Source organism: Ascochyta rabiei, chromosome 5, assembly GCF_004011695.2.
Source record: "Ascochyta rabiei chromosome 5, complete sequence".
Taxonomy (NCBI): domain Eukaryota; kingdom Fungi; phylum Ascomycota; class Dothideomycetes; order Pleosporales; family Didymellaceae; genus Ascochyta; species Ascochyta rabiei.
This window is the reverse complement of record NC_082409.1, coordinates 748,432-1,792,122: the sequence shown is the minus strand read 5'-3', so window position 1 is coordinate 1,792,122 and position 1,043,691 is coordinate 748,432. Positions and strand designations below refer to the sequence as shown.

Sequence of the window (1,043,691 nt, the reverse complement as noted above, 5' to 3'; positions counted from 1 at the left end):
CAGCTTTTGCTACGAAACATTCGAAGCACTCTTAGCTCGAGCGACTGTAGCAGTGCTGGAGTGGTTGGTTGTGTAACATGGATAATACAATCGAATATGCAGATGTAAACCTGGACCCCTGAACTGCCTCCGGGCTTCCACTGCGATCCTTTCTTTGCCGAAAGTCACATGAGGTCGCAGCCCATCAACGCTCTCGACCTTCATGTCTATGTCGTGAACATGGCGTGGCAGTAAAGCATCTCAGAATGTTGGGCTAAATGGAGACCTGCAAGTTGTAACGATTGGATATGCGACATAAGCAAAGTGACAGCTGTGAACTCATAGTCTTGAATGTCTTTTGCAAGCCATTGCAGTACGTAGGGTCCACTTCGCTATTGTGGAGGGTGCCTGCTGAGTGCAAGAAATTTGCTTGTGCAACAATTTCGCAAACGACTGACCTGATTAGCACTCTTTCGGTGCAAAAGGCCTCCAAAGGCCTCCGGCATCGACGATAGCGTCACTATATTTACAATGGCAGAAGCAGTCTCATGTGGGCTACTCTGATGAATGTGTTATGCGTCTGTATATTTGTTCTAGACCCCAGGAACACACAAATTTCGATTCGATGTTGCAGCGCAATGTGTGCCTCCTTGAGTAAGCGAAGCATTCACCGGCCGGTTTGCATAGAGATACGCTTTAGCGAACGGGTACGTGCCAGGCCAAAGGATTGGTATGCCGAGTGGAGGTTGTGACAGGAACTTGTGCCTTGTTAGTGGTACGAATAAGCGGCTCCTCTAGGAAACAACCCCGAGCAAGCGTACGCTCTTATGTACGACATCAAAGATCCTCTCATGTCATCCATGTCGTCCAGGTCATCCATGTCATCCAATTCATCCATGTCATCCATGTCGATCGCATCACCTCGATAGGAGGCTGTGGCTTTACCTCGAGGACGACTGCTAGCTTCAAGCCAGCACCTTCGGTAGTGGTTCTGAGAAACGCTAGTACCCTGAACTTATCAGCAGTGCTACACAGTCTCTGCGGTATAGTACAAATGTGCACAAAAAATCGAGACAGATAGGATCAGCAGGATCTGACTACTGCAAGTGATGAAGAGAAAACATGGATTGGCTTGCTTACCTTGCTTTCCGCCTGTATATGGGCTTATGCGCCTAACAATCTACACCGTTCGACAAAGTAAGGCCATGGAGAAAGAGGCTGGTCAACGGGCATGATGCGACATGTGCCGACCAAGCTTGTTGACTCTTACAAAGACGTCTTCACATGCAGCATGCAAGACACGGCCCCAGTCCGCCCCAGCCTCGAAACTGGTCGAATCAAAGGAGCCGTTAAGCGGAATTGCGGGACTTAAATCCCTATCCCTGAATGACGGACTGAGAGCCATCCCAGGATGTCCGGGAGTCTCGCTTGGAGTACCAGCGACTAGCATGTCAGGACTCAACAAGCCTCTTCGTTGGTATATTGCTGATGAGCTGCAGAAGGGTGTCATCAGAGCTGATGCCGATTTTCTGGTGTGTGGTGGGCTGTGACGTGTGAACGATGTACCGCGGGCTTACCCTAGTGAAGTGAAGGCGTGGGGAATCGCCGGGCACCCAGTCGATGGCTGCTCAGAACCACTCACAGTCGTGCTCCGAGGGCGTGGCGTGGCCCTAGAGCACACACCCTGGACCCCTTTTGCATAGTGCGGCAGTGCTGTCTGGACCGACTATTGAAAGACAGGGAATTGGTGATGGACACTCTCTGCAATGAGTCCGCATGTACCGTCATTTTGTGCTTGGCTATCTGGCTGTTCGGGGGCGTTTGTTACAACTTGGGTTCGTACGGATGAGATAGCCAGAACGCTTGCTTCACTGGCACGCTAGCGGTAGTCGCGGCTACAAACTTACACCATACCATCGTTAGTTTGTACTCACCTCGCCTCCAACCTCACCAGCCTTCTTATCGTCTGTGCATTCATGCCTTCTGCGATACTATTCATTTGTCTGTGTCGTCACATTGGCGATAAAGCTTTCTGTCGAGGCGCAAGCCAGTTGTGCAGCAGCCCCGCGCTGGTGTGTCTGCTCCACCCTCAGGTGACCACACAAGGCCTAAATCGTCATGAGCTAGTCTCTCGAACGCAGCGATACGAGCTGGTGCGCGATTTTGGGGCCATCAGTATGGCATAACCGTGATAAAATGTCAAATCAGACCGTTGATCGAGTGGCACGCGACTGCGCGCGGATTTTGTTTCAACATCTCTGTTCACGTCAACCTATACCTGACTTTATTGCCGCTTCTGACCCATCTGCCAATGTCAGCTGCCGCCTCTTAGTTTCTCGTTGAAGAAGAGGTGGCTGCGTCATCCTCAATGGCATGACATGTGCCTCATATCCAATGTGGCGCAGTGAGCGGCCGCGATGACAGCAGTTGTGAGCCCTCGCAACTAACGCTTGGAGCTCGACTCGAAAGTCGTATGGAAGAGTTGGAATCTCCAGTAAGGTATGGACTGATGCTGTATCAATCATGCAGTCCGCTGTATCACTCGATCTGCAATTCGCTGCTCAAGGCGCGTTCATAGCTAGCTCAAGCTGTTGCTTGAACCTGTACGCTTGCCGGCGACGTGCGGCTCGATGCAATGCTTCTCCGCCTGGAGGGTAGAGCGACGTCGATCACTGTTTGTCTCAGATCTGGATCAGTCAGCTCGGTCTCGCCAAAGAGTGATCCCAAGCAGGGTATCAGAATAGCATCGTCGCGACTCTTCTTTTCGAACATCTGAACCGTTTAGTCATGCCGTGATGACTGCTGCTACGTGGTGAGGCAGTTTGCCCTTTTTCCGAGCCCAAGTGTCACTTGGACTAGCTCGTGCGCAGATTCGATTGTCCCGTACGAGTCGTTCGATCTTGGTGACAGTCGAACACACCACTTTGACCCAGTCTGTTTGTGGAATACCACTCATGCTGAGGATGAGGTTGGAGGTTGGAGAGTACCTTTGAACTCGCAAGGCGAACCATGGAGTCGTTATCGATCCACTTTCCATGCACTCGAAGGCTTCCCATCCCCAACCAATCAGATCACGTCATAGTTATGCCGTGCAGAAGTGCATAGGTGTGCTTCCAAATGCAGATATATGGCTCTGCTGTAAACGGCTGCGTGTCTCGCGAGGAGACGGCAACAGATCCGCACTCATGCGAGGATCACTTTCGATCAAGCATGTACCCGTGTCATTCATTCTGATGACGCAACTTGATATACATCACAAATTTCTTCAGCAACATGCAGCTTTGAGATTGGCCGATTTTCACAGACAGAACGCCTTCCAGATTCCTTCGCAATAGGAACATCAACGGACACTAACAGCACTGTACATGCGACAGCTGTAGTTGGCAACCCCCCCCCCCGGAACACAGTCGTCTGAGAGCAGAATCACAAACGCGGATGGTTACACGCAGAAAAGGCACTAATCTGTCATGCAGGGTGTCTGTCGCTCACCAAAGCACGGAAAAGTTGTCATTCGACCGTCCACATAGCGGCCGCCCACCCTCCCGTACAGTGTGTGTATATGCACGAACAGGCTTCGTACAACTTCACCGCAACACAATTGGAGCGCGCATGTCGTCCCGCGGGCCGGCAGCTGGATCTGCAAGAGCAAGGTACACACCCCAGTACTACAGTTTTGGAGCTTCAATAAGTACCGCAAGCGAGAGCGGACCATGTTTCTCTTCAGCCGGTGCAGGTACATGTACTCCCAACGGGTCAAAGAAATTGAACAGCGTCCATGTTGAAGCACAGCGGCACGGCCTTGCTGGTCGCTCGCCAGCTGCAACAGGCAACGTGTCTGACGAGAAGAGGCATTCGGCCGGTGTCCGGATGCAAGGCGCTGTTGCTGGCTACCCTAACCGAGCATGAGCGAGCAGACAGCACGCCATACGCGCAGCCCTGTCAAAATCATGGTGTCGGCCACTTTGCGTCTGGTATTCCCGCGCTGGGAAGGGCCACGTTTTGGGGATGCTCGGCTGCAGCTTCGCGGACGCCGTGAATTCCATCGACTGCACAAAGACGACGACTCCCTGTTGGTGGACCTGTAGATTTCACGATATTGACTGTGTGGTTAGGCGATGTCGAAAAGGCGCAACACCAATTAGCCGTGCCGGTTAGGTAGGACGTATGAGGGGAGTGGGAAGACACCAGCCCTGCGGCCAAACCGACCGGGGCGCCTATCGTGTCGATTGCTATCAACGCCACGCCTGCTGGAGGTCCGCTTGCAGCGGCTAGTCTATGCGCCCCAAGAGTAGGTAATGCGCAATTGAGGCCTAGAGCCACTCTCCACTGAGCTCAGACGGATTGCCGCCAAGCGGGGCATATATTGGCCCATCGATCATCAGCCGCATCGTCTGCCTGCCCGCGCGTCCTCTTCTCCATCTCGGCGCAGCAAGCCGGCGTCAAAACAAGGACCACCTGGCTGGGCGTGCAACAGCGTGCCAGCGTGCCAGCGTAGGCGTCCAGATGGCGGCATGGGGTGCGAGAGGGTGCGAGCAGTCATTTGTGCAGTCTCGTGCCCCAGCAGCTTCAGGACCGGAGCGAGGGCGGGGCGGTTGCACAAATGCCTGCACGAGGCCTGCGCGCTGCAGTCGATCCCTGAAAGCGCTGCGTCCAGGGTGCCCGGGATATGCGAGCGATTCAACGGCTTGCGGGATCAAGCATGACGCTCGCGCTCACCTGGCGCAAGGACTAAGCCCAAACAGTGACACACCCTGGCCCGCCTCTGGAATTTTGCGACTACCCTCATGCTCCAGCCAGATTCACACTACCCCAAAGTCTGCTAAGGGAATGTCCTGCAGCTCCAGCAGCGCCGGGAAGCGAAGCATCAGTGGCCGCCGTAGCCCGCCCGCAAGCATGTGTTTAAATACTGGATAGTTCCGCTGCTTCCCCGGTGCAAGCGGATTCTCTCTCCCACCATTCGATGTGATCTTCGTTCACTGGTTCTTTGTAGTAGTTCACGTTCCGTACTACCACGTTCGCTGGTCGTCGCCATGTTTCCCCTTTCCTTCGCCTTGTTCCCCAATTGGAGTTGGTTTTGTATTTTTGTAGCGCTCTTGTAAGTCTTTGTGGTTTTCACCCACGCTGCTCCCGCTTCCCACCTTCAACGCCTGACTCGCCGTCACAGCCTCTTTCGATACTTCAGACTTTGGGTCAACTTGGCAAGCAACTGGACCTACACACCCATTCAGCCTGTCGACGACCCCACCGTCACATCCAAGGATGTCACAGTCATCATCCCTACTGTTGCCGAGGATCTTGAACAACTAAAAGAAACCGTGCAGAGCGCGTACCGCCTCGAGCCCTATGAGCTGCTTCTTGTGACACCCGACTCGAGGATTAAGCGTGTCTACCAGATGGTCGAAGAATTGGGCAGCCCCAAGACCATCCAGGTGTTATCTGTCAGCCAGGCCAACAAGCGTCGCCAGCTGTGTCGGGCGATCCCGGAGGTCGAGACCAAGATCACGCTACTGCTGGACGACGATGTCTGGCTCCCAGAGAAGTTCAGCAAATGGCTCCTAGCCCCCTTCGAGGACCCTCGCATGGGAGGCGTTGGAACAAATCAACAGCTTCGCCGCGTGAATCGTTCCAACATATGGGAGTTCCTCGGCGCCATGTATCTCGTTAGGAGGAACTTTGACTGCACAGCCTGCAACTGGATCGACGGCGGCCTGCCATGTCTGTCTGGCCGCGCGGTAGCGTATCGGTCGGAAATCCTGCAGGACCCAAAATTCACCTATGGCTTCACACACGAGACGTGGGGCAGCGATCACTTCCTCAACGCCGACGACGACAACTTCATCACCCGATGGCTGTTCAACAACGGCTGGAAGATCCAGATCCAGAACCACCGCGAATGCGAGGTCGAAACCACGCTCGAGAGCGACTCCAAGTACCTGCGGCAGTGTCTGCGGTGGGTGCGCTCTAATTGGAGGAGCAATCTGACCAGCCTGGCCGACATTTCCATGTGGATGTACGTACTAAATGCCTCTCGCCATGCCGGTGCTGGCGGCTTAATTTTTTTCGCCTTCTTAAGCGCCAAGCATCTGCCCCTCCCTCCACTCTTTGCGCGGGCCATTGGCTAACGCACTGCATTACAGGAACTACCCATGGTCACTCTACGCCGTCTTCCAGACCACCATCACGCAATGGGCGTTCCTCCTCGACTGCCTCCTGTTCGCTTCCTTCCACTTCACGCTGTCCGAGGCAGGGTACTATGCAGTCGACGGTGAGGCGCACACCCAGGCCGAGCAGTGGCAGCGCTCCCTGTTCTGGGGCCTGTTCCTTGCACACTTTGTCTTCGCAAAGACGATCAAGCTGATTCCGCATTTGTTGAGAAACCCGGGCGACGTGCGCTTCATCCCGGTCTCGGTCGCATTTGGCTATTTCCACAACCTGATTAAACTGTACGGCTGCATCACAGTCACAGAGGTAACTTGCCGGCCCCGCACTCGCTGCTGTCAACACGCCGCTAACCATCGCGCTAGACGACCTGGGGCACTCGTGAAGGTGCAGATGCCGACGACAATATCAGAATGTTGCCCATCCCAAGCATGGCAACCATCACGCCTCCTCATACTCCCTCGCCCGAGGGACGCAAGCTTCGCGAGAGATGCGCCATGATTCCCACTGCCGTGAGTTGAGGTGCGGCATCCGCCTTGACCAGCACGCATCCCGGCCAGTGGAGGCGCCTTGACCGTATGAGGACGCCGTAATTTAGACCCTGGACGGTCCACGCCCTCGCTCCATCCCCACGTCCACACGATCGATGGAGTCGAGCCGGTGTTTTGTTTACTTTCTCTTTTTCAGCGAGCATCATGTCAGGGAATATATCCTTTGGTCGCCAAAACAGGACGGACCGGCTACACGGCGTTCAGGGGCATCGGCCGTTGTCGATGCAAAATTGCAGCGTTTTCTTCTCGCCACTTGGGCATTTCAAGGGCATCTTCTTCGCCCGTGTAGTCTACGCAAAAAGCTGCTGTGGCATGTTAGCATTAGTTCACTGGTACGCCTATGAAAACATGGATTTTTCAGCTCTTGCACGACAATGATTTGCACCTTCAGCAGACGGTGCGACGGCCCTGAGTACCTCTGTTTTGGTCTGGCAGCTGCAGCTTGCCATCAATCGTGTGAGGTCAAGTCGAGGGACGGCTCGGACCCCAAGGGTCGCACTGTGCGTACGGTAGGCTGACACAAGCTTATTCGCTGGCTGTCAGTCATGTCATGCTTCCCTTGCGTCGTCGCTGCACCCAAACAGCAAGCCGCCATGGTGTGCGCCGCCGCACAAAGAGTTAGCATTTGCCATGTCCGGGACAGAGGCAGCACAAACCTAATTTGAACTCCATCTGGCGATCTACTCTGTCTCCATCAAGTCTCCCGAGCAACGCATCACTTGTGGCTGTTGACCTCCAGACGCTCAGCGCACGCGTCACGGGCCACATGTAGCGCGAACCATGCCTCGTGTCAGCATCCTCGCCTGCTCTGGTCCTTCCCGTCTTGCTCTGCGCTCCAGGTCACGTTCGCGAATGATAATCATGGCGGCGGCATGATGTCGAGCCCTATTCGTGGCACTGCGGGCACCACCAGGCCAATGCCTCTGCCGAACCTTTCCAACAGGGCAGGTGCGTCCACGTACCTAGGTACCCCTCGGCTCACTGAATGGGGCTCAACGAACCCCTCTCGGACCATCTCCACTTTCGGCCGTTTCCTGGATGCAACAATCAGACGCGCGCGGAACATGATCAGACTCACGTTGAAAGCGCGCCATGGTGAAGGACGCCAAAGTGAGTACGCTCCTGCTACCACCAATCACAACCAACAGCTGCCTAGTGCCTTGCACCCTACACCACACACCCTGATGATTCCAATGGCACTGACAGGTTGAGGTTTCATCATAGAATGCCTGCCTACCAAGAGCGCGCCCACCAACACAAGTTCAGTCAAGCGGGCCTGCATCCTGCGGGTCCATCCACTTAGGGTTTGAGAAGGGACCGGGCGGCGTCGGACTTGTCATGCACTCTTGCGTCGCCGTCCCATCCACCATCGTGATGCGTTGCAGCCGTCGTCCACAATGTCCTGACCCAAAGTCACAACCACCTGGAATTGCTGACCCTGAATTGCACTGACAAGCTCTGGCTCTCGATAGCGCGTCAGCAAGAGGAAGGAGACCCTTTTGTCCAAACTTTATGCCCGTCATTCCCGCTCCCGCAGGGTCAGCCATGAACAGTTCAGAGCTCGTGCGCCAGCTTGTGCGCGAGCTCGTGCGCCAGACCAGCGCCGAACGCGGTGCAACGCCAGTCCTGATCCTGCACGTCTCGTCATACGCCTCGGGGCAGGCCCATGTAGCTGCTTGTCACTGTGCAAGCAACACTCGCAGCAGGCGTAGCAGGTAGAGCTGTAATGCACAACCTACTTCCAGCGTATGACAGCGTTGCGGCAGTATGCAGCACTCTGGCCCGGGTCCCTGACGCGAATGTCCTGTTGGTTCCTGGTCGATCAAGCTCACCACAAGCGCTCGTGTACATGCAACCAGTGCGCCACGCCCAGTCGCAATACGGTCTGCACTGCAATTGTCACGATGATACGGCTGGCATTGTTCCCCATCGAACAACAGGACCGCGAGCAACATGCGAGAATCCCCGCCTGTTGCAGAGGACCCGCGATCTCCACAAGTAGTTGTGGGCCGTTCAAGAGTGTTTGGAGCTTGCCTTTCAAGAAGAGTCTTATTGTTACTCTTCTTCTATTGCCTTGCCTGCGAGCGTCGTGAATGGATGCCATACAGCTGGGTCCGAAATATTGCGATGTTTTCTTTACACCTCGCTCGACGCGCAAGCATGCTGCCGCTAATCTACACCGTTCAGAATTGCCTTTGAATTTTCCTTGGACGGGCGATATCGCATGGCGCATCAGATATGAGGTTGCAGAATCTATCTTTCCCGGCAAAACTGCTGCAGTGATTGACGGAGAAAACCAATCCCTTGTCCTACAATGCGACGTTATTATCCAGTCGAATCTCGTTGATCACCATCCAGCCGACGTTCACAATTCCCGCGGTGCCGTCGGGATGATTACTGCGAGCAAGTCTTAACGTCTGCACTCCACAATTCCCAGCAGCCCTTTCCCCTCGCAGGTGCTTGCTTATCTCGCTTTATTATCATCCCATAATCACGTTGCTTTCAGCTGATGCAAGGCTGCGGCGTCGACCTGGCGAAGCCCGAATGCCAAGCGCATTTGCAGGGCGATCTGTGGATCTAAGAGACACCTGGGGCTCGAGCTCGAGCTCGAGCTTAAGCTGCACAAGTTGCCGACTTGAGATCTGTTAGCAACAAGGTGGCCAAGCGAATGACGGATAGGGAAGGCGACTGTCTCATCGTGTTCATAGTACACGAATGGGTCGGTGGGCTCTACCTGTCTTCCAGCAACAGAGCTGGGTGACAGGTTGTCTGTCAAACCACTGACCGTTCACCTCGGGTGCACCCTTCGGTAGCGTTCCGTGCCGGCTGACTGTGCGACCCGGGATCTGAGCGCTCAGCACGAGCTGTTTGTCGACCTGAGTCAGGACCCTGGAGGCGAAAGGACAAATGACGACTGCTCGTCGCAGACAGACTCGGAACATGCAGCTCCAGATAGTACGTGAAAAGTGAAGATGCACGTGCTTGAGACTCTTTGTAACGTGGTCTTTGTGCAACACCTCGCCACGGCACAACTCCACTATTTGGGAAGGTGTGGGAGTGCAGTGGAGGTCACGCTACGCCAGCTCCAACCAGGTGCGTGAGATCGCTGTTGACGACAGATACCGTCTTCCCTATGCCAGGCCGGATGTAAAGGTACCGTGACAATGTATCCTGACTGAACATAGTGATTGTGGGATGAGAAAACCACCGGTGTCCGACAACATCCGAGTGATGGGTCGCCTAATCAAAACAACACAAATCCATCATTTGGGGACCTTGAAATCCACTTGGCGCGCGACACACACCAGGAATTCAACGCCACCCCACTACGCCAATGGTGTGCGGCTGCAGACGAGCGAACGAGCAGAAATGCACAAGCACACAGCACGAATTGTGCACCCTCTTTTGCTCACATGGTTGACGTCTTTGACGACCCGCTGGAGGACGAATGCTAACACTCTTCAAGCATTGGCGGCATCACCGAACCTCGGCGAGGAACACCGGGCGAGCTGTAGCTCGAAGCTGTACTCCACACTGAAAGCCACACAGCGCACTAAAATGACATGCAGCTCGTGGATGCTCGAAGCGCTTGAAGTGGCTGTAGCTTTGTCAAGGGTCTTTTCCTGTTTGCTCCACCCTCAGGTGCAACTTCCTTGCACAACTGCGCAACCACGGTTACCCCACCATCCTTTTGGTTTGAGCGCCAAGCAGATGCCAATCGTGCTATTCCGTCCATTCGTCTCGATCATCTCTTGTGCTGTCTTGAGCCAGACAATTTGCACACTTGCCAGCTTGCCCCACGGTACTCGGGCGTCCTGCATGGCGTTGTCTAGGCAAACACCATCTCGTACTCGTCCTGATGGTGTTATTCATGATAGGCAAACATGGTGGATCTCGCAACAGATAGCGCAGGATGGAGGAGGTGGAGAGACGTTAGTCATAACGCCTGTCACTGGTACGTGCGTTCTACATCACCCCAATATGGGCGGCCATTGGAGGGGTTTAGATGAAAATATTCGAGTCGTTACTATACGCCGGAAACTATCCAGGGGTAGTTTGGCGTAACGCTCACCCCTGACTGGTGCTAGAGGGACTTCGGATAAGACGGAAACTGCACGCTGCAGAAGAGGAGTTTAGATAAAAACTGTAATCTGAAATATTTGCGTTAGTAAAGGCTGTACTGTCTATTGTTTATTAGCAGTTACTTACTAAATATAGACTATAAAACCTGCTTCTGTGTTATCTAATTTATAAGCTGGTATCTCTGTACTACCTCTAATAACGTAATTGCAGTTGCTATAGCAGCTGCTGCCCTGCTAGCTAAGTTAGATCCTAGTACGTAACTAAAGTAGCTATAGAGACCTTTAAAGCGCTACACTATATACAAATTAATACTAGATATATAGCTACCTAAGGAATAAGGTAGGATTAATAATAAGACATTCTGCTTCTTTACTTAGTTTATAAAAGCAGAGATACAGGAGCTAGCTTAGAGTCTTAACCTGCCTACTAAATATAGTTAGGATAAGAGAACAAGATTCTATAACACATCTGTTAGTTTACTAGAGGAAGCCTTGTTAGTGTTCTGTTAGCGTGCTGCTTACCTACTTACCTTTAGTTATCTTATTCCTACTTTTAGCTACAGCTGTACGTGGCTAAGTATAGTATAGAATAGCGTTTTAGAGTACTTATAGGATATATAGGGCTTGTAGATAGAGCTTAATACAAAGATGTTAAAGTAGCTAATAATAGAGGCTTGCTGCAAAGCTGTAGGGGGGTTGCTAGAAGCCGCTAAAGACCTTATCTTTAGCTTTGTTAACAGGACTAAGATTAGAGTCTACTAACCTATATTTAACAATTAGCAACTGTACTACTTAGGTTATAAGAAGTAATACTTACTTAATTATATAGCAATTGTCTTACCTAACAGTCTCTTTAGCAGCTACTTCTTAGGCGTTCTATCCTCTAGTAGGGACGTAACTGTGTGTATAGTCTTAGACTTTAGTTACTAACTTAGGGAGCTGTTAAGCTAGTTGCTGGATAGTAAGTACTGATACGTCTATAGAGACGCAGCTTTTAGAAGCTAAGATTATGTGCTAGGACCTTATAAGGATGTTAATAACGTACCCCACAGACGAGCCGGTCACCGGACGAGTCGGTCACTTTTGCCAAGCCCCCACCAAACTCCACCCCATTATAACCTAAAACAACCTGAATTAACACTATAAACTGCAGTACAGTCTGTAATATTATTTAGAAACTACTTCTACCTCTTTCTTACACGTTCGCGCGTTATATCCAGTCTCACTACACCGTCCACAGCGCCTTTAGGAAGGCTCACCCACTTTAGCGCGCACCTGCTTCTTTGCCTTCTTACTATCACAACGCGCCCTAAACTCTTTTAGGGCTGTTAATTGCTAGCCCTCTTTAACTACTAGAGTACCTTCTTTCTTAACCTACTTTCTTTTGTGTAATTTTTGTTGTATAGCTGCCTTATTAGCAGCTTAAAGCTTAGCAATCTCCTGTTGTGCTAACACTAGCTTGTGCGCAATTATAGCTGCCCCCTTTAAGACCTTCTTAAACGCTTTAACTATAGAGGTAGGCAAGCTATCTATATACCTCTGAATCCTTGTCTTTATAAGCGTTAATTGCAACCCTAGTTTAAGGGTGTTGCTTAGGGTTTGCAACTGCCAGAGCTTGTTGTTAACAGGTAGTGGTGGTAATAGCGTGCGCAGCTTTATATTAAGGCTGCTTATAACCCGTTATAGGTCAAACAGGACCAGTCCAGCGCCTCAGAACCCTCCCTAGATATTCCTAGAAGTAATTGCAGCGTTGTAGGCGCGTATAAAGTATAGTAGGAACTCTGTCTTTATAATATAGTTAATCTGGTTATATATAAGTATTTTAGCTTAGCGCCTATACGCCTTCTTTAAAGCAGTAAAATAAGCCACATTAAGAGGCTGTGTAAGGTGTGATAAGTAGAGAGGTAAGCAAAGAGCAATTATCTTGCTATCCTTACAGTACTGCTGGAATTTAAGAGAGTTGTAGCTCTTATAACTATTAATAATAAGCAAATAGTAGGTGCTAATAGTACGCTCCTTTGTATGCCTGTCAAAGTGGCTTATCTAGTCTAGACCAAGCTTGTTGGTAGTCCAGCCGTTATTAGAGACTCTAATAACCCAGTCTTAAGGCAGATCCTCTTCTTTGTACCAGGCAGAGAGGTGGTGGTGGGCCTTAAAGATAAGGAAGGCAGGAATAGCCTATCCTTTGGCATTGATGCCTACTATAGCCGTAGCCCACTCCTGGTTGCCTGGTTAGACAGCCTTTGGCCGACCTTGTCGTTCTGAAGCTGTAACAACTGCTCCTAGGGAGATCTAGCCTATTATAAAGCCTGTCTTGTTAAAGTTGTACGTGTCTTTATCCTAGATGCTATACTTAGCTTTAGTATTAGCTACTAGGCTAAACTAGCTCTGTAGAACCTTAGGATCCTTACAGAGGGCTCTCTTATAGTTGTACTTGCAATTAAACTTAACTATAAGCTCTAGGTGCTGCTTAACAAACGTACTAGGCTAGTTTGCGCTAATAGGACCTAGATTACGCTTAGCGCGCAAAGAATTAGCTATAGTAGCCATATCTAAGAGCTAAGGGGAAAACCCTTACGCGTCTAGCTTAAGAACATATTTAATAATTACCTTTTTCTTATTATTGTCTAGCTTCTATAAGTTAGCTATAGAATTAGCGCGTAAAGGTTATCCTACGTGTTAGTTGCTTAGTGTTGTTTAAGAGACTCTGTAGATAGCTGCAGCGCGTTACTAAGAGAGTGTTGCGTCTTGTTTAAGAGCCTGAAGCGCAAGCTGTATCTGAGCTTCTTTTAACGCGTCTGAATAGTGTTGTTAAGAAGGTATTAGTATATGAAGGGTAGTTTGGTAGGGGCTTGGCAAAAGTGACCGACTCGTCTGGTGACCGGCTCGTCCGTGGGGTACGTTAGTAAGTATTTAACACTAAAGTAGAAGAAGATTAATTAGTGGTTGTTAACTAAGTAGATTGTAGTTAAGTAAGGCTTTAGTGGCGTAAAGAGAAGCTTTAAATTGCTACAACTATGTACCTTAATAGTAACAGGCCTGTTACTAGTTAGGTTGTATATACTAGTCTTTACATTTCTGTAGAACTACTAGACTTATATAAGAGGTAGGAATTAGATCTCTTAGGCCTTTAATATAGCTACGCTGTTGTTAAAGGAATATTTAAGTAGAAGATTTAAGTTAAACAGTAACGCTAGGGATTAATAGTTTTAGGTAGCTGTGCCTAGCTGTATAGTTACGTTTATAACAGTAAAAAATAACATTATTAATAAGATTAGTAGAAAACTCTACGTTGCTTACTGCGCGTAAGTAATAACTATTAAATTTGTGTGTATAGTAACTAAAAAGTTAATAGGTAGTAAAATTGTTAGTATTTTGTATAGCTGGCCTACTAAAACACTAAAGAATCTAGGCAGCAGAATCTCTACAATTACCCTAAAAAAGTAAGGCTTAGTGTAGGGCAGCGAAACCTAGGCGCCGCAATCTCTTACTACCTTCCTAATTAGGTAAAGCGTTGCTAAATTGGCATAAAGCCTGTGCAGCAGCTTAAAGTTAGTAATAGAGTAGTAATAGTATTTGTAAAAGTATTAAAACTCCCTTACAGCTACCTACACGCCTTAATAACCCTGCCTTAACTGCTATAACAACACTATAATATTAGCAATACTAGTGTTTATCTGCTGTATTGTCTAACTCTGCTGCTTTAACTACTTATTAATATTCTCCTCTAGCGCCTTAAGGCGCATCTTAGTCTTAGTTTAACTCTGTTTAACAAAGCTCTAGAGGTTAGCTCCCCTACCTAAGGTAGCTACAGCAGCAGCTATCTTAGAGGCACCAGCTTTAGTTGCTTAGGCTAAGTTTTTAATAGACTTGCTAACAGCTTTAGCAGACGCCTTAGCTTACTGCTTAAACTTCTTCCTAGCACTATTTAGCGTTAATAAGCTATAATTTAACTAAGAAGCGCTACTATAAGTAACTAACTGTAAGCGCTTAGTGTCTTAGTTAGTCTAACTATTGTTGCTGCTATCCTCTACGTTAATAGCCTTGCTTAGTTTATTAGAGTAAGTCTTTACTAACCCTACCTTAGCCTTCTGCTTAGTAGTCTGCTGTAGCGTCTTTCTCTTTTTACGCTTGCTAACGTTTAACTTTGCCTTAGCAACAACATAAGCTAACTGCTCTCTTAGGACGTTAAGGTGCTCCTAGTAGCTGCTGTGTCTTATCTCTTTGCCAGACATGTTATCTGCTTTAATCTCAGCATCTTAGTTACCTATTGCAGTGTTAAAAAACTCTGTTATTACTATCTCTAATATATTGCAATTATCCTTTATAAACATCCTCTAGATAAATTAATAGAAGTTACTCTTACTCTATAGGTGCAACTTCTGTGTATAAGACGTTATAGCTATCTCTATAAGCACTTACTTCTCTAGTAAACTTATATACTTAGGTTAAGTCCTACCTTAACTATCTTTAGGTCTACTATTATTAGGTGGCACACTGCTACTTCTACGCAGCTGGTTTAACAATACTGCTGCAACGTAACACTTAGCTTTAAGGACTTATTTAACAGTAAGGCAGACAGGAGTTAAGGCTAATAAGACGTTATAGTTAACAGCTATTAACAACAATATAGGCAGATAAGACAGTGTTACTAGTAATAGCAACTAGGGGTTAACAACAGCTACTTCCGCGGCGGAGGCCTTAATTTTAGAAGCCTGCTCAGCCACCCACGTAAGGGTGCTAGGGTTAAGCTGTTAGCTATAGGTTTGTGAACCTAGTAGGTTACCTATCTTTTAACTCTAGTAACTAATTAGCTTACAGCAAAAAATCTAGTTTACCCTACAAGTTTACCCTAAGTTTGTTGTAAACTTGTATTTGCACGCTAAGAGGGTAGCGTTGTTTTTGTCTTATCTAACTTAGAACAGACTGTCTAGTAGGGCCCCCTGACTAGTCTTACGCCACCCTGCTGACTTATCGACGGAAACAGCTATCTGTCACGGAAAAACCGATCATCTAAACCCCTCCATTGCAAGCTAACAAAGACGATTCTCCCGCCATGGGCACTTCACGATGGATATTCCCTGTGTGGTATGAGAGACGAGGTGGGCTACAGGCGGCCGACATGTATGAAATGTGGCTGACACGATCTGACGGCCCCAGCGTCCCACAACAGTTTGCAGAGACTTCCCTCGACTGTATCTTGCCGATATTTCAGTCCCCGGTATCCACCTCACGAGAAGCTTTGTTAGACGCGGACTCAACACCCATGTCGCTAACACGTGATGCTACTTTTGTTGAGCAACTATCGCGACTCCCACCTCGGCCTGTTTTCCTCCGCGGTTCATCCTATCTCGGACCCTTCGACATGCAGGCCAAGCCCAGGCCCGGGGTATGGGAGCTCCCCCATCAGGACGCTTGCTAGCTCTGCAGATTGGGTTTGAACATTGAGTTTGGCATCTGCAGATGAACCTTCGCGGGAGGCCAGACCCTGACTGTGACGTTGAGCCTAGACAGGGCCGCCTCGAATTGGTCGCCCAATCAAAGTACGTGAGAGAGGGAGACAACTATCGTCTTGACAATTGCATGTGGTTCTCGTTGAAGTTGACTTCACCACATCTTCAACGCTACCGTCACCTACGCATGCAGAGTGCATCTCTATACCTCGAAGAACATCCCAAGAGAGTGTAACCACCGAACCCAAGCTCATATCAACGAATTCGGATCAAAATCAGCTGCTCTCGTGTTGTTGTTGGACAGAAGACAATCCAACCTGGAGGAGATAGGTTGCTTGCTATCCCTTTCATCAATCGTAGAACTATGCACCTCGTGAATCATACGGAACCGACTGAAATCTTCTGGATGGGCTTGTGTCGTTTGCACCGCGCAAGAGCCGATTCACGAACAATTATGTACAAAACTGCAACAGAAAATGTCGAGCACACGTCGGGCCCTTTTACCCCGCAATCCGAGACAGCTCAGCTCCCCGCATGACGAGCACCGCTGAGCTCTTCGTAAAGCCCTGCTATTTTGGCGTCGCCAAAACAAACACCCTGTTGACGAAAACAGACATCCGTAGATCCAAAGAAAAAACAGTCACCTCTGAGACCTTTCCCCTTCAGCTCCACCGCAATGCCACCCTCGCGCATTCTAGACTCGCACATCCACCTCTGGCCCTCAACTTCCACCGCCTCTACAGACCATGGCTGGATGACAGACCCTGCTCACTTCCTCGCCAGGCGCCACGGAATCTCAGACTACAAAGCTGTCGTCAGCGCCGCTCCAGCCGGTCCCTCCCTCTCCGGCTTCGTTTACGTAGAGACGGACCGCTACCTCCCCTCGCGAACACCTGACATCAGCCCGGAAGCAAGTGAAGATCAAACCAAGAGAGCGTTGGAGAAGTGGGCCAAGGCCCCGCTTGACGAGCTGAGGTTTCTGAGACGTATTGTGGAGGAGTCGCCTCACGAGGGCGATGGGTTCGAGCGCGGGGATGGCGACAAGATGAAAGGAGCCGTCGTGTGGGCGCCGTTCCACCTCGCGCCCTCGCTCCTCCAGTCCTATCTCGCGATTGCCGAGAGCGTCGCGGGCGAGAAACTGTGGGGGAGAATCGCGGGGTTTAGGTATCTGCTGCAGGGGAAGGAGAAGGGAGAAGTGACGAAGCTCGTTGGCAGTGACGACTGGGTAAAGAACATTGCCGGTTTGGGCAAAGGGAGGCAAGGAAAGGGGTGGGCGTTTGATGTCGGCGTCGACATCCACCGTGATGGACCGGAGCCGCTGGGGGCTGTGGGTGAGATGATCCGGAGGGTGAGGGAACAAGAGGCCGAGAGCGGAGCGGAGACGAAGCCTGTGCGTTTCGTTCTAAGTAAGCCGTCCATCGTTTTTGCCGAGTTGCGGGATGGGAAGTCTAATGCTATTTTACAGATCACTTGTGCAAACACGCCCTTGCTTCCGACTCGCAAACAGAGCCCACCAAAGAGTGGCAGGCTGCTCTGGCAGCCCTTGGGCCTGATCAGAACGTCTTCATGAAGCTGTCTGGGGCTTTCAACGAGTTCGATAGCGCCACCCCATCGACTGCTGCTGACCTGGTCCATTCTCTAAGCTCAATCGTGCCCAAGGTGTTTGAGGCATTCCCTGAAAGAGTCATGTTCGGGTCTGACTGGCCAGTGTGCAACGTCGGGGGCCCGGCGGGAGAGGAAGCAAACTGGGGTGTGTGGGTGGAGAGTGTGGAACGGTTGCTGGAAGAAGCAAAGGTCGGGGGAGAGAGCAGAGACTCGGTCTGGTGGGGGGCGGGAAGCAGAGCGTACGGCGTTTAGTTGCGAGAACGTGGATGTTGTAGATGCGCGAATGTATGCCATGAGACCAAAGGTCGAGCCGGAAGAACCCTGCATAAATTTGGGAACCATGTGGTGTGTCGTTCATGATATGGCTAAGCTGAACGTTCTGTCACTTTGCCAGCCGAAGGGATGCCTCTGTTCAGAGACTTGAAGCTCAATTTGCGCGTTTGTATCTTTGATATAGAGGACATCACAGTCCCAACAGACCGCTTACTGCAGGTTTACAAACAGTCCTCCATCGACCAGCAACTGGGCGCCAGTAATGTAGCTGCTCATATCACTGCCCAAGAACACTGCTGGCCCAGCCAGATCATGTGGCACGCCAGTTCTGCCGAGAGGTATCCTGCCCTCCATGTACTTCCTCTTCTCCTCATCCTCGAGATCCTTCTCGTTCAATTGTGTCTTTATTGTGCCAGGCAGGAGCGCATTGCACCTAATGTTGTATTTTCCAAGGGCGCATGCAGATGACTGTATGAGAGACAGTACACCGGCCTTTGTGGGAGTGTAGTGACCTTGCTGTGCGCCACCAACAAGAGCAGAGATAGAGGATATGCCGATGATCGACCCACCGGGTGGGGATTGTGTGGAGAGCTGTTTTGCGGCAGCTTGAATGGTGTTGAATGCACCTGTAAGGTTGGTATTTACAGTCTTGCTCCAAAGCTCTGGTGAGATGCTGCAAACGCCGAGATCAGCATATAGCCCTACACATAGTGGAAGGGGTATTTGATGGAAAGACGTACTCCAGGAATTCCTTGAATTCGCAAATCCCTGCATTGCTAACGAAGACATCCAGACGACCCCATTTTTCCACAACTGCAGCTACAAGCTTCTTGCCGGTCTCTGGGTCGCCAACGTCACCGGGAATTTCGATCAACCGGTCTCCGTCTTTTGAAGCCTCTTTCACCAGCGACTGATACTGCTCAGAGGACCTTGGATCGCCCAGATGGTTGACAGCCACATTGGCGCCGTGTGAGAGGTAGCCCAGGACAATAGCACGTCCAATACCGGTGACACCGCCTGTGATGGCCATAGACTTGCCCGCAAGAAGCTGCGTCATGTCTTCGATAAATTGCAAAAGGCAACAGTGAAGTATTTGGACGTGGGGTACTCGGTGAGAAGATAGTGGGGTGTACGATAAGCTCACAGGATCGGGAACAGACAAGAGCAAGACACAACAGAGAAAAGACGAGGGAGAAGACTAAGTTGCAAAAGCGCCATGACAATATATGCTGCCCCAGTGCGGAGCAGAGTTCGGTAGGCGCGATTGTACAACTGGAAGCATGACCGCTGTGGGGAGCAGAAACCGGGGCATCATTGACCCTTGGACCGAGGTCGAGGTCGAGGTCCTCTTGGCACTACTATGGCGGGCGTCTCACCAATTCACGCAACAACGCTCGACAAACCACTTGCGCAGTTTTGCCAACGCCTCGAGTGCCTCGGGGGTTGTGTCGTCATGGTGTACCACTGGGATGACAAAGAGGCAGAGTGCTATCAATTGTACGTCGAGGAAAAAAAAAGTCTGGATGAGGTCATCTCATACTGGGAAGCAAGAGGCTTCACTCCAAGGTACTTATGGATCACCGTACAACTGCCGCCTCTCGTGGAGCTGACTGCGTCATCTCAGTAAACGCGCATTTCAAACACAGTTCAAACGATGGGACTTCCCCAGCAAGCAAAACCCCGCACACAAGAACGCCGTCCTAGTCGCCCGCCTGCAGCAGCTATGGGAGCAGAACTACACCCAGAAGGATATGGTTGATACCCTCCAGAACGAGGGCTTCCAGATCAACGACCGCGAGCTGATCAGACTACGGTTGAGGCTAAAACTACTACTCAGAGAGAGTGTACCTAGACCAAAAAGGAAGCAGAGCACCGAGGTCAGCGTACAGAAAAAGACTAAGCAAAAGAAGCCAAAAGCTTTGCCTGGCAGAGGTCTGATCAATCAACTCGGAAACGCTATACTAGCCGAGAGCTCCGAGAGTGAGGAAAGCTCAGAGGAGGAGGCCGAAACTTGTATAACGGTCAGCGGCGAGCCTGCCGAAGACACACAACCGACCCAGCCCGAGCTCGACCCCTCCCTGCTCGACACCGAAGAAGTCTTGCGAAGACAGCTACGACAAGAGCATCTCCAGCGAGAGAGTGATGAAAAATGGCGGACTCGAAAACGGCGACGACGGACACGGGGCTGGGCAGGTCTGCCAGCAGATACCCCTGGCGAGCCACCGCGGTTTCCTTCTGAAACCACCATCGACGAAGCGAAGGCATATCTTGGCCTGGACAACGAAATGTATCGCAGGCTTCGTGAGCGATTCCAGGAGATTTGCGAGACTGAGGGTGTGGTGAAGAAGACGGTTGCAGGTCCTGAGAAGTGGGCACAATTAGTGCAGCAGCTCATACAAGAGGATGCACACTTGACTGCTGTGTTCCAGCAAGAGCCTGAGGTGATGCTAAACCACGATGCGCTTTTTCGGCCGAAGGGGCAGAGAGCTTTATCGATCGATGTTGTGTGTATGGACGTCACAAAACGGCTGCGTACCATGGAAAATAGGATGACACTCGCTGATGCGAAGAATGCTCTTGGTCTGAATCCTGAGCAAACACGTTATGTCAGAGCCGCCTACATCAGGAAGCTGAAAGATGTTCATTTTGCAAACAAGCACGAAGCCGGAGAAGAACAGTGGGCACAGCTCAAGACAGCATGGGTCAACGAATCTGAACACCTTACGAGAGCTTTCGTGCAAGGCGAAGCTGATCCTGGATATGCGCGGAAATTGAAAGCTGTTGAAGTGCTGGCCAGGGATGTCATGAAAAGGCAGCAACAAGAGAAGCTAGCTAGAGACCCTTCGAAGAGAAAGCAGATCCATCAGGGCCCTGGACCTGGACCGGCTCCGCCTGTCGTTGCGCTCCAACCAGAGAGGCGCCGACAGAGTGCTGGTGTGGAATACAATGCTTCGACACAAACCACCTACCCCAGTCTTCCGGCTTTGTCTCCTTCAAGCGATCTACAAATCGATCCTTCACTGCTACTAGCTGCGAGCGATGCTGCCATACTCCCAGGCCTTGCATACCACCAGCCCGAGCCACACTATCAACCACAACATGATCATCCGCCGAGCATCCAGTCACTCATGTCGAATACTCAACATGCACCTCCAAACCACTACAGCCAGAACTATTATCCGGCGGCTACATCCCAGCATTCTCAGCCCATGCCCATTTACTTCCGCCTGCACCACTTGTCTACAACACCCTTCCCTTCGAAGACAGTCTGGCTCTCTATACTGCACACGCATTCTGTCAACGAGATCAGCAACTTGGTCATGCGTGAACACCCCGGTACAGTGGTGCTGAAGGTGGAAGGCCTGGTAGTGTACAGGCAAGATCAGGGCGAGCGAGAAGTCGTGGTTGAGGTCAGCGATGACGAAGAACTTGCTGCGTATCTGGGACACGTCAAGAGCACGGGGCAGGGCAAGGCGACGTTTGTGGTCTTGCTAGGGTATGCCTAGCGCTTGTCTTTTCTATTGCTTAGCCAGGAATATGATAGTCGCTGAGTGCGCTCTTCCATGGCATTCCTGCTTGTCCGTGGTTCTCTAGCACAGCCGCCACAGGCGCCGACACTGCACAGATTCGAAGATCGATCTCGAGGCCGCCAAGCTCGAGACAATAGCTCTCAGCGGCAGTACTGATACGACTTTGAGGATGAATGGTGGAAGTGCTACAATGGACAGCTATCGCAAACGTGCCTTGAATACCGCATGTCCTTGCTGTGTGATCGTGCGCTCTCATCAGCGCTTACGCTACCTGACCCCCTGCTTCTTTTGGAACCATGTTTCATGAAACAACCAAATCCAGTACATAGTCGGCCCCCACGTGGCGCAAGACAGCAGCTTCACCTGCAAGTGTGTTTACGTCGACTAGCTACTCCCCAACGTCGTGACTTCCACACTCACGTTGGAGACTTCCATACTTTCCACATCCTCCTGGCGGTATTGGTTTTCAAGGCAGCAGGGTGCTCGGTTGGTATTCTCCGCATAGTTGCATTTTGCACCGTCGGCATGGTGGTACATCAATCGAGAGCGCAGAATCGTAAAGGCGGCGAATGGCAAATTGGAAAACACCTCGGCACCGAAAAGAAGTCTGCAAACCCAAACGGTTGGGCTTGGCCACGATGTAGAAATAGAAATGGGATATCATATACCAAAACGTCTCTACGGAGTGTCGTTTCAACACCGCTAGTCATCTAGAAGTGTTCCTTCCAAAACTTGAAGTTCACTTCCTGGCACGTCGCCTCCTTGCATGCCTTCTTGATATCCCTAGCTGCTACGTTCGGCCCGCAAAAGTATACACCAACGTCCGTCCGTAGCGTGCTCTCCAACCCATTCATATACGTGCGATCCAGCAGCCCATCGCGCATGCCGCACAAGAGGCGCGGGAAATCCGGACGCCCAAAGTTGGTCCTAGATTTCAACTCCGTGAGTGGATCCTTGTCCGTACCCACCGAGTTAAGCACAATGTTTTGCGCCGTGTTGGCGTCCATCTTCTGCGTCAGGTAGGTATGAATTCGTAAGAACTGGTCGCCGTCTGATGCACCCAGACTCTGGGCTTCCAGGGATGAGAGCAGGGTCTGAAACCATTCGAATGATGAGGTATCCTTGCAGACCCAGATGAACTCTACTCGGCGCAGACGCTTGGGTGGGTTCGGCGACAGGCGCAGGTGGTAGATCGATTTGAGAATCGAGGCCCAGGGCGTGACACCAATACCTGTGCCTATGAGAACGGCCACTTCATTCTCAAACACGTCTTCAGCGGGAGCGCCGTAGGGGCCGTCGATGCGGAGGGCGGGCATTTTCTGTCCGTGCTGGAGCGCAATTTCGTACATGCCCATGGGATCCAGCTCGTCGTATAGCTTGGATTGAGATTGACCGGCGCCGAGGGCATCGGCGAGAGCGCGGGTAAAGTCTCCAACTTGACGGACGTGGACGGAGATGTAGGGGTCGTGAGGACAAGAGGTGATGGTGAAGGGATGCCACTGGTGATAGCTGACCTCTGGGCAGTTGAGAAACAACCATTGCCCAGGCTTGTACTTCATGCTGGGCTTGGTAAATTGAATCTCAACGGCATCGTACGGATGGCGGACGACTTTGACGATTTCGGTCTGTCGTCTGCAACGAATTTCGCGGTAAAGACGATCGAAGAGGTACAGACCGCCTCCGACGAGCTCCCATCGCCAACCCTCGTACCCGATGCAGTGAGTCCAGAAGTTGTCCTTGTCGAATGGAGAGTAGGTAGGAACTGTGTCTCGAACGAAACAGCTTGTCGCATGTGTGTACATACCCAGCAAGAATGGAATGAATAGATGATGGGTGTACCAGAATGTCTCGAACGACTGCTGTCGAATCCTGTGGTGGGCGGTGGTGTAGATCAAGAGCATGCACAGGAGCATGATGTGTCCAGTGATTCCACCTGCTTCAGTGTAGTGAATCTGGAGCGCGATCTGAGGTCGCACCTGTACTCGTTCGACATTGAAAAAGCTGTACAGCATTAGTTTCGAACAGAGGCGTATCGTTCATCAGCTTACTTGACGTAATGCGCGGAAGTGTGGACCACCGTGAAGACCAGCATAGCATAGGCGACTTGTCGATGGAACCATTGCGACTCGTCGAGCGGTAGCCATCTAGCCTTTGGCCGCAGCCAACGGAGGATGTTTCGGCACATGGGCATTACAATAACCATTGTATCGACACTCAAAACCAGACCGGCACCTCGAGAGATCCATACTGAATACTGAAGAGCATTCAATGGTGCAAGACGAGCGTCTCCAGCTTGTTTCCACCTATCGAGTGTCAGCCGTGCGAACATCAGTAAAAGCGGTCATCTTACCATCCTATCGCAAACAACGCCCAGTGGAACCCCCAGAAAAAGAAATGGAAAGCAAACTTCTTCGGCTTGAAGAAGCGCGAGATCGAAGTGGAGTCCGATGCAGCTCCCATCTTGACGACTGTGCTAATGTACGTCGATCCCTCAAAAGACAATGTCGTAAACGAGTGCTCAGCTATTAAGCCTGCGATTAAAGAACGTAAGTGAACAGAACCTCAACTGAAGGAACGTAATCCAGTCAAGTTTCAACCCGGCCAGCCAGATACGAAATGAAGAAAAGAACGTCTGCGTCCAGACCCGGGCGCTTGTGAAAGTGTCGGAGGGATGGAGGTGAGAGAGCTCCAAGGCTGCAGGTCCCAAGGATATTAGAATGTTCAGCCCCAGACTTGATCTGTGCTGTGAGCGTAGATCAGGATCTGAGAGAAGCCGTTGAATCCTGGTGGAGCGACACGCTGAAACTGACAGGCTCAAACTGCTAGCTGCGGGTGGAGTATGTATATCAGACAACTTATGGCAGATGACAGTTTGTCCAGGGCAGAAATGGCAAGGCCGTTCCAGGGTGATGGGGCTGTCAAGCCTCACAGAGCCTTACAGGCGGTTATGAACTGGCGCTGGTGGAGAAGGGTTTGCCGCTATGCGTTGAACGCTAGTTGTATGAGGTGTGTCTCAGGCCTGAAGCGCCAGGCACGCAATCATTCTTCCTTGTAGCTAAAGCGGTCCTCTGGAGCCTCAACGGTGCTAACAATCCTTTGGCTATGCGTCTGTAAGGCGGCGAGGCAGCACTCGTCTCGCTCAAGCAGATCTTCAATGTGTTGGTTTTGGTGAGTTGCGGCTGGAGACTCCTTCCGAATTCAGATCAGGTGTGTCCGAGGGGGCAGTCCTCCAAACAAAACTGGCTATGGTGCCTAACCCGTTGTTGCAGTGCTGTTCTGGTAGCTGTCACTCGAATTCTGGGGAAATTACAGCTGCGATCGTGTTCTGCGTTGGCGTCGTAATGGGGTTCCTGACACGTAGGACTTGCGCTGAGACAATGCAAGTTCGAGGCGGCACAACGTGGCGAAGCGAGATTGTTGCCTGGATATTGCGGCGTGGTGTCTTCAAGATTTGCAGTTACAGGTACAAGTCTGAGTTGGTATGATCAACAGGTCTTGCGAAGAGTTGGTGAAGGATTGTGTGCAGCAAGAAGCGGGGCGTCTCCTAGCCATAACCCCCTGCAAAGAAGCGCTGCACCGAAGGCGCATGGGGGCGCAAAAGAATTGCTGGTGCGAGCATGCCATGACCTACTCTCCTGGACGCGCCGAGGCGTGGAGAGCACAGAGTTCATTGCTCTTGAAGCCACTCGGTGATGTGGTTGGTAGACACACGGCCAACGAGTGGCCTCGGCGCCACTCCCCAGCGCGTAGAGGCCCAATCAGATTGGCTCACAACTTCTCTACACGATTCAAGAAGTTCTGGCTGCAGACGCACGAAAGCGGAGATGCTATTCCTGGATCGCTCTAATGACGGATTTTGCGAGTCCTCGCATGACGAACTGCCGGCATCGTGGATGGCCTACCATCAGGACTGGTAGCTGGTATGGCTAGCCTGGCTTAGGGTTGTGATGAGGCTGCAGTAACAATTGAAGCCGAGAAACAAGTCTTGGTTTCTGGGTAAGCACGGCAACAGTGGCCATCTGCTGAATGATGGTGGAGGGCTAGACTTGTGTTAACGGAGAGGGCCGGCTCTTGGTGGTGGTGGTATGGATGGAAGCGCACCAGAATCAGGACGGACGTGGTGTGCTTCTTCCTGCATACGGACAGGAGCATCAAACTGCCGTTGGACCCCCTCGTCAATCCATCGGGACTCCACATCATCGCCGTCTGAACTGGTACTGAACGCTTGTCGTACGAGGTTGTTTGTCTCGACAGCTGTCAAGCCTTTCAACCTCACGGCATTGACATCATTAGACATCTGAGGTAAACTTTGTCGTATGATGTTGTTTGAAGAGTGAATCGAGTCTCCGAGGCTGCCTATGATCTCCCATGCAGGCTGTGTGCTACAGAGTTGGTAGCAGACTTGGGTCCTGAGGCGTCGAAAGGCATCGGAGACTGAGGCATCCGTGAGGCATCCATGCGACAGATCACATCGAATGCAAGCCTCAGCGCCGGATCGGGAAGAGCGGTATGAGAAACCATCTCCTGGAAGTGCCACAACGACTCGAGCGATTGCATGCCCCTTGCCTCGCAAACCACGTGCAGGTGAAAGTCATAAAGTCCAAGGCATTGTCTACACGACGCCACTCGAGCCAAGCAGGCCCAAACCCATGCTCATAGGCCACACCTATCAACGGCGCCATCCGGGAAGCCTGCACATCTGTGCATCTCGCACAGTCGCTATCCAATCACAGCTACTCACACGCATGTACGCCCAGCGGGGCCAGCGTAGCGTGCGTAGCCCAGCCCTCAGCGGCTACACGAAAGTCTACATGGCCAGCACAGGCCCAGCTCCGCGCATGAACGGCATCTACAATTGCGGCAGCTTCCCGCTGTTCTTTTGTGAGGTACTGACACAGCTGCTGTATCGAAGAACCATACCTCATCCGCGCTGCCTGAACACCTAACAAGCCTGAGACAGACACGCCTCAGCCATCCACTGTGCATGCTTTGTGCCTGACTTTCGCCGCGGCACAGCAGCCTTACTGCAAAGCGTAACCGCCGGGCGAGCGCCAACGCAGCGCCTGAGGGCCTGCATATAACAAAACCCGTTGCCTCGTGAATTTGGACAGTCGTGAGGACTACTGGTAGTCTTTGGGAGGAATAGCTCGACGACTTGAGGGTTTTGGTTACGGGTTTCCTTCGCTTTTCATCACCGCGGGTTCGGCTTACGACCATCTACTTTCGTTTTAATATCACCTGCTTGCACCATGGGCAAGCTAATCAAGAACCACTGGGCGCGCCTGGTCATTCTGACAGCTGCTGCATGTAAGTCGAGTCGACCTTTTCTCTCATCATTCAACTCAAACTAACGCATCACAGACCAAATAGCCGCCGCCCTAGAGTCCTTTTTCTGGCCCAAGATCTTCTGGGACTTCCTCACGAAAAACCTCGACTCGGCCGTGAAGCCGTTCCCGATCCTGCAAATCATCAACCTCCTGCTCGGGCTCCTGGGCTTGATGTGGGAGTGGCCGTTGCCCTTGCTCGCAGGCACAGGCTTGCACCGCTCGATCGAAGCACGCTTGATCGTATACCCTTTGAGCGCACTGTGCGCGCTTCTGATCTACCAGGGCACAAACTCGGGACTGTACTACATCATCGGCATGGGAGCGTACTTTTGGGCGTTCAGTGAAGGCGAGGTGAGTTCATCCCAGCATCGAGACATTCCCACATTACAGCCACACTGACCCGCTGCGAAGATTGTGTGCCCCGAGCCCTGGACATTGCCGAAGAGAAGATCGATGGCCCAGAAGCTGATAGCGTAAGCCTCTGGAATTCTCATTTATTTCTCTACCATCTTCTGCGCAACGATTTCACACGCGGCCTGGTCCATGGAGACCACGCATCCATCACGAAGCGCAATACCATCTGCATCTGCATCTGCGATTACTAGTTAGACGTGCGCAAGCGCAACGAAACCAATACCCAATGTCACGAATCAACATCAATATTACTCCTGCCAGATCTTTGCGTGCCGTGACCCTTGAAGGCGACTACGTCAGGCACATGAGCGTCCAAGCCTCGGGGATGCCTCACCATGGCGTGATGGAGGCTTGCTACAGCTTGTGCTTCAGCGTACCCGTCGAGGGTCCACCAAGACGTCTGAGACGCTGACAAGCGCTTTGACATCCAGGGGGCTCCTGGACATTCTGCTCTCGCCGCCCACTCCTGCAATGATTTTCGCCACCCGTTGCTTGGTTTGCAAATAGGAAAGAAACGGATTTTGACAAATCAATCTTGAGCAGTCTTCCTATTCCGGGTATGATCCTACCACATCATCGCACAGACCCTATTGATCCAACAAACTCTCAGCTCAGCTGTTCGTCTACTCGTCATCACTGTCCTCTTCCTCTTCCTCGATTTCGTCCACATCGTCCTCCAGATCCTCATCCTCTTCCATCTCTCCACTCCCCTCCTCGAAGACCTCCGCCTTTTCCTCCTCATCCTCCCTCTCGTATTGTTTCCTCTTCTTCTCTTCCATCTTGCGTGCATCCTCGAGCTGCTTCGCCCTCTGCTCCCTGACCTTCCTTTGTCCCGCAACGTAAGCGCCGAGGGGAGTCTTCTCCCACTCGATGTCCTTCAAGAAGCCCTCAACGCCCGCGCGATCGTTGGGCGCAAAGTCGATCTTAGTTCGCTTCTCCTCAATCCACTTTGTGTTGGCCTCGAGCTTCTGTACGAGCAGGGCGAAGAGGCTGTTGAGCTTTGCGTTCTTGTTGCCCGAGGCTTTCTTCGTCATGGCCTTTACCCAGCGCTTGAGCATGACGATGACCGGAAGTGCGAGCTCTGGGAACGCGATGTTCTTGGTCCACAGCAAGAAGAACTCGCTCAGGAGCTCGGCGACCTGTTCGCCTACACCGTCCTGGTAGATGCGGGTGCGTAGGTACGCTTTTGTGGCGCGGATCTGGGTGCTGAATTCGAGTGTCTTTAAGGTGGATGGCTTGGGCGGTTTCTTCATCTCGGCGGACTGCAGGACTTCGATAAGCGCGGGCGCAAGCGGGATGTATGTTGATGTGGCGGAGGAGATGCGGAGCAGCGAGCGGACAAGCTGGAAGCGGAGGGGGAAGTACTGCGCTGTGGGAATGAGACGCATAGCTCCGAGGGTGAGTTGGACTACGGGGTAGATGAGAGGGCGCAGGGGAGATGGCTTGCCGGACTCGGCCTCGCGGAGAGATTCACAATGCGCGGCGATGACGCGCGACCAGAAGTCGAGCGAGTGTACGTATTGCCAATTGTAGACAGTCTTGTATGAGTCCTTAGTCTTGTTGGTGATGCTCGAGCGCAGATGAACAGCCAGCTGACGAATAAAGCCAAAGCCTGTGGTGTAGCCCACGGTGGGATCAAGACCCCAAAGCTCGGAGGCGGTGTTCTTCATCAGGTTGATGCCCTGAATGTTGTGGGTTGTGGTGTTTCGCGCACCCTTGACGAGGCCTTGGTAGACCTGCTTCAGGACTGCTTCGCGAAGGCTGGGGTCTGAAATGATCATCAGACGTCGTAGAACCAGGAACGCTGAGAGCCTAGTGACTTCATTGTTGGACGAGTCAGACCAGACCGATGCCACCGTCTTGACGATCTCTCGAACAACCTTCTTGAAGGAGAGTATGTATGGCAGCAGGTTCAATAACGAGTCGAGTGTCATGCGTAGGGTAGAAGCATCTGACAGGTTCTCGAGGAGGTGCTGGATGGAAACCGTATGCGACTTGAGAAGAGGTGTCAATGTGCGAAATTTCTTCGAGTCTGTAGCAACGCGAATCTTGCCTCCTGCACTCTCCTTAGCCGGCAGGTGATGTTGCAGGACCTTGGGGACGAATGTGAGAGCAGATACGAGGACCTGGTGGTAGACTGCTAACTGTCAGTATTGAAAAGAACGGAAGTCAAGGGAAGGAACGCACCATCAGGGTCAGATATCGAGTACTTGTACGCTTTTCCTTCCTCGTCGTTCAAGTGTGCTGCGGAGCGGAAAGCCAGTACGACCTCCTTCATGGCCCTCAAGGACGATTTTGTGTCCATGGCCGACTTCCACTTTTGCACGAGCTGCTTTGAGATCTCGTTGCCGGTCGCAGCTTCGCTCTCGTCATCCGAGTCGCCTTTGGTAGCCTTCTGCTTCTTCCGTGGTGTAGTCTCATCCTCGCTGGCGCTGAGCGCATCGATCTCGGCCAAGTCGGTGTCTTCAGCGAAGTCCAGCAACTCTGCATCGTTGCTCTTCAGGTAGTTGTAGAACTCTAGATCTTTCTCCTTCAACGCCTCAATGTCGCGCTTGTGTGTCTCTGCGTCGTCGCCCGACTCGCTCTCGGAAGCAGAGTCTTCGCCTTCGGCAGTCGCATCAGCCATCTCTTCGTCTGAAGAAGCCCCTGAGCCTTCTTCTTGCTCGACAGGCGTACGCTTGCGCTTTCCGGTCTTGGGTTTTGTCTTCTTGATCTTAGGAATGTCGAAGCCGCCCTCGAAGAACTGGTCCATGGACATGTCGCCGAAGTTGTCGTCCTTGGCTGACTTGGTTGGCTTCTTGGCGCCATCTTCGTCAAGATCGTCGGCCTTTGCGTTGTCGCTTGCTTTGCGCTGCTTCTTCTTTGCGTCCATCTGCTTCCTCTGCTTGATCTTGGCGACATTCTTGCGTGCCTTGAGAACATCGCCGAGCTTGTTCTTCTCGAACTTCTTGGTCGACTTGGAGACGGGCATGGTAGCAGCAGTATGCGCTTTGCACGAATTGACCTTTTGTTGCTGTGGTTGTTCGGCCGGCGAGGTTGTTCGACAAACCGAGAATTCGAGAAGTTCTCATTCATGCGCTAGTCAAAAAAGTTGGCCCTGGCAGGGTCCAAGCTCGCAGTGGCTCCTTCCCCACGCGAGCGATGCCTAGGCAGGCACGGCCGGACTGACGCAAGATCGTCAACAACAACGCGTCTTTCCACAGTACGGTCGTGACAGTCGGTATCTCTGTCGCATCTACCATATTTGCTAGGACCTGCTAGGGCTTCCTAGCATTTGCCAGGACTTCAGGGCTCATCGTCCAGCTAGCATGTACAGCAGCACTCGGCAGCTGGCCTACGCGCCTACGCCCTACATCCCGCGCTCTGCCCTCAATGCAACCATCAATCTCGATGAGGAAGCCAAACTGGCCACGACCAATGCCGAGCGCGATCTCAACGACTCGCTGGCGGAGATCTACAGCATCATCATCACGCTTGATGGCCTCGAGAAGGCCTTTCTCAAAGATTCGATCAACGAGGCCGACTACACCGAGACGTGCAGCAGGCTCCTGAAGCAGTACAAATCCAATCTTGCCGACGAGACCATTGCAAAGGCCTTTGGCGACTTGGACCAGTTCAGAAGAGAATGGGATGTACGTTGACCGTCTCTGCAGCCCATCTCAGGTGTAGCGTCATGTGCAGGCTAACACGGTACTCAGCTCGACTGTCCACGAGCGACTGAACGACTGCGCGTAGGCGTTCCCATTACTGTCGAACAGGGCCCGTCGCGCACGACAGCCCAACAAGGCGATTTCGCCGATGCGACACTCGTTGTCAACGCAACCGAGACGTTCATCACCCTGCTTGACGCCATCAAGATTGGTTTGGTGGAGAAGGACACACTGCATCCGCTGCTGGTGGAGATTATCCAGTCCGTCAACCAGGTTACAGACAAGGAGTTCGAGAACAAAGGCAAAATCGTCCAGTGGCTTATCACGCTGAACCAAATGCGAGCCTCCGAGAAGCTGGACGACGAGCAGGCGCGGCAGTTTCAGTTCGATATGGACCAAGCATACTACGGCTTCAAAGCGACACTGAAGAAAGACTAAACTGCGTTCAATGTACACTCAACATCAGGAGTACTGGTCTTGGATTGCGACTCCTGCGCGCTCAAGTCTACCCCCGCCAACGCACGGACGACTTTCGAACTTCTTGCGCGTGTTCACTACAGCCTTCCACAATAGCGCAAGGCTTTGCTGAGCCATGGAAGTACTTGACGGTAGGCTGTGCGCGTTTCCAGATGGTAGTGGTGACTAACGTAGTTCTCTAGTCCTTGATCTTCCTCAACTCTACAGCAGACCCTCCGCCCAAGCACTCTTCGATACGCTCGAACTTCTGACACTCGCGCCGCAGTCCTGGGATGTTGAAAAAGAGTCCAATTACAAGGAAGGACAGCGTGAGCATGGCGGGCAGATTGCTAGGCCGAGAGTGGTCCAGGTGAACCCTGAAGGCGTCACACGGTATCTCACAAGCATCGTGAGCAATTCGCTGAAATGGATACACGACGAGGAAGTCAAGGAAAAAATATGGAATCAGGCCAGTCTCAGGCTCAGTGAGCGCTCTGGGCGCACTGCCATGGGGGCCTTGTCCCGTGAATTTCGAATACCCTCTAGCTCCAGCTCGTTCGTCCTACGCATTCACGAACCAGCCCTCACGGGTGACGACCTAGGCTTGAAGACGTGGGCAGCTTCGTACATGCTTGCCAAACGACTCCACACGTTTGGTCTCTTCAAGTCGACGGCTGTACAGACACCACAGACACTTGAGCTGGGATCAGGGACTGGGCTAGTTGGACTCGCCATGGCTGCTTTGGGTGCACGAGTTGTGCTTACCGACCTGCCTAGCATACACGAGAACCTTGCGCGCAATGCGAAAGACAATTCCACACTCATTGAACAGAACGGTGGATCTACACGTACTGGGACGCTGGATTGGATGAATCCTACAAGCTGCGAACTGTTTGCGGATGGCATAGTCACCGAGACACTTGATGCTACCACATCGAAATTCCGTGTTATACTCGCTGCCGACTCATTGTATTCGCCAGAACACCCGCGTATGCTGGTCGACACGATTGCCAAATGGCTTTCTGAAGACGCTAGTGCGCAGGTTATTGCCGAGTTTCCATACAGAGAAGCATATCTGCCCGAGATCAAAGATTTTCGAACCCGAATGGAAAACATCGGCCTCCACATCTTGAATGAAGGCGAAGAGAATGGTTTCGACGACTGGGGCGCATCCGGAGCAGATGACGATGAAGAAGACAGAGCGCTTGTGACTTGTTGGTGGTCACATTGGGGCAGAGGGATTCCATGATCCACTTTGTCACCGCCTGCGGCGAACCTCCGATGGGTTGTAACGAGGTTCGTGGACCGATGTCACGACACCATGGACGAGGTTGTACTTGCCGGCCCTTGAAGCTTAGCATATGTTTTGGCGCGGCTTCACGCTTTCAATTGGCTTATTTTCCGTTGGGCTTGAGAGCATCGTGAAGCCGCGGCACATCAACCAGTAGCGTATTCGGCGATTCGCCGAGGAACCAAAGACCGACTCCGATAATCAGACGCCGGATAAATTGCGTGGAATCATCCACGCATCTAGAATCACAGTTGCGCTAGTGGAGCTCTCGGCGGGACAGCTGAACGCGAGATACAGCTGCGGCTCCACTCCTCTTTTCGTCATAAATCCACAACTTTTTGGTCGCGCGTAAGCATCTTGACAGCTTGCTCTCCCAATCCTATCCCTTCTCTCTTCAAACCCCATTCATCACCTTGCGTTCACCACTGAAAGACAAGTACACCGCTACGCATATACAAACCCGCAACCATGTCGCAGACAACGACCCAAAAGGTAGTGCCCCGGTGCCCCACCACCCCGCGCGCCCGGTGATCTCACCACAGCAACGACCCCAAACACGTCAATTGCAGTTGTGCAGACCTAACAACTCATCAGAACCCATCATTTGTCCTCAGGCAGAAAGATGAAGTTGTCTACGAAGACCGCCCGATCCCCGAGCTCCCTTCACCGTACGATGTTCTTGTGAAGCCCAAGTGGACAGGCATCTGCGGATCAGATGTCCACTACTGGGTCGAAGGCCGTATCGGGCACTTTGTTGTTGAGAAGCCCATGGTCCTCGGCCACGAGTCCGCTGGTATTGTTGAGAAGGTCGGAGACAAGGTCAAGACACTGAAGGTTGGCGACCGCGTCGCCATGGAACCCGGTGTTCCCTGCCGTCGTTGCGTGCGCTGTAAGGAAGGCAAATACAACCTCTGCCCTGACATGGCTTTTGCCGCCACACCTCCATACGACGGTACGCTGGCCAGGTACTACACCTTGCCCGAGGACTACTGCTACAAGCTCCCTGAGAACATGAGCCTCGAGGAGGGTGCTCTTATCGAACCCACAGCTGTTGCAGTCCACATCACAAGACAAGCATCCATTAAGCCGGGTGATTCTGTTGTTGTGTTTGGTGCTGGTCCGGTTGGGTTGTTGTGCTGTGCTGTTGCCAAAGCATATGGAGCGAAGAAGATTGTCACAGTCGACATCAACGACGAGAGGTTAACATTCGCGCTCAAGTACGCTGCGAACGCAAGCTTCAAGAGCGCGAGGGTCAGTGCAGAGGAGAACGCGAAGAACTTGATCAAGGAGTGCGAGCTGGGGCCTGGCGCGGACGTCATCATCGATGCTTCGGGCGCGGAGCCTTGCATCCAAACCGCCATTCACGCTCTGCGCATGGGCGGCACATATGTTCAGGTTCGTTGGCCCTTTTGTCGCTTCCGCTACCATCTACCCTACTAACCTGTCGACCTAGGGTGGCATGGGTAAGGCCGACATCAACTTCCCCATCATGGCCATGTGCACCAAAGAGCTCAACGTCAAGGGCTCATTCCGTTATGGCCCCGGCGATTACCAGACTGCGGTCGATCTTGTGGCGAGCGAGCGCATCAGTGTCAAGGAGCTCATCACAGGGAAGGTCAGCTTTGACGAGGCGGAGAAGGCGTTTGCGGATGTCAAGCAGGGCAAGGGAATCAAGATTCTCATCGAGGGTCCGAGGGAGTAGATATCAAAATCAGATGGTTGGACATTGAGTAGGGTTCGATCAGCAATAGTGAACGAGCGTTGAAGTGACCAAACGCCTTGATCTGCAGACTGTAGTGGTCATTGGCTTTATTGTGCACTACTACTGTTCATGTACCAGCAGTGACGCCATCTGTCTGGCCGGCGGTTTCCAGCATTCGAACCAACATGTGCTGGATCAGTAGCCATTCGATCTTTCCGCATTGCGGCCATTGTACTACAGCTTTGATCCTCCATTGGCCTATCAGCCGTCAGCGCAGCACCCTTGCCGAAAGCAGGAAAGGCACGCACACGAGAGCGCCTCATACCTTCCAGGCCACGTTGACAAACTTCTCGACGTCGCCCCACAGCTCCTCGGGCTTCTCCAGCGCCGCAAAGTGCCCGCCGCTCTCATGCTGTTCGTATGTGACGATGTTGGCGTTCTTGTCCAGCACGTGCTTGATCCCGGGGAACAGCTCGTGGGGGAAGAAACTGAAGCCGACGGGCTTCTCAATGTACGTCAGCGCCAGGCCGGAGTTGCCGAGCAGCTGGCGATAGGGCTGGAGCGACGGGAGGATCGAGCAGGTGAACCAGTATAGCGAGATGTTGGTCAGGATGTGGTGGATGTCTGGGTCTGTGTCGGACCATTCGAGGAACTTCTCGCCGATCCTGGGGGGCTTGCATCAGTGATTGAGCCCGAGGAGTAGAATAGAATGGGGATAAGAGCGTACCATGCAAGCAAAGCGAGGGGGTTCGAGGATAGCACGCTGCCGATTGTGCTGGGTCGCGTGCCGTGTTCCTGTGCGTACGCGTTGCCGGTCTGGCGCCATGCGTTTGCAGACTTGATTGCTTTCTTCTCGAGCGCGCTCAGTTCACTCTCGTCGGGCTGGTCCTGCACCGTCATCATATTCAGGTGAATTCCCACGCATGCATCGTGGTTCTGTGCCGACACGCGCGCGTTGAAGGATCCCACGTCGCCACCTTGGGCGAGGTACTTTTCGAACCCAAGGTTCAGCATGAGCTGGTTGAGGACGGCAGAGGATTCTTTCACGGACCACTCTCTGTCTGTTGGGCGTGGAGAAAGCGGGTAGCCTGGAAGCGAGGGCACGATGATGTGGTATGGGAGGTCTTTTGCGGAGTGTTGCTTCTTGATTACTTCGAGCATGGGCAGGAATTCGATGAAGGATCCGGGCCAGCCGTGCAGGAACTGGATGGGTACTGCCTCTTCCTTCTCAGAAAACAAGGCTATGAAGTGGAGGTCAACGCCGTTGATTTGCATGCGGTAGTTGGGGAATGCGTTGATGCGCTTTTCTTCGTCGCGCCACGAATAGGTGTTGAGCCAGTACTCTTTGGTCTCGGTGAGCCATTTGTGGGTTACACCATAGCGGCGGTCTTCCTGCGAGCCTTCCCAGGTTTTGGGCGCAAGCTTGGAGAGTGTGAGGAGTTGGCGCCAATCTTCGATGTCCTGGTCAGGGATGTTGAGCGTGAATGGTTTGGCGGAGCTGGGTGGTGAGTACGGCATGTTATCGACGAGTAAACTGAAGTGGGATAGAACTGATCAGACAGCACGAGGTGATGAGATGGGCACACACACGAGGCCTAGCAACGACCGGCTATAAGGGTATGACGGATCCCTGAGGTCAGTCCTCGGTTGCTCCCCTCTTCCCATCTGGGTGGCCTGGGGCTCCCGAGGCCGACAGCACGAGTAGCGCCTGGCGGTTGTCAGACAGCCAGAAAGACTGTGTCAGTGTGTACGGAGACAGCGGGTGAAAATCGACGCGCATCTGATCTGGACCATGAAGATGAGTAACGCGAGGCCCCGGCTGGATCGGGCACTTCAGACGCGAGGCGTGTTGCAGGTGCATGCGTCATTCGCGGCCGATTGCGGTAGAGCCTGGCGGGGTCTTTTTCTCGGAGGAGGGGCGATCGCAGTCATCCGTTGATTGGCGTGGTTGGTCGCTGTCACTCTACAAGTATCATCCCAACTTTTTCCGTGCCTCCAGTCACCGTTGTCTTGAAACACAACTGCACCTACACCCGTACACCTCCATACCGGGTGGCTTGGAGTCGCACACTTGCCCACCATGGCTCCCGCGCTTCTGGCTGCGATTGACCTCAGCACCTACACACAATCCTCAAAGGGCCTCAATCCCCAGGCTCTGTCGTATGTTGGCAGTGTCTTCTCGCGTGTCGCCGACGACACAGTGGACCAGACCCTTTCCCACCTGCAGCACTCGGTAGGCCGATTCGCCAACTACCTCGGCGTCGCAAGTCTCTCCTCGACCGACGACATCGTCTCCCTCCTCGACGCCGGCGCCGCAAAGGTCTTCGTCACACGTCCCCAGTTGGACGAGTTGAAGTCCAAGAAGATCGACCAGGGCAGGCTCGTTTTGTGCCTGCCCGGCAACTCGCGCGAAGAGATCATCGAGGCCATTGCAGGCACACAAGTCGACATCTACGCCCACCAGGTGCAAGACGTTGACCTGCTCGAGGCCTGGCTCAAGGAGTACGGCACAGACAGACCCAACGTCTTTGTCTCATTTGCAAAGCCCGAGCTCGCCAGTTTTCAGCGCGTCGCAAAGCTCGCAGCCATCCCCATTGTCGCGGCCAAGGACCTCACAGTCGATGCGCAGAAGGAGCCCTCGTCGATAAGCGTCGCAAAGCTTGTCATGGCCAATGCCACCAGCGACCGACCGGACGGCCTTTTCACAACCCTCGTGACAGACGAGCGAGGCATTGCGCTTGGCCTGGTATACAGCAGCGAGGAGAGCGTCGCAGAGAGTCTGAGGACAGGGAGGGGGGTGTACCAGAGCCGCAAGCGCGGTCTTTGGTACAAGGGTGAAAGCAGCGGAGACATCCAGGAGCTCGTGTCTTTGGCATTGGACTGCGACAGCGACTGCCTGCAGTTTGTTGTGCGTCAGAAGGGACGCGGCTTCTGCCACTTGGCCACGCCCACCTGCTTCGGCCAGTACACCGGACTGTCCAGGCTGCAGAAGACTCTCCAGAGCCGCAGCGAGTCTGCGCCCGAAGGTTCATACACCGCGCGTCTGTTCAACGATTCGCAGCTGCTGAGGGCCAAGATTCTCGAGGAAGCCACCGAGCTCTGCGACGCAACCACAAAGGAGCACATTGCATTCGAGGCTGCCGATCTCTTCTACTTCGCCATGACCAAGTGCGTGGCTGCCGGAGTATCGCTCGAGGATGTGGAACGCAACTTGGACGCAAAGAGCATCAAGGTGAGGAGACGTCAAGGAGACGCCAAACCTGCCTTTGCCGCACAGGCGGCGGCTGCGACCAACGGCAACGTCAACGGCACCAACGGTACATCTGCAAAGCCTACAAAGGAGGAGCTCAAGGAAGCAGCCTCCGTGCCAAAGAGCAAAGACGACCCGGCAGGCATCAAGGATGGACGCATCGCGATGAGGAGATATATCGCTGCGAACGAGACACCTGAGACAATAGCATCTGTTCTCCAGAGACCTTCTCAGCGATCGACTGAAAAGATCCTTGAGATCTGCAGGCCCATTATCGAGAATGTCAAGACGAAGGGCGATGCCGCGTTGCTCGAGTACACCCACAAGTTTGAAAAGGCAACTTCGTTGACATCTACCGTTCTGAAAGCACCCTTTCCACAAGAACTCATGCAATTGGCGCCGGAGACAGCCAAGGCCATCGACGTTTCGTTTGAGAATATCCGCAAATTCCACGCAGCGCAAAAGGAAGACAAGCCGTTGAAGGTCGAGACAATGCCTGGTGTTGTATGCTCGCGCTTTGCGCGACCAATCGAGAGAGTCGGTCTCTACGTGCCTGGAGGTACCGCGGTTCTGCCCTCTACCGCACTTATGCTGGGTGTGCCCGCCATGGTAGCTGGTTGCAAGACCTTGGTTCTCGCTACACCACCCCGTGCGAATGGAAAGGTAACCCCAGAAGTTGTCTACGCTGCTCATAAGGTCGGTGCGTCAGCCATTGTCCTCGCAGGTGGTGCGCAGGCTGTTGCAGCAATGGCTTACGGTACTGAGAGCGTGCCCAAGGTCGACAAGATCCTCGGCCCGGGCAATCAATTCGTCACTGCAGCGAAGATGTTCGTCTCCAACGACACCAATGCTGGAGTGAGTATCGACATGCCTGCTGGTCCCAGTGAGGTATTGGTGGTCGCAGACAAGACGGCCGACCCAGCCTTTGTTGCTTCAGATCTCCTGAGTCAGGCTGAGCACGGCGTCGACTCTCAGGTCATCTTGATCGCAGTTGGTCTGAACGAGACCCAGCTGGGAGCGATTGAGGACGAACTCCACAAGCAAGCCATCGCCCTTCCTCGTGTTGACATTGTTCGTGGCGCGATCGAACACTCGATCACACTTGCCGTCGACGATATCCAGGAGGCTATGAGACTGAGCAACGATTATGCTCCAGAGCATTTGGTAAGTAGACAAGAACTTGGTTCAACCTCCCATACTAACCTTGACAGATTCTCCAAGTGGAGGACGCTGAATCTGTTGTTGATCTGGTCGAAAATGCTGGCAGTGTCTTCGTCGGTCACTGGACACCAGAAAGTGTAGGAGACTACAGTGCCGGCGTCAACCACTCTCTTCGTAAGTCTGCCTCAAAAGCAAACAGGACCCCCCCTCAGTACTAACACTGCCACAGCCACATACGGTTACGCAAAGCAATACTCTGGTGTCAACCTAGGCTCTTACATCAAGCACATTACCAGCGCGAACCTCACAAGACAGGGTCTCGAAAACGTTGGTGCTGCAGTGATGGAGCTTGCGCGCGTGGAAGAGCTTGAGGCTCATCGTCGTGCTGTCAGCTTGCGTCTTGGTGTAGCTTGAGCAACCCCGAGGTCATTGTAATAATCAACTTTTCCTTCCGTTCGATAAATACACACGCATTATGCATCCGGGTGGCGAAGTTCCTGGACTCATTGGTGGAGTTTCAGGTGTTTATGCTTTAGACATATGGGGATGAGTGCATGATGTAAACATACGTCCTAACCCAGTTCAGAAGTAGCGGCTCTGCTGGACCGAGGTTCCAGATGAATCACTTTTCTTGACCAACAACTTCATCACCATTATCGTACCACATCAACATATACAACACATATCCTTTGAGAATGGCCGTGCTCCGTCGATTTATTCAAAAGTTCGCCTGCCGCTAGGTGCAATCGTAGCCTTGTTGAACGCATCATGTTCATCGCATAGAGCTATAAGATGAGGTTGCTATCAATGATCTCCAGGGTGCCGTTTCAAACCTCATGAAACAATCCTCCATAGAATACCGGCCCACACAACCAGAACCAGCAGATACCGTGTTTTCGTATATTCATATATCATCTCCCTCTCCCTCCTCTGCAAGTCGTCATTCGGTCCTTCCTTTCACCACTTCACTCTTTTCCCACGGAAGCTTGCTTCCTTACATTCGTTTACTCACCCACATACATTCTTTTGAAAAGAGTCTAACTTCTATACGTCCCTATATTCACCAATACTCAAAATGCATATTCGTGGATCGTCGCTTTACTTCACCGTCGTTGGCCTGACCTCCACGACAGCCGTCCTCGCAGCCGTGCAGCCCTACGGACAGTGCGGCGGCCAGAGCTACACAGGCGAGACAGCCTGTGCAGACGGTTGGGGCTGCAAGACTTGGAACGAGTACTACTCGCAGTGCATCGAGGGCGCCAGCGACCCAGCACCTATTTCTGCTGCTCCCTCTGCGGCTCCCTCTGCTGCTCCCTCTGCTGCTCCCTCTGCTGCTCCTATCCCCAGCGGAAACGCTACCGCTCCTATCCAAACCTCTGCCGCCCCGATTGCTAGCAGCACGGCTGCCATCCTTACATCTGCTGCTCCCGTTCCTTCGGCAAACGTCTCGACTCCCGTCGCCGTGCCGACCACGCTTGAGACGCTCATCTCGTCCTCGAGCCTTGTCGCTATCCCTGAGGATGTTTCTTCTTCCAGCTCCGTGGTTGTCGTATCGACCAGCGTTGCCGCTCCGAGCGCGACCCCAAGTGCTGTTGCTGGTAACAGCACTGGCACCTTTGCGAATGGCGAGGATTGCTCCATCGACGCAGTCTTCAAGGCTAAGGGCAAGAAGTACATTGGTGTAGCCACAGACAAGGGCCGTCTTTCCACTGGCGACAACGAGGCGATTATCAAGGCTGACTTTGGCCAAGTCACGCCTGAGAACAGGTACGCTCTGCTCTTTCCATAGCCATTCAGGCAGTGGTTTGGACAGTCATACTAACAGCTCGCAGCATGAAGTGGGACGCTACCGAGAACGTTGAGGGCACATACACACTGACCGGTGCCGACTACCTCGTTGACTGGGCCACTACAAACGACAAGCTGATCCGTGGTCACACCACTGTCTGGCACAGCCAGCTTCCTACCTGGGTTTCCTCCATCACCGACAAGACCAAACTCGAGGATGTGATGAAAGCACACATCACCAAGCTCATTGGTGGCTACAAGGGCAAGGTGTACGCCTGGGTATGTCCTCTCCCACCTCCGAGTCGTGACAAGCACTAACCCCACCGGCAGGACGTTGTCAACGAGATCTTCGGTGAAGATGGCGCCTTCCGCTCGTCCGTCTTCTACAACGTACTTGGCGAAGGCTTCGTCAAGACTGCCTTTGAGACAGCGCGCGCCGCCGACCCGGCCGCCAAACTCTACATCAACGACTACAACCTCGACAGCGCCTCGTACGCAAAGACCAAAGCCATGGTCTCCAAGGTCACAGAGTGGGTCGCCGCCGGCGTGCCCATTGATGGCATTGGCTCGCAGAGCCACTTGGCCAACAACTGGCCCATTGCCGACTACCCTGGTGCGCTCAAGGCGCTGTGTGCCGTCGTCGACGAGTGTGCCATCACCGAGCTGGACATCAAGGGCGCAGCCGCGAGCGACTACGAGACCGCCGTGAGCGCATGCGCGGACATTGAGAACTGTGTCGGTGTCACCGTGTGGGGTGTGCGCGATCCGGACAGCTGGAGGCCTACCGGTACGCCGCTGTTGTTCGATGACGCGTACAAGGCCAAGGAGGCGTACAATGGGCTGTGCAAGGCTCTTGCGTAGATGAGAAGCGACCTTGACGGCGACGTGTTTTGCTCTGCTTGTGTATGTATATATATATAGTAGGGATTACGCGTGATAGTGGGTAAATCGGACTGTACAAACAGCGCAGACAGACGCCGTCTCGCGTCAATAACAGCTCTCAGAGCTCTTCTTCAAACGCCTTGTTCTCTGAGTCAAGTCATCGAGACTGCACACGCCAAACCATGTCCATGACGTTCTTTGGAGTCCATCTCGAGCCCTGACAAAGGCAGCCCCAACATGCAAGGTACGTGCGTCGTAGTCTGGCGAGAAACGTGGAGCTCGTCGTACAACGACAGCTCCCTACCTTCAAGGTAGGCTTCCGGCGACCCCTAAAGCGCCACCGTGTACTACTGACCCGACTTCAAAACACGGTGGTGCTTGCACGTCGACGGCAAGCACGGGAGATCCCGCAAAGTGGCTCCTGCGTCTGGCCATTGCCTTCATCTACATGAAGCGGCCTTGCTCGGGCCTCGAGGTGCTGCTCACATGTACCTGCATCTATCCGTACCGCAGCCAGACTTGAAACGACACCGAGTTCGGGAAATCGGACTGCAGCATCGCGTCCAGATGGTTCTGCTCATGCGGAAGTTCTGCAGGTCCCTGAGACATGCAGATGTAAGCTCGCGTAGCTCGACGCCTAGCTGCTCGTCTGCCGTCGGCCCCCAGGTTTTGGGGGGTTGGACGCACGGTAGAGATGGGTCCCGCTTACTGTTTGGTCTGTGGGTAAGAGGCCCCGGGCCGAGAGGGAGGTGGGGGGTTAGTCTCAGTCGGTGGCAGCCTCGGTGCTGGTGTATCGAAGCTCTTGATTTCGCGTTGAGACTCTCGCCTCTCGCCTCTGGCTGACTTTGTTCGGTCTTAGCGGCAGTTGTAGCTCTGTGGGTGACGCTGTCGCGTGCTGTGGTCATCAAGCAGATGGTTCGGACTTGGGACCGTTTGAAAGTACTTTGGGTGCTGATGTTTCGAGCCCCATTGGGATCATGAAACTCTGGCTTCAGGCTTGTTCTCGCTCTACTCTCATTTTTTTTGCTCTCGATGGAGACGTGAACCTGCTTCCGGTGAACAGAGCGTTGCTTGCCCTGCAGCCCGGAGCCAAGGAGAGTATGATGATGCCTTATGGACTGTTGTACTATCACAAGACAATGAGGTACGTTCTGTTGTTCGCTTGAAATTACCTTGCTCCAAACCGATGACAGCTACAAGATGCGGGTAGTGCGGCCAAGGCAGCTAGGAGTCGGTGGTTGTGGATGTCGGGACGTAGTGGACATGAGGGAGGCTGTGCCCATCTGTAGTGTTTAGGCGTCCCCAAATCAATACAAAATACAGTAAATGTGCCGAATCGGGAAAACCAGAGGTACAGCCTCCACCGGCATGAGAGCACTTTTATTTAGCAAAATGGCCGGAAAAGGAAGTACTGGTGATGAGCATGCATGCTTTCAATAGACGCATACTGTCCAGAAGGATGCATTGGCGTTCAAGTGCAGTAAATGCACCAGATTGGGAGTATTTGGCTGACTTCTTGATCCGGCGGGGCAATTCTTAAGTTGACTCTACCGAGCGTGGGTAGGATCCTCAAGCAGGTTGGGGGCGTGAAGGTCCGATCATCCGGGTGCCATGTACTCCTACGGGCGATTCACGAACGCATCACTAGCGAGACTCCGAGTCTGCAACCGTGACGATCTCGAAGCCTCGATCGCACGCCTGGGGGCCTGGACCAACACGAAGTGCAGTATGACCTGTGTGACACGGGACCTGACATCACAGCCAGGTACAACATGCGCGATGGGTAGCACAGCGGCCGCAGAGCCTCATCTCGGAAGCGTCCGATTCGGGACAGGTACAGGAAGTATTTTGAGCTGTGCCGAGTGTGTGGATGAGAAAACGCTAATATGGCGTCTATCAGGGAATGGATGCAGATGTGCAGGTGGTGTGCCGGCGCGAGGCTGGGGGCTGTGGTTCAAGGCCTCTTTCGGGGACTAATGCGGGGCACGGAAATAGTAAAGTATGGTAAACACACACGAATGACTAGTATGTGTATACAGGGGTACGAACTGTGGGCGCCGAGTTTAGCAGAGCATGGCGGACGCCCAATGCCTACCTGCTTCCCCGATTGGCCTGACCATCTCACACTGCACGAAGCCCATGTCATCTGCAGTCCTCACACACGCGATTCACCACGAAACGCAAGAGAAGGCGAGAACGTGGAGCGACGGGGATCAACAAGCCTGACAAGCATACAGCCGGCGTGGGTACTTCTCATTCTGGGTAAGGAAGGCTACACGGGCATCAACGTTGGGCGAGGCTATCATGGCTGAGAGGTGCGGGTGGGGGGCTCAGGTGCATTGGTTGTGCTGGGATCTGAGGCGGACTGCCTGAGACTGCCTGAGAAGGAACCAAAGATTTGCCGTGCATCAACATAACCAAGAAGCGATACATAAGGTAGCGCCTCTCGGTGTTGAGTGCCAGACTCGAACAAGCAGAGCTTCGACATTGGTACTTCTTCGACCACAATGGCAACCGTGTCTCTCACACCTCAGACTCCCCAGTGGCAAGCATCGCCTACTAGGTCCGACAATCCGACTCCAACGCCCGTCATGCGTTCGCCTACTTCAGCGCCCGCGTCTTGGAAAGCGGATCGAGAGCGACGACCCAAGCTTCGAGCTTCCTGCGACGCCTGCGCTGCTTCCAAGGTCAAGTGCAGTAAGGACCACCCGATCTGCCAACGATGTTCGGCCAACAGCTCGCAATGCATCTACGGCGTGTCGAGGAAGCACGGCAAGCCTGGGCGCACACGGAAGAGGAACCCAGATGGCACGCCCTTCATCAAAGGATCAAAGCAACGACCATCACCAGACGGCAGCGAGTTCGGCAAGTTCAGAGTAAGACCTGAGCCGATCGCTTTGCCTCTCCCAGAATTCGACATTGCATCGGCGTGGAACGCTAGCTGGTCGTCCACACCCAGCTTGCGAAGCACACCAGAATTCGAGTTCGAGATGACACCCGAGCCGTTCGATATGAGCATGACGCCCGAGCCAATGTACATGGACTCGTTTATGCCGATGGGCTTCCCCTTTGTGGACGATTTTCTCCTGCCGGCCGCCGACTTCCCCATGGACCCTATGCAATCCATCGAGCCCGAGCTTACCTTCCGAGATCCATTCGCAAAGAAGCAATCGGTGCAGCTGGACCTACCGGACATTCAGGCACTCAAGGACTACATTGGCAGCGAGTCTGCCAACCCTTTCGACTGCACATTCCATGATGTAGGCCTAGGTCTCTCGCTCGACAGCTCATCCAGGTTGTCAGCGGAACCAAGCCCAAAAACCACGAGCTTGGATCCGTCACGACACCGTCTCAGTGTGAGTGTATCCATGCCGACTTCGCACTGCTGTTCTTCACTCGCTCAATCAACACTGGAGAGCCTACACATCATCGGTCCCGGTGGCACACAGTCCTGGCCTAACGTCGAGCGGAAGAGTCTTGACTCGGTGCTTTCCACAACGAAGCTTGCCGTGCAGAGTGTGTTGCAACTGCTCTGTTGTCCTTGCTCGTCTGATGCGCATATGTCGATGCTGTACTCGAGCATCACATGCAAGATCTTGAACTGGTACCAAATCGCGGCGGGCGTCAACCCGGCGGCAGCCCCACTGGCAAGTGCACCGTCTCTCAGCAGCAGTTCTTCACCCACATGCTCCGTCTACTCTTCGCCATTGTCTACGCCGGGCTCAGAGCAGTCGACGTTTAGCATTCAGACGCAGCCTCTGACGTTTGGGCGGTACCAATTTGACGAGGCAGAGCAGGAGCGGTTGCGGAGGCAGGTGGTGCTTAAAGAGCTGAAGAAGTGCGGACAGCTTGTGGACGCGTTGGCGAACTGGCGCGGCAACGGGCAAAGCGAGCAGGCTGAGTTCTTGTACGGTGTGCTCGGTGCGTGGCTCAAGAGCGAGTTGTACAAGACGCTGCAGGAGGTTGAGGGGAGCAGACGTTGATGGGTGGACGCGGTGTTGTGTGAGTTCGGTGTCGGCGATTGTGCAAGGCGTTGGGCGGCCGTTTGATATCCCTTGTTGTTCTGGCGCTGGCTACGGTGGATGCAGGAGAGCTGCGAGCGTGTATGTAATGTCGAATACGAAGATGAGTTCTCGTCTCCCGTCGTGTGTCGAAGCATTCGCGTTGCAGGGAGGCGTGAGGCGTGAGGCGTGAGGCGTGAGGCGTGAGGCGTGAGGCCCCACATGACCCCACACCAAGCTTCCCCGGATTGGCACACGTTCACATGCCTCGGCTGCAACCCACGAGGCATCGTGCACGCGCACATGTCAAGACCACCCCACTCGGTGCCAACACGACACGAGACGCAAGACTCAACACCCACCAGAACATGAGCGTGTCGCCAGGCACGACTCTCATGGCCCACAATGGCCGCACAATCGACCCTGCGAGGGCCTCCTGATGCGCTCCTCGCCCTCTATGAGCGCTATGCCACGCTCGTCAAGTCGCGCATCGGCGGCGCCTCGAAGCTCACCAAGCTGCTGTCGACGGTGACGCTGCTCTTCACCATCATAGGCGCCGGCTATGCAAGTCGCCGGTGGTACACGAGCAGCCGCGCGGACAAGGAGACGGGCAGGCGGCTGCTGAGGCGCAACTCGGCCCTCAAGAACAAGGACGGCAGCCGGACCATCTACGTGCCCTACCGCGACTCGACCTCCAAGGTGGTCATCCACCCTACCAAGCCCACCACCTTCGATGCCCACCGCCGTCTGTTCCTGCAGCCCCCACGCGCCGCGAGGATGCACGACGCGACGAACGCACAAGCGCCGCCGCCGCAGACCAAGCCGGGCCTCAATCTGGCCTTCCTGCACCAGTTCCTCAGCCTGCTGAACATCATGGTGCCGCGCTGGAACAGCAAGGAGACGGGCCTGCTCGTCAGCCATGGCGTGTTCCTCATGCTGCGCACCTATCTGTCCCTGCTCGTTGCCCGCCTCGACGGAGAGATTGTCCGCGACCTGGTCGCCGGCAACGCCAAGGCCTTCCTCTGGGGCATCTGCAAGTGGCTCGGTGTCGGCACCTTTTCCTCGTACACGAATGCCATGATCAAGTTCCTGCAGTCCAAGGTCTCCATCGCCTTCCGCACACGGCTCACGCGCTACATCCACGACCTGTACCTGAACGACCACCTGAACTACTACAAGCTGTCCAACCTGGACGGTGGCGTTGGCCAGGGCGCAGATCAATTCATCACCCAGGATCTGACCCTGTTCTGCGCTTCGGCCGCATCGCTGTACTCGTCGCTGGGCAAGCCGTTTGTTGACCTGTGCGTCTTCAACTACCAGCTCTTCCGCTCTCTAGGACCCATCGCTTTGACTGGACTGCTGAGCAACTACTTCTTGACCGCCACCATACTCAGGAAACTGTCACCGCCCTTCGGCAAGCTGAAGGCTGTCGAGGGCAGAAGAGAAGGCGACTTTCGCGCTCTCCACTCCCGTCTCATCGCCAACGCCGAAGAAGTGGCCTTTTACGGCGGCGACCAAATGGAAAAACACTTCCTCGAGAGGGGGTTCAAGGACCTCAGGCACTGGATGGAGGGCATCTATAGCTTGAAGATCAGATACAACATGCTCGAAGACTTTGTCCTGAAGTACTCCTGGTCTGCCTTTGGCTATCTCATAACCTCACTCCCTGTCTTTCTCCCCGCCTGGGGTGGCCTCAACGCCGGCCCCGAACTACCGGCCATCTCTGGTGTGGAGAAGCAAGGGCGCGAGCGAAACCGCATGAAAGACTTCATCACGAACAAACGTCTCATGCTCTCCCTCGCCGACGCAGGCGGCAGGATGATGTACAGCATCAAGGATCTGTCTGAACTCGCAGGCTATACATCGCGCGTCTACACACTGATCAGCACACTCCACCGTGTCCATGCGGACGCATACTCTGCACCACCAGGAACACGTCCAGAACTGTACTCTGTCAGCGACATTCAAGGCACCGTTCACCGCGGCTTCGACGGCCTGCGCCTCGAACACGTGCCCGTCGTTGCGCCAGCTCTGCACCCGCGCGGCGGCGAAGAACTGCTAGAGTCTCTGTCTTTCATCCTTCACTCGGGCGAGCACCTCCTCATCACTGGCCCCAATGGCGTAGGGAAAAGCGCCGTGTCACGCATTGTCGCGGGCTTGTGGCCGACATACCGCGGCCTCGTCTCGCGCCCACGCTCCATCGGCACGGATGGCATCATGTTCTTGCCGCAACGGCCCTACCTGTCCACCGGCACCCTTCGCGACCAGGTCATCTACCCACACACGGCAGTCGACATGAAGGACGCGGGGCGGCGAGACTCTGAGCTTCTCGCCGTTCTCGAGGAAGCCAAGCTAGGATACATTCCCGATCGAGAGGGCGGATGGGACACGAAGAAAGTATGGAAAGACGTCTTCAGCGGGGGCGAAAAGCAGCGCGTCGGCATCGCGCGTCTTCTGTATCACGAGCCGCGCTACGCATTCGTCGACGAGGGGACCAGCGCTGTTTCCAGCGACGTCGAGGGCCTGCTGTACGAGCGCTGCAAGGCCAGAGGAATAAGTGAGTTGCCCTATCCACCCATCCCCTTGATCCCTCCCCCCATTCTTCTGTCGATTGTTTGATGGCAAAGCTGACGCACCTCAGCCCTCATCACGATATCCACCCGCGCCTCGCTCAAAAGATACCACACGCACCTCCTGACCCTCGGCCTCGGCGAGTCAGGCGAAGAGTGGGAGTTCCAGCGCATCGGCACCGCGTCAGAGAAGAGCAGCGTCGAGAAAGAGCTCGCCGAGCTCCGGGAGCGGCTAGCCAAGGTCGAGGCGTGGAAGGCGCGCAGGACCGAGATCGAGACGGAGCTGGAGAGGGTGTGGGTCGAGGGCGGAGACGAGCTGAGTCCGCCGCCGTATGCGGAGACGGTGGATGTGGAGAGCTCGGCGGGCAGTGCCGACGTCGCTCTCGAGGGCGATGCGAGCCCCGTGAGCCAAGACGACGAGGCGGCAGGTGAAGCAGCACGCGAAGCATTGGGTGGTGCTTTGGAGGATCGAGTCACCGGCGCCGAGAGTTCATCCGGCTCCTCCAGCTCCTGGAACCCTGCTCACCGGCCATCATAGGTAGGTCACTGGATGGATATCAAGGATTATGAAACGTAGCTCTTTGTCGTGTCGTACATCACATATCACATACCCTATCTGCCTACAAACCCTCACACGACACCCTCTGTACACCACACTCAAGTCACCATACGAACACTGAACATCCCACACTGTAAATTCTCGCCGTATCCTATCCTATACTCTACATCCCATCTGCCGACAACTCCTAGCACTTCTTCCACTGCACATACAGACTTGAACTCAACCGCCCGCTCTCCCTCGCGATCCCCAGCACGCCACTCGCGGGGCCCGCAAACGGCGTGAGCGCCACCGACGCATCGACATTGAACAGCGCGTCGCCGCTGCAAGGCGACCAGACCGCGACCGCAACATCGTCCTGCTTGTTGAACAGCGCTCTCGTTGGGCCGGAGAGCGTCTGCGCCGAGGAGGTCTGGGCTCGGTCAGCGGCGGTACGGATGGGTGTGTGTGTTGAACGGTAACGCCGCGGGGGTGCCGCTGCGAGGAGGTACTGTGGGTGGGAGTGGGAGGGGGGGGGGGGGGGTAGATACGCACCTGCTCGGCTAGCCCGGAGAAGTAGTACGTGCTCTTGACCGTGCCTGTGACGCCTGCGTCTAGGGCGGCGAAGCCCGTGTACTCTGCGCTGTATACGGCGAAGGAGTAGCCGGGCGTGTACTCGAGTTGCAGGTTCAGCTGGCAGAACTTGCGCGAGTCGGTGATGTTGGCTTTGGGGCCGACGGCGGCGGTGAATTCTTGGCCGAAGTCTGGGTTGTGTTAGGTTGGCGCTGGGGAAGGGATGTGGGGTTGCGGGTGGAGGATGAGATGCTGTGGTTGTGGGTGATGGAGATACGTACATATTGGCAGGATCTTGTGATCGGTCCAGTTCACGTCGATACTTCCGCGAGGACAGCCTGTGCCGCCAGAGATGACGTTTGTGATCTTGAAGGAGGGGGGTGGTGATGTCGTCTGAGGAAGGGCAGACGCTAATGCCGTAAGGCCAAGGACAGGGAGTGTGTACTTCATACTCGAGGAAAGATGGTCGTTGATGTGTAGTGAACTGTTTGAGTACTCCTGAGAAAACCTCGCGGACAACGACCATACTTATGTCCCAAACACCCTACCAGCCGATAGGTCCAGAGCCTGGTGTAAAGCTTCGGTGCAGATCCAGACTTTTGTTCGTGTAGCCCAATCTATCGGTACTACAGCCAGCTGAGTAGATTGCTTTGATTGGTGACATACTCACGGTCCATGCCCGGATAGACGTTGATCATGGAATGCCCCTCTACTGGCCATCGTACTGGTCCGGAGACACCTGCGAGCCTGGTGATCATCTCCTGGACTGCATACAGCCTGCAGCCACCTACCTTGAGCGTCACTCGTGTGCGAATAACCGGACTGCGGTGACAGGCCAGCAGCTGAATACGTCTATGCGGCGTGCTTCCAGAACACTGACAGAATCTGGGGTAAAAGACAAGAGCCCCAGGCTCGAGCGTTCCAGCAGAGCAACCAAGGAAGATCACGCTCATTGGAGACGAGTGTTATATATTATAGATTGGCAGACCTCAATCGAGGTCAATAAGAGTTTGGTAGCGGGTAAATGTCGCTCGGCGGACGAGGTTCAGGGGTATTGTGCCCAGCACACTCTAGCGATGTTCTGGGAAGGTTATCACGACTTTTATATGGCAGGTGATGGAGCTCACATAGACAATGCCACGCTTTTTCTCGTTAGCCTGGCGAAGTTTAGACAAACTGAACCGGTCGTGAATTTGCTCCAGGAGGCTGCTTGCCAGCTCGTCCACAGACTGAAACTCAGGTGCAGTCAGCCGCTCTGCTGCTTACTGTGGCATTGGAACGCAAGCAGACACCAACATGCCACCCAACGAGCGAAAGTGTTCCTTTTCTCAGCACAGCGTCCTGGCTTTTGACTATCCTCATTCCAGCGCCAAGCTCTTGAACTTTGATCGATGGACGACTTCCGTTCTCCTAGATTCTTCCAGGGTGCGTATCCTCCTTGTCTTTCGAGGAGGGCTTCATGGCGACCAAGTGAAGTTCCAGAGACGACGCCAATGCGTTGTCTGCGACGGGGCCCACTCCTCCAAGCGCTAGCCTTTTAGCCATGTTGAGGCTCAAACAAGGCGAGTCTTCATGCTGCAGGGTGCGTGGTTCCAGGCAAGCGTGTGTTGTGGAGAGAAGGAGGTTGCACGTGGCGCTGACGACACCTCCACCTTGCGAAGCTTACCTCAACCACTACCCTTTGGGTGAATAGACCACAGCAGGCCACGCGACTACTGTCGCATATGTCCGTTTGTGGCCAGCACATCGATGGTTGAGATGATCCCAGGCGGTGGAGCGACCCTCGAAAAGTAGTGTGCGGGGCGCGCGCAGGTAGAGCCATGGACCAAGGCCTCCCACATGTTCCTAACTGAAACTACCACAGTACCATAGTACACACGCCCGACACCTACTGGCCCACCGTCAACATCTGCAGGGCTCTACAGAGATGGGCAGACGAATCGTCCGATAGGGAACTGCAGCGCCGCCAAGACCGGGTGTCGACTCGGTTGGTGCTAGTCATCGCGCTCAGAGACAATGTCCACGCACACAGGCGGGTCGTTCCACCTCGTAGGCTGCACGTGCATCTTGCAGAATCAACGGTCCGCTCGGTCGTACTTGACTTGCTGTGCAGTCTACCGCGACTGATGATTACAATCTGGGGTTCGGGTACCTCGGACGGCGCATGGCGCCGGAAGAAGGTCGAGTTTGTCAGCCTGAGCACTACCTACCGTGTCAAGCAAGGAGGCGGCATGTCACCACGTAAACACAATCAGCCCTGTCCCAATCCAAGCCTGTTAAAACAAGCGCAGTACCGTGATCCACTCATCGTAGGCCGCTTTCTTCCCATTGCGGGGCGAGGTGGGGTGATGGTCTCAGACCCACGGAGCAGTCGACGTCTGCGCGCCTTGGCTACGCGACGGCAGTAGCACAACCGAGGGTAAGGAAGGCACCCATGGTGATCAGAGACAAGCGGGAGGCTGCAGGGTGGGATTGCTTAAGTAGCGGGTATCGCCCGGCCCAGCGTGAAAGATCATTCCACCTACACCACCTACACACACATCATGTCTCCCGGCAAGGTTTCCACACTCGACTTCGACAAGTTCTACAACATTGTCAACGGCGAGAAGCGCGGTTCTGACCAGATCCACCATGGCATCAACCCGGCTACCGGCCAGGAGCTGTGGGACGTGCCCATCGCCAGCGACAAGGACCTGAACGACGCTGTCGCTGCTGCAAAGAAGGCCTTCCCCGCGTGGAGGGACACACCGGTTGAGAAGAGGAAGGAGCTGCTCGGCCAGCTCATCGGCCTCTTTGAGCAGCACGCGGACGAGTTCACATCCCTGCTCTGCAAGGAGTCTGGCAAGCCTGTAGGTCTGCGTTGACGCGACAAGACGAGTTGTACTGACGACTTGGCAGAGGAAGTTTGCTGCTATCGAGATCAGCGGCGTCGGCGGCTTCATCGGCTACCACACAACCCTCGACGTGCCCAGCGAGAAGTTTGAGGACGACGAGAAGACGGTGTACACCGAGTTCTCCCCTCTGGGTGTGTGCGCAGCCATCTGCCCATGGAACTTTCCTCTGATTCTGTCCGTCGGCAAGGTTGCGCCTGCGGTCATGACGGGGAACTGCATCATCGTCAAGCCCTCGCCCTTCACACCGTACACGGCGCTGAAGTTTGTCGAGCTCGCCCAGGAGCTATTCCCTCCCGGTGTCATCCAGGTCGTTGGCGGAAACAACGAGCTCGGTGCTGATCTGTGCAAGCACCCCGACGTTGCCAAGATCTCCTTCACCGGCTCGATTGCGACTGGAAAGAAGGTCATGGAGACGGCGTCCAAGACGCTCAAGCGCGTGACGCTCGAGCTGGGCGGCAACGACGCGTCCATTATCCTGCCGGACGTTGACATCAAGAAGATTGCGCCCGAGGTGGTCATGGGTGCGTTCCAGAACTCTGGGCAGGTGTGCGTGGCGACGAAGCGCATCTACATCCACGAGTCCATCTACAAGGAGTTTGTCGAGGAGATGGTGCACTTCACCAAGAGCATCAAGGTCGGCAACCCGGACGACGGCGACAACCTGCTGGGCCCCGTGCAGAACCGGATGCAGTACGAGCACGTCAAGGGCTTCTTCGAGGACAGCAAGTCCAAGGGCTACAAGTTTGCCGTGGGCGGGCCGGACGTGGGTTCAGGAAAGGGCTACTTCATCAAGCCGACCATCATCGACAACCCGCCCAACGAGTCGCGCATCATCCAGGAAGAGCCGTTTGGGCCCATAGTGCCGACGCAGCCGTGGACGGATCTGGAGGAAGTGATTGCGCGCGCCAACAACACCAACACGGGTCTCGGCGCGTGCGTGTGGGGCAAGGACGTGGAGGAGGCGTCGAGGATTGCGCGCAGGCTGGAAGCCGGGTCGGTGTTTGTCAACTCGTTTGAGAAGCTCACGCCCCGGGCGACGTTTGGCGGGCACAAGGAGTCGGGCATTGGCGGCGAGTGGGGCAAGACGGGCCTCTTGGCCTACTGCAACTCGCACGTCATCCACGTGTACAAGTCGTAGATTAGGCACGAGGAATGCAATGAGATGGCATGTACCCACCCTCGTAGTTTCCTTTGTTCTTTGCCGGGTGGAAGGAGTTGTGGTGACGATACAAGTGTAGAGGTTTGACGGATTATTCCCGTATTCTATATCAGTAAAACAATCTCTTTTATTTTTCTTCATCTCTTGATATCTCTAGATATCTCTTAATATCTCTTAATATCTCTTAATATCTCTTAATATCTCTTAATATCTCTTAATATCTCTTTATATCTCTTAATATCTCTAGTAAATATATATTCAAGAGTTATACGTAACTAACAAGTATAGAGACTTAACAGATTATTCCCATATTCTATATTAGTAAAACAATCTCTTTCATTGTTTCTTCATCTATGATATATCTCTTGTTGATAGGTCTATTCCAAGGCAGCAGGGAATGAGATGAATATACAACACGTACACCCTCACCAATCCTCTGCTGTGGGCAAGGGTAGAGGGTTCGGATGAAAGTGTCTGGTAGTAATGAAGAGACATTTCGCGACGGGTATCCTATTCAACGCCGATATACACGAGCTCGCCTTCCCTCCCGAGGCCGAGATGACGATGCCATGCTGCAGCCATGACGAGCACGGTAGCCAAGTCGTACCAATACAAGGGAGGAGGTGGGTGAGAACAAGGGAGGAGGTGGGTGAGAACAAGGGAGAGGGTGAGAACAAGGGAGAGGGTGAGAACAAGGGAGAGGGTGAGAACAAGGGAGAGGGTGAGAACAAGGGAGAGGGTGAGAACAAGGGAGAGGGTGAGAACAAGGGAGGAGAAGAAGAATGGTCAAACTATTCCTCAGCCTCCGTGTTCCAAATCTCGACCTCGCGACTCTCGAGCTCCCTCATCTTGTCGTCGGCGAAGATGGTGTCGGTGGGCAGGCCCGTCTTGCCGTAGTTGACGACGGGGCCGATGGTGTTGATCCACTGGGTGCGGCGTTCCATGAGGGTGCGAATGGGCTCGCCGACGCCCGGGCGGGTGATGCCAGCGTTGGCGGTGGCGTGGGAGCCGCCGCCGGCGCCGCCGGGCCGCTTGTTCTGCTTCTTGCCCTTGCCGATGTTGCGGTTACGCTTGAGGTAGGCGGCGTTGAGCTGGTTGTCGAGGTCGTCGGCAATGGTGTTGTACTCCTGCTGCGCGATGCGCTCTTCGGTCAGCTCGAGGAGGCGCTGTTTGCGCGCGCCGTTGACAATGGACTGCTTGCGGAGCTCCTCCTGCAGGAAGCGGAGGCGCTGGGCGACTGGGTCGTCAAAGTGCGAGTCGTAGGATTGTGTCTCCGCGTCGGCTTCGGAGAGGAAGCCGTAGTGCTTGAGCTCCATCAGGACGCGGTCCTCGAGGGTGGCGTAGTCGGCGCGTCCGGTGCTGGGCTGTGGAGGGCGGGCGATGAGGTCGGGGAGCTGGGTGGCGGAGGGGAGGGCGTTTGTGTTGGTGGTGTCTGGCGGGGCGGCGGGGCCTTGGTCAATGTCCATGGCATCGGGATTCAGGTCGTTGGGGCTGGCCTGGTTGGCGCGGCCCTCTGGACGGAGGGTGGCCAGCAGTCGAGAGACAAGAGGGCCGGCGGAGACGTGCTCGGTCTCGAGGACATCGTCCAGGACGTCTTCGGCAGCGCCTCGAGGGAGATTGGGGGCGGGGCGGTCGAGGGTCGAGTCCAGGTGCATGGCGCCGTCCTCGTCTGCCCAGACGTGCTTGTAGTGGCGCTGGCCTCGCCTGGGAAGCACAAAGGGGGCTACGCGGTCGCCGCGCTCCTTGAGGAAGGCGACGTCCTCTTCGGTCAAGGGGCGGATGTAGGGCTCGACGTAGTTTGCGAAGACGCCGGCGTTGACCTGGGTGGCGGGCTTTGCGTTTGAAAAGTCCTTGTCCGGGGGGGTGCCGGCGATCTTGTCGTGCAGGTTGGAGGGGGGGAAGACGGCGACCGAGTAGATTTCCCTGCGGTCGTCGTCGGTCATGCCCGGGGTGACGTCGCGGATGTGGTAGACGGTGGGGTCGTCGAACTGGACGGGGTCTTCGCCAAAGGTCTGGAACTGGGGGACGGCGGGGGCGGGGGCGGGCTGGTGGGAGACGTCGGAGGCGGTGGGGAGGGGGCGTCTTGGGGGCGTCGGCGGCCTCTGCGGGCGGGTGGGAGAGGGGCGAGGACATGTTGGAGTCTGGGGTGGTCAGTCATGTTGTGTGTGTGTGTGTGTGCGTGTGTGTGTGTGTGTGCGTGTGTGTGTGTGTGTGCGTGTGTGTGTGTGTGTGTGCGTGTGTGTGCATTCAAGACTCACCGGCAGGGTCAAGACCATCCTGGCGGGCCAGGCCGTGGGCGCCGACGGCGGGCGGGTGCTTGCCGTCGTCGTCGTGCTTCTTGGCGAGCTTCTTGAGCTTGTGGCGGCGGTCGTCGTCCTTGTCGTCGGGGCGGTCGCGGAGGCTGCGGTGCTTGCGCAGGGCGTGCAGGGAGCGGAGGGCGGCCTCGGCCTGGGTGCAGCGGGCCTCGACGTTCTTCAGCACCGTCTTCTCGATCTGGTCGCGCATGCGGAGCAGGGTGGCGGCCGAGGGGATGGTGGTGGTGGCGCTGGCGGGGGCGGCGGGGGCGTCCAGGATGTCCTCGACGGTGACGGCGCATCGCTTGAGCGACAGGCTGAGCGGCTTCTCGAAGTAGGCGGCGGAGCCCGAGGCCGGCTCGACCGAGGTGCGGGTGTTGGGCAGCGGCGTGGTGTTGCGGCTGCGCGGGGCGGCCGAGGGCTTTGCGCCGGGCTTGGCCTTGCCTTTGCTGCTCGTCGTGGGCGCCATGGCGGGGGTGGAGGCTGGTGGCTGGTGGCTGGTGGTGGAGGGGGAGTGCGGGCTAGGTGGAGGGAGAGTGCGCGCGCTAGGTGGAGGGAGAGTGCGCGCGCTAGGTGGTGTGCGAGAGGGAGCCCGGCCGTGTCAAGCGCAGGGGGGTGACGAGCATGGCGCGCGGTGCTGGTGATGGTGGCAGTGCTGAGTGCTGGGTGCTGGGTGCTGGGTGCTGGGTGCTGGGTGCTGGGGGTGCTGGCAGTGTTGGGTGGGTGCTGGGTGCTGGTGATGGTGGCCGGGCTGGCAGGCCTGGCGGTGTTGTGTGTTGTGGTGACGAGACGGAGTGAGCGTGAAGCCCGTGCGCCGTCCACCCCTGTCTCGGCAGCCTCGCCCAACGTCATGGTCATGGCTCACGGTCATGGCTCATGGTCATGGCTCATGGCGCCTGTCTGTCGCAACCATCGGTCCCTTCATCGCCCTTGCAGCCCTCGCCCTCACGCCCGCATGCATGTTCACCTGCACTGACCGTTTGCCTGCATCTCCCTGCACTGACCGCTGCCTGCATCTCCCTGCACTGACCGTCTGGCTGCATGCGCCCAGCTGAGGCCGGAGGGAAAGCATGTAATCTCAGCGCTCCCACTGTCCATGACGGCTATCCCAGTCGCCCGCCCGCCAGCCAGCCCGCCAGCCACTCTAGCACTCTAGCCTTCTGGCACTCTAACACTCTACCACTCTAGCCCTCCGGCACTCGACCACTCTACCACTTCACCACTCTACCACTTACCACTCCCACTCTAGCCACCCGGGCCTTCCCTCCCGACGGCGCCCTCGTCCTCACCTTGCACCACGCCTTTTGCACATCCATGACTTTTGCCGCCTTTTGCGCATCCATGACTTTTGCCGCCTTTTGCGCATCCATGACTTTTGCCGCCTTCCTGCACCTGCTTGCATCCGTAACCCTCTCGAGCTTGCCCACTGGTCGGCGCGCCTAATCCTCCAATCCCCTAATTCCCTAATCCCCTAATTCCCTAATCCCGTAATCCCCACCACCACCATGAGTACGTCGCACCGCTGCCCCGGCCACCCCGCCCCTCCCGCTGACGTTGCACACAGCTGCCCGTGGCATCGGCGTCTTCACCATCGACTTCCCCGACCCCGCCAAGATCGACTACGTGAACAACCAGTTCAACACGCTCAACGACTCCATCGCCTTCCAGTACAACGGCCTCACCAACATCCAGACCCTCTCCACAAAGGGCGTCGACTCGGGCTCCGATCCCTTTGGCATCCTCTACCTGCCCGACCTCTCCTCCCACGCCTGCAAGACCGACGAGGCCCAACATGTACCCGCAAACGCAACACGCATCGCCCACCTGCCCGCAGACCGAAACTACGCCCTCGTCGCCTTCGCCCCCTGGTACTCGGCCCAGTGCACCCTCGAGTACTTCGCCGCCGCCCGCCAGCACCCCGCCACCAGAGCCTTCCTCACCTATCTGCCCGCCAACGGCAACGCCCAGCCCCCCGTCCTGAACAACCCGGCCTGGGACCTGCAGGATGGCGGCATGTGGCAGCAGCAGAACACCTTCCCCACCTACGCCCTGTCCTCGACGAGCGCCGACATCGTCATGCACCAGCTGAGCCTCTACTCCGGCAACCTCTCCACCGTGCCCCACGGCGACGACCTGGCCCGCGTGTACAACAGCTCAGACTACGTCCGCCTGTGGGCCACCGTCAGCACAGAGGCCGCTGGCCGTCTCCCGAGCCTGTGGGTTTTCTTGGTCATCGTCCTGGCCATCCTCATTGCCGCCATCGCTGCCACTTCGCTGTGCATGCACATCCTCCAGCGCCGACGCCGCAACGCCCTGCGCCAACGCGTGCTGAACGGAGAGATCGACCTCGAGGCCCTCGGCGTCAAGCGCCTCACCGTCCCTCAAGAAACGCTCGACGAGCTCCCCATCGTCACCTACACCCCCGCATCCGACGACGCCGCCGAGAAGCCGCCCCAGGCCCCGCCTGCCCTCCCCCTCGCGCCCGGCCTCGATGCTGACGCCGGATCCAAGACGGCCCCGACCGCCCGCCGCCTCTCTGCCCCGACCGCCTCGACCACCGACAACAGCACCTTCTCCCAGCCCACTTGTCCCATCTGCATCGACGACTTCGAGCCCAACAAAACCCAGGTCCGCCAACTCCCCTGCCGCCACATCTTCCACCCAGACTGCATCGACACCTTCCTGCTCCGCAACTCGTCCCTGTGCCCCATGTGCAAGCAGAGCGTCCTTCCCTCTGGCGCCTGCCCGGTCCCCATCACCAACCTCATGGTGCGGCGCGAACGCCACATTGCTCATGTGCGGTCGCGCGCCGCTTGGTCAGCTGCCAATGAGGGGGTCGCCCCGCCCGTGGCCGTCACACTGACCGAGCACGCTCGTCGCGTGCCACGCGCTTTTGGGTCATGGGGGCGAGCCGCAGCCGGGCGGCGCATCTTCAGCGCACCAGCACCGACGCAGCCCACGCCGGCAGACATGGAGATGGGCGCTACCAACACGGCAGGACTGCAGCCTGCACCGCCGCAACCACACCCACACCCACAATCCCAACCACAACCACAATCCCAACCACAACCACAATCCCAACCACAGCCAGCACACCTGCAGCCCAACGCGCTCGACTGCGAACCCCCCGCTCCGTCTACGCAAAACCGCAGCGAATGGGCCCGCCAGCGCGCCCTGCACCTGCTGGGCAACCGACACCCAGTCCCAGACGACGACGACGTCGGGCACGAGGAAGCCACACGTCCGAAATGGCGTCGTGCGCTGAACAAGGTGTTTCCCGGCTTCCGCTAGTCTTTCTTCTTTCGCCCGGAACCCCCTTCCTGTACCCTCGTCTTACTCGCTTCTTCTCACCATACCGCTCTTCCTCAGGCACCGCACCACATGGCACGACATGACAGGACATGACAGGACATGATGGCGCAAACAAGCATGGCGTTGGCAGGGTCTTGTCTTTGTTTCCTCTTGGTTTATCTCACGGGCAAGGCGCTGCGTTTCCCTCTAGCCTTTTTCCCCCTCGGTTACTCTACTCTATCCTTTCCATATACATGATGAGAAAACTATCCCATCTATAGTTGACTATACATACCTTCCTATCCACACAGCCTCGCAAGCACGTAGATTAATATTAGATTAGATTAGATTAGATTAGATTAGATTAGATTAGATTAGTGTTGCCATTGATTTTTGTCTGGGTAATTCGTTGGTCGCTGTGTGTTTACTTGCTATCGTAGAGACCATGGTGTTGAAACGCTGTAGTTGTATGTCGTTTCTCTTCTTTCTTACTCTCTAAATTTCTCTTTTAATCTCTAAATCTCTAAATCTCTTGGTCTCTCTAAATCTCTCCCTAAATCTCTCCCTAAATCTCTCCCTAAATCTCTCCCTAAATCTCTCCCTAAATCTCTCCCTAAATCTCTCCCTAAATCTCTCCCTAAATCTCTCCCTAAATCTCTCTCCCTAAATCCCTCTCTCAAGCAACGTCTGCATCAATCACCCAGACTCTGAATCTGCACCTTGATCGCGCCCGTCTTGGGATCAGCCGCCGTCTTGAACGCCTCAACCGCATCCTCCAAATTAAACCGATGCGTCACCAGATCCCTCAGCTGGATGATGCCGCTCTCCACGAGCCGGATCGCCTTGGGCCACGTGTTGCAGTAGCGGTACTGGAACTGCAGGTCGACCTCGCGCGTCGAGAGCCGCATGAACGGGATCTTGATCTCGTTCTTGCCCACGCCGATGACGAAGACTTTGCCGCCAAACTTGACCGCTTGGATCGCGCCGGCGATGGACGACTCGACCCCCGTGCACTCGAGCGCGTGCGACGGCTCCACGCCCTCGGTGAGGCCGAGGATGGCGTCGCGGAAGTCGGACGCGCTGTGGCTGAACTCGACCTTGTGCGTCAGCACGCGCGGAACGAGGCGGCGTGCAAACTCCAGCCGGCCCTGGTCGATGTCGGTGATGACGAGGGGAGCGGCGCCAGCAGCCTGCGCGCAGAGCAGCGTCACAAGGCCGATGGGACCGGCGCCGCACACGAGCACGGGGTCGCCGAGCTTGACGTTGGCGCGGTCGAAGCCAGCGAGGGCGACCGAGAGAGGCTCGAGCATGGCGCCGTCTTCAAACGTCATGCTGTCGGGCATCTTGTGGCACCACATGGCCGGGTGCTTGAGGTAGCGGCGCAGCAGACCCGTCACGGGCGGTGTGGAGAGGAACTCGACCGACTCGCACCCGTTGTAGCGCCCTGTCAGGCACGGCTCGCACTGGTGGCAGATGATGTTGGGCTCGATAGCGACGCGGTCGCCAACCTTGAGGTTCTTGACCGACTCGTGCACAGCCATTACCACGCCAGAAGACTCGTGGCCGAGGATGTGTGTGTCTTCTACAATCATGGGGCCGATGCATCCCTAGAATGGTCAGTCCTGCCGCAAGATCAAGCCAACGTACGGCTTTGGCGAACACGACGGAAAAAACTCACGGCGTGCCAGAAGTGAATGTCACTTCCGCAGATACCAGTGCTCTTGACGTTCAGCAGAACCTCGCCGACTGCCAAATCTCCACCCCTCTGCACAACCTCGAGGCTGGGCTCTGCCTCTGCAACCCACAGGTCGTGCTCAGGGTTGGTGTAGACGCCGATGTTAGCCTTTGCAGGCGCAATGGTGGTTGTTGTGCTCATCTTGCCGCTCTGTGTCTCAAACGGAAGGAATGGGAAGAGAAGATGATGGAAGGAGGAATCTGAAGAGAAGTTCAAAAGAAATAGGGCAGCCAGAGAGAGAAAAAAGGGCCAGAAAGGACCGTCAGCTGCCCATATTGCGGGGCATGTTTATACGGAGGGTCCGAGGCGCGCGGCGCGTTGTACCCCTCAACCCCAAAACGTCACCCCGGGCCCCACCAGGCGATTAGGAAGCGTGCAAAAACCCACGAATGGCTATCCACCAACTCCGCGCGTACTCGCTGCCTTGCCCACCGAGGTGCTAGCCATACCCCTTCGGGCAATCTACCCTGGTTTTTGCTGCCATGCGCCTGTCATGCAGCGAAACTCACGATGTTTGGCGTGGTGTTGAGGCGGACCCTAGCCGTAGGGGCTCGGCGATTTCGCCGTGGAATCTTATCGGACCTCGTCAAGGATCGCCGGCCGCTCTGGACCCTGCATAATCGTCGGAGCTGCAGCGAGTCCGAGGACACACTTGAGCTGACCAACGCTAAAGCTGACCTAACCACCAACTCACCAACTTAGTCCAAGCAACACGCAAGGACACTCAAATTAAAATCTTTGCAGCTGCTGCACTCTACAACGATAAAATATAAATTCTAGATAACCCTAACCTAAAAATAACCCTAACCTTAAACTACTCTAACCTTAAACTAACTCTAACCTTAAACTAGCTCTAACCCTAAGATCCTGTTATAAATATAATCCTAACATGTTTATATCATCTTCTAAATAGGTTCAGAAGATAGTCCCTAGCGTTGGTCAGGTGGAGCTGCCAAGGCAAGGTTGAGCTCTTAGCGTTGGTCAGCTCAAGCGTGTCCTGAGTGTCGGTGGAGGTCCGCAGCCTGTCTTCTCATCTCTAATTCTGTCGGTTCTGCAAAGTTCCTACAAGACCTCGATTCGATGCAGCGCCGCCAATACCCCTGGGCACGCCAGTGTACCGCTGCTCTCTATTGGGGCATGTTTCACCGTCTACTTTCTTGCGAGACCTTCAACAACGTGTCCCATCTATGCAACTGATCACAATCGGGAGCTTCGAGGACGCTTCGAGCTCGAAGAGAAGCAACCCGCCTGGCCGTCTGTTTCCCTGCAAGATCAATGCAAGCCTACTGCAGTCACAGCTCCTGTTCGTCCCGGTCCCCCTCGCTCTTTGTCGATTCGAGTCCCCCAAAATCTGCCCAGGTCAAGTACGTTCCAATGGCAGCCTCGTAGGCTAGGCGCGCGTTCGTCAGCTTGCGCTTTCTCTCCGACTTGGATGGTTTTGCCCTGCTCGAAACCAGAAGTGGGTCAGGTGCAGATGTCATGGACGCCAGCGTTTCTTTAGACACCGGCTCTACCATCGTGGTGGGTAGAACGGCAGAGTTCGAACCTGGTATGTGTGTGGAGTATGTTTGTGTAGCTCTGTTCGCGACCGTCTCTGCAAACACCACATTCGTCTCTTCGACCTCTGCCCCCGGCTCCACCGCAGGTTGCTCGTCCTTTCTCTCCGTCAACTTTGCAACCTTTGGTTTCGCGACACTTGGAACCACAGTCTCAGAAGGAGCCTCAAACTGGGCATCTTGCTGACTCTCACTCCAATCCCGCTTCTGTGTCTTTTCGTATTTGTTCTTTGCATTGAAGATATGCATCATCTCAGCATCGTGGCGAAACGCTCGTGCTGAGCAGTACTCGCCAAAGAGTGCGTTCATGCTGAAATCCGGAGTCCATGTTGCTTCATCGACTGTGCATGGGAAGATATCGCGAGGCTTGAGAGCACGAACAAGCTCGCACAGTTCAGAATACGATGAATGTCGCGAATAAGGAAACCGGATCGTCTTGTTTCGCGGTGCTTCGCCACTGTTGATCCGCTTCTTCGATGTACTCGACGATAAAGCGGCGACCAGTCTCTGTAGAGATAGGGCTTCGTCGCTGGCCTGGCTCTCCTTCTGTAACTGCAGACCAAAATCCATAGAGCCGCTGCCTGTACTCAAAGCGTGCTGCAGTAGCTTGAGCACCTTCGATAACAGGTCCGGATCGTTGATGGACTGTGCACACAGTTCCATCAGCCTGCCCACAGCAGGCACATCGCCTGTCTCCAGCTCTTCCTTCTGGTCGAGATCGCCTTTGCCGCCACCAGCGCCTAGTTCGGCGATCTCAGTGTCGTTGGAGCGAGTGATGATAGGAACGACATGGACGATCTTCGCATTTGCGTCTTTATCCATGATGCTACAACCCATTCCGCGCTCGCAGCTGTGTATGCGGACGTTTTCTGACGAGGTCAGACATCCCGGCTGCATGTGGTTGCCGTTCCTGAAGCCACAAAGTGCTGCTGCTTCGCGAATTTCGATGCCAGCCTCTTTCAAAAATCTGTTCTCGCTCTGCACATGCAAACCTGCTTCTGTCAAACTCTTCTTGTCCAACGAAGACAGTGAACCGTAGATGCGAGTGCAGTAGTCATCGAGGTGAATCCTTGAACCTAGAAACGTCGACAGCGCGACCCAAACGTTCTCATAACCAAAAGTCCAAGAGTGGAAGTAAAACACCGTGTCGTCGGGGTAGGCGTCTACCTTCTCTAACAGCTCCTTGATGCCTTCTGCTTTCGACGGAAAGTTTCTGTAAGGCGCACGCTTGGTCGCGAAAGTGGTATCCAAGTAGATGCAATCCAGTTGACGAAGTCCGAGGGCGTAGGTTGCAAGGACTGGATTCTGGACGATCGAATTGATCCACCAAGTCTCTGCGCGGATGTCGCCAGTGTAGAGTACTGCCTTGCCGTCACCCTCGATCAGGAACATGACGGCACCAACACAGTGGTTGGCGTCGAGGAGCGTTACACGAATGCTGTTTCCGGGGGCTAGTTCAATCGTAGTAGGCGTGTCCAGCGGAAGTGGCTTAGCCAGCTTGCGCATGCTTCTGTCATAAGTGACATTGCGGCTTTCAAGAATGCCTTTTGCAAAGTTTACTCGGTAGTGAGACTTCTCCAGGCGCAAAAGGATCTAGTCTCGGTGTCAACAATTCACAGTCCGCAGAGCAGCAATGGAGTATTGTTGTGGCTGGAATATGAGTTTATTCTTGGTTGGACTACTCACCTCCCGTGTCGCAGCTGAGCAGTAGACAAAAGGAGCTCGCAACGTCTCCAGGCCTACAAGATGATCCGAATGGACATGGCTGAGGAAGCACGCCAAGGGCGCCTTGTGCTCAGGCTGGTGTCGGAAGTAGTCGAGCCTGATCTGGGGGAACTCTAACACGCCGAGTAAGTTCGCGGTCTCGTGCGCGCTCAAGTGACTCGTACCGGCTACGATACCCTTGAAAGTAGACATGCGTGTGGGTTTTCTGCCGGGCTAGTGCCATGTCCTGCGGTTGGTCTGGTGTTGCGAAATAGTGCACGAGTGATAGAGGTGAAGTAAGGTCGACGCGGAAGTGGCGTGTGCGGGCGTAACATGCGTTGTCGTCACCTATGCGCTTGTCGACACGCGCGCACCTTTGCGAGCAACATCACCATCAATTACAACTGGCTGTACGTTGGCCTCCCTTACGAGGTGTCTGCTTGCGCATTCCAGGCAAGTGACTCTAGACGCGACGGATCGATGCAACGAAGAGTCTGGCCATCTGATTATCCATGGGCACCAGGTCTCTAGACGTGCAAGCAGCGAGCAAAACCATCCCAACTTCCAATGAACAATGCAGCTTCAACACCGTCGGCATCTGACCTGCGGTGACCGGCTGGCAAGTATAGCCGAATGATGACATGGGCCGATTCCCCACTCTACTCCAACAGGTACTCCAACGCTCCAACGCTCCAACACTCCAACGCTCCATTGTAGCTCCACAAGCGTGCTCTCCGCCGCTCTCGGTCTCTCAGGACCAATTCCGTGTAATCTCTCTCGTTCTGGCTCTGCTGCGCACTCACAGCCGCCACGATGTCGCAACTCCTCAAGAAGTCCCTCAAGCTGGCGCTGGTGCAACTGGCGTCAGGCGCCGACAAGACGGCGAACCTCAGCAACGCGCGCAGCAAAGTACTAGAAGCCGCAAAGCAAGGTGCCAACCTCGTCGTCCTGCCCGAGTGCTTCAACTCGCCCTACGGCACAAAGTACTTTGACAGGTACGCAGAAACACTGCAGCCCTCGCCGCCCACCGAATCCGCGTCCCCAACCTTCCACGCGCTCAGCAGACTCGCAAAAGAAGCAAACGTCTACCTCGTCGGCGGCTCTATACCCGAGCGTAGCGACACGGACAGCAAGAAGCTCTACAACACATCGCTCACATTCAGCCCCGCGGGCGACCTGATCGCAACGCACCGCAAAGTCCACCTCTTCGACATCGACATCCCCGGCAAGATCAAGTTTGTCGAGTCGGATGTCCTGTCGCCAGGCAACAAGATCACCATCGTCGACCTCCCCGAGTACGGCAAGATTGGCATCGCGATATGCTACGATATCCGCTTCCCGGAGCTCGCTACCATCGCAGCCAGAAAGGGTGCCTTCTTGCTACTGTATCCCGGCGCTTTCAATCTGACAACCGGTGCACTGCATTGGGAGCTGCTGGCGAGAGCGAGGGCGACCGACAACCAGGTCTTTGTGGGTCTGTGCAGTCCCGCGAGGGACATGAAGGCGGATTACAATGCCTGGGGGCATAGCATGGTGGTAGATCCCAACGCGCATGTACTGCAGCAGTTGGACGAGAGAGAAGGCATCGTGGTGCAGCAATTGGAGGTCGGCAAGATTGAGGAGACACGGAAAGGCATCCCCCTGTACACACAAAGACGCTTCGACGTATACCCAGATGTCAGTGAAGGCGGGAGGTTCAAGGAATAGCTGAGCTGTACAGTACTATCATAGCATGAACCTGCGTCAGTGGTGCATGTTTGCTAAACCAATCTACTTCTGTCCCACTACAATACTACTTCAGCCAGGTGTAACATACAAAGCAGAGAAGCTGACAGTCAAAAGTTCAAACGAATGTGATCCAGCCGCTCTGGCCTACCAATCAATCTCCCCTCACTCGCGGCCTATCTGCCGGTACCTCATCGTCTTCGAGCATCACCTGTCGAGCCTTCTCTTTCTTTTTCGAAGGACTGTCATCTCTTTCGCAGCCGAAGGTATCTTGTCTCTTTCTCTTAGCAACCGGTTCGAAGTCGCCCACAGTGAGATCGGGTAGGGTGGTGCTGTGCAGATCGCTGTGTGACATGGTGCCAGACAGAGCTTGGGCAAGCTCAGGACCCATGCTACTCGTATCCACCTGCTGCTCAAAGCTACCCAGTTCCTCGCCCAAAGCACTGTACAGCTGCCGCTCCAGAAGTCCTGTACTACTAACACTCGACATACCAGGCTTATGACTGGGCTTGAAGGGAGACAGCCTGGCCATGTCGGCAGCTGTTCCGGCGACTAGGCTTGGATCGATTGCGTCCACATCTATGACTTCGGCGCAACGAGATTCTTTCGCAAATGACTCGTTGAGTTTGTTGCGCGGGGTTCTATCAGGATTGTCCGAGGTAGTAGTCGCTTCGGTGGTTGAGTTGGCGGTCAAAGTCGGGGGTAAGCTCTGATCATGCAAGACTCCAACATCTAGATGGTCACCGTTCTCAGCACCGAGGCCTTCCTTTCGGCTCTTCACGTTGCCTACGGCTGAGGGTGCATGAGCCGAGCCGACTTTACTTCCCATATTCAACGGGTTCCGTTCGAACCTGGAGAGGCTTGAGAAATTGGAGGAACCATCTCTCATGGACACATCAGAGTCCCAACGTTTTGCACCGAGCACAAAAGGACTTGGCATTGGACGTCTCGCGTGAGAAGTACCATGATTCTCCTTGCTGGCTCGGTGTATCAATTGTGGATTGCTCATGGGTAGCGCGCTGGGTATGAAGTTCGCCTGACCAGACAACGGTCTTTTCGAACTGTTACGTAGGGCAGCATTGAAGTCGGGGTAGGAAGTTTTCCGAGAAGCAGCCGCCGAAGAAGGCCGAACAGGAACAGACAGAGCACCCATCTTGGGCGGCCGGTAAGACTGGGCAGTTGGCGGGCGGTCCTGCGTACTGCGTTGCGCTGGCAAGCCGTACGGTAGATCTTGGTGCTTCTTTGATGGAGCCATAGCCTCGACAATCTGCCCAAACTGATCGTCGCGCCAAGTCGTTATGACCTGTTGGGCGCTCTTGTCTCTTCGCGATCGGTTGTTGTTCATATTCAGATCTGTACGCTGTCCTGATGATGCAGCATTGTGAGGCCAAGGTGGTGCGACATACGGAAAGCACGACGGATCGTATGATCCCTCCAGACCTGACATGTTGGAGGCATATCGTCGTGGTGGCCAGGGCACCATGTTGACATCGTCCTCGGGATCATCGAACGGTCCATATGAGTCACTCCACTCAGCTGGAAGACCTCCACCTCGGTGTGACTTGACCCCCGGTGCATTGGGAAAGTCTGTTACAGATGGCACTCCAATGGTCGATCTTTGATGCGGCTCTGGATTCGAGGGCCTCATATGTTCGTAATTGGACTCTGGTGAGCGTTCAGGGTGTATTTGGGATCCTCGCTGCAATCCGCGAACCAGTTTGTTCTGCGAAAACTGCTGCGAAAGCAGCGTGGCTCGCTCGCCTACGAGGCAGCGCAACGGGTCAATGACTGGGTAGGCGATACCAGCTTGCTCCAGCAGCTCTGTCCAGTGTCAATATAGCACCTCTTGTTCTGGAGTACAAGTACATACCTCTGGAGGCATGCTGGAACGAGAAGCAAGCGATGTCCCAGCAGCTAGCGTCTAGTGCATCATCTTCGGCGACGAGTTGCTCTGACAATGTGATCTTGATGCGATTGTCTGTTCCACGTGGCTGCCATGCTGAACTCTGCAGAAGAGCCTGTTTGTCGCTACACGGAAACCTCAAGCGCGGTTTTATTTGGCTGGTCGGTTGCTCATCGTACTTGAAGGATTTGAACGATCGCTGCTCATATGCTACACTCGAGTTAGTCCACTTATTTGAAGAATACGTATAGCAGAATGCAAACCGATCTCCTGCGGCGAAGTGGCGTTCAGCTCGAAGCTACCATGACTATGTGCTGTTAGGATAAATCCTCTGCCGTGACCAGATAAGGCTGAGCTCACTAGAGTATGTTGTCATTGATGACGACCTGTATGGTGAAGATGATCCTCATGCCAGCCCTTCGTTGGATTTCTTGTATAAGAGGCGATGGCTTCGGCACTCCCCAGTGATGTACAGAGATGCGAAATGGTGTGTCTGGCCTCAGCGATCCAATGTACGTTCGCAGCGTGGGTAGCTCGCGGCCATCTGTGCAGAGGACGCCAGTCAGGCTCCATTTTCATCGCAAGAATCCTCTCACTTCAAGGCAGGAAATGTGGCGAGTACAAGGCTTACCTTCGTCTTGTGAGAAGTAGCAGGCAGTTCTGTACTCCTGGATGGGAATGTTAGAGTCTTCTGGAAAGAGTATAATGTCCCAGTTGTCGTAGCGCATGGCAGGCGAGCAACAGCAAGTGTCCAATGCTGCAAGATGTTTTGCAAGGCCCAAAAAGTGGCAGTTGTGTTGCGTGATGATTGTTGAAGAGAAGGAGGCGGTACTGGTCTGTTGTTGGGTTGTCGGCACCAAGTGGAGAGGGCGCTCTGGAAAGATGATTAACAGGAAGGCGCAACTCCACTACCGGCTCAGGGCCAAGGCTGCCGCACACCAGCTGGAGATTGTTAATGAGGGCTGTTAGACTAACATTGTATTCCTCTGTGAGATGCCCAATAACAGTGGTACAGCGACGCAAGAAGGAAAGATGCGGAAACTTAAGGGGTCCCAACTCTCTATTACGTAGGTCTAGTAACCTGTTCACAAAAGTTCCCCAAAGTAGGCAGTCGTAAGCTTGTCACCTCCAACTGCTGGACATAAAATGAAAGAAAAGGGAAAACAAGGTCGGTGGCTGTCTAAAGGCAGCCACGCTCATTACTTTTCCTCCAAGTCCCAGCAATAGCTTTTAATGATCCAACATCTGTGATGCCATACAACACTTTCGCCAGACGCCGAACTGAAAAGCTGTCATGCCCATATCAAAACGATAATGAGCGCTAATCATTCCTCGTGTTCACATGTTCGTAAAGAATGTTTTCGTGTTATGAATGAACCGTAACTCCTCGCTAAATCATGCCGCAGATGATTATGCCCAGTGACGCTGAACGCGAGACGCTTCTAGTAAGGGTAGTTCAGTTGCTGCGAGAAAGCTTGTTCAGACGCTCCGGCGGTGCCGTTGAGAGGACTAGCAGGGCCACGAGGGGAGAGAGGGCCGAGGCCGTTCAGGCTGCCGGGGCCGCCGTTCTGCGAGAGTCCCTGAGGAAGACCCGGGGGTCCTCCATATCCAGCGGACTGTTGCTGCTGCGGCTGCTGCGGCTGCTGCTGGTAGGGGCTAGATAATTATGTTAGCACCAGCAAAATATAGGTCGAAGATTGAAGCAAGAACTCGCACTAGCTTGCAGGACAGACTCGTACGCAATACCAAGGCTAAGCTCACAAGTAAGGGAATAGACAGATCAAGCAAAGCACGATGACAAACAAAGAACGCATCGAAGAACCGTATGATTGGGACGATAGCCAATCGGAATCGTAATAGCACACGTTCGTAAGGGAAAGGCATCTGACAGAAAGCAGCACTAGACCTATGCATGACTAGCTGCAACCCAGATAGATGCTCCTTGAGAAGTAGCCAGCTTCGAAAGAAAACCCGCGGGCAAAAAGATGACCTGTTATACAAAGACTCCCTTCTAAGGCCCTCGTGCAAGATTGGTGTCGTCAAATGAACTTAGAACTTTTGTAGAACCGCCCAGGTATAGAAAGGGACCAAATCGCTCGAAGGTCGTGTGACGAGTCATGAAAGGGGGTCATTGCAGTAAGCCAACGGAGTGAACCATGGAAGAAGCGCCATGCAAGCAATACATATGGAAAGAATGCGCTTACTATATCAAGTTGTTAGTATATTGTTGCTCGTAAGGAGGGGCTGCTAGGCTTCTTACCTTCATAGGAGCGAAACCACCACCGTATCCGGGGTGCTGAGGGGGCATGCCCATTCCAGGGCCGAAGACTGGTGGGGGAGGAGCTGGGCGGTAAGGAGTGCCAGCCGGGCCAGAGTTGTTCTGCGAACGTCCCCAACTAAGGCGGACACGCGAGTTACCGATGGGGTAGCCTTGCATCTGGTTGATGGCCATCTCAGCGGCGTGGCGCTGCACAAACTGTACGAAACCGCATCCCTTGCCCGGGGGAATCTTGACGTAAGTGATCTCGCCGAAGCCCTGGAAGAAGGAACGGAGCTCATCCTCGGTAACGTAACCAGACAGGCCACCGACAAACACGGTAGTGTTGTTGGGGTCTGTGAACTGGTTCATAGGCTGGGGAGCGCCGTAGTAACCCATAGGAGGAGCGCCCATGGAGTACATGCCCATGCCCGGGCCACCGCCACCCTGCTGCATGTTCATGCCGCCAGGGCCGCCAGGGCCGCCGCTCTTGTTCTTGGGGGTTGCGGTGCTGATGCGCATGGGCCTGTTACCGCAGTAAACACCTTGCATCTCAGTGAGAGCCTTCTGCTGATCCTCCTCGTTGGCGAAGCGCACGAACCCGTAGCCGCGCGACATGCCGCTGATAGGGTCGGACATGATCTTGGCAGACTTGGTGGAGGTGTACTTGTTCTGGAAGAGCTGCACGAGAACGAACTCAGTCACCTCAGGGCCGAGGTCGCCGACGAAGATGGAGTATTCGGGACCACGCTCATCGCGGCTGTCTCGGCGTTAGCTTTTCTTGAGACATGCGCAGAATCGAGGTATTGCTGTGCTTACCTGCGATCAGCAAGGCCACCGCCGGAGGCCCAGTTGAGCTTGAAGGGACGGTTGGAGTTGGGGATAAGCTGGCCGTTGAGGCTGAGGGCCTTGGACGCAGCGTCGGCGCTGACGAAATCAACAAAGCAGTATCCAGCGTTACTGCTGCACGGATTAGTTTGTGTCATGCCAGGGCTCTGCACTACCCGCTTACCCAGAAAACTTGTCACGGATCATCTTGACGTTGACCGTCTCGCCCATGTTGTACCAGATGCTGCGCACGAAGTTCTCGTCGATCCAGGGCTCAAGCTCACCCATCCTGCATCTTGTTAGTCCTGATGCTCGCTCCATTGGCCTGTCGTAAGGCGTTGCGGGGTTGCGGCGTGCCACTCACCAGAGGGTGGTCTTGCCGGCGCCCTGGCCGTTGCCGTCGGGGCCAGCGCTGCCAGGAGGGCCCATGTTGCCCTGAGGCGGGAAGCCGCCGGACTGGTCCATGGGCTGGCCAAGGTCGGTCTGCGAGACGTTGGGGTTGGGGCCCTGCTCGCCGGGCTGCTGGCCCTGGTACTGGTCGTATTGCTGCTGGAAGCTCATTGTCGCGGTAGATCAATGGATAGTGATCGAGTCGTGGTTGAGGGGTCGAGTAAGAGTATTGCGCTTAAGTATGATGGAGGACCGGAGTCGTTTCTGCAGTCTGCAAGGGCGGCGGCGTCAGCGTGGGTGGATTGGCGCAGAATTGGGCAAAGGTCAAGGCGCAAGTGAAGGGAGTGGACGTGGTCCAGGCTGCACTTGCCTAGAGACCGGTAGAGGTTGCTATCACCAGAGGCGGCGTGTTGCAATCAGGCGCGTAGAGCACACGGAAGCTTGGGGACACAAGGACCGCAGAAGTGGGTGGCAGGAAAGGTGTCGACAGACTGAACTCCGACTCGCGATCCAAAAATGGCTTGACGAAGACGGGAGGGTGGAGAAGTGGCCGTGAGGTAGACGCTCTATTGAGATCTACAGCAGCAGTCAGTAGAGTGCGTCTGACAGCGAGGTCACATGCACAGGCGTAGCACGAGGCGACGGGCTAGACAGCGTGGAGCGTGAGCGTGAGCGTGAGCGTGGAGTGTGAGCGTGGAGCGTGAAGCGTGAAGCGGAGCTGGGGGCAGCAGCAGAAGCGCGTTGTCGGCGACGCCAGGCGGACAGCGGACAGCGGACAGCGGACAGCGGATGGCGGGCGGCGGGCGGCAGGCAGGCGGGCAGGCAGGTGAAGGAAAAGCAAAGCGCGCTCGCTGCATGCGTCCGTGCAGATGGACGACGTCAGAAGGCTGCTCAGCACGACGCCGCGCCAGAAGCACGCATGCATCGCGGCGCCTCAGCACTGCGAGCGCACAGTGCGCCGAAAATGAGCACCGCCGGGGCAGGATGCACGCATGCACGCATGCACGCATGCACCCACCAGGCCAGGCCGCACGCAGCGCGCGCGCCAAGGCAAGAGAAAATTATGAGAGGGGTGGGCAGAGGTGGGCAGAGTGGGCAGAGTGGGCAGAGTGTGCAGAGTGGGCAGAGGTGAGGAGCAGGGCATACCTGAAGGGCCAAAGAAACTCCCGCGAAGCAGAGAACACCGACTGCGCAAAGGAATACAGAGGAGCAAAGCACAAAGACGGTTGCCTGAGCGAAGATGCGAAGAGGGAGTGGGTGGGGTAGAAGAGGGAGAGCGAGTGCAGACGGTGTGAAGAGCGGCCCTTTCAAGAGAGCTTCAGCGTGCCGGACCAATCCGCCCAAATCTTGCCCTCCGCCCAATCCGCTGGTCGTGTGTGGCGGCGGGCAGTCGGTAGCGAAAAGCTCTGGCACCCAAGCCCTCACAGCCGAACAACCTGGGGACGATGGCGCACTGGCTGGAGGGGCTGAATTCAAGCTTTGGCGATCTTCGATACATCGACTGCCCCCTCTCCCTAGTGGTTCGTGTCACGCCTCGCCTGCGACGAGTTGCGACAAGGCTGCGTGGCAGCCCTGCTCCAGATTGGCTGGCTCGTCACGCTGGCCAGAGGAGCGCTGCTGCACGATCCAGGGCCACACGGCCACACGTCCACACGGCCACACGTCCACACAGGAGTAGTAGAGAGGCCCCCCCCCCCCCCCGTGCGCGCGGTGAATGACTTGCATGCTGCTGTGCCTCACGCCGCTGCACCATCGAGCGACGAGTGACAAGTGACGAGCGAGGGCGTCGTCGTTTCCTGCGTTTCACCCTACCGCTCGCTGGCTTTCCTTGGTCCCAGCTGTGGCCACCTGCGAGGGGTGCTGTGCTGCAGACTCTGCGCCCTCGCTCGTCGAATCACGTTGCTGCGTCGTCAGCGTCCGTCTTCGTTCTCTGGCACTCGCTACCAGCTGGTCTGCAGGACATCTGCACCTAGTTCAACGGCGGCCACCAGCATGATAGCCTCCACCACACGAACCACCGTGGACACGCTGCAATAACCAGCGCAGCTGACACAAGCAAGGCGTGCGTGCAGTCAACACCGACTTCCATGGGCAAGGCATGCATCGCCATGTTCAAGTTCCATGTGGACGGTCATGTGCCACCACACCACTTCCAGAACCAGGTCAGCAACAGAGCTGCAGTGGAGAAAACAGGTCATGTCGTGGTATTATCTTCTCGTATATCTCCCTCACGTAGCGCTAACCACACAACCGGAACCCCCTTCAATATCCTCAGACTCCACCTTAATTGACTTTGCTCCCTGAGTTCTGCTCTGCTGGGATGCCGTTGGCCGCTTGCGCCAGCTTCTTCTCCTCTTGCTCACCAAACGATTCCCTTCCCTCCGCAAACACCTTGTCGAAGTCGTACTCGAACCACCTGATGTCTGGGCTGAGTCCCGCAAACTTCCACTCGCCGTCCACCTTCTTGTACCAGTGCGTGTTGGTGCTGTGGGCGTGGCCCTTGACGGCAACCGTCGAGCGCGTCTCATCCGTGTACCTCTGGTGGGGCACACGCAGCTGGTGGTAACCGGTAATCTCGTCCTCGGCCGTCTTCTCCCACCGTGTGCCACCGATGAAGTGTTGTGTCTTGAGGAGAGGGTTGCCGAGAACGGCAGGGTCAGAGGCCATTGTCACGAACTCCTCTGCCGGCATCGACTCCCAGATCTTGTCCAGAAAAGAGCGGTAGTCGATCCGCAGTGTGGGAGCAATGCACTTGCGTAAGCGGTCCCAATCCTATCTCTCGTCAGCGCTGTAACCATCCGTCTCGTAGAGATGCGTACCTTGCTGTCGTAGCTGTCTGCCCATTCGTAGACTGCGGTCTGGCAACCCATGACATCATCAAACGTAGGCCTCAGCTTTTGTTGCGACATGATGAGATGGGTGTACGTGTATGTGTATGTGGAATGGATGTTTGGTTTGCTTGGAAGTGATGATTGAATTTTCTACCACCCTACCTACCTCATCCATCATCTATATATCTCCATCTTATCCGCGATTCAGAAGTCGAAACATCTGCTACGCAAGGCTTCGGCTCCCCGCATAGCGGCATCCGGCTTCGGTTTTTGAGAGGCTGGTCCGATAGAACCACTACGGTCGAAACGGGGCCGGCACCAATTTTAGGGCATATCATCTGTGCTGCGTTTCGAGATACCCGAACGACAATGATGGTGAGGGTCGTCGTCGTCTTTGTTTCGCTCCAAGGTGCCGGAAAGGGCTGCGCACGAGCCACTAGGTACGCAGTGAGAGGCCGCCCGGGTGTGAGAAGCCGCAACACGATCATGCCTACAACCTGCACTTTCTTCACGGTCACAGCAACTCGTCATCGCTTCGCTGTTCACTACGTTATTTTCCTGGAACGCCCAGCTCCAAATGTACCTTTTCTTCACTGAGCTGATGAGCGTCGCAGCTGTGGACAACACGATGCAACCAACTGATGTCTCGAAGATAACAGTAGCAACGAACTGCGTTTAGCTGGTCTACTCACAATCCTTTCCGTTGCCCTACGTCGATCGCTGGCTCTTGTCATGATTCTGGTGCATGATGGTCGTAGCGGCCACGCACCATCGACCCAGTGTACAATGAGGGTCTGCACGTACATTTTCGAAGCGTGCTCTTTCCATCGTTTTCTGCCGGACATTGAAGTTTGGAGTCTGCCACTACCTTTTAACTAGTGAATCGTGATACCAGGTGGTGTATGAAGCGCCGGCAACTAGCTTATATCTGCATCTGAACCCTTGGCTTCTTGACTGGAACATCAGCCTTTTCGTCTCTTCTCATTAACCGTGTGTACTTGCGTTACGCGCATTGGTTTTACTCCTTTGAAGAATAAAATCTTTTGTTGAGGGCGCTGGCCCAGCTCAACAGTGGTATAGTATTCAGTCTTTCGTTAATCGTGGAATGTGGAATCTCGTCACCAGCATTGCATCTCAATATTGCTGTTTGAATGTCTTAGGGTCAGGTAGCGCAACGCCATGTGAGGGTTTTTCTGATCGGCACATTTATGCATTGATGGCTGGACGATCAACGAACGAGACATGAACAGACAAGTATCGCAACAAAGCCAAAGTAAGTTGGAGACCTTTGCATGGGATCGAGACAAATCCTTGTTTCGACTGAATCGCCGACCTCCTGTGGAACAGTGCGACAAGCTGACAGCTACAGCGACTACCTTCCCCATCTGTCACTGTAGGAGTATACCCGCATTTCCGCTCTGTCTCGTCCCAATGGATATGTCGCTCCTTCTTCTGGCGCTTCGTATATTTGGCTGTCATCAACGAGATGCGGTTCCACCATCGGCGAAACCGATTGTGTACCAAAATGTGATCTCAGCGACTCTCTTATACTGGTTGCTGGTGCACTCAGGGTACCGCTCATCCTGGACTCCAGCGTTCGTCCACCGGTATCGACTGTACGAAGTGAGACACTATCCTCACCACGCATGGCCTCATACTTGCTTCTCACACCTCTCTGGCCCCGCCAGAAGAAGAAAGCTGCTGCCGATGCAAACAGAAGCCCTGCTGCGAACCCACCAATTATCGAGCCTACTATAATACCCGAACTGTGGGACGTTTCTGCAGGCTTGCTGGAAGGAAATTCATCGCAGCCTAGTGGGTTTAGGCTTTGCTTCGCGTCCGTCTGTGGATTTCTGTTCGCCATCCCGTATTCTTGCCCAATCTCGTCCCACCGCAAGACGACTGAATCGGTAAACGGCCTGCCTAACACTGGCACAGCGTCGCCGTATGCGCCCCAACTACCAGTCGTTACTGCGAGTGTCCGTTCACCAGGGCCTTCTCCGTCTGTCATTCTAGCTGCCGGGACTGTGATGTTCACCTCCAATCCACCTTCCAGCTTCAATAGCAAGTGGCCGCTGCCATCCTTTAGGGAACCTCCAAATGGCATAGATTTGTTGGAAGCCGCTTCCAAATTTGCGACAGCCGCTTGGGACAGTCGTGCATTTGCAGCTGTTGGAAGGACGAGAAAGGCTACGCCAGGATCGACACAAGCAGTGAACGGCTTGTCGATCAGTGCCACGCCCCCAGTTCCAACATCCGGATAATACTCAAGCCCTTCAACTTCGACCTGGAATAGACATGGCAGCTCGCCATCGGCATCGCGAGCCGCAAGCTTGAAGCTCTGAAACTCGCCAGTGGACAAACTCTCATCAATACACCCCAGACACAAGCCTTTGTTCGTCAAGCTCCAACTCCTGCTAGGCACTAAACCCTCTGAATACAACGTATTCAATGTTCTCGAGTTCGGCGTCAAAGTCAATGTCGAGCCACCCAGCCCACCGAATGTCGCACCCTCTTCCGGTAGTATAAACGAGCTTGTTACATTTCTCTTCTCAGGTAAGATCTTGTTCTGCTGCATGTATGTCTCCATGTAGTCCACAAAAATGAAGCTCTCCGTTACGAAACGCCAGCCTGAAACCCTCGATACCTTGAACCACTCTTCAACGACCTGTTCATCTGTCCCGTTATCATGAAAACTTGTCGACAAGCTCGGTACGAAGCCTCCTCCATATATGCTTGCACACACTGTTCTTCCGTCTTCTTTGCTCCATCTCGTGTCGTTGGCAGGTATTGCTGAGTCACGGGTATAGATGCAGGAATTGCTGTAGCGCGGGATGAATGAGGTGTCGAGTTGGAGTGAAGGTGTGAGGACAATCTGTTGCGGTGGTGTGCCAATCGAGACTGGTATTCCACGGGACAGGGTGCCTGGAGCTGTTGAGAGGGAGCGGATAGGCAAGTTGAGGGGCGGCGCTGCGCATTGCAATGCATACGCATGTGTTGTGAACGATGTGAGTAGCCAAGATGCGAGCTGGAGGCGCATTATGAGGAACGAATATGGCTCAAACAATCCATCTGGCCTCCGTCCGGTATTCTTCCAGATCGCAGTTTCGCAGGCCACGACAGCAAACTGCTAAGGTAGACAGACACCCGAGGCAGAGCACAGGGGAAGAAGCGGGCTATCTACCTTCCATGCATCCCGGAGCCTCCACACGCTCTCTCCTGCTTTTCCAAGCAAGTATACGTCACCTTCGCCCAGTCAGACGTGCAGCCGCGCTGCGCGTACATATACGAGTATTGATATCCGTACAGTCAGCCACTACGCTTACCACATCCCACATTCAGCCGACGGTGATAGGAAGCGTCTGTGCCATCCTTGTCCGCGGTGTGCGGGCGAATCGGACGAATGCTGGGTACGCATCGTGGGCGTGTAGTCGAAGGGAACAACGAGGCACCAAGCACAATCATTGGCAGACCATGGAGCAGTAAGGCTGCAAGGTCATCCTGTCGTTAGCAACAGCCACGCCGCCGCATCATGCTGCGCAATGTGGATCTTGCTCACGGGCTGCGGAAGCGGGGCATGGGTGGTGGAGAGAGCGAAGGATTTGGCCCTGGATTAGTGGAGACAATGGGGTGGGGGCGCAGAGTGAGGGCTTGCGGAGTCTAAGCTCGAGATAGATGGTGTTGTTACCGTTCGCTGTTTTTGCTCCTGGCTACAGTTGAGAGTTTGCGTTGAGCTTTTGATGGGCCATTGCTTTTCTGCCCACGACTTGGCAGGTCTGTCTGCCGCAACTTCATTAAACGTACGTACGCTTTGCTCCTTTCTGGAGCTGGCTTTGGGCCGATGGCTGATCGAAGTGGCATTTGAGTTTCTAAGCTTCCGATAAACGCAATCTATAAATCATCAATTCGATATCAAAGAGCCTGATGCCGTCGAGGGGGTTTATACAGGTAATGTTCGAGCATTCACAGAGATCACATTGTAGTCTAATGAGCAGTGCTACTCTCTCTGTGGGCTTGTCTAGCATTGCGTATGCCATCATACATCGACTAATGAGAACTAGAACCCACGAGACATGACACTCGCTCACGTCACCCAAGTCCTTGAAGCTGCCGTCAGAGAGACACGCACTTGCGAGAGTCGAGTCGCAACTTTCCTCCTGGTCCCGAGTGATCATGCCACTGACACCGATCCACCGATGTCAGCGAATCCCTATCCAGACAACGCTCGTCTCGCGCCAAAGCTGGCAGAACAGCGCACAGAAACTCTTTAGTATACAAGCTTGGCTCAGCTGTCATGAGATCAAGCGGGCAACTCAATATATAGCGTTCAACAAAGTATTTGCGGAGCTTGGACGCAGCAGTCGTGTATTCGTACACATGCCTGATGACATAACAAGGTAAAACCCATACAGCAACGGATCGTTCATGCATCATGTCGATTGCGCTGTTGCCAAGTGCCGGTATGCCATGGAAGTCTGCGAATGTCCAAGTGCTCACCAACGTTCGCTGAGAAAGGTAAGCCTTGTCGATAAGCATGTTATCGGTGGCTGGATCATTGAGCTTGCCGGTAAACAGCCAGCAGCAGGTGGCGTCGAAGGTAGCATGTGCGCAATCGAGCGTCAAGGGCTGCTCGCCGTCTTGAGACCAGCCGCCTTCGGGATTGAGAGCCGCAGCAAAGTAGGACGAGTGCCACATTACTAGTTCACGAAGAACCGTGTACTCCTTGCGTTTCAGACCGTCCTTCACAAGAATGGTAGCGACATCTTTGAGGTTGTAACAAGAGCTAGTTTGACGTCGATATAGCTTCAAGATAATGAAGACACGCGGTGGTACCTTGGGGGAGTCGTAGAAGGCCCCTGGCAGACAGAGAGTTGTAACGGGTCTAGCAGCCTAAAGTTGGTTGTGGGCGGCGTGGGCGGCGTGGGCCGTATGGCTGGCGTGGTTTGTACAGCTAGCGTGACTGAGGTTGGAGGCATTAGAACATTGGGCAATACGGCCAGTGTGCCTTGTGAGGCCATGGTGGGCATTCTCTCCACTCGCCTTCACCGTAACCACCAGCTCCTCACCAGTTGTCGCCGCTAGCTCAAAGTGCACTAGTCCGACAACTGTCCTTTTTCTTGTCCACAATTTCCTCGACGTGAAAGTAAGGTTCGATTATTGTTTAATCGTGAAAAGAAAAAGTTATTTAGGTCATGTCGAACAGCCTCTTATGGACTTCAGATATCTGTACATGTTCCGGGCAATTGCCTCTTTGTGAATGGTATCGACCTTTAAAACTGAACTGTCTGTGTTTGTATACTCCTGAACGCCTTTGCTGCCTATTAAGAAACACAATTGTAGCCGCGCTTATTTGGGAAGCTGCTTCTCCACATCCTCAGGCGGTGTCGTTGCAGCATTTAACTCCACCGCGTTGGCCGGTGGTCGAAATGCCTGGTACTCGGGCTGATAGTCGCTCTTCTCGTTGATGACGGGCATAATCATCGAGCTGTCGAGCTCCACAGCTCCCTCATGGTTGTGCGCGAATAGTCCTTGGCCCTGCCCTGGCGAGTATCCAGGTGGTGAGCTACCCCACGTTGATCGATCACCGTTTCCACCACCAATGAATGCAGTATTCGGAGCAAACGGTACACCTGTGCCTGGGTGGAATCCAGCTCCTGAGTCGAGCTCAGCCTTGCCAGGGATAGTAGAGCTTGGACGACCAGGGCCAACGGGATTGCTGTCAATTTCTGAGGTGCCAGGTCGTGAATGGCCGTATACCTCCTGTTTCGTCGCACCGGCGAGTGCAGCAGGCGCGATGTTAGGGGACTCGCCGCCATCAGGGGTGGCCTTGTAAGGGTGAGCGTTTGCTAGGCGGCGCTTGCGCAGAATCCAGATGAGGATGCCGACCAGGACGAGGGCGAGAGGGATTCCAACCGCGCAACCTACGATAAGGCCAGTGTTGGTACCAGAGCTGCCTGATGACGTTGCGCCGCCGCTCGAGGGATCAGACGTCGCAGCTGGTGTGATGACATTGGTGATGTAGATCGTCTCTGGACCAAATCCTCCTGATGCAGACCTGACGCTTGTTGCGACCGAGGTCACAGGTGACACAGAAGCAGCCGTTGGGCGCGCCGTGCTTGCAGCGGGGGAAGGCGCTTTCGAGGAGGCTGCAGAAGAGCTAGCTCCGGAGGTTTGCGATGGTGAGCTATCTTCGGAGGTTTGCGATGGTGAGCTAGCTTCGGAGGTTTTCGATGGCGAGCTACCACTAGCGCCTGAAATCGCAAGGCCGGTAACGGTCGAGATAGTAGGGTTGGAGGATGCCTGGTTCGAGCCGATTGTAGCGTAGGCGGTTCCGTCCTGGAGGTTAAAGAAAGGCCGTGGCTCGGGCTCCTCCTTACAGCAGTTTACGTTCGTGGCGTCGGCATTGCAGCACCATTGGTCGTCGTGGTTCGAGCACTGTGTAATAGACTCACCACCACCGACAGTCATGTTGTACGTGCAGAGGTTTGAGGCGCAACCAGGTGAGTTCCAGTCCTTGTCAGTACAGCTGTACCTGCCATGAAGCCCACTGGGGGGGTAGTAGCAGAGGCCGTTGTCAAGACATTGCCTGAAGTAAGAGTTAGCTAGCATACTGTGGTTGAAGACCGGCTAATTACCAGTTCTCAGGGCAGCAAGCAGAGCCTGCTGCGGAGGAGCAAGCCTTCTCTGTGCTGGGAGCTGCGTTGCCGTTGGGGTAGTCTGTGTCTGTTAGTATGTAATGGCTGTTAAAGGGTTGGGTTTGACTTACAGCATGTCTGGGAGAGCACCTGCTGTGCTAGGGCAGCAACAGCAGCAGCGCGCAGCCATGGAAGTATAGACCTGGTCATGATGTGCCTCGATCGTAGTCATCAACTGGGTGTTGTGTGGGGAGAGCGGTGTGGAGACGATCGAATCCTTTGCGTCTGGAATGCTCAAGCACAAGCAAAGTGAGAGAGGGGATCGTGGTGAAGTGAGCAACCACAAAAGCGAGAGTCGACCAAGAACAAGGCTACGAGGCAAGACAAAAGGAAAGCGCCCACAGTAACGATGATCGCACCGCAGGGTTATTTGGGGGCACTCCCGGTTCCCGTGCACCGTTTGCTTGTCCGCTTGTCAGGTCTTTACACTCTTTACCTCTTTCACTCCTAACAGCTCTGAACCACGGAATAGCGCGGCGCAACCTCCAATAAGCGTGCTGTGCACAACCGACGGTAGCAAAGCCTCGCAATCTACCAAAGTGCGCGCGAGGTCACAGTGACGCCATAAGGCCGGATACGAACACCGCGGGCCTTGGCAGGGTTGCGAAGGCAAGACAATATGTGCGAGGTTACAATTCGTGTCGATCGTATCGTGTTGGCGTCCAAGCTCGGTTTTCGAAACAGCGCGCTGATGAGAGGAATGCGGACTGAGCAAATAGGAGACAGGTACACGCCTACAGGCTTGGAGAACCTTTCGACACACAAACAGGCAATCGACGATAGCTGCACGCAGTTGTCGTCAGTGGAATCCTTCTATATTACTCGTACTATGTTTGTGTAAACCGGCTTCTGCACCTCCCGCCGTGATGCTGCACTTACCCGAATTCTTCCTGACTGCGGTCGAATCACCATGCCCATTCATCTTCTGTTACGCTCAACACCCGTGGTCACTTCACGCTACGACCTTTAGCTTCACGACTCACGAGCGACCGCGCGACCGAGTCAGGACGATCGCCCGTTCCACACTGATGGCACGCTACCTATCGACAGACTGCCATCATTAGCCACTCCGATCGTACCAGGCTTGATGCGGAAGGTCAGAAATGCGAATGACGATGGTGCACTGTTGTTAGAGGGAGATGAAAGACGGTGGGGAACGTCCCTTGAGGCGGCTTGGGGCGGCCTGTGGCCGTGCACACGACGGCGGCGGACCGAAGAGGGGAACGCAGACAGGCGGCGTCTTTTCCCTGCGTCAAGGGTGGCGATAGAGAACAAGAATTAAAATGTAGCCTATAAGGTTGCTTCACTAGAAGGATGCTCTTTGTAGATCTGCAGTTGTGATTGTAACTCTGTCATCGTTTGCATTATGGCTTCCTCTATCGCCACAGTGCCATCACTTGTCTGCAGAAGGGAGCGCAAGGCGGAAGCACCGGAATGTACAACATTTGAAACCTCGCACATCCACGGTCCGAATATCATCACTTGCGAACCACAATTGAGGTGGAGGCAGCCCGCACGCTATCAGAATCAACCCAGTGTTCAATTTACGCACACGAGCGGAAAGACACGCTAAATGGGCGCTCCGAGAGAACCGAACAAGTGTTTCGTTTGATTTGTGGGGACAAAGTCCACTTATCTGATTATCAAACTTCCTCTTTCTGTGGAAATGCCTTAATTACTCTGCTCTAAAGAAACACCGAGGGATCATATCTGCCCCGAATGCCAGAGACCTCAGGACTTAGAAAAGGGGCAGGGCCGAGGGAGCGCCTTGATGGGAAATTTCACGGTCTGTCTGCTCTGTAGGAACACCGTACCGTTCAGCTATCGGACGCCACAGTCTCAGAGCCCTGCATCGAATTAACCACCATGAAAGCACAGCTTCTTGTCTGTAGTTCTTTGGTAAGAATGTACAAGAGCAGCATCGCCAGGTTAACACTATGCAGGCGATGTCTAGTCTTATGGACAAGTTACATGCTCAAAGTTAGAGCATATCGTTGTCAACCCAGTGCTCAGAAAGATCTCCGTCTCAATCCTCAAGCAAAATGCGCTCGGGCCCAACTCGTACATTCATAGACTAGGACATCGGATTGTGGACATCTCACGCTCCCAAGCGTGACGAAGACCTATCACCGACTTCCTCTCGATGTCTCAGCCAGATCTAACGGCGACCGGTTCCCGTCCTACCCAGCCGCCACACCTCTCTCACTCATGTTGATCCCTTTGAGTCCATCAACCTCGTTCAAGAAGTAGGAGTGAATGTCGTCGCCGACGAACGAATCCGAGTCCTCAAAGATCAGCAAACCAGGCGCCACACTCCTCGCTTTCTGGAAGATCTGTCTGATAGCATACTGCTGCGTCTGACAAATTGTCTTGAAAGACTGAACGTATAGCGAGGGAATGGGATGAGAGCGGCCGTACAGCGAAGCCATGAGTGCCTTGACACTCACCGTCTTGCCATTGCCAGGAACACCGTGCAGGATCACACCGCGCTTCCAGGGCACAGCAAACTCGGCATACATTTTTGTTATCGGAGAAGCCTTGCACGTCATGGATGAGGTTCTGTTTCATGGCGGGCGACAGGATTACGTCGGTCCAGGGTGTACCTGAGACGGACGTCCAAAGCTCTTGGGATTTGTCCCAACTTCCGTTGTTGAGGACGAAGATTTCATCGTGCAGTTCTCATGTCCATTTCCCGGCGCTGAGGATCAAAGCGTCAGTCTCTTGACAATGACCGTCGACCAAGTGGGATTTGGAGCGAGGATGCAGGATGTAAAAGAACTTTGCTGGTTTAGCAAGCATATCCTGCCATGTCACATAATAGACAAGAAACTCCTTGTCATCCCATGTATACTGGAACATAGCGGGTGTTAGCACTGATTTGTAGTAATCGGGAGAGATGGCTTACCTTGCAAATCGAAAGTCATCGGTCAGCTTTACAGGATCCATCTTTTTCTCGTTACCTTCTCCAGCAGCTTGCCAATCCCTCGTAGCGTTGAAATGCTCATCTTCAGAGTCGAGCATCAACAGAGCCATGTCAGTGGCAGTGAACTCAAAGAGTGATGCCCGCTCGGCGTCCACTTCGGTGACATGGTAGTCTTTGTAAGCATTGCGAAGCAGATTCAGCGTGGTAGTCTTCGTATCAACAGGTTCGGCATTGCAATGGGCTTCGAAACTGCTGAAGATGGAGGCGCTGTGACCCTGAGTGGCGGCAAGCCTAGACCTGGCGGCTGGCATCGTGAAGGCAGGAGTGGATGAAGAGAAGCGAGAATGTATGGTTGGACGAATAGCTTTTTAAGTGAAAACTCTGTTAAACTCAGAGAGCATTAACTACAGAAGAGATACGTGCGATGAATGACTGGCTTTTATATTGTATCATTTTTACTTGCGTATGGCCGGCTTCTTGAAGTATCATTGATCTGCGACCAAACATCTCGTACACAGCACACCCGTTCACAGATCGCCGTCAGCAGGCATTCGGCAATAAAGGCGGCCAAGCAACTAGGATCTTTCAACGATCCCTCAACTCGCATGCATACTCGGAAGAAGATCATAGGCTCGGGTGAAAGGTCAATCAAGGGTGCGACCAGAGTGCTGCGCCACCTACATGTGGTTCCCTGTGGGATAATGCAAAGAGGGGTGACTAGGCTGAGACGGGCACGTTTACTGAACAGTGTTTGGTTTTTCCGCAGCTGTCGGCAGATTTCAAACGGCTGGCCGGTTTAGACAGCAAGCAGACACTCGAGAAGTCCTGTGCGAGTGCGTACGTATCCAGGCTGCGGCATCTAACCTGTTTTGGAAGATCGGTGAACTTGTCTCGAATCACGAAGATGAGAATTCATTGCGCCTTGTGCAAGAGGCACGCCAAGAAGAATTGGAGTTTGAAACAATCGGGGAATGGATGGCCTGGCTCTTTCAAGCCTAGTTCTCTGTCGAATAGCAAGGTCCACGACAACTAGCATAGAAAACTCTTAGATGACCGGAACGCCGATCAACTGCAGCGCCGACATTGGGACATGTGCATTACATAGAGGGAACGGAGTACACGCAGGCTAAATGCAGGAATGTTGATAACCGTCAGTGCACAGAGTAAATGTGTGCCTAATCACGTGCATCTTAATAATGATAATGGTTTGGAAAGGTGGTTTACTTTCATTAAATATCTCAGTAGATATCTGGCTGCCCTCGCGTTCCAGCAGAGGTAGTGCAGCATATGTATGTGCCCATTGCCAATCTTCCAGGCGTGGCAGTAAAGCTCAGGTAGCTAATACCCGTTCCGACAGTCGCCATTTGTAGTCATCGAATCGTGAGTAATCGAGTCGTAAGAATCGCTTAATGAGCAGCCATAGCACCCTTGGAATCGTTGGTATCACCCTGGCGTTCGGAGTTCTGCATGAACGTTAGTGCTTGCTCATATTTTGAAGCTTGCCAAAAGCGATGGACAAGATGCTGTCTGATCGCGTGATGTCATGACGTACCTGTGTCGTCTGAACGTCACCCTTCTGGAGGATCTGCTTCAGGATCTCATCCTCATTTGAGGTGCCGAACTCGTTCTCGAGTGTGCCCTTGCTTGCTGTGTTGAAAATACCCTGGGTGCCATGGCTAATGTATGTGTTAGAGCTATGTCTTGACAAGCGGAGCCGAAGCAGACTTACTTGTCAGTAACAAAGACCTTAAAGCCACTGACGACCTGTGCGAGGGGAATGCTGGAGTCCTGCTTCCAGTTCTGAACGGCCTCAGAGCTGTCGACGAAGACAACGAAGTCCTCGGCCTTGCCCTTGTAGTGGACCTTGGTCTGGGAAGCATCGCCGCGAGCCATTATGTGTGATGTGTATTGAAGTCTGGAGAAAGTGGTTTGGTGTATGTAAGGGTTTGTAGTAAGACGTGAAAGCTGAGTGAATTGTTATGATAGAGGGGTTGCAGACGGAGCTCTGGAGGGGTATTTACAGCTTGGGAGCTCGGGCCCGTCGACTACGTCATGCCAAGCACGTGTCCTTTTTGTTACAAGCAACCCCGTTCTCTCACCTTCTCTTGCAGGATTGCGTGAGGCATGAGGCTCTAGCTAGATCGTGAAACTACCCAAATCCAAGGGCGGTGAGTGGCCAAGGCACACACGCAACGCTCGGCTTTCATCTGCGAAGTGATCTCACAAACGATGGATGTGGTCCAATAAATAATGGAATCGAATCCTGATGTCACTGTGTAACAGTGTCACAGCAATTGGTTAATTCGCGTCAATGTTTTGTCACTCGATGCTTCAATTATGCTTGAAATAATGCTGTCCAAACCTATGTCTTAAAGCACCTACTGTGTAGGATCGTGCCCATGATGCAGTGACGTCATCTCATCTCAAACTCAAACGTGGCATGCGGGTGTGCCTTGCAGAAGTGCCGTTCTTCTATCTCGGTCCGTTACCCCAATGCCGCTGTTCCGATAACATGCTTCTCCATACGTTTCTGCCAGTCGCAAGGCAGTCGTGACATTGTAATAATCGTTCTTATTCCAACTTTTTTTCGCGCGCATTCGGCCAACAAGTACATCGAGAATTGCGATTCTATAAGTCAACGAGAGGATGTTCGTGTTGAATCCAAACGAAGTCAAGACTTTCTTCATCATACCCAGAACTTGAAGATTTTGCTCTTGCTCTTCGAAAACTTTTTTGACGGCGTCGTACCAATTTTTTCTCTTACTGAGCTCCCACTCTCTCTGTCTCCCTTCCTTTTAAGCTTTTCATTTTCCTGGTTCTTCGACTCGACAGCAGATTCAGGTCTAAGCAGAACGGTCGCGCTAGAACCGTGGGACGTAGACCTTGCGTAGACTCGCGTACTGGACTCACTTCGTGGAAGACTGATGATGTGAGACGAGAGTCGTCGCGTCCGCTTCGGTCTAGCCGGCGTAGGCTTCTCTGTCAAGCACTCTGCTCCTCTTGCTCGGTCTGCTAGGCGTTTACGTCGGCTGGACGGTCGCGTGTCTTGGAGCTCAAAGTCAGCAGGTAGGAAGGCCGCTGGCGCGTTATGAAAGTCCACAACTGCGGGAGCTGGTCGGCGATCTGACACTGGAGCTGCACGGAGGTTTCCATGTGACACCCTGTGTACCCTACTGCCGTATGAGTCTTCTGAGCGACTGTTGCTCATGCTTGAAAAGCTTGGCGAGCGGCGTGAGAAGTTGCTGGCAATGCTCGCCATGCTAAGCTTTCGCATCACTGAGTTTGCTGAAGCACGTATCTGATGTTCGACCCTTCGGCTTGATAACCCTGGGTAAGGTAGAAGGTCTTTAGTCCAAACGTCTTCCAGCGCGGTTTCAAGCCGAATGCGCTCGGTTCTTCTTGGAGCCAAAGTAGGAACGTGATTCGAAGATAGAAGTGACTGTGAGCGAGCCACTACACCCGGCGAGAACGTGGGTAGTGATTCTGGCGGCTTTTGGGCCTGCGTATTTCTGATAATGATTTGCGTCAGGTTGGTCTTCGCACCTAGCGTCGCAGCTCGATGTACAGACATGCGCCGCACCAGGCTGTCTGCATGGCCGAACACTTGCCCAAGAGACTTGATGTCTAAGCTCAAGCATGAGAACATCTCTTGCATAGTGGATTGTCCTTCGACGAAATCGTGCGTTTCGCAGACAATGCGTTCGTGTAGCTGCATTTTCCACGCCGCTTCTTCCTGGGGCGAGCAGGCGGTCATGATAATTTCGTGCAGTCGATGGTTGTGCTCGAACACGAATTTCCAGGTATGAAAGGCAGTGTGACATTGGATACCTACTGACGTTATTCATACAACCCTTGTGCACGGTCATTGGCAAAACATACCCCGGCCGTTGTCTGGTTCTTCAATACTGCCATTTGCCAGGCCGATGCAGGCAACCACAGTGAACGACGAGTAGGACCGAGTGGTTGTTGCGAGTATAAGGCAGGATTTGTACAATACACAGACCATGTATTGTCCCTTCACACGCTCCGGGGTCTGGTACGCTACATGTAGGACGCCGCATAGAAGAACGTGTCCAAGCAGACGAAACACGAGCGCGCGAGAAATCGCCTACAGTACATCAGTAGTGTCCAGCAGCCAAAAAACATGCAGCCTACATGTTCCTGGAATAAAAGTCTGTCCTGCAGTTGCCAGGTAATCTCGATCAGTCGGCGGGTCTTCGGGTCGTCCTTTGCCTTGTTGACCTCACGGATGGTCTCTTGCAATCGGAACAGAGCCTTCTCCAACTCAGCGTGAGCTTCTGGATCGTCGCACACAGGTGTTTGGCGGCAGAGGTCATCGAATAGTAGGGGATACTTGCACACTCTTTGGATTGGCTGTGAATATTACAATCAGTAAGCGGTAGGGGACTTAAAAGATTTCAGTCACCTTGATCAACAGATCAGCAAAGCTCAAAGCTTTCTTGCTGCCGGACTCGCGGTTATTCTCAGAAGCAACGACCTTCTGTAGTGCTTCCACCCCTCGTTCATACTCCTGCCAGCCGTGCAACCCTTTGCACATGGTGGTAAGGTCAGAAGACATTGTCGTCCAATGCGCACCATATTCTTCATAAGCAAAGAATCGCCTCATCTAAACACGGTAAGCATGTATGGTAGCTAGAAGGCTGTAGCACTTACATGTCGGTTGAATATCTTGGCAATGCTTCCTACTGTTTTCGTGTCTGTGACCAAGCCTCGAGGCCTTCTATCTGGGGATCGACCAATTTCTAAGGAATGCCTCAGGCGTCGCGTGGCCTTGTGTTCACCTAAGCGACCTGGCAAGATGTCTGCGCTGTGGAAACGGATATGCTTGGCCTTTGTTACAGGGTAAGTCTCTTGCTGCGCACTCTTGGTAAAGTCTGCTTGAGGGACAGCTTGTTGGAATGCTGCAAGGAGGTCTTCGTGAAGCTGCAGGATCTGGGTTATGTTTTGCTGTATGGATGACTTCGTGTGGCCAGGCAGGGCAGGAAGGGCGGTAAGAATCATGAAGTAGTCCTGTTGACTGTATTAGCGGATGTTAGTAGAGTATTTGAGAAGCTGACTGACATTGATGAGAACTTTAAGGTCGGCGATGTAGCTTTCTTCTGAAGCGATCAATTCTTCTACCACTTTGCGACGCTGCAATGATCTCAGCCATGCACTCTCATCAATGACTGGGCCTAGAACACCGCGGTGACCCTCTATTGACCGGCGAGCGTCAATGTTGCTGCTTCTGTTGCCTAGCCTGGTCTTGTTATGCAGGCCTCTCTCGGACGTTGGCGCGATGCTTGTGCTACCAATTGTCAATGAAGTAGTTTTGACTGTGGTGACAAAGCCCATGGAAGATGTCATCGACTCTGATGTTCTTCGTGCGGAGTCAGTCGACATCTGTAAAGGCGAACAAAGGACTGGGACTTCCTCTGCACCATCCAAAGACATCTCTAGCTTCTTGCGACGTTGAAGGTGCCGCCGACGTAAGGTACTCATCCATCGACGGAATGGTTTCGATTCAGCTGGAACAGACGAAGGTATGGCTTTTCGGACGTCTTGCTGCTCATCGCGAGTTTCGTCCGGAAAACATACTCCAGGCAAAGGTACGTGGATGGCCTCGCGCAGATTGAACAGTTCCGACTCTTCAATGTTGTCGTCATCAACATCTGTGTCTTCTACCGAGCTTTCGCTGCCGAAGTAGGACTTCTTCATGTTTTGTAGGCCCTTGCTCTTTTTTGAAGACAGAACGAAAAGTGCTGCAGGGCGGGACAACGATGGTGGTGCTCGATCCACGCCGCAGTTACGCTTCCGAGGTTCATGTTCGAGGTTTCGAACATCTAGGCTCTGAACAGTGAGGATGTAGCCCTGTTGTTCCGGTACAAGGTCAAGTAGGGACTGCGACGTGAGAGGCGGAGTATTTTCGTTTCCACGAGTCCAGATGTTGGACCTGTTCGAGCCAAGGGTATATAGAGAACATGCAGACGCGTTGCGAGTGGTGATATCGCTGAGGGGCGCAAGAAAAGACTCTTTCAGGGGAGAGCAAGATTGCAGGTAAGGTTTATCGCTGAAGGAGCGCTTGAGCGGGCTGTGCGGTCGCAGAGACAGCATATAAGCCATGTCGATGTCCAGGGTGCGCGAGGGCACTTGCTATAGGAGGAGTATGGGAGTGTGGGATGGCATGTGAGATGAATAGAATTGGTGCACGGCAATGGGTGAAGGGGAGACGAGACTGCTATGGAGCATTGGAGTAAAGAAGAGCAACATGAGGATGTATGGCTGCTGCGAGAGAAAGCACCAAGCTTGACGCAGGAAAGCGCAAGAGAAAGTGAGATGTTTGCTTTGACCGCATGTAAGCATAGCATGCAGAAGGGTCACTTCAGCATTGTACAAGTGCAGAGGAGCCGGCGCCATGGTTGAAGCTGCTGAGGGCCCCTGGGAGCGCCCGTGGAACCGCGTGGTAACAGTGGAAGGAGCAGGTCGCCGTCACGAAGAAGTTGCCAATAGAGGCTGCTAACTCGATGCTCAGCATGATGGCAGTATCGTTTGCCAGAACGAGCTCCTTAGGACTTGGCGCAGATGCTGTGTCTTTCAATGAAATTTCTTGAAGATAGACGGATCATGGTAGACGTCAGGCAGGTAGCAGTTCCGCGCGAACCCCGCGTTCGTCTTTGAGCGTATCCGCGTCTTGAGCTCCACCCCCACGCATGCAGTCCTTCAGTAGCGTCGACTTTGAGATCCCGCCACACCAATAGCCAAACACTTGCACAATGGACGATATTCACGCGCCTACCGTCTCTTCAGGGCCAACATCTGGAGGCTACACAAATGGAGTGCCAAAGGAGCAGCTCTCGCTGCAGGAGCTCATTGCAGAGAGGGGCAGGGTTGAGACAGAGCTCAAAGCCCTGGGGCAAGTCCTGGATTCGGTACGTTCCCGACACTCAGAGAGGCAAGTTGGGGCTAACTGTTGCTGTGCAGCATGGTGTCAACATGAGCACTGGCCTTACCACTTTCGATGGCTTCCCTCGCAGTGACATCGATGTCCCTCAGAGTAGGCCACCCCATGTCATGTACAGTATGCACACGGCCATGTCTGACTATGCAACACAGTACGAACGACTCGAGCGCGCATAATACGGCTCAAGAACGACTACAAAGACCTCATGTCACGCATTGAGAAGGGCCTGCACGAGCACCATGCGCGACTCGCGGAGCAGGCACAGAGCAGCCCCGCTGCAACACGCCAGGCACAGGCAGGACATGGTGCATCCCCAGCGACTCTAGAGGCGCCCTTCGCGAAGGTCAATAGTGTGGTAGCGGGTAGCCCGGCTGATGAGGCCGGCCTGCAAGTGGGCGACAGCATAACCAAGTTTGGCTGGGTGGACTGGACAAACCATGAGAGATTGGGGCGAGTAGCTGAGGCTGTGTCGCAAAATGAGGGAGTGAGTGGCACGAGTTTGGTGTGTTGGCAGCATCACCGCCTCGCAGGGCGGCCGCCTGCACAAGGTGCTGTCAACAGCATTGCATACACAAGCTAACAGCTACCAGATTCCGATTACAGTCAAAGCCCTGAGGCCTAGCAGCTCAGGTGGCCCATCGGAGACTGTACAGATGCAGCTTACACCGCGAAGGGATTGGGGAGGACGAGGCTTGTTGGGTTGCCATTTGCTGCCCTTGTAAGCTGAATGACTGCAGCTTGGATGTTGGCGCTTATCGAGCAGCACAAGACCGTCAAGGCCATCAAGGAAGCAGATGACGATGACGTGGACGCACTGGCCGGTTCTGATAAAGTATTGCGGTGGTTGGATCAAATGGCTTGCGTGACGGCCTGCAATGGGAAAGGCTGGAGCATCGAGTGGGCAGCAGTACTGGTTGCGTGGCGCATTGGGTTTGGGACAACAAGCATGATACCCGTCGTTCAATTGCTGCATCAGAAAAAGTTCGAGATTCTGTGTCACTCAGCGCTCTGATTCACACAAACACGCTGTCTGATTTCTAAGACAAAGCCAGCCTTGTCGATGCCTGGAGTACTGCCTCTGCCTTGAGCGCTTGGGCCAGGTTGCGGACAGAGCGCGAGAGCGTGGCACCCGGCCAAATCTTCAAAACAAACCTCTTCATTGCCCCTCCACTCAACCCGTCTCTTCCTTCCCCACTCTCTACTAAAGAGGTGCGTCCGCCTGCTCCCCTGCCAATTTTCTGGCGCTGCTTCCACCGACCGCCGCTGACATTACGCCTTGCCCAGATTTTGCGCAACACATTGCCTACTACCCCACCACAACAGACCACAACCATGGCCGAAACAAGCGGCGAGGTCCCAACCTTCAAGCTCGTGCTTGTTGGTGACGGCGGTACAGGAAAGGTGCGTTCAGACCTCGTACACGACACGGAAATGCTCTCAACGGCCAACGTTGCTTGAGAGCATGCCAAACAACAGGGCAGCCCGCCTGCGATCGAGCATATTAGCTGACAGGTTTACCTTGCAGACCACTTTCGTCAAGCGCCATTTGACCGGAGAGTTCGAGAAGAAGTACATTGCGACCCTCGGTGTCGAAGTTCACCCTCTTGGCTTCACCACCGTACGTTTGTCGGTCCTTTCAGTCGCGCGACATTGCATGCTAACGATCATAAGAACCTTGGGCAGATCCAGTTCGACGTCTGGGACACAGCTGGCCAGGAGAAGTTCGGTGGTCTCCGTGATGGATACTACATCAACGGACAGTGCGGTATCATCATGTTCGATGTCACCTCGCGTATCACATACAAGAATGTTCCCAACTGGCACCGTACGTCATGCACCAAAAACCCACGCAGTCATTTGCTGACTAAATACAGGCGATCTCGTCCGTGTCTGCGAGAACATCCCCATTGTTCTTACCGGTAACAAGGTTGACGTCAAGGAGCGCAAGGTCAAGGCCAAGTCCATTACCTTCCACCGCAAGAAGAACCTCCAGTACTACGATATCTCCGCCAAATCCAACTACAACTTCGAGAAGCCCTTCCTCTGGCTTGCCAGGAAACTCGTCGGTAACCAGACTTTGGTAAGATAGTTCGCATTGCAGTCTCGAAGCTCAAACCTCTAACGTGACATCTAGGAATTCGTCGCCGCCCCAGCTCTGGCTCCTCCCGAGGTCCAGGTCGACCAGGCTGTTCTCGAGCAGTACCAGAAGGAGATGCAGGACGCCGCTGGTCTGCCCCTGCCTGACGAGGACGACGCCGACTTGTAGATACGACGATAAACTCGCGTCGAGTCCATACGCGTGGCTCTGGCGCTATAATGGGTGCACGACATGGTTTACGGAATTTAGCGATCTGAGATAGTCGATTGGACATCATGAGCTTCGGACATTCTTAGCGAAAATGAAGACGGGCAATGAATGATGGAGGGGTTTGAACCGGTGCGCTGGACTAGCTGGCGTTTCCGATGAATGAAAACACTAGACGATTTATGTTTCAGCAGCTGCTCTTTACAAGTGATTTTGAGTGAATGCACACGCTTCGACACTGTCAAAATTCATGATATAACCTGATATACATTGGATACGAAACGGTAACCACATTTTCTGGCTTCTATCTACGCAGGTTCATCTGCTGAGCAGTCAATCGTTTCTCATTAACAAACATCTACATTCGTTCACGTCATCAGGTGTATTTTCATTGCCAACGATTCACTTCGCCTATTGGCTGGATTCGAGAGAAGAAGGCTGGAGTGGTATAGTGATAGGGCATGCTAAGGCGCATATGCAACTGAGCAAAGCAAGAACAGTATTCGTAAGCGCTTCAAAATTTGCGAGACAAGCGCAAGCATCGATGGGATCGTAGGAGTTCTACGACTTGAGCATCCTGTCCCACTCATTAGCAAACATGCAAACATAATTGGGGGGTGGGAACGGCCTACGGTGCAATCAACTGCGCGTACTGCTGCGGCGGTACATTGCCTCCATCCTCGATAACATCCCTAATAACATCGCCCTGTGCGATGTTGCTCCAGAGATGAATGCTCATGGCCTTCTTGCTGTTGAACAACGTGTGCGCTACTCCCCTCACTTGTCCCAACACTACATTTGCAATTGGCCATGTGTTGCTGTACTGCTGCAACGCGCCCACGTCCAGGCGGATCGACTGCTTGACGATATCGTCTTGCCCATCGGGAACAAGGAAGGACCAGTACGAGAGGTGGACGACAGATGCCATTACGACCACACACGTAAAGAAGGGTGTGTGGTGTAGTAGTTGGCCGGGGAGGCGGATCAAAGAGCTGATGTTTTCGGCGGAGGTGAGACACTTGGCGGTGTGGATCTCGCGAGTTTGGGTGGGTAGGAGGACTTGGCCTGGCTGCACACATATGTTCACACCTTCCACCCGGCCGAAGCCCAGATTGCTTCTGGGCCGGTGCAGCATGATCGTGCTACCTGCGTTGACCATGTGTGCCTGGAAAAGGACCTCGTCGACTACACCGTCATTGTTAACGATATCCAATTTGCTGGCGGGAAGATGCAGACGCCAGTTGCAGAGGTACTGATCGACGACATCAACAGCGTGATATTCAAAAGTTGAGTCGAGACGCGCGCACTCGAAGACCTTTCCAAGGATGCGGATGGCGTCAATCAGGTAGGTGAAGGACGAGTAAACCGGAAGGGTGGGCATGAAAGCGGAGTCGTCATAATCTACAAGGGTCGCAGGGTAAGGGATGTGCTGGGTGGTATTAGCAGGAAATTCATGTGTTTACGACTCTGAATCAGTAGATCGGTACATGCGCTGCTAAGAGCGGGTACCTGACGCAATGACGGCACCGAGCCGAGTTTGTAGGCCATGTAGAACATAATGCAGAAATGAAGGTGTACCTACCCCTGAAAGGTACTGATCGTTCTCGCATGGTAGCGGAACGTCTGTCAATATGTCTTTGAGCTTGAATTGTACGCCCGGGTTTACTGCACATAGCATCCCATTCGCAGTGTACATCGACCACCACGTCCGTCGCCAACTCTCTTCAAACTGCGGGTCTGATTCTCCGTGTATGAGAGCATACTCCATGCGGTTGAGCCCAACCTCAAGCGTCAGGTCTTGTGCAGCAGCAAAAATTTGAGCTGCTCGCGGAACTTCGTTATTTGCGTGAAGACCAATGGCATAGAGCAACAACGCCTGTACTGACCAACCGTCTCTTGCATAGTTTCCGCTGTTGATGTTCCGATTTAAAGCTTCTTTGTACATTTCCGTGGGCATCGCAGAAAGATAACTCGAGCCAAGGTACTGCACCGCGTACTCTAGTAACGGGGCCTTTCGCTGGTTGAAGACCTCCAGTAATCGCGGCTCTGGTAGGCAAAACGGATGTGAGTTGTAGAAGTAATGGAAGAACGACTGAATTGCCGTCTCGGGACCGAGGTGACCGAACCGATTCACTCTTGCAGTTCCGTTCATGTTGAGCTGCTGGGGAGCAGCCGGCGGTGGCATGGATTGAACGCCGAGTCCATTTGTGGGGCTGAGTTGATTCATAATAGGTGCTTCACCATTGTAGTAGGAGTTGGGTGATTGTAGCTGGCCAGTGGTGACCATGGTGCCATTGCTCACCATATGGCCATTACTGATGGGAATTTGAGGGACCTGCGCGCCGTTGATGGCAACTGGCGAAATTTGATCTTCCCGCTTGGTCTTCCTCTTGCCCTTCCATCCACGTCGTGACTTGATGTAAGTACAATCGACTCCATCCGCTCGACATCTTGAACAACGAACACCACCATCGCATTTCAAATGCCTGCTACGGCAGGGGACACATGCGACGGCGACAGACGCTCTTTGACTGGCATCGGCTGCGGCTTGCTTGCTTTTTTGGCCATTCTGCTGTCCGTTCTCCACAGAGGAATTCTTCCGACTGTTATCTGTTTGTGGTGTTTGTGCAGTGGATGTTATACTTTGCGCACTATCGTGGGCGGATGAGTTTCCTCCTGGTGACGGATGCAATGTCCCTGGAGACAAATATTCTCTCGACAGTTCGTGGGTCCTCCAGTAAGCGGGATCTACGCCAACCGAGCCAGCAGAAACACCCGGCATTGTATGGGCCATAGGTATAGTGTGAGACGACATCCGCAGGCAGCGCAAACCCAACCGACCTGAATCCGGAGTTTATCAAAACGCGCGGGCTCAGGAGGAAGTGGAATCAGTGTCCAAGAAGACGTTGAGGTCTGAGACGCGAACAACGGCCGCTATTCTACTACAGTCACGTGCACGATTTTAGCGTCGAATGGAGACGATCGCTATCCCCGATCAGCTTCGCGGTACGCGACGCGCCAACGTTTGACAGGCTGCAAACATCTCTCCTTGCCTTCGGTGTGGTCCGCATCTCCTTTGTTGCATATCGTGCTACCCAGGCTCCACTTTTTCGCACCCGACTCTCGAGCCGGGAGCCTCAGGAGGGTCCCAGTCTCATGCCAATTGGAGCGCGCAGTACGCAACTCGTTGCTTTTTCTTCTCCTTGTTCTGTGTCTCCTGCATCACCGTTCAACACGTCGTTGTATTGCAGGGACTCTTCGATCGCGCTTGTGTGCCGGCTCGCCAAACCTAAGCCCCCAATACGCCATGTTTCGACTACATTACAGTTCCGCTGGGACAGCCGCGAAATACCAGCCTCTTTGTACGAGTGCTGCGGGACGGTGCCCCGTCGCATCCTCGCAGTGTCTGACTTTGTAGAGTTCGACCCTTGTTCTCCGAAGGCAGTCCAACTTGAAAGAAGCAAGCAAGCGTGATGCTCAAGGACGCACCTTCCTAGCTCACCGCCTCTTTAGACTTATCTCCAATCTCAGCAAACAATACATAATCACAGCAGCTGTACCTTGATGTCCGTACGAGAATGTTAACTTTGGGCTGCATGTCTGCACAACGGTAGCAGAACTTCAACTATGTGCTCAGCGACTTCGAACTTGCATTGCGGCACTGTGTTATCTCATCAATCCGACGCTCCGCGCACGTCAATTGGCTGCCACAGTGCTGCGCCACAGCTAGTGTTTTGTGAGCAGAGCGTCTGAGAGATTTTAGTTCCTTGTTGTATATAAAGCAGTTTTAAAATACTAAGAATTTTTCTTTTACAGGCTCTCTCTCTACGTATAGATGCTAGAAAGCCTTACAGCAAGCTTATTATATAGAGAAGGTAGTAATCTATTAGAATATCTATATTTCTTAACGTACCCCACAGGCAAGTTGGACAACAGGCAAGTCAGACACTTTTGCCAAGCCCCCACCAAACACCACCCTATTATAGCCTAAAATAACCTAGTTTAGTGCTGTAATATGCAGTATAGTCTGTAATACTATTTAGAAACTACTTCTACCTCTTTCTTACATGTTTGCGCATTATGTCCTGTCTAATTACACTGTCTACAGCGCCTTTAGGAGGGCTTACCTCCTTTAGCACGCACCTGCTTCTTTGCCTTCTTCCTATTACTACGCGCCCTAAACTCCTTAAGAGCTGTTAATTACTAGCCCTCTTTAACTGTTAGGGTCCCTTCTACCTAAACTTGCTTTCTTTTATGTAATTTTTGTTGTAACGTACTCCACGGTCGAGCGGATCACACGATCGAGCGGATCACTCAAAACCCCACCAAAATTGCCTAAAACCACAACCCTTTATCTCAACAACCACGCAATAAAATCTTCTAAAATTTTCAGGACAGGGCTGCACTAATATAAATAAGAGTATTTAAAAGTCTTAGAGTGCTAGAATCTATAACACAGACGTTATTGAGCGATTACTGTTTTACAGGGGTGTTTAGCACTATTTGCAGGCTATTTCTATAACTATTATAGCTATAAAGCTGAAATCTAGATATGTACTTACCAATAACTATGCAATACTATTCTGAAATTTTAAGAAGATTTTATTGCGTGGTTGTTGAAATAAAGGGTTGTAGTTTTGGACAATTTTGGTGGGGTTTTGAGTGATCCGCTCGATCGTGTGATCCGCTCGACCGTGGAGTACGTTATAGCTGCCTTATTAGCAGCTTAAAGCTAAGTAATCTCCTGTTGCGCCAACACTAGCTTATGCGCAATTATTGCTGCCCTCTTTACTACCTTCTTAAACGCCTTAACTATAGAGGTAGGCGAACTATCTATATACCTCTAAATCCTTATCTTTATAAGCATTAATTACAACCTAAGTTTAAGGGTGTTACTTAGAGTTTGCGACTGCTAGAGCTTGTTGTTAACAGGTAGTAGTGGTAATAGAGTACGCAACTTTACATTAAGGGCTATTATAACCTAGTCTAGGTTAAATAGGACTAATCTAGCACCTTAGAACCCTCCCTAGATATTCTTAGAAGTAATTGCAGCATTATAGGCGCGTATAAAGTATAGTAGGAACTCTGTCTTTATAATATAGTTAATCTAGTTCTGTATAAGTACTTTAGCTTAGCGCCTATACGCCTTCTTTAAAGTAGTAAAATAACCTATATTAAGGAGCTGTATAAGGTGTAATAAGTAAAAAGGTAAATAGAGAGTAATAATCTTGTTATCCTTACAGTATTACTGGAATTTAAGAGAGTTGTAGCTCTTATAACTATTAATAATAAGTAAATAGTAGGTGCTAATAGTACACTCCTTTATATGCCTGTTAAAGTAGTTTATCTAGTCTATACCAAGCTTGTTAGTAGTCTAGCTGTTATTAGAGACTCTAATAACCTAGTCTTAAGGCAGTTCTTCCTCCTTGTACCAGACAGAGAGGTAGTAGTAGGCCTTAAAGATAAGGAAGGCTAGAATGGCCTATCCTTTAGCATTAATGCTTACTATAGCTGTAGCCCACTCCTAGTCGCCTAGCTAGATAGCCTTTAGCTGACCTTGTTGTTCTAAAGCTGTAACAACTACTTCTAGGGAGATCTAGCCTATTATAAAGCCTGTCTTGTTAAAGTTATATATGTCTTTATCCTAGATGCTATACTTAGCTTTAGTGTTAGCTACTAGGCTAAACCAGCCCTATAGAACCTTAGGATCCTTATAGAGAGATCTCTTATAGTTATACTTATAATTAAACTTAACTTTAAGTTCTAGGTGTTGCTTAACAAACATACTAGGCCAGTTTACGCTAATAGGGCCTAGATTACACTTAGTATACAAAGAATTAGCTATAGTAGCTATATCTAAAAGCTAAAGAGAAAATCCTTACACATCTAGCTTAAGAATATGTTTAATAATTACCTCCTTCTTATTATTATCCAGCTTCTGTAAGTTAGCTATAGAATTAGCGCGTAAAAGTTGTCTAGTGCGCTGGTTACTTAGTGTGCTTTAAGGGACCTTGTAGATAGCAGCAGCGCATTGCAGAGATAGAGTTGCGTCTTATTTAAGAGCCTAGAGCGCAAGCTGTATCTGCGCTTCCTTTAACGCATTTAAATAGTGTTGTTAAGAAGACATTAGTGTAGGAGGAGGTGTTTGGTGGGGGCTTGGCAAAAGTGTCCAACTTGCCTGTTGTCTGACTTGCCTGTGGGGTACGTTATCTTATTTTACTCTTTCTTGTCTACAACTACAGCATTAAAAGTTATTCTATTTTTAGTAATCTAGTTTAGCTCCCTCTTTTACACTGCCTAACCTCTAGCACTTAAGAAGCAGCGTTTAGGCCTATACCTAGTTATACTTAAAAGATAGCCTAAAGAGAGAGTAATTACTGCGTCCTACGCAATAGACTAGGAGACGTTGTTCTTGTTAACAAGTAGGGGGTAGTAGGTAGAAAATCCCCTTACTAAAGTAAGATTGTGTCACATACAACGCTAAACCAAAATCTCTCAGACGCTCAGCAGAGCTTCGCTGCCTCGCCTGCGCCACACCCTGCCGAGGGTCTGAAAATGAGATAAGCACTGTGTGCGCTAAGCGGTTTCCATTTGAGAGAAACGACTTCGGCGCGATCTGCTTGGGGAGCCTCTCGATGACTTACATTTCAGGAAGATCTCGCGACTCTATCGACGTTCTCGTAAGCGTCAACACGCTTCCGTCGCTTTGTGTTCTACCAGAACAGTCTATGCAACATGGCAGACTGAGTCCAGAGCCATTGCTTTTGTGTCGAATAATGTCCTCACGCTTCCTTGGCAATGTCATACACTGTTTCTCTTGGCCGAACTGTGACAGAAGCACAATCGTAATTCACGTTAAAGCCACCAAAAGTGCGCGGCGATTCCAGGGGGCATGTGGGCCGTGCAGAAAGACCTTGATGAGGCGCACTTTTAAGGCACAGCGAATAAAAAACACGAGAAGGCACGTGGCTCAAGACATTGTACTCGCTCACCCGCTCTAGTAATCTACACTCGATTAGTCTTATCATACGCTTGCGGTGATAATATCAACAGACGAGCAGCTGTGAAACCAGAAAGCCGCATTTTCCATGTAAGAAAGCAGTTGAGCTCAAGCGAGTGAGAAGAGAGATCTGCTAAATGTAGCTTGGGGCTGGGGAAGGAGCAGTAGCGGCTGAGCCGCACCCCAAAATTAGCCACGGCAGCACCGCAGCTTCCGACAATCCCACACCCATCTCAGCAAGCCACCAGAAATCTGCTTACAACTGTTCAGAATCGCCCTTCACTGATACTTACCGGACTTTAAATGCTGACCTTTTCCGTGACATAGTAGAGGTATTGCTACCCACATTCACCAACTCTGTCGACTAGGAACAGCATGGATGGAATTGCCAATCTGCGAATAAGGTACCTGAGTACCGTGTTTCGAACATCGTCAGAACTCATGCGACATTATGTGGTTCGAGGGCTGATTCAGGCTTCTGACGCTACGCCGCAATCCTTCTTCTGACTGTGTTGAGAGTCGCGCCTCACTCAACAGCAGTGCAAGTAAGTGCTGGTAGTTATTCCTGCCGCACAGCAGCGAAGGCCTTGCGGTCAGATTCCACATATTGTCAGCTCTTGCACAATGACAGGCCAGCATCTCCCGCTACAATATCTCAGGCGAGCATTAGCGAGGCGTTGCGGCTGAGCGGACATCTCCCTACTGGACTAGGTAAGGTCGCAGTCGCGCTACAACACCACCAACAGTCTTGTTATATTTAATGAGGGCACCTCCTAAATCTATTGTTCATTTAGTAGATTAGCACACATCTCAATCGTCGACTACTGCCTTCTTCATCTGTTGTCCATCTTTGTCATCGCGTTTCAAACGTGTACTTTGTTCAAAATGGATTCATTTCACACACCGCAGTTCGTCACTGTGACCGAAAACAAAGCCCACGAAATCGAACCCGTACAGATCGTCACTACTGAGATCCTCGACACTTCAGAGTCTGGGGACGATACCCGAACATCGGCGAGCCAACATGAGGCGACAGCCACTGCAGTCCTTAAAACTATCGAACAGTATGGGTTGAATTTCGAGCGCACAGGTTCATGGGAAGGCTTCGAAACATTCTTTCCCGTCGTGTTGGGCCAGGTCTCACGCGGCGAGTCCGTCAAGATGCTGCTTCCTGGCTTCCCCTTCAAGTCGCCAAACTCAAGAGACAAGGTCCTTGGGAATCTGCCTGATCTTGGAGAAGAACTTGCATTGAAGCACCTCAACGGACTTTGTGAAAACATCAAAGCAGTGTATGAGCACGGAGCCGAAGTACATATCACTTCTGATGGGCTTGTCTACAACGGTATGTTTTCTGCCATAACTGTCTGGACAAGCATTGACTGAGAACACTAGACCTACTTGGTGTTCCCGACGAGGATGTATGGACTTTTGGGGAAGCTGTCCGTCAAATTACCGTCGACAATGACCTGCATCACCTCAGCTTTCTTCGCCTATGGGATCTATTAGGCACCCCTGGTACATGGTCCAAGGAACATTACCTTGCAAACGCCCATAATATCCGTCAAGAGTTGAACAAGCGATTTGGTGATCCACAATTCGAAGCCAACATGGCCAACATGTCCAGCAGCGACATGCAAATGACGCATACCAAATACCTCGAATTTCTGAAGTCGGATCTCCTCCTCAACAAGAAGTGGCTCCAGCAAGCTCCGGAAGAACAGGCTGTGACAATCGTGGATACAGCAAAAGCAATGATGGGTCGTTGGAAGGCATTCGCCGCTGCGCTTGAAGCAAGTCGTACTGATTACGTTCGTTTATCGATCCACGACTCTGGTGGCAAGGACAAACTCTCAATGGCGCTTATCCCACAAAAACAGCGAGGTGCGCTTGGAGCTACACCGTGGCACTCTGTCGTAGTTGCAGAGTTGGACGGAAGCTATCGTTCGGTTCAGAGGCACATCGTTGATCTGCAGAGGTATGAGCTGATTTACCACAAAGGCCGACCTTACTTCTACCGCGCCAAATCAGAGCTCTTTGACTGGAGCGACGATGGATGTGACGTCAACTTCGAGCATCTTTACCCGACAGGTCTCATCGTCCGTCCTACCGCCGGCACCCCTTCCATGACCACGATCCCTTTGAAGAAAGTGCGTACCTTAACGAACACTTTCTCACCCATCGTTCTCCGCGGATTTTCCGACACCACAAACCAAGAGATATTCACCAGCAGTGCCCACAACCTTGGCGAAGTACTTGTCTGGCCGCAGTACGGCATCATGGCCAAGGTGAAGGATGCAGGAAAGGATGATAAGAACGCTAATAACGTTACCTCCAACGAAGCCATGCCTATGCATTTCGACGGCATCTTTAAATACAAAGATGTTACCGATCCTGTCACTGGCGAGATTACAAAAGTGCTGAACCCTCCAGGTTACCAGTACTTCACCTGTATTGCCACAGCACCCAAGGGGAGTGGCTATACCCTCTTTACAGCGTCACGCCTGTTTTTTCGCTACCTCTCCCCTCCATGGACCGTTGAGCGTCTCGAGCCCGTGACATGGGGCACGCACAACACAGGGTTTTGGAAGCAGGACCAGGAGAAGCTCAGCCTGGTTGTCAAGCACGCAACCACCGGTGAGCATTGCCTTCGTTGGCACGAACCCTGGAATAAGACGAAGTTTTCAACTTGCGACGTCTTCATTGAGAACGAAGACAAGGCGCTGATTGATGTGGTCAACACCGGAATCTACGATTGGCGTTCATGCTTGAGGTTCAGCTGGGAGAAAGGTGACCTCCTCATCAGCGACAACACCGCTATGTTGCATACAAGGAGTGCGTACGAGTCTGATTGCGAAAGAGAGATGTGGAGGATTCACTTCGATTGAAGGACCAGATTCGATGAGACAGTAGCAAGTGTTCAACATGATACATTAGAGTATATAGGTCGTCGGTAGCACATCGGGTTTAATTTCCGTTCTGTCTATCCCATATGTAATTTTGCAAGTTGGTCCGTACAGGTACAACAGCGAAGTGTGAGCTGTGGAGTGAAAGGGTCTGCGGGCACCATGAGACAATCTGACCGACAACCGCCGCGGCGATAATATTTTGCTCTCACAGGACTAGCATATGAATCTCCCATGATCTCTGACACCTGCCGAAAACATATCTGACCATGCTAGATCACATCAGGGTTCTTTCGTTGTTTGTCGAGAGCTGTCTGGACTGCTCAAAGTGTTCGCCGGATTTACGCGCTACATGGACAGGCTGACTCGAATAGGTTCCAGAATCGCTGGATCTAGTCGACCCTGACCATGATATCAGGCGTTTGCTTAGACGCGTTTGCATGCAACGGTCAAGAGACGGCCTGTCGCTTTCATTAAACCTGTCTCGAGCAAAGGTCGCGCATAGTAGTCGATGGCTTAGGTTCACATTAGGACTTCATGTTCACAAAGCGACAAGGTGGTCAAGGCCCGAGCCTTTGCAACCTTTGTTGACGGACCAATACACGGACTGCCCTGGGAATCTGAGCCGAGTGGTTGGACTGTGGCGAGCCAGATGTAGCCTCTCAAGTGTCGAGCCAGCGTTTGTGAGGCAAAACACATCAAGATGCGATGAGAGCACAGTGACAATTGCATGATCAACGACCTTGCAAAGGATGTCGGGAAGCGGTGGGGTCTCAACGACACTACCACGACTGGAGCGGAAAGCAAGTGCAGGTTTCCGATCCACCTGCACATTCGATCGATCTATGCACGGACTAATGCACGGACGAAGCCCGCCATGTCTCGTGCCGACATGGGCTTTGATGGAAGACCAGTCCCGCCTAGATGGCCGCACTCGAGGGTGCTGGCGTCGCATCGCTCTCGACAGACACCTTCGCCGTATTGCAGTGGTCGCTACACGTCTCATGGATGGCATCACCCAGCGCAACCAACAGCACACTCAGCCGCCTGACAGCGGAGATATTGCGACCTTGATTATGCCCTATGGTGAACATGCTATTGAGCATGACTGGACCGAAGATCTGCCCAAGACCGACCATGTGCGCTTCTTTTGCGAAACGAATTGGAGTAGCAGCAGCCTGGGGCCACTGAGTACATGGTCACCAACACTACGACTCTTCACGGGATTCGTAATGGCTGACTCGCGCGCAGCTTGCTTGTGGTGGTATGTATATGGATAGCCACCACCTCACTTCTGCCCAGGTTTTTTTGGGGGGGAAATGTCACGCTACACCTGACTGATTTGAATAGGGGTAAAGACCTAGTTGCTGTCTATAACGAACACTATGCGCCGCTTGCTTGTAAAGCACACCCTCAGCTCATGGGATCGACCTTTCGCAAGGGGTTTCCAGAGCTGTGGAGCGGTATTGAACCGATCTTCGAGCAGTGTAGGACAACGGCAGCAGGCGTCAACTACTCTTCGGCGGCATCGCTGATAGTGGAGCGTAAAGGATGGCGCGAAGAGACATTTTTCAACGGCAACTTTGTTCCAGTGGGACCGGCGTATGCGCCGGAGGGTTTCTACAACTCCATGTTTGAAGTCACCGACCAGAAGCTTGCTGAACGCCGCACAAAGATGCTGAACGCCCTCACCTCAGTACCAATTCTCCGCGTCGACGCCGTTTCCGATCATATCATTGCGACTCTTAAAACGAACCATTATGATGTTCCCATCGCGATGTTGTACAGGGTTCACAAAGGGACGAAGACGAGCAAGCTGCGGCTAGAAGGGCACATCGGAGTCCCCGAGGGGCACCGTTTGCTAGTTGACGATGTGTCCACTGGGAGCAAAGAAGGACTTGCTCCTGATTTGCTGCGTGCTGGCACGGAGATTACGATGATTGACTGCGATGGACGATTTGACGGAGTACAATGGCAAGGTTGGTGTGAGCGACCACAGCATATTGTCGTTATGCCCCTAGCCAGCGGCACGCGTCTCTTTGGGTACTTGGTCACTGGGACGAATCCCTGTCGACCGTACGACATTCACTGCCAACAGTTCTACCGGGACCTCAACCGCATGATTTCCAGCATGATTTCCTCAGCATTCGATTCAGAATCTTCGAGAAGACGTCAGGAACAACTCGAAGCAGACCTTGCTTTTAGCGACCTCAAACTCCGACACCTGATCAGCCATGCTTCCGTAGGCATGTGCCATGTCTCATTGCAGGGCGACATGTTATGGGCAAACGATCATTATTACGAGCTATCTGGTAACAGCGCTGACCAACATTCGGATCGTTTTGCTTTTCTCAATGTGTATCACGATGGTGACCGATGGAGAGCAGTGGAAGTTTGGGAAAAACTTTTGGCTGGTGGAGAACACGTCACGGCCGAGCTCCGTGTTAAACGTCAGTATACACCGCCTATCGGTGAAGCAGAGCCAGCTCATATTCATATCATGGCTTTCCCTTACCGTGAGAACGGCGAGACTAAGTCTATCATGGCCTGCACAACGGATATATCGCGGCTAAAATGGGCGCAGAGTTTCCAAGCCCGGTTGGCAGCCGAGGCTCGAGAGGCTAAGCGACAACAGGAAGCATTTATTGATGTCGTCTCTCACGAGATGCGCAACCCTCTGAGTGCTATTGTTCATTGCGCAGATGCCATCACGACTGCAGTTGAGGAATGTCAAGCCCAGCTAGCAAATATCCCGGAGCCATGTCTGGATGCGCTAAACGACAACATCGCCTCAGCGAATATTATCTTGCAGTGTGCTAACCATCAGAAGCGCATCATCGACGATGTTCTCACGTTAAGCAAACTCGACTCCATGTTACTCTCAATCACTCCGACTCCTGTCAAGCCTTCGAAACTTGCCACTTCGATTGTAAACATCTTCGAAGCCGAATTGAAGAGCAATCATATCAACTGCAGTGTCTACGACGATCAGTCCTTAGCTCAGCTCGAAGTTGACCATCTGTTTCTGGATCCATCGCGTGTCACTCAAGTCTTCATCAATCTACTTACCAACGCTATCAAGTTTGTCAAGCCTTCCGGCGAACCTCGTATCGAAATCCACTACAGCGCTTGTACCTCAAACCCTCGTGCGCTCTTCCCCGAGGATATGTTTTGGGCTACAGCAAACAACCTCGATAGCAATGTCACAAGCAGCCCAGAGTGGGGGACTGGAGAAGAATTATACTTGGCTTTTAGCGTGAAAGATTCTGGCATCGGTCTCAAAGACAAAGAAATCCACAACATCTTTGAGCGCTTTAAGCAAGCCAACGTCAAGACGCACGTCAAATACGGTGGCAGCGGTCTCGGCTTGTTCATCTCCAAGGAGCTTACTGAGAAACAAGGCGGCGAGATTGGTGTTTCGTCTGCGCACGGTCAAGGCTCCACGTTTGGATTCTACGTGAAAACGAGGAGGGCGGAGCGCAGACCGCAAACTATACATGAGCTGTTCAATGAGTCTGGAGGGAAGGAAACAGAGCGCTCTGCGCTGCATGTCCTCCTTGTCGAAGACAATCTCATCAACCAAAAGGTTCTCAGCAAGCAGCTCAAGAAAGCAGGATGTGTGGTCAGCGTCGCGAACCACGGTCTGGAGGCGTTACATACCCTGGAACAGAAAACATTCGATGTTGTGCTTATGGATTTGGAGATGCCTGTCCTCGACGGCCTGGCTGCTATGCGTAAGATTCGACAGAAAGAGACGGCTGAAGAGGGATTGTTAGGCGAAGTAATGAAGCTTGGTGCAAGAGGAGGGGACCGCTTGCCCATCATTGCGGTCACGGCGAATGTCAGAAAGGAGCAGATTGACACTGCAATGGCTGCTGGTGCGGATAGAGTTATGCAGAAGCCGTTCAAAGCTGCAGACCTGGTTTACATGATGAAGAGTCTGTTGCCACAAGTTAAGACACCAAGGATCGATCCACCGACCCCTGGATTGGCTGAAAAGGGTGATGGGCTGATACCTTGAACAAAGGTACCACTGACCATGGCGCGTCATGGAGATGAACGGACGTAGTGCGAACAAGCACACGTATACGACCGATCGAACTGGACAACCGCCGTGTGTATTGCTCAAAAGATCCGCTTTAAAGGTAGTTGCTGAGTGTGTGAGAATACAGCTTGTCGTACACAAGAGCTGAAGTCTTCTCAGCAACGCTAGCTGTTCAAGTGAGCAGTCAAGGCTCTGCGACGAACTCAAGCACTACCCTTCGGGCGCTTGGCTGCTCGCTCACTCGCTTGAGTAGCACGAGGGGTGCGCCTGGTCAGAGTTGAGACGCACGGTGATACTGCTACGAAAGGACTCGTTTTGGCGAAGTCGAAACCGGGGGTGTGATGGGGACTTGGATGCACGAGAAGGGCTGCGGAGGACGATGCATACCTGTTGACAGGTTTCAAATGTAGCAGGAAGCGGGGTCAGTACATAGCGATACCTAATCTCACGACATCTAGCTTTCGCAGAGCGTTAGTTGGACTATGCTTTGTTGTTTCTTCACTACTCTCCTAGCGTCTACAGCACTGGGTTTATTGTGTTGCACATGTCCTGGTCTCGTCACTCAGTAGCGCACTGTCCTTGGTCTACCGTCGTATAGCTTACACCATCTGCTTGACTCGTCGTATTAACAGGGCAATAAGGAATCTGCATAAACGCACGTAGTCAATGGAGTACCAGCATGGATAGGATGTTCTGGATGAGGACTTTTTACCTGATTCCCGCTGTCAAATTCATATTTCGCAAAGTTCCTGGCCTTATTCGTTGTCGTCAAAAAAAGTGTTCACCCCGCCGCTTAGGTTGTTGTCCCACGTTGCCGGCTCATGTCCCGCATCAGCCCACCATGCAAAAAGATCGACAAGACCACCCCTGACTATACGAGAAGTGCAAAATGCATCGGCCGGGAATCGAACCCGGGGCTAGCCGAAACTGTCCTGTAGAGGATGGCAACGGCTAATTTTACCACTAAACCACCGATGCTATCCGGTGTTCCTTCATGAAAGTCCAACTCTTTTTAAAAATTATATTGCAGTACTTGGTACCTACCACCTTGGGCAGGTCGAAATTCTTTCACTCCAAGCGCGTTTTAAGATCGTTGTCAGTAGAGTGAATTCGCATTAAGATACCTACCCTGTACGAGTCAGTCCCATAATTTCAACGTAAGATTTCGTACGATGGCGAAATGCCTCTGATGTCCAAGGACAACGTGCATGCGGCTGCGACAACACCGCATTAGCAGGCCAGCATCTATTGGAGCAGAACCCAGTTTGCGAAACCAGAAACTCAATTTGTGAAACTTTTGAGCCATTAAATCCTTAGCTGGCTGGATCGCAGATTGCAGATTGGCACGCCGAGCGTTCTCTTCAAAGACATTGTGAAAAGAGCCACATCTAGGAAACCGACACGTACAGCAAGAGCGACAGTAACAACCCCGAAACTTCTTTCGAGTAGCTTCCTGTAGACAGGATACACACACCGTGGGTATCGAGGAGACAACAGGGATTTCTGTTTGCCTGGCTCTATTTAAACAACGTACTAGCAGATTACCAAGTATTTAGGCAGGCGGGTACTAGCGAATACCTACTGTTGTATGCAATGTTTTCACTTTTGCTCTGGCCGCAAAAGGTTTTTTCGCATGTCTTTTTGAAAGTCACAGTGAATTGTTGAGGTTGATTGCACTGTCATCCATAGTGGAAATAGTCAAAGCCTAAATTAAGAGGACAGAAGTAACAGCAAAACGGACATGGCTACCCAGCCGAGTAACCATGTATGATAGGCTTGCATAGCTCTTACTCGGTCTTGTTCAACTGTTTCAGTCATTCAGCCAAGTCGTACTGTGCAACAGTCAGCCTGGCCTCGTCTTGATGTTTTCCTGTGTCGTGTTGGAGATGTTCGCAATCGTTCTACTTCCACTTGTCAGTGTCCCGTCATCATGTCCTTCAGCATGAGCATAAAGTCCGTTTTTGTTTCTTGCGTCTCTGTTTGGCTGAGTTACCTCCTCTCGATATTCTTGCCTTTGGGCTTCTGGACAATTTCTATCAGTTTGCTTCCGTCCCTCTTGTAATCGCTTACTCCTGTCATCGTCCCTTCCTCTATCATTGTAGCTCTTACTTCTAATCTCATCATCGTCTCGCCCACTATATTTCTCAAGTTCGACTTGAACCTCGACCGGGACTTCGATATCGAGTTCCACACCCTTTCTCGGTTCCCTTCCTTCTGTCCATTCTCAATCGTCGAAAGAGGAAAGTTTGGGCCTCAAACCAAGGCTACGATTTCGTCACGGTAGTCCATACTAGCGTTGAGGCTTCTGACGACGCGAATGGAATGTAACGGACGAAGGCCTGCAATGATCAGAGAACTATGAAGTTGAGTGTTCACGCCAAAAATGGTCGCACTGCTCAAGATATGACCTATTGAAACCGGATACCGTGTCTGTGACTTGCGATGCGGTGAAGGCTGTGTTATCGTGTGATTCGATAACGGTTCCCCAAAACAAGCTCAACACAAAGCAACAACTCATTTGTTCCATCTATGCGGCATTAGAGTGCTGTGTCTTACAAGTCCACATCATCAGAAACTTACACAGGAACCATCGATACTATGTCCCAGAAGACTGCACGTCGCTACGAATACTAGAAGCAGCCATTATGTATTAGATATGGTCTACACTGTGCTTCGCCTCATGAAAGCACAGTGGACCTTATTTCTCCCTCCGATCTATAAGCCTGTCCTTTCCTCTATCAAAGCTAAGCCGCATCCAACCACAACCGATTTGGAAACGCTATCGAATATACCCAAGACACATCATCATGTGTACCTACACAACTACCATCTTCGCCTGCACACATGCATCAGACTTCTGTTTCCTTTCAGAACCATGCAGCTGTGTCGATGCCGGTCTTCCTTGCAGTAGACGAAAAGAACATTTTGCATGCTTGAAGTACTGGAAATGCGCAGCCTGTGAGAAGGTTGACACGCAAAAGGTCTGAGAGTCGGTAAGATGAAGGATGTCGTTCAGGGTATCCGAGGGCAGCACATCTGCGATGTCAGGATTTCTATTAGGTATGACGAATAGTACTAGGATTACGCTTCCGCTTCTAATGCTTTTCGACTGGCTTGAACGCTACAAGAAAGATAGTAAATGAGTGACAGCTTAGAGATGCCCCCTGTGAGAGTGGATATCGTGTGGAGAATGCGCCGGTAGTGATGCTAAGAGAAGGAATACTGACGGAAACAATGGTGCAGAAGGAGAAAATGTATCAGCATCATGACGCCCTCTCGGGTGTCCAGTTCTTGTATAAACACGAACATAGGTTACCCGCATCTTGTGCTTTGATACCATTGGTGACCATCTCGCCGGATGATTTTGTGCACGAGGGCACATTTTCGCCACCACCCACTGCTTGCTCGACACGTACAGCTGTATGCGAGTCAGTGAATGGAATTGCGGTAACTGCTACGTTGTGACTTACCATATGGCCAAACAGTGTTGGGAGTATTGGATACATTGATCGTATCATCAGGGTAAGTCCTCTGCATCTTCGTGTAAAGGTAAGCCTGAAGATTGGTCGCACCGTAGTCGCACTCGAAGTTGCCTCTCAAGCCTCCAATGGTTCCGGTCATGTTGACCGATTTCGTCCGACTAATTTGAAAGCGATACCGTTCTGTGCTCTTACCTTCATCAAGCAAGTCCAGTGGCGCATTCTGGAAAGTCATGTAAAGGTCGGAGGTGTCCTTCGATGAGATTTTGTATGAGCCTGGAGAGCCGGTGATCTCCCAGTTGATGACAGCAAGAGCCTTTTGAGGGTCCGAATAGTAATCTGTATATGGCGCGCACGTCCATGTTGCGTTGTTGCTAGTGCACCCTGTCGCGATGGTATCGAGGAAGGTAACGAGCGAAAAGGCTCCAACGGGGAAGTTCGATGGAACAGCGGATGGCGTGAGTGTGGAAGTCGGTGCGGTCGGCGTATCTGTCTCAGGGCTTGTGCCCGTGCCTGTGCCCACTGGTTGGGAGTCGCCACTTGTGGTAGGCGTCGAAGATGAGCTGAGACGTCATATTAGAGTTCTTTTTGGAAGTCATAAGACATCACGGCTGCTTACTTGCTCGGCGAATTCTTCTTCAAACCCACTGCCAGGCCGACTGCAAGTGCTACAATAAGCGCGACAATCATAGCACCAACGACAGCCAACTTTTTCCAACCCCATCGTCTACCACTCTCACCGGCTTCCAGCTGCGTGAACTTCTCGCTCCTTGGTGTGTGCGGATCACTCCATACACTGACACTGAGGTTGCTCCCGTTGTGACCCTGATCCTCCATACTTTCTCTCGGTGTGTCGCCCAGCCTCCCCCCCGTGATGACGGACAGGAAGCCAGGCTTCCGCGGTTCGTGCACATGGACTGTTGGCCCGATGTGTTGATGCGTCGGATCGTTGCAGTAGGTGCTGGTTGTGGTGACTTCGATTTTGGACTTGGGCTCTGACTTGGCGGGTTTGCTTCGCATGTGGGTGGACTCGAGTACTATGGAGAGGCGCTGACCAGCTGGCGTCGATATACGTTTCGCGGGGCGGTCATCGCGGATAGGCTGGTGGGCGTTTGAGCGCTTAGAACGGAAGTAATCCATGGGTACGGTGGCGTCAGGATGGCTGAACGTGTCTTGCCTCAGGCTTTGAGGGATGAAGTGCAGTTACGCGTAGCCTGTGTCTGAGCCCCCTTCCGTTCGGGTATCGTTCGATGTTCGACGCTGCGGTTCACTGGTGCGCTAGATAGTCATATCATGGTTTAGTGATGTTTGACTCGAACGAATGCGGGAAATGGAAACGACCGGAGCAGGTCGGCTGCTTCAAGAGAACACAAGGAGAAGGATTCCTCGAGTCCCTAAACGGACCGTACGGCGTTGAGCTCCACTGTTGTAACTTGATGAGGTGCGGGCACATGGCGTAAGCTTCAAATCACACGCTAATGACCCATTGCAGCCGCCAGCTCGCCTCTTGCAGCTAGCCTCTTGATCCTATCACACTCGGGGCTAATTCTGTGGCGCTCTGCTCACGCTATTGAGGCATGGTCCACTTGGGCGATACTGGTTCGGGGCGGGAGTACCTAGCCAGGGCTGGCGATCCAATGCAGGGCAGTGTCTTTTTGAGGTGCGGAAGGGCACAAGTCCAGATGATGCATTGTGCAATGAGTACTTCAATCCGGGGACTATCACCCCAGTGTGTCAGGTCTCGAAGATGGGCGACAGCAAAGTGACTGTCAAACGTGTGAGCCGTTTGTTTTGCTGTTGTGATACGAGCACGGGGCAGCGCGAGCTTTGACTCGCCAAACCGGACTGTTCCTGCATATGACAGGGATCATTGAAGTTGTAACGGTCACGTACATATTGGCATCAATCAGCCGCCGACATACGTCGAACTTTCAACTGCTTCTGGAACGCGTCGATCTCACGCGTGGTGAGAGTGAACACCAGCGCCCAGGCGTAACAGTCTCCAACGAAATCAGGCCAAATGTGCAATCACGCAAGAACACAAACGCGTGCGCTCCACCATACGCACGCCGACCGCGATTTCGCTTGGCGCGTCACACGCCGACACACGCACCTTCCTTTACTTTACCACTGACCCCACCATCTCTGTTCAAGTAACGACACTAAGCCCGCAATCTCACCTTCACGTCCAAATCTCCATTCATCACCTCTTTTCAGAGGCTACGTCGACAGCTCTAGAACCAGGCTGCCAGTACTAGTCTGAGAACACCGCCCGTGTCAGCTGGGCAGGATTGACCTGTCAGTTGCAGCTTTAACTCAGCAACTAGCAAACCACACCTCAACATTGAGACATGGCATCGCCACGTCGAATCGTTGTTCTACTGCGGCCAGGCTCAGATGGAGACCAGACCCACGTGCCCAAACCTGGCAGCCAAATCCAAATGGATCCACCGACGCTCTATTTGGAGAAACTAGGTGACCAATGGATGCATGATCGAAATGAAGCACAGCCCGGTGTGAAGTACATTCTCGAGGGTCTACCGGCAGGTTATACTTTGTGGCAGCGTCCTCGCGCAAAAGACCCCAAACAATTCGACAAGTACCTTTTTGGCCATCCAGGTCGAAAGCTATTCGATTCACCTAATCGCTTCTATCCTCATTTCAAACACTTGATGGAGAACGCTGGAGACAGCATGGGCTGCCCATGCACAGTCTGTAACGGGTACTCGGGTGTCCTGCCGAGATGCTCGTCGAACAGTGTTAGGATGCGCAGCTCTAGTGGCACCTCATCGACCCCATCGTCGCGGCCTCTGTCAGTACATGGACCAGCAGCTCGATCCTTCACACTTCCGACTCAAGTTCTCCAAGCACGACCCATCTTGACGGCTCCAGTGCAGTACAAGGGACGTCCGAAGCTACTCGGTACTGGTATGGATACAAGCCACATTGACGAGGAAGGAACGCCGGATGTGTATCGCAATCTTATCCTCAAACTTCGGCGTCACAATGAAATCGACGAGCCTATCGAGGAGCCGATGAGTTTGGACTGGAGGGCCGAACAAGAGACCTTACCAGAGCTACTGACAAAGCTCGAGAAGGAGCATCAATGGGTCCCTCGCGTAGGAGACATTGTTCTTTACGTGCGAGAGCTACCGGGCGACACGCACATCATCCGTCACCCTATCACGAGAGGTTTTAAGATGTACAACGAGCAGACAAAACTCTGGCTTAACTCGCCGTTGTGGGAGGCAGGATTGGTCGGACAGACTCCAGTAGAGCCAACGACTATCGAAGACATATTCCAGAACGGCGAAAAAGGGAGCAACGTTACATCTTCTGGCGTACGTGTGGAGCCTTTGCCTAATGTTAACAATCCGGATAAATCCATGTCGAAGCGCCACAAATACATTCCGATCCGACACACCCGTCCTTTTGTTTTGTGGAAAGAGCTTTTGCATCAGGTACCCCAGGAACAATGGCATTCGACTATTTCCAACGCTCTAGCTGTTACCTCGACCATGTCACTGTTCGGCAAGTACCGTTTCAAAGGAGCATGGCCGGATGCAACCTTGTACTGCTGTGGGCTGTATCTTGGGTACGAAATGCTTGCAGTGGGTGATACTGTTCGATTGCTGCCAAACGTAAATCATGGTCAGACCACCTGCGACGATATTCTGATCGTTAAGTCGATTCGCTTGCAGTGGTCCAATCTCGATGCAGCTTCAGACAACGATTGGGATGAAAACAGACCCTACAACTCCAGTGTCTGGATCTATGGTGCAGCATACAGCAACAATCCTGCCCGAACGAACACGGAGTGGTTATCCAACGACCCCGTCCGTCCCTCGAAAGTAACGGACGACTATAGCAAGTGGTTCCCTCTTCACCCGCCATCAAAAGAATTGGCAATTCCCTACTCGCGTATATTAGGTAGACTATATGAGCGAGACGCGATGGCTTTGTGGCTGAACACTAAATCCACAGATCTTCCACTACTAGATGCTGGACGTGAAGGCCTAGTAGAAGGCCGCGCTTACTCTCGCCGACATGACAATCGCATTGCTCGCGTGCTAGACGCAACATGGTACTGGAGTGATAGCCGTGCACAAGCTCTCGACCTGCATACCATCAACGGCTTGGACGTCGCAGCGCACGATAAAGAACGCGATCCTAAGGAGTGGCGTAAGAAAATCAAGATCATGGAGGGCATGACAAACAACAATATCGTTCCCCCTGCGAGGTCCTCCAACACGCATGGTCTTGCTGGACGCAGCTTACGTGGATTCATGGCACCTGCCTTGTCAGAGCTCCCTGTCCGCTCACAGCTTTCGAGAGCCACCGACGCGGCCAGCTTGAGTGGCAGTATGACAATCTCCTCAGCTACCAAAGAGAGCTCAGTTGCCGAGACAGCAAGGAAGAGGTCACACATCGTCAATCTTGACAGTGAGGAATACGATGAAAATGACAAAATCAACGAAGAAATCAGACAAGCCATGAAAGTCGTTGAGGATAACAGCCATGCGCCAACCAAGAAAGCTCGTGTTACAGTCGTCATCGACTGAGCACGCTGAAAGAAAAAGACCAGAAGACACAATGGGCCTATGGGACGAGACCGGGTGCAAGAGTCGATTAAGACGCTCACAACAGTATGTGTACGTGTACACCAGATATTCCTAAACCATGTATTATGCAATTAACTCTATGATGCAGCTGGACCTCAAGCAGCTAAGGGCATGCCGATACCCCTCTATCGAGTTCGTTTGCTTCATGTATGTCAGGCTGCTGCCGATGATGTTATACCACGGATGTAGTTGCAAGGATAGACAAAACGACACCATTTACAATTCAAATAATAATCACGTGCGGTGACATTGTCTATTGATACCTGCGGTTTACTACCATACATTCGTTGACATCTGAGCCTAGGGGAGAAGCAAAACGCCAGCTCCAGATGCTATGAGTGGGGCGAAAAGAGAGTGAAGGGGCGACGCCGGCAAACCTGTGCAGCACCGTCGCTATGCAAACAATCTGCAAATAGGTCCGAAACAATGCGCCTTCAACAAGACGAAATTGCTGTAGATAACAGAGCAAAACCGAACCACCCTGACGACAATTTAGTAGGACTTGTATTTCTGCGCTCGGGTCAGCATGGCGTCAATAAGCAAAAGACGACCAGAGCACTTACATCTTCAATCTTCCTTCTACTCGTCTCATCCAGAGCATTCCCAACGCCAAGCAACGCATTGCTCAACGCCTTTGTCGCGCCCACCGCCGGCCTGAGAATAACAGTTGGCGCATGTCTGGCCAGTGCTCTTACAACACCAACACCACTACCCTGCTCCATGACTTCGGCGGGAATGGCAATAACGGCATCCCTTGCAGTCAGCAGGTCGCGCTCCAGGTGTCTTGCTGCACTGCGCAGGCCAGCGCGCACACCAATAGGCTGGTTTGCATAGTGTGATACAGCGCGCGGTTCTTCGTTAGGCGAAGGTGGGTCAGAACCTGTCCAGTCTAAGTGCTGGGAGCGAGGAGACCTTGTGTGTGGAGAGGTAGGTTGGTTCGGGTTTAGGAAAGCTTCTGCGCCTTCGAGCAGAGTTTGGGTCCCTATTGCGACTTTCGCGCCAAGGCGGGCGACTTCGCTGGTAGTGTTTTTGGCAAAAGCGTAGACACCTTTCTGCAAGCTTCGCACTATGCGGCCATCTTTCTGGTACTCCCGCATTGGCACAACTACAAGATCCCGAACACCGGAGCCGACGTTCACAAGCGGACGGACAGCGGCGAGGCCCGAAAGAACTCCAGGCAATTGATTGCGTTGTACGTCGGGCATCCAGACATCGTTGAGGGTTTTGTGTAGCTTATCGAAAGAAGTTATACCGTAGACGATGGCGTGGCGGAGGGTGATGTCTGAGCCGTCGAGTATAAGGAAGTTCATGAACTCGGTGGTGTGGCCAGAGCGGATCCCGCCATAGTCAACACGCTTAGGTTTGTAGTCGAGCTTGAGCTGGACGGCGTTGACTTCAAGACGTTGGATAAAAGGCTGTTCGGAGGGTACAGTGGGTGTCTCGTCCGAGTCGTTTTTGAATTCAAAAAAGCGCGTGATAAAGTCAAGAGCATCTTGGTCGACATGCAGACGAAGTGGAAGAACGGAGACCTAGTAGTTTTTTAGTCCACTGGAAACGAACAGATTCAAACGTGCTTACTCTAATAACGAGCTCGGAAGCTGCAAGGTCAGTAATAGGCTTGACGGTGAGGAGGTTCAGATTGATCATTGGCCGATCCAACTCTCGTTGACTGGGTGGGATCACGCATGTAATAAACTTCTTCCAAGTCGAGGTTGGGACATGATCGAAAATCTCGAAATCTTGAACGCGCACATCGATCGAGTTCAGGGTCTCACCGGAATCAGGTGGGAACACAACCAGGTCAACCGCAACACCCATCAGTGAAAATGCGATCTTCTTGTGCTTGCTGCGCTCGAGTTTCAGACGACGACGAGTAGACGTTGTTTCACTGCGTGGGCGAGCGGTTGCACCAGTTGATCTGGTAGCAGTCGAAGTAGCGTAACTGCCTGTCTCGCTAACAAGGTCATCGATGTCGTGGTTGATGCGGCGTGCGAGGGTACCCTTCTCCTCTTTGATAGGGACACCAATCCAGACGGAATTGAAGAGAAAGTCTTCCTCAACAAAGTCGTCATCTTCATCTTCGTCTCTGGGTTTCCGCCGTCGCTCTTCGGCACGGGCTTCAACATCGTCCACAGCTTGCGAGATGATGCTTCGGGTCTTTGGCCAGTCATACCCATCGAAGAGGTTCCAGATAATATTCACGTCGCGGACACTAACCGTGAGAGGCGCGTCTGGAGTCTTGAACTCATTCGTGAGGTGATATTGATTCTGCGTTGAGTCCCATTTACGAGCTTTGCCCTTGCGTTCCGAGTCTGAGTCGTTGAAGTAGCCTGTGCTGAAGTCGAAATCGTCCTCGCCCTTGTTCACTTCGTACTGCTCCTGGAAGCTTTCAAGGAGTCCTCGGTCGCCTCGCTCTCGTACAACAGGTGAAGTCGCTAACGCCCCAAGGTCGTCTTCATCTAGCATACTGTCGCCCATCTCTTCGTTAGTCGGCAAATCTTGGCTATAGATGCTCCCTACAAACTCAAGGTTCGTGGGTACTTCATCTTCGACGAGGTCTGCGTTGCTCATGAAGTCATCATCTTCAGCTTCTGTTTGAGCAGGCATGGCATCACCCGTAAATGATTCCATCATCTCTTGCAGCGGAACCACGGTGCGATATCGTTCAGCAGTGGATGGAGGAGTTGGCGGCTGCAAACCGTTCAAAACATCGATGAGCGTCTGAGTTGAATCGGCGCAAGACTCAAGCACGATGAGTTCATTCTTGAACACAACGTTGACGAGTTGCGGTACATCTCTGCCATCACCTGCAATATTCACAAGAACCTTGGCGGCGGAGATCGAGCTGAGCGAAACATAACCCATACGGCTCAGCTCTTGCAAATGAGGATTCGCGTGCGTTGTACTGCGAGATGTTGCCTCTTCGTGCTCCTCTTCTAACCGGGCGATGTCGTCGATAGCGTGTATCGAAGCTTTGCGCAGATCTAAATTTACAGAGTAATCGTCCTTCGCCTGTTTGCCGTCTAGGTGAGCTTCAGTCAAGACGAACAAACCTTTGGAAGATATATTCCGAGGGTTCAGGCCAATTGCGCAGCTTCTGAGCAGCAAATCAACTTGTAAAGGCTTTCCAATAGGGCCTGAGGGAGAGCTTGCTTGGGACAACTGTCGGCTTATGGGTTTTGGTGACTTGGACCTTGTGATGGTTGCTACGCTCGATGCAATGCCTACAGCAATGTCTTCGACCGTGCCATCCTCGCCGATGCCAAGCGCGGCCATAACAGTCGATACTCTGTACTCGGCACAGAGATTGAAAAGCTTTGCCTTAACCACAGGCTCCAGCTCATCGCCAACTATCCTGACCATGATCATGGGTAGTTGGTCTTGCGGCCGCAGCCTGACTACCTCATGAATCAATACCTCGTCTTTTCGTCTCAACGAGGCAGTGCCAACTTCTACCGCGAACAAGGCAGGAAAGCCGACATGTGCGACAGAAGCATTCTGCGCAGCAACCGCAATATCGCCCAGTTTTTCGTTAATCGCAACACCAACATCCAATTGGCGCACAGATGTCAGCGTGAGTAGTCCAGGACGATCGTCCTCTGGCAAGTATTTTGTGACTTTGGACAACCGAGCAAGCTCTGCTCCAAGCGCCTCGAAGGCGCGCATCTGTTCGAGGTCAGACACTCGAACGCCTAGGCTGCTGACCTCAACTCTCAGAACGGAACCTTTGCGTCGTTGTCGGAGTAAAGTGTCGATCAAGATGTCTTCGTTGTTCTCGTATGGGTCTTTTGACGGGGTGATCAAGGAGATCAGCCTTGCAAGATCAGTCTCTTCGGGTGCGAATAGAAAATTCGCAGTGGTTCCCTGGATATCGACCAATAAGGATGCGCCTTTCTGAGCTGCGTCTAAATAGGGCCCTGATATGTGCACTTCAGATACCTTCAGGCGGACGTTGCTTTGACGGACTGCAATGCGTACAGTCGTCGTCTGAAGATTTACAGCACAACTGTGGCCTTTGAGCAGGAACGTCACCTCACCGAGTTGTATTTGGATCTTTGGCATACTCGACGCTTTAACTTGTGGTTCAGAGACTGCTGGTGAGTCACCGAAATGCACACCGCGTGGTCTGTGTTGTGCTGGAGACAAGATTGGGCTATTGAAAGCGTTGTTCGAGTTGATCGAGTTACCGAGTTCCAGGACACCACTGAATCCACCAAAAGAGCTGAGTGCATCATCGAGTTGCTGAACGTCGAAGGTAAACTTGATCGGTCGCGTGACAATAGTAACTCGTTTTTCCGAACCTTGCTCGTAGTCAATCTCGACGTCGTTGTTGAGTTGCTCCGAAAGATTGCTAACTGAGCGTTTGGACCGAGGTCGTGCACTACGGAAGGAGATGATATCTGAACCAAGGGAGGTCAGAGCGAATTTCTCAATTTGCAGCTTTGTGCGCGTCGTTCCAGCACTGCTGCGACTTGTCGTGCGAAGTGCCGAGAGGTTGACTCTCAGAAGAGCATCATTTGGTTTCAAGTCAAGCATGCAACTCGTGTTGCGTCCCTTGGACATCGACTCAGCTGGCATAGTTTCTAGCCACGCCAGGCCGATATGCTGGACTGTAACCTCAAGGGTATCTGAAGCTTTGTCATGTGTAGCTTCTGGGGATGGAATTGGCTGTTCTCCTTGTTGAAGTTCATCTGCCAAGGCCTTCAGTACTCGATTGAGCAGATCGAGCATAATACGGCCAGTAGAAAAGTCGAGATGGCCAACCATCGAACCGACTTCAACAACAACATTTGGCAAGGATGGTTTGGGTTGCTCGTTTGAGTGAATAGGTTTGGGCTTGGATTGAGGCCTTCGCAACGTTTCTGCCATCGAACCTGTGCGGCGGGTCGATGTGGAGTGCGCATAGTTCGAAAACGATCCAGGCATCTCAGCAAAGATTGAGTCCTCTCCTAGATTTGTTGGGGTAAAGTCTACGCTCGAAGCATCAAGGGCTGATCTAGCACTTGTACCTGAGTCTGATGCTTGTCCCTTGTCAAGTCCTAATGGGAACCAAACGGTGATTTCATCAATCATCAAGAAGACCTTCGCTTGAGTGTCGGCAGTGCTGATGTCAAACCTTGATGTTTGGGTTGTGTTCGAATGCGGAGTGGTCGCAGTTGTGCTCTGGCGACTACCGGGCCTTGGAGTCTCGCAGCCGTCATCCACGTCAGGAAGTGGCTGTAAGATACTGCCTGAAATCATCTCTTCAGGAATGGATCCTGACCTATCTGATCCAGTATCACGACTTGACGCGGATAATGAGTCCCAGCCCCCTGGAATGTGTCGTTGTGAATATGTTACCGGTGTTGCGCTTACAGCGCTCATATACATACTCTCAGATGCGCCGGGAGAGGAGAGGGTTGACTCCGAGAGATCGTCAACATTCTCCAGGTCAGGTGCGGACGAGTGCACGCTGCTGCTACAGCTCTTATGCTCTTCCACAAACGACTGACTAGGCAGCTCCAGGCTGTCGCCGGAGCGCCGGAGCGAACCATGCTCTAGAGAATGTGATGGCGAGTTTGTGGTCTCTAGTCGTGTGAAGGACACCCCCAGCCCAGATACAGTCGGTAAAGCAGGCGTAGAAGCTTCGTTCGCTGGTGGGGAAGCCTCAAAACCTCTATTTGAAGTAGATTCATGAAGTTCAGCTAAGCGTTCTTCATCATCGTATATGTCGGCCTCCGGATCGTCATCGAACCTCGAATTGAGCATGTCGTGTTGTATAGCATAACCCAATATTCCTTCATCATCGTACAAGATACTGCTCCCACTCAGCTCTTGTGAAGGAGGATCGTGTGGAGATTGACTTGATTCACCCTCTTGACTACCTTCGTTTAACCCATCATCGGATGAAGCATCGGCAAACCGATCATCATCTACTGTCGCTACAGAAGCTACAAGAGGAGAGTCTTCGGTAAGAGATTCAGCAACCGGTGTACTAGCATTGCTTCTCGGCTGTTCAATCAAGGAATCCACGGATGCCGTAGTAGGTCCCTGCAAAATTACAGGGAAAGCTTGCTTATCATGGAGCGACAATGTTCCCGGGTCACTGTGCACGAGTATCGGACTTGTAGACTGCTCATGGTACGAATTTTGCCCGGTCGAGGCCTCAGAGTGGTGCGAGGCCTTGGGTGATGATGGTTGCGAGTTCTGCGACGTGGAAACCAAACCGTCAACATCTGATACGAGCCTGGCGCATATGTTTTCGATACGCAATCGCCGCTTCCCAAGTTTGGAATAAGTAGCCTGTGGCGTCGAGGCTGAGCCGATTTTGATATCAGGTTCTTCAGACGTTATAGAATCGATGCCTACGCGTTCTATGTGGAAATTTAGGGAGCGTAGGGATGCTTCGCTGCTTTTAGAAGGTACCGACGGCTCGGCTAATGTCTGATCTTCAACTTCGACATCGATGTCATTGACCACAATACTCAGTCGATCAAGCGCGGTGTTCAGGACATTTCGCAAGTAGGCTGGAAGCGCAAGCGGCGCGCCTACACCGGCTGTACTCTCTTCTTCACCGTCATCGCTTGCAGCTATAGACTCTTGAAGGTAGCTCGGTTGGGATTCCAGTTCGTGTGCGAGCTCACGTATTTCTTCAGCAGGTTCTTCCTGGATGAAAGACTTCGCGAGCTCGTCTACGGTCGGCACGTGTTCTTCCGCATCCAAAAACGAATTGTTCGGGTCGTGTTGAGGGGGAAACGACCGCGTTCGAGGTAACGAACGCTCGCTGGCCTGCTCAGCTGCGGCATCTTCGACATCCGCGACCAGACTGGCCTTCATCTGTATACCATCAACCTCTATCGATATTTGTGGGACGCCGAACTCGAGGACAAAGGTGACGCGGAGGAGAGATGCTTTGGCTGCTGACAGGACAATCTCAGGTGGAAGCTTGAGGTGCAACAGGGCTATGAGTTTCTGGAGTCCCAAAGTTAGCCCAAGTTCAACAGCACATGGGGTCTCTGTATGCTCACCTTGACGTGCAGTCCAACATCCTTAACCTCGAGCGTGGTCCTCTTGCCAACGTCGACGCTCACAAACTCGGCGGGATCCTTGTCGAGAATGTCGATGTGGCGGAGCCCATATAGAAGGAGCTTCTTGCCGATGGAGCTCGACACTGCCGAGAAGAAGGCCATGGCCACTGTGTTGGCAGTCGAGGCGTCGATTCACGGACTACGGGCAGGTCGAGCGCCTACCGCCGTACCAGGGATATCTCCATATGTGTTGATATATTCGGTAAACTGCAGCGTGTTTCCGTAGATCTAGGTGTGGCAGCGTACCATGGTATGCGCCTGAACCCTGCTTGTTCGGTGTTTGGCCAAAGTATGTGGGGACCGGGATATCGTTCGTGGAGCCGCGGCGTTGGGTGAGCAGAGGAGTTTGGGGTGCAGGAGTGTTTGAAGACAGAGCAAAGGGCGCGTGGCGTGCAACGGGCCGTTGACGTGCGCAGGTCACGGGAGGATAATGATGCAGGGCGAAGGGCCTAGGTAGACGTGCATCATGCGGCTATCCAGGCAGATGATCGGGTGCTCCCCGCCAACCTTATCGATACTGAACTGTACCATGACTCGCGCGCCTGATAGGTGACGAGCAGCAACCACGTGTCAACGGCAGGGTGGGAGGCAGTCAGAGAGGAAGGTAGGCCTTGATTGCGTGAATCTTTCACAACACAGGCTACGCAGAGCTTGAGCTCCTGTTCGCGTACGATTGCGCCGCTGCTTTTGGGCGGTCTCGTTACGTCAGCGCTAGCCTATCCTGAAGTGGAAGGAACCAAGTCGGGAGCCGCCGAAAGAAGTCGTTGCCTGTTGCTACCTGACGACTTATTTTCTCTCTTGACTCCTGGCCCTCGCCTCGAGTAGCCCTACTGGATCTTCCAATACCGCAACATGGTGTCCAACGAAGCTGCGAGTGGTGATGACTGGGAGAAGGCCGAGGGCGTACCCAGCCTAAGCGAGCCGTTCATTCAGAAGTACTTATCGGGGAGAGATGCATTGGTCCAGCAGGAGAAGAAGCAGCGAAGTGGTTGGTGGCCCAAATGAGAATCCGTCGAACAGTAAACAGTTGTCTGACAGCATTCAGACTATCTTTTCCGTCAAAACCTCTCGCCCATGGCCCAAGAGGCGGCAGCAATAGTCTCTCAGATTCGGTTCCAGGAGCAACAAACCCTCTGGACAAGAGAGTACGAGGACAGTCTCCTCACTCAACACGTTGATGTTTTCCCTGGTATGATGTTCTCGCTCGCGAAAGACCGTATGGAGAAGAGCAAGCTTTGGCAGATTGTCAAAAAGATGCCGAAAGGAACCTTACTGCACTGCCACATCGAAGCCATGGTAGACATTGACTGGGCCCTGGATGAGGGTTTCAACACAGCAGGTGTTGCTGTAATCGCAGACGGACCTCTTACAGACGAGCATACACGGCGGAAGACAGGCTTCTCTTTCGTGTATTCAAAGAACGCCAAGGAGGATACATCAATCTGGTCTGCAGACTATACTGCCAAGACTCCTGTGCCGATCAATGCGGCTGCCGACAGCTTTCCTGATGGAGGCAAGAAGGGCTTCGTGGAATGGGTACGATCTCGAGTCACAATCACACCGTCAGAACACCTTTCGCACCACGAAGGACCTAATGAAGTCTGGCGAAAATTCATGTCCTGTTTCCCTATTCTTGGCTCGCTCATCTACTATGAGCCTATATACCGCAAATTCATCCGAAAAATGTTCAAGACCCTCTTGGACGATGGCGTATATTGGGTCGATATGCGCTCAGCGTTCTTTACCCTTTACCGAAGCACTGGACAAGAGGACTGGGACCCTGACTTCTTCAACATGCTAGATCACCTAAGTGACGAGCTCGAAAGGTTCAAGAAAAGCGAAGAGGGCAAAGACTTCTGGGGTGCGCGCATGATCTGGACTACAATTCGACAGTTCGACAAGAAGGCGGTCATCGAGAGTATGTTCACCTTGTACCACGACTAGTGGTTGAGAATCCCTTGCTAATAGGCTCTAGGCATGAAAGCATGCATCGATATGAAGCTTGAGTTCCCGGAGATCATTGCTGGCTACGACCTTGTTGGACAGGAAGACCTGGGCCGGCCACTCGCTGATCTCGCACCAGAACTTTTCTGGTTCCGCAAGCGATGTGTGGAGGAGGGCGTTGATATACCCTTCTACTTCCACGCTGGCGAAACTCTTGGTGATGGCGACAGCACGGATGAGAACCTGTTCGACGCCGTGCTTCTTGGAACTAGAAGAATCGGGCATGGATTCAGCTTGTACAAGCACCCTCTGCTGATCGACATGGTCAAAGAGAAGAGGATACTGGTGGAGAGCTGTCCTGTGTCGAACGAAGTTCTGCGTCTTTGCAGCTCGATCATGTCTCATCCGCTGCCTGCACTGCTAGCCCGTGGCGTTCCTTGTTCGCTCTGTAACGACGACCCAACGATCCTTGGCCAGGGTGTATCTGGTATGTCGCACGACTTTTGGCAAGCGCTCCAAGGGTGGGAGAACCTCGGGCTTGAGGGCTTGGGTAGCCTGGCAGAGAACAGTGTGCGGTGGGCAAGCTTCGATGACCTCAGCGCAAAGGAGTGGACACAGGATATCAAAGACGGCATGATGGGTAAGGGCGAGCGCGCCAAGAGGCTGAAGGAGTGGACGCAGAGGTGGGAAAGGTTCTGCGCATGGATTGTTGAGGAGCACGGTGTTGACGTTGACGTTGAGCCGGAGGAGTGAGCACAAGAAGAGCATGAAACGTAGAGAAGTAGGATTCAACTCCATCGCTACAATATATGCTGACTAGAGCATTGATCAAAGTTCAACAATATGACCCTTGATTCAGGATGTGTGTGTACTCAAGGGAAGGAGGTGAAGTGAAGGTGGCATTGGCTCCTGCCTCTCGCACGGCTTCCGTTTGTTTACTCCCAAATCACCTCCTCGGATCTTGAGCTACGCCATACTCTCCAGGATTAACCTGGTAGTCGGCCTGCATCGTCTGTGGGTATGCTTGCTGGCCATGAACTGGATTGGGCATGAGTAGGTGGGTAAGGTTGCCAATGCTGAGTCAGTTTCGCCGCGTAGCGTCCAGGTTTGCTGTAATCATGAGTACAATCAAAGCTGAAACAACCTGCACTTCATGTCGTGAACAAAAGTGAGACGTTTATTGTTCTTTTTTTCAGCGTAGCCACCCAAATCATACCACCACAGCCCAGAGCTCCTCTTACCTCGACGTCAGCAAGACAACACTCTACATCAACACGCCCTCCCACCCCACATAGAAACACGGCCCCACGCCACAGCAAGGCAGACTCGGACATAGAGTTTCTACTGCTGCTGCTATACGACGCCTTGTCCCCGCAGGGCTGAGGTATGGCGGCGGCGGTGCATGGCATAGGATGAATCTGGGGGAGGGCGATTTCCCGGTCGCTTGAGCGGCGCGGCGGCACTGCGTCATTATGCATGTTGTTCGGAGTGCGTCCACGAGGATGGAGAGCGTGTGTGCTGTGTTGGTCACGAGTTGGGGGTGGAGGTGGATGAGATGTCGTACATGGGGTTCGTGGCATGTCATGTGTTAGTTGCGGGCTTTATATGGTGCTTGTTCTTCTGCTTGTGGTTGGACATTAGTGGACGGTTCAGTTCGGCGTACGTGCTGCATCGCAGACTGCTTGGGCAAGGCGAGGCCATCGTGTGCAAATTAGCGGCGTATGCGTGTGCATGCGAAAAGTCCGACGGCGGCGTCAAGGATGCGGCGCAGTCCTGCACTATGCCCGCAGCGGCGTTGCAGCCTCTTGCTGTTGTTGTCGGCGAGAAGATTTGGGTGGGGAGTTGGTGGATGGGCTTGCCATTGAGCTGGTGCCTGTAAGCGCCCGTGGACATGGTGAGGACGCCTAAAGAGGCATGTGTTGACTGAAAGCGGGATTGAGCCGCAGTGTCCGGCGCACTCAAGAAAGGCAGAGGAATTGTTGACAGAAAGTAAGCTTCGGGGAGTGGTTGCCGGTGCGATAATCCTAGACTCTTGCACTCCTATTATCGTCAGCTGCTGAGCTTGGATCAGTAGTTCACAGTGCGAGGCAAGGCTGATTGCAGCCCTGACTGGGTACCAAAAGCCGAGATACACAGAAACAAGCACGTTTGGAGCTGCTACAGGGCAGCTGCTTCGTCGTGTTTTCGAAGCTCACGACTCGATTGACGAGCCACAGCTCATCACAGGATCGATGCCCAAGGATCCAGGTTCGACAACTTCCGGTCCTGTGCGACATGGCGCTAATTGGGACGCCTCGAGGCGCGGCTAACACCAAGCGCGGAAGCGGCAGGAGTGACACGAGAAATTGTGCCTCCTGCCCTTTCTGTGGGGCCTGCAGAGGAATTGTGGCAGAGGCTCAAGGTTTCTGACAGCAGGTGTGTCTTGTAGGCAGATCCCGACAAAACCAAAGCTGGTAATAGCCGCTGGGCATCCGGCACTGCGGTATCTGGCGCTGACAAGCCGAGCAGAGTAGTAGCTAGCGATTGGTGCGCTCTCGAAGAATTAGCCCCAGCAGATGACAGTCACTGCGCTCCACTTGGACTCATTGTGTTCGTCTCCCCGCTGGCCACGTAGACATGAAGGCCCAACTCCCAGAATCTAGCCACCGGTCAGACGGCCGGTTGTGCCAAGCTGTGCCGCAGAGATGCGTCTGTCGTTCGCGCGTGCACATGGCTGTTGGTGCCGCTCATTGGGTCCTCCCTCTACGGATAGCAGGGTGTTAGCGCGCCTTGGGATCTACAGGCATGTCACGGACTGGTTGAGCTTGGCCCCAGCAAAGACAGTGCACCGTTCACAGCGAACGGCAGACGGGCGCTGAATGGATGGGATAAGCACGAGAGAGAGACGAGGCCATGGCGCAAAGGCTGATGGCTGACGGCTGGCTTGGTGCCAAACGAATCAACGGCGGTAGCTAGCTCCGCGATGGAAGTCAAGAGCAGAACGTGGAAACCCTGGTACCAGCAACGAGGGCTGTCGTCTCTCGCCGTTCGAACCAGCGCCGTGCAGCTGGATGTGACGAGGAGCGATCCCGCATCTAGCGTGTGTGTTCTGGTGTGGCCGGGGAGGGGGTCGAAGCTGTTAAGCGCCGAGCTCCACCTGTCGCTGCCATGCCAGCCAACGAGCAAAGCGTAGACAGGCCGGGGTGCCGGCTCGCTCTGTGGAGCAGACAGCTGTAAGATGCGTGGATGCGTGGGTGCATGGCCGGCCTGCCCCAAGTCCAACTCATCGCCTGAAGGCACAGCGGCTGGTAGCTAGTCGTGCTCCCTCTGAGACTCTAACAGACGCGCCGCATACCTCCACCTAGCAGCTGGTCTGCCTAGTCTGCAGCCTCGTCTCATATACCCAGCGCCTCCAACGCTCACCCACCCGTCGCCGCCATCCACGCTCTTTGCGGCGCGCATCCCCTCCCCATTCGTCGGTCGACCTGTGCAGTCCACCGCGGTAAGGCACAAGACGGTGTCGACACACAGCCTCGCACCCTGCACCTCGCACCTCACACCCTGCACCTCGCACCTCGCACGTCGTGGTGCCAGACAGACGAAGAGCGGGCAGTGCGCGGGGAGCCCCTCGAGCTTGCACAGCTCGCCAGTGCCGCGCACGTCTGGCGCGATTGAGGCAGCCCTGAGGCATGGCGATGCTGATGCCTTCTCCAACGGGTCCGGGCCTCAATTCTGCCTTCAGCCCCTACACAGACTCTCCAAGCTCGCCAGCCAACTTCAACAGCGTCTTCTCAAATAGGTTCGAGCTGCCCGTACCCACTCTGCTCTACAGCACAGCAGCACATCACGTACTGATGCATTCTCAAAGGTCTTCGGGCACCCACTCAGACCACCTTGTCCCTCCTCCAAGTCCGTATCCTGCGACCGTCGACCCCTCGCCCGTCGACAGCAATGGCACGAGCGCCACCGACCACACCGAGGTACATAGCACTCACATTTCCTGCCATCCATGAGCATGAGCGTGAGCGTGAGCATGAGCAGACGGGGCTAACTCGACACACAGATCGAGGACGATGCACAGGACGACATGAACGACTTCAGGTCGCCAGCCACCGAAGACATCGTGAGTCCGGCGAGTCAGAGCAGTCAGTCCAAGGTACGGCGACCACAGCGGCGACCTGCAGCGCCGCCTGCATGCAGGAACCACTCTAACAGTGACTCAGCCTTTCAAGCTTGACACCTCCCTGCCTGCACGCAAACGCTCAGATTCGGACGAGGCCCCTCCTTCTGTCATTCATGTACCGGCCGACTTCAAGCAATTTGTACGTAGCCTCTTCACCATGGTTGCACCACCTAGGCGCTCGCTGACTCCTCATGCAGGCCCGCCAAAGCGTGTCAGCGGCATCTTCGAGCGCAAACACCTCTGAGAACACGGCCGTCGTATCGCCTTCTACACCCGAGGCCAACATGGTCTTCGAAGCTGACGACAAGGTGCGTCTTGCTCATCTCGCTCTGGCTGAGGCCGTCATGGCTGAACACCTACAGCATAACTACACAACACCCATCGATACGTCTGTGCCCCGCAGCGCTCTAGACCGCAGCACACCTCAAGCGCAGACGCGTTACGATTATGAGGATGACTTGAAACGGCGAAGTGCTCGGAGGAGCGTTAACCTTGCTGGCAAGTGGTCGCTGAGAAGGCACAACATGCGGTACTGACTTCTACAGATATAGCCGAGTACGACGACCATAATCACACACTCTCTTCTGCGAGCTCGATCATCGACCAGGACGACGACGAATCCTCGCAATCGCAAGGAAACGAGCCCGCATCTACCGGGACCCAGACTATGGGCCAGGCGTTGCACGGTATCAACGAATCTGACAAGGAAGTCACTGCGCTCAAAAGTGCCTTGAATGAGTGTTGGACCCTGTGCAACTCGCTTGCAAAGCTTAGCCAGCACCACCGCCAGCGCATGTTCAACTACTCTGGCGGAAGTGCCGACGAACACGAGTATGCCTGGCGGACGTGTTGGCGTCTGTGCCAGAAACTGTACGAGAGCCGGGACGAGAACCCCTCGACCCAAGTCATGCCAACACTGGAGCTCTGTCGAGACTTTTGCCAGGCTTTGTTCGACGTGCGACAGCGAGGGGAGGATGCCGCCGATTCTGTATTACGGGTCAGCTTCGAGCTGAACAATCACCTCTACAACGCCCACGACCGCGCATTGCCCGAAGCGTTCCGAGAACGCACGCTCGACTTCTACCTGACGTTGTGTCACCGGCTGATGAAGCAACGAACATCTCTGCCAGAGGAGACGGACTCTTTACTCCATGCTTGCTGGTCGTTGGCAGAGACGCTCTTCAGCCTCCGTCAGAATAGTCGTGATGGCAAGGCTGCAGATGAGGAGCTTCTAGGCTCTGGTATTCAGGCTTGTTGGGAGTTGTGCGATCTTTTCCGTGAAGGCTGGACGCAGGTGCGGCCTGACCGCGGCACCCCACGTCCGACCCAACATGAATTCAACCTAGGCTCAAGTTCCGGCTCTGTGACACGTTCGCAACGATCTTACTCCGAAAGGTCTGGACGCTCGTCAAGCGTCAATGAATCGTACCACTCCGCCATCTCCTCCCGACTGCAGACACCTGCAGTACCAGACACACCGACGACCATCTTCGACGATCGCGAGGAGTTCTCACCTGCTGAAGAAAACAACGTGCCGAACATCCTTGTTCTTGGCCCAGAAGCGGGTCTAACACGGACACACGATCGCTGGTCTTCTGCATCCTCGAACCTTTCCACATACTCTGATGCCTCTATACACAGCTCGTCGACCGCGACTGCAGGACGGACAGACCCGAATCTCGTTCGACTGAAAGCTTTGATTGTCAAAGCTGCGATGAACGCCGGCTACAGTCGCCAAATACCGCTACCTGATTTCGTTCGTGCTTTGTCCTCGAACAGTTTCGGTACACTACCATGGCAAAGCCAGCTTTTCGAGAGTTACAGGAAGCTTGTTCTCGCAGACCCTACACTGCGGACTGCGCATACAGAGCCACCCCGAAGACTCTCTGCAGTGGAAATTGCTCGGTCAGTACAATGGATGGCACGCAGTGAGCAGTTCAAGTGGCTGCGCGACCTCTACCGGTTTGTTTTCGGCAACAGCCCTGAGGACAGCAGCCAACGCAACCTCATCATCAACGCATAACGACTCAATGACTTGTTACGCTGTACTCCCGCGCACTGTTTGGCTGGGCTTTCTGCTCTTCTTTCCGCTCTATACCCTAACACTCCTTTCGATTCAATCTGCTATCATCTCACGGCCATCCATGAAGCTTATTTGGGCCGAGATTCCATGTTCAGTTCGCTGTACATATTCATACTTATCGTATTTCAAGCTTATCACCTTGTGGCCCACTCTGCCTACAAACTCTATGCGACTGACTCAATCCACCGCCTATGGTCTCCACTTCAGTTGTTGATTGTCAGTCTTAGGGTACACACAGAGTTGGCAACGCAATGAAGCGGACAACACCTCTGGTTATCTTTATTTCATGAGTCGCGGAGCCAGAGAGAGTAGGCAGAATCGTGGCCAGCGGTAGCGCAGCTACATCTGCTCGGCAGATCCCGCCTGACAGGAGGAAATTACCCCTGCAGCTGTGCACACTCGGGCTAATCCCTTCCGCCTTGACATCAGATGCTGAAAGTGGGATGTCCATTAAAGAAAGTGACAACTCCATGAGACAAATCCGGATGCCCAATCAGATATGGCAGCACACAGCGATTTACGATCTGGCAGTGTTGCACATCCGTAGTGGCATCGTGGCATTTTCGTGTCCTGCCCTTTCCCGCTTCGTGGCGTGAAGATCTCACCGGTCTTCGTATTGGAATCATTTCGGTCTGGTCAGCTTTGCAGGGGTAGGCGAGCAGCGTGCCAAACAACCCCACGCGACCCAATCTGGATGGAAGAGGGAAAGGCTTATTTGTACCTTTGGACTACCTTTGGACAACCTTTGGACAACCTTTGGACAACCTTCACTCATCCTCCCAAATACTAGTAATTCACAATGCCTCTTGTCAAGCCACCCTTACCACCCCGGCCTTCATCTTCTGTCGATCAGCAGGAGAAGCATTTTCCCACGTTTGCGCTGTGCCCCCGTTCCAACTTCACAATAGGAGAGACCGATTGGTTTCGTATCACTACACCGCAACCATTTCAGAATGTGGATATCTGCTCAACCTGTTACAACACCTCATTTCGAGACACACCATACGCAAAATGCATCACCAAAGCTCCTTCCAAGCCAACGAACGTGGCCACAAGATGCGACCTCTCTGACCGCTGGAACCGCGTTGCATACCTATGGTTGTGCTGCCAGAGATCGCCAGATCTCACTTTGCTAGGTTCAACAGCTTCAATGTCTCGCGATCAAGAGGGGGTGTGCCCAAATCTCAACCTCCAGGACGCCTCGGTCGAAGTGCAAAAACAAGGCAAGCCCACTGAGACACGCACGTGGTACTGCCTCTCTGACCCAGCCAATGGATCGCTCATCGAGGACCTGACTGTCTGCTCAGACTGTGTAGCGCGTCTCTACCATATCTTTCCCTGCCTGAACCGCATATTCCAGCCTGTAGCCAATGGTCAAAAGCTGCCAGCCACCTGTGACCTTCTCACTGCACGCGATATTGGCACTCGAGGAGAAGAGTACATAAACCAGATCATTGAGACAGCCTTAGAAACGCTAGAGACTCGCACCCGGGACATGCGGTCTTTGGCCAAGTATGTCAAGAAATGGGCTCCAATCCCGATCTGCGCGAAGGCCCAACATGCTCCGCATGGCACTCCATCATACACATTCCCGCAGAGCATACCGAACTTCGCAGCATGTCAGGAGTGCTACACAAAGCACGCGCTGCCGCTTCTCGAATCGGACGCACCACCAATCGTGCTCAAAGAGATGAAGCCGAGTATGTCCCCCACCGGTTTCATCTGCGACCTGTACTCCCCACGGCTCCTGCAGTACTTCAAAGACGCCTGCGCCTCGTACAATCTCGACACTTACAAGCAGCGACTGCTCACCCGAGAGGCCAAGATGCAGGAGTACAATCTCAAGCTCGAGCAGATGAAGTTGCAGCACCAGCAGTTCCAACGGCAGATGCGCATCTACAAAACGCAGCAGCAGATGGAGCAGAGCAGTGCAACGATCAGGAGTATGCAGTGGAGCACTAGTGCGTATTACGCTCCGCCTGTGCGTACATGACTTTTCTCACCCGTCGGTTACTATACAGCTGTCCAAGTACTGACGTGTCTGCAGGTTGATTTTAGCCGCGTCAACGCCGCGATGAATAAGAGTCACGAAGCTATGATGCAGGCGGAGATGGTGGAGGAGAACATGAAGATGTTGAGGAAGGAGTGGGCTGACCTTTGGGAGTAAGGTGTGCAGATTGATGAGGTGGAGAGTGGAAGGTGGATGAGCTTAGGCTGCAGCACTGAGATGTTTGGTACAGAGATACGTCACGCCCTCCCAACTCTACTCTGAAAACCTCAAAAATTCTTGGGTTTGATGTGCTTCTGACGCAGGCTTTCAGAAACACGGCGAGTCTTGAGTTTATGGTGACAGGCACCTTGTTGACTAGTGGCAGGCGTCAACTGACATAGCTTGGTTGGGCAGTCATGAGTCTCTCCAGACTTTGAGAGTACGTTTTAGCCCACAAAATCGCTCGAGGAGATTTATATCTAGTGAAAAAGTTTCCCGGTTGTTGAGCCCTTGAACATGGATATTGAGTTAGGCGACAGCTCCATGTTTTGGTACGTCGACCTATGACTCTCGCGAGAACTGGAAGCCGTGCGGACCTGGCACCTAAAGCTCGACAGCAGGCAGCGTCTCCTATAGTATAAGAACAATGGATGTCCATCAGGGCTTTGACAATACAGAGAAGAGTCCTTTCCACTTGTGTAGGCATGAAGCCCAATCCGTTCGCTTCCAGTAAACAATTCAACTCCATCGCGACTCTTTCTCGCGAGCTACCATTTTGGAATGCCAATGACCGGCCTGGTATATTGAGCGATGCGGATCCTGTGCGGAACGACTCTGGCCTCGTACCTGTACAGTGCCCTCTAAGAACAGAAGACCGACGCAACACCATCGGTACCCCAGCGCAAGAGCCACGCAGAGGCAGTAAGGGTAACAGGCCGTTCTATCTCCACATGGTCGCCACCCACCTCATCGTCTTCAACTCCTTCGGCCTCATACAATCCTCCGTCACCCTCTCCGCGCCTTACACCACTCACCTCCACAAACCCCCATCTGCAATATCTTGGGTCGGAAGCACATCTATCTTCCTCACGTACACGCTTGCGCCTCTCTCCACTCACCTCCAGCGCTACACATCACACGAGCACCTCTTGCTCTTCGGGGCCGCGTGTCAGACGACTGGTCTGGCAATCGCAGGGTGGAGTCGCACGCCCAGCGTAACGCTGCTGTTTCAAGGCGTGCTGGTCGGCATGGGACATGGCGTGACGTTTGGCCCGGGGGTGGCGCGGCTGGCGAAAGAGCTGGGGGCCAGCAGGTGGAAGATGACGGCGCTGAGCGTCGCGGGATGCGGTGCTGCGACCGGAGGGATGGCGTTCGCTGCGCTTGCTCGGTGGGCTATGCATCATGTGGGACTTGGCTGCACACTGTGTGTCCTGGGTGGTGTTGTGGGTGCGAATGCGGTCGTCGTGCAGGTGTTGTTGAGGTGGAGACCCAGTGAGAGAGAAGCAGTCATCGACACACCATCCCGTCAGAGAGGGCAGTGCGGGAAAAAGATCTGGTTGACGATGCGAGTGCTGAAGGAGTGGAGCTTTGCGCTTCGCATCGTAGCCGTCTTCTTCGTCTTCGCTGGCCTTTGGATACCGTACTTCTACATCTGCACCTTCGCCGTCGATGCCCTGCACTTGGAACCTCCACAGTCCTTTGCCGTTTTCATGATACTCAATGCTGCGGGTACTTGTGGACGCATAGTTCCGGCTTTACTTTCCGACACTGTGCTCGGAACCGTAAACACTTACATCGTAGTTCTGTTGTTGACGAGCACGACTTTGCTGTGCTGGCCTCTGGTGAGCGCGAGTGCAAGTATGTTCGTCTGGGCAGGTGCTTATGGGTTTTGCGCGGGGGGAGCTGTGTCGTTGGTACAGGCTGGAGCCATCAGCCTGTGTGGCGGAGAAGAAGAAGCGGAGAGCATTCTTGGTGTTGTCTTTGGTGTTGCAGGTGTTGCGAGCTTGGTGGGTGCACCAGTAGGCGGAGAGCTGATCAAGGCAGGTGAAAAGTTGTTTGGTGGCAGTGGTAAATCGTATCTGCTGTTACAGATGTGCACTGCGGGACTGATGCTGCTGGGTTGTGCTGCTTCGATTGTAGCAAGAGTAACAAAAACAGGCTGGAAGGTTCTTGTGAAGATTTGAGAACGATTCGGGGGGGGGGGGACAAGTGAGAATTGAGTTGTGGTGAGAGCTTTGCAGTGAAGCCGGCAGGACACAGATGATGTTACAACATGCCCTTATGGCACTAAGGATGCTTTTCTTAAGAAAGACTTAATAGTATAGTCCCAGTTGGGTGCTTCGTTGCGCCTTATCCGCAGAATAACCGTCTATCATGCGAAGAAATGCACGTGCTTTGATGTTAATGTGTCCGGTCATGACCGAAAAGGAAAACAATAATGAAGCGGCGAAGTATGGGCTCCCAGGAATACATCTCTCAGCACTTGCCCTGCTGCCACATCTTCACAGACTTGACTGTCATGCCACGATCGTTACCCTCTCCCCACGTCGGCAACCATTGATCCTTCGCCTTCCAGAAGTCCCTTGCGGCAGACGTACTGCCATCAACCCAAGGCTTGTTATACTTTCCATCACTACGAGATGTCAGTGTTCAGTCCTGCAGTGAGTGGCAAATACAGTGAAAACACTTACTAGAACCATCCGTTCTGGGCACCAACCGCGACATTGAGAATTAAGTAGAACTTCTGGTCGAAGGGCGCAATAGCATTGCCGGCCTTGAGCCAGGGATTAGTGATCAGTGTACCGTTGCCGGTGGTCATTCCTTGGAAATTGCCCTTTTGCCAGAAGGGCTCCTTCTCTTTGAAGTCAAGATAGAATACCTGTTTCAGTCTGTTGCCGACGTACGTGAAGATATAATCCTTGTTCCATTCCAGACCGTAAGTGAAAAATCTATCGGAGTAGTCGGTGCGTTTCAAAAACTTGGTCCCATATGTAGTCATGTAGCCATCGTGCTGGTAGTCAGGTCCCCAGTGAAGGGTCGACACAACAGAATCGCGACCGCGAGGATATTTATAGTCATTTCCACGTGATTCTGCGATATCAATCTCGCCAGATGCAGGCCAGGCGCCGTAAACTGAATCTTCCGGCATCATCCCTGCGGAAAGTCAGAAGATAAGCAATGGTGGTAAGGCAGGAAACTTACAGATGGCGGGCCACAACCAATCTCCCTTGGGCATTTTAGCAACTACTTCGACACGCCCATATTTAATGGCCTTCCTCCCTTTGGTAGTGATACGTGCGGATCTTACTGGTGGGAGAACATAGCCGAGTGTATCGTTGGACGTGATTGAGCACATCTCCACGTCAGGAGATGTACAGCTGCCACCGCCACCAGCAGCCGTAAGATTTAGTGTGTGCCCATCAAGGAGCTGTGTCTCGGTAATACTTGTGGACTTGGTGGTCAACGTGGGTACGATGTGCAGACCTTCAGCATCTGTGAAAGAGTTCTGCGGATCGTCTGTAGCCCAGCCAAACTCTCCGTTTCCAAATCCTCCAATCTGCTACCGTGTCAGTACTTTATTCGAAGCTGAGAGAATTTGTCTGTACCTGAATCTCGTAGCCCCAGTTGTTTGAGTCGATGGATTTGAAGTCATCGTCCATCACAAGACAGTACTGTCAGATGTTAGTGAATTCTCGAGGATGCTGAGCAGAACTGTTCACCTCGCCTGGAGGGGTTGCCATCACATATCCGTCATAGAGTATGTAAGCGCAGACAATACAGCCAAGCGCAAAAAACGTAATTACAATAACATCATTAATCCTGCCTTTTTTAAAGCGCTTGTCTTTCAGCCATGGTTTTTCATATCTGTAATAAGTCAGCATCGATCCTAGTGTTTGATCGCACGTGTGAGCTGCATACTCTCCCCTGAGCTTGTAGCTCCTGAAACTGTGTGGCGACTTGCAAGTTTTGCCTGACATGTGGATATCCATTGAAGAGAACGACTGGGCTTGAAGGTAGCTCATCTCTCGTGCTGCTGTCGCAGTGGCTGTCGCTTCGGTCAAGGGAAACTTGAACTTGACATCTGTAAAACCCATGTTGCTGGTCGAGGAGCATTGACAGCTCATCTACAGAGTACCTGAGCAAAAGTCTGACACAAGCTCGGGTCAGCGATGATGGGAAAGAATGGTGTATAGAGATGCGTTGTTTGGTTCACGAATAATCTGCCCCACAGGGCTTTTGAGGCAGGCGCAAACCTACAAAACAACGGTACTGGTTCCCGCTAGGCCATCATTCCAGACCATGTTAATGTGTTCGACCAATCAGAGAAACTGCTCTTGCGGAACAGAATTATTGCAGATTGTGAAATAATTGTCCAGTCCCTGCTTATTAGATGCGGCTGATTCCCGGCTGAGAAGCACCATCAGCAAGGTGGAGTTGCTGAGACCAACACGTTCGAGGAAAGAACAGACGGTGGGAGTGTATAACCCCTACAGGAAGTTTTATTGGCTTTTTGCTTCGTTCAATTCTATCAAAAAAGGTATGTTGGACCACAAGGTCTTTAGTGTTGATAATACCCAGAAAAAATGTTACTTCGACAATTCTTCCAAATTTCCCGAGGACGCTTACCTATCACGCATTCTTTTTTCCAGTATTGTGCGCACCACTCTCGTTTGTCAATTTTGCCAATCGTTCCTTGGTACCGACTAATAACCGCTTTCTTTCAATATTCTAACACCTCCGAGAAACTCTAGGAACTCGATCTACGATGTCTTCCGAATCGAACTTCTGCGGCACACTTCTGCCTTCTGAGCTGTCAACACTTGAATATGCATCATCCCGGAAGTTTAGGTCATCTTCTGAGAACAACTCGACCGCGCCCAGTACAGTCCGCTCAGTGTACGAACAATCTGCTTTCTCCGATGGAACTGAAAGCCGACTATACTCCTCCAGAAGGAGTGGAACAGATTCTCGAGATGGAACAAGTACCCCTGGTAGTAGCGGGAGTACACGCAGCCGGCCCAGTACGATGAGAGTCGATGAGGAGACAAGATATCGTGCTGTAAGAACTTAGTCATCCTGCATGTCAACAGCTTCATCAAAGAGGCCTTACGAAGTTTGAGTCGCAGCTGAAGTCTTCGCAGATTATCAAGCATCTTCATGCCAAAGCATGTTCGATGCGTTGGATAGATTCCGGTATCCCGCATCCACTTGCGATATCAGGTGTCCTGATCAGGAAATCGAACAACGATTACGTGACTGAGCCCCGAGAAATAGATCATGGACTCCTTGCTGCGACTAGAAGAATCAACCCTGGTGTGGCTTTGACCATGTCCACTGATGGCACCGATGCCGTCTTCAACGTTCTAGAGGAGCATGAATCTCAGCTAATGTTCAGCAACGGTTCACAAATACAGATCTATGAGTCTTTAGCTGGGATTTCCCATTCGACCTCGATCAAGAAGTTTCAGTATGCGGCTCTTGTGCGTCAAGAACGTCTGTTGTTGATCTGGCACGATGACCTCAGTGCGATCCTCTCACAGTCCATGATTATTGAGTCCAGGATCCTTGGACTCGTATGGGGTTCGACAAAGAGCCCTTTTGGCGAATTCGAGGGTGGAATGCAATCGCAAACATCTTCAGCATACGCAGGCTCGACAGCCAAGTTGTCAACGGACAAAGAGAAAGAGGCCTCAATCCATGTTGACGAAGTGGATGGCGATATTGACGTGGAAGACTTCGGCCCAAAACAATCGCTCGCTCGTCCACTGATCTTCACAAGTCCAATTTTCGTCGGCCTTGGTGTTCTCCTCATTTGGATCCTCGTCGTTGGATTCGGCAATCGCGCTCTCGAGATCCAGATCATGACCGACAAGTACTACCCTCGTCTGGCTCTCATTCTATCTGAGCCTGTGTTCTTATGTCTGGGTCTCTTCTTCGTTATTGTCATATTCAATAGTTGCTTCCAGTTGATAGGGCCCATCGGTTCGATCAAAATCAACAGTCGGTTCTACTCTGCGATCAAGCCGAATCTAGCTCAGGCCCGAGCTCTTGGGTTTGCGCCACCGCCCATCACCATCCAAATGCCCATCTACACTGAATCGCTCGAGGGTGTCATCAAGCCGACGGTATCTTCTTTGCAAGCGGCGATCTCCCACTACGAGTCGCGCGGCGGCACAGCTCGCATCTTCATGAATGATGACGGCATGTCCATCCGATCTGAAGAGGATAACGAGCTCTTCAAGGAGTTTTATCTTAACAATAACATCGGTTGGGTGTGTCGTCCTGATCACAACTTTGAGGGGTTTGTTCGTCGTGGAAAGTTCAAGAAGGCGTCGAATATGAACTTCGCTCTCAACATCTCCAATAGTGTTGAAGAGGTCTTGCAGAGGTCCATCGACAACTTGTACAGAGATGGTCTCGATACTCTGACAGAAGACCAAGAGCTGAATTTGTACAACGATGCGTTGGAACAGGCCCTTGAAGAAAACCCCCATGCCAGGGCTGGTGGTAACATCCGTATGGGAGAGATAATCTTAATCGTCGACTCCGACACCATTGTTCCAAAGGACTGCCTGATGTATGGTGCAGCAGAGATGTTCCTTTCTCCGGAGGTCGCGATTATCCAGCACAGCACGGGTGTCATGCAAGTTTCACGAGACTTCTTCGAGAACGGTATCACTTACTTTACCAACCTTGTCTACACTGCCATCCGTTTCGCTGTAGGTAGTGGCGAGATGGCCCCTTTCGTTGGCCACAACGCCTTCCTTCGTTGGGAAGCCGTGCAGGATGTTGCCAATCCACCAGAAGAAGACGGTTATGTCTGCTACTGGTCTGAAAATCATGTCTCGGAGGACTTCGACATTGCCCTTCGCCTGCAGATTAAAGGGAACATCGTTCGTCTTGCCAGTTACCACGGCGACGGGTTCAAAGAAGGCGTTTCCCTGTCTATTTTTGATGAGCTCGATCGCTGGGAGAAGTACGCCTACGGATGTAACGAGCTGGTCTTTAATCCTATGTGCACCTGGCTTTGGAAGGGGCCATTCACCCCTCTCTTCCGCACGTTTCTTGGCGCCGATCTTCAGCTGTCGAGCAAACTGACCATCATCGGCTATGTCTCATCTTACTATGCTCTTGCATCTGCTGTGCCTCTCGGAGCCCTCAACTACTTTTTGGTTGGATGGTTCAATGGCGAACTTGACAAATTCTACGTCGATTCATGGCAAGGTAAGTGCAGCCTGCAAAACTCCGTCTGATCCACACTGACATCGTCACAGTCTTCGTCGCCCTTCTCGTCGTTTTCAACCTTTTCTCGAACGTTTGTCTTGCTGTTATGCGTTACCGCCTTGGAGAGATGGGCCTATTGGCCTCGCTTTCGGAGAACTTCAAGTGGATGCCGTTTTTCATGGTTTTCTTCGGTGGTGTTTCCTTCCACATTCTGCGCGCCATCTGCGCCCATATGTTCAGCATCGACATGAACTGGGGCGCCACCGCTAAGGAGAAAGACGACTCAAACTTCTTTGCAGAGATCCCGAAGATCTTCCAACGCTTCAAGTGGATGTACGGTTCGATGTTCGTACTCGTGGGTGGCATGATCTACCTTGGTTGCTTCGCTCCTCATGGGTGGGACATCAAGGGCGTAACGAGTACTGTCCCGATGGCTGTCACCGTGGGTATGCACATACTCTTTCCTATCGTCCTGAACCCATCCCTCATGGTGTTCAATTACTAGGACCTTTTGACGAAAGCGCGGCGTTCTCGTACTGACCTGTGCGGTGGAAAACCGGCTCGATTGAGGATAGACAGTACCCTCTTTACGAAGTCATGATCTGGATGTATCGGCGAAGCGGGCTTCTCAATAGATATCAATGGAACATAAAAGTTGGTGACTCCTCAAAAAACCAAATCCCGATGTGTGCAGGTACCAGTGCTCATGATGGCGAGGAATGACAGACAAGATAAAGCTTTGACTAGCGTATTTTCCACTTCCACACTGGCGGGCACGCGTGTAAGCTTGAACTCTGGCTTTGCACACTACAATATCAGCACAAAATGAATAGTACAACACAGATCCCATTTGCGCATTACGGTCACTGTCCTATTTGTCTATACCGAATCACCCTCTGATTGGTCAGCAGTCAGCGAGCCTATGTTGGCCTCGTCCGCGGTGTGACGTCAACGTTGTGAGGTGCTACTGTAATTTGCAGGGAAAGCGTCAAGATCAATCAAGATGGGCAGCAAGCACATGATTGCAATGCTTTGAAAGCAGCATCAGTCCCTATGATTCAAGGTCTCGACTAGCTACACACCCTACGACCCCGCATGCAACACCGATATGGCACTAAAAGCGCACTGAAAACCCACCGGTGGTCCAATTGACGGACAGGTTCCACCAACAGAATGTCCACTCCTGCGTTGTCTACTCGTGGAACCAAATCAAGCGTCAACTACCATAAGGATTATGTACGCTCAATATCTTCTGTCTCCAGATAGATGACTGACGTCGATACAGGCAATCTGGGACATCATCTCCAACCTATGGCACCCCGAATCTAACCCTGACGGCTATGTCTCCCTCGATCTCGCAGAAAATGCGCTCATGCACGAAGAGCTGCGCGACTTTCTAAATTCAAAGAAGCTCGTGGATCCCCAAGCTGCAGGGTTCACATATGGTAGTGGACCATACGGATCGAAGAATGTGCGAGCGGCTATAGCCAGTTTTGTGAACCACCACTTCGAGCCTGCCAAAAAGCTACTGCCAGACCAAATCTTCGTCGCAAATGGCGTGACCGCTGCAATCGAGCATTGCTCATGGGGCCTTGCGAATCCCGGTGACGGTATTTTGCTCGGACGACCGTACTACCGTGCTTTCCTACACGACATTAGCTCGAGAACCGATGTCAACGTCGTCCCAGTAGCATTCGGCGATGTAGATCCTTGTGGTATCGACTGCGTCTCAGAGTACGAAAAAACTCTCCTCATATCCAGAGATGAGGGCATTCCAATCCGCGCCCTCATGCTCTGCCACCCGCACAACCCCCTTGGTCGCTGCTACTCAAGAGACACCCTCATCGCGCTCCTACGCCTATGCCAAACCTACAAGATTCATCTGATCAGCGACGAGATTTACGCCCTCACCATTTGGAAAAACACGGTCGACAAAACAGGCCCGGCACCTGTGCCTTTCGAGTCCGTACTATTCATCGACCCAAGCGACATCATCGACCCCTCACTCGTACACGTTTTGTGGGGAATATCAAAAGACTTCGGCGCCAACGGCCTACGTCTCGGCGCCATAGTATCACCCGCAAACCCCGCTTTCATCCAAGCATGTCGAGCGAGCGGACTCTTTTCTGCGCCATCCTCCCTAGTCGAGAACGCAGTCGTACAAATCCTATCCGACGCGGCATACGTCAAGAGCTACATCAGACTGAACAAGAAGCGCCTGTCTGCCGCATACACGCATGCCATCACGGAACTGCGCAAGCACGGCATCGAGCACGTTCCCGGCGTGAACGCAGCCTTCTTCGTGTGGATCAACCTAGGCACCTTGTTCAAAATCAACATCGCAGGCTCCACGAGTCAGGATCATGATGTAGGCATCACAGCCAGAGTGCGCGAGCGGTTGATGGCGAAGAAAGTATACTTAGTTGATGGCGATGCCGCGGGTGCTGAGCAGCCGGGCTGGTTCCGCTTGGTGTTTACGCAGCCTGCGGAGCTGGTGAGTGAGGCTATTGGGCGCATCGCTGCAGCGCTGAAGTAGAGTTGTTTCCAAACTGCAACTGCAATATAGACAGAACGGGAATCTCTTCAACAGCAGCAATGGGGTTGTAGTTGAACGTTTGCAGAGCAGGTGCATCAAATAGAGCATGCACTATACGAGTGCAGATCATAGGAATATGGCGAGGTGTGCACAAATGCCTCCACATGCATAAATCCCGTCAGCACTAACCCCACCATACTACCAATCTCGTATAGACCTTGGATCTGCCTTGCATCGAAAAGCATACCTATGTCCATTTCTAGGCTGTCGAATTTCCAAAACATTTCGGCTATAGATTTTACTTGTTTCATCACATGACCATCAATTAACAAGCGCAACCTTCGAGTTGCATTCCTCCGCTTGGTGTAGTTGGTTTATCACGTTCGACTGTAATAGCTTCATTGTTATCGAAAGGTCCCTAGTTCGATTCTGGGAGCGGAGAAAGCCATTGTTTTTTGCGCTTGCATTGTCCATGATTGGGAGAGTGTGAAGCAGGGTATCTGCGTTTTTTGCTGACATGTGGGGCACGAGGTTTGAAAATTGTGTTGGGTCATAGATGATGATGCAGGCATGTATGAAGTGGACTTTACTGATCGATCTTGGGGTATCTGTTCGCTTGTATGAAGACGGATTTGTCAAACTCATCTTCGCTGGCTGGGTATCTTCGTAGGCCTTCCATATCCTTGCAAGGCAGCGCTTCATGTGGTCTTCCCCGTATGTAAGCTGCAACATATTGGCTGTCTTGGCGATGAGTATCTCAACTTCTGCCGTTCAACCTCGTCGTCTCTTCGTGCCGTTCTGCACTGCTGTGCCGTTAGCTCTGCGTTCGTCTCCACTGACGGCCACCTCATCGTCATTCATCCACTCTCGTCCAGCACCAGGGCTGCGGCGTCTGAACTGACCAGCGCCAATTGCGACCACCTCGTCCTCACTATCACTGTTCTCGATATCCAGGATTACAGGCATCATGAATTCCGACTCGCCATTCATAGTCCCGAACTCGGCAGCTGGTTCTTTGACGTCGACTGTAAGCACGTCGACTTCTTCATCTTCCTGGTCAAGTCGCCTCTTGTGTAACTCTTCAAGCGGTTGAATGTCGAATTCGTCTTCTCGTTCGATGTATTCGACGTTCTCTTCGACTTCGACGAAATCGGGCGCAAGGGCCGACCAGCGCTGGGGCTGCAGGATGGACCAGAGCCAGACACGACCGGAGTCGACACCGACTGCTGCGACGAACGGTCGTACAGGATGCCATTCTACTACTGATAGTTCTTCCTTTGTGCCTTCCAGGATCTTGACCAGACTGCCTTGCCCGCGTTCCCAGACGTATATGTGATGGTTCATCCAAGTTGACGCCGTGACGTACTCGCCAGATGGGCTAAAGGAGACATGGTTCCAGGACAGTCTCTGCACCAGATCTTGGAATCTGTGCTCGACTTCGAGCTGGAGCGTATCGAAGTCGAGTTTGGGGTCGCTAAAGTCTGGGAGATGCAGCGTCCGTACTATCCTGTCGCTTGCATTGACTACGATGTCTCGCCCGGACGGTGTAAGGCGAATGTATACGATGATGTTATTGGTGACTCTATACGAGTACTTGACCTCGTGTGTCTCTGTGTCGATGATGTTTATCCACCCTTTGTTTGTCCCTGCAATGACGTGCTTTCCAGAGGGTGTGAAGAGGGTCATCGTGGTGGTCTGTTTGGCGTCTTGCGCAGCTTGCTTCTCTGTTGCATTGTCGCGCTCGACCTGGGAGCGGCGGGGCGCTGAGGGGATCTGGTGCTTCACGGGGACCTGCTCGGTCATGTCGACGATGATAGGCTGGTCTTCGAACAAGGCGGCGACGAACGTCATGTGGTTTTTGGGGTGCAGCTCGGCGATGAAGATGGCTGCCTCGAAGCGGACGGTGCACACTCTGGAGCCATCTTGCAGGTCCCAGAGAACGCATTTCCAGTCCTGTCCAGCGCTGAGGAGGTAGCGGTCGTTGGTGGACCAGCTCAGAGACTGGACCTGGCGCGTGTGGCCGCGCAGTTTGCGGGCGACGCCGTTGGTCTCAATGTCAAAGATGACGACGATGCCATCGTGCTACAGGATATCAGTGTGGGGCATGGACCATGTAGTAGGGTGTGCATACACGTCCCGAGGCAAGCAGGTCGCCGCGATGGCTGAAGCGGATGGACGTGGAGTGGCCGCTGCCTGCATGTTGTGAGCTATGTGCAGTCGAGCAGCAGATGCAGCGCACTCACGCAGACGGCCGGTGATGACATCGGGGCAGTCCTGCGCGAGGACGAAGGGGTCGACGAGAGACAGATTCATGGCGGCGCGGGGTGCAGAGTGGCGTGCTCAGTTGGCAGCATCTTCGAAGCCGGGGCTGCTGTCCATGCGCGCAGGGGAGGGACCGAGCACGCGTCGCAGATGTTGCCTCGACTCGTCTCGCTCGCGTTGTTGCGACTGCGACGGCAGCAGCAGCATTTCCGCGGCGCTAGTGGCTGGCTTGGCGCCGTTCGCCGCTTCTGCCTCTTTGACGGCGCCCTTTGAGACTGCACGCCCACCCACTCCCACCACCATCCCCCCATCTCTCCGCGACCGGTCTGCCCCCCCAGAGCGCGTCTTCCACCTCTGCCAGCACGCCCGACTGCACCGGCGAGCTCCAATCGCGCGCGCACGCCTTCCGCAGCAGGCGCGACCCCGGCGAGCCCCCGAGCCCCAGCAGCCTCCGCCCCCGGGCGCTATTCTTCGACCACATCACTTCCAGCGCGCGCGGCGCACCAGCTCCATCTGCGAGCGCGGCCAGCAGGCGCACCAGCTACTACGGCACCTTTACACCCCCCCTAATACGCGGACGAGCACCCAGCTGTGACCATCCGCACACGCCTCCACCCGGCCGCCTAGATCGATAAAACGATTTCCAGCGAAACGCCTTGCCGCAACCTCCCTTCCATACCGCCAACATGCCGCCTGGCGCGCCAGCAGTATCGAAATGTCCGCTCCGGACCATCAAGGAGATCCAGTTCGGGCTGCTCTCCCCCGAGGAGATCAAGGCTATGAGCGTGGTGCACATCATCTACCCTGAGACCATGGACGAGGACAACAAGAAGCCCCGTGAACAGGGTCTCAACGATCCCAAGCTCGGCACTATCGACCGCATGTACTCGTGCGCGACGTGCAAGGAAGACATCCAGGTCTGTCCTGGGCATTTTGGCCACATCGAGTTGGCCACTCCCGTCTTCCATGTCGGTGAGTTCTCCCTTCTCTGGAACATCTGCCAGCACGTTACTGACACATGCAGGTTTTGTCGTCAAGATCAAGAAGATTCTTGAGACAGTGTGCCACAGCTGTGGCTTGATTCTCGCTGATACCGTAAGTCTTCCTCGTGAAGACGAACTTTTCAGCCGGTTGGACTTCGTGTGCTGACCGTCACTGCTAGAACCATCCAGACTGGGATCAAGCTATGAAGACCAAGGATGCAAAACGGCGATTTGACAAGATTTGGCGCATGTCCCGGACACGGCGAGTCTGTGAGCAGGACACCACGGACGAGGACCCTAAGAAGGCCCGCCGTCCTCATGGCGGTTGTGGCAACCCGCAACCTGACACCATCCGCAAGGAGGGTCTCAAGCTCACTGGCACTTGGAAACAGAAGAAGAAGGAAGAGGATGACGGCCAGGGTGACCGCAAGGAGGTCATTACCCCGCAGACGTCACTCAACATCTTCAAGCTGCTGTCCGACGAGACGCTCCAGATGCTCGGTCTGAACAAGGACTACGCTCGTCCGGAGTGGATGGTTCTGACCGTCCTGCCTGTTCCCCCACCACCAGTTCGTCCCAGTATTTCCGTCGACGGCACAGGACAGGGTATGCGCGGTGAGGACGATTTGACGTACAAGCTGGGCGATATCATCCGCGCCAACAGCCGTGTCTTGCAGTGTATTCAGGACGGATCACCGCAGCACGTTCTTACTGAGTTTGATACTCTGCTTCAGTACCATGTGGCAACATACATGGACAACGACGCAAACGGTGTACCACAGGCCATGCAGAAGTCCGGCCGCCCACTCAAGACGATTCGTGGTCGTCTAAAGGGCAAGGAGGGCCGTCTCCGAGGCAACTTGATGGGTAAGCGTGTCGACTTCTCCGCACGTACTGTCATCACAGGTGACCCCAACCTGTCTTTGGACCAGGTCGGTGTACCACGTTCGATTGCTCGCACTCTCACCTACCCCGAGGTCGTCACCAAGTTCAACATCAGCAAACTGACTGGACTGGTACGCAACGGTCCCAACCAGCACCCCGGTGCCAACTACGTGATCAAGGCCGATGGAGTACGTCTTGATCTCAAGCACAACAAGAACCTCGACGATCTGCGACTGCAGTACGGGTGGAAAGTCGAGCGCCACATCAACGACGACGACGTCATCATCTTCAACCGTCAGCCCTCGCTGCACAAGGAGTCTATGATGGGTCACCGCGTCAAGGTCATGCCATACTCGACTTTCCGTCTCAACCTGTCTGTCACATCTCCTTACAACGCCGATTTCGATGGTGACGAGATGAATCTTCACGTCCCCCAGAGCGATGAGACTCGAGCTGAGGTTCAGAACCTCTGCATGGTTCCCAAGCAGATTGTGTCGCCTCAGAAGAACTCGCCCCTGATGGGCATCGTCCAGGACACACTGTTGGGTGCTTACAAGATGACCCGTCGTGACGAGTTCTTGCCTATCGAACAAGTCATGAACATCATGATGTGGGTTCCAGAATGGGACGGTATTGTTCCGGAGCCTGCGATCCTGAAGCCTCGCTCTCTCTGGACCGGAAAGCAGATTATGAGCATGGCTATGGCGAAGGAGGTTAACATTGTCAAGCTTGACGACGATTCCAAGCCTGGGCCATGGAACGACATCGCCGACAAGAGTCTGATGATCATGGGTGGCCAGCTTATATTCGGACAAATCACGAAGAAGGTTGTTGGTGCTACAGCCGGTGGTGTCATTCACATCATCTTCAACGAACTCAGTCCCCTCGACGCCGTGGGCTTTTTCAACGCTTGTCAGCGCATTGTTTGCTACTGGCTGTTGCACCACGGTTTCAGTATGGGTGTGGGTGATGCCATTCCTGACCCGGCTACTTCTGAGAAGATTGCCGAGCACGTTGCAAAGGCTAAGAAGGACGTCGAAGACATCATTCTCACAGCTACTCAGGACAGGCTTGAGCCTCTGCCGGGTATGACGATTCGCGGTACTTTCGAGTCGAAGGTCCAGAAGTTCCTCAACGAAGGTCGTGAGGGTGGTGGTACCGCCGCTCAGAGCAGTTTGAAGCATTTCAACAACGTCGTCAACACAGTCATCTCTGGTTCCAAGGGTTCCACTGTCAATATCTCACAGATGGTGTCTCTCGTCGGACAACAGGCTGTCGAAGGTCAGCGTATTCCTTTCGGATTCAAGTACCGAACTCTGCCGCATTTCACCAAGGATGACTACTCGCCAGAGTCTCGAGGGTTCGTCGAGAACTCGTACCTACGCGGCTTGACTCCTTCAGAGTTCTTCTTCCACGCCATGGCTGGTCGCGAAGGTCTTATTGATACCGCTGTCAAGACCGCTGAGACTGGTTACATCCAGCGTCGTCTCGTTAAGGCGCTTGAGGATGTCATGGTCAAGTACGATGGTACTGTTCGCAACTCAATGGGCGACATTGTCGAGTTCGTGTATGGTGAGGATGGTCTTGATGGTGCTCACATCGAGAAGCAGAAGCTCGATATCATCACTTCATCAGAAGCGAAGTTCGAGAAGACCTTCAAGCTTGACGTCGTCAACACAGCGAAGCCTCCTATTCCAGCCAGCCAATTGGAAGTGGCGTCAGCAATCCAGGGTGACGTCGAGGTGCAGCAGTACCTCGATGAAGAGTTCGAGCAGATCAAGATCGATCGCGAGTACCTTCGTGATTTCATTGAAGACGACGACAGCCAGCAATTCCAGCTGCCCCTTAATATTCAACGTATGATTGAGTCTGCACAAGCACGCTTCGGTATCAAGCCGCAACAAGATCGAAGCAACCTTGAACCTATCCAGACCATCACCAAGGTTCGCGAGCTTCTGGACCGCCTTGTCGTCATTCGTGGCGATGATGAGATTTCGAGAGAAGCACAGGAGAGCGCGACCTATCTGTTCAAGTCTCATCTACGATCGCGTCTTGCGTTCAAGCGTCTCGTCATCGAGTATCGCCTGAACAAGAAGGCGCTGGACTACATTCTTGGTGAGCTCGAGGAGCGCTTCCTCAAGGCTGCAGTTGCTCCCGGTGAGATGGTCGGTGTCCTGGCAGCCCAGTCCATTGGCGAACCTGCCACGCAGATGACACTCAACACCTTCCATTTCGCTGGTGTGTCTTCCAAGAACGTCACGCTTGGTGTGCCCCGTCTCAAGGAAATTCTCAACATCGCCGCGAATATCAAGACGCCATCTATGCTTGTTAGGCAACAGGACGCTAGCGGAGATCAGCAGGCTGCTAAGCTTCTTCGCTCTCGTATCGAGCTTACCACTCTGCGTTCGCTTACGCACGCTGTGGAACTGTACTATGACCCAGAGATCAAGTCGACTTTGATCGAGCAAGATGAGGACATGGTTGACTCTTACTACATCTTTGGCGAGGATGAGGACAACATTGCGTCGCAGTCCAAGTGGCTGCTTCGTATCGTCCTGGACCGCAAGAAGTTGCTGGACAGGGATATCTCTATTCAAGAAGTCGCCAACACCATCAAGGAAGAGTTCAAGCCCAACCTGGCTGTCATCTTCAGCGATGAGAATGCGGATGAGCAGATCATTCGTGTACGATTCATCTGGGACGGCAACCTCCAGAAGGATGAGGAAGACGAAGATGAGCGTGACGAACGATGGATGCGAAAGCTCGAGAAGCATCTTCTTGACGATGTCACACTTCGTGGTGTCCGTGGTATTGAGCGTGCTTTCATTCGAGAGCTGAAGGTCGTTGCCGAGAACGACGATCGCTCGTTGATCCTCTCCAAGAACGACCCTCGTTGCAATGAGTGGGTCCTCGATACTACTGGTACAGCTTTGGCAGACGTTCTCGCCATCGACGGCGTCAATCCTACCAAGACGTACTGTAACTCTTTCATCGAGATCCTCGGTGTGCTCGGTATTGAAGCAGCTCGTGCGGGTCTTCTCAAGGAACTTGGTATGGTCTTGTCCTTCGACGGTTCTTATGTCAACCATCGACACATGGCCCTTCTTGTCGACATCATGACGCAACGTGGTCTGCTCATGGCCATCACTCGTCACGGCATAAACCGCAATGACACTGGAGCTCTTATGCGTTGTTCTTTCGAAGAGACAGTTGAAATCTTGCTCGAGGCTGCCGGCTTTGGTGAGCTCGACGACTGCCGTGGTGTGTCCGAGAACGTTATGCTCGGTCAGCTGGCGCCCATGGGTACTGGAGAATTCGACGTTGTCATGGATAATGCTATGCTTCTGACCATGGTGGAAGACAACTCGAAGGTTATGGGTGGTGCTGCAGCTGCTGGTAACTACCTCGACAGTGGTGCGGCTACACCGTACGATCTCGGTTCCCCAACATACGAAGGAGGTATGGGCATGGGCGGTTACGACGCTTCATTCTCTCCACTTGCTGCTGCGGGTGGTGATACTGGTGGTCTTACCGAGTACCAGCCCAACTTCGAAAACGGTGGCTTCAGCCCGTTCAACCCGGCAGGCAGAAGCCCAGGCTACGCTCCGATGTCTCCAGGCTACCCTGGCGCCAGCCCAACGTCTCCAGGCTACTCACCAACCTCGCCCGGGTACTCGCCAACTTCGCCAGGCATCAGCAGCCCGCGCTTCGGTGCCACTTCGCCTGGCTATGCCGCTACCAGTCCCCAATACTCGCCTACATCGCCGAGCTACTCCCCAACGTCGCCGGCTTACGGATCGCCCACTTCTCCGTCCTATTCCCCAACTTCACCGAGCTACTCGCCGACCTCTCCATCGTACTCGCCTACCTCACCAAGCTACAGCCCTACTTCGCCGGCACACCGTGGTGCAACTTCACCTCACTATAGCCCGACGTCGCCTGCGTATAGTCCGACGTCGCCTGCCTACAGTCCGACAAGTCCGCAGTTTGGTGTCAGCAACGACAGGCGTTCGCCAGCTTCACCAACTTCGCCAGCTTATAGCCCAGCTAGTCCACAGTACTCTCCTACAAGTCCCACTGGTAATGCAGCGTACTCGCCCACGTCGCCCAAATTCTCTCCCACGTCACCGGGTGCGGCACCATACTCGGCTTCTTCGCCAAAGTGGTCGCCTACCAGCCCGTCGTACTCGCCATCGTAAGTTTCAGCAGTCATAGTTGTAGACATCTCCATCTGCATGCAGCTGCTGACTTGAGGCAGATCTCCAAAACAGTAAAGGACTATCACTTCCGTCAGCTCTGAGAGTGAACCTGTTCATGTAAGCGAAGGTTCTTGCCTTGCTTTGTACAAAAGTTGTATTCGCATTCGCGGATAGCTGACTTTTGGTGATTCAGCAGCCCACCAGACTGCCTCACTAAAAGTTTGCGTCGTCCACGCACGGCCGGTCCCGTCTATCAGCTTCGATGCGCACGACGTTCCTTTCGCTAGGCCCACGTCGACCCCATCAATACTGTTCCACGATATCTACGCCACTTTCGTCGTTACTTTTCGTCCTACAAAGAAATTGTACAACACAAGCTGTCATTCGATGGACAGCACCCAAAAACCTTTTTGCTTCAGCTGCAATATCCGCATCCATACTACATCATTTGCTGGGAGTTTGGGGCTGTTTTCTTGCTTATGCCCTACGACACATAATTTGGGGCTTTGTGCTTACTTTGGCATAACATGCGATGCGAGGCGTTAGGAAGGCCGGTTCCGCACTGAAGTAGTGGTCTTCGTTTTGCAGTTTTCTCGACGGATAGAATCCGATGCCCGCCAAATTGCGCCTGGGGCTTGTGAGTGCTTAGATCGATCTAGGGCTTGGGGGAGGAAGCATGGGTAGTATGAGGCTTTCTGAGTAGGGAGGAGATAGATAAATACCAAGAAATTGACATGTTCTGGTCATGTTGGACTTCGAGTATTTGGTGGGGTTTCTTACACGGTGCTGGATTGTCATACAACTGTGTAAGCTTGTTGCCGCAGTAATACAGTGCGAGTGCGGTGAGGTGTATCTATCCACATCCTCAAATAGAGAAGGGGGGAGACACCGCACTTCACCAGATGCAACACCACCCACCCACAACCACCACCACCATCTCATTCCCAACCTCGCAAAGGAAAAGTTCCACAAAAAGCGCCGTCGCGGGAAAAGCAAAAGACACTACAGCACTACTAGGTTCAAAACATGATTTAATGTGGGGCCGCCCCTGTCCCGCCCCTCAAAAAAATCTCCTTCACATCACCCCCTATCCACCACGCACGACCACAAGATCCCAGGTACTCCTGCAGAGCAGGAAAGAAGGCTTCCGTCACGGGGAATCGAACCCCGGCCACATCGGCACTTGATGGTGAGAGCGATGTATCCTAGCCACTAGACCATAACGGATTGTATTGGATTGACGAAAAGCTCTCGTACTAAGCTGTAAATATCCACCCCAATTGTAAAACTCGAGCACGCTAAATTCGTTCATCGCTAGTTTCAGTTGTGTCGGTGGGTATGCGAGTCAAGGCGGTACGGTGGTTGGGTTGGAGATGTATTGGCGAACAAAAAAACTCATCGAACCTGCAACTGGGTGGTTTGCATCATGTTTCATGATCGGACGTTGGATAGCGTTCAATGCAGCGTGGCGCGCGAAGAAGAGGTAGAAAGTAATAGCATGTTTATAGCTTTATGTACTTTGCTCGCATCAATGAGCAGAGAGTGTATGGAGGAAATGTACTTGAATTCCACCCAAACCAAAAAGAGACCGAAAGCACCGTTCCCACCCGTAACGCCAGGACTTATCCTATGCACATTCAAGGTCCGAATCTTTCGCGGTAACGTTTCATGAGTGCCTCCATCGCCCTGAGCCGGTTTCCAACCTCGTCATAATTCTCCACGTACCCAATCGGCCCTGGACTCTGCTTGCAATGTCTGTTCTACAGCACGACTTTCTTGGCATCTCGTGGATGGCTCTCGTTTGGACAGTAGGGGCACTTGAAGCGCGCACCCTTAGAGATCTTGTCCAGTGACTCGCTGGCAATGACGTGGCCGCAAGGCATCATCATGGGTGGGTTTGCGTCTGTGGTCTGCTCTTTGCTGACCGGGCAAACGAAGATGGAGTGGAAATGGTATGTGCTCGGTAGCGGAATCTCCACGGGTAGTTCGTTCTGCGTTGTCCATTCCGCCCTCCTCTCCTTCATGATACTCTGCATCTTCAGTAAATATGGCAGAGCAATGGCACCGGCTGTTGCAGCAATGAACAGGGGTGAGTCTGCGCTGAGACCGAGGAGAGAGCAAAACTCGCGGTTAAAGGAGTGCGCCACCTCTTCCCAGGCGGAGTCGTTGTAAAAGTAGCGTTGGTATGGTGAGTCTTCCACATTCTCGTAGTAGGCCATGGCGCCCATGAGGTGCTGGATTTCTCGCGCGTAGCGTTGAGAGAACATGCCAAAAGCGTGTCGGGCATAGGACCAGGCGCGAAGAGGGCCGGCAGGTGTGTCGTCCATGGAATCGTCTTGGTTCTGGACGAAGAGGCATACGAATTGGAGGCGGCAGAGTTCAAACTCGAGATTGCTGCCTCGCGCTTCGAGGACATCGCTGCGTTCTCGCGCCCACTGGATCGCCGGCTCCAGATTCCTCTCGTTGCGTAGCTCATGCAAGATGTGGTACATATCTGCGAACTGCCGCTGGAGATTCTCCGAGTTGAACGTCCCTTCTGCCAAGTCCTGCTCCCATGAATCGGTCCTCTGCGGGTTCGGCGTGTTCAGTGTAGGCTCGGGGTGTGGCGGGTGTCGGTGCGCCTCCTCGACGAAGGTGGAGGCTACGTCGAACTGACCTTCGCGAAGGAGATGCATAGCTATGGCCCGGTTGATTAAGGAGGGATGTGAAGACAGAGCATCGTTGTCGGCGCTGGGGAGGGGCTTGTCTTTGAATTTCTGCGGAGACTGTGAGCAGTGGTACCGTTCCAGGACGCATGGTCGTGTTGCATACCTTGTCCAGCGCTTTACCATACTTGTTCAGGCCTGAGTAAATGGGCTTCAAGTCTTTCTGCGCCGATTCCATCGTCTTCTTGAAGGGGTCCTGCAGCTTTGCGAGCGTCAGGGAGGCCTTTGCTGGGTCTATCGCGGTGCTGGTTAGCTGTGCTTGCGTATGACACGACGGGCAAACATACCCGCTGCAATCTTCTCGCGAGCCGCAGTGAGCATTTCAATGGCCTTTTGCACATCGCCGATGCTGGTGGAGAGGTTTGCGCTGCTCTCGAGGAGCTCTATCTGCTCGCGGAGGTCGTCCATGGCGGAGGTGCGGCCCAGTTGCCGCCGTTGACCGCTATGCCGAAGCGTCGGTGGTTGGGGACAGGATGGAGCGGGCAGTCGGTTGTGTGTCGCGTGTGCCGCGTGTGTCGCGTGTGTCGAGTGTGTCTGGCCAGCAGATCACATGCCACTGGTCCATGGCTGTCCTGCTGGCGTGGTGTAGCTGGCAGAGTCGTGTCGAGCTTCGATATCGATAGCTGGCGTGGCCGGTCGTGGCTCCTTCCCCACGTCATGCCGCGGCCGAGCTCCAAACCTCAGATCTCACTCTAGACCTTCCGTACCGTCCCGCGTCACGAACACCCTGCCCCTGATGCCGCGCATCGTGTTCGCTTGCTGGAAACATGCATAGACTGTGTACACCACCGCGCATTCCACCTTCACCGTCCTCCTCTCGCAGACCAGCGGGTGGCCGCCAGACACTCTTGCGGCCTGCGCTGTCGCCATGAACGGCGTGTCCTTGTAGCATTGTGCAGCATACGCACCGAGCATCGCATGCTCTTGGCCAGGAACCGCAGTCGCAGTCGCAGTCATGTCGCTGAACGGACATGTCACTTTGTCGCGTACAAATACTGCAGAGAAGGAGCTGCGCAGACGAACGCCGCCTCTGCAAACAACGCCAATGTCTCTAGACCGCCACACCACAGCACAATCGCGCCCTCAGACCGGGACTAGAACGTCGACCGCCGATGTCATGTCGAACGATGGGAGCCTCAAGTCTCCAGTCCCAACCACTCGACACCAGCGCTTCGTCTTGACTGACATGGTAGCGTCCCGCTACCTGGAAGACGACCCTCACACCACGGTCCTTGCGCGTCGACAGAAGGTTGAGGGCTACGAGATATATCTAGTCGAACAATGGGCCTGCTCACGAGTACATCCCACCTTCCTCATTACCACCTACACCGGCAACCCTGAAGATACCGTGCTGGCTACCATAATAAGCGTACCTGCGGACGAGGCACAGTGGTCACCGCAGATGCAGCTGTATTTCAAGTCACTAGACGAGTATCACGCACGAAGGCGTGAGACGCCATACGGTACCCTGATGATCACCAATCTGAATGGCTTTCCTTCGTCTTTGACCGTTATCCCAACCCCTGGCGGCGATCCACGAAAGTATAGGGAAATCTTCATCGTCAACGAGAACTTGAAGAGACTGGGCTGTTCAGGTAGGTTAGGAATCAAGCTCGAGCCCCCTAGCAGCGCCACTCAGGCCAAGTTCCATCAACTATACCGCACTAGCGAAAAAATACCTTTGAACGGCGCCGTCATCGAACTCGTGAAGCTTTGTCAGGTCGCTTTGGTTTTGTTTGGCAAGCTCGAGTCTGAGTATGCAGACGGTCTACTCTGCGACGTCACCGAAAAGGCTATCAACGACTGGTGGGTTGAGTTTGGCGCCGAGTACTACACCGTCGAGCCTCACGATGGCATACTTGGTCCTACCACGGTCGCCGCGTTGCTGGGTATGCTGATAGGCGCGCGCAATCGATTGAGCGCGCTCAATGCGCCAGTCGCCAAAGATGTCTTCGACATTGAAAGCACCAAGAAGGGCATCGGGCATTTCCAGAAGACTCAGCACATACCGCGGACTCGGCGTTTGGACAGACCGACGCTCGACAAGTTGCGCAGAGCGACTGCAAAGGCTGCGAGCAAGGACGGCTGGGGCGTACCGAGAGCCTTCAAGTCGACCGTAGCTGAGCTTGGCGGCAAGGGAGGTGAAATGATGATGGGCATCGTTGGTGCTGGTGAGAAGGATGGAATAGCTGAAGTAGAGACGGTGGACATTGATCGGTTCGTTGAGCTTGTGCGCGGAGACCATGCAAAGTGGCTATGGCACGGCAGGCCTCGAAAGACAGCCACCGGAGACATGTTCGACCGCCTGCCCAACGAGGCAGGCTCGACTTCACCAACACAAGACCGTAGCCGGAACCCTTTGAAGCGGCAGACGACGCTTGACGAACCTAAACTGCAGAGGCGGGAGACCACGCAAGAAGACCACAAAAAAGAGCTGCTCAGTCCCGATGGTACAGACGCGAGAGACCGAGATCCATTCTCGAAGCGTGCCGCCATCAAGGCAAAGCTCGGCCCTGAGCGCGGCTTCCACCGCATCAAAGACGCTGTTGGTCTCCGCAGCCACGCCAAGCTTTCAAAGGACGAGCACAGTCGACTGCAACTCCAGGGCTCACGGACGGGTCTCAGCATCTCGCAGCAAGTCGACTTGGATGGCGTTTATGAGGACGGCAACGAGCTCTCGTCTGTATTGTCGCCTCAACGTGTCACTACAGACCTCGAGCCCTCCTTTACCAAGGTCCTCACCGAGACTCCGCGAGACTCTGCGAGCAACTTTGTATTGAGCAAGGCAACATCTACGCTTGACGGCGTGCCCGAGTCATCAAGCTCAAAACTGGCAACTGCCGAATCAGAAGCCTCCACACAGCCACCGACAGCCGAACCCTCCATCGCAGGGTCCATCTACCATGGCGTCGACCTAAACGAGGCGCTACCTCTTGACGAAGTCCGTTCTTTCCCTGCTCTCCTGCGCCGTACGCAGTCCGCCGACCAGCTGCAACTCTACGATACCATGCACAGCGATGACTGGTGGCCACGTCACCTTTCCTTTAGCGTTGCCGAAGAGAGCGTCCTGGGATGGCCCAGCATCGCCACGATCGAGCCGGACGAAGAGGCGGCTGAAGCGCGGGACACGTCTGTTGTAGCCCTGGAAAGACGACAAACAGCCTACGCCATGCAGTCGGAACAACTGAAACGCCTACACCACCGCCTGGCCGTCCTCTCCGCTACAGACTCGTTCTGGGTCAAGCTCCGCCTGAAAGAAATCGCCGATCTCGACGCCGCAGCAGACGCCGACATTGAAACGCTGGAATCCATCTACTACCCCCATCTCGACACGTACCACGCACTCCGAGAAAGCACACACGCCGCCGTGACCAACCACCGCGCCCAGCTCACCACGTCGCTGCGCGAGCTAGACAACGTGAGCGCCAAGCTCGAGTACGAGATCAGTGCCCTGCGTGGCAAAGTCGAGGATGTCGAAGACTTTGTGGACGAGTTTGAGAAGCAGGTGGACTACGCGTGCGAGCGGGTCGAGGAGCTGGAGCGCGTGTTGGGCGGGAGAGAAGGGTGGTGGCACTGGATTTTTCGAAAAGCCACGGGGGTGGGAAGTCGACCTACGTGAAGTGGGCGGTGTTGTTGTTGTTGGTGGTGGTGAAAATATAGTGGCGTTTTGACCTGGCATCTGTATACCCTTTGCATTGTTGGTAGATGTTTGTTGCATTGCATAACGTGTTTTATAAGCGAGCGCCGCGTACAAGCGAGCGCCGCACCCTACCAGGTTTGCACATATCTGTAAGCGTGTATCTCAACAACGTAATAACATAACAGTTAGACAATTATAGAGTAGATTAAGCAGTATCTAAAGTATCTTTCTTACACGTGCGTAAGTTATAACTAGTCTCTCTGCACCTTGTACAGCGCGCAAGAGCCTGGCAGCTAAGGCCTGATTGCTTGCCTCCTTAACGCTCTTTACAAGCAACCTGCTAATTAGCCTTATATTAAGCAAGTATATCCTTGCTAGCTCTCTTTATTAAGACTCCTTACTTCTGTATACGCTTTTTCTTGTGTTATTTCTGCTCTAATACTGCCTTATTAGCCTTCTTAAGGCTAGCAATCTAATCGCTTATTAGCTTAGCAGAGAGTATTATTACCTTAGCGCCCTTTTTAAGCTAATTAATTACTTTAATAATTAAGGTAGGTAATAAGCTCTTATGCTAATATATATAATTATATATTAATATTAATTAAGTATTAAGCTTATATACGTTGTTTAGCGTATAAGCCTCCTAGAGGGTCTCTATAAGAGCAGCAGGAGAAGGTGTACAGAGCTGTACGTCTAGCTTTAATAGAACAGCGTCTAGCTAGAGGGGAACAAGGCCTACGCCTTAAAAAGCTAAGTAGATATTAGCTAATGTAAATAATTAATTAAAGGCTGCCTTAAACGCTAGTAGAAACTTAAGCTTAGTAATGTGGTTAATGTAGTAGCAGATTAGGCTCTTAATCTTACAACTGTACGCGCGCTTTAACAGTAAGAAGCAGCTAACGTTAAGAGGCTGTAGTAGGTGTAATAAGTAAGGCAGCATATAGAGCGTGTAGATGTTGTTCTTCTTACAGAGCTGCTTAAATTTAAGAGAGTAGTAGCTCTTGTAGCTGTTAAGGATAAGCAGGCGATATGTGCCTACTACCTAAGCCTCTGTATGCTTAATAAAGTGCTTTAGCTACTTAACTCCAAGCTTGTTAGTTGTCTAGCTGTTGTTGCTGACTGCAATTGCCCAGTTGCGTGGGATCTCTGCCTCCTTGTACCAGGCAGACAAGTAGTATTAGCCAGCAAAGATAAGGAAGGGTGGGATTGTCTAGCCAGCAGCGTTAATTGCAGCAATAACTGTTACCTACTTGCGATTGCTAGGCTAAACAGCTTTTGGCCTACCTTTCCTCTCTAACCCTGTTATAATAAGCTAAGTTGTAATCTTACCTATTATAAAGCCAGCCTTATTAAAGTTGTAGACGTTATTATTGCAGATGCTGTACCTAGCCTTTGTCTGCTCTACAAGCTTAAACTAGTAGCTAATTAAGACTAGATCCTTATAGAGGGCTTTCTGCCTATTATACACTTAGTTAAAACGCGTTATAAGACTCTTAGTACACTTAATAAAGTTACGTAGCTAGTAGACGCTAACCTGACCTGTACTGCGCGCAGCTAGTAGCTTATTAGCTATATCACGTACAGCTGCGTACGTAGGCCTAAATCTACGTTAGTCTAAGTCAAGTATATACTAGACTATTACCTCCTCTTCTATCTAGGTTAACTTCTTTAAGTTAGGTTAGCAATTACGTTAGGCAGGCTTGCTAGCGCGTTAGCAGCAGATTGTTTGTTCAGACATGTTATAGACAACAGCAGCATTACAATTACTCTATATTTAATAGAAATTAATAGATAAGATAGTAAGCTAGATATCTGCTTTATTTAAAGCTAATATAGTAGCGCTGCGTTAAGCCATTGTACGTTGAGATAGGAGAGGTGCGCAAACTTGGTGGGGTGCGGCGCTCGCTTGTACGCGGCGCTCGCTTATAAAACACGTTATACCTTGTTTAGGCTGATAATTCTAGCCTCAATATATACATTACGAAGAAGTTTAGTTTCAAGAGTCCGACACCATGTCACCCCACTAAGAAGCCCTACTACACAGCACACAAGCACGGATTCAACGCGGCGTGAGATACCCACCGAGGCCAGCTGCTGTACTGACACGCAGGTCGCTCTGGTGCTCAGCTACACCGGTGCATGGCCAGGAACCGCAGCAGCAAGGCCAGCACGGGGCAGCGGGGAAGCTCGGTCCAAAACCCACTCACGCACGTCCGGACCCCCAGACAGCCAAACTCTCGTCCCCAGCCTCACTAATCCTAACAGGCGTCTTCTTACTTACTAGATCTCTATCTATATAGTGCTGCTGTACTAACACGCAGGTTGCTCTAGTGCTTAGCTACACCAGTGCATGGCCAGGAACCGCAGCAGCAAGGCCAGCACAGGGCAGCAGGGAAGCTTGGTCTAAAACCTACTTGCGCACGTCCGGACCCCAAGACAGCCAAACTCTCGTCCCCAGCCTCACCGATCCCAACGGGCGTCTTCTCGCTCACCAGATCTCTATCCGCATAGTGCTGCTGTACTGATACGCAGGTCGCTCTGGTGCTCAGCTACACTGGTGCATGGCCAGGAACCGCAGCAGCAAGGCCAGCACGGGGCAGCAGGGAAGCTTGGTCTAAAACCTACTTGCGCACGTCCGGACCCCAAGACAGCCAAACTCTCGTCCCCAGCCTCACCGATCCCAACGGGCGTCTTCTCGCTTACCAGATCTCTATCCGCATAGTGCTCCCTCACGCTCCCAGGCGTGGCCGAGCGTCTGTGTGTCGAAGCCGTGCACGGCGAAAGAGGTGCGGTGGACGGCGTGAGCGGGGCCGAGGTCGAGGTGGTGCGAGAAGGGCGACGTCGCGGCGCGCGCGTGCACAGGAGCGGTGCGGTGCGCGCAGGTCGGGAGTGGAGGGTGCGGGCTGGCTTGTTTCTCAACTAGCCATAGGTTAGCGTGATAGAGAAGTGCTCTAGATTATGTAGAGGAAGTAGGTGTCTGCTGCTAGGAGCTTTGGTTAGCGCTTGAATAGCGCGCGTAGCTAGTAACACGCATGGAATCCACCCACCCAGTCCAGCACGGTAGACGCTCTGTCAAAGCCGTGTACGCATGTGTGATCGTCCGGCCCGGATGTGGGGAGCAGTGGTTCCGGGATGTGCCGAATGTGGGGTCCCCGCGCTTCGCATGTGGCGCTGCGTTCTGCCGGTCCCACCTGCGCTGGGTGTCTTGGAGGGGATGATGTGGAGGGTCCCGACATAACCATGAAAACGTGTTGACGCGTGACTGAAATCAAAACACAGTTGAACTGTCGTAAGGTCGTGAATTATTCAAGAGCACTAAGGGGTATTTGCTTTTGCTTCGCTCGCCAAACCGTCCCTACCGTTTCGTGATCGTGAAGACCAAGAAGAAGAATTCATACAAAGAAACAAGTATGCACGAAGCAGGGTATATATATCGCATGCAGAAAGAGTGCCACCTTTTTTTCTGTTTTTTTTCTTCTTCTTTTGGAAAATGCCCGACGATGGAATCCCATTCGATCCCGAATGAAACAGGAAATGAAGCTGACCGGGCGAGCTCAGTCGCTGTCGAGATCAATAACCTCATGGGTGACGGATAGCTTGGGCCTTGTTGCTGACCATGTCGCATACGCTGCGTCCGGCTCGGGTGTATCGTGGTCCTGCACACCGTTTGGATCGCGCTCTTCGGCTTTTGGCATCCACGACCCGTCCTTGTCCAGGACAATGGCTCTTGTCTCCAACAGACCTCTTCTCTCGAGATGCTCGCGTACCTCGATAAGGAACTCATCGACGACCAAAACGGTCGGTCGTGCGTCTGCTTTGCAGATGGGACACCGCCACTGGTCAGGTGCAGACACGTTGCCTTTTCTTGGGCGTGTCGCGAGGAAGGTATCGAGGTCGAAGCACTCATTGTGCAGACAAGCTCTACTTCGTGCCGGTGTGTCGCAGATTTCGGACGCGCTGAAGGGATCACGAAGGTTGATGGTGAGCGTGCTTTCCACAATGGCAATGTCATCGTCGTCGGTGCCGCCGAGAGACAGTTTTCGTTTGATGTCGGCGACCGTCTTCTCGGCTGGTATGCGATTGTCGTGGCAGCGCTTCTTGATGGTCGCTTGTGTCGTGACGCCCAGGAATTCGACAGCCACCAGGTAGTTGCGGTGCGTTGTGTCGTCTGCATCACTCATGACCGATATTTCCAGCGTATTCTCTCCTCTTCGCACGAGACCTGTAAGGTCGACGGGAAGGTCTCTTCCATGGTGGAGCTTCTTTCGAAGCTGCAGAGATGACTGGTTGAAGGTAAAGTACGAATAAGGAATCCAACTAGTCTCGGCCACAGCCCACGCAGAGTCATTCGGTGGCTCATGAGAAGGCCATTTGACGCACCGCAGTCGGATCGTTTTGTGGTTTGGGCCCACTGCTCTTCGTTCGGGAGCGCCTGGAGCGCCCGCAAGCGTGGTGGCAACAAACTCCATCTCCTTTGCGGAAAAAGTAAAGGTCAGCTTCTCCGTCCTGGTGTTCGGATGGAAGAGTCGTTGTGGCTTGCAGACGAATCCCTGCCAAAAGGAGTAGGCTGCTGAAGAGAGATTCGCAGCGCTCATGACTGGACTACGAAGGTGAGCCTGGTGAAGACCGAAACGGGATGGGTTTGGCACGCGTTGCTGCGGGCGTACCAGGCCAGGGCGGGGAAGCAATCGCGTAGTCGTTTGGCGCGAAGGTAGAGACGGGCGCATCTGTGATGTTGTACCGGGCTGGGACGGCTGGGGTGGCTGCTGCTGACGGCGGCGCGACGTAGTCATGTCTTCCGAGGGTGTGTTGCCGGCTTGTGGTTGCTGACGGCGGCGCGACGTAGTCGTGTCTTCCGAGGGTGTGTTGCCGGCTTGTGGTTGTTGCCGACGTACGACGGGAGGGGAGAGCGGGCCAAGTTGCTGGAAGCCTTGACCGCGCATGGCGGCCTCGAATGAGTTGGAGTGCTGGGTGTAGGTAAAGGTCCAGGCTTGCAATTCGTTCTCCGCCTGCTCACGACCGTGGACTTGTCTGCTCGGTCTTGGCTGTTGGAAAGACAAGGAAAGGGATTCCCAAGCCTGCACGAGGCGATGCTCGAATTGGCGCTTCACTGGCAAGTCCGGGTAGGGTGCCCAAAGGGTACGGATAATGTGCCTGAGAAGGAGGCGCTGGAAGACGATGGAAGCCAGGAAACAGCCAGCCAACTCACACGGACTAGGCGGGATCCTCCGCCTCTCACTCGCAGACTTGAGTTGGACGGCCCTGGGCAAGTAGGTGACAAACATGGCAAAGGCGTGCTCGGCACGTTTAAAATTGGTTGGCCATGTAGCCGCCATGTGATGGAGGGGGAATGGAAAGGAGCAGAAAAAGTCCATGACTGGGGCTGAGAGGAAGGCGTTTTCGAGGAGTACTTCTCGCATCAAGCCATAGGCTGTAGTCCAACTCTTGTTAGACCGCAGCTCTGGAGGCAACGACTGGGGCGAACGAGTCAGTAGACAATAGTACTGATGCAGCGTCACGTAGGCCCAATCCTGCACGTTGATGGCTTCTTCCAGCAGCTGCATTCGTTGGGCATCACGAGGGTGGTGGACAGGGTACGTTGATTTGAAGGCGGCAAGCGTTTGTGTGCAATGCTGGCGCGAATACCAACCACCATGATCTGACGCACGCCGTTGTGAGGAGACTACGCTGTGACCAGGTGCGTTTCCGAAGGACCGCGAGTTGGATGGAGGGTTGGTGTGGATTTGGCCGGGGTGTGGGTCCCAGAGAGGGTGGGTTTGGAGTGTGGACGGATTGGTGGTCGAGCTTGGAGGACGGCCCCGTTGCTGGGCAGCTGGGACTCGCTGTGGCGACGCCATCTGTCGAGTCGAAGGTTGGCTGTAAGGCGGGGTACGAGGCGATGTCTGAGCCGAGGGAAGATTTGCACGCTCGGTGTGTGGTGCCGAAGGAGGTGGTGGGAGGTGTGGAGACTGAGATGGATGTTGTGGTGTGGTCAGTTGGAGGGCGCTGTCAAGGCGTGGTCTCTTCTCCCGCGTGGAAGCGTCTCGAGCGGGTGGGCGCTTCGGGGCGGCCAGGGGGTGTGTGGGAGGGTCTGGACGGTGAGGCGTGTCTTCCTCGCTCGGCGTGGGCGAGGGGAAGACGGTGGTGTGTGCATTGCGAGGGGTGTGGTTGCGGTCATGGGCGGTGATGCTGTTGGCGAGCTGGGGCGAGGTCGAATTGGAAGACGGTAGGCGCTCGACGGAGGGCGCGTGGGCAGGATTGGCAGGGCTGGGAGGGCTGGCAGGGTTGGTAGGGTTGGTAGGGCTGGCAGGGCTGGCAGGGTTGGTAGGGTTGGTAGGGCTGGCAGGGCTGGCAGGGTTGGTAGGGCTGGCAGGGTTGGCAGGGCTGGCAGGGTTGGCAGTGTCTGTCGGGTATCGGTGGTCGTTGACGTGGGGCGAGGGGCGCTTGCTGGGACCGACGCTTCTCTGGACAAAGGACGACGCAGACATGGCGGGGCGGGCGGACGGGGCGGGGGCGGGTGGATTGGCGGGCGCGGTCATCCAGGACTTGATGTGTCGTGTGCCCAGGGCATAGTTGAGCGTGGAAACGGTGGCCTGGGCGCCGGCAGCGTCCAGGGCGCCGGCGCGCGGACCGGTGGTCATGCTTCCTCTGGGGAGAGCAGACGGGAAGCACGGCGTGGGTGTTGGTGTTGGTGTTGGTGTGTGTGTGTGTGTGTGTGTGTTTGTTGGCGTTGGCGTTGGCGTTGGCGTTGGCTGAGGGGCGGAGAGGGCAGTGCTGGTGCTATTGCTGGTGCGGTGGGTGGCTGGTGCTGGCCCGTCGCCGCCGCCGCCGCCGCCCGCCGCCCGCGTCCAGGTGCAGGACCAAGAATAGGCAGACTGACCATGGCCGCACCAGGTCGATACACTTTGGCAAGCCTGTCCTCTGCACCGCTTTCCGTGAACCAGGCTGCGTGCCCGTCCAGCCTCGACGCCGTCCATCCGAGTCAGGCCGCACCAGCACCCTTCTTGACTTCTTGCGCGACCACCGGCGATAGCGCCCACGCTTCCGCTCTCTGTCCCTCCGCCATGCACTCTCGCTGAGCGCTGCGTGTGTGCCGCCTGACGCCCACCCACTCCGCCACGCCTGCCCACTCCGCCACGCCTGCCCTCGGCCCCGTCCCGTCCCCGTCCCCGTCCCCGTCCCCGTCCCCGTCCCTGGCCTCGACCTCGACCTCGTCCCTGGCCTCGACCTCAGCTTCGCGCCCACTTCCCCCCGTCGCCTGCCCCCCCGCCGCCTGCCCCCCGCTGCCTGCCCCCCGCTGCCTCCCTTGACCCCACCCCTCGGCCCAGCATGGCCATGGCCATGGCCTCCGGGCTGCGCTCGCACACGGAGCACTGCCGGCCGGGCGACATGCTGGTCGTCGTGCGTGAGTCTCGTCCCGTCCCCGTCTCGTCGACCATCGACCGCTCCCCTCCCGGCCCCTGCTGACAGCCTGCCGCAGACGAGTTCATTGCCCGCAGCCCCGACGAGCTCAGCCTGAAGCGGGGGGACCGCATTGAGCTGATTGAGCGCGACGACGACTTTGGCGATGGCTGGTTCCTGGGCAGGAACACGGAGAGCGGCGAGAACGGCCTGTTTCCCGAAGGTGCGTGAAGCTGCCTGAGCTGTGTCAGCTGTGTGAGCTGTGAGCTGCCTGAGCTGCCTGAGCTGCCTGAGCTGTGTGAGCTGCACGAAGCGCCTTGCACTGCTTGCAACGCCTCACACTGCCTGCAGCGCCTCACACTGCCTGCAGCGCCTCACACTGCCTGCAGCGCCTCACACTGCCTGCAGCGCCTCACACTGCCTGCAACACCTTACACTGCCTCGCATCCAGTGCCCTCTCTAACGCGTCCCAGTCTACACCCGACCCGCCCCAGTCCCCGCGCCCTCCACACCAAGCCTTCCCCTCCACGCGCGCACGCCCTCGGCCATCTCCCAGCACACCCCCGTCCAGCTGCCCGCCGCCCCCGGCACCGCCACCTCGGAGCCCCCCAAGACCACCACCACCACCACCACCACCACCACCGCCGCCGCCGCCGCTCAGCCATTCAGCCCACCAAAGTCCCCGCCCCTTGCCCAGGGCCCAACAGAGCCCCTCAACGTCTTCAACGCGACCTCCGCCGCCGACATGGCCCGCAGGACCTCGCTCAACGGCCCCCCTCGCAGCATCAGCATGACGCTGAACGGCGAGGAGCACCCCGAAGACGTCGCCATGGGCAGCCCCGTCATGCACGAGACACTGAGCGTCATCGACGAGCACATCACCGACATGAGCACCCCCCGCCACAGCGCCCTTGTCCAGCGCGACCTCAAGGCCAGCGTCAACAACGACTCCAGCAGCGAGTACAGCAGCCACCACCGCCTCTCCTACATCAACGGCCAGGAGACGGAAGACGAAGAGCAGAGCTACCACGACGAGGACGAGGTCAAGACCTGGTCGCCCGCCCGCGTCGCCGACTACCTCGAGGATGTCGGCGTCGAGAAGAAGCACTGCGACGTCTTTAGGGACCAGGACATTGACGGCGAAGCCCTGCTCGGCGTCGACCGCAACTTCATCTTCATGAAGGAATTCGACCTCGGTCCCATGGGCCCCCGTCTGCGCACCTGGATGAAGATCAACGCCCTCCAGCAGGAGGTCAGGGCCGCCAAAGAGGCTGCCAGAGCCCTGACGCCGCTCGACAGCCTCGACGACTTTGCCCCCGTCCAAGACACCACCACCCCCAGACACCGCGCTTCCTCTCTCGGCGCCGGCATGCTCCCTCGCATACCCACCCTCCGAGAGAGCATGGGCTCACGAGCCAGCTCTGCCCGCCAGAACATGCCCCGCGCCGTGTCCTCGGCAGCACGCTCGACCAGCTCGACCATCGAGCCAACGTCCCCCCTCATCCAGACCATTCCAGCCTCTCCACCTCTCGCCACCCGGCCTTCGGCTGCCTCCGTGCGCAGCCTCAACCACAACAGACGCCATTCTTCCATCGACTACAACGTAAACCCCCCACCACCTGGCAGCATCAAGCCCTCGTCGACAGCCCCCGTCGCTTCCGCACACAGAAAGGCCCCCTCCTTCGACCGCAACTGGACCATGGGCTCGCCACAGAAGTCATCACACGACCTGCAACGACCGGCTTCCTCCAACCACATCCACGCTCTGGGCTCCAACGGAGCCGCCTTTGACTTGAGAGAAGCAGGCATGAACCCGGCAGACGACGTCGACAGGGGCTACTTCTCCGGCGGCGAGCTAGACAACCGCAGGAACCGCAACGTACTTCGAAAGAGAGAAGACCCCACCCGCAGCCCCAGTGTCAGCACCTCGTACAGCCGCCGCCACAGCAGGATCGGCAGTGCTGATTCGGCTAGGAGGCAGAGTCTTGTTTCTCCTGCTGCCAAGCAGTACTTTGGAGGCAGCATCAAGACGGATCGCTCGACCGCACTCGAAGCTGTGCGCCCACTGAAGCCGACAAACGAAACACCCCCCACCGTCACCAAGCTCAGCTACGACACGCACACCATCGACGCGATTGCCAACTCGCCCGCTCTTCCGGGAAGCGAGACATCATCGACCGGCCGCGTGTCGCCTCCGCCAGCAGCAACGACACACTCGAGCTCCTTCTTTGGGAAAAAGTCGCGCACCGCCGGTCTCCGCGCGATATCAGATGCCATCACGGGCGGAGAGAGGGCGAATGCGAGCGCGGTAGATGTGGCGCCTTCGCCAAGCAAGGACTCGCCCATGCAGTCACCGACAAGAACGGGATCCAGCACCCCCTCGGGCACCTCGGTTTCGAAGAGCTTTGAGCTCGACAAGGCTGACAGACGGCACACCAGCGGCTCCACCGCCACCAAGGACGGCGCCAAGAAGAAGGCTAGCAAGCACGGCACCAGTGCTTATCTCAAGGGCCGCCAGCAGATTTCACCACAGGAGGCCATGAAGAACTGCGATTACAGCGGCTGGATGAAGAAAAAGTCCTCCAGCCTGATGACGACATGGAAGACTCGTTTGTTCGTGCTGCGTGGTCGGCGATTGTCGTACTACTACAGCGAAAACGACACGGAAGAAAAGGGCCTCATCGACATCTCGTCCCACCGTGTTCTGCCTGCAAACAACGAAAGAATGACCGGTCTGCACGCGTCCATCACGCGCGCCGCATCTTCACCCTCGTCCCCTCAGAACGCCACGATCCAGACAGCGGCATCGGTAGACAGTGCCAACGCTGCCAACGGCATCGAGGAAAACATGGACGGCATGTTCATCTTCAAGCTCGTACCGCCACGCGCCGGCCTGCAGAAAGGCGTACAGTTCACCAAGCCCATCGTGCACTACTTCGCCGTCGACAGCCTGGCCGTGGGCCGACTCTGGATGGCAGCCTTGATGAAGGCTACCATTGACCGCGACGAAGGCCTCCCCTTTACCACCACATACCAGCAGAAGACAATCTCACTGGACAAGGCACGCGCTATGCGTCAGCGTCCGCCGAACCTCATGGACGATGAAGACGCCGAGACCGCCTCTAGCCAGGCCGAGAGGAGGAGCGAGCTTGGCAAGGAGAGCTTGCAGGACAGCATCATCCACGAAGAGGACGAGAAGCAGGGTCTCGCCATCTCTGGTCTCGACGGTGCGCACGCCCTGCTCCACTATGCCGAGAATGGCTCCCACCACACCGCCTCGGTGAACGAAGTGCAGCTGGAGCATCCACAAGACAAGCCTCTTCCCCCGATCGTCTCGTGAGCGCACGCCGGCCGCGCAACCTTTCTTCCTTCACCTCATACCCCATTTCGCTTCGGCCTGCTCTACGCATATGCTCTTTAATACGCTCTGCTGGGCTTTTCCCTTGTTTCTTTTGCATCTGAGCGACCCTATTTGCTTGCAGTGGAAGGAGTTGGATACCGCACGGACACACAGGGATAAAGGAAATCATCTAAGCGGATGGAATCTTTGCCCAGCTTCCTCGACGGCGCACGATGACGAACCCTGGACATGTCCAGAATTATACCAAGTCATTTCTTTCCTATAGTAGGTAATGAGGTAGCAAGCGAGACGCTGTGTACTTGTATGGCGGTGTGTGATTCAAGTGCCATTTACATTCCACTGCGCTGTGCGTTGCCAAGTTTTGCATTACTGAGCCCGCGTGGGAGTCCCTTGCACCTTGTCTTTTTTCCTCTCGTTCTTTCTTTCTGCTCTTTTCCTTGCTTGCATACATGCATGCTTGCTTCCTCGCGCCCTTTCTTTTAACCACACCCCGCATAGCCGACACTAAAACCCTCACACTCACTCACTCACACGGTAGACTTACTGCAGCACACTGCATGTCTTCCCCCTTTCACTCCTTCCACCCCATCGACCTAGGAACCCCGTACCACGACCCCACATCACCGCTGTACACGCACTCGCTCCCCCGGTCCAAAATGCCCACCACCGCCAACTCGGCCTCGGACGCGGACTACTTCTCGCACAAACCCCGCTCCTTTTTACCGCGCCACACCGATCGTGACGAGAAACTCGCAGCCCCGACGTCCTCCCTCGAGACACAGCACCGTGGTCGTCGGCCCTGGAGGCTGTTGGGCTACTGCACGCCCGCCCAGACACCGGCGCTGCACGATTCCGCCATTTCGTCGTCGATGCTCTCGTCGGTATGCGCAGGCATCGGTGGCCCCCGGGTTCCGCGCACCCGCACGCTTGTGCGCTTGCTGGCGCTGGGTGCGCTCGCCTTCTTCGCTACGCTGGGCTGGCGCTGCGAGGCTGTGGGGTGTAAAGGGCGCGCGGGCGGGGCGCTGGTGGGGGAGTTTGTGGGTGGCGGGAGTGTGGTGGATGGGTGGGATCGGGGGCGGTGGTCGTCTTGGGGAGGTGAGAGCGTGGATGGGGTGGCTGCTGTCTTTGCTTCTGCTGGCGAGGGTCAAGACGAGGAGGGCGAGGGCGAGACTGAGAATGGCGAGTTGGTAGAGTGGGATGACGAGGAGGGAGGGTTTGGAAATGAAGATGTGTCGGACTGGGACAAAGTCGAAGACGAAGACGAAGACGAAGACGAAGACGAAGTCGAATACGAAGATGAAGTTGAAGACGAAGTCGAAGACAAAGTCGAAGACAAAAACCAGGACAAGGTCAAAGACGAAAGCAAACTCAAGACTGAAAACGTACAACCAGAAGACGTACAACCAGACCCAGTTCCACAACCACAAAACAGTCCCCAACCACCCACCCCCACCGGTCCCGTCGGCGAACTCACCGGCCCCATCCCAAGCGCCGCTCCAGCCACCACCGCACAAGCAGCCGCAGCAGCCGCAGCAACCGCAGCGCAGGAAGCGCTACCAGAAGAAGCGACCAAGCCGGAAGAAGCCAAGCCAGGAAACACCAGCGACGCCCACGACGACAGCAGCCCAGACACCGCGACTCCCCCGCGTGACGACGTGTCTACCTCTGACGACAGAGCGGCAGGAGTCGGCGCGCCGTCACCGTCGTGGGCGAGGATCGTGGATCTAGGACTGTGGTAGAGTGGCGTAGAGGGGAGTGGGTAGTGCGCAGTAGGCTGATTTCACAGACAGGCGAAGACATGATTTCGATACAAGACAAGGCTGCTTTGTATGGTGTTGCTTTTTACTGTGGTAAGGCTAGGTTAGATGTATTGTTATTTATTTATTTATTTAATCGTTTATTTATTTGTTCATTTATCCATCCATCCATTCATTCATTCATTCATCCATTCCTTCATTCATCCAAGACCATACCAGACCAGACCAGGCCCTACCATACCAGACCAGACCAGACCATACCAAGCCAAGCCAAGCCAAGCCAAAACGCAAAGCAAAGAAAAGCAAAGAAAAGCAAAGAAAAGCAAAGAAAAGCAAAGAAAAGCAAAGAAAAGCAAAGAAAAGCAAAGAAAAGCAAAGAAAAGCAAAGAAAAGCAAAGAAAAGCAAAGAAAAGCAAAGAAAAGCAAAGAAAAGCAAAGAAAAGCAAAGAAAAGCAAAGAAAAGCAAAGAAAAGCAAAGAAAAGAATCAAAAAAAAACCCATCCCACCACACCTCCCCGCGTCTCTCCCCGCCCCGCCCCGCCCCGTCCCGTCCCGTCCCGTCACAGCGCAGCGCGTCACACACCCTACCTTGGTCCGCAAACCCCCAGTTCTGCCCCCGTTGAGACTCCAGTCTCTGCGATGAGAGGGTGTGCGCTGGGGATGCATCGGCTGCGCGTCGTTGTCGTGGCATGGGACGCTTGGGATGCGGATGCGGATGCGGATGCGGATGCGGATGAATTGGGATGAATTGGGATGGGAGGCGGATGCGGATGGCTTGGGATGGGATGGGACGGGACGCGGTTGGGGGGGCATGGGCGTGGGCGTGGGCATGGGCATAGGCATGGGCATAGGCATGGGGCGTGGGGCGTGGGGCATGGGGTTAATATTGGGGCGTTGGGGGTCTAGAACACGAGTGAAGCGCCCGGGGGGGGGGGGGGGTATCGACTAATTAACTGTATTTCAACCTCACTTCGTCTTTTGTCTTTGTCTTTTCTTTGTCTTTGTCTTTTCTTTGTCTTTGTCTTTTCTTTGTCTTTGTCTTTTCTTTGTCTTTGTCTTTTCTTTGTCTTTGTCTTTTCTTTGTCTTTGTCTTTGTCTTTGTCTTTTCTGTCTTTGTCTTCTCTTTGTCCTTGTCTTCTTGTCTTGTCTTGTCTTCTCTTTGTCTTGTCTTGTCTTGTCCTCTGTCGTTCAGATTTTCAGGTCGAGTGCCTTGACTTTTCACGTGTGGGAGACATCAGTGTTCTTTGTCATGTTTTTGATTTTTGCTAGGTTGGTTGGTTGGCGAGGCTGCACGGGCTGCCGTGCGTGGCCGCGGGGATTACGGTAGGGAAGCTTTGGGTCCAGGTGCCCTAGCGAGTGTGGTATGGGTATCATCGAGTATCTTTTCCTTCGGCCTGGCCTGAATGCCGGCTCACACTTTTCCTTCCTCTTCGCTCTATGTCTGTTCTCACCTCCGCTGTCGCCGCATCGTCGACTGCGTCTTCGTCTTCGCGTTCACGCCTTCGTTTGCGGGCGTGAACCAGTCTCGTACCCCACACCTGTCGTCGAGCGATCTGAACAGGTTGTCTACTCTGTCTGTCATCCATCCGCTCTTGACTTTCTCGTTGGGCTTGGCGTAGCCGAGTCGGAACGAGTTTGAGACGGAGCAGCTCCCCGAGTCGAAGGAGAATTGTATGCACTTGCTTTGGCTCTCGCACAGTGCGTGGCAATGCGCAAACGACTTCCACGCCTCCCGCTCTTCTTTGTTCGGCGACGAGGCGTGGTCGTGCGCGTTGTACTCTGCGTCTACAGACATGTTGTCCCAGTACGACACGGATGTGCCGATCTTGGGGCGGACGTATGAGATGAAGACATCACGGTGGCGCAGGACGATTTCGTGCTGCTTGTACCAGTCCTGTTCGAAGCGCCACAGTTCGTCAATCTCGGTGGGCGAGACGTGGTGGTAGGTGATGGTGGGGTAGCACCACAGATCGCGGTCGATCTTCATGACGGCCGGGTCTACGGTTGCCGGCGAGTCGCTCTGGAAATGCGGGAAACCGCGGTGTAAAGGAACATTTATGTCTTCAAGCACCTTGCCCAGTGCGCAGTCGCCAACCCAGTGGGACTGGGTAAACTCCTCGTAGTGCTGGAGGTTGGCCGACCGCTGCTCGGAAGCCTTGCGCATGGCAGGATTAGACAGCACGAAGCCTGCGCCGCCATAGCCGAATTCTACATCGTTGATGTAAAGATGTTTCCCGATATAGTAGGACTTACTCTCGTCGAAACCGCCAAGATACTCTAGGAGGTTGTTCCAGCCTAGGTACGTGTCTGCCTCGATGAACACATACCACTTGGCGTCTGGCTTCTTCGCATACGCCTGGTCAATCATGGGTAGGAACTTCCACTTGTCGAGCTTCCACCCGTTGTTCTCTGTCTGGAGATAGTCCCCCTTGAAGGACCCTGATTGTGCGGTGAAGATGTGCTGGTTTTGCGGGCCTCGGTTTCCATGCGTGTGCAGCTGGTGGTACAGTTTGAAATCCTCATGCTCTTTCCGTGTTTGGTCGCTGACGCCTCCCAGAACATTGTGGACCTCATGCCCCTCAATCGTCTCGTCAAGATCAGAGAAGACGACAAAATGGGGCACGCATCGGAGGGCCGTCCTGAAGTGCACGGGCAGCTTTTCGCGAGACTCGGTGGCGCCTGTGCGGAGGACGACTAAAACGTCGTCGGCGAGCTCGGCTTGTGGACAAAAAATCTCTTCTTGTTGGAGTGCAGCCGAGTTGGAGAATCGGTAGAAGAAGGAAGGCGCTCCAGATTTGGTGAACAGGCTGACAACAGTGATGGAGAAGATGGCGTAGAGGACTAGCCTACAAAGGAAGGTGCGGCCCGCCATGGTGTTGAAAGTGATATAGGTTTGAACGGCACCAGGCCTCGAGTCGACAAGAAGAGAAGAAAGCTTCGTAAGGAATGATAGAGGCGGCACGATGCACTTATGCACCTAGAGACTAAGAGACTGTTGGGCAGTGGAGGTGCGGCGGCCCATGGGAGCGACGCCGTTGGCTTCGCGTACAGAAGAGCGGGGATAGGCCGCAGTAGTTCACCAAGCGTTCGTATGAAATCACGAGTGATTGAGGAATGGAAGGAGAGGAAGAGCTCGATTTTACAGTGCGAAGGAGCGAAGCCCCCCGGTGATCATCATTCTTTAGGTCAGACGGGTTCCGAGAGAGACCGTGGTGATCAATGCATCGACACAGCCTGGCGGATGAGCGGCGCCCTGTCACAAAGAGCCCGGGGTGGTTGCTGATAGGGCGAGCGCTACAGAGAGTCACGCCGCTCATCAGTGTGCTATGAGCTCCAGCGTCCGTGGACACGCTGCAGCAATGTCTGAGCTCCATGGATGTCGATGTCATTGGTGTTTTGGCCTAACGGTGTTTTTATGCGCCACCGAGGCATTTGGCCACCGTGCGGGAGAAGCGCCTTCCATACTTGGTTAACAGCTTTTAGCGTGTTTCAGGCTTCCCGTTTGGGCTTCGGTCGGCAGGTGGGGACAAGACACGATCCTCTCTCAACACCACGCGCATTCCGGATGACCAGTGGTCCCCTGCATGAGATTGCCCTTTTATGAGAGATCGCCTGTGGCAATATAGGGAGGCTCGCTGGCCGGGGACTGACTGGTGAAGACTTCGGTACAACCTCTAGTCCACAAAGGACGACTCTCTGCCTGAGGCAGTTTCGACTGGAAGGGGGTTTCGAGTATATTGGCCAACCTCCGGGCAGTTATGCGGACCTCAGCTATGCGTGTCCTCGCGAATCTGGAGACACCTGGCCCGCTTGTCTAACGGACAATCCATAGCTGACGTCAGAAGCTGCTGTCATCCTGTATGACATGCTATCCGCCGAAGGCAGCTCGCATTCTCGTATGAGTAATGCAGTCGTGTCTCTGGACCTAAAGTCATCGCGACCATCAGCTAGAGGCCCGGTGTGAAGCATGGGCCAGGCTACACTGCTGTGTTACCTCACTAACACTGGCTGAGTAGGTACATCTCGTCGTGCGTCGCTTAAGGCTGCGATCGAGCTCATCATATGCACAGCACTAAGCAGTTACTAGCCAGTTCGCTATTCGGCCCATCAGCGAGTACTATTTTCTAATGCAGAAGCGATATTCGCAACAGACCCAATGCAGCTTCGTTCGGACAAGGCGGCACGAGAACATCTTGTTTTCAACAGGCCAAAGCACATCTTCGTCGCATGCTATCTGATCTACATTACGCCGGCTCCTGTGATTGCGCGGGCGCACGCACTTCGGCCAAAACCTTTGACGTACACAAAAGCAGCTGATGTGAACGATGTGCAAGTTCATTTCAAACAGGCAAAGTTTGCAACAACTAGAGGCAGATGTCACAAAACGCACGGCTCCGGATGCTTTACCGTACCGCGATCACTGCACGACCTGATTTAACGCGCTGATGAATGAGGCTAAGCTATACAGCCTTGTTTTGCGAGCAACTTGAGACTGCCTTTGACTTTCACAGCTCGACCATCAGCCTTGCTTCGTCAGATCTGCGCGCTTCCGGTCTTTCCTGATCACAAGCAGCCAGCTTGTCAAAATCGCGCAGATCCCAACCACAAGGACCGAGAGGTTGGTCGCATACGACGTGCAGTATCTTGGGCCAAAGACTGTGCTGAAGACGTGAGGCCCCACAATACCACTGAATATTGTGTCAGCCATATGCTTAGGAGACAGACGTGCTCAACATACCTGAATTGTGCACAAGCATTCGTCAAACCAATGCCAATACCCGATGCTACTGTACCCTCTAATGCTCTGATACGTTCAGGCCAAATGACCGGATACGCACAGCCAGCGCAGGCTACAGCGACTACCAAACAGAGGTACCGGACGACTGGGTTGTCGACAGTTAAGAGAATGATGTAGCAGATTATAGTTGTCGACTCAACTGGGTATGTCAGTGTTATGTGTGAAGAATTTGCTAATGCGACTTACTTCCAATAGCGGTGACCCAAGGTCTGATCCACCTTCTCTGCAGCATAAAGCCTAGCGCGTTCAACAGCAGGAATGCCGAAACGTAAGGGGGCTGTTATCGTCAGACTTTAAGTTCTCTATCTCATGATCGTTACTTACAATATTCATCAACTGTGAGTACGCCGTGGTTGTGAAGCCAAGTTGATAGATGACAGTGGGCAGAGCGAAACCGACGCCGAAACCTCCAATACCGTGGCAGATCCAATATAAACTGAAGGTATACAACGTTGGGTCTTTGGCCATGACTTTCAGCGATGAAAAATCCCAGTGTTCCTCCCCCTTTGGTGCATTACTCGCCAATCTGCTCTTCATGAATGACCGCTCGTCCTCGGTCAGGAACTTTGCTGTGTCTGGATAGTCCGGTAGCCAGAAGGCGAAGAAGGCAAGAATTATCGCAGGCAAGCCCTCCAAGAGGAACAACCACCTCCAGCCAGAAAGGCCTCCAAGCTGGTCCATATGCGAGATGGCATAAGCCAGTAGGCCAGATAGTGCGCTCGAAACTTGTCCCACTGAGTAGAAGAAGGCTATCCGCTGTGGCATCTCAACAGGCTTATACCAGAAGGCATAGTGGTACAACACGGACGGAAAGAAGCCCGCCTCGGTCATTCCTATGGCGAACCTTACGCACATCATGCCTGAGAAGTTCATGGCTGCCGCCGAGCAGCAAGCCGAGACACCCCACGCCATGATCAAAATGAACATCCATCTGGAAGGCTTGAAAAGCTTCAGCAAGATTGTGTTGGTAGGCTCGAACACCAGGTAGCTGTACGAAAAAATGGACAGTGTCCAAGCCCACTGCGAAGGGGTGAAGCCAAGCTGCTTTTTGATCCCGGTGCCAGCTTCGAGGTTAATTATTGCGGCATTCGAGTAGTTGGCACTGTCTATAACCCGGAAAACATAGACAAGTGAGTAGAAACCGACCAACCAAAAGTCGATCTTTCGTAATAACCTTTTCTCAAACTCAGGGCTGACACTGGATGTCTCCGTGTCAGGGTTGGATAATGTGGGCGACACTGACGGTGCCTTCTTGTCGTAGACAGGCTGTGCTTCGTTCGCGATGTAGGCCAGCTTGTCAATGGGGTTCTTGGTAGTTGCCATTCTAGCTTCCACCAACTTCGAATGTTCAAGAAATCAGTAGAGGAGACGATCTGCTACTCAAGTATGGATATCTTGAGATTATGGTTAAAGAGCACAATGCAGCCGCCGCACAGTAACACCGGTGCCGGTGTCTTCCAAAATATAATGGTACTGCACCGATCACGACAAAACATACAGGATGACGACAATGGGTCTCCTCTCATACCAAGAGATAGCGACTATGCATCAGCAAGCATCGACAGGCATCGAAATAGACTTTACTTGGGGATTTTCCGGATTTTCCGTCCGAACAGATCTCCACCTCCACATTACCACAAACGTCTTGCTGGCATGCAATCACGTTTTTGGACGCCTTGCGCGGAAACCGCACTCTAAAGTTGTGATAACGGTTTGCGATGGTACGGGACGTTATTCCCGACAGGCTGATTGTCGGCACGTTATGCAGGACGAGAGCACGCAATTGTGAGGAGAACGAACGACTCGGATCAAGCACATCCAATCACAACCCAACCCCGCGTAAGTAACTCCAAGATTGGGAGCTTGGTAAAAAGGTCGACCATTTTGTTTGAAAGATTCATTACACGCTTTCTTCTGATTAATTCACCACGACTTGATCGAACCTTAGGTCATCAACCGACCACAATGGCCCCATCAGCAGTAACACCCTTACCCCATACTGCCAATAAACTCCTCGTCAAACCATGGAGCAGACCCCAGGAAACGAAAGAGGACCTTGAATGGGCCCCTTTGACCAACATCGACCTATCTCGCTTCGACGAACCCGGTGGCAAGCAAGAGCTGACAAGACAACTCTACGACGCGATAACGCGAGTAGGCTTTTGGGTCGTGACTGGGACAGGCATCGATGATGAAAGAGTCCTTCATCAGTTCAGCATTGGAAACACGTTCTTCAAGGAGCCGCTCGAGGAGAAAAGAAAGTTTCCATGTAATTTTGCCGAGGGCGAGTATTTTGGGTATAGGGAGAATGAGCGGTGGATTGGCGACACAGGTGTGAAAGAGAATATTGAGATGGTGAGGGTGATTTGATAGTATTCGAGACGTCAAGGAACATGCTAATCGTCTCCAGCTCAATATCCACAAAGACATCCCCGCCTGGAAAGATGTTGGCAAACACCAAGTGGTCGCTGAAAACTGGGAAGAAATACGCGCTTTCCACCGCGACGTGTGGGAAATAGCGCGAAAGCTCTTTGTCCTGATCTCCATCATCCTAGAACTGCCTGAAAATTACCTCGCCGATGCGCACGCTTACGACCAACTCTCAGACGACCACATGAGGTGAGAAGCTCACCAGATTGTCTGCATCGAAACCGCGTCTAACAGTCCTTTAGATACATGGTCTACAATGTACGCACACAGGAAGAATGGGACAAAGCACAAGCGTACTCGAAAGGCGGACACACCGACTTCGGCAGCCTGACGCTGCTCTTCAGTCAGCATGTGGCTGGTCTGCAAATCAAGACACCAGAGGGAGAGTGGAAACATGTCAAGCCAATTAAAGGCGGCATCACGTGCAATGCGGCGGACACACTGACGTTTCTGTCCAATGGCAAGTCTCCCCCTCTCGATCGCCAAAATGCACGTGTAACTGACATGAACCCAGGTTTCATCAAATCCACAATTCACCGTGTCGTCACACCACCCAAAGACCAAATCGATATTCCTCGCTTGGGCTTGCTTTACTTTAGTCGCCCAGGTGATCATACGCCAATGCGGACCGTGCCTTCTCCGTTGCTGGATCGACTTGGACTGATCAAGGATGAGGACAAGGATTTGAGTAGGTCGGTGCCGTCTGGGACCGAGTACGTGAGAGCGAGAGTCAAGGATGTGCACCACAAGAAGGTGTTAGATAAGAGGGAGGGGACAAGTTTTCAGTACAAAGGGCTGGAAGTGAAGAACCATTACGAGTAGCTTTGTTCGAGCATTTGTGATTCCATATACTTCAAGAAGCGATTGTAGTGCTCGGATTTTTATCTGCACGGACTTGGATGCACGCGATGCCTATACTCGCGATGATCCCATGACGCGCCTCTCAATAGCCTACGAGGACGAGAGTCTAGCGTCATTTGGTCATATTCTTCTTAGTGGTAGAACACCCGTATTGGCTTCGGTATCTTGTCTCCTCGGTGGACCCATCGTAGGGTCTTGTTGTTTGCTGACTTCACCATGGCCGCACAGTAGAGCAAAACCAGCGCTGTGTTCGCGACGTGGAGTTTTCCCACGTAATCAAGAGCATATGTAACAGAAAACCCAGAACGAAATCTGGTTTGCATCAGTATATCAGCGACCTGATATTAAACCGCACTGTGATGAGTCAATGATAGGTGGGGTCAAGCGAAATTCATGTCGATTGTTCTCAACTGAGCGTGTCTAAGCAAAGTATCGATATGTCACAGCTTGATCGAGATATTGTAACGGTCTAGAGTGACTGCAAGAGCAGCGACAACCGCTATGTAGGCAACGAGAACTGCCATTGACTGCAGAACACCCATTTGAAGAGTGGGCATCGTCAGATTGACAAGACCAGTGAGTAGGTTTGCCACAAGGAAGACCGCGAGGCCATTGTGGTTGAAGGCATTTAGCACAGTGCTGGTAGCATCTCTGGTCCTTTGGACTTCCTCCTCCTTGCTGGAAGCCTTGTAAAGGTTTGGAAAGAGGACGGCTTCAATAGCACATACAATGGTGATCTGGTAGCTGTTGAACGAGGACACCCACAAGAAGTAGGGAAGATTCGCAAGACGCCGAGACACGGAGAGACCTAGGCCATAATAGCTAGTGGAAAAGTAGAACAGAGCTGTCCATATAGCAGAGGATATGGCCAGACGCCCCAGTGTCGTTTGGCGCAACATGGTCATCTTTGAGGCACCCTTAGGGAGCGGTTGTTGCCTCGGCAGCGCAGATGAGCCCATAGACTGACCAGCAAGAAAGATGGCAAGATAGCCAACGAACGAGAATATACCTTCACGATTCTTTGACAGCAGATCCGTTCGTGGCGCAATAAGGATGAAGGCTCCAAGTGGTGTGTTATCGAGAGCCAGCTCGTAAAGACCTGCAAGAACGCAGGACAGTACAGCATAAGAAGGCACCAGATCAAAAGCGGTCTGTAAAAGGGCAGCGAACGGGGGCAGGAATCCGAGCGTGAAGAAGAAGTTCCAGTGTACTCCGTATTCCGTGACATGCTCAGCGTAGTCCAAGCCCTTCACTGAGATAAAGCGGATTATACCGAGAACCAGGAGCGGAATAGCATGCCTGAACGATGTAACCAAGCGTTTTGAAAGTGGCGGTCTCTTGCCGGAACTCTCTTTCAACGCCGATCGAGCAGAAACCACGCCAGCTGTGAATACGAATGAGCCCACGCCCATGTCCATCAGCGATGTGCCCCAGTTCTCAACCTTGGCGAAGCGCCGCGGAAAGACAGTAAAGTCCACGGCCAGTATTGCGACACATGTCATGACCATCATGGCACCCCGATAGTGTGTGATGAACGGCTTCACGGGGAGAGCATCGAGTTTTGTCTCTGCAGGCTTGTTCTTCTTCGGTGGTCGAGGTACGTCTCGCTTCACTGCAGCTGACTTCTCTAAGATAAGTAGAGCAACCGCGGGCAGTAGCAGTAGGACGTTTAAGGTCCACGGTGACGAGGAGTAGATGGTCGTGGCACAAAGCGTAGCGGCGCAGTTGAGCAGAAAATCGACGAAGCAAGCGGCAGGCGTATACGGTGTGAACAATCGCAGTCTTTGCTGTATAACAGACCATAGAAGAATGCTGAGCTATAGAATACGGTCAGTCTAAGCTTCTATCGCGAGTTGTAGAACGTGTACGGTACAGGCATTGCAAGGGAAACGCTGTTCACATCGGCGACAGACCCTCCGGTGTGGCCCGTCACCCACGCCTCCTTCATCTCTTTGTACGTCTTTGGCGCCATGTCTTTCTGGCTTGTAGACGCCAATTGCGCGTTGTGGTACTGGAATGGCCTGCGTGGAGCTTGACGCGTTGAGTGGCTTGAAGGCGCTGGCCCAAGCTCCTTCCCTACAACTTCACGTCATCGCCTTTTGCTGCACCTCACTCTCCACATACAATCCAACGTTGTTACACCGAGCTGGTTCCACTTAGCCGTACTGTGGATGCGCTTGTGCCTTAGCTTACCTAGATCTGTGGCGTGCTCGTTCAGGATCTGCCGGGTTAAAAGGACTCGCAATGTTCAAAGCTGGCTCTCGGGGGCGCAAAAACAGTCCATGTCGACAACAGCTTGGTCTCTCTTTTGGGCTGCAGCATTGAAGGGCACCAAGAGAGCTATTGAAGGGACACGTAGATACGTGCGTATGTACTGAAGTTAGCATGCGTAACTGCCCGTGTTACTGGTTTGTAATACATCCAGGTGCTGTCTGGGGAAACGAGACTCGGTGTCAAGATGTCTTCCGGTAGATTACTTGTGTCGAAAACTACTTGCGTATGACGGTAGGTATTGGCCACAATGTACACCCAAGTTGAGCAGCAGTTCCTGCCAGACCACATGGCTACGGGGTCACCCAAGCTATGGGAACGTTTTGATTGCTCATATTACATTTATAGGTGAGATGCACGGTTGTACCTGACCTTGCAATTGTTTTGTTTCACACCGTCCAGGTTCCATGGCTCCGTCAAACCTTTATGTTCACCTTCACCTTCACTGCCACATGCCACACGCGCAGCAGTGCTGCGCGCTAACCTGCGTCAGCGTCAACAACAAACAGCACGTCGCCGTTATTACCACACATCTTCCTCTCACCTGACCTACACCCCACTACTACCTGAAGGCGGGCAGCAAGCTCCACAATGTCGAAACCACTTGTTGACGTTGACGCCAACCCGCGACAACCTGGCTTCAGGGCCATCAAGGACAGTTCAAAGATCCCGAGTCCACCCCAATTCCAGCGGTCTAGTCGCACTGGTGGTCGCAGCCCTTTTTCTGTGAGCACAACTGGATCGCCTTGCTACACAGTCATGCCTCAAGCTACCGAAGTCGTAGTGTCGCCCACGCCCACATCTAGGCTCCCGCGCAAGTCGACGCCAACGCAGAGCGCTTTCTCCAAAAGTTACACGTATGGCACTGGGCATGAGACACCGCGCTCAAGCTTGTCACGATCTCGAGCTGGCCTCAAGCAGTCTGCTATCGCTGTTCCCCTAAGCTCAGTATGTCAAAAGATCTACTATAAGAACACCCCCAACTTACTTGATAGGACTTTGACAAGATGTCTCCTTCGATGGGCCGCAACAAGCCTCTACCCAGCCCGCCAATCGCGCAGTTGGTGAACCCACAGAGTCCGCCCAAAGCCCAGCGCACGCTTGTTGATGCCGAGGCCGGCAGCCCTACAGAAGATGAGTGGCCTATCTTACAGCCGGAGAACATCTCATTATTGAAAGCACCCGCGCTTTCAGCAAGCGATGGTTTGCAACAGCGAGTTGTGTCTGAAGAATCAGTGCTCCGCCGCAACAGCATCCCCATGCTAAAGAGCCGAGTAACCACACCCTCCTCCGTGGAGAACCGCACACCATCTCAAAAGAGCTCTCAGTCAACCGCAGAAGATGACTCGAGTCATAAGATATTCAGACAAATGACGGAGCCTCGAACCTTCGGCTTGACGAACCCTTGCGTGAACTCGTTTCATGCGTTCTCTACCAACACCGAAGTCGCAATCCGCAGTCCGCTTGCTTGCAAGCGCCGTACTCCACCATCGGTGCTGATACCACCCCGTATAAGTTCCAAGCGTGGTTCTTTACCCATTTCAGGCAAGACGCATAACGAGGTACCCATACCGCATGTGTCTGATCCATCTCGGTTGGTCAAGTCGTGCTCTACCAAGTGCCCAGTACTGGAGACGGCAGCTGGCCTTCCTCTAAGTGGCCAATTACCCACTGAAGAGCTCGAAACTGATAAACAGCAGCGTTCTCTTGGAACTAAGCATGGTGAACTCGCGTTTCCTGGCACAACACCTGCGACAGAATCTCACTACGGTTCGATTGATAGCATTTCTATGTGGAGCTTGGCCGCCGGATCATCCCTCGACGATGAGCCAGAAGCCTACTACGAAGGCAGCGTTCGTGTAAGGCGTCTATCGACTAACCCATTTTCTGGTCCTATCTTGAGAATTTCTGCAGAAGCAGACGCAGTACTTCTTGGCCGAGATGACTCCATGCCTGCCGTCCCAGCATTGCCAGAGCATGTTCCCGAGAAGACTTCACAGGAACGCTCCCTCGGTACCTTGGCTAGACATGTTTGCAATCAAGATTTAGTCAAGGTAATTCCCAGCACTGGCTCGCGCTCACTGACGCCTTCGTCAGGAGAGATGGAAGGGAACGAGAGCACGCCTGTTAAAATCACGCCAATCAGGTCGATGCAGCCACCACGCAACCCAAGCAACGGAGACTTCTCGAAGATGTCGACTTCGCCTGCCGGGCTCGTGCCTATAGAAATCGGACAAGATGAGCAAGTTGGAGACTCATCGCCAGATAACTCTTGTGACTCGTTCAAAGTTTCACAAGAAACGCCTTTGTCCCAGGCCAAGGCGAAATCCAAAGATCAGATTCCGAATGAAGTCCAAAAGCATAGCTATGTAGGTCGTATGCATCACCTGCACGTACCGGAGCTAAACTCTGCTCAGGAGGCTGGTAACTACTCAACAACGCTTCAAGTGGAGATCCCGCAGAGAGCCATGCAAGTGATGGGTACAGACGGTGGCCTTTCCAAGTCATCGGCACGGAAACGCTTGCCCATGACTTGGATGATGCCCAAAGGTGCAGCTTCGACGGCAAAGAAGGACAACGTAGGACGCAGTAAGACTAGTCCGTTGCTACTGTCAGCCGAGCGTCTCAACAATCAAGCATCGGCTTCCTCAACTCGTCCGCCCAGCTCCTTCTCATCGAGCTTTGCACAACCAAGCCCATCGCATGCTGACGTACACCGGCTAGTTCCGCCTAGATTGGGAGCGACAGTTGGCTCTCCTCACGCGAATGACTGCAGCGAAGGCGTCCGATACTCTGAGCAGAATGTAGCAGATGCTGCCTTGAAGATCAAGGCTAAGCGCAGCTTTCGAGACATCTTCCATAGACGTGATCCTAAGCCAACATCACAGCCAGCTAAGAAACTGGATTCAACGCGCTCGTCTATCGTGGGAAGTGTCCTGACCCAGCGAATCAGGACTTCGACGAATTGTCCTAAGGGCAGCCTTGCAAGATCAGATGCTGTCAACGCAGAAGCTAAGCACAGCATTACTACCTCACTAAGCAATGACGCGGTTGGTACAGAGTCTAATCGCCAAGCAGCTCTTGCTACTCTTGACCCCAGTTTGCCGGACATCTCTTCACGACCTGCGCCTGTTGCTCAATATGATACTGCAACTGTAGTCCACAAGATTCTCGACCACGTCACATCGATGGGAGCAGACTCTCCGGATCGATTGCGTGGTCTTGAGATTGCAGAGGTCTGTCTCATCCTTCATATCCGCTCTTTTTCACTATGTGAACGTGTACTGACCACGCGAATTACTTAGGCTGTCTTACATGCTGTCGAGTGCTCCCAAGAGGCATCAATGAGCGCCGAGCTAGCCAGGAAACACGCATGCGATGCAGAACTAAGTGCCGAACGTGCTGGCGTTGAGCTGAAGCGGCTGGTGAAGCTGTGTGAACATGGCTTTGATAGCGAGACACTGCGGGCGATGAAGCAGCTGATCACAGCCTCTGGTGTCGCCAGGCTCTCGGTATCAGCTGAGGAGTAAACTTCTTGGAGCGTACGTTCGAAGAGTCGTGCCACGTGGACTCTGCTAACAGTTTTAGTGTCAGTCGGAAGGCCGAAGCATCATGATATGCCTCACTCACCTGGCGGATGCTCGTCGCGCACGGCTTGCACCGTTTGACAGGTAAAATCGACATGTTGAGAGATCTGGACAGCTCTTGTCAGCTTGACTCGCCTGAAAAACGACCTGTGTTCTGGTTCTTTACCGCGTTCTGGGTCAGCTTTGCTCCCCTTTGGCTTCGCCGAACTGCAACACAACTCCGAGATTGATCAGAACCTAGGCCTTAGTGTATTCTGAAGTTGCAAACCAAAAGCACTGTTTTGTATCCCTGCAATTTCCATCATGTTCTGATGGAGTGTAGCATATATAAGCCATGCGAAGTGCTGCCATTCATGCTATCCAGCCCATGACCCGTATCATATACATATTGTACAAGCCCACACACAAATCGTGATCGATTTCGTAACACAATGCGCCAAATCGTAAGGGGAGTGTTCGTCTTCCTCGCCTTCTTTGGATGCAGCTCTCGCCTTGTATTTTCTCCTTAGTCTCCGCGCATCCCTTCGTTTCTTTTTTAGTCTCTCTTCTTACATGCCTCCACCGAACATGCCCTGGCCACCACCCTGCTTGCCCTGCGCCTCGCCCTGCATCTTCTCGCTGACCTTGACATTGACTTCGAAGAACTTGGACACACAGCGGTCGAGGCAGACGGACTCGCCCTTGTTGAGATCGGCCTCGCGGTAAGATGTGTCAATGCACTTCGCCGAGCAAGACTTGAGGAGGCTGTACACACACGCGGCATTAGCATAAGTACTTGAGGTGGTGAGGCGAATGGTCGGGAACGGGGCTGACGGTAGTCAACATTGGAGGTATCGTGTGGCAGATAGAAAGATTTTGGAGAGCCGGGAAAGGGGGGTGGAGCAGCGTACCGACTGTACATGTCGGAAACCATATCGATCTCGGTCTCTGCTGCTGCGATCTTCTGCTCAGAAGAGAGCTGAGGACGACCACCGAAGAGGAAAGACATCTTGTTTTGAATTGACTTGGAGTATTTGGGGGTAAATGTAGATAATTAAGAGTTGTTTCGGCGCAGGTGAAGCGGGTTGCGTGAGGATGTTGGTGTTGTTGATGCGGTCGCAACCCTTCTGAGCGATGATGTCGCGCTCCGCAAAAGATTCGGAGTGGAGCCTGGAGCACCTAGTGGTACGTGCGCTCGAGACCATGAACACCATTTCGTCAGACGTGACCCGAATACTCCATTGCCTACGCGCTCGATTCGATGGAGGACTAATTTGGAAGTTGAAACGCAACCTTGTCTTCTTCTCGTCCGCAGCATTAAGCCGATGATGTGTACATGACTACATCAACTCTCGGCTGCTAGCAACGCTCAGGACTGTTGATCCTTGATTGAGACTTGAACACTATAACTTCTCTACGGAGGGGTGCAGGAAGTCTCCATTTACGGGTACCTTTTATCGGATGCGTGGAGCACGAATCGCGCTGCCCGAAGCTCTGTCTTGGTGCCATGTTTTGCTTGCGCTCAAGAGACCTCGTCAACGAGTTGGCCGAACCGTGGGACAGTCATCAAGGAATGCAGCTAGCTGATCTGATCGTCATTTGGTGCAGTCCACCAAAATGTGACCCATGCATGCGTTACGGGCGATTTATTCAGTATCCGGTCATCGTGAAAGAAATATTGAGTCGGTGTTGGAATATAGACTCCATTTAGCACGTTACTAGAAAGCCGTCGCGCGATGTTTGACACTTGCTAAGTTCGGCTTGTACTGAGGTCGGGTATTTACAGAGTGACGGGGGGCAGCGTCTTACGTTAGCAATGCAAACAGTGTAATCTTTCAGCTCTTGACTATGGTTTTAGTGTACACTAGTATACACGCTGACAGTATGGAACACATCAATAATCCGGACCTCTCTCCGCACAGTCTACTAGTCTGAAGCTATTGCAAGGTTAGCATGCTCTGGTGTCCTTAAGTCTGGTTGAAGAATATGCACTAGATCTGCCGTGCGCAACGGTGTACTTGGCTGAGCAGAGTAGGGTATGAATTGGGGGTCTTGGCTCGTGTCTAAGATACAAATACTCGTCATGCGTTATGTCCCCAGGAACCAATGACAACTTTGCTATCGTTGAATTCCACAAATGTCTGCCAACAAGAAGAATAAAACAAAACGCACGCTGGCGTTCAAGGGTATCAAAAGTCGTAACAAGCGAATGCTGGCCGCTCTGCGGCGTCTATGCTTTTCCAAGATCAAAAATACCAGAATGGAAGGTGTTTAAACGATAGTGAAGCGCTGTAAAGGATAGTTGTCGAGTTGCGACATGTCCTGAATGTCAGGAAACCAGTGCTCGAAAAGCGCTTCCGCGTCTTCACTCATCTCCTCGTCGCTATCTTCTGGTGAGCACTCATAGCATTCGAGTCGACCGATGCGGCGGTATATGTCGCTGTTGGTAGACCGTTGCAAGACTAGGCCAATGATCGATGATCGGTAAGTCATGCTCACCAGCACGCAGACGAGTTTTTCGCCGCTGCGCAGAGAGTCTTGGCCTCGCGGTGGGACGATATCTGGCGTGAAGTCGACTACAATACCGTTCTTAGAGAGCAGATACGAGGGGGGTTCATCGGCCGATCCCATAGACTTGAACAATACCTCCGTTACCATGGCTGCGGACAGTTCAATGGTACCTCCAGATAGGGGCGACCAGCTTGCGACATCTCCCTGTGATGAAGCAAAAGATACTCTGCATGCCAAGTCCATCGCCGATGCAGTGTCGAAGAAAATAGGCGAACCTTCAACAGATGCCCAAGACCAACTTGGTACAGTGTGGCCAGTGAGAGACTTCGATCGCCGACATCTAGTGCTGTCATTGGGATACCAGAGCAATCCCATTGTGCTAAATGTCCATTGGCCTGCTATGTAACCAGAGTGGAGAGCAGGTGACAGTTGCTTTGCAATATTCGCTATGGCCAGTAGTCTATCCGAATCGTAGGTGATGCTTCGGGCCGTGAACTCAGTGATGATGTAGCTCCAGAGCTGGAGGGCCTCTTCTCGTTTCTGAGAAATATTCTTGGACCCATTGGTCAGAGTGGTAGAGGCAAACTGAGAAGTTACGCTATCGATGTCGTTCATCTGATCCTGTATGCTCCCGTCAAACGAGGGGCGTCTGTTAATTTCGGAAATCACGCGTCCGAATTCCTGCATGATCGAGTCGGTAGCACGTGAGTCGAAAGCCAAATCGGCGATTCTTCCGCACTCGCACTGGTATCCTTCCCGGCATTCGAGTATCATCTCGCTTTTCGTAAAGTGCAGAATGCGTGGCGAAAGCAGGCGCTCAGTAAATGTCCAAGCTCGTTTCAGCAACGGTGTGTCTTCGTTGGCGTCTTCAGAGATGTTGAACGGTAGTTCCCAGTCATTCATATGGGCACCTTCATCGAACGATGCCTTGAAGCTGTAATGGCTCGGCTGCTCCCTAACGTAAATCTTGAAAGCAGAACCTTGGTTATCAGTAGCTTGGATCTTGAAAGGTTGCACTTGAGCAGGGAACAGTGGTTGGCTGCTGCTGTCTGTCGCTGATGTCGCAGCAATAGTCAAGAAAGCGTTCCCAAATATCTCGTCCATGGCCATCGATTCCTCAAGTTTGGCGGTAGCATCGTCTTGAATGAGACAGAGAGCATCAACCCAGAGCCAGCGAATTCCCAATGCCCGCGTGAGCACCACTGCCTCTTGCATAGCTCTTGGCAAACTTGTCCATGGAATGCCCTTCTTGTACGATTGTATCGTTTTTGTCGTCGTCTTTGGCAGGCCCTTTCCAACGCCCCATACATGACTCAACGCAGTGTATTCGCCATACTCGAATCTACGCTCTTCCCTGTTAAAGTCGGCTTCATGTAGGCGTACGCTTTTCGAATCGTTTCCTGACACGTCCAAGACTCTTCTTGGAAGCGTGGTTGGCCTGGATTGTCGACATTTCGAGTGACTCGACAGGCACGTCTTGAGCAGGTCTCGCACCGTCGAGAGGCCTGCGTCCTGCAAAGGTTGGCTCAAGATCTGTCGTCCTCGTCCAATGGCTGAGAATGATGACTGCCCATCTGCCATCGTCAGCCACATGCGTTCTTACTAAGCCTGATGTACGAAAGATCGGCATGCCCTCGGACAAGCCGGCGATAACTCAATCAGCAACGCGCACGCACACGCAAAGGCCTGAATGTTGGTCGGAGCGGGAACCTACCTCCATCTGTAAAAAATTCAAGCTTTAGATTTGGCCAGCCTGCATGGCTGTCGTCGTCATCTTCGTGGTCGTCATCATCATCTGGTTGCTCGTTCCACCGAGCCTCGACTGACAGGTGATCTTGGGAGCTGCGCCCTTGAACTGATCTGAACGCTTCCGCTGTGATTCGTATGACGTTCTCTTTCACGTCCTTGAACCGGTCGTGATGCAGAAGGATACCCTGTAGGAGCAGGGCACACGCGCGACAGCTGGCGGCACTTGCACGTAGGTTTGGCAGTGAAGTGTCGACCAACTGCGACGCGCCTGTCTCTGTCTCTCCCGCGCCATCAAGCGTTTTGAGATGCTTTTGCAAGCCTTTGCAGGTCGCGCAAACCATCATCGCGTATTTGTGAAAGGAACGTGGTGTAGTCGATGCAGGTCGTGTCCAAGAGGGGCAGGTTTATGGAGGGGCGAATGAGTCTGGTTGCAGGAGGCGGCGGGGTATCAAGTGTTATGTACGCCTGCCACCTGATTGCGACAAGTGTAAGGTATAATTTGATCCTACCCTGCCTTGAGCCCCTTAGCCACATATTACTAGCATAGACGCGAGCGCGTCCCAAGAGCGGCAGTTCAGACGGTAGGAAGCGTCCAGACCCCACTTGAGCCTGTGGCAAGGTGTCAGCTCCCTCCACTGTCCTTTCCACGCTCGCGCCAGCAAAACAACCTCCTGCGCACTCACCGTTACGTAGAGCTTTTATTCGGCTGATCGGGATTAGAGAGTTTTACACTGCTGGACTTTGACCACACCAAAGCTTGGAATCTGGACAAAGCATGCACTGAGCGGGGTGTTCCGCTACGTACGGTCTACCGAATCGAAGACTTGCAGGCCAAGGCATGAACGTCGAAGTCCAGTGCAGGTCGTCTCACACTGAATCAGTATCAGCGATTGGATCTTCGTATCGCAGACATGAGTTCTCCAAGACCCACACGGTCTGTCAATCCCCCGCACAAGCTCGGGCAGATGGTCCCAACCCCTCGGAATCTTACGTGTAACTGTTCTAAATACGAGTGCACTACGCTGTCCCTTTTTCGTCAGATTTCGGTTCGACTGTTTGCCTCTAGAGACATTCAGCTGGGCACAATATCTGGTAGCCAAGTGCACCATTCAGCAAAAATATCGAAACGAGGAAATCGATGCCTTCGGACATGTGCGGGGAGCCATACCCAGTGTTCCGTGAGCACGTTCTGTGGCTGGATCACCAGGACAAAAATCGCCAAACGCAACCAGGCTGTGCGAACTCGCGACTATGTAGAAATTCAGTTGGCCGATTAACGAAGAATTCGACCCGGCTTCTCCGAATGTATCTGACTTGCAGCTTTCACGGGGCATCCAGACCCAACGCAGGGGTTCGCCAAGCCGTGTCCCCGATGCCATGTCTCCGTACCTACTCGTTTGTAGTGGACACGGCGGATTAGTTGACTACACTTCATTGTCAGATCAGATATCAGCACATTGGCGCATCTCAAACAAAGGTGTGACTACCGTATCGAAAAGGGACGGTTTCGCCCAAGTGCTTACTATGGCGGTCGAAGGCAGCCCAATTCGAGTAACAACGGTGACTACGCTCTGTCACGCGGAGCACGATGACTTGCATATGAGTCCAGTGCTGGACCTGGCGGATGCTCAAACTACATTTGTTTCTTAAGCAAAACATTGGCCATCTTCCATACAACTTGAACGCAGCTATAGCAGCCAACAGCAACCTCGAGCGCCTCACCACGACTGTGTGGTCTGGGAAACTGTACGGGCGTTCCCATACTGAATGATGCGTGACTCCCTCATCAAATTATGCGACAGGTGGTCGACGGCCGGAGCTTTGGCAGCTATCTTCCAGCTCCAGGAGTCTTTGGTCAATGATCACAATGTTCACGCAACGGTATTGCATGCACTTGCGTATCTGTGTGTTCGAAGGGGAGTTAGGTTGAGCATCGAAAAAGATCTTTAAGGGGAAGCGAGTCATTCTAGCGTCATTGCTATCGATAGTGCTCTGTGCCCCTCACCAATACCATCTACAACCTCAGCGCACCCACGAAACGTACAATGGCTCAGATCGTGGATTCATTACGGCATCAGATAGCATTCCATGAAGCCGCATTGCGAGATCTACGACAACAATTAGCAGAAGCAGAAAACAACCAGCAGCAACATGAGAGGGGTTTGCGGCAGACACCGAAGTTGTCTGATGACCCTCTCGACCATGACATGAATCTTGGGGTCCCAGATGACTTCTGCTCAGAAATTTTTGCCATATTAGACCAACAGCGTCCAGTAGTGAACGACGGCACGGTAGAAAGAACAAGATGGCCTCTCGAGCCAACCGAATACAAAAGGTATGGAAGACAGCTGATCATGCCTGAGATTGGATTGCAAGGTAAGTTAGCAAAAGTCCAAGACTTGTACACAAGGCCGTCAAAGCTGATGCAGTGAATTGTAGGGCAACTCAACTTAAGGGAAGCTAAAGTGCTTATCGTAGGTGTAGGTGGTCTGGGATGTCCAGCTGCGGCTTATCTTGCAGGAGCAGGAGTTGGCAGCCTGGGACTTATAGACGGAGATGTCGTCGAGGAATCCAACCTCCATCGCCAAATACTTCATTCTACTGCAAGGGTAGGCATGACCAAGGTCGAAAGTGCCATGGTCGCCCTGAACTCGTACGTATACGCTGAGTTCGATCAATCAGGCATTGACATCCGCCCAGGCTGAACCCGAACGTCAAGCTCATACCGTACACATATCGCCTTACCTCAGACATTGTGCTGGCAGCCTTTAAAGACTATGACCTAGTGCTTGATTGCACAGATAATCCAGCATCACGCTATCTTATATCGGACGCCTGTGTTCTGCTTGGCAAGACCCTTGTGTCAGCATCAGCCCTGCGTACTGACGGCCAACTTATGGTACTCAACAACCCTCCTCTACCAGTGGGTGATGTGAGAGGTGGCCCCTGCTACCGATGCATTTTCCCTAAGCCGCCACCTCCAGAATCCGTTACTTCGTGTGGCGACGGAGGTATCTTAGGACCCGTTGTGGGTGTTATGGGTGTGCTCCAAGCTCTAGAGGCGATTAAGGTTCTGACTCAAAAGTCTGCCACAACAACGTCAGTGCAGGCAGAACCACCAAGTCTGCTACTTTTTTCCGCTTATTCCAATCCTATGTTCCGGTCCATACGTTTGCGTACACGGAAACCGAAGTGTGCAGCATGCTCAGCGCAATGCACAGTCACACCCGAAGCATTGAACTCAGGAAGCCTGGACTATGTGCACTTTTGCGGGAGTATCAACCCCGTAGATGCACTCAGCCCACAGGAACGTATATCTGCCGAGAATTACGCGAAGCTTCGCTCGGGAGTTAATCCGTTCACGGGTACCGTATCGAGCAAGGACAGTCATATCCTCATCGACACCAGAGAGAGGGTCCAGTTCGAGCTTTGCAATATCGAGGGAAGCTATAATATCCCTTTCTCGGCAGTGTCTGCGACTCGTATCAACGCCAGCAGTAGCAGCTATAACTCCATGGAGCTTGAAGAGCCAAAATGGGTGCAACACCTCCGGCAGCAACCTGACAAGCCAATCTTTGTTGTGTGCCGAATGGGAAACGATTCACAGATGACTGTAAAGAAAATGAAAGAGCTGGGACTGGATTACAAAGGCAAAAGGTACATCGGAGATATTCGTGGAGGTTTAAGAGCTTGGAAGGAGAGCGTAGACCAAGACTTTCCAGAATATTGAGCCTCTGCGGCACGTCTCCGGAGCTCCAACGTATGCCGAAAGATTGAAGGTCCAGAGCTCTCTACCGCTTCGAACAATGACATCAAAACAGCCTATCGCCCGCAAAGTCCGGGTTAAGGATCTTCGCGCCAAGACACTTGTGAAGTGTTTCTTGAACGCATATTGAAACTGCCACCTGTAGTTGTCAATTTCGTAGCGTTGGAGTTCTCAGAGTCCCTACATGTGACGACGATGACTAAGATTCATTCGTTCGTTATCAATGGCTTAGAAGATGGCAGGAATAACAGGGTATCATATCATGGTGTTGTGGTTAACACTGAATGCTCGAGAAACGCCAAGTACGCTCATATTGTCGTGCGCGGTCATTCTCTCCTCCTCATTTGACACTAATGCTACAAGCCCATACAAGGACTACATTAAGGATTCATGCCCAGTAGCTTATCAAGCAGTAAGAAGCAGCAACGAGCCAGAACATTATACCATTTACACGTGCAGTATGGCCTCTTCGACTGGCGCCACATCGCCATTTCTCCAATATTATGAACCTACAAGTGAGTCTGTTTAGATTTTCAGAAGTAACCCAGGCGAGCTAACACTACCTCCAGTTGTTGGTATTTTGATTCTCATCTCGTTCGTTACATTCTTAGGGCTCGCGGAATATATGTTATCGAAAGCAATTTGAGCTGGCATAATTGGGCCTATCGTAGTCGGTATTCATCTCGATTGCTTCATATGCTGACACTTCGATCTTGTTTGGAGCCTTCCTCGCTGGCGCCTTCCTGACGTACATCCCCTCTAAGCATTCTGAAGGACCATTCGTTGTGATGAGCAGATAAGAGGGTGAACGTCAGAGAGATAAGTCTCCAACCTTTGTGCACACATTCGAGTACTACTATCTAGATCCCCAGAAATATGTCCTCGAGCCAGTCTTTTTCGCAAGCGTTGGCTTTGCCATCCCTTTCCTAGATCTCTGAACCGGTGAAGCTATCTGGAAAGGCGTTGTGTACACCCTGCTTATGCTGGTGAGCAAGTTCATAGTAGGGACGTGAATACCGATTTGGTCGGTTGCAGAGCACGACCCGAAGAGAGCGGACGAGGAGCTTCAGCAACAGTCTACTACTGAAGAAAACCACCCTTTGGGAAAGACAGCTTTATGTCTAAACTCGAACTCTCGCAAGACGGCTCTGGAGAGCTCGCTATCATCAGCCCTATTGCTCGGATGGCTATGGTCGCGCGAGGACAGATCGGGTTGCTGATCGTGGAGATCGGCTACAGCAACACCTCCTACGTCTCATCTGATGGATTCATCACCGCTATATGGCGATTATCCTGAGTACGATCATCGGGCCTATAATTATTGGAATTCTGATCAAGAAAAAAGGAGACGCAATTAGGAAAGGCCCGTGGGGGTTGGTCCCTGGTCTGAATGAGAGCAGGAGCGAGCAAGGAAGTGACGATCAACTTGAAGCACAGAGGAAAAATGAGCAGAAGACTGCCCAGATAGGGAACCTGTGCTAGAAAGAACTATCTCTATTGGCTCTGGTACTCTGGATGTGGTATATCATCCCGCCCTGCCTTTTTGCTGAGCTCTAAACAACAAAAGATTCCTTCCAACCGTCACTTCGGTCAAAGTGGGAACCCCCCATGCATCAAACAGTGTTCCATGACTGCTTCTTTCGGCCCTCCATAACCAACATCAACAGATAATATAGCCCTTAGCAAGGCCCGCCGCTTTTACAGAGCTGGTGATAGATCTTAGCCTTTACGGCAGAGTCAGCAAGGATCGGGCAATCGCGATGTCCCGAGTCATTGTGCATGTTGCGACTAGGATCGGCGTTCGCGTCCATTCGGCACATATTCGATCTAGGCCAGAAAGCTGTCGTTACACAGGCATGCTGAAACAATGTCCACTTCATCCCGTGAGTTCCTCTCATCATGTCGCGGCCGTCTATTGCATGCGCCCTAATTTCAATTTGGATCAGCTTCGTAAATGTGAGGCGCACGACAACCCAGGATGCCAAGAGTGCGCTATTGCTAAAGGATTCGAAATGAGATGACTGCACGGTCCAACGTATCTGTGGGAGATCCTCGGATTGGAGCAAGGCTGGCTCGGGTTTGCTTATTCTAAGAACGCCACCTACCTTTACAACGCAGCGATCTTTGCGAGTTTGACCACCATCAGCGGTCACAATGCGACTAAAGTGCTGAGCATCTATTGCTGTTAATTGGTGTATAACTGCTATCGAGGTACTGAACGAGATTAGGGATTAGAATTGAGGGCTGGCGCAACATCAACAACAGTTGATCAGGGATCGAAAGCCGAGGATCTTTACAGGGGCTCCATGCCGTGACTCCAGATCTTGACACGGCAGATCGGGCACATCCGGTGTTTCCTTATGAAGGGATGTTGGTCCAATCAGGCGTTGGTCTGGACTTCAATAGCGCAAGCCTGCTTGCGAAAGTGGTCTGATCTCGTTCCCTATCCCTCGTCCTTCTTCGGCCTTGACTCAAAAATCGAATATAGTTGCAGCATGTCTCTAAATCCCTCATCGCTTGAACAAACGAACAATGGGTCAAGATCTCGAACCTGACAATGCCATTCTCTCGGCAGTCTTCCCCCATGCCAAACCAGTCTCGGTTACCATCCTCGCCAAAACATTCGATACATGCAAGTTCAGGGCACAATTCGACACGCAGCCATGCAAAGATTGGCCCATGGATCTAATAGTTTACATGCAAATCTTCGACGACGTGCCAGTACTCGAAGTCGTCACGGCTCTTGGAAGAGCTGCCAATCATCAGTTCCCAGGACTTGTGCCAGAAACTTTCACTTGCAAGAAGGCTTTGACCTCTGACGGAAGAGATGTGGAATACACGGTGGCCAGGTATTTGACAGGAACTGTGACTTTGGAAAAGGTCTGGCCCTCTCTGTTGACTGAGCAGAAAGAGTCGCTAGTGGATGCAATCGTTATGGCGGCTAAGCAGGTCCACACACTAAAGAGCACGGATCCTGTCGTTAAGGAGCTTTTAGCAGACACTCCGTTCGTAAACAGTGATGGTGGGATATGTATCGGAGGACCAAGGAGCGGTTATTCGAAAAACATTCGAGAATTTCTCACGCATCTCGTCGAGAAGAATCAGTTGAGGAGGTCTCCTACCTCTGATATTGTCGAGAATGCAAGCGGCTTACTCATTCACTCATCATTACCGGAGCTGGGGCAAGTGCTTCTTACCAACGAAGATATCGACAGCCTTGGCAGAAACATTGTACTATCACACAACGACATTGAGCCAAGGAACATTTCAGTGCAAGCTATTATGGCGGAGGACGGTTCTACCAACTACGAATTGGTTGGTCTCGTTGACTGCCACAGAGCTGGATTCTTCCCATTCGCGTTTGAGACGGCAGAAAAGGATCTTTCGCTTGGCAACGAGAATTTGTTCCTGGACTGGTATATGCTCTTCAAAGAGAAGACGAGATCCATGATACCACCTGGAGGCGCGTCCGAAAAACTCATCAGAGCGGCGCGAATCATCACAAAGTCGAAGTGCATGCAGCAAAAGACGAGTGTCATGGCCGAATTCCGCAGACGCTGGCTTGAGAAAGAAGGTCTGGACCTTAGCGACGATGTACTGACAGGATGGGAACGTACGAAGTCCAATAATGCGAGGGGGCAAGAACCGTGGGTCTTCTCTCTGGAAGAGAACATCAGATTATATGACCAAGTAGCCCAGGATTGTCAATAACCATCCCTTGTACTGCCAACATTGGTCACGTCCTCTCCAAGCCACGCGCCACTCTCTATCTACCAGCAGACCATCTCCCGCGAAGCAAACTTTTTTTGTTCCATTCATTCATCTTCTCAGCGGTAGCCCTTTAAGTAGTGTTGATGGAAGCTTCCCGCGTAATCGTTTCCATTTTGCAGCTTCAATAGAGATTGCTGACGTCTTGAAATGTCTTTCGGGGTTAGAGGTGACTTGGAGAACAGCATTGAATACCTCCTGCATCATCTAGGACTGTTGGGTTATAGCCAGCTTTTTCTGCGACGCGAGGGCTACCGCTGTTCCCCCTCTTCGCCTAGTATCCTCAATAACTCTGTCCCCTCCCATTGCTCCTGCGGCTGCTCTACAAACACCGGCCCCTCGTATTCAGACCTCAACCTCAGATAATTCACCAACGGTCCCAACACGCTCGTATCAACATCCAGCGCTGGCTTCTCCAGACCCTCCTCCGCACTATACACCAGCACCACCAGCGGCCCACTCCACTTCGAAGCTCCGGATGTTGTATTGAGCAGTCGCTCAGCGCACTCGTTCTTGTTGAGGGAACGGCCATGAGGGTTGCTGTCATATGAGATTTGGATCCAGTAGGGCAAGAAACGGCTGTAAAAGGCGATAGTTTTCAGCTCAGCGATAGGCGTGTCGGGGAAGAGCTTTTGTCGGTCGAGTGGATAGCCATTGTTGCCGTACTGCAGCCATGTGAAGGAGAGCTTGGAGGATTTGTCCGGCAGGTAGAGAGCGCGGCGGTGTGAAAGAGACGGACGCGCGTCTTGCGAGGACACGAACTGCTTGCACAAGAGCTTGTGTTGTGGCCAGTCGCATGTTTGACATTGCGAGGAGCAGTAGTGGATATTCTTGCAGTTGCTGCAGCGTTGGGACGAGGCGGTGATGTGACAGACTGCGCAGAGCGACAGAGAGGAGGTGGTAACTGGCTGTTGGATGTTGACGTAGTCCTCAAGAAGGAGTGGCTGACCGAATTCTTGCGGTGCATTGAAAAGCATTGTTAGGTCGTTTGCACAAAGTGTGCTGTGCTGTTGGAGGTCGAAGATGCGAACGTGGTGCTTTATACGCCATCTCTGAAAGGTGAAGGTGAAAGTGAAGGTGAACAAATAGTAAGCCGTAGGCGAAGGCGATATCTGCGACTGTCAGCTCTTTTCGGCGAATTACTGCAGACTACATGTGCAAACTACGACGAAGCCTTTTGTTTGAATTTGCAACAATTTAATCAATTTGAATATCATTACTTAAAGGGCAATTTGTGCCCGGGGTATCCTCCAATCTAGTATGCAACCAAAGTGCTCAAGCCGGCAATCTCACGCTCGAAGTTCTTGTGGCACGAGATGGCATAAGTGTACTGACCGACGAAGTCAGCAGCCTCCTTAGCCATCTTAACGGCCTCAGTGAAACCATCAGGCGAGACTTTGGCGGCTGTAACAACACCATAGCTGTTCTTGACGTCGGTGCTTGTAGAGAATTCCATCTCGGGAAGCTCCACGCACTGCTTGACGAAAGCAACACCCTCGCCAGTAGCACCGATGGCCTTCAGGTGACCAAATGCTTCACGGACCCAGTGAATAGCACGTCCACTCTTGCTCAGGGTAGCAACAGACTTCTCGCCACCGGGGATAAAGATACTATCGTACATGGTTGAGCGCTGGCCCTCAAGGTGATGGTCAGCGACAACACCATCACCGGTCTTGTCCTCACCTTCAGCAAAGATCTTGTTCCTCCTTGGGCTGATGGTGAACGGCAAAGCACCCTGAGCAGTCAAGGCTGCCTTGATGCCGTTGTATGCGACCTTGTCGTAGCCGTCCGCGATCAGAATGGCAACCATGCGCGTAGCAATGGTAGGTGTACTTGGCAAGAAGTCCATCTGAGACAAGCCCTTGGCTTTCTTGTTGTGCTTCTGACGAGTAGCCTCTTGAGGAATGTCGGCACCGACCATCTCAGCGACGCCCTGCGCCAGCTCAAGATCGATCTCGACAATACGCTCAATCATACGCTTGTAGACTACAGGGTCGTCGCAGTGGTCGAGCTCGAAAGCGAAAGCAGCCTTGATATGGCTCTGCTCGGGCTCCGACATGGAGTTGTAGAACAGCTCAGCCTGGTTTTTGTGATCCTTGAACTTCTTACTGTGAAGACGCTGCTTGATACCCGCAACCTTAGCTGGGTAATCAATATAAGCACCCTCCTGCTCAGTAGCAGGTGGTACCTTCTCGTAACGGTTGGGCCAGTAGTTGACCTTGCCTTTTGTGATGGTATGGCGCATGGCACCGTCGCGGTTGAAGTTCATGACGGGGCACACAGGCTTGTTGATAGGAAGCTCCTGCCAGTTAACTCCCAGTCGCGACAGCTGAGTGTCGTGATAAGAGAAGTTGCGGCCTTGCAGAAGCGGGTCGTCACTGAAGCCGATGCCGGGAACAACGTGTGATGTGCAGAACGCAACCTGCTCCGTCTGTGTGAAGTATTCGTCAGGGTTCCTGTTCAGCTCAAGTTGACCAATGTATCTGATGGGGACTAGTTCCTCAGGCCAGAGCTTCGTAGCGTCGAGGATGTCAAAATCAAACTGGTCCTCCTCGCCCTCTTTGATGGTCTGAATACCGAACTTCCACTTGGGGTAGGAGCCAGCCTCGATGGCTTGCCACAGATCCTTGCGATGGAAATCAGGGTCCTGTCCAGCAATCTTGAGGGCCTCATCCCAGACAAAACTGTGAACACCCAGCTCGGGAGTGAAGTGAAACTTGACAAAGTGCCTCTCGCCCTTGTCATTCACAAGCGTGAAGGTATTGACGCCGAAACCCTGCATCATACGGTACGATCGAGGAATAGAGCGGTCAGACATGGTCCAGAGGTGCATGTGAGTGGTCTCGGGATGAAGATATTGGAAATCCCAGAAGTTCTAAGCGAGAATTAGTAAAAGAATGTAACGGGGGACGTATGACTCTTCTACTCCTCTACTTACGTTATGTGCGGACTGAGCCTGAGGAATCTCAGAGTCAGGCTCAGGCTTGCCAGCATGAATCACGTCAGGAAACTTCATGGCATCCTGGATAAAGAATACAGGTATGTTATTACCCACAAGGTCCCAGTTACCTTCCTCAGTGTAGAATTTGACAGCGAATCCACGAACATCACGGACTGTGTCTGCTGAACCACGGCTTCCAAGAACGGTGGAGAATCGAACGAAGACTGGGGTCTCGCGGGAGGTGTCAGTCAGAATGCCAGCCTTGCTGACGTCTGCCGCGGACTCGTTGAGGGTAAACTTTCCGAAGGCACCAGCGCCTCGTGCGTGGACAACTCGCTCGGGGATACGCTCGTGGTCGAAGCGGTGGATCTGTGCATGTTAATCTTTTGCCACTCTATGTAGAAGTGTTGGAAGTACCTTCTCGCGACCGAAAGGATCCTCCAGAAGCTGAGGGCCCTGCTTGTCCTCGCTGACAGCGGCCAGCCAGTGGTCAGTGTCGTTCTGCTTGACACCGTAGTCACTTGTTATCCTGTGGCTCTCATCGTGAACGTCTTTGGTATCTGCGCTCAATTGAGCAATTTTCTTGTTCTGTTCGCCAGTCATGTTCTTGGCCTTTTCGGTGAGATTTCCAAGGATTGAGGATGCCATTGTGATATCCCAGAGGAGCGTGGGACGTTCCAAGGAAGTATGGTCTTTAAGAGTGGTAAGGCAGTGGCGCATGGGAATGTTGTGTTTACAAACGTCATAACGACGTTTTTTCGATACACCTGCCGGTCAACCCCCACTGTTTCGAGCTTTTACGCCGTGTTTATGCAACGCACAAACGGGGTGAACAGCTTCAGATAGCCAATGGCATTCTACGTGATGTCAAAGCTATCGCCCATTTGGCGAAATCTCAGAATCCCATGTTGATCCGACTGCCGAACGACGCCGACATGGCTACAGTTATTGCCGCATGGTCATATCGCGTTTCCGAGTGGGATCTGGATTCCTCGTGCTGGATAATCGCTAAAACCCGCCAGATGTAGCTCTCTCCATCTCCCGCGCCAATGCCGAGTTGTGACAGGCTGGCCGTACGTTGCGGGCGCGCTGATGTGTCAGTCTTGAGAACATAGGTAACCAACCCTCTGACGTCAGATCTCGATCTGCAAACCGCGTCTTGGTTTACCCACCCAAATACATTTGCACGAGGAAAAAGCAGATAGGAATAAAATCGGTGTACAAGCGGTAGGTGGCCTCTCGCAACTCTTCTCTAAATCCTATGTATGGGAGGTGCGCAACGGCCGTGCATACACATCGAGCCGAGGTGGAAATGCGGGCGAAGCGTCACGTGGCTGTACTTATTGCTCACCAATCGAAGAAGCGGTCGCTAGAGAACGTATCATGTTGTTGCAGACCGGAGAATGTTAGCCACGAACGCCTCGCTCCGTCTTTCACCACCTGATCTTCGTACTGCTAGAGTGTGAGCAGCCTTGCCGTACGTCTTAGTCAATCGCCTAAAAGCCGTTAGCCACCCGTGTCGCCGCGGAGGGCTCACTGATGTAAAGCCTAAGCCCGTAGCCGTTCGGCAACTGGAGCAGATGCAGCCACATTGGATGCCACACACAGCCCGTGTCTACTGCGATATTTCGCGATATTAACTTTGATGCTTGCACTTCAAATCCAGATGGGATAGGCAAATGCCCGCCGGTGTACCGTGTAAGAGCCGATGGCTGAAAGAGGAACATATTCCAGCAGCAGCCTCCCATTGGCCGGGATTCATTTCCGACTTGTCTTTCGAATGGCAGTGATTCTGGATCCAACGATAGAATCGTGGGCCTTGCGAACGCTTGTTTTAGGCACAGTGATCCACGTTTGTGTGCGAAGGATGTGGTTTTTAGAGTCCTCACGTTCGCTGTAACGTTTGTTGTAGACCGTGCTTCATCGACGCGTTATCAACAACACGCTGTTTCGATAGCTTAACATGGTACGATGTGGCGCGGTAGCGGCCTGCATGCATCCGCGAGCTGCAGCGCGCGTTTGGTCATGCATCCGTAGTGCAGCGACGATTGAGTTCGGTGACTCGGCAGCTTATGTCGCACCGATCAAATGTACAAAAACTGGAACTCAGACGATCAGACCGGTTAAAAGGTATTGAGATGTGGCCAAGGGGACAGATCGACCTTCACAAGATACACAGATCATCACAACAGAATGGCTGCAAAACCAGCAGCTATCTGTTCATAGATTGCAGCTTGATTGGTCCCAGGAAGACCGCTCATCTCTTTGAAAGGGAGTTGTTAACGTGCACCCCCATATATGGTAACGTACGCCCCCATAAGGCAGCTAAGACGCGCCGCCTCGCCTAAGTGCCCGAAATAGCTTAATTACTATACAAATATAGCTGTTAGAGCGTTTTGCTAAAGGTGATACGTCTTACATAACTTTTGTGACGCTTAACGCAACGTTTAACGCCTTATCTGAGGCCTTATTAACGCGTCAGCCATCTCTATCTCTATCTCTATCTTGTTGTTGTTATTATTAACGCTATTGCTATCTCTATTGCTATCTCTATCTTGTTGTTGTTGTTGTTATTATTAACGCTATTGCTATGCCTCTGTTGTTGTTGTCGTTGTTGCTGCCGCCAGCGGCCCAGGGCGCACAATTGTACTCGCCGTCGCGATTGCCGTCCCCTGGCAATTGGGGTGTTTTGGATGAGGATTCTGTCGTCTCGCGGCTGTCACGGCCAGCAACACCAGCGTCTAGTGTTGCTGGAGAGAGTACTGCTGTTAGCGACGCGTTGGGTGAAGAAGAGGACAGGTCAGAGACTCCTAGCGATCACAACAACGCTGGAGATATTGTACCTGGTCGCACGGTCCGTTGACGCGCCTATAGAGCTTAAAAACGTTAACGCCGCAACCTACTAGTTACTAAAGTAGACCTTGATAGGTTGTGGGATAACACTCTGTACAAACTCTAAGACTATAAGCCGCCTCTAGAGGCCTCGTACAAGACCCTAGATAACGCAGAAGCTGCAGTGCTTTAATGGGCGAAGGACTACAGTGTCTTATATAGGCGTAATAAATAGTTAAGAGGAGGACGTTACCGTCTACAGATGGCTTGCAGCAACGCTGGGCGACGTAAGATACTATCAAAGAGAGTTAATAATAGTAACAGTGCAGTTAAGCGTTGCAGAGCTGCTAGCACGCGTACTGACTGTCCAATGGCGTTTTGGCTGGCTGCTGATGATGGCGGAAACCTAGAGACGTTAGTTTAGAGAGTCCTATACATAGAAGAGCGCAAATTGTGTATACACAACCATCCTCCTGTTAAGGACAGGTTTGTCTTTGCTTAGAACAGAAGAGAGACAAGAGAGCTTACTAACAAGGAGCGGGTGACTGTTGTCTCTATTATCCAGAGCTCTAGAGGGGCTGCACCCGCCCTCAGCGCGATTAAGGCAGCATTTCTAGGACAAAGTTGGACACGGCAAGACGTCCGCAACAAGTATCAGAAGGCCTTAAGGATGAAGCTAGGCATAAAAACAAAGGTAGAGCAGTTGGTGCTAGAGATGGACAAGTGTGGGTGGTGGCATTAGTATGTGCAATCTTACAATATTTCTATAGTGTTAAGGATCTAATATTGAAACGGTGGCCTCTAATTGGCTAGATTGCGCGCGCACAGTTGCTGCACGGACTCCGCACAGTTACTGTACAGGCCAAAAACAACTAACAATATATTAGAATAGAGGTTAACGCGCAATAACATATTAAATTTCTCCTTATAATTGCCCCTGAATGCCTTACAAACTTTAAGAAGTCACTAGACGTCCTCCTCTTCGACTGCACCTTTAAGACAAACAAATACAGCATGCTAATGCTTAATTTAGTAGGCTTAAACAGCAACAATTGTACAAACTACCTTAGGGTTGTCCTTATGCGTTAAAAGGATAAGCTAGCATTTTAATAGGTTTTTAACTAGTTACACGAGCTGTTTAACGCAGAGGGTATTAATATACGCCTGTTTATTACAGACAACAACCTAGCTGCTATTAACGCGCTTAATTTAGTGTTTAATTGGCCTAAGATTGTTATGTGTAGATGGCACATGAACAAGGACGTCCTTAGCTACGTTAGGCAGGTCTTAACAACTCAGTTTGGCTGTTGTTGTGAAGGGACAAGATGGGTAGATATAGAGAGTACGCTGACGTTTACAGAGCTCTATTACAAGACTCTATACTTAAAAACAGAGGAGGAATATAAGCTTAACTTTACTGCTATTAAAAAACTCTCCCCAGCCGCCTATAGGTACCTCGATCGATACTAGTTTAGCTACTACAAAGACAAGCTTGTTAACTACTAGGTAAACCAGAACCTCTATTATGACCTCCTTGCAACAAGCAAGGTTAAAGGAGCACACTAGGTTATTAAATTATGGCTTAATAGCAGCACTGCTAACGTACTTTAGTTGTTTTATAAGCTTAAATTATTATACACAGAGCAATTAGAGCACCTTAACTACCTTAATTCTATACAGAATTGAGGTATCTGAGCTAATTGCTAGCACCCTATCTTTGCTGGCGTTGTTACTCAGATTACTCGCCATGCGCTGGCTTTAACAGCAAAACAGTACTCTCTTGCCTGCAATAATCTGCGACTCTGCGACTCTATAAATCACTAATTGAAGCCCTATACAGGCACTTATACACAGTCGCTTGGCATGCCTTATTGGCACAGGCTTGCTGCAATATTAGAGCGATCGGGCTTGCTACAACCCAGCGATTTTGACCTACACTAGTGGGTTGATCGCTTACAATCTATAACAACACAATCTGCAACAATTCTGCTGCTATTAAGACCTCTAGAGCCTTGTGTTAAGCGTCAAAAACGCAACAAGGCTCGCCGCCACACAGCTGGCTCAGGCAGACGAGGTAATCGTCGCGATCCATCGCTATTTAAGCGGCTTGATGGCAATATACCCAGTGCCTCAGCGCTAACCCAGGCGCTGATGCCGCGCTGGATGGACCTAGTACAAGCAATACCTGCTGAGAATCTCATAGTAATCAGCTCACAACCAGTAAATCCATCGCCAGCGCCTCGCCAGCCGCCGCGGCAGCAACCTCATCCATCGCCAACGCCTCGCCAGCCGCCGCGGCAGCAACCTCACTTTGCAACGCCTCCGCCGTCGTATGGGCACCCAAGCCATCAACCGCTGCCACCGATGGCTTACAATCCTCTCTACCTGCCCCAACAACCTCACAACAACGCGCAGATAGCGCCTCTGGGCAGCTACTTTCAGCACCCATCGCGACAATTGGCAGATCAAACGCAGTACTGGGCGCCGCCGCCGCCGCCGCCGCCGCCAGCGACGTCTATCACCATCAACAACACCATAAACAACGTAGTTGACTACGACGATAGCTTCAGATTTGCAGTGCCAGCGCGGAGCTATGGCTGGGCAGGGCAGTCAAATCAACCCAACGGGCAGATAGATAGTCATCAAAATTGGCGTCAAAAATCGACTCACCTACACTAACATGCATTAAGGATGACTAGGATCGCGATCGGCAGGTAAACAACGACGCGTGCGCGTCTGGGCTTGGTGGCAATACCATACAATACAGATGTGCCGGGGTCCCTGGCTGCCTTGCAGCCGAATCTAGCCCACATAGGCTTATGGGGGCGTACGTTACCATATATGGGGGTGCACGTTAACAACTCCCTCTTTGAAACTGTACATCGAGGTAGATCTGCAGATCGACGAGTCGACAAAGCTTACATCTTCTGATGCGTAGCCTCTGCTTGTAAGCCTTTGTCCACTTTCACCCCCAGCGAGAAGTGCAGCCTTTTTACTGCTGTGTGAAGTTGCAGAGACGCAAGCCTAACCGTGCAAGCCAAGGTCTAGACATGGAAAGCCGTAACTGCGATCATGACTATTGATTGGAAGCACGGGGAGGTCACATTTGAGTTAGCTAGTGCCAGACCGTTTAAAACTATATCAAGGATGATCCTCTAGCATCATGCTGAACATCTGGTCAGTGTCAGTGATAGCTCGAAAAGTGTTCTCTTTTCAGCTGAACACATGCTTGTTAGACCGCAGTGAAGACCCGGCATCTCCGGCCACCAGCCTACGATGGTTTTGGAGAAGTGCCATCATTTTTAGACTTAATGGGTCGTCTACAGGTGTTACGGAGGCGTTGCCGTCGACAATCTCTTCTACGGACCGAGTTGACCAGGAGCAGGTGACAAATTCGAGCCAGCTATGCGGTGTCTCCGTAAAAGAACCGAATACCTTGCTCGCTGTAAGATCGGATCATCGGAGTAGCTTCCGGTCCAGAATCCATATCAGGGGCTTCTTCATTTGCAAAGTCGAACAAGGGCATTCTTGTTTTAGCTTAGCACATCGTTGTGCGAACTTGATGTTTGAAGATCAACCATCAACCACTAGTTCTGAACAACAATGAACCGAGACCAGACTACGGACAAGCAGACTCAGGCAGAAACATCAACTTCAAGCCAAACATTGAGGGATATGCAGCTTGTCGAACCAGCTCTTCTAGCATTGGGAAACCTTGCAACACAGCTGAAAGATGAGCCATCAGATGGACTTGGATGCAAAACCAGGGTCGTTCTGTTGATCGTTTTATAGCTACCGCGCCGTGCTTTCGATGGCTTGCGGCGAATGCCCCGGTGATGCTCGTTATGCGCCGTCTTCGGCTTTGCGACGTGCGTCAACGCGAGAGTGCGGGTGTTGCTTTTTCGTCGTCGACGGCGCGAGACTTCTGCGTCCTAGCTGCTCGTGTCACGCCGGGCCGAAGAGCTAGAGCGCTTTGAGAAGTGGTCTGATACCCCTGCCGCCGTTGAGGTACGTGAAGCGAGAAGTGACAGGCGACACAGCGTATGCCGAGCTGCGTTTGTATCTCATCAGAATACGCCCACAAAGTGTTTTTAAGACATGAGATTGGCGCAGATGACCCTTCTCCTTCCTGCCGCATGCGCTTTGACCTTTGGGAGGTGGAGCCGTCCAGCAGACACGTCAGCCCGTTCTGTTTGGTCGACAGCATGCAACGTCGATGATGGTGAGTATGCAACCTGAATGTATACATACCAATTGGCAGGCTTGTGACGATGCCGTCATCCAAACAATTGCTGTTGCGGCCGTCAGATGTGATTGCATTTCAGCTTCACTCCGTGCTGAGATGTCGGCAAGAATCGACCTGGCCTTTGCGTACTCCGTCTTGGTGTTTGCTCAGAGGCTGCCCCATCAAGAGGGATTCTGGAGATTGTCGTCACGCTTCGCACGTCGTCAGTCTGCATGCGACTGCCCTAGACCGTGCGCAGAGCCCATGCAAGGACAGCCCTTATGGCCGTCAATGTTGCACCCGGCTTTGTTGACACAACGAAGCTGCCACAACACATCAGTGTGATGGGTCCTTCTATTCGAAGGATGTTTCTCATGTTTGACGAGAGAGCGCTGCAGCGACCGGGGTGCCATGTGTGAGGGGACCAGGGTGTGCTCCATCATCAGCCGGACGAGTAACGCTTCGACTGTGGCGCCTTCACCCCTCCACATATTTGATGAAGCAGTTGGAGCCGCAGTGCGGAGTAGATATGCAGGAGCACACGCCTCAGAGTTCGCTTAGACGGCGTGGGAAGCAGACAGAGATGCATGATTGGAGTGAGCAGCGAACGGCCGCTGGCCGTTGTCCAAGCCAGGGCGCCTTGGGGCTAGCTCCACGAAGCCGTTGCAGTATACGCTTCCACAGCGTTTGCTGGACAGTACTGTATGGTACAATGCACCGATTCAGCGATTCACCACTTCATCAGCCCTGCCGTCTGGTGCCGGCAAGAGCTGGTCCACCAGCCTGCGCGACAGGACTCACGGGTGGGCGAGCTTTCGTCCGCTTGATCTGCGTGCTAGAGGGCGGCATAGCGTCTGCCAGCCCGGGTAATGTTGGGGGCGCTCAAGGCCGTCAGTATCAGTCTCAGTGTTAGTATTCGTATCAAGCGCGGACCGCCATGCAATGGGCTAGAGAGATGATTGTGCGCGGCAGCGCCAATTTGAAATCCCCCGTCGTTGTGAGTGCCGCTCACTGGCGCACCGGCTGTTTCCTGCTCGAATGGCGCCGTGCTCAGCAGACCCTGCGGTCACCCTGACGGCGACGGTCGAGGTTCGCTGCGAGCGAGGGGCGCGGACGCGGTACGAGGGAGCAGCAAGCAGCGCGCAGCACGGCGGACGTCGAAAGACAGAGGGTCTCTCGCCGTCCAGATACTGCGATTGGGCAGCGTGGGCGTGCAGCAGACGCTGTTGCGCAGGCAGGGTGACCCTGGCCGGCTGCGATCCCTGCTGCATAGGCGTGAAAGGCTAAGGCTCCGCTATGTACCTCAGTCCTTGCCTTTCCGGACGGAGCCAACGGCTGTACACGACTGTCGCACTCTCGTTGCAAACGGGCAGCGGCAGTAATCTAACGTCTGTCCAGAGGTACCGTCAGTCCGGCACGCTGCGATGTTTGTCTTATAAAACTCTCCTGCTGCCCCGGCTGCCCCCTTTGGAACGATCGTACCATCCTCTCCCGGCACGCTTCTGTTGTCATTGCTCTGCTCGGCTGCCCATTTAGCTGGCGAGCTACCTTGACTTGCTGCTCCACATCCCGCTGCTTGCCCTTCTTGAAGTTCCCATCCCATCTCCTGCCAGACGCCCGCCAGACGCCCGCCAGCACCCACCAGCCGCCCACCAGCCGCCCGCCAGCACACGCCAGCACCCGCCAGCACCCAAGCATCCACCAATTCTCCAATTCTCCATTTCTCCATTTCGTCGAGCCGAGCTCCGTCACTGTCCTGTCCCAGCGCCCACGGGTGCCTTCCGTCTGCGACCAACTCAGAAGGAGCTCCCCTGCGGTCCTGCTGCTGTCCCACCAATCGGCGCGCCCCCCCTCCACTCCACCCCCGCTGTCCTCCTCCCACGACCCTCAGCGCCGCCCGCACAAGGCGCCCCCCCTCCCGCCGTGCAACGCAACGCGCCTTGCTTGCGTCCTCGCCTATTTCCGCCAACATGTGCACAAAGGTCGTACACAAGTACGGCTGCGGCCACTCGACGATAGACGAGGCCCCATGCGCTGCATCAAGAAGTGCAAACTGCGGCGTCTCGAATGTCAAGACGGTCAAGCACGACGAGAAGTGTGATAGCTGTGACCCGTAGAGGTACGAACCCTTCGTCCGGCCCTTCCCCGCGTCACACGTGTCTGACAAGCCCTCCTGCAGCATCCTACCACCGCGTTTATCCAGGCGATACCCCATGATGGCCGGTGACACTCAGACCACCGTCTGTTGTCACTGCGCACGCTGTTCATTCGTGCATGCGTCGCTCGACGTCTTTTTCCTGGGTACACTGAGCTTCTAGCTTAACGCTCTAGCCACAGGCTGCATTTCACGGCGTCACGGGAACAAAAGTATTGGCGTTCAATGGGCATTTGGGACAACTTGGACCTTGGACATTGCGAGTCCGGCGTTTGGAATACAGGTCGGTGTTGCGTGGCACTCCCTACCCTGTATGACTTTTACAGTTCTCCTTCCCTCGACTTGGTTATAGGGCTCTCTTAATTTCTTTGGTCGCGCTACGCGCAGACAGAGGACGCCACAAGTCCCTTTCCTTTACCGCTTCACCATTTTTATCACCATATCTTTATCTGTCGTCTCCAGCTATAGGAAGCCACGAGACGAGCAAGTCTTTCGAGCCCAAGCAAGTCAATTAATTCAAGCGCGCCCAAGAAGGAGCTTGACCGCTCTGGACCTGGGCCGCCATCATACCTCGACCGTTGAACTCGCCTGTGCATCGCGCCAACCCGCGGAATGTAAAGTCAAGACCAATCAAGCAAAGCTGATCTGCCGTACAGTATGCACCACCGTTTTTCGCCAACCGATGTTACTCACGCCCCTCCGGGTTGTGTACGACAAGTGCAGTCATCACAAGCAAGACCCCGAAACCACGCCCGGCATCCACTGTTTTGGCACCGCGAACCCAGTCGTTCGTTGACATCGGCCAGAACACCTTGTCTGACAGCATCACCCGAGTTAGGCACGTGTCGCTTGATTTCACGTGCTAATGCAGACTGTATGAGTTGCATCCATCCTACTTCAGGCAGTAACTAGCATTTTAAGCTCGGTCCGAAGAGTGACGAGAAAAACTTGCAGCGCCCTTACGTACCGAAGTGGAACGAGCCGAACCTGCCTCTCAGTCCTTTCCGGTGCCCCTCAACGCCAAGCAATAAGGCTAGCCATTGCCCTTCTTTTCAAGCCACCCTTCTCGGGGCTGGGCCTAAAGTAGCAAGGGCGTTTGGGCTTTCATGTGGTTCTGCGGCGTGGCGGTTGTTGTATACAGGACTGGAATGATCGCCACGTAGCCGAGAATGAGATATATGCGGAGTCGATATGCACAAGCTTCTCGATTCGGCCTCATGCAGTTTTGACAGTTTTGACAGGCTTTCCCAACCTCTGTGTAGACAGAACGTGGTGCTCAGGAATGCCTATTGTAGAGAATGGTAAACAAGTCTGATTGTAAATCTACAGTGAACTGAATTCTCTTGCCTAACACAACGAAGATTGTGCAGTTGAAAGGGCTTGCAATTGTTGGGCAGTGCTGATTGGCTCGATGAAACAATATACGGCCGTTTGGATAATGCAGCATACGTCTTCTGCCGCCAGGCCGAGCCCGAGCTTAGGCTCTTTCCCTTGCTCAGTCATCTACATTACCTCATCTGGTAGGTTCTTCAACGATGATCTGCAGCATGGGCGTCGAGACAAGAGCCACGCAAAGACGCAATGCGGCTCCATCTGCGCTGCGCCGTGGTATAGACATCGTTTCTATAATACCACTTCACGCATAACACCAGGCTCTGCGTTCTTCCGCGTAGTCAAGACACGATGCACGTGCAGGTCGCGGGTCAGGTTACGACATTGGCAGAGAGGAAAATGTTGAACAGGGAGTTTATGCAGATATAGGTGCATAGTCACATCTGTTGCATAACATGGGCCTTGTCGAATGGTGCGATGGGCAAGCGCTGGGCTTGGTGCTCTGTGGTCGGCCAGTCGGTTGTCAATTTTCCTGCCTTCGGTGGTCGCTGCCCCATTGGGCGACAGATGGGCGCGTTTCTTCTTCGTTTAAACCCAACGCGCTGTGTCTGCAGCAATGTCAATCAATATCAACTGGGACACGATTACGGGCGGTGCAGATGGCTCCGCTCGCGCAGAAAAGATACGTGCGTTCATTCACGACAGATTTCAACAGGTGACGTTGCCGAGGTTCATCCGCTCTGTCCATGTTCACTCGTTCGACTTTGGCAGCGTGCCTCCAGGGATCGAGATCAAGGACATCTGCGACCCCCTGCCAGATTTCTACGAAGAAGACGAGGACTGCTCTGATGAGGAAGGTGCCGTTGATGCCGTTGATAACCCGAATGACGTCGGTGAAGTCTCTAATCAACAACCGAAGCATTCGACAAAGGACCGGCGAATGAGAGATGCAAACAAAGAGGCCTCTCACACCGAAGACCGAAGTTCCAGACAACCAAGCACAGCGCCATCTTATCTCAACGGAAGACCAACTGTGTTTCGACACCCCAATGAACAGTTAGGGTTTCCACGAGTCTCTACCCCAGGCATACCCGGCGGTACTTCCAACCTCAACTATTTCCACCTGCCCTTGAGTGCAGGTCTCTCTGGTGCCACGACACCCTTAGCCGCTGTAGCTGGTGCACAGATCCAGGGCTGGCTTGACAATCCTTATGGTCGGCCTAGGACACCAACCAACAAGCGTCTTCATCATGCTGCTTCAATGAACTCGTTGACGTTGACGCCACAATCGAATCCAGATCCCAGCACCCGACCCTCATCGCAGCATAAGTACGACGACGAAAGGAGAAACTCCCTTGCCGAATCCACTGGCTCATCTTCACAGCAAGACTACGAAAGAACCCCATCGGCGTCACCACCCCGCATGCAGGAGAAAAGCCCCGAAGACCTTCAGGTTGTGACACATGTGCAGTACTCTGGAGATATCAAGATGTCATTAACCGCTGAGATTCTCTTGGACTACCCGATGCCAAGCTTCGTAGGCATTCCGCTGAAGCTCAACATCACTGGGCTTACATTCGACGGTGTTGCTATTCTTGCGTACATCAAGAAGAGAGCTCACTTTTGCTTCCTCTCACCCGACGATGCAGATGCGCTGGTCGGCCGCGAATCTCTCCAAGCAGATTCGCAGGGACATGGGTCAACCCTTGCGCAGCGACTGAAGATTGGCGGTCTGCTCGAGAACATCAAAGTGGAGAGCGAGATCGGGGGTCAAGGCAGCGGTAAACAGGTGCTCAAGAACGTAGGAAAGGTGGAGTCATTTGTCCTAGAACAGGTCAGGCGCATCTTCGAAGACGAATTTGTCTACCCAAGCTTTTGGACATTCCTTGTTTGAACAATCGAAGCAAGACTATAGGGTCTGTTGCGCGGCATGGACACATCCAAGCAAGCGACCACACGCGATTGACAGGTACAGCCCTACCTGCTGCAATGGGGACATGTGGGGCACTGAATCTGTCCAATTTGTGGATGTCACTCACCTCTTCTGGATGCTGTGCACCGCTGTCAAAATGTATCTACCCTAGCGTCGCGTCTCTTTGGTTACACCAGCCCACTCTGAGCAACTGTTACAACGCAGGACGTGTGTCTCACGACATGAGCAATACATCAGCAGAAAGAGTATCCCCGTAGGCAATAAGAAACCGTTAGGGCAACGTGGGTTAGCGTCCTGGTCACCATTCTGTCAGTTGACGGGATCTTGCAGGGGACTCTAGTCTCAGCGTTACTGACAGCGGGAGTGAGCAAGTCAGACCACGTCGATGCTACACAATCTTTGAAATGGAACGAGAGCAGTGGCCGGATCAGTTCCTCTTGTTGCTGTGTGCGAGTGTGACAATCATGTCAAAGTCAGTATCCGGCTTGGCTCCTCGCCTCGCCGGCTGTACCACCATTGACTAGCGCAATATACTCTACCAACAGTTTTTATCTGATTGTCTTGTCGATTGCTCTTGACGCGTCCTGCCCGTATGATTCCGCAGTTCCCGTTTACCATCACAGTGGTGATGGCGTATTGAGCGCTCCAACCCCTTGCAGACGATACGCATTCCTCCGCCGTATCATGATAGTAGCTCGCTTACGACACTCTTGGTCTCGTCATCGCTTACTGATGATTTCACTAACAGTTACAAGCCGTCTGAATCGTACGTTAAGACTTAGCTGAGCAACCTTAGTACGCAGTGGTTTGAAAGACTCGTTCCACCTAGTAGTTGTATTGTTCAAGGATCACTATTCCCACAACTACATACATTGGCTATCAACACAAACACAAAAACTTTTATGTCTTGCAATTTTCCCGACTTGAGACTTGAATCGTGCATCACTACAGACTCGTAGTCGGTTGCGTTAGCACTGGCGCGTTGCTAGTGGGCAAGATTTTGATCGCGTCTTCGAGTTCAGGGTCCAAACTGACCAGACGCGTCTGACGTCCCGTTCCGCTTTCCGCGAAAGCTGGAGAAGGTAGAGCCTTTCACGACTCTGCAATGAATTTCCAGAATCTCAAGGCCTCTGAAGCCAGCGGCGCGTCGAAGAAGCTTCTAGTCAAGCATTTCTCCTGTAGATCGCAGCTGAAACCCCACGTGACGTCAGTGCAATGCCCCGCTATCACAGCCTGGAGCTGAAACCCTTGGCGCTAACAACGAAGCAAGCTCACCGACATCCTGAACGACTTTCTCTCAAAAACCTCTACGCATCCTATTCGTATTCCACCACATTCATACAACAAGCAAGATGCCGCCGAAGCTGCAGTTCAGCGACATCTGGCTGCCATGCCTTCTCCTCCTCGTCTTCTGGGCCCGCCCAACACAAGCCTTCGGTGCTGGCAACATCGCAAGCATGAGTGCTGTTGAAGGGCAGAACTGGCGCCATGGAGATATTGAAGACACTCTACTCACCCTGCTCATCTCGAGTCGTACGGGTAAGAAGTTCAGTAAGATGGACGTAAAGCGAGTCTACTTCGGAAACTGGCTTCGAGATTATTCACAAGCTGTTGATGTGGGTACTGTCAAGATGGTGTCTGCTGAGGCTATCCGCATTCTGCTCTGGGTGCTGGGCTTCTTGAGCTTCGGCTATGGCACCAAGGAGTTCGAGGTCACCAGAGACAGGCTGGGCTGTTACCGCCCTGAGGAACACATTGACGTAAGTCAATTAGCAAGCTGACAAGCCGACAAACCTGAAGGCTGACACCCTATAGAACCCCAAAGACTACGCCGACAATCTCGATGCCCGCGACTACGACCGCCGCCTGCGAGGACCTGTCGACGAGCGCCGCGAGCTGAGCGTCGACGAACGCACCGGTCTCAAGAACTACATTGCGTCTGAGGATCTGGGTATCACTACGTCGGCCGGTATGGTCCGCGATCTGCTCAGGCGCTGCATTGACCTCGGTCGTCGCTCTGGTGGACGTGGCCCCGACTTCTACGAGGCTCTTCGTCTGCTCGGCACGGCGACTCATTGCTTGGAAGACTACTCTGCGCACTCGAACTACACAGAACTTGCTTTGATCGAGATGGGAGAGCGGGACATCTTCCCTCACGTCGGACGCAACACTCTTGTTCAAGTCCATGAAGCTCGCAAAGAAGTTTATCCAATCGTCACCGGCACCTTTGGTGGCGTTGACTTTTTGCACTCGGTGTGCGGTGAGATCAGCGACAAGACCACCCAGTCTGAGCTTCAAGAGCTTGAAGGTGCTATCACAAACGCCGACAGGACGAAGAACAAGAGCAAAATCAAGGACCTGCTCAGCCAACTTCCTGACGGCATCTTCGGTGGCAAGGACCAGTCTGGCAAAGCAGATGAGCTTGAGCAGAACGCCAACGCTGCTGCTATGGGAAACTTGCATGTCACGCCCAAGGAGCCCGAGGCTTTCACTGAGCAGGTTGGTGAGATGGTGAAGCAGATCTACCCGATCATGGAGTTCCATGACGAGATCATGCAGGCTATTAATGAGTTTGTTGAGCAGATTCCTGTACTGCCCGAGCTCATTGAGCAAGTCCAGGATCAAGTATCCATCTTCGTCTTCAGCCTGCTCGCTCCCTACGTGCTTCCCATCTTGAGCCAGGTCAAGACTGAGCTCGAGGAAGGTTCGTCCGAGGTCATTGCAAGCTCTCGCGAGAAGCAGCACATCGTCTTCAATGACGACGACTCCAGTGATCCAACTCACTCCATGTTGTCCAAAGACCACTTCTCCAACTTGCTGAACGAGCCTGCAGGCAAGGTTGCCTCTGCAGTCCTCACCTGGGCAGTACCACAAGTTGTCGAGTGCTGGGACGGCCAAGCTGATCCAGAGGAGACGATTAGCCGCATCATTGACGGTGTTTTCCACCACCCTGCTTGCCTGCGCGGAAACGTTCGTGGGTCCGACCAGTGCCGCAACATTATGTACGGCACTGTGAAGAGCTGGTGGGACAGCAACTCTGAGCGCGGCAAAGATGATCTGCGTGAAAAGCTGAGCCGCCGTGGCGTGCAGAACGGAGACAACCACAAGCCCGGCGTTGAAGACAAGGGTCACGGATGTGGCAAGCCCCTGGGCATGGCCAACGACTTTGGCAATGCCAAGAGCGGCAAAGGGTCTAACCAGGTGCCCATCCAGCAAGCCACTGATCACGTTGCTAAGCTTGCCAGTGAAGCTGCTGGTGGTGGCGCTCTGGGTGGTCTTGTTGGTGGTCTTGTCTCTGGTGTCGGCGGCTCCCTCCTTGGTGATGCTTTTGGCGGTGGAGAAAAGAAGAGCAGCAGCAACCAGAACTATGGTCAGGATGGTTCCTACACTCAGTCATACTCCGAGTCTGGACACCACCAGAAGGCGTCGTATGGCGACACCGAGCGTTATGGCCAAGCTCAATACCAGGAAACCCAGTACCCTAGTGGCGGGCGCCGTGAGGAGTACTCTCGCCAGGAACAGGACCAGCAGGGTGGTTCATACAGCTACCAGCAGAAGGTCGAAACCTCAAGCTACAGCGGTGGCGGCTACGAACGCCGCGAGGAGCGTCATGTTCAGAGTGGCAATGAGTGGCAGTCTGAGGAGCGCCGTGAAGGCTTTGATCGCCAAGGAGAGTACTACAACGAGGAGAAGGAGTAAGTTGATTCCTCTGTTTCCATTCGACCATTGCTAATTCCTGGCCAGGCGACGTAGTAAGTCCCACAAATCCAAGAAAGACGATTCCGATGACGACGATTCTGGCGACGAAGACTCGTACGAGAAACGCCAGAAGAAGGAACGCAAGAGGCAAGAGAAGGAAGAGAAGAAGAGAAACAAGCAGAAGTTCGGTAGTGGGGATGAAGACTCGGATGACGATGCTGACAAGCGTCGTTCAGGTTCCGGCGAGCGCAGGCGACGCTCACGATCTCGTGAGCAGGAGCATAGGCGCAAGAAGAGCAAGAGCCCGTCCCCCAAGCGTCACTCTGGCGGCTATGGACAGTCTCACGATGCCGGCGGCTATGGACAGGAGCGCCGATATGGTGAAGAGAACCAGGGCGATTACGGTGGACGTCCAGGAAGTTCTGGTTATGGTCGTCAAGAAGCCTCTGGATACGGTCGTCAGCAAGAGAGCTCCGGCTATGGCCGCCAGGAAGAGCCTAGCTACGGAGGTAGCTACGGCCGCCAGCAAGAAAGCTCGGGTTACGGCCGTGAAGAGCCCTCAGGTTACGGTGGACGTCGCCAAGGTGGTGAAGAGTCTTTCGGCGACGACAGGATGCCTGGAGGTTTTGGTAGCGACGATGAACCCCGCCAGAGAGGCTTCGGCGAAGAGAACTACGGCCGCCGCCGCGACGATGACGAGTTTGGCAACCGTAGGCAAGAGGGAGGTGGCTACGGTGGTGGTTCAGGAGAACAGGAGGAGAGCTATGGCCGCCGATACTAGAGCGTAAGCTTGATGGCACGCGAGATGCAAAGGATGCATTGCATTGCATCGCTATCGAATATCTGAGTACCTTGGTGGTTCATGCATGCCGAGCTAGGTAGTTAGGCATAGTCTGCTCCTGATGATTGATGAAACCTCGATAGACCTGCCGTTGCATACCTATGAAAAGTGTATTTTCTTAGCATGGGCTTCCCTTGAGCTGACGCATGCGAGATCTGATGTTTGAACCTCTAACCTGAACATGAAGCTCGAACTCTCCATTAGATTCACAGTGTAGTGCTATTGACTGCTTCTTCTTAGCAAACCTACTCACCTCTATCGACTTCAAGCGCCAATATTCTTGTTTTGTGATCGTATCAGAGTCGTTTGTGCATGCCAAAGCCATCGTTCGTAGAGATGAGTTTGGTACTACGATATTGGCATCTATTGCGTTTTGCCGGCACCTGAAGGTGTCGCTCCAAGCCAGACTAAGACTGAGTTCATCAAACGTGTTGTATGTGCAACTAGACTTTGAGCATTAGATCAGGATTTGGAGGTCCTCAAGGACCTTAGCGATGCAGAAGAGAACTCTTTGGTCAAGTTCAATGTTGTAGTTTACTCGAGAAAGCAAAGAACAGCTCTCATGCCGCGGCTGCGCACTAGCGCACGGCCGAAGTTCCCGTTCTCTCCCAGACGTCATCTGCCCATCAACTCTCTGTGATGCAGCAAACGGGGGCGTCGGTTAACGTAGCTATTGAAGAAACTTTGGCATCGCAGCATATTAAGTATAGGGTCTTTAAGACTCTGGTGTAGGAATGATAGCTACACGCTGTTGCTTACTCATGAACAACCATCCTCTACATCCCACCCTGACCGCTCGAACACCTTCACGCTTCGATTACATCACATTCGCCAGCCCCCATAATGGCTTCGATAACGAGCCCTATCCGCGCTGAAATGCCGACACCGCCTGCCTCGTCCGTTGCAACCTCGCAACACTCATCACCTTTGCCCCAGCCACGAAGACATCCATTGCCGCCTGGTGGTACCAAAGAAAGTGAGCTCATCAGATACCTGGACTATGGGGTGAACCGAATCCAGAAACGAGTGGACAATCGTGTCACAAACAGGAAGACCCCAGCATTGATGGGGCAAGAAGAGGGGTATCGCGCCTTTTGGGAGGTTGCAAAGGACCTAGATGGCCTGGTAGATGTTGTGTGGGTGTCAGGGTCACGTATGTATTCATTCACCTTGTGCTCTTATGGCAGCTGTGGCTGATGTGTCTGTCTTCACAGCAAATCTGCAAATTCCCTATCTCCTCAACATCGCTGTGCTCACGGCCGACTACCTATCGCAGTTCCATAGCACGACACGCTCCACCCAAGCCACATTTCGGCTCCTGTCGAAGCTCGACTTCGCTTTCTCATCCCTCCTTGCGGGTCACAACTCTTCGACTGGCGAGGCGCTACCTGGGTTCGAAGCAGGCCGGTCGGTAGCTACAACAGATAAGGTGCGACTGAAAGGCATTGTCGATCGCACACGGTTGAATGTGGTGCGTGTACTAAGTGGAGAGAGCGTTGTGGGAGACGTTGAGGACGAGGATGAAGCCATGGATGCCGACCCCGATGGTGACCAGAAGAGACAAGCTCCAGGCGATCAAGGAACCGTGGTGTTTGAAGGCTTCGAGGACAATGAGGATGAGGAAGAGGATGAAGAATGGGAGGAGCGCAATATGGGCAATATCTACGAAAAGACAATAGGCGAGTTGGGTGATGTTCTTGGTGGCCCCCCTATCGGAATTATAACAGATGACTGGGGTGTTAACGGGACGGACGGAGAGAGAAGAGGACAGGGCTTCATTGAGTCTGGCGGAGAGATTGAACTGTGAATACTGCAGGAATTGGACCATAAAACTCCAGGAAGACTGTTACAAAAGAACTCGCTACATCTGAGCACTGCGTTCTTGACCAAGCAGAGCATCACATCCACATGGAAATTAAAACAGCAACTGACGACAAACAATACCTCATAGCCCAAAGCATTATGGTCTTTCAGTACCTGGCAGCAAACTTGTGGTCTTCATGGATTCTGCTGGAGCTGCCTGCGATCTTCCGTAATTCGCGTCCGTTTGCTCTTGCCCAAACGAACACACGCTACGTCACGCGATCACGCACTCGGCTGCCGCACAGTAGCATTAGCAATATCGTGTCGCGAGAAAAGCTTCGCCAATTTCTCTACACGTCGGACGGATGCGCTCTTTCGCTGGCAGCCGTCATACTTCGTTTCGGTGCGTGCACAACAGCATCATTCAGCATATCGATTACTTCCAAGCATTCTTTCACCTTCGTTTAGCATGCCAACGTACCATGCTCGCAGCATCACCGTCCGTCTGGGCTCCATGCCCCTGGCCGAGACAATTACCAGCAACATTGTCCTCAGGAAGGGTGAAGTGGCTAAGCGACAGTGTGAGGCTGCTGAGAAGAAGCTGTCGCGCAGTTTTCTCCTTGATGAGAAGCGCGTGTTCTTCCCTGGTGATCCAGACGGCTATGAGCTGAACTGGCTGGGAAACGCGCCCTTCATGCAGGTCCAGGCCGACGGCGGCTTCATCCAACCCTCAGGGCTGTATGCTAGCTCTTATAGGTCTATCGCGTCAGAAGACAGTCGCCCACAAGCGCTCTCCCTGCACGTCAAGCTCTCCGATAAGTCTTTCGTCTCTGGTCTTTCATGCAAGACCCACCTAAAGATTGAAGTATTCTTTAATGGTCAGCTCTCAACCTGCTCTCTAGTCCATACCAACGACATACGATCAGGTGCCAAGTCGCTTCATCAGGTCTTCGCCGGCTCCAGGGTGGACTTCCTTGCGGAGAGGCCGTGGGTCATACTGCCACCGTATACGACTGCTGATGGTGGAACGAGACGGTTCCGCAAAACCATCACTCCGTCAGAGCGCTGGACGCAGATCAGTGATGCGTTGCGGAAAGAATCTGAAGGGCGAGGTACCAACAAAGGCGGCCAATCGCCACCGTCTGCTGAATTCTTGAGCGCATTGGCAAACATGCAAATGCCGGAAACCGTCAAAGATATGCAGAAGCCTGGCGGTAGAAAGCTCGGAGTCGTGGACGTTGTCATTACGGCTGGTATAGGCAGCAAACTCACCGCCGGCATCAACTATTTGAAGAGCCCACAGAGACTCAAGGATTCGGACTACACCGTGCGAACCGGAACCAGACCTAAGAACAAAGTCGCCACATTCGAAATTGACCGTACTCAATACGCCAAGGAGACTCCAGACTTGGTCGATGCAGACGCAGACGCATGCGCAAACGCAGAAAAAGACAACGATACACTGTGGGAGCGCCCGAACAAGCGTCGAGCACTTTCTCCGATGGTGATGGTTTCGCAACCCATATTGCACAATCCAGACTCTGAGGGTCTGTTTCCGGGTATGCAGATACCTTACCTGTCTCCGCCAAAGGGTGCTATGTCCCGGAATGACCTAGCTTCAGTCACAGATAGAGTGAGCCCACGGTGCCCATCACCGGAGCACCGCAGCGATGGACACAAAGAGCCGTTGCCTCTGACTGACTGTTACCGCACTTACGAGACGAAGCGCGAAAGCTCGAAAGCACAGGACTGGAACAGCGACGCATCCCGCATGTTCCAGGAGTACCGCTTTTCATCGCCGAACTGTCAAACAAGCGTTCCACTCACAAATTCCATGCATCCGAACCCACTTGAGGTGCCGTCCTTCGATACTACGAGTAGATGCGAAGCGTTTGGTGGCTTATCTTTCATCACTTCTACTCCAGACTCGAGCGCTGCGATGCAAGCTTTCGGCGATTATCGCGCCTATCTTCCACAGCTCTCTTTACCTAGTGGAGTCGAGGCACCGGTCTATACTACCACTTCAAGTTCTCCTGTTTCATATGTGGCCTCTACAGCGTGGATGCACCCTGCTACCATGGGTCCATCAAATGCAACGACAAGACCCGATTATTACTCCACGTACCTCCCACAACAGAATTTGCTGGAATCCTACTCTTCAGGTCTAAACAGGTTGCCGAATTGTCCACCCCACACATCACCCTTTTTCGGATACCAACGACCCGCACGGTATGCAGTGCCGTCAACGCCCCCGCCAATGGTGTGGCAGTCGTCCGGACCACTTCCGCCAACAGCAATGTTCGCTGTTACATCGAAACCCAAACAAGGTGCATCGCCAACTGAAGACATGACATTGATCGATCTGAGGGCTTCTCGTCCACGTGTAATAGTGAATCGTCTTGTAATCACAGGGCTGAATGGAAAGACGGTAGTGGACCATCGATGGAAGGTCGCTCAACATCTTATTGTGAACCACGACTGCTCAGACGAAGCCATTATCAGGGAAGGAAATGAAGCACTTGGTTCGGAGCACCATGAGCTAAAAGCTGGGTCTTATCCGTGGAAGCATGGTGTTTCACGTAGCAGGCGTCCTCGAATGAGCTTCCCTAACAAGTTGCGTTCGGATCGGATCGAGCAGTGCGCCCGTGGACAGCAATCAAACAACATCCAGGACGGTCAAGCCAAACAACCAATCGGTGTATCGCTCCCATACCTACGAAAGCATCAGGGTCCGGAGAACAAGATTCTCCCGGCTAATTCCAAGATCGACGTTCCAGACATGATCGCTCCATTTGTGTCTGTACTGTTACCGACTACCACGTTCACCCCAACACCGACGGCTGCATTCCTGAAAACACTGACGACCACATCTGCAGACCGGTCTACTGTGGCAAAACGCCGTACTCTGTCTCGGAATGCGTTTTCTGGCATACAGGGCCCTAAAGCAGCCACTTTCCTCCTAGATGACCCGGAGGAAGTTATACGGGAAGCAGCCAAAATAAGGCGTTCCGGATCACCTATCAAGCTAGCAAACATAATGTCTATTCCATCGATCATGCTATCAACCCAAGTCGGCTCACCAATTCCCCAGGCAGACCCAGGCGAGTCATCTCCGCTTTCGAGTGTGCCTTCCTCTCCTTTGCCAGAAAGAGTATTCGGAGAAGCTGTGACCACAATTTCGATCTTGGACCAGATTCCACAGCTCGACGGATCTCCCGAGCGTACAATCCCAACAGCATCGCCACATAAGTTGCAAACACCATCACCCACGAAATCGTCCTTCCCAACGTCGACGCCTCAACGCACAGGCCTTGTTATGCTCCAGACGCCAGTCTCGCCCGAATCAAAGAAACGCAAGGCTTCCCATCGATCACCAACCAAGCCGCCACGAAGCCCTGACCGCCTCAAGACAGTAGGAAACCCGCCGCTAAATGATGATTGTGTTGTCGCGTTCGCTGAGAGCGAAGACAAGCGCGACGAGAGGGGTGTTCTCAGACAAGTCAAGGGAGAGAGACAGGGTGTATTCAAGGAAGACTATGTGGTGCTTGCTGTAAGGTTCTTCATTGCCGGAGATTGAGCGAACAAATAAAGAGAGGAACATCGACAAGATAGGAGATCTGCAAAACATGAAGCACAGCAATACCCTTCTGTATGTACGAGAATACTATCGATCTATATCTGCCGATACAGTGTAGTTGAGAGTGTGCAGCTTTCCAGCTCGCAGTTCCAATCACCTATCACCAGACCTTTGTCAGACGTCACAATTGGAACAGTGCCAGATTGCATTACTTAAGGCTTTCAGAAGGCGCTGAATACCCGAGACATATGGCTAGCACTGAATCAAATCAGGGCGCGAGTGCTCAAAGACTGTGCATAACAATGCACGTCTGCACAAACGTCGATAACGAACAAAGGACCGCTCAAAAACAACTTCTCAGGCAGTTTTCATTGATCATGAAGGGAATCAAAAAAATCTATACTAACAGATGGAGCGCCATCCATACACAAAGCCCGACATTATGCTCATTGGTGATGAATAAGCAAATGTCCCCTTTTCAGCTTGATAAAAGCAATAAGATGTCCGCAAATGAAGATTCATTGACGTTTGATAGGTCAGAAGTATCTTGTCAGTAGTCGTCTTGGGATACAAGGCACCGCGAGACAGTGGAGACGAATTGAAGCCACTTTCGTTCAGGTGCGTATCTTCTCCTAGCTGGGCAAGTCCGAGACTTTCTTACCACCCCGCTTGTTCTTGAAGACAGAAGGGTCTGGTCGACTGCACTTCTTGACACGGGAGCTTGCCTGGAGGCCTTTTTTCTCGACTTCGGCGGTTTTGCGGTTCGGATGCTCGGATGTCATGGCCTCTTTGATGTTTGAAGCCGCTCTTTTGAGGTTTACGGTGAGGCCAGACTTCCTTTCGGCTGCTCTCAGTCTGCGCTCTTCTACTGCCGTGCGGTCTCGCTGGATCTTGTTCTCGTTGAAGGCGATGTGAATGCTGTAGGTTCTGTGATCTGCTTGTGGTAGGAACCCGACAGCATCCAACTCCTCGATTTTTTCGCTATGCTGTGCCAGGATCGTCAGTTTGGTGTCGTTCATGACACGGCCCTGGGCGGCATTGGCCTCATTCTGTGCCATTTTCACTGGATCGCTCAGTTGCCTCCAGGTAATTGAATCTAGCTTACCAGCGATGAGATTCTTGAGTAGAAGGTTGTTACTGTGCTCCATTAACTTTGACCTGTGCGTACCACAGCCTCCTGACTCGACCTTAAGGCGGACACCGCAGCGAACGCGATGGCCATCAATTTCCATCCACTCACAGCAGTACGACTGATGACCTTTCAAGAAACATTGCTTCGTTATAGCATGTCCCTGGATATCATTGTGTGTACAGTGATGCACATTCTTTTCCATCTTCTCGCCCGTGCGAACGTTGCAACACTTTGGCGAGAAGTTTGCGCCGACGAAGTTAGGTCCATACAGCACATGCATGACTTTGATCAAACCTTCGAACCCAACGATGACTTCGTCAGGATCCATGACTTGGTACTGCCCAGTCTTGGTAATATCTGTCGCCATGACTAGGATCGGAAACTCGAGAAGGGTTGAATGTATTGACTGGCTATTTTGGAGTGATCTCTTAGCAGGATACTTCGGTGCAGGAACTGACACATTTTGGAGTGTTAGGGATGGGTGGTGAAAGCCTGCTTTCTCAGACCTCTGATGGTGTATAATGAACCTTGCCTACAATATATGGCTATCCTTGTACCTGCGAATGGGCATATGACAGGCTAATATCAATGCAGGCTCTACCTTCTAGCCAATCTTACATCGTACACTGTATTATTTCCATACAGTGTTGTCTCCATACGTGCTGTGCTGCGATACTTCAGCATTAGGAAACTTTGTCTTATACATCTGGCGTGTGAAAGTGCAAAGTCAACAGTATAGGCTGGGTGTGAGGTAGTTTGTTTTTCTTTCACCCACGTTCGAGCCACCCACGTCAAATAAGCTTCTGTCCTCCTCCACACTTCCCTTTTCATAACCCAGTGATTGATGAAACCTCAACTACAAAGCCCCTATATATTGGCACCTACCATAGTTGCATCATATAGCACATAATGGCATTCGGTCACTTCGGTTCCAAGGCAGCAACGCGCGATTCCAACAACGACATCAACAAAGCGCAAGCTGCGAACAAGGACATCTCTTTGTCGCAACGCTCTACAAAGAAGTCAAATGAAATCCTCTCCGAAACAAAACTGGAGCTCGAGAAACAGTGGAGCAAGACAGCTGGTGCATCTTGTCGCTGCGCTGACCCAGAGCCAACAGCTTCTGCGATCAAAACTTCTGACTTCACTATCCCTCCTATCGAATTCTCACAGAACAATCTTTCAGTCGTCACTACTACCACTCTCAAGACTTCTCATCACACTGGTGTGTCTGAATTAGTATCAGAAGACTGCATCAACACTACCCTAAACGCACGCTACTCTGACTCCATATCTACTGTATCAGTCTTACCCAACGACGGTGAGATTATTGAGGACCTCTCTTCAAACAACGCAGCTTCGATCAAGATAGCGCTTCTAGCTCAAACAACCACCACAACGCCGTTACACAACTCTACACAGCCATCCTCACTGCCTAAGGTTTCTACAGTCATCAATTTAAAAGAAACTGTGATAAACATCATACCAGTCAACCGTTCCGAGAGATCCGACACAATGGCCAATAAAGAATCGAAAGATGGCCGACAGATACTTGCGCAAGTTTTCTATAAGCTCAAGGCTAAACTTTGGCCTTGGCACCATGACCTGAGCTCTAGTATCGAGGTTAATGTAGAGGAAGATGAAAAAGAGGACTTCTCAGACCGTTGTCAATGGGACATCATTACCAAGGTTGAGCCGACCAAGATTAAAGAGATTGTCCGCTCAGCTCTTTCTGGACAGGGATACGATGAAAAGTCTCCTCTTGTCATTACATCCTACGAACAGGGCTCTTACCATTTCGTTATCATGCTGAAGACACTGCACCCCTATACAAAGAAGGCTGTTGGCTGGGTTGTCAAGATCCCTGGCCACGGCACACCAGAACGCTGGACTGCAGAGGATAATTACATGCTCACTCAAGAAGTGGAGACTATGCGTCTTCTCACCATGGAGACGGATATTCCTTCTCCCTGGGTGGTGGACTACTCGGCTACTCTCGACAACAAGTACGGTTTCCCATACATCGTTATGAAGGAACTTCCTGGCAGCTCAGCAAATGAACTGTGGTTCGAACAGCACTGCGAGGTTCCAACTATTGAGACGGAGTTGAAGCGCCTGACTTTCCTACGCTCTCTGGCATGCCACATGACAGAATTGAACAAGCTGCATTTCGACCAGATCGGTATGCCAATGTACAATGTAAGGGCCCCGGACTTCGAGGACTACGAGAATATCGAAGCCGAGCGTCTCCCAGTCAACAAATACTACGTCTGGCCCTACTATGACACCTACGACTCAATCGAGCGCGGACCGTTCCCCTCGACGCAAGCCTACATCCAGCACGCACGAGGAGACAACGAGCTCGCACCACCAGCCGCGAACCGCAAGCTCACAGCCACGCAAGTAGAAGCAATCGGCACCAACAAGCTGCTGGACATGATCTTCACACACCCCGTCTTCCACTCCACGTCGAAGTCGACCTTTGCGCTGCGACACTCTGACCTAGACACGCAGAATATCCTCGTAGACGGCAGCGGAGCCATAACCGGCATCCTAGACTGGGACGGCTCGCTCGCGATGCCGCGCTGCGTTGGACACGCCGCGGTGCCACACTTCCTCGAGCGCGACGTGCACGCCGACGCCCTCTTCAAGACCCCCTTTCTCTGCTGGCGCGCGCCCCACTACCGCAGTGTGTACGCGGCTGCGCTGGCCGAGGCGGGGAATCCGGATGCAAAGTACACGAGCAAGAGCCATCTGTATCAAGCGGGGTTTGCGGCGCTGTATGAAGGCGGGGATATGCAGGGTTTCTTGAAGCGGCTGCTCAGTGCCATTCCGGAGATGCACTTGGAGCTGGGAAATGTCAAGTTTTTGCTGGCCAAGGGGTGCAAGGCAACGGAGGAGATGCTGAAGGTGGAGCTGGGGAAGGTGTTGGAGCCTGAGTTGCCGGAGGAGGGCTTTTTGGAGCGGGTCGAGAAGCAATATACTGAGGCAGCTGTGCGGGTTTGGATGGATGGTTTCGAGAACTTGGCTGTAGATGGGATGTAAGACGTGTGGATTCCGTTTCTCTTGTTACGGGGCATTTGAATGTTTGGGTGTCAGAGACCGATGGTAGTTATTGTTGTAAAGCTATAGAAGTAATTAAAAAAAAAACAAAAAAAAAAACGAAACTCTACGTACCCATACGTACGCCGCCAAAACCGCTTCATCCGTCAGTCAATCCTCTTCCACCAAAGCACACCCTTGTGTCCTCCGCCTCTCTCACTCCCGATCCTCAACAGCGTATCCCTCCCCTCTCTCACAACCGTATAGTTCCTCTTTTGTTCCGTACCCACCCAAGTCGGCACATTTGCCACTACCAGTGGCCCATGGAAAACCTGCCCACTGGTCTTGTTCGCAGGAAGTGCCTCGTTCACTCTAAACGGCCCCGCGTAACCAATGCTATGCTTGCCGATGAGCGCCCAGTCTGAGTCTAGGTCACTGGCTTGGAAGGGAAAGGTCAGATTAGGCTGTAGCTGGGGTTCCGTCGCGGTTATGGTTGCGGACATGTAGCCGGATTTCGAGTAGGTGAGGATGCCGACTGGGGCGGCGCCGTAGGCAGCATCCGGAACAGGAACATCATTCAGGGTGCTACGTTGGTTAGACAGGTGTCGCAAAAAGGATAGGAGCGTGTATGAACCTGCTGGTGTTGACAAGGGTATATGTGCCGGCTAGTGTTGCGACGATGTCTTGTGACTTGATCGGGTTGCTTTTTGGTGGTGTGCTTGAGCTCGGGAGAGCTCTCGTGAGGGATGCGGCTGCGACGATTGCAAGGATGGGGTTGGTGATGTGCATCTTGTACGCGAGCTTCAAGGCTGATGCAGTCTAGGCGTTTCCTTTTGTGCGTTTGCTGTGGTTTTTCCCTTGTCCCGAATCTTTGGCTAGGTATCTGGCTTTTTATACAAGACTCTTGCTGGCACGCGTTTCAATTGCGCGCTTCTAGACTGCGTCTCCGACTGAACCCGGGTCTTGGGGCCTAAGCACTGTAATACGCGCACAGCTGATCCGTGATACCTTCGTGTCCGTAAGGTGCCAGGCGGTTTCATACAAAGTAGATGTATCTCCGAGATGGCGCCATGTAGATATGGTGCTTGCAGGCTGATTCGAGCAAGGCCGTGTACGAGGAGCTACGGCGCGATAAAAGTAATAATGCCGTTATTGGCAGATGGTCGGTTGTTCAGCAAATGTCATTGTTTATCGAAGGTTGAACCGAATTTGATTAGACGTTGGAGTGGCCGTTGCGTGTCACGGAAGTCCCTTGTATACCAAGGTCACCACAGGTTACCCCGTGCGTGAGTAGCTCAACGGTCAAGGGCTCCGCGGGCTTGGCTTACAGGCCAACTTCTGTGCTTCAACCGCGTTTGTCAGTCGTTTCTCGTTCTTGCACCTAGTGCTACAAAACCTGACATGGAGCTTCTCAGGCCACGACAGGAGAAATCGAAGAATTCAGAAACTCGATGAGTATGGCCTAGTTTGCTAGTAGATTATCTGGAAGCCTTCTGGATGTCAACAGCGAATATTGAAGAGGCTCATACTTCTGCATACTCCTGCGTGAAGTCTTGAAACATCATCAACTCTTTGAACCTCTCAGTAAGCTCATGCATGGTAGCCCCATCTTCCTTTCTGATCGCCTTCTCAAAATCGATATATGAGTCCGTCAGCACCTCGTCAGCAACTCTGTGATGCCTGCCCGCTGCCTGAAACTCCTGGTTCATGAGCCTGGCCTCCTGCACGGTTATGGCTCCACATTGTAGCGCGAGAGACAAGTGAGCAGGCACTACACCCGCGAAAACACGGTAACAGACGTGTACGTCTTTCCAGTAGTCGAAACAGAGGCGAAAGAAAAACCTCCAAGACGGGTCTATAGCGGCTTGTTTGACAACGATGCTGCTGATGTGAAGAACTGCAGCGTTGAACATGCTGCTTTGCGCCATGTGTCGAGGAACATGTGTGCGATAGTTGTACATGAGGCGCTTCAACTGTTTAACCGAGGCTGAAAAGACTGCGCGCGAGGTACCGTCAGCCGAAGAGAACGAGCGCAAGTGTATAACATTCGGTGGATCGAGGAACGGGCGAAAGAGGTTGAGTATAGTCGTATGATAGATGGCGCTGTGAACAGATTAGCTATACACGTTACAGAGATCACGCAAATTTGTACTGGAAGATATGTGCGTGGGCAGTACTGTCTTTGCTGTTGCCTAGCTCTGTATGAAGCGTGTCTGCCCAAGCCAATAGCTTCTGGTATTTCGCCTCAGCAAAAGCTGGTATGACACGTTCGACCAGTGGCGCATCGTCTTGCATATTGTAGACAGCAAAGATCTCTTGCACAATGACCCAGAACTTGCTCAGAGCAGCGAAGATATGGTCAAGGTGCGTCGGTGATGGATTTGTAGATCCAGAGCTGGCAGGAGCAGCGAGGATATCGAGGTTGTCGCCCGGGATAGGGAGATTCGGAGGATATCTAATCGGAGGCTTCGCAAAGAAGCTGGCACGTAACCTAAACGAGTGAGAGTGCAGTCTAATGACCTTGGATTTCTGCTCGCCTACGATTGCCAGCCATAGCTGCCCCATGCTACGTGAGCTCGGTCTCGTAGTATGTCTCCGTGTAATTGTTGAAAGTGAGCGATTAGCTCATCAGTGGGTGGCACATCGAGCCTGTGCATCCTGGTAGCCATCGCGCGAGCGTCTGCAACCAGCTGGTGATTTCCAAGCTCACTCCTGCCATCCCAACCAGTGGCTAGAGCGAGGCAGTTCAGAGCCGCCAGCGTTACGGTCGAATCGCTCGAGCGCTCGGCGGGCCATAGCTTGAGAGCTTCTTCCATGAAAGCGACAGCGAATAGCGTTGTTCGTTGGTCGATCATACCGTAAGATTGCTGCGCTGGTCAACATGCGTCCTTGAATACTGTAGCACACATAGACCTACGCAGGCGAACGACATGACGGAGCTGAATAGGAAGGACGAGCAGAAGTTCAAACGTTGCTCGACAAGATCGCGAAGGAAAAGATCGGCATCGAAGAAACCGAGCACAGGGTGATCGACTTGTACGAAATGTGAAACAGCTTGAGCTGCAAGACGGTCATCGATGGGTACCCTCGTCCAGTACTTTACGGAGAGGTACTCAAGACGAGGATCACAAAATGTGTGTGGCTCGAGGGGTAACGGTGAAACGTTGCTGGACGATGCGATGGTGCTCAGAAGGGCAGGTTCTCTTGTAAGAGTTGCTGAAGCTATTGATGACGAAGACAGCGGTGTCAGAGCTGGGTAAGCTGTTGGGTGGAGCATTACCAGCTCAAACTCGATGCCTGACTCTGTTGATGGTATGGCTGCCCGTGCCGAAGCATGCTCGGATATCTGAGTTGTGCAACCAATTCGACCTCCATACGATGACAGCATGGCAGATACATTCTCTGTCATTCGCAATCGTCGAACGATGCTCAGTGCCTCGTCATCTGGTGCATTGCGGATGCTCTCAACAAACCCGGCATGATCTTGCAACAGCCGTCGGAGGGTTTCAACCTCACTCTTTAGTGCCATTGTAGGGGTGGCATCTGCGTCTTCTGATAAATAAGCACAAGGCACGCAAGCCTTTACGCATCGAGAGCATGCCGGGCGGGCGCCGTCGCACTTTCCATACTCGTTAGCTCTTGGTGTGATATTCCAGACCGCGTGTACCACGAGGGCGCTAAGGTATGGTGATGCTAGCACCAAAAACTGCTCGTATTTACTTACACCAACACGCTTCAGACGACAATGGTTGCAGGCCAGTCGTGTCTTTTTCTTTCGTTTGCGCCGTTCGCCTCCACTTGGCTCTCGATGCCCACCAGGAGGCGCCGGAGCCAGGGGTCGAAGTGCTGGCTGCATTATCGCTATGAAATTTGGCTTATCTGGTCGAAACGTAGGATGAGTATACAGCTGGATGAAGTTGAAACCAATGTCGTCATGTTGAAAACATTCTTGGTAGAGAATGAGGAGGATGTCTCGACGGATTTATTCTCAGATGTTTAGTTATGAAGACCGGACAAGTGGCTCATAGCCGCATGTAGGATCATTGCTTCCGACAACGCCAGCAGCTATTCGATAGGAAGCACGGAATCTCAGAGTCGACTAGAGGCTGTAAGAGGCGGGGTCTGTAAGATCGAAGGTGGCTGAGAGCGGGTACAAACGAGAAGAGGCGTGGCCAAAGGGACAATTTCGATGTGAGTCTTTAGCGGCAGCCAAGCCGCTTGTTCATATACATGCTCGTTGTAGAGGGATGTAGTGGATATGTCGGACGCAAAGCACAGCATATACGTCGTCCCGAGGCGTCCCGAGGCTCGATCGTATAACAAAGGATCGAAACATGACGGCATGAGTGGGGCGTGAGGTTCAGAAATGTGAGCAAAACTTATCGGTCCTTTCAACGGACTGAGAGGTGCCTGATGCCTGGAAGGATCGAAGGATCCTCGCTGACCTGCGTATTAACAATAACCCTGCTCGAATCAAGACTACTTTGGCCGGAATCGACGTCATTTGGCGTCAAACAACGCGATAGCTGGGTGTTCACGCGGGTCCCCAGACGCAGGTGCAGCGCATCTTCGACAAATGTCATTGTTTGGGGTGCGCATGAGGTCAGTCGATGGAGTGGTGGGGGTGTAGGATTTCTGGAGGAGCTGATAGAGGGAGTTCAGATCGATTGTTTTCGGCGGATCTGTGCCCAGCGAACTGTGCACACATCATGATTGAATGATAAAGTACGCGTCAACAACTGGATAAAAGCTTACACGATGATTTTCTAGTATTGATCTTCTGGGGCGGTCGTTATCGACGACTGCCAAGCTAATTGAAGGCGCCTTCCTCACATCTGCCTCGATCTATGTCATTGAAGACCTTTTGCGCACAAACCCATGCGACCGTTCGAGCGCTCGTACAGACCTCGGGTGGATGGAATTCCTCTCTTTTGTATCAGACCGAAGCGCTCGTGTTTGACACGCTACTGACAGAGCGCATACAAGGCTTTGTGGTGACTGTGGTGACTACGGTGAATGTGGTGCAGTGGCTCATCTCCCATCAAAGCTGCGACTGCTGTGCACTAGTTCTCTGACTTCATCTCTACGTCCTTGACCTCACTTTCTTTCCCTTGCCCAGCCACCTCACCCTTGATCTGCTCCTCGGCCGCTTCGTCATCCTCGTTTTTCTCTTCAGCGTCCTGCATCTTCTCGTCCTTTGCTTGGCTATCAGTGGCTGCTGCCGGACTCGGGCTCTTGCTCGTGCGCTCCAAGCTCGGGCGACCAATGGCTCCCTCAATGTCAAGTGACGCGCCTTGTTTCTGCGGGCCGGTGTCTTCCATGCCAATAATCTCTGGCCCTCTGGCATGTGGGGCCTCTTCTTCCGCTTCGACTGTTTCAACAACGGTGCCCCAGCCTTCGATTTCGCCGAACGTTGTCCGTGTGGGGCTCGTGGTCATGGAGTGAGGGTTGTTGAGGACGATGCCAGCTTGCTGCTCTTGCCGCAGTAACTCTCCTTGGGTGACGGGACCGGTAGACGGCAGCGTTTCACCATCAGGGTGCGAGGACGCGATTTGTGAGACGGATGAAGCGGCTGTTTCCTGTCGCGCAACCTGTCCGCTAAGCATGCCGACAGTGACGGTCTCGATGCGACCGGCGCCGTTTGGACCATCGACGATTTCCGTGCTTTCCGATATCAACTCGTTCTGCCCTCGACTGTGCAGCCACGGAATGGGCGTGAGCAGGGCGCCGCCGAGCGACTCATCCGAACCGAGAGTCGATGTCTGAGGATTCGGTATGGACGTGGTTCCGTTGAGCAAGCCGCCAGCGCTAGGTAAGACGGCTTGTGGCAGGGGAAAGATGGTGAGCGGCGAGGAGACGGATACGACGCGGTCGAGGGCGCGGAGGTAAGGCGACAAGTACTTGTATCGTCTCTTGGGCTCGAGTACTAGCTCAGCCAGACGCTGGATTGTGTGCGGAGGGTGCTTTGCAAAGTTGGTGGCGAGGGTCCTGCGTATCGACGAGTAGAAGGTGGTGGTGGCTGGCGGGATCACGCTGGACTCTGGCGCATCGAAGATGGGGACGGGTGGTGGTCGTGGAGGGGTTGCGGGCGGCGCGTTTTCCTTGTCGGTTGCGGTGGCCTCTTGCTTGGGCGCTGCGTCTGGTGCGTCTGGTGCATCTGGTGCGTCTGGTGCGTCTGGTGCGTCTGGTGCATCTGCTGCATCTGCTGCATCTGCTGCGTTGGCATGGATGGGCGGTTTTGGGAACTCGTTGATGATCTGCAGGCGTCAGACGTTGGGATAGAGGGCGCATGGGGGCGGCGGTATCACCTCGTCTAGGCGAGTCAGAATGTACTGCAGCGTGTCAGGCCATGCGGCGCTGCATGTGCACGTTAGCTGCCCGCATGCTCACGACGGGCGCGGCGCTGGAGGCACTCACGAGTCCAACGAGCCGTCGGCGGCGGCCTTGCACAGAATCTCGACTGGAGGGCGTCAGCATGGACGGTACCAAGGCGTGCAGCAGCGTTGAAACAGGCACCCACCGGAGGCCATGGCTGCCGGCGTGGGTCGTTTGCGGTCGCGGTCACGGTCGCGGTCACGTTCACGGTCTCTGGTGCCGGCCAGGCTGGTTCGTGTGCGCAGAGGCGCGTTGATGACGGTGATCAGATGGGAATGGCAGCGCGGCGCAGCTCCACCCTCCACCCCTGCAGGAAACGCGCAACGGAGGCCTGCGCCACAGCACGAAACAGCACGAAACCGTCAAACGGCACGAAACAGCACCCTGGCGGCCCTCGAGAGCGCTGATTGGCGTGCGCGTCGCAAATTTAGCCAGGCTGACCCAAGCACCCACGCAGCCACTCCTCACCCACCCCGGCACAGCTGAGCGCCGGCGCTGGGAGAGGCTCAGCACCTGCGCCAGTGCGCCTGTCCTCGAGGCTTACCAGGCTTCGAGGCTGGCGGCTGGCGGCTGACGGCTGGCTGCTGACTGCTGGCCTCGCATTGCGCTGCTGAAAAGGGAGCGCACGCGCGCACTGTGCTTGAACGCTGCTTGCTTCCAGACGGCGGCTCCAGCACGCCTCTTACTGACTGCTCTTCTCTCTTCTCTCTTCTCTCGTCTCTCTTCTCTCGTCTCTCTTCTCTCGTCTCTCGTCTCTCGTCTCTCGTCTGCTGCATCCTCGCGCACGCAGTAGCGCTTCCCCAGCGTGCCCAACAGCGCCAGTGCAGCGGCCATAGACGGGCACCAGCAGTCCCCTTCTTCCTCCCGGCCCTCTCCACACAGCCACGAGTCTAGCGGCTCTGTTGACACTCAATCCCACCCAATGAACCTCGCGTCTTTCTAGTCAAGGGCATCCTGCAAGCCTAAAGCCTCAAGCCTCAAGCCTCAAGCCCACCCTCGACTGCGCCCGCTCTGCCCTCGATTGTCTGTGTGCATTCCTCCACTCTGTCCCCCGCCCACCGCCCACCGCCGTCACTCGTTGCGCCACTTCCTCTGCCCGTCCGCGTACGCCTGCGTGTCTGCACGTCCACTGCCCCCCCCGCGCCGCTGCATTCCGCTGTCACACGCCCGGCCTATCCACACAGCCAAGCACCCGGCACCCAGCACCAAGCACCAAGCGTTCAGCTCTGCTTCAGTAGCGCGCAGTCAGGCAACCCAGACACGTCGCGCCCTGTTCCCCGATCAGCTCCATTTGCCTGGTTTCAACTGTCCCACGAGCGAGCGCCAAACCCGCCGCCAGCTGCCTCACCCTCGTCTCAGCCGTGCACTCAGCCCTGCGAACCAGATCCAACACACAACACACGACACACGGCACACGGCAACACCGCTGCACGTCGCACACCCCCCGGCGCCGTGACCACCTCCCTCACCTCGCCTTACCGCGCCTCCGCTCCCAAGACACCCAACATCTCCCTTTGTCCCAGCCGCTGTCAGCGGCTGACCCTTCGCCAAAATTACTCACCACGAGGCCCGCACATCCCTCCTGGGAGGCCAACCGCTCGACGGCGACTACGCCCCCTACTCCAACAATCACGTCCGCCCGCCCACGTTCAACGCCCAGCCGGGCGGTTACCACGAGCGCGAAGGCTTCCCCACCACCCTGCCACCACCCGTTCGACGCGCCCCCAGGATGTACGTCCCCAACACAAAGTGGACATGGTCCTTCATGGCCATCGCCCTCATCCAGGCCATCGTCGCCCTGACGCTGGAGTCGTACGTTGCATCGGCGCCGTAAGCCCCAACCCTCCACTGACACTGTCTGCTAGATATGTCTTCGGTCGCTTCCAGAGCGAGCTGCACTTCGAAGCCCACAACGTCAACAGCGAGGCCCGCACCGTCCCCACCTATCTTGCCGTCTTCATGTTTGGCTACCTCTACCAACTGTTCCTCGTCTGGGATGCGCTGCGCCTCAAAAACACAATTCAGGTCATTGGCCTCGTCATCTACAACATAGGCATCATGGTGTACGCAGCCATCCAGTTCGACCAGATCAAGGACGCTGCCGACGCCCTCAATCAGAAAGCCTTCATCCCCGCAGACTTCTGGGTCGATGTCCAGCCCATGCTGATCGCGGTGCCAGTTCTCATGGCGGTTGCAACCATCGCCTTTGGCTTTGTTGCCTGGAAGCTGTACGACGAGTTCGCATGGACCATCTACAAGCATATCAGCGCCGACCTGCGCCTAAAGAGGCGCTATCTGACATATCAGGTACCACTGGCGCTTCACCTACTCGCAGCACAAGACTAACCCCTCTTAGATTTACATCGCCCTGCTCAAGTTCGACTTCTTCTTCTTCCTCGCCTTTACTGTCCAATTTCTCGTCGTCGTCGAGAAGACGTCTACCGTCGAGATTGCCCTCACGGCTGCGGCGCTGGTCGTCACCTTCTTCCTGCTCTTTGCTGCCGCCTTCTGGGTTCGCCGCGAGTCGGTCATGGGCATGATCGCCTGTATCGTAGTCTACTTTGTTGCTCTTGCCTACTTCCTGTTCAAGCTGATTCGCATGTATGTCGCGGACCGCCTGCGCCAGGAGGACTACAAGCCGGCTCGCAAGTCTCTGACCGCGTTCGCCATCCTGACGATTCTCCTGCTGCTCTTCTCGATTGTCATCGCGTGTATCTGCACGCACAACTTCAACCAGGGTCTGAAGCCTCACGTCAACAAGAAGGCGGCGATGAGCGACAAGGCGTATGGCACCGAGATGCCATCGGTTGCCGGGCCGCAGCCGAGCCAGCGGATGGAGATCGATTAGGCGAAGAAGGTTTGTGCTTCACTACTCGACGACTCCAATCGAGCCCGTATACCAAAATTCACGACACGACTTGTTGAATACTCTGCTTGCGGTTTCTATATCTCGGGATCATATCCGACTGAGGCTTGACACGTATTGGCGTTGTAGGAAATTGTAAGATACCTTGGGTTTGCGACAGAAGCTTCGAGGGCGAAGCCTCGTGACGCCACCACAGATGGATTCGCGACGAGAGTGTACCAAAGCGCTTTTTTCTTTCTTTGTTTTCAGCCATTGCCGACATTCACGAAGCACGATTGTACAATAACAGTCAGTCTTTTCGTACGTAGGGCTTCCGGCCATTTTATACCCCCCACGCAACGCTGGTACTAGATTGATCACGCTGTGGAATGCATTGTTTTGACATGACCACGAGCGCTCCCAAATACAAGTCCATGGTGCATGCACAACCGGCGGTATAGGTAATCTCTTCGGCACTTGGATGCACGACCACGTGCAGGCTCTCCTGAATGTCTAAATATGGCATCCCGCATCCCCAGCGATCACGAGAATGGCGCCAAAACATCCAAGCTCCCCCACGCAAGGGGTCCACACGACATCATCGGCGTGGGCGCACCCCTAAGCTCTTGGAAAGTTTCGAGCCACGACGTTTCTTCGATAAGACACGTCTCCCTTTTGCACGGCCCACTCGATACTGCTCGCTCTTTGCTTTCCCCTGTCTTTCCCTCCTGGAGTTTTGCAGAGTTAGACGTTAACAACATGGCGTTCCGTTGGTGAGTGGATGTTGGCGACGGTGTGTGAGTGTGCAGGGCTGATTGAGAGAACAGGTACCAGGCAAAGCTCAAGACGGCGCCCCTGGCGACACAGGCCATTACTACTGCGGTATGCAATCCTCCCTTTACTCTATTGTCAGCCTCCCGGCAAACCATTGCGCAAGAGCGAGCCCGAAGCGCGACGACCATACCTGCAACGACCGCAATCGTACAAACAGACTCGGTCTCATCCTCGCTACGCCTGCTGCACTCGATAGCACACCCATCGGAGACACATGGGAGATGAAGAGCTGACAACAGCTCCAGATCCTCTTCGGCACGGGAGATTGCATGGCGCAGCAGCTGGTCGAGAAGCGCGGTCTCGACAAACATGACCCCATGCGCACGCTCCGCATGGCTGGCTACGGCGGTAGTACGTCTGCCAGCACCAGGGCACAACCAACAAGGCCGGCGTGTTGACAGCTCTATAGTCATCTTCGGTCCCGCAGCCACGACCTGGTACGGCATCCTGACCAAGCACGTCAACCTCTCGTCCAAGAACGGTACAATTGTTGCCCGCGTAGCATGCGATCAGTTCCTCTTTGCGCCTGTAAACATGGGTGCGTCCTTCCTTTTCACCATCCTCCAATCGACCACTAATACCCCCAGGCCTCTTCCTGACCTCGATGGCCTACCTGGAAGGCTCGTCAGTCAAGGACCGACTCAACAGCGCCTACGTGCCCGGGCTGACCAAGAACTTCATGGTATGGCCGTGGGTGCAATTCGTCAACTTCAAGTACGTGCCCGCAGACCTGCGCGTGCTGGTCGTCAACGTCATCTCGCTGGGCTGGAACTGCTACCTCTCGTTCCTCAACAGCGGCGGCGGCAGCAAGGTCGAGAGCGTTGCACAGGCCGTCAAGGAGAAGACGCAGAGCGGAGGGAGCAGGGAGGGCGGCGAGCTGCCGCCGCAGTAGATACCAATCCAAACCCCACACTCGCATCGGCGGTGCCTGGCAACGACCGCGCACGTCGCGCGTCGCCTCGCACACATTCTCATCGCACCCGAGTGCGCGTTGGGCAGATCCTGTATAATACCAGATTCCACCTCCCCTCCGCCTAGCCCCCTGTCTCTTTCTCCCCGCCCCTCTCCATGCCTTCGCCCATTATCCGTAACAGCAAGACCCAGTACTCCAACCTCAACACCACCACTCTCCGTGCCCGCAATCCTCACAACCACCAGCCCTGAGCACATCGAGCTGCCCAAACACACACGACAAGCCGAGCCAAGCCGAGCAGGCGGGGGGGTGTAAGACCGATCCCGAGTCGACGAACGTATGGAGATGGTGGACCGGCAGATGGCTATTCCCGTAGTTCGGTGCGGTGAGACCTCCAGAGCTCAAGGTGAAGAGAACACAAGACGAGATGAGAGGAAAAAAAAACACATCTGCAAAGGCCCTGAGCAAGTCCATGTGCGAGAGGGAAGATAGAGAAGGGGGGGGGGGGGGGTGCGTGTGATTGCCGTCTTGGTTGTAGAATGGTAGAGTCCTACATTTGTGTACATGGAAGTCGTGTATTCGGATACAAGATTCCCAGTCCAGTCCTGGGATACTGTGATGTTGGAGACGAGTGTGGTAGAATGATGGCATTTCCAGATGGACGTGAATAGAGCGGGGAACAATTAGTTCTGGACCAAGTGCAAAGGTCAATGGTCCAAATCCAAGTCCGAGATCAAGTTCATGGTTCGAGTACAGTAGTGGCAAGTAATTTCCATTTCGCACCCTCTGTACACAATACGCTATACGCTACGCTACGCTACAGTACTTGTACTTTGTGTCAAAAAACCGCTTTCTCGCTCTGCTCTGCACGTCTCCACACCATGCGTCATCCTTCCCCCCCTCTTTCTTCTTCCCCTTCATCATCGTTTTGAAAGGAAAAAAAAAAGAATTACAAAAGTGGAAAGTAGAGATTACAGGCACCCTCGTGCCTCAACAAACAACCATACAAGCAGCAGCAGCGGGCGCGCGGATATGTCAATAACGCCTTTCTTTGGCCGGAGAACGATGAATGAAAGAAGAACAGAGGAAGAAAAAACGCCACCTAATGCAAGTATTATCGAATCCCCATTCGCTGATGCTCTATCCAGCGATGCAAGCAAAGACGCGACACAAAAAAAAAAGTTCCATCTGTACTTCTGCCTCTTCCTGCTTTGTTGCTGCAGACAGCGCGATATGCGTGGTCGCTGCCCGATACATGTGCTGGTTCGAACAATATGTTCAAGAATGTCGTCCTCGCTCCGAGTGGCTTCGCTTACTTGCCCGCTCTCCTGCGTCCCATTTGACGGAAAAAGTCCATGACCTTCTTACTGCTGCCTGAGCTGCCCTTGTTCGCACCCGAGTCCTCGTAGGCGTCCGCGAACTTGCGGCTCTTTTGCAGCTTGCCACCTCTCTGCTCCTGATCCCCGCCCATGCCCTGTGGGTACTGCGCGCGCTGCGGCTGCGAGCCATGAGACTGTGTTGGCGTCATCTGCTCGCTGGCCTGGCTATCGTTAGGGTGGCGTCCGTACGGCCGATTGGGCGCCTGGCTGGGGTGCGGTTGCTGGGGGTTAGGGAACTTGTCATCACCGACGGCTGCCTGGTCGGGGTGGTCGAACTGCGTCTGGTGGGGTGGTGCGGACGAAGGGCCCGGCGCGGCATGCGAGGTGGCGCTGGCGTTGGCGTGTCGAATGCGGGAGTTGCTGTCTTGCTGGCCGTCGTAGAAGCCAGGTACGGCGTTGCTTCCCATAGTGCTCTGACTAGGAGAACGAGATTCTGTGCCGCGGCCGAAGGCCATGCCAGATCGAGAGCCGTTGCGGGCTCGACCAACGTTGGAGCCGCGGCGTTGGCCGTAGCCATCTGCAGGCATGCTTTCTCTCTGAGAGCCAAAGTTCTTCGAGAACGACGATGGCAGCAAGGAGAAGCGTCGAGTCTTGGTTCCGTCGTCGGTGTTCTTGCGTGAAAAGCTGAATGAGGGACGGCGCCTTGAGTCTGTGCTTGGCCTAGGACCCGAGGATCCAATCGAGTTGTCGTTTGACATGGAGGTGGGCATGGACGTAGGAGGGTATCTCTTTTGCTTCCTCTCCTCATCCTGCCTGCCGTAAGAGTCCTGCGAGGTAAAGGATCCCTTAGGGTCTTGGCTGTAAGAGTTCTGACGGCCTCCAAACATGGAAGTCATACGGCCTATAGTCTCGGTCACAGTGTTAGATCGCTTGTGGCCACCCTTGGGATGCCCGCCTGTGGGTCCGATCTGAGTCGACTGCACTCGCTGTGTGCTTGGCTGTCCTATACTTGGTTCGCCCATGCCCGCAGGCTCCTGTTGGGGGTATGGCGCAGAGATGGAGTAGGTCTTGCCTTTGGGCTGCGAGAAGCGACCTTCGGCGTTGGTGGGAGCCACTGTAGCTGCTGCTGGCTGTGCGTAGGAGTTGCCTCGCGAAGGCATCCTTGATCCACCAAGGGTACCGCCTGTCGATGGTCGTTGTGCTGCTGCGGGCGCAGGGCCGAAAGCAGAGTAGTCCGAGACTGACCTCTGGGTCTGGCCACCCGGTCGAACCTGCGGGGGAGCTGCAGCTGTCCCAGAAGAGCGAGGCGGTCTTGCACCGGAGGACGACTGGTAGCCGTCTGTGGTTGTGGGTGTGGGTTCGACTGGTACACGCTCGAGGGGACGAGCCTTCGGTGTTGCATCTGCAGAGACGGTAGGTGGTGAGGCCTCGCCCCGCTGGGTCTGCGATTGGGGGGCAACGTATTCGACCTGTACGGTTCGGCGTTTGTTGTCACGAGTCGTCTTCGGCTTCTCCGTCGTAGGATTGATCTGGTCTCGTTTGGCTGTAAGCCCGCCGTGTGCTGAAGGGGGTGCTTGCGTCTTGGTGGGCTCGCGGACGGATGCACTTCTGGCAAGAGGCGGCGGCTGCTCGTATGGATCTTCTGCTGCGGGGTCAGTACAGTCGAACTCGCACTGAGGCTTGCGTGGGTGCTTACTAGCATAGACGGAGCCTTGCTGCTGGGTCTCGGCGGCATTGCTGGTGGTGATGAAGCCCACGACGTGTGCGTAGTCTGCCAGCCAGCTGTGACGCGCGACCTCGAACAGATCGGCACGTTTTCTTGGGTCGGGTACGAGTATCCGCTTGAGAAGATCCCTTGCGTGCGGTGTGACGTATTCGGGAAACGTGAGCGGGGTGGAAACAATGTACTTGTAGAGAAGGTTTATGTTGTCACCCTCGGGGTTCGCTGGGTCATCGTCAAAGGGCAAGTAGCCCGCCAACATGGCGTACTGCATGGGGTCAGCTCGCGGAAGTGAGGACGTGCTCGAACAGCTTACCAAAATCACACCGCAACTCCATACGTCAACCTTGCAACCGGTGTAGAGAGAGTCGCTGACAACGAGCTCCGGCGCAGCGTAGCACGGGCTTCCACAGCTGGTCTGCATGAGATCGCCGCGACGAGCGTCAGGCTGGTCGAGGCCCATGGACCTTATAAAGTCCTTATCACCCAGCCTGTACTCGATCTCCTCGCCCAGCTCGTCCTTGGGGTCGAAGGTGTTGGCGAAGCCAAAATCGGTGATGATGATGTTCTTGTTGCGGTCCAGCAGCAGGTTCTCGAGCTTCAGATCTCGGTGCACGATGCCCTTCTTGTGCAGGTAGCCAACGCCTGAGATGAGCTGGGCAAACAGTTTACGCGCCGGGCCGTCTTTCAGGTAGCGATGGTTGAGGATGTAGTCGAAGAGCTCACCGCCCGATGCGTACTCCAGGATGATACCAATGTGCCGTTCTGTCTCGACCATCTCGTGCAGGCGCACGATGTTGGGGTGGTCGAGGCCGCGCAAGATGTGGATCTCGCGGTAGATTTTCTGCAGCCGGTTCGAGTTGCTGCCCAGCGTCTCTCTTCTTATGAGCTTGATGGCCACCTCGACGCTGCTGTCGCGCTTCCAGCCCATCTTGACCTTGCCAAACTCGCCCTCGCCCAGCGTCTGGCCCAGGATGTAGTTACCAAACTTGGTCCGCTTGGTGGAGCCCTCGGTCTTGGAGTGGTCCTGTCTGCTCTTGCCGCCAGCGCCCCGGCCGCCATCGTCGACGCCCTCGCTGCCCACCAGGCCGAGACCGGTGATGGGCGTCAGGTCGGCGCCCGAGGCAATGGGCACGCGCTCCGCCTGCCGCGCCTGCTCGCGAGCAATGTCGTCCTGGGGGTCGGAGACGCCTATCCTGCTGATGACGGCGCTTTCCTCGCGGGGCAGGTGAGTGCCGACAGGAGGCTGGCCCACGGCGGTGGCCGAGCGGCTGTGTCCCGGCTGGGGGCGACTGGAGCTCGCCTCGTTCGCTCTCCGGCCTGCGCTCCCCGGAGCGTTGGTGGAGCGGTGCGACGAGGTGCGTGGGGGCGGCATGGGCCCGGGGGCGGTGGCAGCGCTGTTGGGGCTCATGGCGGACGAGTGCTGCGTCGAGGGGGGCGGCGGCTGTGCGCGGGGCGTGTTGGGCGTGTTGGACGACGCGCCGGTCGAGGGTCGTCGCGCTCGGGGGGAGTGCTGGGCGTGTTGGGCGTGCTGGGAGTGCTGGGCGTGCTGCTGTGCACTCGGCTGCAGCACCACGGACATGAGGTGCGGCGAGCTGTGCGGCTAGTGTGTTTTGGCAGCTGCTGCGAGTGTGTTTCGGCTGCTGCTGCGTCCACAGGCGGTGCGGCGCAAGCTCTGCGGAGGGGGGAGGGGAGAGAGGGAGGAGAGGCTGGACTGCGCGGGCAGGCAGCGGGCGGCGGGCGGCGGGCGGCGGGCGGCGGGCGGCAGGCAGTGGGCGGTGGGCGGTGGGCGGTGGATGGTGGGCGGTGGGCGGCGCGCAGTGTGCAGTGCAGCAGTGCAGCGGTGCAGCGGTGCAGCGGTGCAGCGGTGCAGCGGTCCAGCAGTCCAAGTGGGCCTGCGATAGCCGTTGGCGTCGTGGGTGGGTGGCGGGCGCGTCGGTCGCGCTGAGGTCGATCGGTGGAGGTTGGCTGACAGCGCAGCTTCACATGCAGGTGCAAGGACGGGCGCGGCTCTTCAAAGGCGCAGCGGCGCAGAGGGCTCGGGCAGCGCAGTGCAGGCAACGCAGGTACCGCAGGTAAAGCAAGCAACGCAGGCAGCGCAAGCAACTCCAGACGGTACAGGGCGACACAGTCCGCTATCAATGGACCCGTCGTGTTCCTGACGTGCGTGGGGAGAAGTGGGCGAATGCAGCGCGAGACGCTCGTCAGGCGCGGCTGGGCAATCTTAGAGAAAGGAGAGCATCAACCACCGCTCGGCCCAGCAGTAGCCCGCACGAGCACGTACCCAGCTGGTGGTACATAAACAACCGCTCGTCCCAGCCTGGCCACGGCCATGCCCTCCGCGACCATCATCTCCACCGCCGGGTCTGACCTTGGGCGCAGGGGAGCATCGACACCGCCGCCCTACCGCTACCTTCGACGCGCCTGCTGGCCACACCAGCTGCATCTCCGTTCACTGGCAAGCCAGCAGGCTAGCATCCTGGCTGGGTTGCATGCACTGTGAAACAGCGACAGCCTGTCGGTGCGCAAATTAGCCATTCATGCAGCACCTCGTGCACGCTGCGAAGACCACCACCACCTCGACCACCATGACATGCTCGACCACCACCATGATATGCTCGACCACCACCATGACATGTTCGACCACTAACCCACGCCAGCTGCTGCTCGACCGCCTCTCTGCCTGCCGGGAACACGCTGCCCTCCTCTGCTTCTGCTGCATCCATGACGTGACAAGCCAGCCAAAACACCGGCCCCTCCTCTCCTCTGCTGCCCCCTGAGCCCACTCTCTCATGCACCGTCCGCAAGCCCTCCAAGCACTGCAAGGAACGGCTTCCTGTCTGCAAACCACGTCAACCCGCGCGCCGGCCAGCCACAGGTCAGCAAGTCACAACGTCGTCAGTCACCGTGTCTCAGCCGCGACACCGATGCTGCAAGGAAAGCGCCCTGCATATCTCCCGCCAACTCGCCTCGTCATCCAATCACCACTCTGACTCGGACTGCACCATGACTCGACCGTGACTGGAAACCGCATCTCTGCAGAGCGCACTCGTTAGTGATGACTTTTGCCTTTTGCAGTACCGTAGCACCTACTAGTAGCTTGCCCATCGCCCACACTGCCACACTCCCACACTCCCCTTTCTTCCCTTCACGTTGGTTGTGCTCGTGAGCGCCATGATATGACGCACATCTGTACACTGGCTCCTTTGCCTACTTCCTGCCTACTTCCTCGGAAATTGCCATGGACGCTTGGATCGCCCTTGCCGTGTGTCACCTGGCCCACTCCCTCCCGCTTAGCCTTCCGGCCACTGCTGGACGACTCCATGGGCCCAGTCTTTGGGCTTGCCCCTGTCTTCTGTGCACCCTAGCCATGTCTGATATCGCTGGGATGCGTGGTCATCACGCAAAGGGCCACTTCGTCTCGACGTCACACAATGCTACTACTTCGGCTTCATGCTCATGTGTCAATTTCTCTCGCCTGGACCGCTTGTACGTCCTCCTGCCGCATCCGGCACTTCCACCGCCGACTTTCCACGGTACGCTTCTCAGATCTTGATTTCGCTCGGAAGGCCAATGTCCAAGATGTCCTTGCCGCTCTGCAAAGCACTCTTGCCTGGCATCTTCCCTCTCCGCATCAGCTCCGCGCTCTGTCATACGTTAGCTTGGTCCCGTGCACGCAGCAAATACTCAGCAAAGGGACGCCTCGCATCGAACAATCAATGCAGCTGCCCAAGGCCAAATGCATGACATACCTGTGTCATGTAGGGATCCTTCATCATCGACGCTACCGCAACGACCTCATCTCCTTTGGTGTAGTATGCGACAAACGACGGCTTCTCTGGCTCTCCTTGCAGCACCACATCGTCGTAGCCGTTGGCCGTGTTACCGCAGTATCGCAGCTGCGAGCCGAGAGCTGACCAGAACACAGGTATGAACGCCTTGGGCTTGGACCCAGGCTCGTTGATCGACCTGGCCACCGAGCGACCCGCGTTCTGTGCAACGTTCCAGTGCTCAATGCGAACCGGTGTGCCGTTGCCTCCGGGGCCATGGTAAGGGTACGTCGCAATGTCGCCAATGGCGAAGACGTCCTTGAGACCCTGGACCTCAAAGGTCTCGTTGGTTCGGAGAGAGCCATCCTTCTCTAATCGCACGCTCGAGTTATCCTTGAGGTATTCCGTCGCAGGCTTGACACCTACGCCCTCAATGACAAGGTCTGCTTCAAGAGTGGTGCCATCCTTCAAGTGTACGGCTCCGACCTTCGACGAGTCGCTCTTTGACGGTGTTGCCTTCTCCACACTAGCACCCATCTTGAACTTGACCCCATTCTTCTCAAGGAGGCCGCGGAAGATCTTGCCAACCTTCTTCCCCATGACTCTCTCCATGGGTTCCTCCTAAGCCACGTTAGACCATGTTGGGTGTGTTGTAGACACTGGTACATACCTCCATACCAACAATGGTCACGTCGTTCTTCATGCCGGCGAGACAGTTGCCAACCTCCATGCCGATGAAAGAGCTGCCCACAACAACAACCTTCTTGCCGTTATCACCAACAGCCTTCAGAATATTCTGTGCATCTGGCAGTGTTCGCAACAAGAAGGTGTTGCCCAAGTCGCCCTTCAAACCATCGAGAGGCAGGAAGCTAGGTGTACCGCCGGTAGCCAGCACCAGCTTCGAGTACTCGTACGTCTTGCCAGACTTGGTCTCGACCTTCTTACTAGAGAAGTCGACGCTCTTAGCCTCATCTTCGATAAAGTCGATTGATGCTTCCTTATAGAAGTCCTTCGATCTCCAGGCAGCCTTGCTCAGGTCGGCGAGGAGGGCCTTGGACAGCTTGGTTCGGTCGATTGGTTGGTAGCCTTCCTTGGAAATAACTGTGATCTTGCCCTTGAAGCCTCCGCCGCGTAGGCCCTCGACTGCACCAAGTGTTCCGGAACCACTGTAGAGGTTAGCATCGATTGGTGCGAGAAGGAAAAGTACGTACCCTCCGATTACGAGGACCTTCTCGTCGCCCACTGAAGAGCACTTGAGGTTCAAAGACCCTCCATTGGCTTTCAGTGTCTTCTCGTCGGTCTTGACGTAGACAGCTCCGTCTCGCTCGAACACTTCGTACTTTGAGATTGGGTCCAATGCCGGTGCATCTTCAACGTCACCAGTAGCAACGTTGAAGCAAGCTACGCATGGTCAGCATCTGACATGCGAGCAGATAAGTATCGTCGCATACCTCCATGCCATGGACACGTCAATCGACCCTCAGGCGTCAGCACACCTTTAGCCAACGGTGCGCCGTAATGTGTGCAGTTGGACGAGGTAGCATGAACCTTGTCTTGTACCTTGAGTAATAAGATCTTGCCGCCCTCCACACCCTCTACCTCGACTTCCTTCTTCTCTCCGTTCTTCAATTGGAGTGACTGCACGTCTTTGAGCTTGAATTCTTGCGCCATGGCTCTGGTTGTTGTGCTAAATGCGGTTCTTTGAATGTTGTGTGTAATTGAGTGTGCTTTGCGCTGGAGCTGTAAGGAAGTTCGAAGAGGTCGTAAAAGACGTATTGACTGCATTAAAGGTGTATGACGAGAGCCATAGAGGGGTCGGTGGTATATGAGTTATGCAGGAGATCGTTGGCAAATGACGACGCGCTGCTTATTCTATTGCGACTTGATTCGCTGATGTGACATCATGAAGTGCAGGTACGACCGCGTCTCCGCCAATCGATAACGTACCATCGCGTCGCAGCCGGGTGACGTGCACGGTTCCTGCTACGTCGAACCTCGAGATCCTCAGAATGTTGTGGCATCACCGGGTATTGGGTTTGATTCGGGCATTTTTCAAGTGCTCTTCATCGATAACAGCGGTATAACTCAAACGATCCCACGGACCAGGTATCCGCCGTTATTGTGACAGCAGTGACATACAACTGACAGTCTGCTGGGTCCCTGAGTACACCATGGCTCGTCAGTTGCTTCATGCTGCAGCGTTGCGCAATTGGTGACTGACACAAATAGACACACCCTTCCCGAACGATCTGCCTGTTCCTCAGGATGATGGAGCTTGCTCACATCTCACCGGTTTCAAGATCCCGTCTGTCTTCTTATCCTCGACCTCAGGCCACCAGGTGGATGTGTCGAAGCTCTCTGGACTTGCCATCATTTTCTGTTACCCCCGTACTGGTGCACCAGGCGAGACTGTTTCAGATGAGTGGAACATCATTCCGGGAGCGCGAGGCTGTACGCCCCAAGCTTGCAGCTTTCGCGATGAGATGGGCGAGCTGCGCAAGCTTGGCGTAAACACCATTTTTGGCGTTTCTACCCAGGATACCCCATACCAGGCCGAGGTTAAGTCCCGCGTGCATCTCCCGTACGAGCTATTATCGGACGCAGACCTGAATTTCACAAAAGCTTTGAAACTACCAACTTTCGAGTGGCAGGGCAAAATGCTCATCAAACGGCTTGCGCTTGCTGTTGAAGACGGCCAGATTACCAAGATCTGGTATCCAGTGTTCCCTCCAGATGCAAACGCAAAGCAAGTTGTTGCGTGGCTGGCAACGAAGAACTAGCGCTGCTGCTTCTCCTGAAACCGCTATGAGGCCTCGTGCACAAACTTTACTCCTATGACTCGGCCTCTTCAGGGTGATGCGACAATCCTGCGCTGTCGCTTGCTTGCACCCAGGGCGAAAACGCGAACATCATGAATCAACACCAAAGCACACCCACGTTGTAGATGCGCGATATCGTCGCCGTTGACTCCACCTAATCTCCCTTGTTCTTTTTTCATGTGAGTCCGCTGTCGCTTGCATTGGGTTGTTCACTTTTGGTGGAAAGTTTGAAGCGGTGCGACAAGTAGCTTCAGCTAGCGCTATCGTCAAACCACCAACTCCAGTCGGATCTACTTGCGGCTACTCCCAATAAATCATCCATTCTCTAGCCGACCTTACAATAATGTGGGAGGCCCTCAGTATGGCTGCGATGTTGTGGCGACGCAGTACCTGCAGTGAGGCCCTCTGGCGACGATCATGATCTGATGCCTTTGGACATCACATACATTCATTAAACCATTTACACGCGTTCGATACGACATTAACATTCATGTATGTACACAGCCTCTCTAAATTGTCCTTATTCAGCTGACACTGCTCACCAGTAGCATCCTCGAACAACCGCTCCTTTCTTTACATTCTCTAATTATAATGTCTACCTTTTCACAACGCGAATTCTCCCTCCAATTCGATACTGCGACTCCCACGCCAAGTGCGACCGTCTTTAATACCTCTGCTACGCCTACAGCCCCTAGCGACACCTGTTCTGCCAGCAGTGACTGTGCAGACGAAGGAGTTTGCTCCAATGGAGTGTGTACCAAGGTCAATCAGGCTGCGCCATTTGCACCGGCTGGTAGCTTAAGTGCAGAGCCTACTACCCACTTGAGCACAGGAATGGCCGTTGGTATTGGAGTGGGAGTCGTAGCATTCGTCGTCCTGCTTGTGGGCGTTGGCTTTTGGTTCTTCAGAATGAGAACTTGCCGGCAGCCCAATACGTCGCCTGAAGCACCTCCGACAAATCGCAGTCGATGTGGATCGACTGCGACCATGTGGACAGTAGACAATGATCAGAGGACTCTCGTCGCCTCCATGCCAAATAGCCCGCAGCAGGCAACGTTCACTGCGCCACCGCCAGGACTGCCTTCGGAGTTTTATATCACATCGGTCAAAGTCATCGATGACGAGGAAAAGGCACAGGGAGAGAAGGAGATTTCGGAATATAGGCAACAAAATGCAGTCGCTCAGTGCGACGAGACGCCAATTAGCCCAGTCGACAAAGCTCTTCCGCTCCCACCTAACGAGGAGAAACGCTACGCTATCAACGTCAACATCAACAAAAGCATGATATTCGACGACATTATGTTCAATGCTGCAGCTTATGCTGCAAGTCAAGTCTCAACCCCACATGAGCGTGCACCGAGATATCGATTCGAAGAATACCTCCCACCCGTTTCATCAAGCAATAATCCTCAAATCTCTGTAACAAAGACCAAGGATAGAGCATCAAGCACCATAAGCTCTGAGTATGAACTAGAGAACTACCCACATGGCAGCGGCTATGCGGAGTCATTCAGGGATTCCAAGTCCGACACTGGCAGCAATCACAGCGAGTCACAAGGCCTTGACCCCAAGGACAATGCTTTGTCGAAGCTAGAAGGCGGCCTCTCTTTGCCGGAGTTGCCACCACCGAGTCCAAGCTTCAGCTTTCGCTCTTACGACTGGTATCAAGACATTATCGGTGGTGATCAGCTTGCTGTTGAGCCTCCAATTCCAGGGTTGCCAACTCGCAACCCTGCAAGGGCGGTGAACCCTCTCTTTTCGCATCCTCCAGAAGGCAATTCGAGCTTTGTGTCAGTACCACTATCACCGGCATTCCCTTCACCTGTAGCAAGTTCACACCTACACCCGAGTTCGGCTCGGCTATCCTACTTGCCCAGTCCGACCAGTCCGAATTTCCGCTTGTCACCGACCATCTACCAAATGCCAAGTGCCAGTCATGTATCAAAAATGGTACCAAGCTTACCGAGTACTCGTCCTGTGAGCGAGGCATCGACTATGCCACGTCACTCGCGCCGTTACACGTATCGTTACTCGCGATCTACCAGCTGGATGCCTGAAGACGATCTTGAAATTCCCGAGGATGATCTGGCGCCTCCACGGTTCCCAAGATACAACTCCATGGTTGCAAGCATAGTGCAAGGCAGCGAGGCCACCCAAACTGCGCGAACCTCTGCGCGCAACTCTGCACGCAACTCTGTAGGCAATCGGAGAAGTCAAAGCGCGCCACGACCGCAAAGCACGAGTCACTACTCAAGAAGTTGGCTTCCAGATGATGGTTTGTATCTTCCTGAGGAGGGCACAGAGCACACTTTCGAAATCTTCAAACGCGAACAATTGACGAGTAGGCCGACAAGCTACTCGCCTCTCGGTTAGTTGTGCATGTGTATCTTTAAACAGCTTTCGCTTTCTCCTTCCCTTTTTCTTTCTTGTATTATATGCGTCGTCTTTGAACGCGCTTGCCTTTCTTTGACAATATACCAGGCATTTTCGCCTCCAGCCAATCGTTTTGTGTGTGTGTTTTTGAACACTTTTGTCGGCGTGAAGTCGTGGCGGAGTGCAAGGTATGCAGGGATGTGGAGAACACTATCCGATCCCAGAGGCTGCTGGTGACCGACAGCATGATGAGATAGCAGATGTCCGCGCTTGAGCATTATGCTTTGTGTAACCATAGGACTATGGAGTCAAGATAAGAATGAAAGACAATACAATCATTACGATTAACACTCTGCAGACACGTTAGTCTTTGCTTATGCAGCTGCCCATTGATACACCTTGATTCTCAGGCTGCAAATTTTGCAAGCTTTCTCGGGAAGCAAGGGGTTGAAGACCAAAGCCCAGATTACAGGCACATTCCGGTTCTCAACTTTGGGAGGCACTCCGAGTAACTCGGTAGATGTGGTACACTACTAGTTGCGCTTGGAAGACTACAGTTCTTCTTAGCTATCTAGAAATCTTGCTACAGTATTGCTAGACACCTCCAGGCATCGTCATTTAGAGCAGCTTCACACCTAACATAGCTGTACTAGACCATGCTATCTTTTAGAGATCCCTGCTAAAGCATGGTCGCCTGCCTATCTAGGTTTAGTCATGGTCCGCCCTCTAAATCTCATGGTCCGATGACCTGCTTCCTGCTTCTGTCCTTTCGAGTGCGGTCCGACGTCATTTGATCGTCCACCTGATTCTAACCAAAACACGCTGCTACGGTACCACTCCGAGCTCATCTCCGTAGTTTAACCGATTAACAGTGCCGGCAGTTCCTTCGGCACCCGACTCGGTACAACTTGAGATATCGTTGGCCGCCGTGTGGTTGAATGTACTATGGTCTCCGGCAAAAGTAGAGTCCCATGGCCAGTGCAGACAGGGATTCGACCAGGGTGTCTCGAAGTCTCTACCGAAATTGAGAACATGTCCCACACCAACAAGCAGGCTGCCTTCGTCTTAGTAAGATAGAAATCGTCCATGCATATCTGTTGTTAACAGTTCCGTACACTAGCCTACACACTGGCCATGGGACTCTACTTTTGCCGGAGACTATAGTATTACCCGGCTTCTCTGCTTGGAGGGTGTTGAGATACACAACCCGCTAATGCTTCTATGGCAGGCAAGAGAAGGCCAGTCCCCAGTCACCTTCCAGTCTATCTCTCCCAGACTGAGCACCTCGCATAATGATGTACTATGGTCTCCGGCAAAAGTAGAGTCCCATGGCCAGTGCAGTGGGCCTTGTGCAGAAACGCCTGTCAATGTTTATAACGAGAGTCAGACTTGCCAAGCCTCTGCTTTTCCCGTTGCACTGGCCACAGGACTTTATTTTTGCTGGAGGCCATACATTGTACGAAACTACGCGGGGCCCCACAAATGGCCATGTCTCACCGCTAAGTAATATCGCCTTAATAGGTAGGACCGATAACCATGATCTTTGATAGACCAGTATTGTGGCTTTAGATACAAAAGCGATCCCCATCCACAGAAGATTTCACTGTGTTTCTGGTTGCTTTTCTACTTGACCAAGATGAAGTTCGTATGGGCGACACTGCTGAGTGCATCTATAATAAATGCCTCGCCTGCAGAACAGCAACCTTCATCGTATTCAGCAAACACCACACCATCCGATTTCAGTTCCACATGCGCTTCTATCGCCTCAAAGCTCGAGGTTGAGAACGGAGTTGTTCACTTCTCGGAGTTTGTCGCTGCTGGAACGAATCTAAGTCTTCCCGAAAACGACGTAACATGTACAAAATCTTTCCAGCTTGTTACAACAGACATCTGTCGAGTTGCACTCTATGTTTCGACGTCTGATCACTCCGGATTCAACATGGAGGCTTGGCTACCTTCAAACTGGACTGGGCGCTATCTGAGTACAGGTGAAGCTACACATGGCGAAGCAAGAAAGTTATGTTGGCTAACAAATGATCAGGCAACGGTGGACTGAACGGTTGTATCAAGTACCAGGACCTGGCGTATACTTCTGGCGCAGGCTTCGCAGCTGCTGGAACGAACAACGGCCACAACGGAACTGCTGGACTGCCTTTCTACAGAAATGCAGATGTCGTTGAGGATTTTGCGTATCGCGCGTGAGTACTTTCACATTAGCGAGGATCACATCGCAACTAACCACTTCAGACTATACGACGGTACCCTTATCGGAAAGCAAATTACCAAGGACTTTTACGGGAAAGCCCATGACAAATCGTACTACTTCGGCTGTTCGACTGGCGGCAGACAAGGTTTCAAAGCCGCACAAGACTTCTCCGAGGAATTTGACGGGATTGTTGCAGGCGCTCCTGCTATTGCATTCAACAACCTTACGTCCTGGAGCGGTTCATTCTTTGTAGCAATTGGAACCAACACCTCGGATACTTTTGTCACCCGTCCTCAGTGGGCGACTATCCACGCCGACATACTCAAGCAGTGTGATGAATTGGATGGATATAGTGACGGCATTCTCGAGTACCCTCCGCTCTGCAACTATGATCCCTCTGGCCTGCTTTGCACCGGAAGCAACACCACCTCCAATGGTTGCCTAACAGCTAAGCAAGTTCAAACCGTCAAGACTGTGCTATCCCCAGTTTATAACGACAACGGAGATCTTGTTTACCCGCGTTTGCAACCTGGAGCCGAGATAGCGGCTTCGGGCCTTTTGTTGAGTGGAGTACCTTTTCCGTACACTACAGATTGGTTCCGCTATGCCATCTACAATGACTCGACATGGAACCCATCAACACTGAACACAAGCGACTACGACAATGCTGCGCGTATCAATCCGTCAAACATCCAAACCTGGAAGGGCGATCTGAGCGACGCTAAGAAAAACACCAAGATACTGCATTGGCACGGACAGATGGATGCCGTCATCTCGAGTGCCAACTCACCCAGGTATTACGACCATGTCAGAGAGACGATGGGACTCTCATCTGAAGAGCTCGACTCTTTCTATCGTTTCTTCACCGTCAGCGGCACAGGCCACTGTGGTGGAGGAGATGGTGCACACGCTATTGGACAGGCCATCGACGAAGTCACCACCTACGATCCCAAAGAGAATATTCTGATGGCTATTGTCGATTGGGTCGAGAAGGACAACGCACCTGAGACACTCATTGGCACCAAGTACGTTAACGATACAGTGAGTCTCGGTGTGAAATTTCAGCGCGCGCATTGCAAATACCCGAAGCGCAACCAGTACAGAGGGGAGGGCGATCCGAACGTGATTGGAAGTTGGGAGTGCGTTGATGCATAGGCTTGGATTTGCACCCCACATGTACAACATATCGACTTGTACCCGTCTTCCCTTACATAGAAACAAGTCTAACAAACGCTGAATCCGTCAGCACATTGATTGCTTTTGAGGCGACGAATGTAGTCTGGATGAATTGTAGCTTCAATGTATCTTTCAGTGTCGGTCGCTCAGACTGCAGCCGCCTCTGGTTTACTACTCCGTACTTCGATCTTCCTAGGCTTCCTTTTCTCTGTCTTTTGTTCCTTGGGTTGGCCCTGCTCGCTCTCCTGCCTGCTCAGTTTCCTCGGCTTCCTCTTCTCCTTCTCAACCTCAGCACCTCCTTCTGTGTCTAGACTTCCTCGTTCTCTCTCCTTCTTGATGTCCTCAGCAGCTTGCCTCAACATCTCCGGATTCGGCACCGCATCATCAACATCAACCTCTTCGCTCTGCTGTCCTCCATCCCCTCCCTCGTTCTCCTTGTTCTCATCACCACCGTCCCCTTCCTTGTCTTCCTCATTCTGGCCCTTCTTACCTTTCCCATTCTTCCCATCTCCCAGCTTGCCCAACTTGATCCAACTTCCATGCCCCAACCCTACCCCTGCGCCCACCAGCCCTCCCACAGCCGTCGCCGGCACTGCCGTAACCGTGCCAACGACAGTGCCCACCACCGTCCCCAGTCCGCCCGCAACCACAGCACCTATCCCCGCCCCTCCAACAGTCCCCTGGAAAGCGCCAGACTGCAGCATGCGCGCTTTCTTAGAGTTGCCATGGGCTTCGATTTCCTTGTCGTACGCATCGCGCAGGTACTTTTCACGCTTGGCCGGGTCGCGGATGGCGTTTGCGGCTTCGCGAAGGGTCGAGGCGGTTTTGTAGGAGCTGAGAGCGGCTTCGGCTTGGGCGGCTGCGGCTTGGAGTTTGTCTTCAGGTGCGTCGGCATTTGAAGCAATTTCCTTCAGGTCGGCGACGGAAGGCTCTTTCTTTTCGTCGTCGGCCATGTTGAGCGCGTAGCTGTTGGTTCGGTATGGACTACTACAATGTTCGATGGTGTGACTGCTGGTGTCTACAGACAGACCAGATATGATTTGTGGTTATGCCATGCTGGTCGTCCGAGGTGCAAGCGTTTTGATGCGCAGACTTGAGATGGAGCATGCTGACGTCACCTGTTCGCGTGATAGTAATGACTACGCGAAGAAAACTTGAATCGTGGTGGGACAGGCGCGTCGCGCATTATGCACGCATACACCAACTGTTGTTGTTCACAATTAGGTGTCTGGTAACGTGAGTGTTGTGTGTAAGCAAATTGAAATACTCTCTTATCAACTAGCGGTACCCAGCTACCTGGTCCTTCAACTAAACCCAGCTCAACGTCCAGCTGCTCTGCCACGCGCCACCACCAGTCAAATCGTTCAGACCGGTCAGCTTCAGGATGCTTGCAGACGCGTTGTACGCAAGCTTTGATGAGTCGATGGCCTCACCATTCAACTGAACATTAATTGGTGTGCTGGAAACACCAAGGATAGTGACGTTACCCAAGGCATTGGTGTCTTTGAAATCGCCCTGAACATCAGCCTTCAGTTGTCCGTCTTGAACAGCGAAAGCAACATCAAGTGTGTTCTCCTGCTCGATGGACTCGCCATCGTCGATGTAGAGAGAACCAGTCGCACATCCATCCTCGGAAAGCGCGACGATGAGGCCCCATGGGTTTTTACGAGAGTCGGTAGTAGTGTAGCCCGGCTCCTGGATTGGAAGCACGGCACCACCACGGATGTAGACAGGGATGTGGCCGAGAGGAGCGGAGATGGTAGTGTTAACACCAGCCTCAGCCCGCACTTTCTCACCCGTGTACCAGTCGTACCACGACCCTCCGTCAATAAGACCAGGGAAGACACCATTGACAGTGCTAACCTGAGGCTCGAGAACTGGCGTTACGAGGATATTGGGGCCCAGCAGAAACTGAGTGTCGACATCTCTAAGCTGGGGTTCATTAGGGAATTCCCAGGCCAGGGCACGCATGACTGTGGACCCAGTGGTGTGAGCCTGGTGGAAGAGTGTATACATGTATGGCAGAAGAGAGTAGCGGATGTTCATCGCACTTCGTGAGGCAGACGCTACACTGTCCCAACGATAAGGCTCCTGAGATAACGCAGACAGCGTGTTATGGTTGCGGTAGAAGGGAAAGAAGGCCGAGAGCTGCATCCAGCGTGAGCAGAGCTCTGCATCAGTGTTGCCATTGAAGCCGCTATAGATCTGTCAATAGGGTTCGTCAATAAATCGCTGGTTGGACTTACCAAGTGTCGACACCAAACATGGGAATACCGAACAGCGAGAAGGAAAGCGCTTGGGGAATGGAGAAGTACATGTAGTACCACTTTGAGGCATTATCACCACCCCAATGGCCGGCCCACTTGCCACTGCCAGCAAATGTAGATCGACCAATGATGAAAGGTCGCTTGCCAGGGAAGACTGAGAGGAGGCCTTGGTACGTGGCATTAATGATCTGGTGGCCCCATACATTGTGCACGTCATACTCGGCAACTCTGTTCTGGTGAGTCGCGTTAGGGCTGACTGCGTGTACAGCAAGATCAACCTGGACGTGGTCGATGACATAAGGTGGGTGGTTAATGTTTCTTACTCCTGGTGTGGGTGTCGTACGCAGATACTCAGCAGACACGGAGCTTGCAGCAGTAGCAGACGCAGCAGCAGCCTGGCTGGACGAAGCCGCAGAAGCAGAAGCAGCCTCAGTCGCATTGGTAATGTTGAAGCCTTCTGGGAAGTCGTAGACAATGTTACCAGCCTCACCAGGGAGCGAGAAAGGCGGGTGAACGGGGTTGAGAGTGACGTTTCCAGTCCCGCAGGAGCCAACACAGAAGGATGACACCTCTGTCATATCCACCCACGCGCCGCTGAAGGGCAATATTTTACTGAATTCAACCATCTCATTGACCCACCATGAAACACCGTTTGCGGACATCCAGTCCGGGAAGACAGTGTAACCGGGCCACACAGCACCAATGTACTGGCTGCCATCGGGGTTTTTGAGGAAGACATCAGACTCATTTCCGCGCTTGTAGGTATCGTACGCATCGCTGGCGTTGGTAGGGTTGGGAATGTAAATGGCAGCATCGACGATGGGCACAAAGTGCTGGTTGTTACCGTGCAGCCAGCCAAAGAAATCTGCCACACCAGACGGAGAGAAGGTCACAGGGTCCAAAGTGAAGTCGCGGTATTGGTCCATGTAATCAATATCAACCCAAATGGTCTCCATTGGGATATCGAATGCTCGCATCGTCTCGACAATCCCCCTTAGCTCAGTCCAATTACGGTAACCCCATCGACACTGGTGGAATCCGAAGCTCCAGTACTGCTGCATGGCAGGTAGGCCAATGGCAGACGTTTGATATTGCTTGGTTACGTCGGACTGGGTAGGGCCGTCAAAAAAGAACAGGTCGACACTACCTCCGAGACTCCTCCAGGTCAGGTTGGTTGGCTTGAGAACGACTTCCATGCCATGTAGGTTGCGGAGGTATATACCATGCGAGTAAGACTCATATCCAGAGCCATTGCTATTGGTGGAGTATCCATCGTATTGGAGCTTAGACTGCTGAAGTGGCTTCTTGGTGCTGTTAACACCGGTCTCGAAGTAACGAGTCTCCAGGTAGAACGGGTGACTTCCGTAGATGTTGCGATCAATTGGGTCTCCTACGTCAGCAGCGTAGATGGTTGCAGTAAAGTTGTTGTTAAGTCGAAGGCCATGAATGCGTTCACCGAGACCGTAAAGGTTGTAGTCTTCGGGCAAGGTGTTGACAAATTCGATGAACTGGTCTTCATAAATGAGATGGGTGCCTTTGGTTGTAAAGATGACATCGCCGGTCGACTGGCGGGTTACTGTGAACCAGAAAGACGGGTCGTCACTCCAATCAAATGCAAGGTCGAGATCGTCATGTGAATCCTCTGCCTGGGGTCTTGGGATAAGACTCTCTGGCACGATATAGTGCGATGAGTTCGACGCATCCTAGTGACGTTAGATTGCTGAGTACTTTCAACTCTTGATCAACAGACTTACAAGGTAGGCTGGGCTGATGTTAACAGCCAATCTGTCCTTGGATTGGTACTCGACCTTCAGGTTGAGTATATCGACATCGTTGCCGTATACATTGCATGGTGCGCCAGCCAAGGTCAATATGGCACTGATGCCACCGTCCGTCTCTTGCAGTTGCGAGGCTTTGTAACCCGGGCAGACGTCCTGGGCATTGATAGCTTGAGGATCTTGGATGTTCGGAATCAAGTTCGCGCCCTGGTCTGCAGAAGCAGGGATGGTGAAGACAGATCTGAAAGAGGTGGGAGTACCAGCCAGCGTTGTGCTCCAGCCCTCTGTTGATGTTGGTAATGCCGCCTGAGCAGCAGTCAACACCACGAGCGTCGTCAGTAGTGACGAAGCTTGTAGAATGCTTGAAGGAGCCATGTCTGCACCTTGGGTGAGTTTAGCAGCGGGTGATACCTTTAGGAAGATGTGACTGAGATAGTAGACAGAGAAGACACTCAGGCTTGTACCTGCAACTGCCCTCTTCCATGACCGCGCGGAGGCATGCAACTTATACTTGTGTCCCATTTCGACGGTTGCGCTCTGCTTGTCGGCGATCGTGCGGTTCCCCGCAGTCTATAATGCAGGCCTGACGAAGTTCAGCAGGGAAAAGTACACGCTTATGCATCGGAATACCCTGGAGTAAGGGTCGCATCAACATGATCGCATCTCTAAGCATCGCTCTCGTGCCGGCATTGGGCCAATCGGCGCTCTTGGACAGAGCAAACCTACAGCGACTCTGGGCGCTAAGGTCGTTGGTTCGACAGCTTGACCTAATAAGACTCGCACGAAGGAAGCTTGCTTTTAACGATGTTGCTATTGCATCTCAACGTTTTGAGCCGCGAATTGTACAAGAGGGGTAGTGCATACTTAGTTAGCTGATCCCCAGGCTCCACAACGCCATGTCAAAAAGCTCTCCATAGCTGGCCCAGTGCGGGTCCTCAGAATTGCTGCCAATATAGCACAGTCGCTGTGCAAGTGCTCGGGATCGTGTGTTCGAATGCAAGACTGCAGCAAGTTCAGAGCTGTTAGACCGAAGTGTTTGCAGGAGCTGATGTTGATGTAGAACATGTGCTATATTGCAACTCCATCGTAAGTTAAACCCTTGATTACTGAAAGCCCACGAATCGGTTATGGGGTAGTTCGTGCAAGAAGAAAAAACGGATGATTAGCATTAGGTACTGGGTAAAATCGTAAGAGTCTAGAAACACCCCCAGTGCAAAGAGATCCGGCTCCGCACATCAAACCACAAGGCTTACTCATTTTTCGGCTTGACGGTTGGATTGCCGGCCTCATCCACAAGGCCTTTCGCCCTCATGACCTTGAGAGCATCGTGGATAGGGTCGAGCTCAGGCCTTGGTGCCCTGTGTGAGTCAAAATAGTTGTCGCACCAGGTGAAGTACTGTCCGTAGTTGACAGTGAAATACATATGATGTAGTGTGTGATGAGCGGGACTGTTGATAAACTTCTCAGTCCAGTGACCGGAGATCATGTCCCCATCATGGATGAAGATTGTCCAGATCTGTACGGCGACGAAGAGCACCATGTAGAGGTATCTATTCATGGGACAGATGAAGACGAAAGCGCTGGTCACGTGTTAGCAAAGATAAGCCCGAAAGATGTACAATACAATACTTACTGGTACGGCAACGACTGCACGTATCCGTCAAGAGGATGGAAAGCCAATGCGGCCCATGGTGTAGGAACTACTGTACTGTCAACATTCGCTCCCTACCAGAGAAAAATCAGAGTCAAAGATACTGACCAATCCATTTGTGGTGCGGCTTGTGGATGTATTTGTATACACTCGGGTGGTGCTCTAGGCGGTGGATCCAGTAGATAGCAACGTCGTTGAAGGCCATGTAAAGGATCGACGAAATGGCGAGCCAGGTCCAGCCATAACTTTGGACATCGCCGTACAACAAGCTGTGACCGCGAACCTCAGCCAGAAACCAGGGTAGAGTCAAGATGTTGATGAATGGGACAGCCGTTAAGGATGAACAAATTTCTTGGCGCACTTGGTTCTTCAGGAACCTGGGGTGGTACTCGAGGCGACGATCAAAGATAAGGTAGTACGACAATGCGCTGAACACGAAGTAGAGAGTGGTGGCACCGAATTGTGTGACAAGGAGAATCGATATCATCTGACGGTAGATGTTGTCGCGATCCCAGAGAGACACGGGCGCGGCATCCGCGGCCAGGAGATTGTGCACATCTGAGGAATTGCCAAAGCCGGTTCCAGGGTGCGGCAATGCCCAGGCGTACACCTTGTCGAAAACGAGGGGGTCAAAGAGTTCGAGTGCGACGTCCATGGCTTAACGTAGGCTCCTCCTGTGCAGGTCGGTGTTGGTGTACAAGGACTCGTGAGAGCGGCGAAAGCGGCGAAGATGTTTGTTTGAAGGAGAACCGTAATTTGCCATCTCGTTTATCAGATCAGATCAGATCAATGCGCGCACGCGTCGTTCGGCCCGGAACAGAACGGCAAGGTGAAAAATGTTACCAGGGCCTGTGCTTGGCAGGGGTTTATGGCAGGTCGGGGTCGGGACCTTTGATCGTCAACGCTAGAACGCCAAAGCGGTCAACAGAAAGCGGAGACGCTCCGAAGGCGGGAGACCACCGTACGTACCTAGCCGTCCACCTATTCTTCAAGCGATACATGCAGAAACTACACAAGGTATTGAACTTCACAAGTCTGGAGCAGTAGGCAACTTCAGTGTTGAGTGAATGGAAGTAGGCTCGTACGCAAATGTCGCAGGAACCCTTGCGCCGTGCCTTACAAGCTATCCGCCACAGCGATAGGCGGTCACTTGGGGCCATCGTTGAACATGCATGCACGTTCATTGGCAACGACATATATTATACAGCGTGAACACCCTCCTGGCCCTACAAATAAGAGGTGACTAGATTCTCAAAATATTTCCTCGCACCAACCAAGCCGATGCTGGTTTGCTTCTTGGACTTGTCTGTTTCTGTAAGTTGTCGCCCCAAAGCCTCCTCCAGCACGCGTATGGCTGTTTCCTCGCCAGGCTGGTTCACAATCTGCATGTTCATGCCACCGCTTTCGACGTCTCTATTGCCCACCACAATGATGTGGTTGTATTTCTTGCTCCTTGCATCGGCGATTTTCTTGCCAAGTGGCCGATTGGTCGTGTCGACGTCGATTGGCAAGTGGATGTTCGAGAGCGGCAGAGGTTTCGGTGCTGAGGAGGGATCGGGCACCGGCATTTCGTGAGATTGTACTCCCGAAAGTACAGACTGTATGCGAGAGACGTGTTGCAGAACAGCAGGGTCCGAGTTGAGCGACAAAACTATGGCTGGTCGCGGAGAAAGCCAAAAGGGATATCTGCCCGCATAGTGCTCGATCAGTAGGGCCATGAAGCGCTCGATCGAACCGTATATAGCACGGTGAACAATGACCGGACGACGGTAGGCTGAGTCGAGGCCAACGTCCATCGACGATGTCGAGCCTGTCTCCAGTTCCTCTGGCGAGGCCTGGTACTGCAAATCAAAACGCTGTGGCAGCTGGAAGTCAAGCTGGATGGTCGCAGTCTGGTGCTCCTTGCCGTTCGAGTCTTTCAAGATAATGTCGATCTTAGGGCCGTAGAATGCGCCATCGCCTTCGTTAATGGCCCATTCGCCACCAATGTTGTTTAGCGCAGTAGTGAGCTGTGCCTCAGCTTTATCCCATTCTTCAACGCTGCCGATAAAACTGTCCTTTGGGCGTGTCGACAGGAGCAGCTTGTACGGACCCAAACCGAAGGTCTCGTACACCATGCCAACAAACTTCAGCGTCTGCTCGATCTCGGTTAAGATCTGGTCTTGGCGGCAGAAGATGTGCGCATCGTCCTGGTGGAATCTTCGCACCCTCGTCAAGCCAGTCAGCGATCCTGAGATCTCATTTCTGTGCAACGCGCTGAAATCTGCCAGGCGGACAGGAAGATCACGGTAACTCTTGATGTCGGTGCTGAACAGCAAGCAATGGCCGGGGCAGTTCATGGGCTTCAGCCCAAACTCTTCCTCGTCCTCGCCCTTCTTGTCTCTTCCCTCCACACTGAACATGTCCTCGGCATAGTTCTGCCAGTGACCAGACTTCTCCCAGAGCGACTTCTTGTATATTATGGGTGTGATGACCTCTTGAAAGCCAAACTGTGGATATTGCGCGCGGAGGAAAGCCTGTAACTTCTGGAAGACATAGGCACCATTGGGGAGGATGAGCGGCGAACCGGGGCTGTATGGCGACGTCACGAAAAGATTGTGTGTCGCTGCGAGCGTGCGATGGTCGAGCGCGGGTGTTGGTGGCTCGGCAGCCGTAGCTGTGGGATTGAGCTCGACATCGGACGAGGAGTGCTTTATCGAAGCTTGGAACTGGTGCGGCGAAGAGCACGAGCAGCTCCGGGTTGGTGTTGTAGCATGCTGACGTCTCCAAAGCTGACGCAATGGAGCCCGCAATGCAGATCGCAGCGCTGGTGGCATCGAGACGGCTGGCAGCCTTCATAAGGCTGCTGGACGCACAGCTGCACTTTCCGAATTGGCGCCTTGGCACGCTCTAGCCACTGCATCACGACAGCCACCAGCCACCAGCCATTAGCCACCAGCCACCAGCAACACCCACCCTTCCTTTGAGCTCGGGCGTGATGCGGCCCGGTGCCCTGACCCCTTTAACAACGTGTACCAACGCATCTCTTAGGAACATCTTGAGAGCAAAGTAAACATTCCTTGACTACCTGCCGGGCAACGTGGTCGTTGATGTAGTTTGCCATTGAATACGCCTTGCAGTGTTTGTTGAAGCCTGATTGGCAGCCGCTACGTCACAAGATGCACGGCGGCAGTCTTGTAGCCCTTCACTTCCAGCCTCCTGCACAGCACGCCAAACACTACCTTATTGTTACTCATGTTTGTTGCCGTCTGGTTTACTTTTGATACCACCAATATTTAGAGGCATCTAGTCGCTGTTTCACATATAACTCACCCCATCCAGTTCCACCAGCCAACAACGCTGAAGCGTCTCTCACTTGTTCGAGACTGGAAGCATGGCCAAAGGAAGCAAAGCTTCGCAGCGGAAGCTCAGAGCGAGCCTGGGCGACAGCTGGGACGATGCTAACTATTCCACCGACGGCGGCGCTTCCACTGCAGGCGAGAGCCATAGTGAAATTGAACTCGAGCTTTCCGATAATGAAGCCGTGCAAGACAGGCATGTCAACTTGTCGCTGTCACCGCCTGGAAAAACCACCATGTCATCCACTCGTCGCAAAGGTCTTTCGTCTCAGTCCGCCCCGGAGGAAATCACTACTAGAAATATGAAGTCATCCGATATCGAGCGCACTCCACGAGCTTCCCAGCCGTCACAGTCCCCTACGCAATCAGAGCAGACTGGGCCCAGCTTCATCATGCCGAAGCTGGAAAGTTCAATACACTCTTCCAACGGTTCTCCGTCGCGCAGGTCACAAGTGCGCAGTAGAAACATACGGAATAAGACTCCACACCTCCGAGCATCTGACCGATCTTCTACATCGTACACTCCTGCTGCCTCAAAAAAGGCACGGCCAGCATCATCGCCTGAGCGACCACAAGTCCCAACCATCATGCACTACATCCGCCTATTCTACGAAAACTTTGCGACGCCTGTGATACGTTATGCAGTGGGCGTTTTCGGTCATGCAATGGGCAACTTGCAGCCTTTCCTCGGGCTTGCACTTGCTGTTTTGTTCCTAATTTTTGGCGTGCAATGGGCTGTCGGTTCCTTTCGCTCTGGACTCACAGTCGCTCTATCACCAATTTGTCTTATTCCTGGCTCATCCTATATCGTACCCTTCTGCGCGATCGGTACTCATGACGACCCGCGGGTAGACTTTGAGGGCTTACTGGATGCGCAGTCAGGCCTTGAGGAGATTCTGGATGCATCCAAGGATACCTCGACACTTCCATCAACCATCAAAGATTCCGAAATCGCAATCCGCGACCTGCGCACCCTAGTCCGCCACTCTCGCCTACCTTCTCGACACCAGCTCGACCTGGAATTTGAAAACTTTGTTCTTACAGCTAATGAGGCATCTGTGGACCTTTCTCGCTACAACTCTCGCATCGGGGCGACCATGGACCGCATAATCGCAACAAACACCTGGACGATGGCGGTCCTCTCTGGCCTGTCCGAGCAAGAAGCCTCGTACGGTGCACTCGATCGCGTCTATGGCGCTCTTACCCGACCTTTCCTTGCACCACCTCCTACGCTGCAACAACGTGTCTTCGACCAGTATCTTCTCCATGTGAGCAAGAACAAAGAAGAGATCACGAAGCTTATTGAGACAGCCGTCGCCCTTCTTTCTGTTTTGCAGAATCTGGACGAAAGATTGGATACCATATACCAGATTGCGATAAACGACGACGTTACCATTACCAAGAATCAAGAGGAACTTCTTGCTCAGCTTTGGACGAAACTAGGTGGCAACAACGCCAAGGTGAAAGCCCACAACAAGCAATTGCACCTTCTCAGGAACATTTCTGCGTACCGCAAGAAGGCGCTCGTGCATGTGTCCGAAACGCTCCTTAAGCTCAGAGAAATCCAGGCAGAACTGGAGAACTTACGGGAAGGCATTGCGGCGCCGGAGATTCTTGGGTGGAGGGACGAGCTGCCCATGACGTATCACTTGGATCTGATTGAGAAGGGCGTTGAGCGATTGAGGAGAGCGAGAGGAGAGAGTATGAGAGTGGAAGGGGAAACCTATAGGAGACTGGTCCGCGGTAGTGAGGAGGGAAGGGCGAGGGAACTGCCTGCGCCTGCCGTCACTGTGAGGACGAAGTAGACTCGGATACATGCAGTCACCGTATTGGATACTCTTTGGGTCGGTTGGACTGTTGTTGCGACGGACTGCATACCTCTTCGGTTCAGTCCAGGAATAGTGTAGATGTCCTCCTGGCCCCATCTCAAAGTCGTCGTTGTATCTTATCTAGGGTGCTTCGGAACACAAACTCGCTCCGTCCACTTTCCTCCATCATCAACACATCTGCACCTCAAGTAGACACCTCCTTACGCCGCCCGTTTCCAGACCTTCAAACTCCATCTCATAGGCCACCGCACTGCGATTGGCACACTGCTCTCTGAACGCATCAACACTACCACCCACACCAAAATACACTCTTTTCGCCGCTACAATCGTTTTGCCCGTCTTGACTCTGCTCATCAGAGCGACTATGGTTTCAGCAAACGCAGTGAGCGAGGCAGGGCTGTATATGGTCTCGGAGCCCAGTATCAGAGTATCTAATTGTGGCGTTGAGGGAACTAGGTCTAGAAACTTGCCAGTGGGCGTCCACGAGCCAGAGAGTAAGTTCAGCGTTAGACCCGTTTGTTGAAGTTGCTGCTTGAAAACGGTCAATAACTCAGGGGTGAGGTACAGATCACCATGCTCCTCCTCTTCGTCGAACAGTGGATTGCCGTGCGGCAGCAGTTTGGCGCTCTGCTCTGGTGATAGTGTAGCTACCCATGCAAGGACAAGATTTGGTAGTGTAACCAGACGGACGACGTCAGCATTGTAGTCGGCAAGAGTGAAGATCATGCTCAACTGATTTTTCAACGCATACTGAAAGAGGAGGAGAGAGGGAACAGCAGACCCGCAGCCTAGTTCGACGACGTGGTTCACGCGGACAAGGTCGTCGAGATCTTTCCTGGGCCCACGATCGAGAAGAAACTTGACAAGGTCGAGACTGCACTCCCAGGTCTTGTAGCCGCCTTCATAGACGTTTGTTTGGAGATCCGTGTTTTCAAGGCCAGCAAGCACGTTTTCCTGGGACCCGTCATCTTCGGCCATGAGTTGCACGCGGACATCAAAGATCTCGCGCCGCGGGAGGCGGGCTATGAAGCCTTTTGGTGATGTGAGAGCTAGGGTCGAGAAGGAGAGTTTATCCGGCAGGCTGGCCAGCTGTAGTGTGTGTTAGAGAAGTGGGCTGAGGTCATGTCGCATGAGAAGACGTGACAAGTACATAGGTATGTTCTATTCAATATGGGAAAACGTACCAGTTCGTCCAAGTCATGTGCTCTCGCCTCGATCGGTGGCGGCACATGCGCTATCGACACGTTTTGCTCTTGTGTATGAGGGGTGACGTCGTTTGGGTACTCTTCTATGTCCTCGCCGGAGAAGCCGAAGCTAAAAGACATGTTGCTTACGTGTAGGCTGTGAGTAGAGGCCTGGGTGTTTGCATGTGGAGCGTGGGGTACATTTTTGTGCAAAGCTTATCGATAAGGCAAGAGGCCCGTGCCGCAGTGAATGTGGTGGTCGTCGCAGAAGAGGCAGCGAGGCGTGGCCGGACGGTGGAGAACAGCGCAGCCAGTAGGGACCTCGCATGTACATGAGATTACAGGATGGACGGATGGAGTGATCAGCCCTCCTTTTCTGCAACACATCATATCATCACAGGCCGCTCTCGGCGCTGTGGAAGGCCCAACGAAGCTCAGCCTGCCTAGTCAGTCCGGTGCTGGATAGGACTGTCTTGGAGCTGCCTGCCCTGACGCCAACATGGTCGCTGACGCCAACATGGTCGTTTGGGCATGGTTGGCCTAGCTGTTCCCATTGATGCCGTCCATCTGGGCTTCCTCGTCCCTCGTCCTTTGCAGCTGCGCTTTACAGGCGTCGAGCGTTTCCCTCGGCAGGTCCCAGGCGGATGTATCGATGCCCTGGGCGTGTGCATCGGCCATGATCTTCTGGCGTTCCACAATCTTTTCGCGCATGTACTTGATGGTGGCTTCCAACACAACGGCCTCGCTGCGCCCTTGTCCCTCCATGCCAGGTACAATCGAGGCCAGGCGGTCGAAGCCCTCGCGGATGGCCTCGCGGCGCTTTTGCTCGGAGCGTATGTGGTTCTCCTTCTTTTGCGCTTCGGTGAGGCGCGGGCGGTCATTGGCGTTGGTGGGGCTCTGCGAACCCATGGCCGTGGTGGGTTTGTCGAGCCGTGGGAGGTGGGTGGGATGTGTGGCTTGGACGTGGATGGCCTACGAGTCGAGGTGCGAGGCAGGTGCTGCGTGAGGAGTAGGACAGCGCCCGGCTAAGCGCAGTGACATGCTCCGTCACTGGCCGTGGCATGGCGTAGCCTGGAGTGACATGTGAAGAGAGGCTCGCTCGGCGCGCGTCGGTGCCGGCGTCGGCGTCGGCGCCAGGTGGTTCGTGGCTGGTCGGCCGTGCTGGGCCACGGCGCCACGGTACCCCAGTACGAGCGAGACTACGAGGGGAGGGCGCCCAAGTTGCAACGGTCGCTGCAAGGAGCAAAGGGAGTGCAGTGCCGCTCTTCCATGCTGTCGTAGTGCCGGCCTCTCCCCGCCGAGTCGAGCCGTGTAGGTGGAATTGGCGTGACGATGGCTAATTAAATAAGCCGTTTCATGACCTGATTGTTGTCACCAGCTCCATGCCCGACGTGACGCAGCTGCTGCAGCCTCTCAGCGTTCCGCGAAGCTGCCGCCACACCTTCGTGCCCGTACCCACATCCCACACCACCAGGCTGGCGTAAAGCGCGGCGACGAAGCCTGAAGACAGAGCCCTGCCTCGACGCCGCAGAGAAGCAGCAAAGAGAAGGACCGGTCGTGTTGCGCCTGCCGAGTGCAGAGACGGCCAGACGGGTATACGGCCAGCTTCACATGTGCATGCGCCCAACGGCACCCTCCCCTCCGCCGCCAACCACCTGGACACAGCCATGGACTCGGCGCGCAGCAGCAACCGCCGCATAAACAGCCTCCAGACCCGCGAGCGTCTGCAGCGACACAGCTCGGCAACCTCGCGCGCGAGCAGACGCCCCGTCTCCGCCCAAGATGGCTACCTCTACGCCCTCCGCATTGGCTACCTCCACTACCTGCTGCTGCCCCGCCAGAAGCGCGTCCAGCATGTGCCCGCCGCCCCCAAGCAGATCCAGCGCGTCTCCACCACCACCGCCGTCAACATCTTGCAGGAGATAAGCTCCATCCGCGACTCCAAGAGCACTCGCTTCCCACATGGCTTCATGGGCGAGCTGGAGAAGCGCATGACAAAGGTCCTCATGGGCACAGAGAAGATGCCCGAGTTTCGTGATCCCACCGTCAAGCGCACCTTTGCCGTCTTCCTCAATGCCTTCAAGGAGCCGCAGTCGAGAAGGAACATGGAGCAGGACAGAAAGGTCGAGGGCCTGGTCCTCATGTTCTTCTCCAACGCCACAAAGGAGATGCAGAGGGGCAAGCAGCCGGGAGACGACAGCTGGAAGCTCATGGTCGATCGTCACCTGGCCCTCTTCATCCGCCTGATCAGCTCCACGCTCAGAGACCACGACTGGCAGCGCGACAGGCCTGAGCTCATGCAGCGACTGCAGACCATGGAGAGAAAGCTGTTGGTGCACGACCAAGATCTGACCGCCGAGCACCAGCGCAATGGCGGACAAGGCGGCACAACCATCGAGGTCCTGGTCGAACGATCCCACGAGGTCAAAGACATGCCTCTGGTCTTGACTGTCTCGCGCATCTTCTCTGTATCCTACTCAGACGTCCAAGCAGACATCAACAGATACAAAGACGCCTGGACCGAGAAAGCAGCGGTGCAGGATCTCAAGACATACCAGGCCCACCTCAGCCTCATGACAAACATGACTTTGAACCGCGACGACTTTGAATCAGAAGAAGCGTACGACACGTGGAGAAACCAAGAGACACCCGAGCTTTCACGCATCATCATGGACATTTTGCAGTCCAACCCGGAATTAGCAAAGAGCTCATCACAAGGCCCCGCTGCGCAACTCAGGTCCCAAAATGCTTCAGTGGACCTGGGTTCAAGACAAGGTTCGCAATCATCCGAAAGTGGCGCAGCGTTTGGGCTTGACCAGGCCATGGACGGTCTCAACATGCGCGACGACCTAGCCAACGGCGACGAATCGTACACCTTTATTCCATCCGATACCCGCAGCTACTACCGCGCCATCACAAAAGAAGCACTCACGTATGATTTGGCCGATGCTCAGCACAACGAGGGGTCTACTGAGTACGTTGGGTTACTGTCCAAGCAGTCGCACGAGCTGCTGAGCGAAATTGCGCTCAGATGGAGGTTACCACAGTCTTCACGACTGATTTTGTATTTGGACGTCATCCGGGAGAAGTATATTGATCAAGAGCTGGACCTTGACAGCTTGGACGCAGCGTTCAACTATGTGAAGGAGCCACCACCGCTACCAACAGACAAAAAGTCCCACCGCATGAGCACTATGATGCAGATGCAAACGCCAGAGACTGTGTCCGATCGTTCGAAATGGACTGTGCACGACTTCCTTCTCAACCAACAGATCCTATCGTCACTACATGATGCGCTACTGCGTGAACTTTTTGAGCTGATGATGTTTGTATACGATACAAAGGCGCCACCTCTGGGACCCATCATGTACATCATAACTAGTCACATCTACGAAGATCCTACATTCGATGCACCCGAAGACGATCTGAACCAGTTCACAGAGCATCTCCAACAAGCGCTTCGGCGGAAAGCAGGCGATGTCTACGGGGAGATGCTAGCAAAGAACATTCCCGACACCAAAGAGGATTGGGAGTTCTATCATGTGATCGAGCTTGGGCGGGCAGTCGTAAAGCTGTGTGAGAAGATACAGAAGCGCTACCGCAAGACTCCCGAGATCATGGGTGTCAGCCCTATGATGTGTCTTGTTGAAGAGATGTTTCCCGCGTACGCAGCGGATGCGAGAGACATAGTTTCGCGCATTATGGATGTGGCTCATTCCAAGGGCGAACAAGTGCCCGTGCAAGATGGGTTCGACCTCTACAAGGAGATGGTCGAGATCCGACGCATACACAGCGACGCTTTACCAAGTCGCCGGTTCGCTTTCAACATCGAGGGCTTGCTGCAGGAATTCGTCTGGAGGTGGATCGAGATGGCCGATACAAACCTCATTGGCTGGGTCGACAATGCATTTAAAGCGGACCAGTTCCAGATTCAGTCACAAAACCCTGTCCCTGCTGACGATGAACGACATAGTGTCTCCGTTGTGGACATCTTCCGCTCCTTCAACCAGAGCATCGAACAGATTGTGGCACTGAACTGGGACGAAGATCTCCAATATGCCAAGTTCATGACGGCTGTGTCGAAATCCATAGGCATTGCGCTAGCCCGGTATTGTGACCTGATTGAGCAGAAGTTTGCCAGGGAGATGGATCGCTTGACGCCGGAGCAAGAAGCCGCGGCACGCCAGACAAAGACGCAGCAATGGGCGTCCATGGCCAAGGATTTGTATGTGCAAAAGGAGGCTGTCGTGCCGTTTCAGTTTTGGCCCGAGGTGAGTTGACACTACCAGTGGAGACGCAGCAGGCTAACAACAGTAGTCACTGGTCAAGCTAAACAATGTTGAGTACGCCATGCAGCAGCTCGATAAGCTCGAGCGAGAGATTGGAGTGGATGCTTGTGCAGAGGTTATCCAGAAGTATGCACCGCCACCAACCCAGCGCGTCCGGAACAACAACTTCGTCTTCACGATCAAGATCATCGAAGCAGAAGACCTCAAAGCGTGCGATATGAACGGACTCAGCGATCCATACGTCGTGCTTGGCGACGAATACCAGAAGCGCCTTGCAAAGACAAGAGTCATCTACGGCAACTTGAACCCACGCTGGGACGAAACCATCGACATCACAACCAATGGACCGCTGAACATTGTAGCTACCATTTGGGACTGGGACACGCTTGGTGATCACGATTGTGTAGGCCGGACCTCGCTCAAGCTTGACCCTTCCCACTTTAGAGACTACATGCCGCGCGAGTACTGGCTAGACCTCGATACGCAGGGCCGTCTGCTATTGCGCGTCAGCATGGAGGGCGAGCGCGACGATATACAGTTCTACTTTGGCAAGTCTTTCAGGACACTTAAGAGGACTGAGCGGGACATGACACGAAAGATCACTGACAAGGTAATGTATACATGCCGAGCTCGGGGTTGCCTCTACTGACAGACCCAGCTTTCCTCCTTCATCAATCACACGCTCTCTCGACGAACGCTGAAAGCGTTGCTCAACCGCGGCATCTCGGTGACATCAGTGACCAACTACTTTCGCGCAGCTCGACCGCAGTCTGTCGTTCAGGGTCCAACGCAACAAGATGTCACGCAAGCCCTCGATCCACTGTTTCGATACTTTGACGAGAACTTTGCCATTATGAAGCAGACGCTCACCGACGCCGCTATGATCATGGTCATGACGCGACTGTGGAAGGAAGCGCTGGCGACGATAGAATCGCTGCTCGTTCCTCCTCTTTCGGACAAGCTGTCGCAGCAGCGGCCACTAACGCAACAGGAGCTCGATATTGTCTTCAAGTGGCTCAAGCTGCTTTTCGACTTCTTCCATGCGGCGGATGAAGACGGGAATGTCGAGGGTGTGCCCATGGACGTTCTCAAATCGCCCAAATACCACGAACTGCAGAATCTCAACTTCTTCTACTTTGAGTCGACGGAAGATCTGATTCGTACATCGGAAGCCATGGCTGGGGCCAGTGCGCGGCGACAACAGGAGACGGCGGCCAGGCTCAACAGGCAGCCTGGAGCACCGGCCATGGGACATCAGTTCGGCGGGGCAGCTGGCCTGGTGGGCATGCCGACTCGCAAGCACAAGACGATCATGTTGAGCCGGAATCTGGGCACGATGAAGAAGGCCAAAGAAGAGAAGCGGAAAGAGGCACAGGCTGAGCCGAACGACGACATGATCTTGAGGATTCTGAGGATGAGGCCTGAAGCGGAGCGGTACCTGAAGGATCGAAGCAGGCAAAAGGTACGTGTTTTGCGTTTTCTCTTTTTCTTTTTTTCTTTTTTTCTTTTTTTCCTTTCTTTTTTTTCTTTTTCTTTTTTTCTCTCTCCCTATTCACCTTTCTTTACTCTCTTCTACTCCAACCAGTACGGTGACTGACGGAATGTGACAGGAACGACTTGCTGCTGCGCAGGCCGCAGAGATGATTGTACGACAGAGTCTGAACGCTGGCGGGGGACGAATGACGGGTGTGGGCATGGGCCGCGGACGATAGGGCTTGTTGGGCGCGCATTCGAGTGGGGCTCGTTTTTTTCCTTTGCCTCGGATACCTTTGCATCTTTATCTTCAGCATGGCGTTGATGCACCCTCGCGCACAGTACCTAATTTGTAATGCCCACGCTCTGGGCGTTGGCGGCGCTGGCAGGGTGGTGGCGTTGGCAGGGTAGCGCTGGTCGGGCGATACAGTAGATGGCATGAAAACACGTCCAACCGCGGGTAGTAGAGTGGAGTCCAGACAACATCCGTCCGGCCGTGATTCGCATTCGAGTACAAATTGAACGGGGAAGGAAGGGAGAGAAAGTACTGGATTGTTATGGGCAGGTGAGGGGAAGGGCAAAGGCAAGGGAAGACCAGGCCAGACAGGAAACCGTGGAAGGATGCAGTTGGGGCAGCACATGCACAGTTGTTGAGTGAAAACAAACGGAAATTGATCCCTGGCGCGAGCGGTGGTATTTACATGTGACTTGAATCCGCCTCAGCATCCTGCTCTACCATTCCGCGCCGGGCTTCCTGGCCTGTGCCAAGGCGTTAGCGGTCGTGCGGAGAACAGAACAGAGTGGAGAGGCCACTTACCGGGACAGCACCCTTTCCGCCAAGCTCAGCCTCCAGACCATCTGGATATGTCTTGGGGGCGCTGACCTTGTCGGGGTAGATCTGGTTCACGGCGACACACAGGCCCAGGACGGTGGCGACGAAGGTGCCGAGCAGGACAGCTCCCCAGCCGGGGGTGAAGTGGTCGTAGTTGTGCAGCGAGAGGGCGCCGAGGATGTCGTGGTCCTCGTGGCAGGGCTCGCCGTAGTTGCGGCGGTCCTGCTGGTCCCACCAGCCGGCGTAGGGGTCGCGGCTGTTGCGGTTCTCGCGGGGCGGGTTGATGTAGCCGCCGTTCTGGTTGGGGTCGGCGAGCTCGGCGCGCTCGTGTGCGGTGAGGGCGGTGCGGCGCTGGGTCAAGTGCGGGACGGCGGTCGAGCGCAGGACGGTGGTAGGGAGCGGACGGGCCGCTGCGATGCGCCGGGAGAGCATTCTGGGCGGTGGTCAGCAGCTGGGGGAGCGCAATTGGGGGGGGGGGACGGGGGCACGCTACGTTGCGGCGGAGGTGCGGGGGGGGGGGCAGGTGTGCGATTCGTGGGTCGACGTGAGGGTCGAGGTTCGTGATGGAGCTCGGAGGCTCGGTGGTGGTGGAGAGCCTTGGCGCGGCTAATCCGTTCTCGACCAGTCGGGGGTTGGTGCGTCGTGGTGCGTCGTGGTCGCGGTGCGTCGGCGGCGGGTGTGGTCGTGCGGCGTCTTTCGCCCAGGAACACGAAAAGTGCAGGCAGGCTCCCAACACAAACACCCGCACGCCATTCCCACGCCCCCACGAAGCCGCAGCGCAACTCCAGACCCGCCACGGTGTGCAGCCGGGCCGCGACAAGACAGCGACGGCGCTCTTGCGACGATAGATGCTCGTTTGGCGGTGCGCTGGCTGGTCTCTCTGCTGCGAGGCTCTCCGAGGCAGCCTCCCTCTCTGAATGGAACAAGGCACGCCTGCCGACAACGACGACCGCGACGACCGCGACGACCGCGACGACGACGTGCACCACACCCCGAAACCCGCCGCCACCAGCCCCGACGCGCCGCACGACGCCGCCCCTGATGGCCACGTCCAGCTGCCCATCAAGGACGAGGGCGAGGCGGTCGCGGTTGCGCTCGACGGCAGCGACCATGGTGGCGTCATGCAGCGCTCGGCCAAGCGCCGGAAGCTCGACGGCTCGCATTTCTTGACGGCCACGGCCAGGACCACGACTGCGGCCACGGCATTCACCTCCACCTCCACCTGCACCTCCACCTCCACCACCACCTCCACCTCCGCCTCTACGCCGCGCTCAGCCTCCCGCGCCGCATCGCCGCCCTGGAAGTCTTTCACCGCCGACGGACCCACGACCGTCTTCGAGAACGGCGTGCGCAAGTCGTCGCGCGTGAACCGGGACGCGCCGCCGCCCCCGACGCCCGAGCCTGCGAAACGCGCGGGCAGACACACGGCGAGGCCACCGCTGACAAACGGCAATGGCAACGGCAACAGCAACGGCAATGGCAATGGCAACGGCAACAGCAACGGCAACAGCACGCCCAGGCACGGCGTCACGGCGAACAGGGCCACGCCCACATCGCGCAAATCAGAGCGCCAGCGCAAACCTGCAGCCCCAGCACGCCCCACGCCGCCCGCATCGCCCGCCCTTGGCCATGTCTCGCCCGAAGCTGCCAGGAAGCGCGGCGGGCGCACACGGCGCGCCGCTCAGGACGCCGTTGCTGCTGCTGTCGCGGTCGCGGTCGACGAGCGCAGCCACGACCCACGCGCAGCCAACGCACACGACCACCAGCCTGACGACGGCCTCTATGCCGACCACCTCGATCCCTCAGCTCCCGCGCCTCGCCTGCGTCTGAAGCTGCGCAAGCTCGACCCTCCGCAACGCCACCCTCTCCACCTCGCCCCGCCGCCCAAGCACGGCTCTCTCCAAGCCTTCCTCGCCCAGGACGACCCGCTCGAAGGCGAGGAAGGCCAGCGCATGACCGAGGCAAAGGCCGAGGAAGAGGCACAACGCCGCATGCGCATTGAAGGTGCTGCCGAGAGTGGCGTGCTGAGCCAGGCCGTCTGCAGCGTCTTTGCCCCCGAGCCGGCTCCCGAGCCACCACAGCAGTACGGCCACTGGGACCATGTCACTGCCCACGCCCTGCATTTCGGAAGATTGCTGGCCGACGAGAAGAAGAACCACAGGCGTCTGGCCAAGATCCTTGCGCGCGAGGCCCAAGATCGCTGGTCCGTCAAGTACAAGCGTAAGAGCAAAGACGAGCTCGACCGGGAAGAGATGGACCGCCACATCCTACGCTACAAACAGCTGGTCAAGGACGTCAAGGATGCCTGGGGCCTCGTCAGGGTCGAAATCGACAAAGAGCGCGTCGCCAAATATGAGGAGGAGCAACTGCAGCTGGGCCACAAGGCCATGGATGACATGTTCAACCAGGCGCAGGAAATCCTGGGCCGCGGTGCTGCTGACTCGGCATCCTACTACAGCGAGGACCGCGGGTTTGACGGCGAAATGGCTGAGTTGGGCAGTCAAGTCTCGGACACGTCCAGAATCCGCAACGATGATGATGTCATGTCCTCGAGCGACGACAGCGAGGAAAACAATGCAGACGACGACGACGATGCAAATCTTACCGCAGAGCAGCTACGCGCCAAGTATGAACAGCTGCCTGATCTCCTGGACAGCAGCTCGGGTGAGGAAACCTTTGAAAGCGAAGAAGATGCGGAGGATCATGTCGAAGAAGTCACGCCCGCGCCTACGCCAGAGTCTGATTTCCAGACGGACGATGCCTTTGCCACACCAATCGAACAAACAGTTTCCACCAACAGCTGGAGTGACAACCGCAACAGCGAGCCCACCTACATCAACCCCGCCAACGTCGAGCTGGAACAGGTCGACGACGCGTTGCTGGATTCTGAAGACGAAGAGGACGCTTCTCGATCTGGCAGTGAGGCTTGGCCAAGCGATGACGCTGAAGACGAGGACGGCTCAGAAGCAGTTCTAGGAACCGGAGCATCAGACTTGGGCACAGATGATGATGATGATGACGACGACGACGACGATAATGCTGATGATGATGATGACGATGTTGGCATGATGGGCTTCCTCGGTGCCAGTGATATCAGAAAGCTAAAGGAGGCCGCCAAGGCTTCGGTCGAAGAAGAGGCGTCAGAGGTATACGTGCAAGCGAACGGGGTAAACGGTCATCATTCACCGTCTGCGGCTGATGATCAGGACGAGTCTTCTATCGAGAATCAATTCGTCGACAGTAGTCGTGACGTAGTCAACGACGAGAACGTCCACGTCAATGGACACTCGAATCGCGCTAAATCACCTATCATCCAAGCCACTGCAGATGAGCCAGTGGAAGAGGACATCGTGATGGAAGCCGGAGAGGATGATGTGCAAGCAGTAGAGCTTATGCCCAACAAATCTCGCCAGACATCATCGCCTCCGCGCGCAGAGATTCCTCCTCTCTTGCGAGGTACACTCCGCGAATATCAACACGGCGGACTCGACTGGCTCGCGAATCTCTACGATACAGAGACCAACGGTATCCTCGCTGATGAGATGGGCCTGGGCAAGACCATACAAACCATCTCGCTTCTGGCCTACATTGCCTGTTATCGAAACGTGTGGGGCCCACATTTGGTAGTAGTCCCCACCAGCGTGATGCTCAATTGGGAGATGGAATTCAAGAAGTTCCTGCCTGGTTTCAGAATCCTGACCTATTACGGCGACATCAACGAACGCAAGCGTAAGCGTATGGGCTGGCGAAATACCGGTAAAGATATGTACAACGTCGTCATCACGTCGTATCAGCTCATTCTCCAGGACGCTGCCGCATTCAAAATGCGGGCATGGCAGTATCTCATCCTAGATGAAGCGCACAACATCAAGAACTTCAAGTCGCAGCGATGGCAGACTATGCTTACCTTGCGGACGGAGCGACGCCTGTTGCTGACAGGTACGCCATTGCAGAACAACATCGATGAGCTCTGGTCTTTGCTCTACTTTTTAATGCCTGCTGGCTTTGCTGGTGAAGGTCGCATCGCCAACCTTGAGGAATTCACTTTGGCTCTGAAGAATCCAACGTCACAAATCCTGGACCAAGGCCGACAGCAACTCGACGCTGAGGCGCAGAAGATCGTTGCCAGACTACACGAGGTGTTAAGACCGTACTTGCTCCGCAGACTAAAGGCGGAAGTTGAGAAGCAGATGCCTGGAAAGTATGAGCACGTTGTGTACTGCAAGCTGTCCAAGCGGCAGCGGCAGCTTTACGATGGTTTCATGGGCCGTGCGGATACGAAGCAAATTCTGTCATCTGGCAACTACATGTCCATTATCAACTGCTTGATGTCGCTACGAAAAGTGTGCAACCATCCGGATCTTTTCGAGACGCGTGCCATTGTCACTTCCATGGCGATGCCAAAGTCAGTGGTTGCTGAGTTTGAAATCAAAAACCTGTTGATTCGCAAGCGAGTGCATGAAGGGATGGAGGACAAGCGGGTGAATTTGGATGCGCTGAACATGGTCTTCGCACGACGCGAACAGACGCAAATGCGGCATGCTCGACGCTCACAGCAAATTCGCGCGACACGACCGCTGGAGGATCTCATCGAACGCCAGACTCGCCGAATCAACAAGAACTCTCCGGCAGGGTCCTCGTCACTACAGGCAACGTTGTCAGCACTGGCTCGTCGCGAACAAGTGGCCGTTCGCGATCATCTGCAGAGATGTCTCTCTCTTACTCGTACTCGGACGCAGTTTCTCCCAATCTACGGAAAAGAGATCATCGATGCTGTCACCGTTGACTGGCATGCGCATGTATTCGGTCCCCGACGTGCTGGCATCAAAATACTGAAGCCAAAACCACCGCTACCAAACGTATACCATCCGATACAACAGTCATTGCAGCCTCAGCCTACGCTAGTGTACCCAACGCATCAACCCATCCCAACGAATCATCAATTCGGGCAGTCCACGACGATCATACCACCAAATGAAGAAGAGGCGCAGTACGATGTGATAAGGAGATATCACGGTGAACTCGGCTTCAGATCGCCCAAGACGATTCGTGCTGCAAATGAGTGGTGCAACGAGCAAGTGACCCACTTCTTTGATATGATTCCCACCTTAGAACAGCGAGCAGAGGCTCTTCAGCCTCTCATCACCCAGTTCACATGCGTCACACCGGCAGTCGCTGCAGAGGAGCTCGCACCTTTGACAGTGTCGAAACAAGGTGTGGAGCTCATTAGGTCCTCAGAGATGGCCCACCAGCGGGATCCTTTCCACGATGCCCGCATGCGTCAGTCCATCGCTTTCCCTGACAAGCGTCTACTGCAGTACGACTGCGGAAAGCTGCAGCGACTTGCCACCCTTCTTCGTGATCTCCAGTCCGGAGGCCATCGTGTCTTGATTTTCACCCAGATGACCAAAGTGCTTGATATTCTGGAACAGTTCCTCAACATTCACGGCCACCGGTACCTACGTCTCGACGGATCTACCAAAGTCGAGCAGCGTCAAATTCTCACCGATCGATTCAACACCGACACCAGCATTCTGGCGTTCATCCTTTCATCCCGTTCTGGGGGTCTTGGCATCAACCTCACAGGCGCCGACACTGTCATCTTCTACGATCTCGACTGGAATCCCGCCATGGACAAACAGTGTCAAGACCGAGCTCACCGCATCGGCCAGACACGCGATGTCCACATCTACAAGTTTGTCAGCGAGTATACCATCGAAGCCAACATCCTGCGCAAATCGAACCAGAAACGCCTGCTCGACGATGTCATCATCCAGAAAGGCGACTTCACAACCGACGCCTTCAACAAGGTCACCTGGCGCGATGCACTGGATGATGACCGTGGCATCGACACCTCCGATGAAGCCGGCGCAGCTATGGAGAGGGTTCTCGGTGAGCGCGCCGGCATCCTAGGCGACGCGCGTGTCATGAACACTGTCGAAGATACCGAAGACCGCAACGCTGCTTCCATCGCGCAAAAGGAGATTGTGGACGAGATTCACGACGACCAAGTCGATTTCAACGAGTCTAGCAATGCAACACGCGCTGCATCTGAAGCTGTTGCTGCTGCCGCTGCCGAGGCAGAGCTGGAGGGGCTAGTCGAGAGAAGACATGTGGACGAGTACATGCTGAGCTTGTACAGAGAGGAATATGGAAAAGAGCCATATAAGCCACCGACAGACCGACAGAAGAGAAATCGGAAGGGCCAAGACCCGCATGTTAGGCAGCGAAAAAAGAAGTACTAGAGGTTCTAGCCTTGACTTCAGGCATAGAGAGGCGCCACCTCGAGGAGCTGACTAACGAGAAGATGATTGTATAAGTAGACTGTATTCGAACCCTAGCATTTAAATGTACAATACATCAATATACATTCATTGATGGAGGTTTTATCAATATATCGCTCTCGTATCAAAATTAAGAAGATGGAGTTTGAAAAACGTGACCACTACGAAGTACGCGAGACTGTGGGATGACTCGCAAGATGCGTTATTAGCCTCCGACATGAATAAGACTTGTAGCAAGAAGCAGCTCGGTGAGCAGGGTTCGGCACTCGCACACGCAGCGCCATGCAGCAAGGTGGTGCAATGCACGCATAGCGAGTAGGGAGAAGCGCACGAACAGAAGAAATCATCCTCACTCACTCTACCCCTCTCTTCTTCTGCATCTTGATCTTGAACTGGAGGTACTTGTCTAAACATGGAAGAGCTGTGGGATACCGCTTTTGATGCAGTTTCCGCTAAGCCTGCTTTATCAACCGTCTCTCAAGCGACTCTTCTGTTATGGATTATTTTCGTGCTGGCTTATTAGATAGAACTTAGCTAGGCCATAGATGCAGCGAGCATGGTGTAAACCTTGCACCTGTATCGTGACGTCGATTGTTTTTTTGGTACGAGTCAGCGTTAAGTGAGTTGTTCACCCGCGCTCAGTGAATCGAATCAGGGCCTTGGGACAAGCCAATTCTTTAGATGCACCATATAATATCTTATTTGCTTTTGAATCATGGTAGGCAAGCCTGGAGGCAGTCAGTCAATGCGGAGTTCACGGCGTACTGTCCATGGGAAAATAAACCAGGGGGGGGGGGGGGGCGGGGGGCAGTGCAAGAGACATTGAGGTTCGAAATTGTGTAATTGGACGCTTCCACTATAGACACGCTGCTTAGAGCCAAAGTTCAATAAATTCATTGTTATACACTTGCCAAAAACAATGCATAGTGGGTGACACGTAGCGGGTCATTTCCTGGCATAGTACGCAGTGTCCTGGACAAGGCATAGCGGTTTTTGTATGAGGTGCTAGGTAAAGTCTCTGTTCAGCAAGTGAAAATCGAAGTAGAAGTAAGTCTGGGTGCGAAACCGAACAAGCTCTTAGCTATCTTGGAAGCCCGTTATATGCGTTTCGTCGCTCTTGTGCCTCAGTAAACTATTAACCGTCAGTTCAAGGCCGCCTAGTTCAAACAACTCGCTCATCTCACAGTAAATACAGTCCTCGTTCGCTATAGTCTTGTCCGAGAACCTCTTGTATTGCTTATGTCGCTGTGTCTCACCGCCTTCCAGCTCGATACCTTTTGCTGTCTCTTTCATTTTTATTAAGCATGGAATCATCTAGTCTGACAGATGGATTTCCCTATTCTTCTCTGCGTTTAGCGTATCTTCAGAACAGTAGGGCAAAGTACATCGGGATCAACAGTGAAATAGCACCAACAAGGATGAACATGACGAGGTTCGAGACCAGACCAGGGCGATATTCAGGTGCATCGTCGACTGAGAAGAGAAATGGTCCAATGACATTACCAGTGTGCACATTCCAACGAAAACCATGGCGGGAGTGCACTTCTTCTTGGTGTCCCCTGCAGTGTTCTGGATATGCCAAGTGTAGTAAAGGGGCGTGATGGCAGCTAGACATGACACGAGATAGTATCTGAGGAGCAGAACGCCTTTATGCTTTCGGGGTAGTGTCAACATTATGACTGGATCAACGGCAGGAAAGACAGAGATAAGAGCGATTGCTAAGCCTTTATGTTTGAACCTTGCGGCACCCCAGCTCGAGCTGAGGATCAAGACAATTTGAATTGCACCGAATGGAATGTTAAACAGAATGGCTTCAAAGTTTGTGCATCCGAAGTCCTGGATGATCGGGCTACCGAAGGTGGAGATACCGCCGCTGGCAATTCTGCAGGTAATTCGCAGAGTTTCTAAGCTACCAATTGACTCAACTCAAGGCAGTTAGGAGACACTCACGATATCGCAACGATGGCGATATAATGCCTGGCGATATGTATGCACCCACTCCAAATCTGGAACTTCGATTCATTAACACAGACTGTGAACGTGGGCCGATAGATAACTAGCTGATTTTCTGTAGTTGTCACGTTTTGCTCTGCATGCTGTCCTAATCTGTCACCCAACCTGTTACTTTTACTGTTAACTAACTATAGCTAGCCAGTTAGAACCTCTTGCTTGTCTATAACGTAATTTTGATCGTAGCTGTGAAGATCCGCGGTGGGTGCGTACATAACCGCAGGCACTAACAAACAAACGCCAAGTCTTGAAGTCGATGAATGTCTCCCATGTACCTGATTGTATGCCTATCTGATTGGCTCGTATTCTTTCGACGGCGAATTGCGTTCGGTCAGGAACTTTGCCTTCAATGGAGAGTCTGGCATGAACACCAAGACCACGAAAGAATACGCTACAGTCATCAGCCCACAGAAGGGAAGGATGATCTGGTATTTGTACATCGAGTCGTTGTCGATGTGACCAAGTCCATAGGTAAATTGGCTACCGATGATGTAAGTGACACCGTTCATTGCGTTCCAAGACGCAGTACGCATCGTCTGTTCAGATCTGCACCACCACATCGTCGTTGTAGCAACGCAGGCTCATAGCTTCAAAGTTTCCTAGCAGGAAACGCAGACCTAGCAAACTTCTGAAGTCGGTGCAAGATGCCAAAATAGTCAGACTGCTGTTCCAACAGAAGATGGTTCCAGCAATGTCTTTTCCTGTTGGGAATTTGATAAGCAAGAATGCGACGAGGGGCTGCATGATCAGTTGTGCTAGGTACAGGATCGATCTGAGCCACGCATATTGCTTGCCAATGAGCCCTGCATCCTTTTGGATGCCAAATATTGACACATAGGACGGTGAGCTCTTATTTAGCTGTTGGAAAAGATAAGCAAAAAGAAGGAGAGAGATAACTCTTTAGTCTATACGTTTCAAGACCGCGCGCTCCTCTTTGTGGGTGAAGGCTGCATCCTCAACGTGTACATCTGCAAGCCATCTCGCTGTAGTATCGACAGTCTCGTGGTTGCTTGAATATGTTTTTTTGTTCAATGCGATTGATGGAGTCTTTGGTGTCGGGAGTCGCCATGTTCGTGGAGAATACGTGGTGGTCGCGATCGCTTCACTCTACCCTTGAGCCCGCCCTACCATATATTATCAGCAACAACTAGATGACCAATCAGCACCAAGTCGTTGGCCCAGGGCTTAACTCAACATTATACGCTTTCTCAATACGAATACCCACCTCGGCGACAAACTTGATGAATTCCATAAATTGGCGCTTTTGGAAGCATTCAGCCCATGCCCTGTGGCATCTTACAACGCAACTTTCCCCGCAAAACCCTTTGCCCAATGACTGATCATCTCTTGAGAAACCCCATGAGAGTGGAGCAGGCATAATTTGCCACCGGTAGAAGACTCTTGGCCTAAGGTATTCGGTGTGGTATGGCCCGAGTGAGACGGAGAAGGATTTGTCCGATGCCCTTTGGTGGAACATGCCCCTCTTTACTTATATCTTGGCCAAACATCGAGCTTCAACAACGTGTTAATCTACAGAAACAACATCATGGACGATACGCACCCAAGGCGAAAGAGATATGCTCTCATCGGTACTGGTGGACGCTCGAGCTTTTTCTACTCGGCAATTGCAACATCCTACAAAGAGACCTCTCAGATCGTAGCATTCTGCGACACAAATCAGACTCGGCTCGACTTTGCCAACGAACAGCTACATTCTTTTGGTCACGCCAAAGTTCAAACATACAAGGCGAAGGATTTCGATCGCATGATCGAGGAGGCCAGACCAGATGAAGTGATCGTGACCACCATCGATCGCACACACAACATCTACATTGTACGAGCGCTCGAACTTGGCTGCAACGTGGTCACAGAGAAGCCCATGACCATCGATGTGCCACGGTGTCGGGAGATCTTCGATGCTGTGGAGCGAACTGGCAACAAGGTCCGTGTGACCTTCAATTACCGATACGCGCCACACAACACGAAAGTCTGGGAACTTCTACGTTCAGGAGAGATCGGAACAGTAACAAGCGTCCACTTTGAATGGATGCTCAATACATCGCATGGTGCTGACTACTTCCGACGCTGGCACCGCGACAAGCGAAATGCTGGAGGGTTGCTGGTTCACAAGTCAACGCATCACTTTGACCTCGTGAACTTCTGGCTCAACTCGCGACCTGAGACTGTATATGCATTAGGCGACCTAAAATTCTACGGTCGAGAAAATGCGGAAAAGCGTGGTGTGACCGAGTTTTACAACAGAGCACATGGCAGCGAAGTAGCAAGATCGGACCCCTTCGCGCTACACATGGAAATGAATGGTAAGCTGAAGAAGATGTATCTTGATGCAGAACACGAGGACAGCTATTACCGAGATCAGAGCGTGTTCGGCGACGGCATCAGCATTGAGGATACCATGAACGTCATGGTGCGCTATCAGAACAGCGCAGTGCTAACATATTCGCTCACTGCGTACGCGCCATGGGAAGGGTTTCGCGTATCTTTCAACGGCACAGGTGGACGTTTAGAGATGGAAGTCGTCGAAAACAGTTACGTCAACAGCGGTGGTGATCAATCGCTTGAAGGCTCACTTGAGACTCGATCGATTACTTTGAGGAAACTGTTCCAAAAGCCAGTTGATGTCGAGATTCCCACCAGTGTAGGGGCACATGGCGGAGGCGATGAGGTCTTACTTGCGGATCTTTTTGGCGAACACGGTGCTGAGATTAATCAAGACATGAGGGCTGCTACTCACGTAGACGGGGCGTTGTCTATACTAACAGGTATTTGCGCTAACAAATCAATTGCAAGTGGACAGGTTATTAATGTCTCTGATGTATTTACGTTCTAGTATAGCAAGTAGTAAATATAATACTTCGTATAACGTAAAGCACCACGAAGCCAGACACACTACTAAGCCGGACACTTTTCCTTGGCATTGTAAACACCTTATATAGGATAAGCAATTACTTGTATAACGCACTTATATTAGATGCATAAACTTCTTCTGCATCTTTCTAGCATGTACAAGCGTTGTGCCTTTTTGTTAGATAGCAGCAGCTAAGGTTGAAGGGTTTAGCAAATAACCTGCTAAGAAAAAGGCAGGGGCTACCTATTATAGTACAAGGTTAGTTTGTATTGCACATATACACACATACTAATCTATTGCTGAACAAGTATCAAGACCTTAATCAAATAAGTCCTTGTCTTACCTGTCTTGCGCAGGATCCGCATGTCCGTGAGAATGATTGTCTGGAGGATCTAGGCAGCCCCACTACGACACGGAAGCATCACCTGTACGACCACAAATTGAATCTAGGCGTTCTGTAAAGGGGGCTCGTCACTGCTGCACGTTACTTTTATATTTGTGCTTTTATAATCTAATCTCTGCCCTCAGTAGCTCACCACATGTTCCGCCAGACCCTTACCTAACTTCCAGAGTAAATTACTTTTAACTCTTTAGCTGTGCCAACACATCGGACCAGAGCATGCGATCCAGACTCTTCACGTGAGTGACTGTGTCGCTATCGCTCCTAATTGCTGTTTTTCACGCCCAAAAAGCAACTTCGGTTTATTGCCGGGCTGCGCAGTAGGTACTCCTGCCATGTGAATTTTGTATATAACGCTGACAATAATACTAGCAAGATTGTCTAAACAACACGTTTAGGTATACAAGGTGTCGTCCTCCCCTATCTTCCAACTCCTCCTGCGCCTGCCGCAATATCACTCTTGTGGATGAAGTCTGAGACTGCATCACTGGGTCATGTAGTCGCAAGAAAGAGCCGAGCGCGCTTCGCACTACCTTGACGGTGTGCAGTGATAAGTCCATCCGCGACGAGTCAAGACATTACAGGTTAATCAACATTGCCTTTTACGCTCTGGCTGTTGTTGCCATGGCGGCTCAGTGGATCGTACTTTTTACCGTGGGACGTCTTCTATGGCTTGATAACAGCAATATGGTCATGGTCTTGATATTTAACACTGTACTGTTTGCTACGTGTTACAAAATGTTGTTCGCTGGGCTTAGGCTCAGTATGTGGAATGTTTTCTTCTCAGGCATAACTACTACGCTTCTGGTGAGATTTCGCGCAGGCACTCAACAGACTTCGGCTAACAAGACCTCACAGTATTTTTGGATCAGTGAGATTATTTATTTTACTACACTCAGCTTCATCAAGATCTCCTTCTTGCTCTTCTTCCTCCAGATCTTCCCAGAGAAGCGTTTTAGGCGCATAGTCTGGATGATCATCTACTTTCAGATCGCGTCAATGATCGCGTTTGGGTTCGCTGCCACCTTTTACTGTACGCCAGTCAGCTTCGCATAGAATCAGTGGGATTGAGATCACACTAGGAAGTGCATCAACAACAATACGCTGACCTTCACACATGCTGCGCACAGCGTCGTGGTTTGATTTCGTCACCTTGTCGCTGCCAATTACACAGATTTGGAAGCTGCATATGGGGATGAAGAAGAAAATCAGCGTATTGCTTATATTCAGTGTTGGATCGTTATGTGTCAAGATCTATCTTACTACATCGTTCATACTTACTGACCACCACAGTGTTACCGTCGTTTCAATGCTCTGTCTTCGCTCTCTCGTAAACTTCGCAAACACGACAGACACGACGTAGGACTACCTGGAAGCTAGTCTCTGGTCAGTAATAGAATGCTAGGTCGGTATCATCTGTATCTGTATGCCATCCATCTGTCTCAGTCTCACGCGTCTCTTCCCCAAAATTGTGGGTAGCACAAACCAGTCCACCGCAAAGGATACAATGGGACCCCCCAGACGAAGTCAGAGATTGCACGCGTTCAGCGGACTCATCGCGAATAATATTAATCTACAGACTACCTTCAGGGTGTGTTATGCGAAGAAGCCGCAGACGACTGATGATGAGAGAAGCTTTGTACAATTGGTGGAGATAGATGGGGACTCAAGGAGCGCGAAGAGCTCAGCGAGCTAAGAACAAGGCTTGAGTCTTAAGCGCTCGACATCATCTGTGTTACTCCATAAGATAGTTGTTGTTAGTACACTACAGCTGCAATGTTCTCATGATTCTTGGCGGTATACCGCATCACTTCTACTCGACACACATACCATTGAATACCGACGTTCATCTCCCACTTTGTCCGCCGGTCTGCCTCAATCTCCATTGGCTTCAAATCGAAGTAATCGTCCTGTGTTCACAGCGATTAGTGAAAGTGCATCCCAGTCTGCGCAGTGAAACTCGAGGACCGTCCGCTACCTCTGGTCAGTGGCAACATCAAGCAAAACCTGCCCGCCTTTTCTTTATAATCAGCCATTAAATTGTAACCCAAAGTCTCCACTATTGATGACTGCATAAAATTAGCCTGTTCAAAAGCGCACTGTCAGCAGTAAAAATCTTAGTAACAACATAGAGTGACCTTCGCCATCACCATACATGCCTACTAACCAGCACCACGCCCCTCAAAGGTTGCTTCGTCCGATCTACAGATGCACTGCTATTTCCGGATATTACTGCTACCTCATCGGGCCCTGGAGGCCAGTCAACTCACGAACGAGTATTAACAAGGTCGTGGGTGCCTACTCAATTGACAGAGAATGAGCTCCATCCTGAAAACAGGTCTGAACACAACTTGGAGGCTCGAACTATGGACTTAAATCATTCAAATTAGGTGCGACTAAGTATTTCTTATAAACCCTCCGCAACTGCTTCCAAGGACTCTTTGAAAATCTTGCATGCCTGGGTCATCTCATCTTCGCTAATTGTAAGCGGCGGTATGAACCTCAGAACATCGAATACTGATGTGCTGAGAAGTAGCATGTCCCGCTTGATGCACTCTTGAACCACCTTTGGTGCGATTTGCGGCTGAGCACTTGCTTGTCGTGATGCAGCGTTCGAAGAGTCATGTTGAAGTTCTGTGTTCGCAAATTGGACACCGACCATGAGCCCCTTCCCACGGACATCTTCAATCAAGTTGCCGGCTTTTGTACCTGAAGATTTCAGGTCCTCAAGGAAAGAGAAGATCTGCCGGGAACGCGCGGCCACGTTGTCAAGGATATTCTCCTCACGGAACGCCTCAATGACCGCTTTGGCAGCGGCACAAGCAACAGCGTTGCCAGCATATGTACCGCCCATCGAACCTGGCTTCTGCAGATCCATGAGCTCCCTTGAGCTCGCGATTCCAGAGAGTGGAAAGCCATTGGCGATACCTTTGGCAAAGATCAGAATGTCAGGCCGAACACCAGATTCCTCTACAAAAAACATGTGCCCTGTGCGACCCATGCCAGATTGCACTTCATCCGCAATGAGGAGAATCTTGTTATCGTCACAGATCTTTCTCAGGCCATGCAAGAACGCTGCAGGCGCTGGGACGTAACCACCTTCGCCAAGAACCGGCTCGAGGATGATAGCGGCGGTGTCCGAGGGTGATGTCTGCTGCTGCAGTGTGAGCTTCACCTGAAGTAGCGCCTGATTAACGAGCTCGCTTGTAGGAGTGTCTGGCGTAGCGCCGCCAAACTGGCTATAGTAAGGGAACGCGGTCGCAAAGACACCACCCATCAATGGTCCGTGACCCTCGCCGTAGATGGTCTTGGACCGTGTCATTGAGGCCGTGGCGTTTGTACGGCCGTGGTAAGAGCCTTGCATGACGATGACGTTGGGTTTCTTCGTAGCGCCGCGAGCCAATTTCACAGCTGCCTCAACTGCCTCTGCCCCAGAGTTCCAAAGAAAGACTGTGTCAAGAGATTTATGAGGGAGGATGGGGATCAGCTCTTTGAGAAGTGCAATTTGCGCAGAGCTGAATCCAATGTTGACTTGGGCGTGGGTAATCTTGCTGCATTGTGCGGCGGCAGCGGCGCTGACTTTGGGATGGCAGTGGCCAAGGTTCACAACGCCAATCCCAGCTGTCATGTCGAGCAGCTTGACACCTTTGTCGGTGGTGATATAAGTGCCCCTGCCTTCTTCGAAAACATGCTTCGTGAGGCGCCCAATGCCCTTTGCAATGTGTTGTTCGCCGAAAGTTGCATTGTCGACATCAGTGGAAGTTAGCCGCGTCGAAGAGAAGGATCGCTGGACGCTTTGAGTGGTGGGGCGTGTGACAGTGGGCGCAACGGCGCGCAAAGCTGAAGAAGAGCCCCTCTGCAGCATTGTGAGAATGAGAGATGAATATGTATAGGAGATGTCGAAGGAAGAAAGAAGGGAGGGGACTGTCAGCGACGCACGGCAATATTGACTCCAGACTGACGTAGAGAGGGCGGGCTTAACGTTATAATTTAAGGGTTGTTTTATCGATAAGCATGCGCCCTTGACGCATCTGACGCCACAGACGCCACAAATAGTCACGCGCGCATTTTGAGAGCATCCGGATGTCTCAACTGTCAGAACTTCAAGAGTGATCGAGAAGAAGCGGTGCACTGTTGAATCACATGCTGTAGACTTATCAGAGAGGCAGCTTATTGTTGACTGCCGTAGGGAACTCGTAACAGTATATCTCATTCTGGTTGAACGAAGAACGAAGAATAGCATCCTTCACTAATAGGCGGCTTGTCTGCTTCTAACATAGCCGCAAGAACGAATACAGCATGTTGGTAAGTCTCCAGTCTTCTGCAAGGTCGCTTGGCTGACACGTTTGGTATGTAGTCATAGGGGTGTGCAGGTGCAGCTGCGCGCCGTTGTCCAGAGCACTAAACGTTTGGTGCTCCTAAGCACCAAATGTTTAACGTCAGTTACATTAAATGTTAACGCATTACACTAAACTAAGTACCTCTCTTTAATTAGCTGGTAGATCTTCTACTATTCTAGATAAGTGCTAGAAAACCTATACTAGTCTACCTCTACTTATAACTTATCTCTACCTCTATCTCTATCTTCTAGGTGATTGTCAGGACACGGCTCTGCCCACTATGCCGTAGCATCATCATAACAGTACTTATTGCCATACCTGGTCAGAGGTGGCAATAAGTACTGTTCTGGCCACGTGCTTACTATCTGAGTGAGCATTAATACCTTTTTGAGGATGCTACGGCATAGTGGGCAGAGCCGTGTCCTGGTAGTAATCTCTACTACTTCTCTATTATATAGCAGAATTATCTACTTATAGGTAAACGTTAGGTAAATTATACAGATACAACATTTTAAAGGCTGCAGTAGGGGTAATTATAAAGTAAGAATGTTCTTACTAAGTGCTAAGAGTAAAGGAGGATTCTCTTAATAGCAAAAATGCTAGATTTATGTTTAATAAGTAGACAAAGGTAGAAAAGGTTGCACTAAGTGTATTCAAAGCTCTAAGCACTAAGTATTGCCTGTTTAGTGTCCTGGAAACCAACTTTACTGCTTAGGGGCGATATGTCCAGCCTCTGACAACGCAAATTACACGAAGGCAGATCGAGGTTGATTTACATGCATGTGCTCTACCTGCACTTTTTACTCAAAGCATGCTGACCCCAGCTGACAGTAAGGAGGATTCATGGCCGGCGAGATCGTCACTAGCTATCCAAGCAACTGCATCTCACCAAACGCTGACTGCAGAAGATCAAACACTCTAAAGAACGCTTGTAAGAGGCGGCACTTCCTTTGAAATGCCTATCTCGTGCTATTCGACCATATTTCTTGCGCAGCCATGTTTGTTTCAAAGCCATCCCGCTCTCCTGCATACCCACCGGCCAACGATCGAGATGACCACCGACAGTGCAGACTGCAAAGTGAATCCAGTCTGCAGGATCTCGAATTATCTATAAGGATTAACCTGAGTTACATATTCTCGGTAATCCTAGGGTTTTACTTAGCAAATTAGTGAGGATATCAAAACCTACCTACGTCAGTTAAACTGTGTAGAGTATGATGAAAGTTCATGTAACTTATACAATGTTTTATGCATATTAAGGTATCCTGTTTTTCTCCTCTTTGGTATCCTCAAATCGAGTACGCAGTAGCAAGAAAGATACATATTGTTAACTGCTATCAGTAAGATATTGCTTTAGAAACCAATTCTTAATTTGTGGTTGTAGTTTCCTATGAACTCAAATATCCGTGCGGAGACAGCCCAGCTCGAGGTCACGTTCTGATCTAACTTCACATGATTAAATTATTCGTTAAGTTTTTTCTATCAAACAAGCATGCATTATTAGACGTACACGCATCTCGATGCCACCAACGAGCAACCTCCAACTCACAAAACTCCACATCTAGCAGCCAGACCGTGACGGTATTTAAAAAACCAGGCCCTTGGTCTGCTTGCCTTGCTCCTCTTCAAGCTTCTTAACATTAATGTTCTTCCAGATAAAGATGGAGGCAATGCATAGTGGGACAAAGACCGCACCAGCGATGACCATCAATCGCTGGGTATGAGCATAAGCGCCAACAATAGCCTCACGCTCAGGGGTGCCGTCGGCAAATGACATCTGCAAGACCAAATCACCAAATATCTCAGCTGCCTGGTGTTTGGAACCCTCAGGAAGACGCCTATACAGTTCGCCAGGCGTGATACCGTTCCACATAGCACCAGAGATGGAGTAGCCAATAGAAGAACCAAATCCACCGAAAAGACCCCAAAGGGCATTGACAACGGCAATCTGCTGATGGGTGACGGGTGCCATGACAGCGAGCTGACCGCAAGTGGCGAAAATACCAGTTCCAAGACCTACAAGGACCTGGGTGAAGGCTAAAACGCCAGGGTTGGTGCTAGGAGTACGGAAAGGAATCAACAAACATGTTCCAAGGAGGGTGATGGGCACACCACTCATTGCGATCCATTTGAAGTTGCCAGTATAGCTGATGAGCATGCCAATCAGGGGACCAAAGACGGAGGATGTGAGCGAGAACGAGTTGAGGATGTATCCAGCATTCACGATGCTCTGCCTGTGTACAACCTGCAGGTACGAGCCGAACATGCCGTTCCAGATGAATACTGAAAGGAACATGACACCGTATAAGAGACAGGAACCGATAATGGTAGGCTCCTTGAGATACTTCCACGGGAGAAAGGGGACAGGGGCGAGATACCTCTCGTAGACAACGAAGGTGGGGAACAGTAATATACCGAGGACGATCATAGCAATGATGTAGGGAGTCTTCCACTGTTGGGGGGCGTAGGCCTGGAGCGTAAAGGGAAGCATGAAGAGGCAAAAACCAGCCATAAGCAGGATGATGCCGAAGACTAGCCAAAATCAGTAAAAGTAGACAGAGACATGATAGGTGGCGCACTTACTGTCAAACTCGATGAGATAGAATTTCAAGGAGGCAAAGGTGCTACGGCCAGACCTCGGTTTCTGAGCGTACCCAGCTTTACGGGCCTTGCTATACATGTAAAGCATGAGGGCCATAGCTGGAACACTGCAAGCGACGAGAATGATGATGAAGGCCCCAAAAGCCCAACGCCATCCGGGACCGTAGTAAAACAGATTGACAAGCTCAGGTCCTGCGAATGTCGCGGCGATACGAGGCGTACCGTTAAGACCAAAGATGATCATACGGTTCTTGAGAGAAGTAATGTCGGCGCACATGACATCAATAACGTACAGGAGACCAATGTGCCCGGTCCAGTACAGGACGTGGCCGCCCATGTAGGTCTGGACGTTGGTGCAGACAGCCTTTATGATCATTCCGAGGACACAGATGAGCAGCATGAAGCAAAAGCCTTCGACACGGCCCCAAATATCGATGGCTTTCGACATAGTGAGGGGGACGCAGCCACCAAGCGCAGTGGATATGACGGATGCCACGGTAAGCAAACCGTGCTTGGAAAAACTCGATGTGACGTAAGGGTTAAGACCAGAGTCGAGATAGTTTTGTAGCATGTCGACGAAGTGAATCAAGTACAACCTGGTTGTGTAAGAAGATGTCACACGCCGCCTGGATGAATTGACTTACAAAACAAACATGCTGATGAGCGTAGGCTTATTCCAGATACTTGTAATAATACGGACGCGCTCAACGCCTCTTTGAAACTCCTGAGGCTTCTCGCCGTCTATGTCGCGGCCGTTGCTGTCCGATTCATCAAGTGAAGTGACATTGTGTTGGCTCTTCTCTACGTCGAGAAGAGGGGGGATTCTTTCGATGCCACCTGTGGGCTGCGGGCGATCGGGGTTGAGATTCATGATGGAAAGAGGGTAGTGAGCCCAACTGATCGCCTTCTGTGGAAGCAATGGAACTCAGGGATAACAAACGGTGAGCAAGAGGGGCTACTTGAGCTAGAGTTATATACCCCGGTATCCACAAGGCGGAACCATCATAAGACGGGACATTTGCCCCTGCCAACGCACCGACAACCGGACGAGGAAGGCTAGAATGGGAAACATCATGCACTGCTTCCCACTACGAAGCTTCTGGGTCTCTCAAAGATAGCGTGGCCCAGCAGCCGCCTTGCTCGATGATCTGATTAGATGGACCGCCCAGAGATTTGATGATCAGATAAGGGCCCTCTCCGTGCATGACTCCAATCATACCACAAGCGAATGTGGGGCGAGGCGTTGCCGGCGCGGACAGGTCTCCATGCTGGGCGTGCCAAGACTGCGGCAGGTTGCCCAAGGCTTGGTTCCGTACGACGAGTTCCTTACAGAGGCCTTGGCTAGGCTAGGTGAGTGAAAATTTGGTAAGCCATATCTTGGCGTATGGCATGCGAGCGTGGTATCGTTACCGCACCTGAGAGCCGCCGGTGAGTCAGTTGGCGTTCACGCTTTTACGCCAACATCAGCCGCATCCAACAACGCACAGCCAGAACTTTTAATCAAGTTATTTGTATACTTCTAGAGTAACTCCTACCAACTCTGTAAAGTGTTAAAAGTCTATCTCAAAAGTTGTGTATGTAGTGTTGATAAGAAAGATTGTGTAGTGCATAGAAGTGGCTCGTCGGTGGCTCTCAGGTGCAGTACAACTCAAGAGGAATTTTCAGGATGTTGTACATGTCAGATCTCTGTAGGTGCGGTACAGGGACAGGATGGCACGTCCTCCCCACCGAGCAATCTGACCAAGCTTCAAAAGACAAGACATCCCGAGGTAGCACATGCTGTCCTGAAGTCTTGTCGCGAACGTGACACGCGTGTGTCGCGGAGCAGGAAACGGAAGTGAATTGCTGATGGATCTCCAAGGGTCCAAGCGGGAGCGCTTGCGTGCCGCCCCACCCGGATGGTCCACCAATGTGCATCTCTTGTTCCCATTATTTTGCCGAAGACAGCAATGGCAAGCCTACATTTTAGATGTGACTTGCGACATTTTTCCACTATCTAAGAGTACAGAAGGCCGATTGTTGTCTAGATCCGCCGCCTCGTTGCCAGCAGCCACCACGCAAAATGTGGTACCACACATCGCACCTCCCTGAAAACAAAGCGGGCTCGGTTCGTCTCATCACAGCAAATCTGCTCTTGCTGTTTACGTAAGCCAGGTGACTTGCGGCGTATTCGACGTCGAGCTTGCATTATGCCACAAGCCGCGCAAATCATCTTCATCACATCAAGATGAATCGACAACTTAGTATACAAAATATCCCTGTGTCAACGGCAGCTCTTCACTTGGCTCAGCGGTACAATGCATCCCATCGGCCTCGACTCTATACGTCTCGGGGTCAACCTTCATCTTCGGGCGCAAGTCATTGTACTTCATGTCCCGCTTGCCGATAGTTCTGCAATTCTTGACGGCTTCGACACGCTTCCTCAGACCATAGGACTGGATGACTCCGGAGTCAATGGATGCTTTGGAGACGAAGGTGATGCTGGAGGAAGGCACCAAGGGGGCGAACATGGGTCGCATAATGATGGGCTCTACGGTGGGAATCGAAGCGTTGGGGTCGCCCTGTGCATATTAGTCTCGATGCATGAGAGGGTTCGAAGGACGAGAATTAGGCTTACCATCTGTGCATAAGAACAAAATCCACTCTTAACAACCAACGCGGGTTTGACACCAAAGTTTGCCGGCCGCCACAACACTAAATCCGCGAGTTTGCCGACCTCAATGCTCCCGATAATGTGACCCATTCCTTGAGCGATAGCCGGGTTGATGGTATATTTGCTTATGTACCTTTTCACCCTGAAGTTGTCCGCACCTGTGCCTTCGTCCTCTTTGAGATAACCACGTTGGACCTTGTTCTTGTGCGCTGTGTTCCAGGTGCGGAGAATGACCTCACCGCATCGTCCCATGGCTTGTGAGTCGGAAGACATCATCGAGATGGCACCAATGTCATGCAGGACGTCTTCAGCGGCGATGGTCTCGGCGCGTATACGTGATTCGGCAAATGCTACGTCTTCAGGAATGTTTTTGGACAAGTGGTGGCATACCATCAGCATATCCAGATGCTCATCCAGGGTGTTGCGTGTGTATGGTCGAGTAGGGTTGGTCGATGAAGGGAGAACATTGTCGTGTTCAACGACACTAATGATATCTGGGGCGTGACCTCCTCCTGCACCTTCAGTGTGGTAGGTATGGATGACCCTGTTCTTGAATGCGCCAACTGTTTGCTCGACGAAGCCAGACTCGTTGAGGGTGTCTGTGTGAATCAGAGTCTGGATGTCGTACTCGTCACAGACGGTCAAGCATGCATCGATGGCCGCCGGCGTAGTTCCCCAGTCCTCGTGCAGTTTCAAGCCGCAGACGCCAGCTTCAGCCTGTTGCTGTAGAGGTCGCACCTCTGCGTCGTTGCCTTTGCCGGTGATGCCATAGTTCAAGGGTAGCTTATCCACAGCCTGCAGCATTTGCCTGATGTGAGTCTTGCCTGGCGTGCAAGTTGTGGCGTTTGTCCCAGTACTTGGCCCGGTACCGCCGCCAAGCACTGTGGTAATACCCGATGCGATCGCCTCATGTGCCTGTTGTGGACAGATGAAGTGGATGTGGGTGTCGAAACCGCCCGCGGTGACAATCTTATGCTCGGCTGCAATCACATCTGTGCAGGATCCAACGACCATGTTGGGATCGACACCTTGCATGACATCTGGGTTACCAGCTTTGCCGATGCCAACAACGATGCCGTCCTTGATGCCAATGTCAGCTTTGTAGATGCCGGACCAGTCGACAATCAGAGCGTTTGTAATGACAGTATCGAGGACTTCGTTGTCAGATCGGCCTCCAGCCTGACCCATTCCTTCTCTAAGCGTCTTGCCTCCACCAAACGCGCATTCGTCTCCGTACGTTGTGAGGTCCCTCTCGACCTTGACCCAGAGATCTGTAGCGCCCAATCTCACCAAGTCTCCCGTCGTAGGGCCAAACATGCTGATGTAAGCTTGGCGGTCCATGGTGCACATGTCAACGTGTGCGGCGTCGCCAGCTGGTTCGGGTGCGTGGAGGAAACCTCCGGCGGTCAGTCTCTCCACGATGCCATGGGCGACGCTTGTGTCGTGGATGTGGCCTGAGGCGATTCGGTTTCCCCCCTTGATGACCTGGTTCCCGGCAATCTGGACCAGCGTGACTGTCTTGATGTCGCCAGGCTCGAAGCGTACCGAGGTGCCGGCGGGGATGTCGAGGCGGAAGCCGTGGGCGCGGACGCGGTCGAAAGACAGTTGAGGATTGGTCTCGATGAAGTGGTAATGCGAGCCTACCTGGACCGGCCGGTCTCCCGTGCTCTTGACTCTGAGCCTGATGCGCTTGCGCCCCTCGTTGAGCGTGATGACGCCAGCCTCCCCTTTGACGGCTATGATGGCGCCGGGCTGCTTCTCGTACTCGTACACGCTCGCGTCGGGAAGGGGGAACATGTCGTTGGACGGAGCAGGCAGGAACGAGCCGTAGAGGGCCTTGTCGAGGTCGCCATCGTCGGTCGAGATGGGGTGGTGGACGGTTACGAGGTAGGTGCCGGTGGGGAAGGTGCCTTCGACCATCAGCTCGGCGAGCCCTGCAACCACGGGGGGCTGGACGTGGCGGCGGCCAAGCATGGTCTTGCCAATGGCCATGAGGTCGGCGACGGAGTGGTTGCCATCGCGGATAAGCTGTGCGCGTTCAGCGTGCTGTCACCGTGCTGTCACCGTGCTATCACGATGTGATATCACGTGAGTAGGTAGATGGGTGGGTGTGTGGCTGCCGTACTTCTTGGAGGTTGTTCGCAATGAGCGCCTGTAATTCGTCAACCGGCCTGGCTCGATCAAGTACGTGCGGAAGTTGGTGGTGGTGCTCACAGTTGCTTCACTCTGGTTCAGCTTCACGCCTCTTGCCAGGCGGCGCTGGGCGAGCAGGCCGAGCTGCGAAATGACAAGCTTGTCAAGCTGTGGTGGGGTCAGCGGGGGGCAGTCACATCATCATCATCGTCCTCCTCGTCCTCCTCCTGCTGCTCCTCATCATACGGCCGCGCCCAGTAATGACTCGGGCGAATCACGCACCTCCTTGGGACACAATTGCATCTTGTCTCTGTACTGTGCACTGTCTCACCGCGAGAGCCGTTGACGTCTGAACAAGCGCACGCGGGGCCCTCGAGTCTACCGCAAGGCTCAAGCTCCACGCCAGACCAGACCATCCCAAGCCAAACCAGATGAAGCCACGACGCCCTCACCCCTCACCTCTTCGAGCCTTGCTATTCGTCGATAAGGCAGCTCGCCGATAAGGAATGCTGACAAGTTTGCTCTCATCATCTTCGTGCCCACTCGTACAAAACCGCACAAAATCCCCATCAGATGCGCTTCTCCGACTTCCACCTCAGATCCACCACCTCCAGTCTTTGCAGCGGCCGTGTGTCTTCTCCGTCGCCTCGGTATACAGGTAGTCGCGCGTGATCCCAGCCCACTGGTACCTGGGCTTTGTCCCATGCATCCGCACCCATGAACCCAGTTCGCAGAGACCATACACCTACACTTACCACCAACCATACCATCCGCTCCTCGCTCACCGCACGTGCAAAGCCACATGGAAAACACACCAGTGCTACGGTCATGCCTAGTAGGTCGCGTCGGTTGCGGGACCTCAAACACCGTGCACAAGCCCAGATAGTGGGCATCTCAATGGGTCGTGGAGCTCCCTCTTTCTGATGTGGAGCCTTGATCAGGCGGACGCGTGCTCTCTTGTCTGCAGCCGTTCCCAACGTTCCCCATGCGGACAGCCTTGCCGCGCCCTCCACGCATAGGGTCGGCAGGGCCCGGCTTGAGTACAGTCGCATGGAACATGGCACCTAAGCGAGCGCAGCATGGGCAAACCTACACGTAAAACTTTGTTCCAAGACGGTGGAAAGCAAGGTCTCGATGCGAGCGAGTCATTCGCTCCCGATGTCGTGCTCGCCCCACAGCTATTCGATATGCCTTCGCCTCAACCACCATGGAAAATATTTTCATCATCAGGTAGAAGTCAAGCAGATAAATACGGCGTAGGTCCTGCGATGCAAGTCTCCAGTCTCTATCCACCTCTCTCTCCATTCTCTGTTCAGCTCGGATAAGCCTCCCGGGAGAAGTCGTCATGTCCACCACTTCCGCAATGTCAGATGCGGCTTCTGTCCACAAGGGCAAGTCCTTCTTCCGTTCGGTTCCCTTCCAGATTGCCGTCGCATGTGGTGTCTCCTTCACGGCGCCGGGCATGTGGGATGCGCTCGGTGGACTGGGAGCAGGCGGTGCTGCAGAGCCCTACGCCGTCTCTGCTGCGAATGCCCTTCTCTACGGTCTCTTTGCTGTGGTCTGTGTTCTTGCAGGAGCCATCAACAACCGCATTGGACTCAATTACGGACTCGCCCTCGGTGCGATTGGATATCCGCTCTACGGCGCTGGACTGTACACCAACAGCACCAGCACAAATACATGGTTCCTGCTTTTTGGCAGTGCCCTTTGTGGCATCTCCGCTGGCTTCTTCTGGGCCGCCGAGGCCGCCATCATTATCGGCTACCCGTCTCCCAGCGATCGGGCATTCTACCTCGCTGTCTGGCAGTCCGCCAAAGCTGCTGGTCCCATTGTCGGCGGTTCCATTAACCTGGGCTTGAATGCGAACCGCAAGACCGCCGGCTCTGTGTCATCGTCCACCTACATTGTCTTCATTGTAATCATGTGCCTTGGGCTGCCCATTGCGCTCTGTCTTTCGCCCGCACACAAGGTGTGGCGCAAAGACGGCACCAGGATTGTCGCGGAGCGCGCGTCTAGCTGGGGTCAAGAATTCAAAGCCGTCGGCAAGCTGATCGTCAGTCGTCGCGTCTTGCTCCTTCTTCCCGCCTTTTTCATCAGCTACTTCTACAACGGCTTCATGAGCACTTGGCTCACGAGCTACTTCACCGTTCGCTCGCGCGCTTTCAGTTCTTTCTTCACAAACTTCGCCGGCATCTTCAGCTCTTTCATCATTGCCTTCCTGCTCGACAACCAGAAGATGCACATCAAGACCCGCGCCAAAGTCGCCTTCGTTTCCATCGTGACGATCCTCGTCGGGACGTGGATCTGGGCCACCGTCTTGCAGAAGCAGTTCTACGACGCCAGCACTGCCCCCTCGTTCGACTGGTTCCAGGGCGGTTTCGGCAAATCGTACGCCCTCATCTTCTTCTGGCAGTTTGGCGGACAGGCATTCCAGCAGTTTCTGTACTGGCTCGTCGGTCAGTACGCCACGGATCTCTCCAACCTGAGTCACTACACCGGTATCTTGCGTGGTGTGGAAGCGCTTGGCCAGACCGTGGCTTGGGCTATGCAGTCTGAGGGTAACGCCAACCACCTTGTCTCCATTGGCATCAACTTTGGATTCACGGTGTTGTGCATCTTGCCTACCTGGATTGTTCTGTCTGAACTCGAGGGCAGCCATGAGGTGGTCGTCATCGAGGATATTGAGGCCGAGAACAAGCTATCCGGCAATGCGTGAGCGGATCCGCCGGTTTAGATTGATATTTTTAGTGTGTGTGTGTGTGTGTGTGTGTGTGTGTGTGTGTGCAAGATACCCCAATTTATTCGTCTTGTTTCTTTGAATGATTTGGCTCGATATTTAGTTCCTGTGATTCATCAGTGACTATATCAGCGCTCACAATCTTCGGACCCACCAGAATGCTTGTGACAATATTGATCGCTGCTCTGTCTTGACATGTTCCCGAGCTGCCATTCGAAACACCTTCCAAGTAACTCAGTGTCAGTTCACACCGTGCATGATGTGTAACATATTCTTTGTTTGTGGTAGCTCCCTAGTGATGCTGACGTGTGTAGTGCTGGAGTAGCTTTAGAGGGTAGAATCCAATGCGAAACCTTCTGTTCCGCACACATCGATGGTCTCCAAGACCTCGATCTTTCTGCTGATAAGCCTGATAGAGGAAGAAACACTGCGTGGTGGCAACAAAGACACGCTTCGACTCGAACTCGAGGAGTTCACGAGTTTCCACCTCATTTTCCTGACTATCGAGGCAGAACCCGAACTATTCGTGGTAACTTTGTAACCTCTCTATCCCATTGGATATATATATTCATGCCAGCTAGACAAACTGAAGCCACTCAAACGAGCCTTCAAAACTACACCACTGCAGCAACGTATCAGATAGGAAAGAAGAAAGGACTAAGTTTCATGAAGAGCCTTGGTCTACGAGCATCTGTAGCGTACAAAGTAGCGCAGAGAAGGCGCTTCGTCCATGAACTACCACCGACGCTACGGTGCGCTCCGTCGGCCTAGACGGAAAGAGGGAAAGATGGGTCAAGTCGGTGGGTACTCACGCATTCCCCGTGAAGTGGCACCGAGCTGACTGGGAAGCATAAACAGCTGGACTCCTTAGCCTAGCCGTCGGTAGTCTGCAATACCGATACGTGACATGACACCATAAGTCTTTGTTTGAATAGGACGTGGCGATGTTGCTTCAGCGGTCATTCCGAGTTGTAGACGTGGGTGGTCAGGAGCCGTGGGCGCTTGCGTAGATGATCCGACATGGAAGCAGCTCTCTGCAGGAGCCGCATTTAGCTAACGAGCTTGGCTTTTGGAGCTAATAGATGCATTGGTACCTAGGCCACGGGCGAGTCCGGCGTTAGCCGGCCGCTGATCACGTGTCAGCTGAAGACCGACTGCAGCCGCACGAGCCGAAGAGACAGAGCGATCAGACGGTCCACGGAACGCGCTTCTTGGTTGAGGATCAGGTCGTTTGGCCAATCGGAATTGGGTGACTGAGCTCTGGCGTCCGGTGCTCCCACTTTCTCAAAGTAAAAGCATACGAGCATTCTGATTGGATGCGTAAGTAGATTTGCTCCTCTGCCAAGTCAACCTTTGGCTGAGGTAGGATTCGTTATTGCATGTCTGTTAAGTCAGACCTGAGATGGAGTCAGGACGATGTAGTTGGATGTCTTGTCTGTAGCCTCTCTTCAAGATGCAGGAGAGTATTTGTTGGAAGCTATAGGGAAGCCGTGGAGGTCTTCTTGTCCAGCCACGGCTGCGGACATTGGCCTTGTTGAGTGGGCGTGGTGTGGCGCTCCTGCAGGTCAGCCACGCGTGCAAAGCAAGAAGGCCTGGCCGTTTGGGGCAGACAATGTGGAGCGCAATCATGTCGGAAATGGGTTTGTAAATAGGAGAGCGGAGATGAGGATGCGGCTCGGGCACAACGTCCGCCGGTAGACACGACCCAAGAGGCACGAAAAGCAAAAGCAAGCATCCCAGGAGATTGGCTCCGGGGACAAAAGGGGAGGCACGTGTTCAGAGCCGCCACATGAAGATGCAGTACGCGCAAGGTAGGGGTATGGTGGAAGGACGGCGGTTTCACAGGGCAAGTGGCAGTGGCACTGTTGTTTCCAAGAAGCTGGCGTGGAGTGGGCGGCAAGGTGTGCAAGACGCTGGCCTGCTGTGCGTGGCAGAGGCGGACAGTGCCTAGATCAGCGGGCTGCAGTGTGGTGCGTGTCAAGAAGCCACTGGCGTGGAGGTCGAATGAGTCGTGCGTAGGCTGGGAGGGATGTGAGGGATGTGAGGGGTGGGACTAACGACGTGTGGACGCCAGAGTCTGGTTGAGGGAGGGCAAAAGGCAAAGCAGAGGCAGACGCAGTTAGCATGTTAGCATGCTAGCATGTTTGCATGTTCGCATGTTCGCAAGCGGGCGGAGTTTTTCCCTATTGTCGACATTGCAGTGGGGGGGCTAGGGAGCTGACTTGTGGGAAGCGAGGGAGCGAACCGATTCTCCAGATCTGCAGCGCCATGCATGCAGCCCCGTTAGCGTGGCGGCGGCAGGGTCGAAGAAGGATGGGCTGCGAGCTGTCCCAAAGTGCGAACGCAGGTGGCGATATTGCCCTGGACGCAAAGGGAGCGTGGATGACTGGGTAGTCGTGGTGGTTGGTTAGCGGTGGATGTTCAAGCAGGGCTGTCCGCCCGTATGCCTGTCGACGTCTGCGTGCAAACGCATCAAGGGTGTCGAGGGCGTCGAGGGTGACGAGGGTGACGAGGGTGACGAGGGTGTCGAGGGTGTCGAGGTCCGGCGATGCAGGACCCACTCGCAGTGGAGACGCGGAGCTTGTCCGGCCCATCAAAGCGCGGTCTCGCCACTGCACGGGCGTCATCACCCGTTGTGCGCGACCCAGATGGCGGATGGCGGACGGCGCACGCCCTGGGCTGAACCGGAGATGCTTCTAGGTGATCGGCTGCGACTAACTGTGCACCACTCCCACCCGCGCCTGGTGGAAGCCAGCGCCGCTGATCCTGCCCTCTGCACTTGATCACCATCATCACCACCACGATCATCATCATCATCACCATCACCATCACCGTCATCATCACCATCACTCCACCATCATCACCATCACCATCACCATCACCATCACCATCACCATCACCATCACCATCACCATCACCATCACCATCACCATCACCATCACCATCACCATCACCATCACCATCACCATCACCATCACCATCACCATCACCATCATCAACATCAACATCAACAACACAACGCAACCCCGCACGCTGGATACTACTTGACAACACTTGGACGTTGCGCACTTCCCAACACATCCCACGCCTGCACAGACAACCGCAGCCAGCCATGGCAAACCTCTTCGGCGACTTCTCCTTCGACGCTCCGTCACCGTCCCCCTCACCCGCGCTGGCCGCCCACCACGAAGCCGAGCGAGCCCTCATGAACTGCTCCCCCACCTCGAGGCCTGCCACGCCTCAGCACCCCTACAGCCGGCCGCTGACACCGCCGCCGTGCACCATGGGCGACCTCGCCCAGCTTCTGGGCGGACAGAAGCTCTTCATCAGCACCTCGCGCGCCCACCACATCCCTGCCGGCCCACCCACTCCCCCCAGCGACGACGACACCTTCCCCGCCGGCCAGCAGGCCTCGCGACCCACCTACTGCCGCGCCTCGGCCTCGATCATGCGCATGCAGCGACAGGCCCACTCGCGTCTGCAGTGCTGCTCCTCGCAGGCCAGGGACATTTCCCAACTGGTGCGCATGATCGAGCAGGAGGAGCAGTGCTGCGTCAGCGGATCCGCCTCTTGCTCCCCCTCGACATCCTCGCTCGTCGCTGGCTCAGCGGGAGACGACGAGGGCATCGGCATGGACTACGACTGCCCGTTGCGCGTGACAGAGCCCCTGTTCTCGCGCCCTCTCTACCGCGCAGGCGACCGTCACAATGACAGCGTCCGCGTCAGCAAGCACGTCCGCATGCGAAAGCGCTCGAGCACGGCAAAGGATGTCCAGGAGAGGCGGAAGACGAAATAGACGGTGGCTCAGGTGCACATTTGATTTTCAGGCATTGCGACGGCGTTGGGCGATTCTTTGGAGCGGCGTCATCTACCACGCGAGCCTTGACGGCGAGCGCTACCGGGGATTGGACGGACCAGCGAGAGAGTGTGTTGGGAACCAGTGCGGCGAAAAGGACGCGGGGAACCGGAGCTGGGTTTCTGTGATTATTCTGCTCCCTACGGGTTGAGCCTGGCGTTTTAGCATGACACGGGGCCTAGCAGCCACCACTACATGTGGCCTATCCACATGTTGACCACCACTGACCACCACTGGCCACCACTTCTGCATTCACACCTGATTCACATGTGTTGTATCTTCCCACCTTGACAACCCCGTATCGCACCTTCACACGTTCCCACGTTCCCACGTTCCCAATACCACACATGGACACCCGCCCTCTCTGCATGCACAAACGTTTATGATGCACCCGAGGCTGCGGTCCTCTGCACGTGATCTGCGGAGCTCCCGGGATTGCGATCCTTTGTGGCACAGCACCACAGCACGGCAGCACAGCAGCGACAGCAGCGACAGCAGCGACAGCAGCACCGCAAGGCTGACCCACTTTCGGCGAGTTGTGGTCGGTCGCATTTGCATCGCAGCGCAGCTTGCTGGACTCGCCTCACCGCACTGCACCGCACCACCGCACCGCACCGTGCCACCGCCGCCGCCGCCGCCATGTCTGTCCGTCGAGCAGCGGCGCATCTGCCCTCGCGCTCCGTCCACCTGCGTATTGTGCCGCGGCCAGCCAACCTGTCGGAGAGCCGAGAGATGCTGCGCGTGCTGCAGCGCTTCGGCGACATCAGCACCTACAAGCACCTGCGCGTGCGTCGTCCGTCCCATGGCCTGCAGCCACGACGATGCCGAGCTGACACGGCGACCAGTACGAATACCACAACCCGGCCGACAACGTTGCGCTCGCCATCTACCGCACCCCCGACGGCGCGCAACAAGCCCTCAACGCCTCGCCCCTGCGCTTCGCTCTTGAGCGCCACGCCAACCCCGCCGAGCTCTCGTACGCGGCCGAAGAGGCAGAGCAAGATCCGGCCTCCCTGCCACGCGCCTCGTCCGCCGACAACCTCTCCGAAATGACGCGCCCCAGCAAGCTCATGAACCGCGCCCTCTCTGCCTCTGCCTCTGCCTCTGTCTCTGCCTCTGCCTCTGCTTCTGCCTCTGCCCCAGCGCAAACGCCCACAACCCCCACCCCAATGCCCTTTTCCGCGCCCGCGTCCAGAGCCACCACCACGAAATGGTTCCAAGTCACCGTCGACCGGTCACGCGCCGTTCACCAAGACTTTGTCCAGAGACAGCCGCTGTGGAAACAGTTCACCCCGATGAAGAGCATGGCCCAGGAGGACCTGGCCAAGGTGGTCCCTCACCCAGGCCTGAGTGACGTGACCAAGCGGCCACCCCATGCGCATCGCACCCCGAGCAAGGTATTGAAGAGCATGAGCAAGTGGGTCGAACATGGCATGCCCAGTCTGAGAGGCCTGTGGGAGGAGGCTCAGGCTCAGCCTAGGAGCCCCAGACGGCCCTGAGAGCGCCCGAGTGGGGAGTGTAAGCAAACCTCTGGCCGCTGCTCGCCACGTGTTTTGACAAAGCATGAAGAGCATGAAGAGCGTGAAGAGCATGAAGAGCATAAAGAGCATGAAGAGCATGAAGAGCATAAAGAGCATAAAGAGCATAAAGAGCATAAAGAGCATAAAGAGCATAAAGAGCATAAAGAGCATAAAGAGCATAAAGAGCATAAAGAGCATGGTTGAAGACGCCTGCACTTCGCGCGCCCCGACATCTACATGTTCCACCAGCGTATACTGGCGCTGCACCAGACCACCACGAATCATTCCTTCGTATGCTGCAGCATGCACTCACCGCCAACCTGCACCCATGTCCGCTATCCACCCAGGCTCGCGTTTGCATTTGGGCACATGGTCGAAGTCGGTCTCGGCCTCTTCTCACCCCACGAAGCGTTGGTCCAGCTCCACGAGTTCAGATTATGAACAGCTCAAGTGCGGATAAGCACGAATTCATCGGCGCTGCTGGAAATGAGCTGCGATGGTGTGCTTCTGATGTGTCTTGGCGCGCTGCTAGGATAGGATAGAGGGTCTATCGCTATGTTGTTGTTGCTGTTGTTGCTGTTGTTGTCGGGACTGGCAGAGGCTTTCATCTCGCACTGTTGTCCCTCTCTTGTTCCTGGTGTTTGGTCTCTCTCGTCGCAAGGCAATACCACCTGACCCACCTTGAACTGAGGCTTTATTGCAATGTAGTTTATTCTATCTGCAAGGAGCACATAAGACCAGGCCTACTTTCGTGACTCTCTCAACGCTCCTCCTTGAGAACCTTCAGCTCCCCCTCGCCGCCCCCAGGCCCCTCTTTCCGCCCCGTCTTCCTCTCCCGCTTCTCTCTCTTCCATTCCCTCTTCGCATCGGCCCTCTCCCGCTTCAACGCCCTTCTCTGCGCCTTGTACTCCTTCTTCACCTCCCTCCACCCTTCACTCCTCTTCGCTTTCCCCTTGCCCTTGCCCTTCCCGTCCACTTCACTCGCGGTGCGCAGATCCATCTTTTTCTGCCGATGCGCTCGCGCCAGCTCCCGTTTCCGACTTCGTAGCTCCCGCTTCTGCGTCCGTCGGCATTGCTTCTGCGCAATCTTGAGCTCGGTGGCTTCCTTTTCGCGCGTGGCTGCTGCAATAGCAAGGTCCCGCTCGTGCGCTATCTCCGAGGCGCTCTTCTTGCCCTTTGAGGATGCGGCTTCGGCCGCTTGGTGGATCGAGTCGATGCGCTTGAGGAACACGGCTTGCGCGTCGTTGTAGTCGTCGTCTTCACTGTCTGAGGAGGAGGAAGAAGAAGAAGACGAGTCTGAGCAGATAGATGAGTCGGAGTCGTCGGAGTCGTCATAGTCGTCGGCCTTTTGCTTCCCTACCGTCTTCTCCGAGCGATTCTCCAATGCTTTCTTGAGCGACGCCTCGCTTTCTTTCTCTGGTGGATAGGTGTTGATTTTGCGATCGCCGTGGAAGACGCCCGTCTCTTGACCTGCCACTCCCGCAGGGCCTTGATAGGACGGTGGCTCATCGTATTGAGGCGGCTCACTCCTCGCTCCGTCACTTGGCCCAGCAGCATGAGTGCTTTGAACTGCCGCTGCTCGACCGCTGTACGCTGCAGCCCAGGCCCCATTGTCCCTACCAATCTGCTGGCCCAGGGCTCCCGCCTGTCTTCCAAACTGCTCTCCCGCCGCTCCTGCTTGACGTCCAAACTGCTCTCCCCAATTTCCCATCCGTCGCCCAAACTCTTCTCCCATCTTCCCCAGATTCTGACCAAGCGCTAACCAATCCTGCGAAGGGTTAGATCGCCCGCCACGCCCGCCACCGCCGTGAGCAAACCGTCCTCCACCATCACGTGGACCGACCTGAGGCCCGAAAGGGCCAATGCCCGGCGCGCCGAAAGGACCGTGACCTGGTGCGCCGAAAGGACCGTGACCTGATGCGCCGAACGGAGACCATGCCTGTCCATGATGACCACCTCTGCCGCCTGGGAATCCGTGGCCTGGACTTGGCCCAGCATGAGGGACAGAATGCGGAGGATCATCAGCGTCCGCAATGCCCCTACTCGTAGCAGCTGGTGGTGCATTGAAGTCACCTATTCTCCCAACCGGGATGCTCTCGCTACTCGCAACATGCTGAACAGGAACATGCCCTTCGTAGGCAGGTGCATGTTCATGCTCATTCACATCCTCTGCTTCAGCCCCTTCGTCTCTCATACGATACTCCCACACCTCGGGCTCATCAGGTCCTTCATTCGCGCTGACGCGGTGGGCCTCCATCTGGCTGGCGTCCAAAGCGGCAGCGCCACTATGTGCATCACTCAGCGCAAAGTCATACGAGGGCGGAAGGTCTTCATATTGAGGGCCTCCAGGGCTGTGGAGAGGTGTTGGGGTGAAGTCAGTCTCAGAGTCGTCTGGTATGGAGGTCGCGCGTGGCGAGAAAGAAGGGCTAGGTGGCGATGAGCGCAAGTGCGGGACATCGGTGGGTTGTGATTTGTCTGCCATAATGGATGAGGGTGTTCGGTATTGGATAATCGTGTTTGGAAGGTGCTGCTCGACGTCGTGATGGCCAAGAGATATACAGCATGTGGAGTGCTCCACTTCCCGTGGTGATGCTGAGGCGCAGCTCTAGGGCTGTGTCTGTTGCGCTGTTGCCTTGCTGCTTGCGCCCGCCGTCCAATCGCAACTTTGCGCCACGCGTCTGACAGTCGCAACAGGCCCCGCATCAAGTAGGGATTCGGCTTTGTATGGATGATGTGATGGACGTGCAAGCGAGGTGCGGGGCAATGTTACACGCCATGACTTCAACTCTTATCCTTTGATTGCATCTTCGTTTGGGTATGGAAAGCACGTGAAAAAGACGGTGTCGTCCACCTGTCCAGCTGCATAGCTATTCGCGTACAAGCCCTCTTAACCCGGCTCTGTAACAGCTGGTTACTCGGCGTCTGGCCTTACTCCGAATCCGGATGTGTTGTCAGGCGACCAGCAATCCATCAAGACGGCGTGCAATCGTCCGCTTCTGTTCTGCCGCTATATGGCTTGATGATCATGTTGAGATATTTTCAAGCTTCTGCGCAGTCATTCATCACCAGCGGCTTCACCCACCAGGATCAAGACGTTCTGCACTTCCATCACCATGAGCCAGCTCATTGTGCCTATTACAGAGCAATGGCTACAGCACGTCCCACTGTAGCGGTGATAGGCCTTGGTGATCGGCTGCCACTTTTGAACTCCAGCAAGTTGTTGACCAAGCCAGGCCCTGCTGGTCTGGTGACACTCAAAAACCTTCTCGAGGAGGGCTTCGACGCCACTTGATTCGACAGGAATCCGTATGTGGGGGGCATTTGGTAGTATACTGAAGAAGACAAGACTTCTGTGCTTCAAAGCAGCGTGGTGAATATTTCAAAAGAAAGAGTAGGCTTGCAGTTCGTTGGTGGCCTTCAGTATGCGTATACGGTTGACTGGTGTCAGGGCTGTTTCACCGATTTCCCATACCCAGAAGGTCTGACAGATGCTCGATTTGGAGTCTTGGGAGAGGGTCATGCTTACAACCCTGCAGATGTCGTTTCGTATCCTACAGCGACTGAAGTGCAGAAGTATCTAGTCGAGTACGCAGCGCACTTTTGTCTTGGGCCATATTTTCGTCTGAATACTTCCGTTGAGCAAATCAAACTTGACGACGTTCGACAGAAGTAGGTCATTGAGATTGAAGGCCAAGGTGCCCAATACTATGATAAGACAGTAATTGCGATAGGCGGAATGACGGGTCTGCCGAATATCCCAGCCGTTGAAGCGCTCGAGAATTTCAAAGGCACGAGCAGTTCAGGGGAAAGCGAGTGATGGTAGTTGGCTTCGGAAATACAGCTGCAGATACAGCGACGCAGCTCGCAGATGTAGCGGAGAAGGTTTGCAAATCGCACAGGAACGGCGCACGCTTTGTGAGTTCCGTACTATCGAGACAGCAAGGGATGGTCTGACCACGCAAAGCTTCCCCGGCGAGTCAATGGAAAGCCTGTTGACCAAACTATGAGTATACGCTTGTTCACCGTTCAGTGCTGGATCATGAGCGATTTCCCTGCGTTTGGTGCCAGTATGTTCGATAAGTTTGTCAAGGGCCTGCAGGATAAGAGTTTCAAGTTGCGCTCTGAGTGGGGCTTCGAGCCTGCTCAGGTGACTCCGATCGTTTCTGACACTCTGGTCGACTATCTCGAGCGCGGAGTCATTCGATCCACCAAACGCATCAAGCGTACCTTGGGAGACGCTCAGGTTAAGCTCGATGACGGCGAGACACTTGATGTCGACGTTCTGATATGGTGCATGGGGTATAAAGCCGACTTCAGTATGCTCGAAACCCGATTCAATCCTGCCGCCAACTCAAAATCATGGTCGGAAGCAAGCGGGTCAAACGGCAAGTTGCTTGCTCGATTGTACCACAATGTCTTTTCACTCGAAAAGCCAAACAGCCGGACTTTCTTGAGAAACGTGCGCTTCACAATATCTGGTTTCTATAAATTTGACATGGCAAGTATGGCTATAGCAAAGATCTGGAAAGATGAATTAGATCTCCCACCTCTGGCCCGTGGAGCAGGCTGTAGATGAGCATCACGCTTGGCTGGCTAAGCAAGCAAGACCTCGCTCCAATATCCCGCCTGGTATGGTAGAACGTGGGGCCCGGCTTCGCCACGGATGATTTGGCTGGTACGGGGGTGAACGAGTACCTTGAATATGGGTACAAAGGATGGTGGTTTTGGGCTGGCAGTATGATATTATGCAACTTGTTGATGGGTGGAATTCGGAGCCCGCATATCCATCGTTACTTTGAAGGCAAAAGGAAGAAATGGAGAGGAGCTTTAGATGCCATCGAGAAGGTGAATGGTGTACCGAGTGCAGACGCGAAGGACGTCTGAAGCCGTTTGTAAAATGACGTCGCTGTTACATCAGGTCACCTTTTCGACAGACCCAAGGTTCTCTACCATTTATGTGAATTAGTACCAGTTGTAATCCCGAGTAATACTTGTCCAAGACATTGTACGCTTCCTATTGTGGTGGGTGTTCGTTTGGTGATGTAGAAGTACTCTGACGATGATCTCAGCCAGCGTCGACCAATCAGGAACGTACCACCACCACCGCATGGAAACCACGGATTCAGCTCGAACTTTCTTCCACGACACGACCTCCAGACACTGAAATAGATGCAGTCGCGGATTGCTCACAGTGCTTCTGTTGCTCTTCTAATCACACAGTACACAGATGAGCAATCGACTTTCGCTTGGGACAAACAGGCAGACAATGGCAGCTCAGATGCGGTTGCATGGCTCCTGCAGCTGTGGTCGATTCCGCCATGCGGTCGACCTGCCCTCACAACAGACCGAACGAGCTGAACTGCGGTACGACAATTCTTCTGCGTCGCGTATGTTTCCAGTCTATCCGTACCTGCGGGCTGGCGTGAACTTTTTGGAATCACGTCATAGCCCCACCCATGTATCAGACTGAAGCTAACGAACGAACAGGCCAACATTCTGCCAGCCCACTCACTCTTTGGCTTCGAGTGCCACTGCCATGGTACACCTCAGCAACCTTCGCACAATTCCCTGACGAGACGCATTCGAGCATCCAGCGCACGTTTGTATCGCCCTTCACACCAACGACGTCCAACAAGTTCTGCGGATACTGTGGCACCCAGCTGTCCTCATGGAACGAGCGCACGCGCGATGATGCCCACCATATCTGCCTGCCAGTGGGCAGTCTGCTGGACGAGGACCAAGAATTGCTGAACACGTTGGGCTTTTTCGGCGATAGCAGCGACGAGGAGACAAGCGTTGCTGCCCCTGCGCGGACAAATCCTACGCGAACAGTTGTGCGATCAGAGCCGCAGGTACGTGGCGCTCCATGGTTCGAGGAGATTGTGCGCAATACGAGGTTGGGTCGCTTCAGACAGCAGCGTGGTGGACATTCAGACAATGGCGTCCAGGTGGAATGGGAAGTCGCCGAGTGGACTGAGGGGGACGACGACGGTGACGGTGACGTTGGCGACAGTGGCAGTGCCACGCCAAGCAAGAGGAAGATCGGTGACCTCGAGGTTGAAGACTCCGATATGCGCTCTGCCTGAGCTCTGCCTTTGTTATCTTCATTCGTCAATGCTGCAATATGATGAGAGCTTACGCACAACTACGACTGCGACACAGAGGTAACCATGATGTAAATTCAGACAGCACTGCAGACATATGCAAAGGCTCGAAGTGATGGCGGTGAAATCTTTTGAGAGGACAAGTGAATGCAAACAGCATGGCATGTCACTACGCTTCATCCAACCCCTTCTCCGGACGCGAATGGTTGTGGCGCGGACACGTCTATCCGTTTCGGTAATGTCTTACAGGCGTTGGCGTTTTTGCGCTCGCGGCATGTGCAGTTGGGTTTTGGCTATGGCGCAGGAAAAGAAGAAGTACGTCGCAAGGAGAAGGGCATGGCTCGTATCAACCGGCTGAACTGATGGCTCCGGACCTTAGAGTCGAGAAGCCGGCTGATAAATATAGGTCCGAGCTGATGGCCACTATGGAGCCGCATGAACTGCCGGGTAGTGCAATTCGTTGAGCGGTTTGTGGTGTTGCCATCTCTTCTTAAAGCAGTCACCTGACATGCCCATTCCACTCACCATAGAAGAGTGCCAACGAGGCGAAGATGGGATAGAGACGGGAGGAGAGAGGCAATTTATGTTATCGACAACGAGCTAGAGAGAGGCATGGTATTAGCCAGAATCCAGCTCACGTGTGTTGCATATTCTCGTCATGTTGGCCTCAAACATTCAAGCAACAACGCATAAGTACCATAATAGCGGTACCCTCTACTTAGGCGTCTTCTATGTTCCCCACGTCATTTCAACATTTTGCCATGTTTTGAGATGTCTGCCTAGTAGGCTACTTTTGTTAGATTTCCATAGTGCTCAATGAGATGGCTGCTCTGAAGATTTAGCACCAAGAAAAGAACAAGGCCTCACCGTATATAAAACGACTCGTATATCTTCCAGTTTGCTTAGTACAGACACTTTGCAAGGCCGCCAGACGAGATTTTGCTAGCCATCCCTTCATACCTTCCTTCTGTCGATCCCTCTTCGTCACGTTCCTGTCCCTCAGACGTTTTCGCAGCACAACTCGCTCCGTCAAGATTGTTGTTAGCACCAGCCAGGTTAGGCGCACACTCTGAGGCCTGATCTTCGCCCCACTTATGGTCGTAACCATCGCAGAGCCTTTGCCAGACCTTGTAGTCATCCCAAGCATCTCTATAATGGCTTGTGTTGATGTTCCTATAGTGTTGTGGAGCAGCCCAGGTCTTAGTCTCATATGTTGAGGACTTACGCCAGAATCTGAGACGTCGCCGTGCGCTGTTTGAGTTGGTGTAGGAGAAGTGCGGGCATACAACGCCGTCGCAATTCGAACGAAGGCCACCAGGGTCGCAGAAGACTGTCGCAAGATGGCTTATGTGAACTTTGTTACGTGATGGCGACTTGGAATTCAATCGGAGGAAGGAGGCCCGCTTCAGTATTGGCTGCATAGGCGCCTTCGAAAGCACATTGTGTGCGACGGCGGTAGCGACCTCTGCTGACCTGCCTTCCCACTTGGAAACTAGGTACGAAGTATCATCGTCTACGATACTGTGAAATATTGTATCTTGTGCGTCGCCAATCTCTTCGAGTAAATCGTATCGGTCACAACTGTTCCAATTCGAGCCCGGTTCTAGCCTGGATGTTACCTTTTCCATCTCCTGCAGCGCAACCTCGTCAGAGTCTTGCATGTCAAGGTTTGTATCGAAGCCTTTAGTTTCGCTCATGCCGATATCACCGCCGGTGATGGTCTGTAGATGCTCGAGTAGTACCACGCCAGTTGGAATCTGTCTCGATAACGTCGATTTATTCTTCACCGTCTCCCAACCTTCGTCAGCTTCGGCGGTTTCCCGGTCGAGAGTCACTGTTCGGGCTTGAGTCCCATTGTTGTGCGTATCGAGCTAGGTGCGTACCTTCGTTCAGCCTGTAGTTGGGCTGCTCCGGCTCGACGCCTGGCTCCTCACCATCAACAACATCGCTGAAGTCGTCCTTGCTGTACTTGTAACCAGGCATCCGGCTGCACTCGACCTCCACGTCGCGCCACAAGTCGAAAGCTTTTACAAGCTGTAATTCCCACCGAGTTTTTCCGGCGCCTTCGGTGCGCAACGCTTCCAGGTGGCACAGGTCGCGGTACAGGTCGATCTTTTCGAGTCTCCATCTCCTCACCAGCGCCTTGTGGCAAACCATCTCCAGTCCGCGGCCAACGGTCTCGTGCTCAGCAGTTGCTCTGGAAAGGAAAATGCCGCCACGGCGCTCCAGTGCGGCTTGTGTCTCTGCGATTTCGAAAATGTGGCTGCGTATGAGGCAGGTCGGACAGACGGTGATTTTGAGCGCGGTGAGCTTCGCACGAAGACTGGGGAACACCGGATGGTTGCAAATTTTACGCGCCATGTCGAAGTGGTGGGTTGGCTGGAGAGACGACTACAGAGGCGGGGCCGGCTCTTGTGTAAGAGTGAGGAGATGAACCCAGACGGAGGAGGGGAGCAAAGAGGAACAGCAGGAGACGGCTTGATAAAGCATCAGATTTTGGATGAGCAAACGAAACTTGTGGGAGACGCAAAATGCGAGGGAAGTTTCCCTCCATCTTCTTCCCTTCACCTCGAGACTGTTCTGGACGCAACATGGTCGTTATTCGTGTGCACTGTTACGGGAAGCGTGCTCTCTGTGTTTGGCAAAATATGGTACCCTGCTTCTTGTGCCGCAGAGAGAGCCGGCTACAAGCCGACCGTGCTCAAACAGGAGGTAGTCAACGCTAGTCTGCAGACTTCCTGCAACCTAAAACGGCACAAAAGAGTTCAGCTATCTTTGCAAAAGCCGCAGAGCACGAAAAAATATGCTAAGGACCTCTAGCACTACGTAGGGCTACCTATAAAGTCGCCGCTGAAGCATTACGGTCGCCTTTTCCTGCAAAGCGAGAGCCAGCGTATTTGAAAATGGCCTCATGCCTGCTGCTCTTTCGAGAATGAGAGTGAAGGTGACATGTGAGGTCATATAGCCAGAATCGCTTGCAGCTCGTTCCACGCTTGTGTTGCAGATAAGCCTAGGGAAATGAGCAAATTAGGTGTTGCCTGACTGGATGGATTGCACTTGGTGGAGTGATTTCAATGTGGTGTCGAGTCGAGGTTGTCGGCCATTCGGCGTTCGCACGGGCAGAAACGATGACGTTTTCTTGGCGTTAGCTGCGAGCTTCGAATCTCGATGAGCTTGCCGGCGCGATAGCACAGGATTCTTCCTCTGCCAATTGCACTTCCTCTCCCTTCCATCCCATATCCATCTGTCTCGCCATGTTCGCCAGGCAATTCTTCCGCCCAGCCAAGCAGCTGCAACAGGTGCGCTCACACCTTCACCCATTGTGCCCACACCTTCACCCTTTGCGCCCACATTTTCCCGAATTGTGCCATTACCAAGCATCACACCGCTGACTGATTAACAGCATGTGCGCCGTTATGCGTCCGAGGCGCCCAAGTCCGGTGGCAACAACACGGTCCTGTATGCGGGCGTGGCTTCTGCCGGTCTCGCCGGTGCCTACTTGTACTTGAGGGGCGGCGACGCTGCCTCGGGCCAGGCGGGCGCCGCGCCTCCATCGGCTGAGGAGGGCAAGATCCCCAGGTCGACAGGCGAGGTCAAGAAGGCCTTTACGGGTGGTGACCAGGGCTTCCTGTCGCTGGTGCTCGAGAAGTCGGAGATTGTCAACCACAACACCAAGAAGCTGACGTTCAAGCTGCCCGAGGAGGACCAGGAGAGCGGCCTGCCCGTTGCCTGTACGTTGACGCAACCCTCGACCTGAGACTGTCTGCTAAGTCCACGCCAGCCGCCATCATCACAAAGTACAAGGGCCCCGACATGCAGAAGCCCGTCATCCGCCCCTACACGCCTATCAGCGACGTGGACCAGAAGGGCACTGTCGACTTCATTATTAAGAAGTACCCCAACGGCCCCATGTCCGAGCACATGCACAACCTCGAGCCCGGGCAGCGTCTGGACATCAAGGGCCCTATCCCCAAATACCAGTGGTCGGAAAACAAGTTGTAAGAACACCTGTTCCTCTTGTACACATCCCTAATCGTTTGCTAACGTCGCATTCCAGTGACCACATTGCCCTGATTGCAGGTGGTACCGGTATCACCCCCATGTGGCAGACGGCCCGCGCCATCTTCAAGAACCCCCAGGACAAGACCAAGGTCACGCTGGTCTATGGAAACATCTCCGAGGAAGACATCCTGCTGAAGCGTGAGTTCGAGCAGCTCGAGAACACATACCCCCAGCGCTTCCGTGCCTTCTACGTCCTCGACAACCCTCCCGAGCAGTGGCAGGGCGGCAAGGGCCACATCACCAAGGAGCTCCTCAAGACGGTCCTCCCTGAGCCCAAGGAGGGCGACAAGATCAAGATCTTCGTCTGTGGTCCTCCCGGCATGTACAAGGCCATCAGCGGTGGCAAGAAGAGCCCCCAGGACCAGGGCGAGCTGGACGGCTACCTGAAGGACCTGGGCTACAGCAAGGACCAGGTATACAAGTTCTAGATGTGTTGAGAGGGCTGTACGATATGTCTGCCAGATATAGATTCCCCCAACAAGCAAGCGACCGCCATTGCTTCACACCACCTTTCGCCGCCGTTGAGATGTGAACTCAAAAGCAATTACCGTTGACAAGTGAATCTAGTGCGACAAGCCCTATCGTTGCAGAAGAAGCATGCTACAACGCTTTAGCGGCAGCTTTTCAGGTAGTGCTGCTAGAGGCCTTTTGCGTACGTGCTGGTGCTTTGCGACTTTTACAAACATGGCTGAAGTCTTATAGTGTCTTCTTAGATTGCAGATAATCCACAGAGTGGCACTGAATACCCCCTGCCGTACGACTGAGCACTATCAGCTTGTAGCCGGCTTTTTCTGCAACGCAAGAGGACAAGTTGGTATAGTATTGATGGTATCCTAGCATGACACACGTAGCAAACCAACTGACTACACCCTACTCTTCAGGCGGGTAGACAACAATACGGTCGATATCCGCACCCTTATAGGTCTGGTTGTTGAACAACCCACCAATCTCAATCGTGTTGTTCCTGCCCTTGTCGAGATGCAACTGCAGCGGCGTGCTCAGAATGATACCCTTGTGCGTATCCCGCTGGTACAGGCTCTCGACCTGCTCCGTCCTGCCGTTGACAATGACGCTCGCGATGCGCCGCAGCTGCCATGAACCGCCAATGCGGTCCGGGCTGCCACCGGGCTGATCGCCGAAGCCCATGTCGTCTGTGTTCTGGTAGTAGAAGGAGACCCACTGCGGCTTGCCCTCGCCCTGGATACCGGAAAAGGTGACTTTGCTGTCGTTGCCGACGATGCCCGTCAGGATGATTTCGTGGCTGCCGAAAGCAGCTTCTTGCTTGAAGGCGGTGCCCGTCAGGGTCGCGTCTTTGCCGTAGTAGGTTTTGCCCTTGATGGCGCGCACTTCGCCCGTCTTGACGTCCAGGTCGTACACGTCGTGCCACTTGACCTCGAGCGACTTCTTGGCTTCGTCAATCTCCACAGGCAGCCAGATGTAGCGCGACTCCCACAGGCTGATCGAGTCCCACTGGTCACCGAGGTAGAGGTAGGTTGTCTTCTTAGTGCCATTGATGCGGAGCGAGAAGCCGGATTGCGAGTTGTAGGTGCGCGTGTTGAGGGGAGCGACGATGAAAGGCTGCGACCAGGGTCCCTCGAGCTTGTCGGCACGGAACGCAACGACATTATTGGGTCGGTACCCAGTCTTGTGGCTCATTAGCGCGAAGTAGCTCTTCTCGGTCTGGATGATGGTCGGAGCTTCGAGGTCGTATTTGTCCCATCGGTGAACGACCTTGTCAAGAGCAGTGATGTTGTCGTTGTAGGAGCTGAGGTATACATCGCGTCCTTCGCGACGGTCGCCATTGGAGTACAGAGCATAGGCTCTGCCATCTTTGCGGTCGACGAAGAGGCCGTAATCCTGGGACCAGTTGCCGAGTGGGAGAGTTGCATCGACAAAGGAGTAAGGCCCAGTGATGTTGTCCGCCTGCGCGAAACCCTGAAGAAGCCAGCCGTAGGTCGAGTTATCGGCGTGCCAGAACATGTGGTACTTTCCCGTCTGCTCAGAGAAAGTAACCTTGGGTCTCTGGATAATGTGCTCGGTCGAGATGTAAGGGTGGCCCTCAATTGGTGCTGCCAGACTCGTCAGCCAGCCGCCGAGATGCAAACAGTTGAATCAACTTACACAAAGCCATGCCCTCTGGCGTCCATGTTGCTAAATCGTCTGAGCTGTACACACTCACACCCCCGCCCTCGACCTGACCCTCAATCTTGTACTCTCCGAACAAAAAGAACTTGCCCGTCTCCTTGTCCACTGTCACGCCGCCAGCATGAGCGTTGACAAGCGTACCATCAGTAGCCCTCCATCGCGCACCAGGAACAATCCATTTGGCAGAAACAGACGCAGCAGCTAGCAGCAGCTGACAAGAGACTGAAGCAAAACCCATCATTGCTCACAAACGTCTCAAAGCGAGGTACCAAACATCCCCACAACATGGCAACATTATTAATATAGCACCTGCAGCGTGCCAGGATGTTTACCGGCTGTTGGTCCAAAGCCAAGGCCAATCCGGGGTATCGCTCGCCGAACCGCCAGGCACAGTCAGGGCTGATCTGGGATGCGGGGCTCCGCACCCCCGTTGCAGGCAAGATCAGCACGCGACTCCGGGGTTTTGGGCGGCGCTGTTGCCCTTTCGCGGTGCACTCGCTACGGCCTCACGGAGAAACCAAGGCTCTTGACGGTGAGGGGATGCAGCATCATGCGCGCATGTGCGCAAGTGCTACTTCATTGAGAAGGTGATCCGGATCATGCCGAGAGGATTGGGTGACGTGACGATAGGCCAAGGACGGTGCGATGGATGCAATTCTACCCTGGCTTCTGCAAAAATCTTGCGTTCTGATGTTGTACAAAGGCTTTCTTCTACAAAACGCACAGCCTGACATACCCTGCCATCACATTCACCCACCGCATAAGTAACGACGCTATGCACAGCTCATACATCACCGGCTTGCAAGTACACTTTACTCTCGGCATAAAGTCTCGTCATAGCACTAGCCTCACGGTCTAAGTATACATCACACTGCTATGACATTCGTTCTAACGTGCAGCGGAATGCTAATGTCTCGTCTTGCCATAGAGTGCAGAGTGATGATGTGTGTTTCCACTCAATGGATAGTCTTGAGGGATGGCTTTGCGCTTCGCCCCACGAGCTGTTGCAGCGCTTTTGCGCTCGGAGCAAGTATGGATATACGGCTATAAACAAACTGTCAACGAACTAATACATACGATGACCCTCCCATGATCTGCACACACCTTTCCAAACCTCTATCGAGGTGTGTGTTGAATATTGTCCTTCTTTCATGCCGAGAGTAAAAGCATCGCGCTCACCGAAGTCCTGCATAGTGGTTTGCTGCTTGGTCTTCGGCTCAATAGGGTCTGATCTAAACGGCTGACCATTGATGTCGTCAATCTCCTGACTCGGTATCTCGAAGGTTTGATGCCCTGCTCTTCCGCCAAGGCTAATTCATGGGACCCAAAAAGTCAGCTGGTGGGGTCGTCAGGGGCGCAGCGTGGTGCACGGAAGGGAAAACATAGTTCGATGACTTGTTCCTTGAGTTATTGGACTTACTGAAGATCCTCACGCTGACGCTACCCCTTCTGCTGAGTGAGAAATGACAACTGTAAGCGTTGTGCAGACGTCAAGGTGCAGTAAAAGGTGTAAAAAAGGCGTTACAACTGCGACGTTGTTTTCGCTGATTTGAAGCTAGTACGAAATAGTAGCTTCTCGTCAACTGTTGACCTGGGGGCGGTGAAAGTGGCTGTGTCGTCGTGGTTGAACCGCTCTTTGAAAACAGTCCTGTTAGATCGGTGAGCTCCACGTAATGGCAGACAAACGTGGTTGCAATTGAACGTGCATAGATAGCTAGCTGCTCTTCACGCCGACCTAACTATCAGCAGTAAATAGCCGGACAATTGACAAGCTGGCTATGTTCGGAACTGATGGTAGCGCTGATGGAAGATTTGAGGTCGCGTCGCCTCCTTACCCCAAACGTCGGCAACAGACCATAGTCAGGACTACGTTATGTGACAGGTCCGCAGGAGATTGTAACTCATTGTCATCAAAAACGAAAAATCCGTTCTCATGAGCTCAACAGGGTATCATTATCTCGCTCATGTTTTTGTACCTGAGTGGAGAAGCGTTCCCTCTCCTAAAAATTGACAGACTCACTCATGAGCCACTTGACGCACCAGCACCAACACTCGAGCTTTCGCCCACAGTGTTCCTTCCCTGCACACGCCTCTGTCTATGCTCTTCCTCCATCAGGCTCTGTTTCTTGATATACTCCATCACAACCTCATCCTCGCTCTTCTCTTTATTGGCATTCGCCTGTCTCTCTTTCTCGGCCTTCTCGCTCTCCTCGAGCACCTTTCTCAGCTCCTCATCCTCAACACTCGTATCCACTGAGCCAACTGTAGCATCCGCAGCGCTTGCTGTCCCACTCTTCTGGAGACCGGTCGGATTCTGATAGTCCTGTGGGTAGTGCTGCTGAAGGTGTGCGAGCTCTTTGCTTTCCGCCATGATGCGCTGGAAATCTGCATTATCCTCTGTGTCGCTGCTGTCCCATTCGGAATTGCTTCCATGCTGACGACGGCGTGAAGTGTCGAGGAGTGATTTCCGCAGTGTCTCTTCCAACAGCTTTTGCTCCTGTTGTGTGGCACCGCTGCGCCCTGCCTCGTCGATACTAGCTTGCATTGCACGCTTGAGTGCCAGCTCATCGTCTTGCTCAGTAGAGCCAGCTGGAGCCCGCTCTAGTTCGGCAACGGAGGCGCGAATGGCGCGCGCCATGAGCTGGTCCTCGTCTGCATTGCCATGGGAGTTCTCCGCAACTGATGCTGCGATAGCTGCCTCAAGCTCACGGCGTTCGGCTTCTTCTTCTTCAGCGATGAGTTGGGCTTCGCGGTCCACCGCTGGTAGCTGCGATTGTTGCGATTGTGCTGTTGTCACCCGTGACAAGCGTTCTTGTTCTTGGACTTTCCAAGCGGGCAGCGCATTGGAGTTTGATCGAGAGGCTGGCCCAGTGCCTGCTTCGCTAAAGCTGCTGTGCTGGCTCATAGCAGGTGGGAAAGACGGACGTGTATCAGGCCTGTTGGGCTGCTGACTGGCCCTGTTCCATCGATCTTCCTTCCTCTTCCTCTTGTCGGCCACAAGAGAGTGTAAGGAGTCCATCGTTTCGCCTCCCGGATTCTTCTTCTTCTTCATGTTGACTTTTACGATCTTCCACTTGCTGACAATGTCGGCCCTCTCTTGTGCAGAGACTGTGGTGGACTCATCGTAGCCTTGTGAGATGCGCGCAGCAATGATGTAGTTCTGGACACCATTCCCCTTGCTCTTGATCATCTCTTGGTACAGACCTTTCATCGCGTAGCCAGGGACTGCCCACGCCCCACCCATGACCCGGAACGGTACGCTAAAGATACCGCGGCCGACGCCTTTCACGAACCCAACGCCACCCTCCTTTTTCGCGCCCTTGTAAGGGTCGGTGACAATGCCGGTAATACCATCATAAAGCCCCAATCCAAATTGCTGTAGGGTAATCAGCAAACGAGTATGGCATGCCAGAATCAAGATCTTACCTTGGCGGCTGTGGAGATTCCACTCTTGAAGTCAGTAACATTTTCAACCTTTCTGACCTCCCCACCGTACAACTTGGGTACGTTGTGAAAGCCCTTTGCGACATTGAGTGAGAAGTCCATTGGCGACTTAAAGCCAGCACCGACAATGCGCGCAAGTCCTTTCCCGGTGTCAACAGCAGAGTCTGCTTGCATGTTCTTTAGATTGTCTGCAAAGTTAGATGATGAGCCAGTACTGGACCGCGCTGGTGCGCCCGCACTCGATGCTGAACTTTTGCGTTTAGGTCCAGAAGCATCTGGAGATAGTAAACCTCCTCGTTCGCGAGACGGGGATCTTGATCCATGAACAGAAGCTGAGAACGCTTCAGCCATAAGCTGAGATTTGTGTGAAGGCGATCCTGGACCGTCTGGACTTGCTAGATCAGGAACGGAGGTCTTACCCGCTGGTGGTGTACTTTCGCCACTCAGCACCGAGTCTGCTCCTGTCGCCATTCTTGAGTTCAGCGGGCGGCCATTGCGGCTTGATTCTCCAGTATTCGATACGTCTTCGGAGGTCGCTGCTCTCTCCTTGCCTTTTTTGGAGGCCGCTCTTGCGTCAGGGTGGATATTGAGTAGTTTTAATGTCTGAATAGGCATATCAGCAACGCCCATCATGATGGACGTCGCTGTACCGGTGAGAGCGCTTGCTGCTCCAGATACTGGGTCCCAGGGGCCTTCGTCGGTCTGGTATTCGCGGGCGCGGGCTCTGCATGTTTGTTAGTTTTACGTAAGATACTCAATAGCTAATATGACTGACAACTTCAGTTCAGAAAACTCGATCTCGCCTTCCTGAGCGAGGACAGTTGCAGCCTTGGCACTCAGCTTGACCTGCGTTCGCTTCACTCGCCAGACAGCTGGTCGGTTCGAGACCACAGCACAGCGCAGGTCATCGTAGTTTAGCATTTGGTGGAAAGATTGCGCTCCGCTTTGACTTCCATTCTCTTGCTTGATCTTGTTGCATAGCTCTTGTGCGCGCTCGAGCGACTCCGGTTCCAACGCCTTGTTGATCGACTCAGCTAACTTCTCTGCTGTCAAGTCTTTGTATGGGACAGGATCAGGACCTGCACCAGCACGAGCGACCATGGCACCCCAGAAAGGCTGATCGCCGAAGAAGGGAACTACGACAGTAGGTCTGCCTGCAGCAATTCCAGCTGCTGTTGTGCCAGCACCGCCATGATGCACCACAGCTGAGACGCGCTTGAATAACCAGTCGTGAGGGCAGTTCCCGAGCATGAAAACTCCTTCTGGTATCCCCAGTTCGTCCGCTCCAAGGCCGCCCCAGCCCTTCGACACCAACGCTCGGCGTCCGGTGATCTTAACTGCGTCCATGATCATCTTGGTCATAGCATTGGGATCGTCAACGACGATGGAACCAAATCCAATGTATACAGGTGGCTCTCCTGCATTGAGGAAAGCCGCAAGGGCGGGTTCAGGCGTGTAGTTCTGCGCCAAGTCAAGGAAGTAGAAACCTGCGATTGAAATATGGTGGGACCAGTCATTTGGTTTTGGTATCAAAGCAGGTGACCAGCAGTAGGTAAACGGAATCTTGAGTCGCGCAAGCATGGCTGGTGCCCATATCATGCTAATGGGGTCTAAAGCAAGACTCTCCTTACGGAACCTGTTGATAATGTCTCCTAGTCCTTGCCAAGTGAGCAGGTCAACCATGATATAAGACATGTAGTTTGTGATGGTAGGATCAGCGTTGGACGATTGGATATTGGCGAGGGGATGTGGAAACTGTTGCGTGGGCGACCATGGCATACTGCTCTTATGTTAGCTAGTGATATCATCTCTCTGCGGAATATGAAACATACGTGAACATCATATGTAGCGGTATGCCCAGTTTCTCTGCGCAGTGGACGTGCCCAAAAGCAGGAGGGTTCGCAATGATCGCATCGGCCACGAATGGCTTTTTCAGCTGCTCAGGTAGCTGTTCTTCGACACCCATCCACTCCTCTACAGTTTGCTTGAGTGGGTCCACTCCCAGGCCGTTTCCGGTCTCTATGCACGATCTCCAGGTCCCGCGCAAGATCTCTGCGATGCCCTTCCTTCGCTTGCCCACGTCGCCGCTCCACAGGGTGTCCATGCCGGGCATCAAGCCAGGGTTCTTGACCATAAAGGCCATGAGCTCAGCAGGATCCCCACCGATGCTGAAAAACTCCAAGCCATTCTCGATGACAAAGTCTTTGAAAGTTGGATGTGTAGCTAATCGCACGCGATGGCCGTAGGTGTCCTTCAGGACCTTGCCCAACGCTACAAAGGGCTGCACATCACCCCTTGATCCCACCACCTGTACGACAATGTTTAGCGGCGGGGGTGGACTTTGTCCTGGAGCGCCACCGAGGAACTCGGGGATGTAGGGTGGAGGTGGTTCTGGGTCTTCCTTGGCTTGGGTAAGCTGGCGTTGGATCTGGGGTACGATCAGTTGTGACAGAGCGCGGCTCTTCTGATTGATGCGAATGTTCACTCGACCATCCTCAGCGACTGTCGCGTTGGTATCAAGCTCATCGTTGTCGCTCTGAAGCGTGCCGGGGATCTCGCTGTAGGCTGGCGGAGGAAGGTCGGTGGACGTCGCGTGCTGTTCGTCGACATGGCTGAGGTCGTGATGTGACTGTGCCGTGTTCCTGGGCACTGTGTTAGCAGAGTGCCTCCACCTTGGTGATAGCGCTAGACTGACGTAGCTGGGAGCCGCGCAACATCAGAGGGCCGATACGAGCCAGCGTATGACGACGCATCAGGCTTCGATGCGGGTGGTGGAGGTGGTGCGTTGCGCTGCGGTGCTAGAGGCGCCCGTGACAAGTTGCCAAGCGCATATCCAGGTAACTCTGCTACACCTTGTTCTGCTGAGTACTGGGGTGGTTGTGAAGGCGGTGGTGGGGCACCATCGCGGGGCGCGTTCGCGTCATTGGAGCGGGAGTTTGAGCTTGACATTGCGACCTGGAGAACAGGACGAGGGGTATCAAGCAGGCATTTCAGGAGAAGGAAGAGGGAAGAGGTATCATCAAGACGCCGAAGGAGTAAAGGCAGGATCCTGGGAGCCTTGAACCCCAGCAAAGAAAGAGGAGCATGCACTATGATGCGGAGTTGCTGGGGTCTGATTGGTTGTGACCAGAGACTCGTCATCGGTGGCTGAAGCAGTCCATAACTTGATCAACAACGGGTTTTTGTTCGCACGAAGCCACTGCTGAGCCCCTTCTGCATATGCAAACTGTGCCTTGCATGTAGCCACCATGTTTGCTTCGTCTGACGTCTTGTCCACACCACTGCTACACATCACGACCTCGATCCAGACGAGTTTCCAAGTAGCTCGAGGACGCATATTGACCATGGAGCTGGACCCAGTTGATAGTAGATGAGAGCTGCATGCTACTCGCTTAATCTACAGCACTAGTCGAGGCGGAATTTCCGTGCCTTCGAGGCAAGCTCGTATTATCTCGTACCTAGGTACGGCAGTACAACTGCACTTGGACCGTACGGGAAAAGTATCTTCAGGTCAACCTTGCACGGACAGAACTCTCTGCACAGCCACTCTAGCTATTTCGGATTAGGGCCTGCTGACCATGGTCGTTCCTTTGGCGTTCGAGACCATCATTCAGCTACTGCGCACATAATGAGACACTGAAGGGCCGACGCTAGAATTCCATCACGTACCTTTTTTACCACAGGTGCGGCCAGACTGTCACTACTTCTTCAGATCGAGCAATTTCCTGCTTTGTGTCGCTCACGGTAGTCTTTGGTGCCGAGTCGTGAGGCGAGACATTCTCTGCAGCTGAGTCGTCCTTGCTCGTCGTCCTGGATGTCTTCCAGGGTTGTGTCGCCAGCCAACCAAGCGTTTCGCTACGATACAGCGTTGAGGTGCTCATCTTGACAACGTTCGATAAAGTGAACGCTTTTGGATGTTCCTTCTTTGTCGCTCCACTGGTAAATCGTTGAGACGTAATGAATGGCCCGATCCGTGCAACAGCTGCGTAGCATGGTGTCGATCGAACGACTTGGCAGTTGAAGTAGATCATCAGGAACATTTGCCAGCCCAAAAGGACGATGAAGCGGATCAATAGCAACTGGTGAATTAAGAAAGAGGAGTGTAGGGGGAGGGTTGAGCCAATCGCTGGGGCTGCGTTGTTTCTCCACGTAGGAGCCTCTAACATGGGAAAGAGCTCTTGTTCACCGCTAAGATCTTCCACGATTGTTAGCATTGGCACAATCAGGCATTTGATGATTGGCAAGGTTGTGAGCAGTAAGTTGCAGAACAATAGCCATGTCGAAGAAACCTCTCATCTGTTCCTGCCCCGCTCCTGGAGGCTCGTCCATGGTATCGAGTTCTACGCTAGCGGTGGTAGCTGGGTGAATGCATGGGAACAAGGAGAATTCCACGTCGTCTAGGGAGAACATAAGGTTGACACATATTCCAATTTTCTTGACACTGTGTTGCATCGAGACAAGCAAAGGGTGAGTAGTCGGCAGAGCGCGTGTTTACTTTTCGCCGATTCGGGTTAGCTTCCACTGGACCCTGCATTTGGAGGGTGGAGTCAGGCGCGTCACAGACTCACCTAAACAGCTTCGAGGAGCATCACACTCGCACCGATGCGTTATTGCCATAGACAGCACCGTATGCAGCTATAGTAATATCAGTCTCAGCTTCTTGTGTCAACTTCCTGTATCAACTTCCTGTGCACTGTGTGCCACTGCTATTGGCGCCTTCACACCTGAACTCCACAGTTACCCTGGCAGTTCTACCTGCAGCTGTAACATCACCATACGCGTAACGGTCTTCTCGACTGTGGACTAGCCATGTTTTCTGTAAGGTCTTTTCTGGGTTTTACCACCTGGTTAGCTGGAACGGCAGCGTGGAATACAGATGGTGACTACGTAGTACTCCAGTCTATCAGGTCTACAGCTGACAAAGGCAGTGCACAACCAGATTGGCTTCATGGCCGAGACCTTTTTCGCACCCGAGACAACATCGGTTCTTGCCGAGATTCTTGAACCACAATACAACGGTTCCGTCGGACGAGCAGCAGCTTGGGCAGATAGCTATGCGCACACGGCCGAAGGACACTTTTCGTACCAGTGGCACTGGATAGACACACACGACCATCCTCCACAGTCTTGCAGTCTCAGCTATACGAGTGACTGCGCTGAGGGAGGATGTGTTGTCAGCGCTATTGCGAATCAGACCGGAATCCTAAAGGGTTGCATTGACGATGTGAAAAGCGGCGTCCTGAGTGGAGGCAGCAACGTGACATGCTCGTATGCACTCAAGTGGGTGGCACATTTCCTCGGCGATATTGCTCAACCGCTGCACGCATCTGGCCGTGCCGCAGGCGGTAACTTTTACAAAGTCAAGTTTGCTAACGTCTCAACTGAGCTGCACGCGGTAAGTACGATACATCAATATAGATAATCTGGAGTCTGACAACATAGGTCTGGGATGGTTTCATCCCGTATTACGCCGCTAAAGTCGACAGCCCTTTTTCAACCTACTCGATCGATCCGTTCTTCAAGGAGCTGGCTTCTAGAATTCGCAGGGATGGCTTTTATGAAGCTCCATATATGTGGGTAGCCTGCAGCAACCCATCAACACCAGTGAAGTGTGCAGCGACGTGGGCTACAGAGAGCAACAAGTGGACGTGCGACTACGTCTACAAGCGTCTCCGTGGCGACGAGGATCTTGGATACAACGGCTACGCAGATGGTGCTATCCCGATCGTCGAGTTGCAAATAAGTAAGGCTGCGTATAGGCTCGCCACGTGGCTGAACAACTTGGTTGGATCTGAGAAGCCAGCCCTTGAGGACCAGGAAGTGTTCGAATTATAAAGGCAGGTCTTGTCACGATATCAACTGTACACAGCCATCATCGGAGTATAGAGAGTCATCGTTAAGCACACGCGCGACTGTAGAATTGGAAACTGACAAGAGGGGTCTCATCTGTGAGCAACGTTTGATTTAGTCATACCACTGGATGTTCTTGAAACCTATGTTCATATACCGCGAGTCGAGACGATAGCATGACCTGTGACTTCACACTTCGACCGCAAATTAGTCAGCTGCTCCTTGAGTTGCTACATAATTATCGCCCAATCGTTATCGCTCCACTTGAACCGTTAGTACGGTTCTCTTGCTCGCTTGAATAAGACAGAAACATGGAGGCGGAAGGTGGTCTGTTGTGTCAGCTTTACTGAATTTACAACTCAAATCGCAGGGTTCGCTCTCGTGACGCCAGGCCTCCTATCAGAACCACGTACGTAGAGGGAAAGAGAAGGCTATTGATTCCGGCGATCGTGCCTTTTCAGCCAGCAAGATCTCACCCAGACATTACAAGATCATTGAGAGCGGCTTTCAAACATGCCTAAAGAGAAAAAGGAAGCCAGCACGAGCTTTCCCCTAGCGCATCCATCTTCGTAGTTTTGGATTCATTGTCACTTTTTGCTTCATTACTGTCGGACTCAGGCGTTCTTCTTCCAAGCATAGATCCGGGTGGAATCCTCTTTTTGGCAATGCTCAGAGAATGTGTTTACGAAATGAAAACCTGGAAATGTTAAAAGTAGCCAAGGTGCATACTAGTCAGTCAGTTCAGCTTCCACACTTTGGGGGTAACGCCTCGCCACTTTTAAAGAATATGCTCTGAACTTCGTATAAATATGTATGCTACGATATTAAAAATAAATAAAAAAGTACCCCAAGCTCTCACCGGATCTAATTTTGTTTGCATAATGAGCAGGATTTGCAGGCTGATTGTTTGGAAGCTTGATCTGCAAGACATGGATATCTAGCACATCCTTGGGGATCAGGGAGAGTTGATGAACTCGCGATGTTGTTCCTAAAAACAACAATGCGCACGTGAATGCGGCCGACCAAATACTGGGTCAGGTCATAGAATTTGTGAGCCACGATAGAATCTGGGAAGCGAACAAGTGCAGCCTGGCTAATGGAATTATGCAGAAGAGGGAGCGGACAGTTGAACAAGGGTCACGGTAGATGAGTACTCTGGACGAAAAGTGTATGTTTAGACTCTCAGTTCTCAATTTAAACCATCCAGCTTGCTTGTGTTTGTGATTTTCGCATATTCATCCTCGCAGCCATATTCATTAAGAGATTGCTACGCTAAGCTACCTCGGTCAAATTGACATCAAGTCCTTGTCTAAAAGAGGCGCAGTGGCCTGCTAACGAGGGTAGAGAAATGAAAGTAGGACGAGTTTCGTGGGTATCAATTCGGTCTCTGACAAATGACCACCCAGGGAAAAATAAATGGAGATTGGTAAGAATTGGCAGATCTGGGAAGCTGTTGATGCGAGCAAGCCCGGCCGCGATGTTGCAAACCGCGATAACGAGAGATGAAAAGGGAATCTAGTGTTGTGAAGCACCAGTAGGAAGAAGGTGTTCAATACGTTGTCAACAGTCTCCTGTTTACATCTCCGACCAATGGGCATCCTCCAGCCGATCGAACTCTAGCTGGATCTTCCTCTTCTTCTCTTTTTTCTTGTCGCTGGTGTTCCGCCTAAGCAACGACTTCATGCGTGTTGCGAGCTTGCCGAGGGGTGCTGTATCGATTTTAGGGTTAGGTTCTGGTTCTGTTTTCTCAGTTGCTTCTTGTGGAGTTGCTAGTTCTTGTGACTTTGCTGCTTCTTCGTCTTCGACCAGCTTCCTTGCTTGGGCTTCGGCTTTCTTCCGGAGGATGTGTTCCTCATTCGTCTTGACATTTGACTTTGACACGTCGGTTGTTGCTCTGACTGGTGCAGGGGGCTTGGTCCTTTTGATGGGCTGGGAGAGTGTGATTGGCTGTGACGTTGAAGTCGGCAGCTTTGGTCTTTCGATGATGCGATCCACGTGTAGTGGCGCGATACTGGCCGATGTTTTGGTAGGTGCCATCATTTCCCAAGCTGGCTCTGTAGGGCTCGAAGGTGCTGAAGACGAAGACATAGGTCGCAAGATGGCTATCTGCGAGAGGTCCCATTCTTCATCAGCTTGCCTTGGCGAATAGGCTGGTGTAGAAGGCGCCGAGTCGATGAAAGTGCCAAATGATTTAGCTGACATTGGAGGAGACATTGGTCCTGGGGATATGGGATTCATTGATGAAGACTCTGCGGGTGAGTCAGGCAGGATGAAGGCCGAGAATCTGTGAGGTCGTTCTGGCGACAAAGCGCGAGGAGCCTTGGGCATACCGTGACTAGAAAGTGGCATGTGGATGCTACGTCTCTTGGCAAGGGTAGATGTAGGGACCGGCGTGGGCGCAGGGACACGAAGAGACGCCATGACGATGATTATGTTACTCAATGCACAGCAGGCGCCTGCTGTGACTTGATTTGTTTCCAAAAACAGATCAATGTACGCCGCGAGTGCGTATGTGTACCTACACTCGCGGAACGAATTGGAGGAAAAGACAGGTGAGCATCAGCGTTGAGATACAGGATGGTAAAGACCTCAAAAGAGCGCAGGCAGCAGACCTAAGCAAGCGGGGTCTCAGTAGAGGAGAGGGGAAAGACAGGAACTACGCCCCAATGAGAAAGAGCCGATATCAGGAAGGGAGATAGCAGTGCCACCTGAAGGCCTGCAGGCTACATGTTCATTATATGAATGCACCACACGCGCGTACTCCACGCCGCAAAGATGCGTGTATCGACAGGGGTGCGCTTTGACGGCTAACGGTGCCAGATGTTGTGGTGGCGACGTGGAGTTAGGGCACTGGAGTAAACGCCGTAACGCAGATCCAAGCAGCCTAGGGAAATGCTTGTAGGTCTGCGATGGCTCCATATTCCGGTGTAAGACGGACGGTTGGAGGACGTTGTGGACCTGGCGAACGAGGTGAGTGGGCGCCTCCAACGCAAAGCGGCGCTAAGGTCGCGTGCTCATTGGGCCTCATCAGCAACCTGTACGGCAACTACGCCGCAAGCTAGCAACGGCGGCGGCTGGATTATGCAGACGCCAACGGGTTTGGCAGTCGAGTGTTGAGCCAGTGTCGATTATTCCCTGACTGGCGGGTCAATCCGCCTTCCTTCGCCTTCCTTCGCCTTGTTGGACAGTAGGACGCAACAAATCCAATTGGCCAAAGATATAGCCAGTCAGCTCGTTGCTATGCCTTCTTACACTCAGGGACAGCGGGATTGCCCACGCTCTTCTGGACAAGGCTCAACGGAAAGGAAAGGAAAGCAAAGTAAAATCAAGGTCTTTAGGTCCATTGCAGATCAGGAGAGCGCGGCTTTATGGTATGTGATTCGGTGTCACCAACGACTCGCGTCCCAGAACAAGCTTCGAGCTTTGGTCATGAGTTTATGAGCCATGTTCTGTCATCGACTACTATCCATGGCAGGAATTCGGTCGCACAAATCGACTTGTAGGTCATGCTCTAGCAGATACAACTCCCCAGCTGACTGTGGTAAAGTCCTCGTCATGCAATGTCGTGCGACGTGCGTTCCATGCTCCACACAGGTGGGGGAAGACGGGTAAATTGATTCGGTCCGAGACGCCTTCTTCTTGCTCGAGTTCAAGCAAATGGTAACATAGAATAAGCTGAATATCCTCTTGCTAACCAATCTGGAAACACACTGACCTGGGCAAACACTCAGCGGGTGACTGAAGGTTCTACCAGATAGGGCAGCACTGAGAATGATGGGAGTTTCGCAATTGTGACAGAGAACATGGCATACCGCTGTGTAGAAGGGTTGCAAACTGCATGAGGAGGACAAAGAAGGCGAAGCTTCCGCTAGTAACTCGGCGAAATGCCTTCCGAATCTGGCGCTAGCTCGAAAGGGGAAACCAGTGTCAGCCTTCACCGTCCCATCTTCACGACCTCGATCTTGTTCGGCCATCACTTGCGCACTGTCGTCAGGGAAACAATCCCCTTTCTGTGCGTCTATCTGCAAATTGACGGCTCTTGGACTACTGGGGAGTCCGCGCGTTGGAATGGCGCTGAAAGATCAAGCTCTACTTTGACCATCAACATTCCGTCGGGTAGCCGCCTAGCATCCCTTACTCTAGCCGATCGATCACGCCCGTAAACCTTTATGTTTTTCGAGACGGTCAGGACGATGTTCATCGAGGATGAGTTGCAAATCGCGTCGTTCAAGAGCCCATCCTGTGAACAAGCTCGGGAGGCGTCGATTTGCTTGCCGTGCGCTTTAGACTTTCATCCTGAACGAGTAATCATAGATTGCATTCCGACGGCTTCCACTACCGTGGATACCTGACGGCTCAACTTCGCCAAGTTTCTGCTTGGATTATCATGTGGTACAGTACATTCCTTTGCTTCATCACGTTTGCCGCTGGTAAACAAGATCAATATCCATCTCGTTCACCATAAATGGGACGTATCCTAGTAAGAAGAGTCTCACAACGATCACCAGCTTCATCTACCACGTTCCTTTCCGACACTCCTTCCCATTCACTCATTACAAGATGAAAGCCAACTTCCTGGCACTCGGTCTCTTTGGCCTGGCTGGCGCCTCGGCCGTACTTCCCCGTGACTACCCTACAAAGCCTGACAACGGCTACCCTTCCAAGCCCACCAAGCCCGTCTACCACGACTCTTACCCAACTAAGGTCCCCGCGAAGAGGCCTACGAAGCCTGCGTACCCTACAGACGAGCAGGATTTCGAGGACGGTTACTCCTACAAGAATTCGAAGGGCTCCACCAGCTCCTGGAAGCCTAAGTCTAAGAGTCCCGAGTTCTTCAACATTCGCGTCGATGAGAAGTGCGACGTGGTCGACGGTGTTGCTGAAGCTCCTGCCGACTGCCCCTTCAATGGCTACGCTATCAGGTTGGAGGGCGGCATCTTCATTGCTACTCCCTACAACAACTACTTCGACCCCAAGCTGCCCACCTTCTTTGTCGATGATGACACACAGCTGTACACTGTTCGTAACCCCCTCTTAAACGCTGTAAATATTGTTCTTAACACCGAATCCAGGTCAGCAAGGATCCTCTCCAGGTCTACATTGACGGCATCACCGGTGCCCTGAAGTACACTAAGATTGGTTGGCTCCCACCCAACGCCATTGCCATCAGCTTCTACCACACCGGTAACAATCCTCTTGGCCTTGTCGACCCCAGCCCGTCCTACCTCAGCTGGCCCAGCACTCAGGGCTCCAGCTTCTTCGGCAGCCCATGGGTTCTCTGCCCTCTCGGAAGCACCCAGCAGTACCAGGTATTCATCAACAGCGAGAACTTCGGCATTGGTGGTGTAAGTATTCCTTCAGTGAAATGCTGGTCGGGATTTGCTAACGTTGCTGCAGCCCGCAGGTGTTGCCAAGGACCCCGGCTCTTGCGTATCCCGCAACCTCGCCGCTGTCAATGCCAACCCTTGGAAGCAGACGAGCCCTGCTCCCTACTACCCCCCTGCGCCTGCTGGCTACGCCGGAGACTACTAGAGCCGCTATCAGACGCTCTTCAGCACGTATCACTACCCGAGGTCAAGCAGCATTGTTCAAGGAGTCTCATGCTTGTAGTTTACTTTCTTACATTCCCTCCGTAATTGCCCCCTACAGATCTTACATGTTTTCCAAGTTGTATTTTAATCAAATTGAATATTAGTGCGGTTCGATAGACAGTTGAGCCTGTTTCGATAACACACGTCCTTCCCATGCTGTGTGTCGATCATATTTTCACCTTCACCTTCATCTCCGTGCTCCGTGTTTGCTGATGTCGCAAACGAGATGGCACCCCATCTTATTAACGGGGCAGCAGTGCGCTGCCCCGCGCCTTCCCCATTTGCTTCACGTCGTCCACAAAAACAGTCCTCGCCATCTAGCTCACTCTCGCTAATCCCCCTTCTCATCCGATTCACCGCTGTTACTTCGAGATGTTTGGAATTGGGCCCATGCTGCCGGTCATACCAGCCGTAGAGAACGTGGAGCGCTCTTCAAAGAAAGTGTGGAAGCGCAAGAACAGACACGATCAAGGTACCGATAGCCACGAGCTGGCAGTGATCAGGTTACCTTCGACAATTAAGACGGAGACTACTCTCATTGAGTTTGATGAAGAGTTTGCGGTCAAGCAGCCTGAACGGGTGCCGCATCACCAACGTGATCTATCGCTTACTGTGCATTGGAGACAGGAGGACCTCGAGCGCATGGCAAGAGAGCTTAACGATGGAGTGATCTCAGATCTTGATCTTTCTCTTTTCGTATTCTGGGTCAAGGCAAAGCATGGAAATTATCTCTATGCAAAGGAGCTCATCCGTGAGTTGGCATTGGATCAGGTTCGTGGTACCTCTGCCTATGTCAATCCTGCGGCTAATCGATCAAGGGCTACAACATCGACAGAATCTCGAATGTTCGTGTGCGCAAGTTGCTGCAAGAAGTACACGATGCTCGCCCAAGGTCTGTACCCGGCAAAGGCCCTTCGCTCCAATTATCTGCAACAGATGGCTCACGTCAAGACTGGCGAAGGAGCCTTGCTACCGTTCTAACGCCGGTCACAGCGCGTGGCAAAGTCTGGTTTGCAGCAGTTGGCGAATCTGCAAAGACAAGGTCTAACAAGTTGAACACCAGGGATCCACAACACACCTCAACATGGGATAGTTCATTCCAGAACCAGACATGGCCTCCAGATATGCGAACGATCGACAACATCCGAGCAGTCACTTCACCGCTAACTGCTAGGATGGACAGTCTGCCTCCTTCACTGCGGCTTGAGCGAGAACGCGTTGTACAAGAGGCTGCTAGGGTCTCCATAATCTCCAATGACACAGTAGACTATCCACCAAACAGTGAGTATTTCCCAGGAACAATGTTCGTAGCGGTGGCTTATATGTACAGCGCCGGACCGACCAGCACCGCTCAGCGTAAAGTCGCGAGGCTCTCGGGCGAGCAGCGCCACACCCCTACCAAACGCAATCCTGCGCTCGGTCTCTACACCTGTCCGTACTCAACCTCGAGGGGAGCTGGTACCGCTTTCCCCGGTCAGGGCTGACGTCATGATGGGAGACACCGAAACGTTATCTTTTGTCTCGTCGTTCTCAACCACTCACAGTACTCTCTTCACTGACAAGCTGAATAGCAGCAAAGCCAAACATCACGGTACGAACAAAAGATACATGTACAAAAATGCCGATGATCATCACCATCGGGGCCCCTTCCAACTCGATGCTTCGGACGCTGCATCTGAGTCTGGTTACGGGACTTTCAGTAGCCTTATGCGGAAGGACAAAGATCGTGCGAGTGGTGGTCTGAGTTACGACGGTGTTATCATCGGAGATGGTTCATTCGACGCCCTTGAATCTTACATCGGAACAGAAGATGAAGAGGATGATGACTGTTCAATCCTCGAGTCAACCTCGACATTGAGTGAGCTCCAAGCTCAGACGCAGTACAGATACGCAGTGGAGAGGCCTATCGTCGAGTCAGTGATCGCAGAATCAGTACCTACACCGTCGCAACGCCATGTTACTGCAGAAGCGCGTCATAAGTCTCGGGTGTCAAACGTTCTTTCACCCGGAATCAACTTCCATCGTCCTCTACCTCTAAGAAGCTACGAAAGCGAGGCGACTATGTTCCCTACCGCCAACGCCCGCGCAAACTCAGGTCATAACCGAGCCACGTCGGTGACCAGTATTATTGCCAGCAGACGAGCCACGACGGAGACCATGCCTCTTCCACCTCTACACAGCTCAGTTCAACCGCATGACAACGCCAATCTTGATGAGCAACAGGGTTGTGAAAGGGGCAACTCCCACACCAAGATTTCTGATCAAGTGGGCGAGGAAAGAGTGTCAGTCTCGCAATGCTCATCTAATGCATCAACACTCGCTGCTTTCCCTATCCCGCCGATGGAAAACCCTGTCGGAGAGCTTCCCATGCTCGTTTCTCGAGCTATGTCACAACTTCATACGACAGCATCACAACTCTCTGTAGCTCCAGCTCTACTCGACGACACCTACCGTGCTATCATCAAAGTTAACATGGACGCTCTTCTCCAACGCACTCGAGCTCGAGGAGAACAGCTTCAAGTCGTCGAATGGGACAAATTGTCTAGCTTTGAGCGAGCCTGGCGCGAGATGAACAACCTTGTGCTCGTTACAGTCTACGGAAGAAACGACATCGTTCTGTCAAACAGAGACGTGAAGTATATTGATTGTGTTTCAAGAGAGCTTCGCGGCGGTGCGAACAACGACGTGCCCTTCGACTGGGTCCGTCGCATGTTCGAAGGTGACATCCAATAAGGTTGACACTTTCCGCCCGTACCATATTAAATGAATAGGGTAGACGTGTCGCTCCGGGAAATCTGGTCACTTCACAGGAAATATAAAGCAATTTGAAAGCAATCTCGGTGACTCGTTCAACAAGTCACCGAATGAAGATTGTGCTTTCGCTAGGAAAGCATGGCCAAGTTCGAACGTATACATGCATGTAAGAGGCGACAATTCTCGCTCTGGTGGTCAGTGCCTGGAAAGTCTAGAATTCGATTGTGAATGATACATTAATTCGATCTGTTTACACTGGAACAAAGGCTCCGACTTGAAGCGTCACCATCAGGGTAACTGATTTTTGAAAAACAGAAGAACAATATGAATGTTCAGCTGAGTGTGCACAAGCTGTTCTCCTTTGCATAGAGTGCACTAGCTGACTTGTTCTTTTAGACATGTTCCGCGCCTCTACCTTCTGCCAGTTGACATATACTCAATTCCGCATTAGAATATAGGGTTCGAGGTAATTTCAATCACCTGCCGATCTGCAATGACTAGACACATCTCGCTCAATGTATGCTTTTATCACGTGGAGAATAGTCAGGGCGACGATCTTGTTGGCAAGAAATAAACTTATTTTCATGGTACCTCTCACATTTTCGAATGTCCAAGCAACCTGCACAGAAAAATAAAACGTCGAAACCCGTGCTCACGTCAAAGATCGTCGCAAGGCCTGTTCATCTCGTTCATCATTTCCTACACAGCGAACCGCTTATGACCCCTTTTTGACGGAGCCAAAACCTAATTCGCACATTATACTCGCTGTTTATTGCATCAAAAACACACTACTCTCTTCGTGTTTCGATCTCTTTCACCAACAAGGACTCACCATTTTGAGCGACCCTTTTCGGCACGTCAGATGCATGTAACACCGGTATACATGCCTTGCACTACGCGTGACCTCCACTGTGCGACCGAAGCCCAGGAATGAGCCGCCGTCACATCTGAGCCCACCCTTACCCCTGCAGCATCCTGCAGTGTCCTGCAGTGCCGGTCTAGACTGGGAGAGTGATGGGACGTTACCGCATCGTGCATAAGTTGAGACAGGCATCTGTCTGCTACTTTGGCTGCTGTGTACGTGCTAAGTGGGGGTCGGTATGAAAGCGGAAGTTGGTTGGGTGGTGTGGTGTGGGGGCGGTGAATTCGTGGGGCTGGAAGGAAGGGATGTGTGGGAAGTTGGAGGTGCGAGGGCAGGGGTCGTCAGGGGTCGTGGTACAAGGCTTGGAAGAAGATAGATGCTTGTGCTGAGCGAGGCGCAGATAACGCGAATGCTGTGAACAGCGGTCATGTCAATTGGACTCTCCACAGATTAGGTACATAGTAATTCACCGGAAACGTCATTAGATGCTATCAGCGCGTTGAATTTGTGCAGACACAGTGCATGATTTTTCTGATGTCAGGATAGCACATGCGCATATCATTTTCCGTGAACCGTAGTTCAAAATTACAGCAGATCTTTTGCAGATGACGGGAATGAAAGACAGAACAAATGAGTGGCCCTGGCGTGTGTCAACAACCTGCAGAGCAAGGTGACGAGGATGACGTTGTGATCGTAGAAGAAGGCAGCATAAAGCCCTGATGCTGCTGCGGCTGCTGCGCCGCCTCACTGAAAATGCACAATGGTAATGCCAACTAAGGAGATGGATATAGTGCTGAGATCAATAGATGATAAATGAAATGTGGCCCTGTGGACTTTGTCTTGCGAAGTGTAGATGCGTTGAAAACCCTGTAAAGACACAGGAATCGGATTTTTGGGACGCCAATGGATGCGAACTATTGAAGCATTTCACCGCCGAGACGGTTCGTTTGAGCAATAATCATATGGTGTGAAGATAGGATGACCTGATAAGATTGACAAGAAACTCCAGAAAGAGTTTGAAAACCAGCATATGAACGTGATGCGCGAACAAGCTGAACAGCCTGCAGCACCGGAGGGAACAGCAAGACTGTGCTTTTTGAAAGTGTGCTCAGGAGCTGCTGGCGAGTTTTGACAACAAGTTACGGCGCTCAAACGATTTCGACATCATGTTCTCCATGGCTGGTACGTTTGTGGTCTGATTCAAAGGCGTGTACGGGTGCCCGCTGACGAGATTGCTAGAGGATTCATTGTCAGGGAAAGAGGGTCTCCTCGTACCACCATCATAGGTGTACAGGTTTGTAGTAGAATTGTTGCATGGAAGCTGGGTTGTCGAAGGTTTTGAAGGATCTCGAGACTCTCTGAAGTTGGAGTATGCAGGCGGCGTAGGTGCAGACATGGTCGATGGATCCAAAAGCAGTGAGGTGCTGAAGTTGAGCTCGGTTGGTGGAGCAGATCCTGTTGAGGTAGCTGTAATGTCCGCAGATGGGGTGCAAACGAAGCTTGACGAGGTGTCTGCAGTGTCTGCCGGCGCCAGGGCAGTGGTTGGTGCCGTAGCAGTAGTCGTTGTCTCATTGACAACGTTCATCAAGTTTTCGTTGGCGGTCGTCCATGGTAACAGAGATCTATTGAATGATGGTGGACTCATGAGAGACGGTGTTACGTTATTAAATGATGGTGTAGCGACTGTTTGAGATGAACGTAGGCGCTGGTCCTGTTGCTGATCCAGTGCATGGTGCAAACCGTGACTTGGACGGGGCTGTGGTGCAGGGAGCCGTCTGCGCGGTGCGAGGGGGATCTCGGTTGGCTGCGATTGTCGCTGACGAGGTCTCTCGGGCAACGTCAATTGCAGAGAAGACATGTTGAGCGGCGAAGTTGGCTCGGCTGGAGCTGGTGGTTGGAAGTTTGACTGTGGATACGACAAGCCGCCTATTATGCAAGAGTGTCCGTAGTCAGAGTAATAGTTTGCTTGAGATTGCATAGAGCGTGAAGTAGGGTGCGTCCAGCGATATGGAGAGCCGTCTAGGTTCGAAGCTGCCGCCGCTGTTGGTGCAAGTGGATAGGTCAAGGACTGGTCAAGAGAGTACGACTCTACAGGTGATGTGTCTTCTCCATATGCAACGGACCATTCAGAATTGTATGTCGGCTTTGTTTCGATGAGTTGAGGGTATCGGGATTTGTATTCCAGTTGAGGATATTGCTGGCTCTGCATGGTGCGATGATAGGACGGATTTCCGTTAGCAGGATACAATGGCACCATATCTTGGGCTGATGCCATGCTAGCAAGGCTTTGCGCCATGCTGAAGTTATCCAGGACTTTGTGGACGTGGTCAGATCCGACCTATCATGGTTAGCATGGCCTAGAAAAGAGAATGGTCCTTCTCACTCTATGGAACTGGCACTGACTTGGATCAACGCCAGCTTGCCTGCAGTTATAGCAACTGACACCATCCCCTTTATCTCCACTGCAGCGGATCTTCCTTTTGCGACAGCGTGCACACTGTAGGCGTTGTCAGCTGTTGTTGTTCAGTCTTGATGCCGAATGCACGACGGTCGCATTATGACGTATCGCAGTTGAAAGCCGAAGCAAGGCGGAATTAGATAAGTTTGGACTTACTGCCACTGCTATACGGCGTCGTGGGCTTGTTTGCTCTACCTCGAAATCCTCTCGATCCATATGAGATCGCGGACGCAGACCGCTCACCGGGCCTCCCATAGGATAGGCATAGTGATCAGCTCGTGTGTAATCAATGGGTGTATGGTGTTCGTTGTAGTAAGTCTCCGGGAAGGTTCGGGCAGATGCAGGACGCGAGAAACGGCGCGGGCCGTCGCAACGTAAGAGCGACATGACAATGTCTGTGTCAAGTGTTAGACATACGAGCGCCAGTCCATACTCTCAGGCTGTCTACCTACGATATGTATACGATCTTCCTTGGCTGTTCCTAGAACAATTGTCTCACTGCCAAAGTCGGCGTGACAATCTAAGGTCTCTCAGGCGTGGTGTTCTGATGAAATCAAGTAATCCGCCAAAACAGAAAGCACTCAGGCTAGAAAAATTCGCCGGCCAACGAAATACGATTAGAGCAGGCGTGAGAAGGTCAAGAGTTTATAACCGAGATCGTAAGGGATGTAAGGACGCGGTTCAAAACCAGTCATGGGTCAGCAATAACTGTTTGCTGAGAGAAGTCCTGGTTGGCGTGGTCTGAGACCTGATACAAGACAGAGCAAAGCGGCGATTGATGCGGTACCTATAGAACCACAAAGCTAGCGAATAACTTGAGTGTTTGCACGTCGACCACTTTGGAGGGCACAACGCGGGCAGGCGCAGAGGCCCCTGCAATGTGCAGGGTATGATAGCACACACCTCCAAGGTTTGGAACATACGATTTCGAAAGGTTGGAAGTGGCACCTAGCACAGAGTAAAGTCCCTTCTTGTGGTGATTCAAGGAATGTCATGACCTCTAAGGTACCTGGAGGCAGCGGGAACGAAATATACAAGCACTCGCATTTTCGATGAAGATTTTCTGATGATGAGCACCATAAAGCACCATAAAGCTCTAAGAGCATCCCTGAAGATGGTCGCATCTCGTACCCGAACGCATGGTGTGTTTTAACAAGTAAATGGTGTTTGCATCTGGAACACAAAACACACCGGGGAAGCGGGGGACCTGTCAACTTGTCATCTTATCCTACCAGACCGCGTTGGAGTATCGAGCCTACATCCAAGTGAGGTGCAAAACTTGAAGATCGATGGCGGCCCGAGGGCTGTCACATCAGATGGCCACCAAAGGAAGTCCGATACGTGTTGTGCGCGTTTTGTGCTTGATCTTGGAAGACTTGATTATCACAGCTCAACTTTGTACCTCTAGGAAGATCGGACGAGACCCCTGCTATTGTCCTCAAATGGCCGGTGCAAGTCGTGAGCTGGAAGCGAAAGCGAGCTTTATGCAGCTCATCTGCACGTATTTCTGCGGGTGGCAACTTACCGTGTAGAGGACATGAACACTGTAAGGATGTCCCAGTCGGAGCAGGCCCGGGAAGAATGCAGTGCGACTTCTAACCACGACTGTCTGACAGAGCCCTGCGTTAGCCTGAACGAGTATAGCTGCCGTGAACGAATCGACTGGTATCTGGGGATTTGCAGTGCTGGTGATACAACGTTTGGGAAGAGAAAGCACAGGTTGCTGGCGGCATGCACGACTGTACCGGCTTAGGGCGCAGCAGATGCGTGAATTCCTGGCACAAGACAATACGCCACTCAAAAGCTTCACGGCGATCCTAGACCGCTTTTGTTGCCGACTGACATCAACATATCTTGCAGTCGAACAGAAGCTAGTGCACAGTTCGAACCGCCGATTTAGCAATCGAATATACGCAAGTACTTAGATCGAGCGCGGCGATACAAAGCCGTCTTTGCACAGCCAGGATCATGACCACTTCGCCAGTAATGGCCGAGCGCCAAGACTGCGTAGCAAACAAAATGTGCACAAGCGAATCGTCGCGGTTGCAGTCGTGGGCTCTATCGACTGGGTGACAATCTTGATCCTTCCCGGTTCTGCGGGTCGAGTTCCACAGCATTGTTCAGTGCGATCGAACGTGAAGCATGAACAACGTCCCCCATGGAGAGGGTTGAAAGGAGATCTGTGAAGCAACCCTTGAAGCCATTACTGCCATAGTGTACAACGCAATGCTGATGTGAAACAAGATGAGCGGCGTCCATCTTTCCAGATCTTGGGCAGCAGTGGTACGCATGTGCTGTAGCTGCTCATGTGGTGCCCATACGTCAGCTTCCTGTCGCAGCAACCCGTGCTTTGATGCTACCAGTGAAGACACGGAGTCAAGGACCTAGAGCAAACCTGTCGAACGCTTCGATGGTAGAGACGACAAGTCGCAGCCATGGGGATAGACAAGGCAACGGACATTTGCATCCCTCTCAAACGAGGATTAGGCCAAGCGGGTAGGCTAGTGGTTGCAGGATGCGGCTTGCAGCTTGCAGGTACCGGTGAAGATCGGTGATGTAAGAGCCAGGATATGAAGATCGCTTTACCGGTTCGGTTGCCCGTTCATCATGGCGGATTCGGATCGCGATTGTAGGAAGAAGCAGCGACCCTAAGCCTATCAGATAACCAGTGTCCTTTTCGACAGGCCGCACAACATTGTCTCCGGGCTCTTCTCCACAGTCGCCTAGGCAGACAGCATGCATGTGGCATACCAAATTGTCTGTCCCGTAACAGCGATGCACAAACGCAGTGCAAACAGCTTAGATGAGGCCTGTCGAAGATCGCAGTCTCGAGGCGCGCTGAGATATGATTGCATTGTCTCACTAGCGCGACGCGCCTCCAGTCAGCGTGCTAGGTGAGATGTCAAATGCTGGTAGACGTTGCTCAAAAATAATGACAGCGACTTGCGAGACATGTCAGTCGAGAGTCGTGCAACTTCATACGTGCCAAGAGAGGAGGGGAGTTGGATTGGGTCACCGCTGACTAAGCCATATTAGCGCGCATCAGCTGTTGAAGCTGTCGCGACTTCACTTTTGCCTCAACACGTCCGCGCCCAAACCATGTCTGTGCTGCTTGAGACGTCACTTGGTGACATTACCATTGATCTTCTGGTAGATGACGCGCCAAAATGCTGTGAGAAGTAAGTCGCTTCAATCCCTACACGCGCCCTATGTTGTTTCCGTCGCTCATGATGGATTTCTCGCTATCGCTGTATCTGTACACCTTATTCCGCTGTCTTTAGACGCACGCTGAGCACACGACAGCCACTGACAGCTTGTCACATTCAGCTTTCTCAAGCTATGCAAATCGAAGTACTACAACTTCGCGCCTGTGCATAGCGTCCAGCCCAACTTCTCCTTCCAGACTGGCGATCCCGTCGGTCCAGGATCCAAGGACAGTGATGGCGGTCGCTCAATCTGGGGCTTGCTTGATCCCACAGACACGGCAAAGAAGAACTTTGTACCAGAAATCAAGCACCACCTGAAGCATGCGGAGATGGGCACCGTCAGCATGGCCACAGCGCCAAATCCAGAGAACCCTGACGAACGATTCGCAGGCAGCCAGTTCATCATCACACTCGGCCCAAACATCGACTTCTTGGACGGTAAGGCTGCCATATTCGGTACAGTCGTTGAAGGTTTCGATGCGCTCGAGAAGATTAACACAGCGTACGTCGACGACAAGGGCCAGCCGCTCAAAGACATCCGCATTCTGCACACTGTTGTGCTCGACGACCCCTACGACGATCCTATCGGTCTCATAGAGCCACCAGAGAGCCCTCTCCCCTCTGCGGCGCAACTTGCAACAGTCCGTGTTGCTCACGATGAGAACCTCGAGGAGGAGAATGACCCAGAAGCGCTGGAGAAGGTTCGAAGGGAACGCGAGGCCCGCGCACAAGCCCTCACTCTTGAGATGGTTGGCGATTTGCCATTTGCCGAGGTCGCACCTCCTGAGAACGTGCTGTTCGTCTGCAAGCTCAATCCCGTCACGCAGGATGAAGACCTGGAACTCATCTTCTCACGATTCGGCAAGATAATGGGATGTGAAGTTATCAGGGACAAGCGTACTGGCGACAGTCTGCAGTACGCCTTCATCGAGTACTCAAACCAAAAGGAGTGCGAACAAGCCTACTTCAAGATGGACGGCGTCTTGATCGACGATCACCGCATCCACGTCGACTTTTCTCAGAGTGTGTCCAAGATTGCCGATGACTGGCGGGATATCACCAACAAGAAGCGGAGACGAGCAGCAGGTGGGTTTGGTGGTATCGACAACCTGGAGAAGAAGACGCAGTACCGTGGCAGAGGAGGTCGAGACATAGTCTCGGATTCTGTCGTCAACAACCTTGTAGTCGATCGTGATGTCGCACCGCAGGAGAGTAAGGCCCGGGATGACAAGGAGAGGAGACGAGATGGCGCACAGCGACGTGAGCGGAGAGAAGAGTACCACGACGATCGATACAAGCGCAACCGCAGTCGCAGTCCACAACGCGACCGCAGGGATCGCGACGACGGCCGGTACGAATCCAACCGGAGAGAGCGAAGCCGTAGTCCTGACAGGCGTCGCGAAAGCAGACGGGATCGGAGTCGAGACAGACCCAAGCGAGACGATGGGGAGAGAAGACGTTAAACGAGCTTTTCCACAACATGACGTCTAGAGCATGGATGCTATATCTCTTGAACCAGCCCTGTACTATAACTCTCTCCTTATGCAAGAACGGTCCCACACTCGTCGCTAGAGGCGAAACAAGCACTATTCCACCCTGACCAACCATGCAGCCACCACCAGACCCTATGCACTCACCACTGAAATCTCTCCTAGCGCGGAGGCGCAATCGGCCCTCCTGCACGGATATACAAACGCGAGCACGTAGTATAAGCCACTTCCACACCTCTCTCATGGCTCATGCGCGTGTTGCGTTGCATGGACGGGGATCAATTGGTCCGGTCAGCGCGTGGAATCGGGCCTTTGATGCGTCGTGCATGCAGGTCCGTGGCCATGGATCTGTCTTCCAGCCGCATGCGAGGCTGAGAACGAGCATACAAGGATGTCGGGCGAGGATCGTGCGTAGCAAAGTCGAGGAGATGTTTTGGTGTGAAGGTGCGGTTTTTGCTGGGTTGCGTGGGTATTCGTTCTAATGCGAGGGTTTCTGCTGGTTTCTGGGCCTTGGGTGGCTGTGTATGGATGTGGGATGGGGAAGATGGAAGATGGAAGTCGAAGTAGAATAGGGCGAATATATCGCGTCGTGTGTCTATGCTTGCCTTGGTTTGGAAGGTGTTGGAAAGACGCGGTGTAGCACGTGCGGACTGTCTTCGAGTAGGTACACGCGAGATCGATTGCGTCCCGACACACATCGCGCGGGTATGGTACGTGTGAACAGATCAGGGGAAGAATATGAATATGCAGACGTGTATTTCAGTCTTTATACTTTGGTATAGGTATACAAGAGGACGTGCCCATTCTGGTTGTTGGCAATGCGTTGCCCCATCGAAGCAGTGACTTCCAGTGAAAGCCAACGAGTCTGTCAAACTTCTCGCTTGGGACTCCAAAACTCCAGGCCATGCAAATCATCCCACGTACTGAAACAGGTTTTGTTGTGTCTTTCGACGGCTTTTGTGGTATACGTCTTCTCCTCCAGCTGAACAGTTTCGCCCAGATGCCGCTGTGTTTTCTGCGCAACCGTGATTCTTCAGGAGAAGATTTCTTGGAAGAAGAGAATAAACGATAGATTCCGTCCACGCCTCGCACCGTCCCCTACGGTCAAGATCAGCACTACCACTACGGAAGAAGCCACGACTAACATCGCGAAGAGCCCGCGTGCTATCGCTAAAGATGTGATGCTTCATTCCCATGGACGGCTGTGACACAGTCGCGGCTCTGTGCTGCATGTACCGAGTGCCCGATATGCGCCTTCTAGTCGCGGACACTGAGGCCGGAACGAGTGGTGAACATGCGAGTGGCGATATTCATAGCGAGGAGTTCCTGGAAGAGAAGCTTAGCGGCGTAAGGGATGTGGATTTGCGAGATGCGCGTCTTGTTGTGGCAGGGACGGCATTCGTATTTGCCTTGCTTGAGTTGGCTGGTAGCTGTTAGTGGAAGACGTCAAGGATTCGATAAAACAAGACTACTCACGCAATAGGGCTCATCAGACCACAGATGTCGCAGACGTGAACCGTGTACGCATCCGAGACTGTGAATAGACGCTCCTTGAGAAAAGCAGCAGCACCATGAGCGATCATACAATCACGCTCCATTTCTCCGAAACGCAGACCACCATCCCTAGCACGACCTTCGACAGGCTGGCGAGTCAGAATCTGGAGGGGACCACGGGCACGCGCGTGGATCTTGTCGTCGACCATATGCCTCAGGCGCTGGTAGTAGGTGGGACCCAAGAAGATCTGTGTGCGCATCTTCTTGCCAGTGTGTCCGTTGTACATGATTTCGAGGCCACGCTTCTGGTAGCCGGCCTCTTCAAGCAACTCAGAGATCTGATCAACGGTGACATCAGTGAAAGGCGTAGCATCACCTTCGCGTCCGGTGATGGCACCGACTTTGGACAGCAGACACTCGACCAAATGGGCAATCGTCATACGAGATGGAATGGCGTGAGGGTTGATAACAAGGTCGGGGGTGAGACCGTCTCTTGTGAAGGGCATGTCCTCTTGCCTGTAGGTAATACCGATGGTTCCCTTCTGTCCGTGACGAGACGCGAATTTGTCACCAATCTGCGGCACCTTGGTTGTTCGTGTACGGACCTTGACGAATCGCAGACCTTCAGTGTTGGTGGTGAAAAGAACCTGATCAACGATACCGTTTTCTGTGCTACGAAGAGGAGTAGACACATCACGCTTTGTGTGCAGCGATGTCTTCTGTCCCATCTCCTGAGCATCAGCGGCGATGGGTGCAGTCTTACCGATGATGATGTCGTCACCAGAGACACGCACACCAGGCGCAACAACACCATCGTCGTCGAGCTTGTCATAAGTACCACCTTTGAGCCTCAGGGTGTCTGCACGTGTTGGCTTCTCGAACTGTTCCAGAACGTTGACACCAATTCTCTTCTCCTGCTCGGTATATGCTCGGTAAAACAGAGACCTGAAGAGTCCACGATCGATACTGCTCTGGTTCATAATGACGGAATCTTCCTGATTGTAACCGGAGTAACAGGCAATGGCAACAATAGCATTCTGTCCAGCGGGCAGCTCACGGAACTTGAGGTACTCCATAGACCGTGTTGTGGCAAGTGGCTTTTGGGGATAATAAAGGACGTTCATCATGGTTTCCATACGGAGAGCGTAGTTGGTCAGAGCGACACCCATGGCTTGCTTACCCATAGCGGATTGGTACGTGTTACGGGGCGACTGGTTGTGATCCGGGAAGGGGATGATACTGGCACAGATACCAAGAATCATGGCAGGATGAATCTCGCAATGCGTGTAGGCGTGAATGCGAGGATCTGGCTTGGGCTTGATACGTGCAAGACGGTCCTTTCCTTGAGGGTTGCGAGCATCTTGTGGGATACCCATCTTCATGTCGCGCCACTCGCCGAGATCCTCGGGCGACATGACAATCATGGCAGTCTCTTCTTCTTCAGCATCGAGATATTCAATGACTCCGTCCTGGATAAGCCCCTTCCAGCCGTACGTGAGCTCGGTCTTCTCTTCCTCACCAACACCTGCCGCAGCTTGCGCTTGCTGTTCTTCGACCAGCTTGTTGTAGTGGCTCTGGCTGAAGACAAGGTGATTGCGATTGGGCTTGCGAACGTCGCTCTCAACGACGAACAAGGGTCTCATGACACGTCCAGCATCAGTGAAGATCTTGAACTCTCGGTCACGGATATCACGAATCAAACTCATCTCGTAAGACAGTGTCCCGTTTCGTCGCAGTTCTTGCACGGTTGATACAAGCTGCTGTGCGTTGGAGTGGACACCGACCCACACACCGTTAACGAAGACTTTGGTAGCATCAGGGTTCTGATTCTGGTCGTACTCCTCGAGGAGCTGCATGTTCCTTTGGCTCATGAAGTCGGAGATTGGCCCAGCGTCGCTACCAACACTGACGTAGCACATCAAAGACAAGTTCTTGACCAGACCGCAGGCCTGTCCTTCAGGTGTCTCGGCAGGGCAGACAAGACCCCAATGACTGTTGTGCAATTGACGGGGCTTTGCAAGCTTGCCGTCACGACCAACTGGTGTGTTTGTTCGACGCAAATGGGACAATGTTGAAGCGTAGGTGTATCGGTTCAACACCTGCGAGACACCAGCCTTTGCGGACGCTGCTTTCTTCTGATCACCCCAGTTTCCCGTAGCGAGAGAGTACTTGAGGCCGTTGGTGATAATGCTGGCCTTGACAGCCATCTGCACGTTGAAGTCTTGGTTGTTCTCGACGCACCTCTGGAGGTATTTATAGACGTCCTTGGTCAACTTCAGGAAGAGAATGCGGAACAAGTTCGCAATCAGCGGCCCTGCAAGATCGAGACGCTTCTTTCCAAAGTGGTCACGATCGTCCTCATCTCGGCGACCCAGGACACACTGCAACATGCGGTGGATCATGTAACCAAAGAAGTAGGCTTTGCGAGTATCCTGTCCTTCTCTCTGCGAGATGTGAGGCAGGAACTCGCGCTGCATGATATCCTTGGCGAACTTGAGACGCCTGTCTTTTGTTCCTTGTGTGGCTCCACGCTTGGCGATGAAGTCGAGCGCGGACTCGCGGTCCTGCACCACGGAACCTTCCTCGATGCTGGGCTTGAGCAGCTCCAGCATCTGGGTATCTGTGCGGTCGTATACAATGTGTCCGAGGATCTCCTCGTCGGAAACGATACCAAGCGCACGGAAGACAATGGCCATGGGAACATCGGCCTTGATGTAGGGGAGTGTGGCGTATGCAAAAGGTCCAGGCATACGCTTGCCGCTAGCCAGCGAGTTCTCAGCCCACTTGATGTTGAACGAGGAAATAAGGCGCGTTCCCTTTTCGACAGCACTTCTAATCTCGGCGATCCAAGGAATGGGACCCTGCTTCTTTCGGAAGACCTGAACGATGTTCGCAGCACTGCGTTCTTGTGCGATCAGGACCTTTTCACTGCCGTTGATAACGAAGTAGCCACCCTGGTCGTAGGGGCACTCGTTGAGGCCAAAGAGCGCCTCATCGTTTTGCCCACGCAGATGGCAGAGTTCTGAGCGCAGCATGACAGGCAGCTTTCCTATGAAGACGCGTGCCGACTCATCGCTGTCCATGGGGATATCTTCGCGGTCCCACCTAATCTGTGTAACACCGCCTCCTTGGCCCTCGACCTCGTCATCGTCGTCTTCGGCAGGTGCCGTGGTCTCGCGGGCGACCATGATGCGGTTCTCGATGTCTGCCAGCATGGCACCGGAGTAGGTGAGGTTGCGCAGACGTGCCTCGTGCGGGTAGAGCTGCACGGTTGTGCCATCGCCTTCGGTGTGGGTGGGCCGCGCCAGGTACACGCGGCCGAACTTGATCTCGTAGCGGCGCTTGATGATGGGGTCGACGTCCTCGTCTGGGTTGTAGGGCGTGTTCTGCTCGAGGATGACGCTGCCGTTCTCCTTGACTATGTCTTGTATTGTGTTGCGTGTAAATTCGTCGTACGAGTCCAGCTGCTGCGAAACCAGGCCCTTTGTGTCGAAGAACGAGCTGATGACGGCCCAGCAGTCCTCAGAGGTGATGGCTCCATCATCCTCTTCGTCTTCGTACTCCTCCATCGCGAAGTCGTCCGTGTATTGGTCAGCCATGTTCGCGTCAGGGATGGGTATAACGCAACACGCGCGGGCCGACAGCGATGTTGAGAGAGTGAGTGGGGTGGGGGAGGTGAGGTCGGGGAGTGTCGTCCTCCTTGTCTCGTTCGCGACGGGCGGCGACTGCCTCTCAAAGAACCACGGCTCTAGCGCGACTTATTCTCTTGGCGCTGCGGCCGCCCTTCACATAAGCAGTCCTCGACCACATCTTGACCTTCCACTCAACATGATAAATCAAGACGAACATCCGTGTTTGCCAATCCACGGCACAGTACTGAGTGTTTACCCCTGACATGGCTGATCAGACGGTGCTCCCTGCAAACAGCTTCGATCATGTCTTTTTCCACACTCGAAACTACTTCAGTACTCACTGTCTAGATCTTGCTTTGACCTTCCTGTGGGACCTTGATAACAACCTTACCCCAGCTGTCTCGCCCGCCCAGGGCCTTCAGTGCGGCTGGCACACTCTCGAGCCCTACATACTCGGTGTCTGTGTAGCAGGTGCCTCTGTACTTGCCTTCTCGCACTAGCTCAAAGATACCGTCCCACACCTTGTCGACCATCTCCGGCTCGTTGACCGCGTACATGCCCCAGTGTAAGCCGACGACGCTGACGTTCTTCAGCAAGATGCGGTTCGTCGCCATCTTTTCGATGTCGCCAGCAGCGAAACCAACGACCAACAGCCTTCCATTCCACGCGGTGCACTTCATGGACTGTGCAATGAGCCCAACAGGGTCGTACACGATGTCGACACCGCGCCCCTTGGGCGTCAGCTTCTTGACCTGCTCAGGCCAGTCTGACTTGCGGTAATCGATGGCATAGTCTGCGCCAAATTTTCTGGCGATGTCCTGCTTGTGCTGGGTACCAGCAGTGGCGATGACAGTTGCACCGAAGGCTTTGGCGATCTGGACAGCGGCAAGGCCGACACCGCCGGCCGCTGCGTGCACGAGTACCCAGTCACCTGTCCCGTTAGCAATGTGCGTTGTAACAAGCAGAACTGCGTACCCTTTTTGATGTTTGCCCTGGTGACCAGTCCTGCGTAGCTGGTTGGCGCTGTGACGAACATGCCGGCTGCTTCTGCGAAGCTCCAGCCGTCAGGCACCCCCTTCAGTCGCTCCTCTGTGCATGCGACGTGTGTAGCATAGCCACCTTGGCTGGCACCAAAGACCTTGTCGCCGACCTTGTACAGTGGCGTTCGGCCGCCTGGAAGCGACGAGGGAGCTTTCGTGACTACACCAGAGAACTCGGAGCCGGCGATCCATGGGAATGGCGGCTGGTGCTGGTACTTGCCGCGAATCTGCAGCAGGTCGAAGAAATTGGTAGCCGAGGCGTGGATGGCAATGAGGTACTCGTTGTCTTTTGGCGCGGGATCTGGAAACGACTGGACCTTGAGGTCGTCCGGTCCCTGGCAGTGTGAGGAGTTGGCAGTGGACGGACAGTTGCAGAAGTCATACCTTGACGTATTCCTTGATCTGAATGCCTTTCATGCTGGTCTATAGAACGATGTGAGGATAGGGGCTGGGGCGCGCGACGGATCTGGTCAAGTCAAGCTGGTTGCAAAGGGTGCAGAATCGAGGACAGACTGGAATTGGGGGAGCTGTTCATTGCACAGCAGCGCGGCGGAGACAATGTCGTCCTCCGCAAGCTGCCTCGGCTCAGCTTGTCTCGTCTGCCCTACCCCGACCTCCACGCCGCAACGCCGCGCCTTCCCCACCAGACGCCAGGACGCACTAGCGGTGGCTGATGCAGCCGTGACGACTTTGGTCCGTTGCCCGTCTTTCCGCTTCTGCGGCCTTCCATAGCTGCAATCACGGCAATCAAGGCAATCCAGGCAATCAAGCTCACGGCCGACTACAAACACCCTTCTCCCACCCTCCACACCCCCAAAACACGTCTATTGCTACACGGCCTCGCCATTCGCTCTCCCAACACCACCTACACTCGCCACAGACTCGCCACAGACTCACCCCACGCGCTGCCCCCCTCGCTGCGAGCAACACCATCGCTCCACACGCAAACATGGCCGACGACGCCGCCGCCACCTCGAATGAGGAGGGACAGGTCACCTTCAACGTCAAGGCCGCCAACGACCAGAAGCACGTCCTGACCCTGCCCGCTACCACCACGGTCGCCGATCTCAAGGCCAAGCTGTCGTCATCGGAATACGCAGACATCCCCGCCGAGCGCCAACGCCTGATATACTCCGGCCGTGTGCTGAAGGACCCAGACACACTTGGTGGCGTCAAGGTCAAGGACGGCCACACAATTCACCTCGTCAAGGGCGCCGCCAGCAACGCACGACAGAACCCAGCCAGCCAGGGCACCGCGAGCACAGCCAGCGGCACCGGCACCGGCACACCGACGCCGCAGGTACCGACCAACATCGCCGCCGGCACAGGGAACAACCCGCTTGCCGGCCTGACGGGCGCCCGCTATGCCGGCTTCCACGGTCTGCCGTCGATGGACATGTTCGGCGCTGACGGAGGGGTATGTTTGCACGGTGATGGCATGAGTGGGGCTTGCTAACAGCCTGCAGATGGGCCCACCACCGAACCCAGACGCCATGCTCGAGATGATGGACAACCCCATGTTCCTGTCGCAGATGAACGAAGCCATGAACAACCCGGCTGTAGTCGACATGATGTTGCAGAGCCCCATGGTACGTGTCGACGCGCCTTGCTCGGTACTCGCTGCTGACATGTGATAGATCCGCAACAACCCCATGCTCCAGCAGATGCTGCAGAACCCCGAGATGCGCCGCATGATGTTCAGCCCCGAGATGATGCGTATGCAGCTTCAGATGCAGCGCAACATGGACGGGAATGGTGGTAGTGGCGGCTCCATGGCGGCGCCCGGCGCCACAGACAACACCTCACAGCCAGCGTCGACAGCAACCGGCAACGGCGCGAGCGTGGCTCCCAACCCTTCGAACGCTACCGGCGCAGCAAACCCCTTTGCCGCATTCGGTGGTGCCGGCGGTGGTGCCAACGCCAATCCCTTCGCGAACCTCTTCGCAGGCGGCGCAAACCCATTCGCTCCACAGACACAACAGGGTCAGGGTAACACCAACACATCTGGCACAGATTCCACGCAAAACACACAAAATACCTCATCAACACCCCCCAACCCCTTTGGAAACCTGTTCGGCGGAGCAGAAGGGGGTCAGCCGAACCCAATCGCAGATGCGGCGCGCAACATCATGCAGAACCCGCAGGCGATGCAGCAAATGATGCAGATGATGGGCGGCGGCGCTGGTGGTGCTGGTGCTGGTGCCGGTGCCAACCCTTTCGGTGCTTTCGGTCAGAACTCACCATCTACTGGCGCTGGAGCTGGCGACACCGGTTCGCAGCAGGCAAATCCCTTCGCCGCTCTGTTCGGTCCCGGCGGTGGCTTCGGTGGCGGTTTCGGTGGACCACCCGCACCTGTAGACAACCGACCGCCGGAGGAGGTTTACGAATCGCAGCTTAGGCAACTGAACGAAATGGGCTTTTACGAATTCGAACGCAACGTTTCTGCGCTGCGTAGGAGTGGAGGTAACGTTCAAGGTGCGATTGAGTACCTGCTCAACGGCGGATCATAGATTGGCCCCGTGCTAGACCGATTGCGCCTGGAGCAACAGCAGTCGCAATCCCAGCCGCAATCGCTACCGGGACCGAGGCCTGAGACTGAAGTGCAACCACAAGGCGTACACGTTGAGGCAGAACCTTTCCACAGACAGATGGAGATAATCGACCTGGCGCGGCGACTGGGTGTTGAGAGTGAGCAGACACGATATTCATAGGAGGATTACGGGAACGACCTTGACAGTATCGCGGATTCTCACGACGACGACGATGACGAAGAGGATGACTTGTTTGACTATGTCGACGACAAGGGGTACATGCTCGAAGGTGTGTATTACGCACACCCCAAGATGGCATGATGGACTTTCAGAGCGACGTAATACTTAGCACAGCTCACTTTGTAACGATTGTGCATACCTGTTGCGATACCATAAGCTTGGGATAGATAGGAATGAAAGCCTTCCCAATTTCCACTCTCGTTGCCATGTTGACTCAGATTCGCCATGTGTACTCTCGAACTAAACTCAAACGCAGTGCGAGGAACGTTTCATTCATCCATTTACATATCAACCAAGACTGGACGGGAGTCTCACTCCCTCGAGTCGACGCCCGCTCCAACGCCTACTGTATGCCGCAAAAACGCAGAAAACACCATGCAATCGCCAAGCAGAAACCTACGACACACTCCACCCCGTCCCACCCAGCTTTGCAGCCATCAGGTCCTCCCTGCAGTCTATGTCGAGTCTTGCTCAACTCACCTCAGCAATGTTCTGCCTCTCAATGAAGCTCTCCTGGCTCGCATCGCGGCCGACTCGCCAGTAGACATCGGTGTAATCAGCGCAGTTCATTTCACGCAAAAACTGCTCGTCGTGGGTGATGACGAGGAGCTGAAAGTTGGCCTGCTTGCGGCGCATCTGGATGATGTGGGACAAGCTCTGGGCGAGGCCCTGGATGTTCTGCTGGTCGAGGTTGGTGGTGGGTTCGTCGAGGGCAATAAGGCCACAGTTTGTGCCGAAGCACTCTGCGAGCGCGAGCCGGATTACGATGCTGGCGAGCACTTTTTGCCCTGACGAACACCTCCCGCGCATGTCCATCTCCGTGTCCTGCTTTACCATTACGACGCGGTAGTTGTACAAGCTGTTGCCTTTGGCGTCTGAGTCGCCGGCAATGCGGATCGTGTCTACGTCGGTGCCTTGGTACGCGTTGCGCCAGAGCTCGGCGATGATGCGGTTAATTTCCTCCATCTTCAGCGCGTGGTATTGGATGATTGCTTTGTCTAGGGCGCCCGCGTAGCGTCCGAGGTCTTCGATTGCGGCCTTTGTGGTTTCGACTTTGATGTGGGCCTCTCGGTAACCGTTTGCGGCCTTCTCGTACAGCGACTTGTACTCTTCCATGAGCTCGGTAAGCTGGTCGTCCTTGTTCTTCATATCGCGTTCTACTGATGTCTTGGACGTGTTGAGTTGGTGATAGCGTGTGTCCCAGTGTTGCGCTTCGCGCTCATAGTGGTCCTTGTCGCGCTCAGCGCCATGCTCTTCGAGTTTCTCAATCTCTATTTGAAGAGTCTCCAGGGCACGTTTCGCCTTGCGGTACCGCAGGTTGTCGGAGATTGAGCGCTTGGTCATTTCTGTGTCGCGCATGGTGTCTTCGATTTTCTTGACCTTGCGTGTAACTTCCATCATCTCGGATTCGATGCGGGCGATTTCGCCTTGCAGGTTTTCAATGTCCCGGTGTGTGCGTGCGAGTTGTTGCGGACCGCCGCGGTCGATGTAGGCGTTGATCTCCCCGTCGGCTTGGGTAAGCTGGCGAACGCTGTCAGAAAGCTTGGAGGCTTCATCGTGCGCGCGTTGGACCTTCTCGTTGCCTCGGCGGTTGATATCGTCGTACTTGTATTGAGCCTGCTCAATCTCAGGAACAACGATTTCAACATCTCTGTCAAACCCGCGCATGGTTTCGCGCTGGTTGCTGCTTTCTGTCCTCAGCTCCTCGATCCGCTCAGATAGAGCTCGCTTCTCCTTCAGTTTCGACTGTGCGTTGTTAAGATCAGCGTTGATATCGCGGATTCTGAGCTCGAGAGTCGTGATGAGGTTCCGGGACTTGTCTCGCTCGGATGTAAGCTGGTCCAGCGCATTTCTTGCGTTTCGACTCTCATCAGTTATTTTCTTCATATCTGCCTGAACAGCGTCGATGCCTCTTGACAGACCTGCAGTCGTCTGCTTCTGGCTCAAGTCTTTGACCTGCGCCTCGAGCTTGATGATCTCGTTGTAGTTGTGGACAATCGTCTGGACATCTCTCGAAAGAGACTCTACATCTTGCTTCTCAGTCTCTAAGTCGTGAATGGCAGCATCCTGGTCTTCTAGTTGCTTGTTGGCGTTGTCGCGCTCCGTTGACAGTTTTGCGAGATCTTTCTGGAGAGCAGGAAGATCGGAGTCGCGCAGACGAGTTGCCAGTTCGTAGCTTGGCTTAGCATTGCGCGCGGCTTCAAGTTCCGTCAGCAGTTCCTCCGCATTGTCTCCTTGCATGTTAATCTCAGCTTTCTCGATGATCCGGTTTAGTTTTTCGATGAAGCCGGCGGCGGTGAAGTGCTGCGACCTGTCGTCGTGCAGAGCCCTGGCACATAGTCGGCAAGTGTTGTCTCGCTCAGCGGTCATCAGACACTGCCGCATGTATTCGATTTGGGCTTCAAACTTTGCTTTGTCTGTCGAGGTAGCATCGTAGTCGTCCTCGAGTTGCTGCAATGTCTCGTCAAAGTCGGATATATCGTCCTTCTGAATGGCCTCCTTTACGGTCCTCTCATACTGCTGCAACTCTGCTCGTTTCTTCTTGAGCTGTGATTCCAGGCTCGACATTTGGAAATGGACATTGTCAAGCTTTGTCTGGGTAATGTCGCGACGCGATGTTGCTTCCTTGACTTTGGCAGACTTCTCTGAGAACACGCTCTGGAAGGTGGTCTCCAGAGTCGATGGGTCCCAGTCGGGGTCAACGAGCTGAGAGATGCGTTTGTTGTGAACTTTCTTCATCTTCTCGAGACTGTGCTGCTGGCTTTGCAGCTCGTTTCGCGTGTAGTCAATGGACGCCGATTCACGAGCCTGCTTCGTCGCGTCGCCGAGCTCGGCGGTCAACCGCTCCTTCTTATCCTCGAGTATTCGTACAGTCTCTGAGACTTCCTGTATCCGCTCGTTGAATCGACCTGAAGCTGCTTCAGAGTTTGCGTTGTTCAGCTGCTCCTCGGTCTCGCGCTTCTTGTCCTGCAAAATAGCTTCGCTGCCTTCATCGGCCTTGATATGGTTCATCGACCTCTGCAGGTCTGAGATGCGCTTATCGTTGCTTGTGATAGTCGTCCGCGCAGATTCTTTACCCTGGTTCAAGTTTGATTTGCGGGTGTTGAGTTCGTTGAGATCATTCTGCGCCTCGCGGAGCTCGCGCTGCGCATCCTCTCGTGCACGATCGAGTGATTTGTTTTGGTCGCGAGACATTCTGCTCAGGACCTGTTGAAAGTCGGAGATGTGCTTCTCTGTGATGTCGTAATCGTAGCCGCGGATGCTATGACGCTTAGCTGTCTCTTTGATGATGTTTTCGCGCAGTTGGATCTGACGATCGTGCTGCTCTTTCTGCGCCTCGTACTTGCCGATCTCGCCCTGCTTCGCACCAAGTGAGTTCCTGCTTTGCTGCAGCTCTTCCTTGAGGTCGCCGTACTGTTGTCGCGAGTCGTCTTGCTGAGTAGCGTATGTCGCAATGCGTTCCTCGTACTGATCCAACATCTCCTGAAGCTCATCGTCTGACTCCGCCATCTGCTTGAGGTTGTCTTGCAATTCATCCACGCTGTCTTTGTTGGCGCTGAAAGTGATGCGCTTTCCATTCAGCTGTGCTAGAATCTGTTCGTATCTTGCAGCGTGGTTGTAAGCTTCGTTGGCTTTGAGCTGTGCTTGCGTGCACTCTCCATCTATCTTTTCGTATTCTCCGCGGAGTTGTTCAATTTCGTCAAAGAGCGCAGCTTGTCGCTTCTCACTCTTGCCGGCGCGGTCCTTGTCTTCCTTCGCGTTTGCTTCGATAATCTTCAGCTGACCGAGCTCGACGTTGCGGTCTTTGCGGATCATTTTGATGTTTTCAATCGCTTTGGTGTACTTCATTGCTTCGAAGATCTCGTCAAACTTTTTCTTCAACGTAGAGGCATCGCTGAGCGGCCACAGGCTTTCTTCCTGGTGGCAAAAGATGACATTATCTAGAATTGCTTTCGATACACCAAGATACTGAGGGATGATCTGGTCGAGCTCGGCAACACGGGTGGAGATGGAGTGCTTCTCGCCGTCTTTCAGCATGAGCAACGAGCCCTCGAGCGTCTTCTGGCTGCGCCCATTCTTCGTCACGGTGACCTGCAGATTGCGGGTGGCAACCATGCGCACTCCCGAGCTTGAACGAAACGACAGCTTGACCTGCGCCAAGAGTTCCTTCTCATTTCGCAGCTTGGGATCGTGGATGAAAGCACCGCCTTTCTTGCTGTTTGGGGGCAGGTCACCTGTAGTTGCATATCTCAGCGACTCAATAATGGTCTGTGCTCAAGTCAGTCAGACCATCTGTCCGTCAGTCAAGACGTGCGACACGACGGAGTCTACACACAGTCTTGCCAGAACCGTTCCAGCCGACAATGAGCGTAAGCGGAGTGGTAAAGACAATGGTCTCGCCCTTCTCGGGTCCAAAGGAGCGAATGCCCTGGATCATCATACGGTCGATCTTGGACATGATGGCGGCAGCGTGCGGATCACTCTCTCCTGCGGGTGGTTGAGGTTGCGTGAGCGCCCTCGCGCAGATGGGTGTGGTGAATTGGGTGGAATTCGTCAAGAAGGAAGGCGCGTTAGGCACCCACGCACGCGGCTTCCTTGTCGCGAGACCACGTGACCTGTCACATCCTGATTTGGCATAAGTCCCGCCACGCCTGAATCATGGGCGGCGGTGGTGCCGTCATACGTGTAGTGCAAAACTGGAGATGCGCATCCCCAGAACCGCGGCGGATTGAGCGGTCCCCATGAACAGCAGCACGAGAGCGCAACCCTTTGGTAGATCATTGCATGGTCGCTGTTATCCCTGAGGCACACAGCAGATAGCCGTGGCCATGTACCAGAATGGCGGTGCTGAGGTACGCGCAGGGCCCCCACCGTGATCAGCCTGTTCACCCTGATTACCCTGATTACCCTGATTACCCTGATGGCAAGGCTGATATGATGGCAGATGAGCGGCTACCCATCCGCAGTGAACCAGACGCAGACACAGGCGCAGGCACACGTACAAGCGCAAACACAGGCACAGGCACAGGGACAGGCACAGGCACAGGCACTTTCCAACACGGCTCTCTCCCACACGACTCTCTCCCACACGGCACCACAAAGCCTCGGCGCCATCGACGGCTTCAATGGACTGCAGGTGCCCCTGATGGACGGCCTGTCCATGGACATGGACATGGATATGGACATGGCGCTGGGCACCGACACGGGCAGCATCAACAACGACGGGTATGCGCCGTACATGTTGCAGCCACAGGGCGCCAACAGCAACAGCAACAGCAACAACAATAATAACAACAACAGCAACAGCAACAGCAACATGGTGCTGGCACACGACAGCGGCTTGACGGGCGCCGGCGCCGGCCCGCTGCCCACGGGCTTCGGCGCGCCCAACATGAACCCATCCGGCAGCACGCTGACCGAGTTCACCAAGCGGCGCAACTGGTCGCAGCGCGTGCTTGAGGAGCTGCGAGACCTGCTGCACATCCTCACGCCCAACGGCCGCATCCTCTATGTGTCGCCGTCGTGCAAGGCGCTCACCGGCTGGGACCCCGCCCAGCTCATGGGCCGCTTCATCAACGAGTTCATCCACCCCGAGGACATTGGCATCTTCGTCAAGGAGTTCAACGAGTCCATCGCCTCGGGCAACTCGCTGCGCTTCTTCTACCGCTTCCGCAAGTCAGACGACTCTTGGGCCATCTTCGAGTCCCACGGCCACCCGCACCTGTCCAGCGACCCCAGCTCCTTTGCGCCGCCCAACGCCCTCAACTGCCGCGGCTTCTTCATCATGGCCCGCCCCTACCCCACCAAGAATGCCGCCCTGCTCGACTCCTTCCTCGAGCACAAGATCGAGAACGAGCGCCTGACCAAGCGCATCGCCGAGCTGAAGCGCGAGGAGCAGGACGAGCACGACGACTGGGCCAAGAAGACGACTGAGAGCCAGTCTGGCGCCCCCACAGAGTCGGTCATCACCCAGAGCCTCAACCCCAGCGACGCCGCCTCGTATGCCCAGATGCCGCCCCCCGCCAAGCCCAGCATATCCAACACCGCCCTGACACGCCAGAACCTCGACGAGGTCTTGGCCGCCAACCGTGCAGAGGACATCAGCGACAAGATGGCCCGCTACGAGGGCGCCAACCACCTGGAGACGATCGAGATGCTGACCGGCCTGCGCTATCGAGACGGCGAGCGCTCACAGGGCATCAGCACGGGCGATGCGAGCCCGCTGCTTATTAGAGGCGACGCTGGGATACAGATCTCGCTGGACCGCGATGGCCGGGGGCCGTCTGATAAAAAGAAGAAACTTAAGCTTGCGGATGAATACGTGTGTACCGACTGCGGCACGCTAGACTCGCCAGAATGGAGAAAAGGCCCCAACGGGCCCAAGACGCTGTGTAACGCGTGTGGACGTAAGTGCGCCTTGCCTCTTGTGGACTTTTTTCTGACAGAGACACAGTGCGGTGGGCGAAGAAGGAAAAAAAAAAGGCCAATCCGAACACCCCCGGCCATCACTCGACATCCACCCCCGGTCTGCCCATGCACCAAAGCACCGGCAGCAGCTAGACGCAGCAGTTAAAATCAAGTGATACCGCACGGCACAAAATGGCGTTAGGGTTGCGAATGGCCAGCGATACGGCACCGGCGTTTGGGCAGGGAATGTTATTTATTCAGCTGGGCCGGTAGAGACGCGATGCGTAGATGATACCAACACCATAAATTTATTAACATGTAGTAGTTCCTATCGGCGCAATACCATTTTATTCCACCCCGTACCCTCCTTTCCCCTGCTAATCATTGGCTGGCCGTTCTGGTGAGTCGCAGTATCGACCCACGGTTGAGTATGGGATGCGTGAACCGCCTTGCAAGCAAACGAGCGAGACGCACAAAACGAAGATGAACTCGCATGCTGTGGATATCGATCGAATATTACAAAACCTAACATTCTAAAATCGCCTTCATCCCATCTCGACAACGGTCCTTCATACCTCACCTCCCCCTGAGCGTTCCGAATGCCTCTACCATCCCACACCTCCTCGCCATGTCCTCGCCAAACACCACTCCATCTCCTCGAACCGCGGGTTCTGCACCGTCTGCCGAGCCCCAACACCCACCGGCTTCTCTCCCCAAGAAACAGCACATGAGCATCGACTTCTTGACCTTCCCGGAGCCGTCTCCTCAGCCTCTGGAAACTGTACCTGTGGGCTCGTCTGTCGGCATACAGGGAGCGGTGGGTACGCGTAGTGGTCGTGATGGTGGTTTGGGCGGTGGTCATCAAGATTCGGGTAAGGATCGCGATATGGATATGGAGGATATCGATGATACAATCGATGGAGACGACACCATGGACGGCCCCATGGATATCGACACGGACACGGACATGGACATACATCCCCATCTAACAACCCACATCCCAGCCGCTGACGACTGGGAGGCTATCGTGGCGTACGTCTACGGCTCTCCTACTCCTTCATCATCGACACCTCCCTCCGACACATCATCTATACACTACTCTCTCCTTCCCTACCCAACCGCACGTCCTCCCCCGCGCCCGCCGCCGGGGCTTGTGCATCCTTCTCTCAGGGCGCGGGAGCAAGTGGGCGGTGTAGAATGGGGTGTTGACGATCAAGCGGCCGACGAGAGGGAAGTGCGGAGGATGAAAATCAGTTCGAGATTTGCGCGCAGGGGTGCAGAAGGTGGGGGCGTGCGGTTTAGGATGAGGAGGTGGAGTGAAGGAGGTGCGAGGGGGAAGCTGAACTCGAACTCGAACTCGCTCTCTCCCTCCCCTTCCACTTCTTCACACGCACACGCACATGCACATGCACATGCACATGCACATGCACATGCACGTGCACAATCCTCACCCATCTCACCACCCCTACGACCTCCCACCCCCGCTTCCACATCCACCTCCCTCCTCTCCAACCCGCCCGACTCTTTCCTCTCACCCGACCTCGACCTCGACCTCGACCTCGGCCCCCCAGACCAAAGACCCGCGCACCTCTGGGCCAAGATGGCGAGCGTCCTGCATCCCGCGATGCAGTACTCGCTGACTCACCCTATCCCACCACGCCACAACATAGCGCTACCGTTGCGCAATCCAAAGAAAGCAGACATCGACTTCTCCATGGAGAAACGAGCCACACACGATTAACAACGATGGTGATATGGTGCAAGAGAGAGCAGGCAAGCAATATGCCTTGAGATATCTGCATCTTCACATTCTTTACGCTCATCACGGTCATGCGTGTTTTGGACTGCGTTTCTATCGAAATGGTCGCTTCACCCCCCTGCGGGCGGGCTTGTGGGGGAGATGAGTCGTTCTTGCTTGGCTTGCAGCGGGGGCTTTGTAGCTTGATGAGTAGTAGGGGAAGAGGAAGAAGAAGAGGTCTGGGTAGTTGGAAGAGTAATCTGTGTGGAGTTATAGGAGGTAGTGTTCATGAAAATAGTGGAGTTTAGCTGCGCAGTGGCTGCGTGATGGTATTGTTGGTCGTCAGAGGATGGGTGGAGGAGTGGAAGGAGGGGGTGCGGTGGTGGTAGCAGTCGATGGGGGGTCGAGGAGATGAACACGTTGGGGCAAGAGGAGGAGGAGGAGAGGAAGAGGAGAGGAAAGAGAGAGTGGAAAAAAGGGAATGAAGTAAGCTGTGGATAGATGAGTTCTATACTAATAGAAATTCAAAATTCCCTACCGAGTCGTTCGTCCAACGTCGATGCATGTTGACTGTTACCAAATTCCACCCTCACTCTCATCGTCCATCCCTGACTTTCCTCCCTTTCCCCACACCCACCTCCCCCATCGCACACCGGACAGCCACGCCCCTCGCCCTGGCGTACTCAATCGCATCGCGCCCCACGATCGCTGCACAGTTATCCATCCTGACAGACTTCAATGTTCGCAGACCATCCGTCAGCATCTTGATGCTGGCCCCAGTTACCTTTGATCCGCTGAAATTTATGCTCTGCAGACCCGTTGGGTGAGCGAGCAAGGCTTCGACTTCGTCGTCGTTGATGGGAAGATCGTGCAGGGTGAGGGAGGACAGAGATGGTGTGAGGATGCGGGGAGAGGTGGAGAGGATGTTGTCGGGCGCGCGGAAAAGGCCTCGGGCGTCGTGGCTGAGAGTGCCGGAGATTGACAAGTGCTGTAGTGGTGTGCCGGTCACGGGTTTGGGGGTCTGAGGGACCCCGAGCTCGTCTTTGGGTGCGCAGAAGTCCAGCAGCTTCGAGAAGAAGTCGCGGGTAAAGTTGGAGAAGCCGGCTAGGGTGAGGTGCGTTAGATTAGGCAGCGAGCTGTGTATTGCGCCATCGTGGTTCCACTCAACATCTGTCTGTGATGCAGCAGCTATGTCGAGATGCTCCAAGGTAGAAGGCAAGACGGGCCAAGAGGTAGTAAAGGTCACGCGTTTGATGACCAGCGTCTTCAGAGGAAGAGACTGAAGAGGAAGATGGTCTCTCGATTGAGCCATGTCTGTCAAGATCAAGGTTTGTAGCGCTGGAGTCAGCGTGAGAAGCTGGTTGGTGTCAAGCTGAGACAACGTGGGTCGCATTGGGGTATTGAGGCGCAAGTATTTGAGGTTTGGGAACGGGCCCGTCCAATCTGCCTGATACCTATATGTCTGCAGGGCGCGGTACTCGACGTGCTCGAGCTTGGAGCCATAGCGCAGAATCTGCGTAGCTGTGCTTGTGGTGACATCTGAATGCACAACAAGCCTCTTGAGGCATGGGGCAGCAGATTGCACAATGCCTATGAGCGAGTCGCCTGCGGTTTGCATAGGCAGTGTGAGTATCTCGAGGTCCTCAAGACTTGTACAAACTCGTACTATGTTCTGCACAACATCCATGTGCTGGAATCGATGCAAGGTGAGGCGGACGAGGCGATTTTGCGAGCGGCGGACGGCTTTGTCGACGAAGCTGCGAGGCACGGGTTTTCTCGCGCTCGACATATCCAAATGCAGCCATAGTCGAGGGAGCTTTGCAAGATAGTCTCTCCAGCCTCGACTCACGCACATGCAACTGATCATGTTGTTAAATGCGAGATACTCGAGGACCATCTCGGCAATCTCGACTGGGAGGATACTGAACGGATCGACGGCGTGGGCGGGCGAGAGCTTGCGGGTGACCTTGTCGTGGAGTTGTTGCAGCAGCTGCAGCGTGTTAGCGACGCTCCATGGCATTCTCGTGGGATGGTAGGACCTTGAAGTTCTTATCGTCGACGGGTACATTCTTCATGCCGTATTTGTATATCCCAAGCGCTGTCTCCGGCTTCTCCATCTTCTCCAGCACACTGGCCGTGCGCAGGTAGCCTCTCACATCTTGCTTGTTGAGCTTGATCATGGCACGTCCATCCTTGACCGCGGCATTGTAGTCCCCGAGCTTGTCATGGCACGCGGCACGGTGGTCATGCAGGCCGAGCGTGGGAGACGCGTCAATGGCGCTGTTCAAGGTCTCGAGCGCCTTGTCGAATTGCTTGAGCTTATAGTAGCGGCGCCCGAGCTCTTGAAATTCCTCCGGCGACATCGAGCGGGGCATGGTGGGGGGAGCAGAAGAAGGCGTGGAGGTAGTTGACGTAGTTGACGCGTGACGCGTCTCTTCAGGTTACCAACGCGCACCTCCACAGCTACAACCATTCTACAAGATCGCCATTTCACGCGGTTTGAGGAGCAAAGTCTAAGCTTGAGTGTTTGATTGATAATGCTACGATGACTGATCCCAATAGACTCCAAAATTTGTACAAAAAGCTCCCTCGATGGCTGGGTGGGTATCCTATCGTAACTCATGAGCTTGAAGGTGGCAAGAACGCTCGAAATGTTGATTGGACGCCGTGCAATGCTTCGAGAGCGCCTCGCTGAGCCACTGAACCCAGTTGACTGATCCGAGGGTAGATGTGGAGTTCCAAGACTGGAACGCGTCACATACCCAAACGACATGTGATACTTACCAACTTACCGTTGCGCGCAGAGTCGGATTGACACTGGCTCCGTTGCGCAAACCGGCATGGCTGGTCGCAGCAGAGCATGGTCCGGGGACCACGACTGTGCTCGACATTGATAGCTTCCTCCTCACGCTCCTTCAACACACAACACACCTCCCAACATGATTAGACCTAGCGGATGGTCATCTGCTTGGTAGCGCTGGGCTTGGTCGAGACAGCGCCGGCGGCAGCGACGGAAGGCTGGCCAGGCTTCTTCTCGAAGATCTTCCAGAACTTGAGTGACTCGTCGGCAGCGGCAGTAGCCAGCATCTGGCCGTCAGGGCTGAGGCAGCTGTGCAGAACGCGAGACTCGTGGGCGGGTATCTCCATGTTCTTGACGCCCGTGGGGTAGCTCCAGATGCTGAGGCTGTTGTCAGGGAAACCTCCGCTGCTGACAATCTCCTTGTAGTGGGTGCTCCATCGCAGGCTGGTGACCTGGGAGTCGGTGGCGATATGGTTGACGCGGGCTCCGGTGGTGGTGTTCCAGAAGTAGATTTGACGGTCGTTGGAACCACCGCCAGTGGCGAGGAGGTTGGATTGCCAGGGGCACCAGGAGACAGCCTTGACGGCAGCACGGTGGTTGGTCTTGGTGAACTTGGGAGCGGCGAGGGAACGGGCATCCCAGATGGAGACCAGGTTGTCATTGGCGCCAGTCGCGAGCTGGGCCCCGTCGGCACGCCACTCCAGACCGCAGACCTCACCCGTGTGGGAGACGAGCTCGGCGACCTTGTGCTGGGCGATGCGGACATCGTGGTTGTAGACGAGACCCGAGCGAGCTCCCGTCGAGAGGAGGTGCTTGTTCCAGCCCATGACACCAACACGGGTCTCGTGACCGAACATGCTGCGGAGCTTGGTCTGCTCCTCGACATCCCAGATCTGCACCTCACCTGTGCCGAGTCCCACACCAACGTAGGCGCCGTCGCCGGACCACTTGACAGAGGAGATGTATGTGTCGGCGGAGCACTCGAAGAGCGAAGAGACGGAGCCAGAGTCGGCAGACCAGACGTATACCGAGCGCTCCAGGCCAATAGCGACCTGGTTACCAGAGGACCAGTCGAGCAGGTTGAGGTAGTAGTCGTCGACCAGGCCAGGGGCGTCGAGGACGCGCTCAGGTGCTGAAGGAATGCGGCGGCGGCTCTGGGCGTTGACAGCACTAGCGGGCCTGAGAGGGCGGTTATACTGCGATCGAAGGTCGATGGGCTTGGACGACTCTGGTGCAGCGGGCTTGAAGGCAAGAATGCGCTGGTTCTGGTTGATGCCACAGGCCGAGGCGAGTGTTGACTGGTACGCGGCCGTCTCGGGCGCGGGCTTGGACTTGGGCTGGCTCTCGTCGTCGTCGTCGTCGTCTCCGAGGTTCAGGCTGTGCAGCGCAAGGGTGACATCCTCCTCGGATCCACGACCGCCCAGGTCAAACGCGCTCGCAGCGTTGGCAAGCACTGTGGAGCCCTCGGGCTTGGAGGTGGACTTGGGTCGCGACTCGCGGTCGACCTTGCCTGCGCCAACCGTTGTGATGGCATCGCTGGCGGTCCGGTTGGGGATGAATCGGTCAGCGGAGTTGTATGTGATGCGGGTCTTGGTGGGCCGTGTGCGGATGGAAGGCTCCTTCTTGGCCTTGACGACGACGAGGGTCTTTGTCTTTGTCGAGGCGGTTGTGGTTGCGGTTCCTGTGAGCGACCACTCGGAGACGCCGAGCTCGAGCCTTCTTGGCGAGTTGACGCGGGCGATGTTGGACTTGGGGGAGGGCTTCTGGCTCTTGGAGATGGAACGCTGGAAGCGGGCCATGAGGTTGCCGCCGTGGATGGACTCGTGCGCGTGCGCATCGGGGGTTTGTGTTTTCGGTGTGCGGGGAGAAGGGGTCAAGGGCATCCGTCCGCCAGCGGCACGGGTGGAGAAGACTGCGTTGCGGTTCTTGACCGGAGTCAGGACAGCTGGGCTGGCCATGGCTGCGAGCTTGTCTTGCTGGAGGGAGCACTGTCAGACGGATGCATGCACGTGATAAAGTGGGGCGCGTCTCGTACGGTATGGATTTGGGGGTATGCGGCTGTAGGTTGGTAAGATTCGTATTAGATGCTGCTGGAATCGATGCTGTGAAGTATGGATTATTTGGTTATTTGGCTGGCTGGTTGGTTGGTTGCAAGGTAGTGGTGCGTAGCCTGACTGAGAGCCAAGCAAGCAGAGAGGTAGCGAGGTGGTGAAGGGTGAGGGGTGAGGGGTGAGGGGTGAGGTTTGTGCAGTCTGGTAGAGAGGGCAGGCGTTCGAGCAGGTGGCTGCTTCCTTAAAAAGGGTTTGTTTACGGCAGGCGTTGACGGGGGGACGCTCGGGCAGACCCTGGGCCACGGCAGCCGCAGCGACCAAGCGTGGCTGGCCCGGCGATGATATCACCGACCACCGTGCGCGTGCAGCAGCCCCAGACGGGCGGCCGTGAGTGGCCAGGCCGCCGCTGCAGATGGCGCGACCTGCGCGCTCCTCGGGCAACGCAAAGAGACACTGCGCGAACGAGGCCAGACAGCCAGCAGTGCACCGCCTGTGCTTGTTGGTGTTCCTGCCAGTGCCCGTGCCCGTGCCCGTGGTCGCCGTGGAGGGTTTAGTACTTACTCTTAAGATAGTCTACCTAGTGGAGCGTGGAACGAGGAGCGAGGGGCGAGGAACGAGGGGCGAGGAACGAGGGGCGAGGAACGAGGGACGAAGGCTGAGCGCGCTGCTTCCTTTGACTGGCTGGCCGGCGGTCCGGCAGTGGCTTTCACCGCCTTGAGCCGTCAGCCGCAACCCTGGAGAACGGTAGACGGACGGAACATTCTGCTTCTGCTTCTGCCTCGCTTCTGCTTCGCCTCTGCTTCTGCTTCTACCTCGCTTCTGCTCGCTTCTGCTTCTCACCTGTGGCTGGACACAGGCGCCCTGCTACCTACCCTTGCCCCCAGCGCCCCATATGCGTACCCACTTCCCGTCCACCACGCTCCCACGCTCACGCCCACGCCCACGCCCACGCTCACGCTGTCCATGGCACACCCCGTCGCTCAAAGTCCCACTGTTACCCTTCCCTTGACCACGCCCAACCCCGCTGCCGTCTCCACGCCGTCGCACTCTGTCGCCCTCGCCGCCCCCCCTGGCAGCGCTGCCTCCTCTTCCAACACGTTCCTCATGTCCGCCAGTCCCGTGCGCAGTCGCAAATCCATTGGCGATGGCTACAAGCCGAAGATGATCTCCACCATAGGCGCCAAGCCCGCCTGCCTTGTCAATGCATCCGTTACCTACGTCGGCGACGACCAGATCTACGCTTTCGGCGGATTCGACCAGTTCACCGACGAAGTCTACAACCACGTCCTGCGCCTGAACCTCGTCACCCGCCAGTGGAATCTCGTCGACAACTATGGCGACATCCCTGGCGTGCGCATGGGTGAGTACGCCGCACGCGACACACGCGCCCTTTTCGCTGACAGCCGTGCGCAGGCCACACAGCCTGTCTCTGGCAAGGCAGCAAGCTCCTGGTCTTTGGCGGTGAAAACGAGCATCGCCAGCACCTCGCCGATGTCATCGTCTTCGACCTGAAGACAGCACACTGGACCCAGCCCGAGCTGCACGGCGTCCTCCCGCGCGGACGAGCTCGACACTCTGCCGTCATCTACGACGACAAGCTGTACATCAGCGGTGGCCAGACAGGACACGACAGTGTCCTGGACGACATCTGCTATCTCGACTTGAAGACGTGGACCTGGTCGCGCTCATGGCGATTCGTGCCACGATACGACCACGCCAGCTGGATCTCCAACGGCCGCATCTGGATCTTCGGCGGTATCAACGACGACCTGGAGAAGAACACCGAGATCTGGTGGCTTGATCTGCGAGGCAGCCCCGAGTTCGACAATGCCATGAAGTACGGGACCGGCGACCGCCAAACGGCTTCCTCACGACAGAGGTTTCAAGCACCTGCTTCGGGCCATCTCACGGCGACCGGTAGCACCGGCTACACCGCCAACTCGAGCGTGCAGTCGTACCACGGCATGAGCGCGAATCGATCACCATACGTCGCGTCGGGCTCCATATCATCGCTCAAGTTCCATTCGAGTCCAAATCTGCCGTCGCAGGCGTCAGGCACCCACTTCCACGTCTTCTCGTCCGGCTGTCTCCTCGACTTTGTCACCCCTGCAGAGCTCAACTGCGAAACAAGTCTGTCCAGTTTGGAGCTGGATACCCTCCGATGGCAGAAGATCGCAGACGGCAAGGACCTCTACAGCCCAAACTACCGCTGGCATTACTGCACGACAAACCCCGAAGGTACACACGCTTGGCTGCTGGGCAGCCCCGTCGAAACGACAGCGGACGGCACACACAACAGCGAGTATCTCAGCGACGTCCTTGCCATTGATCTACGCAAGTTTGGCGTTTTGGGCAACGAACTCGCTTCTGATGCACGATCGAAATCAATGCCGTCCTCAGATGCCAACGTATCTTCGCATCTCACCGGCATTGGCGCAGACCTGTCGATGACCTTTGACCAGGCCCCAGAAACGGGTAGCGGCGCCGACTTTACCATTACCGCTGATGCTGACGACGATGAAAACGTCGGTACAGAGTCTGCAACTGAGGGGACTTCCGTTTCCCTGCCAATCCATGTACACAAGTTTATCTTGCACGCTCGATGGCCGCACTTTGCTAGGTTGTGGAGTGCTCAGATGTCCGAGTTTCATTCCAAGAAGATGCACATCCCAGAGCCATACTCGGCCGTTCGCGCCTTCTTGTTTTACCTCTACACCGACAGCATCGCACCGAACCCGCACAACGGTCCTACCTTGAACGATGTTGCCGGCATGCTTGTCATGTCAAATATTTATGACATGCCTCGTCTTCGCCTACTGTGCGTGAACCGCCTTGCCCGAGAGCTGGACATAGAGCATGCAGCCACCATCTGGGAGCGCGCAGCCACTGCAGGCGAAGACTGGCTCAAACAGCGAGCAGCATCCTTTTGTTTGCAGAACTTTGGTCGTGTTGTGCGCACGGCCGGTTTCAAGAGTTTGCCTGCAGCGAGCCTCGTTGAACTCTGCAACGAAGCCACGCCCGAGTCGCGCGTCGTCGGCGGCGAGGATCTCGAGCTGCTGGGCCAGAATCGGTTCGGCGTCATAACCAACCGCAAGAGGAGTCTTGGCAGTGCCGGTGTGCTCACTGCGGGTGAAGAGGAAGGCGACGAAGATGTTGAGGATGATGGGATGGATGTCAACTAGGAATCCATCCTAGGTGGATGTTGAACAGGTCGAGCGAAACGGGACCGACACGGGGGAGGAAAGTTTCACGGACAATCATAGCATTCTGGCGCGGCGCTTGGTCTTTCTGGGAGAGCGAATTTTCTGATCGGTGACACGAACGACGCATTGCGTGGGAGTTTGAATAGTCTGTTCTCTCACTGGACAAACAGTCTTGGCAGGGTTTACATAGTTTTAGCGTTATACTCCATCTGTGAATGACATAGTTTCTACTGTAATGAGAAGGACTATCTTGATCTGTCCGTGATACAGCGTAGGGGACTTGAGTGCAACGTCCTCGAGCGAGGACAGTCGTCCCTTGAAGAGCTTCTCCGCAAAAGACGGGGTATCGATGATCCATCGGCCAACTTGGGAGAAGTAGAACGACCTCGGTGCCTCCAACGCAGACCAACGAAGCATCGAGCATAGTGCAAGCCACCGCGCCGTCCCTGAACGCATTAGAACGAAACCCACGCAGACTCGGAACAACACAGCACGTACCCAATGCCCGCCTTCCCGAAAACACACCTTTACCCCCCTCCGCACCTCAGCGCTTGAGGCGCACGGAGAAAGCAAAGCAACCAAGCAACCAGCAGCCGAAAAGCCGAAAGAAAAATGAAAAAAAATAAAAATAAAAAGGGTCTTCCTTCCTAGTTCAAAGTAAAGAGTGGCTAACTGGTCCCGTACCTCCCTACCGTCAACCCAAGACCAAGTCCCAGCGCCAACCCAAGCACAACCGTGACGACGAGCCCGCCAATCAGCACTTTGCCATGCAAGGAGCGTCTGCGCGCTACCAAGCGCTCCGGATCCTGGTCTTCTTGGGCCGAGAAGTGCGAGTCGGTGGAGTGGTGATGCAGCGTTTCTTTGTCCAGGGTGGGAGGTGCGGTAGGCGTGGTGGCGGTGGTGGTGGGGGTGTTGGAGCGTGCCATTATGTAGCAGGCATTACTGGGGCTTAGAGAGGGAAGAGGGAAGAGGGAAGAGGGATCTGTTGGTAGCTGCGAGCGAGCGAGCGAGCGAACGATCGGGGCGCGCGTCTTGTATAATGCATTCGGCTAGCTCGGCATCTTGCGACGCGGCTCGCTTGCCGTAGACATAGATGTGTGCCTTGGTTCCGTGGTTGGGGGATTTGGGACATTGGGCTTATGTGGATTGTCTGGCTTTCTTCGCTGCTGGAGCCCCAAAGACGAGACGGCATGATTGGGCGGTCTTGGGCTGAAGGGTTGTGAGGGCATGATCTAATGGTGGTGGGACGCGTGCAGAGTGCTGGGCTCGTGGACGCTCAGTGCATGTGGAGCTAGATTGCAAGGTCTCTGTGGAGTGGGGTTGGGGAGCTGGGCTCATGGGAAAGTTGGTTTTGCATCAGTGATTGAGGCTCCCATGTTCTTGATATGTGGCTGTGCGATTGTGAGGCTCAAATTCCAGCCTGTCCAATCTTGCGCGGCGTGCACAGACCGGGCTTCAGCCTCTATCTACCACGAAAGTTTCTTCGGTGAGATGCCGATTTGCTGCTAGGCGAAACGGACCTGCGAATGTCGACTCGACAGCGAGGTGCTAGGATTGCTGGTTTTTTCTTTGCATTCGGCTCTCTGATCTCTGTTCACGTGAGAGTATCTGCCTGAACGCTGTGACTGTGACCCGTTACGTCGATATCTACTCCTCTGTTAACCGCCGAACATAGACAAAGTTCTCCAAACGGGGATCATCGGAGAACAACGCCGGGAATAACAAATGTAGAGATGAGCCCTGACGATCAGTGTGGAATGGAGTGGAGCTACCACGACTAACCAACGTCATGTTGGCTAATGATTTTTCAATGATGCGTGCGCGGGCTTAGAAATCCACCACGCAGACAAAAGATCACGGTGGGCTGCAATGGCAGAGCTTCGGTGATTTACTGAGGACGTTGATACCTGCTAACAAAACAGCTCGTTTCGAAGAGTTACTGTGTAGTGGTAGTCAGTGTCGATCGCAGGGTGTTGAACGTCGCAGATTACGCCGGTTGGCTCCACGGTATCGAATCTAATTAGACACACCTCCAGTATGCAGTCGGTTCTTCAATACCGGAGATTTCGCAAGCAAGTGGAAGAGCAGTACAGTCGGCACGCAGAACATATCGAGAAGTCTGTCACTGGAGAAAGAGTTCGTCAACCGAGCCACCCACCACCATCGAGCGCGTCGCCAAGTTCATCTGCATCACGTTCAAGTCAATCGCTTGATCTGGAGCATGTCGACACCGAGAAGGACGCAGCGTTCCCAGGAACAGCCGCTCCCAATGTTGGCGCATCACAACACACACAAGGAGAAGCCGAAGCTGGTCAGGGAGCTCATCTCACACAACCATCCCAGGATGCTAGCCGTACGTTGAGCCGGATAGCCACTGCACGCTCCATCGGCACCAGACTTGGTGTGGCATTCACGGGCATCGCTGTTCGTGACCGACGCACGAACGAAGGCGGACCAGATGCAGGCAAAGTTTTCGTCGTAAGATTCGAAGGCGACAACGACCCTTCGAAACCCCAGAACTGGAGTCACGCCAAGCGCATCTGCGCGACCGCCATGATAGCGCTGATCGGTTTTGTGGTCGGAGTAGCATCCTCGATTGACTCCCCAGCGACCTCCAGAGCCGCACAGGAGTTCGGTGTCAGCGACGTTGTCGAGATCCTAGCAACCGGCCTCTATCTCATCGGCTTCGGCGTTGGTGCTCTCTTCGCAGGCCCTTTCAGCGAAACCCTTGGACGCAACCCAGTCTACATAATCACATTGACCACGTACATGATCTTCATCATGGCTTCTGGACTTGCAAAGAACATTCAGCAACAGCTAGTCTTCCGCTTCCTGGCTGGGTTCTTTGGCTCCACACCCCTCACTTGCGCTGGTGGATCTATCAGCGATCTCTGGACCCCAATGGAGCGTGTCTTCGCTTTCCCAATGTTCGCTAACGCCGCATTCCTTGGTCCAGTCATGGGGCCGGTGATAGGTGGCTTCATCGCGCAAAGCACGGTGGTGAGCTGGCGGTGGGTGGAGTGGACGACGCTCATCATGTCCGGACTGGTACTCATTCTTGTCGTTATCTTTCAGCCCGAGACATACGCTCCAATCCTTCTCGCATGGAAGGCCCAGCATCTACGCTCCGTCACAGGAGACAAGAGATTCGTCGCCGAGATGGAAATCCGCGGCGAGCCGTTCTTGAAACGCCTTGGGGTCGCCTTGTACAGACCCTTTCTCATCGCCATCGAGCCCATTGTCTTCCTGGTCACTCTGTACCTTACAGTGATTTACATTGTACTCTTCACCTTCCTCGACGGCTATGACTACATCTTCGGCTCCACCCATGGCACCTCGCCCGGCATCACCGGCCTCTGCTTCCTCAACATCGCCATCGGTCTATTCGGCGCAAGCCTCTGGGTGCCGCTCATCTACAAATGGGCAAAACGCGACATGACGCGCATTGAAGAGCAAGGCGGCACAAGACTGCCCCCGGAGTTCAGGCTCTGGTATGCCATGTTCGGCGCGCCCGCTATCCCCATCAGTCTGTTCTGGATGGGCTGGACCAGCTACCCACACATCTCCATCTGGAGCCCCATCGCAGCAGGTGTGCTGTTCGGCTACGGTGTGCTCTGCGTCTTCATCTCCAGCTACCAGTACATCATCGACTCGTACGAGATGTATGCCGCGAGTGCGCTGACGTCGGTCACGCTGGTGCGTTATGTTACCGCGGGTGGTATGACGGTGGTAGGGATACCGTTCTATAAGAATATGGGCGTGCATTGGACACTTACGATTCTTGGCGGGATTAGCGCTGTGCTTGTCCCGGTTCCGTATCTCTTCTATATTTATGGGAAGAGGATCAGGGGAATGAGCAGGTACGCTGTTGTGCATGAGTGAGTTGAGGACTAAGTATACTGTTGTAGATACCCATTGTGTAAGACGGTTCTTCATCAAGCTGGTTATGTTATCTTTAAAGATAATTTATGTTTCAATGAGGAGAAAGACAGAGACACAGACTCAATCCAAGTGCTGTAGCCTGCAATCGACGAGCGTCATGCAACTCCAAGTTGGAGAACATCGACTACATCTACAGCTTTCCACTCCAACCCCCTCGACTCTACTCCCCCGCAATCAAGTGTCCAAAGTAATCCCTCAGAAAGTACGCCGACCGCTTCGGATACCGCGTCTTCTCCGGACTCTCAAAATCCACCCACGTAGCGCCGAAACGATCCTCGTACCCAGCCGCCCACTCCCAATTATCCGTAAACGTCCATCCGAAATAGCTGCGGATATCAACACCATCTTGCACCGCACGCGCCAGCTCACGCAGATAGCTGTGGAAGAAATCAACGCGGAAAGTGTCGTTCAGCACTTCCTTCGAGGGCGGAGCGTCCACGTGCTCGCCCTTTGCCGTTGTGCCGTTCTCGGTCATGTAGATGGGGACGTGATAGCGGTTCCAGATCCAGCGGAGCAGTTTCCCGAATCCCTCAGGTGCGGTGCGGAGCCAGTACGTGTCTGATTCTGGGCCCCTGCTCTTTCCCTCGCTGTTGGTGTCGAGCTTCTCCACGTTGCCTAGGTGGTCGTTGATGTCTGCTGCGTCGGCGCGGTGCTTGACGAAGAAGGTCGTGTATGTGTTCATGCCGTAGAAATCGCTGCTGCCTTGCACTAGATCTTTTTCCTCGGCCGTGAAGCTGGGCAGGCGCGAGCCCAACTGGGCTCGCATGCTCGCGGGGTAATCGCCAGAGCCGTATATCGGGTCTGCGAACCACGCTATCTCGAACTCTCTTGCGCGCTGTGCGGCTTCAACGTCCTTGGGATCGTTTACGTCCCAGGGCTCCGAGTAGTTGCCGTGAAGCGTGATGCCTACGACGCCTTTCTGCTGCGGCTTGAACTCTTCACGGTAGATTCTAGCTGCGCGAGCATGCGTTACGATCTCTGTATGTGCGACGATGAACGTCTCGGTCGACGAGTCCCCTTCGTCGTTGCGATCGCGGAAGGAGGAGCGCGAGGGTGCGTGCACACCTGCTGCATAGCCGGCGAGCGTATACACTCCGGGCTCGTTGTAAGTGATCCAGTGTTTCACTCTGTCGCCGAAGCGGGAGAAGCAGAGGCGAGCATAGCGGAGAAAGTCGGGTGTGTACTTTGACTGGTTGAGCATGCCACCGTAGCGGTCTTCAAGGGCTTGTGGCGTGTCCCAGTGGAACAACGTGACGAAGGGAGTGATGCCGTTAGCTATCAACTCATCAATGAGGTTATTGTAGTATTGTACGCCCTGCTCGTTGATAGGATCATCGGCGCCTCCCAGGGGGATAATACGTGACCAGGCGAGTGAGAAGCGGTATGCGGTGACACCATAGCTTTTCATCAGCGCGACGTCTTCCTTGTACAGATCGTATGCTCGCGTTGCATCTTCGTTTGTGCTTCCGTCTTTTACTTTGCCAGGTGTATGGCAGAATTTGTCCCATATTGATTCGCCTTTGCCGTTTTTGTCCCATGCTCCTTCGACTTGTGCGGCGGCGGTTGCGAACCCCCAGTGGAAGTCTTTGCGAAGGGCATTTTCGAGTGCCGAGTCTGGTGACGTGTCGAAGGTGTGCGTCCAAGTCATGGTTCGATCTCCAGCAGTCGACGTTCTTGATCTTCAATTTGATAGCTGATATGATGAGGGTAACAGTCTCCTGTGTTTTGAGCAATCGTGGAGACTGCAACATACAACGACAAACGTAGACGTTGTCAAGAGAATAAAGCTCAAACTGCAGGCCCTGTTCGGAGCATCCGGAAAAAGGTATTATCCCCTCCCAGTGTTAAAACAGATCAACATACAAAGTTCACATAAAGCATATTGAGTCTCTATGTGGTAAGCTCTCGCGGCACGTATATGCGGGTGAGTGTTGCGCCATTGGCGGAAATGGAGAGCCTTGTGTCCGGGGCTATCGTGACCGAATCCTGCATGAGGACGCACGATCAGCGTTGCGTTGACCAAATAAAACCAGATCTTCTATTGACCTATTGCATGTACTCCGTGTGATTCACGTAGTGTTGTGTCTACCAGGGCGCGTTGTTCTCGAACCACTCCGGGAAGAAAGGCTCCAACGCTACCGGTATATTGGACGGGCGAAGCTCAGGATGCGCTTCCACGATGGTCTTTTTGAACTCGTGGTACAAAATCTTGTATCCATCTCCGCTTAGATGTAGGCCTTGATGATTGAACGGTCAGTGCTGTGTATACATCATGTACTGGTACAGAAGACTCACCGTCGTGTAACAGTCGTGCCAGAACCTCGTTTCTCTCCGCGCGCTTATCGCCGGGCATCAGAATATCGACCCCGCGTTCGGTTCGACATGGGGCGTTCCACCCCACGGTTGCTTCCTCCATGCATGCGCCCCACAGATCCACAACGGCCACACCCATCTCGTCACCAACTCTCCTGACTTCCTCGGCATATTCTCGTGCTGTCACGGCCGTCCGCGCCGACCTTCCAGGTTCGTCCCACCTATCGAAACCCCATTCGTCAATTGGGGGAGGCGTGATCAACAGTATTTTGACGTTGTCGTGAACCTGGATCTTGGGGTGTTTGACAAGGCGTCGCAGATTCTCCTTGAACACGTGAAGAGGCACATGTTGGCCTGTTGTGTCTGGCAGGGAGATGTCGTTGGCTCCAAAGAAGATACTCTACTATCCGTTAGCAACATCTCGAATCGTTCTCGTAGCTAGGAATGATAGCTTACAACGAGGCGGACGCGACCTTGATCAGGATTAGGAAAGATTTTAGGTAGTATGCTCAATGCGTTGACAGTATTGTAGCCACTGAAGCCACGCTTTACAAAATCAATGCGTCTTGAATAATCTGAAAGGTTAGCCCAGACAATTCCTCTTAGCGTTTTGAGCCTTATTCGACGTCGTGACTTGGTACTCATACCGTGTTGAAGCGCTTGACAACAGCTGAAGCCAAGCATGGGATCTCCATCACTTTGCGTGATCGAGTCTCCAAAGAGGATGAATTGATCATGAACAAAGGGAGGCGGTTCTGGGAGGTTGTTTTCATTTAAGGTAGGATCTTTGTTCTTTTGCAGAGCATCTTGCGAGTTTGCTGGCATGTTGATCTGTGCTCGAGTACGCTCGTTGTATTGAGACAGCTTGTGTCAAGTCTTCAATTTTGAAATGATGTCAGAGGTCTAACCTCGTTTAGACATGGTGTCTAATGGTATGATTACCCTCAACTGCAGGAATCTCAACTTCAACACCCTTGTCTGTGGCATCGGAGCCTGCCCGATGGAAAACGAGTACAACGTTGTTGCCGAACAGTGATCTGACGTGGACAGGGTCCTGGATTTGCCCATCGTCCCATTCGAAGTCAAGCTCGAACCCACCCCGGCATCTGACACCTCGTAGCTTGCCTTTCTTCCACTCGGCGGGGCAGGATGGAAGCAAACGTATGAGTCTAGTCGAATGATTCCCACTCTCAAGCTGTATTTCTTCATGCGACTGAACAAGACACTCTGTGATACCTGCGGCACCACCAAAGTTCCCATCAATTTGGAAGGGTGGATGATTATCAAACAGATTCGGCAAAGTACTGTCTTTCAGAAGCGCTTCGATGTGTTTTTGGCACTCTGTTGGTTGTCGTAAGCGAGCCCAGAAATTAACGAGCCAGGCTCTCGACCAGCCGGTGTGACCGCCTCCATGCTCGAGACGCCGCATCAATGTCGTTTTGGCAGCTTGTACAAGTGCAGGATCAGACGATGTGGTTATTGTGTTGCCTGGATGAAGCGCGTAAAGATGAGAAACATGCCGGTGGCCCAGCTCAGTCTCCTCGTAGTCGTTCAACCCCCATTCTTGAATGGTACCAGTCTTCGAACTGATCATAACAGGCGGCAGCTTTGACAAAGCAGTTTTTACAGAAAGGTCACGGTCTTGCGAATTGTATAGCTTTCCAAGCACAGACGTCGTGAGCAGAAACTGCGTGAAGACTTGTCGGACAATCTCCACATCCATCGTAGAGCCTTCGCAGAACACACCCTTCTCTCCACTTTCCTTGTGCAAGAATGTGTTTTCGGGTGATAAAGAAGGGCTTGTGACAAGATACTGACCGGTCGAGTTTTCGATCAGAAAGTCCAGTAGGAAATCAACGCAGCCTTCCAGCACAGGTGCCAGCCGGACAAGCAAGGTGTTGTCCCCAACAAAGCTGTAGTGCTCCCAGATGTGAGTACAAAGCCATGCTCCACCTAAAGGCCAAAGGGTTGATGGCATCCAGCGATCCTGCGTTTCAGTATCGGCGAAGATATCCGTGCAGTGGTGGGCACACCACCCGCGACATCCCCACACTTCTGATGCTGTCCGCTTGCCATTGATGGCCATGCGCTCTAAGAGCTCGAACAGCGGAAGCTCGCATTCTGAGAGGTTAGATGTATGTGCAGCCCAGTAGTTCATCTGCAGGTTGATATTGATGGTGAACTTTGACCCCCATGGCGGTTGAAATGTAGGGTTCCATATACCTTGGAGATTCGCTGGCAAAGCCTTGAAATATGAGCGACTGCACGACAGGAGAAGATACCGTGCGTAGGCATGGTATAAAGCAACCAGTCCAGGATCTTGGTTGTTTTGAAGACGCTCATTTGTTGTGAGACGCGTGTCGTTTGGGAAAAGTTGAATGCTCATGCGATCAAACAGACTTTGCCAGTCAACAACATGCCGTTTCCAAAGCGTCTCTGCTCCAGTACAAAGGGCGGTGTCGAGTTCTGACATTGCCACCTGCTGAACATCGCTGTGACGGTACTGAGTGTGAGCGGCAAAAACAACCAAGGCCTCTTTGGCTGTAACTTCTAACTCGCGGCCAACAATTCGAATGGCTCCTGCGCCATGGACTTGTGCCGCTGCCACAAGGCAAAGACTATTACTACCTTTACCACCGGGCGTTGCATGTAGTACAACACGCTGGTCAACGATCTCAATTGAATCCAAAAACTCGTTTACCTCCCACTCAACATTGCTCATACGAGTCAAGCTGATTGTAAATTGGATCTCTTCGTCGGCTACTACGCGAATCGCGATGACGTTGTCTGCGTGCGATACTATGGCCTCGCGACGCACTCGAGTTCCATTGACGGCATACTGCACCACGGCCTCGGCTTGCTTCAGGTTGAGACTCCTTTCGTAGTCCTGCACGGCGTCTGTGGCAAGCTGAGGGCACGACCGCTTCGCGGCGTACGCGAAGTTGATTGTACAAGTGCCTAACGGCTCGTAGTGCCTTGCACTTTTTGGAGTAGCAAGGAAGTACTTCCCAACCAGAGCTTCGGCATCGCAGTGTCTTCCAGCGCGTATGAGTTTCCTCAACTCCTCTAGGTGCTCTTTTGCGCCAACAGGAGTGCGGTTCATCGGACCTCCATACCAAACGCTCTCTTCGTTTAGTTGTAATGTTTCCTTGTGTACGCCTCCGTAGACCATGGCACCGAGGCGGCCGTTACCAAGCGGGAGTGCATCATTCCAGTCAGATGCGGGGGAGTTGTAGCGTAGCATGGGGCCTTCAACGGGGATTGGTTCGTAAGCGATGTGCCACCGGTTAATCTCGCGGGTGTGCTGGGTTGGTCGGATCCTTCACCGTGCTCTGGACTTCGCAGTGCCAGCATTTATGCACTTCTTTGTTGTAAGCCGCGTGCCCTGAAGAGTGGTTGGACGGAATAACTATCGATCAACAAACGCAAGGCGGACACTTGTGACCACGAACATATGCGTCTTACTCCTCGTGCTAACCTCGAGCTGGAGTCTAGTTCCCTGCAAATTGTGGACTAAACGCCCAATAAGCATGTTTCCCCACGGGGTTACAGATCCGCAACGTGAACATGAGGTGACAAGCTTTGGTAACGCCGATCTAGACGGGACCATGCTCTCCGCCTTTTTTGTATCTTACAGGGGCCGGCATATCGAAGGATTTCTGCGCATAAAGCTGTTCATATCTGACTGCGATCTCTCGCGGTGGCCAAATTGCGAAAACACAACCCTTGTGCATAGTTTCAAATAACATCGCCGCCGCAGACATCCATACTGCCACGATGGCTCCGCAGGAGAACGTCAGGTCATTTCACCACGATGTGACTGACGAGAAAGCCGGCGCCCTCCAGACCGAGGAGATTGTTGTCCAGCGCATTACCGATGAGGATCTCGTTCGTATCTCCAAGGAGGCGATGCCTAAGTTTTGGACGAAGACAGGTTTCAGGATCTGCTTGATTATCTTCCTTCAAGGTTGCAATCAGGCAGGTTACGGTGTTGACTGGGCCGTCATCAGTAAGGGAACCTGTCGTGGAGCCTTGCGATTGTTGTCGAACCATACTGACCATGATGCGAAAATAGGTGGTATCAACGCATATCCGGCCTGGCACAAGTTTTTCAACATCGAAATCGACGGTGGTAAGTTGTTTGGTAACGGACTAGGTGAAGTGCGCTGACAACAGAAGTCAAATTTGCACACATCACGGCCTTGATGCGAATCGGCACTGTTGTCGGCGCTCCGTTCCTCGCACTCAACGATAAAATCGGCCGTCGCGGAGTCAACTTCCTCGGTAATGCTCTGGTTATATGTGCTGCACTCATGCAGGCTTTGGCTCCAAATCTGTCCTGTTTCATGGCTGGCCGATTTTTTCTTGGATTTGGATCGGCGTTGATGTCCTCACCACAATACATCGCAGAGGTCGCCCCCGTACATCTTCGTGGCCGAATCGTGGGTCTGTTTGGTGCCTGTTTCCAGATTGGCAGCGTAGCGATGAACGCCGGCATGATTGGAACTACTAACATGGCGGAGAGCGAGACTAACAACTGGTCCTGGCGTCTTCCATTGCTGTTGCAGACATTCTTTCCGCTTGTTGTGTGTTCACTCATCTACTTCATCACACCAGAATCGCCTCGATACTTGATGCTCCGTGGTAAGCGCGAAGAGGCGAGGAAGGTCATCGCGAAGTACCAGACTACATCGGGTTCTGTTGATGAGCCAATTGTCGACATTGTTACCGCACAAATCGAAGAGTCATTGGAAACTTCTCGCACAGGGTTCAAGCAGTCTTGGAATTTCGCCGTCTTTGTCACCAAGACCGTCCGTTACAGATTGCTGGTTCTTGTTCTGTACTCGATGTTCCAATCATGGAACGGCGGAGGGTAAGAACTTGTTGTGTGATCTTCCTAAAGACTGTTAGCTAACCAACCCGATAGAATTGTATCATACTATCTTACGCCTGCGCTCAAGACCGTTGGAGTATGCGGATTCTCCGTCTAGTCTCGACGTTGCTTACGTTCCTAGGTCACTAAACCCATAACGCAACTCGGCGTCAACCTCGGTCTCACCGCAACCTACTTCGTTTTCACTGCAATTGGTGGTTGGTTCGTTGACCTTTTCAAGCGTCGGACATTGATCTTCGCCGGTTTGGTGGGGATCATATGCATGCAGACAGCCGCTACTATCACTTCCTGGCAGTACAACTTGAAACCTACCAGTGCAACGTCGGCCCTCACGATAATGTGGATGTTCTGTTTCCAGATCATAAGTGCACTATTCATCGCGACCATGTAAGTTCTCAACGACATTTGGACGAACCCGGAGCGACTGCTGATCAATGTTGTTTAGGCATAACCTCTATCCGGTCGAGATCTTGTCCTTGACTCTTCGTGCCAAGGGTATGGGTTTGTACGGTGTGATCCAAGGTGCATGTGGAGCCGTCGAAGCTTATGGTATCTCCATTGGTATCTCAAAGGTAGGATACAAGATTTGGTGCGTGTACATCGTGTACAATAGCCTCCAGCTAGTCGGTAAGTTTTCTCGGTGCGGAACCAAGCCATCAACTAAGCTTATGCATAACAGCATCGTACTTTGTCTTCCCAGAGACCAGCAAGTTGAGCTTGGAAGAAATCGACGCAGTGTTCGAGACGCCAGGTGTAGCGCCAGTGAAGATGTCGTTAGGCATCCAAAAGGCGAAGAAGGAGAAGGCAATGCTGGACAGAGAAGCTGGTATCATTAGCTGAGCACTTTAAGAGACAGAGTCTTGCATAAGGTAGATGTAATTGAGGTAGTAGAGTGGAACGAAATGCGCGCAAAACGTGCGAGTGGGGCAACTCCACTACCTAGCGTGTTTCGAGATCTTTCTTTCGCCAACGCAAGCCGTTGTTGTCATTCAACGACAACCTACTATCGCAGTTTGGAACTTTGAGTCTGTGTGCTGGCTTCAAGAATAGAAGTACTCGCTTCAGTTGGTAAACGTTGTCGTCGTCGTCGTGACGTAGGCGCCAAATCGGTGCTGCTTACAAAAAATCACTACCGTGTCCGTGCGCGTGATGCCCGGATTCGCGTAACGCCCTACTAACCGCCTCAACGCTTATACAGAGATAAGGTTATACAGCTACCTATAATAGCTATTATTATAAGATTTTATAGTAGAGTAGTAAAGTAATACTTATAATTAATTTAGCCTATCTATATTTACTTAGAAGTGTAATGTTATAGCTGCTGCAGGTAGTAATAGTTAAGGCAGCTAGAGGCAGTAATAGGGGACTACGTCTACTAACATTATCCCTAAGAATATGTTTTTAATGCTTTTTTAGCTTAGTTGCTTATAAAGCTTTCTTTTTACTCTTTTAAAGCAATTATATAGCTTTTACAGTATTAAGCTCTTATTATTAATACTACTTTTTAGCCTTCTATTTAGCCTTCTAATTTGCTGTATTAGCCTTCTTCTTCTTATACCTCTCCTTAGCTACCTCTCTTACTATATACTTCTCCTTCTTCTCCTTCTCCTTAACTAGCTTCTTAGCAGCTGCTAGCTGCTACTTCCTTATTGGTCGCTTTTCTAAGTACTTCCTCCTTCTCTTCTTACTTTCTTATTCTTTTACAGAAGCGTGCTTCTTTAATCTTTCTTAGTAACTAGAAAACATCACTACTATAGTACTTCTTTTACTACTATAAATCTAAGGCTTTATTCTTCTTCTTATACTTCTTCTACTTCTTAAGGGTCTTTTTAAGGCTATCTATCTTATATTAAAAGAGTAAGGCCTTAGCTAAGATATAGTAGATTAATTATCTTATCTTTTTAGCGTTACAACTACTCTTATCTCTAGTAACCCTCTATAACAACATCTCTATTTTAAGCTAGTCTTTATTACTATAAATAGAAGATAACATAGTATCTAAATCTAAGCTCTCTAAGCTCTCTAGTAGTGTTTTAGTAAAGTAATTAAGAATAATGTTAGGATTAAGTAGATAGATACCTGTTACGTTAAAGGACTTAAGTATTAGCTTTTTAGTAAAGCTAGAGATCTATACCTAATAGAAGAGCTAAAAGAAGTCTACTCTCTTAATATTTGTGTAGTTTTAAGACTTATAGATCTCTATTATAACAGCTTTTAAGTATACTGTTAATAGAGGCTTAAACAGCACTATATTAAGCAGCTAGAGTATCTAGGTTAAGTAAGGAGGTAACATAGCTAGGAGTATCTTATTATTATTATAGTAGTTAATAAAGTCTATTGTTACGTAGGATCTATAGCTATCTAGTATTAATAACCTCTACTTCCTCTAAGCTTTCTCCTTAGTATAGCAATTAAACACCTACTCTAGCTACGTAAGCCTAATCTTATTATTTAACTATCCTAAGGAAGATAAGGTAACTATTACTAAGTGTACCTCTAGCTTAATTTTAGCTACCTAGTCTAATTTAATGTTACTCTTCTTAGACGTGTAGATAAGCCTAGGTAGTAACACTAATCTATTAGCATACTGTTAGATTGGATGGTAATAGTAATAAGTTAATAATGATGTATTGATGATCGGTTCTTGTTCTATGTGAGGGTGATTTTCGTCTTATCTAGGTTCTGGTAGGGGCCCCTGCACAGTTTCTTAGCAGGTATATCACCTAACCTATTTCTCTAATACCTTTTATTTAACACACCCCCTCAGCTTAGAATCCTATTGCAAGCTGCGTAAACTAGTTAATTAACTCTTTAACGTAAGGTCCTCTAGTTGCTCTTACATCTTCTTAAGCAGGATATCCCTTAATGTACCCTTCTAGCCCTTAACAAGTCCTAACTAATTAAGAAAGCTAGCCTATTTGCTGATTAGTAACAACTTTGTAAATCTATCTGCAATTATATTGTTAGATAGGATGTATTCTACTTTAATTATTTTGTAGTTAACTTCTTATTATAACTAGTAGTTATGTATATTAACGTGCTAAAGTTTAGTTTATATCTTAGCAATGTCTGTAGTAACTAGACGTATTATCTATATATTGTTACATTTAATTATAATTATAGGATTGCTTAGGGTTACCTAAAGCTCTTTTAATAGTTAAGAGGTAAATATTGCTTCCTTAGCTACTTAAGACAGTGCTAGGAGCTTAGCCTTAGTAGTTAACGTTGTAACAGTATCTTGTTTATTTGCTCTCTAGGCAATAAGTCCTCTAAATAGCTTAATAGCGTATCCTTAGGAACTCTTCTAGTCTACAGTGTTGTTAGCAAATAATACGTCGCTTGCAACTTTAAGTCCTTTGCCCTGTCTAAAGTTAAGTAACAGATTTCTTATCTTCTGTAACGTGTTTCACTAGTAAGCGGCCAACACCAGTATCCGGCCAACCCCACCAAAACGCGTCAAACTTCTTTCATCCCAACTGTGATGGCTCAACCACAACGTACTTAAGCCTCCCTTACAGAGGGTAGATACCTTCTTGCTGCCTCTGCTGTTAAATTAGGACGTATTTAGTTAAAAAATAGGGCTGCTTTACTCTACCAGGTGCCTCGTACAACGCTCTGCCGCCGCCTCTAGGGTATTAAGTTAAAAGACGCGACAACGTCTGTCAACCTTAAGCTTAGCCCTGTTAAAGAGCAGTCCCTTATTTAGTAGATCTTAGACCTTGATTGTTATGGATTTCTACCCCAGATTATTAATGTGCAACGAATAGCAGACACTCTCCTTACTGCCCGCAGCTAAAATCCTCCTCCTCCTTTGCTAGGCAAGAACTGGGTAGCACGCTTTATTAAGCGCCAGCCAGAACTCTAGATAAAGTAGAATAGGAAATTCTATTTATAAAGGGCACGCTGTAAAGATCCTGTCAGGATTAGCGTGTGGTTTAGGCTAGTAGAGGAGACACGCCTTATATATAGGATACCTAATAAGGACATCTACAACTTTAATAAGACTAGGTTTATAATAGGTGTTGCCTTAACGTCTAAGGTTGTTACTAGCTCTAACACAGTTAGACGCGCTACTGTTGTTTAGCCAGGCAATTGTAAGTAGGTAACAATAATTAAGTGTGTTAACGCGTTAGGTTAGTCTATCCCACCCTTCCTTATACTAGCAGGGAAGCTCTACTAGGCCAGCTGGTATTAAGACCTCCCACCTGACTAGACTGTTGCTGTTAGTGGCAACGGCTGGACAACAGATAAGCTAGGCCTTAACTAGGTGAAGCACTTTAACAGGCACACACAGACTCGCTTATTAGGTGCTTGTTAGCTACTTATCCTTAACAGTCACAGCAGCCATGCTACACCTAAGTTTAATTAGTACTGTAAGGATAACATGATTATTACCCTCTGTATGCCTCCTTACACCTCACACCTTCTCCAGCCACTAGACGTTAGCTGCTACTCTCCTCTTAAGGTAGTGTATGGACATAAGGTGTCTAAGCTTGCCTACTAAAGCATCTTCTATGTTAACAAGCTTGACTTCCTATAGATGTACCTGAGGATTAGACCAACTGCTCTATTAGAGAGCAATATTAAGGCTAGATTTCAAGCAACAGGGCTTATCCTATTTAATCTAGAGCGTGTCCTGTCATGCCTCACTGTTATTAGAACACCATTACCACCAGGGACAGCAGCAGGACCAGCAGGGCTGTGGACAGCAGAGACACTACGTACAGTTGACCAGCTTCAGCAGCAAGCTTGCCTTATACAAGATCTCCTTAAGCGTTAGTTATAAAGTCTAACTAGTTAAGCTATATCCCAGCTTGTTAAGGGTTGTTAGCTTGCAATGTAGTTAGCAACAATCTTAACTTAAGAGAATACTAAGCTACGTGCTTTAAACTAACACTAGTAATATAAGTGTTAAAAGCGTAGACAGTATATAGCATGTAGGGGAGCTCTATAGGTTAAGGAAGCTCAATTACTAGTCTTACAGGCTAATAATGTGGTTAAGGAGGAGGCCCAGGTTGACGCTGCCCTACAGCGTCAGCAAGCACTACTAACGTGTAGCAAATGCCACATGTAAGGCCACAACAGGACTTAATGTAGAGCTATCTAATCTATTATGCTTTAAAACCTTACTTAATTTAACTGCGTGGTTGTGGAGTAATTGCACGCCAAGTTAGGCTGGTTTTGGTGGGGTTGGCCGGATACTGGTGTTGGCCGCTTACTGGTGAAACACGTTAGGTACAGGAGCACTTAGTCAGCAGCATCTTAGTGTTTATTACTTAGGTTAACTAGAAAGCGTGCAAGTTACAACATAGCAAACGCTATATTAGGTTAAGTAGTTACTACTGCAAACAACAGGGATCTAATCTTTTACTAATATTAATTAATCTCTAGCAGTTTAGCTAGACTGTTCCTAGACTTAAGTTTAATTCTAGATATTAGCGTATTATGCCTTATGTTCTGTCTAGTTACTAATTAACTAATCTTATTAACGTATACAGCTTATAACAATTAAATTATCTATTACTATCTATTACGTTAGACTTCTATACTAAGGAACTATTAAAGGTTGTCTCCTCTAGTGCACAGGTAACGCTTCTATATCTGTTTAATAGCATTATCTGCCTCTTATTTATACTTTAGGTGGTACGCAATTATAATATTATCTATATAGAAGAAGATAATTATTCTATCCTTAATTATACAGTATAGCTCTTATAGCACTTATTTAAATCTAATTCTAGCTAATATTGCTGTACATTCCTTCTGCTATAGTAGAGGGGAGATGCAGAGTCTGTACAAGGCTTTCTGTACCTTTAGTAAGGTGCCTGTCTTCTAGTATCCTCTTAGCATCCTTATGTATATTTTGCGGTTAATAGCTGTATAGACAAATGCATTTATATCATCCTATTATTTTAGTTTAAGATTGTATTTTGCAGTAATTACTATTAGCATTCTAAGTAATTAGCCTGTAAGTATTACTGTATACGTATCTTATAACATAATATTATATTATTAGTCTCCTCTAACTACAAGCCTTACTTTATACTTATTAAGGTAGTAGTGTTTATTAAACTTGTATATATAGACCTACATACAGTTAAGTATTTATTATCTAGACTTCTAAACTAGAGCTGCTAGAACTTTAGTCTATAACTCTATTTGTTTATAGCTTTACAGGTGTTTGTTTTCTGCTTGTTTAAACATCTTGTAGAGAGGGTGCTCCTCTAGCTTTAAGTATGCTGTAGGTAATAGCAGGAGTTTGTTCTAATACAGCTTAATTCCCTTTGCTATAATCCTCTTTAATTAAGATTTATTAAAAGGTTTTCCTTTATATTAACTAAGGTGTCCTACCTTAGTGCCTGCTATAAATGTAGCTGCCTACAGCGTTATTACAGACGTTCCTTAGTCTTGTTTAAGTTAGTCTGTTGTCTTATTGTAGCTTATCTATTTAGTTAGGAATGCTGCTAGCAGAGGAGTTAGTAGAGGCGTTAGGTATGCCTCTACAATCTTTCTGCCTTAGTAATATTAGGGTTGTTTAGCACGTAGAGTGTTCTCCTGCGTTATCTTATCCTTATAGAACGTTTTAGTTTTAGATATATAGCTCTGTATAGCTAGAAGTTTAACTATACTAATCTAAGTTGCGATTTCCTCTAACATATTATGCATAAGGTTATCTATAATATCCTCTATTTTGCTATTAAATATTGTTTCTTTATTAAACACCACATTACGGGTGCTAATTACTTTAGCTATTAATAGGACCTAGATTCAGTATATGTTGGTAGACTGGTATCCTACTAAGTATCTAATCTATACCTTTAGGTCTAGTCTTTATAGCCTTAATTTTCTTTAATAAGTGTTATTAGTTATAGCGAATGCTTTGCATCTGTATGCTCTTAAGTAAGCCTAGTTTAGTTTTTAAGGTCTAGTAACTATACTATTTATAGTAGCTATGCGTGTAAAGAATACTTTGTATAGTAATCTCTACTTATTTAGATAATTTAGTGTCTAATTGTATAGGTATACTGCTGCTCTAGTAATTTCTAGCTAGAGTTCCTATAGTAGATTTGCGTCTAGTTAAATTGCGCGTACCTTCTCTTTTATTACACCCCCTAAGCGTTTAGCTCCTCTATTCTAAGCTTGTGTATCTAGAGCAGAAGGCTTAAGTCTTATTAAGAGGGACGTGCACTGTCTCTTAACCTCTTGTTTAACTGTAATAATTTTATTATCTGTCTTAATTACCTTAACTGTAATGTTAAACTGTTTCTTTAAGAACTAGATAAAGATCCTAAGTAGACAGATAATAGATCTTATAGGCCTATTGTCCTTAAAGTAGAAGTCCTACACGTACTAAGAGTGTTAGCAGGTAATAAGCATTTAACTCTTTTCCTTATTAAAGCTTCCTGCTTTGTATTTATAGAAGTCTATAGCTATTTATTTACCTAGGCCTTTGTTATTTAATTGTGGGGTTCTTTATATTTAATGCTTTAATTTTAATTATCTACATACGTTATATTACACTATTGTAATACCTTTAATCTTTACCCCCTTAGATTAATACACAAGGTGCTTAATTGCAGATAGTCCTAGATGTCTAAGCCTCTTATGCTACATTATAGCTGTTACTCTCTATAGTAATCTTCTATTATAATTTATACGCACATAGAGTGCTACTATAGCTATATTTAGTTGTTTAATAACCTACTATCTAAAGCTTTCTGTTAGGATAGCTATAGTGTTGCCGTTTCTTTAACATAGCGTTGTTAGATCTTCTTAGTTATCCCACTATATTCCTTATCTTTAGAGTAACCTAAATAATACCAGGTTGCAGAGGAAATCTAGGCACTACGCAACATTGTCTAAGCGTAGTACTTATTTGCCTTAAGATCCCTTTGCTAATATATTAACAGTGTTATAGGCTTAGACCTTGTCTAAGCCTTAAGCAAGACAGGATGGTCATATGCCCTACAGACATATTAGAAGGACACGCAACGTGTTACCTCCTTAAGAGATATAATACTATATCAACCCTTATTACATCCCACCCTAAGGCTAGTCTATAACATTTATATCTCTTCTTCTAGGAGAACAGCTAGCACTTATACTATGTCAGCCAGCTCCTAGAATAACCCCTTAGACAAATCTGTCCCCTTAACCCTTTAGGAATTTATAGCCTAGATGTTGCAGTTTATAATAAACTTACAGTAAGCCTTATTAGCTGCTAACAAGCGTATAGTATTACTTAAGTGTAATAACTCTAATATACACACGTTTGTAGAATCCCTAGCATAAACAGCTAGTGCCTGTACTAGACCTATGTCTACAGTCCTATTGTCCTACTTAGGAGCAACGCTGTACCCGTTGACGTCTACCCTAGCCCCTAACCTACCTTACAAAGTGCTGTTTTTAGCGTCTGCTCTAGGCCTGCATGCCTCTATACAGATGTCTACAGCCTATAGGAAACCTCTTCCTATAGGCAAGGCCTTTACTAGGGACAAATCCTTATTTAAGGCGTGGTAGGTTATAATAGAACATAAGCTGCAGGCAGATAGGTCCTTTATTAGTAGGCTATAGGACATGTTTACCTTTATATAGTCCTAGCTTAGCGTATCTATATAATAAGATATAGCTCTATTCTACAAGATTAGGGGTACCTAAGGTGTGTAGAGCCTAGAGGATTTCCTAGTATACCTAGAATTCTGCTACAGCAACAACTACAGCTAGGAACAGGTCTAGGCAAAGCTGGAAAGCGTCCAGCAAGGTCCTAACAAGTTATTCTCAGACTTCTTTATCTAGTTTAAGCAGCTACTAGTGCAAAGTGGCAGCCTCTACTAGGACAGAGAACAACACCTATTAAAGCTCTGCTAGGCCCTAAACGCAAACATCTGCAATATAGCAATAAACTAAGGAGTAACTTATATAGATTATAACGCAGCTGTTATAGAGTATAAGTCTATTACTGTAGACGTTAAGACTATAGCTATAGAAAACCAGCTACGCTATATCTCTGCCTAGGCACTGCCTAAGCGTAACAAGGACAGTAATGTTAAGATAACAGTTATGTCTGCAGTTTGCACTAGTAGTAGTGCTAAGCATAGGGGTTAGAAGTAGTCTGCTCCTAACTAGGCTATGTAGGTTCCTAATAAGGTATTTTAGTAACGCTAGGGGGCTAACCTATGTACCTATTACGGCAAAGAGGGACACATTTACTAGGATTATGCTAACGCAGTAGTAACTACAGTGCAGGCAGTAACAATCTTAGGTAAGGAAGAGGCTGGTTTGTATAGGGGAAACTAGCTGCTTCTAATATAAGTCTAAGTTAGAAGCGCTATAGAAGTATATTAGTAGAGGAGACCACTAGTATAGGGGCGTTACAGGCTACTAGAGGAGCTATTACAGACTCTATAGACAAGCCCCTATTCTATATTCTGTTATTTATTAATAGGGTAATTTAGGCTAACGTGCTAGTAGACTTAGGGTGTAAATGCTTTAGTGTAGTAAGCGATAACTTTGCTGCACGCTTAGGAGGAGACTTTATTAAGGTGCTGCTATAACGCTTAGCATAAGTAGTAGGCACTAGTAGGAAGTCTATAATCTCCTGTTTAGTTCTGTTTAGGTATAACTTAGATAGGTAGCACTTGTAGGCTGTAGCCTACGTAGTGCTAGGTCTAAGCCAGGATGTTATTTTAGGAACGCCCTAGCTCTAACAAGAGGGTGTGGTGTTAGACGCAGAGAAGGGTATACTAAGGATACAACAGGTAGGAAACCTTATAGTCTATAAGTCCTTACAGCGCACAGCAAACGTTTATATAGCTCTCCTATTAGTAACTAAGTTTAATAAGACCCTAGCTAATAGGTTCTGGAAGTGCTTACCTAGGGACTGGTTTGTCTCTACAAGCCTCTACAACATTACTAAAATCCTCTCAGTTTAATCCCTAGGAGCGCAAGGGACGGTGGAGAAGGTGGACCCTCTTCCCCCCAAGTTGGTCCAGTTTTAGGACCTATTTAATGAGAGCAAAGCCTCTGGCCTTTCCCTACATAGGGGCTAGATAGATTACCACATACAACTACAACGCGACTAGTCTAGGAAGGAGGAGCCTCTACCCTAGGGCCCTCTATACAACATGCTAAGGGACCAGCTACTTAAGCTACAGAAACAAGTGTTAGCACTTATAGACAAGAGGTAGATCTATGCCTCTTCTTCCCTAGTAGGGGCCCTAGTCCTACTAGTTAAGAAGTCCTCTAGCAGGTGGCGTATGTGCGTGGACTATTACGCACTTAATAGCATTATAATTGCTAACTAGTACCTACTTCCTCTTATTAAGGAGACGTTACGTACACTAGGGGGTGCCTGCTAGTTCTCTAAGGTTAATTTCTGTTTAGCATTTTACTAGATTTGTGTTGCAGAAGGAGACAAGCACCTTACTGCGTTATGTACCTGTTTTAGTCTCTTTAAGTGGCTAGTCTGTCTGTTTGGCCTGGCTAGAGCACTAGCGTCCTTCTAGCGCTACATTAACAGCGCGCTTTAGGAGATATTAGGTAACTATACTACTGTATACCTAGATAATGTCCTTATTTACAGTAGTAGGTCTAGGACAGACTACTTAGGGAAGGTTAGCAGAGTTCTTACGCTCCTACGCAACGCAGGGCTGTATTTAGATCCTAAGAAGTGCGTATTTGCAACTAAGGAAGTACACTACCTAGGATATATTATAGAGGCTAGAAAGGACATTTATCCTAATCCTAAGAAGGTTAAGGCTATCTATAATTAGGAAGCTCTACAGTCTTTACGCAGGGTTTGCAGTTTCCTAGGGTTTGCTAACTTCTACTAGGACTTTATCCTAGCCTTCTCTAATATTGCAGCCCTACTTAATTAACTTATAGGGAAGGATATCCTGTTTAGGTAGGGGTAGGAGGAGGACGTAGCGTTCTACTGGCTAAAGAACACATTTATAACAGAACTAGTCCTAGCCTAGTAGAACCCTAAGTAAGAAACACTATTAGAGGTAGACTACTCTAGTAAGGCGCTAGGCAGCTGCCTTTCTTAATAGCATAGAAAGGTGCTTTACCTAGTAGCGTACTACTCTACTACACTTATAACAGAATAACAGAACTACACTATCTATAATAAGGAGTTAACTGCTGTTATAAAGTGCCTAGGGGTCTAGGTAGCTAAATTAGGGTCTGTTACTAGGCTGTTTACTATCCTAACTAACTATAAGAACCTCTAGTACTTTACTACAGCACGCAGGCTAAGTAAGAGGCAGCACTAATAGGCAGAGGAGCTGTTAAAGTTCTGTTTCTACCTTTGCTTCTGCCTAGAACGCTTGGTAGCCTAACTAGATGCGCTAAGCTGCTAGGAACAGGACTATAATAGGAGGTTAGAGGGGGTCTATAGGATAATAACCCTAGTTTTAGTGTTAGCAATTAGTATACTAGGCCCTAGTATACCTCTACTTTTTATTAACACGTATATATAATTACTGTAGGACAAAGGTGTTTAGTAGGACGCAGGGCATATAGCGCGCCTGTCTGCCATCTATAATAGGGCCTACTAGTTCCCTCCTAAGGCTAAGACTACTTAGCAGATTGTAGATTACATGCTTAGTGCTTATAGCACGCTGGTATAGCGCAGGGTTACGTAGGTTCTGTACTAGAAGCTACTTACAACTACAATAATCTAAAGGGCACACAAATCTAACCTAATAGGCCATCTAGGTGCTAACACCACGTTCTACATTGTTAGACGCAACTTCTACTAGAAGGGGATATTACAGGACGTTTAGTATTATGTCTGTAACTGCTACTGTTACAGTATATACGTGTCGCAGCGCTAATAACAGGGCTTACTCTAGCTGTTGCCTATTGCTGACTGTTTTTAGTCCTAGATTTTAATAGACTTTATAGTTAACCTCTCTTAGGCTAACAAGGACGCACTGCGCTATCTTCTAGTTATTACAGATTGCCTCTCTAAGTATATGTAGCTTAAGGCGATAACTTCTATAACTGCAGAATATTGCGCTAAGGTCTTCTGCAACACGTAGTAGTGGTTCTAAGGCTTTCCTAGCTCTATAATCTTAGACTGTGGCTTAGACTAGCTGGGACATTTTTGGACAACGCTGTGTAGCCTTATAGGGGTGGACTAGCTACTCTCTATAGCCTACTACCCCTAGACAGACAGAGGGACAGAGCAGGCTAACTAAGAGGTGTAGGTAGTCCTATAGGTTATAGTTAACTTTAAACAGGATAACTAGCCTAACTACCTTCTAGCCTGCTAACTAGCTCTTAACAATTACAATTCTTTAGTTACTAGGGTTAGTTCTAACCTGCTCCTCTACAGCTATAATATAGACCTTCTACAGACAACAGTACTTCTAACTGTTAGCTAGAACACACCACAGGGACAGGCAGTCCATTTCCTAGACCACCTCTAGTAGGGTACAGAGCTTACCTAGGCAGCTATAGTATAGGTATAACAACACACTTATGACGCAATAGACTGTAGCTGTAGGCCTACAGAGCGGTACTACGTAGGAGATAGAGTGTAGTTTTCTCTCTACAACGTAAAAACTAACAGGCTAAGCTAGAAGCTTAACTAGTTATAAGCCCAGTACACAGTAGTTGCAGTTCCTACCCCTTTAACTGTTACTCTAGATTTACTAGGTAACCTCTACAAGACAGTGTATATAGACCTGCTAGAACGTACAGGTTCTAACCTACTACTAACACAGCGCCTACAGGAAAGTAGACAAGGTCTACTAGTTGCTCTAGAGGAGGACAATCTGACCCTGGCTAAATGGGAGGTAGAGGCAATCCTAAAAAAGAAGAAGGCCTGCGGACAGAACAAGTTATAGGTTCTAGTTAAATAGAAAGAATACATAAAGCTAATATAGAAGCCTCTAGACGCATTACAGGATACAACAGCCTAGAAGGCCTTTACAGCAGTACATATAGAACGCAAGGGGCAGGTTAAGGTAGGAAGAACTTTTGTTATTTTATAATAACCCTTAAGGGGTCCTATTAGGAGATGCTGTGCTGGGCCTAGTGCCTAGCGCAGGAGAGCTTAGGACCCCTACAGCAACAGCATAACACCACTTCCTATACTCTACTAGCTGCTAACATAAAAACTTAGTTCTTAAAAGATGGTCTTGTTAGACAGGGAATAGCGGGCAGAGGTGGCTGTGTCTAGGGCCTGATTGCGCGCTATACAGCGGCAGCAGTCCTGCTTATAGTTGTCCTCCTCCTTATCCTCCTCCTTGTTACTAACAGAGATGCTGCAGGCCTATTACAACCAGGCTAAGGAGTAAGGGGTAGGTGCTGCAGTGCTACAACGTAGGGTGCGCAGCTCTAATAGGGAGAGTAAGCAGTAGCAGTAGAGAGGCAAGCAGACTTGGCAGGGGGGTGAGCAGATCTGGCAGGGGGAAGGGTGGTGCTTAGCAGGGGAGGCAGAGCGCAGGTGGCGGGACAGGCAGGATAACAACAGGTACTCTAGGCGGCAGCAGGGCGTAGTAAGCAAGCGCTTAACCTGGTTAATAGCCTCCTTTAGGGCAGATTAGCTACGCTCTTAATATAGGCAGAAGACTTATAGTAGTATAGGCCTAGACCTCCTTAAACTAGTTTATACGCTTGGTCTGCGTCTTAATAGCTATCCCTACAGCAGACGTAAACTGTTAAAAGTAGGCGTTAAACTAGTTGCTACTGCAATAGCTAGATAAAGGTGTGGTAGGCAGCGTAATCTGCGCACCAGGCTTAGGGGGGGAACAGGCAACACAAGAAGAGGTTAGCTGCTTAGCTAGCAAGGGGTTGGCGTAGGCTAGGTTAAGGGCAGACTTATAGGCTTAGTAGAGCTTGTGGTAGGTGCCTAAACAGTGCACGGTAGATCAGTGAAACGCCCCTTACAGCAACAGGCAGGACACTTACAGACAAAGGTAGGCTACCTGCCCTAGTTAGCCTTGTTGCTATTAACACCCCAGGTTCTAGGCACATTAATGTGGACGTTGCCACCCTACACAGACGCCTTAACAACTATTAGCTACAGACATAGACCTGGGATAAAGCCACATACCTAGATGTACCCCTTAAAGTTGCGCTAGGTACAGTAGAGCTCTGTATTAGCAGTAAAAAGACTGTTGTCTTAATAACAAACGCAGCAGCGCTTAGCGCAGGTGCAGCAGGTCTTGCTAGTACTAGGGAGGCAGTTGGCTGTAGATAGAATTAGCTAGTAGTAGGCCCATAACAGACGTAAGACACTTACTAGGCCAGCTAGTAAGGATAGTAAGCTGGTGGCAGAGGCAGCAGGGGACAGCGCGGGCAGGGACAGGGACCAAGTCCTTGTCCTTAGAGTTACCCTTAACCTTATAGTTACTAATGCAGCAACAGCAGGCTCTCTATAGACATAGTTAGTTTCTGCAATTAAAAACCTAGATAACTGTTATAAAATACCAGGGGAATGTTGTAGGTAGACAGAAGGGGACGTGGCGGGCTACAACTGCCTCTGCTAGGGGGACTACCGCCCCTATAACTGTTAGCCTAGTGACTAGAGCTAGGCGCAACAACAGACATATTGTTTAAACTAGACAGGTAGGTACAGAAAGATGGGCAGGTACAACATAGGTAGGTTAGGTAAGAGCAGGGAGTAGTACAGCGTCTAATAAGGAAAGGTGCGCTAGGTAAAACAAAAACAACCTAGGTGCGCACAGGGACTACCCCAGGTAAACTACAGACTAGACTAACAGCTAACCTACTAAGAGGCAGGCCCTTACGCAACCACAACTGGCTCTAGAGTTTACCTGCTACTAGCGCCCGCTGGTCCACACAAAACGCAGAAAGGACCTAGCAAAATACACTTAGCTAGGGAGAGATAGGGAAAGGAGGTATGTTATAGGCTTAGACCTTGTCTAAGCCTTAAGCAAGACGGGATGGTTACGTGCCCTACAGACATATTAGAAGGACACGCAACATGTTACCTCCTTAAGAGATACAATACCATATTGACCCTTATTATATCCCACCCTAAGGCCAGTCTATAACAAACAGTACTATATCCTTATATCTAGACCTTAGAGTTTCTAGTCTAGATATAATCTCCTATTGCTAGCTAGCGTACGTCTCTAAGTCTTAAGAGGTTATTATAGATATGCGTAGTTAAGCTAGAATCTAGGAGAAATACCTCCTTTAATAGATATCCTTAATTACTTACGCTACATGCTACTTTTATACTACCTTTATTAACCTAAGCAATTTCTTAGCTATCTAGTTACTTAATAATCTTATCTAGTGTTTAAGACGTCTTAATGTGTAGAGTAATTAATTAAGAGTTTATTATTACTAGGCAGGGTCGCTTTAAACTAGTATTTAGTTTGTTTACTGTTCTTTATAAGTCTAGCTTGTGTTAAAGTTTATACTATACCAGCTTTGTAATATTTTAATTTAGTTTAAACTACTTAGGGGTTTCTAAATTATTGTTAACATAGTAACAGTTACTAATGTTATAGCGCTGTTCGTAAGCTAGACATATGTCTACAGCTTCTGCTGTATTCCTTCTTTAGAATTGCTTAGACTTATTACTAGACACATTTATTTTGCGCTTTAATTGCCTTTAGTTTAGGGCTGCAGATAGCGCTCTAATTTGCACACTTAAGGCGTCCCTCTGTGTGTTTAAGTTAGATTCACCACTTACTATAAAGGCTCCACTATCTGTTATAAAGGCACTTTTTATTCTACCTTATATTAGATAGGCTAGGCTTATATACTTACAGAAGAGTTTTATTATCTATCTTCTTTCTATATTACTTTAGTTGCTTCCTGTACTAGTAAATGTTGCCATCTATACTAGGGCAATCTTTAAGACTACTTTTAGGAAGTTGTCTATAACTAGCTTACTCTGTATTACGTCCCCTATTTTAAGGGCTTCTACGCAAGTTAAAGCTTAGTTATATTTACTAAGCTATAGTTCCTAATTTTACAGGACTCTTATAGGCTTTAGTGCTTTATAGTACCTTTCTTATACCCTTCTAATCTTATTATTAAGATCTACTCCTACTACTACCTAGACATTTGTAATCTAGGTCTGTAGGGTGCTGTGTTTGTTAAAGCAGCTTACTTGTAGATAAGGGCTAACTATAGTATTTAAGTGTTTTATTATTATAGCTATATATTTCTGTTTATCTTAGTAGTTTTACTTGCGTATTTTATATAAGTTAAAAATTATTTTAAATTCTTACGCGTTGCTGTTGTATGCTTCCTTTCCTTCTACTAAGAGTTCTAAGTATTATATTAGGGTATTAGTTGTCGCTATAAAGGTATTAACAGGGTTAATTAATTCTTATATAGTTGCGCATGTATTGCCCCTTATAGTTTATGTTAAGGAGGATGCCTAAGTGCTCCTTAGAGCAGAGGCTAGTTTGTATTCTAAGATAAGTAGAGGTTATAGTTTAATAGGCTTTGCGCATAGTTAAGTGTTACCTTCTAGGTCTATAATATCCCAGATTTCTAGAGCTTTGCATTGCATCTTAAGTTAGCAATACTAGGGGATCTATTTACTTAAGTTAGTAAGAATAACTATTACGTCCCTCTAGCTTTGGCTAGTTGCTATTTTACTTGTTATTAGTGCTTATCGTAGCGGCAGTAAGACTCTTAATTGTTAGATTAGATAGTAATAGTAATAAGTTAATAATAATGTATTAATAATCTGTTCTTGTTCTATGTAAGGGTGATTTTCGTCTTATCTAGGTTCTAGTAGGGGCCTCTACACAGTTTCTTAGCAGGTATATTGCCTAACCCATTTCTCTAATACCTTTTATTTAACACATACACACACGCTACAAGCGTCTACTAATCCTAGTTACTATCTTAAATAAATACTTTAACCTCTCCCTTTATCTATATATATTTACTAAACATATATTCTATTCTAGTAGTCTGTCTAATTATAAAGCCCTTCTTATCTATATTATATGTATAGTAAGGCTTAATAGAGTATTTAGTAATCTTAAGCTGTAGTAGGTTAAAATAGAGCTTGTATTTATTATAGGAATTAGCGTTATAACACTAGCAATCTATCCTAGTTAAGTAACGTAAGATAAGATAGATAGAGTACTTATTAATAAAACGCATAACCTAGCTTTTAGAGACTAGTTTTTAGGCTAGCAGTAATGCAAAATTCTGTATTATCTCTTATGTAGGAGGTAAGTAACAGCTAGTAAGTAATTCTATATACTTTACTAGCTCTATCTCTTATTATAGGTTAAGTTATTATTATTTAATAATCTTAGTTACGTGTAATGCCTAAAGGCCTTAGTGTCTCTAAGCTAACATTAATCTATTAATACTAAACCTAGCTGCAACTTTGTTATACGAAAAATCCTCTTCTAGTTTTAAGGATTTAATTACTTCTATTACTAATTAAATTAGATCTATATTAGTTATGTTATAACGCGTTAAAGATTAGTGTATTTGGTGTTGGTGGGGCGTCACGCGAATCCAGGCATCACGCGCACGGACACGGTATCACCCGACCCTTGTAGTGTGCACATCACTGCACAGGGCTGAAACATCAGACATGAACGAAATCGATTCATTAAAGCTTCTTGTTCTTGCTGGAGCGTGATCTTCACGTATGGGTTCTCCCAAGCATTTGCTTCCTGTTCCATCAACCAACCAACCGCTTTACAGACAACTCATCCACGTGGTGCATGTCGCCCTCCCTGAAACGCACGCAATATACTTCTCTGTGGCAGATAATTCGGTACTCGACGACGTTCTGCAGAAAGAAGTGCTGTTGTTACTAAGCATGACTGGTCTCAAGCATTTCGAATTGAAGAAAATTTCAGACGATACTACACAGGATAATGGTCCCGCAGCCGGCCTGCTCGCTGCTCATCGATATGACCCAAACGCAAATTGGATGGTTGTGGCCTGCAACTTTCCTGTACTCGATCCTGCAGCTCCGCACCATCTTAGAGAATCCTACTAGGTTCCTGTACCTTGCTTCGTCAATACAGCTGGATTCAGCGAGCCGATATTAGCAATTTGGAGCTCAGAGGCTCTTCAAAAGCTTCGTGAGAACGTGGAGGGCGGTCGTTCGGGTCCGAATTACGCGATCAAACAGCTCAAGGGCAAACTCATCACGCCAGCTGAGGATGATTGGATCCTGAACACGGATACCCGGGAAGAGTAGGATGTCGCTAGTCCGAGGATCAAGCAACCTCAATCGATAGAAGGCATGTGGAGATAGTATTGCACCATCACTGTACCTGCTCCTTCGACACAACTTCTCGAAAAATGTGCCCAGCAATTTGACGTGGTGTACTGCGAGATGACAGCTGGACTCTGAATCTGACTCAACTCTATAGCTTTGCTCCCATCCGGTTGGCCAATAACAGTCCCGTGCCGGAAGCAATCCAAGTGCGACGAAGACGCTAGAAAGACATCACGATCACCGTTCTGCATTGACAGCTTCGCGAATTCTGGCTGTTCAGGAGCTGAATTGAGAAGTTGTCGCAAAAAAAGCAAGGCCATGAAGTAGAAGCATGCTGCATCATGACGAATGCACGGCGTAGTGGTCGCGTAGGTAGTTAGTATCGCTGCAGCACGATGACCAAAAGCATCCGCGCTTCCATTAATTCGCATCAGGACACCGGGAAGCGTAACCGCGCTTACTGATTAATTGTTTAAAAATCGTTCGCTATTGGATTCCAAAAGAAACCGTCGATTAAAGCGCAACCTAAAGCGTAGGCTTGAGTCCCAAAGCGTCATTAGCATTTTCTTGTGTGATGGTGAATTTCCTGGCTTCCGTAACCATTTGATTACATATGGAAGATATGGCCAGGCTCTGGAATATCAACCCCGTCAAGGTACCCCATTGGAACGAGCCAACACACGTCGAGAACATCCTCAGTCACATTGCTAAGGGCACCAACCATGCTTGGGTAAGTCCTTTCTCCCCTACTATCAACCCTATGGGGCTGCACGCATGACTAGCACATGTAGAGTAAAATTTTACCGTATAGAGCACTAAGTAGCACATAATACTACTGTGGCAGGTCGTCGCTCCTTCTGTCTAAATCTCAATCTTAATAAGCTACGAATAGACCACGTATGGAGCTCTTAAATACTATATCCGTGCGCGTGACGCCCCGGTTTTACCGCATGGCCATTGAGCCCGGGACGCCGTGTCGTTGCTGCATGCCCTGCATGAGCGGATCCTACCATCTATGTCGGCAGATGCGGTTCGCGGCTGCTCCTGGCCCGCCGAATACGGCGGGGGCGCTGAGCAAGTACTTCCGCGTTGCTGAGGACTTTGTGTATAAGCTGCCTGCGGGGGTCGGGTTACAGGAAGCAGGGCTGGTCGAGCCGTTGAGTGTCGTGGTGCATGCTGTGAGGCTGGCGGATGTGAGGCCCGGGGAGACGGTGGTTGTGATGGGGAGTGGGACGATTGGGTTGCTTGTGGCGGCTGTGGCGAGGCAGTTTGGCGCGCATCAGATCGTCGTTATTGATATTCTTGAGAAAAAGTTTGGAGTTTGCGAGGGGTCATCTCAGGGTGGAGAAGTTTTGCGCTGATGCGAAGAGGAGCCCGGAGGAGGATGCAAAAAGGTTGTTGAAGGAGTTTGATTTGGAGGAGTTCGGTATTGGTACTGTCGGCGGTAAGGTGGATACTGTGATTGAGACATCCGGCGCTGCATCGAGTATCAACATGGGCATACGTTTGTTGAGACCTGGAGGCAAGTACGTGCAGATGGGTGTGGGAAAGGCGAAGATTGAGTTTCCAATTGTGGCGCTGAGCAACAAGCAGTTGATGTTCAGAGGCTGCTTCAGATACGATGCGGGAGACTATGAGTTGGCAGTCAAGTTGATTGCAAAGGGTCTTGTGCAGGTGAAGCCTCTAATCAGTTCGGTGACGCTGTTCGAGGATGCTACAAAAGCTTGGGAGAAGACGGAAAACGGGGAAGGCATCGAGAACTCGATTGAGGACGTAAAGGATTGAACCGAGCGGTTGGTAGAATGCTGATTCCCATGGTATCGATCCTGTTTGACGTACCTCTAAATACAATTCTTAATGCACATTCTATCTTCTAATTCTTCTCCATATCGCAATGCACGCTAAAGCTCCAAAACACTCCGAACGCCACCCATGCTTCATAGTCCTTCTAAGCCCACCCAATCTTATACAGATTATATCCCTTTTCATCGCCCCTTCCAATGCCCCTCCGCTTCTCCACGTCACTCCGCTCGAGAATCTTGAAAGAACGCCCAGCCTTATCTCGTGGACAGAGCTCAGGAACAAACGCTGCCTCGACGGTATCCGGGATCCCTTCGAACTTGCCGTTCTGCCTTACAGTAACAATGAGCCAGAAGACGCCGTCATCGGTGATAAGGTGCGCGGCACAATCGCGAAGCCACGCAGCGTGTTGTGGTGCATAGACGACATCTGCGGCAACAAGGAACTCACTCGAAGACTGTAAATCGGGAGGTGGAACCGACCAGTCGAGTGCCATGGCACTGACAGGCATGTTTACATTATCTCCAGGGGGAAAGTTTGTGTTGATGTTTTCTTGCAGGTTGGCGAGGACTGTTGGATGGTAGTCTGTAGCTGATATACTTGCGGGGTATACACTGAGTGCGGGCAGAAGCTTCGCCAGCGTCAGACTCACAAGCCCAGTGCCAGCACCAAGCTCTATCACCGACGGTCTCTCTGGCAGTGATGTGGATGAGAGGCCGAAACGCTCGGGCTCGGCACACATCATGCTACTGAGTACGATACTCGCACCCCAGGATTGAAGTCCCACATCTGTATGGTCGGCGCCGGTCAGAGGCGCATCGTTCAGAGTTACCTCAACAGGTACACCGAATCCTGTAGGGAAGGAGAACTCGCGGGTCAGGGCTTCCTCTTCCTCGTCATTCGTCGAGTCTGAAAAAGAAGCAAGAATAAAGGCGGCGGCGTCGACTACCTGGCTTCGAACTTCTTCTGGAAAGTCCATCTCTTCCACCCTCGAGATGAGGGACGTGAGCCATCTCGTCGCAAAAGTTCGCTCAAAGGGGTCCGCGCGGATCGCTGCCGTCACCTCTTCTGCAGCAGCCTCATCATCATCATCCTCCTCTTGCGAGACGTAACCAGAATCCACGGGAACGGGGGTAGAGACACCTGATGCTGCCGAGAGGTCCTTGCGCCGCACGCTAGGCTTTGGTAGAGTCGGTAGCCGCAGGGGACAGTACAGTGTTTGGAGACCACGCAGTGCCGAGGTGACCTGCTCCTCGCTTGCGGTGAGTAACGAGCGGACAGGTGGCAGGCTGCTGGAAGGCGGCTGGCAAGAGCCTACACAGCTGGAGATCATTTGGTGTTCGGTAAAGAACGAATGCACTGTTGCAAATGAACGAGAGGATCTGGGGTAAGTGACAGGAGAGAACGACGTGGGGAAGTGGAAACAGCGATAAGAGATAGCAAAGGAATACGGTAAGGGAAGGCACTTTGGACGATGGTCAGTCTAGCCTCACGCTCGGGCATTGTCGCAAAGGCGGAAATTTTTCACCGCTTGTCATTTGGCATCGTGGGCGAATGTGTGGGTCCGAGTGATTACACACTGCCGGACCGCGGCTGTAACTTGGGGTCATCCCCCCTGTGAACCGACTCTCAGTGAAACAAAAGTCCAGTGTCTTTCCTTTGAAGGGCGGCGCTGCTTTCCAAGGGCTGCGTTGTGAAGTCGAAATTGTCTTTGTTCGCGAACGGATACCGCCACGTGCGAGAGTGGAACTAACCATGTATGGACTAGATCAGAGCTAAAACAAAAATATCTTCTTTGTCATCTTATCGTCTCTTGGTATACTCGATGTGGTACTGTTGTACGAGGCATCGATCACGGCACTAGAGGCTTGGACGATAATCCTCGGCGGTCAACATATCCATCACAGCTCGCACATGTCCCTATTCTTCATTCAATTTGAGGTTCTGGAGTCCTTCTGGGTCGTCTTCATAGCAAGGCGGCCTCGAGATGCTCACCACCAGTGTTCGTAGTCCTTTTCGTGTTTGTTTGACAGTATATGAATTGAAGGCTCCGGGCTTGTAAGACGTTCATTCGGCTTGAATACCACATCTGCAAAACCCTTGTTCGACTCTTTGTCCCTGGTCTGCATAGCACCCGCCTCGAGTTAATTCCTTGAATCGACACGTACGCTGTCGTTGTAGCCAGCAAAAGCGTCTGAATACCTCCTCCTCCAGTTCGCCAACTCCCAAGCATTCCTGGTGAGGATGTACTTGGGCACACTCCAAAACATCCAGCAGAAGACCCACACGTACCCAACCACTTTCTCCACCGTCACCACTTTCTCTTTTCCAACCCTTTCCTCAAGCCACCGTCTGACCACTGACTTCGACCACAAATGCTCCACCAGGCCTTCTCCCACCAACGCCACAATCTGCCCTGTGTACCAAATCGCCACACACCAAACCTCGCCCTCACCATCCGTCTGCACCCACCTGACAACCGAATGCATACCCCCACTCACGACAAACACCAGTCCATTCTCCAGCACCCTCCTCGCCGCACCCAGCGTCCTCATCCGCAGCCCCTGCCTCGTGAGAAGCTTCGCATGCGCCGAAAACGACGCGGCCACGTAATCATGCCAATAAACCCCCCAGTACCTCCTCACACTCCAACAATCCGCCAGCCGACCAAAGAGACTAGTCCCCCATTCCCCCGCGTCGTCGAAGCGCAGGACGCAGACGAACAGGACGGCGAAGAGGGAGTGCGCGGCTTCGAAATACAGCATGTCGGCTACGCACACGGAGATTGTCATGGCGAGGCGCATGTGCAGGTCTGCTATGTTCAGCGAGGCGGGGAGGCGGCGGAGGAGGGATGAGTGGGTTGGAGCATCGAAGTACGTGTCCCAGACGTAGAGGAGCGCTAGCATCAGCGTTGCCTGCTTACCATGGTGAAAGCAGAAGCGCAGGCGGGTTAGAGTGTGCGCTGGTTTACGTTTGGGGTTGCAGGTTGTGCTAGGTGGGTGGCGCGCGAAGAGGAACTTGTACGCGTTTCTGAGTCGAAGTCTCCATGGCTCATGTACCGAGGTGGTGGAAGAGGTGTGTAGGATGAGGAATACATGGCTCATGTGTGCGAGCCAGATGTAGAGGAATCGCCCGAATGTGTCGTTGGTCGTGAACCATGGCGTTAGGTGCAGGTGGTTCTTGAATGCGAGCGCGACGGGGAGACAGAGAGCGAGGAAGGCGAGGTTGCGGTGGCGAGGTGGGTAGGCGAGGATATAGAGAGCGTATGCGATGGCCAGTGTCGTGCTGAGGAGTGGTATGAGAGCGGCGAAAGGCGTCCATGGCTTGTGGTGTGGCATGTTGGAGTTGGGGTGGGCGTTGAATTGAGGGTGAGTGTCGAATTGAGAGCGTGAAGAGGTTGTGGAGGAGTGTTTATCAAGTCCTGACCTAGAGCAAGTCAGAGGTGAAGTAGAGTGCAACAAGCGATCGCTTTCACTCACCTGCAGTCCAAGCGTTGACTCCCGGACTTGAGCAAAAATCGGATCGTAACGAACAATCTATATTGTGATTCAAATTGAGACACCGATCCCTGCTATGTATGCCCATAAGCTATTCCGAACCCCCAGCAATGCAATTAGACTCCCGCATCGTTTCAAGATTCGTATCGTCCAACCCAGTTCAGTGCTCCATAGCATCCTCGTAGATATCCAATTCATCATCCAAATCCTCCATGACGTTCCTATCCGCCCCCTTCTTCTCGCCATCCATAGCTTTCCCTACAGCCACACCCGCAACCCCCTCCCCCCCCGCAATACCCGCCATCAGTCTGCGTCCAACCTCCTCCCGCTTCTCCTTCAGCTGAGTCAGATACTGCAGCGTCAAGCGGGCGCACTCCTCCTTGGCTCTCTTCTTCCCGAAGATATTCCGCACCTCGCCGATCGGACCCTCGTGCGCACCGCCGTTCTTAAAGTAGCAGCTGACAGTGTGGATATCCGGGACGGCAGGGCTCTCGTTCATGTAGCGCCACTCGGGCGTGCCGAGATTGAGGAGTACGGAGAGCGAGGCGACCTGCTGTGTCGCAGAGCCGGAGCCAGGGCTGCTAGATGCAACGCTAGCTTTGCGCTCGTTGAGGGATGATGAGGTAGCGTTGGTAGGTGCTACTTTACGCTTCTTGATGCCGCCAACGTCGGTGAACTCTTCGGGCCAGAGCCCTTCGTCCTTGAAGTGCGAGACTGCGCAGCCGGCGGCGTGTTGGCGTGCGATCTTCTTGGAGCCGAAGAGGGAATCGAGGGAGCCGAAGGGGGCGGGGTGGCCTTCGATTTCCATGAGGCAGGCCCAGCGGGTGCCAAGTTGGTAGTCGGTGTACGTCGGTTGTGGAGCAGAAGTTGAGCGCTGGAACTCTGTATACGATTGTCAGCCGTCTCTGGTAACGACGAAGAGAGCTACAGTACATACCAAGGAGCTGGCCAACGTAGTTCTCGCCTGGCTCTTCTTTCTCTTTTGGTGCATGGCATGCTGGCTCGCCCTTTGGCTTTTTGGCTTTGCCAGCCTTGGTCACACGCCCTGCTTGTTCCAGCTGTTCCAGTATAGCTAGTGCAGTCTTACTTGCTGCTTCCTTGGCTTCCTGCTTACTATTGAACCGGCCGTCCTGTTTCAAACCCTGAAGCTCTTCTGCGTTTGCCAGTCCTGGAAAACTGACCTCCACTGTCCACCTGGTGTCGCTGCTCCCGCCATAGGTAAATTCTGGCTGTGGGATGGCGAGTGCTTGGTATTTTTCGTGGAGCAGAATGGTGTGTTTGGAAGACCGTGCACCAACAGCGACTGGATGGGGTGGTATCGAGCTATGGCTTTGCTTGCTCTTCTTTACTAGTGGTACATCTGCTGCTTCACGCGCGGCTGCACGTGCATCGTGTTCAGCTTGGTGGGTCGCCAAGAAGTCGTCGAGGCTGTAGACATCATCTGGAGGTGCTGTGATTATGGTGTCTCCTCCGGCATGTGTCGAAGCAAGCCTGGTAGGCTGTGTGGGAAAGTCGACTTCCATGCTGATGTCTTTAGCCTTGCTGTCGGCCAACCTACGGAAGCGCGGAGTGTCAGGCCTTGATGATGAGAGAGCAAAATTGGCACCCTGATTTGTAAATGGTTGTGTCAAGGGCGAAGACGAAGTGGGAGGTACAATCACTCTCGCAGATCATCTCCTGCAGCAGGCATGTCAAGTGGAGAGCAATGGTTTGCCAGGTAGGGGATGCGGGTTTGGTGGGGCTGGCTTGCATGGCATGGCGCCGAAGCGCGTTTGTGGGTATTGATTGCGGGCCGAGGCGGCTTGTGCGGTGAGCAGTCGGTCTTGTTGATGAGTGTAACGTTCATTTTCGTCCACCACCGTAGGCTATATACATGTAGTAGGTACAGCCGTGAAAGACTACGCGCAAAACTGTCTACACTTCTCACACGTCATCATGTCGTCCCCCAAGGAGTTTCCAAGCAATCGTCAGCCACCAGGCTCTCGCGCTGGGGCGACTGTGAATACTCCCGTCTAACAACAGCTTCCGTGGACGCGTTCGATCTGCCACTGGCAATTTCTGGCTCGTTCTGTTCATTTGAAGGACGTGGCAATATTTGGCGTAGTAGAAGACCTTCCCTCTCGCCTATATATTTTTGTCAATGACCGTCCCTATCCGTGTAGCCATTGTAAAGAAAGAGGATAAGGCATGCTCAGGAAGCGAAGTGCTTAAGCGGCAGCGACCTCACCCTTGCGTTTCCTCTCACGCTTCTTCTTCTCCTTCTCTGGTGCAGCAACATTCTCCTTGTCTTGAACGGTGAGCTCGACCTCGTTGTTCCGTGTGCTGCGGCCACTCTTGGTCTTCTTCTTGCTTCCCTCCTCAGGGCTGGTCTCTTTAGCTGGGGCAGGGGCGATGGGCTGGGGAGCGGGCTTCTCCTTCTTCTTCCTCTCCTTCTTAGCAGGGGTCTCCGCAACCGGGACAGGAGGCGCTGCGGCAGAGGCCGAACGAGGAAGAGGAATAGGGGAGGCAGCGGCAACGATGGGAGCAGAGGCGCCGTTGACAGTGGAGTTCTGGACAGTCTTCTGGCGCTTGTTGGCGCGGGGAGTCTTGACAGGCGGGGATGGGGCTTTGGCAGGGGCAGGCTCCTCATCCTCAGAGGAGGCATCAGAGTCAGCAGCGGCTTCCAACTCAATCTCGGCATCGGCCTCGGAAGCCTCGTCGTCGTCGTGGAGGTCGATAGCCGCACTGGCATTCTTGGCGGTGTAGGCAGCCATCTCCTCCTTCCACTGCTCCATGGAATCGCGGTAAGATTGCCTCCAGGTCTGGTGCGCGGTCAGTGTCTGTGCCCTGGTTGGTGTGCAATTTGTGCTTACCTCTTTGTCCTCCTCAGGCATCTCGTTCCAGCGCTTGTTCACCTCGAGGTTGACAGCATTGGGCTCGAGCTTCTGCTCAGGGCCGAGAGCAGCCTCCAGGTCGCCCCTGACAATGGGTCGCGCCGACTGGGCATACAAGAAGGCAGCCGTCAACGGCTTCTTGGGGGCATTGGGGTCCTTTTCTTTCTTCTCGCGCTTGCGCTTGATGCCCTTGGCAGGCTTGCCGGTTTCCGCGGCGGATTCGGCCTTGTCACCTGCAGTCATGGCTTGTACGATGCCGTTGGCAGTGGACGAGGCAGCCTCAATGGCGGCGTTGGCGGTAGCCGTGATGTTAGGGGGCAGCTGGAGCTTGTCGAGGGCGCCGTCTTCGCCGGCAATGACGGAGGTGGTGTGCTCCATGTAGGCGCGCAGGAGGTCGTTGAGGCCATTCTGAACGTGGGTGAGGCCGGCTTGGAGGTTAGTGAGCGAGACGATGACCTGTTGGTGGGGGCGTGTCTTAGCAGTGTCTTGAGAGGCAATGGTGGGTGGCGGCGCGTGTTTGCGCGTCATGGGCGGTGCTGGAGCTCCATCTGAACTGCAACGCGCAGAATTGCTCTTGCGCAGACGTGGCGATGGAGTCGCGTGGAGCAGGCGACGCAGACGATACGCGACATGAGCGCACAAGAGGTGGCAGTGAAGAGAAAGGGCGCGTCGCAAGGTGCATGTCGTCGCAGAGAGCTACGAACAACAGCGCACCAGCAGGGCAGACGCGCGTTGCGAAGAGAGAGTCGGGCAGCAAACTTACAGAATCTCTGGTGCGCGTGTAGACCTCGACCGAGACCATGAGCTCGCCGGCGTCTTCGGCGCTGGGTTTCTTCGTCCTGGCCATGGCGTTGTTGGGATGAGTGATGGTGATTGGGTGGTGCGGCGGTGCGGCGGGTGGGTGGGCTACTTTGCGTGGTGTTGGAGGGAGCGAGGCGCCAGCGGGCGGGAGCGAGGGCGTTGATTTTCTTATGTGGCAGGCGCTGGCCGCCCTGCTGGCGGGCGCCCATCCGCCACCACGCGCTACCGGGCGAGCCTCTGCGTCCGTTTCCTTCTGACACGCACCGCGCCCACATGCCCACGCCCTGGGCGACAGCAGGCGGGCATGCGGGTATGGAACGCGCCCACACGCGGTCGTTTTGCATTCGACTTGAACGCCTCTGCTCTTCACCAAGCAAGGACATGCGTTCGTCGTGTTGCATCCCACGCGTCTCGCCGTGTGAATGAATTGAACGAATGCGCTGCATAACCAACAACCGGCTTTGTGCACTACAGCCGCGCACAAAGCTGGTCGACGCAGCGAGGACCCGCCGAAAGCTGCTGCGCCCCAAGCACCCACGCCGCCCCGCCTCTGCCCTGCGCTCCTGGCCGCCTGCCCTGCGCTCTTGCCCGCCTGCCCTGCGCTCTTGCCCGCCTGCCCTGCGCTCTTGCCCGCCTACCCTGCGCTCTTGCCCGCCTACCATGCACCTTCCAGCGCCCTCCTCGTCCTGCCTCCACGCGCTCTTAGCTGCCGCGTGCTGGCCTCTGCTGCCCCTCTGCTGCCCCCCTCCCCTCCCAGCACCGCGTACCACGCTAGTGCAGCCAGTGCAGCCAGTGCAGCCACCGCAGCCACCGCAGCCAGTGCAGCCACCGCAGCCACAGCAGCCACCGCAGCCACAGCAGCCACCGCAGCCACCGCAGCCACAGCAGACCCCCCTCTAGTGAAGCAGTCACGATTGTGATTCCCCTTGTTTTATTTTAACCCCCCCCTCACTGCAGAGCCAGAGCTCCAGATCGACTGCTTTTCGTCGTCACCACAGCGAACGAATGACGTCACATGTCAAGTAGAATAGGACGGTGTCTTGTTCTTCGAAAAGTCTCATTTCACACTCCACCTGCCCAGACAGTCGGTGCTCGCTTCGACACTCTACCCCTAGTACCCGTACAGGTTGATGTTCTCGTCCGTAGACTCCCTCAGCTTCTTGTTCTCCTTGATGAGCTGCACCCGGATGGTCCACGCACAAGCAATGCTCAACAGCGCGAACCCAGCTGACGCACCAAAGCCAATGCCAAACCGTGGCGAGTCCGTGTCTGGCCACAGATAAGAACCGTAAATGTAACCGATTTGACCACCTACGTTCGTCATGGCAAGCACGACTGCCTTCTTCTCCTTGGTCTGGCTAAGCGTGGAAGACGCCCAGCCTATAATGACCGAGTTGACAGAGTAGGCGCCGACGGGGAAGATGAAGCACGCCACGTAGCGTCCCGCCGTGTTCAACGTGCTGGCTGCGATCACGAATCCAACAATGGCGACGGACAACCCAGCAGTAATGTGCCATGTGCGTTCGTGCAACCGGCCCGAACTCCATCCAGTCATGATTCCTGCTACGCCGGCAAGGAGAAACGGAGGGCAGGTCAAGACGAGTGTGATGGTCCTGTTGAAGCCAAGCGTCTTGACCACGCTGTTTCTGGTCAGCATCTGGCCTCTAACACTGCCTGTAATGCAAGACTTACGTTGGGAAAAATGAGTTGAACGAGCAAGCACTCAGATGGAAGTTTTGCATCAAACAGAACAACCAGGTTCGCTTGTCCTTGCAGGCTTGCCTCAGTCCCTCCATCATGCTGACCTTCTCTCCCGTATCACCAACACGATCGCGCTCCATACGATCGTGAGCCATCTGACGCTCCTCGGGAGTCAGCCATGACGTCGTCAAAGGCGTGTTGGGGAGCAGGAAGAAGCCAAAGATGGCCACAAACGCTGTCACTGCGCCCTCACTGCTTGAGTCAGCATCTCATACACCAAGTCCCGGTGTGAAAGACATACAGGATAAACAGCCATCTCCATCCAGCAATACCCCTTAGCCCGTCCATACCAGCAAATACGCCAGCAGCGATGAGTCCAGAAAACCCAGTGGCCAAGATCTGTGCACAGTACAGGAGTGCAATGCGCGTGGCAACCTCTGCAACCTTGTCAGCCTCAATCGTCTTCTCGTTTAGGACATCAATTCAACGTACCTTTTCGTGTGTAGAATATACTCAGCATGTACGTCGCACCTGGATAGAACGGCGCTTCCGTGATGCCCAGGAAGAATCTACACGCCACCAGGCCGCCAAAGCTTTGCACCAACGCCGTGCACGCCGAAACCACAGCCCATACCAGCATCCACCCACTCATGTAGATGCCAGGACGGATCCTTGTGATCAACATGTTGCTGGGAATTTGCATGAGCACGTAGCCAACGAACAGAATCGAGACCGCCGTGTTGAACTGCACGCCCGTCATACCAAGATCCTTCTCGAGATTGTTAAGGCGAGCCTGCGCGATGGCGTTACGGTCCACGTAGTTCTACGGCACTCGTCAGCACGCTGATTGACACCGAGTAACTGATGTCGGGGGAAGCTTTCTTGGCGAGGCTTCGGCGAGCTTGTCGCTCTTGTATGGCTGAAGAATCAACAGTCTACTTACCATGAAATACATGACGCACAGTGTAGGCTGCGCAACGGATTAGCCATCGTTCTCATCGAACACTACCCACCTCGGAGTATGAGTCTGGGAATACGCACCATGAGCCTCCAGTCAATCTTCCTCACCAGCGCAATCTCGCGAGGATCCGTCTTCGCTACACTTCCAGTGTAATCCACGTTTCTACCAGCCACTGGCTTGACGCTCTCTAGCCCGACTTTCTCATCGTACAGTCTTGTATTCTTCTCGCTCTCGATAACAGTTTCCGCATGACCAGACGTCATGGTCTCTTTTTCTTCCCTATCAAGAAGAAACCAACAGCGATGGAGCAGTGGTTCCAGGAACAGACAGACAGACAGACAGGACCGGGATGCAGGAGCCAGTGAATGGATAGAGAGAAACACTCGACCCAGCTCAGCGGGAATGCTACCACATATATACACAACGTCTTACCCAGCTCGCCCGTGCGCTTGGCATCCCCGATACAACGCCTTGGCATGCACTCCTATCCCCAGACATTCCAGCCTGGCTACCCCGCACCGTGCAACGGTGAAGCCATCCGGGCCTGGATAGCGTTACAGAAACCTAGCACCTCGTCTATCCTTGCCCAGTCGACCCCTACCCCAGATCGGCGCACGCGTCAACACTTGGGGATGAAGCGTGTCGGATGCACATTTACATCCGGTGCCAAGATGGTGCGCAGGTGCTGCAGCAGCTATGCCGGGGCGGAACATAGGCATAGAGTAATGTGGCTTACGGGAAGCGGTGGAGTGGCGAATGGGAGGGAAGCGTGGCGGTAACATGGCTGGGCGGGAAAGCATATCCGCTGCGCGAGCTGGTACGGTAAGCGACATGGTACGATCGTGGCGGTGATTCGTGCAAGCTTGTATCGTTTTGGCGGATGCACGAGTCTGACTGACAGTGTATTGGGTGACCTGGGGTCACAGTTTTACGGAGCTTCATTTGCATGCGTAACAATGGCTGGCTAGCTGGCTATCTTCTTGGAGCACATCAGTCGAGCAGAGAAACAGCCGGATGGGACGCCTTACCGAATCCTAACAGATTCTGCCAGATCCTCCCCCGGGCGCTCTATCTGTCAAGAGTATGCTCCACACCTAGTAGAAGTTTGTACAGACCTTGGGGAACTGGTACTCTACCTGCCCATTGCGAATCGGCGGAAAAACACCCGCGTCGATGAGCGCAAGCGCATCCCACTCGAATGCATTCTCCGTCTTGAAGTTCCAGAAAAACCAGCCTTGCGTCTTTGCCTCGAAGGCTGAGATCTGTGTCTCAATGTACTTGCGCGTGTCGTCTTTGTTGCTCTGCGACCACTGGCTGACGTCGTTCGCAAAGCCGCAGTCGCCCTGGTACGGACTGCCCAGGTAGGAACCATCATACCTTGCACCGCGTCCCAGCCCGTTTAGGTACTTTGCGCAGTCGGTCATTGCGCCTGTCCATTCGCCAACGAAAGTCCACTTGTCGGCGCCTCCATACGCATCAGCGAGATCGCATACTTTGTGGTTGTGCTGAGAGGGCTTCAGTTGGATGAGGTCGTTGTTGAAGATCTGATACTCGTGGTGATCCAGAGCTACGTTTTGCGCGTTGTTGTCTGACGGCGTCAAGAACCCATTCCACTCGTTCGGTCGGATGAAACCGTCGTGCAGAATGACGGTCGTGTCTGAGGTGTCGCGAACCTGGCCAAATCCATCCCTGTAAAATTGGCGAGTCACGTCCTCACTGATGTTGTCGAAGTACATGGCTGGTTCATTCAGGAGCTGAATGCCAACAATGACGTCCTGATATTTCGGCTGTGCGTATTGGTCGGAGACGGTCTTGAGCACCTGCAGTGTCTGTTTCACCGTGTCACCAGACTGCCATTGAGGAACATCGAGGCGCTGGCCCGAGTTATCGTAACCGTTCTGCGAGCCAGGCGCGCCGTGGAGGTCGATGACAATCTTGAGACCTAGTCCTCTTGACCAGTCAATGGCAGCGTCAATGTACACGCTTGCACCATCCACATATGGTGAGCCGAAAGTGTCGTACGCCCAATAGCCAATCGGTATCCGAACAACGTTGAAGCCGGCATCTTTAATCTTCTTGAAGTCCTGATATGTCGCGAAAGTGTTCCAGTGTTCCCTGAGCACCTGAAGAGCCGCATCATGACCGAGCTTCTCGCCCAACTTGTATCCTGTCAGTCGATGCACAGTGAGAAAGAGCTAGGCGCATACTGTATATTCGTCAACGATGTCGTTCCGAGGACGCCCCTGGTTGGCCTTGTCAAATAGAGAAGGTGTGATCCAGCTGTGCAGCCTTTAGCATTCGACCTCCACAGAAGACAATGCAGCCAGCCACTCACGGTTCCAGAACCAGCCAGCCTCCAATATTGACTCCACGGATCTTCTCACTTCCCCAATCGAAGGCAACGCCACGCCTCTCCCTGTATCAAGTCAGCATCAAAGGCCACGATAGCGTTCCACAGATTGAAATTGGGAAGCTGCGTAGTTGACCCCTCCCCCCCTGCAGTTCTTTTCCAGGCAAGAGACAGCAAAAGTCCACCACCCAACAAAAAAACAAACAAGCAAAACCAAGCCAAAACTTACGTTGGCGCCGCAAGTGCAGCAGCACATAGTGATAGCACCGCACTCACAGATGAGATAAACATGCTGCAGGAAGAAGCTATGCCAGAAAATGCCGAAAAGAAAGGGTACAAGATGCTGCGCAAGGAAATCGGTGTGTATCGTAGCGGTGCAAAAGAAATGGATCCAGGAGCGCTGGTCGTGAAAGCATGTACAAACAAACAACAGTAAAACACGTGTGTTGGCAGGCGCCTCTTGGAACTGATATCCCCTTGCAGCTGCTGCCGCTTTGGGTCGCTGCACGTGGATGTAGACCCGCTTGATGAGCTGCAGGTTGTACAGAGTGACTAGAAGCGGACTGTTTGGTAGACTGGAAGCTATGCTTTTAAGCAAGGAACGGAGAAGGCTTGTTCATATTGAGAGCTTGGAGGGATAGATGGCTGGGTTGCTTGGAGAGACACCGCAGGGGGGGGGGGGGGGGTTTGCGTCAGCGAGCTAGATGCATTTTTGTTTGCTTGCTAGCTTGCAGCATATGTCCCTACGACTGGTTCACGTCGTGCGTGCGTCTGCTAATGCTAATGCTGCATTCACCCCATATATTTCTGCACTAGGGGCAGATGTTTGTGCTGAGGCTTTGTTGTCGCCAGGGCGAGAAGATCTAGGCTGCGAAGACGACGCATAGAGCCCCACAAACGCCGAATTTCTGGTGGAGGAATGCACGCCACCACTGTCTGCCTGTGAGACAAGAATAGTCATCAGAGCTTGTTCTGCGGCTGCAGGTACGGTAAGGCATTCCCGAGAGGATGCGCAGAGCCGTGGTGGTGGCTGATGCTAGTTCTACACCTCGTATATGCGGAGTAGATCGTCGCACGGAACAGCCAGCAAAGCGGCGCACACCATCAGGTTTGGTCGAAAAGACGGCTGGTGACAGCATTCAACAGGTGACGGCTGTTTCGCGACACAGACACGTGTGGACGCTACATGGCACGAATATATGTGCTCCACATGTTCTCGTCCGCTCTTAAGAGGCTAGCGTGTCGTAGTGACATGTGAGTTTGCTGGAATAGACGCGGCGTGTCTATTTTGAGCGACAGCCTTTTGTTGCTCGACTGAGCGGGGGATACTCATAATGCAGATCTCGTAGCATGCTACTGCGTTCGATCTTCAAATGTGGGGTTGCGGTTGAAAGTGTGAGTATAGATCCGACGATCATTGATCTATAAACAAACGCCTCAGACCCAATAGAGCTAAGATCTACACTATAGCCCACTGGTGCTTCTTTCGCAAAGCTGACGACATCGCAACAGCATGGCTGTGCTGGCTTGGATTCGATGCAATTGTGACAGGCAACTCAAGATACAGACCTAGGAGGATGAGACAGCATAATGCCACTTCATTCTAGGCACAACTAGCCGCCTGATATAGTAAAGCGTTTGTATGAAATGAAGCTCGCTTGCTGAAAGTGGTATATACAAAGAGAACAGTAACAATGTGCGGTCGTAACGCAACAGGCAAGGTTTAGCGCACCGCGGGCCGCTCACCCAAAAACAACTTCCTAAGCCCAGAGCTCCACCTTCGCTTTGGCTTTTGTCTATCCTGGTCTTTTGCAGCACTTCTTATTGACCTGAAGCTGCGACTCGTCATTGGTTTCCTCGGCCTTAACTTCTCTCTCTCTTCTTTGTCGCTCTCCTCTGCAATACCCAGTGCATCCACGTTGGGTCTGGTATCTCCGTGGTAGAAGCTGGTCCAGCGTTTCGGCTCCTTCCTGGGTGATGCTGTGCTTGGGCGGTCCGTCCAGGGCGTGGGAGGCGAATAAGTGTAGCTGCTGTGTCTGCTTCTTGCGGAGCCAAACGAAAACGGACTCGGTCGGGTGTTGGGTGTACCGGCAGAAGTAGAAGGGCGAGTTCGAGTAGGCGTCTTCGGCGGAGGAGGGTAATCGTCTGTGGCCCAATGAGTTGGAGAAGGACGTCCAGATCGCTTCCTAAGAACCTGCCGGGGTCGTTGTCTAGACACGGTGTTAGTATAATACTCAGAGACCATGGAACCCGCGAAATGACTTACGACCGTCCCCGCTTTTCTAGCTCATGCAAGTGGTGCTCGCTTTGCTTGAGAGTCCTCTTAAGGTTGTCGCGCTCTTTGCGCATACCCTTCAGCTTGACTACTTGCTCATCTCGCTGCATGCGAATGCGCTCTACCTCCTTGGTCCACTCGTCTAGATCTTCAGGGTTTGAGCCTATGCTAGCACGGGTCGATGCCCTGCTTGGCTGACTGCGCAGACTATGTCCGGTGCTACTGGGTATCGGGCTCAAGTCACGATTCGTCGTGGGGCTTGTAGGACCTTGAACCTTCCACTCAATGTGGTCTCTGGTTCGCGAGGGTGTGGCGGGCGCACTAGTCTCCGGAGAGCTCTGCCATTCCCCGAGGACCTCAAGGTGGTGGATCTTCTCCTGAAGAGTAGCTACAAGTGTTTCGAATGCTTTCTTGTCTTCTCGAAGCTCACGTACTTCTTGTTCTAGGACTGCGAACGATATCGCGAATTCATGCTTGCCCTGTTGAAGTTCTGCAATCGTAGCGTCCTTGGTCTGCATTTCCGTGCGCAAATGGCTGGTGTCGTGCTCGTGCAATTCGTCCGTAACTAGCTGCTCCTGCAGCTGACTACCGTGTTCTCTTTTGAGTTCGTCGTACGCCGAGTGCATCTCTTTCCAACGCTTGTCGCTCGACGATTTGAGCTCTTCGATGAACTGTTCTTTGCCCTGCAGCTCTTCCGTCATCTTCTCTTTGCCTTTGTTGAGAGTGGTCAGTTCCTCCGTCCGATCGTCGATCTGACGATGTAGCTCGGAGTTCTCGCTGGACAAGTTCTCAATCTCGCGCTCTCTTTCCGAAAGCCTGCGCTTGTACTTCAGCTTCGAGTTTCGCGATTCTTCAAGTTTGACTTCTGAATCCTGTACAAAACTCTTAAGACGTTTCTCACTCTCTTCGAACGCAGCCTCCGTATTAACCATATCAGACTCAACTCGGTGCAAAAACTCCTCGAGGCGTTTGTTTGTTTCCCGCACGCTACTCAGCTCGTCTTCAGCAGAGGCAAGTCGATGAAGTAGGTCACTTTCGGTCGCCTCCAATTTAGCATTTGTCTCGCGTAGGATCTTGAACTCTTCATCTGCCTCAAGTGCTCGAGCGTCTTGCACGAGGCCCTCCGACACCGCAATGTCGAGACGCATCTGGGTAGCGTGCAAGTTCCGCTCGAGGTCAGTATTGCGATTCGATGCAATCCTGGACTGGTCCTCCAGCTTGGTGCTAGTAATTCGCTGTTGATCCAGCTCCTCTTGCGCGCTCGAGAGTCGATGCATCAATTCCTCTTTCTCGGATTCGAGCTCAGCTACACGTGATTGCTGACGGCTAAGCTCTCTGCCAGCGCTGGATAGGTGTAATGCAAGGTCCTCCTTCTGAGATTCCAGCCCACTTACACATGATTGTGAAGATGACAACTCGCCACGAAGACTTTCGCTCTGCGCCAAAGCTTCCTTGTAACGCTGCTCAGTGTTGTCTTGCTCTTGTCGCAAAGCGGACAGCTCATGGTTGGTAGTGTGGAGTTTTGCATTGAGGTCAGCTGTTTCAGCTGCAGCTGAGTCAAGTCGCGAGTTCGCGGAAGTGAGCTCAGCCTCAAGATCTTGGATATGTTCCGACGTATCCTTGAGCTGCTGCTCCAGGCTGGCTCTTTCGGTTTGTACACATTCAAGTTCCTTTATGTTCTGCGCTAGGTCAGCGTCGACGTTCGCCTTGTCTGCCTCCAAAGTGCCGAGGCGTAGAGCTAGTGTGTCGTGGTTCTTCTCGGATGTGCCACTCTCACGCATGACGCTTTCGAGTTTAGCTTCGAGCTGGACTTTGGCATTTCTGATGCTAACTAGTTCTTCGTCGGTGTTGAAAAGGTTGCTCTGGAGGGATTGATGTCGCGATTTTAGGTCATCTAAACGAGAGCGCGTTGAAATAAGCTGCTTCTCCAGGCCGGTGCGGGATGCTTCCATGCTTTCAAAACGGCGCTCTGCATCGTGCTGGCTTCTCCTGTTTTCGAGGAGCTCTGTGTCCTTGGCAAAAAGTTGTGATGTCAGCTCGGCGTTGCGAAAATCAGCATCGTTAATCTCGGTTCGTTTTGTCGAGAGATCCTTCTCCAAGGCCACACTGGCTGCTAGTGCTGCAGCGAGTTTCTCTTCGACCTCAGTGTGTGCATGCTGTGCTCTCGCTAGCTTCTGGGTCGCGTCATTAAGCTCACACTCCGTATCAATTTGCTGTTGTCGAAGGGTCTCCAGGTCCTTATAGACGTCCTCAAGCTTTCCTTCAGCAGCATCTTTGGCTTTTCGCAGACTGCTCATGTTGGATTCTGCTGCAAGGAGTTCCGAATTTACATCCTTGTTCGCTCGTCGTAGATTTTCGAGCTCTAGGTGAGCGTCGCGGAGCCGCTCCTCAACAGCATCCTTGCCCTTTTGTAGCGCCTCAAGGGCTTCATTTGCGTTGGCTAGCTTTGACGTTAAACTCGCCTTCTCTGAAACGCTGTCCTCCAAGTTAGACTGGACGCCTGTCAATTCCTGCTCGAGTTTGGTCTTGGATTCTACGGCAGCAGCCAGCTTCTCTTCGCTGTCGAGCCTGGCCTGTCGGAGCGCTTCCGTCCCAGCTTCTGCACTGGCTAATCTCGCTGAAAGTCGTTCTTCCATGGCAGTCTTCGCCTGTTGCAGAGTTGTACGCTCGTGTTGCACACCGGCTAACTTCGAGGTTAGGTCTGAACTCTCCAGTGAGCTTTGTTCCAGTTGCGATCGGATGGCTTTGAGCTCTTTCTCAAGTTTGACTTTGGAGCCTAGCGCATCAGAGAGCTCCTTGTCAACGTCGATCTTGATGTTTCGAAGATTGTGAACTTCGTTCTCTGCACTGTCCAACTTGAGACTCAGTCCAGATTTCTCTGCCCCAAGCTCCTTCAAGCGTGATCGAGTTGTACAGAGATCTTGTTCGAGCTCATCTTTGGAGCTCAACGTAGCAGCGAGCTGTTCATCAACGTCTGTCTTGGCCTGGCGGAGAATCATAAGTTCCTCCTCTGCGCCGATCAACTTTGAGGCAACGTCAGTCTTTTCTGTTTCGAGTACATCCACGTGTGATCGTGATGCTACGAGTTTCTTCTCTAGCTCGGCGTTGGAGTCTGACAAAGCGCGAAGCCGGCTTTCAACTTCAGCCTTGTGTTCTCGAGTGACGCTTAGTTGGCTTTCCAGATCTGTGTTGGTTTGTGTTGATTGCTCGAGCTGGCTCTCAACCTCAGCTTTGCTGCGATGAACAGCGAGCAGTTCTTCTTCAGTCGTGGACAGCTTGTGACTTAGGGACTCTGCTTCGGCCTTAGCTGCTGTTAATTGAGATTGAGCTGACTCTAGTTCGCTCGCAAGCTCGGCATGAGAAACTTGCAAGGAATTAAGCTTCCGATCTGATTCTTCCTTAGCTTGCTGGATCCGTGCAATGTCTACGTGTAGAGTAGCCAAGTCTGACTGGCGCTCGTTGACTATTTGTTCGACATCTTCTAGCCTCGACTGCGCTGAATGAAGATGGCGTTCTAGATCGGCATTCACTGTCTCAGCATCTCGCAGCTTGGTCTCTGCTTCCTCTCTGGCATGTGAGCTCTCGTCCAGCTGGTTGTGCAGGTCAGCAACTTTGGCACCAGAAGCTTCGCCGTCCGACTGAACGATTCGTAAACTCTCGTCGGCCTTTGCTTTTGCGTTACGACTGTCTTGGAGCGCAATCTTGAATTTTGATATAAGTGTCTTCAGCACCTTGCCATCTTCTTGTGCAGCGCTCAGCTGGGTCTCGATCTCGGCTTTGGAGACCTGGCTCGAATTCAGGTCCGTCTCCAGTTGCTGCAATCTTGCCGTCAGATCCTGGCTTTCGTTTTGCACGTCGCTCAGTTGAGCCCTAGTCTGGTCGTATTTGCTTTGGAGGTCCGCCCTCGATCCCCTGATTTGTTTCAGTCGCATTTCAATATCGGCCTTGGAGGACTGAGCTTGTCGCAGCTCTTCTTGTAGGGAAATCTTGAGATGCTCAGACGCTTGCAGAGACCCTTTTAGAGACGCCACCGAGGCTTCCATCTCCCGGAGTTGCTCGTTGCTTGTGTGCAGATCGTCGCCCAGTCGCGCTTCAACCTCGGCCTTCGCGCTACGAGCCTCGTGCAGCTCAACCTCGAGGGCACGTACTCGACTTTCTGATTTGGAAAGCTTGTCTTCAAGCCTGCTCTTCTCTGCCTCGATGGCAGCAAGCGCACCACTGTTTTTCTTCACTTCCTCGGATAGTTGTGACGATGAGTCTTGCGTAGATTTCAACTGGGCTTCGATCTTCGCCTTCGACTCTTGAAGACTCTCCAGCTTCGCGTGGTTCTCAGACTCGATTCGTTCGAGTGAGCGATTCTTTTCCTTGAAAACCCGAAGACTTGATCCTAGATTGCTGTGCGCCTTTCGTAACTTCTGGAGTTCCGAGTGCAGTTGTGATTTGGCGGTCGTTTCATGATGCAGACTCTGTCCCAAAGCTTGGAGCTTAGCTTGGGTCTCGCCATCAATCTGTTCGAGTTGGTCGACACGCTCACGGGCGTTCTCGAGATCTGTTTCCAGGTTTTCGTAGGACGAATATAGCACATGTAACTCGGACTGGACTCTGTTTTTGGCATCGATCTCTGTTTGGTAATGTTCGTCCAAAGCGCGGAAATCGTCCGTAAGCTTGGCCTTTGTGCCTCGCATTTCATCCAGCTCCTTCGCCAGGGCACTACGTTGCTGTGTCTCTTTGTTGATGTCTGACTGCAATGATACAATTTCGCACCGTAAGATTGACAAAGCCTCCTCTGAATTCTTCCTGTTACTGGTTGCCTCGTTAACTTGATCGCGCAAAGCTGAGATGACGTCGCCACCAACTTTGATTTTCTTGTCATTATCCGCAAGAGTCGCTTCGTATCCAACAATCTTCCGCTCAAGGAGACTGACGTACTGGGTTCCTCTGTCAAGACGTTTTTGCGCGTCCGTGTGCATCGCGTCCTTTGTTGCAAGCTGTTCGCGAAGACTACTCTCGCGTTGATCTGACTCATTAAGTTTGTGTTGCAGCTCGCGCAAGCTCGACTCCAGAGTGGCAGTGTGCTCTTCAAGCTCCTGTAGGCGGGCTTCGCAATCATCGACGCGCTGTTCCAAGATCGCTTTCTCTCCCTCCAACACATCGATGATGCTTAGCTTTTGCGCGTTGCTCTGCTCGAGCTCCGTAATCTCCTTGTTCTTCGCCTGTAGCTTGTGTCTCAATGTCTCTTCGGTTGTAGTCAAGGCTTCTAGCTGTAGTTGAGCAGCTTCCATTGTAGCCGTTACGCTAGCTCTCGAGTGTTCCAGCTTAACGATTTGGGCCTTGTGGTTGCGCACTTCCTCAGCAAGGTCATCCCTTTCTGATTCCAATAGTCGGCCATCTTCTCTACCCCTGATACACTCTGCGTGCAACGCGGCGATACGACTTCGGCAGGCGGCAAGAGCTTGATCAGATTCACGCTTCGCTCGAATCAATCGACTATCAGACGTACGTATATTGGCGACAGGGCGGTGGTCGGGAACGAGTTCCCAATCTGTATCGTGACTTTCGGAAGAACTTGGACGCGTCGGTGTCCTGGGCGGCTGTAGTGGGCTTTCGGGTAGACCTGCAAGCCGAGTAGGCGGTGACGGAGGAGGCGAAAGTGGGCTTGGGAGACGGCGATGTTGGGTCGACGGTTTGGGGTTGACGTCTACATTATTTCTTAGCAAAGTCTGAGATCATGAATGATTCACCAACATTGAAGTGTCAGCATAGAAGCCCTCTCCAGAGCTTCCAAAATATCCTTGTTCCTGCCCTCCTCAATCCGTAAGGACCTCTTCAGTTCCTCAATCCTCTTTTCTGCATCCTTCCCCTCGAGGTAGTGGCTCTTCCTACTTCTAACCAGGTTCCGGGCACTCGTCGCGATTTGCTTCTCCTTCACTGAGATGTTAACAGCCATACGGAATGCCATGCGTCGCAGAGAGGTGATCGATTGCTTTGCTTCTGCGCCGGCGATTTGATGAGCTTTGAGCTCGGTACGCAGGTTGTTGCGCTGGCTCTTGATGTAGGACAAATGGGCCCAGTTGGTGATTGGGGTTAACTTGTCTTCATCCTTTGAGCTTGAGGCCCGATCAGCTGCATTGCTGGTACCGTTAAGCGTCTGCAACTGTGGACCCCAGTGGTCCGACATGAAGCTACCTTCCATAGACGACATTGATCGCTCCATGTGCGCAGTAGTAGAGGGTCGCGACCGAGATTTGGATCTACTTTGTTTGCTCATGCTGACAGGCAGGATGTTTTCCAATGCCAGACCGGCGAGTATGGCGGCAGGGCGGTCCTCCTCCGGGGCGCTGGATTCGGGTGCCATGAGGGGTAACACTTAGGTGTTCATGGGATAACACCTGATATAGATACGGCTCAGGATTGCCGAAGATTGGCAACGTGTGCCAATCAGGGCTGCCACGCGACAGTATCAGTGGGTGGTTGATGATGTGGATCTGCTGCCAACACGCGCTGGTAGGGCTGAGGTGTTGACGTTGTGTGGTGTGATGAAATCGAGACTCGAAAAGAACAAGCGCAGAGCCAGAGTAGGTAAGACTAGAGCTCAAACACAAAAGAAACGTCGGGCGCTGACTAGCAACAGTACTGGAATAATAGCAGGACACTGGTAGGAAAGAGGGGTGGTAAACAGACGACTGGGCACACGACCGCAATGTTGCTCAACGGCGGTCGTGCGGGAGACAAGCGGCTACGGCGCGGTTGCCGTCATAGGAGGAAGAGACTTGGATGCGCAAGTCGAGAGATCAGGAGAACGACTCCGCAGAAAGAGGCCGACATGGTCCTGGCGTTGCGCGAGCGATGGGGCCAATTCCGGGGGCTCCTTGTTGCTGTCGCGCACTGTCGCAGACTTCTCTCGTGAGGTGGATCGAGGGTGGAGTGCTGTTCGGCAGGCCGCGCTACTGCCAGCCACAAACATTCCGGCTTGTTATCGAGAAGGAGCTGCCGCACACTAGACATTGCCGTGAGGCAGACGAGTGGGATGCAGTCATCGCAGTGCATCTTGGCCTGTCAGTCGGAGTGTCAAATCCCTCCCACGGCGCTGGGAATTGCCACGATGCAACTCGAGCAGCTCCATCGCGAATTCCAAGCTCTCCGTTTGCGCTAACCGAAAGGACCATCCTGGTTGCGATCTCGAGATCTCCAGGGTTGTCGATGCAGTCCCCGGATCTCAAGGTAAACCTCCGCTCTTAACAGCAGCGCGCATGTCATCGACGTTGAGTTGGTTGAGCTGCAACCACCCCTGAGGTCGTCCCTAGCAAGGCCATCCACCTTGCTTGTCCTGCGTATGAAAGTACCCATGTCCTCACGGCAGCAGAGCTGGACTGTCGCAATAACTGAAAAAACGAGGTAGATATACCCGTACGGAGAGATAAAATGACAAGCATCGAGAGATTTTTTTAGTTGTACGCAGGGATGACGGTCTCTCTTGTTGCAGAAAAAGCCGCCTATACAAAGTAAGCTGACAATTCGCAGGAAGTATTCAATGTTGATCTCCTAGCCATTCCTCAACCCTTAAAACACGTCATAAGACTTCAGCTACTTCTCTCCACTCTAAGGAGCAGTAATAATCACGCCAATGACCTCCAGCATCACGGTTTGCAGCACAAGGGGCTGATGCTAAGACAGTGTAGCCAGCTTTCTCTGCAATACGAGAGGACTGTCAAGGTCGTGTTTGCTTGGCCTGCTAACTGAGGAGCATCAGTCCTCGGTGACGACGCGACTGACGACGCAGTCTTCACAGGACCCACTTTTACTCATCGCGCCAAATGTATTGATGTTTTACCCGTTGCTGCTCGGTGATATCTACTTTCCACACCGTCGCATCTTGTGACCCATTGCCGGGGAGCGCAACAATGACGAGTAGTGAACCCGCGACCCCTCGTTGCACAACCCCTCACACGACCGATCCACTTTCCAGAACATAGCAAGAGAACGAGCAACACTTCACATTCTGGAGCACAATTTCCAGGAATGCCGCAAGCGCGTGCCTCTTCCATCATCATGTTTCCAAAGCCAGTGCCACGGTGCAAGGACGCCGCCACGCGACTGCAAGGGCTGCAAAGAGGTGGTTGCACAGGAAAAAGACACCTGAAGTGGCTATCGTGGCAGCATGGCGAGCCCTGGCCATGGCATAATCGTGTGGGCACCCACCTCCTGTTCCAGATCAACAGCGCACCGATACGGACGTTGAACCATGGAACAGACACCGCACAAGCGCCAACAATTCCAGACCTTTACCATATTGGTTGAACATGTCGTTCTTCGCCTGCGACGAGATGTCGTGCACCACCATCAATCCACTGCCACTTCGTTACGTCGGACACTCTCAAAACCCTTCAAGGGACAACGACAAGCATCTCGGCATGCAGTGGACGGTGATCGAGTCACCGAGAACAAGGCCAAAACGAGTGGTGAAGAGCCGCGGAGACCGTCTCCAGCGCATGGCAAATCTTTGAGAACAACCCCCAAGCTATCGCGCGAGATCATGGCGAACAACCTTTCCCAGGTTGAAAGCTATGTGAGGAGAACAAGCGTTCGTGTTCAGTACTTGGAGGCGCTCATCGAACAGGAACACTCGACTATCGGCCAAGTCACAGAGATCAAGAGACAGCTCAAGACAGCACATAGAAATCTGGAAAAGCTACACTTCGAGAGGTGTCCGTCTCTGGGTATCGAAGTCAACGACTGGGTGACGGGTGCGATGCGACTTGCGTGGCAAGCATACCGTCGAATGGTGAAGCTGGAAGAGAAGCTTAAGAATCTTCCTGTGAACTTTTCAGATAGCGAAGATTGGGCCAAGGATGGCGAGAGAGATTCGCCGGTCATGATTGGAATTGAGATGGAGCCCGAGAAGAAGCCACTCGAGCTCGATACCACAGCCGGAGCAGCGGAAGAAACATCTACACGACGCGTACAACCGGTCACATACGTTCCAACTGGCGCCAAAGGTGCAAGATTGAGCGTACAGATACCGAATGCGAATACGATACCCGTGAAAGAAAGACGAGGGCAGCATACAGAGGCGTACAGAATGTCGGGCGCTTTACCATCAGCTGAAAGACTGCCTGCTGGACCTTCCCCAACACGGGTACCGTCAGAAGCCGACCACGCGAAAGGATCCAGAGCGCTGCCCCTGCTGATCACCCACGACCAAGGATTAGGCGATGATGGCCGGTATGATGGCGATTACGACAGTGAAGACTCGCTGTACGAGACTCGGCGACAAAGACATAGAGTCGAAGAAAGGAGAAGATATTCTGCCGTCGAAGACTTCGATCCGGAGCAGACCACTCCAACAAGAAGAGAGGTCGAGGCACGGCTCCGAGAAGCAGAGGCTGAGCTTGCGCCTATCATGATGGAACCGGACAGGCAGCGACAGGGTAGTCTGCCCGGTTCCATGGTCGCCGATATGGTGATGAACAACGTCCTCAATGAAGAATACGTTCTGCCTTATCTTCATTTTATCAAACACCACGAACTGCGGGCGCTGAAGCAATGGTTGGTGGACAATCACTACGTGAAAAAGTCGGCAGTAATCAGTCGCACCGAGAAAGTATTGCATTGCTTGGAGCTTCTCCAGACAGGATGTCGCTACGAGACCATAGCAATCATCTTCTCACGTACACCGCGCCAGGTGGAGAGCTCCTGTCACGAAGTCATGGAAGGATTACTGGAACTGCACGGCTTCACCATGATCAAAGCCCGTGATCAGGAAATGTACACGACGCTTTGGGGCATCTGGGCCAGAAAATTCGGCAATCCTCGAAACCACCATCCAGCCGCCTACTATTACGGCTTCGATTGGCTCGATGCCGGCAAAGTCATGGTGACGCTCAATCTCTACATCGGTAGATGGCGTGAGCAGGGCAAGTTCGCACTCGATGGGCCCTCGCTCAACTGGGGCAAATTCTTCGATGCAGAAGGGACCGGGAGGTTCCCTAGAATGGACCAACCCTTGCGGCTGCAGTACAGCACCGTGAGCTCTGGCGACAGCGACACACTCAAAGGCCTGAGCGAAGTCGAAGAAAACGATGAAGAGGACGACGAAGAGGACGATGATGATGATGATGATGATGATAGCTCGCTATATGATGGCGGTGCCGTCCAAACAGCCTGAAGGAATGTCAGAGCCAGTGCAGTCTTACGGCCATGCTCAAACAGCAGTCTGACCCTTTCCGTGCCTCCAAACAGCCACTCTGCAGGCCACAATGCGCCAAGCCCGGATCTGGAAAGCCAGGATACGGTGCGTGGATTTGGCAGGCCTCTCCACGTCAGGGCAGCCGTGTGCCCACCATGTTTTCATCTCGAGACGAGCGGTTTTTCCCAGCAAGGGCACCGGTGTCGCAGCGGCGCTTCTGAGGTAACGAGAAAGTGCTTGTGGCTGAGCGAATTGGCCGCCCGGAATAGCGGCCGAGGCGCGCAGGGCCCTGCCGTGTGGTACAAGCCCGTCCCGCGCCCTGCATACGAGACGCTTGGTCGCGCAGGCGGTTGTGAACGTCACCGAGGCTTGCTCGAGGTCAATTGCTGTCCACTCGAGTGTATCCGGCGCCGAGACAGGCGCAGCAATTGGGCTTTGATTGCAACACGGGGCTACAGGGTGTCGCGATGCTCATGCTCAAAACTCTTAGGGGATCGGCATTTGCTGGTAGCATCCCCGATTGTCATTGGCCTGCACTGTGCACGGCATTCCTGCAACCCTGCGCTAGCTCCCCTGAGCAATCTTGCACTCACTCTGCGCCTCTCCTTCACCGTCGAACCTTTCAAAGCACTCCCTTGCCGCTCCCTTTGATCATATTTTCCCTTTTCATTTTCTCCCTGCGAGAGTCCACTCATTCACCAACACGTCATTCCTTCTTGCTGCTGCGACTGCGCGTCTGGTCTACGCGCAACACACTCCTTCCAACTGCGATATCCAATTGAATTTACAAGTCCACCAACAAAATGAAATCCTTCACACTTCCCTCCCTCGCGTTGCTTGCGAGCGTGCTTCCAACAGCATGGGCACAGACCTTCACCGCGTGCAACCCGCTCAACACGACCGGTTGTCCTAACATGCAAGCTCTCGGCGGCAATGCGACCTTCTACTGGAACAAGACGGGCATCTCCAGCGACGGCAAGATCTGGAAGAAACAAAACCAAGGCAAAATCGACTGGAGCGAGGATGCCAAGGGAGCAACATTCACCATTGAGCGCTCAGGCGACTCTCCCATGGTCCAGTCCAAGTTCTACATGCTGTTCGGCCGCTTCGAGGTCATCATGAAGGCCGCCAAGGGCAAGGGCATCGTCTCCTCGGCGATTCTGCAGTCCGAGGCCCTCGACGAGATCGACTGGGAATTCCTCGGCTCCAACACCACACACGCATTGACAAACTATTTTGGAAAGGGCAATACGACGTCATTTGACCGTGGAAAGGAGTACGAGATGGACGCGCCGCAGGACAAGTTTCACAACTATACCATCATTTGGACCGAGGAGCGCATTCAGTGGTGGCTTGACGACAAGATGCTTCGTGAGCTCGTCCCCGCAGACGCTCTTGACGGCAAGAACTACCCGCAGACACCAATGAACATCCGCATGGGCATCTGGGCAGGCGGCGATGTCAACAACAACGATCCTGGTGTCGTGGAGTGGGCCGGAGGCGAAACAGACTTCAAAGAGGGTCCCTTCACCATGACGGTGCAGAGCATCTATGCCAAGGACCAGACCCAGGGCGCCGAGTACAGCTGGGCCGACATGGACTCGAGCGGCTCGTATAAGAAGGTCAAGGTTATCAAGTACGTTCCCATTCATGCTACCTCAAAGACGACTGCTAATTCCGCACTAGCCCCACCGGCAAATCAGATGTCCTCAAGGAGATCCAAGACCCATCCGGCGTGCGTAACAACTGGAAGGCACTGTCTCCGGGCGCCAAGAGCGGTATCGTTATTGGCGCAATCGCGGTCTTTGCTATCCTCATGTGCCTCTTGCTCTTCTGCTGCATCAAGCAGCGTCGCGCAGGCAAGAAGGAACACGCCGCGCTGCTGGCTGGCGAGCAGAAGGAGGCTGCTGAGCTCCAGGAATATAAGAAGCAGATGCAGAGCGGCAAGTTTGGATTTGGAAGCAACACCAACCGCGTTTAGACACGCTTGAGGGTGCTGGTGCCTGGACGATAGACACCACGTTGGTGGCCTATCGTGTGCGTGTTGCTAGTGGTTTGCTGTTTTTCTCGAAGTTTCAGTAGCCGGCCAACCACTGGGCGTTGGCGCAGGTGTGCGTAGATGTTCATGTCACTGTCACGATCGATTTCTTTTCCTTCTCTATTCCTTTTGCGGTCTAGATTCATATACCCTTACTTTCATGTACTCAAACCAAGGCTATAGCTGATTTTCCTAGTCCAACAATACACGGCTTGATGCCTTGATAACACTGACACTTGATCCTGCCGTGGTGAGACGCTTCTCAATCGTGCAAACCCATGTGATCGATAGGGGGCAGGATTGCGCCTGAGACGTGGAATGGCGGTGATGCTTGGTGATGTAGATCAAACATTGCAATGTGCCGTCTACCAGGAGCAAGACAAGGAATGGCTAGCCTGGAGTCTGTCGATCCGAATCGCCACAACCTGACATGATGTCTTGCTCGGCGGAACACTGGCAGGTCTGGTGTTGGAGCCATTGTCATCGGGCGGAGCTGCACTGTGATGACCACTCCGCCTTCGAGTGCGGTGAGCAGTTGCACGCGTCGTGGCGATTAGGTAGGCAAGTCTGTTTCGGGGATTCGGGGGTACATCGGCGCTAGCAAGCGCTTGCCCTTGACGACCCTTGACCTAGACCACTTGTGTTAACAACTTAAGTACTAGCGGTGATGAGAGAGTTCATGCTGCGTCACATGCGAATTCGGGCGAACGTCTTTTCGGTGCCAAGAATGTTCCCCACGACCCCAGATTGAACCGGCTCCAATCGGCAGAGCTGCGCTGCCTCGGCTCAAGCCATCATCCAACTTGTCTTCTGCTCTCGTTTTTCTTTCTTCACTGTGAATGCTGCATTCTTGCCGTACATTGCACCACACACCATGTCGTCGATTTCCAGGACACTCAGGCCGCTGGCTCGCGCAGCCACAGCCTCCTCCCGCCGCTCGCTGCAACCTGCCATCTCACGCGCCACCCCACAGTATGCCATGTCTCCGGCGGAGCTCTCCCAAACACCAAAGCTAACCCGCACAACAGAATAAGATGCCTCTCCGCGACTGCCCCTCGCCGCGATGCCTCGGTCGACATCACCGACATCCCTCCTACGCCCATCACGCACCTCTCGGAAACCGAGGCGATGATGGGTGAAGCGGTTGCCAAGTTCGCCTCCGAGGTCATCCTGCCCAAGGCGCGCGAGATGGACGAGGCTGAAGCCATGGATCCGGCCGTGGTGGAGCAGCTCTTCGAGCAAGGACTCATGGGCATCGAGATTCCCGAGGAGTACGGCGGTAGCGGCATGAACTTCACCAGCGCCATCATTGCCATCGAGGAGCTAGCACGCGTCGACCCCAGTGTGAGCGTCATGTGCGATGTGCACAACACCCTCGTCAACACGGCCATCCTGAAGTGGGGGTCCGAGGCGATCAAGAAGAAGTACCTGCCCAAGCTTGCAACAAACACCGTCGGCTCCTTCTGTCTCTCCGAACCAGTCTCTGGGTCAGATGCCTTCGCACTCGCCACAAAGGCCACAAAGACAGATACTGGGTACAAGATCAGCGGAAGCAAGATGTGGATCACAAACTCAGTCGAAGCTAACTTCTTCATCGTGTTTGCGAACCTCGCCCCGGAGAAGAAGTACAAGGGCATCACGGCCTTTATCGTCGAGAAGGGCACAAAGGGCTTCAGCATCGCCAAGAAGGAGAAAAAGCTCGGTATTAAGGCGTCCAGCACCTGCGTCATCAACTTCGACGATGTTGAGATCCCCAAGGAGAACCTGCTTGGCGAGGAGGGTCAGGGGTACAAGTACGCCATCGGCCTGCTGAACGAGGGCCGCATTGGAATTGCCGCGCAGATGACCGGTTTGGCGCTAGGTGCGTTTGAGAACGCTGCTGGGTACATCTCGCTTTCCCCCTTTTGACATTCAACCACGATACTGACGCTACTAGATACGCATGGAACGACCGCAAGCAATTCGGCCAGCTAATTGGCGAGTTCCAAGGCATGCAGCACCAGTTCGCACAAGCGTGGGTCGAAATATGCGCTGCGCGCGCGCTCGTGTACAACGCGGCCCGCAAGAAGGAAGCTGGTGAGGACTTTGTCATGGACGCCGCCATGGCCAAGCTGTACGCTTCGCAGGTGGCGGGTAAGGTGAGTGGCCAGGCGGTTGAGTGGATGGGCGGCATGGGCTTTGTGCGCGAGGGGCTGGCGGAGAAGTACTTCAGGGATAGCAAGATTGGCGCTATCTACGAGGGCACGAGTAACATCCAGTTGACGATGATTGCGAAGCATTTGCAGAAGCTGTATACCAAGTAGATGGCCAGTTGGTGATGCTCTGGGCCCTCTAGCAAATAAAATCAGACTTGAAGCAACTATGCTGTTCTTGTCTCCCAACACGATGTATTTAAACTCATCTGTACCGCACTGACGCCCTCGCCAGCAGTCCCATATCACTACGGTATAGGTCAAGTCTTACGCCTGATTCTCGACAGAACACACACACACACACACACACACACACACACACTATTTGCGTAGCTCCGTATGGACTATCTTAGGTTGTAAGTATCAAGAAAAAAATCCTTACCGAGCCTTTTCTTTGCCACTTCTCCCTCCCTCTCTGCTCAAGCTCTGTGTTTTTGATGAAAAACGGGTGGAACGATAGGTCAGCCTCATGTGATAAGATTTGAGGGGGTGATGAATAGATAATATCGCAGAGAAGAATAAAACAGGCAGAGGTCAGAGACTGACTGATATCAAGGAGTTGACACAGAGATAGTAGGTGAAAGTCTACACTGACTTTGTTCATAAGTAAGGATCTGTCTATTTTCTAGGAAATCACTCCGATTCTTAGAGGCTCAGAGTACCTGATCTGCTCACTGTAGTGCACTATATCCACTTTGAACCTACCTGTTATCCCCTACTTCTCAGAAATAGGCCTCAGCCGAGTGCCCTTCCAGCAATGCTTCACTGCCAATTTACCACCTACACCACTCTTACCTTTATCGTCGACAACAGTACGTACCCCAACACCACGGTTTCCAGCGATTTTGCCGTGCGCCAACTCCGACTCTAGCTTATCCGACGCCCACACGACATCCGCGTCCTCACCATTCGCAGCAACCTCGTCGAGGCGCGCCGCCGCCTGCAGCTGCCAATCCGGCGACCTGCACGGCCGCACCACTGCGTCAGTATCCCTCAGCATGCCCCAGTCACCTACCTCGTTGCGCTTCATCAGCGTGTAGATTCTGTTCGGGCCATCCTTGTGCGTCGTCTTGCGGTGCGTGGTGCACTGGTTCGAATCCACGGTGAAGACATTCATGCACCGCACTCGGCGCCAGACGCCGTCTACCTTTTTGTCCACGGGCTCCAGGCAGCATGCTAGGCGGAAGGATTTGAAGTCAGACAGCTTCTTTCCGCCGGAGCTGCCGTGGTGGCCGCTGCAGAAGGTGGAGCCTGTCGCGGCGTTTTTGGTGTTGGGGTTGAAGGTGCTCCAGGTTGGGATTAGTTCGCTGAAGGGGAAGCTGGAGGCTGTGATTAGGTCTGAGTCGATGTGGGCTGGCTCCGTATGGAGTGTTACTTGTGCGGTCTTGGCTGGCTTGGGGGCGTTCTTGAAGCGCGAGAACCTTGACTTACCCATCTGGAGGTTATTTGTGAGTGCTCTGCGGCCCTTACTAGGCTTAGTGATAGCTAGTTAGCAGTGGTGGAGAGCTATAGTAAACTTTCCAGAAGTCACTATAGGAGATACCTGTCTCCTTGTTCGATCGAATCTTTAGTTCTCTGTAGAATTGTACACAAGGCGGTAGTGGTGAGGAAATATATACTCCTCACATGTGTATGATGTTATGAGCGAACACATGGCGAATACAAGACTGTCTTGGGATCATACAATGGTGATTATACAATGTCTTACGACTGTTCGAGACTCTTCTCCAGCTCATGGGCAGCATGATCGTTGCCAAAAGAAGATGTGGGCTCGGGACAGCAATCTCGTTTATGCTTGATGAACGTTCGTGAGTAGGCAGTATTGCCTTTCAAATCTGTATCAATACGATCAGCTCAGTTTTGTGTGCAGTTTCTCGGAATGAGTGCTAAATTCGGCACCGTACTACGTTTGCGACGACGGAGTCGCATTGTGTGAGCGAATGAATGTCGCACTGCAACAAAGAGAATAAGACACTGTATTGAAAGTCTTTAGGCCAGAGTAATGCGGAAAAACAGTTCAATGTACTGTCTTTGTGAAGGAGATGCGTCTTTATGCATGTGCAACAATGTACTCCTCATTTATACCTTTCTTGATCGTGATTCTTTCCTTAAGTTGAAGTCCCCCCCCCCCCCCCAAACCTCCATATCATAATCAAATTCAACTCGCGGTACCAGGTTCTTCTCCACAACAAAGATCAGTTCAGCACAACAAGACACTCTTTCTTAGTCGTGGCAAGCTACGCAATATTAGTGGGACGCAGCACTCACCACTTAGAAGAACTAACGATCCGAAAGCCATAATAATGTCACTCTCTATCGCAAAAATTTATAAAAAGCGAGAAGACAATTACAAGACTCGGCAGCCGTTGGGCCAAAGAGTATGTGATGCTTTTCTAGCCGTGAAAGCAAAGCTCTGGAATTTCAAACCAAAGATGGTACAGGAGCAGCTAGAAGAAGACCAGCAGAGCGTTGATTCAGAGAGACTGGATCTTGAAAGCGATGTTCAAAATGGCGATGACAAGTACGACGATGAGGACGACCCGCATCCTCGGTGTGACTGGAAAGCCATCGACGCAATTCCGGTTAGCCGGTATGAGGAGCTCGTCGCTAGAGTATGTACTCTTGAAGGGCCGCTCAAACCCACCAAGGTGCTTGCCCAGAACAAAGGCACTTTCAACGCGGTGGCCTTCGTTGGTGTCCTTAACCGCGGCAAGTGCGACAATTACATCGTCCGAGTGCCAGGGCATGCAACAGTTGCTCACTGGACAGCCAAGGACGCATACATGATGCAGCGAGAGTTCGAAATGATTGAGTATGTTCGCAAAAACACTTCAGCGCCAGTCGCCCAGATTTGCTCTTACTCGACCGATTTCACAAATATTCTCGGCCATCCATACATCATGATGACCATGCTACCAGGCAAGAGCGCATTCAGCGCTTGGTTCGACGAAGAGATCGAAGATACCGACGAGCCTTGCGAGCCTGATTCGGCGTTGGATTTTCGTTTCGGCGATATGCCATCGCCTGCGACTGAGAAGAAACGGCTTACCCTGCTGCGTTCGCTCGCTCGTATTATGGCTGAAATCAACAGTCTCTCTTTTGACCAAATTGGAATGCCCATCATCCCCCTCGACGACCCGGTCCAGCCTTCCATCGGACCCCTTTACCGATGGGATAACACAGGCAGCGATATCTACACCTCACGTCCACCCTTGTCCTCAACTCAATGCTATGTCTCCGAACGACCCACTTTAAACTCGATCAAACCAAGCAGAGCACGCGGTGCTCTCAAACTTCTCGACATCATCTTCAGCCAACCCGTCTTCAACGCTCCTCCACATCTACCCGAATCCTTCACTCTCCATCACGCCGACCTCGATCTCCAAAATATACTAGTAGACAAAGATGGAAATGTCACTGGCATCATAGACTGGGACCGCTGTCTTGCCGTCCCTCGCTTCATCGGTGCCTCATCCGCGCCTCTCTTTCTGCAGAAGGACTGGATGCCAGCATTCCTCAATAACCTAACCACAAGCCCATACATGGCATTCACAACGCACCGGTACCGACAGATCTACGCCGCTGCACTCGCAGAGTACGGCTGCGAGGATGCAAAATACACGACAAAGTCAGCAATGTATCAGGCTGGCGTGATGAGCCTCTACGATTCAGATGACGGCGACGTGATGGATATTTTGACAAAGGTGTTGCGCTCGATACCGCATTTCCGATCAGACGTCGACGAGTGTTTGATTGCGTTTGGGAAAGGGTGGCCAGCAGGAGAAGAGATAATGCGGCGTGAGCTGCGTAAGTTATTCGAACCGGAAATGCCAGACTTAGAGGTGCTGCGTGATGCCGAAGCTGGTATTGCTGCGGTTGAATGGATGCTGGAGTTTCAGTATGAGATCTAATCGGCACGGCAACTGTATATTGTAAGAAAAACTGTACATTTTGATAAAGATCGAAAATTGCATAGATTTCATATACTACCATTGTTGGTTGACTTGGCTGCCATGGCTCGCTGCTACACATGCTGAGAGAAGCTGGCTCTTGTGGCCGATAGCCTCGCTCAAAACTCGTGCTAATCATGTATCGTTACTCCTATTACCCATAAACATAGCCACAGGCGTCTTCTTCACTGTAAATATACACATGGAAGTATCCAGGCCAGGCCGTTTCAATTCTGGTAGAAAAATAAACACACCCTCTCGCAAGTCAGGTTTGATGGTCTGTAGCCGGCTTTTCCTGGGGTGTTGATGTTAGATGACGGACGGTAGTGGGGCGTAGCGGCGACGCTAAATTAGATAAGCGGCTGAATTTCTTCTACACGAGTCTCGCATGCGCACGATTTGTTTCAATCGTCAGTAACAGAAGCATGGTATGTTCCTTTAGGGGATTTGATGTTGTATTAGCTGACAGCTTCCAAGGCGCCTATAAAGAAACGCACGACAGCGAGAGCGAAGTCGGCGCGCGCAGCCCGTCCAGTGCCTGCGGCAGCTCCCAAGCCAGATGAAGCCGAGGGCGCGTTCGCATCATCGAAAAGAGACAAGCTAAAAATCAAGCACTCGTCGTTCGTCAGTAAGATCGAAAAATCGGCTGCGAAGTCGCAGAAGCGGCGAAGACCGAACAAAAAGCTCGTAGCAAACCTCGAGTCGCTCGCCGATGCGCTGCCAGGGCTAGAGGACGGAGGAGCAGACGGGGAGGTTGAAGTTGGGCAGGCCAACATCCAACGCAAGAGTTTGAAGTCTAGACCAGGAGCTACAAAGCGAAAAGAGAAGCTGGTCAAGTCGGAGATGGACCGCTTCAACAAGAACCTAGCGCAACTGGCTGGGAGCTCAACAGGCTCTGGAGTGCAGGACCGATGGGCAGCGCTGAAGAGCCATGTGCAGAACACTATGGAGGTTAAGCCTGAATTTACACAGAGCTGAAAGGTCGAGGTGGGTTTGGTGCCGAACAAATGATACCCAGACGGCGGTAGGAACTGCATCGTGCAATCCAGCAAGGTCAGCCTTGAATCTTACCATCTAAGAAGCATAGGGCAAGTTTGAACATTGTGAAAACATGCTTAAATCCAAGCTGTCTACGTGTGTCGCCCACCTGCAGGTTGGGACTGTGCTAAGCTTCATCGATTGAAAAGCATGACAGTCCATGCCCATCGAGATACGTGGCGGCGCTAAAACAATGGTAACACGCACCTGGACACACAATATAAAGCCTACATCGTGAGCCTTGTTGGTTATTATGTATGGGCTTCCAAATCATCGAAACTAAAAGCTGCGAACGAGTGGCCCCTGCTGCCGATCGCCGAAAGTATGACATCACAAGAAATTTAATCTCAGACTACAACAACACTTAAACACTAAGTGTCCGAGGGAGCCGCACCATATCTTTGCACTGCCCGCCTTCAGGTCAACAAGGATGTTTGAAGCCCTACTTCGCTCTGATAAGCACGTCGCGGTGTGCTTCGTAAGGCAACCCTACTTTCACTATCATCTCATTCTCGAGCGTTGAGTACACAAACGCCTTTGCTTCATATTCAAGTGGTTCTTTGGCAGATATACAAGACTTGCTCTCTATTGGTTAGCGACACTGATCATGTCTTTCCTTGAGCGCAAAACAACGCGCATTACCGGAAACACGCCTCAAAATGACCGTCGTAACTCCACCATAGGTGGGGGGTCGTCAGGCCAGGTTCCTAATGCAAAGAAGCCTCGCTCACGACCCCCGAAATCGCTACGTGACCGTCTTCCCTTTCCACAAAGTACACTGCCTCCTTCGTCTGGACCCTACTCGATTGCGAACATGGAAATCGAGGTGCCTGTCGAGAATCCACGAACCATATCTGACATAAAACGAGACGGGCGGCATCTGCTGCAATTGGAGACGGTGCTTTTCACACTCTACTATCCTGCAGCTTTTGGCACTGGCGAAGGGCAGGACCCAGCAGGGCACAAAGACTGGAGTCGCGAGACTTGGCTCCCTCGACCGCGCATACAAACAGCAAGAGGATATGCGCACTTTGCCGGCGTTCCGGACTGGACGTTGATCAGTTTCTTGGGTGCAACTTCCATGCTCACTAAGCTCAGAGGCTTCCGTAACAGCCCGCCAGCTACACACTGGCCGCCCGAGGGCAATTCCAAGAACAATGGGTACAAAATCAAGAACCAACAAGGGCCGCCTCCAAACGGTCATGACGGGGAGCCGGTATTCCCCCTGCTGATGTTCAGCCATGGTCTTGGAGGCACAAGGACAGCATACTCCAGTCTGTGCTCCGAGTTTGCTAGTTACGGCTTCGTTGTCTGTGCGGTTGAACATCGTGACGGGTCAGGTCCAAGGACATTTGTCAACCACAGAAAGCAGAAGACCAGAAGTAAAGACCATAAAGGAGGGGCAAAACCAAACAAAGCGGACTGTGGAGGAGACAAAGAATGCGAGCAGGAGTGGAAAAGATGGAAAAACGTGGACCATACCGACGAAGAAATAAGGAAGGGAAATCACCACATCGATTACATCTTTCCTAAAGGCAACCGAAAGGACACAGCACCCAACAATGAGCGTGGCGTCGACCAAGAATTGCGGAACGCTCAGATTGAACTACGATTGTGTGAGCTGGAAGAAGCCTACAATGTCTTGAAGAAGATATGTGCTGGAGATGGCGAGGAGGTTGCCCGCCAGAATTTACGTAGCGAAGGCTTCGTCGGTGGGTCCTCAAGAGGCCTTCAAGGCGTTCAATGGGGGCAATGGAAAAACAGATTTCACGTCGACAAGATGACCATGGCCGGGCACAGCTTCGGCGCCGCCACTGTGGTTGAAGTTCTGAGACACACAGATCGCTTCAAGAATGTACAGGCTGGCATCATCTACGATATCTGGGGGTAAGCGATGCATCTTCATAATATGCGTTCATTGATTGACAGAGTGCTAGTGCGCCTATTAAACCACCTGCGGAATCTCCTAAGCATCGCATCCACCTGCCGCTGCTGGGTATCAATAGCGAGGCATTCATGTATTGGCAGCAAAATTTTGATGCTGTCATATCGTTAATGAAGGAAGCTAAGGATAGCGGAGCGCCAGCATATCTTCTCACAGTCCGAGGATCGGTACACATCAGCCAGTCGGACTTCTCGCTGTTATACAAGGGCGTCACCAATCTCCTCATGAAGGCTACGGTACACCCACAGAGAGCAATCGACCTCAATGTAAGCGCTTCACTCGAATTTCTTCGTCTCGTAGCTCCGGATGCTGGCTCTGGCAAAACTTTGATCAATCGTTGCATGACCTATGAAGGCTTGTTGGAAACCGAGCTGCTCGAGGAGGTACCCGACGAGCACCGTCCAGCCGATCAGTGGATAGCAGCTAGACTAAAGGTCCCCCACGAATTTCGTACACGGCTTACTGCTGGAGTGCAAAGGAGATTCAAGCGAAACGAGAAGGGAGAAACAGTCCATAGGACAGGGGATGAAATTTGGATGCATTTCAAGCCCACGGCGGGAGAGCTTGAGCGATGGATTCAAGAAGATAACCGGGGTGAGGAGAGGATTGATTCTGACCACGCCACGAAAACGGGCCCATGGACAGATAATCCCGCCACACATGAGCCTCATGGCGACAAAGACGACTCGAAAAACAACGGACATGGCGATCCATCGTGTGCAGATGCTTCGTCGAAGCGATCGTTATCGAAAGACATTGGCAATAGAGCGAACGATGGAGTAGAGTCTAGCAGTCATACAGGACTAAGCAAGGATGAGAACAATTCTACGCTCAAGAATGATAGAGAAGAACAAGGACGAGCCTACGTTGCGGGCGATAGATCACAGTAAAGGGAGTCGGCGCTAGCTACATTGTAGTCCTGGGTTTCCAAGACAACAAGATGATAGCATTCTAGGCAGCACTTTGCAGGTTTGAGTTGATGTCACGGTAGTTGATATATGTTTTGTGGGTGGAGAAAGCATGTCAGGGACATGGACCGAAGACACGAAAACTCTTGTTATTGATCTAGTCCAATAAGAGTACATTTAGCTGCTGACTGTCCCTGTCGTCTCCCTGTGCGCAGCTGTAAAAGTTTCAATGCGTGGGGCTTGATCATTAGCCACTGCGCGACCCACTCACAATGCTTATGCCAGCTACCATAGTACGCGCGAATGGACCTTGAACATGGTATAGCAACAAGGAATTCGCCTTTTGAGATGTACCTGCGATGCCTCTTAAACTGCGCTGGAGGAGAGCCTTGCACCACGTGACCGTACCCCAGCCGGGGTGGCGCTGGTAGTCTCGGACTCTCGGTCTCATTCTTACCGCCTCTGAATAGTAATCATCTCCCAACATCAGCCCTACTCGAAAATGACCATTACGGCAACCTGGTAAATTATGCAACTTCGGCCGTAAGAATCAGACCGCAACTGAAGGCTAGATCTCTCCCAAGCTCTGTTTTGGCGAAGCAGATAGCTGTTGTGTCGTCAGATCATGTCGTTTTGACTGCGTGATTGTGTCGGTCCTTTTTGTCTGCTCCGCAAACGTCCAATCTCACCTGAACAACCAACGTTTTCCTTAACAGCACTCCTGACACACCTCGACTTTAGGGCTCATGGCAGCTACAGACTAATTATCGTCTCGATCTACAGAGGCTGTGCTTGTGCAACACGCGTGCGGAATCCTAGCCCTGCAGCCGCCGAGCGGGCATTTGCTTATTGCTAAGCGTTGCATTACTTCGGTCCATCCTTATCCTTCATTTTCTCTACGACGACTCTCTAAGGGGCTGCTTGCAACTGGCATACGGCGCATTACATCACAGATCTGATCGTCCAAAGTCCTAGGCAGTATTGTGGATGCAAAGATACTACACTTCGAGCCGAGCGCTGCCACATACGGACCGACGCAACTCTTACCTACAATCACATTTATTATCGACCCTCAAAACTCTGCAGGACCGGACCAAAAGGGAAAGGCTACCATGAGTGACACAGTAAGTACAGCGCGTCCACGCAAACGTTCTCGTACGAGCGACGATGCTGCCGATGTATCCGTTGTCTCTAGAGGCAAGAAAGCCAGAGGAAGGCCACGAGTGGTTACCGAAGATTCCACTGCTGCAGACGTGAGTACTACCTGATTCATCTGATCCTAGCTTTGCATGACACTCTGTATCTACCTCCCGCTACTGGGATCCGAGTCGCGTAAACACAACGCTGATGCATGTACTAGCGTCGAAGAACACAGATCCGTCTCGCGCAACGTGCATACCGGCAGCGTAAAGAAACAACCATATCCTCACTCAGACAGCAGAGCTCGCGACTACATGCCATTGTCGACCAGATGAACAGGGCTTTTTCGCGTTTCAACGAAAATGCCGTTCGATCAGGGCTTCTCTTAATGAACCACGAGCTTGCAGCAGAGCTCAAACAAGTGGCCGAAACCTTCTCCAACTGCATAAAGGTAGCCAACGAACAAGTATTGGATAGTGACGAGGAAGAGCTTAACGAGACCGGTTCGAAGCGAGAGAATCATCCTGTTGCACCAGCTGCTGCACTCTCAACCCAACAATCACGAGCAATCGAATCCCCACACACCACTGAACGGCCATGTTTACGCGTCGACGCTTCACAACCCCAAAGCTACCTCTCATACATCTCGAGTTCGTCCTATAATTTACCAGAGCCAAGCGACGAATCTATTCTGGTACGTCGACAGTTTACTGTGAGCGAAGCGCTGGATCAATCGCGCTCAACAGTTACATCCACTCAATCACATCGTACGGACGGTCAACCACAAGCACAACAGCAAGAGCAGGAACAGCCACTTCCATTTGGTCTGGTGGACCTTCCAAGTCGCGAGCAGTCCCCCTTTGTACCTCCATACATATTTCCTGTCGACATCCCTGCCATGGGCGCAGAGCTCCCGCCAGCGCCACGCCAGTCCTTGAAAGTAACAACCTCACGTCCTTTGACTACGACATTGAGTACTAAAACCTTATCTCCAGCCTTCACGTATTCGTATGACGAGGTCACGTTTGCACGCCGGCTGACGAGAGCAACACTTGAAGCCGGGTTTCTGCTGTTAAGCACAAATATTGTAGACCCAGCAGTGTTGAACTATAAGTTCAAGTTATCCCTACCGTTTCTTACACTCGAAGAGATTCGTGATCGTTTCAGGATCGTTCTTTCTCGCGGTGTTAATGAAGACCTTGACTGGTATGCCACACCTTTCCTTCATCTTGGCGGTGCCGGAACGCACTACCAACGGCGCGACGCTTATGGCAAGGCCATACCGTTGAGGAACACTTGGACGGTGCGCCAAATCGGACCATTGGAAAAGCGTATGATCAGGGTGGAGAGCGTTGCAGGTGGTCAAATTCAAGACTTCGAGGGCATAGATCTTGATAGATTCGAGGGCGAGTGGTTTGACCCGCACGATGTGCAAGGTTACCTCGAAGAACGGTGGCACTGCAGGATCGATCCAAAGAGCTCATTCGCGGAATGCTTAATTGAGAGCGAAGACGTCTTCTCGGACCATGAGACGGGAAGCCCAAGTCTGAGTCGCGGGTCGACAGCCAGTTCTCAAGAGTTACCAATCAGCCCTTCAATTTCACATGCCTTCAACGCCTTCCAGCTTCGATATGGCCTCGATACGTTGTATAATAACGCCTCGGCACCAAATTTCCTCGCAGCTCCGACTAAGCAAAGCTTTTTAGACCTATCCTTTGACCAAACATTGGGTCTAGACCTAGCACCTAGCTTTGACATGGGCTTTGCTGCAAATAGCGGATTCGGTACACTTGGCCTCAGTATGATGTGTGAAACCGAGCAGCTCCCTGTATTACGGCAGAAACCAAAAAAGGCTGTGTTGGTTGATATTTCAAAACTCATTGAGAGTGAGTCGAAATCACTCCCTATTTTGGTTACATTTGGCAGCTGACAACGAGCACAGAACTCATCAAAGAGGCTGTCTGCATAGGTCGAGCGCCGGGGTTCAGGCGAAAGGATGTCGATGTCGCTTTCAGAGAAGCTCTCATAGCTGCGTATTGAGGGTGTGACTTCTCAGGTTCCTCGTTGCGATGGGTCAAAAGCCTATGGAGGTGATCAATGTGAGTCTTTCAACGAAACGGCGTTTGAATTACTTGTGTGTTAAAGCTGTTGCACAGCACGGGTTTCCACGCTGTTACGACTACATGTGCTGAAAGATGAGCTCAGGTCACACTAATTTCCATTAATGGGTTGACAAACTAACTGTCATGATTGCTGTTCTGTTCAGGCAAGCAAGGTATTGCCAAGCCGCTAGCCGCTTAAGGCCAAGCGGAGCCCGCAGGAGTCAATCCGTCAGGCACTCCTGCGAACGAACCCCAGTACACTCACCTCAGACCCCACGACGAACACCGTGAAAGTACTCGCACCCGTCGCACAAGACCCGCCGTCTGCAAATCCATATCCATAGTCAATATACACAAGCGCAGAAGCTTCACGAAGCGCGCGCACTCTGTCGTACCTGCAGCCCAGCTGTGACGTCTGTCTGGTCTGCTGTAACCGTCGACTACCATTCAGCACCACACAAGCAACGGTCGCACGCTCTTGCGCGAGCGCCGACGTTATACGCCTGATTATACAGAAGAAGCAGGAAGTAGGAAGCGATCGCCATGTCGAACCAGGTGGTGGTCAGTAGCCCTCGCTAACTGCGCATGCGACCACATGCACTGGGGTACGAGACAGATGTACTGACCGCGACAACAGGGTAATGTCTATCAGCAAATCATCGAGAAGGTCATCCAGGCTTCGCAAAATGACTTCGAGGAGTTTGGCGTAGACCAGTCGACGCTCGACGAGATGAAGCAGGTATGTCATGGCAGCCTGGCGGTTTGCGTCTTCCGTTGCATCTTTAGGTCATCGCACCATTCCTTCCACCTTTGTATTTATTGCATCCACGCTGTTGTTTTTTTGTTCGTTTCTTTTTTTTTTGCTGCAATTTCCAGCGTATCCTCGGCATTCCGTTTTGCTGCGATGTTGCCGCCTGGCTTTGGGGTGGATAGGCGGCTGAAAGCGGGGGCGCCGGTCGGTTTCGCAGGTCGGGGGCGCCCTCAGTACTTGGGTCACTCTTATACCCCCTGCGCAGCTCACTGCCCCGCCAAGCCAAGCCCATCCATGACCCAACAAGGCATAGCTCCATCATGTGACAATATACCGGCATCACTCTTCATGCCTCGTACATCTACTTGTGCTGGGCATATGCTGACAACTCCAGGGCTGGCAAGAGAAGCTGTCTGCTCTCAAGGTCGCCGCCTTTCCGTGGGACCCACAGCCTGAGCCGGTGCGTCAGCCGCCTACAGTGCCATCGAACGTCAAGGTAGACAATGACATGCCTCAGGTGTCTGCGGCGCAGGACCACATCAACTTCCCTAATCCACAGTTGAAGCCCGAGACTGGTTACCCGCAGCATCCTAGTCAAAACTACCCTCAGGTCCAAGCCTACACTGGCGGCGGATATGACAACCACCACGGTCTCGCCCAGCAGCGAGCACAGAACCTCGTCATGCAGCGACAGCAGCAGAATAACATGATGCCACAGTCAAACTTCCCAAATCTGCCCCAACAAAATCTTCATCTCCCACAACAAGGCCAGCATCCCATGCAGACCCAACAACAGCGAATGATGGCACCACAGCAGCATCAGCAACAGCGCCCACCTCAACAACTGCCACAACAGCGTCCCCCGCAACAGCAGAACAATCTATACACCTCGCAAACAGATGGTACTGGAGAAGGCTTAGAGGACTGGAAGGCGTTCCTTGCGGCGAGGCGAGCTGCAGAGAGCGAGGAAGGACGAGTTGCCGCTGACGAGTTTATGCGCGCTCGTGTCGATGCCATGGCGATGCAGCAGGATAGTGGGTTAATGGTTCCGCTCAACTCGATGCCGAAAGGCAAGAAGAGGAAAGCAGCTGTTCGTGTCCTCCAAGCCGAACAAGCTAAGGCATCGTCGTCGATATCAGTGCCCAGCGAGTCAGTGCCTGGCTTGTTTGACGGACCTGATGACGACATCAAGCCCGGTGAGGAAGATCCGGATGATGCCATCAACTCGGATCTTGACGATCCTGAGGACGATCTGAACGACGGCGACAACAGCGACGATGAGATGGTCGATTACATGTTGTGTACCTATGACAAGGTGCAGCGTGTCAAGAACAAGTGGAAGTGCACACTCAAAGATGGCATTTTGACCACGAACAAAAAGGAGTGAGTACATTCCCTAATTAACCGTGAGAGACCCTGCTAACCTTGTAGATACCTATTCCACAAAGCCAACGGTGAATTTGAGTGGTAACAGCGTAATGAGATAAATGCTTATTGTGTGCAGCTGAACTCGAGTTCTGAGCGGCAACCCCCGCAACACACAGCTTTCCACGCTGACGGACCGAGTTCAGCTGCCACAACAGCGACTGTAACATATCGGGATCCTCCTCCTATTTCGACGAAGCACTATCACAAAATACTCGCTCGAGCCATCTATTCTGGATGTGTACATCCGACTGCGCAACTATTGCACAGCCAAGCTGTGCTACACCCAGCATCGTCGCGAGTGGGCACCGGACGATAAGAAAAACGCCTTGTTCCTACCCCCCGCACGACCGCACATGGCACCACAACACAGGATTACTGATGTTCTTTGGCTGCTCTTTCACACTTGCTCTCCGGCTCGCATAGATACAGCTGCCCTTTGCCGAACCATATGCGTCTTCAACATTTTCTTCGCGATACGATTCAAGAAATCGTGACAGACTGGCTTACTTTACTTTATTTTACTTGATACGCAGATGGGAACGAGCCACAAGGTTGACGCATAGTCGTCATCAAGTCGAGCGTACATGTAGATTACGTACTTGCTTCGAGCCAAACAGCTCCAAAATCCCATTAGTGCTCCCGAAACGAATTGAACTGAGTTGAACCGAAATGAGTTGAATGGTCCCGCATTGTGCACTTCTGTTGTCCGATACGATCTGATCACTCGAAGCCAGAGCTCCAAGGTCTTGTTACTTGCTACTCTCTACCCATGCTGCGTGAAAAGCGGGCTACATTTATCTCTCGCGTTGCATGAACACCCGACTACAAGCTAGCGGTTTTCTAATAGTACAGGAGGGATTCAATGCTGTTCTCCTAGCCATTTTTTACAGCCCAGAAAGATGTTGTGAGACGCCAGCAACTTCTCTCAATTCTAGGGAGAAGCGGTGATTGCGCTAAAGGCCTCTGGCATTGTGGTTTGCAGCACAGAGGGCTAAGACAGTGGAGCTGGCTTTGTCTTCGACGCGAGAGATTTAGGATAAATAGGGCTAGTTAGCTTAGCTTTGTTGGACTTTTTCAGCATGAAAAGATGAGCAGAAAGGTTACATCGCTTTTTGCAAATGATACTTTATTGCCTATCACCTACTGAAGGCCTGCAGGCGAGGATTGGTGACCTGTGATGGTACCAGAGCAGATGCAAGCTTTGTTGAGGGTGGTGTTGATATTGATTCGGTAGAAGTGAAAGAAGAAGAAATGCTGTGTGGTATCTGTTCGCAAAACCCATACGCCGTGGTAACCGCTGTCATGCCCCTCTGTAATGCCACGCTCCCCAGCGTCTTCCAACTATGCCTTTCACACCTTTATAAGTCTTCACTTGTACTGTGGCACGCCACTTGGGGGCGGCCCGTGTTGTCCGTTCCCTCCATGCATCATGACGGCTGGCTGTCCTGCGCCTCCTCCTCCATCCATCTGTTGCTGCACGTCCGGTCGGTACTTGATGTCTTGCCAGAAGTTGCAGATGTGGCAGCCGACTTCCTTGTAGGGCTTGAGCGAGAAGGGGATAAGGGGAACGAAGCAGAATGTAAACCATTCCCTGTGATCGTGAGTCAGTGGTTGCGCAAGGCTGAGCGTTGTGGTGTGGTGTGACTACGACATGTTGGAGAACAGAAGGTCGAATGCACAGGAATAATGGGAATACCGAGAACGCACCATCGCTTCATCACTCTACCGGAGAAGTTGCCGCAGTTCTGGCATTGCACTGTGATGTGCTCAGCACCCTTGAGCTGCGAGTTGAAGGCTAGGCCGCTGTCAGCCGCGCGAATGCAACATTATGCCAAGGATGCGCCTACTGTGTGTCCCGCATGTGAAGAAAAAGAACATGTTCGTGAATCGTGTGCTCTGCAGAGTCGCAGCTGGTAGATGCGATGGGTTCGTGGATCTGGTCGCGCGTCGCGGTCAATCGGGCGGAGGTGGTGCGGAGAGGTGGAGCTATGCGCGAGCTGGCGAAGCAAGGGTACTTTGGTCTGTCGTAATATTGTCACACGACGAGCGCGTTTGATTATAGGGTAGTATTCAGGGACGCGCGGCCGGTGATGGAAGGTGAGAAGGATAATGAGGCGAAGCAGGAACAAGATCGCGGCAGGTGCAGTGTTTAATCATCTCATGGAATCCAGCGGCATTGGCGCCGAGCAAGGCGCGTCACCACCGCAGCCACTCAGCCACACAGTTTCGTGGTGTGCACCACACAAACGGAATGCTCTGCGCCCCTCAGTTTGCATAGGGAGAGAGAAACTTGGCGTGTGTGTAGATTTGTTTCCTTGTTTTACATGAGCCTCTACTGCCAACCGTGAAAGAAGACCCGTGGTAATCTTGATGTTCCGACAGTCTCCCCAGCCCCTCGGACTCCGTGAATCTCTCCTTGCACAGTCGACGGACAACGTAAGCCATAGATCCACGCTTGGAGGCCAAAGCTGTAATCCTTGGCTGGAGTTTGAGGAGGGCGAGAAGGCCATCCTAGAACCTAGGCCGAGATGAGAGGTGTACTCCAGAACGTCCAAAAGGAGCAGCAGTGTAATGAAAAGCAGACGGTAACTCCGGTTGGGCCACAGCACCTTGATCCATTTGACTCATTTGAACCAATCAAGTGTGCTTACTGGGTCTTGAACAAAAGGATGGCGCAGTGTCCAAGGTAGAAGTATATGAAGTGCTTCGTCTCTGCAGACTATTAGCAGATGCTCAATACAAGTGAACACCCGTTGAGCTGACCGTGAGTCACGAAACTACCAAAGTTCCTGCCGACGATACAGTGCCATGTGGCACCCTTGCGGTTATCGAACTGTAGCCAAGTTAGTCTGGAGAGTACACTGGCAGGCTGCTGGCCCACTCACTTCTTTCTTGATGAACTGCGCAATGTCCTTGGTCAAGACAGTCAGCACGTGGTACACATCGCTCATCGACGGAATTTAGGCCGACCTTTTCAATTGTGAACTGCTCCATTGCTTGCTGTGCTACCAGGCTGTCAGCGTTTCAGGCCGCCGCATATGGGAAGGGTGTACTGACCAACTTCAATGGCTTCGTTCTGCATTTCTTCGCTCTGTAGCACGTGATCAGTATCTTCCCTGAAGCAGGGGAGTCGGGCTTTCGCACCATATCGGCAGACTTGATCTGCGCTGTTGACTTTGTTAGCTTGCGCTCAAGTGACTGCCGGGACCTGTGCATAAGAGAGCCTTACCCTCCTGCTTGACGAGATCGGACTTTTCGCTGGCCATGGTGTAGACTTGGAAGTGCTGTGTGTGTTGTGGTGGGTTGGAGTGCGGATTGCGGTTATAAGCCGGTGTTTGAGCGAGGCTTTGCGTTTGTTGTAGTGCTTGGTTGTTGGAGGTGTTGTAGTGGTAGCCGTCGCTGGCCAGTGCCAAACAGCAGGAGGCCACCGACCAGTCGGCTCCGCCTATCGGAGGCTAGCGCGCAATGACGCTAAAATTCTCGAACTTTTTGTTTTGCCGACAGCTCTTCCCACCACGCACCACGCTTCACTTCGTCCTTTGTGTGTCGCCTTTACTCGAGCAGGTCACAGCTCGTTCCTCACATTCCAGTCATGGAATCGTCTCGCATCTTCGTACGTGGGCTGCCGCCCAAGTTCACCGAGGACGATGTGCGCAAGCATTTTGCCAAGTTCCCGGTCACAGACGTCAAGTTCTTTCCACATCGCCGCATTGGATACGTCGGTTACAAGACGCCTGAGGATGCTGCGAAGGCTGTCAAGTACTTCAACAAAACCTTCATCCGGATGACCAAGATCTTTGTCGAGGTTGCCCGGCCGGTAAGTTTGTGCACAATCATAGCTATTTGGGTGGCGCTGACAAACATGGCAGATCTCGGACGAGCTGCTACCCAAGTCACGACGACAGATCAAGGTTGAGAAGACTGCACCCAGGAGTGACGACTACTTCCCACCACCGAAGGAAGACAATGCTCTGAAGCGCAAGCGTGAAGAAGCAGAGCAAGATCCAAAGCTAAAGGAGTTCCTCGAGGTCTATCAGCCACCCTCAAAAACCAATATTTGGACAGAGGGTGATGCGCAAATTGCTGCAGGCAATTCTGCAGCAGCTGAACAGTCTGTACAAGACGTAGTCGTACCTGCAGACGAAAGCGACGACGAGTACCAGGTCATCGCCAAGAAGCCCAAGACCGTAGAAGCATCAAACGAGGCACTGACGGAGACACATCCTGTACCAGCGGCCGAGCCCATCAACGCTACCAAAGACGCTGTTGTGCAGGACACCGACGAAACAATGCAGGATGCGCCAGATGCAGTCGCGGCTGACCAACCTCCCACAACCGACGATGACTGGCTGCGATCACGGACAAACAGACTCTTAGATCTTGTCGAGGATGACGATGTCCCTGTCGCTCCTGCATCTGCCCCATCAAAACCTGCCGCTGAGAAGCGTGACTCCCCAGTGGCTATCGAACAGCAGCTTGAGTCTACGCAAACTGCCGATGCACCGGTTGTTGATGCTGTGCCGTCCGAAGAAGACAAGATCCGAGAAACAGGTCGACTGTACCTTCGAAACCTACATTTCGAGGTCGCTGAAGAGGACATTAGAAAACAGTTTGCCAAATACGGATCACTCGCTGAAGTAAGTCCTACTCTCTTTTCTTTCACGCCACTCGCTTTAGGATGAACGTCAAGATAGGGACAACTGATGCTTAGGCATATGAGGTCACCTTGTGAGAGTATTTTAGTAGATGTCTCTCTTATCTGATACTGGCGAGCTTTGTCACACTATGTTACAATTTGCATACACGATCAACTGCTGACCAAGCCAGGTGCATGTGCCCTTGAAGAAGATCGATGGCAAGGGTAAGGGCTTCGCGTTCGTGCAGTTCAAGGACCCTGAAAATGCCGTCGAGGCCTTCAATGAGAATGATAGAACCATCTTTCAGGGTCGTCTCTTGCACGTAATCTCCGCCAAAGCGAAGAAGGACACCAAGCTTGACGAATTTGAGATCTCCAAACTGCCACTGAAAAAGCAGAAGGAGATCCGACGGAAGCAAGATGCTGTCAAAGCTACCTTCAATTGGAACTCGCTGTACCTCAATGCAGATGCGGTCATGTCCACCCTTGCGAGTCGCATGGGGATAAGTAAGGCAGAGCTGCTTGATCCAACGTCTTCTGACGCTGCGGTCAAACAAGCTCATGCCGAGACCCACATTATCCAGGAGACCAAGAACTACTTCGCTCAACATGGGGTAGATCTTGAGGCTTTCAAAAACAGCGCAAAGGGCGACACTGCGATCTTAGTCAAGAATGTTCCTCACTCTGTCACAGCAGATGAACTGCGAAAGACGTTCGAGGAGCATGGCAAAATCACAAAGTTCCTCATGCCACCGACGGGCATGACTGCTATTGTAGAATTCTCAAATGCTGCAGAGGCGAAGACAGCATTCATGGCCCTTTCGTATCGTAAGATGATGGGCTCCATCTTGTACCTCGAAAAGGCACCGAAAGAACTGTTCAAGGAGGGCTTTGTGGCACCTGTAGTTCAGGAAACGTCCACCAACAAGCCAGATGCCAAACTCACTGCAACGGACTTGCTCGAAGAAGCTCCCGAACCAGATGCGTCGAATACCGCCACCCTCTATGTCCGGAATCTTAACTTTTCTACCACAACCGAGCGCCTTACAGAGACGTTCAAGCCTCTCTCCGGCTTCCGCAGTGCCAGAGTCAAGACCAAGATTGACCCGAAGCGAGGTGTACTATCGATGGGTTTCGGCTTTGTCGAATTCGATAGCCCAGAAGCAGCAACAGCTGCGCTTCGAACCCTGGATGGCCATGATTTGGAGGGCCACAAGCTGCAGATTAAAGCATCCCACAAGGGTGCAGATGCAGCAGAGGAGCGGCGCAAAGAGGACGCCGCAAAAAAGGCGGCGAGCACCAAGATTCTTATCAAGAACTTGCCCTTCGAAGCTAGCAAGAAGGAGGTGCGCGCCCTGTTCACCCCTTACGGCCAGCTTCGGTCCGTCAGGGTGCCCAAGAAGTTTGATTCGTCTTCACGTGGTTTCGGTTTCGCTGAGTTCACCACAAAACGCGACGCTGTCAACGCCATGAACGCCTTGAAGAACACCCATCTTCTCGGTCGACGATTGGTTCTTGCCTTTGCAGAGACCGAATCGGACGATCCCGAGAAGGAACTCGAGAAGATGCAGCAGAAGATGGGAGCACAGGCCAACAAGGTTGCCCTGCAAAAGCTCACGGCAGGCGGCCGCCAGAAGTTTAACGTTGCAGGCAGCGACGAGCTAGATGAATGAGCGCGAAGCGCGTGCGTACTCTGGTAGGAGTAATTTGCAAACTCTGCGCGACACCATCAGGCTGTGTCGTCCCTAACGCCAGCCCTTGCTTGCCCGGCCTCGAAAGCGAGGCCCGCCCTTTGCAAAGACCCCGCGGTGCACTAGAAGCGTGCTAGGTCACACCTTGCGCACGGCTTCTCCATGTAAGTCACCGCTACTTTAGCCGCGACAGGATTCACAGACAGAGACCTGGATCAATGGGCATGGCCACCACACCAGGTTTCAGTTATTCTGAGACACAACGAGCAAGGCAGCCACAGACGAGACGGTTGTCGATCATACGAACTCGACTCACGTAATCTGTTGTTGACCACTGACATTCATTCTTGCTCAGAGCATTCCAAACCGAGTTCTCCCTCGCACACATCCAATCAGATGACGATTGATCAGTCGGCAATTACCCAATGCCCTTGCTCCCACTGCTAACCAGGCAATATTTACCATTCCAACAGACCACGGAATTGCGATAGTTGTAATTACTTGGGCAACAAGCGAAATGGCGATATGTGGGCGACCACGGTGCCCGTAGGTAGCGTGTTAGCCTAATCTTATGTTCATCGGGATGCTACCTTGGTGACCGATCTTGCATCCACATCAAGTATAGCCGAGCCCTATCGTACCTGTCAGAAGGCTTCCCTTGGGTGCACCGCAAATCCAGTTCCTTCTGCCAAGCGGCCCTCTTCTCTGAGGGTCGACTGTTGGGGCACCCTCTTATACCATTGATCAGTGTCTGTATACCTTTGCCACATACTCGAACCGCATTCTCTTATTCATCTTTCACAATCCACAGTCACTCATTGCTCCAACTGCCTGACGTTCCTTCCATTTCTGCCTCAGATTCGCAAAAGTCATCATTCTTAGCCTCATTCAGTCCATTCTTTAGCCTCTTCGCATACCAAACATCATCATGGAACTACAACACCATCAGTCTGGCGTGCTACCTGCTAACGGGTCAGCCTTGAACACGCCTTCAATCGGAACACCACTCGATGGGTCGTCAACACAATACCGTGGCGTCCTTCAGGAACGCTCTGCCAACTGGCCGCACGACAGCATAGCATCGCCCATCACAAGCACACAACATGGATCTCAAAAGGTCTCCCGAAGTCAAAGCCCGACTGAAAATGCATACCCTCAACAGGCCACTGCTGCGGGCAACTATTTCACTGGCAGTTTGCATGCGCAACACATTGGACTGGCGGGGTGTGGGATAGAGAGGTCAGAGAAGCAAATCAAACGGGAGATAACACGACTACACCATTTGCTACAACGTTCAGACAAGTACCAGAAGTACCGTGAAAAGCAGCCGGTCTTGACGCCGGGGGAGTTTATTGAAAGAGAGGCAAGAGAAGCAAAGATGAAAGTGGAAAAGGACAACAAGAGCCCAGAGAAGAGTGTTTGGCCGGAGTTCCTTGAAGACGCTTTCTGGACAGGTGAGTGAAAGCCCACACGGGTCAGCGAAAAGCCATCCCTTGGACGCCTGTGGCTGACCAGAGCATCACAGCACTCATCCGATGGCCTCCCATGGGCCGTAAGAAGTTCATGCTCGATGGCGCTCTGCGGGGCCGTAACGAACTTATCCAAGATTCAATATACAAAGACACGGGAATCAGGCGAGACCGCAAGCAGGTGTCAAGTCATCTTCAAGTGCTCAAACAGCACCTAAAAGACCAGCCTGGTGGTGAGTATTTCCAAACGAAGAACAAGCACTCGATCTTCTAGAACATGTTGATCTCCCGCAACGTCTGGAAGTGTCGTGGTTGCTAGGGCTTACCTGACTCGCGAAAGAGGCTGACACACCACGCGACAGTGCTCGTATATATGGCAACAAAGGACGAAGACAAGAAACGCCACCGTGGGAGGGAGGCTGCGAACTCGTATCACCTGTCCCACTTGGGCGGGCGCCACCACCCGCAGCAGCGCGTGGCTGGCGGCTCAAAATACGATTACAGCGCCTCAGCACCCTTTTGGTCTGGCCTTAGCTCATTGCAGTCGTCCCTTGGTTTGGGCTTAAATGGCGCTGCTGGCACATCGCCTTATGCAGTGACGGACTTCACAATGCTGGTTGAGGATGGCGATCAACCCGTGCACGACTTTACTCAACTTTCACGAGACGGGAGACAGCAGGATCTGAATGTGGCAGACACCACGATGTGGCATCGTCAATACCCCGAGTTTGGGTTCCTGCACGATCAGACCGAAGAATGGACAAAGAAGCAACAAAGAGTTCTGGTATGCGACGCGTCTATTAAAGTTATGACCGAGACACGACCAAATGCCCACCTCTCCATTGCCTTCGATCTACACTCACAGCGAGATCTTCGACCGTTCGACTCTTTGGTCTGCATAACCCGCTTCTTCGACGATGGGAGGCCGGGTGCTGATCCACAATTTGATGGGCTGCATCACCACGACCTGAAGGAGCACCGCACAAACTGCGAATACACACCTGATCCTCATGGATGTAGTGGCCGCTTACGACTTGCCTTTGGATCCAGATTCTGGGTCAACCGCATGTCCAAGTACCAGAGTCTGCGTCACAAGGATGACAATCTTGTCAGCCGTTCGTTGATGAAGCTGACAGCGACACAAGACGTATTTGGCGTCAATCCAAGTGGTGCTGCAGAACGTATTCTCACGATTCTCTGGCGGTTCCGGCAGACCCGCGACTCTGCTGAAGTAGGCGTGATGAAATGGCGCGCTGTGTCGTTTGGGTCTGCCCAAAGCGAGCCAAAGCAAGAATGGGCCAAACAAGAAACCATCGACGACTTGAATGGCGAACTCTTGGACATCGCAACGAGCCAACCGCAACACTCGAACTCTACTAACACACTCTACCACCAACCTTCTTCTCTCGGACAGATGGGCCAACCTTATGCAGTCCAACCCTACGTCCCCCAACCACCTCAACTTCACATCGACACTCTAACAACATGGCCCTGCACTGCACCAGACCTGGACCAACCATCCGCCTCCGCCGCTCCTAGCACAGCTACAGACCACTCTTTCGCCTCGCTCCCGAATCTCTCGCACTCGCAAGATACAGCCTCGGGCTTTGACGCGAACGACTTCGACTTCAGCGGCGGCCGAATCGATATCTCAGGCGCCTTTTCGCCGGCAATCATGGCGCAGTACGAAGCCTTCTCGGCGTCTCAAGGCACCGATCTCTCGGGCCTCAGCGCGCTGTCCGGCATGGACCACCAGAGCCTGCTGGAGTTGGGATTGAACGCGAACGACATCGCCTCCATCACAAGTGGCAGCGGTCTGCAAGACACGCAGCTTTCCCAAGTCCCATTGTGCTACAGCACAAAGCCTGTGCCTAGCTGGGGCCACGGAGCAAACCTGATAAGCAGTTTAGAGAGCGCTGCTGAGACGTACCATTCACCCTGGTCCACTCGCCCCCAAGCTCACCACCACCAGCACCCTTCTCATACACACCACCAGCATCAAACACAACAACACCAGGTCCAGAATCTCCCTATCGCCTCGTACTCCGACACCGACCTTGTCGCCCACGGCGCCCTGCACTCCTCAACCGCAAACCTGAACCCCGGTCTCTGGAACCTCGCATCCCCTTTCCACGAAGACACCGGCTCCGGCGCCGTGAACATGGGCGGCGTCCTGAGCCACGTCCCCGGCGTGATGGAGCGCAAAGACAGCATGCAGCAAAGCGGGCTAGGCCTGGGTGTTTTGGATCTGATTGAGCGGGATCAGAGAGCGAGAGGGTATTAGGCGATGGCTCTGTCTGTATGCGTGTACGTGTGCATGTGTGATACGATGTTATGATTGTGCCTTTGCACGTACGATATGTTATGGTATTTGACGGTCGATAATATTGCGGTAGCACTATTCTAATGGTAATACTTTCCATGACAGTACGCTTGCATGTCTTAGCTGCGTCTTCTTCGGTCTTCACACAAAGCAGTGCAAAAAGGTCTCGACGTGAAAGAAGTAGATTGCTACAAGTTTCCTTCCAAGATCATCCAAACTATCGAACAATGTACGGCGCAGTATCCCTCATGATGTAAATCTGCCCAATCAGCACGGTAAGACCGACCACCATCGTGATTGCAATGATGGGCAAATTGACCCGCGCAAACTCAAACCCACCAACACGGATATGCTTCCGGCCTAAGATATCGCGCCACAGCATACCTGCAAGCGATGCGCTGAATGCCAGGCTGAAGGCACCATAATTCACACCAATAGCCATGCTATACACTGTGCCCCAGAAGGTCCTGTTCGAGATGTCTGTGCCGTTCTGGCGGTGGATTTCCTGCCACGCTTGGATGACTCGCGAGAGCAGAATCGTAGTGCCGATGTTGGTACCAGCGAACTGGGCATTGTCAGTCGCGGCTCGTGGTGGTCGAGATTTGCATTTGAGGTAGAACTTACGTTGCAGAGAATAACGGAGAGGAAGCCCATACCGCCAACAGCACCGACGGTCCCAGTCTTTTCTACCCAATGATCCCATCCGTGTGCGAACACTGGAACCCATCCTTTTGTGACGAGTGCTTGGACCAGGACGAACATGCAGAATGCGAAGGGTAGTAGTGCTAATGGTAGATGATTGAAGACAGTCATGGTTGTGGGAAACGTCTCTCGAGCCCACTGATACCTTTCTTTGATAATGGATTCCAGTGTTGTACGCTTTCTTTGATGAGGGCTTTTCAGGCGGCCTTCTTCGTTTGGACTCTGCTCCGTGACTGCCGCGGGGTGCAGCTGCTCGTCCGATGCTGGAGTTGATGTTGCTGCAGTTGGTTCTTGAGCCTTTTCATCGATGGTACTGCTTGTGTTGAAGAACTCGCCGTTTTGGAGCGTACCTGGCTCTTGTTGCACTATGGACCTTCGCCTCTCCACTCTCTCAGCGTGTATGGCCTCAACTCTCTGCCGGCCCTCATGTGCAATTCTGCGTGTTTCCTTCCGATTTATCCAGCCAAGTACGAGATCGAAGATAAGAAGGACAAACGCTGCTGGGAGCGTAACGTAGAACACTGGCCATTCGTGGGTACCTTGGGCGACAGCATTAATGACGAGGACAGCAATCAGAGTCACGGCCATGAGTCCAGCACCAAAGATTGCGCCTTTCTTGTCGAGGAACGGGTTCAAAATCTCTTCCAGGGAGAGCTGCTTCTGTTCGTCATCGCTGGCCGGGTCTGTTTCCTCGTCCTCGGGCTCACCCTTGGCAAATGGAATATTAGGGTTGACCGGTGGTTTGTTCTTGACCTCATCCGGGAGATCCTCCATCTTAATGGAGGATGGAATAAGAGATTCATCATGAAAGATGATATAAAGCAGGAAAGGGAACAGGACAATACCAGTGACGACGACAGGTACAATCATGTTGGCCGTGTACTTGATGAACTTGATACCGAAAGCCCCTGCTAAAACCAGGTTTGTAGGATTCGAGGATACCAAGATTGCGGAAGCAATATTCGCGCAGGCGAATTGAGTGTAGATCCAGGCGCGAGGGTGTTTGATGTTACTCGACACGCGCGTCATGTAGGAGAGGAAAGCAGTTCCGGATAGAATGATCGGATCGTTTCCAATAAAGGCCGTTAGTGCAAAGAAGAACACGTACAGGTAAAAGTAAAGCCTGTGGCCGACTTTGCCCCCCTTTTGTAGGACCTTGAACGCGAGCCAGCGGATCAGACCAGAGGCATCGACCGAAATAGCGATGTATGCCAGTGACAAGAAGAACAACATAATGTCGTATGGCACTATATTATTAGCGCCAATAGTACCACCCGCGACTTCTTCCTTGCCGATAGCGGTGATGGCAAGCAAGAAGAGATCTGCTATGAGCGGCGAGGTGACAAAGTTCATGGGAAAGTTGAATCGCACGAACGCGCTAGACCCGGCACCTCTCGAGAAGACGTTGTCCTGTGGAGGAGATATGAGGCGTAGAGCACTCAAGACTTTGAGCAGTCCGGCCCAGAGAACTCGAGGCACATGCAGTGGTATGTAGAAATTGAAGAGAACATTGATGTCTGGGAGCGTTCAGCGTTGTGCATCGCCGGTTGGTAACCGAGCAAGCAATAACTTACTTGTCAGGACGAAGACAACGAGTGTGATGATTGACCTCCATTCTCTGATCTTGCCGGTACTGATGTCGATGGTTTCATTACCAGTACTACTTGCTCGATCGTGGAGCATGTTGACGCCTGCTTGGACCCTTGGGGGCCAAATCACTGGCACCGCCTCGCGCCTGGCTGGCGACCGACTAAACACCTCCTCTTTTTTACACACGGTCAATTTGAGGTCTGCAAGCGCTGCAGCTTCAAAAATCAGGACGGTTTTCAGCGAGGTGCAGGCGGCTTGTGGTTACACATCAACCTTGGTTTGACGCGCGCGAGACGAGTCGTGGATTAGATCAAGGAACAGTCACCGTGACAGGACGCGGGGATTCACACAAAGGCGACACGGCGCGATCATGGTAATATCCAAGTGTTCTGCGAAAAAAAGTGCTGAGATTTGCTGAAGGCGGTGTTGCGCCGCGGCCAAGATCTGCCCAAGAAAGAGCGCCCGTTCACGAATGCAATGCACGGACTTACAATGACAACGTACCGTGTCCGTGCGCGCAACAACCAGAGTCGCGCAACAACTGAAAACTACCTTAACGCTTAAAATTAGATAAGGCTATAGAGCCACCTATAACAGCTATTATTTTATAATTTTATAGTGTAGTACTAATTAATTACTTATAAAAAAGATGTACTATTTAAATTTAGCTAGTAACTTAACGTTGTAGCTATGTAATGTAGTTTTAAGTAGGGGAGCTAGGGACAGCAATAGGGGACTATAACTACTAACATTATTTCTAGGACTATATTTTTAACGCTTTTTAAGCTAGGTTGCTTATAAAGCTTTCTTTTTATCCTTTTAAGGTAATTATATAGCTTTTGTAGCATTAAGCTCTTGTTATTAATGCTGCTTTTTAGCCTTCTGTTTAGCCTTCTAATTTACTGTATTAGCCTTCTCCTTCTTATATACTACCTTAGCTGCCTCTTATACTACATACTTCTCCTCCTTCTCCTTCTTCTTAACTAGCTTCTTAGCAGCTACTACTTCCTTACTAGTAGCTTTTCTAAGCCTCTCCTCCTTCTTCTTATGTTATCTAACTTACTTACAGAAGTATGCTTTATTAACCTTTCTAGGTAACTAGAACACTGCACTACTATAGTACTTCTGCTGTTACTATAAGTCTAAGGTTTTACTCTTCTTTTTATACTTCTTCTACGTCTTTAGAGTCTTTTTAAGGCTATCTATCTTATACTAGAGAAGTAAGGTTTTAACTAAGATATAGTAGATTAATTGTCTTATCTTTTTAACATTACTTTTACTTTAGTTTTTAACTACACGCTGTAACAACATCTCTATTTTAAGCTAATCCTTATTGCTATAAACAGATAATAAGGACCTATCTAAATCTAAGCTCTCTAGTGTTTTAACAAAGTAGTAGAGGATAACATTAGGATTAAGTAGATAGATACCTATTACCTTAAAGGACTTAAGTATTAGCTTTTTAGTAAAGCTACACATCTATACTAGCCAGAATAGGTAGAAGAAGTCTGCTCTAGTAATAGGTGCGTTATTTTAAGCCTTATAGATGTGTGTTATAACTACTTTTAAGTATACTATTAATAGAGGCTTAAACAGTACTATATTAAGCAGCTAGAGTATTTAGGTTAAGTAAGGGGAAAGGACAGCTAGGAGGATCTTATAGTTATTACAGTACTTAATAAAGTATATTGTTACGTAGGATCTGTAGCTATCTAGTATTAAAAGCCTCTACTTTCTTTGTGCTTTCTCCTTAGTGTAGTAATTAAACACCTACTTAAGCTAGGCAAGGCCTATATCCCTATTTGTCCACCCTAAGAAAGATAATATAACTATTACAGAGTGTTTTCCTAGCTTAATTTCAGCTACCTAGTCTAATTTAATGCTAGCGTTAGCTAACTTATAGATAATGCCTAGTAGTAGTACTGTTCTATTACTACACATACACGCTATAAGCGTCTACTAAGCTTAGTTACTATCCTAGATAGATGCTTTAATCTCTCCCTTTATCTATATATGCTTACTAAATATATATTTTATCCTGCCTATAATGCTAATTATAAAGCCCTTCTTATCTATATTATATATGTAGTAACCCTTAATAGAGTATTTAGAGATTTTGTACTATAGCAGGTTAAAGTAGAGCGTATAACGTACTCCACGGTCGAGCGGATCACACGGTCGAGCGGATCACTCAAAACCCCACCAAAATTGCCCAAAACCACAACCCTTTATCTCAACAACCACGCAATAAAATCTTCTACAATATTCAGGACAGGGCTGCACTAATATAAATAATAGTATTTAAAAGTTTTAGAGTGCTAGAATCTATAACACAGAAGTTATTAAGCGATTACTGTTTTACAGGGGTGTTTAGCACAATTTGCAGGCTATTTCTATAACTATTATAGCTATAAAGCTGAAACCTAGGTATGTACTTACTAGTAGCTATGCAATACTATTCTAAGATTTTAAAAAGATTTTATTGCGTGGTTGTTGAAATAAAGCGTTGTGGTTTTGGACAATTTTGGTGGGGTTTTGAGTGATCCGCTCGACTGTGTAATCCGCTCGACCGTAGAGTATGTTATTTATTATAGGAATTAGTGTTATAATATAGTTAATCTATCCTAGTAGAGTAATATAAGATAAGATAGATAGAGTACTTATTAATAAAGCAGGTAACCTAGCTCTTACTAACTAGATTTTAAGCTACTAGCAACGCAAAATTCTAGATTATCTCTCTAGTAGGTAGTAAGTAACAAGTACTAAGCAACTCTATATACTTTATAAGCTCTATCTCCTATTATAGCGTTAAACGTTGCTAGTTAATATCCTTAGTCTCCTAGGAGTCCTAAACGTGCTTATGTCTCTAAGCTAGAGTTACGCAGTTAACACTAAACCTAGTAGCAAAATGCTAATATATAAGTTTTTTACCTAGTTTTAGCGCATTAATTACTGTAAGCGCTTTGTTAATAGCTGCTATAGTTGTTAAGTTACAACACATTAAAGTATGGTGTAGTTGTGATGATTCGGTTGTTGCGCGACTCCGGTTGTTGCGCGCACGGACACGGTAGGGCGTCCCCAAGGCCTGTCACTCGCCAGCTTCAGTCAGGCGTCAGTACTCAGCCTCTTTCCCTGCAGTCATGGACGACCGAACCTCTCACCGGCGGCGATGATGTGGTATCAGTTGTCGCATTGCCTGGGAGCCTCACTCTGCTCAATTCCCATATTATTCCCACAAGGCGCACTCCTTCCTTTCCTACCTCTTTAGCGATGCAAATCCATCTTGAAGCGACACTTTAGCTTCAAACCTGGTACCGTGTCCGTGCGCGCAACGACCGGAGTCGCGCAACAACCAAATCATCACAACTACACTATACTTTAACGCGTTATAACTTAACAACTATAGCAGCTATTAATAAAGCGCTTACAGTAATTAATGTGCTAAAACTAGGTAAAAAACTTATATATTAGTATTTTGCTACTAGGTTTAGCGTTAACTGTGTAACTCTAGCTTAGAGACACAAGCATGTTTAGAACTCCTAGAAGACTAAGGATATTAACTAGCAACGTTTAACGCTATAATAGGAGATAGAGCTTATAAAGTACATAGAGTTGCTTAGTACTTGTTACTTACTACCTACTAGAGAGATAATCTAGAATTTTGCGTTGCTAGTGGCTTAAAATCCAGTTAGTAAGAGCTAGGTTACCTACTTTATTAACAAGTACTCTATCTATCTTATCTTATGTTACTCTACTAGGATAGATTAACTATGTTATAACGCTAATTCCTACAATAAATATATACTCTACTTTAACCTACTACAGCATAAAATCTCTAAATACTCTACTAAGGGTTACTACATATATGTCAGGATCTCTTTTTAGAGGGGTGGCACGTTATTAAGCATTTGAAGATAGAGTGTGTATTTGCAGGTTATAGATAGACGAATTGCTGCTGAAAGGATCAGAGCAATTCACGTAGGCTATATAGTTACGCCACCCCTGCTACACAATCAGACCCTTAGCTCCTTATGCAGAACAAGCAGAAGGAGTAGGCCTAACAATATCCCCCTTCTAGGGTTACTCGTCCCAAGTAACCAAGATAGTAGGCTTTTAAGATTAAGTAAGTAATTATAGACTATTATAGTCTACAGGGCATTGCTGTTACCCTAGGTGCGTGTTTTAGTGGTGGAAGGATTTTCCTCAAACCTGTTAGGGGATTCGGCCTCCTCTACCTTTACCTTTACTTCACTTCTTCTCTTACCTCTAATTTTGCGCAGTTGCCTACAAAATTAGTAGGTCTATGTGCCGCTAGCTTAGGGTCCAGGTATAACTATTGTACTTCCCTATTTTAGACTATTACTACTACACTCTACTCCTCTTTTTAGTAAGTTAATAATATCTATTAGCTTAAATGGATTTTCCTTTGTTGTTCTGGAATGTGTCCTTATAGGTCATTATGGGTCGTTAGGGTCCCACAGGTGGCTAACTAAGTTCTTTAGAATTAAACCGCACCATACAAGCATTTCCCAGCCCTAAGCCTACCACACTACCACCACTAAGCCCTTTCTCTGTTAAGGCCACACGCAACTATAGATTTAAACGCAGTTAGTAACAATATAGCCTATAATAGCGTCTAGTCTGTTTAGCTTTACGTTTAGTGCATTTGCAGCTTTACTTCTAGTTAATTTAAGCATTGTGGCAGGGTTAGTTGTGTTTATGCCCAGCTTACTAAGGACAATTGCGACCTGTACAAGTCCTGGCAGCTAGAGACAGCTTCTAGTAACAAGGAACAGGTCATGCGCTGCTTCAGGTGCTTCTCTGCTAACTAAGAGTGCATTGCTGTATGTATTTTTATCCTTTAGACTAACTATAATCTATTATAGGTTGTAATAACTGACTTTAACAGCTCTATAAGGACTATAACAACTAGCTTAGTAAGATCTGCATTATCCTCTGTAATTTGGAAGATAGCGTCCTTAACATAGAGGCCCCTAAGGTTAATAGCGTGCGTCCTTTGCGCCCTATAACTGTTCCTAAGAAGAAGGCGGCTAAGTATAACCTTATGTTGCACTCTTAGTCTATTTTGCAGGCCTATTCCTAGTAAGTTGTCCCTTAGTGTTGTTTTAGTCTATTATAACTTATTATAGGTAGTTCGTACACCCCTTACGCTGCTTATCTCTACCTGCACTCTAGTGCCATTAGTAGGGATAAGGATCCTCGATCTAAGTTTCGCCCTGATTAACGCTAACGCAGCAAGAAGTCTGTGTTAGCCTAGGCTAAGGTTAGTAAGCGCGCCCTTAAGAACACTATTACTAAGAAGCTAGCTAAGGAGGTTAATACCTCTTGTAAGAAGGTATGTATACTCCCTCTGTTCCCTAATAGACTATTCTAACCCCTTATAGGCCAGGGTCTGCAAGCACGTCCCTAACTATACTAGCAAGTTCAAGAGGCTTAGCAACGCCCTAACTGCTCAGATGGCTGTGCTCTTAAGTGAGAAGGCGGCTTCTTCTGGCGCTAAGAAGACGGCTGCGACTAAGAAGATTAAGGCGCTTCAGAAGAAGCTAGATAACCACAATGCGGCTGGAAGGGAGTAAGGGTGCTGCATTATGGTCTATTATAGACTATTACAACACTAACAATACTATAACTATAAACAATTTCTATAGTTAGATTTCCCTTAGAAATCCTAGACATACCTAAGCCTTAGGCTTAAATTTAATAGAGTACTTACTTTTATAAAATGTTTTCTTCTTATAATGTTAGAATTCCCTTAACCTTATAAGATTTCTATAGAGGTGTTATAGATAGCATAGGTTCCTTATGGTCCATTATGGACCTTTACCTAGGCTTACAAGGTAGGCTAAGGTGGTCCTGGAGTTTAACGCCGTTAAACACCCTAAAAACCCTGTAGGAAAACTGGTGAAGGTACGTTGTCTCCTTAGGATCCTCTTATTGCCTTTGCTTATCCCTCTTCTTTTTAGGGGGTTGCCCTTAACGCTTAGTAGTCTCTTTCCCCTTAGGATTTCTCTTAGGCTTAATGCCTTTAGATTTCTAAAATTGTTAAAGTACGTTACTAGAGATATTTTGGCTAGGCTCTAATAAGTTTTCTTCTTCTCTATAGCTGGTCCATTTCACTAAATACTCCTACTAATTGTTGTCTCCTTTGCGCCTATCTAGAATCATGTCTATATTGTAAACATTATTACTGTGTTCGCGCAATGTGTCTACAATTGGAGTCTCTAGGTGTAGAATAAGACCCCTTAGATCATATAGTTCTAGTAAGGACGCATAGAAGACCAGATGTACGCTCTATAGGCCTAGAAGATTAACTTTAAATACTGTTAGGCCATATTAGTCCACTATGTGGCCTAGTCCTAAGTATTTCCAGTCTAGCTTTTTCTTAGGCCTTGTTAATCTTATATGCTGATTTAAAACTATAACTTAATCTCCTATTTTGAACATATGTAGTAAGCGTTTCTTATCTACATATAACTTTTAGTACTTATTTGCAGTAATAATTTTCCTCTTACACTCCTGTTGCAAAGCGATAACCTTTGTAGCTACTTGTTGCCCTAGGGGTGATTCCCCGCTCCTGTAAGGCATACTGGGCCAGTTAGGACTAACAGGGTCTATGCTGTAGTATGCTCTAAACAGTGTAGTACCTGTAGTTGCATGTATGCTATTGTTATACGCAAACTCCGCAACTAATATCTATAGGCTCTAATTGTCTTATTCTAGGCAATAGTAGCACCTTAGGTATTGTTTAAGTGTCTGGTTCTGTCTTTCAGTTTGTCTATCTGTTTGTGGGTGGTAAGCGGACGTTAACACCCTTCTTAAATTCAAGTAGTGTTAGAAAGTATCCTAGTGCTTAGCTGACATAAGTAGTCCTCTATCTAAAATTATTGTTTTAGGGACACTATGTAAGCGTATTACTTCTCTTATCTAGGATTAGGCTAGGTCCGTTCTATCCTAATCTGCCCTGGCTGGAATATAGTAAGACATTTTAGTAAGTCTATATACTACTACTAAGATAGCGTCATATACCTAATTGTTTAGGCAGCTAGGGGGTAACTCTGTAATAAAATCTATTGTTACGCTCTCCCAGGCTGCGTTTAGAGGAGTTAGAGGTGCTAGAAGACTATATAGTTTGTAACGTGCTAGTGTTACCTTCTTATATACTAAACAGTTATTATAATAGTCTTCTACATCCTTCCTTATCCCCTTCTACTTGTAGCGTTGTTAAAGCTTCTCTAGTGTCTTCTTGACCTTGAAGTGTCCTGCGAGTGGATTGTTATAGCACTCTTAGAGAGCCTTAGACTTCTCTTCTAGAGTAGTTAAGTGCTTTAAGGCCTTGTTGCCTGTAGCAAGTTGTTCTAGGTTATTATAGTCTGTTTCAGTGTTATATCTATTAGAGGTTGCATCTAAGTCTAGTTTAACTATAGATTCTTCCTTATAGTTGTGCAGATCCCTAGTTACAGTACTTTCCTTTGCTTAGAACTTCTAGAGGGCTTTAACAATTTCTGATTGTTCTTTAGACCTTAGAGATGCTTGTGTTATAACAGCTAACATAAGAAAGTTGTTCTTTCCTTTAGAGGAGAACAAATCTTAAAGAGGCTAGACAAAAGCTTCGTTGTACTTCAGTAAAGGTTTCTCTGTCTCTGCCTTATAATCTGGTCGCCTTAAGGGTCCATCTGCGGGATTAGTAGTCCCTGGTCGGTAGGTAAGGGTGAAATCAAACCGAGTCAAGGCCAGATAGGACTAAACCTGGCAATAGTTAAGAGTCTTAGTTTCTATAAACTACTTTAGGTTCTTGTAGTCTGTGAGGATTTCAAAGTGTATACCTTTAAGGTAGTAACGCCAGTGCTCTAAACTCTTAACAATTGCGAGCAGTTCCTTGTTATAAGTATTGTAATTATATTCCACTTAGATCAATTTATAAGAAAAGAAACTAATAGGCCTCTATTAACCTGTTCTAGATCCTTCTGGCACATACTGGCTCAAAATGCCTAAGATTGCGCCTCCTAACGCGTCTACCTCTACTCTTGTTTTCTAACAAGGATTAAAGTAGGAGAGTATAGGAACTTGGGTGAACACGTCCTTAAGTTTCTAGAAGGCAGATCTGCCTTTTTCTCCGATGTCCATTTTCTGGCCTTCCTCTCTTCTTATTGCTAGACCCTCTCTGGCAGATCCTGGGGTCTTATAGGTCATTTCGGTCAATAGTAAGGCTAATTTAGAGAAACTGTAGATAAATTATTAATAGTAATTTATAAAACTAATAAACACTTAAATATCGCAGACTATTTGTGGTTGTGGCCATTCCTGGATCGTTTTCACCCGTTCTAGGTCAATACTGACCCCTTCAGGGCTAATTACGTATCTAAGGTACTCTGTGCGTTAAGTGTGCCACTTACACTTGCTAAGTTTGATATATAACTTGGACTTGCGCAGTCTTTGTAGTACATCCTTCACATGCTGTATGTAATCTTCTTTTGTGCCTGAATAGATCAGGATATTGTCTAAATAGACAATGCAATATATGTCAACTAGTCCTGTAAGAGCATAGTTAATATATGCTTAAAACTGGGCAGGGGCGTTAGTCAGGCTAAAAGGCATAACAGTATACTTATAGTGTCCGTATCTGGTACAGAAAGCAGTCTTCTACTTATCTCCCTCTGCAATACGAATCCTATAGTAGGCCTCTCTTACATTAAGCTTAGTAAAATACTTCGCCTGAGAGAGCCTCTCTAGTGACTCTGTAATCAGGGGTAGTAGGTGTCAGTTCTTAACTGTGACCTTATTAAGGCCCTAATAGTTAACACAAAGTCTCAGGCTGCTATCTTTCTTCTTGACAAAGAGTATAGGTGCCCCTGCTAGAGACTTTAACTAACGTATCTATCCTCTTGCTATATACTCCTAAAGATAGTTTTAAAGTATCTCTAGCTTAGTTACTAAGAGGTTGTATAATAGTTAGTAAGGTAGAACACTATCAGGTGTTAGAGTTATAGACAGATTGTGGTAGCTATGCTCTAGGAGACTCTTAGAGTCCTCCTCTAAGCCTACATCTGTAAACTCTGCATATTCTGGAGGTAAATGACCTATAGTGTTATCTTCTAACCCTCTATAGCCTACAAAGTTAATAAGGCACGCATAGACGTCTGTATTAGGTTCTCTTATACTGCTCTTAAACTGCTCAGCGTCTTCTGTAGCCACCTTTATGAACAGGACAAACCTGTTATCCTTGTTCCTCTAAAAGAGCATACGTCTGGTAGCGTAGCTAATCCTTAGATAAAACATATTAATCTAGGGAAGACCTAAGTACACTAAGTATCTTTAAAGGTCTGTTACTACAAATAGTACTTAATAGGTCTCTTTATAACTATATAAATCAGTAATAGTTATATCCACCGTTGTGGTACCATACACTGTTAATCTACCCCTATCCACACCTTCAGCCAGCAGCTTAGGCAGGGGGTCTACTTAGAGATCATGTTCCTTTGCTAGCGTAGCTGACATCAAGTTTAGCTAGGAACCTTTATTAATTATAGCCTCTATAGGCTTAGAGGATTAAACTGTGCATTACATAGTTAATAACTAAGAGGGATAGGGGTAAAGGGCTTCCCTTAATTTCCCTAGGTCCCTTGTTTCCTAGTTTAACGTAATATGGGCGGAAAGGTATAGGATTAGTCTTTCTGCCCTTTCCCTTTTCCTAAATTAGTGTTTAAGCCTTCCTTTAATTCTGCAGTAGTTTCTTTCTAGTTAGCTGTATCACCCTTGTCCTTTAGAGGGCTTTGGCACTTAGCTGTAGTGTGACTGAACTTTCCGCAATTATAACAGGTCTAACCCTTGCCTTTGTCTTAGGTACTGGCGGTTCTGTGTGTGGACGGTCTGTTATAGCCCCTATTGGCCCATTTCTGTTTCTTTAGGGGTTTTTCTACTTCCCCTGCCTTATTACTCTTGTTTCTAGCCTTTAGTAGCCACCTCTTTATAGGAGTAGCCTTTGCCTCCTTGTCTGGATTTTTTCTGCGGTAGATAACGTTGGCATGTTCTTCTACTATTAGAAGAGTGTTGCGTCTGTCAACTGGGAGTAGGAACAGGTCTCTCTGAATGTCTTCGCGCAGAGACGAGATGTACTCTATTACTTAAAGCTCTAGAGTTTAGGCTAAGCCTAGTTCCTCCTATAAGGGTCGAAGGGCATCTAGCAGATCCGTAGGTGACTGGTTTAGCTTTTGCTGGATTCGCTTAAGAGTCTTATAGGCTTGCTGTTTCTGTTCTAACAGCGTTCCTAGGGCGTTTAACATAACAGTTTTTAGTATCTTCTAGGTTGGTCGCTAGGATAGAGAACTGGTCTGTTCTGTTGTGCAATAGGATTTCTATAGAGTCTTTAGTAGCTTAGAAAGGTACATTACCCTAAAATCTACCTTTTAGTTCTCCTTTATAAAGTTAATTAGAGAATATAGGAAATATAATTTGTAGTTGTGTTTCTAGCAGTTGTATTCTGCTCTTAACTTCTTGTTGTATCTTTAGGGTAGATCTGGCTTTAGAAGGTTGGCTAATGGGCCTAAGGATGTTGTTGCGAGGGTCCTTAGTAGAGTTGAAGTTAGAGGGAGGACTGACGTGTCTCCTGACTCGTACTTGGCCCTTAGTTAACAGAGTTAATTAATCTCGCTTTTCTTCTAGGCGTTTCTTAGCCATAGGCAGAGGTCTTCTAGTTCCTAGTCTATTAGAGACAATGGTGTATTGTTCTGGACCATTATAGGTGTTTGTGTCCTAGGAGGGTTTGCTAGATGCCCTCCTGGTCTCTGCTAGGTTGCTCCATCTTTGACTAGTCTGGCGTTTTCCGCGACGTCCCTTTCTACTAAGGAAGGTAGGCTTTAGATGCGAGCGGTAGCGGTGTCTTCCTCAACGATGAGTCCGGAGGGTACCGGTGTACCTAAGGGTTGACCGCTTTCAGACCGACCCGCACGTTGGCTCCGTTGTCTAGTCTGCATTTTGATAACGTGTAGTGGGGAGCGATTCGAATGTCAGGCAGCGATTCGAATGTCAGGATCTCTTTTTAGAGGGGTGGCACGTTATTAAGCATTTGAAGATGGAGTGTGTATTTGCAGGTTATGGATAGACGAATTGCTGCTGAAAGGATCAGAGCAATTCACGTAGGCTATATAGTTACGCCACCCCTGCTACGCAATCGGACCCTTGGCTCCTCATGCGGAACAAGCGGAAGGAGTGGGCCTGACAATATATAATATAGATAAGAAGGGCTTTATAATTAGTATTATAGGCAGAATAAAATACATGTTTAGTAAGCATATATAGATAAAGGGAGAGATTAAAGCATCTATCTAGGATAGTAACTAAGCTTAGTAGACGCTTATAGCGTGTGTGTGTAGTAATAGAACAGTACTACTACTAGGCATTATCTATAAGTTAGCTAACGCTAGCATTAAATTAGACTAGGTAGCTAAAATTAAGCTAGGAAAACACTCTATAATAGTTACATTATCTCTCTTAGGGTAGATAAATAGGGATATAGGCCTTACCTAGCTTAAGCAGGTATTTAATTACTACACTAAGGAGAAAGCACAAAGAAAGTAGAGGCTTTTAATACTAGATAGCCACAGATCCTACGTAACAATAGACTTTATTAAGTACTGTAATAACTACAAGATCCTCCTAGCTGTCCTTCCCCCTTACTTAACCTAAACACTCTAGCTACTTAATATAGTGCTGTTTAAGCCTCTATTAATAGTATACTTAAAAGTAGTTATAATATATATCTATAAGGCTTAAAAAAACGCACCTATTACTAGAGCAGACTTCTTCTGCCTATTCTAGCTAGTGTAGATGTGTAGCTTTACTAAAAAGCTAATACTTAAGTCCTTTAAGGCAACAGGTATCTATCTACTTAATCCTAATATTATCCTCTACTACTTTGTTAAAACACTAGAGAGCTTAGATTTAGATAGGTCCTTATTATCTGTTTATAGCAACAAGGATTAGCTTAAAATAGAGACGTTGTTATAGTGTATAGTTAAAAACTAGAGTAAGAGTAATATTAAAAACATAAGATAATTAATCTACTATATCTTAGTTAAAAGCTTACTCCTCTAGTATAAGATAGATAGCCTTAAAAAGACTCTAAAGACGTAGAAGAAGTACAAAAAGAAGAGTAAAACCTTAGACTTACAGTAACAGCAGGAGTACTATAGTAGTGCAGTGTTCTAGTTACCTAGAAAGGTTAACAAAGCATGCTTCTATAAGCAAGTTAGATAATATAAGAAGAAGAAGGAGAGGCTTAGAAAAGCTACTAGTAAGGAAGTAGCAGCTACTAAGAAGCTAGTTAAGAAGAAGAAGAAGGAGGAGAGGTGTGTAGTGTAAGAGGTAGCTAAGGTAGTATATAAGAAGGAGAAGGCTAATATAGTAAATTAGAAGGCTAAACAGAAGGCTAAAAAGCAGTATTAATAATAAGAGCTTAATGCTGTAAAAGCTATATAATTACCTTAAAAAGGTAAAAAAAAAGCTTTATAAGCAACCTAGCTAAAAAAGCATTAAAAACATAGTTCTAGGGATAATGTTGGTAGTTGTAGTCCCCTATTGCTGTCCCTAGCTCCCCTACTTAAAACTATATCACGTAGCTGCAACGTTAAGTTACTAGCCAAATTTAAATAGTACATCTTTTTTATAAGTAATTAATTAGTACTATACTATAAAATTATAAAATAATAGCTGTTGTGGGTGGCTCTATAGCCTTATCTAATTTTAAGCGTTAAGGTGGTTTTTGGTTGTTGCGCAACTCTGGTTGTTGCGCGCACGGACACGGTAGCGTAGCACGCTTGCCGTTATGCCGGCGATTTCACCGCTGTACGATGTCTTCTCTCGAAGCATCGCAGACTCAACCCTAAGTTCAGCTGTTAACGGTACTGCGCAGACACTAGATGTTGTGTGTGCTTGGCCTGTCTCGTCACAGTATGGCGCTGGATCGCGGTTCTTGTACGTTTACAAACCCCCAGCCAACTCTCCACCTATAGACAGCTCACGTGTGCTCCATAGATACTATGTTCTTGTAGCCACTTGCGTATTCTTGCGGAAACATGAGTGGCTAAGGAATGCTTGTCTTGCAGCGGCCCTGGTGGTCCCCTCGATTAGTGCGCTTCATGGCATCGTGCTCGCGAGTTACTCTGTGAATGGTCAGTTCTCATCCCAACCCAAGTCAACCTACACAGGCTTCGCGACAAGGCTGACAACCCCATGTCCAGGCGCTGTAGATCTAGACATCTACGGAGCCTGGCAGATCTGCTCGATCGCCATAATTGCAGTGCCATTCACGCTTCGAAGATCACGGACGTACTTCTATGATGCTGGGCGCAACATCATCTTCCTGTGGACAATGCTACTGATCGCAGGCCTCATAGCTTTATGCATCGAGTTTTCGAGAGTAACAGTCACCGACTGCGGTCACGACGAAGCTGGCGTTCTGTCCCTGACCGTAGCTGGCTTTCCCTACGGACAAGAAACGTGCAACTTGACATGCTCAGAAACCGATGGTCCTTTTTCGCCTATGCGAGGAGGCGCTGCGAAGAACATCTATGTCATTCCGGTACCCAGCAAGTTGAGCTTCAATACTGCTATGCTCATCGCCGCGGGCGTTTGCGTTCCAGCCATTCTGAGTCTGATCTTCACATGGGACAAGATTCTCGAGATCAACTGGAGGAGCCGGCGCGAGCCTGAGCGGCCAGATGAGCTGCTTGAAGGCGTAAACATTACCCGCGGCGAAATCAAAGATATCAACAACAAAGTCAGGCTCTTCTTGAGTGTCATTGAGATGCCGCTATTTGGTGGGGCTGTAGTGGCTATTCTCGTTACTGGTGAATTGAATTTCTTCAGCAAGCAACTACTGTATCAGACTGAGCCAATGGCATCGATAGGTATGTTTTTCCAGCCTGTGTCTTCATCTTGGCTGACCTGTGCGAGTAGGTCAGTGGTCGCCCATTGCGGGTACTTTGATGGCGGCACTAGGGTCGCTGTACGTCGTCTGGGCTACAGATGGGGATATCATCATTTATGGAAGGTCGAAAGCTCCGAGATCGACGTCTTCGCAGTCTGATCATAGTGAACAACCTCCGCTACGTCGAGGACGTGCTCCAACTTTGCAGTATTCGCCTACAAGGATCGCGCATGAGCCACAGGTCTTCCCTCGCCTTTCTAGCGACCCAAATGCCCTTCGCATCATACCAACCATCACTGAACCAGGCCGTGACTCGAGTCCGGACGAACACATCGAGCGTGTGCCAGCCGACGCCCCCGAACCTCAATCTAACGCGGGCCGGGGTAAGGTACGCAAATGGCTCGAGAAAGCCAGCATCTACATGAGTGATGCCGCACACCGCGAACTGGACACATCAGACTATCGCGACGAGAAAGCGCGGAGGTATCCGTGGATTCCAGGAGAAGAGCTTCGCAACGATATCATACATCGGACAAGTACAAACTACGAAAAGAACCGAGCAGCTAGCTACGCATCTAGCATCAGATCTGCACGAGAAGCTGAAGCCGAAGTCTCTTCTAACCCACCGGCAGAGACGTCACCGCGACCAGACGCCAGTCCAGATGCCATCACCAGAGCACCACGACGCCGCTCCACTCTCGAAGTTCCGCCTGTTGCTTATCATAGTCCTAAAGCTGCTCAACGTGAGTGGGGTGGTTGAGCGAAGATTTCGATGAAGATCATGTCAAGCTGGACTGCAAAGAGCTCAGTTCCAGGGGATGTGTTGATGCGGACCATTGTTGAATTGCGCTGACCGAAGTGCATGTGCACGTGCCCATTGGTATCGATGTTCGACAAGCAACGCCTGCGACACTCCCACAAACACTCAACAAGACAACACCTCAACATGGAAGCAACTATGGCGCCGCAGATTTCAGGCGTGTCCCTCGGGATGCTGATTATGGATGAGATCAGAATGCCTAACAAGGCACCACTTCACAACGTCATCGGCGGCTCATCAACATTTGTAACACTGGGCCTACGTCTCTTCGCCAGCGACCCATCATCAGTAGGTTGCCTGATTCTCGCAGGCTCAGATTTCCCTCCCTCAGTCGAAGACGAAGTGAGGGCGTGGGACACGACGCTCGTGCTGCAGAAAGACGCCACAAAGCGCTCATCGCGTGGCCTACTGGTGTACGAAGACGACACCTTCGGCCCCAAAACCTTCGAGTACACAACGCCGCCAATACGTGCCGCGCCGGGGCATCTCATCGACACGCCGCTGCTGGGTGCTAGGGCATTCCACATGTTCGGCCGCCCAGAAGAAGTCCTGGTCCAAGTCCCCGAACTCCTGCGTCTACGACACTCCCACGATCCTTCCCTACCCCGTCCGCTCATCGTCTGGGAACCACTCCCATCATCATGCCATCCCTCCGCCCTACCCACCTTCCTCTCAGCCATGCCCCTAGTCGACGTCTTCTCGCCCAACCACCTCGAGCTCGCCGCGCTCTTCCATCCAGACAGCGCAACAACCACACTGCAGCACCTCGCCAACCTAGGGGCCGCGTTCCTCGACGCCAGGATCGGCCCAGACGGCAATGGTACGCTCGTAGTTCGCGCAGGCGCTGACGTGTCGCGGCGCCTGAGTCTGCGCACATCCAAGTCCACGTCCCGGCTTTCCACGCTCAGGGATCCAAAGAAGTCGTCGATCCCACGGGCGCGGGCAATGCGTTTCTCGGCGGTTACATGGCCGGGTGGCTGCGTGCGGGCGGTGTTGCCATTGACACCTATGACAATGATCCTAACACGCATGCCAACGACTCCAACACACACAACAATGCTGACGCTGATGCGCGTACTCAGAAAACGCTGAGAGAGGCGCTGTGCTGTGGTGCTGTGGCGGCGAGTTTTGCGCTCGAGCAGATTGGACTGCCACGCGTGGAGCGGGTGAGTGGGTTGCTGGGGGAGGCGCGGTTGGGGGAGTTTGTTGCGCGGCTGGTGGGGGGAGTTGGGGAGAGTAACAGTAGCAGTAGTGGTGGTAGTTGATGAGATGAAGTGAGAGAAAGGAGATTGGACAGGATGAATAGAATGATTACACTACATCGACTCTATATGTACATTGTGTTGTATACGTACGTACGAGCAAGAAAGAAGGGTAAGTAACGCCGCGCTATGCAGGATAAACTCTACTCGAACAGACAAAAAAAAAACCTAGGCATCGACGACGGCCACGCATGATTTCTTTCTTTCTTTCTCTCTTTCAAGCAAATACGCCTTTCACACTCGACACGGCCCAGACCAGCGTTCTCGCAAACAGCAGACTCGGCCCGGCGTACCCTACCCTATCGAGCCCGCCGAGCCCCTTCAGCGGACCGTCGGGACTCCCCACACTCAGGCCGTGAATGTTGCCCTGCACGGGGGCGCCGCCTTTCCTGCTATTGAGGATGGCGAAGCGCAGAATGACCTCGAGGCAGGTGACACAGATGCTGACGACGATGAGGAAGATGATGATCCAGGTGATGCGCGTCATCTTCTTGTCGCTGATGGAGTCAGAAAGGATCTCGCCGAGGTCGAGGAAGACCTGGCAGCGCTCGTTGAGGACCTGGATGCGCGGCTTGATTTCGAGGTACTCGCGCACGGCCGTGTAGAGAGGGTGTAGGGTGGGCTCCGAGTCCCAGAAGAAGGCGGGGGCGTCGAGCATGTTGGATGCTGGGGGCGGTTAGTTCGGTGTCAGGGTACGGGGGAAGGGAAAGGTAGGAAGGACGGCACGTACAGAGATTGACGTCGACGCGCGAGGTGAAGAGCTGGCCGATCATCTTGACCACGTCGGTTCGGCGCATGCCCAGCTTGCCTGTCAGGGCGAGGCGTTTGGGCACGTACTGGGCGGCCAGCATGGTGCGGTTCATGCCCTCCTCGAACAGACTCAGCTTGGTGCTCTGGGCAATTGCGTGGCTCATGGCGAGCTTGATCATGTGGTCGCCGCTCTTCAGCGTGATCATGTCGTTGTAGACGCGCGGCCTTGGGATCTCGGGGTTGTACTCGAAGTGGAACTCCTCCGTCTCGAAGTCGCTCTCGGTGAGGGGCCGGGTGGCGATCTGGATGCCCGTGTGGTTGAAGCTGAAGGTCAGGTCGGCGAGGATGTCTTTTTCCTGCTTCTCGGTGAAGTTCCAGAAGACGACGACGCCGTAGCTAAAGACGAACATCTCGCCAAAAGCGAGGGCGTTGGGGGGCACGCGCGTAGGGCCCGAGTCTGAGTCGCGGCGGTCGCGGGCGGTGGTGTGGGCGAGGAAGCTGGGCGACTCGTCCGAGGCCTGGTCGTCGTCGCGCACAAAGTACGTCTCCTCGTCGCCAAAGTAGCCCTCGTGGTGGTTACGGGCCTCGTTGCGCTCAATCTCCTCGTCAAGGACCGTCTTGCCGCCGGGCGACTTGAGGGCGGGGCTGCTGCGGACGCGGTAGCCGTCGGTGGCGGGCAGCAGGGGCAGGTGGTAGACGCAGTACAGGCAGTCGTCGTACAGCTTGGTGCGGGCGTGGTGCGTGTCCTTGACGAAGGCGGCGGTGCTCTTCATCTTGAACGCTTGCGCGGTGCAGTAGGCGGTGACGCGCGAGAGCTTGTCGGTGCGCCGCGCCTTGGGCAGCCGCTCAGCGTAACTCTTGTCCGTGGGCCCGCCTTTGGCAGTGCGGCGGCCGAGTTGAGCGTCGGTAGGCGGCCCTGCACTCTCATCGTCGTCATCGAAGTCGCCCTTCTCGTCCTCGTCGGCCTCGTCCGTCTCGGGCAGCAGGACGAGCTTCTCACTGAGCTTGCTGGAGCGCGTCGGCATGTGCTGGGGGATCAGCCGACCGGACAGCTTGGGGTCGAGCGGATGGCGGCCACTGGGCGTGCGACTGTGGTTGGCCGGCCGCACGCCAGGCGGGCCGCGGCGCTGCTGCGAAGGAATGTCCGAGGCGTACTGCAGGATGTTGTCGACCGAGATGAGCGTGGCCTGGCGTTGCAGCGTCGACGGGCGCGGCAGCTGTCGGGGCGCTGAATTGCGCGAGTCGGTCATCAGCACCGTGGGGCCTCGCTTGCTCTTCGCCGTGGGTGCGCTCATCGTGGGAGAGTGGGTGGGTGGGTGGCCGCGCAGAGGAGTCGTCGTGGGTCTGCAGTGCAGTTGGACATGTAAAGTTCGGCCCCGGCACGTCATTGGAAGCACGACCCTCGACCCTCGACCCTCGACTTCCTGCAGCCCTGTCTAGGACCTCCACTTCACTTGTCAACGGGCACACAGATTCCGGCAGTCCATTTTGTCGCCATGTCTAGTACACATCTTCTTTAAGACACTGTAGGCTTCTTCCAGCTCGCACACCTGTAATACAGCTTCAGTGTTCTACAATTCTTGGTCGACGTCACGCTCATTGTTGGGTGTCGTGTCAGCGCTCATACGACAATCAATTGCTTGCCTACTGGATGCATTCAGTCCACCGGCAACGAGATAGCTAATACTTCTCAGACCCAGACTTCGCCATCATCCACTTCCTCTTCACTATCTACCCTAGGTTCCTCTTCCGCACTCATCTCGAAGGCTTCTCCCATGCCATATACCTCCTCCCCTTCCACTGCCACTGCCACTTCATTCTTGCTGCGACAAACCTTCTTCTTCGGCGGTTTTGCATCATCGGTGGGAGCCTTGGGGCCTAGGATCTGGCTTTTAAGGGGAAGTCGCACTTTGTCATGCAGCACCGTGCCCTTCTCGAAGATTGTGCATGATAGTGCCCTGCTTAAGCTTGTGGCCTGGTGAACATGGGTGGCGTTGGAGTAACCCGTTTGCACGTCGTATCGCCTTAGCTGCGAGATCGGCATCCGTAGAGCAGTGTTTGCTATCTTGGCTGGGGGAATAGCGTTGCCATTGTGTCGATGGTGTTGTTGTTGGCAGTGTGAGAACGTGCTCGCAGCCAGACCAAATCCATGTCCTCGTCTTCAAGTGTAACGGGTACTGAGCGACCCGGTACTTGCCCAACACAAGACCAGTTCTTCACGTCTGCACCGTCCTGGTACCACCACGCCAATCTCTAGATAGCGCATACGAGGTCATCAGGTCACGTTGGAGGCCGATCACTCACAGTAAAAGCCACGGTTATTGTGTGTGACTCGAAATCCAAGTGAGTCGCAGTCCACCAAGCCGGGCCGAGCCCCTCCGCAAGGCTAGCAGCAGCTACAAAACCCCACAGCGCCCCGCCCAACTTTTTCTCTCCAACGGCCTGCCTCGCCAACGCTGCGTTTCTTTGCACCCACACAGACACTGCTCGCAGTCGTCCTACCCTGCAAATGAGAAATTCGGAGTAATCTTCACCTTTTGTGCTTCGGCACTACTGCCCGTAAGGGCCTGGCGTGACTCACGTCTGTACTCGGCATCAGAAAGCTCAGGGCTCAAGAAGCCGTACACGGGAAACTGTGTGCGGTGGATATGGTGTCCCTATGGGAGTCGGTGCGAAGATTGTGTGCTCTGTAATGGAGTGACACTGTAGTACAATACGCAGCGTGCCTGACTTCGAGTAGCTTTGGCGAAAGAGGAAGGGTATCATTCGATTCTGATTACTCTGGCGAGGCAGGCCGTTCACCTTATATTTTCATACGTAAGTGCGCTGTGCGCTCCCTTCAACCACTGTTTCCAGGATACTGCTAACAAAACTGTGCGAGCTTGCTGGAACTCTCGTCTCGCCAACGCCGCAATGAAACAAGTCTTGACGAGCATCCCTCGTTTCTACGCTTCAGTGGACCCATCGACGCCCGACAGAGTCCGCTTCCTCCGCTGCTTCGTTTGCGAACATGATGTCTGTTCGCAGGGTGTACTTTGTCCCGCTTACAACGTCGTCGCCGGAGTGGAGGAGGAAGCGGTGCTGAAACAGAAGCACACGGCCGTACTTGGGTACAATATCAACGCGCTTCTGCATGTCATACGAATGGAAAGTGGTGGCGCCGCCCTTGAGTGGTTCCTGGTCTCTGTTGTCCTCTGTGTCGTTGAGGTACAGATGCAGGGTGAAGTAGGAGCGCTCTTTGCCGTCTGGTGTCTCATACGTGCCGTCGCAGTGCGCTGTCCGTGTTAGCAATCACACATGGCCTCCACGCTGCCAGTACGTACGTCTGAAATACTCTCCACCCACATACTTCAAGAACCTCATGCGTTCGTTCAATCTGGTCAACTTCCACGTTTCCTTCCGCTTCGCTGGTCCGTTGCCTGTCACGTTGGGCCACTCTTTCAGTTCGTGAATCTCCGGCACTGCACCCTCTATTCTTGCCCACAGCATCGCCACGACATCGCGGTCATCCCATATAATGCGCCCGCACTTCCTCGTGTCCTCGTACATGGCCTGCATGCCACCTCCAATGTTGACCAGTGCACGCTCCCACTTGCCATCCGTCGTTGACTCAGCTGCAGCAATCAGCGTGTCGCATTCTTCTTCTGACAGCACGCCATCAAGAACCACGGCCCAGACATCTTCGTAACCGGTGAGAATTCCGCTCTCCTTCAAGTCGATGTCTGTCCGGATTAGGTTGGGCGCTGGGCCGGAGAGGAAGCTCTCAGGCAGGATCGATGGAGCCATGGCTGCGATCCAAGATACTGTTACAGTGGGCAACACGAGGGCCAAAGACAATGAGATCTCGTTTGAAGTGAAGACTCGAGCGCGATGTTGTCTATGCATTGCTAAAAGCAATGCATTATATGTTTGAGCCACTGGGCTGTGAAAGCTGTTGCCTGAGTAAGGCTGAGCACTCAGTAAGACGTTCGAACGTTCGAGCCCGCTGGTGTGACTCCACGTTGACAGTGGACAGTCTGAAAAACATCAGCATCCTTTGACCTGCAAGACGAAGACTGTCGCAGGGAGAATGCTAAAGTCGTGTGCAGAGTGTTGAGAGAGAGCTACTGCAGGAACACAATGAGTGACTGCCTCTGCCTTGTCCATGTGCCAGGCTCTCCTGCTTCTCACCACGCCGAACGTGCACTTTTCATCCCCATTCGGCAGCATCACCCACGAGTCAAACGCACGACTATCGCGAACATCCTTTTCCAACAATTACCACCGTGTGTGTGCTGTCTGCCTTCGCGTCACGCTGCGGCTCTGACTGCTCTGACTCCGTTGGAACGATCGACGGGTGGCTGACATCGCCAGTGGATCCCTGTCGTTGCGCCAAGTGCACTGCGCAACCACGCATGGCCCTAATTTCCCGACTTCACCGTCGATTCTCACGTCGCTTGGGGCGCGCAAACACGCCAACAAACCCCGCGACGCCCACTCAACGCTCAAACAAGTCCCTTTCCGACCCTCGTCTTCCCGTCACTCGCTCACCCACTGCTGTCTCGACGTAATCGCTGCGGGCTCCACGCCCTTTCCCGCCCAACGCCGCGTCTATCGATACTCACTATTCCTTGACCTCAGCGACTCAGTCGCGCGCCTTTCGCTACCAAAAACCCCGAACGAAATCGCAGCCATGTCTGGCGAACTCACACGTCCGGTTGACAATGGGGAGAATATCCACCGCAACCGCTTCCCGACGTTGTTCGAGGTCTTGAGTCGCAAGACGGTCGCACCACTCGATCTTTTCTCCTTCTACATCTACATGCGCGACCAGCAGCGCTCGGTCGATTACCTGGATTTCTGGTGAGAACAGCGCAGGGGAAACTGGTCCTGAGTACCTGCTAACAAACGTCAGGCTCGATGTTTCCCAACATCTTCAGCTGTGCCGACTGTACGTTCGACGCCTACACAGGAGCCTGGTGGAAGATACCCCAGAGATTGAAAAGGCGTCCAAGCGCTCGTCTTACATGCAGAACTTCGATGACGCTGGAGAAGGACCATCGAACGAGAAGGACATGGATGACCAGCGCCTGTCTGCGTTCCTGAGATCGGACCGACCCAGCAGAAACCATTCGCCCCAGAACAGCCAGGGCAGCAACCAGAGTCACGAGCTTCCGCGTCCTAGCTTTGGCATCACGCCCGGAGACTCGAGTTCGCCTGGGCAGTTGTCCTCGAACGACCACTCGCAGCCGCGTAGAGAAGACCTGCGTGCATCGGCCGAGAAGATTCTCTACACATATCTGCTGCCAGGGTCCGAGCGGGAGATTATCATCCCGCAAAGCATCCTCAACGACGTGCAGAATGCGATCGAAGGGCCGGAGCAGCGATCGGACCCGGAGCTATTCGACCAAGCCAAGGACTACGTCTTCCAGGCCATGGAGCGAGACGCGTATCCAGGATTTCTGCAGAACAAAGGTCTTGGAAACCTGGTGCCGCAGAGCATGATGATTCGGCTCATAGTGGGGCTGATCAGCTTCTTTGCTGCCGTGTGGGCGGCGTTTGTTCTGATCTTCCTGGACAAGTCGCGGGCAATAAGGTGTTGGGTATGTTGCCATTGGGTACTAAAAGATGTTGGCACGCTGACTAACACACTACAGCTCATCCTTCCTTTCTTCGTCGCCATCTACCTCATTATCACACACCAGTACATGCTCGACCCGCTCATTGCGCTGGCTGGGTACAGCGAGTACACGCTCTTCGACTTCAACAAGATCCGCGAGAAGTTTGTGCAGAAGACGCTCACTCGGCGCGCCATTACCGTGCTGGTGCTGTTCGTCATCGTCTTGACGGCCGTGTGCTGTCTGTTCATTTTCGTGCCTGGGAAGCGGCTATAAGAATAGCTGTTGACCCTTGCCTGTTTAATGCCCTTTTTTCTTTGATACCTGGCGTAGTATTTTCTAATTGGCTCTGGGGGCCGTCAAAAGAGGAGACGTGAAAGGCCGACGAGCGAGACTTCGGATATTCCCCTTTGTCGGCGAGTAGCCCTGGCTCAGAGCGGTTTCTTTTGTTTGGGTTGGTTGGATTGAGCGTCTGGTCTCGCCAAGGCCGTTCCTCGTGAGCATGGCGTTCAGGCCAGTTTATAGATGGTGTATGCGCAAAGCGTGAATGTAATCATCTTGGCGTGCAAAAGGCGACTGCTATGCATGTCTGTTAGTCGTGTATACAAGTGCACAGGTTGCTTTCTAATCATGTCTCCCGTTGTTTTTGTATACAACAAGTGGATACCTAACTATCCAATCTTGTGCCAATCTAGTCGTGTACACAACGAGCAAACAAGCATCTACCTACTCGTGCGGCCAACCGACTCTGACGAGCAGGTTCCTCTGGGTCCAGTTGAGGGTCTGGGCCTCGCAACACACCCTTCCCTCAGGACTCTGCTCTCCTAGGTCTGTTCAAGAATTTGAGCCTTAGCTGCCTTGGACTCAATAGATAGCAATACACTTTTCCAGATATGCCCAGAAGCCGAACTGGACCACATCTGAAATGTTGTTTTTTGGAACAATGTCCCCCAAAAACGAAGCCTTGTAGTGCCAGGGTCGAGGCGGGAGAGTAGGCCGGAAAAGGAGGACAACTTTAGATCAGTTTCTACTGTGTTGCTCTCATATTTCAAGAAGTGTAAGACACCTACGTGCAATCTCGATCATTTCGGGAGGCGTTCACAGCAAAATGAGAGGAAGTCGTGGGGTTTTTCTAGAGCCGAGGAAGGAGTACAGTGTGCTTCACATGAATCCAACAACCAGGCTAGAGTAGCTGATGACCTCCAGCCTTTGCTGTCAAAGTTGAGAATCTGCTGCTGCTGTGTCCCGGTACTTCTGCTATACGAGAGTACTGCTCATTACACTTCTGACCTAGATGGTAGCTAATACCTCTTGAAGAGTCACTATAAAAGTCATCGTCCCTACAATCAGCTGTGCATGCTGGTAAACTGCGTAACCAAGGGGGTTTAATGCGAGTTTCCACCACCCTAACTTCTTCTCCACGAGGGTTCTTCCCGCTACGCCTTGATGCTTTCAATGAGCTCTAGTTCCCATCTGTATTCATGTTTCCGACTTTCACCCCTGTTTGGACGTCTCGCTGTGTTCATGGCGCGTTCATGGCGTCAACGCAGATAAGAGCGCCTTTTTCCCAGCTCAATCGGGCGCTCAACCAACCAACCTTTGCTCACCATCGCTCACAGTCTTCAAACAGTCGAATATTGCCGGAATTCCCACACCGAGCATCGGAATGTCACGCAACGCTTTTTTCGAGAAAAGCATCGTTCATGCTTCACGGAGCCGATGAGTTCGTGGACGAGAAGTGTTTTATCTGCTGGGGTGCATACGGTGAACAGCACCCTGCAATGCGCATTCTACCATGAAACCACGTATTCTGACGCGACTGTGTGACAGAGATGACCAAGAGGCCTACCGGTGAGCTGTGTCCCATCTGCAGGACCCCTCTGTTCAGTCCATCGTTGTTCGAACTGATCAAGCGATACTACGGCGACGTTTTGACTTTCGTCACCTTGTACCTGGGTCTTGTTGTGCTGGGTGCCATGTGCAAATATCATCCCCCCGTCTTCATTTTGGGCTTTGTGCTCTTCTCCAATCCCTTTAGCCGCATCTTGGACAACGTGGTGGTGGATGTCAAGCTATCGCTGGTTGCATTTGGGCTGCAGTCCATGCTCATGCTTGTCTACAGAATGACGGTGAACCAAATCAGCGGTCTGGAAGCTTAGGGGGCTTGAAAATATCAGTACGACTTCCTGCTGAATCGAAATAAGTGTTTAAGATTGTAGGCGACTGCCACACATGCCCGTCTCATCTCATTCCCGCACGTTCAAGCTCGTCCTTTCCTTGCAGTTCCATTACAAGCCCGCCACTTCCAGATCTGCCAAGGTCTCCTCATCCGCAACCACCAAGCCGTGTGCAAAGTTGTCTCTGAATTTCTCCAGCGCTCCTAAGAGGATGGCACCCTCCGTCTGCAACGAGAACAGGTTCTCGTTTCCCAGCAAACCCTGCAACTCTTCTTCAAACGCCAGGGCCAGCTTCGAAGTGAGACGGTTCAGCTGCGCAAGCTCCAGCCTCCTGCGTGCGATGAAGTGCATATCCCATTCCGCCTCCGCTTTGCTGCACTCGAGACCCCACATGATGACCTGTCGCGCATAGTCCAGCTCTAGCGCCGCAAGGACGTGGATATGCGTATAGTGCAATTCGGTGATAGCCTCGAAGCACAAGATCTGGTATTCATGCTGGGCGTAGTTCGGCGCAGATCGTCGTGGCTTCTCCTGCCGCAGTGCTTCTTTCCATATCTCGAACCCCAGGACCTGGCTGTGTGCGAAGCTTGTCTGGATGAGCAAGAGGCGCATGACAGTTCGCACGATGGGGTCAGCGGACATGAAGATCGTTAGGAACGTTCGATCGACTAAGGCGGTTGTTGCGCCTTGTGGTGGCAGTGGCATGCGCAATATCGGAGAAAAGGCTTGGTTGGCGTTGCGGCGCTCTGCGCGACGGCGCTCTCGGCGAGCTGGACGGGTAGGCATCGTGTTGAAGGAAGTCGAGGGAAGGTGATGATAGGGAGAAGAGCTCGTAGAACTTAGTTGTGGCAGTCGCAGTCTTTGTGGAAGTGAAAGAATATGGAAAAACAATAGATAACCTGCGACACGTCATCTTCACCATTGACTTTCCTCATCAGAATGCGAGTTATGCACTCCATAGTTAGTGCGAGAACACCTGTGTCCGGAATCAAGTGCTCGCGCTATCTGTCCAATACAAATGCAAATACTTTGAGATGGGAACGACTCGGGTGTGGAGGGCATTACTGCTCTATTACATATAAAGTTGGCCGGGTCTTCGGATTGCAGGATCGCGGTTGTCAAGTTCCAATGCCCATCTCAAAGCTGCAATCTCCTGGTAGATGCTGCCCAGAACAGCCATTGTGAAGTAGGCTCCATGGGTATTATAGCGGTCCTCTCTCCATGTCACCCAGAGTATCGCCATCACTGGATCTTTCGATCGACTTCTCTTCCACTACAGGCTTTGGCGCAGGCACAGATGGTGGTGGAATTTGCGCAACCCAGAATTTAGGGTACTGACGCTGGAGGTTGTTGACTATGCACGCGCTCACGAGTACAATCATGGACGAGAGCAGAAGAACTGGCAGGTAGTACCATCGTAAAGCCCAGATGTGCGGATCGACACAGGGGATCAGGGCTGTTGCGCCAGCTGGAGGATGAGTCGTCTTGGTAAGGTGCATGACCACCAGGGCAAAGGCGGTAGCTAGACTTGCTGCAAGCCACTGAAACCGTGGGTAAGGATCGTCCTGCAGGTTGAACTGGAAAATGGTCGCAATGATAACACCAGTCAATCCGCTAAAGAAGTGGCCAAAGATGAGAGAACGAGGCTGCGCCAAGGGTACATCGATAGCACCGTAGCAAAGGATCGCTGAGGCGCCCTATCGATGAGTCAGTATTACATTGACGTCCTTATTTCAAGCCAACTTACAAACGAAGCAACAATTGGTGGCACCAGATGTATGTTGTGAAAGTAATGAGTGTGTCCGAACACAGCAATGATTGAAGCAACACCTCCCCAAGCACCAATAAAGCCCCAAAGACAGACAACCCAGGTACGAGACGGAGGCATAGGTGTTCCTCGGTATCCAAGCCAGCGGCTGATCCACGTGGGTAGGTGTGTAAGTCCCCTCTGGATGACCCGCTCAGCAGGGACAAGAGGATCCCATATCGGCATCGTAAATTACAAAGTTCTATAAAGTGCTCTGGCGATTTAATAGACGTCCAGGATAAGGTAGAGGGTTGTTCAGGCTTGCAGCGAGGGGGCGAGAGGTCAGAAGAAGAGATTTGTAAGGCTTATGTTAAAGGTAAACAGGGACACTAGGAAAGGAAGGCACAATGGCCGAACGTCACCGGTATGGATCGAGACTAAGCAACATGCACCCCGGATTAACGGCGCGTGCCAGATGACAATCGATGACCGGCCGCGAACGCACAAACACTGCTGTCGAACCTCAAGCTGCGCAATCTTCATGGCAGCTCACATCTCGCGTTGAACGACGCAGTCAGTCCATGATAGGGACTCTGTACTCATAACCCTGAACCCCAAAGGTCATTGTAAGAGACAAGTGATTGACGCTTGACAGCTTCCGCGATGGTCGCGATGGTCGTGGAATATTCCTCAATGAATGCGGAGGTAAGGCGCTATTAGGTAAGAGAATGCATCCACCCCCGAAAATCCAGCGAGGGACCGAGATCGAACGAACAAAATCCGAATAACCTCAATATCAACCTCAATGTTCATACACCCTCGAATCTTTCAGGAGATTGTGCTGCGTACATCAAACGCCGACGAATCCATCAAGAGCAGCTTGCAGCAAGCGATGAAGCCAGTTTGGAGCCTACAAGGCACGCGATCACAGAACATTTCAACGATGCGGGTTCAAACACTAAGCGCCTGTCCTCCCTATCTCCAAGTGTAATTCAATTCAACTCCCCACTCCTCTATCTTCTCTCATTATTGAGAGTCACTGCGTTGTGGAGTCGAGGAAAGAAGAGTCATCATTACATTATGACACTGCAAGGCGTCGATGAAGGATACGTCCCAGCGTTTATCATCAAATCGTATCGTACAGGAAATCGGACAGCTTGGAGGTTCCAGATCCTCTGCCTTAGTGGCTACAGACTGCCATGCAACATTGAACGGCCTTTTGTTCATACCGCCCGCGATGCATCAACAATGTGCGCTTGAGTTACAAAATGTTGAGTCGAGCTTCCAGGCGTCACATCTCTATGATTAGCCAGGACACTACCCTTACCACTCACACCATACCCACTGTCGTCTCGTTGATCGCCAACACCCGGCAGACTCATAGCATTGACGAAACTCGGTGTAGTCAAGCCGCGCTCCCTCATGATACCTAGATTCTTCAACACTGTCTCGACTGTGCTCTTCAAACACGGGAGAGAGCATGCGATGATTCCTACGATCTCTTCCAGTCTCGCCAGCATTGAGGGCTTGATAGTGAGCTGCATGACATCGCCCTTGCCGAAATCGTTGAAGGTCGACATCTTTACGCAAGCAACAGCAGTGGCGAGCAGACCAAGTGACATGAGAACACCGACCAGAATCTTCTCAGTCCTACTGCGATGGAGGGATCGAATTAGGCGGATAGGCATAAGCGAAAGGGCGAGATCCATGACTATGTATATTGCTGGACAAGACAATCAGTAAGAATGTACCACAGCATATACGTTCGGACGGTCTTACCTGCGATAGCCCATCCATAGTCAACGATCGGTGTGGTATCCCAGCACTTCACGTCTGGAACGTTGTCCCAATTGGCACTTATCGGCGTGCATTGCCCAAATTGGATGACAATGTACGACGAGGATATTAGGACTTGCAGGCTCATAATAGAATACAACGGCATTCGCCATCGTTTTTCAGTTTCGAGTCGTAGCAAGGAGCATGCGACCGATACGCGAACCAGGCAAAGCGTGATGATCCAGACTACCTGTAGCGCAAATTGAAGTCTGAGTGTTTCCTTGAGGGCGGTCGGCGTAAACATGTACGAGGGTTTGCCCCAGCCGTGAGTGACAGCCGCAATAGCGATGGCAGTGTCGACTACAGAGAGAATCTGACTCGGCAATCAATAGATGTACTCGCAACGCATAGACTTGACATACCTCAGCAGCAACAATGAGCCAGTCGTCAAGGTACAGCTTCCCAGTCCTTCTCAGTCGAATGTATGTACGCACAACGACCAGCGCAAGCGCAACGACACCGAGTATGCATACAGGATACAAGTAAAGCCCAGCCTTGTTGGAAGAGTACGCGGGTAGGTTGCCAGCATCGGGCATCTTGTCGTCGAGCAAATGCTAAGCTTGTCAGACCCACCAAGTTCCCGTAGACAAGCCGTTACAACTGAAGAACGTGCGGAGAAGGCAAAGTAAAGAAGAAATCGAAAAAGGACGGACCAGAGCTATACATGGATTCGTTGTAAGGAGCACGTGAGATTATAACGGACCGTGTAGACATGCAGCAAAGGATGAGAGGCAACCAAAGACTTCGGTACCAGCTCCAGAACGATACAAACCCCAATCCTTCATGTCGCAGCCTGCGCAATACTCGATCTGATCAGGACACGGCAAGAGGGTTTACGAGTTTGCCACGCGCACGGATCCAACACCGGGTCTGCATGCCTGAAAGCTCAAACCTCGGTCCGCACATCCCCCAGAAGGCTGGTACGAACCGAGCTTGGCCATGTTCATGTATTGCTCAACAACGTTTAGATGGGGTAGAGAAACGGTTGGCCCATGACTCAGGATGCTAGAAATCCTGGAACAACGCACGGCTGCACCCTTGTCACCTTGTCCCGTGTAGATCCCCCTGACAGGCTACCGATACGACGTCTGGAGTTGCCTGCAATGCGGTCATCTCCGTCACTCACGAATAAGTCACGCCAGCCGGTGCTCGCGAGCACATGTTGAGCGCAGGATTCACTTTCAGTTCTGTGATTTCCGAAGGGGATACCTGGTCTCTGAAAGCTTCCTGTGCAAAAACCATGAGGTTGTACGGCACACAACGCGTGACAAATACGGTAACACGTCAGTGGCAATATGCACGAGGGTATAGCACGTCTGCTGTATTGCTTGGCTAGCAACTATCATCCTCCAGAAACAAAACGGGGTATCGTGTACATTGAAACAGCCGGCAATGTGTACGCGGCGCGCCAAAGGTCTATGTGTAATTGGAAAACTATTATCCGCCAAGAAGAAGCACATCACAACCTTCCCAACATGTTACTAATCGCCAGCCAGCTGGCAAGCTCATTGCCGCTTTGTCTCTTCGTTGTCGGTGCACTCCCGTCAAAGGTAGGCTTCGTCCGATTCGACGGAGGCAACGTATGTGCTGTGATGTTCTTCTGCGTCATGCTTACGCCGCTATCTGCTCGAGCTGGCTGTAACGGTAGAGAATCTGGCATCGTAGGCTTTGAGGCTGTTGTGGAAGATGTTGGAAGAGTTGGATGCTTGGGATGAGTGGGAGGCTTTGGGGTCTCTGAAGGTGTGGAGGCATTCATAGCATCGGTCGTCGTTTCTTCCCTTGAGCTTAGAAGGGGTTGTGACGGCAGCATTTCCAATTTGGTTGGTGCCAAGGATGTTGTTTCCATCGGAGATTCTATGCTCGACATGGCTGGAACAGGGCTCGGGCTTGGACCTAGGCTTTGCTTCTCCTTAACGAGCGGAACGGATCGTGCCGCAGGTTCATCTTTGGTTGACGCTGTTGGTATTTGTTGCTTGCCTAAGGAATGAGGCGAGAAAGCTAAACTGGAGTCTTGAGATCTTGGGTTCGAGAAGAGCTTTTTCATGGTTGCCTTGGGCTGGTCTGCAAGATATCGGGGTGAATGCGATGTAGCGTCCTTAATAATGCGCTGGTCGTATGTGCTGCTGACTTGTGTCAGAGGCCGGGCGACACGTGGAGGGAATACGGCCCGGGGTTTCTCAGCGATAGCTTCTTCTGATCGTCGCTGTCTGCTAGAACCGCGAGCCGGGAAAGACGGAGAAGACGTTGCTTGCTTCTGGTGATGAGCTGGAACCCGCAGATGTTGTGTTGACGAAACCTTCCCTATGTCATTACGGCTTGGTCTTGATCTGTACTCTGTATTTCGATCTGCACGGTACCCTGATATGGCTGAGTTCGATCTTCGTTCGGGAGAAACAATTTCAATCCGCATCTCTTGGTTAAGACTGGGCTGTTTTTGCGCTGCGTGCGCTTGCCGCAGACGATCGCTCTCGGTAATGAGCTTTAGAGTTTGTTCCCTGGTATCCGTTGGCAGTTTGAACTGCCTTTTACCATCAGCCCAATCTTTCAGTACGATAGGAGCGCCGTGCTTGAGCAGTACCTCCACAAAGACCAGCTTGCCAAGGGTTGCGGCGTAGTGCAGAGCGTCGCGTCCCTTGTGGTCTTCGTGTCCAATACAGTTCCTCTGTTTGATACCTACACTGAGCAGTGTTTCGACTACAGGTAGTCCTTCTTCGGGTAGTGTCCTGACCGCCTGTATAAGCGAGGTTGCTCCTGAACGATCTCGCATACTTCTACAGACATCTCGCTCACATAATGGTTTCGCTGCAGCTGCAATGTCTGTCCAGGTGGCGGAGTCCTCGGGTATGCTTCGAGCGATGTGATGTAACGCCGTCGACCCTTCTGCGTCCCACAAAGTCATCGCAGGAGATACCGCTAGAAGCGGCACAACGGACCATTGCTGGTTTTGAACCGCGCAGAGAAGTGGTGTATGTTTCTTCGAATTGACAATTGTAGAGTCGACGCGGGCGGTGAGCAAGAGTCCTGTTGTGTTTGCGAGGCCGTTGATCGACGCAAGGTGCAGTGCAGTGTTGCCATTGTTGTCTTGCGCGTTAACATCGACACCATGTCTTAGCAGTAGCTTCGCCACTCTTACATGGTCACAATCTGTATTGACTGCCCGATGGAGTAATGTTTTGCCATCTGGGTACAGCGCCAACCCGTCTACACCCTTGGCGAGCAAATAGTCAATCATGGCTGCTGTAGACTCATCGCTGCGTGTTGAGGATGTCTCCAACAGTACTTGTAGCAGATTGAGATTGCCTAGGTCTTGTTCCACAATAGCTGCGCCGTGCTGTACGAGCAGCTTCAGGACGCGCAGATCTGCAAATTTGACCGCTGCAAATATCGGCAGCAGACCCTTTGCAGTTGCGCGATGCGGATCTGCACCTTTTTCCAGAAACATCTCGACCAGCCCAGCATCATTCTTCTCAATGGCTGCGATCAAGACCGTCGAATCTGAGTCACATGTAGCCGCGAAAATATCGGCGATGAGGTCCTTTGTCATCGAGGATTGGCCTACAGTTGCTTCTACATGCTGAAGAAGCATTTCTTTCTCTTTGGCTAGCTGTTTCGGCTTCCCGCGCGCCATGTTGATGATCGCTACCGCCGTGTGAAGATTGTGGGCCTGAAGTGCAACCGCTGCTGGAGTCTGGCCTTCCAGGTTCTGGGCATCGTACTTTGCTCCAAGCTTGAGCAGCTTCATGACCACCACGAGTGAGCTCGACCCTACCGCAGCATAGTGCAGCGGAGTCTCTCCAGTATGGGTGGTGGTTGCCTCCAAGTTGGGTCCATTGGCAAGGAGTAAGTCGATGATTTGGTGTTGACTTCCTCTTATGGCGATTTGTAGAGCAGTCTCTCCGTTCTTCTCCAAGCATGCGTTGATTGCTGCACCGGCTTCCAGTAGTACCCTTGCGAGTTCAAAATGCCCGCGTGCAGCCGCGATGCACAGCAGCGGTACGCCCGTGCCTGCCGTATCATCAGGCGATACGCCGCTCTGTAGAAAGTGATGAAGAGCTGCTTCTCGGTCGTGGTACACAGCATGATATATCGGCGTCCAATCTTTTTGTGGAGTGAAGTCGAACCCTAAGGGAGTAACTTGACGACTGGTGTTTCCGAATTTGCACCTCGTCACCTCTAAGGTGGTCTGTAGTTTCGAGGGCTTGCGAAACAGTCGTCTGGACGCAAGCGGCTGTTTGCTCTGTTCATCACAGCCGTGAAGTGATGGTCTCGGGGCTTCGACAGGGCTATCCGGAGAGGTGCAGGTACACAACTTCATCGTAGCGCAGCAACAGATGGAAAATGAACGACTGAGGCGAGTAAAGAATCCGCAAAAGCGTACAGTCTCTCAGGCTGCCAGGCGCGCGAGCTTGAACTCAAGATCAAGATGGGGAGATTAATGGTCTCGCCGAAAACGGCAAAGATATGAACGAACTGAAAAAATAAGGTCCATAGTCGCGCCATCTCACCAGCCCCAAGCCGCCAAAAGCTTATACGCGTCCAGTTGAAATCCTCTTTAGGTCAACCAATTCCCCCTTTCGACTCAGCTGGCGTCCAAACATGGCTCGTTGCCGTCCGCGATCGTCATCACGGCGCGTGCCTCGCACGGAGGTGCCACGTTCCAAGCGCGATAATTGACAGCTGTCATGCCGTTTTTATGCTCTTCTCGATATGATTGAGTGAGTGTGTCGGGTGGAACTGGCTCCGATACCTGAGCCAAAGCGCTTGAGGCGCTCGCTAGCGCTCTACGCGTGGCTTGATTGGCTGTGCAAGCTCAGGAGTATGCATTGGGCGATTCCCTTATAGGTCAAGCAGACACGGCAGAAGGACGGTAGTTGAACGACAGAGTTTAAGAAATATGCGTCCTGCGAAGTGTGGAGATTGTTGGTTTATGTGATTGTTGTGGACGAAGTCATGAGCCTAGGCATCATCAGGCCATCACACACCCATTCGGCCTTGGTCTGGCATTGCATCTTGCTTATGTCATCGGTTACATACACTCACTTTTGGTTCTCAGCCCAAGAGCATCATCTAGCACTACGCACAAGATCAGCGCTACTCCCGCAACGGGCCTAACATACAATGCCTCGTCATCGAAACCCACAATGAACTTTTGCGACTCTTGAACAACAATGACAAGAGCATGGAACGAGTCTATTCTCAGTTCTTCTGCACCAATTACCGTATCAAACTCGCTCAGTCAGGACCGGTGTCCAGGCCAAGCTTGGTCAACAAAGCCGACAGCGTCAACCGCTCGTGTTCGCCTGCTGCGTCGTCCTCACCACCGTTTTCCGCGAGAAACTCCACAGAAGCGACTATATACTCATGATAGACTCGTTCACTTCCAGCGATGCTTCAGCGAGATGATTCTTCGCACAAGATGGCAACTGAACGCGTCGCAGCTTCGTCGCCGACTGGATGAAAACCAGGACATCGCGGGCAAGCGCAAAGCGCTCGCTCAACTCGTGCAGAGCCGGACAAGCTCAAATAGAGATTTTCAAGTTGCATAGTGCTGGCATTAAGATCGAACAGTACGCGGAAGGCGCAAAGCATAGTGATTGATTGATTGATTGATTGATTATAATATCCGTCCATCCTAGTTCCGCAAACCCACAGCCTCCCAGGGGTGCATAAAAAGACGCGTGGAGCTGGTCAACCTTAAAAGGGTAAAGGCGCATAGCGACCACAGCCTGAAAAGCCCAAACGCGTGATGGACAGTGTATAGACCTCGGAGAGTCCAGACTGCCGACACGGTGCTGAATGCGTGGTAATAAGAAGCTGCTCTTGGACGGAATGGTCTGGATTTCTCTGCAGTCATGACCTCGAGAGAACTCGATACGCTAGGCAAGACGATGTGAGCGCTGGCACTGAGAGGGGTCAGCTGAGGTGGGACAGCAAGACGCTGTAGGAGGTCTCAGGCTTGTGGTAGCGTGATGGCAGCAGGATGTGTTGCATCTTCTGTCCGGAGACGTTCGGGAAGAGGAAAGAGATTACAAAACGGTGACTTTCTCGTGAAACTCGTGCGTCTGTCCTGGGTCTTCGTGCAGTGCATCTGCTCCCCCTTGAGGATCCAAATACCTCCAGACATCATCGAGCATCTCGACAAGGTCATTATCCGCATCAAAGATTTCCCGTACCATCGACATCTGTGCACCGAGGGAAAACAGATACTCGAACCACCAATAATCGACTTAGCTGAGTACGGATTCCCTGAAATGTTTGGTAGCCTGGTCGCCGTTGGATGCAGTCCACTTGTGTAAGACATGCACATGCAAGAGCGAGAATGATCAGAAGTCACTGGAAAAGACGAGCGAAGAGCGCAGCTTCTCTTGCCTCGAAAAGTCCAAAGACCCCAAGTCCTCTCCGAAAACGGCACAGTTGACGACACGATGCACCACCACGACATCGCACGTCCAAAAGCGCAGCACCATGCAATTCCAAGCTGCTCGTCTGAAGAACTGGCCGTCTAGCGAGAAACTGGCAAGGCAGCGCTCGCCAGGTAGATGGTGATGCTGTCCGCCTCCATACCTATCTCGAGGCGCTCGCTGAAGCGCATCGAAGACGCAGTCAGGGTGATGGTGTCTGTATTGCAGCAGGGAACTTATTGTACTTTCGGTCTGCGCTCTGGACTGCGAGATGGGTGGGAGGACATGCCGAATCCGAGGTGAACGTCTACGCAACCGCAGAGCGATACTCGTCCCTTGGATGCACAGATTTCGAGACGAGGTTTCTTACCCTCCCCGTAGGCGTCAACATGCCAGAACGGGGCATCCAGTAACGAACGATAATGATCTTCATGCAGGCTAAGTCGGGATTGGTCGCGCATGCGCCGTCTCGTCTATGTCCTCCTCATAGGGCTACTACCGCGTTGTCTTGGCAAGCTGTCGAAACCTTGTCCGTCGGTCTAATTCGGGAGTACTTGCTTACCGTACGCTTGGATGACGTAGCCGTAGCTTCGGGTGCTTGTTGGATGCTATCTACAGATGTGAGAGAGAGTACCTGCTACCTTTTCAGATTGGCCGGCTGATTGTGCCATATGCTGCTTTGCTGAGATGTCTGTGTGAAGGTGATGGGGGTCGGCAGTGAAGGATGCGGCTGATGTGCCAGCCCAACTCGAATGCTTGGCTCGAGAGATGGTGCTAATCGATCGTTTGATTAGATAGCAGATAGTAGACAATTGAGCTTGCAGAGCTTCGTTTGCACATGTTGACGAACTTCGCTTCTATGCTATGGCAATACGTCAGATCGCAGGAACACATGGATCATTTCATGGCGAAGTATCCTTGCGATGTCGTAGGCTACGGACGAAAGCCAACCCAGTCGCTCCACTTGGTGTTGATGCGATATCACAACGATGATCGTGCATAATCCGAGATGCTCTGGAGTATCAACACCTGGCAACGACAAGGTGCTGATCTGACGTCTGAGTGCCAGCATTGCGTCATCGTTCACGTACGCGATCATCGTCGACCGATGCGTGATGTAGTTCATAAGCTTACGGGAAGACGTCATACGCTGCGGACTGCTATCAACCGAGACGTTATCATGCCAACGGCTGCAGGTTGCGGTCATGGATGTGCAGGAAGATGTACCCGGTCAATCAGTTCGTGTTGCATCGAACCAAGTATGCTGCTCTGGGCGCTTGTCAGCAGGTGATCTTCATATGTGCGTATATGCATGTCAATAGTTCCGAGGACATGGCACATTACTCGCAGCAGCTCGTCATCCCCCTGACCTCATCGTATGTGTGCAGCTGCGATCCCATCTTCGATGCTTCGACGTCCGCCGGTTAATCTTCGCTTGGTCTTCGATTCGACCTCGTGTCAAAAGGCCCGATAATGTCCAGTCTGCCCCTGGGTTCAGCTCCTTCCAGCACACAAGGGGCTTGAGTCAACGACAGGAATCGGGACGCCCCATAGGGTATACCGGAACTGTTGTGAGAGGCAGTTGTCGGTTACTCCCGCAACAAGTCGCGGTCCGATAGAAGATGTTGAGATGCCAATCGGTCCGAAATCCGGCTTTGCTAGAACCTCGCTAGAATTTGTACGGAAACAGGGACATGACCAGAATTCGTGGTGGAGAAAAGGGTCTTTGAACCAATGCTTTCGGCATGAAAAGTGCCGGAGGTAACGTTTGTGGACGAGCAAAGCTTGTCTCGAATGAAGCTCGAGGAGGTGCAATATCTCTCTTGTGGGCCGTATGGATCACGTACCCGCTCACCACGCCAGCGAGAGTGCGACAGAAAGAGTGGAGCGACAATGGGCGTTGTCGTGGACTCTGGTGTGGATTTCTTGGCTGAAAGAATCGACCTGCCAGCTGATGATGCTCGAAGCTATTGCACTCCACCGCGGTAGCGAAACTAAGTGAGACCGACTTTTTGTATCCAAGTGAAGCTCAACCGCAGCTATGCAGGAACGTGTTGTGTGTATTGGAGGAATGTGTGGCTGCAGCGTAGTGTAGGTCTGGGTAACGCAGATGTTGTGTCAACCATTGTGAGATCCTGTTTATTGAGCGGGTCATGAATAGATCCAGGGTCAGGTTAATGAGCAGTGCATCGCTGTGGAGAAGAGAGGGGTCGATCAACATTCGTTTTGGCGAAGTGTTCCATTGTCGTTAGGAACTATACTTGCTATTTACGGCTTGCTCACTTCCCGGGCACGAGGTCTTGAAAGTCGTACCGGGTGGTGTCAAGATATTGAAGTCGTTCAGACTAGACCCTGAAAGATCCTGGAAGAATTGCCAGAGTGCAATGAACAGGTCGAGTTGGCGCTCTTTTGTCTTTTGTGTTGCAGAAAAAGCCGGCTGCAAGTCGACAGTGCTCGACTAAGTAGGGTGAGGTGTTCAGTACCATACAGATTACCTGCAACCTAGACAGGCATTACAAGACTTTGGCCATCTTTGTAAAGGCTGGAGAACACTCACAAACACGCTGAAGGTCTAGCAGTACTACCCAAGAAGTTACCGCTGAAGCATTGTACTGTGTAGTCAGTCGGCTTTATTCTGCAACGAGAGAGGCGCTGAACAGCAATAAGCTTGAACTTCCGAATGCAGACAGGCCAAACGCGGAAAACACCGCGTAGAAGCTGCTACAAAGCATAAAACATCGCTATGAGCTTAGCGATACATGCCAGTGTTTGGGCCAGCGGGTGCAGAGCTTTGCGTTTACAGGGGTAGCGGGGTAGAGAGTTAGTAAGCAAGGGAAAATTACAACAGTAACAGGAGTGTAAATAGCACTGTAAACACTGTTTTATTCATGTGCAGACCTGTAAACTATTTAATCCTCATCATCTTTATCACTGTCCTCTGAGGAGGAGGAATCCATAGCAAGCTCTAGAGCCGCTACGGACTTCTTTACGTCCCGTACGCACTTACGGACCTCTGTAAAAAATGTTAGCAGCCAGTAGATTTCTTTTACAGGCCTGTAACCTACTCTTCTTCTTCCTCTTCCTCTTCTCCTTCTTCTTCTCCTTCTTGGAGGCGGTGGCGGTGGTGGCGGCGGCGGCGGCGGCGGCGGGGGAGGCAGCAGGGGTGGCGGTGGTGCGGCGGCGCTTCTTGGAGGGGGTGGCAGGGGCAGCGGCAGGGGCAGGGGCAGCAGCAGCGGCAGCGGCAGCGGCAGCGACCTGGCGGCGGGACCTGGAGGGGGTGGCGATGGCGGGGACGGGGACGACGGGGGCGGGCGTGGCTGTAGCAGGGTTAATAAGGTCTGTATAGGGAATGTGGAGGCTGTAAACTTACGGCGGAAGGAGCAGCGGGCGCCCTCACTGCCATAGTGGCAGTTGGCGCACGAGTCGAGCAGCTGGCAGGAGTCGCATTCGGTGGGGGCGACGCGGCCGACAACCTGCGCGAGCGCAGATTCGAGGTTCTGCTGCCGAACTGCTTACTGTCAGTACAGGGCTCTACAGGACACTTACAGGGGGTTACTTACCAGCGAGGTTGAACTTGCTGGGCTTGTAGCCCGCGCGGAACTCCAGCTGGCGCTGGACTGGCCGAGAAGCCAGCCTTGTGCAGGCCCGCGAGGCGGGCGGCATGGCGAGCAGGGCGGCGGCGGTGGGCGGCGGCGGCAGCGAGGGCGGCGGCGGCAGTGGCAGCAGCAGCAGTGGCAGCAGCAGCAGCAGCGGCGGCGTCAGCGGCGGCGGTGTTGGCGGTGTTGGCGGGGGCGGCGACGTCGTCGGCGGGGGCGGAGGAGTCCATATTGATGACCTAGAGAGTAGTAAAACGGGGGGAGGGCAGCTGCCTATATAGTATATCGCAGCCAGCTAGCAGCTGCCAAGACCTGCAATATTTTGGTGTTGTAGCTCACCGTGAATAGTATATTCTGTTTGTCGGGCCAAAACAGTGAATAGGCAGCTATCAAATAATGTTATAGGGCCTGTGGCTATACTGTATCTAGATTGTACGGTCACTGTACGTGGCCTGATTGGTGCTGGATACTGGTACGCGGGGGGTTTGTAAGCTCACGGTGAAGGTCAACCTGCGGGCACAATAGCACCTGTAACGGCAGAATAACTAGGCGGTGACGTACTATTAATAGCCGTTAGCCTGATATACTAGTAGGTTGTGGCAGTGACGTTGACGGGCTGATATACTGGTAGCAGCGACGTTGGCGGGCTGATATACTAGTAGGTTGTGGCTGGCTACAGGAGCACCTCTGGGTATACGATATTAGGGACCGTACGGGATGGCTCATCGCTAGTATCAGGTGCTGGCAGCAGGATTGACAGGCCTGCAAGTGTAGTTACACGGGACATAGCTACGTATAGCTGGCCATGTGTAAACACAGCGTGACGCAGATCAACGCCTACAACAGAGAGTGACTGGCCCTGTGACTTGTTTACAGTGATTGCAAAGGAGAGGCGAACTGGAAACTGGACCCAGCTGACGATAAACGGGAGCTCTCTACTGGTTGAAGTGAGCCTGATACGTGGCAGCAGGCGGAGCTGGCCTGCAAACTCGCCAGATAGGATGCGGGCCTGGATACAGCGGGAGGATATCTGTGTAACCGCTAAACGGGTACCGTTGCAGAGCCCCTGGCTTGGGTACAGGTTCCGTAGAAGCATTATTGGTACGCCTACCTTGAGCAGAAGGCGTGACGGGGGCAGTGACGGGGGCTCAAAGGACTGCAGCAGCTCTACGGGAGGCAGATCCTGTGTTGTATTGTCCTCAACCTCAGCAGAGTCCACTGCAACCAGCTCTACTAGCTCACCAGGGAAGGCAGCAAGCATTGCGGCGTTGATTACAGCTACTGCGTCGTTCCGTACGGCCAGTATAGCACGGCCGTTGAGGACCTGATAGTCCGCAGCAGCCTGCTGGAGGAGGTGCGGCGGATAGACGTGATCCAGGAAGCCCTGTAGGCTGTAGTAGACGGTCATCCAGTCTGGGATGGAGATCAGGCCATCCATCTCACGGGTAGCCAGTCCCCGGCACCAGGCTGCAAAACAGGTGTTGTCAGCCCCAGATAGCACCCGCATATTCTGACGCAGGTGCAGTACGGTCATGTGCGGCCATATGAGCGTAGACTGCTGCAGGCAGGCGTTGACGATGGCAGGCCGCTGGCCCCGGCGGACGACGGGTAGGATCTGGGCAAAATCGCCGCTGGCAATTACAGGGAGGCCGCCAAACAGGGCAGGGGAGCTACGGACGTCCTGCAGCATACGGTGGACTGCCTCGAAGCAGTAACGGTGCTGCATAGGCACCTCGTCCCAGATAACTAGAGTAGCGGCCTGCAGCAGCCGCCCAAGCTCCGAGCCTGGAGCAACAGGGCAGATGGAATCGTCGTGGATATCCAACGGGATCCGGAAACGGGAGTGGGCAGTGCGGCCGCCGGGCAGCAGGACAGCAGCTATACCCGACGACGCAACGCACAGGACCACCCGGCCTGTAGAGCGATAGTAGGCACATATACAGCGCCAGAGGAACGTCTTGCCTGTGCCTGTTGGGCCCTGTACAAAGAAGTGGGCAGTGCTGTGGTCAGCCTCAATAGCGGCAGTAACGGCATCAAATACGGCGCGCTGGTCTATATTCAGCCCTGTAACAGTGTCCCAGAAGGCAGTGTCCTGCCCGTCTGTATCGTAGGCCAGCTCAGCGGCAAGAAGCTGATTCTGCAGCCGTACTCCCCAGTTGAACTGGCACGCAGGGAGTGAGAAATCCGTAAGACGTTTGCCAGACTCTGCCAGCAGCCCTTCTATCAGATACAGGCCGTAGTCAAGGTACGCGTCTGGATCTGCGGATACTAGCAGGGCAGCAGCAGCCTCAGGTAAGTCGTCACACAAATCCGCCTGGAAGGCTGCCCAGATAGCAGCTGGATCTGTAACAGGCCTATTTAAGAGAGCAGCAACGAAGAAGTACCGTAACGCCTGGCCTGTGGCAAACGTAACGGCGTCCTGGAAGCAGGCTACCCAGTCTCCATCGTGTAGCAGTAACCCGCGGGCAGCTGCGGCGGCCTGGAAAGTAGGATACTCTGTGCCGCTAAAGGTACGCAGGTCCGCGTAGGACTGTGGACCCCGTACGGTAGTCAAGAGAAGCTGTAGATAGAACTGTTCACCCTGTAGCGGGCTGCAAAAGTACATGCGGCCAATCGCAGTGCCGCGCTGACGCACGTGCCAGGTCCGTGACGGGAGGTGCCAAACAAACTGGGATGGATAGTCCTGATATAGGACCTCACAGCCATACTCATGGTCAGCGTTGCGCTGGAAGAACGCCGTAAGCGTAGTTACAGATCGCTCCAGGCGGGCTGATAACTCTGCAGTGGTAGCGTTAGCAGGGAACGTAACTATCTGCTCATTCGGTAGGTGGACTGCTAGGGGCACTACAGTGGGCCGCTCCATGTGTACTGGGTACTCAAACAGCCGCCAAACAGCCTCAGATGGACTGATATATCGCCCGTTTAGATGCTGCTTAACCTTATCTGCTTCTGAGACGTTTAGTACTGCCCTGTCAGTGCCCTTGTAGATGTACTTGTGGACGTATTTGATAGCGTGGATAGTGCCGCAAACCTCTACATTGATATGGGCCCAGTACTTACGGAGCAGACCAGGGTTATACGGGACAACCTAGCTGTTATTAAGGTGTACAATACGGCCCTTACACCGTACAGCAAGCGTGCAGCCATCATCCCGGCGCTGATACTCAGGGTACCCGTCCTTATGGACCACTGTAGATGGGCAGTAACGCTTAGGAAAGTTCTTAGAGCACCGCGGCGGGGCGCTGTCGCGCTGAGGCACCATACACGGGGCCTGCAGATTGTGCTCCCCACATGGCCCGTGAAGCATAAAGGTCCGTACAACCTCTGTAAGCAGGCCGTCTAGGTCATCCACAGGGGAAGGGATCTCAGCCTGGATAGTGCTATCAATTGTTACAGGATCTGTGAACGCCTCGCGGTTGTGTAGGGTTAGGAACAGCAGCAGGTGTATATGGGGCAGGCCCCGTTTCTGGTACTCAATTGTGTACACGTGGCCCAGATGGGTGCCGAACAGGTTGCTCTTCACATCGGCTACTAGCTTCTGCACCTTCAGATGGAAGGCCCGGCAGATTAGATCAGGCCGATTCAGGCCTGTCTCCCCAGGGCGGAGCTCACGGGCAACCTCTGGCCAGTATGGGCTAGCTGTAAAAGTGATAAACAGGGTAGGGCGGCCATATCAACGGACGATAGCCATAGAGTCCTGATAGCACTGGCTGACAAATCGTGAGCTGCCTAGATAGGACGACGGCAGGACAACGCGGCGTCCAACAGGGCCTGCCTGGGCGTCGTTGTTGCCCATAACGGCATCAGCAACACCGCTATACAGGTCTGCCCGCAGCTGTGCCTGGTTTGCTCGGATCCAGGCCAGCCGGGCCTGGTCGCAGATAGCCCAGATATCCACAACGTACTGCTAAAACAGCCTGTAGAAGCGGAACGGATTTGTAGTCTGCCCAGGGCGGGGGTGTAGATAGTATCGATAGTAGGTTTGCTAGGTCAGCGACGTCTGCAGACGGGATCCGTCCTGGTTACGGAGCGTTAGCCCCGGCCGCCACCCAGAATCCCTGTGGGGAAACATCAGTACGTAGTGTAGCGGCATGTAAGATGGGTGGGCGGCGCTGATAGTAAACAGGGCGCTGGAGTTACGGGCCGCTAGGACGATGGGACGGGACGTCTCTGCACCTGCTGCGTCAGGTATCACTAGGCCTAGCTCATCGCTAGTAGGTACGTTCTCCCTGCGGCGGTCCTGCCTAGTCTCTAGGGCTAGTGTAAGCCTGCTGGTTAGTATAACGCAGGCGTCTGCAGCGCTACTGTTGAGCCGATCCTGGGCCGTGCGGTATATAGATATATATGGGTTATTGATCTCATATAGCATTGCCGTTAGATCTTAGAGAATCTAGAGCTGTAAGTGGCTGTTCCGCTGGTGGCGGGCGTTGGCAGCGTACTGTGGGTCGTAAAAGTATAGCTGAGCGTACTGCGGCAGGCTTCCCTCGAGAACCTCTACAGGGCCGCTGCGGTGGTATAGGGCCCCGTGGATCTGAAACACCTGCACGCCAGGGCCCTGCGCCCCACGGCTGGTAGGTGTACAGTCTACCGAGGTAAACGCAAAGGCAGCGTTGTAGGCCCGTAGCTCCTTACGGAAGTGCCGCGCTGCTAGAGTATTCGTGTTGAGTAGCTGATACAGGTACGACGGCAGCGGTGTGAGGGCTGGCAGGTCGACCTCGCCGTCCAGGCAGCAGAGAGTAAATCGCGGGTCTGTTACAGAGGTAGTGCTCTTCCGCTCATCTATCCAGTGTAAGGCGCCGCAGGCTGAACAGGGCACCTGCATGCTGCCAATATCGTAGTATACACCATCAGGACGACGTCGCAGGAGCGGGGTGGTGTCCTGTTGGAGCCCTACAAGGACTGTCTTGGGCAGGTCGTTAAACGGGTTATCACTATACTGGGAGCTAGGGGCAGCAGCTGGAGCAGCAGCAGCCGGGTTATTAGGAGTATTACTGGCACTGCCCTCACGGCGTGAGGCCTGTTCAGGGGCGCTAGCACTGGGCGCTGGCTGGGAGGCAGTTAGGCGGTCCCTCTGGGGGCTTGATGGACGTGGAGGTGTAGAGAGACGGCGTCGCTGGCGGCCTGCACGGGACGTCTACTGACTGTAAGCGTAATCAGAGAGAGGGGGAGGTAGTAGTTACGGCACTGCAGTTGCTACATGGCTGGTAGACGCCCCCTATCCGGTTGCGGCGGAAGTTAGCAGATGGGAGATAGGTCCTACAGCTGCTGCAAAATACTTGGGATGATGGCTGGCTGACGGCTAGGGAAAAGACTGGAGGGGGGGGGGGCTAGAACACGCCGTGGACGGGCCATACGAACCTGTAGCGAGCCTGTACAGGACCTGTAAAGCTTTTTACAGGAGTTTACAGGAGCAGATTACCAGAACAATATAGGGCCGCTACAGGCGGTGTAGGACGTCAGTATAGCTGAGAGTTGACGCTAGAGGGTGCACGGCCAGAAAACAACAACTTTACACGTCTGCTGCGCCCGCTACAGGGCTGATTAATTTGTCTCAAGCAGATAGGCAGGTAGCGGCGAGTTTTATCAGCCATCTGGCACTTATTTCAGGGCTTACAGGGGCTTTGTTGGGGAGATCACTTTAACCTGTTTATATATAAGAAGATAGGAAGTAACGACGGTGGACAGCTCTAGCTGCAAGCAGCAGTGCCGTCCCAGCGCCCTCTTGAATCCGATTTCAATGAAACCGATGGATCCGATGATGACGATGATGATGAGCATGCTCGGTGAATGCTCGCCACACCTGCTTCGAACGCACCCCTGCCAAGCGACATCTTGCAGCGAGGCTGGGGGCCGCACGACAGGTCCAGTCAAAATATGTATGGAGACATTGTGAACAGGTTTCGCATAGGTATAGTTACTGGGCATGGAAGCAGCGCACGCAAGGCACAAATTGAGCTGCGTATTCAACGCCGCTCAACGCCGACTGATCGGATCTGGGCTGAAATTGGTGCTTTCCGACAAGCTTGGCACAATGCTGAATAAGGCGGGAATTCCGCTGCCTACAAGGCTTTCTGTTCCGCTCCTCACTTGAGCGGCCGAACCTTGGAAGCTAGGATGACGAGGTAGCATTGCATACATTCCGCACCGCGTTGGCCGCATTTTGCCGGGGGCTTAGCAACGAGCTATTGATGGATGGCAGACGGCGAGTTCTTATTGATGTTGGTCTGACTGCAAAGAGGGTGTGGCTGTGTGACAGCCAGATGGATGGTGGAACGTTGTGAATTCCACGTCGTGCTGCAATATACATAGTACGCACGTTAGTACAGGTCCAAGCGTGTGAAGAGCTGCTGCAGGGTCCAATAAGCGGTTGTTTGAGCAGGAGATGAGACACATTTGCCGGGCGAGTGCAGGGATTGCTGGTCGTCGATTGGACGGACCTGATGCATTGTAATATCCCGGGCTCCAGTAGACAGTCACGAGGATTGCAGGTGGCAGTTTCGGGGAAGAGGCGAGACTGGAGAGGCTTGATGTGCATGAATGAGTCAACGCGGTTGCAGGCAGATGTGAAGTGGCTGCTTGTAGGACATGAAAGTGACATTGTAGTGGTACTGCAGCAGCACCTGTGCTGGTTCGGCTAGGGGTCGAGGAGCCGGTCGTGTGAGCGCACAGCAGCTTTTGTAACGCGACTATACGTGTCAGTGCAGTGCCGACCTTACCCCAGAATGACTGACAGCGGGTTGCAATGTCACAACTAGGGCCGTGTCACTCGATGGTTGCTGCGACAATGGTGGTGTGTGCTTGTCTCCACGTCGACCAGACGGTAAGGGTATTAGGTGTATTTACTATTGGGTAAGAAGGTCAGACTCGAGGCAACGGAGGCTTTTGCAGGATAGACTTGTCGCAATCAAACGAATCAAACCGTGCAGCTGGTCTGGACTGCGTGCTCGATGCGTTTGAGCGTGTGGCGTACCGCGTATAGAGAATGCGGTAGGCAAGAGCAGCGGCTGGTTAGTTGTGTGTGTATGTAAAAGCCGAGTAAGCGCAGCTGAAGAAGGTTAAACAGCCGAGGGCGCGCTAAGGGTCTATCAGAGGGATCCTGGTCGACGCATCCTGCCGAGTTCACCGAAGACTCGAGGCAACGGGCATGGCTCGAATTGGAGACTTGTCGAGACGAGCCTCTGGTGGAGACACTGGAGAGAGCAGGGCGGTTGACGAGGCAGCCGGTCGGCGATGGTCACAGCGGCCAGCGGCCAGCGGCCAGTGGGCAGTGGGCAGTGGGCAGTGGGCAGTGGGCACAGTGGGCACAGTGGGCGTTGAGTAGGGATGGTGCTACGGACATTCGATTTAGGCGCTCTACCAGGAAGTCGAGCAGCAGCTGCAAGAGGCATCGTGTGCATGCGTGCATGCGTGCATGCAACGGGCTGGGAGTGCAATTAGACTACTGGAGCCACACCAACCGCCCGGCTGCTGGTGCTGGTGCGGCGGTTGGTCAAAGGTGGTGGAGAGCCAGGGCAGGCGTCACGTATCAAGGGTGGTTGAGTTTGAGGATGGAGGAGCTCACAGCGACGAGCCGAATGCAGTGGGCGATGTGGCACAGCGGTCCTTGTCCGGCCTTGTGATGTAGCCAGTCGAGCGGCTCTCGAGATGCAACACTGGCAGTTCGCCATGACAGGCGTCGATGTCCGTGTTCGAGTCGATGGTCAGAGCGCCACGTGGAGGACACAAAGCGCAACGCTGCGCCCGGCCTTCTAGAAGACGTGGAGGAGGACAAGTTGGGCGCACTGCGCTCATGCATGATGGCTGCAAGCAGACGGGGATGCACGAAGCCGGGGTCAAGCTGTTGATTGACTGTTGGGTGCTAGGTAGCGTGCTGAGAGGGCTGCTAGGTAGGGGTGGTAAGAGTGAATGACATGGCAGTGGGTAGCCACCAGGTAGGTAGCTAGTAGCTAGTACATGGCACGGCGTAGCAGACGCCGCGGCGTGACGGTAGTTGCAGTACCGTACACAGTACATGCGTTCCATGCCCAGCGCCCGGCGGTAGCTCGAACGGGCTGCCAGCGCCAGAGGACGGTGAATTGCAGCGGACGTGCTCCGTCGAGTCGCTCCATGCTCCGTCGAGTCGCTCCATGCTCCGTCGAGTTGCTCCATGCTCCATCGAGTCGCTCCATGCTCCACGCTCCAAGCTATGCTCCAAGCTGCACGCTCCACGCTCGATGCTCTATGCTCGATGCTCTATGCTCTATGCTCTATGCTCTATGCTCCATGCTCCATGCTCCATGCTCCATGCTCCCTGCCCCATGCTCCCTGCCCCATGCTCCCAGGCTCCCAGACCAGCGCTGCGCCCGTCGAAGTGGTAGTAGCCTCGGCCGGGCGAGCCGTGTCAAATCACAAGCACACGAGAGGTCACAGAGAGCAGCCATGGCAGCGTCGACGGTGCAGAGCAGACGTTTCCAGCGCTCGCTCTCGCACACCGAACGCGCACCCTCGATTCTGGCGTGCCCGTCGTGGTCGTGGATCGCCGTCGCCGTCGTCACAGTTGCACCTTTCCCAGCGCCGCCGCAGGAGCCAGGCCGTAGCGCGGCTGCCCCGTTGGTGGCCCATTAGCGTGCCTTTGGCGCCCCGCTGGCCGTCGATTGGCCGTGCCAGCCCCCCAGCACCCACGGGCCAAAACGCAGCAGGGCACCAGGGATCTCGACGAGGAAGCGAAGCAGCCCGCGCTCCAAGCAACGCGACCCTTCGTCACCGCAACTCGAGTGCAGCGGCCAGTCCATATAGTCCCGCCGCCGCCCCGCCACTCTGCCGTGCGTGCGTATTACTACTTGTTGCCGAGTCTCTGTACGAGCATCGCCATCGTCTGTACCCTCCACATCCACATCCACGTCCTCGTCCACGTCCACGTCCACGTCCACGTCCACGTCCACGTCCACATTTCCCTATACATTCACTTCCACACCCACATCCACACCCACATCTACGCCACACCCACGCCACACCCACACCACACCCACACCCACACCCACACCCACGCTGCCACCTACAGTGTGCCACGCCACTCCCGCTCGCACACAGCCATCGTCGGTCGCAGAGCAGCACAACTGCAACCTGCCGCCAGCAGTCTGACCCAACTCCCCTCCCACCAATCCCCCCGACTCACCGTGAAGCTGGATTCCCACGAGACGTCGCCGCCGCCCCTCTCCCACTCGCCGCGCGAATCCACCGCAGCGAGCACGCCCGTCACCACCCCCACCCAGCAGCCCGTCTCGCCCCATTTTGGCCGTGCTGCAAAAGAAACTCCCTCTCTCTCCCACGCCTGGCAGCGCAAGCCGCACGAGCTTGTCTCCAGCCGTCAGCCCGAGTTCGACCTCCTGTTCGAAGACGCCGGCGACTGCAGCTTTCCCTTGTTCCCCGAGAGCCCGGCGCCACACAGCAGCTTTCTGCCCGCCATGGCACAGACAGCCACCCCCATCGACATCCAGACGCCCCCGCGCTATGGCTCCCACTCTCCGCAGAACCAGACGTCCAACCTGACGTCGGCCCTGCGCGAAGCCGAGGCCAACCGCGACTTCACCCAGACGCCCAACCAGCTCGACCCCAATGGCGCCCACCCCCGCGACGCCCGCCCCAGCATGTCGGACCGCCACGGCTCCATGAGCAACATGCTGGGCACCTCGTTCTACGGCAGCGGCGCCCGTCCCATCTCCATGAGGGACCGCGGCCGCCGTGAGAGCACCAACATGGGCAGCTTCAACGGTGGCATGAGTTGGGGCGGCGTTTCGGTTGGCTCTTGGATCCGCGATGAGTAAGTACCACTACCACCTTCCCACCTTCCCTGGTCCTCGCTACCACGTGAGCGCCCCCAGCACCCGCAGCACCGTATAAAAGACCGCCTCACTAACAGACACGCAACAGCATCATGATGGCAGGCACCTCACCCGCTCCCATGAACATGGGACAGTCGCCGTCCTTCCACTCGTCCTCGTATCTCCCCAAAATGGAAGCCGCTTTCATGAAGGACTTTACCTGCTGTGGCCTCACCTTGGCTTCGCTGCACGATCTGCTGCAGCACTTTGAGGAGACCCATGCCAACGCTCCTGCAGCCCGCAACTCCCAGCCTGCTCAGAACGGCTTGCCACAAGCGTCAGGTACACCTGCGCCCTCCATCGCCCCCGGGCAGACGCAGGGCGAGCCCGCCATGAACACGCAGATGGGCTTCCACCCGCGCTCAGGCTCCATGGGAGGCTCACGTCAACGCCTGAACTCCATCAGCCGCTCCACCCTCTCGACTGTGCAGGACATGGACTCTTTGGACGACATGGAAATGGACATGGACGGCTTCGACAGCCTGGCTCCTATCGAAGAGGCTCCCTCGCAGTTTCCCGTCCAGCAGCCCCAGTTTGGCCAGCAGCAAAACCAGCTGCCACAGCTCAACGTCAACCTTGCCAACACAATGCAGAACCACCAGGGCCTGAGGGCGTCGACACCATCAACACCATCAGCATCGCAGCAGTTCAACTTCAACAACAACCCTACCGTCTCATCCGTAAACACGCCCACCCTCGGCACGGTACCTATGCAAAACCACAACCTGACCTCACCCGAGTCGTCGCATCCTGGAACACCTGCTGAGCTGGACATGGACTTCAACAGCTTCAACCCTATGATGGGCATGGACATGGGCGTGAATGGCGTGAATGGCATGAACGGTATGAACATGAGCTTTGGCAACGGCAACTTCGGCATGTCTGCCTTTGACAACAACGGCACAATCGATCAGCCTGGCAAGCGTCTCTTCAGCAAGCAAGGTGGCGGTCTGAACCAGGCTCAGCTACAAGCAGCGCTCAAGAACTACCAGCTCGGTGGCAACGACCAGAGCGAGCTAGCACGCAGGATCCGCGAGCAGCAGATGCTCAACGGAGCAAGCATTCCCCAGTTCCCCTTCCCTGAAGAGGTCAAGCCTTTCAGGTGCCCAGTCATTGGCTGCGAGAAGGCATACAAGAACCAGAACGGCCTCAAGTACCACAAGCAGCATGGCCACCAGAACCAACAGCTCAAGGAGAATGACGATGGCACATTCTCGATTGTCGATCCTCTTACTTCCATCCCGTACCCTGGTACCGTTGGTATGGAGAAGGAGAAGCCCTATCGCTGCGAAGTGTGTGGCAAGCGATACAAGAACCTCAACGGTCTCAAATACCACCGATCCCACGCTCCTCACTGCAACCCGGAGCTTGCGCTGCAGAAGCTTGGACTGGCTCCCAACATGCAAAGCCTCCAAAACCTGCAGAACGCCAACGTTGCAGGAGCTGGAATGGGTGGCATCGACCCGTCCATGTTCTAGAGCGCTCGTATACTCTTTTTGGTTCTCCATCCTTGCTTGATCTTTCCGTGCAGACGCCTTGCACCTTTACTTCCTAATACCCGACTGCGACGCAAACCGCGCCTTTCACGCCTAGATTTGTCATTTACGTCACCCGAACAGTGGCACTTTCTGATCACACGAGAGCCACGAGCGGTACGCAGCATTGATTGCATCCTTGCATCCGCAAACTAGTTTGGGATCCTTGAAAACGCCGTCTTCCTGTATACCGCGTTTCGTTTCGAGTACATCTGTTTCGAGATTCATCTCCTTCAGCCAGCCCAGTGTTGGTGACGATTTGACGTGCATTAGAATGGTGTTCTGTGGCTTCTGTCTTTGTTTGTTTTTGCGGAATATTCCACGGCTTTGGGTTCCCATCCACTTGGGGCGATCACTAGAACTGGTTCGCATGGCGTTTACTGGATACTACCAAAAGTTGTGCAACGGGGCTATGCCTACATGCTTCCCTATGAGATACATCTGTTTTTTTTCTTACGCTCGGGCTGGATGGTCTATAGAACTTAGAGTCTGGATTCGAACTTGTGTCTCAAGAATCAGTCGGCTCTCTAATACTACACAACGTTTCAACAACTCTCCACTTCGCACTGCTCTCTACGAACATGCTTACCGCTGAGCACTTGGCAACCTCGAATCTCCTTCCTTCCATGGACGTGATCTTCAATCTCGACCTACACTGCTATTGCCAGAGCAGGAAGGACCTCAAGGTAGCGTAATTACACCAAAGGATGGCCTTGAAGACGTGCCCTTGATGCTCATTTCTTACAACATGGCACACGACCTGCAGTGCACCAGACGATTATAGCTTCTTGCAGCGACAGTGTCCGATGCATCCATTCCTTCCGTGAAGTGGTCTGTGCAACACGGCCTCGAGGATGGCCACGAAGCTCGACGCTCGAAGCTCGAAGCTCACATGGGCCTCGCACGAGACCTTTGACCCTCGGTTGGCCACCCCACGTGCGATTGTGTTACCAACCATCACTGACCAGCATGGTCTCGATTCCTCCCGTTCATCAACCACAACTCCGGAACCATGGTCCCTACAGCTCTCGCCACGTTATGCCTCACTCGTCTGCTCAGGGTCTCTGCTGGTCGTGCCCACGTGCTGACCCGCTTCTGTCAGATCCATGCCCCTGCGCCTGAGCTTGTGCCCCCTTTGAGCCGCGTTTCGTACTGCGTGTCGTGCAGCGGGCTGGGAGCACGGCTCTGCTCGCGCCCAACCAAGCGACACTCACTTACCACATCAAAACCGGGGTAGCTGCGCCGCCGCGAAGCTTTTGCCGTCTTCGGCCGAGCGCACGGCTGAGCGCTCGAAATGAACAATCAACCACGACTACCGATTGCTTGGCAGACTCACGATACCCAGGCAGCCTGACGGAGCAGCGGCAACGAGGGGGGGCTTGGTAGAGCCGCTTTCTTGGCTGCCACCCGTGGATCACAGCGGCAGCAGAGTCAATAAAGGCTAGGATGGACGGCGGCAACGCAAAAGACTCGGGTGAGCTCGGTAATCAAAGTGCGGTGCCTGAAGTGGCCCTTCCACCAATCCAGCTGCCAAGCTCGTATATCTTGCAGGACCGGCGTCTGCTGCGACAAGTTCGAATGGTTGAATGCCACTTGGCCCCGTCGAAGGTTTCGGCAGGCCAAATGGAAGCATGCAAGGAAGACCTCAAGCGGTAAGCTGCGGACTGCCACATCTGCCTTTGTTGCGAACCGAACAGGTAATATTCACGGATACGACGCAGGTCCACTTGGGAAAGCAGCATGTGCACAATGGGTATGGGGTTGCGGAAATCTCCTTTCAAGTGTTGAGAGATTTGGGTTCGAGCGACGGCACTGAACTCTATGGACGGAAGCTCGCTGCGGCGCGTCGCGATTGGTTGCTTTAGGCCGCCACCGCCACACAAACGCCCTGGACCCCTTTGTTCTCAATTTTTTTGGTGAGATGGATCTGTGCATTGTGAATATGCCACTGCGTGTACTGTATGTACTAAGGTGTATTCCCAAGCCATCGTGTCGCAAGCTCAACGCATGGATGCTGGCTCACAACAGCCAGCCAGTTGCACATGCACCCTCGGTACTTTCCACATGTGGCTGCTTACTTTCTCTCACCTGACATGACACTTCCCATTCATACTGTACTCAACGTCACTTCGCTCCAAGCCACTTTCCTCAACCCTCCGCACAGCATCGTCCAACTTACCAACTGCCGTCCACCACGTCCCAGCAGTTCGGCGAGCTCGCGCCACTCCCGCTGAGCCCCATCCTTGCCACATTTTCCTGCGCCGTCGGATTTAGCACTGCCTAACATCACCCAATACGCTTGCGTTTCCCAACAACGTCCGTTCCTTTGCCTATTTTCTCGGCCACGCATTGGGCCACTGTTTGCTTCGAGGTCTACGTCCTAGCGCCCGCCTCGTCCCCCCCCTCCCGTTTTCTAGAACAATCCTAGCGCCCATTGTGAGCCGTGGTGTGCGGCTAGACCGAACATGGAGAACGCAGTGCATCCTGTGCAGAGGCTGCCGGCGCCTTGGGTGTTGGGTGCTGAGAGCTACATGCTCTTCCTCAGGTTGAGGGAGTTGCCGAGGGGTTTGTATGATGGACTTGAGGAGGCGTGGGGAGATGATGGGTTGGGGACTTTTGAGGGGGGGTTGGGTGCTGTGGTAATTGTTAGGTATACGGATACGCCTGTTGGTAGGTTTGTGTCTTCTCTTCTGAGGGATTCCTCGTGTTGGGAGGTTTCGTTGCCGGTCGTTTTGAGCTGTTGGTGCTTTCACTTCTTTTCTGTGTTGCGAATCATCTCGTCTGTTTCTCGTTAAAGATGGTGCATCGATACATCGCCATGTCGTGGGCTTCGGTCATTACAGTGTAGACGTTTCAAGGGAAAGGTGAGACAACCCAGATCACACGAGCACTTGTGCGCATGCTCAGGTCGCTCAGGTCGCTCAGGTCGCTCATCTCGCCAAAATACAGCGTCGAATACTGCTCGCTGCACTGGTGATGGATTTCCTAGTCCAGTATATGCAGTGTTGCATACATCTCAACAGTCTATATTTCCTCGACATCCGACGTTTCCTTGCCACACTGACTGACGATATACTTCCCTGTGCACCATAAGTTTGCAACACTGACATCACACAGGGCCCTACGACGAGCTGATGCTCATCCCAGGCAACTTCAGCGTCCCCCAGCCCCCCAACAGCCCCCTCAAGATCCCCAAGAAAGCTCTCCGCATCGCCCGCATCTACGTCTCCCAACGCACCACAACCTACAACGGCCGCCTGAACTGGAACATCCCCAAGCACCTCGCGCGTTTCTCCTTCTCCGCCCCAGCCACCCCCCGCGGCGCCGCCCCACCCAAGGACCTCACTGTCAGCGTCTTCCCGCCCGGCACCGAAGACGGCGATGCCGTGCAGCCGTTCTTCGCGTGCAGACTTACCCCGTGGAAATACGTCCCTGCTGTTCCCGTGAATATGGGGTGGCTGCCTATCAGCACGACGCACGTCCAGCCGCCCATCCCAGAGTCGGCGGGCCACAAGCGCGCGGTGGCGGCGGAGCTGCAGGCTCAGGGGCGCGGAGCGGCTGTTGATCCGTATGATATCAGCTCGAAGAACGAGGTTGCGGTTGCGGTGGGGACGGAGCGGTGGTGTGCGTTTGGTATTGGTGGGAGGGGGCGCAGGGCGAGGGGTTGTTGGGTCGAGGTTCTGCATAATGGTGCGGAGGTGGGGGAAGAGAAGAGCTACTGGCCGCAGGGACTGCGGCCGTGGCGTTTTGGTGGGTGGATCGAGGATGCGGTTTTTGAGATTGAGGAGCCGGTGGAGTGGAAATTGTAGAGGTGGTGTCTCCTTGTTCTTTTTCGTGGCAATGCCTTGTCTTTTTCGTAGCAGTGCCTTGTCTTGTTCGTAGCAGTGGTTACATACATACACATCTGCCAATCTCCTTCGTTGTATCTTCCGTGTGTCGAACTGTACCAGCTGAAGTGAAAGGAGAAACAACGCAGCTGCGACCGAAGTCTAGCACTTCACTGTTCACTTTCGCATCTCGCTTCAACTAGCCCCGAGGCCATGCTTACACCCAACCTGTCTTGACGACTTCCCGCGTTCACAACCCTTTCCTTATCACCTACAAACATCTTCAGACAGCCCTCTACAACAGCAGCAGAGAAAGGGGTCTTCAGCCGCACCCTCCTCCCATTTGGTGCAACGATATTTCCCCCATACGGTATCCACTGGGCATCCAAGCTGATTCGACGGATATCAAAGGTCTCGCCGCAGACTACACCAGCAGATCGCGAGACCCTATCTCCCGCTCTGCAAACACTTCTGCCTCCGCCTCTTACACTCGAGTCGAGGTCGAGACCTCGGTCGATTTCAGTGACCTCCAGAACGCCACATCCACAAACTCTGAGCCCACCTCTCCCAGCTCAGCAGCTGAAGACACCAATTCGACCGCTCCAACACAGGTCACAGAAGCAACTCCGGAGGTCCCCCGCACTTTATACAGGCTTCTCAGCACCAAATTCAAACACTTCTATATCTCCTGCGACCGCGATGTGCCGCTTGAGACTTCTTCTCCATATGGTGACGCAGCACTGTGCATCGAATCCCAGGTATGACATCCTCAGAGGTGGACCTTCGACTACAAGTAAAACTACTCTACTCCTTCAAATACTCCATGAGCTTCTTTCGTTTATCAGATAGCTATTCTTAGCGACCTTTCAAGAATACAGCGTTTCAGAAATCCTCAAAACACCTACTACGATGATCAGAAGGATGCCTACAGTACCGTACACGAAATGCGATGATGACTCCACGCGTCGCGACTCTGGCTTCTGTACCTCTCCCCTACCTCAACAGCCCTCCACGGCTTTCCTTTGGTACACTATCTTTGCAGCAGCCAGAGATCAGGCCAAGACTATACATGCTGCTGAATGCCTCCTCGGCCATGCATGGCCTGAGTAGAACACTACTGCAGTTCTCGAAGTAGTAAGGAATTCTACAAAACATCTTTTAGATCATGAATCGACGGTACACCGAGACAAATTCTGCCTCTTGCTCTACCCGCACCATGATGCACTTCGTTGACGTTGTGACATCATACATGACGATTCTGATGCTCTTCTGCAGCTGCAACACCAGCGCACCACGAATTAGGGTTGGCGGTTTTCCGAATTCTCGACGAATTATCGATACTGGCTTGCACCATCTGTTGTGATTTTGTGCTTGGCTAATTTGGTACTAGCGATTAATGTAACGACGTCTGGGTATTCGGCACCCTCTACCAATCACACGCGACTCCGGAAAGTGTCGTCGAGAAAAAGTTGTTCGGCCACGGCCGATGCCGCATTGCGATACTTTCCCGTCGCTTGATGCACTGGAGGAGGGCGACTCCGCAACCCCACGCCCTACGATCACCTGGGGAAGATTGTGACTGCATAAAGTCTTGTTGCCGGTCAGATTTCGCTTGCAGAAAACCTCTGCAGGTTAGAAGGTTTGACTGCGGATTTTCTCTAGTGGAACTCTAAGCCGCACGGCTGAAAGCATTGGTCATATTAACCCCCCCCCCCGCAACCTTTGCGCTCTGCAACACCAAACCTCTCGGGGACTGTAGCAATTGGGATACCATACCTCTCGGGGAGGATACTCAGGGACATAAGGATCCAATCGCGCGCGCAGCGACTTGCGACAACTTCGCAGCGACCATCGTCATCGACATTGACCACTTTTTCGATTCCATCAAGACCCTATCTCGCTCACTTCTGCTCTTGCACTCATAACAGATCTACCCTGGATGAGCGGAGAACGCAAAGGCAGCACGCCAGGACCAATTGCAGACAATTACCAACTCGAACCCATCAACTCTTACCCCGCAGCTCAGTTTACTATCCCACCAGCCGACACTCTCTCAAGATGCCGCAGTGCCCGAACTCGCTCTGTCGATGCCCCGGCACGGGAGAAGTCGAAGCAGAATGAGGGACATGCTGCCGCCTCTTCAGATGAAGACAATCAATCCGTAGCCTCTTCAGATGAGGTCACCTACCCCGAGGGTGGTTGGGAAGCATGGCTTTGCATCCTCGGATCCTTCATGGGCCTCGTTGCAGCGCTGGGTATGATGAACACTGTCGGTGTCTACCACAGCTACCTCGCCGAACATCAGCTTCGAGGTTACAGCGAGAGCACCATTAGTTGGATCTTCTCCATGTACATCTTCCTCGCCTTCTTCTGTGGACTGCAGATCGGACCCATCTTCGACGCGCACGGCCCGAAGCTGCTGGTGCTCGCTGGAAGCATCTTATTATGCCTTTCCAACTTCCTCCTCGGAATCTGCACGCAGTACTGGCACTTCTTCCTCGTCTTCGGAGTGCTTGGAGGCCTCGGCACAAGCTTGATCTTCACGCCTGCATTCGCGGCTGCCAGTCATTTCTTCCTCGTGAAACGAGGTAACGCAACTGGTATCGCTGCTGCTGGAGGATCGCTTGGAGGTGTCATTTTCCCCCTCGCGCTGCAACAGTTGCTTCCCAAAGTCGGCTTCGCGTGGGCCACACGCATCATCGCCTTCATCGACGTGTTTTGCTGCATCATCGCTTGCATTTTCATCAAGTCGCGACTGCCTACCAAACCCGGACAGTCTGTTCTACCGGATTTTCGCATCTTCCGCGACAAATCGTACGCACTGCTTACCCTCGCCATATTCCTGATGGAGTGGGCGCTCTTCGTCCCCATCACGTACCTCACGACTTTCGCATCCTCAAGCGGAGCAATGTCACCAGCGTTCTCATACCAGCTTCTCGCCATCTTCAACGCCGGTAGCTGCTTGGGCCGCTGGGTTCCAGGCCTGTTGGCGGACAGAGTGGGCCGCTTCAACTGCATGATTGCCGCGCTTGCCATCTGCGCAGCAACGTCGCTGACCTTCTGGCTTCCTGCCGCGCTCCTCACACCCGCCACATCCGACACTGCGACGACCATCAAAGCGCTGTCAATTGTGTATGCCATTATCTTCGGCTTTGCGTCCGGATCCAATATCTCCTTGACCCCCGTGTGTGTCGGACAGCTCTGCGATACGAGCCAGTACGGACGTTACTACGCCACGTGCTACACTATCGTGTCGTTCAGTACGCTCACAGGTATTCCAATCGCTGGTAGCATTCTGGGGCAAACTCCTGGCGGCGCGTACTGGGGCGTAGTTATCTGGACGATTATATGCTACGTCATCTCGTCGGTGTGCTTTATATGGAGTCGCGGTATGCACGTTGGGTGGAATTTGGGTGCGAAATTCTAGACATAGGGGGCTAGAATACGTCGTGGAGAGGGAATCGATAGGGAGTCTTGACGGAGGAGGTCAATGGAGGATGGGTTTAATTTAGTTCGGGTCACATACATTATACTCCGCGCAGAGTGACACTCTTCAGTCAAGCGCTTTCTATCAATCGTGTCTATATTCATAATACCTTCGTGTCGTGACTCGTCCAAGCATCCCCCCCGCCACGCAATCCACAACCAGTGTCAGCACTGCTCTCTGTACACGACAGTGTAAACACACGGATTACCCCCCAACACACAACGACCGCCACAACAACCATGCCAGATATTAGCAACGTGTCCAAACAACGTGATCAAGCAGACACCACCACTGAACCCCAAGCAGCCCTGCACCAGCAACTCTCCTTGAAACGGACCGTCAACAGAACCACATCACTGCCGAATCAAGCCGCGTCGCAGTATATATCCAGAACCCGATAAGGTAGTTTCCACCATAACACGACACGGCATTTCTACTCCCTAATCTGCATCTCGTCCAGCGCACCCAGAGAATCCCACTGCTGAGAAGCTGGCGATGAGTGTCGGATGTCGAGTCTAGTATTCCGAGATTGATTGGGCGAGGATGTCTAGCGCGGAGTGGGTCAGGGTGGACCGCCGTAAGATTGAGGACTGGACTGTAGGAGGGTTGCTGAGAGGTCGAGCGGAGACGGGGTGCGGTGGTTGCATGTCGAGTGCGGATCTTGGGAGGGAGTCGAATCTGTGTGTACGTAGTCTCACGGATGTGAAGATGTGGGGGTAGCGAGTGGGGGTAGCAGTATGCAACAGGATATGGTGTGCGTGCTGTGTATCGGTAGCAGATGGGATGGTTTGGTATTCTTGGGGTTGTCGAGGGGTTCTACGGTACTTAGTCCAAAAAGCGCATCAGCGCCTCCAACACCTCTCTCTCCGCAGCCTCCACCTCCATCGCGCCGTTGAGTTGCGCCTGCAGCGTTCGCTTGACGTCTGCCAGTGTCTCGTCCGTCTCGGCTAAACCTTTGATGATGGCTTTTCTTGTTCCTTCATCCTCCGCTACCAGCCATGCAAGCGTGGCGTCAATCCTCTGTAGTGCGTATAAACCCTCGCTCAATCTCAGTGCTATGTTCTCAACCTCCAACTCGTCCCTTTCAGCCTTGCTCAAACCCGCTTTCCTGCCTTCTAGACTCTTGTCAAAGGTAGAGAGCCTAGCCACATACTGCCTTCTCAGCGTGATGATTTTGTTGATCTTGGCGAAGTCGCTCTCGAGGAACTTGGCTAGCAGTCGGAAGCGGGAATCCGAGTTGCCAGGTAGCGAGCGTAGTAGTGAAGAGAAGAGGCCGAGGATGTGTTCTGTTTGTGCGGGATCGGGGCGTTTGGTCTTCATGAATGTGCTGAAGAGAGGTTTGAGGCCGCGGGCTTCGACCAGTCTCTCGCAGACAGAGACGTGTGGTGGTACACCGTCGTTTAGGTCTGTGTTTGCAGTATCTGAGCCATTCGATGTAGGTGTGGGTGCAGGCTCAGCATACCCGCAAGCATAGTCCAGCACTTTGAGCGCGCGCGATTTACTCGTTTTGCCATCGCGTACAAGCAGGAGACAGAGTTCTGTGCCCTCGGCTTCGAGGAACTTGGCCTTGCCGATGGGCTCTTCGACAACGGATGTCAAGCAGTTGAAAAGGTTCTCCATAAACTCTTCCTCGTCGCTGTCTTTCTCAGGGTCGTCTCTGCGGTAAGGCGCAAGATTTGTGAGAAAAATCTCCACTCCGTTGGCTTCAGCGATGAGTGCGCGATTTGGTCGCGACGATTGTGTGAGAATAGAGAGGATTTCAGAGGCATATTGTTTGTTCTGCGTTGTTGGCTTCTCGGGCTTCTGGATGCGTTCAAGGAGCCATGTGAGCAGCGCCTTCTCCTTCCCAATTATTTCGGTATTCGAAGGTTGTGATAGCAGGTTCTCGAGCACGCCGAGGGAGTGATATACGCCAGAGGCGTCGGTCGCGTCGGTTTCGTCGAAGCGGGAGAAGTTGGAGATAAGCAAACTGAGCAGATCTGCGTCCAGAAAGGCTGCGACCAACGCATCCCACTGATCCTGCTCTGCTGCCACATCCTCGTCTGTGAGCTCTGATATCATCTCTATTGCGCCAATCGCAATATCCGTGTTCTCGTGTGCAAGCAGCTCGACCAACTTTGCAGCCGCTGGGCTTGTGGCGAACTCTTCATACAGCTCTGTATGTTCTGACAGTATGCTGAGGTCCTTTATCCCGTCGTCCAGATCTCCCTCCGACTCCATGAACTTTGTGGGGTCGCTCTCGTATTTTGCGCGCAGCGAAGCGTTCTTGTTGACCTTCTTCTCGAACTCGCGCGCTAGTTTGCGCACCCATGCCGCATCGTACTTTTCTTCCCGTATCGAATCCTCCCCATCCTGTGCATCGAGAAAGTCCATGGCATCTTTCGCATTCTCGTCCAAACCACCACCAAAGAATCTGCCTTCCTCGTCGTCACCGGGCCCCTCGTCCTCGAAGTCCGGCGGCAGAGATGGGCCTGCCTCATCCTCATCCTCCTCCTCTTCTACTTGCGCTGAGCGCTTGACGTCGCTGTTCCCTTGCAGTTTCGCGGATTTGTAGGCTTGCGACGGGTCTGCTTCGATTGGGTTCTCGAACTTGCGTTTCGTGCCATTGTGGCTTTTGAAGAGTTCGTCTATACTGCTCATGTCTTTACACGTAGCGTGAGAGTACTGGAGGAGGAAAGTGTTGTGTAGGACCTGTTGGTTGCTCTGTTCGTGAACCTTCAATCGCAGCTTGAGCTCTCTAGCGCGTCATCCGTATTGCTAACTACATTAGGGAAGGCGTGATCTGGCCATAATGCCATCTTTAGAGCACATAACGAGAGGGCAGTGTGTGTTCGTAAATCTACTTCAATTGAATAAAGATTGATGAAACTATAGATGATGACACGTTTTTCGTGTCGATAGTCGACTTGATATGAACAAGCCATGTTGTGGGCGATTCTGATTCTCCACACTCGCAGCCGTACAATAGGCCCAGCTTGTCTGAGGTGCTGGTGATGTTGGCAAGTGGTATGGAACAGAAGGCCAAAGAAGTAGCTTGATAGCTTTTTCCGGGAACAAGCAGTGCCACTTTCATAGAGACAGACTGTTGCTACGGCATAGCCTGTTGAGGTTTGCAAGAGAGATCCACGATTCTACTTCTGCGCAGCTCCCAACGCATCAACCCACGTCTCAGGTCTCAGCTTCCCACCCGCATATCCGTCGTGCAGCCACTTCTCGCCATCGAAACCAAATTCAATCAGCGCATCTTCGCTACCCCATTCACCCTGTCCGCTCAATCCTATAGGCACCTTGCCCTTGCCCTTGCCCTTGACACCGTCCACATATCCAACAGGGAACTGTATGCAAGGAATGCCAGTGAAATTTGCTAGCCACACATACTCCATGTTTTTGAGCTGCATGTTCGCGTTTGTCATGCCATGGGACAGGTCCGCTTCTTCGATAGGCCAACCAGCATTGGGAGTGGTAGGCGTGACGATGATGAGACCTGGATGCTGTTTGAAGAGATAAGCGAGGTGCTTCATGATGACATTGCGAACGCGTTGGGCGAGGAGGAAGTCGGTTGCCGGTGTTTGGCGGGCCACACTCATGAGGATTCTGTTGGCAGGTGTCAGATCATAGATCGATGTCTTGTGGCTGGCTGCGCCTTCGGCGAGGATGGTCATGGCGTGGGCAAGTTGGCCTTGGTGCAGTAATGGGATGCTGATGTCAACCACTTCGTAGCCAAGTTCTGATTGAAGGTATTGCAGGGCTGAGTGGCATGCCTCTTGGACTGGTGGATCAGCGCGGTCGAACCAAGGCTTGTATATACCGAGCACCTTATTGCGAGGACCTGTAAGTGCCCTGGGTGGACTGAACTCAGAAGATGGATAGTTGGATGGATCAGGCTGTGCGAGGACACGGTAGGAGACTTCGAGATCTGCCATGCTACTTGCCAATGGACCTCGCACCGTGACAGACTTCCCTGCGTTGGCCATTGGAGCCGTGGACACTCGGTCATGAGAGGTCTTGAGGCCATATAGACCACAGTAGTTGGACGGGATCCTGACAGAGCCACCACCATCTGAGCCAATCGCGAACGGGACGATTCCAGCTGCAACAGCGGATGCCGCACCTCCAGACGAACCTCCCGTATAGTATCGTTCGTGATAAGGATTCAATGGAGTACCCCAGATAGGATTGTTGTTTGTAGTGTCCATTCCCAACTCATGCATGTTGAGCTTGCCGATCAGAACAGCTCCTTGCTCTTCAACCTTCTTCACGCACCAGCTTGTCTCCACCTCATATTCCCTGCCATTGGTGTAGTCGTAGCTCGTGCCAATGTACCTCTTGTAGCCCTTGACCTCGAGGTCGTCTTTAACAGCAAAGGGAACGCCGTCTAGTATGCTCAGCGGCTTCCCTGCCTTCCACCTGCGGGTCGAAGCCTCTGCCGCTTGTCGGACAAGCTCTATCTGGCCTGGCATGAACGAAGTGGAGTGGCGCGACCGTTGAGAGGCATCTCTTCGGATAAGCGGTAGCAGGGTCTCCACAACATCGAGAGGTGTATGCGTGCCGCTTCGGTAGGCGTTGTGGAAGTCGGCGACTGTGTAGAAGCGAGGGTTAACGTCTATGGGCGTGACTCGCAGCTCGTTCACGCTATCGGGCAGGCTGGGTGCTATGTCGCCGGATGTTGATACTGGAATCACGGTCGGGTCGTATCGAGGGTCAACGCCATCAAGCTCTTTGCAGCTGCGCAGAGAGCTGAAGCCTGCGTTGCTCCACAGCAGGAACGGCAATCCCGGCACGGCAGCGACGCTGCATTTGTCAGTACGAGTCTGGCCTCAACACAAGAAGCCTTACAGGTTTGCCAGGTAGTGCAAGGGAGTGCCCTTGATTACAGGGTTTTTGGGTGGAGGCGCAGCTGAGTACTGGGATGGATGGGCGGTTGGCGTGGGGTAGTTAAGAAACCGTGCCGCGGCACCATCAATGTTTGACATGATTCGAGCAGTATCCTAGCCGTAATTGGTTGTGATGGGATTGAGGTTTCTGGATTCCTTGAGCTCTCAGAGGATTCGCGTCGGCTTCAAACCGTACTCTGGAAGCTAAGAGCTTGTAGCTAGGTAAGCATGTCATGGCGGGATGATCATCGATAAGCACATCTCGATCAGCACAAGCTTCAGGGCTGCCAACTTGGAAACATGATGCTACATCACTCGCCAACTCAATGCCTGGAATTCTCTCTGCTATGGCATTGTAAACAAGAAATAATCCACTCAAAAACGCATCTCCTGATACGCTGTGCTAGACGCTCCAGTCCTTCTGGTTTCCCGGCCTTTTGGTGTGCACGCAAACAAGTGCTTTGGAACATCCCGAAGGTAGAGAAACCGGAGGATGAGACTGCGCGACCTCGATCGCGCCCGTACTTGCTGCGACGGAACTTGACATCACTGCTCAGTAGACCACTGGTCATCTATTGCTTGCCAGAGACTTCGTCGCCCATGCGGTTGTACTCCTTCTGCATGCTCTCAACCTGCTTCTTCAGGTTCTCCATGTCGCGGTCCTTGGCGGCGAGCTCGTTCTTCAGCTTGCCAACCTCACCAGCGCCGCCCTGGACGTCCTTGAGGGAAGAACCCTTCTTGGTGCCAGTCTCGCCCTTGTATGTCTTGAGCTCCTCTTCGAGGCGGAGAACATCGAGGATCATGACGTAGGTGCGGTTGAGGATCAAGGAGAGGAACAAGGTGAAACCGCAAAGGTACATGTTGCGCTGAGAGTAAAATTTGCGAGCCTGGACCTCCATGCGCTCAATTCCGCCGAGAGCTTGTCTAGAAACTGTGTCAGCTAGAGTGGTAGTTTGCGTGGTGGGTTGACTTACCCTCCCTGCTGGTTGTTGCCACCAAAGCTCGACAGCTCGACCTGGACGCGGTAGACACGGTTGACGCTGTCTACAAAGAGGATAAGGATGAAGATGAAAGTAATCTGGGATAGGATTAGGAACATCCCTTTCCGTGTGTAATGATACAACTGACCTTCATGCCATACTGGAGCTTGGCGATGATCGGGCTCTCTGATATGAACGTGAAGAGCTTGCGGCGCCATGTGAACGGCAGCGGGACAATGAGAGCGCAGAAGATGAGCATCTCCGTCACCAGGAGGAGGAAGACCTAGAGGAGAGCAATTGTAAGCACGTGGACCACGTTGGGTGTTCGGAGAGGGGTAATGAGGACACGCGAGCATCAAGCCCTGAGATCCCACCATTGAATGGTATCTCAATAGCAGCTGCTGCCTAGCAAGCATCGCCGTAGGATACGACAACTTACAAGACTGTAGTAGAGCGTCATGATTGCGACGTAGCTCTGTTCTCACAGGGGCTGAGGTTGGAGGTGGATTGGCGGGGCTGTGTGCAATAACGTCGCACAAAAGGTAGGTGAAAGGTGCTGGACTACTTCCTGGAGAAGATCGATGAGTGTAAATATCTGAGGTTGCCGTGGGTTGAGGGGAAAGGAGAAGGAACAGATGGAACACGAGGCAGGGTCGTATCCTCTATTGCTAGCTTGTGAATCTGACGTAAGGCTTCGGGAGGGCGCGGCCTAGTTGTGGCTGAAGGGTCTAAACCGTTTCAAGCATGGCTCCAATTCACTTTTGTCAAAATCCAGATCCAGAAGTCCAGACACCAATATCATCTGTGAGGTCAGCGTGCAGCAGTACCTCACCAAAACCAGCTACAATGGACGGTGAAAAGATCGAGAGCGTGTCCGGTCAGCCGTTACCTGGTGCGACCATTCCGCTCGACTCCAATGGTGCACACATTGGCGACAGTGAGATTAAGAAGCGAGCGAGGAGCAACAGCCCCAATGGCGAAGCTGCAGAAGGGGCATCCAAGCGCCAGAAAGGCGTTGCGCCCATCAAGGCAGAGTCAGTCTTACCACTGAGGTTACATGTTTTGTCCTGCTAATGCTTAGTAGATATTTGATTCACCGCACTGACGCCAAGGTTGAGACTAAGGATGCAGTTGTTGATGATGATGCAGCTGAAGCTGCAGACGACCGCTACCACAAGGGTGATGCGCGTGATGGTGGAGGCAAGGGAAAGAAGGATAAGAAAAACAACAAGAAGCAAAAAGGTGGCCAGAACACCAGCCGGACGTTCGGCAGCTCTCGTGACAAATTGCCACTCTGCGCGACCCGAATGCTCAGCAATGAGTTCTCTCCAAAGGAATGCGGGTTTGGTGACAAATGCAGGTTTGAACACGATCTTCGCAAGTACCTGAAGGAAGGCCGCCGCGAGGACCTTACTACCTTTGACGGCAAGTGTCCAATCCACGATGTGAAAGGATACTGCCATCTTGGTTGGAAGTGTCGGTTTGTCGGTAGTCACTCCAAGGAGCGCGACACTGAGGATGGGAGGAAAGAGCTGGTTTTGATCGAAGACTCCGAACGTACATCAACCATGGTCAACCTTGAGGATGAGGTTGACGTTGCGAACGTTGTATCAAAAGACGTCAAGATCGGCCTCGCAAAGCGGAAAATCAACACACCACGCTCGGACCAGTACATGAAGTGGATCGACTCCAACAAGGACACCGAGCGTGCTATGTTTGATTCGGCAGCCGGCGACAATGAAGCGTTGAAGGAGGAGAAAGAAGCCCGCAGAGCAGAGTTTGTGGAAGCACCCTTCAGACCGTCTGAGAAGCGAAGGCTGTACTATGGACCCGAGACGCCCAGTCTTGCACCCCTCACTACTCAAGGAAACATGCCGTACCGCAGGCTTTGTGTTGATCTTGGGTGCCAAGTCACGTGGAGTGAGATGGCTATGGGCATGCCATTGATTCAGGGCGAAAGAGGCGAATGGGCTCTCATGAAGGCCCACGAGTCCGAAATCAGCCCGCCAAAGTTTCTGCAGAAGAACACTGTCGTGCAAGGGTACGACAACGCCAGTGACATGAAGTTTGGCGCCCAGATTGCGGCAAACAAGCCATGGTTGGCTGCAAAGACTGTAGAGGTCTTGACTGACCACTGCCCCAAGCTCCGAGCTATCGACTTGAACTGTGGATGCCCCATCAACCTCGTGTGCGAGAAGGGAGCTGGTTCGGCGCTCTTAGACCAGGAATCCAAGCTTGAGAGTATCCTACGCGGTATGAGCTACGTGTCGAAGGAGACACCCATTACTGTCAAAGTCCGCATGGGCACGAAAGACAACAATCCGACCGCCACGAAGTTGATCAAACGTCTTGTACTCGGTGGCTACGAGGCTGTCCAATCCGGCAAAGGCACGTCGGGTATCGCGGCGATTACACTCCACGGCAGGAGCAAGCAACAGCGCTACTCCAGAAGTGCAGACTGGTCGTACATTGCCGAATGCGCATCACTCATCAAGCGTCTCAAGAGCGAGAAGGATGCTCGAACAGATACCATTGCAGAGGCCGATCCTCGTGATCTTGCCAACGGTGGCCATGTATACTTTGTCGGTAACGGCGACTGCTACTCTCACGAGGATTACTATAACAACATCAACAATTCCGGTGTCGATTCTGTCTTGATCGGCCGCGGCGCTCTAATCAAGCCTTGGATCTTCGAGGAGATCGAGAAGGGTCAGTACCTCGACAAGTCCGCCACTGAACGCCTGTCCTATATCGAGAAGTTTGCCAAGTATGGCCTGCAGACTTGGGGTTCTGATGAGATGGGTATCGGTACGACACGTCGCTTTCTGCTCGAATGGCTCAGCTTCGCTCATCGATACGTGCCTGTGGGCTTGTTGGAGCACCTGCCACCCAACATTCAAGATCGACCCCCGAGGTTCAAGGGTAGGGACGATTTGGAGACGCTGATGGCGAGTGAAAACTACAAGGACTGGATCAAACTCAGCGAGATGTTCCTTGGACCCGCGCACCCTAACTTTGAGTTCGAGCCCAAGCACAAGTCCAATGCCTACGAAATCGAGGCAGAGGGGTGAACGGATCTTGTGACCAGAGTGCCTTCACTGTCATGTTTGGAAGCCTGACGTGCGGTTACACTGCAGGGTTGGATACATCAATTTGAGTACGCCAATCTAGGTTCAACAACTGTACTTTCATGCCTACGTGTAAAGGCATTGCATCCCGTTCTCGAATATGCTTTCATGTGATCCTGCTATGAACTTCTATAACGTGCCTGCTTACATACACATGCTCAGGACAATTTCCAGTGAAGGCTTCTCATCTACTTCATCTGCAACGATGCGGCCGATGCCTCTCAGACTAATCCGTCGTTCGATAACGATCTTGAGAGTTATTGCGTTTAATTGAACAACAGTGTTGAGTACACCACTTTGCATGAGAAAGCTAACAAGCGCAATACATCGTTAAACTACCGCGGTGTTCATGCAAACGTTCGCCGTTGGGTTGTGCCCAGCCTCATGTTCTAACGATGTCGTCACTGCCGTTGTTAGCGCCTGAATGGGCAAGCGCGCCAAACCTGGGACGCGTCGAAAATCTGTACGGCGTCGCAGAGCTGCATGAGATTCCGCTGTTGATCTGAGGCTGTCATCCACGCGCAGAGAGGCACGTAGAAAGGCTCTAGACACTGTCATCTCCAACCTGTACAAGTCTTTTAGCTCCAGTACACAGTCATGCACGGACTGCTTGAGCTGTCTCTGCAGCTACTCAATTTCAGGTACGAGGACTTTCTAGGACGTTGGTGCTACCATGTCTCAGTCAACGGTCTGCTAATTCCCGTTGAAGGGGTTCTTCTGACGCGCAAAAGCCTATACTTGGTGAAAATGCTGTTGTGAAGCGTGAGTACCATGATTATCCAATATCGAGATTGTAGCGCTGAGCCACCATTAGCCACACCAACAACCAAATCGTCTGGTCTGCCTGACTACTTTGTCACGGATGATGGCCACTTTGCAGGTGAATCCTTACAAAACATGACGCCGAACGGGGTCTGACTTCTTCAAGGACCTACCCAGACTGGCGATGCACCATATCTTGCGCAGACCAACATAGCGCCCTTTGTTGGTGTCTCATTTATCCCCAACGCGCCTCTGGAGACGCAAGTACCTATTGCTAATGCTGAAGGCCGAAACATCTTCCAAAGCCTGGCAAACATCAGTCCTTACTTCCCCAACCCTCGCGGCTTCGGTGTCGACGAGTATGCAGTTCCCCCAGGTGCCAACGTGACCTGGTTGAACATGGTGCACCGTCATGGCAGCCGGTACCCTGAGTTCAGCGGCGACGCGGCTGAGATGAAGCTCGGGAAGAAGATCACATCCGCTGCTGGAAAGTTCACTGGCCACGGCGCACTGGACTTCCTCAACTACTGGACCTGGGGCCTCGGCGGCGAGATCCTGGTGCCAATGGGCAAGCAGGAGCTCTTCGACTCTGGGACTCTTCACTACTACCAGTATGGTCATCTCTACCCGAACAACGGCAGCAAGATCGTAGTCAGGAGCACCACGCAGCGTCGTATGTACGAATCCGCCGAGTACTTCATGGCAGGCTTCTTCGGACTGGGCTGGGCTCAGAACGCAACCTTGGAGCTGGCGATTGAATCACCGGGCTACAACAACACCCTCGCTGGATACAAGCAGTGCAACCACACCAGCTGGGCCATGGCCCGCGACGCACTCATGGAGTGGGTAAACGTGTACCTCGTCGATGCCCACAAGCGCTTCACAGACAACATCACAGGAGACCTCGACTGGACCATCAGCGACACGTACAACGCGCAAGCCCTCTGCGCGTACGAGACCGTCGGCCTCGGCTTCTCGCACTGGTGCGGCCTCTTCACGTACGAAGAGTGGGAAGGCTACGAGTACGCGCTCGACATTGCCTTCAGCGCGGGAACCGCGTTCGCGTCGCCCGTCGGGCGCGCCATCGGCGTCGGATACGTAGAGGAAGTGCTGGCGCGAATGCAGCAGCACGTCATCGTGGAGCCGTCAGCGCAGATCAACCTCACCCTCGACAACAACACGTCCACCTTCCCCGTCGACCAGGCGCTGAACCTGGACTTCAGCCACGACGCAAACATCATCAGCATCCTCGCTGCCTTTGGCCTGACCCAGTTCGCAGAACAGCTCCCCACCAACGCCATCAAGAAGAAGCGCGAGTTCGTACTCAGCTACATCGAGCCCTTTGCGGGCCGGCTCGATATCGAAGTCATCAAAGCGCCGGGCCCCGTCAACCCGGACCGGCACGCAGAGACCATCTACCTCGAGGGCAAGCCGACGAGCTACGTGCACTTTATCCTCAACCAGCGCACGATTCCGCTGGGCCGCAGTCTGGCGGCGTGCGGCGACAGGGAGGACGGGTGGTGCGAGATGGAGACGTTCCTCGAGGTCCAGAAGGAGCAGATTGCCTTGGCCGACTATGAGTATGCGTGCTTTGGCGACTACGAGAGTCCCAAGTATGGGGATGTTACGGATGGGAGGCCGGTTAGGGAGGAGTAGAGGATGAAGCTTTGTATATATATCTGTATGTTTGGAGACGTTGGTGAGATGGTAGAGGATAAAGGGAACGAGCTGATGAGAGAGTAGAAGATGAATGGAACGAGGGGAACGCGATTACCCTGTGTATCGAAGACATGGACACTCAGCACTCAGCACTCCAAGTGATGAGCATCATCTCATCGGGCCTTGCCAACCTGCGCAGCGGCACGATAGACTCTGGATACCAACATTCCATTTCCATACCTGTCCACCGACCTCCTCACCTGATGTCACCACCTCGTCGGCCTTGGTCTGCGGACTTCCTCCCCGCCTCAGACCAAGACCTGCCTCCCACTTACCGATATCAGTACCGCCCCGCTCCACCCAGCGCTTACCTACCTACGTTATCAGCCGGGACTACGCAAGACGCAGCATCCTGACTTGCCCGGACCTTCTCTGGCTTTACTGCAGGCTCAGCCCTGTGGGCGGCAGTGTGCGATCGGGCCGAAGTCAGTCTGAGAATGGTTAGGGGTGGTGAGATTGGAATGGTGAGGTGCGGATAGTGGAGCGAGGGTACATGTCGCGGTGTCAGGTACGCCTGAAGTGTGCAGAGGGAGGACAAGAAGCGCCGATGCTGCACAGGTTTTTCTGGAGTTTGGACGTGGACAGTGGACGGATTGGGAGCCGGGACGCGCAATGCAAACGTCACTGCAGGGAGCGTGGAAGCTGAATAGAGGTTCTTCGTTGTGGGGAAGCTTTATTGGATGTGAATTTATTGCAGCAAGGAGATTTGCTTTGGGGCAGTGAATCGTGAATATGGGCTGATGGTTGTCGGTGGATGACTCGTAGTCGCAGCTTATTTTGTAGACTGCACGGACGATGCCACGGCGGTCCTTTGAGTGCAGCGGCAAGCATGAGACAAGACTTGAGCAGTGTACAGAAGCATTGCTGGTCATCTCCACAGAACAGTTGTTGAGCCGGGTGGACGGTGCGACTGCTTTCTTTCGGTACAAGGCTTCATCCACCAGCGATTTAGGGATCTGCGAAGCTTTCTTGGATGTCCCAGCCAGCCATCGGCTGGAGAACCAGGTCTTCCCCTTCCGTCCGAGCACACTTCGGAGATATTACACACGAGAAGCGTTCCAACGTGGCGGTTGTAATCCACAGCAAGCATCCGGTTGGCGGAAATTGCCTGCAGGCGCACGTCCAGCTGCAAGCTGCAGATTCATCAGTCGAGCGCCCGGGGTTCGCGCGTGCGGAGACGGGTCTATCAATGATGCATGTCGTCGATATTCGTTCCAAAAACATGGTCAGCTGGACTTTGGACAAACTGATCGGGCCGGTTTTGGATGTGGATGTGGATGTGGATGAAACGTGAAGTCAGGTACTTCCCTAAGTATAAGTCGATTTGTGCCCAAGAAGGCAAGGCTGCTATGTCTATCATGGTGCAAACCCCCTTCTATTGCAGTATGGTTACGGAGCAGAAAGGCGGTGACCTCGCTCAGCCATGTGGTGCACGGTCTTGGGCGTGTGGGAGAATATCGAGGACGGGATTGTCGTGCATGTACCAAGGAGAAAAGGTCCCGGGTGTGAGGCCGTGGTGGAATGAGACATGGAAGACCAGCTTTCCAGCGGGCAACGTCATGGCGCGAAGATTTTCGCCGTTGCTCATGGAGTGAGCGCGGCAAGGCATTGCGACGTGCCTGCCACCGTGAAAGCGTAGAGAGAATGCTAGCCGTGGCATAGCCAGCTTCAGTCGCGCGAGTTTGTACTCAGGCGCGCGGGTCGTGTGAGAGGCACGTTTTTGGCCACCTCTGCCCAAACCCTCGTTTCAGCGATTTTGATTGGTGGGGGTTGCACGTGACTCTTAACTTGTTGACTCAACGACTAGGTCTTGGCTCGGCGACCAAGCTGGGTCAGATGGCGGGACCAAGGAGGGCGGACATGGGCGTTCCCAGGTTAGAGGATGATCAAACACAGGGTTTCGTCATTGGCTCTTGCATGGGATGAAAAGGGAGGGGAGGCAGTCAGAAACGGTGAGAGGACGTGGGCATAGCGTGTGAGAGGCTGGCGAATGCAGAGATGTGGAGTGCATGCGCCGGATAGAGGAGCAGCTGAGAGATGGTCTGTGAGCGTGGTGTCAGGCGTGGTGCGTTGAGCGAGCAGGCGTGGCGCAGGGTCCAAGTCAAGCGACGATCGCACGCGAATTCGACGAGACAGAAAAGGATGATCTGCGCTGACGGGCGGTGACGGCGACGGCGACGGCGACGATGGCGACGACGATGATACGGACGAGTTGGGGAGGGGGTTCAAGCAGTCAAGCGACGAAGCCGAGTACGTACATTGTCTCAGTGGTAGCGAGGGTAGTGCGGCAGAACAGGGTGTTGGCGCGTGTGCAGCGGGCATCAAGAGCATCAAGAGGGAGTGTGTCTTGGGAAATGCTGGGTGAAGGTCGTCGTGCCCACGAGATGCCAGGATGTCAGGATGCCAGGATGTCAGGATGCCAGGATGCCAGGATGCCAGTGTGCCAGTGTGCCAGTGTGTCAACATGTCAGTATGCCAGTATGCAGTATGCCACTATGTCAGCATCGTCATCTCAGGGCGTTCGCCTCCAAGGGACGGTGATTGGCAGCACAGGCCAAGGGTATGCCGGGCGTGTGTACAGCAACGGCAACGATACGCAGGTGTGCGCAGTCGGTCGGTGGCAGCCAGTGCAGCCAGTGCAGTCAGTGCAGTCCGTGCAGTCCGTGCAGTGCAGTCAGCGTTGTGCCGGCAAGAACGGCATGATGTCAAGCTTGTCGCCTGGTGCGACCGACGGGGTTGCGGCGCTGCTGCGGGGACCAGGGCAAGCTTGGACCTGCCGGAGTGCGGCCATGTTACTTTTTGCTTGCGGCTAGCAGAGCTCTCTCTCGACGTCATGGCTGCTCAGCCTGGACGATTGCGGTTGCATGCACTGGCCATCACCGTGCTCCCGTGCTTCAGCGTTGCCAACCGTTGTCGTGCGTTGTGCCATCAGGCGTTGGTCGCCGCTTGCTGCTCGCTCGTCGTTGATCGTTGGTCAATGGTCAATGGTCAATGGTCAATGGTCAATGGTCAATGGTCAATGGTCAATGGTCAATGGTCAATGGTCAATGGTCAATGGTCAATGGTCAATGGTCGCTCGCTGTTGGCAGTCGCCCCGTTCCGCGGCATACTCTTGACTCGACACTAGTTTGCCGCCGATCAGGCCTTGAGCCCCTCTGGGTGGGCTCCTGTGCTTGGTGCTCGAGGCGATCGACATGTTGCATCCCTAGAGTTGCAAGCGGCGAGCGGCGAGCGGCGAGCGGTAGCCCTCGTTTGTGGACGGCAGGCTGGTCAAGCAGTAGCTGCCCTCGCCCTTCTCTTCTTCTCTTCTCTTCGTCTTTCCTCCTTTCCTTCTCTCACCCTTTCATGCTTGCTTCCTTTCTTGCTCCACTCCCTCTCCACCCAACCACAGTACACACAGCCCCTCTCACCCGGCTCCCTGCTGTCATCGCATTCCAGCACTTAGCACGCTGAGACTATCCACATTCCGCTCAGCGCCCGAGGCTCCGACCGTACGCACGCACCCACGCAGGGGTAGACCGATTTTCTGCCAGCAGCGCTGCAGCACAGGACCCTGGGCATTGCAACTGGCTTAGCGTCGGCAGCGGGGCGCTAACTTGTCGTCGTCGTCCCTCGACATCACCCACTCTCTTCGCTTGGCGCCTGTCCACTTGATCCTGATTCTGATTCTGATCCAACGGCGCCGTTCCTGCCGAGTCTTGCACGCCTCTTCCACTTCTACTACAGCGCCGCACCACACCACCTGTTCTTGACATGTCGGCCCAGTTTGCCTCTGTTCCCTACCCGACTGTCGCAGTCTTCGACGTTGATCGCCGGTCCTCGTACCCCGACGACATGAGCACCACCTCTTCCACCGGCTCGGTCAGCGACCAGGACACCCCCAAGTCCGGCGACCCCACCCTGCGACCGCGCCTGGGCAGCAGAAAGTCCAGCGGCACCATCATCATACCCCGCGACAGCCCCCACGTCGAGCTCAAGGAGGAGGAGTACGACGACGGCGACGCCCGCACCATGAGCCCTCGACGAAGCAGCGAGGAGATTGAGAAGATGGGCCAGGACGCCCGCCAGGCCTTGATAGAGTGAGTCGCATTCTCTTCTCACCGCTACTGCAACCACCACTGACCACTCCCAGGCAAGCCAAGCAACTCCAAGCCAGCCTCATGGAGATTGTCGACCGCGTAGAGGTCGTCAAGTCTGAACACGAGAAGCTCGAGGGCGGCAACAAGTTCCTGCAGTCGTACGCTTTCCCTCCTCCCACCACTCGGCCCTCGCTAACCCCCCACAGATACATTGGCGAGCTCATGCAGACCAGCAAGCTTACGTCCTCGGGCGCAGGAAAGGCCTCCAAGGCCAAGGGCAAAGGCCGCATCATCAAATAACAAGCAATGCTCCCCGCCCCGGCGCGCCTCGCCTACCATGCGGTACACCACGTCGGCATCCTTTCCAACCCTCACCGCATCATCGACGCCACACGCCTCACCAACCCCCACTATACGAGCATCATGATCACCTACTGCCTCACACATGAACAACACCGCACACCTTCCACTCACATCAACTGACTGCGTTTACGAGCGTTGCATAACGGCACGGTTTCCGTCGGCGTCTTTCACTTTGTTCGATTCAGCACACCCGCTTCCTGTGTTATCACCTGCAACCTCCATACCTTCTGTTTCGACAATCCCCACGGGATCTGGCTTTGCCGAGCCATTGTTTTACTATTCACCCCAACAACTATACCACGGCACCCAAGTGCTACTGCGTTTGCTTTCCATCATGGCGACATGGGCGTTTTGGAGTTTGGACGCTTTGCATTTTCGGTTGGGCGGCGTGAAAGAGGCGGAGAAGAAGACGTAGCGTCTGAGCCCATAGCGAAGCGAGTCGTCGGCTATGTAAGGCTGGAGGAATGCTGGAATGCTGGAATGGCTTCCATTTGGCACGAAGAGGTCGCTAACCCTGAATCGTGTCAGTAGACAACTAAAAAGGTCCGCATTACATAGTTGAATCGATGGCACTATCCACACTTGATCTCACTACCACACACCGCCAGTCATTCCCGCGCGCCAAAACTCTGTCGCTAGGTACTCGCTCTCACGTCCAGCACATGGTTGACACGGGAGTTTCCCAATTTCCCTTTTGTCACCCGTGTTCGGCGCCTGCCGAGCATGATTTTCATCGACTCCCCATTCGAGCACACCGGGAAATGAAGAGGGTCGTCGCACGTGTTGAAACACAGTCACATCGCAATCTCCTCACTCCCACTTGCGTCGCCCACGCAGACCCTACTCGCGAGAGGGTCCGAGTGGTGCAGTGCCGTGCAGGCAGCCCGCCGCCGCCGCCGCCGCCGCAGCAGCAGCAAAGCTCCGGATACGACGCCATTGCGACGATTGGGCCGTCCCGGGTACGGGCGAGCTCGGTACGAGCTCGGTTTTGTTGGGGGTTTTTTTTTTGGGTCTGCGAGATACATACGCGGTAGGTGGGATGGATTCGCTTTTTGGTATTGGGAGATGAGATGAGATGAGATGGATGGGATGGTTGATTTGAGTTGGTCCTTACGCGCTTGTTTGCTTGCTCGCTCGCTCTCGGTTACTCACTCATTCAGTTACTCACTCAATTAGTCACTCACTCACTCACTTCCTCACCCACCCACTTCCTCACCCACCCACTTCCTCACTTCCTCACCCACTCACTTCCTCACCCACCCACTTCCTCACCCACCCACTCACTCGCATTGCAGTGCATTGCGTTGACTGGCTGTGGTGGTAGGTACGGCATCGAGTTATCCGATGTGGGTCGAGATGAGAGCGAGAAGAGGTAATTGGATAGGATTCAACATGATGAAGGGTTTCGGGTTTTAGTGTTTTCTTCGCACAGTCAGATATGCAGAACAGAGACCCACTGCACTGCATCCCATCTCCCCTGCCATCCACCCACCCACCCAGCAAGCATGCAAGCGACTTTCTTCTCCTCGCTCCCGTCCTTGGGACCTTGCGGGACGGACGCGGAGCGGATGCTACTGCCGTCTGTCATCTCATCTCGTCTCGTCTCATCCACTCGCATCCACGGATCCGCTAGTTTGTGGTAAGCGTGGTGGGTGGGTGGATGCGGTACAGAGTCCACTGTCAGGACAGGTACAGACGCGCGCAGCGACCAAAGCAACTCTGCAGCAGCGCCCCCCCTCGCATTGCTATTCCTAACCAGACAGCTTCCAACCGCACAGTTCGGTTTGATTCGTACTTGCCACACTGGCCGTGGGCGGTGCAATCCTAGCGCATCCCATGCGCACCCACACAGCGGAGAAGCCAAACGCAACTGCACGTGGACATGTTGTGCTTAGGTCTCACCGCCACGTCCCTCCCTGCCGTGACCTTTGGTCATGTCCTTCCTTCCTTGCATGTCATGTCGTGCGAGAGGGGAAAAAAAAAAAAAAGGTACCGAGGGGGTCAGCACTTGGCATGCAGCGGCTAGCGGCGCGTCAGAGCAATGCCATTGTTGCATGGATAGGGCAAGGCAGGGTAGGGCAAAGGTGCGAACTGAGGCGCACCGGAAGCGCTGCTTGCTTGCCGGCCGGGCGGACGCCACGTGCTCATGTCTCTGGTCGAAGGGGCGGACATGCACGGCGAGTCAGGTAGGAAGTCAAGACGCAGCATGAATTACATGTGTGCATGCACGGATGTGTGTGTGTGTGTGTGTGTGGGGGGGGGGGGGTTTGTTTCGTTGCGCAGGTACACACACGGTATGGTATGTCCGAGCATTGTATCCATGTCTTGCATGGAGAGAGAGCCCGACGAAGAGTCCAGCTATGCGTGCGTCAAAGGAAGAAAATCTACGAGAGAGACACACACCACTAAGGCAAGCAAGCAAGCAATCCATCCCGCCACATCCCTGGTATCAACACCCCCTTCGCTCTCCCAAACCGCTTTCTCGCAACACCCCCACGAATCGACACACCCTTGGCGCACTACCTCGGCAACCAAAGTCCCCACACCACCTCGACCCGAGCTTGGCTTGGACCGGCAAGAGCAGAGAAGCAAGAGAAGAAGAAAAATGCCTCTCCCGCAGCCATGTACACTACACGGCTAGCGGATAGCCATGCTAGCTCCGTGGCCCACACAACCGTGTAGCGCTAGGCAGACGCCAGCAACGACTTCGGATCTTCTCGGCGAGCTGCCGGTCGTGATGCTAGGTAGGTAGATGGGGGTCGGTACCCTGAGCACAAGGCGCGCAGAGTGTTTTCGCAGCTGCTACATCACGAACCTATTCCGCGACGACGAGGTACAGGTTCTGAGCTCGGCAAGGGGGGCGGCTGGATATCCTTGGGTGGTTGGTGAACGCAGTATGGTATGGCTGTCTTTTAGGAACGCGAGATTTATCGTCTCGTGAGGTCTACTTCACCCACCTCTCTCTCTCTCTCTCTCTCCTATCGAACGCGGCACGACCAAGCACGACCGATCAATTACACACACAACGCGTAAAAGGTACCCTAAGAGCAGCAGCAGCAAGTCCGGAGAGAAGCGGCAGTCAAGCGATCGAATAAACAATAGCATAAGATATGGTTACCATCATCTGCTCCTAAACGAAACTCAACACAACTCAACTCAACACAACTCAACTCAACTCCAGGCAATATGCAGGTACAGGAAGAATAAGCAGAAGAAGCAGAAGAAGAACAGCGAAATGCAGCCGCCCCAAGAAACACTCCGAATCGAATCGTTGCAACTCGGCAACGCACAACAAGAACGCCGCAAGTCGTTGAAAACCTAAACATCCAATGTAGGTAGCAGGAGAGCGTGGCCTGGCAGGCCGCTCATCCAGATCCAAGCTGCTCCAAAATGACCGTGCGCTGGTTCCTATGCAGAGCCAGCGGCACATCAGGGTATCGTCCCTCGCACATCTACAGTCGTGAAAAAGAGGAAGAAATCACTCCGGCTCCTCGACCCTTGATTTCTTAGCCTCGGGTCCCTCGCCTTCCCCATCGTCTCCCGTGCCTCTCTTCCTCTTATCCGAAGATAGTCAGCTACTATGGCTTCTCAGGAGCAACTGCCACTCATCAGCCTCGTTCAATGCATGTCAGACAAGGACCTCAATAGTACCCCTTGAACAGACTCATCCGTCTGGTCGGCAGCGAGGAGCTTTGGGCTCGCAACTTCTGCCGGACCGCGTTCTGTAAAGCCGCGGGCTTCGAGCTGTGGGCGTTTCGAGGGTGTTGCTCGTGGAGTGGCGTTGGGAGACGTTCCTAGTTGACCGAGTGTGGGGGGAGAGAGGTTGTCTTTGGAATGCGACGCGTCGTACAGACCGCCACCCATTGTTGCGCAGCGGAGGATGGTTTGGATGAGTTGGTTTTGGCGGAGGGGTTTGGAGAGGTAGTCCTGCTGCTGTTAGTACGTAGTGGGACGGTCTAGCCTGGCGTAACTTACGTCCATCTGCGCCGCGAGACACTTCTCACGGTCGCCAACCATGGCGTGAGCAGTGAGGGCGATGATGGCTGTTGATGGGATGCCGTTCTCGCGCTCCCACTCGCGGATCTTCGCTGTAGCTTCGAAACCACCCTACAGCGTGTCAGACAGATGTGCAAACAAGAACATTGGGTCCACTTACCATAACAGGCATCTGCACGTCCATCAGAACGCAGTCGTAGCGCTTCTTCTGGATGTGCTCGAATGCTTCCAGACCGTTGTTTGCTACAGTGACCCTGTGGTGGTACTTCTCCAGAATGCGAACGGCAAGCTTCTGGTTGACAGCGTTGTCTTCAGCGAGCAGGATGTTGAAGGACTTTGAGTGATCAGACACCAAGGGCGCAGCGCGTCCATCCAGAGCCGGGATGAGTGCATTGCCCAAGTCGATCGGGAGACACGGTGTGGTCATGTAGCTCGAGATACCATTCTCCAGAGCAGACCTGAGGCTTATCGCCACTCTGGGAGTGAGCATGACAAGCGGGATGTACTTGAAACGGTCTGCGCCCCTCAGCTCCCGTGCCGTGGCGTCGTTGTCGACAATGACGCAATCATAAGCAGTGTTAGTCCTCTTGTCCGATGCTGGCACCTCTTCGACCGAGCTGACGACCATGGGAACAAGCTTGAGGGTCTTGAGATGTTGAACTACTTCTTCGGAGAAGTTGGTGTGGCCCTGATCGATGAAGATGACCGTGTGACCGTTGTACGCCCGGAGGTTGGGCTGGATAGCGCTGATGTCGGGAGCTCCGAGACGGACTCTGCATGTGAAGTAGAAGACACTGCCCTTGCCAAAGTCGGACTCGACCCACATACGGCCACCCATGAGCGTTACCAGGCGCTTGGAGATGGATAGACCAAGACCTGTGCCACCAAACTTCCTGGTCGTTGAACCGTCGGCCTGCTGGAAGGTGTCGAAGATCAGGTTGAGCTTGTCGCCGCGGATACCTATGCCTGTATCGGAAACAGCGAACTGGAAGACATACTGATCCGGGCCACACTCTTGCTCTTGCGCCATGCTAATGGCCACCTTGACTTCTCCGCGCTCGGTAAACTTGATAGCGTTGCCGACAAGGTTCAAGATGATCTGCCTTAACCTGAAAGAATCGCCAACCACGTAGTCGGGCACTCTGAAGGAGACGTCGTACGCGAGGTTCAGCTTGCGCTCGTTGGCCCTTGAAGCCAACGACTTGAGCGCGTTGAAGATTGTGCCGCGAATTGAGAATGGAATCTCTTCCATGACCATCCGGTTCGCCTCGATCTTGGAGATATCGAGGATGTCGTCGATGATGGTCAAGAGCTGGCCAGCCAAGTTGTGCACGATCGTCAACATCTCCCGCTGTGCGTGCGTGAGGTCGGTATCTAGCGTAAGCTGCGTCATACCAATGATACCGTTCATGGGCGTTCGGATCTCGTGAGACATGTTGGCCAGAAATTCTGACTTGGTCTTGTTGGCCAACTCGGCTGCCTCCCTGGCCGCTGTATTCCTCTGGATGGACTCGCGTAGACTGGACACCATCTGGTTGATTTTCCTCTTCAGCTCGTCCATCTCACCGGACGCCTCAACTGTGATCTGGGTAAACTTGCCCTCCATGGCAGCGTTTGTGATGTCGCCGAAGGCGCGCACTTGCGAGGTCAAATTCTGGGCCATGGTGTTGACGTCGGTCGTGATCTCCTTCCATCGTCCATCAATGTCCCGGATATCTGCTTGGCCACCCATCTTTCCATCGACGCCGACATCGCGGGCCACACGCTTCACAGCGAGCGACCACTCATCGAGTCTCATGACCATGTCGTTGATGGTGTCCTTCAACAGTCGGATTTCTCCCTCAGCATCCACATGCACTCTCCTGCTCATATCTCCCTTGGCAATAGCCTGTGTGACTTCCGAGATACTTCGTACCTGCAATGTCAGGTTCTGCGCCATGGTGTTGACGTTGTTCGTAAGGTCCTTCCATTTGCCTTCCACATTGTCGACCTGTGCTTGTCCGCCTAGGATACCGTCGGTTCCGACTTCGCGAGCAACCTTGCTGACTTCCTGGGCAAACGTATTCAGGCGGTCCACCATGGTGTTGATGGTGATCTTCAGAGACAGAATCTCACCCTGGACTTCAGCCTTGACCTTTCGACTAAGATCTCCTCTGGCTACAGCTGTTGTGACTTCGGCAATCTCTCGTACTTGTGTCGTCAGGTTCATCGCCATACCGTTGACATTCTCGGTGAGATCTTTCCAGGTTCCTTCGACTCCGTGGACGGTAGCTTGGCCGCCGAGTCTGCCTTCGGATCCGACTTCTCTCGCAATCTTGGTGACTTCGTGTGCGAACTGTTGCAGTTGGTCGACCATGCGATTGATCGTCAACTTGAGTTCCAGAATCTCGCCCTTGCACTCGGCCTCGACCTTCCGAGTGAGGTTGCCCTGGGCGACAGCAGTTGTTACCTGAGCGATGTCTCGCACCTGGGTTGTCAGGTTCTGCGCCATGGCGTTCACGTTGACGGTCAGCTCGTTCCACATGCCCTTAACACCGGCGATCTCAGCCTGACCGCCGAGCTTGCCTTCGGTACCGACATCTCTAGCCACCTTTGTGACCTCGGTCGCAAATGATTGCAGTTGGTCCACCATGGTGTTGATTGTTTGTTGCAGCTGGAGGATCTCTCCCCTCGCTGGACGCTCGATCTTTCTGCTCAAGTCGCCGTGGGCGACAGCGGTTGTAACGACGGCGATTTCTCGCACTTGCTCGGTAAGGTTCTTAGCCATGTCGTTGACTGTTCACAGGCGGTTAGCAGACGGCCAGGTTGGCAACCACACACGAACCACTTACCGGAGTCGGTCAGCTCAGCCCAGATACCATCCACCCCGGGAAGGTTTGCCTGACCACCGAGTCTGCCTTCGGTACCGACTTCTCGGGCCAAAAAGGTGACTTGGCTGGCAAACTCTTGCAGCTGGTCCACCATGGTGTTGATTGTGCGCTTGAACAGAGTGATTTCGGGGTCCATTTCCTTAGCGTGGATCAAAACCTTCTTGCTGAGGTCGCCCATAGCGACTGCTGTCACGATGGCGCCGATTTCACGCAGAGCCTTCTGGAAAGCCAGGTTGGCCTGCTGGTGCTTGCCGAGCTCGCGCTTCAGGGCACCGATATCCTCGATGCCGTGCTCAAAGACCATGTTCTGGTTGTTCAGCTGCTTGTTGACTTCGGCGCTCAGGTTGTCGATGTGCTCGCGCTGATTCTTGATCTGGTCGGCCTGCTTGTTCAGGTGGTCGCGCAGGTAGTTGAGCTGCTCCTCGGTGAGGGCAGCGGCAGGCTCCTGGGGGTGGTCGCCGTTGGACTCTTTGGCCGCGAGCCAGTTGCTGACCCAGAGGGCTCGCTGCTCCTTGGTGGAGCTGCGGCGGTCATAGGGTGCGCTGGGCTTGCCAAAGGGCCCTGAGGTTGCGTAGACCAGGCCCTCCTCGGGAGGCTCGCCGGCAGGTGTGATGGGGAAGGCGTCCTGGTTAACGACGACGTTGCTCTTGTGCTCGAGGAAGTCGATGCGCGCGCACAAAGCGGCGATCTCCTGCTCAAGCTGGGCCTTTTCAGCGCAGTCGGGGCCGGGCAGGGCGATGGCGTTGGCCGTGGCCTTTGCACCATTGGCGGCTATCTGGGCCTTGAACGAGGCATCGCGGGCGGGGTCGTGGGCTCTCGCGAGGTTCTTGACGTAGTCGGCAAGCCCGGAGTAGGTTTCGGCAGCCATGGCTGCAGCGAGAAAGCGGATGTCGGCTGTCTATGTGTGCAGCATTGAGGACGCGGCAGGACAGGCACGTGCAGCCTTGGGGGTCGTTTGGGTGGAGGAGGAGGAGGGAGAGCAGAAGAGCGTGCCGAGGGCGAGAAATGCTGCCAGTCTTGACGAGGCCGTTGAAGGCTCGTGGGACGGCGAGACGGCGAGACGGTGCACTGGCGGTGGACGAGGAGGTCCCCGCTGAGAAGGGTGCTGGCGGCGATGGGAGGGCTGGCGAAAGAGGGCTGGCGTGACGGTGGCCGTGGCGAGTACCTTGCGGAGTGCAGCAGAGTCGATGTCGATGCCACGCGGGAACAGACAGTAGCAGCAGCAGCAGCAGCAGCAGCAGAGAAGGAGCGGAGAGTGTACAGGATAGAGCACCCGCAAGCCAGTCTGACACGAGAGCTTCCACAGTCGCGGACGGCGTTCAGTGGTAAAAGATCGCCGATATGGGATGTGCCTTTGCTGGATGACCGGCCTGGCCTGAGCCCAGCGAGAGACCACCTGCCCTCGCTACGGTCTGCTAGCCTTGGAATGACAGGCGTTAGAGAACACCCTGGTCTCCAGCGCGGGCATGCACCGGTCATGCATGCACACCACGCTGCTGCTGTCCGGCACACTCTGCATCCCAGTCGAGCCGCGGGCACGCATGGAAGACTCGGCACGGCGTTGGCGATGCTGGAGAGCACTGTGCTTTCTCTTCTCAACACGCGAGTCCATGGCCGCGGAGGCTGTTTCCCGCTGCACTGCGCAACGTCACGTGGCTTCATGCGCAAATCTCACACACACACCGCGGTAAGATGAGGGTGCTCTAAAGCGCTCACGCATGCTAGCATCTACCCTACGCGCCAGCGCAGCAGGCACACACACGGACTCTGCTTGGACCAAGTGCGCCGCAACACCGTTTCCGCAAACAAGGAACAAGCCGTGAAAACAGCGCAGACGACCCCTCGTCCCGAACCCAGGGCATCGAATAGGGGGGATCCGTCGCCACAGACAGCCGTCACAGTGGATGCCCAGCGCTGATACGAGCGTTTTTCGGCGACGATTGCCGCAGTAGCCTACGACCAACTCGCCCTAGCGTACACGGCTCTGTGGCTCTCTCGTAACGCACGCAACTTGAACACAGGTTTCGGACGGCATCGAATTTCCACTCTTCCATGTGCGCACAGCGTGCACACGGCCCCAGCGCCACAATCACCATGGACACTTGTTCTTCTCAATTTCCACCCGCCGACGATGCGTGCCTGGCTCTCCTGTTGGATCATCCCTTACGCCCTTACACGACATGTCGTCACATCGCCGCTCCGCTGCAACGTATCGGACCGCCTGCCTTTTCGTTCCCCTGCTTGCTTGTGACTTTCGCGGGGCAGCCAACGGGCGCACTTCTCGCCCCTCGCCGGCCAATGGACGTGGCTTGAAACAAGATACCAGCCCCACCGAGATGCTCAATCAACGTCCTCACCTTTATGACCGTGGTTGATCTTGGGCTCGCACTCTAGGTTTCGGCGCCTTTGTGCTCAACCTACGTACCACATGGCAGTTTCAACGAGCCCGCGACGCGTGTCCTGCCTTTTTCCCGTCCCGCTGAACCTGTCCCATCTCGCTTCTCAATCTCCGTCGTGCTCTTCGTTTCAACCTTTTCATGTGCGTGCGTGCGTACGAGGTGGGGGTGCTGGGTATGCACCTCTTCATGTGCGTGCGTGCAAGGTGGGGGTGCTGGGTATGCACCTTTTCATGTGCGTGCGTGCGAGATGGGGGTGCCGAGTGTGCAACTTCTCACGTGCATGCCTGCGAGGTGGGGGTGCCGAGTGTGCACCTCTTCATGTGCGTGCGTGCGAGGTGGGGGTGCCGAGTGTGCAACTTCTCACGTGCGTGCCTGCGAGGCGGGGGTGCCGAGTATGCACAGCGGGGCCCTCTACCGAAGCGAAGAAGCGTCTTTTCTTTCTTCAGCCCACCTTTTCGCACTCAGGGTCCAATAGCTTGTTTCACAGGCCCGAAATGGGCTTCTCTTCGGCCGCTCGCTTTCAGGTGGGGGGGCAAGCGGCCCGGATGGACAGTTCCTGCGATGCCTAAACGCACTCGCAGGGTTGGACGTGGTGTGGTAGTGCGTTGCAGGTAGGAGTGAGTAGTTGAATATCAATAGTGTGCATTACTACTCTGCTCAATAGTGTGCATTACTACTCTGCTCAATAGTGTGCATTACTACTCTGCTCATCTGTGTGCATTACTACTCTGCTCATCTGCGTGCTCGCTTCTGATCATGCTCGCGAGCTACTCCCTGAGCTCCCTCGCGCACTGCTTCTGATCATGCTCGCGAGCTGCTCCCTGAGCTCCCTCGCGCACTGCTTCTGATCATGCTGACGAGCTACTCCCTGAGCTTCTTCGCGTGCGCGACCAAGCTCTCAATAACCTGCTCGAAAGCGTCCTTGTCGCCCAGTGCACTCTCCAGCTGCTTCTGCCAGTACGCAAACACCTGCTCCGCCCGCAGCTGCAGGCCCTTGAGGTGATCGACGTGGATCTGCAGCTCGTCGTCTGTGAAATGGAGCAGCGCTGCCTCGGTCGTCGCGCACAGCATCGACGTGGCGCTGAGGTCCAACTCCGGGGGTGGCGGCGGGCCTCTCCTCGGCCTCTCTGTCCTTGATTTCGACGAGTCGACAGATGTGTTGGATGTGTTCTCTCGCTTCACGCGGTCCAGTGCGTTGGGGTTGCGGCCGTCCGAGGACGGGCGCGGTGACTTGTCGCCTGGGATGTGGATCGAAGGCAGGATCAGCTTCTTCTGTTTAGACGCAGGCAGGATCTCGTCGAGATCGACGGGCACGCCAAGCGAGACGAGGAACAGCCGCCGTATCCTAGAACGGACCCAGTCTGGGGGCTGCAGCGGTGGCGGCGCAACAAGCTGAGTCCATAGCGAGTGGCTCCGCTCAGAGTGGAAGATGGAGCGAGTGTCTGCGGTAGTGGATAGGGTGGGCAAGTCATGTGGGCATGGGTAAATCTCATTCATGTAGGGTTGGGTTGCGTCAACAATGGCTTCCAACGAGCTGAGCTGGGCAAAGTCGAGGACAGGCTGTGTCATTGGAAGTCAGTCGAGACATCACCGCAGCACGCTTCGCACCAGGAAAGAGGGAGCGGCTGGCTTGGGCTAGAGCTGTTGCACTTACGGGACCTGGTGGTGCTGGTGGAGGAGCGGGTACGGGATTTTGAATTTGGGGGCTGTCAAATGTAGTCTCTGCCTGTTCCTCGCCTTGCTGAAACCCATCGTCGAAGTCCCCAAAATCGTCGTTGCCCTCGCCGCCCTCTTCGAATTCGTCAAAGTCGCCGAACCCATCGTCTTCTTCTGCGTCGCCGGGGTCTGAAAGGTCGTCTGTCTGGTCATTTATCTGGTCGTGTGTCTGGTTGTCTGTTTCTTCAGGAAACTCGTCTGTTTCCACTGGGACGACTTGGTTGGCGGCATCGTCGTCGTCGTCGTTTATTGGAGACCTATCAATGGAGGCAGTTGGCGACCCTTCTTCCGTCAACGGCACGCAGGGAGGCGCCCAAGAAATGCCTTACGTACCTTGGTTGTCCCGCTTCGGAGGCTCGGGCGCCTTGACGATGATGTCAGGCGTGGCATCGGCGAGGCGCTGCTGGTGGGCGAGTGTTCCTGGAACGTCACCGTGGCCAGGCTGGTCCGGGTCGATCTTCTCCACGACCGTCTTGGGGATGGGGCTCATGGGCGTGCCTCCTGGCGTGAGGGGTCGATCACTGGCGCTCACGCGCGAGGCACTGCGGCTGCGCTGGCCGTCTGGGACAATCTCTACCTCGTCCGGCACGGCGTCCTGCGTCCGCATGTTGTAGGCAGCGGTGCCAGGAACCTCGCCGTGGGCAGGCTCGTCGTCTACACGCTCGACGCGGGTGATGGGGATGGGCGATGTGGCCTCGGCCCTGCTCTGCTCAAGACCCTTGTCGAGGCTCTTCTCGTGCACTCTGCCCTCTGATGCATCGGAGAAGTGCTCATCGCCTGAGTCGGCTGCGCCAGTGGTCAGAAGTGCATTGGGCTGAAGGATGGAGCACGGCGTACCAAGCTCCTTCGCACCAGGGTCCTCGAGCTCTACGCTCTTGCGAGGCGGGGCGAGCTCGTCAACCATGTTGGATCGCGGCGGCTTCAAGTGCGCTTGAGCTGGATGTATGCAGGCAGCGGAGAATGGGCTTGACGTGGACTGCACGATGTGGTGGGCGCTGAGGGTGTCTAGCGGAACGATTTCACGAGCGATTGGGAGGGCGAAGAGGGTACAAGGTGCTGCGCCTCGCTCTCGTGCATGTAACAAGTCGTCCTTGGCTTTCCAACACGCGGGGGACTCGCGCTCCAGACCGCTGTAGCTCCAGCTGGATCAACGAATCGCCGTATCACCGGTGGTACCTAGCCGCGCGTGGCCCATGCAGCTGTCTGCCCAACTTTTGGCGATTGCGACACCGACGCGCCTGAGACAGCTGGACAGACGCCGAGCACCTGCGCAAGCCTTCACTGCAATCCTCAATCTCTGCGCGTCCCGGCCCGTGTTGTTTGCCTTGGTGTTGTTCTTTTTGTCGCGACAACCAAGTAAACAGCTACCTACAACCACCACCAAACTACGCCCTTCTCAACCACAACCATGTCTGGCTTCACATTCGGACAGCCGAGCGGCAACAACGCTGGCTCCAACGCGCCAAAACCGGCGGGTGGATTGTTTGGCGGTGCAGGAAACACGACCGGCAGCTCGTCCCCCTCCCTCTTCGGCACCGCCAACACTGGATCGAGCGCACCGAGCACAGGAGGACTGTTTGGCGGCGGCGGAGGAAGCGCTGTAGGCGCAGGTCTCTTTGGCGGCGGAGCATCTAACACACCGGCGGCGAGCAAGCCTGCGGGAGGCCTCTTTGGCGGTGGAGCTACAGCAGGCGCATCTTCGACACCAAGCTTTGGCTTCGGCAGTGCAGCAAAGACGGGTGACGCAGCAAAGCCAACGATGTTTGGCGGTGCTTCAACTGGGGCTGCACCAGCTGCTTCCCCCGGCACCACCTCGTCATTTGGATTCGGTACGCCTTTCAATACGCACTTTCCTTTGTGTCGGCGCAGAAACTAACAACACCCAACAGGCTCAACACCCACTGCCACCCCCGCCACAAACAAGACATCTTTCCTTCCCTCAACGACACCCGCTGGTCCTCCCCCAGGCTCCAACCTGTTCGGTGGACAGACACCTGCGGCCTCATCTGGCTTTTCCCTAGGAGGAGGACAAAACAACCAGACTGGTGCGAGCTCGTCGGGGTCAGGCTTGTTCGGGGGAGCCGCGAAGCCTGCTGTGCCAACAGCTGGATCAACGCCTGGCTTGTTTGGAGCCAAACCTGCAGGTGCTTCCACACCCACCACAGGTCTTTTTGGAGGCGCGCCCGGCTCCAACGACGCGAACAAGAGCGCAACCCCTCCGACCCCAGCCGGATTGTTCGGTGGAGCCGCTCCTACAGCTTCTTCCAGCTCGCAAGAGACTCCTAAACCAGCAGGAGGACTGTTCGGTGGTGGCCTGCCTAGCACGACACCCGCAAGCAAGCCCCCTACATTCAGCCTTGGAGGATCCACACCTGCTGCCCAGCCAGCGGCCTCGCAACCATCCGCAACGCCTTCGCTGGGAGGCTTCAGCTTAGGTGGCGGAGACAAGGACAAGACTGCGACTTCATCAGCAGCGCCAACATCCGGCCTGTTTGGCGCGGCTGCATCGTCTACACCAAGTGCGCCCGCAGCTGGCGGCAACACTGGCCTCAACCTCTTCAAGAAGCCTGAAGCGAGCACACCTTCCAGCTCGACACCAGCAAGTGGAGCCGCACCAGCTGCGACAAGCTCGGCTCCGTCCATGTTCGGCGGTATGGGAGGTGGAAGCTCTGCGCCTCCAGCTTCGTCTGCAGCGGCGCCAACATCAGCCGCAACGCCAGGTCTTTTCGGGGGCCTGGGTGGAGCAAAGCCCGCCTCGACCACAGCACCAGCTTCGACACCTGCGCAGCCCACTCCATCACGGGGGGCTACGCCTGCACCTTCTGGCGATGCTAACAAGAGCGGGCTTGCCAACTCGACAGCGGGTCCAGCACCCTCCGCTCAGTCACGCCTCAAGAACAAGTCCATGGACGAGATCATCACACGATGGGCCGCCGATCTCTCCAAGTACCAAAAGGAGTTCCAATCGCAAGCTGAGACTGTCGCACAGTGGGACCGAGCCCTCGTCGAGAACTCTGACAAAGTCCGCCAGCTGTACTCGAAGACCTTCCAAGCCGAGCGCGACGCAGCAGAGGTAGAGAGGCAACTGACCATGATGGAGGAGAACCAGCAAGAGCTCGACTCGTACCTCGACCGATACGAAAAGGAGATTGAGAACCTCATGAAGATGCACGGTGTTTCCGGCAGGTCTGATGGTCTACGGGGCCCTGATCAGGAGCGCGAGAGGACGTAAGTCACACGACAACTCGCTCGCAACAAAGACATGCTAACCGGCACCAGCTACAAACTCGCCGAGAAGCTGCAAGACCGCCTCAACGAGCTGAACAAAGACCTCACGGAGATGATTGAGGAAATCAACAGCACATCCCAAACCCTCAGCAAAACAGGCAAGCCCGACGACCCCGTACGTATTTCCTTTCGTTTTTGTTTCCTTCCCTCTTCCATCCTCCCGAGACAAGATATACTTACCCACCCCGCAGCTCACAAAAGTCGTCCGCGTTCTCAACACCCAGCTGTCGCAGCTCCAGCTTATCGACTCGGGCGCCTCGCAGCTGCAGGACAAGATCAACCAGGCGCAAAAGGAGAGTCGCTCCCTGGGCGCCAATGGCTGGAACGGTCTCGGCACCGATCCCGCAGAGGACTTTTATCGCAGTTTCCGCGGGAACAGAGTCGAGCGGTATGGGGGGCATGCGTAGAGGGCTTGCGGTGGGGCGTGGATTCGCCTGGATCAAATGAGATGGGATGGATTGGAATGGATCGAATGGATTGGATGGGGGTGCTCGATGGGGCGTTTCATGGGTGTCGGCTTGACAGGCTGAAGACGAGGAATGGCATGTAGTCAGTCATGTGACGTGTTGGTATCACGGAATAAAGATTGTCTTCACCCTATAAACGACTCCATTGGCTCTCTGTGCCTCTATTCAAATAGCTCTTTTGATCACACCCTTTTCTTTTTTTTTTCTTTTTTTTTTTTGGTACGAAGGAAACAACTAGCTCTGTTGTGCTATACTTGACTGTCATAACGAGAGTATCCAGCACGCAAGGAAAATATACCGATGCCGAGAGTGCCTTGGCCCATTGTGATTTCAACGACAGTCTCGGGGAACGCAGAATAGTGCACCAGTCTCACGATTGGCAGGTGAAAATGCCCGGCTTAGCAATCACGGCATCTCATAGCGTTTCCGAGTTTGTGTGGACGGTTTGACGTGGTATTCATTCAATAGCTGTACGAGACCGAGCGGTCAGCGCGAGGCATTCTACACAGTATATATCTAACAAGAGCATCCGCGACAAAGAGAGCGCACTGAGTGCTTACTTCTGCTCGCCCTGGCCGGACGCCTCGCCCTCCTTGATGACGTCGTCGCTGCGGTGATGTTAGTATTGCTCGTTTGCCGGGTCGTGGCTGTGTGCGGCGACTCACATGTGCTTGTCGAGGTCCTCGATGTGCTGCCTCTGCTGCTTGAGCTTCTCCTTGATGGCCAGGAGCCTGCGGGACGTCAGCTGTGTTTCTGGGTGCGCTAACTGCTTGCCTCGCGCTGTGTGCGGGCGGTGGGTGATGCGGGTTGGTTCGTACTTGGCCTTCTCCTCCTGGCGGATGTAGAGCTCCTCGGCGGCGGTCTCGCGCTTGGTGAAGGCGTCACTGTGGTTCTGTTAGCTTCCTTGTCCTGCTACCTGTCCAATTGTCTGGTTTGCTGTAGACTGACCCTCCAGCAGAGCCGGTCGCCCTGGAAGCAGCGGAGCCGGTAGCACCCTCAGCCATGCGCAGGGCAGAGGCAGAGAAGTAGCGGGGAGCGGCGACGGCGCGCGCACTCTTGATGATGGATGTGCGGAACATGTTGGGAGATGTGGATTGGCGAGGTGAAGTTGTTCGGTTGCGTGTTTGGATGGAAGGCCTAGGTGGAGTGATGCTCGGTCAGAAGCTCTGCTTGCTTGTGCATGGACCAGTTCGAAATGAGATCATCGGCGGGAACACGGCACGTGACATCGGTGTCAACCATCAACTGAGCCTTGATTGAGGTTGTGTTTGAGGGCGTCAATCAGTATGGCGTGTTGTCGACGCTGGGCCTGCCATATATTTCCACAGTGAAGGGCTGTCGTGGCAGGTGGCTGTTGTGCGTACACATCACGGATAGAACCTGGGTAGAGCTGTCAAACGGCAGACTGACAGGCCCAACGAACCATAAGCATGTGTGTATGGATCAGACCAAGCCTGGCGTTTACTCTGTAGAGTTACGGTTGGTCATGTGGCGGACGCAAACGACTGCAGTGATGTACGCTACTTCCCTCCGCAGCATCTTCTGCCGCAGGGCTTCCCGTCCAACCTGAGACTGTGGCGGAGATGAGGTCAAAAGCAGCAGTGCAATGGCCAACACTTGTTGCACATGAGTTGCACATCAGTCCGGGAGCTTGTGGCGGTCATGGGCAGAGACAAGGCGGGGCACGGGTACGAGGACAGCAGATGCAAGCAGCAAATAGGAGGGCCACGCACAGCGCGCTCCGGTTCCAAAGGCAACCAGACAGTCTGGCATTGCCAAAGGTGACTGACAGGTGCTCGAAGCTGCCTGTCAAGCAGATCAGTTGCAAGGAGTCGCGGCCGCGCTGGGCTGCGTGAAACAGAGCAAGATCGTCCACGGGGCTTAGCGCCAGCAGTAGTCGGGCGTTCTTCAGGTTCCCCCTCTGATAAACACTCAGTCAACTGAAGCCTCCACAACTCAACACCACCGCCACCGCACACCACCGTCTCCCCACTCACTTCACCACCTCCCACTACACCGTCTTTCGTAAGTACCTGCCTGCCTTGCCTTGCCCATCATGCTCGCCAGCGCCCCCCATGGGCCTCACATGCTGCGCCCTGCCTGCGACGATCCCAACAACCGCCAGCCAGCCCGCGCCATCAGAACAGTGTGTCCCGCGAGTACCGTCGCTTCGAACGTCCCCGTCGCAGTCGTTTCCAGCATTGCACTGGGAGCCGTGCTTGTGGTGGTCGCAGATTGCACCGCACAAGCCACCCCTCCTTTCGCCCTCTCTCCACCGCCATGTCTGAGCCCGACGTCAGCGCACGCCATTGACGCCGCGACTCTCGTTATGGTCCTATTTGCGTGCTCCATCTGCACGGCTGGCAGTCCGCGGCCGTTTTTCGATGCCGCGAGCCGACGACCTGTGCCACACCGCACACTGAGGGGCTAACATGCTGGCTGGCTCTTGCGACCCGCATTCGCTGCGAAACCTGCGCGCCGCGCACCAGCTCAATTTTGCTAACCACCGCACCTCGCAGATCTCCACTTCACAATGGGTTACGAGGATTCCGTCTACCTGGCCAAGCTGGCCGAGCAGGCCGAGCGCTATGAGGGTAAGCTCATTCCTGGGACGCTGCAAACACGCACGCTGATCCGCGTCTGCAGAGATGGTCGAGAACATGAAGGCCGTTGCCTCCGCAGACCAGGAGCTCTCCGTCGAGGAGCGCAACCTTCTGTCCGTCGCCTACAAGAACGTCATCGGTGCCCGCCGTGCCTCGTGGAGAATCGTCACCTCGATCGAGCAGAAGGAGGAGTCCAAGGGCAACGAGACCCAGGTCGCTCTCATCAAGGAGTACCGCCAGAAGATCGAGGCCGAGCTCGCCAAGATCTGCGAGGACATCCTCGAGTGCCTTGACGGCCACCTCATCCCCTCTGCTGAGAGCGGCGAGTCCAAGGTCTTCTACCACAAGATGTATGCATTCTGCGCGCCTGCTCCCATCCCTCGCTAACCACGTCTGTCTTGCAGGAAGGGCGACTACCACCGTTACCTCGCCGAGTTCGCCGTTGGTGACAAGCGCAAGACCTCCGCTGACAAGTCGCTCGAGGCTTACAAGGCTGCCACCGAGGTCGCTGCCCAGAACCTTGCTCCCACCCACCCCATCCGCCTTGGTCTTGCCCTGAACTTCTCTGTCTTCTACTACGAGATCCTCAACTCGCCCGACCAGGCTTGCCAGCTGGCTAAGCAGGCTTTCGATGACGCCATTGCTGGTACGTGAGATGATTTGAAGCTGGTTTGACACTACTGACGCGCAAACAGAGCTCGACACCCTGTCTGAGGAGAGCTACAAGGACTCCACTCTGATCATGCAGCTCCTGAGGGACAACCTGGTAAGCCGAAATACGCTGTCATCTAGCCATGTCCGTATACTGACTCACCAAAGACTCTCTGGACCTCCTCCGAGGCCGAGCCCGCCGCCGATGCGCCCGCTGCTGAGCCCGCTTCTGAGGCACCCAAGGCTGAGGCCAGCGCCGAGGCACCCGCTGACGCTAAGGCATAGATTATGCCGAAACCAACATGAAGTAAAAAGCACGGAATTGTGGTGCATCTTGGTCTGGGTAACGGTGTCTGGTTGGTCGACCCTAATGGCATGGAAGGTGCTCTAGAGCATCAGGAGCTTGTGCTCTTCGTTAGATTCCCAAATCTTCATCATGTCATCACATCTTACACCCGGTCGATTCCCGCTCCTCCTACAACTAGTACGGCCCTTTGGTACATTGTCTTGGGCACTTCCCTCGACTGTTATGTCTGATGAGTTTATGGCTTATTTTCGTCTGCGCAGGTGGCGGCGTGCCTTCGTGCACGAAAGCTAGATGTTCAGTTTCCTACAATCCTTCAGTTGCTACCAAAAAAAGATTTCCAGCGATATGTAGAATTCGCAGGGGCTTCTTCAACACACTCACATTGTGCCTGTCGTCTCTCGCTCTACCACTACCGCAAATTTGCGTTCAGTCCTTTTGCTGACGCTGACGAAGCGTGGTTTGTTTGTGCTTTCCTTTCTCGTCAGCTCCTCTCACTCGCCAACTCAGAACCGTAGGAGCAGTCTCACACAGCTCTCGACACTCGCCTCTAAACAAGTTGATTCGCCCGGTGCCTTCACCGTAGGCCTCTGGTCACGTCTCTCACCCTCGAGTGTTGAGTCGCGCTCAGGGCTTCTTAAGGTGAGCTTGAGACTGAGCTTGAGTTGAACTCACGGCTCTCATTCAGTCACCAGCTGGCTTCTCTAATCAATGTTTTCATAGATGGCTAGCTACAAACGGACTAGCAGATACACTTTCACCTCCATTTTCCCGATCGGTGCGATCAAGTCCTTCATACAGCCATGCAACCCATGGATGCCGGGCAACTACCGGGCGAACCACTTCCCTGGCATACCACTGATCAGTCACAGGGTTGGCTCCTCCTCTGCAATGCATATCCCATTCCGTTTCCTGGACCTTCCGACTGAATTGAGAATGGAGATCTACGAGTACCTCGCAATTGTTGGTAAGGTCTTCTATAGTCCGGAAGGTTACTGTATATACAGTAGGTACGAGGGATGGTCATCTTACGACACGCCCTCGCTGCAGATTTTGCGAGTCTGCAAACAAATCCACGATGAGGCTGAGGAAGTCTATATGTCTAAGAACTTGTTTGTTCTTCCAGACTTCTTTCACCTCAGACAGCCATTCAGAGCTCCTCCTGCTGCCATTTATGGCCCGAGCCACACCAACATAGTTCACAATAATCGATGGCTCTTTTCAAAACGTGCACTGAAGTTGGTCAAGAATATTAGTGTTTCCTTCAATCCTCGACAAAGTATACCGCTGGGCATGGACCATGCGGCCTGGGAGGAGGCGACCGAGGAAGACCACGAGAGCTATCAGGACATGGTTGCGAGGGCTCGCCTGCAACCCTCGCATGAAATCAGTCACGATCAATTTATTGGGTGCTAGGGTGGCCTTGACTACACTCTGAGTTGGATTAAGCACAGCGTTTTCTATCCTCAAATCGACTACACCAACGCATACTGTGCCATCGGTTGCTGCCGATGCTTTCGGGCGGGTTCGGACTGGCCTCCATGTTGAAAGCCAGGATTGTTCATGTACTCGGAATCAAGAGTTCCGACGAAGAAGAAGAGTATATTTGTGGCTCTCTTATCTACTCCAATGCTGCATCTGAGTATGTCGAGGACCTAGACAACGAGAAGATGATCAAAAGGCAAGGCATCGTGTGCAATCCCGATGAGGATGTCTGGGCGAAGTGGAAGAAGCATGAGGGCTCCAGTCGCGTTCAGTGCGATTGGGACCTTGAGCATGGATGTGGTTTTGGGCCAGGGTATCGCAACGACACACCGCAGTGTGGTTTATGATCGTCACTGCGAGCAATGGCGAGATACTTGAGTTGCCTGTACCACACCGTGATTTCTGCACTGCTTTTGTGTCTGACTTCCTTTTGCAAGAGAGTAGGTATATCACGTATGCGATTGATCAGCCACTCAATCGTTCGTGTCCCTGCGCCAACACATTCAAGTTCTATCTGACATGGTGAACGCTTGCTTTGACAGGCCAGGTCTACAGCGTCGCCGTAGCGAGACAGAGCTATCAAACCGTAACTTACCATCGTACACATTTAACCGGTGGGTCAAAACGAGAGCATGATTCAAAGCGAGAGCATGGTTCAAAGCTCGAAGGATTGAATGTCCGTACAGTAGCATACTCGAGGCGGCTGTTGGCTTGCAATGTAATGTTGCAGGGGCGCTGTTGGTTAGATGAATAGCAACAGTCTGTCTACCTTTAAGCAATGTGAATGGGGAGATCAATTGCGCTCACAGAGCAAGCTGTACGGGTCTTGCACGAGTCAACACATCATGCGGACGAATGCGTGCGTGGAGAGCAAATGCAGCAACGAGACGCACTATGCTTTCCAACTTCTGATTTCAGGAAATTGCTTCAACACTGTTTGTGCATGTTGGATGTACGCTCGCCCACATGTTCGTCGAGTGCATGTCGCAGCCCGCTAAATCCCGAACCGGAGGCATTTTCGATGTTACTCAGCAGCATGCTGATTGGCTGACAGGAGGTAACATCATCCTCGGCCATCGCATACCGTCGACATCACGACCGCACTCTGCTTTCTCCCCCACAGTATCACGCACACACGCACAGCAATGGCCTCCCTCATGCGTCCCACCGTCTTCCGCCAGGCGCCCGCCGCCTCTCAGCGCATGATGTCGGCCTTTGTGCGCCCCAGCACCGCCATGGCCCAGTTCAAGCCGGCGTTCCAGAACTCCACACGAGTTGCCGCCTTCCACGCAACCCAGAGGAACCAGATCCTGCCCCCGCTCCCCCAGAAGATTATTGGAACAGCAAATGAACCGGTCCCGGTTCCCGAGCCCAGCTACGCCCACGGCAGCTACCACTGGAGCTTCGAGAGGTGGGTGATGTCTACTCCGGCTATACAAGAGACGGACGGGGCATATTGGCCGAAGACCGGCTATGCTACAAACGACCATAACTAACAGTATTCAGGATCGTCTCCGCCGGATTGATTCCCCTGACCATTGCGCCCTTCGCCGCCGGCTCGCTGAACCCCGTCACCGACTCGATCCTCTGCGCCCTGCTCGTCGTCCACTCGCACATCGGTTTCGAGTCGTGCATCATCGACTACTTCCCCTCCAAGCGCGTACCTTTTGTCCGCAACGCGGCCAACTGGGCGCTTCGCGCAGGGACTGTTCTTGTGGGCGTTGCTTTGTACTCGTTCGAGACAAACGATGTCGGCATCACCGAGGCTATCCGTCAGCTGTGGACAGCGTAGAGGAGCTGATTGGGGGGGGGGGGGGGGGGCTTGTGTGGGATATATGTGATAGTAGGAACAGTTGAATGCACAAAATACATGTCGTTGTCGTTCTTGTCGTCTACAGAGCAGTTGTATGGTGCAGCTCTAAAATGAACCAATCTACAAAGTTCGTGGTCTGAATCGCGTGCAGTACCAAGGGTTTAGATGATGCAAGCTCGTATCTATCAGCTCTCCAGCTCCAGCAACATAGTCATCGCCTCTCGACATTACTCATAGTGGTAGTTGTTGTAAATGGCAACAGTTTGATACTCCCCACAAGATGGAGGTAAAGTGAATCACAGCAAACACATCTACAAAGTACCGCGCAGATGGTGCCATTCAAGTTTCACGCCAGGCATTAAATGCTAGCCATGACTTTATTGCTGCATGGGACTATACTGATCCAGCGAGAAACGTTAGTTAGACTGGCGATGGGAGGAAAGCGCAGTATGTGTGCAGATGCTGTGGTGGACGATATCATTGAGTACATGGGGATCTCGTCGCTGACTACAAGATTCTGCAAGCCATGACGAACAAAGTCTTGATGGTTTTTTTGGCGCGTGGTAGTTTGCAAAGCTGGCAGGATCATGTCGAGGGTTCGTTTTATGTTGTCGTAGTGACTCGACCTATCAGCGTGCAGCTGAAAATCACTCACGTGTTTTGCGACGCCCCGACTTACTTTCCCGGCTCTCAATCTTCATCAACCACCTATCCCCCCTCCCCACATCCGCCATCCCCTCTCGCACAGCGAGCCGACGCAATGGCTTCCCGGCAGCTCGCACTGAACCTGCAGCGGAGCTTGCGCTCCCGCGCGGCTATCAACAGCGTCAAGTCCTCAAAGTCACCCTTGACAAGAGGCCTTGCAACACCCGTCACCTACGGCTCCAAGACGGAGAGCACCACGCTCAGCAACGGCTTCACGGTATGCGCGACGCTCTAGGAAACACCAGGACTGCAATTGACCCTTGCGCGCAGATTGCTACCGAGCACTCCCCATGGGCTCAGACATCGACCGTCGGCGTGTGGGTCGATGCTGGCTCCCGCGGCGAGACGGACAAGACCAACGGAACCGCTCACTTCCTCGAGCACCTTGCTTTCAAGGTACGGAGCGCACGGCTGGCAACGGATGGAAGCCGGGAGTTAACGATGGACGCAGGGCACCGAGAAGCGCACCCAGCAGCAGTTGGAGCTTGAGATTGAGAACATGGGCGGACACCTGAACGCCTACACTTCTGTACGTGCTGGAGGACATTGGCATCCGCACCGTGCACGGGATGGATACTGACGGACACAGCGCGAGAACACCGTCTACTATGCCAAGGCCTTCAACAACGACGTGCCCGCCGCCGTCGACATCCTCTCCGACATCCTCCAAAACTCGAAGCTCGAGAACGCCGCCATCGAGCGCGAGCGCGACGTCATCCTCCGCGAGCAGGAGGAGGTCGACAAGCAGCTTGAGGAGGTTGTCTTCGACCACCTGCACGCCACCGCCTACCAGGGCCAGCCGCTCGGACGCACCATCCTCGGCCCCCGCGAGAACATCGAGAGCATTCAGCGCTCCGACCTCGAGAACTACATCAAGACCAACTACACCGCCGACCGCATGGTCCTCGTTGGTGCTGGCGGCGTCCCCCACCAGCAGCTCGTCGAGCTCGCCGAGAAGCACTTCGCCAACCTCCCCGCCGAGCCCCAGGATTACTCCAACAAGATCGTCGCCGCCGAGCAGAAGCAGAAGCCCGAATTCATCGGCTCCGAGGTCAGGCTCCGAGACGACACCATGGGCAGCGCCAACATCGCCATTGCCGTCGAGGGTGTCAGCTGGAGCGACCCCGACTACTTCACTGCGCTCGTCACCCAGGCCATCGTTGGCAACTGGGACCGCTCCATGGGCAACTCGGCATACCTCGGCAGCAAGCTCAGCGCTTTCGTCTCGCAGAACAACCTGGCGAACAGCTTCATGTCCTTCTCCACATCGTACTCGGACACTGGGTAAGTCTAGACGCCGCACGCGCACGCACACGCACGCGCACGCGCACCTGCTAACCCTTCCTAGTCTGTGGGGTATCTACCTGACCTCCAACAACGTCACCCAGCTCGACGACCTCGTCCACTTCACCCTCCGCGAGTGGTCCCGCTTGTCGATGAACGTCTCCTCTGCCGAGGTCGAGCGCGCCAAGGCTCAGCTCAAGGCCTCGATTCTCCTCGCCCTCGACGGCACAACCGCCGTTGCCGAGGACATTGGTCGCCAGATCATCACCACCGGCCGCAGGTTATCGCCCGAGGAGGTCGAGCGCGTCGTTGGCCGCATCACCGAGAAGGACGTCATGGCTTTTGCCCAGAAGAAGCTCTGGGACCGCGACATTGCCATCTCTGCCGTTGGTCAGATCGAGGGTCTCCTGGACTACAACCGTATCCGTGGCGACATGAGCAGGATGCTGTCGTAAATTGGGGATGTAGAATAGAGAAGAGAGTTGAGCGTTGAGGCGGCAACTGTATTTTGTGTACACTTAGCTGAATCTGATCAAGAAAGATTTCCTACTTCAGTCTTCGCGAGATTCTTTGAGGGACTGTGTACATAGTGGAGCTGCCAATGCACAATGTGTTCGTTTCCCACCACTCGACCTGTGTTTCCCAAGCATTTTGACTCTCTCAACCCGCTTTTCGAGCAAGACCATTGCACCACATTAATTTGAGAACAGTGGCTACGTCATAGGGAGAGAAGGAGATAAGTTTGGTAGATGACTGAATCTGATTTTGCCATGTTGGTAGTGTCCAAGCGCCGTTGCACGGCAGATCGTTTGCTTACACGTTACACGTTTTTCACCGGAACAATGGCGAAGGACTCAGCCTCGGGAACAACTCACCAGCCTTTGTGCAAACACTTCGAGCCTTCCAGCCTGTCCTTGACCGTTTGGAACGTTTTGCCTTGTATGATCTGATGCTTATTGGTCGATGATGCAATATTCTTAGCTCAGCCTACTATCGTTGCCCTATCGATAGTGAGCAGAGTGCATGTCGCGTCCGGCTTCATTCACTCAACACCTAACGACTCACATAATGTCTTGCGGCTAGAAGAACGCACCGGCTATCTCCAGGCACCCACCTGAGTTTCTCACGTCCCGTATCGTTCGCTCGTTAATGTCCAGGCCCGGCACATCAAGCCTGTTGCCATCCGGTGGTCGCGGCAACCTCAAGGCTCTTTCTTTACCCTTCACCCTCCTGCCCTGAACGGCGCAGTAGCCTGAACGTGCAAACACGTTGCAGCTCACTCTCCCCACATATCGTAGTTTCGTCACTTCACCTTTCACCACTGCCTTTCCCGCGTCCATACACCCATTTTCCTTGCCGCGTTACAAGCTCAACCGACAATCGCCAATATCTACTGCCCCTCGGCCAGCCTCAACGACTGACCGAATTTCTCGCCACTACTACCCGAGCTGAGAGCTCTTCAGCCGTGACCATGGCAGCCGGCTGGGTATCAGCTCAGCAGCTGCAGGATAACATCAACCTCATTGAGGACCTTCTCCAGCAGAATGGGCCGGACTACGCCGATCGCCCGTTCTACGAGCAAATGTTGGGTGATCAGTACGAAGAGCTCGAAAGTGCCCAGCTTGGTCAGGCCACTACAGCAACTCGACTGCCCGGTACATATGTGGACCACGTTCCTACTCGTCCTGTTCAGACAGCATCGCCTGCCTCATCGTCTGGCGCATCTCGAAAGCGAAGCTTGGGGCACAACGCAAATTACCCCGATTCAAAGCGCCCAAGCATGAACCCCAGCCCCATGGCTCCAAGCACGCCAAATTCAGTAAAATCTGGATCTACTTGTTACCGCGCAGTAACGGCCGGCCTTGGTCGAGAGCAAGAACTGCCCTTTGCACCGAGCCGGCCTGTTCATTCGAGCGTAATTGACCTGACGCAATCCAATCCCCCTACGCCAGATCCTTTCCCAGAGCTTAACAATGCATTCATACCAGACGTGCCTCAGCCCGTTGACGCCTTTAGACAGGGGTTCATGCCCGAACAGGAGTTGGCGCAGTTTCTGATGGCTCCGACTCCTGCAGGCACAAGCTATGCTTTGCGGCAACTCCCGCCTGTTGAGCAGCCCGGACCAGCTCACCCTGCCTACTCGGCTTATCAGGCCCCAGAAGTACCCTTGTACATTGGTAACAGCGGCAGGCCATGGGCTCCCAGCGACAACGAAGACGAGTATGGAATACCGCTCACGGTTGATGAGGCTCAAGCCGTAGAAAATCTGCTCGGCAACGTTTCAGCGCACGATGCTGAAGATGCACCAGAGCGCCGTGAGCAGACGCCTCGTATCATGTGCTCTCAGCTCAAGGAGTACCAGAAGATCGGGCTTACCTGGCTCATCAAGGTACGTATTTAGTCCAGGCTTCGAGATGAATGGCTTACACTATCTTAAGATGGAGACCGGTACCAACAAAGGTGGTATTCTAGCTGATGGTATGGGCCTGGGCAAGACTGTACAAGCAATTTCCCTCATCTGTGCTCGGCCATCGGGCGATCCACTGCGCAAGACCACTCTCATCATTGCCCCTGTTGCCCTCATGCGGCAGTGGGAGAAAGAGATTGCACGTCACGTCCATGATCGATACCAACTCAAGGTCTACATCTACCACGGCAACGGCAAAAATGCCGACTTCGCTAAGCTCCGCACGTATGATGTGGTCTTGACGACATTCGGCACGTTGACGTCCGAATTTCGGCAGAAGGAGACTCGAAAGGAGTCTACGAAGCATTTGGAGGAACAGAGGACGGGTGTCCAACGCAAGGCTAAAGAGAAGTTGGCCCTGTTGGGCCATGAATGCATGTGGTGAGTGGTGTATAGCTGCCATTGTAGCATGTTACTCACAAACACAGGTACCGCGTCATTATTGATGAAGCACAATGCATCAAGAACAGGCAGACGATTGGCTCAAAGGCGGCTCACGACTTGATGGCAATGCACCGTCTAGTCATGACAGGAACGCCAATGATGAACTCGATCGACGAGTTGTTTCCTCTTATTCGCTTCCTTCAAATTCCTCCCTACAGTAGGTGGCTGTTCCCATCCTGTGTATGACAGATATTGATGAATTGCGCAGATGACTGGAGCAGGTTCAATCAAGAATTCGGCAAGGTGAGTTTGCTGACGGTCAATGTAGAGAACCATATTGACATCTCCAGCCACTGCGAAATAACCACGCCGATACTAGAAAGCGAGCCATGCAGCGCGTACAAGTCCTGCTAAAGTCACTGATGCTGCGACGCCAGAAGGACTCTCTTGTTGATGGCCAGATCGTGTGCAAGCTCCCGCCGAAGCACCTCTCGAAAGAGCCTGTGGAGTTCAGTGATGAGGAGATGGAGATCTACAAAGCTCTCGAGACCAAGTCTCAGGTCCAGCTCAACAAATATCTTGAGAAGGGTACACTGTCAGGTATGTGCAGTTGACGAGATCTGGACGTCCATCTGTGGGTGCATTTGAATTGGAGCTAATGTCATGTCTGCAGCTAACTATGCCAACGTCCTTGTCCTATTGCTGCGTCTCCGCCAAGCATGCTGCCACCCTCATCTCATCAAAGATCTCAGCCAGCCTGCCACCGAGCATATCGCAGAAGAGGACCTCCTGAGCCGTGCTCAGGCTCTAGCCGAAGACGTGGTCAACAGGCTGAAGGTTGCTGAGAGCTTTGAGTGCCCGATCTGTTTTGAAGCAGACCTCAACCCCACGATCATCGTGCCTTGCGGTCATACCGTGTGTGGGGAGTGCGTGCAGAAACTAGTCGACCCGCACCGTGCTATCAGGGATGGACACGAGAATGCCGGCGGAGCCAAATGTCCACATTGCCGCGGAGAGCTCAAGGCCGCCATGATCACCGACTTCAAGCACTTTTGCAAGGTCCATGCTCGGGAAAAGCTCGATCCGGCTGAGCGAGCTGGCTCAGAGGAGGTTGCAGACGATGGTTCTGACTCGGACGACGATGACGACGAAGCCGAAGAAGAGGACGATGATGTTGACGAGAATGGCGATCTTGCTGGCTTTGTCGTGTCCGATGGGGAAGAGTCCGAATACGAGGCTGGGGAGTCCGACCACGCAGAAGCTGACGAAGTTGTTGAGCCCGTTTCGAAGACCAAGTCGAAGAAGAAGCGCAACAAGGGCAAGGGCAAGGCGAAAGCTAGGCCCAAGGTTACTCTCGCGCAGCTGAAGAAGGAGTCCCTCCGTAGCAAGGCCGCCAAGCAGAAGTACCTCCGTCGCTTGAGAAAGACGTGGATCACGTCTGCCAAGATCGAGAAAACGATGGAGCTGTTGAGCGACATTGCGGCCAAGGACCCCACGGAGAAGGTTCTGATCTTCAGCCAGTTCACCTCGCTCCTCGATCTTCTCGAAGTGCCGATGTACGAGAGGAGATTGAGGTATCAGCGCTACGACGGCAGCATGTCGATGGGCGACCGAGCTGATGCCGTTGAGAGGTTCATGGACAGCCCTGACGAGAGAATCATGCTCTTGTCGCTCAAAGCCGGTAACGCTGGGCTCAACCTCGCAAAGGCCTCCCAGGTGATTCTTTTGGATCCCTTCTGGAACCCTTATGTCGAGGAGCAGGCTATCGACCGCGCCCACCGCATGCCCCAGCCTAGGGAAGTTACGGTCCACCGTGTCTTGGTCCCTGAGACTGTCGAGGATCGCATCTGCGAGATCCAAGACAAGAAGCGCGAGATGATCGATACCGCTCTGGACGAGAAGAGCAGCAAGAGTCTCACGCGGCTGGATGCGCGGGAACTCCGGTTCCTCTTCGGCATGGGCCGCTGATGGCTCGAGCACGTGAGCACGCAATGACGCGTTTTTGCTGGCCAGCGATTTGGAGCCTCGTTTTTCTACTTTACTTACGGCGTTCGCATCTACGGCTGAGAGTGTTTTGGCGTCTTGATACCCGATCTGCACAGATCACAAGGACAGGGCCACGTGGTGTTTAGCCTATGCGCCCGCTCTGTAGAGATGGAAACATGTTGATATCCAATCCTTTTACACGTGTGAAGTTGTCACGATTGGGTTTTGGGAATCACCTAGATGACACCCTACAGTCCATAACCCCTCAACCAGCGCAGCTCCCTCGCCTGTTGCTCCAGCGCCCTCCGCATGTTGAGACTATACTCTCTCTCCCTCGATCTGTCCGGGGTGTCTGCCTGGTGCTCCAGCGCGTCCTCGAAGGTGTCCGCGTCGCAGAGGTCGGCGCGGCCGAAATGCGCTAGCCCGAGTCGCCCGTCGCCGGTCCAGAGGAGGAGGTTCTGCGTCCCGAGGGCGGGTGGGGAGGGGTGGGGAGGGGAGATGGTCGGGGAGATGGTGGGGAGGATGCGCTGCACCATGTCGCCTGTGCCTGTGTCTGTGCCTGTGCCTGGGGCTGTCCCCGATGCCGTGGAGGAAGGATGGCGGGGCTGGGTGATACGGCGGCCATCTTCTTTCTTGGTAGCATGAGAAGCATCGTTGATGTTCAATGCCCGCACAGGCGTCCTCGCGTCGCGCTCCACCCACTTTAGATTCCCCTCGCCGTCGCTGAACACGATCCGCGTCCCGTGCGCGGCGACGGCGAGCAGCTTCGACGACGAGGCCGTCTGTCGGTTCTGGTAGTGTGCGCGTGTGTTGCGCGTTGTGCGCGCGTCGGCGCTGTTGATGGCGTAGGTCGGCGAGGGGGAGAGCGAGTACAGCTCTAGACTTCCCTTGCCTTTGTACGCGCCGGCGGCGACGAGCGTCATGCCGGGTGTTTGGCGCGCGGAGAGGAGCAGGCCGGGGGAGGCGTGAGGGGCGCCGAGGCGCAGGTTGTGCGGGATGAAGGGGTGCGGGATCACGGTCAGGCTGGATGTGCGGGCGCCTGAGTGGACGGTCCCGCGCAGGCGTGGGAAGAAGCGGCGGTCGAAGTGTAGGAGGGAGGTGAAGCGCCCCGAGACCCAGATGTTGCCGTTGCCGTCGCCGAGGGTGGGGGGGAGGTGGGCGATGGAGAGGGGGCCGGGCTGCGTGAGGGAGACGTGGTCGCCGAAGTCGCCACAGGCAAGGCGGGAGAAGGAGGAGGTGGGGGGTGTGTTGAGGAGCTCGAGGCGCGAGGAGGGGGGTGCGGGTTTGCGGGTGTCGTGCAGGTGCAGTGTCCAGTTTGTGCCCACAGTCAGTGGCGTCGAGTGGTGTGCCTCGCTGAGGGCGGTGATGGGGAAGGGGTAGGGCGTGCGCGAGACGATCTGGAGCGTGGTGAGGTCGACTTGGTTGAGCGTGTTCTGGACTGCGAAGAAGGCGTTGTGGCGGGTGCTGTCGATGCTGACACACTCGACGGCCCCCGTGTCGGTCATGATGGCCTGGGTCTGCGCGAGGCGCGTGTGGCGGCCCAGGTCGGGGCCTCGGTCGGACAGCAGGCCTGCGTCGGACTGGGCAACGAGCGTGCCCAAGGTGCTGCTCTGCGCGCTGGCGTCCCAGATCTTGATGCTGCCGTCGTCCAGCGGGGCCACGAGCTTGGAGGCCAGGCCGTCGGCGTCGAACAGCAGCCCTGCGCCCGTGGCTTCTCTCCGAGCCTCGTCGTCGTCGTCGTGTCCGGCGTGCTGGAACCAGCTGATGTGCGCGGGCGCATGGCGCTGCACAAACTCCTCGTACCAGTTCACCTTCTCCTGCAGGCCACTGGGATCCCAGTAGTCCAGCAGCGCAGCGCTTCTCTTGTCGCGGTCCCCGGTCAGCTGCGCCTCGGCGCCTGGGGCGTGGGGGTTGTGCGCGGCCATGTCGAACGTGTCCGCCAGGCTGTTGGCGGCTTCGATCAGCTCTGCCACGCGCGGATCCGGCTCAGCGGGCGGCGAGGGGACGGTGGTCTCGAGGCGGCGGCGGCGGCGCTCCGTGTACGAATGCGAGAAGCATAGCTGCTTCCACAGCTTGTTGTCGCGGCCGAGGTTGAGGAACTGGCGCGACACGTGTTGCAGGCTCACGAGCTCCGGGGGCTCGAGGACTGGGGGCTGGTTAGCAGCGTGTGGGCGCTGTCGATAGCTGGGCTGGGCGCACAGGCGATGATCTGGAGAAGGAGCTCGTCGGGCAGGTGTCGCATGTTGTGGGGCGATGGGCGAGTGTCGAGCGCTCACGGCGGTTTGCCATCTTGACGGTCGTCCCAGCGCTCCATAGCTCCGAGGCCGAGGGCGACGACATGCGGGAGCTGCATGACTCGCGTGCACTGTCCCACCTCACCCTCCCACCTCACCGTCTTGACGTGTCTGGCCTGACGTCAACACACACCCACCTACCAGCAGACGCAGACGCTGCCATTCTGGAATACCCAATACAGCCCAACATCCTTTGGCGCGCCCATGTCAAAGCGCTCAGACAAATCCTCGCCAGCGCCATCCCTTTCTTTCTCCATCGCCACGCATGTTTCGTCTTCGATTGTTGCGCTGCATCAGCACTGCGCAAGCGCCTCCATGCCTTTGTCCATGAACAAGCCCCATCCCTCCCAGACTGTCGTTGCCTCTGATGCCAACCTGGTACCTGCAGAACAACGATGAAGCCGCCGTGTATGCCATGCGCCGACGAACAAAGCAGCGCATCCCATAGGCTATCGTCGCTGTCTTCTTGTGTCGTTGTGCCTCTCTTCAAACCACTGCAACACACACTTCTGTGCAGTCTGACCAAGACGACCCGCAATGGAGTACATCAATAGCAGCGTCCGCAAGCTGGCCACCCTCTTCTCTTCCCCCCCTCCTGCCACCGTCCTTGGCAAGAGGAAGGCCGCCCGTGGTGAAGACGTAGAGGGCGCTATATTCCAAAGCCATGGGGGATGCACGGCATCAAACTCCCCAGCCGGCACTTCCAGCAAGCGGCGCCAAGCTGATCTCCTGCATTCTCACAGTGCAACCGGGGAAGACGACTTCAGGCACACTCGCAAGCCCTCTGCTCTGACCACTCGTGCTGAAGTCGCCACGCAGAACGCAGAGAGGGCTATACGCAAAGCGCGCGAGTCCATGGGGAAGGCGACAGAGCCAGCAGTTCAGTCAGACGAGCAGGAGATTCAGGATGAGCTGGAAGAAAGCGACCGAAAGAGACGGCCTGCCCACAAGAAGAAGTGGCAAGCAGCTGGTCATGGAGAGGGTCTACCAAGTCTACTCCGTGACCTTGGCCCAGCTCCAAGCACACCGACGTCAAACTCCTCTCTCTGGCACGGGTTGACAGCCAAGGAGAAGTGGTCCACCAAACCGAACCGCCGCGCACGCGAGTTCCTCGAAGAGCATGGCCACGACGCTGCTGCGATGCTCGAAGATCTCCAGGAGCCAGCCTATGTCTGCCGCGACACGGAAATCCGCGACGGACTGAGGAAGATGACCAACGAGATGGAAGGCTTTGCCAAGGAGCACTTCAGCTTCACAGTCAACGACCACTCCCTCCTGCGTCCGGCCCTGGAGCGTATGGAGAGAGAGACGGTGAAGATCATCGGATCCGTTGCGTCTGACGGTCCTGCTGGCGCAAGCGGCTGGGAAGACCTGTTTCTCGCGCCCGACAAGCGCCAGGCTCTCGTGTGCGCAATCATGGGAAACGTGCTCATTGAACAAGTCTTCCAGCACATGTTCTTCGGCGGCACCGAAGCCCAGATCCAACAAGTCGCCGCCATACAGTACGAACACCGACACGAAGACGGTAAGCTTCAACCCCCACAACACATCTCACTCATGCTGACCTGACAGGCTTCGACCGCAATGCACTCCACGCGGCCAAGATTCGCGCATTCCTCACACCCACCTCGACCAAAGGAGAAGCACCCATCACCCCCTCCCTACACCTCCCCACTAACTTCACCGCTCACACCGCCCACATCTCCGCCGCCCTACACACGCACCTCCTCCCCCTCCTCGCCCTGACCCGAACCCAAACCAACCTGCTCCCTGCCCTACACACCCTAGTCACCACCGCCGCCCTGCTATCCCTCCACATGCACCTCGACCCCCACACCGCCTACCACTTCGCCCCCGTCTTCAAAGACCAACCCTTCTCGTCCACGGAGGTGACATGCCCCAGCGCCGCCGAACAAGCGCGGCGTGGCACTCGTCCGGATGAAGACCATCGGCCTCTGCCAGGCGACGAGGCGCTCGTGCAGATTGCGTTGCTGCCGGGCGTTGTTGCGTACCGGCGTGGGGGGTGGGAAACAACGGAGTCTACCACCACTGCGCCCGAACACAACGACAATCACATCGGGGTCCGCGCGCGCCGGTTGACGGGGGCCTGGGTGTACGGTCGCTGGGGACGCCGGCGGGCGTGGGTGGATGGGAAGCCGGCGGAGGACGAGGCTGTGCATGGTGGGCGGTGGGAGGGCGATTTTGTCGAGTTTTCCCCTGGGGTGCTGGGGGTTGGGGATCCGGCGCTCAGGGAGGGGTGAGGGGTGATGGTAGGAGGTGTAGGGGACGGGGGAGGTGGAGACGTAGGAGGTGTAGGAGATGGCGCACAAGGCAAATCCAGTACCGTGTAACAAGGAAGTCAAAGCAGACCACCGCTCACTGTTTCTTCTCCGTACCAACATCCACAACCCCATCTCTCCAACACACCTCCACCGAGCTGCATTCCACCAACCCAAACCCACAACCCCGTCGAGGGGGCGTGGATGGTTCTCGAGGAACCTGGCGCCGCGAGCAAGACTGAACGGATCAGATCAAATCGAGCAGCCTGACCTGGGATGTATGTGTGAGTAGTGTACACGGCACGTGAATTGCACAAGGTGAGCAATGACAGTGGAGGACTTGAATTGAGTGTAAGAGTGTAAGAGTGTAAGCGTGTAAGCGTGCAGAGAACCAAAGAAGCAACGAACCAAGCTCAACAGAAAACCCGAAAACCGAAACCGAAAATCGAAAACAGAAAACAGAAAACAGAAAACAGAAAACCGAAAACTGAAAATAGCAGCAACAGCCCACTTCAAACGCCAGTCCGAGTAAACGCCAGCGATCCCTTGATATCCAGATCGAGCGGAATGGCAATTTCCAAAGCCCGATGCGATGCGCACGCGACTTGGAACGCGATAGGGAAGGAGGCGGGGTTCCAAAAAACGAAAAAAAAAGAAAAAAAAAGAGGGTGCCAAACTCAAAACAAAGGCGATGGCGATGGCGATGGCGAGCGGAGAGCTGGGACGGAACACTGTTACTACACCTGTGACTGCGGCGAGGACCACGGCAGCCACAGCAGCTACGACAGCTACGACAGCTACGACAGCTACGACAGCTACGACAGCTACGACAGCTACGACAGCTACAACGACGACACCCAACGGCGACACCCAACAGCGAGGACCACGAGACAAACACGTGAAGAAGCAACAAAGAAAAAGGCGTCAACGGCCCACATCCCGCCTTCATGTCCACATCCCCGCGGCGTGGCGCGTAGCCAATACCAGTTTGGATATTCGAGTCCGCACAAAAGCCGTCATGTAGTGTAGTGTAGTGTAAAGCAAAGCAAAGCAAAGCAAAGCAGCGCACCCAAACGAAGACGAGAGTGGTGGAGAGCGATGGAGACGAAGAAACCAGGTAAAATAGAATAGAATAGAATAATGGTATGGGTATAAAGAGTTTTGAGGTAGTGGTAGTGGTAGTGGCAGTGCAGCTGCGATCCAAGCGTGCCATGGATGGATGGATGGATGGCGAATCAAGACAAGGAGAACCAAACCGAGACAAGTCGTGCTGTGTCTATCCAAGTGCGAAGAGCGGGCCGGGGGAATGCTTCCATGCGCGCGTGATAAAACGGCAGCAGTGTAGGCGAGTCATCGGCTGCCGCACACCATAGCACAGCACAGCACCACACAGCACTACGCAGTACCACCTGCCCCTGTTGAGAGAGATGGAGAGAGAGAAAGAGAGTATCCAACAATTCGTGCGAGTGGATGCAAGGCAGCTCCGTTGCCATATACAAGGGCCAGGGATCAGGTCGAGACCAACGAATGAATCAACGCATCGACACTATATACCGTCGCCGGCTTCAACGCCATTAGTAAAGTCATCGAAGCCGACCAGGCTGCCGAAGCCGCCGTTGTCCTCGCCCGTGTGGAGGAAGGAGTCGAAGTCGAAGTTCTCGAGCGCCGCGTCGCCGTCGCCAAAGTTGAGGCCAATGTCGAAGCTGTTGTCCGAGATGTCTCCAAACGGAGCGTCGCTACCCATGGGCTGCTGCGGCTGAGCAGGAGGCTGCGCCTGCGGGGGCTGCTGCGGGGCCTGCTGCGGCTGGCCATTGGGGTTGAAGGATTTCGCGTGCATCGGCGTGATGGGTGTCGAGGGTGTCGGTGTGGGCGCTTCCTCGCCGGCCGAAGCTGCTGGTGTCGTACCTGCGTTTGGCCCTTTCTTTGGTGCGGGCTTCTAGAATCAATATCAATGCTGCTCAAGCGTAAGGGAGCGCACCAAATTACCTTGTTCTCTTTGGTCCCCTTCTTCTTGGGAGCTGCCTTGTTCCCCTGGTTCGGTGTTGGTGGAGCCTGGTTCGACATGGCGGGAGACGCCTCCGGTCTTTGCTCGTTCGAAGGCGCGGGAGGCGGTGGCATCTGGCTCCGCTGCTGGGGGCCACCTACCATGGGACCGCCCATCATCTGCGGTGGTTGGGGCATGCCGGGCTGCGGAGGACCACCACGCCACTGGCCGTTCATCTGGTTGTTGCGCATGGCTTCCATTTGCTGCTGCGACATCTGCTGGCCATTGAAGCTGACCACGGGGTGCGAGCTCGGGGGCCGCATCATAGGGTTGTTCGGCATCTGTGGGTAGAACTGCGGTGGCATGCCTGGAGGTGCTAGCGTGGGATCGGGGAAGTTCATGTTGGGTGCAGGCGAGCCGCGCTGCTGTTGCATGACGCCTTCAGGCATGGGCGAGCCGGGCAGGCCTTGCTGGCCCAGCTTTGGAGTGCGGCCCTTCATGTCTGTTGGGTTCGGCGACGGCCCAGCTCGGCTTCCTGAAGGCGACATGGCGGGTGCAAACTGGCCTACAGCGCCCTGTTGGTGGGGCCCCGACATGTTGTCCTGCTCTTGGCGTGCCATGAGTAAGCGCTTCTTGTTCTGCTGCTCCAGCAGCATGAGCTGCATCTGGTAGTCCTGCAGAGCATGGCTGCCCTGCTGTGGCTGACCGGGCTGTTGTGGCGGCATGCCGGGGCGAGGCTGGTTGCCAGCAAACATGATTTCCTGGCCGTCCAGGCCCGGGTTCATGGGCGAGCCCTGGGTCATAGCCTGAGGGGAGGCAGTGTTATTCAGTGCTACTCTGTGTTGTTGGGCCAGGCTTTGGGCGTATACCTCGATGTTCTTCTGCTGGGCATTGTTGGCCGGCTGTCCGAACTCATTGAAGGGAGCGTTGGGCATGTTGTTGTTCATGGCACCTGTGTCGCGCGCGAGTTAGCGGTTGCGGTCGAACGTGGCCACGGAGCACGACTTACCGTCGACGCGGGGCCGCTTGCTCGGCGAGGGAGCGTTGTCGTTGGGGCTGGGCGACTGGGGGCGCTGGCCGTTCATGTCCATCTGCGAGCCGTCGCGCTGCATCTGGGCGGCCATCATGTTGGGCTTGTTCATCTGGCCCATGTTGGCCATGGGGTTGCCGTTGCTGGCGAGGTGTTAGCAGGCGTGGTGTGGGAGAGCAGTAGAAGAGGGAGAAAGAAAAATCAAAAAAATCTAAAAAAAAATCTGTACAAGACAAGGCAGGGCAGTCGTACGGGCGGTTGTTCTGGAGCGCGGCGCGCTTGAGGTCGTTGGGTGCAACGCCGTTGGGCAAGTTGGCGCGCATCATGTTGCCGACGTTCTGGTACTGGGCGTTCATGGGGTTGTTCATCATCATGCGCTGGTTGCGCTGCTCGTTCTGCATTTGGGTGAGGGCCTGGGGGCAGGTTAGCAGGGCGCGGCGCAGCATCAGACCGTGCGCGGACGCTTACCCGGGTGTGTGCAATGTACTGGGCGCCCTTGGAGGGCATGCCGCCGCGGTCCTTTGTGGCCTGGTAGATGTCCCAGAACTGGACCCACCAGTCGAGCAGGAACGAGTTGTCGGCCATCTGGTTCTTGGGCAGCAGCGGGTGCGGCAGGTCGGCGCCGGCGTCGTCGTCCATGGCGTCGATGCCGTTGGGCTTGTTGCCGGGGCTGGGCTTCTGGGGCGGGGAGATGGACATCTTCATGTCGCAGTCGACCATGGCGCGCGCCAGGCGGTTGTGATTGTTGCGCTTGAAGTAGTCGTAGATGTACGTGTTGAGCTGCTCGCGCGGGTCCATGACGGGGCGCGGCGGCGGCGGGGGGCCGGGCATACCCATGTTGGCCATGACGGGCGTGCCGTTGACGGGGCCGCCGTTGGCGTTCATGGCCATCTGCATCTGCTGGTTCTGCATCGCGACGCGGGTCAGAGGGGGCCGGCTGCGTCACGGCAGGCGGGATGCGCGCCGTGGGGGGTGCTGGTGGTGGCGCTGATGGTACGGCTGGTGGTGGTGGTGGTGGTGAGGCTGGCGGTGATGAGGCTGGCGATGGCGGCGCTGGTGCTGATACTGATGCTGGGGTTGGCGGTAGCAATAGACGCGGCCGTCGTCGTGTGCCGTGTGTCGTGTGGATCCCCCGGTGCTGCAGGCGGGCGTGGTGCTACGGGCGCATGAAGCGGCGGCGCGGGTGGTTGCTGGCGGCGGGGGCGGGAGGGCGAGTGCCGGGTGCTGGTCAGCGGGCGCCGTGCAGAGAATGCGCAGTCGACGACAGATTCCGCAGACGGACGGGCAGGGTCGAGGGTCGAGGGTCGAGGTCGAGGGTCGAGGATGTCGAGGATGCGCTGCGATGGGCGGCCGGCGGAGGTGCGGTGTCGTTAGCGTGCGACGACGAGCGAGGGCTGCGCTGCCACGACGAGTGACGAGCGAGCAATCGGAAGGAGGCCGGCGACAACACAGGTCCACGACCACAATTCAGATCCTGCAGGTGGCGCGATGGAGCGCGTGACGATGGACAGGCGGGATGCGATCGCGGTGCGCAATTGATCTGATCTCGCCTGGGGCAGCCGTAAGGAGACATTACTCATTTCATTCATTGCCAAGCCTCAGCACGTGCGATTCTCCCAACCACTTGCACTTGAAACTTGGCCGCGACTCCGCGCGCTGCCAGCATCGCACTCGCAGCATGGCACGCGCGAATCACACGCCTGTCTTGCACGCTGACACCCAGCCTGGGCACAGCCAAAGCGCTCTGCAACTCACTGGGCCTCGGTCACCAGGGGCCTGAGGCATGGTGGGGGTCGGCGCGCGGAGCCGACTGCCCTCTTGCACCAGCCTCAGGACTGAACGCGTCATGGCTGCTGGACGCTGTGGACGCTACGGAGGTACATGGCTGGCTGGTGTGGCTACGGACAGGCAAACTGGCATCTTCTCACGGCCACATGGCGAGAATGGTTACACCAACGAACACGGTGCCATGCCGGCGACACTAGTCGTCCAAGAACCTTTGGTGGCACCCATCGTCAGAATCTTCAGTGCAGTCGTGCAGTGCGGGTAGGGAATGGCGCGAGGCTGTTTCTTTGGCTGCACGCGGCTCTATCTACGAGGTCGACACGAGAAGCGCAAGCTGACAGTCCCGTCCTGCACGTCGGACTGCCTCTCTGCTGTCACCTCAAGCTGTGTAGAGACTGCGTGCGGTCGACGGCTCTCCCTGCGGGCTGCATGTGCTGGTGTGGTGCCTCCTCTTGGACGGCACAACAGCACGTCTCTCTGGGCGCTGGGCGCTGGGCGCCACCTCTTCTGCCGCCGTCCATGGCCCTGTTTCTGTGCTCCATAGGCGGCACAGGTCGCCCGCTCGAGACACGAGCGTAGATGCCCGGTTTGGGTACGTGTTCGCCTGCGTGCAAGCTTCCGCCCTACTCGTCGTCGGGCGGCATCTCGTCGTCCATGTAGCGGACCAAGGAGACGCGCATCTCCGTGGTGTCGTTGCCACGGAGGAGGTCGCTGATGAAGTGTGCATCGACCTGCATGTGAACCTGTGCCTGCGTTAGCACCCATGGCTCGTCGTCGCCGCGGTGCTGCCTACCATCTCCAGTGCACCACGCAGCACGCCGACCAGTATGTTGGAGAACCACAGCTCGTCCTGCGCGCGGCCGTCGTCGGGCAGCTCGACAAAGTCGGCCAGGGGGTTCTCGTCGAAGACCAAGGAAAACTGCTTGTTGTCGCTGGACCAGTTCGTGATGGTGGGCGTGATGTTGAGGAAGATCTTGAAGCCGACCTTTGCGATCATCTCGGCCACCTCGCGGAAGTTGGTGCAGGTGGGCGCGCTCGACTTGGCCAGGAAGTCCTCGATCAGGCGTATGCCGATGTTGTAGCCCATCTTCTCCAGCTGCTTGTTGACGTCGGGGTAGTTGTACTCGTAGTCCTTGCACAGCTGGGCCACGATGGTGCCGTAGGTGAGGGTGACGAGCTCGGCGCTGACCTTGTCGACCCGCGTCCTGCGACGGTCAGAGGCTGTCGAGCCTGGGCGGACGGCGGGAGACTTACTTCCAGACTCTGGCGGGCGTTAGCACATGTCACATGGCCACGGCTGGACGTCTGGCGCTCACTCCTCGCCCAAGCGGGCTGCCTTGGTGGAAGAGGCCATTTTCCTGGCGTGCTGGTGCGATGACCTGGCACGGAGAGCCTGGCGGACGGTCGAGTGTGGGGCAAGCTTGGATCCACGGACGTCGAGGTGGTGGAAGGGTGGGGCAAGCTTGGATCTACGGGCGTCGAGGTGGTGGAAGGGGGGAGCGCCTACCGCCGAGAGCTGAGTGATCAAGTCCGCGGGTGGATGGCTCGCGAGAACTTCGGACGTTGGAAGAAAGAGCTCCCAAGCGCAAGACATATCGCAGCACCCACACGCACCCACCCACGCACCCACGCCCAAGACACATCGCAGCACCCACGCACGCACCCAAGCCCAAGACACATCGCAGCACCCACCCACGCACCCAAGCCCAAGACACATCGCAGCACCCACGCACGCACCCAAGCCCAAGACACATCGCAGCACCCACCCACGCACCCAAGCCCAAGACACATCGCAGCACCCACGCACGCACCCAAGCCCAAGACACATCGCAGCACCCTCGCACGCGGGCACACGCCGTCCGCCATGTCCCAATCGAAGCGCCCTGCAAACGACGCGTTCGGCTCCAACCAGCTGGTCAAGCGCGCAAAGTCGGACGCGAACCTCGACAGCACCGCCGTTGCCCTATCGAGCGCTACCGGGCAGAATGGCGCACTCATACCAGCGGTACGTCCACGTCCACGGCGAGGCGAGGCGAGGCGGCGCGCTGGGACAAGTCGCCCACCCGCAGAAGAGGGACCTGGGCTGACTCGCGCTACAGGGACCGCGAGGCGGCGCGCTTCAGTCGCCTGTCATGGAGTTGACCGGCCACTCGGGCGAGGTGTTTGCTGCACGGTTCGATCCCACCGGACAGCACATAGCCTCCGCCTCCATGGACCGTTCCATATGTCGGTTTTGTCTTGGGAGCGCCGGCGAGAAGGCCTGCTAACGCGACACAGTGCTCTGGCGCAGCGCTGGCGAATGCGACAACTACGGCATCCTCACGGGACACAAGCAGGCCGTGCTGGATCTGCACTGGTCGCGCGACTCCAAGGTGCTGTTCTCCGCTTCCGCAGACATGCACCTGGCCAGCTGGGACGTGGAGACGGGCGAGAGGATACGCAGACATCCCGGCCACGAAGAGGTCATCAATTGCATGGACGTCAGCAAGCGCGGCGAGGAGATGCTCGTCAGTGGCTCCGACGACGGCTACATGGGCGTAAGTGCGCCGGCGCACACCACCCACGACACTGCTGACGCAAAGCGTAGATCTGGGACACCAGGACCAAAGACGCCGTGACCTTTATCCCAACCGACTTCCCGATCACGGCGATATGCTTGGCCGAGGCCGGAAACGAGCTGTTCACGGGAGGAATCGACAACGACATCAAGGTCTGGGATCTGCGAAAGCAAGCCGTCACGTACACACTCATCGGTCACGCAGACACCGTCACCTCCCTGCAACTCTCGCCCGACAACCAGACACTCTTGTCAAACGCACACGACTCCACCGTCAGGACATGGGACGTGAGACCGTTTGCGCCCGCCGATCGCCGCATCCTGACCTTTGACGGAGCACCCACCGGCCAAGAGCGCAACCTGCTCAAAGCAAGCTGGGATGCAAAGGGCGACAAGATCGCAGCCGGCAGCGGAGACCAGAGCGTAGCCATTTGGGAGTCGCGGACAGGCAAGCTTCTGAATAAGCTTCCCGGCCATCGAGGTGCCGTCAACGATGTGCGCTTCCACCCGCTCGGTGAACCACTAGGTAAGTCTCGGAACCTCTCCTTGCCACGCCTCCTCCAAGTTTTCCCTCCCTCGTTCCAGCACATCCCGTGGAGACTACTCCGCTGGGCAGGAGAATTTCACCGCATCCGCGTTTCAACGCTCTCGACCGCTACGGCTCAAAACACGAGGCTGACTTGGCAACTGTAGTGGTCTCCGCGTCCTCGGATCGCACGCTCATGGTCGGTGAGCTAGGAAGGTGAGGATGTGGAGTGTGAAGCACTTGGCTACCGACTCTGGAGTAAAAGAACCGCTTGACGCGTGGGGAAAGGACCGAGGGGGTCGAGCCGAGCATCACCTGCCCCGTGTGCACGTCACGGAGGCGTTGTTTACCTTGACATTGGATACGCCAGTGTGACGCTGGGCGGATGTGAGGTCTCGCTCTCGCTCTCGTTGAAGCTGCAAGGACAGTGAGAGCGCCGAGGAACGACGAAATAGAGCTGCAGTGCAACGACAACAACGCGGCTGCCAGATTATCAACACAAGAACAACGAAACGATGAGGTTGTTTATGTATGCTATTCTTTGGTTCACGCTGTGCCACTGCACTGGCGACTTTGCTGGCGACTGTTTACAAAACATGAGGGGCTGTGGAATGATTGGTTGTGAGGCGTCGACTTTTTTTTTGTTCGACACACCGCCAGCCAACCACCACAGGTAAGCGCAACATGGTATCAATCCACTGGCAACAACAAAGCCAAAAATGGCAGTTCTGACACAGCCGTGTGCGCCAACGGGTCTGTGGCTTGGCGTAGCTCTCCTGTCGTGAAGAGGCGTTTCACCGCGACGATCCTGATACGCCGCCGGTCGCAGAAACGCCTGGCGTTCAATGCTCCCTCGACCTCGAGCGTCCTTGCTGCAGGGTGTAGACCCTCGGTGTCACTTGGGCTCTCCCTCCACATGCTATACTCTCTTTCCCTTAACTCTCACTTACTGGTAGCCGTGCTGTTGTTTCGCTTCTCTCCATCTCGTACCTTCGTTTCGCTCCTGGAGGACTTGTCAAGGTACAGCCAACGGTTCCACCTTGCGATATGCAAGGCTTTCTATGACCTTGAGCGGGCTCCAGTCATACTTCTCTTCTCGACATTTCACCCCTGTCACCCTTCCCTTCCACAAGAGTGTTCCTGCATAGCCAGTAGTACCAAGCACTCATTTACCATTGGACGACGTCACGATAAACAACAGACGTGTTCGAGCAGGGCGACGCGTCTGATATAAGGAACCCACAAAAACAAACATCCAGACTTGTACCTGAAGACCCCACAAACCTCAGCAACACAGCACAAGATGTTTCGATCGTCGATATCTATATTCGGCATCAGGACCCCACGACCAGAGCAAGACGTGGAAAACTCGCCGGCACCACCGTCCCAATCTCGCTTTGCTCGCTTCTCCACCAATGCGAGAACAATAGTGGGTTCTTCCGTCTACTCGCAGTCGCCAGGTCCCTCGAGATGGAAGTCGCCGAAGATGCCTTCGATGGGCTTCGCTCGCCGTCCAACATCAGCCGACCTCGACACTGTAATCGATGAGTCCAACGGATCAAACTCAGCACTTGCCTCACACTCAGCTGCGTCCTACGTAGGCGCAATCTCGCAAGAACAGATCCGGACGCCTGAACAGACCTACAACCGCCACCCAGCAGATGTGCCACTGCCCCACCAAGATCCATTCGTCGACTCTGAGGTCCAGCAGCTAGCCGATGAGGTCAATGGACCACGACGACACCGTCGGCGCAAGAGGAGAAAGCAGCACCGTAGCGACCACTGGAAGCGCAAGCGGAGCGACCGAGGAAAGCTGATGCCGTTTGTCCGCGGCACAGCAGCACGCGGAAAACTCATGGCTTGCATCATCTCAGGCACCTTTCTCCTCAGTGTCCTGACAATCTGTATGTCTCCAAAACCAACTTCCCTTGGCTTCACACTGATACAAATCCAGATCTTGCCATCGCCCTCACGAACAAAGACGTTGGCCAGGAGATCCACGTTCTATTTATCCTGCTCCTCCTCAGCATAACAATCTTCTTCTGTCACTCCCTGATCCGGCTCTGTATGCTGCTCCTCAATCCACCCTACGAGGTCGAGCGGCAAGCAGTACCCAACCTCACCGCACCCGAGGGCTTCCAGCCCATCGTTCCCATTCCTGTGCGTCTGGGCCGCGATGACGAACTCGACTCGGACAACGACATGGCAGATCTCGAAGCAGGCGATCCCGAAAAGGAGGTCCTGCCCCCTCCACCCCCAGCCTACGGGCTGTGGAGGAGCAGTGTGCGTGTCGATCCAAATTTGCTGCACTGGCAGCGCGTCGAAGAGAACAGAGCACAGTCAGCCATCTCCATGCCCAGCAGTCGAGACGGGGGCGTTGTGGCTGCCTCGACGCACGACTCTGCTACTGATGTGCCAGCCGAGGGCCCTCGGCCACCAAGCTACGTCTCCGAGGACGGCGTGAGCTACATCACCGAGGCAGCACCACGCAGCGTAGCGCCCGCACAGGACGCTCCTGCTCCCAGCGGCGTGCACCCGGCCTGGCGCAGCAGCTACGTGATGAGTGAGATCCGGCCGGGCGAGGTACCTGCGTCCATGGGCCGACGGTGATGGGTAGCTCTAGCGTGCATTTCCGTTTCAGCGTCGAGTATCCAACTGTATCTATTCTGTACTCTCTCCCTCTTTCCGTTCAAGCGATGGCGTTCCACGGCACGGAAACGGAGCGAATTCATGATGTCATCGGCACTCCCCTGTTTCACACCCTGTGGCCGCCGCGTGTCTGGGGTATGTGGAGACAGGGGGGTCGTCGCATTAGCGGCATTATTGCATGAACGAGGTATTATACATCTAATTTAGGACGACGATGACTTGGCGCGCTTTTGCGTTCCGCTGGACGGACGGGAAGTTGCGTCTATCAAATACTACCTGTTTTATACCCTTGTCATGCATGCGCTCGTGGGAGATTCCACAAAGAAGGTGGATTGCGGAGAACAGTGAGGTATGAAGTCGCATTATCAATTAATTGTTCGCAGAGTCGTGCGAGAACGCGGAAATCATCCACCACCCGCACGCGCGCGTGTTGTGTTTGTCTCATCTCATCTTCATCGTATCATCCCAATCATAACCGTACTCCATACCCATACCCATTATCATCATCGTCATCATCTTCATCATCATCATCATCATCATCATCATCATCATCATCATCATCATCATCACGAAGCATACCCGTCACACGCGCTCCATCCCATTGCCCTCAAGCCCCACCTTCTCCTTGACCATCTCGTCCTTATCGTCGTCATCCTGTCCCGGGTTCGCGACTTCGTACTCCAGCATCTTGATGAACTTGTAGAAGACGACGGCGATGATGGCGCCCAGGCCCGGGCCGACCCAGTAGATCCAGTGCTCGACGTCGAAGACGCCGGTCACGACGCAGGGGCCGAAGCTGCGCGCGGGGTTCAGCGAGCCGCCGGTGTAGTAGACGCCGACGAGCTCGGCGATGAAGAGGGCGAGGCCGATGCCGACGGGGGCTATGAACGTCGCTGTTGGTGCGGTCAGTGATGTGGAGAGGAGCGCAAAGGAGATCCGAGGCAGACATACCCTTGTGCTTTTCCTTGGCCAGCATGAAGATGGTAAACACCAGCTCCGCGGTGAGGACTGCCTCGATGAAGACGCCGCGCACCAACCCCGTGCCGGAACTCAGCGTCGTGCGCACGTTGAATCCAGTCGGGAACATGACGCTGACGAGGAAGCTGCTGAAGATGCTCCCCCCGAGCTGCGCAATCAGCAGCAGACTCGCGCGAATCGGACTGATGGCCCGACTCAGCAGCATCGCAAAGGTAACCGCAGGATTGAACAGCCCGCCGCTGATGCGGAAGAAGATCCACACATTGACCATCAAGCTGAACCCAAACACGACGGCGATGTAGAGGAGGACTGTGGGCGAGAACCCCGTTGCTTCGCCCGTGGTCGTGTTGCTGTCCGATGACGCCGCGGAGCCGATGTTGGCTACCTGCGTCCCGGCAAAGGCAAAGAACAGAAACATGGTCGTGCCCACGAGCTCGCCCACAAAGGCAACGAAGTGGTTCTTGGCATTCGAGTTCATCCACATGATCCACGGGAGCCGCATGACCTCGGTAGTGCTGGGGGGGCTGCGCAGCGGCGGTCTGCGCCCGCCGCCAGAGGCTGCGGCGTACAGGCGGCGCCGCGGCGTCACTTCCCGGTCGGAGTCGTAGTCCACATGGATTCGCTTGCTGTTGGGGGAGTCGTCTTCGGAGAAGCGCGACGTCGGGTGCGCGTCGAGTGAGCTGCGGCCGGGGACGGGGCCGTAGCGGTCAAAGGCGACGGGGGGCCGGCGGTGCTGGCGGTTGGGACGCCGGCGGTAGGCGCGTGGGTCGTCGTCTTCGTCTGAGTAGTCTTCGACGAAGGCGGTTCTTTGGCGGGGGATTGCTGAGCGGCTTTCGCTGTGCTTGCTGCGCTTCTCGTAGGTGCGCCGGTAGTAGTCGCGGTCGTCGTCGGCGGCGCGCTCGTCGTAGCCGTGTCCGGGGGGCCCGTAGGCGTTGGGGTCCGAGTAGCCGCGGATTCTCTTGATGGCGGTGCTCTGTCTTGGTGGTGCCGGTGCTGTGGTGATGCCAAAGGCGTCCGTGGAGTCCATGGGAGACATGGGAGCGATGCTGGTGTCAATGTGTGCTTGGTGCGGTTGCATGGGTAGTTGGAGAAGCTGTTTCCGGGACTCTCGGGAGCTGTAGTGACGGGGCATAGACGGAGACTCCATTATGGTACCGTCTTGGAGTGTTTGGCCGTAATAATGTGGGAGGGTGCTTGATTCAGCCATGTATCCGGAAGGGAAGTGCGTGATATGGACCGAGGTGCTAAAAGACGTCTCAAGAGGTGTGGATCCTTCGGTACAGCTAGGAGTGGAAGTGATGATTAAGAGGCGAATATGGAATAATACTTAGCGAATTGATCACTTCAAGATGGGTTGAACATCCAGGGAAGGAAACCTTTGAATTGTTCTGTGACCTGCTGGCCTGGGGATTATGCAAACATGATATAGCCAACAGCTGGGGGGGTAATTCAAGACCCTGAGTAAGTCCGCTACCGTTCCTTGTCGTCCCCATCTTGGCTCTAATTCGTGTCAATGGAGTCTTTTGCTCACTGCTGATGCCGCGATTCGTCGATTCGAGCAGTCACGGGGATTGCTGCCCAGGTTTGCGCACATCGCGGTCAAAGCGAAGATGATATGACGTCTATCAGGGTCTGGAGGTTGGGTACAGATGAAAGCTGAGGTCGATCCGCATGGTATATGCTGCGGCAAAAGCAAGCAGAACCCGGGTGTTGCATTTGAAAAGGTGAGACTGGAAAGGGCCGAGATATGCGAAGATGAAAACCCAGCACGGGCGGACCTAAGCGCGATAGTGCCTTGGAAGTTAAGCGTGAGGGTTGCAAGGTTTTCGCTTGTAACCGATTGACGTCCAGGATCGACAGTGCTCAGACGGCGCTAAGCGATGGTGTTCAACGTGGTTCGAATGGGTGTATCCCTGTAGCGGTGTCACGGAAAGCCCTAGTGCCTGTCACTGAGCAAAAGTAAAACGGCCACTCGTGCAAGAACCAAAAGCATATTCTTCCAATGGGTCGACAATGACGATGGTGGGGTTGCAAGTCGTTCGTATCCACGTAACCCACACTTTGAACCTGTCAGTCTGTAGCTCCGTAAGCATCCGGAGAAGCGACGCGTGGGAATCCACAACACTATTATCCACGCACAACACGCAGGAAGTTGAGTGGGAGTAGAAATTCGTACAGCCATTTTAGTTGATCTGCAACGACTGGTTGCATCTCGAGTGCTGAATCGCTGATGGCTTCGAGACTGTGGACGAGTAAGATGAGCCGTTGAGCTAAGCCCGACGACAGGAGTACGGGGCAGTTTCAATTTCCACCACAGTCGAGATGGCCGAGGAAGCATCTGCGAGAAACCTTCTGGCACATTGCAGAGCTTCAAGATGAGCATCGAGGCAAGGCCATAGCAGCAGTTCTCTTCGGTCACTGCCTTGGGTCTGAGAGATACAGTACCAAGCCTCAAGGTGCTTCCCACTGCTTTAATAACGCTGCGACTGAGCCAAACGGTTCTGTCTGCATGTCGTCATGGCCGTTTCTAACACGAGTCGCTTGCAAGGATACTGTCGTTCGATACTGACGAAATTCAACGCATTGAGTGCAATCTCTCAACGTGCTCTGGATGCTCTTAAACCTTCTCGACAGTGTGACCGAGGTGATAATTTTGGTCCAAATCTTGCTCCTTAGTCACAACCGTTGTGGAGATGGTTTCCATCTCCCTTTTCTTCTCAGTACGGACGTGTTGCCATACAAGCAATGCTGTCCATGCAGCCACTGATGGTGGTTAGTTTGGGTACTCATTTACTCGCAGTTGAGTGTGAACTTACTTGCGATTGACACTGCAATCATGGCCCACATTCCCCGTGTGAAGTAAGGCGCGAAGTTTGCACCATAGAAGACGATTGACCACCATGCGTTTATGGCGTTCGAACCCATGTTCATCGAGGCTATAACTACAGCGCGCAAGCTATCTTCCTCGTAGCGAAGCACATCGTTGGCCCACGCAAAGAAGGTCGCTTGACACGCGTAGACACTGCCAGCCCAGTAGTACATTGCAAAATGGATGGTGGTGTTCTCCGGATACGCTAGGATTAGTGCACTTGTGATGACGCCGGTCAAGCCAATCCAATATCCGACTGTGATCCTGTCAGCGGTTGCCTGAGGGCGAAACGACGACTACTTACCAAGGTAACGCTTGCCGCCCATGAAGTCTGTCAGTGTTGCCCAGAAGAGCGTCGATACGATACCAACCGCGGGAATGCCGGTCGGATAGTTATTCAACTGCGTGACAGTGTATTTTTTAGTCGGGTGCGACTTCATGTACAAAGACAAGAGCGCATTAGTGCTAAAAGACTCGGTCTCTCCAGCGAGGATCCAGAGAATGACGAAGAAGTACCAGTACCAGGTCGAGAAGCAATGCTTCAAGAAAGTCCAAGAAATCGGCGTACGTTCTGAAACTTCTGGAACGCGCGAAATCGCGAGAGCCTTCTCTTCGGCACTGAAGTATGGAGCTCTCGTATTCCTAGGAGTATCCGGGAAAAGGAAGAAGCCATAAAGAGCGACAGGCAGCGTGATAATTCCATCGATAACGAAGAGCCATCTCCATCCAGACAAGCCGTTCAGTCCGTCCATACTTGAGTGAATGCCTGTCTGAATGAAGCCACCAATCATGGTGCCAGCGAGCCCAGACGCCGTGAAAATGCCTGAACGCTTACCCAGCTCTTTCCCGGTGTACCACGATCCTAGAATGTAATGCGTTCCCACAAAAGTCGATGCCTCGAACATGGCTTGGAAGAAGCGAATGACCATTATGTGTTGAGGTTTCTGAGCTGCAGCTGTCACCATCGTCAATCCAGCCCATGCCACCTAGACAAGTCAGTGCCAAACGCTGCGTTTTCGGAACGGTACTCACCATGCATGCGGGGAAAAAGTATCTTGGCTTGACGTAGTACAGTGCAATGTTGCAAGGGACTTGAGCGACCGTGTAGCCTACAGTGAAGACGGTGTTGATCTGGTTGAGTTGATTTCCTTTAAAGTGGAGCTCCTCCCTCATGCCAGAGACGTATGCGTTGTTCAGATTGGTTCGATCGAGGTAGTTCAGAAAGTACATGAGGCAACAGAAGGTAAGGATAAAGAAGTCAAGCTTCTGGACCAGCTTGCGTTCTCCGGGCGCATTGTGATCACCTCGAAGGTACTGTATGAAGCTGTTTGCCATGCTGCTGGTGCTCCACGGTCGGCTAGCGACTGTTCAAAATCCGGTTGAAGAAGCTCGTAAACCGGTGGATAGTGCTTGAGCAATGGTTCATATGAAACTTCTGAGCAGCACCGATTGATGTTTCCTTATATGGATCGAAAAATCCAAGCACCAAGGTCAACGTGAGGCCCGGGAATGATTATCCGTCATAGATCGACTGATAAACACTGGATGCGAGATATGGGAGGGACGATAATGGGTAAAGCTGACTCGAGACAGGCGGCATCGGCATCTTATCTCGTATCTCAAGTTGCCAATGCCACGTCGGAATTTGAGAGGTCTTCTTTAGGATCAGCTGCCGCTATCAGTGGATGTTATAGAGTAGGAGTGCAGCACGATAGATAACGACAGCTAAAGAAGGTTGAACAGAGCTCCAGCTCCACAACTGCCCAAGATTCGCGCCAGCCCAAACTGATCACATAGCGCGCGGGGTTGAAGGATGAGCGATCTACGTCGGCCAGTAAACAGCGAAAGTGGCGTTGTCGTCACATTCCGCAGCGAACATGCACCGAAGAGTGGAGCTAGCGCCGGACAAGGGCGTTTAACGCTGGTAGCTTACCTTTGAAGTTCAAGCCTCTTAAGAAGCCTTTCTTGACCTTGCAGCTGCTGTTGCTAAACGTCGTTCAAGAGCTGTGAGTCGCCATGTCCGAGCAAAATTGGGAAAAGATCGCCAAAGCGAAGCAAGCGGCGCTCGCGGAATTAATTCCAGCCGAGTATCGCATCCCCAAGGACCTCGTACCACCAGAATCACAACTCGATGTCACGCCTTGGCCCAAGCAATCTGGCTGGTTTTCGGAAAAAGAGCTGGAAATCACCGGTAGCACTGCATCGGTTATTTTGCAGAAAATCGCGTCTAAGACATGGAGCTCGGAAGCCGTTACGAAGGCTTTCTGCAAGCGCGCAGCAGCAGCTCATCAACTGACCAACTGTCTGAGCGATGCATTCTTCGAGGAGGCTATCAAGAGCGCTGCTACCCTCGATGATCATTTTCAACAAACCGGAAAGCTTGTAGGGCCCTTGCATGGTCTCCCTATCTCACTCAAGGATAACTTCAACATCAAAGGCAAAGACAGCACAGTAGGGTTTACGTCTCTGGTCAATAAGCCTGCAGAGTACAACGCTACGCTTGTCGACATATTAGCAGAGCTAGGAGCAGTCAGATACTGCAAAACCAACGTCCCAACAGCCATGATGATTGCTGAATCGGTCAACAACACATTTGGTCGCACCGTCAACCCACTGAACCGGAGCCTCACTTCAGGCGGCTCGTCGGGCGGAGAATCAGCCCTCATCGCTTTTGGGGGTAGTCCATTGGGTGTTGGCACCGACATTGGAGGCAGCCTACGCATCCCCGCTGCATGCACTGGTATCTTCACTCTACGCCCAAGCCACGGTCGATTCACTACGCAACGGTGCCGTTCGGGGCTTGCAGGCCAGGAAGCGGTCAAGAGTGTGAATGGGCCTATGGCAAGGACGTTGGAAGACATCACTATGTACTCGAAAGCAGTCATCGATGCAAAGCCATGGCTCGTCGATCCGACAATGCTGCCTATGCCTTGGCAGATGGTGGAGCAGAAGCAGAAGCTGAAGATCGCTGTCATGAGGAGTGATGGGATATGCTTGCCTACTCCACCCGTCACGCGGGCTCTGGAAGAGACGGTCAAGAAGCTGAAGAGTGCTGGGCATGAGCTGGTTGATTGGGATCCTCAGCAGCTTCACTCAAAGGCCCTGGAACTCCTGGTAAGACACATCGAACATCCGATCTTCCTGAGCTGACTGTTGCAGGGACGTATGTTCGTAGCCGATGGCGGTAAAAGTGTCGAAGCTCTTCTTGCACCCACAGGCGAGCCGTGGCGGACAGAGATGAAGTCGTATGAAGATGCTACGGAGCTCGGTGTGTACGACCTGTGGCAGCTACATCTAGAGCGTACCGAGCTACAGCGGCAGTATCTCAAGCAATGGATGTCTTACGACGGCCTTGATGCTATCTTATGTAAGCTGCTTCTGATATTATCTCAAACGTGAGCTAATACTAACATTGAAGGCCCTACAACACCGTACGCTACCGTGAAGCATGGGGATTTCAAGTACGTTGGCTACACCGGTGTGTACAACGTTGTCGACTACTCTGCCGTTTCGTTTCCTAGTGGTGTGTTTGTCGACAAGGACGTTGACACGCCTATCACGGACTACAAAGCGCTTAGCAGTTTCTGCCAGGCCACCCACGATAGCTACGATGCCGAGGTTGTGCACGGAATGCCGGTCAGTCTACAGCTTGTTGCGAAGAGGCTCGAAGAGGAGAAGGTCCTTGCTATGACAGCTACTGTGTTGCAAGCTCTTTGACTGCCTATTTAGGGCACGCACAAGAGGTAAATGTGAGCATCTGATGTTACGCTGAGATACACTGAAACTATGATGTTGGTGTGGTTGTGCAGTGCAGCTACCTTTGGTGAGCCTCTAGTGCTGCCGAAGGAAAGTGCGTCGACTAAATCAGTAAACAATGAAGATAGTCAACACCAACTTCAACCGTACGCCACGACACTGCATCCGTACCTTTTTCGGCGTCTATCCTTTCTACACCGCTCCTTTTCAAGACCAGCTTCATCGACCTTTCGCACGCTTGAGGCTGGTAGTTTACCGTATTTCCTATGACTTCAACTCCGTCTAACCTAGCTCCCTAACCCTCTAAGCTGTCAATTTTCAGCTTGCCTGGCCGCACTCGCAGTCGCAGGACGATCGCGTCACGGTTTTCTTAGGGTCTGAAGAGACAGCGTTCTGCTTCACCCTCACCATGACCGTGTCTGGAAGAACAGACATCCTACAAACTCCACGACCCAAACCTGCACCAGGCACAACACAGAAGAGGTTACCTTGGCTCGATGGCAAAAATTCATACACAGTATCCACGACGCCTCACGAGGACAATCTTTCACCCACTCCACGTCGTAAATCGACTATCTTGACAATTCCCAAGCGTACTGTAACATCAGGCGTGACGGGTGGTTCTACTGCTCGGCCGGACGCGGTGGTCCGAAAGAAGCTCGTATCATTACCAGCGGAGCAGCGAATACTAGCGATAGGGTCACCACTTGAAAGTAGCCCTTCCCCAGTCTCAAGCCATCGCATGGTACCGAATAGGCAAAACTCTACAATCCAGCGTGCAGCGTTTCATCCGTCTTCTGCGACACACGAGCCAAGAAAGAGACTGTCGATTATGGATACTTTCGAGCCAAGCATAGACGAGGAGACCGTATACGAGCACCGTTTGCGAGCAGACAGCTTAGCGCCAGTACCGGACCATCTGGAGCGATCCAGTACGTCAGAGTCCACGGAAATGCCCGCTCAGCGTGATGCAGTCACAACCACAGCAACGCCCGTGGTGGTGTCTCGAGTTCAAGCGTCGCCATCTCGTCCGCGGCCAGGTCGTAGTCCGTTTGAGCGTGTGGGCGACAGGAAGATAAGCAACGCGATCGAGGATCTGGAAGATATGGTGCAAGAGGCTGTGGATGTTGCCGACGATACTGCAGACTGTGGCCAGGTCGAGGAGATATATGAAATTATCGAAGACGCAAGAAAAGCAATAGAAGAAGCATCTGGTGATCATCCCAGAAACCTCATGGTAACGAGCTCACCTCTCTCGGTGTCTAGCTCGCCAGAGTTGCTGTCCGAATGGGATGATTATCCAAGAAGTTTGTCACTTCCAAAGCCAGGAAAGACATCACCTGCACCGCCCCTGACTGTCGACCTACAAAGAGACCTGACATTCGTAGACTGGGCCTACCAGTCCCGTAGAAGCTCCGTCAGTGTCGCTTCTTCGTCTTCAAGTTCAAGCGGTGATGAAAGAGGCCGCTCAGGGCGTAGCACTCGAAGTGACCTACTCCTTCCGCCGAATCCTACGCAAAACGCGCCAAGAGAGCACGTGGATTTCGTTCTTCGTCCTGTGGCTCGAGATCTTTCCCGCGGTCGGCCATATCGACGCATTAGAAGGGAGCCAGCAGTGCGCAGCCGAAAGCATCGGCGCCATCAGCAACTGGCAAGTCGGAGCAGCTCTGATCGAAAGGCGAAATCAAAGTCTGTATCGCGAAACAAAAGGCAACGTTCTTCCGAGTTCAGCCTCGCTGACGAATCATTCGACGAAGAAGCTCTGCCACAACAATACGGCGAGAACCTTCGTGTCCGGGATCAGGTTCACCAACACACGTTCAATCGTCGGCGACATCACCACAGACAACCAATTGCAAGGAACTGGGGCACTGGCAAGAAACGGCTGACCGCCATCATTGCGTGCATCAACACAGCCCTTCTCGGCATCATCATTGGAGTCTACGTAAGCAGACTGACAAATGTTTGCAACGTGCATGGCTACTGACAAACACAAGGCAGGTGAGGTGCCACGCATTCAGTACTATCTCGCAGACGAAAGCCATGTTTCCATCCTCGGCAACGTTGTGTAGGTGAATTTTTGGCATGCGTCACTAGTGTTGCTGACCAAGTGTAGGCTGTACATTGGCCTCGCCATCTCCACCTGCATAGTCTGGCCACTGCCACTGCTTCATGGCCGCAAGCCCTATATACTGGCTGCCTTGGCGCTTGCCATGCCGTTACAATTTCCCCAGGCGATGGTCATCAGTGCTAAAAGATCGCCAACCAGACAGAGCTTCCGAGCAGGACTCCTTTGCGCTCGTGCAGCAACCGGGCTCGTTCTTGGGTTTGCGAACGTGAACTACATCACTGTGCTGCTTGACCTGTTCGGTGCATCGCTGCAAAGCAAGAACCCTCATCAAGAGTACGTTGTACCAAACGATGTAAGGCGGCATGGCGGAGGCATGGGTTTGTGGCTTGGGATCTGGTCCTGGTGCTGGATCGCATCGCTCGCTGTCGGTTTCATGGTCGGTGCCGTGATCATCGAACGTTTGAGTCCAGACTGGGGCTTCTACGTCGTCATCATCCTACTGGTTGCTGCACTGGTGCTGAACATCATCGCACCCGAGACTCGGCGTGCAGCCTATCGAAAGTCGGTTACAGAGGTTTACGATCGTGATGAGAACTACATCACCCGGCGCGTCTCTCGTGGCGAGTGCAAACTGCACATCTCGACGGAAGGACCGCAGTACTGGTTCGAAGAGGTCTGGGCTGGGTTGAAGCTCATGGCCATGATGATGTGCCAGCCAGGCTTCTTTGTGCTGGCTCTGTACTTGGCCTGGATCTATGCACAAGTAGTGCTCGTCATCATCCTGCTTGGCTCGTTGCTTTCGAGAAACTACAAATGGCAGCCACGCTTCGTAGGAGCTGGTGTTATGTCGATTGCTATCGGGGCCTTCCTGGCGCTCCCCCTGACCAAAGCTAGGATCTTTTCGCGCGATCGGAAGAATTCGTTTCGAACAGACAGCATGACGTTCCAGAAGCAAGTCACTTGGTCTTCGCATCTCGTCCGACGTGCAGTCTTTACGATTATGCTCCCACTTGTGGGTCTGGCCTACACAATCTCGTCGGCTGGGCGCCCAAGACCGTTCATGGTACCGATTGCGTTTTCAGGCGCTCTTGGTTTCTTCAGCATACTTGCCATCGCTGAGTGCCACGGTCTGATCATGGAGACGTTTGACACGTGCGACCTGCAGCCTGGGGTCAACACCAGACATCGTCTTGAGTCGATGGCCGTACAGGATCGACGCCGTCGCACCAACTACACGTCGTTTCCGCGCGTTGCAGCGGGGATCTTTGCTTCTCAGACACTGGCCTTCATCGGCGGGGCTGTGGCTACGGAAGTGGGCGGCATCATGACACGGCGTCTGGGTGCTCAGACATCGACTGGCGTAACGGCAGGGATTCTATTGTTCTTGACTCTTCTGCTCACCATGGCTCTCTTGCGCTTCAGAGAGGTGCAGGTCATTCCCAACCACACGTTTGGCACGCGACGGGACACGGCAGCATGGGAAGAGTTTGGACAGCTTGAGAAGATGGGCAGAGGCAGCGACTGGAAGGCTGTGGTGATTGGCAACCCGAGCGGGAAGATGCGCAGGATGAGCGTGCTGGAGCTGGGTTCGCTGAGCCGCTGGACAGAGATCAGAAAGCTCAACTTCCTGCTGAAGGGCCCGCGACTGGGCGAGGCGAGGTCTGGAAAGGAACCGAGGACGTGGCGAGACGGGTGGTAGCAGAGCTGGACACGCTCAAGCTGTTGTTGGCGGTGATGGATTGGGTTTGAGTGCGATTCCTACCTTGTAGTCATTCTATATTCTTTTTTTTTCTTTTTTTTAATGCTGGTGGTGTTGGAGTGATGCGTGCGTTAAAGGGGTTGCATGTGGTGTTGCCGTGCTCCTGCAACGTCGATAGCGCCAAGCGTGGAAAAAAGCTCGAGCTCCGGGCTGGACGACGGGCAACCTCAGTGATAGCCGGCCGTCGACACCCACCCTCCACCGCCCTCCCACGCCGACGCACCATCACAATGTCTTTTGCCGTATCTCGCGCCGTCGTCCGCCAGTCGCGGTTCGCCGTCCGCCGCGCCGGCCTGCGCAATGCCTCTACCACGTCCGAGGCCGCCGGCGCCGCAAAGGAGAAGGCCGCCGAGGCCTCGTCCAAGGTCCAGTCCAAGGCCTCCGAGGGCCTGACCAAGGTCAAGAGCTCTGCTGACAGCGCTGCGAGCTCCGTCAGCAACGCTGCCAGCAACGCCGCGAGCACAGCCAACAGTGCTGCGAGCAAGGTCCAGGGCAGGACGGGCCGCCTGGTGCGCGCTGTTCAGGGTAAGTCATGTCTTGTCATGTCTTGTCATGTCGACTCTGGGGGTGGTTGGCGTGCAGCGGGTTGGCGCGGTCGAGGAGAGTAGAGGGAGAGGTTGATGCGGCTCAATGGCGCGGGTGGGGTGCTGGGCAGCTCTCTACGCGTGTTGCTCTCCTGCTACCTACCTGCGCACGCCTCAACATCTGCCTCACCAAGCATCTGTCACACCAGACATCTGCCACACCAAGCATCTGCCACACCAGACATCTGCCACACCAAGCATCTGCCACACCAGACATCTGCCACACCAAACATCTGCCAGCACAACCTACGATAAGCGCATCAAGCTAACACGCACCAGGACTCATCCCCCAGGCTCTGTACTACGGACGCGTCACCCTCGAGGTCGGCAAGCTCATCGCCCACCAGCGCAGCATGGCACCACCGTAAGCCCTCCACGCACCATCGCATCCACACCCACAACCCACTAACACGCCCGCACAGCTCCATCCAGACCATCCAGGGCTACCTCCAGCCCGCCCTCAACGCCCTCCGCCACCCCGCTTCGCTCGTGAACCGCATGAACCCCAACACCATTCTCAGCCAGGTCCGCGGCGCATCGAGCGCACAGTACTGGAGCGCCGGCGTCGTTGCCGCCGAGGTCATTGGCTTCTTCTCCATTGGCGAGATCATCGGCCGCTTCAAGCTCGTTGGGTACAGGGAGAAGGGCCACGGCGGCGACAGCGAGGCCCACGCATAAGCGTGAGCGGAGCAGCGTGAGCGCGTGTAATTTCCTACTAATCTGCGCGTGGGCGAGTAGTCGTCTTAGCATGCTTTGATGCAATCGCCAGGGCAGAGACGAGGGCACGGATATGGAGATGAATGTGGAATAGGACATGTACGATTCCGAGATGAATTAGAGGAGTGCACACACACACACACACACACATACACACACCAGACCTGAGATCTGCTTGAATGACCCAGAAACTGCCATGCACATCTCTCTCTCTTTCTCTCCCTCTCCTTGATTCTAGACTTACTATCCCTTTCCCTTTGCTGAACTGCACACGCAACGAACCCAGCGATACCATGTATTTCTCCTTGACATGCTCCTTTTGCCTCGAACTTCAACCCCTACACATAAGCAAAATGAGGCCAGACGATGGGTAGATGTGGGTGGAGACGGCTGATCAACGTCTCTTTTGGTTGGGTGGCTGTTGGATAGGTGAGTGAGTGAGTGAGTGAGTGAGTGAGTGAGTGAGTGAGTGAGTGAGTGAGTGAGTGAGTGAGTGAGTGAGTGAGTGAGTGAGTGAGTGAGTGAGTGAGTGAGTGAGTGAGTGAGTAAGTAAGTAAGTAAGTAGTAAAAAAAAGCTGAATGCGTGTTCCCATATTCAGTGCTTGGAAAGTTACCTAACAGAGTAGTTCTGGTTGGGTAGTTGGGTAGTTGGGTAGTTGGGTAGTTGGGTAGTTGGGTAGTTGGGTAGTTGGGTAGTTGGGTAGTTGAGTTGGCTAGTTAGGCAGATGGATGTCTGGTTGGTTGGATGCAGGCCCCACAAAAATGTTTTGAAGGTGGAGCTCGAACTTTCTTGCGCTGGAGGCTGCTTTGCACTGCACTGCACTGCACTGCGACTTGCTCACTCCAGACACCAGCTTGAGTCTGCGCGTCCGGTCGTCCACATATTGGATTGTCTGCGCGCTGGACTTTCTGCACACCGATTCTCGCCGCCATGGACGTCTTCAAACTCCTCTCGCGCTCGGCCAAACCCAGCGCCAAAGCAAGCACGACCCAGAGCCTGCCCTCGAGTGGCGCGGCGGCGAATCCGCAGCTTTTTGGTCACGACGGGCCGGAATTCCATGCTAGGGGCGTGGGGAAAAGGAAGAGGGGACAGGATAAGGTGGAGGCTGAGGAGGATACGAGCTTGTATGCTGGGCTGGACTTTTTTGGGGCGGTCAAGGGCGAGGGTGGGGGCGAGGGGAAGAAGAGGAGGAGGAAGGAGGTGGTGAAGGAGGACAAAAAGGACAGCGCTGAAGAGGTTGCGGATGTGGCTGTAGGTGAGGAGGAGGTATATGATGCAGCAGAGAGCAAGCGGCTGCTGCGCTCGCATAAGCTCAAGGTTGCTGTCCTGGAGGATTTCGCCGAGCAGAAGAAGAGCAAGAAGGAGAAGAAGGAGAAGAAGGAGAAGAGCAGCAAGAAGCGCAAGAAGGAAGAAGCCGCCAAAGACGCGAAAAAGGACGCGAAGAAACAGCTCTACCCCCAGCCGCTCACCGACTTCGCACAGCTGCGCACGCGCTACGCCATCTCGAGACGCCTCGCGGAGAACATACAGGAGCAGGGCTACAAGCTGCCCACCGAAGTCCAGCTCGGTGCGCTGCCGCTGCTGCTCGGGGCCAAGAAGCAAGCCACCACAACGCCCGACGACCCCAGTACGGAGAGCTCGGGCGCAGAGTACGGGGGCGATGTTGATCTCCTGACCATTGCGCCGACAGGAAGCGGCAAGACGATCGCGTTCTTGATCCCCGTCATCAACGCGCTGCTCAGCGAGGGCTCAGCAGACAGCAAGGGGGGTCCGCGCGCGGTTGTCGTTGCACCGACACGAGAGCTCGCGGCGCAGATTGTGAACGAGGCGCGGAAACTCGCAAAGGGCACAGGCATCAAGGCTACGCTGATGAGGAAGGGTATGGAGGTTGTGGAGCGCGGCGACGAGCAGGAGACACAGGCAGTCGAGGCTCAGGCAGAGGTGTCGGCCGATGAAGACAGCGCGTCTGAGTCTGATGCTTCAGGAGGAGTGCAGCAGAAGAAGTGCGACCGCAAGCGCGCTGAGCTCGTCAAGGCTGCCATCATCGTCGCGACGCCCCTCGCGCTCCTCAACGCCCTCAAGCGCAGAGACGGTACCGTAGCAGAGCTGTCCAGCGTCCGCCACATTGTCCTCGATGAAGCAGACGTCCTGCTCGACCCGCTCTTCCGCGAGCAAACCCTCGCGGTCTGGAACGCCTGCACCAACCCGCTCCTCCGTATCGGTTTGTGGTCGGCCACAATGGGCGCATCGGTCGAGTCGCTCGCAATCTCGACACTGAACGCACGCTGGGCATCTCTCGCATCTAGCCGCAGCGATCTGCCGCTGCGCCCTCCGCTCATCCGTCTGGTCGTCGGCCTCAAAGACACAGCTATCCCCAATATCCACCACCAGCTCACCTACGCCGCTACAGAACAGGGCAAGCTTCTCGGCCTCCGCCAGCTCCTGCACCCAACCTCCATCTCGTCCACCTCCACGGCCCCTGTCCTCCGCCCTCCGTTCCTCGTCTTCACCCAGACCATCCCCCGCGCCATCGCCCTGCACTCGGAGCTCCTCTACGACATCCCCCCCGAAGCCGGCGGCAGCTCGCGCATCGCCGTCCTGCACGCCGACCTCTCCTCCAGCGCCCGCGACACAATCATGACGCGCTTCCGCCGCGGCGAGATCTGGGTCCTCATCACCACAGACCTCCTCGCACGGGGCGTCGACTTCCGCGGGCTCAACGGCGTCGTCAACTTCGACGCCCCGACCTCCGCCGCCGCGTACGTCCACCGCGTAGGCCGCACAGGCCGCGCTGGCCGCGCTGGCGGCGTTGCCGTCACCCTGTACACGCAGGACGACGTGCCGTACGTGCGCGTCATCGCCAATGTGATCCGCGCGAGCGAAACGCTCCGCGGCGTCAAAGAGGGCGAGGGCATCGTCAAGCAGTGGCTACTCGATGCACTCCCCACGCCCAGCAAGCGCGATAAAGCGCAGCTGAAGAAGCGCGGGGTGGAGAGCCGCCGCGCGCACCTTACGGGTAAAGAGGCGAAGAAAGGGCGCATCTCCACGAAATCTGGGTTCGAGCGCAGAGTGGAGAACAACAAACGCGGCGCTGTTGAGGGGAGTCGGAGACGGGAGCGGGCTGCTAGGGAGGAGGCTGAGGCGGATGATGAGTAGTAGTAGTGGTGACCTCTCTTCGATGTCCATGTGTTTAATTCGAGTAGGATTGATGTCCATTGTATCTATCTTGTTCAACTCCCCGCTCCCGATTCAACGCTTCTTCCGAGCATAGCTGCGATTTGGGCACTCGTACATCCCTAGCCCTCAAGTTCGGGATATCAACTCTGTGGTACCCTCGCTGAATTGCATTTACTGGTTTGGGCAGGACAGCTAGATGTATCTAGATTCGCTTGAAGAGAGGGAGTGGGTTACTTCTCCGTCTCAGCCTGTGCTCAACGAAAAAGATCTATATCTATATGTACATTTATTCATGTCAGCGTTTACAAGCCTGTATACCGCAAACAGCGAGACGGAGTGGGCTTGCTGATTTCAGTGGTAGGGCGGTACTGCAGCTACTGCAGACGTGGTATATCCTGTCTCGCCTGGTAGGCTGACTGTGTTTTGTACGGATTTGTGGGTGTCTGCTTGGGTGGTGCGGAGGGTTCAGGTACGTGGGTGTAGAGATGAGATGATGTGGTTGCGGTGATGGAGTTGAGCGTGAGATTGTCAGGTGTTGTGTGCGAGAGTAGTGGAGTGGAGATTGAGGTCAGGTATAGTTGATGCCTTTCGGTATGGATTCCGTGTATCGCTTCGGTCCCGGTTGAAGTACATGGATTCAACGGAAACAACGCTCTCGTTCATGCAATGATGTGCAAACGGATGCACCGGCACCTGCACAGCCCCAGGCCCGTCCCGTGTTCCCAACACCCCTTTCCCACTGCAGCGCCCAGCCGGATCACGTAGCCGCTGCGCAGCCACCAAGAGCCACAGTTGCGTGGCGCCAAACGTCCCAAGTGCATTCGATACGTGGCGCATGCGGTGTGTCTGAGTTGTACCCTGCACATTGGCGGCCTGCACGCTACTGTTTGAGGGTGCTCCACACGGCTTGGTGACGTCCGAGCGGTTCAAGCTCTGGACCCCTTTACCGCATATTGACGACGCACAGTGAGGTGTAATACGGCGGGGCTTTCAAGCGTACTTGTCGTGTGACGATTTGGAACGCATATCCATGGCTGCTTCGTGGAAGCCGTTTTCGCGCCGTGCTTTGCGCAGCTTCTTGACCTCGTCGTCGTTGAGCTTGCGCCCGATGATGTCTTCCAACTCTTTCTTGCTGATCTTCTGATGGTCTCTCTCCTCCTTGGAGGCTTTGTTGCGAGGCTTGAAGCGGGCCTGCATGCGGATGCGGAATGTGGTGTTGAAGGTAACATGCTCTGCGTCTCCGCGCACCTCGGGGCCGCCTGTCGAGGACTCGTCGATGCTCAGGTACTTCTCGCGCTGCGTCTGCAGAGAGAAAGCGCCAGGGTTGTCTGGCATGGCGATGATGAGGAAGCGCTCTTCGGGTGAGATGGCGGTCGCGTTCGCGCTGAGAATGCCGTACTTGTCGCAGCTGAGGTATCTGCAGCGTGGTCAGCATGTGCCAACGAGCAGTGCGGTCTCCCATACCTTCCATGATGTCCCTTCAGGTTGAAGTCTTCTGTGCCAGCAACTCGATTGGCTACGAAGACTTGTCGCACATCATGAGGCTCGGCTGTTGTTGCGTCGCCGTCGACCATGTTCTCTAGTTTGCTTGCAAACACCTTGCCGACCGCGTCGCATGCTAGGCAGGAGGCCTTGTCGGTAGGGAGGACGACGACGATGGGCCCGGTGATGTCGCTGGGCGCGTCTGCGCTCACCCAAGGATCATCGCTCTCGGGCTCTGCAGGCGTCGCCGTAGTCAGCACTTTCGAAGACGGCTCTGCATCGTCGGCGTCGGCGACTCTCTTGCGCTTCTTTACTTTCTTGTCACCCTTGAAGGAGAGTGGCTTGACCATGTTGCGTATCCTCTGGCCGTGAGACGGCGTTGAGCGAACTCGTCGGAGGTGACCGGGCGGTGGGAGGCGACAGAATCAATCAGGCAGGTACGATTGGGCAACCTCACTAGCGTCTGGTCAAGCCCACGATACAAAGTGGCAGGAAACCAGCCGTGTTATCGCGGTTGAGCATTCGTCATTCAAGTCGAAGAACGTGCTTGAGACGTCAACATGGCCAGTGCCAACGCTGCTGTCAATCAAAACGCCGTCGCGGTGGGGTTGGAAGACCTTCAGAACGGTGAGAGAGACGCTGAGACTTGTGGAAATATGAAGTTGCGACTGATGTATGGTAGGGAATGTTGACTTCAATCTACTTGAGGAGGCGTTTGGCCCCGAGAGTCTTGGTATCATTGTTGTGAAAGAGCTCCCTCAGAAGTTCCATGGGCTGAGAGTCAGGCTGCTGTCGTATGCTTCTGCAATTGCTAGCCTGTCGCCAGAGGAACTTGGTATGTGCAAGCATTGCGCCATCTTCGACCGCTTCTGACTGGTAGCCTGTAGAGAAGCTTGAATCGCCCGCGTCCAAGTGGCTCGTTGGCTGGTCTCGCGGGAAGGAGACGCTCAAAGACGGTCGGTACGATACGCTCAAGGGTTCGTACTACGTCAACTGTGCCTCCGGGTTCGAGGAGACGCAAGAGTCAGTCGCGGAGAAGTACCCATCGTTCCCCGAGTACACTGCGCCCAATGTCTGGCCGTCAGAAGAGCTCCTGCCAGGCTTTGAGGAGACATTCCGTGAGCTCTGCGCGCTGATCATCGACGTTGCGGTGCTCGTTGCTCGTGCCTGTGACAAGTACGCCGAAGCCAAGATTGAGGACTATCAGAAGGGGTTCCTTGAGCACCTCGTCAAGACAAGCGTGTCGACCAAGGCCCGGCTCTTGCACTACTTCCCGTCGCCGGAGACGGGCAGCGGGGGGTCTGATACGTCCAGCGGCGACGAGGACGACTGGTGTGCCACGCACGTCGACCACGGCTGCTTGACCGGCCTCACGTCGGCCATGTTCGTCGACGAGGCAGCACAGGTGCCGCAGACGGGAGCAGCGTTTGCAGCTCTGAAGGAGCTTGAGCGCTCGCCTGACCCAAAGGCTGGTCTCTACATCCACTCCAGGACCGGGGCGACTGTCAAGGTCGGGATACCGCGCGACTGTCTCGGCTTCCAGACGGGAGAGGCTCTTGAGATCATCACCCAAGGCAAGTTCAAGGCTGTTCCCCACTTTGTGAGGGGCGCCGGAGCGGGGATTGGAGGGAAAGTGGCCAGGAACACAATCGCCGTGTTTACGCAGCCTAACCTGTGGGAGAAGGTCGACGAGAGCAGAGATTTTGCCGCGTTTGCGAAGCAGATTGTGGAGAAGAACCATTGATTGAGAGGCTGGCAATGACATCATGTACCTTCTGATTCTTGACCGCAACTGCGGACCATCTCACGCGACAGGGAAAAGTGAAGGCATTTGCGGACGTGGACCAAGGCCTGAGGGGCCTGAGGGGCCTGGACTGGAGCATGACCCACCACCGCCCTGGCCGCCAAGACGGGCGCTGGAGAGCGTGTTGGGAAGCCACGATGGCGGTCGCTGCCGAGTCCACGGCGGCCCTGAGCTCTGAAGCTGGCGCGCAGAGCCTCAAGCGCCATCAAGCGGCCTCACGCCTCACGCCGCAAGCGCCATCACCACCACGACGCAGCGCGACCTCGCCAGCTCCACGACGATCAAACGCGACGCATCGTGGGGAAATAGCTGGGTGTCTGTAGTGCGCGTCCTCCGACGCTCCGATATTGCCATCTGCGGCTCCTTCATCTATCCTGGGAGATCCGATTCACCAGCCGCGTCATTTGGCGCCTCCTCGCTTCACCGATTTCATCCCCGCCCAATGCACTCACTCCTGTCGTGCACGCCAACCACTTCTGGCCGCGAATCACAAACAGCCATCCTTCTTTGGCCTTTTTGCGCCACACCCGATGGTTCTTGCTGGTCTCGCTGACCTTGCTGGCATGGCTGGCATTGCTGGTCTTTGCTGGTATTTGCTGGTCTTTGCCGGCCTTTGCTACCGGTAGTCACCACGACGAGCCCCTCTGAGCAGCAGTGGACGTACTAACGTAGGTGCATGGCCTGTCTGACCCACACCAGCACCAGCCCCAGCACCAGCCCAGCACCACCCCTCCGCTGCGGCTGGCCAGTGGCCGTGTGCTCACGCTCGTCATTCCTCAGCGTGCCGATTGCCGGGCGGCTGCAACTCATGCGCGCGGAAAGCAAGCCAGTTTCATGACAGGCCATGACAGGCACACTGCCAAGCCTCTGTCGTCGTGAAACAGGTGGGGAGCACATGGACATGATTCTCCCAGCGCCCGCCATATTACGCGGCCACCCATGCACCCTCGGCGCGTCTTACCCGTTGCAGACTGAAGGCCAATTAGCCAGCTAAAACAAACGTCAATCGCTGCTACTCCTGACGGCCTTTATCATGCCAAGCCCCATGGCCGACTACCCGTCTTTGCATGGGGGGACTGGTTTGCACCCTAGCCACCAGCACTTAACTTCCTGCTTGGTTCGCACGCAGCCGTTGGAGTAGCGCCATAGCTGCCACAGTCGCTCTTTTATCTTCTCGTTGTTTCCTTGTTCTTCAGTCGCGCTGTCATCGTACTTGGGTCTCGCGATTCCCTTGCTTCACCTGCACTCTGCACTTCGTACTCGTTTGCATGACGCTACTCTCCAAGGTGCCGCTATCGCTTGTTCGCGCCACAGTCTCCGGATTATCCTCGACCGACTCTGGGCCTTCTGCTGGCAAGATGGCCTCCAACACTCGTCAGAACGTAACCTGGGTTGAGGTGTGTAATGCAAATGCCTCGAGCCCCTTCTTCTCTAATGTGTTCAGGGTGTTCGAGGAGTCGCTTCCTTCTGGGTAGTCGTCACACATCTGTGCCGAGCATGGGACTACAGCCTTTGGTCTCCGCGCGACAACGAGCATGCCACCCCACAACTACTCCAACTACCCTTCCTCCGACTGCCGTGGCAAGGCCGGATTGGAGTCACCATGTTCGCCTTCCTTACCGGTTACGTGTGCGCGATCAAACCCCTTCGACAAGCCAAGTCCGGCAACATTCCCGCCGCATTGACCACCCTGGGAAAGTCGGCTTTCCGCCGACCCCCGCGATTGATCATGCCGGCTACCATTGCCTTGGTTATTGCATGGTTCTTCGCGCAGATCGGAGCATTCGAAGTCGCCCACTACAGTGATTCGCACTGGTTGAGGCGTGCAGTCCCCCAGAACATTGGTGGTCTCGACACCGAAATCCCTCGCCTCCTACGGAACTTCCAGGGCGCTTGGTCTGGCGACAACAACGAATATGACGACCACCAGTGGGCTCTTCTCCCTCTGCTCCAGGGCGCCTTCCTCATCTACGTGCTTTTGTTCGCCACCGTTTTCATGAAGTTTCGCATGCGCCTGTTTACTTGCACCGTCTTGTTTGTCTGGTACTGGATGCGAACGAGTCCTGAGAAGGGTATGTGAGATATCACTTGACTGCATGTCCTCAAAGCTGACTGATTCCAGAAACCTTCGAATGCCAGTTCCTATACGGTGTCATGCTCTGTGACATTGGTTCCGAGAAGGGCTTCCGCGACTTCGTCAACAGCTACCCCAGAATTCGCCGCGCAGTTCTGACAATGCTCATCGTTGTCGGATGGTACGTTGCCTGCTTCCCAGGAGAGAATTGGGAGTGGGCCAGCTGGTCCATCCAGCTCAAGAATATCGGCGACTGGATCATTCCTGCTGGCGCGGCGAGCTACCCCAAGCGCTTCACAGCCATCGGGTGGGATCTCATGGTCACTGGAATCTGGCTATCGCCTAGCCTACAGAGTATGTTCTCCAACAAGCTCTTCATGTGGGTCGGCCGCAACAGCTTCGCCGTCTACCTCACCCACGGAACCGTCCTGAAAGTGGGTCTTTCAAGGTTGATCTACGGATGGTCCACCGCACCCTACCACGTCGAGCAGCCTGAGGATGGTACGGGCGACGCCATTGAGCACTACATCCCTCGATCATCGAACTGGCTAGTCTGGGCTTTGGCCATTCCCACCTTCTTCGTCGTCGAATACACCATCGCCCATCTCTGGACCACCTACGTCGACGCGCAGTGTGCTCGAGCCACAAAGTGGATCGAAGAGACCATGTTCGAGAAGGAAGAGGACGAGAAGCACGGGGTGGCAAACATGGCATGAACTCGCACTGTCAGCACCGCCTATGAGCAGCCACCAACCTGCTGGGATCAGGAACATCGCATATTGTTTTATGATGAATTTTTCTTTTGTCGCCACATCCGCGGATACCAACATCGCTGTCGCATTTTCATGGAGTTTACTTGGGGCATCGACCTGGAATTACCAGGCGAGACTGGATGGGGGAAATCACTGAAAAGCCTAGACGAGCACCGCAGTCTCGACAACGTCGACGCAAATCCAAGCGCAGGCACAAGCATAAGCAGCATGTCATGACATCATGTATAGAGCATGCTAATAACTAATCCAAACATCCAAACATACCAACTGCGCCAAGTGAAGATGCTAACTACCGGCGGTTGCATTTCAGCAGTCGTCCAACCCCCCCAGCCCAAGCAACAAGTCCTCTGCAACGCCCTTTCGCAACGTTTCAATCCGAGCCACCACAACCCCCAACGCACACTCGCGCCCCCCGTTCAGCCACGGCTGTCTCTTGTGCAACCACAGTGACGTGACCGTGCATGCGGGACGCCTCCCACGCCACATCGCCCATGCCGCCAAGCAGCGGCACAACGCAGCATGGGAAGAACAGGAGCAAGGGTTGTCGCCGCACACAGTCAGCCACACAGAGCCACGGAGTGCCGACTTCCGCTGGGATGCTTGGGGTGACGTAGTTTGTGCAGCGCCTTGCGTGGGGGTCGAACGGTTTGATCGGTGGGTGCAGCCACTTGCTCGGGCGCGGGGTAGTGGTGCTGTTTTGGGAAGTTGCTGCGTTGGGAACGGATTGAACGTTGGAAGGATCGTGGGATTGGTGGTGGTGTAGCATCGCTGCGAATGCGAAATCAGGCAGGAGAAAATCTAGGTTACTTTGTGAACACAACGATCCTGCAGTACATCGCCTCCGCTTTCCATCGCGAGTCGTAATCCGTTCGTCCGCCGTGATGGCTCTGTACACAGCACCAACCACGTGTGCACACCACCGTCACGGTCCAATCCAGTCGGTTTGATTCTTTGAATCAACATCCGCACACAGCCCGCATGATACCTTCAGGTCCACTCAGTATGCAGCACCCGCCAGCAAAGTGGGGTGCCGTGAACCACGCCTTTACCTAGTCTACAGTGCTGAATGTCTCCCTGCTAATCGCCCATCTCACTACCACACCGCACTGCACCGCACCGTACTGTACTGTACTGTACTGTACTGTACTGTACTGTGCCAAGTAACTACACGCGCTTCAAATCCAAACAAACAACCAACCATTCTTCCAGACAGACGGACATCCAGACAGCCAAACCCTCCAGAATCCGAAAGCAGAACTGCGTGGAATGCAAGGACGTCGCGATTTAGTCGCCGTCGCGCGGGCGCTACGAGGTGCCGGTGCTGTCTCGCTGGCTCGCGTCGGCGTGTTGCATGAGATTAGCGGGGCCGCTCCGCTCGTATTTGGGGGTTTGGGTGCGCTTGTCGCGAGCGGAGCGTGGCGGAGGTGGCTCCGCTGGGGAGGGCTTGGTTTTCTACGAGGTGAGTGTGTGAGAGATATGGGGGAGGGGGAGATGGTGGGCGGTGGTGGGATTGTGGGGGAGTGTGTGGAGAGTTTGATGGTGCGTGATGTGTGTCGTGAAGAAAGAGTAAGGTCCGAGATTGTATTGTCGTCGTTCATTACTGTCGTAATCTATTTACACTCCTGCCGATTCACGTCTCGAGCGTAAGCCCTAGTACCTGGTGAGAGGTGGCGAGCTCTCTGATGCAGGGAAGGACCATTTTGTCTCGACAAACACCTTCTGCATGCCGTCGGCCTTCTCCTCGAACTTGTAGTACACCTTGTCCAGATCGTCGAGGCTGACGCGGTGTGTCACCATCTTCGACGGGTGGATCTGCTTCTCCTGGATCATCTTCAGGAGCGACTCCCAGTACTTGTGCACAGGGGCCTGGCCGTTGCCGATCAGGCGAATACCGCGCTCCATAAGCGAGCCAATATTGAAGTGATTTGTCTAGTTGGTCTGTTAGGAATGTGTTGGAGGTGGTGAGCTGGGAGGGGGACTCACGAATCCGACGTAGACACCGGTGATACCGCAGCTACCGAAGTTTCTTGTGCTGGTGATCATCTCGTTAACGAGCTCAGAAGTGTCTGTCTCGAGACCGAGCATCATCTCGAAATAATGGGCCCAGCCCTTTGCATACTCGCCGGCCGCGCACTCGATGGAAACGTCGGGACCGCGGTTGTCAACCATCTCTCTGAGCTTGCTTGTCACTGACTCGCCCTTGCCGAGCTTGGAGAAGTCAATGGTCTCGATGTGGGGGTAGTTCTTCTTGATGAAGTCCAATCGCCAGTTCGAGTCGATCATGATGACCTTCTTTGCGCCGTTCAGGAGGGAGAACTCTGCAGCCATTTGTCCGATAGGTCCGGCACCCCAAATGGCGACGACATCGTCCTTCTTCACACCAGTGTCGACAACAGCGTGCCATGATGTGCACAGGACATCGGAAAGGAAGAGACCCTCCTCATCGGGAACATCATCGGGAAGAGGAAGCAGGTTGACGTCTCCGTACGGGACACGAGTGTACTCAGACTGTCCACCAGCAAAGCCACCTGTGAAGTGGGAGTAACCGAACATGCCTGCTGTGCGGCCGCCATACATGGCATTCTCAATTGTGTTGTCATTCGTCTTCTCGCACTGTGATGAAAGCTTCTGCTTGCAGTAGAAGCAGTCACCACATGCGATCTGGAAGGATGCGACCACGCGCTGGCTGTGTCATGTGTTAGTGCAGTTCTTCGAGAGCTGACAGATTTTTCGAACATACCCCTTTTGGAACTTTGTAACCTCGCTACCGACCTCGTCTACGACACCGCAGAACTCGTGTCCGAGAATGTCACCCTTTTGCAGCTCGACGACTGTGCCGTGGAGCAGATGCAGGTCTGAGCCGCAGACTGTGGACCCAGTAACCTTGACGATGACATCACGAGGCTCCATGACTTTGGGCCTGGGACACTCAATCATCTCGACCTTGTTCTTTCCCATCCATGCCAGAGCCTTCATCTTCTCTCCTGATGGGTGAGCATAGTCTGGGGAGTTGCCAGGATTTGTGACGTTCTGCGCAGTTGTGGCTTCACCGCCGTGGCCAACGGCCTTCTCGACCTGCATAGCAGCTTGGGACATCATCTTGGGCGTTTGTTGCACTGTCTTGTTTTGTGTAAAGTGTTGCTGGGTATCGAGTAATGTAAACGCTCAAAGTGTGTGGTACAGAGATTGCAAGTTTGGTTGATGGAGAAGGCGTGAGAGGGTGGACTGCGTCTTCTTTTCTACGGCGTCTAGACACGCAAATCGATGACATAGCTACATCATCGTAACACGTTAAGGGTGCGCGCATCACGGCTGCAGCTCTACACAACTACCGGCCAGCTGGTGGATGCCATTGGGCCTGTAGACATGCCCAGATAGTCTAGCCCAACGTCATGACCGGTTAAAGAAGGCTACAGATCCGTCGTAAGGCGCAGGGGAGCCATATCGAGCTCTCCAAAGATCGTGGTATTTTGCCGCAATGTCATGGCGATGTCATGTTAGAATGTCTGTCGCCAATCAACCGTTGCTGACATAACAGGTGGGTGTCGATGTCATGGTGGGTCAGAGGACTGGGACTGGGACTGTGGACGCGGGGCGGGAAACTCCAGCTTTGTCAACGATTAAGCATGAGTGAGCTCGAGCGGCAGTTGGAACGAGAGGGAGGACGGTGCTTTATGCTGGAGACTGAGAACCATGATGGCGCCATGAAGCGTGCGGAAAGTAGGCATGCTCGGGTTGCGTAGTTAGAACAGGTCGGCGCGATTAGTGGCTGCTTGACGCTGTGAACAGTGAAGCGAGGAATGAAGACTCCCACTGTAGAACATCGAAATCCTGATTCTGGATTGTCATGTGAGGGTGAAGCCTCCTAGACCCACCTTTTGACCGTTGGACCTCCTTGTGGCATGCTAGGCTAGGATGCTTCGTCAGTTGTTGGTGATATTCCCGTTGACAGGCTGAGCAAGGAAATGTTGTCGGCGCGTTCCTGTCGCGTTTTGCAGCCCGGTCGCGTCCACTAGACCTGCAGCTTCACCATGACAGCGAAACAAGCCTTCATGCATGGAGGTCTTCAGCAATATCCCGTTGATCGTCCTCAATGACCCAATAATACGTGGCCATCTTAAAGCTTGTAATCCTGAGATACCTCGAAAGCGCTAGCCTGGGTACCTCCCAGCATCAAGACACGTTGCATTTTGCAAGAGGGTGCGCAATCATCATCACAACCAAACACGAGACTTCTTCCTCAATGCCATGCGCAAGGCAATGACACTCGATGAAAAAAATGCCAATGGCAGTCCAGCAAAAATTGCCCCTGTGGCGTCCCCGAAGGAAAGCCATACCCCAACCAGTCCGCGCTGTGCAATGCAGCTGATCAGGATAGATGAACCGAAAACTTGAGCTCAGTCATCCAAAGAAGGTAAGTATGAGGAAACAGAAAGAGGACGAGGGCAGAGTGGCTTTTATAGAAAAGAAAACTGGGTCTGGCTGACTAAGTAAGCACGGTCGGAGCCCAGCCCGCTACAGCCCGAGCTCCCTCGGGCTTGAAATTTGCAGCTTCACCTTGTTGAGGCTGACTGAGAGATGTGACGATAGCACAGGTAAGCCTATACTCCCCATCCACATGCACTTTGGTGCTGTCGGACGCCTAACGCATAGTTGTCAAGCTGTATGGAGAGTTGTGAGATCACAGCAGAGCTCCATGCAGCTTTGCACAGCTTCGCTGTACGCGCCGGACAGCACCAGTCCCTATCCTTTACATGATGAATAACTATAGAACCGTTGCGAATGACGCCTTCGGGCGGTTGATTTCACAAACTCTTTGCACATATCTGACTCTCGAATCATCTTCCCCCTCTTTCGATTGACCGCTGTAATTGAAAGCTGACTGACGGAGACACTATGAGCAGACCCGCACTCCATTTCCTCCGCCCATACTTCTACCGAGGCGCGCACTCCCTCAAGCCACAGCATGCTCAGGCGTATTTATCTGTGCAACGGCGCTTGAAGCACATCGCTGCCGATGCTTTCACCGGCCCACACGACGTCGAGAAGCAGAAGAGGCTCGATCAGCTGAAGCACATCAAGCCACTGGGCGACTACCATCCACAGTTGGTCTACCCTGCGGATGCTGAAGTCCTCTCTCTTCGAGACTTCAATGCAAAATTTGCAGACATCCGAGAAACGCAGGCTGAAAATGTCTCCGTGTTCGGTAAGATTTTTGCTTCACCGCTGTCAATCAATCGATGCTGACAAGCTCAGGAAGGGTTCGCTCGGTGCGGCTACTCGGGTCCAAGCTGATGTTCCTCGACATTGAGCGTGACACTCAGCGACTGCAGATCATGGTGGAGCGGAAGAAGCTCGACCAGGATGATTCTGAAGAGCTGTTCAAGAGTCTGAAGAAGGTCGCAAGGATCGGGGACTGGGTCTGTAAGTGACAAAATTCCATTCAGAATGGCCTTCTACTTACATGAAAAAGCTGTTGAAGGAAATCCCACGAGGACGTCGTCGGGCCAGTTGTCTGTTCTCGCCTCAAAAGTGCCTCACATCCTTGCGCCCTGTCTTCATCATATTCCTAAAAAAGTCGACAATGCTGAAACGCTTGCTCGACGCCCTCACATTCACTCTCTCACGAGCGATGAACCAGCCGATACCCTCCGACTTCGAGCGCTGATCTATGATTACATACGGACGTCGTTGATACAAGGCGGGTTTCTAGAAGTAGAGACGCCGATGTTCGACGTCAACGCTGGAGGGGCTATTGCGCGACCTTTCGAGACCGTCGCAAACGAGATGTCCAACATGCCCATCAGACTCAGGATAGCACCTGAGCTAAACCTCAAGCGCTTGATCGTTGGCGGCCAGGACAAGATCTTCGAAATCGGACGTGCATTCAGAAACGAAGGCGTCGACAACACCCACAACCCAGAGTTTTCCACGTGCGAGTTCTACGAGGTCGGCGCGACCCTTCCGCAGTTGATCGAACGGACGGAGCACCTCATCTACAACCTCCACAGCGCCATCGACTCCCTCCGATCAACCTACTTCCCCACTCTGTCCGCCCCTGAGGAGATCGACTTCTCGCACCCCTTCGCCCAGCTCCCCTTCATCCCCACGATTGAAAAAGCCAGCGGCCGCACACTGCCCGACCTCACCTCCCCAACCGCCACCTCCGACATCATCTCCCTATTCAATGAGCTCTCTCTCCCCATCCCACCCAACCCCACGCTCCCGCGCCTCCTCGACAACCTCGCAGAGACATACATTGAGCCGCACTGCCAGAACCCCACGTTCATAACGCACCACCCGGAAGCTCTCTCGCCGCTCTCCAAATCCTTCGTGTGCCCCACCACCTCGCAGCGCGTAGCCGCGCGCGTCGAGCTCTTCATCGCGGGGCGCGAATACGTCAACGCGTACGAGGAGGAGAACTCGCCGTTTGAGCAACGCCGCAAGTTCGTGCAGCAGCAGGAGTTCCATGCCGAGGGCGAAGGGGCCATCGACGAGAGCTATCTCGAGGCGCTGGAGTGGGGGATGCCGCCGACGGGTGGTTGGGGATGCGGGCTGGATAGACTGGTGATGCTGTTTGCGAGCAAGAAGAGGATTGCTGATGTGTTGCCGTTTGGGACGTTGCGCAATGTAGTTAGTATTGCGAAGACTAGGTAAGTGGTGAGAGAAGGGCTGTACAATAGTTGTTGCTCTATGGACTCGAATGCAGCTTTACGTTTGCTACTCATCACTCCGCACTGATATTGAGGTTGTCGCACGTCGCCACTCGTCCTTCCTTCCCTGTTTCCCGGCCAAGGCCAAAGCGCCGATCAAGATAGGCAAACCGATGTATAGTTGCTGTTCCTGAGCAGTGCAATTATATGAAAGGCCCGCAAGATACACCTATACTGCCTCGCCTGGCCTGTCGACTCATGCGACGCATGCCATAACCATTACTGTGGTAAGCTCAAACGCCTTGTCCATATGCAACCAAGCCAGTTGTCAGGGGTGAAATGTGACTTTCTCCCAACCGTACGCCCAATCATGCAGTGGTCAACAAAGGAAAAGAATAAAGAGTGTTCCGTGCGCCATGTGAAAAACAAACCGGATAACCGATCTTGTCAGGAGCGCGCCATCATATAGCTTTGAACGCCTGTGCAACAAGGATCGGGACCAAAATCGCTGTAATCAGTCCAATGTTGACAACGATTCCAGCGATAAGTGCAGCCCTCTTCGACCTCGCTGTACAGTGACCAAGCTCGCCATCTGTAATCGACACGATGATAGAGTCTCCCCACATTCTATAAAGGAACATGCAAGGTGGCAGTATGCAGAAGCACGCGAAAATAACCCACGAAAGCTTTCGGCGGCGTACTTCGTCCTCTTCCTTCACCTCACGTTCTGGGCGCAAAAGATGCGGTGAATGCTGATGCGCAATGATACTCTTTCCACTGCGAATCGTCGGAAAAGTGTCGAGACTGGGATGCGTTGGGTGCAATGGCGTGGCCGTGTCGCAGGTCGAAGGACGACCGAAGCCACTTACACTCACAAACGGAGAGAACGAGGTGTCTTGACTTGATGTTGTTGTTCGCGCATCAGGGGCAAGGACCATCTGCCTCAGCTTCGTCTGGCCAGGCACAGCAGCGCGGCTAGTCCTACGAGCAGGCTTGAAAGTGGTCGAGCCCCTCAGACTTCTACTACGGTCTGGTCCAGCAAGCGGTGAAGAAACTTGTACGGGCTCCATGCTTTCTGCGTTGGGAAACAGGGTGACCTGCGATGGTGATCGCTCGTGCTGAGATCCAGTAGCGATTCGTGACTGGCGTATGCGGGTCACGCTACCAGCAGCTGGAAATGGAGAGGCGTAGAAGCCATCGTAGTCCGAGCGAGGGCTGTGATGACCGACACTTGAGCTGAATCTAGCACCCGGGCTGCTGGTGTCTGCCACACTGCTGCCGGCGTCATGCATCCCCGTGCCTCGAGGAGTGCCTGTGAGATTGCCTTTTGGTCCAACCACCGTGAGCTTGTCGAATGTATTCTCGCGCTCCAAGCCGGCGTCACCGTCGATGCTGTACGCCGAGCTAGTCCCAGGCAGTCCCCCATGGCTTTTGAATTTGTAGCTCATGCGTTGTGGATCCTGAGCACCTTCGCTTTCGAACAAGATGTCGTCGTTGGGACCAGAAGCCAGTAGCTCCTGCGTCTCTTTGTCGCTGAGAGCGTACGGATCAGCCCAAGGTGTGAGAGCGTACGGTTCGTCAACCGCACGTCTTGGTGTGGAGAAGCGGAAGACGGGCACAGTCAACGATACTGGCGGACTTGATGGCTGATCAGGTGTAGACATATCTGGAGCGGTATGCGAACCAGCCTGAGCTGAGAGTTGAGGGGGTGATGAGCTGAACGGATGGGCATGTGTACGTAGTGGACTGGGATGGCTGTAGTTGGATGGTCCGCGTGCATGGTTATGTTGCATCCACAACGGGAGTGAACCATCTGCCCCCATGCCCAGACTGTTCCGACTACCCTCGCTACTACTGTAGTCAGCGATACTGTCCAAAGACACCCGCCCCTGCTGGCTGCCGCCTGCGACAGTTTCCCAATCGGCCTTCTCGTCATCGGCTGTTCCCACAGATCCATCTGTTAGCCTCCTACTACGAAGTAGATTTACTGAGCTTCGTTTGCCCCACATTGCTGGAATGTCCTCGAGGTCTGGCTCGAGCTCAGTGACTGCATTTTTGAAAATGAGTTCTGCCTGATCGAGTGCTTCCTGTGGTGTCTGGGGGCCTGCGTTTCCTTCTTCTGCCTGTGAGTAAGACGACGATGGCTCGAGAACTCGGTTTTCCAATTGCGAATACGAAGACGATGGATGGATATCTTGCTTGAACATGGTCTGTCCGCCTATCTCCGACTGTGGGAGTTGCAAGAGGTTCCGAGTGTCCCCGTAAGAGGCATGTGATCCGCCTGAGAACATGTCCGAAAGCTCGTGATAAGCGGCCTTGTGAGGTAGCTGATTGTACTGGAATGCTGGAGCTAGTGGAGCAGGAGCTGATGGAGGCCGTCCGGGCTTGCGGTTCAGCAAGCGTTCCTTGGTGAGCCTCTGCATATGGCTGCCCATCTGATCAATATCCCTGACATTGACTTCATGGCCTAAGGTAGACTCAAATTGACTGAGTCCAGGTACGAGTGCTGCTGTCTGCGAACAATCTTTCCGCGATCCTTCTTTATCCTCGCCCATGTAAGGTGCGATCAAGCTAAACGTATCGGCAACCTCTACATCTTGCGTAGAGACGCTGTTGGTCGTTGTGTTGCCAGGATCGTACTGATCAATGAATTTGCTGATGGTATCCGTCTTTCCGTCTCCTGTGACCACTGAAAGGTGGTGCAAATCCTGGGTGAGTGGTCTTGAGATTGGGCGACTGCTCCTTGCCAAGTTGCTGTAGCTGTATTCGTTTGCGTGTCCAGCTGCGTCCATCCCGCTATATTGAAGGAACAGACTACTCCGGCGGTTGCCAGAACTGCCTTGCTGGTAGATCGATTTTCTGCACTCATCTCCGGTGTATACTGATGAGCTAGCATAGATGGACGCGAGATCGTCGTAGTAAGGCCGCGATCCTTGATCCGGGGCGAAAAGGAAGGTACCCGAATCATCCGCGCGGCCGATCTGAGTAGACGGATCACTCGGCACCATGGAAGTGAGGCCCTGTAGCTCATAGTTCTGACTAGAAGCTCCCCGTGCATACTCGAAATCATCGTCGTCATCACCGGAGATCGATCCCAGATCGTGTAACGAGGCAGGACTTGTCGGAGATGTGGGCGATACGGGACTGACGGGGAAATACGAAGCCCTCTCTGCAGGTATGTATGTTTGCTCGGGTGGACGCAAAGGCTCTTCGTCTAAGTCGAACGATACTCCACTCGCACAACGCCCTCGGAATTGTTGCAGTTCTTCTTCAGCGCCTTTTTCTGGAGCCTTACTAATCTTCTTTGTGAGTGTGCGTGTGAGCTGTCTGAAAGAGAAGCGAGACTCGTTATGGGCCTTTTTGACAGCTAGTGGGGACGGTGCGAAGTGAGACTCAGGGCTATAGAGCGGAGACGTGTATGTCGAGGAGCCTGGGCTGATTGCTGCCGGTGTTGGCGGTAAGGGAAGGTCAAGAACGGACGATCCGTAGAAATCTTCAGCGCGTCGCACAATGCCCGCATGCGCAGCGCTAAGATCGCCGTACAGAGGTCGCTTGGGCGCCATCTACAAGTAGGTCAGTATCATGCTACTGCGTCTTGGGACGGGGAAGCCAACCTCCGAGAGGCTCAGCAGAGACTCTTGGGCGGAGCGCAGCGGCAAAAGCTCGCTTGATTCGAAATCTCTCGAAGGGGTGACGATGTCGTGGTATTGCAACGACGCGTGAGGGTTCAGCAAATCGAAAGAAGCCCCGCGATAGTGAATGGTAGCAGGAGTGGCGGGTGGAGTTACCGGCGCAGTTGTTGCGAAACTGAGTGCTTTCTCGCGCAAGGTCTCCCGAGGCGTTTCGAAGTGTGGCGGCTTGGGAAAACGTGAAAGCGAAATTGTCGAGGGCGTCACTGTGGGTTGCAAGTCGCTCGACTTGGACTCATCGGCGAGGAAAGGCAGAGAACCAGGAGGAGGGGCGTGGGTTTGTCGTGTCGGTCTCACAGACACATTGGAGGGGAAATGTAAACCAGAGCCTGTTGGCGCAGACGGCCGAGGAAGCCTCTTTCTGGAGCCAAATTGACGTACCTTCTCATGTAAATCTACGGTCGCGACCCTCGATAGGCTGCCGCCCTGTGTTCGGGGTTCAGCTGACTGAGACCGAAGCACTTGATCAGGTACGGGCTGCAAATCGAAAACGCGATCGTGGAGCGCTAGTTGGTGCGCCGAGCGAGAGAAGTGCAAAGGCTGCGAAGACGAATGTGAATCGTGTCGGTGAGCGAGTTTGGTGGATGAGACGCGTTCGATCTCATTCAAAGCAGACGCAGCGGCCTTCCTTCGAAGAGTCTTGCCTGCAGGTGTCGCAACCCGCGCCAACGGTGTGCTTTGTTGCTTGCGGTACTCGTGAAGTGACAATGTGTGAAGAGGTGTTCCCAAAGAGGTAGATGAATGAACAGAGTGGTGCGGGGAATGGACCGGCGTTATCGGTCCCGGCCCATGAGGTCGTGATGAAGCCAGATCAGGCATTTGAGGTGAATGTGAGTACAAGACATTGGCCGCCATGTCTGCTGAGCCTCTCATCTGCCAATTGCTGATGGCCGCGCTTGGATGCGTCATCTTGGCTTGGTGGCTGCCCTTTATGACCGGTGTCTCCCTCTTTCACTGTGGCTTTTGACGACGATGCTGATGAAGAGCACTAACTCGAACATCGCGCCATGCGTTTTCCGAACTTTCGAGCCTCGCTCTGGCAGTCAACACGAATCGAGGTGGAGTGCTAGAGACAGTTACGCTTCATGCGTCGCGATAGACGTTAGGTGAGGTGGACGCAAAATGCGGCAAACGAGAATTGAGGGAACGTATTGACGATGGAAAACAACGCAAAGGCAGACAAGTCTAGAGTTCGACGCAAAGAGCTGGCGAGGGCAAGCACGCTGTACTGGGAGAGAGAGAAGGAAGGTACAAAGCCCTTACGGCTGTCAGCTTGGACGAGATGACGACGAGCGCCAAAAGAACATTCTACGGATCTTAGGCCGTCCGGAGGTACCGAACGGACCTGCTCTCGACAGACCACACATCTGTGTTGAGCTCATGCTTCTCGCCATGGCTCATTACAGCCTCCGGGTCAGAGTGTTCGAGGCAAGAGTGATGCAACGTTGTGGGTGGACGTGAGGAAAGAGCCATGATTTTAGCGTCTTCTCTGCACGACCAATCAGACGCCCTACCCCCATTTGCACTGCAACACCAAGCGGAGACGAGAAGGAGCAAAAAGAGTCTCTGCCACTGAGTGGCCCTTCAGCTGCCCCTCATCTCGTTTCGAAGCCCATCACCTGGGTCAGCCGGGGGTATGGGCGGTTCCAATCAGCCACCTCCGCGCAGTCGCCTTCGACTTTCACGACCAGCATCTCGCGATGCACAGCAAAGACACAGCTTCCCTGCAGCCGTGAAGAGCCGAGCGCACAGTATCTGAGGCTCCGCCGAGTTCTCTCTTGCGAACGAGAGTTACGATTAGCGACAGGTGCTTGAGTGTTCGGCTGATAGTTTGCTTGCAATATTACTGCCTAGGCTAGGCTGAAAAGACAAGGGTGCATTTCGACATCGATAAACTGCTCATCAACGTGAAGGCACTCTAAAAACTGTGCAACAGTACCTTGAGTGGACTCCAAAACGAAGAAGAGTCAGTAATGCATCGAAGTGAGGTCGCAGGAAATTTCGATGCTCTGGTCGGACCCTTGAGCTGTGGGACATGATGCCACGGTCTATACCGCATACAGTGTGGTGATGCTGGATGATGCGGCGACAAGTCCGCTCAAGCCGCAGCTAAACAGTGATTGGCCCGGAACTATCACAAGACCAAAGCTATTTTAGCGTCGTTGCCGTGCTCCAAGGATCTGGTGAGAGGGAACAACAAGTCCAGCTGCCAAATACTGCGTGGAACTGTGTTCGCAACGTGCATCGTAGACCCGTTGGTGCATCATTGCGACTCTTGCATCGTGACAGAAGCCATGGACTGGGCGCCAGAAGTGAGTCTGACGACCTCGACAGCAACTACGGTCACAAGCGAAGCAGAGGGCGAAAAGGTGGACGCAGAAAGAATCCAGGGCAGATGCATTTTGATAGCGACATCTAGACGATGCGATCTGCCGGAGAGAGTGAAGCGCTACAAGTTATGCGCGTCACTATTCGTGATCTGATCAAGTCATTCCGCCAGATCGAGTATCCGTTTCTGAAAGCAGATTATCAGAACCAGGCCTCTGCGCAGTGGTCGAACAACAGCCATCCCTATGCTCCCCCGGAAGAAAAGCCCATTCCACACCGAAGACGAGGTTTCCGATTTGCATGCAACCAATCGCCTGGGCCATGAGTACAAAAAGGACGGATTCAAGGAGCGGTGATTATGGATCAGGAGGAAGGCGTCTGCCATCAACCTGAGAGAGGTCTTGGATTGCGTTGAGGTCAGGAGGACTGCGCATTAAGTTGGCGAGGTCTTTAGTATCGTCAGCAATATCGGACGAGATCTAGAAGATACGCAAGAGACGGTGTACGGGCTTGAAGCGAGGTTGAAGCGAGACTGAACCGAGTCGTGGGAGTGAGAAGAGTAGAGTGAGAAGTGTCAAAATAATGGAGAACATGGAATGGCAATCACTTCTCGACGCTGCACCTCCAGTGGATATCCATTCATGTATTGTTTCGTTCATCTGCTATAACTGAATCCGCCAACACAGCAAATGTCTCTTAATGTATTTAGTGGTATTGTTAAAGAGACTATGGTCCAGACTCGCCCATCGATCAAATATCCAGAGCGAACTATCTCAAAGATAGGGTGTTACGAAGAAGCTCGTCTTTTTCACTGAACACTTTCAAGAACACCAGGGACCAAAAAACAGATTTACTAATCTTTAAGTGCAACCACGCTTCTATTTTAAACATGAAAAAAAAAGTGGTTCTATAACTTTGATTGACTCTTCTAAAGCTTACAGACAAAGACCGATATAAGTGTTTTATTATTGATGTTCGGCCAACAAGAACGAACTCCTTAGTACTACTGGTCTGGGATCTTCAGAAGTTTATTGAGCTACGTGGGCCTTTTGTGGAATCTGTCTGCCCAAGCAGAAAAATCTTCATTATGCTTTTATATGACTCTTCCTCCTATCCTTTGCTGCTGCTGCTAGGCCCCCTTTCCAATCCAGTTCCACCTTTCTCTTCAAGGCACTCAACTAGAGTGACAATCAAAACCTCTGCATCTGCGTCTGCGCTGAAAAAAATTCAACAAACATCCAGATCGGAAAAACTGGAGAAGACCGATCGGGATGTCAGCGCAGCGCCATTCAATCATCGGATTTCAAAAATGTAGGTACACTTGCCCTCTCTTACCTCTACCAACGACCAGACTTCGTGCCGTAGGATACCTTCCAGGACCTCCAGCAAGTCAGCAGGCTTCTTCACGAGGGATAAACTATAGATGGGAGTCTGTTCAGCTGGGTCTAAGCACGGGGCCAAAGCTACATGCCTGCGACTGGTTCACGACCACTAGCAGTTGTCAACTGCGAAGATGGTTCTTGAACAGAGAAGATACCCTGCATCCAGATCAACTCGGCTGCTCAAAGGCCTTATCCTTGACTTCTACCATCATATCTCTGGCATCGCAAACAGTCTCAGTTGATGAGGAAGGCATCGCAATAATTTTCTTGAAGCCCTCACTGCAATTACGTGTCTCTGCAGAAGTCCTCACTGGAGAAGCCTTCACCGCCAATGCGTTAGTGCAATAGCCGGGACTTATGTTCCGTTATTGGTCAGTGCCCACTAACGCATGAGGCATCGACCTGGGCGACCCGGTCACTGCAAGAGCAATAACGCCTCGCAAGAGCAACGCTGCTCAGGCAACAGAGAGCGCAAGAGAGTTTGGTGTGGGCCTCGCGTCCGTACGCTAGAAGATTCTTTCTAGGCTGCCGATCAACTGTGACGTGTGAGAGCCACTGAAGTCATCGCGTTGCCCTAATCTGCACCGGTTGGGCTACAGTCTCTCCCTCTGAGCGGATCGTTAGCCTTCCTTCGCGTGACATGGGCAAGACCAGGCAAAGCAGCCAACTGAATTTTTCGTATTGGCTCAAAACCCCAATACGTCCCTGGTCACCGAACCGCAGGCTAACGATCCGTTCAGGGGGAGAGACTGTACTCATGGACCGGAATCCTCTCGCTTGTTCAAGCTCACCGCTACACCAAGCTAACCTGCCGTGAACCCGTAGAACATCTCAACGGTTTGATGCCACCAATGCCTCTACCAATGCACGCATCCGATTACACACATGATTGCTTATACGGTGTTAGCACCCAGGTGTTAGGTGTAATTATGCTCAGCCTGGCTTATTTTCCATGCAGGAGTAGTGCTGATACCGTGACACCAAAAATCAAAATTTGTGCTCGTATGAAGTGGGTCACAAACTCGCGCTGTCGCCAGCAGATACGAGGTAGCTGACGTGACACTCCGAACTCGGTGCGAGAGTATTGTTTACGTCAGCCCAGTGCGTGGTTGGCATGTGTTGGTGGATGTCGCTAAATCACTGGAATTATCGTGTTGTGCCGCGACTGATTGGCGAGTCGATAGTGCCATGTTGGGTACTCTGGAGGTCACATCTGGCATTGTATTTGCGGTTTTTTCCAAGTTTGTTGATGAGTCGGACATCGTGAAGAAATTCACGGGGATCAGACAGACGATTCAAAGAGGGACAAGATCAAAAGCTAAAGTTGCCATTGCTATCTTCGTTCTGCGCACACCAAGCCTCATCTTTCTAGAAAGTCATCTACAAATGAAAGTGAGAAGATTTAAAAATTCTGAATATCAAAACAAACGCCGCGGCTATGCAAAGACAATGTTAGACGATGCCAACCTTTGCAAATAGAGGTATTCACCGCCCAGTGTCATCCCAAACCGAATGTTCCAGAGAGAAAAAAAGTACCCATAGCTCATAGCTCATAAGCGGGTCCGCTTAGTAGCTGTAGCCGGAGCCGTAGCCACCAGTGGGGACGGGGGTGGCCTTGGTAGAGGACTCAACCGGGTAGGGCTCGTAAGCAGGGGCAGACGAGGAAGCCTTAGCGGAAGAGCTGGCAACGGGGTAGCCGGCAGAAGAGGAAGAAGGAGTAGGGCAGCTACCGGGGTGGGCAGGGTTGCAGCCGCCGGGGATGGAAGAAGCGACGGGGGTGGAAGCTACGTAACCAGCAGACGAGGAGCTGGCGACGGTGGTGGGGTAGGGAGCAGGGACTGAGCTTGAGTAGGCGATGGAGGAGCCGACGGAAGGCTTGGGGCCCTCAGGGTAGCCCTTGGAGGCAGACGGGGTAGGGCAGCTACCGGGATGAGCAGGGTTGCATCCACCAGGGATGGAGGTGGGCTTGGGGCCGGAGGGGGTAGACTTAGGGCCAGCAGGGACGGTGACAGTGTAAGTCGCAGGCTTGCCCTCCTCGGTGGCGGTGACGACCTTGGTGGTGTATTCGCTGGGGACGGGAGTGTACGTGGGAACGTCAACACGAACAGTGACAGTCTCGGTGACGGTTACAGGAGCAGGGCAGTTCTCCTGACCAGGAACGGGAGTGTAGTGGGGAACATCAACGCCAACAGTGACAGTGTTGGGGCTGGTGGGCACACCAGGAGTGTACTGAGGAACATCAGCGGTAGCAGATGGGCTGTCCTTGGGCGGAACAGGAGTGTTCTCAGGAACACCGACAGTGGGCGAGTAGTTGTCCTTGGAGGCGATGGGAGTGTACTGAGGAACGCCAGGAGCAGTCTCAGTAGCCTTGGGGGGCTGGCTAGCATAGATGGTAGAGGTGTAGGTCTTGTAGTTGGCGGTCAGGTAGGTCGAGTAGATCGTGGACGAGCCGCTGTGGCCGACCTCTGTGGAGCAAGGGACCCAGTCGTAGGTGGTGACAACGGTGGTCTTGTCCTCAGGCTTGCTGCTGGTGGGCTTGGGGGGAACAACAGTGGTCTCGTAGCCGTTGCATCCACCCTTGCAGGAGGTGATGGTAGCGGTGCTGGTGGTCAGAGTGGTAATGACCTGTGTGCCGTGGGTTTGAGTAACGGGGCAGACGGTGGTGGTGGTGTAGGTGGTCAGCGCCTTGGTGGTGGTAGGGTACTCAGGCACAGGGCTGCTGGGAACATAGCCAGTAGCGGAGCTGTGGACTGGGTAGCCAGCCGGGTAGCTGGGAACGGGGTAACCAGCCGAAGAGCTAGGGACAGGGTAGCCAGCAGAGGAGCTGTGAGCTGGGTAGCCAGCAGAGGAGCTTCCGTAGTACGGGACTGAGCTGCTTGCGGGGTATGCGGGAGCAGAGCTGGAAGAGGCAACAGGCTTAGAAGAGCTGGGTGTCTCGACGGAGTACCCTGAGTAGGCAGGGGCGCTTGAAGAAGCCGAGTAGGCGGGTGTCGAGGCCGGGTAGGAGGCTGGTGCGGAGGATGAGGGGGCCACAGGCTTGGAAGAGCTGGGAGTCTCGACGGAGTACCCTGAGTAGGCGGGTGTCGAGGCCGGGTAGGAGGCTGGTGCGGAGGATGAGGGGACCACGGGCTTAGAAGAGCTGGGTGTCTCGACGGAGTACCCTGAGTAGGCAGGGGCGCTCGAAGAAGCCGAGTAGGCGGGTGTCGAGGCTGGGTAGGAGGCTGGTGCGGAGGATGAGGGGGCCACGGGCTTGGAAGAGCTGGGTGTCTCGACGGAGTACCCTGAGTAGGCAGGGGCGCTCGAAGAAGCCGAGTAGGCGGGTGTCGAGGCTGGGTAGGAGGCTGGTGCGGAGGATGAGGGGGCCACGGGCTTGGAAGAGCTGGGTGTCTCGACGGAGTACCCTGAGTAGGCAGGGGCGCTCGAAGAAGCCGAGTAGGCGGGTGTCGAGGCTGGGTAGGAGGCTGGTGCGGATGATGAGGGGCCCACGGGCTTAGAAGACGAAGGAGTCTCGACAGGGTACTCAGGGTATGCGGGAGCAGAGCTGGAGGGGACAACAGGCTTGGAAGAGCTGGGTGTCTCGGCGGGGTATGAAGGAGCACTGCTGGAAGGTGTGTTCACTGGGTAGCCGTACTGAGCGACGGGGTTGGCAGCAACAGCACCGACGATGGCCGCGGCGACGAAAGAGTAACGCATCTTGATTGATTTGAGTGACTTTTTCGGCGGGCAGAGTAATTAATTATTAGTGATCTGGAGATAGACTCTAACGAAGGTCTGTCTGGAGAAGGCTGAATAAAGCGAAAGTAGTAGTTAAGTAACTGTTTTTTGTTGTTGTGATGAAAAGATATCTGGGTGAGGATGAGCGACAGCTATATACTGAGCAGAACTCACTGGCTGTCCTCGAGCATCCTGGATGGCTGACGTCGCCATGGCCAGCGCTTTGTCATTTACGAAGTGACATCTCGCCATGGAGCAAAACACGAGGTTCCATCCTGGGAACACGGTGGGCACGGTACCTCGATAGTGTCGATGCTCAAATGGGTTTGCTCTAATTAGCAAGCAGCGTAGTCAGGAGCAGTGCCGAACGACATAGCCCTATTGCTTGTTAGTCATGGTAGCCTGAGTCGATCGGCTCTAATTATGGACTTTGCCTTTCCCAATCTGCGCTAGCTTGGCCCACCGACCACCCATCGGCACTCAGCGGCGACTGTCACCTCACTCCGCCGACCGTCAGAGCTCCTAAAGGCTCTCCACTCTCGACTTCTCAGCAGCAGCTCTTCATCTCGGAGTTGTCACTGCTGTGGCTACAATCCTCCCTCGGCTTTGGGCAGGCGGCTGTGGCCCACCGCCGTCAAAGGGACGTTCCTGACGATCCGCCGCCGTCAACGCTCTAGGTATTCCTGGTCGGCACAGCGCTCTCTCCGACCTTGATCCGATGGAGGATAGCGGTGGGCCTCGGTATCCTGTAGGCCGAAGAACCCATGCTGCTGGTTTTCCAAGTATTGGCTCTCGTTCAGACAAACGCCACCTCTGCTGACCTGCAGGTTATGAGATCGCGCCTTGACTGTTTAGGAAGCCTGCGCGGAAAACAAGCAATGCGCCATCACCGTTATGGTGATGCAACGCATGGCCGACATGAACGTTGCACTAGGATGGCAGGGGATTCCGATTCGTCGCGCTGCCAACATCGTCGCTGAAGGTGGAGCAGTCACATCCTTGCCAACGCAGCCTTGCAAACTCATAATTCAGATGCACCACTACTGCCCAAAGCTCCAAGCCGTGTACAATCGAGTGTGGCTCATTGTTGAGGATCCCAAACGCCCTCTATCCACTACTGCTCGTAAAACTGATATCAGAGCACATAGTGGATTTTCCATCGTATTTTGTTGGACAGTGATAAATCTCCTATCTGCGCCCCACAAAACACTCACCTGAGGCTGGCGTTCTCACTACACAAACCCCACATACGACTGCATAATGATCGTAAGGTTTATTCTGTTGTGCAGGTTCATCTGGTGCCCAACCCTTACCGAAGCAGGTGATGCTTATTTGCGTCAAGCTTCTGATCGATCCACGAAGCTGGGACCGACTCTTTGAGCGGCAGATCGTAACAGTGTCTTTAGCTAAAGCACAATTGTGTTACCATAGTTAATCGGCTTCGAAGGCAGCATTGTTGGGATGCTGTAAGCTCTTTGGCTGCGGGGGGGTCGAGTCACGATGTAGCACGCCTGAAGTCGTATCTTAGTACAGGTCCACTTGGAGTACCAGCGCATCACACGAGAACACACCGCACAAAGGCTCATGCAGGAAAGGGACGGATGCACGGCAGTAACTGGGGCAGCACTCCTTGCGTGGCTGGGAGGGCAGGACGGCACAAGCGCCATTCGTAAAGACTCACCTATCATCTCGGCCGATGCAACGATCCTAGTCATGCTCCCGGGGGTTTCTTGCTTTCCCCGGCTTTACGTTATGGGTGGTGTGTTTATAACAGCCTCAAAATAGATTTTGCTTGCAGGCGCTAATCATTTTAGGTCTAGCGCGTGCTCATGGGAGCGGCCTGGACTGGTTCAACATCGTCATTTTTCGCGATCCGTCTGGTTAACACTAACGGCAGCAATACCTGCAGAATTTTGTGGTCTCGTATCTGCGACCAAGTGTCGATGAGTTTCTAGAAGTTCGCTGTTGATCAGATCAATGTGAACTCAACGGCTTGCGAATCGCCCGATGATGATAAAAAGACAGCACGCCGACGGCACATGGCTTTGCAGAAAGTGCTAAGACTTTGCGTAGCTTCTTAGCAGCAGGGTTTGCATCACAGTCATCAAGATAGGGTTTATTTCCAACCAACTGACTTCTGTGCCGGCATGCGTTCATATCTACAAATTTAGGGACCATGACTCTATTCTCACTACATTAGACCTATTGCTCACAGCGTCAAATCCTGATGAATTGTAGATGGATCTTGTCGTACGATGTGCAGGCGATTCCACAGTAGCATCGAACCAAGCCGGCTGCGTGCCGCCGTGTGGCTCATCGCAAGGTCGACGATCTTGTCCAAGCGCTCAGTCCAATCGAGATCCCGAAAGTCGTGACTGAATGAACGCAACTTCTGCTTGAGGTCAGCCCCAGATGTTGACACGTTGTCCGAGGATCGAGCCTGGACAGCTTCGAACACGGCGGCAGGGAACTGAGAAAGGTCGACTGCAGCTCCATCGACAAATTCACAGCGGGCTGTCTGTTCGTCTGAGAATGCAAGCTGGAGGTCCGGTCCGTTGGTCCAGATGTCGTCAGCAAAAAGCTCAGAGCTCTGGAATTCATTCTTGTCTTTTAAGACGGTGCTGCACAACGAAACGGGCTGCGGCAGCCCATGATCCTGTTCGCTGTCGACTACAGCCTTTGCCTCGACATCAGGGTGGCGTAGATGTTGAGCGAGATTGGGGATGGCAACCACTGCAGGGATCGATTTGGAAAACAAAAGAGCATAACCTTTATCGCCGTTTTCGAGAAGGTCAGTTCGTCGCAGTAATGGTGAGCCCTGTGGGCCCGGGTGGTTTAAAAAGACCGCCGAAGAGTCTGGTGTAACTGAGCTCGGCTCATCCTCTTCAAAGATTGTTGGGAGTTCTGCGACAGCTTCCAGCAGGCGATGCTGACCAGACCGTGTGGCAGGTGAATTTATTGGCACGTCGCAGTCAAACCAAGATTCGTCAAGATGGACGATGATCCTAACATGACCATCATCGATCCCTTCGCCAATCTCCATGATTCCACATTCGCCGTCCGCATCAATCTCGTCCTCGTCATCGAGCACTCGATGCCCACAAGGAATAAGCTCTTCCTCGTCGTCAATCGTCAAGAGCATATCCAAAGACGTATAGGCGACGAGGGTCTCGGTCTCAATATCGAAGAAAGATGCGGCATATGATGCTTGCGAGAGCGATAGAGCGTCTGGTGCATCAAATGCCATATCTGAAAAGTCTGTCATGATGTCTGAGAACTCGCCATCGTCGTCTTCATCGCCATCGTCATCGTCGCAGAAGTCCGGGTGCTGATAAAGATGACCCGAAAGATCTGGTGGATAGCTCCGCGTAGCGGAAGGAAATTCGCATGTCAAAGGCGGATTGGAACACTCATCAAGCTGAGGGGTATCAGGCCGCAATTCTAGGCTCATGCGGTCGTAGAACGATGTGCTGTCATTTTGTGACACGTCCACCATGGAGGCTGCGTCCAACAGTGGAGTGTTCGGCTCGTTTCCGCATGATGGTTGAGCGCCTAGATACTCGTCGATCATCTCGACATTGTCTTTGGTGGAGTTGAACGTAGCTCGAGCAATATCCACAGCCTTCGAAGTTGGAATAAGAGATTGCTTGTCTGGAAGGAGGAGACCGCAACCAGAACCAGGACCCTCCATACGAAACAATTCACCGTCGTAGCGGCCAGCTAGGAACGCCGTAGTAGCGACTTCGAGGTCAACGATGTCGCCTGGCGTGGCAACAAACTCACCGTCGTCGTACTGATCAGCCAAAAATGCCGCTGTAGCTTCCTGAAGTTCTCGGACATCGTTATCAATATCGATATCAAACATTGGACGATCCAATACTGTTGTAAAATGATCGGTGGCAGGTGGAAATGCGTGCTTGCTGTTTGAAATCAGGGCCTGATACAACACCTCAATGATTCCCTCATGAGCTACGTCGCCAGTATACGACTTACACGGCGTCTCGGCGTACTTGATAGTCTGTTCCGTCAACGCAAGTTCGGGGGCAAAACTCAGCGACTCTTGCCCTGATGCAAGACCTCCTACACCAGCGTGGTGTTTGAGATCACTTTTGCCAACGCCGGTGCTAGCCATATCATCATCGATGGCGAGAAGTGAATCACGATGCTCTGAAATTGTGACAGCGGAGACGTCCAGTGACTTTACTAACAAGGGCTGAGTCTCCGTTGCATCGCAAGAATCTTTTGATGCGTAGTCAAAGGCCATGTTGCTAGCTGGTGTATATTAGACCGGCGTCTTTTTGTAGCTGATAGGTCTCTACAGCTACAAAGCACTCGATCGCCAGGATCGAGATGGTCTAGTAAAAAGATGTTTCGAAAGCGTTGTAGATTGCACTGATAAGAGTAAATCAGTTGGGTTTCACTAGGGATGTGGGATAGAACAAGTCACGCGTTGTTCTAAAGGTAACTTATGTACCCTATAGTTTAACATCAACAATGCTTCGTCACGACAGAAGTGGCGCGAGAACTTGAACCATGATTCACGAATAATGTTCACATGGGAGCCTTGTAAGTGCTTCGCGTAACGGTTTCTGTATTGACATACAGTGCTGTGACACTCACACAAGTATCAACCAGCAACTTAATCTGATAACAACAGCCGGAGGCTGTCAGCAGATTTGGGAAATACCCAAGGATGGATAATGGGGTTGAAAATTTTCTACCGCCAAGCGGAAAATTCTATTATGCATTACTTAAGTCAGGCTCAGAGTGTACACAGCCACGCAATCCATAAAGGAAATAACAGATAATACCCCCCCCCCCCCCCCCTACGACGCGAAAAACCCACTCTCCAGAAAAACATTCGCTACTCGAGCAATCTATGTCTTAGCCGCTCAGGTATACTGTTCCCATGTCAAATAATATGAATCCACGAGGAACGATCTCTTGCTCACTACAAATTTGAAGGAAAATTACAACGTTGCTCGCATGCTGTTGATCATTCTGTGTAGAGCATAATTGTGTAGATCTATCTTACACCCTGGCTGCAGCACGACTCTGAGCCTGCGCTGCAAGCTTGGGCGTCTTAATGTATTCCTTGTGATGCGAAGCACTCCTATTTACACTCTAGAAGCATTACGCTGGTTATTGGTGTAGAGGCAATTTATCCGCGATTGGGCCCTGCGTCTCAGCTGGAAAGATCTTTTAGGCTCTCAGCCTTACTCTCAGCCTCAGGCATGTGGATGCGTCCACCTCTGACCTGTAATGGCAAGCCTCAGGGCAAATAAGTACTGTTCTGGCCGCTGTCTCACTATCAAAGTGAGCATTGTTACCTTTTTGAGGCATGCTTGGCACGGTGGGCAGAGCCGTGGCCTTGACAAGATCGACACGAGACAGGCACTATTTGGGTTAGCAGGCTTAAGTGAGTATAAATTAAGTCAATCGCACTGCATGTAGTTATTGTATTTTACGCCTTTTCTGGATTTATCGACTTTCGGCAGTGTGGTGCGCTTCTCGAATCTTCCATGAACAAAGAGCTATTTTTGGCAGTTAAGCATGGAATGGGCAGCATTGCCAGATGTGCCTAGAGAGCACTGCAAGTAACACCACGATCGTCGCTATGCCCCAAGCCAGCGAGCTGCCAGCCCAGGCTTCTGCAGACGAACATAAAACGCACGCGGGCTCACTCGAGGATACACTTGAGCTGACCAACGCTAAAGCTGACCTAACCACCAACTCACCAACTTAGTCTAAGCAACACACAAGAACACTAAAATTAAAATCTTTGCAGCTGCTGCACTCTACAATAATAGAATAGAATACTATGGTAGCTGGCATAAGTAGTGTAGGTGGGGAAGCACGACAGGGGTGTTCGGCTGTATTTTTCGGGTGAATTGAATTGATTACTCAGTACTTTGTGTACCCACCATGGGCATCTATGACACGTTGATGTAGTTAAAGACAGGTTTACACTGTATTATATACTAAAATAGGGTGGATTCGGTGTAATCTAGCCAGTAGGGCCATTCCGGGTCATTCGGATGACACCCTAGTTATGCCGGACCCACCTACACTACTTATGCCAGCTACCATAGTAGATTCTAGATAACCCTAACCCTAAAATAACCCTAAAATAACCCTAACCTTAAACTAACTCTAACCCTAAGATTTTGTTATAAATATAATGCTAATATCCTAACATGTTTATATCATTTTCTAACCCTATTTAGAAGATAATCCCTAGCGTTGGTTAGATAGAGCTGCTAAGGCAAGGTTGAGCTCTTAGCGTTGGTCAGCTCAAGCGTGTCCTGGTTGAGATCTGCTCTCCATGCACGGACACCCCGTGCACGGTGCACAGTCACAGTCGCTCTTGGCGTGCAGCCCGGTCCGCGTCACTCACTGAGCTGCTGCGCTACCTCGTCTCGATAAGCGGCAATTTCACCTCCACAAACAGCAGCGCCTGCTTGTCCAGCACCTTTCCCTCCCGAGAAGAGGCCCTTGCGTCGTCCCTTGCTGCTCGATGTCCTCGCACGCGCTCAAGATTTCATTGTGATGCAGTAACAAGCCAACATTTGTTCTGGCAGACTTCTCTTCGTTATGGACCCGACATGCCCTTCCCCTCCCCCTCTCCCTCTACGGCATGTCCGTATCCTCTTGCAACACATCTCTTCGTGCTGACAGATGCGCCCCAGAACTGACTCAGTCGAAGTACCTGAACAACCCGTCATCCTCGATACCGACCTTACGACAGTCATTGACATAACAAGAGCGAAGAATATTGCCATGCACCAGGTTGACAAATCTGTTTAGCACCTGCAGGACTCTGATCGAATACTCAAAAGAGGACGACATGTAAAGGTCACAGAAGCAGAGGCATTGCGGTTCATTGCTTCGTCCACTGAGGTGCCAGTTCCAGAAGTGTTCAGAGCTTACGAGAAGGATGGCTCAGGCAGCATTTTCATGTCCAGGGTCAATGGAACACCGCTCTATGACGCCTTGCACACTATGGACAAGCCGCAGATAGAAAGAGTAATCAAACAATTAGCAGGATTTGTTAAGCGCCGGATGAAACTACGTGGCGATTTCTTTGGATGCATCAGCTTCAAACCATGCCGCGATGTGTTTTTCCAACATATCCCCGCAATAAACATGCCAAATCGGGAATACGGCCCATTCAGATCGCGCTCGGAATACTGTAACGGGCTTATCGAAGCACTTCGAAATTCACGGCTAGGAGGACACCTTGATGCTTACGATGCACAACTTGTAGAGAGAATTCGTTGCTTAGGTGACGGATGCGCGGTTTTCTGCCATGGGGACCTAACTCCTGACAACATACATGTTGATAATCAGCTGAATGTGGTAGCTATTGTGGATATGGGTGTTCCAGGATTCAGTATACCTGAGCGTGAATATTTCAAAGCGAAGTCACGCGCGAGAAATCCCTTGTGGTCCTCCATGATCGATCGCATGATTCCAAAGCCGTCAGACGAAACGTACGCCTTGCTATCTGACCTTGAGAGAGAGCTAGTCCGCTACAGTGGGGTATGACCGAGGGCACTCAGTAGTACACGCCATATCGTTGATCGCTCCGACCTCTATCTTCTCGCGGCGGTCCATCTCCCACCTGCCGCCGTGGCAACGGCCTGAGCAGACTTTCCAACAAGGCCTTCAATCCAGGCCGAAGTTCCGGCAGGAAGTAACTCTTCCGCCTCGAGCGCTATAACGCATTCGAGGGTCCAGTCTTGACACCGATCCTGCAGCTTTTCAGCATACAATCGGTCATCAGCAAGGATGCTCTTACTTTGTTGTTTCGTGGTGCAGGCTCTCGGGATATGGTGCTCACGACCTGATGGTATTTCGAGGCCTCGATACAATTCAGAAATAATCTTCCTTCACAAGTCTGGCTCTCCAGCGGATGAACACTTTTGGTTTCGAACTGATACACCAACCCTACAAGGGAGATAAGTTGTACATGCAATAGGTTTCCGACCTCGTGTCCCAATGTGAGCGGTGATTTGGATCTTCGCCGGGCCCGTAGACTGCAATCGATAATGTGTAATACGACATGAGTTTTGTGTAATTACGTATGTAGCAGGTATTTGGTTTGTAGATATCGGAACAAAAAAGGGGCGGTTGAGGATCTGAAGAGACTGGTATTGCATATTGAACGAGAGTAACGTGTTATATACATGTATGAAGCAGCATGCTTTGCTTTGTTCTGCGGCACAGTCGATATGACGGATTCTTAGGGGCGGCAGATAGGCCGATCCGATTGGCGTATCACAATTACGCGCTACGAAAGCACATCATGAAGACACGGGCGGCTGCATCGAGGACGGCCAGCCTTGCACCCAGGATGGGCAACGACGCATTATGGTATCAGATGGCTGACTTTGTTGGTCTCAGGACAAAACGTATTCTCTAGAGTCTGTCATTACCAGTTCCAAGCACCAAGTAGTCCCAGATATAAGCATTGTTGGAGCGGACTGCCTTATGTCACCAGAAGTATAAAACGCTTCCTTTTCCACTGTATCCTCAAGGAATTAATGCATCGTGGAAATCCTGAGCAGTCTGAAAGATATAAGTGAAGCAGTCAGCTACGTGACGTTGCGGCCGTCTTATGTGAGCTCATATGTCGAGTCCATCGTAACCCTTTTCCTATCATTTTTTCTTCGTAGCTTTCAACATCCACATAAACACCGAAGATCTCTATAATGCCATAAACGACATTCACTAATCTGGCAGACGTTCTCAATAAAGCACCTTGCTGTACTGCAACGGAAAGTAGGCGTCGCTCGCCACCAGAAACCCTTCGCACAAAGTCACTCCCCACCTGTGTATGTGCCACATGGTATAGTTCATATATCACCATCAAAACGTTTCTTGGCCTTCAAAGTACTGTTGTCCTGATATGCCATCAATGTAAATCCGTGGGGCTTTTGTGCTCGTCGCAAACTCCAGCGCTCGTGAAAACGTAGGCAAGAGAAAGTGATGATTGTAGCAGCTGCCAGCCATTGGAGGATGAAAGCTGACAATCCTTCGCCACAGCTCTCGCAATGTTCTCCAACCTGCTCATCGCCAAAAATCCCCTAGAGGCAGTCTTACTATCGGCTGCTATGGACGTATCTGCTTCAAACGTTTCTTGCGTGCAAAATGGTTTCAGAGGAAGCCAGGAAGGTACACACTCTTGGGAACATCAAATCAAGCGCTCCTAGTGACGACCCATGAAAGAGGGCTTTCTAGGTTCTTTATTCTACCAAGAAGAGGCTAGAATTCAGCAGTAGTAGAAGCTCCATCAGCATAAATCTAACATCAGCCGTGCAGTTCCGTCCTACCGGCACCATTGCAGCAGTGTGGCGTTCGATTGAACTCGTACTTCTATTCAAAGATTCCGACATACGCACGTTGTCTTTTAGATAGTTTCTCCAAAACTATCACGAAGCATTACATCGAACTGATGTGCTCAACCTGTTTGGTTGATATTTTTCGCTTTGGAACGAAGACGGCACGTACAACCAACGGATATGTAGATGATCACTAATATCAAATAACGTCTTTAAAGGTTCAACCTCAAACATTGGCAGAAAAAGATTACAATAATACATTTGACTTTCTAGTTATACAAGACAGTGGCTGATAGCCTGTGTAGCGTGAATCTTGGGTGATGAAATTGACATGTTAAGATTGCACATCGAAATACACGGCTTTGTACCAGGGCCAAGCAGTTATCTCACGCATTCAATAGAAGAGAGGAATGTCAAATGCATTGCGCCAGCACGACGCGCACTTGTTACTTGTTGGTGGAGTGTAGACCTCGACAGCGGCAGGAACTTTCCCATTTCATTAAAAGGCAACCAGAGTTGGCACAATAGAATTCCTGTAGACAGAGCAGAGCTCAGAAGCGTATAGGCCAATCTGCGCCTGAGAAGAAAGACGTTCAAATTGAAATGATATACCAACCTGAATTAATGTACAATCCCCTATGGACGTATCGTCCTAAGTAGGCGTGTCGTCCTGAGTGTGTGTTCTGTCCTGAGTGACTCATTGTTTGTCTACTGAAGCTTCTATCAGACAGTTTTTGGCATGTGGGTGTTTTCACGTGCGATGGGCGAAAGTGCCGGGGTGCGTACATGTCGTTAGCCAGAAAACCAAATGACAATGTGCTGGTTGATGATCTTGAGATGGGCCGAAGTGACGAGCAGAATGCGACATGATTGGGTCGTGTGTTTACCTAAGAGCTGTGGGCGGGGCACAGTCCAACTGTCCGCTCGCCTGGCTAAGCGCGAATGTGCGCATCGAAGGCTTTCGACCTCCATCTTCGCGCGCTGCCACAACATCGACTTGCACTAGGTGAGCTTATAGTCGGAGACTACCACTTCCACGACGCTTGTATCCTGACTCTATCGAAGCAGTGAGTTTCCTTACGGCACTACACCTCATACCCTCCTCTTGTCATGGCGAAGGAAGGCCGAATCCTTCACGGCCATACCCGTCCGGGCCGGACTACGACGAACCGCGAGTTATGCTCGGCCCGTTGCTTCCCTGCCCCCGAACGATCTAAGATTCTTTGGAGGTCGCGCTTTACGCTGAGCCTGCTCGAACCATCGTGAACCGCGACAGGCAACAAACTGCGATGTTTGCATCTCAGCCTTCCGGTATCCTTGAATCATTCAGACCACAGCGGAGGGGGTTTGTCAATGTACATCTGAGCAAGTTACTAAGATGCGCAGGCAGTCTTGTTGCATGGAGACAATGCCGAGTAATCCCGCAAGGCTGAACTCTACATGCATCGAGACATGATGTCATTGGTGAAGGCTCAAGGAGTGTCATTTTTTCGGCAATCAAGACCATAGTATCTCAAGTGGACGAGTACTTTCAGTGGCGTGGCCCTTACATCAGACACCAGTACTCTGGCCCACGACTATGAGCAAAGCTGTATCTGTTCTTGCGCACCCACTCAGTGTGGTTGTAACAATCCGCTTACTCGTTTCCCTATCATACGAAGCGATGAGTTATGTCAAAAGCAGCTCCCCTTTTGTGCTAGTATCGTTCTTATCCTTGTAGGTTGCTGCAATATTGAACATCAGTAAACAATCAAAGGGCGGCGTTGAAAGTGGAGACCTTCATACCATTACTGATTTGACGGTGGATAGTGCTGAGAGCACCAATCGCCTGGAATTAAGCTGAATGGTTGTGATCAAAATCAAAGTCGACAACGTTCATCGTTACAACGGGACTACCTAGGTACAAACGAGTTTGGACACCTACGCTCACGATCTCGGCACCCAGCAACTGTCTGTTGCAACCCTCACTGATACGATACGGCAAGTGTAACTTTCTCGTGGATTATCCACAGGCCTCTGGACAGTGGAGTCGATTATGCCTGCGAGATCTGCCAAGAACGCGAAACGCCGAACTAGCGGCGCTGTGTGAAACCGGCCAATCATAACAGCTGTCGCAGAGATCGTCTCTACTTGAGTACATGGTAGATATGACGAGCGACAAGGGTCAAAATTCTTGGCAGCGGATTTGATGTTCGATTAGGAAGGTAATCTAAAAAGGTGTGTGTTGGTTCTCTATCTACGATGTGTCCGTGCGCGGTTATTTCCTAAGGCTGTCAGATGCTTCGTATAACCGTCCTGTAGTAGTTTCAAGCATCCATCGTATCTCTACCTCCTTCCTATTAAGCTAACGGAATCATGTTGAGTAGGGGTACTTGCAGTCTGTCAAATTGCCTGTTCAGAGCTATTGCATCGATAACAGCTAACCCTGTGGGCGGATGTCTTGTCAAGTGCCTGTTAGGGATTACCTTCCCGATTCTGTTGGAATGTGCAGCAACAATTTGTGACAGATGTGGAAGGAGACACTTGGTAGCGGCTCATGCAATTTAGAGCTCTATCTTGGATAGAGGTTACCAGAGCATGATGCAAGTCACACCGTGGGAGCTGAAGTAGATATAAATGTGTACGGGTGTTCTCGTCCATCCTCATCTCTTCATTAGTATCGCAGACTCATCTCGCTACACTCCTGCCTCTGCAATACCAACGCTCCGACTCTTCTGTATCAACTCCAGATCCTAGCCATGCAGCTCACTAGTTTCCTTGCTGCCCTGGCAGTATTCCTGCCTATCGTCTACGGTGCCCCTACCGCAGCCGCCAACAGCCTCCACCCAGAGATTCTGGCTGCCATGAAGCGCGATCTAGGACTGGACGCTGAGCAGGCACATGTTCGTGTCGCCCGGGAGCTCAAGGCCACCGAAGTCATTGAGAAGTTGCGCACCTCGGCTGGCAAATCCTTCGGAGGCGCTTGGCTCGTTGACGGCGAGCTCAAGGTCGCTGTCACTGACCAGGCCTTGACCTCCGAGGTGACCGATGCTGGCGCCACTCCTTTCGTTGTCTCTGTTCCCCTCTCTAAGCTTGAGGAAGCCCAGAAGGCACTGGACAAAATCGACATTGAGCAGTCCCTTGGCAAGCGCTCCGAGAACACTGGCATCGCGGCGTACTATGTCGATGTCGCCGCCAACAAGCTCGTCATCGAATCACTTGCCGACAGTACCGCTCAGGCCGCAGAGCTGGCCAAGAAAGTAGGCCTCGTCGAGTCCGAGTTTGAGGTCCGCACCGTTAAGGCGTTGCCAACCACCTTTGCCACGATCCGTGGTGGTGACGCTTACCTCATCAACCGAAGCTCCAGATGCTCTGTTGGCTTCTCAGTCACCACCGGCTTTGTCTCTGCCGGCCACTGCGGCACTGTCGGCAACACTGCTACCACAAGCAGCGGTGCTACCCTGGGATCCTTCTCGGGTTCAGTCTTTCCAGGAAACGGCGACTACAGCTACGTCAGGGGTAGCAGTGGAAACACTTTCTCTGGAAGGATCAACAACTACAACAGCGGTACACTTCCCGTGTCGGGTAGCACCGCCGCCGCCACCGGAGCAAGTGTCTGCCGCTCCGGCTCCACCACTGGTGTCTACTGCGGCACCATCCGCTCCCTAGGCGCAAGCGTGTCCTACCAGGAGGGACGTGTTACTGGCCTTACTCAGACTAATGTTTGCGCCGAGCCCGGTGACTCTGGCGGTTCCTTCTACTCTGGCGCCCAGGCCCAGGGTGTCACCTCTGGAGGCTCCGGCGACTGCTCCAGTGGTGGTGTAACGTACTTCCAGCCCGTTAACGAGATTTTGTCGGCCTACAGCCTCACTCTGGTCCGTGGTTGAAGTGGTTAAATAGCTTAGTGTTCCAGTCATTGATACTGCTGTTACAAGGGAATTGCAAGGGAAATTGCCAGTAGCACATGCGAGACGTATGTAGTCAATTTTAGTTGCAGAATCCTGTCGTCCCTCAGACTGTATTGCTGTGATATCAACATTAACTAGTATAAGACAGCCTTGAACCATGCAGAGAGCTAATATCGCAGCGTAATCTGCATTTAGAAAAATGTAGGCAGTCAAAAAAAAAAAAAAAAAAAAAAAAAAAAAAAAACTGGATGCCTGCTGCACTTGTATAATTAATGTCGCAACAGCCACTTGAGAAATTTTATATCGTGAATCTTAGGTTGTATTTTTTCAGGGTTAAAACACGTTTGCGAGTAGGCTACTGCAAATATCCAGAATACTCTTGCGCATAGTTCTGCCACAGTCTAAGCAGAGCTAAGCGCCCAGAGGAAAGCTCAAGACAGACCAGACCGTATTTTTGTATGTCACTTGCTACATATTCGATAATCCAAAGACAGACACCAAAGGTGCTGCGTATGTTGCAGCCTCCACCAGGCTTCAACCGAGAACTGCCAAGGTTACCCGTCATACTCGACAGGTGGCGGCGGGAACGGTAAGGAGGCAATGCACCCTTCTCTTGATCCTAGCTTAACACAGGCAGCTTGACAGACTGATTGTTTAGCTATGGAACGAGGATTGTCTAGAACCGAATCACGGTTGCTTCACAGCGCAACCCAAAGAACCAATATCGTTTCTCACGCCATGTGATACATGATTTGCCTGATGCTCAAAGTGTCAAGATTTCGGCCACTTCAGCAGCCAAAAAGTTTTCTTGTACCAAGAATCAGCAATGCTCAGCAACCTTTTCCATGCTACTAACAGTGACCGAGAGCCGGTGCCGTGGTTATACTTAGATAGGTCATGTCCACCAAGATGTAAATGAGATCGACTGTGAGGTCTTATCAAAGAAATAACTTCATTCGTTTTATCATGTAGGTGTAACTGCCATTTTAGTGGACTCGTGGTACCATGAGATTTTCCGTACGGAACATTGGGATCAAATTCTGCTCTGACTTCTTACATCGAACACCATGAGATGCTCAAGGCCAAACTTAAATCAGGTAAATTTGGGGGCGAATACTACATACTGCGTTTTCCCATTGTCTTTATAACCATTCAGTATTATTGCCCCAGTAGCTAATGAACCGACCGCTCTGCTCCACCTTGAAATCTCTCACGACTTTGAGAATTCGCTTCACGCTCTCTTCAGAAGCGACGGGACCCTTCCACTCCGGGTGATTTTGCATCATCCTACCAAACATGCGCTGTAGTTTACCCTTCTCCGCGTCAGTGACTGTGGCCATCTTTTCAGAATTAACATGTGAATTGAAGAAAACAGGACGTCAAAAACATCAAGTCTCCTTGAGCAAAAACAGGACGACTCACAGTTGGCAGCTGCAGTCATGAGCGTTTCAGTCACGACTGCGCCTGACGAAATACTCAAGAAGATGAAGCCCCCGTCCTTCAGTTCAGCCGCAAACTTGGTGATGACGATGTTCCCAGCCGCCTTGCTAGCGGAGTAGGGAACTGAGCTCGCAACCCATGGCGCGATGGTCTCCGGCACGTCAGCAACACTAGATGAGTGTACGTAACTCGCTTCTCTATGCCTTTTCGTACGAGCGGAAGAAATGCATTGATTGCGAAAAGCGGGCCGGCGACATTAGCCTCGTCGCTCTTCCTGAGCTCCTCGAGGAAAATCTCGGGCTGTTCAGCGAAATCGGTGGGATTCAAGCCGCTCGTTGAAGAGAGATAGGTACCGTTGATAAGCAAGTGGTCGATTTTTCCATTGACGAGGGACGATGTGGCCGCGGCTGCAGCTTTCAAGGAGTCCGCAGAAACAAGGTCTGCCTCAACCACATGCGTGTTTGAGATCTTATCAGCTTTCACCTTCTCCCTAAGGTCGGTGATATTGCGTGCGGTCACTACAACAGTGTTCACTTTGGCAGCAATGGTATGGATGAATTGATAATGGTACATGTCAGCCTTGCCCTAACCTCTGGGATGACATTGGAGTAGTCCGCTGTGAGATATACGGAGTGCGTGACCCGATTCCGCGCGATCCGCCGATAACAACTACTTTTGTCAGATACTATAGTATGTGGGCTACAGCAAATATGGGTATATCTGTTGTTGGTGTGTTGGTGTTGGAGGGGCTGCACAACGCAATCGGCCGGCGGCACTGCGTGTTCGTGAATGGCAATTGAGAATTGGTTATCCGCAAGTATGTTTCCATCCTTAGCTCATACGTGCGTCTTAGAACGATTGCCTCACAATGCGGTCTTCTCTGTATAATGCCTGGCAAAATGTACGCACCCACCCCAAATGTGGAACGTTGATTCGTCAACACAGACTATAAACGCGGGCCAGTACAAAGGAGCTGGTATTTGGTCTTGTGCCGAATAGGTCTAGTTTAGTATGGTGCGCGGTGCAACACCAAGTACGAGCTCCTTCGTAGATAACTGGCTGGTTTTCGGTAGTTGTCACGTTTTGCCTTGCATGCTGTCCCAGTCTGTAACCTGTCACTTTCACTGTCAACCAAACATAGCTAGCCAGTCGGAACCTTTCGCTTGTCTACGACGTAATTTCAATCGTAGCCGGGAAGACCCGGGGTGGGTGCGCACATATCGCTGGGCACCAATAATGTTTGCCTATTAGAATGTGGCGTGAAAGAAGAGACCTAATAGAAAACGCCAAGACATCCTAGACGCTTATGAATAGAGTAACTGGAGCCCTAGCTTTCTTAAACAATCTAGTGTCTTAGTTAATAGACAGTACTGTACAGCATAACCCGTCGCTCGCAAAAGCGGACCTGTTCATTAGCATTGCGACTGGTAGGTACAACTGGCATAGCGAAGACGCTGAACGCGCATTGTTATCGATAGCCCAAGATCCCTTCGAAGAAATAGGACCTGAAGAGTAAACTTAGTTGCTTTGTTCCGGGAGTTTAACGTTAAACGTTAACAGAAGAGATCTGTAAAGTTTTTTATGCTCGGTAACGATCAAGGCAGTAGTAGCTACTTAATAGCTTCGGAACCCATCAAATGTGTATAGGGCTGGGGAGCAAGGTGCAGTCTTCCTGAGAGTTGAAGCAAGAGGCGTTGCGCGGTTGATGAACAGTTAGAGGAAACGAAAAATTATATTCTTTACATTTGTAACGTACTCCACGGGTGAGCGGATTAAACAGGTGAGCGGATCACTCTGCCAAGACCACACCAAATCTCTACCCTATTATAGCTCGCATTAGCCTACTTTAGCCTTATATACAGTAGTGCAGTATATAATATTATTTAGAAACATCTTCTACAGCCTTCTTATATGTACGTAAGTTATGTCTAACGTTGTAGCACTTTATACAGCGTCTTTAGGTTACTTCCCCTTCTTTAGCGCACACTTGCTTCTTTACCTTCTTACTATTACTATGCGCCCTAAACTTAGTTAGAGTAGTTAATTAAAGGCCTTCCTTAGCTGTTAGGACTCCCTCCTGCTGTAATTACTTTCTTTTATGCAATTTACGTCGCATAGCAGCCTTATTTGCTGCTTAAAGCCTAGTAATCTCTCTTTAAGCTAACACTAGCTTATGCGCTACTATAGCTGCGCCTTTAGCAAGCTTTTTAAAGGCCTTAACTATTAAAGTTAGTAAGCTGCTTGTATGCCTTTAAATCCTCTCTTAAACCAGCGTTAATTGCGACCCTAATTGCAGGGTAGTGCTTAGGGTTTGGGACTGCTAGGGCTTATCTTCTATAGTAGGTAGCGGTGGGGTACGTAGGCGGACATCAAGACCTATTATAACCCGTTCTGGGTTAAGGGGGACTATTCTAGCGCCTTAGAAGCCTCCTTAGATATTACTAGAAGTAAATGTCTCCTTATAGGCGTCTATAAAGCATAGTAGGAACTTAGTTTTAGTAATATAAGTAATGTAGTTGTGTATAAGATTCTTAGCTTAGCGCCTATATACCTTCTTTAGAGGGGCAAAATAACCTATATCTAGTAGTTATAAGAGGTAAGATAAGTATAGAAGCATATATAGTGTAACAATCTTTGCTTCCTTACAGTATTGTTAGAAGTTAAGGGAGTTGTAGCTCTTGTGGCTGTTAATAAGGAGCAGCTAGTGTACTCCTTAGGTGCGCGTCTTTGTATAGGCATTAAAGTGCTTTAACCAGTCCAGACTAAGCTTGTTAGTAGTCCATCTGTTCTTAGAGACTCTAATAACCTAGTTATAGGGCAGATTGTCCTCTTTGTACCAGGCAGAGAGGTAGTTGCAGCCTTTAAAGATAATAAAGGGTAGAATAGCCTACCCTGTGCTATTAATGCCCTGTATAACTGTTATCTACTCTTAATTGCCCTACTGCACTGCCTTTAGCTGTCCTTAACGCTCTAAGCCTGTAACAACTGCTCCTGTTAATATCTGGCCTATTATAAAGCCTGTCTTATTAAAGTTGTACGTGTTATTGTCCTAGATGCTATACTTAGCTTTAACATTTACTACAAGCCTAAACTAGCCCCTAATAATCTCTAGATCCTTACAGAGGGCTCTCTTGTAGTCGTACTTGCAATTAAACCTTACTTTAAGGTTAGGGCAGCGCTTAATAAACGTGTTAGGCCAGTTTATGCTAACATAGCCTATATTATGCTTAGCACGCAAAGAATTAGCTATATTAGCTACAGCAGCTAGCTAAGAGGCAAATCCTTGTGCATCTAGCTTAAGGATGTACTTAGTAATTACGTCCTCCTTAGTCTAGTCTATAATCTGTTAAACTAGCATATAATTAGCTTATGCAGGTCGTCCTGTGTATTAAGTGTGTAGTGTGCTGTAAGGCGCGTTATATATAGCTGCAGCGCGTTATAGGGTAAGCGTTGCGTCTTATTTAATTACCTAGAGCGCAAGCTGTATCGCAGCTTCTCTTAAGGGCGTAGATTGATGTTGTTGTTGAGGCATTGCGTGGTAAGGTGGAGGTTTGGTGTGGTCTTGGCAGAGTGATCCGCTCACCCGTTTGATCCGCTCACCCGTGGAGTACGTTACCCGGTTTGGTTATGATTTACAACATCCTTTTTGCTTTAGGAGCGGATTTCTATACCGCCTCAAACCCCTTCTCACCACTAAAGAAAAGTGTTCGCAAAACCTTTCCGCACACATGCGGAGGTAGGAGGGATGCGGCCCCTGTTCAACAGACATGAAGGATCGTACTTCTCTTTAATGGAGGTCAGACGGCGAAAGTTATCTGCGCCCCAAACTTCCCCGGGCTTGCTGTGTGGCGCACTGATAGTTCCATGGTCAGTGAAAGGGTCAGTGTAAGAAAACAGACAGGGTAACTCACATGTAGTTGGGATAGTCGTAGATGGGAGCCACGCCAAGGTTGTTTTGGAAGTCGCGCAAGTACGCCATCGGGCCATCGCGGTCGCGGTCGTGCATGTACTGCGTCGTGTTGTCCGCACTCCACTCGCCCGAAGTCAAGGTGATGTGAGCGCTGGTCGAATGGGGCCAGGCAGTATCGCTGTCGTGCTCAGGACCAGTGCCTCCCCAACCAGGGAAGACGTCTGCCACAATATTAGAATGAGAAACAAGAAAGATGTAGAGAACGGATTTTCGTCAACTTACACTCGTCAACCCAGATCGTATGACCTGGATCTTCACCACGCTCGATCATGCCGAAAACGGTCTCCTTGTAGATGGCAAAAAGGTTGCGGTAGAAATCCACAGTCGAATTGGTGTGGCTTTTGCCGTAAAATTCGCGGTGGTATCCATATGGGTAATTAGTGAGAAGATATTGATCCAATTCCTTGAGATTGACCTGTTGCAGCTGCAAGCTGTCGGCATTGGGGTAGAATTTTGCAAAGCTGGCGTTCAGCGCCTCCCATCCGCCGCCGAAGTGGAGGGCATTGAGCTGGAAAGTAAATTGGCGAGACGTGACGGGGACCAAGGCGTTGATCGCCTTAGGATCCTTGTAGTAATACAAGAGCGCCGGGAAGGCGTTCGGATCTGTGTTGGTCTCGAAGAACTCAGTTGTCAATGCGAAAACTTCCTCCGCCTTGTCCTCACTCCAGGCGACAGTCGCAATGTAAGCCAGGCCTGGATCCGGGTACGATTGAATGTAGAAGTTGGTGATGACGCCAAAGCCAAGCCAGCCTCCACCCGTAGCTGCCCAAAATAAGTCCTTGTATTCGTTGTAGGGGTTGACATATACGATGCGCCCGTCGGTAAGAACCACCTCAAGACCCAGGAGGCTGTCAGCAGCAACACCATACTTGCCAGTCTGGAAAGCAATCCCCCCTCCGAGCAAGAAGCCACCGACACCGATTGATGCTGCGCGAGGTCCTAGAAAGGCCAAGCCCGTACCTTCGAGCGCAGAGTAGACACTTCCAGCTTCTGAGCCACCGCCAACCTTGAGTACAGCCGGTTCACTGGTATTGAGTTTGCTGGAGATTATCTCTGTCTTGTTAATGGACTGGAGATCAATGACTACGCTGGGTGACTGAGCGCCACCCAGATCTGCATGACCGCCGCCGATGATAGCAAAGCCTTCTTTCCAGAGCGTACTTGCGTGGGAGTAGAACTGCATAATTATGCTGACGTGTTCGGCACTGGAGGGAAAAACAATTGCGTCTGGATAGATTTTGTTTTGCTCCGTCCATATCTGTCAACTGGGATCAGCACACCAAAGTCAATGCGGCTACAAGTTATGGGGACCCCATACCCTACTAATAGACCGGCCGTATCTGAAATCGCCTGACCGCGTGACCGGAGCACTTTCGCCTAACACGCCCGCAAGAGCTGCGAGGGCATCGTCTTTGGTCTTGAATTTGTGATTATTGAAGGTCGTGTTCTGTGTCAAGGGAACAGCAGCGTCGAACCGTCTCTGTTGCCATGCTGTTTTAGCGTTCGCAGCAGGGAGAACAGCCAGCAAAGCGGACGCAAAGAATTCCCACTTCATCGTGAGAGAGAAGAGTAGAGGGCTCTGTCGTACCGTCGATTCCATGACAGCGGGTCGGCGCTATTTAACGTACAGAGCAGCTCACTGTTGGAATTGAATTGCCTCGCTCAATTGCCGCTCTCCATTACCTAACATTAGAGGTACGTGCGGGGTCGATAAGCCAGTTCGATGGCCAGCGAGCGTACCGTACTCGGGCCTTTGCGCCAGCATTGCAAAATACGTATCGAAGCCCGTATGGCGTGATACGAGGTAGACAATTAAAACGGCCCTTACCACGGAGCCTCCTGACTAAAGTGTTTCTCTGCCGTCCCTCGTAAAGCAGAAATACTTAGGCCATATCACATCGATAGGGACGCTAGCATCACGTGACACCGCTCTACGGCAAGGAAGTCCAATCATGGTTATCGAAGGAACTCATGTCGTTAATACAAGCCTCTTCCTTGGCACAGGGTGACGTTACGTGGCCGCGGTGGCATGTGTTACTTTATCCCAACGGGCCGACTAGGTAATCACCGAAGAGATGCCACTTCGACGGCTGGCACCTCATCGGCTAGTTGCGCGGCAGAGAAGTTCGCCGATCATTCAAGCACCCTTGGAGATAGCTAGCAAAAGCATGTTCTCCTTGCACCGCCGGCCGATCTTATCAAGTGTTGAGAACATGCTAGATATGGTGAATGGCGCAGAGAAGCGCTCTATAAATGCAACGATTCTAGGACTTCTTACTTTCAAACTCCATCTTCAGTACAGAGCAAAACCATCCAATCGAATATTGTGAACTTACTCCAAGAATATGTTCGATCGTGCCAAGAGCTTTGCCGTCAAACCCAAGGTCCTATACCTTGGCGTTCCCAAACATCAATCTAGTAGGATTCGCGATCAATACTATAAACTGTTCGACATTGATGTATGTTGAGAGAACTCTCGCTTTTCAACCACTTACTTACTGTGGTGCCCAGATTCTTGACGTGTCCACCAGAGCAGAGGCACTCGAGGGCATACCTGAGATAGTGGCCTCCCGCGGCCCGTATCAGGCCCTAGTATGTCGGCTTGGGCCTCAGCCATATGAACCATTTGACTCTCAGCTTTTGGCTCCTCTCTTGCCAGATCTCCGCATTGTGGTGTCGGCGCAGAGAGGTTTTGACGACTTCAACGTAGACTGGATGACGAGGCAGGGCATCTGGTTCTGCAACACCAAACACGCTATGGTCGATGCCACGGCAGAGATGGCGCTTTTCCTCATCATGGCTGTAATTCGCAACACAAGTCGCGCGGAGCAGAGTCTGCGTTCGGGATCGTGGCGAGGCCGGCTACCACTGTCTCGAGATCTGAGATCCACCACTTTGGGAATCATTGGAATGGGCAACATCGGAGTATGTCTGGCGCATAAGGCCGTGGCCCTCGGTATGCATGTCAATTATCATACTAAAAGTGGCAAAGCGATGGGGAACCAAGTCCCAGCTGGTTCAGTACACTGTGCGACTCTGGACGAGCTCCTGCAGAGTTCGGACGTCGTCTCAGTTCACTGCCCGCTAGATCAAGATACTTTGCATTTGTTGGGAGAAAAACAGTTTCATTCGATGAAAGATGGCTCTTATCTTATCAACACTTCACGAGGCGGTGTCGTCGACAGTCAGGCACTGATCAGAGCTTTGGAGAGTGGCAAACTTGCTGGAGCAGGACTTGATGTGTTCGAGAATGAACCGACTGGCATCGACCCGTATTTTCTAAAGAGCGACAAGGTAGTGCCTATTCCGCACATGGGAGGACTGACGGAAGGTTCATTCGAACTCGCCGAGCAAGAATGTTTGACAAATGTGCAGGAGTATTTTAGCACGGGCCGACCATGTGCACCACTCAACAATGTCGATCAGCGAGTGCACAGCGTCTTTGCTGTACTTTAAGATGCACTCAATACCGGCCTGGTTTACATTCTGTCACGGTGGCAGTTGAATTGGACAACAGCCGGCACTTACCAACATTGCATCCACAAGACAACCTAGCCGCATCATGTTTACGTGAATATTATTTTATTTCCAAGCGGCTCAGCTTGCGCCAACAACTCCTATCTCGGGATGATATACGGTGTTGTTATGCAAAGGTTCTGGCAGTACCTCGTTCTGATGCCACGACCGTGCCACATGGCCCTCACAATAGTAAAGTGTGCTGAATAGCAGCAATGAAGCCGAATAATTTGTCAGCCCGGGTAGAACTTGGCAGGACTTGGCCAGGTACTCATGACAGTTTTCTAGTTTACCATAGTCAATAAAAAACTGTTCTACTATCAACCACGGTCTTACTCCGTTTACGCCAACAGGGGCTGCTGTATATTGAGTAGCAGCTAGCAAGTTATTAGCTGCTCTCAGAGACGGGAAAAAGATACGTTCCGGCGCATTTCGGGAGGCTATCAGCACTGTGTATCACTGTCTCCATGCCAGATAATTGGTTCCCCTTACTCCCTCGCTGCTTCGCACGTCGACCAATGTCCCGTGGGAGGCTGGTGTACTATAGTATCCGGCGAAAGTAGAGTCTTATGGCCAGTGCGGTAGGTCTTGTGCAGAAGCGCCTATTAATATTTATAACAAGCGCGCACAGATGCTGCTACAGATGACAAAGAGAGAAGATGCCCGCTTATTGGTGTAAAGCCAAGAAAACCTCGGAAGTCGGACTTGCTAAGCCTCTGCTTTTCCTTCACATCGCACTAGCCATGGGACTTTACTTTCGCCGGAGACCATAGTAGTTAATTATAATCAATTAATCAATCATGCCAGATGATTGGATGCTGACGTTTAATATTGAATAGGATCGAATATATAGGCCGTGTATCCACCGTTCTCCACACGATAAGAGTCTGCAACGCGCATTGATGTTGCCGGTATCACGCCGAATCGTGCGCTGGCGGAGGTTATCCGTTCCTATTTTACACTGTTTACAGTCCTGCCACATTCATAGCCGTCGCCGCGCATTATTGAAGTCGTCGTTTTGTTTGTCAAAATATCTTCCCCCCTTTTTTTTTATTTTTTATTTTTAAAAAAACGTTTTGTGAACATACCCGGTCCAGACATGAGCTTCGCACAGGAAGTTATCTTTGCCAACATCGATCAGTTGATACGAGATCGTGCAAAGACGCATGCAGATAAACCAATTCTCTCCTACGCCGATGAAGATGGGGCTTTTCAGAGCTACACCGGAGCTGACATAGAGCGATTGACCAGAGCTGCAGCAATAACATATCGTCGGGCGCTTCCCGTGAAGGATGTGCCGTTCACGGTAGCTCTGGTAGGCGTGTCGAGTTTTGAGTATTACATTGCATTTTTCGCCTTGCAGCGCATGGGTTTGACTTCCATGTTCATATCTCCGCGGCTTGCAGATCAAGGCTATGTGCACCTCTTGACCGCGACAGGATGTCAGATTGTCATTGCGGCGGAACCGTCTATGAAAACGATGGAACGAGTTCGCAAGACGAGCGGTTTGCCTGCCATGATCATACCACTCCTGGACATGAAGTCGCACTCCGATCTGGGGCTCGAGGAAGAAGAAATAGTGCCTGTACCGGCTGTCAGCAAGCAGGAGTTCATTATTCACAGCGGCGGTACGACAGGCTTGCCAAAGCCAGTTAGGCTCTCTCCAAGCACGTGGTTGGCGCAAGCAGCTGCGGTGGCCGCTCGCATGCCCCGGGCTGATACGTTGACTACACTGCCTTTGTTTCACAGTTTTGGCCTGGCCACGTTACTCCGCTGTCTTGTCAACGGTACAACGCTCGCCATCTTGAACGCCAATCGGCCGATAACAGCGTCAATCATTAGTTCTTCCATCGAGTGCACATTTTCTAGGGCTCTAGTGACCGTCCCATGTAAGAATTCTTGTCCCTGTGTCCAGCTGTTTCCGTTTACTGAGTGAGGGACTGTTAGATATCCTTAAATTCTTCACTGAGATTTCCGGTGGTGTCGAGCGACTGGCCAGCCTCACTCAAGTCATCGCGGCTGGGTCGGCAATTCCCAATGACCTAGCTGAAATGCTGCTGGCCAAGAAAGTGCGCGTCTATCATCTCTACGGTTTGACGGAAGCAGGAGCGCTGATGGAAGCATGGGCACCAGATTTTCGGTGGGTCACTCCACTGGCGCATGCAGCGCCGTTTTTAAAATTCGAGCCTGTTGGCGAAGATGGCTTCCACCTTGTCGTGATGCCAGGACTTTCCGCCAAGGTATATTCCAACCGCGAAGATGGGTCGTACGCCACGAAAGATGTCTTTCGACCCCATCCGTCTGAGCCAGGGCTATGGAGGTTCGTGGCCAGGCAGGACGACATTATTGTGCTGATGAATGGAGAAAAGGCGGATCCCACGCCGTTAGAAGAGGCCGTGTCGCGGAACCCCCATGTGCGCGCAGCGGTCGTGTTCGGGGCTGAGCGAGACTCGCTGGGCATGATTGTGATCGCGTCTGATGCTGCCAAAGCCAAGATGCTGAAGAAGCAGGACATCCTGGATAGTATTGCCCCCGATCTGGACTTGGGCAACTCTCGTGTGCCTGGATATGCACGAATATCTCGCGAGGCCGTCGTCATCAAGGACACAGGCACGCCGTTCCCTTGTACCGACAAGGCTACCGTCATCAAACCTCGCTTTCTGCAAACATTCGCCGCAGACATCGAAGATTACTATCAGAAACGAGCGCGAGCACATGCAACCAACGAGGCGGCCGAGGTGCCCGATGACCAGGTCTTATCCACAGTGCGGCATATCGTTGTCACTGCCTTGAATATGTCTGTGGCAGACGTAGACGATGAGGCTGACTTGTTCGCGCTGGGAATGGACTCATTGCAGGCCTCCAACGTGCGGTCCAGTCTTGTGAAGAACATCAACCTACGCAGTGCCAGTGCCACGCTCGCCACCAACGTCGTCTTCGAACAAGCCAACATCGCTCGACTGGCTCGCCATCTGCTTGACCTTCGACAAGGCCTCTCTACCCAACAAGATGCCCCTGAGGCGCTCGCCCAGGCACTGCTGGCTAAGTACTCGCACTTCTCCGATTCCCCCTCTCGCATTCCCTCTTCCCTAGGCGCAGGCACGTGCACAGGCACAGTCACTGGGGGGCTCCTTTGCGTGCTGCTCACCGGCGCCACAGGCGCAGTCGGCGCCCACTTGCTGCGCAACCTCGTCATCAACCCCACCGTCTCCCAAATCTACTGTCCTGTTCGCGCTCCAGACTCGTCCACTGCACGCACTCGCATCCTCTCGGCCCTCGAGCACGCCCGTCTCCTCCCCCTTGACCCCACCATCCACCTCCCCAAAATCGTTGCTGTCCCCTGCGACTTCGCAGCGTTAGATCTCGGTCTTCCCGCCAGTCTCGTCGCACAATTCTCCTCGACCCTCACACACATCATCCACAACGCCTGGTCCGTCAACTTCAACCACTCGCTCCGCAGCTTCGAAACACACTCCCTTCGCTCGACTCACTTTCTCCTCAACCTCGCTGCCTCGTCTATCCGCTGGCCCAAACCCACTGTGACCTTTGTCTCCAGCATCGCCGCGGCCCTGTGTGCCGAGCCCGCCGACGCCATCCCCGAGATCCTGCACCCGTGGTCTACCGTTGCCGAGATGGGCTACGCGCAGAGCAAGTGGGTGGCCGAGCATATGGTCGCCGCAGCCGCCGAGCAGGCCCGAGTTCCAGCTCGCGTTGTGAGGCTGGGGCAGGTGTGTGGGGATACCGAGTGGGGAGTGTGGAATCCGGCCGAAGCGTTCCCGGTCACAGTGCAGGCTGCCTGCACGATTGGTGCGTTGCCAGTAGTCGAGAGTGAGTATGGCGACGAGGAGGAGAGCTGGTTGCCGGTGGATGTGGCGGCAAAGGCGTTGGCGCAGGTGGCATTGGCAGCTGAGCAAAACGGAGCGAGGTTTCATGTGCTGCATGTCGTCAACGAGGCACGCATCCTCTGGAATGCACAGTTCCTGACTTACCTGAAGAAACACGGGCTGGAATTTGAGGCGGTGCCGCAGAAAGAATGGGTGCGCAGGCTAGAAGCCTCGGAGCAGGATGTGCAGCTCAACCCGCCTTTCAAACTACTCGCATTCTTCAAGACGAGATATGCATCCTCCAGTGGAGCCTCGCAGCCAAAATTCGACACCGCCCAGGCGAGGAAGTGGGCACCTTGCTTGAAAGGTGGAGTAGACATCAGCCAGGAATTAGTTGGGAAATTCCTCCGATACTGGACGCAGGAAGCGTGGGCAAAGAAGCCTCAAGATAAACTACTACGTCTACACACGTAAAGTCCGGATCTATGTAATACAAGGCACCTTAATCTTCAAAGTAGAAAAGATTAAGAAGTAGTATAGATTAAAGACTGACGTTTAAGAGAAGTTACGCGTTTCTAAACCATACACTTCTTATCTTTAGTTATACTCAGAGAATACACAGCCAGCCTATAATATACTTGTACTAATACTAGCGCTCTATGTAGACTATAAGTGTCTATAATCGATGTGTTTCTTTGCTATACGCCTACCTAGACTACACGCCTTTCTTAATAGCGTTTACGCTAGATGGAACTGCGGGTTGTACTAACTTTAAGCTTATATGTCTATGCTCTTAAGATGGAAAAAATGCCGAAGCGCTCATCAGGATTTGCATGTGGCTGCTCATCGTGAATAGGGAGCATGTATGTGAAAAGTTTAAAGAACAATCTCGAACGTTCCATCGACACCTTCGCATAGGTTCACCTCCATGTTTTTGCGCCGAAAGCCAGCTAGAGCCCGGTTCAGATATAAAACGAGCAGTCCGTGTCACGGAGATGACGGGAAGGAAGTATTCTGACCGCTTGGTAGTGAATTATGTCGCCTTGATGGCACTCGATATGGAATCATTCTACTACGCCATCAACAAGAACCATGGGCTCTGCATGGCCGTTACATCCCTTGATCGTCCGGGAATGTTTAATCTTCTTGTCCAACAAAGAGATTGTTGAAGTGGTATATATTCCGATCAACACGCTGCAAGGATGACTAGTCATTTTTGCAGTTCCAACAGAGATGTCGTATGTTTGCTCAAAGATTACCGGCTGCCAGTTGTTCTCACAAGCGTGCTAAGGGCGGCTCTGTCTTCATTGGCGCTTGTAACGTTCCGGGTCTGATCGAAGAAGAGGACGCCCTCCGAGCTGAGCTTGAGGGAATCAGAATGTACAAAACAACGTTACATGAGGCAGGCCCTGGATATGGCAGTTTCTCTTCTTGCCTCCTATCAAGACGGGTTTGGTAGTGTCCAGAGTCTAGATCTCTGCCGAGTTGTTCAAGTATTTTCTGTTGTGTCTGCGTTCATACATGGAAACATGCCGACCGCCTCCACAGTCACTGTTTCCTATCCTAAAAAACAGGACTTCAGCAGACTGTTCTTATAGCCGAAGCTCAGACCTATTATTGTTGGTATTAATACCTGCCCAGGTGCATGTTGTATCCTGTAGAGATCATTTTGACATCCAGGATACAGATCCTATTGCCGGTCGATGGGTCTTGTGAATTGAAGTGGGAGTGCTGATGTTACAGTCACGTGAATAACGCAGCTCGGAGCTTGCTGAGATTTAGAACACCAAACGAAATCACAAATGAGCGCCCGTGTTGACCTTGAGGTTCTCATGGCCATAAGACCTGTGATGAGAGGAGTCTTGACCTTATTACTACTTATCGTCAGGAGGTTGTCAAGGAATATAAGGATCTTGTGCTGGGTTCACAGAAATATTTTATTAGTGAGACCAGGTGTAATCTCACAAGGATGATTAACAAGCGACTGCATAATGTTGAAGCAGCTATCGATCGAGGTGGGGTGTCTTGACCTAGCTTCTGCTAAGAGTGTAGTCACACATCCAAAACAAACCTTGTTTTCAATCCTGAAACGACCATGTCACAGGACTGCCGACCGTAATTACGACCGTGTGCTTTTGTGTCAAGACGAGGAACAGAAAAGCAGCCTCGCTGCCTGGCCTGCTACTTGGTCATTTGAACAAACAGAGAAATATCTTATCTTAAATTTCATCGACCTTTCGAAAGACACCATGTTCATAGACACAGCGGTTGCCAACAGTAGATCACGGCAGCCTCTAGTCATCGTCTCTCCACGTTATGCGGCACCATATTCAGAATTACATAGCCCTTTGTTGGACGACCTAAACAATTCGAATGATGCACCACCTACGTATCTGGAAGCCACAACGCCAGGCCTCTACTATGGGCGGCCGAGCGGCGATGAGGGTGCGACATTACTGCACCGCGATGAGCAAGAATACAAGGAATACTTGTACAGCGGACGAACGTTCATGCAATCGATACGGACGAGATGGGTGAAGTGGTTGGGGGTGTTGTTGTTGCTTGTTTTCGTATTTGCGTCCGGGATCGCGTTCACCACGTCAGCAAGGAAAGACAAACAGGTTCGTGTCGCAACGACGGCGTAGGCATATATCTAACCGTTGAAGGCTTCAGTGATTTTATTACCCGAGTCGTCAGCTCAGGCCGTCGCGAACGAGCCAACAGTAGAGCCAACCTCGATCCAGGTGGCACAATCAAGCCCATCAGAAGGCATGATTGCGCCAGATATCATCGCAACTCCCTGGCCCTCACAGAGCGTAGCGGCCCCGACACCATCTACACACACAGAATCGAAACAAATCTTTCCCATCCGATGGCCAGCACGATGCGGAAAGAAGTACAATGTGAAGACCGATGAATACGATTTCGGTTCGCCGAGCGCAGTCAAGGTCAAAGAAGCAATGCATCAGCTTGACGGGCCGTACAAACGCATACAGGGTTGGATACACATCACAAAAGCGCCAGCCAGCCAAGCGGCTGGAACAGTGCAGGCGAGAATGTCGTACGCCGTCTCGCCATCTGTCAATGTGGACAGTATCAAGTACGTTTTAGCACCAGACGGCCTCACAATTGGCAACCCTTCTAGAGCACCAGGTTTCGAAGGTGTGCCGGCCGGCTCGGCTTGCCTGGGTATGTCTATAGTCCTTTACATGGCGCCAGGCGCCACGCTCGAAACGCTGGCAATCGAAGCGACGCATCTCGGCATGCAGATTCACAGCGGCGTTGAGTTCTCGGTCACGAACATGACTACCATCTCGCTCACCTCAGGGACATTGGACGCCGCGTCGTTGGACTCACGAGAAATTCGCTTAAGGACAACTTCTGGTTCAGTCAGTGGCAAGTACAGCCTTTCAAACCTCTTGATCGTCGATACCAAGACCGGTTCAGTCAATGTTGATGTCAAGCCCAAAGCTACAGCACCAGGAGAGTCAGGGCTAGCCATTTTCAAGGCGAACTCTCATTCAGGAAGCATGCGCATCGACTTCGAGCGCAAACACATCCCTGAGCGAGACTACCAGATACTTCTCAACACAACCGTAGGTTCGGTTGACGGGATGTTCATTCACGGCTCCAAAACTGAAATTTACTCTGTGGCAGGCTCCGTCACTGCTGACATCTTGCCTTTCAAGTCTGGTGCATACTCATCAATGCTGCAAACAAGCACGCATTCTGGACAAATGAATGTTACCTTGCGTACACCGTACAAGGCGAAAGGGGTCCCTATGATGGGTCTAACGAGTGTTCACAAGAGCATATCCGGAGGCATGGGACTAAGATATCCGAAAGAATGGCAGGGCAAGATCGATGGGACAAGTCTGAGTGGAGAATTGCATTTGCAGGGAAACGAACTGCAGTTGATGAGTGAAAACGACTTGCCAGGAAAAAATCATGTCGAAGCACAGAAAGGGGGTGGAGGGAGTGAAATGATATTCGATACTGTGAGTGGAGGATGCGATGTCAAAGTTGGGAAGTCGTAGATGCTGAACAACGCATGTAATACTTCTCATGAACGCATAAATGCCACTTCAGCTTCGTGACTAGTGAATTGCAAAGCACAAACCGATAATCCATCCAATCAATCAGCGGCGCAAATCATGCATGGATGCCACAAGGACAAAGTTGAAAAATGATGACTAAACACTCGAGCGTCGAAGGTTTATCACGAGTCAGAACAGTTTGCCAGGGTGTCAACGATAACGCTCAAACCACATTAGCATGTGGTCTTATATCGATGGTGCCACTCTTCCGATACCGTTCACCGGTAGTTGGCCATGTGACAGCACCTCACGAACTTTTGCGGCTCTTGACGTACGACATCTGAGCTTGAAAAAGCTTGACATGTACCCCACGTAATATGCCTGTCACGATCACGGTTGCACGTTATGACTCGGCTGTTGGCGGTCTGGTTGCGAAAGCTTAACTAGATAATGCCAATGTCCGCGCGTCCCGGTCCGCCAGCGATGTGCCTGTCACGTCCCTAGTTCTACAACATGGGTAGTTGGCGTTAGGACTGACAGTGTAACTGGCATGACCCTGGGTGTGAGTCGCCACGGGGTGGCTTAGGGCTGACACGAGCTTTGGTGTGTGGAGAAATTGCAGTGGCTTTGTTTTTCTGAAGCACTGGGACTTAAGGTTGAGCGAGTCAGGTGCACATGACTGTCTGTCTATTGGTCATATTCGACGAGTCAGGTGCACATGACTGTCTGTCTATTGGTCATATTCGACGTGCAGCTGTACCCGATTACAGTCCTACGCTGATCTCAAGGGACAATCATCGTCTTCGTCACTGAAACCTCAGTAGCAGTGGTGTTTATCGCCGTCCAGATTGTGCATCTCTAGCTATGAAGGCGATGGTGGTTCGTCTCCTGATGCCGTTTGAAGCCATCGGTTTGTATCGGGTTATTGTCTCATTATTACAATTCCTCGGTCCTACATGAACAGCCGAGAACGACGGACAGATTCCGCGTCTCGCTTTGGTGACAGTCGAGCGTGGTATGTGTCCCTTACATCGGCTTGCTTAGCCGACCGGTTTTGTTTAACGTATGCACATCGGCCACGCAATCGTATACGTTGCTCCTGCAGAGCAGTGATACACTTGCTTAGCGGAGCGCGTCCTCAGATGCGATCGTACCTGCAGGTGTGCACGAAGGACGTCAAAAGCCATTGGCGTTCTTGGGGATCGACGGTCAGCATCGATCGAGGCGTTGTTCATTAGCTGCCTATACCTTGTCAGCGATCCCGTTCTGACCGGTATTTGGAGAGCTACAAGTCTTCAAGAGGCGAAGCGCGGGGTGACCCTGAAGCGAGATAACAACAACATACAGCTAATCAATACCCGCTATACTCCATTCAAGACCGCTCGCAGATGCTCTGGATTGGGAAGGACGTCCTTGTACAACAGAACACGTGGATATGAGATGGGAGGAAGAGCCAGACATGGCACGCGCTGCTGTGCTATGGGGAAGCGGGAAACGAGTTTCCTGATTGAGCGCAGCCTGCATGCGAGAAGCAAAGGGGGTTTACTGTCTTCAGGTCCGCGATCTCGGACTTTTAGACAGTCGCGAGGAGGATACCCCGGACAGGGATGTTACTCGATTGTGATTCCAATATATCAACATATCTGCGATTCGGCTGAATGGGGAAGTGCGCCCGCAATGGGCATTGGACTTCACTCATGAATACGCGACTGATCGGGTGAGTGGCTCGGTGCTCGCTGCAGGACCAATCCCTGCCATGCATCTCAATGAGAGCACACACTAGGCGAAGGTTGATAGCGGAATGACTCCACCCGAATTAATCGCTCTGCCTGAGTTGGTAGCACAATACCAAAGCTAGATTGTCAGCAATACGATGAGTGACGGAATAAATCAGCCAATGATGCGGCAGTTTTGGCCGAAGCCGACTACCATCATTTGTGGCTGCAGTTGTTGTCTTGGAGACGAGTCAACAATCGTCACGCTCCCAAGCCCACGTCATTCCACAGCTGTCAACTGTCAGCCTGACTCGGTCCTATACGAAATCTAACGGGCTCAGACGACAAAGGACGCGTTCGAGGCAAACCTGCTCGCAATTCCATGTGGTGGCGATTGCCTCGACGACGGTCCAAGTGGGCCAGTAGAAGGAGCGAAACAGAAACGTCGGTCTGCTCCGTTGTAAATGGTGACCGAGCGCAACTGGCGACAAATCAATTCGCAGGAATTCGAAAATGATGGTGATGGTGCGGGAGACGTTGCGAGGACGGTGGGCTGGAGGACCCCTTGCCCCTGAAGTTTGAGGAGCGTTTCGGGCTTGTCGCGACGGTAGAGGTAGGCGCGTTCTTTGGCCGGGCGCGGTAAGCGAGGGCTTACGTAACATTAGCGCTGTTCCAAGTCTCTCACCTTCTCACCACTCGCACTCAGCCTACTCGGTGTTGCATGCCCAGCCCAGCTAGCGTGCTGCCGGAATCGAGCAGAATCCTCGATATGAACGATCCTTGATCCTGAAAGCGTCTTGAGATTGACATCTCCAAGTCGCGTATTGCACCTACCGCGCTTTCACCACTTTGTCCTTTTGCCAAACGATACTTAGTCTCCAAACGAGGTGATGAAACCGAGCTTCGGCCGCAATAAATGGTACCGCCCTTCACAAATACGTTGTGGCCGACCGGCAGCTTCCTTGTCCGCAGCCATGCTGTCTGCTCGCGAAGCGCCTCGCCCATGACGGTATCAATGGTTCGGCCGCAGGGATCGCCTGCTGCTCATCATTCAAGTCCTCGTGCGCGTGAGCCGACAGGAGGATGAGCGTGTCAACTGGTGCGACTATCCCAGACGTCTCTAATCGCCTTCCAGCAATCCAGCAGCCCTGCGCCCGGCCCACCCTTTCCTACACTTCTCCACCAGAGGCTCCTTTGGGTGAACGCTTCTACTGTCGCTGTTCCAGATCCTCTGCAGCCAAGACACCTCGCGACACTGCTTTCAAACTTGCGGCCGAGTGGTTCTGTTGTGTCAAATTTGTGGAAGTCGTTCTACATACCTCGTGGCTGCCCTCGGAACCCTCGATCCCGAATTTTCGACTTATACTACAACTGACCCCCGGTCATCTGCCGCTCTACTTGGCTCTGTCGTTCCTTAGAAATCCCAGCCCTCTTAAATCTACATTCATTCTTTCTTTGGAGCGGGCTCCTATCCGCGCTGGCTGCATCGGAAGCTTTTGTTGCCCATACACTCATTTGTCTAGCCTTACGGCTCATTATTCACGTCACTCACACCCACTCAGCTGTGGTTGTACAACAATATCGCCCAAACACATTCCCTTGAATGCCAGTAGCTTCTTTCGTTACTCAGTTGTGAGTCCCCATACGCCTCTCACTCCCTTGCTTGGCAGACCGGCTGCCCCGTGACGCGGCGCTGCTAGCTGCACAGCGTCGATCTAACTTCAGCGCGAAGATGTAGGAAGCCGAATCCGTCATTAACGTTTCCTATAGATATACGCCGAGACCACTGTGTATAGAGGACGACAGCCTAAACATGGAATTCAATGCACATCAACAGTAAGGCGCAGATTATTGATCCAGACTGACGACTGGGTTATTTGGACATGCTGACCACATATATAGATACCGCCCTTCATCAAGCAAATCTCGGGGCCTGGGTCAAGCTCCACCCACTTCATCCCCACAGATGTATCCATATAACGATTATTCTTTTCAAAAGCACCCACCGCCACCATCATTGCAACAAGTGTCAAGGTCGTCGCCACCCCAATCCACGTGGGCTGTACCACAGACCCACAACTCGTACTATGCCGGAGCCGGAGGCCCCATGGTACGGAACAGAGAAGAGAACGTACAATACCTTCCGAGGTCCGACATCGACCCGTCCGCAGCATCGATGTTCAACAATACAACATTCAACAGTGGTATGCAAGTCGGTGGCATGTCAACTTCCGCAGAGTACTTTCCCAGCGTCATCGATGCCAGTACGTCCGCTTTAACCCCTCCTTGTAGCTTTGCACTGATGTGATCAGGTCCCTGGGGCTCAAAGACGTGCGGAGAGCTTGAGCCGTTCCCCACTTTAGACGCAGATACGACAGACTACGGTCATGGACTGATGGGTTCAGACGAGAATACTCCTATCATCGACTTGCGGCAATTTCAGGGACTGGACCAACGAGAGAGCGATAATGCAGCGCAATACAACCCGCAAGGAACTCGTCGCCTGTCCGAGTCGTCATTCTCAATGTCCAGCACAGGTGGAGGTATGTTTCCTGAGGTATCAACCTACGAAGAAATAGGCTCTTCCGAGGCAGTCTCATATGCGTCTGAGTGCGACACGTGGAACTCGGTCGAATCTGGAGGTCATCTAATGTCTCCACTTGCCTCTCCAAGAAAATCACAATACGACACTGTCACCCGCACCGTAGGTCGAGCTCGCATGTCGCCAGCGCCACACAACAATGTTAGATCTTCGCCGTACACTCTCGAGAGTACACGCTTTAAGCGGTGGTCCACCGGGCAGACGCCAACTTCGACGCCTGCAAGCTCACGCGGCATAGCCCAGTCGCCTGTCCACTTTGCTTCTTACGGTCCAAGCCAAAATCCGCATCACTCAATGCCAGCATACCCCCCAAATGCTATGGCAAATTTCGGTATGCCTTCGCAAAACGTGCTGTTCTCGCAAAACCACCATTTGCAATCCAACGGTCCTGCATTATTTGCAACTCGCGATCATCCGTTCCAACTCGAAGTCCCTCGACCTCTTCCGTCGCAAGGCCTTTTCCGCCTGCTTCAAAGCAATGTAGACAGACATGGGGGTTGTTCATCACACTTCGCGGATCTTTCGGACCCTCCAGATCTTTACTCTTCCCTGCACGAAGAGCCGTCCAACCCACCTGAATCAGACATGAACCCATCAGACCCAGACCTTATACCGCATGAGCAGGACCTCCGCTTTAACGGTGATCTTTACACTCCAAGGTGGGTTCGCGGACATGGCAACAAGCGCGAAGGGTGGTGCGGACTTTGCAAACCTGGACGCTGGCTTGTGCTAAAGAATAGTGCGTTTTGGTATGATAAATCATTCACGCACGGCGTAAGCGCAGCGACTGGTGCAGCATTTCAAGGTCCACAAGACACACGCCGCACAGAAGGCAATCTCGACGTGTGGGAAGGTCTTTGTGGGAGCTGCGGCGAGTGGATTGCCTTAGTCAGCAGTAAGAAGAAGGGAACGACCTGGTTCAGGCATGCATACAAGGTTCGTGCCGATCCCTGCATTCTTTCAACCCCATCTTGTTTCCGCTTTTCATTCTCCCATGATATCTCGCGAGGTCACACGAACTTGCTTACTAATGATACCACCACAGTGTCACACCCACCCCAAAGTCAAAGATGGGCCCAAGCGGCGTCGTGAAACACAGGCAGGTCGCGCTCGCACAGTATCTTCGGTGTCTGCGTCGTCCTCCTCGCACCCTGTCAAACGAGAGTCCACGCCGTCCAACACTGCTTCATACCAGCATTCGCCACCAACACCGACGCCGTTATCGGGTGATTCCGCCTTCCACACCTTCGGCATGCCCGCCTCGACTCCAATCAGTACACCATCGCTAAGCTCAACGTCGTATGGAAGCAATGCATCTTATCCAACTCCAGTAGCAGGTACGCACTCGATGTACCCTCCCAACACCCCCACCACCACGGCTTCATTGCGTGCCTTGCACACGCCGACAGCGACAGCGTTTCCTGACCTCCGTTATGATTCCGCTTCAACCAAAGATGAGGGAAGCATGTGCGTTTTCACCACTCCGCTACAAGACTTCCCGACCTTTTCAACGCCATACTCAACTGTACCTTCTACCAGCTTCGCGCATCAGGTCAGTGAGCCAGAGCTAGTGGGTATAAGGACGAAGCACTCAACTCTCAATTCGATAGCAAGCATGATCTGAGGTGACCTCGCAATTTTCTGCCCTACCAGATCACAAAAAGAGATCTTCGTTCAAACCCCAAGTCAACTGTGGCTGAGAGGCAAAGCGTTGTAGTGCGTTTCTTCCCAAGGCATACTCTCTTCCTGGCACAATTCATTGTTAAGTCGCCTGCTCTAGCGTTCCAGCATTCTGTTTTAATTATTTCTTGTCTTTGTCACGTCCAAAGTGGTCTTACGGTTGATGACTCTTCATTTCTTGTATGACACGCCGACCCCATTTGCTGAGTGAAGCCCACTTCGCGTAGATATTCTGTTTTTTTTTTTTAGATAGTTAGATATCCCTACATATATTAGACATGCGACTATGCTCAATCCAATTCTCCAGAAAAGTATCAAGTCGGTCGTCGTCTTCGGTGAAATGCTGCCGGTGGGCTTTACATTCGAAACCCAACTCGCCCCACGCTTCAACATCGGCCTCACAACACGGCCCTCGTCATACGTCTGACACTCTGCACAGACGAAAAACTTTGAAACGCTTCATGTGGCACGCTCGTGCATCCACCGGCTTATCAATACGAACGGTAGTTTGTCAGTATCCGCCAAGTGTCACACTGTCAGCTTTCTCAACCGCAACGTCATAGCGTCGCATGCGTATGACCCGTGAACAAATCTCCCCTCATTTCCTCGAGCTGCTGCTTACGAACAATGCAGATGCGTTGTCGCTAATTGCTCTGGTTACTCATATGCACTACGAACACCACTCACGCACACCGCTCTTGCCACCTCTGGCATACAAAAACTCTCCTTTAGCACGTCAATCATGGGCTTTCCTCTATACGAAATAGCTCAACCTTATCAGCGCTTGTCACAGTGTAACTTTCTCGATAAGGTATCTTAACAGTAATCATACATGTGATTACATCAAGACGAGATCTACAAGTCAATAGATGCCAATATCCACAACTGCAGCTCAACCCAACGAGCCGAGATGAGGTAGCCCAGCGAAAGAGACAAATGTTGCCCACGTTGGAAGACCAGTTCATCTACTGCTTGAATATGCTGCTCGACAAGTCGAACTCATATTCTGAGGTTTTCCAAAAAAAAAAAAAAAAAAAAAAGAAAAAAAAAAAGAATCAGCTGCGACAGGTCGCCTCGTAGATCAGATTGAGTTTCTCTAACATTGACTTTCAACTTCACTGTGTTCTTTCCCTTACCAATTTTTCAGCTTACATGTGTCTGCATTCACATCTAGCCAACGATATCTTTCGGTGCTTTGAAAGCCTCCAGGTAGTAGTACCGAAACTCTGCGTTTACAATGTCGTCTGTGAAAGGGACGCCCTGTGCTGAAACTGGCTTTGTAATCAGAGCTGAAGTGGCCACGATGAAAACCAGGTGTTGAAACTTCATTTTCAGCAACTTGTGGTAGTGGTTCGCTCGAGCTTTGGATGAGGCGGTGACAGTTTCGAGTGTCGGTCCGTAAGATTGATCATGCTAGTGGTAAGGGGTACGAGATATCAAAGTCAGGTCAGGAGCTCTTGAAAGATGTAGGGAAACTCATTATCAAACGCTCAGTGAAAACACTGCAAATATTTTTCAGGGTTAACGTGGTGAAAGACGAGGTTGAATTCTCAGTGGTTGGTCGACCTGCCTGCAACCGGAATTAGATAACCGATTGACATAAATCGTGACATGATTCATTGAAATGTCTGTCAGGGTAAAGCATCCGGGTACAATATCCGGGTAGGCATTTGTGTGTACGAGGTATTGGCGTTCTCAAGAGGGCACAGAGTTTGCGACTACGTATCGACAAGGCGCTGAATAGAGTTACACCCACTCAATCTATGAGCAGTCCTGGCTTTTCGAAGTATTTACAGGATGCTTCATCGGAGCTGATGCAAACGCAAGAAATTTAAGAACCCAGTTCGATCTGATGTAGCCAATCTAATTCTTGACGACTTGAGGGTGCATTGCATCGTACTGGTCGTAGGTCTGCTACGCAGCCCAGATCTTGAACTGGGTTGCAACCCAATCACGATAGGCCTGGCATAATGATAAAGCAGCGGAAACATTGTGTCGTCAATGTAGATTTGCCATAAGTCGTACCGAATCGCAGGGAAGGCTGTGCATATGTAATGTTTCATAGACAAGAGTGCGGAGTTTCAGCTTCGTCCATTTATTCCCCCGCCTCGGATCTCGAGTTCTTGTACTGGCCGATCAAGCTTTGTGCGCAACAACCGAATCTTCTGGCGCGCTCTGCTGCGAGCTATTGCCATCAGCTAGGTCCCGACCCAGAGCATCATGAGTCGCGTCCCAAGCGGCTAGCTCGCTCACAGGTACTTTGATCAGCTGGTGGGTCCTCGCTCCGCTGTCCAAGGTGATGAGTCCCTGCCGAATCTGGTACCCACGAACCTTGGGAATGACGTAGATCCAGCCTATGTAGTACAGACCACACACAACAAGGCTTTTGGAATGTTAGATAGTTCTCCACACGCTCGAGTACAATCAACTTACATCGCAATACCAGTGACAATATACGTTCCGTACCAAAACGACACATCGCCCTTGCCACTGGGTGGTGGGTACCAAGGCATAACGATAAGGTAGAGATTCACTAAAATATTGAAGGCCAGAACAGGATTCCAGACCTTGAAGCTGGGCTCGGGAAGGCCGAGTCTCTTGCGACGGTTGCGTGTGAAGATAAGGCCAATGGCCAATGTCAAGTTAAAGAGCGAACCAGGGTAGACCTGCAGATCCACGATGAAGTTGAACGCATCGCCAGCGGGAGGTGCGACAATCATGACCATGGTCAAGAGCCACTTGACAAAATAAGGACCGAGTGGTGTGCCGAAGGGGCGGGTCGATGCCCAGAAGCGCGGATAAGGAAGGACACCTTGTCTAGGGGAAATTAGCAACACTGCCAACGCCTATTGAGACCTTTAACACTTACCTCCCGCATTCTCGAATTTGGCGAGATTGGCCTATCAGCACAGCGAGTAGGTTGCCGAAGGCACTCAACGCAATAAGGAAGTTCAACCCTTTGACGGCGCCGCCAGAACCGAAAACATGGGTGAAGAACAAAGAAGCCGCAATTTGTTCAGCATTTTGCAACTCGGCCTTGGGGACTGAATACAGACGTTAGCGGTTGAAGAAATAGACCCGCAGCGTGAGCACTGACCAGCTGCAAAGAAGGCAACATTAGCCAGGATATACAGTACGGTGACAAGGAGCAAGGCAATGAAGCCATTTTTCTTGATCGATTTGATTGGATTCTGGAACAGAGTCAGCGCAAGTCCTATATTTGTCGCTGTACTCGGCGGACGCGTACTTTGATCTCGTTGGCTACGTTGAACGAGTTTTCATAGCCAGCATATGAGAAGATGATTCTATATAGAGCCGTGGTGGCACCGTATGGGGTTATGTTGCCTTTGAAGGGTTCTCGGAAGTTCATTAGTGGATCTTGCACGCGCGTGTGGCCACCGAGTACCACTAAGCCAGTGATCGATATGAACACTAAGGTCACTAGTTTGATGATACCAATACCATTTGATAACCAGTACGAGTACCTGGTGTGAAAGCACAGCACTGTAAAGACATTAGATCCAGACCTGCTGTGATTATTATCTTTGAACTCACACAAGACAGTCACAGTGTAGCCAGCAGCTGCGACGCCCTTCAGCTCCCATGCAGAAGGCGTGGAACCATTGATGGCGAATAGATACTGAGCCAACACTATGGACCGTCAGTGAAATGACATCAGACGTTGTGTTCTTACTGACCGATTGCGTTACTGCTGCTAAAAGACAGAATGACAGCCTGCACGGCGAAGACGACCGGAAAGAAGTATTTTGGACGCGGGTAGGCTTGCTCGAGGTACGCGACTTCCGAACCAGAGCGATTGGGAAAATAAGCCGCATACTCGAGGTAAACTCCCATAGACGACAAGGAGATGAAGAAACCGGACGTCCAGTAAAACATCGAAGCACCGACCGAGCCAGTGTAATTGAGAATGGTAGAAGCTGGGGTACTGATGAGCTGGCTATCAACGATAGCGCCTGTAAGAGACTTACGCGTCGAGTAGATGCCGGTTCCAATCATTTTGCTAAGGTTCAGACAAATGATCGTGATGGCTCCGACTGAGTATCCAAGGGGCGAATCTGTCTCAACTGGAGCGCCAGAAGCCTCCTGATAGGAAACTTCTTGGGTGTTACCAGACTTCTCGATGACATATTGCACACTACCATCGGACATCTCTCCTTCGTCGGCTACGTGACCTGGGCCATCGTCCCCAGCTTTGGTCTTCCTGTTGAAGAGACCGGAGACCATCATGAAGTGTAATTGAGCGGAGCCAGACTTCGAGCTGTAGGTTTCTTGACAAATACTGGTGCGGTCGTTGGCAACTTATGGACTGCCCGTACTACAGAAGCTTTATATTAGTTCCCTATAGCCCGATCTTCGGACTGCGTTCAGCCGCATGTAGCGCAACGGTTCAAGGCACATCATTATACCCCTTCATGGCACAATCGTCGCGTCGCGTGGGGCATGAACAAGAGGGTTGACTTGCATATAGTACCCTGCCACTTGCCCCACAGAACCATATCAAGTATACACCATTGTGCAATGCAAGTGCTAAGTCGGTTCGGACCGAGAGGATTTCTTGTTGGTCGTGGGGAACGAAAGTAGGATCGCGTCAGAGACAGGTCCAAGGCTTGATATATGCCGGATCTTCTTTCCAATATTTTGATGCTAACTCAAAATATCAGCGGTTGACAGTATATCATGGTTGTATCAGACTGGTGTAGGGCGATCGAGAGCAGTACCTGTTGCCCCATGGTTCTCACATCAATGTGAATTATCTGAATGTGGCTCCATTCTCCACCGTTTGATCAGATAGAATACACGCTGGTGCACACACGACTTCCAGAAGCCACAAAATTCGCGTTTGATGGCGGCAATTGCGAAATATGAAGCCCGAGTCGGCATATGGCGACCAGATAAACGCCGCATCGCATTGGCAAATGATCAGACTCTAGATGCAGCGCTTGTTCCTGTAGCTTGAACCGGGTAACGATGCCGATTCCAGTGTCCTGTTAGAACACGAGTGGGCGCGGGGATGGTGGTTGCGACAACGCAGGCTTGTAGCACGCAATGCTTGGAGCATCGTACTTGCCGAAGTTCAAACGAAACAGGATTCTCTATTGGACCACGCAGCATATACGGATGCTCGACTCGAAGGTCAGTGGAATCAATACAAGCTCAGGTGAAAGCGAACGCTGATGAGGCGGAGGTGTAAGCAGTGAGTCCAAATTCACCAACAAAGACAAGGTTGGTGAGGTGCCATGCAGCAACCTAGCGCACCAGGGATGTTATAACGAAGCGACGCGAGTATAGCCCAAAAGGGACCAGAGGATCATGGACGTGCTCGAGATAGGAGCAACGCGGAAAGATAGAAAGAGACTATTGACAGATGAAGGACACTACAAAGCATCATACCTGTCTATCCTCGGTCGACAACTAGACACCTATAGTAAAGGGAAAATCAAGGCCGCTTGGAGCTCTCTTCGTGCGTATGATATGTGGTATTTCAGTGTTGCACATGCGACATGCGATGTCTCTGAGGTAGGAAGAAGGGTTGACGCAAGGAAAGCAGGGACCAGGAAGACTTGTATCTTGATACGAGCGAAACAGAACCTCACAGGACTTGATTGTGACTGGCTCGAACGCCTCTCTCGCTGATTTCGGCATGTTCCGCAAATCCTTTTTTGCGTCGTTGATGGGCTGATGGCAGCCGCGATGAAAGGGGACAGATGCAACGAAAGGGGGCAGCTGCGATGAAAGGGTCGCGTGCTGTTCGGCGCCGAATTGCCCCGCAAGCGGTGGCGCAATCCTTTAGCTGCTCTCCTGCCACCTCAGACATCACACATACAACAATGAAGGCACAAAACTGTAGCCAAAAGCGATATCATAATGCATACTGAGCCGGTCATTGAGGGACAGTGGCATGCCTGGGCTGGCATAACAAGCTGGCTGCACGGCAAATTGGAAAACACCGAATTTGCCGACTTCCTTACAGAGCAGCCCGTGTTCGCGTCACATACCTGCACCTACCTTTGCAACGAAGCGAATTGGTCTGCAGATAGGCGTCACCATGAACGAAGAGCTCCCCAGTGTGGCTCGAGCAGATGTAGATAATGATGGCCCCCCAAGCGCCGGCGGCGACCTGCCCTCTCCTGCGTCGAGTGCCGCATGCGCAAGGTCAGATGTGATTGTAGAGAGCCTTGCGGAGCGTGTATCAGGATCAAGTCAGAGACATGCACCTATAGACCTGCTCGACCTGGCGTACGAACTGGCAAACAAACCGGGTTCGAGAGGTTGCAAGGAGAAATACGGCTCGGCTTTCTCCAGAGCTCGAACAGAACACCAATTGCCACGCTGCATCAGACACCCCGGGCGAACATAATCGACTGGAGCCCCAGCTTCTGCCAGCCGAGAGGTTGACGCTGGACATAAGCTCGCATGCATATACTGAGCCTTCATCGCTCGTCACAGCCCACTTCAAGGAGAATGAACGCCTTCGGGCAACGGCCTCCAACCGCCCGCTCTCAGAGGGCGATACACGCCCAATCTCAGACATACTCACTGACATTAGTGGTAATTTTCAAGAGTCAACGTTCTTCGGTCAGAGCCATTGGATGAAAGTTATGGAGCCTGTCAGTACATCAGTGGCCATGAACCAGCTAGTCGCTGACCTTGGAACAGTATGAGGCCCTGGGCGACGCGAACACAACCTTGAACCCAGCTACAGATCGTGTAGAGGTCAACAAGTCAACCGAGTTGTACAAGACCATCAACGAGCTCAAGACTGTGGGACGTATACTGAAATCGGCACGCATGCTGCTACCTACCATCTCCCTGGAAGCAGTAGACTCTCTGCCGCTGAAGGCCACCTGCGATATTCTTGTCGACGGTTACCTGCGCACTTTCGAAGGTGTCTTCAGAGTGCTCCACGTTCCCTCCTTCCGCAAGGAATACGAAGCCTACTGGTCTGGCAGGATCACAGATAAGCCATCGGTGCTCAATATCATGCTCGTGTGTGATATAGGAGTTCCGTTCTACAGCGGTGTTGACCAACCTCGACTGAGAGTTATTTGCGCTTAATGGATTCAGGCTGCCGAGAGCTGGCTTGCTGCACCGCACGCAAAGTCACGATTGAACATGGCCGGTCTTCAGATCCAGATACTTGTGCTTGTTGCCAAGCAAGTCTGCAACGTCGAAGGCGACCATGTTTGGATCGCTGCCGGTGCGCTGCTGAGGACTGCAATGTATCTTGGGCTGCACAGGGATCCGTCGTATTTCGGCAAGATTAACACCTTCCACGCGGTAATACGCAGAAGACTGTGGGCGACTGTCTTGGAGCTCACTGTGCAGAGCAGCATGGACATGGGTATGCCACCGATGATATCTGCGCAAGACTACGATACAAAGCCGCCTTCCAACGTCAACGACGAGGACCTACGCGAACAAGGCGAGGATCCGCTCAACGCCAAACCACCTGATGTTTGCACAGACTGTAGCATACACATCGCCTTTACAGGCACTCTAGCCTTGCGCCTGGAGTTTGTTCATCTGATTAACCACCTACGCTTCGTTCTTCCCTACTCTGAATGCCTCCGCTTCGGCAAGGAGCTCACAATACTTTGTCAATCGAGGACCGATTTCTTCAGAGACACGCTCAGACACGGCGCCAGCATCACGCCATTCCAGATCAAACTACACGATGCGCTGGTCCGCCGCTTCACCCTCGGTCTGCACCGCCCATACTTTACCAAAGCAAAAGATAATCCGCAGTACCACTTCTCACAATAAAATCTGCCTCGATATCTCCCTTGCCATTCTCGCGCCCGCGACGCCACCTATCCCAGGCCGAACCGACGATTGGACGCTGCTAACGCACCGCGCCGCTGGTTTCTTCAAGGAGCTGATGCTGTACGCCATATCCACTGTGTACTACGAGCTGCACACGCAGATGGAGGAGCACGCGCACACATGCCAGCTCACCGCACCAATCGTGCCTAACGCACCGGCGGTGCACCACCCGGGCACACCACCGCCACAGTCGCAGCTGCTGTACGCTGCGCTGCGCTGGAGTCGGCGCACCGCATGGCACGGGCGCGACTGCACAACGGCGAAACGGACGGCAAGGGTGTCGTCTTCTTCGCGTGCGCGCTCGCTCGCATCGACGCGCTGCAGGCTGGACGCGACCCCGAGGCTGCAGTACTGCGGCTGCGAAGCCCGCGGTCGAGGAGATGCGCAGAGTGCTGGCGGACGTGTATCAGCGGGAGCACAGCGAGCCGATTGATCTCGCATGTGGAAGGAGGATGTTTTGGTCAAGAAGACATGGGAGGGGCGATGGCGCGGATGATATTACCGGCAGAGGTGTGCCGACTGGGGCGGGCAACGCAATAGGGACTGAGAACGAGAGCGGAGATGGGGATGGAATACCAGGGGCCTACAGACACGACATGTCCACGACCTCACCCTCACGCTCATTCTTCGCCGCTACCGCAGAACCCGACGCGTTTCCGTCCTCGCACCCACCCCCACCAGACGCCACGTGGAACTTTGATGCTCACTTCTTGCAGGACCCGGAGTGGTTCTTTACCAGCACCCTGTCTGCCGAGTTCCACTTCGACACCTTCCAGCTCCCCTCCTCCCGCACCACGGAACGACTTCACTGCGTTTCGCTTGGAGGCGCCGGGATTCTCTCTGCAGGGAAGTGCATGCTGTGGGTGCCGCTTTATGCGCCGTGGGTCTGCTTTACTCAATACACCTTGCTAAGGCTATTCTGTACTGTATAGTGTGTACGCGAAGTAAGAAGCAGTGCAATACAAAGGATGGACACGCCCTTGTACTCAGGTTTAGTATGCGCTATAGCGTGTGGGCCACTTTCTCTGTGTTTGTTCGTGTATCAGATCATGATGTTTTTGCCATGCTCGGTTTGTGTACACTTCAGACTTCATCGTGAAATTTGACGGTGTGACATGTACGCGCCGTCTATGGGTATCTGAACACTGCCAAACATCACACGGCGTAAGAAGCGATATCAAAGACCGTACACAAACGTCATCTTCTCGTCGCCCTGTCTGCCCCCTTGCACAGCCTCTTCGAGCCAGTCGGCCAACCCAGGCATGAGCTCGCTCTTGCGGATGGCTACGACTAGACGTTTGACCCAACGGCGTTTCTGGACTATGGGTCCCATGCCATCGAGTCTCTCGCGCTCTCGCTCCTCGCTGTCCCACTTGTCGACGAGCAGTCTCCGCCTTTCATTCTCGCGCGTCAGACTGCGCAGAAACAAAACATAGCCAATTGCCGAGCAACCGACGCAGATGAGGGTCCAGAAGAAAGGGACGAGATAGCCCGTGTCGGCAAAGGCGGGCGAGAAGAGCAAAGCAGAGATGACGCCCGCGAGATTACCCCAACCGTTGATGCCGAGCAGGAGCGCACGCTTGCCGGGGCTGGGTGTGTTACCGCTGATCCAGGCGACGGTAAGTGGGCTCGCAATGTAGGCGCCTGAGATGAGGATGTTGAGGGACAGGTAGCGCGGGATGGGCCAGGCGGTGGGCAGGGCGACGACGAGCGAGAGGCCCAAGACCATGATGAGCAGGCCGACCAGGATAGGGCGGAGGCGCGTGTGGTGCTCGTCGCTGTAGGAGGCGAACAGGTAGAGAGTGATGGCGCCGCAGAGGTGCGGGGGTGCAGTGAGGAGGTTGATCAGCGAGGGCGAGGCCTTGTGGCCGGTGAGCGGAGCAAGAACGAGAGGCAGGAAGACGGAGAAGGCGTAGACGGGGATGGCCGAGAGGATGTTGCAGGCCAGTAGGTGCCAGATGCGCGGGGACACGAGGGCGGAGAGGACGTCGTGGGGGCTCAGGCCGCGGTCGTCGAGCGTTGCCGAGGCGGATGTCGCGGGGTGGGCGGGGGTCAGCAGGCCGCGGGCCTCTCCGTCGTGCGCAAGCTCGTCGTTGGAGTCACGGTGCTTTGTGCTGGCGGTGCCTCCTTCCTGCGCCGCTCGGTCCTTGACGACGCGCGACGAAGCGTAGCGGCGCTCTTTAGGCGAGAGGAACCAGGCCGTCTCGACGCTGTGCGGGAGCCAGACGTAGCCGACCAGGGCGACGACAACCGTCAGACCGCCCTCGAGCAGGAACAAGACCTGCCACGACTGCCAGCGCGAGTCCACGTCGGCGTCGTCGCCATGTCGGTCCGGGAAGTGCTTGAAGACGAAGTAGCTGATGATGCCGCCGAGGGCACCGCCGACAGCCGCCTGGCCGTAGAAGAGCGAGAGGCGGCGGCCGAACTCGAAGCGCGTGTAGAAGAGGGAGAGGTAGGAGACGGTGACGGGGTAGAAGCCAGCTGAGATGGTTAGTCATCTATATCGTCTTCTACCTCTGATTAAACCAAAGGCAAGACTGGCGGGGCCTACCTTCCAGACAGCCAATGACAATCCTCAGCGTATACAGCTGCCACTTGCTCCTTACCCAGACGTGCAGCATCGTGCAGAGTCCCCACAGCAGCATGCACGACGGCACCCAGGCCACCATGCCATACCTGCGGCCCAGCGCGGCGCCAGCGGGTTGCAGAGCGACGAAGAAGGCGAAGAAGAGGGCGACGGCCGTGTTGAGGTCGCCCTTGCCGAGCCCAATGTCGGTGGTGAAGTGCGCGGATTCCGCATTGCCAATCTGACGTGTCTGTTAGTTTCGCTGTCTTGGTCACCGCACATGCACACAAGAGCTCACGTTGGACTTGTCGAGCGAGTTAAAGAGGAAGAGCAGCGCGAGGAAGGGCAGCAGCACACAGTCGAGCTTCAGCAGCGTGCGTGTGTGCAGGCGCGAGGTGGGCGTAGCTTGCTCATGCTCATCGTCGTCGTTGGCCAGCATGGTGTGTGCTGGAGCGAAGGGGGCGGGGAGAGCGGAGAGCTCGTGTTGCTCGACCATGGCCGAGCAGAGTGCGCCAAGACGCCTTGCTGGGGAATCTGGGAGATGCGTCACAGGACCGGCGATACCGCATGACCTTCCTCGCGTACTCGGACTGCTGCCGCCAACATGCCGAGGGTGGTGACTGTGTCACGGTGCGGCGTCGTGGGGAGTCCGGCTGCTTACACTGGGTGCATTCCACGCTGCTGGACCCTGCTGTGTACATCCCATGCTGTTGGACCCTGCGTTGTTGAGCATGACGTGATTGCCTAAGCAAGGGTCCACACAACACGGGCAAAGCATTGTACAACGACATATGAACAATGTGACAGTCTACGATTGCACGATTGCAATCTTGGAATCTTCTTGCTTTGCTACCGTCTGACATGTTTTCTCCAGTTCTGCCGCCCTATTGGCTGTCCATCTTGTGCTATGCTTTTGGGAATTACAGTAGTACATATGTTGACTTCTTCCAGCATATACTGTATACCCTCACGTCTTTATATCAACGTCTCCTCCACGCTGCTCCTCTCAATCATTTTGCCAGCTCCCCGCGCCTCTATTCTTTGTACGCACTGCTTCAGCACTCTGCTTCTAAATCCAAGCTGCTCGTCGAGATTAAGCATTCAAAAAGGCCTTGGTTGGTCGATCCAACATGTCCCCGGAGGTTGTCTTGTTGGTCGTTGCCGTTGTGGTCGGTGCTGGGTGATCACTACACCCGCATGCTGGTTGAGAGCGCGCCGCCGTTCGTAACATGTCGTTGATGTTGTCGTTCAATGTTCAACGTTCTTGTCATCGTCTTGATCAGCGCCCTTGGAAGGCGCACCTCAACGACGGCCTTGCTCATGTTGCCATGCCAGACTCTGCCGCAGGCGTAATCACAATCCTTGGGTAGTTGGATCGCGGGAAGCTGGCTCGTCGTGGGGAGAACTGTTGGTCGTAGCTCTTCTCCTCAATGTTAAGGAGCATCGAGAGGAGGCTCATTATGCCCATCCCTGGCACTAGACTTGGCGAGGAGAAGCGTTGCTCGAGCGGGTCGACCGGTTGCGGTCGCGTGTTGATTCGGAGCCGGCGTTGGGATGGCATCTTGCTGCGTGATGGTGGTTGATTGGACCTGAGTTCTCGGGTTTGGTATGGGAAGGTATTGGTGGGTATTAAGCTTATGGAGATTCTTGTTTCGTACGAGAAGTTGTTGCGTCGAAACCCGGCAAGATTGAGGGAGAGGCCCTCAGTATATACCTCAACCCACCTCGGTACCCACGATGGGCCATCAGATTGTTAGGCTACGAGGTACGCCATACGACTAGCTGGTCGAGGTTCGCATGATGCTCCTACACGCTTCCCCCTGGCGCGCAGCGTGCTCGCTCTGACCAATCAGAATTCTCGTCGCAGATGAAGACGCTTGGGCCGGCTCACAAAATGTCGCTAGCGCGCCCAGTTAAGGCTGGCTCGGATGCCGGTCGGAGCAAGAGAAATGAAGCTCGAGGCACGGACGGAGAGTCGGTGAGGATGATGGATTAAAAATGATGATCTGTAAGCGGGGCTCGGTCATCCGGACGAGTGCTGATAGCGAAGTACTAAGACGAGGTTTTGGTGGTGCCGGGCAGATCCGCCCAGGGGCTCGTTCAGATTCTTAAACATCAAGGGGGAAACCCCCTGTTAAATGCATCTTACGTCTGTGCTGTGATAAAACATACAAGCAGGCGTTCGCAGCATCACGACTTGTGCTGACCTGCCTGATAGGGCAAAATTGTATGTGGGTCAGTTGATTGCAGTGGATGTCCAAGCTGACGCTCCATCCATCACGGGCCGTATTTACGATGAGCATCCACACCCAGGCTTGCCGTGATGCTTGAAGTCGTGATAGGCATTCGATACGATTGTCTCGACAGACTCAGGCACAAGCTGCAACAGTTCATTGCTGCTGCACAGCTCGAACGGTTCTGCAGCACCTAGCTGCTCATCGTAGAGGATGCTGCGTTCCAGCAAGAACATTCCCGAGTCAGGAAATCCGCGCTGGATGCGTGCTTCGCCCTCTCTGATGCAGTCTTCAACGTCGTAGTTGCCGACTGCGAACTCTCGGTGGGTGGCTTTTTCGGCGCTTCGCAGGATCTCGTTGGCGGAGGTTAAGACGCCAGCTGCGTAGATGTACTGGTTTTTGACACCTTCCCAGTTCTCAATCACGCGTGTCACGACTTGTCCCACTCGCTGTAGACTCGAGGCGGCGAAGGTTTCTGTGCCGATGCCGTGGATCGTAGCGCTGTGCCATTCCATGTCGAAGCCAAGACTGCCGCTGATGAGGCCAGTGTCGAGCGTGTAGCCTGTCGCAACACCGACCCACTCGAAGTTGCGTGTGTTTGCAGAGACTGTCCGCAGATGTTTAACAACCTTTGCACGTCCAGCTGACTTCACTGTGCGCTTCTCAATTCCTTCGTTGAGCGTGTCATGGCTAAATTCGTGGGGCATGAATCGGCTTACACCTGCAGCGACGGCGGCGTCTACGATACCAATCTGCTGCTCTGAATCTCCTCCGGCAGTGGTACTGATTACCAGGTCTTGCCCGGTGAGCGCAGATTTGAGCGAAGCAGGCGAGAAGTCGGACTTGCGGTGCTCAACGTCTTTGGTGGTTACATGTGGTGGCAGGCGTAGCCACTGTGACGGGCTTGTGAGGATCGACAGCTGTATGTTCGAGTGCCTTTGATTGTCACCAGAAGGCAGGAAAGCGTTGATGATGCTTAGACCGAGCTCCCAATTCTGCGAGTGTTAGCAGACGCCACGCCCAACAGAGGCTGCCTCTTACGCCAATAATCATGACCTTTTCGATCGCCATATTGTGTGGGACGGCGTGTTTTTCTGTTGGTGATAGTCTGGAATTCAACCTGACCTTATACAGAGTTTGCCTGTCGTCCGGCGGCTCAAAGGAAGGCTAGAGCATGGTGCGATTAGTATGCGTGAGGGGTCAGTGGTTCACCAAATCATCAGCAACGGACACCAAGACATTTCTGCACGCGTGATGCGCAGATGGAACGTGGATGTGGATGGGTTGTGGTTAGTTGTGGCTCAGTCGAGTAGTCAGTGAGATCTTGGGCGCGAGAGACAGAAGGAGTCTCTGAATGCTGATACACGCACAACGATCACTACAAACTGCAGGAGTTGCACCAAAGGTGAAGCTATGCGTAGTTGCGAGAGTCTGATGACATCAAGATGAGGTTTGAGCAAAGCTGGAGTTTGAAATTTATGTTCGATGCCAAGCCACGTGACGCGGTTCTTTCCGCGTGCAGCTCAGCAAGAGCTTTTGGCTCACGACGCTCCACCACCACCGCCGCCTTCCTCCCGCAACTCCATCACCGCGCATCTCCCCGGTCCGCCCACGCTTCTCCAGTGCGTCCATCCCCCGCCACCAGGCTCTTCCGCTGCCATTGGCCTCTCCGCCCCCGCGCTCGCGCCCGCTGACTGCAGACCACAGACCGCCCACGATGAACACCACCCGCTTCCTCCGCCCTTTCGCCAGGGCCGCCTTCCGCGCGCCCACAGCTGTCCGTCCCGCCGTCATGGCCCGCCCCGCGCTCGCCAGCCAGCAGCAGAAGAAGACGCCCGAGGTCGGCGCCCAGCAGATGGTCAGACTCGCTTTCAACACCGCGCAGGAGGAACGGCCGACTAACAGCACGCAGACCATCCTCAAGTCAGCCATGCCCCAGCTGATCCCCTTCTTCTTCGTCAACGAGACCACTGTGGCCTTTGTCCTCCTCCCCACCCTCATCTACGTCTTCTCCAAGTACATCCTACCCCAGCGCGTCCGCCTGTTCGCCGCCCGTCTGTTCATCAGCAAGTTGTAAGCGGAAGCCATTGAGACTGGGAAAGATACTGGGGGCGGAGATGTGTACAAATAGTCGACATGTGCTCTTAGACAATCCAACGGCGTAGAAGCCTTACACCGAAACCCACATTCTGAGCGCTTTGGTGGCAGGTCATGCATTTATTGGGCATGTCTATCTAACATATGGACATACTGGCTGACAAGCAGAATACGGACACACTCATTCACAAGCAGAGCCGTATCTTGCAAGTAGTGGCTGACCTGATCATGCGCCCCTACGTTACCATACACATTCAACGAATAGCTGGCTCCAGGTTGACAGCACCCCAAGCTTAAGTCAGCTTGAAGACTACTCAACTTGAGCAACATCATCCGGGCCATCTCCAGGCCCCCATGGGTCCTTCTCGCACATTTTCTTCGCAGCTTCAAGAACCCATCCGGCCACGGGGCACTCGTCGAATCCCTGGATGCAGTGACATTCAACGGCGATATCCATCTCGTCCATCGCATCGTCAACATCGTCTTCTTCGCAGAATAACCCGCACCCGTCTGAGTGGGCCAAGGAGGTATCCGCGGCAGCGCCGGTAACAAGCAGGTCGATGTCCTCCGAAGAAAATGCCTCATCCCACATACTTGTGACTGTGGCCCTGACGTACTGCTTTTCCTTCCCATAGACTTGACTCTCGATGTATTTCACCTCGCGACCAACGAATTGGTACGCAGCTGACTTGAGCCCTTTAGCCCACACCAGCACCTCGCGCGATGACTGACGACGTACCACCCTCAACAAGCTTTGAGCTTCGCTCTTGCGTGCGTCTACGTCTGACTGAAAGATGTATCTGTACATCCACTTGTGGATGTAGCTGTCTGCATCAGTCTCGGTAGGAGAGAAGTTGAGTGGCTCCACCTCAAGGATAGCCTGGTGAATGTGGCCGAGGGAGGTGATGAGGCGGATCAGGTCTGTCAAGCGTGTGTTGATGGAGTGTTCCTCGTACTCCCAGCCTGTTGACTCCTGGCTAGGGTCGGAGGCGGTCAAAGCGTCGACGACGACATCGGCATCGTGAAGATTGTGGTTTCCAATGCTGGACTCTTGGGGCACTGCGGACGCAGTCACGGAACTGACAGTGGCACCAGAGGTGGCGGTGTCGTTCAGGCGTTGATACAGCTCGGAGGTCAGCGTAGAGGTAGTCGAAGCGCTCTCGACAGAGACTGAAGTGGCGGCGACTGGGCTGCTGCTGATCTCAAGAACAGGCAGAGCTGCGGCAGTAACAAGGGCTGCGAAGGCAGCGGTCAGGAACATGGTTGGCTTCATGATGATCTCAATATCGGCGATACAAAGATTGATCCGGAAGGTAGTGGTAGTTGATGCTGGCGAATATAAAGAGGCGGGCCAGCTGAATATATATTGAATGTGCATCTACCCCCCAGCAACCATGGTTCTTGCCCAGGTTCGATTTGCTACCATATTCTCTCAGACCAATCGTCCAACGTGCAATGCAGATTTGTTGTGGTCGCAGAATCGGGACGCCTCCGCACTTTGTCCCCAAGCAGTGCTCGCCGATACAGAACCGTGTTTCTGTCCTGGGCACATCCACTAGGTCACGATAATAAGGGAAAAGCTGAAATCTGGATCTAAGGGCTGATGATGGAACCCAGTTCGCCAATCTCCTGCGAACGCGTCGTTGAATACCCCATCGATCACGTCACTAAGGAGACACATCACTGTCATGGTTGTTGAAATATTTGCATTTGCTACGAATACCGAAGTCGGTCAGATTACTACTCCTGCGGCAGGTGATGGGAAAGACCGAAGATCTTCACCCTGGCTGTGGGCGGACTGGTCGCAGTCTAAGCGACACTGCTCGAGTGGAAGGTCGCAACCCGTCGGCGTATAGGTAAATAGTAACAGCACACGATCAATGTGAGAAGGGGAGAGATAATTCAAGGGCACAGGAACCAAATGATATGCACCAGTATTTCGCGTGAGGTGTATGATTTTCGATGGTCGACTAACGCCCATTACCCTCCCATATACCAGCGCTATCCGTAAGGCTGAGGCATCCGAGTGACTGCCATCCATGCCAGTCCCTCTGCACTCTTCTCATATCCCGCGCTCTTCCGACCGCCAGCTGGAAGGATTTTGTGGTAAACCGCGGCAAATCAAGAGTTTTACTCGTTTTCATCCAGTTCGCAACCAAAAAAGAAATTCATAGGCCAGCGGCAGCTACCAAAGACTGTGTCGAGAAGTCCAGCAGTAGCGCCCTGCTCGAGCGCAGAGGGGTTAGATGACTCGATGGCGGTGCTGATACCCCCGTCCAGCTCGAGGTCAGATGGCAGCGGGGGCGTGGGAGGTCTCTCATCGAGATCAACATCTGCGGCGTCTGCTCCTTGCCGAACCGTGGAGGTAGTCGCGTCGACGGGGTCGACGGGGAGAGAGTTAACACCGTGACGGTGCGGGGACCCGTTACACTGGATCGCGCAGTGGATTCCAGCCGGGAAGGGAGGCAACATGCAGCCTCCGCACACATCGATAATTGCACGGGGAGTCTTGGTCGTAGACACGGAGCCAACGGGAGGGTTCTCGGCAACCCCTGCAGCCAGGGCGGAGAGCAGTGCGGAGGTGCTTGACGTGGGACTGAGAGTGTTGATGAGGTAATTGGCGTCGCCGCGGAGGGGGACAGCAGCAATGAGCGCCAAAAATGCCGAGGCGATGATGATGATGTAGAAAGACTTCATTTTCGTGAGGAGTTTGTGGAAAGGAGGGGGGTTGGGTGATTGAGGAAGTAGACCTCGCCAGTCTGGTCACCTTTTATACTCCCATCTCCCTCCCCCTTTCATCCCAACCAAGTTCAAACACGCAGATTTTGCAAACACTCACACACCGAGCCTTGTTGTATATTGACTCCGCATACCAACACTCACCCTCGGTGCCGAATCCAAGGGTTCAGACCTCGCACCTTGAACCAAACCGAATGCGCAGAGCGAACGAGCGAGCGGACATAGAGATGGACAAATCCCGCCTCTACATAACGCTGTGGAATAACTAACCATATCATCCGACCTGAAGAGGGGTTTACATCGACCCTGCCAGCTCGCCGTGCGGGGTTGGCTGACTTTAATGGTATGGTCTGCTCGCTATTCGCTGTAAACTATCCTCGAATCACCAAGTCTCAAGTTTTGCTGAGGTGCTTAAACTCGCGGTCCAAAAGCAGCTGGGGTGGGAAAATGGATTTCTGGAGCGTGCGCATGACTATCTCTCTTGTGGTTCAGGTTCACTTGAGTCTAGAGCGAGTGTGGAGCATGCAGGGCTGTGGGGAGGAGGTCGTACTTTGCCTCGCTTTCACACATGGTTCTGGGATGTATCGTTTGTGAACTCTGGTTCAGTATCGCTTAGTAGAGCTCCAGGTTCTCGCATTCAGCAGCCCGTGGTCGAGGGTATGGGTTTTCAAAAAACCAAATAAAAACAAAAAGAGAAACAAAAAGAGAAACAGCACTTTCCTTCTCAGAAGAACACGTTGCGGTCTCCCCTTCGATAGGCATTGATGGCGACGCTGGTTTGTGGATATGCCATATTCGGGACCTGGAACAACCGCAGCGGAATTGCTCCCCAGCATTGTAATGATTGGCTTAGCTGTCTGCGCTTAGGACGGTAGAGCTTTGTTGTTTGAGAGCAGATGATGATAGTATTTGCTCTTTTCGTGGATGCGTAGAGTGCTTTGTGGGGATAAGTAGCGCAGGACTGATGAGGACTGCGTATGAACTAGCCTGTTATCGGTGATGCCCTGCTTCAGACGCGTCAGGCCGGTGACAGAACAGAGTGTTCTCAGTTGAAAGCTCATTCTGTCGTGGTTTGGGCTGTGCAGCATTCCAGCTTAGCGTGAGGCTGAAGACTGCGTGCATGACAGTAATGCAGCAGGGTGCTGTGAGCGCGTCTTCGCTTGATATCTCCCGAATTGTTTGCGCCACTCTTGTACACAGGATATTGGGCCAAGCTCCCAGAGCTTCTGAAGGCGGATGTGTGTGGTTGCACCAGTTGTTCTGGTTAGCTGAAGGGCGGCTGATGTTGTGTTGCATTCTGGTAGCGCGGCGGGGGCAGCCGCAGGACGGGTGTGAACGGGAGGCCATGCGCGGTGGAGCGTCAGCGCTTCATGAGACAGAGAAGACGATTGCCAAGATGAGGAGAGACGGGGTAGAGCGCGCATGCCAAGTGCTCGATTGGAGAGCGCATGCCTGAAATCAGATGCAGGGCTAGCTAGCAGAGTGCTTCTTTCGTCTTCATGTCGGGAGTGGAGAGGTGAGCATCGAATGATAGCTGAACATGGATCGCGATGCTGAGCGTCGTGGTGAGCAGAGGCGTGTCTAACGTCAGCTAGCACGAAGAAGTGTTTGCTTCGAGACGGCGTTCAGGCTGAACGCGGGTCTCTGTCGGTGCCACCTGGGTTTCGCACTGGATCAAAGGACCTCGACGACAAAGACGACAGCTTCGAGGCCACTCCTGCAGGCAAGGACTGGGCGGTCGCCAGAAGGATTGCTGCCAAATACTGGGCGACGTCAGATGATGCCTTCGGCGGCGGCACCGTTTGACACAACAAGGTCGAGGCAGAGCGGCAGGGACCGTTGAAGCGCATTACGTCGAGCCCTGGAACGAGAAATGAATACGCTGCCAGCGAATGAGAAACGAGTACGTTGCTAAAGACTGTTGAAGCAAGGTTGACAGCCAGTCGTCCCAGAAAAGGCGGGCACCCAAGGTCAGCGCTTGCAGGTGGGTTCGTCAATGAGCCATAAGCGCCTCGCCTTCCCGTGCTGCCGTGCGCGCTGGAGCTGGAGCTGGAGCTGGACGTCTTGTCTTGGTGGGGCTGTTCTCGCTGCATGCTCTGCCTGCTCTGCCTGCTCTCCCTCACGCTCGTTATCAGCTGTTCTCAAGCTGTTCTCTGGCTGCAAAGCTGGTGTCTTGCCTGTCAATCGCTAGTTCCCGCGAGTCTTCAGCGTGGCTGTCCAAAAGTTCCGCAACCACTGATTGCACGAGTGCCTTTTTGCTTTTGCCCTTCTCGGCAAGCCTTGTTCAGCACTCGCCGGCCGGCTCACCTCTAGGCTCTCCACAGGTTGTCTTGTCGTGAGCCCCTCCCACGGGCAGCGTCCTGAAACAAGCCGCGGTGGCCACGCCTTTCACTGCCGAGACTGTGTGGTCCTCCTGCACCGCCCTCTGCAGCGTTGCATTGCACTCCCCCCCGTCCGTCACCAACACTCGGCGACTACACATCCACCCCTCGCAGCCTCGCCGCCTCGCCGCCTCGCCGCCTCGCAGCCTTACCCGCACCGAGTCGTGCCTGCCGCCTACGAGCCGCACCTGCCCAGGACTCGTGGCCCACCAACGTCATTCGCCCAGCTCTTACAGCTGCCACAGCCCGTTCCTCCCACCTCCTCGTTCCTTCCACTTTGCAAGAGCCGGTCAGCATTCCTCGGCTGACGGCAGCGAACCGCACTGCTGGAACCCACACGACCGGCGTGCACCACCGCAAGAGAACCCCCCTCTGAGCATCTCCAGGACGTGCCCGGGGTTTCCGCACACTTGGCTGACTGGTCGTCCGCTGTACTACCCGCACGGCAGGCACATCCTCCGTAGTAGCACGTGCTGCTGCTGCTGCTGCACTGATAGTCGTACCACAGTAGTCATAAGAGCGCTCTGGTGAGCAAGCAGACGGCTACTATACATGCTGCCCGGTTTCTCTGCAAACGGGGCGTCGAGTCCCCAGCCCAACATGGCCTCGCCCGTGCCCCTTCTCCGCGCGCCTGTCCCCGGCGGCCGTGGCCCTCGCAAACCCGCCCTGGGCCTTTCCATACCCGCGTCGCCGAACGCTCGACACGTCGTGAACGGCACAAGCGACGGGCAGCCCGGCATGGGTCGCCCTATGCCTCCCCGCCTGCAGCTGGCCACCCCCATGGGCTCCAACACCACACCACAAGAGGGCGGCCGCCCACGATTACAGCTCGCGACCCCCATGGGCTCTAGCCGGACACCACAAGGACTGCCCCCGCTGCAGATATCCACCGGCCTCTCTGCAAACTCGAGCGACGCAAGCGCAAACTCGAGGTCTGGTAGCTTTGGCGAGATGCAAGCAAATGGATCTGCATCCTCCTACCAGAACGGCTCGGGCTTCTCTACGCTACAGGAACCCAACCAGGCCACCGACCCCATCTCGGCCATCTCACAAGGCGGGAGCGAGGGCGGCGCCGCCATGCAAAGAGGAGCCAGCAGCCAACCCATGCCCGACCTCGAGTCGCTGTCGTTGGAGAAAGGTCGGCCCCTGGACGTCGAGGACCTCGACGACATGGGTTGGAGAGCAGCCAGCAACAAGGGCATGATCGAAGAGCTCGGCAGTCTTGGAGAGGGCGCCGGCGGTGCTGTGACCCGCTGCAAGCTCAAGGGCGGAAAGACCGTATTTGCTTTGAAGGTACAGACATCGTGTCCATCACAGTGCAACCACTAACTAACATGGCTAGATCATCACCACAAATCCCGACCCGGACGTCAAGAAACAAATTGTGCGTGAGCTGTCCTTCAACAAAAACTGCGCCAGTGACCACATCTGCCGATACTGGGGTGCCTTCGTTGACGACAGCTCGGGCACGATAAGCATCGCCATGGAGTTCTGCGAAGGGGGATCCCTCGATGCAGTCTATCGCGAAGTCAAAAAGCTCGGAGGCCGCACCGGTGAGAAGGTGCTGGGCAAGGTCTCAGAGGGTGTCCTGAACGGCCTGACCTACCTACACTCCCACCGCATCATCCACCGCGACATCAAGCCAAGCAACATCCTGCTTTGCAGAAATGGGCAGGTCAAACTGTGCGATTTCGGTGTGTCTGGTGAGTTCGGGACAAAGGGTGACGCCAATACCTTCATTGGCACCTCGTACTACATGGCTCCCGAGCGAATCACCGGACAGAGCTACACCATCACCAGTGACGTGTGGAGCTTGGGTGTAACATTGCTCGAAGTCGCACAACATCGCTTCCCGTTCCCCGCAGATGGCACAGAAATGAATCCCCGCGCCGGTCTCATCGATCTTCTCACCTACATTGTTCGACAACCAATTCCTACGCTCAAGGATGAACCAGAGGCTGGCATCAAGTGGTCGGAGAACTTCAAGTACTTCATCGAATGCTGGTAAGGACAATGACTCTCTGCCCAAGAACATTGCACTAACATTGCACAGCCTCGAGAAGGAATGTCCTCGTCGAGCCACACCTTGGCGCATGCTTGAGCACCCGTGGATGGTGGAGATGAAGTCCAAAAAGGTCAACATGGCTCACTTCCTGAAGCAGGTATGGGACTGGAAAGACTAAATTTGGGTCCCTTCGACACAACTATATTCGTTTCTTTCTGGGTCTATACTTAGGTCATGTGCTGGACATAGACCAAGGGCTGACGAGGTCACGACGGCCGTGTCATGCATAGAAGCGACAGCCAGCATCTATCCACATTCGACTGTAGAGAACTACAGCATCTCACGACGACTTGGAGTAGGATCTACTGCAACTTGACGGTCAGGTTACGCATAGCAGCACAGAGCGGGGAACGAGCGGCATTGACGGCGTTGGAGCTACCTATCCAGTGTGGCATACAAGCACCTGACCCTGGATACCACTATACAAAACGAAACAATATGATACCACCTCAACCGTTTTGAGCAGCCTCACGCAGCTCTTGATCTTGCATGTGAAGTGGTAGAGAACCGGCCGTGGCCGGTTTCGGACTAGTCTGAAGCTCAGGCCCCTCGACATGCAGCTGCGGGAACCACCTCGAAGTTCGAGTTCGGAGTCATATCGAAATAATTATTCGGCTGCTCCAACGCCACAACCTTTGCTAACAAGCACATGAAAGGTTGATCGAAGCTCGTATAGGCTTTCAGTTTGATTACGCACCACCCCACGAGGCAACACAGGCACCACAAGACGCCCATCGCACGCGACAGCCCCGCCAATCACCCCACCATCTTTCACGAACCCGCATTTGAAGCCTACAGCAGCGCACGATGCCTACCATCGCGGTCGACAAGGCGGCGCTCTTCCAGGAGCTTGGTCGCGACTACACCACGGAGGAGTTCGACGAGCTATGCTTCGAGTTCGGCATCGAATTGGACGAGGACACAAGTCAGAGCACCAAGCCAGAGGACCAGGCGCAACCGCCGCAGCTGAAGATTGAGATCCCTGCGAACAGATATGACATGCTCTGCTTCGAGGGCATTGCCCTGAACCTGAAGGTCTTCCTGGAGAAGGAGAAGCTGCCCAAGTGGCAGGTCACACCGCCCAAGGACGGACAGCTGCAGGAGCTGCACATCAAGCCAGAGGTGTGTCTCGACGTCTTTGTTGCTACGGAACTTCTTCTAACCAAGACAGACGGCGCAAGTGCGAGAACTCTGCTCCGGCGTCATTCTGCGAAATATTGCTTTCACACAAGCACGATACGACTCCTTCATTGCGCTGCAGGACAAGCTGCACCAGAACCTGGCCCGCCAGCGCACATTGGTCTCCATCGGAACACACGACCTTGACAGTGGGTGGCGCAGAAAGTGGTCCTCGTGACATGGCTAACGTATTGCAGCGGTCAAGGGCCCTTTCACGTATGAGGCGCTGAAGCCAGAGGAAATCGAGTTCATCCCGCTCAACCAAACGAAGAAGATGAACGGCAAGCAGCTCATGGAGTTCTACGAGGTACGTCGGAAGGACAGTACTGGAACGGATATGCGGCTGACACCCAGCAGAAAGACAAGCACCTGGGCCGCTACCTCCACATCATCAGAGACTCGCCGCTCTACCCCGTCATCTACGACGCAAATCGCACCGTCATGTCGCTGCCGCCCATTATCAACGGTAACCACAGCAAAATCACGCTCGATACAAAGAATGTCTTCATTGAGATCACAGCAACCGACAAGACAAAGGTCGAGATCGTGAACCACATGCTCATCGCCATGTTCGCAGGCTATGCCGAGTCGATAGAGCCCATCAAGATCATCTCTCCCCACAACAACGAGTCAAGAGAATCGCCAGATCTCTCCCCACGCGAGTGGAAGGCCGAGGTCGACTACCTCAACAATGTCACAGGTCTTGATCTGTCACCAGAGGAGATCTCAAAGCTCCTCTCCAAGATGGGCCACGATGTGTCCCCTTCCAAAACAGACAAGAACATCCTCGACGTGTCCGTCCCCATCACAAGAGCAGACATTCTCCACCAAGCCGACATCATGGAGGATTACTCCATCGCCTACGGCTTCAACAAGCTCCCGCGTGTCTACCCCAACAAAACCGCCGCTGTATCCGCCCCGCTTCCCATCAACAAGCTCGCCGACATTGTGCGCGTCGAGTCTGCATCCGCCGGTTGGACAGAAGTCATGCCTCTCATCCTCTGCTCGCACGAGGAGAACTTCGAGTGGCTGAACCGCGTCGATGACGGCAAGACAGCCATCAAGCTCGCCAACCCCAAGACGGCCGAGTACCAGCTCGTCCGCACGAGCCTGCTGCCGGGGCTGCTGAAGACAATCAACTCCAACAAGCACCACTCGGTGCCTATGAAGATCTTCGAGGTCAGCGACGTAGGATTGAAGGACGAGAGCCAGGAACGCAAGAGCAGGAACGAGCGCCACTTTGCCGCGGCCATCATGGGCAAGACTTCTGGTTTTGAGCAGGTACACGGACTTCTTGATCGCCTGATGCTCATGCTGCGGAGCAAATTCATGACACGCGAAGACGGGCTGAAGAACGCCGCGCTCGAGGGCTACTGGATAGAAGAGGTTGACGGTACGTCTTGACACCCTTTCGCCTTCCTTACTTGCAACAGAAAACTAATCATCCGTACAGACAAGACGTTCCTCCCCGGCCACGCGGCAGCCATCAAGATCAACCTCGCGGGCAAAAACCACACAATCGGCGTCTTCGGCATCCTGCATCCCAGCGTGCTGCACAAGTTCGAGCTGCCGTACCCGGTCAGCACCGTCGAGTTCAATCTCGAGGTCTTCTTGTAGATGCACTTCCCCCCATCGTATAGACGTTGAAGCCTGCCAGAAAAGGCCTTGCGAAAAGTCGGTCTAGACACTGTGCAGCAAGGAGACTTGAATAGAAAGATGACCAGCATCCCCGCAGCAATTATCGTTTATGACGTGATGATTTGCGGTACTTGTCTGTTCGCAGTTGTCTGGCGGTGTTATATTATGCTGACTCACTATCCACTCCCACGCACCGCACCGCACCGCACCATCTACTCTCGACACCCCATCCTCTGTTTTCATTCAGAGCAATGCATCCTGGTTATCCGTTCCTACATGCTCACCTATCTATCCCCTCTCCCTTTTCTTTTCCCCTGGACCCTAACCCCCCCTATCCAACCTAAACATCTTTAAGTCCATGTCGTGTTCGTGCTGGCGCGAGTGCTCGGAGGGCAGTGGATCCCACATGTAGAAGTCCAGCTCGAGCTTGAGCCTGAGCCTGAGCCTGAGCTTGTGCTTGTGCTGCACGCTCCTATTACTATCAATCCTCAGACGGCGACTGTAAACGTGCAGGTGAGTCTGGTCTACGTGCTGCGGTGGTGCGGCTGTGCGGCTGTGACGTGGGGAAGGGGAGAAGCAGAGGGATGGAGAAACTTACAGCACGAGCTAGATTAGGCTAGATGATGCAGGACACGGGACGGAGGAGTGAATGCGATCTTTGCTTGGCTGACGAGGAAGAGGAAGAAGAAGGAGAAGAAGGAGAAGATAGACAACAGACGCCACAAAAAACGCAGCATATTTACATCCCAACTACGCCGCAACTAAGCCAATATTGCTCTTGTTTTCAATCTGAATCTATAACCTATGCGTAAGAGATGATATAAACTCAGATCTCCCAGGGATATGCTAAGGGTAGATGTTCAGGTATAGGTGGTGCTGCACAGAACGATAGATAGGTTGCGTGTTAGGAGAGGTCATAAACGAGGGAGTAGGTTGTGAGGATACATGCTGTGATGGTGCGGTGGTGATGTATACGAATAGAAAGGGAGGTAGAACAAAGTGGTGAAAAGTGGGTTGTGCACGGATTAACGATAGCGTGGAATGACTGTCTATACTGTGTTTACTGTTTAGATACTTGAACGTAGATCCCATCTGTCAGCGATTTCGACCCGCCGTTGTTGTTACGATGGCTGGCCTCAAATACAGTAAGTATTATTTACTCTCCCCAGATCAACATGGGCTCTGAGAAGCAAACGGGAATCCGGCTCTGGCGCTCATTTGTAAGCAACGAGGTATTAACATGAATAGTGCCAGGATGTAACTTCACACTGTTAAGGCAGATGAGAGAGCGCTGTGTGTTGGGTGGTTTCCTGGTTTCCCTGCACTATACTGCACTTCTCGACGTTTTGAATCTCATGTCAAGGCTTGCAACGTGCGATGTGCGTATTGTGAATCACGAACAAGGTAACAAAAAAACGGTGTGCGCGTAGGATATTCACTCCCCTCCTACAGACCGACACCTAATCAAGTGCCGTGTTTTGTTGAGCCACCTTGAAATTCAAAGTGCAAGGCGTGCAAAAAAGATTGCTAGACTGCGTTAAAAGTAGAACGCACAGCCGAAGGCCTCATGGGAGTGACTGGTAAACGAAGAGCAAGCACTGCCTGCAGTTTCGGTGTGTTCTTGCCCGGCTCCGGATCGGAGTAACTCAACAAAAGAACAAAACTTGTTCGAGGGGGCCGTTGCCGTATGAATCTGTTTGCCGGAAAGTAGGTTCGAAGTCTGTCCATGCATGCGGCGCATCTTTGGTTCGTTGGCAGGTTGATCGAAAAGTCCGGGACTTCCACTATCCGGGTTTTCCGGCTGAGTGCGAGGGGTGTTGCTCTGAGAAAGTGTGACATGAAACAGCTTGAAAATGCTGTACTACTCTGATTAAACAGAGATTGCACTGGTAGCTTGTCCGACGCAGGACCGACGATCTCAGCTGTTGTGCGTGCTAGGTGCGTTCGGCGGGTATCAAGGCTGTATAGCGACGATTCGATATGAGGATGATCAATTCGATATACGTGATAGGAGCGATCGACGGCGTTTGCGAGGCTTGCGGTAGGGTGCATCGTGAAAGCGTTTTTGTTGCGTCATTACGGCGCGCTGGTGTACTCTGGGATAGGACGGTATCGATTGCGATGGGTGACAGTTGAACTGGGTTGATGTTAAATCTCGTGCCGCTCATACTATGACAGACAAGCACGTCATGTTCTAAAAGGCCGTAGCAAATGAAAGTCATACGCGATGCACACGTAGCACATCAGAGCAAAGAGGAAGGAACTTTGGTCGATTTGGTGCATGGGCGAGAGTTGTAACCGTAAGACCTCAAGATGGCGACCTCGAGATGGCGAAGAGACAAAAGATTGATGGCCGCGCAGAGCATGGGCGGATGAGTGGGCGAGAATGCGGAGGGTACAAGTCACTAAAAGATTTGAAGGATCAATGTCCAGGTGTTTAAGGAATTCGCGATGCCGTCTGAGAGTGAAGCAACCAGCGGTATCGTGCAAGTGGCCAAATGTTTGAGAAGGTTGTATCGACTCCAGGCGTAGTGAGGCAGATAACGAGGCCATATCCAGGTAAAAGGAAAGAGAGCAAACCAAGCTGAAGGACTGCTTCGGGATGAGGACCTCTGAGGGACTATCGGGACGATATGGGAACGCTGTAATCAAGGAGAGCCACATGTACTGAGCGCGGTCCGGGTGGGAGATCCAGAAGGCAGAAGAACCTCAATTTGGCAGGGGAAAATTCATGAGAAAAGGCAAAAGGATTGAAGGGCGCAGCTCGAACAATATTGGAGTAAAAGATCAAAGTTATGTCGACTCCAGCTGAAGATTGTCATCGTTGTTGTCCCGTGCTCCTTGTGTCGTCTTGAGTGGTCTCGACTCGTGGTTAATTGCAAATAGAGGCGGATACCACCTTGATGAGTCGTGTCGGCACGACGAGTGGATCCCAATATCAATGCTTTGGGCAATCCCATTTCGCTTCTACATCAAGCTTTCAAGGCGTTCTATTCTCAGCCTAATTGCGTGAACCGTTGGCAGATCGACGCGAGTGTATCATGTGCGATTGGTAAACTGCCGGAGGAGAGTATTGGCTGCTTGCCGTGGGAACATCCGGATGAATGCAGCAGAACGGCACGTGCAAATTGCACCCCTAAGGATGCGAGGTGAGGCGGCCAGTGTGTTGTTATCAACAAGGGGCGTGCGTCGCCGTTGCCACGCTGCAGGACCATCCACCAAAGCTGAAACACGACTGGGGATCCACGATGAGAGGAGCAAGAAGAGCGATGACGGCATCCTCACGGCGAATTGTGTGGGACTAAGGGCGGATGCCGAAATGAAGGTTGACCGATGGGCGTGGAGAACAAGAAGAGGCTAACTGCAGGAGGGCACATCACATGACGGCGCTTGCCGAGAATAGACCCCCGCCCAAGCTTCATCTCCACAATTCACTGCAGCACTGACTGTCACCTTTGATTATCGACCCCGGGGCCAGAGCGGCTCGCACAGTCAGTCCAGCGCTTGTGCGGTACCAGCAATTGGCCAGCCAGCACGCCAATAGTGACGTCGATCGTGTGTGCAGCGGTGAAGAACAACAACGACAACAATAACAATAACAACAACAACAACAACAACAGTCAGCGCACAACAAACAATCGCAATGGGATGGTGGGTCGTTTCGTTTCCTCGAATGCGGCTGAGAAGCTTGAAACGCGCAATGGGTGCTGATCAATACGCAGATTCTGCGACACCGACACAAACACAGGCCCTCTGCGGCGCTCTATCAGGCGAAAGATTTCCACAGACGCTCCACGCCATGTTCTTTTGCGGAGGCCCTGCAGTTCAACGGACCCGTAAGAGAAGGCTGCCCCTGAGAGTACTTTCCGCTCTACTCCGCTTCGGGCAACGTGAGGAAACGCGCCATGGCGGCCACCACGCTCTGCCGTCCAGTGGATGTGCAGCCTTGCTGTGCGACGAGTCGACGACAAGCTCCTCCTTTTGTTGGCGCCCGCGATACGCAAGGCAAGCAATACTCCCCGTGCTTACTCGCACCACCGCAGAGCCTCGACTCAGTTGTGCCCGCGAGTGCAGCGCCGCACCTCGGATGGTAGTTCATTTCTGCAACACGAGAAACCAAAGCAGCCATTCACAATCAACCTTCCGATCCGAGCCTAGCATCAGGCACGCACGGCCGCTGAATGGCCCAGCGCCCGGTAGGATCGCTTGGTTCCTGCATTAGCCCTAACACCCGGCTGGCCACTCGCAGCGCCTAGACAGACACCACCCCTGTTGCCAGCGCTGTCGCCCCCTTTCACTGGCCGGCCCGCGCTACCACGCTCGTAATCTCCCAGCATACATAAACCTCAGTGTGCTCGCAGCCTCTTCTTTTCTCCACTTCACAGCCAATCTTCAGCTTCAAGTCCAACTTTGACTTCGGTCGTCCATTCACTTGTCAACTAATACTATCATTAATAACTCCCAACCGCCAACCCCCGCACACCACCTCAACTTCCCCAAGTTCTATACCCTAATCAGCCAAAATGCGTTACACCATTGCTGCTTTCGCGCTCGCCGCCACCGCTGCCGCTGTCCCCCAGTACGGATACGGTGCTCCGGAGAGCTCTGCTCCCGCCTACCCTGAGTACACCCCTGCTCCCTCTTCCACTCCCGCTGCCGAGTACCCTGCCTACCCGGTCAGCACCCCCGAGGCTGCCACCTCCTCCAAGGCTCCCGAGTACCCCACGAGCTCCGCTCCCGCTGAGTACCCCGTCGCCTCGGTCTCATCCAAGGCCCCCGAGTACCCTGTCGCCTCGGTCTCCTCCAAGGCCCCTGGTTACCCCGTCGCTTCGGTCTCCTCCAAGGCCCCCGAATACCCCGTCGCCTCGGCCTCCTCCAAGGCCCCCGGTTACCCCGTCGCTTCGGTCTCATCCAAGGCCCCCGAGTACCCCGTCGCCTCGGCCTCCTCCAAGGTTCCTGAGGCTTCGTCCAAGGTCCCCGAGTACCCTGCGTCCAGTAAGCCATCCAAGCCCTCGTCGACTGCCTCGTGCATCAGCTCAACAACCATCACTGTTACAGTTCCCTACCCTACTGGTTCTGCCTCGGTCCCCGCTGGTCACGCTTCCTCCGTCCCTGCTGGCCCTGCTTCCTCCGCTCCCGCTGGCCCTGCTCCTTCCGCCCCAGCTGGTCCCAAGCCCTCCGCTCCCGGTGCCTACCCCACTGGCCCGGCTCCCTACCCCATTCCCTCCGGCACCGGCGCTGTTCCCTCCGTCCCTGCCGCTGGCACTGGCTACCCCACCAAGACTGGGTAAGTTTCTCTCTCAACACTCGTCACAACTCTGCTAACATGTCTCAGTGGCTACACCAAGCCCAGCACCCCTGCTGAGTTCACTGGCGCTGCCTCTGCTCTCAACGCTGCTGGCTTCGTTGCTGGTATTGGTGCTTTCGCCGCTTTCTTCTTGTAAATGTCAAATTTCAATTGAGCTTGCCTGCGGGTAGGCTATGACTTTACATGATGCATACATTTTCCTGGTAGATATCCTTAGTTTCCGGAAAGGGTAGTTGTAATTAGTGGGGACGGTGTTGGCTGAGAACTGAACATTATTCTGCTTCTGCTTGTGTGATCGATCGACCCCAAGGTGACTTCTCAATTGCGCTATTGCAATTAATATGAGCTTCTTGACCCTGCAACCGCCAAAGTCTCTAGATGTCATTGGTGTCAAGCCAATTGTTCGTTTAAGGTGTTGGATCCATCGCGGTCGTTGCATCTGTTAATGACCGCTGTTCTGTATGTCGCTCCTTACTCTCAGCTTGCATCGAGCACGACGTCTCACCTACACTTCTCAACCCACGTTGACAACGCCCTTGCATTGCACCCCGCGAACCACCTTAAATTCACCGATCGCCGTTACCTGTCTATACCTTGCCTGTCGGTACGCAGCCGTCGCAAAGACATGACCGACACGCGTCCATCCTGGGCTTCGACAGGGCTGACCCCACAACTGTATCTCGACTCCATCATCACACCCGGCATTGTCCAGACGTTGTCTGCTGTGATAGCCAGAAGTGCGCAACATTCACCCAATCGTTGGTGTGCAGATGGATTAATAGCCGCTTGTACGACTGGTTGCCATGCAAGCCTCTCTACAGCGTCATGCAAGGCCAGACGGTATCTTGAATGCTGTACAAACGTCGAAGCAAGCTTTGTGCATTGTCTCGGTGACACATGGTCGTTTTTCGGTTATGGAACATGACGTTTTGTCAGTCGCAGCGACGAGGCAAGTGAACCTGAGGCGCAGCAACAAAGCCGTTGTGCGGTTCACGCGTAACCCAAATGAACTTCGCGTGCCAGCAACAATGAGTCTAGACGCAAGCAAATGCAAACAGACTTTGGGCGCGAACAGGAAAAGAACGGCTTCGTTTCAAGAATGCGCCAGCAGTTGCCAAGGAAAGCCACACGCGGAACTACTGAGCTTGTTACGTTGTGCAGAGCGGCTCTATTAGCGTGCATCGACTTCAAAATTGTTGCGCGCCCTCGACAATGTCTACAGCTCGACAGCTGTCAGCACAAGCGTACTCCGTTCACTGCGACAGCGACATGTGGAGAAAACACATAACGATACTCCGTTCACGAGTCAGACAACGGAAAAATAAGTTTCAATGTTCAGTGTTTAGTTCGGTAAAGTTTGGGTAAACGAACGGCCAATGAAAACTGAGAGTCGATACGCCGGCAAGCTGTGGGTTTCCGCTAGGTACCTGCAATAATTGCGCCAACAACCTACCTAGCTCAGTCTTCGATAGATACATTAACAGTGGTCTTAGTAGGTTTTCACCAGTTGTAGCTAGGTATCTTTGACAACTATGTTTGGGAGATCGAACTGAAGGTCTGACAACTAGGTAAATCTTCGAGGACATCTTACTTGAACCGGTAAATACTGGACTAGGTAGACACCGCAGTGGGTTTACATTTGTCAAGGGGTCTTAAACTAATAACCTGTGTGCTGCCAGCAGCTGGATAGACTTGTGCTAGCAGATTGTAGGTCATCTGTGTATAAGAGTGAAGTGCTGCGCTCGAGTCGTTTTGCCTCTGCACAGTTCACACCAATCTCTTCTTCAATTTTCTGCTCTTGTTGCTTTGAGGAGCTCGCATACCTCACTATGAAGACCTTCACTGTACTCTCTGCATTGCTGGCAACGGCCATCGCCGCACCTACCACACCCGCTGTAGATGCATCACTGCAAACACGCACTCTCGGTTCCCTCAGCAAGCTCCTGACACCAAAGTGCCCAGCAAACATTGCCCAGCCCGACGGCAAGCTACCCAAGGGCAGCATTTCGACCTCAGCCCTTGTCCCTATCAGCTCCAAGAACCCCAAAACCGCCTACCCCAACAGCGAGTGGGCGAAAATCACACCGGGCGACTTCTGCACAGTCTTCAACCTCGTCATCGACTCCGACGCCACCCAAGGCAAGGTGTGCAACCTCGTCTTCGACTTCCCAGACTATCTGCAGGCACCAGGCGACTTTGTCTTCCTCGGCAGCGGAAGGTTCTCTTTCACGGGCTACGACATCAACGCCGGCGCGGTGCCGGGCGTAACCACCTATGCGAACCAGCCGCGACCTGGCCCGAGTCCACCGAACCCGCCGCCCGTTATGAAGCCAGGAAATAGTTACATTGTTAACTCGTCGCCCTGTGGTATTCCGCCAGGCATTGGACCGGTGACGGTGAGCGGTAGCTTGTGCTCGAAGGATACGACGTTTTTATTCAAGCAGAGCAATATGACGTGTCCGCTGGGCTTTTATGTTATCCTCACGGATGACGATGGAACAGGCAGTGCGCCTCACTGAGGTTGGTACCATAGGGAAAGCTGTGGTTCTACTTCGAGTTCCCTATTCACTTTTTATCTTAATCTCTTTTAATATGACCAGATTGATCTTCTTTTGGAAGCATCTGCTATGATCAAGCCAGTCCATCAAATACCAGTAAAACCAAATCCATGCATCACGCTGTCTTTGAACGCTCAGCGTCCGGTCCGTCCAACTTTTCCCTACGCTTACCATCAAGAGACACAGCAGCAACACCCTCACGAGCAAGCTGTTCGGCCTTCACTGCCTCCTTTGTAACAGCTCGCTCGGTCTCGATACTTTGATCCTGGATTGCAAGTGCGATGACCATGCCGAGCCACGAGTCCTTCGGAATATTTCGCATACGGCAGATGGCTTCTAGTTGGGACGCATCGAAGTCGTTGTAGCGTTTGATGTCGATAGGCATGGTGGTAGGGGATATGCAGATTGAGAAATGGGTTAGTAGAGCTTTGTAGTCCTTTGGAAAGGACTGGTTGCTTGTCGATCAGGTGAGAGTTCAGCATGTTCATCGGTGTTTGCCTGAAGCACTTAGAAACTCGAACTGTGAGAGGTGACACTGGAAGCTCTCATGTCACAGAAGGTTAACATCAGCGACATTTACGAGTGACTTTGGAAGCTCTGAAGGTGCTGATGCATTTCAGAACCAATCAAGCTCTGGCATGACGCTACCTCCAGGATCGGACTTGACGGTGTACACTGTTGCAGGGAACAGCACACCCATCTCATCGCGAAGCCTGTCTAGTGCATCTTCGGTCAACTCCTCTCCTGACCACTTCTCCACCTCCGCGTCTTGAAAGTACAGCGCGGAGGCCTGCACATCTACCTCCATCTCCACCTTCGCGGCTTGAAAATATAGCGCGGAGGCCTCCGCCCCCTCATCGACTCGAAAGAACGCCTTCGTCTCGAAGCTGGCCTCAAGCCCAAACCCCTCTACTACCTCCTCTCTCAACACCCACTCCTCGTCCCCAACACACACGGAGATGTCTCTGCGGAGTGCTTCGCGAGTATCTCTGTCTGAAGAAATAATCTCGCTACCGAACAATTCCGCTTCCACACAGCTCTGACCCACACCGACAAACTCGTTCTCCGGTAACATAAACAATCGCGCTAGGCGCAAAGGTTTGCTGCACTCGATCTCCACCTTCTTCGCGTCAAGCAGCGCATCACCGAGGACGGTGTAGAGTTCTGTCCACGTGATGGCGGGATACTCGGCGGTCGAAGGTGTGATGATGAGATGGAGGCATGTGTCTTGGTCGAAGAGAATGTTTTGGTAGTCGTCGCCGGTGAGGACAGCGTACGGCTTCAGGTCCCATTTTTGCGCTGCTGCGCGGGACTCTTTGGTGCTGGTGAGGAGAGCTGGTGGTGAGGAAATGGCGGTGATGATGAGATCGGCATCCTCGCGGATGTGGATGGTGATGGAGGTGGGTTTGGCGAGGGCGAAGATCTGCGAGCGAAGCTCGAATGGGAGGGATGTGAAGGTGGCCATGACTGATGATAATGATAGTGATGGTATACAGACTTTGAGTCTGGAAGTGAATAGTGAGATATGTGATGGAGGGCTTTGCGACGGAGGAGTGAAAGCTTTTGAGGGCTGGAGAAAGCATGCGTGTGCTCGCTACGAAGAATGAGATCTCTGACAGTGCCGATGAAAAATATGTGCTCGCTACGAGAAAGGACATCTCTGATACTGCCTATGACCACCGTACCGTGGTTCTCGTAACTTGCTCTTGAAACTGCATTGAAAGTTATGGACCGAAAGCCGCACGAGACTGCGGTTTACCACTGAATCCTGATGGAAATCTGAAAATAGACAGTACGCACTCATACCACGGTACTGCCACGATAACTCCTCCATAGAATCAGATGGAACGAAGTGCGCGATTCGCGAGAGAAAAGCGCGCCGAACGCAACCCACGGTACCTATCGAACCACTGTAAAATTACTTTGCCAGATCAGACAGCCGCGCACGAGCTGTGTGGTTCTGGTGCCGTGTGATTCTGGCGCTGCGTGATCTTTACTGCGTAACCTTGTATAGCCTTCCCTTGTAATGCGCGCGCTCCACGTGACTGCATCGCTCACGATGCTTGAGCAACTTCTCTGCAGAGCAAATCAACCATTAATCTTAAGAAAACGTACGAGTTAGATCTGCCAAGATCCCGAGAAGTCGTGAGTAATCAGATGACTACAGTACATGTCGGCTCCACGATGTGATGCCCGAGATTCGCTACGAGGCTTCAACTCATTTGGTTTAAGCCACGATTGGACAGCTGCAACACGAGAGCGGGATCACAATCGTAGATCAGGCATAATCAAAGATCTGGAAAATTCGCATTCGTGAAATTGTGCATATTGATATGATGATCTACTCGAACATGAGCGTGTAGAGTAATGGAAGGAAGTGCGTCTATGCGGGTAGCGACTAGTCTGGTGGCTCGTGCACAGAGACGAGACTGGTCGCTCAAGAATCTATCAGCCTAACATTACCCCAGGGGTACAGATGGCCAAGAGAGCGAAAGATCGTTGAAAAGACGCATTTCCGAACTCCTGCCACGTTAAGGTTGACATTTCTCCATATCCAGTGATGATACGCGCGTTGAGGCTTCGCAACAGGCGCAGGCTGACAATAGCTGGTGCTGCAGTCGCCACCGAGGCAGTGATGGCGAGGCTGAGTTGAAATAAAACTGCTGTGTTCCCCCACAACATAGACCTCGATGGTTTCGCTCTTGGTTCACATTGCATGCCTCAATCATAATTATGTCAGGAGCCTTCGCTGTAGTTGCAGTCGCCGATGTTCTTGTTTGAGCTGACCGTGATCTCTATAACTTCTTGTGCAACATTGAGGATGCGCCCAAAAACGCAAGAACACTTTGTGACGGTATTGCGGGAACGGTTTTGCTGGCTAATGCGTCGAAAAGATCCCTCTTGGAACTAAGGGCTTGAACTCGATCCGCACCTGTTGCCGAAGTAATAGTTATTCTACGCTCAGCCCTGAAGGCCTCAGATCGCGAGGTGAAAAGCATTAAGGCTCTCACACTCAAATGCAAAGGCAGCACTAAGAGGTGGTCGAACATACGGTACGCTTTGAGCGAACAGAGGGTCATTAAAGCTTTGAGCAGCCTGGAGAGGTCGAAGTCGCTCTTGACAAATACCCTTACCCTGGCCTGTAGGTTAGTACTGAGTCTCACTTGCTTCCGAGTTTAACAAGTTGTTACAATTGTCTTCTGGATGGCTGCGTTTTGTGTACAATGTGTACCGAGCTTCGTGCTAATGCTTGCAGGGAGTTGACTGGCATCGAAAACCGAAAGGTTGAGAAACCTGTTCAGCAAATTGTGTCAAAAACTGTAGACCTTACACAGGCTGTTAATTCGAGACTTGATGCCAACGAACAATCACCTGCGACCCGCTTGGATGCTCTGCGACGACACAACTTGACGACCCAGACTTCTCACCAGCACGCGCTCAATGCGAAGCTTGATGCTCACCAACTAAAGCTTGCGACAGCTTGTAAGCTGCTCCGGGATTCTTTGAAAGCAATACGGAGGGCACAAATGAGCGCAGCATCCTCGCAAATCGACTTCAGCGTGTTTCCGTGCAGACTCATCAACGAACTGCACTTATCTCACGAGACCTAACAGCCCATACTCGAACATCCAACAAAGAGCCCGGGACCACACATCCTACATAGCCACTGGCCAGTATATACAAGCACAAATATATCATACACCCCGTTCACAAGTCGATGCAGCGAAATACAAGCATCACTTTTACGCACCGCCTCTAGATAAAGATGAACAGTGCACTGCAAAATGACAGCGCGTAAAGAGATTCGTAGCATTACAACAGTATACAATCTATGTAATCTAAAAAGGAAGATAATGATAAAAACCCCACTATGTTCCAAAGAAAGTAAAGGGGGGTGGGATTAAACAGCAATGATAGACACCAAACACCATACATATGTCCCACGCAATGCAAATACGAAAATCCCCAAGCCCTAGAAGAAATGTGGAATCTCGTCTCACGATACCCTAGGGATGCTGTGATATCACAAACGCACACGGCCCTCCTCCGCTCTGCCGCCAAACAAGCTCATGAACCCTTCTCGCCGGTCTGACCCTCTATCGCGTCTTCCGGCATCGATTTCATCGTCGCCACCCATCCACGCCGGTCTCGTGATGGAGAAGTCTGTAGCCTCGAATGTATTCTTAACGCGACTGGCAAAGTTTTCGAAGAAATTCCCTGTATCTTCATCGTCTTCGATAAGGGGTCTGCGTCGCTCCGGGCGCGCGCGAGGCGCAGGTGCGTTGGAGACAGTGTCTGTGATGGAACTCGGCTCGCCGGCCAACAGCGCAGGAGTATCGGTGTACTGCTCCGGAGGCGGGCTCGTTGCAGCACCGTGGCGACTACTCAAGCCCAATACGTTGCCACTGGCGCTCTGGATCTCGCGCTCGATCAGCGCGCGGCCCTCGCGCCAGCTACCGCTCCCTGCGTACGTGCCCGCTTCGTCTTCGTCGTCTTCGAGCAGGTCGCCAAAGCCGCAGATATTGCGGATCTTGCCGTACAGACCGAATGTAGTGGCGAAAACGGGGACGAGGATGAAGATGGGGAAGAAAGAGCTGAAGTTCTTGCCCAGTGGACTCAGATCGATGAGTCTGCCAAGGAATTTATGGAACATGGTCTCGTTCCAGATCGGTTTGTCGGTCATAGTCAAGAAGTTGTACGACAGTGGGACTGTGAGCTTGGCGACTTGCAGCCCGTACCAGGTGGCGGATTCTTGATAAGTGTTGCGACGCACGAGGGCGCGGTTTCCCCAGATCTTCACTTCGGTGAGCGAGAAGAAGGCGCAGATGCACATGTAGCACAACCAGGCTGCGGCGATGATTTGACCCCCGAAACCGATTTGCGAACGAGAGGAGGACTGGCGATGCACGACAGTCCAGCCGATAATGGATAACTTGTGGCCGCCAATTTCTTGGAGCTCACGCACGCATTCGGACCAGACTATAGATATCGAGGCAAGGACCGTGATGACCCAGGAACCGTAAGTCAATGCTGGAACAACGTTTACATGGAAATGATACCGCGTGTATGGTGTGAGGAGGGTGAATCGATTGTGCCAGTGTTGAGGCGTTGGATAGGTGGCAGTCTTGAACTCGAGGCGCTGGCTGCCTTCGGAGTCAAGGATTGCTTGCGTGCGGACTGCTTTGCGGACTGTTATGTCCCACTCGTTCTCGAAGCGATTTTTGGCATGGCGTGCTCTCTTCAGCTTCCTTGTCAAGTCTGCTAGATATCGCTCCGTAATAACTGGCGGGACGGTGGTCGCGCTTGAGCGGCCTACAGTGCCTGCTCTACTTTCTGGCAAGCTGCCCTTTTCTGCCAGCTCATCAATCCACTCTTGGAATTCCTTTGCTGTACTGTTCTTCCTTTGCTTAAGCTGCACAACCTGATGCTCGTATTGATCGAGTTTCTCCAGCGCCTCAACCAGCTTCTCATGGACCTTAGGCGCCTGGCCCTGAATCTTCTTGAGGCGTCCACTGATACTCGCATATCTGAACAGACTCCTCGGAAAAGCAACCAGCCCGTGTCCCATCAGGTAAATACCAAGTATCAGACCCCAAGTGTACGCCAGCGCCATGGCCAGCGATTTGAACGTTTCCAGTTCGAAGCCGTTGTACCAAATCAGGTATACTGAGCCCACGATACTACATCCCAGCATAATCAGCCAGTATCGCCCGTTGCTTCTCAGCGCATACAGCACCCGCGCCTTGGGCTCGCGGTATCCCGAGTCGCAGTATTCGCCCAAAAGCGGCAGGATCGCCCACGTCAGCGCAAAGGTCAGCCAATACACGATGCGCCACGACTTGTAGACGACCGTATCGCTGAGCCAGATGCCACGCGCCCCATCTGTGTCCGTCCCCGCGCTGCTGGCAAGATCGATAGGGAGAAGCACGACGATGCTGGCGGGCAACGCGATAGCAAGGAAGACGGGGATGACGACATGCGCTGGTGTCGTGCGGAGAGGGAGGTAGTAGCGTAGCAGGAGCAGCACGAGACCGCAGGTGGAGAGGAGGGAGAGGACGAAGAAGGCCGTGGAGCCGGCGGCCGAGGACGTCGCCGTATATGTGGGGTCGTCGGCGTAGATTGTCGTCGCCATGATGGGTGACAGGCTGTGTGAGGGAGCAGGAGTAGCTATTTGGCGCCTGGCTGAGGACGCGTTTACTCGGACGAATAACTGATGAAGCACGCCGGTAGTTTCGGAAGGGAGGGCACGCGAGGTGCTGCTACTTCACAGCACCATGTCTCTTGCTTTGCACCTGATCCTGACTAGAGGGACTTTATTTGAAAGGTATAACTGATATCAAGCCTCTACCGCTTGACATATTGTTTGCGCTTGTTGCACTGGACCCTTTCGTCATTGTAGCCAGTAGGCCGTTTTAGCGACGCACAGCGATCACGAACAGTCCGCCACCCTGGGCAAAAGCTCCCTACCTAAGTGCACCTTCTCTGCGATTGCATCATTCATCAAGCTCATTGCAGCTGCGGGGCGCGCATCGCAGCACTTGACTAATCACCAGCACCTCCACCATCTAGATTCCACATCGCCTCTGCACAACATACCTACATAACCCAAACACTCCCAAACCACATCCTCCGACCTTCACACACTCAGGTACACACCCAGTTCTACCAACCACTACCTTCACCAGCCATCCTAACCTTCCCAACGCAGCCCCGGCAACCGCCACCATTTCCTCCCTCATCCGCCGCTTCTTCAGCCGCGCCCCCAGCCCGACCACAATGTCCGCCACAAAGACAAAAGTCCAGTCCATCATCGACGAGAACCCCGTCGCCGTCTTCTCCAAGTCGTACTGCCCCTACTGCCGCCAGGCCAAGCAGCTGCTGAGCGACAAGGGCGCAAAGTTCTACGCTATTGAGCTGGACCAAGTCGGTATGTGATATACTCTAACGGCGCAGGGCTTGCGTTGTGCGTCTGCGAAAACACCTATAGCCGAGAACTGACGTGTGCTGTAGATGATGGCTCAGCCATCCAGTCTGCGCTCGCCGACCTGACCGGCCAGTCTACCGTGCCCAACATCTTCATCGCGAAGCAGCACATCGGCGGCAACTCGGACCTCCAAGCAAAGAAGGGCGAGTTGGTCAACCTGCTTAAGGACGCTGGTGCTGTTTGACTAGCTACCGACAAAGGGAAGCTCTGAGCTAGTGTCACAACAATCAAACAAATAACTTACACAATACGTGCAACACGCAATCCAAAGCACACATGTGCAGTGTGACACGATGTGACGTAGTGATGATTGGAAGAGATGTATTCGATGGTCAACTACCACCTGCATGGGCTCTTCTTCCCTGTTCGCTACAATGCGTGCGTCTTGCCACCAAACAAGCTAGCCTAGGCTTTGCGACGCTTTCTATCCATATCATTACCTGTACGTAAATGCTAGCCGTAACCTCGTTACCAGACCGAACTGACCTTCGGAAGCTGCCGCGCCGACTAAGTCTGCATTGCGTCCGTGAAGCTCTGTGCTGCTGTTGTCGCGAAATACCTGACATCGACATCGTCGTCCTGTTGCAACTTCTCGAGGTTCGGCAGTATGCTCTTGGTGATCAGATCTGTCGCCTTCTGGCAGCCTTGGCCTGGTGTACCTGCCTTCTCCAGCGCAATCACTGTCCCCTCCTCGGGCAGCTGCTTTAGTGTGTTGACAAGTACACCGTACGACTTTGCGACATTGAAACGGATGTTGGGGATGTCGTCGTTGACAAGCTTGTCCATCATGGGAAGAATCGAGGCCTCGATGACGTCAAGGCTGAGGGCGGGTGCCAGGGTCTGAGAGAGATCAGTATGCGCGCAGTCCATGTATCACCAACAACAAAACTTACAGAAACAGCAAAGCAGGTGGTCATTCGGTACAGATAGTTGGGATGTTGACCCATCGCCATGACCTTGGGAACAATGGCCTCGTTAGCCCACTCGACACCGAAGACCTCAGTGAGCTTCTTCAGGTTCTGAGTCGAGGCTTCACGAATGGAGAAAACGGTGTCACCCAACCAGCTCATGCACAAACTGCTAAGCTTCTCATCGAAGAACTTGACGCCAAGCTGCGAGGCAAGGAGGGGAACGTATTCGATGATGGCCAGACGAACACGCCACTGCTTGTCTTCGGCGAGTTGGACAATGGCGGGAAGGAGGGACTGCGACAGAAGCTCGATACCGATCACTGTTCGAGTTAGAAGGCAATCTCTTTTATAACAATAAGTTGCACACATACCGTTGTTGACAGACTCGAGCTTCGAAATGATGTTCAGTCGGACGTCAGGGAACTCGTCCTTGAGCATCTGAAGGAACATGGGGAGAAGATGCGAGATGGTCTCGTCCTTCCCGAGGATGGGCGCTAGTCCACTGATTTGGGTGCCGAGGGCGGCGCGAACGTGCTGTGACTGATCGGAGACCAGCTCCTCAATGCTAGGCATGACCTCATGCAGGAGGGTCTCGCGCTCGAGCAGTGCGCAGAAGCCTTGGATTATCAGTGGTGCTTCGTTGCACTTTCAGAGGATGCGCCTGCTTACCGGGGATCTGCCCAGCAATGGCGCTGCGAACCTCCGCCTCTGTGTCCTTGAGTAGCTTGACGAAGGCCGGGACGAGATCACGGTTGACAACCTCCTCATCGACCGCCTTCGCAATCTGCACCCCGTTAGCCTCTGGCCAAATGCTGTTCCCTGTCTGCACAAACCTTCTCAAATCGATCCGCGACCATGTAGCGCACCCTCCAGCTCTTGTCCTCGAACAGGCTTCGCAGAGCAGTCAGCAACACGCCATGACTTGACTGCTGCTCCTTGGGAACTGCCTCGGCGATTGCGATAAGAATGTCGACTGTCAGAAGCCTGACGCTGTCCTGGTCGTCTGCTGCAAGGTGCTGGAACAGAGGAATCATCTCCTCGACAACCACCGAGTGTGTCATGGCCTTGATGAACTTTGCGAGGTTGTTCGCCGCTTGTCTTCGCACCATAGGGGTATCATCGTGCACTAGCTGGCCGTAGTGCTGTCTGAGGGCTTCCTGCGATGGAGGTGTGGCGCGGGAGTAAGGAGTCTGGTACAAGCCAGTCGCAGAGATCTTCGAGGTGAACCAATCTGCTTTCGAGAGGCGCATGACAAGGGGAATAAAGGCATCCTCAATCTGCTGCTGTGACAGCTCTTCGCAAATCTTGTTGAGCGATTCGACAGCCTGTTGATGTTAGTTGCAGACCCGGTGTCGATTGGAACCAAATTTGCGCACCTTCTCGCGGACGAGGGGCTCTTCTATCGCAGCCAGGTTCTCTAGGGGAGAGAGGAGGACATGGGCGTGCTCCGGGCCGCCAACGTATTCGACAAACTTGCCCAACTCCTCGCTCAGTGCAGTGAGCACCTCGTCCTCGTCCTCAACAGACTCTGCGTCATGTATTAGCGCAAGCACAGACACGATGGTGTGCTTTCAAAAGCTTACCGTCGAGGAAGGGTATCAGCTCATCTCGCGTTCGCTCAGCGCCCAACGCAAGAGCTATCGTGTTCAGGCGATGGATCGCATTCAATCGCAAGATAACGTCGTCGTGCTTGAGCTCGTCGATGAGCACGGCAATAGGATAGAGCTCGTCGTTCTGTGCGTCCATGGTGGGCTGTGCGGATCGGGCTGCGGAGGAGCGTGGTCGGGGCTAGGGGCCGTCCAGAGCGGTTGCGAAGAGAATGGCGCACGTGTCGGAGTGAATCAAGTTCACTGCGGGGTTTGTCCTTGAAAGGCGTGAGCTTGTGATGGGCGGTGTGGGGGCAGCTCAGGCACGGAGGCGTGTTGACGTACCTGGTGTTGGCAGCAAGCGAACTGGGAATATTAGAGTAGGTGGGGCGACAGCACTTGCGGCAGGCGCAAGAGACGAGTGTATGGATGTGAGAACTGTCTGCCCCAGTTTCGATGTATCTTGGCGCAGGTGGGTGAATCGATGTTTGGGCGTGTGTTAATGCGTGGTCTGGGTCGTTCTTTGGTGTTGAAGACTGCAACGCAGACATCCCACCAAATGGCAAGTGCCAAGACTAGCGGGCAGCATGGGGAAATCACGACCGAGCCACAGCCCTAGCATTTGAACATCATTATGCCATGTCGCCCGCGTGACTGGGCTTGGATTTCCCTCCGTCACATGTCACTCTACTCTTCTTCACCTCATAGAATCATGAGCGAGATCTGAACTGCGCTGCATCGTCTCCGTGGTCTTCCGACTCCATCTACGCTCTCTCATTTGCTTGCTCACCTGTCAGTAGCGCAAGGGACCAGCATGGACACCATCAACTCTGAGGGGTCGAGTGAGGGCCAAAACTTGCCAAACCCCACAACAGAGACGGAGCCTTTGCTTGAGAGACGACCGTCAACCACGTCCAGCCCGTCTCACCAGTCAAGCAAGCAGCTCACGACTCGTCATGCGTTTGCCATTCTTGTCACTCTCCAGATCGGCTCGGGCATTTTCGCTTCTCCAGCCCAGGTCGACAGCAACGTTCCTTCGCCGGGCGCAGCACTGCTCGTCTGGGCCCTTGGGGGTTTGCTCTCATGGGCAGGTGCTGCTTCATTCGCCGAGCTCGGTGCTGCGCTTCCGCTGAACGGAGGCATGCAGGAATATCTACGTCACGTGTACGGCGATACCGCTGCGTTTCTGATGGCCTGGATCTACATCATGGCAGTAAAGCCGTCGTCCATGGCCATACAGAGCATTGTGATTGCTGAATCCGTTGGCTCTGTCAGCTCGACCGAGCCTCTGGCTGGGTGGCTGTTGAAGCTCATTGCTGCTATGGCTTTCGTTTCGATGGTTCTGCTTAACTCCATCAACACCAAATTCACTCTACGGCTAAGCGAATCTTTCACTGTCTTCAAGATTTCTACAGTGGGGTTGATAGTTCTTGGTGGCTTGATCGCAGTCATTGCGCACCTGGTCAACCCTCACTCGTCGCTCTCTGGATCTTCAGACTGGTATTCAAAGAGCTGGTTTGAAACGCGGCCGACAGTTTCCGAAGGTCACATCATCAACTGGGACTCTATCAGCACTTGGGACCGCTATGGTCATTATTGTGCTGCCATTTACGGGGGATTGTGGGCCTACGACGGATGGGATAACGTGAGTTTTCGGGACACTGGCCAAAACCATTGCCACGCAGTGTTTTGACGGAAATATCGAACGCCTGGCTGACTTGTGCCTACAGGCCAACGTGGTTGCCAGCGAGATCCGTGATCCCGGTCGCTCCCTTCCCAAAGCTATCAAAGCCGCTATGATTGTTGTGCTGGGTTCTTTCGAATTCGTTAACATTGCCTACTACATTCTCTTGTCATGGGACAAGCTGAGCTCCAACAATGCTGTAGCTGTCTCCGCTGCAACATCGCTTTTTGGTCGACCTGCAGGGATCCTGATCACCACTCTAGTCGCGGTATCGTGTGCTGGCTCGGTCACAAGCAACGTCTTCTCTGTCGGTAGGCTTACTGTGGCTGCTTCCCAACGTCATTACCTACCTGCGTTCTTCAGTAAACGAGGTTTACCACTGCTCAGTAACACAGACGCCAACAGACATGCAACCTCGCGCTTCGATGCTCCTGTGTATGTGTATTACTAGTACGCAATCTTCTTGTGCTAACAGAACAACTAGCTACGCAAACATCCTCGCCCTTGTGATAACTCTGGTATACATCCTCACGGGCAGTTTCCGTGCCCTCATCACCTTTGTTGGTATGGCTGAGTGGGTGTTTTACGTCAGTACTGTTGTTGGGCTGCTCATACTTCGTCGCCGAGAGCCACAGCTCGAACGACCGTACCGACCTACGATCCTTCTTCCTGTGACGTTCGTCACTGTAGGCACATTGGTTATTGTGCGTAGCGCGATGTTTGCACCTGTGCAGAGTGGAGTCCTCGCCGGTTTGCTGGTCGTGGGCGCCATAATCGGCACGCTGCGTTCGAGATGAGTTTTACGCACTCGAGCTAATGGGTGGATTCGCAAGAAGATCAGCATGGCCACAGTCGAAAGAGCCGTGAATAATCGCTGCGCGCCCCTGATACACAACCGACACAATGGACACCACAAACACCACCGAGCTCGTGAGCTGCCTACGGAGAATGGATTTTGAATCTGAAAGAGCTTGAATGTGTACGCTCGAGATTCAGTACGCATGTTGGTCGTACTAGAATGAGGCCATTTGCGCAAGTAAGCTCCTACTGCCAAGATATGAGCTCCACACCCTTAATACCGGCGTTGCTACACCAGCTGGTCGACACCTTTCCTGATACATCATCTCAGCACTCATGCAGTATGGTGACAGTCGCAAATTCATCTCACGTATTCTCAGTACTGTCTGACCCCGGCTAGCTCTGCCCTCCACTAGCTACCTATGGCCGTATCTTGCATGATCTCCACGTCGCGGGACTTTTTCTATACCCTGTTGTCGTCCAGCTAAAATCACCTTCCGATCTCTCAGAGCAAGGTGTTGTAAGGTTCGCTGCATCTTGATCTTGAGTGCGCAAGATTGCGTCAGTTTCCAGGCGCTCAAGAATAGCCAACACAGCATCAACACCAAAAGCAATTGAATTCCCAGAGTGCCCTTCCTTATCGACCATACTGCCACTCAACAATCCATCTTGTCTAGAGCAAAGTAATCATGAGCCGCGTCACGCAACTCACCGCCGCCATTGCCATATCATTCGAATTCGTGCTAGCCACGTCTCTCCTCGCCCTTTTTGCTTCTGCATACCCCGATCGATTTCGTACGATGCTGTGGCGCGACGGTGGTAGTAAAGGTTGGAACTCAGATCCAAGCTATCGTACATATTTGTACGCAAACTATCAGGCAATGCCACCCATGCCGCTGATCTGGGACGAAAGGTACCTTGCAGACCATGTGTACTAACATAACAATACTGAAGGATGAACTTAGGTCAACGCAATACAACCTGTGCATTGCCATCGTCACAATGGTTCTCTGGTTCGTGCGGCTTTGTATTCGAGGACGCACGTTGGATGTCTACAGTGCTGTTGTGAGCAACGTGCTGTATGATATCATCCTCATCGCACTCTGGTCTTACAGTGCTGTCGTGCAATTTTCTGGCGATTTCTCAGACCCAAAACACATCTCGTTGCGACCGTGGTATTTCGACCATGGATGCAGCGAGGCATGGCCATCGAACCGTGGTGCTTGCGAGGCCGCAAAGGCATCATTTGGGTTGACAGTGTTTGCCGTGTAGGTACATTCATTTCGAGACCAGCGTCGAAGTCAAGTTAATATGTCGTCGATCTGTAGTCTCTGGTTCGTTACCCGAAGTATTGCGATGTGTATGTACGGAGCGTACACTTACGGCAGGAGCTCTGAGGAGGTAAACGTTTTATGTTGTAAGGATGGGGAAAGCTTTGGTAGGAGTCAGTGCTGATAACGTGCACAGATCATAGCAGTGAGAAATCTAGAAGATGAGATTCGAAACGCTAGACCAAAGGAAAGCTTCCAGGTCAGGAGATCAAAAAAAGACAGGCACCTTGATCGCTAACGATCAGCATTTGCAGCTAGCAAAAAGCTCAGGCCCAGTGCAGTGATTAATCACAAAATTGAGGGTTTCGCGCCGAGATCACACAACACTCTTCTCGATGTCCCAGACAGGTTCGATGACTGGGATTTTTCTTTTAGTACAATATGCAGGACTGCCACGTCAAATGACCCCAGTATATGGCAGCATGCGGCCATCTCCTCATATTTCTCATAAGTCTCTATGATCGGTATGGGTACTCAAAATGGGCACAATAAGGCACGTACAGAATAATGCTGCACTTGAGGTTCAATCACTAGTTCAAAATAGGTCATCTTGCCGGTCTAATCAACAATGGTAGTTATCAGATACTTAAGGAGGCAACTCACAAGATTTTTGCGTGTACGTTAACGTCAAGCTTGATACTGACGACTTGTTATCTTAAGCCGAGACGACGTTGTGTATCGGCCAACTGTACGGGCTGGGTGGATTGCGTCATCGTTTGTGACGGCTAAGCGCCGTCCCTTCTGCAGAAGGCAGAGGGCTCAAATGAGTCAGATCTCCTGGGGTTGCACGTTTCATGTTGGTGAGATACAATCAAGGGTCATTGATCTCAAGCCTCACATTAGAGGCGGGAAAGATTAGGCAAGTGGTGGTAACGAGAAGGGTGATGTGATAATGTGGAGGGGCTTCCGGTACAATTCTTTCTATGGGCACCAGCAGAAGACAGCTGAATCTGGTGGCAAATGGTTATCCAAGACCTCGACTGCATAGACCTCTAGTTGCCACTCCGTAAACGTGCAAGCTATCATCTTTAGCGGAACTTTACCACAACGTGCAACGGCAAAGCCTTCCACTTGCAAAGACCAACAGTTCGATAGTTCGCGCCGGCGAAGGGGTGGCATCAGCCAAGAGTCCCGGAAACTGCATGCAGCTGCAGAAAGCCTTTCGCGCGGGTTGTATGCTACACGAAGTATAGCTTCTAGGCCTCTTGCTTCTATCGGATACACAAGAAGGGCATGCATGCGCGCGGAGACTGCATGTCTACAACCATCCCAGGCGCAAAGAAGGAGGTGATGGCAGCCACAATTGGGGAATCGTGCCAAGCACAACAGTATAACCATACAAATCTCCCCGCCCGTGCATGATCATGCACAGTCTTAGTGGGCAAGTGCAATGATGAGGGGTACACTATTGGTATGGATGAGAAGGAGAGGACCCCTCTTCGTAAAAATATGCAAGGCATATTGCTTCACGCTCTTCATAATCTACTCACCACAGCCTTTCATTCCTACTTCTATATTATATTTTCATAATGAAGTTCTTCGCCGTTGCTGCTCTTGCCAGCCTGGCACATTTGGCAAGCGCAGTCAGCGTCGTTGGCCAGGCTGAAGGTTTCGCAAAAGGCGTCACAGGAGGCGGTAGCGCCACACCGCAGTGCCCAAAGGACATCAAGGAGTTGTCGTCGTGGTTGACCGACTCCACAGCACGAATCATTGTCCTCGATTAGACCTTCGACTACACCACATCTGAGGGAACAGTCGCAGGTACTGCTTTTGAGTACAGAAGAGCACTGACCTGTAATTAAAAGGCTGGAAAAAACAGGTGCAAGCTGGGGAACTGGTGCATAGTGGCAACGTATTCTATTAGACTCGTGTGACCTTGGACAGGTCAAGGAGACCGTCACTTACTACAAGGCTGCGAAAACACCTATCAAGGTTGGATCCAACAAGACTGTTCTGGGTATTAGATCCAAGGGTATCGTCAATGGCAAGGGTTTGATCTTTGCTGGCAAGAACGTCATCGTTTAAAACATTCAAGTCAGCGACATGAGCCACAAGTACGACTGGGATGGAGATGCTCTCTCCTTCGCCGGAGCTGACCTCATTTGGGTTGACCACGTTACGGTGAGTCAATTGCAATCATGCTATCATGTGCTACTGCTAACAGTCTGGTCGTCCTGGGCGCCAACACTGCGTCTTCGGCTCCACACCCAGCACCCGCATCACCCTCACTAGCAACTTTATCAACGGCGCCTCCGACTGCTCTACTGGCTGAGACGACTGCTCTACTGGCTGAGACGACTACCACTACTGGGTCTTCGAGATGGTCGGCGCCGGGACTCCATCACTATGAAGAACAGCTACATCACCAAGACTTGTTGATGTCATTTCTGCGCATGCCGCACCGCTCATGCCTGTTTGGGATTTGACGTTTCTCTGATGTAACTTGGTCATTTCTATTCGTGTTCATGATTAGGCGGCAGTCAATAAAATTTAGAAATGACAGCATGTGCTCGATTGCAGATTCGAAAACAGAGATCCAATGGTGGTTCAAAGACGAGAGATAGAAGCTAAAGCATTGTAATCAACAGTGGCTTATTGGGTCTAGATTGAACAGTGCAGACACCCCAGGATTGTGTTCGTCAGTCTGCTGAATACCATGTGCTGGTGTATGGAGTGTGTGTATATCCAGCGAAGTAACGGACTATTCACTAAGGTCATATAGTACCCTAGATGAATACCCTTACTAACCATCAATGACGGCACAGGCAAGATGATGCCACGTAGTCTGTGAGTCCGACGCTGGCAGTCGGGCTACCACTCGTGTGCGGTAGAACGTTGTTGACTCACTTGGGAGTCCGCAAGGGCTCTGTATTCGCTACATAGCGATCACGCTCGTCAATGCCATGTTTGCGTTTGATGAGTAGTCGGCTTGGCCGAGAATTGACTGATTCGCTAGCAAATGCAGTATACGTTGATCTTCACTATTATCTTCGGTAACACAGGTGTTAGAGTCCTAGGCGTAAATTGTGAGAGACTCGACATGATACGCGCCGAGGGCTATCAGACGTATTGCATTGGCGTTCATAAGAGCAAACAACAGAGAAATACGCAAAAAGGTTCAAGCATCGCAAAAGTCGAAAACTAGAGCATTCTTAACTGCGACCTGAGAGTAAGTTTTTCTTTGAAGGCTGCTGGGACGTCTGGAAGGCTTTTGCTGTCTGAGGTCTGAGGATTAGGGTTGTATGGACAGATGTACTTATGATCTCCCATTGCTGCTTAGGAAGCAGCTTCAGCGATAAGGTCTCGACCGGACTCATTAGGTGCGTGCACTTGTACTCCGGCATTGTGCTCAAAGAGGAGATTAAGCGGACACAGCTTGAGGCGTTGTGGTCGCTGAGAACTCTCTGCACAGGCCTCCATTGGAGACGGGCGCCGCTGAATGTCACAGTTGCACCGTGGCAACTCAATGTCTGGTTGACAGCGGACCGCGCTGCAGCGAAGATCAAAACAATGCCCTGAAGTGGGTCGACTTTAGGTTTCCAACCCCACAATTCAGCGTAACTGGGCGAATGAAGAATTGCCGCGTGCTCATGCATTGTGCTGGGTCGAATCACGCCTTGGAGCGCTCCTGAATTCGGTCGAATTGCGAGGCATTGCTGCTGGACACTGCAGCTAGTAGCTCATGAACGGCTCTTCCTGACGCGTGACGTGTTGTTTTGGCGTGTCGAGTGGACGAACCCAACCTCCGCTGCCTGTGCGAGTCTCCACGAATGTGTGTGCGAGTCTCCATGCGTTCAGATGAAAAGGGATAGAATGCAGCGAATGAGCGGTGCCGTTGGATAAAAGTCAGGGTGCTGCGAGATGACTGGCCCTCGTGCATGGGGGATGACGCTGGCCGGCCCGCACCTGCGCTAAGCAAAGCTCGGGTCACAAAAGTAAACAAGAGCAACGCCGAGGAAAGAGCAGCTCGCACCACAAAATCTGTATCCATGCCTGTCCCTGTTCTTACCACATTTCAACGTTCTATCATCTTGCAATTGCTTTTCCTGGATTTCTGACAGTCGTACCTTGTATGGTCTCGTGTGGAATCTCCAGAAGGTAGCCCCACCGCTCCCTCTCGCCGCAGGGCACCCTTTCTCGGTCAACCCAACTTCCCTCCCGCACATACCGCCGCATGATCTGAGCAATCTCAGCGTCTCCCGCTTCGACCGGCCTTACACATCGAACGCTTGTCGTAACCGTCGTCCACGCCCGCACGGGCACACACCGTCATGGACGGCCCACCTCCACCGCCGCCAAAGCATGGCGAGAACCCAAAGACGACCGGAGGCACGCATGCCCCTGGAGGTACTGGCAGTGGCTTACCTCCAGGCAACTATGACATCTTCATCATACCACCTCACTCCTCTGGCGGCGGATTCGTGTACCTTCCAAGCCTTCAGGTGCAGCGAAACAGTTTCATGGCAGGCATAGCCAGCACGCTTGCCAGTATCGCCGTATGGAAGCTGGTTGAACCTCAAGTGAAACAGTACTCCCAGATGGTCAGCCAGGGCGTGTCGTCAGGCGGCAATGGCGTTATACTGCTCGTGGTGCTTGTGGGCATCGCTGGCTGGGTCTTCGGTCAGACACAGGGCAGAGGGAAATTCGGAGCCTTTGGGTCAGGGAGCGGACCTCAAAGTGGGACGAATGCCGGGGCTGGCGCTGGCACACCGGGAGCAGGTTCTGGCTACCAACGGGCACCGCCACCACCGCCGAACGGAGCTTTCCCCGGTGCTGGCGGTCCTCCACCACAAGGTGCTCAAGGAGGATGGGGAGGCTATCAACAATATGGTGCGTCATCGCCACCTCCAGACGACGCCGAGTCAACCTTTAAAGCAGAACAGGCCAAAGCTGAGGAGGAGCGCAAACGCGCCGAGGAGGAAGAGCAGCGGAAGCAGGCTGAGGCGAAGCGGAAATCAGATGAAGCGAAGCGGAAAGCAGATGAAGCGAAGCAGAGAGAGGATGAAGCGAAGCGGAGAGAGGATGAAGCGAAGCGGAAAGAGGATGAAGCGAAGCGGAAAAGGGAAGAAGCAGACCGCAAACGAGCTGAAGAGGAGAAACGGAAGCGGGACGAAGAGGAACGCAGACAGGTAGAGACACAACGTAAACAGGCGGAGGAGGCGAAGCGTAAGCGTGAAGAGGAGGCACGGAGACTGGCTGAGGAGGCAAAGAAGATAGCAGAAGAAGTGGCCCGAAAGGCAGCCTGGGAGGAGCTCAAGAAAGCCGAGGAAGCAAGGAAGAAGCGAGAGGAAGAGGAGAAAGCGAAAGAAGAGGCGGCAAAGCAAGCTCGAGCGAAGGCAGAGAAGGAGAAATGGGAGAAGATGAGGCAGCGTGAGCGAGAACAGCGCGAGCGTGAGGCCCGCGAACGACTTGCCAAAGAAAAGGCGAAGAAGCTGCAAGAGCAACGAGAGAAGGAAGACGCCGAACGTGAGGCTCGTGAAGCTGCAGCAAGAGCAGCCATCGAGAAAGAGATCCGAGAGAAGCTCGAGGCTGAACAAAAAGCCAAGGCAGCTGAGGAGGCAGCGAAGAAGGCCGAAGACGAAAAGGCTGCCGCAATCGCTGCTGCGGCAAAGGAGAAGGCTGCTGCAGAAGCTGCTGCCCTCAAAGCGAAGGCTGACGCTGAGCGGGCTGAACGGCTCAAGGCTGCACGGGAGCGAGCCCAGCGCGACCGAGAAGCTCGACTCAAAGCAGAAGCCGACAAGATCAAGGCGGAAGCTGCCGCTGCAACGCCAGACCCCAATGCGGGCCGAAGATCCACGACATATGGCGGCATTGGTGGTGGTGAGCGCCTCGATCCGTACGCAGGCGCTCGGAGCCCGCCCATACCTTCACCGTCCGTTACGTCCACACGTTCCTCGCCGATCAAAGCTACTGTCACATCCAAGAAGAACTACGAGCAGGACACTGCCAAGTCGTACTTCGGCACTGAAGCGCGGTCAAGCGCGTCTCGCTCTCACGTTTCTTCTGCATACTCAGAGTCCTCTTATGCCGAATCCCACTCGACCTCGCGGACAACACCCCCGCCCTCTCACCGAGGGCCTTACTCTACAGCTGATCCCAACAAGATCGTTATCAAAGCTGTTTACCTATTCAACAATCTTTTCCCAAAGCCAGTGGCGCAGCTGGTCGCCAATGTGGGCAAGGTAACCGATGGGTTAATACTGAAGATCCAATCCGAGGGTCTGTTTATCGATGACGACGTACGTGGCATACCACAGCGCGAATGGGATGTGAAGGCCTGGACACTGAAGATGGTTGAGGTAAGCTTTCCCAATCCCTCTCTCAATCTCTTTCTGGCTATGAATCAGTTACTGACTTGTCACACAGAGCGGCACTCAGCCTTCAAAAGGTCTGCATATCCTCCGTGCTTCGGTCCGTGATGCCGACGGAAAGAAGTATGTCTTCTTCATCGATGAGTCTGAGAGCTGGAAACTGGCGCTCGGCCTGCAACGGTTGCGTAAGGGCAGCCAGGTTCGCAGTCTGCAGAACAGCCAGATGGCGCCAAACGATGTAGCGAGGATATTGAACGCTGTACCTCCTCTTGCATGAGTGAATGATGGGGGCAATTCGAATGACAGCGTACGGTGAGCAAAGAAAGGTCTGGAGTTTATGTTATGGTCGTGGTTCCATGTTGTGTTTATCAGTACATTCCTGGTGTGCATCATCATTGCGTCATTCCTTCGATGGAACAAACAAGCGAGCGATTCGATGAGATATACCCTCTTTTCTCAAAAGCCTCATTTGCATCAGCATAAGCGGCGGAGTTTTGCATAGTGTTGTCCTTTTAGGTAGAGTTCACTTTGACTTGGGCGTTTGCTGGAGCGTTGTGTGAATTGTAGATATCGAGCGCCGTCTAACTCTCAACAATCACTTGGAAAGCATCGCAACTTCCATGGACATTATTACTCATCTAGTGATTTGTTTGACCCTATGCTATGGAGAGCACAACGTAGCCGTTGCCGGGGAAGTTAAGGTAATGAATCAAGTGGAAGACTCGAAGCCATATATTTCTATGGAGCAATTAGAATGATCAGAAGTGCCCCATCTGGATGCCAATCCAATAGAGTCCTGCTTCTAAGACGGACTTCTTCAAAGTTTTGCCGACAAGGCATCCAATGAATAGCTAGAGTCCGGTAAATGGCGGTTAAATGAGGTGTCGTTCATCAAGGTCCCGCTCGAATGAAGGATTCGACGAATTAAATGGCGCCGCACACGGGCTCCGAGCCTGCGAGAAGATGCGAGAGGGACTGGCGGAGAGACCAGGCGGGATTGATCATGACGATCAGGCGTTTTGTACCCCTCACTGCCCCACTATCACCAAAGCTCATGCATGCAGATGAGTGATTTGTTGGGCCGCGTCAGCGCTCGGAGATACTGTAGACGGGAGGTATAAAGAGAAGATACTTGCTGGTCAGAACGTAGGTTTGAGTTTCTACCATCAGACCGTTCAACTTGTTCATTACAAACACCAACACCAACAGCGCACCACCGGTACGATGCCGTAAAAGAAGCATGTCGGGGACATGAAGTCCCTCCTCCGTTCGCACGCCGGGGTTATCATGGTCAAGTTCAGTCGAAGCGACATCGACAGGTATTTTCTCGAATCTGAAGCATGCATGGCGGGTGTTCAAGTTCGTTTCCCATTCATCCCTCCCGTCTGTGTGGAGACGTCAACACTCTTCGATACAGACGTGATGGACGGATGGGAAGACGACTTGTTCTGAGATTATACCGTTCAAACTTGATCTGGATAATTCCAGCGAAAGGACTAGCTGCTTCTTGATCCTTTCCCCCACGCCTATGGGCGTACTGACTGATGCAGTTTCTGAGTGAAGAAAGTAAAAATGTCGACTGACAAGATTACCTTTTTGACCAACTGGTCTGTCACACATACCAGATCACGTTTTACAGAGCAAAATCAGGACTGATGCCATATAGGCACGCTACCCCGTACCACGCCCCCTTGTACCTCGCTCAGGCGAAAGGCTACTTCAAAGATGAGGGCATCAAAGTCGCACTCCTCGAGCCTAACGACCCTAGCGTACCCTCATCCTCTTCCTTATTGTATGGTCCACGACTGACATCACCAGGATGTTACTGAGATCATCGGCTCCGGCAAAGTCGACATGGGCTTCAAGGCCATGATCCATACGCTCGCTGCCTCCGCACGTGGCTTCCCTGTCTCCTCCGTTGGCTCGCTACTCAACGAGCCCTTCACAGGCGTCGTCTACCTGACGTCCTCGGGCATTACATCGGACTTCACGACGCTGCGAGGCAAGAAAATCGGCTACGTAGGCGAGTTCGGCAAGATCCAGCTCGACGAGCTGACCGCGCACTACGGCATGGAGCCGTCCGACTACGAGGCCGTCCGCGTCGGCATGAACGTGACCAAGAGCATCGTCAACGGCGACATCGACGCAGGCATCGGCCTCGAGAACGTGCAGATGGTGGAGCTGGAGGAGTGGCTCGTAAGCCAGAACCGCAGCCGCGAAGAGGTCAAAATGCTGCGCATCGATGAGCTGGCCCAGCTCGGCTGCTGCTGCTTCTGCTCGATCCTGTACATTGGCAACGACGCCTTCATCCGCGCGAACCCGGAGAAGGTGCGCGCGTTTCTGCGCGCCTGCAAGCGCGCCACCGACTTTGTCCTCGCGCAGCCAGAGCAGGCGTGGAAGGAGTTTATCGACTTCAAGAGCGCGCTGGATTCGCCCACGAACCGCAAGATCTTCGAGCGCAGCTTCGCTTACTTTAGCCCAGACTTGCAGAACGTGCAGCGCGACTGGGAGAAGGTGACGCGCTATGGCAAGCGGCTGGGTGTGCTGGAGGAGAGCTTTGCGCCAAACTACACCAACGAGTATCTCGAGTGGGTGCTCGAAGACGACAGTGCGGATCCTGCAGGCGATCAGAAGAGGATGGTGGTGCTGCAGCAGGGCGTCAAGGAGCAGGGTGGCTTCAAGCGTTTGGAATCGATCGCAGCGAAGACAGTCGTCGGTGCTGCTGCGCCTGCGGAGGCTTAGGCTCAGGTATCAGTAGGAGAGGAATGTGTGATGGCTGTTGGTGGAGATGCACTCGCTTGCTCCATCTCGGTAATCCCACACATGTGCTTCTAGCACTGCAATGAGTCCTAGTCAGAACCAAGTAACACTCTTTTGGACGAAACAATCCGGTATGAACCCGATCGATATGTGATTGATATATGCGATGAATACAACATCGTTGTGTCTTCCTTCTGACAGCGAGCATGTCCTGGTCAAGCTTGCAGTGCGTTGAATGTGCTCACAACTCCTCGACAACATTGACATTGATCATTCCCGCGAACGGCGTCGTCTTGCCCACACCAGCTTCATCGCTCAACGCCCACAGCACCAACTGCTCCAACACGACTCTAGCCGTGGGCTCAGTAGGCATCCAGTGCCCCGCCTCCTTGACCACCAACACCTGGCTCCCCTTGACCAGATAGTCCCTCACATTGTCAAGCGCCAGCCTCAAATCGAACGCCGGATCGCGCTCCCCGAGCACAAGCGTGGCCGGAGCTTTGAAAGCGCCCTTCGGCGATGAGCTAGATGACTTGTCGTTCCCAGAGCGTAGTTCGAATAGTGCGGCAGTGGTCTCTAGCGACTTCTCCCATCGCCCGATGAACAGGCCTTCACGGTAGATTCTAATCTTTTCCGACATGCCGCGGTCCTTGATTCTGCGTCGCACAGACTCGCCATACCGACCTGTGGGTCCGCCGACTGGCTGGTCTAGCAGCTGTGGTAGTGCGGGACCGGTAGACATGCACATGGATTCTGCTGCAGCTCTGGGATCCAGTCGGGTAAGCAGGTCGTCGCCTTTCTCGTGTGGACCAAGACCCAGGCTGTGCATGATGCGCAGGAACCAGTAGTTGCCGAAGGAGGTGAAGAACGAGTCGAGCGGGGCCGGCAGGTGGAAGCAGAAGATGTAGAAGGAGCGGCTGAATTGCGAGAGCACTGGCGTAAAAGCTCGCAGAGCGTTCTTGGGAAGAGAGGTGTTGAAGGGATGACCGGTCCATGTGCGCATCATTTGACGTGCTAGTGTCCATTGGGAGGAGGCGTTGTAAGCGGTTGCGTGAGGCTGTCAATTGTCAGTGTGACTCTTTTGATATGGAGGAGCTCAACGACGTACGATGATTCCACTCGTGATGATCCAGTGATCAGCCAACTCGCTCGCCTCAGACGCAAGTCGAGCGCAGATGAGCGCTCCCCAGTCGTGGCTTACAACTACACACTTTCTGTCCTCCTGGAGGAACTGTTGCCTGACACCGATAATGAACTCGGTCATCGCCTCGAGTACCTCGAAAGGGCCGTACTCGGTCAAACCGTCGCTACCACCGTATCCAGGCAAATCGACTGCGACGAGTGTATGAGACTGTTGCAGCGCAGGAGTCTGCATGATGTGCCGCCATAGTAGATAAGAGTCTGGGAAGCCGTGCACGAAGACGGCTACGTTACGTGACGGAGGAGCTTCAATGCTGGCATTGACAACATAGTGGATGTTGACGCCGGTGGTCGTGGTGAAGAAGGCGTGTCTGAAGTTTGGGAATGGCTCGCGGTCGAGGCTCCAGTACTTCTGCTGCGCTATGATACGTCAGTACTTGTTTTGAAGTACACCTGACACAGCCGCTTACCACTCTCTAGCTCCTGCTTCTCCTCCTCCGTGTCCTTGGGTTGGAAAACGCCATTTTTCCACGCAACCATGACCCAGGTCGTCGCTAGGCTAAGAAGTCCAAAGCTGAGCTTGAATACGTACCACGCGAGGCTCGTTAGCTTACTGCTCGGCTTCCGAGCGGTCGCTGATGGCGGAGAAGGCATCGTTGATAGCTTGCATGCGACCTGTTAGGTATGTGGTGGTCGTAGAGTGGGATTTGCAGGCCGTGTTGAAGTCGCGTTGTGGGGTCACCAAGATGCGGATTTGACGACCATCAAACAGCGCTCAAGGGGCCAGCCACGTTGCCCGGAGTGCGTCCATTGCGGAGCAACAGCTCGAAAGCAGCAATGATGATCCTTTGTGTGCGTTGCCTGTACGGTGTTGCAGGCCGATGATCGCGTTCATCGATCTCCCTTGGTTGCGTACCGCGTCTGTGCACGCCTCAGCTACGGTAACACATGACGAAGTACAAGGCTAAATAGCTGCCTACAACAAATAAAATGTAAGGTTCAACAATGTGGGGTTTCTATTGGCTCGCACTTTTCACGCCTTAATTAGCTCAGCGGCCTCGATTACATCCGTAATGAATAGTAACAGTTGGAGAAGGAAATTAACACAGTGGTCATTCGAGGCTATATATTCTGCGGTCCCTCAAACAAGTGCGCGGTACACGGATGAGCTACATGGAAAAATACGCTAATTCATAGCATGTACCATCTACGTAGAGTGCAAGAATCCAAAGGTGGCTAAGAGGAGAGATTCTAGGAGCAGATAATTCACATTGTCGCTTTCTGTAGGTCTACAGCATTGCAGCCTAGCACAACCTCATTGACGATCTTGTAGCGTTTTCTCGATTTGACATAACCTAAGTAGGAGACTGCCTCTCGCCGCTATCTAGGAGACCTTGTCTGAGCCGAGCAGATGATGAATAACTGGACGCGAGCCCTAGTCAATCGTGCGATTTACGATTGAACCACAATTTGTCGCACGTCCACGAAACGGGACCTGCGACACATCATTGCTGGCTAGACGTTGAGCCTCCGTTGGGCGCACCAGGGGGTTTTGTTGTCAGTCAGACCCTCTCTCCATTCAACGTATCCAAGAACTTCTAGCCTGGGCAAACTCACGAGAGACTGAAGCATAAGCCCTGGAAATCTTCAGAATTCGTTTGGCGCAGAGAAACCTTGCTCTGAAGCAGCGACCTCTGGCTCAAGTGGCGAGGCGATAGCACACACAGCTCTTGCCGACCTGACCAGTCACTCAGGCAGTTCCGTGGCCGAGACATTCTAAACGACGAGCTCCGCTACACCTGTAGATCGGCGATCGGCGGACATGGACTAATCGTGTGCCATCACGATCAAACGACTTGCAAATGCAAATTCAGAATCGCATCTTCGCACTGTCTGCCACGTTCCGCCATCAGCACTGTCAATTCCACCACATCGCAGACACACTGCCCGTGATCTCACTGTTCTATCCATCCATCCACCCACCCTCTTCGACGAAAGTCCCCCAAGTCTGCAAAATAGAAGAATATCAAGACTGTGCAACAGCATGTCGAAGAACCCTAAATTGGGCGATGGGGGTGAGTTGAGACGAAGTGGGCGGGGGCGGTCAGGACAATGAATGTCACGACAGCGTAAGTGTGATGTCGAAGCGGGATGGGCGCGTGTGGAGTCGACATGACTTGAGCTTGATGGTGGAGGGATGAGTGATGTAGTGTAAATGCAATGTATGATTGGTATATCCCGCGCTTCTACCTCACGACAATGCGAAATTTTCTCTTGCATGCGAGCGTGTGTATACGTGTCTGCAGCGCAGAGTGTCGTACTGCAAGGCCTAGAACGAGAAGGAGACAAATAGCACGCAGCGGTTGCAAATGCGGCGGAGTTCATCTGTTCATTGTACGTACGTTTGTCTGTTCCATCTATCTATCCTACGACCTACTTGTCCACAGCTGACAACCAAGCGCCACCCATGGACGGTGGAGAATCCGCATACCAAAATGACGCGCCGCCCCCGCGCAGCTCCGTGTACCGTAAGCTCACGCTCACCGTCGAGTGTGACGCGCTGCTGAAGCCCGCCGCGCACCGACCGGAGCTGCATACGTCCAAGACGGGCGAGGAGTGCGTTGCGTTTTTTCGCATGGAGAATCTGCCGACGGCCGTGGAGCTGGATCGCATCAAGGTCCGCTGCTTTCACACGTGCGCTGGGCTGAGGGTGGAGGGGGAGTCATGTCTGGATGCGCTGTGGAAGGTGGGGGATTGTTTGATGGAGAGGTACCAGGCGCTGGGGAGGAGCGTGAGGTGTGAGCGCATAATGGCTGGAGATGGGAGGGATTAGAGTGAGCCGGATGCGACGCTCCTGGTGGTTATTTCGTAGGCGTGGAGTCGGGCAGCGGTGGCGTTTGGGTTTCTGCGATGTGCAGCGCAGACGGCATTTGCTTTTGTAGCACTCTGTTCCTGTAAGATGAGGATGCTGCAGCGTGGTGCTAACATGTCGTGTGTCACGGTCGCGGCCAACCGTTTCTTCCTCTCGAGGAAGCACACAGCGCCGTCCAACAAAGTCCAGCGCTTGAACACCTGTCTCAACGTAATCCCGAATCCACACGCCTCACCTCTTCCCCTTGACTCTCTCCATGACCCGCAACTCGGCCTGCCTCTGCAGCCTCAGATCGCCCAACTCCCTCTCCACGCCCTTGTTGCGGTCAAAAGCGCGCTCGCGCTCCCTCATCCTCTCTTTCACCACCTCCAACTTGCTTTGCACCTCCCTCTGCACCGCCCTCTCCAGCCCCTCGACGTCCCCGGCCTCCAGCTTCCGCTCTGCAATGAACCGCGCCGCAAACTCATTCACCACGTGCGCGCTCGGCCCGATACCGCCCGTGTGGTAGCCCTTCTCGTGCGTGAGTAGCAGGCCCGGGACGGGAGAGGGGTGGGTGCGGAGCGGTGAGTTGAGCGGGACGGGCAGGTCTGAGGCGCTGATCATGCGCGTGTCGTCTGTGGCTAGAGGGCGTCGTGGCTGAGGAGGTGTGGTGGTGGTCGGCGCTTGTAGAATGGCGGTCATGAGTTCGTTTTCGAAGCTTTCGTTGTACGGGACGGTGTGTGGGGAGTAGTCGATTACAGGGCTCGTAGGGGAGGAGGAGAGGGTCGGTGTTGGGAGGCGCGGGCGGTGCGGCGGGGTGCCCGTCATGGTGCAGGCGTGTAGAAAGCGTGGACGCGCCGCGGAGTGAGGCGGCTGATCAGGTAGAGAAAGTGATGTGAGTGGTGTATGAGCATTGCGCCTCGCATTCATCACATCGCAGTCGCGGTCACGCTGTCGTCCTTATCGATAAGCACCTGCGCCGCCCAAACTTCCTCACCTCACCTCCCCCGGCCAGCCCGCTCACAGTCAATCGTCCCCACAACCCTCCCAACATGGCCGACAAGCTCCGCGCCCAGCAACATCTCGAAGCTCTCCAAGCCCGCTACATCGGCATCGGCTCGGCCGACACGACCAAACACGAATGGAGCTCCAACATCGCGCGCGACTCCTTGTCCTCGTACGTCGGCCACCCGCCCCTACTGCAGTACATGAGCATCGGGCTCGGCCAGCCGCGCGAGGTGACGCGGGTGCAGTTGCTCGAGCGGATGGTCAGGCCTGTGGGGCCGCCGCCTGAGGTGAGTGCTTGACGTGACGTAGTCTCGAGCTGGGGACTGACGCTGTGTAGAACCAGGATTGAAGCGTTTCAAACGGAAGAACAAAGGCTCCATGCCGTGGGGGTATGGTGCACGCGCTGAAAGCGGCGGTGCTGCACATGTTATTCGAACTCGCTGGTTCATCAACAACATGCCGGCAGTGGATACCGCGACTTTTCCATGACAGAAGTTATTTCAACCACACACATCGACATGCACGCGGGTATGCACTGTTTGGGAGCTGGAATGGCACGCCGCTCAATCGAGTCGAGTAAACGCCACTTCCGGTTACGGGACTTGTTGAGGCTGTTCTATGCTCGCGCGTTGGGGGATCTCAGTTCTCACTTTGTTTGATTCTTGGTTACTCGTGAAAGCGAACAGAAGAAGATGGTAGAGAAACATCACAATGCAGTGCAATGTATTGCAATACAACATGTAAAGCAATACAACATGATGTAAAGCAATACAACATGATGTAAAGCAATACAACATAATGTAAAGCAATACAACATGAGGTAAAGCAATACAACATGATGTAAAGCAATATAACCTAATGCAATGTGACATAACATAATGTATTGCAATGTATTGCAATATAATACAATGCTACCTAAGGCCAGAGCCCCAAACCCAGAACCCAAACCCAGAACCTAAGCCCAGAACCCAAGCCCTGGTTTCATCACCAACACTGTACCTGATTGCTTGACTGACTGAGCGATGAACACACAGACAGAGGCACACAAGCACCACAAACACAAAAGTAATAGTTGATTCATCTCCACTTCCACTTCCACTTCCATCCCCAGCCTCAATCGAGAACCACGACTCGAGAACCACGACTCGAGAACCACGACTCGAGAGCCACGACTCGAGAAACCAGAATGCCAGGAATGCACAACTCCACGATCCAAAAATAAAGTGGGGGGGGGTGCCATCTGAAAGGTTCAGGCCCGAGCTGCAACGGGGCGATACTATACTTACTATGCCAACTATGTCCTGTCCTGTCCTGTGCTGTCCTATCCTGTGCTGTGCTGTCCTGCCCTGTCCTATCCTATCCTATCCTATCCTGTCCTGCCCTGCCCTGTCCTATCCTGCCATGCCATGCCATGCCAGGCTAGGCTAGGCTAGGCTAGGCTTGGCTGTGTGGAAACAAAACGCCTTGCACTCGTAATCGTGATCATAATCGTCATCGCAATTGCAGTCCTGATACCAAGCTCGAGATTCAAGGTTTAGAGTTCAATGTGCAATTCAAGAGCGCTGTGTATGCATATCTTCTCTCTGTTCTTTCCTTTCTTCTCTTGCTCTCATTCCTCTTCCTTCATTCTTCTCTTTCTTCTTCTCTTTCTTCTTTTCTTTCTTCTCTTTCTTCTTCTCTTTCTTCTCTTTCTTCTCTTTCTTCTCTTTCTTCTTTTCTTTCTTCTCTTTCTTCTCTTTCTTCTCTTTCTTCTTTTCTTTCTTCTCTTTCTTCTCTTTCTTCTTTTCTTTCTTCTCTTGCTCTCTTTGTTCTTCCTTTTTTCTTCCTTCTCTCTTCTTCCTTCTGTCTTCTTCCTTCTTCCCTCTCTTCTTCTGTCTTCCTCCTTCCTTCTACCCATCTCCTCACTTCACCTGCCTACCTGCCTTCAACACCCCCACCTACGCAAAGGCGTGCTCGGCGTCTACGATAGCTGGTGGGATGTGGCGCGCGAACATGTAGTTTGTATGCCATTATAGTACTTGTGCACGTCCTATGGTTCATGCAAACGCCCAGCTCCCGAACCGCGCGCGCCCCCGACTTTCCAACTGTAGACACTGGTACGGGCTGCTCATGGGATCATAGTACAACCCCTCCACCTGCCCATCGCTGCGGCGCAGACAGACAAAGTAGAAACCGCTGATGGTGAGGCCGCAGCCGGAGTCGTCAAAGGCGGCGTGCTCGGCGTCTACGATGTTGGGCTGCCGCGGTGGTGGGTCGTGGCGTGCGAAGGTGTGGCTGTCGTATGTGTAGTACGTCCTCTCTGCGTCGACGTCGGTGTTGGCGTCGGCGGCGGTGTCGACCGAGGGCGAGGGCGTCGGGGATGCGTTGCTGTCGCGGAGGGACTTGACGAAGCACCGCTCTTTCCAGCGCATCAGCACCCACTCCTGGCTCAGTGCCTGCCACCATTTCCGCGATGTCAGCGCACGCACAACGTCCTGGTCGTCCATGTCGCGGAACGGCGGCAGCTTCCTCCAGTACAGGGCGTCGGTGGCGGCGTTGCTCGCGAAGCTCTCCGTCAACAGGGTGTGGGTGTTGAAGTCGAGGATTTCGCCCTCGAGGTAGGTGGTGATGCTGCTGGTGCGTGTGTAGTGTGTCGAGGGGAGGGGGTTGCTGATGGCGTGCTGGTGCGGGTGCGAGGGGACGTTGTAGGCTTCCATGGTCGCGGAGAGGGACATTTCTGACCAGTCGACGGCGTGGATGGTGACCTTGACGGGCCAGCGGTCCTGGAGCGGGGGTGGTGGAGGCGCGTGTTCCGTCCGGGGCGGGGCGTTGGGGGAGAGGTAGGAGGTCAGGCTGCGCGGGGTGGAGTAGCTGGTGCTCAGCCATGGGCGGGACGGGGGTGGGAGGGGGGCGGTGGGCAGCGCCGGGGTCGGGCCCGAGACGGTGGCGTGCTGGCAGCCGGTGAGGACGGCGCCGGGGGCAAGCCAGGAGGAGTGTTGCGGGGGCGGGATGCCGAGGGTGTCTGTGAGGAAGTCGGCGTACTGTATGCAGAAGTAGTCCTTGCTGAGGAAGCCGGCCTCGAGGGCGCAGTTGAGGCTCTCGTCGACCGTGTTGGCGTGACGTATGCGCGACAGGTACTTGACTGTGTGCTCGAGCATGGGCGCGACGCCCGGGGTCGAGGCGCAAGGCCGGGGCTGGGGTTGTGAAAGAGGTTGTGAAGGCGGTTGTGAAGGCGGTTGTGAAGGCGGCTGGGAGTGGAGGGGTTGTGACTGTGGCTGGGATTGTGACTGAGACTGTGGCTGTGACTGTGGATTGCGCGTGGCCTGGTATCGCTCACGGGGGCCGGCCCAGGGGTCGTGGGTGGTGCGGCGGAGGGCCGCCGTGTCGCGGGCGGCTTGCCGGGCGTCGCGCACCGTGTCCTGGTCGCGGTCGTGGCTGTAGCGCTGCAGGTACTCTCTGGTGCGGGCGGAGAAGCGCGGGTGTCGACGCACCGCCTGCAAGATGGCTGTGGAGCGCAGCGAGTCGGCGGCGGCGGCGGCGGTCGTGGGGTTGGACGTCATGTGCAGCCTCGCCTGCAGGGCCCTCAGGCTGCGCGTGTCGTCGTCGTCGTCGCCGTCGCCGTCGCCGCCGCCATGGTCGTTGAGCTCGGCGGCGGGCAGCGGCGACCAGTCGTAGAGGCTGTTCCGGCTGGGCACGCGCTCGCCATATTGTGTCGTGGGTGGTGGTGTGATGGTGGTGGTGGTGGCGGTGGCGGCGATGGTGGTAGTGGTCGAGTTGGTGGTGGTGGTGGTCGAGTTGGTCGAGTTGGTGGTGGTGGTGGTGGTGTTGTGCAGGCGGTTGAGGCGGTCCAGGCTGCGCTGCACGAGGTCGCGGTGGTGCAGGTCGCTGGCGGCGTCGAGCTGGCGCAGTCTCTGCAGTCTGTCGCGCGACTGCTCGAGGCGCTGCTGGTCGTGCTGCAGCGACGCGCGCAGCCTCTCCAGTCTCTCGTCCGTGTCTCTGTCCCCGTCCATGTCGCGGGCGCGGGTGTGGTGGTCGTGGTGGCTGGAGGCGTCGGGGTCGCTGCCCACCTGCGTCGTCAGCGTGGCGGCCAGGTTGAGGACGGCGTCGTCGACGGGGCTCTCGAGGCCGCGCAGCGCAGAGATGAAGTTGGTCGGCGTGGGCTCGCGGTTCTATGCAGCGCTACGTCAGTTTCCCCGGACACGCAACGCTAGGCCTGCCGCGCCATGGGCTCCTCACCGGCGAGTTCGCAGGCGGCATCGTTACTGTCGCCGTCGCTGTCGTCGTCGCTATCGCCCCTGTGCTTGTGCTTGTGCCTGTGCTTGTGCTTGTGTCTGTGCCTGTGCTTGTGCTTGTGCTTGTGCTTGTCCTCTTCTAGATGGTCGCTCTTCACTGCGGCCAGGCAGGCGCCATGCGTACGGTGGCGTGCTCGAGGTAGGTGGGGAGCGCGCTGGGACGAGACAAGCATTTGTCGCAAGCATGTGCAAGCGGCTGCCCTCCCCACCGAAATGCCAATGCCCGAGCCCTGCAACGCCGGCCGAAACAAAGACAGTTGCTCGCTCCCAACACTTGACTCGCACCGGCAGCCTGCTTATTCATTGTCCGGGCTTATTCTCCTCACCAGGCTCGTTGGTCGTTGGTCGTTGGTTGTTGGTCCTGGGTCGCTTGTCGTGGTTCCCTGCCTGCCTTTGGCCGTGAGCAAAGGCAATGCACTGCAGTGCAATCCCGTCTATTTTGAGACGCTGCCCCGCTCGCCCGCTGCTTCCCCAGACTTCAGCCGTCGTTGACCGTGCTCGTGCTCGTGCTCTTGCATCTAGAGTCATGGTATTCTGGGTTCAAGTCACTGAATTCATGCATCCAGACACATGGTATTCTGGTTTAAAGTCACCAAATTCATGCATCCAGACACATGGTATTCTGGGCTCAAGTCAAGTAGCATGGTCTTTTCAATTAGAGTTAGACTGCATAACGTAGAGAAGCTAGCTTCTGTGTTGCAAGGTATTCTACACCCCACCAGTGGAGTGGCCAGGAGCCACCGGGACCCTGGACTGGTGTCTCTGCTGTTCTGCTAGTCTCGAGTCGACAAACCAAGGGCGTGCGCAGGGCGACAGCGTGTTTGCTCCGCAAGCAGAGGACCACCCTTCAGCCAAGACCACGACTGGCGTGCTCTTGTCACGACCCTGCGCACGCCCTCCTCCGCCAACCCTCCACGCCAGACCACCAGAGACGGAGCTACTGCAGCGGCGTCGTCGAGACGCGTGCATAACTTTTCCTGCCGCCACCCGCATCTCAGCTTCGTCCAGCTGGCATTCCATACCAGGCCGAGCGGGCAGGAACGTAAACGTGATGCGCCCACGCACAAAGCTGGATCTGGCCAGACTCCATGAAGAGCTCGCACCCAAAACGTCCCCATCGTGACGACATTAAAACCAAACTAAAACAATCCGACAACTCGAAGAAGAGAACTCGAGTGCCCGACTCGAGGAAGCCGCGAGGCTGTCTGTATCCGTGTCTTCCGTGATGATGCAAAGCAAATGCAAACCTCCCAGAGATGCAGTAAAGAAACAAGCCGTCCGACTAGGGAGGCAACGTCATAATCATGACAAGGACAATCACAAAACAAATCGCTCGCTGGAGTATCAAACAGGTATCAAGAGACGTGTACGCCAAGAGAGGGGAGAAGAAGAGGAAAATCAAAGCAAACGCTCGCTAAAGTCGATGAAACGCCGTCCCATGTTCGCATGTTGTGTGGGGGGGTTGACAACATGGCATGCATCGCTCAGAGTCTCGAACCAGGCGTGTCGAGAGACGTGGTGCGCTTGGAGGACGGGCCAGGTCCGCGCTTCCAGCCTTCGACCGAGGGACAGGCCATCACAGACGCACGCATTCGACTTATGTGAACGCTGCGTACTGGGTTGCGAACCCCGTGTCCCACCCGAATCCGCCGCTGCCAAACCCACCGTGCGTTGCGCTGGACCCGCATTGCTGGGCTAGCACGCTCGGCAGGGGGAGGCAGGGAATGGGCGCCATGGCCTGAGGCGGGCTGTAGTACGCCCCCGTCGAGTGGTAGCATGGCTGGCTGAACGATGGCGTGGGCGACGGCAGCTGGAAGGGCTCCATGCTCTGCGTGCCCATGGTGCTCCAGTACGTGGGCGAGTGCTCACTGCAGGTCGTGATGGTCGGGCTGGGCGTCGACGGGAGCACTCTCCACGAGTCCATCTGGGGTGGTGAGAGATACTGCGTGGGTTGCCACCAGTTGGCAGCGCCAGGGGTGCTGGGGAGAAGAGGAGCAGGACGCACGACATCGACAATCCTGGGGGGAGGAGGGAGAAGAGGCAGGAACAGGCCCATGATGGCGGCCTTGACGTCCTCCCCTCGGCCTTCGAGTAGCTCTCCGGCGCCTTCGTCCTCCATCCCCTCCAGCGCTCGTGCGCCCGTGCGGAAGACGTAGCGGTTGACGGCCTGCACGAATCCGTCCTGCAGCTTCTTGACCTGCTGCTCCTTCTCGGCCCACTCCCAGGTGCTGGCAGACACGTCGACCGAGTAGATGTCCTTGTGGTACTCGATGAGCGCATCGATGGTGTCCTGTGTAAGCTTGAATGCAACCTCATGCTGTGAAACCATGTCGACGTGTACGACGTAGGCCTCGATGTGGATGAGCTGGTAGTTGAACAGCGCCTCGACCAGGGGGTTGGCGTCCCTGCGCAGTTCCGCATCCGGAGCCTTGGGGACCATGATGGAGCTCAGCGACCAAATGGCGTTCTTGCCGGAGAGCGTCTCTGTGAGGCACCGTGTGTGCTGCTGCACGCTGTTCAGCGGGCGCTTTACCCGGTTGACGCGCTTCAGAGTTTGTGTCAACCACGGCTCGGCTTTGGAGCTCAAGACTACGTTGACGGTGGAGCGTGGCGCAAAGGCGGCAGCCGAGGCGGGTAGCAACTGGATCGGCATGGTGGTGGGGAGGGTCGGTGCGTTGTATGCGAGACAGGCGATATTAGATGGGACGAAAGAATCAGCAGAACGAAGGGAACAAACGAAAGTAGAAGAAAACCGTTGTCTCAGGCGGATGAAATTTTTCTGTTTGCAGGGCTCGCCGTGGAGGTAGAGAGGAGGAGACAAGAGGGCGGGCGAATGAGGATGAGGAGAGGGGAGGGCGAGGTGTGAGGTGGAGGGTAGGGAGAGGCTAGTGCTGAGGGTGGCATCTTTCTTAAGAGCGTAGGAGCGTAGGAGCGCAGGAGCGTTAGAGCTTGCCAGTGCAAGCGTCGGTCGATCAAGGGCTGCTCGGCATGGCCACAGCATCCCGGCAGAGGGGCATGCACACTGCCCCGTTTCGCTGCACTGCGCACCTACCTAGCTTGCCCGAACGTGCATATGATTATGGCGAGAGCCTGCAGCTGCAGGTTTAGTCGCTTCTAAGCTGGCCTGAAGCGACGCACCGCGTTGCGCATGCGTGGATGCGTAGTGCGTACGGAAAGATTGCGAAGTCCTCGTGGCTCACAAGCCCAGCGAGATGCCCCTCTAGGCTCTGCAGACGGAGATGACGGCCGGGAGGGTGCTTGATCAGCCTCTCGCGCATCCCACAGAAGCATGTTTGTCCGCGCCTCTACACGGTACACGCGATTTGCGCGAGGAGTGTGCCTGTAGAGACTGCGCTTCCTGCTGGGTTCCAGAAGCTTATCCTCGACGGCCAGAGGGAGCACGCCCCGCAGCGGCCTTGGTGCCCTTTTGGGCGCGCTGTGGATAAAGGGACGACGACCAAGACAGGCCCCGCTGCTCGTGGTGTCTCGAAGCGTTCGACCAAGGTGGGCGTCGACGACCTCGCCTTGGCTCACCTACAGGACGACGTTACTTGGAGCTAGCCGTGGGCGCAACCCGCTCAGCCCAATCACCTGGCTCAGCAGGGATCAGAGCAGGCATCGCATCCGCCGCTCAAGCCTCTAGCCTCTAGCCTCCAGCCTCGAGCATCTAGCATCTAGCATCTAGCATCTAGCATCCAGCATCTAGCATCTAGCATCCAGCATCTAACAAACCCGCTTCTCGAGCACCTCTGAGCGCGTGAAGAAGCATCAGCTTGTGCAGAAGCATCAGCTTGTGCGCAACAGCAGCCTGCTCAAGCAACCCCACACCGCATCATCGCGCATGTTGCTCACGCGGAGGGCCCGGCGTCATGCGCCACCTGACTGAGTAGCCGAAGAGGCTGTGCTGGCGCCGGAGCGCACATCTCGGACGCGCCGACCTCATGGCTCCGGAGTCGTCCTCTTAGCACTATCCGATGCTACGCCTGATCGTAAACGGGCATGATGGCATCTCCTGCAGGCGAGCATGCCAGAGTGCGACTTTGTTTCAGGAGCTGCTTGCTGTCCTCAGCTTGCGTCTGCCATTGGGACGCTCTCCCTGCGACGGGTGCACTTCGAGGCGATTGCGCAAGTGCTAGCGGCCCCAGATCAGCCTGTCCCAAGACGCGTCTGCACGGCCATGGTCTTCTTATCGATCGTGTTATACATCTGCCATGTTTCAAACCCTGCAGACAGCTGCAAAGATGCCTTGAAGCCTGCAGCCTGGATCGGCAGTGTCTGCGCCTCACGCCTCACGGTAAACGAGTATTGTGGGGCAGCACGCAACACCACGGGGCCGGCCGTGGCGGACTGGCGATGCTGCTTCGCTGGGCACTCTGATGAGAGCACTGCTGCGGAGGCAACGTGCATGCAGAGCATGAATTTGGACTCGCTCTTTGCTGCTTCGAGATATTCTCAGCTTGACAGGGGTCGAGCAACGCTAGAGCCGGCTTCAAGCGGCGGCGCCCGTCTCCACATCCTCGTCCCTCGTTGCAGGCTTCATCCACTCTAGAAAACCTTTCAAGTGACGTGTGGCCTCCTGCGACCTCATCATCATGGTCAGTATCTGCACGCTTTGGCTGACTCTTCCGCACCGTTTCAAAACCTGCCGCTGCGTGTTGTAAGCGCACACAGCATGCACACCGACGTGGAGCTCAGTGACTCACCCAGCCGCCAGCACCTCTTAGAGGTTGCCTTGTCCCGTCCACCGGCCATCAAGAAATTCCGCGCAGGCATGCACCCTTCGTTTTCCTCTGTCCCGTCCGCTCGGACAAGGATGAACCTGTCAACCTCCTATCGCTACAGTTGCTTGTACTATGGTCTCCGGCGAAAGTAGAGTCCCATGGCCAGTGCAATGTGGAGGAAAAGCAGAGGCTTGGCAAGTCCGACTTCCGAGGCTTTCTTAGCTTTACACCAATCAGCGGACATCTTCTCTCTCTGTCATCTGCAACAGCATCCGTGCCCGCCCGTTATAAATATTGGTAAGTAGGCGTTTCTGCACAAGACCCACCGCACTGGCCATAGGACGCTACGAAGGAGCTGGCATCTGGTCTTGCACCGAATAGGCCTAGTTTAGCATGGTGTGCGGTGCAAGACCAAATACCAGCTCCTTTGTACTTTCGCCGGAGACCATAGTAACGCTTCACTTGAGCACCTCCTTCACATGCACTTCACCAACACGTTGGTGGCGCCAAAGCGTTTCTACAGAGGTTGCACAGTGCGGAGAAAGTCGCGCAACCCGCTGCAAGCCTTGTGGCCCATTCTCAACGTTCTTGACCCGCGGGACGGCACGTGTGTGAGAAAGTATCTATTCACATGCAGCACACACCGTTCAAAGCCATGGAGCTAGAGTTGTCCGTGAATGTTTCACTCTGTCTTTACGGCACACACCTCAACACTCCCCGTCGTCTCTGATTCATCCATTCCTAACGAATACCTGAACAGCAGTCGTCACCACCCAACTCTGTCGATGCACAACGAACAGAATCGGGAAGTTGTTGAGTATTATAGGGTCCAGGGGTCCGAATGCAGATCAGTGTGTGGTAAGATTGCGGGCGATGTCTCGATTCTGCTGCCATGTTGATCCTTGAACGACAGCTGGGCGTTCGTGGATTACGGAAGCCTACAATCCATGGGCCGATATTCACAATCACTCGCATGAGGCGCTCGCTTCCAGAGACGACGCAGATGAAGGTGTGAAGGCTAAGCGGTCGGGGAACTCGGGAGGTGAGGTGGCTCGGTAATCTTCCACGAACCTCCCTGCACATGGCAACCGCAGGCACAGGCACAAAGCGGTTGACGAGGCTTGCAGAGGTCGACAACATCGAGTGAGCATCACTGTGCCATAGTACCACGTACCAGGTTGCTGCCGTATGGTCCTTGGCGATGCACACTCCATCACTGTTCAATGCCGGCGCTTCGCAAAACATGCCATCGTTTGACACCCACCTGCACAAGGATCATGGTATCACCTGCAACAATCGTACGAAGCCTCTGATTCTTTGTTGTTTAGGGACCGAGACCACGTCGCCTCACGGACTGTTCATGCTGCTATTCATAGCACAGATCGGTGCTGCATGAATTGTGATGTTACAACCGCGCTCGGCGTGGGGGAGCATGGTCGAGAACATCCAGCAGGCATCATCATACTTTCAAGGCGTTTATCGATTAGAGAGTAGACTCCACGACGACCTTTCAATGTTATGAGACAGAGACATAAAATTGAAGATATTGCCTCTATAGATACCTTTACAGCCATCGATGTAAAGATGACGTGATTATTTACCTAGCCTCAGGCAAGGTCACGTGCAGGTGACCGCCTCGGGTAGTCCGGATCTTAAGCAGCAACTGGGAGACAGCATAACGCATCTGCCGAGCTGGTAACAACTGCCGATATCTCACGTTCGGGTCACCAGCCCTTGCGATCGAAAGGAACATTGTCGGCAGTTCATATTAGAAGCAACTCGGAGCCTCCGGAATTGTTGCCACCTCTTCATATAACGGACGTGGGGAAAGGTGACGGAGCATGCGATGTGAGAAGCTCGCGTCCTGTGTGGTAAAACCCTTGAAAATGCAGTGAGATAGGGAAACAGTGAGTGCGAACCTCTCACAGTAGCTGTCTGCTATTTGGGGCGGCAATAAGGGTGGGAAATGCAGATTCATGGTGTTGAGACTCGCCTAATTACCCCGCGCCCCGGGGCTACTCCCCACAGTTTAAGCAGCGGCTCCCTAGCGTTGTCAACGCATTCAACAACTGCCGATAGACTCTAATCTTAAGTAGCCCAACATGATGCCGAATCTGCTCCGAACCATGCGTGACACTGTGCGTCAGAAGGCGCCCGATCGATGACTATGAATATTAAGACTCGACGCCCTCGATACGAAGTGGAAGCAGAGTACCTCTCTACTAGAGTCTCTCCTGACCACCTCCTGTTTGCGAAGTGACAACACTATGCTCCTGAACGAGATACTACCAACTTTGGTACGATACTGGCCAATCGTACTGGTCTCCCTCGTCGCAGGCCATCTCATCAGCAACAAGTATTGGAAAGGACTCAACAAGTACCCCGGACCGACATTAGCTGGCTACAGCAACTGGTGGAGGCTATGGGATGTGTCAAAGAAGAACCACCACTGGACCAACATTGCATTGCATCGTAAGCATGGCGATATCGTCAGGCTGGGACCAAACGTTCTCTCCTTTGCGGATCCAAGAGCTATCAAAGCTATCTACGGTCTGAACAAGGGCGTGTATAAGGTATGTTGCTCGGTCACGGAGTGTGCACACGGATATTGATAGTTCACAGTCCGATTTTTACCCAGTCCAAGGCGCTGTCGCAAATGGAAAGCCTTTGTACTCCTTGTTTTCCACCACCGATGAGGATTTCCACGCCAAGTACCGTCGTTGCGTGAACAATGCATTCGCCATGAGCTCGCTGATCAACTACGAGCCTCTTGTCAACTCCACAATGACCTATTGGCTCGACAAGACGGAAGCAATGTTCGCCGACACTGGCAAAAGCTGTAACTTTAGCCAGTGGCTGCAATTCTTCGCATTTGACGTCATTGGAGACTTGACTTGGAGCAAACGACTTGGCTTTGTAGAAGGCAACAAAGATGTCGACAACATCATCGAGTTCTTGGGCAAGTTCTTCGACTATGTTGCACCGGTAAGGAGTCCTTCGCCAGATAATCTCAGAACTCGTACTCACAAGAACCAGGTCGGCCAGATACCTGTTCTCGATCGCCTTCTTTGGAAAAACCCCATCAGCCTCTTCGCCCAACGCATCGGCCTCGACAAACGCGTCCACCCTGTGACCCTCTTCGCACTCTCCCGCTCCAACGAGCGCGCCCAGCAAGTCTCAAAGATCAAGCAATTCGGCCTCTCCGACGACGAGCGCGCGAACCCACTCGGTGTCGACCTGCTCTGCAAATTCGCCCAAGCATCCCACGACCACCCATTCATGGACGACAACCGCATCCTGTCCACCTGCTCATCCATGGTCTTCGCAGGGTCAGAAACAACCGCCATCTCGCTCTCCGCCGTTTTCTACTTCCTCGTCAAACACCCCGACGTCTACACGAAGCTGATGCACGAACTCGACACGGCAGTCGCAGATGGTATAATCGAAGACCGCGCCGACAAAACCGTCTCCTGGCCCGAAGCCCAAAAACTCCCCTACCTCGATGCCGTCGTCCAGGAATCGTTCCGCCTGCATCCCGCCCCAGGCCTGATCCTCGAGCGCGTCGTGCCAAAAAAGGGCATGCAGATCCTCGACGAGCACATCCCCGGCGGCACAATCGTAGGCTGCAACGCATGGGTCGTGCACCGACGCCCGGAGGTCTTCGGGGCCGACGTCGACGCCTTCCGCCCGGAGCGCTGGCTCGACGCCAGCCCCGACAAGCTCAAGGAGATGAAGGGCACTATGCTGCAGTTTGGCGCTGGGGCGCGCACGTGCATCGGCAAGAATATCAGCCTGCTGGAGATCTACAAGCTGGTTCCTAGTTTCCTGCGCAGGTTTGAGATTGAGCTCGAGCACCCTGGCGCTGAGTGGAAGACGCACAACGCCTGGTTTGTCACGCAGAAGAACTTCAACACGAGGTTCAGGCCAAGGAGGACTTGAAGGGTTGGGGCAGGAGTTTGTTGTTTGTCCACATGAATCCAATCTAGCGTTCGAGCGTGTGCAGATAGATGGTAGTTGTATCAACTTCCCTTCTCAATCGCTGCAAAAGCGTGGTTCCTCGCTCTACTAGTCTCCTTCACCCGCCACTCCTCAATATACGCTTCCACCTCCCGACACCCATTCTGCCTCCCCTCGACCGGCTCGCCCCACGTGCCCCAGTGCGGCACAACGCCCGTCCACGTCCGCCCCACCAGCCCAGCATCCTTCAGATCCGCGCGATCCTCAGACGGCCCGCCCTCCCTGATCTTGGCGCTCGCCGACACAATCCGCACCTTGAGAATCGACGTGCTGCTGAGTTCCACCTTGGTGGGCGGACTCCTACTCTTGGCCCAGCGCGAGGGCAGCAGGTTATCCGTGATCAGCTGCATAGCGTAGAGCGCCTCGGCTTCGTCTGTCACGAGACCGGCGTAGCCGTACGCGACGGCGCTGCGGTAATTGCACGAGTTGTGGAAGGGGGCTAGGGCCAGGACGAGGCCGTCGAGGAACGTCGCTGCCACTGTGACGGGGAGGCCTGCGTCATTGTGCTCAAGGCTGGCTTCTTTGCCCTTTTGGAAGAGCCGTCCGGATACGTAGCCGTGGATGTAGAGGTCTTGCGGTGATGTGCTGGGGTCTGCGGAGGGGGCGGAGAAGGAGCCTGTGCAGCCGAGCATGGGCAGGACTACGGGGAAGGGATGCTCTGGGTCATTGAAGGAGACGTGGAGAACAGGGCAGGTGTTGAGCAGGGTGTGGATGGTTGCGAAGTCGTATTGACCTGTCGAGGATTAGTCCACGTTGGACAGTGAGGTATTGTAGATCTTTCAATTGCAATCTCTGGGCTGGTTCTACCTCGATTCGCCAACCGGCCCAGCTTGTTGGCTGCTGTTTTAGGATACTCCGGTGATGCCATTACCGCCGTGGTGAAGTACGTTTCCAAGTCTCAGGATTGGGTTCTAAATTCCCGTTTGGAGTTGCTGCCAGCCTGTCGTCTATACTTATACCCTCTTGCGTCCTCGCGTTTCGCAATGACTCTATACCACGTGATGTGTACCTCTGGATTCTGGCAGTACTTTGCGAGAACGTCCACATCACAGCCTTGTTGAGGATAGCGTCATCGGCAGCACCTGCCGTTTTGGCTGCGGGGATCGCTGGCTGTTGATTGGCTGTACAGTACAACTCACGCTTTACAGCAGGAGTGACTTGTGAGCGTGTGAGGCGTATATGATTAGATGGTGTTTACAACGATGGAGATTCTGGCTGGAAACGGGATGAATTACGGTCGTACTTCTGTACTTGGAATTTCAGACTGTCTAGTTAGCTCTACGCTTTTGCATGCCAGTCTTTCTCTTGCCCAACACGTCTCGCCCCTCCTCGATCTGCAACATCGCCTCACGCTTCTTCTCCGTAACTGGCTTCAACGCGTCGCGTACAACCCTGCCCTCGATGCTGACGCCCTCCTCTTCGTATTCCTCCATCTTCTTGCCTACACGCTTCTCGATGGCGAGAATCAGCTCGACGTCTCGTTGCCCGATCAGTGTGATGCTGGTTCCTACGCGTCCTGCACGAGCTGTACGACCAACACGGTGAATGTAGTCATCCGGATCGCGAGGTACATCGTAGTTAATGACCAGCGCTACTTCTGGAATATCAAGACCTCGAGCCGCAACATCAGTTGCAACGAGGATGCGTGCAGCTTGTGCACGGAAGCGAGCGAGGTTGTTGACGCGATCGGATTGCTTGAGGCCAGAGTGAAGAGCTGTGACGCGATGGCCCAGCAGGCGAAGCATGTATTCGAGTAGAGTGGCCGTCTTCGTGCGGTTGCAGAAGATGATGACAGATTTCTTGAGATTCTCGGGTGTCTCGAGAGCAACGTGCAGGTAGCATTCCTTGTGTGTGACGGGCGTCTGGATATACTTCTGCTGCAGCTTGGGTGGGACAGCAAGTTCCTCGGTATCGACTTCACACACGAAGATCGGTGGGCGGCCGGGGCGTGGTTGCTCTTTCAGCGCAAGAACCTCTGGTGTTACTGTAGCGGTGAAAAGGAGCGTCTGGCGCTGTGTCGGTGGCGGGACGACCGAGAGGCAGGTTTCGAGATCTGGAAGCATACTGCCCTTCCCTGGTGTAAGCAGTCGATCGGCTTCGTCGAAGACGACGAACTTGACGCGCCGCAGACCGCAAATGGTGTCCTCTCCAGAGGTTTTGATGTGTTCTGCCAGGCGTCCGGGTGTTGCAACCACTATATGCGGTCGGGAGGCCAAGTTGATCGCCTGCTCACGTTGATCCGCTCCACCGGTAATAAGAATAGGTTTCATCGACTGAGGTGCTGATATCGCCTTGACCTGCTCGAAGATCTGGATGGCCAGTTCTCTCGTTGGGGTGATGATGAGCCCAAAGATGCCTACAGGATCCTCTGCCCACTTCTGCATGATGGGCACCGAGAAGGCTACAGTTTTACCTGTACCAGTACGACTCCCTCCAATGCAGTCTCTGCCTTTGAGAATTTCCGGAATGCAAGCCGCTTGAATTCCGGTGGGCCGTTTGATTTCCATGGACGACAGAGAAGCAACCAACCAGGGAGCTACATCGATAGAAGCGAAGCTCAGCTTTTCCTTTGTAGGTGGTCCTGAAGGACGTAACGACGCAGAAGTCTGGGTCTCATTTTGGCTAGATCGGCTCTTCGTCTTGATCCTCGAGATTGTTGACACTGGCTGCACTGGGGCTGGGGCCGCCGTCTGGGCGCCTTCAGAGGATTGATCAGAGTCCTCAGCACTTGGTGAAAGCTTTCTTCTCTTCCTCGAACCCACTTGATGCTCTAAGATCTCCTCGTCGGAAGAGCTGAATTCTGAGTCGTCATGCGCCATACTGGAGGTCCTGAGTGTAGATTTGGGCGAGTAAAGACAGTCCAGGAAGAAGTTGAAGACGGCAAAACGTCCCTGCCTCGGCGGCCGCGCATCTCGAAATTTTGTGAATATTTGGCGCTAGTACTATCGATACGCTCGGGCCTCCTCCTTCGTCTCATCACGCCAAAAGTTCCCATTTCCCGATGCATGATGTTGTTGTTGTTCTTATTCGCCCAGATGTCCATCTAACGTTCTCTAGTTCTATATCTACAGCATGTTTCGCCGCAAAGACACGCTTTGTCTAGACCGGCCCAGTACTTGTCGCCGTAGTCCAGCGTTATCTCCGCTCCAGCTTCAATGCCCTTGCTGACGATGACAATACGCTGCGTATCCAGCCATGTGAAGGTGGAGGACTGTGCGTTTGCCTTGCAGCTATGGTTTGCGAAACGGGTGTAGTTGCCGATTCTCCCTTGCCAAATCTGGTAATTCGAGAGTGGCGTGGAGCTATCCATCACATCCAGACCCCTCATTCCTTTCGTTATCAGTCCAACCAGTTCTCCAACTGCTGATCCTCTTTCAAATGACGTCAAAGCTACCAGCCCGTTGTTCTTCCCATCCGGTGTGCGGAACACTTGGATGGGTGGAGGCTTACGCTTTGCGCAGCCAAATAGTGAAGGAAAGCAGAAACAACCGTTCGCCTTTGGCTCGTCCGACTGCTGCTCGCCACACGACGCACAGATGTACTGGCTGTTTGTCCTTGCAATTGAGTTGGGCTGCGGCATCCATCGCGGATCTTCACATCCCCAAGCAGACTCGTCAATGATAGACTCGTCGATGTGTTCAAAGGCAAAGTAGCGATCATGGTCCTGGTAGGTTTGCCGTAGAGGCACTGGATCTGCGCCAGTCTCGAAAACCACCCACTCGTGTGGATGGCCAGGATATTCCAGCGTCTGAGTCTCGCCAACAATTGCCAACAATTGCCGCCAGTGAGGGTGCAAGGTGTCCGCAGCAACCTCCAGTCTTTTCTGCAAGTTTCGCAGTCGTCTCATTGCATCTTTATCGAAGCCGACACGGTACTTGCAGTATCGATAGATGCCCATGCCGGCAAAAACAAGGGCTGCCCACCCTGCTGCATCTTTGACTTCTTTGTAGCCTCGCCAAATCGCCATCTTATTCCGTAGCTCTTTGTCTGTCCAACCAAAGTCTTGACACGCCTCCATGAAGACGGCTTTTCTGTGCTTGGCGGCTGAGAGCTCCGGCGCAGCAGCGACTCGAACCTGGATTTGCTCCTCGAAGAGCTCGGTCCAGCGAGCCTGCACTATCATCTCGATGGACCGACAGACACGACTTGCCTGCGTGACCTTGCGGCAAAACACGTTCATCTGGCTGAAGGAGTCGTGAGTACTGCCAGTTGCCGTACTGCGCATGTTCACAGTCATCACATCTGCTGTGTTGTGGTGAACGATATCAGAAGATGCCACAGGAGCAATCTGGAACTGCTCGAAGATCGCTTTCGGGTCGAGATTGATGGAGCTGTGGAGTTGTTCCCAGATACCGATGATCAGCTTGTCAAGTGTAGAGGGCTGGAAGACAAACTTCTCAGAAGCAATCTTCTTCCGCTTAGGGAAATTCCTCGTATCGACCTGCATCTGCCGCTGATGCTCGCTGTGATCCTCCTGAATGGTCTGGTTCTGCGAGATCCTTAGACCCCCGGTACCTTTGCGGCGGGAGTCGGACGCATCGACTGTGTCCTCGTCGACATCTGAGCTGTGCGACTGCGTCTCTAAGTTTGGCGATACCTCTTGACCAGGCGTTGTTGGACTTCGAGGTGGCCCTGGAGTCATCATCCCAGTCAACTCTAATGTTCTCTGCGTCGCGTCAGTCGCTGTGATCGCTTGAACAGATATTTTCATGCCAACGTGTCTTCGAAGCTTTGCGTGCCTTTGTGACCGTCTAGGTCTCGCGGCAGGTAGATAGGGTAGTCACTCACTGACGCAACCCTCTCGGAGCGCGGGCTCAAATTATTGCCAGGGCCTGCGTCCTCTAGGAAGGCTTCGACCCTGAGTATAGGTCGGACGAGGCCGTCTATCTGCGGCCAAGCAACATTGATATTGGACCTTTCCAGATGCTCTTGAATGGCTCGACCAATGACCTCTGAGAGCCCTTCGATATCCTCGATTGCGGCCATGTCGAACCACCTTACTGACGACTCGCAACCTCAATTGGATCGGACCGTTCGCTTCTACCTCGTTGGAGGCTCCACCAGTCAGGCGGGAGATCGACAGGCGAGATGAGACGCGCAGCCTGAGGCGTGGGGTGTCCTTCGCACAGACAAACTTTCAGGTGATGCTCGGGCAGATGGTATGCACGCAGAGAAAGGCAAGTCAGAGGGTCGAAATTTCGAGCTCACGCGGGTTGGTGGAACGAATGTGAACATCCGATGCCAGTCTTGTCGTCTTTTGACTCTACAAGGCTGCCAGTTAGTCAAATTTCGTGTTTCGTTAGGTAGCCAGATCGAATTCACGGACTACCGAGTCCAACCGTTGCACACCGGAGATCTTGACGCTTATGATCGTTCTCGAACTTGCGACCCTAGACTTACACGCTTTCCTCGATAGGGCTGAGTCCATTTCGTGACGCACGGCCTTCAACAAAGAACAACAACCACCATCGGCAGACCTAACAGCAGCAACATGTAAACTGGCATGCGAGTATACGGAGCGCCTCTCTGGGCTGGTAGAGTGAAAGTACTCAACGTCAGCATCATCGACGAATTCCAATAAGCGCTTTCGGTTACCGCCGACTAATATCGATCATCGTCCGAAGTCTGACCGGGCTGCCTGTGCAGAAAATCTGAGCACTTCACCGCGAGCGTTAAGATTAGTGCGGCCTAGTCGCGAAGTGTTCCCGCCGCCAGTGCCACCAGACTGGACTAGCAAACGTCATCTTTTGCCCGATAACTATCCCAAAGTATTCATGTTGATTGTTCTGCTCACTCTCAAGGCCATCAAAAGGTCACTTTGATGGGCAGAAAATTGGCACGCCGTTTCCTTGGACGAATAGGGTTTGGTCTGCTAGCCGCAGGAAGCTCTGGGCTTCTCCTTGACCACATTGCAAGTGGGCAGCATCTTCTTGGCTTCTTAATGTCCGTGTGTATCAATGTATGATTAGTACCCACAGTGCAGCGATTGCCAAGTCGCGCGTGCACGCCGTTCCTACCAAACCATGGGTAGTTCTCCCATTCTCGATAGCTCTGGCGCTGATATAAAGATGTCGAACGCCTCAGGGTATATTATTTGTGCAACTACGTCAGCTGTCGCAACTTCTTCGCCGGTAAGACATCATTATCTCAATTAGCTGCGATCTTATACTCGCTTCTCCTTGCATTGCATCAGTGCACACATCAGCATCTGCTACGCTAGTTTCACAGCATGAATGAACCAGCGACGGTGGACAAGGAGAACAAATCGAAGAAAGTCTCCACAACCGAATCCTACACATTTCAGAACCAGAGAGGCTGGCGGAGATGGCGCATACTACGACCTGGACGCGGTATGTATCACGACGTTAAACGACGGCTACCGTATTACTGGAGCGACATCACGGATGCGTTCACATATCGAGTTTTTGCCAGCACAGTGCGTATGTACTTCATCAAGTATGTCAAAAGCCCCAAATTAGTTATCGCAGACTGACAGAATCAGCGTTCTACCGGCTATTGCCTTTACTTTAGACATGTATCGTCGCACTGGCGGGTTCTTCGGCATCAACGAAGCACTGCTCGCATCTGCACTGGCTGCTATGGTATTCAGTCTTCTTTCTTGTCAACCACTCACTATCGTCGGCGTCACTGGTCTGATAGCTCTATTTAACTACACAATATACGACATCATCGAGATGCACGACCCCTCTATCTACCCAGCGTTTACGGCTTGGGTCGGCATTTGGGCGGCGATCTTTCACTGGATTGTGAGTTTCAGCAACTACTGCGATTACATGGCGTACGTCACGGATTTCTCTAGCGAGACATTTGGCATGTACGTTGGTATCATATACTGTGGTATGTAAACACGACCTAATGGGCTCACTGTATGCTGATGCAGTTGTACAGTGAAGGGCGTGGAGGAACTTGTCTACCTCTTCGAGGTCTCTGCGTTCGAAGGTGGCTACCTATCCATTGTAATAGCCATGCTCTTCTTCGGATCCGCTTATGGGCTTGAGAAGATTGGTGGCAGCACAATTTGGAAGCCGTGGATTCGTGGCTTCCTTGCCGACTATTCCTTCGTCTTCTCCACACTCTTCTGGGTTGGGTTCTCGCACTTTCCTGGGCGCCTAGGCAGAACTGAGCAGTACCGAGTACCAACTGTTGGCGCTTTCCAGCCTACACAAGCTCGAAACTGGGTGATCGAGTTCTGGACTCTGGACGTCAAGTGGGTGTTTGTGGCAGTACCATTCGGCTTTCTGATGATGCTCCTTTTCTACTACGACCATGTAAGTTATCCATTCCCTTTGTGTCAATTACGGTGAATCTATCATTCATACTGACGTCGCGCCACAGAATGTGTCTTCTCTCACCGCGCAAGCGCGACAATACCCTCTCAAGAAGCCCGCAGGTTTCCACTGGGACTTCTTTCTTCTCGGTTGTACCTGTTTCGTTGCTGGTGTTATCGGTCTACCTTTGCCAAACGGCCTGGTTCCTCAGGCTCCCGTACACACAGATTCATTGACAGTCTACGAGACTCGCCTTGAAGTTGTCGAAACAAAAGATGGCGAGGAGATCCGCAAACCTCATGTGGAAGCTACAGCTGTTGTCGAGCAGCGCGTTAGTCACTTCCTGATGGGCATGGCTATTTGGGGCACGATGACTGGCCCGCTTCTCACAGTCCTGAGCACCATTCCTGTGGCTGTGTTTGCCGGGGTATTCTTCGTCGTTGGCGTGGGTATAACCTTGGGTTGACTCTTGTGTGAATGTGCTGACAGTATCACAGTGGGGCTCGATTGAGAGCAATGGTATCCTCGCAAAGTTCTGGTATCTCAACGCAGAGAAGCGCTTCATCGAGCCAAAAAACCCGCTCAATTCCGTCTCACGCAAAAAGATCTGGCAGTACATTGGGCTCCAAGCGCTCGGTGTCGCCTGTACCGTCGCCATCTCGCAGACAATTGCGGCTATTGGATTTCCTGTTTTGATCATCGCACTGATCCCACTGCGTACGTTCCTCATGCCAATGTGGTTCTCTGAGCACGAGCTCTCGATTCTTGATGCGCTTACGGCGAACAACCCAGCTGTGCTGGTCAGCTTTGGTGGTACACCTGCGAAGATGAAAGGTCTGGAACAAGCTTTCAACGAGAGCTCGACTGAGGCCGCGGGTGACATCGAGCAGGGCGACGGATACGATCTAGATCGTGCGAGGTCTCGAGGTAGTCGAAGCCGTAGTGCCGTACGCCAGCACGCGGGAAGCATTAAAAGATAGACAACACGCGTGGAAGGGATCTAGAACAACGATTGAAGATGAGGGAGCAGATATAGATGATGTTAACACATAACTGACAACTTTTACGATTCGAGTAACTGCCACTCATCCTCTACAGTCTGTACTTGTCTGTCAAGATCTACAATGGAGATGCATCCGCTAGACTCTGGCAGCTCGAAACCAGTGTCTACAGAACCAAGCTCGACCAACGAACGGTCTGACTCAGGACCGACCTCAACACCCACAATGCCAACATCGAGCTCTAACCGCCAAATTTTCTTAGGATGGTTAGCAAGCCAGAGGGGCTTTGCCTGGAACAATGGCAAGTTTTCATACAATCGTTGTATACGTACGAACGTGTGCATGAGAGCTGATGGCATTGCGCTGTTCAAGTCTGCAAGTTCTTCGCCCATAAACTGCCAGTTCTTGCAAATGCCCTGCTCAACCAATGCGTGACGTGCCTTCTGGCTGATGATCCTTGCAAAAGCATACTTGTCACCTTGGGCGTCGTTGAGAAGGTCTGGTTGTGAGCGATGCTTTCGCAACGACTGTGCGATCTCCGTCACTGCGTCTAAGGCGCTGTCAAGTTGCCGCATGCTCGGCATAGAGAGGACAGGCACCAGTTGCCGGACCTGGTGATGCATTTCTACCAAATCGTGATCTGCGAAGGTCTGATTCAGCCAGTCGTTCATATCGTCTTTGCTGTCTTCTGCGGCCTGCTCTAGCTTTTGGAGCAGGATGGCCACGTCGAACTCATGGGTATATTGCTCTAGAACCTCACGGAGTGTTGTAGCAGCCTCGCTCGGGTTCTTGATCGCGTGGGAGGTTCGATTTCGCCACGTACCGTTCGGCTCTGAAGGGAGAAGATGCGTAGCATGTGGCGAGAAGGTTACGGTGTCCAAAAAATGCGATTCGGTGGAAAATATAGGACCGTTTAAATCTGGGTCTGTTGTCGGTGTGTTACACCGCAGATCAGAATATACAGAGATTGGACTGGAGGGTTTAGATACAGGCGCTTTCGTACTCTCTTCATCGGTGTTGACCCATATACTTTCAAAACTTTGTTCAGGGGTCAGATTCGTGGGTGGTATCGATTCGGACTCGGGCTCTATGAAATCATCACCCCAAGAGCAGAAGCTGGTGCTGGCCATGCGGTGAATATTGAGCATAGTGCAAATCCAAGTTCACTTTGAAGCAACTGCAAAGGCTTGGTTGTAAGGAAGAATTGCGAGGCGTTCAAGAGAAGTGTAGGTGTAGGAGACTGGAGTATCATGGAGGGAATTAAACAATGTGCTAATATACGGGGGAATGAGTCTAGCAAGGCACATGGTGAAAGTGCGATAATAAGCTATCAATGTTTGCCACATAGTGAATGTACCCCGAGCATGATTCTCGGGGTACATTCACTGACATCGACACGTGCGGATCAAAGTGACAACCGTGTTGAGAACAGGGATATTGTGGATGACGCTGTGTATAGTTTATAGTCGATCAATCGAGGCGTTTGACACTACGCATACTTTGCGCTGGCAGGCAGAGCCCAAGCGACTGCGAGTAGCTGTCGCCCTCCACTGGCATGAATTCTGCGGTCATAAGGCAGACGTCCTTCTGCAAAATGCTGCTGCTTGTCGGTGCGCAACTTGTGATTGCAGGCCATAAAATTCAATCGCTTGCTGGCACCATGTGCGCAAACATGCGGAACTGTCAGATGCAGTAACGGCAAATAGCTAGTGCCCAAAAAGGATGGCGAAAGCTTGCGGGTCGCATCGACTCTTTTCAGGTTGGCGAGTAACGGGCGTGGTACAACCAACTACCTCTCCGCGGCTTTCAGCAGCGGAGGATTAACTTTGAGTACTCCAAGTCGTTCTTGAGGTCAAGTGGGAACCTTGCCACCAGTGGCTTCGACGACCTTGATAACATCGTTCCTCAGCTCTGGTACCGCGTTCGAGAGCTGCCACGCGACCTGTTCTTGCAGAAAACGGTACGCCTCTTCACGACCCTTCAGCATCTGGTTGGTACGTTGGACCAGCTCGACGAACTCTCGAGTGTAGATATCAGGGTTTCGAGAACTCTCCACATAGTTTGTGACCTCTGGAGGAACGTCGATGTGTACTGAGGGTGCCGTCTGTGACAGCTTCACAAGGTTCTGAATAAGCGACTGGCTGCAGTCATGTCAGTCTAGCAAGTGAATTATCAGTGAAGACACCCACATCTCACGCTTCATGGCGTCTTGAGTCTTGCTTCCATGATGATCGTAAGCCTGAACTATTAGGTTGTAAAGTGTCTGCACAATATCTTTTAGCTGCCTCTCGACGGCCACAATAGCTACCGAGTTCAGTCAGCACAACGTGTTTGGATACGATAATTAACAGCGTACCATCAGGACCTGCTTCATTCATTTTGAATGTTGCAAATCGCAGTTTACTGACGTAGAAGTGCGCGTGGTGTTGGAAGAGTCGCGTTGCGATACCGAACTGTGCCAAGACGTCGGCGAAATGAGCTCCGGTCGCCTCTTGCGTCACCGCCTTCACTTTCACAACAACCTGAATAAACCGCGACCCTAGATCGCAGAGCGTCTTTGTACGCGCCATCACGTGCTGCTATCGGACTTGTAGCTAGAGGATGGTGACGAGCGAAAGGTGGTCATGACGGAGAGCACGCAACCGGAGCTGGACCCTCTTCGACTGCAGCCACACACTCACCAACCCTCAGCAGCATCAACGGCCTCAGGACCCATCGGAAACATCGGATCAAATCACGCTCGAGCCAGCGGGGAGAAGCGCATGGTGGATACGCAAAAGCTGGAAACTGATACAACATCCGACAAGGCCACTGCAGCTTTCATACGACGCACCCTTTGCTCAAACAATGTATTGCTTGGAAACGGCGAGAAAGGGGGGACTGCGCCTCGTCCAATCGACGAACTTCTTCCCCCCCTGACGAGCTCGAATGAGGTCGACCTCCAGCTGTATGGCATCATCTCGGTCATCATTAAGGAATTCGTGCAGACGTGGTACTCGAAGATGACACCCGATCATGTTTTTGTCAACGAAGTAATTCAGGTTATTGCGCACTGCACGAGGGCGCTCGAACAGCGCATACGCAAGGTTGATTTGGAGGCTCTGCTGCTTGACGAGATCCCAGGGCTTTTGGAAGAGCATCTGACGGGTAGGTGATTCTGATCCCAGCTGAGCATTCCGGCAGCATGTCTAATTCCCAAAGCATTCCGTCTCGCAAAGCAACAAGCCTCATCCCCACAATCGCTAGTGTCAGATCCACGTCTCATCTACCACACGCTTTACCCGCACCCTGCTCTGTCTCCTGTTCCGATCGACGCCGTGCCGTCGACACATGTCGAGCAGCGAGAGAGCGAATCCGCCTGGCGCCAACTTATCATCCAAGGGGTTCTGGCTGTGTTACTCCCCACCGATGATCTCAAGAATGGATGCCTACGATCCCTAGTGGCCGAGATCTTTGCCGAGATGATACTAGGCAACGGAATCAGCGGAAAAGCCTGCGAGGGCTGGCTGTTATTGGAGGCGATCGGGAGAATAGCAGATATACTCCAGACCGATCACCTTGGAGAGGAGGACCCTTCATCAAGCGAAAGAGCCGCGGATGAGGACTTGAGCCGTCTGGAGCGCTTTGGACTACTGCCTTCACAAGCCGAAGAAGGAAGTGGTCCGACCAAACTACCAGTCGTTGATGGCGGTCGTCATGAGTCCACAGCCACATCTGCGTCCGGTCTATTCTGGCTTGTCGTCCAATACGCATTTCTGGCGTGTACAGCGCTGCGCGCGGTCATCCTAACTATAGCCACATCATCATCATTGCCTTCAAGGTCTTTGGCAAGCGGACCGACACCGATCGAAGAGAGTCGCCAATCACACCTGCCAGAAGCGGAATATCAGGCCTCGACGCGCTTACTGGCAGCTAAACGGCCTATCTTGAGCATGAAGTTGTGGAGCTGCGCTGCGCAGTTTGTGGAGTTGGATGTCCGCATGCCTTGGCTGACCGGCTTCGTCTCAATTCTGCACTGTGGAGCGTTGTTCGGCCCAGGAAGGGTGGGTGACACTGACGGTGTATTGGACAGGTGAGTTGCGACAATTCTTTTACTTGATTCCCTGGTTGGCTAGCAGCACCTGCATCTAAGCCCAGTGCAACACGAGGTGCAGAACGACCGCATATGATTCTGGTCACTTGACTTTGCGTCAGCGAATGCGACGGCCCGCAGACCCTCGCCCGGACATACCCTGGGTTGGGGGTGCACCGATGTATGCAAGCCCTTGCACCCGTCCCGGGCGGCAATTCGACGCTCCAAGCCTAGGCCTTGGCAAGGATGTTCCCCTCATCACCACCATGCAAAACGGCATCCCGATATTGGCAACCTGAATGGACCGGTTGCGCATGTGCAGCTTTCAATTCGACCTACGACTTCTGCAGCACGAAAACCAAGTACTGAGCCGTCTTATCGCGACCCTGGCCATCATGTGGGCAGCCTGCTTACGCGCCCAGTGATCCGCCCACATTGTCAGCCGTCCGTTGAACTCGGGACTGGCCGTTGCTCATGTACAAGCACAACATTGGTGGCTGTCGCAGGCTGGGAGTCTACCACTAGGGCCGCCAGGCACTTGCACCTCATCTTACAATCTTTCTGCGGCGCCGTGCGATGTCGCTATCACATCTCACAGAGGCAGAGAGGGACACCGTCGCCTCCACTTGTGCGGGACTGGAAGATCGACTTGGGTTGTCAACGACAATTGATCGCACGAACCGAATCCGAAATATCCGGCTTTATCGTAGACCCTCCCAATGACTGATCGAATCGATGAGCCGCAGCAAGCCCTGACACCGCCTCACTTTGCGGCCTGAAGATCCCAGGATTACGTCTTCCGCGAAGGGCATCGCGCTGCAGGCCGCCTTGGGTTGCGCCGATTGAAAATTGCGAACCCTGGCGTTCTATACTATCGGCTGACTGGATCTTACGGACTGGTCCACTAGGACGCATTGCGTCCCAATTGCATATTATGCGCCAATCAGCGCGACGCTTTATCGTCAAAGTTTCACCGTACTAACTGCAAATTTCCTAGATTTCTCTCCAACATCATCCACACGCGCATCTTAAACCCCGCTCTGCTTCCAGTTGTACTGCGAACGGTGCGCGCTACGCTATTTCCGAACAACGGTATGGGCCCCCCACGGCTAATACCCAACGAGGAAGAGACAAAAGAGATCAAACACCGCTGCGCTGCCTCGTTGCTTGGTTTACTACCGCCGAAAGTGGCAGCTGCGTTCTTTGCGAGTGACAACAGAGTCGCACAGCATCAGCAAGTGGAGGAAATCCTCGACTGCCTCGAAGACACGTACTTGAACAAGCATCTCATCTTCCAGATACTCGAATTGGTTGTACTGAGGCTAGCGCCCGAGCTGGGGCAGCAAGGCGTACGGGATCTGATGGAAGACCGCATAGGTTGACTTGCATCGCAAAGTGAGTGCGCATATCGCGCCCTCCAGTGCACTTCCGATTCATCGCTCCACCTCGAGACCCTCCACCCGTGTCAACGATGCGAATCCTGCATTTCCAACATACATGGATGAGCGCCGTAACTGTCGACAGCAGCAATGTTAGATTCTGTCTATACTTCGACCTTCAAAGAGCTTAGATTGCTCATATACATGATGTACCCTCGTGTACAAACAGCTCATCATGCGTCGTCGTGAGAAAGGTACACCGCTCTACCTGGAAAGAGGGGTAACTGGCCAATCATAAAATTGTACGGCACGAACTGTTGAGAGATATGCAAGCCCGGACTTCCCGTAGGACCGCAAGTGCATGCAGCAACGAGCACCTGACTCCTTGAGGGAAGGCGAGGGGGAGGAAATGAAGCGAAGAAGCTGTAAGGTACAAGGTACCCCACTGCGCACGCTATCGTTCAGCCACCGGTAGCCTCTCCAACGCTTCGGCCTTGAATCCACTTGTTGACCGTCGTACGATTGTCGGTCGCCGTTGTAGTTCCAACGAGGAGGTGGGCGCCTCAATGCATGTGTCTGGCAGGATAGATTCTAGCTCGAAGAGCGCGACGGACCGCAATATACACTGGGGGATGGATAGTCGGCTACACCGACGTTTATTGCAGCCCAAGCACCACGTCTCCAGCCAATAACAACACGTGCAATCGAATACGAAAAAGCCATGTGCGCATCTCCGCTGTTGGCATCATAGTGGAGACCTGACAGACAAAGGATGCAGCATGGCCTGCGGAAGAGTGAGGTCGTGAGGTTAAGCTACCGTCATGTCGTGTAGCTTCGAAATATTCAAGGCCACGCGACGTCCCGCTGCCGGCTGACAACGACCGTGATGCAGCGCGCGCTGAACCAGGGCTGCCCTGATCGCGCAACGACCCACTCAGAGCAGCACGGTCATCGAGCGATCAAGATACATTTTGACATCATTTCACAGCCCTGACAGCTCCCACGCTCTGTCATTACCTTGGTTGAAGCGGCATTGTGTTGAGGTTCCCCCGCACGCCACAGCTGATCGTGCATCGTCTTATCGTAGAGCTCGCGTACCTGAATTGCCCGTGCCGCCATATCGTCCCACCCGGCAAACAGCGTTGCGAGATACTGATGTCAGCTTACTGCGGTACGAGACCGTCGCGTACGGCGGGCTTGACGGCGCTTATCGACTCGACAATGAAGCACCATGAACCCTAACTTCCTCACATCGTCGGCCTTCTCCATGCAGTTGTCACCCGTGTAACGGCTGCCTGACTCGACGTGCCCGCACACCGTTGAAGTTCGAATCCTTCGCCTAGCAAGGGTCGTGGCCAGACACCGCCTCGTCGTAAAGGGCAAATCAGAAGTCGATGCTCTGGCGACGACAATGTGATGAAAGATCACGGGCCGGGTGATGTTCAGGGGCCGCGAGCATCAGAACCCAAGCTCCAGCAGCGCAATGACGGTGGGCCTCCGGGAGGAGGGGTCGCAATTTGAGATGCAAGACATCCCGGGGGTGGCACTGTTCTGGGCACCGTGCGTTCAACTCTTCCTCCGACGCTTAGCACAAGCAGGAACATTTCCATGCCAGCTCGATTTCGCAAAATGAGGCTGACGTCAATGAGCCTTGTTGACGGCCCACAGGACTGGGCACGGTTGGGGGTGCCTCTATCCGTGTGTGACACAGCGTCAGGAGCATCGCTCTCGAAAGAGAAGGCGCTTGACACGTTGCGAGGAATAGACCGTGAGCACGTCAGTCCAACTGCCGGTCTTCATGCGCCGGTATCAACAATCCGGGCGCACTGCTGCCCACCTGACACCCGTACAGCCTCGCTGAGCTGCAAGGTCCCGTCTGTAGCAACTGGCGATCAAACTGAAGCGACGGCCTCGCGCCTGACAGGGTGCACAGTGCGGACGGGTCCACCCACCGACAGCGGGTGTCTCGTTCGTGCTGCGAACCATTGCCCAATGCTTGAAGCCCGGCTGTGAAGCGTCGATGCGTGGTGCACCAGCTCCTGAGACGAGTGAAGCTGAACATTGCTGCGACTGTTGACAGCATCTGACAGCAGGAGCAAAAAAGAAACGAGCATCCAGTCCACTCCGGGTGCAAAAGTATGGTCACTACGAGGGTCGAACTCGCGACCTTGGCGTATCAAGGATGAAAGCTATTAGCACCACGCTCTAACCAACTGAGCTAAGCGACCGTGTTATCATGTGATTATGAGATTTCCTTGCAATATGTATATTATATTATCATCATTTCTGCATGACTATCCTCAATGAACGCCCCCAAGATCTGTCGTGCTTGAGCCACTGCGAGGTGGCGCCCTGTTTTGGCTCGCGTTGATGGGCCAGTCGCGGTAGTGATCTTGCTGCCATCCGATCCCACCCACACTAACCCGCGTGCGTCGTTGCACCACATGCAATTCAAATCACCTGACCCACTAGCGCAGGCACGCCAGCCAACGACAATGGTAGGACGCCTTTTCGGTGGCACATCAGACCTTGCCCTACAGTTGACGCGCCGCCAAAGGCCCGATGCCAGCGCAGCCACTGCGTCTGTACAAATTATATACCTCTTATCGAAACCTCAGTGGTTGCGATTATCTGTCACTGCAGCAAGTCCTTTGTCGGGGTGGGGCCACGACTTGCCGTGCGATGCTGGGTGATGGTGTGCAAATCGTGTGCTGCGGAAGACAAGGGGAATTGGATTTCCAGACAGGTGTGCAGGCAAAAACATGACAGCTCTGTAGCACCCGCGCACCTGTTCAACATGGCACCTTTCTAGCTCGGCTGTAGAGTCGAAGCTGCTGTTTTCGCTGAAGGGTCCAGCCAGCAAAGCTCCGCGGCTGCGGGCCGGACCGATGCGAGAGGAAATGCACCGGAAAGAATTCGCTCGCTGCAACGAGCTGCTTTCTCTCTTCGACAAACGGCATTGGAAAAGCAAAAGGGACAGCATTGCGATCGTCGTGCCCTGTTACACACGCTCCCATCCCAAAGCATACGTACAGTCCCACGAGCTTGCAAGACTGCACCGTGCTCGGCTCGTCCCCGCACTAGCGAGTCTGGCCATGCTCACGCTCTGTCGATCGATGGGCAACTGTCCTGTGGCTGCGGCGGAACACCTGGTAAAGTGACAGCCGAGACAGACCGCCCAATACGGGGATCGCCTCACAGGCGCACGCAAGCAGGCTGTCTCGGGGAGCCGGGAGCAATCTTAAGTTGCTGCTGTTTGATCATGATGTGCTTGGATAGAATACTGTTGGGGTGTCAGATGGCTCGGCTGCGCGTCATTGCAGACGCAAAACTCACCAGGTAGCGAACTGCACGACCGAGGTCGGGCCTTGACCCGCAGTACCGCAAAAGATCCAAAGCAGGTCTGCCGTTGCATAAAGCCGAATTTGTGTTCGCTTTATGCTGTGCAAGAAGCAGCCAGCAGGCAGCCTGGGTGACAGCGGGTCACAGCATCGCTGGCTTGGATCAGGGGAACTGTGTCGTCCAAGACAGGCACTGGGTACCAAAAGAGTGGATTGGCTCAATAGTCGGCTTTGACTTGTGTCTCAGGCCAGGCTGCGAAAACTATATGGGTCCAAATGTAGGCAACAGAAGCGTACGAGCCTGTTCCGTCGTTTCAGACAGAACACCAAACAGAAGGGACCGCCCAGATGCTGGAAAGATGTGTACAATAACTAATGGTCCGCGCGAGCGGATACAGTCTTTCGTGTATGTAAGAAGATGGCCATGCATGTTAGGGTATCGTGCATGGGGAGGGTATACCGAGAAAAACGTATGAAGCAATGAACGAGCGCCAGAAGGAAAGGTAAAGCAGACAATGCTAGAGATGCTGATGCAAAAAATGAAAGCCAAGGAACTACAATGCCACACGATACGTGCGCCCCGATTTCCTCCTTTTGGCCTGTGATCAAAATGAAACGGCGTCGTGTCTGCCTTGGGACGTATTAATAGTAGTATTGTGGCTGTGTGTCGCTCAGTGCGATGCAACAACTGCAATCCTCGGCAAGATTGTTGGCTATTGCAAAACGTCGACAGTCTCCAGCTTGGTGACTGTGTAATCGGGCTCTGACGCACGTCGAATGCCCGATGGCAAGCTCTCGGAGTGGCCCTTGATTCGAAGCTTCTCCATTAGCTTGCCGATCGTCATGTACTCTTCGGGCGCAACCACAAAATCCGCCGATTGTGACCTGAAGAAGCTCATGACCAGCTCTAGAGCGCGTGCTGCCTCCTCCTGGGAAGGTGTCACCGGTGAGCCTGTTGTTTTGGTGCCTCCAGGGGAAGCTGTCGGTAGAGGTGGAGGTTGCATCGAGTTCGAGATCTGTGTAGGCGATACAGACATTGCCTCGTCGATAGAAGCTAATGGATCGCCCATCTCTATCATGGGTGAATCGAGTGAGGTGCTGCTGATGTATTGTGGAGTCATCGCCTCTGACGACGCCGGCGGCGACGCGTATTGGTCAACACCTACCAGCTGCGGAAACGTCTGACTGCGTGGCCGCTGGAAGCCGTTGCTCCCTGGCTGCCCATTGACGGCTGGTCGGTTGCCAACGAACGGATTTGGTCCGCAAGCTGAGTCTGGCGTAAAGAAGGGAGATGCAAGTGATGTCGGACTAGTGGGTCCCTGCTCATTATAGACTGTGGACAAGGAGGTGCTGCTTTGCGAGTTGTAGGGCCGTCGATTCGAGAAGTCGTACGTGTCAGGACTTTCGGTCTTCAGATTGTCTTCACTCTTCTTGGCCGCCAAGGTCGGAACAATGGGAGAGCCGTCGTCAGGAGAGATAGGTGAGAGGGCTCCCGGTGTCTGCGCATTGGAGGGCGGATTCGAAGCGCCTTCCGACTCCTCTGCGATCGAGCCTTTACGTGATTTTGCGCCCATGAGATGGTTCTTCTGCTTGAACTTCTCCAGCCAACTGGTGCTGTTCGCCTTCAGATGGCTTTCCGAGTTTCCCACAGTCTGTGCGAAGAATCGTGCCTTGTCTCGGATGATTGCGTCTGTGAGCTGGTAGCCCTGCCTCTGGTGGTTTCTGGCCCAGTTGGAGAGTGCGCGCTCAATGTCAGGGAACTTTCCCTTCGACTTCCTGATGGGCGATCGGCTCCCGTCATCCTGGTACAGGTACTTCTCTTTCTGCCGCAGCACTTTCGAAACGGTACTGCGTACTGGTTAGCACAACTCTGGGTAGGTAGTCCACTTGACAATACCTTCGCTCCACGCCAAACATTGCTACAAGACGTCAGTCAGTACAGGACTAGTTGAACCAGGGATGCGTCGGCGTACCTCCAATCTCGGTCTGCTTGACAGTGGGGTTGTCCTCGTGGTACTGGCACATCCGTCGACGATCCTGGTCAGTTAATGTCTTTCGGGGCGTTGACGAGGTCCTCGAGTGTGTGGATGTTGCCGAGACTGGAGTTGCTGATGCGGGTGTTATTGGTACAGGCGCCGAAGGAAAGATCGACGGCTGATACGTCGACTGGCTAGTCAACATGCTTGGCCACTGCGGCATGATTAAGGGCTGAAGTTGTTGATGTGTAGATCTAGGCGGTGGGTGCGAAGGATGTGGTGGGTGCATGCCACTGCCGTAGATGGGCTCCATTGGCATTGTGGTGTAGGCATGGAAGCCATTGAAATCTTGTACTGGAGACGAGTGATGCGGATAGGGGCCATTCTCGTGCCAGCCAGTGTGGTCTTCAAAAGACTCCTGATGGTGCTCGTGGTCCATCTGTAGCTGGCTCATGTTGGGTGGTGCTGGCGCGGCGTGGGCTGTGGTAGTCGTGCGAATGTGGAAGCAAATGTCCGTGTCAAGTGGTATGGCGATCAGCTGGTTCGGCGGGCATTTGCAGCGTAATGTTGCTGTAACTGGCCGGTGTGGGTGAGCTCAAAACAGAGACGTGAATGCATGCATGAGACGTTGGAGATGACGAGGATGTACTGCGAAGATTTGGCTGACAAAACGGCGCAGTCGGACTACAGGCTCTCGACTGGATTGTATGGAGAGGCGCTGCAGAAGAACGGGTTCAAAGGGAGGCAGAAGCTGCAGGGAAAGGCCTGGCACGACGGGCCTGCAGCGCGTACTTGAAAGAAGGTCTGGGGACGCTGGTACAAGCCCTGATGTGTGCGATGCAGACGCGGGCTGTGGCAGAGGGCCTGTTGGTTTCCAGCCCAAGCTTGCCGGCTCAGGCTGGCTTGTGCACCCACATCCTTACCGCCATCAAGCCAAGCGACGCCGCAACGCCATGTCGACGTTGGGTCTAGTGCATGTGCGGGTCTTGTCGGGGATGCGCCCTCAGGTTGACGCGAGCCACAAATATGCGGCCGCCTGGCTCAAGCTCGTCGAGACACACCCAGTGCACGCCTCCACACCTGGGCCAAGCTGCGTCAAATGGGATGTCAAGGCGGTCGGGTATGAGCATCCCGCAGAGCCATCGCACCGCGCTCATACATTTCACGGCCGGTTAATCTGATCCCCCAATGCAGACATGGTCTGAGTGAGCGCGGCGTATTGGCATCGTCGGGCTTTTTATCGATATCGTGCGCTCATGTCGCGCGACTGTGCCAAACCGGGCAATTGAAGTGCGCGAAGTGGCGATGCCTGCGGTCGAACGAAGATATCAATCATCGGCAGTGCACAAAACAACCCCATACCGTAGCTGGACTGTGATGCTTTCGGATGGCGATAATCGCGCCCCACGAGAAAAGAGCCACAAAAGACACATTAGGGTTTGCGAAGCAGCCACTCAGGGGTGGGAACGATAAAGATTTAGCGCCCGAAGATCAGCGAGCTCTGTGAGTCGTCAGCGCGGACAGCACCCCGGCTGCAAGTCTCCGAATTGATGACTGAATCCGTTAGAACACGCCAATACCTGGACGAATGGGCCAGATAACGCTGATCATATTTGCTGAATTTCCGAAAGCATCCTGTAAGAAAAAATGAAAAAAACAACATGCTGAGACCGTTCAAACGCCGGCGCCCCTCTCGCCACGAGGCTTCGTTGAAAAGCGGACGTACTATGGCGCGCCTCTTCGGCAGGAGAGACCTTGTTCATAGTTGCGGACGGCTGCGGTCCGTCCAAGTCCCTGGCGTCCTGGCGAATGGCAGGTACGATCGGCTCCGTAAGCTCTTTGTCTCGATTAAGCGAACGTGCTGATGCCGCCGCGGAGCTATTGGGACGGCAACTTCGGCCAATCCAGAGTGTGAAGTCGGCTTCATGCCTCGCTCTGCTCGTCATCCTCCGTCCAGACCTAATCGTGGCATTGTGGTGAGACACCAAGCACTCGCCGCTCCACCCCTCTACTGTGAGAGGCACACGGCTCAAAAGCCACGGATATGTGTCGCAATCTGTCGTTTACTTCTTCACGATGGTGACTGGTCGCAATGTTAGCACGGGAAATACGCTGATCTGATATTGCCGTTTGACTCACCGATGTCTTCGTCGGCAAGCTCGTGAGACAATCCAACACGCTGAGGCTGATGCTTGACAGACTTGCCGTACACAATGGCGTGTTTGAACTGCTCCACGATGGTTTTGTGGATGGAGTGACACTGGACCCTGGTCAGCTAGTGTTGGTGTGTACATGTAAAACACTTACAAAATCTTCGACCGTGCAGGCAGTCGACCGCAACACGACAGGTGCAGAGTAGTCAGGCATCCTGCCCTTGGGCTTGGTGTACACACGGCACAGGGTGAGCTTGTCCCACATCTGCTCCAGTAGCTCGTCGATGTTCCAGCCGTGCTCGGAACTGATGGGACAGGCATTGGGGATTCGGTAGATGAGATCCAGCTCTTCGATCGAGATGGCGTCAATCTTGTTCAGCGCGTAGATGACAGGGATGTAGCTTCTGCTCTTCGCCTCGATGACGTCGATGAGGTCGTCAACGGTTGCGTCGCATCGAATAGCAATGTCAGCGTTGGCCATACGGTATTCGCTCATGACAGCCTTGATCTCCTCGTGGTCGATGTGCGTCAGGGGCACTGTAGAGGTGATGTTGATACCGCCCTTGTCCTTCTTCTTGAGCACAATGTTCGGTGGGCTCTTGTTGATTCGGATGCCAAAGCCTTCCAACTCGTTCTCGATAACGCGCTTGTCGGTCAAGGGCTTGTTGACGTCCAGGACGATGAAGATCAAATGGCACGTCTTTGCTACTGCAATGACCTGCCGACCACGACCCTTTCCGTCCTTGGCGCCCTGGATGATACCGGGAAGATCGAGGATCTGGATCTTAGCACCGTTGTACATGACCTGACCGGGGACAGTCGTGAGCGTTGTGAATTCGTATGCGGCAGCTTCAGAGTGTTGACCGGTCAATCTGCTCATGAGCGTACTCTTTCCCACGGACGGGAAACCAATGAAGCCTACACTGGCCACACCAGTTCTTGCGACATCGAAACCGACACCACCACCGCCGCCGCCACCGCTGGGCTCGAGCAGCTCCCGCTTGAGCTTAGCTAACTTGGCCTTCAGTTGTCCCAAATGGTACGAGGTCGCCTTGTTCTTCTGGGTACGGGCCATCTACATGGGGTAAGTCATCGACATACGTTTGCGATCTGGCGGGGTCTTACTTCGGCCTCGACCTCTTTGATCTGCGCACATTCAATCAGTACAACGCACTGTCTGTATTGTGCTAAAGTCAGTACTTACCTTGTCCACTGTGGTCGACATCTTGGCTGTTCACGTCGTCTGGTAGGCTTCAAGACGTTGTGGAGTCGCGGGTGCGCTGCTACAGAAATTTGAATGTCCGGGGCGGCGATGACGCCCGCCGTCGCTCGCGCTTGCCGGATGAGGGGCACCGGCCATACCTTTTGCCGAGCCTAAGCTAGCCTTCTCCGGCCTAACATCTGCAGCACCTCCTCTCCAAACCTTGGATGCTCTGACTTGCATATGTACGAAGCCAACGTCCGATGAAAGCCGCTATCTCGCTCGTTGCCGACTGCGTCCTGATACTCACGGATTGTGCTGGCATGGACACGCGGTGCGGCGATTGGTGCACCTGACTAGCTGCGAGACACCACCGGAGCTAGTTTTTACATAATCTACTCACACGTGTCACCTGTATTGTCCGCTCTTTGTAAATAAACCTGACACCTGCTCGGCTTATCGCACCACCCATAGCTCTTGTTGTATAGTTTTGGGCTTCGATTTGGACTTGTCTCGAGCTCCTCCGTCCCTCACAGCCACATTGTCATAGAAAATATCATTGTTGTCTCATCAACATGCCTGGTCGCACAGCGGAACCCACCGATCGCTTTCAGGCTCTCGTTCAAGCGCTGAGCGATAAGCTCGGTCCGTGCAGCGGTATTGATAGCGATGATGTCGACGAGAAAGAACTACAACAACTGATGGAGGACTACATCTCGGATGAGTCGGAATGGGAGAAGTACTCGATGGCACAACCGAATACAGCATACACACGGAACCTGGTTGACAAGGGCAACGGCAAAAGCAACTTGGTACCTACAACTCTACTCAGTTCAAGAACGCTGCTAATGTTGACAGCTGCTACTAGTGTGGGCACCCGGCAGGGCCAGCCCTATTCATGAGTAAGCTCGATTTCCTTTGTTCTCACTTATGACAACAGATGGTGGACGTGACCTGGCCTTTGACTGCACTATGTCCAAGGGCTCTGTACTCCTGACGGACGAAGCGACTATGCTCGCCGATCATAAGATCGATGCGTCCACAGCGCAGGAGACAGCCGGTAAGGACACCACTTTCGATATTTCGTTCAGTCTGTTGCAGGCTACATGCTTGTTGTGTTGGTCTTGTACAAATCTCGCTGACACGCAATAGCCATGCAAACGCGCACTGCATCATGAAGATCCTCAAGGGTAGCCTCACCGAGACACGCTACGCATGGCCTACCGTCGACCTCAACAACTCCGAGGACCGTCACATGCAGGTCATCTCCGAGAAGACGTACCAGGCCGATCAAGTCACGTACATGTCTGACAAGCTGGGTCTCCACCGCATCTCCAACCCAGACAAGGACAACTACGCTGTCTCCCTGCACTGTAGGCTCGTAACGTAGTGGGAGAGGTAAGCCTCGCTAACAATAGACAGTGTACACCCCGCCTAATGCAGCAGTATATGGCTGCAACGTCTTCAACGAAGCGAACGGGCGCTCAACGCACATGGCCAAGTGCACCGTCTTCTCCGAGTACGGGTCGCAGGTTTGCGAGGCGCGGTTCTAGACGCATGCCTCACAGGATGGCGATCAGGTGTCTGATTCCTCAGCCCAGTATTCATTTAGTATCTACCCATCCGTAGCATCTGCAAGACATACAATCACCCCATCTGCCAGCATCGTCTTCCTTGGCACCAAGCACATGCACCGCTCACCAAACATCCCACCCCCCAACCCCCAACCCCGCAAAATTACTCTCCACCCTCGCCCGCCCCCGCCCGCCATACGCGCGCTCGAACGGCCGCTCGAACGGTGACGTCCCAAGCGGACTCACAGCTCCATACCGGCGTGACGGGTAGCGGCGCGGCATCTCGTTGCGGTCTCGCGGCGGGCTGACGTCGCGCGCCCCGGTGTACGGCGCGAGGTAGCTGCTGTACCGTGCTGGGGAGGGTGGGTGGTGGGTGTGCATCTGCTTTGTGGAGCGGCCTCGCGCGATGGGCGGTGGTGCAGGGGCGGCGTAGGGCTTCATGTACGCATTGAGCAAGGGAGGGGTTGTTTTCTGGTGGCAGTGAGAAGTGCTGGGAGGAGGAGGTGTGTGGCTGGATGGGCGGGAGGATGCACATCCCATGTTTGCTAGTGAGCGGTGGAGGAGTGGCGAGGTTTTTTCCGGCCCTGGCTGCTGTGTAGCGGGAGGTTCGTCTCTGTGTTTGTGCTGTCAGTGTGCTGGCATCTACCTTGCAATAACCCTATGACTGCGCTTCTTGTCTTGTGAATTCTCTCAAGGGAAGAAGCAGGAAGACCCTGGAGGATCTCTTCGTAGGCTTTCATGTCCTGCATTAGGCGTCGATGATGTCGGTGAATGAGAGCAGCGTGACTGCACGATGCGAGACAATGTGTAGGAACGCTGTCTGTGAAAGCGCGACGTTATAGCACGCCATGTTGCAGAGTGTCCTGGCGCCTCGCGAGAACGTAGAATACGTCCCATGAATTGTACGCTCATCCAGGCGCATCGGTCTTTGCTGAGTTTCATTTGTTTGCGATGCAATTGTAAGACACCTGCACTTCACAGCGTAAAAGAACACATCATGTTTGTAGCTTGATGGCTGTCGCTTGAATACCAGCATTTTCTCGCATCGTCGAGAAGCCTCTTATCACCGTCCTAGACCTTTACGACATGCTACGTCTGTATTCTGCAAAGATGCCAGTTCGTAGATTCTTACAGCGGATCTCTCCGCTTGGCGCTGCTCAATTTCATCAATGACCTGGCGCTGCGTATTACAATCCGCCTGAACACTTCGTTGTGCGAGATCTTGCTCCATCATCCAGGACATCAAGCGTAATCAAGACCGCTTGGGGTCCATGAGATTGTTGATGTGGGGCCGCGTGGACGTGATTGTGCAGTGACAACCTTGCGAAAAAGGGTGTGACCTGACAAGTGGTTTTGGGCTGGGATCAGCCAGGTGGATGATGAACAATCGAGTGGCGGCCTCACTTTGTGCCTGGGCTGAAGACGGCAGACTGGATGTCATGGTCCTTTGTTTCCTGCCACGCATCAAGTGGTGTCATGGAGATGTTATTTCCACGGTAGGACCAGGGGCGAAAACCAAACGACGGAGCAACATCCTACGGCGTGTACTTCGGCGGCGGCACCTCATGAGCCGGTGGCATACTCACGCCCTCTCCCACGCCCTTGAGCTGCTGTTGCTTCACGCTCTGCTCTTCCACGGCACGAACCGCATCTGAGCGAATCGATGCAGGCCTTGCAGCCGCTCTCGTCGGGACAGTCACCACGCCTTCAAGCTTGGCGTCGTCCATCTCGCCCTGCTCGCGTAGGGCTTGTTGCTGTCTGATTCCCTTGCGCTCAGCCTCGCCCATGTTCCCGCAGCAGACGCAGCCGCAGCACGAGAAGCACAGCATGCCGAGCAGGATCGCCCCGATGAGGGCGCCGAAGACTATGCCAGCGATGGTTCCCGGTGCGAGCTTCGGGCCGTCGTTGTCGGGGGGGACTGTTGCGCTTGGCTGTGTGAGCCCGTCTGGGGCCACCAGGATAAGGGTCCGGCCCTGGTGCACTATTTCTTGCAGAGAATCGAATGCACGCCACTTTTCGTGGATGATAATCTCCACGGCTTCTTCGTAGGGGCGATCGCGGATCCCGTCTGCCCCCATGTCTGTCACGAGGGTGGTGTTGAGTAGCTCGCCGGATGCGTGGTCGAGGGTCTGGTTCGGTGTGCCGCGTTGGTTGTAGTTGATGTAGACGTTCGAGGTTTCATTGTAGTATAAGGGCGGCCAAGAGAAAGACACGTCGGTTGCTGGAATGCAGATGCGTGTTCCATTCGGTGGCCAGCATTGGGGAGTTTTTGCCTCCTCTTGACATGTTCTGATCAAAGCGAGGTCTGGATGTAAGCCTGCAGATGTTTCGCAGGCTGGCGATTCATTAGCATGCGCTTCGTGAGGGGGTCTGAGCGGTGACACAGTGGAGTTTCCTGTAGGTATACCATCTTTGCGTGTGAACAATAACTCGATCTGGGATACGCAACTCGTCGAGAGCGTTGCGACGACCCCACAACAGAGCACGCAACACGTATACGTCTGTAAGCCTCGAGTACCATCCCTCCTACAAGCCTCCCAAGCCCTCCCACCAAGGAGGCTTGGCCAAGCATCGGCTAGCAGGGAATCAGCAGGTATATTTACCGCGGTCACAGCCATGACGTGCGCCTTCGTAGTCATGCTGGCTACGTGCGTAAGGCGTTCTGCCTCAAACCGGTGTCAGTAATGCATCCCTTGATGTTTTCTGGCTTCCTATCCGAACAATGTGCGGAGAAGTGGCGCATACCCATGTCACTACAGGTGACGAGTAGAGACTGGGCTGTTGATGGAAAGCAAACGCGGGGAATGAAGCGGTAGAGAAATAGCATAGCATTGCTGGGGAATGAAGCACTATACACAGTCAACGCCGTAAATCCTGGAAGCTGCCAACGCAACAAAAACTCTGCCTGCATTACTACAATATCTGGCACGCCTCAGCACGCGCAGCCCTCCTTGGCACCCTCAGTCCTGGCACTCCCCAGATTCACGCGCGCGTCCTCTTGCCTGCCCAGGTTCGTCTGGCCGCTGACCCCACGCGGGCCCTTCAGGCTTGTCTCAGGAATGGCGTTTGCAATGGCTGTGAAGACCTCTGCGACGTTCTGTCCCGTCTTCGCACTCGTCTCGAAGAACAGCAGGCTCTCCTCGTCTGCGTAGGCCTTGGCCGTCTTGATGGGCACTCTCCGCGCGTCGGTGCCGTCCGCGTCTGCAGCTTCCTCACCCTCGACCGCCGGCGCGGCGTCTGCGTCCTCTGCACTCTCCTCGCCGCCCTCGGTGGCCAGATCGGCCTTGTTTCCGACAAGGGCGATGACGATGCCGGGCGACGCCTGGCGGTGCAGCTCGGCGACCCAGTGCTGGGCCTTTGTGAGCGACGAGGGCTTTGTGATGTCGTAGACGACGAGAGCGGCCTGGGCGTTGCGGTAGTACATGGGCGCGAGCGAGGCGAAGCGTTCCTGGCCGGCGGTGTCCCAGATCTCAAACTTGATTGTGCGGGTAGGCAGGTTGCATTTCTGTGTGAGGAAGGCGGCTGTGGACGTTAGCTGCACGCATCTTCAACAGAGGGGGCTGCTCACCTCCTATCGTCGGCTCCTTGTTCTCTTGGAAGTCGTTGTTGACGAAGCGCATGACCAGCGAGGACTGCGATGCGTCAGTACTGCACGTTCGTCTGGCGAACATGACTGCAGCGCACCTTTCCGACGGCTGCCTCGCCGAGCAGCACCAGCTTGACGCTGCTGCTGGGCTTTGGTTGCGCGGAAGCGTCCGCCATTGTGTTGGGGATGTGTATGTGAGGGTCGCGGGAGAGCGGGCGGGTTGGAACTGCTGCGGCTGTGCGGGGCTGGCTTGGGAGCGTGTGGTGCGTTGGTGTGTGCCGGACGACAAAGTCTGTGGTGCAGGTAAATGTCTCGCAGTCGATGGCAGCCTCATGGCAACGTCCAGCAAGTCACTGCCAAGATCCGCAAGGCGTTGATTGGCCGAAAGACACCACACCAAGTAGACAACCAGACAGATGCGGCCCTTGTCGACCACCGAGTTGTAGTGTAGATGACGGACCAGAGGAGCGCCTAGTAGGGGGCTGCTAAAGGACGGGCTACACTTTCCCGCTCGAGCATATCAGACTGTGTTGTTCGTGAACCTCGCCTCCACGAGCCATGTTTGGCCCGTCAGATAAGGCAGCATCTGTCAGCTCCTAGGAAGAAGTAGATCAGAAACGGCTTCTAGCCATGTTCGACCGTGGATTGAGGCATCCAGAGCATCCGCAGACATGAAGAGATTGTTATCATTCTGGAATGGCAGATACCACTGCATACCGAATACCCAACACACTTGCATGTCCCACCACCCCAACAGACGTGGCCATGCAACCAGCACTCGCCACAGTGGCACCCAATGCACGAGCACAGCCGAACGGAGCGGAGCGGCAGAACATGCACCACTCAGACGCGACACGAAGGGGTGTACAGAGCATGCAGAATCTCAACAGAATGCGTGGATTCCGAGGGAAGCTGTGGGCGGTAGGATTCAAAGTCTGGAAGGTAAGAGATTGGACGCGCAGTAGAACAGTAGGTTTGTTTGTATGAATGAATGAATGAATGAATGAATGAATAAATTAATAAATAAACAGGATAAGATGTAGGGTAGTAGCTTTACACAGTACACACCATCTATCTCATCTTACTTCGAACCTTTCCAACTCACAACCCATCCATCCCATCTTACCTCGAACCTTTCCAACCCACAACGCACCGTCTCCACAATGCCATACACCGTGTACTACATCCCATAGAATCCGCACCCAGACAGACAACTGAACCCGCCCAACCACCACGGGGCTAGAATGACGTCACTGCGGAAAGCAGGCAACACGTATGTGTTTTGTTTGTTCTTTGTTTGCTTTCCTGGCTTTCCTGGGGTGGCAAGGGCGTGCGTGTAGATGGGGTTCAGGGCGTGTAGGAGATGGGGGATGGGATGGGGTCAGATGGGGGTCAGAGTGAGTACGGCGATGAGTGCGAACTGCGGTTACGGCAAGGGGAAATCGGTGGGTGGTGCAGTGGAGGAGCGGAAGAGGAGGGAAGGGGGGAAGCGGGGTGATTGGTTGAACGTGGTTTGCTCAGGTCAGGGAATGTTGTCCACCATCCAGCGTCATGTCATCGCAATCACGTTCCCGATGGAGTGCGTTTTGTTTCTATTTATTCTTGGTTTCAGATTCAAATTTATTTTACTTGGTTTTTGTCTTGCCGAGGAACGATGATTGCATTGCGCGCACCGGCGCTTGGATGTCATGATAGGAGTGAGATCATGGCTACCTACTCCCTGTGTGGCATGCGTCTCACGCGGCGCCACAATCTCAGCAGGGCCTGGATGCGCTCGCGGGTTCCGCATGTGGCAGCTGGCTGTGAACCCCTCAGCAAGCTACAGGATCGCCGCGGCAGCACGACTTGTCCGAGGCGCTGGCGGAGGCTACCCCACACTTTGTAGAGAGCGAGCTGTTTGACTAGAGATGAAGGTATGACGACATGGAAAGGAGGTACGCACCGTCTGACAGTTTCACGCTGCAGCTGTCGGCGTGGACCTGGACCATGGATGCGTGGTACCGTAGTCGCGCTCAGGGTTGACGGCCCGCGATCTCGACCTGCTGATCCCGAGTCGAAGGGCCGGCGAGGGGTTCCAGACATGACTTGCAGCAGGGAGCTATTCACCCGGCTGCGCGTCTCTGTCGGCGTGCTGGTGTCCTGATTCGCTGGTTCGCTGGTTCGCTGATTTGCCAATGCGGGCGCTGGCTGCCACACCATAACACCGTAGGGCGCCGCCCCACAAGTTGCTGGCGAGGCGGAGGGCGAGGTGAGGATGTGGCTTACACGGTGGTGGCGGTAGGGCACTGGGTGGTGGCGGGCTTGCGGTATGGTGCGGTACCTATGGCGCGGTAGGGCGCGGTAGGGCGAGGGCGAAGGCCTGCAGCACGGACCGCAGGACAGCAGGACAGCAGGACAGCAGGATAACAGGACAGCAGGACAGCAGGCAGGACAGCACAGACGCGAACGTGCTGGGCGCGATCGCGATTCCATGGTTGGATGACGCCAAGGATGTGCAGCGCGGGCTCACGTCTGTTTCAGCGAGAAATGAGGATTGGGCGAGCATGGCAGCTGTTGCGACGCTGTTTGAGGCATGAATGCCATGCTGCGTGGTTGTGCACGCGGACGAGGCCTCGGCGAACACCTGTTCCAGACGATCTGGTGTCGCTCTTCAGACGATCGCAGGCTGCGCGCCACACTCGTCCAGTCCCGGCGCTTGCTCGGCTCTCCATGGCCTTGCTCCACCCGAGGCCCGAGCGTGGTGCTGCCATCGGCCTTCTCATCGTGCTCGTCCCAAAGCAGCGCCGCATTCATGCTCCACGTCAAATCAGCGCGCAACACGGAGACGCATGGCCTGCTGCGCTACCATGGCCCTGCGATGGCAGCGTGCACCGGCGCCAGGCACCGCACACAAGGTCCCTGAGTTTGCAAAGGGGGGGTTTTTTTTCTTTTTCTTTTCTATCCAGACGAGAACGAGCCGTTGAGCGTGCAGCTTGCTCGAGCGTGCAGGACAGGTGCTTGTGAGGGCATGTAGCCTGGATGGTGCATGGCTGGCTGGCTGCATCGAGGCCGGCTGACCAGTGCAGCGCGTGCCCAGCTCCAGCTATCCCCATCCAGGGCTGCAGCGACGTGCTCCCTTGTTGGCTGCTGCGGGCTGGGTGTTGTCTGCTATGCACTGCGAGCTGGGTGTTGTCTGTTATGCACTGGGAGCTGGGTGTTGTCTGTTATGCACTGCGAGCTGGGTGTTGTCTGTTGTTGTTGTTGTTGTTGTTGTTGTTGTCAGCTGCGAGCTGTCTGCGGTCGATTGTCACCACTTTATTCACACCTCTCCATCACCGATCGCGTTGATGGGGAGGTGACATCGCCGGTGGAGCTCGTCTGAAACTGGATTAAGTCGCCCGATTCCGCATCTCGCAACCGCGCAAGACAACCCCGGTCGGCGTGTAACGCCGCAATTGTCACGGGTGGAGTCCATTCCAGCCTGTCCACCGCCAGCCAGCCAGCACCGGCACCCGCCAACACTGGCCAACATTTTTATTTTGGACTGCCGCCGTGCCCTGACTACGGACCACACCACACTATCACAATACCCCCTCCTGTCCTCCCTGTCCTGCTGTCGCTGTCGCTGTCGCTGTCGCTGCCTGCTGCCCTCCCACCCCCCTAGCTCTCCCCCTCGCTGCCCTGCATAGCTTTGTCCGCGGTTGCGCATCAGCCGCATCGTGCATCTGACCTCGGGCCGGCCGGGGCTGTGCAACGCTCCTGACGCATTCACGTCTGTATTCCCTGAACAAAGCCCGCCCGCCAGTTGGGAGGGTTTGGAGGTTTGGCACCATGACCGTCCTCAAGGTACGTGTTTCTGGTCTTTCTGCTCTGTCTGCCTCGGGCTGTCTGCGTCGACGTCTGGGACCACGTTGCTGTCCACTTCCCCGCAATCGCACTAGACGTCGCCCACCCACGCCTGTCGCCAACACCAACACCAACGCCAACGCCAACGCCGACAACGACAACGACAACGACAACGACAACGACAACGACAACGACAACGACAACGACAACGACAACGACAACGACAACGACAACGACAACGACAACGACAACGACAACGACAACGACAACGACAACGCTGACCATGCAGGAACCGATCAACATCCACGTTCGCCCGGCGTCGCAGCACCGCCACTCGAGCGCCGTGGCCGGCTCGCTGCCCAAGGCCCGTCCGCACTCGCACTCGCAGTCCGTCGGCAGCATCCACCCGGCCCACCGCGTCACCCGCCGCAAGAGCATGAGCACCACCGCCGCCAGCAACGTCGCCGCCATGGCCGCCGCCGCCAAGGGCATCTCGGGCGCCCCGCTCGACACGCCGCCGCACCACAACCCAGCCCGCCGCGCCCCGAAACCTGCGACGCAGTTCCGCGGGCCCAGCCTGGTGCACGCCCACTCCATGGCCGCCAGCATGCCGCACCACGCCTCGCCCACCCCGCCCGCCTCGCACGCCTCGCACGCCTCGCACGCCTCGCCCTTCGGCTACAGCGCCGCCAAGAGCGAAGCCGTTGCGGACGGGCCTGCGCTGGCCTCGCTACCGGAGAGCGAACAGGGCGCCGCCAACAAAGCACGCGTACGGCGCGCGAGCGAGGGCTCGCGCCTGGCCAAGGGCGACGGCAAGCGCACAAGTGGTAGCGAATTGAGATGTGAAAAATGTGGGAAAGGATACAAGCACAGCAGCTGCCTGACCAAGCACCTGTCAGTACCCCGTCGCCTACCACGCTCCGCCCACATACTTTCACCGCTCAAGACGAATGCCCTGCACGCCCACGCCCACACCCACGTCCACGTCCACGCCCACGCACTGCCGGTTTGCTGAACAGCGTTGACTTTTCATCTAGTTGGGAGCACACCCCCGAGTGGCAGTACACGTCCAAGCTGCTCATCTCCAAGCACCAGCAGGTCCAGCTGCTCGAGGCCGCCTCGGTCCTCGTCGCCATGAACAAGGAGAGCGACGACAGCGACAACTCGCACTCGCCCTCGCCCCCGGCCTCGGGCTCCTCTGACCTGCGCGACGGCCTGAGCTCCACCGAGACCACCCCGCCCCCGCACATGGACGACCGCGCCGTCGGCTCCTACACCTCCAACTCGCACTCGCACTCGCACTCGCACTTTGGCCTGCGCTCCATCAAGCGCTACTCGGCCAACAGCTCCGCCTACAGCCAGTCCTACCAGTCCGCCGTCTTCTCCGACACGGGCAACAGCCACTACCGCCACTGGAGCAACGTCTCCGACCGCCCCACCACCTCCGGCACCTCGGTCGCCGGCTCCTACCCGGACGACGCCAACACCGACCAGGACATGGCCGCCGCCGTCGGCCTGCTGAGCTGCTCCTACGGCACCCCCAAGTCGGGCCCCAGCGCCCTGCCGCCAGACGTCCCGCCCGTCCCGCCCCTGCCCGCAAAGTTCTTGGGCTTCAACGACATGCGCTCGCTCTCGGCCAACACCACCGTCACCCCGCAGCAGAGCAGCATGCGCAACAGCTACCGCTACCACGAGACCAAGGACATCGACATGGACGACGACCACTTTGCCGACGAGGAGGATTACCGCCAGTCCAACTCGCGCAGCCGCGGCCGCGCCGACGAGGACGACGACGCCTTCTTCGGGAGGATGGAGGAGTAGCTGGTTTTCGTCTCGCGTTTCCATTCTGTTCCGGCCTGTACAACGATATTAGCCATTTAGCGATCATCTCCGCAGACCTTCTGTCTGGCCGTAGAGGTTTCCGTAGCACCGAGGAGAGGGACGTCCCACGCCTGCCAGGGCGACGGCGAGCTCTTGAGGTTGAAGCTGCAGATCCACCGCCGGTTCAGACCGATACAGCGTCCACGTCTTGCGTCGAGAGTCTAGCACATCTGGAGTCTTGTCTCTTTACCGTTCCACATTGATACCGATATCTTCTTCCCTTGGAACCATATTTATCCCAGAAACTGATATAACACCAATACACCTTCTGACTCGGGGACGCTCGGCTTGCGGTTGGGCGTGCGCGATTGCACTGCTCGTGGGATGGAATTCGACGGCCCTCTTGTATATCGGGCTGCACGACGCGAAGCGTCGACGGAGGACTAGGATAGTCGTGTAGGAAAGCGGATGAATGCCATTATGCTTCGTCCACCCGTACCGCCGTGACCATCTCTTGACCAACATTGACCAACATTAACCAACATTAACCAAGATTGACAAACATTAACCAAGATTGACAAACATTAACCAAGATTGACAAACATTAACCAACCTTAACCAACATTGACAAACATTGACCAGCATTAACAAACATTGACAAACAACGCTTACGCGGCAGGCAGGATGAAAGCAACGCAGGCAAATCAACGAAATAAAAGCAAGCGAACAGCACGCCCTTTACTTATCTCTCAGCTCATCCGTCTCGAATCGAATTCCCCTCGACTTACCTTCCCCCGCCCTCACTAGCCCCCCCGTAAAAGACCCACTTCCGTCTAGCTCCCCACCCTCTACCTCATCTCGACGTTACCCACACCTACCTCGCTCCACGGATCGTGGATAACACACGTGGATAGAATTCGGCGTGTAGACAGGACTGGAGAGGTGGGGGTGGGACGGGAAAGAAGAGGATTGCTGGGAGATGCAGAGCTGGGTGGAGGGTGGAGGGTGGAGGGTTAAAAAAAAAAAAGGGGGGGGGGGGGGGGGGATACTGTGGTATGTGGACCTGGTGGTGTGTGGGCACAGCAAGTAGAAGTAAGAAAAATGCAGGAAGACGAAGGAAGAAGGAATAAGGAGAAGGAGGAGAAGGAGGAGGAGAAGGAGAAGGAGAAGGAGAAGGAGAAGGAGGAGGAGGAGGAGGAGGAGGAGAAGAAGAAGAAGAAGGAGAAGAAGGAGAAGAAGGAGAAGCAAGGCAAGGAAGACAGGAGGAAGAGGAGGTAAAGAGGGAGAAAGGGAGGTAAAGAGGGAGAAAGGGAGGTAAAGAGGGAGAAAGGGAGGTAAAGAGGGAGAAAGGGAGGTAAAGAGGGAGAAAGGGAGGTAAAACTACCCACCATTATATCCCTATCCCACTTCCCTCGTATCCACGCCCTACGTAGCACACACGCACGCACCCACACGTCCTCGAGATCTGAAGCGTCGAGCGAGAAGGCGAGATCGTCGCGACATCGCCGATGTCTGCCGATCTGTCTTGCTTGCCATGTCACGGGTTTGGGCCTAGTCTCTACCGACGCTGCGGCTCGCCTCCTTGACATTGCACTGCTTGTCTATCTTGTCTTTGCATTGCGATGGTGGTGGTGGTGGGACGGACGGACGGTGCGCGATCCATCAGTGCCATTGTCATATCGATCTTGATCTTGAGTGCGAGGGCGAGCACGAGGGGTGGCTTTTTCACTTTGCCATGTCGTCGGATCGCCGTATTGTGTTGATCGCGCCCGGATGTTGCACAGAGATCGTCGCTGCGTGTCAAACGGCTGCAAGGTGTTGATGTGGAGTGGGAGATTGGGATCGTCGGTGTGGTGGGCCTGAGATGGGGTTTGTGGGGGTGGGGATGGACGCTGGGGTTTCAAGAGGTGGAGTGGTATTGATGTCGATGGGAGGTGTCGAATCGATATGTATGGGAGATGGGGAATAAAGTGGTGTGTCGGTCGTACGGCTTCATGGTGAATGTATGTATGGATGAGCGGCCCTGTGTGCTAAGGCAGGTTGGTTGGAGGGCTGACGATCGCAATGTCGACGTCTTGACGGGATGGGAATGCATCCATAGCGTTGGGATCGTCGGTGCTGGATAGGAAGGTCGATTGCGTGCTTGGTGACTGAGCTGGCTTGAGATAAGGGTTGAGAGGGTCAAGGGATGGATGGGATGGCTGGTTCGGATCTACAAGAGGGGGTTTGTAGACGTAGAGCCATGTGTTTCGCTCTTTGCGATGAAGCTGCAAGACTAGGTAGGTTCTGAAGCATCTGGATGTCTACACATGATTTGCTTGCATGCTCTTTGATGGTACGCTGACATGGCTTGCGATCAGTGGGCAGAAACGAAAGAAGAAGTAGTATTCTTCATGCAAATAGTGGGACTCTTCTAGAGTTTAAAGTTACTCATGTGCTGAGTCTTGTGCTTATTGCTCACTTCATCATCCTGACTGATATCTGCTCATGATAAGAAAACCACGGATAAAAAACTTGGGGCAACAGAGATGGCTGCTGAAAAGTCTGAAAGAGCTAAGAATCAGAATGAGTGCTATCTTGGGACGCTACAACACCAAAGAGTGCCTCTGGAGCTGAACCTCTCGTTCTCTAGTCCAAGATGGTGCATGACACCGGGACACGTTTTACCGTTGCCATTGCATCTGAAAGTCTAAGTATATTTAGTTCGAAATTCGTTTATCGGACCCTGGCCGTGCAGTGCAGTATGGTTTCAAGATGGCGTGTCAAACACTGACCAGGAAGCAAGCATCCTATTGGGTCAGAAGAACTGCTTTATTCCTAGCAGCCAGCCGTATGAAGATTCTCGTCGCCAGTAGTGGGCTGGGTTCCGTTTGCTGTGAGAATCTTCCGGAAGAACCGGGCGCCGGCGAGTGTAAACAAAGCCTGCTGTCACCTCAGCACCGTCCCACACGCACCCCACCACCATTGAGAATGGCTGATCCACCAGACAAGCTCAACGCGGGCGCTTTGCAACCGTAAAGTAGCCTCGATCATCTTCACCTGCGCGCGTCCACTGATATGCATGCAGGCGATTCCGCCACAGACATGTCCAAAGTCACCGCAGCTTGCACCGCAACGCCAGCTCCGGCAGACAAGAGCACAGACGAGCCAAGATTGGCTGTGTCCAAGGCTAAATTTCCCAGGAATGTGGAATTGAGGGCACAATGTGACGCCGCCCAGCATGAGGTGGCGGAGCTGAAGAGCCAGTTGCGCAAGTCTGAGCAGACTATCGAGAGCCCTCGTAATTCACCGCCGACTGTGATGACTTGGCTTGCCACGACCGTGCAGAGCCGTTTCCAGTTCCTCAATGAGCTTCAGTCGGAAGCTAGCGACCTAGAACAAGCAGTAGCTGTAGACAGGCCGTTAGAGGAGGCGCACGCCAAACGCGAGACCGAGCGTCAAAGATGGGACGCTCAGATGCGAATTATGACTGATGTCGCACAGCTCTATGGTATAGGTTTCAGGACAGAAGTCAAGGGCCTGTCTACCACGGCACGTACAGTTTTGAAAGCAGAAGTCCAGCGTTTGCTCACTCACTGTCTGAAGAACAGCGAGGTGGTCAGAAAGACCACTGCAGCTGAGGCTACCAGGATTTTGGCCGACAGGAAGTCGAAAATGCAGCAGAAAGAAGCCTCGATCGATGAGTCTCTCAAGCTCAGAGAGGACCGCGTTAAGCACCAAGAGGGCATGCGGAAATGGTACAAGATGGTCGAGATTTCGACATTGAACCCAAATAGGAACGCCGCGAAAGCCTTATCAGCACGGGAAGAACCGCTCCCCCGGAAGAGTGCAGATATGCTCTGTCTTACCCCGCGGTCAAAAACCTCCTCAACGTGAGATGGCTCGCAGGCTACCCCCAAGGCATGATGGCATTCGAGCTTCGATCTGCGTATAAAGACAAAGTGGAGGGCGTCGACCCCAAGAGGGTTCAAGACCTTGCTGACACGAAGAATCCGAGAAGCCCTTACCGTCGGTATCAGGGTCGGCCAGATGTTCGGATGGCGCGCCCTCTGTCAATCATTCGACAGACCCGAGTGGGACCGCAGCCTCGACAAACACGAGTGGACGTGGCAGTAGTTCTGGGCTCTGCACGAAGAGACACCCGTAGGTTCTTCTGGACTGGCGTGAAAGCGGAGTTTGCTATGGCCGAGAAAGATTTCGAGGCAAAGCAAGCACAGGAAGGGGAGAAAGCCTCGTTCCAGACGCTCGTTCACAAGGATAGGGCTCAAGGCACAGCTGATGCCACCCAGAAGTCTGGCAATGACCGCAAGAAGGGTCGGTGGAGAGCAGAGAGTTCTTGCGGTGAAGCTCACGGCGCTGCTCAAGGCACTGGTCACGCGAGTGGCCAAGGTAACAGTACCACCGAACGAAAGGCGAAGTTAAAGCCACTGTCGCAGAGTGATAAAACAGAGCTTGTCGAGGCCAAGACGGCGACAGCGACGACTGCTAGTCACCAGCTGTCCAGGGTTATCCTCGAGTCAGATTATGAACCTTTGCTCGGTGCTCTCCCCCGTCCCTCGCAAATACCTGCGAGCCACAAGTTGAATCCCAGACATATGTGGTGTTTGATGACCATTTGGACTTGGAAGAAGCCGATTCTGTGCGTGTACGGCAGCTATGCGCAGCTCCATGGCGCCCCATTCGAGATCGGGGCTGCACCTGGCTTCACCCACTGAAGACTCCTTGCGGGAGTCGTCTTTTGTGAGTAGCTCGACGTCAAGATAGACGGTCGAGATGAGATTCTGCCATCGGCCTATCAAAGTGAGGTCTTATAGCGAGTTGCCAGACTTGGACTGCCTCGACGATACTGTCGTGTCGCTTCGGGAAAAAGAGGACAACTACAAGACGAGTTGGTAGGTTTGTGGAGGAAATGGTAGATCTAAATGAAGTCTTTTAGTTCTTCCACGTTTAATACTTGAATAACCCGATACTGTGCGTGACTGCTGTGAATTAACGAGATCAACACGCCATGGTGAAGTGCTTTAGTTGACGAGTGTGGTTTGAATATGGAGTCTTCTGTCTGCCACTCAACCGGAGACGATTACGCCCACGCAGAGAACCGTGATGGTCGACACGTCTGAAGGATATTTAGTGGAAGGACGAGTCAAAGCCTCCAGGTACTGCCGAGTTCACCATGACACGTCTACCTTCTTCAGACGCCATCAGCTTGAAATCCTTTTAGCAACCCTCACATCATCTGTACAAGCCTGTACGGTACCCTGAAAATATCTCATCTCTCCCTGAAGCCCTAACAAGTGGATGCTCCAGCTCAGCAACTTGCATCGTTCAAACAACGAGCCTCGTCAAACTCCAGCATATATCCCAAACAACTGCACATGGAAACGAAGTCACTTAGTCCTTCGATCTAAGCGCTCGGTGTCTTTTCTTCACACGTCCGCAGAAGCTCTAATGGCACGGGCTGGCTAGTGCTGGATAGAGGAAGTTGCTAAGATTTCTAGAGCTCGTTGCACGGACCCAAAAACGGGAGTGGATGTAGGGCCGCTCTCGACAGGTGCCCACACGCCTTGTAAATCTGGACTGCGACAATCGTCGATGACGACGAAGCCATCTATCTCAGCTTTGTCTGCAGGGCGGTGCGACATGTTGCCGAGTCTGGTGATGGGTTTGAGAAGCTCAAGGCGAGGCAGGCTGGAAGCTAGATGACGGCTCGGCCCGATCCGTGCTTGGCAGTCCATCGATTCGACAGCTCGTTGCACTAGCGACGACACATTATCTTCCATGACAGCACTTCAATGCAGTAGACATCATTCCCTTATGGGATTCAAACTCTTACGATATTTCACAGTGCTGTATCTCGAAGCCAGGCAGGCTTAATTTGAAGACTTTGCATGTGAGAAATGTTGCAGTGCTCGACCGTACCTTTAGTCCCAGCACTGTGGGTGTTTATAGAGGAGGAAGACAAGACCAAGAAGCCAATTTATGAAGGAGTGCAGTCTGCTCATGAAGAAGTTCCGCTGCCGAGATTCCTGGACCTCGGAGACCCCATATAAGAGGGTGTCCTCGCTCCTTTGTTTTGGTAGCTCAAATCGAGATTGACCTCCACAATGACTTACACGCAGGTGTTTCTCGTGTCTTCCTGCTATTAGTTGCTTTCGACTAACTCCACGCCCCGCGAATAACTTTGTGTTGAGCCGCCGAGCTAACATTCAGGATTTCCGACGTACCGGATAAGCTCAGCCCCAAGTCCTGTACCCAAGTATTCTGGGTGTCTGCGGAACCTCATCGAACACTCATTATCACAGATTTATGACTAACAGACGTAGTAACTTCACCATAGGCTGCTCTCTACTACCTGCCGCCCCCCCAAAGACCCACAAGATCGAGTTTGCACCACCTGGGCAACAGTTCGATTCTGAACGCCTGATTGCCCGCTATCGGCATCCTCCACACCACACCAATACCTTTACGTTAAACCTCTGAGCCGCATTGCAGGTTTCCAACCACAATGGCTCAGTTTTAAACGACGATCTGTAGCTATTGCCTACTCGTGCGCCACTCTATACTGCATATATTGGACACCCCATCACCGCGCGTCGTCCGAACAGTCCGTGCTGAAACCGCGCAGATTATTCCCGCACTGATAATGTGTCGATCTCCTCCTCTTCCTCTTCCTCGAGATTTGGTTGTCGAATTGGAACACGCGGCGTACATCGCCATGTAAACATTTCGAATACTGCCATGGGCAGAGGCTGATAGCCATTTTACCGGCATGCAGGGCACCCAAGCAACCCGTCAGTGTGGTCTGTGTATGTCAGTCTCTTTAATAATGTAACCACGAGGATGACGGGGGGGGGGGGGGTAAAGCACATACGAGTTGATATCGTATGCGCTGAAGCCCTCCAGGACTGAATATGACGCTGTAATCACCCGCTGAGTGCAGCTCGTCAGCGCCATTTAAGTTTGAGAACGGCCCATGATTACCGGTCGTAACACTCGAGGACTTTCAGAGAGCGCTGGCGAATGCAGAATCGAGTAGGAAGATGGGGCAGGCACGGCCAATACTGGAATCAAGACCGATGACGCTAGGCACTGATCGAGTACAGTAACGAGCTATGAGCTTCTTTTTGTAGGCCATTTACGATCCATCAAAGGCATGAACACCAACAATATCAGGTATACTTTCTTGTGCAGAACCATGGCTTTGATGGTACGTGACGAGAGGAATCGAACACGAGTCTTGTGCTCGCTTTCTGGATCCTGTAACGTCTCGCAACCAACATAAAATGCCGACAGAGTTCAATACCTACGCTTTTCCAATACTGTAGCAGCTTGTAGTTGCCACTAGTTTGTCGAAACTCACGTCGACCACACACCTATAGTCATCTTTTTTACGTCGCCCATAAGGGAGTGTATGAACGATGGAAAACTGGAAACGCATCCTTGTAGGCGTCGTTTGCGGCTTCGTACATTCTGCCTGCTGGGAGGAGGAGCTCTATTCTCAGACGTTTTCAGAGAGAAGGAGAAGGAGAGCTTCAGTCGGCAAGAATTTGACACGGAGAGGTGGAGTAGGGAAAGGAGGAGATGTACCATCTTGTAAGGAGCTACAGGTCTCAGCTCCTGGAGAAGATGAAGCAGATGGCGTAGTCTTCGGAATATGCACAGTCCATAGCCATACAATTGAGACATGATCTCCCATGGATCAGGAAGCCCAAGGTCGACGGTTCAGGACAGGAGATTGCAACGTCGCGCATCCAACAAGGCGTCACTGCTTGGCGGCGACCCTGACGATCCGTCGCGCATCGACGGTCGAGTGCGCTCCACCACCGCGCACGACAGACTCACCCATGCCACCCCACGGGCGGTAGTCACTCTCTGCCCCAATGCACCCGGCCGTGTCTCGTATTGCCGAAAATGTCGCCAAGCACCACGTGCTGCTCGCTCTGCTGCTATTCACCGTGCTGGGCGCCGTCGCCAGCGTCAACAGCCCCGTCCAGCACTCGCTGCTCGTGACAGCGGCGTCCTGGGCGCTCCTCTGGCTCCCGCTCGTCTTCCGTGTCGGGCTGTACTCGAGCAGCGGCGGCCGCAAGAAGAGCACGAGCTGGCTTGCCGGTGCGTTCCTGGCCCTGGCCCACATCTGCGACCGCGCTGCCTGCGACAAGGACGGCATACGGGCGACCAAGGTAGGCATGGCGTTGCTGGAGGGTGGCAACGCGGCAATGGCTGACACACGCAGTGGCTGCTTCCCCTGTTCGCCGTCCTCATCTCGGAGAATGAGCTCCTCTCGCGCCACCTCGCCCTGCCCACGCATGCCCGCGCCGACTCGACCGACTCGAGCGAGAAGCCGTCGAGCCGGCGCTCGTCGGACCTGCTGGTGACGCTCACCATCGCCGCCAGCGCCGCCCTGGGCGTCTACGTCACGTCCACGACCTCGGCGCTTGGGATAAGCAGCGCCATCTTCGCGGCCTCAGGCCTGGTCATGCTCGAGATTGCGGCGCGAGGGAGCAAAGAGGGCAGCGAGGGCGCGCGAGGGCTCATGTCTGCAGATGGCTCCTTCTCGAGGCGAGCGTCGGTGAGCAGCAACCGGAAGGCCCAGGAGCTGGCGGCCTTGAGGGACATTGCGGCCGCCATGACTGTCATATGCGGCATTGCGACCTTCTTGATTGAGCCCTCTGTTGCGCCAGGCGCAGCGACGTGGGAGCCTCTGTACCGCGAGTTTGACCGCGACTGGAAGACCGTACACGACTTCAGGACGGTGCGCCAGGTATTCTTCATGGTTCTTGTTAACGCTGCTTTGAATGTGTTCATGTTTCTTGTTGTAGGTCTCGTCGTACCATCGCTCATGAGCACCGCTGACCGCCCAGCTTTCACGGCAAGGCGCCGTCCCCCTTTCCCTCTGGGTCTTGTTCTCGTGCATCTGCGCACAGCTGAAGTTTGCGATTACCTTCTCAGGCATATGGTTTACCATCATCTACGGCATTTCCGCACTCCTATACCTCTACGGCGCGTCATCCTCGAGCACTTTCATCGATATCCGGACCTCTATACGCATTAGACGCATCTTGTTTGGAGTCACAGCATTTTCAATCAGCGTGCTGCTGGTTCGGCACGCAGCCGGAGCGCAGTACCACAAGTTCTCACCAAAAGTCCCTTCCACCTTCAAGATCCTGCCGTCGGCGACATCACTAGGATCGATCCCAGTCGACCTAGCTCAAGGCCACCCCGCGGCGCAGCTGATCAACGCCGCCGAGACGGAATTCCAGCACACTCTCCAGCGCCAGTCGAAGTCTCTGGACCAGGCCGTCCGCGAGTACCGGCGCAGGAACGGAATATCGCCCCCTCCTCACTTCGACAAGTGGTTCGAGTTTGCGCAGCGCCGGAACGTGGTCATGATCGACGAGTTTGACATGATCAATCAGATGCTGCTGCCTTTCTGGGCGCTCAAGCCGGAAACCATCCGCTCCCGTATCAAGAACGCCATCGGCCATGAAGACAGCGCTATGATTGCTGTGGCGATACGGAATGGCGAGGTCGTGTCCATAGGCAACGGCGACGAGTGGCAGCAGCAAGCCACAACCGGCATGATGAAGGACTTTGTTGCGCATCTCCCAGACATGGATTTGGGTTTCAACATCCACGACGAGCCGCGCGTTGTGGTGCCGAACGACCTGCTGTCTTCGATGATAACCAAGGCCAAGGACCAGGTTCTGCCTCGCGCTGCGAAGAACTCCTCCCCCCGCAACAACTTCTCGCCGCGGCCGAAGGACCTGAACGACGGCAGGCGCTTCGACGAGGTCAGCACCACCAAGTTCAACCGCTTCGCCCATCAGCAGACGTGGACGCACTCACGACTGTCGTGTCCAGCGAGCAGCCAAGCGCAGACCTTTGAAGACTTCGCCGCCGACAACCTGACCGCGTACGCTGCAGGCCCGCTGAACCACGTCTACAACGCGACAGCATTCTCAGACATCTGCAACTCCCCCTCGTTCTCGTCATCGTTTGGCTTCTTCGAGCGCCCCAACGCCTTCAGCATCATCCACGAGCTCACGCCTGTGTTCTCGCAGTCGAAGATCTCCAGCTTCCAAGACATCCTCTACCCCAGCCCGTGGTACTGGTTCGGCAAGGTAGGCTACGACAGGAGCCACGACACGACGTGGGAGAACAAGACGAACAGCCTATACTGGCGCGGCTCCACGACCGGCGGCTTCAGTCGCAACGGCGGATGGAGGCGTCAACACCGTCAGCATGTGGTGCAGCGCCTCAACGCCCTGGACAAAGCCCAGATCCTTGTCACCGACACCTCGCCCGAGCCCACCTACACCGTCCAGGACATCGACCGGCGCGCGCTGCACCACCTCGTCGACGTAAAGTTCAGCCACGTCGGCCAGTGCGACCCGGGCGACTGCGACGCGCAGAAGGAGTTCTTCGACGTGGTCGAGCGCGTCGACGGCCAAGACGCCTGGTACTACAAGCACCTGCTCGACATGGACGGCAACGCCTTCTCGGGCCGCTTCTACAGCTTCCTCAAGTCGCGCAGCCTGACGTACAAGATGTCCGTCTTCAGAGAGTGGCACGCCGACTGGCTGCGTCCGTGGGTCCACTACGTCCCGCTCAGCCTGAGAGGCGACGAGCACCTGGATCTCGTGCGCTGGTTTGGTGGCGACAGGACTGATGTTGCTGGGGAGGCGGGAAGTGGGAAGGAGAGGGTCGCGGATAAGGGTGGGAATGGAGAGAGTCTGGGGGAGAGAAAGGCGAGGGAGATTGCGGAGCGCAGTACCGAGTGGCATGACAAGGTGCTGAGGAATGCGGATTTCGAGACGTGGTTCTTTAGGTTGCTGTTGGAGTGAGTTCTCTTCTATTCCTGAAGGATTTGTGCGCTGCTGACCATGCTACAGATATGGACGTGTTGTTGATGACGATAGGGAGGTGATAGGATACCCCGGGCCATGATAGAGATCTTCATTTACTTGCTTATATCACACCTCACTCACGCCAGCCTTGAGATCCCGCTTATCGTCATCCCCCCTCGCCTTCGCTCCTCTCGCACCATCCCGTCCACCCCGTCCACCCCGTCCACCCCTCCCACCTCTCTTCCCCCCCGCACTCCGCATCTCCGCCTCCCACGCCTCAACATCAACCTGCACCCCCTCCGGCAGCTGCCCGTCGCGCATGAGCACCCCACCCCCCGCCCTCCGGCTCTCCACGCGCTCGAAGAAAGCGTACGGCAGCACGCCCTGCTCGTTCCCCTCGGACAGGATCACGCCGTTCTCAGACACGGAGAAGGGGATCCCCGCCGCCAGCGCCGCGTTGATGTCGACGTAAATCAACACTGTGGAGGAGGTGCGCATCCCGCTGATAACGGGGGCGGGAGGTTCTTGATCCGCGATGGCTGCTGTGGATGGTGGTTCTGGCGCTGGTTCTGATGTAGACGTTGTTGTTGATGTTGGTGTTGATGTTGATGTTGATGTTGATGCTGATGTTGGTGTTGATGCTGATGCTGATGCTGATGCTGAAGGGAGCGGTGCAAACCCCTTGGGCAGTCCAGAAGCAAAGTGGATGTGCGTCCTCGTCATACGTCGCAGGCCGCCGCCCTTGAGGATCAGGGACCACGCGCGCTCATTCGTGCCGTGGACGACGGCCGTGGGGACGTTTCCAGCAGCGGCCGAGATGGGGGTTAGTAGTCCCTCGGTGTCGACTTTGATGCTGTGGCCTTGGTTGGCGCGGATGAGGTAGTCGTGCGGATCTTGACTGGCTTGTTCGTCTTCTCCCTCCTCTTCCTTTTTCTTCTTCCCCTCCTCCTCCTCCTTCTTCTTCTTCTCTTTCTCACCCTCTTCACCCGCCCGAATCATGGAAAATCGCTGCTTCTCGTTCTCGGCAACAACATCCCTCAGCTCTTCAAACGACACCCCCAGACTCCTCAACGCACGCGTCTGCAGCGCCGCCGCCACGCTGACATACCCTGCCTTGCCCAACTGCAGACCTTCGGAGCTCGCCCCGTGCCGCAGCAGCCAGCTGACTTTGCGCGAGACCTGCACGGAGCGTGGTTGGTTGGCGGGATTGCGACTGCCACCGCCGCCGCCGCCGCGTGCCATTTTTTTCAGTGCTGGGGGGAGTGGGCGGAGAATTGTTTGGGTTTTCAAAGTGCGGGTGGGCAAAGCTGGTGGGTTATGCAGTGGGAGTGAGCCGAGGTGAGTCGAGATGAGCCGGTGTTGATGTGGGTGTGGAAAGGGCGTCCTAGTAGTGTAAAGACGGGTTTGTGCGGTGGAGTTGCAGGGCACGGCCAATCAGAGCACGCAGAGGCTGTTGACTGTATTGCGTGTGGTGAGGTGGTGCTGGCAAGGCAAGCAAGCCATCGCTGCGCGAAACAAGATCTGGGTATTCATTTTATCCACACCGCCCTGTCCGTACTATACGCTGGAACATGCTTACTGCAATGTACAAACAACGCGTCGCTCATGCAAAACACTTCATCCATCATGTCGTTCTATATGCAGACCTTCATCCAACGCATCGTGGTGGGATCTAATGCTGTAATTCCCCACCATCCACCACTCAAGCTGCTACTTCCACGCTGCCTGCCGCGCACCACGGATGCTCCAACACCTGGCTGATTGTGATTCTCTTCTCGACGTCGCGGTCCAGCATCAGCCGGATCAAGTCAATGCTCTCCTCGCTCATCACCCACGGCACGCGCAGGTCGTGGTCCATGATCTCGTCGATCGAGTAGAAGGGGTTCTCTTTGTAGATGATGGTGTACAGCAAGATGCCGAGGGCCCACACGTCCTGCTCTTTGCCGCGGTAGGCACGGCCGGCGAGCACCTCGGGGGCGGCGTAGTCTGTGCGTGTTAGCGACGCCGTGATGCAAGCTGGTACAACCTACCGATGGTGCCGACGAAGACGTCAAAAGGCCCGCTCTTGATGTACGCCGCGCTGCCAAAGTCGATGAGCTTGATGTTGCCCTCGCCGTCCAGCACCACGTTTTCGTCTTTGATGTCGCGATGCACGACTTTGGCTTTGGTGTGCAGGAAGTGCACTGCCTCGGCGACCTGGACGAAGATCTTGCGGCACTCCTTCTCTTCCATGTTGACGCGGAGCTCGATGTAGTCGAAGAGATCCATGCCGGGGAGGCCATGCGGAATCATTTCGATGTAGTAGTTGGTGTCGTCTTCGAAGAAGTCTGCCATCTCGACAACATTTGGGTGTTGGAAGCCGTCTCTCCGCAGAAAGTCGAGGACGTGGATCTCTAGAGGTACGGTTCCGAGCCTGCGATCTCGAGTCCATGTGTCGACGAGAATGCGCCGTTTCGTGACAAACTTGATGACCACCTTCTTGCTGCTGTTCTTCTTGTACCGGCAGAGCTTAACTTGCCCGTACGCGCCCTGGCCCATCTCCTCGAGGACGATGAAATCGTTGATCGTCTTCTTCGTAGCTGGATCCTCCTTGGCCAGTACGGATGCTGCCATGGCGTGTGCGGGTGTCTCCAGCGGAGGCAAGGGTTTGGCAGCTTCTTGCAACTGCTGTGTCAGCAGCGAGACAGGCGGAGTGCTTGCTTTCGAGTGGTCGGAATCGGGCTCCTCTGGGAGGATGAGGTTGGACTGGCCAGGCGACGGCTGGTGAGGTGGCGTGCCTGGACGCGATACAAGCGGCGTGACTGGTCCGACCCCGTGGTTTGCAGCGTGCAGTTGCCTAGAGTAGGTAACCCACAGAGCGTACACTAGTTCTGGTTTGTCTGGCGGTCGAGTGGAGCCATCCTCTTCTTCAATCACATGCTCATCGAATCGAGGACGCTTGTCGCTCTTGACGACCCTCATCTGCACGTCGACCATAATCTCCGACCCGTCGCGGTGCACGGCTGGAAGGCCGCTCGGCCGCAAGAAGATGGCTGCTGCGTCCGCGCTGCCTTCGCGCATGGCGAGAAGAGCTCGTGCGCGCCGGAAGCTATGCTCTGGGATGACAATGCCGTCCACCAGCTCGATCTTGTCTTCATCGGTCATGACGTGCAGGATCTTATCGAAGGCGGGTATCAGCTTGCTCACGTGGAGGCTCTCGGGTCGCGGCTGCCCAAACAGCGCCTCTGAGAAGACGGAATTCGAGCTTGTGACGGTGAGGTCGGAGGAGGAGAGCACGATGATACCGGCAATGTGAGGGAAGCTGGAGACGCGGAAGGTGGGCTCGTGTGGTAGTGCTTCCACCGTGACCGGAATGTTGATGCTGTTCGATGTGCGAGCTGTGTAGCTTCGTATGCTGGCAATCTCCTCGTAGTCCAGCGCGCCAGTGTTGGTGCCTTTGAGGCGCGGTATCCCGGGTATCAAGCGCGTGAGGTCCATGCCTCTTCGTAGCCGGTCGCCCCCGAAGACGGCATCTATCGCGCCCCAGCCCTTGGAAACGCAGCCGACTTCGTCGACGTTGATGAACACGACGTCCTCGGCTATCTCCTCCAGCACCCAGATCAGCCCGCCACGCTTCTCCTTCACCCACAAGCTCGCTGCACCGGTGGCGCCGTTGCGCTTCTGTATTGGGATCACATCACCGCAGAGCAGCACGCCTCTCGACCCCTTGGACTCGTGGTTGAGCTTTCCGGTCTTCTTGGCGTTGTAGTACGACGACCCGCTGCCATCATCTGTCTTTGCTTTCCGCGCAGCTGTTGACCGGGATGGAGGCTTGCTCAGCAGTCGCGCTGTCAGACCACTACCGACTTTGAGATTCGTTGTCGGCGCCAGTGCAGCGGCCTGCGCCTTGGAGCCCACGTCTGGGTTCTTCAGCTTGCCCTCCAGCCACGACCGTCGATCCTCGCGGACGACTTCTAGGATGCCCAGTTTGCGGACCTCAGCCCTTGTCACGCCAAACACCAAGCACGCCAAATCGTTGGCAGAGGTGATGGTCCACGGCGGCTGTGCTTCGGTGGTGAAGATGGCCTGCGCAGCTGCCGCATGTCGAGTTCCGTGGCCGTGAGGCGCCGGGCCGGCAGACAGAGGACCTTGGACGGTGTGGAAGCTCGGGGGGAGTGAGGGGATGGAGGTTGGCGAGAAGAGCGAGCTGGTGGGAAGCTGGTCTCCGACCAAGTAAGGTTTCGCCAGCGCATCGTGAAGTTGGCTCTGTATGGTGAGCGGGGCGACGTCGGTGAATGTACGCTTCAGAGCCGCACGCTTGGGCGGCAGCGGGGGTAGGGAGGTGTTTGTAGCCGTGGGGCTGAGTGGGTCGGAGCTCAGGTCGGACAGGGAACGGCCGAGTGCTTCCTGCTCGTCGCTGCTGTTGAAGTCGGTGGAGGCAGGGCGGTGCGCGGGCAGGCGTGAGGGCTCGGGCATGCTCTCCGGGCTCGCAGACGGCCTGACGTCGAAGCTCTTGTCGAACAGGTTCTCGCCCGAGACGTCTGCAGGGCCGGTGAGGGGGCCAAGGGCTCCGAGGCCATGCGCTCCCGTGCCATCCTGGCCAATCAGGTTCGCTCTCTGCAGCAGCTCCATCATGCTCTGGACCTCGAGATCCCCGCTGAGCTTGGCTTGGGCGTTGGCGATGCCGGGGTTGGTGGCGGCCCAGCCCAGGCGGTCGCGCATGAAGTCGATGGAGCGCTTCAGCACATTCTGGCGGTTGTGTATGAAGTCGTCCGACTGGGTTGCAAAGGAGAAGGAGTGCAGCGACTCGGAGGGGAAGCGGGTGAGGTCTTCGCCAAAGGCAAGGGTCGGGGATCCTGGCGCAGAGGGCGCGGCGGGCGCGGGGTCGGAGGGCTGTCGCGAGGCCGGCGGGGTGCCAAAGTTCAGCGAGGCGCTTCGCTGGGCGGTGGGCAGCGGGCGGGGTGGCTGCTGGCGAATGCGGCGCAGGCCCGATGCGCCCAGGCCATGCTCGTGCTCTGAGACCATGGACGACCTCGTGATGCGGTCGAGCTGGCCGGCGTCGAAGCTCATGCGCTTGGCCGTGTCGATTGCGGGCGGGGCGGAGGCGGTGTGGGAGAGCAGGTTGGACATGCTCTTGTTCTTGACGAGCGAGGCATGGTCGGCCGTGGCGCGGTGGGCGGAGCGGGCATCGAAGTGGCGTTCTTCTGGTAGAGAGCCTGGGGGGGTCGAGCAGTCAGCGATCGGGCACAAGTAGGCGAGCGACGAGGTCGTGCACGCAGGCAGTGGGCTCGCCCAACGACCGCCGCGAGCATCGTCTCCGGCGCCAAGCCCCGGTCACCGCCAGCAGCTCGTCGTCGTCGTCGTCGTCGTCGTCGTCGTCGTCGTGGTCGTGGTCGAGGCCGTGCTCTCTCTCTCACTTACCATCCTGTGGCCTGCTCATCGGTCCACGCGCGCACAGCAGATGACTACGACTACAAGTGGCAGGATGCGGGCTGCTGTCCGGACAGACAGGGCTGGCTGTGCGCAGGAACGGTGCGTCGCGCTGGTCGTCGCGCTCGGTTCAGGGTGCGAGGAGAGCGGTGGTGGGACATGCGAATGCGAATGCGAATGCAGGTGCGGGTGCGGGGGACGAGGGCTCCAGTCTGACGCTTGACACGCCCGGCGATGGCTGCGTGGGTGTGGCCGAAAACCAGAGAGTTTAGCTTAACGCGTGGCTGTCTGTCTGTGCAACGCCTCTTCTACGGTGACGCCGACTTTGGACGGTGCAACGGGGGTGGAACGGTGGTCGCGGAGGTGGTACGGATAGGATGCGACCTGACGCCGACTATCTATTTGCGTGGCCGCCGCAGACGCTACCATCGACCTAACCATCTGCATCGAAATCGAATCCTAGCCCGCACCCGCGCCCGGCACGACACTGACACTGACACTGACACTGACACTAACACTGACACTCACATCGCTGCCAAGCGACGCGTAAACATGGACCCCTCGACTCTCGACTGCCTCCTTGTCACGAGCGCCGCCCGTTGCCATGGCTCACCATCCGCCGTTGACCTGAGCACTGAGCACTGAGCACTGAGCACACCCCGCCCGTGAATTGGTCCGGCGCCTGCCATGCACAACAACAACCCTCCATCGCCGCCCTGACTCCTTCAACACGGGATCCTCCATGTCTCGTCATTGGTCAAGGCTGATGCTTGTCTGCACACTACCTGCATACCCCACGTTGGCCTGCTGACCCACGACACCATGTCATCGCTGTCTAAGCTTGTCCCTGTGTTCGTTCCAAAAGTTTCTACACCCTGTAAACAATGTCAGTCGCAGGTTGGCATGTGTCTGGAAAGGGGACGTACCTCGATGCATCTTGACTTGCTCAATCCACCACTCCCCAAAACTATCTTCGACCGCCATGTCTGCCGCACCCACCCTCTCGTCTCTCTTCAACCCACACATCATGCACGCTTGCCGCGCAGGCACACCACCTTCAGACTGCTTCAGCGTCCTGACCGGCATCGTCTCCTGCAGATCCGGCACAGCCCCCAAAGTACCGGCTTGGATCTGGTTGACACCAGAGACCACATGTCGTAGCCTTCCAACCTGATCTTTCCACACCCTGACCACATCCGAAGCCTCTCTTTCTTCCTTTAGGTTCTCGCCCCTGTCGATGCCTGTAAGCTTCATGCCTGACGTAGCCCGAGACGACGCCGGTCCAATCCTCATGCCTTGGGAGAGATGCTGGTCCCGCTTCCACCGTAGCTTGCGACCTGCCATGACGTGTGCCGCAACAGACGCCAACATGAGATAGCCGCGGAGGTAGGTAATCGTACCCGGTTCCGCCAGAAGCTTGTTCCTCATCGGCAGCGTTTGTGCGGCCATGGGCTTGAATAGCTTCTCCTGCGCGTCTGCGAACAAGGATGGGAACAGTGAAAGCAGCACGCCGGGCGGTGGAACATTGGTGGGCGGTAGTTCCCCCGGAGATACGTCGCCAACTGCAGGAGACAGAATGGGCGCAGGTGCTGAGCTTGTCGGAGTAGGTGCGCTCTTGGTCCCTTCCGACTTCTTCCACGCTTCTGCAGGTATCGAAGCCTCCCAGTCATCGAATGTGTCCCAGCTATCATCGACAACCTGTGCTTTCGGTGCAGTGGCTTGCTGTTTGCCTTCACCTCGACTCGGTTTCGTGGGTCTGGGCCTCCAGCTCGCCTTGTTCTTCGTGCTACTTACCCAAGGCTTAGGCTGTGTCACATCCAGATCTCCCAGCAGGTCGACTAGAGCTGGTGAGCCCCCTACTGGCACCGTCGGCGCTGGTGTAACGGGTTTTGACTGCGAGTCTTCGAAATCGCCAAAGTCATCATCATCTTCCAGGTCCTCGGCATCGAAAAGCACGCTTGAATCTGCGGGCTTCTTCGCCTTGATGATGGGGGCTTTGATCCACGACTCCTGTGATACTTGGGATGGATAGGCCGGCTGGGAGCTAAACGGATCGTGGGCCGACGGCTGACCTGTCCATGTTTGCTGTCGAGGCTGAGACTGGTTTGATAGGAATGCGAAAGGGTCGTGTTGCGCAGCCGGAGCCGGATTCGCAGAGCTTGAGCCGCCCTCAAAGTCGCCCCAATCATCAGTGTCGTCTTCTGTTGATGTTTGTGCTGCGAGGGAATCGTCACGTCCGAAGCTCGGTGTGAATGCAGTTGGCTGTGGTTGAGGAGCGCCTGGCCCCTGGCTGTTCAAGTCATCGAAGAAGCTGAATGTAGAAGCTGGCTGCGTAGCAGTGTTGGCTTTGGACTGCTGTGTCTGACTGGTGTTCGAGTCAGCGCTGAACTCTGCGAATAGATCAGCTGACATTGCTGGGTGATGGAGTGCGAATGAGCCGTGATGCGGATGGCGGTCAGGGAAGTAGCGACCGCACTAGGCCAAATTGATCCGCCGCTCAACATCCAACACCTTCACACTTCATCTGTCAGCATGTGATACGAACACCTCAAGTGACGTGAGGACTGATGCTCAGATCCATCCCCTGTTGCCCTCCTCACATCGGTTCAACATGGACAACAGCATCGTAGCCGGCGACGCGCGGTACTAGCTACAACACATGGCACACCGCTTCACAAGCTGCAAGGTTAACCCAACACGTACACGTGACGCGGCGTAGATAAGGAACAGCACGTCACAGGCGTCACTCAAAGCACAAGAGGTATGTGTGTCCATCCATTTTTCATTCAATCATTATGAAGTCTAGGGTAGGACTCGCCTTCGTTCCACCAGACCGTAATGCATGAAAGTCATCATAGCTTTTCCGAAGCCGCCCCGCATCCCCAGAACCAGGTATCTAGAGAATATGAGAAAGAAACAAACGACCGAAGAAGTGATCGCTTATTTCTTGGAGGCCTTCTGGGCAGCCTTGGTGACCTTGCCGGCCTTGTCGGCCTTGACAACAGACTTGATGACACCGACGGCAACGGTCTGACGCATGTCACGGACGGCGAAACGACCGAGGGGAGGGTAGTCAGTGAAAGCCTCAACGCACATGGGCTTGGAGGGAACCATCTTGACAATGGCAGCGTCACCAGACTTGATGAACTTGGGGCTGGCCTCGGTGGACTTTCCGGTACGGCGGTCGATCTTCTCGAGGAGCTCGGAGAACTTGCAAGCAATGTGGGCAGTGTGGCAGTCGAGAACTGGGGCGTAACCAGCACCAACCTGACCGGGGTGGTTCAGGACGATGACCTGAGCGTTGAAGGACTCAGCACCCTTGGGGGGGTCCTGCTTGGAGTCACCGGCAACGTTGCCACGACGGATCTCCTTGACGGAGACGTTCTTGACGTTGAAGCCGACGTTGTCACCGGGGACACCCTCGACGAGCTGCTCGTGGTGCATCTCGACGGACTTGACCTCAGTGGTGACACCAGCGGGGGCGAAGGTGACGACCATACCGGCCTTGATGATACCGGTCTCGACACGACCGACGGGCACCGTGCCAATGCCGCCAATCTTGTAGACGTCCTGAAGGGGCAGGCGGAGGGGCTTGTCGGTGGGACGGGTGGGGGTGTCGATGGCGTCAATGGCCTCGAGGAGGGTCTTTCCGGTGGACTTGGTCTTGGTCTCCTTCTCCCAACCCTTGTACCAGGGGCAGTTGCTGGAGGGCTCGATCATGTTGTCACCGTTGAAACCGGAGATGGGCACGAAGGCAACGTGCTTGGGGTTGTAGCCGACCTTCTTGATGAAGTTGGAGGTCTCCTTGATGATCTCGGTGAAACGGGCCTCGGACCACTTGGTGGTGTCCATCTTGTTGATGGCAACGATGAGCTGCTTGACACCGAGGGTGTAGGCGAGGAGAGCGTGCTCACGGGTCTGGCCATCCTTGGAGATACCAGCCTCGAACTCACCAGTACCAGCGGCAATGATGAGGATAGCGCAATCGGCCTGGGAAGTACCAGTGATCATGTTCTTGATGAAATCACGGTGACCGGGGGCATCAACTAAGTAAAGTGTCAGTGGTAGAGTTCGCTTAAAGGCGAAATGTTCATGTTGCTTGCTTGCGTGGTTGCTACTGTATCCTTGTATGTCTGCTTGTCGTTGTGCCTCTTGAGATCATTGCTGCTGGTGCAGGCTTCATTGCATGGCGCGCAGAAGTGAGTGCGATTCGCAACGGCGGCTGCACGAGATGCAAGGAGAGTAGCAGCAGCAAGAGCGAGAGTACCAACAACAGCAAGCAAGCAACAAGAAAAGACAACTCGAGCGATATGAAGAAAAGGTGCACACATACTGCAACTTGTTAGCATCGTGAAGCACATATAGTGGTAGGGTAGACAAACCTGACTGTCACCATATACTTGGGTGTCTCGAACTTCCAGAGAGCGATATCGATGGTGATACCACGCTCACGCTCGGCCTTGAGTTTGTCAAGAACCCATGCGTACTTGAAGGAACCCTTGCCGAGTTCGGCGGCTTCCTGTGGTGGTTGTCAGCATCGTTAAGACTTGTATTAAGTGGGCAAGGATGTCGCAGCCTTGGACCGGAGCCCATAAGCTCGCGATGCAAATTGCGCTGTGGGGCATGGTGTTGGAGTTGGCGAGCTCCCGAAGCGGGCTAGCGCTAGCGCACGAAAAGCTCGCACAACCCCACCAAAAATGCCCCTCAATGAACGATAACCCGCAAGCGAGGAAGCGCGTCCAGATATGGCAGATGCAAGTGATGTTGCCACTGGAAGAAAAGTGTGCCATACCTTCTCGAACTTCTCGATGGTACGCTTGTCAATACCACCGCACTTGTAGATCAAGTCTGTTCCGTTGTGAGCTGTTGCGTCATGCGGTCGTTCGGAGAGGAGTGCTTACGGCCGGTGGTGGTCGACTTGCCGGAGTCGACGTGGCCGATGACGACGACGTTGATGTGAGTCTTCTCCTTACTGCCGACGATGTCAGCACGCTGTACAAGGGCTGCCTTGATAGGCGATGGTTGCCTTCGATGTGTGAAGGCCCGGTGATGCTTACCCCATGTTGGCGGTTGTGTGTTAAGTTGAAAGTTGAGGGGGAGTTTTATTTCTCTGAAAGTACACTGTTAGCTTGTGGCAGACAAAAGCAAGGTGGTGTGGTTGACATACCAGATATACAGCTCGTGTAAGGTGTGAGAGACAATGAGTTTGTGTGGGTGTGGGCGCGGAAGAGATTATAACGGAGGGGCAGCCAGTTGCCAAGCCGGGTGGGGCTAGGCCTGTTTCGTCTCCACTCGGGCGCGCAAATTTTCGATGACATTGCCTCTGCTGGCTTCTCGCATCCTGGGCGCTGCCAGCGGCAACTTTTGGAGAGCCCAAGACGCTCATTGGGCTGAGACGTGTCATAACACCGGGCCTGCTCTGCATGTTTGCCACGGCGTGTTTCGATGCACATTTGTCGTGCTATCCCATTGTAGATTCTAGTCCTGGATGATCTCCATGTCAAAGCTGCTGCACGAGCATATTTGACGTTGGTCTTGCTTTGCGTTGCAGCATTCAGAGATGGCTCACTGAGGGTGCGTCGAAGTTCACCAACATTGCCAGAGCAACCTGTCCCGCACATTTTTTGGAGGGGTAACTGCATCATTGGCCCCACCATTAGCTTGCTCCACCGCGGCGCATGTCCTGATGAACAACGCGTTGCAGTTCCTATACATTGCGCATACAGACTCACTTCACAGGGACTCCAACTACGTGCCTGCATCCTGACTGTCATTGCCTGCCTAACCTAGCCAAAACGTCGGCCTCTGGGCTGGCGATGTCAAACAGTCGCTAGGCTAGTTGGCATTCACAAGAGCTGCAGTCAACAGGTGCACACAAGTAAGGCGGTGTTGAGTCTCGTGTAGCTGTATGCATCGTTCGAATTTGGGATTTGCGGTATGCAGGACAGGCGCTGCATTCTTGCCAGCATCTCGCCTTGCGGGGCACTGCTCTAAGCGTTGCTCTGGGAGGCGGTTCGATGGCTTGACTGCCCCTCATGGACACCCGTTCACGTCCCTGGGGCTGGGTGCTAGTCTTGAGGGCAGTCGTGCCAAGAACTACGTCGCTACATCGTACGTCGGGCGAAGCAAGTTGTCCACAGCAACGCCCAAAGCCTCTCTCACCTGGAACGCGCAGAAATGCCCCCCCGGTGATTGGCACCGGCCAGCCTGCCTTGCTTTACCGCCTGCATGAGGGCTCGCCACAGCCGCAGCTCCTTCATGCGATTGTGGAACAGCGCACTGCCATTTGCACAAGCAGACCTTTTGACAACACCACCACGACTGCAAGACAATACCTCTGCGGGCTGTGACTCACACGTGTTCTTGCGAGGCTGCTCTCTGTCAAGTCACAACATCATCGTTGTGAGCTGCCAGAGCTCACGTCCTGGAAATTTTGATAAGGTTCTGGAAGGCGGGGTATCCCAGACCTAACTTCATCGCCCCATGCGCCGGCTCCACTCCGAAATCCAGAGCCTGTACAACGTATTCAACTCTCCGCTGTATCCAGATTTGCCCCTCCATCTTCATGCATGTTGTCGTGAGGCACGTTGATTCATCGGGTGCTGCCGCCGCTGGACCTCAGAGGGGCAAGCCGCCCTTTTCTTCGACGCAGAATTGGTTTCATTTACCGCTCTACTGCAAGTCACACAACACCGTGCTGCTTCCACGAAGCTTCTGCTTGAGCCAGGCTTCGATCGGAAGATTGCATTTACATGGGACTAAACCTACCACTACCTCCTACCATCGTGCACCACGTTGCTGCTTGCCACAATTCCTCTGTCGCATCGATCGACCAAGGCCGTCCCACGTTCGCAGGCTTGATTATCATGTCGATAATTACGCATGTCTACGAGCGTCCATCTAAACAGAACATGAACAACGGATAAGTGCCTTGCACGAACATGACGTTAACGAGCGCTGGAGTCACGACCCGGCCGAAGTCATCCGATGCAATGCTGTCGACTTACAATTCAGATCATACCTACACGATGATCGACCTGTGAATCCCCTGGGCCGCCCTTTCCTACATCAACGCCCTTAGAACGGCGAACATCCCGTATCCCGATCAATCGAGTATGACTGTACATCCCAACTGAGCAATAGGAGACGCCAGGTCTGAACAACGCTCTCGGCAATGGACGACGTCATGGCATACAGGTTGGCACAACTCAAACGAGGATTCCCAGAATGAGTGCTGAAGTGTTCTATACCTGTTTTCAGTAAGAAGGTGCGTTTTTGCCGCCCCAATCGTGACCTTGGTGGAACGCAAGCGTGTTCCTACTTCATCGGCACTCTCGCTCAGGGGCCCCAGCTGTCAAGACCCATTTTACGCCGGTGATGTGTAAAGGACTTCAGTACATCCTAGGCGGCTCCGATTTGCATTTCAAATCAGCTGTGGTCTTTCAGCCATCTATAGCATGGTGAGCATTGGGAAACCTCTCTTGAGAGACTCCTAAGTCACAGGATTAGTGTTCTTTGTCCTGACTTTGACAGTCACTCGAGAGGCTGAGTCGTCCGCATATGCCACTGGTTCTGAATTTGTAGAGGAATTTGGGTACAAACGCGCAGTCCTAGTATTTGGGCGAGGTAATTGAGTGACTGCTGCTGAAGTCTTGTGGACTTTCAACCCAAAGATACAAGGTACCAGGAAGTTTACGTGCGTTTTACTGACGACCTCCAACCCAGCCGTGAAGTTGAGGACCTGGTGCTGCAACTTTATTTCGGCCCGCCGCTCCTCATGGATAGCACTCGGTACCCAGCCCCGAAGGGGCGATCAAATAGCACATACAGCTCCTACAACTCACTCCCATCAACCTCCTACACGACAGCAGAGCTCCACTAAACGACCTCTATGCCCTCGAAACCGTCACACCTGACCAGTTCGTCGATCGCTACGCCCGAATCAACATCATCTGTCTCGCAAAGAGGGTGCCAACAAACAATCCAGATTCGCTGCGTGGTTAACTGCAGTTCAGTTAGGCTCCAAGACTGTGTCTCTATCAAATTAGCAAGCCCAGCTCAACTATTGGCGCGACATTTTACTTAATGGGTGCATCACAGACCCGTGTCTTCAATGCGTTGTGAGATATTCTTAGAGGAGCCCCTGCCTCGACTGCTGCTCTTGGCGCTAGTTTTGGCATAGATGACGCATCCCCTTTTCGGCACAAGAGAGGTTCTCCAAAAGCCGTGCGGAGGCAGGCCGAAGGGATCCAGCCTCGCAACGTTTGTCAAGGACCGAGCCGCTGACGAGTGGGAACGCAACCCGACTTCGCTGTCAACGCTATGACCTAGATACCGAAAGCTAGGTCAGTGTACATGGGGTATGGCTCGGGAAAAGGAAAGTCAACGTGACGGTTGTGCATGGATGCACAGAGCAACAAGCGTACAGGCCGGAGGGTGACAATTAGAACAACTGCCAGGGTACCGTAAGCAGCTGCGTTGGATGCATGGTGGTGTTGTTCTGGCAGACGTGAGGCTTTGTCGTGTGCTGTCGTTCTCAAGACCACAATGGCCGATGGCCCATAGCAGCACTGCTTGATGCTTCTTCAATCCCCCTCATGCCGCGCTGTTCGCATTCCGGCTCTTCAGGAGTGATGATCGTGCCCTTTTCGCCGTGGTGCATGCACAGGGCTGCATCCCGAAATTAAGCAGGGTATGTTGGGCCAAGCACGAATCAAAGGGCTCCAGACCGTGTGAGCTGCCTCCCTTCTCGCCTGCAACACGACTCCTTCGCGTCGACAGTTCGCAGGACTCACGAGGCAAACTCAGCTCCTAGACGCTGGGCAGAGTGCGCTGCAGAACCGTTCGGTCACTACCATTCGCTTGTTTTTTTCTACTTTGGCATTTGCTTTTTCTCACTCGCACAACCAGTACCCTTCGGCCTGCAGGGAACTGGCTTGTTTCCCGGCCTCGTGCATGCAGCCCCCCTCCTCATAATCCTCCGCGCAACTCGTCACCTGCGGAGCCCTCTTGCCATCCACTTTTCGTCGCAGCGGCTTCAGGCAACGTCCTTGACGGTCTCTCCCGTTCCCGCGGCTGTCGCCAGCTCGCCGTTTCTTACCACGATCATCCCGGACACGCGCCTTGCTGTCGAAACATTTGGCAACGTCGTCATCGCAACCAGCACCTGACTCGCCCACCAAACACTATAGACTTATTCGCCCTCGAGCGCGGCGACTGCCTCACTGGTTTCCTGGCCGCACCCGGCAGCTCGTCCTATGGCTGCCCTTGCGCCGTCCCGTTCGCCCCTGCCAGTTCAACAGTTGACGCCGCCCAGTAGCTCGCACGGTGCCGGAGCGTCGTGGGATTTTGCTGTGCCTCTGGACGGTTCGGTGCGTTTACCCTTTCTTCTCCCTTCTTTTGTGTCACCACGACACGATTTTGGGCCAGAGCTTGCCGCTACTGGCACTACTGCGGCTCTCAATGATGCATGACAGTAGCGCGAACTCAGTCCGTCGCTGCCCAAAACTCAGCGTTACGCGCTGCTACTCACACCATATAATAAGAGCCTCGGCTGACAGCAGTTGTAGAGGCAGTCCTACGACCAGGAGTCCTTCATGTCCGGCCATGCAGCCCCCGCGTACGCTCACGCCAACCGCCAGCCACATACCTCACAAGCCAGCAACTTCGCAAAGCCTGTCCGCTCCACCACCTGGGAGTCGCAGGGCCAGTATGAGGACGACAGATCGAACCAGGCTTCAGGACGTGCTAGCTCACTGCACAAGAAGCCAAGTCGAGATGTGATGGCTGGTGACCAGGACAGCACCTACGCCAAGAGCAACACCAAAGGCAAGATGGGGCCTCCGGCAGCCGTTAGGGGCCGTGGTGCGAAAAAACCCGCAGGCGGAAGCCCTGTCGATCCCGAAGCCGACCAAAGCAAGTGGATACACCGAGACAAGCTCAAGGAGATTGAGATCAGGGAAATGGAGGAGGCTGGTTTCAGAGTCGGGCGCACAAGCAGATCGAACAGCCGGTCACAGAGCGCCACGCGGAGGACACGAGACCGCACCAACTCCGAGCTGGCCGAGGGCCTGCAGACCGGCGACGAGCGCTATGAGAGACGCATAGTATCCCCCATACCTGCCGAAGCCGAGCACGCCTTGGCTGAGCAGCAGTACCATACGTGGAGCCCGACAAGCAGCGAGGGTCCCGCACCAGACATGCAGCCGCCGTCTTCACGGACAAACCACACTGTGAGGCCTAGTACGTCTCGCATCCCTCTGCCAAAAACGAGTGGAATACCTGTACCGGCATCCGTGGCCGATCGAGACGCGCCGTTGCCAAGATCACGGACAGGCAGCGCAAACTGGAACGGCGACATTGCTGCTGCCGGTGCGCGAGTACGCAGCGGAAGCATAGGAAGTCAGGTACTGCTCGACGACTTCATTGACGAGAGAAAACATGGCCATATCCGCAACAACTCATCATCGGCCAGTGCGTCGTCTCTGAAGCAACCTCCGAGATCGCCGATCAAGGCAAAGACACCGGGCAAGCCAGCGGCTGCTGCGGGCGCGCGAAAGACCAGCACCACATCACGGACACAGTCCAAGACCAGGCAAGTCTCGGGCACGAACAGACGGCCCGGCACGGGTGGCAACGTCGTCTCGCGTCCAACTACCGGCCATCGACCGGAAGGAGAGGCGCCTTGGATTGCGACCATGTACAAGCCGGATCCACGTCTACCACCGGACCAGCAGATCATCCCTACGCACGCAAAACGAATGCAGCAAGAGCAGTGGGAGAATGAGGGCCGAGTCGGGTCCATGTACGACACTGATTTCCGCTTGCTCAACACGGAAGAAACGGGAGGTCAGCGTTTGTCGCAGATTGATCCCATCGCGCTGGAGAAGGAAAGGCAGAACGAGCAGTGGCCTCTCCCAAGTCCGGACAAGCAGCCTTCACCTGCAAACGAGAAGACGGAGCCTTCTGCCGACAAGTCACCAGCACTCGAGCAGCCGCAGTTCAAGCTCACCCCGACGATCCCTCAAAGCCCTCGTGCGCTCTCGCCGAAGCCAGCGTCGCTCAAGCGCGCGCCCAGCGAGAAGCCCAAGACGACGCGAATGCCCGAGCCAAGCGAGGAGATGCCCGAGAAGAAGGGCAAATGCTGCATCGTTATGTAGCATTACCTCGCACATATACCCATTTCCTTTCCCTTATAGAGACACTGCCGAAAAACCGTTTCCTTGTTGTACATGACGTTCGAGTACGGGGTAGCTACACCTTTGCCTTCCCTTTCTATCTCTGTATTACTGGGCTTATAGTGTATAGCGCCCCACATTTATTTTCTTGTCTTTTTATCCTTTCCGAGCAACATACGTGTTACGTTTGGTGGCGGGCCGGTGTTTGCATTTCTAGATATAGCACCTCGTCAACATACACGCATCCAACGACATTGCAGTCGATGAGAACCAGCGCCTCGCTAGTGTCTGGATAGACAGGCTAAATATTTCACCATCTACTTAGGAGCGTGTCGGCGAATGGAGCAGGCGCATTGCACGAGTTCTGGGGGGAGGAGACAGCGAAGGCTGGTCCAGAGCTGTATAGCACAAGACGTGTCGAGCGCGGCAGACAGAATATTATCCGTCAGACAATGCTATTTCCTCACGGCAGACAATGATGTCTTTGAGACAGACAATACCATCTTCCCTAAACGTAGGAAACCAAGGTTTTCATACAAACGATATTATTCGCAACAAACGATACTATCCAGAACAAACGATGATATTCAAGACAAACAACACTATTCAGAGCTGCACATGCCAGTAGTGAATCGTTCAGGTCGTTTGCCTGGATCGAGCATGTAAGATGTCTTAGTCAGCATGCAAGATGGTGCTCGGTACGTACCCGCGCTGTCAGGGTTCTTGAACATTTTGCCGATCGACTCGCAAGCTGACGGACCCCACTCACCGCCAGACAGCACCTCTGTACCCGCTCCGCTACGTCACCTGCGATCGCGTGAACCGGCCTGCTTCGCTTGCAGGACTGGCACACGCTCCCTTTCACCATCACCGTGGCGTCGATCAACACCCTCCTCGACGACGTGAAGAAGTCCTTCCTCTTCTTCAAGAACCACCCTGCCCTCTCCACCACCGTCCCACCCATCCACGTCGACAGGCAAGACACAGACACGCTCACCAGGATCCTCCACACCCTGCGCGTGGCCGACTTTGCCGACTTTGTCACGCACCCCCGCTTCGACGACCCTTCGTATCTCACCACCCTTGCCCTCGGCCTCGCGGCAGTCTTCGTCACCATGTCGTGGTTCTCTCGCGCCGGCGGCAGCTGGGGCGGCCGCTTCTCGCCCTTTGGCCGCCCGGGCGCCTCTCCCAACTCGGGCGTCGTGAACGACTCGGACTTCTCGTACATCACCAACGAGGACCTGCGCAAGAACAACGGCACCGCGCCCGAGATTGTCGACTGGGACGACAAGAACCCTGAGCGCGAGACGGACGTAATCGTCTTCAAGGAGAAGAGGACACACTACCCCATCCACTTTCCTGCGCACAGCATACGGGACGGCGATCTGCGGATCGGCACCGTCCGCCAGGCCGCTGCGAAGAAGCTCGGCGTCGACGATGCCCGCCGGATACGCATGTTCCACAAGGGCCGCAACCTCAAGTTCGACGAGCGGACCGCGCGCGAAGAAGGCCTCCGCGGCGACGGCACGGGCAGCGAGATCCTCGTCACAGTTGGCGAAACACCTGCCGGTGGCCTCGCCCCCGGTGCAGACGAGACGGTGCCGCAATGGAGCGACAACGAAGGCTCCGACTCTGACGACATCGACTCGGGCGCGAACTCGTCGGGCAAGAAGAAGTCTCGGAAACGCGGCGGCAGGAAGGGCAAGAAGAGGGGCCCAGCGCCCACCTCGGGCTCCTCGACACCAGGCTACGTCTCGGCTGCCCCCGCTGGCTCCGAATATCTTCCCATCCCTTCACACATTGGCGGCGCACCACGCCCGTCGTCGGCGCCCCCACAGCCAAAGCCGGCGGCAACCCCTCAGACACCGACGGGCAAGCTCGACGCCATTGCCAGCAAGTTCCACACCGAGTTTGTCCCCTTGTGCGTGCAGTTCATGAGCAACCCGCCCGCGGAGAAGAGCAAGCGCGACTTTGAGTACAAGAAGCTGAGCGAGACCATCCTCACCCAGATCATCTTCAAGCTGGACGGCGTCGAGACCGATGGGGATCCTGACGCCAGGGCGCAGAGGAAAGCACTGGTCAAGGAGGTCCAGGGCATGCTGACCAAGCTGGACGAAACGGCTAAGCAGGCGAATATGTAGATTGCGAGGTGAAGTGTAGATACGAATAGACGTCGAGAGTACCACCAATTCGGTCGGCACCGTAGCGTGAGTGTGCACCTACCTAGCGTTTGCTGATGGCTAGACGAAGCAGTTCCAACACTCACGAGCACGTTCACGCAGTCACTGTTTCAACACTCACAAGCACACCTACAGCACAACGAATCAACACAAGAAGAATCCAAATCCATTATCCACCTTCTCTCCTCCCCCCTTGTCAGTCAGCACCCTACTTAGCAGCGGCCTTCAGCACATCCGCAACAGCATAGTACGCCGGCTTGCGGCTGAAGTCCGAATTATACAGCGTCGCATTCCCCTGTCCCGGGAACGTGCTGGGGACCCAAGAGACGGGGTCCCAAAAGTCCCACACAGTGACGCCGACACAGCGCTTCTCGTCGACACACGCACGCACCGAGTCGGCGTAGTTCTGCGCCTGGGTCGCCTGCTTGGCCGCGTCGTCGGGCAGCGCAGTCCGCACATCGAGCTCCGTCAGCGCCGTGTCCAGCCCTAGCGACGTGTACAGCTGCTGCGCAGCGCGGATCTGGGCGTAGCTGGGCGAGCTGCCCGTTATGAAGTGCGCTTGCAGCCCGATACCGTCGATGGGGATCTTGCGCGCCTGGAAGTCTTTGACCAGCGCTTGCACCGCGAGCGTTTTGTTGTTAACCGTCTCCATGTTGTAGTCGTTGTAGTACAGTTTCGTGCCCGGCGCTGTGTACTTCCTCGCGAACTTGAACGCGACCTCGATGTAGCTGGGGCCGATGGTGTCGAGCCAGATGTCGCTGCGGTACGTGCCGTTGTCGTTGAAGGCCTCATTGACCACGTCCCATGCGTAGCAGTCGTTGTAGTAGTGGCGCGCTTCCTTCTTGATGTGGTTCTCCAGGATCGAGAGGAGCTCTTGCTTGCTCCATTTTTGGCTCGTCAGCCATGTGGGCAGTTGCTGGTGCCACACGAAATTGTGGCAGCGCCGCAGCTGCCCGGCTTTCTTGCTGGGGACTACGATCTGGTCGCCGAGCGTGTAGTTGAAGACGTTGCGTACCGGCTCAATGTACATCCACTTCTGCCCGTTGGCGGGCGTGACTTGGTTGAACTCGGACTTGTTGAAGGCGATGTCGGTGTACTGCTTGTTGTCGAGCACGACGTTGTCGATGGCGGTGCCAAAGTACTTCAAGCCTGCCTTTTTGGCAAGGTCGGCAAGGCCTGGCGCTGGCTTTGGCTTTTGAGTGCCATAGGTAGGCGAGGCGAGTGCCAGAGGGAGAACGGCAAGGGCGACAGTGACCTTCATGTTCGGTGGTTTATTTGGGAAACCAGAGAAGCTGCTGTGAGTGCGGTGCTCATGCGTAGTTGAGTATGCCTGCAGTATATATACTCGCAGGATCCATTGCTTGGTCACGACAAGCAACGCCCAGGGCCCGGCAGTGCACCCTCCTGCATGACAAGCAATTCATCCGGGTCGCCAACGTGGAAGCCACCCAAGAACCAGGCCAGGCCATGCATATTGGAACTACGTACAGGTGATCGCTGGTCTGGGCAAGGCACACCAGCCCTAAGCTGGGAAACGAGCATCGGTACTATGCCGGATGCAGCAAGCTAGGCGCGGTTGTTCCTGGCTTCAATATAAGCTCGCTGAATATATCCGGGGTGTAGACCTCGTCGTGGCCGAGAACGGAATTTGCGGCAACATAGACATACTCATAGACAACCTTCCTATCTTGCTGCTCCAAAAGCAATTCATCCAACTGGCAACGTTAAATGGATGATCCCACCTTCTCTTCCACACCACCAAGGCGTGGTGGCGATGAACAAGCATTTGGCTAAAGATGAGCGGCAACGGTCATACCCCGCAAATCTCCATCGCTCCGCGCGGAGGTTAGCGTGCTCTGAAGAGCATCATTTGGAGACGCTGTTGCGGAAGGCTGGTCTGCGCTAGGTGGGTAAAAGGCTAATTGCAATGTTTCTCGAAAACTGCGGCTCTTTTTACACGGCTAAGCTCGCAACCGAGGATGGCGACTGCATGTGGCTGCCTTTCCTGACGTCTATGACGATATGGGAGGGAAGGGTTGGGAAAGAGGTCTGCAGTGGCGAGTGACGGCGAAGCGATCTTCACTCAGTCTCTTGCGAAGCAGGAAGAGCCGGCCACAAGCGTGAACACTCTAAGATTTCTGAAGCTCTTCAGCGCAGGTTTGAACAGTTGTAGGGAGCTGTAGATGCAGTGGTTTCTGTGTAGCTTGGGAAATGATTCTCTTTATGTTAAAGGCCTCTAGACAGCACTGTTAACGTGAAGGCTAGGGCTACTATACCGGCTCATTCTGCACCACAGGAATTAGTCTATTCCCACAAAGACGCCGTCTTTTTCTAAATCTTCCCGCGAGACCTGCGGCATCGGACTGACAGCGTCTGCGCGCTTCAAGGCATCTTCTGTGAGCCCCCAGAACTTGTCGAGATCGACACCTCGCGGGATCCTGCACCCGCCCTCGCCGGCCTGGAGCTCTGAGACCTTTGTCCTTCCAAGCTCCCCGACTTCAGACTGGATTAGCGAGTGAACGCCTTTGGTGACGATGTCGACCCGGAATCGTTCGCCATTCCTGTCGTCAAAGATTTGAGGATAGATCGCTGCTGCGACTGCCAGGGGATCGTGTAGTGGAGGACCCTCGGTAATGGAGAATACTTCTGCGTAGGTTCCTGCGAAGAATGACATGATCTGGGCGAACAGGGCTCGCAGAGCAGATGGGACCCGTGTCGTGTCTACATCAAGGCCGACTTTCGATCCGTACAACAACGTACGACGAACGGACTGCGTGCCGAGTACTTTGTGGCTGAGATCCAGCGGGATCAAGGTCGTCTTCGACTGGAGAACTGGGTGCGAGAAGATGAAGTGAGATGCTTCAGGATCACACTGCCGCTGTTAGCAGGTTTCGAGGTGGGCAGTTACTGCCATACATAGATCTGTGTTCTGTCAGCCGTAGTGCTCTAAGCGTGTTCCTGCCAGCTGCTCACGTTGAACTCAGCATAGGCTGTCCAATTGCCAAAGCGCTCTCCCTCGCCCTTGATCTTGCCCATCGGGGCATCTGTGAATTTGTTCCCGACAGCACCACCCATGATGCTCAGGCCTTTGATGTGACCTGCCAGATCGGTGTACTTCTGAAACAGCAGCCCAATGTTTGTCAAGGTGCCGGTAGATACAAGCCATGCAGTGTTGGGCGGAGTCGCAATGAGCGCTTTGTACATGGCTTCGAGGTAGTCCACGTCGGTGACAGCCGGCTCGACAGGCTGCGGCAGCAGGGTCACGCCGTCCAGGCCACTTTCGCCGTGGATGTCGGCAGCGTGCACTGCGTCGCGCACGATTGGCTTCGCAGCGCCTGAATAGACCTTCACATCACGTCTGCCCAATGCCTCCAGAATCGCGCGTGTGTTGAAGGTGGTCTGATCGAGCGCAGCGTTGCCATGGACGGTGCTGACGCCTAGGAGTTCGACGCGCGGATCGTGAGCGCAGAGGAGGAGAGCATATGCATCCTGGAGTAACAGTAAGCAATGGCAAATGCAATTGGTGGCAGCAGATTGGGCCTACATCGTGCCCGGTGTCCTGGTAGTCGTCAATAGGGGGGTTCGGTGAAGTTGCGAGCGAGTACGGACACAATCGAGCCAGAGTGGGAGCCTCGATGACATAGTGAATAGATGTTGAATATCACAATGAATAGGTTCAGATTGAGGGGGGTGCAACATGCAGGGTCCAGCCACGTTTGGCGGGGTTGGCGTCGAGAACCCCGGATAAGCGCGTCTCCCAGAATTTTGCAGGCATTCAGAATAGCTTAGCAGAAGTAACATGGGCTAACAAATATCCAGAAGACTACAGACTTGCGAGATAATTGTTGAAGACCTCGGGCATTGTGTTCAGAGCAAGGACCTGAGTTTCTGCAATATGGCGCCGCTACTGACAGAACGTAGAAATTGAGGACCTTCAATAGGCGCACCCCTATTGATCCTCTCTACATTCTCCTGCATAGCATGTGCTTCTCTTGGTCACGACAGACGACTCCGTGTCAGTACCACAGTACTAAAGACTTGATGCATCCTTGCCGGTGAATTAATAAGTTCTGACAGGTTCCGGCGCTATCAGTGTCCGCTCCAGTCCGAGCACGCAAGCTGCTTTTGTCAGCTTCACGCACCTCACACGTTACGCAATCTCACCAACAGCTGCATCTCTCTTCCTATAATTATCGACACCGTTGGTCAGCTGCCTGTTGTGGTACTCTGGGCCTCAGGCCGCTTGCAGAATCTCGACGTGACGGTATATGCCACCTTGCCACTCTTCTATTTCATCTTAGTCAACTCGTGATGGATCTCTTTCGGAGACACGAGGGGCACCACGAGGTGGACTCCAAGTCGTACTGGGCCTTTGGATACTCATTCGAGCCTCTGAACAACGAGCAAACGCATCAACGCCGCGAGAATCTGGACTACTATGGCTTCGCAGCGCAATGGTCGGTGTTGGTTATCTTTGCCTTATTCCAGATGTCGTTTGGCATCAGGTGGATTGTTACCAAGGGCATGCGCTATGAGCAGCCAAAATCTCCTTCGTTTAACAAAGGCCGTGAGAACACCCTGGGCTGGCTGAAGAGTCTACACAGTCGCTATGCAAGGATTATGTGGTGGATGCAGAAGGATGTAATCCAAAGATGGAATTGGGGGACACGAGGAGAGTGGATTGGCGGAACACTCTGGACTGCATGGCTACTCTATCTGTGTTTCGTGAATACTTCACCTGGTAAGACTGCCTCGAACTTATCGGTAACCCTCAACATGCTGATCACCACAGACTATCTTCACCTCACGAAGCGGTTTGGACAGATCGGAGCCTCACAACTGCCTCTGCACTACCTTCTGGCTATGCGAGCACCATACTCACCAGTTCAATGGATAACACGCCTCTCACACGAGCAACTGAAAGCTGCGCATCAGATCCTCGGCCGCATCGTCTACTTGCTCTTCATCCTTCACGCTGTCTTCTATTTTGTCTTCTTCGCCATGTCCGGCTTCCTCGCCAAACGCATCAAGGACTGGGATGTCATATTCGGAATCATCACCCTCACCCTCTTCGCTGCCATCAGCACGACAGCTCTAGGATTCGTCCGCCGCCGAAACTACCGCGTCTTCTACATCTCACATATCGCCATCGCCAACTTCATCATCGTCCCCATGTATCTCCACGTCTCGCACATCCGGCTGTACGTCTACCAGATTGTTGTGGTGGAATGTCTGCATCTCATTTTCCGCGCGATAAGCCTTAAGATGTATCAGGGCACCATCCGACTCCTACCTGGCACCAATCTCGTACAGATCCGCATTCCCCTCCCAGACAGCCACCCTGCCTTGAACTGGCACCCCGGCCAGCACGTCTACCTCACTCGACCCTGGGGCAGCGCGAAAACCCCTTCCTACTACCAGCAATGGCTGATGGTAAACAAATCCAACCCCTTCACTGTGGCGTCCATCCCCGCCACAGACCGCGAGCTCCTCCTCGTTGCCCGAACACTCAATGGGAACACCAAGCACCTCGGCGAGCTCGCCCAGAAATTGTCGCAGGGTGGAAGCGGACTCCCCATGCTCCCCACTGCAACGGGGGATATCCCCATCCTGCCATTCGCCCTCGAAGGACCGTACGGTGCATCGAACCGCCTGCCCGACTTGTCCGACTTCGACAAGGTACTCCTCGTAGCCGGCGGCGTAGGCGCGACATTCATCATGCCCATCTACCGCGCCATCGCGGAGTACCACGACACGACGCCGGGAGCGACGCAGGTCCGATTTGTCTGGGCGGTGCAGAAACTAGCCGACACACAGTGGGCGTTCCCCGAAGCTCTCGCCGAAGGAGACGATGAACGAGACGTGGAGAGGGAAGAGGCGGTCGGAAACGGACTGCTGAATAAAGCGAGTACGGTCGAAGTCTATGTCACCCGCCCGTCAGGCCCCTCTCTGCACAGCACCACATCTACGTCGCCCATCTTCGCCGTAGATGATGACGACGATGAAGGAGAGCAGTTTGAATTGCAGGAGAACGAGCAGTTGTTGAGTATGGAAGAGCAGATGGAAAGGCCGCGGAAAGGCATGACGGTTATGAGCGGCCGGCCCAAGATGGAAGAGATTGTGGATGAGGTGTTTAGTAGGGGAATGCGGACTGCGGTGATTTGCTGCGGGCCGAAGAGGCTGACGGAGGATTTGAAGAGGAGTGTGGAGGTGTATGTAAAGAAGGGGCATGATGTCTACTGGTACGATGAGACGTTTGGCTGGTGAAGATGAAGGGAGTGCAGTGGTCGAGTTACTGAAGTAACCATACATCCGCAATCATGTTCTGCCTGTTGCAGCTACCAATCCCACGCTCCAACAGCTAAGATCAGATGGTACTCGGCACACCTAGGCAATCAGCTATGATAGAAGAATCGGCTTTGGTCTTCATCGTGTCTCTGAGCTGGTGAGAACGTAACAGGTGTTCGTTGAGCAGAGGAAGATCGAGAAGTTGCGAACTCGACGCTGCACCTTTCGCTACCATCAGAGTAACACCTGATAGGCCAATCAAACCTGATATAGTAGTGGACTTTACCCCTCACAGCGTGTGCACTCAACATTATCGTCGCTACATATTGGCCAACAGTGCCACGTGGTTACCCAGGGCAAGCCACAAGCCTCGTTCATCACCGTGCCGCAATGAGATTATGATGTCTCCGAGAGAATCTTGAGCTTCATGGTCTGGACCGGCTAGCAGACAGTAGAAGTCCTTGGAGTAGTGAATAGCGTCCCGCACTTGCCAATTGGTGTTGTTCGAGTCTGCTGGTGTGAAGCAGGTGTGCTGGAATCAGGCTTCACAGCCTCAAGCTCTGCCGTTACCCGGACGAGTGTAGTGGAATGACATCAATACGAAAGCAAGCTGTCATGATGAAAGGCACAATGCACCTTTGCTGCTGTGTTTGTCGTGGTCTTGAGAATGAAAGATAATCATGTATACAGCATTCAGTCGCCTGCATACATCTACGCTCGGATACACATCAGTTGTATGCGGAGAACTCTTCGGAGCCCGCGCGACTTGACCTTTCGATTGATCGTATTCATGTGCGACCTGTGTTGTTGACGCTTGGCAGAGTTCCGCTGTTCCCGGTCGAGTCTTGGAAGATGCGGAGAATGCGGGACAAGAGGCCAAAACCTTGCGCAAGTTGCACTGCATGCACCAAGGCGTCCGCGCTCTTGGGCTGCTATCGATTAAGCCATCGATCCTTGGGACCCCGTCATTGTACCTGATTACATCTTCGCGTTCCGATTGTGGCGGTGCGTCACAACGTGGCTCGACATCTTGACGGTCTTTGGTGCGATTTGCGAACATCCTAAGACCCCCCAGCAGTGATTGCCCTATTGCCCAGTGGTGTCGCCCCAACACTACCTTACGCAAGTGAAATGACAGCGAAGCTGAAGAAGGGTCTTCGCCTTTTCAGCAGGGGATTGGACGTTTTGCAGCGCAAGCCTTTGGTTGACAGCGTAATACGGATGGAAACAGACTACTGGCAACATGGAGATGGCCAACTTAGTAACCCTTTCTCAAGCCCGAGGTTCAAGTCGCAGATGTGCCAAGTCATGACCTCATCTCTCTGCCTTCTCCTGCCTTCTCCGAGTGGCGCCTTGAGAGATCGAACCAGCAAGGAGGTGGTGTTAGTCTGTGCCACGTGCAGTTGTTGATGCCGTTTCAAATACGGTCGCACAGGAGTAGTTGGTGCGTCTTGTCAGATTGAGTGTTAATAGATTGCATGGACGTCCAAAAGGTTAGCTAATAACGGGAAGCAGCCGGTCGAAGTCGCACAGTCCGAAAGTTAGACAGCAGAACGACACTTGACATAGTGTCAAACTTGAGACGCGGCAACGTGCAGTGCACTTCGACAGAGGTTACAGATGTACACTCCTTGATACCCCAGATTACACGGTATTTTCGTCCGGGTCGTGTGTGGTGGCGAGAGCATACAAGCTGGTCAGGCCCGTAGTGAAATGTCGTAACGCACCGGGCTGAGCGAATTGGGAGATGGTAACTGGCCATGCGGATTCCCCTGGGTTTGCACAGCCTCGATGACCGAAATTCGCTCAGGGCTTGGCTGAAGACGACAAGATATCAGGAGCCTGGGCACTTGGCACGGTGCGGAGAAAGTGGCCAAGACGAGCGGGATCATGGCACTAACAGTTGTGCTCAGGGTCGTCATGCTCGCCTTGATGGGCAATCAAGTTGACTGTAAACGACAGTCATTTCGAAAGAGGCAGAATCACACGCGTCTGTAAGCACCAGGCTGTGCAGCGTGGTCTTCGTTCGCCGACCCATCAGCAGATCACGAGAACACCTGGCTCTCTTCGGTCGGCTACTCGAATTAGGAACAGTGGATATTATTGGCAGCGTTTGGAGATGCGAGGTTAGTGAGGGGGGTGAGTTAAGATGGGTGGAAGGAATCTGGAGACCTGGGTAGAAAAAGACGGTGGACGTTGAGCTGAGGGCAACAACCACCTCCCCTTTCTGGAAAGGACGAGGATCCTTTCTCGAATTGATTGAACAGCGTCGCTGATTGCGACACGGCCGGTATCGTGTGGAGGCTGTCGGCTAGGCGCGACGTGCAGCGTGTCGGCGACAAGACTTCCGCCCGGCCAAGAACAGTCAACCAAGACGATGAACAACCAAGAAATTCCGCTCGAAATGAGACCCCAACATTGATGCCCGCCCTGGCCAGCTCTTCGACTGCAACTTCGCGGCAGGCGCAGAAGGCTGTTGAACCTGGGAAACGTGCACATCACACGCACTAAATGGGCAGTCGGCGGGTGGCGGGCGGTGCGGCCAAAGGGCCGGACTCAGGTTGAGTGCTGGCGCAGCGCTGCAAAGGGAATGGCGGGGCCAAGTAGGTTGCGTCTTAGCGCCACTTGGCGCATTGGCGCATTGGCAACAAGATTTTCTTGGATTCCGCTGCGGGCGCGCTTTCTCATAATCTGCCGTGGCCCCCGTCCTCATGCTCAAAGCTCGGCGCCTTCTCCTCCCTCTTATTACTGCAACCCAAGGACTCGCTCCACACCCCAAGCTTCACTCTTGCAACTTCTCCCTTTCTTTTGCGCTGAACGAGATACGTTCGCGCCATCAACCATCGTGTCTTCACTACAGAGCCAAATAGCATCTCTGCTGCCAAGCATGAGCAGTGTAGAACAACAAGCACCTGCGCCGGCTGCGGCTACATCACCGCAGCAGCAGCCTCTGGGCACCCCCACACAACAGAACGCGCCCACTCCTGCGTCTGTTGCAAACTCATCCAGCGACTCGCTTGTCTGCCAGTGGCAGTCTTGCGGCGAGCGTCTGCCTTCTGCCGAGCAGCTCTACGTGAGTTTTACACGTGCTCTTACTCAATCGTGACACAAGACTGAACTTCAGCCAGGATCACGTTTGCGAACGCCATGTTGGCCGCAAGAGCACCAACAACTTGAATCTGACTTGTCAATGGGGTAACTGCCGTACCACGACTGTAAAGCGTGACCACATCACGTCGCACATTCGTGTCCACGTCCCGTTGAAGCCGCATAAGTGCGACTTCTGCGGGAAGGCTTTCAAGCGCCCTCAGGATCTGAAGAAGCACGTCAAGACTCACGCTGATGACTCTGTCTTGCTTCGCTCGCCTGAGCCCAACCGTGGCGGTCCCCACGGTGCCGGTGGCTACCCCGGTCAAAGCGGCAAGCGTAAGTACTCCCGCCTCGATAGTCTCTCTTCTTTGTTTCTAACCGGCGCCCACAGTCGTTGCTGATTTGCAGGCCCTTGCCGCTACAGCGAGTGGATACCAGTATCCTGATGGTGCTCTTGGCCCTAACGGAGCCTATGGCCAGCAACACCCTGGAGGCGCTCCTGCCGGATTCTACGGAGGCCCGCCCCAGAACTCCGCCTATGGCCCAGTCTACTATGCTGTCAACCAGACGCAGCAGCTGACCAACGACTATGAGATCCGTAAGCGCGCAGCATACGATGCCTTGAATGAGTTCTTTGGCGACGCCAAGCGCCGTTCCATCGACCCCTCCACCTACTACGACGTTGGTCAGCGTCTGATGGGTCTCCAGGGTGTCCAGCTCCCTGTTCTTGGTGGCTACCAATCTTCTGGCATGTCCGAGTATGGCCACGGCGGCACCATGGTCGCTCAGGCTTCGCACCCTCCTATGCACCACCCCTACTCGCTGCCTCTGCCTAACCTGAGGACGAAGAGTGATCTTTTGAACATCGACCAGTTCTTGGAGCAGCTCCAGAGCACCGTCTACGAGCACCCCAACCACGCCGCGGCTGCTGGTGTCCAGCAAGCCGGTGCTCACTACGTCCACACTGGTGCCGGCTACCGCTCGAGTCACTCGCCACCTGGTCTGTCAAGCAGCCACTCCCAGTCTTCGCACGCCACTGCTGCTCCCAACGACACCCCAGCGTTGACCCCTGCATCCAGCGTCCTGTCATACAGCTCGCAGCACTCTCCTGGTGCCACTCACTCTTCCAGCGGTGTTTCGCCTACTTCCAGGTCTTCGATTGGAAGCATGTACCCAACTCTCCCATCGGTCAGCGCCATGTCTGACATGTCCGCTGCGGCTCCCTCGTCGGGTCTTGCACCTGCTTTCGATGCTGATGGCCGACGGAGATTCTCGGGTAACCTGCTCCAGAAGGCAGCTCCAGACCGAAGTGAGGAAGACGAGATGGACACGGGGTCGGACGGGTCGTCCAAGTCCCGCCGTAACTCGGAACAGGACAGCCTGCACCACGACGTCAACCAGCTGGCTATCCACTCTCCTAAGGTTGACCCTGCTCTTCGCTCGCCAAGTGTAGTGTCGGATGCTCCCACAGAAACAGCAAACGACTCTGGTCACTGGGTTGAGAACATCCGTGTGATTGAGAGGCTCAGGGCCTGGCTCAAGGAGCGTCTCGACACTCGTGACTACCTCGACGAAGAGGAGAACGCTGTCAAGGAGGAGCATCGCACGATTGAGGACGAAGATGAGCACAACCTCTACCCTGTCCTTCGTGCTGTGCAAGAAGGCCGGGAGTAGGGTGACCGAAGTGGGCGGTCGGGTGTTGTCGGAGTTAACATGGCGTTGCGGTGCATTACCGGAAGGTCCCTGATTGGCATATCGGGTCGAGGGTTCTGTTGTCTTAGTGGCATTATGTGAATTGTTGCGTCCCATGTTTCAACGGTCTCTACAGGGGTTATACCATGAACGGCCTGACCAAGTTCTGTTTGCTTTGGACATGCCTATAGCAGCGTTTGAATGAAAGATTCCCCATTGTTCAACACCGGTTGCCCTGCATACGTCTCTCTCTGCTGTTCTTGGACGGACCGAAGTTGAATTGCTTATCGTCTGCCAAGTCGGTTGAATCAATTTAGATGACGGGACCCCACATTCTTGACACAAGTTCCGGGGGCCGATGGTCTAGGCAAGCTTTCCCCACGTTGCTATCACGTCGGACCGCTCGGGAGCTCATTTCACAAGCCCCACTTGGAGCCGCAGGTGTAGCGACCTCTACACGACCAGGACCACTGCTTCATGATTGGTATCGCAGCTCGAACGCTCTGCTCTCGTCGTTTCGATTCTCTGCCACTGTGCTCGAGACTGACCTCAGTTGCCTATTCCTAAAATGTACGGTCGAGGTGGTGCAGGCAACATTGCGCAAGCGGCGGCAACAAGCAAGAAAGCCGCAGAGGTAAGTGACGAGCGGGGAGATGTCCGCTGTCCTCCACTCACGACCGCAACAGGACACCGAAGCCGCCAACCCCCCTGCCACGACGCCCTCAGCGCCGACCGAAACCGCCCAGAGCGCGTCGCAGGAGTATGCACACATGGGCCGCGGCGGAGCGGGGAACTGGTTCCAACCGTCGAACCTGTCCAAGGAGGGCACCTTCTTCCAAGGGTCCGCCGACGCTACTGCTGCGCCCGCAAGCGTGGAACGAAACGTCAGCAAGCCGTGGACGCCGGAGGGCCAAGAGTTGCCGGTTGCGCGGCAGGGGAGGGGCGGCGCGGGGAACATGGTGTGGAAGAGCGAAGCCATGTGGAGGAAGGAGAAGGAGGACGAGCAGAGGAGAAAGGAGGAGATTGAGAGAGAGGCACAGGAGGCAGCAGGCGGGCTGCAGAGCCCCGGGAAGGCGGTGTTTGGGACGCTGAAGGGTGGGAGGGGGTGGTAGGTCGAAGATGGTGGTGGTGGTGGTGGTGGTGGTGTGTGGGGCTGGACGATGATACCACGAAGCTGGTGCTGCCGTGCAGTTGGGAGCGCCGAAACTTGACTACACGCTCACATCGTAGCAGCGAGTAGATGGTAGTTGGAACGCATAGTAAAATTACATGCTGTCTGGATAAAGCTCTTCCTGCTCCCGCCATGATGGTGTGGTTTGGTTGTTGACGGCAGGTTGGCGCTGCACGATTGCACCCAGCAACAGCGAGGGCGGCTCAACGGTGGACAGCTGCCATCTGCCGTGTTTACATCACAACATGTGCGAGACCGTTGATGCCGTGACGCGGCGTCTTGCAGCGACACACCCAATGACGCAGCGTTTTGGGTGGGACGGGGCCGTGCGCATTGTTTACCGGCTAGCGGCCTGGCGCCCTTGCGCCTCGCATAGCATGGCGCCTCTCCTCTCATATAACCGTCGCCCAAACCCCACAAGACTACCCAAATCCGCCGTAGTCCTACACCGACACGACTCGCACCTTGCCGTTGCTACTTTACACGATGGCGCGCCGTTCAGCGAGGCTGCAGAAGGTAAGCACACGCGTCTGCTCTCTCCGTCTCACGTCTGCTTTGTTGACACGGGCTGACCCTCACCGCCGCAGCCTGCGCCCGCCCCAGACAGGGCCATGCGGGCCGGATCCAACGACAGCTGGGAGACGGCGCAGTCGGTGCAGGAGCAGGAGCAGGAGCAGGAGCAGGAGCAGGAGCAGGAGCAGGAGCAGGAGCAGGAGCAGGGGCAGGGGCAGGGGCAGGAGCAAGAAGACTCACAGCTCCAGGAGCTCCCTTCGGTGCGCGAGCTTCCTGAGCCCGTGACGAGGACCCCGCAGAAGCCCGCCGTGCATGAGCGCCAGCCGGCTTCCAAGCTGCCTGCTGCAAAGACGGCGCAGACACCACTGAGCAAGACCCCGTCCTCCCGGCTACTGTCTGCGGTCCCTTCAGTGTGCACGCCGACGAACCGCACTCCCATCAAGCCCGCCGGCGTTGAGATGCACCCCGCGCTGCATCACGCGAGTACCGCAAAGCCTCTCGACGAAGCCCGCTGGCTCGGCTTCCAGTCGCTTGGAGCCCACACCGCACCCCCCAGGGCAGCTGGCCACGCCCCAGGCACGCCTTCCAAGACGCCCGTGCCTGCCGCCACGAGCAATGCTCCCGCCATGGCCTCGTCGCCCGACAGCTTCCGCTTCCGCTTCAAGTCGCCCTTCTCAAAGGTCGCCGACACCTCCAAGCCCAGCGACCTCAGTCCCACCACGCGCAACATCCTGAAGGAGCCCGCCGTTGGTGCAACGCCCGGGCGTGCCATCTTCGGTGCGACCGAATTCTCCTCCAAGGCGGACGTCACACCAGCCAGGCCAAAGGCTGAGCCCAGGGGCAAGATGGCGCGCTTCAGCGATGTCCACCTGGCTCAATTCAAGAAGATGGACTCGGTAGCCAATCACCCGTCAGCTTGGCGACTGAAGAAGACGCCCTCCAAGCCCGACTTGCCCAAGCCCGACACCAACAGACTCAAGCGCACGCAGTCGAAGATGGACCTAGCAGAATCGAGCACCAAGCCCGCCACCGCCCTGAAACGTACACCGTCCAAGATGGATATTGCCGAGTCCAGCACGAAAGCGCCCGCGGTGCAGCGCCCACAGCCCAAGACGAATGCAGAGCCACCCAGCAGAATTCCCCCAACACCACTGAAGCGCACTCAGTCCAAGATCGATCTGACAGGCTCTAGCTTGCCGCGCTCACAGTCTACAGTCCGTCTGGTCGCTTCTCAGGATGGCTCAAACAACCCGGCGCCGAAGCGCGTGAAGCGCACTGAGGTGGACGACGCAGCTACCACGCGACCAGCCTCCCGCGACAGCAATGCTGAAGTATCCTCCTCCGCCTCCAAGGCTCCTGTTCCGCCACGCAAGATCACTTCTCAGACCGCGCTTCCTCGCCTTGCAGCCAGGCTCATGACGCCCACGAAGTCGTCCATTGCCCGCGCGCAGTCTCAGACTGTCAAGGCTACCAAGACCACTTCTATGATCCCACAGTCTCCCGCCACGAAGAACATGTTTACACCAACTCGCATCAGCCAGGCGCTGCGAGACGGTGCTCGCGAGAGCATGCAACAGGCGAGCCGGAACCTGCAGCGTGTGCGATCCATCCTTCGTACACCCAGCCGCAAATTCTCCAACGATCCTACCAAGATCGCGGCGGGCACGCACATGTCTCCACCTCCAGAATCGGCCTGGAACAAAGCTCTTCCTGCAGGTCCGGCTACCGCACCCGTCAGAAAGCACGTGAATTTCAGCAGTAGTACGCTGGCGCGAGTGGCCCCAGAAGACCTGACCAAGTCGCCATCGCCTATGAAGTTCCGCGCTGGCAGTGAGATTCCTTCCGGTGCAGTCCTTTACCCAAGCATCGGATCTGGTGTGGAGTACCCAAAGCTCCCTCAAGGCGATGCCTCTCCTACGGCGTCTCCCTCTCGCCGTCTGACGTTTGGCGGTGAAACGGCAAGTCAACCACGCAGCTTCTCCTTCGAGTCTGGCAAGCCCGTCAACTTTGGTAAATCCCCTTCCTTGACGATTGTGAATCCGTGCTGACATCAACTAGGTCCGTCAACGGCTGGCACCATCCGCATGGTCCGCAAGAGCGATGCTCCCTCAATCGCGGAGAGCACGAAGCGCAAGCTCGAGACTCTGCAAGAGACCTCGGACAAGGAGAACGATGAGCGCCCTGAGAACACTCGCTCTGCCAAGAAGATGAGGCCGACTCCCACTCCCGCGACACCTGCAAAGACGCCCGCGAGCGCAAGCAAGGCGCCCCGCCGCAACCCCGGAAGCGCCATGAGCAAGTCCAGGCTCGCTTTCCTCGCTACTCCCAAGCGCGGCAAGGCTTAGTTCGACACAAATCCGGGCAATGCTTTTGGTCCTCCATGGCCATTGCCATTCTGAATGCGTATTTCATGAAACGATTTCCTTTGTCACACGGTTACATCTGCATCATGGCACATGTCGGCGTCTCGGAAAGATCAGAACGATCTATGATCATGATCAACGACTCCTGTTTCTCTGTACTGGTTCTTGCTGTTTGCTTTCTCTTGACGACACCTGGGCGGCAACGATTGGCGAGATGGTGCTAAACGATCATAATCTGGGTTGTGTGTAGCCATGAACAAATCCTCGTGATTTGGTAACATAATGAAAACGATTCTAAATAATCTCACCGCGTTTGTGATGACTCTAAATGTGCCCCGTCTGTTCTAACCGTCTATACCGCACTCTCACGCAGCCCTCTACTCGTCGTCAACCCTCTTCAGCTGCTCCACAAGCCAATCCTTCATCCTCTCACTCTCCTCAGGCTTGTGCGGGTAATGATGCCCCATATCCCACCTCTCCACGATACTCATCCCATCAGCAACCTCGAAATGCCCCTCTATCAGCCCGTCACCCGCCCACTTCCACTCATCCTGCTCCCCCTGAACATGCAGCACAGGCGCCACGATGTTCTCTTTCAGAAGCTTCTCCCTCTCCTCCTCACTCCTCGCCACAAACTCCGGCATCTTCTGCACACATCCCGGCACCAGCGGCGGCGGATACGACGCGCAAACACAAAGCGCGAACCGAAACGACTCCAGCCAGTCCTCGCCCCTGGCCCCAATCTGGCGCCGTACATGCGCGGCCCGCAGCAATCCCGCGACGACCTTGGTCCCCTGCGAAAAGCCAATGAGGCCCACGACGCGGCCGCCGTTTGTGGCGATGCGGCCCACGGCATCGCGGACCAGGCGCTCGACTTCCTTGGAGAGAGCCGAGGTCGAGGCGCCAGATTTCATGGCCTCGAGGGTTACTTTTTCGCCCGGCGGGAGCCAGCGCGCGAACGGCCCGCAGCCGTCGAAGAAAGGGAGGATGCCTGGGCCGGCGGGCGAGGGGAAGGGGGCTATGGGGAGTTTGGGTTAGTCTGTATGTGTGTGCGTGTGCGTGTGCGTGTGCGTGTGCGTGGATGGGGATGGGGATGTACGATGGGAGGTAACATCGGATTTAAAAAAAAAAAAAAAAAAAAAAAAAAAAAAATACAAAATACAAAATACAAAAACACTCACCCTCCAAACTCTCAATATGGAAATACTCCTTCAACACTCGATTCAGCCGCGCCAACTGCATCGTGTGGATCGTGGCGTTGCTGCCCGATCCGTGAAAGGCTAGGAGCGTGGGTTTCCCCTTGGCTGCCGCGTCGTCCGCCATGTTCGATGGTGCGGTGCTAAGCGTGAAATAGGGCGTTGGCGATGCTTCTGTTGCCATGCAATACAATACCGTACACCACCGAGTTGGCACGTGGGAAGCCGGGTGGGGAAATACAAAGATCAAAGGATTGTAGAGTGTTTGGTCCTGCTTTCTTGGCTTGGTGGATTATTTTTCCCCACCCTTTCCTCGAGATCTTCTGATCGGGACGCTCGTGCGATGTTGGGATGGCGTGGAGTGTTTGAGTCTGGGGATGGGTTGTGCCCCTCTTTGCTCTTTCTTCTTCCCTTGCTAATCCGCCGGTTTTCGGAGGTGCCAAGATCTGCTATTCGGGTCTAGGAGCGTCTCGAGAATCTTAATCCAGGTATGTCGTATGTTGATGTCCGGTTGTTGGTAGACGGATGCTCCAAAATGTATGAAGATGGTGCTATCAGATGGAAGGTTGGATGCCAAGGTGTTGGCAAGTCGGCGCTAGTGATCGGCTTTATCGTGTTCTTCATGGCAATGCCGAAACATGACATTTTGATGCTAGGTATGGCTGTGCTGAACACAAGGAAATCATGATTGGCTGGCTGATAGAACAGAAGGTGCAGAGGATATCATACAAAAGGCTCGGAATGGGAGCTGCGCTGCTTCAGGCCTTCGAGGCCGTCGTTCCACTCCTCAACAACCCGCTCTTCCCCGAGCTTCCACTCGCTCTACTGCTGGCTCTGGTCCTCCCTTCCCCTTGCCTCACACTGGCCAGAATGTCCCTCCCGATATCACTCTTGCCCAGCTTAGCTACAAGCGCTGTGTTTTCTCTCTGCAACTCTCCAATCTGCACCTTGAGTAGCTTGTTCTCTTCCTGAAGCAGTTCTTTCTCCTTCTTGAACTCATCCCTCTCCCTCTGAGTCGACGCGAGCTTTGACTTATCAGCGTCTTTCTGCTGGCGAGCGAGAAGTTTCTTAGTCTCCCTTTCGCGGCGCTCTTCAAGTTTGCGCATTTCTTTGGCGTATTTCTCCTCTTGCCTTTTCTTGTCTTTGGCGTGCTTCTCAGCCGCCTTCTCAATCTCTTTCTGACTCTTCTGTGACTCGCTTTGTACGGCTGCGGTACGCTTCTCGCGCTCTGTGTCCAGCTTTTCACGTAGTTGGACTTTTCTATCTTCGATCTTGTTGAGTTCGCGTGCGTGATGGCTGTCATCGTCGATAGGCACAGATACTTCCGATGCTGTTGACGGCGTAGCTATGCTCTCGTCGACGGGAAGCCCTTCGGGTGCACTGGTGAATTGCTCAGCAGAGGCGAAAGAGTCGACCGATGAGACCGATGACGAGGAAGTGCTGGAAATGCTGCGCTGAAGCTGGGGCATGGGGTTCATGGCGTCTGGAATGTATGCACCAAGGCCGCCTACGGCGTCTCTCAGCTGGTCGAGGTAACCTTGTACAGGCTCCTCCTTTTCGACTACTTGGTGTGAGGCTCGTCTGCGTGTCGATGCTGGTCTATCCGCTATGCTGGTACCGACCCCTGCACCGATGCCATTCGAGTTCTCTATCGAATAGCGTGGCTGTGCATCGTGGTCCTGCTGTGGGGCATTGGTCGAGTCGTTTTGGCCAGCCTTTGGAGCCTCATCCACTTCAGCATCGTCCCTCGCGCATGCCCAATCCAAGAATTTGACCGCATCTGCCACAATACTGCTTGGAACGTTTCTCTCTACCATGAAACGCGGTATGCCACCGCCAGGATCGCTGCGCGTGACCATTATCCACTCGACTGGATTGGTCTCAGCGTCCTCGTTCCCCTCCAGTGGTATCTCTCGGATCATCTCGATGGACTCGTAGAAACCTCGAACCATGCCATCGCGAGGCGGCGCATCTGGATGAGATACAGGTATCGACACGACCATCCAGTGTCGTGGCGTAGTGCAGCCGATCTTTGAAGCTTCGCTGAGGGCGTTTTCGGACGTGATGAGCAGCGTGATGAACTCTCGAGGGGATGTTGGTCCTGGAAACTGCGCAGATAGCTGGTACACTGTTTCTTGTCAGTGCGTGTACTCATAGCTTGCTAGTAGCACGCTCATACCCTGTAGATTACCGATGCCTTCTACAGTCATGTCCTCTAGCCTCTGATCTCCGCCAATGCCTCTGATGTTACCTTCTCCAGGCCCGCCTCGCACTTCCAAGCTCTCAGGGAACTCTCTTTGCATCATGCGCTTCCATTTTGCAAACCCCAGGCCTTCATGCACACTCGTCCGCGAGAACCATGCGCCGTGTCTGTCATGCCCAGCCATTTTGTACACGCTCATGCCGGCAGCTGCCTCTTTGCCCCCCAGCTTCACCGGCTTACCCCATAACTTCTGCAGTGCTTCATGCTCTTTCGCAGGCGGCGGCCGCCGGACCTCAGACTTTGTGAGATCGGCGGCATTGGCTGCAGGCTGTGGAGATGTGCGCGTGCGCTGTGCTGACTCGTAGGGTGTGCCGTTTGGTGGGGGAGGAACGGAGTTTGCGATAAGTTCAGCGTTGGAAAGGATCTCAGGGAGGAAGCTCTTGAGATTGTCGGTTGGCACGTCACTAAACTCCTTGGGTCTGAGGCATTCCAGCGCCTTGTGCAGCTCAGCCATGGTGGAGATTTGGAGTATGCAAATCCGCTTTCGCAAGATCTCGAGATATACGCGATTCAGAAGTGATGACGGCACAGAGTCTGAGTGCGTTCGACAGTGTTGTTGCTTTCCGATGTATCCGTAGCTCGAGATAGTATAGCCGATAGTTCAGTTAGTGACGAGCGATGAAGTCACAAGCACACAAACAAAAGCAAATGGGTATTATTCAGATCGCAAAGTAAGAAGCAGATATCAAGATAGAAGTCTCTGCAACAGGGAAGATTTAATCCTGAGTTGCAAGGCTCGTGGATTGCAGGTTGCACATGGAGGGTCACGCGACTACGTGATTGCCCTGATGTCATATCCCTGCCAATTCGCCGGGTACGCTTGCCTCACATCCATGATCCATGTGAGTGGACCCTGAGATGGCCAGAACGTCCACCACTACGTCACGCTAGGACTCGACTTGGTGCTTGTTGCGAGACTCAGAGATGGCAAAATCCAAGAAAGGCATCTTTCCTGTCCTTCGTAGGTACGGCGGGAAGACCTCGGGCGCAGTCTTTGAAACGTCAGTGGGGGCAGACACTGCGTTTGGCTTGTGAAGCTCGTCTACCAGATATTTTTGTATGCAAGAAGTCAGCATGAGGCGCATCACAGCTCTCACCAATTGGCAACTCTCACAAGTGTCGCTCCCGAAAAAGCTTTTATCCCCAAGACTACTATGGAGGCCATTCATTGATTCGCAGCATTTCTTCCAGGTGTATCACGCACCAGGACGTATGGAGCGGGATGTAAGAAGCAGAGCAAGGTGATGGTTCATTCAGTCTACAAAGCGAAGCAAAAGGCACGTAATCAAGGAGAAGGGTATCTTGTAAGCCATCTAGAAACACTGGAAAGAGATTCTCATGTGTTGAGACTTGTCCACCGAAGCGTGCAAATCAGACCGTTTACACGAGGACGTATAGTGCGCACATCTGTACCCTCTTAGCTTGAATCAGAACAACCGCGTTTGCTTGACTTACCATGCTTAACCCTAGGATCATGCTGCACCAAAACAGAACGTTGTTCAATAAGGTCCGTCCCTTGATCCACTTGCTTCTCTGCACTACAACTATTGGCATCTGGAGCATCATAGCGATGAAGCCATAGCCCCTAAACTTTCTCGTGATGCAGCCCATGACTAATTCATGCGCAAGGGCAGAGATGAAGAAGGTAATGACCGTGGCAAGCGGGCGCGACAGATGGTTCTTGGATGCCGAGTAGACATGTCGACGGAAGAAGTGGTGTACAGGGGAATTCCATTCCCTGGCTTTTGTTGGTTAGTTCAGTTGGCTTTGATGTGCTCTTAGGTCAAACATACAGAACTCGAGCCAGTCGCAACTATTCCACCAGTCCGCGTAAAATTGCCGGTCCGCGAACCCTACGTTCTACATTAGCCGGATGGACGTATTCCCCGAAGCTGATGACTTACGTGTGAGCTCTGCGAAAGCGCCCAGGATGTATTCAAAAATGACGAGGAACGTTAGCAAGAACGTGATCATGAAGGGAAAGAGCAGTCGACCGATAGTCTCTGCCAAGATCAGACTAAAGTCCAAAGTACCCTTCGAGTGGTGCAGGGCAATGGCAGACTCGTCCAGTACGGGAAGGATGAATTCCTCTGTCGTGATGACCATCAGGAAGATGCATCCAAAGACAGCCAGTACCTTGTAGAAGACCTCTAGCGGGCGAATGTAGGCTACACGAGGATACTCAAGCTCGTAGCACAGGGTCGGACAGAAAATGAAGTCTATCCAGTTGTACATAGTGAGGTTCTCTGGGTAAGAAACACGACCGAGAGGTGACGAGAGCTCAAAGGCAAGATCTTCGCGAAGCTGGCGCAAAGACTCTTTGTTTGCAGCATCAGGCTCTACCTGACTGGGAGATTGCGGGATCTCATGTAAGTGCGTGCGCGGTTTCGGGTATCGGACCGCTGCTGTCTTGCTGGCTTTCTCAGGGCTGTCGAGATCGTTCAGACGGCGCAGCGTTTCGCTCAGGTGGCCGTTGTAGAAGCTGTCGCAGTGGATCAGTGAGTACAGGGGCATGGCTCGGGAACGAGCTTACGCGTATGAATGCATCTTCATGAAGATCGCAAGTAAATGCAGGGTGAAGAAGACCTGAGCAGTCCAGCTCCAGTCGCGAATAAAAGGGTACCTATAACTCATCAGCTAGCCTTCCACAGACCAGACAAGCGTATGCTTACGTGCACCAGAACGAGAGCCAAAAGACCTGGTATATGCTCTGGATCGCTATACCAAGCTGACTCCAGCGCAGTGGCCCCTTCCCCTTGAGGAACAGCTTCTGGAGTGGGAGTGCCACCGCAGTGCTCCCTACCATGGCACCGTCCACGAGGCCCAGCTCCCATATCTTCTCCTTGAATAGTTTCCACTGCCTGATCTGGAACGGGTATCCGGTCTCCTTTGCCGTGCGAAGCATTGAAGTGATGACCATGATGGCCAGGCCAATCCAGAAGAGCACAAAGAAGCCGCGGAAGTCATGGTAGTCGCTCGCTGGGTCGAAGTGGGAGACGCGATCAACATAGTCTACGGTAGGGAACATGCGCCGCTTCTGCTGAGCTCGAATCTGTCGGCGCGCAGAGGATGCGGCCTGGACGGAAGGCAGGGCATCGACGGGGATGGGAGTTGTTCTACCACTGCGGAGGTAGTCAGTACACGCTGCACATACATAGAGCAGGTCTGTCTCACCTCGAGACCCCTGATCCTGCCTCCAAGTGTTGCGTCACGGATTCATCGCTGAGTCGAGGCTTGAGGAAGTCGATGTGATTGGGTTTACGCGGTCGCGGCGAGTGATGCTCGCCATGACCGTCGTGTGGATGTGCGTCAATCGAGGTAGACTCGGCCATTATGGATCAGAGAACGTGTGCATAGTAGAAGGAGGGAGCAGTGGCACATGTGGATACAGGATGTGGCCAGCCCAGACGGCGATCTGCGGCTTGCCCGGGTCACTCGGTCACGGTGCTGTCAAATGTGGCCGCAACAGCCGCGGTTGATGAAGAGAAACCTGGTCTGCTGGCACTAATGGCAGGGATCTAACGTGACTCCAGGCAGATTTCAGTATACATGGCGTCTACGTACTGGGCAGCTAAGTGCTTAGACAAGTTGATCGTTTAGTGGACTGGTAGCGCGCGAATACTGCATGCAGGACGGATGTTGACATCAGCGGCTCCGCGAGTCATGCGTCAGTCAAGCTCACGAGGCAGGACGAACGAGTTATGGCAGCTATCCGCGCCAGGCCTCTGTCACAAAGCATGGAGGTGCCCGGCAAGGGCTGGGCAGTTGTTGGTTTTATGCAAAGATCGTAGCGGGTTCCTACTCGTCTGTCTAGTAGAGGTTGTCTACCAAAGCCAGCCCAGCCTGACTAGCTCCCAAGTTCCAGAGACGAGGCAGGGGACACGAACGTCGTTTCTCCGTTCCGCGCGAACCCTGGCTCGCTGGCTGTAAGGCTTACCTTGCCGTACACCTCGAACCTCGAATCGCAGCCAGCAGCGCAAACACCCGCTTTCCCTCTCATCACAGCGACAGCACCCCCACGCCCCGCACGCTCAGCTACCGCCCGCGACCACTCGGTTCTCCTCTCGACGATTCCTGGGGTGGGGTCCCAGCGACCGTCACCATGACCTCTCGTACGCCAAGCATCAAAGAGCCCAGCTATGCACGCATGCTAAGGATGTCTAGTCAAGCAATTCATTCGGAATGTGCGAGCCGCGAAGACGATTGCCGACGAGCGCGCCGTCGTGCAGAAGGAGAGTGCAGCCATCCGCGCCAGTTTCAGGGAAGAGAGCCACGACTCCAACGTGAGGTGTGTTGCAATGCTGCCGCTGCTGCTACTGCCGCTGCACGAGGGGCACATGCTCACAGTCAGGCAGGAGAAACAATGTCGCCAAGCTCTTGTACCTCTTCACGCTGGGTGAGAGAACACACTTCGGACAGATTGAATGTCTGAAGCTGCTGGCATCCCCGCGCTTCGCAGACAAGCGCCTCGGCTACCTAGGCACCATGCTGCTGTTGGACGAGAACCAAGAGGTCCTGACACTGGTCACCAACTCGCTGAAGAAGTGCGCTATCCCGTCGTGCTGCACAGCCATGGAAACTGACGCCCGCGCAGTGATCTGAACCACGCCAACCAGTACACTGTCGGTCTCGCCCTCTGCACCCTCGGTAACATTGCCTCCGTCGAAATGGCTCGAGACCTGTTCCCCGAAGTCGAGACGATAATAGCAAGCGCAAACCCTTACATTCGCCGGAAGGCCGCCCTGTGCGCCATGAGGATATGCAGAAAGGTGCCCGATCTCCAGGAGCATTTCCTAGACAAGGCCAAGTTGCTGTTGCAAGATCGCAACCACGGCGTCCTACTGTGCGGTCTCACATTGGTCACAAGTCTGTGTGAGGCAGATGAGGCAGAGGATGATGAAAACGGCATCAAGGACCTGTTCAAGCCACAAGTACCGGCTCTCGTAAAGATCCTGAAGGGCCTTTCTTCCTCAGGATATGCGCCTGAACACGACGTAACAGGCATCACGGACCCATTCGTGCAGTGCAAGATCCTGCAATTACTGCGAGTCCTTGCACGCGGCGACGCTCAGGTCAGCGAGCAGATCAACGATATCCTCGCCCAGGTATGTCCGCCGAATGCAAGAGTTTGGCCGTGTCTGACGCTAGCAGGTCGCCACAAACACAGACTCTTCGAAGAATGTTGGAAATTCCATCCTGTATGAGGCCGTACTTACCATCCTTGACATCGAGGCCGATTCAGGTCTCCGTGTGCTTGGTGTGAACATTCTCGGAAAGTTCCTGTCGAACAGGGATAACAACATCAGATATGTTGCCCTCAACACATTGAACAAGGTTGTCGCAGTCGAACCCAACGCTGTTCAACGACACCGAAACACCATCTTGGACTGCCTACGCGACCCTGATATCAGTATCCGGAGACGTGCGCTCGACCTCAGCTTCACTTTGATCAATGAGAGCAACGTGCGCGTACTGATTCGCGAACTGCTTGCTTTCCTCGAGGTTGCCGACAACGAGTTCAAACCCGTCATGACGTCACAGATTGGAATCGCTGCGGACAGGTTCGCCCCGAACAAAAGATGGCACGTCGACACCATGTTACGGGTGCTGAAACTTGTAGGTACCATAAAGCTCTCGACCGTACCAATGCTGATGCACAGACCTAGGCTGGCAACTATGTCAAGGAGCAGATTCTGTCATCATTCGTTCGATTAATTGCGACAACGACGGATCTCCAGACCTACTCCGTACAGAAGCTCTACGCGGCGCTGACAGAAGACATCACTCAGGAGGGATTGACTTTAGCAGGTTCTTGGGTTATTGGAGAATACGGAGATGCGCTGTTAAGAGGCGGCCAGTACGAAGAGGAGGAACTTGTCAAGGAAGTGAAGGAGAGCGATGTTGTCGATCTTTTCGAGACCATCCTGAACAGCAGCTACGCCGGGCTCATTGTTCAGCAGTACATCATCACAGCTTCGATGAAGTTGACAACGCGACTTAGTGAGCCAGCTCAGATTGAGCGCCTGCGCAGACTGCTGCAAAGATACGGCTCCAACCTCGACGTCGAGACTCAACAGCGCGCTGCCGAGTATGGCAACCTGTTTGGATATGACTCGATTAGAAGAGGTGTTCTTGAGAAGATGCCACCTCCTGAGATCCGCGAGGAGCAACGCGTGCTGGGTGAGGCTACCAAGAAGCGGCAGTCCAAGATCGTCAGCAAGAAGAAGCCTGCACAGGCAGCGACAGAGGATCTACTCCTCGATCTCATGGGCGACTCTGGCGTACCGGAAACGAACGGCGCAACCAGTGGGTCCCAGCAAAACCAAGATCTTCTGGCAGACATTCTCGGTGGAGGCGGGCCATCCGCATCTTCACCGCCTACCCAGACGGCGTCCGCTACACCCCAGTCCAATGTTGCGAACATCATGGATTTGTTCAACAGCGGCCCATCAAGTTCACCGGCACCTGCGCAGTCACGGCCGCCTCCACAAGCAGCGTCAATGGACTTACTTGGCGGTCTTGGAGGCATGTCATCACCGCCGCCTCAGACTTCAACACCTTCAGTGGCTTCTGGACCACCTGCGCACCCCGTGTACAATAAGAACGATCTCGCAATCACCTTCCAGCTCAAGCGTGACGCCAACGCGGTGCAGCTGCTCGCGCGTTTCCGGAACACAGGAGGGGTTGGGCAGCTATCTGCAGTCAATCTGCAAGCCGCCGTTCCGAAGAGCCAGAAACTGCAGCTGCAGCCTATCAGTACAGGGGAACTAGATGCGGGACAAGATGCAACACAACAAATGCGAGTCACATCGGTCAATGGGGTAAGTTGGTTCCTAGAAACAACATGAAATGAGCGCTGACAAACAATACAGCCCCCTCCAGCGAGGCTCAGGCTAAGACTCAAGCTCAGCTATGCAAGCAGTGTAGGTCCGGTATCAGAGCAGGTCGACTGGTCAGAGCCAACATAATCGTGTGTGCCGCGGAGCTGCGGACGGAGTTGGACATCATAGACGAATGAAACGAGTTCGATGACCGATCGTCTAGCCAGCTAACAGCTCTCCAGGTGAACTCATCACATGTCGATAGCTCGAAGTGCAAGTAAGATAGCGGAAGGCTGCGAAGATCAGAGCACGGCCCTTTTCTCCCCACATCCAAGGGTGCATGTGGTCAGGCACGCAATCGTCCCGACTGGCTTCCCCTTACGACTTTGACATGAACACAGCCAAGCATTCTCCGGATAGCCGCACTGCTTAAGAGTCCGATGCCCTTTGTATAGTCGATGCGATTGCTAGTATCTGACTAACAGCATGCTCAGGTAGGTAAACTGACGTCGCCCCAAGATTTGAACACATCTGTGAGGACCCTCAGCGTCTCTAAAAGCACACTGATCGACAGCGCACGCTAGGTGAGGCCACAAGATATTGGCCACACGCGCCTTGTATGACAACACCGTTGCTTCGGCTTCACACCTTCCTCAACCGAAATGCAATCACGCGACGCTAGCACATGCTCTACCATCCGCTCGGAACGACTGATCATGATTGGCTGACGATAACCATCCTCCTGGTGGTCGCAAGCACAGCATGGGAATTGACGGCTTGGTGCATGTGTGCAGGTAGGTATCATGGTCTCATAATGACAAGACGAGTTCCCTGCTGAGGTTCAAGATGGGGTTAGGCCGGTGTATATAGTGGCTCGCATTACTGCATAGGACCCTGCCCTTGACTCAGATGAGCTTTTGTATAAGGTAAGGACCAACCAAGCATTCCTCTCGTGCTGGTCTCCACATCCATAAAGGCTCGTTGACCAGTTCGTCCGGTTGTGAGGACAGCTTGTAATGGTTCTTCTCAACGCTTTGGCGCTCAGCGCCGTAGTTCCTTCGTTTGTCTGGGCTCTTCCCGCAGAGTCCCATCAGGAGCAATCACATGTTGCCCAAGAGAAACGACAGTACTATTCACTCTCAGCAAACAGAGCACAGGCCGTTGTCGACACGTTCAGGCTGAGCTGGGCGGGATATTACACATACGCGTTTCCCAACGATGAACTGTTGCCAGTCACGAATAGTTTTGGCAACTCACGGTAAACACGGCTTCACGCCAAGCGTATGATATATCACTGATTCTTCTCTAGTAATGGATGGGGTGCTTCGGCCGCTGATGCACTCAGCACAGCACTCGTCATGGGCGAGAAAGAGATTGTCAACCAGATCATCTCGTACATCCCTACCATCGACTGGTCCACGACAGAGACATCAGTCTCCCTCTTTGAGACCACAATCCGGTACCTAGGTGGCATGCTCTCGGGCTACGACTTTCTTTCCGGCCCCTTGGCCCACCTGGCAGACGATCCGGCAAACGTAAAAGCCCTCCTCGAGCAATCCGTCCATCTCGCCAACAACTTGAGCTACGCGTTCGAAACGCCCACGGGTGTACCCTGGAACGATCTCGATTTTTCCACGCGCAGTGTCTCTGTTGGACCGAATGGCCTTGCAACAGTCGGCACTCTCATCATGGAATGGGTGCGGCTGGCCGACCTCACGGGAAACAGGACGTACGCAGCTCTGGTCGAGCGCGCAGAGTCGTACCTTATCCACCCCTCCCCCGCAGCCTCGGAGCCCTTTCCCGGTCTATTGGGCATGAACATCAGCCCGCTGACTGGCCAGTTCCTCGACGCGCAGGGTGGCTGGATAGGTGGCGCGGACTCCTTCTACGAGTACCTGCTCAAAATGTACATCTATGACCCAGCGCGGTACCAAGTCCTGCTCGACCGCTGGATCCTAGCCGCAGATTCCACAATCGGCTATCTGACGAGCCACCCGCTGACACGTCCGGACCTGACCTTCGTCGCCACGTTCAACGGCACAGAGCGCCAGCTCGTGAGCCAGCACCTCGCGTGCTTCCACGGCGGCAACTTCATCCTGGGCGGCCAAGTCCTCAACTCACCAAAGTACCTGCAGTACGGCCTCTCCCTCGTAAACGGATGCCACGAGACATACGCCACAACAACGACACACATCGGACCGGAAGTCTTCGGCTGGGACCCCAACACGATCCCCGCGGGCCAGCGTAGTTTCTTCATCCAAAATGGCTTCTACATCCTCAGCCCCGGCTACCAGCTCCGCCCGGAAGTCATCGAAAGCTACTACTACGCCTACCGCGCCACGGGCGACAAGAAGTATCAGGAATGGGCGTGGGACGCGTTTGTAGCCATCAATGCCACGACACGCGTTGGTAGTGGGTACAGCACAATCCGAGACGTCACTGCTGCGCGGGGAGGCGGGTTTGAGGATATGATGGAGAGCTTTTGGTTTGCTGAGGTGCTCAAGTATAGCTATCTTATTCAAGTGGATGATGACGCTGAGTGGCAGGTTAGTAGGTCGGGGAGCAATAAGTGGGTGCTGAACACGGAGGCGCACCCTGTAAGGATCTATGGTCACTGAGTTGGGTTGGAAGCTGGAAGATTCTCGGCTCCTTGGCTTGCATCGGGGGTTGGTTGTTCAGCTTGGTTGGTGTTTTTCATCCGCTTCCCTTCGTCATGACGGTTCCTCGCATGGTTACAGTGTATGGGAAGAAATGTTTGTTTGCGAGCGACCAGGCCGTGTCGCGGGGTATATAATGCATACGATGTCGCTGCTTTTACTCGAAATGCTCGATGATCCAGATTCTTTCTACTCGAAGAACCCTCCGTCGCTGTCCTCGTCCTCCGCTTCTCTCGCCGCAGCTCTTGCCTCGCGTCGGTTGGCGGGCACAACAAGTGGCGGGTATGTCTTCTTGGGCTGCGCGTCCTTTGTAGCGTTTGCCTTTGCAGGCTTGCCCTTCTTTGGCGGTGCGCCTGGTATGTCTTCTCTGCTCTTGCTGTTGCGCAATGCCTCAAGTGTGCCTTCTTCCATAGCTTGCTCAACCATCTTCCACACCATGATGTCGCCCTTGGGCCCGTCGATCTCTTCAGGCTTGGCCTTGGCTTCGTCGCTGTCGTCAGTCTCGGCGATTTTAGATTTGGCTTTCTTGGCTGTAGGGTAGAGTGACGAGTAGGGCTTCATAAGCGGGTACGAAATGGCGTAGTTAACGTCGACCTCGGCATTGTGTAGCTTCTTCTGCAATGCAATTTTCTCCTCGTCGTCTTTGGCTGCTGCGAGCTCCTTCTTGAGTCGCTTGAGTACGCGGGTAGCCTTTTGTCGGTCTGTGTTGGTTAGCCAGTTGTCCAGATGCACCATCTTCCAAGACGCCTTACCGAAGAACCTGACCTGATGGTACTTCCCAATTATCTTCTTCCTGTATTCGCTCTCTCTCGCTTTCGTCGTCTTCTCCTCCAGCTCATGCTCGCATGCCTCCAGCTCTCTCTCACGCTCTATCCTCGAGCTCGCCGACATCTTGTGCTTGGGAACATTGTCAACGTGGGCGAGTAGGCGCTTCAGATCACGTATCCGATTCTTGAGCGCATTGGCACTGGCACCATAGTCGGAATCTTTGTCTTTGGCGGCATTGGGGCGCTTGTGCCTCGTCTTGCTGGCGTTGGGGAAAGAGCGTGGCTTCTTCGTCGTCGCAGGGTTGGCGGCTTCAATATCGGCAACCTCTTCGTGCTTGCGTTTTTGAGACATATCTGCAGGTTCTGTCATGAGGTTCGTAGCGCTGTAGGAAAAGTTCAGGCTGGTCGCGAGTAGGAAAGTTTTGGCGGGTCTGCACTTACCGTTCTTATCGATAGCGCGAAAGCGACAGGGTTGATGTCACGCGTCGGTCTCATTCACCCTTGACTCTTCTGGGGGTATCCACTCGCTGCCCTGAAGGCACTCGAACCCATGTCAATGCCACTACCCTGTCGCCAGTCCCTCTTTTCTAGTCGTAGATGAGGTTCAATGCGGCCCGCAAGAGCTAGTACTGGGCACTTTCATCACGGTGACATCTGGAGCTGGTGATTGACAAAATGGAAGCCGCCATCAGATGGTCGCCGCACTCCACTCAGCAGCAGCCACGCTTTTTGATCATCGATGTTGCTGGCAACCGGCTTCGCTTGTGCCAGATTGAGGGCTTTACTGGGTCGAAAGTCAACTACCGACAGCTCTTGATTCGCGACAAACTTCCCAACTACACGGCCTTTGACTGGTCGAAGAAAGACCCTGATGTAGTGGCCATTGGTTCAGCATCTGGAGAAGCTCATATCGTGCAGTTGGACCCTAACAAGCCAGAGGGTGACTTCCTCCATGCCTTCCCCATCAGACACCAGAGGAAGTGTAACTCGATTGCCTTCAGTCACAAAAACCTCCTCGCTACTGGCTTGGACAGAGTGAGAAACGATGTTTGTCTCAACATCTACGACATGAACGACGCCAGGTTCACAAGCAAGGACGAGCCATACAAGAGGCTTGCAAGCTCCGAGGCCGTCTCCAGCATCAAGTTCTTTACTGGTCAGCCAGACACGCTTCTTGCAGGCGTTCAAAGGCAGTACGTTCGGATGTACGATCTTCGAGGTAGGTTTGACGAACTTGAGCAAGGTTCATTGGCTGTATAATGCTAATCTTGTTCAGACTCTGGCACACAAGGTATCACCAATATACAGACGAAACAAGTACACAACATCGCCATAGATCCACTAGACGAAAACTACTTTCTTTCGGCAGGGACCACAGGTGACCCTACTGTGACTGTGTGGGATCAGCGAATGGTGAAACAACGCAATGACAACGTCGGTGCAGTGCTCGAGTTCAAGCCTATAGTCGATAACAGCCAGCCGGCGAGCATCTGGAGCCTGAGATATTCAGGCACGAAGAGAGGCACTTTCGGCGTCCTCGCAAACACAGGCGAGTTCAAAATCTTGGAACTCGCCCAGCACTCGCATCGACTGGAGACGCTCAAGTCGTCGACTGACACGTCTATGGCTCGGGCTTGGTCGTCACAACACTATGCGAAGGTCTCGCACTATTTGCGCTACCCTTGGCATAGCAGGGACCACCCGCAGAAACAAAAGGATCGGGTCATGGCTTACGATTTCATGACCGTCGGCAACCCACTGGAAGGGCAGTGTGCGTTGGCATTGCACGCAAACCGGGAGGTGGAAGTGTTGAAGGTGCCACCACCAGCCCCGCGCATCAACGTAAGCGCTCTTGAGGAAATCTACAAGGATCGCACCACGATCGCTAGACCGAGGAAAAGTCATGGCACAGTAGCGGAGGATCTTATGGAAATTCAGAACGAGGCATTGAGCAGGAAGGGTGATCTCGGTCCTGCTGATTTATCTGAAAGCTTGGAAAAACTCAACATCACAAGAACCCGCGAAGACATTTTGAGATTGGCGTATCCTGACGTCAAATTACCTCTTGCCGACTATCTTACGTCCTTATCAACATCCAAGCGACGCTGTCAAGAAGGCTACTCTCTTGGGTGTGCGCAGAACAAGGCCATTGTGACGAATGATCCATGGCTGATGGACATATGGACTTTTGTTGAGCGCATGGATACACACGCCTGGGGCGATGGCATGGTAGGCAATGGTCTCGAGTTGAACTACCTCGGCATCGAGTCCATCTGGGCCAACGATCTGGAGATGTACGACGACCGCCGCATCGACCCTGACGCAAAGAAGAGTCAAGACATGTTCCGAGACGCAGTTAAGGAGATCGTCGAAGCCAAGGAATTTCCACCGTTCGAAGGGATCGAAACTTCTTTGCCCGAAAACAGGCAACTGTGTCTGAGTCTATGTGGGTGGCCACTCGACAAGAAGGGCGTACAGGACAACTGTGAAAACTTGATCCACGAAGGTGAGGTCTTGAAAGCTGTTGTTCTCGCGGTGTTCCAAGGCCACAAGGACATCGCACTGTCCTTACTCCGCGCTGCACTACAGCAAGGGAAACTGCCGCAAGACCACATCGGACTCGCCGCTGTCATTGCCTGCGCCTCTCCTTCTTCAGGAGTCCCTTCTGAACAGCGCGAAGCCTGTGCCTGGATGGCTGATATGACAACTGACCCCTACCTCAAATCGCTTCTGACATACTTCATTACTGCTGACTGGACCGCCGTAGTAGATATGGCATCTCTTAGTCTTCCTGACCGCGTTGCCGTGGCCTTGAAATACCTCCCTGACACAACTCTCTCTCAGTTTCTCTCCACGACGACTACAGACTGCATTCACAGCGGCTCGATCTCCGGGCTCCTACTCACGGGTCTAACAGCTCGTGCCCTCGACCTTCTACAGGTGCACGTTGCCGCACACCCATCTGAGCTGCAGACTGCCGTTCTTCTCCTCTCGCGCGCCTGCCCCCTCTACATCCAAGACCCGCGCTGGTACCTCTGGAAAGACATCTACCTGGAGCAAATGCAAGTCTGGCGCACCTTTTTGCAGCGCACACGCTACACAAAAGAACACAACACTCGCAGCGTAACGCGCGACGGTAGCGCAAGGAACAAACCGACCCAGCCCAGCATCGCAATCCGATGCGCACAATGCCAGCAAAACCTCGCGCTGCGCAAGGAACCGCGCGGCGCACATTCAAGACTCGTCCCCGTCACAGGCGCACCGTACCACGCGCAGCACCCCTCGAACCCCAAATCCGCGCTCCTCCACGCCAAACCCGGAGGCGCAGGCAAACACTCGACCACCTCACCCGCCCTCGCGTGTCCCAACTGCGGCGCACAGATGCCGCGCTGCGGACTCTGCATGATGTGGCTCGGCAGCCCGGATCCCACCAAGCCCGGCGGCGCAGAGACGCTCAAGGGCGAGGATCTCGAGAGCAGACTGATGGTGTTTTGCATGAACTGCACACACGGTTTCCACGGCCATCACGCGCGCGATTGGTTCGCCAGACACGCTATGTGTCCCGTACCAGACTGCAGGTGCATGTGTGGGCTGTTGAAGTGAGGTTGGATATGGTAGGAGTTAGATGCGTACGCGTTTCCAAATCTGTGTGTGAGCTTGTTTGTCGACGAGCGAATGGACTAAGCTCACTTACCTGTCTCGCGAGAGAGAGAGAGAGAGAGAGACGTTGGGAGGCACTCAGGGTTCGAGGCACTCAGTGATCTCAATGTCAAAAAATTCACTGAAGACCACACGATCCCTCCAACCATGCAAGTCTCTTGTAAAACGACCACTACGAGGCCTTTAGACATGATTGCTAGAGTAAGAATGGAGAGAATGCTTTATCCGAACCCTTCCATTTCAAGCAAGGACTAATGCGTTCTGCCCCGTGAAAGAGACTGCCTCTTACTTATCAAGCAAGGCGAGATAGATCGAACCAGGACCTTGTACGGTTGAACCAGCTTGCTGATCAGTATGTGTGTGCGCAAGGGCTGGTGAATGCTGAGGCACTGTGCGCACTGACATGACATGGGATTCTTGCGATAACGCCATTCAGACACATAAAAACTAGCGCTGCGCAACTACCAAAAGACATAAAAAGGGTATCGAATTTGCCCCGTCAAGTAGCCCGTGAACAAATGTACTCCATGCCGCTAAGAGGTGAAGGACGGTAAAGATGATGGAAAAAACGCCGCCATATATGCAAATGAAGAGAGGGCCGAAAGGCCAATTGCGTTGCAACACAACGTCGCCGAAGCACTTGTTCAAGAGTGCTAGTCCTGACCCAGCATCTCACTGTCACCGAGATCCTCATCCTCATCTATCGCCATGCCGTTAGCCTGAGCGGTGACATTGAGGATTACGTCGGGTTCATCGCCATCCTCGTACATGGTCCCCTCGTTGTCGGAGAAGGAAGCCCGGCGGTTTTGGTGGTCGTGGTCGGTGTTGAGGAATTGGCGGAGGCGCTGGACGCCTACGCCGCTAAAGACACAAAAGACATCGCGCTGGTGTTCATTGAACTCTAGAATGATATCAATATCGTGTTCCGTTCTCGAGTGTAATTGATGGTTCTTACCTGGCGGCGCCTCGCGGCAGTAAACAAGAAGATCGTCGCGGAGGAAGGCTTGCACGCCAGTCAGACTCAAATGAGTAAGACGCGGGCAATTGTTCAGCAGTGCATGGATGCCCTGTAGGGTGAGGTTGGTGCAGTAACTCAAGTGGACTCTCTCCAGTACACTAGGCTGTATGGGTCCACTAGAGCCCATCTGCTTTGGCTTCGCCAAGGCCAGTATACTGCGATCGGTAATTGCTGCGCACTTGACCAACCCTATCCGCTTGAGTTTCGGAAGAGAAGCCAGTTGCGTGATGGAGGCATCTGTAAGGTTCGTGCAGCAGGCCAGATCGATATAGCGGATTCGGTTGCATAGCTTGACCAGTTGCGCAACGCCCGTGTCGGTGATTCGCGAGCAGTGGCCCAGATGGATGTAATGCAGATTTTTGCCTAAGCGTGTGATGGCCATCACCGCTCGGTCTGTTATATTGCGGCATTTGGCAAGGACCAGGTTGCGTAATCTTGGGGCAGCACCGACTATCCTCTGGACGCCATGATCCTGCAGCTCGCCGCAGTCTGTCAGATCCAGAATACGCAGACTCTCGTAGGTTGCTTCAGTGGGAAGACGAAGAAATGCCTGGTCGGTGATCTTCCAACAGTGGGCCAGTCGAAGCTCTCGCAGATGGGACCCCTCCGTTATCAGAGTGGTGATTGAGTCGTCTTCGAGGTTTTTGCAGTCATGAAGGTCGATCTCAAGGATATATCGGCAATGTAGAGCAAATGCTATTATGCATTTGTCACTGAGCTGGGAGCACCCGTTGAGCTTGAGTCTCTTGAGGTGCTTGCAGCTCTTCGCTACGGCCTCTAGCGACTGGTCCGTAACCTTTTTACAGTTTGTGATGTTTAGGCCCTGCAGCCGTATTGCATTCTTGGCCAAAGCGTACATGGTCTGATCGCTGATAGAATCTACGCCCGTAACGTCCAGGGCCAAGAGACTGCGGTTGTCCTCCAGCATGGCGACAAGGCTCAGATCGGTGAGCTTGGTACAGTTGGTAAGTGTCAATCGCTCTATACGCTTGCAGTTGTGCAGTGGCCCGAGTGTGCCATCGCTGACCTCGCTCCCTAGTGCAGACAAGTTGAGACGCTTGATGAGACTGCTGTAATCGAAGAAGCTGTCTGCGGTCCTGATTGTGCGGATCACGCTCTTGACGCTGGACCACTTGTTAGTCGACGGCCTGTGCCACAGCAGTCCAACCGCGTTTCTCGACCAGTCCTTCGAGACCAGCATGCAATTCTTGAGGTCGGCAGGGGAGGCGAGCTTCGCGAACACGGCGATCATGAGCTCGGCGGGTAGTCGTGAAACAGGGGAGATGCGGTTCTGCTCCTCGATGGCGCGCCGGCGGGCGTCGTCGTCGGAGTCGGGGGATACAGAGGGCGCCAGTGAGGACAGTGAGTCGTTTGACTGCAGCATGATCGAGTCTTTGTCATCGTCGAAGCCGCGCTCGGGCGAGGTGGATGCGGAGGTGTCGGAACGGGAAGCGCTCTCGTCTCGGTTCTGTCTGCGGGAGCGCGCCATCGTGAGGGCTTCCAGGGTGTGTCGTGGCTGAGGTGGAAGGCGCGCCGTGTACAGGGTCTCGTCCGGCGTGGAGTGGGGGCGTGGGTGGAAGCGCGGGGTGCACAGGGTAGAGGTTGGTTCCCAGCTGGTGTTGGCTTGGGCAGACGATGCGGCGATGCGGCGATGCGGCGATGCGGCGACGCGGCAGTGCGGCGGTCCCAGGGTTCACTAGGCAAGCGGCCCGGCCTAGCTCTAGCTGTAAACAACGGTGCGGCTGCCTGTGACGCCAAACACAAGCCGTCGAGCAGAGAGTGAAAGGAGGGGCGTCGATCCAGGGACGCGCTCTTGCACGGGCGATGAGGGGACGGTAGGGCTGAAGGGACGCTCGCTAGTGTTATGACGCGGGACGGCGCTTCATGCGGCAGCACGACACTCAGACGCAGACGCAAACGCAAACGCAAACGCAACGGTGGAGATGAGGAGATGGGGAGGCGTAGGGATGACAGGCGCGCTTTCCTAGGAGATAGGAGGGGGTAGCAGGGGGGGAAAGAGGATTGATATAACAAGAAGCGTGCGGTAAGCAGCGCTCTGTTGTCTGTCGTGGCCGCGACCGCCGTGCAGGCAACCCTGTTCGCATTAACCGCTTGGAGCCTGCTGTTTGGGATCCAACACCAACCAACACCGCGAGCTCCTAGCCCTCGCCACGAACTACCATGGTCGCGTATCATCCTGCTTTATGGAGGCCTTTCTGTGCCTAGCATCGGTACCATGGCCTCTTCACCACCGACTCGAAGCGTCATGTACGGCAGAGGCCGCGCATCACCGTGCCCCGTGATGCTCGCATTGGCCAAGCTCCATGGCTGTAGTGTTGCTGTGGTTGCCCAAGCTGTCGCCTCACTGCGGGGTCACAGGCCTATATGGTGCCCAAGGGCTTCTTGAGAACAGCGCTGCAAGAAGCCGTAGCTTTGAGATGGAGGGCAGAAGGCCTTCTGGTGCTTGCCCATCAAAACCATGGTTGTTTGCCCAGAGCACGTTGTTCGCAACCACACTGTCAACCAACGCTAGCAAGCAAGGTCCAGACACAAACCCGCCGTTGGCTCTAGAGGGTAGATCTGAATCTGAGGGCTACACTGAAAGTCTCTCTCGGGTATCTGCACCTGTCCAAGGCCGCTCGAGGGCCACCGCACCAGACCGCTATTTCAAGAGTGCTACACACACGAGAGCCTGACTGGGTAAGCGAGTTCCACGGCAACTCGAGACGGTGGGATGTTGATCTCAGACACCTTGAGACGATAGAGCAATACCAAAGCACAGAAAGACCCGCATTGCTGGACAGTCTCGGCCTCGACTCTGCTGCGAACGTGTTGTCTCAAGCGTGCCATGGGAAGGAGCCAATCGGAGGAGCCAATGCAGACGCTCGAGGTGTGGCGCGAACCGCACCAGCCACAAACTGATGAAAGGGTAGCTCCCTGAGCAACGCTCAGGCCGTAGTGCGTCAGCTCCCGGCATGCGAATACCATAGGTGATCATCTCAGGCGCTCCCACGCACTACCCAAGTGCAGCCAATGCCCTCTCCTGAGATCCATGTTGTGACGTTGTAAGCTGGCTTTGCTTGTGACCACCGAGGGCACCGTGTGAACATGGACCCTGGCCATCATCACCTCGACCTGGGTCCTGAACACTGAACACGACACAACCCGCATGCTCATTGTACCTGAGGCCTGACCATCGCATTCTCCACTCCTCTTCCATGCACCGCCTATAGAACGCCTGCTGTTCCTGCACCGCACTGCACCGCAGCAGGCTCCCACACCGCCCAGCATGTCCTCCGCTCGCCATGCCCCCTCCACCGCCCATTCCATGCCCCAGCAGGCCGCATACCGCGCCCCAGCCCCTGTTGCCGTGTCCAATGCTCCGCCGGGTACCTTTGCGCCGGGCACCAAAGTCCAAGTCGGCGGCCACCGCGTTACCATTGAGAGGTATCTCTCCGAGGGTGGCTTCGCACACGTCTACCTGGTCCGCGTACCCAAGGCCGATGAGCGCACCCCAGAGATTGCCGTCCTGAAGCGCGTGGCCTGCGCAGACAAGGAGGCGCTGGCCAACATGCGGACAGAAGTAGAGACGATGAAGAAGCTAAAGGGGCACCACAAGATTGTCACCTACTTCGACTCGCATGCCTCCCAACTGAAGGGTGAGGGCTACGAAGTCTTCCTCCTCATGGAGTTTTGTTCGGGCGGAGGCCTGATCGACTTTATGAACACCCGGCTGCAACACCGACTCACCGAACCCGAGATTCTGCACATCTTCTCTGATGTTGCCGAGGGTGTTGCGACGATGCACTACCTCAAGCCGCCGCTGCTGCACCGAGATCTCAAGGTGGAGAACGTCCTGATCACAAGCGTCGGAGCCAACAAGATATACAAGCTGTGTGACTTTGGATCCACTGCACCGCCAAGGCCTGCTGCCACCACAGCCGCCGAGGGACGGCTGATCGAGGACGACGTACAACGGCACACCACCCTGCAATACCGAAGCCCCGAGATGATCGACGTCTATCGAAAACAGCCAATAGACGAGAAGAGTGATATTTGGGCATTGGGTGTGCTGCTGTACAAGCTCTGTTATTACACGACACCCTTCGAGGAGGTGGGGCAGATGGCTATCTTGAATGCGAGCTTCAAATATCCGCACTACCCCCACTTCTCGGACAGGATAAAGAAGCTGATAGGTAAGAGCTCGCCATCACAGCATTCGACACAAGCTGACTGCAAGCAGGCTGGATGTTGCGAGAAAGCCCACAGCAACGGCCCAACATCTACCAGGTAGTCGCTGAGACGTGTGCTATGCGGAACAGAGCGTGTCCGATCAAAGACGTATGTAGAAGATTCCCGTCCTCAAGACAGGCACTGACCTCTCGAAGATATACTCTGAACGTACACAGTCTGAGGCGCGACGAAATCAACAGCTACCACCAACAGAACCTCAAGTATCCTCCCCACCGCCAGTGATAGGCATCCAGAAAGTTGCACCTATGCAAAAAGTACAACACATCCCGGACATTACACCAATGAGGAGAGGTAGGCCTACTGCACCGGCCCAGCAACCACCGGCAGCAAAGCCGAGCCCATCTCCGATGCGAGGCACAGCTTCAGACCCATTTGCCGCTCTGGACAGCCAAGATGTCCAGGTTCGACGTGCGGCTGCAGACGAACTCGCCTCGCGTTTTCCTTCTCTGGACGAATTTTCACTGCTCCATGACCGCGGTCAGAAATTCGAGTTTGGTCAATCTCCAACGTCTAGTGCACCACTGAACAAGCGTGTCACCGACGCCCTCGCTGACGATGCTTTTGCTCTTCCCCCTGCCTCCAAGACGGACTCAGCACCCGGAACCAAACCGTCATCCAAGGCACCGTCAACAACTGTCTCGAGAACTGCTTCCGTCAAGAAGACAAAGCCTTACGAGGCAAGCGATAGTCCTCGCACATCCAACTCGGCGATTCAACAGCCGGTGCCGAAACATAGTAATATGGTTTCCACTGGTGTGCAGACATCCCCTGCACCATCTCCTGGACCACCCGCACAAGCATACCCGGTCGTCAATAAGCGACCGATATGGAAAGTCCCACTTTCCGGTCATCATAACCGAACACAAAGTCAGCCACGAACTTTTGAGAAGTCACAAGGCAGTCCTTCGTTGAAGCCATCCGAGTTTGTATTGCCTGCAAGGCCGTCCTTGGATTCGAGATCGAGGTCTCACATGTCGACTATGAGCATTCCCAAGTCACCTGCATCGTCTAGGCCGTCCCTCGAAAGCCAACGCCCTTCTCAACTAGACATTGGACACACCATCGATCGTTCTAGATCCGCAAATTCCAACGCTCGGCCAGCTAGCATGCATGTCGAGTCGAACCTGGACTTCCTTAGGGAGCGAGAGTCGGCACCTGGTCGAAATTTCGATGCGCCCTCGCTGATACGACGCACCACATCTAACGCAATTGACGACTCTGACGCGGAACCAGATGCTAGGAATGTTAGGTCCAGTGTAGACTTCCTTCGTCGAATCGAAGGGGACCCCAACCAGAAGCACAAACACCGCCGCAGCAGTTCCCAGTCCAAACATGCCCGACTCAGTAGCCTGTCATCGATAACAAGCAACACAAAGAACATTGTCAAAGGAAGATTTGGAGACGCATTCCGCCGCTTCGAGACGAACAACAAGACGCCTGAGCACGAGCGTCCAGAGCCGGTCATGTCGCCAGTCGAACAACGTCAAGACTTCCCTTCGAGCCATCGTGACCTCACCCCGATTGCAGGCTCAGTCGCTTCACTGGCTCCTACCGATGACGACCGTGGCCCGATCGATGAGACACAAGACTTGCCGCCCGAGGTTCGCAGAGAGCTGGAGAGGCGCAGGCTAAGCGAGGAAGAGCGACGAGTTGAGGCTGCTGCAGCCGAGTACAAGCAACGAGTCGCTTCGCAGGCACAAGGCAAGCCAAGGGCTCCCTCGAAGGCATCGACCATACAAAATCGCGTCAAGAACCTCCTCGATGAAAGTAGCAAGCCAGCCCCAGTTAATCGCAGCGCGGCGGGATACGGCAAGTACACAGACACTGGAAAGCCACTACCTGTCAGGCCTGAGGACCAGAGCGGCATGCGCCCACCTCCTGTCGCGCGCAAACCCATTACTGTTGGTGGACCACAGCAATCTCAGGATCTTGCATACCCTAAGCCTTCCGGCCGATCCAACCTGCCACCTCCTGCACCGTCCTCTTCCGCACCACCGACGATCAGCCTGCGCGCCCCCTCCGGCCCACCACCACGTGCACCCAAGCCTAGAGCCCTGCAGACAGGCGGATCAGCCAACCCACCGTCTGCCCAAGGCTCGCCCACCAAACCTGCTTCACTGCGGGGTGTAAATATCAGAGACAAGCCACTCCCAGCCATTGCAGGCGATGCAGCAGGGGGAGATGAGTGGGACGTGGACGCGTTTAGTAAGCGGTACCCGAGCCTAAGCGGGTTGGAAATGGTGGAGACGGAGATTCCGGTCAGGAATGTTAGGGATGTCTGATTTCGACTTGAGTCTCTGGCACTCACAGTTGTCACTTGCCGATTGTCTTGCAGTTGTTCATTAGCGATCTATTGCATCTCATCGTGTTGGATATAAAGGGTAGTATGTGTGTACGGACATTGTCCACCCCCAATAGATACATCTAGATCCAAGCCACCGTATGCCGCCTACTATGCGGCACCTGTAGACAAGGATTCCGAGTTTTCTCCAAGCTCATACACAGTCTTGTGTGAGGGAGCAGCAAGGACGTGCCATGTGTGATGACGTGCCAAGATTCCCTAGCGCACCGACCATTCGCTTCGGGGCTAGCCGCTCCCACGACGCTGGCAAGCCGCGCAATATTGATTCGAACTTTCAAGCGAATCTTCCTTCTCCTCTATCTACACCAAACACTCTTCGAGGAACCCCGATAGATCAAAGCAATCATGGTACGACTCACCGCGCCGATGCATCGCCACATGCAATCGCGACACGTTGCAGCCTGCAACGCGCGATCATGCCCCGCCATGCATCTCAGAACGGACGTAACGGCTAACACACCAGCAGTCGGACGGAGAAGACGATACCAAGTCCCAGGTTTCCGCGGCCGCCGAGGTCGAAGTCAGCGCCGATGCCTCGACCGGCTCGGGCCAGATGTCCGTCCTTGAGGCTCTCAAGGGCGTGCTGAAGCTCTCGCTCATCCACGACGGTCTTGCCCGCGGTCTGCGCGAGGCCTCCAAGGCCCTCGACCGCCGCCAGGCTCACATGTGCGTCCTCAACGAGGCTTGCGAGGAGGAGGCCTACAAGAAGCTCGTTGTCGCGCTCTGCTCTGAGCACAAGATCCCTCTCATCAAGGTCCCCGATGGCAAGCAGCTCGGCGAGTGGGCTGGTCTCTGTACGTTGCACCATCCCTGAGACGGCGGAACAAAGGACAAGGACTAACAAACTCCAACAGGCCAGATCGACCGTGAGGGTAACCCCCGCAAGGTCGTCAACTGCTCTTGCGTTGTCGTCAAGGACTGGGGTGAGGAGTCGCAGGAGCGCTCCATCCTCCTCAACTACTTCCAGACCGAGCAATAAGCGTGTCGCCAGACGCCTTACAACACCCCGCTGTATCGACGACCCGCTTCTCGACGACTATTTGTGCACATCTTGACTGATGAGGAACGAATGTGGAGGGATCTGGACAACTGTGTGACGGGTTGCAAAGGAAGATAGACAGCATCGATTGCCACGGCATCGATGCAAGGAATGGACTGATGAAACCATCCACCTGACTCTCACTGCTTATTCTGTGATGTCTCGAAACCCGCTTCCTCGCCGCCAACCTGACGAGCTTAACCTTTCCAATCCTTTTACCTCGTCAGCAACTCCGTCCTCACAACCACGCGTATACACCTTAACCACCACGCACGCCTCAATCCACACCACCACACACATAGCCAACAACTCAACCATTCACACGCCAGAGCCCATCAACCCCCACATAACCCTCCATCCCTCTCCATGCACTCCCTCACATCCTTCGCGCCACCAACAAAAAAGTTGCATAGCATGCCCGAATCCCAATCCAGGCTTCTCCAGCGAAGCCCGAGGTGGTTAGCAAATCTCCGTAAATGGGTTTCTGCAAAGCGTAGTCGTGGTTTCTTACTCTGTCTACTCGGTAGCGATGATGTGGTGGTGTTAGCTTGACGTTGAATTGCGAGATTGGCAGTCCTTTGTTTCGCTTGCGACATGTGAGCGTAGGGAGGGGGTGTTGCGCGGTAGCGAAGGATGGATGGGTTTAAAGCGGCTGAGAAGAGGGTGGTGGTGGTGGTGGTGGTAATGGTGGTGAGCAATGTGACGTTGATAGGTGTGGTGTAGTGTAGGTAGATGAGTCTAATCAAGTGTATGAACAGGGACCGAGTGTACAGCAATGGTTCAGCGGTCGATTCATGCCAAAGGGTATATTGCGTATATCACGGGTGGGAGCCTATCTATTCTGGTCGTTCGTTGATTTGGCACCTGCACAATATTAGCAAACATTCAACGAGTATCACGCAAGTGCTCGAAACGTACCCAATACCCAGCCGAGACCCGACTGCAGCGCGCCGGAAGCCGTGTTGGCGAGCAGATCCCTTGTCCTGACGCGCTCTTCGTGCCCATGCATGCTATCTGAGTCGCTCAGGTCCATGCTGACACGGGCGGCATTTCGCGATTCGGGCCTCGATGAAGCCTGCGTGTTACTACGTAGCGGGAACGCGCTCTTGGAGAAAGCAGCGGCTGCGCCTCGGGCCACATCGAACAAACCCATAGGAGACTCCTCAACGGCCCCTCGTCCGACTTCGCGACGCGGCTGTACTGTAGGAATTGCTCCCATGTCGAAAGCGCCAGGTAGCTTTCGGTCGGCGGCGTCGTTAAAGCGCTCTTCGGCCTCGCCCTCTTGCGCGAGAAACTCGGTCATCTCGGTTTCGCATTGCTGCCATACGTTGAGCACTTCTTCGAGATGATTCGGTGGGGCTAGAAGAAGAGCCTGTGACAGCAGCTCCATTCGTTGCTCAAGTCGGCGTATATCGGGTCGTGCAGCCGTTGCATGGGACCAGGTTGTAGACGAAGATAGTGGAGGGCTGTAGCGGCCGGCACGAAGGGCTGCACGCCAGGCGACATCTTCTGCATCAACGAATTGCTTTGCGGAGGCATTGGAATCGAATGAGAAGCGCTGTGACGATGTCGAAGCGGCTGGTGACTGTGTCGCAGATGGAGTCAGGCGGTTCACAACGTAAGAATATGCTGTCTCGAAGTCGCCTTCCTCTAAGGAAGCATCAATAGCCATGCCAATCACCCGACGTTCAGCAGCCGCTTTCTTGTTTTCGACTGTTATCGCATCGAGCGGGCCGGCGTCTTTGGTATCGTCCATGATGGTCGATGGCATCGACACAACCAGGTTCTGACCTATCGAGATTAAATCATCCAGTTTGGTGTAACTGCCGAAGTTCTGCGAAAGTAGTTTTTGTATGAGCGATAGAGGATCAGAGCTGACCCTGATGCTGACGGGCTGAAAAGGTACGCCGTGCTGAAGCATCAACGAGTAAAAGGACATTGCATGCGTCGCTGAGAGCAATGCATGTATTCGTTGAAAGCGTGAAGATTCAGGGAAGTGAGGAGCAAATGCAGCAACGATCTCCGTGCAGCGTTTCATGCCACCTCTGTTGCGGTTGCCGTTGCTAGCATTGTCGTAGTGATGCAAAGCGGCCGAAAGTACAACCTTCTCTACTTCAGAAAGCAGAAGAGGGGTTTCACTGAACGCTGGCTTGATGTAAATTTGCACTGCAAGTGGGAAGTGGTTGCCCTCGATGAGTGATTTCAGGATATCCGTTTCGATCGTCGTTTTCTCAAGCATGCCGAAGATGCCTTGACCGTGACGATCGTTGTCGTGAGCATCCGTTCCCCAGTTCCACAACCAGAGTAGTTTAGATCTGATGGTCCGCCATTGATCGCTGTCCTTCTTTGGGCCGCTCGTCAGGGTGTGCAGCACTTTCTGGAGCAGCAAAGATTGCCCGGAATAGTCATCCTGTAAAGACATCTTGGCGACTGCCCGAGGAGAAGCGGGGTGCTGTAAGCTCGATAAGACACATGCTGAGAAGAGGATAAGCTCGATTATCCGGAAGGTTCCTTGCTCCGGTTTCGTGATGTCGTTGTCAGATTCGAGGAGGCGATCCTCTTGGATCAGGGAGGACGTGGCGTCTTGCAGGATCGGAATTCTGAGATCGTATGCTGGCAGCGACTCCACACCGATGTTGAGGTCTGGTGGTGGATCGTAATGCAGAAGGTCGCATACCCGCGTGAGCAGGGTATGAGCTGTTTGCAGTGATCCAACATCGCTCGCATCGACCATGTATAGGCACGAGAGCGCTGTCTGCGCGTACTTGATCTCCAAGCGACGTTGTGTTTCCTCATCCACGTAATCACGGCCTTCTTCAAAGCCACCTAGATCCATGTCCTCGGGCCCGTCCCACTCAGTAATAGCTGCAGTGACCAGAGGCAGGTCGTCCTTTGAAGTGCGCAAGAGCCACTGGAACAAGCAGTCCCAGTCGTCTGACTCTTTTGTGGACTCTCCTGCTGTTGATGCCCTGCGGTTGCCGCTCGAGATCTTTCGTCTCTTTCGGTCGTTGGCTCCGCATATCCATGGCGAGACGATGCCTCTGAGGTCTCGTGCCGCATTTTGTGTGTCTGCTCCTGTCTTCCTTGAGGCGCGAAGGTTCGAGAAATGAAAGTCTATCGCGCGCTTTCCCCTCAATGCAGCGAACTCGTCCAAGGATAATTTACCACTCTGTGGGTAGTATTCGTAGCTGACGCGCAGCAACGGCAGAACGGTCGATATGAACCACGTACGGAGGTACTCGGAGTGGCCGAGGAATGACACGATGAGCTGAGGCACGAGATCGAGCAGGCCAGTTTGGGCGTCGATGCGATGCGCGCGGTGAATCAGGAAGTGGGTGACGGAGTCGAGCTCGAGCTCTGCATCGTACTGGGGGTGCACAAGCGGCAAGAGATCTATTTCTTTTCTTCGCTTCTTGGCCTGTGGTTTGGACAGTGCCTCGACCGCAGCAATGTCCAAATGGGCCGCGGGGTCGTCGCCAGGATGCCGCGCGTTGGTCACAAGCTCGTTCAGGTACTCAACGTATGTCTTCGGCTCGGCTCCTTCTGGCAGGTATGTGAGGAGAATGTTCAGCATCAGGCCTAGTGACAGGTCGGGTTCGCGCAGCGCTGTCAATGCTCGTAGAGCGTCGATGTTCGATTCGGTAGCATATTGGACGGCGAGGAGCATGCAATGCAACTCTGACAGCTTCTGCAACCTCTGAAGGACCGACATGTTCCTGAGACGTCAGGTTGGAGCGACTGTCAGCTGTCTGTGTGGCTACACATAGCCGTGGATGATTGTTTGGGTTCAACAGAGGCCACGCCCACATTCACGCGATTCGCTACGTCAGCCTTGGCGATCTCGGAGGTCTTCAGTCAACTCCGCCAACCTCGACTCCTACTTCGAGCTCCCACTATCCCACAATACCGATATCTCGAGGATTGCTGACTGTGCGTCTTAGATGAAGCATGTTACAGCTCGAACACCAATCGTGGAGTTCTCTTTGTCTCCATCAAAGATGATGGTGTTGGTGGCTCTGCCCGCGACTGCTTCCACCAATTGAGGTAGGCCTTGGAGTATCGAAAACGTAGTCTCGATCCTCAGCCTCGTCCTTCTGCTATCTTCAGCCTTGTGCTGTCATGCCCAACAATGCGAGATGGTGTTTTTAGGATGGTGGCGTTCGCTTTCCCCAGCAAGCTGGCTGCGCAATCCTTGTACAATTGACCTCATTTCTCACCTCGCGATGCAGAGTTGTAGGCTGGGTGTCAGCTCAGGTGGGGTTGTGTGGCCATCGCGAGTTATAATGCCTGGTGTTATCTTCTGGTCGGTTCCAGTGCCTATCTCAAGAACCTCTCCTCTCCATTTCACACCGCAGGTCACTGTTCTTACGATTGGCTAACACCGCTCCTTTGACGACCAACATGCTCCGCCATCTCTTGCTTCTCGGAACTGCACTGGGCGGGGCGTATGCGCAGACACTTCTCGAGGCTCTATCAAAGGTCCCGGAGTTGTCGAACTTCACCACTTTCTACCGGAACAACGAAGCATTCGCAGCTTTGTATTTCGGCAATACCTCGAACTATCCTGTCACGTTTCTTGCCCCAAGTAATAATGCCTTTACAGCATACTACAATCAGCATCAGGTCTCCTTGTTCGATGTTAGCCCAACGGATCTCTTACAAATTGTGCAATACCACACACTTGTGTCCGACTTGAGTAGAGACAACTTCACCAGCAGTGGAGGCAAAGGTATCACAGCTCCGACCATGCTTCGGGACTCGCTAAACAACAACCGAAGCACTGGTGTGAGCTTGGCAGCCAAATATGGTGGGCTTGAGAGAGCAAGGGGGCAGGTTGTATTCATCCAAAGTGCCGGCCAAGCATCATCTCCCAACCGCTTCAAACTCATGAGTCGGCAATCCTCACAGCCCGAGAATGCAGGCGTACGCTCAGGTCTGGCATCGATCGTCAGTCTCGAGACACTAGACGCGGACCAGGGTACCTGGGATGGAGGTCGCTTCCACATTGTCGACGGCCTGTTGACACTGCCTACGACGTGCGAAAAGACCATTCGCAGCGCCGGCCTCGCCAGTCTCGATAGCGCCGTGAACCGGACATCGCTCTGGGCGTCCGTCGATAGCACAAAGAACATCACCTGTCTGTGTCCTAGCAACGCAGCTTTCCAAGCCGCAGGAAATCCGGACATCACCCTGAACATCTCAGCCCTTCAGGACGTACTGCTGTATCACGCCTTGTCGGAAACCGCATACAGCGACTTCCTGACCGACGGGCAAGAAATCAAGACGCTACAAAACCTCACTGTTCGCGTGCGTGTCGAGGAGCGCGACGGCAACCGAACCATCTGGTTCAACAACGCCAGAGTCATCGATGCAAATGTCTTGTAAATCCCCCCCATCTCAACCTCACTCCACTTACCCTTGCTGATAAGAGTGGATTAGGACTCACAACGGCCTTGCGCACGTCCTCGACGCTGTCATGGTGCCGCTGGAACAGATGAACACGACGAACACAACGGCGTCTGGAACACCCTCTGCGACGCCTTCATCGACTGCGACGAACACAGCAAGTTCTACAGCAGCAACCTCGAGCGCCGCTGCTCTGTTGGCGGGGATGGTCAGGGTTGATTGGGTGCTCTGGACTTTCGGTGCGTCTCTGCTGGCTCTGATATAGACCCGGCACATGCATGCTCAACGCTCTCTCGGCTTTGGGAGACAGGAATATTTCTCCTTCTGCGGCTGTGCTCTGCTAGTCACAGCGAGTCCAGAAAGGAGTGTGTATTGCAGAGGAATTAGTTGTTGATGATGTCCCGATTTTGTCAAACTACAGTGCACGTTTGAAAATCGAATCACGTCTGAACAGGACGATTTACCACGTCAAATGTCCACGATACGCTTTCCTGCTACACCCCCCCCAATTCCCTCTCGATCTCAACCCCCAAACCTCTGAGTAACCTCTGCAGGTTTATTCCCAAAGATGGCCTCGATCCTCTCCAGCACCTCGGGCGTCAGCTGCCTGTACACATGGACGGCCCTGACCGTCTGGTAGATCTGCTCGGGCCTACTAGCGCCCGTGATGGCGCTCGAGACATTTTTGTTGCTGAGCACCCACGCCATAGACAGGGTAGCGACATCGGTGCCCAAGCGCTCGGCGACCTCGACCAGCGCGCGGATCTGCTCCTGCTGCTCCTTCCACGCGGGGGTGTCGACGGTCTTGATGACCGACTGGATGTACGGGTCCTCGGAGGTTTTGAGACGGCTGTCGGCGGGGATGCCGTCCATGTACTTGCCCGTCAGCAGACCACCGGCGAGCGGAGAGAAGACGGTGAGGCCGAGACCTCTGCGGGCGAAGAGGTTTGCGTTTTTGAACTCGTCGTCGACTTTGCCGCGTCGGAGGAGGCTGTAGCCTGGCTGCTCGACAATGGGGCCGATGAGGTGGAGTTTGTCGGCCACGGCCCAGGCTTCTTCGATTTCGCTGGGCAGCCACTCGCTGGTGCCCCAGTACAGCGCTTTGCCGGTGTTGATGAGGAAGTTGAATGCGCGGACGGTTTCCTCGATGGGCGTCTGCCGGTCAGGACGGTGCGCGTAGATGATGTCTACATAGGAGAGCTGCAGGCGGGCGAGAGCGGCTTCCGTGCCTTCGATGAGGTGTTTGCGGCTGAGGCCGAGGTTGTTGATCTTGTTGCGGGGGGAAGGGAGCGTGGAGTTGTGCGTGCCCCAGTAGATCTGATAGGCCATCGGTATTCATGTCACCTGGAGTACGAACACACAGACACACCTTTGTGGAAACAACTATGTCGTTCCTGTTCCAGCCAAAGTGCTTGATTGCTCGACCCATTACACGCTCAGACTCGCCGCCAGCATAGCCTTCGGCAGCGTCGAAGAAGTTGATGCCGGCGTCGAAGGCGGCCTTGAGGCAAGCAAAGGTATTTTCATCACCAACATGCCCTCCGTCTTGGACAAGATTAGCCTCGTGAATGGGTGGGAGCGAAGAGCAACAAACAGGTGAGCCAGCCTCCGAGAGATATGGCAGAGATCTGGAGACCGCTCTTGCCAACAAAGCGGTACTCCATTTCGGGGAGATCTTTTGGAGCTTCGGCAGACATGTTGCGATGGAATTGCGTTTTGTGCAGTAGAGAATCGGATATCGAGAGCTTCTGGAGTATGGCAAGACGGGGAGTTTGATTGTTAACAGCTCCTCAAAGCATTTACTGATGACGCGAGAGTGGATGGAGCACACGCATTTAAAGGTCCCGCTCTCCAGCCCTTCGCTGTAAGATGCCCCGCTAGCTGCCCCACTATCCATGGGAGACTGGCAATTGGCCGGTTCGGGTATGGGATCCTGGTGATGAGGGAAGAATGGCTTGCATGTCGAGTTGGAGCTATTGCAGTTGCAGCAGCAGCAGCACTTGGACGGAGGACAGTAGCCGCTTCATCTGGGTTATTAGTAGATAGGCAGCAGTCGAGCTGGACGAAATAGGAAGGAATCTAAGCGATGGATCGAATTGCGTTGGATATGCTAAATTTGCATCGAAATACCACGTTTCCCGTGTTGCATCATCCTACCAGATGCCGGGCACCATCCTCTTCCTCGGACCTACCTTGTCTCTGCCGAACTTCTCGATATACCACTCCTTGGTGCCTATCGCTGTGACGCCCAGATTGACAGCTACGAATATGGTGGCGCAGAACAGCGTCCAGTTGATCACCCTGCCCTCAGGAGCCGCTAGAAAAGAGAGCAGAAGGTAGATGGCCGTCTCGCACGAGTAGTGGGGGCACAGCAAGTTGGAGAAGAGCGGGTGCAGTGGGAGTTGGTAGCCCTTGTTCTCGGCGCGCAAACGATACAGGTAGGCGTGGTACGAGTGCTGGAGCACATGCGCCGTGATGATGGCAGGGAGCAGCGCAGTGGAAGCCCAATGGGTGAGACTGCCAGCAGGATGCTCTATCCAGACGGCGACATTGATGGTTAGGTAGAAGACGAGACCGAGCAGCCAGTGGGCGAAGGACATGGTGCTCCTGCTCGTTGATGTGTAGGCGTTGGACTCAAGCATACGGCGGACACCTTGCAGAAGCATGAGCGCCCAGACGATCTGCAGCTGGGGGTTGGCAGACCACAGCTGCAGGCGCCATGCCCAGAAGAGGGAGCATGCCACTGAGAGGAGGTAGAAATGGGTGAAGTAGTTGTGCGGGACCTGAATGGCTGCAGCGCAGTCGAGGAGCTGGCTGAGGAGGGGGGCCTGGGTCGGTGCTGCTGATGGCTGACCGGACGGTGACGTCGCACGGGAGCCATAGGCCAGGAAGCGGCTGCGCAGGGCAGGAACGGCCTGTATGACAGCAATCTAATAAGCAGAGCAGGTCAGTGTAGTGCAGGTGATCAAGCTGGCTGGTGTCGCAGTACAAGGAGAGAAGCAGCGAGGTAGAAGGCGCGCAGGAGGCATGGTGGGGTGGGCAGAGGGTCGCGCAGGTCGAACAGGTCGAGCAGCGTCTTCACCGCCGACGAGGCCATGGTGACAAAGTTTGGACGCAGCGAGGAGCGTGCGGGGAGGGGAGGGGAGGGGAGGGTTTGTGATGAAAGAATGATGGGCTGGCTGGCTGGGCTGCTTGATTCCTGATTCGGTGGCCGAGTTTCAGGCGGGTGGGCTCATTAGCGGAACCCCATCCACTGTGCGCGGCGAGCAGCCTCATGCCTCATGCAGCCAGCCCTCAGCGGCGTCTGTGATGATGGCCAGGCGACTGCGTACGGCACTGGCAGAGCTGGGATTCGCGGACACGGAGCGCAGGTGCACCGCCGTGTAGCAGCGAGGGCAGAGCAGAGGCGTGGCGGAGGGCGGAGGACGAGGGAGCCCAGGCTGCAGGCGACACCGATGCGGTTAATTGGCGCGCAGATCCCCGCCTAGCGCCCCGTGTAGCTGCGTCGCCCATGGGATGCTGTTCTGCGGTGCTGTGAGGCGAGGCCTGGTCGAGGGTCGAGGTGCGCTCGTGTGTGTGTATATATGCGCCAAGCAAGCCCACGAGCGGCCCTGCCATGGACGCACACCGCGCAGAGCTGGCAGGCAATGGGCAGGCAATGGGCAGGCAATGGGCAGGCAATGGGCAGGCAATGGGCAGGCAATGGGCAGGCAATGGGCAGGCAATGGGCAGGCAATGGGCAGGCAATGGGCAGGCAATGGGCAGGCAAAGGACAGGCAATGGGCAGGCAAAGGACAGGCAAAGGACAGGCAAAGGACAGGCAATAATGGGCGCGCGCACGACGCTTTCATGGTGCAGGGTTGCGCTGGGCCCGCGCTCAAGCCAGCCGTGGTGCAGGGCGCTGAGTGGCCCTCCGCCTGCTATCGTCCAGCGGTCCAGCGTCCGTCCTCCTGCTCGCTCCCCAGCACCTCCACACACGTCCTCTCCATCACAACAACACGCCGCACCACCACCCTGCCGCCGCCCCCTTTGGTGTCGCTGAGGGCACGCAACCCCCATCACGCGACGGCCCCTCCGTCCCAGGACGTTAAGCGCCGCCTTGTTGCCGCCCGTCGCCCGCCGCCCGCCGCCCGCCGCCTGTGCCTGCCGCCCACGCCTGTCGTCCCTTGCTCTGCAAGCCGTCATGAGGCAGGAACTCCCGTGTCCTGTCCCCTATATGCGTGATGACCAGTAATGGTGACCTGAACGCATCTCTCGACACCCCTCGAAGCCCGCGCAACCACGCCGGCGGCCCTGTCCAGCCTGCTCCCACGCCACCCTCGCCTGCGCCCAAAGAGAACCTGCCCGCCGCCCAAGAGAACCTGCCCGCCGCCCAAGAGAACCTGCCCGCCACCAAAGAGAACCTGCCCGCCGCCAAAGAGAACCTGCCCGCCGCCCACAATGGCGACCACGACGATAACGAGTCCGAGGCCGAGACCGTCGTCCTTTCTCGACACGACGATTCGGGCGAGGCAAAGGTGATCAAGACGGAGCGCGACGACGACGACGAGCCCGCACCCCTTGACTTTATCAAAGAAATCACGCACTCGCTCTCCCCGCAGAACGGCCGCAGACGTTCTAGCCATGTCAAACACGCCAAACCAAATGGACATGCCAAGGATACTTCTGACGATGGCAAGAGCCCGGTGCCCACCTCTCCAAGCACGGCTTCGCGGCAGACCAAGGACACTAGCCCAGCTGCATCGCCCGCCAACCCAACCTTGTCCCCTACGCAAGCCCTGACGAGAGGCCGCAGCGCTTCCACGGTCGAGAACCGAAAGCGCAAGCTGCGTGACGAGTTCAAGAACCTGGAGCCTCCACGCCAAAAAGCAAAGACGGAAGGGCTGAAGGATCGCACACAGCCCAACTCGCCTGCCACGGTAAGCCCCACCCATGATTCTTGACTTTGCCCTTCCTTTCCTAACTTTCCTTCCAGGGAGCTTTTGGCCGTCCACACAAGCGCTCGCAATCGACACAATCCATGGTTTCTGGCGCCGCAGGACGCAAGCGCAAGGACGCGCCAGGTCTTGCTGTGTCAATCGAACGCTACTCCGACTCTAGCTCCGAGCGTTCCTCTTCACCTCGAGCTACAGATGCAAACCCACACACCCGTGTCAAGCGCGCCACACACCGAGCATTGACCTCTCCTGCACGGACAATGCCTCATGGCCGGAAGACCGATCGATTTGGTGCGACGCGTCTGGCCAGAGAAAGCGAAAAGGGTGACTTGGACGCTGTCAAAGCAGCCTACGACGAAGCCGAAGGTGAGCTGGACCAAGCCGACTTTGCAGGCATTACGCCCTTGCAAAAGGCTGCGTTGAATGGATGGGCCGAAGTCGTCGAGTTTCTCATCGACAGGGGTTGTCGAACAGATTGCGAATCAGGGGACCGCGACACGCCTCTCATCGATGCTGTGGAGAATGGGCACCTGGAGGTGGTCAGGCTCTTGCTCAGCAAAGGACACGTAAATCCACATCATCAGAACAAAAAGGGCCAGCGTGCGATCGATGTCCTTGACCGCGAAGACGAAGACTGTGAGGAGATTGAAAAGGAGCTCAAGGACGCCATGAGACGCCAAACCGACACCTCGGTGACGGAGCCGCGAGAGAAACCTGGACAGAAGCAAGCGAAGAGTGCTTCACGACTTCTCTACAACGAATACAACGTCGAAACATTGATCGAGAAGGCTGGAGATGGCGACATCCTTGCTGTTGGAGAGCTTATCAATAGTAACATCAAGCCGAACATTACTTGTGGCGTTGCCGCAGCAAGAGGCGGGCACTACGACATCCTCAGCATCTTGCTTGCCAGTGGCCTCAAAGCGGATCCAGATCCTTCCAAGCACCCGGAGACGCCGATGACTGTCGCTATTGGACGGGGTCATATCAAGATTGTGTCTCTCTTGCTAGAACAGGACAACTTCAACCCGACCAGGCGGAACAAAGAGGGCAAGGCCTACTGGGAGATTGCCGAGGAACGAAGGGGCCCAAAGTGGGAGCAGGAGAGGGACATGCTAAAACAAGCGAGCGACGAACATAGCACGACCCACCGAAGTCCAAGGAGGGCAAAGAAAGAGCCGCCAAATCCGTCAGCAGCACGGTTCAAACGCAAATCCTCTCCTCGCCGAGAGCGCTCACATTCACCTCGGCCGGATGCGAAGCGTGCTCATCTGAAAAAGTCAGAGTCCAGCTCGGCGCCTCAGAAAGCCAGGCGCCTGAAGTCTGGCACAGAAGTAAAGAGGCGAAAGCGGGTTGTGGACGAGGAATCTTCTGACGATGAAAGCGAGGATGAGGTACGAGCGCCTACACGAAAAGCTAAGCAACGGTCATTCAGTGAAGGCGAAGAGGGCAAGCCTATCAAAAGGCCGCTCAAGGCACGTTCGGACGACAACGAATCAACAACACGCACAGCACGCGCAGGGTCGAATGAGAGCGATGAAGAAAATGACGCCAAATCATCGCCGCCTAAAGTGCACAAGAAGATCGAGAAGATTGCCAGCGCCAGGCCCACGCCCGAGGTTGAATCTACAGACGAACGCAAGCAAATCAAGAACAAGATCAAGTATCGGCCGGTCGATGACAAAATCAAGAAGCGACGGTTGTCAGATGCATCGATAGATTGCCATGTTGCCAAAAGAACACCCACTGCGTCCGCCAAATCGACCCCTGCGCCTCCAGAAAGGATTGCGACTCCAGAAGCACTGCGCGAGCGCCGCGCAGAAGAACAACGCTTGGAGGCAGAAGCTAAACGCAAAGCCCTGGAGGTCGAGGCACGCAAAGCAGAAGAAGAGGAGGCTGCTCGCAAGGCCGCGGAAGAGGAAGAAGCTCGGAAGAAGGCCGAAGCCGAAGCAGCGGTCAAGCGTGAGGCTGAAGAGGCCGAGGCTGCCCGTAAGCAAGAGGAGGAACGCGCTCGCAAGCAAGCCGAAGAGGAAGCTAAACGGCAAGAAGAACTTGCTGCACGACAAGCGCGCATTGCAAGGCTTCCGCGAGCACTACGACGTGCCTGCGAGCTGGGAACTGATCGACCCCTTCATTTCTCTGGCGAGGAACTGGGAGTGTCACCAATATTCCTTCCCCTACTGTACGCCACGGCCAAGGACCTTCACGATTCGAGTGCCGCTTTTGACAAGACCTACATCTGCTCATTCCAGGTTGTGGGAATCCTTGGTCTACCCGAACTCGATCTCGCTCATCTGTCCGTTCCCTACTCCGACTGGAACCGCATCCCTGTAACGCGCAAGCAGCGAGATGCTATCTTGCGGCAGTATGATGTTGCTCTACTCGCCCAAGACTTCCGTTTCCCAATGGAAGGATCACCAGACTTTGACTACCTCAAGATTCAGGAAAGTATCAGGGAGGCTAAGAACCAATTTCTTGCTATGGATGGGCTGTATTGGGTGGAAGAGTCGCTCTTGATCTCGGAGGTTGAAAAGATCGAATCTCTGCAGCCTTTGCTCGGAGACATCAAGTCCGAGTGCAAGAGGCGGCGCATACATGTTGTCGACCCGGACGAACACAAAGTGGAGAAGAAGCACAAGCCACGTAAGAGCTTCATGGATATGGTCCTGGCGCAGAACAAGACAAATGGCGTCGCCGTCAACAGCAAGGGGTGAATGGCCATGCGCGTAATTTGGCAATCACATACGACGCTACACGCTCCGGCACACCGTCCAGCCAGCTTCGAAGCAAAGCCGTGCCCGATCCCTCCCACGATGGCGCGGTGGAGAGCTCTAGGTCGAAGTCACGAAGACAGGAAACGATTGGAACGGATTGGAGGAAGAGGTGCCCTGTATCGGTCTTCTGAGTTGTTGTACCTACCAGAGTGGAAGGGCATAGGCAAACAAGGTCAACAACAGTTGTACATATTACCAAATGCCATGTTGATGACACACCCACACATACTCTCTCGTTTGATCCTTTTTTTTTTTCTTTGAGACATTCTTCTGGTCGTATGTCTCCACGCGAAAACCTCCTCCTACTCCTCACCGCCTCGCCTACCGCACCAATTTCTGCCGCCCCGCATTCAAGCTTACAGCTCAGCCTTGAGCAACCATACATATTCACCTACCTTTGCCCAATACTCTCCCACCTCGCTTTTACAGATACGGTGTGCCAAATATACGTCGCCAGACCGGGAATCTCGCAGCGCTTTCCTTCATCCATAACCGTTCTCTCTTCCAACGCACCACGTGCCATGGCGCCGAAGAACAAAGGCAAAGGCAAGGATGCCGGGGACTCAAAAGACGCAGGTGGTGGTGGTAAGGGCAAGCTGAAGCCCGCCACAAGTATCAATGTGAGGCATATTCTCTGCGAGAAGCACAGTAAGAAGGAGGAGGCGCTGGAGAAGATACGGAACGGAGCCAAGTTCGACGAAGTTGCAAGGGAGATGAGTGAGGACAAGGCGAGGCAGGGTATGTTAAAGACTTGTCATGGATTGCTGCTCATTCGAGTCGATCAGTCGATATCACGAGAGCGTGCTGACAGCGACTTCAGGCGGCTCATTGGGCTGGAAAGTCCGCGGCAGCCTTATGCTAGACTTCGAGAAGGTTGCGTACGACCTCGAACCGAGTACCACTGGTGCGCCAAAGATTGGAGAGGTCAAGACGAGCGAAGGGTACCACATCATCATGGTTGAGGGGAGGAAGTAAAGGCGCGGCTGCGAGTGTTGGAGGTCACGCGGTCGCAGTGGCGGCAGTGCGAACTAATACCACGATACACGAGTAAATCTAACGAGACCAAGAAAGAGCTGTTATAAATGTGGATCACACCTAATACTGGAGTGATGGCAGACACAGATTTTGTTTGGGTCATGATCAGAGATATCAATTCTAGCAGCACACGATAGTTGCCAACATCCTGGGGCCGGGGTTCTCGAAGCTCCTTCGAAGCAAGTCGGCATGCACCCTGTGGACCCTTTTAACGGCTTTTTGCCGAAGGAATCCGTGCCTCGGGTCCTTTCACCGCCACAGCCGCTTTGACCCCGCACCATCAGTGCGCGTCTATTTTCGGTTCACAACCGATGCTATTCGGATGTCTAGACTCTGGACTTCCATGCGGATACGAGAGAGGAAAGTAAAGCTGGACAGCTGCTCGCGTCCCTCTGGTCCCTCGGTCATGACATGGTCAAGGACCCCTGACAAGTGTACATCCTGAAACAGCAGGTGTCATTCTAATCTCCTCCCTATCGTTGGCTCCACACGAGTGTACTGCGTTCAATACAGAATGCATACAGCGCACAGAGGCTCTTGGTGTTGAGATCCACCATCAGGGGTGGCAATTGCAATGTGCTACGCTTGGAAATACACTACAAATACCCAACACTCCTCTGACGATCTCCTGCGTGGTCAACTCCGTCTCTCAGCTGTGTTTTCACTTCTTTCTTTGAACACTTTCGTTGTCCGCACAGTCACTCGCTTGAAATAGTAATGAAGGTCTCCGCGCTTGCCGTAGCCCAGGCTGGCTTGCTCAACGTGCTACCCGCAACGGCCGAGTATGTATGGCCGAGTAAAATTGATAGGATGGAAGACTTGCTGGTCTTGCAGAGTGGCTACATCCGTGAGGGCTTCGTCGATGGTAATTGAATGCACGACCCTAGTTTGATCATCCAACTTACACTTGTCAGGCGTATCACCATGCACACGCAACCCAGACGCTCCGGGACGCCAGACTGCGGCGGAGTGGATTCGAACAGCTTTCCACGACATGGCAACATTCGATAAAGCCACTGGTGTTGGCGGCTTGGATGCTTCGATTCAGTTCGAGACAGACCGTGCCGAGAACGCCGGTGATGCTTTCAACGCTACCTTTGGCTTTACGAACAACTACTATGATGTTCGCACTTCTGCTGCTGATCTGGTTGCCCTCTCGACAGTCCTTGCTGTAGGCAACTGCGGCGGACCGAAGATTCCGCTGCGACTTGGTCGTGTTGATGCGACCGAAGGTGGTGCTTTGGGCGTGCCGGAGCCGCAGCAGGATATCGATACCCACAAGAAGCTATTTGCCAAAGCGGGGTTCAGCACTGGTACGAGATGGTTCCAGTATGTATTACAATATACTCTGCTAACAGACTTCAGAGGATATGATAGCCATGGTGGCCTGTGGCCACACAATGGGAGGAGTGCACGGCAAGACCTTCCCAGAGATCACCGAAAACAACACAGAGACCAACGTCGTTCACTTCGACTCTACCGACGCAACATTTGACAACAAAGTCGCAACAGAGTACCTCGACGGCACTACTCAAAACCCGCTCGTTGTGGCTCACAACGACACTCTTAACTCTGACAAGCGCATCTTCGCTGCCGATAACAACGTCACCATGAAAGCGCTCGCTTCAGACTCAAAGACCTTCCAGTCTATGTGCTCCGATATTTTTGCGCGCATGCTCGACACTGTGCCCTCCACCGTAACCCTCACCGAACCCCTTGAGCCCATAGCTCTCAAGCCTTACATTCAATCCTTCTCCCTCGCAAACTCCACCCACATCACCCTTACCGCCCGCATCCGTCTCCTCACCACATCTGAAAAGTACGACGATGAGCGCGTTACACTCACATACACGCCTCGCTCCGCGCCAACTGCCAACACAACACTGGATACTACCATCATTGCTAAGCCCGCCAACTACAAACTCGGTCTCTCAAACGGTATCTTCGGCGAGATGTTCAAGTGGCACGAGTTCTCTGTCGCCCTCCCTACAAGCACATCCATCAAGAGCTTTAACGTCACCGTGACCCGCGTCTCTACCGGCGAACAAACTGTCTACGACAATGCCGGCAACGGGTACCCCCTCGATGACACCGTCCTGTACCAAGACGCCCAGTCTTGCCGTGTGGATAACGATGCTACGCTCGTCGCCGCCGTGCGCAAGTCTGTTGTCGATGCTGGAGTGCCTGTAGTTGCGAGCATGGCACGGAAGTATGCTAAGCAAGGCACGATTGTGCCCGCGTTCCAGATGGAAGAGTGGAAGGGTGAAGTTGGCAGAGAAGTTGGAGACTGGGTGTTGGTGACGATGAAGGGAGTGCAGCCGCCTGAGAGCTTTTCGACGACTTTTGATCTTGTCGCTGGGGAGAGCAGGGTGCAGTATATGGACACAACTGTGTTGGGAAGTCAGGAGTGTACGGAGTTCTAGATATGAACAGATATTGAGTTTTTGACTTGCGCTGATATTCGGTCACTTGGTATCGTGTTCATTCTCAAGCTCCCTTTTGACATGTTTTGGTCATACAGTCTGCAACCTCTCGACCATACTTGCACTACGCCAAGCTAGCAACTGACATGCTCTTGCAGTCGCATTCATGTTATCTGTATAGATGCAGAAGTGTCTACAGTGCGATGAGTCAAAGAGTCCTGTGCCTCCTGATTGCGCTGCATCAGTCCACCAACACCTAGATATTCAGGCAAACAGAGGAAAGGATCAAAAGATATTTTCAATCTCTAGATCTTGCCACATGACATGGACGTCACATGTCGATTACCTTACCTGACGGCTCTAGTCGAATTCGCCCATGACCTTTCACTCAGTCGCGAATGAGAACCGTGGCGTGGTCCACTGCGAACGATGAAGCGGATCTAGCACGCTGCTGCCTCTTCTACCACTTGAACCTGATCTTCTCAACTCTCGGTTCTTGCATCATGGCTGGAAGCGGAAACGTTGGTCTATGTCCTGACTGGATCTACTCCGACTCTTCCAACGTGCAGTGAGTACCTCAATCCCAACTCTCCACCCGCGTATCGCACTGACACACCGCAGCGTTGCAAAAGACAAAGCCTGGTTCACAAGCTACCACCCTTTCCGATCCAGCATCGGCTCCGTCTACAACATCGGTGACCCAATCCAAGTCGTAGGAATCGGCACAGTCGAGTTCGAAGTGAAGGCTCGCCCCCGCTCGTTCGGGACTTCCACCATCCAACTCCACAACGTCCTGCACGCACCAAACTACATCTGCAACGTCCTCGGCCGCCCAATTACCAGCGTCTACACCATCGGACTCGGCGGGTCGGTTCCCGAAGGCGGTCCGCCGTCGCGGGGTGGTTTGTTCCTGGCCGGAAGACAGGTCGCTCACTTCCAACCAGGACCGATCGGTATCTTCTCGCTCGCTGTTCCGCCGCCAGCAGGCAGGGCGTTCGGCGCAAGCCCGTTCAGGGTCGGCACGGCGTGGGTCGTGAGCTGTCACTGGGCCACCGCGGAGCGCGTGAGGTGGCAGGAACTTCGAGCGCTGGCTGCACGGGAGCTGGAGCCGCCCAAGTTTTCGCGCCCGTATACGATGCGGGAGCTGGAGTACGTGGATGGGCATTGGGGCACTGAGTTCGGCTTCTTGACGCTGTATCGGTTGGGGATAGGTGATGAAAGGGATCGGAGTGAGGGGAGGAGGATCGTCCGAGCACTAATGGCAGGGAGAGATCCGGCTGCGATGGATGGAGAGAAGGATGTACACATCAACGGAAGGTTTGCGGACTACAAGGATTCAAACAAGGGAGTTTTCCCCACTCACTCCCGGAGCCCTCGGGCGCAGGTAACGAGCCCTTTCTTGGGCGGAAACTGTTGAGGATATTTTGAGGATTCAGAGTTGACTGCAATACATCGTCTTCGACGTGGCTGCGCATTTCGACTTGCCGAAGTGTAGGGAAGAAGTCGTCTTGCTTGACAGAAAGCTGTCTTTAGAGTTATGGATGTTTGGTCGAACAGTATTCGTGTTTGATCGACAGAGACGTGAGGCTACCTATCGATGTTATCTCTCCAGCTCTTGCCCACCTACATGTCTTGTTTTCCCAAAGTCAGGATTGCAACTGAGTGCGCCAGGTCAGGTGCGGTGTTCCATCGCAGGTAAATCACCCGTGCCTATTACGTGAAGAGCAGTACAGAGTCAACGAAAACTGCATCAAGTCTGCTTCGTTCAGGGGAGATGTCGATACGAAGGAGCCGCCAGTGTGTTATCAACGGCAGACTGTTATTTCCATCTCAGCCTGAAAACAGATCTGTGTGTTGCAAAACAACGACAAACTATTTATAGGATTAGATCTTTAAACAGCATAACGATATACCTATAGAGTAGTTATTAGGCTTCATGATTATCTATAAAGGATGCGTCCCTATAGATTAATGATCTTAAGCCCCCGCCAACTTCCACTCTTAGGGATAGAGCTGCGCGCCTTGCGCGTCTGACGGATCTTGCCCGCGGAGAAACCAGGATTGGCCGATATCTGCGTCTCCTTGCCTATCCAGATCCGCCGCAGAGCCCACTGGACCGAGCTGAATGTAGCATTCTCGGAAGGCCATCTTTCTCCGGCTCTTTCTTGCCTTTAACGATCTGGCAGAGAATATCAGACTGGAAGCGCTGCGAACCTTGAGTGCTTCAGCGAGAGCTGGGCTACTCGAATACATCTCGGAGATTCACATGAATAAAGACAGGTTTGACCCAAACTCCTTGTTTCCTTGCGTCGCCACGAAGAGGTTCATGGATACCTTGCCGCTCTCTGCACGCAGTTGCTGCATCTGTGGAGACGTGTTGCAAGACAGGTACGGCGTCATTTGGAAGACCTGTGGCAAGCATACATTCCACTTCAATTGCTTCAAAGACAGCATTAGGCAAGATCAGAAGCCTCTCTGCGACTGCTTGTAGGATCGTGGGTTTCGATCAGCCATAGTTAAAGGTGTTTTGGCCTGTATAGCTTTAGGTTGTTGGGTACAGACTGTCCGACCGTGAGTACTGCGTATACGAGGCGTCATTAGAAATTCCATACGGTGTCCACAGTATCCGATTGAGGTCGTTCCACACTCTCTAGCTCTCGTCTTGCAAACGACCTGTTCCATCATATCTCAATCGATCTAGAATATCGCTATGAGCACTGAACGTGCAGGCATTGGTTATCGATTCAGATTTACAAGCGGGGGTCTCCTGATGCTAATAAGCAGTTTTGATGCCTTCAAACCAGGGATGGTTCAATGCCCGACGAGCAGTAAGCCGCTGTGAGGGGTCCAAACTATTCAACCCTCGGATCAAGTCCTTGAACGTCAAGTTAACCTCTGTCCACTCTAAAAACTGCATATATAGGATATAGTCGGCTACTAATTTTTCCTAAAGCATTCTAAGAACCTTGCAGTTTGCTTCCTTGTCACCAACATGCCTTATGAGCCCATTCAACCCTTTTTAATCCCCAAAATATGATGCCGTTGTAAACGGATGAACGCAGGCAGTGCGCCTTTCAATTTGTGTAATTTAAAGTCATCGTCAGGCCTAAGTACGACACGCCTAAGAACAGCGTAGATACACTTAATGTGTTAGAAATAGGAAATCCTTTCTTAGATTATACAGTTACTACTAGCCCAAATAAGCATAAGTCAGATAGTTTGTTCATCTCTCCCTTAAAATGACCTTTAGGGCTGCGCTAGTCATAATGTCTGGCTAGCATGCCTTCAATGCACCCAGGCTTTAGGAGATAGGCAGCATTCTTAAGATCAAAGATTTGTACCTTCTTGATTACAACCTCTTGGTTAGCATAGTGGTAATTGACCACAACGTTATCAGGCTTCACATCTACAGAAGATTAATTAACATTTATCTTAATTGTGTGAAGAGTCGAATCGTTCGGCTTACCTGAATGAACAATGTCCTAGTTGTGTATATTTGCAATCCCTTGCAAAGTAACTTTGTACTATCCAGATATTCATACACAAATATGTGCTAATCTAGGATAGTGTCTATTGGTAGTTGTGTGTGGGGAGTTTGTGGAAGTCTTGGTCAAATGTTCTTGTTAAAGGCTAAGACTATACTCTGAGGTAAATATTTTAATCCAAAAAATTATTTCCAGATCTACAAGAGTGTTAGTTATAGCAAAAGGGATACGTTACAGGAGGGTTCTCGAACGATGCTACCCAAACGCGGCCGAGGCGAGATCTCTCCTGGATCAACTTCTTAAAGGAATAGCAACGTCCAGTTGAGCCAACAAAATTGAGGGAAATTGATAATGCCATTTTGATACTCGTTCAGAACATGCTTTTCTCACTGCGGGGATCAGGAGATAACAATGGAACTGATGATCTTTGGGAAGTACCAGTCGGCTTAGCGAGTCTTGGCATCATGTGCAAGCACAGCCGGCTCTGGAGTTTTCTCACCAAGCGTTTGTAGGTCGACAGGTGGCGCAGTTGAGCCGATACGATACGCACCATGCACTACTCATAGTTTGAGTTATTACTTTGTCGCGCATACGCGAAGAGATTAGGAGTTAATAGAGAGAAAAACATGTTTCCGTATCGCATCATAGGCGGCTAGAGGAAGCACCATTAGATGTGATGTAACGTGCATGTCTGCTCCACCTCGGCACTTATTGGGACATTCAAAGTAAGTATGAAATCAGGTGCAAGTCCTTTATGCTCCACCTCGGCGCCTGCCAAGACATATGGAAGACCCTCTTAAGGTATAAGATTTACAGAGGTTTACCCAGCTTTTGTTACCACAGCCTCTTTCTATCACACTCAGTCTCGTCTTCATACTGCTACACAACATCCTTCCACTTATACCCTATTCAAGTTCCTTCTTAAAATATACAGAGCGAGCCAAGCGATCAAAATCATGGCCACGAGCTAGGGGAAGACAGTCACAATTGCATACGTGATGAAGACGGATGTTGGGAACGCCTCTACCTTCCTCAGAGCACGCAATCCGAGAATGTGCCGACATATGAAGTGCTATGTCGTGCACGAAGAGCTCAGTGCCGTGGAACATTGAATGCATGACGTAGTACAACCTCGCCAAAACGCTCCGTCGTTACACTCTTCCCCATCATCCCCATCACTTGCTTTGCCATCCCACGAGCCGCTCGCTTTGACCACATTCTCGGTTCCCCACGTTGACCGGAAAATCAGCTCGCACCAAGCTTTCGGAAAAGCTATAGATGTGGGTCAACCATGCATACTAGCGGCTCGTTCGTCGCTCTTTCGGCAATCTCAGCTCTCGACACGAGAGATCGACATACCCTATTCAGCCACAGTCAGCACCATAATAGCGACGCATATCATGGCGCCTACCACATAAGCTTTCCAGAGCTTCTTACATGCATGCCCTGCGTTGATTCTCGCTCGGGTTTGGCTGGACGCCGGCTTGCCACAGTGCATGTCCGCCAATGCTAGCAAGAGCTGGACAGCGGCAGCCAATGTAGTGATTCTTTGCGACGGCATTTAGCTGTCAGGTCGAAGGCACTTGGTTACTAGTTGAAGGCGAACAAGGGAATTGTGGGGAAGAGCCATTTTCAAGTGCTCACGCTCACGGGCGTGGGGACACAACATACGCTGGGGCGGCGACTACTACGTGAGCAGATTTTGTCAGATCGAAATATACGACGTGTGATAGGTAGTATGGTGGACCTCACACCTCACACCTCACACGAGATCTCGTCTATATATTGGGTAGGTCTCAGTTGCTATCTTGCTGGTGGTACAGGATTTCCTTATTTCCGCTGTCTCAGCCTACCTTCTGAAGACTATCATTCACTTCATCCAATTACAGATCATTACACTACATTCTAATTATACAATCCGGCGTCCGCACCAAGATGTACACCTCAACTCTAACATCCTTCCTTCTCCTTGCAACAACATCCTCGGCCCTCAGCCTCCTCCCCCGCACAGACTCCTGCCCCAAGGTATGGTTAGAAGTCCTCCTTGAGCTCCAAACCGCCTTCTCCGGCTGTGGTCGCGACGCACATGGCGCCATCCGCGCCCCCTTCCATGACTGCATCAACAACGGCTGCGACGGCAGCCTCATCTTAACAGACGAGTGCAGCCGCACTGAAAATGCCGGCCTCTCAGACATCTGCGGCAAACTCCTCTCCTGGACACAAAAGTACAACACCAGCGCAGCAGACATGATCCAATTTGCAGCCGCAACCGCCATCTCTTCGTGTCCGCTCGGTCCACGTGTCAAAGCCCTGGTCGGGAGAAAAGACAGCAGCGACGCCGCGCCGCTGAACAGCATGCCCGGCAGCCGCGACTCGATCGACTCTATTCTGGACAAGTTCGCCGCCAAGGGCTTCAGCGGCGACGATGTCGTTGCCCTGATGGGCACGCACTCTGTTGCCGTGCAGGTCAATGACGACCCGGCGCAGGCGGGGAAGAGTCTGGATTCTACACCGAGTGTGTATGATACGAAATTCTACCAGGAGACCTTGGACGGCACGGCGCCGTATAGTCTGCAGAGTGACACAGGGCTTGCAAACAACACAAAGGTAAGTGTTTCTCATACGCAACCATGATAACAAGAGCGATGGCTGACGACAGAGTAGACACACGAGAAGTGGGCCGATTTCGCTGCCGGCGATGTGAGTGCGTGGAACGCTGCGTTCACAGATGCCTGGAACAGATTTGCAATTATTGGAAATGATGTGAACAGTTTGCAAGATTGCTCTGGTATTATTCCTTCTGGTGCTTCGGAGAGGAGACTGGCAAGGGAGTTGGGTGGATCAGCAGCGGCGAGAGCTTTCGCGAGGCTGATGTACGATTCTTGAGCTACTGCTGAGCATGTTGCGCGTTGACATATTGGTTGTAAAAAGAAATCACCGGTAGACTCCAACATTGCAGCTGGCGAGGTATTGATCTATTTCCTAGTTATAGTCTCCTTGAATCTATTGGATATTGAAGAAGTTCAGTGCACGTTCAGTGTATGCACCACAGCAATAACGAATCATGATGGCATAACGAGCCGACACCAGCTTTCTTGATTGAATAACAACGTTCACAAATGTCGCTAGAAGAATCGAAATACTCCCACTGGGAGTTGCATATTTACAGATGCCTTTTTGTTACTCATACGGGAAGCATAACCGATAAGCAACCGGATATATCGTGGGCAACGGGCTTACTCAGCAGCCTCCTCGAGGAACGAGATGAGCTCCTCGATAGTCCAAAGCTTGTGGGCGGCGGGAGTCGCGGATGCTGAAGGGGCAGCGGTGGGCACAGCCGCCTTGGAAACGGCAGCGGCAGCCGCAGAAGAAGCAGCAGCCGTAGAAGAAGCAGCAGCAGTCTTGGAGGGAACAGCAGCAGTAGGCTTAGCAGCGCTGGGCTGAGCGTCGTTGCCACCCTCAGACTGGACGCACTGAGAGTAGAAAGTGTTTTGGACCTTGCAGGTCAGGCCAGATGCACAAGTTGTGCTGCCAGTGTAGCCCTGGCCACCGCAGCGGCCGTACGCCTTGACCTCACCAGACTCAGAGTCAGAGGTAGGTGCAGGGCGGACAGAGGTGGCGAGGGTGGAAGGAGAAGCGGCAGGCTTCTTGGAAGAGGGAGCCGCAGCGGAAGACTGGACGGGTGCTTGGGAGACAATGGCGGTGGTAGTGGGCTCAGCGACGGCGGAAGGGGAAGCAGCAGCAGTGGGCTCCGCAGTGTTCGAGCCGCTCTCAACCTTCTCCAACCAAGCAATGAACTCCTCGATGGTGAACTCGGCATCGCTACCGGGCTGGGCCTCGAGGTAGGTGGAGAAGGAGCCGACGTCATACTTCTTATCGCCAGTCTCGGGGGCAGCAGTCGACGAGGTAGCAGGGGCAGAAGCAACGACCGATGAAGCGGCGGCAGAAGTAGCAGCCTCAGAGGGCTCCGCCTCAGCAGCAGATGAAGGGGCAGCAGACGAAGGGGCAGCAGACGAAGCAGCGGCGGAGGTGGCGGCAGGCTTGGAAGCAGCAGCTGAAGAGACAGCAGGAGTCTCAGCAGCAGCAGACGAAGCGGGAGCAGTAGAGGTGGCGGCAGCAGAGGTGGCAGCTGGGGCGGAAGCACCGCCGGTAGCCTTAGGAACACCAGAGATCTCGCCAAAGGTCAGGAGCTGAGGGTCGACCTTGGTACCGCGAGCGTAGAGGGCAGGGCCAGGAGCAGGGTACTCGCTCAGAGGGGCGTAAATGGAGAAACCGAGGCCAGGGCCAGTCTTGGAGTAAGCCTCAGGAAACTTGACACCAGTCGGGGTAGCAGTTCCATCGCCCTTGACAGTGATCTGGTAGCAAGTGACGTAGTGCTGGGCACCACCGGAGGCAGAGGCAGCGTGGAGAGCAATAGCCTCGGCGCGAAGAAGATAGTCACCGGGGGCAATGTCTTCGGGGATGGTGAAGTCCAGCTTTCCGCAGTTGTAGTTGAGGTCCTTGGTGCCCCAGTAGTCCTTGTCACCTTGGGTAGAGCCCTCTGCCTTCTTCCATGTGTTCTCGTAGACCTTGAAGAACTCCGATGATCCATCAGCGGTCGCGGCGTCCTCGACCTTGGACATGTAGGCCAAGACGGGGCCCCAGTGAGCACCACCGATACCCTCCTCGGTGCAAAGACGGGTGTTGTGCTGGTGCATCTCGATTCTGAAACGATGTGAGTCACTTGATATATATCACGTGCTCACATGACTTACGTGACGGTGTCACCAGCCTCAAAGCCGCACTTGCCAGAGGCGGCAGCTGGGTTAACGTTGCATTGCAGAGCTGTAGATGTGTAGTCCTCGATGGGGCTGTTGGAGGGAGGAAGCCTGGCACAAGTGCTCTCAAGATCTTCTCCGTTCTTCCAGAGTTGTTGCCATGTGGCGTGGGCGTTTGCCAGCGCAGTGATACCTGCGAGAATAGCGACGGTCTTCATGATGGGTAAATGAGTGTGGAGTTTGAAAAAAGAGTGGCTGGAAAAAAAGAATGAACGAAGAACGAAGTTTGCAAGGCAAGGTAAAAGAGAGTCAGCGCAGCTGCGTTACCACTTCAGAAGTTGAAGCGCCGCACATTTTATATCACAGTCGTCAAAGGAGCGCTATTGCCGTCGAAGCCGATATACGGTTAGCTCCAATCGAAGCAATTGTTTCGTTCTGCGCCAGCCGCATCTCAAGGACGGCGCTAAAGACGTGATGTTTCTCGAACAATATGCGCATTGATGAACCGAGGGAGCTCTGCTGCTTTCTGCGCCAGTACCAGATCTTACAGGTTTCAGACGGGAGGTGTGATTGGTGGAGCTCTTACTGTACCTGGCAGTAGGCCGATGGTGGTCTAGGTGGCGCCCGCTGTCAACCCGTGCGTCAATCCTTCGAGATGCAGGGGTTTCAGTCATGCTCTCTGGGAACTGCCATCACCATCCCATTTGGATGTAGACAGAGAGCTCAAAACTATACCTGGCTGTGTTGCTGAGCGGCTTTTGTACGCTCTGCCTAGTTCTTTGGGTATCAGAACGAGAGCTGTGGTCGAGGGCAAGGCTGTTGCTCTTCACCTGAGGAATGAATTGGAAGGGCCAAACAACACTTCGGATGCTAGTGTGGCGCACCCAGAAATATTGGCTTCCTCCTGGGCTCTACCATGCCGGGAACCGGACGTAATCTTAGTGGCAGATGAAGGCTCCATTGCGATGCAGGCTGGTCTTCGAGTGTAGCTCTCCCTAAAGATTAGTTCGATAGGACATTGCTACAATCGCAATTGTGTAGGGACCACAGAACAGTGCACATCTTTCGAACACCAGGATATCGTCCAACTTTCATTGCGTAAAGTACGATCGGGCTGGAGAGATGAGTGTCTGGGCGACAAGGCGCGCGCGGGTACGCTTGAAACATCAAAGTGGGGCGACGTAAAACGGCACCTGCGTGGTCGCCCGCGTGGCACAAAGCGGTTGATGAGATTACACAGAGCTGAGGAAATGAGCACTGCATCTTGCGAGTCGAGATGGCGCAGAAGGAAGGGCGAGGTTGGTACCTGAGGGATGTGACGAGTTTAAGAAGGCACAGCTGTCGCACGGTGATGGCTTAGCGGACGACGCCTCGTTTCAGCAACACCAGAGCACCCACTCTGAAGCCTCAGGTTTACGTGTTCATGCTGTGATGCTGGTTAACAACATCAAGCGTAGTCTCGATGTCCGTGTTTGACTGCGAGACCGCGCACATGGTGAGTTCGTCGACTGGTCGAAGTTGAGATTGTCTACTCTCGGCATCCTCCGGACCCTCTGCTCAGCCTCACGAGGGATCTATCGATTGAGGTATGCTGATACTTATTCTGGGTATACCATCTTCCTGCCCACTCCGCCATCGACTACGACCTCCTGGCCCGTGACAAACCCGCTTTCAATAAGGTACTCCACAGCCCTGGAAATATCTTCACTCTTGCCGACTCTGCCTGCCGGATGCCATGCGACGTCTTCTTTGCTGAGACCCTCTTCCCAGGCAGCGCCCTTCTCATCACCAGCTTTGCTCTCGTTCTCGACATGGATCCAGCCCGGGATAATCGCGTTCACACGAATGTTGTGGCGGTGTCCAAGAGATATTGACATTGATTGTGTCAGACCCAGGATGCCCGCCTTCGCCGTGGAATACGCCTCGTGATCTACTTCAGCTTGATATTCTCGTGTCGAAGAAACGTTGATAATGGTGCCTGGCGAGTCTGGTGTTGAGCTGCCAGCCAGAAGGAGAGGGACGCAAAGACGACTGAGAATGAAAGGCGCCGTCAGGCCAATGGCGATCTTGAGGTCCCATTCCTGCTCAATGTCATCGCTTTGTCCTTCCATGGCTCGGTCTTCCGCGATTTGGAGAGTTGTTGGGAATGCATTGTTGATCAATACGTCCAATTTTCCATCAAACGTTTCTTTTACCGCCCGAACTGCATCCTTGATCTGCTCTCGCTTGCTCAGGTCACATTGCAGTGCATGCCAACTTCCTTGCGCGCTTGACCATTTCCCAGCTTGCGTTTTGACATGCTCCAGCTCTTCGATGTTCGAATCAAGGATGATTACTCGATGACCTCTAGCCAAAAACTGGCGGAAAAGACCGCGACCAATACCACGGGCTCCACCTGTGATGAGGATTTTCAAGGTGCTTACAGCTGTTGATGACATTCTGAGTCTGGACAAGTAATCGATTGAAGAGTTGAGAATGAATCTTGGGTCCATTACAGAGCACATTTGAGAAAGGCCAATCAGTTGACGTCATATACAGAACGTCCGTGCCCACGTCGAATACCTTAACATTTCATGAGCAAAGGGAACAGATGTTACTGGTCCAGCATCCCACGCATATTCTTCAGGCAATATCCATCCATTGACTTGTTTGGTCTGACTGTCCGTGATTGAATGAATCCACAGCAATGTATTGCCTGGGGGAAACACTGAGCAAGCGTAAGTCTCTGGAAGAGCAACGATCTGGACGCCGCTTTTGGAGTTGGCTCAGTTTGTTTGTTGTGACAGTGACGTGCTGTCATGCCTTCAAATGATGACGTGCCAAGTCAGCATCCGTCTTGTACTGATGAGGTCATATCAAGCAACGCAGATTCAAGAAGATCACTTTCATTCAGACTACACATATAGGAGATGAAGGAGAGGAACGCCTGTTGCAAATTTGGCCAAGAGAACACCATATCCATCCAAAGCGCCTTACGGCATCCTGTTATCGCCATCCCGTCAGGGTGTAATGAAGATCGCACCAGCGCCTTCAGCAAAGGAGCGTTGTCGCTAATACCCAACTTGAACACCAGGAACCCCCGAAAGATCCGGTATCACGAGATTACTTACAGACATGTTGACATGTCAAAAACTACCTCTTGCCCATGCCTACTGTGTCTCCTCATCGCTGGCATCGAGGATATCATATTCTTCGTCTGTCATGAATCCCTCGTCATCGGAGTGCAGCGCGACGCTCTCAGCGTCCTCAAAAAACTCCTCATCGGAGACGACAGTAACGGTGCGAGCGATGGTGCTCTTCTCTGATCTAGGAGATTCAGGCTGGGCGGTGGACATCTCATATGTACTGGACTCAGGTGACTCCTTGTCCAACTGAGGGAAGATCATGCCTGAAGCATGAGTTGCGGGCTGACGTTCCACGACTTTTTCTTCGACCGGCAACTCTGCGGTAATCTCTTTGTTTGTCTCCTGAGTCTTAGAAGCGGGAGCCGGTCGAATGCTAGCTAGAGCTGCGGCGTGCTCCCTGCGGCGGTTCTCAAGAAGGCGCTCGACTGCAGCCTTTCGGACCTGCTGGATACGCTCCATCTTCTGCTGCTCAAGTTGCTGTACCTTCGACTGTTGAGCAGTCTTCAAATTCTCTAGCCTGCCCTGCAACAGAGTCTCATGCATCGGTGATGATGTGGAAGCTTCAGCAACTTCAGTGGCGTGGGGAGAGATGAGTGCTGGGGCGGCAACGGCTTCAATATCACACCACAATCGGTGGCCAAAGGGAATGCCGTCAGCGGTCTTGAGCCGCCAGTAAGAGATGGCAGTGCCCACGCGTTGGGGAGCTTTCATAACGACACGGAAAGAAACTTCCTCACCTGCCTGGACGGGAGTGCCAACGACGTTACTCTCGCTAGCATCGGCAAGCTCAGCCTGGCTGAACGTGCGGCTGTTATCGATGTTCAACATGTTGTCACCACCAACGTGTCGGACGCTGCAGCCGGCTGGCCATGCGGTAGGGCCGGGGTTACGAAGCGTCCAGACTTGGACGAATTGCTGACCAGCGCAGATCTTGGAACCATCGATGATAGTGTCGCGAATGAAGTGAGCATCAAAGACCTCACGGGCAAGGTCGGTCTTGACAACGGCGGGTTTCTCCTACCTTGAATTAGCTTACGGCTTCACTTGAACGAGGAGAATACATACCTGAAGGGGCTCAGACAAGAGGTCCTGAATGGCAATCTTTTCCTTCTTGACTGGCTCAGCTAATGGCCTCAGGTCAACGATTGTCTGAACTTGGGTCGCAGCGTTTGTGGAAGCAGCCACAGGGGCAGTCTCGGTAGCAGTTGAGCGCCTAGATGCAGGTCGTCGATCTCCAAGCGCAGTGATCGAGTTGACCTTTTCATCCATGGTGGTAACGCTGACGTTACGCACAGGTGTCTTGAACTTGATGAGAGGGTGCGTGTGGTTGTGCTTATTGCTTGGGTGTGCTTCGCAGTTTTGGCAGAAGTCAGTGTCGTGGCACACGGCGCACTTGTACCGGGTACCCTCAATGTACGAGAGGTTCTCCTTGTCCTTGCACAAGGGTCCATCGCAGTAGATTCCGTAGTGACGGCAGCCACTCGAAAGAGGCTCGGTGAGTGGCTCAAAGATAGGGACGAAACGGTGACGAGGGTGGATGATCTTGGCACTTTGCAGGCACTGAGAACAGTAGTCCCAGTCTGGGCAGTTCAAGCATTTGTGACGGACACCATAGATGAACTTGTCACAGCCATCGCAGACTGCAGAGTGGCGTGCGTTTCGGCCTGGGTTGCAAAGTGCGTTGCCTAGAGCAGACAAAGACGTCTCCAGGGTAGCTCCCTTGAAGGCGTGGCCAGGATGATGCCCGTGCTTGTTGAGAGTGTGGCATTCCAGGCACAGGTCAAAGTCCTCGCAGACAGTGCATGTGACAAACTCGTTCTCGGGGAGAACTGGCCAAGTTAGCATCAGAGCAGGAAAACACAGAACTGTCCGACTTACCCTTGACGCAGCTGTTGCAGGTACGAGTCGCCTCCTCTTCATGTGTGACTGACTGCTTCTCATCCGTGAAGGCTCCAGGAATGTCCTTTGGCTCGGTGGCCTTGACCTTGGGTGGGATCCGCTGGGTGGTGCTGTTGACCACGTTGCCGTTCTTCACAAATCGCTTCACCATCCAGTGGCCATCGCCAGGACAATGGATGCCCGAGTCCACACAAGCAGGGCAGAGGTCGTAGTCTCCGTTGTCACAGACACTGCAGTGGAAGTGCTCGTCGTCCATGGGGTGGTTGCAATTGTTGCAGTATACCACCCAGGCAGTGCATGCTACGGCTGGCTTTGGACGGAACGTAAGCGGGGCGTTGTGTGGTGCTTGGTAGAGCTTGTCGAAGAATGCTGTCGATCCAGTCAGTATGTTGAGGCGGAGCGAGATGCAACACTTACCTTGGCGTGTCGTGGATGACCTGGGCACCGGAGCCTCTCCATCATCAGCAGACTTTGGGGGCGAGGCAGGGCTGGTTGTCTCGAGTTTGGGTGCCTGTGGAGAGTGGACAATGATTGGAGAAGTTGGGGCGGCGACCTGAGGGGTCAGGGTCTCGGAGCTCAAGCGAAAGACGGAGGGGTCTGGTACGGTTGCACGGGATAGCGCAGGGGGAGCAGACGCAGGCAGCTCGCAGTACTCGCCCGCAACCGTGGCCCTCAGACGGAGCTTGAGCTTTGCCTTTGCGGCTCGGAAGAGCGTCTTGTAGACAGCAGGCGCGTTCGAGTCGAGGGTGACGTACGCGGCGGCTGAGTCAGAGTAGCGCTCGAAGACAACCTGCTCGTCATCGTGGATTTGGAGGCCGGAACGAAGCTGCACGAACATGTCAGTCACTTCGTCACTCAGGACCAAAGCTTCGGCTTCGGCTTCGGCTTCGGCGAGCTGGGTCTGTTGGCCGGAGTGAGGCGGCAGCCTGCTCGTCCGGCAGCGCGAAACCAGTGCAACACACCTTTTCCGGGAGAATGTTTGCTCCAAGGTCCTTCAGTGGCAGCTTGAGCTTCCTGGTCTGGCCGCGGAAAAGGACCTTGATAACGATGGGCGTATCCAGCGTGATGGCGTTGTTGGTGGCAGCCATGGCGGGCGAGTGAGGCAGCCGACGGCAATCGACGGTTGGCAAGGATAGAAGAGAGCGGCGCTGCAGACTCGCTGCGGCGCGGGACTGCGTGAAGATAGCAGCTGGCGAGAGAGGATGCTGCTGGGCGGTGCAGGTGGGTGCAAGTCGAGGTTGGAGGCTGGAGGCTGGAGGCGGAGAAGGTGAGGTAGCTGGGACTGGGGAAGCGGTAGTAGCTGCGGCTGCCTAGCTCGGGCGCTCTAAACGTGATGCGAGCACGTCAACCGCGGTTCCACTGCAACGCCTAGCTCGTTGCAGGCAGCAGAATACACTATTAATATGTGGCTAACAGCGAGTCGTCAGTGCTAGTTGTCTGCCTCAAGAGCATTCCAAAACAGACGGTTCCAGAGGTTTTCTGTTGTTGCGCTGCTTACTGCAGTCGATTTGTCGATGATGCTACAGCAGCTGCACGTGAGGGGAGGGCACGATAAGGTTTCACCGGTGCGCGATAGCAAGGGCGGCCCGGCTCAGAAAGACGAGTACCACAGGTGTGACGCAAGCGCCTTTTGTTCACCACTCCCGGCGAGGGGAGTGCACATGTTCCAATAGTCAATATTTGACTTCACGTTAGTCCGACTTGACCGCTACATGATCATCTGATCACTACCACGGTTGTCCAAGAGCTAACGCAATGCAACCCATCAACATTGAAGGTGCATTCTTCGTGCATCCTAGCGACCGACATCCGGTGGCTCCAGGTTTGCAAATGGCTATAGTGAATGGAATCAATCTGAGCTCTTGCGCGAACAGGCCATACTTCTGACCCAAGGCTCTCGCAGCCCCGTGACGCTGGTCGTGGTCCGCATGCATGGAGATTGGCCCCACGCGGCACGCTACTGCAGTTACCTAAGCCGGGCCCCACCATTTTTTCTGGGCTGGAAATCTGCGTTGCAGGAAAAGTTCGAATCCAGCAGCTCCTCCGCATACAGACATCCAAGATGTCAGACACCGATATGAGCTCGCAGGAGGAAGTAAAGAGGGCCGCAAAGAAGGAGAAGAAGGAAAAGAAGGAAAAGAAAGAAAAGAAGGAAAAGAAAAGCTCAAAGTCCAAGTCGAAAGTCGCCGAATCAGCCTCAGACGACGAGATGACGGAGACACCGGCAAAGAAGCGCAAGCGCGAAATTCTCCCCGAGGAGATTGTCGTCGACATCGACCTTCCCGAACCGACCTCCAAGAAAGCTGCCCGTGCTGCGAAGAAGGCAAAGCTCAACCCCAAGCCTGCTGCTGTCGGAAACGAGCCGTCTACAGACGCAACAACAGAGGGCACTGTTGGTGATGTGAAAAGAGGCGAAGAGAAGCGCTCAGAATTCGGTGTCTGGATTGGCAATTTGCCCTGGTCTGCCACCAAGGACTCGCTGCGCAGCTTCATCATGGAGAACACCGAGATCAAGACAGAGCAGATTACCAGGGTGCACATGCCTCCATCCACAAAGCCAGTCCCCGCTCATTGGACGACCAAGCCAAACAACAAGGGCTTTGCATACGTCGACTTCTCGACCGAGCTCGCCATGTACGCAGCCATCGCAATGACAGAGACCAAGATGGACGGTCGCGCACTACTCATCAAGAACGCGAAGAGTTTCGAAGGTCGACCTGACAAGCCAAAGGTGGAAGGGGAAGAGAGCGGTGGTCGCGGAAAGCCTGTTGGCAAGGCAGGCGGTCACCCACCGAACAAGCGTGTTTTCGTTGGAAACCTCTCATTCGATGTTACCAAGGAAGATCTTACAGCGCACTACAACCCGTGTGGGTCGATTGAGAACATACATATGGCGACTTTCGAGGACTCGGGTAAATGCAAAGGCTACGCCTGGGTGACGTTTGGAGACGTCGAGGCTGCTACCTGCGCTGTCCAGGGTTTCGTCATGAAGACAGAGGCCGAGCTGAAAGCCAATAAGAAGAAGGCCACAGACGGCTCTGGCGATGAAGAGACTGAAGTCAAGAACCCAACAAAGAGGAGAAAGTGGCTGCTTAACAAGCTAAACGGGCGAGAGATGCGTTGCGAATTTGCGGAAGACTCCACAACACGTTACAACAAGCGGTACGGCAAGGACAAGCCAGCAGAGCCAATCGATGGCGTAAATCCAGACCGCTGGAAGAACTTTGGCGGTGGTAATGACAGACAGGGTGGAAGGAGGGAGCCGCGCGAGCCGCGCGCACCTAAGAATGGCCCAAACAGCATTCAGCCCGGCAAAAAGGTCGATCCAAGGTCAATCAAGAGTGGCTCAGCTCACATGAACGCTCAGAGAGCAAGTCAGGCCATCGTGGAGGGATCAGGCAAGAAGACCACGTTCGAGTAGTTTGGCAATGTGTATTCTCGTGCAATCGCGGTTGGCGTCAAGAAGTGTGCATTAATAGGTGCGACTGCCTTATTTGAGGGTGGCTGCACTTCGACTACTTTTAACGAGATACCCACTTCACCCTACATCGCTAGCAATCAACGAGCCTATCACTCTTCCTCTTCGTATCGATAACACCTCACTGCCCTATGTCGAATCTCAAGCGCATCAATGTCCTGCCTAACCCTGCCTACGACAAAGCAGGCGTCGCCTCATACGCAAGTCTGTTGGAAAAGTATGACTTCGCGCCTACCACCGCTGGCCCTTTCCAGAAAATCGAAGAGAAGAAACGGTCTTTCAAGAACGCCTTCAGGCCGAAGAACAAGAAGGAAACCAAGCCTGTGCTGCGCAAGGTCGGAGAAGATGGCAAACCAGGCGAAGTCAAGGCCGAGGATCAACAGAACGACGCCCTTTACATCTGTCCCGTCGAGATTGGAACACCACCACAGACACTGAACTTGCACTTCGATACAGGCAGCTCAGATCTCTAGGTGTGTTGGCCGGTACATATCGTACCCTTGGTGTTCTGGCTAATCTCTCGCACGCAGTTGTGGTCGACCATGCTCGATTCGAAGACCAAGGCTACTGCGTCTGGCGGCAAACACAACATGTTCAACTTTAAGATGTCTACCTCTTTCAAAAAGGTCTCTGGCAGCTCATGGAAGATCAGGTACGGCGACGGATCAACTGCCTCTGGTGTGGTCGGCACAGACAGTGTCACATTGGGCGGTCTTTGCATTGAAAACCAAGCCATTGAACTTGCTACCAAGCTCTCTGCTCAGTTTACGAAGAGCGCAGGCGATGGCCTCCTCGGCCTTGCATTTGGAAAGATCAATAGTGTAAAGCCCAAAGCAGTTGCCACGCCTGTTGAGAACATGGTACGTCTTTGTGCTACGCAGATACGGAAGCAGTCCCCGTACTGACAGCTCTTCCCTCTAGATCTATCAGGATGATATCCACAAAGACCAAGAACTCTTCACCTGCTATCTCGGCTCGTGGCGCGACAAACAAGATGCAGACAAAGGTGAATCCTTCTACACATTTGGCTATATCGACCAAGAGGTTCTCGATCGCTGCGGCGTCAAAGAGCCCTACTACGTCGGGATCGATACATCCAAAGGATTCTGGCAGTTCGCCTCACCTTCTGCCTCCATCAACGGCAAGATCATCGACCGGGGTGCCAACACGGCTATTGCTGATACAGGAACTACACTCGCGCTGGTTAGTGATGACCTGTGTAAGCAGATCTATGAAGCTATTCCGGGTGCAAAGTTCGACGAGAAGAATCAAGGCTGGATCTTCCCTATCGGAACCCCTTTGGACAAGCTTCCCAGAGTCACCTTTGCGGTTAGTGACAAGCAATTTGAAGTCCAGAAGGAGGATCTCGGTTTCGCAAGAGTAGGGAACGGTATGCAATATGGCGGGATTCAGTCCAGAGGAAACTCAAGATTCGATATCCTGGGTGATACGTGGTTGAAGGCTGTCTACGCCATCTTTGATCAAGGTAACAAGCGGTTTGGTGTTGTGCAGAGAGTCGAGGAGCAACAGAATACGGCGGCGGCGCCTAGTGGCGGTAGGCATTAGTGGCAGTGTTGAGTGCAGCTAGGGCTTTAGCTAACATGGCATGAATATCATCGCACCTTGCATCAGAGCACGAATTTCTTGGTCCAGATGTTGATACGCATTGCTCGTTATGATTGTGTTGATGATGATCATCATCATCGAGTAATCAACGCACTCTACATATCCCTACTTTAGCTTCCCTCTGTATCAATCCTCCAGATTTGTGATTGCAACACCATCATGACTGGTAGTCAGACAGATCAAGGTCGGCCTCAAGATAGAGCTTCCTCGACGAAGCACCGACGTAGATCTTCTTGGGATGCTCGGTGATGACCCAGTTTTGCGTCTCAGTCTCCCAGTTGGATACATCGCGACGGGTGATGTCGGCGCGGAAGGTAACAGTCTGGTTGGGCTTGATGTTCAACCTGTCGAAACCGCGGAGGACGACAACGGGGTCCTCGGGTCCGCCAAGGCTGAGATAGAGCTGCACGACCTCGTCACCAGAGAGCGTGCCGTTGTTGGTGATGGAGGCGCTGACGCTGAAGAGCACGTCCCACAGCTGCGGGTTTCCACCAGGTGCACCGCCGGCGGCGATGCGTGGCTGAGGCGAACCGTCGGACGAGCCGGCGGGCCATGTGTAGTTCAGGCCGTACTCGGGGTCGAACGAGGCTTCGGCCAAGTCGGTGCTGTTCAGGTACGGGTAGATGAAGGTACCCTCGCGGGTCAGGTTGGCAGGCCACTGGTACTCGTTCAGGTCTGTGCTGAAGTTGCCCAACGTAGGAGCGGCAATCGTTTGGCCCGTTGTTGGCGTGTAAGCGCCAGCGTCGTGCTTTTGGACCGCAAGATTGGCGTACGAGAAGGTAGTGTAGGACAAGCCAAACCCGAACTCGTAGACAGGTGTAACGTTCTTCTGGTCAAAGGCGCGGTAGTCGATGAAGACACCCTCCTCGAAGTTGTCTTGAACAGAGTCGTTGCCGGCAATGGGGGTGTAGATTAGATCCGGGCCATACTCTTCAGCGGAAGTGCCGAATGTAAAAGGCAGCTTGCCACCGGGGTTGACGCGGCCGTAAAGAATGTCGGCAATGGCGTTGCCAGATTCCTGGCCAGGGAGACCAGCCCACAAGATGGCTGTGACGTTCTCGGACTCGTAGAATGAGTTCACCAAAACAGGGCCAACAGAGTGGATCACCACAATGGTGTTGTTGCAAAGCGCTGACACGTTCTGAATCAGAATGTCGCCGTCCTGCCAAATGGTGAGATTGTTGCGGTCGCCAAAGTTCGTGTCGACCGTGATGTAGCCCTCACCCGAGTCAGCATTGACGAAGACGATGGCAATGCTGGCCTGGGCGGCCATAGCCTGAATCTGAGCGTAGGCCCAGTTGTCGGTGACAGAGGTCACAACACCACCGTTGTCACCAACCTCACGCTTGATAGCATCGAGAGGAGTAACAAGGTACGGGAACTCAGATGTGCCTGAACCCCAGCCCATGGCGAGAGTTCCGTCGTCACAGCCACGGTCGGCGCAGCCGTTGGGTCCGTACGCGTTATCGCCAGCATCGTTACCGAAGACTGCAGTCCACTTCTCGTTGCCGGAGAGGGGGAGGACTCCGTTGTTCTTCAACAAGACGGTTGACTTGGCAGCGGATGAACGGATAGAACGGAAGTGCTCACCACGGACATCGACGTGCTGGTTGACAAGCTCGTAATCAGCCTTGCCGTAGAAGTTGCGGTAGCTGTAGGTATCACGAGTCCAGCTGTTGAAGTTGGTAGTGGTATTGTCCTGGTCGCGACCAACGTAGTAGTATGCGGCCATGATACGTGTCGCAGCGTCGTCGATTCGCCATTGAGGAATGGTGCCATTGAGCACGGAGATGGTCAGGTTGGTTCCCCAAAAAGAGAATCCAGAGTTGAAGTCGGTATCTCCGGGCATGGTCATATCGAGACCTGCCTGGGTGGAGGAGACACCGCTGTGTTGAGCGTCCCAGTCAGACATGATGAAACCCTGGAAGCCAAGCTCGCCCTTTAAGATGTAGTTTTGCAGGTACGAGTTTTGACAAACCTGAGAGTTGTTCGCCTTGTTGTAAGAACACATGATCGAGCCTGTGCCAGCGCGTACAGCATCGGCGAACGGCCAGAGGTACAGCTCATGCAGAGTCTTGTCATCGACATTGGAGCTGATAGCATCAACAAAGCCCTGGTCCTGGAAGTTTCCTGGCGAGCGGAAGTGCTCCTGTTCGTTCAGAATGTAGTGCTTGGTGCAAGCAATGACACCAGCATCCTGGATACCACGAACGGTCTCGGCGACAGCATGACCAGACAGGTATGGGTCTGGGGAAAAGCCCTCCCAGTTGCGCTGGTTGGAGTTAGCAGTGGCTTCAAAGCATTCGCCTCTGTCAAAACTTACACCACCCTTGGGGTTGCGCCCAATTGGGCCAACGACGGGACCGAGCTGAACATCAACACCCTTGCTGCGGTGCTCCTGACCCATTTGGTATCCTCGACGGTAAAACTCGCTGCGATCCCATGATGCAGCAACGGTGCCACCTGCGGGGAAGGCAGAGACGTAGTCGGCGAAGCGAACGCCTACAGGGCTGTCCTGCATACAAAGAGCCTTGAAGCCCAAGCGCGGGATCTCGCCTACGTTACCGACACAGTTGTCGCTCTGCCAGCCAGTACCGGTTGTGAGGTTAACCTTCTCAAGGAGGGTCAATTGACGAACAAAGGCTTGGGCCTTAGCATAAGCTTCCTGAAGTATTTGTTAGTGGGAAATCAGGATTGTGTTCAGGATGATACGCACAGCCCAATCCCCAGTTCCTTCAATCCATGGACTGGGATAGAATGGTGGACTCTCTGCATTGTTCAAAGGGCTCGAACTGTTGGTAGGGTTCGTTGTGGTTGGGTACTGTGTTGCAATTAGCTGTAGGCCGCAACAAGCTTCAGAGCCGGGCGCGAATCAACTTTGAGGAATGGGAAAAGCCCTGCAACAAGAAACGCTATATCTGGCAGCATCTCTACAGCTGATGCAATGCTTCAATGTGCGATTGATGTTGTTGCTGTTGTGTTTTGCGGGAACACATGTTTGTACATACCGTTTGGGCCTGGACCAAGCCGATGGCCAGAAATGCTTGTGCGAGCCAATACATGACGTCGGCGGTGCTGTCAGGGCGACGCTGAAATTAAAAATGATGTTCCTACGCAGCTGTCGACAGGTGACAGGATGAAAGTCCTGGGTCACGCAACGTCACAGTCGGAGAGACATTGGGAGCTTTATGGGAGGCTACGACAGGGAAGTAGCTACTAAGCTACCCGCTGATTAGTTCCGCAATCGTGGAGCGATGCCTCTCCATGCGGAGATTGTCAGCAGTGCCCTGCTGATCGCACCCCGGTTTCCCAGCGACTCGATGGAGCAAGGCCCGAAGCCTCCGGAGTAGCGCATCTAGCTATGGCACCGTCGCTGTCCTTTCAGGCCTCAACACCAGCTAAGCTCGCAGCTCTCCACTTTCCCAAGACTTTCCTTGCAGAAGTACATCCGTACTCCATGTCATGGGGCTCCACCTCGGCACGCGTGGATGCGTCCCGTCTCCCTTGAGCGAATGGAGTGAAAATTTGCAGCCGTCATTGCACCAGACTGCTGCCGTCTGTACATCGTCATCTATTTGCGCCAAACCCTTGTCGTAGACTTAAGCTCCTCTCGCAAGCCGCTGCCGGCGCCACAGAAGCCTAAGGGTGCAACTCCAGGAATGGCGGTGCGGGGTCGGTCGCACTCCAGCAATCCTTCACGCTGTACTCCGCCTGCACGTCTTGTTGTTGAGCGTGCCTAGCGTTTGCTGTCGTTGTCCAAGGTCTGCTGATTGATGAATGTCGCTCTTGGTATATGCCAGATGATGACACAAACATATAACCATGGGGACCCCACGGTTGGCAAAAGCTCGGCTTATTTGTGGGGTAAACAATGTCGCCCAAGTCGGTTCGCATCCTTAAATTTCTGCTGTACATCCGTGGCGGTCCATCGCGAAGACTCTCAGCGCCACGGTGACTAGGGTTTTGGCTCCAAACATCTGCCGGCTGACGATGCACGATATACCGCGCAATACGAATGTGTCTGTTCATGCAGCGACTTGGAGAGGTACACGGTGAGCACGTCCAGCCGAAAGCCGTCACCTTGGCCGTCAATACACGAACGAACGGGGTACTGTCGAGGTCCATATGTTGGAAGCCACTTGGATATACTGAGGCCATCGTACGACTAACAATAAAATTGCCAAACAATGGTCAAGCGGGCACACCACATTGTGCCTTGCATATTTCGATAAATTCGCGAGAGTATAACACCTATCGTGAGGCTCGCCCAGGCACATCACGGCGGCGAACAACGCTCTGCCGTGTTCTGACGAACCACGGATTCCGGCTTTGATTGATCGCGCCATTGTATGCCGTACGCTTCAACGACGATCCATCTGGTGCAACTACGTGCCAGTCCCTTGACTTACATTTTTACCGACTTTTGACATGCTGTAAATCCACAGTAGACAGGTACTCGAGCCAAGCACAACCAAAAGACCATGCACAAAGGCCTTAGCCCTTGTATGCGCCCATTGAAGTGCTGCCAAATTTTGCAGCTCCAGTGGTTGCGCCCAGTAACTATACGGACTTAGAGAACTTGTGTGCAAACAAGTCTGGACGAAGAACAATTCCCGGCCTAGGCACAAATCGCGTTACTCTCTCTCCGAAGTCTCTCGACACCATGGCAAGTAACAGGCTTAATTCGGAGTTCAGGTCACGATGTTCAGCTTCCCTGTTCTAGAGTTTGCGCCCTTCGTAAGATTCGAGGTACTATTCGCAGAACACGAAGCGCTATACCCGAAAGAGTAATGCGCGAAAGAACAGGTCCAGTCTGATCAGGTAGCTTCAATGACTGTTGCTGATAGGACATCCTAGCTTATCGAGGAGGGTGTTGGTTGAATGACTTCCGATACACATTCAAGGTGCTCTTGTTAGACGGGAAGTGTGGTTGAATGGTGTGCGAAGTATCAGCAACAGTGATTCGAGAAGCTCAGCACGTAGAGATATCAGGTTTCTGTCGTCATATACCACAAGGCTGCCTGTGATAAGTAGGCATATCGTCTCTAGCCCAGTGCGCTGTCTCACAAATACGAATCCTCCAGCGGACCTCAGCCAATGAGACTCAACATAGCACGAGGCTGCCTGTAGGCAGCACCGCCCAAATGTTTGACTCAAGGTTAACCTGCCCTTCCTGAGTCAGTCCCATGTTCTTTTTTACCATTTAACAGTTCGTAGTTGCGCTCTTTTGGTCTATAAGCAAAGGATCGTACGGTATGGGTTCACGCTCAACCAAGGTTGCGGCGTTCCCGCATGTGAAGGCTGCTGCCTCACCGGTCGCACCTGCTCACCAACATCACGAAAGAAGTAACAAAACAAACGAAACTGGACCCAGCCAAGGATGCATACATCAGGCTATTCGAACGTCAGCAACTTCACCACACTCTTTCGACGACACAGACGTCCAGGCTCCAACACGAGCAGCCACTACCCTGAAACGACGATACAGTGAACCTATACAGACAGCAGCTATGGCCACAGAAGGGTACGTAGATGGGATACGGCATTTTGACGCGTTTGAAGTTCTTCTTGTGGCGCGCAGTCTGATGTCCATCGAATTCAGTTATGCCGATGTCACAAGCCCAGCGCTAATCGAACATCTTTCAACCCCACCTACGTCTGTGCCAGTCCATGAAAAATCCAAGAAGGTCGAGGATCCCGAGGTACAATGCATAAGTTGCTGCACGCAGCTTCCCAAAGAGAAGGACCCCAAGTATACTCGGGAAGTGCTCAAGCCTTGCAGATCCTGCAACAGCACATACTGCGTTACATGTGTCAAAGGCATGTTCCTCGATGCATGCAAAGATTCCACCAGAATGCCTCCGCGCTGCTGTGTGCAGGTTCATCTCCACCATGTAAAGCCACACTTGACAACCGAAGAAATCACAGAATACAGGTCTAAGTACGAAGAGTGGAGCACGCCCAAACCGTTCTACTGTCCGATATCAACATGCTCCGTCTTCATACCAGAGCGGCTACTATCCGAGCAGGCAGGGCCAAAAGGCAAGCGGAAGTTGGGCTCTGGCATTGAAACACCTACATCGCCAAACTTCCAGTGTCCGAAGTGCGAAGGCGAGATCTGCGTTGATTGCAGACAACTAGCTCATCCAGGCAGTCTCTGTGCTATTCTGGACCTTGGAGTTGATGTAGAGACAGCACAGCTTCTTAAAGCATGGGGCTACAAGCGGTGTCCGAAATGCAGCCAAGGTCTGAAGCGAATGTATGGCTGCAATCACATGGAGTGCAGGTGTGGTGCGCACTTCTGCTGGGGATGCTTGAAGAGTAGGGACGAATGTGAAGGAGGCTGCGATGAAGACGGAGATGACAACTACGGCAGCGATTCCGAGCCTGATGAGCCTGAGCCTCTTTCAGCGCACAGCAACGGTACTGAGGTGGCAGTGGCTGAAAAACAAAGGGTAGCCGAGGAAGGTTCAGAGGTTGTCGCACAGGCTCCAAGCGGAGCAGCAGCTGATGCAATTACCAATCCGCGAACCGCTTCGCGCCCGCGCAACCTCGACGGCGGCTCGTCACGTTACTGGGAATACCAAGATCTTCACTTTGGTGATGAGCCAAATGACGACATTCAAGACCAAGTGTGGGACTGCTACCACTCCTTTGAGCCCTACACAGTCTCTTTCGCCTCATCCATTTCTCAGCATCCTTCAACGTGTGAGCTGGAGTGCGTCAAGTGCTGGTGCACAATGCGGTCGGGAGTTGAAGTGCCGCACAAGTCAACAGGTGATCAGGTAAAGGCTGCACGCTCCGTCCTTTCTCCTAGGGACAGCAGTATAAATGCCAACAGAAGCCGCGGGGGGTATGGCCTACGAGCTCGTGGACGCCCGGTGGCGGCTGGACTACGTCCTGCACCATATGTGCCTCCGCGTGGACTTTTCCGCTCCGATGCTACTATCGGTACAGCACCTCACCTCGCGGCAACATTTCTTCCTGGAGGCATGAGGCATGTGATGATACAGTCAGAACCGATGGAAGGTGTTCAATTTGAAGCCGATCGCGATGCGGCGATGGAAGTTGAAGGACTGGAGTCTGTACCAAGCACTCGACCCAAGAAAACAACGACAGCATCACGAAGATGAAATGTCTTCAGCGATATTTCCGCGGCGTACAGCGTAGCGCAGGAGTGTAGGAGTTGCAGCCTCCTTGTCTGTCAGAAGTGCGCAGACAATATACTCGACCAACGAAAGGCAGAAGAAGATGCACGCGAAACGAAGCGAGTAGCTGAAGAAGCAGAACTAGAGGCCGAAGCAGAACTAGAGGCCGAAGCAGAACCAGAGGCCGAAGCAGAAGAGGAGATACAGGAGCGGAGAGAGGCACCAGCGTCTACCGATCAACGTTCTGACGGGCAATCTTTCCCTTCACTTCTTGGTGAATTCGCTCTCGCTGCTCTCTAGTACGCAACACATGCCCTGGCACTTTCAGCGCAATTCTCCTCGGCTGGCGGTCGTGCTTTTCGTCGTCCCAATAAGCATCCTTTGCGTGCTATCTCTTCAGACATACAGGGGTTGTTGGGCAGTGGCTACTGATTAGACTTGTAGCCTATAGTGCATGGTAATTTCTTGTTACCAATTGGTATATTTGCCCATACATAGTCTCTCTCTCTCCGTATAGGACCGGCATGGCATGAATACCAGAGATTTCTTATGTATTGTTTGCGTGTCCTTGTGTCACCCTTCTCGAAACACAGACTGCACAGTTAGAGGATGCAGCTGATTCGAAATGATAGTTACTAGACCTCGACATATTGAGGCATGGTGAGCTTGCAACAAGTGCACATGTGCATACTGAGTCGTATCGAGAAAATACCACTGATCAGTATTGGAGGGCTTGAACGGAAACGGAGCAAGAAAACGAGGCATCGACGACGTATTTTGATCATGCAAACAATTTTCATTCAGATCAAGAAAACAAAACGACGCCGAAGGCGACCGAGGCGTGGAACCGACCATAGGTAGGGATTTCACCGCATGTAAAGAAATGGGAGCACCGAATAGATGAGAAGATTTTCCTGCCTTGCATCCTTTTTAGAGAATCCTTATATGGTGTTCAGCTCCTCCGTTCAATCGTCCATTCGTCAGATCGCTTTGTTGTCGTATCGATGAGACGTTGCTGTTGCCAACGTCAGGCACGGCTTCTACAGTCGTGCAAGTAGTCGACGTAATGTCGAGACGCGTTTATGCGCCGAGGCTGGGGAAAGCGCTGGAGTCGGTGACGTTGGGGCCAGACTGAGCGTTGCCACGGCCGCCACGGGGGCGAGCGTCGCCACGGCCTTCGCCACGACCACGTCCGCCACGACCCTCACCACGACCGCGGTCACCACCACGGCCGCGACCTTCGCCGCCACGACCTTCGCCGCCACGACCTTCGCCGCCACGGAAAGAACCACGACCCTCGCCGCGGCCGCGGCCGCCACGGTCACCGCGTCCACCGCGGGCACCACCCTCACGGGGAGGGGGAGCGAGCATGCGGTCGCCGTCGAGCTCGACGTGGACCTTTTCCTTGCGCTGACGCTCGCGCTTGGCCTTGCCGCCGGAACCGGCGAAGAAGTCCTCCTCCTGGCGAGTGACCTGGGTACCCTCGGGGAAGTTCTTGGAGCTTCCCTCGTTGGCCTTGCGGAGGTTCTGCTCACCAAGCTTCAGCTTCTTCTCAGCCAGCTCGGCGAGGTAGGCAGTGTAGGACTTGGAATTGTCCTCGGGCTCGGGCTCGGCAGCCTCAGCCTCGGCGTCCTCCTTGACGGCCTCCTTCTCCTCCTTGTGGGCAATGGCCTCACCGGCCTGCTCGTCAGCGAGTTCGGCCTCACCAGTCTCGGCACCCCAGCCGTGAGCAGCCTGCTTCTCGTGCTCGCTATAGAATGTTAGAGGTGTTACATGGAGGATGAAGACTGGGTGCCATACCCGATGTTGGTCCTGCTGTGACGGTCACCCTCCTGACGGGCGGCACCACCACGGCCACCACGGGCACCGCCACGGCCACCACGGCCGCGACCGCCACCACGGCCACCACGCTGCTCAGGCTCTGCAAAAAATCAGTGTCTATAACGGTACTGTGATGCGCCTGTACTCACCGCCAGAACCACGGGTGCGGTTGCTGCTAGCGCCGACACCGCGATCCCTAAAAGCTGTATACCGTCAGTCCAAGCTCAATGCGATACAATCTGCACCCATTGTGCCTCTTCCTAGAAAATATCTGCTTCGACGTACCGTTGTCGTTGGCGTTGTTGCTCTGCTTGGCGCGGCTCTGGTTGCCCTGGCGCTCAACGGGGGGAGAGGCCTTGACGTCGGAGCCGTCGCGCTTGCCGTGCCTAGGGGCAGGCTTGTCGATGGCCTTTGTCGGTGGCTCAGCTGGCCTGTTGGGGTCGAGCTCGGGATCGTTGCCTGCGGGGTCATGAGCGAGTTTTCGCAAGCGGTGGAGTTGGAAGCAGCATACCCAGCAGCTCGTACATGTTCTGGAGTCATTGTTAGCTGTCGCTCTGAGATGTAACAAGTCTCCAGACGCTCCATTGAGGCCTGCACTGTGGCGCGGGGCTGTAGCGGCCACTTGAGGGGAGGTCGAGCTTACCTTGGAAGCAATTGTCGTCATCTTGATGGTTTAGAGCGCCTTTTGCGCTTTGCCCTCCTAGATGCGCAATCTGCCGGGGTGAAAAGAAAAATGCGAGAGCTGGCCCTACGGTACTAGGGACTGGACTCTCGGTGGTGGCTCTCAAACGAGGTGTTGACGCTGGTGGAAGCACGCTTGCAGACCACGTAAGGAAATTCGTGTGGGTTGGTTCGCTTAGTCAATTCCCAGGTGGGGCACGGGCCACAACAACAGGTGCATCAAGCAGCGCATGACGCTGCAATTTACTTGTGCAGGCAGCATTTCGATTCATCTCCTAGGATGCTTGTGTTCCAAGTAGTAGTGAGCAATCGTAGGTGTTGGTGCTGCCTGTACCGTGTCAGACGTCGCTGCTTCAGCGTTTGGCACGATTCGCTTAAGCGACGCAGCTTGGCCTAGAGTCAACGTCATCCCGAGGTTCGTATTAGTGAGGCACTTTCATGTCGCGCTCTTGCGAGACGTTGAGCATTGGCTTTGGTATTGGTGTATGTACAAGGCAACAGTCGGTCCCCAAGGTGGTTGGCCGACTGCGCCGTAGAAGGGTTCTGCTCGTTCCCCTCTAGCCAGTCCCAGTCATATTTCCCTCGAACAGAGAACCGTGAACAGCTGATCCAGCTTGAACACACCTAGTATGACGCTCCTCCCAACTCGCGAGGAAGAGCTATCCAAAAAAGCTCAATTCCCTTACCAGAAGAGCGGTGATAACCGTACAGCTGGAATGTCTATAACGTCTCAAAGCAATAATGATGCCCTAGCATCTGAGAGTAACAAAACTTTTAAGAATGCTGCCAGGTCTATGGCCAGCGGTTGCCGTTATTTAAGGAACGCCATTATGCTGTCTGATGACGTCGAAGCCAGTCGTGACGCCCGCTAAAGAACACATTAAAAACGTATCGGTTGGTAAGAATCAAAGGCTGAAGATAGGTGTCCTATATGCCCTCCTCTTGACCAGTTCATATTCATCCTTGCGTCGATCATCTCGATTCATACATAGTAGGGAAATGCATGCTAGCAGAGAGCCCGAACGGATCTGCATCCAGCATCGGATCGTACGGGTCGAAGAGGTGGTTCATGTTGTTGAACGGCTGGCCACCATCACTTGGTGCCAGCGCGGCTGGGCTGGCGAAGGGTGGATTCTGCGCGGGTGGCATCGGGGGTGGCATGCTGTTCGCGGGTGGGAAGTTGTGATGCGGGAAGGGGCCGGGGCCGGGGCCAGGGCCGGCCGATTGATCGCTTGGTTCTTCGTGGTCGTAGTTGTCGGCTTGCTCATCGTACTCCTGCTCTACACGCCAATCAGCCTAGGATTACAAAGTCCTATACCTAAATAGGGATATAGATGGGTCAGCTTGCCTAGTTGGTTCATGTGATCTGAGTACTGCGACTGGTAGAAGGAGGAAGAACCACTGCTTTGAGTTATGCCGTTTGCGCTAGGGCCAACAGTGGACGCGCTTGGGATGCCATTCACAGGCGCCTGGTTTGTGATCACAGACGGTCTCTGGGGACCTGCCATCATAGGGTTGAAGTTGGACCTAGGAGGCTGTGGCCGCAATTGCTGCGGCTGCTGCTGGTGGGGAGGAACGGGGCCAAAGTTGGGAGACACGGAGTGGCCTTGAGGCATAAAGTTGGGCGAGCGCGTCGCAGATTGAGCAGGCGAGGACAAGTGAGAACCTGGGGTGGGCTGCGACAATGGTGATCGTTGAATGGGACCATCCGGCTGGATCGTAGGTAAGCCATTTGTGCCGTCAGCTTTCGGTGGTCCCTGCAACGATCGTCTTTGTTGCTGTCTATTCAGGATGGCACGCTGCTGGAGAGGAGGTTGGTTCGGAGACGGGTGTGCCGAAGCCGCAGGCCTCGTAGGCCCTAGATTGGGACTGCCAGTCTTCGCGCGCAGCTCAGCCTGGACATCAATGCCTGGTGGAGCAGGGGTTAGCGCACGTCGACACCGGCCTGTCTGATAGGCAATTCCTACCTTTCTCCAGTAAGACTCTCTCGAGAAGAGAGTTCTTATACCGGAGCATAAGACATTCGTCGGCGGCGTTGCGGTGACTGTTCTGCAGGTTCTGCAGCGTCTCCTCATGGTGCTTGATAGTGCTCTCCAGCTGCTTGATATACTCGGTTCGACGTTCGCGAAAGGCAGCCTGTGCCTGCCTATTGCGCTGCTTGCGCTCTTCCGAGGTAGCATAGATCTTACGGCGCTTGGTTAGTCCAATTCGTGACATGTCAAATGCCTGCGCGACTGCGGCGCTCATGATAGGCAAGATAGTGCGATTGTGGAGAGGCTCACAGGTTTGCGGCCGCCTTTGCGCTTCTGCTGCTGGGGGTTCTCCTGGGTATATGTCTCAGCCTGGCCGGGCTCGGGATAGTCTTCGATAGAGGACGTCGAGCCCTCGCGCGGGTCCTCTGCTTTGCCCACGGCGGCCGTCATAGCTGTTACGCTATTATCTCCCATCTGCGTCCACCGTACCCCTCCGAGCTGATAGAGGGGCAAAGGAGCGCCAAGAGGTGAGATACCTAGACGCGACAGCAAACAGGCGTTACGTGCGGCAGGAGGCTCTGTATCGGCTAAGCGCGCGCTGGGGTAGACAGCCGCAGTGCCGGGTCGAGCAGCGATTGCGTTTGTTTGGGGGGTTGATAATGTCTGATAACGGTCCAAGGGGTCGAGCGATGTGTGTGGCCGCGCAGAAGTTGTGAGGTAAGCTCTTGGGTAATGAAAACGAAAGAGGGCCAGCGGAGGGGCGGAGGTGCTGGACTTCAAAAGGCGCGGGCGGGCCACGACCAGTTCACGGTGCTTGAAGATTCCTCTGCAGAGGGCAGCAAATGGCAGCGAATCGAATCGCGACCGAGCGTCCACTCCCGCCCGCACTTGAGTTTGGCCAAGGCGTGCGGAGTTGCGGTTGGCCGACCAGCTCAGAATTTTCTTTACGGGGTGTGCGCTGCATCACGCTGCACCGCTGCCCTCGAGAAACGGTGCATCGTGGAGGAGCCGTAAGCGGCAGGGGCAACCGACGCAAGCACCAGCACTGCATGCAGCCTAGCTGGACACCATCTCCCGCGCCACCAGCCAGGCTTTCCAGAGCATCTCCGGCTTCTCCATGATAGCAGCGCGCCTTTCGCCTCTATCAAGACAGCCTGCTCCCCGGTGCACCACGGATCTGCAGCTGCGACCGTTACGTGCGGCGTACATCATCCATGAATTTGTGCCATGTCTCCACCTCGACTCACCGTCGAAGCCGAGGGACGGCTACCAACAGAACCACGACCTCGGGCGGCCTGCTCGCTGCATCGAGGCCACGCGCTGTGAGACGCGGACCACCGCCATGAAGTCACTGCGCGCTGACGCCTGGCTACGGCGTGGTAAGGCTGACGATGCAGCAAGTGCAGCAGCCTAATCTGGCAGCAACCCAATCTGGCGGTCGGTGGCAGGAAAGAAAGAAACACCCCTTAACATGCTCAGCAGGCAGAGCTCCTCTTGAACAAGCAGTCTACACTCCCACCAGCGAGGCTTGCATGTCCGAGTCTCTGACAAGACGCTGGCAAACTATCCTCCAAGCAGCACCGCAGACGCCGCAGACAATGCAGACGTTACCACAGACACCGCAGGGGCTGGCTGGTCACAAGGAAGAGCTTGGCCTGCACCCCGCTTAAACGGCACCAGCATGCGCCGGCTTCTGATTCGCAAGCACCCATAGAGTAGTCTGCCCGATACGTCGGTGTGAAAATTCGCACTCGCGAACCACTCTTTGCGAGTCGCTCGCCTTGGACGAAGAGCTGTTCTGCTACCCCAATCGGGCAAACAAAGGTCATGCGCCGCATCTGCTGGGCACAGCTGACCTTGACACGGTCCACAGGTCGAGAGCCGAGACCCATTCGAGACGCTTCGTCTCACGTCCAACATACCCGCCGTGGTGCATCGTGATGTTGAAGGGCCGATTTGAGTGTCGACGACTTCATCACCCCTGGCGGAGAGCTGAGAGCGTCAACCGATGGCAAGGGCGAAAGCAGCAATCGCATCTCTGTAACCGGAACAGCGAGAGCGCAAGAGGACGAAGCCATCGCAAGCATGTTAGTATCTCTTTGAACGCAGCAAAAAGTTCGCGTGAGGGGCAATGAACCCATGCCCTGCGCGGGCAATGTACGAGTTGGCAGCCCGCGCAGAATCCATCAAAACGTGGCCGCTCCTGCCTGAACAATCGCTGGCATTGACAAACGGATCGCAGCAGTAGAAGCTGAACCATCTGTAATAGTTGCCCTTGGATACTCGTTCACCAGATCGTTTCACAAGTCGCGTTTTCTGTTTCCTTCGTGCTTCCTTCCCATTGACGATGTCGTCTTCTACACGTGTATCAGCTCCTAACCGCAGAAGGTGCCTTGTTGGCCACGCTTGCTATTCATCTGCGAACACGACCTCTGAAAACCATGACGCTACACGGCACGGTCGTGCAAACCTCAAGCGACAGACCTCACCACCCCTCCAGGATATCGAGCATCGACATAGTCTCACATGACTTTCATCCTGTTTCTAGCAGTAACGAATACCGCATCAATCACTCGGCCAACATATAATCACCAATCGCCAGTTTCCCAATCTGTCGTTCACGAGACTGTCACGCCCTATCACGGCATACAACGAAGCGCATCAGCAGGGTAGACTGCGATGACATTGACCGAGCTCGCTGGACGGCTGCTGAAGGGGTCAGGTTACTCACAGCCACAGCCAGACGCAGGTCTATATACAGAGACTCGCCTTTCCTTGGAACGAGCCGGCGGCTCATCGTTCGCTGCGACGCCTCAGACGAACGGCAGCCGAATCACCGGCGGTGGAGGCATGGTTAGCAGCTCCATCGGAGGTTCCAGAGCACCCTCTCTGCAGGCGTCCTCCTGGGCAAAAGTACGCCCTCTGTCTGATATCCGGGAACTCACTGAGCCAAGTCTAGCGGATACGATACCGCGACGACTTCTTTCGGACAACAACCTTTCTCGAAGCACGTCGCGACCAGAAGTATCAAGAAAGCTTTCTGCTGCATCAAAGCGTCGTCCAAGCGCTGATATTAGGCATGGGGAGAACAGAGAACCGGGCAGAAAGAACAGCATCGAGAGCAACGGGGGTAGATCCACATGTCGAGAGCAATCCTCTAGAACACCATCACCACCAAGTCCCGGGGACAATAACAGCGCTTCCAGCATATACAGCATTCCGCCCTGCAGTGTTCCTCCTCGTTCTTCATCGCGTACGCGTGCATGCAGTGCTTCTCAAACTTGCCGGGCTCCAGCGGCGCCTTCAGTGACGAATCTGCGGCTGCCTCCCCCCACTACAACACAAAAACTACCTACACCATCGCAACTTCCTCCTAGAGGCGCTAGCCAAACGATATCTCAACACGGGCAGCCCCTATCACCTTTGCGCCATGTTGCTACGCAAATGGGTCCTCAATCGCAGGACAAAAACCGACGCATACCTTCTAGAACATTCATCCGCGAGCCAGTCTCGAATGACATACTCGAATTTCCTTCACACCGTCATCCTCGAATTGAGCTTGGCCTGGACCTATCAGCCGGTATATTCGTGGGTGGGGGTTCGATCGAGGGCACTGTCCAAATCAACATCGACGATGCTGAACGCATACGGCACAGAAGGACTCTGGATGTTGCACGAATATCTATTGACCTTCTCGGCATAGAGGAAATGAGTGGAAACAGACGATGCGTATTTCTCAATCTTGCAACGGAACTAATCGATGAAGACCACCCGCCACCCCTACACATGGTCTACGAACAGAAGCCGATCAGTTCAAACGATTTATTCTGGCACTTGACGCCCTCTGTCACGAACCTCGCTTTCAATTTGAGCTTACCACTCAATGTTGGACCACCACCTTTTCATTCCAAAAATGCACGCATTCGATACGCACTATGCGTGTCGCTGCTCATTCGCGATCACGGCAGGCAGTACATCGTCAGGACTTCGGAAGACGTCACTATCCTTTCAGTATATGATCGTATGTAACATACACTTTGATACCAACAACCTGCTAACTACTGCAAAGCCGAGAAAGCTCTTGTATCTCTCCCCAGCCCTCTCACTGCCTCGGACGAATGGGTCAAGGCTCGCGACACTGCCCTTGAAGTCGTACGAGTAACAGCCGGTCTACACAGACAGGTCTGGGTCAGCGGAACGAGCATCTATGTTGATGTGCATATCGCAAACAACAGTCGGAAGGCTATCAAGAAGATTGAACTCCAGCTGGAGCGGGATATCCTTTGTTACAAACACGTTTGTTTGGCAACGACTTCTGGTTCTTTCTGTGTAATACTGATGAGTCGTACTTGTAGGCTGCTGCGTCGACCATGGAGAGATCTGCTGGTCAAGCGCGGATATTCGACAACAATGAACGTTCAATACTTAGTAAGAGCTTTGTCAAGCAAGGAACTGCAGGCTGGCATGGCGTGCCTTCTCAACAAACACACATCCGCACTTGCGATCTCGAAGCACCTCGTGGACACGCTACGGTCAAGTGTGGTAAGTGAGCACCATCACGTTCATCAGAAGAGAGTATTGATTGTTCAGGTAAATACTTCGAAGTTCGATACTTTTTAAATGTCATCGTAAGCAGTGCTCATACGTCAGTCATCGGATACTCCATACAATACTAGCTACACTAACACCGTACAGAAAGTTGGTGACCGTTCAGTTGCCCATTGTACTGATTCACATGGTGAGCACGCTTCCCTTTTGGGGTTCGTGTACCCAGAGCTGACACGCGTTAGAATTCTCTTGATGTGGTGCCCAATTCAGTCGCCCAGGTAGCTATGGCTATCGAAGAGAAGCGCACCGCACATAAGCACCAACGCGGCCAGTCTCCGCCTCAACTAGGCCGCAAGCGCTCGCAATCTGTTCAAGGGCGTGCTTTTGCTGCGCCACGAATGCAGTCACTTGACCGGATGCGAGCACAAGTGGAGGATTTGCAAGAGCTTGGGCAGATACTCGATCATAGTCCTCGCAAGTACGCCATCCGCCGCATAAACTCCAACTGGGACTATCATACCCCGCCATCAAATCGAAAGGGCAGAGTGGTTGATGATGGCGAAGCAGCGGAGCTACAGGATCGTCTGCGAAGAGTCCGCTCGAATGAGACGATGGGTTCCAAACATCATGCGTTGAATCGAGGCAGCTCATCAAGGACGAAGCGTGCCGAGTCGGCACTTGGGTTCAGAGAAGCCGAAGTTCGAGACGATATGGAACTTGCTGGCTTGGGTATGTCTGGCGAAGCTCCGTTCAAGCAACGATTGGAGCGTAGTCGTTCGCGCCAGTACCAGTTTGTCAAGAAGAAGAGCGTCGAACGGTGGAGAGGCGTGGCTACCTCTAGTGTAGGATGGCTGAAAGGCAACAACGCAGGCAGAGATAATCGAGACCGCGATGACTGGGTCTAAGGGCTGAAGCTATGTCTCTGCGATCGATTTATTGGTTGTGTTGGATACCGTACGTTGATATCGTCGGGGGAGAAAGGATCTTGGATACTCGTGAATATGGCTATTATTGTTGTTCGGACCAGCCGCTTGCTGCCATATATACACGATCACATATTCAGTACAGATGACGGCCGTCACTTGCATTTGTCATGGTTCTGTCTGTAGAGATGGAACGGATTGACGTCCAGAGTCACGGAGTCATGAACGCAGCTTAAAAGTACCCGGTTATCACATGACCCACCTGTTGCCAGCCTTGCCATTCTTTCCAACCTTGTTCACCAAGCATGGCGGATTGCAACTTTCCTCCTTCCTCCCCAGCCTCCTCAAATGTCGGCTTCTATCATACCATGTCAGAGCGCGTTGATGACGCATTGGAATCAGCAAACGCGTTCGGCCAAGTTTGAAATTGCTGCGACTAACAAAGGGCGGCTCGCCCTGCAATCACACAGCTTGGACCGCTGGCCCGGGAGCATGCCAGCGTTTTGGGAGGCGCGACTCGGCGTGCACAGGGTGGCTCGCTGGTGTGCGACGCAAGGCTAGGTAGGCTTGTCGTTCGCTCCAGGGTTGATGGAGGGGGGGGGGGCGAAGGGGAGAGACGCTGCAGCGCAGACTGGCTGTGATTGCAGTGCGGCGTAGCAAACAAAGAAGTACAGGGAGACGAACTGTACAGGTTCTGGTCAACAAGAGACTATGCTCGGCAGCTGAACTGTCAACTCTCGGCAGCTCTCGTCAACTCTCGGCAACCATCAGGCGTGCACTCGCTGCCGCACTTGTTGAAAATGCAGCCCTCTCTCGCACACGTGACTGGTCAGCCACGACGCGCACGGATATACATTACGAAAGTAATTTCGGGCGCAATGGCTCGACGACGTCTGCGGCTCTGAGATAATCTTATCCCTATCGATAGCTCACCGCGTTCGACAGCGCGCGCGACAGTTGACGTCGTTTCATCTCGTCTGCCCTATACGGCTTACACAGCGTGCTTGCGTTCCTGCGTTCTTGCCGTCGACGTTCGACGCCAACCGGTCGCGTCACCGAAAACAAACATCGGCACACGTCCCAGCGCAGAGCCCATCGCGACCGCGGCCCACTTACCCAACCCCATCACCTGCGAACGCACCGACACTGCCGGCCACTTTGCGCCAACTTGAATAACTCACGCCAGACGCTTCGCGCATTTGCAGTAGAGGACGGATATCGATATTCGTGGTACGTATGCTTCTTTCGTTGCGGTGGAGGGGCATCGACGTCAAGACCTCGTGCTGTGGCTCCTGGCACTCAGAATGCGCCCACCGAGTTCCGAGGCATGCGCGACTGACGTTTGGGAGTCGCATTGCCTGTTGGACATAGCGAGACGGTCGAAGTGGCTGCGACCGCCCGTACTATGAGAGGCGCTTTGGTAACGGCGACCGGACAACTGGCTGTGGTTCGGTTAGACCCTACCTACCGTGGATGTGCACATGGAAACCAACAGCAAACATTTATAAACACGCAGCACCCTCGCTAACTTTCACCCTCTCCAGCACCCGCGCCTATGCAAGATGCCGCCACGAGTAGGACTCCGTTCCCGCCGGGACCCTGACGCCCAGCCGCAGTCTGATGCCGACTCGATAGCCACGCCCTCGCGAAAGCGCAGACGGGTGAGCAGCGCTGTCCCTGAACACTCGGGGCACATATACTCACTCGATCAGCTCAACGGCAACGAACCTGCGCCTGTCCCTGTGACCGCCGACCCTCCACGCGCGCGCATCACCGAGTCTGTTGCCAGCAATGACAGCAACACCACCCTCCCAAACGCCGACGACGAAGACCCCGTCGAGAGGCAGAACCGCATCATTGCTGCCCTTGGTATTCCTTCGACTTACACGCCGAATGCCGCCATCGACTATGCAAACGACCTGCAGGCCCGCAAGAACGAGGGCCACAACATCGCCGCTTTTGCAAAGATAGCTGCCCGCGACTGGTGCTTCTTCGTCCAGGAAACTAGGATCCTCATCGGGCGTGCAGACTCGTCCGTCCGCCCACAGCCGCCCAGCTCCCAGGCAGACATCCCTGGTCTCCCTCAGAGTGAGGCCCAGTCGGTCTCAAACTGGGGAGTGCACATCGACCTAGGCCCTGAACGCCAGGTATCGCGCATACATGCTGAGATCTTTTTCGACTCAGCAGACCAAAAGTGGTACATCGTGGTGAACAGCCGCAATGGTCTCAAGCTGGACGACGTGCATGTGACCAAGGGCCAAATGGAAATGCTGCATTCGGGTATCTGCATCAGTATCATGGGTACCCAGATGCTGTTTCTCCTCGCCAGCCAAGAAGATCATTTCCATCCAATGCTTCTGCGACAAGCGAATGGAGAAGAGGCTGGAGAGTCTGACAACGATGGCAATCCACCCCCAAGATCACATCAAAACATACCCCCCAGCGGTCCTACACCGAAGCGCGAGCAGTACGATCCGTTCCCACCGTCCTCACACCCGCGAAATCGCGAGAACAAGCACCAGTCGTCACAAGCCTACTACAACCCGATGACATCAACTCCAGGCTGTCCACCGCCTGGTACGCCTATGACGTTTCAGCCAGGTACTGGCCCCCGTAGCAAAGGCTCCCCTGCTACCTTCTCTCGCGGCGTCGTCATTGACTCCACCGACGAGGTTGACTATAGCCATGACCAGGCCAAGGACATCAAGCCACCGTACAGCTATGCACAGCTGATTGGCCAAGCCATCCTCAGCAACGACGAGGAGATGCTGACGTTGGCGAACATCTACGACCACATCAAGTCGCGGTATGCCTTCTTCCGGTTTACCAACGGCGGCTGGCAGAACAGCATCCGCCACAACCTGTCCCTCAACAAATCATTCGAGAAGGTTGCACGTCGTACAGATGAACCTGGCAAGGGTATGAAGTGGAAGATTGCCGACTCAGAGCGTGAAGAGTTCATTAGGAAGCAGCTGCTGAATCCTCGCAAAGGTGGCGGGATAGCCATCGGTTTCCGCCCTGATGGCTCTGGCCCCAGCTCGCCTGCACTCGGAAACCCATCTCAAGCCACAGAACGCCTGATCGGTGCACTCGACCGCGATCCTCGGCACCAAGGCGCTCGCATGAAGTCCCCGCCCCGTTCAGCAACACCGCCTTTATCATCTGTGCCCGTGGCCAACGAGTCGTTTACGCCTGATCGTGGCTCTCGTCCATTTGGCGCTCTGAAGCAATCGCCCAACATCCGGGAGATGAACCATTTCGTCACACCTGCCAAACGGCTCATTTACGGTGGCATCGACGGTCGTCCCCCTCCATACATAAAGACTGAAGAGCCCAGATCGCATCTTGAATCATCGCCTGGCGTCGATCCTGTCAAGCCAATGGTCCAAGGCCTCGGGCTCTCAGGTCTGAAAAGCGAAGCAGCAAATTCCCCTCCTACTCTCTACTCTGACGCAACCACAAGTAACATTCAGGGCAATCACGACACAGGTCGGATGAACAATGCCCTAGTCACGCCACTAGTAACCCGCCATGCACCTCGTCTCGCGCCTCCCAGCACCGCCCAAATGCCCAGCCAGTACATGAACTTCTCCAGTCCGGCACCGTTCTGGAAGTTTGTCGATCTGCCTAGCACACCTGCAAAGTTTCCCATCGATCTCAGTCCAACCAAGATGCACCACGACGAGAAGGACAACGATGAGGAGCTCGCTCAGCCCAGTTCACCCCCGATGTTGCCTGAGGATGATCGCAGTGCTGAGCCCGAGGATCAGGAAGCTTCAGATGACAAGCCGGGCGACGACGACGATGTTGGACCCGAAAGCCCAAGCAGGACTGTCTCGCGACCGGTGAGTCGCCGCGACCTGGGTGGCAGCCAGCGCTCGAGGAGCAATTCGAACGTCAATGCTCTTGGACCCAGTGGGCTGGGTGGCATGGTCAGGGGAGCGAGTCTGACAAGCTTCGAGGAGGAGCAGGAGCCTGAGGAAGAGAGCTATGATTTGTCCAAGTGAGTTCTTGTATTCAGCACGTAGGGTCAGGGTGTGTGCTAACGAAACATCAGGGGCTTTCAAAAGATTGGATCGTTCCATCACAGCATGGCTCAAGCTCACGGAGTCGTCGGCCGCTCTGCCATTTAGGAAAGCGATGACTATAGGAGTTAGTATTCTAGCGATTGTTGTTTGTGGGGTGAGGGAGGGACTGATCACCTGCGTGTGGCGGGTGGAGCTTGCTTGACATGCATGCAGGAATCTCGGAAGCACTGAGAACGTAGCTACGAGTCGTTCAGGAGTGCAAGATCGCTTTTGCGGGAACAACGTTGGGGAGCATGAGGCGTCGTATCTTGTCTTCGAGTATATGGTTTACAGTATGGCGCATGGGGTGGCACGATTGTTTACGATGTCACGATACTACCGAGCTGTCGATTTTTCTATGCGGTCTGGGTAGCACCAAATTCAGTGTACGATGTTACGCAACAGGGACAAAAGAGATGATTGAAATTCATTGCATTTGCACCTCCCCGCTCTCTCCTTGCAGTTATTGTGGCTTGGTCTGTTTTGGTTGGTATACACAGTGATCTCTTTCCCTCCCTCTCTCTCTTTCTTTCTTTCTGTCTTTCTCCCACAGAGCTTCTAGTTGATCTCCTTGTGCGGGAACCACTTGGAAGCCTTGATGTTCTTCTCCTCCAAGGGAGCGTCAAGCACACCCAGTCTCCGTATTTCACCTGCCGAGGGCGCGTCGTCACGCTTTATGTTGGCTTCAGCTTTGCGGTAGGCGGCTTGGAGGGCGAGGGTGCGGGCAGCCTGACGTTGATTGCGTTAGTCCTTTAGCACCTGCATCTCGACCGTGTATTGAAGCGCGTTGTCTTGGGGAGGAGCTGATTCAAAGAGGTGCGAATTCGACAGAGTGGAGATGGGGGGGACTGGGAGTGGGTTTGACGCACCTCCTTCTTGTGGTGCAGACACTCGTAGTAGTCCTCAAGCACGGGCACGCATTTGGCCTTGCCCGAGTCGTCCTCGGCGTTTGTGTTGGTCACGTAGCAGGCGAGAACTTCTTGCCAGAAGGGGAAGCAGCGCGAGGGGCCTGATGGCAGGGTCAGCAGAGGTCTTTGTAGAGGTGTACATGTGTGGTTGGAGCTTTGAAGCGGCTTTAGAGGGGGTTGTAAGTGTGCGCTGGAGCGGATGTGGAAGGTCGGCGGTCGGCGGATTCATGGCTTTCACGTTGGTGTGGAGGTCTTGCAGGTAGATCCCCTCCGTAGTTCTGGCGGTATGTATCGGGTGTGTATGCTACAGTCTGTGTCGTCATGGAGTCCAGTGTTCCTACGTCGTCGTGCGGTCGCAAAAAGGTAGCTTGGTGCTATTGGTTGCCACAAACATTGCAAAAAAATGCCCAGATCACGCGCTCTCCATGTTTTGGCCTAAAAGCTGCCAGTGTTGTCGCCGCTGTCGTGCCCTTGTCGCTGTGCTCGCATCGTTGTCGTCCCGGTTCATCCTGCCATTGCGTCCGCTCCTGGTGCTCCGCCGCCTCTAAAGTCGCTCCTCAGTCTCTAGGGATAGTAACGCATACGTACCGCCAGCAAGTCCGTATCCTGAAGCCATTGTTGCGGTGTAGATGTGGGGTTCCTTAACCGGCACCTGGAGCTTCGACGGACGTGAGGTCGAGCTGGGTCCGTGCGTTCGCGATCTTGGCAACCCGACGTCTGCTCTGCTGGTTCGACCACTCTCTTTGCAGCACAGCGAACGATAACATCTATCCTCGCCAGTTTGCATCTACTATATCACTTTTTGAGTATACAAACTATGCTCAGGTTAGAAAAAAATATACGAAATTTGAAGGCTTGCGTATTCATAGTCATGATCCTTTATCAACACACAAGCTTGGGTGTTGTCAATACTCTATTCATCTAGCGAAAACGTAAAAAGCGTGAAAGGTGAGTTCGTTGAACCGCCACAACGACACATCTCTCACTGCATCAATCGATAATTAACATCCATCTCAACCTCGCCACTCGCCGTCCCATTGACATGTTCCATACTCTCATAAAGACTCAATCTAGCGTTTGCACCACAGAACTGTTTTCCATCCCCTTTGCACTTCATCGAGCACTCACCCTGGTCCACAACCTTTGTATCGCCCACAAAGCTCTCGCCGCAGTAACACTCATCCCCGTGCTGTGTGCCAAAGTAGTAACTGCCAGCGCACGCACTGGCGCAGCGTTCGACAGTCATTCCGTCGTCGCGAAGCACAGAGGAGGTGAGAACACGCGCGTTTACGTCGTCAGTATAGCAGCCCTTGTAGCCGTAGCCAAGGATAGTGGGGTTGGCGGGGACGGCAATGTTGGCATTGGATTTGAAGACTGTGACGCGGTTGGGGCCGCCGCAGTATTGAGTTGAGGTGCCTGCGCACAGCATGTTGCAGTCTGTGTCTGGAGTGGATTCAGTCACCACAGGAAGGACCCATGAGCAGTAGCACTCGTTACTGTATTCGACGCCGAAGTACGGGAATCCGGTACAATAGTTGGCGCAGTATGCGTAGCTGTTGCTCGATGAAGAAGTCATGTCTGCGCTGAGAGGTCGTGGATTAAGGGTATCGACGATGCAGCCTGTATATGTGTAGCCGGAGATAGTTGGCTTACTAGACGTGGGCGTTGGTGTAGGCGTTGCAATGGTTGAAGATGCGGTGGGTGGAATCTTGTTCTTGTAAACGTTGAGCCGCTGACTTGAACCACATAACGTCTTGGTATTGCCAGGACAAAGTAGGGAACAGTCACCTTCGGGCTCAGGAGTACTTCCCTCGTTGATCTTGGAACCGCAGTCTAGTGAGCGTTAGTGAACCATTTCTTTGAACCACGAGTTGTCAAAACTTACGGCACTCGCGACCAAATTCAAGACCGAAGAAAGCAGACCCCTGACATGAAGCGGCACACATATCAACAGTCATGCTATCGCTATGTACACTTGAGTCTGACAGGGCACGGTTCGGTGCTGTCTCACTATAGCATCCAAAGTAGTCATATCCATCAACTGCCGGGTTAATCGGTGGTGACCAACCTACGGTTTTATACAAGCTCAATCGCTGACCAGCACCACACGTCTGGGTTGAGTCGCCGTTACAGGGCATGTTGCAGTCCGAAGCGGTTGTGGATATACTATTTGCGTTCTGCACGTTGCCACAGTAACATTCCCTGCCGTATTCGAGCCCGAAGAACTTGTAAGGATTGCAAAAAGCAGCACACTTCTCGACAGTCATCTCATCATCCTTCAGCTCAGCTGGAATTAGCGCACGGCTACCGGTCGGCTCGGTGTAGCATCCCTGGAAGTCGAGTGGGGCGGCTGATGGAGTTGGGGTTGGTGTTGGCGTCGCAGTGGAGAGAGGCTTGCACGCTGTAGGTAGACTGTTGATGTCCTTGTAGTTGTCGGACGCACTCCCAGCGAATATACCGAGCATCACTACATTATCTGAAGAAGCAGAACCGTCTGTAGAGTATAGCTTGTAGCGCCCAACAGCTGACTGATATGCCATAGCAACAGTAGCCGTGGAAAGACTGGGAACGGGCGTGGGACTCGCACGAGGCACTTTTGCAACGATCTGTACGCTAGGTGTGCTGCTGTCGCGAACAGCCGCGACGATTGTCAGTTTTCCTGAGCTATCTGCACAGCTTTGGGGATTCTGAAAGATGACGTTGTCGTTGACAGCATACCCGTCGTCGTTGTTGGTGAATATCTCCTGCGTACCGTCGGCTGAAGACACTACAACGTTGAAGGACGATATTGACGTCTCAGCTGAGAGACTTGTCGAGAAGCTGTAGAATGAGAAGTCATCATCGAATCCAGACGATGTCCCTTTGAGAGAAGTGTCGACTGGGATTGAGGATGCAGCGCCAGTTCGATCCTTGTAGATGAGCTGGACTCTGGTGACAGAGCGTGAGTTGGTCTTCACTCGTACTTCGCCAGTAAACCCCAGTGAAGTACCACCGTCCAGTAGGGTCAACTGGACGTCGTACGGCTTCACATCGTAAGGCGTGATCGCTTCAGTAAGAGACACGTCTTTTGGTACAGTGTCGATCATCTTCTGGAAAATGGTCTTGCACATGCTGTTGAACTTCTGGGGGTCTTGCATAGCCTTAACCGTGATATTGCCATCGGAGTTGTAAATCCTACGGTCCGAGTCCCTTCCCCTGTTGTCCGCTCTGTATGCTTTCCCGACTACCATAGGATTCTTTGTGTTTCCAGACACAAACTCTACGACGTTCTTGCCGTCGAAAGAAGCAACCGAGGTGTCAAAGGTAGCGTAATCGTTAGGAAATTGTCCGGCGTCGATGATGTTGGGTTGTTCTGCTGCATGCACACCCCCAAGCGTATGACCACATGCAACTAGTTGAATCATTTCCGTGTTGTTGACACCCGCAAAGCCCATGCGGTTGAACTGATTTCTGAAGATACCAATCGCGTTGGCAGCATCAGGTACCTGTGCGGACGGCCCTGCTGCTGTGGCATCTTTACGACCGCCACGTACAGGCACTGCTGGTCCACCACATGATCTTGTAGCACTGTAGACGCCTGCAGCAATGAGATCTGCGAGCGATGTGCGACTCGAGAAGTATGGGGCGTATCGCTCAAGAGTGTTTCGGAAGGCAGCCCCTGCGTGCTCTAAACTGGCAAGTTCGTAGAGAATCGATGCATCCACTCCCCCCGATCCTGATGATATACTTGCCGAAGCCATGTCGTGAAAAGCTGTTCGTATCCATTCGGCAGCCGAATTACGATCTGCACCCGAGCCTTTTGAACATGGAATGACAGGCGCCGCAAAGCCACGTGCTCGATAGCCGGAATTAACGTACAGCAGATCTTCTAGCTCATCAGTAGAGGCTGGCCATGTTGGTATTGCTGTGGCCTCATTTTGGAGGAGAGCAAGTAGAAGCGCACCAAGTGCCGGAGTCAGCCCGAGCATGGCGAAAATGGTTTTAGGAAGCTGATGAAGGTTATGGCAACCGAAAAAAAAAAAGCAACGGACGAGATTCAAAGATGAAAACTGAAGAGAAGACCACAACGATGGAATTTTGCAGCCCAGCAAGAAGCGAGCAGACAGCAGATGTTAAAACCAAGCGAGCAGACCCGCCGTGTGCTTTGACCTCAGCTAGCGTTCCCGAGGCCTGCTATCGACAAGGAAGAGAGCTGATCGGAAGGTTCTTATAGTAGCATGCTCACAAGGGGCACTTACACGAGGTTGAATTGTTGAACCTAGCCTCGGTCACACATCAGGAAACTCAGCATTACGAAGCCATCCATAGGACCGGACCTTGCAAACCTCAGGGCAGGTAGCAGATGGACAGATCCCCGCAAAGCTCCCGCTGTATGAAGTGGGCGCGATATTAGGGAAGCTTCATTCGCTGGCTAGAAGAGGGTGCAAGGCAGTGGCGGCCTAATACTGCCGTGCTTACACTTTTGGGCAGCCTAACCGTGATAGAGATAACGCTAAGTCAGTCAGAGCATTGTTAGTCGGCAGACAGTTAGTACGCAGGGTCGCGGGACTCATCGGAGAATCCATGGGGAGATGAAGGCCCATGACAGTGGCCTGTATCAAAGAGGCGCATGCAGGACATGACACACTACCGTGTCCGTGCGCGCAACGCCCGGAGTCGCGCAACGCCCGACTCATCTAAACTACGCCATACTTTGACGCGTCATATCTTAACAACTATAGCACCTATTAACAAAGCGCTTACAGTAATTAATGCGCTAGAACTAGGCGAAAAACTTGTATATTAGCATTTTGCTAACAAGTTTAGCGTTAATTGCTTAACTCTGTCCTGCTAACACTAACGCGTACAGGCGTTACAGGAGACTAAGGACATTAATTAACAACAGCTTAACCTAGAACAAGAGAGAGAGCTAATAAAGCATATAGATGTGCTTACTAAGCGTTGTTTACTACCTACATAAGATATAATATAGAATTTTGCTTTATCTATGGCCTAAAATCTAGTCTCTAATAGCTGGGTTACTCGCTTTCTCTATAACTACAACAATAAGCTTACCTTACAATAGACTAACGCTATAGATACTACCTATTACTTAGCTAACTTATACACTAAATATAAGCTCTACTTTAACCTTCTATAGTAGAAGATTACTAAATACTCTGTTAAGAGCTGCTACACATACAATATGGATAAGAAGGGCTTTATAATAGGAGTAGTAGGTAGATTAAAACAGGTGTTTAGTAAGCGCAGATGGGATAAGAGGGAGGTTAAAGCAACGCTTTAAGATAGTAATAGAGAGTGGATTTTAGTGCTGGCATGTACCTGTGCTGATGGAAGTGCGTTGCCGCTAGGCCTTATCTATCTAGGCAAGGGAAAGGTAGTACAATTAAGCTGGGTTAAGAGTATAGAGCCAGGAAAGCACTTAGTCTACTTTACTACAACCCCTACTGGCTGGACTAATAACAACGTTAGCCTTGCCTAGCTTAAGCAAGTGTTTGATTGCTACACTAAGAAGAAAGCACAGAGATCCTATTAGCTTTTAATAGTAGATAGCTACAGATTACACCTAACGCTTAATTTTATTAGGTACTGTAATAACAATCAGATTCTAATATGTATCCTTCCCCCTTACTTAACTTAAAGAACTCAGCCACTAGATGTAGTTAACTTTAAGCCTCTATCTACAGCATACAAGAAGGAGCTTGCTTAGTTCACTACAAATAGCTATAGGAAGGTCCCTGTAAAGAAGGGCAACTTCTTTAATCTATTCTAGGCTGCCTAGGTGTCTACCTTCACAGAAAAGCTAATACTTAAAGGCTTCGAAGTGTTACGATCCTGTGCCAGGGCACGGCACAAACATAAGTACCAGCCAACCAAGACCCCTGACTCCGCCCTGAAGGAACGAACAGTAGAGAAGGACAGAACAGATAGGGATGTCACGTGACTGCTTATTAACAAGCATAACACACGTAACTGCTTATTAACAAGTATAATACAATATGCTTGTCTATAAGCACCCTTATATATTTTATTAGACTAACTCTAGTTACTTATTAATAAGTAATATATCTTATTAGTATATAGTTAATAGGAATATAACCCTTATAGTTTGTGTTTAACCTTATTAATTAAGTTTGTCTTTAGAATCTTAACCTGCTCTTGAACTAGATAGTCTACTCTGTACTATTTATTATACCCTATCTTTACAAGCTTTACTTAGTTAATAACCCTTACTAATCTAGTACCCGTACTTATCTCTAAGAACTAATAGAATTAGTGCTTACGGTCTTTAACTAAAGTACAACTTTAACATTTTAAACACCCCTAAGATAAGTACTATTAGATCCTGTGCTACCCCTAGCAACTCTACGTCTAGCAACGTTAATATAGACGTAACTGCTACCACTAGCACTATAAACGTTAATAAGCCTAATCTCTACTACAGAGATTATAGCAAACTTAATAACTGGCTTATATAGTAGGACCTCTTCTTCACCTTCTAAGGTAAGAAGGTTCCTAAGATTAAACAAGTAGTCCTTGCAGCTAGCTACATGCGTGGCAAGGCGTTTACCTAGATTAAGCCCTTTGTGCAGCAGTACTAAGCTAGTAAGGCCCTAGACAATGTAGATGTATAGATAAGAGACTTTAACCTATTCAAAGAGAAGATTAAGCTAATCTTCAGAGTCTCCAACAAACTACATATTGCCTGTTGCAACATCTAGAGGATCAGGCAGGACAAGTCAGCCGCCGACTACGCCGCGGAGTTTCAGCAGCTCGCTGCCAACACTGACTGGGACGACACTGCTCTGACCACCATGTTTTGACAAGGATTGAAGCCTAAGGTTAAGGAAGAACTTATGCGCACCAGCGTAAGCACTAAGACCCTTAACAAGCTTATTAATACTACTATTAACATCAACGTACGCCTCTACGAACTCTAGCAGGAGCTCTAGGACAACCTACAAGCTTGTACCACCGTCATTGCTACTAAAAGGCAGCTACTAAGGAACTAGTAGCGCAACAACCTAAACTGAGAACAACAAGGAGGCTGTAATTAGCTAAACACCGGTTGCTGCATCTACAGCAACACTTAGAGTGGATACTTTAGACCAGAAGTAATAGACCTCTCAAACCTTATTAAAGGACCACCTAAGCGATAGAACGAGAAGACAAAAGGGGGCAAGCAATCAGGAGGCAGCAAGGACTGCTACAACTGTGGCAAACTAGGCCACTTTGCCAGGGACTGCCAGATGAACAAGGTTCACTGCCAGTTAAACGTACTTACCTGTGATTACAATGATACAGAAGCTAGTAAATAGGAAATTCTTACTAATAATATAGGACGACTGCTGGAAGACCTAGAGTCTGGTCTAGAGGACGATGACGACTGTATCGTACCTCCAATTCGTGTGGCAACATCTTACTAGGACGCCTAGACAGGCGAAGAAACGGAATACTACTCCAACAATAACCAGCGATACCACGCGGCACGTAAACAAGAGCAATTAGCGAGACAGCGCCAAAAGCGCGAAGACGAAGAAGCCTATTGCTAAATGTGTCAGGAACTCGTCAGCCCTATAGTAGGACCGCCAACAGGAGAATTCACGCCGGAACTCCAAGAGCTCGTTCACTGATTCTGCAAGGAAATCGACGACGGTGAACAGTTCACTAACGACCTGGAAGAAGCTGAAGACCAGCTTTAGTGCAAGCGAGAAACACAGCTCAGCCTAGAACGTATGCGGAAACAGAAAGAAGAACTACTACTAATTAGCCCACAACTATAGTATATCCTAGATTACTAAAACCTAAAACACAGAAACCTTATATAGATAGCATGCACTAAAGACAGATGTATAATCTACTATAACAAGAAGCTTAGTGCAGGATAGTTCCTAGCACAATAAGGCCTCTGTCGCAACCAATGGTACTAGTGTCACAATGACCTGTGTGAACTTTATCTTATTAACAAGCGCTAGAAAGCACACTTTCCTGGTACAGATAACCCACAGGCCACAATACAAATGTAGCTAGTAGTTAATAGAAGTTGCTACAACGCACACTAGCAGAACTGTCTTAATGCAGACTGTAAGAAACACTGCACTACTAAGGAATACAAAGGGTTTGGTAATAAGGAGACTTTTTTAGGCCAGCGCCTACGAGCCCTAGGGATCGATCTATTAATAGCATCAGGACTAATCACCTTATTAAACTACCTATTAAACTAAATAGAGTAGTCTTTTTAGTACTCTTAGACTTAGGAGCACAAGCAAACTACATATTACAGACAACAGTGTTCTAAGCTAGACTTAGATTATATTGTAAGAAACACGCTTATTTGCTCTAAGTAGCTAATAGAGAATTAATGCCAGACAAACCGCTGATTATGTTTGAAGTGATAGCGGCACCCCTACAGATACAGGGGCACTACAAGGAAATAAACCTAGACGTCTTTGCAAAGGCCACGCACAACATTATACTAGGACTTCCCTAGTTATAAAAGTACAATCTAAAGATAGACTAGGCATAAGAAAGACTTTTATTAGAAGGTTGTAAATGCAGCACTAATGCATCTACGCCTACGCAGCGCACGCAGCAGCTGGTAGATAAGAAAGAGATTAACAATGTCTCTTCGACACATAAGACGCGCTAAGATAGAGTAGTTAACTCTGCAGATACTAAGAGACCTACAGATTACAAAGTAAGAGTTAAGGAGGAGAAGAGTGCACCTCCTGCCATCTCTAACGTTTACTAACAGTACGCAGAGATATTTAGAGAAGAGCTTACAGCAAAAGCCCTGCCTAAGCATAAACCCTAGGATTATAAGATCAAGCTCCAGGAAGGAAAGACACTAACTTTTAGGCTACTATACTAGTTATTAGAAAAGGAACTTAAAGTACTTTGTAAGTACATTAAGGAGAACCTTAAGAAGGGATTTATTAGAAGATTAGAATCACCTGCAGGGTACCTAATCATATTTGTTCCTAAGAAGGATGGCAAGCTACAACCTTGCATTGACTTCAGGAAGCTCAATAAAATCACTATTAAGAACCGCTACCTGCTCCCGAACATCACAGAGTTGCAGGACCAGCTAGCAGGAGCTTAGTACTTTACAGCGTTAGATCTACAAGGCGCGTACAACCTTATACGCATAAAGAAAGGAAAAGAATAGAAGACAGTATTTAGGACGCAATATAGACTCTATAAGTACCTTGTTATGCCGTTTAGTCTAACAAACGCACCAGCTACGTGCCAGGAGTTAATTAACAACATTCTAAGAGCACACCTTAACAGAACTGTAGTAGCATACCTAGACGACATCCTAGTGTACTCTAAGACACTAGAAGAGCACACAAAACACGTTACAGAAGTGCTAGAATGCCTAAAGCAGGCAGACCTACAGCTTAAACCTAAAAAGTGCAAATAGCACAAGGAGGAAGTTAAATTCCTAGGGTATATTGTAGGACGACACAGAGTCAAGATTAGTCTAACAAAGGTGGAAGTAGTTAAGACTTAGCAGACGCCAAAAACGGTTAAACAGATCTAGGAATTCTTAGGATTTGTTAACTTTAACTGACGCTTTATTAAGGACTACTCTAAGACCGCAATCCTGCTAACAAAGCTCACGCGGAAGGATACACTATTTAAGTAGGGAAAAGAACAAGATAATGTGTTTAAAGCACTTAAGCAAGCCTATATCGCACCTCCTATATTAATCACATTTTATAGCAGCAAACTAATACGTATAGAGACTGACACCTTAGATCTCGCATTAGGCGCATGTATCACACAAGAAAAGGATAGACTATAGCACCCTATCGCATACTACTCACGCAAGTTCTTAGAACTAAAAGAACGCTACAATGTGCACAACAAAGAATTGCTTACAATTGTCTCAGCTCTAGAACATTAGCAACTATACGCAGAAAGCTGCTTAGAACTTACTATCTATACCAACCACAAGAACCTGGTATACTTCACTACAAGTAAAGTCTTAAACTAACGCTAAGTACGTTAGTCTGAGATGCTTAGACAATACAAATTCAGGATACTATACACTCTAGGCAAGAACAATAGTAGAGCTAATGTACTTAGTTAACAACACAACCTTATTAGAGAAAAAACAATCAACCAGTTCGTAGTGCTAGGAATCAACGACGATAGATCACTAGGACCATTGCAGCAGCTTAACAACATGATGCGGATCGAAATCGACCAGCGCACCACATCAGATGTACTAGAGGAACTTCAGGACAAAGTTATTGCTAATTATTACAATAACCTGTTACACAGACACCCTAGAATTACATACATAATAGAACTTATTAAATAATACTATAAGTTTAGCAATATAAAGGACAAGGTTACTAAATATATTAAGAATTGTGTTAACTGCCAGCAAAATAAACATAGCACACACGCAAAATACAGAGAAATGCAGGCAATAGAGCCGCCAACCGCACTATGGACGAACATCACGATAGATTTTGTCACACAGCTACCTACCTTAAGAGACCCTGTTACTAGGTACAACTACGACTCAATCTTTGTTATAGTTAACAGATTCACTAAGTACGCCAAAATAATACTGTTTTAACATAGTTATACTGCAGAGCAGCTTATACAAGTGTTCCTAGATTAACACATAAGGCATTACAGTATACCTAAATTAATTATTAGTAATTAAGACAAGCTCTTCATGTTAAACTACTAGACTACGCTCTTAGCAGCTATCAGTACCAAGAAGAAGCTTTCAACAGCCTATCATCCACAGACAGATAGACAGACTAAAAGAACAAATTAGACTATAGAAACATACCTACAGATATACAGCAACCAGCAGCAAGACAACTAGGTTTTGCTGTTACCTATAGCACAGATTGCATACAACAACAAATTGTTAGAAGCAACAGGAGAATTACTATTCTTCCTAAATTATAGGATACACCCAAATCTCTTTACTAGAAGTCTGGACACACTAATTCAGACTAAATTAGTAATATCCTTAGTAGCAAGACTAAAGGAAGTGCACAAAAAGGCACTAGAAAACATTAGTAAGGCTTAAGAACAAGCAATCTTATATGTTAACCAGAAAAGAAAAACAGCACCTTAGCTAAAAGAGGGGGATAAAGTCTATCTCCTTATAAAAAACCTTTGCACACAAAGACTAACAAAAAAACTAGACCACGTTAAAGTTAGACCTTTTTTTATTTCTAAGCAGATAAGCCTAGTTAACTATAGACTTAATCTGCTAAAGGATGCAAAGATCTACCTAGTGTTCCACATATTGCTATTAGAACCAGCCAACCCTAGAACGCCTATCCAGGAAAACTTCTATTATTAAGCTAACAGCAAAGATAAATAGGAAGTTAAAAAAATAGTAATATATAAGGGAAATGGCAATTAACAAAGGTATCTAGTTAAATAGTTAGGATACCTAGACTTAGAAAATACATAGGAACCACCTGCGCACCTTATAAGTTGCTGCTGATTGGTACGTAAGTACTATAATTCGCAACAGACTCTTTAATTAAACCAAGAACGCCCTAGGTAGCTGGCGAGGCACACATGCCAATGGACGCTGCAGAACAGTCAGGATTAACTTCCTTGGCCAGGTCTAACTTGCCAGCCTTAACTATTCCATTTGCTAAACACAGCGCCTTTTGCCGCACGCGTTTATTTGCCTGTTTTAGGATTTTCTTATTACACAACAATTACGCAATAACAGTTATAAGAAGTAACTTGTCTTCTTCTACCTTTTTCTTATACTCCTTACAAGTCTTATCTAATAACACCTAAGACATATTTACACATGGCTTACCAGCCTTTATACACTTAGCACACTTTAGACCTTTTAGACTACTAGGTATAATAAAGCACTTATAGCTGCTAAAGAAACAACAATTATAAGAGACTTTAGTAGGTGTATTAGCTTAGCAGATTTCTGATGCAAGACAGATATTGCAGGCGTGCAAGGACATCTTAACTTACAGGTTACTAGATACAGAGATTGCAGATTATATAAAACTCTAAAAGACAATTATATAGTTTAAGAATAAACTAAAGAGGAAGGGGGGATAGTGTTATAATCCTGTGCTAGGGCACGGCACAAACATAAGTACCAGCCAACCAAGACCTCTAACTCCGCCCTAAAGGAACGAACAGTAGAGAAGGACAGAACAGATAGGGATGTTATGTAACTGCTTATTAATAAGCATAACACACATAACTGCTTATTAATAAGCATAATATAATATACTTGTCTATAAGCACCCTTATATATTTTATTAGACTAACTCTAGTTACTTATTAATAAGTAATATATCTTATTAGTATATAGTTAATAGGAACATAACCCTTATAGTTTGTGTTTAACCTTATTAATTAAGTTTGTCTTTAGAATCTTAACCTGCTCTTAAACTAGACAGTCTACTCTGTACTATTTATTGCACCCTATCTTCACAAGCTTTGCTTAGTTGATAACCCTTACCGATCCAGTACCCGTACTTATCCCCAAGAACCAATAGAATCAGTGCTTACGGTCTTTGACTAAAGTACGACTTTAACACGAAGCCACTAGTATCTTACCCCTTAACCCCAACAAAGTCCTTACTAGGTTTACTAACAACGTAGCTAAGGCCTTAGATACGTTATTATCCAACTTATACTACAGTAGAGAAGACTAGCTTAAAGTACAGTTGCTTATTAGGTTAGCAGTAAAGAATAAGCGTAGTAAGGAGGCAAAGAAGCTAAGGCGCTTACTCTACTATATCTTAATCTAAAACAGCATACTCTACAATAACGTATAGGGGCTTAAAAAAGCACTAGACATTAAGAAGAGGCAGAGCAAAAAGCCTAAAAAGCTAGACCTCTAACAACGGCAGGAGTACCACAGTAGTGCTGTGTTTTGGTCCCCTAGCAAGCGGCGTGAAGCTAAGAAACGCTATAACGTGTTTAAGCGCCTAGAGATAGAGGAGGAGCTTAAGAAAATTAATAGGAAGGAGCTTATACACGCTAAGAAGCTGGTTAAGAAGAAGAAGAAGAAGGAGAGGCGTGTGGCGCAAGAGGCAGCTAAGGTGGTGCGTGAGAAGGAGAAGGCTAACGCAGCAAATTAGAGAGCCATACGTCAGGCTAAAAAGCAGCGTTAATAACAAGAGCGCAACGCTGCAAAAGCTATAAAATTGCCTTAAAAGGGTAAGAGGAAAGCTTTATAAGCAACCTAGCCAAAAAAGTGTTAAAAACGTGGTCCTAGGGATAATGTTAGTAGTTATGGTCCCCTATCGCCGTCCCCAGCTCCTCTACTCAAAACCACATTACGTAGCTGTAACGTTAAGTTACTAGCAAAATTTAAATAGTACATCTTTTTTATAAGTAATTAATTACTACTACACTACAAGATCCTATAATAATAGCTATTGTGGGTGGTTGTACAACCTTATCTATTTTTGAGCGTCAAGGTGGTTTCCGGGCGTTGCGCGACTCCGGGCGTTGCGCGCACGGACACGGTAACGTCGACGAACCCAGGGTCCACTGATCATCGTTGCATTAATTGGATACTCAAGCGAAAGTACCCCAACTGAACATCCACGCCTCAGCCCAAGTCGATTGAATACGAGTCTTGACTTCCACGTCACATGGACGCTTGTGAGTCGCGAGCCGCTTTACGAACATGTCCGGATTACTACTCCAGGGGTTGCGATGCAGGCTGACGCGGGTTGCCACGAATGTTGACAGAGAAGCGAGCAAGCAGCGGCCACACCAAGAGCTGAGCAGTCTTCTCACATGCAAACACCATCACTCCAATGCCACCATTCCGTCCAGCTGCCAATCTGGGGTCTTGGGATGCCACGAGGCTGCACAAATAGGCTTTTGAGATCTGATATTATACAGCGGAGAGCGTGTCCCAAGGCCGGCATGTCACCATGCGCTCCTTCGTCAGCCGACCTGATAAGCCCATCCAGCAGCAGCCGCCCAATTTACCTCGCCCTATGCCGGCAGACAATCGGAGCCTTGCCTTGACCAGGATCGGCTACTCAGCCGAAATCGATAACAGCATGTATTGCTCACTTGCATACTGCGGGGCAATGAACACGTGCTGGCAACTTTGCAGGAGGCACCCCTTCCTCACGATAAACATGGTGTATGCACACTTTGAGGAAGTAAATGCGATCTTAGGGTAGGTATCTGATGCCTCACCTGCTGCGTCGACACATCGACCTACAAAGTTGGCATCTGGGCAAAAGGTGGATCCAACGCCACGGCTGTTTTGCAAGTGAGCTTCAGTATCTCTGTATCGCAACCAAGGCAAGCATGACTGCTACACGAGACGACTTCCTTGTATTTCTTGACATGCACTGGAATCTGAGCTCAGTTACAGGAAGTACACCCTATCGAGAAAACCACAACACATCCATCCCAACAAACGACGAGACCATTCAACCAGAACACACAAACCCTAACCCCCCCAACTGGCTCATCGAGCAACACTGCAGTTGCAACAGACTTGTTGATCAATCCATTCAAAAATAACGTCTATCCGACACTAAAAGCAATATCTAAAGATCAACAATAAAATTTCGAGGTCTAGGGGATATACACGTAGCAATAAAGCCATTCTCGGATCCGCGCCCCACGAGCTTTCTTTCCACAGCAGCCTTTCCCTTGAGCGATCCAGCATCGCCATCCATTACTTCACCACCATGCTGTCTCTCTTTCTCTCTCTACACATACTTACGTGTTCTCCTTCACGAGTTCCCACTCACCAGCTCGTGCATCCTCACCTTCTACGTCTCTCCATCCTCTTCTCTCTCCATCCGTCGCGCAGTGGCCTGCTCGTCTCCTCAATCTTCTGCGCGCCCGCCACGATTTGCGGAATCAGAGATTCAGCACTCTACGAGCCGCCCTCGTTGTTCTTCTCATCAAGACAAATACAGAGTGCTGCTACCAGCGCCATATCCACGCCCGGCGCAACCGTCACGCCGTACGTCTGCTGACCGAAGAAGATATCCTTACCAGAGAGCAGTTTGCGATTGATCCGGGCCACGACGACATCTGCGGTGGTTCGTGAGTACCAGTTGGACGAGTAGAAAGTAATTTTTTTTTAATGAAAAAAAAAAAGATCATAGGAACGGACTTCTACTTACTGCCCTGCGCCTCATCCGTGATATCGGCCGTCGTGTCGAACCAGTTACCGCGCATGGTGAGGACTTCCTGTTTGCCCGACTGCGAAGTGAACGTCGCGGTAGCTTTCGATCCAATCACTACATGTCATCAGCTTTCTTCTCCCATCATCGCCCACCACCTACCCGCGCCCAGCGAAGAAGAAAAGAAAAAGACGTAAGGAAAACAACAAACAAACTCACGTTTGAAACCACTCCTCACCTCCATAATCTTCTTCCCGTTTGCATCATCGACGCGAAAGGTGGTGTGGATGTGAAAGTGCTCCTTGACAATATCAAACAGATGGTTCCCTTGCTCGTCAAACACCTTCTTCCGCCCGGAGAGGCTCAGCACCTTGCCCTCGACGCGCAGGATCGGCGTGCCGTTTGCGAGCTTGATGTGGAAGTCGTCGCCGGTGAGGGATAGGACTTTTTCTTTCAAAACGAGCGTTTCGGGCCCCCGCGCGAAGAACTGCGGGAAGATGCCGACGGGGGACGGGACTTGGGGGAGGTGTGCCATGCTGTTGGTTTGGTGGTATGGTTTCGTGTCGATGTATAGGTGGGTAGGTAGGATGGTGGGGGGAATGCTTTGTTTGCGAGGTTGAAGGGGAGGTGAGATTCGTGGGTCTATGAAAGACTGACGTGCGCACGCTTATATGTCTAATGTACGTTGTTGGATGCGTGATCGTGCCTTGCTTGTCTCTACCGAGGCTGTGCAAGCTCAGCCAGTAACGCGGGGCTATGGCCAGGACTTGGCTGGTCACGCCCGGCGGAGATGGTGAGGTTGTGTACTCGAGTGGATCGAGCTGGGTGGAGCATAGCCACACGATCGACAAACAGCACGCCTGACCCTTCACTAGCTCTTACTTCGCAAGACCACACCAGGTGAGCGCCAAGCGGAGTCGCGATTACCTCAAGACGAAAAATGCCCAATTCGGATACAGGTGGTGTGACGTTCATGACGGTGCATACGGATTCGCTCTAAAAGATGCTTCCTATGGGTGATCTATTTGAGATGGCAGTCAGGTCAGGAGAGTAAAAGAGTGAGTGTATGAATTGTTTATTGTGTTGATTAGGGAGGGAGGGTGGGTAAGCCCAATAGTCTATGCTAAACTTACTTTCGCACAATACAAACAAGAAATGAAGGGCGAGTTGATATCCCACATGCTTGGCAACGAACAACACCCTGATTCTAGTGAGCGCTGCTATTATAAAAGAGAAAGAAGGGAGTCGGAAAGTAGCTCCAGTGTGCCTATGCCAATGCCGATGATGTAAAAACGCTCGATGATGCAAATAACGCCTTGAAAAATATCGAGACTCTCTGTTCCCATTCCTCTCCCTTATCTTTTACGACAGGCCCCAACTGCCTGTGCTCTGCCTCGACCTCTTCGACTTCGTTCTTCTTGGTACGGTCAGGTGGGTGATACCGAAGATATCCGGACCTGTCAATCTATGACCAAGTCGGATTTCTTGGGACCCAAGCTGAGCTACACCAGGCGGTCCAACTGGATATCGCCCCGGGCTTCCTCGTCACCAATCGCTGCGTTGCAAGGCGCATGACGGCGAGGCTAGTGCTACTGGTTAGACAGACGTGAGCGAGCGCAGCCACTCACTTACTTCTCTCCAACCAACAACTCAGAGCCAGGCACGTTGTGACCAAAGTCCAGGATCAGCGTGCGGCCATCTTGGCTGGTGGCGACCACACGGCGGTAATCGCTCTTGGCAGAGAGGATCCAGCTTGTTGTCCAGTTCTTGTAGACAGCGTACGTGGCACCGGTCTCGTAGTCTGATACCTGAATGCTCTGGTCATATGAGCCGGATACTATACGGCCGTTGAAGGCATCCAGGAACAACGAGCGGACGAGGCCCTCGTGCTTGACCCGGCTGTGGACGAGGTTGCCGGAGTTGGCGTCGAACTTGTACACTACATGGTCGTTACCGCCAGCCAGGACGTACTTGGCGTCATCAGAGAACTCGACGGCAGCAAGGCCACGGTCCTCGGATGGGAAGTCCTTGATGGAAGCACCGGTCTCGAGGTTCCACAGCTTGGCCATGCCATCTCCGCTTGCAGAAACGAGAAGATTGCCACGGAGCTGGACGGCGTTGACAGGACCACGGTGACCCTTGAGTGTGCGAACGCAGACTCCAGTTTTGCGGTCCCAGACCTTGATCATCGCGTCTTTGCTGCACGAGATGATGTACTTGTCATCCAGACAGACATCCAGCACACCAGCTTCGTGACCGCGGAGGCGGTACATGGGAACATAGTCGTCGCCGGTGATGTCCCAGACAATGCAGGTGTAGTCGGACGAGCCTGTGACCATGATCTCGTGATCGTACTGCAAGCACAGGATGGATGCGTCGTGGTAGTCGGCAGGGACGTGGTAGATGCGGTTGCCGGTCTTGGTGCCGTTGACAGAGGCATGGCTGATGACGCGCTCCGAACGCTCCTCCATGGGTGCAGGTGTGTTGAGGGTAGGGCGGTGGTTCGGTCCGCCGTACACCTTGATACACTTGTATGTCTTCAGGTCCCACACACGGATTGTGCGGTCACGAGAGCCAGTGATGCACTTGTTCTCGTCGAATTGGCAGCAGTACACGCTGTCTGTGTGGCCGTTGAGGTAGACGGCGGCGGGCGTGCCGGCCTTCCAGCGCTTGTTGATGGTGCTCCGTGCAGAGTACATCTTCTTCCAGTCCTGTGCGGGGGCGGGCTTGCCATTGGCTTGCTTGCCGACACCGGAACCGCCCATCTGGATGGGTGCGGGCGAGACGTGGACTTCGGGCTCGTACTTGCGGAGGAAGATGTTGCGCCAGACGTGGCTCGAGGTGGCGTGTTCGTTCCAGTGCCGGGAGACTTGTTCTGCGCGAGCGAGCGATGTGGCGTCGAGGCTGGAAAGAACGGCGGTTGCGAGTTCTGCGGGAAGACGCTGGAAGGGGTCGGCTGCATGACTGATTAGCAGGGGTGAAGGTAGGAAGACTCTGGTGCACCCGACTTACTCATCTTCTTGTCGGCAGCACTGTCTGTCCTAACAATAGGCGAGGAGCACGTCATGTCGACGCCGCTCTCGTTGTCGTTGAAGTCGACATCGCAGATGTGGGGCTTGTCCTCGTGGATGAGGCCATTGAGGAAGCGGTGCGTGTGCTCCTGCTCGCGTCGCAGCTGGTTCAGGCGGCTCTCGTTGGCAGCGGCGGCCGACTGGCGTGCAGAGGCTCCGCCCATGAGTTGGGCTGTCAGGAGCGATGTGTGGTGCTGGGGGGCCTTTGACGATTCGCCGGCAGCAAGGGAGGCGGCTGGTTTCCTGCGCATGGAACTGAAGCGCCTGAGTGAGAAGGTCTTGCTGGCGCTGGTAGGGGAGGGGGCGAGGACAGGCAGCGAGGGGATGCCCGAGTCGGTGTGCGGCAGGGGTAGACGCTGTTGCTCTGAGCTGGGCTTGCGGGCCGCGGTGGACGAGGGCAGGCTGTCGATGAAGCTCTGGATGGAAGCTCTGCGGTGGCGTGAGGGTGCAGCCGAGGCGGAGGAGAAGGAAGATAACCTCCTGCGGCTCTTCTGGCGGGTGAAGGTGCCCGTCAGGTTGCCCAGTGCGCGGGATAAAGCGCTTTCACCGTGGGCGTGGTGGTCGGCGCCCTCGTTGACGGCGTCGAGGGCCATGCCGTACTGGTCGCCGTAGTAGTTGACGGCGCTGAAGGTCTGCGAGGCGGTCCGCTTCATGGTGTGGTCAAAGGGCGTCGTGGGGGTGGTGTCGTCTGAGGCAGCAGAGGAAGTCTTCGGACGGGAGGCCAGACTGCGATGCATTGGAGCGTCTGGGACTGCTGGCAGCGGTGCAGCAGTGCGCGGTGCAGCAGTGCGTAGTGCAGCGGTGTGCACGATGCAGGCCGGTTCCAGGGGCCGAGGGCGGATGGAGGCCGAAACGCGCAGCGAGTCGTGGGCGTGCAGGGAGAGGAGACGGGCTAGGTGCGAGACTCTGGGAGCCCGGGAATCCAAAGAGCGTGGAGCGTGGAGCGTGGAGCGTAGAGCGTAGACTGTGGAGCGTGGGCCGTGGACTGTGGGCCGTGAAGCGTAGAGCGGTGCAGCAGAGCAGCGGTGTATCACAACAGCAACAGCAGCAGCAGCAACAACGACAACAACGACAACAACGACAACAACGACAACAACGACAACAACGACAACAACGACAACAACGACAACAACGACAACAACAACAACAACAGCAACAACAGCAATAGGCGCGCGCAAATGAACGGGGCAAGGGAGCGACGGCGAGCGTGTGTGGGCTGCAGACGGGGCAGCGCAGACGAGTGGTGGTGACGACGTGCACGCAACAGAAGAGCAGAGAGCAGACCGTCGTTGGATCACGAGTGTTTTTATCTGCGCTTGCCGGGCTTTGGGCGCGCGCATTGCCCCCAGCACCAGCACCAGCACCAGCACCAGCAGCACCCAGCAGTCCCCAGCAGCGCCAGCACCAGCACCAACACCAGCACCAGCACCAGCAGCCTGGCAGCGCCCATGGTCCATCAGAGCCAATCTTTGCCGCCCCACCGCCCAAGGGCAACAGCACGATCGGCGCTGCTAGTTTCTGCCGTAATGTCCCTCGCCGGCCTCTGCCCCTAGTCGTTCCAGCGCTGAGGCGTTGAGGCGCGGAGCCACAGACAGGCACAGACACTGGCACAGGGAGGCACTGGAACACCAGCCCAATCGGCCGTCTGCATCACCCCATCAAGACAATCCGCACTGCCTCACCCTATCAAGACCATCTGCACTGCACCACCCTATCAAGACCATCTGCACTGCACCACCCCACTGCTGTGCTGTGGCTCTGCTTCTGCTGTGTGCTCGCGCCCTCACCGCTCCCACCGCGCCCACCGCTCTCACGCTGCGCGCCCACCCCACGCCCACACAGCTCTGTCACAAAGCACAACACTCGAAACCCTCCAAACCCCCGGCTAACAGCCTAACATGAACATCCACATGGATCCCCAACCGCCCACCATGGAGCCCGGCCGTCCACCGTGGTTCTACCGCCTCGTCTTCCTCTACCTCGAGCCCGTGTCCATCTTGGCGGGCGCCGTGCAGGCCTACTTCTTCCAGTCGGCCTACCTGACCCTCACCCACGCCTCCAGTGCCCCCAGCCTAGTGCCCCTCTCAACATCCATTGTGCTGACTCAGCTGGCCAACCTGTACCTGGGACTCGCCATGACCGAGGCCCTTGTTCTGCGTGTCACGGCCGAGTACAGCGTGTGGAGGGCGCTCATCGTCGTGCTGCTCATCGCTGACGTGGGCCACCTGTACTCGGTCCTGCCGCTGGGCTTCTCCAGAGCATTCCTGCAGTGGTGGAACTGGAACGCTGTTGACTGGGGCAATGTGGGCTGGGTCTACTTCCTCGCGCTGACGCGCATCTGCATGCTGCTAGGGATTGGCTTTGACCGAAGCCGAGCTCCCGGGCGGAAAAGTGCGTGAGGTGCAAATCTGGTGGTGGATAGACATGCCCTCCACCGCTGTTGCCAACACCAACCAATCGAGCGTCTTGTCCTACAGACCCAAGTCAATCATGTCAATCCTGTGTAATTACCGATCCGCCGCGATCAAACAAGACGCCACACGTTCTTCCCTCGTCTGCCCTCGTACCTGTTCGGCAAGCCAACCGAGAGGCCTTCCTTACCGAGCCCTCTGGCGCTGCCTCTGGCGGGTGCCACAAAGATCTGCCCTCAGCCCGCTACCCCAGACCCACTTCCCACTTGCACCCAACCTCGCCCATCCTAACCCGATTCAGCGACTTCGAGATGGACATGGACTTCTAGAAGTCAGGGGCACCCGCCGACCCGTCAGGGAGATGCAGAGCACTACCATCTTGCAATGAACGGTGAAGGGAGCAAACGGTGGTACGCCCACCCAAGGCCTGCCCGTTCATCTTGTCGCCCAGCACACCCCGCTGCATCTTCCATTATTGTGCACGAGTCGTCGGCGAACCACCCAGTGCGCGCGCGAGCTTTGCCAGAACCAACGCTCTGCCCGTTCCCAACCACATCCAACAAAGAAGCAACCCGCACCCGTTCGTTCCCCGTCCAGCTCGACCGTCCAGCTCGACCGTCCAGCTCTCGACCGCGCAGGAGCAGTTTCCGGACAAGACGGCCAATTTGGAAGCCTGAGCGCAACATTCCATCACCCCTCCCCTTCTTCTTCTTCTTCTTCCTCTTCTCCACCATCAACGTATCGCCGTCGAACGTTGCACCGCACGACCTGCATCGCCTTCGTCCGCCGTAGAATCCCCATTCCTCGCCAGTGTCAGCGCCGCATGCAGCCGGCCGAGAATAGTAGCGCCGACAATTCCGCACTTTTGCTGGCCAGGTGTCGCCACCCGCGCACCATCTCAGCCTCTGCACCCACCACTCCAAGAAAAAAAAAAAAAAAAAAAGAGGCTTCCATGATGCTTCCACACTAACACTCCCCTCGCCAAAAAGCTGCTTTCGGCAAGACCTCCCTGCATCCATCTCGCACGTGTGCGTGCAGGGTCTCGCGCGCGCGATACGCAGACATGACGTGCCTCCCACGCACGCCAACCACTGTGGTTTTCCCGTCGACATCGAGCATGCATGCATGCACGCCCGCCCGCCCGCCCGTACGCGTGTTGATTTCACAATGATGTGTTTGTTTCGCTCGCCCCTAGTCCCTGCACACCTACCTACCTACCTAGGTACCTGTCTTTGCGACATCTCGCAAGCTGCGAACCAAGTGAAACGTTGTCGATGGGCCGAGGCGCCGCACACGGCCGTACCGCGCGCTACTCACTCACTCCACCTACCTGCCTTGCACACAACACAAATACACAGTAGCTGGGTTGGAGCGCCGGGTGGGGTGTGTGAACCGTGGTACGTTGGCATTCGAGACTGCTGGCTGTGTCTGTTCTTTTTGGAATGACTGCACTCGCACTTGCACTTGCGCTTGTACGTACCGTTCGATCTACGCATTCGGTGAGCGGGCGAGGCCAGCCCAAGACCATCGCTGGGGGCGTGTCCGACAGGTTTCAGGCGCGCTGGCTTCCGACGACGCGGATACGGGTTGTGGCGTGGAGTGTCTGGGCCTGAGACGCATCTGTTTGTCGGTTTCTCTGCTTGTCCGTCTGGCTGAATGCGAGAAGAAGCAAGCGCAGCCGCTCTTTCGTCCTCGGCTTGATCCGCCAGGTTGCGCAGTGTCAAGATGAGGTTTTGCCCCCCCCCCCCTCTTTCTCTCCCCACATCGCCAACACGCAGGCCAATATACAATGAAATCTCCATGTCATAGATCTACTGCGTCACGAAAGCGTAGGGGAAAAGCGGCTAAAACGTGCACATGACTTCATCGAGTATATGCAAAACGACCGCGGACCTCATCCCCCAGAACCTATCTAAGAAGGACAGAAGAACAGTAAATCGGGGGTATAAGTATCCACAACAGCGCAAAGACAACGACAGTGTCGAAATACACATGGCTTCTCGACGCCACCCAACGGGCACGTGAACGGCATTTTTCCCATCTCACGTGGTACCAGATCCTTGGTCCATCGCCATGGTCCATCCAAAAGCGCCTTGCAGATCCAAAGTGAAAACAAGGCAGAAACAGCAGTGAAGATTATGGTACAAGGAAACAAAATAAGAAGCCATGCAAAACGTCCGAGGACTCGGATGTGCATAGTTGTTCATCGCTCAGTAGATGCCAGCCTCAATCCCAGCGAGGCTGCCATCCATCTGCTTCTCCATGGCCTCGAAATCCATCAGCGACGGGAACAGCATCATCCCTTCGCTGTCCATCGAAGGCAGTGACACGCCAAGCGTCTGAAGATCGTCTGACAGCTGCATGTCGAGTGGCAGCGCATCTCCATTCATGCCCAGCATCCATGCGTCGGGCATGTCAATGTCGAGGTTGATGACAAGGTTGTCATTCTCGGAAATATCAGACTGCCGTGTAGACGGCGTGTCTTTCGACGACGAATCGGGCGTCTCGGTGGGCGAGTTTGGACGAGAACGAGTGGCCCACGTGTTGTCCACGTCCTTGAGGTCGAGCACAGTGAATGGTCCGTTAGCGTCGAGCGCAGCAAACGTGTCTTCGTACGAGTAGTCAAGCAACGATGGGGGGACCATGGGCTGCAGGTCTTGAGGCTTTTCTGGCTCCGCTCCAGCAACGGGCGCGGGCTCCTTTACCGTCAACTTAGCGGCACTGGTGGGTGTAGGCTTTGCTTGGGCCGCGGTGCTGGGCGTGGCGACCTTCGCCATTGCCTGCGGTGTCTTGAGCAAGTTGGCTGATGGCGAGTTCTTGATGCCAGTCTGCGTCGGTATGCGCGTCATAGGAGTAGCCGCCGCATGATGACCCGCTGGTGTTGAGGCGTTCTGTGCAGTGCCAGGCGTGTGTTCGGATTTGATAGCCTGTGCGGGAGCGCGTGAAGCTGAAGCAGCAGGTACAGGTGCAGGCGCAGGCGCAGGTTTTGAAGAGGATTTGGATGCGGCTGCATCAACCCTAGGTTCCCCAGTTTTGGAGTCGATCTCAAGGTATTCTGCCATGGATTCGAGTGCGAACTGAAGAGGGTTGTCGATCTTGGCGTGAGCTATGCTGAAATGCGCGTCAAGCTCCGTCTGTGTGTCAAAGCCTCGAACAGAGTACTCGCATTCAGCAAGCTTGCACTTGAACGTGGGTCTCTGTGGCATTTGCTTCTCTGGTGCTGGCTGTCGCTTGAGCTCAGGCGAGTTGCCTTTCCCAGTATTCATGTGGGGCGACGGCCTCGGCCCTGGTGTTGAGTTCTGACTACCTGATTCAATCCTTGCGCGCTTCTTATCGGGCAGGATGAGGTTCGTAAGTCTCGGGGCGTCTTCAAAGTATTTTGGAGCTCCGCTCGGGGATTGACCACCTCCGAGAGGGAAGGGTGGCCGATCGGTTGTGGGAGCCTGAGGCGCCTTTGAGCCGCGTTGGTGTAGTTCAGTGTGTTGCTTGAGGTTGGCAGCATTCAGCTGAGCTGGAGGAGTAGCAAGCGAGTAATCTGAACTCGTCTGCGGCTGCTGGGGGTTCGACTGTGGGTTGACGTTTTGGTTCTGTGCCGATTGTGACATCCTGGACTGAATCTTGGAGACGAACTTGAGAATCGTACCGACGTGGGTCTTGAATCCGTCAGTTGATAGTGTGATCTGGTCGTTGAGCATCCCGTTCTCGAGGTTCATCTCTCGAAATAGCAAGCATCGTGCCGTCATGATCTGCCGTATAACGCCCTCTGAGCCGCTTTCGACGTCAAAAGACGCGTAGAAGGCGCGAAGTGCTCCGTCCACTTTCTTGAAAACCGAAAGCTGCTTCTGGAGGGACCCCTGCAGTGAAGCGCGTATGGGAGGCGGTATCTGCGTTGGCTGTCCAGGAGGGAGGGTCCTTTCAACCTCGGCCATCATCGCGTTCAGCTTGTTGATTCTGACCGGATCATTCATGCGGGCGCGGATGTCATCGGCACTAGGCACAGGACGTGATTGTTGTGGCCCCTTACCATTAACAGGATTCGAAGCATCTTGAGCTTTGAGCAGCTGTGCCTTGACCTGAGCTTGCTGCGCCGGTGTGAGCTTAGACATCTGTTCTTGAGTGAGGTTGAGCCCCTGTTGAGCTCTTTGAGACATTGAAGACGCCGCGTTGCCGACATTCTGGTCTGCATTGGCCTCAGCGGAATCTCCGTTGGGCCGCTTCAGACTCTTCGTAGCGGTAAGTGCCGGCTGTGTTGGTTGCTGTGGCCTGCCGGCTGGCTTTGGCTGCGGTGTAGACTGAGCGACCTGAGCGGTCAGGGGTCGGTTGGGTTGCTGTTGTTGTGGAGGTTGCTGCTGTTGCTGCTGCTGCTGCTGTTGTTGCTGTTGCTGTTGCTGTTGTTGCTGCTGCTGCTGTTGCTGTTGCTGCTGCTGCTGTAGCATATTCCGTTGCTGTTGCTGTTGCTGTTGCTGTTGCTGTTGCTGTTGCTGTTGCTGTTGCTGTTGCTGTTGCTGCTGCTGCTGCTGCTGCTGCTGCTGCTGCTGCTGAGCGAGCATCTGTTGCTGCTGTTGTTGCCTGCTTCTCATCTTTTGTTGTAGGATGTGTTGTCGTAGTTGCTCGTCTGACATGTTCATGCTCGCATTTGGATTTGACGCCTGAATCTTTTGTCGGAATATCTGCAGCTCCTGCGGTGTGACATTGATAGCAGGTAGGTTTGCCATGTTCATAGGCTGTTGTGGTGCCCTTGCCTGTATCTGGCCAGGTGTCATGGGTGCTGCAGCATTGTTTGGCTGAGGAACAGCGCCAGGCATTTGTTGTTGCCGTTGCAGCATGTTCTGAAAATGTATCACTTGAAGCATGATGAGCTTTTGCGTTTCTGCAGGAGGAAGGATTGCAGGGTTCTGCTGAGCCCACTGTTTGAGCTGTCCCCAGCTCTTTACGTCTGGAGGCAAGTTTTGTCGGACTTGCGGGCCGACCACTTCTGGAGGAAAGGGTCTGCCGTCCGTGTTTGCGATGATTCCGGGATTCGACTGGAGCAGTGTCTGTGCAGCCATGACACGTTGTGGTGTCAATAGAGGACCACGCTGTGCCATTTGCTGCGGCTGTCTACCAACAGCACCAGGCGTCTGTTGCCCCATACTCATGCCAGGGCGGGCCATGTTAGCCATGTTAGCCATGTTTGCCATGTTTGCCATGTTGGCCATGTTAGCCATGTTAGCCACGTTTGGCCCTCCCATCATCTGCCCAGCCATGCCAGGCTGCATGCCCTGTTGCTGATTGAACATCATGTTGCGCTGTCCTGGAGTTCCAGGACCACCTGCTAACAAACCGTTCTGCATCGCTTGATTCCGTCGTTGGGTAGTCATGTAATTGGCAAGGATCTGGCGGAAGTTCTGCTCTGGCACTTTGAGCAACTGTTGTTTTGCATGTGGTTCAAGATCGGCTGGCATCATACTCAACCGCACTTGATCTGTGAGGGGTTGACTGGATTGTGACACAGCGGCGGCCCTCTGTTGTGCCTCACGCATCAGCGCAGTCATTTGATCAGCCTGGCCCGGACCTGGTTGGGGAGTCATTTGCGGAACATGCGCTTGTGGCCGTTGCTGTGGGGTGGTGGGCGGTCCCTGTTGACCCGGTGGATTCATCGGCCTGGTAAGCAGGGGCATGGCAGGGCTTTGCTGAGATCCTGGCGGCAGATTTAGGCCACCGATCTGTCCCTGGAGTAGTTGATTCTGATTCCTTGCCTGCAACGCAGCCTGTTGAGCTCTCTGCTGGTCCATCTGCGCACGAGCTTGTGCTTGGGCTTGAGCCTGGGCCTGGGCCTGGGCCTGGGCTACCTGAACCTGGGAAGCATGAGCCTGGCGCTGGAGACTTTGCTGGAACGCGGCTTGAGCTGCATGTCGTTGGGCCATGGCCGCGTTTTGCGGTTGACCTCCTTGTCCAAAAGCAGCCATCTGGGCGCTATTGTTGTTGCTAGCTGGGACCACCTCTGCGCCCGAGTCTTGCAACCTTACGGCACCCAGCTGCTGGTTGGTGATTGCGTTGAAGTCAAACGCGGGATCTGACTGTCGTTGAGCCATATTCGTTTGCTGGCCCTGCATCGGATTGGGTTGGCCGCCTTGCTGGCCACCCGACTGGTTTGCACCCTGTTTGTTTGGCAGGTTGACCTTGCCGTTTCTGTACAGCAGCTCGGCATGCTGCCGGAAGCGAAAGAACAACGGGTCGATTCCCTGGGCAAGGAGCTGCTGTTTCTTATCTTCGGGCCATGTATTGACCTCAGCCTGAAACTTTGCGCGAATATCTGCTCCACAGCTGTCCAACAGTCTCCTGGCCAACGAGTTGATGAAAGCACCTTCTGCCTGCGGGTTGGGTCGCTGCGGCTGTTGGGGGTTGGGTGGTGGGTTCTGTTGGGCTTGGTTGAGGTTAGGGGTGCCCACGTTGATGCCCATAGAGGAGCCTCCTTGTGCCATGGGCACTGGTGATATCTGCATGGGTCGTTGGAGTTGAGCGTTCGGAAAGCCCGGATTGAACTGTTGCGGTGTGCCCTGGCGAGGACCCTGGGGCCCAGCCTGGCCCATCATGTTCATCTGGCCTGGATTCATGCCGTTCATAGGCATGTTCATGTTTCCAAGGTTGTTCTGCATGCGTTGTGACTGTTGCTGGCGTGCAGCCGTTATGGCCATGAGTTTCTGCTTGATGTTGGAGATGTACTGGTCCTTTGTTTGGCTTTGGATGAAGACTTGGTTTTCAAAGCTCAGCGAGGTGCGCATGGCCTCCATCTCCGGCGTCTCAGGCTTCAGGAGACGGAACTGGCTGAAGAACTGGAAGGCAAGCTGACCGCGTTCTTCCGGGGGAGTCGACTGCTGCCATCCTTGGGGGATCTTGCCCTGCTGCTGCTGGGCGCGGTAGTGGTTGACGAAGTGGTTGTAGTTGGCACTGGCTGGGCGCGCCATGCCGTTGTGCTGCATGTTGGGGTTGTTCATCTGCATGGCTTGTGCACGGTGGAGTCGGGCGGTCTACGTGGTAGGAGGCGTGCGAGGTGGGGCGGGTGGTGAGCGGAGCGGTGCAGTGCCACAAGCGCAAAGGGTAGCAATACGGATGCAGTGGATGGGAGGGCGAGGGCGAGGGCGAGGGCGAGGGCGAGGGCGAGGGCGAGGGCGAGGGCGAGGGCGAGAGGGCGAGAGGGCAAAGGGCAAAGGGGTGCGCGGCGGAGGTGCTGAGCGCCGAGGCTCAGTGTCGGCGGTCGAGTTGGGCGCCCGTCCAGACAGCGCGGCAATAGCAAGCACGGGTTGGGTCGAGTGTCGCAAAGGCGAGCGGCAGGCCCAGCACACACAGTGGCTACAAGGTCGCCAGCATGCGCCACGGGTGGTGGAGCGAGCAGCGGTCGAGCAGCGGTCGAGGTGCGGTCGAGGTGCGGTCGAGGAGCGGTCGAGGAAGCCGGGCGAGGGTGTTGCGGGACTGCGCAGCGCAGTCGAAGGGATGCTGCTGATCGCTCGCAAGTGATCGACACTGGGCGACAGGGCGCTTCTGGGTACTTGGGACGAACGTCGCAAAATGGCAATGCCGGATGCAGCCTTGGTGCCCGCGATGGTCTGCTGCTACAAGATCTGCTCGCAGCGCGGTCAAGGGTCCCGGCCGAAGAGGAGAGGGGAGGGAGGGAGGCTTGCAGCAGGCCGCTGGGCTGCGGGAGAATCGGTGAGGATGGATGCTTTCCACAGGGCCAGGTGCTAGCAGCTAGCAGCTAGCAGCTTGCAGGCGGGTGGCTCTAGCGCGCGAACCTCAACCAGGGTTCGTGGGATGGTGGCTTCGTTGGTTCGCTGGTTCGCTGGTTCGCTGGTTCGCTGCCTCGTCACCTCCAAGACGCCTGTTGCAAATGGCCACGAGGGGGAACAGGAAAGGCCAGCAACAACAAGGCTGCCGTCCTGTCACGGATTGTGCAAGTCGGCGGACTGCTGTGCTGGGGATGCTGGGGGTGCTGGAGTGCTCATTAGCCCGCGAAGGGCGAAGGGCGAAGCCTCACTGGACCCTCCCTGTCCACTGGCTGTCGACCGTCCATCCACAGCACGCACATGTGCCCTGTCACGTCCGCCAGCGCGCTTCTCTGCGCGCTGCACGCTGCACGCTGCACGCCTCCGCAAGCTCTCTCGAGCGCGTCTCGCATCTGCTGCAGCTCGCCGCCTGCCGCTTGAAGCTCGAGGCTGCGAGGTTTCACTTTGACTTGACCGCCGCGCCCAATCTGCCATGGACGCTGCCCACCGCACCACCACCGCTCTGCACAAGACACGCGCACAGACGTCTCGCAGCCCTGGCGCCCTCCAGCCCGCCGCATCCCTGTCTCGCTAGCCTGATCCGTGGCCCGCTGCCCTGGTCTGGTGATGAAGTCAACCCTCCAACCAAGAAATCCGGCCAGCACCCTCTCTGCGCTCAAAATAATCCACTGTGCTCGCTGGCCTCCTCTCCACACCCTGCCACGACGCACCGGACACCACGTCAGCGGCCTCAGAGCCTCCGTCCAGCTTTCTGTACACCGGCCACTTTCACACGCCTCGGTTTTCCATCCCTCTGAGGACACCACCGTATGATAAGTGACCCGGGTCCCCTCAAACTTCGCCCTCGTCGTTGGCTTAATCAACCGTTGGCCTAGCTTCGTAGTGCAGCTCCACCGCAGCGGCACCCCGTAACAAGCTAACCCTGCCTGCCGCCGCCGCCGCCGCCGCCTGCAAGTGACCAGCATCTGTGCAGCTTGACATGCCAGCAACACCGTCTCGTAGCCATCATGCACCAGAGGGAAGCGCTGCCGACTGTCTCTCTCCGACTTCCCCTTCCCCCTCTCGCATTTCCCCAAGCGTGCTGCCCGCCGTGTCCTCGTCGATCGTGTGCTTGGCAGCGGACTGACAGTCCGCGCCGAGGGAACGCCATGATCGCCAAAACGCCTCTGGGTTCGGTCTTCATTTGCCGTCATCCTTCACCAGGGTCTTTGCAACTCCTGTCTCCTTTTGCCGCAACATACACGGCTGGAGACGAACGCGCGATCCGCTGTGCTTTTGTCTTCGTCCATCCTGACTGGCCTGATGACGACTTTGTTCCATTGCATGGGGTTGGATTGACTTTGTCTCGCCTGCAATGGGCACCAGGGGTGCAACCGCAAGTGTTTCTCCCCTCGCTTACGCTCCGTTCAACACGACAGCGGATTGCCGTTGACAGTCCCTACACGCGTCACAACTGGAACCAGTTCGTCTCACAAGCGGAAAAGAGAAGCTTGCCGTGGCCCAGTCCTGCATGGAATCTCTGCTGTTCTCTTCGAGTCCGAAAAGGTGGTATGGGCTGTGCCAATGCAGCATGAATCCAAGTCGGACGCCAACAAACCGTGAGCCGTGAGCTCTCGTGACTCGTTTGTGCATCTTGTACAAACGTCACTTTACTGCACTCGGCCGGAGTGACCAGAGCAATCTCATAGAGCCACCTCTCCGTCCTCCCTCTAGGACGAAACAGCATGGGTTGTGTGTGTATCGAGAGACGAGAAACTATAAACCTGCGTGCATTGTGATGCGTGTGACGGAACCTTGTTGCCCCACGCTCCTGGTGGTAAATGCATTGCCCATGGTGCACTATTTCAGAAGCGCCGCTCATAATGGACAAGGGCAGCGACATGGATGCAATCTCAGCTCGACTGGATGTAATTGAGCTCGACTGGATGTGATTGAGCTCGACTGGAAGTAATCGAGCTCGACTGGATGTAATCTCAGCTCGACTGGATGCAATCTGAGCTCGACTGGATGCAATCTGATCTCGACTGGATGCAATCTGACCTCGACTGGATGCAATCTGACCTCGACTGGATGTAATCGAGCTCGACTGGATGCAATCTGACCTCGACTGGATGCAACCTGAGCTCGACTGGATGCAGTGCGTAAAGTAGCCTCTACCAGAGTGGAACAAGCCTAAAGACGCCCAGATCAAAGCATGTCTCGGACGATTCTTGAAACGCTTGCATCATGCCATGCTTAGTCAGCCAACAGCAGGCGTGGCGGAGCACTGCGCAAATCGAATAGAAAGAGGTAGAGTGGAACATGTGCTGGAGTAGCATGAAACGGAGGGACGGTGTTTATGTTGACTTGGCTGATCTCGATATGGCATGATTTCGGGGGATCCACCCCACCTATGATACACTTGGTCCCAGCTCCAGCAGCCCTCTATACGTCTTCGCCTTCTCGGAACATAGGAGATCTTGTTTCGTGAGGTGTGGTAGCTTATTTCTGGCCAAGAGCTGCAGCACGCTCGTCCTCGAGCTTCTGGTAGAAAGCGTCGCGGTGACGGACAGCGGGGACGTGGTAGCCTGGGAAAAGTAAGTCTCAAGCTGCGAGTTTCAACGCACGTGGTGTGCTGCCATGATCGAGAGGTTGTCGTGTACGTACCGTACCACCAGCCGTAGCCAGCAGTCACACCAAGACCTGCAACTGACTGTTAGCCAAGCTTCCCCCAGCGGTGCACGCATCGCCCAGAGCCTCCACAGAACTGCAGAAAGCCCCCGAAAAACGCAGGCAATGGCACACGCACCCATGGCAACGGAAAGGTCGAGCACGATCTGACGGCGGAGCATCTGTTCCAGTCATTAGTTTCGTCTTCACGGCTGCCCGCCACGTCCAATGGCAGCACGTACGCCAGTAATCGGTTTGAAGGCCATTGCGAAGTCGGTCTGCGGAGAGTGGAGAGTTTTGCGGCGGGGGTACGGGTTGCGGTAGCTGGTAAAGGTCGGCTGTCAGTCGACTGAAGTTGACCGCAAGTGGTTCGATTGTCATGGTCCTTGGCGCTGGCCCGTGCGGCTTGGGGAACTCGACCGACAACCTCCAGTCTGTACCCAGGTGAAAGGAACGTCGACGGCACGGCACGCATCGACCGCCTAGCGTCGCAGCGCTTTCACAATAGCCACCGTCGCGTGCGCAAGAACCTGCCATCGCCGCAGACTCGTCCCTCCGAGTACACTCACCTTCGACACACGCCAGCGCAACGCCAACTCGACCGCGTGGGCACCACATGCGACGCCACTCTCGATCCCCACCCTTCGCAGCCGGCCCCCGCACTGCAGTCCCAGCCTGTCCGTCGCGCACATAGCACATGCCCGGCCTCATCTCTCCCTCTAGCGCCAGCAGCGGAGGCGCATTCGCAGCCATGAAGCGGCCCCACGATGGAGAGGGCCCAGCACCCCACGGCGCGCCGCCCAAGAAGCGCAAGGTCTTGCATCAGTTGCATTACACGCAGCCCGTGCAGCACATCGTCGACCCCATCGCCGCCGAGTTTGGCTTCGGCGACAGCAAAGACTTCTATGATCAACAGCTGCGGCGCGCAATAGCCATACAGTGCAGGACGTTGGGCTTTGAGAGCGCGCGACCAGATGCGCTGGAAGAGTTTCGCGGACTGGTCGACTCATGTACGACACTTCTGCGCGTAGGCTGAGCCTGGCTAATACAGCGCAGACATGACCAAGTTCCTGGCAAACGTGCGAATGTCCATGACAAGCGCGCGGCGTACCGAGACGGTCGCTCACGACTGGATCTATGCACTCGCCAACGCCGGCCTCCATGGCTCAGCAGCCCTCGAACCACACTTTGACACGGGCGAGATACCGCCATCCATACTACAGCCGCAATTCGAACCGCCCGCCCCTCCCGAACCACAGCCTATCAGTACAGACGCATTACTTGGCCCTGAACTGTCCGGCCGAACGGACAAAGAAGCGCGGGCATACATACCAAAGCATTTTCCACCATTTCCATCCAAAAACACATACAAGGCCACGCCAGTCTTCACCAAACGAGAAAATGATCCGCGCAAGATTCGAGAGAAGGCGACAGAAGAGGGCATTCTGGCAGAACAGAGCTTACGGAAGCTCATGGCTGCGCAAAAGGCAGGCATACAGAAGCAAACCGCAGGCAAGCGAAAGCGAAGCAAGCGCATGAAAGAGAGCGACAGGCTTTGGCAAGAAGCAATGACGGACCTGCTGAAGGAAGAGAAGGAACACGAGAAGAGCGAAGCCCGGCAACGCGCAAGGGAGGAAGAGGCCGAGGCCGAGGCGGACGACGAAGGCTGGAATGCGCCCCTTGTGGAGAGACAGCTACGGCAGCCCATTGTGGACCGGAACGTCAATCTCGAAGAGGGCGTGCATGTCAACTACGACCAAAGATCTTGGCGGAAATCAGCGAGAGGCGTTTGAAAAGTCAAGGTTCAGCCACATTCACGAGCTTGAAAGCATTTATACAGCGCGGCGTTTGGGGATTGCATACACATTCTGGCGTGCCCGGGGGCGGGGCTTTCGAGCATGTAGCATGTGGAGGGCGTTCATTCAGCAATTGATTAGAAGTTGTACCATAGCGCCTCGGGCGACAGACCAACAGCAAACGAGTCGAGCCTTGTTCCTCGCCCATGATCACACCGATTTATTTTCCATCCAATTCATACATACGTGACTTTACAAGCTAGATTCCAGAGGTTCCCACCCCGATCCTCACTCCACCCTCTCTTGCCTCGCCCTCCACCCCTCCCACGCCGTCGTCTCAACACTCATCCCATTCGCACACCTAATCAACCAAATCAGCATCGTCATCGTCATCGTCATCGTCATCGTCATCGTCATCGCCAACAAATAGCAAACCGCGAACAGCAAGCAGCAACCAGCGACCAGCAAACGCCAAGCCCGCTCGCCCTGCACCTCACACGACCAACCCAACACTATACTTACTGTCTCAACAACCTTACCACAGGCTCACAGATAACATCCGGCCGCCTCGTCGTCTCCGAGACCTCGATATTGCACTTGTACTGCACGAGTTCCTTGAGCGCGCAGTCGCGGAGCTGCACAGGGGGTTTCCGCGGCTTCCCGTTGGGGAGCACGTTGATTTGGGATTCGAGGGTGCTGAGGGTGTGGATGGGCGTTGGTGGTGCCATTGAGGAGTGTTTTTTCTCTCTCTTTTTTTTTTTCGGTTCGTGGGGAGAAGGAGAGAGAGAGAGAGAGGTATAGATAGGAGGGGAAGTAGTAAAGGGGTGAGATGGCGAGTGGTGATGTGGAGGCGGGGAGGTTGGGGGAGAAGCTGTTGTTGGAGGTGGAGGTGGAGGAATTAAGCTCGGTATGTTTTGGATTCACAACCATGCTTTTTTCCCACTTGAGGTTGGTGTTGATGGTGTTAGGTGTTCAGCTCTCTTCGAGTGCTGGAGTCTGAGAGGTAAGAACTCCCTTGAGCGCCTTTCTCGCTGTTGGCTGGTGGTTGAGTTTGTATTGAGAGAGGATCTAGTTAACATTCGCTCAGTGGGGACACAGAAGCCGGGTCAAAGAGGTCTGTTTTCGGCATCCCAGAACTTGATGCTTTGATACCAAGTCCGTCGCCATCGGTCCTCGAACTGGTCTCACCACCACCCACGCACCACCCGTCAGGAGCAGGCAAAACATCACTGCTCTACCTCATCATAGCCCACGCCATCCTGCCCGCTACATTCGACGGCACAACCAATCTCAACGGCCACGAGGCCGCCATCATCCTCTTCGACCCACTCCACCACTTCAGCGTCTCCCGCCTAGCCTCCACAATGCTGCACCTGCTACTCTCCAAAGTAGCCGTCCCACCCTCCGCCCTGGACGAGCAGACGCGAAGCTCCCTCATCAGCCTAACAGCCCGCAGCCTAGACCACGTGCACATTTTCCGGCCGCAATCCTGGTCCGCGCTGTTAACAACACTCTCCACACTACCCGACTACCTCTTCGACAGCGAGCGCCACAAGAGCACGAACCGACGGATTCACGCCCTGATGCTTGAGGACCTCGACGCTTTCATCTGGTCTCTGCGCTCCGCCGCCACTTCTGACGCCACTTCTGACGCCACTTCTGACGCCACTTCCAACACCACCAACACCAATACCAACCAACTAAGCACCCCATCCCACCAACTCACCACCCAGCTATCCCGCCTCTCCACCCTGTTGTGTTGCAACGTGATAACAACGTCGGCCTCCGTCCTGGCGGCGGCCTTTCGACCGCCGCTCCCGTTGTCGTGGCCGGGCGGCGTGCGGGCCACGCGGGTGGCGGTGCGGCGCGTCGAGGTGGTGAGGTTTGGGCCGGGGATGAGCGTGGAGCAGGCCGAGGCGGACAAGGGGCAGCGGTGGGATGTGGTGAGGCGGGGGCGGTTCGCGTGCTGGAAGGTGGGAGGTGTCGGGGCGGGGCGGGAGGGTCAGGATAGGGAGGAGCAGGGCTTTGTGTTCCGGGTGGGGAGAGAGGGAGTCAGTGTGGAGAGGGGGAGGGGGAGGGAGGTATGAGTACGCGTGGTGTTTGTTTGGGGGTTTCCATTTTCACAGCGCTATGGTACATGGAAATACAGCCCGTCCGCTAGCTCGTGGATATGCATATGCCAGCCCACGCGGCTCGTCTCCTCCTGATATCGTACAGCGGATGCTGGAACCGTTTTTATACACAAAGGGCTTTACACGGTCGCGGCCCCTCGAGCGTGGCGTGGGGTGATGTGGTGCGGGACAATATCTCGGTGGTTGGGTTGGCTCGAGTGCCTGATGGGTGTTGCCGTCAGCCACTTGCATGGCCCTGCCCGTGTCCATGTCCATGTCCATGTCGGTGTCCATGTCGGTGTCCATGTCCGTGTCCATGTTCCCATCATCCCGCAAAGAGGCCAGGCACTAGAGATCCCGCCCCCAGAGCACCTTCCGCCTCTCGCGCTCCTCACGCGCCATCTTCCTCCGCTTCCCCCACTTCTCCCGGGCCGCGGCGTGCTCCTGGCTGACCCTCTCGGCCTTCTCGGGCACCTTGACGACCATGCCGACGAAGAACTGGCTGCAGCCAAACTTCTCGGCCAGCTTGACGCGTGTCCACTTGTCCGGGTCGCCGAGGCGCAGATTCCGTATCTCTTGGATCTGGGCGTCGTCGAGGTGGTACTTCTTCTCGTACGGCGCCCGGACGGGGGCAGGCAGGCTCGCGCTCGGGCGGGGAGGCAGGTGTGAGCCCGTCGACAGCGGCGTGCCGGGGGCGGCGACGGGGGACGACTGTCGGCGGAGGGCCGTGGTGTTAGCGTAGCTCAGGGCGGCGCTGTACAGCTGTCGCCGCTTGTCGTCCTTGGGCAGGAACTTGAGCGGCGTGTGGTAGACGCTCGGCGCAGACGAGGGCGGGTTGAAGACGAGCGAGGGCTCCGAGCGCGAGGGCGTGTAGGAGGGGGCCTCGGGCAGCGCGAGGAGCTTCTTGTGTCGGCGGGCCGTGGATTCGTGGCGGCACTGCACGCGGGGGACGAGCGCGGGCTGCCGTGTGGGGAGGGAGAGACACGTGCGGAGGAGCGGTTTGCTGGCCGACATGCTGGCCGACATGCTGGCCGCCATTGAGCAATTCGACACGGGACGAAGGGCTGGGCGTCGAAGGCTGCGAGGGTTGGGCGTCGACGGCGGCGAGGGCGAGGGCGAGGGCGAGGGCGATGGCGAGGGCGATGGCCGTGGCCGTGAAGGGGTGCGCTGCCATGGCTCGGCGAGCGAACTTTTGCTGGCCTGTGCGCACGAGCCTACCTAGCTGTGTGCTCAAGCCTCACAACCCGTGCTGTCACGTCACGGCCCAATAGCATCGAGCTCACGCGCCGCACGCGCCGCACCCATCAACCCACCAGCCCATCAACCTATCAATATCAACCCATCAACCCATCGGCTGCCTCCCTTCAGAACACGGCCATCACAGACGCTCGAGTGCACGGTCGGTGGAGTGGGTACGTGTATATTGACTTGCTCCCCACCTACTCAGCGCTCTACGTCCTGCCAAGCTCGTCTACTCCCGCTTCAGCTCCGCACCCACGTAGTGCAGGTACGCTCCAAGCAACTTGGTGCCCTCAATGTAGTTCCTCTTGTCCAGCTTCTCGTTGATAGAGTGCGCTGCGTCTGTCGAGCTTCCCATCGGCAGCAGCAGCACGTTCTTGCCCAGCTCCTCCTGGAACGTCAGCGTCACCGGGATACTGCCGCCCTCGCGCGTCATGTCTGGCTTGACGCCAAACACCCTCTCCACAGCCTTGGCAGCAGCTGTGTAGTTGGGGTGGTTGAAGTCCTCGACCCACCACTTGCCGCAGTGCAGCACGTTGAACTTGATCCTGTTCTTCGACTGCAGCTTCGCAAACTCGGCCTTGACGTGCTTCTCAACGAGCTTGGTCACCGGGTCGATCTCCATGTTGGGCACAGTGCGGATCGAGAACTTGCCAACCACCTTTGCCGGAATCACAGTCTTGGCTCCCTCGCCGTAGAAGGCTCCCTCGATGCCGTGCAGAGACAGCGAAGGGTACCTCATCTTGGCCTTGAGCGCCTCCTCCTTGGTGCCGTGGATCGACACCTCGCCACCAAGCGACTCCTTCAAGTCGTCCATGGTGAAGGCAATGGGAGGGTAGAGAGCCTCCTCCTGCTCCGTCATAGGCGCGACCAGCTCGTCGATGCCCTCGATGAGCATCTTGCCATCCGGGTTGACGAAAGAGTTCATGATGCGGACCAGGTCCGTCATGGGCTCGTGTGAGACACCGCCGTAGACACCAGAGTGCAGATCAGCGCCCGGGCCTGCAATCTCAATCGAGTAGTAGTTGCATCCGCGGACACCGTATGTGAGACAGGGCTTCTCCGTCCCCAGCCAGTAGTTGTCCGAGATGCACACGACATCGGCGTCCTTGAAGAACTTCTTCGCCTCGGCACGGATGGTGTCGTCCAGACCCTCGGACCCGTTCTCCTCCATGCCCTCGAAGCACATGATCAGGTTGACGGGTAGCTCCACGCCCGCCTTCTGGTGCGCCTCGATCGCGTTCAGCCAGCCCAGCACGGGGCCCTTGTCGTCGGTGCTGCCGCGTCCGTACATGCGGCCCTTGTCATCGATGCTCAGTGTGAACGGGTCTGTGGCCCAGCCGTCCGACTTCTGTGCGGGCTGGACGTCGTAGTGGCCGTACACGAGAACGTTGGCCTTCTTCGGGTCGTTTCCGTAGCGTCCGAGGAGGCAGGGCGGCAGCTCGAGGTGCTCGCGTCCGGGCTGCTTTCCAAGCTCACGGAGCTCGACTTCACCGCCGAGCGCCTTGATCTGGTCGGCGAGCCAGTGGCCCATCTGTGGTTCTGATCAGCCCCGCGCTCTTCTCGGTCACGTCGTGCTGTGTGCCAACCGTACCTTGACGACATCGGGTCTCCTCTGGTCCTCGGAGCTGATGCTGGGAATCGCAACAGCCTGCCTGAGCCTGTCGATGAACTTGTCTTGCAGAGAGTCGACCTGCTGGAAGTACGAGTCGAGGTTCGCCATCTTGCTGTACTTGTGGTAGAGGTAGGGCCAGTCGGCGTTGGCTATGCGTTCTGGCGTGTATTTGTCGAAGCGTGCGAGCGCGGGGCAGAGTCTTCGTGCTGGTGTAGCAGAAAGGAAGCGGCGGCCAATACGGTGCGCGCTTATTGTCGGTGGATTGAAACGGGAAGGTGTCAAAGTGCGCGCACTTGCTTCTGCTCGATGCAGAATGGTGAGGGGCTGTCCATAGTGGGGCAGCCGTGACATTGTTGTGGCGGAGGGCGGAGTGAGCATCACCTGCTGTCACGCGCCCAACTTAACTTCTGACAAACACCAACCGTGTCGACTTTCGACTTTCGACTTTCGACTGTCGACTGTCGACTGGTCCAAGCTTTCACGCGGTCGCTACACATGCGCAACGAATTCAGGACTCTACACGACAAGCCTTGGAACGGCACGCTTGGACGAGCTTGATTCTGCATCGTCCACGCTCGAGAACAGAGTGCCTCGGCAGGTAGATGACAGGTCCCACTTCTTAGGTAAATTGGGTGAAAACAAGACTAGGGAAGACCCTGTCCTGTGCCCTCGTCGCTCGCATCCTCAGGCCACGCCCGGGTCCTGGTTCTCGCTTCAGCGCGTTGGCAGGCTTGAGGTCGTTTGAAGGAGAGAGAAGAGGAGAGGAGAGGAGAGCAATGCACAAGAGGAGCGAAACTCGTCGAGTGCCATTATGTATTATCGTGCAACCCTTGACATCATGCATACATGTCCGCAAGTAGCTAGGAACGCGAGCTGAATGACAAAAAAAGACAATCGGAAGAGATGGATCGCTATGCAATGCTAATGCAAAGGCAAGACCGCCGCCGTGGCTTCGGAGTCGGAGAAGAAGAAGGGGAACGAGCAACGACGCGTTAATACGAACTGAAAACACCACCCAGGACAACCCACTGCTGATAGCCTCATGGCAGCCATACCTCACGGGCATCTAGAACGACCGCTGGCCGCTCTTTTCATCTCTAGTCGTAGTGGGGCTAAGTGATTCACCTACGGTAGACACCACTTCAGATGTACCCTCCGAGTTGAATCCCGGCATGTTGAACGTCAGGTCTCCGGCTTTGATGCGCCCGTCTGAGGTCATCTGGTGGCCTGGTCCTATAGAATGGTGTACGGGTGACAATGAGCGGTGGGTCGAGCTGCTAGAGTTCTTCATCTCTTGCTCGTTCGTGCTGTCACCGCCGAAATCGTGCTCAGCAAAGCCTTCAACTTTGGGCGAGGCTTCTACAGGAGTCGTGTTCTCGAACGAGAATGTTGGGCCGGAGCTCAGAAGGTCGCCGCCTTTGTCCTTCTTTTCAAAGCTGGTACCGAAATCGTTCATCGTAAAGCCTATCTTCTTTCCTCTGCCTTGTTTCCCTGAAGACGAATGCGAAGTGTGTCCGATCGACGTGGCTTGCTCGCTTGAGGTCTGTCTTGTTGAGAACCGAGCTGCTGGTCGCTCGCTTTTGGCTACCACAATGCCACCAACCTCGAGCTCCTCACCGTGTTCGTCGCCTAGGACAGAATGCTCGGGTAGCGCGCGCAACGGCGGGTCTGGGTGTTCGTCTTTCTTGAGATGTTCGAACTCGACGAGAGAAGATCTTCTCAGTTGCTCAAGCTTTGCTCCGGGGTTCTTAGGACACAGTTAGACTCGACTCAGCGGAAGGGATCGGTCGGTTAGGGAGGCCAGTGGCACGCCATTAGAGCTAAGTCCGCTGCGGGGGCTAGGTCCTACAGTCTGTGGAGCTTGTGACTCTTCTCCCAATTCTTCCAGAGCTTTTTGCGTTGTTTCTTTTTCTTCTCCAACCGGAGTCTCATCTATCATGTCTAACAATCCTTTCTTTTTGACGCGACTCGAACCAGGCGCATCGACAATAGACGCGACAGTGGATGTGGAAGGTGTGACGCGGTTGCTCACAGAAGCGAGCAAGCCGTGGCGATGACCAAAAGCGGATACATGGGGAGAGGAGAAGCCGCACTGTGGACATACCCATTCGTTTTGTTCCGGCACGCCCTCCGCTGCCGGCAATTCACGCACCTCATCCCTCTCTTCTCCCCAGAATGTCGGACGTCGCAAAGGCGCTGGAGTGACTGGTAGACTGGGCCGTTCGACGGCTGACGGGAAATCGGTAAGAATCAGACTCTCGCGGCGATCCTTTCGAGAGAGCGTAGGTGAGCCTAAATCGTCTGTGCCAGTCGCCTGTTGTAAGACCTGGACTTGACCACGCTTTGCCTGTGAGTCCATGATTGACCGTACATAAGAGTCAATCCCAGGAACACTATCCCACGCATTAGCATTGCTCTGCGAGAACGCTTGCCATGATTCCTCAGCAGTCTTTGGCTTGAAGCTGTAAGCGTCATCTCTCCACACCCTAGTAGGCTTTGCCCGCCTGGGTTCTCCGCCGTTGTCGTAATGCGTTGTTGTCAACTCAGAGGCTGGTGACGCTTCGAACTCTGACACTTCAGATACCAGCACTGGTTTTGAAGCAGGTTCTGGCGGATGGTCCTCCGCGAAAACACGTGTAGGTTTGGGTCGCGTGACCTCTTTCTCCCACGGAAAGATGGGTTTTGGTGCTTCGTAGGGTCGCGGTTTGTTCTCAGGAACTTTGTACCACATGTCACGGGGTGGCTCCGGATATGCTGGTGGTGCTTTGAATAGCTGTTTGCTGTCGTTGAAGGTGTACGTTTCGCGAGGAAAGTTGGCGGCTTCAGGCTTGGATTGCGCTGGGGGTTCGAACTTGGTCGCGTCCCATTGCATCTCTGGAGCAGAGAACTTGCGTTGTTGTACCGTCGGTGTTGGCTCCACTCGACCTTGGCCAATGTCTTCAGCTACTTCGCTGGGATCAGTCATAGAGGGCTCGGCGGTTGGGGCGGGTTCGTCAACAGTGATGTCGGGGACATTCTGGTGTTGCAAGGCAGAGTTTGTGGTGCCCTTGGCCTCAGTTGTCCCTTGTTGAGTCGGCTGTGGCTTGTCGTGCAAATGCCTGTTGTGTACGGCCCACCAGCGAGCCAGAAGCTCGCCGTAAACGCCGTGCCCAGCAGTGCGATTCTTGGACCACGGTTTGTCTTTGCCAATGAAGTGCACAGCGCTAATGTCCCGCTTGTAGTATCTGTAGGCCGGCTCCCACTGGTATTCTGCGTTCGGTGTGCAGTTGTAGGTGAACTTGAGGCGCTGCCACGGGCGATGCTCGAAGTACTGATTCAGCAGCCCTTGGTCTGCACCGTCGAAGCTGTCGCCAGTGGCTGCCATGGTGTGAAGGGACCAGTAATCGCCCATGCTAGGCTTGATGACCATGACACCACTGTTGAATGCGTCTGGCCAGCCAATGTCTGGCGCTGCTGCGAAAGGCGCATCGATGTCGAACAGCTCGTCTAGCGCTCTCAATGCCACGACATCGGCGTCGAGGTACACAATCTTGCGGAACTGCGTCTGCCTCCATAGAGCGATCTTGGTGAATGCGAACGACAGGTCGGGGCGGCCCATTAGGTATAGGTTGGCCATGTTCGGACTGCGTATGCGTTCGACAGGTATTACGTAGTCGTACAGCGACTTGAGTTCGGCGATGGTCTCAGCTGACAGTGATTCCAGCGTGATCATCACGGCCAGCTTCTTCGTTGTACCGGCATCGCGTAGAGAATGGGCAAGGACAGCGGCTCCTAGTATGCACGTTTAGCAGCCAATCCATGAGTTCCATGTCAAGCGACACTCAATTGTGCTCAACACATGATGCGAACTACGTACCAGGCAAGTAGGAGTCGCTCATGAGAAGCTGTGGATCTGGTCAGCTCGTGTGTCTCTGCTGCATCTGAGAAGCTTACCGTGCAGTACACATCCTCCAAAGGTTGCGCCATGTCAAGCTAGGAACTGCGACAGTTTTCACAACAGTGAAGAGAGGAAGAAATCCCGTCTCGAACAACTTGGTCAGATGCGAACTATCTGCTAGCTTCCCCGCAACGACGTAGGTGAAGCTTGCGCCGATCACTGCACCGAACGCGAGGCGGCAACTACTGGGCACCTGCAGGAGCTTGACAAGTGCGGTGAAGAGTTGTAGATCGCACGGTAACGTGGCTCAAGAATATAAATGAAAAACACAATATGCGGTGCGAAAAAACTCAGCAATTGACCAAACACGGCACAAACAATACACGGAGAATTGGTTGAGAGATGACGGTTTCCCACGGTTCGGTCGAGCTTTGGCCAGCAGCCTCGAGCTCTCAACCCGTGTGTCATGCACGGTACGACTAGCTTTAGCCGTCGCCCCATCGCGTGAACCACGACACATGCCATCGAGTGCCCTTGTACTAAGCTGACTCTCTTCATTCTTCATCCGTTCATCCTTCTTCCATCTTCCCCACCGTTAGCTCATTGGTTTTGTTTATCGCACCCTTTGCTCTGTTCTCCGCACCCTTCGCTCCAGGAGGGACCCCGTGGTTCCATGCATCATGCCGCCAATCGTACAATCGTATGACCGCAGCCGACTCCGCACTCACTTCCGCTTGCAAGATCCTTGTAGCTGGAGTACAGAACGCTAAGCGCCCTAGTGACATCAAATGCATAAGCAACATGGCTTTGTGTCGCTGGACTCTACTGTAACAAGGTGCATGCAAAGGGTATCGTGCTTGCTGCCCTTGACACACTCTCATCATCCCCTCAGACTGCCGGGCACTTGACATTGTGGCTGCACATTCAATGGCTTGGCGAACAGAAACAGAATCGGCGTGCGGAAGGGTTGAAGAAACAACCATGCACAGACAATACTCGCGCAGGACGACTACCGATCACAAAACGCGAGCACGCGAGCGTGTAACAGTGCGCTGAACCATCTTCTGTCGTTGAGGCCCGGGGCCCGTTGTGCCAAACTTGGAGCATCCACAATGCAAGAGACGGAATATTCGGAGCTTACCTCGATGGGCACAAGGCCAGCAACAATTTTTATTTAGGTGGGTCCCAACTACAACAATCAACAACACAGCTGGCCATGCCAAACGATATTTGGCTTCCCAAAGTAAGGCTGCTACATAATACTGGTGTTCCAGGACTCAGAGTGCACTTTAGGACATCCTGAAGTTGGCTTCATGTATCACATAACCTTGCTTTCTTTCATAAATCACAACAACGGTTCGATGGTGTAGTTGGTTATCACGTCAGTCTAACATTGTTAGTCCACTGAAGGTCTCCAGTTCAAGTCTGGGTCGAATCAAGTGATTATTTTTTCGGTGCACGTATTCTTGGTTTAGTATATCTCAACCCTTACGCAGCTCACTTTTTGCACGTCCACAATACTTCCACCATCAGAGCTAGACTATTATGTCAGTCCAATATTGTCGGCTCACTGAAGGTTCAAGTCGATGGGCTCAGTATTTTAACGGAGTGCTGGTAGGTATCCGATAAGCAAGTAGCTATTCACTACGAGTGCGTACTGCAATCTACTGCAGCTAACCCTCTCTCCTCCCCTTTAGCAAACACCATTACCGCAGCATGTACCAAGGACTCGTTGTATCTTCTCTGTACAATACGAGCACGCAAGCTATCAGTTAAAACGAGCATTATAACGAGGCAAACCATTCGCATTTCAAAGATATTTACAAGAATATACCCAACAGATTCAAACACGCTCTTTAAATAACCTTAAAGGCGCCCATTCCCTCCATGACCTTTCCGTCAGTCTGCACCATAAGATTCCAATCGCAGCTACTTCCCAGCCCCGCGTTGTCAATCCACATCGGCTCCCAGTAAAAGATACCCGTACCCTTTCCACCGGGGACAGCCGCGATGCGCTTCGCGACCTCCTGCAACCAGACGTACTGGCCTGGTGCGGAGATGGGGATGAAGCTTGTATCGGAGGGAAATGCGTATTTGGGGTTGGGGCACGACGAGGGCCAGTTCGTCTCGACGACTTGCACTTCCTTGCCGTACTTCTGGACCATCTGCGACAGCGAGTAGGCGATGTTGCCCAAGGTGGCGTCCGAGTTGTAGAAGGGGTAGTAGCTGACGCCCTGGATGTCGAAGTCGGATAGAGAGAGGCCGCCGCCGGAGCCGAGCACTTGGTCGTACCACCATTGCTGTGCGGCGTGTCAGTATTGCCGTGCTCATCAAAAGAAGGTGAGGATAAGAAGAAGAGGAGAGCAGAACATACCTGTGTACCCCAGTAAAACCCGTTGTCGAGATGAATCATGATCTTGGGCTTGCTCGAAAGCGACGACTCCTTGACGGCCTTACTCGCGCTCTTCAACAGCGCCGCCACATTCTTCGGCCCATCCGCATTGCTCAGCTGCCCAATCGGCCACAGCAAACCCGCGGTGATCTCGTTGCCAATCGACACGATGCTCAGCTGGATGCCCTCGGACTGGAACTGGTTGAGCACCGTCTTGGTGTAGTCGTACACCTGCTTGATCAGCGCCTCGCGGTTCAGGCTCTTCCACGCTACGGGCACGACCTGCTTGCCTGGATCGGCCCAGTTGTCGCTGTAGTGGAAATCGAGGTAGATTTTCAGGCCGGCGGCTTTGGCGCGCTTGGCCAGCTTGATGTTGTAGTCGAGGTTGTAGTTTCCATCGGAGGGGTTCACCCAGATGCGCTGTCGGACCGTGTTGACGCCGGTGTTCTTGAGGATCGTCTCGAGTGGTTGCGTCTGGCCTGCTGAGTTCTTGTACGTCTTGCCTGCTTTCTCTTCGACGAGGAGAGACGACCAATCGATGCCCTTGTAGGGTAGGGCCGCGAGGGCGGTGGTTGCGAAGAACAGGGAGAGGAGGGATGGGAGACGCATGCTGAACTGTGTCTGCGATCGATTGCAAGAGGGAGAAAGTAGCAGTGCAGTTCACCCATGCAAGCCATCCCATCCCGGCTTTATACTCCCCCATTCAGATCGTGCCATCCGTTCCCTCTACAAATACATGCATATTGCCCGGCCCTGTCTCCATACCGCCTATTCCAGAGTCCCTCCTATCGAGTCCATCCCCCACAGCGCACAGCGTCACAGCGCACGACGGCTATAGAGTTTCACGCAAATGAGCCAGGATATAGCGCCTTGCAAGCGAGCAAGATATTGTGGGGTAAAGAGCACTCCTTTAGCCTGCAGATTGGAGGAATCTTTCGCCGTGACACCCGGAGAAAATGGAATCCCGTGCTAATATCCATAGAGTGAAGTGCCGAGCCGTTAACGCCTGGGTGATAAGGAAGGGTTGCCCGATCTTGGGGCGGAAGCCTAAAGAGCCGAGACCCCCCCAGCGTCATAAAGAGGAAGCTCTGAGATGATCACAAGATGCTGGAAGGGCTTCTGGAAGCGCGGGTGCGAGACGGGCTGGCTGGTCGATCGGAGGGCGAGCAGGTCGAGTGTTGCTGCGATGAAGCTTTCCGGCCCGCTGCGAAGGATGGGGTTAGATCAGCCGGGGAAGACCCCGGGCGTTTCGACGTCTCCTTGCAAGGTGTGGAAACACTCAGGAAGGTCCCGTCACTTCTGCTTGTGCCGTGTGCCAGGGGTGGATGCATCCGCTGTCACATTTCATTTCGCAGGTCCACGTTACCTGAGGCCTTGTAGTTATATACTCTAATACTGTACCACCTCGACCTGCAGTTTGATTGATAAAACAGTCAGTCAGCAAAGATGGACTTGCACGTGGTGCAGCCATGACTGTCGATGCTACCTGAGCCTTAACGTGTTGCCAAAGATACACTGTAGCGGAGATGCATACGTGCCGGAAAGAGTGGTCCAACAGTTGCCGGGAAAGGCTTCTGCCAACGACCATAAGAGATGCTGTTGGGAGGTAAAGTTGCCAAAGCTGAAACGATGCTTGAGCTGGAAGATCTCAGGGCAGGTGCGATTCGTCTTGTCAGCGTTGGCCACCATTCAGATTTCCAAACAAGCACACTGTAATCATTAGCCGGCACATTGCGAAGCAAACATTCGAGAGTAATGTTCAGTCGAACCACATCGGTACGTCAGGCCATGTTTTGGTGTTTGGTATTTGGGTGTATCGAAGAGTATATGTGAAGACCCCATAACCTCCCATTCAAAATCAAAAGCAGACCAGTCCGTTCCGAATGTGCAAAGGAAGATGCATCATAAGCTTCCGCTACGTGCTTTTTCGTAACCTCATGCGCCCCGCAATCACGCTGCAATCTACTGCTCCTCAGTCGCAGGTGCGGCCTCGCCCTCACCCTGCTGCTGCTCGGCCTGCCTGGCCTGGTCTGCTGCCTGCTGGGCGGCGATGGCCTTGGCGCCGTAGTCCTGGGACATGGGCTGGACAACGGGCTGCTCCTCCTTGGGCTCGATGACGGTGACGGAGTCGGGGAGGGTCTTGGAGGGGCCGGCCTTGCCCTCGGGGTCAGATCCACGCATGATCTTGACCTTGATACCGAGCACACCCTGGCGGAGCAGGACGTGGCGGGTGGCCTCGTCGATGAAGTCCTTGGCGGGCTGACCAGAGTGGATCATGAAACCGTCCTGTGGCGTGTTAGCAGCAGTTCAAATTGCAACCAGCGCCTGCTGTGCTTACAGTGAACTTCATGCTCTTGGCACGGGCGGCCCTGAGCTTTCCGGAGACGACAACCTCGCAACCCTTGGCGCCAGACTCCATGATGAAACGGAGGACACCATAGCAGGCCCTTCGGACGGCAAGACCGTTGAGGAGCTTGTAACGGAGGGACTCGCACTGAGCGACGGCGGACAGACCACGGTTCTGGACCTTAGCGGCGTACAGAGAAACGGAGTTCTCGGGGAACTTGAAGCGCTTCTGGATGAGCGAGGTGAGCTCACGAATGCGGCGACCCTGCTCTCCGAGGACCTCCTGTGTGTGGGTGGCGCGGATGATGATGTCGGTGACGGTGGGCGTAACGCGGACCTCGACGCCGGAGTAACCCTCCTCAGCAAGCTCGCGCTGGAAGAACTCGTTCAGCTCGGCGTAGAAAACACCGTCTGTCGTACTTGTTAGCCGCTGTGCAGCGCATGGTCGCCTCTTTCCACCAGTTGCGCAAGCGTCCTCGCAGTCGAATGGCCCTCTCTTGAAATTTCCATCTATGCTCGAGTGCTCTCAGGGTAGGGAAAGGTGTGAGTGCAGCGTACCAGCAACGAACTTTCTCCTCTTGGAGCTGTGGCATTGTCAGTATTATTTCAGAAAATCGCGCACAGCACACGGGGAAGAACTCACATAGCAGACTGAGTAGTGGCCATATTGTCGAACTGTTGGCTGCTGGTGATTAGCTACGGGTGGTTGTCGAGATGCGCAATCACACGAGTGCCCGATTTCGAAGTGGGATCTCGCTTAAGTGTGGTCTTGGCCACTAGCCACTTGGCCGCTTAGCCACTTTAGCTTCCCATAGACCGCCGACGATGAGTGAGTGAACGCCACTAAAAAAATTGGCCTTGCATTCCACTTCTGATGAAACTGCGCATTGCTGTTGACAACACTGCATAGCTCGCTTCAGACTGAATGTGTGTACTTGTACGTGTTCACTAGTTCTCGTGCCGTGAACGAGTAATCCCAGGACACGAGTGAGCTACCACAACGGCGCAACTGTAAACGATGCGATTCATTGCTCAGATACGTCGAACCATCTCGCCAAACGCCAATGCTGGATCCAATATGTACATCCCGCTCCCACTATGTACAACCATCCCGTCTACGCTCAATGATGCTCAATGGGGTCCTCGGGTAGCAGAGGCTCCGGCTTCCTCTCTACGCACGATTTGAACGGCGGGCGGATTATATCGAAGAATAGGAAGCTGCCATAAACTAAACACGCAAAACCCAGCACCTGCAGCCACTTGAACGTTTCCCAGCCAAGGCCGAGCGACACGAGCCAGATGAAGAGCGTGCGGCAGGTGTCGATGGTCGAGCGCGACGTGGCAGAGACGGTGCGGGTTACGGACAGACCGAAGAAGTTGAAGCCACTGGACAGGATCAGCAAAGCCAGAGGAAGCGGTGGAAGTGACTGACCCAATACTGATCATGATCAGGAGAGATGATACGGCGATGCCCTTGTAGTGCGTCATCTGGTATAGGCCCTCCCTCGCGTTGAAGTACCCAGTGCCCACAGCGAAGTGCAGGATGACCATGATAATGGTCGTGACAAGAAAGCCGAAGATGCCCTCCCAGCCCACAACCTTGATGGGCTCCATGGCGTACTTCTCCATGATCCTTTCCTCGAGCACAAACTGCGTAGCCGTGAAGATCTGCGCGCCAGCAATGAGCAGCACACCGATGATTGTCATGAGCGCCTGAGACTTGGCTGGCGCGACGTTTGTCATGGCAGAGTGGATAGACTGGTGGCCTGGCGTCGCCTTGTCGTCCTTTGTGATCGCACCGGCCAGTCCCACAATGGCGACGCCGAACACGACCACAAAGAGCGAGAACCACTTGTACAGTCCGAGATGGCGCTTGAGGAACCAGACACTGAACAGCCCAACAAATAGCACCAGCGCGCCACGCGTCATCTGGTAGATACTGGCGGCCACAAACAGCAGTCCGACGTTCATGAGCGTCGTGCCCGCAATGTCGCAGCACGCCGGCAGCGCAAGCAAGAACACGCTGCGGCCCTCAAGCGGAATCCTGCCCTCGTCGTCCGCATGCACGGGCTTGAGTGGGTTCGCAATGTCGGCGGTTCCGCTCTCGTCGCTCGCCGGGGTTGCCGTGCCTTCAGCATTGGGGATGGCCTCGTAGCCTGCACGGGCGCCAGCGTAGCGCTGCCAAAGGGTGAAGAGGCCGATGACGAGCCAGCAGCCCATTTCGCCAATGAACATCTGCAGCGTCTGGAGCACGGGCTGCTCGAAGTGGTCGCGGTTCTTGGGGTTGGAGGAGTCGCAGTTGCCGACGCACTGCATGTCCTGGCGAGACGTTAGCAGACAGCTTTGTTGCCGTGTAGGGGTGATGGTACTTGGTATTTGGTCAACAGCGTGTTGCAGCATCCCGTCAGCAGCATCATGCCCACCAGGATGGGCACCATGCCTTGGACCGCCATGACGCGTGTGGAGGGGCTGTCTGGAGCTCTGGAGTGCTTATCAACGGCGGTGTTGGCGAGCGAGTCGAGTGGAGGAGTCGGAGCAGATGCACGGCCAGACGTCAAAGTCGAGGGCGCAGTGTCGAGGAGAAGCTGGGGCGCGCGCAGAATGCAAGGCAGCTCCAAACTGCTGCCCCGTGATCTGTGATCCGAAGGCCGCGTGAGGCTGGTCATGTCGCAGCGGGAGCTCCGCTGATAAGCTACAGAAGCGCGCTAGTGGCATTGCCGCGGCCAATGCGGGCGGGCTCCTTGCCTCATATCTCGCCTTGTTCCTCTACACATTGGGCTTGGACATGTGTGCTCTAGCCAGCACAGTCTTGTGAAGACAAAGACTTCGCCTAGCTAATGCACTGCCACTTCGCCCTCTGGCCCGACGATGCTTCGAACCTGGGGCCCTTACTCCGTGCTCAGCTTAATCCGGAAGACCGCAGCGCGTGACTCTGGGAGATGTGGAGACCCCACAGGCACTGAAGCATAGCGCTACGGAAACAGACGTCGGTCACGTGCTGGGGTCTCGGGACGAGAGTAGCAAAACACTGTATTGGGTATATCGTCTCTTTCATGTAGCATAGCTATCTGTACCGTCAACACTCCCTCTGCTCCGTCTCACAAGAACCACCTGAAATCCGCACTCTTCGGTCCATCCCTCAACTTCTGTGTACTCACATCCCTCGCGCTCAGGCTGACGCCCTGCTTCCGGTTCCTCCTCACATTGTCCAGCACCATGTATGTGCCCAGCAGCAGCGCACACACACACCCAACCGCTCCAAACGCCGCCGTAGTCGCCAGCGCCGGGATATACTTTGGCGCATCCTGCGCCCTGAAGATGTTGCTGCTGACCACCCCCATCAAGTTCGCCAGCGGCACACCAACCGAGGTCAGCGTGACACGCTGGTTCTCGTCCGCGACGTTGTTATTATACCATGTCGATAACAGCACAGAGGGAGCAGATGTGCCCCACGTCATCATGAAGCACGCGAAATATGCGACCGTAAGATTGTGCTCGACGTCGATGGTCGCATAGATGACGAACCCAATGAATGTGAGTAGGAAGCCCAGTGCGATGAAGGGAAACCGAAGGCGCACATGGTCGGACGCAAAGGCCAGAATGAGTAGAACGCAAGCGCCCACGATATTTGGCGCCACCGTGTAGAGGTTGGTCTTGATCTTGTCGTAACCCAGGCGCCCGACAATCTGAGGCAGGAAGAGCGAGACCGACTGCAGTGGTACGCCAAGGCAAATCTCGATGATAAGGAAGCCGTATGTCGATGGGTGCTTGAAGATGCCGATAGCGTGCTTGAAGTTGAACTTCTCGTTCACGACCGAGGAACTGTCGATCTGGATGCGTTGGTACGCGAGTTGTTTATCGGCTTCAGTCAGGAACTTGGCCTTGTGCGCCGACTCCGGGAGATACCAGTATGCGAAGAAGGAGAAGCAGACTGTCAGACCACCCTCGATGATGAAAAGATACCGCCAGCCGTCCAGCTTCGATTTTATCTGGAACACGCCAAAAGCCAGCAGCCCGGAGAAGGCGTTGGCAATGTTGGACGCAGCGTAGAAGAGAGCCAGTCGTCGCGCGAGCTCGCCTCGTCGGTAGAAGGTCGTAAGGTAGTAGATGACAAGAGGGAAAAAAGCGGATTCAGCCATACCCAGGAACCATCTCAGTGCCATCATGCCGCTCCAGTTGTGTACTGAAGAGGCCAGCAGTGTTGCGCTGCCGAAGCAGAACATCATAATTGGGAGAACGCGGTGTGGCCCGTACTTCTTTCCAAGCATGCCAACGGGTGGAGCAAAGATCACATACGGCACGTAAAAGATCTTTACTTTGTTAGTTGTGATCACAAGGCGGGTTGCGTGGGTACTAACCGACAGCATCGTGTTGTACTGGTTGCCCTTGAACCCAAGATCTTTGTCCATGCCGTCAGTCTTCGCGTTACCCAGGTTTCCTTTGTCCAAGGCATTAAATAAATATGCAAAAGATAAGATTGGCAGCATGCGAAGGTCGAACTTCCATGTCAACGCTCGTTCATGTTCGTAGGTAGCGAGGTGTTGAGTTTCACCCTCGATAGGGACGGGCGCAGCATCGGATGATGTAGAATGCGTAACTTTGAGATCTGTCTTTGCAAGCTCAGGATCTTGAATGGCAGACATCTCGGCTGTGTCGTGTTGCCAGTGGGCGTGACGTGCAGTATGCACCGTTGTGAAGCAACGCAGCACGTGATCAGGCACCGCGGTGATGAGTTCCAACAATCGCCGAAAGCACAACCGCGAACCGTTCAGAACCTATGTACAATCGCACCCATGCAGGTTTTCTGGATGGCTTTGAGCGATGTCGCTTCAGAGTTACATAGACGCGCAGCATGCTGGCCTTATCAGCACAAGCTAAATCCGTTGGTCGGCCTGAGGTAGTATTCCCCCCCGCATATTATGTGAGCATCGTAACCTGGCGCTTGATACGCTCGAACCTCACTTCCGTCACAGCTGTTCGTATTGGGCAATTTTGTGTGGTTATCACTATTCGTGTATGGTCTGACGGATTCTCGAAAGTGGGGAAGTCACTGCTTTCCTGCTTTGATAAGATCGAGAGGTTGAAGTACGGAATTCAAGAAGCGCCATCCGGCGCAGAGGACCTGCAGCCATCATATGAGATCTCTTTCGCGTAGTCACCGATCAAGGCGTGTTGGCGTCAAGAGCCGGCAGTGGGACAACCCCGGATTATTGGGCTCCACTTGTTTGGTAACCCCGCATGTAACTACGCAATTCGCAATTCGAAAGAACTTCGACCTTCTCTATTAGCAGATTCTATACAACGTGCGGATGACCGGCAAAGGCGGCAGAGGCGAAGCTTGGGCACAACGGTTGCTCTAAGATAACGCAGGTGCTCCTTGGCCTTTGCGCACCGTCTCGAGTATCGAGCGAGTAAGGCTGATAAGTGCGCCGCATACACATAGCGTGAGATAACACGGCGTGGGCAATCGGGCGTACAAGTGGGTCCCGAGGTTGAGTGTTATCATAGCCGACGATACGGTGTCGGGCCTTTTGAGTCTAAAATTCAGTAGATGTACGTGTTCTCTTGTCTGTCTAGCACTGAGTACTAAGAGGTTGCCGAAGAATGATATGTGGAGGGACGTGTGGCATGGTGAGGTGCAGTTCATTTTGTTGAGCTCGTAAGGCGTGGGTGCGATCTCGAGGTGCAACGCCAACGCAATCTTGTATTGTATGTCGCTGATACAGTGGGTCAACGAGTCAGTCTATAGTCGAGGAGAGAGCTTGCGAAACGGCTGTTGTGCCGCAAATGCAGTTATACAATGTAACGCCGATGGGTATCCTTCGCTTAAGACGAGGTTTTGCTCTTGAACGCCTCCAAAAGAAAAAAGAAATAGAGAAAGATGTACAAGACCGTAAAGAGAAATCACTGGCTGTGGGCAATCTCTTTTCCTTTGGATGAGTGAGGATGCAGCAGACTCGGTCTCCATTTGGTGACGTTCGTAACACTGAAGTGGAGAGGCTCCTTTTGCCCTTTATCCTTCACAGGCATCTTCCGCTTTGAGCGGCCTGACACATACATAGGATGTTGCGCATGACCAGTGCCAACTACGTTCATCGCACTGTCCTTAGATCTGAGTTTTGGCTTCTTGTCGCGATGCTCGTCCTCGCCCATCTCCGAATCAAAACTTCGAAGACTGCTCCGTTCAGATGAGAAGCGGTGATTCGAGTGGGACGAAGACGCAGTCTGGGCGCGTTCGAGAGACGGTCTTGACATGCTAGGGTGGGTGGAAGATTGCGTGCGCGCACGCTCAATCGGACCGAGCATAGCAGCAGAATCAGCGAGTACGTCGAGTTTGGAAGGCGCCCTGTCCGCCAGCGAGTGAGTTCGAGATGAATATGTAGGAGGAGGATCCTGGCAATCGTACATGATCTCAGTATCCAGGCTCTTGTACTCGGCTGTACCGTCCAGCTCCTCGTCGTGAGACCAACACGCTTCATCAATACCGAGGACAGGCGGCAAAAACCGAACTTCGTTCCAGGTAGCATCTTCATGCTGCAGAGCGATGTAGAGTACATCACCCTGCATCTTGTCATGAGCAATACAGTGATCCTCTACGAAAGGATGGTCCCAAAGCTCACGGTGAATGAGATTTGGTGGAAGCAAGGTGAGCGCTATCCGACCAAAAGGTTCGTCTGGTGGACGATGGCCGACTAGAGGCATCCAGGGTCTGCCGCGTAAGATGCCCCTGAACACATCCTCTATCCGAGCCGCGAAATACGCACTATCTTGACCGACAAAATCAAGGTTCTGTTGTAGCTTGCGAGACGCGCAGCGCCTGTACCCAGCACTGTCAGGGTCGTACGCAAATCTCTGTGACTTCCGGAGCACAAATATGACGCGGACGTTCCACGACAAGGGATACTTCTTGTCGGTACGGATTGGAAGCTGACCAAGCGTGTGTTGTGACTGCATGAGGAGGGGGATTTGAGGAATCGGGGATGCCTTCGGCGTCGACAGATGTGGCTTGGGCGTAGACTCTACGGGTGTGTCGTCCCTAGAACGGCCGTTGGCGTGCTCAACTTTGTCGACTCGGTTCTCAAGATCCATAGTAATCTCGTCCACCATCGTCAGGCGCTGCTGAACGTCCCGAATCTGATTGCTGAAGGAAGATGTCCTGTCGACCACGGCCTCCACCCTATCGTCCATAGTCATCTTGAGCAGACGCATGTTTTCGTATAGCCGTGCTTCCAACACCTTGTATGTTCGGAAGTGTTCTTCCCTTACAGCCCTCTCCCTCAGGAGCTCTCTCCTCAATTCTTCCTCTATACTCTCATGTCGCCGAACCTCGTGCTTCAACAGCTTCATCTGCTCCACAACCTGTAGAAACTGGTCCACCGAGACTACCGAGAGAGGCTGGGTCTCATGGTGCCATGCTTGGTGTCCGCAGCCGCAGCGAGAACGTACAATCGGGTCCGGGTAGAAGCTTCGACATGAGCAGCGTTGACGTGAGGTACTGCTCGGCTCAGACACTGGCTGGATATAGCCACATTCTCCGCGAGGAAGCTGTGCCTCCTCGCCAGATGCAAGCTTCCCAGTCAGATGAACGCTCGGCTGCGTGTTACTCAGGAACATTGAGAGTCGACTCGATGTGGTGATCGTGAGCTGTGGATTCAGTGAGGAAGAAAGGGCTCATGGAAGGCCGGCAAGCAAGATTACGAATAGAAAGCAAAGGGAGCGAATGCCTGCGCGTAATCGAGACTCAGCAAAACGTCTAAACACGTATTGTTAGCCGGGGTCAAGAGTGTATTGATAAACAGAAAGAAGCAAGTCAGACAGGGCTGGAGGAGGACTGGTGTACAAGATAAGCAATCACACTTACATACAGGGCCACAGAGCAGGAACACACGGGAGTAGCCGGGCGGCGGTGTGACCACTGAAACGACTACGCCGACATGTGAATGCGTGGGAGATAAAGAAAGATTGAAGCAGTGCGGAGTGGAACGTTCATCAGCACGGCAGACGGCTTCGAGATGCGCAGGTACTTTTTCTTTTCGGGGGCGGGTTAGTTCCCGCGGCGGCCAGCCCTGTCGTGTCTGGGGACAAGTGCTGGCCACTGGACGGTTCTGGTGCAAGCTGAGAGTGTTGGCGTGGTGGTGGCTGTTAGCCAGGAGTAAAAGATAAGAGTCATGGTTTCCAGAAGAAAACGCGCCAATAGCATGTGTCGCGTGGGGATGACCGAATCCAGTCAACACCCGCCGCAGGCCACCTCCCCAGCAGCCTCTCCCCATTGCGTGATTGGAAAAGCATCCTGCAGCAGCCGCATGCCTCCTTACGGCTTGCAGACGCCCGTTGCCAGCAGTGCAAAGCGCTTCAGACTCGAGCCTTTGGTACGTGGCCAACGTGGATGCAGCGCGCCAGCCAGCAAGCACTGATATCCGCGCATCTCCACCCCAAAACACATTCCAGGGCAACTCGGATAGCAGCCATAACCCCACACCTGTCCGTTCCGTTCCGCCATTATGTCAGAGCATATGTAAATAGAACCTGTTTGTCGGCGCGCAAAACGGATGTGCTATGCGCAGGGGCATCATCCAGATGCGACCTTCGCCGGCGCAGTGTACAGCCCCTCTGGATCAGTGTCACCCTGGTAGGGCCTTTGCCTTGTCGCGGACTATCTGGGAATTCTCGCGTTGGCACCATGTTGGCTTATCGCAGCGCTTTGATATTCCACCCCACGAAAAACGACGTACTCTGTTCTGATTGGATGCATGCAGCAACACAGCTCGAAGCCGCGACCGTGTGGCAAAGCACATCAGAATACGATTCCATGACTACCATCGGAATGTAGAGAGAGAGAGAGAGAGAGAGAGAGACGAATCACAGAACTACCTCACCTCTCCTTACCGCCCGTTTGACCCCGAACGCGAGGCCGTTATGCGAGGAGCTCGTCTTTCCAAGTGAACAAGCATCTTGAAAGCGTCTCATCTCCAAATGCCACTCTCTGCAACACACACGCACATACAACATCACTTAGGAGTACCAGAGAGAAACACCCCACGTCTCGTAAAGGCTTTACACTCTCGCGGCCGTTCCTAACTCTACCGGTCGTGAGTCGGCTAGCTGCGCTCCACAGACGAGAAAACGTGCACGATGTTTGCACACCATTGTTCGAAACCTCCTACTTAGCGTGGCATGTCCTTCAACTCTTACGATTCTTTCACGCTGCAATGGAAACTATGGGGTAATGTTTATTGAGCTGTTCCTCTTTTTCGCAACGCAGGCACGGCCCTTCTGGTGCACCCGCTGTAGACGTTATGCTTTGTTATTCGTACGACAACAAGAAACGCATTGTCTTAGTTTGCAAGATGATGGAATCCACTGGCTTTGAAGCGTCATCCAGAAGATTCGGTTTAGCTTCCACGTACCGCTCCTGGCTGCCTTGACTTCATCAATAAGGACCGACACCTCGCATTCGTTCCAAACACATCTCCGACGCTTGTCGTATCTTCTCGGCCCACGAGCAGAGTTGCGCTTCCTTGATGCAAGCCTCTTCGCATTAGCATGCGGCCACGGGAGCAGCCGCATACCGCATCGATCTTTACTAGAAGCAGACTGCTGTCTGTATTCTTGCTTGGCTCCACAGAACACAACTTAGACGTGCTCCGGTACCTCGATAGTGTCTCGGTGTTGGGTCAAGTCTCGTCACGATTGAGGGCTGGTCTTTTTCGCAGCCTGCTTAGGAGATGCTGGGTATTGTCGGTGCGCACCTGAGCTTTCGCATATACGTACCCAGTGCCTCCAATGGCTTACGAGTTACGAGTGATTCGGTTTTACATGGCCTTGCCTAACGAGTATCAGCTACCGACGATTGTGCCCGCTTATACAACTGCAGCAAGCTTATCAGATTCGTGGTTGACACTTGAAACTTGCGTACGACGACAGGAAGGCAGTGTCCGGAAGTCGGCAAGTTCAAATATCCGAGCCGGACTGCTTGGCGAATGTGCCTCCTTCCTCGGTGCCATGCCACTCACCTTAGCGGAAGAGTCTCATCCTTTAGTCACATCACTACCAGTCCTCATTGATTTACTAATGCCAGAAGAGAACTGGGCCGCGCACGGCGGCGTGCAAGCGTGTGATTTATGCCACGCCAGAAAGGTGTGTGGCACAGTCCGATATCCACCACCAGCCTCATCATGTTGATCATGTTTACTTGTCGCTATGTTGTGCCCGTATAGTACAAGTTATCTCAACATACGGAGAAATTTGAGGACGAATAGAAAGTAGATACATTGCACCGCAAAAGAGGATCTGCAGCGAGAGTGGCTTGACCTGCCGAAACTAACGAGATTTGCAGGTCAAATGTGATCGTAAAGATCCCTGTTCTAATTGCATTACCTCGAAGAGTCAGTGTCTCCGCAATAGGCACAAACGAACTCCCCGTCCCAAGGTTCGGACTGATGATAAAATACAAGCTCTTGTACAAAGACTGTCCAGTCTTGAGAATTCCGTTCATGTCACACAAGATACCCCCAGGCCCTCGTTAAGCATCTCGGAGGAAGCTTCGCCAGACCAGCATGCGTCTTCTGAACGGCCCTTGAAGCGAAAGCGCACAAGCAGTGCAGTCAATACTGTTCCTGCAGCCACTCCGGAAGTCGACACAGCCCAGCAGCCGACGAACGAAGCGCGTAATCTGATTCAAAAAGAGCTCTCGACGAACAGCCGGTTCTCTGTGCACCAGCGCTCAGTGCTTGAGACGGCGATATCTTTTGTCGATCATCTGTCAAACGCGCCAGTACCGACCATGAAGGATCGCAGTACTTTCGATAAGTCGATGTACGCACCGACTGAACTTACCCAGGGGGAGATCCTTCACGTCATTCTGGGTACTGAGACCAAGAACATGGACCCAACAACAATACACTTCCACGTTCTAGATCATCTTCCATCAAAAGCAGTCGAGAGGATTGCGCTTGCTTTGATGGAAGGCACAGCGGACGAGAAGACCGAAACGCTGTACAAAGTTATTATTCACTTCAAGTTCGCTGTGGTGCTTTACGCCAGTCAGCTACAAGGACCGAAGAGCCCGGCAGTACAAAAACACATTCGACAGTTAGAGTACAACCATCTTAGTGCAGCACTTACAGCTCTGGATCACGTCAGTTTCATGACGACACCATCTCTACTCCTTGTCCAGGCCTTGATTACAGGAGCCATGATGATGCAAATTGTAGGAAATCCTGCAAGCTGTTGGGAGCTTACAGCTCATGCCTCTCGAACTCTGGTCGCGCTCGGTTACCATACAATTACGAGCAACGAGGCAAAAGACGAATATGATGAAGAGATACAAACCGCTGTGGCTTGGTGCGCTCAGATCGACAGTTGTATGAGCTTGCTACTGCTACGGCCGAGGTCCCTGCCTCCGATGAACGTCAAGATATCGTCATTGATCAGAGCCAACCCTCTGAACCAGATGAGCGTCTTCGAAGTTATAGCAATGGAGATGACCCCTATACATGACAAAATTCTGGATTTGACGCTGGCCCCTGCGTCGAAGAGGCCTGGCGTACCGCTCAAACAGGAAGTCGCGTGGCTGCGGAAGCAGATGTCCGAAATCTATAGTCTGATGCAAAGGGTAATTGGACACGCAATAAGATTCCACTCATGTGACTAACTGGTGCAGGACTGTCCAACAGCACTCTTGGATTCTGTCATGGATATATTGCTACACTGGAAATGCCTCGAATTCAAATACTTCTCGACTCTGACATCGGTCCATCGTCTTAGTCCAACAGTCACTACCGAGCCATCAGAACGGGAAGAATGTCTTCAGAGTGCGCGCAAGGCACTTGAATGTGTCAAGGTCATCGAGACCACATCGAAGAGTCTTGGCCACTTCATCGAGGGTTATGATCCTTATCTGGCTTGGTACGGAGAGCAATCCACTTGTGCATGTCTCAGCTAACGCTTCCCAGGACTATGTTGTCATATCCACTGTGCCCGTTCTTTGTGGTCTTCTGCAACGTGGTAGGTACTTCCAATGAGCGCGATTTTCAGCTGCTGCAAGCTGTCACAGATGGTATATCAGCCCTTGTCACTGAGAACAAGTACGTCAACCGGCTACATCGATTGTGTGCCACCCTTTTGAGTCTCTGCACACCACTCGTAAAAACGTCTGGCTCGCAAGACCGCAGCAATACGAATGCTGCAGTGCCAGGTTTCTCTGCTCACTCTTGGACAAATGCTTCAACGCTCTCGAGCATGAGTGACATGCCGGATATACTTGGTGTTGCACCCAGTACTGGTGGCAATACTGATGGCTTTTTGCCTTCGACGTGGAACGACGACATGATGTGGCAATTGTTTCAGTCTCAACCTTCGCTTGATTGGTTCAATGCAGATATCCTGGATCCGACATGGGACATTAGTTTACCAAAATGAAGCCATCCTGAACATGTTCTCGTCAGGTAGAAATATGGGAATGAAGACCCTCACAGTGCATCTATCCACTGAGTTGTCTCATTGCACTCATCATGGAGCAACTTTCGTCCGTACTGAACTGCCTTGTCAACCTGTTTCAGAGCTTTACTGCAGATCGATGTATGAGCTTTACCCAGTTCGACGTGATTAGGAGCCTCAGCTGCCCCATCTGGAAGATAAGGTACAGGAGGTGGACTCGAACGTCACGTTATACAGTTCAAACTTAATTGAACAAGAATGACCAAAGATTAGGTTGGCAAGGAGTATTATGTTAAGGATATTGTTAGCAGTGATGATATACTTGAGCAAAGCAGAAACATGTTCTCGATGCTGTTGTGGACGTTGGCTACGACGTTGGATGGACAACAGCCACGCAGAGCTTTTCAGCCCCTAGAATCATGTCGACGATTGCGATAGGTTGTATCGACGGCGTTGTGAATCTTTGACAACTACATCATTATTATTTCTTACATAGCGCGATGAGCGGATAGGACGGAACTTAGGTGTTAGTGTTCTTGAAGAGATGAGGTTGGGCGTCAAGGTGCGATGTCAACCTCACAACTTGTCAGACTTGTGATATAGGCCTATTTCCCTTTAGGCTCTCTCCCAAACTATTCTTAGCTCTTCCAATTCTACTAATAAGCTATGTCAACTATTGCTGATTAGAGTGGTAGCGGAGGAGGAGGAGGAGGAGGAGGAGGAGGAAGAAGAAGGAGAGAAGAAAGGGTTGTGGCCTTGCTAAGGACATTCACCCAAGCAACTGTAAAGAATATCGTTTAGGATAGCGGAACAAGGCTAGGAAATACAAGCAGCCCCAAAAGCTTTCTTTACAGAGGAGGTCGGCGGCGGCAGCACTAGCACTAGCATCAGCACCAGCATCAGCACCAGCACTATCGCTATCACTCTCACCAGCACGGTACCTCTAAGCAAGTTAAAAAGTAACAGAGTCTGACTAAGGCTCTAAGTCTTTTAAGAATGAAGACTCTGCCTCCATCATCTAAGGGAGCAAAGTATACGTTAACGCTGGGGCGATAGACAATAAGGACAAAAGGGGCTATAAAGACAGCAATGACGAGTAGTGACACTGCATTATTATTAGCTAAATTCCCTTAAACAAAGGCCTCATGAGCAAAAAGGGTAGCTAGAGTCAGGTCCAACTTGAGCATAAGAGCAACTTTCGACGTCGAAGACAGGAGGCCTGGCTCATTAGAGACCAAATAAGTCACAATGTACCTGCTCCCTTTCAATTCTCTCTCACAGTTGGCACTTGCCACAAACAGCTCAGCAACCATTATCTTGACTAAAGTATCCAACGTCAACAGCAGCGCTGCTTCAACTGCAAGTAAAATCCTGTGGTCCTATACGGTCTTGTAATCCTCCAGAAAGTCTGCGATTCCGTGCCGAAACCCTTACAAAAAACTACCTTTACGTCCGACTTCGCGGTACCCTGGGATCGTATTCTCTAGCTTTCTGCATGGTCTGCGCTTCGCACTTTAATGTACAGCATAACTCTTCCTATAACAACACAGCGATGCCCTACTCTGCCTTCTTTTCTCTTGCATAGTTTCTACATGATGTTGGCCAAGTCATTGACGTATCTTTCTGGTTGTCATTTCCGTGTCGATTGTGCTCGCACAATTCTGTTCCCGTGAATGCAAGAACAAATCCTAGCCTAAGATACAGTTGCATTTAGTAATAGTATAGGCGTGGTGTATGCAGACTGTGTTGCCAGGTAAAACTTGGCGTTGAGCCCTGTCTTTTTGACAGCGTATCTCACAAACATCTTAAAAGGGTTGAGGTTGGTAGTGAGTCTATCCAACGAACGGATACAGATGGTAACATCAGCATTCAGAGGAACTAGATCAAAGAGTAGAAATGAACTGTTCGGTATCAGTGATTACTTTTGCCTGTCCTGGCTTCTCATGGACCTAGACAGAGCCGTGTATACGAAGGTTGAGCCTTTGTGTCCGAGCGTTCTTTTCTTACGACACGAGAAGCACGACTATATAGCCGTATAGGCCGTCAGACATACACCATCGAAAAGCAGAACACTAACCACCCAATGTTTCACTCTGCTGTGGCTAGAAACTAGCGGACCACGCCAGATCGTCCTCGTAATTCAAAGTTTGCAGATTCCATATTCATCGACGATCCTGTTGATCAGTGGAGCTCATGCGGCGAGTAGATTTCAGTCGACACTTTCCCACCGCAGTTACGATGAAGTTGCCCATTGGGAATTCAGTAGTTTTGGCCAACTGGGAGGTGTGAAAGGAACGGATGAGAGAGCTGCTGATCAGTATTACGGATCTAACCGGTTCACAGTGCTGGTGCTACTTGGCCCTGTTAGTATTCCGGCCGCCCTTAAGCATGTGCAAAAGAACGTTGAGTTGCGCAGCTTAATTCAACCGACAGCCCTTCGAGGACATCGGGGTTCTGTTGGCGAAAGACCAGGAGGCGCTCGATGCACTGGTTCGCACTAGACTGTGCATATTAGTTGATGAGGTTGGGGTTAGTGGTCCTGCTGTTCGGACGGGTGGCGGAAGGGAAGCGTGGCGACCTTCACCGCACAGCAGACAAAAAAATTCAATTACTCCCCAATCACAACAGCTGTGGTATTTCTGTACGGACAAAAAGATCCACAACCTTGAGATTAAGAGTCTCACGCGCTACCGATTGTGCCAGCCGGGCTGCTATTGATGGAATGATAAGTGCATATAATAAATAAATACCTGTTTGTAGTGCAGACTTGTGCGCTCTTTGCTCTGCTCCACGCTGTCCGTCCACTCTGAGGTCAGCTCGAAAAAACTGGATGGGTTTTGTCGACACAATATCAAACTTCTCCGTGACTGACCGGCGCTAACCTAGGTTCCTGGCGGGTTTAGCAAACTGTCCCCAGCCAGAGTCCAGACAGGTGGTTGTGCACTCGAATGAGGCAACAGCATGCCTGTCGTAATAGGCATAGAATGAGAGACAAACGTGTCACGGCATGGGGAAAAGGCAGTAATTCCAACACCTGCGCAACTTCGATCATGTTGTGAGGTTGTCAGCAAAGATCAACACCGTGTCTGTCCCACTCAGCTAGTCAATTCCATCGACCCTGTAACAAAGTTTGATTCTACATTTTCTGCTCTACTTGGTGCTGGCAACCTACTTACTTTGTGCCCCAGTGTCCTGGCCAGCTATTAGTATCATTTGCTTCCGAATGATGCATACTTACCAGATAAACCTGATAGAAGTCCATCTTCACTTTTCCGGCATCCCTGACGAGGTGCGCACGCGCCGCCCACTCGAGGCCAGACTCACCGCCAGCCTTCAGACCGTACTGGACTGTCCCATACAGCATGGCTTCGTTTGAGTTGGGACCGAACGGAAAAATCTTAATCGCCTTATGCTTCCTACTAGCGACCTTCTCCCACATTCCTTTACGAAGCGCAAGGATCTCTAGATGCCATGAGCCAGAGGCTGGGGAAGTAAAGGGGCTACATAGCGTACCATCTGAGCCCTGGGCTTTCTTCGATGCCATTACCAAGGTCGCATTCTGAGTGAAGTTCTCAACATACTTCTCATGCGCATCTGGCGTGTCTGACGTAGCGTAGAATTCCTCGAAGAACCTCTTGTAGGCTGTCTCGAATTCGACTGGCGGGTATTCGGAAGCGTAAGCAGACATAGTTTTATTGTATTGTACAATAATAGAACACGATGCAGTTGTAGTTGAGGTTGAAGCGTCCGCAGCAAATCTCCGTGCTCTCCACCCTCACGAGATTGACATACACGCTGGCATCGGCTGCGGGACGTCCGGAAACCGCAGCCGGGAGGGACGCTAGAGCTAGTCAAGGCAAGCTCGACCAATCAAAGTTTGACAGCGGAGAAAGCACGAACGCGCTTTGAGGATTCTGTCTCAAACACACACGTTGCACATGCTCGTCGTTCCCCGAGATTCCAGGACTTCCAGCACATCTCGGCTTTATTACTTACGTTCTGCTCTTAGCGCTACCTCTGTAGTCAGCATCGCGGCATCACAGCCTGTGTCAGCTTGCGTGCAGCTGCGAAAGACACGAGCACCGACCGTATTACGTAGCCTACTGCGCCTGAAGACTGTGTTGCAAAGTGGATGAGTGGAATTACTCATGGGCAGAGCGACTCGACATGGGCGGAACGATTTCAATGGTACGCTGCGGAGCGGAGTGTCGGTGCTAGACCCACAGCCGCATCTTCGCTGTCTTTTTCGGAGTAGGGGTCCACTCTTTCCTGCCTGCAGCGTGCAAACTAGCCGCAGACCCTGTGATGTGGATGAGAGTAGCCGCCAGGCTGGAAGCCCAAGATGAGGTTCACATCACGTTGGGTGTGGCGTTTCGAATTGGAAATTCGTATTCGGAACATCCAGGATCAGCCTACAAGGACAAGGATGTCAGAGTCTTCTTGAACCTTGTACCATCGACGGCCGGAGACATGGATCAACGAAATTTTGCGCAGCTAATGTACAAGCAGGCATATCTGCGGTGACATTCGGCGTCATTGATGACAATAGCTTCATTGCAAGAGCTCCAGTAAGATTTTTACCCCTATTGCAACAGATTGGGCTGAAAGTCGAACAAAATAGAAAATACGACAGGAGACAGAGTCGACGCTCCGAAACTTGCGCACAGGAGCTTTAATCTGTCTGTCCCTATTCGAAGCTCTAGGGTCGATACTCCCTCCGACTCGTCTTGCTAGGGAAGGCTAACGGGCGTACGATGGTTGCCCCCATTCAACGTCAGCGTCTCCTCATCCATCGCACTATCCGAGTGACGATCTTGCTTGGACCTCATCGGAGAGCCTCCGTTGGTGTTCACAATTATAATCCGGGTGTCAGCCGCGTCGTCCCTTCTCCCGCGTTGTACGTACAAGGTTCGGACAAACAGCATCTTGAACGTCCGGCGTAACCTATAGAGCATTTCCTGGTCGAACCATGGCTTGCACGTGGCATGATGCTTAAACAAAGTCCACAGCAATATTGGTATTTCGGGTCAATGTCGAAGAACCACCGCTGGCCAATTACAGCCCAGCAATGCCACTATTGTACTAGAAACCCACACTTTCCGCTCTAACCCATGCCTAAGAAATCCTTAGAACTCACCATGCAGAGGTATGTCAAATAGCCTGGGTTTTTCTTAGCGCACACACGCGATATCTCATCGGGATGTCGTCTGTGGCGCCTCAGCGGCTTCGAAGGGTCCGCCATGGCCAAGTTCGCGACACACCTTGACGTCGCGAACCACCTCTAGAACTTTTCTCGCAACCCCTATTCGCTCTAATTTGTCTAAACGTCGATCAACTAATATAGCACCGGATTCTCAAACGACTAATTCCTGTCAGATTTTTGCCGCTGCGCTAAGCATGGGTCCGTCTCCGGCAGTATGTCCAACTCGAGGCTGCAGCAAACTCACGTCTTCCATGACGCAAGAACTTGTCGGTCAAGAAGGGAGCATTACTCAAAGACAGTTGGGTTGCTTGTCTAAGCCTCAACATTTGGACGCACAGGTGTTCTGTTCCGGAGATGCTCGTTTCACAATCCAAGGTCGACGTCTATTGAATGTTTACCGTTACAATAATGATCCTGGCAGCCAAGCTCAGAAAGAAGATTCCTGAACCGTAAAGTCGGACATGCAAGGATAGACGGGCCGGATTCTCGCCGTTCTTGAAGGTTGTGGCTTGACGCTGCCACATGTCAACTAACCTTGCGGGCGTCCCAACCCTAGGTATGCGCGGTTACTTGGCGTTCGCTCAGTGTGGTGTAAGTCTTCCAGTTAGCTCCGATCTATTTCCTCGTCATCGACGTCTTACCTTGAAGGATGTTGAGCGAAACCCACATCGTCAAGGGGTTAGCATTGTGGTTAGAACAGCCGGCGTGGATACCATGAGCTCGCACATTGGAGGAGCCCCGCAAACCTCGTATGTACATGGGTGATGCAAGTTCGCCGCTGGCCTAGGCTCCTAGCCTTCCGGTTCTCTGTATATACACCTTCTGTTCCTTCTTTCTTATGGCTACAGCAACTACATACTACTTTTTAATTCTATAATGGCATCGTCATATCCACAGTACGGGGTAGAGGGCTCCAACGAAAAGCAAGACCAACCTCGCACCTATAATCGTCAATCTTACTCAGCACCTATCGAAGATGTTACTATTCCGGCGCACCTCCTTCGAGCTACCGGAAATCTTGGGTCTGTACGAGACAAAGACCACCATTTAGCATGGGAACCTCAACAGCCTTCGATGGCAGATGAGGAGCAGGGAATAACTGGACGGAAAGAGAGCCTCATCAGAAAAGGAAGTCTTGCATATCGTCTCAACAGTCGATCGACAACTCGTCCTACGCAATCAACCAGACGAAATCACCAGAACTCACAACGTTCGGGACATCGCTCAGTCACGTTTGACAGTCATCCCCAACACCTAGACGTCACGTCGCCATCGGGGCACGAAGAAGCTGCAGCAGAGAAGAACATTCGACATCTGTCTTGGGTATCTGGTGGACAGGATGTCCTTACCGTTTCGCGATCAAACAGTGTACTTGAACCTGCACTTCGCTCACCAGGTCGGGTAGCCACCAATGACGCTTTCGATTCTACACACATCCACAACCAAACCAGTTCCAGTTCTGTGTGGTCTAACGATGACCCTTTCGCAACAAGAAACAATTCGATCGATGGAAGCGAGAAAGGTTACAAGGAGCCCGAAAACGCCTACGCTCCTGCTGGTCAAAAGCAGAGGAGGGGTACTTTTGGGTCTGTCGTCGATGCAGTTATGCCAAACAGTCTTGCCAGAAAGATGACGAACGCCTCTTTCAACGGCCTACAGAGGAAAGGTTCTGTCTGGAAGACGTACGAGAATGCAAAGAAGCGAGGCGCAGAGTTACAAAGGGAGAAGTGGGCGCAAATTGTGTTTGAATACGGCATCTACTTGTTCCTTCTGTGTTTCATCTACTTTGTCCTCATTGGCCAACCTCTGTGGATGGGAGCCGTCTGGTGGTTGTACTGGGTGGTCGAGAACAAGTTTGTCTTCACTGGCGGCTTCGCCATCACCCTCGGCATAGCCTTGTTGTAAGTCCCATCACCATATCTCGTTTTATAGCCCACTGATCGGCCTCCAGCTACGCCTTCGTTCCTCTCCTCATCTTTTTCGAAAAGGACCCTCCTCCAGCCACATCTACTGCCGAAACCAAGATCCAGGATAATGTCAAGGATACTGCGCTCCTGATTCCCTGTTACAAGTCTGCCCAGCTTATTGGCGCCACGCTTGAAGCAGCCTTAAAGATCTTCCCACCGTCGCACATCTACGTCCTAGCCAATGGAAATAGCCCTACACCTCTCGACAACACCGAGGAAGTGTGCGCACCTTACGGAGTCAACCACCTGTGGTGTCCAATTGGCTCTAAGATTGTTGCCCAGTATGTCGGAGCCTATGCAGCCAAGGCTTTCAAAAACGTGCTGCTCATCGATGACGATTGCGCACTACCCGACAACTTTCCAGTCGTGACTGATCGTCTCAAGGGCAATGTCATGTGCCTGGGCTACACCATCAAGTCTGTGGGACCTAACTCCTCTAAGGGCAACTTGTGCCAGCAGGCGCAAGATCTTGAGTACAAGCTCAGTGGCATCCAGCGCGAGTTTGCTGGCAAGGTTGGCTCGGCCACGTTTCCCCATGGTGCTATCGCTCTCTGGGATCGCGATCTCCTCATCAAGACATTCCACGAACATCCTGGATTCAGCGTCTCTGAGGATTGGTTTTTCGGTCACGTTGCACGCAAGCTCGGGTCTCGTATCAAGATGTGCTCGCAGGTCTTTGTCGAGACAGAAACACCGACTGCTGTGTTCTTCTCGTCAGGTGGCTCTCGTGGTGGTTTTGGTGAAATGACCATCTTCTCGCAGCGCTTCAAACGCTGGAATTTCTTCTTTGTTAACGGCATGTACTACAACATGGCCTACATCTTCGGCAGCTGGAAACTCGGCTGGTGGGAAATCGGCGCAAAGATCTTCGTCTTCCAAGAGGTCTACGAGACTCTACTCTACCTCGTCTCTCCTTTCATTCTTCCCATCTCGTTTATTGTCAGGCCCAGCTTTGCCGGTATTCTTCTCGCCGCCACCATCCTCATGTACCTGATCAACACGGTCATCTTCAACGAGGTTCACTTGCGACGTAAGAACGAACGCCTCGGCTGGGTACTCGTTTACGTCTATTATCTTCCCTACAAGATCGTCCTCACCGGCGTCAATGTCGCAAGCTGCTATTGGTCGCTCTACAAATACGCCCGCTATTTCGCAAAGCGCCACCCTAAAGTCATCGAAGACGAAAAAGCCGTTGAGGTCATCGTGCGTCTGGAAGAAACTCAGATGGCGGCCGGCGCTGGTGGTCTCGGACGAAGCCTGACTGTGCGTACCGTGCGCACCAGACAGACGCCTGATCATCCCGATCAAGACAACGTAGATCCTTTTGAGCAAGCACACGCCGAGGGTATTGCGGCTGTCGACTACGCCGCTATCAATAACGTCAATGTCGATCGCCAGCCTTCTCATTCCAACAGCGATCCGTTTGGGGACAGTAATAGAGCTAGCTTGCATGCGACAGTCAGAGATACGGACACCTTGATGTCCAACCACCCTGGCAAAAGCATTTGATTCCCTACAGTTACTCTCTTTTTTTTGTATATACACTACGGCCAAGTTCTGTTTTTGTACCTTGCATGGCGTTCGAGCGGCACTAAAACTCTGCCTGCCACACTACCCACCACGGGTTTCCTTCCTATACTTCACTTCGAAGCACACTCTTACAAACACAATTTAGAACAATCAAGTACAATCGTGCGATATCATGAATATACCCTCGGACATGTGACTACTTGATTATGTGTGTTCGTTCGATCTCAGCATCATCTATACAGCCACAATCTGGTTTCCGGCCGCAAGCGATGCGGGGAAACGACACCATTACTGTCTTCCTGCTGGTGCAGTAGGCCTGCGCACATGTACCCACAATAGGACGCTTCTTGAGCTCGCCGATCCCAAAGCTGCGATTGCAGTCACACCGAAAGACGTTCGCTAGTTTCCAGTCGATCAAACGACGGACTGCTGGGTACTCTGGTACATGCCGCGTCGGTGATGCAGCGTTTAAGCACGAAGTTTGCAAGGTCGTCAGTGGCGGTCCGGGCCAGCTCCGGGTCTGCTCCTCAGATCTTGCAACTATAGTCGAAGCTCCGCAGCTGCCAGCGACGTCAAGATTTAGCTCTGTCCGGCAGCACATGTACGATCTCGAGGTCTGGACAGTGAGTTCACCAACACCCTCAACGTCACCGGACATGGCCAGTTGAGATGCTCGAAATTAGACCTTGCTGCCCGGAATGAGCTCCGCGATCTAGATTAACATCTATAAGCTGACTGTAGGCCCCTCGAGATAGTATTTGAACAAGCACACTACACGGCCTCTGACGTCCTTAGGTCATCATAGTAGCCGCTAGACATGAGTCATTCACTCAACTAGCTAGCCCACATTTTTAGGAATTCTGGGCAGCAAAATTGTTATTGGAGAAGGTAATCGCGAAACGAGTGTGATATCAAGTTGTGGCGTTGGTAAGCGTGCGCCACACCCGCTACTGATGATGATGACCCAATACAATCGAGCCGATACCAGTAAGCTATACACAGTGACTCACTAAGGCCGTAATGCCAAGCCTTTTCGCATTTCTCTCTTCCCTTCAATGTCGTAAACCATCAGGTCGATGCGCTTGCAATCCAGGCTGCTCTGGAACTCAGGGTACAGGAATGGTCTTGGGTCCTCTGCGCTGTACTCCGCGGTGTGATATGCAGGTGTCATAGTCGTCATTTTGTGTCGGTTGATGGCATAGAAATGATGGAACCTCTTCACCAAGACTGCAGTTTCTTCTGGACTCTTCTCGTCACGCCATTCGATCAGCATCCGCTCGAACATAGCGACGGGACCCATTCGCTCCTCCTTCCGTAGCTTCGCCATAGTGAATATTTCCTCATATGTCATGCCCATATCTTTTTCGTCCGACTCGACGCGGTGGGACCTTCTAGGCTCGAGCTCACCAGTTGGCGGTGCATCGAGGAACTCACCAAGGACAGGAAGGGAGAAGGATGTCTGTGCCCAGCGGATTAAGCGTCTGATATCCAGCTTAGACATACCCCCTGTGGCGCTCAAGTCAGCGGAACTGCAGTCGTGTTTTGTCACGTTGCCCCGCAGGCACTCCTCTAGGTTGACAGAGCCCAGAACAAGGAGTGCACCACCTCCTTGCCTCTTTCGAATCGTCGGCAACATCTGAGCGAAGTAGTATGCCGTCACCATACGCCCGCGGGCTTGGATGTTGTGGAGAGCCAGGTTCTCCGCCTTGCTGCCTCCGTAAATGCTGAACTTGGGCTCATAATTCGTGAACTGTCCAAGCAGTTTCTTCTGCGCCTCGAACAAACCATCGATACTCATATCGAAGTGGTACGCGCCGATGTTGTCGGCAAGTCGTTGCGCACGGGAGCGTGTCTCGGCCGATGAGTGAGCAGTGACACCCATGTACATGGTGTGGAGGATGCAGTTGCACAGCTCTTCAGGTGTAGATGGGAGCCAACCGTCCTCGGTTTGCGGATACCTGATGATGCGTTTCAAGTCTGCTGCAACCTGCTCGTTTGCTTCCTGAACTGCGGCCATGACGACTCGACACATACCATAGACCAGAGTTGCCGTTGAACATGAGTCGATGCCTCCACTGAGAGGGCAAAGAAAGCCTGCTGCTTTGCTACGCCGGAGCATATCCCAAAGCCAGCATGCTGGCCCCAAGACGAGCTCTTCTTCGGGGCTGTGTGTTCGTAGGGGTTGACGTGTAACATGACGACCACTATCGTTGGCGCCAGCGTTCGACCTCGAAAGGCTAAAGTCCACCTTAATGCGCTCGTAAGCTGGACCTTTGGACGGGGTTCCACCCAGTCGTCCAACGTCCTGACGGTAGCATCGGACTTGGTTCAAGTCGACTCTGGCTGTCACTACTTCCACATCGTTCAGGGTAAACTGCAGTCCCTGCGCCGCAATCGTGCCATTGACCATAACAGTGGCTTTGCCGCCATAGTAGAACCGGTCTCCGTCACAACCCTTCTGGTTGGAATATATGATGATTCCTCCACTCTCTTTCACCAATTGTTGCATATGCTGGAGTAGAGCAGATGTTTTGCCAACGCTCTGCTGGAAAGCAGCTGATACAGTGAAGATGTCAACGCCATTTTGAACTAATTCATAGTGCTGCGAACCAGGTGTGAGGAGGTCTTCGCTGTACATCGCCGCATCTCGAGTTGACACAATGGCATCTCCGAGCGGGACTGTTCTGTAACCGAGGGCGGCTGCCACTTGCGGAGGCAAGTGATATTCCTCGAGGTAGCTGGGCGTGCCTGCATCTTTGTCAGCAATCTTGCTGGACTTGAGAGACTGAATTTCTCATACTCCACGCGTGAAAGTAACGCGTCTCGTTGTAATTGCCTTCGTTTGCAAGCCATAGCTTGGGACGTATCAGGATGATCTTGCCATTGAGCGCTATGATACGGCTGACCCAAGGTCAGTGTGAGTTGTCAAATTCTGTGAGTTTCATTCACCAATTAAGGCGTTGCTTGCCATGCTTCACCGGCATACCGATGTCAAGAAGTACCTCGTTGCAGGTCTCATCACCGAGAATCTCGAGGAGCATATGCCAGGAATTTGTGTAGATGTCGTCCTCTAGAAAGTGGTCCAAGCAGCCGTAGCCACATATCTAGTCTTCGTTAGTACCTTTCCTGAGAACATGCGAAAAACCGTGGCAGAAGAAGAAGCATCTTTTGTTCACCTCGAGCTCAGATCCAACACGAACGCTTGCCCTGCGGGCTTTAGCCTCCTGGATGCTTGCCTTTATACGAGCCAGGTTTCCCTCCCAATCGAGTGCCCACTGATTGAGCGAACAGGACGCTACAATTACTTGTTGAGACATGTTACTCAATCGCAAAGGTTGGTACTAGCAAAGACGAGGAATGATGATCAGTTATGATCACAGTCGATGCGATCCGGCACAGAGCCTCTTAGATTGACTTCAATAAAAGTCCTTGCTGTAGCATTTCTTCGACCGGGAATCGCAACGGCACAGTGAGGGTCTAGGTAAGCCCATTTCCTTTTCGTTCGTCATCTCTAGCAAGTTCACCGCTCACGTCCACAGGGTGACCCCTGGGGAAAGCAAACCAACCAATCAGAAAATTCCACCATAAGACGGGAGACTCTTTACGTTGCGGCGAAGCAATTGGGCTTACGTGTACCAGCGTAGCGGCGCAATATACGAGCCATTAACGCTGAGCGGTGTCCCTCATGTCTGGGTAGAAATGGCACGATGACTTCTTTGAAGTTGGAAAGAGTACGCCCATGAGAGGCTGTATGTGCTGATTTTGTTGCACAGGTACGTCGGCGCTTTTCGGACGATGCAGAAATTGGACGATTCTCGACTGGATATGTCAGTGTAGAGTGAAAACTATGACTGTTAGCATCAAACTGTCGCGCACGAAGCATGGCCCAGCTGTAGCTGACTTGAAAGTTTTCTGTTCAAGGCCGCATCTTGTGGTCGCGAAAAGCTGGCTGTTGTTCGACGTCGCTACAATGGGGCATTCGAAATAAGTGTCGTGCCGCGCTGGTTCCCGGGCAGTTGGCTCCTATGCTCATAGTGCTGGCGGCGTTTGCCCTGGGATCATTTTTTGAATCTGCAGGCTTCTGCATTCTTCTCTATCAGGGTTGGGTGCCGGGCTAGTCTGCATTATCTCGACCATATAGGACTCAGGTGATGAGATATGGAACGGTCAGTAACCTGTGACGATTTCTGATGTTTCAGCGTACAGTGGTAATCTATACCAGGACGCAGCGCCTTCTCAATCCTTGTGCATATTATGGATCGTGTTACCGAGCCATGAGATGCTGCTGCCTCCTTTCTCGCTGATGAGGTCAAGAGGCCGGTCCCAAGCCTAGCCTGTGATCCTGATCTACTGACCGACCAACATCCTCGTGACATAATGTTTTCATCTCGTCTTCCTAGGCAGAAGGTTCATCCAATATCAATGACACCCAAGGGAGCCGAGGAGGCGAGGGTCCATGGCAAGATAAAAGTTGTTTCCGAAGAAGTACATGGAGGACTAAGAACGTAGTTTGCAGATCTCGCTGCCGCACATCATTAGTATTCGGCATAGCGTTCTATAACGTATCTGGATTAAAGGGGTGCTTTGCATGGGCCAAGCTCCTGTGTAGTGCTGATTCTATTCCGGTGCTGTCGCGGCAGAGAATAGGCCTGTATAACGCAGCTAAGAAGACGAGTAAGTGTGCGTACAAATACTACCTTTTTGGCTGCGACAGGTGCCCTTTCAGGCTTAGCCCCACAGCTGGATACCATCGTGCATAGGGTTTACGGAAGCCAGAATACTGCTGCTGCGAGCGTCCAACCTGATGAGTGGAATTTAAGGGGTATCGTCTGACAAGTGCGTGGCTGTGCTCCGAGACTAGGCCAGTGCGTTGGTCGTATAGCACATACAAACGTATTGTTGTGGGGCACACAAGCACTACAGTGGCTTCTTGTCTTGCTTCAACTAGGCCGTGGTGTGGCTTTGGATAAGTAGATAGCATCGGCCGCTGGGAATCATCTTGCCATTCTAATTTCACCTCCTTAATCGTTCTTTCCGTACTCAAACAGCGCTTTGATCAATATCCACCCTCTCTTTTTGGATCCCTTTCCCTTACACTTTCGGTCGCTTGCATACCTCCAGACTTCCGTAATGGCGGGCGATAATGGCCTTTACGCTTACACTCCAAGCAAGCCGGCCTGCTTGATTGCAGCCGGACTGTTCGGACCCAGTGCCGCATACCACATGTTCCAACTGCTGGGGTCAAGAGCTTGGTTCTACACCTCTTTGGTCGTTGGAGCCTTGAGTGAGCCGCGTCTGGACCAACTCAATGACCACATACTAACTCATGCTAGTGATGACGGCCTGATATATTTTCCGCTTCTTTTCTGCAGGATCTCCAGCCGCTCTGGGACCATACATAAGGCAGTCCTTGTTTATCATCCTACCTCCATCGCTTTACGCCGCTACGATATACATGATCTATGGCCGACTCATCGTTTTTGTCAACGCCGCCGAAGCCTCAATGACCCGTCCGACACGTGTGACTAAGATATTTGTCTGCGGAGACGTGATGTCTTTCTTCATGTAAGCTGGTGGCGGCGGTATGATGGCTCAAGCCAGTACGGCGGACATGGGGCAGATAATTATGCTGCTCGGTCTCTTTGTTCAGCTGCTCTTCCTCGGGTTCTTCCTCGGGTTCTTCCTCTGCATATCGCTAGTATTCTGGCAACGCATGTCGAAGTCATCAAAGCAATATGCCATCCTTCAGTATGGTAAGCACACGTGGGACCAGCTATTGAAGATGGTAGTGCTTGCTGCAGTCATCATCATCCTTCGGTGCATCTTTCACGTCATCGAATTCGCGCAAGGACACAGTGGCTACCTCGTTAGCCACGAGATATTCATCTACATCTTCGATGCAGCGCCTATGTTGGTGGTACAGAGCATGATGCACTTTGTGTACGCGGCGAAAGTCTTTGGTGTTGGAAGGTTCTCAAGACTAGGGAAGATCGAAAGCGTCATCGATCTGTATCGAAGGGAGCAGGTACGAGGTCTCCAGAAGTAGGAGAGTGGTCCAATTTGGCGTGCTATGAACAATTTTTGAGAAACAGGAGAGAGTTCAGTGACACCGAGATTTTCTCCAGCGCACCAGAGGTGGACACTAAGTAGTTCAGCGCCGAACAGGGGACGTACTTCGTTTCTGAACACCACAGAGCAATCGGATTCCGAGCTTTCCCTTCTACACCACTCCCGCCGCAATGATCAACGTGATCCTAACAGGCACAATTATTGAGTTCTGATGCCTACATGTGTGAGCGCGCTAGCCCACAATGGGTCAGACTCGGCGAGCACATCGCAAGTCACGATCGGGATGTGACGAATGCAAGCGACGACGTATCAAGGTACAGTTACGTACCTCAGTTTCGGAGTTCGACCTAATACTGTATCAAGTGTGGCGAAGAGAAGCCGTTGTGCGCTCACTGTACACGGCATTTTGTGACTTGTATCTCTTCTTCGAAAGCTCCTGCAAGAGCAAGATCCACCACAGACTCACCGGTGAGCACAATCATCCCACCTACAACCGCGTTACAGCAAAAGACCACCTCAAGATATTTTTACCCCACAAACTATCAGAGCAATGTCGGGCATGCCTCTCTTTTCACGCTCAGCGACCTGGCGCTGCTCCACCACTGGACCACGATCACCAGCCCAAACATCGTCCAATCGCCATCTGTGGATCATATTTGGCAATCGGCGTTCCCCCAATTTGCTTTCAAGAATAGCGCTCTAATGAGTCGAATCCTCAGCCTTGCAGCCTTGCATCGCGCCTATCTGGACCCTGGTAATCGACGTTTAGCCATGCTAGTCGCTGGCCAACACCATAGTCAAGCAATCAAAGGGCTTATAGAAAGCTTACAGAACAATACTGAGCCAGATTTAGCCAACGCTGAGTTCGCAAATGCTGTGCTGACCTTCTTCTACGTTTTCATTTCTTTTGGTCCACTGTACAACGACCAACAGACCAGCACAAGTGTTACCACTGACATGCCCCAAGTTCTGGGTGCTTTATGGATCCCTTTGATCCGCGGCTTGGGATCAGTCATAGGGCGAGTCCGGGAGCAGGTCGGTGTAGGCCCTTTGAGCTCTTTGCTTGACATCGCCAAGTAGATGGAATTGCGTCCTGGAACGGAGCACGACGTTGATGACCGGCGCATCAGCCGGATCGCAGAGATCTGGACCAAACCGGACAATGACAGCGAACATTCCGACACCTACGACCAGACAACCCTCGCGTTACGGCAATGCAACATGTGGCTAGAGCAATCCAGCACTTGGCAAGAAGACAGTCCGCAGAAAGCAAATCACGGCCCTTGGTCGGGGCCCTTCATCTGGATATCGCTCTTGCCTGAAGCTTATTTTACCCTTCTACGGCAGAGACAGCCACCAGCGATGATCATATTCGCTTATTTTGGAGCTTTGATTCACAAATTGAATCACTATTGGTGGATGGAAGGTTGCGGCAGGAGCATAGTCCAAGCCGTAGACCATTGCCTAGGCCCATACTGGAGCGATTGGATGGACTGGCCATGGAAATTATGCAAGCAGAAACGCCGTCTTCGTTGACCTGAGCAATCACTGTGGCTTACACAGAAAGGAACTACTCTAACTAGATGAGCTTCATTGCCTTCATTGCCGCCAAAGTAGTTTACCTCGCACAAAGCTGATGTCTTTTTATGGCTGCAAGCACCTGTGTGAATCGCTGAATCACACAAATCGATGCGCACTTCTTGACTCTAGTCGCATATCAACACCCATCCAGCCACGCTTGAGGCTTGACTAGATCAGTACCAACAAAAGGTAGAAAGCGAAGAAAAGAGACTGCTGCGGGCGCGGTTAGTGTAGGGAGAGCTGCGCGCAGATGGTGGGTTGGCGTTGAGAATCGGGACAACGAAATGCAGAGGCGCCTGCTCCTATCGAGCATCTATGCAGCTTCGCTGAAACGGAATCCCCAATAACATACCATGGAGCTATTGTCTTGTTTCCCTTGGCACGGTCCTCGGCTATTTCCTGTCGTTGCTAAGTTTTGCTGATTAGACGATCTTCTTCCGAGCATAAGGCCCCAATTGGTGAGCATTTCGGCTGGCGTTGGCCCGAAAACAACTGCGGAGAAACTCCCCCGCCACCACGAACCTGCAGATCCACTCCCGCCTCCGCAAATACTCTTCAAAGTTGACCAAAACGGCTTTTCCCCTGCAGCACACGCAATACCCCTTCTGGACTTTTGTGTCGCTTGCATCACGCTCTGTGGGTGTAGTCTTGCGTGACCAGAAATTTGGCGGCACGTCTACCATAAACGACTTGGTCTACCGGAGATTGCGATGATACACGATGGCGACATGCCTTTTCAATAAACCCGACACCGGACCGGCGGCACGCGATGCAGGTACAAATTGTATCGTGAATGCTCTTTGAACCCTCAGGACTTGATTTTGCGGCTCTTCCACTCCTTCCAACATGTTGAAGACTGCACTTGGTCTTTGCGGCCTCCTCATATGCGCAGTCGCACAGACCGATTCAGTCAAGGTTAAATGGCTTGAGGGAACTCCCGACTACCTTGGTGGCGTCACTTTTGGTCTGCCATGGCCCCGTGGCCAGCACTTGGCCAATGCCACAACCTTCACAGCTTCAGACGATGCGCAGCTGCAGTCTTGGGTTACCGCATACTGGCCAGATGGCTCACTCAAATGGACTGGACATGCTCTAGGTGCCACAGATTCCCCTGCTGACGAGTACACTATCACCGCATCTGGTCCAGGGAATGCTACCTTCCCCAGTCTAAGACGCCAGAGCAGCAACAGCACCAGCGGCGTGCAAGTTAGCGAGTCTGGAGATGATATTGTTGTCAACACCGGTAACGTCACGGCTACGTTTCCCAAATCTGGGGACGTATTGGTTTCTTCTATCGAATCCGGCGGCAAGGTCGTCGGCAACAACGGCCGATTGATTTTGAGGTCGCAAAGTGGCACGCCCGACGACGACGAGGATGGCAAGCCAACCGGCATCGACTACTTCAGCTTCGCCAGCAAGATCCATAACACTACTGTATCGGAAGAAAATTCTGCACGTGCTTTGGTGACCGTTCAGGGTATCCACACCGTCGACGGAGAGTCATCGCACGCAGATTGGCTTCCATTCACAGTACGATTCTATCTTTATGCCAACTCGGAAGCCATTCGTATCATTCACACCATCATCTACGATGGCGAAGCTAAGAGCGACTTCATCTCGGGCCTTGGTGTACGCTTCGATGTGCCACTTGCTGAGGAGGAACACTACAACCGCCACGTTCGCATTGCCGGTGTTGACGGAGGGTTGTTACATGAGGCTATCCAAGGCATAACTGGTCTACGTCGTGATCCTGGTGCTGCTGTCAGGTCAGCTCAGTTCAGCGGCACTGAGACAGCCGACAAGGCCACTTGGGACCAGAGGGTCACATCCCGTCTGCAATGGATCCCCACCTGGAGCGACTACAGGCTTACTCAGCTTTCGCCTGATGGATTCAACCTTAAGAAGCGTACCAAGGCTGGACAAAGTTGGGTTACTATCCCTGGAGGTACTCGCTCTGGCGGACTCGCCTACCTTGGGGGTTCTTCTGTTGGCGGTCTTGCTCTCGGCCTCCGTGACTTCTGGAAGAAATATCCTACTAGTCTGGATATCTCTAATGCTGCCACTGATACTGGATCGGTCACACTGTGGCTGTACAGCCCTCAAGCTGAGCCTCTGGACGTCAGACCTTACCATGACGGTCTTGGTCAGGATACGTACGCCAAACAGGTGGATGCTCTTGAGATTACATACGAAGACTACGAAGGTGGCTACAACACACCCTACGGTGTAGGACGCACGAACGAGCTCTTCCTGTATGCGTTTGCTAGTACCCCATCAGCTGACCACCTCTCAACGCTCACAAATCACACCAACAACCCTCCTGTTTTGATCCCCGAGCCTGCACACCTTCGCGACACAAAAGCCATCGGTGGGTACTGGGACGTCCCAGGGTCGCCAAAAGACTCCGCGCAAGCTCAGACAGTCGAAAGCCACATGGAGTTCTTGATTAAATTCTACGAAAATCAGGTCGAGCAGCGCCGATGGTACGGATTCTGGGACCATGGTGACATTATTCATACCTACGACGATGATCGTCACCAATGGCGTTACGACATCGGTGGCTACGCTTGGGACAACTCGGAGCTTTCGCCCGACCTGTTTTTCTGGGGCCACTTCCTGCGTACCGGTGACGCCGGCGCATACCGTCTTGCCCACGACCAAGCTAGGCACGGTGGTGAGGTGGACTCGTACCATCTTGGAAATTTCACGGGTCTTGGTACGAGGCACGGTGTTCAGCACTGGGCCGATAGTGCTAAGCAGGCTCGTATCTCTACACCTGTATACAGGAAGACCTTCTTCTACATCTCTGGCGGTGATGAGCGCACTGGCGATCTTGTCCGTGAGGTCCAGCAGGTGGAGAAGGCATTCGTGCTCGTCGATGCTCGCCGTAAGGTCCGCGCTGCAAATGTCGTCTACAAACCTGATCCTGAGGCACTCTACCTCAACTTCGGTACAGACTGGGCGGGTCTTGCGCAAGCCTACCTGATTGAGTGGGAACGCCGCGGTCCAAACTGGGAGCAGGCTCGTGACAAGCTTATCGAAGCCTTGAAGACATATCCCCAGCTGAAGAACGGCTTTGTCACCGGCGAAGCTCTGTACAACTCTTACACGGGCGCCTGGGCGCCGCCACCCACGGACCCCAGTAACGCTGGCAACATCACCGTCTCTCACTTGTCTGGCGTTTTCGGTGTTCTTGAAACCATCGACCAGCTGATCGAGCACTTCGGTCCTGAAGCTAGGAACACCACTCAACCTTTCCTCGACGCCTTCCTTGACTACTGCTACTACTACGGTGCTCCAAAGGCCGAGCAGGCAGCTAGGTATGGCAAAGATTTTGGCAACTTGAACCTTAAGCAGGGCCACTCCCGCTTCACTGCCTACGTCGCCAACAAGCGCAACAATGCCACTCTCGTGCCGCGCGTGTGGTCTGAATACCTCGGCGATGGTAGCAAGGATGGTCTTGCGCCTAATGCACCCTGGAAAACGGAGCGCTTTGACGGCAGCGATGTTTTGATTCCGGTTGATGAGGCCAAGTGGATCAGCACGAACGCTGCTGCTCTCTACGGTGTCGCAGGTATTGAGAACCTGGCCTTGGTGGGAGCACCCGACGTTTCTTCCATCGGCGGAAACTCTACTGCTAGACTGAGACTTTGAGGGTTCATAGCACATGTTATCGCTTAATGAGTAATATACGTTCGGTACATATAACTCAGTTATTCCCCTCGAAAATAGTGCCATTGTCTCTTACTGAACACGACCGATCGCAGGTTGGAGTCACGTCACCATCAGTCACGCATCAACAAATCATGTAAGAGAGTCAGACCGGACGATACCGCGAAATGACGAGATTAATTATATACAAAGAAACTAATTCTATGGAGGTGACAATGCCGACCTCATGACCACACAGTAGTCGCACCAATCGCTGCTCCGCTAGCCGGAAGTAAAAAGTCACTTGCAGCAATCTTGCCTGTAGTAGCATCGCGCTTACCCTGAACAAGCGTGATGTCGACACTTTTGAACGCAGCGTTGTTCCAAGTTGTGCTGCCCTGCCACGAGTTTCCAGTCTGCTTCTGTGCACTGTTCAGACTGACTTGTGCAGAGTTCGTTGTGCTCTTGATGTTGCTTGCAGCGATGTTACTGGTGAACGTCGTAACAGCGGTTGTGCTCTTGAACCCGACATCGCCGTTGTTCCAGGCCGTGTTGCGCTGCAAGACGAAGTTGCCGGGCTGGCTGTTGTCCGTGAATCCCTTCGCCGCGTTGTTGAACGCGATGCAGTTTGTCAACTGATGGTTCGCGGCCTTCTTATCTGCCTCGTCTCCACCACCGAGTTTGAAGCCGTTGCCATCGCCCTGGAAGTCTGTAAAGCCCCAACGATTTATACCGTTTCCCCATGATATGGTATCGATGACAGTGACCTTACTCTTGAACTCCCAAAAGTCGAGACCGTCGTCTACGTTGTTCCAGAGTCGGGCGCCCTTGATCAAGTTACCCTCGCCAGTTCCTTCTTTGACACCGATACCGTCAGCGGACTCGCCATTCTTACGCGGGTCACGGTTCTCGTAAGAATCGAGGTAGAGGATCTGGTTGTTCGCGCTAGCACCTTGGAGCTGGAAACCTGTTTCGTAGTTTTGGCGCGTAACGAGCTGCTGGAAGATGTTGTTGTTCGAAGCTGTTGCATAGGCTCCGTACGGTCCGTTGATGAATTGGATGCTCTTGATGGTCCAGTAAGATGCACCCTCGATATGGAGAACACCGCGGTCAGCGCTCGCGATGCTGCCACCAACAGGAGCCGGCGTGCCGGTCAGCGCCTCGCCATCGACGATAGGTACCTCGGTCTGGTAGGCTGCAAGCGTGATGCGAGCAGACGAAGTACCGGACTTCTTGATCTGAATGTTTTTGGTGGGCGCATATGTTCCGCCGCGAAGCAAGATGCTATCGCCAGCCACGGCCTTGTCAACGGCGACCTGGATAGACTTGTAGGGTGCAGCAAGCGTTCCTGAGGCAGTATCTGAGCCAGTGGGTGCGACATAGTAGGTCGCACAAAGCACACAAGGGATGAGGAGAAAGATGGTTTGGAGCGACGTGAGCTGCATGTTGAAATTATTGTAGCGAACGAACTATAAACAAAGTGTAAAAGTGATTAAAGGCGAGAGAGTGATCGGAGTTGTTTCACGTAAGGTCTTATAGATTTCCCCAATTGCCGCCAGACACAGCCATTGAGCAACCTCGCAGTGCTATGTCGCCATGGAAAGGGGACCTCCGACCTGAATGATGGATATATTTATGCCGAGATCGTATGGAGGCTCTCCCCAGACTCGGCGAATTTAGTGAAATTGGAATATATATTAAATCCCCGACTGGGTGTAGGTATGTTTCACGCGGGGAATCCACTAATCAAGATCCATGTTCCATACTTGGCGTCCTTGGCACACATGTGCTGACTTCGTTGTAGTGTTGAAGGGCCGTAGTTTTTGGAGCAGTTGTCAGCCCAGACGTAATAAGCGCCGCGGAGAGTGAAGGCTCTCAAAGTCTAGGCGGTGGTGGAGTACGGAGATGCTTGAGTGTAGAGGACCAGTTGTCGTTCGGAGGATAGGTATCAATGGGACGGAAGGCAAGTGCTACTCTTGTTAAGGGTTTACCATAGACCTACCTTATGAGAGTGCCTGACCACGAAAGCGGTTCAAACATAGGGCTGGTGAGATGGCCACTCAAGGAGCTCTGCTTGAGGTAATCTCGAACGATGTGATCGTCGGACTCGAGGTGAACGCTTTCAAGTTATGCGAACCAAAGTGTTACTCAGCGATGAAACACGAGAGCATCGTGAACTGAACAGCGATAGTTAGAACTTCTCAATCAGTACAGTGTTGTGGGGTGTTTTTACAATGACAACTGCGCAGTATCCGCGTGGCGAAAGCATACCATAGTTCGACAGGTTTCCAGCCACGTTCTTGCCTGTGAGACATGTACAGGCTGATGCAGACTCAAAATCAGAGATGGAACAGGGCTCAAGTGCCCACAATATGTTCGCGGAAGTTGTGTAGGAGCGTCCGGCCATGACGTACGGAGAGTGTCAAGGCGCCAATCGGTCATCGGACCAAGTCGATGATGTTCTTTGCCAATCATATCTTTATACCGACGCCACTACTTCAAGCCGATCCACAGAGACCCTCGGTTGTCGAAGACCCCAAATCATGGGGATCTACATAGCGGGGAGTATCACTAGCCTAGTGGACTGCATGAAAGTCGGCCTCCGCCAGCCTTCGGCAATTCAACTGACTTGCAGCCATCATGATTTGCGGGCTTTTACTTCAGGCTCACAGTACAACATGCATGCGGGGGTATACTGGGGTTGACATCTACATAAGCGGGGCTTGATATGACACCGTAAGTACTATCAAACGAAGCATTGAGCAAACATAACTATTCAACAAGATTCTCAGGTCCCTCGCCTTAAAATTTCGAGCTACTTCTTGGCCACTACCTTCCAGACCTTCACGTCACGTCGAATGTGCATCCTCGTCTTGTTTCAATTGAGTGCTCCCACATACATCCAGCTTGGTGAATGAGACGATGCTTCGACTGTTTCCGCTTCTCGCAATGCTGTTTGTAGTAGCCGGTGAAGTTCAAGACACCTGCAACGAGTCCCGCTCGCGGCTACACCTTCCAGATCCGCCGTACGACAATCACATCTACTTCGACTGCCGCTCAAGCTCTCACGTCATCGTCACTAGCCCTTCACCGAGTAGCAATCTCAATATCATCGGACCGCATTTGCTCGTGGTATGGCCCGCAGGTAACAGTGGTCTTGTTGCATATTTCGAGCCCATAGATGGAGTTAATGGAACTCTTGCGCCGCACCTTGAAAACTCGACGTCCACAGGTAGCACGTTGGAACTTATCTATGAGCCCGTTCAGAACAGCAACCATCACGTCAGGGTGTCTAATTCCATTAACTTTAACGTTCCCGTCGTTTTGACAATCCCCATCTTCGGAAGCATTCGCACCATCCGCGACTTTGCTGAAGGACCCAGTATCCTCGATCCAGATGTACAAGGTGGTCTACGGGTTTCTAAGTCAGACAGCAATGGTGCAACCATCAACCGAACTTGGTTTGACAATGTCACGACTACAGTGCTGGCATTCACCCCCCTTGGAGGCGCACAGTCTGTAACAATCGACCCAGATAACAATTCCCTGATATTCAGCGTAGGAACGTATCAGTGTAAGCGAGACATTTTCGACGAGTTATACTGCAAAGATTTTCGCTGATTGGCATTAGTCAATGCCTCTTTCAACTATCCCCACCTCGAACAACTCAACCAGTCGGAAGTGCTGAGCCCTCAGTCAGCCGGCTTGATCCAGCAGCAACCAGACCAAACGACGTCTCTATCTTTTCTCTCCTGTGAGGACAAGCTCCTAGCGGGTACTTGGCGGTTCCTGACCTACTTTGGCCGAGACAGCCTGATTTCGATGCTGCTCATGCAGCCCATGCTCAGCGAGGGTGAGAACGGTGCCGTCGAGGCTGTCATTGGTGTAGTGCTTGAACGTATCAACCGAACAGATGGCACAGTTTTCCTTGAGGAGGTTAGCCAGAGTGGAATGAGTCAGTCTAACTTCCTGGTTGAGAGGCTCATTCAAAAGTTGCTGACAAGCTTATAGGACCGCAGACCAATACGCGCAAATCTGGGAGGACTCCACTCTGCAATTTTTTTTAAAGTTGACGTCCCTCAAGCTGCCGCCTCCTCACTCGTCCAGCCTACGTCTCTTCTGCGAATCTCTCAGTCCCACCCAACGTCGACGCAATCACCGGTGATGTGACCTATTACGGTGTCGCCCTCGAAGGCAACGTCGTACCCCCTTCAAACACCTCCAGCCCTGTCGTTCCTGTCATGAACACCGACGACTGCTTCCGGCACTTCTTCCTCAACACTACAGAACAAACACAGCTTAGTGCTTTTTTGAACCAGACCGCTGACCACATCCTCAAGCCTTTCCCAGTGGGATTGGCCAGCGATGTGGGGCTATTTGTTGCAAATTCCGCCTACACGGGTAATGCCACTTTCGCCGCAAACTTCTCGAGGGGTGATTACCATGATACTGTAGTATGGGGATGGCAATTGGCTATGATGGGGTCTGGATTGGGGAGGCAGCTTAGATGGTGCGCATCTGGTGACGTCCCAGGTACTTTAAGAGCATCCGAAAGGGGATCTCAAAATCTGCTGACACAAAATTAGACTTTTTCAACGATACAAACCTATACGACAAAGCTTTGTCGGCTTACAACCGCCTCTGGGAGCTCACAGAGGCCACCATTGTACAGCTTAGCAGCAAGGTTTCAAGGCAACACCACTCGGCTCCATCATGTCTACTGAGAGCAACATTTGTCAACTCTGGAGCCTTACATTCTTGGCCGTCAAGAAAGAGAGTTTTGGAAGCAGCGAATAGATGTAGCTGGCTTTCTGCTTGCGCCATTTCTGATGTTAAATAAGTCTTGAATGGCATCTATGGTGCATCTTCGGCTTCGTGCTTAGATTTTGCTAGCGTTTTCCGTCGCTACGTTTGTCAAATACTTCCAGTCTCAGTAGCATCGACCTGAGAGCTTCAATATCGTCGACAGATGGAAGTATTATGTCTAAAGGGTGATTTCTTTAAGTCGTTCAGTGGCGTTGTGCATGCTTCCTGTATTCTGTGAAATCTGGCCTTCAGGTCGTTTTAGTTTCGATACAAAGTGCTTTGAGCATTCAAGCAACCTAATCACTCCAGACATTCGACTGTCATCTAGACAAAGAGATTTGTACTTCATGGTCGGTTTCTCTAGCAGCATTGTGCACAGACATACCCTTCAGCATTGTGCGTTGGCCGCTGAAAAAGACGTACTTAAACCGCCCTCCCTTAAACAGACCACAACAACATCACAATCATAGAGACATTCGATGGTGTGGCAATAGAACAAGAACAACTCTCACAAAGCCAAAAATGCCTACGGAACAGAGCCTCGAGCTGACGACTAACGCAGCAAACGTCCCTCTACCAGACACTCCAACCACTCCTGTCACGGTGAAAAGGACCCTCTCGGCGCCACAGGCGCCCAAGAAAGCGAGGACAAAGATCCTCGAGTATCTCAAGCCGGATGTATATAAGCCTGAGAAGAAGCCCATCCCCAAAGCGCCCAAAGCAGTGCTTGATGCACTTTCGCGAGCCGGGGTTCGACAGTCTTCCTCGGTCCGTCCGAAGAAGGGGGGAAAGAAGACCTTCCCAGCTCCTCGAAAACTGCATGTTGCTATCGTTGATGGCAAAACGGACATGATCATCCTTGAATACGTACCCGTGCGATATCTGATGCGGATCTCGAGCCAAGCAGCCACAGTCCTCGAGCCCAAGCCATGGGCAGGAAAGTTCAAGATCTACGGTCAATATGATTTCTCAGCCCTGCGCAGCGTGGTCAACGCCATCGCCCATCGAGCGGACATTCCCGTCCGCACAGACGACGATACGTCCAGCCTGGCAGCGAATTCACTGACGGCGAACCTAGAGACATACGAAGCCTGCCTGCGCATAGGCATTTCTAGCACACACGACTCCGTCAGGGTGCTACTCAAGGCCGTCTGCGCGCAAATCTCCAAGTCTGACATCACGCCAGACATCCTGCACTTTGTCACGTACCGCCTCGGCCGTGAGGACGCAGTGTTCAAGCACACAGCCAATGTGCTATGCTATAAGCGCTTCACCAAAACCATCCCCGATATCTCCTCGTTCGAGAAGATGGTGGCGAGGAATCCGGCGCTGCAGAAGGCCATGGTACAGATTGACCAGGCGCATAAAGCGCGCCGTGAGGCTATTAACGCTTCAAAGCGGAAATCGATGCACAGGAATGGAGAGACCGGGGATGAGACGTACGTCCCTACTCTGGACAAGATGTGCGAGGCTACCGTGGATGTGGCGCCAGGAATTATTGCGAATGAGCAGAAAGAGGCGCTTCTAGCACTTTTGAAGACAAAGGCAGCGGGCGAGAAGGATGGCGGTAGTGGAGGTGAGGCGGAGTAGCAATGAATACTAAAGGTGAGGGACTACGCTGAATGCGGCAAACAAGTAAGTGGCGTATACTGGAGTTGTAGAATGCGATTTTGGTAAGATTTAGCGAGCAGATGCTCCAGTCCTTCGTCTAGTATTGCGGCGTCCAAAGCCAGAGTTGTGTATGTCGTTGTACCGCGTCCTATGTAGCGCTGTTTTCATTCCTGGTTTACCCCACCGACCGAAGAGGCCAGTACTAGTCTTTTGACGATGTGTAGGCGACTAGCGTGACGCACGTGGCGTGTATTGCTGTGGCTACGGATGATGTCAAGCAGCGAGACCCTGGATTCGCATCTAAGCTTGGATCTGTCGCTGGAGCATGTGAGCAATCTTCTCAACTCCATAGGCAGCAGAGAAATAAACTCTTACGCCGTCACTCACTACCTTGACACAACAGCACTCTCACCGAAACCACCCATTTTCGCCGTAACATCCATCACACGACCTCCCCAGGCGTCAACACGCTCACCAACACTTCCAGCTCCCAGTGCCCTTCACCAAACACAGCATACCTGCCCACTATGGCACCGCTTAAACTCTCGATACCCAATGCGCACACCAAAACACCCGAAAGCGGTAAGCCCTACACAGAATACACAGTCAAAATCGACCACCCTTTCCCGCGCGCAACTTCCTCCGTCTCGAAACGCTACACCGACTTCTCCAACCTCGACTCCGCCCTGCGCTCCGCGGTCGCTGCGCCGCCGGCTCCTCTCCCGCCCAAATCATGGGGTTTCTTCGGCCTAGGCAGCTCCTTGGGATCGCCCGAACAGGTCGAGAAGCGGCGGCAGGGGCTGGAGGAATACTTGCGCGCGATTGAAAACAGCGAAGATGGGCGATGGCGGGCGAGCAAAGCATACAGGGATTTCTTAGAACTCGACGACAAGGAAGGGAAGCGTCCGGCATCGTTTCCTGGGAGTCAATTTGGGAAGGACAGGGTGAGGGACAGCTCGGATTGGCTCGACAAGCACGCTGAAGTCAAGTCGAGTCTACAGGACGCGCGGAGGTGGCTCACAGCACGAGAGCAGGCGACGGCAGCAAGCGCTCAGCACGATGCAGCTGCAAATGCGAAGCGCTCCCTGCTGCGTGCCGGCTCCTTGCTTTCGGCACTGGAGGAAGGGTTGAGGCGGTTGAGCGGGACAAGCGGCGACGAGTGGAGCGGGGACAAGTTGGGCGATGGCGAGGTGCGTCGCCGCAAAGACATGATCAGCTCGAGCCGCAAGGAGCGCGACGGCCTGGAGTCTGTCCTCAACACCATGGCCGCCAAAGCCGCCTTGAGCGGGAGCGGCACCCTCAGCACGCCCTCGACATCTTCTGCCGCCGTTACCGCCGAGCAAAAAGCTGGTCTCTTCAAGGGCGCCTCCAAACCCTCTGGCCGGCGTGTGCTGGGCGGCGCACCTGTTGAGACGGAGCGCACGCGCGAACTCGACAACGAAGGTGTCCTGCAGCTACAGAAGCAAATCATGCAGGAGCAAGATGAAGACCTAGTCGATCTCACGACCGTGGTGAAAAGAATGAGGCAAATGGGCGTCGCCATCAACGAGGAGATTGTGGAGCAGAACGTCCAATTGGGCCTGCTGGAAGAGGATGTGGAGAGGGTGGATGGAAAGATTCGGATTGCGAAGAAGAGGGTTGATAAGATCAGATGAAGCGGGTAGTACAGTGCGTTCTGGCGTGTTCTTTCACGCATCATGGTATACATTGCAAGGTGTTTGGCGTTGGCAAATTGCTGTTCATCAATACAAGCTTCTTTATACACAATTTTTCCAAAGACAGACCCTTGGATGGAAATGACTATTCTAAAAGTGCAGCCGTGTCTATTGACACTGCGTAACGAGCCAATTCAGACTTTACGATTCGATCACCCAAGAGACGGCGAGCAATTGAAAACAGAGCGACTCAATCCTCCACCAACCCCACCATCTCAAAACTCTCCCGCCACAATCTTTCCGCCCCCTCGACATCATACGCCTACTCCTTATACCCGTCATTCGCCATGTTAAACATGCCCTCTTCTTTGGCCTTCTCCTCGCTACTCACCGCCTCAGCCACGCCAGACAGATGCCTACCTCCTTTACTTTTCCACTCTCTGCCCACCGCAGCCCAAACCTGCGTAGCGGCGCCCTGCTCCGCGCTCTTCGCCGTGCGCTACACCTCGGGATCCAAGAATATCTCAAGCAGATCCGAGGCAAATGGGCGCCCAGGTTGGAGCTCGTGGTGAGGCCCATGCGTTGTACGCCGTAGTTGTAGTCGCCGAAGTTGGGACGGCTGAATATGTGGCCTACTGACGAGACACTGACGAGACGCGACGGGTACGACGGGGTTGCGGAGGAGAGGAGGACGGACTTGACGAGCTGGAAGAGGAGGAGGTGGGCTAGGTGGTTGGTGCCGAATTGGGACTCGAAGCCATCTTTGGTCTTGCTGTAGGGCATGGCCATGATGCCTGCGTTGGTGGCGAGGAGATGCCGTTTGTTTGTTTTTTGATTGGGGGATAAATTCTGCGGCGCCACAACGGACGCTGGCGAGGCTGTCGAGCTCCATCTCGACGAGGGTTATTTTGCCGCCAGAAGGGTGGGTTTCCGAAAGGATGGCGTCGACGACTTTCTTTCCTTTGTCCACGTTAGTAGGAGGCTAAGAGCGGAGCTGATGGCCTGTATCGCGGTGAATGCAGCCGTAACTCTGGCACGAAATGCGCAAACGTTAAATGCCGAATAAGAACAATCATGGCGGACGGCAGCTGGGAACAATGGACGAGCGGGACGACGAAATATTACTTGTGGGATTCCGCCAGGTCTACCAACATCAGTATACATGGCTGGAGATAGACCAAGCACCGGCTGCACCCATCTATCATCGTGAAACGCCTCTTCTTCTGTTCTACATCTCGATCTCTCGTCCTCAACTCCGCGCTAAACTCACAATCTCGCCTCTCACATCCTACAGCCGCCCCGCTCAAGCCAGGTCTTTCAAGTTGTAGATCTTCTGGATCTCCCTCAGCTCGCCCTCGTGGTCGAACTTAAGATCCTTTAGCAGCCCATCCTTGAAGCCAAACACCCAACCGTGCACAATTGGAAACTCGTTCTCAGCGTACGAAAGCTGTACCGCCGCTGTCTTGATCACGTTCCTGCACTGCTCTATGACGTTTAGCTCGACTAGCTTGTCGTACTTCTCATCCGCATCTGCAATGCCATCGAGCTCGCTCTGGTGTAGGCGGTACACGTCGCGAATGTTTCGTAGCCACGGGTTCAGGAGACCCATGTCTTGGGGCGTCATTGCGGCCTTGACACCACCGCAGCCGTAGTGGCCGCAGACGACAATGTGCTTGACTTTGAGGTGGCGGACGGCGTAGTTAACGACGGACATGACGTTCAAGTCGATGTTGTTGACGAGGTTGGCAATGTTGCGGTGGATGAACATCTCGCCTGGGTCGACGCCCGTGAGGGCTTCGGCGGGGATGCGGGAGTCAGAGCAGCCTGTACACAATTGTCAGCAGGGCTCTACATCACACCGTGGAGGTTACAATGATGGTATAGGATCTGACTCACCAATCCATAGGTAGTCCGGAGCCTGACCCGCACTCAAGTCCTTGAAGAACTCGGGCTTCTTCTTCTGCATCTCTTCGGCCCACTTCTTGTTGTTTTCAAAAATGCGGTCATGGCTTTGCTGGAGGTACTTCTTGACCTCCTGCGTGGTCTGGGGGTTCTCCTGGCCAGTCATTCTCTTGTACCAATTACTTGTAAAGAAGGAGCTTTTGGTGAACGCTCTAGTGTCGACCTGTTGCAAGGGCGAACGCGAAGATGGGCGAAGAGAAGCTGAGGTGTGAGTCGACGATAATAACGGCGTCGCGATGCGTAAGGGAGAACAGAAGGAGGAATTGAAAGCTCCAGAGGTGGGCCCCGCCCTAAAAAGAGCTCGGCCAACGTGGGGTAATCTGTGCTGCATCCTGATACAGTCCGACCAAGACCCCTCTTGTTTGCAGCCGCTTTTATGCGGTTGACGTGTTGAGGTTTGCTTCTGCTGCGGTCCGATTGGGCGCTCTGACGTCAAACCATGAGCTAAACCTTGCGACGATCCAGATATGAGATCGCGAAACCGCGAAGCTCTAGCGGGCCCGCGGAAATCCTTCGTCGCAAGGAAGACAGCAAGCTTAACTCAAGTCCATATCTTCAAGAACAGCCAGAGTTTGCAGCTGCATTTCGACGGGCCAAGCACACGACAAGAGGCCAAGTGCAGCACCAAAGTCCGTGTATCACCAGCTACTCGAAAGAGCAACCTATCGTAAACAAGCTTGGCCGAACACTCGATGCTCGTCAGTCCGCCAAGTGTAGCACAATAACACCTCAAATCTCACGGAAGCATGGCGCTCGGCGGTCAGCAGCGGACTATCATACTTCAACACGCCAATCGCCTGCTAAGCGCGCGAGACTATCCAAAAACAATATGCCCCTCCGAGGTCGCCCGTGCACTGTCCTCTTCAGAGCTGTCATGTCTGAATGTGCCGGACTGGCGAGCGACAATGGGCCCGATCAGGCAGCTTGTGTGGGAGATGCGTGAAGCTGGTGAAGTTGAAGTCTTGCAAAAGGGCGAAGTGCTGGACGTGGAGCAACTAGAAGATATCAGGGGACCAATCAGAGTCAGGAGGGTACAGACATGATCTGTTTTGTAGGGTATATGTGCATTGTAACATGCAAGTATTAACGTGGGAGCCGCAGAGACGCTCGTGCTCATGTTGTGATTCTAGGATATTAAGGTATCGTGATCGACGACGCGGTGGAAGGCGTGGGATGCTTCGGTCCACTCTCATCAACGCCCTGCCACTTTTCGTCCCACCCACTAGACTCGGCAGTAGCATTGCCAGCCCTGCCTTCCACTGCCAGTTCGCGGATGTCACTCCAGTATTCCAGCTTCTTGCATTCTGCATCAGCAGCCTCGACGGCCTTGAGGAGGTTATTGATTCTGCGGGTTTCGGCTTCGCCTTCGGGCTTTTCTTGAGACTCGTGTTCGTCGCGGTGGCTCTTAGCAGCGTCGAATGTGTCCATCAGTGTGGAGAGGAGTTGGCGGCGTGAGTTTTGGAAGATGAGCATGGACATGATAGTGGGTATCTGGGAGGGTAAGCTTAGGACTGCGGCGTGGGAAGAAAGGCACGTACATGTTCTGCGAGGTAGTGCAGCTCCTCGCCTCCATCTGCAATGAACCTATTGATGATGACAATCTTCTCTCGATCGATGGCAGCTGCTTTCAGCTTCCTCATCAGGGTTGCAGTGTCTCGGATCTCCTCATCCACAGACGCTTGGCCGCTACTGTCCAGCACACTCATAGTGCCTGGTGTATCGGTCCTGAACAGCGTGGTACCACCAACGCTGAACCTGTCGCCGAACAGTCTGTCACGTACTGCTTCCTTCGTCTTCGGAGGTATCTTCTGCTTGATGCGCCTTCGCAGCCATCGCCGCCTCCTGACAAAGCTGTGGAACCACGGGTGGTTGCCGTGCCATGGCGAGCCCTTGAACAGAAGACTATACTGCCACCCCTCCTCATCGACATCCAGGCTCATGTCGACATACCAGCTCTTCCAGTCCCATACCCAGCTCGGATCAGGTACTTGTGCGTTTGTGATGTTGACGGCCGAGGGCTTGAACTTGGCGTCTACCCATGGTGCGGGGTCGACCCGGAAGTTCCATAGCGCTTTTGAAGAAAAGAGAGGTATCCCGAAGACGAACCATCCGCGCTGGTTCTCATAGAGTATGTCGATGTGCGAGTCTGGCGTTCGAGGGGGCTCCGACTGCGTTGTGGGGGGATTGTCGCCGTCCGTGTGGTCGACGAGTTGGATGTTCTGCTCTGCCATCGCAGGCACTTTGATTATGTACTAGGGGCTCGAAGTTGAAGAGAGCAATAGGCGTCACGCCGTCACTACCGTGGATGCATGGAGGAAACGTGCCAGCAAGGCAAGAACGGTGCTGGACGGCTGGATTAGGGGCAGTCAACAATTCGCGCAGAGGGAAGAGCCGCAACAGCAGCGCTCCGCAAGAAGGATGATGAGCGCGGGCTATAGGCAATATGCTATACAGACACAGCAATGCGTAAAAATGAGCGGCACGTTGTCAGCTTGGCCAACGGCTCTCGTAGTCGAGGTCTGATATGCCTAGCCTGGCGATCTGGTTCGTGATGGGCCTGTCTGTGCGCCGGGAGCTATGGACTGCCATGACGTATCTGCACGCGCCTTGCAAGCTGCCAGCCGCATCACGACAGCATTTCCCCTCTTAAGTACTGCAGCTCCGCCCTTGCTCATCAATCCTTCAATCAAACGCTACACGTCTTCATCACATACCATCATCTCTTCAACAACCCTCACACTCACACTCACACATCTACTACAATGGCCGGACGCAGATTTGCTACTTTCGGTGGCCTCGCTGCCGTCGGCGCGGGTACCTACTACCTCTACAGCGCTGGAGGCGACCCAAAGCTTGCCGAGAAGAAGTTCGAGCGTATTTTACTATCTTCATGCGTGTCATTGAGGAACAAGCTGACAGTCACAGACGATGCCGCCAGCGCCACAAGGAGAGTCCGCGGTGACTTCCCTGGTCAGGACAAGGAGGCCAAGAAGGCCGGAGAGGAGGGATACGAGGCCGTTCGCGCAACTGCACAGGACTACGTACGTCATCACGCCATATATCATCTGTCTTTCGATGTTGTCGTTCGAACATGAACTGATGCAAAGCAGGCCAACCGCGCCAGCGCCGAGGCAAAGAAGGCCGAGGCAGACCTAAGGGCATATGGTCAACAAGCACAGAACAGGGCCCAGGAGGTCAGTCGCGAGGCACAGAGCAAGGCTCAAGAGTATAGCGCCGAAGCCCAGGCAAAGTACAACAAGCTCAGCGTTGAGGCAAAGAAGAAGTGGGACGAGGCCAAGGCGCGGGGTGAGGAGTACACTCGCGAGACCAGCAAGGACTTCAACGCTGCCGTTGACCGGTTCGACCGTGAAGTCACCAAGGATGCTGCACAGGCCAAGAGCTGGCTGGGCTCCTGGTTCGGTGGCAAGTAAGCTTGTCATTGAGATGAAAAGATATGGCTTGGATTGTAACACTGCATTTGCTTCTTAGCACTGGAGTACACGGGACTTGATCACCTCAGCTCTTAATCAATCAAACGACGTACAACACAAGCTTCCTCCAATGCCAATCTGTGACTGCAGAGTTATCGCTGTCTGCGATGTGCTATGGGTCTCGTGACCTCAGCAGAATTGATTGTGCGCACACGTTGCTGAGCTTCAAAAAAATTGTCTATGCCTATGATGTCCAGAATTCGGCGCTAGCACCCAATGCGGCCCGTGGATTGAAACGCGTCGCGTGCGCGCTCGGACGCGTGGGTTCTTCCTCTTTCTGCCCGCCCCACGGCTCATAAACGCTTCAGCTGTCCCTCCTTCGTGTGCACATCCTCATCATCACAGCATATTCCTCTTCCGCCATTGTCTACCGTATTTCAGCACCGTATTACTTGTAACATTATCATCCACAATGGCCATCGCACCTGGTCAGCTCCCGGATGAGCTCGTCAACCTTCTGGCTCTGCACTCGTCCTTCCTTACCGCGCTATCACTCCACTACGCACACAATGGCACCTCTACGCCTGCCGACATTCGAGATCTCACGGCGTCCGTCACACTGGTCTGGAGACAGCGCAAAGTCACATGCGATGACATCCGCCTCATCATGGGCGTTCTCAACTACGGTCCCTCAGGCTTGAACAACCCCTACCACCTTTCAGACTACGGCCGCGGCAAGATTGTACTGGAGATCAGAGAAAATAGTTCTATGCTCGATGGCATGATTGGTGTAAATGAACAGGCGTTGACAGGCATGTTCAAGGAGGGTCTGGATAGCTTGTGGTCGCAGTGGTGCATCTCACAAAAGATGGCTACTCGACCGATTGCGACACCAAAGAGGGGACGCGGACGACCGAAGAAGGCCGACGCCAAGCAAGCACGCCTCGAAACATTCCTCGACGATATCTCCATGTCCAAGTTTCTCGCCCAGCTCCCTCTTGCTGACGTCGAAGCATGCGCATCGCTCAACGCCATTGCACCACTGCAAGAGAAAGGTCGCAAGAGAATGAGGGAATTCAAAGAAAGCGTAGAGCACGGTCGCACGCAGAAGAAGAGACAGGTCTCTGGCAAGGAGAACGAGTCCATCCTCACACAGGGAGCCGAACCTGCACAAGCAAAGATTACCGAGTTTGCTGCAGTTCGTAAAACCAACCTCCTGGATCGCATCCTCGCAAAACAAGAAGCGGCCAAATGCGGGCCTACCGCCCCGACCGCTGCCGAGCTCCAACGAAGAGCAGCGCTCCAGCGCTCCGAGGAAGTGCTCGGCGTGCTCTCCCTCTTGTGCGCAAGCCGACCAGGAATGCGCGTTTCCTTCTCCACAACTACGGTCCTGCAGCAACTACGGGGGTCCATACGGTCTCCCATCTCGAAAGAAGAGGCCATGAAGTGTATCGAAGTGATAGCGAACGAAGTTGCGCCAGGCTATGTCTCAATGGTCAACATAGGTGCTATTTCTAGCGTTGTTGTCATGCCTGCGATGAGGCCTTTGGACGTGAAGAGCCGCCTTACCGCGCTAGGTGTGTAGAACAGATGTTCTTGTTTTCGTTTCCGTCGCTGTTTTTTTTTGAGCGTCAAGCATAGCCAACCGATTGTTGTTCTGTTATTGTTTAGCGTGTGGGCATTTTCAATCCGTGCTAGAATACTGCACATCAGCATTAGCATATTTAATCGAGTTTGCGTCTTCTACCAGTGTCTTGTTTCCAGCCTTTTGCATGTGTGACTGTGCATGAAGGTCTCGACCTGCCCTGTGTCACATTCGTGGGGTTCATCGCGAGGTGCCGCTTGACTTCAACGTAGTGTGGGACTGTGGGGTGCTGTGGTGAGCGGGCCGAGGGAACATGAAATGAGCAACCATATCTTTTGTGGTCTCCACTCTGGAGGATACTATCTAAGAATACAAGCATGAACGTACAAAGTCCTCTGACCAAGTGGACAAATCCTACGCATCATCAATCGAAGCCATCCAACGCCATGCTAAAAGTCGAACGATGGAGCCAATCCACGATCTGTCCATGCTATCCTGTACATGCCGTATAGCCAAGCACCCACTGCTGGCTAAACAAAACCAAACGCCAATTAAATCATTATCGCCAGCCTGGTGGACGATCCACCGTAGAGGCGTGCTCTGCCACCTTGAAGAGGGTGTTGATGTGGGGAAGTTGCGCATTCTATGCCGCGGGCCCCTGCATCTTGCCCAAGAAACCGTCGAGGTCAAATTCATCTTCGTATTGCCTCTCATCCCACAGTTCGCCAAGGTCGTCAAGAAAGCCTTTCTTGCCCTTCTCTCGCAATTCACCCGTGGCATCGACAGCATCGTTCTCGTCGATGGCATTGTCGTCCTTGGAGTTGGATGGAGGAGGTGGTAGCGCAGCTGGGTCTGCACTGTCTGCGGAGACGTTGAACAAATCGAGAATCTGATCCGTTTGCATGGAGCCCAGACCAGCATTCTGCTGGTTAACGACCGTGCTCGCGACGTCGATCTTGAAACGCTGAAGACTGAGTATCTGTTAGCAAGGACTAGACATAGTTAGGGTGTGGATATACTTACTTGAGGATCTTTTCCTCGAGTGTCCCGCGGGTAACAATGCGGTACACATTCACAACCTTCTTTTGCCCGATACGATGAGCGCGGTCCATTGCTTGAATATCCTTCTGAGGATTCCAGTCGTGCTCGACGAAGATGACGGTGTCGGCACCGGTTAAGTTAAGACCGAGACCACCGACGCTAGTGGTTAAGAGCAGGGCATCGTAAGATGGATCCGAATTGAACTTGTTGACAATGTCTTGACGCTTCTCAGCCGGTACCGTTCCGTCAAGCCTCATGAATTGAACGCTCGGAAGCAACTTCTTGAACACAGTAGACTCGACCATGTCAAGCATCTCCTTCATTTGACAAAAGATCAGAGCACGATGCTGAGAGACTGCCTCAGGCAAATCACCGTTGACAGCGCCTGACTTGTCGCCTGCAACATCTGCTGCACCAATGCCACAGTCCACCAACAGGTCCTTGAGCGCACTCAGCTTGGGCGCATGGGAGATATCGTCAATGGTGGTGTTGTGCTTCTTCAGGTACTGCTGCGTTGGCTCGTAGGCTTTGTTCGTTGGGCCCTTCACTACAAGGGCGGGCGAGTTGCAGAGCTTTTTCATGTACTGCAGTGCTTGGAAGATGTGTTGCTTGCTCTCACGGTCAGCATTACCAGCCTTTGACTGGATCTCTTTGCCTTGTCGCTTGTTGAAGTCATCAAACAGGTTGCGCTGCAGCTCAGACAGGTCACAGTAGTAGTTCTGCAGGATCTTGGGGGGCAAGTCGTCGAGCACTTCCTCCTTGAGACGTCTAAGAAGGAAAGGGAGGACCTGTTTGTGGAGCGCCTCAATGGCTAGCGCACCCTTCTCCTGTTCCTTAGATGAGGACTTGGCAAATCGAGAAGCTGCAATAGGCTTTGCAAAGCGCTCTTGGAACACTTTCTCGGATCCGAGGAAGCCAGGCATGAGGAAGTCGAACAGAGACCACAACTCAAGTACGTTGTTCTGGATGGGTGTACCCGAAAGAATCAGGCGGTGATTCGACTGGAACTGCTTGACAGCCTGGCTGGTCTTTGACTTCGAATTTTTAATAAGATGACCTTCATCGAGAACGCAGTAGTTCCAGTTGACAGGCTTGAGAACTTCGAGGTCGTTTCTGCAGATGTCGTAACTGGTTATGACAATGTCGACATCCTGGAGCTGAGACCTGTGTTGACCGCGAATGGGTGGCGCACCGACGTAGGCCACACAAGAAAGGAAGGGCGCATACTGTCGAATCTCCTGCTGCCAATGACCAGACAGAGTAGGAGGACATACGATGAGCGACGGCAATCTGCGGAAGTTTGGATCCTCAGACCTCGCAAACTCGTCAGCGCGTAGGTGGTGATCACTGGCCACCATGCACAAGGTCTGCAGCGTCTTTCCGAGACCCATGTCATCACACAAAATGCCGTGCAAGTTGTATCGGTTTAGGAAGGCAAGCCAATTGACGCCGTCTTGTTGGTAAGATCGCAATGTAGCCTTGATGCCGACAGGGATCTCGAAAGGCTCAACTTTCTTGGCGTCAAGCATCTGAGCGACGAACTTGCGCTCACGGTCACGACCTTTGAGGAGAGAGTCGGGCAGACCTGGCGGGTCTGGGATACCGGACTCAAGCGGAACAAGCTTGACAAGTGTAGCGAAGCTTGTTGTTGCTAGTAGACGAACGTCGTTGTCTGAATCGCTCATGCGCCCCAGAACCGGAGTGATCAAGAAGATGACATACGGTAGAATGCCGTCCTCCATAACGTGAATGAGATGGTAGATACATTCGATAGCACCTTGGCGGCCATGAACGTTAGCACCATCGCTGATGGTAGGCAGAACGACTTCGACGAGCAGTGTGAAGGCCTCGACAGACATAACGCTGCAAATAGTTGCGAAGCACTTCGCGGCAGCGTATCGGAGTACGTATAGCTTGCTCTGCAAGGCCCGTGCAATGAAGGGAAGCAGGTCTTTGATGAAGCCGCGTACGTCCGGATGAAAGCTGCCCACCAGGGCGCGCAAAGTTGATAACGCGTCAACAACCTCCTGTCCAAAGATGCCGTCCTCGTCGGCGATCTCTACAGGAAGTGTCGCATCGGCGAACGCGTGCTTAATAGGCCGCTGGATCAGATCTTCGAGCGTGGGAACCTTGTGGAAGACCTCCGCACCGAACTGCTCGACAACTTGCTCAAGAGCCTCACGTGCTCCACGTTTGGTGATCCTGGCCGCTCTCGACTCCTCCGCAAATTTGACAGCATCTGGATGGTCGCGAACGTCTTCATCCTTTTTCAAAGTGAGAATGCCGGTTTCAATGTGACCTTGACCCTGGAATTCGGGTGTTTCTGCTGTCTCCATGCAGTAGAACTTAACGAGGTTGCCAACCACTTTCTTGACAACGTTGTTCTTATTCCCCTCGACAAGGTGCACAATGTAGCGCGCAACAGCGGCGGCAGATCGCTTTTGCAACTGTACGTTCTCCTCTTTCTTGACGCTGTCCATCATGGCCTTGATCGGTGCCGATGGTTTCTTGGGTGGTGAGTTCAGCCAGATGAGTGCGCCCGCGGCGGCAGCTTTGATGCGGATATCGCGTTCTTCCTTGATGTCCTTTGCCTCCTGGAGACTGGCCTCGACTTCCTTCCTCGAGACTTCCAGGTTGGCTGCAGCGACCATTCGTGCAGATGGGGTCATTGCCTTCTTGAGCTTCTCGTACTGAGTAGTTACAAGCTTCTCTGCGTCGGCGACGCCAAAAGCGTACTGACTGGCAGAAGGATCACCCTGGACGACGATAGCCAGAGCTGGTAGATTCTGGACATGGCCTTCTCGGAAGATGTTGATCAAAGCAGTGCACTGAGTTCGTACAATTTGCAGCTTGGGGACGAGGTCTTCGTAAGCCATCGGTCGCTCACCCTCGACGATGGGGAGTAGAGCCTCAGCAAACAGATCTGCCAAGGCGTCCTTGGCCGACAGATTCTTGCCAAACTCTTCGATGATCATAGCAGCCGTCAGTTGTGCGGTGGAGCTAGTCGAAGACAGTGGCGGCAAGAGCTTGTGACCGAAGATCGATAGTCTGGTCTCTTCCGGCCAGTTCGCAATAGCTTTGCCAAGAGCTTGTGCTGCAGATGCCCTGGAACGGATCATCACATCAGCTCCAATGAGCTCAAGATCGCCACTGATCATGTGTCCGTCAACGTTGTGTGACGTGGATGATGGTATCGGTAACGTGTTCTCCTCTTTCCCGTGCCGTGACTTCTTCCTCTTCTTCACGGCTGGCTCGCTTCCGGCCGGTGGTGTTGATCGCCGACTAGGTGCTAAGCTTGGTGCCGGGCCCATGACCTGTCCGGAAGGTTTCATCAAGAGTGACATGTCCATGGGAATCGGATGGCGAGACACCCCAATAGGAGTAAGAGTCAGTGGGATAATAGCATTCAGGATCGGTTCTAAGTGTGTCGCAATTTGAGCACCAAGGTTGTCGACCATGGTGTTCCACAACTTCAGTGAAAGTTTGAGAACGCCCTCGTTGCGTTCGAGCAGGATGTTCTGGAAGATCAGTTGGAGTGCTTTACTGTCGATCCACCCACCCGATCCTGCGCTTTGGATGTCGAGAAAGGTACTCAATGCACGTAGCACAGCAGCACGCACGCTGGTGATGGTGTGTCGTAAGAATGGGAAGAGACGAGGCACAAGTTCGTGGAAGGACTGCGTCGGGTCCTTCTCCGCATTTGCCTGCATGGCTGCAAGGACTTGAGGAAAGCTGCACAGCTTGGCGAGAAGATCCATAATCGAGCCGGTACTAGCGGTAAGGTCGTCTTGAAGACCATCAAAGCAGGACCAGACCTGGTTCATGAGGCCTTCCGTTGCCTTTGGTCGCATCTCGACAAAATCCTTGGCAACGGGAATGAGCGTTGCTGCGCTCAGAGCCCGAATGTCATCGTCAAAATCGCCCAGGCCCTGAATGACAGCAGTGAGGACGCCATCCATAAGAGACCCGTCTTCACGGAGGAGATCGTTCCGTACAGCTACGAGGTACCGCAAGCCGATCATGCCACCCTGGCAGGAATGCCATCCGCTATCTACTTCAAGCCGCTTCTTGATGAGACTGTGAAGTACATTGAACGTAGCCAAAACGTTCTCGCGAGAAAGGTGCTGCAGGACAGACCCGAGTGCTTGTCCCGCGGTTTCTCTGATGGGCGCGACGGCAGTGTCGGAGGTGTAGTCGGCGAATCGATCAAGCATGAAGATACAGCAGATGCGACATGCAAGATCGTTCAGCCATTGCTGGTTCAGCTTGTCATTCTCCGCTCGCGACCTTCCCTTGATTCTCCCAGCTCCGCCGCCGTGCACGCGCAAGACCTCCCGAATGCCCATAGAAGCGCCATGACGAACCTCCCAGGTGTGGTCGAACATTTCGAGAGCGAGATACTCGCAAACGCGCTCAAAAGGCCACTCCAAGCCAGACTCGTCGGACTCGCCTTCAAAAGAGGACTTCTCAGGTAACACATCACCCTTGAACTCTTTGACAAACTTTGCGTCGTCGTCTCCGCCCTTGCGTTCGAGGGAGAAGTAATCATCAAGGCCATCACCTCCGTCATCGTTCTCGGACTTGTCCTGTTTGAGCGACGTAGGATGTGGAGTCAAGCGCACAGGCGTCTGAACAGCATCTGGATGTGAGGGCTTTTTCGAGCCGGGCTCATTAAAGTCGACGGTTGTTGCCTTGTTGTTCTTGTGCGCGTTCTTCTGTTTGCGCTTTTGGGAGTTCAGTTGACGTTTGCTAAGAATGGGCTGATCGCCCGTTGGTGTGGCCGCTGGGGGCGAAGCGGCGGAATTCAGAGTATCTGATCTGGCGAGATTTGTGTCAATGCGATGGATGGCGGGCGTTCGGAGGCCAGGGGTTTGCGCGACTGTCTCGTCTGCCGGTGCTGCAGTGAATTCAACGAAGGGCCCTTCGAGACCAAGCCGCTTGGTGAGGATGTTCTTCTGATATGCAAGGCGATCCGCAGGGCTCATAGACAGCAGCTTGTAATCGAGCTCCTTGCTAGCAGCACCGACGAGATGGTTGCCATTTTTCAGGATGGACGCAATGTCGAGAGTGTCAAGGTTGAATTTGTCCGTCGCCAGTGGCATCTCGACGTCGCCATTCTCTTCTTTCTTGACGGCAGCGCCACTAGCGTCCTCGTCTTTTGCATGGCCGTTTGTTTCAGACTTGACCTCTGGTTTGATTGGTTCCTCTTCGGCGTTTGGATCGTACTTCTCGGCGTTGGCGACAATGCCACCCACTGCTTTGGCGGCAGCCACCCGTGTTTCCCAACTCTTGGATCGCAAGAATGGCACAACACGGTTGAGGAGGTTGAATAGATCCTCGGGGTGTTGTTTCTGGACATCAGCTAGTTGCTCAGCTGCTGTGTTCCGGATCAAGGCTGTGCTGCCTGTCTCAAGGAGCCTTGGCGCGGTCAGCGAGGGTGCAGCAAAGCGCAAAAACGAGATGAAATCGCCAACGTGGGGTCCGAAAAGCAAAGTAGAGCTGCATTGCGCAGAAAAGACTGGGGACTGGTGGGAAGTGCATGCATGCGCTGGGTAAACTTACGTTACGAGACGGTCCAATCTTGTAGCACTATTCAAGCATTAGCGGGCCTGCTCAAGACATGCAGGTGCTAGCACCATACCTCATTTTGGCAACAAGCGGGCGCTCGCCGGAGCAGCAAGGCGTGCTGTGGGTGAATTAAAAATTACTGGAGCATGTGGACGATGCCATGGATGGAGCACTTTTGCGCGAGGCTGCACTGATGCGCGTTGTAAAAGTATCACGTGATGGAGGGTAACGCGTGCGCCCCGGAAGTGCTGTTCGGAGAGGTGGGCTGCGGGCCTATCTAAGAGATGCACCTGGACAGCATTAAATATCGCGTGTGTCAGGAACGGCTAGCGCGCTTGCCTAAGCTCGGACTAGCGTGAGAGCAGGGTGAAGAAGTTGCAAATTTCTGCTACCGCAACAGCGCCGGCGAACCACTCAGACCGTCCGGTAACCGTCGCTAGGGCCCTCTCGTTGCAACAGCGACCGTGACGACGACGGGGTCGATGATGTTGAACTCGCTGTAGATGGTCGCAGCCGCTGCGCAGTCCTGCGCTTTCTTTATTCGATATGCCTGGACGCTGGCGCTAGGCAGCATTGATCACCGCCTCACAGTTCGCGCCCCCAGTTCTCGACGCGCTTGGCCTCGTTGCCTTTCGACTCGAGCTCTTGAGCTTTCGAGCGTTCGAGCTTTCGAGCTTTCGAGCTTTCGAGCTTTCCATCATCCTTACCTTTGACAAGGTGTTTTCGTCGCTGTCGTTCGCTTTCGCACGCGACACGTCCTTGCCTTGCCTTCCGCCTTCGAACACATGGACGCTGCCAGGCTTTCCAACCTGACAGCCAGCCCAGCTGCCATCGTGGCTGGCAGGGCTGGATACCTGTGACCGTGCACCGCGTCATACTGTTGGTCAGACAAGCACTGAGCAAGACACTGCGGACAAAGCAGAGAGGGATTTCCTTATCATCGACCATCTCTACGGACGAGCCGTCTCCGCTTTGCGCGCAACATGAACACCAACTTGTCCTGTCCGGATGTCAACGGAGGACAGACCATTGCATTGCGACGCGTCGCGACACGCTTTCGCTTGAGCACTGAAACCGCAGATTCCCGTTGATCTGCGTGCGGCTGCCCTTAGCGCACCGCGCTAGCATCGACGTTGGCATCGTCATCTCTTGACTGGCTCTGTGCCTTGCATCCTCCAAAACAACACCGACAAGCACAGCACTGCTTATCGAAGTTGCCTTGTGTCTCGCTTTACATTTGCTTTAGATTTGACCCTTTCCTGAGCGAGAAGTCCAAGAGCTCCAGAGCCTAGAACTCGCCATCGTGCGCGATGCAATGACATCTGATGTACGAGCAGTCCTCACGTATTCAGTCTTCTTCTCTCTGTTAGGGAGTGGCGTGTCTCGATCGTTTTACCGTCACCAAGCCTCACGTTTCTCCGTTGCGTCTAACTTTACCCTGGAACGGGATGGATCCAATTCCAGACTTTACTTCATCTTCAGTGCTGTAAGAGCAGACAATAGGGAGGCCAGCGTATCGTCGAGCTCTGTTTGGGAGTCATAGCGGTCACTGCCCCCGTTTTTACACTTCTACCACCTTCCAGATCTTGGGTGGAAGCATCGTTGCTTCTTCATTGACCTCCACAAGTGCTTTCCATGCGCAATCACTTGGTAGTTCAGCCCTCTATGCATACCCACCCATCTCACAGCTTGCACAACACTGCACACCTGCATCTATCGTTGATTATCATCACATACAGCAACTATATCTTACTCTCACTAAACATGCCGGACGGCTCCAACAATGGTACGTCACCCCTGTCGAATAGCGCACGCCGATTGCTCCTTGAGTTCCCCATATCCAGTCACTCGCTCTTCAATCAGGACCAAAGCGCCGAGACAGCCATCCATGATAGCACCGTATCCGACCGCCTGGAAGCCCTAGGACAGGAAGTTCAGAGCCTTGCACGAGAGCTCTCTGAAGGTAGAAGGCTCAGCAGCCAATACACCCTTGCCCGTGCTGTGTCCCATGTCAACACGCAGCTCTCTACAATCTGTAACCTCGCTGACCACACAAACGCAGAGCGCCAACGACAGCTCGAACTACAACTGCAGCTGGACATCTTGGTTGCCCAGCCTGCGCCCACGGGTGGTGCGTCATCAATCCCAGTGCCTGTACCAGGAAATGTCGCAAGGCCGAATATCCCTATTCATAATCTCTTTTCCATACTGCCCAAGGTCACATACACGGAACAGCACGAAGAAGAATTTGAGCGATCACTGGAATATATTGGAGTACAGCGCAAGATCTTGCGTGCTCTTGATAGGCACGACACAGTCTTGACTGCCAAGGCGGCTTACACTTGGACAAGAGCCAGCGCACCCAACGGTCGGCTCCCGAGGCCTAAGCATGCGCTGCGACTCTGTTATTACATGCGGTCGCTGGGCTATGACACCTTCGCTAGCGTCAAAAACATCCGTGATTCCGCTTCACGGGTCACAAAGTCGATGCTCCGCCTCTTGGTTGCCAATCCAAACAGCGAAACGCGCGGCGTGGGCTATGACTACTTGTACTGGATGCAGTACATTGGCAGTGGCGCGGTGGTCCCAAAACCATACAAAGCACTATCGCATTCTAGACCACATCTCGGCAGCAGAGGATGCTTTGTAGCCGACGCCCTTGATATGGAGCGATCCTTCCCCGCCGAGCTGATCAACGCCCAGCTTGAGGAAGTAGGATCTGAGCCTGTTCATATACGCGGCGGTGAAGCTCAGCCATCCCATCCTCTTCACCCTGGGGAAGACGCGGAAGAGGGGCGTGCAGCGTACGTGGCTCCGAGCAGCCCTCACTGAGGCCCAAGTCGACATGCTTTCCCCTACCCGTACTCATGCATGGCGAGATTCATTCATGTAAGACTTCGATCAAGCTGAAGCTCATGCCGCATTCAGAAACGGTCAAGGAGTGATCAACCGCTCGTTATAAATGGATTAAGCGTCCTTTGGCGGTCTGGCATCCGCATTCTCCTCACAGCTGGCTGCGCGGCTGGAAACTCGAGACGGCAGGTTGTGGTCTGTTGCAGGTGGGCGCGAGGGTGTCTGTTGGATCTTGTTCCCGGACAGGATTGTGACAAGACGTAGTTCTTCACCTGATGCTGACAGGCATAAGATGGATGCGACGGAGTAGACAAGCTGGACCGCGTTTGGTATTCATAGGCTGAGCTAGAGTTGCGTGGCTCTCAAAGCAAATGTTCCCACGTCAAGTTGCATGCAGATAGAGTTTCTGAATTGAGGTTGTGTGTTGTTGTTCTTCATTGATTGCGATGGCTACCTACATATCCCGTCCCTCGAGTCCCGATACTGCTGTCTTAAACAGCTCAACTCCCACGAATAGCTCCCCCTTGTGATGATGACGATATATAGAAAAACAATGCAAAGTCGTTATGTCGTATCTACAAGCGAGTGTGACAAAGCGAGTGCGGCCAAATACGCTGCCAAAAAGGTGGTGGTGGTGGTTCGAGAACCAGGAACTAGTGATGATCATCTCGACGCCAAGCAGCACTTGCAGCGCGAGTAGTGGTAGTGGGAAGAGCAACCCTTGTAAATGCTCCCAAAACACCGTGTACGCCTGTTGAACATGGAAACGGGAAGGAAAAAGAAAAAAAAAAGGGAAAACGTGAGTGCACGTTCGTGGCAAGAGAAGGGGTATCCACTACTGTGCCTATGTGCGGGTGTGGTGGCGTATATACTCGTTCCTCTGTATGCGGTGCCCGAAGTTGTTGTTCGAAATGGATCATATGATGCAACGTTCGGCTTGCGTATCTCAAAACCGCTCATGAGCCAGACTACGATACTTACGCAGACACGTCAGCGCCTCAGAAGACAGACGTGGGCGTGCGGCTCAGCCCCGGCTTTCGCTCTGCGTAGCCTTCCCTCGGTGCATACCGGACGTCCTCAGGGCCGTACTTGCGGGTGGATGACACGTCATGAGGGCTGTAGCTCGGTTGGCGCTCAGGCATGGCCTTCCTACGGGTGTACTCGGAAGGAACCTCACCATACTTGAGATGCCCGGAGCGGCCGCGCTCTTCGCGGACGGGCGAGGACTGGCGACTCGAATGAGTCGGCATGTATGTCTTGGAGGCGTGCAAACCGGGGCGGTTGGGACCAATGGGAGGCTTGGTAAGTGGCGACGGAGAGCGGTGGCGTGTGCGCTCTGGTTCGCGGAGAACGGTGCGGTGTGCAGGTGGGTCCATAGGTTTTACGCCTCCATCTGCTACGCTGTAGGCGTAGTATGACGTCTTGCTGCTAGGCTGAGGCGCTGGAATGGTTGGGTGCTCTGGACTGCTATTGGCCTCGTTGCGGAGACCAGAGGGGCGAGAGTAGCTCTTGGCTTCCCGGCGCGACCCTGCGTCTGATGCGGGGACTGTGGGCATGGTGGTGGCGCGGTTCAGGCCGGGAAAGCGTGGTGGCGACCGTTCTGAGCGGCGGTAGTCCCGCGACGATGACTCCGTCTGAGATCGCTGGGGCATGGACGGGATGCGAATCTCAGCCGGTGACGAGGACGACTGCTTGAAGGAGGGCCTCCGGTCGTCCCAGTCAACGAGCTCGGGAATGCCACGGTCAGTCTCGCGGCGCGAGGGCATGCCTGGGCGCTCTTTGGGACGGGCAGACGACCTGCGCGGTGCAGGTTCTGGGCGCACCTCTCGGTGCCTGGACGAGCGACTGCTGGGCTCGTAGTACTCGCGCGACGTGGTCCGGACGGGCGACGGACGGGTGTGGGCCTCGACTTCGGCGCGAGACTTGTACATGTAGCGGATGGCGTCATCTTCGCCCTTCTCCTGAACGCTCAGCTTGCGGGGCGTCGACGTGTCGTAGTCTTCGTAGCGGCGGTCGTCACGGCGGTCGTCTCGACGGCGCTCCTCGGCTCGCCTTTGCGACTCGTCCTCTGCACCGCGCCTCTTGTACTCGCGCTCGTAGCGGCGCTTCTCGTCGGCAGAAGAGCCCTCGCTGTCGGCGGGGAATCTGCTGGTGCGGTCTCGGCGCTCGCTGTCTCGCGTCTTGGTCGCGCTCGATCGTGTGCGGTCGGTCGAAGGGCGTGCGCTGCGTGAGGGCTCCTTCTCGTATTTTTCGCGCGAGGAGCGTGACGATGGGCTGGGTCTTGCTGCAGCAAAGTACGACTCTTCCGTCTTGCGGCGGCTGTCATAGTAGCGGTCGTCGTCGTGATCGTATGTGCGCGACGAAGTTGTCCCCGAGGGTCTTCGTTCCTCGGTGGCATAGCGCGGCGGTCCGTTGGCCGTGTACGAGGCTCCTCCGGCCGTCTTGACGTCGAAGCGTGCAGTCTTGGGCTCGACCGTGGTGCCGCTGGCGGTCCTGGCCAGCTTCTCGCGCCGCAGCTGCGCCAGCTTCAGCTCCGCCTCGTACGTGGCGCGGCGGGTGTCATCGCTCAGGGTCTCGTAGGCCTGTTGGATCTTGTGAAACTCGTCCTGTTTCTGCGCCTTTAGGGCCTCGTCGGTGACTTTGTCGGGATGGCAGGTGAGTACCAGCTTGCGATACGTTTTCTTGATGGTGGCGGCATCGGCCGTCTTGTCTATTCCTAGGGCCTTGTAGTGGTCTGGTAACGGCTCCGAAGACATGGCGTCTTGTTTGGTGTCGTGTCTTTCACGTGGTTCTGCTCAACTTGAGGGAGGGGGTCAGAGTAGCGAAGCAAATGCCTGGCGCTCTCATGCGCGGTGGGCAATGCGATCAGACTTTTGTTGAATACAAGTGCACAGCAAGTGGCGTGCACATGGGTCGGCCCCTGAATCGTGGATGAAGGTTGGGCTGTGGCGGTAGGGCACGGCAGAAGGGGGCTGGTACCACGGTGGCAACGTCGAGAGACAAAAGTCGAATGTAAGTGGGTAGTGAAGGTCGAGCGACAAGTGCCGGCGGAGTGCGTGGCTGCTGTATTAAAAGAAGGTGTACTGGTGGTGGATGGAAAAGTCTCCTGTTGCTCATACGAGGTTGGGAGGTGTGACGATGCGGCTTGAAGATGCTGAGCTAACGGCCGGCTGTCCCTGACAGCGATCGATGGAAGAAACCTGGAGAAGCTCGTGGCAACGCGAACTTCAGGGGGCTGGATGGTGAGGATCGATGCGGACAAAGACACTTGCACTGGTGACAAAGCTCAGTGCGAGGCTGTGCACTTGCTTTGGCTCGCTCCAGGCGTGCGTTGTTGCGCGGGGTGGACGGACGAGCTACGAGCTGCGAGTTGCGGTGAGTTGCGGTGAAAAGGGGCTACGTCAATGCCCAGGTGCCGGCTGCTGGTAGTCGATCGATGGGGGACACAGAATCGAAATAGAAAAGCAAAGGGTCCAAGTGCGAGTCTTGTGTGCAACGGAGCGATTATTGTGGACAGTCAGCCTGGACACGACAAAGGCCGTGGAATGGAGTCCATTTAGACGGCAGGCCCAGGAGGGCTATGCTCGACGCTCATCGCCCGGCGCTCATGGCAGCAACCACTTCGGTGCGAGGGACCTCCCATGTCGCTGCACTGCACTGGGGCTCCCTTTCGTGCAGCCCTCAGCACTCTCAGCACATTCTCGCCGCGCTGCTGCAAGCCCGCCGCAATGGCTGCACGCTTTCAAGCACCCCCGCGTCCCCCTCTCACTCCATCTACGGCCTGCTCTGCAACCGCCAGCGTTCTAGTGAAGCTCGTCAGCACCCCTCCTCACAGGACGGCCTGTCGACCTCGTCCGTCAGTGGAATCGCTGAGGTCCTGTGGGTCCGACTGGGAGAGCGCCCTGGCCCAACATGCTGCACCTCTTGCTGCAGCAGTGCAGCCGGCTCCAGCGGTTAAGAAACACACGTCCAATCACGTCTTCACGCAGCCACATGGTCAGACACGACGGAACGAACCTGCATGATCCAGAAAACACCGAGGCCGGCCGTGTGCTTCCAAGTGACCCCCCCACAACCCAAGCAGCAAATGCCCCACCGCGAGCAAAAGACATTGGCAAGACGTGACCAACTGCAGCCGAGCGAAAATGAAGCAAGTGGCCCATGACGCGTGCGCATTTTCAACATTGCTCGAATGATCTGGCATGGCGTCGAATCCGAGACACCAACACCTTCAGACAGAGTACCTGCGCAGTCATGCGGCTACGGCACGCTTATTTATTCCTGCGCACCCGCTGTGTCGTCTGAGGAAAGGATGTGCGTGCCCTGACACCAGGCCAGGATCCCCGACCATCGCGTCCATGTGGAGGATGTGCACGGCGGTTACTTCGCCAGGCTGCGATTTGGAGCCCTCGATCCGTCCCGGATGGTTCCAAAGATGACCAACAGTAGCCTCCTGCTTGAGTGGTTGACAAAGCACGCTTATGCATGCTAGACCGACCTGTAGCGGGGCACCAGCGCATCACCCTCCAATCGCCAGCTGCTCTGCTTGAGCCGGCACACCAAGTCCTTCAACGTGGTCGTCTTCAATTGAGCACAGCAGTGCAGAAATCACGATAGGAGGCTATGTGGGTTTGGAGCGCGAGAACAAGATCATTCAGAACGGCGAAGACAGACACCTGCAGCCTGCTACATCATCATACATATCCATCTGCTTTGGCTTTCCACACTGGCAAGTCGATGTCGACCACAATGGCCTTGCTGGTACCCGTAATCCTTCCATCGATTCTCGGCCCAAGAAACGAGGCGTTCATGACAGCAGTCTCGACACGACATTCATGTCTGGAGGATCTGGATTCCAAGCCTGAATCGCCTCGCAAGGCTGCCCTGGGAGGCTCAACACCACGTCTCTGCCCCACCACAACCCCGCTATCCTCAATCCTCCCGAGCGCCTCACTTCCTTGGAGGGCACCTCCGATGAGGCTTGACGTCGAGTTTAGGTTGTCTTGGTCAGGCTGAAGAACCCCGATTCCAGGCATCGATACACCAGGCTGACCCCCGACACCACGCTGCAGCGAGTCAGGCGCATTCTGACGTGTCGTACTCGCGCTATTACCCAGAGGGCGCTCTGACTTGGACGTCAGATCCAGTAGTGAGAGCTTCTTGTTGCCACTTCCAGGGTCGTGCCAATTCTCTACGCTCTCGACAAGGCTGTCGCTGTGGGTAGGACTCCAACGCACACGCTCAATTCCTCGCGCCTCATGTATATGACCGCATACATGCAGCAGCGGCCTGACTTCAGCCAGTCTTCGTAAAAGTGCAGGGCATCCAGACCGGTCATCCTTCGTCGCAGCATCGCAGTGCCCTCTGGGCGGTGTGTGTGTTACCACAAGATCGACGTCGTCTGGAATCTCCGCCCAAAGACCCTGGGCGTCTTGTTCCTGATATTCAAACGCCCATTTCCCAGGACCAGGCGTGCGCGGACTCCCGAACACCCTAAACCACGTATGTGGCCCGGCTGGCTTTCTCAAGCACACTGTCATAGACTCATTCTCCAGGTAGGTGATTGTCTTCGACTCCCGTAGTAGCTTCATACATCCTCGAGGGCTTTGTGGAGCAGGCCACTTCCACCGGGCCCCTTTCTTCTCATAGAACTGCTCGTCAAGTGTGATTTCATGGTTGCCTGCACCTGTCAGCCCTGTCACTGTGCCAGCTCTTTGCTAGTATCAAGGTAAGTACCAGCGACCACAATCTTGGCCTCGAAGTCGGTCTTCTCAAGCCATGCCACAGCCCGCTCAAGCTCGTCAAACGAGCCCTGATTTGTCAAATCACCGGCATGAATCAACACGTCGCCTGCTGGAAGCTTTGGCGTATTGTTGTGTGTATCTGATATGCAGACTATGCGCGTTTTGCGCATCTTCACCGTCTCATCCACCATCCTGAACGTGCCATGGCGGGTGGTTGACGCGGAGTCATCAGGTGTCACATCAAAGGTCGACAAGCTGCGACAGCGAGATGACGTCATTGCCTTCTTCCTCCCGAGCAGCCAACAACTTCGATCATCAAGCAGAGTCGCAAGGGGTTTTCTTTTACAAAAGATCACTAGATGCTCAGTGCAAGCGGCTCGTATTTCTACTCCGTTCAGGCTCCCCCTTATATCCCTGTACGTACCTCGTGGTACCTGACCATCACTCAGGCACGACGTCGCCGCACCTCGGCTGGCTCCATATTCGCCACCGCCGCTGCGTTGTACCTGCCCGCCGCGTCGCGGATCCCGATGATCTCCTCCAGATTCTTGGCTGCGAATTTCGACCAACATCTGACAAGGCTGCGTGCAGTGGTGGTTTGAATTTTCGCAGTCATTCGCGCATGTTGTACACGTGAAGAGTCTTATGACGGTTGAGGCTGGTTGTTTGCATGGCTGAGCTCAGCTCATTGAATTCGTGGGGCTGCATTGCGTGAGCCTCACGTCACTTCATCAGCTTCTCTCATCGCAGCGATTTATTGAGATACAATGAACTGTACGCCGATCAAACTATTCTAATCAGAGCCACCTCGAGCTACGGGCCGCCCCAACTACCTCTACCGACTGCTACAACCTGCATCAGCCACCTAGGAGCGAGCACAAGGGTTCTTACATCTTTGGCACATGCATTTCGGCGATGGTCCAAACCTTGCCGTTTCCAGTGTTGGTAAGGCCTTTGTAAGTCGCTCCGTTGCTGGCAGAGATGGTCTTACCAAAAGCAGGATCAGATCCAGCGAGCGTGATGACAGTATTCGTGTACGTCTGCGCAGCGATGGTACCCGTGCAGGCCTGGTCGCATTCTGTGCCGGTACCATAGCCCGTCTGCGCTCCATCAGTACATTGACCAGCGAGCAATTATGAAATTAGACCATCCACGTACCATGTAGGGACCAGACTTATGCGAATAAGTCGACAGCTGCTTCTTGCTACCGAGATCGGTGGCGGTCTGCTTCCACGTCTGTCCGTCAGAGAGCAACTCGTACAGGATCTCGACCTTCATGTTTCCGCTGACCGGACTCGCCGGGCCGTCAAGCTGTCCAAAGCTGCCGAACAGAGAGCTGCGGATGCACCATTGGCCCGGCTGGGCTCCGCACCAGCTGTTGCCGCCTGTCCACGATTCCAGCGTCGTCTGCACCAGGTCGCCGGTGCCGTTGGACATTCCCGGCCAGAGGAACAGCATGCCGTTCTGCGTTGACGGCGCCACACCGGGCACGAGGGTGGTGACGGCGCGGGTGATGGTGGACTTGGAAGGACCAAGAGCAACCGAGCCCCCCCCAGCTATCAGAGCGCTTCTGCGTCGCCGTGTCGCTGGTGCGAGTAGGCTCGAAGCCGGTGGGACGGAAGGGGTTGAACGCCAGGGCCGAAGCCAGCGACGGGATCGCAAGAAGGAGAGTGAGCTTCATGGTAGCGAAGGTAATGCGGTGAAGAATGAAAGTGTCAAGTCAAAAGAGCGGATATAGTCAAGGTAAGAAACGAGCATGCTGTAGAGAATAGACAATATCCAGCTGCGCGTCCAAACCGCCCTGTTTATACCCTATTCTCCTCCCTTCCTCTCTCACGATCCACGACTCACCACCAACGGCGCCCACCCTCCATCCAGCCATCATCTCCGCACCGTATATGTGTCTACGATTACGGTCATAGTCATTGACTCATTGCACACGTCGGCCCTGACGAGCGGAAGCGCACCAATAGCATGCGGTAGTGTCGAACCAGACCAGGACCGAGCTTATTCCGGCCCGCCAAGATGAAACGCCAGGAAGAAGGAAGGTAGGGGGGGACGCAAGTCTATATTAAGCACCACCAAGCCTTGCAAAGGATTCCAACCGTGTTTCTCGTGTGCTTGATTGCACTGTAATCTACATGGTTGTTGCATCGTCCACCGCTTCTCCGCAGGTGCAACGCAGACCGCCGGGTTTCGCTGCTCCTGTTGCGTTGTATGGGGGTCTTCAACGCGCACTGCATGCAGCTCGGGTTCCCAGTCTCCTTCTCTTCATGAGCGTGTGTCGGTATCGCGTTCTAAAGCCTGAGTGCTGACCTGGACGTCTTCCGTGGGCTCGTCATGGTTGGTGTTCTTGCTGGTGCTCGCTGCAGCGTTGAGTGCTTCGATGTGTTGCCGGAGCTGGGAGGTCTTCGTTGGTAGCCAGTTCGACTGCTCGAGCGAGTTTTCATCCGCCGCAAGTCTAGAAATATGCATTGCCATGTCGAGTGTTAAGCGTTGCTGAAGCTAGGAGGCCTCTTGGTGCACATTGTTCCTCTGTCTGACCCAACATCCTCCTCAAGTCTGGAGATGTACGTTGAGTAGGTGGTGTTGTTTTTGTTTAGAATTGGGAAGACTTGGTCGCGGTGAATATATTAGGGGTCACGCAAGTGGTTGCTGTGGAGGGGAATACGTATGTATGATCTGATGTATATGCGTATCTCCTATGGAGTGAAGGAGCCTGCCAAGGAATCCATGCACGTGACAGTTGCCTACACGTTGGCATCCCTCCTATATCAACTTTGGTTAGCAGACACCTCGAAACATCGTTTAGGAACATATACCTTTCTTTTCGTCCGTAGAGCTTACCGCGCCACTACAATGACCGCCCTCTCCGCAAAATCCTGCTTCCTTGATAATTGGCGCACCTTGTCTGAAGAGCTTAAACTCCACATCCTCGAGTATGCCGTGACGCTCGGCTCCCCTTGCCAGGCCCGCCTGCCATGTTACTACCACCTTGATGACCATCGATACTGGAAATCCAACGCATTCTGCGATCTTATCATCCCTCTTCTCTCCGTCCCCGAGATCAAAAGCCTCGTGCAAGGAGCCTTCTACAGCCAGCACAGTTTCAGCCTCGACTACAATCGCAAATGGAACACAGATTCGCGGTCCTCGAGCTTGTCTGTATATCTGCCTTGGCTTCCTATGCGCAAGTATGTGCGCCGACTGCACATGGCTGTGAGCGGAATTGACCAACGAAAGTTTGAACTGCTGAATAAAGCGCCCATCGCCCTGGCCAACCTTCCGAATCTGAGCTTGCTGGAGATCTCGCTCTGGCGGCTTTTGAGCAGCAATGATGATATCCGAAAGTGCCTTGACAATTGGGAGCCTCTGGGGTTCAAGGTGAAGTGCTTGAGAATCGCGTTTCGACAATATCGCATGGCGTCCCCCGAATCGGCCGACATCTTCGAGACAGCGTTGCTGGAGAAATTCATGCTTGCTGCTGGGATGGGAGAGGTGGATTCGCGGTGGACGCGATTCGTTGTAAGCGTGCCTGATAGTAAGCTTTGCGAGGTGGAGTCGTGGGCTGCGACTGCCTCCATTGAGCACAATGTAAGATGGACTACCAAAGAGGTTGTTGCAAAGGAACATCGACATGGACGGTATCCAAAGTTTCAACCGGACGTCGATCAGCAGGTGTAAGAATAGACATCTTCATGCTCCATGGCATGACGTCTCAAGGCACTCCACTTCAAAGGGACGCAGCGACACATGGCCTCCTACTGGTGTCCGCATCAACCAGGAAGTATCGTACGCTGACGAGTACATGTTTTCCGTCTTCGCATTCAGGAGGGAGGAACTGTCTAGCGCGTGCGGGGTAAACTCCACCCCACGCAGGCGGGGACAAACTAGCCTCCCCAATCCATCTATTAGACATCACAGCAGGATAGTACACCATGCGTGTGTTGCGGTGCTTGGAATATCTGGAGCAAGCTCATGCAATGACAGCAGCTGAAAATGCCTTGTAGTGAACGACCTCTCTGATCCATCTGAGCTCCTGCAAACCGTCCTGTTATCAATACACCCAAAGCACTTCCAATACATTCAAGTGGTAACCATCCCACAATGTCTACCGCCCTTCCATGCAACCGCTCCAAAACCGTCATCGTCACAGGCGGCGCAGGTGGCATTGGCGCGCAGACCATCCGCACCTTCCACGCGCAGGGCTGCAACGTAGTGATAGCCGATCTGCCCTTCACCAGAAGCTCAGCCAGGTCCCTCATAGACTCCCTACCAGATGCAGGGCGCACGCTGTTCCACGAGACAGACGTCACGGACTGGGCAGCCATGCGGGGATTATTCCGAGCTGTGAGGGAGAAATTCCATCGCGTTGACGTGGTGGTCGCGAATGCAGGGATGATGGAGAGTCAGGGGTTCTTTGATTTTGAGGAGGATGGGAATGGGGAGTTGGAAGAGCAGAAGGGGGCGTGGGAGGTGGTTGGTGTTAATTTGAAGGGGGCGATGAATAGTACACTACCTTTCCTTGACTGGGTGGTCTCAGAGGACTGACATACAGCAGCGCTTAGGCTAGCCATGCACGCCATGAGCTCAAACACACCCGATTCCGATGGCTCACGCGGATCGGTGGTGTTGATTGCGTCGACATCTGGGTACTTTGGCGGCACGGGTGTAGTGTCGTATATCTCGTCCAAGCACGGTGTTGTCGGCCTGGCACGAGCAGCGCAGCGGAAGGCAAACGAGCTCGGTGTGAGGGTCAACGTCGTGGCGCCATTCTTCACTCCAACTTACATCACTACCGGCTACTCGGAACAGTGGAAGGAAAGGGGGCTGCCAGCCAACACGGTCGAGGACGTCGCTGATGCTATTGTGGCAACGAGTATGGATCCTCTGAGGAAAGGTCATAGTGTGATGGTAGGTAACTTCCGGACTCAAGTCTACAACTCCGCTGACACGCTGTCACTAGGTAGCGGGAAGCGTGGTGAGGGAGATTGAGACAGCGAGGATTGCGTTGACGAAAGAATGGCTGGGTGAAGAGATTGCAGAAATCATGGTGCAAGGAGGTAAGTTTTTTGATGACATGGGTGGTTATACACTGCCGAAAGCCCGTCCCTAGCCCAAGCTTTTGAGATGATAGGGTAGAGTTGCTGTCTGCTGCTGCTACTGCTACTGTTACTGAGAGAGTGTATGAAATACGACCGCGATGCTCAGCTTCAGCACCCAAGCCTCCAGACATCCAACCTCTTTTCCTCCATCTTATCTCGCCGCACCTTGTAGGTTCTGGGATACGGAAAGATGGACATGGGAGCAAGGAGAACAGTTAAGCAGGTCGACTTCACCTATTACGTTGACATGTGCATCTTGAAAGAGTTCGCACAAACGTCATCTGCAATTCGTAACAAGCGTATGCCAAAACGCATCATACACGCAAAGTACATAGCCGCTATCTTCCCGTGTCTATGTTTGGGTCTCTACAAAATGCCAGTACGCAAAAAGCAATGCCTGTGAAACGCCTCGAGTCTACACTGCCCTATACTGATATACAATCATGACAAAATATGCCGTTTGGCAGTGGGCTTCATGTCATGTCAACGGACGGAACAATTGGCGCCGGGATATCGTGTCCGCTATCTAGATGCTCAAGCCATATTGAGCGGTCGACAAAGGTCCTGATCGTTGGACCTAGAGCCAGGGACGCGTTATGAGATGTTGGCGAAATCTATTTGCTCGTTACGGATACGCTTGAATGAAGATTCAGTCGTGCACGGAGACGACGTCTGGTAGCCGTTGCAACAACGGTGGCGGGAAAGGCGTAGGACACGGAAGAATGTGTGAATAGCGCAGCGAAGACGTCCTCTAATAACCTTCGTCCTTTTGGTTCTTGTTGCCATCCTTCTTCTTGGCCTCCTTCTCTTCATCAGTCAACTCGACCAGCTCTGCTCCTTCGAGCTTGAAGCCCTTTGCATCGACAATGTGTTCGCTTGCAGTCGAGAGATATAACTGGTGTAGCCTCGGTAGGAAGTATTGCATGACAGAGTCGGCGAGGTTCTTGGCTACAAGGCTCTTGTCCACCCAGAAATGCCTGACGAAAATGCCCTTGCATCCGCCGCGGTTCTCAGCTTCAGGCGCGCCGTTGGCCTCGACGCAGGGAAGAACGCGGATATCGTCTGGTCGGTCGTAGTCGTATCGAAGGTAGTTGCCGAAGGCAGCCTGCTCGTGCGCCCAGTCCAGCTTCCATCTTGCGCAGCCCTTGTACTTGGTCTCCGAGGGGCACTCGGCCCAGGCCTTGTACATGTCCTGTGTGCGCTTGCTTTGGCGGGCAATAACAAAGCCGGTGTTCAGGTAGCGGTTGCCCTTGGCGTCGTAGTTCTGCGGCTCGTTGGGGTCGATGGACATCATGGCCAGCGTGTCGTCGGTCATGTTCCAGTAGTTCAGCAGCCACTCGAGCGGCAGGTGGGGGTAGTGGAACATGACATCCGAGTCCATGAAGACAATGTAATCGTGCGTCTTGAGGGCTTCCTTCATCATGGGCACCTTGACCCATGTGCCCCAGCGGTCGGCGTAGTCCGGTGCGCGGATGAACTTGTAGTCGTAGCCGTGGATGCTTGCTATCCCGTGTCAGCGTGCGCGCGGATGCACTGCGGATCGAGCTGCGTACCAAACATGTAGTGGCTGAGCATGCCCGCAGAGAGCGGTCGCATGCCCTTCCATTTCAGCTCCTTGTTCATGAGCTGGCCCTCGCCGGTGAGCGGCCTGCTGTCGATGTCCAGGATGAGCACCTTCTTGCCCAGCTTCTTGGTGAATTTGGGCTTGCCATGCAGGTGGTATACATCGCCGTCCTCGTCGGTGAAGTTGGCAGCGTCGATGGGGTGCAGGATGGGGCCGTAGAGGGCTTTGATGATGGCGGGCATGCTAGGGTCTGTCTCGAGGAGCGAGACATTCTGGGCGGCGGGGAGGCTGTTGCCAGGCGGCGGTGGTTAGCGCACGCGCAGTGGAGGCGGGCCTGGCTGCTCACTCTGTAGCTGTTGCTGCACTGGCTGGCGTGTAGCTGAAGCCGGAGCTGTAGATCATAAACAGGACTATGATGGGAATCGTGATCAGCAGCGGTTTGCGCCACCGGCCCTGAGGCCCCATGTTCACCAGCGAGTGGCACGAGTAGTCCCCCATGCTGCCAGTGGGTAGAGGTGGTGTGCGGGGCAAGAGGGTGGCAGGCGGGCAAGAGGGTGGCAGGCGGGCAAGAGGGTGGCAGGCGGGCAAGAGGGTGGCAGGCGGGCAAGAGGGTGGCAGGCGGGCAAGAGGGTGGCAGGCGGGCAGGAGGGTGGCAGGCGGGCAGGAGGGTGGCAGGCGGGCAGGAGGGTGGCAGGCGGGCAGGAGGGTGGCAGGCGGGCAAGAGGGCGTGTTGAGGGGCTCGCAAGGCCGTGATTCGTTGCCGGTTCAGGTAACAAAGAAGGTGCGGCCAGGCTTGCGTCAGCGTTTCGTCGCCGTCAATTGGCTTCCCAGCGCCGGTGGACAGAGAGCAGTGGGGCAGGGAGAGAAGGGGAGGCGCAAGACCGTGTGCTGGACAGCAGAGAGAAAGGGAAAGAGCGTAGGGGCTGCTGGAGGTGCAACAAGCTGACCAGTGACCACCCAACCCAGCGCGCGAACAAAGTGTCCAAGCCACACACTCCGGAACGTTGCCTTTAGTTTAGAGCGACAAGGATCGGCTGCAGCTGTGATGACAGTGCGTGCCAATGCGGAAAAGCGGCCGCCGTCATGCCGCTGCGCGCTGCCCGACCGCCACGAGGCTGCGTCGTCGTCTCTGGGCAAGAAGCTTGACACGTCGATCCACAATGCTATTGGCAGGACACGTATGGGAGCCGCAAAAACACGCATTCAAGGACGCTCACGTCTGGGCAGCTCGTAGACTCCAGCTTTTCGCGGCAACAAGCCTGGCTGCCTAGCTCGTCAGCACTCGTATAGGACGAAATGGAATCCTGGAATCCTGGAATCCTGATCGACGCGTAATCCTCCGTAACCCAAACCTGAAACAAGCGCCTCACCTTGCCCCGTGGCTGGTCTTGTCGCATCGCAACACGCTGATGCAAAGTCCGTCCCGCTCAGGAACGCGCTCCAAAACTGCACTGCTCCGCTTGAGGATCACGGTCCCGCGTGTCTGCGACAGTGCGCTGCATTCGTTCAGCCACGGTCGCATTTGCGATACCTCATCGCCTGCTCGCACGTCACGTCTGGAATCGCATCAGAGACCAATTTCCTCGTGCGTGCACGCATCGCTCCTGCCAGCACGGGATGAGATACCGAGGAAGAGGCTCAGGGGTAAGCTGTCGTTTGGTTTGTGGCGGTACAGTGTCTTCGGCTACCGAGCGATCCTCACAACAGGCTGAGCAATTCAAAATCCTTTGCAATCCCTGGGCTTTCTCTCGCGCACTTCTCGATGAGCACCATCATGATGTGCACCCAATCCTGCCAGCCTTCCGGTAACGTCTCCCTCAGCTTCGCGTCTGACGATCGTGCAACCGCGTGGAACAGCAGCACCTGTCCGAAGCACTGGCAGCACCAACCGAATTTGATCGGCAGGGCGGACAGCATCTGTGTGCAGAGTCCCATTGTCGTTGGCCAAAACATACCGCCTCGAAGGCCCTCTCGCACCTCTCGATACTCGGCATCGTTGGTGAACTCAGGCGCATGCAGTGCCTTGTAGAGAAATGGACGGCCGATGTGGAACTTGGCAACAAGGTAGCGACTGCGCAGCATAGCCTTTGCAATGACATGAGCAGGATCGGGCGAGTCGTCGGCGCTTTCGCTATCCGCAAACTGCAACGCAGGTGGCAGATTCGCTCGCCATTGCTCGAGCTGATGATGCATCTCACCCGTAATACTAGCATTGGGAAAGGCTTCCTTTGCCGCATAGTAGTAGATGTTCTGTTTGACGCGAGTAAGAATGATGCGATGTGCCGCTTGCGCAAGAAAGTGAAAATTGAACAACGATTCATCTTCATCCCTAATCAGCCCAGATATAGACGTCTTAGGCCTCGGGCAGAGTGTGAACTTTGGCAGTGGGATATCAGGCTCAAACGCAAGGAGTCCGCTGTGAGGTAGCGTGTCTAGCTCCTGCGTGATGACTGTCTCATACATGAGCGTATTCCAGAAAAGTCGGGAGAACATGTCACCCTCCCAATCGTCGAAGTGGATAGCTTCCGTTCGGGTCAGAATGCTCGTGCAACACAGTGCTGCTCGGTTCACAGTCGTCCACGAGTCCATAGGCCGTAGTGTCTGCGCGTAGTACAGCGTTGACAGCATGTAGTACTGGCCTGCCTGAAGACCGTTCTGAGTCATGAGAAACCCAAAACGCTTCCGGGCCTCGTTGAAAAACTTCAACCCCGGTGTGTCGTCCAAGACTAGGTCATACCAGTCAGGGCGAACAAAGCCGCCTCCCTGTGCACCAGAGCGTGATGGCAGGGCAAAATCACCTTCCTCGTGTGATTTTACTGCCAAACAACCCAAGGCGAGTACAACCAGGACCAAACACGATTCGATGTCGTAACCAAAGTCGGTCTCCACTGCTGAGCCCAGCGTACTTGAATAGAAGTGAAACTTGTCCAGGACCGGTGAGTTACGATGGAAGACAGCGAAATACGCATCTGCAATACCCTTCACGACAGATTGCGGCAGGTCCATGAGCCACAACTCCGGGTGTGTGCCCATTGGCCGGTTGATGTGCATTGGCAAGGGCGCTCGGTGGCTCTCGATCTCGGCGACGTAGTCCTGTGATAGTTCTGCGCATGCTGAAACAAACTCTGGTGGCAACACCTGCTTTACAGCAGGCCATATGGCCACTCGATGCTGACTGAAAGAAAGTGCTACTTTGGTCTGCGTCTCAGGTCCCGCGAATGGACTTTTGCCTGGCGTTGAGGCAGCTTGTGGTGACATTGCCAGCTCATGGACACTCATTCGATCATGGCGTGGTAGGAGGGGCCCCTGAGCGTCATTCCTCGGACTTGGCTGCGAAAATGTCGAAATGGGTGAGCGATGGTCGAAGGGGTGCACTGAGGCCGGGAGAAGCGCTGCAGAAGCGTCCTTCGAAGCGCTCATCACAGCCGTCAAGTCCTCGATCTTGGCCTCAAGGCGGCGGATCGCATTGATCGCCACTGTCATCGATTGATCCTTTTTGGTGGCTCGAGGTACCTGGTAAGTGCACTCCAGGCTCATCGTCCGGCAATAGCCACATTTTGGCCGGTCTTCGTCACATCGTGTCTTCCTGGATCGGCATATATCGCAGGCCTATACGAATCAGCATCGAAAGCGTCAAGCGTATAGCATGTCCACACACCAAGGTGGCTATGAAGGACCGCGGCTTCTTCAGCGACAACTCTTCACTATCCTCGTGACTCCCATCGCCGTCTGCATCATGCGAGGTTTGCCGTCCAGGAGGTGCTGCATACGGCGAGGCTGCTATACTGTCGTAAGGCCTCTTGGTCATGGCATTTCCAATGCCTTTTTCTGTTTGCCCGCTCGAGGTGTCGAAGCTTATGACTGCTCCGAGGTGAAATGGCATTGGCGGCATCGCTTGCGGGGCGACCGCAACCGGAGCCGACGCACGGGCGGCCCAGTCAACAACATGTCGTTTGTGCCTGCCCGCATCTTCTCACCTCACGCACTTCTAGCAGACCTGCATAACTCCGCTCTTACTCGTGGTGAGTGTGATGTATGGTGGAGGCTCCACGTCTCCATTCGGGTCCCGGAAACACAGCAGCAAACATTGCTGTATGTGTCTGGAAGAACATGCTCAACCACCGACGTTTGTATACGAGCCACTTGGGTCTGTTGAGACTCTCGAGGGCGGAAGCTTCCTGAAGATGTGATCAAATGGTTGACAATCATACAGACGACCTTGTGACTGCTTCGTATACATCCGGACTTTCAGCTTACGGCTCTTCTCTGACCTGAGCATTGGAGTGCAACGGAATCTATGAACGTGTCTCCTGCAGCTGCAAGAGAGGTACGCTGGTTCGAGCGTCATTGCCACGACTTGGTGGTTTACCTCTGCACTCAACGCTTGCTCCCCTCGTAGCGCCACGTCATCTCTGCAAGACAGCACTGAACCCGAGCCCGCCCTAGCCAAACGAGGACTGTCGATGAATCAACTTGATGGTGCGCATCGCTACAGAGTCTTTCTCCGGAAGACGATGAAGATGAAGGGTTTGAACATGACACATTTTGAGAGCTTTCACCTGGCTTCGCGAGCGTGGCTTGTCTTGCCTTATCGGAGCTTGACCGCTGTAGCCCCAGACGCAGGACTCAGGACGCAAACGAGAAACCGGCTAGGCAGGGGCCATTCTTCTCCCAACCCTTCACGTGAGGCCTTCCAACAAATCACAACGGAAATCCAGGGTCAGGCCCAGCACGGAGCCCAGCTTTCACCAGTTGATAAATCTTGATAAGTCTTGATGTGACGAACACCTATGTTTCCAGCCTCCTCTCTGCTCACGATGAGAATACCTCGATGGACGAGCGAAGCGGCGCAGGTCACAGAAGCTCCCTACATAAGGATGTACTCTTGTCCCAATTTCCGAGTCTCCAACCATTCAACGTGATTCTAACTCTACAAAATCACTCTGGCATTTCTTCGTGTACCTCCTCCTTGAAGATGAACACTCATATGGCCACCCCATTGTCAGCCTCAATGCCTCAGCTTGTTATATCGGCTGCAGTCTCACCTTTCGGTCCTCAAATCTCTCGACTTCCCGACGAGCTCATTTTTCAGATATTCAAGCAAGTCGCCGTGTCCATGTTCCCTCCCAAATCAAGGTTCAACACTGTCATCACTCCCAAGAACTTTGCAATCTTGAACCAACACTACGCCATCAACCGGATTCGCAACGTCTCCACTGGCTTCGCCGTCTTCTTCATGCAAGCTTTCTACGAGAACTACACCTTCAGCTTCAAGCATTGCCAGCTGTACAACTACTGGTCGCTTTACCTCACCTCTCTGCCGGCTCCGCTCCCTCGACGTCATTTCCGCCACCATTTGCGCTCCATGCACATCGAGATTGTCATGGAGAACTACTTCTTCACTGCACAAGAAATCTTCGTCCTCCCCACAACCACCTCTCACTACCGCACGCGATGCAAGATCACCAGCGCCGAGCAACTGCTGAAGCACTCCCCGGCTGCGCGCCAACTCCACGGTCTCACTGATTCTTGGATCGGCTTCAGCAACCTGACTGTGCTGAACTTGCACATTCGCTCCGATTTTCGCTATTACCCAATTGATGACGAGTTCTTGGCCGCCCTGGAGGACGCCAACCTTGTGGTCACGGCGGGCAAGGTTGAGCTGGTTGTGACCGACGACGATGGCAACATTAAGCCTGAGCATTTGGAGGTGAAAAAGCGCATCGTGGTGGAGGGTGGGAGGTGATCTGTGTCGGTTGAAAAGTGTCTGTATGGGATGGTTGTGGGTGGCACCCAGGAACAGCTGCTGTGTTGACCTTGGGTCATTTAGGGTAGGACTTCTGTTGTTGTGTATCAACAACATCAATACAACGCTCTCTTTCGTCAATCAACCTATGCTTGCAGATTCCCAAGAGTTCTTACACCATCGAGCTGTCGTATCCATCACGTCACTTCCCTTTACACCTCAATTGCCATGCTTTCCAATAAAGACTCCTTCCAAAACATCTGCTCTTGAACTAGGGAGCCTGATTACTCAAGAACTGCGACTTCTACGCCCTCACCCAGCGACGTTTTCAGCAAGCTTCTTACCGTCGGCGCCTACAACGCCTTGCTCCCGCTCAGCCTCCTTCTTGCCCACGTTGCCAAACATCTTCACGATAGCCTCGACAGTCGTGTTTCCGCCGCTGAATACAAGGCCAATGTTCCAGCCCTCCTCGCCTGCTTCCTTCTCCACCATCTTCCTGAAGTCCTCGTTGTACAGCACCGTAGCAAGACCTACCACGGCGGAAGGCTCGACGAAGCACTTCATGCGCTCTAGCACCAGCTGCAGTGCGTCTTTGATGTTCTGCTCCGTCACGGCGTACAAACCGGCCACGTAGTCCTTGTCGGTTATGATCTTCCAGGTATGGAGACCTAGGGGTGTTCTCAGACCATCGGCGATGGTCAAGGTTTTTACGCTCGTGATTCGCTCGCCGGCCGCGACGCCTCGTCTCGCATCGTCGGCGCCCTCGAAGGAGGGCTCGGCGCCGAAGACGCGGGTCGCGGTGTTGTGGAAGTATATCGCGTTGCCAGATAGCATGCCGCCGCCACCGCACGGCGCGATGAGCGCATCTAGCCCATCGCTCCCCTTCTCGCTCTCCTGTGCTGCCATTGCGTGGTGGATGCTGAGCTCTGGCCTGTCCTGGAGCAGAGCGGCGACCTCCTCGTCGATTTCCTTGCCCATGGTGCCCTGCCCGAGCATGATGTGTGGGTGGTCGTACGGCGGGATCAGGGTCGCGCCGGTGTCTTTTATGACATCTGCGACGACGGCTTCGCGCTCGGTGGCGGTGGAGCCGGAGAAGTGCAGGATGGCGCCCTGGGCCCGCGTGCCTTCTATCTTGCTCGGCGTGGAGATGGAGGGCATAACGATGTGCGCGGGGATCGAGAACGTGCGGGCGGCAAGGGCAAGGGCTTGTGCATGGTTTCCTATGAGGGAGCAGTTAGCATTGCCTGCGGACCGCGAGAGTGGTGGAGGCGGTGGGGGTAGAGAAGGGATGATGTTGGATGTCTCGTCCCAACTGCGCCTATCGCAAGGGACTTACCGCTGCTGTGTGTAACCACACCCTGTCTCCTCACATGGTCGATTCCCCTCTCCTCCACCAACCTCAACACCGCATGGAACGCGCCTCTAACCTTGAACGCCCCAATCTTCTGGAAGTTCTCCGCCTTGAAGAACAGCGTAATCTTCGGTCTTGCTGGCTCTTGTCCCTCCCATGATGTTTCCTTCAGCGCCTCGGATGACTGTGGCGTGGACGCGAGGTTGTTGAGCGTAGTATTGGTGAGCACGGGTGTGCTGTGGATGTGCGGTTTAATGAGAGCATGCGCGGCGACAATGGAGTCACGTGTGAGGGGGAGGTCGATCGAGGACATTGTCGTTACACGGAACGTGGTGTAGACGTGTCTTGGCGGGCATGGTGGTGTTGACGTGATGCAGCGGGGAGAAGGGCGGAGATCGTGGGGTGGCGGGCAGCCAGTGCTCTTCAAGACTCATGGGTCAACAATTGCACCGACAAGCAGACCTTGAAACTCTGGACTGTCTCCATGGTTCATGCGACAGCAAAACCAGGTTTGGTGCTTCAATGATATGCTCCGTCGCTATCCTCTGAAGTCGTTGCTTGCAGTGCGCGCGTCCTCATACGGTATTGTTTTGGCATAGCGCCGTCTTTCAGGAGCTTGATGGCTTCTTTTTGACATTTATAGACGCGATCTGTAGGCGGCTGGTCACTTTACAGGCGTTTACAACCAAAGAGCTCGGGGAAATGGGTCGAGTAATAAACAGTGCGCTGGTGGCACAGTGGATGGTCTTCAGTGATGTGCTATAGAAGCGGTACATATCTCTTCGTCAAATCGTCTACATTACTCCCTGCCCCACACGCTAGTAGCTGCGCATAACACCAAGATCCCTCTTCGCAGTCGAGTTGCCCCTGAGCGTAGTGAACGGCTCGGTCGAGGTCAAGCTGTCGATGCGACCGAGCAGGAACTCAGCCTGCCTGTACGCACTGCTGGGCTGGTACTGAGGAACCATGTGACCAGACAGAGCCTGGCTGACCCAAGTGAGCTTGCGCTCAGTGTGTGTGGTTCCCATAACGCCCTTGGCGCTCAAGCTCGTCAGGCTCATGTCCTCATGGTAAGGCACGAAGAACGCATCCTTGGGGGCCTCCTGGAAACCCTGCAGACCGCCCCAGGTCATGTTCTGAATAGTCATAAGGGTACCGTTGTAGAGCAGGATGAAGTCGAGCTCGCCGTGGACAATGACGAAGCGATCGAGCTTCTCAGTGATACGAGGGATGACTTCCCAGCTCGACTGAGGCGAAGTGTCGGTGTCGAGGACGCCATTGGAGCACTCGTTCCACTCTTGGATGGGCGCGTTGATAGCCTTCTGCACAGCGGTGCGGTTGAAGTAGACAGTGTCCTCGCCAGGGGGCAGGTAGTCGAAGGAGCCGGGGAAGCCGAGTACGTCCCAGAGCAGAGGACAGGTAGTGGCAACAGCGTAAACGTCGAAGCAAGGGTTGGTCAACATAACAGCGTTGTAAACGTCGTTCCAGATAGCGCATTCAGGCTCAGAAGCGTTGTGAGAAGGCGTGGGGAGCTTGCTAACAGGCGGGAAAGTCAGGTACTTCTCCATGTACTCAGTGTATCCACACTTGTCGGCACGCTCGTGGATATCCTTGGTAAAAGACTCGTTCAAGTTGAAGAGGCCAGACCAGCGATCGACAAAGGGGACGGCTGGGATGTCCTCAAGCAGGGTGTCCACGGCCACACTGGGGTCGTAGATCAAGGCGGCCTTGACGTTGTAGTAGTCGGTGTTGTTCTCGTTCAGCATGGCATCTGCAATATATGGCACGTATCGTCCCGCGTAAGATTCACCTGCAATGTAGACCTTCTTTCCTTTCAGGCCAAAGGTCTCCATGAAATTCTTCCAGAAGCCGAGGAATTGTGCAGCAGACTCTTCCTGGCTGGTTGCCGTTGGCGTACCCTGAGTAAAGCCAGTGCCAACTGGTTGCTCAACCCAGATCATGTTGGTAAGATTTGCCCTTTGAGTTGTCAGTGGGTGAGCCTTATTGTGGTGGTGGTGAAGGAAGTTCACGAGCGAGTAGCATCAACTGCCAGCTACACTCGCAAAACACACTGTTGAAAAAGACTTACCAGTTCCAAGGGTTGTAGACTGCGCGAGGGCCGCTGCCGTACTGCCAGCTGATAGGTCCGTTTTCCTGCAGGAAACCCTCGAGGGACGAGCAACCTGGGCCACCATTGAGCCAGATTGTGACCTCATCACTAGCATCCGGGTTTGTCGAAGGGAAGAACCAGAAGTACAGCTCGGAGGTTTCGTTTTGCTTGTCGCTTATCGGCAACAGACCAGCGTACGATTCGCCAATGTCGAAGTTAACGTCCGGGATGGCACCCGCGGTACCGTTGACGGCGAACTCTTCTCGAGTGTTAGCATCTGCATCTGTATCTACAGGCAAAATACATACTTTTAGCAGAGGGAGCTGTGATGATGGGTGTAGTCTCGTTCACGGCGTACTGGCGCTTGACGTGCTGGACATTGTGCGCAGAGCGAGCAAGCTGCGGCCTGGGAAGATCAAACTTCTTGCCAACAGACCTCGCAGGGTTACGAGCAGCAACGTTGGTCGCAAGGCCTCCAATGGCCAGAAGGGAGGTGATGAGCTGCATTTTGGCTGTTCGTGGAACTTGGTTCGGAGGCTGCTGAAGACCAAAATCCGGAGGCTTCCGACTTCAAGTATGAATCCGGCCCTCGACGTCACATCGGAGCTTACCCACCGCAGCGCGACATTTATCTACGGTTATACTGCACAGACTGTGATAGCTTGAACCGATGTCCAACATGGACAAGCTCCATACCTGATTAGGCAGGACGTAGTCGTACTCCACAAACCTCGCCCAGCCACCAAGTCATCGGTTCCTGATTTGTACAAGGGGGGTGCCTGAACGGAGTAGAATTACGATTTGCCGCAGCCGGGGTCTTCTTCTTGTAAAAGTTCACTAGATGCTCAGTGCAAGCGGCTCGAATTTCTACTCCGTTCAGGCACCCCCTTGTATACACATGTTCTGTCAAGCGAGTTGGCGTGACGGGCATACCATGATCTGATGCTCTTAACTGGGGAAAAGCTCGCGTCCTTCAAAGGCTCCAGTAGCACACAGCGAGCTTTTCGCAGCAGCAACTTGGGCTCGCAGGAGCTCATTACCGAGCGAAAAGGCTTCACCAAGCTCCACGAGCACCCGTCAGGCCTGACCGGACCCACATCGTTCCCTCCACACTCTGATAGGTATCGGTGTAATGTCTCTCTTCAAGCTGTACCTTGCAGCGAAGACCAATCAAACGGGTCGAGAATCCCTGTCACGCGGGTCGTTCGTGTGCGCTGCACCCCGATTTGCTGGAGCGGGAATAGTGACAATCAGGTTTGTTCATCTAAGCCTCGCGGCCAATGCTTGTTGCAGATAAGAGAGGCGCATTAACCAGATCAGGCAGCTCGTTAGGATAGCGGCAAAATGCTTGGAGCCGAAGGCGAGATGGCAAAGCTGTTAGCAATTGCATGTGCTGACCTACAAACATCGTGAAGAACAGAGAAATGTTGATGTTTTTGTTAGACGTACTGTGGTTACCGGCAAAAGTATTGTAGGTGGAGACGCGTGCAGGGATCGGAGATCAGGTTGACTAAAATTAAAACGGTCATCTGTTACATACAAATCTCAGTACTTTGTGTAACTACCCTACTATGGTGTCTGGCGTAAATATTGTGAGTGGAGAAAGATGACAGGTGTTCTCGGCTGTATTATTCGGGTATATTAGGCATAGTTTTAATACTAGTTATCTACAAATCTTAGTACTTTGTATATCCTCCCTGCGCGTCAATTACTACTTAGCATCTATCCTTTATTAACACTATTAACTCCTGAAGAGGGTTAGGGGTAACTAAGTCCTAGGCCTCTTGTACAATATAACCTGTCTCTTAGTAATCTTAAGAAGGTTAGCAATAGACTTGTATGTGAGGCCAGCCAGCTATAGAGTCTGTATTTAGAGGCGTTAGTCCTGTAACAGGTGGTGCCTGTAGGTGGGTGTTAAGGGCTCAGGGGTGAGTTAAAAACTCTGTAGGAAGGGTGTCAGGATTCTTACCCAACGGGAGTCTCAACGACTTGGGTTGATCCGCTATTGCCCGTTCTCGGCCATAATCAGACATTAGCGCTTACCGGTCACCCATAGTACATAAGGGATGTAGGAATCGCTCCCATACAGTAGCGATTCATCTATCCTCTACCTGCAACATATCCTATCCCTTCTCACCATCTCGTCCTTTAGTCCTGTGACAACCCCAAAGCCTGACAAAGGGTAGTTGTAGGCGTTTAGTTAACGACATGTAGATAAGTTAGAGATAGGTCAGCACTCTATCATATATAAAATTAGGTAGGATTCAGTGTAAATTGGTCAATAGAGCTGTTCCAGCTCATCCGACAACTACCCCTGTCCTCCTTCTCCACTCACAATATTTACGCCAGACACCATAGTAAGCTTCAATCACTGCCTGGCAGCAATCAGGTATACTTTTATTTAGTCTTTTATGTCAGACGCTGGCAAATAACTCTCAGACATCGGCATGTGGCAGCGTCCACCTCTAACCAGGTATGGTAATAAGTACTGTTCTGCCCAGGTGCTCAACATCTAAGTGAGCACTGATACCTTTTAGTTGCCTGGCATGGTGGGGCAAAGCCGTGGCCTAACACTAGCCACGCTTCTTTTGAACCTTATTAACTAGACAAGTATAATCTAAGATCTCTCTAACTCTCCTTGTTACCCACGCCTTCCTGTGTCTACCTCTAGTTACCTAGGTCTTATCTGTCTACAAGATCTGCTTCTACTAGTTAAGAGTCTAGCTAGCATGCTTAATAGCCCACCTAAGGCGCGCCACCTTATTAGCCTGTAAGAGAGGAGGCTTAGCTAGGGCTACGCAGCGTGTAAATCCTCTGCCTTTTAATGCATATCTAATAGTATACTTAGATACCTTCTAGGTACAAAAGTAAGAGGTAAGAGCAAGATAGTGTTGAGTTCCACACTTTAGACAAAGTCTGGAAGTGATCGTTTGATTGGGTCTCAGGGATAAGTTGACTAGACGACTGGGGTTGCAAGGAAGAATATGGAGTAGACTATCTGTTTCGCAAGCAGGGTTGCGATATTCCAATGACAAAGTTAATTGACAAAGCTGAACTCGAACTATAAAGGTTGTGTTCCTGTGATCTATATACTAAGGAGATATAGTGCTTGTTAACGAGTGACTAGAGTTAGTCTAATAAGATGCATGAGGGTGCTTGTGGACGAGCATATTGTACCATGCTCGTTGACGAGCAGTCGCGTGACAACCTCTTTGTGTTCTGTTCTCTCCACTGCTTGTTCCTTCAGGGTGGAGTTAGGGATCTTGGTTGGCTGATACTTATTGTTGTGCCGTTCCTGGCTCAGGATCGTAACAGATAGGTTATCTATTAGGTAGCTCGGGATAGGCAGACAATGGCAACCAGCTTGTTAACCTGGTTAGGTTTGAGTTTAGGGGGCCTGCCTGATTGTTTCTAAGGTGTGACGTGGTTGCTAGCTATTATATAGCCAACCTGGGAAAGAGATAAACCTGTCTGCTCTTAGATAAACGTGTGGGTATGGCTAGCCCTGGCTAGGGCGCGGCACACTAGACGCTCATCACGGGTAGCATCAGAGTGGCTAGCAATAGATAATAGGGGAGGTGGTATAGATGGTGACGTTGATTAGTAACAATATGAATCAAGGTTGGGGGGGGGGGGGGGAGATACATTGTTTAAATATTTTATACAAATTAGTTAGCAAACGCAGTAATATTCGTCGGTACTACTATTTAGCTGGCCTTGCCAATATCAGGCGTCCCGCTTCTGCACCTACAATACTTTTGCCGGTAACCGCAGTATGTCGAAGTGTTAAGAAGGTTTTAGTATTTGCGGATGTGGCTGTTCAGCAACGAATCAAGCGAGGCCGTGGCGTTTGCGCAGACGAGAATTCATGCTTCAGGCGTTGTTTCAGCACTGAGACAAAAACATTTCGCAGATTGTCTTATTATAATCACTAAACTAGTCTGCAGTGTTATTGTGGTGTCCGCGTCGCGAGCGTTAAAGCCTATGCGCGCCACTCCGCTGGGACGCTGTAGGACTGGCCCTGAGAAAGCTCAAGTAGGTCACCAAAGTTCGGGGTGCCGTAACCTGTGACTGGGTCCCAACCTTCAGTCGCGTTCCAGGATGCGTAAGGAACTAGAGGAGCGTTCAAGCCTGAGTAGATGGATCTGCCGATACATCCAGTCGAACCTCCGTCTTTGATGTCAGTGAGGCCTTGGTAGCCCTTGCTGTAGATCCATGGGTTAAGGAAGCCCAGTGCCGGCTGACCAGCGGCGAGACGGGCGTTGTTCAAGAGCGCGACGACAGATGCGAAAACAGGTGCCGAGGCACTGGTGCCACCAACGGAGATCTGACTACCTTTGTCAACGACACGGAAGCCCCGACCTTGAGCAGCAACGTCAGGGAAGCCACGTCCATCGCGGTTGTAGAGGCCCTCCCACTGACTGCCAAGCTTCTCGAGATATGTTCTGACAGCCTTGTCCTGGTAGGTAGGGCGCTCCCAGAGGTCTGAGAAACCGCCTGACGAGAAGGAAACTGCGCGTTCAGGTTCGACCCTGTAGGTACCTCCAACAGCGGTCACGTACGGGCAGGACGCAGGGAAGATGGGCAGGAAACGGGTGGTGTTTTTGCCGTCGTTGGTCTGGCACGCCGAACCGACACCAGTGTCTCCGCTGCTAAAGATGACAGACACACCGCGGGTGCCCAGCTGGCCAATGATGTCGCAGACCTTCTTCGCATAAGTAGCAGGTACGCTCTGCTCATCCTCGCCGTAGGAAGTAGTAAGCACTTGAGGGAGCTCGCCGTCGGGAAGACCCGCAAGGTAGGTGAAGAAGTCAAGATAAGGCTCATTAGCGTTGTCAGCTTCAGATGGCTGATCGAGATCAGGGACGAGGATGCCACGCCCAGAAGTGCTGTAGAACGTTGTTTCAATGGTGGGGTCCACTAGGCCTACGGTGTATTCGATGTCGAGATTGGCCTCAACACTGTCATCAGTCGAGTTCTGGTCTAGTTTGCCGCCTGTCTTCGACGTCAGTAACCACTTGAGGGGCTGTGCATAATACACGTACCGTTTACCGAGGTAAAAGAGAAGTTGCTACCAGCATTTGGCGCAAATGTGGATGTAAACTGTTCGAGGTCGGCATAGCGCGCATACTGCTCTAAGAAGCCGCTCACTCCGAGCTTCACAGCTCCCTTGGGGTCAATCTTGTAATCGGCAAAGTTGTATAGGTCGCTCAAGCAGGCTGGCGTAATAGTAGTGTTGCAGGTGGCGTTGACGGCAGCAACCGAGAAAGGAGCAGCTTCCTGGGTGAGGACGTTGCTGCGCTCTGCCTTGATCTGGCCGAAACGAGTGGTCGGCTGGATCATGTCAATGTGGTCGCGGACAGACTTTGGCACGGAATAGCTCAGGGATCGGATTCTCTTGACGTCTCGACGGACTTCGTTCTGATACGTTTTGAATGTAGTGCCCAACATCGACTCGGCTCTTTCGATGGGCGCGTGGAAAGTGATCCATTCACCATCGTTCTTGATATCTCGAGAGTTGATACCCGATCGTTCCAACCAGCTCAGGACGGCCTTGGTAGACTCGGCGCCTGGCTTGATGAGATCTTTGAGCTCGTCACGCTTGAGATGCTGCCCATACCGAGCATGGTTGGGGTCTGAAACCTCCATGAGAGTTCGCTCCAGGACGTTGCTGTCAGCCTGCAAACGTTAGTTTTTCGTGATGCAACCTCGCCTACATGTGATTGTTTCCACGACTAGGATCCATGCGTAGTAGTGTAGAAACGCCATGTACCAACTTACCGAACGAACAGCAATGCGGAATGGGAGCTTGCGATGCCCTGCTGGAGTGCCAATTGCGGTCCATCCTTGAGGGACTGTGTGCAGATTCTCGACCGGCACGGCCTCGCTCTCAATGTGCGAAGTGGGTTTGCAATTGGCGCCGGCGACAGCCAACAGGCCAGCAATGAGGGAATACTTCATGATGAGCGATGGTGACGGTAACAATGGGGAGTTTGGTGTGGGAGTGTCGAATATATAGTGCGTGCAACGTACCCGGTTGCCTGAATTTAGATAAACAAGCCCACCGAATCGAGAAGGCACAAGTGGTGCCCAGACCAGTGGACGTTTCACAATGCTTGGGTTTCTCGTGCAAGGAACGATCAGTCCACTGCAGATCCCAAGCGATGCTGTGCGACAAATCCGTGCGCATCATGTTTGTCGCATGTGCGGGTTGTGATTGGTGCGCCCCTGAATTCGGTTTACCAGCCAGATTGTGACAAAGCACGGAGCCATTGCCCGGATGAAGGTGTCAGTGTCAGTGCCATCATCGCAATGTATGATTGTTTGCGCCTATTGTGTGGGATCCTCAGTCGTTGCCAACACAAACGATACGAGGAGGCGTCCGTACAGACTGCTTGGAAAGCTTGGTGATGCTTCAAAAGACGAGGCGCTTAAGCTTAGCTAGGCGAATGCTATCCTGAGGCGCCGCGCCGGCTAAGCCTTCCCCACAGTCGTTGCATCATCGATAGACGCTCGGGTATAAAGACGTGATCTTGGCAAACGCGTGTGACGAGGTCCAATACGTTGGAAGCGGTGCAAAACTCGGATCAGATTGGTGACGTTGTACCTGGCTGCTGTTGTCGTTCACGGTACAACAACGTAGCTAGCGAATATGCAGGGTAATTGTGGCCTCGTGTTGCTTTGGCGACGATGCCGATGCCATTGCACCCCTTGCATGCCAACTGCATACAGGATCACTTTGCGCCGGTGGGCTTTAAGCTCAGCTCTTCTTGGTAGCTTCCTCCACTAGACCCTTTGCGTCAACATCCCCTTGGTCAGCCTCAACTCTGCCTTCAAAGCCATTCTCCAGGATCTCGATCAGGTCGTCGAGCTGGTTTACCACCAGATCCGTGTGTCGGTGCTCAGCAAGATGCCTGTTGACATCATTGACAAGTAGCACGGTGGCGGCTCCTGCACGGAAGCCGGCCGTCATATCATCGATGGAGTCGCCGACCATGATCAGACTGTCACCACCGTCTTCGTGCATCCACTGTTTGGCAATATGCAGGATGCCAGCAGGGTCTGGTTTAGGGGGACGAAATTCGCGCGTGACGACAGGGCTAAACTCCGACGAGGGCAGGAACGTAGTTAGGAGGTGTTCGACTGGCGCGTCGAAATTGCGTGTACAGATGCCTTTCTTCAGGCCTCGTGAGTCTAGGTACTCCATCAATTCAACAAGACCGGCTTGTGGCTTCTGCTTCTTCATTGCGGTGCGCTCGATGTCTCGGACCTTTTCTTGGGCTTGTTCCTGCTTGCCATCGGGCAGAGAGTAGATATGGTCTAGGATATCTGTGCCTTTTTCAATGCCGAGAGCAGACCTGCAAATCGTCAGTTGGAGCTTGCGCCTAGGTGTGAGTATACCACGTACCGCATGTCCGCGAACATGTAGTTTTGAGGAAGACCTTAGATGTGTCAGTCACGTCTCAGATGGATGCCAGATCGAGCACCAAACATCCGGTACTCACACAGTGTCCCGTCGACATCGAAAACGATGCCTTTCAGGATAGGTCGCTTGTCCCCTGCCTTCTTCTTCTCCGGATTCAACGGCGCAAATTGGCGAGGCCTCATATAAGCCATTGATGCAAGCGTCCTTGTACAGATCCTCCAGTTAGGTAAATGCTTCCTCGGAAGTGTTGTGAAGTGGTGGGTAGCTCCCGCGGTGATGCCATACATGCTGAGTCTGCTGCTTTGGAGAGTGGGTCCGGCAGTTGGATTGGCAGCCGCACTTAGCGCGGGGTACATCATGAACGTTCTTCTTAGCAACCCTCACATTACAATGCTTTGATAGATTGCTTCGCTGCAATCTTCATCGCTCTTTGTCTTTTGCTCGCGCATACATCGGTTATGATGCTACGGACCATAGGGGTCGATTAAGATAATCCTAGTGAGGGAACATCTGTTGACTCATCATTGGCTTTGAGCAACTGTGCCACATTTCAATACCAAATGGACGTCAAGTGGCATATCACAAGAAAGCCCAGCAGTTCATGCCACCGGTTTCCACCAAAAGGGTAACGCCAGGGACGTTCGTGGTTCTAGAGAGTCATGCAGGAGTATGAGACGAACAGTTGCAGGCCGACATTCCTATAGAGCGTTACAGTCTCTTTCTAAGGGATGCCGCCACTCCTTGATAACTGGTGGTCGTTCTAGTGTTCAGGCAACACAGGTTAGGTAAGCCAAGTGCCACTACCCCACTTATCAGAGTGATAGTATAACACAGTCAGCACATGGATGTCGTACGATGTATTATTAGCTTTGACTTCCATGCCTGGAGCACCGCAGATGATAATCTGGGGATGGCGTCTGCACCGAGCCTCGTTCAAAAGGGCATCTAGATAACGTTGTTGCTCGATGTGCCTGCTCAGACGCTGCAGGCACTCTTCCTGAAGAACGACGTGTCAAGACGTCGTCATCAAGTCTGGCAGGAGGAACCGCGGCAGCACTCCACACAGTGTCCAGGGTTTTTCAACATGATGCTCCGATATCTGGCATCTTCGAAGCACGACCCCGTTTATAAATGGTATGTTGCCAGACTCGTCAAGAGTCCATCTGTCCATTGATACAGATGTAGTGCTGCAATATCCGACCGATCGAAGGCACAAGTAGCCCGAAAGTTTGTGAGGAGTAGCAAATATGGTCTTTGTTTCGTAAGCTGAATCGGTATAGGTGTCTTGACACAACACTCATGAAGCAGGTTTACGCTGCTGGGATGCGTAAGATCGGAGCAGCTCAGAATTGAAGTACATGGCCATCGTTGACATTGGCTTCATTAACGGTGTTCCTAAGTTTTCCATGGTCAGTTCTCACTCGATAATCGACACCAAGCAATGCATTTGACAGTACCATAGAAGTTCCTGATCGCCTGGGGCCATGAGAGCCGATGGATATCTGTAGATGTCCTGGAAGCGATGCTTCTCTCTCTTTTGAAGCAGAGCACAGAAAGTAGATGGAGACGAACTCAACTCAGCGAGAAAGGGGGTAAGGTGCAAAGCCAGACTGCTACTGAGTGACTGAGAGGTCTGTGTATCGGTAACGTTCTGAAAGGGGCTTCGATTCAGAGGCCAACAGGCCGAAATTTGTAGCAGCTCGAGTCAGGTGAGCGAAAGGATTACGAATGATCTAGAAATATAGAGTCCTAATTGTAGCGGTGAACTCGCCCGTCAGTGCGGATACATGCGCCCGCTGCTCCAGACTGCACACCACAATCTGTTCGGACATGGGCTACCGGTACGGATCATGTGCCGAGGCGGGATACGTGGGAGTGCAAGATATGGAACCCACCCGCAATAGATAGTGTCTGCTTGCAAAAACCGATGTGTGGTGTGAATTAGGTAGTGCGTCACGATGTGGCTAACAGGTGTCCGCCTTCCCGTTTTGAATATAGCAAATCTGCTCGTCATGTCCCGCTCTCGGTACCGGTACCACCTCCCTGACATGTGTCGCCATTGATACGACTACGTCAATGCGAAAACATTCCATCAATCGGAGTATTTCCCTATCTCCGGGTCATGCCTTCTTCTGCTCGTCAAGCGTCGTCACGAGGTGTTTGGGAGCCACTACGTGCCGCAAGCCTGGACCCACAGGACGGCTACGTTTTGTTTCACCATTATTCATGCGAGTGGGCCCGACACGGGTCACGTTGCTTGTTTGAGGACTGACGGCCCATGATTTTCCGTGGAAAAAGCTTGTCTTGTGTGCCAAACATTCTTGCTGGTGTGGCTGCGTGGCGCAAGTTTGCATCACAATGAGAATCGTACGCAGCATTAGAGTTACAATTGCTTTTTTCCGTGGTGTATGTTTCTGCAAGGCTGAGGTCCGCATATTATTTCTCCGACCGCAAATATCTAACTCCTACAGTCTAACATGTCGAAAATGTCGATGCCGGCGCCACTCGCCTGCGCTAATTTCCACAAGGACCTTTAATCTACAGCGAGAACAAGCTTGGCCAAGAGCGACAAGCTTCTTCGGTATTATCCACTTTCGGTGCCGTGATTCTCGACGCTCCCCAGATATATTGATACATGAGTCTGGTGCCGCTATAAGTACCTCTGGGTCAAGCATCGTCATAATCATCCAACCAGTCATTCATTGCATTCGCATCTCCTCACTACTCCATTCACTTCTTCATTCACTTCTTCAGTCACTTCTTCAGTCACTCATTCCATTTACCATTGACAGAATGTTTGCCATCAAAGCTTCTCTCCTCCTCGGCGCCGGCGCACTTGTGTCTGCTATTCCTACGGGCCTGGATGCTCGTGCCAGCTGCACATTCTCGGACGCTGCCTCAGCCATCAAGGGCAAGGCTTCTTGCACTGCTATCGTCCTGAACAACATCGCTGTTCCCGCCGGTACCACTCTTGACCTTACCAAGCTCAAGACCGGAACTACCGTCACCTTCCAGGGTACCACCAGCTTCGGCTTCAAGGAGTGGGAGGGTCCTCTTATCTCTGTCTCCGGTACCAAGATCACCGTCAAGGGCGCTGCTGGCCACGTTATCGACGGCAACGGCGACAAGTGGTGGGATGGCAAGGGCAGCAACGGTGGCAAGAAGAAGCCCAAGTTCTTCTACGCCCACTCCATGCAGCAGTCCACCATCTCCAACTTGAACGTCAAGAACACCCCCGTCCAGGGCTTCTCCGTCAACGGTGCTACTGACCTCGTCCTTGACCACATCACCATCGACAACACCGCTGGTGACAAGACCAACGGTGGCCACAACACTGACGCTTTCGACGTCGGCAGCTCCACTGGCATCACCATCTCCAACGCCAACATCAAAAACCAGGATGACTGCCTTGCCATCAACTCTGGCACCAACATCCACTTCGTCGGTGGTACCTGCTCCGGCGGCCACGGTCTGTCCATCGGCTCCGTAGGTGGTCGCTCGGACAACACCGTCAAGAACGTTGTCATTGAGAACTCCAAGATCAGCAACTCCGATAACGGTGTCCGCATCAAGACCGTTTCTGGCGCTACTGGCTCAGTCTCCAACATCACCTACAAGGACATCACCCTCTCCAACATCGCCAAGTACGGTATCGTCATCGAGCAGGACTACGAGAACGGCTCCCCCACCGGCTCGCCTACCACCGGTGTCCCTATCACCGGCCTCCAGGTTTCCGGCGTCACTGGCACCATGTCCGGCAAGGGTGCTGAGACCTACATCCTCTGCGGTAAGGGCTCTTGCTCCAACTGGAAGTGGTCTGGCAACAGTATCACTGGTGGTGTCAAGAGCTCCAAGTGCTCTGGCATCCCCAGCGGCTCCGGCGCTGCTTGCTAAGCATATCGCTCCTATGCCTCCGAAGCTTCCCTGAGCTGGATTTTGAAGCAAAGCCGCCTTGATGGCTTGAGTCGATTATCTTCGGTATATCTCTTTTGGTTCGCTGTATATACTTTCAAATGAAATCTGCCTTTGATTGGCATTTCCAAAAAAAAAAAAAAAAAAAAAAAAGAACCCTCTTCCTTCCGTGTTTGATGTTAGCTTGATTCCCTTCACCCGCCCAGCTGCCCTGTTCCAGTATATGAAGGCTCGAGAGTGATTGGTTGGCTGACGCAACTCTTACATAACCGCCAAACTCACCTTCCGCTCAAGCGCCCAGACCCTTCGCACTCGGACCGACACGGTCCCGCGCACCTCTCTCCGCGCACCCAAGACAACGTGGTAATTGCAGTTCCTCAGCAATCATCGCAAAACACTAATGGATACGGAAGCAGAGATGAAGACTAGAGAACAGCGAGATAAATGTTAGCCTTGCACATCTACGGAAAGCTCCAGCTAGTGGGAAGTCCAGGTTGCGGAACAGCGCATGCAGTGCGTTCCCGCGGTCGTTGCGGAGTGTGGACAGTTCGTTGCTGCGGAAGGGGAGGTAGATTCATTGGGCGTGGTGGCGGAGAGATTGTGGGTTGTTTCGTTGCGGTGGTGAGGCGGGTGGACTGAATGTTCGGACCGTAGCAATACGAGCGTGTTCGGTGGGTAGGGGAGTACATGCAGTAGGGTGGTGTTGGGGAGTGTGGATCGCAGTGGAAGGTTCGAGCGAGATCATGTACATGTTGATAGATGGCTGTTCAGATCTCGCCACCCATCTCCATACTTCTCTATGCCCCCTTCTATGCAAGTTTCTACACGTCTGGAAACCACGTCGACACAGCACATTCTTACTGCTGCTTTGCAGCGGCTAATCGCTTCGCCTCGGCCTTCCTCTTCTTCTCAAGCTGTCCGTATCCAGCCTCGGCGCCGATTCCACCAAACACCAGCCCAACGCCCACCCACTGCATGCCCGTGACCGCGTGTCCGAACAGGAACACGCTCGTCAGCATGGTCAGCATCTTCCGTGTAACTGTCACCGTTACGAGGAGAAGCGAGCTGAAATGGGCGAGCGTGTTGAAGATGAAGACCTGGCCCACTGCGCCACATGCTGCGAACCCGAGCACGTCCCAGCCGACGGACGGGTACGTGGTTACAAATGCCAGCGCGTCGCTAAGCTCGCCGTTGCCTGTGGGCGAGAGGCCGATGTAGGAGCCAAGGGGTGTGCCGGCGATGTAGGGCGAGATCAAGAGGTAGCTGACTGTCAGTGCAGTGGACATGATGTTCTGGGCACACATCATCTGAGGTCCGCTGAATCCCTTGAACTTTGTGAAGATGTTGTCTTGCACGGTGTTCGTCAGGCCGTCGAAGAGGAGGTTAACGCCCAAGAGGAAGAGACCGAGTGTCTTGGAGGCATCGGCGCTGACACCCTTTTTTGCTGCTTTCTTGGCCGTGGACGGGTTGTACAGCGTGAACATGGCTACGCCGAGGGTGACACACACAATGACCGCGTACTTGTACAGCGGGTACCGTTTCTGGAAGAGTGTGATGTGCAGAGCCATTACTGGAAGAAGCTTGCAGCTCTTGGCGAGGGTGAAGGTGACATAGTCGAGGTGCTTGAGACTAGCGTATCCGAATGGCGATGCGAGCGACGAGGTGATGGCGATCAAGAGTAGTGGGAACAGTATCTGTTTGGAAGGGAAGATGGGTGGTACTCGGCGCGCGCCTGTCGTCTTGCTGCGTGGCGCAGACAGAAAGAGGTAGACCAAGCCTGTGATGGCAGCGAAGCCAGACTGGATGGTGTTGAGGAAGACTGGATATGTGAAGCGCGCATTCGAGGGACCGTGGGTTGTGGTAGTAAGCCGTTCTTGGAGGTATGCCCAGCTCAAGCTGTTGCCTTGTCAGCACTTGTCCGTATAGTGCGTAGCTCTAGCAAGATGCAGCTCCACTCACAAACTGGCGTAGATTCCTCCGACACAAACAATCAACTGCACAATGCCCGCCTCTTTCTGCTCAGCTGGGTTTCGCGCAGCGAGTTCTGCCTGCTCCTCAATCTTCTTCTCGATGGAGTGCACGGCATCGTCCAGCTGGTGCGAGAAGCCATTAGCGTGTTGCTTGGTCCCAGAAGCCGTGCGCTTCGCCGGTGTCGCCATTGTATTCTCCAAGTCGACGGGCGCAAAGAACGATGATTGCTTCTCAAATGCGCAAAGTGCCGAGCGTGTGCACAGAGGAAAGGAACGCGGTGCGCTATCGTGTGCGCAGTGTCGCAATCTCAGCAATGAGAAGTGAAGAGGAGAGGAGAGGAAAGGAAAGGAAAGACAAGTGGCCCTTTGCACGATAGAATAGTGACGTCCGAGCGAGCAATGTCAAAGGTGGCATCAAGCTCCGGGAACGCTAATGCACGTGTAACCCTAAAATTACCCATCTGAAATCTCGGAACATCGGAACGCGCTGGTCGGAACGAGCAGCTGCCAAGCGTCAGCCATGCACGCCATGTTTGCAAGGCTGTCACCCCACCATCCAGCTACAGTGCTTTGGCGCAGCGCCGCATCTGCGTACCTTGCGCTTGTCTACGTCGTGAAACTTCTAGTCACCGCTCTAATGACGGCATGTACGAAGCAGATGCACAGAGTAAGACTGACTGCACAGCAGCGGCGGTATCGCATTGTGCTCGCTGTGCTGCGCAGAGGGCGTGGCAGCCATGTCCCTGCACTTTGTTTGAACCCCCCCCCCCCCCCCCCCCGATCGATTGCCCGTGACGTGTCAAACCTCACACACCTGTCTGGTCGCTACTCCTAGAAGCAAACGGAAGGGGGAAATCGCCGGGCGTCTCACAGCGTACCAAAGCCGGGACCTCCTCGAATGTTTGATCAAGTGGGGCTTTGTCCACGTCCTGGACCGTCTTTTTTTCGTCTTCATGTCTCGCTTTTCCCCCAGCTTTTCCTCCTCAAGTGGGTACCCGCGGGATCAGGCTGACAAGGCGGTGATGCTAGCTTCTTTCCCTTGTGATCCGCACCAACCTCCCTTTGCAGCTCTCTGGCTTTCTTTGCTGTCCTGTCATACTGCTTGGCACCGGGGATAACCACACGGCTCCATGGCCAAATGGGGTGTTGCTGAGATGCTGGTGTTCTCCCCTGATTCGTGCCGTCCTTCCTGAAGTGAGGCTACCGATCTTGTGCGGTGAGATGCAATCTGAGGTCTGGAGTGCGGTGCGGTGAGGTTCGGCGATTCTCGCTTGTCCTTCTATGCTTGCCACATGACTGACCGTCAGAGTTCACGCGGTACTTGCAGCATGTGCATGTTTAGACGAGTGGTACATGCACGCCCGACTGATTTCCGAAGCAGTGCTAACCCATTTCAAACTGGGTTGAAGGCAGTCTTAAGAGTGCTGGCATCCCACTTCCCTTGCTTGTCTACTTTTGCAGACGCCAGACTTGACAATCCTACACACACATCGCTTCCAACATTTCAGGGCACGCCGCCGTGAATACAGTCTTCCACGCAGACCAGAGCACACATACACACCATGGCTTCCGTCCAAACACAGACCATGTCTGCCCCTCACACATTTACAACCGTCCTTCGAGGACACGGGGGGCAAAACAACCCAATGCCCAAACCCTCGACGCGGTCCACACGTGCCAGCAAACCTCTTCTGGCCTACTCCCCCAACATCGCCCCAGCGCACCCAGACATCAACATGACGCTGCTCCGCAACAAACTGATCCTCACCTGCCGGCATTACATCCCTTCGGCGTTGCTCCACGAAGCCGTGGCCGACGGCATCTGGTCCTCGGCTTCACGCTGGATAACGCCCTCTTCGCAAGCCGCGTCCAAGTACGGGAAAAGGAAGAGATACTACGTCCTGCAGACCGACAGCTTCACATTTCAGCCCGTCAGCTCCGCATGGGAAGCGCGCATCGTAGCCGACAGCGCGCCCATTGACGCCGGCAACGGCGTGGTCATCTTCGTCAAGGAAAGGAAAGAGTGGACGGCGTTTATGCGCGGGTACAGGAGGCAAGGGAAAAGGGGTGCTGGCCAACTGCTCAAGGAAAAGCAGCAGAGTGTGGAGCGGGGCTGGAAGGAAGAGTGGAAGAGGAAGTGCGGCTTGAGCGGTGAAGGGGGCGACCTGTCAGGGAAGGGGAGTGCGAAGAGAGAGGTCAACGCAGGGCCCATGTGGGTGCTTGTCAAGAGCGCTGTTGGCAGGATCGTAAGAGGCGAAGCCTGAATCGAAGCCTGAGTCGAAGCCTGAGTCGAAGAGTGACTTGACTGTCGCCAGGTCGAGTGGTTCTGTTGCAGCCCGGGTCTGGATTTTGCATTGGGCAGGTGTTTTGCATGGATTCGGCGTTATTAGGATCCACCGGCGCTTTTCGAGGCGCAGCTACGAATCACGACTGCATAAGCGAGCTTGCCACAGCCGCCAATGGGTGATGAGGGGTAATACATAGGAAACAACCCCGAGACGAATCGAAGAAATAGAATCAAGCCGAGACACGTCGCTATCGCGCAAGAGCTGGCCACAGATCAAGTGACATCACTGAAAGAGTAACCTGGGTTCATCTCACTCCATTACTACTCTACATTAGGTATATAACCAATAAAGCCATCTGCTGCACCCATGACGGTTGCAGATGCGTAATTAGAGCTGAGAGGTAGATGTTCTTGGTATTGTATTCGCGATTATCGGTGGGTAAGGAGGGTGTGTGGGAGACGGATGATAGAGTGTGACCGGGCTTGACGAAGTGCGGCCATGGGCGCCGAGGATGTCGTCTGAAAAAGGTGCGGGCTGTGGTTGGTCCATCGATTTACCGCTGCCTGTTGTCTTCTTCGCCAAACCCATCCAAAACAAAACAGGACGCCATATCTGCCTCGACTTGCAGGCAGATGGGCTGTCCGGATATCAAAGCCATAAGTCATCACATCGTGAAGCGCTCAACCGGCACTTGTCGACAATAACGGTTCTGAAAGAAAAAGGAAACAACGAGCCGAGCATCCGTGGTATCCATGAGCAAATAACAGGAAGGGGATCAGGCAGGTCCATGCTTCTCGCTCGGTGCACGTTTTCCCAAGGATCCTCATCGAAGAGAGCCTCGAAAAATCGCAATCCCGCACAGGCGCGTACGATTTTGGTCAAAACCTCTAGTCCTGAGCCTGGCTACGTCGCATCTTCTCGGCCTCGAGGTTCTCGTAAAGGAGGTACAATGCCTTCTCGTTGGCACTGGCACTACCAGTGATTGTGAACATGCGCTCGCCAGTATCGTCGTGAGGTGCTTTGGCAATGGAGATGCGAGCGCCGGACGTCTTGCGGATCTCGCTGATCTTGCTGCCACCACGGCCGATGATGCAGCCGACCATGTCAGAAGGAATGCTGATGTTCTGCGTCTGCATCTCTTCGCCGTCTTCGGTGTGGGTCGGGGGCGGGGGTCGGTTTGCAGCATCGGAGCCAGAGCGACGCTGGAACGTCGAAGGCGGAGAGTCGCTGAAGTCAGCGCCGTGGCCAGTGCGGTTGTACGAGCGTCCAGAGCTAAGGCCTGTTGGGGCGCCACCGTTGTTGGTCGTGAGGGGACCAGCACCGGGCTGAACTCTCACGGCGGGGTTGTAGAGTACAGTGCCGTAGCCGCGCTCGTGGTCATCGATAAGGCACTTGCCAATCTCCCAGATAGCCTTCTCGATGCCTGATGGAGAGCCCTGGACTTCGACAATGCGCTCGGTAGATTGAGGGAGCATCTCCTTTTGGGCGACCATGCGAACACCAGAGGCGTCCTGAATCTGCTTAATCTTCAGGCCTTGACGGCCAATGATGGTGCCCATCTGGTTGTGCGAGATGAGGAGGCGGATGGCTAAGAGAGTCAGCTTGCGGTTCATCTTCGCGCAGCTTGGCGCTTGCTGCAGAACATGGCGCGCCGTGGTACTTACGGTGCGTGCCGTCGCTACGGATGACACCGCCCATGCCCATGGAAGGTGCGCCGTCGAGCAGACCCTTGGCGACCAGACCATACGCCTTGGAGATGCCAGAAAGACTGCCGGTGACGGAGAGCACGCGGTCGTGGACGCCCTGCACAACCTTGCTGACGCCGGCGCGTACGCCGGTCTCGTCGCGCAGATCAGCGACGTTCTTGCCCGCCTTGCCGATAATGACACCGGCTTCCTTGGACGAGACGATGGCGCGGAGAGTGAGCTGCGACTCGGCGTACTCCTGCTCGGTGCGTGGGGTCACATCAGCCGCCTCGCCGTCGACGTTCAGGCGGTCAAGCTGGTCAGCGATCGCGTTGGCGTTGCCAGCGGAGTTCTGGGAGTCTTCGGCAGACATGTTGTATGAATGGCCTAGGAAGTGCTGCGGCCGTTGTCAGTAGGGCGGCATCGACGTGCAATTAACGTGGTACCTACGGGAGCGGGAGATGCGGATGGGAGTGGGCCTGAGAGTCGAGCGCGTGTTGAGGGTCGTCGGTGTGTACTGTCGCGTCAGGTGTTAGTGATTGTTGACGTGCAGCCGTGGTGGGAACGGAGCTACCCACAGGCGATTACGAAAGTGGCGGGGGAAGGCGGTCGGCGCGGGTCGGCCGGCGGCTAAGGGAGACGGAGGGGAGACGGAGGGGAGATGGAGAGCGGAGGAGGGGGGGATGACGAGGTGGTGGGAGAGGAAGAGGAAGAGGAGAGGTGTGTCGTCGAACGGAGGCAAACAAACGGTCGAGTGACAGGGCGATGCAGCTGGGCCAGGCAATATTTGGGGGCACGCCTCAGAGGTTAGCTCTTAGCGAGAGAAGCTGCGTCTTGCCGCAGGGGAGGAAGGAATGCAGCTGCGGGCAAGAGCTCTGGACGTGGAACTCGTACGTTTCATTGTGTACATGCGCAAGTCTACGGTCATGCCAGCCAGCTTGCACCTTGCGTGGCCGTTACAATCGCGGTGGTGAATGCTTGCCGCTTGCCGCTTGCCGCTTGCCGCTTGCCATTTGCCATCTGCGACTTGCTACCAACGCGCCCCGTCCGCCTCAGAGCGACCCCGCAGGCAGTGCACAGCCAAACGGGCGGCTCAACAGCCAACACGTCTCCACACGCGGCGACACCAGGGCAAAAAAGGGCTGGGCTGTGCTCGGTCGATTGGATGCTCTGACGCTTGTACCTCCGATTGGTGTGCTTGTGGCCTGCATGCGAGTCATGCTCAGGACTGGCGAGGATATTCGACGAGACTCAGATAGGGTGACTTGCAGAGGGACTTACTTGAACCTATGCTCACTCATGACTGCACCCCGCATCTGACAAATGCCTCGAGCCTGCCCCTTTCACAGCTTCCACAGCGCCAACACCTTCAACACCAACACCTTCAACACCAACACCTTCAACACCAACACCAACACCTTCAACACCAACACCTTCAACACCAACACCAACAACACCAACACCAACAACACCAACACCAACAACACCAACACCAACAACACCAACACCAACAACACCAACACCAACAACACCAACACCAACAACACCAACACCAACAACACCAACACCAACAACACCAACACCAACAACACCAACACCAACAACACCAACAACCCAACGCCTTGGTTCCAATCACTTCTGCGCCTCAAAGACTACCTTTTGTACCTTCATCTTGTCGAACATGTCATAACCTTGGACAGCTTCGCTCAGCGGCATCATCTTATCCGCCATAAACCTACAACCGTCAGCACTTCGCTCTCCACTTCTGCTAATAGAAACGTACCCGAGCTTGTCTTGATGCCTCTCCAAACTCTCAAGCGCTTCCGCGAAGATGCTCCTGACGGGACACCTTCCCATTTGCAATCTCAAGTTCTTGCCATACGCTTCGCTGCCCGTCCACGGGATCTCTCCGTTGTGAACACCAACGCTCGAGAGGACGCCCCAGGGCCTCAGTAGCTCAAAACCCATCCTCAGCGCTGGCGAGAGGCCGACCACTTCGATGACAATGTCCGCGCCACGTCCGTCCGTAAGCTCCTTTACGCGCTGGTCCAGGCCCTCGCGGTCCGTCTGGAAGTTCCAGGGCTCAGCGCCGAGGGACTTTGCGAGCTCCAGACGGGACGGAACCGAGTCGACTGCGAGAATGTGCTTGGGTTGGTAGTCGGTGATGTTGCACAGGGCACAGAGAGCTACAGGGCCGCATCCGATGAGGACCACGACGCTCTCCTTGATCTCCTCGGGCGTGGAGTGCTTGAAGCCGTTCTTGGCGGCAAACATGCCTGTGGGGAAGATGTCCGCCATAAGAACCAGTGCTTCGTCCTTGATGGAAGACGGTGCCTTCATGACCGAACCATCTGCTGTTGGCACACGGACAAATTGCGCCTGGGCGCCGTCCAGGGCAGTTGAACCCAGGAGCAGGGACTTTGTGCATCGCGAGGAGAATCCGTGCTGGCAGTAGAAGCATTCTCCGCATGATGTCGTGAACGGCGAGACCACGCGGTCGCCAACTTTGATCGACTTGACCGCCGAGCCTACCTCGTGGACATGTCCAGTAAACTCGTGACCCATGACGAAGCCGGTTCCGGATGGCTGGTGGCCTCGGAAGACGTGCAGTTCACTATATGGCGTATTGTGTCAGGTAAATCAGTCAAACGATAGGCACTCTAGAACGGCCTACCTGCCACACAGCGCTGTCTACCAGATGTCAGCGTGACCCATACGGGTAGGGTAGCCCAAAATCTACCTTGTCGACCTTGACAACAATATCACCATGATCCTGGATCTTCGGAATGGGTCGGTCCTCGACAGTCACCTTCCCCGGTCCGTGGAAAACCACTGCTTTCATGGTATCGGTCGACATGTTTGGATTGGCGCGAACTGGTGCAAACGTCTTGGATAGCGAGGAGCAGTCAATGTGCAGCCGGTGGGAAGAGAAGAATCAAGAGACACGCAGTCAAGTCAAGTCAAGGCAAGTCAAGGCAAGTCAAGTCAAGGCAAGTCAAGTCAAGTCAGGTCAAGTCAAGTCAAGTGAAATCAAGTCAAGGCAAGCTGGAGTGGGTCCTAGTTCACCAAGTACGCCCTGTGTTCCGAGTTCGGATGGCGCTGGCCAGGTTGAGTTGCAAGCTCTTGTGACGATGGCTTGAACCCCGCCGAGGTTCGCCTACCCCGCAGCCGGCCGGAGGCGTTTGGTTAAATAGGCTGCATACGGAAGACGACATGTCAGACTGTCTCGTTGGTAAAGCGCTTGCATTGCCGAGGAAAATAATTCTGCAGGGGTGCTGCTGGCACTATGTCATTCATGGAGAGGGATCAAAGGTACCATGTAAATCACACTGTGTCGAGCATGGAGAGTGTCAAAGGCATCATGTCAATCACACTGTGTCAAGCATGGAGAGTGTCAAAGGCATCATGTCAATCACACTGTGTCAAGCATGGAGAGTGTCAAAGGCATCATGTCAATCACACTGTGTCGAGCATGGAGAGTGTCAAAGGCATCATGTCAATCATGGAGAGGGATCCAAGGCACCATGGCCACATACCAAAGCAGATGCGTTCCACGGCGTGACCCTTGCGCCCAAGGCGTCACTAGATACAATAACATCAGACTCCCATCCCAAAACTCCTATACTCGTTACCCAGACTCCGTATGAATGCGATAGTGGTGCGGTCGTGCGTCGAGGCGTGATGGCATCGCTTCATGTGACGGTGCAGAGCAGCTCCGCTTCCAAGATGAACTTCCCTTCCTTGTACTTCTCGCTGGCCTCATAAGCCTTGTCATACTTCCAGCCCACGGTCTCCTTACACTGGCGGCAGTGAATATCGCGTACGACGTGGCGGCCGGTCGTCATGTTGCGCTCGTTGGGCTCAGACTCGGAGATGTTGACGACGCTGTCGAACAGGTATGCTTTGCCATGCTGGCCGCGGAAGTTCTGCAAAAGATCAGCTGCCAGTAGAGCTTGGTAGCTGATACTATACGGACCCTGCTAAGGATGTCATCGTGGTTCGACAGGTGCGTCTTGCAGTTCTTGCAACCGTAGATGCGCGATGAGTTGAGGTAGACGTTGTAAGAGAGCCCCATAGTCGCTGCTGTGTAGAACTTGGAAGAGTAGAGGAGTCGCAGTCTCGAGGAGACTCGAAAAGCGCAGCAAAATGGCCGCTGCCTACCGGATAGCCGCGCCGTGGGCCTGGTCACGGGAGGCGGGCCGCGGGGACAAATGAGGTGGAGCGAGCTGTATGCAAGGACACAAGAAATGGGCGAAACCTAAATGCAGATAGTAGGCAAACTTCCAGACGGTGTGAGTTGGAACGGAAGAAGAAGCGTTCAATGAGGTGTGGTACAGTCGCGGTAGCTGACTGCTGACTGCTGGTACCGATGCGCGCTTGAGGACTTTTATGGCAAGGATAGTAGGTCAGGGGCTATACAGACCGCAGGGTATTTTGTTCGCCTCGTCCAGTGCTCAGGTTTTACGTTCCAGCGCTAGTGAGGCTGTTCAGTGTGCAATCGTGTGAATGGTGAGATGCTGGAGGTACGTCTGAGCTTGAGCTGTGCTGATGCGGAGATCGGAGAGGCTGGCACGTGCTCAATGACGGAGACATGCAAGCGAGGATACCCTGGTGGTCACCGGTAGGCGAACGGTTCCTTATGATTAGAGAACACTACTCATCGAACCCATGTTGATAGACGACTTGGTACTGGCAAGGGTGGCTATATGGTTTGGTGCATGTTGGGAGTCGGCCTGCCGGGTATGGGGCCTTTGGTTACGCTTGTCTTGAAGTGACAGGTCTGCCCACACGATGACTTCAACAGGAAACTGCCCCTGTGCAGCATTTCGAGAGCACCGCTGGTGCATGTGAAGCTAGCTCAAAAGCACTCGAGTGCTTGGACACAGCTGCAGTGAATTTTTGCTTGTACTGGACATGACTCCGCAGCCAGCCTTCCAGGGGCCATACGTTGCAGGCTCGGTCGAAGAGATTGCACCAGCGAGTACACGCGTACCGGTACTCGCATTGGTGCGCACGCCAGCAGGCTGGTAAGGAGTGAACAGCACATGGCAAACGTGAACCTGTGGAGTGGAGATCTCGCTTCCTGCCATGCCTGTTGCTGCTGGCAACGCGCTGAGACTGCCAATCCCAGCCTCACCGACTTACGGATTGGCTGGAGGGCGTGGGAACCCACTCTACTCGGCGGCTGCTTAGGCCAGCTGTTTGCCGGCCTTGTCGTCGTCGTTGTTGTTGTTGTTGTTGTTGTTGTTGTGAGCAAACGACTTTGTAGTGGAAGGAAATCGGCAAGAGGTTTGGCCACCACGATATGGTAGCTGTCAGACAAGGAAGACCCTGGACGCCAACAAGCTATGGTGCAAGCCACAGCGGTGCACGCTCAAACGCAGCCAGCGTTGAGGCAGTTGCAGCTGTACGCCGTAGCATACCTACGGCGCTGCAGCGAGATGGGAGGATTATTGTGATTGGCGATTGGTGTTTGGCGGCGATGGTTCTGCGCTCCAGCCATGGCCACTGGCGGCCGGCGGCTCCTGTAGTCTGCGGTTGTGTTATATTGTGGCAGTCGTGTCCGTGGAAGGTTCTAGCAACATTCTTTGCCCAAAATCCCAGAACATTTTGTCGGCGTTCAACCAAAGTTGCAGCAGCGGAGGCTAAAATTCAGTTACACCAGGCTTCCCGAGATCGCCTCCCATGGTTCTTCCTTCTCTCTTCAACAGGTCACCGTCCAAGAAGTCCAAAGACGCCACGCCGACGCTCGCCCACCGCACCTCGTCGACGCCCAGCCACCAGGGCACCCCTCCCAGCTCGCCCGACAAAAAGTCGCACTCGCGCGTCAAGGAGCGGGAACGCACGAGCAGCAGCCGGCGCTCCTCCACCTACTCGTCGAAGCGCTCGTCCAAGTACGACGCCGACTCACACCCGCTGAACCTGCCCCCGGAAGAGCGCCAGCGCCTGTCCTTCTCCGCCATGTCCGCCATGGATGTCGACCGCGACTCGTCCTCGCCCGCGCCCTCGAGCCCCGCTGCCGACCTCCCCGCTGGCTCTCCCAAGACGAACGGCACCAACGCCAACGGCGCAACCGGCAACCACGAGGCTCGCCCCGCGCCTCCACCGCACCGCTACACCAAGAGCCCGCCGCCCAACAGCGGCAACTATGCCGCCACCCCCGAGGCTGCCACCCCGCCTGCAGAGCTGCCCACAATAGATGCCGAAGAGTACAAGGCCGCGGGCAACAAGTTCTTCAAGATCAAGGACTACCCCGCAGCGATCAAGGAGTACTCCAAGGGTATGCACTCACCCTCGACCAGCAAAGTACCTGGCTAACCGGCTCCAGCAATCGAGGCCGACCCCAAGAATGCCACTTACTACTCCAACCGCGCCGCCGCCTACATCTCCGCCAACCGCTTCGCCGAGGCTCTGGGGGACTGCAAGACTGCCGACGACATGGACCCGGACAACATGAAGATCAAGCTGCGATTGGGCAGAGTGTACACCAGCTTGGGACGGCCAGACGAGGCGCTTCAGGTCTACAATTCCATCCATGCTACAGCAAAGGACATGCAGCCCGCACTGACGATGCAGAAGAACCTGGGCATGGCTGAAGAGACCGCAAGACAAGGCGGCGGCGGCTCCATGGTCATCTACGCCCTCAACGAGGCGGAGAAGGGCCTCGGTCTTGGTGTCGACCGCCCACGGAAATGGAAGCTCCTGCGCGGTGAGGCTCACTTGCGCATGGGTAACGTCAACGCGCTGGGTGAGGCTCAGAACGTCGCCATGTCGATGCTGCGCAGCAACAACCAGGATCCAGATGCGCTTGTGCTCCGCGGCCGCATCTTGTACGCACAGGGCGAGAACGACAAGGCGATACAGCACTTCAGACAGGCCCTGAGTTGCGACCCTGACTTCAAGGACGCAGTCAAGAACCTCCGCATGGTGCAGAAGCTCGAGCGCATGAAGGAAGAGGGCAATGCCGCCTTCAAGGCCGGCCGGTTCCAGGAGGCTATCGACACCTACGCCAAGGCACTTGAGGTCGACCCCTCGAACAAGCTCACAAACTCAAAGATCCTGCAGAACCGAGCTCTCTGCCACTCGAGGCTGAAGGCCTGGACTACCGCCATCGCCGACTGCGAGAAGGCTCTTGAGCTGGACCCAGGCTACACCAAGGCACGCAAGACAAGGGCCAAGGCCTTGGGCGAGTCTGGCAATTGGCAAGAGGCAGTTCGCGAGTACAAGGCGATTCAGGAGGAGAACCCGTCTGAGCCTGGCATTGCAAAGGACATTCGCAACGCCGAGCTGGAAGAGAAGAAGGCCCAGAGGAAAGACTACTACAAGATTCTTGGGATCGAAAAGGATGCAACCGAACAGCAGATCAAGAAGGCGTACCGCAAGCTCGCGATTGTGCACCACCCCGACAAGAACCCTGGCGATGAGGAGGCCGCCGAGAGGTTCAAGGAGATTCAGGAGGCGCACGAGACGCTCAGCGACGAACAGTAAGTTCTTAGCCTTTTGATTGTTTGACCTGGCCAGCTAACGCCATCTAGGAAACGCGAGCGATACGACTCCGGCGCTGATCTTATCGACCCTTCTGACATGTTTGGCGGCGGCGGCGGCGGCATGGGAGGCGGCATGGGTGGCGGCATTGACCCCGAGATTCTCATGCAGATGTTCGGTGGTGGCATGGGAGGTGGGCGCGGTGGCGGTGGAGGTGGCTTCCACTTCCAGGGTGGCGGCGGCGGCAACCCATTCGGTGGTATGGGTGGTGGCATGCCAGGCGGTGGCCACAGAGGCCAGCAAGGAGGGTTCCCAGGCGGTTTCCCCTTCTAAGAGCAGGGCGGTTGAATGCACCACGATTTCGATGTGGACAGCCAGCCTTTGACAATCAGCCTTCGACGAACTATCCACGCCAGCTACGCAGCAACGCACCGCACCATCTACGACCTACTTCACGAGCGCATCTATTGGCCTGGTTCACTTCCTTTGTGTCTATACCTCAGATTTGGTTCTACGCATGGCGTTGGGTATGGGAAGCGCGAGCCGCGAGCGCCAGTAGAAACATAGACTGCATTGGCCGCAACATTCTTACGTTGGTCTTACGTTGGTCAACAATAGCATTGCGAGGAGTCATTCTCAGCGTCGCTGCCCGGGGATGTGTATAGTTGTCGCAATTCCAGTGATTTAAACCTTCACCTCCTCTCAAACTGCGTACAAAAGAGTCGAACATGTCTGCGGTCTTATCTCCTTGCGACTCTTTATGGCCGATGACGTAATTACGCACTGGCCAAGGCGTGCATGGAGGCATTAGGTCATCGGACCATGAGATTTAGAGGGCGGACCATAGTCTAAGCCGCATAGAGTGGCGCTAAGACTAAAGCAATATTAGCGCGCTAGGCGCTAAGACGTATTTACAATGTATTCTTAAGACATTTTATATAAAATAATAATATAAAAAATTTTTATAACGTACTCCACAGGTAAGCGGATCAAACAGGTGAGCAGATCACTCTGCCAAGACCACACTAAATTTCTACCCTATTATAGCTCGCATTAGCCCACTTTAGCCTTATATACAGTAGTGCAGTATATAATATTATTTAGAAACATCTTCTATAGCCTTTTTATATATATATAAGTTATGTCTAATATTGTAGCACTTTATATAGCGTCTTTAGGTTACTTCCCCTCCTTTAGCACGCACTTGCTTCTTTACCTTCTTACTATTACTACGCGCCCTAAACTTAGTTAGAGTAGTTAATTAAAGGCCTTCCTTAGCTGTTAGGACTCTCTTCTGCTGTAATTACTTTCTTTTATGCGATTTACGTTGCATAGCAGCCTTATTTGCTGCTTAAAGCCTAGTAATCTCCCTTTAAGCTAACACTAGCTTATGCGCTACTATAGCTGCACCTTTAGTAAGCTTTTTAAAGGCCTTAACTATTAAAGTTAGTAAGCTGCTTGTATGCCTTTGAATCCTCTCCTAAACTAGCGTTGATTGCAACCCTAATTGCAGGGTAGTGCTTAGGGTTTAGGACTGCTAGGGCTTATCTTCTATAGTAGGTAGCGGTAGGGTACGTAGGCGGACATTAAGACCTATTATAACCTGTTCTGGGTTAAGGGGGACTATTCTAGCGCCTTAGAAGCCTTCTTAGATATTACTAGAAGTAAATGTCTCCTTATAGGCGTCTATAAAGTATAGTAGGAACTTAGTTTTAGTAATATAAGTAATATAGTTACGTATAAGATTCTTAGCTTAGTACCTATATACCTTCTTTAGAGGGGCAAAATAACCTATATCTAGTGGTTATAAGAGGTAAGATAAGTATAGAGGCATACACAGTGTAATAATCTTTGCTTCCTTATAGTATTATTAGAAGTTAAGGGAGTTGTGGCTCTTATAGCTGTTAATAAGGAGCAGCTAGTGTACTCCTTAGGTGCGCGTCTTTGTATAGGCATTAAAGTGCTTTAACTAGTCTAGACTAAGCTTGTTAGTAGTCTATCTGTTCTTAGAGACTCTAATAACCTAGTTATAGGGCAGATTGTCCTCTTTATACTAGGCAGAGAGGTAGTTACAGCCTTTAAAGATAATAAAGGGTAGAATAGCCTACTCTGTGCCATTAATGCCCTGTATAACTGTTGTCTACTCTTAATTACCCTACTACACTGCCTTTAGCTGTCCTTAACGCTCTAAGCCTGTAATAACTGCTCCTGTTAATATCTAGCCTATTATAAAGCCTGTCTTATTAAAGTTGTATATATTATTGTTCTAGATACTATACTTAGCTTTAACATTTGCTATAAGCCTAAACTAGCCCCTAATAATCTCTAGATCCTTACAGAGGGCTCTCTTATAGTTGTACTTACAATTAAACCTTACTTTAAGGTTAGGGCAGCGCTTAACAAACATGTTAGGCTAGTTTATGCTAATATAGCCTATATTACGCTTAGCACGCAAAGAATTAGCTATATTAGCTATAGTAGCTAGCTAAGGGGCAAATCCTTATACATCTAGCTTAAGGATATACTTAGTAATTACGTCCTCCTTAGTCTAGTCTATAATCTGTTAAACTGGCGTACAATTAGCTTATGTAGGTTGTTCTGTGTATTAAGCGTGTAGTGTACTATAAGGCGTGTTATATATAGCTGTAGCGCGTTACAGGGTAAGCGTTACGTCTTGTTTAATTGCCTAGAGCGCAAGCTGTATTGCAGCTTCTCTTAAGGGCGTAGATTGATGTTGTTGTTGAGGCATTGCGTGGTAAGGTGGAGGTTTGGTGTGGTCTTAGCAGAGTGATCCGCTCACCCGTTTAATCTGCTTACCTGTGGAGTACGTTAACTATAACTACTACTAATACTACTAGTATAGCTGCCTAGTAAGCTACTACCTAGCTTAATAGCAATATATGTCTTAAAGAACATCTTAGAAACATATTTTAAATATATTATAGGTAAACTATATAGATTATTATACTTTCTACTACCTACTATATAGCTATCTAGCCCTTACCTTTAATACTACAGGTAGCCTGTTTATCTATATTAGGGAGGTCTTCTACTAAGAAGACCTAGAGGGCAGAAACCTTTATAGTGTAAGAATAAACCTAGAATATATTTTAATATATTTTAACTTTATATAGTAATAACTTAGTAGGTATAGTATACTACGTACTTATATCTTAGGCTAGTATAGCTATATATAGCTAGCGCCCTCTTTATACAGTACTAGCTACCTACCTACTATAGAGCGCTAGTAAGTACTGTATAAGTCTAAATACTATAATATATTTTTAATATATTCTAAGTTTATTATAGTTTAGTATAATGCTATTATAACTACCTACTGTAATATTAAGGCCTAGATATACTAGCAGCAGCTAGCCCTTACCTAGGCCTAAGGCCTACAGCCCCCTCCCTAGCTAGTAATTCTCTAGCTAGACAGTAGTATAAGTATAACATCCTCTAAATATATTTCTAGCTTATTTTAGTACATCTACTAAATATCTTCTAGCTTAATATTATCTGTATAGCTGCTGCTGTAGGTATACTTAGTAGAGCTAACCTCTACCCTAACTATAACTAGACAGAACACCTAAGTTAGTTTTTCTGCAACATGCTTTTAACAGGTTTCTAACGTGTTTTAGCCTATATCTTCTTTACTAAGGGTAGTTTAGCCTATAAGAACTACAATCTGTAGGTAGGCCTGCTAGCTACAAAGGAGGAGGATAATAACAATAACAATAACAACAACAATAATAATAATAATAATAATAATAATAATAATAATAATAATAATAATAATAATAATAATAATAATAATAATAATAATAATAATAATAATAATAATAATAATAATAATAATAATAATAATAATAATAATAATAATAATAATAATAATAATAATAATAATAATAATAATAATAATAATAATAATAATAATAATAATAATAATAATAATAATAATAATAATAATAATAATAATAATAATAATAATAATAATAATAATAATAATAATAATAATAATAATAATAATAATAATAATAATAATAATAATAATAATAATAATAATAATAATAATTAGGAGGAGGATAGGGGAGATAATAAGGAGAACCTAATATCTATTAGGTCCTCTGTCCTCTTCTCTGTCCCTTCTGTAAGGCAGACTTCACAAGCACAAAAGTAGCGATCTGGTGAACTGATAGATTCGAAAGTAGAGTGAACAAAATAGCAGACAGAGAGCTACAAGAGGGCGGAGAGAGAGGCCTACTTATAGTAGCGAGGCCTAAGCTCTCTGCTAGTGAAGGGAACAGCGTTGCTAGTGAAAGCAGGAAGGTTCTGCTAGTAGGTTGTGACATCTACTAGTAGGTTGTGACACTACTAGTAGGTTGTGCCATCTTACCTTAGCAGAAGTCCTGACACGTGCCCCTCCCTACAAATAGCGAAGTCTCTTAAGCTGAAAGTCTGTGTACAAGTGGCTATAAGAGCCAATACTAACAGGTTTTAAGTAAGAGTGAATAAAAAACAAAGGAAAAGATGATGTGAAACGGTATCTAGGACGCGGTAGCGGTCGGCGTGGAATCAAGGTTTATGCCCCTGGTGGCGCTGCGCAGGTCTCCCCAGATCCTCATACAAAACACTGACCTCTAAGATTTTTTCCGCCGCACGAACCCCGCGACGCAAAAATTGTGCCCTAAGCTGTTTAGAGCTTATATAAGGGAGTAGTACAAAGATCGTTAACGACCAGAGCTAAGGTTTATCCCTAATTTAGAGTTAACCTTCATATTCAGCAGCAGGTGGCTAAACTGTGGCGGCCTAAGGGCGAGCTTAAACGGGTCCAGACTGGATTTGGCGTGTCTTTAGGCGTGTTTTAATCTAAGAAGAGCCTATTAAAAGCAGCCTAATATTCTGTTAAGTGACGTACCCGCTGTGTTAGCCTTATCTTGCTTTAACTAAGTTTATTAAGATTGCTAAAACGGCCGTCGTTAAAGGTGTCTTCCGACCAAGGCTCCTAATCCGCTGGCATTTGGAGCGCTAGTGGAACGGGTTTGTTGGGATTGTTGTAGTGAAATAAGAAGGCGTTGTAGTAGTTAAGGTGATGCTTAGCAGGTTCCTATGTAGGTTTAGGGTTATTAGACTATTTAATAAGGTATTCCTATATACCGCGTCGCTTCCGGCAGTTAAGGAACAAATTAACGTACCATTCTTAGGAGACCAAGCCTTAGTTGTTAACGACTTCTATAGGTGTTGGTTTAGGTAGTGCTTGATCTAGTAGACTGTCCGGGCTTGTTTCTTAAAGCAGGTTGGGGTAAAACACCAGAAATACACCCTTTAATATTATGTCTGCAGGCAGTTCTAGCTTATATGCGGTTCTGTTATGTATAACACAAGTAACCAGGTATAGACCTGCATACTTGTAATCCAGCTTCTTTAAAGGTTAGGTAGTATTCCAATTGCGTGTGGAAACCTAGACTAGGTCGCCAACTGCGTATTTAGGAGTCTGTTGGCGATAAGCATTAGCTTAAGCCTGTTGTTCTTGTTGTGCCCAGGTAAGCTGAATCTTCAGGTATTCTAGAAGGTTAGCGTAGGTACGGAGTAACTTATTAGCGCGCAGGATTTAGTCCTTAGCTTCCTTAGACAACAGTTCCCCTTAGGTATAGTCTTTACCAGGGTGTATACCGCTGCAAGGATAGTACCTAAGATCTACAAAGAAAGGAGTAAGTCCCGTAGACACATTAACAGTGTCGTTAGCTTGGAACTTGGCAAGATACAGCTAGGAAGCCTAATTATCTTGCGTGTAGTTAACATATTTCCGCAAATAGATTTCAAGGCTTTAATTAGCTCGTTCAGTTTAACTATTAGTTTGTGGGTGATAAGAGGTTAACAGCTTAGCCAAAATCTGAAGACGTTCGCAAACCTGCTTCCAGAACTTGTTTATAAAGGAAGTGCCTTAATCAGATACAATAGTACGCGGAAGCCCATAGAGACAAAAAATCTCTATAAAGTAGTAAGCAAATTCCTTTAAAGAGCGGCCGACTAAAGGGAAGAAATGTTGCTGTTTAGTAAGGCAGTCTACAACAACAAGCAAGTTTTTATACGCGCGGCTATTAAGAGACAAGGCCAGCAAATCTTGAATATAATCTACAGAAATATCCAACCAACAGGCGTTAGGGATCGGCAGGGGTTTAAGAAAACTGTTGTAGGCTTCCTAGGAAGGCCTTGCGCGTTTACACACCGCGCAGGCTTAACAATACTTCTTAATAGACTAAGGCATGCCAGGCCAATAGTAGCGCCTAATTATTAGATATAAGGTAGCCTTAGGACCTTTGTAACCAGCAATTTTGTGGTTATAGCATAAGTTGAATATCTGGTGTTGTAACTGTGCGTCAGGGGGTATGTAAAGCCGGGTTTTGTCTAGAAATAACTGTCGAGAGGGCCCTTCGCCGACGGTGTGGCAGTTAGCCAGAGAGATGTAGTAGCCGTTTTTTTAGAACCATAAGCTCAGCTTGTGGTCATTTCTGTCTAGGGCAGAAAACACTTTTTGTGCAGCTGCATTAGTTGCATATGCATCAGTAAGCATGTCTTTAGTAGAGCGGGGGTCCTCCAGATAAGGTGGCAAATCTAGGGGCAAGATCCCAAGAACATTGTCTATGGGGTCGAAGTCATCGTCTAAGTCGTCAGGCTCAGCTAAGGGCGTTCGAGTAGCACAGAACGTCGTTATTGCTCGAACCTCTAGTGAAATGAACCTAGGTCGTTCCTCAGTAAGGAGAGAGAGAGCCTGCAACGTAGCGTGTAAAGCGGGCGTAAATCCTAGATCTAAATTGCGTAGGCCTAAGATGATTTGGTGTGTGTCTGACAACCGAGTGTCCTGTTCGTCTTTAGGGATGTCCTGGGGACGCCGGCTCAGAGCATCTGCTTCACTATTCGTAGGGCCTGGCGCATAAGTGATTTTAAAGTCAAACTGTGAGAGAAACAGTAACTATTAAGCTTAGCGCTAGTTAAGCTTCTTAGTCTTTATAAATGTTTCTAGGTTCTTATAATCAGTTATTACCTAGATTGTATAAGGCAAGCCTATAAGTTCTAGTTCCTATTCTTTAAAGGCGCAAATAATGGCTATAAGTTCCATGTCGTAGATGTCGTAATTACACTCTGCAGATGAATGCTTTTTTAAGAAGAACGCAATAGGTTGCAGGTCGCCCTTCGAATTCCGTTGCTTCATGACTCCACCTGTAGCCCAGCCGGAAGAATCAGTACAAATCACAACTGGTTAGGTAGGATCAAAGTGTCGAAGCATAATATCTGGCTGGAAGGCGCTCTTTAAGGCAAGAAAGGCGTCTTTGTGGGCCTAGGTAGGTTCAAAATCCTGGTATCGGACGGAACGTCGTATCACTAAGGGATCCTTTTTAGAGGGTTTAGAAACAACAGTGGACTTGACCGCTTGCGTCAAGGGGAGGGCAATTGATAAATACCCCTTAATAAAATGGCAATAGAACCCAGTAAAGCCAAGGAAGGAGAGAATGTCCGGTACTGTTTTAGGCATCTCCTAATTCTAAATAGCTTAGATTTTGTTGGGGTCTATTTGTACGCCTTTGCTAGTGATAATTATACCCAGGAACTTAACGCGTTCCTTATAAAACTCAGATTTCTTAGGGTCTACGTAAAATCCTCAATCTTTAAGTCTGCTAAGAACTTTCTTGACGTGCTCCTTGTGTTCGGCTAAGGAGTTAGAAAAGACCAGGACGTTGTCTAGATATGCGGTGCAGAATCGGTTGAGGTATTCAAACAAGGAGTTGTTAATTGCCTGCTAGAAAGTGGCTGGGGCATTGCATAAGCTAAAGGGCATAACTTTGTACTAGTAAGTACCTTTCTGTATAGAGAATGCGGTAAGCCATTTAGAACCAGGCTTTATCCAAATTCGATAAAAGGCATAGATAACATCAAACTTAGAGAATATAGTTGCCTAGTTAAGTTATGCCATAGTTTCGCAAAAGAAAGGAATAGGATACTGGTCCTTAATAGTAGCGTTGTTGAGCTCTCAGTAATCCACACATACTCGCAGGCCCCCGCCAGGTTTAGCAACAATAAGAAGGTTGTTTCGAGCGGGGGAGTTGCAGCGCTTAATAAAACCCTGTGCCTTATTCTCTGTAATATAGTGCTCAATAGCCTCTATTTGTTGCCCAGAGAATGGTCAAAGGCGATAATTAGGAGGGTTGGCGCCTGGTTTAAGCTTTATTTTGTGGTCAAAGTCGCTATAATTAGGGAGCGTTTCAGCAGCTTCTTAATTAAAGGTTGGAATAAAATCAGCGTATTCCTCTAACTCCTCAGGAGTAAGTAAGTCTGAAAGTGGCGGATCCTAAGGTGGTTGAAAGAACTTGTCGAAATCAGCATCTGCTAAGGCGCGTTGAGCAGAGGTGGTGTTAAGTCTTTGCAGTAAGATAAGGGAGTGCCTAGCACGCTTCCCGTACAATCTCGCTGCAGAAGCTGATATTAATCAGATGTTGTACACTCCTTGTGTTGTAGGGGCATAAGGCGATCTAAAAAGCATAGATTCAGGTTGAGTGGATTGCCCTTTGTGGCGGTCGCTTGAACTAGATTTCAATGATAGCGGAAGCTTAGCATCCAGCAAGGAACCTTCACAAAGTAAAGCAGGAACCTGAGGAGTTAAGTTGCAGTGCCTAGCACAGTACTTATCTGCAAAGGTAATAGAGCGGTTCCGCCAAGAAATCGTAGGGTCATGAATAGCCCTCCACCGAAATCTAAGGATAAGGTGAAAAGATCTACAATTGTTTATGACATAGGCGCCAGTACGCTTAAGATAAGAGTCAATTTTGAGGTAAAACTCCACTTAATGTGTAATGGTTTCTGCAGGTTTACTGTTGTATCCCTAACAAACGATAGGTGTAGTTAGGGGAATAAGCTAAAGGGCGCCTGTTTTCTTCAAGAAAGTGCTAGAGATGAAACTGGCGTCTGCGCTATTGTCTGTAAGTGTGCGGATTCTGTAAGAAGCGTTTTCGTTACAGCCCAAGAAAGCCTGGAAAGCTAACTGACTGCCTGACTTGTCAGGTTTCTTGGCAGCTGCCTAGGTGGTATTGACTGAACAGATAATTGAACTAGCCTTAGTAGTACCTAAGTAAGGTATGAAAGGGTCAGAAGAGCGCACTTGCTAGGAAACAGCCCTCAGATGGTGACTATCATCTAAGGTGCCTAGTTTTCCGAATTAGAAGCATATTCATCTGAGGAATCGAACTGATCGTCTTCACTGTCAGACATAGGAAATAAATTAGTAGAGACATGTCGGTTTGTAGCTGAATCCTTAGGTGTAGCTGTCGGTGTAGCGTTGGTCTTGGGCTTAGGGGGAGCAGGGCATTGATTTGCCTTGTAACCCTTAGTTCCACAATTAAAACATATGAATGCGTTAGTTGTAGAACCAGGCTCCTTAGGTCGACGCTGGCGTGTATCCTTATGCTCTTGTCCAGTCGTAGGCTGCTGAACAGCAGGGGTTCCTAGGGAAACTGTGGCAGAGATTTCGCGAGTAGCCGGACGGTTGCAAGGACCAAAGCGGTTCTGCCTATCTCCTAGGGCATCCTTGTTGTTAACCTTAGAAGGGATATAGGCGTGATTAGAGAAGAAGGTGTTAAGCCAGTCGTAGTAGTCACGCAGCCCAGACAGTGATTTGTCACAGGCCACGTTAGCCATCTGTCGCCGCGCGAAATCAGGGAGCTTAGCCTGCAGCCGATGGTAATGAGTCTCAGGTAACCAGTCAAGCTGCTGAGCGAAATACTCTATTTTAGTGCGAAATACCAAAAACGCAATAGCAACATCAGCAACCTCTAGAGTAGGGTATTGTGGGAAAATGAACAAGTCAAAGGCGCGTTCAGCTAAACTATAGATGTCCTTATCTCCATAGACTTCCTACAGGCGATAGATGCAATCTATAGGGTCTGAGTAGCAACAGTTGAAACTAGAGGGATCTTGTAGAAGAGCGCGGGCGGGTTCTTTAGTGTAGATCAAGAAGAAGTCAGCCCAGTCCACAGGGTGCTGATAGTTCCGACCGTTTGCACGCATAAAGTGCAAGCAATTAAATAGCCAATTGTTAAAGTTGTCCTTAGGGCTCGCAAAATAGGTAGGCTTCTCCATGGCCTTGTCTAGTTGGTTGTTGTACTGGTCCAAGGACTAAAGAAATCAATAAGCGCTGGCCAGAGAAGAAGTCAGAGCTACTAGATTAGTGCTCCCAGGCGGCGTGTAAGTAGAAGGTGCCTTAATCAGTCCTAATAGGGTGCGGAATTGGTCTATCGTGATTGGCGCATTGTTACAAAGCTTTAATTGTGACAGAATGCCAGTGTAGGCGCCGGCTAAGCCTGGTGGTTCGGTCTTGGGGGCGTCAGAGGACTGCTGAGTTGAGCGAAGAAGGTGACCAAAGCGGGATGGAGGCCGGGCAGTAGCGTTATTAACCTGGTTTCCTAGATACTCCTTGGCTAGGCCTCAATTAGCCTTTAGCTTGAGCTGTTGGTATTGCTAAACAAGTTAAGTAGACTGCTGCTGATATTGAGCAAACTCAGCTTGCAGTTCATTCAGCTTAGTAGCAGTCTAGTTATGGCAATCAATCAACTAAGTATAAAAGCGCTTGGCTTGCTCCAGCTTAAGGTCCTTGTTATTCAGTTGTTGGGACAGATTGTGAAGTCCACCATTGATCTTGTTAAGAAGTCTAAGAAGAAGGGCAGATAGAACTGAGCACTGTCTGTAGGTAAGGTGCGTGAAATACCCATCTGGTTTGTTGTCAGACAGCGAAGGCAGTCCCAGATTTTAAACAAGAGAAGTAAGTGACTTAAGACTAAAATCTGCTAGCAAGGTGGCCAGAAACTTAGAAGGACGGTCATTAACGCTGTAGTATTTAGCCAGAAAGTTTTCAACCATGTGGGCAGGCAGGTGCTGGAACCGCTGAGAAGAACCATCATTTAAGGGGACTCGAGAGGCGATAGCTCGCATGGAGTCCTTGTGGTAAAATTGTGGCGCTAGGGTAGAGGCATCCTATTGGCTTGCGTTAGTAGGCTTATATTCCCATACTCCTAGAGTGGCGTCAGCAAGTTACTGCAGAGAAGCCTGCTCCTAAGGTGAACGGGGCTTAGGCTGGTGAATTTCGGTGACAGTATCCTCAGTTTTGACAGTGGCTTGCTTGTCTTAGAGTGTCTGAGACTTTGGTCGAACGGCAGATAAAGCTGAAGGGCCGCTGCGCGTAACAGAGGTTCCTAGAGTAGCAGCCTTTTTACGTATGTTATAGCTAAAGTCCTGCACGCAATTAGAAATAGAACTACTACCCTAACAACTGAAAGACTCAGGATCTATAGGAGTTTCTGGATAGCGTTGGCGAGATTTGCTGCAATAAGTCTTTTTCTTTGCAGAAGTAGAGGAAGGCCTTAGTGGAGGCATAGAGTTAGACTTAATATCGTTCTTATTGTTTAGTGACATAGCCGCAATTGTTAAAGATGTTGGTAGAAAACTGAGAAAGTTGAGTTGGTAAAGGTAAGTGTAGTGGTAGGTGGTTGGAGGGAAAGCAGAGCACCTGGTGCCTTAAGTAGTAGTAAGGCCTAGATGTTTAGTAGTAAAAGTGTTTTGTAAAGGTACTGTGCGTTAGTAAAGGTGAAACGTAGTAAAAGGACTATGTGTTAGTAAAAGACAAAGAAGCAAACATTTCTGGAGCAGGGGGAAGGGGAAAGATACTTAGAGGCGCTGGACCACTCAGAAGGCGCTGATAGATCGAAGAAGCAGGGCGCTGGACCACTCAGAAGGCGCTAAAGGTGAAGCGCTGGACCACTCAGAAGGCGCCGAAGGGGAAGCGCTGGACCACTCAAAAGGCGCAGAAGAGGAGGGCGCTGGACCGCTCAGAAGGCGCCGAAAGGGAAGCGCTGGACCACTCAAAAGGCGCCGGGGGAAAGCAACAGGCCAGTACTCTGTAACCTGGAAAAAAGCGACAATTTGGCCTACCAAACGTCGAACGGGAAATCTGTACTTAGAAGACGCGCAGGGGAGGCTAATTTGTACTTAAAAACAGGCACTCACTATCCGCGCTGGTAGGGGATAGGGACTAAGAAAAGGACTCTGAATAGGGCCAATACTCAGCAAAGAGATAGCACACCAGACCAAAACTTCAGTACAACCTTAAGCAGCAGTAGCCAACTACTAGCTTAACAAAGGCGGAAGCCTGAGAGAAAGCTAAATTTTAGCTGTTAGGTCTGCTATTATGTAAGGCAGACTTCACAAGCACAAAAGTAGCGATCTAGTGAACTGATAGATTCGAAAGTAGAGTAAACAAAATAGCAGACAGAGAGCTACAAGAGGGCGGAGAGAGAGGCCTACTTATAGTAGCGAGGCCTAAGCTCTCTGCTAGTGAAGGGAACGGCGTTGCTAGTGAAAGCAGGAAGGTTCTGCTAGTAGGTTGTGACATCTACTAGTAGGTTGTGACACTACTAGTAGGTTGTGCCATCTTACCTTAGCAGAAGTCCTAACACCTTCTAACCTTACTAGCCCTTAAACACGTTTATAACATGTTCCTAGCTTATTTTCTATACTATAGTTATATATAATTATAAAATTAAGTATAGTTACTTAAGATTTCTCTCTAAGTATTTAAGAAATATAGGAAGCCTGATATATATATTATATATTAAAGAATTACTTAAAAATATACTACTTTTTAAATAAGTATTCTGATATCTGTTAGTAGGTAAATATATTATAAACATATTCTATATAAACTTACTTTTAAGATTAGACTTCTTATAGTTTTAATATAGGTAGAGAATACAATTTTCTTTTAACATCCTAGCACATTCTTTGTAGTTTAGCTGTCCCTTCTTTCTACCTAATTTTATATTACTAGATTAGTAGAGCAGGTACTTAAATATAAGCTTTCTTTTTAGCACATTTCTCTTTAAACGTGTTTAAGGAATCTTTAGTACTAGTTTAACTATAGTAGGGCTATCCTCTACTAAAAGACTATCTATAGAAGCTGTAGGTAGGCTGAACTGTTATACAGGCATATCTAGAATAAGTTTAGGTTAAACCTGTTTATTATTATCTATAATAGGTCCTAGGGGTAAGGTAGGTTAAGGAGAATATGTTTTAGACACGTTCTTAGTCTGTTCTAGGTTAGGAGCAGAATAAGCTTTTAGAACACTATAGTGCTACTTTATTATATTATAAAAGAAATTAAAAGCTTTATACTTTTAATAAATAGTAGACTAGCTAGTCTGTTAGGCTGCAGGCTTATAGTCTAAATAATACTTCTTAAGATAGGTAATAAGCCTACCTTATTTACTAAATTTCTACTAAATATGTTAGTAATATAGTATAAATATATTATTAAAGTATACTTTATAAAGTTAGTCCTTATACATAACAGCCTAACAGAATAACTCTCCTTAGTAGATAATAAGTTCTCCCTGCTTATTACGCTTACTAAACCCTACTAACCTAAGAAGTAATGTTAGTAGAGCAGCATACTCTTAGTACAAAGGCTAAATATATTAGGAATATGTTTATAGTATGTTTATATAAGCTTATATAAAGTAAGAGAGTCTTAATACCTATATAGTAGAAGAGTAAAGAGTAGTATTTAATAGTTAGTAGTAGAAGGGAAGGTAGTTTGTTAAGACATGCTAATTCTTTGCTTTTACTAGCGTTAATTTTTTTTACTAAACTAAGCCTACTTAATGTAAGGCAGACTTCACAAGCATAAAAGTAGCGATCTGGTGAACTGATGGATTTAAAAGAGGAGTGAATAAAATAGCAGACAGCGAGCTACAAGAGGGCGGAGAGAGAGGCCTACTTATAGTAGTAAGGCCTATGCTCTCTGCAAGTGAAAGTGAAGGCAAGTGAAGGAAGGTTCTACTAGGTTTGATAGAATCTGCTAGTAGGTTGTAACACATACTAGTAGGTTACCATCTTACCTTAGTAGAAGTCCTAACATTAAGGAGCAGAGAAATATAGCTAGAACGTGTTTTAAATATATTCTTATAGCTAAAGTTCTTTCTTAAGTTACTACACAGCTAGCTCTCTTCTTTAAATATTAAGCTCCTACTCTTTTAGATAAAGAGTGTCCTCTCTTTACTTAATATCCTACTCCTAAACTTCTTTTTTAAATTAAGCTTTCTCCTGCTTCTGTTTAAATTCTTGTATCTTATTCTATAGTTAAGGTGCTAATTAAGTATTACTAAATTAAGGTATTTAGAACGTGTTTTTAACGCGTTTTATACAATATACCTAACTTAAGTCTCTAGTTAAGTAAGAGATTCTCTTAGTATACTTTTAATTTGTAGACATTCTAAATCTTTTCTTCTTTTCCTTTATTTAATATAGCTAGAAGAATTAGCTTATAAAAGAGCTAGTATATCTTTATCCTTACTCTTATAAGTTAGATTAAGTACTTCCTGCTCTGTTACTTTCTCTTAGCGTCCTAAAACATGTTTAGAACTGTTAGATAACCAACCTTGCCGAGCCAAGTTGGGGGTTTAGGGTTAACCTTGGTTAACTTAGGGGCTAGCGGCACACAAACATAAAATGAGCCATTAAGACAGATAGTTATTAATTAATTACCTTTATTATTATCTTTACACATTAAGCATATTATCTAATATTTAAGAGTCTTACTAACACTACTAAAATACCCTTTTAATATATTGCTATTAACTATATATAATTTAATAATAATTCTTATAGATTACACAACCTATATACCTTAGTTACATTAACTATAGACCTGCTGCGCCTCTCTAGACGTATAGGAGAAGATAGACCTAAATTAGACTATCTCTCTAAAGACTAAGCTATAAGTGCCTAATACTCTAAACATTACTAACTATAAGAGGAGGCTAGCCCTTAGCAATAATAAATAAGGAAACCCTTAGCTTCCTAAAATCCTATCTAAACTATTAGCTAACAGCCTAAAGGCATAGAAGGAAGATAATAACTATTAGAAGAGCTGCCTTAAATCCTACAAGATAGCAGATAGAGACTACTACAAGGAACAAACTAACCTAGACAAGGTAGTAATATTTATCTAAAGCTTAGTATTACCTTACCTTATAAAGAACTACTGCTAACTAGGTAAATTAATTTAAATATAGCTTATTAGCCTTAAATATATAGTTAGTATTAATGCTAAAGAAGAACAATTACGCGCACGCTACTAATACCTAGCAGCCCTTAAACTAATAAGACAACCTAGGAGCTAGGATACCTAGCTCCTTAACTATAATTATGCTGTAACTAACGCTAAAATAGAGGGTATTGCTAAAATATATAATATATAAGACACTGTCTAAGACTTCTTAGATTTAGTAATAAAGATAGCGCTAACCTAGGTAACAATATTCTAGGACTATAGTAGATAAGAACAAAATATAACTTATAGAGAAATAATAAAACGCTTCTAAGAGTATATAAGTAAGTACTACCCTAAGGGGAGATAGTAAAGAGGCGCCTTTACTGTAGGGAACAACTTAACTCTTACTGCTAGTAGTAAACCTACCCTAGACACTAACAGGGACGCCTCTTATATTGTTAAAGACGCATTATCTACTCCTACTACACAGGAGAGTTAGGGAAGACCTTATTAAAAATAGAACTTTAGTTAAATAACTACATCTAAGCAGTCCCTAAGAGGGGATACAGCAGCAGCTAGAGGAGCAAAATGCCCTACTTATAGACAAAGCTATAGACTAGAAGATTTCTACTACGTCTATAAAGATAAAGCACTAGAATAGTTTACCCTATATAATAGAATTACTAAAATAGTATAATTTAGGATAGAACAAAATGCTAACTTTTAAGATTAGGTTAGATCTGCAAAACAAGCTTACACTAAGACACTAGCTATTAAGACATCTTAAACACTAGAGGCACCTTTAGGATAACTATAGGGATAGAAGATATTAATAATTAATATAAGTCTAGTTAAAGAATTATATAATATAGAGCTACTAAGCTACCCTCTAAGGAACTTCTTTATCTTTAACTTAGGATTAACTATCTATATTATAAACAATAAGGACTAGATATAAGACCTTACTCTACCTATATTAAATAACTACCTATAGGTAGGAAACTCTTAGGTATAGATATAGGGATATAGCACTGTCTATCTCTATCTATTAAACACAAACTAACTAACTACTCTTAAACTATATAACATAGCATAGTGCCTAGACATACTTTACAACCTTGTCTCTTTCTAACAACTATGCTAGTAGGGCATCTAGTAGGACATAAAAAGAGATCTAACTTAGCTTAGATAGGTAGACAATACAGCTATTACATCCTTAGATAAACAACATAGATAATAGGTACTTAGGGAACAGCTATAGATAGTATTTAGAATATAATTAACACAAAGCTAAACACCTAAGACTACTACTGCTCTGCTATATTACAAGCAAATAGGGCACCCTAGAGCTGCTACTATTAAACACCTTATCTAACAATCTTAGGGGGTAAGAGTTAGGGGTATTACTACAGTCTAATGTAATGCTTACAGACAAGCTAAGACTAAGAGGCAAATTAGTTAAATACTACAAATAAGTAATAAAGGACTAGGAGAATGTATAGTAATTAACTTCTACTTATATATAGAAGGAATCTTTACTAAGAAAAAGAGCCAATTGCTTACTGTTAACAGGCAATCTAGGTTCCTCTAGGACTTCTATTTTAAAGATAATTAACTAGGAAAGATAATTATCTACTTCCTAGACACTCTTACACAATTCCTATTCAAACAATATAAAATCCAGGTTAAGGTAATTAAGTGTAATAGTAAAATTACTATAATAAAACTAGAAGTATTAAGATAGTGCGCTGCATAATTAATTAGGCTTAAGCCTTCTACACTAGACACCTAAGCACAGAATAGAGGTGCTAAACGCTTAGGGGGTGTAATAAAAGATAAGGTACGCACTATAAGATTAGACGTAAACCTACTATAGAAAATATAGCTAGAGATTGTAAAGGCAGTAGTGTACCTACATAACTAAACACTAAGGTTATTAAATAACTAGAAAACACCTTATAATATGTTCTTTCCCTATACAGCTTAACTAGCTAGCCTAAATATATAAAGTAAGAAACTAAACTAGGTATACCTAAAAGTATATAGATGTAAAGCCTTTGCTCTTATAAGTAACACCCTTTAAGGAAAGTTATAACTCTAGTAACTAGACCTAAGAGTATAGGTAGGATACCTAGTAGGATACTAATCCTTAAACATATATTAGATATAGATTCTAACCTTAGCAAAAGTTATTAGTATAAGAGATGTAATCTTTAATAAGGATACTGTCTTTAGTAGCTAGACTTAGGACCTAATAGACAATCTTATGCACAGCACTATTAAAGAGATAGCAATATAGATAAGAAGCGTAGAGCTTCTACCTCTACCCTAAAATAAGGCTAAAATCTAGTTATTCTATAAGAATAACACTATTACACACTTAAATACTATAGAAGATTAACTAGGTTATAATAATAGACAGAAAGCTAGACATATATATCTAACCCCTCCTCTAACTCTACTACTAGTTATGTTATTAATAAACACGTTATTGTTATTCTAGTTAGCAAGAGGTAACAGCTAATTAAGAGTTAGCAGGTGGCACTAGTTAACTGCTAATTAGTTAAAATTAACGCTAGTATAATCTTAAGGAACTTTATAAACTATCCTGTAGAAGGCTGTATTTATAGCTAGTATATAAGGCAGATGCATAGGCACATACTAGAGCAATAATATTAATAAGGCTAGGTTAAAATAAATGCTAATAAAAGGGCTTAAGCCTTATTAAAGCTAACTCCTACTAGAGCTAACAGCACAATTAAACCTGGAGGACTACCTACTTTACTAATAGTTTAAAGAAGCTAAGTAAGAACACCTTAGCAGCTATTAGACTATAAAGTTATAGTCTAAAGTACCCCTAATAAAGACTAAGGTAGTAGGACACTAGGTACTTAACTGTATGTAGGTATACACGTATAAGCTTAATAAGAACTACTACCTACTTAAATATAAGGCGCAACTAGTAGTCTAAGGTAACTAGTAATAAAACATTACTTCTAAAGATACCTACGCAGCAACACTAGCTAGCAGGTCCTTTAGAATACTTATAGTAATTTTAGCAGCATATAACCTAAAACTTAAGTAGTTTAATATTATAAACGCCTTTATTTATATATTAATTAATAGAGAGGTCTATATAAGGATGCTATGTAGGTATTAGAAACTAGGTATAGTCCTACAGCTATATAAGGCACTATATAGACTAAGAATCTCTCTACTCCTCTAGTAGAAGGAATTTATATCTACTCTAACAAGCTATAGATTTGCAGTTGTTCCCTATAAACCCTACTACTTACTTAAGAATAGAGTTACTATCTTCTTCTATATAGACAATATTATTATAGCCTATTACCTAAATAGAAGATATAAGGTAGACAAGGCCCTTAGCTATATTACTAACAAATACTCTGTTACAGGAG

At 53.4% G+C, this 1,043,691-nt stretch overlaps 359 protein-coding genes and 3 non-coding genes across 377 annotated transcripts, besides 492 other annotated features; 176 read left to right on the top strand and 186 right to left on the bottom strand.

Annotated features, from left to right (window-relative positions):
* Nucleotides 1-527: 527 nt before the first annotated feature.
* On the top strand, nucleotides 528-731 carry EKO05_0003755 (uncharacterized protein; the record flags this gene model as incomplete). Its single annotated transcript, XM_059636228.1, has 1 exon — nucleotides 528-731. One exon carries the CDS (start codon nucleotides 528-530, stop codon nucleotides 729-731), a length of 204 nt encoding a protein of 67 aa, XP_059492211.1.
* Nucleotides 732-829: 98 nt separating this feature from the next.
* Nucleotides 830-889: a tandem repeat.
* A 4,120-nt stretch (nucleotides 890-5,009) lies between these two features.
* Nucleotides 5,010-6,659, top strand: EKO05_0003754 (uncharacterized protein; the record flags this gene model as incomplete). Its single annotated transcript, XM_038938202.1, has 4 exons — nucleotides 5,010-5,074; nucleotides 5,144-5,989; nucleotides 6,117-6,447; nucleotides 6,504-6,659. The coding sequence occupies 4 exons, from the start codon at nucleotides 5,010-5,012 to the stop codon at nucleotides 6,657-6,659; spliced, it is 1,398 nt and encodes a 465-aa protein (XP_038800523.1).
* A 4,023-nt stretch (nucleotides 6,660-10,682) lies between these two features.
* Nucleotides 10,683-11,810: a dispersed repeat.
* Nucleotides 11,348-11,392: a tandem repeat.
* Nucleotides 11,809-13,706: a dispersed repeat.
* Nucleotides 12,602-12,807: a mobile genetic element.
* Nucleotides 12,608-12,804: a mobile genetic element.
* Nucleotides 13,675-15,799: a dispersed repeat.
* Nucleotides 14,324-14,361: a tandem repeat.
* A 1,101-nt stretch (nucleotides 15,800-16,900) lies between the features above and the next one.
* Nucleotides 16,901-18,081, top strand: EKO05_0003753 (L-rhamnono-1,4-lactonase; the record flags this gene model as incomplete). The annotated part of the gene is made up of 2 exons (XM_038938269.1): nucleotides 16,901-17,630; nucleotides 17,690-18,081. The coding sequence occupies 2 exons, from the start codon at nucleotides 16,901-16,903 to the stop codon at nucleotides 18,079-18,081; spliced, it is 1,122 nt and encodes a 373-aa protein (XP_038800524.1).
* A 231-nt stretch (nucleotides 18,082-18,312) lies between these two features.
* Nucleotides 18,313-19,159, bottom strand: EKO05_0003752 (uncharacterized protein; the record flags this gene model as incomplete). Its single annotated transcript, XM_038938440.1, has 2 exons — nucleotides 18,313-18,775; nucleotides 18,843-19,159. 2 exons carry the CDS (start codon nucleotides 19,157-19,159, stop codon nucleotides 18,313-18,315), a joined length of 780 nt encoding a protein of 259 aa, XP_038800525.1.
* Nucleotides 19,160-19,258: 99 nt separating this feature from the next.
* Nucleotides 19,259-19,292: a tandem repeat.
* Nucleotides 19,293-19,555: 263 nt separating this feature from the next.
* EKO05_0003751 (uncharacterized protein) lies at nucleotides 19,556-21,608 on the top strand (the record flags this gene model as incomplete). The annotated part of the gene is made up of 2 exons (XM_038938330.2): nucleotides 19,556-19,668; nucleotides 19,727-21,608. The coding sequence occupies 2 exons, from the start codon at nucleotides 19,556-19,558 to the stop codon at nucleotides 21,606-21,608; spliced, it is 1,995 nt and encodes a 664-aa protein (XP_038800526.2).
* Nucleotides 21,609-22,342: 734 nt separating this feature from the next.
* On the bottom strand, nucleotides 22,343-24,092 carry EKO05_0003750 (uncharacterized protein; the record flags this gene model as incomplete). The annotated part of the gene is made up of 3 exons (XM_038938554.1): nucleotides 22,343-23,633; nucleotides 23,681-23,935; nucleotides 23,983-24,092. 3 exons carry the CDS (start codon nucleotides 24,090-24,092, stop codon nucleotides 22,343-22,345), a joined length of 1,656 nt encoding a protein of 551 aa, XP_038800527.1.
* A 2,789-nt stretch (nucleotides 24,093-26,881) lies between these two features.
* On the top strand, nucleotides 26,882-27,436 carry EKO05_0003749 (uncharacterized protein; the record flags this gene model as incomplete). Its single annotated transcript, XM_038938293.1, has 3 exons — nucleotides 26,882-26,939; nucleotides 26,994-27,310; nucleotides 27,371-27,436. The coding sequence occupies 3 exons, from the start codon at nucleotides 26,882-26,884 to the stop codon at nucleotides 27,434-27,436; spliced, it is 441 nt and encodes a 146-aa protein (XP_038800528.1).
* Nucleotides 27,437-27,996: 560 nt separating this feature from the next.
* EKO05_0003748 (Nucleolar Complex 2 protein) lies at nucleotides 27,997-30,344 on the bottom strand (the record flags this gene model as incomplete). Its single annotated transcript, XM_038938576.1, has 2 exons — nucleotides 27,997-29,510; nucleotides 29,561-30,344. 2 exons carry the CDS (start codon nucleotides 30,342-30,344, stop codon nucleotides 27,997-27,999), a joined length of 2,298 nt encoding a protein of 765 aa, XP_038800529.1.
* Nucleotides 30,345-30,681: 337 nt separating this feature from the next.
* On the top strand, nucleotides 30,682-31,461 carry EKO05_0003747 (Vacuolar protein-sorting-associated protein 28; the record flags this gene model as incomplete). Its single annotated transcript, XM_038938604.1, has 2 exons — nucleotides 30,682-31,005; nucleotides 31,072-31,461. The coding sequence occupies 2 exons, from the start codon at nucleotides 30,682-30,684 to the stop codon at nucleotides 31,459-31,461; spliced, it is 714 nt and encodes a 237-aa protein (XP_038800530.1).
* Nucleotides 31,462-31,615: 154 nt separating this feature from the next.
* EKO05_0003746 (Protein-lysine N-methyltransferase rrg1) lies at nucleotides 31,616-32,728 on the top strand (the record flags this gene model as incomplete). The annotated part of the gene is made up of 2 exons (XM_038938509.1): nucleotides 31,616-31,631; nucleotides 31,683-32,728. The coding sequence occupies 2 exons, from the start codon at nucleotides 31,616-31,618 to the stop codon at nucleotides 32,726-32,728; spliced, it is 1,062 nt and encodes a 353-aa protein (XP_038800531.1).
* Nucleotides 32,729-32,920: 192 nt separating this feature from the next.
* Nucleotides 32,921-35,181: a mobile genetic element.
* On the top strand, nucleotides 33,239-34,472 carry EKO05_0003745 (uncharacterized protein; the record flags this gene model as incomplete). Its single annotated transcript, XM_038938341.1, has 3 exons — nucleotides 33,239-33,262; nucleotides 33,365-34,165; nucleotides 34,224-34,472. The coding sequence occupies 3 exons, from the start codon at nucleotides 33,239-33,241 to the stop codon at nucleotides 34,470-34,472; spliced, it is 1,074 nt and encodes a 357-aa protein (XP_038800532.1).
* EKO05_0003744 (uncharacterized protein) lies at nucleotides 34,707-35,990 on the bottom strand (the record flags this gene model as incomplete). 2 transcript variants are annotated; one of them, XM_038938444.1, is made up of 3 exons in its annotated part: nucleotides 34,707-34,730; nucleotides 34,798-35,137; nucleotides 35,200-35,990. In XM_038938444.1, 3 exons carry the CDS (start codon nucleotides 35,988-35,990, stop codon nucleotides 34,707-34,709), a joined length of 1,155 nt encoding a protein of 384 aa, XP_038800533.1. The 2 variants fall into 2 exon arrangements, with proteins under 2 accessions (XP_038800533.1, XP_059492210.1); XM_059636227.1 differs by having other exon boundaries at nucleotides 34,707-35,137.
* A 562-nt stretch (nucleotides 35,991-36,552) lies between these two features.
* On the top strand, nucleotides 36,553-39,297 carry EKO05_0003743 (trifunctional histidinol dehydrogenase; the record flags this gene model as incomplete). Its single annotated transcript, XM_038938594.1, has 3 exons — nucleotides 36,553-38,886; nucleotides 38,934-39,057; nucleotides 39,113-39,297. The coding sequence occupies 3 exons, from the start codon at nucleotides 36,553-36,555 to the stop codon at nucleotides 39,295-39,297; spliced, it is 2,643 nt and encodes an 880-aa protein (XP_038800534.1).
* Nucleotides 39,298-39,958: 661 nt separating this feature from the next.
* Nucleotides 39,959-41,532, top strand: EKO05_0003742 (Endo-1,4-beta-xylanase; the record flags this gene model as incomplete). The annotated part of the gene is made up of 3 exons (XM_038938237.1): nucleotides 39,959-40,650; nucleotides 40,716-40,950; nucleotides 41,002-41,532. 3 exons carry the CDS (start codon nucleotides 39,959-39,961, stop codon nucleotides 41,530-41,532), a joined length of 1,458 nt encoding a protein of 485 aa, XP_038800535.1.
* A 2,528-nt stretch (nucleotides 41,533-44,060) lies between these two features.
* On the top strand, nucleotides 44,061-45,536 carry EKO05_0003741 (uncharacterized protein; the record flags this gene model as incomplete). The annotated part of the gene is made up of 1 exon (XM_038945283.1): nucleotides 44,061-45,536. The coding sequence occupies one exon, from the start codon at nucleotides 44,061-44,063 to the stop codon at nucleotides 45,534-45,536; it is 1,476 nt and encodes a 491-aa protein (XP_038800536.1).
* Nucleotides 45,537-45,724: 188 nt separating this feature from the next.
* Nucleotides 45,725-45,771: a tandem repeat.
* A 188-nt stretch (nucleotides 45,772-45,959) lies between these two features.
* Nucleotides 45,960-48,662, top strand: EKO05_0003740 (ATP-binding cassette long-chain fatty acid transporter pxa1; the record flags this gene model as incomplete). Its single annotated transcript, XM_038938317.1, has 2 exons — nucleotides 45,960-48,111; nucleotides 48,196-48,662. 2 exons carry the CDS (start codon nucleotides 45,960-45,962, stop codon nucleotides 48,660-48,662), a joined length of 2,619 nt encoding a protein of 872 aa, XP_038800537.1.
* Nucleotides 48,663-48,870: 208 nt separating this feature from the next.
* EKO05_0003739 (uncharacterized protein) lies at nucleotides 48,871-49,685 on the bottom strand (the record flags this gene model as incomplete). Its single annotated transcript, XM_059636226.1, has 3 exons — nucleotides 48,871-49,095; nucleotides 49,218-49,426; nucleotides 49,517-49,685. 3 exons carry the CDS (start codon nucleotides 49,683-49,685, stop codon nucleotides 48,871-48,873), a joined length of 603 nt encoding a protein of 200 aa, XP_059492209.1.
* Nucleotides 49,178-49,206: a tandem repeat.
* Nucleotides 49,686-51,778: 2,093 nt separating the features above from the next.
* Nucleotides 51,779-53,267, top strand: EKO05_0003738 (uncharacterized protein; the record flags this gene model as incomplete). Its single annotated transcript, XM_038938222.1, has 2 exons — nucleotides 51,779-52,084; nucleotides 52,134-53,267. 2 exons carry the CDS (start codon nucleotides 51,779-51,781, stop codon nucleotides 53,265-53,267), a joined length of 1,440 nt encoding a protein of 479 aa, XP_038800539.1.
* A 160-nt stretch (nucleotides 53,268-53,427) lies between these two features.
* Nucleotides 53,428-53,533: a tandem repeat.
* Nucleotides 53,534-54,079: 546 nt separating this feature from the next.
* On the bottom strand, nucleotides 54,080-55,793 carry EKO05_0003737 (Transcriptional regulator; the record flags this gene model as incomplete). Its single annotated transcript, XM_059636225.1, has 3 exons — nucleotides 54,080-55,370; nucleotides 55,420-55,429; nucleotides 55,547-55,793. 3 exons carry the CDS (start codon nucleotides 55,791-55,793, stop codon nucleotides 54,080-54,082), a joined length of 1,548 nt encoding a protein of 515 aa, XP_059492208.1.
* Nucleotides 54,296-54,320: a tandem repeat.
* Nucleotides 55,449-55,532: a tandem repeat.
* A 9-nt stretch (nucleotides 55,794-55,802) lies between the features above and the next one.
* Nucleotides 55,803-55,852: a tandem repeat.
* A 198-nt stretch (nucleotides 55,853-56,050) lies between these two features.
* Nucleotides 56,051-56,095: a tandem repeat.
* Nucleotides 56,096-56,234: 139 nt separating this feature from the next.
* Nucleotides 56,235-56,319: a tandem repeat.
* A 111-nt stretch (nucleotides 56,320-56,430) lies between these two features.
* Nucleotides 56,431-56,476: a tandem repeat.
* A 219-nt stretch (nucleotides 56,477-56,695) lies between these two features.
* Nucleotides 56,696-56,723: a tandem repeat.
* A 297-nt stretch (nucleotides 56,724-57,020) lies between these two features.
* Nucleotides 57,021-57,077: a tandem repeat.
* Nucleotides 57,078-57,087: 10 nt separating this feature from the next.
* Nucleotides 57,088-58,873, top strand: EKO05_0003736 (uncharacterized protein; the record flags this gene model as incomplete). The annotated part of the gene is made up of 2 exons (XM_038938267.1): nucleotides 57,088-57,091; nucleotides 57,147-58,873. 2 exons carry the CDS (start codon nucleotides 57,088-57,090, stop codon nucleotides 58,871-58,873), a joined length of 1,731 nt encoding a protein of 576 aa, XP_038800541.1.
* Nucleotides 58,598-58,671: a tandem repeat.
* Nucleotides 58,874-58,961: 88 nt separating the features above from the next.
* Nucleotides 58,962-58,997: a tandem repeat.
* Nucleotides 58,998-59,206: 209 nt separating this feature from the next.
* Nucleotides 59,207-59,251: a tandem repeat.
* Nucleotides 59,252-59,565: 314 nt separating this feature from the next.
* On the bottom strand, nucleotides 59,566-60,749 carry EKO05_0003735 (L-iditol 2-dehydrogenase; the record flags this gene model as incomplete). Its single annotated transcript, XM_038938214.1, has 2 exons — nucleotides 59,566-60,480; nucleotides 60,552-60,749. The coding sequence occupies 2 exons, from the start codon at nucleotides 60,747-60,749 to the stop codon at nucleotides 59,566-59,568; spliced, it is 1,113 nt and encodes a 370-aa protein (XP_038800542.1).
* Nucleotides 60,750-61,252: 503 nt separating this feature from the next.
* Nucleotides 61,253-61,604: a mobile genetic element.
* A 296-nt stretch (nucleotides 61,605-61,900) lies between these two features.
* On the bottom strand, nucleotides 61,901-64,081 carry EKO05_0003734 (uncharacterized protein; the record flags this gene model as incomplete). 2 transcript variants are annotated; one of them, XM_059636224.1, is made up of 3 exons in its annotated part: nucleotides 61,901-63,757; nucleotides 63,851-64,002; nucleotides 64,054-64,081. In XM_059636224.1, the coding sequence occupies 3 exons, from the start codon at nucleotides 64,079-64,081 to the stop codon at nucleotides 61,901-61,903; spliced, it is 2,037 nt and encodes a 678-aa protein (XP_059492207.1). The 2 variants fall into 2 exon arrangements, with proteins under 2 accessions (XP_059492207.1, XP_038800543.1); XM_038938418.1 differs by having other exon boundaries at nucleotides 63,851-64,081.
* Nucleotides 64,082-64,542: 461 nt separating this feature from the next.
* Nucleotides 64,543-64,579: a tandem repeat.
* Nucleotides 64,580-64,681: 102 nt separating this feature from the next.
* EKO05_0003733 (Omega-amidase) lies at nucleotides 64,682-65,575 on the top strand (the record flags this gene model as incomplete). Its single annotated transcript, XM_038945284.1, has 1 exon — nucleotides 64,682-65,575. The coding sequence occupies one exon, from the start codon at nucleotides 64,682-64,684 to the stop codon at nucleotides 65,573-65,575; it is 894 nt and encodes a 297-aa protein (XP_038800544.1).
* Nucleotides 65,576-65,747: 172 nt separating this feature from the next.
* Nucleotides 65,748-68,224, bottom strand: EKO05_0003732 (uncharacterized protein; the record flags this gene model as incomplete). The annotated part of the gene is made up of 5 exons (XM_038938369.1): nucleotides 65,748-67,414; nucleotides 67,464-67,706; nucleotides 67,760-67,803; nucleotides 67,857-68,040; nucleotides 68,128-68,224. 5 exons carry the CDS (start codon nucleotides 68,222-68,224, stop codon nucleotides 65,748-65,750), a joined length of 2,235 nt encoding a protein of 744 aa, XP_038800545.1.
* Nucleotides 68,156-71,041: a mobile genetic element.
* Nucleotides 69,113-69,145: a tandem repeat.
* Nucleotides 69,700-71,142, bottom strand: EKO05_0003731 (uncharacterized protein; the record flags this gene model as incomplete). The annotated part of the gene is made up of 4 exons (XM_038938411.2): nucleotides 69,700-70,513; nucleotides 70,573-70,716; nucleotides 70,766-70,870; nucleotides 70,946-71,142. 4 exons carry the CDS (start codon nucleotides 71,140-71,142, stop codon nucleotides 69,700-69,702), a joined length of 1,260 nt encoding a protein of 419 aa, XP_038800546.2.
* A 481-nt stretch (nucleotides 71,143-71,623) lies between these two features.
* Nucleotides 71,624-71,682: a tandem repeat.
* Nucleotides 71,683-71,728: 46 nt separating this feature from the next.
* Nucleotides 71,729-71,761: a tandem repeat.
* A 1-nt stretch (nucleotide 71,762) lies between these two features.
* Nucleotides 71,763-71,798: a tandem repeat.
* A 159-nt stretch (nucleotides 71,799-71,957) lies between these two features.
* Nucleotides 71,958-72,017: a tandem repeat.
* A 26-nt stretch (nucleotides 72,018-72,043) lies between these two features.
* Nucleotides 72,044-72,099: a tandem repeat.
* Nucleotides 72,100-72,601: 502 nt separating this feature from the next.
* Nucleotides 72,602-72,641: a tandem repeat.
* A 613-nt stretch (nucleotides 72,642-73,254) lies between these two features.
* On the bottom strand, nucleotides 73,255-73,880 carry EKO05_0003730 (Scytalone dehydratase; the record flags this gene model as incomplete). Its single annotated transcript, XM_038938468.1, has 2 exons — nucleotides 73,255-73,743; nucleotides 73,791-73,880. The coding sequence occupies 2 exons, from the start codon at nucleotides 73,878-73,880 to the stop codon at nucleotides 73,255-73,257; spliced, it is 579 nt and encodes a 192-aa protein (XP_038800548.1).
* A 5,268-nt stretch (nucleotides 73,881-79,148) lies between these two features.
* Nucleotides 79,149-80,647, bottom strand: EKO05_0003729 (uncharacterized protein; the record flags this gene model as incomplete). Its single annotated transcript, XM_038938540.1, has 3 exons — nucleotides 79,149-80,388; nucleotides 80,438-80,519; nucleotides 80,569-80,647. The coding sequence occupies 3 exons, from the start codon at nucleotides 80,645-80,647 to the stop codon at nucleotides 79,149-79,151; spliced, it is 1,401 nt and encodes a 466-aa protein (XP_038800551.1).
* Nucleotides 80,601-80,624: a tandem repeat.
* Nucleotides 80,648-82,677: 2,030 nt separating the features above from the next.
* Nucleotides 82,678-83,016, bottom strand: EKO05_0003728 (uncharacterized protein; the record flags this gene model as incomplete). The annotated part of the gene is made up of 1 exon (XM_059636223.1): nucleotides 82,678-83,016. One exon carries the CDS (start codon nucleotides 83,014-83,016, stop codon nucleotides 82,678-82,680), a length of 339 nt encoding a protein of 112 aa, XP_059492206.1.
* Nucleotides 83,017-83,307: 291 nt separating this feature from the next.
* On the bottom strand, nucleotides 83,308-83,731 carry EKO05_0003727 (uncharacterized protein; the record flags this gene model as incomplete). Its single annotated transcript, XM_059636222.1, has 2 exons — nucleotides 83,308-83,347; nucleotides 83,403-83,731. 2 exons carry the CDS (start codon nucleotides 83,729-83,731, stop codon nucleotides 83,308-83,310), a joined length of 369 nt encoding a protein of 122 aa, XP_059492205.1.
* Nucleotides 83,732-84,826: 1,095 nt separating this feature from the next.
* On the bottom strand, nucleotides 84,827-85,313 carry EKO05_0003726 (uncharacterized protein; the record flags this gene model as incomplete). The annotated part of the gene is made up of 3 exons (XM_038938398.1): nucleotides 84,827-84,883; nucleotides 84,973-85,096; nucleotides 85,150-85,313. 3 exons carry the CDS (start codon nucleotides 85,311-85,313, stop codon nucleotides 84,827-84,829), a joined length of 345 nt encoding a protein of 114 aa, XP_038800553.1.
* A 1,481-nt stretch (nucleotides 85,314-86,794) lies between these two features.
* Nucleotides 86,795-89,543, bottom strand: EKO05_0003725 (uncharacterized protein; the record flags this gene model as incomplete). The annotated part of the gene is made up of 7 exons (XM_059636221.1): nucleotides 86,795-86,929; nucleotides 86,986-87,248; nucleotides 87,300-87,528; nucleotides 87,576-87,794; nucleotides 87,847-88,047; nucleotides 88,095-88,451; nucleotides 88,503-89,543. 7 exons carry the CDS (start codon nucleotides 89,541-89,543, stop codon nucleotides 86,795-86,797), a joined length of 2,445 nt encoding a protein of 814 aa, XP_059492204.1.
* Nucleotides 89,544-90,193: 650 nt separating this feature from the next.
* On the top strand, nucleotides 90,194-91,103 carry EKO05_0003724 (putative 26S proteasome regulatory subunit; the record flags this gene model as incomplete). The annotated part of the gene is made up of 4 exons (XM_059636220.1): nucleotides 90,194-90,349; nucleotides 90,402-90,474; nucleotides 90,534-90,865; nucleotides 90,972-91,103. The coding sequence occupies 4 exons, from the start codon at nucleotides 90,194-90,196 to the stop codon at nucleotides 91,101-91,103; spliced, it is 693 nt and encodes a 230-aa protein (XP_059492203.1).
* Nucleotides 91,104-91,123: 20 nt separating this feature from the next.
* EKO05_0003723 (GTP-binding nuclear protein gsp1/Ran) lies at nucleotides 91,124-92,647 on the top strand (the record flags this gene model as incomplete). Its single annotated transcript, XM_059636219.1, has 7 exons — nucleotides 91,124-91,376; nucleotides 91,424-91,590; nucleotides 91,666-91,782; nucleotides 91,907-91,999; nucleotides 92,053-92,206; nucleotides 92,256-92,461; nucleotides 92,516-92,647. 7 exons carry the CDS (start codon nucleotides 91,124-91,126, stop codon nucleotides 92,645-92,647), a joined length of 1,122 nt encoding a protein of 373 aa, XP_059492202.1.
* Nucleotides 92,648-93,247: 600 nt separating this feature from the next.
* On the bottom strand, nucleotides 93,248-95,501 carry EKO05_0003722 (uncharacterized protein; the record flags this gene model as incomplete). Its single annotated transcript, XM_038938423.2, has 3 exons — nucleotides 93,248-93,263; nucleotides 93,319-94,115; nucleotides 94,269-95,501. The coding sequence occupies 3 exons, from the start codon at nucleotides 95,499-95,501 to the stop codon at nucleotides 93,248-93,250; spliced, it is 2,046 nt and encodes a 681-aa protein (XP_038800556.2).
* A 922-nt stretch (nucleotides 95,502-96,423) lies between these two features.
* Nucleotides 96,424-96,476: a dispersed repeat.
* Nucleotides 96,477-96,591: 115 nt separating this feature from the next.
* Nucleotides 96,592-96,957: a mobile genetic element.
* Nucleotides 96,956-97,393: a dispersed repeat.
* Nucleotides 97,392-98,895: a mobile genetic element.
* Nucleotides 98,412-98,443: a tandem repeat.
* Nucleotides 98,896-100,571: 1,676 nt separating the features above from the next.
* On the top strand, nucleotides 100,572-102,571 carry EKO05_0003721 (uncharacterized protein; the record flags this gene model as incomplete). Its single annotated transcript, XM_038938401.1, has 2 exons — nucleotides 100,572-101,028; nucleotides 101,079-102,571. The coding sequence occupies 2 exons, from the start codon at nucleotides 100,572-100,574 to the stop codon at nucleotides 102,569-102,571; spliced, it is 1,950 nt and encodes a 649-aa protein (XP_038800557.1).
* A 1,022-nt stretch (nucleotides 102,572-103,593) lies between these two features.
* On the top strand, nucleotides 103,594-106,610 carry EKO05_0003720 (uncharacterized protein; the record flags this gene model as incomplete). The annotated part of the gene is made up of 2 exons (XM_038938502.1): nucleotides 103,594-103,853; nucleotides 103,940-106,610. 2 exons carry the CDS (start codon nucleotides 103,594-103,596, stop codon nucleotides 106,608-106,610), a joined length of 2,931 nt encoding a protein of 976 aa, XP_038800558.1.
* Nucleotides 106,611-107,524: 914 nt separating this feature from the next.
* On the bottom strand, nucleotides 107,525-107,612 carry EKO05_5t4. The gene has a single exon. It is a non-coding gene; the product is annotated as a tRNA-Gly (tRNA).
* Nucleotides 107,613-108,783: 1,171 nt separating this feature from the next.
* Nucleotides 108,784-108,825: a tandem repeat.
* Nucleotides 108,826-109,897: 1,072 nt separating this feature from the next.
* On the bottom strand, nucleotides 109,898-111,253 carry EKO05_0003719 (uncharacterized protein; the record flags this gene model as incomplete). The annotated part of the gene is made up of 3 exons (XM_038938465.1): nucleotides 109,898-110,052; nucleotides 110,105-110,676; nucleotides 110,733-111,253. The coding sequence occupies 3 exons, from the start codon at nucleotides 111,251-111,253 to the stop codon at nucleotides 109,898-109,900; spliced, it is 1,248 nt and encodes a 415-aa protein (XP_038800559.1).
* Nucleotides 111,254-112,464: 1,211 nt separating this feature from the next.
* Nucleotides 112,465-114,675, top strand: EKO05_0003718 (uncharacterized protein; the record flags this gene model as incomplete). Its single annotated transcript, XM_059636218.1, has 1 exon — nucleotides 112,465-114,675. The coding sequence occupies one exon, from the start codon at nucleotides 112,465-112,467 to the stop codon at nucleotides 114,673-114,675; it is 2,211 nt and encodes a 736-aa protein (XP_059492201.1).
* Nucleotides 114,676-115,227: 552 nt separating this feature from the next.
* On the bottom strand, nucleotides 115,228-121,904 carry EKO05_0003717 (autophagy- protein 2; the record flags this gene model as incomplete). Its single annotated transcript, XM_038938533.1, has 4 exons — nucleotides 115,228-115,245; nucleotides 115,299-116,264; nucleotides 116,314-121,686; nucleotides 121,743-121,904. 4 exons carry the CDS (start codon nucleotides 121,902-121,904, stop codon nucleotides 115,228-115,230), a joined length of 6,519 nt encoding a protein of 2,172 aa, XP_038800561.1.
* A 750-nt stretch (nucleotides 121,905-122,654) lies between these two features.
* Nucleotides 122,655-124,499, top strand: EKO05_0003716 (Adenosine deaminase; the record flags this gene model as incomplete). Its single annotated transcript, XM_038938263.1, has 3 exons — nucleotides 122,655-122,790; nucleotides 122,848-123,720; nucleotides 123,778-124,499. The coding sequence occupies 3 exons, from the start codon at nucleotides 122,655-122,657 to the stop codon at nucleotides 124,497-124,499; spliced, it is 1,731 nt and encodes a 576-aa protein (XP_038800562.1).
* Nucleotides 124,500-127,256: 2,757 nt separating this feature from the next.
* Nucleotides 127,257-127,306: a tandem repeat.
* A 108-nt stretch (nucleotides 127,307-127,414) lies between these two features.
* Nucleotides 127,415-129,931, top strand: EKO05_0003715 (uncharacterized protein; the record flags this gene model as incomplete). Of its 2 annotated transcripts, XM_059636216.1 has the most annotated exons (7): nucleotides 127,415-127,524; nucleotides 127,594-127,705; nucleotides 127,789-127,881; nucleotides 127,949-128,047; nucleotides 128,106-128,216; nucleotides 128,271-128,406; nucleotides 128,454-129,931. In XM_059636216.1, the coding sequence occupies 7 exons, from the start codon at nucleotides 127,415-127,417 to the stop codon at nucleotides 129,929-129,931; spliced, it is 2,139 nt and encodes a 712-aa protein (XP_059492199.1). The 2 variants fall into 2 exon arrangements, with proteins under 2 accessions (XP_059492199.1, XP_059492200.1); XM_059636217.1 differs by having other exon boundaries at nucleotides 127,415-127,705; nucleotides 128,106-129,931.
* Nucleotides 127,734-127,765: a tandem repeat.
* Nucleotides 129,932-131,141: 1,210 nt separating the features above from the next.
* Nucleotides 131,142-132,158, top strand: EKO05_0003714 (uncharacterized protein; the record flags this gene model as incomplete). The annotated part of the gene is made up of 2 exons (XM_038938439.2): nucleotides 131,142-131,972; nucleotides 132,039-132,158. The coding sequence occupies 2 exons, from the start codon at nucleotides 131,142-131,144 to the stop codon at nucleotides 132,156-132,158; spliced, it is 951 nt and encodes a 316-aa protein (XP_038800564.2).
* A 527-nt stretch (nucleotides 132,159-132,685) lies between these two features.
* Nucleotides 132,686-134,164, top strand: EKO05_0003713 (uncharacterized protein; the record flags this gene model as incomplete). Its single annotated transcript, XM_038945287.1, has 1 exon — nucleotides 132,686-134,164. The coding sequence occupies one exon, from the start codon at nucleotides 132,686-132,688 to the stop codon at nucleotides 134,162-134,164; it is 1,479 nt and encodes a 492-aa protein (XP_038800565.1).
* A 292-nt stretch (nucleotides 134,165-134,456) lies between these two features.
* Nucleotides 134,457-136,075, bottom strand: EKO05_0003712 (uncharacterized protein; the record flags this gene model as incomplete). The annotated part of the gene is made up of 6 exons (XM_038938316.1): nucleotides 134,457-134,613; nucleotides 134,672-135,134; nucleotides 135,183-135,537; nucleotides 135,587-135,652; nucleotides 135,701-135,845; nucleotides 135,900-136,075. 6 exons carry the CDS (start codon nucleotides 136,073-136,075, stop codon nucleotides 134,457-134,459), a joined length of 1,362 nt encoding a protein of 453 aa, XP_038800566.1.
* A 1,233-nt stretch (nucleotides 136,076-137,308) lies between these two features.
* Nucleotides 137,309-139,234, top strand: EKO05_0003711 (uncharacterized protein; the record flags this gene model as incomplete). The annotated part of the gene is made up of 1 exon (XM_059636215.1): nucleotides 137,309-139,234. The coding sequence occupies one exon, from the start codon at nucleotides 137,309-137,311 to the stop codon at nucleotides 139,232-139,234; it is 1,926 nt and encodes a 641-aa protein (XP_059492198.1).
* Nucleotides 139,235-139,332: 98 nt separating this feature from the next.
* EKO05_0003710 (uncharacterized protein) lies at nucleotides 139,333-139,710 on the top strand (the record flags this gene model as incomplete). Its single annotated transcript, XM_038938261.2, has 1 exon — nucleotides 139,333-139,710. The coding sequence occupies one exon, from the start codon at nucleotides 139,333-139,335 to the stop codon at nucleotides 139,708-139,710; it is 378 nt and encodes a 125-aa protein (XP_038800567.2).
* Nucleotides 139,711-140,378: 668 nt separating this feature from the next.
* On the top strand, nucleotides 140,379-141,741 carry EKO05_0003709 (uncharacterized protein; the record flags this gene model as incomplete). Its single annotated transcript, XM_038938264.1, has 2 exons — nucleotides 140,379-140,441; nucleotides 140,491-141,741. 2 exons carry the CDS (start codon nucleotides 140,379-140,381, stop codon nucleotides 141,739-141,741), a joined length of 1,314 nt encoding a protein of 437 aa, XP_038800568.1.
* Nucleotides 141,742-142,095: 354 nt separating this feature from the next.
* EKO05_5t3 lies at nucleotides 142,096-142,183 on the top strand. The gene has a single exon. It is a non-coding gene; the product is annotated as a tRNA-Tyr (tRNA).
* A 329-nt stretch (nucleotides 142,184-142,512) lies between these two features.
* Nucleotides 142,513-144,054, bottom strand: EKO05_0003708 (chromatin binding protein; the record flags this gene model as incomplete). Its single annotated transcript, XM_038938259.1, has 3 exons — nucleotides 142,513-143,823; nucleotides 143,873-143,934; nucleotides 143,985-144,054. 3 exons carry the CDS (start codon nucleotides 144,052-144,054, stop codon nucleotides 142,513-142,515), a joined length of 1,443 nt encoding a protein of 480 aa, XP_038800569.1.
* Nucleotides 142,838-142,887: a tandem repeat.
* A 635-nt stretch (nucleotides 144,055-144,689) lies between the features above and the next one.
* EKO05_0003707 (DNA-directed RNA polymerase II subunit RPB1) lies at nucleotides 144,690-150,145 on the top strand (the record flags this gene model as incomplete). Its single annotated transcript, XM_038938587.2, has 4 exons — nucleotides 144,690-144,975; nucleotides 145,028-145,098; nucleotides 145,166-150,066; nucleotides 150,130-150,145. 4 exons carry the CDS (start codon nucleotides 144,690-144,692, stop codon nucleotides 150,143-150,145), a joined length of 5,274 nt encoding a protein of 1,757 aa, XP_038800570.2.
* Nucleotides 150,146-150,975: 830 nt separating this feature from the next.
* Nucleotides 150,976-151,020: a tandem repeat.
* An 810-nt stretch (nucleotides 151,021-151,830) lies between these two features.
* On the bottom strand, nucleotides 151,831-153,183 carry EKO05_0003706 (uncharacterized protein; the record flags this gene model as incomplete). Its single annotated transcript, XM_038938495.1, has 3 exons — nucleotides 151,831-152,826; nucleotides 152,882-153,009; nucleotides 153,063-153,183. 3 exons carry the CDS (start codon nucleotides 153,181-153,183, stop codon nucleotides 151,831-151,833), a joined length of 1,245 nt encoding a protein of 414 aa, XP_038800571.1.
* Nucleotides 153,184-153,267: 84 nt separating this feature from the next.
* Nucleotides 153,268-153,310: a tandem repeat.
* Nucleotides 153,311-153,730: 420 nt separating this feature from the next.
* EKO05_0003705 (uncharacterized protein) lies at nucleotides 153,731-156,394 on the top strand (the record flags this gene model as incomplete). The annotated part of the gene is made up of 1 exon (XM_038945288.1): nucleotides 153,731-156,394. One exon carries the CDS (start codon nucleotides 153,731-153,733, stop codon nucleotides 156,392-156,394), a length of 2,664 nt encoding a protein of 887 aa, XP_038800572.1.
* Nucleotides 156,395-156,497: 103 nt separating this feature from the next.
* Nucleotides 156,498-156,564: a mobile genetic element.
* A 75-nt stretch (nucleotides 156,565-156,639) lies between these two features.
* Nucleotides 156,640-158,353: a mobile genetic element.
* Nucleotides 156,988-157,036: a tandem repeat.
* Nucleotides 157,197-157,450: a mobile genetic element.
* Nucleotides 157,197-157,453: a mobile genetic element.
* Nucleotides 157,275-157,441: a mobile genetic element.
* Nucleotides 157,284-157,441: a mobile genetic element.
* A 1,616-nt stretch (nucleotides 158,354-159,969) lies between the features above and the next one.
* Nucleotides 159,970-163,056, bottom strand: EKO05_0003704 (uncharacterized protein; the record flags this gene model as incomplete). Its single annotated transcript, XM_038945289.2, has 1 exon — nucleotides 159,970-163,056. The coding sequence occupies one exon, from the start codon at nucleotides 163,054-163,056 to the stop codon at nucleotides 159,970-159,972; it is 3,087 nt and encodes a 1,028-aa protein (XP_038800573.2).
* Nucleotides 162,667-162,815: a tandem repeat.
* Nucleotides 162,904-162,947: a tandem repeat.
* Nucleotides 163,057-163,090: 34 nt separating the features above from the next.
* Nucleotides 163,091-163,138: a tandem repeat.
* Nucleotides 163,139-163,168: a tandem repeat.
* Nucleotides 163,169-163,227: a tandem repeat.
* Nucleotide 163,228: 1 nt separating this feature from the next.
* Nucleotides 163,229-163,258: a tandem repeat.
* A 307-nt stretch (nucleotides 163,259-163,565) lies between these two features.
* Nucleotides 163,566-163,609: a tandem repeat.
* A 3-nt stretch (nucleotides 163,610-163,612) lies between these two features.
* Nucleotides 163,613-163,646: a tandem repeat.
* Nucleotides 163,647-163,744: 98 nt separating this feature from the next.
* EKO05_0003703 (uncharacterized protein) lies at nucleotides 163,745-167,156 on the top strand (the record flags this gene model as incomplete). The annotated part of the gene is made up of 3 exons (XM_038938524.1): nucleotides 163,745-163,820; nucleotides 163,896-164,039; nucleotides 164,290-167,156. 3 exons carry the CDS (start codon nucleotides 163,745-163,747, stop codon nucleotides 167,154-167,156), a joined length of 3,087 nt encoding a protein of 1,028 aa, XP_038800574.1.
* Nucleotides 164,048-164,123: a tandem repeat.
* Nucleotides 164,392-164,429: a tandem repeat.
* Nucleotides 164,430-164,459: a tandem repeat.
* Nucleotides 164,460-164,473: a tandem repeat.
* A 578-nt stretch (nucleotides 167,157-167,734) lies between the features above and the next one.
* On the top strand, nucleotides 167,735-168,916 carry EKO05_0003702 (uncharacterized protein; the record flags this gene model as incomplete). Its single annotated transcript, XM_038945290.1, has 1 exon — nucleotides 167,735-168,916. The coding sequence occupies one exon, from the start codon at nucleotides 167,735-167,737 to the stop codon at nucleotides 168,914-168,916; it is 1,182 nt and encodes a 393-aa protein (XP_038800575.1).
* Nucleotides 168,427-168,511: a tandem repeat.
* Nucleotides 168,691-168,744: a tandem repeat.
* Nucleotides 168,917-169,050: 134 nt separating the features above from the next.
* Nucleotides 169,051-169,094: a tandem repeat.
* Nucleotides 169,095-169,103: 9 nt separating this feature from the next.
* Nucleotides 169,104-169,138: a tandem repeat.
* A 3-nt stretch (nucleotides 169,139-169,141) lies between these two features.
* Nucleotides 169,142-169,197: a tandem repeat.
* A 26-nt stretch (nucleotides 169,198-169,223) lies between these two features.
* Nucleotides 169,224-169,417: a tandem repeat.
* A 218-nt stretch (nucleotides 169,418-169,635) lies between these two features.
* Nucleotides 169,636-169,670: a tandem repeat.
* Nucleotides 169,671-169,673: 3 nt separating this feature from the next.
* Nucleotides 169,674-169,740: a tandem repeat.
* Nucleotide 169,741: 1 nt separating this feature from the next.
* Nucleotides 169,742-169,792: a tandem repeat.
* A 119-nt stretch (nucleotides 169,793-169,911) lies between these two features.
* Nucleotides 169,912-170,110: a tandem repeat.
* A 246-nt stretch (nucleotides 170,111-170,356) lies between these two features.
* Nucleotides 170,357-170,440: a tandem repeat.
* On the bottom strand, nucleotides 170,382-171,806 carry EKO05_0003701 (uncharacterized protein; the record flags this gene model as incomplete). Its single annotated transcript, XM_038945291.1, has 1 exon — nucleotides 170,382-171,806. One exon carries the CDS (start codon nucleotides 171,804-171,806, stop codon nucleotides 170,382-170,384), a length of 1,425 nt encoding a protein of 474 aa, XP_038800576.1.
* Nucleotides 171,807-173,453: 1,647 nt separating this feature from the next.
* Nucleotides 173,454-175,055, bottom strand: EKO05_0003700 (uncharacterized protein; the record flags this gene model as incomplete). Its single annotated transcript, XM_038938626.1, has 4 exons — nucleotides 173,454-173,622; nucleotides 173,673-173,871; nucleotides 173,919-174,009; nucleotides 174,057-175,055. 4 exons carry the CDS (start codon nucleotides 175,053-175,055, stop codon nucleotides 173,454-173,456), a joined length of 1,458 nt encoding a protein of 485 aa, XP_038800577.1.
* Nucleotides 175,056-175,697: 642 nt separating this feature from the next.
* On the top strand, nucleotides 175,698-176,984 carry EKO05_0003699 (uncharacterized protein; the record flags this gene model as incomplete). 2 transcript variants are annotated; one of them, XM_059636214.1, is made up of 4 exons in its annotated part: nucleotides 175,698-176,087; nucleotides 176,143-176,351; nucleotides 176,405-176,622; nucleotides 176,677-176,984. In XM_059636214.1, 4 exons carry the CDS (start codon nucleotides 175,698-175,700, stop codon nucleotides 176,982-176,984), a joined length of 1,125 nt encoding a protein of 374 aa, XP_059492197.1. The 2 variants fall into 2 exon arrangements, with proteins under 2 accessions (XP_059492197.1, XP_038800578.1); XM_038938624.1 differs by having other exon boundaries at nucleotides 176,405-176,984.
* Nucleotides 176,985-177,463: 479 nt separating this feature from the next.
* Nucleotides 177,464-178,995, bottom strand: EKO05_0003698 (Glucosaminyl phosphatidylinositol (GlcN-PI) nositol acylation protein; the record flags this gene model as incomplete). The annotated part of the gene is made up of 2 exons (XM_038938636.1): nucleotides 177,464-178,840; nucleotides 178,897-178,995. 2 exons carry the CDS (start codon nucleotides 178,993-178,995, stop codon nucleotides 177,464-177,466), a joined length of 1,476 nt encoding a protein of 491 aa, XP_038800579.1.
* Nucleotides 178,996-179,885: 890 nt separating this feature from the next.
* On the top strand, nucleotides 179,886-182,824 carry EKO05_0003697 (uncharacterized protein; the record flags this gene model as incomplete). Of its 2 annotated transcripts, XM_059636213.1 has the most annotated exons (4): nucleotides 179,886-180,242; nucleotides 180,290-181,883; nucleotides 182,019-182,530; nucleotides 182,600-182,824. In XM_059636213.1, 4 exons carry the CDS (start codon nucleotides 179,886-179,888, stop codon nucleotides 182,822-182,824), a joined length of 2,688 nt encoding a protein of 895 aa, XP_059492196.1. The 2 variants fall into 2 exon arrangements, with proteins under 2 accessions (XP_059492196.1, XP_038800580.1); XM_038938429.1 differs by having other exon boundaries at nucleotides 180,290-182,530.
* Nucleotides 182,825-183,416: 592 nt separating this feature from the next.
* On the bottom strand, nucleotides 183,417-183,869 carry EKO05_0003696 (protein transporter tim10; the record flags this gene model as incomplete). Of its 2 annotated transcripts, XM_038938581.2 has the most annotated exons (2): nucleotides 183,417-183,625; nucleotides 183,772-183,869. In XM_038938581.2, the coding sequence occupies 2 exons, from the start codon at nucleotides 183,867-183,869 to the stop codon at nucleotides 183,430-183,432; spliced, it is 294 nt and encodes a 97-aa protein (XP_038800581.1). The 2 variants fall into 2 exon arrangements, with proteins under 2 accessions (XP_038800581.1, XP_059492195.1); XM_059636212.1 differs by having other exon boundaries at nucleotides 183,417-183,869.
* Nucleotides 183,450-183,490: a tandem repeat.
* Nucleotides 183,870-185,131: 1,262 nt separating the features above from the next.
* Nucleotides 185,132-187,464, bottom strand: EKO05_0003695 (uncharacterized protein; the record flags this gene model as incomplete). The annotated part of the gene is made up of 2 exons (XM_038938197.1): nucleotides 185,132-186,945; nucleotides 187,086-187,464. The coding sequence occupies 2 exons, from the start codon at nucleotides 187,462-187,464 to the stop codon at nucleotides 185,132-185,134; spliced, it is 2,193 nt and encodes a 730-aa protein (XP_038800582.1).
* Nucleotides 187,135-187,167: a tandem repeat.
* Nucleotides 187,465-189,474: 2,010 nt separating the features above from the next.
* On the top strand, nucleotides 189,475-190,850 carry EKO05_0003694 (uncharacterized protein; the record flags this gene model as incomplete). The annotated part of the gene is made up of 3 exons (XM_038938404.2): nucleotides 189,475-189,496; nucleotides 189,560-189,773; nucleotides 189,821-190,850. 3 exons carry the CDS (start codon nucleotides 189,475-189,477, stop codon nucleotides 190,848-190,850), a joined length of 1,266 nt encoding a protein of 421 aa, XP_038800583.2.
* Nucleotides 190,851-193,418: 2,568 nt separating this feature from the next.
* On the top strand, nucleotides 193,419-194,597 carry EKO05_0003693 (uncharacterized protein; the record flags this gene model as incomplete). Its single annotated transcript, XM_038945292.1, has 1 exon — nucleotides 193,419-194,597. One exon carries the CDS (start codon nucleotides 193,419-193,421, stop codon nucleotides 194,595-194,597), a length of 1,179 nt encoding a protein of 392 aa, XP_038800584.1.
* Nucleotides 194,598-194,905: 308 nt separating this feature from the next.
* On the bottom strand, nucleotides 194,906-195,631 carry EKO05_0003692 (uncharacterized protein; the record flags this gene model as incomplete). The annotated part of the gene is made up of 1 exon (XM_038945293.1): nucleotides 194,906-195,631. The coding sequence occupies one exon, from the start codon at nucleotides 195,629-195,631 to the stop codon at nucleotides 194,906-194,908; it is 726 nt and encodes a 241-aa protein (XP_038800585.1).
* A 278-nt stretch (nucleotides 195,632-195,909) lies between these two features.
* On the bottom strand, nucleotides 195,910-198,243 carry EKO05_0003691 (Catalase; the record flags this gene model as incomplete). Its single annotated transcript, XM_038938647.1, has 3 exons — nucleotides 195,910-197,529; nucleotides 197,593-197,964; nucleotides 198,013-198,243. The coding sequence occupies 3 exons, from the start codon at nucleotides 198,241-198,243 to the stop codon at nucleotides 195,910-195,912; spliced, it is 2,223 nt and encodes a 740-aa protein (XP_038800586.1).
* Nucleotides 198,244-199,868: 1,625 nt separating this feature from the next.
* Nucleotides 199,869-202,909: a mobile genetic element.
* Nucleotides 200,101-200,215: a tandem repeat.
* Nucleotides 202,654-202,715: a tandem repeat.
* Nucleotides 202,910-202,934: a tandem repeat.
* Nucleotides 202,935-203,292: a mobile genetic element.
* Nucleotides 203,293-205,955: 2,663 nt separating this feature from the next.
* On the bottom strand, nucleotides 205,956-206,867 carry EKO05_0003690 (uncharacterized protein; the record flags this gene model as incomplete). The annotated part of the gene is made up of 1 exon (XM_038945294.1): nucleotides 205,956-206,867. The coding sequence occupies one exon, from the start codon at nucleotides 206,865-206,867 to the stop codon at nucleotides 205,956-205,958; it is 912 nt and encodes a 303-aa protein (XP_038800587.1).
* A 1,888-nt stretch (nucleotides 206,868-208,755) lies between these two features.
* Nucleotides 208,756-210,033, top strand: EKO05_0003689 (Mitochondrial distribution and morphology protein 12; the record flags this gene model as incomplete). The annotated part of the gene is made up of 1 exon (XM_038945295.1): nucleotides 208,756-210,033. The coding sequence occupies one exon, from the start codon at nucleotides 208,756-208,758 to the stop codon at nucleotides 210,031-210,033; it is 1,278 nt and encodes a 425-aa protein (XP_038800588.1).
* A 1,391-nt stretch (nucleotides 210,034-211,424) lies between these two features.
* Nucleotides 211,425-214,552, top strand: EKO05_0003688 (uncharacterized protein; the record flags this gene model as incomplete). The annotated part of the gene is made up of 3 exons (XM_038938447.1): nucleotides 211,425-211,832; nucleotides 211,888-213,767; nucleotides 213,817-214,552. 3 exons carry the CDS (start codon nucleotides 211,425-211,427, stop codon nucleotides 214,550-214,552), a joined length of 3,024 nt encoding a protein of 1,007 aa, XP_038800589.1.
* Nucleotides 214,553-215,455: 903 nt separating this feature from the next.
* On the top strand, nucleotides 215,456-216,419 carry EKO05_0003687 (uncharacterized protein; the record flags this gene model as incomplete). The annotated part of the gene is made up of 2 exons (XM_038938505.1): nucleotides 215,456-215,765; nucleotides 215,827-216,419. The coding sequence occupies 2 exons, from the start codon at nucleotides 215,456-215,458 to the stop codon at nucleotides 216,417-216,419; spliced, it is 903 nt and encodes a 300-aa protein (XP_038800590.1).
* Nucleotides 216,216-216,222: a tandem repeat.
* Nucleotides 216,223-216,257: a tandem repeat.
* A 465-nt stretch (nucleotides 216,420-216,884) lies between the features above and the next one.
* EKO05_0003686 (uncharacterized protein) lies at nucleotides 216,885-219,992 on the top strand (the record flags this gene model as incomplete). The annotated part of the gene is made up of 1 exon (XM_038945296.1): nucleotides 216,885-219,992. One exon carries the CDS (start codon nucleotides 216,885-216,887, stop codon nucleotides 219,990-219,992), a length of 3,108 nt encoding a protein of 1,035 aa, XP_038800591.1.
* Nucleotides 217,830-217,861: a tandem repeat.
* A 632-nt stretch (nucleotides 219,993-220,624) lies between the features above and the next one.
* On the bottom strand, nucleotides 220,625-221,491 carry EKO05_0003685 (uncharacterized protein; the record flags this gene model as incomplete). Its single annotated transcript, XM_038945297.1, has 1 exon — nucleotides 220,625-221,491. One exon carries the CDS (start codon nucleotides 221,489-221,491, stop codon nucleotides 220,625-220,627), a length of 867 nt encoding a protein of 288 aa, XP_038800592.1.
* A 542-nt stretch (nucleotides 221,492-222,033) lies between these two features.
* On the top strand, nucleotides 222,034-224,169 carry EKO05_0003684 (uncharacterized protein; the record flags this gene model as incomplete). Its single annotated transcript, XM_038945298.1, has 1 exon — nucleotides 222,034-224,169. The coding sequence occupies one exon, from the start codon at nucleotides 222,034-222,036 to the stop codon at nucleotides 224,167-224,169; it is 2,136 nt and encodes a 711-aa protein (XP_038800593.1).
* Nucleotides 224,170-224,264: 95 nt separating this feature from the next.
* Nucleotides 224,265-224,286: a tandem repeat.
* Nucleotides 224,287-224,333: 47 nt separating this feature from the next.
* EKO05_0003683 (uncharacterized protein) lies at nucleotides 224,334-224,955 on the bottom strand (the record flags this gene model as incomplete). The annotated part of the gene is made up of 2 exons (XM_038938230.1): nucleotides 224,334-224,751; nucleotides 224,801-224,955. 2 exons carry the CDS (start codon nucleotides 224,953-224,955, stop codon nucleotides 224,334-224,336), a joined length of 573 nt encoding a protein of 190 aa, XP_038800594.1.
* Nucleotides 224,956-225,689: 734 nt separating this feature from the next.
* Nucleotides 225,690-227,695, bottom strand: EKO05_0003682 (uncharacterized protein; the record flags this gene model as incomplete). The annotated part of the gene is made up of 4 exons (XM_038938471.1): nucleotides 225,690-226,269; nucleotides 226,319-226,657; nucleotides 226,708-227,033; nucleotides 227,084-227,695. 4 exons carry the CDS (start codon nucleotides 227,693-227,695, stop codon nucleotides 225,690-225,692), a joined length of 1,857 nt encoding a protein of 618 aa, XP_038800595.1.
* Nucleotides 227,696-229,229: 1,534 nt separating this feature from the next.
* EKO05_0003681 (uncharacterized protein) lies at nucleotides 229,230-230,696 on the bottom strand (the record flags this gene model as incomplete). Its single annotated transcript, XM_038938358.2, has 4 exons — nucleotides 229,230-230,423; nucleotides 230,475-230,523; nucleotides 230,584-230,626; nucleotides 230,687-230,696. 4 exons carry the CDS (start codon nucleotides 230,694-230,696, stop codon nucleotides 229,230-229,232), a joined length of 1,296 nt encoding a protein of 431 aa, XP_038800596.2.
* Nucleotides 230,301-230,386: a tandem repeat.
* A 21-nt stretch (nucleotides 230,697-230,717) lies between the features above and the next one.
* Nucleotides 230,718-230,753: a tandem repeat.
* Nucleotides 230,754-231,095: 342 nt separating this feature from the next.
* Nucleotides 231,096-231,137: a tandem repeat.
* Nucleotides 231,138-231,237: 100 nt separating this feature from the next.
* Nucleotides 231,238-231,310: a tandem repeat.
* A 188-nt stretch (nucleotides 231,311-231,498) lies between these two features.
* Nucleotides 231,499-231,532: a tandem repeat.
* A 399-nt stretch (nucleotides 231,533-231,931) lies between these two features.
* Nucleotides 231,932-231,980: a tandem repeat.
* A 290-nt stretch (nucleotides 231,981-232,270) lies between these two features.
* On the top strand, nucleotides 232,271-233,389 carry EKO05_0003680 (uncharacterized protein; the record flags this gene model as incomplete). Its single annotated transcript, XM_038938662.2, has 3 exons — nucleotides 232,271-232,353; nucleotides 232,407-232,848; nucleotides 232,898-233,389. 3 exons carry the CDS (start codon nucleotides 232,271-232,273, stop codon nucleotides 233,387-233,389), a joined length of 1,017 nt encoding a protein of 338 aa, XP_038800597.2.
* A 756-nt stretch (nucleotides 233,390-234,145) lies between these two features.
* Nucleotides 234,146-235,112, top strand: EKO05_0003679 (Protein required for ethanol metabolism; the record flags this gene model as incomplete). Its single annotated transcript, XM_038938417.2, has 5 exons — nucleotides 234,146-234,159; nucleotides 234,214-234,268; nucleotides 234,466-234,571; nucleotides 234,630-234,758; nucleotides 234,808-235,112. 5 exons carry the CDS (start codon nucleotides 234,146-234,148, stop codon nucleotides 235,110-235,112), a joined length of 609 nt encoding a protein of 202 aa, XP_038800598.2.
* A 715-nt stretch (nucleotides 235,113-235,827) lies between these two features.
* Nucleotides 235,828-235,875: a tandem repeat.
* A 570-nt stretch (nucleotides 235,876-236,445) lies between these two features.
* Nucleotides 236,446-239,754, bottom strand: EKO05_0003678 (uncharacterized protein; the record flags this gene model as incomplete). Its single annotated transcript, XM_059636211.1, has 3 exons — nucleotides 236,446-238,097; nucleotides 238,149-238,440; nucleotides 238,489-239,754. 3 exons carry the CDS (start codon nucleotides 239,752-239,754, stop codon nucleotides 236,446-236,448), a joined length of 3,210 nt encoding a protein of 1,069 aa, XP_059492194.1.
* Nucleotides 239,683-239,724: a tandem repeat.
* A 143-nt stretch (nucleotides 239,755-239,897) lies between the features above and the next one.
* Nucleotides 239,898-239,998: a tandem repeat.
* A 1-nt stretch (nucleotide 239,999) lies between these two features.
* Nucleotides 240,000-240,054: a tandem repeat.
* A 685-nt stretch (nucleotides 240,055-240,739) lies between these two features.
* Nucleotides 240,740-240,803: a tandem repeat.
* Nucleotides 240,804-241,717: 914 nt separating this feature from the next.
* EKO05_0003677 (Apoptosis-inducing factor 1) lies at nucleotides 241,718-243,613 on the bottom strand (the record flags this gene model as incomplete). The annotated part of the gene is made up of 5 exons (XM_038938370.1): nucleotides 241,718-241,819; nucleotides 241,925-242,563; nucleotides 242,613-243,108; nucleotides 243,154-243,343; nucleotides 243,394-243,613. 5 exons carry the CDS (start codon nucleotides 243,611-243,613, stop codon nucleotides 241,718-241,720), a joined length of 1,647 nt encoding a protein of 548 aa, XP_038800600.1.
* A 500-nt stretch (nucleotides 243,614-244,113) lies between these two features.
* Nucleotides 244,114-244,722, top strand: EKO05_0003676 (uncharacterized protein; the record flags this gene model as incomplete). The annotated part of the gene is made up of 2 exons (XM_038938638.1): nucleotides 244,114-244,120; nucleotides 244,172-244,722. The coding sequence occupies 2 exons, from the start codon at nucleotides 244,114-244,116 to the stop codon at nucleotides 244,720-244,722; spliced, it is 558 nt and encodes a 185-aa protein (XP_038800601.1).
* A 1,026-nt stretch (nucleotides 244,723-245,748) lies between these two features.
* Nucleotides 245,749-247,134, top strand: EKO05_0003675 (uncharacterized protein; the record flags this gene model as incomplete). The annotated part of the gene is made up of 1 exon (XM_038945299.2): nucleotides 245,749-247,134. One exon carries the CDS (start codon nucleotides 245,749-245,751, stop codon nucleotides 247,132-247,134), a length of 1,386 nt encoding a protein of 461 aa, XP_038800602.2.
* A 631-nt stretch (nucleotides 247,135-247,765) lies between these two features.
* Nucleotides 247,766-247,891: a dispersed repeat.
* Nucleotides 247,892-248,077: 186 nt separating this feature from the next.
* Nucleotides 248,078-248,300: a dispersed repeat.
* A 132-nt stretch (nucleotides 248,301-248,432) lies between these two features.
* Nucleotides 248,433-248,517: a dispersed repeat.
* Nucleotides 248,512-248,586: a dispersed repeat.
* Nucleotides 248,587-249,073: 487 nt separating this feature from the next.
* EKO05_0003674 (Feruloyl esterase) lies at nucleotides 249,074-250,495 on the top strand (the record flags this gene model as incomplete). The annotated part of the gene is made up of 3 exons (XM_038938632.2): nucleotides 249,074-249,122; nucleotides 249,176-249,332; nucleotides 249,382-250,495. The coding sequence occupies 3 exons, from the start codon at nucleotides 249,074-249,076 to the stop codon at nucleotides 250,493-250,495; spliced, it is 1,320 nt and encodes a 439-aa protein (XP_038800603.2).
* A 167-nt stretch (nucleotides 250,496-250,662) lies between these two features.
* EKO05_0003673 (uncharacterized protein) lies at nucleotides 250,663-251,469 on the bottom strand (the record flags this gene model as incomplete). Its single annotated transcript, XM_038945300.1, has 1 exon — nucleotides 250,663-251,469. The coding sequence occupies one exon, from the start codon at nucleotides 251,467-251,469 to the stop codon at nucleotides 250,663-250,665; it is 807 nt and encodes a 268-aa protein (XP_038800604.1).
* A 355-nt stretch (nucleotides 251,470-251,824) lies between these two features.
* EKO05_0003672 (Alpha-glucosidase) lies at nucleotides 251,825-255,083 on the bottom strand (the record flags this gene model as incomplete). Its single annotated transcript, XM_038938255.1, has 3 exons — nucleotides 251,825-252,713; nucleotides 252,763-254,486; nucleotides 254,538-255,083. 3 exons carry the CDS (start codon nucleotides 255,081-255,083, stop codon nucleotides 251,825-251,827), a joined length of 3,159 nt encoding a protein of 1,052 aa, XP_038800605.1.
* Nucleotides 253,136-253,211: a tandem repeat.
* Nucleotides 255,084-255,810: 727 nt separating the features above from the next.
* Nucleotides 255,811-256,867, bottom strand: EKO05_0003671 (Delta(7)-sterol 5(6)-desaturase; the record flags this gene model as incomplete). Its single annotated transcript, XM_059636210.1, has 3 exons — nucleotides 255,811-256,141; nucleotides 256,195-256,261; nucleotides 256,321-256,867. 3 exons carry the CDS (start codon nucleotides 256,865-256,867, stop codon nucleotides 255,811-255,813), a joined length of 945 nt encoding a protein of 314 aa, XP_059492193.1.
* Nucleotides 256,868-257,438: 571 nt separating this feature from the next.
* Nucleotides 257,439-259,028, bottom strand: EKO05_0003670 (Threonine--tRNA ligase; the record flags this gene model as incomplete). The annotated part of the gene is made up of 1 exon (XM_038945301.1): nucleotides 257,439-259,028. One exon carries the CDS (start codon nucleotides 259,026-259,028, stop codon nucleotides 257,439-257,441), a length of 1,590 nt encoding a protein of 529 aa, XP_038800607.1.
* Nucleotides 259,029-259,119: 91 nt separating this feature from the next.
* Nucleotides 259,120-259,158: a tandem repeat.
* Nucleotides 259,159-259,585: 427 nt separating this feature from the next.
* Nucleotides 259,586-261,355, top strand: EKO05_0003669 (uncharacterized protein; the record flags this gene model as incomplete). The annotated part of the gene is made up of 1 exon (XM_038945302.1): nucleotides 259,586-261,355. The coding sequence occupies one exon, from the start codon at nucleotides 259,586-259,588 to the stop codon at nucleotides 261,353-261,355; it is 1,770 nt and encodes a 589-aa protein (XP_038800608.1).
* Nucleotides 261,356-261,547: 192 nt separating this feature from the next.
* EKO05_0003668 (Protein-histidine N-methyltransferase) lies at nucleotides 261,548-262,704 on the bottom strand (the record flags this gene model as incomplete). The annotated part of the gene is made up of 2 exons (XM_038938536.1): nucleotides 261,548-262,468; nucleotides 262,564-262,704. 2 exons carry the CDS (start codon nucleotides 262,702-262,704, stop codon nucleotides 261,548-261,550), a joined length of 1,062 nt encoding a protein of 353 aa, XP_038800609.1.
* Nucleotides 262,705-263,103: 399 nt separating this feature from the next.
* Nucleotides 263,104-263,472, bottom strand: EKO05_0003667 (uncharacterized protein; the record flags this gene model as incomplete). The annotated part of the gene is made up of 1 exon (XM_038945303.1): nucleotides 263,104-263,472. One exon carries the CDS (start codon nucleotides 263,470-263,472, stop codon nucleotides 263,104-263,106), a length of 369 nt encoding a protein of 122 aa, XP_038800610.1.
* Nucleotides 263,473-263,662: 190 nt separating this feature from the next.
* Nucleotides 263,663-263,696: a tandem repeat.
* A 534-nt stretch (nucleotides 263,697-264,230) lies between these two features.
* On the top strand, nucleotides 264,231-268,564 carry EKO05_0003666 (uncharacterized protein; the record flags this gene model as incomplete). Its single annotated transcript, XM_038938189.1, has 4 exons — nucleotides 264,231-266,834; nucleotides 266,881-267,462; nucleotides 267,511-268,314; nucleotides 268,463-268,564. The coding sequence occupies 4 exons, from the start codon at nucleotides 264,231-264,233 to the stop codon at nucleotides 268,562-268,564; spliced, it is 4,092 nt and encodes a 1,363-aa protein (XP_038800611.1).
* Nucleotides 268,419-269,386: a mobile genetic element.
* Nucleotides 268,851-268,918: a tandem repeat.
* EKO05_0003665 (uncharacterized protein) lies at nucleotides 269,058-269,589 on the bottom strand (the record flags this gene model as incomplete). The annotated part of the gene is made up of 2 exons (XM_038938413.1): nucleotides 269,058-269,084; nucleotides 269,143-269,589. 2 exons carry the CDS (start codon nucleotides 269,587-269,589, stop codon nucleotides 269,058-269,060), a joined length of 474 nt encoding a protein of 157 aa, XP_038800612.1.
* Nucleotides 269,475-269,509: a tandem repeat.
* Nucleotides 269,590-269,795: 206 nt separating the features above from the next.
* Nucleotides 269,796-269,851: a tandem repeat.
* A 223-nt stretch (nucleotides 269,852-270,074) lies between these two features.
* Nucleotides 270,075-275,402, top strand: EKO05_0003664 (DNA helicase; the record flags this gene model as incomplete). Its single annotated transcript, XM_038945304.1, has 1 exon — nucleotides 270,075-275,402. The coding sequence occupies one exon, from the start codon at nucleotides 270,075-270,077 to the stop codon at nucleotides 275,400-275,402; it is 5,328 nt and encodes a 1,775-aa protein (XP_038800613.1).
* Nucleotides 270,095-270,138: a tandem repeat.
* Nucleotides 270,157-270,194: a tandem repeat.
* Nucleotides 270,327-270,361: a tandem repeat.
* Nucleotides 270,365-270,418: a tandem repeat.
* Nucleotides 270,603-270,665: a tandem repeat.
* Nucleotides 270,842-270,876: a tandem repeat.
* Nucleotides 271,708-271,750: a tandem repeat.
* Nucleotides 272,160-272,228: a tandem repeat.
* Nucleotides 275,202-275,233: a tandem repeat.
* Nucleotides 275,403-276,227: 825 nt separating the features above from the next.
* Nucleotides 276,228-276,249: a tandem repeat.
* Nucleotides 276,250-278,997: 2,748 nt separating this feature from the next.
* Nucleotides 278,998-280,302, top strand: EKO05_0003663 (uncharacterized protein; the record flags this gene model as incomplete). The annotated part of the gene is made up of 1 exon (XM_038945305.1): nucleotides 278,998-280,302. The coding sequence occupies one exon, from the start codon at nucleotides 278,998-279,000 to the stop codon at nucleotides 280,300-280,302; it is 1,305 nt and encodes a 434-aa protein (XP_038800614.1).
* Nucleotides 280,303-283,127: 2,825 nt separating this feature from the next.
* Nucleotides 283,128-284,585, bottom strand: EKO05_0003662 (4-aminobutyrate--2-oxoglutarate transaminase; the record flags this gene model as incomplete). Its single annotated transcript, XM_038945306.1, has 1 exon — nucleotides 283,128-284,585. One exon carries the CDS (start codon nucleotides 284,583-284,585, stop codon nucleotides 283,128-283,130), a length of 1,458 nt encoding a protein of 485 aa, XP_038800615.1.
* A 679-nt stretch (nucleotides 284,586-285,264) lies between these two features.
* Nucleotides 285,265-285,310: a tandem repeat.
* A 79-nt stretch (nucleotides 285,311-285,389) lies between these two features.
* Nucleotides 285,390-285,485: a dispersed repeat.
* Nucleotides 285,486-286,645: 1,160 nt separating this feature from the next.
* EKO05_0003661 (uncharacterized protein) lies at nucleotides 286,646-288,532 on the bottom strand (the record flags this gene model as incomplete). Its single annotated transcript, XM_038938319.1, has 3 exons — nucleotides 286,646-287,592; nucleotides 287,644-288,257; nucleotides 288,306-288,532. The coding sequence occupies 3 exons, from the start codon at nucleotides 288,530-288,532 to the stop codon at nucleotides 286,646-286,648; spliced, it is 1,788 nt and encodes a 595-aa protein (XP_038800616.1).
* Nucleotides 288,533-289,901: 1,369 nt separating this feature from the next.
* Nucleotides 289,902-292,750, bottom strand: EKO05_0003660 (Urease; the record flags this gene model as incomplete). The annotated part of the gene is made up of 4 exons (XM_059636209.1): nucleotides 289,902-290,222; nucleotides 290,279-292,342; nucleotides 292,403-292,615; nucleotides 292,694-292,750. 4 exons carry the CDS (start codon nucleotides 292,748-292,750, stop codon nucleotides 289,902-289,904), a joined length of 2,655 nt encoding a protein of 884 aa, XP_059492192.1.
* Nucleotides 292,751-292,849: 99 nt separating this feature from the next.
* Nucleotides 292,850-292,879: a tandem repeat.
* A 931-nt stretch (nucleotides 292,880-293,810) lies between these two features.
* On the top strand, nucleotides 293,811-295,163 carry EKO05_0003659 (uncharacterized protein; the record flags this gene model as incomplete). Its single annotated transcript, XM_038945307.2, has 1 exon — nucleotides 293,811-295,163. The coding sequence occupies one exon, from the start codon at nucleotides 293,811-293,813 to the stop codon at nucleotides 295,161-295,163; it is 1,353 nt and encodes a 450-aa protein (XP_038800618.2).
* A 31-nt stretch (nucleotides 295,164-295,194) lies between these two features.
* Nucleotides 295,195-295,231: a tandem repeat.
* A 2,036-nt stretch (nucleotides 295,232-297,267) lies between these two features.
* Nucleotides 297,268-297,302: a tandem repeat.
* Nucleotides 297,303-297,345: a tandem repeat.
* Nucleotides 297,346-297,659: 314 nt separating this feature from the next.
* Nucleotides 297,660-297,725: a tandem repeat.
* Nucleotides 297,726-297,974: 249 nt separating this feature from the next.
* Nucleotides 297,975-298,179: a tandem repeat.
* A 117-nt stretch (nucleotides 298,180-298,296) lies between these two features.
* Nucleotides 298,297-298,980, top strand: EKO05_0003658 (uncharacterized protein; the record flags this gene model as incomplete). Its single annotated transcript, XM_038945309.2, has 1 exon — nucleotides 298,297-298,980. One exon carries the CDS (start codon nucleotides 298,297-298,299, stop codon nucleotides 298,978-298,980), a length of 684 nt encoding a protein of 227 aa, XP_038800620.2.
* A 528-nt stretch (nucleotides 298,981-299,508) lies between these two features.
* Nucleotides 299,509-299,548: a tandem repeat.
* Nucleotides 299,549-299,621: 73 nt separating this feature from the next.
* Nucleotides 299,622-299,657: a tandem repeat.
* Nucleotide 299,658: 1 nt separating this feature from the next.
* Nucleotides 299,659-299,679: a tandem repeat.
* On the top strand, nucleotides 299,680-300,539 carry EKO05_0003657 (uncharacterized protein; the record flags this gene model as incomplete). The annotated part of the gene is made up of 2 exons (XM_038938663.1): nucleotides 299,680-299,826; nucleotides 299,886-300,539. The coding sequence occupies 2 exons, from the start codon at nucleotides 299,680-299,682 to the stop codon at nucleotides 300,537-300,539; spliced, it is 801 nt and encodes a 266-aa protein (XP_038800621.1).
* Nucleotides 300,125-300,179: a tandem repeat.
* A 61-nt stretch (nucleotides 300,540-300,600) lies between the features above and the next one.
* Nucleotides 300,601-300,758: a tandem repeat.
* A 358-nt stretch (nucleotides 300,759-301,116) lies between these two features.
* Nucleotides 301,117-301,146: a tandem repeat.
* Nucleotides 301,147-301,320: 174 nt separating this feature from the next.
* On the bottom strand, nucleotides 301,321-303,042 carry EKO05_0003656 (uncharacterized protein; the record flags this gene model as incomplete). Its single annotated transcript, XM_038945310.1, has 1 exon — nucleotides 301,321-303,042. One exon carries the CDS (start codon nucleotides 303,040-303,042, stop codon nucleotides 301,321-301,323), a length of 1,722 nt encoding a protein of 573 aa, XP_038800622.1.
* A 1,557-nt stretch (nucleotides 303,043-304,599) lies between these two features.
* Nucleotides 304,600-305,136, top strand: EKO05_0003655 (Flavin-containing monooxygenase; the record flags this gene model as incomplete). Its single annotated transcript, XM_038945311.2, has 1 exon — nucleotides 304,600-305,136. The coding sequence occupies one exon, from the start codon at nucleotides 304,600-304,602 to the stop codon at nucleotides 305,134-305,136; it is 537 nt and encodes a 178-aa protein (XP_038800623.2).
* Nucleotides 305,137-305,826: 690 nt separating this feature from the next.
* EKO05_0003654 (uncharacterized protein) lies at nucleotides 305,827-306,646 on the top strand (the record flags this gene model as incomplete). Its single annotated transcript, XM_038938454.1, has 2 exons — nucleotides 305,827-305,947; nucleotides 306,048-306,646. The coding sequence occupies 2 exons, from the start codon at nucleotides 305,827-305,829 to the stop codon at nucleotides 306,644-306,646; spliced, it is 720 nt and encodes a 239-aa protein (XP_038800624.1).
* Nucleotides 306,535-306,569: a tandem repeat.
* A 920-nt stretch (nucleotides 306,647-307,566) lies between the features above and the next one.
* Nucleotides 307,567-309,025, bottom strand: EKO05_0003653 (uncharacterized protein; the record flags this gene model as incomplete). The annotated part of the gene is made up of 2 exons (XM_038938452.1): nucleotides 307,567-308,498; nucleotides 308,548-309,025. The coding sequence occupies 2 exons, from the start codon at nucleotides 309,023-309,025 to the stop codon at nucleotides 307,567-307,569; spliced, it is 1,410 nt and encodes a 469-aa protein (XP_038800625.1).
* An 893-nt stretch (nucleotides 309,026-309,918) lies between these two features.
* On the top strand, nucleotides 309,919-311,154 carry EKO05_0003652 (Cytochrome-b5 reductase; the record flags this gene model as incomplete). Its single annotated transcript, XM_038938491.1, has 4 exons — nucleotides 309,919-309,963; nucleotides 310,068-310,395; nucleotides 310,446-310,662; nucleotides 310,722-311,154. The coding sequence occupies 4 exons, from the start codon at nucleotides 309,919-309,921 to the stop codon at nucleotides 311,152-311,154; spliced, it is 1,023 nt and encodes a 340-aa protein (XP_038800626.1).
* Nucleotides 311,155-311,596: 442 nt separating this feature from the next.
* Nucleotides 311,597-313,112, bottom strand: EKO05_0003651 (uncharacterized protein; the record flags this gene model as incomplete). Its single annotated transcript, XM_038938605.1, has 2 exons — nucleotides 311,597-312,795; nucleotides 312,848-313,112. The coding sequence occupies 2 exons, from the start codon at nucleotides 313,110-313,112 to the stop codon at nucleotides 311,597-311,599; spliced, it is 1,464 nt and encodes a 487-aa protein (XP_038800627.1).
* Nucleotides 313,054-313,083: a tandem repeat.
* Nucleotides 313,113-314,891: 1,779 nt separating the features above from the next.
* On the bottom strand, nucleotides 314,892-319,264 carry EKO05_0003650 (uncharacterized protein; the record flags this gene model as incomplete). The annotated part of the gene is made up of 5 exons (XM_038938349.1): nucleotides 314,892-316,247; nucleotides 316,298-317,039; nucleotides 317,091-318,095; nucleotides 318,148-318,957; nucleotides 319,011-319,264. 5 exons carry the CDS (start codon nucleotides 319,262-319,264, stop codon nucleotides 314,892-314,894), a joined length of 4,167 nt encoding a protein of 1,388 aa, XP_038800628.1.
* Nucleotides 317,383-317,415: a tandem repeat.
* Nucleotides 319,265-319,989: 725 nt separating the features above from the next.
* EKO05_0003649 (uncharacterized protein) lies at nucleotides 319,990-320,529 on the bottom strand (the record flags this gene model as incomplete). The annotated part of the gene is made up of 1 exon (XM_038945312.1): nucleotides 319,990-320,529. One exon carries the CDS (start codon nucleotides 320,527-320,529, stop codon nucleotides 319,990-319,992), a length of 540 nt encoding a protein of 179 aa, XP_038800629.1.
* Nucleotides 320,530-321,124: 595 nt separating this feature from the next.
* EKO05_0003648 (uncharacterized protein) lies at nucleotides 321,125-322,150 on the top strand (the record flags this gene model as incomplete). Its single annotated transcript, XM_038938501.2, has 3 exons — nucleotides 321,125-321,194; nucleotides 321,244-321,710; nucleotides 321,758-322,150. The coding sequence occupies 3 exons, from the start codon at nucleotides 321,125-321,127 to the stop codon at nucleotides 322,148-322,150; spliced, it is 930 nt and encodes a 309-aa protein (XP_038800630.2).
* A 1,590-nt stretch (nucleotides 322,151-323,740) lies between these two features.
* On the bottom strand, nucleotides 323,741-324,586 carry EKO05_0003647 (uncharacterized protein; the record flags this gene model as incomplete). Its single annotated transcript, XM_038945313.1, has 1 exon — nucleotides 323,741-324,586. One exon carries the CDS (start codon nucleotides 324,584-324,586, stop codon nucleotides 323,741-323,743), a length of 846 nt encoding a protein of 281 aa, XP_038800631.1.
* An 875-nt stretch (nucleotides 324,587-325,461) lies between these two features.
* Nucleotides 325,462-325,489: a tandem repeat.
* A 1,236-nt stretch (nucleotides 325,490-326,725) lies between these two features.
* EKO05_0003646 (uncharacterized protein) lies at nucleotides 326,726-327,697 on the top strand (the record flags this gene model as incomplete). Its single annotated transcript, XM_038938353.1, has 3 exons — nucleotides 326,726-327,184; nucleotides 327,238-327,510; nucleotides 327,563-327,697. 3 exons carry the CDS (start codon nucleotides 326,726-326,728, stop codon nucleotides 327,695-327,697), a joined length of 867 nt encoding a protein of 288 aa, XP_038800632.1.
* Nucleotides 327,698-328,128: 431 nt separating this feature from the next.
* EKO05_0003645 (uncharacterized protein) lies at nucleotides 328,129-330,489 on the top strand (the record flags this gene model as incomplete). Its single annotated transcript, XM_038938537.1, has 3 exons — nucleotides 328,129-328,527; nucleotides 328,575-329,037; nucleotides 329,087-330,489. The coding sequence occupies 3 exons, from the start codon at nucleotides 328,129-328,131 to the stop codon at nucleotides 330,487-330,489; spliced, it is 2,265 nt and encodes a 754-aa protein (XP_038800633.1).
* A 1,169-nt stretch (nucleotides 330,490-331,658) lies between these two features.
* Nucleotides 331,659-331,703: a tandem repeat.
* A 385-nt stretch (nucleotides 331,704-332,088) lies between these two features.
* Nucleotides 332,089-332,110: a tandem repeat.
* A 370-nt stretch (nucleotides 332,111-332,480) lies between these two features.
* EKO05_0003644 (uncharacterized protein) lies at nucleotides 332,481-333,668 on the bottom strand (the record flags this gene model as incomplete). The annotated part of the gene is made up of 1 exon (XM_038938534.2): nucleotides 332,481-333,668. The coding sequence occupies one exon, from the start codon at nucleotides 333,666-333,668 to the stop codon at nucleotides 332,481-332,483; it is 1,188 nt and encodes a 395-aa protein (XP_038800634.2).
* Nucleotides 333,669-336,929: 3,261 nt separating this feature from the next.
* On the top strand, nucleotides 336,930-338,499 carry EKO05_0003643 (Peptidylprolyl isomerase; the record flags this gene model as incomplete). The annotated part of the gene is made up of 2 exons (XM_038938531.1): nucleotides 336,930-337,009; nucleotides 337,158-338,499. The coding sequence occupies 2 exons, from the start codon at nucleotides 336,930-336,932 to the stop codon at nucleotides 338,497-338,499; spliced, it is 1,422 nt and encodes a 473-aa protein (XP_038800635.1).
* A 1,284-nt stretch (nucleotides 338,500-339,783) lies between these two features.
* Nucleotides 339,784-343,619, bottom strand: EKO05_0003642 (DNA-directed RNA polymerase II subunit RPB2; the record flags this gene model as incomplete). Its single annotated transcript, XM_038938590.1, has 2 exons — nucleotides 339,784-339,949; nucleotides 340,003-343,619. 2 exons carry the CDS (start codon nucleotides 343,617-343,619, stop codon nucleotides 339,784-339,786), a joined length of 3,783 nt encoding a protein of 1,260 aa, XP_038800636.1.
* A 377-nt stretch (nucleotides 343,620-343,996) lies between these two features.
* Nucleotides 343,997-345,109, bottom strand: EKO05_0003641 (NADPH:quinone reductase; the record flags this gene model as incomplete). The annotated part of the gene is made up of 3 exons (XM_038938649.1): nucleotides 343,997-344,583; nucleotides 344,628-345,027; nucleotides 345,077-345,109. The coding sequence occupies 3 exons, from the start codon at nucleotides 345,107-345,109 to the stop codon at nucleotides 343,997-343,999; spliced, it is 1,020 nt and encodes a 339-aa protein (XP_038800637.1).
* Nucleotides 345,110-345,641: 532 nt separating this feature from the next.
* On the top strand, nucleotides 345,642-347,202 carry EKO05_0003640 (uncharacterized protein; the record flags this gene model as incomplete). Its single annotated transcript, XM_038938614.1, has 3 exons — nucleotides 345,642-346,109; nucleotides 346,159-346,281; nucleotides 346,330-347,202. 3 exons carry the CDS (start codon nucleotides 345,642-345,644, stop codon nucleotides 347,200-347,202), a joined length of 1,464 nt encoding a protein of 487 aa, XP_038800638.1.
* Nucleotides 345,952-346,021: a tandem repeat.
* A 32-nt stretch (nucleotides 347,203-347,234) lies between the features above and the next one.
* Nucleotides 347,235-347,266: a tandem repeat.
* Nucleotides 347,267-347,443: 177 nt separating this feature from the next.
* Nucleotides 347,444-347,493: a tandem repeat.
* Nucleotides 347,494-347,934: 441 nt separating this feature from the next.
* EKO05_0003639 (DNA repair protein rad50) lies at nucleotides 347,935-351,922 on the bottom strand (the record flags this gene model as incomplete). The annotated part of the gene is made up of 2 exons (XM_038938405.1): nucleotides 347,935-351,732; nucleotides 351,800-351,922. The coding sequence occupies 2 exons, from the start codon at nucleotides 351,920-351,922 to the stop codon at nucleotides 347,935-347,937; spliced, it is 3,921 nt and encodes a 1,306-aa protein (XP_038800639.1).
* Nucleotides 351,742-351,770: a tandem repeat.
* A 370-nt stretch (nucleotides 351,923-352,292) lies between the features above and the next one.
* EKO05_0003638 (white collar 2 type of transcription factor) lies at nucleotides 352,293-354,024 on the top strand (the record flags this gene model as incomplete). Of its 2 annotated transcripts, none has more annotated exons than XM_038938484.1 (3): nucleotides 352,293-352,316; nucleotides 352,409-353,870; nucleotides 353,918-354,024. In XM_038938484.1, the coding sequence occupies 3 exons, from the start codon at nucleotides 352,293-352,295 to the stop codon at nucleotides 354,022-354,024; spliced, it is 1,593 nt and encodes a 530-aa protein (XP_038800640.1). The 2 variants fall into 2 exon arrangements, with proteins under 2 accessions (XP_038800640.1, XP_059492191.1); XM_059636208.1 differs by having other exon boundaries at nucleotides 352,293-352,689; nucleotides 352,765-353,870.
* Nucleotides 352,436-352,473: a tandem repeat.
* Nucleotides 352,476-352,514: a tandem repeat.
* Nucleotides 352,624-352,673: a tandem repeat.
* Nucleotides 352,723-352,781: a tandem repeat.
* A 475-nt stretch (nucleotides 354,025-354,499) lies between the features above and the next one.
* Nucleotides 354,500-355,612, top strand: EKO05_0003637 (uncharacterized protein; the record flags this gene model as incomplete). Its single annotated transcript, XM_038945314.1, has 1 exon — nucleotides 354,500-355,612. The coding sequence occupies one exon, from the start codon at nucleotides 354,500-354,502 to the stop codon at nucleotides 355,610-355,612; it is 1,113 nt and encodes a 370-aa protein (XP_038800641.1).
* Nucleotides 354,814-354,846: a tandem repeat.
* Nucleotides 355,172-355,208: a tandem repeat.
* Nucleotides 355,241-355,256: a tandem repeat.
* Nucleotides 355,257-355,314: a tandem repeat.
* Nucleotides 355,315-355,378: a tandem repeat.
* Nucleotides 355,408-355,433: a tandem repeat.
* A 592-nt stretch (nucleotides 355,613-356,204) lies between the features above and the next one.
* On the bottom strand, nucleotides 356,205-357,984 carry EKO05_0003636 (uncharacterized protein; the record flags this gene model as incomplete). Its single annotated transcript, XM_038938362.1, has 2 exons — nucleotides 356,205-357,599; nucleotides 357,649-357,984. 2 exons carry the CDS (start codon nucleotides 357,982-357,984, stop codon nucleotides 356,205-356,207), a joined length of 1,731 nt encoding a protein of 576 aa, XP_038800642.1.
* A 574-nt stretch (nucleotides 357,985-358,558) lies between these two features.
* On the bottom strand, nucleotides 358,559-360,367 carry EKO05_0003635 (WD repeat-containing protein slp1; the record flags this gene model as incomplete). The annotated part of the gene is made up of 1 exon (XM_038945315.1): nucleotides 358,559-360,367. The coding sequence occupies one exon, from the start codon at nucleotides 360,365-360,367 to the stop codon at nucleotides 358,559-358,561; it is 1,809 nt and encodes a 602-aa protein (XP_038800643.1).
* Nucleotides 359,754-359,773: a tandem repeat.
* Nucleotides 360,368-360,529: 162 nt separating the features above from the next.
* Nucleotides 360,530-360,560: a tandem repeat.
* A 51-nt stretch (nucleotides 360,561-360,611) lies between these two features.
* Nucleotides 360,612-360,651: a tandem repeat.
* Nucleotides 360,652-361,042: 391 nt separating this feature from the next.
* Nucleotides 361,043-361,107: a tandem repeat.
* A 113-nt stretch (nucleotides 361,108-361,220) lies between these two features.
* Nucleotides 361,221-361,297: a tandem repeat.
* A 62-nt stretch (nucleotides 361,298-361,359) lies between these two features.
* Nucleotides 361,360-361,418: a tandem repeat.
* Nucleotides 361,419-361,423: 5 nt separating this feature from the next.
* Nucleotides 361,424-363,642, top strand: EKO05_0003634 (uncharacterized protein; the record flags this gene model as incomplete). Its single annotated transcript, XM_038938321.2, has 2 exons — nucleotides 361,424-361,820; nucleotides 361,874-363,642. 2 exons carry the CDS (start codon nucleotides 361,424-361,426, stop codon nucleotides 363,640-363,642), a joined length of 2,166 nt encoding a protein of 721 aa, XP_038800644.2.
* A 625-nt stretch (nucleotides 363,643-364,267) lies between these two features.
* Nucleotides 364,268-364,298: a tandem repeat.
* Nucleotides 364,299-364,331: 33 nt separating this feature from the next.
* On the bottom strand, nucleotides 364,332-364,589 carry EKO05_0003633 (uncharacterized protein; the record flags this gene model as incomplete). Its single annotated transcript, XM_038945316.1, has 1 exon — nucleotides 364,332-364,589. One exon carries the CDS (start codon nucleotides 364,587-364,589, stop codon nucleotides 364,332-364,334), a length of 258 nt encoding a protein of 85 aa, XP_038800645.1.
* Nucleotides 364,533-364,579: a tandem repeat.
* A 68-nt stretch (nucleotides 364,590-364,657) lies between the features above and the next one.
* Nucleotides 364,658-364,693: a tandem repeat.
* Nucleotides 364,694-365,700: 1,007 nt separating this feature from the next.
* On the top strand, nucleotides 365,701-367,545 carry EKO05_0003632 (uncharacterized protein; the record flags this gene model as incomplete). The annotated part of the gene is made up of 1 exon (XM_038945317.1): nucleotides 365,701-367,545. One exon carries the CDS (start codon nucleotides 365,701-365,703, stop codon nucleotides 367,543-367,545), a length of 1,845 nt encoding a protein of 614 aa, XP_038800646.1.
* Nucleotides 367,546-367,765: 220 nt separating this feature from the next.
* Nucleotides 367,766-369,253, bottom strand: EKO05_0003631 (Beta-glucosidase; the record flags this gene model as incomplete). Its single annotated transcript, XM_038945318.1, has 1 exon — nucleotides 367,766-369,253. One exon carries the CDS (start codon nucleotides 369,251-369,253, stop codon nucleotides 367,766-367,768), a length of 1,488 nt encoding a protein of 495 aa, XP_038800647.1.
* Nucleotides 369,254-369,690: 437 nt separating this feature from the next.
* Nucleotides 369,691-370,743, bottom strand: EKO05_0003630 (uncharacterized protein; the record flags this gene model as incomplete). Its single annotated transcript, XM_038938281.1, has 4 exons — nucleotides 369,691-369,842; nucleotides 369,901-370,318; nucleotides 370,375-370,493; nucleotides 370,566-370,743. 4 exons carry the CDS (start codon nucleotides 370,741-370,743, stop codon nucleotides 369,691-369,693), a joined length of 867 nt encoding a protein of 288 aa, XP_038800648.1.
* Nucleotides 370,744-370,831: 88 nt separating this feature from the next.
* EKO05_0003629 (uncharacterized protein) lies at nucleotides 370,832-373,162 on the bottom strand (the record flags this gene model as incomplete). The annotated part of the gene is made up of 1 exon (XM_038945319.1): nucleotides 370,832-373,162. One exon carries the CDS (start codon nucleotides 373,160-373,162, stop codon nucleotides 370,832-370,834), a length of 2,331 nt encoding a protein of 776 aa, XP_038800649.1.
* A 533-nt stretch (nucleotides 373,163-373,695) lies between these two features.
* Nucleotides 373,696-375,652, top strand: EKO05_0003628 (uncharacterized protein; the record flags this gene model as incomplete). Its single annotated transcript, XM_059636207.1, has 7 exons — nucleotides 373,696-373,927; nucleotides 373,994-374,050; nucleotides 374,098-374,791; nucleotides 374,846-374,888; nucleotides 374,934-375,199; nucleotides 375,258-375,439; nucleotides 375,492-375,652. The coding sequence occupies 7 exons, from the start codon at nucleotides 373,696-373,698 to the stop codon at nucleotides 375,650-375,652; spliced, it is 1,635 nt and encodes a 544-aa protein (XP_059492190.1).
* Nucleotides 375,653-375,942: 290 nt separating this feature from the next.
* Nucleotides 375,943-377,400: a mobile genetic element.
* Nucleotides 376,600-376,631: a tandem repeat.
* Nucleotides 377,399-378,210: a mobile genetic element.
* Nucleotides 378,211-379,486: a mobile genetic element.
* Nucleotides 379,182-379,288: a mobile genetic element.
* Nucleotides 379,182-379,309: a mobile genetic element.
* Nucleotides 379,188-379,276: a mobile genetic element.
* A 1-nt stretch (nucleotide 379,487) lies between the features above and the next one.
* Nucleotides 379,488-380,042: a mobile genetic element.
* A 2-nt stretch (nucleotides 380,043-380,044) lies between these two features.
* Nucleotides 380,045-382,753: a mobile genetic element.
* Nucleotides 382,718-382,722: a direct repeat.
* Nucleotides 382,723-382,877: a long terminal repeat.
* Nucleotides 382,723-389,843: a mobile genetic element.
* Nucleotides 382,723-389,855: a dispersed repeat.
* Nucleotides 388,048-388,069: a tandem repeat.
* Nucleotides 389,689-389,843: a long terminal repeat.
* Nucleotides 389,844-389,848: a direct repeat.
* Nucleotides 389,844-391,628: a mobile genetic element.
* Nucleotides 391,464-391,502: a tandem repeat.
* Nucleotides 391,621-392,320: a mobile genetic element.
* A 283-nt stretch (nucleotides 392,321-392,603) lies between these two features.
* EKO05_0003627 (uncharacterized protein) lies at nucleotides 392,604-392,990 on the top strand (the record flags this gene model as incomplete). Its single annotated transcript, XM_059636206.1, has 2 exons — nucleotides 392,604-392,741; nucleotides 392,787-392,990. 2 exons carry the CDS (start codon nucleotides 392,604-392,606, stop codon nucleotides 392,988-392,990), a joined length of 342 nt encoding a protein of 113 aa, XP_059492189.1.
* Nucleotides 392,991-394,036: 1,046 nt separating this feature from the next.
* On the top strand, nucleotides 394,037-394,796 carry EKO05_0003626 (D-xylulose reductase; the record flags this gene model as incomplete). The annotated part of the gene is made up of 2 exons (XM_059636205.1): nucleotides 394,037-394,323; nucleotides 394,382-394,796. 2 exons carry the CDS (start codon nucleotides 394,037-394,039, stop codon nucleotides 394,794-394,796), a joined length of 702 nt encoding a protein of 233 aa, XP_059492188.1.
* A 163-nt stretch (nucleotides 394,797-394,959) lies between these two features.
* On the bottom strand, nucleotides 394,960-396,144 carry EKO05_0003625 (uncharacterized protein; the record flags this gene model as incomplete). The annotated part of the gene is made up of 1 exon (XM_038945320.1): nucleotides 394,960-396,144. One exon carries the CDS (start codon nucleotides 396,142-396,144, stop codon nucleotides 394,960-394,962), a length of 1,185 nt encoding a protein of 394 aa, XP_038800652.1.
* An 811-nt stretch (nucleotides 396,145-396,955) lies between these two features.
* EKO05_0003624 (uncharacterized protein) lies at nucleotides 396,956-398,149 on the bottom strand (the record flags this gene model as incomplete). Its single annotated transcript, XM_038938500.2, has 1 exon — nucleotides 396,956-398,149. The coding sequence occupies one exon, from the start codon at nucleotides 398,147-398,149 to the stop codon at nucleotides 396,956-396,958; it is 1,194 nt and encodes a 397-aa protein (XP_038800653.2).
* Nucleotides 398,150-398,468: 319 nt separating this feature from the next.
* Nucleotides 398,469-399,831, bottom strand: EKO05_0003623 (uncharacterized protein; the record flags this gene model as incomplete). The annotated part of the gene is made up of 2 exons (XM_038938305.2): nucleotides 398,469-399,190; nucleotides 399,246-399,831. 2 exons carry the CDS (start codon nucleotides 399,829-399,831, stop codon nucleotides 398,469-398,471), a joined length of 1,308 nt encoding a protein of 435 aa, XP_038800654.2.
* A 684-nt stretch (nucleotides 399,832-400,515) lies between these two features.
* EKO05_0003622 (uncharacterized protein) lies at nucleotides 400,516-402,028 on the bottom strand (the record flags this gene model as incomplete). 2 transcript variants are annotated; one of them, XM_038938368.1, is made up of 3 exons in its annotated part: nucleotides 400,516-401,109; nucleotides 401,161-401,637; nucleotides 401,945-402,028. In XM_038938368.1, the coding sequence occupies 3 exons, from the start codon at nucleotides 402,026-402,028 to the stop codon at nucleotides 400,516-400,518; spliced, it is 1,155 nt and encodes a 384-aa protein (XP_038800655.1). The 2 variants fall into 2 exon arrangements, with proteins under 2 accessions (XP_038800655.1, XP_059492187.1); XM_059636204.1 differs by having other exon boundaries at nucleotides 401,161-402,028.
* Nucleotides 400,717-400,743: a tandem repeat.
* Nucleotides 400,780-400,839: a tandem repeat.
* A 748-nt stretch (nucleotides 402,029-402,776) lies between the features above and the next one.
* Nucleotides 402,777-402,870: a tandem repeat.
* A 223-nt stretch (nucleotides 402,871-403,093) lies between these two features.
* On the bottom strand, nucleotides 403,094-404,907 carry EKO05_0003621 (uncharacterized protein; the record flags this gene model as incomplete). The annotated part of the gene is made up of 6 exons (XM_038938506.1): nucleotides 403,094-403,622; nucleotides 403,675-403,935; nucleotides 403,985-404,120; nucleotides 404,176-404,506; nucleotides 404,627-404,653; nucleotides 404,725-404,907. 6 exons carry the CDS (start codon nucleotides 404,905-404,907, stop codon nucleotides 403,094-403,096), a joined length of 1,467 nt encoding a protein of 488 aa, XP_038800657.1.
* Nucleotides 404,908-405,738: 831 nt separating this feature from the next.
* On the bottom strand, nucleotides 405,739-407,285 carry EKO05_0003620 (Glucan 1,3-beta-glucosidase; the record flags this gene model as incomplete). Its single annotated transcript, XM_059636203.1, has 4 exons — nucleotides 405,739-406,803; nucleotides 406,852-406,933; nucleotides 406,980-407,060; nucleotides 407,224-407,285. The coding sequence occupies 4 exons, from the start codon at nucleotides 407,283-407,285 to the stop codon at nucleotides 405,739-405,741; spliced, it is 1,290 nt and encodes a 429-aa protein (XP_059492186.1).
* Nucleotides 407,185-407,206: a tandem repeat.
* A 1,432-nt stretch (nucleotides 407,286-408,717) lies between the features above and the next one.
* On the bottom strand, nucleotides 408,718-415,624 carry EKO05_0003619 (uncharacterized protein; the record flags this gene model as incomplete). The annotated part of the gene is made up of 3 exons (XM_038938311.2): nucleotides 408,718-409,204; nucleotides 409,261-414,967; nucleotides 415,015-415,624. 3 exons carry the CDS (start codon nucleotides 415,622-415,624, stop codon nucleotides 408,718-408,720), a joined length of 6,804 nt encoding a protein of 2,267 aa, XP_038800658.2.
* A 1,887-nt stretch (nucleotides 415,625-417,511) lies between these two features.
* Nucleotides 417,512-419,434, top strand: EKO05_0003618 (uncharacterized protein; the record flags this gene model as incomplete). The annotated part of the gene is made up of 1 exon (XM_038945321.1): nucleotides 417,512-419,434. The coding sequence occupies one exon, from the start codon at nucleotides 417,512-417,514 to the stop codon at nucleotides 419,432-419,434; it is 1,923 nt and encodes a 640-aa protein (XP_038800659.1).
* Nucleotides 419,348-419,395: a tandem repeat.
* Nucleotides 419,435-420,258: 824 nt separating the features above from the next.
* EKO05_0003617 (uncharacterized protein) lies at nucleotides 420,259-421,436 on the top strand (the record flags this gene model as incomplete). Its single annotated transcript, XM_038938212.1, has 2 exons — nucleotides 420,259-421,091; nucleotides 421,142-421,436. 2 exons carry the CDS (start codon nucleotides 420,259-420,261, stop codon nucleotides 421,434-421,436), a joined length of 1,128 nt encoding a protein of 375 aa, XP_038800660.1.
* Nucleotides 421,437-422,367: 931 nt separating this feature from the next.
* On the top strand, nucleotides 422,368-423,796 carry EKO05_0003616 (uncharacterized protein; the record flags this gene model as incomplete). The annotated part of the gene is made up of 3 exons (XM_038938613.1): nucleotides 422,368-422,465; nucleotides 422,522-423,376; nucleotides 423,430-423,796. The coding sequence occupies 3 exons, from the start codon at nucleotides 422,368-422,370 to the stop codon at nucleotides 423,794-423,796; spliced, it is 1,320 nt and encodes a 439-aa protein (XP_038800661.1).
* A 177-nt stretch (nucleotides 423,797-423,973) lies between these two features.
* Nucleotides 423,974-424,007: a tandem repeat.
* Nucleotides 424,008-424,400: 393 nt separating this feature from the next.
* On the bottom strand, nucleotides 424,401-425,120 carry EKO05_0003615 (uncharacterized protein; the record flags this gene model as incomplete). The annotated part of the gene is made up of 1 exon (XM_038945322.1): nucleotides 424,401-425,120. One exon carries the CDS (start codon nucleotides 425,118-425,120, stop codon nucleotides 424,401-424,403), a length of 720 nt encoding a protein of 239 aa, XP_038800662.1.
* A 997-nt stretch (nucleotides 425,121-426,117) lies between these two features.
* EKO05_0003614 (uncharacterized protein) lies at nucleotides 426,118-427,596 on the top strand (the record flags this gene model as incomplete). Its single annotated transcript, XM_038945323.1, has 1 exon — nucleotides 426,118-427,596. The coding sequence occupies one exon, from the start codon at nucleotides 426,118-426,120 to the stop codon at nucleotides 427,594-427,596; it is 1,479 nt and encodes a 492-aa protein (XP_038800663.1).
* Nucleotides 427,597-428,060: 464 nt separating this feature from the next.
* Nucleotides 428,061-428,613, top strand: EKO05_0003613 (uncharacterized protein; the record flags this gene model as incomplete). The annotated part of the gene is made up of 2 exons (XM_038938548.1): nucleotides 428,061-428,063; nucleotides 428,113-428,613. 2 exons carry the CDS (start codon nucleotides 428,061-428,063, stop codon nucleotides 428,611-428,613), a joined length of 504 nt encoding a protein of 167 aa, XP_038800664.1.
* A 667-nt stretch (nucleotides 428,614-429,280) lies between these two features.
* Nucleotides 429,281-431,508, top strand: EKO05_0003612 (1-alkyl-2-acetylglycerophosphocholine esterase; the record flags this gene model as incomplete). The annotated part of the gene is made up of 2 exons (XM_038938265.1): nucleotides 429,281-430,560; nucleotides 430,611-431,508. The coding sequence occupies 2 exons, from the start codon at nucleotides 429,281-429,283 to the stop codon at nucleotides 431,506-431,508; spliced, it is 2,178 nt and encodes a 725-aa protein (XP_038800665.1).
* Nucleotides 431,509-431,786: 278 nt separating this feature from the next.
* Nucleotides 431,787-431,822: a dispersed repeat.
* Nucleotides 431,823-433,054: 1,232 nt separating this feature from the next.
* EKO05_0003611 (uncharacterized protein) lies at nucleotides 433,055-434,706 on the top strand (the record flags this gene model as incomplete). Its single annotated transcript, XM_038938618.2, has 2 exons — nucleotides 433,055-434,552; nucleotides 434,609-434,706. 2 exons carry the CDS (start codon nucleotides 433,055-433,057, stop codon nucleotides 434,704-434,706), a joined length of 1,596 nt encoding a protein of 531 aa, XP_038800666.2.
* Nucleotides 434,707-435,311: 605 nt separating this feature from the next.
* EKO05_0003610 (transcription factor IIA subunit alpha) lies at nucleotides 435,312-437,040 on the top strand (the record flags this gene model as incomplete). Its single annotated transcript, XM_038938403.2, has 5 exons — nucleotides 435,312-435,329; nucleotides 435,406-435,507; nucleotides 435,914-436,902; nucleotides 436,951-436,973; nucleotides 437,024-437,040. The coding sequence occupies 5 exons, from the start codon at nucleotides 435,312-435,314 to the stop codon at nucleotides 437,038-437,040; spliced, it is 1,149 nt and encodes a 382-aa protein (XP_038800667.2).
* Nucleotides 437,041-437,593: 553 nt separating this feature from the next.
* Nucleotides 437,594-437,627: a tandem repeat.
* Nucleotides 437,628-438,315: 688 nt separating this feature from the next.
* EKO05_0003609 (uncharacterized protein) lies at nucleotides 438,316-438,825 on the bottom strand (the record flags this gene model as incomplete). Its single annotated transcript, XM_059636202.1, has 3 exons — nucleotides 438,316-438,538; nucleotides 438,655-438,742; nucleotides 438,795-438,825. The coding sequence occupies 3 exons, from the start codon at nucleotides 438,823-438,825 to the stop codon at nucleotides 438,316-438,318; spliced, it is 342 nt and encodes a 113-aa protein (XP_059492185.1).
* Nucleotides 438,826-439,594: 769 nt separating this feature from the next.
* EKO05_0003608 (Dynein light chain) lies at nucleotides 439,595-440,213 on the bottom strand (the record flags this gene model as incomplete). Its single annotated transcript, XM_038938608.2, has 7 exons — nucleotides 439,595-439,659; nucleotides 439,711-439,780; nucleotides 439,833-439,859; nucleotides 439,918-439,952; nucleotides 440,005-440,038; nucleotides 440,092-440,114; nucleotides 440,177-440,213. 7 exons carry the CDS (start codon nucleotides 440,211-440,213, stop codon nucleotides 439,595-439,597), a joined length of 291 nt encoding a protein of 96 aa, XP_038800668.2.
* A 326-nt stretch (nucleotides 440,214-440,539) lies between these two features.
* EKO05_0003607 (Multiple RNA-binding domain-containing protein 1) lies at nucleotides 440,540-443,256 on the top strand (the record flags this gene model as incomplete). The annotated part of the gene is made up of 3 exons (XM_038938402.1): nucleotides 440,540-440,764; nucleotides 440,817-441,584; nucleotides 441,775-443,256. 3 exons carry the CDS (start codon nucleotides 440,540-440,542, stop codon nucleotides 443,254-443,256), a joined length of 2,475 nt encoding a protein of 824 aa, XP_038800669.1.
* A 946-nt stretch (nucleotides 443,257-444,202) lies between these two features.
* EKO05_0003606 (uncharacterized protein) lies at nucleotides 444,203-447,027 on the top strand (the record flags this gene model as incomplete). The annotated part of the gene is made up of 3 exons (XM_038938623.1): nucleotides 444,203-444,728; nucleotides 444,800-444,976; nucleotides 445,106-447,027. The coding sequence occupies 3 exons, from the start codon at nucleotides 444,203-444,205 to the stop codon at nucleotides 447,025-447,027; spliced, it is 2,625 nt and encodes an 874-aa protein (XP_038800670.1).
* A 256-nt stretch (nucleotides 447,028-447,283) lies between these two features.
* On the bottom strand, nucleotides 447,284-449,451 carry EKO05_0003605 (uncharacterized protein; the record flags this gene model as incomplete). Its single annotated transcript, XM_038938562.1, has 3 exons — nucleotides 447,284-447,631; nucleotides 447,691-449,285; nucleotides 449,343-449,451. The coding sequence occupies 3 exons, from the start codon at nucleotides 449,449-449,451 to the stop codon at nucleotides 447,284-447,286; spliced, it is 2,052 nt and encodes a 683-aa protein (XP_038800671.1).
* Nucleotides 449,452-449,859: 408 nt separating this feature from the next.
* Nucleotides 449,860-451,506: a mobile genetic element.
* Nucleotides 451,505-451,951: a dispersed repeat.
* Nucleotides 451,930-452,415: a mobile genetic element.
* Nucleotides 452,384-452,428: a mobile genetic element.
* A 242-nt stretch (nucleotides 452,429-452,670) lies between these two features.
* Nucleotides 452,671-452,790: a mobile genetic element.
* Nucleotides 452,684-453,225: a mobile genetic element.
* Nucleotides 453,220-453,223: a direct repeat.
* Nucleotides 453,224-453,425: a long terminal repeat.
* Nucleotides 453,224-460,598: a mobile genetic element.
* Nucleotides 453,232-460,594: a mobile genetic element.
* Nucleotides 456,409-456,584: a mobile genetic element.
* Nucleotides 457,162-457,280: a mobile genetic element.
* Nucleotides 457,759-457,925: a mobile genetic element.
* Nucleotides 457,762-457,886: a mobile genetic element.
* Nucleotides 460,399-460,598: a long terminal repeat.
* Nucleotides 460,597-462,180: a mobile genetic element.
* Nucleotides 460,599-460,602: a direct repeat.
* Nucleotides 462,181-462,199: 19 nt separating the features above from the next.
* On the top strand, nucleotides 462,200-464,063 carry EKO05_0003604 (uncharacterized protein; the record flags this gene model as incomplete). Its single annotated transcript, XM_038938278.1, has 4 exons — nucleotides 462,200-462,348; nucleotides 462,409-462,545; nucleotides 462,615-463,283; nucleotides 463,333-464,063. The coding sequence occupies 4 exons, from the start codon at nucleotides 462,200-462,202 to the stop codon at nucleotides 464,061-464,063; spliced, it is 1,686 nt and encodes a 561-aa protein (XP_038800672.1).
* Nucleotides 464,064-464,249: 186 nt separating this feature from the next.
* Nucleotides 464,250-465,215, top strand: EKO05_0003603 (uncharacterized protein; the record flags this gene model as incomplete). Its single annotated transcript, XM_059636201.1, has 1 exon — nucleotides 464,250-465,215. The coding sequence occupies one exon, from the start codon at nucleotides 464,250-464,252 to the stop codon at nucleotides 465,213-465,215; it is 966 nt and encodes a 321-aa protein (XP_059492184.1).
* A 365-nt stretch (nucleotides 465,216-465,580) lies between these two features.
* Nucleotides 465,581-465,604: a tandem repeat.
* Nucleotides 465,603-467,430, bottom strand: EKO05_0003602 (Sad1-interacting factor 3; the record flags this gene model as incomplete). The annotated part of the gene is made up of 2 exons (XM_038938610.1): nucleotides 465,603-466,051; nucleotides 466,116-467,430. The coding sequence occupies 2 exons, from the start codon at nucleotides 467,428-467,430 to the stop codon at nucleotides 465,603-465,605; spliced, it is 1,764 nt and encodes a 587-aa protein (XP_038800674.1).
* Nucleotides 465,825-465,854: a tandem repeat.
* Nucleotides 467,060-467,113: a tandem repeat.
* A 1-nt stretch (nucleotide 467,431) lies between the features above and the next one.
* Nucleotides 467,432-467,455: a tandem repeat.
* A 1,632-nt stretch (nucleotides 467,456-469,087) lies between these two features.
* On the bottom strand, nucleotides 469,088-469,921 carry EKO05_0003601 (uncharacterized protein; the record flags this gene model as incomplete). Its single annotated transcript, XM_038938188.1, has 2 exons — nucleotides 469,088-469,410; nucleotides 469,459-469,921. 2 exons carry the CDS (start codon nucleotides 469,919-469,921, stop codon nucleotides 469,088-469,090), a joined length of 786 nt encoding a protein of 261 aa, XP_038800675.1.
* Nucleotides 469,922-470,807: 886 nt separating this feature from the next.
* Nucleotides 470,808-472,008, top strand: EKO05_0003600 (Bud site selection protein, Revert to axial protein 1; the record flags this gene model as incomplete). The annotated part of the gene is made up of 3 exons (XM_038938622.1): nucleotides 470,808-470,977; nucleotides 471,030-471,717; nucleotides 471,772-472,008. 3 exons carry the CDS (start codon nucleotides 470,808-470,810, stop codon nucleotides 472,006-472,008), a joined length of 1,095 nt encoding a protein of 364 aa, XP_038800676.1.
* Nucleotides 472,009-473,564: 1,556 nt separating this feature from the next.
* Nucleotides 473,565-473,891, top strand: EKO05_0003599 (uncharacterized protein; the record flags this gene model as incomplete). Its single annotated transcript, XM_038945324.1, has 1 exon — nucleotides 473,565-473,891. One exon carries the CDS (start codon nucleotides 473,565-473,567, stop codon nucleotides 473,889-473,891), a length of 327 nt encoding a protein of 108 aa, XP_038800677.1.
* Nucleotides 473,892-474,020: 129 nt separating this feature from the next.
* EKO05_0003598 (uncharacterized protein) lies at nucleotides 474,021-474,695 on the bottom strand (the record flags this gene model as incomplete). Its single annotated transcript, XM_038945325.1, has 1 exon — nucleotides 474,021-474,695. One exon carries the CDS (start codon nucleotides 474,693-474,695, stop codon nucleotides 474,021-474,023), a length of 675 nt encoding a protein of 224 aa, XP_038800678.1.
* A 416-nt stretch (nucleotides 474,696-475,111) lies between these two features.
* EKO05_0003597 (uncharacterized protein) lies at nucleotides 475,112-475,902 on the bottom strand (the record flags this gene model as incomplete). The annotated part of the gene is made up of 2 exons (XM_038938225.1): nucleotides 475,112-475,606; nucleotides 475,657-475,902. The coding sequence occupies 2 exons, from the start codon at nucleotides 475,900-475,902 to the stop codon at nucleotides 475,112-475,114; spliced, it is 741 nt and encodes a 246-aa protein (XP_038800679.1).
* A 977-nt stretch (nucleotides 475,903-476,879) lies between these two features.
* On the bottom strand, nucleotides 476,880-478,028 carry EKO05_0003596 (uncharacterized protein; the record flags this gene model as incomplete). Its single annotated transcript, XM_038938532.1, has 3 exons — nucleotides 476,880-477,379; nucleotides 477,436-477,805; nucleotides 477,855-478,028. The coding sequence occupies 3 exons, from the start codon at nucleotides 478,026-478,028 to the stop codon at nucleotides 476,880-476,882; spliced, it is 1,044 nt and encodes a 347-aa protein (XP_038800680.1).
* Nucleotides 478,029-478,951: 923 nt separating this feature from the next.
* On the bottom strand, nucleotides 478,952-481,807 carry EKO05_0003595 (uncharacterized protein; the record flags this gene model as incomplete). Its single annotated transcript, XM_038945326.1, has 1 exon — nucleotides 478,952-481,807. One exon carries the CDS (start codon nucleotides 481,805-481,807, stop codon nucleotides 478,952-478,954), a length of 2,856 nt encoding a protein of 951 aa, XP_038800681.1.
* A 1,276-nt stretch (nucleotides 481,808-483,083) lies between these two features.
* Nucleotides 483,084-483,108: a tandem repeat.
* A 3,545-nt stretch (nucleotides 483,109-486,653) lies between these two features.
* Nucleotides 486,654-487,091: a mobile genetic element.
* On the bottom strand, nucleotides 486,803-487,719 carry EKO05_0003594 (uncharacterized protein; the record flags this gene model as incomplete). Its single annotated transcript, XM_059636200.1, has 4 exons — nucleotides 486,803-486,906; nucleotides 486,959-487,210; nucleotides 487,260-487,393; nucleotides 487,454-487,719. The coding sequence occupies 4 exons, from the start codon at nucleotides 487,717-487,719 to the stop codon at nucleotides 486,803-486,805; spliced, it is 756 nt and encodes a 251-aa protein (XP_059492183.1).
* Nucleotides 486,959-487,001: a tandem repeat.
* Nucleotides 487,002-487,076: a tandem repeat.
* Nucleotides 487,092-487,146: a tandem repeat.
* Nucleotides 487,147-493,148: a mobile genetic element.
* Nucleotides 487,545-487,712: a tandem repeat.
* On the bottom strand, nucleotides 488,163-490,352 carry EKO05_0003593 (uncharacterized protein; the record flags this gene model as incomplete). Its single annotated transcript, XM_059636199.1, has 1 exon — nucleotides 488,163-490,352. The coding sequence occupies one exon, from the start codon at nucleotides 490,350-490,352 to the stop codon at nucleotides 488,163-488,165; it is 2,190 nt and encodes a 729-aa protein (XP_059492182.1).
* Nucleotides 488,169-490,576: a mobile genetic element.
* Nucleotides 488,238-490,576: a mobile genetic element.
* Nucleotides 488,241-488,395: a mobile genetic element.
* Nucleotides 488,241-490,576: a mobile genetic element.
* Nucleotides 488,349-490,432: a mobile genetic element.
* Nucleotides 490,632-491,158: a mobile genetic element.
* Nucleotides 490,632-491,161: a mobile genetic element.
* Nucleotides 490,656-491,161: a mobile genetic element.
* Nucleotides 490,692-490,969: a mobile genetic element.
* Nucleotides 491,166-491,395: a mobile genetic element.
* Nucleotides 491,172-491,395: a mobile genetic element.
* Nucleotides 491,499-491,857: a mobile genetic element.
* Nucleotides 491,523-491,869: a mobile genetic element.
* Nucleotides 491,526-491,866: a mobile genetic element.
* On the bottom strand, nucleotides 491,864-492,311 carry EKO05_0003592 (uncharacterized protein; the record flags this gene model as incomplete). The annotated part of the gene is made up of 2 exons (XM_059636198.1): nucleotides 491,864-491,879; nucleotides 491,929-492,311. 2 exons carry the CDS (start codon nucleotides 492,309-492,311, stop codon nucleotides 491,864-491,866), a joined length of 399 nt encoding a protein of 132 aa, XP_059492181.1.
* Nucleotides 491,910-492,328: a mobile genetic element.
* Nucleotides 491,928-492,343: a mobile genetic element.
* Nucleotides 491,934-492,346: a mobile genetic element.
* Nucleotides 492,439-492,461: a tandem repeat.
* A 95-nt stretch (nucleotides 493,149-493,243) lies between the features above and the next one.
* Nucleotides 493,244-493,263: a tandem repeat.
* A 1,484-nt stretch (nucleotides 493,264-494,747) lies between these two features.
* Nucleotides 494,748-494,784: a tandem repeat.
* A 96-nt stretch (nucleotides 494,785-494,880) lies between these two features.
* Nucleotides 494,881-494,904: a tandem repeat.
* A 670-nt stretch (nucleotides 494,905-495,574) lies between these two features.
* Nucleotides 495,575-495,644: a tandem repeat.
* A 6-nt stretch (nucleotides 495,645-495,650) lies between these two features.
* Nucleotides 495,651-495,807: a tandem repeat.
* A 100-nt stretch (nucleotides 495,808-495,907) lies between these two features.
* On the top strand, nucleotides 495,908-498,827 carry EKO05_0003591 (Transcriptional regulator of ribosomal biogenesis proteins; the record flags this gene model as incomplete). Its single annotated transcript, XM_059636197.1, has 3 exons — nucleotides 495,908-496,081; nucleotides 496,168-497,288; nucleotides 497,399-498,827. The coding sequence occupies 3 exons, from the start codon at nucleotides 495,908-495,910 to the stop codon at nucleotides 498,825-498,827; spliced, it is 2,724 nt and encodes a 907-aa protein (XP_059492180.1).
* Nucleotides 496,352-496,416: a tandem repeat.
* Nucleotides 498,828-501,349: 2,522 nt separating the features above from the next.
* EKO05_0003590 (uncharacterized protein) lies at nucleotides 501,350-502,693 on the top strand (the record flags this gene model as incomplete). The annotated part of the gene is made up of 2 exons (XM_038938210.1): nucleotides 501,350-501,554; nucleotides 502,002-502,693. 2 exons carry the CDS (start codon nucleotides 501,350-501,352, stop codon nucleotides 502,691-502,693), a joined length of 897 nt encoding a protein of 298 aa, XP_038800684.1.
* Nucleotides 502,694-504,650: 1,957 nt separating this feature from the next.
* Nucleotides 504,651-506,138, top strand: EKO05_0003589 (uncharacterized protein; the record flags this gene model as incomplete). The annotated part of the gene is made up of 1 exon (XM_038945327.1): nucleotides 504,651-506,138. One exon carries the CDS (start codon nucleotides 504,651-504,653, stop codon nucleotides 506,136-506,138), a length of 1,488 nt encoding a protein of 495 aa, XP_038800685.1.
* An 885-nt stretch (nucleotides 506,139-507,023) lies between these two features.
* EKO05_0003588 (uncharacterized protein) lies at nucleotides 507,024-508,838 on the bottom strand (the record flags this gene model as incomplete). Its single annotated transcript, XM_038945328.1, has 1 exon — nucleotides 507,024-508,838. One exon carries the CDS (start codon nucleotides 508,836-508,838, stop codon nucleotides 507,024-507,026), a length of 1,815 nt encoding a protein of 604 aa, XP_038800686.1.
* A 491-nt stretch (nucleotides 508,839-509,329) lies between these two features.
* Nucleotides 509,330-511,171, bottom strand: EKO05_0003587 (Amidase; the record flags this gene model as incomplete). The annotated part of the gene is made up of 2 exons (XM_038938550.1): nucleotides 509,330-510,989; nucleotides 511,035-511,171. 2 exons carry the CDS (start codon nucleotides 511,169-511,171, stop codon nucleotides 509,330-509,332), a joined length of 1,797 nt encoding a protein of 598 aa, XP_038800687.1.
* Nucleotides 511,172-511,644: 473 nt separating this feature from the next.
* EKO05_0003586 (Endoplasmic reticulum transmembrane protein 3) lies at nucleotides 511,645-512,512 on the bottom strand (the record flags this gene model as incomplete). The annotated part of the gene is made up of 4 exons (XM_038938252.1): nucleotides 511,645-511,996; nucleotides 512,047-512,150; nucleotides 512,201-512,335; nucleotides 512,492-512,512. 4 exons carry the CDS (start codon nucleotides 512,510-512,512, stop codon nucleotides 511,645-511,647), a joined length of 612 nt encoding a protein of 203 aa, XP_038800688.1.
* A 386-nt stretch (nucleotides 512,513-512,898) lies between these two features.
* On the top strand, nucleotides 512,899-515,123 carry EKO05_0003585 (tRNA-dihydrouridine(47) synthase (NAD(P)(+)); the record flags this gene model as incomplete). The annotated part of the gene is made up of 2 exons (XM_038938526.1): nucleotides 512,899-513,086; nucleotides 513,137-515,123. 2 exons carry the CDS (start codon nucleotides 512,899-512,901, stop codon nucleotides 515,121-515,123), a joined length of 2,175 nt encoding a protein of 724 aa, XP_038800689.1.
* A 654-nt stretch (nucleotides 515,124-515,777) lies between these two features.
* EKO05_0003584 (Acid phosphatase) lies at nucleotides 515,778-517,598 on the top strand (the record flags this gene model as incomplete). Its single annotated transcript, XM_038938299.1, has 4 exons — nucleotides 515,778-515,821; nucleotides 515,890-515,942; nucleotides 515,995-516,060; nucleotides 516,109-517,598. The coding sequence occupies 4 exons, from the start codon at nucleotides 515,778-515,780 to the stop codon at nucleotides 517,596-517,598; spliced, it is 1,653 nt and encodes a 550-aa protein (XP_038800690.1).
* An 858-nt stretch (nucleotides 517,599-518,456) lies between these two features.
* On the top strand, nucleotides 518,457-518,948 carry EKO05_0003583 (uncharacterized protein; the record flags this gene model as incomplete). Its single annotated transcript, XM_059636196.1, has 1 exon — nucleotides 518,457-518,948. One exon carries the CDS (start codon nucleotides 518,457-518,459, stop codon nucleotides 518,946-518,948), a length of 492 nt encoding a protein of 163 aa, XP_059492179.1.
* Nucleotides 518,949-519,815: 867 nt separating this feature from the next.
* Nucleotides 519,816-519,859: a tandem repeat.
* Nucleotides 519,860-520,044: 185 nt separating this feature from the next.
* Nucleotides 520,045-520,100: a tandem repeat.
* A 188-nt stretch (nucleotides 520,101-520,288) lies between these two features.
* Nucleotides 520,289-520,331: a tandem repeat.
* Nucleotides 520,332-520,594: 263 nt separating this feature from the next.
* Nucleotides 520,595-520,632: a tandem repeat.
* Nucleotides 520,633-520,735: a tandem repeat.
* Nucleotides 520,736-520,754: a tandem repeat.
* A 120-nt stretch (nucleotides 520,755-520,874) lies between these two features.
* Nucleotides 520,875-520,902: a tandem repeat.
* A 512-nt stretch (nucleotides 520,903-521,414) lies between these two features.
* On the top strand, nucleotides 521,415-522,040 carry EKO05_0003582 (uncharacterized protein; the record flags this gene model as incomplete). Its single annotated transcript, XM_038938303.1, has 3 exons — nucleotides 521,415-521,740; nucleotides 521,794-521,898; nucleotides 521,947-522,040. 3 exons carry the CDS (start codon nucleotides 521,415-521,417, stop codon nucleotides 522,038-522,040), a joined length of 525 nt encoding a protein of 174 aa, XP_038800692.1.
* Nucleotides 522,041-522,987: 947 nt separating this feature from the next.
* Nucleotides 522,988-523,018: a tandem repeat.
* Nucleotides 523,019-523,165: 147 nt separating this feature from the next.
* Nucleotides 523,166-523,209: a tandem repeat.
* A 478-nt stretch (nucleotides 523,210-523,687) lies between these two features.
* Nucleotides 523,688-523,722: a tandem repeat.
* A 613-nt stretch (nucleotides 523,723-524,335) lies between these two features.
* Nucleotides 524,336-524,357: a tandem repeat.
* Nucleotides 524,358-525,060: 703 nt separating this feature from the next.
* Nucleotides 525,061-525,081: a tandem repeat.
* Nucleotides 525,082-525,241: 160 nt separating this feature from the next.
* Nucleotides 525,242-525,281: a tandem repeat.
* A 20-nt stretch (nucleotides 525,282-525,301) lies between these two features.
* Nucleotides 525,302-525,331: a tandem repeat.
* Nucleotides 525,332-525,674: 343 nt separating this feature from the next.
* On the bottom strand, nucleotides 525,675-529,837 carry EKO05_0003581 (Histidine kinase; the record flags this gene model as incomplete). 2 transcript variants are annotated; one of them, XM_059636195.1, is made up of 5 exons in its annotated part: nucleotides 525,675-525,701; nucleotides 525,755-526,030; nucleotides 526,079-526,210; nucleotides 526,260-528,874; nucleotides 528,931-529,837. In XM_059636195.1, the coding sequence occupies 5 exons, from the start codon at nucleotides 529,835-529,837 to the stop codon at nucleotides 525,675-525,677; spliced, it is 3,957 nt and encodes a 1,318-aa protein (XP_059492178.1). The 2 variants fall into 2 exon arrangements, with proteins under 2 accessions (XP_059492178.1, XP_038800693.1); XM_038938497.2 differs by having other exon boundaries at nucleotides 525,675-526,030.
* Nucleotides 529,838-530,184: 347 nt separating this feature from the next.
* Nucleotides 530,185-530,210: a tandem repeat.
* A 2,019-nt stretch (nucleotides 530,211-532,229) lies between these two features.
* Nucleotides 532,230-533,988, bottom strand: EKO05_0003580 (uncharacterized protein; the record flags this gene model as incomplete). The annotated part of the gene is made up of 4 exons (XM_038938640.1): nucleotides 532,230-532,928; nucleotides 533,023-533,366; nucleotides 533,418-533,870; nucleotides 533,922-533,988. 4 exons carry the CDS (start codon nucleotides 533,986-533,988, stop codon nucleotides 532,230-532,232), a joined length of 1,563 nt encoding a protein of 520 aa, XP_038800694.1.
* Nucleotides 533,989-534,492: 504 nt separating this feature from the next.
* EKO05_0003579 (FG-nucleoporin nsp1) lies at nucleotides 534,493-536,779 on the top strand (the record flags this gene model as incomplete). Its single annotated transcript, XM_038938609.1, has 4 exons — nucleotides 534,493-534,913; nucleotides 534,974-536,312; nucleotides 536,364-536,487; nucleotides 536,564-536,779. 4 exons carry the CDS (start codon nucleotides 534,493-534,495, stop codon nucleotides 536,777-536,779), a joined length of 2,100 nt encoding a protein of 699 aa, XP_038800695.1.
* A 35-nt stretch (nucleotides 536,780-536,814) lies between these two features.
* Nucleotides 536,815-536,857: a tandem repeat.
* A 172-nt stretch (nucleotides 536,858-537,029) lies between these two features.
* Nucleotides 537,030-537,057: a tandem repeat.
* Nucleotides 537,058-537,395: 338 nt separating this feature from the next.
* On the bottom strand, nucleotides 537,396-537,918 carry EKO05_0003578 (ATPase inhibitor; the record flags this gene model as incomplete). Its single annotated transcript, XM_059636194.1, has 4 exons — nucleotides 537,396-537,447; nucleotides 537,505-537,570; nucleotides 537,658-537,723; nucleotides 537,788-537,918. The coding sequence occupies 4 exons, from the start codon at nucleotides 537,916-537,918 to the stop codon at nucleotides 537,396-537,398; spliced, it is 315 nt and encodes a 104-aa protein (XP_059492177.1).
* Nucleotides 537,919-538,785: 867 nt separating this feature from the next.
* Nucleotides 538,786-538,857: a tandem repeat.
* Nucleotides 538,858-538,895: 38 nt separating this feature from the next.
* EKO05_0003577 (uncharacterized protein) lies at nucleotides 538,896-539,270 on the top strand (the record flags this gene model as incomplete). The annotated part of the gene is made up of 1 exon (XM_038945330.1): nucleotides 538,896-539,270. One exon carries the CDS (start codon nucleotides 538,896-538,898, stop codon nucleotides 539,268-539,270), a length of 375 nt encoding a protein of 124 aa, XP_038800697.1.
* A 102-nt stretch (nucleotides 539,271-539,372) lies between these two features.
* On the top strand, nucleotides 539,373-540,378 carry EKO05_0003576 (14-3-3 protein; the record flags this gene model as incomplete). The annotated part of the gene is made up of 5 exons (XM_038938399.1): nucleotides 539,373-539,433; nucleotides 539,486-539,792; nucleotides 539,847-540,088; nucleotides 540,138-540,208; nucleotides 540,262-540,378. The coding sequence occupies 5 exons, from the start codon at nucleotides 539,373-539,375 to the stop codon at nucleotides 540,376-540,378; spliced, it is 798 nt and encodes a 265-aa protein (XP_038800698.1).
* Nucleotides 540,278-540,356: a tandem repeat.
* A 2,649-nt stretch (nucleotides 540,379-543,027) lies between the features above and the next one.
* Nucleotides 543,028-543,674, top strand: EKO05_0003575 (membrane anchor subunit of succinate dehydrogenase, Sdh4; the record flags this gene model as incomplete). The annotated part of the gene is made up of 2 exons (XM_038938229.1): nucleotides 543,028-543,293; nucleotides 543,389-543,674. The coding sequence occupies 2 exons, from the start codon at nucleotides 543,028-543,030 to the stop codon at nucleotides 543,672-543,674; spliced, it is 552 nt and encodes a 183-aa protein (XP_038800701.1).
* An 11-nt stretch (nucleotides 543,675-543,685) lies between these two features.
* Nucleotides 543,686-543,703: a tandem repeat.
* A 752-nt stretch (nucleotides 543,704-544,455) lies between these two features.
* On the top strand, nucleotides 544,456-546,139 carry EKO05_0003574 (Mitochondrial processing peptidase; the record flags this gene model as incomplete). The annotated part of the gene is made up of 5 exons (XM_038938416.1): nucleotides 544,456-544,617; nucleotides 544,671-544,796; nucleotides 544,852-544,929; nucleotides 544,990-545,684; nucleotides 545,749-546,139. The coding sequence occupies 5 exons, from the start codon at nucleotides 544,456-544,458 to the stop codon at nucleotides 546,137-546,139; spliced, it is 1,452 nt and encodes a 483-aa protein (XP_038800702.1).
* Nucleotides 545,695-545,731: a tandem repeat.
* Nucleotides 546,140-547,155: 1,016 nt separating the features above from the next.
* EKO05_0003573 (uncharacterized protein) lies at nucleotides 547,156-550,503 on the top strand (the record flags this gene model as incomplete). The annotated part of the gene is made up of 6 exons (XM_038938268.1): nucleotides 547,156-548,073; nucleotides 548,123-548,532; nucleotides 548,580-548,752; nucleotides 548,804-548,838; nucleotides 548,886-549,135; nucleotides 549,209-550,503. The coding sequence occupies 6 exons, from the start codon at nucleotides 547,156-547,158 to the stop codon at nucleotides 550,501-550,503; spliced, it is 3,081 nt and encodes a 1,026-aa protein (XP_038800703.1).
* Nucleotides 549,652-549,669: a tandem repeat.
* Nucleotides 549,670-549,716: a tandem repeat.
* Nucleotides 550,504-550,769: 266 nt separating the features above from the next.
* Nucleotides 550,770-552,763, bottom strand: EKO05_0003572 (uncharacterized protein; the record flags this gene model as incomplete). The annotated part of the gene is made up of 2 exons (XM_038938327.1): nucleotides 550,770-552,667; nucleotides 552,721-552,763. The coding sequence occupies 2 exons, from the start codon at nucleotides 552,761-552,763 to the stop codon at nucleotides 550,770-550,772; spliced, it is 1,941 nt and encodes a 646-aa protein (XP_038800704.1).
* Nucleotides 551,057-551,109: a tandem repeat.
* Nucleotides 552,247-552,265: a tandem repeat.
* Nucleotides 552,514-552,554: a tandem repeat.
* Nucleotides 552,764-553,352: 589 nt separating the features above from the next.
* On the top strand, nucleotides 553,353-555,076 carry EKO05_0003571 (uncharacterized protein; the record flags this gene model as incomplete). The annotated part of the gene is made up of 2 exons (XM_038938249.2): nucleotides 553,353-554,340; nucleotides 554,388-555,076. The coding sequence occupies 2 exons, from the start codon at nucleotides 553,353-553,355 to the stop codon at nucleotides 555,074-555,076; spliced, it is 1,677 nt and encodes a 558-aa protein (XP_038800705.2).
* Nucleotides 555,036-555,086: a tandem repeat.
* Nucleotides 555,065-555,127: a tandem repeat.
* Nucleotides 555,128-555,441: 314 nt separating this feature from the next.
* Nucleotides 555,442-555,474: a tandem repeat.
* A 35-nt stretch (nucleotides 555,475-555,509) lies between these two features.
* Nucleotides 555,510-555,588: a tandem repeat.
* Nucleotides 555,589-555,731: 143 nt separating this feature from the next.
* Nucleotides 555,732-555,758: a tandem repeat.
* A 112-nt stretch (nucleotides 555,759-555,870) lies between these two features.
* Nucleotides 555,871-555,940: a tandem repeat.
* A 191-nt stretch (nucleotides 555,941-556,131) lies between these two features.
* Nucleotides 556,132-556,157: a tandem repeat.
* Nucleotides 556,158-556,456: 299 nt separating this feature from the next.
* Nucleotides 556,457-556,490: a tandem repeat.
* A 24-nt stretch (nucleotides 556,491-556,514) lies between these two features.
* Nucleotides 556,515-556,541: a tandem repeat.
* A 99-nt stretch (nucleotides 556,542-556,640) lies between these two features.
* EKO05_0003570 (uncharacterized protein) lies at nucleotides 556,641-559,020 on the bottom strand (the record flags this gene model as incomplete). The annotated part of the gene is made up of 5 exons (XM_038938323.1): nucleotides 556,641-557,030; nucleotides 557,081-558,030; nucleotides 558,088-558,251; nucleotides 558,361-558,521; nucleotides 558,577-559,020. The coding sequence occupies 5 exons, from the start codon at nucleotides 559,018-559,020 to the stop codon at nucleotides 556,641-556,643; spliced, it is 2,109 nt and encodes a 702-aa protein (XP_038800706.1).
* A 53-nt stretch (nucleotides 559,021-559,073) lies between these two features.
* Nucleotides 559,074-559,193: a tandem repeat.
* An 86-nt stretch (nucleotides 559,194-559,279) lies between these two features.
* Nucleotides 559,280-559,314: a tandem repeat.
* Nucleotides 559,315-559,394: 80 nt separating this feature from the next.
* Nucleotides 559,395-559,431: a tandem repeat.
* Nucleotides 559,432-560,516: 1,085 nt separating this feature from the next.
* EKO05_0003569 (transport protein particle 22 kDa subunit) lies at nucleotides 560,517-561,247 on the bottom strand (the record flags this gene model as incomplete). Its single annotated transcript, XM_038938315.1, has 4 exons — nucleotides 560,517-560,636; nucleotides 560,687-561,098; nucleotides 561,148-561,156; nucleotides 561,210-561,247. The coding sequence occupies 4 exons, from the start codon at nucleotides 561,245-561,247 to the stop codon at nucleotides 560,517-560,519; spliced, it is 579 nt and encodes a 192-aa protein (XP_038800707.1).
* Nucleotides 561,248-561,433: 186 nt separating this feature from the next.
* Nucleotides 561,434-563,196, top strand: EKO05_0003568 (uncharacterized protein; the record flags this gene model as incomplete). Its single annotated transcript, XM_059636193.1, has 5 exons — nucleotides 561,434-561,898; nucleotides 561,993-562,119; nucleotides 562,171-562,430; nucleotides 562,481-562,976; nucleotides 563,144-563,196. 5 exons carry the CDS (start codon nucleotides 561,434-561,436, stop codon nucleotides 563,194-563,196), a joined length of 1,401 nt encoding a protein of 466 aa, XP_059492176.1.
* A 1,083-nt stretch (nucleotides 563,197-564,279) lies between these two features.
* Nucleotides 564,280-565,586, top strand: EKO05_0003567 (uncharacterized protein; the record flags this gene model as incomplete). Its single annotated transcript, XM_038938289.1, has 2 exons — nucleotides 564,280-564,880; nucleotides 564,931-565,586. 2 exons carry the CDS (start codon nucleotides 564,280-564,282, stop codon nucleotides 565,584-565,586), a joined length of 1,257 nt encoding a protein of 418 aa, XP_038800709.1.
* A 538-nt stretch (nucleotides 565,587-566,124) lies between these two features.
* Nucleotides 566,125-566,194: a tandem repeat.
* Nucleotides 566,195-566,207: 13 nt separating this feature from the next.
* Nucleotides 566,208-567,750, bottom strand: EKO05_0003566 (uncharacterized protein; the record flags this gene model as incomplete). Its single annotated transcript, XM_038938489.2, has 2 exons — nucleotides 566,208-566,518; nucleotides 566,577-567,750. The coding sequence occupies 2 exons, from the start codon at nucleotides 567,748-567,750 to the stop codon at nucleotides 566,208-566,210; spliced, it is 1,485 nt and encodes a 494-aa protein (XP_038800710.2).
* Nucleotides 567,472-567,518: a tandem repeat.
* A 1,470-nt stretch (nucleotides 567,751-569,220) lies between the features above and the next one.
* Nucleotides 569,221-570,807, bottom strand: EKO05_0003565 (uncharacterized protein; the record flags this gene model as incomplete). The annotated part of the gene is made up of 4 exons (XM_038938324.1): nucleotides 569,221-569,366; nucleotides 569,420-569,728; nucleotides 569,777-570,458; nucleotides 570,505-570,807. 4 exons carry the CDS (start codon nucleotides 570,805-570,807, stop codon nucleotides 569,221-569,223), a joined length of 1,440 nt encoding a protein of 479 aa, XP_038800711.1.
* Nucleotides 570,808-571,488: 681 nt separating this feature from the next.
* EKO05_0003564 (Amidase) lies at nucleotides 571,489-573,189 on the top strand (the record flags this gene model as incomplete). Its single annotated transcript, XM_038938251.2, has 3 exons — nucleotides 571,489-572,586; nucleotides 572,632-572,839; nucleotides 572,891-573,189. The coding sequence occupies 3 exons, from the start codon at nucleotides 571,489-571,491 to the stop codon at nucleotides 573,187-573,189; spliced, it is 1,605 nt and encodes a 534-aa protein (XP_038800712.2).
* Nucleotides 572,406-572,436: a tandem repeat.
* Nucleotides 573,190-574,060: 871 nt separating the features above from the next.
* EKO05_0003563 (Omega-amidase) lies at nucleotides 574,061-576,998 on the top strand (the record flags this gene model as incomplete). The annotated part of the gene is made up of 5 exons (XM_059636192.1): nucleotides 574,061-574,465; nucleotides 574,617-575,032; nucleotides 575,089-575,173; nucleotides 575,226-575,296; nucleotides 575,345-576,998. 5 exons carry the CDS (start codon nucleotides 574,061-574,063, stop codon nucleotides 576,996-576,998), a joined length of 2,631 nt encoding a protein of 876 aa, XP_059492175.1.
* A 290-nt stretch (nucleotides 576,999-577,288) lies between these two features.
* Nucleotides 577,289-578,320, top strand: EKO05_0003562 (ATP synthase subunit G atp20; the record flags this gene model as incomplete). The annotated part of the gene is made up of 3 exons (XM_038938310.1): nucleotides 577,289-577,583; nucleotides 577,922-578,006; nucleotides 578,065-578,320. The coding sequence occupies 3 exons, from the start codon at nucleotides 577,289-577,291 to the stop codon at nucleotides 578,318-578,320; spliced, it is 636 nt and encodes a 211-aa protein (XP_038800713.1).
* Nucleotides 577,311-577,352: a tandem repeat.
* Nucleotides 577,588-577,615: a tandem repeat.
* A 167-nt stretch (nucleotides 578,321-578,487) lies between the features above and the next one.
* Nucleotides 578,488-578,518: a tandem repeat.
* Nucleotides 578,519-578,562: 44 nt separating this feature from the next.
* Nucleotides 578,563-578,586: a tandem repeat.
* A 202-nt stretch (nucleotides 578,587-578,788) lies between these two features.
* Nucleotides 578,789-578,906: a tandem repeat.
* Nucleotides 578,907-578,927: a tandem repeat.
* Nucleotides 578,928-578,990: 63 nt separating this feature from the next.
* Nucleotides 578,991-579,066: a tandem repeat.
* Nucleotides 579,067-579,161: 95 nt separating this feature from the next.
* Nucleotides 579,162-579,194: a tandem repeat.
* Nucleotides 579,195-579,290: 96 nt separating this feature from the next.
* On the top strand, nucleotides 579,291-581,516 carry EKO05_0003561 (RNA helicase; the record flags this gene model as incomplete). The annotated part of the gene is made up of 1 exon (XM_038945332.1): nucleotides 579,291-581,516. One exon carries the CDS (start codon nucleotides 579,291-579,293, stop codon nucleotides 581,514-581,516), a length of 2,226 nt encoding a protein of 741 aa, XP_038800714.1.
* Nucleotides 579,517-579,554: a tandem repeat.
* Nucleotides 579,534-579,627: a tandem repeat.
* Nucleotides 579,706-579,747: a tandem repeat.
* A 1,011-nt stretch (nucleotides 581,517-582,527) lies between the features above and the next one.
* On the bottom strand, nucleotides 582,528-583,369 carry EKO05_0003560 (uncharacterized protein; the record flags this gene model as incomplete). The annotated part of the gene is made up of 2 exons (XM_038938329.1): nucleotides 582,528-582,954; nucleotides 583,002-583,369. The coding sequence occupies 2 exons, from the start codon at nucleotides 583,367-583,369 to the stop codon at nucleotides 582,528-582,530; spliced, it is 795 nt and encodes a 264-aa protein (XP_038800715.1).
* A 210-nt stretch (nucleotides 583,370-583,579) lies between these two features.
* EKO05_0003559 (uncharacterized protein) lies at nucleotides 583,580-584,763 on the top strand (the record flags this gene model as incomplete). The annotated part of the gene is made up of 3 exons (XM_038938285.1): nucleotides 583,580-583,646; nucleotides 583,702-583,854; nucleotides 583,907-584,763. 3 exons carry the CDS (start codon nucleotides 583,580-583,582, stop codon nucleotides 584,761-584,763), a joined length of 1,077 nt encoding a protein of 358 aa, XP_038800716.1.
* Nucleotides 584,764-585,396: 633 nt separating this feature from the next.
* Nucleotides 585,397-585,441: a tandem repeat.
* Nucleotides 585,442-585,516: 75 nt separating this feature from the next.
* Nucleotides 585,517-585,550: a tandem repeat.
* Nucleotides 585,551-586,091: 541 nt separating this feature from the next.
* Nucleotides 586,092-587,613, top strand: EKO05_0003558 (uncharacterized protein; the record flags this gene model as incomplete). The annotated part of the gene is made up of 3 exons (XM_038938346.1): nucleotides 586,092-586,220; nucleotides 586,268-586,895; nucleotides 586,946-587,613. 3 exons carry the CDS (start codon nucleotides 586,092-586,094, stop codon nucleotides 587,611-587,613), a joined length of 1,425 nt encoding a protein of 474 aa, XP_038800717.1.
* Nucleotides 587,614-588,788: 1,175 nt separating this feature from the next.
* Nucleotides 588,789-588,825: a tandem repeat.
* A 51-nt stretch (nucleotides 588,826-588,876) lies between these two features.
* Nucleotides 588,877-588,905: a tandem repeat.
* A 415-nt stretch (nucleotides 588,906-589,320) lies between these two features.
* EKO05_0003557 (uncharacterized protein) lies at nucleotides 589,321-590,769 on the bottom strand (the record flags this gene model as incomplete). The annotated part of the gene is made up of 3 exons (XM_038938343.1): nucleotides 589,321-589,599; nucleotides 589,654-590,356; nucleotides 590,411-590,769. The coding sequence occupies 3 exons, from the start codon at nucleotides 590,767-590,769 to the stop codon at nucleotides 589,321-589,323; spliced, it is 1,341 nt and encodes a 446-aa protein (XP_038800718.1).
* A 1,797-nt stretch (nucleotides 590,770-592,566) lies between these two features.
* Nucleotides 592,567-594,327, top strand: EKO05_0003556 (Lysine--tRNA ligase; the record flags this gene model as incomplete). The annotated part of the gene is made up of 3 exons (XM_038938414.1): nucleotides 592,567-592,876; nucleotides 592,927-593,094; nucleotides 593,144-594,327. 3 exons carry the CDS (start codon nucleotides 592,567-592,569, stop codon nucleotides 594,325-594,327), a joined length of 1,662 nt encoding a protein of 553 aa, XP_038800719.1.
* A 457-nt stretch (nucleotides 594,328-594,784) lies between these two features.
* Nucleotides 594,785-598,921, bottom strand: EKO05_0003555 (uncharacterized protein; the record flags this gene model as incomplete). Its single annotated transcript, XM_038938565.1, has 2 exons — nucleotides 594,785-597,886; nucleotides 597,938-598,921. 2 exons carry the CDS (start codon nucleotides 598,919-598,921, stop codon nucleotides 594,785-594,787), a joined length of 4,086 nt encoding a protein of 1,361 aa, XP_038800720.1.
* A 4,367-nt stretch (nucleotides 598,922-603,288) lies between these two features.
* On the bottom strand, nucleotides 603,289-605,415 carry EKO05_0003554 (uncharacterized protein; the record flags this gene model as incomplete). The annotated part of the gene is made up of 1 exon (XM_038945333.1): nucleotides 603,289-605,415. One exon carries the CDS (start codon nucleotides 605,413-605,415, stop codon nucleotides 603,289-603,291), a length of 2,127 nt encoding a protein of 708 aa, XP_038800721.1.
* Nucleotides 604,381-604,419: a tandem repeat.
* Nucleotides 605,416-607,645: 2,230 nt separating the features above from the next.
* Nucleotides 607,646-609,700, bottom strand: EKO05_0003553 (uncharacterized protein; the record flags this gene model as incomplete). Its single annotated transcript, XM_038945334.1, has 1 exon — nucleotides 607,646-609,700. The coding sequence occupies one exon, from the start codon at nucleotides 609,698-609,700 to the stop codon at nucleotides 607,646-607,648; it is 2,055 nt and encodes a 684-aa protein (XP_038800722.1).
* Nucleotides 608,715-608,749: a tandem repeat.
* A 546-nt stretch (nucleotides 609,701-610,246) lies between the features above and the next one.
* Nucleotides 610,247-610,263: a tandem repeat.
* A 396-nt stretch (nucleotides 610,264-610,659) lies between these two features.
* Nucleotides 610,660-610,808: a dispersed repeat.
* A 316-nt stretch (nucleotides 610,809-611,124) lies between these two features.
* Nucleotides 611,125-611,255: a mobile genetic element.
* Nucleotides 611,256-611,530: a dispersed repeat.
* Nucleotides 611,525-611,740: a mobile genetic element.
* A 229-nt stretch (nucleotides 611,741-611,969) lies between these two features.
* EKO05_0003552 (uncharacterized protein) lies at nucleotides 611,970-612,218 on the bottom strand (the record flags this gene model as incomplete). The annotated part of the gene is made up of 1 exon (XM_059636191.1): nucleotides 611,970-612,218. The coding sequence occupies one exon, from the start codon at nucleotides 612,216-612,218 to the stop codon at nucleotides 611,970-611,972; it is 249 nt and encodes an 82-aa protein (XP_059492174.1).
* A 3,862-nt stretch (nucleotides 612,219-616,080) lies between these two features.
* On the bottom strand, nucleotides 616,081-616,287 carry EKO05_0003551 (uncharacterized protein; the record flags this gene model as incomplete). Its single annotated transcript, XM_059636190.1, has 1 exon — nucleotides 616,081-616,287. One exon carries the CDS (start codon nucleotides 616,285-616,287, stop codon nucleotides 616,081-616,083), a length of 207 nt encoding a protein of 68 aa, XP_059492173.1.
* A 1,231-nt stretch (nucleotides 616,288-617,518) lies between these two features.
* On the top strand, nucleotides 617,519-618,646 carry EKO05_0003550 (uncharacterized protein; the record flags this gene model as incomplete). The annotated part of the gene is made up of 1 exon (XM_038945335.1): nucleotides 617,519-618,646. The coding sequence occupies one exon, from the start codon at nucleotides 617,519-617,521 to the stop codon at nucleotides 618,644-618,646; it is 1,128 nt and encodes a 375-aa protein (XP_038800723.1).
* A 232-nt stretch (nucleotides 618,647-618,878) lies between these two features.
* Nucleotides 618,879-618,911: a tandem repeat.
* Nucleotides 618,912-619,809: 898 nt separating this feature from the next.
* On the bottom strand, nucleotides 619,810-620,680 carry EKO05_0003549 (uncharacterized protein; the record flags this gene model as incomplete). The annotated part of the gene is made up of 3 exons (XM_038938201.1): nucleotides 619,810-619,997; nucleotides 620,090-620,258; nucleotides 620,321-620,680. 3 exons carry the CDS (start codon nucleotides 620,678-620,680, stop codon nucleotides 619,810-619,812), a joined length of 717 nt encoding a protein of 238 aa, XP_038800724.1.
* Nucleotides 620,681-621,847: 1,167 nt separating this feature from the next.
* Nucleotides 621,848-621,920: a mobile genetic element.
* Nucleotides 621,856-623,722: a mobile genetic element.
* A 78-nt stretch (nucleotides 623,723-623,800) lies between these two features.
* Nucleotides 623,801-625,632, bottom strand: EKO05_0003548 (uncharacterized protein; the record flags this gene model as incomplete). Its single annotated transcript, XM_038938665.2, has 4 exons — nucleotides 623,801-623,960; nucleotides 624,019-624,238; nucleotides 624,300-625,335; nucleotides 625,396-625,632. 4 exons carry the CDS (start codon nucleotides 625,630-625,632, stop codon nucleotides 623,801-623,803), a joined length of 1,653 nt encoding a protein of 550 aa, XP_038800725.2.
* A 790-nt stretch (nucleotides 625,633-626,422) lies between these two features.
* On the top strand, nucleotides 626,423-627,533 carry EKO05_0003547 (Glyoxylate reductase; the record flags this gene model as incomplete). Its single annotated transcript, XM_038938283.1, has 2 exons — nucleotides 626,423-626,536; nucleotides 626,589-627,533. The coding sequence occupies 2 exons, from the start codon at nucleotides 626,423-626,425 to the stop codon at nucleotides 627,531-627,533; spliced, it is 1,059 nt and encodes a 352-aa protein (XP_038800726.1).
* Nucleotides 627,534-628,132: 599 nt separating this feature from the next.
* Nucleotides 628,133-628,366: a dispersed repeat.
* Nucleotides 628,367-628,636: 270 nt separating this feature from the next.
* Nucleotides 628,637-628,658: a tandem repeat.
* Nucleotides 628,659-629,644: 986 nt separating this feature from the next.
* Nucleotides 629,645-631,891, top strand: EKO05_0003546 (uncharacterized protein; the record flags this gene model as incomplete). Its single annotated transcript, XM_038938478.2, has 1 exon — nucleotides 629,645-631,891. One exon carries the CDS (start codon nucleotides 629,645-629,647, stop codon nucleotides 631,889-631,891), a length of 2,247 nt encoding a protein of 748 aa, XP_038800727.2.
* Nucleotides 630,685-630,717: a tandem repeat.
* A 1,775-nt stretch (nucleotides 631,892-633,666) lies between the features above and the next one.
* On the top strand, nucleotides 633,667-635,454 carry EKO05_0003545 (uncharacterized protein; the record flags this gene model as incomplete). Its single annotated transcript, XM_059636189.1, has 2 exons — nucleotides 633,667-633,951; nucleotides 634,084-635,454. The coding sequence occupies 2 exons, from the start codon at nucleotides 633,667-633,669 to the stop codon at nucleotides 635,452-635,454; spliced, it is 1,656 nt and encodes a 551-aa protein (XP_059492172.1).
* Nucleotides 635,455-636,894: 1,440 nt separating this feature from the next.
* Nucleotides 636,895-637,155, top strand: EKO05_0003544 (uncharacterized protein; the record flags this gene model as incomplete). Its single annotated transcript, XM_059636188.1, has 1 exon — nucleotides 636,895-637,155. The coding sequence occupies one exon, from the start codon at nucleotides 636,895-636,897 to the stop codon at nucleotides 637,153-637,155; it is 261 nt and encodes an 86-aa protein (XP_059492171.1).
* A 1,617-nt stretch (nucleotides 637,156-638,772) lies between these two features.
* EKO05_0003543 (uncharacterized protein) lies at nucleotides 638,773-641,395 on the top strand (the record flags this gene model as incomplete). Its single annotated transcript, XM_038938549.1, has 5 exons — nucleotides 638,773-638,801; nucleotides 638,940-639,005; nucleotides 639,072-639,433; nucleotides 639,482-640,707; nucleotides 640,817-641,395. 5 exons carry the CDS (start codon nucleotides 638,773-638,775, stop codon nucleotides 641,393-641,395), a joined length of 2,262 nt encoding a protein of 753 aa, XP_038800729.1.
* Nucleotides 641,396-642,469: 1,074 nt separating this feature from the next.
* Nucleotides 642,470-642,503: a tandem repeat.
* Nucleotides 642,504-643,587: 1,084 nt separating this feature from the next.
* On the bottom strand, nucleotides 643,588-645,699 carry EKO05_0003542 (uncharacterized protein; the record flags this gene model as incomplete). The annotated part of the gene is made up of 8 exons (XM_038938473.1): nucleotides 643,588-643,834; nucleotides 643,885-644,268; nucleotides 644,321-644,495; nucleotides 644,549-644,642; nucleotides 644,699-644,955; nucleotides 645,007-645,102; nucleotides 645,150-645,389; nucleotides 645,441-645,699. The coding sequence occupies 8 exons, from the start codon at nucleotides 645,697-645,699 to the stop codon at nucleotides 643,588-643,590; spliced, it is 1,752 nt and encodes a 583-aa protein (XP_038800730.1).
* A 1,819-nt stretch (nucleotides 645,700-647,518) lies between these two features.
* EKO05_0003541 (uncharacterized protein) lies at nucleotides 647,519-649,236 on the top strand (the record flags this gene model as incomplete). The annotated part of the gene is made up of 4 exons (XM_059636187.1): nucleotides 647,519-647,732; nucleotides 647,776-648,080; nucleotides 648,130-648,459; nucleotides 648,538-649,236. The coding sequence occupies 4 exons, from the start codon at nucleotides 647,519-647,521 to the stop codon at nucleotides 649,234-649,236; spliced, it is 1,548 nt and encodes a 515-aa protein (XP_059492170.1).
* A 1,237-nt stretch (nucleotides 649,237-650,473) lies between these two features.
* EKO05_0003540 (uncharacterized protein) lies at nucleotides 650,474-652,358 on the bottom strand (the record flags this gene model as incomplete). The annotated part of the gene is made up of 3 exons (XM_038938218.1): nucleotides 650,474-651,777; nucleotides 651,848-652,103; nucleotides 652,161-652,358. 3 exons carry the CDS (start codon nucleotides 652,356-652,358, stop codon nucleotides 650,474-650,476), a joined length of 1,758 nt encoding a protein of 585 aa, XP_038800732.1.
* An 822-nt stretch (nucleotides 652,359-653,180) lies between these two features.
* EKO05_0003539 (uncharacterized protein) lies at nucleotides 653,181-653,423 on the bottom strand (the record flags this gene model as incomplete). The annotated part of the gene is made up of 1 exon (XM_038945336.1): nucleotides 653,181-653,423. One exon carries the CDS (start codon nucleotides 653,421-653,423, stop codon nucleotides 653,181-653,183), a length of 243 nt encoding a protein of 80 aa, XP_038800733.1.
* Nucleotides 653,424-654,152: 729 nt separating this feature from the next.
* Nucleotides 654,153-655,167, bottom strand: EKO05_0003538 (uncharacterized protein; the record flags this gene model as incomplete). Its single annotated transcript, XM_038938220.1, has 2 exons — nucleotides 654,153-655,091; nucleotides 655,138-655,167. 2 exons carry the CDS (start codon nucleotides 655,165-655,167, stop codon nucleotides 654,153-654,155), a joined length of 969 nt encoding a protein of 322 aa, XP_038800734.1.
* Nucleotides 655,168-655,357: 190 nt separating this feature from the next.
* Nucleotides 655,358-655,386: a tandem repeat.
* Nucleotides 655,387-655,581: 195 nt separating this feature from the next.
* On the top strand, nucleotides 655,582-656,173 carry EKO05_0003537 (ATP synthase F0 subunit 8; the record flags this gene model as incomplete). Its single annotated transcript, XM_059636186.1, has 3 exons — nucleotides 655,582-655,718; nucleotides 655,804-655,954; nucleotides 656,009-656,173. 3 exons carry the CDS (start codon nucleotides 655,582-655,584, stop codon nucleotides 656,171-656,173), a joined length of 453 nt encoding a protein of 150 aa, XP_059492169.1.
* Nucleotides 656,174-656,503: 330 nt separating this feature from the next.
* EKO05_0003536 (uncharacterized protein) lies at nucleotides 656,504-657,466 on the bottom strand (the record flags this gene model as incomplete). The annotated part of the gene is made up of 1 exon (XM_038945338.1): nucleotides 656,504-657,466. One exon carries the CDS (start codon nucleotides 657,464-657,466, stop codon nucleotides 656,504-656,506), a length of 963 nt encoding a protein of 320 aa, XP_038800736.1.
* An 857-nt stretch (nucleotides 657,467-658,323) lies between these two features.
* EKO05_0003535 (uncharacterized protein) lies at nucleotides 658,324-658,890 on the bottom strand (the record flags this gene model as incomplete). The annotated part of the gene is made up of 1 exon (XM_038945339.1): nucleotides 658,324-658,890. The coding sequence occupies one exon, from the start codon at nucleotides 658,888-658,890 to the stop codon at nucleotides 658,324-658,326; it is 567 nt and encodes a 188-aa protein (XP_038800737.1).
* Nucleotides 658,891-659,602: 712 nt separating this feature from the next.
* Nucleotides 659,603-659,644: a tandem repeat.
* Nucleotides 659,645-661,019: 1,375 nt separating this feature from the next.
* Nucleotides 661,020-661,052: a tandem repeat.
* Nucleotides 661,053-661,059: a tandem repeat.
* A 360-nt stretch (nucleotides 661,060-661,419) lies between these two features.
* Nucleotides 661,420-661,462: a tandem repeat.
* A 322-nt stretch (nucleotides 661,463-661,784) lies between these two features.
* Nucleotides 661,785-661,802: a tandem repeat.
* A 63-nt stretch (nucleotides 661,803-661,865) lies between these two features.
* EKO05_0003534 (Mitogen-activated protein kinase kinase) lies at nucleotides 661,866-663,496 on the top strand (the record flags this gene model as incomplete). The annotated part of the gene is made up of 3 exons (XM_038938498.2): nucleotides 661,866-662,606; nucleotides 662,656-663,317; nucleotides 663,367-663,496. 3 exons carry the CDS (start codon nucleotides 661,866-661,868, stop codon nucleotides 663,494-663,496), a joined length of 1,533 nt encoding a protein of 510 aa, XP_038800739.2.
* A 689-nt stretch (nucleotides 663,497-664,185) lies between these two features.
* Nucleotides 664,186-666,174, top strand: EKO05_0003533 (Phenylalanine--tRNA ligase; the record flags this gene model as incomplete). The annotated part of the gene is made up of 5 exons (XM_038938566.1): nucleotides 664,186-664,500; nucleotides 664,550-664,706; nucleotides 664,755-664,864; nucleotides 664,915-665,950; nucleotides 666,011-666,174. The coding sequence occupies 5 exons, from the start codon at nucleotides 664,186-664,188 to the stop codon at nucleotides 666,172-666,174; spliced, it is 1,782 nt and encodes a 593-aa protein (XP_038800740.1).
* A 439-nt stretch (nucleotides 666,175-666,613) lies between these two features.
* Nucleotides 666,614-666,659: a tandem repeat.
* A 204-nt stretch (nucleotides 666,660-666,863) lies between these two features.
* Nucleotides 666,864-666,905: a tandem repeat.
* An 817-nt stretch (nucleotides 666,906-667,722) lies between these two features.
* On the bottom strand, nucleotides 667,723-668,247 carry EKO05_0003532 (uncharacterized protein; the record flags this gene model as incomplete). The annotated part of the gene is made up of 1 exon (XM_059636185.1): nucleotides 667,723-668,247. One exon carries the CDS (start codon nucleotides 668,245-668,247, stop codon nucleotides 667,723-667,725), a length of 525 nt encoding a protein of 174 aa, XP_059492168.1.
* A 1,521-nt stretch (nucleotides 668,248-669,768) lies between these two features.
* Nucleotides 669,769-669,814: a tandem repeat.
* Nucleotides 669,815-669,838: 24 nt separating this feature from the next.
* Nucleotides 669,839-670,417, top strand: EKO05_0003531 (uncharacterized protein; the record flags this gene model as incomplete). The annotated part of the gene is made up of 1 exon (XM_059636184.1): nucleotides 669,839-670,417. The coding sequence occupies one exon, from the start codon at nucleotides 669,839-669,841 to the stop codon at nucleotides 670,415-670,417; it is 579 nt and encodes a 192-aa protein (XP_059492167.1).
* A 301-nt stretch (nucleotides 670,418-670,718) lies between these two features.
* On the top strand, nucleotides 670,719-671,639 carry EKO05_0003530 (uncharacterized protein; the record flags this gene model as incomplete). Of its 2 annotated transcripts, XM_059636183.1 has the most annotated exons (3): nucleotides 670,719-671,190; nucleotides 671,254-671,482; nucleotides 671,531-671,639. In XM_059636183.1, the coding sequence occupies 3 exons, from the start codon at nucleotides 670,719-670,721 to the stop codon at nucleotides 671,637-671,639; spliced, it is 810 nt and encodes a 269-aa protein (XP_059492166.1). The 2 variants fall into 2 exon arrangements, with proteins under 2 accessions (XP_059492166.1, XP_038800741.1); XM_038938637.1 differs by having other exon boundaries at nucleotides 670,719-671,482.
* A 1,693-nt stretch (nucleotides 671,640-673,332) lies between these two features.
* Nucleotides 673,333-674,022, top strand: EKO05_0003529 (uncharacterized protein; the record flags this gene model as incomplete). Its single annotated transcript, XM_038945340.1, has 1 exon — nucleotides 673,333-674,022. One exon carries the CDS (start codon nucleotides 673,333-673,335, stop codon nucleotides 674,020-674,022), a length of 690 nt encoding a protein of 229 aa, XP_038800742.1.
* Nucleotides 674,023-674,176: 154 nt separating this feature from the next.
* On the bottom strand, nucleotides 674,177-674,446 carry EKO05_0003528 (uncharacterized protein; the record flags this gene model as incomplete). The annotated part of the gene is made up of 1 exon (XM_038945341.1): nucleotides 674,177-674,446. One exon carries the CDS (start codon nucleotides 674,444-674,446, stop codon nucleotides 674,177-674,179), a length of 270 nt encoding a protein of 89 aa, XP_038800743.1.
* Nucleotides 674,447-674,677: 231 nt separating this feature from the next.
* Nucleotides 674,678-675,526, bottom strand: EKO05_0003527 (uncharacterized protein; the record flags this gene model as incomplete). The annotated part of the gene is made up of 1 exon (XM_038945342.1): nucleotides 674,678-675,526. One exon carries the CDS (start codon nucleotides 675,524-675,526, stop codon nucleotides 674,678-674,680), a length of 849 nt encoding a protein of 282 aa, XP_038800744.1.
* Nucleotides 675,527-678,085: 2,559 nt separating this feature from the next.
* EKO05_0003526 (uncharacterized protein) lies at nucleotides 678,086-680,194 on the bottom strand (the record flags this gene model as incomplete). Its single annotated transcript, XM_038945343.1, has 1 exon — nucleotides 678,086-680,194. The coding sequence occupies one exon, from the start codon at nucleotides 680,192-680,194 to the stop codon at nucleotides 678,086-678,088; it is 2,109 nt and encodes a 702-aa protein (XP_038800745.1).
* A 644-nt stretch (nucleotides 680,195-680,838) lies between these two features.
* On the top strand, nucleotides 680,839-681,230 carry EKO05_0003525 (Glutaredoxin; the record flags this gene model as incomplete). The annotated part of the gene is made up of 2 exons (XM_038938589.1): nucleotides 680,839-680,989; nucleotides 681,073-681,230. The coding sequence occupies 2 exons, from the start codon at nucleotides 680,839-680,841 to the stop codon at nucleotides 681,228-681,230; spliced, it is 309 nt and encodes a 102-aa protein (XP_038800746.1).
* A 323-nt stretch (nucleotides 681,231-681,553) lies between these two features.
* Nucleotides 681,554-683,703, bottom strand: EKO05_0003524 (protein phosphatase 2A structural subunit; the record flags this gene model as incomplete). Its single annotated transcript, XM_038938407.1, has 7 exons — nucleotides 681,554-681,886; nucleotides 681,940-682,277; nucleotides 682,329-682,574; nucleotides 682,627-682,741; nucleotides 682,791-683,282; nucleotides 683,334-683,485; nucleotides 683,541-683,703. The coding sequence occupies 7 exons, from the start codon at nucleotides 683,701-683,703 to the stop codon at nucleotides 681,554-681,556; spliced, it is 1,839 nt and encodes a 612-aa protein (XP_038800747.1).
* Nucleotides 683,704-684,357: 654 nt separating this feature from the next.
* On the top strand, nucleotides 684,358-686,024 carry EKO05_0003523 (uncharacterized protein; the record flags this gene model as incomplete). Its single annotated transcript, XM_038938424.1, has 3 exons — nucleotides 684,358-685,188; nucleotides 685,274-685,662; nucleotides 685,712-686,024. 3 exons carry the CDS (start codon nucleotides 684,358-684,360, stop codon nucleotides 686,022-686,024), a joined length of 1,533 nt encoding a protein of 510 aa, XP_038800748.1.
* A 690-nt stretch (nucleotides 686,025-686,714) lies between these two features.
* Nucleotides 686,715-687,522, top strand: EKO05_0003522 (uncharacterized protein; the record flags this gene model as incomplete). The annotated part of the gene is made up of 4 exons (XM_038938340.2): nucleotides 686,715-686,938; nucleotides 686,991-687,293; nucleotides 687,354-687,442; nucleotides 687,493-687,522. 4 exons carry the CDS (start codon nucleotides 686,715-686,717, stop codon nucleotides 687,519-687,521), a joined length of 645 nt encoding a protein of 214 aa, XP_038800749.2. The 3' UTR covers nucleotide 687,522.
* A 4,105-nt stretch (nucleotides 687,523-691,627) lies between these two features.
* Nucleotides 691,628-693,944, top strand: EKO05_0003521 (uncharacterized protein; the record flags this gene model as incomplete). Its single annotated transcript, XM_038938396.1, has 2 exons — nucleotides 691,628-693,655; nucleotides 693,723-693,944. The coding sequence occupies 2 exons, from the start codon at nucleotides 691,628-691,630 to the stop codon at nucleotides 693,942-693,944; spliced, it is 2,250 nt and encodes a 749-aa protein (XP_038800751.1).
* A 1,295-nt stretch (nucleotides 693,945-695,239) lies between these two features.
* On the top strand, nucleotides 695,240-696,409 carry EKO05_0003520 (Glycylpeptide N-tetradecanoyltransferase; the record flags this gene model as incomplete). Its single annotated transcript, XM_038938260.1, has 3 exons — nucleotides 695,240-695,274; nucleotides 695,334-695,436; nucleotides 695,486-696,409. The coding sequence occupies 3 exons, from the start codon at nucleotides 695,240-695,242 to the stop codon at nucleotides 696,407-696,409; spliced, it is 1,062 nt and encodes a 353-aa protein (XP_038800752.1).
* Nucleotides 696,410-696,668: 259 nt separating this feature from the next.
* EKO05_0003519 (uncharacterized protein) lies at nucleotides 696,669-698,221 on the bottom strand (the record flags this gene model as incomplete). The annotated part of the gene is made up of 3 exons (XM_059636182.1): nucleotides 696,669-697,484; nucleotides 697,536-697,987; nucleotides 698,038-698,221. 3 exons carry the CDS (start codon nucleotides 698,219-698,221, stop codon nucleotides 696,669-696,671), a joined length of 1,452 nt encoding a protein of 483 aa, XP_059492165.1.
* Nucleotides 698,222-700,034: 1,813 nt separating this feature from the next.
* On the top strand, nucleotides 700,035-700,400 carry EKO05_0003518 (uncharacterized protein; the record flags this gene model as incomplete). The annotated part of the gene is made up of 1 exon (XM_038945344.1): nucleotides 700,035-700,400. One exon carries the CDS (start codon nucleotides 700,035-700,037, stop codon nucleotides 700,398-700,400), a length of 366 nt encoding a protein of 121 aa, XP_038800754.1.
* A 270-nt stretch (nucleotides 700,401-700,670) lies between these two features.
* EKO05_0003517 (uncharacterized protein) lies at nucleotides 700,671-701,246 on the bottom strand (the record flags this gene model as incomplete). The annotated part of the gene is made up of 1 exon (XM_038945345.1): nucleotides 700,671-701,246. One exon carries the CDS (start codon nucleotides 701,244-701,246, stop codon nucleotides 700,671-700,673), a length of 576 nt encoding a protein of 191 aa, XP_038800755.1.
* A 224-nt stretch (nucleotides 701,247-701,470) lies between these two features.
* EKO05_0003516 (uncharacterized protein) lies at nucleotides 701,471-701,775 on the top strand (the record flags this gene model as incomplete). The annotated part of the gene is made up of 2 exons (XM_038938256.1): nucleotides 701,471-701,713; nucleotides 701,764-701,775. The coding sequence occupies 2 exons, from the start codon at nucleotides 701,471-701,473 to the stop codon at nucleotides 701,773-701,775; spliced, it is 255 nt and encodes an 84-aa protein (XP_038800756.1).
* Nucleotides 701,776-702,347: 572 nt separating this feature from the next.
* Nucleotides 702,348-702,397: a tandem repeat.
* Nucleotides 702,398-702,723: 326 nt separating this feature from the next.
* Nucleotides 702,724-702,842: a tandem repeat.
* Nucleotides 702,843-702,872: a tandem repeat.
* A 24-nt stretch (nucleotides 702,873-702,896) lies between these two features.
* Nucleotides 702,897-702,927: a tandem repeat.
* Nucleotides 702,928-703,462: 535 nt separating this feature from the next.
* EKO05_0003515 (uncharacterized protein) lies at nucleotides 703,463-705,662 on the bottom strand (the record flags this gene model as incomplete). The annotated part of the gene is made up of 2 exons (XM_038938553.1): nucleotides 703,463-705,574; nucleotides 705,642-705,662. The coding sequence occupies 2 exons, from the start codon at nucleotides 705,660-705,662 to the stop codon at nucleotides 703,463-703,465; spliced, it is 2,133 nt and encodes a 710-aa protein (XP_038800758.1).
* Nucleotides 703,725-703,783: a tandem repeat.
* Nucleotides 704,292-704,354: a tandem repeat.
* Nucleotides 704,592-704,728: a tandem repeat.
* Nucleotides 704,929-704,946: a tandem repeat.
* Nucleotides 704,999-705,045: a tandem repeat.
* Nucleotides 705,123-705,252: a tandem repeat.
* Nucleotides 705,382-705,418: a tandem repeat.
* A 39-nt stretch (nucleotides 705,663-705,701) lies between the features above and the next one.
* Nucleotides 705,702-705,770: a tandem repeat.
* Nucleotides 705,771-706,028: 258 nt separating this feature from the next.
* Nucleotides 706,029-706,058: a tandem repeat.
* Nucleotides 706,059-707,294: 1,236 nt separating this feature from the next.
* Nucleotides 707,295-708,698, bottom strand: EKO05_0003514 (uncharacterized protein; the record flags this gene model as incomplete). Its single annotated transcript, XM_038945346.2, has 1 exon — nucleotides 707,295-708,698. The coding sequence occupies one exon, from the start codon at nucleotides 708,696-708,698 to the stop codon at nucleotides 707,295-707,297; it is 1,404 nt and encodes a 467-aa protein (XP_038800759.2).
* Nucleotides 708,498-708,597: a tandem repeat.
* A 637-nt stretch (nucleotides 708,699-709,335) lies between the features above and the next one.
* Nucleotides 709,336-709,423: a tandem repeat.
* A 1,125-nt stretch (nucleotides 709,424-710,548) lies between these two features.
* Nucleotides 710,549-710,766: a dispersed repeat.
* A 1,919-nt stretch (nucleotides 710,767-712,685) lies between these two features.
* On the top strand, nucleotides 712,686-714,357 carry EKO05_0003513 (uncharacterized protein; the record flags this gene model as incomplete). Its single annotated transcript, XM_038938314.1, has 3 exons — nucleotides 712,686-712,991; nucleotides 713,041-713,403; nucleotides 713,455-714,357. 3 exons carry the CDS (start codon nucleotides 712,686-712,688, stop codon nucleotides 714,355-714,357), a joined length of 1,572 nt encoding a protein of 523 aa, XP_038800760.1.
* An 80-nt stretch (nucleotides 714,358-714,437) lies between these two features.
* Nucleotides 714,438-715,303, bottom strand: EKO05_0003512 (uncharacterized protein; the record flags this gene model as incomplete). Its single annotated transcript, XM_038938209.1, has 2 exons — nucleotides 714,438-715,168; nucleotides 715,243-715,303. 2 exons carry the CDS (start codon nucleotides 715,301-715,303, stop codon nucleotides 714,438-714,440), a joined length of 792 nt encoding a protein of 263 aa, XP_038800761.1.
* Nucleotides 715,304-715,703: 400 nt separating this feature from the next.
* On the bottom strand, nucleotides 715,704-717,254 carry EKO05_0003511 (RNA helicase; the record flags this gene model as incomplete). Its single annotated transcript, XM_038945347.1, has 1 exon — nucleotides 715,704-717,254. The coding sequence occupies one exon, from the start codon at nucleotides 717,252-717,254 to the stop codon at nucleotides 715,704-715,706; it is 1,551 nt and encodes a 516-aa protein (XP_038800762.1).
* Nucleotides 717,255-717,478: 224 nt separating this feature from the next.
* Nucleotides 717,479-719,421, bottom strand: EKO05_0003510 (uncharacterized protein; the record flags this gene model as incomplete). The annotated part of the gene is made up of 2 exons (XM_038938204.1): nucleotides 717,479-719,101; nucleotides 719,224-719,421. The coding sequence occupies 2 exons, from the start codon at nucleotides 719,419-719,421 to the stop codon at nucleotides 717,479-717,481; spliced, it is 1,821 nt and encodes a 606-aa protein (XP_038800763.1).
* A 1,243-nt stretch (nucleotides 719,422-720,664) lies between these two features.
* EKO05_0003509 (uncharacterized protein) lies at nucleotides 720,665-722,704 on the top strand (the record flags this gene model as incomplete). The annotated part of the gene is made up of 5 exons (XM_038938294.1): nucleotides 720,665-720,891; nucleotides 720,938-721,293; nucleotides 721,345-721,724; nucleotides 721,792-722,169; nucleotides 722,222-722,704. The coding sequence occupies 5 exons, from the start codon at nucleotides 720,665-720,667 to the stop codon at nucleotides 722,702-722,704; spliced, it is 1,824 nt and encodes a 607-aa protein (XP_038800764.1).
* Nucleotides 722,705-722,787: 83 nt separating this feature from the next.
* EKO05_0003508 (uncharacterized protein) lies at nucleotides 722,788-723,873 on the bottom strand (the record flags this gene model as incomplete). Its single annotated transcript, XM_038945348.2, has 1 exon — nucleotides 722,788-723,873. The coding sequence occupies one exon, from the start codon at nucleotides 723,871-723,873 to the stop codon at nucleotides 722,788-722,790; it is 1,086 nt and encodes a 361-aa protein (XP_038800765.2).
* Nucleotides 723,874-724,577: 704 nt separating this feature from the next.
* On the bottom strand, nucleotides 724,578-725,103 carry EKO05_0003507 (RNA polymerase II mediator complex subunit; the record flags this gene model as incomplete). The annotated part of the gene is made up of 3 exons (XM_038938443.2): nucleotides 724,578-724,866; nucleotides 724,915-725,029; nucleotides 725,082-725,103. The coding sequence occupies 3 exons, from the start codon at nucleotides 725,101-725,103 to the stop codon at nucleotides 724,578-724,580; spliced, it is 426 nt and encodes a 141-aa protein (XP_038800766.2).
* Nucleotides 725,104-725,349: 246 nt separating this feature from the next.
* Nucleotides 725,350-728,179, top strand: EKO05_0003506 (uncharacterized protein; the record flags this gene model as incomplete). The annotated part of the gene is made up of 3 exons (XM_038938527.1): nucleotides 725,350-725,872; nucleotides 725,927-726,797; nucleotides 727,795-728,179. The coding sequence occupies 3 exons, from the start codon at nucleotides 725,350-725,352 to the stop codon at nucleotides 728,177-728,179; spliced, it is 1,779 nt and encodes a 592-aa protein (XP_038800767.1).
* A 4,051-nt stretch (nucleotides 728,180-732,230) lies between these two features.
* On the bottom strand, nucleotides 732,231-733,947 carry EKO05_0003505 (uncharacterized protein; the record flags this gene model as incomplete). Its single annotated transcript, XM_038938302.1, has 3 exons — nucleotides 732,231-733,365; nucleotides 733,415-733,436; nucleotides 733,491-733,947. The coding sequence occupies 3 exons, from the start codon at nucleotides 733,945-733,947 to the stop codon at nucleotides 732,231-732,233; spliced, it is 1,614 nt and encodes a 537-aa protein (XP_038800768.1).
* A 1,609-nt stretch (nucleotides 733,948-735,556) lies between these two features.
* Nucleotides 735,557-736,871, bottom strand: EKO05_0003504 (GTP-binding protein rbg1; the record flags this gene model as incomplete). Its single annotated transcript, XM_038938519.1, has 5 exons — nucleotides 735,557-735,576; nucleotides 735,633-735,753; nucleotides 735,801-736,721; nucleotides 736,772-736,792; nucleotides 736,851-736,871. The coding sequence occupies 5 exons, from the start codon at nucleotides 736,869-736,871 to the stop codon at nucleotides 735,557-735,559; spliced, it is 1,104 nt and encodes a 367-aa protein (XP_038800769.1).
* Nucleotides 736,589-736,626: a tandem repeat.
* A 551-nt stretch (nucleotides 736,872-737,422) lies between the features above and the next one.
* EKO05_0003503 (Cysteine dioxygenase) lies at nucleotides 737,423-738,400 on the top strand (the record flags this gene model as incomplete). Its single annotated transcript, XM_038938224.1, has 4 exons — nucleotides 737,423-737,659; nucleotides 737,706-737,749; nucleotides 738,000-738,220; nucleotides 738,270-738,400. 4 exons carry the CDS (start codon nucleotides 737,423-737,425, stop codon nucleotides 738,398-738,400), a joined length of 633 nt encoding a protein of 210 aa, XP_038800770.1.
* Nucleotides 738,401-739,956: 1,556 nt separating this feature from the next.
* EKO05_0003502 (uncharacterized protein) lies at nucleotides 739,957-741,060 on the bottom strand (the record flags this gene model as incomplete). Its single annotated transcript, XM_059636181.1, has 2 exons — nucleotides 739,957-740,756; nucleotides 740,952-741,060. The coding sequence occupies 2 exons, from the start codon at nucleotides 741,058-741,060 to the stop codon at nucleotides 739,957-739,959; spliced, it is 909 nt and encodes a 302-aa protein (XP_059492164.1).
* Nucleotides 740,215-740,259: a tandem repeat.
* A 293-nt stretch (nucleotides 741,061-741,353) lies between the features above and the next one.
* On the bottom strand, nucleotides 741,354-742,183 carry EKO05_0003501 (Vacuolar protein sorting-associated protein 21; the record flags this gene model as incomplete). Its single annotated transcript, XM_038938541.1, has 3 exons — nucleotides 741,354-741,943; nucleotides 741,990-742,053; nucleotides 742,106-742,183. 3 exons carry the CDS (start codon nucleotides 742,181-742,183, stop codon nucleotides 741,354-741,356), a joined length of 732 nt encoding a protein of 243 aa, XP_038800773.1.
* Nucleotides 742,184-742,990: 807 nt separating this feature from the next.
* Nucleotides 742,991-743,020: a tandem repeat.
* Nucleotides 743,021-744,369: 1,349 nt separating this feature from the next.
* Nucleotides 744,370-744,433: a tandem repeat.
* Nucleotides 744,434-745,229: 796 nt separating this feature from the next.
* Nucleotides 745,230-745,266: a tandem repeat.
* A 196-nt stretch (nucleotides 745,267-745,462) lies between these two features.
* Nucleotides 745,463-745,504: a tandem repeat.
* A 94-nt stretch (nucleotides 745,505-745,598) lies between these two features.
* Nucleotides 745,599-745,626: a tandem repeat.
* Nucleotides 745,627-745,817: 191 nt separating this feature from the next.
* Nucleotides 745,818-747,653, top strand: EKO05_0003500 (uncharacterized protein; the record flags this gene model as incomplete). The annotated part of the gene is made up of 3 exons (XM_059636180.1): nucleotides 745,818-745,832; nucleotides 746,122-746,726; nucleotides 746,870-747,653. 3 exons carry the CDS (start codon nucleotides 745,818-745,820, stop codon nucleotides 747,651-747,653), a joined length of 1,404 nt encoding a protein of 467 aa, XP_059492163.1.
* Nucleotides 745,932-745,981: a tandem repeat.
* Nucleotides 745,982-746,109: a tandem repeat.
* Nucleotides 746,276-746,353: a tandem repeat.
* Nucleotides 746,449-746,503: a tandem repeat.
* Nucleotides 746,791-746,831: a tandem repeat.
* Nucleotides 747,115-747,141: a tandem repeat.
* Nucleotides 747,654-748,167: 514 nt separating the features above from the next.
* Nucleotides 748,168-748,317: a tandem repeat.
* Nucleotides 748,318-748,666: 349 nt separating this feature from the next.
* On the bottom strand, nucleotides 748,667-749,242 carry EKO05_0003499 (uncharacterized protein; the record flags this gene model as incomplete). Its single annotated transcript, XM_059636179.1, has 1 exon — nucleotides 748,667-749,242. The coding sequence occupies one exon, from the start codon at nucleotides 749,240-749,242 to the stop codon at nucleotides 748,667-748,669; it is 576 nt and encodes a 191-aa protein (XP_059492162.1).
* Nucleotides 748,681-748,698: a tandem repeat.
* Nucleotides 748,759-749,020: a tandem repeat.
* Nucleotides 749,243-750,737: 1,495 nt separating the features above from the next.
* Nucleotides 750,738-751,529, top strand: EKO05_0003498 (uncharacterized protein; the record flags this gene model as incomplete). Its single annotated transcript, XM_059636178.1, has 1 exon — nucleotides 750,738-751,529. One exon carries the CDS (start codon nucleotides 750,738-750,740, stop codon nucleotides 751,527-751,529), a length of 792 nt encoding a protein of 263 aa, XP_059492161.1.
* A 26-nt stretch (nucleotides 751,530-751,555) lies between these two features.
* EKO05_0003497 (uncharacterized protein) lies at nucleotides 751,556-752,368 on the top strand (the record flags this gene model as incomplete). The annotated part of the gene is made up of 1 exon (XM_038938426.2): nucleotides 751,556-752,368. One exon carries the CDS (start codon nucleotides 751,556-751,558, stop codon nucleotides 752,366-752,368), a length of 813 nt encoding a protein of 270 aa, XP_038800775.2.
* A 3,165-nt stretch (nucleotides 752,369-755,533) lies between these two features.
* On the top strand, nucleotides 755,534-758,600 carry EKO05_0003496 (uncharacterized protein; the record flags this gene model as incomplete). Its single annotated transcript, XM_038938660.1, has 4 exons — nucleotides 755,534-755,833; nucleotides 755,887-756,468; nucleotides 756,515-758,493; nucleotides 758,546-758,600. The coding sequence occupies 4 exons, from the start codon at nucleotides 755,534-755,536 to the stop codon at nucleotides 758,598-758,600; spliced, it is 2,916 nt and encodes a 971-aa protein (XP_038800776.1).
* Nucleotides 758,601-758,626: 26 nt separating this feature from the next.
* EKO05_0003495 (2'-phosphotransferase) lies at nucleotides 758,627-759,742 on the bottom strand (the record flags this gene model as incomplete). The annotated part of the gene is made up of 1 exon (XM_038945351.1): nucleotides 758,627-759,742. One exon carries the CDS (start codon nucleotides 759,740-759,742, stop codon nucleotides 758,627-758,629), a length of 1,116 nt encoding a protein of 371 aa, XP_038800777.1.
* Nucleotides 759,071-759,159: a tandem repeat.
* Nucleotides 759,716-759,735: a tandem repeat.
* Nucleotides 759,743-760,202: 460 nt separating the features above from the next.
* EKO05_0003494 (serine/threonine protein kinase) lies at nucleotides 760,203-763,919 on the bottom strand (the record flags this gene model as incomplete). Its single annotated transcript, XM_059636177.1, has 3 exons — nucleotides 760,203-760,486; nucleotides 760,531-763,695; nucleotides 763,901-763,919. The coding sequence occupies 3 exons, from the start codon at nucleotides 763,917-763,919 to the stop codon at nucleotides 760,203-760,205; spliced, it is 3,468 nt and encodes a 1,155-aa protein (XP_059492160.1).
* Nucleotides 763,828-763,875: a tandem repeat.
* Nucleotides 763,920-764,068: 149 nt separating the features above from the next.
* Nucleotides 764,069-764,103: a tandem repeat.
* Nucleotides 764,104-764,392: 289 nt separating this feature from the next.
* Nucleotides 764,393-764,434: a tandem repeat.
* A 102-nt stretch (nucleotides 764,435-764,536) lies between these two features.
* Nucleotides 764,537-764,565: a tandem repeat.
* Nucleotides 764,566-764,734: 169 nt separating this feature from the next.
* EKO05_0003493 (uncharacterized protein) lies at nucleotides 764,735-766,321 on the bottom strand (the record flags this gene model as incomplete). Its single annotated transcript, XM_059636176.1, has 2 exons — nucleotides 764,735-764,784; nucleotides 764,836-766,321. 2 exons carry the CDS (start codon nucleotides 766,319-766,321, stop codon nucleotides 764,735-764,737), a joined length of 1,536 nt encoding a protein of 511 aa, XP_059492159.1.
* A 528-nt stretch (nucleotides 766,322-766,849) lies between these two features.
* Nucleotides 766,850-767,920, bottom strand: EKO05_0003492 (translation elongation factor EF-1 alpha; the record flags this gene model as incomplete). The annotated part of the gene is made up of 1 exon (XM_059636175.1): nucleotides 766,850-767,920. The coding sequence occupies one exon, from the start codon at nucleotides 767,918-767,920 to the stop codon at nucleotides 766,850-766,852; it is 1,071 nt and encodes a 356-aa protein (XP_059492158.1).
* On the bottom strand, nucleotides 767,917-768,971 carry EKO05_0003491 (translation elongation factor EF-1 alpha; the record flags this gene model as incomplete). Of its 3 annotated transcripts, none has more annotated exons than XM_059636172.1 (5): nucleotides 767,917-768,241; nucleotides 768,292-768,428; nucleotides 768,702-768,757; nucleotides 768,811-768,881; nucleotides 768,967-768,971. In XM_059636172.1, the coding sequence occupies 5 exons, from the start codon at nucleotides 768,969-768,971 to the stop codon at nucleotides 767,968-767,970; spliced, it is 543 nt and encodes a 180-aa protein (XP_059492155.1). The 3 variants fall into 3 exon arrangements, with proteins under 3 accessions (XP_059492155.1, XP_059492157.1, XP_059492156.1); XM_059636174.1 differs by having other exon boundaries at nucleotides 767,917-767,955; nucleotides 768,297-768,428; XM_059636173.1 differs by having other exon boundaries at nucleotides 767,917-768,428.
* A 4,195-nt stretch (nucleotides 768,972-773,166) lies between these two features.
* EKO05_0003490 (40S ribosomal protein S12) lies at nucleotides 773,167-775,068 on the top strand (the record flags this gene model as incomplete). Its single annotated transcript, XM_038938627.1, has 2 exons — nucleotides 773,167-773,280; nucleotides 773,479-775,068. 2 exons carry the CDS (start codon nucleotides 773,167-773,169, stop codon nucleotides 775,066-775,068), a joined length of 1,704 nt encoding a protein of 567 aa, XP_038800780.1.
* Nucleotides 775,069-775,767: 699 nt separating this feature from the next.
* Nucleotides 775,768-777,227, top strand: EKO05_0003489 (uncharacterized protein; the record flags this gene model as incomplete). The annotated part of the gene is made up of 2 exons (XM_038945352.2): nucleotides 775,768-775,872; nucleotides 775,929-777,227. The coding sequence occupies 2 exons, from the start codon at nucleotides 775,768-775,770 to the stop codon at nucleotides 777,225-777,227; spliced, it is 1,404 nt and encodes a 467-aa protein (XP_038800781.2).
* A 247-nt stretch (nucleotides 777,228-777,474) lies between these two features.
* Nucleotides 777,475-778,527, bottom strand: EKO05_0003488 (Endo-1,4-beta-xylanase; the record flags this gene model as incomplete). Its single annotated transcript, XM_038945353.1, has 1 exon — nucleotides 777,475-778,527. The coding sequence occupies one exon, from the start codon at nucleotides 778,525-778,527 to the stop codon at nucleotides 777,475-777,477; it is 1,053 nt and encodes a 350-aa protein (XP_038800782.1).
* Nucleotides 778,528-779,565: 1,038 nt separating this feature from the next.
* EKO05_0003487 (Uridine nucleosidase) lies at nucleotides 779,566-780,908 on the bottom strand (the record flags this gene model as incomplete). The annotated part of the gene is made up of 5 exons (XM_038938446.1): nucleotides 779,566-780,138; nucleotides 780,183-780,188; nucleotides 780,240-780,755; nucleotides 780,811-780,825; nucleotides 780,876-780,908. The coding sequence occupies 5 exons, from the start codon at nucleotides 780,906-780,908 to the stop codon at nucleotides 779,566-779,568; spliced, it is 1,143 nt and encodes a 380-aa protein (XP_038800783.1).
* A 669-nt stretch (nucleotides 780,909-781,577) lies between these two features.
* On the top strand, nucleotides 781,578-783,533 carry EKO05_0003486 (uncharacterized protein; the record flags this gene model as incomplete). The annotated part of the gene is made up of 1 exon (XM_038945354.1): nucleotides 781,578-783,533. The coding sequence occupies one exon, from the start codon at nucleotides 781,578-781,580 to the stop codon at nucleotides 783,531-783,533; it is 1,956 nt and encodes a 651-aa protein (XP_038800784.1).
* Nucleotides 783,534-786,441: 2,908 nt separating this feature from the next.
* Nucleotides 786,442-788,318, top strand: EKO05_0003485 (uncharacterized protein; the record flags this gene model as incomplete). Its single annotated transcript, XM_038938567.1, has 3 exons — nucleotides 786,442-786,627; nucleotides 786,683-786,980; nucleotides 787,036-788,318. 3 exons carry the CDS (start codon nucleotides 786,442-786,444, stop codon nucleotides 788,316-788,318), a joined length of 1,767 nt encoding a protein of 588 aa, XP_038800785.1.
* A 586-nt stretch (nucleotides 788,319-788,904) lies between these two features.
* Nucleotides 788,905-789,448, top strand: EKO05_0003484 (uncharacterized protein; the record flags this gene model as incomplete). Its single annotated transcript, XM_038938568.1, has 2 exons — nucleotides 788,905-788,970; nucleotides 789,023-789,448. 2 exons carry the CDS (start codon nucleotides 788,905-788,907, stop codon nucleotides 789,446-789,448), a joined length of 492 nt encoding a protein of 163 aa, XP_038800786.1.
* Nucleotides 789,318-789,390: a tandem repeat.
* An 8-nt stretch (nucleotides 789,449-789,456) lies between the features above and the next one.
* Nucleotides 789,457-789,487: a tandem repeat.
* A 506-nt stretch (nucleotides 789,488-789,993) lies between these two features.
* Nucleotides 789,994-792,365, top strand: EKO05_0003483 (uncharacterized protein; the record flags this gene model as incomplete). Its single annotated transcript, XM_038938280.1, has 3 exons — nucleotides 789,994-790,023; nucleotides 790,095-792,030; nucleotides 792,079-792,365. The coding sequence occupies 3 exons, from the start codon at nucleotides 789,994-789,996 to the stop codon at nucleotides 792,363-792,365; spliced, it is 2,253 nt and encodes a 750-aa protein (XP_038800787.1).
* Nucleotides 790,163-790,249: a tandem repeat.
* Nucleotides 792,366-792,760: 395 nt separating the features above from the next.
* On the bottom strand, nucleotides 792,761-793,706 carry EKO05_0003482 (uncharacterized protein; the record flags this gene model as incomplete). Its single annotated transcript, XM_038938312.1, has 2 exons — nucleotides 792,761-793,401; nucleotides 793,565-793,706. The coding sequence occupies 2 exons, from the start codon at nucleotides 793,704-793,706 to the stop codon at nucleotides 792,761-792,763; spliced, it is 783 nt and encodes a 260-aa protein (XP_038800788.1).
* Nucleotides 793,431-793,463: a tandem repeat.
* Nucleotides 793,505-793,535: a tandem repeat.
* Nucleotides 793,707-794,337: 631 nt separating the features above from the next.
* Nucleotides 794,338-796,296, bottom strand: EKO05_0003481 (uncharacterized protein; the record flags this gene model as incomplete). Its single annotated transcript, XM_038938200.1, has 2 exons — nucleotides 794,338-795,707; nucleotides 795,759-796,296. 2 exons carry the CDS (start codon nucleotides 796,294-796,296, stop codon nucleotides 794,338-794,340), a joined length of 1,908 nt encoding a protein of 635 aa, XP_038800789.1.
* A 926-nt stretch (nucleotides 796,297-797,222) lies between these two features.
* On the bottom strand, nucleotides 797,223-799,174 carry EKO05_0003480 (Sterol O-acyltransferase; the record flags this gene model as incomplete). Its single annotated transcript, XM_038938304.1, has 7 exons — nucleotides 797,223-797,249; nucleotides 797,298-797,584; nucleotides 797,636-797,695; nucleotides 797,747-798,324; nucleotides 798,376-798,465; nucleotides 798,515-798,964; nucleotides 799,017-799,174. The coding sequence occupies 7 exons, from the start codon at nucleotides 799,172-799,174 to the stop codon at nucleotides 797,223-797,225; spliced, it is 1,650 nt and encodes a 549-aa protein (XP_038800790.1).
* Nucleotides 799,175-799,944: 770 nt separating this feature from the next.
* Nucleotides 799,945-802,810, top strand: EKO05_0003479 (clathrin associated protein complex large subunit; the record flags this gene model as incomplete). The annotated part of the gene is made up of 7 exons (XM_038938328.1): nucleotides 799,945-799,954; nucleotides 800,007-800,130; nucleotides 800,198-800,386; nucleotides 800,437-800,947; nucleotides 800,994-801,458; nucleotides 801,509-802,663; nucleotides 802,715-802,810. 7 exons carry the CDS (start codon nucleotides 799,945-799,947, stop codon nucleotides 802,808-802,810), a joined length of 2,550 nt encoding a protein of 849 aa, XP_038800791.1.
* Nucleotides 800,142-800,168: a tandem repeat.
* An 869-nt stretch (nucleotides 802,811-803,679) lies between the features above and the next one.
* EKO05_0003478 (Mannosyl-oligosaccharide 1,2-alpha-mannosidase) lies at nucleotides 803,680-805,281 on the top strand (the record flags this gene model as incomplete). The annotated part of the gene is made up of 2 exons (XM_038938456.1): nucleotides 803,680-803,921; nucleotides 803,973-805,281. The coding sequence occupies 2 exons, from the start codon at nucleotides 803,680-803,682 to the stop codon at nucleotides 805,279-805,281; spliced, it is 1,551 nt and encodes a 516-aa protein (XP_038800792.1).
* Nucleotides 805,282-805,509: 228 nt separating this feature from the next.
* EKO05_0003477 (uncharacterized protein) lies at nucleotides 805,510-806,439 on the bottom strand (the record flags this gene model as incomplete). Its single annotated transcript, XM_059636171.1, has 2 exons — nucleotides 805,510-806,021; nucleotides 806,073-806,439. 2 exons carry the CDS (start codon nucleotides 806,437-806,439, stop codon nucleotides 805,510-805,512), a joined length of 879 nt encoding a protein of 292 aa, XP_059492154.1.
* Nucleotides 806,440-806,762: 323 nt separating this feature from the next.
* Nucleotides 806,763-809,690, top strand: EKO05_0003476 (uncharacterized protein; the record flags this gene model as incomplete). The annotated part of the gene is made up of 2 exons (XM_038938477.1): nucleotides 806,763-807,306; nucleotides 807,364-809,690. The coding sequence occupies 2 exons, from the start codon at nucleotides 806,763-806,765 to the stop codon at nucleotides 809,688-809,690; spliced, it is 2,871 nt and encodes a 956-aa protein (XP_038800794.1).
* Nucleotides 809,691-809,790: 100 nt separating this feature from the next.
* Nucleotides 809,791-809,812: a tandem repeat.
* A 588-nt stretch (nucleotides 809,813-810,400) lies between these two features.
* Nucleotides 810,401-812,254, bottom strand: EKO05_0003475 (SCF ubiquitin ligase complex subunit; the record flags this gene model as incomplete). The annotated part of the gene is made up of 2 exons (XM_059636170.1): nucleotides 810,401-810,648; nucleotides 810,703-812,254. The coding sequence occupies 2 exons, from the start codon at nucleotides 812,252-812,254 to the stop codon at nucleotides 810,401-810,403; spliced, it is 1,800 nt and encodes a 599-aa protein (XP_059492153.1).
* Nucleotides 812,072-812,100: a tandem repeat.
* A 144-nt stretch (nucleotides 812,255-812,398) lies between the features above and the next one.
* Nucleotides 812,399-812,448: a tandem repeat.
* Nucleotides 812,449-812,670: 222 nt separating this feature from the next.
* Nucleotides 812,671-812,700: a tandem repeat.
* A 1,354-nt stretch (nucleotides 812,701-814,054) lies between these two features.
* On the top strand, nucleotides 814,055-817,301 carry EKO05_0003474 (Non-specific serine/threonine protein kinase; the record flags this gene model as incomplete). Its single annotated transcript, XM_038938384.1, has 3 exons — nucleotides 814,055-814,961; nucleotides 815,009-815,106; nucleotides 815,154-817,301. The coding sequence occupies 3 exons, from the start codon at nucleotides 814,055-814,057 to the stop codon at nucleotides 817,299-817,301; spliced, it is 3,153 nt and encodes a 1,050-aa protein (XP_038800796.1).
* Nucleotides 817,302-817,726: 425 nt separating this feature from the next.
* On the top strand, nucleotides 817,727-818,360 carry EKO05_0003473 (40S ribosomal protein S12; the record flags this gene model as incomplete). The annotated part of the gene is made up of 3 exons (XM_059636169.1): nucleotides 817,727-817,729; nucleotides 817,848-818,175; nucleotides 818,236-818,360. The coding sequence occupies 3 exons, from the start codon at nucleotides 817,727-817,729 to the stop codon at nucleotides 818,358-818,360; spliced, it is 456 nt and encodes a 151-aa protein (XP_059492152.1).
* Nucleotides 818,361-819,082: 722 nt separating this feature from the next.
* Nucleotides 819,083-819,113: a tandem repeat.
* A 139-nt stretch (nucleotides 819,114-819,252) lies between these two features.
* EKO05_0003472 (uncharacterized protein) lies at nucleotides 819,253-822,132 on the bottom strand (the record flags this gene model as incomplete). The annotated part of the gene is made up of 2 exons (XM_038938670.1): nucleotides 819,253-819,284; nucleotides 819,339-822,132. 2 exons carry the CDS (start codon nucleotides 822,130-822,132, stop codon nucleotides 819,253-819,255), a joined length of 2,826 nt encoding a protein of 941 aa, XP_038800798.1.
* A 689-nt stretch (nucleotides 822,133-822,821) lies between these two features.
* On the top strand, nucleotides 822,822-824,091 carry EKO05_0003471 (uncharacterized protein; the record flags this gene model as incomplete). Its single annotated transcript, XM_038938664.1, has 2 exons — nucleotides 822,822-823,801; nucleotides 823,860-824,091. The coding sequence occupies 2 exons, from the start codon at nucleotides 822,822-822,824 to the stop codon at nucleotides 824,089-824,091; spliced, it is 1,212 nt and encodes a 403-aa protein (XP_038800799.1).
* A 257-nt stretch (nucleotides 824,092-824,348) lies between these two features.
* On the bottom strand, nucleotides 824,349-825,523 carry EKO05_0003470 (uncharacterized protein; the record flags this gene model as incomplete). Its single annotated transcript, XM_038938223.1, has 3 exons — nucleotides 824,349-825,143; nucleotides 825,196-825,371; nucleotides 825,421-825,523. 3 exons carry the CDS (start codon nucleotides 825,521-825,523, stop codon nucleotides 824,349-824,351), a joined length of 1,074 nt encoding a protein of 357 aa, XP_038800800.1.
* Nucleotides 825,524-825,979: 456 nt separating this feature from the next.
* Nucleotides 825,980-826,923, bottom strand: EKO05_0003469 (uncharacterized protein; the record flags this gene model as incomplete). The annotated part of the gene is made up of 2 exons (XM_038938427.1): nucleotides 825,980-826,756; nucleotides 826,816-826,923. 2 exons carry the CDS (start codon nucleotides 826,921-826,923, stop codon nucleotides 825,980-825,982), a joined length of 885 nt encoding a protein of 294 aa, XP_038800801.1.
* Nucleotides 826,924-826,947: 24 nt separating this feature from the next.
* Nucleotides 826,948-826,979: a tandem repeat.
* A 951-nt stretch (nucleotides 826,980-827,930) lies between these two features.
* Nucleotides 827,931-827,964: a tandem repeat.
* An 85-nt stretch (nucleotides 827,965-828,049) lies between these two features.
* On the top strand, nucleotides 828,050-831,477 carry EKO05_0003468 (uncharacterized protein; the record flags this gene model as incomplete). The annotated part of the gene is made up of 2 exons (XM_038938559.2): nucleotides 828,050-828,745; nucleotides 828,802-831,477. The coding sequence occupies 2 exons, from the start codon at nucleotides 828,050-828,052 to the stop codon at nucleotides 831,475-831,477; spliced, it is 3,372 nt and encodes a 1,123-aa protein (XP_038800802.2).
* A 581-nt stretch (nucleotides 831,478-832,058) lies between these two features.
* EKO05_0003467 (Peptidylprolyl isomerase) lies at nucleotides 832,059-832,512 on the top strand (the record flags this gene model as incomplete). Its single annotated transcript, XM_038938291.2, has 2 exons — nucleotides 832,059-832,275; nucleotides 832,358-832,512. The coding sequence occupies 2 exons, from the start codon at nucleotides 832,059-832,061 to the stop codon at nucleotides 832,510-832,512; spliced, it is 372 nt and encodes a 123-aa protein (XP_038800803.2).
* A 777-nt stretch (nucleotides 832,513-833,289) lies between these two features.
* EKO05_0003466 (uncharacterized protein) lies at nucleotides 833,290-834,995 on the top strand (the record flags this gene model as incomplete). The annotated part of the gene is made up of 3 exons (XM_038938227.1): nucleotides 833,290-833,437; nucleotides 833,487-833,885; nucleotides 833,938-834,995. 3 exons carry the CDS (start codon nucleotides 833,290-833,292, stop codon nucleotides 834,993-834,995), a joined length of 1,605 nt encoding a protein of 534 aa, XP_038800804.1.
* Nucleotides 834,996-835,498: 503 nt separating this feature from the next.
* Nucleotides 835,499-836,412, top strand: EKO05_0003465 (uncharacterized protein; the record flags this gene model as incomplete). The annotated part of the gene is made up of 2 exons (XM_038938529.2): nucleotides 835,499-835,563; nucleotides 835,617-836,412. 2 exons carry the CDS (start codon nucleotides 835,499-835,501, stop codon nucleotides 836,410-836,412), a joined length of 861 nt encoding a protein of 286 aa, XP_038800805.2.
* Nucleotides 836,413-840,415: 4,003 nt separating this feature from the next.
* Nucleotides 840,416-841,366, top strand: EKO05_0003464 (Manganese peroxidase; the record flags this gene model as incomplete). The annotated part of the gene is made up of 2 exons (XM_038938313.1): nucleotides 840,416-841,087; nucleotides 841,145-841,366. 2 exons carry the CDS (start codon nucleotides 840,416-840,418, stop codon nucleotides 841,364-841,366), a joined length of 894 nt encoding a protein of 297 aa, XP_038800806.1.
* Nucleotides 841,367-841,716: 350 nt separating this feature from the next.
* Nucleotides 841,717-843,455, bottom strand: EKO05_0003463 (uncharacterized protein; the record flags this gene model as incomplete). Its single annotated transcript, XM_038938216.1, has 2 exons — nucleotides 841,717-843,184; nucleotides 843,235-843,455. The coding sequence occupies 2 exons, from the start codon at nucleotides 843,453-843,455 to the stop codon at nucleotides 841,717-841,719; spliced, it is 1,689 nt and encodes a 562-aa protein (XP_038800807.1).
* Nucleotides 841,832-841,904: a tandem repeat.
* A 1,380-nt stretch (nucleotides 843,456-844,835) lies between the features above and the next one.
* On the bottom strand, nucleotides 844,836-845,741 carry EKO05_0003462 (uncharacterized protein; the record flags this gene model as incomplete). The annotated part of the gene is made up of 1 exon (XM_038945357.2): nucleotides 844,836-845,741. The coding sequence occupies one exon, from the start codon at nucleotides 845,739-845,741 to the stop codon at nucleotides 844,836-844,838; it is 906 nt and encodes a 301-aa protein (XP_038800808.2).
* Nucleotides 845,742-846,386: 645 nt separating this feature from the next.
* EKO05_0003461 (uncharacterized protein) lies at nucleotides 846,387-849,349 on the bottom strand (the record flags this gene model as incomplete). Its single annotated transcript, XM_059636168.1, has 5 exons — nucleotides 846,387-847,379; nucleotides 847,428-848,191; nucleotides 848,241-848,630; nucleotides 848,679-849,087; nucleotides 849,224-849,349. 5 exons carry the CDS (start codon nucleotides 849,347-849,349, stop codon nucleotides 846,387-846,389), a joined length of 2,682 nt encoding a protein of 893 aa, XP_059492151.1.
* Nucleotides 847,680-847,714: a tandem repeat.
* Nucleotides 849,128-849,153: a tandem repeat.
* A 974-nt stretch (nucleotides 849,350-850,323) lies between the features above and the next one.
* Nucleotides 850,324-851,682, top strand: EKO05_0003460 (Nucleolar protein 13; the record flags this gene model as incomplete). The annotated part of the gene is made up of 1 exon (XM_038945358.1): nucleotides 850,324-851,682. The coding sequence occupies one exon, from the start codon at nucleotides 850,324-850,326 to the stop codon at nucleotides 851,680-851,682; it is 1,359 nt and encodes a 452-aa protein (XP_038800810.1).
* Nucleotides 850,371-850,421: a tandem repeat.
* A 188-nt stretch (nucleotides 851,683-851,870) lies between the features above and the next one.
* On the top strand, nucleotides 851,871-852,212 carry EKO05_0003459 (uncharacterized protein; the record flags this gene model as incomplete). Its single annotated transcript, XM_038945359.1, has 1 exon — nucleotides 851,871-852,212. The coding sequence occupies one exon, from the start codon at nucleotides 851,871-851,873 to the stop codon at nucleotides 852,210-852,212; it is 342 nt and encodes a 113-aa protein (XP_038800811.1).
* A 69-nt stretch (nucleotides 852,213-852,281) lies between these two features.
* EKO05_0003458 (uncharacterized protein) lies at nucleotides 852,282-853,305 on the top strand (the record flags this gene model as incomplete). Its single annotated transcript, XM_038938557.1, has 2 exons — nucleotides 852,282-852,599; nucleotides 852,661-853,305. The coding sequence occupies 2 exons, from the start codon at nucleotides 852,282-852,284 to the stop codon at nucleotides 853,303-853,305; spliced, it is 963 nt and encodes a 320-aa protein (XP_038800812.1).
* Nucleotides 853,306-853,522: 217 nt separating this feature from the next.
* On the bottom strand, nucleotides 853,523-856,427 carry EKO05_0003457 (Beta-glucosidase; the record flags this gene model as incomplete). The annotated part of the gene is made up of 4 exons (XM_038938451.1): nucleotides 853,523-855,637; nucleotides 855,689-856,030; nucleotides 856,082-856,186; nucleotides 856,374-856,427. 4 exons carry the CDS (start codon nucleotides 856,425-856,427, stop codon nucleotides 853,523-853,525), a joined length of 2,616 nt encoding a protein of 871 aa, XP_038800813.1.
* Nucleotides 856,428-858,620: 2,193 nt separating this feature from the next.
* On the top strand, nucleotides 858,621-860,498 carry EKO05_0003456 (uncharacterized protein; the record flags this gene model as incomplete). The annotated part of the gene is made up of 1 exon (XM_038945360.2): nucleotides 858,621-860,498. The coding sequence occupies one exon, from the start codon at nucleotides 858,621-858,623 to the stop codon at nucleotides 860,496-860,498; it is 1,878 nt and encodes a 625-aa protein (XP_038800814.2).
* A 108-nt stretch (nucleotides 860,499-860,606) lies between these two features.
* Nucleotides 860,607-860,709: a tandem repeat.
* An 884-nt stretch (nucleotides 860,710-861,593) lies between these two features.
* On the bottom strand, nucleotides 861,594-862,998 carry EKO05_0003455 (uncharacterized protein; the record flags this gene model as incomplete). The annotated part of the gene is made up of 6 exons (XM_038938372.1): nucleotides 861,594-862,263; nucleotides 862,314-862,434; nucleotides 862,484-862,537; nucleotides 862,620-862,793; nucleotides 862,846-862,864; nucleotides 862,978-862,998. The coding sequence occupies 6 exons, from the start codon at nucleotides 862,996-862,998 to the stop codon at nucleotides 861,594-861,596; spliced, it is 1,059 nt and encodes a 352-aa protein (XP_038800815.1).
* Nucleotides 862,354-862,419: a tandem repeat.
* Nucleotides 862,999-863,987: 989 nt separating the features above from the next.
* Nucleotides 863,988-865,438, bottom strand: EKO05_0003454 (uncharacterized protein; the record flags this gene model as incomplete). Its single annotated transcript, XM_059636167.1, has 4 exons — nucleotides 863,988-864,295; nucleotides 864,364-864,924; nucleotides 864,983-865,199; nucleotides 865,298-865,438. The coding sequence occupies 4 exons, from the start codon at nucleotides 865,436-865,438 to the stop codon at nucleotides 863,988-863,990; spliced, it is 1,227 nt and encodes a 408-aa protein (XP_059492150.1).
* Nucleotides 865,439-868,432: 2,994 nt separating this feature from the next.
* On the top strand, nucleotides 868,433-870,441 carry EKO05_0003453 (uncharacterized protein; the record flags this gene model as incomplete). Its single annotated transcript, XM_038938383.1, has 6 exons — nucleotides 868,433-869,009; nucleotides 869,058-869,284; nucleotides 869,344-869,530; nucleotides 869,579-869,633; nucleotides 869,684-869,726; nucleotides 869,779-870,441. The coding sequence occupies 6 exons, from the start codon at nucleotides 868,433-868,435 to the stop codon at nucleotides 870,439-870,441; spliced, it is 1,752 nt and encodes a 583-aa protein (XP_038800817.1).
* A 1,580-nt stretch (nucleotides 870,442-872,021) lies between these two features.
* On the top strand, nucleotides 872,022-874,592 carry EKO05_0003452 (transcription factor; the record flags this gene model as incomplete). Of its 2 annotated transcripts, XM_038938619.1 has the most annotated exons (3): nucleotides 872,022-872,120; nucleotides 872,172-874,462; nucleotides 874,517-874,592. In XM_038938619.1, 3 exons carry the CDS (start codon nucleotides 872,022-872,024, stop codon nucleotides 874,590-874,592), a joined length of 2,466 nt encoding a protein of 821 aa, XP_038800818.1. The 2 variants fall into 2 exon arrangements, with proteins under 2 accessions (XP_038800818.1, XP_059492149.1); XM_059636166.1 differs by having other exon boundaries at nucleotides 872,022-874,462.
* Nucleotides 874,593-875,084: 492 nt separating this feature from the next.
* Nucleotides 875,085-876,050, bottom strand: EKO05_0003451 (uncharacterized protein; the record flags this gene model as incomplete). The annotated part of the gene is made up of 3 exons (XM_038938655.1): nucleotides 875,085-875,255; nucleotides 875,396-875,535; nucleotides 876,023-876,050. 3 exons carry the CDS (start codon nucleotides 876,048-876,050, stop codon nucleotides 875,085-875,087), a joined length of 339 nt encoding a protein of 112 aa, XP_038800819.1.
* Nucleotides 876,051-876,416: 366 nt separating this feature from the next.
* EKO05_0003450 (uncharacterized protein) lies at nucleotides 876,417-879,402 on the bottom strand (the record flags this gene model as incomplete). Its single annotated transcript, XM_038938433.1, has 2 exons — nucleotides 876,417-877,267; nucleotides 877,320-879,402. 2 exons carry the CDS (start codon nucleotides 879,400-879,402, stop codon nucleotides 876,417-876,419), a joined length of 2,934 nt encoding a protein of 977 aa, XP_038800820.1.
* Nucleotides 879,403-880,060: 658 nt separating this feature from the next.
* Nucleotides 880,061-881,248: a mobile genetic element.
* Nucleotides 881,231-882,936: a mobile genetic element.
* Nucleotides 881,255-881,258: a direct repeat.
* Nucleotides 881,259-881,746: a long terminal repeat.
* Nucleotides 881,259-887,999: a mobile genetic element.
* Nucleotides 881,478-881,525: a tandem repeat.
* Nucleotides 882,923-887,999: a mobile genetic element.
* Nucleotides 884,307-884,524: a mobile genetic element.
* Nucleotides 884,313-884,533: a mobile genetic element.
* Nucleotides 884,340-884,533: a mobile genetic element.
* Nucleotides 884,343-884,530: a mobile genetic element.
* Nucleotides 884,364-884,533: a mobile genetic element.
* Nucleotides 884,412-884,530: a mobile genetic element.
* Nucleotides 884,604-884,851: a mobile genetic element.
* Nucleotides 884,604-884,854: a mobile genetic element.
* Nucleotides 884,607-884,851: a mobile genetic element.
* Nucleotides 884,634-884,848: a mobile genetic element.
* Nucleotides 886,202-886,281: a tandem repeat.
* Nucleotides 887,508-887,999: a long terminal repeat.
* Nucleotides 887,731-887,778: a tandem repeat.
* Nucleotides 888,000-888,003: a direct repeat.
* Nucleotides 888,002-888,939: a mobile genetic element.
* Nucleotides 888,460-888,481: a tandem repeat.
* Nucleotides 888,940-890,321: 1,382 nt separating the features above from the next.
* Nucleotides 890,322-891,109, bottom strand: EKO05_0003449 (uncharacterized protein; the record flags this gene model as incomplete). The annotated part of the gene is made up of 3 exons (XM_038938379.1): nucleotides 890,322-890,482; nucleotides 890,575-890,691; nucleotides 890,794-891,109. 3 exons carry the CDS (start codon nucleotides 891,107-891,109, stop codon nucleotides 890,322-890,324), a joined length of 594 nt encoding a protein of 197 aa, XP_038800821.1.
* Nucleotides 891,110-892,202: 1,093 nt separating this feature from the next.
* On the bottom strand, nucleotides 892,203-895,102 carry EKO05_0003448 (uncharacterized protein; the record flags this gene model as incomplete). Its single annotated transcript, XM_038938490.1, has 2 exons — nucleotides 892,203-893,530; nucleotides 893,587-895,102. 2 exons carry the CDS (start codon nucleotides 895,100-895,102, stop codon nucleotides 892,203-892,205), a joined length of 2,844 nt encoding a protein of 947 aa, XP_038800822.1.
* Nucleotides 894,573-894,622: a tandem repeat.
* Nucleotides 894,657-894,699: a tandem repeat.
* Nucleotides 894,700-894,805: a tandem repeat.
* Nucleotides 894,991-895,079: a tandem repeat.
* A 286-nt stretch (nucleotides 895,103-895,388) lies between the features above and the next one.
* Nucleotides 895,389-895,417: a tandem repeat.
* Nucleotides 895,418-896,757: 1,340 nt separating this feature from the next.
* Nucleotides 896,758-896,783: a tandem repeat.
* Nucleotides 896,784-896,977: 194 nt separating this feature from the next.
* Nucleotides 896,978-896,999: a tandem repeat.
* Nucleotides 897,000-897,183: 184 nt separating this feature from the next.
* Nucleotides 897,184-897,204: a tandem repeat.
* A 56-nt stretch (nucleotides 897,205-897,260) lies between these two features.
* Nucleotides 897,261-897,284: a tandem repeat.
* Nucleotides 897,285-898,103: 819 nt separating this feature from the next.
* Nucleotides 898,104-898,138: a tandem repeat.
* A 128-nt stretch (nucleotides 898,139-898,266) lies between these two features.
* Nucleotides 898,267-903,039, bottom strand: EKO05_0003447 (uncharacterized protein; the record flags this gene model as incomplete). Its single annotated transcript, XM_038945362.1, has 1 exon — nucleotides 898,267-903,039. One exon carries the CDS (start codon nucleotides 903,037-903,039, stop codon nucleotides 898,267-898,269), a length of 4,773 nt encoding a protein of 1,590 aa, XP_038800825.1.
* Nucleotides 898,986-899,041: a tandem repeat.
* Nucleotides 900,381-900,668: a tandem repeat.
* Nucleotides 900,399-900,461: a mobile genetic element.
* Nucleotides 900,431-900,491: a mobile genetic element.
* Nucleotides 900,514-900,596: a mobile genetic element.
* Nucleotides 901,205-901,271: a tandem repeat.
* Nucleotides 901,859-901,884: a tandem repeat.
* Nucleotides 902,411-902,452: a tandem repeat.
* A 122-nt stretch (nucleotides 903,040-903,161) lies between the features above and the next one.
* Nucleotides 903,162-903,224: a tandem repeat.
* Nucleotides 903,225-903,264: a tandem repeat.
* Nucleotides 903,265-903,776: 512 nt separating this feature from the next.
* Nucleotides 903,777-903,803: a tandem repeat.
* A 52-nt stretch (nucleotides 903,804-903,855) lies between these two features.
* Nucleotides 903,856-903,894: a tandem repeat.
* Nucleotides 903,895-904,743: 849 nt separating this feature from the next.
* Nucleotides 904,744-904,768: a tandem repeat.
* A 1,532-nt stretch (nucleotides 904,769-906,300) lies between these two features.
* EKO05_0003446 (Cytochrome c oxidase subunit 7A) lies at nucleotides 906,301-906,734 on the bottom strand (the record flags this gene model as incomplete). Its single annotated transcript, XM_059636165.1, has 4 exons — nucleotides 906,301-906,386; nucleotides 906,466-906,501; nucleotides 906,608-906,650; nucleotides 906,711-906,734. 4 exons carry the CDS (start codon nucleotides 906,732-906,734, stop codon nucleotides 906,301-906,303), a joined length of 189 nt encoding a protein of 62 aa, XP_059492148.1.
* A 485-nt stretch (nucleotides 906,735-907,219) lies between these two features.
* EKO05_0003445 (uncharacterized protein) lies at nucleotides 907,220-908,261 on the top strand (the record flags this gene model as incomplete). Its single annotated transcript, XM_038938476.2, has 2 exons — nucleotides 907,220-907,478; nucleotides 907,525-908,261. The coding sequence occupies 2 exons, from the start codon at nucleotides 907,220-907,222 to the stop codon at nucleotides 908,259-908,261; spliced, it is 996 nt and encodes a 331-aa protein (XP_038800826.2).
* Nucleotides 908,100-908,135: a tandem repeat.
* A 291-nt stretch (nucleotides 908,262-908,552) lies between the features above and the next one.
* EKO05_0003444 (uncharacterized protein) lies at nucleotides 908,553-908,992 on the bottom strand (the record flags this gene model as incomplete). The annotated part of the gene is made up of 2 exons (XM_059636164.1): nucleotides 908,553-908,625; nucleotides 908,787-908,992. 2 exons carry the CDS (start codon nucleotides 908,990-908,992, stop codon nucleotides 908,553-908,555), a joined length of 279 nt encoding a protein of 92 aa, XP_059492147.1.
* Nucleotides 908,643-908,683: a tandem repeat.
* Nucleotides 908,685-908,734: a tandem repeat.
* Nucleotides 908,993-909,036: 44 nt separating the features above from the next.
* Nucleotides 909,037-909,072: a tandem repeat.
* Nucleotides 909,073-909,160: a tandem repeat.
* On the top strand, nucleotides 909,094-910,351 carry EKO05_0003443 (uncharacterized protein; the record flags this gene model as incomplete). Its single annotated transcript, XM_038938517.1, has 3 exons — nucleotides 909,094-909,171; nucleotides 909,233-909,267; nucleotides 909,352-910,351. 3 exons carry the CDS (start codon nucleotides 909,094-909,096, stop codon nucleotides 910,349-910,351), a joined length of 1,113 nt encoding a protein of 370 aa, XP_038800828.1.
* Nucleotides 910,299-910,343: a tandem repeat.
* Nucleotides 910,352-910,638: 287 nt separating the features above from the next.
* Nucleotides 910,639-910,695: a tandem repeat.
* Nucleotides 910,696-910,723: 28 nt separating this feature from the next.
* On the bottom strand, nucleotides 910,724-911,549 carry EKO05_0003442 (uncharacterized protein; the record flags this gene model as incomplete). The annotated part of the gene is made up of 2 exons (XM_059636163.1): nucleotides 910,724-911,335; nucleotides 911,388-911,549. The coding sequence occupies 2 exons, from the start codon at nucleotides 911,547-911,549 to the stop codon at nucleotides 910,724-910,726; spliced, it is 774 nt and encodes a 257-aa protein (XP_059492146.1).
* Nucleotides 911,478-911,518: a tandem repeat.
* A 297-nt stretch (nucleotides 911,550-911,846) lies between the features above and the next one.
* Nucleotides 911,847-913,580, bottom strand: EKO05_0003441 (uncharacterized protein; the record flags this gene model as incomplete). The annotated part of the gene is made up of 2 exons (XM_038938463.1): nucleotides 911,847-913,148; nucleotides 913,209-913,580. 2 exons carry the CDS (start codon nucleotides 913,578-913,580, stop codon nucleotides 911,847-911,849), a joined length of 1,674 nt encoding a protein of 557 aa, XP_038800830.1.
* Nucleotides 913,581-913,653: 73 nt separating this feature from the next.
* Nucleotides 913,654-913,697: a tandem repeat.
* Nucleotides 913,698-913,976: 279 nt separating this feature from the next.
* Nucleotides 913,977-914,003: a tandem repeat.
* Nucleotides 914,004-914,295: 292 nt separating this feature from the next.
* EKO05_0003440 (Glycogenin glucosyltransferase) lies at nucleotides 914,296-917,195 on the bottom strand (the record flags this gene model as incomplete). The annotated part of the gene is made up of 4 exons (XM_059636162.1): nucleotides 914,296-914,976; nucleotides 915,334-917,000; nucleotides 917,086-917,113; nucleotides 917,163-917,195. The coding sequence occupies 4 exons, from the start codon at nucleotides 917,193-917,195 to the stop codon at nucleotides 914,296-914,298; spliced, it is 2,409 nt and encodes an 802-aa protein (XP_059492145.1).
* Nucleotides 917,196-917,658: 463 nt separating this feature from the next.
* Nucleotides 917,659-917,695: a tandem repeat.
* A 766-nt stretch (nucleotides 917,696-918,461) lies between these two features.
* EKO05_5t2 lies at nucleotides 918,462-918,544 on the top strand. The gene has a single exon. It is a non-coding gene; the product is annotated as a tRNA-Val (tRNA).
* Nucleotides 918,545-918,962: 418 nt separating this feature from the next.
* EKO05_0003439 (Arabinogalactan endo-beta-1,4-galactanase) lies at nucleotides 918,963-920,107 on the bottom strand (the record flags this gene model as incomplete). Its single annotated transcript, XM_038938571.1, has 2 exons — nucleotides 918,963-919,406; nucleotides 919,481-920,107. The coding sequence occupies 2 exons, from the start codon at nucleotides 920,105-920,107 to the stop codon at nucleotides 918,963-918,965; spliced, it is 1,071 nt and encodes a 356-aa protein (XP_038800832.1).
* Nucleotides 920,108-921,460: 1,353 nt separating this feature from the next.
* Nucleotides 921,461-922,510, bottom strand: EKO05_0003438 (40S ribosomal protein S3; the record flags this gene model as incomplete). The annotated part of the gene is made up of 4 exons (XM_038938190.1): nucleotides 921,461-921,784; nucleotides 921,837-922,255; nucleotides 922,403-922,428; nucleotides 922,488-922,510. 4 exons carry the CDS (start codon nucleotides 922,508-922,510, stop codon nucleotides 921,461-921,463), a joined length of 792 nt encoding a protein of 263 aa, XP_038800833.1.
* Nucleotides 922,511-922,965: 455 nt separating this feature from the next.
* Nucleotides 922,966-924,510, bottom strand: EKO05_0003437 (uncharacterized protein; the record flags this gene model as incomplete). The annotated part of the gene is made up of 3 exons (XM_038938409.1): nucleotides 922,966-923,230; nucleotides 923,277-924,163; nucleotides 924,214-924,510. 3 exons carry the CDS (start codon nucleotides 924,508-924,510, stop codon nucleotides 922,966-922,968), a joined length of 1,449 nt encoding a protein of 482 aa, XP_038800834.1.
* Nucleotides 924,511-924,942: 432 nt separating this feature from the next.
* On the bottom strand, nucleotides 924,943-926,487 carry EKO05_0003436 (uncharacterized protein; the record flags this gene model as incomplete). The annotated part of the gene is made up of 2 exons (XM_059636161.1): nucleotides 924,943-926,154; nucleotides 926,203-926,487. 2 exons carry the CDS (start codon nucleotides 926,485-926,487, stop codon nucleotides 924,943-924,945), a joined length of 1,497 nt encoding a protein of 498 aa, XP_059492144.1.
* A 1,261-nt stretch (nucleotides 926,488-927,748) lies between these two features.
* EKO05_0003435 (uncharacterized protein) lies at nucleotides 927,749-929,458 on the bottom strand (the record flags this gene model as incomplete). Its single annotated transcript, XM_038945364.1, has 1 exon — nucleotides 927,749-929,458. The coding sequence occupies one exon, from the start codon at nucleotides 929,456-929,458 to the stop codon at nucleotides 927,749-927,751; it is 1,710 nt and encodes a 569-aa protein (XP_038800836.1).
* A 1,214-nt stretch (nucleotides 929,459-930,672) lies between these two features.
* Nucleotides 930,673-930,699: a tandem repeat.
* Nucleotides 930,700-931,627: 928 nt separating this feature from the next.
* On the top strand, nucleotides 931,628-934,264 carry EKO05_0003434 (uncharacterized protein; the record flags this gene model as incomplete). The annotated part of the gene is made up of 4 exons (XM_038938350.2): nucleotides 931,628-931,981; nucleotides 932,181-933,458; nucleotides 933,507-933,751; nucleotides 933,799-934,264. The coding sequence occupies 4 exons, from the start codon at nucleotides 931,628-931,630 to the stop codon at nucleotides 934,262-934,264; spliced, it is 2,343 nt and encodes a 780-aa protein (XP_038800837.2).
* Nucleotides 934,265-934,978: 714 nt separating this feature from the next.
* Nucleotides 934,979-935,008: a tandem repeat.
* A 145-nt stretch (nucleotides 935,009-935,153) lies between these two features.
* Nucleotides 935,154-935,218: a tandem repeat.
* Nucleotides 935,219-937,450: 2,232 nt separating this feature from the next.
* On the bottom strand, nucleotides 937,451-937,970 carry EKO05_0003433 (uncharacterized protein; the record flags this gene model as incomplete). The annotated part of the gene is made up of 3 exons (XM_038938344.1): nucleotides 937,451-937,474; nucleotides 937,521-937,744; nucleotides 937,796-937,970. The coding sequence occupies 3 exons, from the start codon at nucleotides 937,968-937,970 to the stop codon at nucleotides 937,451-937,453; spliced, it is 423 nt and encodes a 140-aa protein (XP_038800838.1).
* A 3,144-nt stretch (nucleotides 937,971-941,114) lies between these two features.
* Nucleotides 941,115-942,961, top strand: EKO05_0003432 (uncharacterized protein; the record flags this gene model as incomplete). The annotated part of the gene is made up of 2 exons (XM_038938631.2): nucleotides 941,115-941,386; nucleotides 941,437-942,961. The coding sequence occupies 2 exons, from the start codon at nucleotides 941,115-941,117 to the stop codon at nucleotides 942,959-942,961; spliced, it is 1,797 nt and encodes a 598-aa protein (XP_038800839.2).
* A 1,030-nt stretch (nucleotides 942,962-943,991) lies between these two features.
* Nucleotides 943,992-946,299, bottom strand: EKO05_0003431 (NAD(+) synthase (glutamine-hydrolyzing); the record flags this gene model as incomplete). Its single annotated transcript, XM_038938470.1, has 4 exons — nucleotides 943,992-945,730; nucleotides 945,783-945,883; nucleotides 945,932-946,086; nucleotides 946,159-946,299. 4 exons carry the CDS (start codon nucleotides 946,297-946,299, stop codon nucleotides 943,992-943,994), a joined length of 2,136 nt encoding a protein of 711 aa, XP_038800840.1.
* A 2,294-nt stretch (nucleotides 946,300-948,593) lies between these two features.
* On the top strand, nucleotides 948,594-949,028 carry EKO05_0003430 (Lipid-translocating exporter-like protein rta1; the record flags this gene model as incomplete). The annotated part of the gene is made up of 1 exon (XM_038945365.2): nucleotides 948,594-949,028. One exon carries the CDS (start codon nucleotides 948,594-948,596, stop codon nucleotides 949,026-949,028), a length of 435 nt encoding a protein of 144 aa, XP_038800841.2.
* Nucleotides 949,029-951,478: 2,450 nt separating this feature from the next.
* Nucleotides 951,479-954,286, top strand: EKO05_0003429 (uncharacterized protein; the record flags this gene model as incomplete). The annotated part of the gene is made up of 1 exon (XM_038945366.1): nucleotides 951,479-954,286. One exon carries the CDS (start codon nucleotides 951,479-951,481, stop codon nucleotides 954,284-954,286), a length of 2,808 nt encoding a protein of 935 aa, XP_038800842.1.
* A 242-nt stretch (nucleotides 954,287-954,528) lies between these two features.
* On the bottom strand, nucleotides 954,529-955,728 carry EKO05_0003428 (uncharacterized protein; the record flags this gene model as incomplete). The annotated part of the gene is made up of 1 exon (XM_038945367.1): nucleotides 954,529-955,728. One exon carries the CDS (start codon nucleotides 955,726-955,728, stop codon nucleotides 954,529-954,531), a length of 1,200 nt encoding a protein of 399 aa, XP_038800843.1.
* A 1,504-nt stretch (nucleotides 955,729-957,232) lies between these two features.
* Nucleotides 957,233-958,294, top strand: EKO05_0003427 (uncharacterized protein; the record flags this gene model as incomplete). Its single annotated transcript, XM_038938672.2, has 2 exons — nucleotides 957,233-957,857; nucleotides 957,915-958,294. The coding sequence occupies 2 exons, from the start codon at nucleotides 957,233-957,235 to the stop codon at nucleotides 958,292-958,294; spliced, it is 1,005 nt and encodes a 334-aa protein (XP_038800844.2).
* Nucleotides 958,295-958,524: 230 nt separating this feature from the next.
* On the top strand, nucleotides 958,525-959,123 carry EKO05_0003426 (uncharacterized protein; the record flags this gene model as incomplete). The annotated part of the gene is made up of 2 exons (XM_059636160.1): nucleotides 958,525-958,816; nucleotides 958,870-959,123. 2 exons carry the CDS (start codon nucleotides 958,525-958,527, stop codon nucleotides 959,121-959,123), a joined length of 546 nt encoding a protein of 181 aa, XP_059492143.1.
* Nucleotides 959,124-959,611: 488 nt separating this feature from the next.
* On the top strand, nucleotides 959,612-960,679 carry EKO05_0003425 (uncharacterized protein; the record flags this gene model as incomplete). The annotated part of the gene is made up of 1 exon (XM_038945368.1): nucleotides 959,612-960,679. The coding sequence occupies one exon, from the start codon at nucleotides 959,612-959,614 to the stop codon at nucleotides 960,677-960,679; it is 1,068 nt and encodes a 355-aa protein (XP_038800845.1).
* Nucleotides 960,680-961,227: 548 nt separating this feature from the next.
* On the top strand, nucleotides 961,228-962,355 carry EKO05_0003424 (uncharacterized protein; the record flags this gene model as incomplete). The annotated part of the gene is made up of 1 exon (XM_038945369.1): nucleotides 961,228-962,355. One exon carries the CDS (start codon nucleotides 961,228-961,230, stop codon nucleotides 962,353-962,355), a length of 1,128 nt encoding a protein of 375 aa, XP_038800846.1.
* Nucleotides 962,356-962,742: 387 nt separating this feature from the next.
* Nucleotides 962,743-963,144, bottom strand: EKO05_0003423 (uncharacterized protein; the record flags this gene model as incomplete). Its single annotated transcript, XM_059636159.1, has 1 exon — nucleotides 962,743-963,144. One exon carries the CDS (start codon nucleotides 963,142-963,144, stop codon nucleotides 962,743-962,745), a length of 402 nt encoding a protein of 133 aa, XP_059492142.1.
* Nucleotides 963,034-963,079: a tandem repeat.
* Nucleotides 963,145-963,658: 514 nt separating the features above from the next.
* On the bottom strand, nucleotides 963,659-964,648 carry EKO05_0003422 (Carbonic anhydrase; the record flags this gene model as incomplete). Its single annotated transcript, XM_038938271.2, has 2 exons — nucleotides 963,659-964,179; nucleotides 964,252-964,648. The coding sequence occupies 2 exons, from the start codon at nucleotides 964,646-964,648 to the stop codon at nucleotides 963,659-963,661; spliced, it is 918 nt and encodes a 305-aa protein (XP_038800848.2).
* Nucleotides 964,649-965,451: 803 nt separating this feature from the next.
* Nucleotides 965,452-966,548, bottom strand: EKO05_0003421 (uncharacterized protein; the record flags this gene model as incomplete). The annotated part of the gene is made up of 2 exons (XM_038938355.1): nucleotides 965,452-965,808; nucleotides 965,856-966,548. 2 exons carry the CDS (start codon nucleotides 966,546-966,548, stop codon nucleotides 965,452-965,454), a joined length of 1,050 nt encoding a protein of 349 aa, XP_038800849.1.
* A 531-nt stretch (nucleotides 966,549-967,079) lies between these two features.
* Nucleotides 967,080-967,748, top strand: EKO05_0003420 (uncharacterized protein; the record flags this gene model as incomplete). The annotated part of the gene is made up of 3 exons (XM_038938208.1): nucleotides 967,080-967,191; nucleotides 967,243-967,358; nucleotides 967,428-967,748. The coding sequence occupies 3 exons, from the start codon at nucleotides 967,080-967,082 to the stop codon at nucleotides 967,746-967,748; spliced, it is 549 nt and encodes a 182-aa protein (XP_038800850.1).
* Nucleotides 967,749-968,220: 472 nt separating this feature from the next.
* On the top strand, nucleotides 968,221-969,333 carry EKO05_0003419 (uncharacterized protein; the record flags this gene model as incomplete). Its single annotated transcript, XM_038945370.1, has 1 exon — nucleotides 968,221-969,333. The coding sequence occupies one exon, from the start codon at nucleotides 968,221-968,223 to the stop codon at nucleotides 969,331-969,333; it is 1,113 nt and encodes a 370-aa protein (XP_038800851.1).
* Nucleotides 969,334-969,976: 643 nt separating this feature from the next.
* Nucleotides 969,977-976,020, bottom strand: EKO05_0003418 (TATA-binding protein-associated factor mot1; the record flags this gene model as incomplete). Its single annotated transcript, XM_059636158.1, has 4 exons — nucleotides 969,977-970,304; nucleotides 970,357-975,792; nucleotides 975,937-975,963; nucleotides 976,016-976,020. 4 exons carry the CDS (start codon nucleotides 976,018-976,020, stop codon nucleotides 969,977-969,979), a joined length of 5,796 nt encoding a protein of 1,931 aa, XP_059492141.1.
* A 559-nt stretch (nucleotides 976,021-976,579) lies between these two features.
* Nucleotides 976,580-976,637: a tandem repeat.
* A 940-nt stretch (nucleotides 976,638-977,577) lies between these two features.
* Nucleotides 977,578-978,774, top strand: EKO05_0003417 (uncharacterized protein; the record flags this gene model as incomplete). 3 transcript variants are annotated; one of them, XM_059636157.1, is made up of 2 exons in its annotated part: nucleotides 977,578-977,728; nucleotides 978,005-978,774. In XM_059636157.1, 2 exons carry the CDS (start codon nucleotides 977,578-977,580, stop codon nucleotides 978,772-978,774), a joined length of 921 nt encoding a protein of 306 aa, XP_059492140.1. The 3 variants fall into 3 exon arrangements, with proteins under 3 accessions (XP_059492140.1, XP_059492139.1, XP_038800853.2); XM_059636156.1 differs by having other exon boundaries at nucleotides 977,578-977,905; XM_038945371.2 differs by having other exon boundaries at nucleotides 977,578-978,774.
* A 1,019-nt stretch (nucleotides 978,775-979,793) lies between these two features.
* EKO05_0003416 (uncharacterized protein) lies at nucleotides 979,794-981,551 on the bottom strand (the record flags this gene model as incomplete). The annotated part of the gene is made up of 1 exon (XM_038945372.1): nucleotides 979,794-981,551. The coding sequence occupies one exon, from the start codon at nucleotides 981,549-981,551 to the stop codon at nucleotides 979,794-979,796; it is 1,758 nt and encodes a 585-aa protein (XP_038800854.1).
* Nucleotides 981,552-983,489: 1,938 nt separating this feature from the next.
* Nucleotides 983,490-984,730, bottom strand: EKO05_0003415 (uncharacterized protein; the record flags this gene model as incomplete). Its single annotated transcript, XM_059636155.1, has 2 exons — nucleotides 983,490-984,475; nucleotides 984,532-984,730. 2 exons carry the CDS (start codon nucleotides 984,728-984,730, stop codon nucleotides 983,490-983,492), a joined length of 1,185 nt encoding a protein of 394 aa, XP_059492138.1.
* A 696-nt stretch (nucleotides 984,731-985,426) lies between these two features.
* EKO05_0003414 (uncharacterized protein) lies at nucleotides 985,427-985,997 on the bottom strand (the record flags this gene model as incomplete). The annotated part of the gene is made up of 2 exons (XM_038938236.2): nucleotides 985,427-985,639; nucleotides 985,698-985,997. 2 exons carry the CDS (start codon nucleotides 985,995-985,997, stop codon nucleotides 985,427-985,429), a joined length of 513 nt encoding a protein of 170 aa, XP_038800855.2.
* An 813-nt stretch (nucleotides 985,998-986,810) lies between these two features.
* EKO05_0003413 (uncharacterized protein) lies at nucleotides 986,811-987,020 on the bottom strand (the record flags this gene model as incomplete). Its single annotated transcript, XM_038945373.1, has 1 exon — nucleotides 986,811-987,020. The coding sequence occupies one exon, from the start codon at nucleotides 987,018-987,020 to the stop codon at nucleotides 986,811-986,813; it is 210 nt and encodes a 69-aa protein (XP_038800856.1).
* A 378-nt stretch (nucleotides 987,021-987,398) lies between these two features.
* EKO05_0003412 (uncharacterized protein) lies at nucleotides 987,399-988,223 on the top strand (the record flags this gene model as incomplete). Its single annotated transcript, XM_059636154.1, has 1 exon — nucleotides 987,399-988,223. One exon carries the CDS (start codon nucleotides 987,399-987,401, stop codon nucleotides 988,221-988,223), a length of 825 nt encoding a protein of 274 aa, XP_059492137.1.
* Nucleotides 988,224-988,646: 423 nt separating this feature from the next.
* Nucleotides 988,647-989,655, top strand: EKO05_0003411 (uncharacterized protein; the record flags this gene model as incomplete). Its single annotated transcript, XM_038938215.2, has 3 exons — nucleotides 988,647-989,049; nucleotides 989,101-989,453; nucleotides 989,506-989,655. 3 exons carry the CDS (start codon nucleotides 988,647-988,649, stop codon nucleotides 989,653-989,655), a joined length of 906 nt encoding a protein of 301 aa, XP_038800857.2.
* Nucleotides 988,970-989,025: a tandem repeat.
* A 29-nt stretch (nucleotides 989,656-989,684) lies between the features above and the next one.
* Nucleotides 989,685-989,717: a tandem repeat.
* A 678-nt stretch (nucleotides 989,718-990,395) lies between these two features.
* Nucleotides 990,396-991,706, bottom strand: EKO05_0003410 (uncharacterized protein; the record flags this gene model as incomplete). Its single annotated transcript, XM_038938246.1, has 3 exons — nucleotides 990,396-991,147; nucleotides 991,198-991,496; nucleotides 991,555-991,706. 3 exons carry the CDS (start codon nucleotides 991,704-991,706, stop codon nucleotides 990,396-990,398), a joined length of 1,203 nt encoding a protein of 400 aa, XP_038800858.1.
* Nucleotides 991,556-991,605: a tandem repeat.
* Nucleotides 991,707-992,906: 1,200 nt separating the features above from the next.
* Nucleotides 992,907-995,100, bottom strand: EKO05_0003409 (uncharacterized protein; the record flags this gene model as incomplete). The annotated part of the gene is made up of 2 exons (XM_038938569.1): nucleotides 992,907-994,817; nucleotides 994,867-995,100. The coding sequence occupies 2 exons, from the start codon at nucleotides 995,098-995,100 to the stop codon at nucleotides 992,907-992,909; spliced, it is 2,145 nt and encodes a 714-aa protein (XP_038800859.1).
* A 1,119-nt stretch (nucleotides 995,101-996,219) lies between these two features.
* Nucleotides 996,220-996,954, top strand: EKO05_0003408 (uncharacterized protein; the record flags this gene model as incomplete). The annotated part of the gene is made up of 1 exon (XM_038945374.2): nucleotides 996,220-996,954. The coding sequence occupies one exon, from the start codon at nucleotides 996,220-996,222 to the stop codon at nucleotides 996,952-996,954; it is 735 nt and encodes a 244-aa protein (XP_038800860.2).
* Nucleotides 996,955-997,266: 312 nt separating this feature from the next.
* On the bottom strand, nucleotides 997,267-998,618 carry EKO05_0003407 (Threonine ammonia-lyase; the record flags this gene model as incomplete). Its single annotated transcript, XM_038938442.1, has 2 exons — nucleotides 997,267-998,174; nucleotides 998,291-998,618. 2 exons carry the CDS (start codon nucleotides 998,616-998,618, stop codon nucleotides 997,267-997,269), a joined length of 1,236 nt encoding a protein of 411 aa, XP_038800861.1.
* Nucleotides 998,619-999,123: 505 nt separating this feature from the next.
* EKO05_0003406 (Carboxypeptidase D) lies at nucleotides 999,124-1,000,922 on the bottom strand (the record flags this gene model as incomplete). Its single annotated transcript, XM_038938592.1, has 3 exons — nucleotides 999,124-1,000,282; nucleotides 1,000,395-1,000,674; nucleotides 1,000,724-1,000,922. 3 exons carry the CDS (start codon nucleotides 1,000,920-1,000,922, stop codon nucleotides 999,124-999,126), a joined length of 1,638 nt encoding a protein of 545 aa, XP_038800862.1.
* Nucleotides 1,000,923-1,001,982: 1,060 nt separating this feature from the next.
* Nucleotides 1,001,983-1,002,223: a mobile genetic element.
* A 395-nt stretch (nucleotides 1,002,224-1,002,618) lies between these two features.
* Nucleotides 1,002,619-1,002,775: a dispersed repeat.
* A 71-nt stretch (nucleotides 1,002,776-1,002,846) lies between these two features.
* Nucleotides 1,002,847-1,002,984: a dispersed repeat.
* Nucleotides 1,002,985-1,003,212: a mobile genetic element.
* Nucleotides 1,003,145-1,003,266: a mobile genetic element.
* A 117-nt stretch (nucleotides 1,003,267-1,003,383) lies between these two features.
* Nucleotides 1,003,384-1,003,729: a mobile genetic element.
* A 668-nt stretch (nucleotides 1,003,730-1,004,397) lies between these two features.
* Nucleotides 1,004,398-1,006,376, bottom strand: EKO05_0003405 (Tripeptidyl-peptidase I; the record flags this gene model as incomplete). The annotated part of the gene is made up of 3 exons (XM_038938438.1): nucleotides 1,004,398-1,005,410; nucleotides 1,005,461-1,006,094; nucleotides 1,006,197-1,006,376. The coding sequence occupies 3 exons, from the start codon at nucleotides 1,006,374-1,006,376 to the stop codon at nucleotides 1,004,398-1,004,400; spliced, it is 1,827 nt and encodes a 608-aa protein (XP_038800863.1).
* Nucleotides 1,006,377-1,007,175: 799 nt separating this feature from the next.
* On the bottom strand, nucleotides 1,007,176-1,008,032 carry EKO05_0003404 (uncharacterized protein; the record flags this gene model as incomplete). Its single annotated transcript, XM_038938421.1, has 3 exons — nucleotides 1,007,176-1,007,773; nucleotides 1,007,824-1,007,857; nucleotides 1,007,921-1,008,032. 3 exons carry the CDS (start codon nucleotides 1,008,030-1,008,032, stop codon nucleotides 1,007,176-1,007,178), a joined length of 744 nt encoding a protein of 247 aa, XP_038800864.1.
* A 2,492-nt stretch (nucleotides 1,008,033-1,010,524) lies between these two features.
* Nucleotides 1,010,525-1,010,621: a tandem repeat.
* Nucleotides 1,010,622-1,010,634: 13 nt separating this feature from the next.
* EKO05_0003403 (uncharacterized protein) lies at nucleotides 1,010,635-1,011,735 on the top strand (the record flags this gene model as incomplete). The annotated part of the gene is made up of 1 exon (XM_038945375.1): nucleotides 1,010,635-1,011,735. One exon carries the CDS (start codon nucleotides 1,010,635-1,010,637, stop codon nucleotides 1,011,733-1,011,735), a length of 1,101 nt encoding a protein of 366 aa, XP_038800865.1.
* Nucleotides 1,011,736-1,011,882: 147 nt separating this feature from the next.
* Nucleotides 1,011,883-1,011,909: a tandem repeat.
* A 701-nt stretch (nucleotides 1,011,910-1,012,610) lies between these two features.
* EKO05_0003402 (UDP-galactose transporter) lies at nucleotides 1,012,611-1,013,912 on the bottom strand (the record flags this gene model as incomplete). Its single annotated transcript, XM_038938422.1, has 2 exons — nucleotides 1,012,611-1,013,649; nucleotides 1,013,713-1,013,912. 2 exons carry the CDS (start codon nucleotides 1,013,910-1,013,912, stop codon nucleotides 1,012,611-1,012,613), a joined length of 1,239 nt encoding a protein of 412 aa, XP_038800866.1.
* Nucleotides 1,013,913-1,014,042: 130 nt separating this feature from the next.
* Nucleotides 1,014,043-1,014,077: a tandem repeat.
* Nucleotides 1,014,078-1,014,482: 405 nt separating this feature from the next.
* Nucleotides 1,014,483-1,014,502: a tandem repeat.
* A 783-nt stretch (nucleotides 1,014,503-1,015,285) lies between these two features.
* EKO05_0003401 (uncharacterized protein) lies at nucleotides 1,015,286-1,015,987 on the top strand (the record flags this gene model as incomplete). The annotated part of the gene is made up of 1 exon (XM_038945376.1): nucleotides 1,015,286-1,015,987. The coding sequence occupies one exon, from the start codon at nucleotides 1,015,286-1,015,288 to the stop codon at nucleotides 1,015,985-1,015,987; it is 702 nt and encodes a 233-aa protein (XP_038800867.1).
* A 911-nt stretch (nucleotides 1,015,988-1,016,898) lies between these two features.
* On the bottom strand, nucleotides 1,016,899-1,018,069 carry EKO05_0003400 (RNA binding protein, heterogenous nuclear RNP-K like protein; the record flags this gene model as incomplete). The annotated part of the gene is made up of 2 exons (XM_059636153.1): nucleotides 1,016,899-1,017,599; nucleotides 1,017,676-1,018,069. The coding sequence occupies 2 exons, from the start codon at nucleotides 1,018,067-1,018,069 to the stop codon at nucleotides 1,016,899-1,016,901; spliced, it is 1,095 nt and encodes a 364-aa protein (XP_059492136.1).
* A 260-nt stretch (nucleotides 1,018,070-1,018,329) lies between these two features.
* Nucleotides 1,018,330-1,018,417: a tandem repeat.
* Nucleotides 1,018,418-1,018,672: 255 nt separating this feature from the next.
* Nucleotides 1,018,673-1,018,707: a tandem repeat.
* A 621-nt stretch (nucleotides 1,018,708-1,019,328) lies between these two features.
* Nucleotides 1,019,329-1,020,538, bottom strand: EKO05_0003399 (uncharacterized protein; the record flags this gene model as incomplete). The annotated part of the gene is made up of 4 exons (XM_038938419.2): nucleotides 1,019,329-1,019,431; nucleotides 1,019,480-1,020,310; nucleotides 1,020,371-1,020,387; nucleotides 1,020,437-1,020,538. The coding sequence occupies 4 exons, from the start codon at nucleotides 1,020,536-1,020,538 to the stop codon at nucleotides 1,019,329-1,019,331; spliced, it is 1,053 nt and encodes a 350-aa protein (XP_038800868.2).
* Nucleotides 1,020,539-1,020,644: 106 nt separating this feature from the next.
* Nucleotides 1,020,645-1,020,741: a tandem repeat.
* Nucleotides 1,020,742-1,021,388: 647 nt separating this feature from the next.
* EKO05_0003398 (protein yippee-like moh1) lies at nucleotides 1,021,389-1,021,771 on the bottom strand (the record flags this gene model as incomplete). Its single annotated transcript, XM_038938467.1, has 2 exons — nucleotides 1,021,389-1,021,622; nucleotides 1,021,673-1,021,771. The coding sequence occupies 2 exons, from the start codon at nucleotides 1,021,769-1,021,771 to the stop codon at nucleotides 1,021,389-1,021,391; spliced, it is 333 nt and encodes a 110-aa protein (XP_038800869.1).
* A 1,147-nt stretch (nucleotides 1,021,772-1,022,918) lies between these two features.
* Nucleotides 1,022,919-1,022,947: a tandem repeat.
* A 434-nt stretch (nucleotides 1,022,948-1,023,381) lies between these two features.
* Nucleotides 1,023,382-1,025,514, top strand: EKO05_0003397 (uncharacterized protein; the record flags this gene model as incomplete). Its single annotated transcript, XM_038938356.1, has 3 exons — nucleotides 1,023,382-1,023,976; nucleotides 1,024,025-1,025,180; nucleotides 1,025,232-1,025,514. 3 exons carry the CDS (start codon nucleotides 1,023,382-1,023,384, stop codon nucleotides 1,025,512-1,025,514), a joined length of 2,034 nt encoding a protein of 677 aa, XP_038800870.1.
* Nucleotides 1,025,287-1,025,328: a tandem repeat.
* Nucleotides 1,025,515-1,025,983: 469 nt separating the features above from the next.
* Nucleotides 1,025,984-1,026,036: a dispersed repeat.
* A 110-nt stretch (nucleotides 1,026,037-1,026,146) lies between these two features.
* Nucleotides 1,026,147-1,028,013: a mobile genetic element.
* Nucleotides 1,028,014-1,028,041: a dispersed repeat.
* Nucleotides 1,028,014-1,028,063: a tandem repeat.
* Nucleotides 1,028,064-1,028,900: 837 nt separating this feature from the next.
* Nucleotides 1,028,901-1,029,253: a tandem repeat.
* A 2-nt stretch (nucleotides 1,029,254-1,029,255) lies between these two features.
* Nucleotides 1,029,256-1,029,328: a dispersed repeat.
* Nucleotides 1,029,313-1,029,316: a direct repeat.
* Nucleotides 1,029,317-1,029,594: a long terminal repeat.
* Nucleotides 1,029,317-1,037,678: a mobile genetic element.
* Nucleotides 1,029,328-1,029,794: a dispersed repeat.
* Nucleotides 1,029,737-1,029,897: a repeat region (potential rRNA).
* Nucleotides 1,029,918-1,030,239: a dispersed repeat.
* Nucleotides 1,030,121-1,030,324: a dispersed repeat.
* Nucleotides 1,030,440-1,031,659: a mobile genetic element.
* Nucleotides 1,031,873-1,032,070: a dispersed repeat.
* Nucleotides 1,032,154-1,032,358: a mobile genetic element.
* Nucleotides 1,032,776-1,033,262: a mobile genetic element.
* Nucleotides 1,033,391-1,033,915: a dispersed repeat.
* Nucleotides 1,033,916-1,036,995: a mobile genetic element.
* Nucleotides 1,036,936-1,037,028: a dispersed repeat.
* Nucleotides 1,037,003-1,037,678: a dispersed repeat.
* Nucleotides 1,037,402-1,037,678: a long terminal repeat.
* Nucleotides 1,037,678-1,038,882: a dispersed repeat.
* Nucleotides 1,037,679-1,037,682: a direct repeat.
* Nucleotides 1,038,749-1,038,804: a tandem repeat.
* Nucleotides 1,038,850-1,039,137: a dispersed repeat.
* Nucleotides 1,039,138-1,039,642: a dispersed repeat.
* Nucleotides 1,039,638-1,039,642: a direct repeat.
* Nucleotides 1,039,643-1,039,802: a long terminal repeat.
* Nucleotides 1,039,643-1,043,691: part of a mobile genetic element that runs on past the window's edge.
* Nucleotides 1,039,652-1,039,708: a dispersed repeat.
* Nucleotides 1,039,709-1,043,691: part of a mobile genetic element that runs on past the window's edge.
* Nucleotides 1,041,082-1,041,090: an inverted repeat.
* Nucleotides 1,041,082-1,041,269: a mobile genetic element.
* Nucleotides 1,041,261-1,041,269: an inverted repeat.